We start from the raw sequence: 1,021,155 nt of genomic DNA, 5'->3' as shown, positions 1-1,021,155 counted from the left end.
AGGATACTAAGAAAAAATATACACGGAGACAATAGACATGTCTACGAAAAACAAAGACAACATACAGTGGGCACATTTGCAACTCTAGGGTCTGTTCACACATGTCGGATTTCACATACTGTAGATCTCGGTGCAGATCCTGCACAGAAATCCACATGAACTCTGGTAACAATTCGAATTCCATGCACGAGTATGGGGCTTCTGCAACCCTGTTCACATGCCACAGACAATTTTCCATACAGATTTTTGTCAGAACTGCATACGTTTAGGTTTGCAGATTGCACGGAAAAGCAAAGGATTAGCCCCAATGAATGACAAAAGGGTTAATCTTTCTGTGGCGCTGCTGCACACCCATGGCAGAAATCCAAGCATTAGCCTCAGATTTCAGTTGCAAAAATAAATGAGATTTGATAAGATTCAGATTTAATGCTCACGTGTGAACATCGCCTTACAGAGGTATTCCAAGTGTATAATATAGATTGTCTGTCTACAGTACAGGCCATCAATGTCTGATTGGCGGGGGTCCAACGCCCTTCACCCCCACTAAACCGCTGTTTTGCAGTAGCTCCAGAGCGAACTGCACAGCTCTGTCCACTGTGTAGAGAAGGGAACTAGTTACTGCAGTGCTTCACCCATTGAAGTGAATGGTGCCGAAGATACTGAAGACCACCTGATCCCCGAGGGTGTGCGGCACCAGATCAGTAGTAAAATTCTCAAATGCCCCTTGAATATGTTCCCATTACAGCTCTAGATACTACTGTGCACTAGTGGCACCAATGACGGCATACTATTGCTAAAACTTCCAAAAAGAAAATGCTATGACTAACGATATCTATATCTGAAATGCGTAAGCAGCTGATACCAACTAGGACAGTTTCTTAACCACAGTAAAAAAAAAAAAAAGGATTAGGGTACTTTCACACTAGCGTTAAAGTTTTCCGGTATTGAGTTCCGTCATAGGGGCTCAATGCCGGGAAAAAACTGATCAGTTTAATCCTAATGCATTCTGAATGGAGAGCAATCCGTTCAGTATGCATCAGGATGTCTTCAGTTCAGTCCTTTTACGGTATTTTAAGTAAGTCAGTTCTGAACAGTCAATCCTACTTTGAGCGCTGCAGGTTTCAGGCGTGGTGGGTTCTATTCACACCAAATTCCAATCTTCATAATACTAAAACTCAGACCACTTCAGCTTGTGTCGACATTAATCCATACGCCAATCACTGGTTCCTTGCTACACATCCATGCACCTGTCCTATAACAGCCGAGGCCAGATAGGGAAAGATAGTGAAGCACCGCAATGAGATTTAATCACACACCAGTTCTTATTATACACACAAACATGTGAGGAATATAGGCATATAAAACAATTCAGGCGGCTTCCCGTCTATTACCCGACCTGCATGCGCAGACATTTAAAAATGTGAAAAAAAGATAAATAACGGATCCGTTTTTCCAGATGACAACAGAGACGGATCCGGTATTGCAATGCATTTGTGAGACGGATCCGCATCCAGATCAGTATACAAATGCCATCTGTTTGCATACGGATTTACAGATCCGGCAGGCAGTTCTGGCGACGGAACTGCCTGCCGGAATCCAACAACGCAAGTGTGAAAGTACCCTAAGTTTTATCGAAGCCTCAAGAGGGATGAACCTATTTTCTTCTGGGTCAGGGCTCCAGATGGCGACCAAAATGGTCGCCAATGCGACTTAGAATTTACAAATGGCGACAAGACTTTTTAGTCTTGTCGCCATTTGCGACTAGACCCGCCGCCGCAGCTCTGCAGTTGAATACAGCGGCGGGGCACAGGAGATGATAGTTCTCTGCCCCGCCGCCGATGTTCTTCTCAGCAGCGCAGTGGAGAAGGAGTCTCTCCCTTCCCTCCTGTGCTGCCGCCGCCAATAAGAAGAGAGAGGGGAGGAGGAGGGGAGGGGCTGTGGCCACTGCGCCACCAATGAAGATAACTGACCTGTTAATACAAATACAGGAGGCGGGTGCCGGAATCAAATAGCCGGCACGCGACCTCTATGACAGGGATATGCGATCCACTGCAGTTAACCCCTCAGGTACCGCACCTGAGGGGTTAACTGCAGCGGATCGCAGCGCCCTGTCATAGATGTCGCGTGCCGGCTATTTGATTCCGGCACCCGCCTCCTGTATTTGTATTAACAGGTCAGTTATCTTCATTGGTGGCGCAGTGGCCACAGCCCCTCCCACCCCCCCCCCACCCCAGTATAATAAACATTGGTGGCGCAGTACCAATGAGGGTTAAAAAATAGATAAAAAATTTACTCACCTCCTCCAGAAGAGATGCCGGCTGTGCAATCAGGTGGATTAAGGGGAGTTAAAAAAATGAAATAAAAATTTAACCCCTCCAGCCCTATTTTACTTAGCATTCTGTTTTAAGAATGCTATTATTTTCCCTTATAACCATGCTATAAAAGGGAAAATAATTACATCTAAACAACCTTGAACCCAAACCTGAACTTCAGTGAAGAAGTTCGGGTCTGGGTACCACAGTCAGTTTTTTATCACGCGCGTGCAAAACACATTGCACCCGCGCGATAAAAACTGAACAACGGAACGCAATCGCAGTCAAAACTGACTGCAATTGCGTACCTACCCGCGCGGGTTTGCCGCAATGCACCCGGGACGCATTCGGAGCCAAAACGTGACGCCAGTCTGAAAGAGGCCTAAGGCTACTTTCACACTTGTGGCAGTGACTGAAAGCATTTGTGAGACGCATCCGGATGCGGATCCATCTCACAAATGCATTGCAAGAACGAATCCGTCTCTCCGCTTGTCATGCAGACAGACGGATCCGTCTTGTATCTTTTTACACATTTTTACCGGTCTGCGCATGCGCAGACTGGAAGGACGGCTCCAGCATTCCGGTATTTGGATGACGGATCCGGCACTAATACATTCCTATGGGGAAAAATGCCGGATCCGACATGTCTTCAGTTTTTTTTTGCCGGAGATAAAACCGTAGCATGCTGCGGTATTATCTCAGTCCTGAACAGTCAAGAAGACTGAACTGAAGACATCCTGATGCATCCTGAACGGATTACTCTCCATTCAGAATGCATGGGGATAAAACTGATCAGTTCTTTTCCGGTATAGAGCCCCTGTGACGGAACTCTATGCCGGAAATGAAAACCGCTAGTGTGAAAGTATCCTAAAATATTAAGTTTAAATCCCCCCCTTTCCCAATTTTACATATAAAATATATAAAACAATAAATAAACATATTACATAGCGCTGCGTCCGAAAAGTCCAAACTATAAAATTATTAAAATATATATCTCTTATGCGGTGAGCGCCATAACAGAAATAAATAAATAAATACCATGCGATTCGCCATTTTTTTAGTCACCTTGTCACCCCAAAAAATAGGATAGGACTGTTCTATTATGGGACGAACGTTTCATAAAATGCGAAATGCACGCGGCTTTTTTTTTGTGTATTTTTTTTTCCGCGTGGTATTGAATATCGCAATACTTTTTTATGGTAACGAAAGAGAATCAAAATTTTGGTATCAAAACAACCCTACGCCGATCTGATCGGCGTAGCGTTGTCACGATACCAAAATTTTAATTCGGTTTCGATTTGGCGACTAAAATTTTAATTTGGCTCCTAAATTTTTCAGTTCAGGAGCCAATGGCTACTAGGTATTTTTTTTAGTCTGGAGCACTGTGGGTGTACAGCCTTTGGCCGCCTGCACAGTCCGCAAAACAGGGATACCCGCCCTGTGCATCCCGCATTTTCACTTCCACAGGTCACATGCTATGTTAAAAATATCTATTTCTGTCCACAAGAATAGTTCTATTTATTTTGTGGGGCTGCGGAACCGAAATATTGATGTGGACAGCACATGGTGCGCTGTTCACATCTTTTCTGGTCCCATTAAAATGAATTGGTCCGTATCCAATTCGCAAAAAATCGGATGTGGAACAAAACTACTGAGGCCTTTCTCTGGATTTGTCCGTGCACCTATGGGACATCAGTTCAGCAAAATTAGCCAGTTTCTGTGTTAGGGATTGCTAAAAATTTGTGCCAGTGACAAAAATTTTATACAGTTAAGGGCTCAGTCACACTACCATATGGTCGCCGTGCCCGTGTTGCGAACCGCAAACAGCGGGTCTGCAAATACATGGGCACCGGCTGAGTGAACTCTGTGCTGCTGACTTGAATGGGTACGTGATCCGCAAGATTCAGCAAAAGATAGGACATGTCCTATCCTTTGCAGAGTGGAGGCACGGATCGGAAAGCCCACAGAAACACTCTGAAGCCCTTCCGTGGGCGTCTGTCCATGCCTCCATACCACAAAAGACAGGACATGTCTTATCTTTTGCTGTATCTTGTGGATCGCAACCCATTAAAGTCAATGGATCTGCACTGAGCATGGAGCTCAAACTATCTGCGGTCAGCAACAACGGGCACAGCGACCATAAAGTTGTGTGAATGAGCCCTAACACTAGACAGCAGTATATCACTTGGCTATATATTTTAATTTTCATCGTGGCTCAACCACTCCTGCCGTATTTCAAAGCAGCTCATAACCTACAAAAAGTTGGGGAGCTGTGCTTTAGTCTTTGATGAGCCAATCTGTCACTCACATGACCCAGTGACGTGCTGCTTGGGGGAACAGTTCCAGCAGATTTGCTGGGGTTTTAAAAACGGATATGAAACTGGACAACACCTTTATGCACACAACCGTATGTTATTTTGCAGTCCGCAAAACACGGATCCGCAAAAAATACGGATGATGTCCATTTGACATCCGTATTGCCTCAGTTTTTTTTTTTTGCTGATCCGTTCTAACAATACCCATCATTGTCCGCAAAACAGACAATAATAGGACATATGGAAACGGAATGCACATGGAGTAATTTCCATTTTTTTTTACGGCCCTATTGAAATGAATGGTTCTGCATACGGTCCGCCAAAAAAACGGAACGAACACGGACAAAAAATATGTTCGTGTGCATTACCCCGCAAGTGCATTTAGCCGTAATTAAACAGCGGATATTCCATTGCACATTTTTCACAGAATTTTTAACTATACATTGCAAACAGTGAAACCTGCTGTGGAAAATCTACGGTACAAACTGACAAGCTGCAGATTTAGCGTACCTATACACATTGCGTATTATACACGTTTTTTCCACACGGATTATCACGCAGAAAAACTCAGCTTTCTACAGTACTAGCAAAGTGAATGAGAAAAAACAAATCTCATGTACACTTTGCTTTTGTTCCCCCATTCAGAAATTGTCCTGCCATGCAGATCACAATACATTAGTAAGTGCCTTGATAAATGATAAATGCCATTTAGAGACAACCCCTTTAACATTCAAGCTCTTAAAGGGGTTATCCCATGGTTGATGAAAATTAAAATCAGAACTTGATATAGAACTTGACAATCTCTTTCTAAAAAAGCTAGAACCAGTCCTGTACCTCACAGGGATCCAGAGATTTCCCCATTCATTGCTCCAATTGCTTTGCTAGATTTATATCAAGCTGGCTGAAGTGGGGGTGTCCTTTATCAGGGGCGTGTCCATGCTCTCCCTATCACAGCGAAGGAGGGAGTTGAAGGATAAAACTGAGCATGTGCGGCCATCTCAGAGAGCAGGACAAAGAAATAAGGAAAAAGTATAAACAGCAGGTGGCGCTATACAGATGCATTTTATTGAATAACTCACTGGCTATACAAAATTTTTAATTACATGCAGTTACATAAGTATTCAGAACCAGGTGCTGGTTTGGAAACTGCAGGATATTATTCGTGGGACAACCCCTTTAACTCAAATTTCTTAACTCATCGTGATATCCTGTAACAAAAGCTATTGAAAAGCAATTGAAGGTGTTGGCTTAACACAACTAGTTTAGTTAGCGCAGCTAGTTAAGCATGTGTATAGACAATAAATAACTCACGCGTTTCAGCCTGCAACTTGGCCCTTATCTAATTATCTGCACAGGCCACAGTCTATAAATCAGGAGAAATAAAATGGTGACAGTGGCTCACTGATTTTGCATCGCCCTATAGTGCATAGTGTATAGTGTTCACACAATAAAAGCACATCCAGATCTAATCTTGGTGTACGCTTCTAGTTAACACTTTATCTTGTTGGCCGTGAGCATCGCCATATGCAGCCGCAATATGTCTTGGCTATTTTAAGCTTCATTGTTTCCTGAACAGAATGAGTATGGTACAATCTGCAAAAAAAAGTCTTTCCTGTCCACAAATCTCCTAAAATAAAAGCAACACAATGGCCTAAAATCACAGGGAAAAACGGAAATAATGCACTATTTACCACTGCGGCTTATTGTGTGCCAGGAGCTGGTGCCATATGACACGTCTTGTGTTCAACATATTTATGGAGCAAGTAAGCCAAAAGGAACGACCCACCACGCCACATTTCCCAGGAGAGCGTTGCTTAGCAGGAAAGAGGTGTGGCTTAAGACACAGACATCTGGTGCCAAAATTATGCCAAATTTTGGCAAAAATTCTGTTGCAAAGTAAGCCAACCAATAGGTGCCGAAAAGACAAAAGCGTCTGTCCATCATTCGGTGTGAGCCCCTAAGATAAGTTTTTAATAATTTGATTCAACATGCAATAACGATTCTGTTCTATTCCTCAGTTATAACCCCTAGCAGTTTATTAACCAATCTACAACTGTGTTTTACCAGTGTGCGGGGGAGGGGGGCTGCACAGTCTGACACTATCCAATAAGAGCAGCTAGTGGGAGACTGTAGGGTCACCACTCCCCCTCCCCCCCAAAACTGGTAATACCAAGTCATAGCTTCATCAATAAACTTCTTGTAGCAATAACTGAGGAACGGAATAACAAAGAGATGCTCCAGAATTCATATTGCATGGGTAGTGAAAGTAGTTCCTAAAATAAACATGTAAGGAGAGGAGAGATTGGTTGCTAAGGGCAACTAAGCCAGTTTTCCTTTACACCAGTTTTGATAACTCTTCCCCATAATATCTTCAACAGAATACAGCCTCATACGTTTTGGCTTCATTTGAGCTGGGTGCACAGCCAATAGAGCCATTGCATTTGCACGGGTAATTTATGCCTCTATTAAAATAATACATGTTATACTTTGTAGTAAGCAACCCAAAACGTGAACATGGTCTAATGTCGGACCAAGTCACAACTCCAAAATAAAGGGTGAACAAATGATTGGCGATTTGTTTTAAAGAGATATTCCAGTCAGGGTAATGGACGCATATTGATGGGATGTGACACAGCCTGCTGATAGGAGGGGTCTGACACCAACAATCCTCATGGGGGCCCCTTCAGAATTTTTTCTAGAATGTGATGCTCCTATCCAGAGGGTGTGAAGAAAACTGTATATTAGTCCCCTGCAAGCCAAAAGGCAGTACATGAACAGCACCTGGACTGCCATGGCACTGTGCAGGAAAAATGCAATCGGTAAGGGTCCCCACGGTCCAGGGGCAGACTGGCCATAGACCCTAAAAGGGAAACTTCCCGGTGGGCCGATGCCCAGGATGGGGCTGCCTGAGCCCTTCTCACGGCCACAAGCCAGGTAAGTAACGATCTAACTCTCTAACCTGAAAAGGTAATGAGTTGTCTCCGCACTCTGCTCCGCCTCTCTGCAGGGCTGGCTGTGATAGGGTGTATCAAAGTCGATGGGCTGGCCTCAGTGTTACCAATTTGCATAACAAGACTGCTGAGCTTGTGCACATCATCAGGAGGATTTATCAGGACTCAGGGAGAAAGAATGACTGCAAGATCACAGCGGAGGTTAGAAGATGTGCTTTAATCAAAATAATCACATCTTAAGAAACAGGGCCCTCCCAGCTATACAACAGTGGTATTAACTGGGAAAGTCAAAATGTGCTGACAGACCAGTATGGATATTTTATATTAAAGGAATTTGAAGGCAAATTGAAAAAAGACTTGCTAAAGCAATCCTTTTTTAGGGAAATTCCTGGCACTCAAGCACACAATACAATATTATCTTGTAAATAGAATGTATATAGTATACAGGCTTGTAAAATACAGTATATGTAGTATTCTTACAAGAAAATGTGTATAGACAGTTACTGCTCAGAAGACTCAGAAGCTGGGCCCACGCTCCTGCTTGCCACTGCCAGCTGGATTACACAGCCAGCACCCTGCTCTCACTGAGCTCACATAAGACATTGCTCTCCTAATTGTGCCTGTCCAAGTATGCCAGGCTTTAGCAGAGCTGGTACAGGCAGGGGATCCCATACTCCCATACAGAGCGTTGTATGGGAGTACAGATTCTAAAATACCTTCAGGTGTCTATTTCACATGGAAAAGTATTTGGGAGGGGTACTTATTTGCATAAATGGAAAAGTAAAAAGAAATAAAATGTATTACAAAAAAAAATATTTAGAACAGGATTTCATAAAGTTTAGGTACACTTTAAGGGATTAAAAAAAAAGTATTTAATGTTCATTCATATTAAAAAAATGTTCCAGTTTTCACATGGGACGCGAAGGCACGTCTGCAGTTTTCTGTAGCTTTGCTGAATACAGTGAGACAGAATGAGCAGAGCCACTCTCCCAGGCTCAGGTCTAGGTAAAGCAGGACAGTAACACTACACACACTCCCTGGTCTCTGGGTCCGGGAGAGGCGCTGAACTCCCATCACATCTTGGAGACTATAAGATGTATGCTCATCTCCATATGTGCATTTTTTTTATTTTATTTTTATTTTTTTATTTTTTTTGGGGGGGGGGAGGGGGGTTGCCATGTAACAGAGGCCTTTGGGTTGACAGCAATTTGACACACAGCACACGCATGTGGAAGAACCTAATGCTATCGTACAGCACACACATTGCTGTACGGTTTTCAAAAGCCAACACCTTCAGGAAAGTTTTACAAAATAAAAAAATAAAATATATACAAAAAAAATAAAAATCACTACACATTATTTCTCTTCTACAGACATCTAATTAATGAAACTGCCCATTTACCATATAAAGTGACCATTTATATCACATAATGGATAAAAGAGTTAGAAAGAAAAATAGAATAATAAGAAACCCTCTTGGCGTATCCGGCGAACATTCATCTTAACCGTATTTAATACAATTCAGTGCTTCACTATAAGAGCACCTAGTAAACTGAGGCCTTCATTCAGACCGTTAACAATGATCTTTTCAGAAGAACTGGTCTAGCCGGAAAATTAACCAAATACTTGCACAACATAGGAAATACAAGGGAAAAGACAATTCAAAGTAACATCAAATTTTGAAAAATAGGGATAAAATTAAAACAACACCCTAATGGGCCATTCTGATTGATAATGTGCTTTACTGATGTCGTTTAATGATATTCTTTGCTTTAGGCCTCATGCACATGGCCGAGAGCGGTCCGTGTTAACCCAGCCGGGATTCCTGCTGACAGCAGGAGCGCACGGCGTCATTGGTTGCTATGACGCCGTGCGCTTCATGCCGCCGCTGCACTACAGTAATACACTCGTAAAGATCATACGAGTGCATTACTGTAGTGCAGCGGCGGCATGAAGCGCACGGCGTCATAGCAACCAATGACGCCGTGCGCTCCTGCTCTCAGCAGGAATCGCGGCCGGGTTACCACGGACCGCTCTCGGCCGTGGAACATGGCCGTGTGCATGAGGCCTTACACTGGAAAAACTTTTAGGGTCCATTCCCACACTGGGTGTTACAGCAGAATTTTAGAACAGACAGCAGCACAGAAATTTCACCAAACCACCCACTTGAGGCTGCGTCCTTTCTGCCTCCATGTGGCACGGCGGCTTAAAGGGGTTGTGTCCTTCAGCAAGTGGCATTTATCATGTAGGGTAAGTTAATACAAGGCACTTACTAATGTATTGTTACTACCCATATTGCTTCCTTTGCTGGCTGGATTTCCATCACATTATACACTGCTCGTTTCCATGGTTATGACTAGGGCTGCAGCTATCAACTATTTTTGTAATCGAGTATTCTATTGATTAATCCAACGGTTAATAGAGTACTCTAATAACAGAAAACTAATTAAAAGAACGTTTTTTTTTTATAAAAACTCATCAGCCCCCCCATGCCATCAGCTGTCCCCCCAGTGCCACCAGCTTAGCCCCCAGCGCCAGTGAAATAAAATACTCCTGTAGGGGCGCCTCTCCACAGCTCGTCCATCTACTTCTCCGCGCGCTGCACTGTCGTCCTGATGTCAAATAGCGTCAGGTCATAGTGCACGCTTACGTGTACTAAGTCATGACAAGTGTCAGGAGGAAATCGCAGCGCGGTGCAGGGGTGACCACAGAGCGGTGAGTAATAACAAGCGCTTCACTCACGCTCCATGGTCACATCACACAAATGAATACTCGATGGAAAAAATTTGCATCGAGGATTTTTGTGTGTCGCATTACTCGATTCAATCGAGTAATCGTTTCAGCCCTAGTTACGACCACCCTGCGCTCAACACTAGTTGTCGGTGGTCACAGATTCAAGTGAATGGAGGAGGAAACTGTAATTACACTGCACCGCCACTAGAAGGGAGACAACATTCAGGTAAGCAATGCTGCAGCATTGAAACAGCTGAGCTGCGGGAGGTGCTGAGAGTCGAACCCCGCCAATATAATATTGAAGACCTATCCTGAGGATAGGTCATCAACATCTGCAGCCTGGACAACCCCATAAAAAACAATCATTCTACAGATACGAAATTTTCCACCGACGGTCTAAATCTCTAAAGGTCGGACAGGAACATATCCTGGAGAACTGGTAAATGGGATAGAAAGGAAATATCAGGTTACGTCTACAAAAGGTCCAATATAGTACTGGACTCTCCTTAGCAGTTGTATATTAGTTTACACTAGAAAGTCTTCAGGGTGACCTCGTTAAAACGGCCAGAAAAAGCACCGACGAGTACAGAGTGCCCTTTAATAGGAAGGCAGAGCCAACTGCAAGAATCATTCATGTAGTAACCAACACAATCTCTAACGGTGAGAAGTATGAAGCACCACACACATTGTGTATTAGGTCTATTAGTAATAGAAATAAAATGAGAGGCACTCTCAAAAGCAACATTCATGATCGTATTGCTCACCAGGACAAATGCAAAGTCTTAAGTGAGTAAGCCTCCTTTAGCCCCGGCTGTCCGAGCAGAATGCTTCCAATGAGAAGGCAGGGCCAGACCACCCTTGCATGTGACCTTCAATGTCAGTGATGTGGGAGTTGGCCTTCTCAGAGCGCCGCTCTGCTCATTGGGACTCCTTCCTCAGCGTTCTCCTGGCATCTATAAATAGAGGCTCCTTGTGTAAAGTGAGAGGGACAGAGCGGTGAACACAGCCAGCAGCCATGAAGGCCCATGTATCAGGCACACAAAGCTTCATGCAACACACTGTCATTATTATTAAATGGGCGTCAAGCGTAAGATCAAAGATAAATGCTGTGGACATCATGATGAGACAAGATGAGGTGCTTCATCATCTCAACGTCTGCAAGATATTTACAACTGGATTTTGTTGTCCAAGGAACGATTTTTGTGCTGCTTCAAGATGCTGCTGCTGCCTACCACCCGATCATTTTTTTTTTAAATAGTGGAACATCTCCATATATCTAGTAATCAAATTGTTACTTTATTAAAGGGCATCTGTCATCACTTACAGTAGGTGAAACGGTTGGCCGCTGTAGATCGGTGCTTGTTTGTAGAGGTTGATATCTGATATCTCTGATACCTCCATACGTGGCAGCAAGTAGAACAAAGGCTTTTTATAATATGCAAATTACCCCCTAGGTGCAGCAAGGGAGGTGCCATTGCACTCAGAGGCTCAGTTTTCTGCCTCCTATCTTAAAGGGGTTGTCTCAACATGGACAATGGGGGCATATCTCTAGGATATGCCCCCATTGTCTTATAGGTGCAGGTCCCACCGCTGGGACCTGCACCTATATCAAGAACGGAGCCCCGCAAGCGTTGGCACGGCTATTTCCATCGGCCGCATGGGAGCGGGGGCCGCGCATGCGCAGTACACTCCCATTCACTTCTATGGGGAGCTGGCTTGGTGGTGGCCGGACTGGAGTCCTCCAGCCACCACCTTGCAAGGCTCCATTCTCGATATAGGTGCGGGTCCCAGCGATGGGACCTGCACCTATAAGACAATGGGGGCATATCCTAGCGATATGCCCCATTGTCCATGATGAGACAACCCCTTTAAGTCTCATGAACAGTAAAAGCATAAACATCGCCCATCTGCCTGGGGGTCCCCATCACTTTACTGCACATGTGCCAAGGACGCTCCCACGAGACTTCAGAGCCAGGCGTGAATATATGTTTTCCCTGTCTGGTCTTTCTGTCACAGTGGTGGGGGAGAAGCATAGGAGTCAGAGAGCAGAGCCTCTGGGTGCAAGGGCATCACCCTTGTTGCACATAGAAGGTAATTTGCATATTGTAAAAAGCCTTTTTTTCAAGAGATTGTCGGCACACACAGATACACGAGAGATGTGGCCGACCGTTTCATCTACTGGTAAGTGATGACAGATGCCCTTTAAATTAACTTTAAAGGGCCTTTCACATAGGCAGATGAACAATCATATACACACTCATTTGTTCAACCAATCACTGGCTCACTTAGAAACCCCACCGATCACAAAAATGCTCGCTGGTCTCACAGTGTCAGAGGATGTGATGCAGAAATAATGTAAAGTGAATGGTGGAAGAATGATCCTAGTAATGATCATTCGTCCCTCATAAGTTTTTTAAATAAGTGTCAATTGGCTTTCTTTATCTTCCATCGGCCCTACACCTAAAAGGGCCCTCTGTCCATTTACTGCTGGAATCCTCTTTACAAGGCTGTTATGGTGAGAAATAAGTGTGGGGGGGGGCTACATCACGCACAATGTCTTGTAGGACTAGCTCAGCTGAATGTAATGTATTTATTTATTTTATGCATTTATATAGCGCTGCTATATACCGCAGCTCTTTACAGACATTAGCATCCAACTGTCCTTAATGGGGCTCACAATCTAAGTTACCTATCAGTATGTCTTTGGGGTGTAGGAGGAAACTGGAGGAAACCCACACAAGCACAGGGAGAACATACAAACTCCATGCAGATGTTGTTATTGGTCAGATTCGAACCTAGGACCCCAGCACTGCAAGGCACCAGTGCCAACCAGTGAGCCACCGTGCTGCCCTCAATGTAATGATACCTTTCACTTGACAATCTGATCTGTTGTTTCATTGAGAGAAAAAAGAAGTTTTAGTCAGTATGTAAATGAGCAGTGAAGTGCACCAAGGGCAGGACCAAGCCATGGTGTGCACCCCTGCACCTCCCGTTTCCTCTGTCCCCTTGTCTAACAGGGCCAGGTTATCACGTCTGGACCTGTCAATCAAGAGGGAGAGGGAGGGTCTGGCAAAGGAAGCAGAGGGACCAAGGGTGCACAGAGTGGCTTGGGCTCATCCTCAGTGCACTTATCTGCTAATTTGCATATGGATTAAAAGTACTTTTCTTCCAGAATGAAATAACGCATCACTAGGTGAAAAGTATCTTTTAGCTTCAGGCTGAAGTTCCTTGGGCCCAGCCTCTGTGTATACTGGACATATGTACATCCATTGCACAAGGACTTAATCAATTAGACGGAAAAGGATATTCTGCTTATTGGTTCTAAGCTCAGCTACACATTTTCTCTAGCTAAACCTCAAGGCCCTTTACACAGGTCTAAACAGCAGGCAATTATTGGGAATGATCTGTTTGTTCCCGATAATTGCCTGCTCGTTACAGGAAACTGCATTTACATGAAGCAATCATCTCCACTGCACAGGGTAAGAGATCACTACTGCAATGTCTTCTCCCCAGAGAGAATCATTGTTTCTCGACTGCAGCTATAGATCGCACAATCTGCTGCCCAAAAATAGCGATTTAGGTGACTGATCAGCAACGCATTTGCACGTACATTGGGAGACAGTCAGCACCCTTTACACCGGGAAATCATTGGGAACAATCGTTCCAAGGAATGCTCTTCCCAATAATTGCCGCAATCATTAGCCCGTGTAAAGGGGCCTTTAGGGACTCTGTCTTATTAGAGGTCCATTATTGTCTTGGGCTTACCAGAGGATTCTCTGGTACTCTGTTGGGCCAGGCCAACCCTGGTATCATTACAGGAGAATTAGGCTGGGTTCACATCACATTTTTGCCCTACATTTAATGTATACGTTAAGGGGGGGGGGAGAATACAAAAGTAGTACACCATGCTTTTCTGTCCTGCAGAGTCTGGTAAAATAATGTAAACATTAACGCAGGGATCAGCAACCTTCGGCACTCCAGCTGCTGTGAAACTACAACTCCCAGCATGCACACTTACTTGGCTGTTCTTGTAACCCCTGTAGAAGTGAAAGGAGGATTCTGGGAGCTGTAGTTTCAGCTGATTCAGATGATTTTTTTACAATGGCCCTCTATGGTGACAGATGCCACTGTATGGCATCTGTCTGAGGCATTCATTTGTGAACCCAGCCTTAGCCCTACAAGGTAGTGTGTCTGGTTTATTGTATTTTCTGGTGACAGATCCCATACAAAGCAGACTTCCATTACACCAAAAAAAAACTTTTCAAAATGTAAGGCTAAATTCACATCTGCATTCGCCTTTCCGTTCTTCTGCTCCGTTATAGGAGCAGAAGAACGGAAAGGATGGATTCGGCACATAACTGAGCCGAAAGGAGTCTACGGACCCCATAGACTATAATGGTATCTGTTCAGGGTATCGATTTTGTAGCGGAGACAAAAGTCCTGCATGCAAGTCCGGCTACGAGGTCAAAGCATTCTGATATGCTCTACAACACAAGTTTCCCGGGAAAGGGGGGACGGAGACAATTTTAAACTATATTTAAAGAGCTGTCAGTGCTATAAAAAGGTAGTAACTAATGAGTTAATAAAGGGGGCATACAGCAGATAAAAAGAGCAGTGTTATGAAAACCATTGATTTCAATGAAAATATGTAATGCTTCCTTTTACCTGGGGGGGTGCTGCAGGGGAATTCAATATTTGTTGCCAGGGTTCCACACGCTCTGATCAGTTTATGGTGTGGAATTTTTCTAACAAAAAGGGTTTATCTAAAGTATTCAACCCCTTTATGTATGTGGAAAAACAACAAAGTGTAGAAAATATCCTGTAAATTTCAAATACTTACAAGACAAGGCAGTATTCAGCTCTCCAGGACCTGATCTGGAGTCACCTGAAAAATTAAAAATGGATGCACATTAATGAATATCGAATTAATAGAATACTGATAGATACCGAAAATGAATACACAGATAAAATACAAAAAGTCACTAAAGCAAAATAGAGAAAAAAACATTAGTAATAAAAGATTATTACAAATTAACTGAAAATTCAGCACATTAGGGTCTGAGACTCCACAAAGATAACAATCCCAAGGCTTTCCAAAAGATGTAGCATCAACCAAACCAAATATAAATTTTCCTCCACAGGGCTGCACATTAATAAAATATTTTACTTGGCTGGTGTATGTGTCCTAGCATTATCGCGGCATACTTCCCATGCATCAGAGATTTTAGCAGAATGAAATGTAAAGGTCATGTATGCCCTTGGAGAGACTAAGCGTAGGATGGGATCAGATAATTAGACCTCTGCTACGTCTAACGGTGGTGACACCACAACACTCCATAATATTAAAAAAGACAACTATTAGGCTACATGCACACGACCGTATGTGTTTTGCGGTCAGCAAAAAAAACGGATGACGTTCCGTATGGCATCCGTTTTTTTTTTTTTTTGCGGATCCATTGTAATAATGCCTATCCTTGTCCGCAAACTAGAAAAAAATAGGACATGCACAATTTTTTTTTTGCGGGGCAGCGGAACGGACATACTGATGCACACATTGTGTGCTGTCCGCGTATTTTTGCGGACCCTTTGAAATGAATGGGTCCGCATCCTAGCCTCAAAAAAAAAAAAAAACGGAACGGACACGGAAACCAACAACTTTTGTGTGCATGTAGCCTTAAGAGAATGGAGGAGCGTAAAAAAAGGTTTTCAAAATGCATATTACTAATTATACACTGTATTAGTTTTAGGCCGGAAATTGCCCTTTGCTTACGCAAAGAACACGTGAATGTGCATCATGTACTTTGCCATGCAGCCAAATAACATAGCGGCCAGAGGCTGTCAGCACTTATCCACAGACGCAGTAATGAACAGGGACGGAGACTGACGAAGATCAAAAAGCTACAACAATAAAATTCAGTTACAGGTTCTCTTCAAACAGGGCATGATTTGTAATAAAATATATGATTCACTAAAGTTTGATAGGTTTGCTATTAGACTGGCCATAGTACTACAGAACTGTACAGTACAACACTACATACTTAGCACTAAACGTACAAATAGGGACATTTATAAAATAGATAAAGCCTCATATCAAGAGCAAAATACCACCCCTTCTGGCAGAGGTTCATGCCACCATGCCATCTAGGTAACAGCATGTTCACCCTGTCACCCACTCTTTAGGAAACCAGCCAAAAGGCCTAATTTCGTTCTCCCTTTCATTCCCTTGTCTGTTACTATGAAATGGTTGGTTCCATCAAGACCCATTAACACATTCTATGAAATTTTTAGTCCAGGATACAAAGAACAAAAAACAGTAATAAATAGGGCTAAAAGAGGTATAGTGACAACACTTCAAGGCAGGGGAACTGTATATTAAAGGGCATGTCAGCTGGCTACGCCACAAATGCCCGATACTGTAGGTGTGTGTCCCAGAGGTGAAAAACAGAAAGGACAATGCATGAAGATACGGTAGTCCTGTCCCACCAAAAAGGCTTCATTCTGATCCCTACAGTGTTGTGTGGTTGGTCCAATAGTCTGGATATTACATACAGAATACTTCTAGAATATGGACAGTTATTCACAGGTACAATAGGCCCTTCTGAATAAGGCCTGAAGTCAGAGGCACAAATGACTGAGCTTTCAAGACACACACAGCTAGGACATCTGGTCTTGTCTGGAAGTCTCACTTTGCTGGACAAGGCAATGTTGAAGGAAATCCCACGAGCAGTCCCCGGCCAAATGAGACTTCTGTTGAAAGGAGGTTTAAATTGTGGATGCCTTTTGACAGAGGTGACTACATCATTACTTAAAATTCAGGCTCATGGTCGTGATGACATCTTATGGTGATAAAGGAGCTCCGACCTTAAAGGGGATGTCCGTTTTCATGATATTTAGGATCTTTCCTCAGAATAGGTCATCAATAGCAGAGGGGATGCTCAGACTCCTCTCCCATTCTAGTGACTGGGACAAACAGCTGTAATTAGACATCACAGCTACTACAATGAAGACGGCGTGCAGGTAAACGCTGTGCTCCGCAATCCTTCACAGAGCTGACTACCAGGTTTGCCAGGAGTTACACCTCCGCCGATCTGATACTGATAGATCCTCAATATCATAAAAGCAGACAACCCCTCTAAAACAGGTAACCAATGTTTGACAGGTAGGGTTTGACCTCCAGGACCCTCACCATTCAGCAAAATGAAGGGTCCCCATCACGGATTACACAGGCATAGCGGCTCATTCACAGGAGATATGTCACATCTTGCAGCTCATTCCAGGCTGTCATATGGACAAACAGTGGCCCCCTTCATTGTGCTTGACTGGCGAAGGCCCAGAATTCATACATTAATGGCCCTAAGGATAGGCTAACATCATTGATGCCCCAGGTAACCCCTTTAAGATATACGTTTAAAACCATGGATATTCCTAAGGCTTAGGTTATATCTGCGGTATGTTTTCCAGTTTTCAGTACCAGTTTCAGAATAGCAAAATGAAAATAAAGGAAGCGCCTGATCTGTGCTATGACAGACTGTTGGAGGGGGTCCGTTGGGTTTCCATCACTGTCATTCATTCTGCTGGACAAAATAGCGCAGCATGCTGCAGTATTATGCCCTGCAATTCTGACCCAATCTGCAACCCCTAACCGAACCTCCACTGCAGATGCCAACCTAGCCTTAGTGTACTAAAATGTCTACAACAACAAATGTACAAGAAAAATCAGTATCAACTGTCACTTTAACGGCTGTCAGGAAGGCATAGTATTCGTTTGAACGATCCCAGGCACACTCTAAATGCATGCAAATATGAATGTGTATCACAAGAAGTTTCCTGCTTAATGGAAGAGAAGTGGTTGCAAAAAAAAGCAGATGAAATGGCAGCTGCTCATCTGTCGGCCCCCGATATAGAACATCAATTATTCAGCTCTGCCGAGGTCTCCAGTTCTAGAAGTGTATGTTCCTACGTCTCCACAAACATTTGCCTCCCTGTATTTGCCTTCTCAATGCTTTTGTGCTTGCACAAATATTTGCATTAAAAGTAAGTAGGTCCCCCGCTGCTACGCTGATGCCTCTGCCCCGTGCCAGTCACTGCACCGGTTGCCCACAAACTATGCAATACAATTTAAACGTATAAGTCTCACCTACAAAGCTCCCTATAATGCTGTGCTGCCCTATATCTCCTTGCTCATCCCCGTCTACCGAGCTACTTACCGATCATTATATTGGCACTATATGGGAAGATTATTTTTAACCCCTTCCTGGTACATGTAAGGCACTGCAGAAAGCGATTTCCTGACATGTACAGCACGCCGATCGGTAAGGCACAGGGGCTCAGACAGGGGGCCTGGCTGTCAGTTACCTAGAAGCCTTAAGAAAGGCCTCTGGGCCTGCTATAGACAGAAGCCTACGTGGCCCAGCACCAGGCGGGTCTCATAGCCAACTGTCAGTATGAAACTGTTTCAGAGCAGTACAATATAACAAAAAGGTAGCAGGATTTTATGCAAAAAAAAAACAAAGAAAAAAACACGAGCTAAAGCATGCAACAAATTCCTGCCACAAAACAGACATACTTCCAATGGCAAATGGCCCCGAGTACCTATGGTTCAGTAAGTCGCAACTTCACACACTCTTTGTGCCACCATACAGGAGCACTGCACATGACCATTCCTAAGGGCTCAGTCACACAGCAGTAGCCGTTTCTGGGGTCAGCAAATCGAGGATCCGCAAAACAGGGATACTGGCCGTGTGCCTTCTGCTTTATGCGGAATGGAACGTCTGGCCCATAATAGAAGTGTCCCATCAGTGTCCGTAATACAGACAAGATTAAGACATGTTCTATTTTTTGCGGGTGCCGTGGAACAGACATACGGATGCGGACAGCACCGGACACGGACAGAGATGATGTCTTGATATCTTGGTTGAGACTCAAACCCATTTTCTAATACTGTAAGGCCAGGAAAACACGTGAAGGAAAATTCTGCGGAAAAATTTGCTGCGTTTTTTGCTGCTGGTACTGTACAAAAACTTGCAACAGCAAATCCGCAGCTAATCCGTCACGTGACCCCGGCCTAAAGGAGCTGGAAAGAAATCCAGGTCTGCAGAACATTGCAGGTGATATAGGTTGTTGCACTATGTATATGTTACAGGAAATGTATATTGAATACAATGCAGACATTGTATAAAATTCGATAGAATGCCTAAAAGTATTTAGGCAAAGTATGAAATAACACAGACATTTCAGTCTTTTATATACTTTGCCTAGGCATTATATATAATGCCCAGACAATATATAAAAAAAAAAAAGAGCTCTTTAGGTAAAAGTATGAAATCTTATCAAGTTATTAAGAAGCCTTTATTGATGAACGTGAAAGAAATCGAAAATAAACTACAAATGTAATAATAATAAAATAGAAGAACACAATTTACTTACTGAAAAACGAGAGAAAGGGACTAGTATTGTCTTCACTTGTTGCAACAAGGAAGACTAGAACGGCATTTTGAGTTGCACTTAATTGTCTTTCTCACACAAGAGCACTTCATAGTTTGGCATTTGTTCTTGCACAGAAAAAATGCATACAGGGAGTGCAGAATTATTAGGCAAGTTGTATTTTTGAGGATTAATTTTATTATTGAACAACAACCATGTTCTCAATGAACCCAAAAAACTCATTAATATCAAAGCTGAATATTTTTGGAAGTAGTTTTTAGTTTGTTTTTAGTTTTAGCTATTTTAGGGGGATATCTGTGTGTGCAGGTGACTATTACTGTGCATAATTATTAGGCAACTTAACAAAAAACAAATATATACCCATTTCAATTATTTATTTTTACCAGTGAAACCAATATAACATCTCAACATTCACAAATATACATTTCTGACATTCAAAAACAAAACAAAAACAAATCAGTGACCAATATAGCCACCTTTCTTTGCAAGGACACTCAAAAGCCTGCCATCCATGGATTCTGTCAGTGTTTTGATCTGTTCACCATCAACATTGCGTGCAGCAGCAACCACAGCCTCCCAGACACTGTTCAGAGAGGTGTACTGTTTTCCCTCCTTGTAAATCTCACATTTGATGATGGACCACAGGTTCTCAATGGGGTTCAGATCAGGTGAACAAGGAGGCCATGTCATTAGATTTTCTTCTTTTATACCCTTTCTTGCCAGCCACGCTGTGGAGTACTTGGACGCGTGTGATGGAGCATTGTCCTGCATGAAAATCATGTTTTTCTTGAAGGATGTAGACTTCTTCCTGTACCACTGCTTGAAGAAGGTGTCTTCCAGAAACTGGCAGTAGGACTGGGAGTTGAGCTTGACTCCATCCTCAACCCGAAAAGGCCCCACAAGCTCATCTTTGATGATACCAGCCCAAACCAGTACTCCACCTCCACCTTGCTGGCGTCTAAGTCGGACTGGAGCTCTCTGCCCTTTACCAATCCAGCCACGGGCCCATCCATCTGGCCCATCAAGACTCACTCTCATTTCATCAGTCCATAAAACCTTAGAAAAATCAGTCTTGAGATATTTCTTGGCCCAGTCTTGACGTTTCAGCTTGTGTGTCTTGTTCAGTGGTGGTCGTCTTTCAGCCTTTCTTACCTTGGCTATGTCTCTGAGTATTGCACACCTTGTGCTTTTGGGCACTCCAGTGATGTTGCAGCTCTGAAATATGGCCAAACTGGTGGCAAGTGGCATCTTGGCAGCTGCACGCTTGACTTTTCTCAGTTTATGGGCAGTTATTTTGCGCCTTGGTTTTTCCACACGCTTCTTGCGACCCTGTTGACTATTTTGAATGAAATGCTTGATTGTTCGATGATCACGCTTCAGAAGCTTTGCAATTTTAAGAGTGCTGCATCCCTCTGCAAGATATCTCACTATTTTTGACTTTTCTGAGCCTGTCAAGTCCTTCTTTTGACCCATTTTGCCAAAGGAAAGGAAGTTGCCTAATAATTATGCACACCTAATATAGGGTGTTGATGTCATTAGACCACACCCCTTCTCATTACAGAGATGCACATCACCTAATATGCTTAATTGGTAGTAGGCTTTCGAGCCTATACAGCTTGGAGTAAGACAACATGCATAAAGAGGATGATGTGGTCAAAATACTCATTTGCCTAATAATTCTGCACGCAGTGTATGTCTGTCACGGACGTTCCTGTGACAGGTGCCAGGAGATCAGTGAGACTGGCAACACGTTGTTTGATTTGACAGGTTCCTTGTGGATCAATTCGTGTCTGTGTTGTTTCTGGTAATGGCCACACCCCTTGCCTCAGGTGTTGCTTATGTGGTCATTTATCCTTCCCTATTTATTGTGGCTTCTCCCACCATGCTGTGCGGTTTATAGCTTCAGTCTTGTTTTGCATTGCTGGTGTTTGGATCTCGGCGGAGTTCCTGTGCTTCCATAACCATTAGAAGTTTAGTGTCTTCTTTCCCTTTTGTTTTTTTGTTTGGGTTCTTGTGTTGCCCTTTTCCCTGTCATTTGTATTTAGGCCTGATGAATTCCTCAGGGATTCCTGTTCATCCTACCGTTTGGAGGAAGAGGTTGTCTCTTGTCCTGACATTAGTACAAGGGTCCTACAGAGTGAATTAGGACTTTAGGTTCCTGTGTATGAACTCACCAACCTCTGAGGTCAGTACATATTTGAAGTCAGTCAGACTTTGATTAGGGTTTCTCTAGGAGGTGACCAGCTCCTTTCGTAGTTTCTAGGCCTTTTCCCCTCACCCCTTTCTCTCCTACGTTCGGTGTGGATTTCCCTCCCACACCAAAACGTGACAATGTCCTCACTTGTTACAATGAATGACAGTTGAAATTGCAATAAAGGAAATACTGAATAACCTTAATGACGTCATGGGGGTAATTTTATGGCGCTGTTGCTGTGTGAAATATTAAGAGTTTCATACTTTGCCTGAATACATAAGGCATTCTGTAGAATGCCTGGGCATTTGATACAATGCCTTATTTCATACATTGCCTGTAACATATACATTTGAATTTTATAAAGTTTATTGTATAGCAAATTTAGGCCAAATAAAGAACTGTACAAACTGTTAGCAGTTTTTATGCTGTGCTACCTGAGGGCAGCACAGACCGGTGACAGAGACCATGATAAAATTGCTGGCACACTGACTCGTTTTGACACAGTTTCTAAAAATCCCTATTAGGCAATTTTTGCAGAAGCGAAGACCTGGAGTGCACACAATACACTGAACGAGCTCAGAGGTCCCAATACTCATGAGCCACCGGCTCTCCCTGTGCCGATTAATTTGACAGCTCTCCTCCTACAGGATGAAAACCTGCTTATCATCTGCTGGAGGGTGAGGGAAGCCGCAGTTCAGGAATATTGGTACTCCAACTCTTGGCTTGCTCATCAGGGACTTTAATAACACAACTGGATCAAAAATATTAAGCGGCCCAGCGTTTTAATCAGTGCCTCTGCCACCAATCTATGCTGCCCTCAGATGATGGAAACAGACTAAATGTGCCCTACTTTATTCTTCTTCAAACAAAAGAAGTCTTGTTCTGTGCTGACTTTGCAGCTTAACAGAAAGGTTAAATACCAAGAAAGAAACAAACAATAAGAAGATGCTGTGACATTAAGAAACACTAAGGGCCTCATGAATTATGGGCTGCTTGCTTATTTTTGCCCAAAAATATTGGATTACACTTACCGGTAATCGGTTTTCTTTGAGCCTATGACAGCACCCTTGGAAAGAACACCTCCACCTCCTCAGGACAGGAAACAGGAACCACAAACACATTTTAAAAGGAGGGATTATCCCCTCTACATCCAGTCCTTTTTTCAAGAACTAAGAAGCATAATATCTTAACAACCTAATCATTTTATGTGTATATATTATATATATATACACACACACACACACACAGTTGCAAGAAAAAGTATGTGAACCCTTTGGAATGATATGGATTTCTGCACAAATTGGTCATAAAATGTGATCTGATCTACATCTAAGTCACAAAAATAGACCATCACAGTCTGCTTAAACTAATAACACACAAAGAATTAAATGTTACCATGTTTTTATTGAACACACCATGGAAACATTCACAGTGCAGGTGGAAAAAGTATGTGAACCCCTAGACTAATGACATCTCCAAGAGCTAATTGGAGTGAGGTGTCAGCCAACTGGAGTCCAATCAATGAGATGAGATTGGAGGTGTTGGTTGCAGCTGCCCTGCCCTATAAAAAACACACACCAGTTCTGGGTTTGCTTTTCACAAGAATCATTGCCTGATTTGAATGATGCATCGAACAAAAGAGCTCTCAGAAGACCTACGATTAAGAATTGTTGACTTGCATAAAGCTGGAAAGGGTTATAAAAGTATCTCCAAAAGACTTGCTGTTCATCAGTCCACGGTAAGACAAATTGTATATAAATGGAGAAAGTTCAGCACTGCTGCTAGTCTCCCTAGGAGTGGCCGTCCTGTAAAGATGACTGCAAGAGCACAGCGCAGACTGCTCAATGAGGTGAAGAAGAATCCTAGAGTGTCAGCTAAAGACTTACAAAAGTCTGTGGCATATGCTAACATCCCTGTTAGCGAATCTACGATATGTAAAACACTAACCAAGAATGGATTTCATGGGAGGATACCACAGAGGAAGCCACAGTTTACACAATAGCACCTGGATGTTCCACAGCAGTACTGGCAAAATATTCTGTGGACAGATGAAACCAAAGTTGAGTTGTTTGGAAGAAACACACAATACTACGTGTGGAGAAAAAGAGGCACAGCACACCAACATCAAAACCTCATCCCAACTGTAAAGTATGGTGGTGGGGGCATCATGGTTTGGGGCTGCTTTGCTGCGTCAGGGCCTGGACAGATTGCTATCATCGAAGGAAAAATGAATTCCCAAGTTTATCAAGACATTTTGCAGGAGAACTTAAGGCCATCTGTCCACCAGCTGAAGCTCAACAGAAGATGGTGTTGCAACAGGACAACGACCCAAAACATAGAAGTAAATAAACAACAGAATGGCTTAAACAGAAGAAAATACGCCTTCTGGAGTGGCCCAGTCAGTCCTGACCTCAACCCGATTGAGATGCTGTGGCATGGCCTCAAGAAAGCGATTCACAGACATCCCAAGAATATTGCTGAACTGAAACAGTTCTGTAAAAAAGAATGGTCAAGAATTACTCCTGACCGTTGTGACCGTTGTGCACGTCTGATCTGCAACTACAGGAAACGTTTGGTTGAAGTTATTGCTGCCAAAGGAGGTTCAACCAGTTATTAAATCCAAAGATTCACTCACTTTTTCCACCTGCACTGTGAATGTTTACATGGTGTGTTCAATAAAAACATGGTAACATTTAATTCTTTGTGTGTTATTAGTTTAACCACTTAAGGACCACAGGTTTATACCCCCCTAAAGACCAGGCCCTTTTTTACAAATCGGCACTACACTACTTTCACCGTTTATTGCTCGGTCATGCAACTTACCACCCAAATGAATTTTACCTCCTTTTCTTCTCACTAATAGAGCTTTCATTTGGTGGTATTTCATTGCTGCTGACATTTTTACTTTTTTTGTTATTAATCGAAATTTAACGATTTTTTTGCAAAAAAATGACATTTTTCACTTTCAGTTGTAAAATTTTGCAAAAAAAACGAGATCCATATAGAAATTTTGCTCTAAATTTATAGTTCTACATGTCTTTGATAAAAAAAAAATGTTTGGGTAAAAAAAAAATGGTTTGGGTAAAAGTTATAGCGTTTACAAACTATGGTACAAAAATGTGAATTTCCGCTTTTTGAAGCAGCTCTGACTTTCTGAGCACCTGTCATGTTTCCTGAGGTTCTACAATGCCCTGACAGTACAAACACCCCACAAATGACCCCATTTCGGAAAGTACACACCCTAAGGTATTCGCTGATGGGCATAGTGAGTTCATAGAACTTTTTATTTTTTGTCACAAGTTAGCGGAAAATGATGATTTTTTTTTTTTCTTTTTTTTTCTTACAAAGTCTCATATTTCACTAACTTGTGACAAAAAATAAAAACTTCTATGAACTCACTATGCCCATCACGAAATACCTTGGGGTCTCTTCTTTCCAAAATGGGGTCACTTGTGGGGTAGTTATACTGCCCTGGCATTCTAGGGGCCCAAATGTGTGGTAAGGAGTTTGAAATCAAATTCTGTAAAAAATGACGAGTGAAATCCGAAAGGTGCTCTTTGGAATATGGGCCCCTTTGCCCACCTAGGCTGCAAAAAAGTGTCACACATCTGGTATCTCTGTATTCAGGAGAAGTTGAGGAATGTGTTTTGGGGTGTCTTTTTACATATACCCATGCTGGGTGAGATAAATATCTTGGTCAAATGCCAACTTTGTATAAAAAAATGGGAAAAGTTGTCTTTTGCCAAGATATTTCTCTCACCCAGCATGGGTATATGTAAAATGACACCCCAAAACACATTCCCCACCTTCTCCTGAGTACGGCAATACCAGATGTGTGACACTTTTTTGCAGCCTAGGTGGGCAAAGGGGCCCATATTCCAAAGAGCACCTTTCGGATTTCACAGGTCATTTTTTACAGAATTTGATTTCAAACTCCTTACCACACATTTGGGCCCCTAGAATGCCAGGGCAGTATAACTACCCCACAAGTGACCCCATTTTGGAAAGAAGAGACCCCAAGGTATTCGCTGATGGGCATAGTGAGTTCATGGAAGTTTTTATTTTTTGTCACAAGTTAGTGGAATATGAGACTTTGTATGAAAAAAAAAAAAAAAAAAAAAAAAAAATCATTTTCCACTAACTTGTGACAAAAAATAAAAAATTCTAGGAACTCGCCATGCCCCTCACGGAATACCTTGGGGTGTCTTCTTTCCAAAATGGGGTCACTTGTGGGGTAGTTATACTGCCCTGGCATTTTCCAGGGGCCCTAATGTGTGGTAAGTAGGTAAATGACCTGTGAAATCCTAAAGGTGCTCTTTGGAATATGGGCCCCTTTGCCCACCTAGGCTGCAAAAAAGTGTCACACATGTGGTATCGCCGTATTCAGGAGAAGTTGGGGAATGTGTTTTGGGGTGTCATTTTACATATACCCTTGCTGGGTGAGAGAAATATCTTGGCAAAAGACAACTTTTCCCATTTTTTTATACAAAGTTGGCATTTGACCAAGATATTTCTCTCACCCAGCATGGGTATATGTAAAATGACACCCCAAAACACATTCCCCAACTTCTCCTGAGTACGGCGATACCAGATGTGTGACACTTTTTTGCAGCCTAGATGCGCAAAGGTGCCCAAATTCCTTTTAGGAGGGCATTTTTAGACATTTGGATACCAGACTTCTTCTCACGCTTTGGGGCCCCTAGAATGCCAGGGCAGTATAAATACCCCACATGTGACCCCATTTTGGAAAGAAGACACCCCAAGGTATTCAATGAGGGGCATGGCGAGTTCATAGAAATTTTTTTTTTTTGGCACAAGTTAGCGGAAATTGATATTTTTAATTTTTTTCTCACAAAGTCTTCCGTTCCGCTAACTTGGGACAAAAATTTCAATCTTTTATGGACTCAATATGCCCCTCACGGAATACCTGGGGGTGTCTTCTTTCCGAAATGGGGTCACATGTGGGGTATTTATACTGCCCTGGCATTCTAGGGGCCCTAAAGCGTGAGAAGAAGTCTGGAATATAAATGTCTAAAAAATTTTACGCATTTGGTTTCCGTGAGGGGTATGGTGAGTTCATGTGAGATTTTATTTTTTGACACAAGTTAGTGGAATATGAGACTTTGTAAGAAAAAAAAAATAATAATTCCGCTAACTTGGGCCAAAAAAATGTCTGAATGGAGCCTTACAGAGGGGTGATCAATGACAGGGGGGTGATCAATGACAGGGGGGTGATCAATGACAGGGGGGTGATCAGGGAGTCTATATGGGGTGATAACCACAGTCATTGATCACGCCCGTGTAAGGCTTCATTCAGACGTCCGTATGCGTTTTGCGGATCCGATCCATCTATCAGTGCATCCGTAAAAATCATGCGGATGTCTGAATGGAGCTTTACAGGGGGGTAATCAATGACAGGGGGGTGATCAGGGAGTCTATATGGGGTGATCACCACAGTCATTGATCACGCCCGTGTAAGGCTTCATTCAGACGTCCGTATGCGTTTTGCGGATCCGATCCATTTATCAGTGCATCCGTAAAAATCATGCGGACATCTGAATGGAGCTTTACAGGGGGGTAATCAATGACAGGGGGGTGATCAGGGAGTCTATATGGGGTGATCACCACAGTCATTGATCATGCCCCTGTAAGGCTTCATTCAGACGTCCGGATGCGTTTTGCGGATCCGATCCATCTATCAGTGGATCCGTAAAAATCATGCGGACGTCTGAATGGAGCTTTACAGGGGGGTAATCAATGACAGGGGGGTGATCAGGGAGTCTATATGGGGTGATCACCACAGTCATTGATCACGCCCCTGTAAGGCTTCATTCAGACGTCCGGATGCGTTTTGCGGATCCGATCCATCTATCAGTGGATCCGTAAAAATCATGCGGACGTCTGAATGGAGCTTTACAGGGGGGTAATCAATGACAGGGGGGTAATCAATGACAGGGGGGTAATCAGGGAGTCTATATGGGGTGATCACCACAGTCATTGATCATGCCCCTGTAAGGCTTCATTCAGACGTCCGGATGCGTTTTGCGGATCCGATCCATCTATCAGTGCATCCGTAAAAATCATGCGGACATCTGAATGGAGCTTTACAGGGGGGTGATCAGGGAGTCTATATGGGGTGATAACCACAGTCATTGATCATGCCCCTGTAAGGCTTCATTCAGACGTCCGGATGCGTTTTGCGGATCCGATCCATCTATCAGTGCATCCGTAAAAATCATGCGGACATCTGAATGGAGCTTTACAGGGGGGTGATCAGGGAGTCTATATGGGGTGATCACCACAGTCATTGATCATGCCCCTGTAAGGCTTCATTCAGACGTCCGGATGCGTTTTGCGGATCCGATCCATCTATCAGTGCATCCGTAAAAATCATGCGGACATCTGAATGGAGCTTTACAGGGGGTTGATCAATGACAGGGGTGTAATCAATGACAGGGGGGTGATCAGGGAGTCTATATGGGGTGATAACCACAGTCATTGATCACGCCCCTGTAAGGCTTCATTCAGACGTCCGGATGCGTTTTGCGGATCCGATCCATCTATCAGTGGATCCGTAAAAATCATGCGGACGTCTGAATGGAGCTTTACAGGGGGGTAATCAATGACAGGGGGGTAATCAATGACAGGGGGGTGATCAGGGAGTCTAAATGGGGTGATCAGGGGCTACTAAGGGGTTAATAAGTGACGGGGGGGGGGGTGTAGTGTAGTGGTGCTTGGTGCTACTTTACTGAGCTACCTGTGTCCTCTGGTGGTCGATCCAAACAAAGGGGACCACCAGAGGACCAGGTAGCAGGTATATTAGACGCTGTTATCAAAACAGCGTCTAATATACCTGTTAGGGGTTAAAAAAAACACATCTCCAGCCTGCCAGCGAACGATCGCCGCTGGCAGGCTGGAGATCAACTCTCTTACCTTCCGTTCCGTTCCTGTGAGCGCGCGCGCCTGTGTGCGCGCGTTCACAGGAAATCTCGGCTCACGCGAGATGACGCCTATTGGCGTTAGCGTAGCCTGGGGGAGCCGCCGCGATGACGCCTTTCGGCGTTACAGTTGCGGCAAGTGGTTAAGCAGACTGTGATTGTCTATTGTTGTGACTTAGATGAAGATCAGATCACATTTTATGACCAATTTGTGCAGAAATACATATCATTCCAAAGGGTTCACATACTTTTTCTTGCTATATATATATATATATATATATATATATATATATATATATATATAATTTTTTTAATATAATTTATTTTCTGGGATGGGAATTAATCGTGTGCTGTCGTAGGCTCAAAGAAAACCGATTACCAGTAAGTGTAATCCAATATTTCTCTTCCGCCTATGACAGCACCCTTGGAGAATGTGCAAGAAAACCTATCTAGGGTGGGACCACAGCCTAAAGCACCTTAGAGCCAAAGGAAAGAACTTCATTAGAAGGTGTCTGAAGTCTGTAGTGCCTAAAAAAAAAGTTTGTGGAGAGCTCCAGGTAGCAGTCTTACAAATCTGCTCTATAGAAGCTGAAGCTCTATCTGGAGACTGATCTTGTAGAGTAAGCCCCAAACCCGGAGGGCGGAAGAACTCACTTAGAAGAGTAGGCTAAAGAAATCACTTGTCTAATCCACCTAGCAATAGTTTGAGAAGAAGCTCAAGATCCCTTCTTAGCTCCCTGAAATAAAAGCAGCAGACGTGAGGAGGACCTCCAAGGCTGAGTGACCTATACATATTGCAAAATACACCTTCTTACATCTAAACAATGGAATTCTGATTCCTTCTTATTTTTAGGGAAAGCACAGAAGGAAGGTAACACTATCTCCTCAGAATGGTGAAAAAGTGATGAAACTTTTGGTAAAAAAGAAGAAGGATCAGGAGAATCACCACCAGATCTTCCAAGATTACCAAGTAGGGAGGGTCAACCGAGAGAGCAGAAATCTCACTAACCCTTCTAGCCAAAGTAATGGCCAGAAGAAACGCAAGTTTAAAGAGTTTCTGTCACCTGAAAAATGGGTATTAAGCTGGCTGACATTAGCGATGTGCTAATGTCAGCTGAACATAACTATATTAGTGCCATCTCACTGCCTGCTGCCGTTGTGGAGAAAAACAATTATTTATAATATGCTAATTAGCCTCTAGGAGCAGAGGGGGCGTTGCACCTGCTCCTAGAAGCTCAGTTTGCCCACCTCTTTTCACGCCCTTCTCCTGATTGACAGGGCCAGGGCAGCGCTGCTCTCCTCCCGCCGGCCGTGTCTGCAATGTAAATCTCGCGCCGTTCAGTATTCGGTGCAGGCGCAGTGAGGAAGTCAGCAGCCGCCGAGCATCCTTCCCTCACTGCGCCTGCGCCGAATACTGAACGGCGCAAGATTTACACTAACATCCCACTTGTATTAGTGCAACGCCCCGCCCCCCCCCCCCTCCCTGCTCCTAGAGGCTAATTAGCATATTATAAAAGTTTGTTTCTCACAATAAAGGCTTCAGGCAGTGAGATGGCACTAATATACTGTATATTCCTGCGTATAAGACAACTTTTTAACACATGAAAATCTTCTCAAAAGTCGGGGGTCGTCTTATACGCCGGGTATGGCGGGCGCTGCAGTGCCGGGACGCCCGAATTATCAACAGAGAGAGCCCGGGCTATTGCCTTGTATCCCCAGCAGCTGAGAGCTGCGATGTAACCCACGGCATATGCCCCCCTTGCGCTGTACCTTGTATACCGCCCCCTGCTCTGTACCTTGTATGCTCCTTGTACCGCCATCCTCCCGGCCGCTCGAATCTCGCTCCTACGCATGTGTGAGATTTCATGCGGCGAGCGTGGATACACGGGATCCTCACGGCCGCTCGCATCTCGCTCCTGCGCATGTGTGAGATCTCCAAGTGCAGCGCAGATGTGCATATGTGAATGTGAATATGAAGAATAACATAACAAAAACATGTTCAGGGTATAGGTGGCACATGTTTAGGGTCTGGGAGGCAGGGAGGGAGGACAAGGAAGGTGGTGGGATGCAGGGATGGTGGTGATACCATGGGATGGCAGTGGTACCTAGGGATGGTGGTGGGATGCAGGGATGGCAGTGGTATCTAGGGATGGTGGTGGGATGCAGGGATGGCAGAGGTACCCAGGGATGGTGGTGGGATGCAGTAATGTACTGCTGTGTGTTGAAAAAGGGGTAGTCTTATACGGAGAGTATATCCCAAACTCTATATTTTCAGTGTAAAAGTTGGGGGTCGTCTTATACACCCAGTCGTCTTATACGCCGGCATATACGGTAGTTATGTTCAGCTGACATTAGCACATTGCAAATGTCAGCCAGCTTAATACCCATTTTTCAGGTGACAGAAACCCTTTAAGGGAGAGATCTTATCAATAGGGGTCTGAAGTGAGAGTAGAGAGAACCAAATTTAAATCCCAGGGAGGAACTATATTTTTACAGACCAGAGATAACTTGGACTCTGCTGTCACAAACCTCTTAACCCAAGGATGTCCCGCTCACTTAAACTCAAACATAGCGCTTAAAGCTGAAATTTGGACCTTCAAAGTGCTAGGCCTAAGTTTTTTCTACCATCCCTCTTGTAGGAAATCTAATACAAGTGGGATGTTAGGAATCTGAAAAAGGCCCTCCAAACTCTCAGATATCAGAAGTGACCTTCTTCCGAATGGCCAACAGAGTGTTAACTACATCCCCAGAGAGACCTCTTTTCTTTAAAATCTCCCTCTCAACAACCAGGAAGTCAGGTGCAGATTTTTCTCCTCTGGGTGAAAGATTTGACCCAAAGACAGAAGCTCCTGAGACCCATGGGGTCGCTATTGACATCTTGCGGAGCCAGGAAAACCACACCCGTCTCGGCCAAAAAGAAGCTATAACTATCAACATGGCTCCCTCCTCTCTGATTTTCCTGAGAACCCTTGGTAATAACTTTAGGGGGGGGGGGGGGGGGGGGGAGGCATAAAGAAGGCCCTGCTGCCATGATTGGGACCAATGCGTCCACTGCTTTCGGATGCTCCCCCGGAGATAGGGAAAAGAAGACCTACCTTTCTGTTTGACCTGGTGGAAAAGAGATCTATCTCCGGAATCCCCCACAACACTGCAAACTGATTGAATAGCCCCTGATCTAGGGACCACTCTCCCTGGTATAGATGATGACGACTGAGGAAGTCCGCTTTCACATTGTCTGAACCCCTTAGATGTACTGCAGAAAGATATAATAGAGAAGCTTCTGCTAGACTGAATATCTGATGAGCGAGTGTCATGAGGCCCTGAGCCATTGTTACCTCCCTGCCGATTGATATAGGCCACTGCTGTCGTGTTGTCCGAGTAGACTCTCACGTTTCTGCCGGGAGACTCTGTACTAAGGCTATCTTGATTGCATTCAATTCCCTGAAACTGTGAGACTGGGATAGAGAACTGTTGTCCCAGTTCCCCTGCAACAGCAGGGACCCCACATGGGCTCCCCAACCGGATGGGCTCGCATCCGTGGTCAAGGGGAGAACCGCCTCCCTGATTCAAGTAACCCTTTTTTTTTAATTTTGCAGATCCATCCACCACGCCAAGGAACTCAGAGTCTAGGGTGATAAAGAGATCTCTGCGTCCAGAGAGAGGAGACATCTGTCCCAATCCCACAGAATCTGAAGAAGCCTTGAATGATACTGGGCCCATTCTACTCTCGAAATGGCGGCTGTCATGAGACCCAAGCACTGACATGGCCTCTCTTAGGGTGACTGACAGATGCGAGTATAGAAGCTGAACCCTTGATCTGATAAGTAAAGCTTTTTGAAGGGTTAACAGGCACCTCTTGGAACTGGAGTCTAAAATCATTCCTAGGAAGCTGCATCTCTGGCTCGGGCATAAACTGGATTTTTATAGGTTTATCTCCCATCCCAGTTACTCTAGAACCTCCCTCAACCAGGCATTCTAATCTGTCCCTAAAGAATCTGACGACCACTAGAAGAAAATCGTCCAGGTATGGTATAATGACGATCTCCTTCTCCCTCACGTGGACCATCATCACTTTTAGGGACCTAGCAACAGACGTAGCGGCAATAGCATGTTTAAAATCCTTTGCAGAGGCTTCCCAGTTCTTTTTTAAATAAACCTCTGCTCTCTTGTCCATCGGGTCTTTAAGTGAACCCATATCTTCAAAGGGGAGTGCAGTTTTTCTGGACATTTTCGCCACTTTAGCATCAAGTTTTGGGGCCCTATCCCAAGGAGCGGAGATCTCTTCAAACAGATACTTCCGCTTCACAGAAGAAGGAACAAAAAACTTCCTATCAGGTGTTTTCCACTCTCTGGCAATCACCGCTTGAATGTTTTTATGCACGTAAAAACACCTTTCTTTTCTTGGGACCTAAACCTTCAAACAGAGTCCTGGACTGATTGCTGTGGCTTCTGATCATCTAACCCCATGGTAGCTCTAACCGCCTTGACTATGAAGTTAGTGTTCTCAACACGAAACAGTGGTTTCCTTGCGGCCTCGTTCCTCAGAAGACTCATCTGATGACACCAATTACCCTTTTTCTTCCAAACCAGAAAGTATATAAATGTCACTGGAGGGGGAATCCTTAGCTGCAGAAGTACTGGGGCGGTTTTTAATCAAACCACTAACCGACTCTCTGATCTCTTCACGGATCATCTGCTTAATGCTGCCCATTTAATACGGAGCTCCCTCCTCCATTAACTTGCTGATAAACACTTGACATAGGGGTTTTGCCCAGGCAGAATGTAGCTTCTTTTTACACACAGCATATCCCTTTTATTTTGCTCTGGAGGTCTTCCTGGAAGACTTCTTAGATACCTAAGCACAAAACATGACCCATGAGCACTATTATAAAAAAAACATGCTGGGGTATAACCCCTCTTACCCCACCCTGGTACTGATGTATCATTGGTGGTTCCATATCTCACAGCAAACCAAGCCAGAATGGAGGAAAAACTGCCAACCTACTCCACTCGGCATGGCAGTGAGCTAGCTGGGCTTTTCTCCTCAGCACATGCAAGCCGGCTCCCTCCCCTTTCGGTCCGCAGCTTCAGCTTCCTCCCACCGCCACAACCCGGAAGTAAGGGAATCCAGCACGATGGCCGGAGGCCGAACATGCGAACGGCCGCCGAAACCTCCCCTGGAGGGAAAAAGAACGAAAGGGGTAGGGAGAGAGAAGGGATCCCAGATATCTGCAGCGGCTCCTAAAGGAGTTTTATGCCGCACAGGGTAACCCTCCTCACACTATAACAATAGCCGGGGCCCCCGCAGCTCCATTTTAGTCTTATTCCAGCTAATCCGATTCCCTCCTGCCCCTTAGGGCAGGAAACAGGACTGGAGGTAGAGGGGATGATCCCTCTTTTAAAAGGCCTGTCCTGAGGAGGTGGAGGCGATCTCTCCAAGGGTGCTGTCATAGGCGAAAGAGAAAAAGTGGCACATAACTGAAAGCTAAGACTGGTGTACGAAATGCCAGAAGGGTCCATTCACACATCCGCAAAACGGGTCCGCATCCATTTTGCGGAACAGGTGCAGACCCATTCATTTTCAATGGGGCGGGAATGTGCTGTCCGCATCCGCATTTGCAGATCCGCACTTCCGCATTCGTGCTTCCGTTTCCGCCAAAAAATAGAACATGTACTATTCTTGTTCGCAATTGCGGACAAGATTAGGCATTTTCTATTATAGTGCTGGTGATGTGCGGGCCGCAAATTGCGGAATGCGCATGCCAGTGTCCGTGTTTTGCGGATCTGCTTTTTGCGGATGTGTGAATGGACCCTAAGGGTGCATTCACCCGACCGTATATTTGATCCGTATCCAATCCGCATTTTTTGTATAGGATGTGGACCCATTCATATCAATGAGTCTGCAAAAAATGCGTACAGCACATCTGTGCTGTCCCTTCCGTAGTCCCGCAAAAAGATATAACATCCTATGCTTGTCCGTTTTGAGGACAAGGATAGGCATTGTTACAATGGATCTGTAAAAAAAAATGGATGCAACACCAATGTCAAACGGACGTCATCCATATTTTTTGTAGACTGCAAAATACATACGTCGTGTGAATGCACCATAAATTAAGGCCTCATTTAACAGAGAACTTAGTCTTGTTGCTCATAGCAACCAATCATAGTGCAGCTTTTAACTGTGGAAAATGAAAACTGCACTGTGATTGGTTGCTGTGAGAAACCAGGCCTGTTGTTCTATTATACACTTTCAATAAATGGGGCCGAGTGTGTTCATTTAAAAGCAGCCATGGGGAGAAAAAAAAAACCTCTACGTGGCTTTACTACAAACAGTGGGAGTTTTAAATTAGATCGTTAAAGGGTTTCTGTCACCAGATTTAACCCTATTAAGCTAGCTGACATTAGCGATGTGCCAATGTCAGCTAAACCTAACTAGCCTATTACTACTTTTATCTATGTCCCCGTTACGCCAGAAATCTAACTTTTTAATATGCTAATTAGCCTCTAGGAGCAGGGGGGCGTTGTTCCTGCTCCTAGAGGCTCCGTTCTCCCACCTTTGTCGCCTTCCTCCAAGTCCTGATTGACAGGGCCAGGCAGCGTTCGCATCTGTCTGCCAGTCCTGTGCTCTGGTGAAATCTCTCGCCGTTCAGTATTCGGCACAGGCGCGGTGAGGAAGCTGCCAGCCTGTGAGCGTCTTTTCCTCACCGCGCCTGCCCGAATACTGAACGGCGCGAGATTTCACCAGAGCACAGGGCTGGCAGACAGATGCGAACGCTGCCTGGCCCTGTCAATCAGGACTTGGAGGGAGGCGACAAAGGTGGGAGAACGGAGCCTCTAGGAACAGGAACAACACCCCCCCCCCCCCCCCCCTAGAGACTAATTAGCATATGATAAAAGTTAGATTTCTGGTGTAAACGGGGGCATAGATGAAAGTAGGAAAATAGGCTAGTTAGATTTAGCGGACATTAGCACATCGTTAATGTCAGCTAGCTTAATAGGGTTAAATCTGGTGACAGAAACCCTTTAATGGCTGCACCACAAGCTGCCAGTAAACTATATGGTCGGACAGCAGGATCCACATGCGGATCACCACAAATTTCCGGGCCGCACCGGTATACAATATATGAAACAAATGGCATGTACAGGTGCAGACCAACAATTAACGGGTCTTGCTGCCGAGTTGCACGGTATACAGGCAGCCAAAAAGTGTCTAGCCTGTTAATGACCAAGCACTTGTACAAGCTCGGCCGCTTTCACACAGTCCTTCCATTATTCCTTATCTGTGTAGGCTCTTCTTCTGGTTATGGCTCACAATCACTGAGGATAAATACTGATCACACTGACTGTGTGAAAGCAGCTAAAGGGGCTGTTCACATGGTGTGTTTTACTGCAGAGTTTTGGCAAAGGACAGCCGTGCCGAAAACCCATCGGCTGCCCGGTCCTTTATACGTACCATTCATTTTAATGGGAAACTGAGGATTGCGTTGCAGTCGCGGTCAAGGGGCTTGTCTATTCTCGGCACATTCACAGCTTTAAAGAAGAACTCTCACAAACATTTTTATTCTCTGAAAGGTACATGATGTAATCTGTAGTGAAGGTAATCTTTTACCGGTGATTGTATTTGTGAGTTATCCCCTCCCTTCTGATCCTCAGCTGTTTCATGTGACCAGCACTCTGATCTCCAACTGACACAGGACAGGAAGTCAGTTATTTCTCTATTCTTTCCTATGAGACTGACATTGAGGCTCCCATAGGAATACATAGAGGAACTGACTTCCTGTCCACACATAAGATGCTGTGTTATTTGGAAAGTCAGAGTGCTGATCACATGACACAGCAGAGGATCAGAAGGGAGGGGATAATTCACAAATACAATACTTTGTTGCGTGAGACTTCGGTGAATTACCACTGTATTCATATCTACGTATAAAAAAAACAAAAACAAAATGGGAATCCAAAGTGGGCTTTGGTACTAGCTGGTACCTCGCTAACAAAGCCCACTTCGGATTCCTATTTTAAAATGTTTTTAAATACGATGATATGAATACAGTAGTAATTCACCTAAGTCTCACGTGACTTCAAATGAGACGAAGTTTGGCTCCATGGAGCCGATACATTGTAATGCTGTACGGAAACAGCATAAACATCAAAGTTTTCAAACAAATGAACTTCGGATCTATGATCCGAAGATCAATTAGCTCAAGCCTAGTTCCCAATATCAGTGTGTATAAAAAGAAGACTGTCAATCACTGTAAGTGGGCGGGGTAATCAGGACTCTCACAGTCTCTTCTAAGAGTCCTGTCAGGCTATACTCAGCTTCTTCTCACAAATTCTACTCCAAATCATATAAACCTTTAGATCACAGAGCTCAATTCTTAGATAGGGCAGGATAAATCCCTTGACAGGTTCACTTTAACCCTATCCCCACATTGGCCGTACATGTACAGCAGTCATTAGAGAGTTTAACCCGGAGCCCATTCTATACAGAGCTAACACACATCTGCAGCATTTGAGATAGCACATAACTTCAATCATGGTCATTTAACCCCTCAGATGCAGTTTTCTTATTGAGCAGTTACAGCAAGGTGGCTCCACCTGCACACAATCGCAATTGCCAGGTGTTGGGTGGTTGGCAACCTGGGGCTTAGGGAAGGACCTTAGGATTCCCAATGTAGTCTAGAGAAGACTTACAATCCAGCGTGTAAATAAAATCCAAAAATGTATTCATATAAATCCATAAAAAATAAAAAAAAGCACATCCCCCTCCTGTATATCACTGACATGTTTCGATCAACTACAGCGGTCTTAATCGCCGCAAGTGCTACAATTAAGACTGCTGTAGTCGGTTGAAACATGGCAGTGATGTACAGGAGGGGATTTGTTTTTAATAGATTTTATTTACTGTATTTTTCACCCTATTAGACGCACTTTCTACCCCCCAAAGTGGGGGTGGGAAATGTCAATGTGTCTTATAGGGGGAATACTAATGTGCGCTTCCATTATGGAGGACTGGGAAGCGGTAACTGCAGCACTCCCCAGGCTCTGTACTCTTCCTAGTCCCCAGCGGCTGGCTGTGCTGTGCCTGCACACATCGTGAGGACGTTGGCACTCTGTGACCTCACTCTGTGCGCGTCAGGTCACAGCATAGCCTGCGGCAGGCTGAACTAGAAGAGTGTGGATGTAAGTAGCAGCGGCAGAGTCCAGAGCAGGAGAGGTTAAGTTAATTGTTTTTTAATGTCTGCTCTGAGCCTGGAAGTCTGATCGGAGGACTACTTTGGGGGGGGGGGGGGGGGGGGTCATTCACATAGGGGGTCTGATCTGATGTCTGCTTAGGGGTCACTGACATTGGAGTTCTGAATGAGGGGTTCTTAATTATATTGGGGGTCTGAACTGAGGTCTGATTAACAATGGGGGTTTGAGTGTGGCTATGAGGTGAGGTCTGATTAACATTGGGGGTCTGATTGGGGTCTCAGTTGAGGTCTGATCAAAAATCTTCTTATTTTCCTCCTCTAAATCCGAGGTGTGTCTTGTGGACAGGTGCGTCTTATAGAGCGAAAAATACAGTACATGCTGGATCTTACTTCCTCTATTTCTGGATTACCTAGGCATGAGCACTCCATGGATGACTGCTGCGTTTTGGATCACTGACCCAAGTAAATGTGCTAGACTTTCATTTATTGAACTAATGCCAACTATAATTATACCCCTCCAATTATACCCTGACAGAAGTGAAAGCACAATATAATACAATATATAGGTTTTGCCATCTACTGCTTGCCATGCTATGCAACCTCTATAGTCAGGTATACTCATCTACAATCTAATGCATATGAAGGGCTCTTGACTGTCCCCAAGGACACGTCAGGAGGGTGGTGGTGGTGGGGTAATACAAACACTAATCACATCAATAAAAAATATAAAAAAATTTAAAAAAAACGCACATGGACCACATACATATTTTGCAGACCACAAAGTGCATACAATCGTGCATGAGGCCTAGTACTGATAACTAGCCACACAAAGTATCAGGAAATAAATTAGTGCCGCAAAGAGCACAGACCAGTGCAAGCAAGGTCACTGCTATTCAGAGAAGATGATCCACCATCTTCACTAGTAAGTCAGGAGCGGTGGTACTATCCTTAGTATTCGTGAATGCCAGCCATGTGCTGGAAATAACACAAGTTCATTTTTAGGTCACTGCCCTTAAAGAAATTTGCAATAGATGGCTAATGGCTGACGCTCGAAATACAAAATGTTCAATTAAAAATATTGCATGCATTAGGCACAATTTAGGCTCTTTAAGGACTGGCCCAGACTGCTCATTATTCCAGGCATATACCGGTACTTTCTGAAAAGTACACGGTAAAAGATGCCCCGTTTACATGGGATGCATGAAGAATGTTAGAGGATATTGGATTTGCTTCCGTGTTTTTCTCTCACTCCCATAAACTGAATAGGTGAGTCTGATCCACAAACATGGACTAGTATAGGACATACACTGAGCTTCTTGGTTCAGAAATCTGGATCCATGAATAAAGCATTGGCATTGACTCGTATTGGTCTGTGTGCTCTCCATATCTAAAACGGACAGCGCACGGAGGAGAACATTGATCGTGAGAAAAGGCATAAAACCAAAGTAATGACAGAAAACTCATGCAAACTTCAAAGAGATTTTAGTCTAGTTTGGCCTTAAGATCGAAGGCGCTAGCCATAAAAAAAAAAAAAATTATTGTGTCATTTTGCATGTTTATACCACTCATACCAGTTTTGAAAAGTCGGCCTGTCTAATTTAAAAAGAATTGTTTTTCTGCCTGTTAAAACCAGATAGTGACAAATATCCTTTTTCTCCTAATCGGTTATTTTTTTCTTAGAGCAGATTTTTTTTATTGTATTCTCTGAACATACCGTAATTATCTTGCCTGAGCTGTTGACAGCCTTTAGAGATATACTTTACAGCAGCCACCATGGTCCATAGACACAATGGACAGGAGGCGACCTCACTGACTTCTATGGGGGAGTTTTCTAGGCATGCTGTGATCTGTGCAGAGGTCAGGATGGAGTAGATAAACTTTGACAATCACCTATTTGGAAGAGTGGATCCTGTGCTGTAATGATAAGCAGATAACTGCAGTAAAGTCATCTGTACAAACCAAGATCTTTCTATTAGGTTTAGTGTTTTTTGTTGTTTTTTTTTTATATAGGTATTAACATGAAAAATTAAATAACAAAACCAAGAAAAATCTTAAAAAATATGTTTCACGTAAAAACATGATTAAAACATGATTTTAACACCTCAAGACAGAAGCTTAAAAGATAAAATTTATGAAACGCTGTGCAACTTTTGATAAATTTGGCACAAATTACAGCAACACAACAACTTTAAAAATTCCTCTCAAGATAATAAAAATGACCCAAATTTTAAAAAAATTCCCCCCCCACCCCCCAAAAAGATACATGTTCTCCAAAGTCCTTACAAAGCGCAATTAAAAGATATATACAAAAACTACTTGACATAAAAAAAAAATTTTTACTGGAGTACTGGCTGGATTATAAACAAATTCATATAATGTAAGGTAGTATTAAAGTTCTGGTCAAAATAAGCTCCCTGTATTGCCCACAGCGACTTCTTCTACTTTCAATATTGTCATTCGGGCACTGAAAAAGCCGTTTTTGCTCCAACACTTAAAGGTATAGTCCAGGATTCGAAGTACATAGCTGCTCTTTTACAAAAAACAGCACCACCCCTGTCCATAGGTTGTGTGTGGTATTGCAGCATGGCCTCATTGACTCCAATGGAGCCAAGCAACAATACCAGAGACAACCCATGGCCAGAGGTGGTGCTATTTTTAGAAGAAAAGAATCACGTTTTTCTAATCCTGGACAATGCCTTTAACTTCAAGATCAACTTCTTGTACAAGAAAACTATGCTGCCCCTGGCAATCTATGTCAGTGCTTGTTCAAGGTCAAATTTATAAAAGAGAAGTGAAAAAAGGTTAGCATTTACCAGCGCAACTGACCGCATCGGAGAACAGTGCCACTGACTAATTCAAGACAATCGGCGTCTTTGTCAAAAAGGTGACCTTGGATAGCCTTCCAAAATAATGACATAAGGCAACAGGATAAACATAGTATTGGAGCCAATTTAAAGGGAACACATTATTTATGTTTTTTCCTACTGAATCTGTCATGAAGATCAATATTATCAAAGCATGTACAATGTCAGGTAGAACAGCCCGAGCTGGAGAAACCAATACCTGCTTCACCTGATCCACTGCAATTCTGAGGTACAGACCTTTTTCATTATGTCAAGCATATGATAAATGTGACCGCTGTAGCCAATCACTGGCTTCAGCAGTCATGTGCAATACCTGCAAGCATCACTACTGAGGCCAGTAACTGGTTGCATTATTCACATAAATGACGTACGAGACATCATCGCTGCAGGACAGGTGTGGACCACCAGTGTCTGAATCGCAGTGGTGGAGAAGTGAATGGTTGAGTATCATTTAATTTTATTATTAAAAGGGTATTCCAGCTAGGGTTGTTTCGATACCAACATTTTTATTTGGTTTCGATACCATAAAAAAAGTATTGTGATACTCGATACCACGTGAAAAAAAATAAAAACCAAAAAAAGCTGCGTGCATTCCGCATTTTATGGAACGTCCGGCTCATAATCGAACAGTCCGATCCTATTTTTTTGGGGGAACAAGGTGACAAAAAATGGAGAATCGCGCAGTTTTGTTTTTTTTTCTGTTCTGGCATTCACCGCATAGGAGATTTTTTAAAATATTTTAATAGTTTTTGGACGTGGCAATATGTGATATGTTTATTTATTGTTTATATATAAGATTAGGAATGGGGGTGAATTATACTTAATATTTTGGTGTTTTTTTTTTTACCGTTTATTTAATAACTATTTCCCCCTTAGGGGCTAGAACCTGGGATCTTTTAGGCCCCTTTCACACGAGCGAGTATTCCGCGCGGATGCGATGCGGGAGTTGAACGCATTGCACCCGCACTGAATACTGACCCATTCATTTCTATGGGGCTGTGCACACGAGCGGTGATTTTCACGCATCACTTTTGCGTTGCGTGAAAATCGCAGCATGCTCCTCTTTGTGCGTTTTTCACGTAACGCAGGCCCCATAGAAATGAATGGGGTTGCGTGAAAATCGCAAGCATCCGCAAGCAAGTGCGGATGCGGTGCGATTTTCACGCACGGTTGCTAGGAGACGATCGGGATGGAGACCCGAACGTTATTATTTTCCCTTATAACATGGTTATAAGGGAAAATAATAGCATTCTGAATACAGAATGCTAAGTAAAACAGGGCTGGAGGGGTTGAAAAAAAATAAAAATCATTTAACTCACCTTAATCCACTTGCTCGCGATGCCCGGCATCTCCGTCTGACTCTTTTACTGTATAGGACCTGTGGAGAGCATTAACTATAGTTTAAGGACCTGGGATGACGTCACTCCGGTCATCACATGGTACGTCACATGATCTTTTACCATGGTGATTCACCATGGTAAAAGATCATGTGACGTACCATGTGATGACCGGAGTGACGTCATCGAAGGTCCTTTAGCCAGGTCCTAAAGAAAAGAATACAGAAGCAGATGCCGGCTGCGCTATCAAGTGGATTAAGGTGAGTTAAATTATTTTTTATTTTTTTTAACCCCTCCAGTGCTATTTTACTTTTCATTCTGTATTCAGAATGCAATTATTTTCCCTTATAACCATGTTATAAGGGAAAATAATACAATCCACAGATCACCGATCCCAAGCCCGAACTTCTGTGAAGAAGTTCGGGTTTGGGTACCAAACACGCACGATTTTTCTCACGCGAGTGCAAAACGCATTACAATGTATTGCACTCGCGCGGAAAAATCGCGGGTGTTCCCGCAACGCACCCGCGCATTTTTCAGCAACGCCCGTGTGAAAGAGGCCTTAATCCCTTGTCCTATTCACCCTGATAGATTCTATCAGGGGGAATAGGACTTCACACTCTCCCTGCTGCCCTGTGCACACAGCATCAGGGATGTTACCATGGCAGCCAGGGCTTCAGTAGCGTCCTGGCTGCCATGGTAACCGATTGGAACCCCAGGATTACACTGCTGGGGCTCCGATCAGAAGCTGCCACTGCCACCAATGAGGAGGAGGGGAGGGTACCCTGTGGCCACTGCCACCAATGTTTTTAATACTGGGGAGGGGGCGCACTGCGCGATCAATGTTTTTAATACTGAAGAGGACGGGGGGCGCACTGCGCCACCAATGATAGTTAACTTTAAATACAGGAGGCGGAGCCGGCAGAATCACATAGCCGGCACCCTGCCTCTGACATGGAGCTGCGATCAGCGGCAGTGCAGCACATGAAGGGTTAACTGTGCTGTTCGCAAAACACCCTGTCATAGAGGTTATGTGATTCTGCCGCCTCCTGTATTTGTATCAGGAGTTAACTTTCATTGGTGGCGCAGTGCGCCCACCCCTTTTCCCCTGTGCACCGACAGCAGCGCGCACCAAGTTCTGTGATACTAGACTGTGCAGCAGCCCAGTATCGAAAAAAATAGAAATCCCGGTATCGTATCGAAACCAGTACAAAAGTATCGATTGGGTATCGAAATTTCAATACCCGAAACAACCCTTAGGCCTCTTTCAGACGGGCGTTGAGGGAAAATGTGCGGGTGCGTTGAGGGAACACGCGCGATTTTTCCGCACGAGTGCAAAACATTGTAATACGTTTTGCACTCGCGTGAGAAAAATCGCGCATGTTTGGCACCCAAACTCGAACTTCTTCACAGAAGTTCGGGCTTGGGATCGGTGTTGTGTAGATTGTATTATTTTCCCTTATAACATGGTTATAAAGGGAAAATAATAGCATTCTGAATACAGAATGCATAGTAAAACATCGCTGGAGGGGTAAAAAAAAAAAATAAACAATAATTTAAATCACCTTAATCCACTTAATCGCGGAGCCGGCATCTCCTTCTGTCTTAGCTGTGTGGAGCAACAGGACCTGTGGTGACGTCACTCCAGTCATCACATGATCCATCACATGATCTTTTACCATGGTGATGGATCATGTGATGACCGGAGTGACGTCACCACAGGTCCTGTTCCTCCACACAGCTAAGACAGAAGGAGATGCCGGCTCCGCGATCAAGTGGATTAAGGTGAGTTAAATTATTGTTTAATTTTTTTTAACCCCTCCAGCGCTATTTTACTATGCATTCTGTATTCAGAATGCTATTATTTTCCCTTATAATCATGTTATAAGGGAAAATAATAATGATCGGGTCTCCATCCCGATCGTCTCCTAGCAACCGTGCGTGAAAATCGCACCGCATCCGCACTTGCTTGCGGATGCTTGCGATTTTCACGCAACCCCATTCACTTCTATGGGGCCTGCGTTGCGTGAAAAACGCAGAATATAGAGCATGCTGCGATTTTCACGCAGCGCACAAGTGATGCGTGAAAATCACCGCTCATGTGAACAGCCCCATAGAAATGAATGGGTCGGTATTCAGTGCGGGTGCAATGCGTTCAACTCACGCATCGCATCCGCGCAGAATACTCGCCCGTGTGAAAGGGGCCTTAGGCCCCTTTCACATGAGCGAGTTTTCCGCGCGGATGCAATGCGTGACGTGAACGCATAGCACCCGCACTGAATCCGGACCCTTTCATTTCAATGGGTCTGTGTACATGAGCGTTGTTTTTCACGCATCAGTTCTGCGTTGCGTGAAAATCACAGCATGTTCTATATTCTGCGTGCGGGTGCGATGCGCAAGTGCGGGTGCGATGCGTTTTTCACTGATGGTTGCTAAGAGATGTTGTTTGTAAACCTTCAGTTTTTTAGCACGCGCGTAAAAAACGCATCAAAACACATTGCACCCGCACGGAAAAAACTGAACAACTGAACGCAATCGCAGACAAAACTGACTGAACTTGCTTGCAAAATAGTGCGCGTTTCACTGAACGCATCCGGACCTAATCCGTCACGCTCGTGTGAAAGAGGACTAATTCTGGCAAAGTAACTTCAACCAGAACCCATACCTATACATATAACCAGAGCTTTAATTTACCTTGCAATCCATTTGTCTAGCTCCTGTGTGAGCCTGCAATATTTATGGTAACCGGAATACCCCTTTAACAGGAGAGGAACTAAGCAGATTGGCACCAAGTTTTAAGATTAAAGACTCAGTTTTAAATGAATAGATTACAATTAAAACTGAACTATATACCAATCTGCTCAGCTCCTCCTGTTCTCTAAGGGTGCATTCACACAACCGTAGTGTCTTGAGGTCTGCAAATTGTCAATCCGCAAAACACGGATACCGGCCCCTGTGTATTCCGCAATTTGCCGACGGCACATGGCCAACACTATGACAGAACATGTTCTATGCTTTTTGCTGGGCCGCGGAACGGAACAACGGATGCGGACAGCATATGATGGGCTTTCTGCATTTTTTGCGACCCCTTTGAAATTAATGGGTCTTTATCCGTTACGCAAAATTGTGGAACGGATGCGGACCCATTCATACGGTCGTGTGAATGAGCCCTAACATGCCGTCTGCAGCTCAGGCAGCATGTTCAATGTGACAGGCTCCCTTTAAACCCCAGTACAATATTTGCATCCAGTTTTCACATGGCGTTTTGATGTAAGGTTAATTGTAGCAGTTAATTACATTAGGAAATAAACAGCGATTATGAATATGCCATTGTAGGCAGCCAGGAAGACTTCATTGTGTATGGCGGTTTTCCAGCTGTGACCCAGGGTGAGACAGCAAGTGACACTGTATGAGCACCAGACAATGCTACGAAGACAACAAAGAAAAGCCTAAGGAGCAATTCCAGGAAGCTGCCTAACAGTCAGAGCGTTATCCCTATCCCTTGGGACATGCTCAGTCTGAAGCCACATCATTCTACCATAAATAGACCACCTATTCTAGATGATCACAACTTCTCATTGAAGAGAAAATTTTCCCTACTCCGCACTTTTCCCCAATCACGCCAGGTCTAAAAAAAGTGCGAGTTGAGTGAGCAGGGAAGGGGACGGGCCAGCAGGCTCGTCTGATTCATTATTTTTTACGCCTGTTTTAGGCATAGGAAATGGTCTAAATGTAAGACAGCAAGGAAGCTGTATTACATTTAGGAGCCTGGATGGCGCCCCTACATACCTTTGGCGGATCCACTGCCAGTGTAGGGCCTAAAACGCTGGTCTTAATAAGTGTGTCCTTAAATGTTGTAGGAACAGGTCCACAAAACCCAGAGAAATGGATAGAGAGCTTGTGGTGGGCTTTTAGATGGTTTGGTGATGTGCAAAATTCATCGATTAAACTGACTATTCCGAAGCGTATGACACATCCTTATCTGTGACAGTAATTTGAAAGCATGACGTTGGAATTGAGAGAAAAAGGCTGGGTCACTCCTCAAGTGTACCGATCTCTTATACAAATATAGTAAACTTGGCAATCAGATGCAGAAAACGCGTGCACAATCCACAGAAGTAGATACATGTGAATGTTTTCGGCACTAAACCGGGCCTTTTTTAGACACTGTAAAAACAGTCAATGTAGAAGTCAGGAGCAAGAAACACAATATAGGCGTACACCGTATGAACAACAGGCATAATACAAAATATATAACAAAACACTACATGGCAGCCGATTGGCAAATAGATCATTGATAGGTCCATATGAGATGTTTATACTCCAATGAGGTCCAAGGCCACACTTCTGAAAGGCAAGTATGAAATACATACAAAAGTCTATAAATATGTCCAAAGCTTTTAGGCAAGTGACCATATCTGTTTTATGCTCTCTAAATCGCTAATAGCACAAAGTACGAATGGAGTCCATGCGCATTCCACATTTTTTTGGGGTGGACACATTGACTTCAACGAAGCTGTGGTCCGCATCCATATATCCGTTCTGCAAAAAGTAAGAGCATGTCCTATACTTGGTCACAAATTGTGGACCACGGAACAAACAGATCTCCATAAAGTGTGTGTCTGTATTTTCCGGATCCGCAATAGACATACAGTCGTGTGCATGAGAACTAACTAACTTATTCAGTTGCAATCATGCACACACCACGCTAAGATGTTCAAACATGTAAAGAACACACTGACTCATGATTCATTTCCATAAGAATACTGGCAAAGTTACAGAAAACACGGAATTTCAGGGGAGAAGCTCTGCGCTAATTGTTGCCATATTCACATTATACTCACAATTTCCTAACATTTATAGTAGGATATGTTGACTACACAGACAACCTAGCCCAAAAGATTAATTCCATCACGCAAGTCCTGAGACAGGAAATGCAGCCAAGGGTTAATGCACATACTAGCTTACAGCTGGAGATCTCCGACTAATGATCTCACCACACAGACATGAGGCCATTTTTCCTTTCTTGCTGATGTCAGGACAGCAGTCGTTAGGAGTGGCTCCCACAGTCATTCAGAAAACTGATCCTAGACAAGAGTCAGTTGGCTACACAGTGCCAGCTGCTGGAACGGTTACTGGCGGCTGCCACCCCAGCTGACATATGCAATGACAAGCTGTAGCGTCTCAGACTTCAATAAAATGGCCGCTTAATGTAAAAGCAGATTGCGGAGGCAGCTGAAGGCCCGGACTGAACCACATGAGCATGAGACTGGCTCCATGTTCCAAGGAGTCAAGAAGGTGGCCATGTAATCTCTTTAGTCAAAAGAGTTGACTAATAAACACCACTCACTCTCTTGTAGTGTCCACATTGGGAGTCACATTGGAGAGTTCAGTCAGAAGAACAAAAAAAAAAAAGGATCATGTAAAAAAAAAAAAACGGATCCTGTTGCACATTTGGCATCCGTTTGAGCCATTTCCATCTGAGATCAGTACTTTTTTTTCTCTCTAAAAGAACTGCATGCAGAACTTTTTTCCCTTCTAAAAAAACGGATCTCAGACGGAAATAGCTCAAACGGATGCCAAATGTGCAACAGGTTCCGTTATTTTTTTAACAGGATCCTACGTTTTGGTTTCCATTCTCATTCTTCTGACGGATCAGAAGAACGGAAAATGAAACAGAGATGTGAATTCTCCCTTATTGAAAGTGGTCAGCAACCTTTTGGCCAGACTTCCAAAAGGAAAGCGCATATATCTGCTACCTGCCGCGGATTCCCAGCTCCTTCGCTTCCTGTCCTCAGATGCCTCGCTCAGGTCCCGCACTTTCAACATCCATTTGCTCCCCTTGCGTCACATGACCAATTGACCTGGCTGCAGTGGCGGTAATAAGGATGTAGATAAAGGGGGACCCGAGCAGGGCAGCTGAGAATTGGGAGCAAAGGAACAATGATCCACTATGCGTCCCTTTTGCAGGCTTTGCCAGGAGAGGAGGGGGTTGTTAAACATATGGCATAGCAGTGTGCACAGACCCTGTACATATTATGGACTTTCTCATTCTCCATGCACCTTTGTAGAGGGTCTCCATAAAGCATATTACTTTTACACGGCAAGGCTGAATATATTCATAATACCGCAAACGTTAGAAGTAGGCTTTAGGGCTGCAGCTATCGATTATTTTAGTAATCAAGTATTTTATAGATTATTTCGAAAATTAATTGAGTACTCCAATACAAAAAAACGAATTAAAAGAAAGTTTTCCTCTATAAAAACTCATCAGCCCCCCGTGCCATCATCAGACCCCCCTGCAATCAGCCCTCAGCACCATCAGCCCCCTCCATGCCATCAATCCCCCCCCCAGTGCCATGAGCTTCCCCCAGTGCCATCAGTCCTCTGTGCCATCAGTCTTCTGTGCCATCAGCTCCCCCTGTGCCAATCCTCTGTGCCATCACCCAAGACATCAGTACTCTGTGCCATCACCCCCATGCCAGTCCTCTGTGCCATCACCCCCCAAGCCATCAGTCCTCTGTGCCATCACCCCCCAAGCCATCAGTCCTCTGTGCCATCACCCCCCAAGCCATCAGTTCTCTGTGCCATCACCTCCATAGCCATCAGTTCTCTGTGCCATCACACCCCATCCCATCAGTTCTCTGTGTCATCACCCCCATGCCATCAGTACTGTGCCATCAGCCCCTTCATGCTATCATTCCTCTAGGCATCATCCCCCCCATGCCATCAGTTCTGTGCCTTCAGCCCTCTGTGCCATCAGTTCTCTGTGCTATCAACCCCCATGCCACTGAGGATTTTTTGTGTCGAGTTACTTGATTTAATTGAGTAATCGTTGCAGCCCCAGATGCCATATTGCAGACGAAAACAATAACGTGCATAATACCTAAGGGTTTGGTCACACGTTCAGTATTTGACATGGATTTTCGCACCATAATCCGTATAAAATACGATAACAATCGAGATGCAATGTATGTGAATGGGGTTTTTGTAGCCCTTATCACTTGCAAAGAAAATAAAAATCTGGGGAGATTCCAGTCCACGTTGTAGAAGGGTTCCACATGGAAATACTACATTGAATGAGGCTCATCCTAGATATGGAACACCAATTTTCAAAAACAGAGTCTCAATCTTGAATTTCTGCCGCAGATCCAGTAATAAATACAGGCTAAAAAGAAAGAAAGAGCAACATGTGTAAAGATACCCTAAAGATCCAAAAATGAGTTTCCTCTGGATAGATCATCAGCTTCTGATCGGCAGGGGTTCGACACCCGGGACCCCCGCCGATCAGCTTTTTGAGAAGGCAGCGGCACTCCAGCAGCGCCGCGGCCTTCTCACTGTTTACCGCTGGCCGAGTGACGTCACGACTAGTATCAACTGGCCTTGGGCGGGGCTAAGCTCCATTCAAGGGAACGGAGCTTAGCCGCGCCCAGGCCAGTTGATTTAAGTCGTGACGTCACTCGGCCAGCGGTAAACAGTGAGAAGGCCGCGGCGCTGCTGGAGTGCCGCTGCCTTCTCAAAAAGCTGATCGGCGGGGGTCCCGGGTGTCGGACCCCCGCCGATCAGATGCCGATGTTCTATCCAGAGGATAGATCATCAGCTTAAACAAAGTGCAGAACCCCTTTAAAACATCAAGAAATATGAAGTTTCTGCATAATATATACAATACATAAAAACAGACAAATAACACAGAAATGGCATAGCAGCAGATAATGCAGTCTACTTGGACTCCAAGGTAAAACCCCAAACTGTGCCAAACTCAGCACCTCTGCTTCAGTACCACATTGGCCCCAAAATGCTGCCTATAAGATTAAAAAGATAATAAAATAATAAAATAAGACAAAGTAGTGCAAGCAAAGTAACACACAAATCTTCTTTACAACCAGTAAGCCTCTTAATTAGAGTAGAATAAGCCTCTTGACTTCTTAATAAATCCCAGCTACAGAATCAAGCAGTGAATGACCACAGAATCCTGGAACCTTGTAACTACTATACGCGCTTCTTGGCAGCTGGACCTAAACTTCCAATAAAATGGGAAAAAAAAAAAAAGTCTAGACGCTGTGGCTGTACAAATTAAGAAATACAAATTAGAAAGTATATTAAGAGTCATCCGGCAAATTAAATAAAAATAAAAACTTAAATAAAAAGGCTCCGAACAATGTAAAATAATAAATCAAGTCATACTCACACAACCAATCCCTGCAGGCTTGTGCCTGGCTAAGCAGTCATTCCCTGTGTCTGGAGAGGAACGAGGAAGAACAGATCAGTGGAGGACCACAAAGCATCGGAACGAGACCAGTGGGGCATTGATAAAGTAAATATGAATTATTTTATATTGTTCTGAGGCTTTTTTATGTAATCAACCTGAAACCCCCTTTATACCTTGCCTTAAAGAAAATCTTTCATCTGTCCACCACTGGAAATCTTGCAGCACATTGCAGCTCTGTCTACACCTGCGCCCATCTGTGGGCAGTACTGTCAACAATTGAACCAAACATGTGGGAAGGATGCACAGTTCAGTAAACAGAAGGACCCAGATGGCACAGGCAGAGCCGAGATGTGTGCCTGTGCGAGATTTCATGTGGTGGCCTGATGATGTTGGGAGCAGAGGGGAATTAAAGACTCAGAGGGCTGGAGCAGGGCTCGATTCAAAAAGGTGCGGCAGAGCTCTGTTGTCCAATAGGCACATTTTGGGTGGAGAGGAGAGATGAACGACCCTTTTGAATATCTCCAAAAATGTTTTACATGGCTGACTTTCCAGATGATGGTGGAATGTTATTGATGGCTAAAATGCTCCTTTGCTGGTAAATTTTGCTGTCTACTCGTTGTGATTTATATTCTCCAATGTTATCAACTTTAGTCTAATGTGTACAGGCATCTTAAAAGGTAGACCTTAAGGCGGCCATACACATTCAATGATCGCTTCGGGCTGAACTAAGTCTCCCCACTTCCTCATACTTGTCCACGTTTGGTTCAGATGAACGTGTATGTGTATTCAATCAGGAGGGGGGGGGGAATAAAAAAATAAAAATAGACTGCCTGACACTTGTGGTGGCTTATCTCCCTGGAGAACAACTGGATTGGGTGAAAATATTCACTTTCGCCCTATCCTTTTCTCCCCAAACATCATCTGTTGGACATTAGTCAGGAGCTCCCCATACACATTAGACTGTTGGCCGAACCCACCCTCCTTGGTGAGTTCAGATGATAATACACTAATGTGTATTGGTCCTTTAGGAAATCCTGTCTTAAGTCCTCCGCCTCAGCAATCTACAGACACAAAACTCCTGGAACCCTATAACCCTATGTCTTATGACCAGATCCACTTAGTGCTACTATTCACCCCTCAATAACAATTTACTGGTAAATGTAAAGCCTGTATTAGACAAGTAGATCAGCAAGTAATTGTCTCTGCAATTGCTTGCTAGCTAGCAGAGGAGATCGCTGCTACTGTATGACTTGCAGCAATTTCCCCCGCAGCGTGGGGAGGAGTGATCCCTATTCCATCGCTTGTCCCCATACGGTCTAGTGGTTTGCCGTCAGCACATCGTGCCATCTCATAGAACAAGTGCTTGCTCGTTCATTGGGCAATTGGCGGCAGTATTTCACTGTAAAATTATCGCTAACAAGCGTTTATGCGAACACTCGTTAGCGATTATTGGCTAAGATATCGGTCAGTGTAATACAGCCCTAAGTCTTGCAGGTTTTATGTAACTAATAGGTAATCTTGTCTGGATGACATCCTAAAGGCCCCTTTACATGGCCTGATGGAGCAGACGACTGTCAAGAAGGAAGCGTTCCATCCTGACAATCTCCTGCTCATCTGTGGAAGTGACCATTATATTTACATGCAGCGATCTCCTCCACAGTATGGGGAGGAGTGATCGCTAATGCCATTGCTCGCCCCCATACAGAATCATTGTTTGCTGGCAGCAGAGAGCTGTTTAGACGGCACGATCGCCTGCCGACAAATGACAATTTAGTTGTCTGCATCAACAATCCTATTACCTGATGAACAAGTGTTTCGCCATTTCATTGGGTAATCGACAGCGCCTTTACACCGAACATCAGACAGTGTAAAGGGGCCTTAAAGGGAACTTGTCACCGGGATTTTGTGACTTATCTGAGGTTAATTTGCATATATATCAAATCGGGTTTTTTTTCCACAATAAGAGCACACAGAGCTATGGGGATTTATTAAGAGTGCAGCTTTGATAAATTGGTCAGATCTTCTACCAGCTAGTTTTTTGTTTGTATTTTACACTAAGAATGGCGTGCATTGAAGAACAGTGCTGGAGACACGGCAAAGTTTTAATGACCATGTCACTTTTTTGGTGTGTGCGTTTTCTTCACAGAGAATAAAACTTCAAACTTAAAAGGAGTTCTCAGGGAATTAAGAAAATGAAAATACTTACCGTAAATATTACTTGATTATAAATATATTCCCAAATACCTTTCATTAGTTATAATGGCTTGTTTTTTCTAGGGAGCAATCATCAGGGGAAATAAAATGAGTGCACACAAAACCTGTCCTAGTCACACATGAGGACAAGTTCCTTCAAACACTGACCTATAGTCCATCCTTTCTGTATTTCATGTCTCCTCAAACTCCATTCCTACAAAGATTCAGCTAACGTTCTTATCTGTATTCAGGATCATAATCCCTGACAAGTAGGAAAGAGCTATCCCAGCCTCCTCTATCTCAATGTTCTGAAGTAACTTGTCCTGCTGTGTGATTAGGACAGGTTTTGGTGTACTAATAGGACGGTGGCCATTTTGTTTCTGCTAATGATTGCTCCCTAAACAAAATGAGCCATTATAACTAATAAAAGGTATTTGGGAATATATTTATAATAAAGTAATATTTAAGTATTTTCATTTTCTAAATTCCCTGAGAACCCCTTTAAAGGGAACCTGCCACCATGAAATGCAGTGCAATTTGCAGGAGGACTGAGCAGATTGATGTATAGTTCTGAAGGAAGAGAATCAGGAAAACGTGTCATTTTTGCATTTAAACCTCTGCTCTTTTCATGCATCAGAGTCATGTGGGCGATCCTACTCTGTGATAACTCTGCATGACTAAGCATACAGGGAAAGCTGTCAATCACCGAGTAGGACCGCCCACATGACTCCTAGAGCTCAGCTCCTCCTGCTCGATTACATACTGCCTACAGATTGCATTGTATTTTCATGGTGACAATTTTGGATATATATAGATAGAGGAGGATACTTTAAAGCATGGGTCAGCACCCTCTGGCACTCCAGCTATTGTGAAACTACAAATCCCAGCATGCTTTATTCAATTCTATAGAGTTTTGAAGACAGATAAGCAAGTGTACATGCTGGGACTTGTAGTTTCACCACAACTGGAGTGCTGGAGGTTGCTGATCTCACGTGGGACCCAACGTGATCTGGCTGGTAATTACCGGTACTTCTTTCCTTTGCAGTGTAACAACAGCTTACAATGGGAAAGGTAGTCTAGCTTAAAAAAAAGGGGGTCTCAAGAATGGCAGTCGCTGCAATACCAAGCACAGTAGCTGAAAATAGTATAGCACTGTGCAGCATGGACCAATATAGATAATGAACAGGTGGCACTGTAGCCCCTTCAAACACTGATCGGTAATGTTCTCGTGTCAGACCCCTGGCAATTTAAGACAATAAATGTCACGTGAAGAGAACTTTTGTGCAGGTCTAATATAACACAAACGCCATTCAAGAAGTCTATATAACAATTGCTTATTAAAGGGGTTTTCCGGGACCCAGTGGGTGCTGCAAACCCACCTACATTACACGCCTGTAAGAGAAAACGTTTGTAATACACTTACCATTCTGTAGTGGGGTGGATGGGCCTCCCAGGAACCCAGTCATGTTACACTCCTCTTCTGAAAATCCTACTTCCACCTACATCACGCCCTTTACCAGGTTACTGGCCTGGGCTATGGACGTGGACGGCGCCAAACTATTCCTCTCCTTGGTGCATGAGCAGATAAGATGGATGCAGGAGTTTGAGCATGCTCTAGACAGAGGAACAGTTCTCGCCCTGTCCGCATCTGAAGTGACATCCGTCTGGAAACCTTCGAGTTACATTATCGGGTTCCTAGAAGGCCGATCCACGCAACCACAGAGCGGAAAGTATACTACAAATTTTCTCTTGCAGACATGTTATGTGTAATTAAGGTGCTGCTCGGGCCCTGGAAAATCCCTTCAAACTACGACTATACAGTATCTTATGCTACAATTTTATAACCGCTTATTAACAGATGGTTGTAGCGTACACATATCACATCAAATTTCAACGCATTTGAAAATACCATTTTTTTCCCAATCATTATCTGCCTGTAAACCTGGTTTGGTGTGTGACACATATACACTGCCGGTTAGGAAGGGACTCACACGGCTACGAACCACTCCTAGGAATTCTTTTTGAAAGAAATGAGTCATTAACGCTGTAGGGCAGATATTAGCCCAAACAGGAAGTCAGATTCTGGCCATATACCAGTATCTGCATACGCTGTATCATGGGGTTTATATAAGACAAAGGAAAGTCCTCACAGCGATAAAAAAAGCTTTAAGAAAATGCATCACATTGGCTAATGGTCAAGAAATGTAGAACAGTCACTGTTTCACTAATCTAGTTACTTATTACACATCGATTCTGCAATTATAGAAAGCGAAATCACTTGAGTGCAAAAAGTCCAGCGCCTACATTTACTGGTCTTCTTAAAGGGCATCTGTCAGCAGCTTTGTACTTGTGGAACTGGCTGACCTGTTACACCTGCATTGGTCCCATCTTCATATGGGCCTTCACTGCTGAGAAAAAGATTGTTTAAACATATGCAAATGAGCCTCTCGGAGCCACGGGGGCTGCCCTTACTCCTAAAGGCTCTGCTGTCTCTGCAACTGCCCCGTCCTCTGCCTTTTCATGGCCTGGTATGATTACATTTACACTGCCTGGCCCTATCAATCAAAGTGCAGGGGGCGAAGCAGTTGCAGAGAGAGCTGAGCCTCTAGGTGTAACGGCAACGCCCCCATTTCTCCTAGAGGTTCATTTGCATATATTAGAAAATCTTCTATAGGGAAAACCACTCTATATAAAAGGTGCGGAAAGGCACAACTGACAAGAAGTGGATTTTAAAATCCACAGGCAAGATCAATTTCTGCACGTAATATATGCACATGGGTGCGTGTCCACAAACTACCGGTAATTGTCCACACAGACTTTTGTGAAGATTGCTCTGCGTTTCTGCACCAAAATACTCATGTGTTACTTGCGGATTTTTATGTCAATCTGCAGCAATCTTACCTTTTGCATTGCAAAAGGGTGAAATCCGCACTAAAAATCCCCAGAAACAAATGTCATGCTGCGGATCTCAAAATCTGCGCGGCAGGTCAATGTCCGAACAGAAAATATACGCAAAAGGTGGAGATTTATCAAACTGGTGTAAAGTCGAACTGGCCTAGTTCCCCATAGCAACCAATCAGATTCCAACTTTCATTTTTCACAGCTCCTTTGGAGAATGAAAGGTGGAATCTGATTGGTTGCTATGGGCAACTAAGTCAGTTCTACTTTACACCAGTTTGATAAATCTCCCCCAACGTGTACAAGAGATCATTCATTTTGCTCACATGTATCACGCTGCAGTTTTCCGCATGAAAAGCCGCCCAGAAAAAATGTGCATAATCCATGCATGTACCCTAAGGCCTCATGCACACGGTCGTTGGGCGGCCGTGGACGTATTGCAGCCACCGGCCGTGTGCACCCCGCATCACGGATGCGGACCTATTCACTTGAATGGGTCCGCAATTCCAGAGATGCGGAACGGAACACCGGAAGCACTACGGAGCGCTTCCGTGGTGTTTCCTTCCATTGTTACGCACCGCAAATAAATATGACAGGTCATATTTTTTTGCAGTGCGGACAGACCACGGACCCATTCAAGTTGAATGGGTCCGGCTCGCTGCACGGATGTTGCCCGTGCATTGGAGACCGCACTTGCCGTGTGCATGCGGCCTGAAGGTGAAACTGCTTGTGCATGTGATAAATTGCTGTGGTGCCCTGGCCTAAAGACATTATTGGAAATCCCACTCCGTGAGAGAGAGGGATCCTGCGGACTTAGGAATCGAGCGGCACGATTGATAATGCTGTGTGTGCCTCTGCCTGACAGCACACAAGATCCCTCTCTCACACTGAGTAGAGGAGGTTACCAACCCTGACATCTGCAGTGTCTAGGTTGTCGGTCACTTTGTCTGTAATGCCTGCTATATGGAAGGGGAGCCTGTCAGCTGCAAAATGGCTTTCAAACTACCCACAGCCCTAGATAGGAATGCCTCCTCACATGACATACATATTTTTGCTGCAAAATCTGATAATGCAACCCGAGGAAATAAATTTTTTCATCCATATGCTAATTCGAATTTACACATACCAAGGGAGCACCGAAGTGGCTTGGTGAACCATAGCTCCTCTGCTTTCTCCTCCTAGAACCTCACACTCTTGCTTGATAGACAGTCAGGTACTCCCAGTGTCACCGCGCCTGGCCCTGAATTCCCACCCTGCGCCGTTATTTCAAGTCTCAGCGCATGCACAGTACTGTCCATTGAGACTGGGCTAGGACAGAGGGTTTAGTGCATGGGCCAATGTTAGAAGTGACTACACCGGTGGGGGGTTTCAGGGCCAGGTGTGATGAAGCTGGGGATTTCTGGCCCTATTAATCAAGCAAAAGTGGGAGGCATTGGGAGGAAAAAAAAAATGGAGGAGCTATGGGCACCAAGAAGCTTAGGCTGCCCTTGGTGCAATTAAATCAAAATTTGCATATGGATTAAAAGACGAAGAAGATCTGTGGACTGCAGTATTAGATTTGGCAGTAATATGGGGAGGTAGTCCTACCAGGCACTACGGTTACGGTTTGAACGTTTTTTGTACTGTAGCACATTATAAAGGGACCATTTTTCTACTGGCACACATTATAAGGATAGTTATTACTACTACTGGGGGACTATGGGGTACATGATTACTACAAAACGGATTCCCAAAAAGTTGGGACACTAAACAAATTGTGAATAAAAACTGAATGCAATGATGTGGAGATGGCAAATGTCAATATTTTATTTGTAATAGAACGTAGATGACAGATCAAACGTTTAATCCGAGTAAATGTATCATTTTAAAGGAAAAATATGTTGATTCCAATTTTCACGGTGTCAAAAATCCCAAAAAAGTTGGGACAAGTAGCAATAAGAGGCTGGAAAAAGTAAATTTGAGCATAACGAAGAGCTGGAAGACCAATTAACACTAATTAGGTCAATTGGCAACATGATTGGGTATAAAAAGAGCTTCTCAGAGTGGCAGTGTCTCTCAGAAGCCAAGATGGGTAGAGGATCACCAATTCCCACAATGTTGCGCAGAAAGATAGTGGAGCAATATCAGAAAGGTGTTACCCAGCGAAAAATTGCAAACTAGACTTTGCATCTATCATCATCAACTGTGCATAACATCATCCGAAGATTCAGAGAATCTGGAACAATCTCTGTGCGTAAGGGTCAAGGCCGTAAAACCATACTGGATGGCCGTGATCTCCGGGCCCTTAAACGACACTGCACCACAAACAGGAATGCTACTGTAAAGGAAATCACAGAATGGGCTCAGGAATACTTCCAGAAACCATTGTCAGTGAACACAATCCACCGTGCCATCCGCCGTTGCCAGCTGAAACTCTACAGTGCAAAGAAGAAGCCATTTCTAAGCAAGATCCACAAGCTCAGGCGTTTTCACTGGGCCAGGGATCATTTAAAATGGAGTGTGGCAAAATGGAAGACTGTTCTGTGATCAGATGAGTCACAATTCGAAGTTCTTTTTGGAAATCTGGGACGCCATGTCATCCGGACCAAAGAGGACAAGGACAACCCAAGTTGTTATCAACGCTCAGTTCAGAAGCCTGCATCTCTGATGGTATGGGGTTGCATGAGTGCGTGTGGCATGGGCAGCTTGCATGTCTGGAAAGGCATCATCAATGCAGAAAAATATATTCAGGTTCTAGAACAACATATGCTCCCATCCAGACGTCATCTCTTTCAGGGAAGACCCTGCATTTTTCAACAAGATAATGCCAGACCACATTCTGCATCAATCACAACATCATGGCTGCGTAGGAGAAGGATCCGGGTACTGAAATGGCCAGTCTGCAGTCCAGATCTTTCACCTATAGAGAACATTTGGCGCATCATAAAGAGGAAGGTGCAACAAAGAAGGGCCAAGACGATTGAACAGTTAGAGGCCTGTATTAGACAAGAATGGGAGAGCATTCCTATTTCTAAACTTGAGAAACTGGTCTCCTCGGTCCCCAGACGTCTGTTGAGTGTTGTAAGAAGGGGAGATGCCACACAGTGGTGAAAATGGCCTTGTCCCAACTTTTTGGGGATTTGTTGACACCATGAAATTCTGATTCAACATATTTTTCCCTTAAAATGGTACATTTTCTCAGTTTAAACTTTTGTTCCGTGATTTATGTTCTATTCTGAATAAAATATTAGAAGTTGGCACCTCCACATCATTGCATTCAGTTTTTATTCACGATTTGTATAGTGTCCCAACTTTTTTGGAATCCAGTTTGTAGTCTGGGCACTCTGGCAGATAATTATTTCTATTGGGGGGACTTTGGGGAGCACTGTTACTGTGGGGGCATCCTGGCACAGTATCAGCTTGGGAGGGGGGGGCGTTAGGTTTACACTATTAGTGTCAGGGACACTATCAGCTGGGCACAGTAGACAGAACATCTACATCAGAGGAGACCTCACTGGATGTAAGAGGTATGTGGCGCTGTAATAGGCCTTATGCACATGGACGGTTTTTTTTGCGGTCCGCAAAAAAGGATTCCGTTGTTCCATGATCCGTGTCTGTTTTTTCATCTGTGGGTCTTCCTTGATTTTTGGAGGATCCACGGACATGAAAAGTGAAAAAAAAAACTAAGTCAAGTTTGCATTGAAAATGATAGAAAAAACGGACACGGACGCGGATAACCATCATGTGTGCATCCGTGATTTTTCACGGACCCATTGACTTGAATGGGTCCGTGAACCGTTGTCAGTGAAAAAAATAGGACAGGTCATATTTTTTTCACGGACTGGAAAAACGGATCGCGGAAGCCAAACGGTGCATTTTCCGATTTTTCCACCGACCCAAGAACGGTCGTGTGCATGAGGCCTTACCTTGTATGTTTTGTAGTGCTGTATGTAATGTTTTCAAAGTATGTCTTTAACAATAGGGCTGGAAGAGGTTAGGTTGAAAATCTGGCATGGGGTAGGGGGGGTTGCCATTTCAATTTTTACTTCAGGCAGCAGAAGGGCTAGGTGCACCCCTGCCCCTTGCCACAAAGGACTGAGGGGAGGGGGCACAAGATGAACTCTTGCACTAGGGCCCATCTGCCTTTAGCTACACCCCTGACCATAGCATAACTTTCCTTCTTACTGAGAGTAAAGGAGGAGGATGCATAAGTTATGGTCTTTGCTAGGATATGCCATAATGTTAAGTTTAGTAATGTTAAGTTCATATTGGCGGCTCCGTCAAACATGTCATTAAAAAAAATGACAGATACCATGACGGAAACCCTATTGATCCCCACTGTAGTCTGTGGGGACCGCTTGGTGCTATTAGTGTCTGTCATAAAATGGGGAGAGAAAAAAATAAAATAAAATCTACAAATTTAATAATTAAACAACAATTTCACAACCCTCCCTGGAAACTGCACAGAAAAAAAGCTTGATAAGAAGAAATGTGATAAAATAAAACAATTATTCACCTGACAGCAGTTCTGACAGCACTAGGTAGGAGCCTGGGACAGGCATACCTTGTGTGGAGCCATTATTATCAGGAATAGTGCAAATATGAACTTTTATTCTGTCAGGTTTTGCTCCTGCAAGTGCTCAGGAGGTGAAGCGCACTATGCATTGAGCTGCTTCACAATCCCTCCACTCTGACCGACAGCATTCAACCAGGAGACTACTACAGCTGCCACTGAAGAGCAGAGGGGAGCGATTGTAACGCTTGCAGAAGCAGAACCTGGAAGAATAAAAGTTCATATTCATACTACTCCTCATAATAAAAGTTCTCCAAAATGCATATTTTTCTTGCTCTGCTCAGCCCCTACCTATTGCTGTCAGAATTTTAGCATGGTAAAAACTACAGACAGACCACAAGGATACTTTCACACTAGCGTAGTTTTATTCCGGCCGCCTCTCGGCATGTTTGCCGTGCTGCCGCCGGAACTCCGGCCTGCCCCCATTGTAGTCAATGGGGCCGGAGCGGTAGTCCAGGGGCACGCGTGCACTAGCGGCAGCACGGATCCGACAGGCTGTTTACCCCGCCGGAACAGCCTGCCGGAGTTCCTTGCCGCTAGTGTGAAACTAGCCTAAATGTCCTGCTGCTCTAGTGGTCCCCAACGATCTTTGCTTTACTGCATCAATGAAGTAATATAAGGTACATCCACGTAACCACTGGCATGATACGTGTAATGTATGTACAGAACAAGACTGCTGCAGCCAGTGATTGGCCTCCAAGGTTAAGTGGAGGTACAACACGTTAACGCTCCAGGAAAATCAGAGCGTCCAGGTAATATTGTGAAATCCTGCACAATGCCTTTAACCTCATTTATAGGATACCTTCCTCCTCAACCCAAGGCAAATGCCAATATAATGTAATAGCACTAAAGAGGAAACTAAAAAGAGGTCTTCAACGCATCAGCAAGTGAGACAAAACCTATCACTGACTTCTGTTTTCTAAAATGCCCTGGAAAATGGAAGTTGAAATCTTATTAGTTACATGACAACGGCCATAGTGCAAATGCTTGCTCCCTATCTTTAAAATTCAGCGTGAAAGGAATTTTAGTTATGCCATTGCACAAGAGTCTGAAACAGATTTCCCTATAAGTCTCTGCTGTTTAGAGTGAATTACTGCCATACTACCGAAGGGGAAGTAATAGCAGCGTCTGAGTAATGTGCATGGCAACGCTGCACTGTTATCATCAACTTCTACCGGACATAATAAGAATTTCCATTCCCTTCTCACATCTGCAGTAACTTTTCAACAAAACACTGAAAAATCTCAAAGAAAAAACTTTTTTTTGGGGGGGGGGCTATTTTTTATTTAAAGAAACAGTACTTAGGGTACTTTCACACTACCGTTTTTCAATTCCGGTATCGAGTTTCGTCCTAGGGGCTCAATACCGGAAAAGTTTTATCCTAATGCATTCTGAATGGAAAGCAATCCGTTCAGTATGCATCAGTTCAGTCCCGCTTAAGTTTTTTGGCCGGAGAAAATACTGCAGCATGCTGCAGTTTTCTCTCCGGCCAAAAATCCTGACCACTTGCTGGAGTGCCGGATCAGGCATTAATTTCCATTGAAATGTATTAAAATTGCCGCAGTGAGAGATCCATTCTTCCGGTCCGCGCATGCGCAGACCTTTAAATCTGTGAAATAAAATAAATACCGGATCCATTTTTCCAAATGACATCGGAGAGACGGATCCAGTATTTCAATGCATTTGTCAGACGGATCCGCATCCGGATCCGTCTGACAAATGCCATCCGTTTGCGTCCGGATTGCAGGAATCGTCTGCCGCAAGTGTGAAAGTACCCTTAGATGTGTGTGGCTTCCCCTTCAGGTTCTCTGATACTTTACTTGCTCACACTAAAGGTCCATTCACACGGCAGCAGTATTTTGCAGATCCGCAAAACATTGGGCCGGCACCCCAATAGAAATGCCGATTCTTGTCCGCAGCTGTGGACAAGAATAGGACATGTTCTATTTTTTTCCAGAGCGGAAATGCGGATGCAGACAGCACAAATTGAAAATGAATGGGTCCGGATCCGTTCCACAACGGATCCAGACCCATTCATGCGGACGTGTGAATGGACCCTAAACCATAGCAGGAAAAATAAAATAAATGCAACAATAGTTTCCTCTAAAGAGTTTATTAAATTTGGAAAAATTTGTTGAAGCTGGGAAACTGGGATAAAAATAATAAAAGGGTCAGTACTCATCTGATAAATTTTCCTGCCATTCAAGGGCTGTTGCTGCAGCAATGATGTCACATAGACAACACTTGACTGCTGTAGTCAATTGTTGACCTCAACGGTGTACGGCTGAGGATTCCTCATGCCAGTGATTGGCGGCAGTCACGTGTTGTTGTGATGACATCAACATGCAACAGAATAAGCAAAGCTATGGAGCTGCGGTGTCGGAACGGCAAAGGGATTTAACAGGCGAGTATGGTGTCTTTTCTTATTCCAGTCCGTCCACTCTTCCCCTTGGTCAAATTTTCTCCATCCTTGAAATGGGCATTACACTCACCGATAATCAGGTTTTCTGGAAATCTCTATGACAGCACAACTGAGATTGCCTTCCACTGATAGAACAGGAAAAATAATTTATAGAAAAATCTATTTTTGCGTTAGGAGGATATCAACCCTAGAGGTTCGAAGGGCGGACCTGATAAACTAGATATAAGCTAATTGAGGTTCCAAGGTAGCACCAAGTTTTTATCTTGGGCTTCAATATATCTGCAGCTCTAAGAAACCTAGCTTCAGAGAATTTGGCGTCAGAGAGGGCACTAAGAGCCGAAACCTGGACCCTAAGGGTACTAAGACCTAGGTCAATGTCAAGGCCTTCCTTAAGAAAATCCAGATCTGAGGAACTGAGGAATAGTTTTGGTTGGGGTTTAGAAGGACATTTTTCCTTTCCCCACCTTACAGTTTCTCATTTAGACTTTTTTTTATCCTACTGTTCATACCTTCTAGGGCTAGAAGGGAACACAGCTTGTTTTTTTTTTTTAGTTTTTTAAAACATCAAAATAACCCAACCATGCCCACACAACCCTTCTAGAGGTGTTGGACTGGACAGTCATACAGCCTGAATGCTTTACAGACTCTGCGTCTACCAGAAAGCCAGTAGCCATTTTGAGGAGAAGCAAAGAATATAGAATCTGTTTCCTAGGTGATCTATTTTGCAGATGTTTTTTCTAATTGGCCTAACCAAACATTAATTGTTCTAGCCACACAGGTCGCTTCTACCCCGGGTTTTAAACAGAGCTGAGGGAGCCTCCTACGTTTTCTTAAGTAGGGACTCTGCCTTCCAGTCCATGGGATTACTTAACTGTGCTGCATCCTCAAAAGGTAAAGAGGTACACTTGGAGACTTTATCAACTGGGGCATCTACTTTAGGGACCATGTCCCAGTCATTACAATCTGTTTTGTTAAAATCCTTGTCAGACATCTGGGAATAAAAAGAACTTCTGAATATTGTCAAGTACTGGAACACATTATCCCGCTGTCCACTTAGCCCTCCAAAAATTTCATCCTGAACATACCAAGGCTTTTTTGGAACCTCCATTTTAATAGTAGCTTTGATTAGCTTGAATAAACTCATCAGTATCTTCAGGATTAAACAGAAACTTTTTAGAGTTAAAAATCTCCCCTGAGGAAACGTCAATTACCCAATCTCCAATATATTTGGATCAAAATCGAGTCAGAGTAATAACTGGAGAAGAGTGCTTTTATGAGGATAGATCTACTAGAGAGGACTTGGAAGCCACAGCAGACTAAATTTCCTCCTTAATCAATAATTGATCTTCAATTAGTGTCAGGGTTTCCTGTGACACTACTTTAGAAGTACAGTCCTTGCACAGGGGTTTAGCACAAATTGAAGGCAAACAAAGCCCAAATCCCACATTTCTTGAATCTGGGTTTTGTAAAAGAGGATGACTCTGTCTCCCTGAACCACACAAGGAAGAGTGCTCCAGTCGAAAAAATAAATAAAAAGCCCATGAACGTAAACCTTCCATCAGGCTACTCACAGGATCTTGGAACGTGGAAGGATCAGCTGAATCAGAGCTTGGCTTAATTGGAGTAGACATTATATCAGCCTCCACCACACAAGAGATGAATATCTTCTGCAGTGAGGAGCTGTGATACACAGAACCTTTAGGGTATCTCCCCGCTTAAATGTTCCTAATGCGCCCACTGGAAGTGACATGTGGCTCTGCGTCTGATGTTCTACATGACCCGGACGTCCGACGTCATCACTTCAAAACTGAAAAGAGGGCGCAACCTTGCTCAGGATACAGTCATGGGGAACTCTACAGGGGAGACTGTAATGCAGTACCCGAGCTAAGGCCCTTTCAGGAATGGGACATTACTTTGCCACCGCAAACTCCAACTCGGCCTTCTGGTAAACCTACAGCAATCCCACCAGGAGCCCAAAAGATTCCCAGCGCCTCTGTGGTCTGCCTGCCATCTGACAAGACAGGAAAAACACTGGATGGTGGAGGAAAGGTTGGGAATTTAACCTGTGTTCTTCCTGTCCTATCAGAGGAAGGCAATCTTAGGTGTACAGTCATGGAGACGACTGGGGAAAACCCCTTTAATAACAACCATGCAGCAATAATAATACATAACAGACAAGCGGCAGCATAGAAAAGGGTAGTTAAAGTATCAATAAGAATAAAATATTGTTATGCAAGTGGGTGTGGACCCACTGCGCCACTGACTGGCTATACTCTGGAAGGACTTGACTAAGCAACTACCTGGTCTTCACTAGAGCCTCTGATGGTGAGGATAGGCTTGGGCCGTTAGGGTAGTTGCCAGGTGCCACTCTAGAGCAGTCCCCGAGTCAGTGGCAGGTGACCAGGGGGTCAGAGATATCGGTGCGAGGGGAAGTACGTGGTCAGGAAGTCCGGGGTCAGGGCAGGCAGCGATCAAGCAAGGTCTGTAAACGAAGTCCAAGGTCCGAGGCATACGGCAAACAAGCAAGGTCCGTGAACGAAGTCAGAGGCTGGCGGCAAACAGGCAAAATCCGATAAGCGGGATCCGGTACACAGCAAAGCAGAACTAGACAAGCTAGAGACCATGAATTGCTCAGGCATCTTCCTGTGGTAGGAAGCGCCTTTAAAAACTTCCTGCAATCCAGCCGTAGGCTGGGGAAATATAGGGGGCGTGTACGTGCTGCCTCACAAGGGAGGAGAGACACACCCATACAAGCCCTAACAAACAGTACAGGACTCAAGTAGGAAGGAAGCTCTGGCATGGAGCACAGATGCAACAGTTAAGCTACCTGCTGTCTGCGCTTGTCAGCATGGTGCATGGCAGCGGGAGGGAAATAGAGCCCGGCGGCCGTGCCCACGGGTAGGGGCAGCAGCGCCGTCACGGACCGCTGGGCTAACAAATATAATAAAGGAGATGTAGGTGAACCTGGATATTTTCCAGCAAGTAATAACGTAGGTCTGGAAACTTGCCAAATGATGTGGATAGAAGATCAATCAGTATCAAGATCTATGTGGACTCTTTAAGAAATTAAAGGGAGTCTGTCACCTACCTGACCGGTTTCAAACAGGTGACATTGTTCAGTGGGGCACAAAGACATGACACAGATGTTACTCGTGTTTAGTTCTTCTGATGCTTCAAATCGCCCAAAAAGTCGTTTTTATCATATGCTAATGAGCCGTCGCAAGTGCCCAGGGGCGGAGAGTTTGCTGAAAGTGCCCAAGTTCCTCCGTCTCACTCCGCCCCTCAGTAAGCTCAGGCCAGCCCTGTGGCTCTGTGAGATCATATTTCCCTATAGGCTGTTCGCGCATCACTGCCGGGCCCGGGCATGCGCAGTGTTCTGCCCACTGTGGGCAGAGGGACAGGGATATGGAGTGCGCATGCACCAATTACTGGCGTGAAATTGGCGCATGCGCACTGCATATCTCTGTCCCTCTGACCACAGAGGGCAGAACACTGCCCATGCCCGGGCCCGGCAGTGATGCGCGAACAGCCTATAGGGAAATATGATGTCACAGAGCCACAGGGCTGGCCTAAGCTTACTGAGGCGCGAGTGAGGCGGAGGGACTTGGGCACTTTCAGAAAACTCTCCGCCCCTGGGCACTTGCGACGGCTCATTAGCATATGTTAAAAACGACTTTTTGGGCGATTGGAAGCTTCAGAAGAACTAAACACGGGTAACATCTGTGTCATGTCTTTGTGCCCCACTGAAGAATGTCACCTGTTTGAAACCGGTCAGGTAGGTGACAGACTCCCTTTAAAATAATGATTTACACTCTAGAAGAGCACAACCCCAGCGATTACACATTTATCACCCATTCTGTGAATAGGAGGATTGTGTGGTTCAAGATGTGCTATTTTTCCTGGCCTGAAAGTGTACATACACCCGTCACAAATATTGCACCCTGCTGTCAGTAAAGGTACCACCTAAGATGTAGTACTCACCTAGCCTCCTGGTTGGTGAACCCCTGGACTCCATAGAAACACAGGGCTCTGGCTGGGACAATACATTTACAGAACTTCTCAGCATAGTTTAAGAAATTTTTTGAAGGGTAAAAGTTGAGCTCCACCAGTCAGATTTCAAGTCAACAACCTAGTCCGTTGCTATGGGCAACTCCTCCAATTTTTCTTTCCACTAAGGCCTCATACACATTACCACATGCATGAGGCCTTATTTTGATAAATCTTCTCACTAATTTGCACCAATTGCATGACTGAAGGACAGATACAGCTTCTCTTTTGGAATCGACTCCTAGTTTTGGTTTTAAAAAAAACTGCATAAAAAAAAAACTATACTTTTGCTCTTAGAATTCCAAAAGTTAGCAGCTGTGACCTACCTAAGACAGTGACTGGCCGAGCAGCCATTTTCTGTGTGTCAACCCAGGGCCAGGTGCAGAGAGCAGCATGGAGTGGAGCAATGATGTTCAGGCCCCCCAGAGCGTTTCGCTTGGGGGACACATGGGGGCAATGACACCATTAATATGTATATTTTGTATGGTTTTGCTCGTTTTTTCTCTTCCCCCCTCTTTTATTTCAGGTTTTATGAAAGGGTTTAAGTCCTGTCAGAATCAGCTGGTTTTAGCCAGTCTCACCTGAGCCTTGGATGACAAGCAGGGATCCTCTCTGATTGGTGCAGCTGGTTGCTGGGGGAGATTTCTGGACAGCTGATTGGTGTGGATGCCAGCGGTGGGGAAGTTTAGTCCTTAAAAAGAGGGTTTCGGCGGCGCTTCTGGGCCAGTTTTATCAAGACCGGATCGTTGCCCCCCGCCCTCCCTCCCTATTCTTATGCTTATGTCGCTTTGCTTTATTAGAGGGGCTGTATCACTCAGCAGGATTTCGGTAATTATTGGAATTTTTAATGGTTATTTATGAATTTGAAGTTTTAATTATTTATTAATTTATTTACCCTTAATAAAGCATTGCGGCCATTTTTATTCCAACACAAGGTGTCATGTCATTATTTAGTATTTATTAGGTTTAGTTATTAGCAGGGCTTTTTTTCTGGCGGAACGCACCGGAACGGCGTTTCGCCACCTTTTGACATCGCAGCCTGCCATGCTCCAGCATCGCAGGCTGCGATGCATCAGCGGGGAGGGACTGGGAGGAGGAGCTGGGGGCCGGTGCGTTCACTGTGCTCCGGCACCGCTGCTACAGTACAGTTATAAAATGTGTAATTCTATTAATAATGATTCATGCTGCCCCCTCTGTAGTATAACATTCAATATATCCTACTCACAGGGCTACTGATATATCGTAATGCAGGCCGGCCGGGCAGACGAGCGGCAGAGTGACTGACTGACGTCACGTGCCTGCCCGGCCTACTTTATGAATGAAGCAGGCGGCGCAGGCACGTGACGTCAGTCAGTCAGTCACTCTGCCGCTCGTCTGCCCGGCCGGCCTGCATTACGATATCAGTAGCCCTGTGAGTAGGATATATTGAATGTTATACTACAGAGGGGGCAGCATGAATCATTATTAATTGAATTACACATTTTATAACTGTACTGGAGCGGCAATGGGGCGTCTCTGGATGACACTGTTAAGGGGGGGTCTGTGGATGGCACTGTTAAGGGGTGGGGGGGTCTGTGGATGGCACTGCTATGGGGCAGGGGGGGGGGTCTGTGGATGGCACTGTTATGGGGTGGGGGGGGGGGGTCTGTGGATGGCACTGTTATGGGGTGGGGGGGTCTGTGGATGGCACTGTTATGGGGGTGGGGGGGTCTGTGGATGGCACTGTTATAGGTTGGGGGGATCTGTGGATGACATCCACAGATCCCCCCTAACAGTGCCATCCCCAGATCCCCCATTAACAGTACCATCCCCAGATCCCCCATTAACAGTGCCATCTGGGGGGTTTCTTTGCTGGGTTGGACTTTTATAGCCCCCCCAAATTTTACTTGCATCCCTGTTCTCTAAAGGGGCGGTCCTAGGGGTGGGTAGGGGTGTGGCCAGGGGAGGGGGGGTGAGTTCCACCACCTTTTCTCTGAGAAAAAAAGCCCTGGTTATTAGGTCTGAAATGGGTCATCTGCCTCCATGGAATAGTGTGGACTGAATCAGTGAGGAGAGTCATTTTATTTTTTATTTTTATCCCATTCTTTTTACAAAAATTGTGTTTCCCAGGACAACCTGTTTAAAGCTGGCTGAACTAATGTGTATGGGGTCTCCTGACTGTCTTCCGACAGCAGAATCGGGAGACAGATGGGTTGAGTCGTTGGATTACAACATATCACCTTTTGTCCTCAGGGAGTTGACGGAGTTGTTCGGAGTCACGAGGAAACCGGACAACCCTTGGGATTTGCCTGCAATAAAGAGATGGTAAGTACTTCCTTTATACATCCATCCCACGCTGTCATTTCTGTTTTCCTGGCCAGGGACCATTTACCCGGCTGCAGCAGTGAGGTCACGTTGAGAAAAAATGGCTGTGTAATGGCCGTTTTTTTAACAGCTGTCACACGGACGCTTTTAGAAACAATAGAAAAGTGAATAGCAGCCAAACAAAATGGGACATGTCCTATTTTTGGCAGTTTTCACGGCCCGAAAGACCCAACTGAAATCAATAGGCAGGAATCCACTGATCTGATGGCCGTTAAAACAGATACCCTTAGTCTTTTGGGGGTTAAATTAAGCGACAAGAAATAATCATATTCACCTAATCCACCTGCACACAAAGGGACACTCGCTCTTCACTGGATGCAGCAGGACCCGACAATCCCAGCGTGATGACGTTGCCGACGACGCTGGGACCACAGGTCCCTGCACAAGCAAGTGGATGAGGGGGTGGATAGGGGGCTTTCATAAGACTGAGGGGAACTCATGGGGTATTAATCATACTGGGGGCCTATGGGGGGGTTCTGTATACAGAACACAACCATATTGTGTCCCATCTGCATTTTCTAAGGATTGCACATAGACCCATTCATTTCTAGGAGCTCTCAAAAAACATTGGACAGCACACAGATTGCGCTCTCCGCATCCATGTGTCCATTCCGCAAATTATAGAACATGTCCTATTGTTCATTGTACATATTGTGGACACGAATCTTCATTTCTAGTAATGGGAGTGAGAAAAATGCGGATTGCACATGGAAAGTTGTCCATATTGTTAGGGGTCTGTGGTTTGCAGACAGCAATACGGACATTGCCGTGTGCATGAGGTCTTATTCAGCAATTTCCATTAGTGATGTTAAAGGGGTTAACCAAAGTCTAAAACATGAACCCCCCTCACCACCAATGCCCCGGCACCTCATATAAAATTAGAATAGTGTCACCCGCGATGCTAGGGAGGCTCCTCCCCCTCACGGGCTGCTATTGGCCTGTCGTCGTATCCCCCGCGTCGCCAGATGTTTTGATCCGCGTGATGGTAAGATGCAGCGGTGGTCATGCGGGGATCAGGAGCGACGGAGGTAAGGTAAGTAAGTATAATCTATATGAGTGGCCCGGGCACTAAGGGACATGTTTTAGACTTTGGATAACCCTTTTAAGCCAAAACCAGGTGCGGGTCAAAAACACAAAACAGGGGCAAATCCTTTCATTACAACTTATCTCTGTGCAGCCTCGACAAAATATTGTTGCTCAAGCTTTTAGGCTACTTTCACACTAACCTGCGGCTCTCCAGCTGTTGTAAAACTACAACTCCCACCATGCCCTGCTGTAGGCTGATACCTGTAGGCAGACTGGGCATGCTGGGAGTTGTAGTTTTGCAACAGCTGGAGAGCCGCAGGTTGGCCAGCCTTGTACTAGTGTTTTACTGGATCCGGCAGGGTTCAGCAAAAACGCTTCCGTTACAGATAATACAACCATCTGCATCCATTATTGGCGGATCCAGTTCTATTATCTTTAACATAGCCAAGACGGATCCGTTTTTAATTGTGTCAGAGTTAGGCCTCTTTCACACTTGCGCTGTCCGGATCCGTCGTGCACTCCATTTGCCGGAAGTGCCCGCCGGATCCGTAACACCGCAAGTGAACTGAAAGCATTTGAAGACGGATCCGTCTTCAAAATGCGTTTAGTGTTACTATGGCACCCAGGACGCTATTAAAGTCCTGGCTGCCATAGTAGTAGCGGGGAGCGGGGGAGCAGTATACTTACAGTCCGTGCGGCTCCCGGGGCACTCCAGAATGACGTCAGAGCGCCCCATGCGCATGGATGACGTGATCCATGTGACACGTCATCCATGAGCGTGGGGTGCCCTGACGTCACTCTGAAGTGCCCCGGGAGCCGCACGGACGGTAAGTATACTGCTCCCCCGCTCCCCACTACACTTTACCATGGCAAACAGGACTTTAGCGTCCTGGCAGCCATGGTAACCATTCAGAAAAAGCTGAACGTCGGATCCGGTAATGTGCCGAAACGACGTTTAGCTTAAGGCCGGATCCAGATTAATGCACCGAAGCAAAAAGCGCAGCATGCTGCAGTATTTTCTCCTGCCAAAAAAACGTTCCGTTCCGGAACTGAAGACATCCTGGTGCATCCTGAACGGATTTCTCTCCATTCAGGATGCATGGGGATACTCCTGATCAGGATTCTTCCGGCATAGAGCCCTGACGACGGAACTCTATGCCGGAACACAACAACGCAAGTGTGAAAGAGCCCTTAAACTGTCCTGGCACACTATCCATAACTCTGACACAATAGAAAACGGATCCGTCTTGCTCCGCATCCCATGACGGAAAGAAAACTGCAGCATGCAGGGAACGCAACCAAACGAAATGGAATGGAGCACTCCGTTCTGTTCAGTTACGTTTTGTCCCCATTGACAATGAATGTGGACAAAGCGGAAACGTTTTCTTCTGGTATTGCGCCCCTATGACGGATCTCAATACCGGAAAATATTAACGCTAGTGTGAAAGTAGCCTTACAAAGTCACAAAAAGGGGTCTTGCATTTTTTTTTTACACCAAAAACTAGAATAAAATGTTAGTAATTCACACGACCTTTGGGGGTCATTAAGATCAGTGGTGTCAGGAACAAGATACCTGGACTGCTACAGACTGGATCCGTATAGCCTTTAGCAACAAATCCAGGTTCTGCTTGGGATAGCACAGCGGTCAGGTTCAAGTATGGAGGCCTCATGGGGAGAGCTTCTATCCTGCCTTTACTGTGGAGCCACACACTGTACCAACTCCTGGTGTGATGATCTGGGGAGCCATCACATAGCACCGTCGGTCACCCCTAGTAGTGATACGAGGGACACTAGCAGCTCAGTGATATGTGCAGGAGAACCTGCAGCCACGTGTTGCCTCTCTACTAGCATTTGTCAGCAGGTTAATTCTCCCATACACACCAAAGGTTTCCTAGGAAGCTTGCTTGGCCTGCAGGTCACTAGATGTATCACCAATGGAGCAGTTATGGGACCAGCTAGGATCGGACGCCAGCTTCAGCAACCTACAGGCCTAGCTGCAACTTCTGTACTGTGACCAAAGGTGCCATAGGACCATACTAAACCTGTATGCCTCCATGTCCAAGCCCATCTCATCCTGTATCTAGACTAGAGGTGGCCCAAGAGGGTACTAGAGCCTCCCTTCACCGCATTTTCCCCAATAAACTTATCTTTTCTGTCCTGTATTTTAATCACTTACATATATCATCATTACATTCACACAATGTTTTTTGTCATTTAGTATATATATATATATATATATATATATATATATATATATATATATATATATATATATATATATGTAAGGGGCGGGGACTGTGGAGTTCACAGGTAAAGGGGTTGTCCGGGTTCAGAGCTGAACCCGGACATACCCTTATTTTCACCAAGGCAGCTGCCCTGATGTTGGCATAGGAGCATCTCATGCTCTGATGCGCTCCCTTGCCCTGTGCCGGATCGCGCAGGGTACGGGCTCTTGTTTACAATAACACACTGCCGGGCGTTAGCTTCCGCCCGGCAGTGTGTTCAGTGACGTCACCAGCTCTGATGGGCGTGCTTTAGCGCTGCACCAGCCGCTTTACTGGCTAGGGCAGCGCTAAAGCCCGCCCATCAACAATGCCAGTGATGTCACCGGGCTTCCTCGCAGCCCCATGGAAAGCCCGGTACCTCACCGGAACTCCTGAAAATGCCTTTGCCCTGCGCAATTTAGCACAGGGCAAAGGAGAGCATCGGAGCATGAACTGCTCCAATGCTCAAGTCAGGGGGGCTGCCTGGGTAAAAATGGGGGTATGTCTGGGTTCAGTTCTGAACTTCTGAACCTGGACAACCCCTTTAGGGGCAGGGTGCTGTAGAGGTAACTATTAGGCCTAGTTCACACGAACGTATGGCTTTTATAGTTTTTTGCTGTCCGTTTTTCACGGATCCGTTGTTCCGTTTTTGAGTTTTTTATACAGTAATTACATAGCAAAAATTGGGCTGGGCATAACATTTTCAATAGATGGTTCAGAAAAAACGGAACAGATACGGAAGACATATGGATGCATTTCCGTATGTGTTCCGTTTTTTTTGTGGACCCATTGACTTGAATGGAGCCACGGAACGTGATTTGCGGCCAAATATAGGACATGTTCTATCTTTCAACGGAACGGAAAAACGGAAATACGGAAACGGAATGCATACGAAACACATTACGTTTTTTTTTGTGGAACCATTGAAATGAATGGTTCCGTATACAGAACACAAAAAAACGGCCCGTACACCCGCAAAAAAAAACGTTCGTGTGAACTAGGCCTTATGGAGAATACTGTTGAAATCTTTTAACGACACGCAGAAGTATTAAATGAAATAGATTAAATATACCCTGGTCCTTCTGCTAAATATATATATATATATATATACACACACACACACACTTCTACATCCATAACCTTGATGAATGTCAGGAAAGAGAACAGACATGGCTCTCGCTATATACAAACAGTGCACACTCCATCCGTCTACAGTGTCTATGTAGTATCTACCTACCTGCTACCTACCTCTCCGCCTCACTCACACATACCTGGGATTATTATACATTCCTGGCATCATATTCCATCCACACATGTAAAGATCACATCGTGCAAGGCCTCAGGATGAGCTCAGTACTAATATGAAACAGCTGAATGATTGAGGGAGGACATCTGACCCTGCTGGCAGCACTGTGGTAGATGGAGGACATGTAATGCTCTATGGATGGATAGAGAGATGTGAGATATATATATATATCTCAGATGACATATGTGACCCTAGTATGGGATGTATATATATATAATCAGATGACACGTGACCTCAGTATGTGATGTATATATATAATAAGATGACACGTGACCTCAGTATGTGATGTATATATATATATATATATATAATCAGTTGACATATGTGACCTCAGTATGTGATGTATATATATATATAATCAGATGACATATGTGACCTCAGTATGTGATGTATATATATAATCAGATGACACGTGACCTCAGTATGTGATGTATATATATAATCAGATGACATATGTGACCCCAGTATGTGATGTATATATATAATCAGATAACATGTGTGACTTCAGTATGTGATGTATATATATAATCAGATGACACGTGACCTCAGTATGGGATGTGTATATATATAATCAGATGACATGTGTGACCCCAGTATGGGATCTATGGGGTCTAGGGCTGTGACTTTGCGCTGAGCCTGGCACATAAAGGAGGAGCCTCCTCCTTCAGCAGCTGAACGATCCTACAAGCCCCAGAGAAAGCCCCCGGCCAGCACAGCGACATCCGGGCCAGTCATGCACTCACCGGCTCAGCAGAGAAGGGTCCCCGGCTGCTCCTCACACAATGTCACATCTGGCAGGAAAAGGCGCACATGGAAGCTCTGCTAATAACAGTGTAGAGCGACTTGTCGCAGAAGATCCCCCAGATCGCACGCTCTTGCCGGCCGGCTATTTTCCTCTTTGGCTAGCAGCTCTCCCGCCCCTTGCTCAATCTTTTGGCAATTCCAGAGTCCGAAGAAAGGGGGCGTCTCGCCGGATACTGTGATCACACCCTGGGGCTTGCTGCGCGGGATGGAGGGGATGGGAGGGGGCAGAGGTTCCCCTCTGCATGAATCAAACACTAGGAGGACTCCCGTCCTATGTGAGAGCGCAGCTCGCTGTCTCCATGCCTCAGACCTGTGACGTCATCACACTGAACCGCGCTGTCAGTGGGGGAGATGGGTGGAGGAGAGGCTAGGCCACGCCCACTGGTATCCAGGCAACCTCCTCTAGTGTAGTGGCGCCGGGTTTAGATGCTGCATGTTACTAGCAGACGCCTAAAAGTTACACACACTCATCTCTGCTGAATACACACTGTCCTGCAGGAAAATGGGCCAGTAATCACTTCTGCCTGCTCACTGCATACACACAGCTCTGCTGCATGTACATTATACATCCACAGCTCTGCTGCCTGCACATTACACATCCACAGCTCTGCTGCCTGCACATTACACATCCACAGCTCTGCTGCCTGCACATTATACATCCACAGCTCTGCTGCCTGCACATTATACATCCACAGCTCTGCTGCCTGCACATTATACATCCACAGCTCTGCTGCGTGTACATTATACATCCACAGCTCTGCTGCCTGCACATTATACATCCACAGCTCTGCTGCATGCACATTATACATCCACAGCTCTGCTGCGTGTACATTATACATCCACAGCTCTGCTGCATGCACATTATACATCCACAGCTCTGCTGCCTGCACATTATACATCCACAGCTCTGCTGCCTGCACATTATACATCCACAGCTCTGCTGCATGCACATTATACATCCACAGCTCTGCTGCGTGTACATTATACATCCACAGCTCTGCTGCCTGTACATTATACATCCACAGCTCTGCTGCCTGCACATTATACATCCACAGCTCTGCTGCCTGCACATTATACATCCACAGCTCTGCTGCCTGCACATTATACATCCACAGCTCTGCTGCCTGCACATTATACATCCACAGCTCTGCTGCCTGCACATTATACATCCACAGCTATGCTGCCTGCACATTATACATCCACAGCTCTGCTGCCTGCACATTATACATCCACAGCTCTGCTGCATGTACATTATACATCCACACCTCTGCTGCATGCACATTATACATCCACCGCTCTGTTGCCTGCACATTATACATCCACAGCTATGCTGCACGCAGATAAGTTATAGGAGCAGGTTGGATGTCTATATATTCACATTAGCAGATACTTGTAGAGATAGGTGTCCACTGTAAGATTCAGGGTTGAGCTTGGTCTGGCTGAGTGGTGATTTAGGTGATGGATGTCTGAGCCGTAGTCCCTCACCTTGCAGCAGTATCTATGAAGCTGTATTTTGCTGATCACTCTGCTGTTTTACCTCTGATGATTTCTGGAAGCAGAATTTGCTGAACTCTCTAGAGCAGGGGGTGCACAACGTTTTCTGGTTGGGGGCCACATTAACAGACTGAACCATTGACGAGGGCCAAAATTTAAATAGGTATTAACAACTGAAATGCTGTACTTATGGCATATTGAACACACAGTGTATACCATTAATGTCTAGTTACAGAGTCAGGACTCCCATCTACTAGAAGAAATTCATAAAAAATACATGTGAACAGTCACAAGACATAGACATACATGTCTGTTACCAGATAGAGGGGCGCCACACAGAATGGTATCAAGGGCCGCAGGATGTGCACCCCTGGAGTGTTACAGGAGAAGAATATCGGGTTTCTAGGATTAGGAGCTCTGACATGTGCTTCCTCTCACCCTCTAGACTGGAACTCCTCCTTCTGGCAGGAAGTAGTACCAGCCCAATCCTACCAAAAGTGGAGGAACGATTACAGATATCCCCAGGTCTGGGGTTCTGCACACTCCCTTGATGAAGCTGTGCTTGTGGTCCTTCCTGGTAACTCGGGAATAGATACCCAAAAGGTGCAAGTCAGGCAAGATGGCAGCAATAACCTCAGAAAGGGTTAGGGAAGTGCGACACAGACAAAACAGGGGCCAGTCTCAATTGTCTCATAGCGCTCTTAGGGATAATCTGGCATATAAAAAGAATCTTTAGGCCAGGTCGTAACAAACGGCCGCAGGCTTGTTATACTTTGGATCCTTGAAGCTGGTTCCGCAAGCTGGGGTGTCCTGGACAACTGTACACCCAGCAGGAACTTCATAGATGGTCTTTTGGCGACTTCCTGTAGGGTTATCAGGAACCACAGGATAAACATCTTCTGTAAGGTCCTCTGTAGACCTTTATCGTTTTCTCATAGGTGACAGATTCACCAGACAGCAGAAGAAGATGGGTCCTAGGTTTCTCCTGGCAAGGAGCTCACCACTTGGTGGCTCTGGAGTGCATGGAGCAGTATTTGTTGATTCATCACTAGTAGATTGGCCACTTTGGCTACTTGGAAAGTCCGGTAGTTTCACATTGTTTTATTCAGCCGGCGGCAGTGAGGAGATCAGAGGTAAAATGCCACTGGATGTCACACTGGACTTGGGCAGACTCCTCTTGAGCTCTTGCCAGCTCGTCAGTTTCCCATAGTAGTAGGTTTCTTGTAGTGCAGAACATTTTGAGGTCAATACGACTCGGACTTAGTATGCGGGAAAGGTAGTCTAGTTGTGGTGCAGCAGGTTCAGCTTGCTCAGCTCTGTGTGCTCTCACTGGGCTGTCCTTCTTTGTCCTGTGCTTATAATTTCAGTGCCTTTTTTTATCGGGCTCCAGCTGTACTGTGCCAGTAGTAGGTCCTGGGGTTCTGTCCCAGGTTGAGTCATAATTAGGGATGAGCATCCAAAGTCAATTCACATAAAACTTTTTTTAATACTGTACGGAGCGGGCGCTCCGTACAGTATTAGAATGTATTTGCTCCGATGAGCTGAAGTTATTGCTTTGCAAGACTTGGTATCAAGGTGTTTTACAGTAGAAATTAATTTACGAAGTTATTGCCCGAAGTCTCGCAAGACTTCGCGAAGTAATAACTTTGCCTCATTGGAGCCAATACATTCTAATACTGTACGGATCTCCTGCTCCGTACAGTATTAAAATGAAGTTTTATGCAAATCGAATTCAGATGAAGCATCCGAAGTCGATTCGCTCATTCCTCATCATAATGATTCAAAGTAGTGAGGTTTAGTGAAGTTCTATGCAAGCATCTACAGCTTCTCCGCTTGGGTGACAGTCTCTTGATGGAAGTCTCCCTGCAGACATACACTCTCCAACCCCTCACGGTATCCACATGGATACACATCTTCATCAGCAGCCACATCAGGCTGTAAAAACAACACGCCACACAGTTTTCCAGTCATACTTTTCCAGGGGTACAATCCAGGATCAGATCAGTGGTGGCAAATTTGGGTTTTAGGTTGCCATGGGCAATGATAGCATAAGTAGTGCGGAGCCCCTTTAAGCGGTGTAACAGTGGCACAGCAAGTGCGGCTGACGGGCACCTAGATGACATTCAAGGTGGTGACAGCCTCCCTGTGGCAGTGTTGATCTCTCCGTCCATTCCCCTTCTATCTTGAGTGTCTTCGGGGTAGCAGACTTCTGTTGAGAGTTCTCAGTCTTCTGTCCCAGGTTCAGACGGTAGCCAACGGCCAAAGACGTTAGAATGGCGAGTGGTAGCACTTTGCGCCCAGACCAACTTCTCCTGCTCCCAGTCCCTAGGAATTGGGCTTCTGGTAACAGGGCGAGAAGCCCCTGCCCCAGGCTTTAATTTCTTGGTAAATTAATAAAATGGTGTCCAGCTAAAGAACGAGGAGCACCCACAGGCACATTTTGCCTGCTCCTCTGCTTGGTACTCTTTTTGATTTACCGCTATGTAGGGGAGGTTCTTCGGCACATGTAGAGTGGATCCAAGATGGCAAATTAACCCCTTCTGTGCTGGTGCGCGATGAATGGAGTTTTTCTGGGCCTTAATAGCCAGCAGTGGTGAATATGAAACACCCACACAGAGTTCTGTTAACACAAGGTGGCTGTAGCTTCTACTGAATTACAAGGTAATAAAGTCTCTTTTAGGGTCCACGGAGCAATTGGCCCAACGTTAGTAAGGCACAGAGGAATAATCCTGTTCATGATGCCAATTTCATGCAGAGAGCCCCTGAGGAGCCAGTGTAGAGGATAGGAGTGGTAGTTGCCCTGATGAGATACTGTGTCATGGTGTACTCCCTCAGGCCGTAGCTCCCAGGGGATCAGTGCAGTGGAAATGTAGTTTGAAGAATCAGGTCAGAAATAGACGTATTTTAAAATCTAAGTTGTGGCACATCCAGCGGCAGTAAGTACAAGGTGCAGTTTCGCTGCAGTGACCGTCCGGCTGCTTTGGAGCCCCTTACGCTGTAGGGTTCACTGAACTGTGGTTTTAGAAACATGTCTGTTTTTATGAGGAGCTGAGGAGAAGCTTGGACAGAGGGTCGACTTTGGATACAATGGAGGTGATTTACTGTGATCGGCTTTTTATGCTGTATTAGATTTCCCCCTGAACTGCCAAAAGATTGAGCTAGTTTATGACAAGGTGTGCGACTCATCATAAATTAGGCAAATCCAAGGCAGTCCGTGTGCCTGGAGAGGAAAACTCCCCGGCTGGAGTAGTTTGTTGCCAACATTTACACCAGGCGTAAATGTTAGTAAATTTTCTGGGGCCAGAGTACTGGCCACCGACATGCCTCCGTTCCGTCTCCATCCCACGAAACTGCCAAACAGTACATAAAACTGGCTGAGTGATTTAAATATTGCCGCACAGCTGGTAAAAGATTACGACTATTTTTATGACCAAAATAGTCGCAAGTTCCTTATCAATGACCCCTCAGAGTATTTGGGCATCAATTTGGCAAATGAGGTTCAATGTGGATAAATGTAAAGTTGTGCATCTGGGTAGTAATAATCTAGGTGCATCATATGTCCTAGGACAGTGATGGTGAACCTTTTAGAGGCCGAGTGTCCAAACTGCACCCAAAACCCACTTATTTACCGCAAAGTGCCAACGCAGTAATTTAACCTAAATACTACAGTCCATAGTATATCTCCCATGTACTTTATCATTTAGCTATAATAACCTGCCTACATACCAATGCGCTGCCTGTGCTGTTCATAGCGCACCCTGCGCTGATGAATGGCAGGAAAAGCCTAAGGCATATTGGTATACCATAGACTTTTTCCAGGGTGCGGGTGCCCACAGAGAGGGCTCTGAGTAACATAGTAACATACACTCACCTAAAGAATTATTAGGAGCACCATACTAATACGGTGTTGGACCCCCTTTTGCCTTCAGAACTGCCTTAATTCTACGTGGCATTGATTCAACAAGGTGCTGATAGCATTCTTTAGAAATGTTGGCCCATATTGATAGGATAGCATCTTGCAGTTGATGGAAATTTGAGGGATAGACATCCAGGGCACGAAGCTCCAGTTCCACCACATCCCAAAGATGCTCTATCGGGTTGAGAGCTGGTGACTGTGGGGGCCATTTTAGTACAGTGAACTCATTGTCATGTTCAAGAAACCAGTTTGAAATGATTCGAGCTTTGTGACATGGTGCATTATCCTGCTGGAAGTAGACATCAGAGGATGGATACATGTTCTCATTCTGTTTACGCCAAATTCGGACTCTACCATTTGAATGCCTCAACAGAAATCGAGACTCATCAGACCAGGCAACATTTTTCCAGTCTTCAACAGTCCAATTTTGGTGAGCTTGTGCAAATTGTAGCCTCTTTTTCCTATTTGTAGTGGAGATGAGTGGTACCCGGTGGGGTCTTTTGCTGTTGTAGCCCATCCGCCTCAAGGTTGTGCGTGTTGTGGCGTCAACGAGTGGTTATTTCAGTCAACGTTGCTCTTCTATTAGCTTGAATCAGTCGGCCCATTCTCCTCTGACCTCTAGCATCCACAAGGCATTTTTGCCCACAGGATTGCCGCATACTGAATGTTTTTCCCTTTTCACACCATTCTTTGTAAACCCTAGAAATGGTTGTGCGTGAAAATCCCAGTAACTGAGCAGATTGTGAAATACTCAGACCGGCCCGTCTGGCACCAACAACCATGCCACGCTCAAAATTGCTTAAATCACCTTTCTTTCCCATTCTGACATTCAGTTTGGAGTTCAGGAGATTGTCTTGACCAGGACTACACCCCTAAATGCATTGAAGCAACTGCCATGTGATTGGTTGACTAGATAATTGCATTAATGAGAAATAGAACAGGTGTTCCTAATAATTCTTTAGGTGAGTGTAGTACATAAGGCCGAAAACAGACATTTGTCCATCCAGTTCGGCCTGTCATCCTGCAAGTTGATCCAGAGGAAGGCAAAAAAATAAACTGTGAGGTAGAAGCCAATTTTCCCCACTTTAGGGGAATAAAAAATTCCTTCCCGACTCCAATCAGGCAATCAGAATAACTCCCTGGATCAACGACCCCTCTCTAGTAGCTATAGCCTGTAATATTATTACACTCCAGAAATACATCCAGGCCCCTCTTGAATTCCTTTATTGTACTCCCCACCACCACCTCCTCAGGCAGAGAGTTCCATAGTCTCACTGCTCTTACTGTAAAGAATCCTCTTCTATGTTTGTGTACAAACCTTCTTTCCTCCAGACGCAGAGGATGTCCCCTCGTCACAGTCCTGGGGATAAATAGATGATGGGATAGATCTCTGTACTGACCCCTGATATATTTATACATATTAATTAGATCTCCCCTCAGTCGTCTTTTTTCTAAAGTGAATAACCCTAATGTTAATAATCTTTCAGGGTACTGTAATTGCCCCATTCCAGTAATCACTTTAGTTGCCCTCCTCTGAACCCTCTCCAGTTCTGCTGTCTGCCTTGTTCACAGGAGCCCAGAACTTTACACAGTACTCCATGTGTGGTCTGACTAGCGATTTGTAAAGTGGTAGGACTATGTTCTTATCACAGGCATTTATGCCCCTTTTGATGCAACCCATTATCTTATTGGCCTTGGCAGCAGCTGCCTGACACTGTTTTTTGGAGCTTAGTTTGCTGTTTATTAAAATTCCTAGATCCTTTTCCATGTCAGTGTTACCGAGTGTTTTACCATTTAGTATGTACGGGTGACTTGCATTATTCCTTCCCATGTGCATAACTTTACATTTGTCAGTGTTAAACCTCATCTGCCACTTATCTGCCCAAGCCTCCAATCTTTTCAGATCCCTCTGTAGTAGTATACTGTCCTCTTCAGTGTTAATTACTTTACACAGTTTAGTGTCATCTGCGAAAATTTATACTTTACTATGCAAGCCTTCTACAAGATCATTAATAAATATATTGAAGAGAATAGGGCCCAATACTGACCCCTGAGGTACCCCACTAGTGACAGTGACCCAATCTGAGTGTGTACTGTTAATAACTACCCTCTGTTTTCTATCACTCAGCCAGTGTAACGGATTTCCTAGCACCCTGACCGGGTACCTCCGTTGATAGCTGCTCCTAGTGCTTCCAGAGGTCCCCAAGCACTACACTTGACACCGTAAGCGCTGCAGACCCCACGAACCGCCAAAGCTTGGTTGAGGTCTCACCGTCTCCTACCCACCCTGGACCTACGACAAAGCTCCAGGCTCCAGTGGGTGAACTTCTCCCAAATCCAGAGAGCAGGAACAGTTCTTACAAGAGCTAGTAGTTATGCCAGGGGAGTATAGCAAATCTTCAGCGTATAGCAATCCCCCAGTGTCGATCAGTTACCCAAACACCAGCCTCAACATGATGAAGGGTAAAACAGGAACTCTTTATTTGAACACACAAGCATTGATTTATACACATTTTCCAACAAGGTTACCACCCACAGGGTTTGGTAAAAACAGCCAATAACCACGTACAATACCCTTAGACACTCCCACACAAAATCCTCCCCTCTGCCCGCGATACAATTACCTCACTCTGGGTTGATGCAATCATCACAGGCAGGAGAATACACAATGTCCTCTGTCCTGGAGACAACCGAGACATAATTCAATTATCTCTCAGGACAAAGGGCATCGCCAATACACACAGAGAGACAATGGAACAGACCTCACTACTCAACGTATACAATGTCCCACCCTTTTCAATACACATAGTCATTTAACATCCCAAAATGGCACGAATTAGACCAGGGGTTCAAGTTAGTACAAGTCCTTTGTGAACAAAGGAAGCCTGGCTGATGAGAGGGCCCATAATCCTGGGGCAATAGGCTGGTAGCCAGGCCCCTCCAAAACCTAGTGGCGAGGTTGGTTTCGCCACACATCTCCCCCTCCCAGGGAAGACTAACCAGATACCTGACCTCACGCCGGTCGGTATCTGAGTTAGTCTGGCAGTCCACCTACAACCCAATACTGGACCTGTTGAATTTTGGGGCCTGGCTCTGTTCTGTATGTCCCCAGCTGTTGAGGGGGCATCTGCTACTCCTTACTTCCTTGTTGTTCTCTAGCTTGGAGCTGTAGGTACTTGGTGAGCAGAGGCCGACTGCGCTCTGCCCAGAAGCCAGCTCTTCCGCTGGGGTAGCCTGTGGGAAGTCAGCCTCTGGAGAAGAGGATAGGGGAGGGCAGAGGCCAACTGTGTTCTGCCCCGATGCCCGCTTTTCCGCTGGGGAAGCCTGTGTGGAGTCAGCCTCTGGAGAAGAGGATAGAGGAGGGCAGAGGCCAACTGTGTTCTGCCCAGAGGCCAGCTCTTCCACTGGGGAAGCCGGTGTGGAGTCAGCCTCTAGAGAAGAGGATAGAGGAGGGCAGAGGCCAACTGTGTTCTGCCTAGATGCCAGCTCTTCCGCTGGGGAAGCCAGTGTGGAGTCAGCCTCTGGAGAAGAGGATAGAGGAGGGCAGAGGCCAACTGCGCTCTGCCCAGATGCCAGCTCTTCCGCTGGGATGGGGTCAGGGAATCCTACCCCCAGGACCTTGTTGCGGATCAGCTGGGGAGAGGAGGGAATGCTTATACCTCCTCCTCCTGGCATTCCTGCGGGGTTGGTGGGGCCTCTGTACCGGCCGTCCAGCATCCCGGTAGGCCTGGTGCAGAGACTGCGGTCCCATCTGCATCATTGGAGCTAGGGGTGCTGTCCCCCTGTGGTTGGGGAGAGAGACCGGTTGTCTCCTTTCCCTTCAAAGTACACTGCCACTGGGGAGCAGGACCAACTGTCCCTACTCCCTGAAACTCCGGCTGCAGTTGGGGATCTGGGCCGACTGCCCAGCATCCCTGTAGGGCCGGTGGAGAGATCTCGGTCCCATCTCCACCTGCCATAAGGGTTTCCCCCCCAGGACCAGTCTATGAGGTCCCCTACCTCTGTAGCTGGTACTGAAGCAGGGGATACTTCAGTCGGGTCTTCCCAGCTGTAGGGTTGTAGGTCTGGGACTGCCACCCAGCTCTCTGGCAGTGTATATTGGGACCGAATTGAGCTCAAGAGGTATTGGTAATCCTGCTCCAGCTCCCACTCCTTTGACACTAGAGATGCCAGATCTTGTCTCACCTCTCTCGCTGTAGCCCAGTCATGCATAGCCTCCCTGTAGTGTAGTCATAGCTATCCCAGAACCGGGACTCTCCAGCATCTCCGAACTTCGGTTCTGCGAAGTCCTCAAAGAACAGGCCAGGGCCATCATAATCCCCACCCTCGGGTCTGTCGTGCTCAGCCATCCAGGAAGAGTGCCGAATCACATACCACCAGAGTGCCTGGTAGGCGTTGTCTAGCCAAAGCTCCTTCCATACCAGGCTCTCCAGTTCTGTCACCCACTCATCCAGGGGCTTCTCTCCCAGAAGGGGCATTCGCAGGGCCACTCGCATCCGCAACTGCTGCTCCTCACTGGGGAGACACTCGCCCCGCCGACGCTGTACATCTTCCAGGGCCTCGTGCCAGACGCCTTTCCGGACTGCATCCCTCCAGTCCGGGTCATCCTCCTCCTCGTAGTGGAACGCTGTTTGAAGACTAGCCGATTCCATCCTGCTGTAGCCAGGGGCGCTGTACGGATACTGACGTTGCCCTCAATTTTGTAAATCCACAAACGGTGTCTCCGAGCTGCTTCTCCTCTCACTAGGACGCCATCCCACTGCTTGCCACCAATGTAACGGATCTCCTAGCACCCCGACCGGGTACCTCCGTTGATAGGTGCTCCTAGTGCTTCCAGAGGTCCCCAAGCACTCCACTTGACACTGTAAGCGCTGCAGACCCCACGAACTGCCGAAGCTTGGTTGAGGTCTCACCGTCTCCTACCACCCTGGACCTACGACAAGGCTCCAGGCTCCAGTGGGTGAACCTTTCCCAAATCTCGAGAGCAGGAACAGCTCTTACAAGAGCTAGTAGTTATGCCAGGGGAGTATAGCAAATCTTCAGCGTATAGCAATCCCCCAGTGTCGATCAGTTACCCAAACACCAGCCTCAACATGATGAAGGGTAAAACAGGAACTCTTTATTTGAACACACAAGTATTGATTTATACACATTTTCCAACAAGGTTACCACCCACAGGGTTTTGTAAAAACAGCCAATAACCACGTACAATACCCTTAGACACTCCCACACAAAATCCTCCCCTCTGCCCGCGATACAATTACCTCACTCTGGGTTGATGCAATCATCACAGGCAGGAGAATACACAATGTCCTCTGTCCTGGAGACAACCGAGACGTAATTCAATTATCTCTCAGGACAAAGGGCATCGCCAATACACACAGAGAGACAATTGAACAGACCTCACTACTCAACGTATACAATGTCCCACCCTTTTCAATACACATAGTCATTTAACATCCCAAAATGGCACGAAATAGACCAGGGTTTCAAGTTAGTACAAGTCCTTTGTGAACAAAGGAAGCCTGGCTGATGAGATGGACCATAATCCTGGGGCAAGAGGCTGGTAGCCAGGCCCCTCCAAAACCCAGTGGCGAGGTTGGTTTCGCCACAGCCAGTTACTTACCCACATACAGACATTTTCTCCCAGTCCGAGCATTCTCATTTTATATACTAACCTTTTATGTGGTACAGTGTCAAATGCTTTGGAGAAGTCCAGATATACGACATCCATTGTTTTGCCGCTGTCAAGTCTAGAACTTACCTCCTCATAGAAACTGATTAAATTAGTTTGGCATGACCGATCCCTCATGAAGCCATGCTGATATGGTGTTATTTGCTTATTTCCGTTGAGATGCTCTAAGATAGCATCTCTTAGAAAATCTTCAAACTGTTTACACACAACAGATGTTAAATTTACCAGCCTATAGTTTCCAGGCTCTGTTTTTGGACCCTTTTTGAATATTGGCACCACATTTGCCATGTGCCAATCCTGTGGGACAATCCCTGTCAGTATAGAGTCTGCAAATATCAGAAATAAGGGTCTGGCTATGACATTACTTAATTCCCTTAATACGTGGGTGTATGTCATCCGGTCCTGGCGATTTGTCTATTTTAATCTTTTTAAGTCGCTGTTGTACTTCTTCCTGGGTCAGACAGGACACTTTTAATGGGGAATTTATTTTTACATTCAGCATTTCATCTGACAGTTTCTTTTCCTCAGTGAATACATTGGAGAAAAAAATATTTAACAGCTTTGCTTTCTCCTCGTCGCTCTCTGCGACTCCCCCCTCATTACTCTTTAAAGGGCCGACACCTTCAGATTTATACTTTTTAATATTTATATAATTGAAGAACATTTTATGGTTAGTTTTACTCTCTTTGGCAATTAATCTCTCGGTCTCTAGTTTGGCCGCTTTTATGTTTTTTATCATGTTCTATTTCTTTCCTTATAGTTATTCAGTGCTTCCGTGCTACCCTCCTGTTTTAGTGAATTATATGCTTTCTTTTTGTCATCTATTGCTTTCTTTACAGTTCTATTTATCCACATTGGTTTCTTTTTGTTCCTTAACCTTTTATACCTTTTAGGATGCTTTTAAAGATATCCCATTTTATGGCGGTATTTTTATTTTTGAGGACTTTGTCCCAGTTAGTTAGGCCTATGGCCTCTCTTAGTTGGCTAAATTTAGCTTTTTTGAAGTTTGGTATTTTTGTTTCTCCCTGTAGAAACGCTCTTTTGAATGATAATTAGAAAGTTATTACTTTATGGTCACTATTTCCCAGGTGTCCCCCAACCTGCACGTCTGGTTAATACGAAGTCCATTATGGCCGTCCCTCTAATCGGGTCCTGAACCAGTTGGGAGAGGTAATTGTCTTTGATTATTGCCAAGAACCTGTTTCCTTTATGAGATATACAAGTTTCAGTTTCCCAGTCTATATCTGGGTAGTTGAAGTCCCCCATTAATAACCACCTCATTATGATTTGCCGCCTTGTCTATCTCGTTTAGTAGTAGATTTTCTGTGGACTCTGGTATATTAGGTGGTTTATTGTAAACTCCTATTAGTAATTTATTATTGTTTTTAGCTCCATGTATCTCTACCCACACTCCGGGAATATATATGTGAGGGACATGAACATGTGGAGTCACCCACATGTTCATGTCCCTCACTTATATATTCCCGGAGTGTGGGCTTTAGACAGGACTTTACATAAAGGCATACCCCCCTCTCCGGTTTTGACGATCCTTTCTAAACAGACTGTAACCCTGTACATTAACTGCCCGGTCATAGCTATCATCCATCCATGTCTCAGTTATTCCCACTATGTCATAGTCCTCCTCACACATCACTAATTTCAGTTCCCCAGTTTTATTAGTCAGGCTTCTGGCATTAGTATACATACATTTGAGAGGTTTATGTATATTTTTTACCCTACACCTTTCCTTCTGAACTGTTCTAGTCCCTCCTTCCATTCCTCCCCCAGTCCCACTACCTTGCCCCCGGTCTCTATCTGCACTATCCTCCGATCCTATAAAGTAAATACCCTCCGCCCCAGTCCCTAGTTTAAACAGTCCTCCAACCTTCTAGCCATCTTTCTCCCCAACACAGCTGCCCCTTCCCCATTGAGGTGCAGCCCATCCCTACGATAGAGCCTGTAGCCGACAAAGAAGTCGCCCCAGTTCTCCAGGAACCCAAACCCCTCCTTCCTACACCAGTTCTTGAGCCACTTGTTAATCTCCCTAATCCCCCACTGCCTTTCTTGTGTGGCCCGTGGTACAGGTAGTATTTCGGAAAATACTACCTTTGAGGTCCTTGCCCTAAGCTTTTGACCTAAATCCCTGAAATCATTTTTAAGGACTCTCCACCTACCTCTAACTTTGTCATTGGTTCCGATATGGACCATGACCGCTGGATCTTCTCCAGCACCTCCCAGTAATCTGTCAACCCGATCCGCGATGTGTCGAACTCTAGTGCCAGGAAGACAGCACACTGTTCGGCGATCACGGTCTTTGTGACAGATTTCCCTATCTGTTCCCCTAATAATGGAGTCTCCCACTACCAGCACCTGTCTGGCCTGCCCTGCTCTCCTGGTTCCCTGCTTACTGGAGTGCCGCCATTATAGGTAAAAGAGCTGGGCTCTCTGGTGTTTTTTTAATATAGTGTGTAAGCACGACCACCGCTGCTGGATTGTAGGGTGGTCGTAACCATGGAAACATGCAGTGCATAATGCAATGGAAAAATTCATCCAACAACCAAAGGAAGCAATATGGATAATAACAATACATTAGTAAGTGCCTTGTATTAACTTCCTCTACATAATAAATGCTATTTGCTGAAGTTATACAACCCATTAAAGAGTAACTAAACTTTTAATTAAGTTATTTTTTTATGTCCCAAATACCCTAATAATACTTTTTCTAATGTACTTTATTTATGGATTTAGAATTTATGGATATCTCTGCTTGTGCCTGCTTTACTAAGCTAAGAGTCATTCATGTAAGCTTTTAGCTTAGCGAAGCAGGCACAAGCAGAAGCCTGCTCCTATCAGCTAATCCTGGCATAGCACATTGTTACAGGGTACTCATGTGCTTAAGCCAGCATTTAGTAAACCTCAGGGACCACCCTGTATGGTGTTACCACTCCTGCACCCTGCTACTGTCTTTATTGGGCTAACACCAATGCCATCTATGCATTTCTGTCCAGGTCCTAGACGCTGTGCATTACTAATCTTTTTGCAACTGTTATGTTCATGTAATATACCTGGTTCACCAGCAGGTGGCAGCAAATATGACAGACCTGTACTTAGAATAGAACTCCCCATTCCATTCAAACCCTCCTCTGGAGAGAAGAGGGCTAGTCCTATTTGCTGAAGGAAGGGTGAGGACCAGTTAGTTCTTAGTTTAGGTCTTCCCTAGACAGGGGAAGGGTTTGCAGGGGCACATCTCTGCTGGACGTGCCCACACCAGCCAGAGCACCCTAAGCTGTGCTGGCCATGGAGGCCAAAGCTTGAAGCCTTAGATGCCAGGAGGAAAGTTCCCTGGCATAACCTAGAGTCAGACCACAGAGAAGAAGTGCAGCATACAGAAAAAGCTGAGTTATACAGCCAGACTGTCAGTACAGCAGAGTCAGAGAGAAACAGAGACATAGCAGAGTTGAGTTTGCCTGCCAGTTTAATGCTAAAGCCTGCTGGAACCAAGACAAAGCCTGAAACAGTTTGCAGAAACGTTTATTCAAGTAAAGCTGCCATTGAACTTCATCTCAAGGTCTGGACTCAAGTTATTTCTTTAAGTCCCTAAATTATTTCCCCTATTTATTGCTTCGGAGCCAAAGCCTGGGGTCCAGCGGTATCCAGGTAGGAGCACCGTGGCACTCAATAAGAGACATTTAGGCCGCACTATACCACTCGGCATTCCTACACCTGGGACGCGATCAAGATATAGAGGGCCCTGGGGGGAGGCCGCCCGTTGCACATGCACATAACCGTATGTACTTTGCAGTCCGCAAAAAACAGAAAAATACGAATGACGTCCATGTGCATTCCGTATTTTGCGGAACGGAACAGCTGGCCCCTAATAGAACAGTCCTATCCTTGTCTGTAATGCGGACAATAATAGGATATGTTCTATTTTTTTGCTGAATGGAAATACTGACATACGGAAACGGAATGCACACGGAGTAACTTCCGTTTTTTTTGCGGACCCATTGATGGTTCCGCATAAGGTGCGCAAAAAAACGGAATGGACACGGAAAGAAAATACATTCATGTGCATGAGCCCTAATCCAGCAGCAGTGGCCTTGCTTGCACCCTATTGGAAAAAGCACCAGCCTATGAGCACTCCCGCAGTCTAGGCCACCAGAAAGGCTGGTGCTTTTTCCTGTAGCGTGCAAACACGGCCACCACTGATGGAATGCAGGGTGGTCGTAACCATGGAAACGAGCAATGTATAATGTGATATAAAAATAAATCCAGACAGTGAAGGAAGCAATATGGATAATAACAATACTTTAGTAAGTGCCTTGTATTAACTTTCTCTACATGATACATGCCACTTGCTGAAGTGAAACAAGACCTTTAAGGATGAGCGAACCTGTCAAGGTTCAGTTCAGGTTTGGCAAAAAAATAATTTTCAGGTCGGACCCAAATCGTTAATTTTTTATGAATTTTTGCTTTTTCACTCCTTAACTCCTTAGGGACCGGGCTCATTTTCACCTTAAGGACCAGGCCATTTTTTGCAAATCTGACCAGTGTTACTTTATGTGGTGATAACTCTAAAACGCTTTTACTTATCCAGGCCATTCTGAGATTGTTTTTTCGTCACATATTGTACTTCATGACACTGGTAAAATGAAGTAAAAAAAAAATCATTTTCCCACTGGTAAGGGCACGGGTCAAGTAGGCCTTAAATACCAGAATACCATAAGAATTTGCATACCTGCAATCTGCCAAGCGTCTGAACCCTAGGCAAGCCAGATGGTCACTGTTTTTTACCAGGTTCAATTTTGTGGTTACCTTTCGCCCAGGGGTCAAGAACGTCAAGGCAGATGCCTTGTCTCGCAGCTTTCCTGGGGGAGGTGATTCAGAGGATCCTGCGCCGATTTTAGCGGATGGGGTGGTGGTCTCCGCTCTATACCCTGAATTGGAGATGGAGGTGTTGGGAGCCCAGGAGGGGGCTCCTGGTTCTTGTCCCCCAGGGAGGTTGTGTCACGGATGGTGTACAGGAAACAAGACAATACAATATGAACAATGACTCACTGGATCCACAACTAAGGAACAAAAGGGAGACCCCTGCAAGAGACCTGCCGCTCTCCCTTATTGCTCAGCCTATGCGACCACCCCAAAGGTGGATGGGCGCATATCCACGTACCTCGACTATCTTACACCTGATGACCCTACAATAGTGAGGGGACACGACCACCGGCTCCCTACACAGACACGGAGGGAGTCAGGGTCACCTGGATCCAGAAAACAGAAAATCATAAATACATAAACAGAACTTATCTTGCAGACGACTGGGGACTGTGGACTGAGAACTAGGAACAGCATGCACACACACTCCAGGAAGTTGTATAAGCCGCACACTACTGCATTCTGGGGAGGAACTTAAAGGGCAGCAATCAGTCCAACTGCATGACAGCTGAGATAGACTAACGAGATGAGGAACTTAACCAAAACAAAGAAACTCAAGGAGGAGGATCTGGAAAGCTCCTGTCAGAGCTTCTCAACTGTCTGGTTGTGACAGTACCCCTCCCTCTACGAGTGGACTCCGGACACTCAGGGCCCACCTTCTCAGGATGGGACCTATGGAAATCCCTGATGAAACGAGTGGCCTTAATGTCCGTCACTGGGACCCACATCCTCTCCTCAGGACCATAACCCTCCCAATGAACGAGGTACTGGAGGGAACCGCGGACAAGACGAGAATCCACAATCCTAGAGACCTGAAATTCAAGATTTCCATCAACCATAATCGGAGGAGGAGGCAAAGGCGAGGGTACAATAGGTTGAACATAAGGTTTTAATAAGGACTTATGAAAAACATTATGGATCTTCCAAGTCTGAGGAAGATCAAGACGATAGGCAACAGGATTGATGACAGACAGGATCTTGTAAGGCCCAATAAACCTAGAACCCAACTTCCAGGAGGGAACCTTCAATTTGATATTCTTGGTAGACAACCACACCAGATCACCAACATTCAGGTCCGGACCAGGCACACGTCTCTTATCTGCCACACGCTTATATCTCTCACTCATGCTCTTTAGATTATCCTGAATCTTTTGCCAAATAGATGACAAAGACGAGGAGAATCTGTCCTCATCAGGTAAACCAGAAGACCCCTCTCCCGAGAAAGTCCCAAACTGCGGATGAAACCCATATGCACCAAAAAATGGTGACTTATGAGAGGACTCCTGACGACGGTTATTTAAAGCAAACTCAGCAAGGGACAAAAAAGAACACCAATCCTCCTGATTCTCCGCCACAAAACAGCGCAGATATGTCTCCAGATTCTGATTGACGCGCTCTGTCTGGCCATTCGACTGCGGGTGGAAAGCAGAAGAGAATGACAACCGAACCCCCAAGCGAGAACAGAAAGCCTTCCAGAATCTGGAAACAAACTGCGTGCCCCTATCAGAGACTATGTCTGATGGAATACCATGCAATTTGACAATGTGGTCAATAAATGCCTGCGCCAGCGTCTTAGCATTGGGCAAACCAGGAAAAGGGATGAAATGCACCATTTTGCTAAAACGGTCCACCACCACCAGAATCACAGTCTTCCCCGAGGAACGAGGCAAGTCCGTTATGAAGTCCATGGACAGATGTGTCCAAGGACGGGAAGGAATGGGTAAGGGAAGGAGAGGACCTGATGGCCGTGAATGAGGGACTTTGGCACGAGCGCAAGTCTCGCAAGCTGCCACAAAACCCTCAACCGACTTACGAAGCACAGGCCACCAGAATCTCCGAGCGATGAGATCCAGTGTGGCTCTTGCCCCCGGGTGCCCAGCAAGGACCGTATCGTGGTGTTCCTTAAAAATCTTGTGTCTCAAAGCGAGAGGCACAAACAACCTCCCAGGAGGACAAAGATCAGGAGCCTCTGACTGGGCTGCCTGCACCTCTGCCTCCAATTCAGGAAAAAGAGCAGAGACCACCACACCTTCAGCCAAAATGGGACCCGGGTCTTCAAAATTCCCACCTCCCGGAAAACAACGTGACAGGGCATCTGCCTTCACATTCTTAACCCCAGGGCGGAACGTGACAACAAAATTAAACCTTGAAAAGAACAAAGACCATCTGGCCTGTCTCGGGTTCAGACGCTTGGCTGACTCCAAGTAGGCCAGATTTTTATGGTCAGTAAACACAGTAATAGGGTGTCTGGCTCCCTCTAGCCAATGGCGCCATTCTTCAAAAGCCAACTTGATGGCCAACAATTCCCTATCTCCCACATCATAATTTCTCTCTGCGGAGGAGAGTTTCTTTGAGAAAAAGGCACACGGTTGCCATTTGGCAGGAGAGGAACCCTGAGACAAGACCGCACCCACCCCTACCTCAGAAGCATCAACCTCAACTATGAAGGGTAACGAAATATCAGGTTGTACCAGGATGGGGGCGGAAACAAAACTCTCCTTGATATTAGAAAAGGCCTTATGAGTCTTGAAATCAGGAGAAAAAATCAAAATGTCATCCAAATACACTAATACAAATTTTCCCATTAAATGATAAAAAATGCTGTTCACGAAATGCTGAAAAACGGCTGGGGCATTCATCAAACCAAAAGGCATAACCAAATTCTCAAAATGGCCCTCAGGGGTATTGAAAGCCGTCTTCCATTCGTCTCCTTCTCTGACCCTGACCAGGTTGTATGCCCCTCTTAGGTCTAATTTGGAAAAGACTTTAGCCCCAACAACCTGGTTAAACAGGTCCGGGATCAGAGGAAGCGGATAAGGGTCACGAATAGTGATACTGTTCAGCTCCCTGAAATCCAGACAAGGTCTTAAAGAACCATCTTTTTTCTTAACAAAGAAAAAACCAGCGGCAACAGGTGACTTCGAGGGTCGTATGTGTCCTTTTCTCAGACTCTCAGAGATATAAGCACGCATAGCGACCCTCTCAGGTTGGGAAAGATTGTATAAACGAGATTTAGGCAGCTTGGCGCCTGGGATGAGATTAATAGGGCAATCGTACTCCCTGTGCGGGGGCAAATCCTGAACTCCACTCTCAGAGAAGACATCCGAAAATTCAGAGAGGAAAGGTGGTACAGTCTTAGTAGAAACCTCAGAAACAGATGTCATGAGGCAATTCTCTCTGCAAAAGTCACTCCAACCATTTATTTGCCTCGCTTGCCAATCAATGGTGGGGTTATGTTTAGTGAGCCAGGGTAGCCCCAACACTAGAGGAGTAGGCAAACCGCTAAGGACGAAACATGACACATCCTCAACATGAGCATCACTCACAATTAAACGGATATTGTGAACTATGCCCTTTAATGATTTCTGAGAAAGTGGAGCGGAATCAATAGCAAAAACAGGAATATCCTTTCCCAAAGTGCATACCTGGAAACCATGAGTTATTGCAAATTGATTATCAATGAGATTGACAGCTGCTCCACTATCCACAAAAATCTCACAAAAAATGCTTTTGCTCTCTAGCGCCACCCTAGCAGGCAGGACAAAACGGGAACTACAAGCAAACGGAAAACCTTCAATTTCCGCCTCAACCCTGCCAATAGTAACAGACGGAACATTTTTAAAAGATTTTTTCCTTTTTGTTTCTTTATTACTCCCAGAAAACTGCCTGAATCTCTTAGAGGGACAAACATTTGCCAAATGATTTATACCTCCACAACAAAAACAAACCCTCCCATGCGGGCTGAATCTTCTATTGTCAGAGGCAATCAACCCCAGCTGCATGGGCTCCTGCTCAGAAGGGACTGACAGCGACAGAGACCCCTGCGCACAGAAAGAGACCGCTGCACTGTCCCGGGACTGAGTATGACAGGAAGGAGAGATCTCTCCTCTCTCTCTAAGACGCCTGTCAATACGAACGGCCTGAGACATAGCAGAATCCAAGGAGGTAGGTCTCTCATGAAAGGCAAATGCATCTTTCAATCTCTCTGAAAGACCATGGGAAAATTGACTTCGGAGTGCAGCATCATTCCAACCAGTATCAGCTGCCCATCTCCGAAATTCTGAGCAGTATATCTCTGCGGATTGTTTACCCTGGCATAACAGACGTAGTCTAGACTCAGCCAGAGCAATACGATCCGGATCATCATATATCTGACCCAGGGCTAAAAAGAATTCATCCACTGAACGGAGGGGCCGTGCCCCCTCTGGCAGCGAAAAGGCCCAGGATTGAGCGTTACCCCTGAGCAGCGATATAATGATCCCCACCCTCCGTTCTTCATCACCAGAGGAATGGGGAAGAAGGCGAAAATGGAGTTTGCAAGCCTCTCTAAAACGCACAAAATACTCACTACCCCCGGAGAACGTATCCGGGAGCGAGATCTTAGGCTCAGAACAAACTCCATGAACGCAAGCTGAACCGGTCACTTGAAACTGAGAAAAAGTCTTACGGAGATCAGCTACCTCCAATGAAAGACCCTGGAAGCGCTCAGCCAAAAGTGAAACCGGATCCATGCTTGAGACGGTTTTGGCGGCTTATAATGTCACGGATGGTGTACAGGAAACAAGACAATACAATATGAACAATGACTCACTGGATCCACAACTAAGGAACAAAAGGGAGACCCCTGCAAGAGACCTGCCGCTCTCCCTTATTGCTCAGCCTATGCGACCACCCCAAAGGTGGATGGGCGCATATCCACGTACCTCGACTATCTTACACCTGATGACCCTACAATAGTGAGGGGACACGACCACCGGCTCCCTACACAGACACGGAGGGAGTCAGGGTCACCTGGATCCAGAAAACAGAAAATCATAAATACATAAACAGAACTTATCTTGCAGACGACTGGGGACTGTGGACTGAGAACTAGGAACAGCATGCACACACACTCTAGGAAGTTGTATAAGCCGCACACTACTGCATTCTGGGGAGGAACTTAAAGGGCAGCAATCAGTCCAACTGCATGACAGCTGAGATAGACTAACGAGATGAGGAACTTAACCAAAACAAAGAAACTCAAGGAGGAGGATCTGGAAAGCTCCTGTCAGAGCTTCTCAACTGTCTGGTTGTGACAGGTTGTTTGTTCCTGAGGGCCTGCGATACAAGGTGTTCAAGGAACATCACAATACTGACCTTGCTGGACATCCTGGTGGTAAGTCCACCTGTGATCTGGTGTCCCGGAGGTTCTGGTGGCCAGGGTTACGTAAGAGCATTGAGAATTACGTGACAGCCTGTGAAACCTGCGCTCGGTCAAAGGTTGCTCATACTCGACCGGCTGGTTCACTTCTTCCATTGTCTATTCCGTCTCGTCCTTGGACGCATTTGTCTATGGATTTCATTACGGATCTGCCGAGTTCCTCCGGGAGAACAGTGATTTTGGTGGTGGTTGACCGTTTCTGATAGGGGCACGCAGTTTGTCTCCAGGTTTTGGAGGGCGTTCTGCTCTCGGCTTGGCATTCAACTTTCTTTCTCTTCGGCTTTTCATCCGCAGTCGAATGATCAGACGGAGCGTACTAATCAAAACCTGGAGACCTACTTGAGGAGTTTTGTGGCTGAGAATCAGGAGGACTGGTCCTCATTCTTGTCCTTAGCAGAATTTGCGTTGAATAACCGTAGACAGGAGTCCACGGGTAAGTCGCCATTTTTTGGCGCATACGGTTTCCATCCTCAGTTTGGTACCTTTTCTGGGACTGGTTCCTCTGGGATGCCAGAGGAGAGATTCTCTTCTGCCTTATCCTCCATCTGGCGGAGGATTCAAGGGAATTTGGAGAAGATGGGTGAGAGGTCACCCGTAGAAGGTGGGGTACTGTCATGCCCCGTCCTGACGGTGTGCGGAGGTCGGCCAGAATAGCAGCACGAGTTTAGTGTTTTGTTTTGGAGCTGTGCTGGATCTGCCTCCCATCAGGTGCACTGGGTGGGGTTATGAGTTTAAATAGCACTCCACCCCAGTGCTCTGAGCGGATTATATTAATCACTTTGGTTTTGGAAGCTAGAAAGGAAGGTTGTCTGTTCCAGTGCAGAGAGATAAGTGTGGTTTCTTTTGGGGAATTGAGTCAGCACAACCTGTATATAGGTTTCTTGTTTGATTGTTTGGTGTCATCTCTCCCATCCAGGTTCTGTGCGAGCAGGCTGCTCCTATTTCCCCTCTTCACCATCTCAGGGAATTTAGGGTGTTTTAGTCCAGGCACGAGGACACATCATACCTACCACAAAGGTCTGCATGTGGGCTGAGCAGTGCAGGGAGAGAGGTCAGGGATAAGTTAGGAGGTGACCCTTCCCCTGCCTCTCGCCTAGAGCCTGGTTGGTGGTTTAACTGTTAGTCTGAGTGCACGTCCGCCGTGACAGAAAGAGGCCTAAGAGCAGCAGTTGCAGAGAGACTGAGGCCAGCAGCAGCCATTTCAGTCAGATTAGAGCCAAAGCTGCAGAGTGGCTGTAATCTGACTAAAATGGCTGCTGCTGGCCTCAGTGAGTCTCTCTGCCACTGCAGAGAGACCTCATATCAGCCAACTCAGCCCCCATCAGACCTCAGATCAGCCCAAAGACCCCCATGAGACCCCCACTCAACCCCCGTCAGACCTCAGATCAGCCCAAAGACCCCCATCAGACCTCAGATCAGCCCAAAGACCCCCATCATCATCAGACCCCCACCAGACCTCAGATCAGCCCAAAGACCCCCACTCAGCCTCTATCAGACCTCAGATCAGCCCAAAGACCCCATCAGACCCCCACTAAGCCCCCATCAGACCTCAGATCAGCCCAAAGACCCCCAGTCAGCCCCATCAGACCTCAGATCAGTCCAAAGACCCCCCCATCAGACCACCACTCAGCCCCCATCAGACCTCAGATGAGCTCAAAGACCCCCATCACCATCAGACCCCCACTCAGCCCCCATCAGAACTCATATCAGCCCAAAGACCCCCACTCAGCCCTTATCAGACCTCAGATCAGCCCAAAGACCCCCATCAGACCCCCACTTAGCCCCCATCAGCTCAGATCAATCACCGGCGGCAGCCCAGAGTGATCCCCATTCCCCCAGGCCCCAATACTTACCTGTTCTGCACTGCGGGGCTACTCTTCCTCCTAGGGCCTCCGGCAGAAGTCATGCTCCGCTCCTCTCTCTGTCTTCCCAGCGTCCTGACTCTGTACTCGCTCAGGACAGTGAAGCGCCGGCCGGGGAGGGTAAGTATATGAAAGGGGCGGGCGGTGGGCCCGGGTACTACGGCGGGGCCAGGAGTCCACAGGCGGCCGGTCCCCCTGGAGTGCCGGGCCCGGTCGCAACTGCGACCCCTACATGTACGCCAGTGCTTCCCAGGAGTGGCGAGGCTATGAAAACGACTCCAAGAGCGCATTGACAACTCATCCAGGAGGTCAGAAAAGAATCCAGAACAACCTCCAAAGCACTGCGGGCCTCATTAAGGTCAGTGTTCATGTTAAGGTCAGTGTTCATGATTCAAGAATAAGAAAGAGACTGAGCAAAAATGGAATCAATGGGAGAGTTCCAAGGCGAAAACCATAGCTGACCAAAAAGAACACAAAGGCCCATCTCACAGTTGCCTAAAACATCTTAATAATTTCCAAGCCTTTTGGGAAAATATTCTGTGGACTGACGAGACAAAAGTGGAACTTTTTGGAAGGTGTGAGTCACGTTACATCTGGCGTAAAACTAGCACAGCATTTCAGCAAAAGAACATCATACCAACAGTCAAACATGGTGTTGGTAGTATGATGGTCTGGAGCTTCTTTGCTGCTTTAAGACCTGGATGACTTGCTGTAATTGAGGGAACCATGAATTCTGCTCTCTACCAGAAAATCCTGAAGGAGAATGTCCGCACATCAGTTTGTGAACGCTCAAGTGTACTTGAATTCTGCAGCAGGACAATGATCTAAAGCACACCAGCAAGTCCACCTCTGAATGACTGAAAAAACAAAATGAAGGTTTTGGAATGACCCAGTCAACATCCGGGGTTCTCCGGGAATAAAAAAAAATGAAAATACTTACATATTACTTTATTATAAATATACTGTCAAATACCATTCATTAGTTATAATGGCTTGTTTTGGCTAGGGAGCAATCATTAGGAGAAATTAAATGTCCGCCGTCCTATTATTACACACAAAACTTGTCCTAATCACATAGGAGGACAATTTGCTTCACAACACTGAGCTATAGAGCTGCCTCATCCTCCTCTCTGCTCTGCTTTCATTTGGAACCCTTCCATATTCCTGACATTTTTGGGACTACATTACACAGTCACACAAAGTATGGAACAGTTTGCAATTCTGTTTTCTGTAACTTAAAGACAGGGGGCCCAATAAAATGTCCTTCCCTTTCTACAAACATACTGAGGACAGTGCTAATCAAAAATTTACTTTGGAAATAATGGAGTATTGGCACTAATAACAGATTTGGGCCTAATGTCTTCTGTGCGTTCAACTATGCAGATAAAAAAAAAGCTTTAGTATAAAAAAAACTAAACCAACCTACTATGAGATAATTAACCACCCACCCCACCCCACCAACACTTGAACTGTTTGGAGATGCACCAACACAGATTTCGGCCTGGTATTTCACGTGTTCACGCCAAGATTTAAAGCCCTGACATGGATTTCGGACTAGTAGTTCATGTTTTTTTTTTTTCAAGGATATTTTATTTGATTTTATATGTTTAACAATCAAGAACAACATAGATGTTATAACAACGTAAACACATTAATACATTACCTTAATACATTTACCTTCTCAGTCTGTTGCAATAAAGTAAAGAATACAACGTATAGGCATACATTTTATTAATCATGGTAGTTTTCATTTTTGTCTGCTAACTAGGAGCTATCTTTCTTTAGTATCCCCAAAGTACCCTTAAGCTCTTCCAGCAGATACCATTGAGTGTATCTAAAGGGATTGACTAACTTCTGTCTCTCTTTGTCATCACAACATATAATAAAGGGAAAAAAACAAACAAAACATATAATAAAGGATTTCCATTTCTTAAAAAATCTTTTTGCCTGACTCTCTTTATCTTCGGTTGCTATTAACTGCTCTATCCACAGAATTTTTTTGTGGTAAAAATTACTTGACTAACAGTTGGGGTCTGTGGAAGTAACCAGTCTGCTAGGATGCATTTTTTTTGCCGCCATGATAATAGTGTGTGCCACAGGTGGTAGATGAGTGACACTGCCCCCTGTGGGGTGAGTTCCTCCACCACCTGAATGAAACAAGGCCATTTTACAATCCATGGGTATCGTGAGCTTACTTAACCTCTTGATTAGAGAATGGGTATCAACCCAAAACCTTTTCAGTTTCTGACAGCTCCATAACCCATGATATAGATCAGACGTTGGTTCACTACATTTAGGACACTTTGTTTGTCTGTCTGGCATGTATATTAAAGGCATGTATTGCCCTGTGCATAATTTTTTGTTGGGTTTCCCTCCAATTTTCCGATAGGATATGTTTTCTAAAATCTGTCCACCCACTAAGTATCTCTCTTCCCACCTCTTCTTCCCCCAATTGGTTTGCCCAGCCTTTATAGATTGAATACATGCTTCCTGGGAATAGCTTGACTCTAAGGAAGGAATATATATCTGAAATGGAGTGTCTGTTGTTGGGTGCAAGGAGGGTATCATAGGCATTTGAGGGGGCCTATCTGGAGATATCTGTCAGTTTTGTCTTACAATAAAGTACAGGCCGAACTCAGGGCTGCAAGCCTGGCGGTAGGCCTGGCATGACAGAGGCTTGGAGGGAGTGGTTTTTGGGACCTATGGGGTTAATTGGTGGGGCGGTGCCTTAGGGGAGGGGTATAAGGTTTATAAAGGGTGGCAAGGGCGGGAAAGGGGCCATCTTGTGGGGACAGCAGATTTGCAGCAGCCCCTGTCAGAGCTGCTGCGTACCTCTTGCGTGACTGTGTATGCACCAGGATGTCCTCTGTGGAAGTGCTGCTGGCATAGCTCCTGAGAGCAGGGGCCCAGAATGGCTCCAGGCGACTGTGCAGGGCTTGCTTCCGGGGTCGGGGGACTCGGCCTCCACGGCTTCCCCCCTTAGCTGGCAGCGGAGGACCAGGCCTCTGGCGTGCCTCAGTCCGGAGGAGACCCCGAGGGTCCGGCGCCGGGTGAGGAGCTGTCACACCTGTGACAGGTGTTAGAAGGTCTGAAAGACTGACTGCACATGAGTGATCTGACAGCCTCTTTTGGTTTTTACTTTGTCTATGTGTTGCTGGTATGTCCACACCTCCTGTTCAGGTGTGGATCATGTGACCTTTACTGCTCCCTATTTAGTATGACTTTACCCATCATTCCTTGCTCTGGATAGCTTCATTTGGTTTTGGAAAAGCTGGAGTGTTGTTCTTGTTGAAGTCCTGTTCATCCATCAGCCTCAGAAGTAAAGTGTTCCGCTTGTTGTGTTTTGTATTCCCCCCCCCCCCCCCCGGGTTGTTTACTAGGCCTCAGCGAGATGCTGGTTCCTTCACCAGGGAAGGAACGGGTTGTCTTTGCCCTGTCATTACCTTTAGGGCATCTGAGGGTTACCAGGGTTTTCCAGGTTCCTGTGTATGGGCATCTCTACCATCGAGAGGTGCCCATACAGATAGGAGTCAGGGCCAGGAGCAGGGTTTTATAGGTGGTGACCCTTTTCCTTTCCTAGCGGTGAGGCCTAGTGTCTTTCCTCTTCCTTCTTGTTGTATTTTGGTGTTCTCCCCTACTACATCCGTGACACGAGCCCCTCCAGGGACCCTCCGGCACGCGCTGCAGGTAGGTGTATTGGAGCCAGGCGGTCGCGTGTCGAGAGCAATCCTATCGCAAGGCGGGACCCTGGGCAGGGGAGACCGGACACCCCCGCCTCTGATTCAGCTGGTGGGGAAGCGGGACCAGGATTGGCAGGTGGGCTTACCTTGCCCGAAGCGGGAGTGGAGTCCAGGATCCTTCCTCAGAGCGGCAGGGTCAAGATGGCGGCCCTGTGCTGGGTTCACTGATCGGGCAGCACGAGGTTGACTCAGTGTTGGCTTCAGCTGGGGAAATGGTGGCCTCTAGTGGTCGAGCTGCTGAAATGCAGGCTCTGGCAGCACCAGCAGCAGGAAGGGGCACAGGAGGTGCTGAAGATGGAAGGACGACCAGAGGGCTGGAGGAGTTGTTATTTGGGTTGAGGGATTTAGTGAAAGGGTTGGTAAGTATGGGGTCAGGGACGGGGTCACCAGTGGCGGCCTGGGGTTTACAAGGGTCAGGGACGACGGGTAGTGGTGGGACAGTTGGGTCTGTTTGGGCGGAAGATCATGGGGCCGTAGGTGCGGGGACCAGCTGATTGTTGGGGACATCGCTGGAAGGTCTGGTGAACAGTGACGGGGGTAAAGAGAAGGAGGGGGTACGGGGAAAGATGGGGAGGAGCCGCGTTTGGATGACAGGGCAAGAGCGGAGGTATATGTTTGCTTTTAAGGGCCGCTGGGGGCCCACCTGCGGCCGGAGGTGAAGGAAAAAATTTGGAAAGGCGAGTACGTAGACATATTTTCATTACTCCCGCTGGAACGGTTCAATTTGGAGACAGGCGGTGCCATTTCATTCCGCTGACTTTTTCCATCTGGTTTCAGGCGTTCGTGATCCTGGCCAGTGTCAATGGGGAGAAGGTGCCAGAAAATTGTTCTGCGTTTTTCTGTTACCTGGATACGATAGGCGAGGCCTATCAGATATATGGGTGGCTGGGGTGGTTGCAGTATGACGAGCAATTTAGGCAATGGAAAGCGGCTCGGGCTAGCATTCGGTGGGATCATAAGCACATTGGCTTGTGGATGAGGGTGATGGCTCCGGTAAGTGCGGGGCAGTTCTTTTCCAGGGGGCGTCGGGGGGTTCTGGACAATCGGAGCACTCGGCGGCCTCGCAAAAGGGGTAATGCTTCCTGTTTAACGAGGGAGGATGCAAGTATGGGGACAAGTGCAAATTTAAGCACGAGTGTTCCTCATGTGGAGGAAGTCATGGAGCACAGCGGTGCTTCAAGGGTCGAAAAGGAAAGGGTTGGGGTGACTAATAAATTTCGCCTTATACATCATCTTTCATTTCCAAAAGGGGGTTCAGTTAATGACGGGATTGCGCCGGAGTTGTGTTTGTTGGGTTTGGCAGTATAGGCAGGGAGCTTTGCTGGCTAAAGTGGATATTGAGGCAGCGTTCCGTCTTCTGCCTGTGCACCCGGACTGTCAGCACTTGCTGGGTGTTTTTGGGACGTTTTTTTTTCATTGATTGGTGTTTGCCATGGGTTGTTCGGTTTCCTGTTCCTACTTTGAGACGTTTAGTACATTTTTGGAGTGGGTGGCAGGAGAAGTGGTTGGGATGGGGTTCTATTATCCATTATTTGGATGATTTTTTTGTTCATTGGGCCGCCGGGTTCGAAGGGATGCTCTGTGATGTTGCATTCTTTCGAAGTCATGTCACAACTTTTTGGGATGCCCTTGGCGTCAGAAAAAACGGAAGGCCCTACGACGGCGTTGAGTTTTATTGGGATAGTCATAGATACTGTGGCTATGGAGTGCAGGTTGCCCGAGGACAAAGTTGGTGTCGGCTGCCTCTGGGCGAAAAAAAATTGCAGGCTCCTCATCACTTTGTGCGGCTTACTCGGGAATTGCAGGATGATTTGAGGGTGTGGGCGTCCTTTTTGAAAAGGTATAACGGTCGGTCTTTATGGATGGTGAATGGGGTGTTGGCAGCGGATCTGGACTTGTTTACGGATGCGGCTGGGGGGGTAAGGTTTTGGGGCATACGTACAGGGTTGTTGGTGTGTAGGGGAGTGGCCAACGTGATGGCAGGAAGTAGGGTGGGTGAAGAATCTGGTGTTGCTGGAACTCTTTCCCATTGTTGTGGCAGTCTCCATTTAGGGGGAATTTTTTCAGAATAGGAAGGTGCGATTCCATTGTGACAATTTGGGGGTGGTGGAGACCATTAATCACGTTTTGGCTTCATCACCGCCGGTGGTGTGCTTGCTTCAGCATTTGGTTTTGAGTTGTTTATCGTTGAATGCTTGGATAGTTACGTCCAACGTGCAGGGGGTGAGTAACTCAATTGCGGATGCTTTGTCTCGTTTTCAGTGGGAGTGGTTTTGGGTGCTGGTACTGGAGGCGCACGAGCAGGGAGCGAGCTTTCCCCAGGAGCTGTGGAATCTGCCATTTGGTCGGTTGGAGAATTGGTGAGGGGATACTTGTCGGCAGGGAGTTGGGCGGCCTATGAGAAGATATGGGGTTTATGGGAAGAATGGAGGCGGCGTTTTCAGGGTTGCGGGTTAGAGGAAGGGGCTTTGATGTTGCTTTTTGTGGGGCACTGCAGAGAGGAGGGATGGTCGGTGTCCAGAATGAATACGTTCATGGCAGGGGTGGCTTTTGGGCTGCGTCGGATGTGACGAAATCATTCTAGGTATTGCAGGCATTAAAGGGTTGGAGGAGGCGGTCGCCAGGGGTGGATCAGCGAAGGCCTGTTTCCTTCGCATTGTTGGGGGATATGATGGAGCAGTTGGGGAAGGTTTTTGTGTCAGTTACTGAGGTTAGGCTGTTTAAGTTAGCATTTTATTTTGCTTTCTTTGGGGCGTTGCGCATTGGAGAATTGGTTAGTACGAGTAGGAGCAGAGCGGGTGGGCTTCAGAGAGAGGACGTGGATTTATGCATGACAGGGTGGATTTTTGTATTAGGAGGTCAAAAACGGATCAGTTGGGTCGGGGTTGTTGGGTGGTTTTATATCAGGTGGCGGGGTAGGCTGTGTGCCCAGTTCGGTGTCTTAGGGAGTTTTGGGGGCGAGAGGTTGGACCGTTGTTGGTACATGACGACAGGTCGTTTCTTTCTCGTTTCCAGTTTATCGCGTTATTCCGAGCTTGTTTAAAAGGGCTGGGTAGGGACGCCTTATTGTTTGGGGGGTCATTCTTTCCGGATCGGCGCGGCCACGGGAGAGGAGGTCATTCGTCGCATTGGTCGATGGGAGTTTATCCGGTTCCGGTCCTATGTTAGGCTGGCATTGTTATAAAATACACATTATACATCCATAGCTCTGCTGCATGCACATTATACATACACAGCTCTACTGCATGTACATTATATATCCACAGCTCTACTGCGTGTACATTATACATCCACAGCTATGCTGCATGCATATTATACATCCAGAGCTATACTGCATGAAGATCATACATCCATAGCTCTGCTGCATGAACATTATACATCTACAGCTCTACTGTGTGTACATTATACATCCACAGCTCTACTGCATGCACATTATACATCCAGAGCGCTACTGCGTGTACATTATACATCCAGAGCGCTACTGCTTGTACATTATACATTGTGGCAATGTGAACATTGAGGTGTTGTTTGCACCAGGAGCGTGTCACCAAGGGGCCCGGTCTTGGTGGAGTAAATGCCCTAGTCCAGGTGTCCACTAAAGTAGTTGGGGGACACCATATATAGATAGTGTAGCTGGTTCAGCTATTTCAGGTTGGGCTTTTACTGGGAACAGGCAATGTGTTGGGTGGGTGCCTGTTCCCCATGCTCCAGTCCGAGACTTAGGGCATGCTCACGTCCAGGGATTCCATTTAATCTGGTTTCTGGAAGTGGATGTGTCTCACTCTGGAGTGTTTTTGTGAAGCAGAGTCCTGGTGAGGCTCTGTGTGAGTGGTCTCAGCCGGATGGGCTGAGGGGCCACGAGGCTAGGCGATAGCCTGAACTTTGGGGGACGCGGTGACGCCTGTGAAACAAGGATCACGAGGCCAGAGTCGGGAGGACTACTGGGCCACAATCCCCCAAAAGGTATTGAAGTGTCACAGCCTGGAGGTTGCTGGACTGTATGGCTGAGGAAAGCCGCATTTGTGTTCCATGTGTGAACATGGCTCTCTAGGTGAGTCAGGGGTACGCTTATGTGTTTAGTTAGAGCCTAGCCGGGCAAGGGTTTGTTATTTTGTGTGGATGTCACACGTGATAAGTTGAAGCTGCGACTTCGTAATCTGTGCTTTGCTAAAGTGTCTGGAATAAAGCAAGAGTCTGGACATTATAACCGTGTCTGCGAAGATATCTGTGAGTGTGACCCCCTGAAAAGAGATGATCCCTTACAACATCCATAGTTCTGCTGCATGCATATTATACATCCACAGTTCTGCTGCATGCACATTATACATCCAGAGCTTTAGTGCATGTACATTATTATACATTGTGGGGTTTCGCTCTGGTAGACAGGATTAGCGGACGCAGTATAGAGGCAACAACAAGTTCTTTGGATCAAACAAAACAAGAAGTCATAATCAAACAAAAAGTCACCTTGCGGTGTTGGTGGTAATTAACACCATGCGCCAATTCTGCCTCAAAGGGTCCTTGACCATAGCAGCACCAACCTGTTTTCATGCCAAACAGGTAGCAAACCTTCATCCAGACACAAGGCTCCCAGATCCCAACACAGAGACCTGGCTTCTGAGCCCATCTGCCTATTTAAGGAGAGCCAGGTGCTGCACTTAAAATCCGGTCTGGTATTTGACCTCACCTGGCTGGAAATCAACCCAGCAGCACATGCTGTCAAAGACGTTTTTCTCTACCTCTTCTATGATGTTCTTTGTTTTGGTTTCACTTTCTCATCTCCTTTCCTTCTGCCAGGTGTCACTTATTTCGACTAATCGTCTTCCTTTATAATCCCTCCCATACTGCCTCACTTTGTGGTTTATACTACTTCCTGGATGAGGTGTTCACTGCTGGAGGCTGCTTCTGCTGTTTGTACAGATAAGTCTTTTACTTTATTGTGTTTCCTTGCTGGCTTGAATCAAGGTGACCCTGACTCCGTCCGTATTAAGTGCAGGGAGTCGGTGGTCGTGTCCCCTCACTATTATTATAGGGTTTTCAGGTGTCACACAGTATTAGGTACGCAGGCATGCAATCGTCTACCATACAGACCCTTGCATGTGCATAGCAGTCAGGGAGAGCACTTAGGGTTTTATAGGTCTCACCTATAAGCTCCTTAGTTTGGGATCAAGCCAGTCGCTCGTTTATTTATATGTTCCAGCTATCTGCTAACTTCATCCGTGACATTATAAACCGCCATAACCGTCTTAAGCATGGATCCGGTTTCAGCCTTGATTGACCGCATGCAAGGTCTTTTGCTGGAGGTAGCAGATCTCCGTAAAACTGTGTCTCAGTTTCAGGTTACCGGTTCTGCTGGCGTTCATGGAGTTTGTTCCGAGCCTAAGATCTCGCTCCCGGATACGTTCTCCGGGGGTAGTGAGAATTTTGTTCGCTTTAGAGAGGCTTGCAAACTCCATTTTTGCCTACTTCCCCATTCCTCTGGTGATGAGGAGCAGAGGGTGGGGATCATCATCTCGCTGCTCAGGGATAATGCTCAGTCTTGGGCCTTTTCGCTGCCGGTGGGGGCACGGCCCCTCCAATCGGTGGATGAATTTTTTGTAGCTCTGGGGCAGATATATGATGACCCGGATCGTATTGCTCTGGCTGAATCTAAACTGCGTCTTTTATGCCATGGTAAACAGTCCGCAGAGATATATTGTTCTGAATTTCGGAGATGGGCAGCTGATACTGGTTGGAATGATGCTGCACTCCGAAGTCAATTTTGCCATGGTCTTTCGGAAAGATTGAAAGATGCATTTGCTTTTCATGAGAGACCAGCATCGTTAGAGTCAGCCATGTCTCTAGCTGTTCGTATTGACAGGTGTCTTAGAGAGAGAGAGGAGACTACTCTTTCCTGTCATATTCAGCCCAAGGACAGTGGGGCTGTCTCATTCAGTGCGCAGGGGCCTCAGTCTGTCTCAATCCCCTCTGAGGAGGAGGCCATGCAGCTGGGTTTGCTTGCCTCTGATAGTAGAGGATTCAGCTCTCAGAGGAGGGTTTGTTTCTGTTGTGGGGGTATAAATCATTTGGCTAAGGTTTGCCCCTCTAGGAGATTCATGGCGTTTTCTGAGGGTAATAAAAACAAAACAAAAAAAACCCTCTAAAAACTTTCCATTTGCTACTATTGGCAAGGTTGATGCGGAAATTGAAGGTTTGCCGTTTGCTTGTAGTTCCCGTTTTCTCCTACCTGCCAGGGTGGCACTAGACAGCAAGAACATTGTTTGTTAGATTTTTGTAGATAGTGGAGCAGCTGTCAATCTAATTGATAATCAATTTGCAACAACGCATGGTTTCTAGGTATGCACTTTGGAAAAGGATATACCTGTTTTTGCTATCGATTCCGGTCCACTTTCTCAAAGATCGTTAAAGGCCATAGTTCACAATATCCGTTTGACTGTGACGGTGACGCTCATGTTGAGGATATGTCATGTTTTGTCTTAAGCGGATTACCTACTCCTCTAGTGTTGGGGCTACCCCGGCTCACTAAACATAACCCCACCATTGATTGGCAAGCAAGGCAAATAAATGGTTGGAGTGAGTTTTGCAGAGAGAATTGCCTCACAGCGTCTCTTTCAGAGGTTTCTACTAAGACTGTACTATCTTTTCTCTCAGAATTTTCGGATGTGTTTTCCGAGAGTGGTGTCCAGGAGTTGCCCCCTCACCGGGAGTACGACTGCCCTATTAATCTCATCCCAGGCGGCAAGCTGCCAAAATCACGACTATACAATCTCTCCCAACCTGAAAGAGTCGCTATGTGTACTTATATCTCTGAGAGCCTGAGAAAGGGACACATCCGACCCTTGAAGTCACCCGTTGCCGCTGTTTTTTTTTTGTTAAGAAAAAAGATGGTTCTTTAAGACCTTGTCTGGATTTCAGGTTGCTGAACCGTATCACGATTCGTGACCCATATCCGCTTCCTCTGATCCCGGACCTGTTTAACCAGATTGTCGGGGGTAAAGTTTTTTCTAAGTTGGATTTAAGAGGGGCATACAACCTAGTCAGGGTCAGGGAAGGGGACGAATGGAAGGCGGCATTCAATACCCCTGAGGGTTATTTCGAGAATTTGGTTATGCCCTTTGGTTTGATAAATGCTCCGGTCGTCTTCCAACATTTTGTGAACAGCATTTTTTATCATTCAATGGGGAAATTTGTACTGGTGTATCTAGATGACATTTAAATTTTTTCTCCTGATTTCAAGACTCATCGGGACCACCTATGTCAGGTCTTGATGATTCTGTGGGAGAATAAATTATACGCTAAACTGGAAAAATGTGTGTTTTTGCGGTTCCGGAGATTCAATTTCTTGGTTTTCTTCTGTCCGCTTCTGGTTTTTGGATGGACCCTGAGAAGGTCTGCGCTGTGCTTGATTGGGAGCTTCCTGAGAATCAGAAGGCGCTGATGCCGTTTTTGGGTTTTGCAAATTATTACAGAAAGTTCATTTTGAATTATTCCTCTGTTGTTAAGCCACTCACTGATATGACTAAAAAGGGGGTGGATTTTTCCTCGTGGTTGGTAGATGTGTAGCGGTCAGAGGCCGGAAAAGCTGAGTAACAATACAGTACCACCGCACCAGAGGCACAATGGGTCAAAGACAGGAATGGTATGAACAGGTGAACATAAAACAACAACAGAGGTAATGAGATTTTGCATAGACACAGAGTAAGCTAAACAGCAAACAGTCAGCTTGCAGGCTACTCTCAACACTTATTCCCTATCTAGCCCTGCTACCCAGGGGACGCTTCTACAGCGCACTGACTAAGTCCCTGACTCTATAACCTATCACAGGAAAGCACCGGTGCCACTCACAGTTCTGCAGATTCTCTTGGATCCAATAATATGCAGTCTGGATCCAGGTACGGTCGCTTGCTTGGCTGTCTTTCTCTCTCTGGTCACAACAGATGCAGCTCTCCCCCTCTGGCAGGAAGGATCCGGCGTGTCTCTACACGGTCCCACTTCTTCTGGAACACACAGTGAAGTCCTCTGTGTGCAGCTCCACAGCTGTCAGGAAAATCTCAGCTAATATAGCCTCCTGCTGCTACAGTCTTTTGCTGTTATCTCTCAGCAGTCCCTCTCTCTCTGTTATCTCAGCAACTTCTGGAACAGCCCGGGAAAAACTTTTTAACCCTTTCTTAGCCTCTGGCCAGCACAACTCAGGTTCCTGTTTAGTCACAGTGGCCTCTGGTGGCCGGAGGGAACATGACAGTCTGCATAGATATAAGTGCTGGAAATGCTGCTGTTTGATTCAGGGCTGCCTCTTACAGATGCGCTTAAAGCCTTTTCTGGTATTAAAGAGAGTTTTGCTTCCGCTCCCATTTCGGTACAACCTGATGTCTCTCTACCTTTTATTGTTGAGGTGGATGCTTCTGAGGTGGGTGTGGGTGCGGTCTTATCTCAGGGTCCCTCTCCACCCAATGGCGACCGTGTGCCTTTTTCTCAAGGAAACTATCCTCTGCAGAGAGAAATTACGATGTGGGAGATAGGGAGTTGTTGGCCATCAAATTAGCTTTTGAGGAATGGCACCATTGGTTACAGGGAGCCAGACACCCTATTACTGTGTTTACCGACCATAAGAATCTGGCCTACTTGGAATCGGCCAAGCGTCTGAACCCGAGACAGGCCAGATGGTCTTTGTTCTTTTCTAGGTTTAATTTTGTTGTTACGTTCCGCCCTGGGGTTAAAAATGTGAAGGCGGATGCCCTGTCACGTTGTTTTCCAGGAGGGGGAACTTTGAAGACCAGGGTCCCATTTTGGCTGAAGATGGTGGTCGTCTGTGCTCTTTATCCTGATTTGGAGGCAGAGGTTCAGGCACCCCAGGCAGAGGCTCCTGATCTTTGTCCTCCTGGGAGGTTGTTTGTGCCTCTCGCTTTACGACACAAGGTTTTTAAGGAGCACCACGATACTGTCCTTGCTGGGTACCCGGGGAGTAGAGCCACAGTAGATCTCATTGCTCTGAGATTCTGGTGGCCGGCTCTTCGTAAGACAGTTGAGGGTTTTGTGGCAGCCTGCGAGACCTGCGCTCGTGCCAAGGTCCCTCATTCACGGCCATCGGGTTCTCTCCTCCCGTTACCCATTCCTTCCCGTCCTTGGACGCATCTGTCCATGGACTTCATTACGGACCTGCCTCGTTCCTCGGGGAAGACTGTGATTCTGGTGGTAGTGGACCGTTTTAGCAAAATGGCCCATTTCATTCCCTTTCCTGGCTTACCCAATGCTAAGAGGCTGGCGCAAGCGTTTGTGGATCATATTGTTAAATTGCATGGCATTCCTTCAGATATCGTTTCTGATAGGGGCACGCAATTTGTTTCCAGATTCTGGAAGGCCTTCTGTTCTCGCTTGGGGGTTCGGTTGTCGTTCCCTTCTGCTTTTCACCCGCAGTCGAATGGCCAGACCGAACGCGTCAATCAGAATCTGGAGACATATCTGCGCTGTTTTGTGGCGGAGACCCAGGAGGATTGGTATTCTTTTTGTCCCTTGCTGAGTTTGCTTTAAATAACCGTCTCCAGGAGTCCTCTGATAAGTCACCATTTTTTGGTGCATATGGGTTTCATCCACAGTTTGGGACATTCTCTTGAGAGGGGTTTTCTGGTTTACCTGATGAGGAGAGATTTTCCTCGTCTTTGTCATTTATTTGGCAAAAGATTCAGGGTAATCTGAAGAGGATGAGTGAGAGATATAAGCGTGTGGCGGATAAGAGACGTGTGCCTGGTCCGGACCTGAATGTTGGTGATCTGGTGTGGTTGTCTACAAAGAATATCAAACTGAAGGTTCCCTCCTGGAAGTTGGGTCCTAAGTTTATTGGGCCTTACAAGATCTTGTCCCTCATCAATCCCGTTGCCTTCGGTCTTGATCTTCCTCAGACTTGGAAGATCCATAATGTTTTTCACAAGTCCCTATTAAAACTTTATGTCCAACCCACTGTACCCTCCTCTTGGCCACCTCCTCCGATTATTGTTGATGGTAATCTTGAATTTCAGGTCTCTAGGATTGTGGATTCTCGCATTATCCGCGGTTCTCTTTAGTACCTCGTTCATTGGGAGGGTTATGGTCCTGAGGAGAGGATATGGGTCCCAGTGGCAGATATTAAGGCGACTCGTCTCATCAGGACTTTCCATAGGTCTCATCCTGAGAAGGTGGGCTCTGAGTGTCCGGAGTCCACCCGTAGAGGGAGGGATACTATCACCGCCAGTTCTGTGAGAAGATCTGGCAGACGTTTTTCTCTACCTCTTGTATGATGTTCTTTGTTTTGGTTTCACTTTCTCATCTCCTTTCCTTCTGCCAGGTGTCACTTATTTAGACTAATCGTCTTCCTTTATAATCCCTCCCATACTGCCTCACTTTGAGGTTTATAATACTTCCTGGATGAGGTGTTCACTGCTGGAGGCTGCTTCTGCTGTTTGTACAGATAAGTCTTTTACTTTATTGTGTTTCCTTGCTGGCTTGAATCTAGGTGACCCTGACTCCATCCGTATTAACTGCAGGGAGCCGGTGGTCGTGTCCCCTCACTATTATAGGGTTTTCAGGTGTCACACAGTATTAGGTACGCGGGCATGCAATCGTCTACCATACAGACCCTTGCATGTGCATAGCAGTCAGGGAGAGCTCTTAGGGTTTTATAGGGCACACCTATAAGCTCCTTAGATTGGGATCAAGCCAGTCACTCGTTTATTTATATGTTCCAGCTATCTGCTAACTTCATCCGTGACACATGCTGGAAGGAAAATACCTGTTTTCCCAGACAAAACCTCTCACTTTGTCACATACACCCCCCCCCCCTTGTTCAACCCTGAGAGGGTGGACACATGCCAGACAGTGTACCCGGGACAGGGCATCCACGTTTCCCTGTAATCGGCCTGCCCTATATTCCACCGAAAACTTAAAGTTTTGTAGGGAGAGAAACCATCGGGTGACCCGGGCATTTTTGTCCTTGGCCTGGCTCATCCACTTGAGAGGGGAGTGGTCAGTCACCAGGCGGAATTTATTCCCCAATAAATAATAGTGGAGAGATTCTATTGCCCACTTGATAGCCGGGGACCCACACAGGGCCGACTTCAAAGCGGAGAAAGTCTCTTCCGCCCGATCATCCCAGCGAACCATCATTGACTTGTGTCCCTTTAAGAGTCCTGTCAAGGGCGTGGCAAGAGTAGCAAAGTGGGGAACAGCCTCATATAATAGCCCACCATTCCCAGGAATGACTTTATTTGCTTAGTGGTGACAGGTCGGGGGCCAATTCCATATCGCCTTTATTTTGTTCACTTGGGGTTTGATAACTCCGTGCCCAATGACATACCCCAGGTACTTAGTCTCTTCTAACCCTATCACACATTTTTTTGGGTTAGCGGTTAGGCCAGCTTTCTGAAGGGAGTTTTCTACAGCCTGCACTTTGGGTAGCTGACTTTCCCACTCGGTACTGTGGATGACAATATCGTCCAGGTAAGCCGAAGCGTACCGATGATGTGGACAAAGCACGATGTCCATTAGTCACTGAAACGTGGCGGGGCGCCATGCAGACCAAATGGTAAGACCTAAAATTGATACAGCCCCTCAGGCATGATGAAGGCAGTTTTCTCTTTGGCAGCCTCCGTTAAGGGCACCTGCCAGTACCCTTTTGTGAGGTCCAAAACAGAAAAATACCGGGCTTGTCCTAACCTCTCGATGAGCTCATCCACCCGGGGCATGGGATATGCATCGAATTTGGAAACCTCGTTAAGTTTTCTAAAGTCGTTACAAAACTGCAACGTCCCGTCCGGCTTGGGTATCAATACTATAGGACTGGCCCACTCACTTTTTGACTCCTCAATGACGTCTAGCTGCAACATTAGCTGCACCTCCTCCGATATAGCTTCTCCCCTAGCCTCGGGTACCTGGTATGGTTTTAATCGAACTTTTGCCTGAGGCTCAGTGACAATGTCATGCTGGATTATGGAAGTGCGTCCTGGAGGTCCGAGAACACATCCGTGTTCCGACTAACGAACTCTCTGGCCTCCTGAGTATGTTTAAAGGAGAGGCTGTCAGCAATTTTTATTGATAGGTTTTCCTATCTTTCCACGGTTTGAGTAAATTCACATGGTACACCTGCTCCGGCTTTCGCCGCCCTGGCTGGCGTACCTTGTAGTTTACATCTCCAATTTTCTCGAGTACCTCATAGGGCCCCTGCCACCTAGCCAGGAAACTTACTGTCCATGGTCGGCACTAGAACCAAAACCCGATCACCCGGGTTAAAAATCCGGAACCGAGCCTGCCGATTATACACCCGCCTCTGGGCTCTCTGAGCTGCCTCCATATGCTCCCTAACAAGAGGCAACACTGTCTCTATCCGATCTTGCATCTGGGTAACGTACTCAATGACACTTTTATGTTCCCACACCTCTTTGGCCACGTCCAAGAGACCGTGAGGGTGTCTGCCATATAGCAGTTCGAAGGGCGAGAATCCAGTAGAGGCCTGGGGTACCTCTTGCACTGCGAACATGAGATAGGGCAGAAGGAGGTCCCAGTCCTTCTCATCTTTAGCCACCACCCTTTTCAACATATTTTTTTATGTTTGGTTAAACCTTTCTACCAGACCGTCCGTTTGCGGATAGTAAACGGACGTCCGTAGTTGTTTTATGTGCAGCAACTTACAGAGCTCCATCATCACCTTGGACATAAAAGGGGTCCCGGACTTCCGGTTCCGGCGCGCACATGGGGGGACGTGAGTGAGAGGCTCTCCGTTCGACCGGCCCGAAATTCTAGAGAACCGCCGCATCCCGGGACCGAAAGGTACCCTCAGATCTCCCTGGTATTGTAGGGAGCACCTATGGAAAAGTTCGTTGTCAGAGGCGGCTCTCAGAAGGAACCGCGAACACCACTCCCGCCAGGTAACGACCTGAAAGCCAGGGGCAAAATGGCGCCGGCGGCTGAGAAGCGACACAGGTTTACCCGCTCATCCTCGCAGTCGACCCAGAAAAGTGCGGAGGCATCGGGTTCAGAGGAGGAAGAAGGAGAGTGTGGTCCAACCTCGGCTGATGAATTAACAGCTTCATGTAAATCTATGGCCATAGAAGTGGCTAAACTACTAGCACCGGACATTAAAGCCTCCCTAGAAGCCACGGTCTCGTCGGCCCTGCAACAACTACAATCCGATGTGGCGCAACATACCTCTCAGATTGCTGAGGTGGAGCAAAGAGTGGCATTAGTGGAGGAAGATCTGGAGAAGGCCCAGAATGGTGTCAGAGACCTCCTGCGAGATAACCAGTACCTGAAGGAGAAGTTAGACGACCTAGAGAACCGATCCAGGAGGAGTAATCTACGGATCATCGGCCTTCCAGAATCGATTCCTCCGAACCAGCTGGTAGATATCTGTGAGGTAGAAATCCCACAAGCACTGGGACTGCGTGGCACTTGTACAGTGGAGAGGGAGCACCGCTTGGGGCCGCCAATGACAGCAGGGGCGCGTTCCAATAATATGAGGCCTAGAGCTGCTATAGCCAAATACCTGAATTATGCCGCCAAAGAAGCGATATTAGCGAAGTTTCGACGCAATGTGAGGCCCTTAACGATTAGGGGCAACAAGATCCTCCTATTCAGTGATTACTCAGCTGAAGTGGCCAAGCGAAGGAGGGAATTTTCGCATGTATGCTCTGCTCTTGCTCGTAACAAGGTCAAGTTCGCCTTACTTTACCCTGCAACCCTGAGAATTTTTCGCCAAGATGGGACGGTTGACATGTTCCTTTCGCCTGGAGAAGCATTGGGGATGCTGGATTCGGATCCCTTATTTTCAGATTTTATGTATCCATCCTCCCAGCGATCAACTTCCTCGGCCAGAGGGAGAGGAGCCTCCCAGAAGTCGGGGAGACTGGGGCCCAGATCCACAGAGCCAGAACATCTGGAAGCGGATCCGAGTTGAATATGGACAGCACCTAGTATCGTTAAAGCATGATTAGGTCGTCCTTGAGAGTCACGTGAGATAACATTGGACTTTTGGTTCATTTTTGTTAATGTGTTAAAACTCATTGATTATGCCGAATAATATGGGCCGGGAAACGGTGTATACTAAGAGATAGTTAATGATGTTTGAAGTATGTAGTGACAACTGCTACACCGCTAGATGTGCGAAAAAAGTGAAGTCGTCAATTGCTTTATCTATGTTGTGGGGTTGGGTGGGGGGTTATGGGTGGAGGGGAGGGGTGGGGGTGAGCACTAATTTGGATGTGGTTAGGGTGCAGCTGCCTTGGTACCAATATGTGATATCCGGTTTTGACCTGTTCTTGGTGGCTTCTCCTGCAGAGAACGCTGGTATAGTGAAATTAATATGCGTGTAGTCACGTAGAATGTTAAGGGTCTACGATCCCCCACTAAACTTATGGCGGTATTGCGCCATCACAAAAAACTCAAGGTAGATGTGGCATTCCTGCAGGAAACCCATTTAGAAGAGGCTGATTTTTTTAGGATGCGCAGATTATGGGTGGGGCAGGTAGTAGGTTCACCCTCTGTGGGCAAAAAGGCAGGCACCATGGTCTTGTTTCACAAACGCTTGCAATACGAGATTCATTCCATGTCCACTGACAATCAGGGGAGATGGATGCGAATAAGCTTAGATTCTCCAGTAGGTCAGATAGTTCTACAAAATGTCTATGCCCCCAACACCTCTCAGACTGACTTTTACAAGTCGTTGGAGAAAGACATTTTGGGAGAAGACTCGCAGATGATACTGGTGGCGGGAGATTTTAATAGGGTGCATAACGAACAGGAAGATAGGAAACGAGGGGCTTTTGAAAATGTTACTCCGCAGAATCGGGCCCAGATGTTGCTCCCTCTGATACAAAATACAGGCCTTTGTGATACCTGGAGATACCATCATCCAGTAGATCGCGAGTACACTCATTTTTCCCATGCCCGGGGGTCATGGTCCCGGATTGACTATCTCCTGACATCTCAGAGGATGCTGTCTAAAGTCAAGCTAGTAGAAATTTCGGACTTGTTAATCTTGGACCATGCCCCAGTGGTTATGGAAATAATGGACACAGTACCCAGGGGACAAGATTTTACGTGGAAAATGCCGCAACACTTATCCAAGGATAGGGAATTCCTAGATAAGCTAAAAGGGTGGTGGTGGGAATACTCACAGGATAATGCGGAACAGGCGTCGAATCAGAATTTATTCTGGGACGCGGCCAAGGCAGTTCTTAGGGGCCGAATAATGTCTTATTTGATAGGAAAGAAGAGGGAAGCGAGAAAAAAGTTTGAGGAAGCTACCCAAAAGGTGCGGGAGACGTACACTCAATTTTTGCAAAACCCCTCAGCCCCCAATAAAGTTTTATGGGTCACGGCCAAGCATAATTTTGATTACTGTCAGGAAAGAAAGGAAAAGTGGTTTGGAGACTATCAAAAAGCTAAGTGTCACTACCAGAGCTTTGGGACGTTCTCACAGCTCTGTTTCTCCACCCCTGTGATGATGTCACTACTAGAGCTTGGAGGAGTTCTCTCTGCTCTGTTTCTCCGCCCTGTGATGTAGTCTTTACTTTCTGTTTCCTTCCTCCCAGCTGTTCCTCCTGCGTTTGATTTCCCTGCCTTTAAATCACCCCTCCTCCTATTGTAGGGCGTGGATTATATTTCTCATTTCAGTTGTAGCTCTTGCTTGAGTATCTTCACTTGTAGCTATCTGTTCACTGGACCTGTGTTCTGCTGCCGCAAGCACTCCGGATATTGCCAGCTGTCCTTGGATCCGTCTTCTCTGCGGCTGCAGCTCCTTCAGCTAAGTGTGCAGACATTGTTGTGTACCTGGTTATTTTCTGACTGGATCTGAGGTGGCCACGGTTCCCTCCATATACTGAGCAGGGCACCGGTGGCCGTGCCCTTCCACTATTTAAGGGGTTACAGTGGTCATCAGTCTTAGGTACGCGGGCATGCCTCGTTCCGCCATTTGGATCCGGGCATGTGCTTTAGCAGCATAGGGAGAGCTTTGAGGGTCTGACAGGGGTCACCCTTTATTCTCCCTAGTTTGGGTCCGGTCAGTAGCTCTTTTTACTGTGTATACTCTTGTTGCTCACATACAGCCGTGACATTATAACCCACCAAAACCGTCCTTTTTTGACATGGATCCGCTTTCTGGCCTGGTTGACCGCATGCAGGGTCTTTCTTTGGAAGTAGCAGATCTCCGTCAATCTATGACTTAGCTTCAAGCATTGGGCTCTGCCCCGGCTCATGGAGTCTGTTGCGAGCCAAAGGTCTCACTTCCGGAAACGTTCTCCGGGGGCAGTGAGAATTTTGTTCTCTTCAGAGAGGCATGCAAACTCCATTTTTGCTTGTGTCCCCACTCCTCTGGTAAGGAGGAGCAGAGGGTGAGGATTGTCATCTCCCTGCTCAGGGGTAATGCTCAGACTTGGGCTTTTTCGCTGCCATCAGGGGATCCCTCCCTTCGATCCGTGGAAAGATTTTTTGTGGCCCTGGGGCAGATATATGATGACCCGGATCGTGTTGCTCTGGCCGAATCTAACTTACCTGTTTTATGCCAGAACAAACTGTCTGCGGAGCTTTATTGTTCTGAATTTCGGAGATGGGCAGCTGATTCAGGTTGGAATGATGCTGCACTCCGGAGTCAGTTCTGTCATGGTCTCTCAGAGAGATTGAAAGATGCGTTTGCTTTCCATGAGAGACCAACGTCCTTAGAGTCTGCCATGTCATTGGCGGTACGCATTGACAGGCGTCTAAGAGAAAGAAACAAGACCTCTCTGTCCAGCCATTGTCAGTCTAGGGGCAGTGGTGCGGACTCATTCAGTGTGCAGGGGCCTCATCCTGTCTCGCTCCCCTCTGAGGAGGAGCCCATGCAGCTAGGTCGACTTGCCCCTGATAAAAGAGGATTTAGTCCTCAGAGTATGGTGTGTTTTTGTTGTGGGGGCATAGGTCATTTGGCAAATGTTTGTCCGTCTAGGAGATTCTTGAACTGTACTAAGAGCGATAATAAGAGAGTTTTGCGTCTGCTCCCGTCTTGGTGCATCCCGATGTTTCCTTACCTTTTATTGTTGAGGTGGATGCTTCCGAGGTGGGTGTGGGTGCAGTTTTGTCCCAGGGCCCTTCTCCTGCCAAATGGCGACCCTGTGCCTTTTTCTCTAAAAAACTCTCCCCGGCAGAGAGAAACTATGATGTGGGAGATAGGGAGTTGTTGGCCATCAAGTTGGCTTTCGAGGAATGGCGCCATTGGTTGGAAGGGGCCAGGCACCCTATCACTGTTTTTACCGACCATAAGAATCTGGCATACTTGGAGTCGGCCAGGCGTATGAATCCGAGACAGGCCAGATGGTCTCTGTTCTTCTCCAGATTCAATTTTATCGTTACATTCCGACTTGGGATCAAAAATGTGAAGGCTGATGCTCTCTCTCGCTGTTTTCCGGGAGGAGGAAACTCCGAGGACCCGGGTCCCATTTTGGCAGAGGGGGTAGTTGTTTCTGCTCTATATTCCGATTTGGAGGCCGAGGTCCAGGCTGCCCAGACTGAGGCACCTGCCCATTGTCCTTCTGGGAAGTTGTTCGTGCCTCCTGAGCTACGTCACAAACTCTTCAAGGAGCATCATGATACGGTTCTTGCTGGTCACCCCGGGAGTAGAGCCACGGTAGATCTCATTGCTCGGAGATTTTGGTGGCCGGCTCTTCGTAAGTCGGTGGAGGGTTTTGTGGCTGCTTGTGAGACGTGCGCTCGCGCAAAGGTCCCTCGTTCACGGCCTTCAGGTTCCCTTCTCCCGTTACCCATACCTTCCCGTCCTTGGACACACCTGTCCATGGACTTTATCACGGATCTTCCTCGTTCCTCGGGGAAGTCGGTGATCCTGGTGGTGGTGGACCGTTTTAGCAAGATGGCTCATTTCGTACCTTTCCCTGGTTTACCCAATGCTAAAACGTTGGCGCAAGCTTTTGTCGACCATATTGTTAAATTGCACGGCATTCCCTCTGATATTGTTTCCGATAGAGGCACGCAGTTTGTGTCCAGGTTCTGGAAGGCTTTCTGTTCTCGCCTGGGGGTTCGGCTGTCCTTCTCTTCTGCTTTTCACCCGCAGTCGAATGGTCAGACTGAGCGCCTCAATCAGAATCTGGAGACATATTTGCGCTGTTTTGTGGCAGAGAACCAGGAGGATTGGTGTTCATTTCTCCCTCTTGCTGAGTTTGCTCTGAACAACCGTCGTCAGGAATCTTCTGATAAGTCACCATTCTTTGGTGCATATGGGTTCCATCCGCAGTTTGGGACATTCTCGGGAGGGGCTCTTTCTGGTTTACCTGAGGAGGAGAGATTTTCCTCGTCTTTGTCTACCATTTGGCAAAAGATTCAACGTAATCTCAGAAAGATGAGTGAGAAGTATAAGCGTGTGGCTGATAAGAGACGTGTGCCTGGTCCGGACCTGAATGTGGGTGATCTGGTGTGGTTGTCTACAAGAAATATTAAACTGAAGGTTCCCTCCTGGAAATTGGGTCCCAAGTTTATTGGGCCTTATAAAATCTTGTCAGTCATCAATCCTGTTGCCTTCCGTCTTGATCTTCCACGGGTTTGGAAGATACATAATGTATTTCACAGATCTCTCTTAAAACCATATGTCCAGCCCACGGTACCCTCCTCTTTGCCTCCTCCTCCGATTTTGGTTGATGGCAATCTGGAGTTTGAGGTTTCCAGAATTGTGGACTCTCGCATTGTCCGCGGTTCTCTTCAGTACCTCGTTCATTGGAAGGGTTATGGTCCTGAGGAGAGGATGTGGGTTCCGGTGTCGGACATTAAAGCCACTCGCCTCATCAGGGCATTTCATAGGGCTCATCCTGAGAAGGTGGGTCCTGGGTGTCCGGAGTCCACCCGTAGAGGGGGGGGGGGGGGGGTACTGTCACTACCAGAGCTTTGGGACGTTCTCACAGCTCTGTTTCTCCACCCCTGTGATGATGTCACTACTAGAGCTTGGAGGAGTTCTCTCTGCTCTGTTTCTCCGCCCTGTGATGTAGTCTTTACTTTCTGTTTCCTTCCTCCCAGCTGTTCCTCCTGCGTTTGATTTCCCTGCCTTTAAATCACCCCTCCTCCTATTGTAGGGCGTGGATTATATTTCTCATTTCAGTTCTAGCTCTTGCTTGAGTATCTTCACTTGTAGCTATCTGTTCACTGGACCTGTGTTCTGCTTGCGCAAGCACTCCGGATATTGCCAGCTGTCCTTGGATCCGTCTTCTCTGCGGCTGCAGCTCCTTCAGCTAAGTGTGCAGACATTGTTGTGTACCTGGTTATTTTCTGACTGGATCTGAGGTGGCCACGGTTCCCTCCATATACTGAGCAGGGCACCGGTGGCCGTGCCCCTTCCACTATTGTAGGGGTTACAGTGGTCATCAGTCTTAGGTATGCGGGCTTGCCTCGTTCCGCCATTTGGATCCGGGCATGTGCTTTAGCAGCATAGGGAGAGCTTTGAGGGTCTGACAGGGGTCACCCTTTATCCTCCCTAGTTTGGGTCCGGTCAGTAGCTCTTTTTACTGTGTATACTCTTGTTGCTCACATACAGCCTTGACACTAAGTTTTTTCGTGTAGGCAATAAAGCGGGTCGGCTACTAGCTAATCTAACACGCCCATTTGTTAAACAAACGGCCTTGCATCCCCTAAAGGACAGTTCGGGAAAACTGTGCTCTCAACCGAAGGACATAGTGGAGATATTAGGAGAATACTTCCAAACATTATATTCAGGGGATCCTTCCCGCTCCCAGGAGGCATGGGATCTTTTAGATAGGGTTGATTTGCCACGTCTTTCTACTGAGGCGGTGGAAACGCTATGTCGAGACGTTAATGATGAAGAGTTGGGGATAACAATTAAATCGCTATCAAATTGTAAAGCCCCGGGACCTGATGGATTCCCGGCGGAATTTTACAAGGCCATGATCCCAGAACTTTCCCCGACGTTGACTAGACTGTTTAACAATATTATGGCCGGGGGTAATTTACCTGACTCGGGCAGAATGGCCTATATTAAAATTCTCCCGAAACCGGGCAGAGACTTGACTCAGCCCAGCGCATATAGACCAATCTCCCTGATCAATCAGGATATTAAAATCCTGGCAAAACTTTTGGCCAATAGGTTAGCCATTTGCATGCCGAATCTAATTGGTTCACATCAGGTAGGGTTCATGAAAGGTAGATCGGCAGTAACTAATGTACGTAAGGTCCTAACCGTTCTAAGCAGATATAGAGATCCCAAAACCGAGCCTTCTCCAGCGTTATTGGCAGCAGACGCCGAGAAGGCATTCGATAATGTAAACTGGCAATGGTTGGATATGGTACTGGACAGAGTTAACTTTACAGGACGCTTCCGGAATTTCTTGAAGGCGCTCTATAATAACCCCCAGGCACGAGTGAATGTACCGGGCTTTCTATCCAAACCAATTACGCTGGAGAAGGGAACGAGGCAGGGTTGTCCCTTGTCCCCGTTACTTTTCAATTTAGCAATGGAGCCCTTGGCGAGATGGCTGATTAAATCAGACACTTTTGAGGGCATTAAGATAGGGGTCAAGGTGCTGAAAGTTAGTTGCTTTGCAGACGACATCTTATTATATTTTGGTTCCCCGGAGCTCCATTTAGAGAGGACTCTAGAGGCGTTAAATCTCTATGGTAGGGCCACGGGATATAGGGTCAACGTGGAAAAAAGCCAGTTACTGTTCCTAGACCATCGGTCTCCTGCAGCCAAACATTTACAGAATAGAGTGGAGGTTAGGAAGGATTATCTGACTTATTTGGCCATTAAGATAGGTCGCACCCCTGCGTCAATATATACCCTGAATTATCCCCCTCTCTTCCTTAAAATAGAGAACGAATTAGAAAAATGGCAGGACCTCCCCTTGTCGGTGTGTGGGAGGGCTCACTTGATCAAAATGGTAAGCTTCCCAAAGCTTCTTTATCTGCTTCAGACTATACCATTGTTGTTAAAACACATAGATGTAACCAGGATGCAAAGAGCGTTCAATCGTTTCCTCTGGAAAACTAAGAGACCTCGCATTGCCTATGCTAAATTAACGATGCTGAAACATGAAGGGGGGTTACAATTGCCGAATATTCGTCACTATAACTTGGCGGCGCTTTTCAGACATGTGCGTGATTGGGTGTGGGGTACGGGCTATTATTCGGCGATTATATTTGAAAGGGAGTTAGCGGATGGAGAAAACCTGGAGGCCCTATTACATACTAGGTTAAAAGACATACCGGTGTCAATAAGACAGTGTATTCTATTGAGGGACACCATAATGGCGTGGAAGGCGATTAGGAAAATCTATGGTCTTCCTTACTACCTGTCCCCCAGATTACCATTATGGTCGCTGCCGGCGTTTCCCCAAGGTAAGGAGAATAGTATGTTCCAGACGTGTAGGGAAAAAAATATACTGAGACTCAAGGATCTACTACAAACCTCTGGTCTCCACTGGCTAGATTGGGATCAGGTCAAAACACAATTTGACTTTCAAGATGCTCACTATCTTCCCTATCAGCAAATTAAAATTTATTGCAATGCTCAGGCAAATTCCGTTGGTGACTCTGATAGGTTAGCATGGTTTGCGGCCTTGCTAGGCAAAGATGGTTCTCACATGCCCCTTTCTGAATTACAACGTAGACTCCATAGCATTCAGACAATAGGTTTGGTAAAAGGGGCCTATAAACCTTGGGAGAGTGAATTATCTGACCCGAATATATCAAAAAAGATGAGGGAAGGCATGGAATTGGTCAGACGGGCGACATATAATGAACAGTGGAGAGAGACACAATTAAGACTCATGCATAGAGCGACGTATGCCTTTAAATTATCCTATCATGATGCCCCTGCCCATTATCTGCGTGAATGTCCTAAGTGTAGCCTCCCGAAAGCAGGTTTATTACATGCCATATGGAAATGCCCGAAAGTGCAACCGTTATGGAAGCAGGCCATAGATTCTATTGATGACATTTGGGGAGACACGGTGGGTACCACACTACAGCAATGCATATTCCACTATATACCTAAAAACCAGGAGGAGGAAATAGGATCGTTGGTTGCTAAGTCATGTATACATCTCCTACTGATGTCGGTTAAGAAGTCTCTCCTACGACACTGGCTAGAAAAGGAAGTACCAGTGTGGGAGGAGGTCATAGGGTAATGTTCTTTACTTGGAAAGACTGGAGGTAGAACAGGATAAGGAACGCTTGGTTGAAAAGTTTATTAAAAAATGGAGGAGGTTCATAGAGAAACAACTTTCTGATATTGAAATCCAGGAACTCATAGCCCCATTCAAACTTACTGGGTGGTATTTAGAGGCTCAGCTTGCAGGTAGGTTAGGGAGACTGGCCTTTTAATTCAGCCCTTAGGTGAGCGAATCACTCAAGGTGGGGGGCGTGGCACTGTACCGAAGCCACTTCAAGTCCGAAAGTCTTAGGTTGGTGTTCAGGGGTGGGGGGTGAGGGAGGGGGAATAGGGTTATGGGTTGAGGGAGGGGAGGGGAGTTGGGGGATAAAATGGTAAAATGTGAATTGAGAAGTCTTATTTACAAAATTGCCTGCATAAATATGCTTTGATGCAATTTTTCTGTACTGTATTGTTTTGATAACCACTGCTGTACAAAGTGATTTTAATTCAATAAAGAGATTTAAAAAAAAAAAGGGGTCCCTTGATCGGTCAGAACCTCTTTAGGTAGTCCTACTCGGGAAAACATCTCCATTAATTCCTTAGTTTGGCCAAGGTATGTCGCAGTGGCACCGCCTCCGAGTACCAAGTGGTGTAGTCTAGAATGACTAAGATGTGTTGATGCCCTCTGGCGGACTTCGATACTGGGCCTATGAGGTCCATAGCTATTCGGTCAAATGGCACTTCGATAATCGGGAGAGGTACTAGGGGACTATGGAAATGTGGCTGAGGGCTAGTTATCTGGCAGGTCGGGCAAGACTTACAAAACTCTTCCACTTCTTTGAATATGCTGGGCCAGTAAAACCGCTGTAAAATACGATCCTGAGTTTTCTGCAGCCCCAGGTGACCCCCGAGAACATGTTGGTGGGCTAGATCTAACACAAGCTTGCGATAAGCCTTGAGGACCACCAACTGTTCAATAGGCTCACCCCGTAGTTGGTTTACCCGATACAACATATCCTGATGAACCACAAAACGGGGAAACACTGACTCTGCCCCAGGTTGTAGTGGTTCACCATCTACTATTAACACATTTTCCCAGGTGCGGGACAGGGTTGGGTCCCGACGTTGGGCAGTACCAAAATTATCCCCGGAGACATTGAGGTCTGCCAATTCAGGACCCGGTGGCGCAAGTCCTCCACGTCTCTTACCATCACACTTAGCGGGGTTGTCTCCGCCTCTTCCACCAAAGTGGCGGTCAACCCTACCGCTGGCCCTTCAGTCTCAGATTCCCAGGGTAATGGTGTCCCCCCTGAGCCGGGCCACTCTGCTAGGGTTACCCCTGTCTCATAGGCATCAGTCACTCTCATAGCAGTCCACAGTGCTGGGAAGCCTGGCAAGTCTCTCCCTATTATGAGTTCATAATGTAGATTTGTGGCCACAGCCACTCGGTACTGGTCCATCTACCGGCCACCATAGTTAGGGACACCAGCTCGGTGGGGTAGTCTTTTAAGTCTCTGTGGATGCACATCACCCTGACTTTCCGGCCAGTATACTCAGGGGACTTACTAGGGTCACCAGACTCCCTGAGTCCAGCAGAGGCTCCGCCGGAGTGTCTCCCACTACCACCTGGCACAAATGATCTAGAGACTCTGGGGTACCTGTTGCACACAGCCTCCTGGCATATAGCGACTGCAGGCTATTGGAGCCAGGTCTGCCTTGGGTACATTCCAGGTGGGTTTTATCGGCTCAAATCTCTGGGCCTGGGGTGGGGATTTCCGGGGTTTACCGACCCCCTCCCGACAGAACCCTCCTTTAGATTCCTGGTAGCTTCATAGCGTTCCACCAGGTCCACCATCTCAAGGGCACTGCCAGGAGACACCTGACCGATCCAGCGCTGAAAAGGGCAGCTCTGCTGCCTGCACAATATACATCCACAGCTCTGCTGCATGTACATTATACATCCACAGCTTTGCTGCGTGTACATTATACATCCACCGCTCTGCTACATGCACATTATACATCCACAGCTCTGCTGCGTGTACATTATACATCCACAGCTCTCCTGCCTGCACATTACACATCCACAGCTCTGCTGCATGCACATTATACATCCACTGCTCTGTTGCCTGCACATTATACATCCACAGCTCTGCTGCCTGCACATTATACATCCACAGCTCTGCTGCCTGCACATTATACATCCACAGCTCTGCTGCCTGCACATTATACATCCACAGCTCTGCTGCCTGCACATTATACATCCACAGCTCTGCTGCCTGCACATTATACATCCACAGCTCTGCTGCCTGCACATTATACATCCACAGCTCTACTGCGTGTACATTATACATCCACAGCTCTGCTGCATACACATTATACATCCACAGCTCTGCTGCCTGCACATTATATATACATCCACCACTCTGCTGCCTGCACATTATACATCCACAGCTCTGCTGCCTGCACCTGCACATTATACATCCACAGCTCTGCTGCCTGCACATTATACATCCACAGCTCTACTGCGTGTACATTATACATCCACAGCTCTGCTGCGTGTACATTATACATCCACAGCTCTGCTGCCTGCACATTATACATCCACAGCTCTGCTGCGTGTACATTATACATCCACCGCTCTGCTACATGCACATTATACATCCACAGCTCTGCTGCCTGCACATTATATATACATCCACCACTCTGCTGCCTGCACATTATACATCCACAGCTTTGCTGCGTGTACATTATACATCCACCGCTCTTCTACATGCACATTATACATCCACAGCTCTGCTGCATGCACATTATACATCCACAGCTCTGCTGCGTGTACATTATACATCCACAGCTCTCCTGCCTGCACATTACACATCCACAGCTCTGCTGCATGCACATTATACATCCACAGCTCTGCTGCCTGCACATTATACATCCACTGCTCTGTTGCCTGCACATTATACATCCACAGCTATGCTGCATGCACATTATACATCCACAGCTCTGCTGCCTGCACATTATACATCCACAGCTCTGCTGCATGCACATTATACATACACAGCTCTGCTGCATGCACATTATACATCCACAGCTCTGCTGCATGCACATTATACATCCACAGCTCTGCTGCATGCACATTATACATCCACAGCTCTGCTGCATGCACATTATACATCCACAGCTCTGCTGCGTGCACATTATACATCCACAGCTCTGCTGCGTGCACATTATACATCCACAGCTCTGCTACGTGCACATTATACATCCACAGCTCTGCTACATGCACATTATACATCCACAGCTCTGCTGCCTGAACATTATACATCCAGAGCACTGCTGCCTGCACATTATACATCCACAGCTCTGCTACATGCACATTATACATCCACAGCTCTGCTGCCTGCAGATTACACATCCACAGCTATGCTGCATGCACATTATACATCCACAGCTCTGCTGCCTGCACATTATACATCCACAGCTATGCTGCCTGCACATTATACATCCACAGCTCTGCTGCCTGCACATTATACATCCACAGCTCTGCTGCATGCACATTATACATACACAGCTCTGCTGCGTGCACATTATACATCCACAGCTCTGCTACATGCACATTATACATCCACAGCTCTGCTGCCTGCACATTATACATCCACAGCTCTGCTGCATGCACATTATACATCCACAGCTCTGCTGCCTGCACATTATACATCCACAGCTCTGCTACATGCACATTATACATCCACAGCTCTGCTACATGCACATTACACATCCACAGCTCTGCTGCCTGCACATCTGCTTGAGGCTTTACTGCACATCTAACTCCCAGTCTCCTCCTCTCCAGCCTGGGACTGATCACATGGCCCTGACGTCATGAAAGGTCCTTTGGCACACAAGAATGTTATCAGGCATCATGTTCTGTGCGTTCCGTTGTTAAGGTAACGGACTAATCCAATGCATACACAGGGGGTGAAATATATACTCTGTGTGTGTTCAGAGACACTTTCTAATATCTATTTTCACTATATATACTGGACAATGATATGTGCGTGAAAATAGCTTTTTGAAGGACTGATATTCTGCTCTCAGCATTACACCCCTCCCCGCGTGTAATAGTTCAGTCTGTGGACGGTTGGTCGGTGAGAAGCATGGACTAGGTGGGCGCTCTGGAGAAACAAGTGACGTCAGGAGGAAGACGGAGAGCTGTGGAGCCGTCCGTCCGTGCAGGTGACAGGTGTGCTATCCCCCCTTCTTTACAGCTCTGGCCTTCTGTTACTTTGTAGTAAATCCCATTGTAAATGTGTTACATGTACTTATAACTTCTAAAGGGGTCGGTGGTAAGTGTCTGAGCACTGGGGCACGTGGTGCCATGGCACTACTCCAACAGGACCAGTGGGATCCAACTGGTCGGACCCCCAGCGATCATATGTAAGTTGTTATGGTGGGAACACAGCCTTTACTGTGGTGGTCTGTCAATCAGATCCTGAATCCGGCAGCGCTGTCCTCCGAGTCCCCTCCTGCAGGATGATGTGGGGTCCACAGGGATGGCACTAGACAGCTGTGTGACAAATGTGTGACCAAAACAGTGAGTAAGTTCAGTAAGTGATGTGAAGCCTTATCTCTGATCTCCTGACCTCATAAACATTTATTGAAGCCATATTCTTCTCAGTTTGATAAGGGTTTAGCTATAAGGAGGTGCTAAGAATGAGTGGAGAGGTGGCGGCACATGTGCAGGGTTCTCTTCATTCACCTCCATCAGAGTTCTCAGCTTCATCAATGACTCCCATGAAAATGAATGAAGAAAGCTGTGCTCATCTTTAAAGGGGTTGTCCAGCTTCAGACCGAAACCCTGTCTTCCCTCTTTCAGCATGGAGCATGCTGCATAGCGCAGGACAAGGACTTTTTCTTTACCTCCAGTGACGTACGCGGATTTCATGGGTATGCTAGCTTCCGCCTAGCAGGGAGCGCGGTGACGTCACTGGCACCAATGGGCAGTCTTTAGAGCCGGTGATGTCACCAGGATCAGTGCTAGGCTGAAGCCTCCGCCTAGCAGTGTGAGAACGTAAACAAAACAGCCCTTGTCCTGCACCATGGAGGGCAAGGGGCAGCATCAGAGCAAGAAATGCTGAATGACTGAAGAAGGGGCTATGTCCTGGTTCAGCTCTGAACCCCGACAGCCCCTTTAAGGGGTTACTCCAGTTTGAACATGTTATCATGATACTAGTGTGCAAGGCTTGTTACTGGAGCTGGGCATGGGCAAACTGGGAACTGAAAGTGGCCCTGGAAAACAAACCTATGTTGTAGGCGGATCCAAACTGATAAGAGGCGGGGCAACACAAGTAGGCAGGGCCAGCAATACTGTAGTGCAGCACGAAATACCACAGTGGAGCACATTCTGCCTCAGCAGATACCCAAGTGCAGCACATAATACTGCCACCTTCACCACAGTGCAACTGTATCGCTGTCCTGAGTCCAAGAGGGCACCTGTGGCCGTTGGCCAGTACAGAAGTAGCTGATGCTCCTAGTATTAATTAATGCAGAAGGCATAAGATCGTTATGTACCAGGCCAGCAGCCATGAGGAGGGTTCGAGTGGCCCCTGGGCATTAGCCCACCAGGAAATCTCCCTGTAGTGTCTCTGGCCAGTCTGCCCCTAGGGCATCTGTGTGTCCAGCAAATGACCGGGACAGATTTTCTCCCTCTGAAAGTAAACAGTGAAGGTTGCTGTTTAGTTAAGACAAGCCCTGAGCTTCAACAAGCTGTGGGCTATATTAACAAATGGTGGTGCAAATGATCTTTATTTTTGTTTTTATTATAGTGAAAGGGGTAATTAGAATTTTCCTTATGTGTGTGTGTGTGTGTATGTGTGTATGTATGTATGTATGTATGTATATATATATATATATATATATATATATATTTATTTATTTATTTTAACTTTTTTTAAGCCCCCCTAAGGGAACCTAAAAGTGCAATCGTTACTACTGCTATTACTGAATACAGCATTGTATGGGAAATTCAGTATATTCCAATGCAGCACAGCCAGTGGTAGGCATACATTGGATGTGAGAACAACATCTTTATGGTGTTTGTATGCTCTCCCCATATTTGTGTGGGTTTTCTCCCACACTCCAAAAGACATACTGATGGGAAACGTATATTGGGAGCTTCATTGGAGACAGCAAGCAATGCCAATGTCTGTAAAGCTCTGCGGAATAGGTCATCGCTATATAATAAATAAAAATAGGCCTGGTAGCCTTGTACAGGCTCCAGCCTATGACCACCAATGAATGACTTCCCAGATCTCAGGTAAGGTGTTTTGGCCCTGGGACTGCAGTGCTGTAGGGGAAAGCCACCTCAGATGCCGTGGTTACAAAAGACCCTGGCATCTGAGGCGTAAAATGTTTACGATCGGCATTGCTGGTTGTGACAAGGAGCAACGGCACCGCCCTAGTTGCACCCAGGGGTTTAATTAGCCTAAAACAGCTGATTTCTATACAGTTGGGCCACATATTCAAACAGGATCAAGGCCATTACAAAGTACTGACGAGCGTGCATCTAGCGTGTAAGTTGGATTCCTAATGATGTATCTGAATGAACTACAAGTAATACTGAATAATTTCCCATACATTTGCCAATCTGCTCGGCTCCTCCTGCTCTGTAACCTGCTGCCCGCCATTCGATATGACAGGTTCCATTTATGGCGTTAAAGGGGTTGTCCGGGTTCAGAGCTGAACTCGGACATACCCTTATTTTCACCCAGGCAGCTGCCCTGAGGCTAGCATCAGAGTATCTCATGCTCCGATGCGCTCCCTTGCCCTGCCCTAAATAGCGCAGGGCACGGGCTCTTTTGTTTATCATAACACACTGCCGGGCGGAAACTTCCGCCCGGCAGTGTTTTCGGTGACGTCACCGGCTCTGATGGGCGGGCTTTAGCGCTGCCCTAGCCGTTTTACTGCCTAGGGCAGCTTTAAATCCCGCCCATCAGTGTCGGAAAGCCCGGTACGTCACCGGATCTCCAAAAAATGCCTTTGCCCTGCGAGTACCCGAAGAATAAGTCCAGGGCCTAGTTCACTGCTACAGGAAATGTTCTTGTCGTTAATATCTTTCAGATTCTGAGTCCAGTGTGGATCCCAGCGGAATGGAAAACTACATCCTTTATGAAGAAGTTGGGAAAGGGAGCAAGTCTGTCGTGTACAAAGGTAGAAGAAAGGGCACAATCAACTTTGTGGCAATTCTCTGCATCGACAAAAGTAAAAGGGCAGAGATTACAAACTGGGTAAGTATAGATGTATAGTGTTGGAGTTACTTATTTAAAGGGGTTCATCCATATGTGATCAGTGGGGGTTCCTTGCACTCCCGCTGATCAGCTGTTTAAAGAGGCCGCATCACTCCGCGATTGTGACTTCTTAGGAGGATGAACGTGACGTCGGTTGGCTAGTAAGAGGCCGGAGCACAGCAGGATCTCACAACAGCTGATCAGCGGGGGTGCAAGGAGTCGGGTATTGATGACCTATCCTGCAGAACAAGTCATCAGTATTATACTCCCGGAAAATCCCTTTAAGTTGAAGGGAACTGGAAATTGTGAGGGTTAAACCGAGTGTGACATAGACTGGTGCGCAAGGGAATGGGGTTGCAACGTAACTCACTATCAACCACAATTCCAGAATCGCCAAAAATTCAACACTGCTGCATTTTTTGTGACTCTGGGGTCGCGGTAATATGCGAGTCACGTTGTGACTCTATTCACTTCCTTCACGTTGTGAGGCAGCGCTGCTACACAACAGAGGATCGCTGTGTAGCACCAGTCTAATCCCTTAAAGGGAACCTGTCACCCGGATTTTGGGTATAGAGCTGAGGACATGGGTTGCTAGATGGCCACTAGCACATCCGCAATACCCAGTCCCCATAGCTCTGTGTGCTTTTATTGTGTAAAGAAAAACGATTTGATACATATGCAAATTAACATAAAAGAGTCATATCTTACTTGTGTGACCAGAGAAGAGTCATATTTTCTCAGGTTAATTTGCATATGTATAAAATCGGTTTTTATACACAATAAAAGCACACAGAGCTATGGGGCCTAGATATTGCGGATGCGCTAGTGGCCATCTAGCAACCCATGTCCTCAGCTCTATACCCAAAATCCCAGTGACAGGTTCCCTTTAAATCATGTTGCTCGTAAAATACCCAGAATAAGGTGACCATATACTTTAGATGAAAGTCGACCAAATGCTATCTCTCAAGACTCCTCCCAGATCAGCTAACAGTGCAAGTTCATTTGGGGGTTCTCCTGGGTGAAAGGAAGGAGGAGGGCCAAGAGCTGAACTAGTGAATGGCGCGGTCTGCCCTCGTGCTCACCAAAGCTCCATTCAAACAAATGACTCGGGCTCCCCGTTCTCAACAAGTCTATGATTCCACTGAAATTTCATTTAGTAAAACTTTCCAGTTTTTACTATTTAAAGGCTATGTACACCTTCACGGGCAATTTTTTTTTTTTTTTTATATTTGCATTTTACTCATTTGGGGCTGAAAATTATATTTTCAATCGGTCACAAAGGGTTAACTGTTTTTCTAGCTGTGTGCATCCTACTTTCACCTTCACTTTATGCAATCATCCAATAACCCTTATCTGTAAATTTCTAAAAGGTCATAAACACTTAATTAAGCCACATTCTTATCAGTAAGATAAGGATTAAGCTTTGAGTGTTTATAAGGTCAGAGAGCAGGGATAAGGAGCCCTCTGCCTCATGGAGCAGAGAGAATTCCAATCCCTCTATTAGAGCATCTCAGCCCTGTACAGAGAAAATGACTCCATATTTTTAATAAAGACGAATTGAAAAAATGATTTTTAGCTCAAAATGAGTACAATGCGGTATTACGGTTCTGTAACGCAGCTACAGTACATGCATAAAGTCTTGCCTTAGCAGCCTACAGGTGTCTCCATTTGTCCCCTTTGCTATATTATGTATATTGCTTTTAGTTTGAGGAATTGGTGAATATTGAATTACAGTTCATCAGTTTGTGTGTGTGTGTAAATATACAGTGTATGTGTATATACACTCACCTAAAGAATTATTAGGAACACCTGTTCTATTTCTTATTAATGCAATTATCTAGTCAACCAATCACATGGCAGTTGCTTCAATGCATTTAGGGGGGTGGTCCTGGTCAAGACAATCTCCTGAACTCCAAACTGAATGTCAGAATGGGAAAGAAAGGTGGTTTAAGCAATTTTGAGCGTGGCATGGTTGTTGGTGCCAGACGGGCCGGTCTGAGTATTTCACAATCTGCTCAGTTACTGGGATTTTCACGCACAACCATTTCTAGGGTTTACAAAGAATGGTGTGAAAAGGGAAAAACATCCAGTATGCGGCAGTCCTGTGGGCAAAAATGCCTTGTGGATGCTAGAGGTCAGAGGAGAATGGGCCGACTGATTCAAGCTGATAGAAGAGCAACGTTGACTGAAATAACCACTCGTTACAACCGAGGTATGAAGCAAAGCATTTGTGAAGCCACAACACGCACAACCTTGAGGCGGATGGGCTACAACAGCAGAAGACCCCACCGGGTACCACTCATCTCCACTACAAATAGGAAAAAGAGGCTACAATTTGCACGAGCTCACCAAAATTGGACTGTTGAAGACTGGAAAAATGTTGCCTGGTCTGATGAGTCTCGATTTCTTTTGAGACATTCAAATGGTAGAGTCCGAATTTGGCGTAAACAGAATGAGAACATGTATCCATCCTCTGATGGCTACTTCCAGCAGGATAATGCACCATGTCACAAAGCTCGAATCATTTCAAATTGGTTTCTTGAACATGACAATGAGTTCCCTGTACTAAAATGGCCCCCACAGTCACCAGATCTCAACCCAATAGAGCATCTTTGGGATGTGGTGGAACGGGAGCTTCGTGCCCTGGATGTCCATCCCTCAAATCTCCATCAACTGCAAGATGCTATCCTATCAATATGGGCCAACATTTCTAAAGAATGCTATCAGCACCTTGTTGAATCAATGCCACGTAGAATTAAGGCAGTTCTGAAGGCAAAAGGGGGTCCAACACCGTATTAGTATGGTGTTCCTAATAATTCTTTAGGTGTGTTTGTGTGTGTGTGTATGTATATGTGTGTGTGTGTGTATATATATATATATATATAAAAATAATAATCACAGGTCGGCACTGCTGTATATGGTCACGGTGCACGAGTTTATGGGATGGCGTCCCAATGTAGAATCAATGAAAAAGACCGGCACTCGCTGTTGATAATTCTTTCTTTGTATCTGTTCAGTCACATGTACAGGCAATAAGTGACGCGTGCGTTTCGGTGCTGCCGCACCTTCCTCAGACTTATCATCATACAAAGAACATTTCATGTTTAAATAGAGCGCCCAAACACAGAGAAATGACATCACACAGAAAACCACGCCCACCAATCAGTGTTAAAACGAAAACATATGAGTTCCTTTAAATTCACTTTAGTTTGTTCCTTACTTCTTTCTTCCTTCATTATGATCGCTGTAAATAATATATAGAAAAAAATCCATTTATTTTCTTACAAAGGATATTTTTGTCAAAAAATTATTATTTTCATTATTTTGTTTTTTATTTTTTATTTTAAAGTTTTTTATTTGTTTTTAATTGCACTATTGCAATACTCAAAAATATAACATTATAGAAAAATTATTATCCTGAGAAAAATATTATCATACCAAGGTGATCTATCAGAGGAAGCTTTGTATATTATACTCCCGGTTGAGTCCGTGGGGCTCAATCGTTCGTAATCGATGTATCCAATAAGCCTCCCTCTGCAGCAATAACTTGTTCCTATCTCCACCCCGACGTGGAAGGGGTACACTGTCTATAATCTGGTAACGCAACTGTGCCACTGTGTGTCTATGTGCATGGAAGTGGAATGGTACAGGAAATAATAAATTTTGCTTGCGGATGGTGGACTTGTGGTTACTAAGTCTGTCTTTCATCCTAGTGGAAGTCTCTCCCACGTACAATAGACCACAGGGGCACTTTAAAATATATATAACAAAACGACTGTCACAGGTGAAATTTTTTTTTATAGGTATGCGTTCGCCAGATTGTGGATGTGTAAAGTGTGTACCCTTAATCACACTAGAGCAGTGTACGCAATTTAAGCAGGGAAAAGTTCCCATTTTAGGAGTAGCCAGTACTCTCTGTATAGATGCAGTTTTACTACTTCCAATGTCAGCCCGTACTATCTTATCACGTATATTTGTGGCTCTTTTGAAGCACATCATAGGTGGTAGTTTAAACTCCACTACTTGTGGGTTTGACTTTGACACTACATTCCAATGTTTATTTATTATCCCTCTCAATCTCTGAGACCATGGATGATACTGAATTACAAGTGGAATCCGTGGTTCTTTTAGGGGCTTATCCTGTTGTTTTATCTCAACTCGGTTCCTTTGTTCTTTTAATAAGTGATCGGGATAACCTCTCTCCTTAAATTTCTGGCTCATTTCGTCTAATCTTTCCTTACATAATTCAGCTGTGCCCACTATGCGCTTAACCCTTTTCCCAATTTCAAAGGGTTAAGCGCATAGTGGGCACAGCTGAATTATGTAAGGAAAGATTAGACGAAATGAGCCAGAAATTTCAGGAGAGAGGTTCTCCCGATCACTTATTAAAAGAACAAAGGAACCGAGTTGAGATAAAACAACAGGATAAGCCCCTAAAAGAACCACGGATTCCACTTGTAATTCAGTATCATCCATGGTCTCAGAGATTGAGAGGGATAATAAATAAACATTGGAATGTAGTGTCAAAGTCAAACCCACAAGTAGTGGAGTTTAAACTACCACCTATGATGTGCTTCAAAAGAGCCACAAATATACGTGATAAGATAGTACGGGCTGACATTGGAAGTAGTAAAACTGCATCTATACAGAGAGTACTGGCTACTCCTAAAATGGGAACTTTTCCCTGCTTAAATTGCGTACACTGCTCTAGTGTGATTAAGGGTACACACTTTACACATCCACAATCTGGCGAACGCATACCTATAAAAAAAAAATTCACCTGTGACAGTCGTTTTGTTATATATATTTTAAAGTGCCCCTGTGGTCTATTGTACGTGGGAGAGACTTCCACTAGGATGAAAGACAGACTTAGTAACCACAAGTCCACCATCCGCAAGCAAAATTTATTATTTCCTGTACCATTCCACTTCCATGCACATAGACGCACAGTTGCGTTACCAGATTATAGACAGTGTACCCCTTCCACGTCGGGGTGGAGATAGGAACAAGTTATTGCTGCAGAGGGAGGCTTATTGGATACATCGATTACGAACGATTGAGCCCCACGGACTCAACCGGGAGTATAATGTACAAAGCTTCCTCTGATAGATCACCTTGGTATAATAATATTTTTCTCAGGATAATAATTTTTCTATAATGTTATATTTTTGAGTATTGCAATAGTGCAATTAAAAACAAATAAAAAACTTTAAAATAAAAAATAAAAAAACAAAATAATGAAAATAATTTTTTGACAAAAATATCCTTTGTAAGAAAATAAATGGATTTTTTTCTATATATTATTTACAGCGAACATAATGAAGGAAGAAAGAAGTAAGGAACAAACTAAAGTGAATTTAAAGGAACTCATATGTTTTCGTTTTAACACTGATTGGTGGGCGTGGTTTTCTGTGTGATGTCATTTCTCTGTGTTTGGGCGCTCTATTTAAACATGAAATGTTCTTTGTATGATGATAAGTCTGAGGAAGGTGCGGCAGCACCGAAACGCACGCGTCACTTATTGCCTGTACATGTGACTGAATAAATACAAAGAAAGAATTATCAACAGCGAGTGCCGGTCTTTTTCATTGATTATATATATATATATATATATATATATATATATATATATATATATATATATATATATATATATATATATATATATATATATATATATATATATATAATTAACATTATTTTTTTTATTTTATATTTTAGGTCCGCTTAACACACCACATTAAGCACAAAAATGTGGTTACGTTTTATGAGTGGTACGAGACCAGTAACCATCTGTGGCTTGTTGTAGAGCTTTGCACAGGTAAGGAAGTGTTGTCCTCTGATCCATTTACTGACCATCAACAAGATTGTTACAATCTCATTTTGTTCCACTTGATTTCTGGAGTAGTTATTGTCTGCACTGTTAATATTTCATTGCTTTTGGGATCTTCCTTTTGCCTCGTTTGCCCAGTATCAACTCATGTGAATGCAAAGGGAAGTAATGACATTAGATTTAAAGTACCTGGAGGGGCACAACTGCGGGTAAAGTTTCATTTTTTGATCAATTTCAGTTTAAGTATTTACTGTGAAGTGAAAGCAAAATCTTTTATTTTATTTTTTTAGTTAATGAAAGTTGTAGGTTGTCTATACATTTGTATAGACACCCTAGAACATAGTCATTTTCAGGAGAGAAGTCTAATTGCCAGAGCAAACAAACTTTTATTACATATGCAAATGAATCGGCAAGTGCCCAGTGGGCGGTCTGAAGCCTGGCGAGTGCTCCGACTTCCCTCAGTAAACCCTGCCATGTTCCTCGCCGATGGTCTCCTATTTCACTCTCTTCTGCACTGACCATGTGGAGCTGGCAGTCAAAACCACAGGGCAGGATTTATGGAAATGAGCCTGAACACTTCCATTCTTATTTGCATATGAATAGAAGTTCCCTTTTCATGGCCCTAAAGGTGTGTTTTCACACCTATTGAGAGTGCACTACTCTGTGCTGTAACTAGATCTTAGTGAGGACACCATAAAAGTGATGGCAGATTCCCTTTAAAGAGACACTAAACCATGAAAAATAACGCATAACCTGCTTAGGAAAGTTTGCCTATAGTCCTTTCTTCATGTACATCTGTAAACTGCTGCAGAAAGCAGTTAAACAGATATCCTGCAGTCAGTGCTGTGCCTCCTTTCTCCCTGCCTCTTCAGCTTCGGCTCACAGGCACACGGAGGTTCAGGAGGGCGGGGCTTAAAGGCTATGTGCACCTACGGAGCCAATTTTTGTTTATAATTGCATTTTACTCATTTTTGGCTAAATATCATGTTTTCAATAGGCCTTTATTAAAATTATTGAGCCGTTCTGTCACAAAGGGTTAACTGTTTTTCTAACTGTGTGACTGGTACTTTCACTTTGTGCCCTCATCTAAAAAAAAAATCTTATCTCTAAACTACTAAGAGGTCATAAACACTGATTTAAGCCACATTCTTATCCATAAGAGAATAACTGAGCTATAATGAGTGTTTATAATGTCAGAGAGCAGAGATAAGGAGCCCGTCAGCTCCCCAACTGATGGGAAAAGAAAGAAATCAAGAGGCTGCTACTAGAGCATTTAAGCTATTGTGGGGACTCGCTCTGGTAGACAGGAATAGCGGACGCAGTATAGAGGCAAAAACAAGTTCTTTGGATAAAACAGTTGAGTGTTTTATTCACACTTTAGTCAAGTGACAAAACAAACAGTCATATTCAAACAAAAAGTCACCTTGCGGTGTTGGTGGTAATTCACGCCATGCGGCAATTCTGCCTCAAAGAGTCCTTGCTGATAGCAGCACCAACCTGTTTTTACGCCAAACAGGTAGCAAGCCTTCATCCAGACACAAGGCTCCCAGATTTGAACACCGAGACCTGGCTTCTGAGCCCAGCTGCCTATTTAAGGACAGCCAGGTGCTGCCAAAACCCGGAGCGGCATTTAAAATTCGGTCCGGTATTTGACCTCACCTGGCTGTAAATCAGCAGGGAGGAAAATACCTGTTTTCCCAGACCAAACCTCACACTATGTACAGAAAAAAGGATTCCATATTTTTAATAAAGACCAATTGAAAAAAATATTTTTAGGTCAAAATGAGTACAATGCAATAATAAAAAATTGCCTCAAAAAGTGTACATATCCTTTAACTACATTCACTTTGGAAACTTGAGTTCGCTGTTACAGAGGTGGAAGCTGAAAAATGTTGCAGCTTTTTACGAAACCTCCCATGTTTGTGTGCAGGGATACTAGATAGTATCAGGGCACTATCACATTACAAAAAGTGCTACCCAGCTTCCCCAGGTGCCTGAATGCCAAGGTTTCCTATGTAGCAAGGAGGGATTTCTCACTGTGTAGGCAAATTTGACATTTATCAGTGTTTGAGACCTGGATTATTAATCTTGTGGAGCTGTACACACTGGCCATAAAATGTTATTTACATTGTACAAGTAATCCAGCTTTTCTACGACCCTGAAAGGCAAATCTGCCCAACTATAGCATTATTTAGGCGTGAGAAGGGAGATTTATATTTGTAGATTTAGTATTCTGCAGTCTATTACAGCTCCGCATTGCTGCAACCCAGCTATCCCAGGACCCTGAAAGATATAAATGCCTTGCTATGGCACTATTGAGGAGTGAGGATGGGGATTTATCTTGGTAGATTTAGCGCTTGTTCACACGACCGTGCCGTGTTTTGAAGTCCGCAAATTGCGGATGCCGCCCGTGTAGCTGCTGCAATTTGCGGAACGGATGGCCCTTTATAGAAATGCCTATTCTTGTCCGCAAAACTGACAAGAATAGGACATGACTTATAATTTTTGCGGAGCAACGGATGCGGACAGCACATGGAGTGCTATCTGCATCTTTTGCGGCCCCATTGAAGTCAATGGGTCTGTACTTGAGCCGCAAAAAATGTGTGAATGAGCCCTTACTGTACTGTAACTCAGCTATCCCAGACCCTGAAAGATATCTGCCTAGCTATGGTATTATTCGGGAGTAAAGAGAATTATTGATTTATTTAGGTACACTTATTATTCAGCAGTCCCTACTACAAGTCCATATCATTTATTTTACTCACTTATATAGCGCACACATATTCCACAGCGCTTTACAGGCATTATCATCATCATTCATTTATTACCCTGCTCTCACAGGAACCTGAATGAATCTGTCTAGCTATGCATATGCTATGTATGGAGAATTTGTCACTGGGATTCGTACTCAGATTTTCTAGAATCCTGGCTAGCAAATCCAGCTCGGTATTCTATAGTACTGGGGATCCTAAATAGGCTGATCTGGCTTTCTGCAGTCTGGGAAGGCTGTGCCATACACATCTAATAGCTTGTTTGGGTGACTGCTATCTGTCCCTACTTCCTCCTGACTTCAGTTTTTTTTTGAGTCTTCAAGCTCAAAGTAAAACAGAGAATAATGCGAACAATCATGAAAAAATGAACCTTAGTATTTTGAATAAAAGTTCAGAGAAGTATTAGGACACACATTCTGATATTACGACCATGTAAGAAACAGCAGCAATGTTTTGATGGTATCTGCCATGGGTAAAAAATAGGGGCAGCTGAGAAGCTTAGAAGACTTAAAAGAAATTAAGTATACAACCAACGGGGTAAGGGTACTTTCACACTAGCGTTTTTCTTTTCCGGTGTTGAGTTCTGTCCTAGGGGCTCAATACTGGGAAAAAAAAATGATCAGTTTTATGCTAATGCATTCTGAATGGAGAGAAATCCGTTCAGGATGCATCAGTTCAGTCCCTCTTACGTTTTTTGGACGGAGAAAATACTGCAGCATGCTGCAGTTTTTTCTCTCCGGCCAAAAATCCTGAACACTTGCCGGAATGCCGGATCCGGCATTAATTTCCATTAAAACGTATTAGTACCGGATCCGGCATTAAGTGTTCTTGCAAAACGGATCCGGTTTTCCGGTGCAGACCTTTTTAAAAATGCAAAAAAATAAATAAATACCGGATCCGTTTTCCCGGATGACATCTGAGAGACGTATCCGGTATTTCTATGCATTTGTCAAACGGATCCGGATCCATCTGACAAATGCCAATTGTTTGCGTCTGGATTGCCGGATCTGGCAGGCAGTTCCGGCGATGGAACTGCCTGCCGGAATCCTCTGCCCCAAGTGTGAACCTACCCTAAGAGGGGAATAGGGAAGGAAGGGAGGATAAAAGGGGGGGGGGGGGGGGGCATTAGTAAGTGCCTTATAATAACTTTGTCTACATGATAAATGCCATTTTCTGAGGTGAGACAACCCCTTTAATGGTTTTACCGTGACGGACATGCCATTTAGGCAACCAAGACAGTTGCTGAAAGTGAACCATGGCAGAACGTAACCTCCTACCCTATTGTTCTGAATACACACAGGGCTTCCCTTCCTCTGCCATGTTGCCAATGGTCCCTCCATGAGAGCGAAGGAGCACCGTTTCTGGATACAGCCATGTGAAGCTCTAAGGATAGACTGTGCCCCTTCATGTCTATGTTTTTCCATTTTTATCATGCTGCTTCTGAAGTACAAAATGCAAACGTGCCGTATTTCCCCTGCACATAAGTCATATTAAATACATTGCAGGAGGCTCTCTTGAATCGGTCATTGGTCAGGATGAGCACTTGCCTGAAGACACCATTCGAGAATTTGCGGTTGATATTATTTCCGGGCTCCGCTATATCCATGAACTTGGCCTACTTTTCTGTGATCTGACCCCTCGAAAGGTAAGACCAGTATTTTGTTAGTTTGCTCCTAAGTTCTGTTGTATGGATGCTGGATTCTACAGCTTGTACGAACCATGCGTCCTCCCATGTGGCTTCATTATCGGACAGAATCTAGCTCTTCATGCCATTTTATTGGGACACCAACATGTTAAGGTCAAACTATGTTGCATCAAAGCACGTACAGCCAGTTTTTTATTTTATTTAATATGACTAATTTAATCTGACTCTGTACAATACGTAATCTCTCTAAGGATAGGTCAATGGGTTCTGTGCAGATTTTTGCTGTATTTTTGTCTCCGATTTTACCCTATGCATTGCAAAGGATGAAACATGCAGTCCAAATAATGCAATCCACAACATAAGTTGACATGCTGTGGATATAAGTTCCGAACCGCTTGTTGATTTCTGTGTGGATGCCATATCGATTTTTTTTTTTTTTTTTTTGTTTTTTTGTTTTTTTGTAACTTGTGCATGAGATTTCATAAAACCCACCTTACTGCTATTTTAAGTGATGGGGATTTTCCCTATTGTTATGCGCACATGGGCTGGATGCACTGTGGATTTTTACCATAGTATAGCAGGTGAAAAATCCACTGCGTTTTCTGTAGCAGCAAAAATCTCATCCACACGCTGCATAAAAAATTCCATGCAGCAATTGACCTGCCTTTTGAATTTTCACTGCAAATTTCACCCTTTGCAATGCAGAAGTAAAATCTGCGTGTTTTAGGGCTCATGCACATGACCGTATGAATTTAGCGATCCGCAAAACACAGATTCGCAAAAAAATACGGATGCCGTCCGTGTGCATTCTTTATTTTGCAGAACGGAACAACTGGCCCCTAATAGAAAAGTCCTATCTTTGTCCGTTATGTGGACAATAATAGGACACGTTCTATTTTTTTTTGCACATACGAAAACGGAATGCACATGGAGTAACTTGCTTTTTTTTTTTACGGACCCATTGAAATGAATGGTTCCACATAAAGTCCGCAAAAAATCTGAACGGACACGGAAAGAAAATACGTTTGTGTGCATGAGCCCTTACAGTCAGATTTTGTTGCAGATTTCGACCCCTGAGTGAATCTACAGCAGATATTTTCTGTTACCATTTTTGCCCTATAAGACGCACCTGCCCATAAGACGCACCTAGGTTTTAGAGGAGAAAAATAAGAAAAAATATATATTTTTAATCAGACTTCAGCTCAGATCCCCCAATGTTAATCAGACCACAGCTCAGAGCCCCGAACAGACCTTCAATGTTACAGACCTCAAATCAGACCCCCTGTGTTAATTAGACCTCAGCTCAGACCCCCAATATTAATTATTAGACTTCAGCTCAGACCCCTTAATAGACCTAAGATCAGACGCTTAATGTTTATTAGATCCCAGCTTAGACCCCCAAATCGGACTTCAGATCAAACCAAAAAAATGAGAAAAATCTACTTGCTTCTCCTGCGCCGACGCTGTCCGTCCTGAGATCCATCGCTCTTCCTGCCGCTCTGTGCTGTGACCCGATGTCGCACAGTGTGAGGCCACAGAGCTCGCTGACATCCTCACGCTGTGCGCAGGTCACAGCACAGTGTGCGACGCTAGCAGACGAAGACCGCAGAGTGGTGCGTACAAAGCACTGTATTCACCGCTCCCTGGTCCTACTGTACTAATGAGCACTTCCATAATGGAAGCGCTCATTAGTATTCACTCTATAAGATGCACTGACATCTTATAGAAAGGGTGTGTCTTGTAGACTAAAAAATACAATACATCCCTTGTAGTCCTACCCTTGTACATGTTTTCTTTTGTCTGTATACATTGGCTGTATTCTGTCAGGACTGCAGTACTCTATTATGTCCCATGCACACCACCGTATCCATTTTGCAGTCTGCAATTGTTGCTGTAAACCTTAAATACCATTTAAATTGCTAGCACTGGACAACAGCTGGAATATATTTATCATACTGGCAGTGTGCTTGGGAGCGGACGTCCACACTGTCCCAAAGGGTCGTCTTTAGCACAACCTTTGTTTACAACTGCGTAAGGTCAATGACAAGGCCATGGACAAAATCTTCTTTAGCTTCTCTTTCTGAGACTAGGAAATGATTTAGGCTTTTGTCCTATTTGCTGGAAACATATTTCAGCATACATCTTTTTTTTTTTTTCCCAGGAAAAATGCTGGACACCATGACGAAACCCGACAGACCCTATGTTAAGTCAGTTGGCGTCAGCCATGTGACAGATGCATCATATCTTGAATTTCGTTTTTCTGCTTCCATAATTGAACAGAAAAACAAAATTCAAAATGCAGATGTGAACTCAGCCTTAAATGGAATTTGTCATCTGACAATTGTCTAGATCATGTTTTTATGTTACTAAACATACAGGGAGTGCAGAATTATTAGGCAAATGAGTATTTTGACCACATCATCCTCTTTATGCATGTTGTCTTACTCCAAGCTGTATAGGCTCGAAAGCCTACTACCAATTAAGCATATTAGGTGATGTGCATCTCTGTAATGAGAAGGGCTGTGGTCTAATGACATCAACACCCTATATTAGGTGTGCATAATTATTAGGCAACTTCCTTTCCTTTGGCAAAATGGGTCAAAAGAAGGACTTGACAGGCTCAGAAAAGTCAAAAATAGTGAGATATCTTGCAGAGGGATGCAGCACTCTTAAAATTGCAAAGCTTCTGAAGCGTGATCATCGAACAATCAAGCGTTTCATTCAAAATAGTCAACAGGGTCGCAAGAAGCGTGTGGAAAAACCAAGGCGCAAAATAACTGCCCATGAACTGAGAAAAGTCAAGCGTGCAGCTGCCAAGATGCCACTTGCCACCAGTTTGGCCATATTTCAGAGCTGCAACATCACTGGAGTGCCCAAAAGCACAAGGTGTGCAATACTCGGAGACATGGCCAAGGTAAGAAAGGCTGAAAGACTACCACCACTGAACAAGACACACAAGCTGAAACGTCAAGACTGGGCCAAGAAATATCTCAAGACTGATTTTTCTAAGGTTTTATGGACTGATGAAATGAGTGAGTCTTGATGGGCCAGATGGATGGGCCCGTGGCTGGATTGGTAAAGGGCAGAGAGCTCCAGTCCGACTCAGACGCCAGCAAGGTGGAGGTGGAGTACTGGTTTAGGCTGGTATCATCAAAGATGAGCTTGTGGGGCCTTTTCGGGTTGAGGATGGAGTCAAGCTCAACTCCCAGTCCTACTGCCAGTTTCTGGAAGACACCTTCTTCAAGCAGTGGTACAGGAAGAAGTCTACATCCTTCAAGAAAAACATGATTTTCATGCAGGACAATGCTCCATCACACGCATCCAAGTACTCCACAGCGTGGCTGGCAAGAAAGGGTATAAAAGAAGAAAATCTAATGACATGGCCTCCTTGTTCACCTGATCTGAACCCCATTGAGAACCTGTGGTCCATCAAATGTGAGATTTACAAGGAGGGAAAACAGTACACCTCTCTGAACAGTGTCTGGGAGGCTGTGGTTGCTGCTGCACGCAATGTTGATGGTGAACAGATCAAAACACTGACAGAATCCATGGATGGCAGGCTTTTGAGTGTCCTTGCAAAGAAAGGTGGCTATATTGGTCACTGATTTGTTTTTGTTTTGTTTTTGAATGTCAGAAATGTATATTTGTGAATGTTGAGATGTTATATTGGTTTCACTGGTAAAAATAAATAATTGAAATGGGTATATATTTGTTTTTTGTTAAGTTGCCTAATAATTATGCACAGTAGTAGTCACCTGCACACACAGATATCCCCCTAAAATAGCTAAAACTAAAAACAAACTAAAAACTACTTCCAAAAATATTCAGCTTTGATATTAATGAGTTTTTTGGGTTCATTGAGAACATGGTTGTTGTTCAATAATAAAATTAATCCTCAAAAATACAACTTGCCTAATAATTCTGCACTCCCTGTACAACTTAAATAACATATTTTTAAACAATTTTAGGTAGTTATTTTTTATATTTTTGTCAATATCTATATAAAAAACACTAAAATCATACAGTTTTCACACTGGCCACTAAGCCTAATAATAGGCGCCAGTTCTTGGCCTGTACAGATCACTTTACTGCAGTTATCTGCTTATCATTACAGGCAGGATTAAATGTCACCTATATAGATGGATAACATAGGAACTACCATTCACAATAGGCAATATCACTGCAGAGGTCATAGCATGTGTCTATGTGGCTGCTTTAACCACTTGCCGCCGCGCTAACGCGGAAAGGCGTCATTGCGGCGGCTCCCCCAGGCTACGCTAACGCCAATTGGCGTCATCTCGCGTGAGCCGAGATTTCCTGTGAATGCGCGCACACAGGCGCGCGCGTTCACAGGAACGGAAGGTAAGAGAGTTGATCTCCAGCCTGCCAGCGGCGATCGTTCGCTGGCAGGCTGGAGATGTGATTTTGTTTAACCCCTAACAGGTATATTAGACGCTGTTTTGATAACAGCGTCTAATATACCTGCTACCTGGTCCTCTGGTGGTCCCCTTTGTTTGGATCGACCACCAGAGGACACGGGTAGCTCAGTAAAGTAGCACCAAGCACCACTACACTACACTACACCCCCCCCCCCGTCATTTATTAACCCCTTATTAGCCCCTGATCACCCCATATAGACTCCCTGATCACCCCCCTGTCATTGATTACCCCCCTGTAAAGCTCCATTCAGACGTCCGCATGATTTTTACGGATCCACTGATAGATGGATCGGATCCGCAAAACACATACGGACATCTGAATGGAGCCTTATAGGGGGGTGATCAATGACAGGGGGGTGATCACCCCATATAGACTCCCTGATCACCCCCCTGTCATTGATCACCCCCCTGTCATTGATCACCCCCCTGTCATTGATCACCCCCCTGTCATTGATCACCCCCCCTGTCATTGATCACCCCCCCTGTCATTGATCACCCCCCCTGTCATTGATTACCCCCCCTGTCATTGATTACCCCCCCTGTCATTGATTACCCCCCCTGTCATTGATTACCCCCCCTGTCATTGATTACCCCCCTGTCATTGATCACACCCCTGTAAAGTTCCATTCAGACGTCCGCATGATTTTTACGGATCCACTGATAGATGGATCGGATCCGCAAAACGCATACGGACGTCTGAATGGAGCCTTACAGGGGCGTGATCAATGACTGTGGTGATCACCCCATATAGACTCCCTGATCACCCCCCTGTCATTGATTACCCCCCTGTCATTGATCACCTTCCCTGTCAGGCTGCATTCAGATGTCCGTATGATTTTTACGGATCCACGGATACATGGATCGGATCCGCAAAACACATACGGACATCTGAATGGAGCCTTATAGGGGGGTGATCAATGACAGGGGGGTGATCACCCCATATAGACTCCCTGATCACCCCCCCTGTCATTGATCACCCCCCCTGTCATTGATCACCCCCCCTGTCAGGCTCCATTCAGACATTTTTTTGGCCCAAGTTAGCGGAAATTTTTTTTTTTTTCTTACAAAGTCTCATATTCCACTAACTTGTGTCAAAAAATTAAATCTCACATGAACTCACCATACCCCTCACGGAATCCAAATGCGTAAAATTTTTTAGACATTTATATTCCAGACTTCTTCTCACGCTTTAGGGCCCCTAGAATGCCAGGGCAGTATAAATACCCCACATGTGACCCCATTTCGGAAAGAAGACGCCCCCAGGTATTCCGTGAGGGGCATATTGAGTCCATGAAAGATTGAAATTTTTGTCCCAAGTTAGTGGAAAGGGAGACTTTGTGAGAAAAAAATAAAAAATATCAATTTCCGCTAACTTGTGCCAAAAAAAAATAATTTCTATGAACTCGCCATGCCCCTCATTGAATACCTTGGGGTGTCTTCTTTCCAAAATGGGGTCACATGTGGGGTATTTATACTGCCCTGGCATTCTAGGGGCCCCAAAGCGTGAGAAGAAGTCTGGTATCCAAATGTCTAAAAATGCCCTCCTAAAAGGAATTTGGGCACCTTTGCGCATCTAGGCTGCAAAAAAAGTGTCACACATCTGGTATCGCCGTACTCAGGAGAAGTTGGGGAATGTGTTTTGGGGTGTCATTTTACATATACCCATGCTGGGTGAGAGAAATATCTTGGTCAAATGCCAACTTTGTATAAAAAAAATGGGAAAAGTTGTCTTTTGCCAAGATATTTCTCTCACCCAGCATGGGTATATGTAAAATGACACCCCAAAACACATTTCCCAACTTCTCCTGAATACGGCGATACCACATGTGTGACACTTTTTTGCAGCCTAGGTGGGCAAAGGTGCCCATATTCCAAAGAGCACCTTTAGGATTTCACAGGTCATTTACCTACTTACCACACATTAGGGCCCCTGGAAAATGCCAGGGCAGTATAACTACCCCACAAGTGACCCCATTTTGGAAAGAAGACACCCCAAGGTATTCCGTGAGGGGCATGGCGAGTTCCTAGAATTTTTTATTTTTTGTCACAAGTTAGTGGAAAATGATGATTTTTTTTTTTTTTCTTACAAAGTCTCATATTCCACTAACTTGTGACAAAAAATAAAAACTTCCACGAACTCACTATGCCCATCAGCGAATACCTTGGGGTGTCTTCTTTCCAAAATGGGGTCACTTGTGGGGTAGTTATACTGCCCTGGCATTCTAGGGGCCCAAATGTGTGGTAAGGAGTTTGAAATCAAATTCTGTAAAAAATGACCAGTGAAATCCGAAAGGTGCTCTTTGGAATATGGGCCCCTTTGCCCACCTAGGCTGCAAAAAAGTGTCACACATATGGTATCTCCGTATTCAGGAGAAGTTGGGGAATGTGTTTTGGGGTGTCATTTTACATATTCCCATGCTGGGTGAGAGAAATATCTTGGCAAAAGACAACTTTTACAATTTTTTTTATACAAAGTTGTCTTTTGCCAAGATATTTCTCTCACCCAGCATGGGTATATGTAAAATGACACCCCAAAACACATTCCCCAACTTCTCCTGAATACGGAGATACCACATGTGTGACACTTTTTTGCAGCCTAGGTGGGCAAAGGGGCCCACATTCCAAAGAGCACCTTTCGGATTTCACCAGCCATTTTTTACAGAATTTGATTTCAAACTCCTTACCACACATTTGGGCCCCTAGAATGCCAGGGCAGTATAACTACCCCACAAGTGACCCCATTTTGGAAAGAAGACATCCCAAGGTATTCGCTGATGGGCATAGTGAGTTCATGGAAGCTTTTATTTTTTGTCACAAGTTAGTGGAATATGAGACTTTGTAAGAAAAAAATAAATAAAAAATCATAATTTTCCGCTAACTTGTGACAAAAAATAAAAAGTTCTATGAACTCACTATGCCCATCAGCGAATACCTTAGGGTGTCTACTTTCCGAAATGGGGTCATTTGTGGGGTGTTTGTACTGTCTGGCCATTGTAGAACCTCAGGAAACATGACAGGTGCTCAGAAAGTCAGAGCTGCTTCAAAAAGCGGAAATTCACATTTTTGTACCATAGATTGTAAACGCTATAACTTTTACCCAAACCATTTTTTTTTTTTACCCAAACATTTTTTTTTTTATCAAAGACATGTAGAACAATAAATTTAGAGCAAAATTTATATATGGATCTCGTTTTTTTTGCAAAATTTTACAACTGAAAGTGCAAAATGTCATTTTTTTGCAAAAAAATCGTTAAATTTCGATTAATAACAAAAAATGTCAGCAGCAATGAAATACCACCAAATGAAAGCTCCATTAGTGAGAAGAAAAGGAGGTAAAATTCATTTGGGTGGTAAGTTGCATGACCGAGCAATAAACCGCTAAAGTTGTGGAGTGCCGATTTGTAAAAAAGGGCCTGGTCTTTAGTGGGGTATAAACCTGTGGTCCTTAAGTGGTTAAAGCCTATCTCTAAATATTGTTAAGAACAGCTCAGGCAAGATGGTGCCCCCCATAATCATGTTCAGGAACCCACAACCTGAAAACAGATTAGAAAAGGATATGTGTCCCTATCTGATTTTAAATGGGTTGTCCAGGCTTTTTAATATTGATGACCGATCCGCAGGATAGGCCATTAATATCAGATTGGCGGGGTCTGTCACCCGGCACCCCCGTCTCTCTTCCTGTCCGCTGCTGCTGTTCCATAGACCTACAGCAGCGAGCAGGAAGACAGAAGGGAGACGGCACATGTGCACTGCGTGCGCTGTCTCCCTGTGCAGCCAGGACCTCCGCCGATCTGACATTGAGGACCTATCCTCAGGGGAAAAAAATGGTGACATGTTTCCTTTTAAAGAAATATTCCACTATAACAAATGGTATGTTTTCTGTCAGTAGCAATGCAGTAAAGCTAGATAGTGGTCCATGATATAGTAGCATGCATGCCACAGTTGTTTTATATTTGAGGTTCACAGGGGCAGCATATTTAGGGCCCCTACAACCAGGGGCGTAACTGTAATTCATAGGGCCACATAGCAAAGTGAGATGAGCTTCTACAACTTGATGAAAGGAAACTGAAACGACAGCATGACTAGCAAAGGTTTAAGGTATAGGTAATAGTGGCATACAGTGGAGGAAATAATTATTTGACCCCTCACTGATTTTGTAAGTTTGTCCAATGACAAAGAAATGAAAAGTCTCAGAACAGTATCATTTCAATGGTAGGTTTATTGTAACAGTGGCAGATAGCACATCAAAAGGAAAATCGAAAAAATAACTTTAAATAAAAGATAGCAACTGATTTGCATTTCATTGAGTGTAATAAGTATTTGAACCCTCTAACAACAAAAGACTTAATACTTGGTGGAAAAACTCTTGTTTGCAAGCACAGAGGTCAAACGTTTCTTGTAATTGATGACCAAGTTTGCGCACATTTTAGGAGGAATGTTGGTCCACTCCTCTTTGCAGATCATCTCTAAATCCCTAAGGTTTCGAGGCTGTCTCTGTGCAACTCTGAGCTTGAGCTCCCTCCATAGGTTTTCGATTGGATTAAGGTCCGGAGACTGACTAGGCCACTCCATGACCTTAATGTGCTTCTTCTTGAGCCACTCCTTTGTTGCCTTTGCTGTATGTTTTGGGTCATTGTCGTGCTGGAACACCCATCCACGACCCATTTTCAGTTTCCTGGCAGAGGGAAGGAGGTTGTCGCTCAGGATTTCACGATACATGGCTCCGTCCATTTTCCCGTTAATGCGAATAAGTTGTCCTGTGCCCTTAGCAGAAAAACACCCCCAAAGCAAAATGTTTCCACCCCCATGCTTGACGGTGGGGACGGTGTTTTGGGGGTCATAGGCAGCATTTTTCTTCCTCCAAACACAGCGAGTTGAGTTAATGCCAAAGAGCTCTATTTTGGTCTCATCAGACCACAGCACCTTCTCCCAGTCACTCTCTGAATCATTCAGGTGTTCATTGGCAAACTTCAGACGGGCCTGCACATGTGCCTTCCTGAGCAGGGGGACCTTGCGAGCCATGCAGGATTTTAATCCATTGCGGTGTAATGTGTTTCCAATGGTTTTCTTGGTGACTGTGGTCCCTGCTAATTTGAGGTCATTAACTAACTCCTCCCGTGTAGTTCTAGGATGCTTTTTCACCTTTCTCAGAACCATTGACACCCCACGAGGTGAGATCTTGCGTGGAGCCCCAGAGCGAGGTCGATTGATGGTCATTTTGTGCTCCTTCCATTTTCGAACAATCGCACCAACAGTTGTCACCTTCTCTCCCAGCTTCTTGCTAATGGTTTTGTAGCCCATTCCAGCCTTGTGCAGGTCTACAATTTTGTCTCTGACATCCTTGGACAGCTCTTTGGTCTTTCCCATGTTGGAGAGTTTGGAGTCTGCTTGATTGATTGATTCTGTGGACAGGTGTCTTTTATACAGGTGACTAGTTAAGACAGGTGTCCTTAATGAGGGTGACTAATTGAGTAGAAGTGTCTAACCACTCTGTGGGAGCCAGAACTCTTAATGGTTGGTAGGGGTTCAAATACTTATTTCACTCAATGAAATGCAAATCAGTTGCTATCTTTTATTTAAAGTTATTTTTTCGATTTTCCTTTTGATGTGCTATCTGCCACTGTTACAATAAACCTACCATTGAAATGATACTGTTCTGAGACTTTTCATTTCTTTGTCATTGGACAAACTTACAAAATCAGTGAGGGGTCAAATAATTATTTCCTCCACTGTATATTAGAAGCCAACATACTGAAGGATTGTAATACTAGCATAATGCGTAATGGATTCTGGCTTATATTGTATTATTATAATATTTCATTTTTATTGATTTATTTTTATATATCTGTTGAAAGATACTTCTGGATGGACCTGGCACCTTGAAGCTAACAAATTTCAGCTTTTCTAAGGCTGACGGGGAAAACCTAGAAGAATTTTTTGCAATGGTCGGATCGGAGGAAAATTCAGGCGAAACCGGGGAATCTACACCACGACGAAGCCTGAGGAACCGTATTAAAGGTGAGTAAAAGAGTAATGTAATTTTTAGGTTAGGCTGGGTTCGCATCACCGTTTAGTTTTCCGTTCTTCTGATCCGTGAGAAGGATAGAAATATAAACAAGAAAGAAAAACGTATCCTGTAATTTAAGCATCCGTTGCTCAGTTATGCACATTTTGCATCCGTTTTAGCCATTTCCATCTGAGATCAATAATTTTAGATGGGAAAAAAAATAACGAATCTCAGACGCAAATGACTAAAACGGATGCAAAATGTGCATAACGGATGCATAAAATACAGGATCCATTTTTTTGTTTTGTTTTCTGTTCTTCTGACGGATCAGAAGAACAGGAAACTAAACGCTGATGTGAACCCAGCCTTATGGACAACTTTGGAGCCAATTTTTACTGATTTTTATATGTATTTTAGACTATAAAAGTTTTTGTAATGGGTTTTTAAAAATGTTGCTTTTTTTGGTTCTGAATTCTATGTATCACAGTATATAGCAAGCTGCATAATGCTGTTCAAAGTGAAATCCATCAGACAGCTAATCCAATGGCCCTCCTCCTGCAGCTAATCCTGCCCCTCTCGCTCTTCTTTTGAATGATCTTCTAAGCTGAATTATGACCAAGTCAAAGTTCATAAATTAGCTTAGAAGATTGCTCAGAGGTCAGAAGAAAGCTGGCTGATGAGCTTTTTGAGATTTATCACAGAACAGCTTTCTGCAGCTGCTGTGTACTGTAAATCTAGAAGATGCAGTGGCATGCTTACCATGTAGGCAGACCATGCAACTGCTTTGGGGCCTGGTGTGAATGGGCACTTGCCGCTGAATTCATACTTCCGTACATAAATTGGCAAAATATTCCTGCAGCCACCTCTAGAGGGAGCTCAGTTCAAAGAGATTATTTTTTTCATTTTCTTACATGTGCCATTGATTTCAGTGGTAACTGTATACATTGTATGCACTGAGCTCCCATAGTGATGACTACAGGCAGACAGTTTTGTCACGTACAGACAGGAAGCAGGCATTTACCTGAATGGCGGAGATTTATCAATGAATATGTACTTACAGATTTTCAGGCAGATTTGCCTTGGAATTGCTGTGGAAATGTGTAGCAAACCTGCAACTAGATTTTGCAGCACTCCTTTGTCTCTGGCATAAATTTATGCAGTACGTGAATCCACCCTTAGGCCTCTTTCGGCATCAGTATTTGTAAGCCAAAACCAGGAGTGGATCCAAAACACGGGAGAGGCACAAATATTTCTATGATAGCTTTTCTCTGTAGGTTCCACTTCTGGTTTTGGCTTACAAATACAGATGCAAAATACTGACCGTGAGAAACAGGCCTTAGGGTACGTTGACATGTTGGATATGCTGTGGATAATCCTTCGGGTGAAAAATCCACAGCAAAGAGATTTCAACAGATTTCATCATACACAACTTAAAAAAATAAAGTGCGTAAATCAACATGCGGTGTGGATTTTAATCCACAGCAGATGAATTCTTTATGCAGATTTTACGCCTTTGCAACGCATAGAGTGAAAACCACATCAAAATCCGTATGCAACACATGCAGACTGTGTGATGTACCCTAATAGAAAAATTGGCCTTGTTTAATTTTTCCATAGCCGTTTACATTGGTTGGTATGAGCAACAAGACAATTTTACTTTTTTTTTTTTTTTTTTGGTCACAACCTTGTTTATCAAAGCTGCCTATGCATGTAAACCGTACCAATAGTGTAGAATAGTAATAGTCAAAATTCTGGGTGAGGTCGAGATAATTTCAGGCTATTGAGGAACGGACACAATATTCCTTAGATAATAACGGATGTGAAACAGTTCTCTCAGCTTCTGCTGGAGTTTGCTGTTGTCACCACTCATTTCTGCAAATTCTTGCAACTCTGTTATAACTTTCAGGCTGATTCCGTTTTAGGGAAAGGAAGAGGAGAGTGGGGAGGAAAATGGGAAAGTGATTCAGGTCTTATTAAGGAAACGCAATGGAATGATTTATTGGAATTTATTATTTTCCTTAATCATAGACTGTCATCTTTATTTAGTACAACAAGTATATAGGACACCAGAGGTGCAGTCCAAAATTCGAGCACATGCATCACCTTTGTCTTTGATGTGAAACCAGTAGAGCAGAGCTTATGCATATGATGTGGCTTTGTCAGAAATTATTCCAATATTGATAGGAGGTTCTGGACCTTATTAATTCAGTTTATGGAGCTTCATTGTCTTTTAACCCATTAATGTGTGTCTTAGGTTACCTGTCTTCACTGGGTGACCTTGCTAAGTTGGTGGTGTGGAAATGTCATATATGGCTATAAAACTGGTGTCCAGCCATTGGTTAGATAACATCTGCAACTAGGACGGAATATATTCCATTGAGAATGTGCTGTGACTGTCATAAAGGGATATCTCCAGTTTTTTTAAGTAAGCATTAATGGCTCCTGTGGCCCCAGTTCAGTTGGTGTATGTCTACTACTGTCACAGGTTAAGGGGAAGGGAAAACACCAAATACACACCACAACGAATAGACAACAATCTAGGTCTCAAAAGCTAAGGAAGAGGGATGCTGACCTCCTAGTAATCCCTAGGCCTTTCCCTAACTCCTGCCAGTATGAGCAGATCCTGATGGTGGAAATACTCCTACATCGGATACCTAAAGCCCTGCTAAAACTGACGAGCCCTTGGATACGTAGCAGGGGATGAGACAGCTGGTTCCTTCCAGAATGAAGGAACCTGCGTCTCCCTGAGGCCTAGAAACAACACACACCAGATAATAAGAAACAGCGAAGGCAACAAGAACTTAGCTTAAAGATGTATGGAGAAGCAGAGATCCAAGACAAACCAGCACTAGCAACTCCAAGCAGAAACTATCAACTGCATGGTTAGAAGTGTGAGGCGGATCTAAATAGAGCCTCATCACTGATAACGAGCGGCACCTGAGGAGAGGTGAGATCCTGCCAAACAATAACATACAGAGAGACCTGTCAGATAGCCTCACTTGCAGCAAGTCTATCCGATCTTCTCACCCCTCTCATAGGAGGGACCGTGACAACTAGCTTCTAGATGTGGCTAGTATTTATCAGGTCTTAAAAAATGGAGCTAGCTGCTAATCATATGCTTCTGACCTTGGTGACATGCTTCTGTGATGGTTTGGTATGCCTTCACAAGGCAAGTATCATGGTATAGAAACATAGAAACATAGAATGTGTCGGCAGATAAGAACTCCAAGGTATGCCTGTTGTACTGTGGATAATAATAGTTAGACATCCACATTTCTTCCCCTATTTGAAGAAACACAATTGTAATGTTGTAATGCCCATTTAGAACATAGTGTTGACCTTAAAGGGGTTTTCTTGGCTCGCTCATCTGTATGCTGTACTGAAATTGTATGTGATATGTTATTCTAGGGTCTCCAGTTTATGCTGCGCCAGAAATAATCAAGGGAGCAGATTTCTCCATATCAAGCGATCTTTGGTCTTTAGGCTGTATCTTATATGAAATGTTCTCTGGTAAGTTGCCCCAAACAACTTTATGATCTACTATCTCTTTAACTTTTTCGCCCCTCTATAAAATGGACGTCTTAGCTGAACAGACATTTAATCAGTAGAAAAACTTGTTGCAGTTGATGCTAATGCTAGAAAGCTCGTTCATGCCAAGTTGTGCACTCCATTAGTAGAAGTCCAGCCCAGGTTACTTTATGATGGGTGGAAGCGATGTGCATCCATTTTGTTCCTTACCGCTTCCGGTGCTCTTGCTGTTTGGTTGCCTGGCTGCAGTACTGCCATCCTGTAAACTGCTGAGGCCAGTGATTGGCTGCACAGTGACCTGCGAGCACAGAACGTCACCACTGCAGCCAGGAAGATGATGTCCGGAGCCCGTGCTGGAAGTGGCAGAGGAGAAAGGGGTAAGTATGGCTTCCTTTACTTTTGTTATTTAAGAGCATTTGAACAGATGCTCGAGTTTTAATTTAACTCAGACAACTCCTTTATGTCTTAGCCAGTAATGCAAACCTGCATATCAAAGTTTTTACAATACATTACTGAAGTGTTTCTCATCTCATTCATCCTAACATTCTTATGTCCTTCATTCACCTTGCAGGGCGTCCTCCGTTTTTCTCTGAAAGCTTCTCCGAACTGGTAGAGAAAATTGTAAATGAGGATTTTAGTTCACCACGAGGTATATTATTTCAGCTAGATTTGTTGCACCCAAGCATGCTACTAGATATATCTTGCAGGCTGCTGAGATCTTTATCGATGTAGTTATTACTGACTGTAGTACGCTACTAGTAATGCTTTGTAACTTCTCAAAGACTTTGTGGAAATTTATGAACAGCGTTGCAAGTTTTTTGGCCATTTATTTATTTGCTATTTCTGCAAAAATTCACAAAAAATGCGCTAAAAACCCTCTTTGTTTACATGGTACTTGCCAAAGTTGAAAAAGTGGGCACCTTTTACTGAGGGGCATGGCCTTAAACTTTCACAAATTTGCTAGATACAGCACTATGACCAACTTACTAACTTACTGCTAGAAGTCAATCAGTGCTGAGATCCTCCTCCGCCAATTGATGGCGCCTTGATCCGTACAGCTCTCCAGTCTCTTTATGGCTGCTGTTGGCCAGGCACGTAACTAGACCTTTCCATCAGCGACCTCCATTGTGCATGGCATGGGAAACTAGCACATGTGCAGTACAGTGTTATTCAATGCGCATGGTCCTGTGAGCGGACTGAAATGTCCCATCATCATGAACTAATAAAACTCTTCTTTATTGGATCTGTCGAGGATGCTGCGATATCTTTGCTCGAAATATCTAATCTATCTCGCTTTCTAAATCTGTCCATCCAGTTTTATGTCAGAATTATTCTTCACCTGTTTCTTCATTTCTCTTCTAAATAATTCGGACCAGGACCATCATCTGCTAAGCCATCTCCAGAGTTCCAGTCATTACTTACTGGCCTGCTACAGAAGGACCCTCTAAAGCGGTAGGTATTGGTATTCTGATACTAGTATTCTTTGAACAACAAGGGTTAAAATAAAATAGTATTATTGCTGAGTTCAGATGTGGTGGATTTGTGATGCCAATTCTGCGCCACAAATCCGCAGTAATTTACAGTACAGTACATGTGGATGGGATTTTGCCGTGGAATCGGTGCAGATTTGCAGATCAAGCCTTGTAGGATTGACTTTGTTACTATTGAATTTGATGATAATACTGTATCTGATGAATAGGGAAGACCCCCCCCCCCCCCCCCCCTTGAAACGCGTTACCCTGTTCCCTTGTTTTATCTTTTTACCTAATAAATGATCTCTTCTTCAGTTTAGGGCTCAGTATCCCCCTCTTTTGTCTTTTTGTTTTTCCCCCACTATTTCCTTACTGTATTTCAAAGACAGCAAGAGGGGTCAAACTTACTTGTGTTGTTCTTAGAAAACAATATGGAAAGATGCTAGTTATTTTTCAGCTTCAGTAAAAAGTTGAGTAAATCCTGGCAGGACTCCTAAAAGAGATACTGAGAGTCCTGTTTACTCCTCCTAGATGCAGTGAGTTAAAGCCCTTACTGTATCAGTGTGTTTATAGAGAAGGCTGTCAGTCACTGTGTGTGGGCGGAGTATTTAGCAGTGGACTCCGTCTTTTCTAGGAGTCCTATGAGGTTTTACTCAGAAATCCAGCTCCATATCATATATACCTATATACCGCAGAGACCAGCTTCTCACCCTCTCAGATAAGGCAGCATACACAAAATCACTTCTCAGGTCACAGAAAATCACCTTTTCAGATCTCTGTCTCAGGTCATTTCTCAGGACACTGTCTTTTCTTGGAGTCCTGTGAGGTTTTACTCAGAAATCAAGCTCCATATCATATATACCTATATACCGCAGAGACCAGCTTCTCACCCTCTTAGATAAGGCAACATACACAAAATCACTTCTCAGGTCACACAAAATCACTTCTCAGATCTGTCTTAGGTCAGTTCTCAGGACTCTCTTTTCTAGGAGTCCTGTGAGGTTTTACTCTGCTTTTTACTCCGAAATCCAGCTCCATATTATATATACCTATATCCCGCAGAGACCAGCTTCTCACCCTCTTGGATAAGGCAGCATACACAAAATCACTTCTCGGGTTCAGTTTTAAAAATGTATCCATGAAAAAGTGCTTAATTCTTGTCCTTATCTAGTAATGCAGCTGTCTTCATGTCTTCTAGATGTACCTGGACTGAGTTATTGAGCCACTCTTTCTGGAAAGATGCATTTTCGGGTGGTGACTATGCCCCGGATATCAGCACCCTGAGGTAAGGAGCGATAGACTTTCTTTATAGCTATGTCTACGGAGATGTGTGAGGGCAAATTTTTTGCAGGACAATTACATTTTTTTGGGAAGTAAAGTGATGAAAAAACTGCAAATTGGGCATTTACATTTTTTTTTCCTGTTTCGCCATTCTTTGTATGGGATAATTTTTTTTTTTTATTATTATATTTTAATAGTACAGGCATTTTTGCATGTGGTGATGCCCATGATGTTCTTTTTTTAATTGTTTATTTTGATTTTGGGGAAAGGGAGGTGATTAGAATTTTTAATATTTTCTATTTTTCAAAACTTTTTTTTAAACTTTTTGTTAGGTCCTCAATTGGACCCCAACTTTCAATCATCAGATTGCAATTTGTATAGAATAATGGAATCTGCTCTTTTTATTCTATGCAAAAATTATGATGTCAAAGTTCAGTGTTGCCACCTGCTGGCCTGAACTGTAATATACAAGTAATGAGCCTGGCTCATTACTGTAAAAGGAATGGAAAACTAAATGGTGATGTTAACCCTGTCTTAATGGAATGTGAACATAGCCCTATTAGCCTTACTAGCTTACTTATGTACTGTACAAATGAGTTTCCAGTATCAGGATTTTAGGCTATAGGTGATACCCCTGGACAAGCTCTTTAAAGTCACTTATTCGTAACTGCTGGCTGAATGTTATATATAAGGGTATGTTCACACAGCGGATCACGCTGAAAGATGCCCGACCATTGGAAGCACTTCTCCCTCTTTAATCAGGGATGTGCTTCCGATGATCATAGCAGTGAATGGGAGAGGAACGACTACGGTAATAAGCCGATGCAGACGAGCTCCAGTCAGTGCTTGCCACGCCCGCAGAGTGAGCGGTATAATAGCGCCCAATGATTCAGCAGAGATATATCTTTTCCTCAAGCATGGCCTGTGTTGAGCTGACTGCAAACACATCGTCTACTGGCCGGGGGCCAGGATTCCAGGTTGGGATCAGTATAAGGGATTGTAGATGGAGCTAAGTTTCTTTTTGTAATTTTTTTTTTTTTTCCAAAACGGTGTCCTGAAACTGCCATAAACATCTTTAAAGTATTGCTATAAGAAAACTATTCACAGCATTCTAAGTACATGTTAACATTTCTACATGTTTGTTCCATGTTTCCTGGAATGTAGTCGAAGAACATTTTAACATTTAGTTTATTCTGCTCTGCTGAGCTCAGGAGACATTGTCCAGAGATTCCGAAAGAGTCAATTTACTGAACAAACTATTATTCTTAGTTCTGTCGCCATCTAGTGGACCTTTATGAAAAGTCCTGTGTGGCATTCCCTAGGTATTGTAAAGATGTACTTTATGCAGTGACCCTGCAGTCATTGTCAGAAGGTAACTTAAAGTGTTGTCCAGTTTCAGCCAAAAAAAAAAAAAAAAAAAAGGTAACTCTGTGGAATTGCTAACCTATTAGATCCAGCTCGGCCGCTCTGGTTCTCCCTGTTGGGCTTTGTGTAGAGGTCTGCAGTGATGGTGTCATGTCGACAACAAGTGACCATTGCAAGAGTTATCATCCTGGCAGTTGCAAGTAGGGGCCAGATATATAGCAAAGGTGGCACCTGCCACGTAAGGAGTGGGCTCAGCCCCTAAGCCCACTGCATGCTGTCTATGTGCTCCTGTGACGTACATGTTTGTCAGGGTGCGCTATGGGGTTAAACCCTCATCAACATTATGTTACATATGCCATATTGTAGTTTTCATTTTGTATATTAACCAACATACATGACCAATTACCTGGTGCGGTAATTCCCACTTATTTTATTTTTCCACTTTTTTTCTGAGACGAGTAAGCTTGATCAAGGATATTAGTGGCCAGGCAGTAATGTGCAAACCGTATTTAAGAGGAACAGGGGTAAAGCAGAGGATAACTCTTCACAAAAATAATCATGAGAAAAGGGAAGAAAGAGTTAAAAAAAAAAAAAAAAAAAAAAAAGGCAGGAGGAAAAAAAAAGCCCTCAGGGAACAAGGTAAAATAGGTCTGCTGGAGGTGCTAGATGGTAAAGCCAGCCATGGGGACCAGATTTGCCCAAATTTGTCTTGGGTATCAGATAAAATAGAAAATAATTTTTCCTCCATCATATACAGTGCGTTTGGAAAGTCTTCAGATCCGTTCACTTTTTTCAAATTTTGCTATGTTGCGGCCTTGTGCTAAAATTAAAAAAATTCCCTGATCAATCTGCACTCGGTAGCCCATAATGGGAAGACAGAATTTTAGAAATGTTTGCAAATTTATAAAAAAAACAAAACCAAAAACTAATATTCAGACACTTGAAATTTAGTTCTGGAGGCCTCCAATTTCTCTTGATCATGAGATGTTTCCACACCTTGATTGGAGTTCACCTGCGGTAAACTCACTTAATTGGACATGATTTGCAAAGACACACCTCTATCTATGTAAGGGTCACAGAAGACAATGCATATCAGAGCAAAACAAGCCATTAGGTGGAAAGAACTGCCTGTAGAGCTCGGAGACAGGATTGTGTGGAGGCACAGATCTGAAGAGGGTACAAATAATTCTGCTCCACTGAAATTTCCCAAGCGCAAAGTGGCCTCCATAATTATTATAAGGGTTTTCCAATTTTTTAACACTGATGACCTATCCTCTGAATAGGTTATATCAGTATCTGATCGGTGGGGGTCCCACACCTGGGACCCCCGCCAATCAGCTGTTTTGAGAAGTCACTGGCGCTCCTGTGAGCATCACTGCCTTCTCACAACTCGCCAAGCACAGTGCCGTACCTTGTATAGCGACTGTGCTGGGTATTGTAGCTCAGCCCCATTCCCTTCTATGGGGCTGAGCTGTGCCTAGGCCACGTGAGAGATTAACGTATCATCACTGGCCTAGGAAAAGCTCCGGTGCCTTCTCAAACAGCTGGTTGGTGGGGTTCCTGGATGTTGGACTCCCACCCATCATATTCTGGTGAACTATCTAGAGGATAGGTCATCAGTCTTAAAATGTCGGAAAACCCCTTTAAATGGAGATTTATGGAGATATGTCACAGCGGACGTGCACTCAGACTAACAGTTAAACCACCAACCAGGCTCTAGGCGAGAGGCAGGGGAAGGGTCACCTCCTAACTTATCCCTGACCTCTCTCCCTGCACTGCTCAGCCCACATGCAGACCTTTTGTGGTAGGTATGATGTGTCCTCGTGCCTGGACTGAAACACCCTAAATTCCCTGAGAATGTGAAGAGGGGAAATAGGAGCAGCCTGCTCGCACAGAACCTGGATGGGAGAGATGACACCAAACAATCAAACAAGAAACCACACTTATCTCTCTGCGCTGGAAAGACAACCTTCCTTTCTAGCTTCCAAGACCAAAGTGATTAATATAATCCGCTCAGAGCACTGGGGTGGAGTGCTATTTAAACTAATAAGCCCACCCAGTGCACCTCATGGGAGGCGGATCCAGCACGGCTCTAAAACAAAACACTAAACTCGTGCTGCTATTCTGGCCGACCTCCGCACACCATCAGGACGGGGCATGACAAGATAATTATTTGAAACACTGATTCATAGTTGAACTCTAGTGGCATTCACAGGGTGTATATAAAAGGTATGAGGGACAGAAAATTCTCAAAAAGCAGGTGGGAGGTCAGACAGGTACTATAGGCATTTTAAAAGGGTTATCCATATCTCACAGACATGATAAAAGTCTGATTCTGAGACCCCAGCTGATAACTAGAACGGGGGTCCTGAGTCCTGCGTTCCTTCATACTGCCTGACCTCATGAGTGGAGTGGCAGTCAAGCATGCGCAGTGCTACTCCATTCCAGGTCTATGGGACTAACTGATACAGCCCTCCTCGCTATGGTGGTGCAGTGATTAGGTACGTGGGACTTGAGACCCGTTCCTGTGCTCTTGGGGATCCCAGCTGTGGGGCCCCTAGTGATCAAAAATATTCTGCGGACATATCAAATCTAATGAGTCTAATTGTTGTTTGCTTCTCAGTCTTTTGTCTCGGTCCTTGTCTAGATTATTCAGCAAATCTGCCAATTTTTCGAGATTATAGGATGCTGAGTTATATTGCTTTAATTTCATTCTCTTATACTAAAATTCAGCACAATTAATATTTTAGTTTCTCTATAACAGGTGTTTCTTATTTTATCATGACAGGATAACTATGGAAGATGCTGAGAGTGACGCCACGAACAGACCTGACACTCCGGGAAATTTACTCAAGTCATTAAAGATTGGTCTGTATTGGCAACTCTGTAAATGTAGTTTGAGGACGTATGCGACCATGTACATTAGATTTTTGTTGGTCGATTCCACTGATTTTGATGGGATCGGCCAACAATGCAATGATGGTGCCTGCAGGCAAAGAGCTGCTGCCAGTAGAAACAAGGATTCAATAGGAGGGATTTTTTTCTATCTGATCTGTCTTTTTTGATTGCCCTGGATGTGACACCAGACGGGAAATGTGACAATTGTTGAACTGGAAGTTGCCATGTGTCATTTTGCCTTTTATTGCCAATTCTAGATTGTCATATTGACATACTTTTTTTTAGTATTGATTTAAGATTTTTAATAAAATTAGGTTTCATTTTGCTGTTTTTTTTCTTCTTTCCTATGTAGAAAATCCTGCACATTTAAGACCCAAAAGTGCTCTGGACGGAGAATCAAATGAGGCAATTTTCTCATTAAGGTAAATAATAATCCTGTAAAAAAATATACAAGTTACTTCTGGTCTTTTATAATAGTCATTTTACTGCTTATATTAAGAGAAAGAGCATAAAGCAGAAGCAAACTCTGCAGGATAGCTGTCCTTTCCTGGCAGACTGTTATGGCAGTGCCATACTTCCTATTTCCTTAAAGGCGTTGTACTGGATTAGAAATACATGGCTGCTTTACGTCAAAAACAGCACCACATCTGTCCATGAGTTATGTGTGTTATTGCAGCTCAATCCCATTCACTTTAGTGGAGCTGGCATGTAATGCTTGACACAACCCACCGAGTGTCAAGATTGCATAGCATGGGGACAGGTATATTCTCATATGAGCCCCAATGGCACATCAAACTATTGAACAAAATATGCAATGTTTGAGCTCCTCCCTGCACAAGACCTAGAAGGGTATAGTATGTGAGTGTATACAGGCATTAGCTGCAGTTATATGAACCTGCCTCACTTTGTCTGCCTATGTCATCTGTATGTGCTGACTCTCCAGTATAGTCCTATGAGATGTAGCTTCACACTGGTCTCCCTGCCTCCTGCATGTAATAGCTGACAGGGCAGACTGGCTGTAGCTATATCACAGGAAAACATGGAGACCTTGCAATGTGAGGGGACACCAACTGTGTGTCACTGGTCTGTCATGGCTGCCCTCTGAGTACAGTGCAGTGTGGTGAGACTCTGGCCCCTCTGTTTCTGCAAATCCAGAAATGATGGAAAATGTAGGAAGAAGAAATCAAGATAGCTGACAACCCACAAATTACACATCAAATAAAACATGTATACACAAAGCATACACAACAGACTCTGCTATTATTTAATAATGGCCCACGTACTATATAGGCAAAGAAAATAAATAAAATAAGTGTTTCTTTAATAGGTGCCTTTTGCATCACAATTCTGTCGCAAAGTAAGCTAAACTAGTTGGTGTAAAGTTAAGACCCTTGGGCCAATAATTGAATCTGAAAATTCACATGCCCCTGAGTCACTATACAGAGGAGATGATTGCAGCATGTAAATGCAGCTCTCACCTCTACTCGCGATCAGGCAATTATCTGGAACATTTGGTTCATTCCCGATAATTGCCTGTGAATGGAAATTCATAGACAGTCGAAAGGAGCACCAGATTTATCATCCAGCATCAGCACCTTGATTAATCTGGCGAACATTTAGACTGCCTGTTTACTCTGTCTATGTTTTAGACAGGATTAATAAGTCTGCCCCACTGTACCGGTCTCAGAAATGACAAATGTCCCCATACTTTGCTTCCCTTACATAGAGTAGCTTTGACAGCTGTATGCAATAATTTCAATAGAAAGCATTTGGCTATGATTTACTGGTTATGTAATGCACACCATTTATCAGGACACACAGGATGAGATTTTTAGATGTGCTAGATGATAATTTATGAACATTTTGCAGCTCTTATACCACTCCAAGGGCGAGCACTGCTGCAACCAAAGGCGTCAGAATACCCCAGCAAAAAGATGCAGCCCAGCAGTCTGTGCTAGCCACAACAGATGCTCCAAAGGTCATGGTATGGTTCCCATTTTTTTTGCTTAATATGTGATTTTATGATTTGTGCTTGCTTATGAGGTTCATTATTTTATGCTCTATGGCATATTTTACAATTCATGTACACAAAGTTAAAGAGAACTTGTCACTTGCAGTGTAATCTGCAGGCAGCATGTTGTAGAGCAGGAGGAGCCGAGCAGATTGAAATATAGGGAGTCATTTACTATTCTGAAATGCGCCCAAATTAGGGGCTGCTTCGCACCACTCACGCCAGGTCTAAAAATGTGGATGTGGATGGGGAAAGGGACGGGTCGGGAGGCCCGTCTCATTCACAATTTTTTACGCCTGTTTTAGACGTAGAAAATGGTCTAAATGTAAGACAGCTCTGAAGTTGTCTTGCATTTAAACTGGCGCTGGATGCCCCGAAAGTGATGGAGAGGCCGGCACCTCTTCATAACTTCGGCGTAACCACCGCCAGCTATGGGCCTTTATGAAGACCAGCGTCTAAAACGCCAGTCTTAATAAATGTGCCCCATAGTTTTTGTGGGAAAATATTCAGTAAAACGTGTCATTTAAGCCTCATGCAGACGTCCGTGGAACACTGTCTGTGAGATAGCGACCAGGCATTGCAGGAGCGCACGGCGTCATAGCAACCAATGATGCCGTGCGATCCTGCAATGCCAGTCCGGTATCTCACGGACCGTGTTCCACGGACGTCTGCATGAGGCTGTATGCATTTAAATCTCTGCTCTTACTGAGCTCAGTTGTACACTGAGAGCATTGCTGCAGCAATCAGACCTGGCAGCAGATCAAATAGGCAGGGACTCTTGATGAAAATCATAGTAAACCTCGGGAACGAAGTCGGGAATGAACACCCTGATTACATAAACAACCAAACACCCATCACAGGATGTAATTGCATAAACCATAAAACTAACACCCCACATCTAAGTGCATGAACAACATAATCCTTATTACATGCAAAAATATGAACAAGTCATGAAATTATTTGGAATGAACTAGAAGTTCACAATACTTTCCTGATTGTCAGCATAGATGAGGACGGCATATACTTGTAGAATGACCTTTGCTCTATAGGGACAGGCGGTCACTACAGCGATCACTTGTCCCCATAGGAAATCATTGTTTCTGGGCAGTAGATTGCTGTTTACACGGGGAGAAGTGCTGCACAGGAAATGGATTTGGTACTAGCTGAAAGACGCTATCACCCAATGAACAAGTGTTTCCTGGAGCGATCGCCTGAACCTTTTACACAGGCCAAGAATCGGGAAGGACGTTTATACAAACACTCATCCGTAATTATCGGTCCCTGTAAAAGGACCTTAAAAGGTCCTTAAATTATCTGCACACAGGAGCAAGTTGTAAAAAAATTACTCCAGTGGAAAAATTGTTCTGTTTTGCCTGATCTAACTGTAATTTAAAGAGGACCTGTCACCTCCAGATATGTCAGGTTTCGTAACTACTTGTATCCCCATGATAATTCTGGAGCATCTATTCTTATGGCTCTATGTTGTGTACAGATGGATGTTACTAGTCGGGGGTGTGTCCCTGCACAGTCTGACAAGAACAGCACTGATTGGACAGAGTTAGACACACCCACCACTGGTAACACTGGGGAATGTATGTAGCTATTACAACAGGCGTGTCAGGAGCGGGGAAATGTCCTCTTTAATTTATACTCAGTATATATTATAGGGGCAACACAGGGGGTTGTTCACCTTCCTACAAGTACCTTTACATCAACTACAATATCTATAACTATTGTTTTATTAATGTCAAGTTATTACCGGTCTTCTCTTATTCCAAGTGTGGTCACGTGACATGCGTCAACTCTTTTTTTCTAAGAACTCATGCATATGACTGTTGGCTGTTTTGTGGTCCGCAAAACACGGATAAAGGGTGTGTGTATTCTGCATTTTGTGGAACGGAACGTCCAACCCCTAATAGAATAGTCCTATCCTTATCCGTAATGCGGACAAGAATAGGACATGTTGCATAATTTTGCGGACGTCACGGAACGGACATGCAGATGCGAAGCGTACTCTCTCTGTGCTACCTCTCTTCGTCTGAACTGCCGGTATGCACCTGCACCGCTGCTATCTTAGTGGGCAAACGCTGCGCTTGCTCTGTCCATACATAAGTACTACTTGTGGTCAGTAAGTCAAGCAATCTCATCAGTTCTCATAACCGCAGTGCGCCTGCTTGTTCCTGACAGTCCAGCATCAGTTACTGTAGGTCCGCGGTATGTCTCCCCCACAAGGAGTATGAAAATGCACTATAGAGGCTGGGAAGTAAATCCACACTCTACGGAGCCACAAGCAGTGTGTTCACTGTCCTGTGACGAATGAGTTGTAAAAGAGGCCGAACAGCTAAGGCTGAGTTCACACTTCAGTTATTTCCATCAATGATCAGTTATTGTGAGCCAAAACCAGGTGCGGGTCAAAAACGCAGAACAGGAGGAAATCTTTCCATTATACCTGATCTCTGAGTAGGCTTCACTACTGGTTTTGGCTGACCATAACTGAAGTGTGAACTGGGCCTAAGCTTAAGAATTGTGTGGACGTGTTTCCAGATCTTGGACATGAGTAGGTGTAGGAGGTAACAGAAGCAGGGGGGTGTTCTTGGGGTTGGGGCTATGGTTTGGTAAAACAGCCAAGCTGTAAACAAGCAGGGGTGTAAGCAAAGTGGAGAGAGGTACAAGAACAATAAAACCTAGATAAAAGGGGAAACTGACACCAGAGAAGACTCAAACGGAGATTAATCATCATTACACAATAGAGAGGAAGAAAAAAAAAACCTCTTTAAATATACACTACTGGAAAATGGAAAAAGAAAACCTGAAAAACTTAAAGGCCATCTGTCAGCAGATTTGTATCTATGAAACTGAATGACCTGTTGCATGTGCGCTTGGCAGCTGAAGGCATCATCTGTGTTGGTCCCATGTTCATATTTGCCCACATTGCTGAGAAAAATGATGTTTTAATATATGCAAATGAGCCTCTAGGAGCAACGAGGGCGTTGCCTCTGCACTTTGATTACCAGGGCCAGGCAGTAGGGTTGCACCGGTATTGAACTTTCGATACCCAATCGATCCTTTTTCACCCACATCAATATGATGCCAGGATTTGCTTCCTCTCGATACTAGGCTGCGCTAATGCGCAGCTTAGTATCTTTTCTCATTAGGGAACATGGCGCTGAGCGCATGCCATGCTCTCACCGACAGCACAGTGAAGGAGTCCCTCCCTCCCCACTGTGACGCGTCCGCCAATTAGAACGTAAGGGTGCTCTAAAGCTGCCACTGCGCCACTAATTAAAATAATTAACCCCTAAATGCAAATGTATGGAGTGGGCTGCTGCTGTGAGCCCGCGCCATATGCGGCGGTTGCCTTCTGTATCATACAGCTGACATCCGGCCGCAATGACGGCGAACGGCGATCCCTGTCATTTAACCCCTCAGGTGCCACGATTATACATTTAGGGGTTAATTATTTTCATTGGCCAGCAGCTACAGCCCCCCTTCCCCTCGGTATTTTAAATGGCGTCCCTTTGAGTGCTGGGCAACTTCACCTTTTATTGGATGTTTACCTCAGAGAGTCAGCCCTGCTTTTGTGCACTAAGTGTTATTTCATCTCATTCAGGTGAGCTGATCTTAGGCTACTTCTCAAGGGCTAATCATTCCGTTATACCTTGTCTTTGAGTAGGATTGATTCTGATTTTTGCTTGCCAGTGTGAACTAGGCCTTAGGAGACATGGTTTTCCAACATGACAATGCCACACACTGCTCCTGCAGCACAATGTGCTCCTCAGGGTATCCAGCAGCTTTCCTGGCCAGCTTGATCGCCAGATCTCTCCCACAGCAAGAATATCTACAGTCAGGTCCATAAATATTGGGACATTGACACAATTCTAACATGTTTGGCTCTATATACCACCACAATGGATTTGAAATGAAACGAACAAGATGTACTTTAACTGCAAACTGTCAGCTTTAATTTGAGGGTATTTACATCCAAATCAGGTGAACGGTGTAGGAATTACAACAGTTTGCATATGTGTCTCCCACTTTATAAGGGACCAAAAGTAATGGGACAGAATAATAATCATAAATCAAACTTTCACTTTTTAATACTTGGTTGCAAATCCTTTGCAGTCAATTACAGCCTGAAGTCTGGAACACATAGACATCACCAGACGCTGGGTTTCATCCCTGGTGATGCTCTGCCAGGCCTCTACTGCAACTGTCTTCAGTTCCTGCTTGTTCTTGGGGCATTTTCCCTTCAGTTTTGTCTTCAGCAAGTGAAATGCATGCTCAATAGGATTCAGGTCAGGTGATTGACTTGGCCATTGCATAACATTCCACTTCTTTCCCTTAAAAAACTCTTTGGTTGCTTTTGCAGTATGCTTTGGGTCATTGTCCATCTGCACTGTGAAGCGCCGTCCAATGAGTTCTGAAGCATTTGGCTGAATATGAGCAGATATTATTGCCCGAAACACTTCAGAATTCATCCTGCTGCTTTTTTTCAGCAGTCACATCATCAATAAATACAAGAGAACCAGTTCCATTGGCAGCCATACATGCTCATGCCATGACACTACCACCACCATGCTTCACTGATGAGGTGGTATGCTTAGGATCATGAGCAGTTCCTTTCCTTCTCCATACTCTTCTCTTCCCATCACTCTGGTACAAGTTGATCTTGGTCTCATCTGTCCATAGGATGTTGTTCCAGAACTGTGAAGGCTTTTTTTAGATGCCGTTTGGCAAACTCTAATCTGGCCTTCCTGTTTTTGAGGCTCACCAATGGTTTACATCTTGTGGTGAACCCTCTTTATTCACTCTGGTGAAGTCTTCTCTTGATTGTTGACTTTGACACACATACACCTACCTCCTGGAGAGTGTTCTTGGTCTGGCAAACTGTTTTGAAGGGTGTTTTCTTCACCAGGGAAATAATTCTTCGGTCATCCACCACAGTTGTTTTCTGTGGTCTTTCAGGTCTTTTGGTGTTGCTGAGCTCACCGGTGCGTTCCTTCTTTTTAAGAATGTTTCAAACAGTTGTTTTGGCCACGCCTAATGTTTTTGCTATCTCTCTGATGGGTTTGTTGTGTTTTTTCAGCCTAATGATGGCTTGCTTCACTGATGGTGACAGCTCTTTGGATCTCATCTTGAGAGTTGACAGCAACAGATTCCAAATGCAAATAGCACACTTGAAATGAACTCTGGACCTTTTATCTGCTCATTGTAATTGGGATAATGAGGGAATAACACACACCTGGCCATGGAACAGCGGAGAAGCCAATTGTCCCATTACTTTTGGTCCCTTAACAAGTGGGAGGCACATATGCAAACTGTTGTAATTCCTACACCGTTCACCTGATTTGGATGTAAATACCCTCAAATTAAAGCTGACAGTCTGCAGTTAAAGCACATCTTGTTCGTTTCATTTCAAATCCATTGTGGTGGTGTATAGAGCCAAAAATGTTACAATTGTGTGGATGTCTCAATATTTATGGACCTGACTGTAGGACTGGATGGGGTAAGGGATCTCCCATGCACTGCAGCCAACAACCACCTTGGCTGAACTAGGGAAAAGAGCTTGGCATGACATACCACTGGAGATATCCAGCATCTGTATGACCATTACCGTATCAGAGGGGCAGCCTGTGTTGTAGCCACCCAGTATTAATGTGCCCCTGTCTCAACATGTACCCTGCTGCAGAACCCAAAATAAAGGGTGCTCCACATTGGCTGTGTGATCACTGACCAAGCACCACTAACTGCTTATACTTTTATCAGTCTCAGCCCAATTATGTTTTATAGGTGTTCTTTATTAAATTTCCGGTAGTGTATGTGCAATAAAATGTGTACCATGAATTAGGGAAATAACTATGCTTGTATCGGCTGTTCTTTCTTGAATTCCTAATGGAATTCCTCTCTTCTACATTTTAGAATATATACAGGAAGGAAAAATTAATTCTTTACATGCATTCATCTTTCTTATGTGAATCCATCTGTTGTGTCTTCATTTCTTGTGTCCTAGAGAATATAGGAAACCATAAATTGATATGGATATGTTTGGTGTAAGCTGTCTATACATTTTGCTGCTTGCTTTAGATTGAGAAATAAAACTGCTGGCCATCAGCTATATATATATATATATATATATATATATATATATATATATATATATATATATATATATATATATATATAATGTGTATATATGTGAATAATCTGATATTTCCGCATGTTTTCCCTGTGTTCTGTACTGTAGTTTTGGAGCGACCTTGTTGGAGTGTGAGGCAGTACCTTCATGCGTGCTGCAGGTGTCACTGTTGCACCTTTTACTAGTTGTAACGTATTATGCAGTGCTGAGTAGGGACATCATAAAAAAGTATTTTCTGCCAAAATGAATCATAAACCATAATTATATTTCATTTAGCTATTTTATATATGTATGTATTTAACATTGCTTCCAGACAAAATGATTTCCTCTTCTTTCCTCTTATCAGTGATTTACAGTTTTGTAACAAAATGGGAGTGATACTATTAATACTAATATGCAGGGAACATAAGACCATTAATTTCCCAAAAATAAACTGGTTAAAATGTTTTAAAAAATGACCCAAGTTGCAGAAAGTATATGCTATAATTTATAATGTATGACATAAGCTGCCATGCGTCTGGTCCCCTAATAGAGTATTTAGTGAGGTGAAGATCTTACAGAGAACTATCTGTTTTCTCCTATATAAAATGACAGTTCTAAAGTATATTAAGATTCACTTATAATAGTTTATCATTGTCCATGTTACATAATATATATATATTTTTTTTTTGTCAGCCAAAGCTCAATCCTCTTAAATCTGGTTAATCTGAAAATGTACTTTATGAAATCCTGTATCTCTATGTTGCTGATCTCTTTGCCAACATATGAACTTGGTCAAGAAAACCCTCCTGATCTTTCTCTCCGCTTCTGTTCTGTATGTAGTATGTACAGTCTGCGTTACAAGCGCTTGGCTCCTTGTCATCCTCACTAGTAGATAATTCGCCACTTATTGTTCCTGAGCCGGGAATGCAGCTTATGAGGTGGATGTAACGTAATTACTCTATTGCGGCAGTGATCAGACGTTTACATTGGATTCATCATGCAGACAATCATATGGTCCCAGGAGGCACTGGCAGAAAAACTTCCACCTAAATATGTAGGTGACCCCATAGTGAAGTCAGTCTGACAACTTGTCTTTGTCCCATTCCCTTTTATGGGTGAAAATCCCATTTGCCCTGTCTTCTGTGAATGAAGAGGAACCCCCTATATATGCAATGCTTTTCAGTCACAGTGTAGATTTATTCAGGTTCATAATAGTGACATAGTAAAAATGAAAAATGGCAGACGTTCATCTAGCTTAAAGGGATTGTCCGAGCGCAAAACAAAATAAATTAATATTCGCTTTACCAATCCAGCGCCGCTCCATTTCTTTCCCCCCCCCACTGGTTTCTGCTTCCTGTTTCCTCTCAACATGCGGGAAATGTCCACTCAGCCAATCACTGGCCAAGTCCGGTCACCAATCGATGACCAATCTCTGATAATCTAGTTAGTACATACAAATTCACACTTGTTCTCCTAATCCGCCTTTTTACATTACATGTACCCAAAATGGTGCATTAAAAACTGTAACTTGTCCTGCAAAAAATAAAACCTCATAAAGGTACATTGATGAAAAAACAAAAAGATATAGCACTTGGAATGCGATAAAAAATAATAATAATGTGCCTGGTCACTAAGGGGTTAAACATTTTACCTATTACTTACATATTCATGTAAAACAGCATAATAAACCCCAATCCACCCCCAGTAGATAGACAAGTAACGGTAAAGGTCGTCCTTTTACATGGACTGAGTTACCAGGCTATTATCAGGAACAAACAAAATGGTGCAATCATCTCTTCTGTATGGGGATGAGTGATCACTACAACGATCGCTTCTCCCCAAACGTTTCATTGTTTTTGGGCAGTGGATCCCTGTTTATACAGGCTGATCTGCTGCACACAAAACAATGGGGCACATTTATTAAGACTGGTGTTTTAGACGCCGGTCTTAAAGAAGAACTCCCGCCAAAAACGTTATTCTCTGACCTGCTAGAAAGGTACATGATGTAATCTGTGGTGAAGGTAATCTTCTTACCAGTGTCTGTATTGGTGAGCTATCTTACGCCAAAGTGCATTGTAAAAAAATAAATAAACCCTTCTATGAATGAAAAAAAAAAAGGAAATGGTGCTTCAGGCATTTGTAATAATAAAACTAGTAAAATATGACTTTGCACTTTTAAGCCTCATGCACACGTCCGTGGAACACTGACCGTGAGATACCGGCCTGAATTCCTGCTGAGTGCAGGAGTGCACGGCGTCATTGGTTGCTATGACGCCGTGCGCCCGCTGCTGTACAGTAATACACTCGTATAGATAATACAAGTGTATTATTGTACAGCAGCGGGCACTCTGCGTCATAGCAACCAATGATGCCGTGCGCTCCTGCACTCAGCAGGAATTCAGGCCGGTATCTCAGGCTTTAGGCCTCATGAACACCACTGTAAAAATACGGATGCTGTCCGTGTTGCATCTGCATTTTTTGGTGGATCCATTGACTAAGGGTACTTTCGCACTTGCGTCAAAGTTTCCTGGCATTGAGTTCCGTCCCGGGGGCTCAATACCGGAAAAAAAGCGCTTCAGTTTTATCCTAATGCATTCTGAATGGAGAGCAATCCGTTCAGGATGCATCAGGATGTCTTCAGTTCAGTCCTTTTACGGTATTTGGCCGGAGAAATTACCGCAGCTTGCTGCAGTATTTTCTCTGGCCGGAATGCCGGATCCGGCATTCAATTCTATTGAAATGTATGAGTGCCGCATTGACGGATCCGGTCTTCCGGCACGCGCAGACCTTTAAAAATGTGAAAATAATAAATACCGGATCAGATTTTCTGGATGACACCGGAGAGACGGATCCGGTATTTCAATGCATTTGTCAAATGGATCCGCATTTGTATTCCGGAAACCAATGTTTTCAGTTTGCAAACGTTTTTCCGGCAACTGAACTGCCTGCAGGATTCCTCAAACGCAAGTGTGAAAGTACCCTTAAATGGGTTCACATTTCGAGGGCAAGTAAAAAGAAAGAATATGCCCGCAAAATATGGACCCATTGAAAACAACGGGTCCGCAAATAAAATGTGTATGGACCGTGTCTGTATTTGGTGGATCCGCGATTTGTGGACCACAAAACGGATATGTTCACGTGCATGGGGCCTTACAACCACTTTAAAAGGAATGTGTCTTCAGAAAATTGCCTATTGATTAAATCACGTTTTATGTTAAGAACATAATTTTTTATTTTTGGTGATAATTTTAATTTTCCATGTCTCTGTCTATATTTAATAAAATACCTAAAATCATGCAGTTTTTGCATTGCTCACTAGGACTTAGAATATGTCAAGTCTTTCTGTTGTGTACAGGTAACTTTTCAGTAATCGTCCTTTTAACAGGCAGAATTACAATGACCGATATCACCTCTGTATAGATAACACAGAATCCATCCTTCACAATAGGTGATATCACAACTTATCTACTCCCTGCTGACCTCTGCACAGGTCACAGATCATGCCTAGAAGTCAATGAGGCAATCTTCTATCCATTATGTCTATGGCCCATGTGGTTGCTCTTGAAGAACAGGACGTCTTGACATATTTTAGAACTAGTGGACAGTGTGAAAATAGCAGGATTTTAGTTTAGTTTTGTTTTTTTGTTTTTTTACATAGGGACATAGGAGAAAAGTAAAATCACCAATAATAAAAACAAAATAAATCTTAAATAGAAAATTGATTTAAACAATAGGTCATTTTCTGATTGCACGTTCCCTTTAAAGGGCATCTGTCAGCAGATTTGTACCTATAAAACTGTGACCTGTTGTATGTGCGCTTGGCAGCTGAAGGCATCTGTGTTGGTCCCATGTTCATATGTCTGTATTGCTGAGAATAAAGAAGTTTTATTATATGCAAATTAGCCTCTAGGAGCAACAGGGGCGTTACCGTTACACATAAACCTGCTGCTCTCTCTGCAACTGCTGCGCTGTTTGACAGGACCAGGGGTGATCACATTTACACTGCCTGGTCCTGTCAATCAAAGTGCAGAGGGCACAGCAGTTACAGAGAGAGTAAAGCCTCTTGGTGTAACAGTAACACCCCCGTTGCTCCTAGAGGCTCATTTGCATATATTAAAACATCATTTTTCTCAGCAATGCAGACACATATGAACATGGAACCAACACAAGTGTCTTCAGCTGCCAAGTGCACATACAACAGGTCAGCCGGTTTCATAGGTACAGAACTGCTGACAGATGCCCTTTAAGATTTATTTTCTGCTAATTACTTGAGACTTTTTCTATTTGACACCTAGTTTTTCTGTACTGTGACATATATTTGTCTACTATTCTAGGTGGAGAGTATGTGCACAGATCGGGAGGATCTTGAAAAGAAGATAAAACGGCTTATATTGACAGACTCTGATCTCATTGTGTCGCCTATTCTAGATAACCCAAAGGTAATTTATTTCCATCCCTTCTCTTTGTAGATCATATACTGGTTACATATATGTGTCTTTCTTCATATGTTTGAGGAGTCTGTTCTATTAGGAAGGTATCTAAGAATCCAGCATGATTGCCATTGAATGTCTATGTATTGGGGCTAAAAGTTCAGATAATTAAAGAAGCACCCCGGAAATTTTTTTATTTCTCTTGATCCAACTTTAATGTACATCAGATAAATAGTGCCATTTTCTTACCAAGCACTGTGTAATGTATCATCTCCTTGTGCCAGTTTTCCGGAGGAAACAATGTTGCAAACCCTGTGTTAGGGCTTGTTCACACGTCCGTGCCGTTTTTTGCGGTCCGCAAATTGCGGATGCTGCCCATGTGCCTTCCGCAATTTGCGGAACGGAACAGGAGGCCCATTATAGAGATGCCTATTCTTGTCCGCAAGATGGACAAGAATAGGGCATGTCTCATAATTTTTGCGGGGTCACGGAACGGAGCAACGCATGCGGACAGCACATGGAGTTCTGTCCGCATCTTTTGTTGACCCATTGAAATGAATTCTGTATACGGAATGCAAAAACGGCCCGTATACGGAAGGCAAAAAACGTTAGTGTAAACGAGCCCTTAAACGGCACTTGTGATAAATTTTGTTACAAGAGGCATTTTTTCACCTCCCTTTCCCGAAAAGGGGGCATGGCGAAAGGAGAAGATAGGGCCAGCAGGCTAGATACATTTAGCTTCACTTTCAGCAGTTTGCTGGAGCAAATGAGGGCACATCGTGCACAGATTTAGAGAGGATACACCTAATTTAGGATAAGGCTTGCGCCTCATCATAAATTAGGCTCAGACTCCGGCAGTGTAAAATGACGGCCTATGATTCCTGATTTATCGGCCTCCATTCCCCCGTTGTACCATGTGACCTGCATTCTTGGAATGCACACTAGCTGTCTGTTGTAACCAATCAGATTCATCCTTTGATTTTCCAAAGGAGCTCTGAAAAATAAAAGGTAGGATATGATTGGTTGCTATGGACAACTAAGACAATTTTCCTAAGCACCAGGTTTGATAAATCTCCCCCGGGGTCGTTAATGTGGTCCGGAAGTCATTCTCTGTATGCATTCCTATAGAGGAACAGAGGCTGGTAAACCAGGAATAAAGCTCTTGGTAAGAAAATTTACAACACTACGCTTTACTTGATGTACATTACAAAAAGATCAAAACTCAAAAAAAAAAAATCTCGGAGTGCTTCTTTAATAATCCCATACAGTCTGTTCCTCTGATATTTTGATTTTCTGTTTTCAAGAGCAGGAAATATGATACTTGGAGTCCATTATCTCCACTGAAGCTCTGCCATCCAGTCTTAGGCTACATGCACACGACCGTTGTGTGTTTTGCGGTCCGTAAATTGCAGATCCGCAAAACACGGATGGCGTCCGTGTGCGTTCTGCAATTTGCAGAACGGCACGGACAACCATTAATATAACTGTCTATTCTTGTCCGCAAAACGGACAAGAATAGGACAGGTTATTTTTTGGGCGGACCACGGAACGGAGCAACGGATGCGGATAGCACACTGAGTGCTGTCCGCATCTTTTGCAGCCCCATTGAACTAAATGAGTCAACATCCGAGCCGCCAAAACTGCGGGTCGGATGTGGACCAAAACAGTCGTGTGCATGTAGCCTTCCATTAGGACGTGCACAGGCCAGGGGCGGGTTGGCCATAGACCTTACAGGAAAATTTCCTGGTGGGCCGATGCCCAGGGAGCCTCCTCTCGGCCGGCCAGTGGAAGCTTTTGGGGATGTATCTTGTGCTGCTGGCAGTATTTTGTGATGAACTGTGGTATTTGGCTCTGTTGGGGTGGTATAATGTGCTTCAATATGGTATTGCTGGCCCTGCCTTCCATCAATTTGGACCCGACTACAAAACGGGGCCACTTTTAGTATTTTTTCCAGGGCCACTTTAAGTTCCCAGTTTGCCCATGGCACAGGCGGTACAGTGCTGTGGGCTGTACAAGTGTCAAGGCAACTATATGACAACTGTTGAGAATCGTGCACAAAAATCCGGATCTTTTTATTTTTATTTTGTATTTTTTTAAATGCTTACCTATTCACTTTTATGGGACCCTTTTTTCCGTTCTACTTCTGCAAAACAAATAAAACTTGTCCTATACTTGTCAGTGAAAATCAGGACGTGGCCCCATTGACGTCAATGCAATCCGTTTTTTTGTGGACATTCTGAACTGACCGCAAAAAAATGGATCCGCATTTTTTGCAGACACCATACGGCCGTCTGAATGAGCCCTAATTCTAACTAACAGGACCTGCACATGACACACCATGGGCTTTGTATGGCCGTCTCTGCAATTATTCTGTATGACGTAAAGCAGTGTGTCTCCAAACCAAATGGCAGAACGGGTGAGAGACCGTCAGTGGAGGTACACTTCAATCAATGCGTTTGTAAAATTGCTAAAAGTTCAACTTTTTTCCCCTCTTCCTTCAAGATTATGAAGCCAACTCCGGTAAGATTTGATGGGAAAACATTGGGATTTCCAGCACATTCTGGTAAGAATTCTTACGTTTTATCATGCATTTTATTATTTTATGTATGTATTGTATTTATCATGTCTGTTTCTTATTGGTTGATATCCAACTGTAAAAATATGCTAAGATAGGACTGGACAATGCTTTGACTTATAACTATAACAAGGGGACATCCTTCACATTGAGAGGAAAGAAGGTTTGTAAATCAAGGTAGAACAGGATTCTTTACTGTAAGAGCAGTGAGACTACAGATCTTTCTGCCAGAGGAAGTTGTGATGTCTGCCTGGATCCATTTCTTGAGTAGAAGTACAAATTATATTTACTACTACTGGAGATGGGTTTTTGGGTGCACAGAGTTATGGCTCATCCGTTTGTTCATCCAGTTTAGGGTCCATTCAGATGTCCGTAGTGTATTGTGGATCCGCAATACACCCGGCCGGCACCCCCATAGAACTGCCTATTCTTGTCTGCTATTGCGGACAAGAATAGGACATGTTCTATTTTTTTCTGGAGCCGCGAACTGGAAGATCAGGGGCGCGCTACGGAAATGCGGATGCGGACAGCACACTGTGTGCTGTCCGCATCCATTCCGTCCCCATAGAGAATAAATGGGTCCGTACCCGTTCCGCACAATTGCGGACGTGTGAATGGAGCCTTATTTGTCAGACTCCTTGCATTCTCCAGCAGACATTTGACGTTACCAACAGTTCTGCATTTCTTGGGTGTACACCTATTCCTAGCCACCGCCATACTTTCCTAGCCAAGCCCTGCTGTCCCCTCCTGTATCCCACTCTCTTTCTACTCCCATACCCCCTTTTTATGGCCACCCTCCCTGCTTCCAGATCCTAGTTTAAAGGGTTTCTGTCACCCCACAAAACTCATTTTTTTTTTTTGGGATAGTTATATTCCTTATAGCGCGATATAGGAGAATATAATAGTCTTACTTACTTTCATGCGGCCGATTCTTTAGAAAACGAAGTTTTATAATATGTAAATCAGGGCTCTACCAGCAAGTAGGGCGTCTACTTGCTGGTAGCCGCAGCAGAAAACCGCCCCCTCGCCGTGTTGATTGACAGGGCCAGCCGTGATCTCCTCCTCCGGCCGGCCCTGTCAGTATTTCAAAAATCGCGCGCCTCTGGTCATTCGGCACAGGCGCTCTGAGATGAGGAGGCTCAGTGCGCCTGCGCCGATGACATCTTCTCTTTCCGTGATGTCATCGGCGCAGGCGCACTGAGGGAGTTCTGAGGAGACGAGCCTCCTCATCTCAGAGCGCCTGCGCCGAATGACCAGAGGCGCGCGATTTTTGAAGTGCCGACAGGGCCGCCCGGAGGAGGAGATCCCGGCTGGCCCTGTCAATCAACACGGCGAGGGGGCGGTTTTCTGCTGCGGCTACCAGAAAGTAGACGCCCTACTTGCTGGTAGAGCCCTGATTTACATATTATAAAACTTCGTTTTCTAAAGAATCGGCCGCATGAAAGTAAGTAAGACTATTATATTCTCCTATATCGCGCTATAAGGAATATAACTATCCAAAAAAAAAAAAATGAGTTTTGTGGGGTGACAGAAGCCCTTTAAAAGCTCATCCATCCATCACACCATTCTTCCCCCATTAAGGTGCAACCCGTCCCTACTGTAGAGCCTGTAGCCAACAGAGAAGTCATCCCAGTTCTCCATGACCCCCAACCCTTCCTTCCTGCACCATTTTCCAGACCACTTATTTAACTCCCTAAGCTCCCGCTGTCTTTCTAGTGACACTCGTGGCACTGGTAGTATTTCTGAAAACTGGTGCAAAAGAAAACTGGCTTAGTTGCCAATAGCATTTTGGCAACCTTTCATTTTCTTTGCTCCATGAAAGGTTCAATGTGATTGGTTGCCATGGGCAACGATGCCAGCTTTCCTTTATACCAATTTTGATAAATCTCCTCCTAAGCTCATAATATGGTGAAATGTCTATCGGTCCTTCTGAAATTGACTGACTTTGATCAAATGTATATGGCCATCTTAACTGTTTTGCTTGGTGGCTCAGTTCCAGAATGACCCAGTAACACTGAGCAGCAACCTACTCAATTTTTTATTAAAGGAATCGGCCGCTTTTTTCTATTGATAGGTCAGCAATATCAGATCGGCGAAGGGCCGACTCCCGAAATCCCCACTGATCAGCCATTTGAAGAGAAAGCATTGCTCGTATGAGCTCAGACTTCTCTTCTCGGTTTACCTGCTCGTCGCAACTGCAGCGTCGAGCAGTGTAATTACAACTATGACATCCTCATTCACTCCTATGGTTCGGCTCATGTCTGTTCAAGTGAATAGGATGCATCCATCCCATAGAAATTAATGGGGACGCCATAGTTGTAATTACACTGCTCGCCATTGCGGTTTGTAACAGCGAGCAGGTAAAAAATGAAGAGAAGGCAACGCTTATATGAGCACTGCTTTCTCTTCAAACAGCTGATTGGTGGGGGGGCCAGAAGTTGGCCCCCTGACAATCTAAAATTGATGACCTATCCTGAAGGGGTTTTGCAGGACTTGCGTAGACACATAGCTGTGGATCACCTGATTAAAAAGCTGTTTCTTTTGTTGATCTGAGGCTCCGTTCCCCAGTTATGATACTTTTTGTTAATATGCAAATTAGGCCATTGGTGCAATGAGGGCATCACCATTGCTTTTGTTGCACTCAAGCTCCACTCATTTCTGTGGCCAGTCCCTCCCTCACTGCTTTGCCACTGACTGGCCCTGTCAATCAAAGCAGCCAGTCAGACAGAATCCTGCTCCACACTGATGAGGGGCATCGTCCCGAAACAGCTGTCTGTGGATAGATAACTGGCTTAGGTGTTTTCCCTTGTCACATCCTTAAGGCTTCGATCTTGACATAGGGACCACTTAATATGGTGATCTCTAAAATGGGGACACCCCTTTGCTTGGTTTCCCTTCCCTGGAGGGAAATCTGGCTTTCACTGTGTTAAAGACCCATAACTGGGGCTCGGCTATTTTGCATATTGCTTTTGCAAAGCAGCCAGGTAGGGGCTGGCCACAGAAAGGAGCAGAGCTTGTGTGCCACAAGAGCAACAGTGATGCCTTCATTGCACCAAATACCTAAGTTCGATATTAAGCAAAAGTATCATAGTAGGGCTAAAATGATTACTCAAATTAATCGATTAACTCGACACAAAAAAAAAAATCCTCTAATCAATCGAATCGATGATTCGTTTGTGCCATGTGACCACAGAGTGCGAGTGAAGAGCTTGCTATTACTCACGCTCCGTGGTCACCCGCCTGCTCGTACAACACCGCTTTTGGATCCTGACGTACACACATCGTCAGGACATTTTAGTTCACTGGTGCTGCGGCTGGGCACTGATGGCTGGGAGGGGGAGTGGGAGAACTGATGGCAGTGAGGGGAGCTGGTGGCATTGGGGAAGGAGCTGATGGCAGTGGGAGGGGGAGCAACTGATGACATGGGGGAGCTGGTGGCATTGGAGGGAGTTGATGGCACTGGTGTGGGGAAGAGCTGAAGGCACTGGGGGAGTGGAGCTGATGGCACTGGTGTGAGAGAGCTGAAGGCACTGAGGGAGTGGAGCTGATGGCACTGGGGTGGGGGAGAGCTGAAGGCACTGGGGAAGTGGAGCTGAAGGCACTGGGGTGGGGGAGAGCTGAAGGCACTGGGGAAGTGGAGCTGAAGGCACTGGGGTGGGGGAGAGCTGAAGGCACTGGGGTGGGGGAGAGCTGAAGGCACTGGGGTGGGGGAGAGCTGAAGGCACTGGGGTGGGGGAGAGCTGAAGGCACTGGGGTGGGGGAGAGCTGAAGGCACTGGGGTGGGGGAGAGCTGAAGGCACTGGGGTGGGGTAGAGCTGATGGCACTGGGGTGGGGGAGAGCTGAAGGCACTGGGGAAGTGGAGCTGAAGGCACTGGGGGAGTGGAGCTGATGGCACTGGTGTGAGAGAGCTGAAGGCACTGAGGGAGTGGAGCTGATGGCACTGGGGTGGGGGAGAGCTGAAGGCACTGGGGAAGTGGAGCTGAAGGCACTGGGGAAGTGGAGCTGAAGGCACTGGGGTGGGGGAGAGCTGAAGGCACTGGGGTGGGGGATAGCTGATGGCACTGGGGTGGGGGAGAGCTGATGGCACTGGGGTGGGGGAGAGCTGAAGGCACTGGGGGAGTGGAGCTGAAGGCACTGGGGTGGGGGAGAGCTGAAGGCACTGGGGTGGGGGAGAGCTGAAGGCACTGGGGGAGTGGAGCTGATGGCACTGGGGTGGGGGAGAGCTGAAGGCACTGGGGGAGTGGAGCTGCTGGCACTGGGGTGGGGGAGAGCTGAAGGCACTGGGGGAGTGGAGCTGCTGGCACTGGGGTGGGGGAGAGCTGAAGGCACTGGTGTGGGGGAGAGCTGAAGGCACTGGGGTGGGGGAGAGCTGATGGCACTGGGGTGGGGGAGAGCTGATGGCACTGGGGTGGGGGAGAGCTGATGGCACTGGGGTGGGGGAGAGCTGATGGCACTGGGGGGGGGAAGAGCTGAAGGCACTGGGGTGGGGGAGAGCTGATGGTGCTGGGGGTAACTGATGCACTTGGGCTGATCGCACAGGGTGGAGCGAAGGGTGTTAGGGACTGATGGCAGTGGGTCTGATGAGTTTTTATAAAGGGAAAACAGTCTATTAATTCATTTTTTCTTATTAGAGTACTCGATTAATCGTAAAAATAATCTGTAGAATATTCGATTACTAAAATAATCGTTTACTGCAGCCCTATATCATAGCCTCAGATCAACAAAAAAACAAACAAACCGTGTTTTATTCAGTTGGACCACAGCTCTGTGTCTACGTAAGGAGGTCACCGGTGACAGATTCCCTTTTAAATATTTTTTACCTATTCTCAGGATACATTAGGACATGAATATCAGTCCTATTCTTGGCACCCCCACCAGTTAGCTGTTTTTGAAGGGGCTCAAGCGCTGTGACTTCTTTCTAGTATACTGAGCAGAGCTCTATACTTTTTATAATGGTTGATGGTTGTGTTTGGTACTGCCCAATTCACCTGAAAGTAGAATTGTAAAAAAACTGAAACAAAAAAAATAACTTTTCTAAACGTAGCTCGATCCCATTCACTTGAATGGGACTAAGGTGCACAACGGCCACGTGATAAATGTATCTCCATTCACTTCTGTGGGAGCCGAGTAAATGCCACCTCTTCTTCTTTTGCACCATCCATGACACAGGGCCACGTTTTCAAACTAGGTGTCGGTCCCACCCCGTGTATATGCCATAAATGTCCAGATGGGAATCTGCATCTTGTGAACAGATACGTACCATTCACTGATGTCAGGAATGCAGGTGCCCATAATAAGCATAAGGAGACATACCGTATGTATAAGGCAATGCGAAAAAATCCGGTATATACTGTATGTCTTTCAAGGCCATAAATGAAAGTAAAATCCCGTAACCACTGTCTTTATTTTAGTATAGAGAGTGCCGGGAGATGCCTGCCTCAGTCTAATATTCAAATATTGAACGAACAAAGAAATAACATAATGCGCCTGAAATGACGGCATAATGCATTGTACCGCACTAGGGGAACGTTTTTAATGCTGGGATGAAATCCTTTGCTTGTAGTAAAATGCACTTTAAGATGAGACCATTTTCTGCTCGCTATGTATCACACAGAATATTGTCTTTGATTACTGTCATTTTAGCATGGATTCTTTTTTTGTTTTTTTACAATTCTTACAGTATGAGCATATAATGGCTATGGCGTTATGTTTTTCATTCTCCCGTCTTCCACTTTTATCTTATCTATACATCCGCACAATTAGGTAATACACAACAGGGCAGATTTACTAGGGGACAGGGTAAATTTAGACCTGGCAGTCTAAAGATGCGCCACATTTCTTCCACTTTGTTAAATTGGGGGCACCTTGCTAGAAGTTGTACACTTTGGTCTAACCACCTATTGGACGGCTTACTTTGCGCCAATGTTTTGGCGCAGTTATGTCATATGTTGTCCCATTTTAAGCCCTCTCCCCTTATCTAAAAATAATAGATTTTTTTTTTTTACTTAAAGGGAACCTGTCACCTGGATTTTGGGTATAGAGCTGAGGACATGGGTTGCTAGATGGCCGCTAGCACATCCGCAATACCCAGTCCCCATAGCTCTGTGTGCTTTTATTGTGTAAAAAAAAAAACTATTTGATACATATGCAAATTAACCTGAGATGAGTCATGGACAGGACTCATCTCAGGTTAATTTGCATATGTATCAAATCGTATTTTTTTTACACAATAAAAGCACACAGAGCTATGGGGACTGGGTATTGCAGATGTGCTAGCGGCCATCTAGCAACCCATGTCCTCAGCTCTATACACAAAATCCCGGTGACAGGTTCCCTTTAAATATAACCATAATTCAGGCTCATTTAGCTTATTACATCTATCCCATTAGTTTTTTTTCTTGACATTAACGTGTAAGGGCGGTATTAGACCGGCACATAAGAGTTTTGATTGTTGGGAGGGAAGTGTTCCATCCTCGTCAGTGAAGGAGACCGCTGCTATTACATGCAGTGATCTCCTCCACAGTGGGGAGGAGCGATCACGAATGCCATTCATTATTTGCCGCCAAAAGATCGTGATTAGACGGAATGATCTGCTGCCGGAAAACAATGTGTTTTTTTTTGCCTGCGTAAAAGATGCAATTACCTAATGAATGAATCGGTAGCACGTTTACACAGGCAGATCATCACGAGCGTTCCTATGAATACACGTGTTAGTGAGGATCTGACTGACCCTCGGCCATTGTAGTACAGGGAACGCCATTATCAGCAAGTCCATACTCTATTTTGCTATTAGGGCAGCGCACCACTTAGGACTATTCCTGCTGACTTCATTCAAATGATACCTCTGACAGCCTCTTACTGATTTTCATATTTTTTTTTTAAGAGTCATTCCCTTAGGGACCGTTCATACAGCGCAATTTGGCAGCGAAATTTTGCCGCAGATACAGAGCCAAAATTGCGGCGTCTGCGTGGTGTCTCCCTCCGATTGTTTTCAATGAGAGGTAGCCATGCATTTTAAAGCCATGACCACGCCAAAAAGAGACATGTCCCCTCTTGGCATGGCGTCCGGGCAGATGCCACTTAAAAGCTGCATCATGTGTCCACTCATTGGCTAGCTCCCTTCAGTAGAGCGAAGCCATAAGCGGGTCCATGACATTCAGAGTGAACCACTGAAGCAGAAGCTGTGGTCGTGTCTACCACGCAGTACACGGCAGATTTTGGCGGTGTTAAAATCCGCCGTGTGAACATGCCCATAAAGAAGACCGTTCTTCTCTCCTGACATGTCTGTTTCCTATTTTAGTAAATAGTTGAGTTCTTCACAAACTATTAGTTCTAGATTATCTTTTCTTAGAACTGTGTTGTCGCTCCTCTTTGTCAGTGAGAGGATTAAAATGATTGCCATACTCTTTAGAAAGGTCCTTTGCCAATAAACTGATTACAAGGGGTCCTTCTGCTGGGAGGGACCCCCACCGATCATCTGTAATCTGTGAGGAAACCTGTTGGTAGATGTTTAGTTTTCTGCAGCGCCGCCACTGGGGAAATGAGGAATTACACAAAATAAGTTGTCTGAGTAAAGCAGGACAGGTCCTCCAGACCCAGAGATACTGTCTGTAGCCTCTCCTTCATCTGGCCAAGAGTTGAGGATCCTCACAAGAGAACCCCTCTGTTAACTCCGCATTCCCTAATAGAATATATGACTTTTTATTTAGCTGAACAACCCCTTTAAGCCCACAGCCAATGATAAGTCAGTGCACTATATGAGCCCTTACAGATAACATGGTAAGCTAATTGGTCATTCTGTTTGCTGCACTTTCACAGGAGAAAAACTGGCCTCTCTGAAAGAGCCCGAATGGACCAACCTTCTTACACAACTGTGCTTCTTGCTGGACTCTGCTGAGAAGGTGGCGCCACGAGCCAAGCTTAATTTACTCTGTTACTTGTGCACTGTGTCCGGACATAAAGACGCGGCCACCAGACTAATCCACTCCCAGATTGTGAGCGGCTATTCTCTCCTTCAGAAGTAGTTCTATTGTTGAGTATATATTACACAGAGCGCATTCCTGGATGCTAAGAAATCCCATATTCACATGCACAGTAATTCAAAAGTATGTTTATTAGACCTCATGCACACGACCGTGTCAATTTTGCAGTCCACAAACAGCGGGTCCTTAAAATAGGGTGTGCTGTCTGCAAGTTATTTTTTTATTTTTTTGCAGATCCATTGTCTTCAACGGGTCCGTGGTCTGTATTTTATTATTATTATTATTATTATTATTATTTGTTTGAAAGCGCTGTACATCTAAACGGGATTACACAAATCTAGAAATACAATAAAGTATTAACAGTATTTGACTGGTACAGAGGGGTAGAGGACCCTGCCCGCAAAAGCGTAAAATCTACAGATCTGCGGATATATTTGTTGAAAAACAAAAAACAAATACAGATGTGGAAAGCAGACCGATGATCTGTGTGCTTTCCGCATGTGTATGTCCGTTCCGCAGTGCCCCACACTTGGCCCCAAAATACGGACCCAATGAAGTCAGTGGGACTGCAAAAAATGTGGATACAACACGGACGGTACCCATATTTTGCAGAGCCGCAACCTAATATGGTCAGGTTCATGAGGCCTTAATAACGTACCATTTCTTGTGGCTTGCTTATTGTTAAGGGGGCTGTACCCTATCTACTGGATGAGAGATAACTAAACTTATTGCTGGGGGTCCGACCGCTGGAATCCTCACCGATCCCACGAGCAGGGCTTCTTGTTCACCCAATCTGATGGAGCAGCAGGTCGAGCATGCACCCAGCCACTCCATGCATTCTCTATGGGACTGCCGAAAATGGTTAAGCGCTGCACTCGTCTATATCCGGCAGTCTCGTAGAGAGTGCAGCAGCAGGGTGCATGCCCGACCTACCACTCCATCAGACTGCAGGAATGGGAACCCTGTTAACTTGCAAACTTGGCACAACCCCTTTTAGTATTGATCATTTCACTGGATATTATGACGTTTGGTTATATAATAGTTTTATGTTTTTCAGTAAATAAAACCCTTTCCTAATATTAATTCTTCTTGTGTCCTGTAAATTTCTTAAATTAAATTCTTTTTTAAGGTATCGTTTTGTGTCTTTTCTCCATTACAGTTTCCATCTCTGATACAGCAGTTGCGTGGAGCTCCAAATTGGGATATGTAAGTACAATTTTACATGATGTTTTTGCTTTTGTTCAATGTTGCTTATAGAAAACCTATCACTTTGGCTTTTAGAAGGTGTGCCAGGTTGTGGTCACACAGCCCTTATGTTTGGGGTCCCCACAGTCAGTCAGACCTTTATGGCATATACTATTAATATGCCTTACAGCTTTACAGTCAAGGGCTTGAATCTGATCCGTGGCAAAAAATTAATGAAGTTTGCGCCTTTTTACTTTTTTCTTGTGAGGGCTTTCGCACGGTAGTCTTAGGCTTCCGCCAGGTACATACCCTGTTTCATACTGAACAATATATATATATATATATATATATATATATATATATATATATATATATATAATCAATAAAATACTGATGTACTCCCTTAAAATCTAGTCGTTTCCAGAGGATATATTTCCTGATATGTCTGTTTCAGTGCTTGCGTTCCTCATGAAATGATAATTCTGGAGCATGCTTTTTCATACCTTTTTGTTACTCCTCATAAATGTTTATGAATAAATGGACAACTGGGTGTTAGCATTCCCCTGGTCAAAGGGGTGTTTCCCGAAAATTACAGAAATTATGTGTTGCTAAAATGGATGTGTCAGGAGAGCTGACAGGTCGGTCCTCTTTCATATTAGGCATTGGAAATTGGAAAATTGCTGTTAGACTACAAAAGTGTTATTACACATGACAACCAATAAGATTATAGCTGTCATTTTTTTTAAATCGCTGAGTTTTAAAAAAAATGATATATCATAGAGACATATCAAAAGTTTTGATCAGTGGGGTCTTTGTGCTGAGACCCCCTCAATGATCACTAGAGCAAGGATGTATGTATTGAATGTATTTGAATTAATAAAGGTGCCTGATCTCCTGCTGTCAGCCGTGGCTGTGACAGAGAAAGGGGCTGGTTTAGCTGTTGAAATGAGTCGGCCCTCATCATACCCGGACAGATCCCATGCCGACACATTGAACACCTCTTTGTGTCGAGCACAAGTCGGAAGTATGTAGATCTGCCAGGACAACGGCTGACATGTTTCTTTTTATGTGGTAATAACTCTGGAACGGTTTTACTTATATAAGCGATTCTGAGTTTTCTCGTGACACATTGTACTTCATGTTAGTGGTAAATTTGAGTCAATATGTTTCACCTTTATTTATAAAAAAAATAAAATAATGTACAGAAAATTTTGAAAAATGCAGTTTTTGAAATTTGAATGTCTCTGCTTTTAAAGCAGATTGTGGTACATCATAAAATAGTTGTTACTGTACATTTCCCAGAGGTCTACTTCATGTTGGCATCATTTTGAAAATGTCATTTTATTTTTCAGGAAGTTAGAATTAGAAGGCTTAGAATTTTAGAAGCAATTCTTAAAATTTTTAAGAATTTCCAAAACCCACTTTTAAGGACCAGTTCAGTTATAAACTCCCCATAAAAGACCCAATTTTAGAAACTACACGCTTCAAGTTATTTAAAACTGATTTTACAAACTGTGCAGGGGCTCTTTTTTTTTTGCAGGAAGAGCTGACATTTTTATTGGTACCATTTTTGGGTACATATGATTTTTGATCACTCAATATTACACTTTATGTGGCAAAGTGACCAAATGTAATTCACCTTAGGGGTTAGCTCATGTGATATTTTTATAGAGATGGTTGTTATGGATGTGGCAATACCTATTATATCTACTTTAAAAAAAATAATAATGCAGTTTTACATTATAAAAGCATTTTTGAAGAAAGAAAAATCATGTTTTAGTGTCTCCATTTTCTGAAAGCCATATTTTTTTTATTTTATCTTTTAGGCGATTGTCTTATGTAGGGGCTAATTTTTTGCAGGAAGAAATGACTGTTTAATTGGTACTATTTTGGGGTACATATGTATTTTTGATTGCTTGGAATTACGCTTTTTGTGATGTAAGGTGACAAAAAAATATAATTTTTTGCTCTTTTTTTTTTTTTTACGGCGTCCCCCTGATGTGGTAGATTATGTGACATTTTTATAGAGCACGTCGTTATGGACACTGCAATACCTAATATGTCTGTTTTTTTATTTACGCAATTTTATGCTGCGGGTGCTTTTTATTTTTTACTTGAATTTTTTTTATTATAAAATACTTTTTTTTTTTTTTTACATTTTATATTTGTCCCACTGTGAGTTTTCAGGGTTTGTTCTCTGTTTCAATTGAGTACAATACATTATGTATTGTACTGAATTGAACTGTCAGCGTCTTACACAGTAAGGCATCGGAGCTGCCATGGCAACCATTGGCCCCCTGTCACCACAGTGCGGGGGGGGGCGATGAAGTCAGAGGGAGCCCCCCTTCCTCTGGAAACTCTGCAAGTCCCGCGGTCAGCACTGACCGAGGCATGTGAAGGTTTAATTTGGCAGCATCGCAGCATACAGCAGTCCCGTGCTGTTGATCGGGCGGGTGCAGCTCCTGACCCGATCACATCGCATACATGCACGTGAGGATGCGGCAAGAAGCTTTATTGTTATCAATGGTGGCTGTGGAGGCACACAAAAACCTTATTGGCCAGCTGATCTGGTGGCCGGGTTTCACGGGAGCGAGTGCGCACATATTATTGTGCATGTGCAGTCGCGCCCGGCCACTGCGTTTGAGCTTTACCATAAACTCCTAGGATTTACAGGGTGCATGCACACACAAGCAAGGGGCATGGTAGCATCCTCCCTGCCCTGCTCACTGTTCCTTCAGCTCCTCCTCCAGCAAGCAGGGAACCAAGGCCCCCAAGAGCCGCGAGGGGCAACCCCTTTAACTTCTAATTTTAAACACATTGAAAGCTATTTTTTCCATCTGGAAAACCCGTTTAAGTCATCGGAATTACTTTATAATGAATATTTACAATGAGAAAATATTTTACTTGGCTTTCCTCTTTAATACATTTTTCACATAATGATGCTTCATCATTCTTTTGTTTCATGTAACGTAGCATCATGTTTAACCATGGTGTTAGGTGCACCATGTTATTCTATCACTGAGGAGACTTTTCTGACTGACCTTACTAATTGTTGTCATTAAGCTGGTTTGTCTTCATTCTTACAGACGTGCGAAGGTGGTGAGGGTTATTGGCTTATTGGCTGCACACACATCAGAGCTGAAAGAAAATGTTCCTGTCATAGAGGTAAATTTTATTTTCAAAGATTAATGTTCATTTAATTATGACCTTTTACAAAGAAAGTTCTGTCTTCCAAAAATAACCATTTCAAGACCAATTATAAGAATTTCAAGAACACATTCCAAAAAGGGAATACAATACATGCATTCTTATTTTCATTGTCTCATTGCTAGGGCCATAACTTTTTTTATTTTCCCATTGACAGAACTAAATGAGGGCTACATTTTTGCAGGACTTTGTTTTTGGTGTAGATACAACTTTTTGACTGCTTTTATTCAAAAACTGATAGGAAAGCTGTTAAGCCATTCTCTCCAATGGATAGTTTGAGTGGTACCGGGGAGGTGAACAAGAGCAGTGATGTCACCAATTAGTGCTGGCCTAAGTTAGCCGTTGTGCGGCCGTTCTGTGCATTGGGGACCACAATTTGCGGTCCCCAATGCACAGGCAACACCGTGCGCCGGCCAGGACGGATCCAGACCCATTCAACTTGAATGGGTCCGTGATTAGTCTGCACTGCAAAAAAATATTTAACATGTTCTATTTTTTTGCGGTGTGGAGCCACGGACAGAAACACCACGGAAGCACTCTGTGAATGGGTCCGCATCCGTGATGCGGGGAGCAGACGGCCGGTGCCCGCATATTGAGGACCCCGCAATACGTCCACGGCCGGGCAATGGACGTGTGCATGAGGCCTTCGAGACAGAGGGACACCTGTAGAAGCATTAGTTCTGTTGTAAAAAGACAAACTTGTATACTACAGATGCAGAGAGAGAAGCAGGCTGAGAAGCCTACCTCTGCATCTTGGTTATTTTACAGTTGTATTCAGACTAGAGTACATTCTGAAGATGGATTCCACCTAGGAACACTCAAGGGCTGTTCATACGGCAGACTTTACTGCTGAACTTTGGTCCAGACAGCTGCACCAACATCCAGCAGCGGACGTGTCTTTTACGCTCCAATTCATTCCAGTGAATGGCGGTGCTGAGGGTCGTGGAGCAGTGGCCAAAATTCCACAGTAAAACCTGCCATATGAACGGCCCCTTAGAGAGTTACTTAATATCAATGTCTCTACACATAAAAAAATATATATATATATATTACAGTATAATGGCAACTGTTCTCCTTTGACTAGCTCAGAGAATATTGACAATTAGAGATGTAGCCTGCCGAAAGAAAAACTGATGAAGCTGCACTTGGAGGCAGCAATATATGTAGGGATTAGAAAGATAACATTTTAGGTCTGATATACTTTTTCATGTTTCTCCATTTTTGTGTATATGTACAGTACAGACGAAAAGTTTGGACACACCTTCTCATTCAAAGAGTTTTCTTTATTTTCATGACTATGAAAATTGTAGATTCACACTGAAGGCATCAAAACTATGAATTAACACATGTGGCATTATATACATAACAAACAAGTGTGAAACAACTGAAAATATGTCATATTCTAGGTTCTTCAAAGTAGCCACCTTTTGCTTTGATTACTGCTTTGCACACTCTTGGCATTCCCTTGATGAGCTTCAAGAGGTAGTCCCCTGAAATGGTTTTCACTTCACAGGTGTGCCCTGTCAGGTTTAAAAAGTGGGATTTCTTGCCTTATAAATGGGGTTGGGACCATAAGTTGCGTTGAGGAGAAGTCAGGTGGATACACAGCTGATAGTCCTACTGAATAGACTATTAGAATTTGTATTATGGCAAGAAAAAAGCAGCTAAGTAAAGAAAAACGAGTGGCCATCATTACTTTAAGAAATGAAGGTCAGTCAGTCAGCCGAAAAATTGGGAAAACTTTGAAAGTAAGGGCTATTTGACCATGAAGGAGAGTGATGGGGTGCTGCGCCATATGACCTGGCCTCCACAGTCACCGGACCTGAACCCAATCGAGATGGTTTGGGGTGAGCTGGACCGCAGAGTGAAGGCAAAAGGGCCAACAAGTGCTAAGCATCTCTGGGAACTCCTTCAAGACTGTTGGAAGACCATTTCAGGGGACTACCTCTTGAAGCTCATCAAGAGAATGCCAAGAGTGTGCAAAGCAGTAATCAAAGCAAAAGGTGGCTACTTTAAAGAACCTAGAATATGACATATTTTCAGTTGTTTCACACTTGTTTGTTATGTATATAATTCCACATGTGTTAATTCATAGTTTTGATGCCTTCATAGTCATGAAAATAAAGAAAACTCTTTGAATGAGAAGGTGTGTCCAAACTTTTGGTCTGTACTGTATATATTTATATTTAGATATTTTTTTTTGCTAACATTGTCTTTTGTATTTACATTTCTTTGAATCTGCCTGATGAATTTCTACATTTCTCAATTCATATGACTGCCGTGTGCATGAGGCCTTATTCGTATTAGTTCCGATGGCAGGACCATTGTACAAAACAGGCACTTCTCCCCTTTGTGCCCCCCCTTACTTCCTCATAGTTTATATGTTCTTGCTCGCAGGGCCCTTGCTCCCCTCGTTTTAATAGTTTTTGTTCCTTGGTAATGTCTTATTTTGTTTACATTACTCTGATTGTAAAGTGCTGCGGAATAGGTTGGCGCCATATAAATGAAGGTTATTATTTATCGTTATTAATGGATTCCTCTGTTCTCTGATTTTAATAAATTTTAATCAGTAGCCAGTTTATACATAAAATAAAATTTTGATTAGTACTTTATTTTTGGGTGTGTTCTTTGTATTCTGCTTTGTTAGTGTTTGAAAGGGTTTTTTATAACTGATGGCCTATCCTCTGGATAGGCCATCAGTATCTGATCAGTGGTGGTCTGACATCCGGGACCCCCGCTGATCAGCTGTTCTGAGAAGGCAACGGGCTCCTGTGGTCTTCTCACAGCTCACATTGTCTTCTGTTCATTGTATAACGGCTGTGCTTGGTATCATGCTCAGCCCCATTCACTTGAAAGGGGCCTAAAACACATAATGTGGTGCAAAGCATATTCACCAGGACTTTTGGCACAAGTTAAAGAGGACCTTTCACTAGAAGAAAATATCTAAACTAACTATACAGACGTGTAGAGCGGCGCCCAGGGATCCCCCTGCACTTACTGTTATCCCCGGGCGCCGCTCCGTTCTCCGGTTATAGCCTCCGGTATGTTCGTAGTTAGGCTCCACCCAGGGGAACCTGCCGCGGTCTCCTTCTCCTATGCTGTAGCGCTGGCCAATCGCAGCACTCAGCTCATAGCCTGGCTATGAGCTGAGCGCTGTGATTGGCCAGCGCTACAGCATAGGAGAAAGAGACGCCGGCAGGTTCCCCTGGGTGGAGCCTAACTACGAACATACCGGAGGCTATAACCGGAGAACGGAGCGGCGCCCGGGGATAACAATAAGTGCAGGGGGATCCTTGGGCGCCACTCTCCAGGTCTGTATAGTTAGTTTAGATACTTTCTTCTGGTGAAAGGTCCTCTTTAAGACAGAATTCTGGTGCATTTAGCTTATTATAGTCAATGGGGCCTGGCCATGCTCTGGCCTACGCCGGCTTTGCCGGATATAATGTCTTCTCCACTGCCGTAACAGCCTACTGGAAGAATTTACTGCTAGTGTGAAACTAGCCTTAGTAAATCTCCCCCAGTATATCCTTTAGTTGACTGGTCTTACAGTTTGATAATTGATACTAGTTTACTGCTTTCTGAATGTGCTTCTTCGGTGAATAAATGGTGGTTTGAACCTTTTAGAGAGCAAAGTACTTATCCTGACTGTGTCCCCACAGATCCATTTTTAGAGGTGGGACTTTATCAGATAACATTAATCAGCTGCTGCTTTTGCTTTAGATGTCCCCCTTTTAAGGAAAGAAAATACAATGTGCTTTAGCACAAACATATAAAACCAGCTCTCATGTATGTACAATTGTGGGCACTCTGTGCATAGAATATGTTCATAGGACTGGGATCATGTCTGCTGCAAATATGTTGTTTATTTGCTCATTTAAAGGGCTTTTTGGGAGTTCAGTTTACATTGCCTGTCTTTAGCATAGCTAATCACTATCTGATCTGTGGGGGTCTGACATCGGCACCCCCACCTGTCAGCTATTTGTTGAGGCCGCGGCCCTCCAGTGAACATGGCTGCCTCCTCACAGCACACCAAGCACAGCGCCATACATTTCAAAGTGGCTGTGCTTGGTATTGCAGCCAAGGCCCATTCACTTGAATGTGACTGATCTGCTAATAGGCCATGTGTCCACTGAACTTGACACCACTGTTTTACAAAGAGGGCGCAGCTCTAATCGGAGAGCAGCGGCCCCTTTTAAGCAGCTGATCGGCATAGTTGAACTCCATTGATCAGTTATTGATGACCTATCCTGAGATGTTTCTGTAGATGTTGTTGCTGGTAATGCACACCAAGAAAATCACTCGGCATTGGATTCTTCGTCTGTAGCATCTACAGTATTAAAGTGGATTTGTCATTAGAATACTGTAATCATCCTTAATTATAGGCCTTGTGTCATAGTGACGGGTAAACCGGGTATTCTATAAAAATACAGCACCATTTAGTAAGTAACAACTGAGAAAGAACATAGCAGACTTGTAGTTATGAGTCCACTGTATTCATGAGACGTCATTCTCCATGCCTCCTCCCACCCCTCGCCAAAGATTGTCAGCTCCTGAGTTTCAGGCAGTCACACTGAGGCCATCAGTCACTGGTGAGGCTGTAGGATAGGCAGGGAAAGTGCTCTATGAATCCGCTTTATGCTTACTTAAAAGGGTTTTCTGAGATTTTAATGCTGATGACGACGTATCCTCAGGATAGGTCATTAGTATCTTAACGGTAAGGGTCTGACACCCGGGACCCTTGATGATCAGCTGTTTGAGAAGGCAATCATATATTGACTGATTGTCGGATGTGCATATATGGGGTGGTTCTTGCGACTCTCTCTTGGGTCAGGTGATATTGTTTCATGCTTTTTTCACCACCCTTTGCACTCCGCGTATTATTTGGTGTGCCCCCTGTTTTCTCAATCCGTTTGAGAAGGCACCGGCGCTCCTGTGAGCGCCGCTGCCTTCTTGCAGCTTACCAAGCACAGCGCCGTACATAGTATAGCGGCTGTGCTTGGTATCCCGATCAGCCCCATTCACTTCAATGGGGCTGAGCTGCACCTAGGCCATGTGACCGATGATTGTATCGTCACTTGGTCTAGGAAAAGCTGAGCGAAGGCCGTGGCGTTACTGTGAGCGCCGACGCCTTCTCAAACAGCTGATCTGTGGGGTTCTTTGGTGTCAGACCCTCACCGATCAGATTCTAAGGATAGGTCATAAGTATTCAAATCTTGGAAAACCCCTTTGAAGGAAATGTGTCACCAAAAATGTTTGATCTGTTAGTCAAAACCAAATAGCGGCACATATGCTATATATATGTTTTCATTTCCTGATTGCAGATTTTTTTATTCTCTTCCCTGAACATGATTATGGGGGCGGCCATCTTGCCTGAGCTGTTCTTAACATCCTATAGAAAGCATTAAGAAAATTGTTATACGGCAGCCCCGTAGTCCATAGAGACATTGGTCAGGAGCGGACCTCGTTGACTTCTATTGGAGCGTTTTCTAGGCATGCTCTGTGACCTGGTCATTGTCATTGCTTCCATGGCAATATTGGACTAAACACCAGCCCCAAGTGGCTGCCGAGCAGTGAATGGGAGCTATGTGAACAGCACAGGCTTTTGTGCCACTCTACTTGCATAGATTCCTTGCACTGCAGTGGGACCTACGGAAACAGAGGAGCCCCGGCCCACTCGGCAGTTTACTTAAGCCCCGCCACCTGAGGTTGGCTCTTAGTCCCATCTCTCCGTTTCTACCCCTTTAAGGATTTCATATGAATTATGGTACATTCTTATGACAGATGCACTTTAACTGGTATATTAGAATGAAGGCACCATCTGATGGAGAGCCTAGAAGCATAACATAGAGGGGTGAAGAAACGCAGCATTTGGGAGTGCACTCTGGATTAGTTTTTCCAGCAATTATTAGGAGTCCTGGGCGGCACCTGTATTTTCCATGTTCACATGAAGAATGCAGCGTGACTTGTTAGGCCACCTTTTACAAATCAATGTTAAAAAAAAATAATTATAAATTCTATACTGCATGTCATTGTTTGGAATAGCCCCGCAGACTGGTATATCAGCCCATCAAAGGCTAAAGGGACACTTTTTGGGGGCTCTGTCCGATAAATGGGGGCCTTTGGGTATGCTTGATGTACGCAGCAGGTACTTTCCTGGCACGTGCAGCAGGCAGACCTGATGAAGGGGTTAATACATTCTCAGAACGTCACGTTAATGCAGATTCCTTGCATAATCCTAGTTAAATGTAGCTTAGTTGTATTCTCAGGAGGCTTTTTATGAACTGGTTGCCCTAGAAGGAATATTTTTAAATCTTTATTGCTGGGGTTGTTGTAAATTAGCAGTGGACAGCCCTGGCAGAAAGTATCTGTTGCCATAGGAACTACGAGCCGGTTGCTTCTTCCTCTGGATCAGGAAATATTGTCATGACGAAGGTCAGGCTTCTCTGGAAAGGTCCACTTCTTTTCTCCTATAGCAACCTTCTTAAAAACCCTTTTTATTATAGATCCATAAAGGAATATTGCTTTCGAGTTTCCCTATCACTGTTTCTATATAATAGCAGTATTCTGCACCACTCACTGTTATAATGATCCCTAGCGCTCATAAACTGAAGGACTCCAAGATCCTGATGTTAACATATTCCTCTGTGTTATCTTCATGTATGAATTCTGCAATGTTTTATTAAAAAGGATTATATAGTGGTAATAAAAAGGGTAAATACGAAGAGTGCTTGATTGCAGTGGTTCTGTTCACATCAGAGTAGGACGGGGGTAAGTATATCACCGACTGAGGTTGTATGTTTTAGTTTTATCCTCCCTCCTAGGACTGGGATATACTTACCTGCGTTCCTGCTTTGGGTTGTACAGATCCACTGCAATCAAGCACTCTTTGCATCTACCAATATATCAGAACATACAGTGATCCCGAGGGATCTCCAGCTGCATACCACTATGTCTGTAGAAAGCATCTGGAGGTGTTGTGCTCCAACTCCCTAAGCTGAGTGCAATAACACTAAATATCTGTTGAACCTCATACTGTATAAACGGCATCATGCTAGGTAGTGCCATCTCTGCATCTTTTCTTTTACATGTTATAAAGGGATATTCCAGTAACGGCAAGTTATCCCTTTAACTGATAACTATTATGTTGTTCGGGGTCCAACCACTTGGACTTACACTGGTCACAATAGTGGGAGTCCCCACCGATCATGGGGATCATGAAAACAAGAATGGGGGTACCATGTAATGCTTCATTTCTACGCAAAAATGTCAGACTAGTGGTGTCCAAGGCTACAAGAGGCAGGATGTGGAGAAACCTCAATGTTGTATAAGGAGCAGAAGTGGATTTCCAAGAGGGCTTCTCTGTGAAGTTTGCAGGATATGGAGACCAGAACTGGGACACGTCATTTTATAGGGTAGTCCAGTTGTCAAAAGTTATCCCCTATTAGATTAATGGGGGTCCTACTGCTGGGTCCCCCACTGATCACGAGAACAGGTACCTCTTGGAACTTCCCAAAATGAACTGAGTGGCAGGTTGAGCATATGAACTGCCGTTCCACTCGTCTCTACGGGAGTTCCAGAGACAGCTGAGTACAGTGCTTGGCTATGAATGAAGCAACATTTCGTATGCCCGACCTGCTGCTTTGTTCATGCAAGCCATGCAGTTTGCCTTTACAAACATTTGTAAATAAATGGTTCATTCTAAAGAGCTCATTGAATTCAAACGTGGTACTGTAATAGGATGCCATTATTGCAACAAGTCGATTTTTGTGAAATTTCTTCCCTCCTAGATATTCCACAATCAATGGGGAGTGGTATTATTGCAAAGTGGAAGCCTTTAAGCAACACAGCATCTTGGCCATGAAGTGGCAGACTGCCTAATGTTACAGAGTTGAGTCACCAAGTCCTGAAGTTGCTTAGTCCATAAATTCACTCAATAACTGCAGATTTCCAAACCACATCTGATATTAACATCAGCACAAAAACTGTGCACCAGGAGCTTCATGGCATTGGTTTCCCTAGCTGGGCAGATGCATGCAAGCACAATGCCAGGCATTGAATAGAGTGGTGTAAAGTATACCACCACTGGACTCAGTGCAAACGTGTTCTGTGGAGTGACAAATTACACTTCTTTATCTGACAGTCTGATGGATGAGTCTTGATTTGGTGAATGCTAAGAGAAAATTACCTGCTTGACTGCATTGTACCAACTGTAAAATTTGGAAGGGGAGTAATAATGCTAGGAGTTGGTTTTTCAGGGTTTTTCCCAGGCTCCTTAGTTCCAGTGAATGGAATTCTTAATGCCTTGGCATACCCAGACATTTTGGACAATTTGTAAGCTTCCACCTTTGTGAGAACATTTTGGGGAAGGCCCTTTTTTGTTTCAGCATGACTGTACCCAGTGCATAAAGCAAGATGCATAAAGACAAGGTTGGGTGAATTTTTAGTGTGGAAGAACTTGCTGACCTCAACCCCATTGAACACTTTTGGAAAGACCTAGAAATTGAATGGAGATTGCCATCCAGACCCCCTCATCCAACATCACCATCTAACCTCACAAATGCTCTTCTGGATGAATGGGTAACAATTTCCTCAGACGCACTCCAGTGTCTTCTAGTGTCTGTCTAGAAGGGTGGAAGCTGTTTGAGCTTCAAATGGGGAGATCTGTATTAATTCCATATTAATGCCTATGAATTTAAAACAGATGCCATTATAGGTACTGTAGGTGTAATGTATAGGTGTTGTAATATTTTTGTCCATATAATGTGTGATAATACCAGTATTAAATCGTTGGAGTTGTGCAATAAACATAAATCTGGCTTTCCTAACTGCATTGCTTCTAAAAGTTCCGAGTTTTCTAGCCATGGCCTAAATGAGTCTGGTGTGAATAGGTTGAACCTGCATCCTCTTGTGTTGATCCCCTGTTTTCACACATTACAAAAATACTGGTTGAGATACCTATAATGAGGAGAATATGGCTATATATGTCAAAGCGGTGGTGTTCCAGCAGGAAGATATTCAGTATTACTTACCAAACTTTTTCAAAGAAAAAAGATGGCCTTCTTGCCCAAACAAGTCAAGGCTCAGCTTTTGTATTTCACCTTTTATCTATTTTCTTTTAAACTAGTGTCCAAGTGTATGATCAGAACTGGCAAAGTTCATCTTAATTTTGCCACATTTTTTTTTTTTTTTTTTTAATCCTGCTTTTATGTGACATTTGAGTATATTTGACCATTGCATCAGCAATAAATGAATTTGTCTTTATTTTTGTCCATCTGCTTTACTTCACTTTGGGCTACAAGGACCTACTGATGAACATAACTGATAGGAACCCTGCAACTTCAGACCAACATATTGGCTGGGGGCTACTGCATCTAATGATTATCGATAGTGATGTAGTGCAACATGTCGCGACTGTGATGTGACAGTCGCAGAAAATCCAACATTTGGATTTTGTTGGTAGAGTACAAGACTTTGCTACCATAGACAACAATGCAGGTTGCCTACGACAGTAAGTTGCACAAATTTATTTTTGTCACCCAACTTTTCCATGACTTGCACCATGTTGCCCCAGTCTTAAACTGAGCATCATAGCAACATGAAATTGATGTAGATCACTTAACCTTTCCAGCATGCTTAATGTTAAGAAATCCTTTAGGTTGTGCATCTCTCATACGTTATTCATGCCTCCTCTTGCAGAGCCTAACACCTGTTTATCTTTTATAATGAGATGTCTTCATGAGACTACAGATCATGCATGGCATAAAAAAAAACACGTCTGCAGCATACCTGACATGTCGTACCGCAACACATCTGTGGAGGGCACTCTGACATCTCTCAACATTGTAATTCTTGGCTTATATTTAATTTCAAGAAATCCTAATTATGGAACATGTCTTCAGCTGTCTCCATTTTGTGTTTTTCATGCATTTATGTACCTGCATTTTGGAGTAAGACTGGGGACGTTAATACGCTTGATATCTCTGAGAAAATCACAGCTGCGGTTAATTTGTTAGTTCTTACATTCCAGGCTGATTTAATTTACTGGAGGGACATTAAAATTAATTATTTAGCGGTGAGCACTAAATGGGAAAACTATGAACATATTAACAGCCTGAGATTGCTGTTTGCTTAAGCTGTGTGATAGGAAGGTCATTTGAAAAGCCCTTTTTTAATTAAAATAATGTTGGACCACTAGCCTAGGATTGCACCGTAATCTCCAGTCCCACCAAGAAAATGACATATGCATTTGTTATGAGTTGCTGGAAGGTGCGCTATTAGATGTAGGTATTATGCAGTATATCTGACTTGGCTTTAATACACATTTGTATTCTATTTTTCTATTTACCTGGATTACAAAACCCAATTTTATGCATTGTTATAAGGACGTTCGACCCGCTGCGAAAATGCCGGCTTTAGAGTGGATTGTATCATTGTATAAACTCTTGATCTTGACCGGGCATATCTGCAGTGCTGGCGAAAGCGTTTTTGTATGGCATTACCATCACTCAATTAGAGTGAAGTTTTAACAGCTATGCATTCTGTGCTAAGAAGAAGTCTCTAGCGGCTTTGAAGGTCATCTGTAAAACAGCTGCGACAAGATTTTCATTTTATCTCATAACTGGTATGACAAGACTTGTCAAGTGCTCTGTATAAAAATATCATAAAATTTCATAAGGAAAATGATTTAGAGAGTCAAGAGTACGAATAGGAAGACTGCCATGAACCTGTCCTTAATTTCTCTCTTATTTGCAATTTCACAATTTACTTCCGCTATTTTGTTAAGCGCAAGATGTGACTAACTTTTCTAAAGCTAAAATTCTGCATGTTTACATGTGATAAACCTCCGGTGTCTCTGCGTCCGCGTAGCAGGGATGCTTAAAGGGCGAATTAGTTTAGGTATATGATATATTGACTTGAGAGTATTCAGTTTATTATGTCTCTCTAAATGATGATCGCCATTTTTCAGGGACTTTTATGTAGGCGTGAATGAGTCTAAGGAATTGTCTAGCGCTGGATATATCTATAGGTCAACTTGTTGATTTAGGGCTTTACCAATTGCAATTATTCCTAAAGGTTAGGTTGCACATACTAGCCAGTTTCCTGTCACAGTGTAGAGAAAGCTCCTAAACTATGCACAAAGTTAAGCCACATACATACGATCATATCCGTTTTTTGGTCTGCAAATTGCAGATCCACAAAATACAGATGCGGTCTGTGTTGTATCCGCATTTTTTGCAGACCCAGTGACTTCAATGAGTCCGCGTTCCGCACTTTGCGGACAAGTATAGGAAATGTTCTGCACCCCTTCACAACTTCAGCCAGCTATGGGACTTTATTAAAAAACTAAACAAAAAAACACCGGTCTTAATAAATGTGCCCCTATGTCCGCAAAATGTGGGCCAATGGGTCCTCAAATACAATGTGAGCGGCACACAGTCCGCATCCGTATTTTGCAGATCTGGGATTTGGAGACCACAAAAGAGATAGTCATGTTCATGTGGCCTTAGACAGTGAATCCTTAATTTTATATGTAAAGCGCAGACAAAAAAAATAGGCAGCCTCCATTTGGACTGTGCACTTGCAGTGGACGGATTTGGGGTGGCCTTGCTGCTCTCCGGAAGGAGTGGTAAGTCGTGGTGCACCCCAATGGGAAATAAGTCCAGAGAGTCAGGGTCTGCAGTAAACCAGTGTGTTTTTTTTTATTTTACTGCAGAACACTAGAGGCTCTGACTGCTCTGCTTATATAGAGTTTCTGGCCAAACTAAAACCTTCTAGTGAGAGGAGTGTAGTGGAGAAAGTCAGCACAACCGGTTACAATGTTACAACTCCCATCTCTCATAGCCTTGCATTAGAGCTTCAATAATACTCAATGACACAGCAGTTTTCCCAGACAGAAACAGATTTTTAGATGTTTCAACATGGCTAAACCAGACATTCAAAAGGTCAGTCTGTCTGGTTTTGGTGGTATAAAGCTGAGTGTATGCATGTGTGTGTGTACGCGAAAGGGATCCGCACTGGCGCATTAACAATCACGAAATTTGACACAAGTGCATCAGGTGTCCGGGAAGGTTTTAGACCGGGTCTCAGCTCTCTAACACGCACCGTTCCTGAGATATTACTAAAAGATGCATTAGCCAATAGAAGCCTGGTCACATGACCCTTTATCAGCCAATAGAAGCTCACAGGCTCTTAGTCTCCACATACACAGTTTTACACCAGGTTTCCGTAACAACCCAGCCATTTTTCTTCACTGCTGTAGGTCAGATGTAAAGGGTCAGGGCATCGTGGATGACACTGTTAAGGGAGCAGAGTGCTTTGGAGGTCACAGTTAAAGGGGCAGGTAGGGTGACCATTCAGGCCACCATCAAAAGACAGACTTAAAAATCCCACCCCCAGGTCCCGCCAAGCCACGCCCCTCCCACTCCGCAGCCGAAAGGGATTGAAAAAATGAAGGTAAAAATCAACTTCTGTCAGCTGCAAGGGTGGGAAGGAGGGTGAATTTCTCCCTGTAGCTCACGTTTAGACAGCACAGTGCTGGGGTGGGATGCTGTGGAGGTCACTGTTAAAGGGGCGGACTCTGTGGAGGTCTCTGTTAAGGGGGCAGTGAAAGGTAGAGGTCACAGTTAAGGGGACGGTCTGCTACGAAGGTCAGTGTTAAGGGGCGGGGTGCTGTAGAGGTCACTGTTAACAGGGTGGGGCGTTGTGGTGGGTCACATTTTAAGGGAATGGAGCTCTGTGAAGGTCACTGTTAAGGGGGCGGGTTATTGTGGAAATCACTGTTAACGAGACTGGGTACTGTGAAGGTCACTAATAAAGGGGCGGCCTCTGTGGAAGTCACTGTTAAAGGGGCGGGGGACTGTAGATGTCACTGTTATAGTGGATACTGTCTATCTTTTAACGACACACACAAACAATAAACAAATTAGATGAAATATACCCGTGTGAAGCCGGGTCCTATTATTTTTATTTTTGTTAAGTTTTACACAGTAAATGCATTTTTGAACAGAATGAAATCTTGTTTTTGTGTTGCCATTTTCTGACTGCCCCATTGTTTTATTTTTTGGAAGATTGTCTTAGGTAGGATCTCATTTTTTGCGGAATGAGATGACGGTTTGATTGGTTCTATTTTGGGGTGCATACGCCTTTTTGATTGCTTGGTATTACACTTTTTGTGAGGGAAGATGACAAAAAAATGGCTGTTTTGGCAACTTTATTTTAACTTTTTTGTTTTACCTTTTTCCCCCACAAGTTTTGGGGGTCTGATCCCCTGTACAATGCATTACAATACACCTTTTGGGGGTCTGATCCCCTGTACAATGCATTACAATACATCTGTATTGTAATGCATTGGCTGTAAGTGTATTACTCACTGGAATACACTTACAGCCTTCCTGCCTGTGAGATCCAGGGGGGCTGGATCTCACAGGCTAACAGGGAAGGCAGCACGATGCCTAAGGAAGGCAACGGGCTGCTGTCCCAGCCATCGGGTCCCCATCACAGCAGTACAGGGACCCGATGGTGATGGGGAGGGAGCTCCCTCCCTCCACACACCCCGCACATGCCGTGGTCAGGGCTGACCACAGCATAGTGAGGGTTAATGCGCCGGCATCTGTGTTTTCACCGCTGCCGGCGCATACAGCAGGGGTCCGGCTAACGGGAACAGCCGGTCCCCTGCAGCTGATTGGGCGGGCGCAGCTCCTGCACCCGCCCAATCAGCGCGCCGTACTATTCACTTCCCACAGCGCCGTACTATTACGGTGCTGGTCGGGAAGGGGTTAAAGAACACAAAGAAAACATTTTGATTGCTCTGAAACCTGACTTTCTATTGATGTTCAAATCATTGTGTTATGCCCCTTATATTAAAGGAGTTCTCTGGGCTTTTAATATTGATGACCTATCCTCAGGATAGGTCATCAATAGGGATGAGCGAACTAGTGTTTTCAAGTTTGGCGTACAGGTTCAGGTTATCTAAGAATCCCGTTAGACTTCTATTATAACGGAATGTAATGCGGAATGCCTCTTATAGGGTTCTGTGGTGCATGCCATCATAGAATTCTGTTATGGTCCGTGGTAGCGGAATCCATAACTGGATTCTTAGATAACACTAAACTGTACGCCCAACTTGATAAACACAAGTTCGCTCATCCCTAGTCATCAATATCAGATCAATGGGGCCTGACTCCCAGCACCCCCGCCGATCAGCTATTTAAAGAGAATGCAGCGCATTTACTTAAATGGGGAAGAGCATTTGTAGTTTAATGTCCATCCCATTCAAGTTAAATGGACGTAGGAGCTGTAATTACGATACATTGTTAACCACTGTAATGTTGACGGCAAGCAGGTAAACGGAGAAGAGTATGGGTGCTGCATTCTCCTCAAACTGCTGATCGTTGAGGGTGATATTGATGAGCTATCCTGAGGATGACCTATCAGCTGTATGAAGGGAAGGTGCCGTCTCTCTTCCTGCTCACCATAGACATAGCAGCAGTGAGCAGGAGTAGAGAAGGGACACTGTTCCCCTTCCCATCATACAGCTGATCGGCGGGGGTGTCGTGTTGGACCCCCGCCGATCTGATATTGATGACCTATCCATCAGCTGTATGAAGGGAAGGCGCCTGCCGTTTCCCTTCTCTCTTCCTACTCGCCATAGACATAGGTGTCAGACCTCTGCTGATCTGATATTGATGACCTGTGATCGGATATTGATAATCCTGAGGATAGGTCATCAATATTCAAAGCCCAGAAAACCCATTTAAATCGATAGTGGAAAGTTGCTTTTGATCCTTGTGTTCTCTGTTACAGTATGATCTAAAAAGAGGTCTCTACATTGTGACATGTACCATATTTTCCTTTCCCTGCAATAACTGAGTGGGAATATACAGCAATGATAATGTTTGGGATAAAAAAAGTCCTCTTTAAAACTGTAAATTTACCTTCTCTCAGTTGGTTGCCAAATTGTTCTACTTTTAACCACTTTGATTTTATCTACATGTATGTCTGGGCCCAACTGCTATCTGACTGCTAAAACTTTTGGTCCCTTGTGGTCCTTGTATACCATGTGCATTCACTTAAACTTTTCCCTGCCAATCACATATGTCATACATCCTTGCAGAGAGGCAATTCAGTAGCCAAGGATGTACCTGGTACTGATGACTGTTCTTGTGCTGTATAACAGCTAGAGATTCAAGCCAGGTCTTGTTTTAAAGCTGGCTCTAGCCACGATATATTGTGAGATAGAAACCTTAGAAAGGTGTTTCTGTGAAAGCAACATATACTGTACCTGTGACTTTCATTTTTGACCCAGTCTCTATGTGCCCTAACTCCCAATTTATTGTGGATAAGTCCTTGATCTTGGTCTTGCTTTAAACCTGATATTGTCAATGATACACAGCCTGAGATATGCCAGCAGGAAGCTCTCGCCCTTCATCTGGCTGAGATGTCGGCCAGCGTGGAGGAGGGGGGCACGGCAGTGGGGGAGTGCTGACAGACTCCATAGAGAAGTGAGTGACAGAGCCTTCAACCTCCCTGTGTATTTATAAATGTCCCCAGGGGGAGGGTAACATGGACTTTTGTGCCTGTTATCAACAGCCTTCATCCATCAATCAGAGAGCATACTTGCCTATGGTTTTCACATATGCTTGATCTTTTTATTTTTTTTCATAAAAGGAATGCTTGCTAATCTAATCACCTCTCTGTGCTTAAAAGGGTTGTCCCATGACTAATCTAAAACATGAAAATCAGACATCATATAGTATATGACAATCTCTTTGTAAGAAAGCTAGAACCAGCTCTGTACCTTTACATGGATCCATTTATTGCTATGCTAGATTTATACCAAGTTGACTTCTGAAGGGGGAAGTCTTTTCTGCTGCAGCTCAGGGGGTGTGTCCTTTCTGCTGCAGCTCTCTCTCCCTCTCACAGCTCAGGAGGCAGGTGAAGGATAAAACAAAGCATGTGCGGCCATCCCAGTGACCGGACAAAGAAATAAGAAAAAACAAACAGCAGGTGGCACTATGCAGATAGATTTTATTGAATAACTCAGTGACTATACTAAATATTTAATTACATGCAATTACTAAAGTATTCAGATCCAGGTGCTGGTTTTAAAACTAGAATATTTTTCATTGGACAACTCCTTTATTTAGACTGTTTATTGACGCCATGGCCCAGATGTTTACTAGCATCCAGATCACAGCTCAAAAGAAGTTGCACCAAACACACCACAAACATCAATAAAGTTTATATAAACTTTATTGATGTTTGTGGTGTGTTTGGTGCAACTTCTTTTGAGCTCACTATCCTGTCCATACCTGGTCTATACAGTAAAATGACTGTTTCCCTAGCTATACATTAATAGTAATTATCACTAGAGGAGTAACCATTAGTACTAGAGCGGAATATTGAATATATTTCTCACAGATGGAAAACATCATCGGTCATTAAACACATTTTCGCTCACTGACTGTCTTAGTCCCGCAGTTCATCAGAACCAGAGGTGTTCATTTTCTGATGAACTATGGGAGGTCTAGGTGTGTCCATAATATTGGAGTAATAAAGCCTCAATATTATGCCTGTGTGAAAATAGCCTTACAGTTTCTTCCGGACTTTATTTTATTTGAATAAGGCAGGATTGCACAACCTTTTTTGGTCTGAGGGCCTCATTGTCACATCGCTCTATTTCAAGGGGCCGCAAAAAAATAAATAAAAAATAATAATAAAATGTTGATCGGCGCTCATTTGCATCGTCCTATTATACAGGCCAATGTAAAGTGACTGGGGAGGAAGGAATGATCGCTATCGCAGTCATTCTTCCTTCATTTAGTTATATTGATTATCAGTAGCACATCCCTGATTACACAGAGAGATGTGCAGCACGATTATACCGGCCAGTTATCATGAATGAGCGTTCCTATTAAGACTCGTTCCCAGTAATTGACCTTAAAAGGATTTCCTAGTAACAATGAATTTCTAACACGTTCCGGCAGCATGGCCCCTGAAACCAAACTATTAAATTTCCCCGCCGATTCGGTCCTTCACACTGCCCCTGCTGCCTCCATCTTCCAGTCCCCGGGCTGTTTTCACCTGGCAGTGCATGGCCATGGTTATATGCACCTCTCATGCCAATAACTGGCTTCAGCGGTAATGTGGCCACAAGCAGCATGTCACCGCTGAAGCCAGTCATTGACTGGAGCGGTGTATGTGACCATGGCCATTCACTGCAAGGTGTAAATAGCGCGGGAACCGGAAGATGGAGGCAGAGGGGGCAGCGCAAAGGACTAGGGCGGCATGGAGCAGGCAAGTATGAATCTTCTGATTCAGTGGCCATGCTGCAGGAACTTGTTAAAAAAAAAAATATTTACAGGAAAAACCTGGAAAAGTGGCGACATTTCATTCCATCCTGCCTCCTATTCATAAATGAGCGCTTACCTTCACTGCAGAGGATGGTGCTCATTGGTTTTTACCACCTCCTGCCCCCCAGTTACAGGTGCCATATAATAACCAGTAAGCACTAACTAGTGGGGAAAGCGCTTATTGGTTAGCACTTTAATAACCAGGCCTGAACAGACACTTTTTTTGTGATTTAGCGCACGTAGTGGTTCAAACGTTTGTGTTAGGACTACCAAAATAATTTTATGCAACAATTTGTTACTTGACACATAGAGCCTTTATAATTTATTTTTTCGTTTTATTTGGGGGGAAAACTGTACAAAACATTTTGAAAGTTTTTTTTTCCGTACGTCTCCCCAACGGCACTAAGCAGGAAGTTACCCCGCCTCCCAGGGAGAGCAACCAACGTGAAGAACAAAGATTTCAAAGCCTCCTCCCATTTACCTTCTCCAGTTTTTTTCCTGTCCCTCGGGATGAAGTTGAGAACTAGCAGGGGTTCCCTCCTGCTTAAACATATCGCTCAGCCTTGGGTAAGTTGTCCCTGGATATTCAGGAGGGCTGAAGCAGAACAGCACGAGATACCGCTCCCTCCACTAGCTTTGGCATCAGTCCTGCGCTGCTGGCAGCCCCGGGCAAATCAGCTCCCATTGGAGCAGAAGGGGAAGACATGCCGGCGACGCGATTCTCATTCAGGGCCGGAGTTCCGCGAGATCTGGTTACGTGGACATGGTTCCAAGAAGGTGTGGCCGCGTACCACGTGACTCGAAAGTCTTATACTGAAAATGCTGGCATGTGGATCTGGACAGCGTGCAGAGCCATTTGCATTCCGGATCAGGCAGGAAGCATGTCGCTCCCCGCAGAAAAATCTTCTGACACCCCTAAAGCCCTCAGCCCGGTAAGCCTCCTCTTGGGAGATATATTTTATAGATGTGTTGCCTTTCTCACTGGTGGAGGCTCCCCACTCTAATTTTACTCCTTAGTGAGGGGTTATTTTGTACAATTTCAGGGCAGAGATGCCAGGAAAAGTGGGTATCCTGCATTAAAGAAGAAGTGCGCTTTATGCAACAGACAGTTAGCGGGTCACAGTAAAAAAAAAACACTCTGTCAGAAGTGCACAGAAAAAATCATGTCAGAAGAGACCCCTTCCCTGGTGGATAGCCTGAAAACCCTTATTAAGGAGGAGGTCAGCTTGGCCATTGAAGCCAAAATGGCCGCTATCCCACAAAAAAGCATCTACATCTGTCACGGTGGGGAGTGGGGGAAACCCCCCACCGTGTGGTGTCAAGAGGTAAAAGGGGATCAGCCTGGCCAAAAGGAGTAATAAGGGAGCAGGTCACCTCCTACAGCGTCCCTAATCCTCTCCCTGACTCCTCACCGTATGAGCGGACCCCAATGGTAGGACGGCTCATACTCTGGATTCCTAGAGACCCTGAGTCGCCCTGGTAATCCCTCACCAAGGAGCCAGGAAGAGACGACCTGTTCATCCCAGTCATGGAGGAACAGGAGTCTCTATCTGAGGCCAGGCTGCAAGGAGAGGGGAACACATACAGTATATGGAGTTGGCAGGTAAGCGAAACCCATAACACACTTACCTGCCACAGACACACTGACTGGAACCCGTGCACAAGTGCTGCTGTCCACACCAACATTAAAGACACAGCACATACAACAACCACACAAGAACCCAGGACACCAATAGCTGCAATAAACGTAAGACAGGGGAATGTCTAGCAAGCATGCTGGACACGCAACATCACCAGCCATGTAACACAACACAAGACATACAACAACCTGAACATAACCCACGCAAACCAAACGATAAGAAGGGAAAGAGACACCATAATAAAATCAATGACCATGACCACAAGGGTGGTCCTCACTGGACAGATGGTAAAAGCGAGGAACAGTGAACCACCAGCATACACCAAGGCTGAAGGAACACCGAGCTTCAGGCATCCAGCAGAGGCTAAATACCCCAAGCAGCCACACCCCAACACACACACACACACAAACCCAGTGTTCACAAAACACTAGGAAGGCAGTTAACCCTTCCAACACCAGACAGAGGAAGGAAGCCACTTAAAGGGGAAGTGCACATACAAGCATACCAAACCACACTTTACCACCGGCAACAGCATGCGTGGCAACCATGTCACGGCAATCACCCAGAAGGCCGAGACACTGCCACGCATGCTCTCACAACAACACGTTGCCGTGGGCAACTGCAAGTGTGGCAACAGTGTTACAGCTTAAACCAAAGGCTGTGACAACATCCAGATCAAATCCAAAATCTCATATAGATTTGGATTTAGATTTTGATGAAGGCAATGATTCATCAGATTATGATTCCACCTCTTCAGAAGACGAAGCGGGTAGGCCCCTGTGTTCCACCGAGGAAGCAGAATTGCTTCTTAAAGCCATTAGGGCTGCCATGAACCTTGAAGTGTCAAAGGGGAAGCCCAAACAATTCAAGATCAAATGTTTAGGGGATAGGAAAAAAACAAGTATTCCCAGTCCATGATAACATCAAAAAACTCCTCTCCGAAGAATGGAAAGACCCAGAAAAGAGATCAGGAACTTCTAAAGCAGGGATCAGCAACCTCCGGCACTCCAGCTGTTCTGAAACTACAACTCCCAGAATCCTCCTTTCACTTCTGTGAGAGTTGCAAAAACAGCCGAGTATGTTTGCATGCTGGGAATTGTAGTTTCACAGCAGCTGGAGTGCGGAAGGTTGCTGATCCCTGTTCTAAAGTATTTAAAAGAAATTGTGCCTTTAATGAAGCCCACTGGGAAAAAACCCTGAGAGTAGATGCGCCTATAGCTAGGATATCCAAAAAGTAATCCTTGCCATTTGAAGATGTAGGATTATTAAGAGGTGCAATGGATAAAAAGTGTGAATCTGTCCTTAAGAGATCTTGGGAGACAAATACCTCTATGTTGAGACCTAGTATAGCTGCCACATACACAGCTAGAACCCTATCCTTATGGTTGTCCCAGTGTGAAGAACATTTGGTTTCAGGCACCCCAAGAGAAGATATTTTATCCTCCTTCCTGGTATTGAAACAAGCTTCTAAATTTTTAGCTGACGCTTCCGCTGACCTAGTAAAATTGTCCGCTAGATCTGCGGCTCTTTCCAATACCGCTAGAAGTTCTGTGCGGTTAAGATCCTGGTCGGGAGATACCACTTCCAAGAGCATTGTGGTATCCCTTGTGAAGGAGACAGACTCTTTGGTTCTGTGTTGGATAACATTTTGGAAAAAGCATCCGATAGGAAAAAGGGGTTCCCTTCTGAAACCAAGTTCTTTCAGCAGCAACGTTCCTTTCGGAATCAAAAAATGGGGAGGTCGGATCAGAAGAAAATAGATCGATAGTTTGGGCTCTTGGCAGCCCTCTAGAGGTAGAGGTAGGGGGTTCCTCTTTAACCAAGATAAATCCTCTAAGAAGTCCAATTTATGACGCCAGAGATCCAGGGGGGGGGGGGGGAGGAAGATTAAAAGGGTTCATCACAGCCTGGGAAAAGATCACAGATTCTTCTTGGATCATGAAAATAATTTGTCAAGGATACAGGAGAGAGTTCTCTTCCCCCCCAGAAATATTTCTAATAAACAATAAGCTAAAAAAGGAAGATCATCATCTGCTAGAAGCTCAGATTCTACTTTTGTTAGAGAAGAAAGCTGTTATCCAAGTGCCACAGGATCAGATGGGGAAAGGATTCTACTCCCCCGTATTCCTGGTGAAAAAAACAAACGGCTCCTTCCGTGCTATTATCAATCTAAAACATCTCAACAAATTCATCCAATATAAGAAGTTCAAGATGGAAACAGTAAAATCAACCATCAACTTGCTGACCCAGGATTGCTACACGATAATCCTCGATTTGGCAGATGCATACCATCATGTGCCCATTTACCCCAATCACCATAAGTATCTTTGGTTCACAATCTTTTTGAAAAACCAACTTGTCCATCTACAGTTCCAGGTCCTACCCTTCGGCCTCATCGGCCCCGAGGATTTTTACCAAGTTAGGCCTCCTGCCCGTGTGCCTTCCGCAATTTTCGGAACGGGCGGCCTATTGTAGAAATGCCTATTCTTGTACGCAAAACGGACAAGAATAGGACATGTTATATTTTTTTGCGGGACCACGGAACGGAGCAACAGATGCAGACAGCACACTCATAACTGTGGCTCGGATGCGGACCCGATCAACGGTCGTGTGCATGAGGCCTAATTGGCAGATTTTCTCATCTCCGCGTCATCAGAGATTCTACTACGAAGACACTTGCAGGTAGTACTGAGTACCCTCCAGTCGCTGGGCTGGAAGCTGAATCTGGACAAATCAGATCTGACTCCCAGCAGGAGAACATTTTTTCTGGGAATTCAGTTGGACTCCCGTCAGATGACGTCTTTTCTTCTGCAACAAAAAAAGAAGGATATTATAGCAAAAATCTCATCATTTCGTTTGTTCAAGAAGGTTACCTTTCAAAAAATCATGAAGGTTCTAGGGCTAATGACTTCGACTATACCCGCAGTCAAATGTGCTCATTTCCATGGAAGGATTCTTCAAAACTTCCTTCTCAAGTCCTGGAACCGGTGTGTTTTCACTAGACAGGACAGTGACTCTTCCCTCTTGAGTAATGAACTCTCTATGGTGGTAGTTAAACCCACAGAATCTGAACCAAGGGGTACCGTGGCGATCACCAAATCAGGTTGTCATCACACACAAGCGACGCAAGTGGTTCCGGTTGGGGAGCCCACTGCGAGAATCAACTGGTACAGGGAGTCTGGAATCCAGATCTCCTTTCTCAATCCTCAAATTCAAAAGAGTTGCTAGCAGTGTTTCTGGCACTGAAAGCTCTTTCCCCAACCATCCACTCACAAAATGGCAAAATTCTGTCAGACAACAGGTTCACTGTAGCATATCTAAACAAGCAGGGGGGCACAAAGAGCAAAAATCTCTGGCAGATTGTGTTCCAGATCTTCTCCTGGGCCAAGTTATACATGAGATCAATCTCCGCAGTCCATCTAAAAGGGGAAGAAAATAAAGCGGATTTTTTGAGCAAGAAAAAACTAAATCCAGGGGAGTGGAGTCTCAACAAGTTGATCTTTTCTAGAAATTTGCAGATGAGGCCCTTAAAGCCTAGATCTCTTTGTTTCTGTCACGGATGGTGTTGCAGAAAGCTGGAACTTGTAAATAAACATCCGACTGGCTTGATCCCAAACTAAGGAGCATATAAGTGAGCCCTATAAAACCCCTAGAGCTCTCCCTGACTGCTATGCCCATGCAAAGATCTTTATGGTAGACGATTGCATGCCCACGTACCTTATACTATGTGACACCTGAAAACCCTATAATAGTGAGGGGACACGACCACCGGCTCCCTGCACTTAATACGGACGGAGTCAGGGTCACCTAGAATCAAGCCAGCAAGGAAACACAAATAAAGGAAACAGACATATCTTGAGGAATCAGGAGCAGCAGCCTCCAGCAGTGAACACAATCCAGGAAGTAGTATAAACCGCAAAGTGAGGCAGTATGGGAGGGAATATAAAGGGAGGCAATTAGTGTAAATAGGTGACCGCTGGGAGAAGGAAAGGAGATGACAAAGTGAAACCAAAACAAAGAACATCATGCAAGAGGTACAGAAGAATGTCTGCCAGACCTTCTCAGAGAGCTGGCGGTGACCGTTTCCAAGAAGAACGAGCAGACAAATCAATTTTATTCCCTCTCGTTCAAAGACAATCCGACAAGAGTGGATGCATATTCGGGTCCCTGGCCTGCGGGGCTTCTATACGCTTTCCCTCCAATCCATCTGATCCCAAGGGTCATGATGAAGGTAGCGGAATAAGGCTCTCATGTGATTCTAATAGCCCCATATTGGCCAAGGAGATTGTGGTTTCCCCTGCTTCTAAGTCTCTCCAAAGGGGATTTCCGGGTCCTTCCTTAGATCCCGGACCTTCTTTTACAGGGTCCGGCCTGGCATCCAACGATCAACCATTTGAATATTACGGCCTGGAATTTGAACAGTCTATCCTGAAATCAAAAGGGTTATCTTATACGGTTATAAACACCCTTTTATCCAGCAGAAAACCAGTCACTTCTAAGATCTATCTTAGAACATGGAAGACGTTCCTCCAGTAAAAGGTCTTGATAAGGGGTTAAAAGTGAGTACCCTTAAAGTTCAGATAGCAGCGCTTAGTGCCTTCATGGAAGTCAGGTTAGCTGAGTTTGATTTAAATCAAAAGGTTTTTTAAAGGGGCTTGTAGATTGCATCCTACTATCAGGTCTACGTTCCCTCCTTGGGATCTCAACTTAGTCCTCTTAGCTCTTATGGATCCTCCCTTTGAACCACTTGATCTCTCAGGCTGTAATCCGTAAAAACTGCCATCACCTCGGCTAGAAGAATAGGAGAAATACAAGCATTGTCCTGTCCTTATCTTAATATTCTGCATGATAGAATAGTAATGAAACATGAGCCCTCTTTCTTACCAAAGGTATTCTCAAAATTTCACTGCCAGCAAGAAATATCATTGCCCACCTTTTGCCCTCAGGCTAAATCCGCTGCTGAGAAGAAGTTTCATCACTTGGATGTCCGAAGATGTTTCCTGGCTTATCTGGAGGCCACAAAAAATCTGAGGAACTCTGATCGTCTTCTAGTCCAATACGCAGGGCAGAATAAAGGTTAGGGGCCTCAAAATTACCATCTCTCGCCGGATAAAATTGACAATTTCTATGGTCTATAAAGGAAATGGACTCTCTTCACCTTTTAGTTTAAAAGCACATTCAACTAGAGCAATGTCAACTTCATGGGCAGAAAGTGCCTTAGCATCATTGTTCCAGGTCTGCCAGGCGGTAACCTGGTCCAGTCTATCAACTTTCTTTAATCATTATAGACTTGATGTTTTGCCTAACAGGGACTTGTCCTTCAGACGAAAAGTCTTGTCTTTAGCAGTCCCTCCCTAGTCTTGTTCCTTTGTTAATCCTTCTGCTTAGTGTCATTGGGGAGGCGTACGGAAAAGATGATAATTACTCTTACCAGTAATTGGCTTTTCCGTATAGCCTCCACAACGGCACTGGGATTTCCCACCCTAATTATCTTGCCTGTACCTTTTCTGATTTGAATTTCGTTCAAGTGTATTGTCTTCTCCCAAATTAAAATAATTTTCAGCGTCATCCAAAGTTCTTGGATATTTACTGGAGAAGGTAAAGGGGAGGAGGCTTTTAAATCTTTGTTCTCCACGTTGTTTCCTGTCCCTGGGAGGCGGGGTAACCTCCTGCTTAGTGCCGTTGTGGAGGCTATATGGAAAATCCAATTACCAGTAAGAGTAATTATCATCTTTTTCAAACTAAAGCTCCTTATTCTTTAAATATGCAAACTGACACCAAAATAAATAAATTATTATAATTAGTTCCATATTTTGTGTCAGTCGTTTTGTTATATAAGATGTATGGTTTCACGTGAATGGCGAGATAATGGTGACGGTTTTGGTTGGTGTGGGTGTTTTTTCTTTCATGTAGTTTTATTATTTTTTTTAATAATAAATATTAATTATTAATTTTTAATATATAATACTTAATTTTTAATATATTTCTGCTACAAAATATATCTCCTGAGAGGTAATAAAAAGACCTTTGGGGGACACTGACACTTTTTGTTCATTTTTCACTTTTTCTTTTTTACTTTTATTTGTATTTTATTAATATTTTATTCTATTATTTATTTATTTTTATAATTTTAGTTTATTACTTATTTTTTTTATATATTTTTCCATATAATATGTCCCCCAAGTGCTCATTAAAAGCCTGTTGTGGCACAATGGACACTATTATTTTGCAATTTTCTCTTTTTTTCTTTTATTTGTATTTTATTATTTAAAAAAAAAAGTAAATAATTTTCTATTTTTTTTTAAATACACTGCTCAAAAAAATAAAGGGAACACAAAAACAACACATCCTAGATCTGAGTTAATTAAATATTTTTCTAAAAATACTTTGTTCTTTACATAGTTGAATGTGCTGACAACAAAATCACACAAAAATTAAAATCAAAATTTTCAACCCATGGAGGTCTGGATTTGGAGTCACACTCAAAATTAAAGTGGAAAAACACACTACAGGCTGATCCAACTTTGATGTAATGTCCTTAAAACAAGTCAAAATGAGGCTCAGTAGTGTGTGTGGCCTCCACGTGCCTGTATGACCTCCCTACAACGCCTGTGCATGCTCCTGATGAGGTGGTGGACGGTCTCCTGAGGGATCTCCTCCCAGACCTGGACACTCTGTGGTGCAACGTGACGTTGGTGGATAGAGCGAGACATGATGTCCCAGATGTGCTCAATTGGATTCAGGTCTGGGGAACGGGCGGGCCAGTCCATAGCATCAATGCCTTTGTCTTGCAGATACTGCTGACACACTCCAGCCACATGAGGTCTAGCATTGTCTTGCATTAGGAGGAACCCAGGGCCAACCGCACCAGAATATGGTCTCACAAGGGGTCTGAGGATCTCATCTCGGTACCTAATGGCAGTCAGGCTACCTCTGGCGAGCACATGGAGGGCTGTGCGGCCCTCCAAAGAAATGCCACCCCACACCATTACTGACCCAATGCCAAACTGGTCATGCTGGAGGATGTTGCAGGCAGCAGAACATTCTCCACGGCATCTCCAGACTCTGTCACGTCTGTCACATGTGCTCAGTGTGAATCTGCTTTCATCTGTGAAGAGCACAGGGCGCCAGTGGCGAATTTGCCAATCTTGGTGTTCTCTGGCAAATGCCAAAAGTCCTGCACAGTGTTGGGCTGTAAGCACAACCCCCACCTGTGGACGTCGGGCCCTCATATCACCCTCATGGAGTCTGTTTCTGACCGTTTGAGCAGACACATGCACATTTGTGGCCTGCTGGAGGTCATTTTGCAGGGCTCTGACAGTGCTCCTCCTGTTCCCCCTTGCACAAAGGTGGAGGTAGCGGTCCTGCTGCTGGGTTGTTGCCCTCCTACGGCCTCCTCCACGTCTCCTGATGTACTGGCCTGTCTCCTGGTAGCGCCTCCATGCTCTGGACACTACGCTGACAGACACAGCAAACAACCTTGCCACAGCTCGCATTGATGTGCCATCCTGGATAAGCTACACTACCTGAGCCACTTGTGTGGGTTGTAGACTCCGTCTCATGCTACCACTAGAGTGAAAGCACCGCCAGCATTCAAAAGTGACCAAAACATCAGCCAGGAAGCATAGGAACTGAGAAGTGGTCTGTGGTCACCACCTGCAGAACCACTCCTTTATTGGGGGTGTCTTGCTAATTGCCTATAATTTCCACCTGTTGTCTGTCCCATTTGCAGAACAGCATGTGAAATTGATTGTCACTCAGTGTTGCTTTCTAAGTGGACAGTTTGATTTCACAGAAGTGTGATTGACTTGGAGTTACATTGTGTTGTTTAAAGGGACACTGACAGGCCAAAACAGCATATATAGTTAGATATATCACATTACAGGTCTTTTAAAAGCATATAAGTATCCCCCCTGTCCACCTTATAAAGAGCGAAATATAAAGTTTTATAACCTGCTTCTCCTGTCAGCAATCTGCCCAAGGGGCGGCGTTTCATGTGAAAATGCGCCCAGCCAGCCTTCCCAACTGCCATTTGAAGCCCCGCCCAGCTCATCAATATTCACTTCGCTGGGCGGCGGCTAGAACTCTCCCCAGTCCCGATCCTGCGCCTGCGCAATTTAATCCTCCGGGCTGCTCTGAACAGTGCATGGCTGAGGCTGCAGCTGCCTCGAAGACGCAGGCTGGTGTGTGTGTACGCAGGCGCGATCTAAGGGCACGGCGGGGCGCAGGCGCAGAAGATTTGGCATGAACGATGCCCGGAGGATTGAATTGCGCAGGCGCAGGATCGGGACTGGGGAGAGTTCTAGCCGCCGCCCAGCGAAGTGAATATTGATGAGCTGGGCGGGGCTTCAAACGGCAGTTGGGAAGGCTGGCTGGGCGCATTTTCACATGAAACGCCGCCCCTTGGGCAGATTGCTGACAGGAGAAGCAGGTTATAAAACTTTATATTTCGCTCTTTATAAGGTGGACAGGGGGGATACTTATATGCTTTTAAAAGACTGTATAAGACCTGTAATGTGATATATCTAACTATATATGCTGTTTTGGCCTGTCAGTGTCCCTTTAAGTGTTCCCTTTATTTTTTTGAGCAGTGTATATTTTTGCAACACAAAATGTCCCCCAAGGGGTCATAAAAAGCCTGTTGGGGGATAATTTTTTTAAAATAATTTTCTAATTTTTTTTGCCACATCATATTTCATTTCTTTTTTTCTTTCATTTGTGTTTTATTATATTGTTTTTATTTTATTTTTATAATTTTTTTTACTTATTTGTTTAATATATTTTTCCACATAATTTGTCCCCAAGAGGTCACTGAAAGACCTTTGGGAGACAATAGGAGATTTTTTGTACTATTTCAACTGTAACTGGGGCATCCAAAAGAGCCCCCGTTACTGTGGAATCCAGCCTGCTGTGGGGGCATTGTACAAGGCAGAGCTGAGCAGGGTCTTCTACCCTGCAGCTCTGCGCTCCTCTGCCCCCTAGCCAGGTTTACCCTGCACAGCGCGCCGATCACCTATCTGAGGAGAAGGCAGAAGCGCTGCTACCTGCTTCTGTCTTCTCCTCCGGTCGAGGGCCCGTCCTGCTCCTGCTACAGTGCGGGAGCAGGACCGCTAATGCTCTGTGGTGTGGTGCTGCGGGGAGAAACATAGCTGACAGGGGCCACAAACCTTGGCTCTGGGGGCCGCAGGTTGTGCATCCCTGGCATAAGGACTATGCTAGAGTACGCATTTTAGTTCCAAATTTGAATGTTGGTCCAATTTTTGCTAATTATAATTATTTGCTGCAAACTTGCATGAAGATGGTTGTGTATAGTAATTATTAGGGTATTTTTTTTATACACAGTATATGTGTGTTATACACAGTGCTGCTGTCTGAGAGTGAGCTGTTCAAAAGAACATCCCTGCGTGAGATATTCCCAAAAAATGCATTCGCCAATAGAAGCCTGGTCACATCACCCTTATTAGCCAATAGAAGATCGCAGGCCCTTAGTCTCCACGTACACACAGTTTTACACCAGGTGTCCATAACAACCAAGCTGTTTTTCTTCACTGCTGTAGGTGAGCTTTAAAGGGGCGGGGTACTGTAGAGTTCACTGTTATAGTGGTTACTGTCGATCTTTTAATGACATACACAAACATTAAATGAAATAGATGAAATACCCGTGCAAAGCCAGGTCCTTCTGCTAGTTTTTAATAAAGACTAATTTAAAAAAATATTTTTAGCTCAAAATGAGTACTATGCAATAATAAAAAAGAAATTGCCCCCATATGTGTGCATAGCCTTTAAAGGGTTTGTCCGATATTTTAATGATTGATTTGATGACCTATCCCAGTGATAGGAAAACTGCGGCTCTCCAGCTGTTGCAAAACTACAACTCCCACCATGCCCTGCTGTAGGCTGAAAGCTGTAGGCAGTCTTTGCATGCTGGGAGTTGTAGTTCTGCAACAGCTGAAGAGCCGCAGTTTGCCTATCACTGACCTATCCTCAGGACTCCGACACCCGGCACCCCTGCCGATCAGCTGTATGAAGGGAAGGTACGTGCCTTCTCCCTTCTCTCTTCCTGCTTGCTGCTGCTTTGCCATAGACCACAGCATCGAACAAGAAGAGAGACGGGAGACGGTATGTGCTCGCTGCGCATGCCATCTCCTCATACAGCTGATCGGCGGGGTGCCGGTTGTCGGACCCCCACCGATCTGACGTTGATGACCTATCCTGAGGATAGGTAATCAATATTAAAATTCCGGACAACCCTTTTAAGTTCTTTTGGTTGTGGCCTAAATAAGGCTTTCTTTCTACAGTGAATATAAAAAGTCTAAAAACCCCTGTTAAAATGTCAGGTTTCTGTGATGTAAAAAAATGAGACAAAGATAAATAATTTCAGAACTTTTTCCACCTTTAATGTGACCTATAAACTGTACAACTGAATTGAAAAACAAACTGAAATCTTTTAGGTGGAGGGAAGAAAACAAAAAAATAAAAATAATGTGGTTGCATAAATGTGCACACCCTATTATAACTGGGGATGTAGCTGTGTTCAGAATTAAGCAATCACATTCAAAATCATGTTAAATAGGAGTCAGCATACACCTGCCATCATTTAAAGTGCCTCTTATTAACCCCAAATAAAGTTCAGCTGCTCTAGTTGGTCTTTCCTGAAATTTTCTTAGTCACATCCCACAGCAAAAGCCATGGTCCACAGAGAGCTTCCAAAGCATCAGAGGGATCTCATTGTTAAAAGGTATCAGTCAGGAGAAGGGTACAAAAGAATTTCCAAGGCATTAGATATATCATGGAACACAGTGAAGACAGTCATCATCAAGTGGAGAAAATATGGCACAACAGTGACATTACCAAGAACTGGACGTCCCTCCAAAATTGATGAGAAGAAAACTGGTCTGGGAGGCTACCAAGAGGCCTACAGCAACATTAAAGGAGCTGCAGGAATATCTGGCAAGTACTGGCTGTGTGATACATGTGACAACCATCTCCCGTATTCATCATATGTCTGGGCTATGGGGTAGAGTGGCAAGACGAAAGCCTTTTCTTACGAAGAAAAACATCCAAGCCAGGCTACATTTTGCAAAAACACATCTGAAGTCTCCCAAAAGCATGTGGGAAAAGGTGTTATGGTCTGATGAAACCAAGGTTGAACTTTTTGGCCATAATTCCAAAAGATATGTTTGGTGCAAAAACAACACTGCACATCACCAAACGAACACCATACCCGCAGTGAAGCATGGTGGTGGCAGCATCATGCTTTGGGGCTGTTTTTCTTCAGCTGGAACTGGGGCCTTAGTTAAGTTAAAGGGAATTATGAACAGTTCCAAATACCAGTCAATATTGGCACAAAACCTTCAGGCTTCTGCTAGAAAGCTGAACATGAAGAGGAACTTCATCTTTCAGCATGACAACGATCCAAAGCATGCATCCAAATCAACAAAGGAATGGCTTCACCAGAAGAAGATAAAAGTTTTGGAATGGCCCAGCCAGAGCCTGAATCCGATTGAAAATCTGTGGGGTGATCTGAAGAGGGCTGTGCACAGGAGATGCCCTCGCAATCTGACAGATTTGGAGTGTTTTTGCAAAGAAGAGTGGGCAAATCTTGCCAAGTCAAAATGTGCCATGCTGATAGACTCATACCCAAAAAGTATTACTGAGTGCTGTAATAAAATCAAAAGGTGCTTCAACAAAGTATTAGTTTAAGGGTGTGCACAATTATGCAACTGTATTATTTTTTTTAATATATTTTTCTTCCCTCTACCTAAAAGATTTCAGTTTGTTTTTCAATTGAGTTGTACAGTTTATAGGTCACATTAAGGCCTCATGCACACGAACGTTTTTTTTCACGGTCCGCAAAAACAGGGTCCGTAGGTCCGTGATCCGTGACCGTTTTTTCGTCCGTGGGTCTTCCTTGATTTTTGGCGGATCCACGGTCATGAAAAAAAAGTCATTTTGGTGTCCGCCTGGCCGTGCGGAGCCAAACGGATCCGTCCTGAATTACAATGCAAGTCAATGGGGACGGATCCGTTTGACGTTGACACAATATGGTGCCATTTCAAACGGATCCGTCCCCATTGACTTTCAATGTAAAGTCCGGAGTCCCTTTTATACCATCAGATCGGAGTTTTCTCCAATCCGATGGTATATTTTAACTTGAAGCGTCCCCATCACCATGGGAACGCCTCTATGTTAGAATATACTGTCGGATATGAGTTAGATCGTGAAACCTCATTTCCGACAGTATATTCTAACACAGAGGCGTTCCCATGGTGATGGGGACGCTTCTAGTTAGAATATACTACAAACTGTGTACATGACTGCCCCCTGCTGCCTAGCAGCATCCGATCTCTTACAGGGGGCCGTGATCAGCACAATTAACCCCTCAGGTGCCGCACCTGAAGGGGTTAATTGTACTATCATATCCCCCTGTAAGAGATCAGGGCTGCCAGGCAGCAGGGGGCAGACCCCCCCCCCCCCCTCCCCAGTTTGAATATCATTGGTGGCCAGTGCGGCCCCCCCCCCCTTCCTCCATTGTAATAAATCGTTGGTGGCACAGTGTGCGCCCCCCCCCCTTCCTCCCTCTATTGTAATAATTCGTTGGTGGCACAGTGTGGCCCCCCCCCCCCCCCCCCCCCCCCCCCCCTTCCTCCCTCTATTGTAATAAATCGTTGGTGGCAATCATTGGCCCCCCTCCCTCTATAGCATTAACAACATTGGTGGCCAGTGTGCGGCCTCCCATCTTGCGCCCCCCCCCCCCCCCCCCGATCATTGGTGGCAGCGGGTTACTAGCAATAGTACAAGATTCATACTTACCTGGGAGCTGTGATGTTCGTGTCCGGCCGGGAGCTCCTCCTACTGGTAAGTGACGGTTCATTTAGCAATGCGCCGCACAGACCTGTCACTGTCACTTACCAGTAGGTGGAGCTCCCGGCCGGACACGAACATCGCAGCAGCAGGTAAGTATTAATCTTCTACTATTGTACTATTGCTAAGTAACCATGGCAACGAGGACTGTAGTAGCGTCCTGGTTGCCATGGTTACCGATCGGAGCCCCAGCGATTAAACTGGGACTCCGATCAGAACTCCGCTGCCACCAATGATGATGGGGGGGAGGGGGGGGGGAGATGGGAGGCTGCACACTGGCCACCAACGTTGTTAATGCTATAGAGGGGGGGGGGGGGGCAATGGGGGGCGCACACTGTGCCACCAACGATTTATTACAATAGAGGGAGGAAGGGGGGGGGGGGCGCACACTGTGCCACCAACGAATTATTACAATAGAGGGAGGGGGGGGGTGCCGCACTGGCCACCAATGATATTCAAACTGGGGAGGGGGGGGGGGTCTGCCCCCTGCTGCCTGGCAGCCCTGATCTCTTACAGGGGGATATGATAGTACAATTAACCCTTTCAGGTGCCGCACCTGAAGGGGTTAATTGTGCTGATCACGGCCCCCTGTAAGAGATCGGGTGCTGCCAGGCAGCAGGGGGCAGTCTTGTACACAGTTTGTAGTGTATTCTAACTAGAAGCGTCCCCATCACCATGGGAACGCTTCTGTGTTAGAATATACTGTCGGTTCTGAGTTTTCACGAAGTGAAAACTCAGCTTTGAAAAAGCTTTATGCAGACGGATCTTCGGATCCGTCTGTATAAAAACTAACCTACGGCCACGGATCACGGACACGGATGCCAATCTTGTGTGCATCCGTGTTCTTTCACGGACCCATTGACTTGAATGGGTCCGTGAACCGTTGGCCGTGAAAAAAATAGGACAGGTCATATTTTTTTCACGGCCAGGAAACACGGATCACGGATGCGGCTGCAAAACGGTGCATTTTCCGATTTTTCCACGGACCCATTGAAAGTCAATGGGTCCGCGAAAAAAAACGGAAAACGGCACAACGGCCACGGGTGCACACAACGGTCGTGTGCATGAGGCCTAAAGGTGGAAAAAGTTCTGAAATGATTTATCTTTGTCTCATGTTTTTACATCACAGAAACCTGACATTTTAACAGTAGTGTGTACACTTTTTATATCCACTGTATATGAAAAAAATATATATTTTTTTTATATATTCGAATTATGGCATCATATGACGTCTTGTGGTTCTTGACCTGTGTATATTTTAGAGCGAAGGAGGAACAACACCGTTTATATACAGTATGAAGAAGACTTGGCTGGAGAACAAGTGTAACATGCTGTTACTATTATGGGGGCTCTGAAGCAGCTAAAAAAAACCACATCATGTGCTTGTCCCAGTCAGATCCCTTAACGCATGCTTCAGAGACTTGAGGTTGCTTGCGCTTACCCCTGCATTAGCTTGTATGAATGTGACATTTTACGGTACATTTTTCAGTTTAGTAGCACTATTTTTCTTTTACAAAATATACTTTTGCTTGCACCAACTAATGTTTTCTCCATGGAAGGATGATGATGATGGTGGTAAAATAGAGCCGTACGCTTTTCAGACAGATTTATGATTTTATCCCATTCGTTTGCAATGTGGCAGTCAGCTCTAATCTAAATTTAGCCCTGCTTTCAACATAAAATGGCTTTTTTCGTAAAGTAAGAAATATCACCTTTAAATGTAGGACTCTTGGTTGTCCTCCTGAGTGAAGTCTTTTAATATTCTATTCAGACTTGCAGAGAAATGCAGTTTATAGCACTCAGGGAAAGGCTTTACCTGCTCTCAGTACTTAGAGGATTATGTTCCACCGTTGAGATTGCTACCATACAGAAAATTCTGTGATTATATGTTGCTTTGGCCATCCTGTTTGGAATTTTAGGATGCACACAAGTGGATACCTTGTTGGCAATGCTTTGCTTTTGCCGAGGTCTCTTCAGGTGCCTTTACACACTTAAGTAATTTGTACAATTTGACTAATTACTATTGTCTCAACTTGCAAATACTCTTACAAGACCACTGTAGATTCACTGCTGGGTCACATGCCACTAGGGGACACCACGTAGGCCAGTCACTAGCTGCAGTAGCTTACCTGACCCTGTTCAGAGGTTTACAAGCTACTGTAGGGACTGGATGGTTGTGGAAAGGAACAATGGGGAGCAGTTGAGTATGGTGAGCACTAGGTACAACACACTACTGGAGCTAGTTAAAACGGCCACAAGTCTAGACAGCTCCTTAAGGTAGCTATAAGGTACCTAAGAGCCCAAGATGCCATCCTATAGCAGATGTATGTTGATCTGCTTTGTTGGATTACTTCAGTCGTTGTGTGGTGCTGTAGTTAAAGACATTCATGATTAACAGATCTGCATCCCATAAATGAAAGCCCAGACTACACCATAGTTTGCAACAGAGAATGATTTGTCATTTCGTCTGAACTTTTAACTTCGAGGACCTGTCACCACTCCTGACATGTCTGTTTTAATAGTTTCATGCATGCTCCATGTAATAACAATTCTGGAGCATTTGTTCTTATGACTCTATGTTGTGCCATTCCTTTATTATTCCTACTAGAAGTTATGAATGAATTGCTATTGGCCTTCAGTAAGGGTACAGAGGGGAGGTAACCAGTTGTGGGTGGGTGTCCCTGCACAGTCTAAAAATGCCAGCACTGATTGGATAGAGTGAGTCTGTGCAGGTACACACCCCCAACAGGTAACCACCCCTCTGTACCCTGCTCAAAAATTTGCGACTTTTTCTGCCTCTGCGCTATGCTCGGCAGTTTTCTGAAAGTGGGCGTGTTTTCTTATGTAAATCAATCTCTAGACAGATTTTCTATTGCGACAATTTAAAAAAGTCGCAAAAAATTGCGCAATTTCACTCCAGTGAGGACCATGCTTATGTTGGGATTGCCATATATAAGTCCGGCGCTTATGACATTGGCATCAAACAGAAGACTCTTTTTACCTTTTTTTTTTTTATCTTTTAACCTTGAAAATGTTGAATTTTAAATGTAAAAATGTTCATCAAAATAAATTAATTTGTTTTCATTATTTTACTAGAATTAATAATATTTTAGTAATGTATATTTGGTTAAATATATTGTAAAGTATAACATGTATTTAATTTTTTTTTTTTTAAAAAGCCAGTTTTTTCAGTTTCATAAAATTAAAATATATTCAAATTTTTTTGGGGGGTTTTGCACTTAAAAAAAATAAAAAAAATAAATAAAAAATGTGGACAGTCGGATGGGTATCACAGACCACATTTAAAGTGAATGGGTCCTATATCTGCATGCAGCGGTCCCACAAACAGATGACACAATGGATGTTAAAAAGGGGGACACAAAAAAAAAAGACACTTCGCATTCAAATATTACACTATACACACTTATGCTGAGTTCACACTTCAGTTATGTGATCAGTTATTTCCATCCGTTATTGTGAGCCAAAACAAGGTGCGGGTCAAAAACACAGAACAGGTGCGAATCAAATAATTACACCTGATCTCTGTGGAGGCTTCACTACTGGTTTTGGCTCACAATAACTGATTGAAATAACTGACCAAATAACTGAACGCAGCCTTGTTACATTTTTTTAACTGATTCTTTTATTTTATTTTTTTACGCGACTATTTAAATAGAACATGCAACTTTTTCGTAAAGATGTGCGACTTTTGTAAAGCCGCTTACTGAAGGCTGAACTGCTACCGTCAAACTACATTTATCACAGTGTTAACCTCTTGGGGACACATGACATACCGGTACGTCATGATGCTCTGGTACTTAAGGATACATGATATACCGGTACGTCATGTGTGTTTCCGATCGCCGCGTGGCGGGCGGTGATCGGGACAGAGTGCCTGCTGAAATCATTCAGCAGGCACTCTGTAACAATGCCGAGGGGGGGTCCTGTCTGATCAGACGAAGTGTAAAGTGAAAATACAGTACACTATATAGTGTACTGTATTATACTATACAGACATCAGACTCACTGGATCTTCATTTATCATTGATTTTAAAAATTAAAAAAATAAAATGCACTACATATTTTTGATATCACCGCGTCCGTAATGACCTGTTCTATAAAACGGTCATGTTACTTTCCCCATTAAAACATGATTTTTTTTGTTTCTAAAATATTATTGTGTAAAAGTTAAATATAAAAAAATGTAGACATATTAGGTATCGCCGTGTCCGTAAGAACCTGCTCTATAAAAATATCACATGATCTAACCCCTCAGGTAAATACCGTAAAAAAAAAGTGTAAAAAAAGCAATTTTTTTGTCACCTTACATCACAAAAAGTGTAATAGCAAGTGATCAAAAAATCATACGCACCCCAAAATAGTGCCAATCAAACGGTCATTTCATCCCGAAAAAAATGAGCCCCTACAGAAGACAGTCGCCCAAAAAATAAATAAAACTATGGTTTTCAGAATGTGGAGACACTAAAGAATCTGCTTTGTTATGTAAAACTGAAATAAACAACCAAAAAATATTTGGTATTGTCGCGTCTGTGACAACCTGCTCTATAAAAATACCACATGATCTAACCTGTCAGATGAATGTTGTAAATAACAAAAAATAAAAACTGTGCCAAAACAGCTATTTCTTGTTACCTTGCCTCACAAAAAGTGTAATATAGAGCAACCAAAAATCATATGTACCCTAAAATAGTACCAACAAAACTGCCACCCTATCCCGTAGGTTTCCAAAATGGGGTCACTTTTTTGGAGTTTGTACTCTAGGGGTGCATCAGGGGGGCTTCAAATGGGACATGGTGTCAAAAAAACAGTCCAGCAAAATTTGCCTTCCAAAAACCATATGGAATTCCTTTCCTTCTGCGCCCTGCCGTGTGCCCATGCAGCAGTTTGTGACCATATATGGGGTGTTTCTGTAAACTACCGAATCAGGGCCATAAATATTGAGTTTTGTTTGGCTGTTAACCCTTGCTTTGTAACTGGAAAAAAAATATTAAAATGGAAAATCTGCCAACAAAGTTTGGAAAATCAGTTTTGAATACCTTGAGGGGTGTAGTTTCTAAAATGGGGTAATTTTTGGGTGGTTTCTATTATGTAAGCCTCACAAAGTAACTTCAGACCTGAACTGGTCCTGAAAAAGTGGGTTTTAGAAATTTTCGGAAACATTTCAAGATTTGCTTCTAAACTTCTAAGCCTTCTAACGTCCCCAAAAAATAAAATAGCATTCCCAAAATGATCCAAACATGAAGTAGACATATGGGGAATGTAAATTGCTAACTATTTTTGGAGGTATTACTATGTATTATAGAAGTAGAGAAATTGAAATTTGGAAATTAGCTATTTTTTCCAAATGTTTGGTAAATTTGGAATTTTTTTATAAATAATTTTGATTTTTTTTTTTACTCCATTTTACCAGTGTCATGAAGTACAATATGTGACGAAAAAACAATCTCAGAATGGCCTGGATAAGTAAAAGCGTTTTAAAGTTATTCACACATAAAGTAACACTGGTCAGATTTGCAAAAAATGGCCTGGTCCATATTTCACCTTAAAGGGAACCTGTCACCGGGATTTTGTGTATAGAGCTGAGGACATGAGTTGCTAGATGGCCGCTAGCACATCCGCAATACCCAGTCCCCATAGCTCTGTGTGCTTTTATTGTGTCAAAAAAAGATTTGATACATATGCAAATTAACCTGAGATGAGTCCTGTCCCTGACTCATCTCAGGGGCAGGACTCATCTCAGGTTAATTTGCTTTTCTATCAAATCGTTTTTGTGACACAATAAAAGCACACAGAGCTATGGGGACCGGGTATTGCGGATGTTCTAGCGGCCATTTAGCAACCTATGTCCTCAGCTCTATACAAAAAATCCCGGTGACAGGTTCCCTTTAAGGTGAAATATGGTCGTGTCCTTAAGGGATTAAAGGACCATTAATAAATCTGACTTAGGCCTCATGGACACGACAGTATTTTTTCACGGTCCGCAAAACGGGGTTCCGTTGGTCCGTGATCCGTGACCGTTTTTTCGTCCGTGGGTCTTCCTTGATTTTTGGAGGATCCACGGACAGGAAAAAAAAGTCGTTTTGGTGTCCGCCTGGCCGTGCGGAGCCAAACGGATCCGTCCTGACTTACAATGCAAGTCAATGGGGACGGATCCGTTTGACGTTGACACAATATGGTGCAATTGCAAACGGATCCGTCCCCCATTGACTTTCAATGTAAAGTCAGGAGTTAATATGCCATAGGATCAGAGTTTTCTCCAATCCGATGGTATATTTTAACTTGAAGCGTCCCCATCACCATGGGAACGCCTCTATGTTAGAATATACCATCGGATTTGAGTTAGATCGTGAAACTCATATCCGACAGTATATTCTAACACAGTTGCGTTCCCATGGTGATGGGGACGCTTCAAGTTAGAATATCCTACGAACTGTGTACATGACTGCCCCCTGCTGCCTGGCAGCACCTGATCTCTTACAGGGAGCTGTGATCAGCACAATTAACCTCTCAGGTGCCGCACCTGAAGGGGTTAATTGTGCTTATCATAGCCCCCTGTAAGAGATCAGGGGCTGCCAGGCAGCAGGGGGCAGACCCCCCTCCCTCCCCAGTTTGAATATCATTGGTGGCCAGTGTGCGGCCCCCCTCCCTCTATTGTATTATCATTGGTGGCCAGTGTGCGCCCCCTCCCTCCCTCTATTGTATTATCATTGGTGGCCAGTGTGCGGCCCCCCTCCCTCCCTCCCTATATTGTATTATCATTGGTGGCCAGTGTGTGCCCCCCCTCTATTGTTTTAATATCTTTGGTGGCCAGTGTCAGCCCCCCCCCCTGCCCCACCTCTATTGTTTTAATATCATTGGTGGCCAGTGTGTGGCCTCCCCCCCCCGATCATTGGTGGCAGCGGAGAGTTCCAATCGGAGTCCCAGTTTAATCGCTGGGGCTCCGATCGGTAACCATGGCAACCAGGACACTACTGTAGTCCTGGTTGCCATGGTTACTTGGCAATATTAGAAGCATCATACTTACCTGCTGCGCTGTCTGTGACCGGCCGGGAGCTCCTCCTACTGGTAAGTGACAGGTCTGTGCGGCGCATTGCTTAATGATCTGTCACTTACCACATTGACACCAATGATATTAAACAATAGAGGGGGGGCCGGGGGGGGGGCACACACTGGCCACCAATGATAATACAATAGAGGGAGGGAGGCGGGGCCGCACACTGGCCACCAATGATAATACAATAGAGGGAGGGAGGGGGGCCGCACACTGGCCACCAATGAAATTAGAACTGGGGAGGGAGGGGGGGGGTCTGCCCCCTCCTGCCTGGCAGCCCCTTATCTCTTATAGGGGGCTATGATATGCACAATTAACCCCTCAGGTGCAGCACCTGAGGGGTTAATTGTTCGGATCACAGCCCCCTGTAAGAGATCGGGTGCTGCCAGGCAGCAGGGGGCAGTCATGTACACAGTTCGTAGTATATTCTAACTAGAAGCGTCCCCATCACTATGGGAACGCCTCTGTGTTAGAATATACTGTCGGTTCTGAGTTTTCACGAAGTGAAAACTCAGCTCTGAAAAAGCTTTTATGCAGACGGATCTTCGGATCCGTCTGTATGAAAGTAACCTACGGCCACGGATCACGGACGCATCCGTGTGCATCCGTGTTCTTTCACAGACCCATTGACTTGAATGGGTCCGGAAACCGCTGTCCGTCCAAAAAATAGGACAGGTCATATTTTTTTGACGGACAGGAAACACGGATCATGGATGCGGTTGCAAAACGGTTCATTTTCCGATTTTTCCAGTCAATGGGTCCGCGAAAAAAAAAACGGAAAATGGCACAACGGCCACGGGTGCACACAACGGTCGTGTGCATGAGGCCTAAGTCAAAGGGGACTTTGGACATACAGGTATGTAAAAGTGGAGTAAGATGTAAGTGTAATGATAAATCTGGCCCCTAGTGCTTGAAAAGAGCTGACTGTGTGTGAGAGAAGAGGGGCCATGCGTGTGTGCTGTGTCTGTGAGACTGGGTGGTAGTTAGACTGTGACTGGATCATCCTCTATAGCAGTTAAAATCTGATCCTCTGAGCATTCCGCCATTCATTTCTATGGGGGATTTTTATTTTAAAATATAAATTTATTAATAATGACAAATCCAATCAACTCAAAAAATACATAAAGCACTTCTCAGCACCAAGAGCTTCAAAACGTATTTTGAACAGACTTCGGGCTGTAATAATCTCTGAATTCTGCCATTCATTTCTTTGTTGTTTTTTATTTTTAAATGTAAATTTATTAAAAATGAGAAATCCATTTGGCTCAAAAAAGAACAACAACTCATAGCATAACTCTCAGCACCAAGACCTTCAAAACGCAGTTTGAACAGATTCTGTACTTTAAAGAGGACCTTTCACTCGTGTACAAACTAAAAACTAACTATATCAGTGGGCAGAGCGGCGCCCAGGGGTCCCCCTGCACTTACTAGTATGTCTGGGCGCCGCTCTGTTCGCCCGGTATAGGCTCCGGTGTCTGCGCTCCCTCTTTTGTACTGGACTGATTTTTTGTATGAGGCGTGTCCCTTGCTGCAGCGCTGGCCAATCGCAGCGCACAGCTCATAGCCAGGCTATGAGCTGTGCGCTGCGATTGGCCAGCGCTGCAGCAAGGGATACGCCTCATACAAAAAATCAGTTAGAGTGAGCGCAGACACCGGAGCCTATACCGGGCGAACGGAGCGGCGCCCAGACATACTAGTAAGTGCATGGGGACCCCTGGGCGCCGCTCTGCCCACTGATATAGTTAGTTTTTAGTTTGTACACGAGTGAAAGGTCCTCTTTAAGTGGCTTGGGCTGTATTAATCGCAGAATTCTGCCATTTTTTCTATGGGAATTTTTTTTGTTTTTAAATGTAAATTTATTAAACTACAGATCCGGCCGACTCCAAAAATACATAGCACACCTCTCAGCAATGAGAGCTTCGAAACACAGTTTGAACAGAATCAGCACGTTAAGCGGTTTGGACTTTATTTATAGAAAACTGGAGAAAAATAAATATATAAGAATATGAGGAATAACAGTATAGTTCTTTTTTAAGCACTATAATAATAAATATATAAGAGTATAAGTTTGCCATACAACTGATCTGACGTGTTTCAAAGATCTCATCCAGTTCCCTTTTTAGCCTGTAAACAGCATCTTGGAGATATCTGAAAGACAAGAAGACCATCATGCTAGTGCAACCTATTGGAAGTGGCTTCCTATAATTTAGTGTTTGACTTTTCAACAAGACTTGGAACACAGCAAAGGAAAATAGCCAAGTCATGCATCTACCCACAGATAACAGTTTTGGTGTATTTTGCCCCTCATTGGTACGGAGTACTATGCTGAGTGAGGTGCCACGGGTGCAGTTTATGGGATGTTATGGCTTTTCTTAAAGGATGCTCATGTCCTCTTCGTTCACATCTACGGGAGTCCTGAAAATAGTTGAATGAGCTTTTGGACTTCCGGAAGCCAAGTCTGCATCCTGGTATTTTTGTAACTCCCATAGAAGTGAATAAAGGGTGGCCAAGCTTGCGTGGTGTGCCCTCCTTCACTATGTGGGACTGAGTCTACCTATCTGATATTGGTGGCATATCCTAGTGATATGCCACTAGTGTCTGAGATGGGAATACCCCTCTAAGAAGACCAGCTGTGTATGGAGACTTGGTGGCAATGCTGCACAGCAAAAATAAAATGCAAAGACTTCCAAGACTTGTTGAAAAGTCAAAATATAGACCAGTAGGTGTCACTGCTGAGATGGTTCTTTCTCTCAGAAATACCTCTTTGCATAGTATCCCTCTGCTCCCCCTAAGCTTTTACCAGACTCAAAGCGGTTGAGAAAGACAAAACATATAACAGCTATTAAAATCAGTTTGATTGGTTGGAATAGCTGTCAGGCAAATGCTCACTCGGATGACACCCATTCTAACCAAATCTAACCATGCATGTTTTTTTTTATTTATTTTTTACTGGGAGAGTTATATAAGTCCATGTCGGACAACTCTGGCAGCCTGTCATCTCCTGGGAGAACATAGGAACGGGAATGTTGAAATCCGACAAGCATGATAGCTGCTGTCACCGAAGAGTTGGTCCACCCGCATACACTTAACTAGTCGGCCATAGCTGCCGGATTCAGCAGGATCGTCTGACTTTCATCTTAGGTGTATGGGTAACTATAACCCAGCTTAATTATCTCTTGGTAGTGAAGGTGGGACACAAGATATACTGTGTGATGACACCACAGCTATGATAGCTAAATCTGCCTTGAGCATGGACATCTCGCTTCCCTCCTGCTTTTCTTGTAGTACTGATTTTCTTAATTAAAATTAATATGGTATAGTTTATGGTTAGTTCTTAGAAGTGATATTTGCATATGTAAATAGCTGCAATTTACTTCAAATTATGGCTATTTAGTTGCTAGGAAACTGGAATGTAAATTATATAAATAACGGTGTATTTTCTAAAGTACGGTATGTTTGTAATGCCGGTATCTTTAAACCGCTTAGTATTGAGTGTCCTAACAGTACTGCTTACACAAACTCCTGCGCTTGGGAAAAAAAGCTCATGTTCTTGTGCTTTTATTAAAAAATGTTTCACACTTCATTAAACACAGCAACCTTTGAAACTGGATACAAAATATGGATTGTAATAATCAAAGCTATGTGTGAGCATTAAGGTGATTTTCTACATCCAATTTAGCCAGTGCCTGGAATATTGAACTGCCTTTGTGACCATTTTGATTTCATATGAAAAGCACAATAAACTGTAACTGTACATAAATACCATGAACAGGAAAGGTTTACTTTGACGCAGTGCACCATTTCCTTCCCAACCCTTTCTTATGCACCATTTACCGTTTGGCTGAATCATCATATTTTATTTTGTGTACGTGTGCTATCCACATTTTCCACGGACAGCACACTTACCCATTGATTTTATATGGGTCAGTAGAAAAATCACAGGAAAATGCACTTCTTTGGTCGTTGAAGTCTATGGGTCCATGAAAAACCACTGACAACATGGGTGGTAGATGCTCTGGAAATATATTTTTAGCTGAGCAGCGCCTGTGGAATGCGGATGACACACAGAGGGCAAAAACCAGACACACGGGCCAAACACGGATTCCTCACGGATCAAACATAGACAGATTTTCAACGGACGGCAGACACGGAAATGTGAACAAGACCGAAGACCATTGTCTGTAAAGCAAGAAAATATATAAATTACTATAGGTGATTGGCCCAGTATCTTCATATGTAAAGATCTCCCAGGAAGACTTTAATTGATCTTTAAAGGGGTTGTCTGGGGGAACTGGTTAAAAATAAGCATTATTCACCTCGCCGATCCACCGCCATTCTGACGCCCTCTCCACTTTGGAGATAGGAGCAAGTCTCACCTCTGGGACCCGCTCCTATTTGACATTGATGGCATATCCTAGCAATATGCTATCAATGTCTGAGATTGGATACCCCTTTAACCCTTTCTACCCAGAGACAGTTTTCACCTTCCTGCCCAGGACATTTTTTGCAAATGTTACTTTATGTGGTAATAAATTTGGAACACTTTTATTTATCTAAGCCATTCTGAGACTGTTTTCTCGTGACACATTGTACTTCATGATAGTGATAAATTTGAGTCAATATATTTCACCTTTATTTATGGAAAAAATCCCAAATTTACCAAAAATTTAGAAAAATTCACTCTTTTCAAAATTTTAATTTCGCTGCTTTTAAAACAGAAAGTGATACCTCATAAAATATTTATCACTTAACATTCCCCATATGTCTACTTTATGTTGGCAGCATTTTGTAAATGTCATTTTATTTTTTTAGGACGTTAGAAGGCTTAGAATTTTAGAAGCAATTCTTAAATGTCCAAAACCCACTTTTTAAGGACCAGTTCAGTTCTGAAGTCACTTTGTGAGGCTTACATAGTGGAAACCCCCCATAAATGACACCATTGCAGAAACTACACCGCTCAAGTTGCTCAATACTGATTTTACTAACTTTGTTAACTCTCTAGGTGTTCCACAAGAATTAAAGGAAAATGGAGATGAAATTTAAAAATTTCACTTTTTTGGCAGATTTTCCATTTTAATCCATTTTTTTCTTTAACACACCGAGGGTTAACAGCCAAACAAAACTCAATATTTATTACCCTGATTCTGCGGTTTACGGAAACACCCCACATGTGGTCGTAAACTGATATAAGGGCACACTGCAGGGCGCAGAAGGAAAGGAACGCCATATGGTTTTTGGAAGGCAGATTTTGCTGGACTGGTTTTTAGATGTCATGTCTCATTTTGAGCCCCCCTGATGCAACCTTACAGTAGAAACTCCCAAAAAGTGACCACATTTTGGAAACTAGGGGATAAGGTGCCAGTTTTATTGTTACTATTTTGGGGTACATATGATTTTTAATTGCTCTATATTACGTTTTTTGTGAGGCAAGGTAACCCAAAAATGGCTGTTTTGGCAGCGTTTTTTTTTTTTTTTTTAAAACATTCATCTGACAGGGTAGATCATGTGCTACTTTTATAGAGCAGGTTGTTACGGACGCAATGATGTCAAATATGTCTAATTTCTTTGTTTCAGTTTTACATAATAAAGCATTTTTGAAAAAAGAATTGTTTTTGTCTTTCCATTTTCTGAACGCCTTTTTTTTAATTTTTCTGCCGATCGTCTTGTGCAGGGGCTTGTTTTTTGCAGGAAGAGTTGACGTTTTTATTGGTACCATTTTTAGATACATATAATTTTTTGCTCATTCATTATTACACTTTATGGGGCAAGGTGACCAAAAAATTAGTAATTTTGGCACAGTTTTTATTTATTTACTTTTCCAGCGTTCACCTGAGGGGTTAGGTCATGTGATATTTTTGTAGAGCACATCGTTACGGACGTGGCAATACCTAATATGTATACTTTTTCTTATTTTATTATTATTAAGTATTACACAATAATAGCATTTTTGAAAGCAAAATAATGATATTTTAGTGTCTCCATAGTCTGAGAACAATGGCTTTTTTATTTTTTGACCGATTGTCTTAGGTAGTATCTAATTTTTTACAGGATGAGGTGAACGTTTGATTGGTACTATTTTGGGGGGCATACGCCTTTTTCATCGCTTGGTGTTGCAATTTTTGTGATGTAAGGTGACAAAAATGGCTTTTTTTTATACTGTTTTAATTTTTTACGGTGTTCACCTGATGGGTTAGGTCATGTGATATTTTTATTGAGCTGGTTGTTACGGACGCGGCGATACCTAATATGTATACTTTTTAATTTATTTCACTTTAACACAATAATAGCATATTTGAAACAAAAAAAATGATGTTTTAGTGTCTCATGTTCTGAGAGCTATAGTTTTTTTTTTTTTTATGCGATTTTCTTATGTAGATGCTCATTTTTTGCGGGATGAGGTGGTATAATTTTGTGGGACGTACGCCTTTTTGATCGCTTTATTTTTTTTATGGTGTTCATAGGACGGGGTGGATCATGTGACCTATTTATAGACGCGGTTATTACGGACGCGGCGATAACTAATGTGTTTTTTTTTGTATTATAAAATCAGAGGAAAAGGGGCGTTTTTTCTTTTTTTACTTGAAACTTTATTTTTTTATTATAAACACTGTTTTTAACTTTTTTTTAACTTTATTTCTGACATTAACTTTTGGGGGTCTGATCCCCTCTGCAATGCATTACAATACATCTGTATTGTAATGCATTGCCTGTTAGTGTATTACTCTGTGTAATACACTAACAGGTTGCCTAGGAGACCCAGCCTGAGGCTGGATCTCCTGGGAATCCGTAGACGGCATGTCCCGATGCCGTGCAAGCTATTGGGCAGCCTCTGCATGGCATAGGGCTGCCTTCCCACCCATTGGATCCCCTCCACAGCAGCGCAGGGATCCGATGGGCTCCCTCACCCGCAGCAAACCCCTTCTATGTCGCGGTCAGCGCTGACCACGGCATAGAAGGGGTTAATGTGCCGGCATCTGTGTTTTCACTGATGCCGGCGCATACAGCAGGGGTCCGGCTAACGGGAACAGCCGATCCCCTGCAGCCGATCGGGCGGGCACAGCTCCTGCAACCGCCCGATCAGCGGGCCGTAATAGTACGGCTCAGTGAGATCAGCATAAAGTTGATGACAGGTTCTCTTTAATATCTCTACCCCAGTGTTTGTTAATGGCACATATTGTCCAATGTAATGGTCCATATCTGTTTAATGCGAACATAGATGTGCAAAGTGATTATTATTTTTTTAACCTTACCATGAGGATATTACATAGATATTTCATAGATCCACAGGCAGTATTTTCTTGAGAACAGGTTTCAGGTTGTTACATCAAGCACTGAAATTTGGCTCTGTTCACACTTGCATCATTTCTCCTGTTCATTATGGCAGTCATGCTGTGATGGATCTGTTTTCCAGTGGATCCAAACAGTCACTGACGGGACCCTAATTGTCTCTTGTAGTGTATTAGATAAGTGTTCCTCACCTCCAGTCCTCAGGGCCCACCTTCTGGTCGTGATTTGAGAATATCCCACAGAATGAATACCTGTAATAAGTCCTGATTCATTGACACTAATGATATCGCTTGGTCAATACTGAGGAAATCCTCAAAACATGATCAATAGGTGGGTCCTGAGGACTGGAGTTGAGGACCACTGTTTTAGATGATGCAAAAAAGCACAGCAGAGCTATGAAAACCTGGAGGCTTCTAACACTCACAGTCTAAGGCTACATGCACACTAACGTTGTTTGTTTCCGTTCCGTTTATTTTGCGGATATGATGCGGACCCATTCATTTCAATGGGTCCACAAAAAACGCAGACAGCACACTGTATGCTGTCCGCATCAGTATGTCCGTTCCGTTGCCCTGCAAAAAAAATAGTGCATGTCCTATTTTTTTCTAGTTTGCGGACAAGGATAGGCATTATTACAATGGATCCGCAAAAAAGACTGATGCCATACGGAATGTCATCCGTTTTTTTTTGCGGATCCGCAATTTGCAAACCGCAAAACTCATACGGTCGTGTGCATGTAGCCTAAGGCTACATGCACCCGACGTATGTGTTTTGCGGTCCACAAAAAAGAAACGGATGATGTCCATATGGCATCCGTTTTTTTTGCGGATCCATTGTAACAATGCCTCTTCTTGTCCGCAAAACGGAGAAGAATAGGACTTCTTTTTTTTTTTTTTTTTTAGCGGGGCTATGGAACGGACATACGGATGCGGACAGCTGTCCACATTTTTTGCGGACCCATTGAAATGAATGAGTCTGCATCCTATCCGCAAAAAAAACGGAACGGACACGATAACAAAATACGTTTCTGTGCCTGAGGCCTAAGGCTACATGCACACGAACCTGAATGGGTCTGCATCCTATCCGCAAAAAAAAACGGAACGGACACGGAAACAAAATACATTTGTGTGTATGAGGCCTAAGGCTACATGCACACAAATGTTGTTTGTTTCCGTGACCGTTCCGTTTGTTTTTTGCAAAAAGGATGCGTACCCATTTATTTCAATGGGTCCGCAAAAAATTGCGTATGCTGTCCGCATTAGTATGTCCGTTCCGTAGCCCCGCAAAAAAAATTAGAACATATCCTATTCTTGTCCGTTTCAGGCATTGTTACAATGGATCCGCAAAAAAATAAAAAAACGTATGGCATACGAATGTCATTGTTTTTTTCTTCTTTGCGGACCGCAAAACACATACGGTCGTGTGCATGTATCCTTAATTACCAGTTTTTGCTGTTTTTCATTTACAGTAAAGCAGCTTTTATATTTCTTCTGGTAGTTCTCATTGCAGTGTTAAATGGGCACATGCAGACAGACAACAGATTTGATGCAGTGTCTTGTCAGCCACATGGTGCCATGGGGCTCTGCCATGAAGGTGCTGCTGTGTCTTGAACCGTGGCAGGTAATCCATTTCACAGACCAGCTGGCACAGTCTTGCATGCAAAAATAGCAAACGGCGCTTAACTATTTCCGTATTCTCTGCAGATGATCATATGATTATATGTTTCAGAATGATGCAGTCATTTTGCAGTTGAACAGTTACCCATGCTCACTTCTGAGAGCCAGTGTTGCTTGCTGCCACGTACTATTTGCCTTATAGACAGCCTTGTGAAATATTTGATGTCTTAAAAAAAATCTATAATTTCTTTTCAGTTATCTTTTCCTACTTTTTCATAAGTGTTCCTCACCTCCAGTCCTCAGGGCCCACATTCTGGTCGTGATTTGAGAATCACGACCAACACATCTTTTCCCTATGCTTTTTTTGAATTTTTTTTGATTTTGTTCTACCATCTACATATTTCAGCAGTGTCTTTCACTGTAGTACTGTTTTTCCTTTCTTTGTACATGTCATAGAATTAGGGCTCATGCACACGGCCGTTGCTTGGGCATTCATGGGCATCATCTGTGTGGCTGCCGCAGATGGATTCAGACCCATTCAAGTGTCCATGATCCTAAAAAATAGAACGGGATCTATTTTTTTTGCGGTCCGGAGGCACGGACAGAAAACCACGGAAGCACTCCGTAGTGCTTCCGTGGGGTTCCGTGCCTCCATTCTGCACCGCTCTCTCCAGTTAGCGCAATACGGGCAATGGCCGTGTGCATGAGCCTAAATATGATAAATAGAGTGAAACCTTTTCATAAGGCACACCTCTTTGAGAAGACCACTACAGATTTTCAGTTCCACCATATATTTATACTACATCTTCTGCTTCTTTTCAAAGTAGATTTGGGTGGTAGATTCAAAGCTTTCACTGTACATTCTCCTCCATGTGACTATGGTATGTAAATTAAGGTCTTGAAGTCATGGGGGCAGCGGCTTTCGTGGTTAAAGTCGAGCTCGCTGCGCCCCCTTTACCGCCCCTAAGGCATCTTTCACACGGGCGAGTTTTCCGCACGGCTAGCAATGCGTGAGGTGAACGCATTGCACCCGCACTGAATCCGGACCCATTCATGTCTATGGGGCTGTGCACATGAGCGGTGATTTTCACGCATCATTTGTGCATTGCGTGAAAATCGCAGCATGCTCTATATTGTGCTTTTGTCACACAATGCAGGCTCCATAGAAGTGAATGGGGCTGCGTTAAAATCGCAAGCATACGCAAGCAAATGCGGTGCGATTTTCACGCATGGTTGCTAGGTGACGATCGGGATGAGGACGATCGTTATTATTTTCCTTTATAACATGGTTATAAGGAAAAATAATATCATTATTAATACAGAATGCTAAGTAAATGAGGGATGAAGGGGTTAAAATAAAGAATTAAAAATTTAACTCACCTCAGCCACTTGTTCGCGCTGCCCAGCTTCTCTTCTTTCTTCTTCTTTGATGACCTGGGAGGAAAAGGACCTTTGGTGACGTCACTGCGCTCATGTGATGGACCATGTGATGAACATAGTGACGTCACCAAAGGTCCTTTTCCTCCCAGGTCATCAAAAAAGAAGAAAGAAGAGAAGCAGGGCAGCGCGAACAAGTGGCTGAGGTGAGTTTAATTTATTTATTTTTGTAACCCCTCTATCCCTCATTTACTGTTATAAGGGAAAATAATACAATCTACAGAACACCTAACCCAAACCCATACTTCAGTGAAGAAGTTTGGGTCTGGGTACCACATGCCGATTTTTCTCATGCGCGTGCAAAACGCATTAAAACGCTTTGCACTCGCGGGGAAAAATCGCACATTTTCCCGCACCTCACCCGCAACACCCGTGTGAAAGTGGCCTTAGTGTTTGATTGATGGCCCTTGTTTTCTTATGTCGGATTCTAGCCTGAAATCTTGCTTGTGCGCCGTGTTCTCGTCATACCCATTAAAAGGTAATGCTGGCGGATTAATACGTGTTTTGTAGGTGGCAGGTTCCTTTTAACTTAAACTGGAGCTTCCCTTCATTTTATCCATGTATCCATATATACAAGATATCTTCTTGTCTTGAGGTGCCCCACCATTGTCCATCCCTCCTAGATTACAGGACCTAGCAGGTGATTGGTCAGTCTTGTAAGTTCACATATTCTGTTGTGTGATTAGTTAGAGGCCGCAATGTAGCTTTAGCCTTTAGATTAAAGGTTCTATTAGAAGGAGCCATTATTGCTTGAATTCTTGTACAATCGTTTGAATTTCAGAAATTATCGCCACCTGTAATAGCATGCAGCAGTCAAACATTGAGCAACACTGACTGAAAGATTTTGGTTACTTGCCACCATATCCCTTGTCTAATCAGAAATAGTTATCAGTGTAAATGCTCTGGGGGGCGAATGAGCAATGATCGCAGTAATGAGTAAACAGCAAACAATATTTAGCGATTATTGCAAAATTGTTGATCACTGATCATTAATTAGAAATATCTTCCTGTCTATTAGGACGCTAAGACAAAGGTTGGCTCTTTAGGCTAGGGTTACATGATAACTCCGGATGCGATACACATGGCACAGAGTGTAGAGTGCCTGCATCACAACTAATGAATGGGCTTATCTTGCAAAAAAATTTTTTTTTTTTAAAGGGATTCTGTCACCAGGTTTCACCCCTGTCAGCTAAACATATGCTGATGTTCAGGGCGTCTTCACGATTCCTAATGTGGGCTTATAAATGTGATCTGTAGCCTTATTTTGCTAAAAAACAGCTTTTACTAACCTGTCACTCAAAGAAATAAGGTGCCCAAGGGGATGTCAAGCGATGCAAGGTGCCCGCCGCACCCACTGCCGTTCGTGCCCAGCGCCGCCTTTCCAGACTTCTGCGCCGCCTCCTAATCCTCTGTGCCGCCTCTCACTCTCCCTCCCTCCTCCTCCTGCTGTAAGATCTCGCGCGTGTGCACAGGGCTCTGAGAGGCTGGCGCCAGAGTGCAGGTTATACAGGGGGTTGAGCGAAGTGCCGGCGCATGCGCACTTCGCTGTAAGAAGCCAAATGGAGAAGTCCGCACGGGCACATCAGGCAGAGCCCTGTGCGCACGCGTGAGATCTTACAGCAGGAGGAGGGGGAGGGAGAGCGAGAGGCGGCACAGAGGATTAGGAGGTGGCGCAGAAGTCTGGAAAGGCGGCGCTGGGCACGAACGGCGGTGGGTGCGGTGGGCACCTTGCATCGCTTGACATCCCCTTGGACACCTTATTTCTTTGAGTGACATGTTATTAAAAGCTGTTTTTTAGCAAAATAAGCCCACAGATGACATTTATAAGCCCACATTAGGAATCGTGAAGACGCCCTGAACATCAGCATATTTTTAGCTGACAGGGGTGAAACCTGGTGACAGAATCCCTTTAAGTTTAATATATAATTTTCATGAATATCTACAAGGAAATATGACATAATCTATTACTAATTTAAACTCAAAAATTGATGACAGAGATTTTCTCATTGACCCTCTCCCCGCTAATCTCTAACAATGACCTTTGAGTATTTTGTGATTGGCCATGTGTCCAGCTTTCTTTCATCAGATTTGTGGCTTGTCTTATGTGTTTTATATTGTTTTACACTTTTATCTAATGCAGCTTATATAAATCGAATCTACAATCTACATTTTCACTTTTAGCACACTGATCTATTCAGGGGCGGACTTGGAACTAAAAGTGACCCCATGTTGTAGGTGGATCCAACTTGATAGAAGCCGGGGCCATTACAAGTAGACAAGTTTATCAATACTATCTTGCAGCACAAAATACCACCCTAGAGGAGCCAAATACCACAGTGCAGCACAACATACTGCCCCAGCAGAACCAAATACCACAGTGCATCACAAAATAATGCCCCAGCAGCACAAAAAAACCTTTCACAGAAGCTGCCCTTCTATGGTAGCCAGTGCCAGCTGCTACATTCAGTCCTTCTACTCCAGTTGCCTCAGGATGGCAATACAGTTGAATTCAGGTGTCAGGAGGGCACCTGTGGTTGCCGACCAGGTAAATAAGTACTTGAACTAATTAACTCTGGGAGCGTCAGATCATTGCTTACCTGGCTTGCGTCTGTTACGAGGACTCAGATGGCCCCCTGGGCATCAGCCTACAGGAAATTCTCTGTAGGGTCTATGACCAGTCCACCCTTGAATATATTAACCTGATGGCACTATTATATTCTTAACCCATTCCTGACGCTTTGTACATGTACGGCAACGCAGGAAGAGAGTTCGCACATCGCTTCGTATATGTATTGCGCAATGTGTCCCCAACAGCCAGCCATCTTAAATAGGACCTTTCATCAGTTTGTACTTTCTAAAATCAATACCTCACATTGTAGGCCATGATTAGGAGATATTATTGCAGTTTTTTTTTTACTGATACGCTTTTCCGTTGCCCTGCTGTGCCCCATTCTGTTTTGGTGCCCTGTATGCTAATCAATAGCATCGGTACAGGGAAAGTTTCAGGCATCTCAAACTCGCGGCCCTCCAGCTGTTGCAAAACTACAACTCCCAGCATGCCCGGACAGCCTACAGGTATCAGCCTACAGCAGGGCATTGTGGGAGTTGTAGTTTTACAACAGCTGGAGGGCCGCGAGTTTGAGATGCCTGGTTTAGATGGTACAAACTGATGAAAGGTCCTCTTTAATTAAGAGCCCCGGGAAGTTGGATAAGCATTCCAAAGTTGTTACCACGTAAAGTGACCCCTCAGAATAATGGCATGCTTTTCTCCTTGCAGAATATATACCGTGAGTGGTATCTATTTTTCTGGTTACACTGGAAGTTAAAAAAGAAACATTGAAATATAAATTTGACATTCAGCATTATCACTAGTGTAACTTCTAATGAAGGCTCCTCACATAAGTGGGTTTACACACAGGCACGTATTACTATGGTATATTTCTATTATATATCTTTGGTCTATTATAGCTATGATGTCCCTAGTGCCCTTTTACAAAATTAAGTTATCAGACTTTAGGAATTGTATGCTGTTGAACAATATTGTCATGGTTCGGATGCATCTGATTTAATTGAATTTATTTCTTGATTCCTAAGGGCCCATTTACAAGGCTTGATATTTAGGGCAGTGATCAGGAACACATTTTTTATTCTTTGATTACTGCCAGCTCATTAAAACTGCATTTACATCCAGCAATCATCTCCTTTTATAAGGATGGGCGATCGTTACTGCGATCATTTGTCCTCAGATTCATTGTTTTTTGGCAGTACATTCATGTAAAGGATGATTTGAAGGAGCCGTATAAATGACGGATCACCTGAGTGTTTTGTTCATTTGTCGCGTGTTTGGTTGCACTTTTACACAGGGCATTTATCAGGAATAAACATTTGTTCCTGATAATTTACTCAATCCTTGCCCCATATGAAAGGACCTTTAAGTTTTACTGGTGCCCTGTTTGTTTTATTATTTTTCCTATTAAAGTCTATGTACACCTTTTGGGGGCAATTTTTTTCATTATTGCATGATACTTATTTTGAGCTAAAAATAATTTTTTAAAATCGTCTTTTTTTTAAATGTGGAATCCTTTTTTGTGTACAGAGCTGATATGCTGTAGTAGCTGCCTGTGGATTTTCTGTCTTTTCAGTCAGTTGGGGAGCTGACAGACTTATCGCTGCTCTCTGACATTATAAACACTCATTATAGCTCAGTTCTTATCTTACTGATAAGAATGTGGTTTAAATAAGTGTTTAGGGACCTCTTAGTAGTTTAGAGATCAGGGTTATTAGATGACAAAGTGAAAGTACCAGTCACACTGTTAGAAAAACAGTTAACCCTTTGTGACAGAATGGCTCAATATTTTTAATAAAGGCCAATTGAAAATATGATTTTTACCTACAAATGAGTAAATTACAATTATAAATAACCGAAGGCGTACATAGCCTTTAAGTTATATAGCACATGTACAGCACATTAAACATTTTTTAATCCAGTTATAAAAAATACCTCTTTAAATTTATTTTAGTAGCATTGTGTGTAACTGGTCCATGCTCATGCTACCACCAAAGTAACTTTGAGTGGAATTTTTTTTTTTCATATTTGAAGGAAGGTTCGCAACTCTGATATATCATGTTTAGTCAAAATATGTTACAATGCAACCCTAGACACAAGATGAAAATTTCTACTTTTGGCCATAATTTGTACTAGCCCTCACTTTTTCATTTTCTTGAGCTTTGCCATTCTGAAGACCCTCTTCAGTCCTCTACTAGGCCGCAGTTAAAGTCTGAGCTATCCATAACAATGGAGCAGCACTTTTAGGTGCCACCTGACACAATGACAGTATATTTGAGCAGTCATGTCACCCAATAATTTATATAGGAAATACTGTACACTGATTGACACTAATGGCAATGTAATCTGTATTAGAGAAATGGGGAAATTGACGTGCACAAAGGTCTGCTCCATATTTAACTTTGTTTTGCAGAACATTCAACAAATTAAAAAAACATTTCAGAAAACGGACATGTAAACTTGCAATGGTTTCTCCATATTTATTGTTGGCTGATAACAGACATTAGCTATTATAAGTGTGCTTGGTATGCTAAAATTCTTTCAAATATATATTCTGTAGTGTGCAATATTTTCAGGCAATTTATATTTTTTCTGTGTAAAGTGTCAGATTGGAGTACAGATTTAATGAAACTCTATTTGATCAAACTGGTGACGCAAACACAGAACATGCATCTGTTTCAGGAGTACACTCTAGTTTTAGTATTATAAATACCAGGTGAATGGCGAATACATGTTGAATACTCCTCTGTGTCTGCCTTTTACTTTAAAGGCTATGAACACCTTCCGGGCATTTTTTATGCTTGTGTTTTACTAATTTTGGGCTAAAAATCATGTTTTGAATGGGTCTTTATTAAAAACTTAATACAGTTTACGTCCTACAGAGTTAAGTTTTAGCCTATCTGCAGAGTATCCTACTTTCAGTTTTGCACTAAGCAGTTGGGTTGCTGCTCTGACAACTGGATGTATAGCCTTTATCTCTGACAGTTCAAAACAGCTCATAAATGCTATTTAAAGGGGTTTTCCGAGAGTCCTTTACCCATGACCTATGCTCTGGATAGGTCATTAGTATCTGATCGTGGGGATCCGACATCCGCCCCCCCCCCCCAATAAGCAGTTTGAGATGGCAGCAGTGCAGCAGTAGCACCACAACCTTCTCTTTGATCACCAAGCACAGCATAGTACATTGTATAGAAATTGTGCTTGGTATTGCAACTCAGCCCATTCACTTCAATCTGAGCAGCACCTGAGCAGCGCCTAGGCCATGTGACCAATGAACGTGACGCTGCATTCTCAAACAGCTGGTCGTCGGGGTCCCATGTGTCGGACCCCCACTCATCAGATACTGATGACCTACCCAGGGGATAGGTCATCAGTAAAAAAGAAAAAAAAACTCAAAGCCCCTTTGAGCCATATTCTTATCAGTTTGGTAAAAATGTAGCTAGGATGAGCTGTCAGGAGTTCAGAGATAATGGCTATACGTGCATCAAGCAGCAATCTGATGGCTTAGTGTAAAATGGAAAGTAAAAAAAAGAGGGTGAAAAAAAAAAGAAAAAAAACATCCTGCACAATATGATAACTAATATGCGGATGTACATGGCAACATTTATAAGGAAAAAATCCTGAAAAAATAATGCACTAACACAATAGATGCAAACATTATATATGGACTAAGCTAGGCCTGCAGTAAACGATTAGTTCAGTAATTGAGTATTCTATTGATTATTTTTTACAATTAATCGAGTATTCTAATAAGAAAAAATCAATTAATAGACTGTTTTCCTTTATAAAAACCCATCAGACCCCCTGCCATCAGTCCCCAACACCCTTCGTTCCCCCCTGTGTGATCAGCCAAAGTGCTTCAGTTCCCCCCAGTGCTATCAGCTCCGTTCCCCCAGTGCCTTCAGCTCTCCCCCACCCAAGTGCCATCGGCTCCACTCCCCTACCCCAGTGCCATCAGCTCTCCCCAACCCTGAGCCATCAGCTCTCCCCCACCCCTGAGCCATTAGCTCTCCCCCCTTGTGCCAGCAGCTTTCCCCCTGCTCCTCCTGACACCCGGAGTGCCAGTGCACAGCGTCATTGGTTGCTATGACGCTGTGCACTCCAGGCGCCTGGCCTTAGTCGCACCAACTTACCTTTCCAGCAGGGGGCGTCGCTGACACTCCATCGTTCCGCGTTGCTCTGCGTCTGACGTCACACAGTGCGTCAGGTTATGGCGTGCGTATGTCAGGAGGTCAGTGCAGCGCGGGACCATGGATGTGCTGTGGAGTGTCCGGAGGCCCCTTGATGGAAAGGTGAGTATTGCGGGAGACCACGAAGCAGGAGTAATAGCAAGTGCTTCACTCCCGCTCCATGGTCACAAGACACAAATAAATCTTCAATGCAAAAAATTTGCATCAATTATTTTTGTGTGTCGAATTACTAGATTCAATTGAGTAATCATTTCAGCCCTAGACTAAGCCCTCACTCTGGTATGATAAAATCAGACTCTCAGCCAATATATTTTGATCCAAACACATCTGTGCCCACCTACCCGTGCCAAGGTGGTCTCAGTCAGACACTGGCAAACTGCCTGACTCTCCTGGGCTAATTCAGTGTAGCTGACCTCCATTTTCTGTGTGACCCACATTTGTAGACTAGTTTGTTTTATAAAAATTTTATATGATGTACCTTTTATGTCGGATTTCTTGTGAGTATACAGATGTAGCAGGGGTAACACACACACTCGTAACTTAATTTTTTTAACTCATCGCGTTATCTTGAAACAAAAGCCATTGAAAAGCAATTGCTTAACGCGTTTAGTTGCATTTAGTTTAGATAACATGTCTCATAATGTGTGTTAACCCTGCTACATCCTTAAGTCTTTGTGCTTTTAGAAGCTGATGTGTTACCATGCTCCCCCATAGGATGACATTGTCCTATCTTTCTCTGCTATAAGGAGATTTAGTGATTGAGACAGCGTATTTGTGATGTTTTTTCTTTTATTGGAAGATTTATGGAAGCGCTGCCTGCTCGTTGAGTCACCTACAACAGTATCGGATTTGTGGTGTGACAGTCATAGCTGATCTTAAGTCTGTAAAACCCAGTGATTCTGACAACATTGGAAAATCAATAACCATGAAATGGATCACATGGGTTACTTGAATGTGTACAGAATACCGATATTGTTACTTACCCTCATCCTGTAATATTCTGCAACTGGTTATGTTCCCCCCAGGTAATGAAGTCAACTTGGTGCAGACATCAGACAACCGAGTTTTTTGCCTGATTTTTAACCTTATTTTTTCTTTCTTTTTAATGATCTGTGACATTTGCTCTGTTCCTTATCTTTGTATACAGCCATATTATGTTTTTGTGCAATAGCATTATATTAGGTATGCTGGTGGATGAGAACATCTTTTCCCAAAACTTTCTTTCTAATACTAAACCTCTCCATTATACGGCCATGTGCACATAGCTCCATAATAGTTCCCCCTCTGCCTCTGTCATCTGATTTTGGATTACTTCCTGTTCAAAACTCTTAATTTTAGATTCTTGGATTCATTTTAGTCTGTCCCACGACATCATTTCTTTTTATGGCTATTAAAAGAGTTGTGTAGTGGCTTAATATTGATCACCTAATCCCAGGATATGTCATCGACAGTCTGTGTGCCTGAATTGAAATTGGCTGGCATACTTTTCAGTGTTCTTATATGCCAGAAAACTGGCGTAGAAGATAAGTGTGGTGGGGCCTCTGGCTCTGCACCCTCCCCACCCTCGCCATGCTCCCTTTTTGGGAAAGTGGAGTGGCCGGCAGAGAAACAGCACTTGTGCTAAAATATTTGCACAAGAGCCCTTGAAAAATTTGCAAGCGCGCAGTTTGCGATTTCTTTTCACGCCACAAAAGTGGGGTATCAAATAATAAATGTGCCCACTTTTATGGTTCCAATCCCAATTTCCTGGTATATTTGCGGTACATTGCGTATTAAAATTATTTTGCTGCCCCACATGTGCATACTGAAACACCAATGGCCAATGGCCAATTTCGTCGCATATCATTTTTGAGCAATAAAGTGGATGAGTTTTTGTGATTCCATGCTTCTCTCGAGATTTTTAAAAAATGGTGACGTGCCATGGTTATATGGGTTAATAAAATGCTCACCAGTGTTTAAAAAAAAGGTTTAATCTTACCCCAGTGTTGGGGTAATATCTGTAGGCAAAAGTGTTATGTTTATAAATGCGCCAAATTTATCAAACAATGTGCGACATTTGATAAATTTGGTGCAAATTACAGCAACACAGACTCAATAAAACTTACTTCAAAACTTCCTCTCATGATAAAGTCCCTCTTAAGACTTGATGGTTTTGTGATTCAGCGCTGCGCTTTTAGAATGTAGCGCCCCAGCATCTTTCTTGCACATTATACATATCAAATTTATTTTCAAACACTGGCAAAGAAAAATGAACTGAGGGAGTGATAAAATCAACCAGTATTCGTTTAACTGACATAAGATGAATTGCGTAGGATACTAGCACTGTATTCTGTTCTGAAAAGAAGCTAGAAAAGCTACAGAATGTTCTTTATGAAGAATATTTGCATTGAGAAGTTTCTCTTCCTAGAATATGCAGAAAATAATTACAATGCATTGAATTTTAAACTGAAGTGTTTAAATATTTATATTTAATTTACGTTCACCCTCTTTTATTGAAAGTTTTATACAGAAAAACAAAAAAGACAAATAATGAGCAAGAATTTACTGTTGTATTCATCCCCACTCTCCACCCCCCCCCCCCACACACACGAAATGTCGAGCATGTCCACTTACCCGTCATGTAGAACAGATATTATCGGAAATTTGAATGAAAATGCATTACAATTTCACCCATAAACCAATGTAATATTTTTGTAAACCATTTATGTCAGACAGATATTGTCAATTGACATTTATCAGTTGTGGAGAATTGATACCAATAAAATAGAAATCATTTTCACGTGTCTTGGTCAAATGGGTGACACGGAAGCGAACATGAGTAAGGGCGCATTCAGGCGACCGTGCCGTGTTTTGCCCGTGTGCCTTCCGCAATTTACGGAACGGGCGGGCCATTATAGAAATGCATATTCTTGTCTGCTATTACAGACAAGAATAGGACATGCTCTATATTTTCGAAGTGAACAGATGCAGACCCATTCATATGGTCTCGTGAATGAGCCCTTGTGGTGAATTAACATTTGTGTAGCCTGCAAGATACCAGACTAATATTTAGCAGCATCCCAGGGTCAAATACCTCCAGGTTTGGTATTTGGACAACAGCTGTTTGGATTTCATTCATCTCAAACTGGATATATTTTTTTTTAAACTTTCCATTCTTTACCTCTCTAAAGCTCACACCACACAAGGGGTGTACATCTAGGAATAGAAATTTATAAAAAATGGTGCACTACAATGGTAAATGCAATTGACAATATATGGCTAAACCCTCACACTGATATTAAAATGAGACTTTCGCCAATATATTCTTATATCAAGAACATACCGGAGCCCGCGCAGCCCGTCAAGGTATCTGAAAGTGGCACAGGACCTAAGGCTAACCTACCTTTGCCGTATGGACAATTACAGGGGCATAAGGTCGGACACACAGCGAACAACTCCCAGTTACCTCCAGCGTGAAATCACACATATTATGGGAGGAGGCTGTGAGTCCCACCTATCACTGACTCATGTGACGCAGGCCGCACAGGTGCACCTGAATGTTACCCATAGATTGAAATCAAGGCACATTTAAACCTGGAGTTGCCACACCTCCAGGCTTGCATGTACAAACAGAATAACAGAATAAAGTGGTCTTAAAAAGCAGAAAATGCTCAAAACCCCATATGCTGTTGCACAATTCTAACTGGGGGAGCAAATCCTGCACATGTAGTCCGTTGCTAACAGCAATCCCCAGCAAAAATGCATACAATGGAGGATGCCCTGCAGTCTCATTTTAATATCAGTGTGAGAGTTTAACCATATATTGTCAATTGCATTTGCCATTGTAGTGCACCATTTTTTCTAAATTTCTGTTTTATATAGCCAATCACATCCACACATTTGCCTATCCTGTGTAGGATGCCTGTGGTACATGTGGTCCGCTGCGGGCATCCTCCATTGTATGCATTTTTGCTGGAGATTGCTGTCAGCAACGGACCACATGTGCAGGATTTGCTCCCCCGGTTAGAAATGTGCAACAGCATATGGAATTTTGAGCATTTTCTGCCTTTTAAGACCACTTTATTCTGTTGATCTGTTTGTACATCTAGGAATATCTCCAGACCTATACATATAACTTTCCAATAGACTTTTCAAACGTAATCCCTAAGGGCTGTTTCACACGAGCGTGTGCAGTCTGGAAATCACGCTCCGTGTGTGAGCCTCCGTTCTGGATGCTGCTCTTTTCTCTGAAGCAAACGGCATTATACCGACTTATAATGCTGTGTACCTCTGCCTGATCTTTTTGCTGCAGAATCATAGTGACGTCAAGCTGTGAGTATGATCAAGTAGTAAGTTATAAATTATAAATCAGTGTAATGACGTGCACTCCAGAGAAAAGAGCAGCGTCCAGAATGGAGGATCACACGCCGGGCATGATTTCCGGACTGCACACGCTCTTGTGAAACAGCCCTTAACTTAGTGTGCCGCTACTATTAGTCAGGTTGCATTTTATCTTCCAGTTTTTTTAGAACAAAAGTGTCTTCACTGTGTCTCCCCATTCTGCAATACAAGGGGTTGTTGCATCAGATATGTGGATGAGGGTCCTGTGTCCCCTGTTCTAATGGTGCAGCAGTCGGGCATTCTCTTGACATTGAGAACCATTTATCTGTCAGTGGACATCCCAAGGCAATCTGTTTTGCCTAACTAATGTTATTTTTTGTTTTTGCATCTTGTGCTGCCTGCCTTACATCTGCAGGAAACGATCGACCTTGAAAGAGTACATTCTAAGTAGGTACCTTCATAGGGAGTGCGGTGGTAATATTCATCACTGCTCTATTTCCTGCGCTGCTATGGATGTACCTTTACAGGACATCTCTGCTTATTTATTACAGACGTGCCATTGAAATCAGCAGTACTGAAGAACCGATTTATGTTCCGATGATGTCACTGGTTTCTAGTGAATTTATAATCTATATTCTTATGAATACTGATTTTGTTAAAATGTACTTTAACATCAAAAGGCATAAAAACAGCCCTAATGGAAATGGCTCAATTTTGGTTTATTGGCGTTCCTGGCTTCTTTCATTTAGCTTTGTTAATTGACAGTTTAATGTGTGTGAAACACATGGGTGTGTAAAATTATATTTTTTCTGGCCCATCCGTACTTTACATTTGTCTTTTTCCAAATGAAAATGTAATCTCCCTGATGTATTTAACTTGTTCTTTTATTGTATATGGAAATAACACATCTTACATCAAAGGCCACTTTAAAAGCATTCTATCTAATTGTCTGTAATGATAGGACTGCATTTGATGTCTAGAACAGCACCAGGCAGCACAATTTCACTGTATAGTTTTCTGTAATCACGAATCTTTTCTGATTGTAACTACCTCGTCCCTTTTGTCTTGACTGTGATTATTTATAGGACAGAAGGCAGAGGATTTATGTTTGCAAGCAAAAGTCATTTGTAGTCTTTATGAAATATGTAATGTAGTGGCTGTATTTGTTGGAAAATATTTGGCGATGTGCACGAACCATGAAATTAAATTCATGGATAGGGTGAAATATTCTGTCCACAGCTAATAAAGACTGCTTCATGGAAAATATGTATTATTTTAGATTGTCTTTACCTGCACTTTTGACATTTCAAGGGCTGTACTGTTTATATTGTGCTTACTAAATTATTCTTCATTGGCATAGTATATAAAACTGCTCCCAGAAATATTCAGGTTGAAAGGTCCTTAGGTCACTAGTCCTCAGCGTTTACTTACTTTTAATAATTAGTATGCACTCTTCAGTCCTTAGCACATAGGGTAACACGTAACACGCCTGTATTGCTCCTCAGACGTATGCTGAATGTATCTCTGAGTTCAAAATCACCCAATATATACCACAAGGGTGCCCTTTTGACATACCTTCAGGAAGTTGATATTAGAACCCCTTTTTTCTAGTTGTCTTTAAAAGCTTAGGCTTTTAATGGTAGTCTATAATCAATGTTTGCTGCATAGCATATGGTTGCATATGTTGAGTTTTAAGTTTGTCTGTAGATCTTCCTGATATGTGCACAGATTGTTAACCAAATCAAACAGGGGAACTTATCATTCCCCGTATGCCAGTTTTTTGGCGGTAAAAGGTCACAAACCCTGAATTTAATCTGAGCCATCTACAACTGCCGCACTTCTTCCTTTTTAATGGTCATTTCTCTACTACTTTACCAGTTGCTTGTGGTACCTGTAAAGGATGTTCATTTTTCTCCTCTCTCTTTAATGTAGTATTGGACCCCCTTCTCACAGCTCTCGAATCCCTTACTACATTTTGAGGTCTTAGGATAGGAAATACTTGGGTCAAAACTTTACCGTTTGCGGATGACCTTCTACTCTTTATGGATGACCCTCATGATGCTATTGTTTGCATTATGTTCCTGTATGATTTCAGGCTTTCAGAGGAATTTTTCCAAATTGAAGGGTCTTCCATTTTTCCCAACAGTATGCCATTTGTGGGGGATTATTTTTCCTTCACTTGGAAATCTGATTCTCTGAAGTACCTGTGTGTTAGTTTACCTGCCAATCCATACAGACAATACTCTTTCAATATTACCCCAGTGAATCAAAGTATCTTTTGAGATCATTTCCCTGAAAAAGACATCTTAGGCCTCTTGCACACGACCGTATGTATTTTGTGGTCCGCAAAAAACGGATCCACAAAAAATACGGATGACATCTGAGTGCATTCCGTATTTTTCGGAACGGAACAGCTGGCCCCTAATAGAACAGTACTATCCTTGTCTGTAATGCGGAGAGTAATAGGACATGTTCTATTTTTTTGCAGAATGGAAATACGGAAACGGAATGCACACAAAGTACTTTCCATTTTATTTGCGGACCCATTGAAATGAATAATTCCATATACGGTCCGCAAAAAACCCGGAACGGAAACGGAATGAAAATACGTTCGTGTGCAAGAGGCCTTAGGGTACTTTCACATTAGCAGCAGGGGAGTCCGGCAGGCTGTTCCGACGTGTGAACAGCCTGTCGGATTCGTCCTGCCGCTAGTTCACGTATGCCCCCGGATTGCCGCTCCGTCCCCATTGACTATAATTATAGTCAATGTGGACGGAGCTGCAGTCCCGGGGGCACATGTAAACTAGCGGCAGGACGGATCCGACAGGCTGTTCACCCGCCAGAACAGCCTGCCGGACTTCCCTGCCGATAGTGTGAAACTAGCCTTAGGCCTCTTGCACACAAACGTTTTTTTTTTTCGTTTTTTGCGCTCCGTATACGGAACCATACATTTCAATGGATCCGCAAAAAAAGTTAGGTACTTCGTATGCCTTCCGTTTCCGTTTTTCTGTTCCATTCAAAGATAGAACATGTCCTATTATTGCTTGGAGAAAATAAACAGATGGCTCACTATGAGTGATCACGCTAGGTGCTCTGGACAAAAAGAGCCACCCCTTGCTCTTGTTGAAATAAATTGGTGAGTGAAATTGGACCGGCACTCAAAACACCCAGAGAAATGTGGATCAAAACGTATTTATTTAAGTACAATAAAATAAATCGAGTGTGTGTATTGGCATCAAAAATACAATTTTATCGATTAGAATATCGATTATAAAAAATCGACTACAATGAATCGATCCAATAAAATCGAATAGGTTAAAATACATACATAAAAATACTGATAAAATGCAATATCCTTAATCGATAGATACTCGATTTTTCTGGAGACCTGAGTGTTTTTCTCAGTTAAAGTCCCAGTGCAATAAACCCATATATATGGGTGAGTCCCAGTGGAATTAATCAAAGCTGTGTCCCAGTGGAAGTAATCAAAGCTGTGTCCTCAGAACTTTATATAAGGAACATGATTTTGCCTTTTCAGGCCTGCATCATTAATAAATGATAATAAATGATAATAAATATATTTAGTTACTCACAACCTTTGGCGCTGATTGAGAGGTTCTTTAAATGGGAATTATTTCAGGTGGCGTCCCACCATTCACATCCCAGTCCAGCAGTGTTGGTTCCCCTCTGCAGCAGCTCTCAGGATCTCGTCACAGAATATAACAGGACTTGGTCCGTCTGTAGGTTTTCGTGAGTCAAACAGAAACTTTTCCTTGTGTAGTTGGTTTCAGTACATGGCCATGTAGAAATAGCAGTCGAGTTCACGCACAGGTACTCCGCTCAGACGCGTTTCGAGATAGCTTATCTCTTCCTTCACTGAAAAAGCCATACGGTTGTGTGCAAGAGGCCTTATTACGATGGTCCCTTATCCTCATTTTCTGCACTTTTTACCAACACTGACCATACTCCTATGAAAAATTTATGAAAAAGATATTAACAAAGATTTCCACACATATCTGGGGGTCTCATGCTCAGTTTCTGATAAGCCTCTTTAAGATAAAGCAAACCAAATTAGGCTTTCTGAATTTATGAAATTATAGTATTGCAGCAAATATTAGATATGCTCTTGACTGAAAAGTTCATAGATTTAAATTGAATAATTATACAGTAGATCTGGATTTTAATCTCCTATTCCTCCCAGTAGTGCTGCTACATCATATTCCTCCATCCGTAGGAAAAGAGGTTAAAGATAATTCACTGTTATGGACTACAATTCTGAGCTAGTATTTATTGAGGTAAACCACAGGTCCTTCTCTTCAACATTCTACACTGCTTCCTTTATTAGGTAATCTGTCCTTCCTTGAAGGAAGCCCCCCATGGACTTTATACAAGGCTGGCAATGCAATGAGGCACCTATATTGTTGATTTTCCCCCCTGACTGGTTCCATGATTACGTATGACGAAGCAGTAGTTAAATTCAAAATCTTGACGGGATGCGTTTTTTTTCTATCTGTAAATTCATATCTATATTAACCAAGTCCTACATATAATTTCTTCAAAGTCTAGAACTCTAGACTAAAAACTTGGAGTCTGAGCTAAATAACAATTTTCTATGAGTTGCATACACTGACAAACAATGTTTTGAACTTTTGACTTTCAGGCTCCATATCTCACTATCCACTACAGCTTTGAACGTGAGACTACCATCATTTTATAGACAAACATCTTGGCTATCTCATATATAAATTGGATTTACAACTATTTAGCATATGATTAGTTATGCAGATTATTGTCATGTAACTGCATTGTTACTGTTTTGCCCCTAAAATTCAAAATTTGAATTATTATTTTGTTAGTATTTTGTAAATCCACCTTTTGGCTTTCAACACTGCCTGATTCCTTCTGGGTATACTCTCGATCAGATTCGAGCATGTTTCGAACGAAATCTGTTCCCAGGTCTCTTCTACACATTCCCAATGTTGGTGCATACTGGTCAACTCACTCAGGTACAAATACAGCTTTTTCTTCAACTCTACTCACAAGTGTTCGATTGGGTTGAGGTCTGGGGAACTGGGGTTGAGGTCTGGGGAACTGTGGGGGCCAATCCAGCACCATTGTCATTGAACCATTTCTTTGCCAATCTCGACATATGCTTCTTGTCGTTGTTCTGCTGAAACACTGTGGGCCAGATTTATCATGTGAAAGCTCACTCCACTTTCACATATGGCTAAAGTCAGTTTTAGCCAAGTCAGATTTATGATCGGCCCTTTAAGACTGTAATAAATGTGGTTTGACGGTAGCAGATTATTCGTCAGTAAGCAGCTTTACAAAAGTCGCACGTTTTTACGAAAAAGTCGCACGTTTTTACGAAAAAGTCGCATGTTCTATTAAAAAGTCTCATAAGATAAGCATGGTCCTCAATGGAGTGAAATTGCGCATTTTTTTTGGGACTTTTAAATAGTCCCAATAGTAAATCTGTCTAGAGATTAATTTACATAAGAAAACACGCCCACTTTCTGAAAACTGGCCAGCATAGTGCAGAGCAGAAAAGTCGCAAATTTGTGCGCAGTTTTAGCGTTTGCGCATTTTTTTGAGACTTTTTCACTCCATTATTCTGACTTGAGCTAATGATAAATCTGGCCCTATGTCGTCATTTTCATACCCATAGTATTCAGGTGTATGAAGTAACTCGTCTTGTAGGATACTCACATATAATACTTACTATATCGCATTATCTCACTGCCATGCAGTTCTTCACGTGAGGCGGTGCCTCTCTTCTCTTTTCCCCAGCAAATGGAGTTGGGGATTTGGTCAGGATTAATGGTGCCCTGAATGCTGAGAAATACAGGAATATACTTATCCATCATGCAGTACCATCAGGGAGGTGTCTGATTGGCTCCAAATTTATTCTGTGTTTGGAACAACTTACCTGACGAGTTCCTTCAAAACCTAGAAGGACAGAGATTAGTGATTCATTTTTTTGTACCAATTTCACTTTCACTGCCTAGTGACCATGAATTCAGTTTATCAACTGTCTGCAAAAGTGGAAAGCATCCAGCACTCTGAAATATATTCCAATAACTTTTTTGGGGAAAAGAAGAACATTTTAAATCCAAGTTAACTGCATGTTTCCTATCATCAACTGTTGCAAAGTTGAAAGGTGGTCTTCTAAAACTGATCATGCTTTGATTTTATCTTCGTAGACCACAGAAGACACCTCAGAAGCCTGATTCTTTCCTCCCATACACAATTCTTCTATTTTTTCCTTTTCTTATCCATTGTTTAATCCCTCCTTTGATGTATGGTAAAAGGAAACCTTAAATGTGGTGTCACGTATGGGAACCGCCCTGTCATGTGACCTGTAGTGTTGATCACGAATATTCTAATCGCAAATTTTTATCGTAAATGTTGGCACTTCGAGAATGTCTGAATATCTAGATTATAGTGCTATATCTTCGTAATCGCGAATATTCTAGTTTTTGTTTTCATCAGTACCCTCACTGCTTCTTTCTTGTGGGCCAATGAGAAGGCTGCAATATCTTTGACTTTAGGAGTAGTGTTGATTGCAAATTTTCATATCGCAAATTTTTGTCGTCAATTTTCCGATTGCTGATTTTTGCAATCAAGAAAATAATGACTGGAGATCACAAATTCTCGAATTTGTGAATATATGCCGAATATTCTCCCAAATATTCGCAAAATATCGCAAATTTGAATATTGCCCCTGCCACTCATCACTGGTGACCTGGACTGACTGCCACTGAGTCTCTCACGCCCCTTCACACAGGCCTCAGATTGAACATAGATCACATCCCGACACAGCCTTTCATGCACCCAAACATGCTGCCACCATCTATGACCTTTAAATGAATATACCAGTAATTAGGGGCTCATAGAAAACCACCCAACGTTCCACTCGCAAGCAGGCTCACAGTAGAATCGGCAACACTGATAGCAAACCGCAGTCATACACTTTAAAATGGAGGTTACTGGGCTTGTTCAGGGCACAATGCAAAACCATTAAAGATGTGCTTTAATGTACTAAAAAGGTACAGTAAAAAAAAAAGAAAGAAAGAAATAAGAGACCTACATAAACGTGCACAAAACAGTTATAAAATAAAAAAGATAAAAACAGAAAAGTTCTTACTACTCAATGAATTGTGTGATCAGAGCCCGTTCTGGTTCCAGGGACAGGAGAACATGGAACAATTCAATGCTGATCGGATCCCCAAATTGTGTCAATGAAAGGTTCCAAATCCCTCATTTTTATCTCCATTTGGCAGAGGGTGAAGCTGAGAGGGGTCTCCCTCCCATTCTCATCCCAGCCTTCTGGGAAGGCTCCACCTCTCTTAGTCAGCTGGCAAATATGAAATATCAATAAAACATGTCCTCCTGTCCACACGGCCCAACATGTTTTAATAAAGCATATTTCATCATGCCGATTGTTCTAATACTAATTATGACCGGTGTAGGGGTCCCAGAAGGTGAGTTACTCTGTGGGAATGCTGGTGTTCAGGGGTTAGGACTCCCTGTGATGCCCACATTATACTGAAAGCAATTATCACAATGATTAGTAGGTGAGTTATAGCTTAGGATATATTTTCTTTATCTTCTGGTAGTCCATTTCAGAAGCTTCTGGACCCCTGCTGTGGGAGGTTGCCATGCTGACTGATTGTAGGCATTACCATGGGGCTCCAGGAAACCTCTTCATTACCACTTGCAAATGGCCAGGTTTTAACTCACTTCCAGGAAACCTGTCCAGACTGAATGGCATCATACAGTCAATATTTTAGAATGGTGAAATATAGTATACACAATCACGTAATATATTCAGAAACAGGCCTCTATTTATCACACATGGACATGTTTAAATGCAGTAAAATGTTCTGGAGGGATGGGTATAATTTAGGCGTGCAATGCTGTTCATTTGTGTTGGCAAAATATTTCTTTTGTTGAGCTGTTCCCTGCAATGTTTTCCCAAATATGGCGTAGCCGTTGTCTGCTGGAACACTGGCACTGTGACCAGGGCCGGCGTTAGGGGGAGGGGGGGGGGAGGGGGGCAATTGCTGCAATCTCTGCTGTTTGAAAGTTAAATGGGCCAATGGTGGGAGTCTTTTTTCCTCCACATGCTCCCTGTGACTGGCACTCTAACATGCTGCAGCACTCCCCTGCTGTCCACCCCGACCAGTCTCCCCGTCTCACCAGACCTCGGCCACTGCATAGCATTAAAATCCTGCTGCCACACACATCGGACGTTCTGTGTGGGCGGAGCTAACATAGCTCCGCCCCATCCATTGCCTGCACATGCTCCAGGCTGCAAGGCCCAAACATCTGACTGGGCCTTCTGCTGGCTCTGACCTCAGCTGCTGGACTACAGGAGATCCCAGGACCATGTCTTATGAAAGCACCTGGTAAGTCCATCCAAGCATGCAGCAGTGTCTGTGGAGGAGGGTACAGGGCTGCTGGTGGTCACTCTCATTGTAACAGCCCTGCACTGCCCTCAAGTATTGATGGTCACTGATCTGTGAGTTCCCTCTGTGAGCTCCCTGCGCCCCCTCTGTGAGCTCCCTGCGCCCCCTCTGTGAGCTCCCTGCGCCGCCTCTGTGAGCTCCCTGCGCCGCCTCTGTGAGCGCCCTGCGCCCCCTCTGTGAGCGCTCCCTGCATGTGCTTCCTGTGCTCCCTGTGTGTGCTCCGTCCCTCCTGTGTCACCCATGTGTGCTCCCTGTGTCCCCTCTGATCCCGATGCGTGCCCACTCTGTGAGCTGTGTGTGAGCTCCTTGAGTCCGGTGTGAGCTAGGTCTGCAGAACTTTTAGGACAGCACCAAACAGCGTGCTTGTGACGTGGGCGTTCTGTGTTTAATTACCACATGGCTGTCTGGGCCACAGAGGGCTCTAGTTAAACTATTAAAGACGGCATTGTTTAGGTGGTCTGCATTGTTAATTGGGGGGGGGGGGGGCAGGGGCATTGGAGTTTAGATCTGAGGTCCAAATTAGCAGTGTTCCCCCCCCCCCCCCCAGTAATTGGGAGGGGGGGGCAGACCAGGGCTGCTAATAAAGGAATCTGTAAAGCTATGTCACACATTATAACAGTGTCATCCACAGATCCCCAATAAGTGTCATCCATAGATCCCCCATAAGTGTGTCATCCACAGATCCCCATAACAGTGTGTCATCCACAGATCTTCCATAACAGTGTGTCACCCACAGATCCCCATAACAATGTATTATCCACAGATCCCCATAACAGTATCATCCAGAGATCCTCCATAATAGTGTCATCCACAGGTCCCCCATAACGGTGTGTCATTCACAGATCCCCCATAACGGTGTGTCATTCACAGATCCCCCATAACAGTGTGTCATCCACAGATCCCCCCATAACAGTGTGTCATCCACAGATCCCCCATAACAGTGTGTCATCCACAGATCCCCCATAACAGTGTGTCATCCACAGATCCCCCATAACAGTGTGTCATCCACAGATCCCCCATAACAGTGCACCATGAAAAAAATGTGCCCTTGCCATTCTTCATGTGGGTTCCATGTCCAGAATTCCCTTTGAAAATCAGCATTAATGAAAATCCACAGCAAAACTGCATCAAAAAGTGTGTTATAAAATGCATCAGAAAAAAAAAAACTGATGTGGATTCTGCATTAGGTTTTTTTAAGCACAGAAAATACTCTGTGTAAACATACCCAAAGAGGCTGCAGGATCAGCAGCCTACAGTGGAAAGGGTAAAGAGAAATAATGTGGCGTTCTACAATCAGCTGCTGTGGTTGCAACCGCTGTCCGTGCCTACAAAGTCCTGTCAGACTTCTGGTCCAATATTTCAGGATTTGGGGCCCCACTTTGTCTAAAACCGGCCCTGACTGTGAGATGGCAATAATGAATTTAGGTTTCCTCCAGGAGAACTGTATATTTTATATTAAATGAAAAAATGACTCAAAAAATATTTCAAATAATCAGAATACTATAAATTTGTTGTTTCAGAATGTTCTGAGAGAACATTTCATATACAGTAGATTTACTACATAGTGTTTATCTATTATATGCAGCTACTTGGAACATACACTTGTAGGAATATTTTCAATTAGAATATCTTTTAAGCGGAAGAATAGACTAGATATTGGGAGAGAATAAAAGTGTTTTATTTTTTTCAAACCAGAAAGCTAATCAGTAAGGTAGAAAAATGTCATCAAGTTATAAACTGTACTTTTTCATTGTGTCGTGTGTTATTTATGTACCCTCTTGAAATGATCTGCAGGATGTTTTTTTTTTTTTTTTTCCTGAACAAGATATTAGCAGGCTTTGCATAGGCCCCCCCTTCCCCCGGCACCTCCTGTAGAAATCACTTATTTTCTGACAATTGCCTGACAAAAGTCTGTCCTGAGAGATAAAAGTATTCACTGAAGGATCAGGGTTATATGCTAGTTAGAGAAAAATGCTTCTTTCTTCACTTGTCAGCTACTTTTTCTCCCCTGTTTCCCGTAGTAATCAATCATTCTGAATTCGCTGTCAATGGTCTGTACTGAGAGACAAAAATATTCACTGAAGGATCAGGTTATAAAAATTTATGGAGAGGGAAGGGGCAGAAAGAGCAGGAACCTGCTGCAGTGATAGTTAGTGAGACAGAGACAGTGCTGTTCCAGCAAGTGTTTTAGTGTCTCATGCCAGGGCTGGATTCACAGCTACACTGATCATTGCTTCTTTTTGACGTCATCTTTGCCACGACTGCTTCTGAATATGTTCTACAGATAGAGCCTGAAGAATTGGAAAGCTGATGAATGCTGTATACATGTCATGTTATGTCCACAAATAGTGCTACTCCTCGTATATTTACTCATTACTGCTTATTCTGAAAGTTACATGAAATGACCCATACTGTACACTTTAATCTCATCTAGTTATTATGATACTTCTATTTTTGGTTTTGCTGTCACATTATTTAACTTTTTTGAAAAATAACTGCAAGGTGCTTTAAAGGGAACCTGTCACCTCTACTATGCTACCCTCACTGAGCGTTTCTAAATGTTCATTGTGTTACCCTAAACATATAAATTACACTTTTAATTTCATTTGCAGACAAATTTAATAAGTATTATGCATTTTTGTACTTCCTGCCTTTTATGCAAATTAACATAAAAGAGTCATATCTTACTTGTGTGACCAGAGAAGAGTCATATTTTCAAGCTCTGATTTATCTCAGGTTAATTTGCATATGTATCAAATCGGTTTTTATACACAATAAAAGCACACAGAGCTATGGGGACTGGATATTGCGGACGTGCTAGCGGCCATCTAGGAACCCATGTCCTCAGCTCTATACACAAAATCCAGGTGACAGGTTCCCTTTAAGTATTTAAGGCTACTTTAACACTTATGTTTGGTGCGGATCCGTCATGGATCTGCACAAACGGATCCGTTCAGATAATACAAACGTCTGCATCCGTTCAGAACGTATCCATTTGTATTATCTTTAACATAGGCAAGACGGATTAGTCTTGAACACCATTGAAAGTCAATGGAGGACGGATCCGTTTTGTATTGTGTCATGGAAAACTGATCCATCCCCATTGACTTACATTGTGTGTCAGAATCGGATCGTTTGGCTCAGTTTCGTCAGGCGGACACCAAAATGCTGCAAGCAGCGTTTTGGTGTCCGCCTCCAAAGCGGAATGGAGACGGAACAGAGGCAAACTGATGCATTCTGAGCAAATCCTTTTCCATTCAGAATGCATTAGGGCAAAACTGATCCGTTTTGGACCGCTTGTGAGAGCCCTGAACGGATCTCACAAATGGAAAGCCAAAACGCCAGTGTGAAAGTAGCCTAAGTTTATTATGTATTACAATTTAACCGTATTACAGTATTGTTGCATGTCTTCCTTGTATTGTGTCTTAAAGTGAATCTGTCACTGGTTTTAGGCTTTCCTAACTCCTACAGCCAAGTTCACATCACCGTTAAGTTTTCCGTTCAGCTGATCCGTCAGAACATATGCAAACTGATGGCATTTGTCGGATCAGGATCCTGATCCGTCTGACAAATGTATTAAAATGCCGGATCGGTCTCTCCGGTAAACGGATCCGACATTTATTTTTTTCAAATTTTTTGCGGTCTGAGCATGCGCAGACCGCAAAAATGGATCAGTTTTGCCGGAACACTCGGGGCCGGATCCGGCATTAATGCATTTCAATGGTAAAAAAGGGCAGCAAGTGTTCCGGAATTTTGGACGGAGATTGAACCGCAGCATGCTGCGGTTTTATCTCCGTCCTGAAAAGGCAAAAAGACTGAACTGAAGACATCCTGATGCATCCTGAACGGATTGCTCTCCAGTCAGAATGCATTAGGATAAATCTGATCAGTTCTTTTCCGGTATTGAGCCCCTAGAACGGAACTCAATGCCGGAAAAGAATAACGCTAGTGTGAAAGTACCCTTACAGTAGTAACAACTCCCTGAGTAACAATTACAACTAGCTGAACAGCTCTGCATAACATATGTCCCTGAAACAAAGGTAGATCTCTAACCAGATATGATTTTTCAAGGATGGTGGAGTTTGAGAAGGAGATATGCAAAAGGACAGCTCTGCTGATGTGTCCTGGTGACTGGAGGGTTCTCTTTCCCGGGATGCTTTTCACTCTCACAATGCAGTGCACCACCCACAATGCAGTAGTCTTTGTAACAGGAAAAACAAAGTGTAATACAACTTAACACCATTAGATGGTGTTATAACCACATTAAACACTTCAGAATTACCAAGGCTTTGGCAGAATGAATTAGAATCATTTTCTAACCCTGCTGGGCAGAACACATCCTGTCTGGCGTCAACAGACGCCACTACTTAATCCTTCTTTCTTAGCAACCCATTTTGGTCAATGGTGGGATCAAGCTTTTTCAAAGCGCTATTCTTGGAGACTGTTTGACCTTTGCTGAGAGTTTATTTCCTTAGCATAACGCTCATGTTGTATTGTATGAATTATTATGTTCTTGGACCTTTCCAGTTTAGGAGCGGTAAAGGCGTGTTTGCAGTGATGCAGGGGTTCTGGCTCACAGGTAATGTCGACTTCTAAGACTGAGCTATATGAACTAGACAGGCTATAGCACATCGAGCGACATCCAGGTGGAGAACCTGTCGAAACAATGAGATTTGAGTTGGTGTTCCAAAGTCACAATACGTAGAAAAGATTCTCCAGGTCGGATTTCTTCATCGGCATGGCTTGGGGCGAAGGATCTAGTCATATGGTTCGCAGGATTATGCTGTGTAGGCATGTAGTGCCACTGTTTAGGACAAGTGGATTTCCTGATCCTTAGCACCCGATTGCAGACGTAAACGTAAAAGTGTCTGGTTTCATTGCAAATATATCCTAGGACTACCTTGCTGTCCGTGTAAAACTCGACTTCCTCGATTTACAGATTCATTCCTGTTGTTATAAGTTCAGCCAACTCCACTGCCAGCACAGCAGTGCAGAGTTCCAGTCTAGGAATCGTGTGTTTGCGGAGTGGCGCTAGTTTGGTCTGGCTCACGACAAACCCTATATGGCATTGTACTTTGACATCAATGGTCTTTAGGTATGCTACGGAAGCATTGCAGAAGATATATAGTCTTTGCATCTTGACTTAAGCATAAGGTCATGCCACATGAATGCTGGACAAAGCTTCTAGAGACTTCTTCCAACCTGTCCACAGGTCCTTTTTCTCAGTAGGAAACGGATCATCCCAATCAGACGTCTCTGTGGTGAAGTCTCTTAACATCATTTTACCTTGGATTGTAACAGGCGCTACGAATCCCATGAGATCATATAAGCTGTTTATGGTGGACAGGACTCCTCTGCGTGTGAAGGGCTTTTCTTCCTTGCTGATTTTGAAGGTGAATGTGTCTGCCTTTAAATCCCAGAGCAAACCAAGGCTCCGCTGCATGGGAAGGGAGTCGGTGCTAAGATCCAAGTCTTTTAGATCACTTGAATAGTCTTGGGGTGAGAAGGCCTCCATTAACTCACAGCTGTTGGAGGCAATTTTGTGCAGCCTCAAATTAGATAAAGCAGGCATCTCTTGATCCCTTTTGATTGCAGTCTCGTTCGTGGGTGTGGTTGTAGTCGTCTACGTAGAAATCTTTTTCCACAAGGAATATATGGGCCTGACCCATATTTTGCTTCACCTTCTCGGGGTGAATGTCTGAGACCATAGATAGCGACTGCAGGGGAAGGACTGTTTCCGAAGATGTGCACTCTCATTTGGTACTCTATAATGTCTTCATTGGGGTCGTTGTTGCAGTATCAGAAGAACCTCAAGAAGTATCTGTGTTCTTCCTTGACGAGGAAGCAGTGGAACATCTGTTGTATGTTGGCCATAAATGCTACGGAATCTCTGCAGAAGTGGAGAAGTACCTCTAGAAGTCTGTTGTTGAGGTCTTGACCAAGACAGTAAGACATCATTTAGTGAGACTCTTTCGCACCTGGTGCTTGAGTCGAATACTACTCGTATCTGCCCTGGTTTTTTAGGATGATACACGCCAAATATGGGCAAGTACCAACACTCATTGGAGTCTTGGAGCGTGGGTGCCATTTCTACATGGTTGTTCTGGAATATTCTTTCCATGAAGTTAAAGAAATGTTCTTTCGTCTCTGGTGTCCTCTGAAGTTTGCGCTTGAGGGAGATGAATTGACTGTAGACAAGTTATTTGTTGTTAGGTACAGTTGTGTTCAAAATAATAGCAGTGTGTTTAAAAAAGTGAATAAAGCTCAAAATCCTTCTAAGGGCACTTTCACACTAGTAGCAGGACGGATTCGACAGGGTGAACAGACTGTCGGATCCTTGCTGCCGCTAGTGTGAAAGTAGCCTAATAGCTTTCATTTCCATACACACAAATGCATTGGGAACACTACACATTCTATTCCAAATCAAAACATGAAGAAAAATATATCAAGTTTGTATTGTTCCTCTAAAAAAAATTGAAGAAAAGTGAATATTAGACTGTTCAAAATAAATAGCAGTGTTTGTATTCTTCTTTACAAACTCAAACATTCACTATATAAACTGAACATTTTTGAAGATTTTGCTTTCCTTTGAATCACTTAACTAATATTTAGTTGTATAACCACTGTTTATGAGAACTGCTGTACATCTGTGTTGCATGGAGTCAACCAATTTCTGGCACCTGTGAATAGGTATTCCAGCCCAGGATTATTGGACTACATTCCACAGTTCTTCTCTATTTCTTGGTTTTGCGTGAGAAACTGCATTTTTTATGTCACCCCACAAGTATTCTATTGGATTAAGATCCAGGGATTGGGTTGGCCACTCCATAACGTAAATCTTGTTGTCTGGAACCAAGATGTTCCACGTTTACTGGTGTGTTTGGGGTCGTAGTCTTGTTGGAACACCCATTTCAAGGGCATTTTCTCTTCAACATAAGGCAGCATGACCTCTTCAAGTATTCCGATGTATTCAAACTGATCCATGATCCCTGGTATGCGATAAATAGGCCCAACACCGTAGTATGAGAAACATCCCCATATCATGATGCTTGCGCCACCATGCTTCACTGTCTTCACAGTGTACTGTGGCTTGAATTCAGTGTTTGGGGGTCGTCTGACAAACTGTCTCCGGGCCTCTAGACCCAAAAAGAACAATCTTACTTTCATCAGTCCACAAAATGTTGCACCATTTCTCTTTAGGCCAGTCAATGTGCTCTTTGGCAAATTGTAACCTCTTCAGCACATGTCTTTTTTTCAACAGTGGGACTTTGCGGGGGCTTCTTGCAGATAGCGTGGCTTCACATAGGTGTCTTCTAATTGTAACATTACTCACAGGTAGCTTTGGACCTTCTTTGATCTTCCTGGAGCTGATTGTTGGCTGAGTCCTTGCCATTTTGGCTATTCTTTTATCCTTTCGAATGGTAGTTTTTCTCTTTCTTCAACGTCTTTCAGGTTTTGGTTGACATTTTAAAGCATTTGCGATCATTTTAGCTAAGCAGCTTATCATTTACTGCACTTCTTTATATGTTTTCCCCTCTCCAATCAACTTTTTAATCAAGGTACGCTGTTCTTCTGAACAATGTCTGGAACGACCCATTTTCCTCAGAATTTCAGAGAGAAATGCACTGTAACCAGCATGTACAACATTTGCTGCCTTCCTTCCTTAAATAAGGGCAATAATTGCCACCTGTTTTTCAAAGAATGAATGACCTCACTAATTGAACTCCACACTGCTATTATTTTGAACATGCCCCTTTCAATTAGTGATTCAATTACACAGAATCAGCAGCATGCATGTCATGACTGTTGGGTCTGTTGGATTTCTCTTACTCTACTACACCTGCTAGTAAGTGTTTTGCCATGTAGAAATATAATTTCTACCAAAAACAGTGATTGATCAGGTAAGTGATGTCTAACTGCTATTATTTAGAACACAACTGTAAGTGTTGTCTCTGGGGTTTAAACGGAAAAGGTGCGACCCAGCTTTTTGACTTGTCTTTTACTATTCCTTGATCCATGATATCCAAGAACATCCTGTGTTCTATGGACATTGCGACCCTGTTGTCTTCTTTTGTCCTGTGGAAAACTGTGCACCCTAAGTGATCTTGCTCACCATCTCAGGCGTGATCTTCACAGGAGGTATCTGTGAAAAGACAAGGCACAGGAGCGCTGTGTGGCAATTCTTTTATCAGGAAACTGCTGTAACATGGCTGGAATAGGGAAGGACGTCCATTTTCAAGTGAGTTGATGAGCATACTGTTGACTGAGGTCGGCTTGTGTGCTCATCCTAGACAGACGTCTCCTATGATGACCCATCCTAGGTCAAGTCTCTGTGCGTATGGAGCGTTTTGGGGACCGTTAATCTGTCCTCTAGCCTCATGAACTCGTAGTATGTCTCTTCCAAGGAGTAAGACTATTGCTGCTTCTGGGTCCAGTTCTGGTATCAGGTGAGCTATTCGCGTCAGGTGGGGTGGTATGCTGCTACCTCTGGTGTAGGTATCTCAGACCCGTTGTCAGGAATGTGATTGTACTCCAGTATTGTTGGCAGGGACAAGCAGATCTGACCATCCATAGACTCTACCTTGTACCTAGTTGCTTTCCTCCCCGCCGTCTCAATGGTGCCTGCACATGTCCTTAAGGAGTAGGAATAACCGGGCCCTACAATGTTGAAGGTGTCAAAGAAGGTGGATTTAGCTAAAGACCTGTTGTTTTGATCATCTAAGATTGCATATACCTTGATTGCTTTATCTCGGTGGCTGACTGGATAAACTCTGACAGGCAGATTTTTGAGAAGGACTTCCCTCCTGGAGTCCTTTACAGATCTCTGTACACTGAGAAGTGACTACTGGGTTGTCTGTCAGTGTCCATCTGCTTTCCCTCCTGCTCCTCTGCTTGGGATGATACTTGAGAGGGTGGTTCAGGGTGTAAAGTTGTGTTGTGTTCTGTGCTACCGCATTCTGTGCATGTCACACTGACCTTACAGTTCCTGGCGAAGTGCGATGTTGTAGCGCAGCACCTGAAGCAGATGTTTTCTTTGAGGAATTCTTTGCGGTCATCTAAAGACTTCTCCCTGAAAGCTCTGCATTTTAGTAGAGAATGTGGTTTCTTGTGCAGGGGGCATTGTTTGTTAAGATCTTTGGGTATGTTCTCTTCTTAAGAAGACTTAAATGGCCTGTAAGGAGAACCTGTTTTGTGGACTGCCACTGGTGTTTTATGAGGTTTGACACCAGAGGTAGAGGGACATGACAATGTAAAGTCAAAACTGGGATCATTTCTAATCCTCGCCTGTTGAGTAGCAAAGTCTACAAACACCACGAAGGGGGGGAAGTGGTACATTATGAACCTGTTTATAATGGAAGCCATGCGTGATCCACTACTCCTGTAGATTGTAAGGGAGTTTTTGGACAATCGGATTGACACCTCTGGCAGTGTCCAGAAAGGCTAGCGCCGGCAGATCTCCTTCTGCCTGAGCAACCTGTACTTCTATCAACAAGTCACTGAGTTCCCTGAGCTTCTGGTAACCCCTACCCACTATTCTGGGAAAATTATCAATTCTCTTATATAAAGCATTTTCTATAGCTTCTATTGACCCATAACACTCATCAAGTCTTTCCCACACCATCTTTATGACTTTACCCGGATAGTTTATGTTAAAGGGGTATTCTCATCTTAATGATCATACTTTATTTCATTAAGTATGTGCCAATGATCATTTTTGCCAATATAAACTATTATTACATTTCTACCTTTCTAGGTCAAATATTGTGGATCTCCTCTGGAGCGAGTCCCTTGGCCGCGCTTGTGCATAAGCTCTTCTTCTTGCCTGCCGCTCAGTCATCACATGAGCGCGCACTCCGATGCTCTGTTTGCAGCGGACGTAGAGGGAGAGAATGGTAGAGGCGGAGGGGAGCTGTCAGCCTTCAGCAGCGCAGCCCCGATCACTGAATGGTGAGGAGAACGGGGCTGCGCTGCTGTGTGTAACTGTGCCGACCCCCCCTCCTTTCAGGTGGTGGAGGAGGGGAGCTGTCAATGTTCAGCAGCGCAGCCAGGGTCAGTGAATGGTGAGAATGGGCTGCGCTGCTCTGTTACTGTGCCGACCCCTCCCCCCCTTCAGGAGGAGGGGAGGGGAGCTGTCAGCGTTCAGCAGAGCAGCCGGGATCAGTGAATGGTGAGGAGAGCTGCCATGCTGTGGATAACTGGCCCGACCCTTCCCCCCCCGCTGTGGATAACTGGCCCGACCCTCCCCCCCCGCTGTGGATAACTGGCCCGACCCCCCCCTGTGGATAACTGTCCCTACCCCCCCCTGTGGATAACTGTCCCTACCCCCCCTGTGGATAACTGTCCCTACCCCCCTGTGGATAACTGTCTCTACCCCCCCCTGCTGTGGATAACTGTCCCTACCCCCCCTGCTGTGGATAAGTGTCCCTACCCCCCCCCCCCCCGTGGATAACTGTCCCTCTGTCCCTACCCCCCCTGCTGTGGATAACTGTTCCGACCCCCCCCCCTGCTGTGGATAACTGTCCCAACCCCCCCCCCCCTGCTGTGGAGGATAACTGTCCCGACCCCCCCTTCCCTAAATAAAATCCTTTTTCTAAATCCTATAGGTTTTGAATAAAATTGAAAAATCATATAGCATTGTTTATAGTCGCTGCCCATGGATATGACCACCGCTCGCCAGCCGCATCCATGGGCCGCGCCTGCGCACATCATTCCCTGGTGATCTAGTGGCGGCAGCAATTCTTCTCGAGATCGCACATGTCTCCGGCCGGCCGCGCATGCGCAGATCTATTTTCCTTTGAGCTGCGTTGAAAATAGATCTGCGCATGCGCGGCCGGCCGATCAGTTCATGGAAGGAAGAGACGAGTGCGGACGGCGTGGGAGAGACAGCGGGGTGAGTATTTGTTATATATGCGATTGGGGGCAGATGGAGTCACTTTTGGGGCAGATGGAGGCATATGGGCGGCTATATGGGGGGCTTTGGGGGCAGATGGAGGCTATATGGGCGGCTATATGAGCGGCTTTGGGGGCAGTTGGGCGGCTATATGAGGCTAATGGGCGACTTTGGGGGCTGATGGGCGGCTATATGAGGCTAATGGGCGGCTATATGGGGCAGATGGAGGCACTTGGGGGCAGATGGAGGCACTTGGGGGCTGGTGAAAGAGAAACAGATGTAGCAGAGCTGAATATGCGGGTGTTCTGACACAGTGCTGGTTGAAGATAAAAACAGATGTAGCAGAGCTGCATATGTGCCAGGTCAGCATCAATGCTGGTGAAAGAGAAACAGATGTAGCAGAGCTGAATATGCGGGTGTTCTGACACAGTGCTTGTTGAAGATAAAAACAGATGTAGCAGAGCTGCATATGTGGAAGGTCAGCATCAATGCTGGTGAAAGAGAAACAGATGTAGCAGAGCTGAATATGCGGGTGTTCTGACAGTGCTGGTTGAAGATAAAAACAGATGTAGCAGAGCTGTATATGTGGCAGGTCAGCATCAATGCTGGTGAAAGATAAAAAGATGTAGCAGAGCTGAATATGCGGCTGTTCTGACACAGTGCTGGTTGAAGAGATAGACAGACAGATGTAGCAGAGCTGTATATGAAGCTTTTCAGACACAGTGCTAGCGGGGGAGTAGAATAAAGATGTAGCAGGGCTGTATAGGAAGCCATTCAGCCAAAGTGATGTTAGGGGACTGGAGAAGACATATGTAGCTGAGCTGTATATGCATCTATAAAGATACATAGTGTAAGGTTTATATACAACTGGAGTACAGCTGTAATGGAAACAAATCTGCATCAGTGCTGGGGGGTGGGGGTTGGTCAAGCTTTTGGGCTAATGTATAATATGGAATTATAGTTTTTGATGCACAGAATGGGTTTGTAAAAGATCATACAGATATTTTATGTGTAAAACTGCAGAACAGCCTCAGTTACTGTGCACTGAGCTCACTTCACATGGCTCTCTGATGATTCCCCAGCAGGGGGGAAGGGCCTCAGACACTGCAGGCTGCCAGACTGATGAGTCATACTCTTCACATGAACGAGCACGCAGGACTCAGCTCTCAGTGTGATGTCATAAGGAGGTGTGGCCGGCCTTCACTCTAGCTGCCTAAGCCCGCCCAGCCTTAGCTGCAGAAAAACCAGGAAGTGAACAGCTAGCTGGCAGCAATCGAGAATGAAGTAGCAAGATGGGAATACCCCTTTAATGTCTCTGATTCTTTGGCATGTTCAGCAGACTCGCTTCTGAGCCACTTTACCAAGAGATCTAACTCCTCACTGCAGAAAAGATCTATGTCCTTTATGGCGTTCTGGAAGAAGGCTCGCCATGCCCTGTAGTTCTCGGGGCGATCGGTGAACTTTATAAGTCCTTTGGTAACTCCCGTTTAACAAAGAACTTAGCGAAGTCCATGGCGGCCTGGCTAGCGCCAATACTACCCGGTGTGCTGTTATGCTGTGTGTGTGGTGTATCACCATACCTTTTAGGTGTTTCTGGCTTAGGAAAGTCTGTATAATACCGTTCTGACGCAAAGGTTGTCCCTTTAAGTCGAAGCGAAGGTTGTAGATTCTGTTCTGTAGGGTGGTAGTTGTGGTCAGCATAGCTTTGTTGCATACCGTCCTGCTCGAGGTACTGCAGTTCAAGGTAGGATCTTTGGTACTCTGTATAAGTTGTCTGATATTCTGGATCATAGTCATCTTCTGTCTAGGGATGCTGATGGACGTATTCTGAGACAGGCTGTGTTGGATCTTGTTCATCTAGGTCTAGCCCAAGTACTTGGCTGTGTTTCTCGGATTCGGCGAACTTCAAGGCTTCTAGGAACTCTGCCTTGGCTACTGCGGCTGCCGCTTCTTTCTCTGCGGCGAGTTTTTCCAGTGACGCCTGTAGGCATGCTGTCTTTTCTTCCAGTGACGCTCGCAGGCGTGCTCTTTCCTCTTCCAGTAACGCTCTCTCTTTTTCCTTTGACGCTTGCAGGCATGCTCTCTCTTTTTCTCTTAACGCTCTCTCTTTCTTTAGTTGCATCTCTTGTGCAGCAAAGCAAGACCTTACTTTTGCAGCCTCAGCTTCTGCAGAGGCGATAGCAGTAGGGTTGCCACCCGTCCGGGATTGACCCGGACAGTCCGGGTTTGTAATCCTGTGTCCGGGTACAAACCTTTCTCAGACCCGGACACAGGATTATTCATTCAAAGTAAACTGCAGTGTGTGTGGACGGACGTCCAACCGAGACTCCGTCGATCCGATCACATATTTAAGCTGTCACTCACTGCGGCCGGGTGATCAGCTGAGCGCAGCGCTCCCGAGCCTCCCTCCTCCCTCCTCTAGTCTACACACTACAGTGATGCCATGCAGCGCTGTGTTCACTCACTGTTCAGCAGCTTCAGTCTCCCTCGCTCCTCCTCTGCCTCCCAGTCCCTCCCTCCTTCTCTCTGATAAGGAAGTCAGGTCCACACAGGAAGTGACATCAGAGAGAGAGGCAGGGAGGGAGAATTGAAATCATTCTTCTTCAAGCTCCAGTCCAGCTCCAGTCCAGCTCCAGTCCAGCTCCAGTCCAGCTCCAGTCCAGCAGCCTGCCCAAGTAGTGCCCCTACCCACTGTGCCCTGCCTGCAGAGTGACCAAGACAGTCCTGACACCTGTCCTAGGCACTTCTAAAAAGGTAGATAAAACATTTGAAGTGTGTAAATGTAACAGTGTTTAAAGGGTTTCTACCACCAGAAATACTGTTATGTAGCTGACTGATATAGCGATGCGGTAATGTCAGCACTACATAACAGTATGTTTCTAACCTTAGTCCCTGCAGCTGTTTTTGCTAAAAAAGCACTTTTATTATATGCTAATGAGCCTCTAGGTGCTATGTGGGCGTAATATCAGCACCTAGAGGCTCCGCCACTCACCCATTATCCCGCCCAGGTCCCCTGTTCTGCCCGCCCTGCTCCTCTTGATTGATGCCACTGTTCGCAGCAGCGTTGACAAAATCCCGCGCCTGTGCCGTTCACTATGTCTTCGGCGCAGGCGCAGTGAGTGAAGGCCGCTCTCCTGGTGCCGACTTCCTCACTGTGACGTAGTCGGCGCAAGCGCAGTGAGGAATCCGGCACCAGGAACGCATTATTCACTCACTACGCCTGCGCCGAAGACAGAAGTGAACGGCGCAGGCGCGGGATTTCGCCATCGATGCAGGGAACAGTGGCATCAATCAAGAGGAGCGGGGCGGGCACAACACTGGGCCTGGGCGGGATAATGGGTGAGTGGACAGAGCCTCTAGGTGCTGATTTTACGCCCACATAGCACCTAGAGGCTCATTAGCATATAATAAAAGTGCTTTTTTAGCAAAAACGGCTGCAGGGACTAATGTTAGAAACATACTGTTATGTAGTGCTGACATTAGCGCATCGCCAATGTTAGTCAGCTACATAACGGTATTTCTGGTGGTAGAAACCATTTAAACAGGTTTCTGAATCTGTCAATCATCAGAAAAAATGTTATGTTATGTAGCTGACTGACATTAGCGATGGGCTGATGTCAGTCAGCTACATAATAGTGTGTTTTATAACTCGCTGCCGCCATTCTCTTAAAATAAAGACTTATAATATGCTAATGAGCCTCTTCAGGGGCGTAATGATCGCGGTGCGACAGCGACCAGGGGTGGAGGTGGAACATGGGCGTGGCTGGAGGTGGGACATGGGTGGGGCCTGGAAGGGGGCCCTCCCTCCCTTCTGTTCGGGTTTGGCTTGAAGAAAAGGTGGCAACCCTAGATAGCAGCCTTTTATTTTATTGAGGATTTTTGCTATAGCAGCTTGCTCATGACCTGGTCCTGTATGATGATGCCTGTGGACATTGTGTGCCTTTTTCTGGCTGCTTAATGTCTGTGTGCGGACTCAGTCTATGTAGAAACGGACTTCAGCATGATCTGGATCATGCTGCACTTGCTTGGGGCTTCACTCTCACTTCTTGTGACTGTATGGCAGCCGCTGCAATCTTGTAATGGCTGCCTATACATAAGATTACATGTCTAGCTAACAGTAGTAACAACTCCCTGAGTAACAATTACAACTAGCTGAACAGCTCTGCATAACATATGTCCCTGAAACAAAGGAAGATCTCTCACCAGATATACTGCGGCCAGTGTGCCCAGCCACCAGCCGCCCTGCTATTGACACCTGAGAAGGGCTCTGCCAAAGTTCCCCTTCCTTCTGGAGGCGGATGAAGAGCACCCCGGCCCTTAAGGGTGTTCAGAGTATAACGGCTTGCGCAAAGTGTGTCTGGTACACAGTCTTTGCTGGCCGTCAGTTTGGCTTTATCATTACATTAGCATTACAATGCCGATCTGATATTGATGACCTATCCTGAGGATAGGTCATCAATTGTAAATAGTGGACAACCCCTTTTAATTACAGCATTTGTATATAGTATGATAAAAAGGACAAAAATAAAGAAAATGTTTGCAAACATACAAGGGTTTTGCTATATCAATTTTTTCATTTATGTTTGTTTAGTCTCTAAAAGGATGATTCATAAATTCTTTTTAAGTGACTGACATACCGCTTCTGTTTTCCACGGAAAATATTCAAGCACAAAATGCAAATAAAGCATGAAATAGTCAAATAATTACTAACTATAGTTGTGTTTGGTAGAAATGCTGTTTATGGTTTTTTTATGCTTATAAACAGCTTGGTTTCTATTTTAGTTATTTTCAGCTTTCTAGCTTTCAAATGTTGGCCACACATATTTTGACATAGAATAACAAAATAAAGCACCCTAAGGCCCTCTTAACACGGGCGTCGCGGGTGAAGGCCGGATGTGTTCAGGGTGCATTGCGGGAAACCCGCGCGAGTAGGCACGCAATTGCAGTCAGTTTTGCCTGCGATTGCGTTCCGATGTTTGGTTTTTTTCACGCGAGTGCAATGCGTTTTGCATGCGCGTGAGAAAAAACTGAATGTGGTACCCAGACTCGAACCCGGACTTCTAAACTTAAGTTCGGGTTTTGGTTAAGTGTTCTGTAGATTTTATTATTTTCCATTATAACATGGTTATAATGGAAAATAATAGCATTCTTTAATACAGAATGCAAAGTGAAATGTCACTTGAGGGTTAAAATAATAAAAACATTACTTTGTTCTTCTTGAAGAACCTGCAAAAGGACCTTCGCTGACATCACAGGTCCTGCTGAATGAAGATAGAAGGACCTTCTATCTTCATTCAGAAGGACCTGCGCTGACGTCACCGCGCTCACCACATGGTGAGCGCGATGACGTCAGCAAAGGTCCTTTTGCAGGTCCTTCAAGAAGAACAAAGAAGTGGATCCAGGCTGCGCGATGAAGTGGATGAGGTGAGTACTGTAATATTTTTATTATTTTTTAACCCTCAAGTGACATTTCACTTTGCATTCTGTATTAAAGAATGCTATTATTTTCCATTATAACTATGTTATAATGGAATATAATAAAGTAAATGGGGACCCGGGTCGCTTATCCCTCGTCTACTTAGCAACTATGCGTGAAAATCGCATTGCATCCGCACTTGCTTGCGGATGCTATGCGATTTTCACGCAGCCCCATTCATTTCTTTGGGGCCTGCATTGCGTGAAAAACGCAGAATATAGAACATGCTGCGATTTTCACTAAACGCACAATCGGTGCGTGAAAAACATTGCTCATGTACACAGCCCCATTGAAATGAATGAGTCAGGATTCAGTGCGGGTGCAATGCGTTCACCTCACGCATTGCACCCATGCGGAAAACTCGCCCGTGTGAAAAGGGCCTAAGTGATCTAGTTCTAAGACAATGGAAATAACAGATTAAATTAGCTTTCTGTCTCTGAATTCAAGAGGTTTTTTGCCAGCATTAAAGGATTCAATGAACTCTAGTTAGAAGAAAAGGCTTTGCTTGAGCCACTCTTCTACCAAACATAGCCATTGGAGTGGTGCTTTATTTGGAGAAAAGTGGACTTTTTCCTTAAATCTCTTATAACCCCATCTGGATAACTCCCTCTCTAAATAAAGCCCCACCTCTGATCAGATGTCAGTACTAAGTAGGGGTGGATTAAGTGGCCTAAAGGCCCTGGGCTGTGCCTCAAGTTTGGTCACCACAAGTAAAAAAAAAAAAAAAGTATGTTGCACATTATACCCCCCAGCCCTAGTGCTAAAGAAACATTTACATTTCACACTATCACACATGCAGTAGAATACAGCACCACATACCTCTTACATCTAGTGACATGTCCTCTATTGTAACTATTCACTTTTCTCATATTCTTATTGTGTTTTTATTGCCCCAGTAGTGACCCTAGTAATTCTCCCAGTAGTTATTATTGCCCCAGTAGTGCCCGTAGTAATCCTTATTGAACCAGTAGTGCCCCCTGTAGTAGTAACAAAATGTAAAAAATGTAATAGAAATACATTATGATGTCTGTCATGCAGGCTACAGGCCTTTTTCAGCCAGCGCTCCCAGCGGGGCCAGTTACAATGACATCATTGCACTGCCTATGATCAGACAGTCGGGATGTTGTCACTGCATCGCAATCGTCTGGGCCGCTATACAGTCTCATAGGCTTCAGGTCTAATAACCTATCAGAGTGAATGGCAAAGAGGGCAGCCATTGGCTCCCGTACCCTGCTGCAGCCAGGTGCACTGGGCAAAACATCCAGGGACCAAGCCCTGGATGTTTGTCCAGGAGTATTCGGTCCCCAGACGGCCGTCCAAAATGCTCCTATTTGTTAGTGGTACTAAGGAAAGCTGTTGATGTCCACTGCAGGTGTAATACAGTGTTACAGTATATGGTGCCCAGTCCATTGGGAGCTAGGGAGTGAAGAAGGCGATAGTGAAAAGGGGAGAGAGTAAAACAGAAAGTTGGGAGAAAGGAAGCAAGTGGAACAGAAAAAGGTGGATGAGGCCAACCCAAAGGGGTGCCATAAAGGGTGAGGAAGGGGAAAGTTAAGAAGAGCTAGAAAAAGTTGTTTGTGGCGTGTGGGTGCCTGTCATAAGGTCCTTACTCATTTTCTGAAATGATGAATTATAGAATTCAGATTTATCAACATGGAGTAAAACAGCCTTACCAATATCCACTCTATTTACTGAAATGTGGGGTTGCCCAAGTGCCGACATCCTACACCTCCGACGATCAGCTGTTTCAAGAGACCACTGCGCTCTTTCTAGGCAAGTGACGTCACGTTCATCGGTCACATGGCCTAGGCACAGCTCAGTCCTATTCAAGTGAATAGGGTTGAGCTGCGATACCAAGCACAGCCACTATCCAATAGATGGCGCTGTGCTTGGTAAGCTGCAAGACAGCTGATCGCAGTGGGTGCCAGGTGTTGGACCCACCACCAGTCACATGCTGATGGCCTATCCTGAGGATAGGTCATCAGTAATAAACACTCGTACAATCCCTTTAAACCTGCAAGTACCACAGTATCTGTCCAAGCTGTGTGTTATTGTCCTCCTCCTACTTTACTGTAGCCCCAAATCACCTAATTTCCCAGCAACTCCCCTAACGACACATCCAGTCTGCTTTCCATGTGTTTGTTAATGCATGAGAGGCAGAAAGATGTGCTTAAGCTCTCAAGGGTATTAGTTCAACCCACAAGATATGGCTTTTTTTCTTTGGAAGCAGTCAACACGTGCCCTTTTATCCACTCTCTTGTAAATTGTGTACGCCATTAGAACAATAAGTAGCCGGACAGCGTTGCGCTGGCTGATGCTAGGCGGTATAGATTGTGTTACTTTCCCTGGATAATATGCGCGTTCTCCTGTCATTTTGATGTTGCCATCATATGTTTCCTTCCACGGAGATCATCTGTCTGACTAGAACTTTAGAAAGTATCATTTTTATTTCATTCCATCCATGTTGTTTTATTCCCAGCCGAATATACGAAGACCTTATGACACGGTATTAATATTTACGCTGAGATTCTCATCACCTGCCCTTTCCACTGGGAATAATCTACTTCTTGACTTAACGCTGAAAATGAACAGAAATTGGAAAATGAATTTGTAGCTCATTAGTTATACATTTTTTGTAATATATGCATCATTATTCGCTGTTAGCTGCAATAGTTCTTACTGTGACTGTGCTTTTGGATTTGACTTGTCAGACCCCTAGAAATAGCCTTTTCATTACAAGCTCAGAACATTATACAGCGGCTGCTAATAACTTGCTATTTAGATAGGGAAATGTACATATTCTGCCATCTAATGTACGTATATCTGTTATTCCTCTCGAGCAGGTAGACAGCTTGTAGGAGATGTCTAGTTATTATGTTAAATTTTAACTGCACCCACTAGACACCAGGGGACAATAAGCTGCGCTAATTACAGCGCTGGGAATAAGTGGGTTGGTAGGAGGTAGAAATGTTGGCATGACAGATGTTCTACTTCGACAGTCTGGTGATAATTAATATGAATGTCCTTTTTACTATGAACTTTTCTTTACCTTTTTGCTTCTGTCTACTTTGCTAGCCTGTGGCAGTTCTATACCCATGAGGGTAAATCCTCTCCGTTACGAAATGGTGCAGTATCTGAGCGGAATGAAGAGATGGAAAACAGTTTTTGCTTCAGCGAGTTTGAATCACGTATCCAAATAATATCATTTTCAGTCAGAGAGCTCTTGTTTTCAAGAGGTTTTCTGTCAGATCTGAGCTGAACTTGGCAAAAATCAATCGTCATGGTCCACCCTTCAAGAACTATAAATTATTGATACCACATTGGGAAAAGCAACCCCCCCCAGTGCAATATTTTAGTACGACTCAGCATAGTTTAGGTTATGCATTGCTGTAAGCCGTTTTCATGACCCCCACCCCTTTTATAGTTATTATTGTTCTCCGCATACATGTAAAGAATTTTTTAGTATTGCTGCAGCAGTTAAGCCAACCCATTAATCCATGACGTGAGTAATCCAATTATTTCACAAAGACAAAATTATAATATGGACACTAATATTCACCGTATCTCCTTGTACAACTCCTATTATGGAGTTTTTAACATACTCCCTTCCCCCACCCACTGCCCATCCTAGATTGGTGTCTATGTGAATGTGTTCGAAAGATTTTTCCTCTGGATGCTTTGGAGGAATTGGAGGAATTTCCCTGTAGCCCTAAAGACCCTCAGACGGGCATCGGGTCCTGGCAGACTATCGCTGCTGAATTATAAATCATTTTTTGACTATTTGGTCTGTCCCGTTCTTTACATTTTTAATTAGTCTCTTAAGGCCCATATTAAAGTCATCCTTAAAGGGAACCTGTCATGTGGATATTTGATTATAATCTAACTAATTATATACAATTATTAACTACTAAAAAGTGCCTTAGATGTATTCACTTACTGGTGTGACAGATGGTTACCTCATAATATACACACAAAGATGCCACATGCCGCATGCTAATGAGCTGATTTGAGTCCAGCGTGATGTCATTGAGTCCAGCGTATTTTTAATTCAGAGCTATAGCCACTCCCCTGCCCACCTGCTGCTGATTCATATGGAAAATAACTGTCAATCAGCAGCAGGTAGGCGGGGATTGTCAGGAGCTCATAAATATTCATGACTTATCATTATCAGCTGGAGCTTTTCAATACAAGATGTTGGCAGATTGACTGGGTCAATTAAAGAAAGTGACCCAGCATTTTGCTAAGAGAATCAGTCACTTATTTATGTTGCCCTTAGTTAGGACACCTTAAAACTGGTGACAGGTTCCCTTTAAAGAAGGGAAGGATGTCGTTGTAGTAATTGCTGCCTTTTTTTTTCACCTTTATTGTTAAAAGGGTATTTGGCTCCGCATGATGATGACCTGTCCTTAGGATAGACCATCAGGCTCTTCGAAACCGCATCCCAGCTGTTTGAAGTGCCTAAGTAGGCGTTGCAGCCTCTTCTAAGTTTACTTAATCTACCTGCATACTGTCTACTTAGTAGCAGTGATGCAGCATATTACAGTTTTGTTCCATTCACTTGAATTGGATGAAACTGCAATACCCTGCACTGCCAATGCTGGGTGTATAGTGTGTAGGCTGACGGGCTAAGGTAAACAAACAGGCCACAGTTAACGTAGAAGCACTCCGCTCCCTTTCTAACAAGTGATCAGCAGGAGTGCAGAGTCAGACCCTCACCAATCCAATATGATGGGCTATCCTGAGGACACCCCATCAATAGGCTTATCCCAAAAATAAAACTTTAAACTGTTCTCAAAGATACTGGTAATGCATTAGACTGTCTTCTTAAAGGGGTAATCCGGGCTTTCAATATTAATGACCTATCCTTAGGATAGGTAATTAATATCAGATCGGCAGGGGTCCGACACCCCTGCCATCTAGCTGTATGAAGGGAAGGCGCGCGCAGTGCACAGGTGCCGTCCCCTTTCTTTTTTCCTGCTCACTCCTGCTAGGTCTATGGCGAGCAGGAAGGAAGAAGGAACACGTGCGCCTTCCTTTCATACAGCTGATCAGTGCCGGGTGTCGGACCCTCGCCGATCTTATATTGATTACCTATCCTGAGGATAGGTCATCAATATTAAAAGCCCGGAGAACCCCTTTAAAACACCAAATGCATAGTGATTGTTATGCCCACCAGAGAGGTAGGGTGCTTAATAAATTATATTAACAGCTCTTCCACTCGTATATTCTTTTTGACTCCATGCTCTCTTATATCTGTCCACTTGCTCTATGCTTAGCTGGATTTCCTATCTTTGCTACTCCCTATCTTTAATAGTGGCCTTTCTCAACTTTACCTTTAAAATCTTCCCCTCTCCATGATACCATAAAAAAGATCATTTAACTGCCAAATGTATTTGGTCTCAAAAGCCAGCCTATATTTCTAGATCAATTCTCTCCCAAATAAAGCTAACAGATTAGGTCTACCGGGCAATACACCTAGTCTACATCATTGACTGCTGCTTACCATTTCCACTTTCTGTGGCCTTTTGGTTGTTAAATTGTTCCACACCTGAATTGCATTCTCATGCCACTATAAGGCCCACTCTATGTGTAGCATCTCTTCTTTTCCCACACTGCAGTATTTCTCCCTTTCCCTTCCTACCTTATAATGTCTTGGGAACCTATCCTTCCCCCTTGTTGAGGACACTTGTCTCTTCCAACACTGGCAACAAGCAACATTTTTACAGACTCTTCACATTCTAGTACATACTAGGAAAACAATAGTTAAAAATTTTTACTGTCACTAATTTCACATCGGCCTGTCCCTTCACTACCTTTGATGCAGTACTGTATGTTCCCCAAAACAGGATTTCTTCACCATACCCCTTCCTTCATCAATAACCTGCTTAACTCCCCATCTGAGGATTAGCACTCTTCTCCCTACCTGGCAAAGGGACGAGGGTTTGGAGGAGTTTTCCAGGAGTTAGGTCATTAATATCATATTGGTGGAAATCTTACCCCCAGCATCCTTGATGGTGAACTGTTGAAGAGGCTTCAGTGCTTGGAATGATCGCTGTGGCTTCTTCTTATTATACCAAGCACAGTGTTGTACATTGTACAGTGGCTATGATTGGTATTGCAGCTCAGTCCTATTCACTTGAATAGGACGGAGCTGCAGAAAGGCTGTGGCCAGTGGATGTGACATCATTGGCCAAGAGATAGCGATTGACCGAGCACTGCACCCCCTTCCAACAGTTGATCGATGCGGGTGAAGGGAGATAGACCCCCAGCTATCTGATATTGATGACCTGTCCTGAGAATAGTACATCAATATAAACCTCCCAGGGGGTTGTCTATGATTTGATATTGATGGCTTATCCTTAAGATAGGCCATCAATATCAGGTGTGTGAGGGCCCAACACCTCACCCCCTCACCCCCATCAGCTGTTGTGGCACCGGAAGTCCAGAACTACACAGATCTGTCTGTTTTCAAGTGGATTGAACTGGTAACTGTAACTTTGCTCATACCAGCGCAGTTCAGCACACAATGGGTGGAGCTGTGTGGATCCATCACTAATCAGCTGATGAGTGGTGGTGTTAGACCCTTGCGGATCTGATATTGATGGTCTATCATGAGGATAGGCTATCGATATTAAAATCTTTTTCTCATCAGTCCTTCCTCTTTCTGGGACACACATGGTACTGTCATACATATTTTCTAGGAATGCCCCATCCTGAATGCATTCTGGGATATTGGCAGTACATGCTTCCTAGGACATTGGATTTTACAGTCTCTCTGGGTGGTAGTTAAGACAAATTGACAGTTCCGATTCACAGTACTTAGTTGAACTTTGAGAACTCTTAAGAATATACAGCTTTATTGACCGGCAGCTTCTGCCTCATCTGGTGCATACTCTAGTTCTTGTAGTGATTCCACCCTTTCTTCCCCATTGTTTCTCTTCTCTTTCCTGTCTCCTCACTCTTCTCTTCTATGGCTTCACTCCCTTTGTCTGTTATTGTGTTATTTTGGGCTTTTTCTTAGGCTGAATTATGTTTGATCATAGGAGCCATTTTTATCCAATATGCATTTAACCCTTCTTCATCCTTCGCTCTTGTGTGGGCATTTTTTACACTATAATAATAATATCCTAATTTTTTGCTATGTATAGTGAATGCATTTAAAAAGATCAGTGCTGCAAAAAATGGTTTTAATTTGCCTTCACTTACTAGTATCTACCTATCTGCTGCCATCTCACTTTTTGAATTACACTGAATCTTGTGATTTCCCTCAGATAGTCAGCTGCTCTTTGTGCCTACCCGACTGCGTTCTGCTTCTTAATATGTATCAGTTACTCAATTTTCCGTTTTCTTTTGTCCAGACTTCTTGACCCATGACATTTATTCTTCAGTCTTTCCTCTTCACGTTATAACATACTTTTACCTGAATCAAATGTTTGGTACAGTTAATAGCTAAGTGAGTACTCAACTTTTATCTGCCGTTAAAGCCTGTGCTCCTTGGCAGAAAAAAAACAGTTTTCCCAGAAACAAATCTGCTCTAAATTATTTCAGTACCTCTTATGTGAAGTTTAAATTGTATCTGAAACGCGGAGTAAAGTCACACTCTGCTTAATTTAGTAATCAGACATGAGTTGGTCAATGATGGTCAAGGATGATAATGAGCACATCAGCAGTTTTGTATGCTACAGGCATAGGCAGATATCTCTGTCAGTGTTTATATGGTAGGTAGAACCTAAATGGTTCTCGATCCAGCCAGTTTTGTTGCATATTGCAATCCAGAATTTGTAAGGCTACTTTCACACTGGCGTTTTGGCTTTCCGTTTCTGAGATCCATCATGGGCTCTCACAAGCGGTCCAAAACGGATCAGTTTTTCCCTAATGCATTCTGAATTGAAAAGGATCCGCTCAGAATGCATCAATTTGCCTCCGTTGAGTCACCATCCCGCTCTTGAGGTGGACACCAAAACGCTGCCTGCAGCGTTTTGCTGACCGCCTGACGAAGCAGAGCCAAACGGATCCGTCCTGGCACACAATGTAAGTCAATGGGGACGGATCCGTTTTCACTGACACAATCTGGCACAATAGAAAACGGATCCGTCCCCCATCGACTTTCAATAGTGTTCAAGACTGATCTGTCATAGCTATAGAAGACATAATACAACCGGATACGTTCATGACGGATGCATGCGGCTGTATTATTGTAACGGAAGCATTTTTGCAGATCCATGACGGATCTGCAAAAAACGCTAATGTGAAAGTAGCCTTAATTATACTTTAAATATCCCAAATCCACTACATATTGTTAACAAATTAATGTGCCATCTAGTGGAAATAGAAAAATTTACTGTGGACTTTGGCAGCCAATAAGATTACTCCATGAGCCAGTATGATTTTTTTGTCGTTGCCATTCGGTAGAAAATCCCACAAAAAGCATCCAACTTATTGGCACTTTGGCAACCCAACTGTACAGGATTACCTAAAAAGTGTGGTCTTCTGCTATTTCCTATACAGAGGCATACAGTAAAAATACTTCAGTTATATATATATATATATATATATTTTTTTTTTAAACATTTGCATCATTTGCCTATCAAGTAGCCCACATGGCTGCCTTCCGTTGGATTTATACATCAGAAAATACTTGCAACCTGTATCTACAAAAGAAATGGTTCTATTTACCCAACAGACCCCAAAAAAGTTAGGTTTTAGCCTCTGTTGGGCCACAAAAATTAAGTTGCTGTGTACATTTTTTTTTTTTTTACAAACTTATGACGTTTTTCACTTAATGCCAATACAGTGGCATGTCTTGGAGCCTTTGTCTGAGGTATATTTCTAGAAAACTTCTTGATGTACAGTGTATACCATTGACAGAAATGCTCAGTCACCTAATGGTCGCCATACAATGGTAGCCATACAAATAAGAAAGTCGTCAAGTGTTTGCGATCGCCGATGGCAAACTCTTGTCTGCTGAAAATGCAATACACCGTGCTGGAAAACTTTGGCCATTCATCGGCCAAAACTGCATGTTGATGGCATTATCAGCTGAATTCAGCCGATTGCTTGCCATTGTGCTTAAGCACCAGGGAGTCTGTTTTTTATAAAAAACTGACTCCCTGCTCGGGCAGTTTAGTTGGTTAGATCGTTCGCACGAACGATCCCATGGACGACTGATTGGCTGCAATGTATCAAATGTATGTCCAGCTTAACTTGATTTAGGCATACATACAAGATATTTGTTGACAGACTTTGCCAATGTTGGGATCCATCAACAATTTACCCACTGCTCTCTAGAATATGGGTAAAACAAGGATCGCACATGGTTTATTTTGTATTTGAGTTGTCCGGCAGTTTTCCACCTTTCCATATCATAAGACATAATTTCTAAATTACAGGATTTCTTCTAGTTATCTGTACAGGCAGATAGACATTGTCGCTCTACTCAAAGACTACTACTTAAAGAGAGTGTTGGGAATGCACTTAACGAAACTGAATGGTAGAACTGGACTGTGGCCCTTCCTGTTATCCATTTCTCTCTGTGGGCCTCACATATGAAAGCTAATGTTGATGACACCTATAGGTGTTGCAGCCAATCAAAATCAAGCTTTATTTTTCGTTTGCACAGAAAAATAAAACCAGTAACAGGATTGGGTGCTGTGAGCAATACCTCCACTTCTTGTTTGCACTGATTTTTAGACTGGTTGTAGCGTATTATACTGAAATGTCTGTATGGTTAGACCCACAAAATGTATAACTGGCATGAGAATTCATCAGTACAAGAGCAATTCACATGGCCTTGTCAGTCCAAATAAATAGTGGCTCATTTGTCAGCAGATTTGTACCTATGAATTTTCGTCTCAAAGGACTCTGTAGACTGTTTTTAAACTAGTGTAGGCAGCTCTAGCGTGGAGTGCTCGTCTCCGCTACGGTCAAATGTTCACAATACCATGCGGTCACATGAGGAAGGTGTCGCCGAAACGCGCATCGGGGTGTGCAGTTCTCCTGAGGTGAGTTCCCCATTCTTATGGCTATGCTATACATGTTACTATCTGTATGAGGGGTGTTTTGCATCATTTGGCATGGACATTATGATATGCTCATGTCTATTTGGCACACTGTGACCACATGCAGACCTTTGGCAAGGGGATATTATTATTATTATTTTTTATGCACTAGCATCTTTTGTATTGTTATACATTGGCCCCAACTTTTTGTGACCATCGGTCTGTATCTGGTCAGGAGGTACGTAAGTTTCTTTATATATTGTATTGCATCAGCATTTATTAGATATACGTAACTGTTCACCAACCCCCTTATATGTTGTTTATATCCTTATCTAATCACCTCAGGTGTATACCGCACTTTATTCTTGATGTCTTTTTGTCTCTATTTTAATAATTTTTTGTATATGGTTTTGATTAAAATGTATTATACATTTGGAGCCATTTTAGACTCCGTTTTCCTTTCTTTTTGTGCTGGTTTATCATGCGGTCACATGGTATACCTGCACTGTTGCAACTGCATCTATACCATTTCACCGTATGGAACTGGGAACATGTGACCACAGCGGGGTCGAGCACTCCACACTAGAGCCACCCAATTCATTTGGCAACGGGCAGTGGATGACAAGTTTAGGGACTGTACCACATGATCTTTGTGCAGAATTTACGCAGGGAAAACAACTTAACCGGTGAATAAAGTATATTAGTAAGTTATAACTATGCACTAACACAGTCTATCTGAGTGGAAAAAAAAGTTTAGTTACTCTTTAAAGGGGTTTTCTGGGATTACTTTGTTTTTAACACATATGTTCATGTGGTTGCTTACCTCATGTACATCTTTCCCATATTTATTTTATTTTTATTTTTCATTTGGACTATCCTGGCCCCGTTTTCACAAAAATCTGGTTCTGTTAAGAAGTACTAGGGCCTCCATCCAGACCACAGCCAGTGAATCAGAAAATTGCTTCCAGCCTTCTAAAACCTCTTCAGGTAGTATAAAAATAAGGTTACCTCTAGGTGTTCCACACACTCCAAAAACAAGGCAATGGTCGACAGCACACAGAACACAAGGGCAAGCTCAACTGGGGGTGCTTAGCAGAGAAAAACAGACATGAGGAGCTTCCAAAATGAAAGAAGATATATTCCACGGCACCTAACCCCGGTCAGTAGAAAGTGCGCTTTATTGGATTACATGCACGATGCAGGGAAAACAGTATTTGACAGGTAGAGCTGGGATCATGAGTGATTAAGTCTTTTAACCCCTGGCTTCTAATATGTTGAGTTTAACTCTTTATACAAACAATGACATATAAGACATAAAAAATATCAAAAAATCACATCAATCATTATCAAAACATTCACATATAGGATATACCAGTCCGATCCATTAACAGGTGGAAAAATTCTTTGTAAACCAGCAAATTGTAAACAACGATCATCCCCGTTGTGTATGTCCCTTATATGGTTTATGAGACAGGTGCTACCCTTGCCTGTCTTCAATGAGCACAAATGTTCATAAATATGTTTGTGTAGTGGACGAATTGTTTTTCCTATGTAGTAGAATTCACATGTGCAGAAAATAACATATACTACAAAACCCATCCTACAAGTAATTAGGTCCCGGCAGGCCTAGAGAAGGCGTCAGGTGACGCGAAACGGCCACAGGCCGGCTCTACCTGTCGAGTACTGTTTTCCCTGCATTGGGCATGTAATCCGAAAAAGGGAACTTTCTACTGACCGGGGTGAGTGCCGTGGAGTATATTTTCTTTCATTTTGGAAGTACCTCTAGGTATTCACCAGAGCCCGCTGCAAGGTAGGATGAATTCGGCTGCTAGAAACCCAGGGTACGCCTGCGAAGCTGATAACAGAACACTGGTGTAGTTATACAAGTAGCAAACTTTCCAGAGTGACCAGGGAGGTACAAATAGAAGTAAAAAACACGAAAAGATATACATGACCAATGCAGTACATGAATGGTTAAGCCAGAGGAGACCCAAAGTCATTTACTAGGAGACTCAATATAAACAGAAATACCAGGCAAAACAGTAAATCTAAAAATAAGCCAAAAATCTGATCATTGGAAATGTCAGAATGAAGCCTAGAATATTTAATGCAGTCAAAGGCAATGTTGATAGGAATCAGCAGTCTTAAATCCTCTGCCTAGCCCTGGGATTGGAGACAGTCAGATACCTGAGTGGCTCGCTTTCCAGTAACTCTAACAAAGCCAGCAACCGGGGCTTGTCTTGTAGGCAAAGTAACCCTCCCAGTAAAGCAATGCATGTGATGCGACGTGAACTCCTGACTTTCTGTTTCTGTATCCAACCAAACCCATAATGCACTTCTCCTTTCTTTGTCTGATCTCCAGCACTGCTCCTTACAATGCCTAGCTGTTTTATATTTCCTTTCCACCCAGTTAGTTACATAGACAGTCCCCTATGATTGCCTCTGTTGTTGCTTTGACACGCCCATGGACATACTATCACAGGAAATAAGAATAAATTACAAAATTACACCTGCCTTTATACATGATTTTTCTACTCCCTAAAGTATTCATATACAACAAATCGAAATAAATTGCTCACCATAGGCAGACCAACATGTGTATGTATCATTCGAGGAAGTGCAAAAAGCAGTTTGCTGTCCCTAAAACCTCATGTTTAGACAGAGGGTAGGTGTGACGGTAACGTACACTACACACAGAGGGGAGGATAGTGACCACTGCGCTCCACCCTCACGCCTGGCCCTGCCTACTTGCCTCGCAAGTCCTAATGACAGGGGACAACTAGACGGCAGTCCCTAACTTAGGATACGTGCTGGGAAGACAGACAAGACAAATAACGGAACGTGAACGGACCGGATCAATACCTAGAGAGCTACGCAGTACTAAGGAATGAGCAGAGAATAGTCAGGAAAAGCCGAGGTCAAATACCAGGAGAGAAACGAAGTACAACAGGAGTCCGCAAAGAATCGTCAGGTGGAAGCCGGGGTCAGGATACCAGGAGAGATGCGCAGTACAGGAGGAGCAGGCAGAGAATCGTCAGGGAACACAGGATCAGGTAATTATGCAGGAACAAAACAATCACCAGATACCTAAAATTAACAGGCAACCTGTGGCCAGCAGGCTGCCTGTATTTATAGTGGGGAGTGAGGGTCATGTGACGTGGCCAGCATCACATGACCAACAGACCGACCAGTCGAGCACCGAGTGATCAGCTCAGCGCTCAAGGCAGACCTAGGAGCAGGGAGCCTCCCAGCTAGCAAAGCTGCCCTGGGAACAAGGTCAAACACAGATCCTCGCTCCCGAAGCTAAGCAGCATGTCTGCGGCTGATGGGAGACCAAGTGCGCCTTCGGCACCCCGTTACAGTAGGGATAAGTGCAGCCCTAAACTCCACCCCACCTCTGTCCCTGCCTACTTGCACGGCCCATCCTACAACTTGGCAGCAGTTCCTCGCTTAGACACGTGCAGGGGCCTAAGAAGTTAAAGAAGTACAGTAACAGAATCAGGAAAGCCAAGGTCAAGCCAGGAGGTCATGTAGGTACACAGGGAGCAATACAATAACGAGGTCAAAACACAATCCGGAGTCAGAAGCCAAGAGGTCACGTCAGTTCCAGGGAGGTCACAAGATCGAGGTCAAAAACAGAGCCGAGGTCCAAACACACACAATAAGGCGCAATACAAAATGCTGGTGAGGGTAGCAAGACCAATCACAGGCAACCTGTGGCCAGCAGGCTGCCTGTTTAAATAACCCCTACAGGTGAGTCACGTGACGTGGCCAGCTTCATGTGACTCTGATTTCTCATAACACAGCTGAGCGCCGATTCATTAACATCGGCGCTCAGATCTCCTGCTACTCGTTGTCTAGGGGACGGAGGACACCGGCCACGCTGAGTAGGCGTGCACGGCTGGGTCCTCCCCGCCCCCTGGTCCCCATGGAGACGAGGATGCCGAGCGTGTCCTCGCTCCGCTGTAAGCGCGGGATGCTGGTGGCACTGCGAATGAAGAGCGCGCCGCTGGCTCCCTGTGACACCTCAACTTTCCAGTACATATAAACGAAAGTCCAGAACCTATCTCTAAAAAAGTATTTTATTGCATTTGCTAAAAGTCTATTGAATATAACCATTACACATCTTGAGCTTTACAGCTCTTACTCATCTAAAACTAAGAGCGGTAATGCTCAAAATACATTGTATGCAATGAAATTTTAACTATTACAGCACTGGTGTCTTGTGTTCTCTGGTTTCCTTCCACACTCCAAAATCATCCAGAGGTTAATTCAGTTGAAAGGCCCACTCCTGACAGGAATTGATATAAATGATTATAATCTCGGCACAATGCTGTGGAATGTGCAGTATAAATGAATAATAATGCTAGTGGCAGGTGATTGGTCTGTCAGCTTTCAAAGAGGTTGTCTTCTGGTGGACCTTTAGGGCCTCTTATTGCTTCAGAGCCTCAGCCCACAGGATACTTGGTACTCTGGTGGGCCACTCAGACCCTGCATGGGTTATCTTTACTACTGGGTATGAGCAGATTGATTCGTACTAATCAATTCATCATCCATCAAGTTGAGTTCTTCAGCTGCAAGGGGCTGTCTTCCATTGCCAAGCTCTCCCCTGTAGCTTGATTGACATATCACCTGGCCCTGACAGTCTCCCTTTAGCACCACTGTTTCAAGTAGTGGCACACATGCTAAGGCTTTGCTTCCAATCCTGGAGCAGGACTTGTTTATGCACTGCTACTTGGAAGTGTAGCAGTGCATGCTTTGTTGATCCTCCAGTATCGGCAGCAGAGCGTCTCTGAGAACTACTCAGAGCAACAGTGCAGGCGGGGGATTGTCAGGGTCGGGTAAGATGTCCAGCTCTGTCAATCAGAATGGAACTTCTTTGGCAGCGAGGCCAGCCCTTTGCAGCTACACAATTCTGATGAACAAATCAATTCGCTCATCAATACTTGCTACCATCTTGGTTTTCTTTTTGGACTCTTATACATGTGAAATCTACCAACAAGATAGCAGAGTTGGTTTATGAAGTTCAGTTTATTTTAGTTATGGACTCTGGATTTGTGAAAGTAATCAATAAAACATTTTCTTATGCACGTTATATGTGAGTAATTTGGAATGTCAGTCTTGTGAAATGCAGTCCACTTAACCTACTGCCTGTGCATTGCTCAAGGACGGCTTAATTTTTGTTAGAAGTTGTGACCTTTCAGTAGATTATCTGCTCAATACATTGAAGGGGAGGGAAACATCGATTTCAGAAGGTCATGTTTTATAGACACAAATCCCGTGCATGGATTTGTTTCTGCACAGTGCTTAATAATGAGATGCTTGAGTAGAGTCAAGCTATACAAATACAATTCAGTGATGTGTTGCTGTAAGGTTTCTGTGTGCAGGATTAGGAGATCCTTCTGTATTTTAACTCTTTTACTTTATATCATTCACTAAACTTAAACCTGAATTAATTCATTTAATTCTCAGGGCAATGCCAAAAAGATAGTCAAAAGTAAAGAGTACAGTTATCTCTTGGAAGCAGTTTTGTACAGTTTTGTGGGGGGGAAATTAGATACAATTTCTAGATGTCCCTTATTTTATATCTCGCACATTGATTTCTGATGTTAAATGGATATTCCTTACACAAAACTTGACTCCTAACATAAAATCTTCAATATACAGTATAGTAATGGAAAGTAAAGATAGAAATCCAGTTTCCTTCATAATCACTCACCACTTACTGGGCCAATTTACTGGGTTACGACCTGTAGTTCGACTTCAGCCTGCTGGTCGAGCATGCTCAGTTCCAACATTAGAACTTATAGAAGGTTGAGCGTGCTAATTTCCAGCAGTGTAAGTTGTATGAAGCTGTGCATGCTCACTTCTAGCACTAGGCGTTATAGGAGCCTGTAACAGGGAACTAATGTCAGAGGCTTAGCAGTGAGGGGGCACAATATGTTCTAAACAAGAGGGTAGGGATCTGTCCTTCAGCAGCCAGGGGATCCAGAGGGAGGAGAACGGCCTGGAATGGATGTCAGCAATGCAAGATGGGAATCGTCTGCTGATGAGTTTTTCTTCTTTTTAATTGATACGTTTTGCCTTCAGTGTCATCAGCTGAATTTCTGGTTATAACTATGTCCTAGTATCCTGTCTTTCTCTTCTAAGATTATCTGTATTTTTCCAAGAAGCCTGTTGGTGGCTAGGATGTTTATGTCAACTCTGACAACTTTAAGGCCCCTTTACACTGCTCATCTCTTCCTGATAATCACCTGCTCGTCAGTGAAGGAGACCGCTGTATTTACATGCAGTGATCTCCTCCACATTACGTGGAGGAGTGATCCTTAATGCCATTGCTCGTCCCCATACAGAATCATTGTTTGCCAGCAGCAATGGTCTAGATCTGCTGCCAGCAAGCAATGGTTTAGATGTCCACACCAACATTCGTATTACCTGATGAACGAGCGTTTCACTCGTTCATCAGGTAACCAGTGACACCTTTTACACCAGCAGATTATTGCTAACTAGCGTTTGTCAAAATGCTCATTATTGCTAAACTGTACATTGGGCAGCCTAAAAGGGGGCTTTAGTCTCCTGGTATTCTTCTCAAATGATAAGCCTGCAAGAGTATATAAACATGTCCTTGGACTATCCTTCATTCTCCTCTCCTGTTCCTGCCTATCAGTGTAAAGCAGGCCATATACCTAAGATAACTGTCTGCTAAACAGCTATCTCTCCAGATCTTCCCACACATATGCACACCTGGCTTAGCCACGCATACATATGTAGTAACTGGGGAGAGGGAAAAAAACATCCCAGGTAGTGGTCTAGCTCCAATTGAAATCCAACATGCCTGATCTTTATCTCCCCAACATGAGTGGTAAGGGGAGAGTTGGAGGGCCCTATACATATAAGATAGTCAGTTGAACATGCCAGAATATGTAGGTTCAACCAATATAGATCTAATGTCTATGGTGAGCTTAAAGGGGTTGTCCATCTTTATCACACCTTTTATATTTGGCCAGTACTGCACTGTAACAAAATATAAAAATGCATTCACCTGCTCCCCACCACTTGTTTCCAGAAGTGGAAGCCTAACCTGTACCCCTTTTGGTCTCCAAATATAAATGTCCAATGGAGTCACTTGCGGTATGTTGCTACAGCCAGTCCCTGCCCTCAACAAGGACGTGCACCCAAGTGGCCCATGACACAGCATGGGAATGTCACTACATGGCTTCAGCAGTGCACGTGACCCTTTGGAAAGTTTCCAGGCTGGGGACCATAGGGAGCATGGATAGGGCTCTTGGCAGTGGAATAGAACGGAAGTACAAGTCTGTGTACTTTTTCATTTTGTTACAACATATTACTTGCAAAGTTTAAAAGGGGTTTTAAAGCTGGACAACCCCTTTAAGACACATCACTGTATGTATCACCTCTTTACATTTAAAGGGGTATTCCCATCTTGGACATTGGGGGCATATCACTAGGATATGCCCACAATGTCTGATAGGTCCCACCCCTCAGGACCCACACCTGTACTTAGAACGTAGCTCACAAAATGCAGACGGGCATACCGCACCTGTACGGCCGCCCTCCATTCATTCCTATGGGAGCGCTGAAAATAGGCATCTATTTCCGCCGTGCTTGTACTGTGCTCTTCCCATTCATTTCAATGAGACTTCTGAAAATAGCCGGGCGCGCCACTTGTCTATTTTCGGCTCGCCCATAGGAATGAATAGAGGGCGGCCGCGCTTGCGCTGTGCACCCTCAGGAACTTTACGGGCTCTGTTCTAAGTATAGGTGCAGGTACCAGAGGTAGAACCCGCACCTCCCAGACATTGTGGGCATAGCCTAGCGATATGAGCCCAATGTTCAAGATGGGACTACTCCTTTGACAAAGCCGTCTATCTTGTATTTTCTTCTGTTAATCAGGATTTGAAATTCTCTTTTATATTGGTAAAATGGATAGAATTTGCATCTGTCACAGGAGTTGGAGTCCTTAATGCTTCCTGTTAACCATCTGCCTTTTATTCCTCTTTAGTGCTGCTTGATGGCTATAGGATCTTTTTTCCTATAGTAAGCAATACATTATTTTTCTCAATTCTGGATCAGTTCATTAAATAGGCCTGTGCCTGCGTAAAATATTGGCAACCTTTGTAGAGTAACCTTTAAGGTACTATCTAATAACCTTTGAGGCAATATAGTCCTAGATCTGTATAAGGTACTTCTGTCACCTCTAACTGCCCTTATAGGTCTTTAGCATCTTTTTTGGGTAATCGCAAGCTATAAATCATCGTTTAGATTTTCATACCCACACCAAAACGAAAATAGGTCAGAATAGTTACACCTTGTCTGGAGGTATAAGCCTCCTGGAATCCAGCTTTTTAATTAATTAATAATTAATTAATTTATTTATTTATGTATTTATTTATTTGAGTAGAGATGAACGAATTGCTCAAAATTTGATTCAGGTTTGATTCATTCGACCGATTCAATTCTGGTCCAAATTGACTCCTTGTACTTGTGGGTCACCGGTTCCAGTTAGATATTTAAAATTTAGTAGAGATGAGTAGTAATTAGATAACTATACCGTATGTGTATAATGAATCTGTAGGGTCTAGTATGGGGAGAGAGATTTTCTTTTTTCTTTTAATAATTGAATATTGAATTTGTAGTAATGTAAGGCACAGTTTGTGGAGCATCTAGTGAGACAAACTGTACATCAATCCTTTAACAGACGGCAAGCGTTAAATATTTCTTCATGAAATGCTAGGACAAAATGAATGGAAGATGTGGTGCATATTCATTACATACAACTGTCCTTGCTACAGTGTTGTCTTCATACCTTTAGTCGTGTTCCAAATCAGTATGAATAAAGTATGCCACAGGCATTTTGGGATTCTCCCAAATCCTGCTGGACCCAAAGAGGTATGCAGTTTTGTGGATTCAATAAAATCCATAAAATCTACCTCAGCTGACTGAATATTTTACCAACGGTTCTGCAGCACATGGATACAATCTTATAAAACATTTCTCAGGAGGGTTTTTAAATATTTAGTGATATTTACTCAGATGCCAATGCTCTAAATATTGCATGAGTGTTTCTGCCTGCATGATCTTCCCACAATAAATATTCAGATGAATTTGTAAAAGCAATTATATATGTTTGTTTAAATACCTCCAGAACAGAACACCAGTCTATGCTGACCAAATAATGTAGAAGCACGTCATAAATTGACAGGTTTGCTTTTTCACTCAGCATTTGCATGTAGCGGACATTTAAAGTTTTTGTATGCTTTGCGATAGCACGATTTTTGTATGGTTCATTATAAGTTAAATAGATCACTGCAAATGGTGCAACTGACAATACAAGGCTAAACCCTCACACTGATGTTAAAAAATGAGATTTTAGCCATTATATTCCTGTCAGGAACATATTGGAGCCCGCGCACCTCGCCAAGGTATCTCAGTGTAGCATGGGACCTACCTCTAACCTACCTATAGTGTGTGAACACTGTCTGATAGGTGATATAATGGTTTTAAGGCTGCACAAGAGTGTTGGATCATGGAGGAGTGGTGCTCACAGCTAATACAGGCTCACCCACTACACTGGTTCAAAAATATATAGTAAAAATTGGTTGTGCACTCGCTGGTATTTGGAACCACACAGATTTATTGATAAAACATGCAAACAATGGCTAAAAAAAACATACAATCGATGACATATACTAAAATTGATAAAATGCAACAATGGCTAATACAGGATGCCATATAAACATACAATCAATGGCATAAACTAAAATCGATAACATATAAAATCGAAAACATGCGATATTTAAAAAAATTCTGATCCATGCAATTCTTTAAAGGTACCACACAATAATAAAAATTCCACGAGGAGTCATCCTTTAGTGAAACAATGTGCAATGAATAATCTCTTTTCTTGGCCGCTACACAGGCCTGAAAAGTGTGTTTGAAAGGAGGACCACAGCACTACTTTGCAAAGATAGGCCACAGCGATTCAGATGTATAGGAATAAGCCGTATAAAGCCGAAAAGTCTTGAGACACTGGTGTTGTAGGATAAAACAAATACACTTACGTGTCCACGATACTACCTTTCGATTAAGCCCTTCGGTTGTAGCTCTCTTGTTCACATCACATGCTGACCAGCAGGCATGTATCGATATCTGATTCACCTTCGGGCCGATGACGTCCTAACAGAGGAAGGCGGGTAGTTTTACTCCTCCACAGCTGACGGCTTGTAGTAATAATGGCTCTGTGTTGATCCATAAAATCGCGTGGCAAAGATAAAGTGCTTGCAGTGGTATATAATCCAAATTATAGATTCGAAAGAGGGCCTCTTTGTTCTTGACTTGGGGGGCAGTAGCACCAAACGCGTTTCGGGACTGTATTTCGTCCCTTCCTCAGTGGTTAATCATCCCCCATTTTTGCCCCAAATTTATATGGGTTTTGGTCATCTCCAAAATCTGGTTTCAGTTTCAAAACCTGCCATGGATTTGCCAATGATCATATAATAGATACTAGAAAATTTACATACAAGCAATCAAATAATTCAAAATAAAAACATACATCCCATTGCTCTATAGATGTGACATTAAAAAAACGCATCAGAGACCACATGCGGTTTCCATGCGTTTTCATTGCGATTGTGTTGCAATTTAAAATTACATTGGTTTTTCCTATGATGTTTCAATATATTGCGCCATCTTGTGTAATTAACATAAAAATATGGCAATACGATTTAAAAAAATCATAATAAAAACATAATAGTTATCCAAATATATGAAAAAAGGTTATACCGTATAATCTACCATCCTATAAATATAGTGTAAAAAAGAGAAAATGCGTCAAAGATCATGAAGCGGTTTCTATGCGTTTTTGTTGCGACTTCAAGTTAAAAGACATAAAACTAAATGGATACATCTGTATATATATGTATGTATATGTTCGATGCAGCCCACTAGAAGGCATTTGCATGAGATTTGGCTGTGACCCAGGTTTCCAGCTACAGCTTTTTCACTGACCTCATACCACTGCTTTCAAAGGCTATGGTGGTGCACAGCAAGAAGGCAATGTAAGCTGAAACTGAGGTCTATCCTCTTCAGCGATGAGTCCTGCTTTTGTCTCAGACACATTTAATAGCTGGCTAGTGGTCTGGAAATCATGTGGACAATGTCATGAAGAGGCCTTTACATTACACAGGGCCTACTGCCTGGATTATAGTGTGGGGTGGCATAATTTACAAAACCCTGACCCCTCTAGTTAACATTTCAGGTACACTAACAGCTTGGAGTTAGGATCCATTCAAAAATTGCGGAACGGAAGGGGACCCATTTTGCGAACGTGTGAATGGACCCTTATATTGATTTGGTCGTGGAACCAGTGGTATGGCCATTTGTCCTAAGTGTCCCAGGAACCATTTTTCAACAGGACAATGCCAGACCACATGTTGCTTATATGTGCTACCATAGCCTGCAGTGTCTCTGGACTTTCCCATCGAGCACATCTGGGACGTTATTGATCGGCAATTGCAAAGGGAGCTGCCATCAGTGAATCTTGATGATTTGCTTCCCAAGTGCATTCAGCGTGACAGAGCATTTCTTCTATTACTGCACATGCGTTCATACTCAATACTGAATAAATTGAGATGTTTTGAATATTTTGTTTCCATTTTTTATTATTTGCATCTTATCAACATGTCTATTGATCCTGTGATTTCCATAATCCCGTTAAAGGAACAATAAACCTTGAAGTAAATTATAAAAACAAACCGCAGACACTCCTACCACCACTATTTGTCAGTCTGCAGCAGTTTTTTTTCCATGTGCTGTTACTTTCATATTGAATTTCTGCACAGTATTATTTCTTTTTTTTGCCTATGTTGTTTAAATCTATTGTTCTCTGCTGCCATCTGCTGGCCGGAATTTGTGTGCTGCACGCCTCGTTCGTTGTCTATAAAGTTTTTTCTCTGGGCGTGGTTTTGCAGCCTTGGGCCTGGTCACTTCCTGTAGCCTTTTTCAGTGCTGCATTCTTTGTGACTGGAGACACACACCTTGGCTTGTGAAGGCATCAGTTTTTGACCAGCAGTAGCCTCAGCAGTTAGCCTCAGAAAAGACATCCACATGACAGCATCTACTGTATTCCATCACCATATGTCACTGCTCTGGATCAAATAAACCCACGTTTGATTGCATCCTCATGTCTACGTCTGGATCCATCTAACCTGAGCATCTGCCGGTCCGGTCTGCTCCACTGCTTGGATACGAAGGTAGGCCAGTCACAAAGTCATTATCAGTTACACCTTCATTCGCCTTCATGTGGGGACAGAACAGTCAAAAACTGCCTTAAAGCCTTATACCCCAGTCAATATCCGTCTGAATGTCCAATGCCCGGCTACAGGTTCCCTCAGAGCCCAGTGCCACACTCAGGAACCTCCCCTGCAACAGGCCCACTCGCAGCAAATCTGCCCGGCAACAGTGCACGTCCCACAAGCCCAAAGGGAAGCACTGCGTGTCCGCAGTAGATATACTCTCGCCTGGAAGTCCTCCACTACTCGCCAAGCCACTTTCTACATCCTATGTTAACCCTTGCTCGCATGATATAAGAACTTTTCCACTTCACCACCATGACGGCCCAGAGAGATTGACCCCTGACCTCTGTAGGGGCAGGAACAGAGATAGGTTTAAAAGGACCCCTCCCACCACCATTCACCAGTGTGTTCCTGCCCCTATAGCGGCCAGGACAGAGAAAAGTCCTCTCTGGCTTTCAGGGAGGTGAAGTGGACCTCGTTTTATTATTTTTAAGTACCTGGGTGACCGCATCGGTGGTGTTTCTTGCCTCCCTTGCGGGTCCTTTCACCCAGAGATGCGTCCCCTGCTCTCCGGCGGACTTTGTTCTTAAGCTGACAGGGAGACGCCAGGGTCACGCTCCCTGTTGTGGGAAGCCTGCCCTGAGCTGCCGCTGAGTCGCCTGCCTCCTGGGAGGTAGCCGACCGGAAAGACGCTCTGCGCTTTCGCGCGCGTCTGACGTCACTTCCGGGCCGCCGGACGGAACCCGGAAGTAGACGGAGCTCCTATAAAAAATGCTAACAAGCACCTTCCCGTTGCGCTCTCTGCAATCGTGCTCTGACCGGAACATGTCGGACCAGGAGAAGGAGCCACAGCAGCAGCAGGAGCAGACCGCTCCCGAGCGCCCCTGCGTGAGTAGCCCACCTGGGCAAATCGGCAGCTTCACAGGTGGCAGGGGGGGGGGATGTGTGCTTAGAGTTAACCGCTTTTCCCCTCCCCCTGGTGTGTCTGCTGGTATACTGCATCTAATTATGCTCCTATACTAGACTGACATAAATTTAATGGGCTGCCTCTCTCACTTTAGGCCAAACTTACTTTAAAAAAAGGAAAAAGGACCGCCAAATGCATCCAGTGCTCCGTCAGGCTTCCTGAGGACTATACTAAAAAGCTTTGCAAGCATTGCATTTCTAAAATAGTGAGAGACGAACAGCCCTCAATTATGCAGGAGTTTAGATCCATGATTCAGGAGGAGGTTAGGTCCTCACTGGCCTCCCTCCGTGAGGATACCAGGGGGATTCGCCCACCTAAAAGACCCAGGGGGGCGGACATTCCCTCTGACTCCGAGGATTTAGAAGACGATGCCTCATCCTCTAGAAAAGAGGACGACGACCCCCTATCTGAAGGCGAGATCGTAGAGGACTCTAGGAAATTTTTCTTCACTCCCAGTGAAATGAGTGACCTTTTAAAGGCTGTCAGGGATACCATGGGGGTGGAGGACATTCAGCAACCCCACACAGTTCAGGAAGAGATGTTTGGGGGATTGAGGGTCAAACGCTCCAGGGTATTCCCCATAAACGGAAACATTAAGGAGATGGTGATGGATGAATGGGCCCATCCTGAAAAGAAGCTAGGAATTTCCAAGGAATTCAGAAACCGCCTTGCATTTGACCCGTCAGACTCAAAAAATTTTGACGAGGTCCCTAGAATTGACGTCCAGGTGGCGAAAGTCAATAAGAAAACCTCACTTCCATTTGAAGACTCCTGTCAGTTAAGGGACACTATGGAAAGGAAGGCGGACAGCTTATTAAAAAGGTCCTGGGAGGCAGCTATGTTTAGTGTCAAGACAAACATAGCCGCTACTTCAGTCGCCAGGTCTATGTACCTGTGGCTGAATGAGTTAGAAGGTCATCTAAGCAGTAAAACTCCCAGGGAACAGATACTAGATTCTATTCCCTTGCTAAAATCTGCCACGGTTTTCTTAGCGGACGCCTCCGCAGAGACAATTAGATTTTCAGCCAAGGATGCAGCCTTGTCCAATGCGGCCCGGAGGGCACTTTGGATGAAATCTTGGTCGGGAGACATCTCTTCCAAGATGAAGTTGTGTTCTATAGCCTGCTCGGGCGAATACGTGTTTGGTCCCGTATTAGACACTATCCTCGAGAAGGCTACTGATAAAAAGAAGGGGTTCCCTGAGGATAGGACCCCTAAAAAGAAACCCTCCTTTCGTGGTCAATATACCCAGAATAGTGCCTTTCGTGGTAAAGGAAAAACCGGACGTTGGAGTTACCCAAAAGGGGGGAGAGGTAGAGGGTACCTCCTTAATCCCCAAAACAAGGGTGGCGAGAAACAGTGACGCCAGGATAGGGGGAAGACTATCCCAACATTTTGCTCAGTGGCAGCAGACTTCTCCGAGCCTCTGGGCGCAAGATCTTGTCAAGTCGGGATACAGGATAGAGTTATCTTCCCCCCCTCCAGATGTATTTCTGATTTCTCACCACCCTTCTCCTTTTCAGCACAGCCAGATCTGGAAGGAGGTCCAGAATCTCCTGGACCTGGGAGTAGTAATTCCGGTTCCCGTGCCACAACGGGGGCGGGGGTTCTACTCCAGCCTTTTCTTGGTAAAAAAAACCGGGGGGCTCCTTCCGCATGATCATAAACCTCAAGAGGCTAAACAAATTTGTGATTTACAAAAGGTTCAAGATGGAATCTTTAAATTCTACCATCCCCTTAATTCAAAGGGACGCGTCCCTCTGTACAATCGACCTGAAGGACGCATACTATCATGTTCCCATTCACTCCCAGTCTCAGAAGTTCCTGCGTTTTGCAGTAAGGGATCACAGAGGGTCTGTTCACCACTTCCAGTTCGTGGCTCTCCCCTTCGGGCTGGCCTCAGCCCCAAGGATTTTCACGAAGCTGGTGGTAGAGATGGTCGCCTCCCTGAGACCTCAGGGGGTGACGGTCGTCCCTTATCTAGACGACTTTCTACTAATTTCAAACACGGTGGATCAATCTATAGCAGATCGAGAAACCTTCTGTTCCCTTCTGACAGACCTGAGGAAGGTGGACAACTTACTAGTGCTCTTCTGTGGTAAAAATAAGGGGAAGGCAGCTTCCAGATCTACCATTGCCCGATGGGTAAAACAGACTATTACAGACTGTTACAAGATCGAGGGCATCAATTGTCCAGAAGTCATCCGGGCTCACTCCACAAGAGCTATATCTGCCTCTTTCGCTGAAAGGGCAGGCGCTTCCCTAGCTCAAATATGCCGGGCTGCAACTTGGTCTAATGTAAACACCTTCATTAAACATTATAGGCTTGACTTATCCAGGTCTTCCGACCTCGCATTTGGTCGCAAGGTCCTACAGGCCGTTGCCCCACCCTAAGACGTATATATAATCTGTTATGTCTCTCTGGGCCGTCATGGTGGTGAAGTGGAAAGCCGGAATTAGACTTACCGGTAATTCATTTTCCACGAATCCACCATGACGGCATGATATCCCGCCCTATATATATATATATCTAAAAAAAAAAAAAGGAAATTTTTTTTTTCCAATGACTTGGTATGAGTTAATACCAGGAAAAAAAAAAAAAAAAAAAAAAAAACCACTTGGAGTTGTTTCACTCGTAACCGGTGGTTGTAGCACTATAATCTGGAACTCACTGGTGAATGGTGGTGGGAGGGGTCCTTTTAAACCTATCTCTGTTCCTGCCCCTACAGAGGTCAGGGGTCAATCTCTCTGGGCCGTCATGGGGGATTCGTGGAAAATGAATTACCGGTAAGTCTAATTCCGGCTTTCACGCACGCGGGGCCTCCCTTAAACCAAAACCCCGCAATTCACTAAAAAGACTTTGGGAAACTCATCGGGGTGCCTCATCTGAGCCGCACTGCAATTTTCAGCCCCCAATTCAAAAGTTCGATTTCTTAAAGAGACAGCGCACCTTAAATCAAAATGGCCGAAAAGGACCTCGTACAGTTCCCCAGTGATGAAACAAAGCAAATGCAACCTGATACTGATCATTATGAAGAGCTGGAGGTAGAACCCCCACTTCCAGCAGACCAAGTCACGCGACCAAGGCGCTCTCTCAAACCAACTATAAAGATCACAGAAAATTATCACACCAGGAAAGATGAGCTATGTGGCAACCTGGAAGAGCTATGGGAACGAGTTTCCTCCCTCATATCAGGACTTAAGTCCTCCTCAGGCGATGCCACCAGTTTACAAGTTGCCGTCGGGCGGCTGGACGCAGCCCATGAAAGGTACAAGAAACTGTCCACAAGGTATATAACCTTTCTAAAAGACTCTAATATTGAAGAAGCCCCGTCAGAATTGTGCAAGGCAGAATCAATAGACAGACAAAGAGACGCCATGGTGCTGGACGCTAAAGATAAAGTGGAACTCCGCATCTCTCATTTGCAAGAAACTAGATCACACAGATCCCATTCATCCAAACATTCCTCGCGGTCCTACAGATCATCATGCTCTAGAAGCTCCGCCCTGAGCGACAGATTACTAGAGGCCCGCATAAATGCAGAGCAATCCAAAGTGAGGCGTTCCTTCACCGAAAAAGAAGTCCTTGCGAGGGCAGAAGCAGAAGCCAAGAGGGCAGAAGCGGAGGCAGAAGCCAAGAGGGCAGAAGCGGAGGCAGAAGCCAAGAGGGCAGAAGCAGAGGCTCGAATAAAGATCCTTGAATCAGAGAGGGAAGAGGAAATCGCATTAGCAAAAGTAAGACTACTTGAGCAAGCATTGAGCCAAGGCCTTGATTCAGTCTGCTTACCACCAGAGGAGATAGACGATCCAGCTGATCGCACCAGTGACTACGTACTGAAACCGTTATCTGCACCACCCCCAGTGTGCAGCACTGTCCAAGCCAACAACACTGAAACCTCCAAGTCAGCTCTACCTGCAGGGCCAGTGACACCCACAGCACCCGAGCAATCCAATAACAGTCGCCCAGACGCGCTCTCTCAAGGGCAGTTATTACAGCAAGATGGCTACCAGGTGTTTCCTGGCCTACCTCCACAGCTCAAGCAGCAGTCATCAGAATCTACAGAGGCTAGACCACAGCTCAACCCTGCAGCAACATCATTCTACCCGGAAGCATCTCACCCTTTCACGCCACGCAGCCTATATGCCCCAGGGGCATCACAAGTTGTCATGGCAACAAGCAGTGAGAAATCAGATATGTCTGAGTTTGCCAGGTTTATGGTGAGCAGAGAGCTAATTAACACCAGTCTCTCAAAATTTGATGACCGTGCGGAGAGCTACAGAGCCTGGAAGGCAACCTTCAAAGCCGCCATCGCCAACCTCAACCTAACCGCAGAGCAGGAGCTCGACCTCTTGATCAACTGGCTGGGCCCAGGCTCCACAAATCGCATCAAGAGCCTTAGAACTGTCTATGTGGGAGAAGCAGAAGCAGGTCTCGCTGCAGCCTGGCAGAGACTCGAACGCACCTTCGGCAGTGCAGAAGCAATAGAGAAGGCACTATTTAGGAGACTGCAGAACGTCCCCAAGATCAGTCTCAAAGATGTCCATAAGCTTCAGGATTTAAGTGATTTGCTCATGGAACTCGAGCTCGCCAAAAGAGACCCTCGTCTGTCCGGGCTGTGCTACCTGGATACAGCCCATGGGGTGAACCCAATTGTCGTGAAGCTACCATACAGCCTGCAAGAGAAGTGGGCGGCATCAGTCTCAAGGTACAAAAGAGTGCATGACGTCACTTTTCCCCCATTTATTCATTTCTGTAGATTCATCGATGAACAGTCCCAGATGAGGAATGACCCCAGCCTCGACTTCCTGGAGTTCAATACTACAGCCTCAGTGACACCATCATCAAGGTATGAAAGTATTGTACATAAACACAGAGACTTTAAGAGCAGCGTGAGTGTTGGAAAGACTAGCCTACCATCATCTGCAGTACCCACTGGTAGACAGTACACTACCTCATCAGGAGACAAGGCCTTCAATCGTGAATGTCCCATTCATAAAAAACCACACTCGCTGAACAAATGCAGAGGATTTAGATCCAAAACCATACAGGAGCGCAAGAAAGTCCTCACCGAGCTTGGGGTATGTTTCAGGTGCTGCGCTTCATTGGAGCACATGGCTAAGGACTGTAAATCCATTATCAAATGTGAGGAGTGTCATAGTGATAGACATGCCTCAGCTATGCACCCAACTCCACTCACGAGGGATTCACCTGCTGCTGTCACCACCAGTCCTGCTCAAAGTCATGGCGGGGAGCCCCAGAACCACGCTAACACAGCCACTGCCGTTTCCTGCTCATGCTCGGACGTATGTGGGGAGGGCCAGAGTGAGAAATGTTGTGCCCGCATATGCCTAATCAAGGTCTACCCGGAGGGGCTACCAGAAAAGGCAGTAAAAATGTATGCCATCATTGACGACCAAAGCAACCGCTCCCTAGCAGGACCTAAATTCTTTGAAGCCTTTGGAATAAAGGGACCGTCAGAACCCTACATCTTAAACACCTGCTCGGGTCGCATAGAGACTAGCGGCAGGAGGGCACAAGGATTCATTGCTTGTTCCGTCAGTGGAAATACGGAAATACCTCTACCGACGCTGATCGAATGCGATCAAATACCCAACCATAGGGATGAAATTCCTACCCCGGAAGCTGCATTTCACCATCCACACCTAAGGCACCTAGCCAACGTTATCCCACCTATGGACAACAACGCCGAGATTCTACTCCTGCTTGGCAGAGACAATCTAAGGGTACACAAGGTGCGTCAACAGTGTAATGGTCCCGACTATGTACCATACGCCCAGAGACTGGACTTGGGCTGGGTAGTCATAGGAAATGTATGCTTGGATCAACCAAGAATCCGCTCTTTCAAAACGTACGTGCGTGGAGATGGACGCACAACTTGCATTAAGCCTTGCCCTCATCACTATGAGGTGAAAGAGAAGCCTCCAGACCTCATACAACCACCTGACGACATTCCTCCCTACTTTGCTGACTACTTGGGAAGATTAGTCTTTCACACAAGCAAGGACGATGATAAAGTAGCTTTGTCAGTAGAGGACAGAGAATTTATCAAGATAATGGACAAAGAGTTCCTTAAAGACGAAACCAATCACTGGGTTTCTCCACTACCCTTCCGAGCTACCAGGGTGAGACTCCCGAACAATAGGGAACAAGCTCTGTCTAGATTTAACTCTCTTCAGCGTACCATGAACAGTAAGCCTGAGATGAGAGAACACATCGTTGCCTTTATCGACAAAATATTCCGCAACAACCATGCAGAACCAGCTCCATCCTTAGGGAAGAATGACGAGTGCTGGTACTTGCCTTCATTTGGAGTGTATCACCCACGGAAACCTAATCAAATTAGGGTTGTTTTCGACTCAAGTGCCAAACATCAAGGTGTATCGCTTAATGATGTCCTTCTCACAGGTCCTAATCTGACGAATAACCTAGTTGGAGTGCTGATGAGGTTCAGAAAAGAGCTTGTTGCCATCACCGCCGACATTGAACAGATGTTCCACTGTTTCGTAGTCAGAGAGGACCACCGGAATTTCCTCAGGTTTCTGTGGTACAAGAATAACGACACCAACGCAGAGATGGCAGAATATCGTATGAGGGTACACGTATTTGGAAACAGCCCTTCACCCGCCGTGGCAACTTACGGCCTTTGGCGAACTGCATTAGAGGGAGAATCCGAGTACGGTAAAGACGCCAGAGACTTTGTAGAAAAGGACTTCTACGTAGACGATGGACTCAAATCACTACCGACTGAAGAAGCGGCTATCGATCTGCTCAAAAGGACTCAAAGTATGTTGTACCAAGCTAAACTTAGACTACACAAAATTGCTTCAAACAGCCTGGCCGTTATGAGGGCCTTCGAATCAGGCGATCATGCACCAGGATTCAAGGACATTAACTTGGGACTGGACAGTCCACCTGTGCAGAGGAGCTTGGGCCTCAGATGGGATCTCTCGGCTGACTCCTTCGGTTTTCAGATAAGTTGTGCAGACAAGCCATTCACAAAACGAGGCGTCCTATCAGTGGTAAACAGCCTATTTGATCCGCTGGGATTTGTAGCGCCCATCACCATACAAGGTAAATCTCTACTGAGACAGTTTTCTGAAACAGTCAAGGATTGGGATACCCCACTTCCCTCCGAGAAAGAGCAAAAATGGGAAGCCTGGAAGCGATCCTTGTGTGCCTTGGATGAGATCCACATCCCGAGATGCTATATTAAAACTTCATTTTCCTCTAGCATAAAGAAAGAACTCCATGTGTTCTCGGACGCCTCCACGGAGGCCATCGCAGCGGTTGCCTATCTGAAGGTGACAGAACCCAACAACCAAAATCACGTTGGATTCGTCTTTGGTAAGGCTAAGTTAGCCCCCAAGCCCGACCATACTATTCCCAGACTGGAACTTTGTGGGACTGTGTTGGCAGTGGAGATTGCGGATTTCATACAACAAGAACTGGGTGTCGACATAGCTGAAGTCCAGTATTACACCGACAGTAAGGTCGTTTTAGGTTACATCCACAATCGGACCAAGCGATTTTATGTGTACGTTAGTAACCGCATAGAGAGAATCAGGAGGTCCTCCAAACCTGAACAATGGCACTACGTACCATCCGAACTTAATCCAGCAGATCACGCCACTAGGCCTATGTCTATAGGTTCCTTTACTAACTCTACTTGGCTTACAGGTCCAGAGTTTCTGCTTGGAGAGGCAGACGAACGTGTACAGGAAGTTTTCAGCATCCAGGATCCGGATAATGATCCAGAAATCCGCACTGAAGTTAGTGCATTAGTCACTGGAACAAAGCAAAACGCCAGCTTCGGTTGTCAGCGCTTTGAACGTTTCTCCAGTTGGATGAGACCCATCGAGAACGTCCCTGATGGGTGAACAGGACTGTATCAAGTTTCGCAGATCTTCTCCTTTCCAAGTTGGAAAACAGGACTAATCTATGTTTGCATTCTAACATGTTTTCTTTTACAGGTTGTTTATATTTTATGGACATTAGTCATAGTGAAATCCCCAAAGTGAATTTCAGACGGGGAGTGTGCTGTTCCTTTCATATTGAATTTCTGCACATTATTATTTCTTGTTTTACCTATGTTGTTTAAATCTATTGTTCTCTGCTGCCATCTGCTGGCCGGAATTTGTATGCTGCACGCCTCGTTCGTTGTCTATAAAGTTTTTTCTCTGGGCGTGGTTTTGCAGCCTTGGGCCTGGTCACTTCCTGTAGCCTTTTTCAGTGCTGCATTCTTTGTGACTGGAGACACACACCTTGGCTTGTGAAGGCATCAGTTTTTGACCAGCAGTAGCCTCAGCAGTTAGCCTCAGAAAAGACATCCACATGACAGCATCTACTGTATTCCATCACCATATGTCACTGCTCTGGATCAAATAAACCCACGTTTGATTGCATCCTCATGTCTACGTCTGGATCCATCTAACCTGAGCATCTGCCGGTCCGGTCTGCTCCACTGCTTGGATACGAAGGTAGGACAGTCACAAAGCCATTATCAGTTACACCTTCATTCGCCTTCATGTGGGGACAGAACATTCCATGATCTTGAAACAAAAGTCATTTAGAATTCTGCAATACATGGGTTAATCTCCTGATGATGGCTGGCTTGGGCTTAGCAAAGGAATGGAATTTAAAAAAGTTATGGCTCCAGGAAGACTGGAAAGAAAAATGAAAATGCAAAAACAAAAAATCTCTGGTATCCTAAGGGTTAAAACTGTTCTATCTTTACATCTTTTCAGTATAGCAACACAGATTCAAGATTTTATGAAAACTCTTATCTACTGTGAGCTGTGTACTAAGTGTATGTTTCATGTTCGCATGACTTTTTCTGGTCACTGAAGTAGTCTTAATCTTCTGTATGGAAGTCAACTTTATTTCTGCTAAATGGTCGCAAGGAGGCTTGTCCCACTGGATATAATGCCCATTGTCTATACCAGGCATGCTTAACCTGCGTCCCTTCAGCTGTTGCAAAACTAAAACTCCCAGCATGCCCGAACAGCCCACAGCTATCAGCTGGGAGTTGTAGTTTTACAACATCTGGAGGGCCCCACGTTAAGCATGCCTGGTCTATACTGTACTCCCCATACAGCAGCAGCCCACACATGATGGGTTTAACTGCTTAATGGAGTTAGACGCTTTCTGGCTACTGTTGAGCTATGTGTATATACACTACTCGCAAAAAGTAAGGGATATTTGGATTTCAGGTGAAATTTATGGAAAATTTAAAAAGTTCACGCTACACTGATATTATATCTTGAAAGTATAGCATTTAAGTAGAAGCATGCAATGGTGATTTACTCATCTCAAACAATTTGTTGAAACAAAAGCCAACAGTGGTGGGTATATCCCCACAAAAAATGACCATGTCTCAAATAACTTGTCATGTGGCCTTGATCATCAATTACAGCTTGACAACAATGTCTCATGCTGTTCACAAGTCAACTTATTTACTGCTGAGGCATGGTATCCCACTCTTCTTGAAGGACAGCCCTCAGGTCATTGATGTTATGGGGTACAGAGTTATGAACCTCTACATGGGGATTCATGTGATCTCATAGGTTTTCAATGGGATTCAGGTCTGGAGAAAGTGCAGGCCGTTCCATTTGAGGTACCCCAGTCTCCAGCAGCCGATCTCGATGAGTTGGCGCATTGTCATTCATGAAGATGAAATTAGCCCTTTGTTGTTCATGCAGAGGCACAATGACTGAATTAATGATGTTATTCAAGTAGTATGGGCTTGTCACTGTACCATTCACAAAGTGTAGGGCAGTTCTGTATTGACTAGACACACATGCCCACACTCATAACTCTTGTAGTGTAACTACAGACAGCAAAAAGAAAGCCTATATAAATCCATTGGGGTCATGAAGTCAAAAACAATCCTGATGCAGGATTAGCTGCTGCTTTTTCCATCTCAGGATTGTTATAACCTTGTGTTTTGACATTTGGATTTTAATTTCTTTCTTGGACAAATCTTGTACATCTTGGGAATATATTCAGTCATTGAACATTTTAATCCCATTGTCTAATGTGCAAGAATTTTGAGTAGTTTGAACTCTTTTTATTGAAAGCACTGCCCCATTCACTCTGTAAGAATCATATCAGATGAAGTGTTGTTTAATATAATGTTTTACAGTAATAATATTTTAACCTTATGGAGCAAGTTATGGATCATTGCTTAGGGATGGTCGTTGACAATTTTACAGTTCAACAAAATTTGGTTTAAATGTTAATATTTGTGGCATATTTGAGGAAGATACCGTATTTCAATCTTTTTCTTAAACTCTTATGTAAATTTGTATCATATCTCACATAATATTTTGCGCTCATATTTAGTCGAGCTTTTATCCCTTAGTTTGTTCATCCAAGAATGGAGCAATTTTCAAGTTTATGAAAATTATGCAGAACTGGACTGATGGGGACTGAAAATAAAATTAGGAAAAAAGTAAAAAAAAAAAATATTATAATTTTTTTTAAATCTAAAAAAAAAAAATATAATTATAAACTCAAATCACTCCATTCCCAATCACCCTAAAGTGCCCAAACTATCAAAACATAAAAGCATTGCAGAATTATTATAAAAGCAATATAGTAAACATTGTAACGGGGAAAAAAAAGAATAATTGTTTTTTTTTTGCTTGCTTTGCCTCCCAAAATAAAATTTAATAAAAAATGTTTAAAAAGTCTTACATACCCCAAAATTGTATCAATAAAAATTACAAATTGCCCTGCAAAAATAAAGCCCTCATGCAACTTTGTGGACAGAAATAAAAAAAAATATGAAAACATTCTGACACCCATAACTTTTTTTTAAGCATTCCTAACAAAAACTATAGAAATTTGGTATCGCTGTAATCTTACCGACCCATAATTTATCATTTTTACTACAGAGTTATTCGTAAATTAAAAACCCATAAAATAGTAGTGGAAATGCATTTTTTCCGACTTCCACCAAATTAATAATTTTATCAGCTCCCCAAAACATTGTATGGAATATTGAATGATGTCATTAGAAATTGCAATTTGCAGGGAGTTAAAAGAAGAACAAGTATATTGTGTAAAGCAGACAACCCTGTTCACCTTTAAAGTAAATTAGCGTTCATACCTACAATAAGTGAATGTCTACATGTTAAAGTGGTTCTCTTACTAAATTTATATTTAGGAAGTTGCCAGGTTGCTATACCTCTTTTCTGTGTCAGCAGAGTACATTTCAGGCTATAATATAGTAGTTTTATCAGGCAGCACGGTGGCTCAGTGGTTAGCACTGTTGCCTTGCAGTGCTGGGGTCCTAGGTTCAAATCCGACCAAGGGCAACATCTGCATGGAGTTTGTATGTTCTCCCCGTTTACGGGGTTCTCCGGTTTCCTCCCACACTCCAAAGACATACTTACAGCGCATCGAGGCCCGAAGGGTAAGACTGCGTGTACACATCATCATCATCATCAACTCTTCTAAATACAGAAATGCTGGTCTGACATGTAAAACCCCTAGCAATTATAATGTGGACATTATACCAGCGTTCTCCAGCCTGTGGCTCTCAGGCTGTTGCAAAACTATAGGTCCCATTATGCCTTGACTTCCACAGGGGAAGTTGTAGTTCTACAACAACCAGAGGGGAACACTAGCTTATGGGAAGAGGACAACCCATTTAAGTTATGTGATCCAGACTGGATGTTAACAGGGTTGGCCCAACAAACAACAGTTATAACCTATCCACAATGATCACTGGTGTCTGGCTGCTGGTTCCCACCACACTGCTCAGTGTGTTAACTGAGTTAGCTGTCTGTGTGTGATCTGCCTTATTAGCCAATTATGGAACTACTGAGTATCAGCTATCTCTATTAATCCCATAGAAGTGAATGGAACAATGGTCACATATGTGGTCAGATTCCCAGCAGTCACGCATTTATCTTCTATCCTGCGGATAGGATTTGAATGTTGTTTCTGGGCCAATCCCTTGTGCTCTTAAGGAACATTCTAAGCAACAAAAAAAATCATCCTCCAAACAGATGGACTGTGTGTCAGAAAATGCTGGTATACATACAGGCTCTACCATAGGTATATGGTATAAATATCTTTCTTAAATCCTTGCAGACTTGCAAGTGCTTAGTTTTTTGCAATTTCCCTAAGATTTGCATGATCTTGTCTTGGGTTTCATTTGCTGGGACGTCCACTCCTAGGAAGATTGTCAACTGTCTTGAATGTTTTCCCCTTGTGAATAATCTTTCTCACTGTAGAATGATGGACTTCAAATTGTTTGGAAATGGCTTTATAACCCTTCCCAGATTGATGGGCAGCAACAATTGTGTCTCTCAGATCATTGCTGATGTCTTACCTCCTTGGCTTTGTGTTAACACACTAAAGAATGCTCCAGACCAGCAAACTGTCAAAAACCTCCAGCATGCAGACCTTTGACTAATGCCTATGACTATCGTTGTAGAACTTTTGATGACAATTGTTTTATTTAATTTGTATACATTACAGTTATAAGTTTTATTTGTGACTTTATGAACACTGTAGTCTTTTAATGATGCTTTTTTTCTCTTACCTTATGCAAACTTTTAATATTTCTGCAGGCACTCACCTTGCTGACTGAGCTGATTAGAGACAATTTCAGAAACAGCAAGTTAAAACAATGCCTCTTACCGACTCTTGGAGAACTTATTTATACCATTGCTGTTCAAGTAAGTTCTATATATGCTAGAACCAATAATATTATATATTTACTATATGAAGTGTTTTATATCATATTTATGTCAAACATATGCACCCAGTTATAGATAAAAACATAAGAGATGCACATTGCAAAACATTCACACAAACCTTACTAAAATAGTGCTAGTATATGAATCATGATGCTCTGGGGACATCAAGACTAATTTTATTTGTTGGTCAACTTTTTACATTTGGCATGTGCAACAGGAAAGTATTATTGGACAAGACCAAGAATGGGCAACTTGTATCCATTCAAAATTAAAGTGTACCTGTGCTTTTAAAGTACTTTTTAAAGTATGTCATAGTGAAATTTCAAAATGTTTTGATTGTTTCCTACCTTTTTTCAAGTTGAAAAGGCTTAAGTCCTGTGCTGATTAATTTCTTAATGTATCTTTATATTGGATGAAGCGCTGTTTTTCTTACATAAAGTTCTAAATCTCCTAAAGTACATGGCTTTAAAAAAAAATAAACTGCCTGCCTGCAGCCACCTCTACAAGGTACATAGGATCGTTATACAAACTACTGTAGTGTTTCCAAACCATGGTTCCCAGAACTCTGGAGTTTCTAGTGTCCTGATCAGTGGATTCCAGAACACAGCAACCGCAAGACTCTTACAATAGGGAAGGTAAACTGATTTCAGCCTGCTCGAAGATGGTTTGGAAGGCAGAAAATGTATCTCTCTTAAAGCAGAAGTAAATATATACAATCATAAGAAAAACAAAGTACGCCCACTTGGAATACTATGGTTTTATGTCATATATTAGGACATAAAAACAAAACATCTTGTTCTTAGAAGGTCTTAAAAATGAGGTAAATATAACCTCACACAACATACAACAGATTCCACCGTGTCATTATTTATTCAACAAAATTGAAGCCAAATATGAAAAGCCATCTTTCCTCCCTGGTATTGTGTAACACGCACCGGAATGCTCTTGTCATGCCCCGCTCTGACGATGTGCGGAGGTCGGCCAGGATAGCAGCACGAGTTTAGTGTTTGTTTTGGAGCCGTGCTGGATCCGCCTCTCATCAGGTGCACTTGGGTGGGGTCATTAGTTTAAATAGCACACCATCCCAGTGCTCTGAGCGGATTATAGCAATCATTGTGGTCTTGGAAGCTAGGTAGGAAGGTTGTCTGTTCCAGCTCAGAAAGATAAGTGTGATTTCTAGTTTGGCTGTTTTGTGTCATCTCTCCCATCCAGGTTCTGTGCGAGCAGGCTGCTCCTATTTCCCCTCTTCACCATCTTAGGGAATTTAGGGTGTTTCAGCCCAGGCACGGGGACACATCATTCCTACCATAAAGGTCTGCATGTGGGCTGAGCAGTGCAGGGAAAGAGGTCAGGGATTAGCTAGGAGGTGACCCTTCCCCTGTCTCTCGCTCAGAGCCTGGTTGGTGGGTTATCTGTGAGTCTGAGTGCACGCCCGCCGTGACAGCTCTAAACCAGCAAACTGCCAAAGCATCTGCTTTTATAGAGGTGGTCACACTTTCTGATGATCAATTAATCAAGGACATTTGATTAGCAGCACCTGACTGCTATTTACCCTGTTAATTTCTTTGGAAACAGTCAGGTTGTACTTAGTTTTTCACACATGGGTTCTGCATTTTGGATTTATTTTTGTGGAATAAATAATGAAATGCCGATATCTGTTATGTGTCGTTGCACATCTGAGATTGTATTTTCTTAATTTGCAGAACTTCTGGGACCAGATTATTATTTTTTTATTATTATTATTATTAATATTATTATTATTATCGTGTCCTGGTATGTAAAGCTATAGAATTCAAAGAGGGTGCACTTTGTTTTTGTCATGACTAGGGATGAGCGAATCGACTTCGGATGAAACATCCGAAGTCGATTTGCATAGAACTTTGTTCTAATAACTTCATAACTTAATTTGTACTGTAAAAAAAACATTTCCCGAACTCAGGTTCGGTTACAAGATACCACTTGGAACCGAACCCGAGTTCAGGAAATGTTTTTTTACAGTAAAAATGTATTTATGAAGTTATTACGCGAAGTCTAGCAAAGCAATAACTCATCAGAGCCAATACATTCTAATACTGTATGGAGCTCCTGCTCCGTAAAGTACTAGAATGAAGTTTTATGCAAATCGACTTCGGATGTTTCATCCGAAGTCGATATGCTCATCCCTAGTCGTGACTATATCTATATCTATCTACACTGCTCTGAAAAAGTATTCATACCCCTTGAATATTACACCTACTAACTTAAATGTATTTTATTGAGATTTTATGTGATAGACCAACACAACATAACAAGTATGTATGAACTGAAAAGTGAAGAAATTATACATTGTTTTCAAAGTTTCTAATAAATAAAAATCTGAAAAGTGTGGCATGCATTTGTATTCAGCCCCCTGTACTCTGATACCCCTAAATAAAATCCAGTGTGACCAATTGCCCTCAGAAGTAAACCAATTAGTAAATAGAATTTGTCAGTATAACTACAGCTGTTCTGTGAAGGCCTCAAAGGTTTGTTAGAAAACATTACTGATCAAACAGCATCATGAAAACCAACAAATACACCAGACAGGTCAGGGATCAAATTGTGGAGAAGTGTTAAGCAGGGTTAGGTTATAAAAAAAATATCCCAAGCTCTGAACATCTCACAGAGCACTGTTTAATCCATCATCCAAATGGAAGGAGTTTGTCACAACTGGAAACCAAGACATGGCTATCTCCTTTAAATGACCGCCCATACAAGGAGAGCAGCAATAAGAGAAGCAGACAAAAAGCAAGCCCATGGTCACTCTGGAGCAGCTACACTGATCCCACAGCTCAGGAGGGAGAATCTCCTATGATGTGCTGCCCGGATACGGAATTGCGGACCCGCACTTCCGGGTCCGCAATATCGTTCCCCAAATATTTTTTTTTAACATGTCCTATTCTTGTCCGCAATTGCGGACAAGAATAGGCATATTCTATTAGTTCTGGCAATGTATGGAACGCACATTGTTGTGTCCGTGTTTTGCGGATCCACGGATCCGCAAAACACGTTACGGACATCTGAATGGAGCGTAAGTCATGTGCTCCACAAATCTGACCTTTATGGAAGAGTGCCAAGAAGAAAGCCATTTTTGAAAGCTAGCTATAAGAAGTCCCATTTGCAGTTTGCCCAAGCCATGTAGGGGACACAGCAAATATGTGGAAGAAGGTGCTTTGGTCAGAACAGACGAAGGTTTGACTTTTTGGCCTAAACGCTGTGTGGCGGAAAACTAACACTGCACATCACCCTGAACACACCATCCCCACGCATCATGCTGTTGGGATGATTTTCTTCAGCAGGGACAGGGAAGCTGGTCAGAGTTGATTGGAAGATGAATGGAGCTAAATACAGGGCAATCGTGGCTGAAAACCTGGTAGAGGCCGCAAAAGACTTGAGACTGGGGCAGAGGTTCACCTTCCAACAGGACATCGACTCTAAACATACAGTCAAAGCTACAATGGAATGGTTTGCATCAAAGCAAATTCATGTGTTAGAATAGCCCAGTCGAAGTCCAGACCTAAATCCCATTGAGAATCTGTGGCAAGACTTGAAAATCGCTGTTCACAGACGCTCTCCATCCAATATGATTGAGCTTGATATATTTTGCAAAGAAGAATTGGCAAAAATGTCAACATCTAGATGTGAAAAGCTGGTAGAGACATATCCCAAAAGACTTGCTGCTGTAATTGCAGTGAAAGGTGGTCCTACAAAGTATTGAATCCAAATACACACCACACTTTCCAGATTGTATTAAACATTTTTGAAACCATGTATAATTTTCTTTTCACTTCACACATACTTGCTACTTTGTGTTGGTCTATCACATAAAATCCCCCAAAATACATTAGTTTGTGGGTTTAATGTAAAAAAAATGTAGAAAAGTTCAAAGGGTATGAATACTTTTTCTATCTAATTTGCTTTATACATATCTGATCCAAATTATTGCAGTGGACAAGAACTACAGAATAATTTATCTCTCCTAAACTAAACTTCATTGAGGCAGAAATGGCATTGAATGCTCCTGATGCATTGATAAGATTGGGAATTTATACATTGAGTGCAGTAATAACACTGTATGCAGTGAGCTTTTAAACTCTCTTGAGTGGCTGCTGCGAGTAACCTGTATGTTATCTTTTAAACTCATGCCTATGCAGACAATTTATATCGAATAAAAAAGGCTATATCCACTACGTAAAATATATTAATCAACACAGAATTGTAGACCTAAAGCAGCATGATGTGAAAAGGTAGACATTCCTTTAAATGGGAATACAATATTATATCCTTAGGTGTAGGATGCTCTGTTAAAGTCTTACATTTTACTCAAGATCCGTAGGCAAGCTATTAAAATCTACAGCCCAGTGCTACAGTCAAAACCTGACTGAGCTGATGCATTTTTTGTGAAAAATACATCCATCCAGTTAAGCCTATTATCATGCAAAGTTGATCCAGAGAAAGGCAAACAACCCTTATGAGGCAGAAGCCAATTTTTCTAATTTTAAGGGAAATAATTATTTCCCAACTCCAATTGGGCAATCAGAATAACTCCCTGGATCAACAATCATAATTGTAGCAACTGTAACCTGTAATATTATTACACTCAATAAATACATCCAGGCTACTCTTGAACTCTTTTAGAGAGCTCCATAGTCTCACTGCTCTTACAGTAAAGAATCCCTTCCTTGTTCATGGAGAAATCTTCTTGCCGCTACACATACCAAATGTCCCCTTGCCACGTTCACAGTCCTGGCTCTAAATAGATCATAGGAGAGATCTCTGCATTGACCGCTGATCTATTTATACATAGTTATTAGATCCCCTTTTTTTTCCCCTTAAAAACTAATTTTAATAAACATTCTCTTTATTACGATAGTGTCACGGATGTAGTAGGGGAGAACACCAAAAGACAATCAAGAAGGAAGGGGAAGACACTAGGCCTCACCGCTAGGGAAGGAAAAGGGTCACCACCTATAAAACCCTGCTCCTGGCCCTAACTCCTATCCGTATGGGCACCTCTCGATGGTAGAGATACCCATACACGGGAACCTAGAAAACCCTGGTGACCCTCAGATGCACTAAAGATAATGACAGGGCAGAGACCACATGTTCCTTCCCTGGGGAAGGAACTAGCGTCTCACTGAGGCCTACTAAACAACCGGGGGGGGGGGAATACAAAACACGACAAACGGAACACTTAACTTCAGAGGATGAAGGATGAACAGGACTTCAACACGAACCACACTCCAGCTCTTCCAAGACCAAATGAAGCTATCCCAAGCAAGGAGTGATGGGAAAAGTCGGACTAAATAGGGTGTGGTAGAGGTCACATGATCCACACCTAAACAGGAGTTGTGGACATACCAGCAACACACAGACAAAGTGAAACCAAAAGAGGCTGTCAGATCGCTAATGCATAGATAGTCTTTCAGACCTTCTGGTACCCGTCACAGATGTGACAGATAGTTACCCATCTTTGAACCCATTCAATCTCTGCTATGTTTTTCTTGGGGCCAGGTGCCCAAAATTGTATACAGTACTCCGTGTTCAGTCCGACTAATGATTTGTAAAATGACAGAACTATGTTCTCGTCTCGTGCATCTATGCCCCTTTTGATGTACCACATGATTTTATTGACCTTGACAGCAGCTGCCTGACACTGGTTGCTACAATCACGTTTACTGTCAACTAAAATTTCAAAGTCCTTTTCCATTTCAATTGTACCAAGTGTTTGCCCATTTAGTGGGTTATGGTGACTTGTATTTTCACTTTCCATGTGCAAAACCTTACATATACCAGTGTTTAAATCTAATTTTCCACTTCTCTGCCCAAGTCTCCAATTTATCCAGATCCATCCATCCTCCACTTACCCTGCCACAGCTGTCAGTCTTGAAGTCTAGACCTGCTGTCCCTACTCTGCCCTCCTGTAGCGGGTGTGACCTCCAGAGTCCTCTGCACCTGTCCCTGTGCTGTCTATAGGACACGCATGCTTTCCAACGGCTCCTAAAGGGCCAGTGGACACCCTAATTCTCCCCCAGCCTGTGGATATTTAATCAAATGGTCCGACTTGCCGTACATTGAGCACATGATTCTAGCCTGATTAGAGCCCACAACGCATGCGTGAGAATGAATCTCTTGCTAGGCACCAGGCTTTAGTCAGGCCTCATTTAATGGGATGTTCTTTTGACACACTGCATTTCATCTGATATTTCATTTTCCTAAGTGAATACAGTGGAGAGAAAAAAATATTTAATAAATTTACCTTCTCCTCTTCACTCTACATTTCCTCCCTCACCACTCTTTAAGGGCCTACACTTTCAGGGCTAACCTTTTTACTACTTAAATAATTGAAGAACATTATACGGTTAGTTTTACTCTCTTTGGCAGTAAGCATTTCTGTCTCCAGCTTGGCTGCCTTTATCAGTTTTTTTACATATTCTATTTTATTCCTTATAGTTTTTTAGTGCTTTTTCACTAACTTTCCCTTTTAGTAATTTAAATGCTTTCTTTTTGTTATTTATTGCCCACTTTACATTTCTATTTATCCATCTTGTTTTTGCCTGTTCCTAACCCTTTTATGTTTTTTGGGCACCATCCTCATGAAGGACAAACCAAAACATTGCTGATAGCATTCATATCATTGACACTCTCAGGAGTACAGCTTATGGTTATTTGCTTACATTCAGTAAATCCTATAGATTTTCAAATATGCTGCTCCTTTCCATTTATCCTGTTCTTAAAATTAGATATATCAGGACATCTAGACCAACTTTTCACCCTCTCAAAACCTAGATCATGTTCTACTTTATGATGTAAACCAATGCTATTTGTTTGTCTCTGTGACATATCAAAAGTTTTACCAATGCTGAGTAACTCTTTAAGAGATCATGAATATACGGTGGTACCCATTTATCTTCAGTAGTCCCATAGAGATATAAGAAGTGACAGCGTGGATACGAAAACTTTGCACCATTCACTCTGGGGGCCCCTTGTCCCTTGTTCTCATGATTGTGGGGTTCCATCAGTTGGCCCCTTTAAATATATACTGCTTAGTAATAATTTACTATAAAATGACTTTCTTTAGTTGGATAGGGTTTAAGGGATATTGAGCTAAATTTTATGCTGCTTTGTACAGAGTTTGACTTTGGTTCGCATATTGGTAGCAGGATCGATTAAGCATTGAATAACACAGACTGCTGTTTCAGTGAAATATTTTACTCAATATAAGGTAACTCTAGACTGGCAACATACATTTTAAGGTTAACAGAAAAGCATTAACTTCTGTCAGTGTTTGGCAAGCATTTCTTAAAAAGATAATGATCCTGTCATTTGTATCTGTGAAGTCATTGGATGTCTTCTGGTGCTTTACAGCATGAGATATTTCTCAGTGTTTCGGCGATCACTTCTAACATCTTTTTAGATGCGTTCTCCCTTAGATTCTCATTGTCATTGCTTCTCAATATTTTGCACCATAAGACGTTCATTCATCAAAGTGACGAAGCATAGATTTAGAGATTGTCATAATTGTGTTCATAAGTCCCATTTTCTCTGACTGCACTGTTGGTGTGCATCCCCAGTAAGCTTCTCCAATAAAGTTGATTTAGTCAACAGAAAGGGGAATAGTAGCGTTTCCAAATTGAAATATAAAAATATACATGTAGTTTCCTGAAAATAGGACATTCGGGGCCCAGAGGCATAGCTCAAAGCTCTTGGGCCTAGATGCAAAATATGTACCAGAACACCTCTAGCCATCCTAGTACTACTGTCCCATTATGTGGCAGAGAGGCCTTTGGGCCCCCTCAGGCAGAGGGGCTTTGGTCCAACTGCAGCCACTACACCCGCTTTAGCTGTTCCTGTGTTCATCATTCTGTAGTTTTGCTGGTTAACAATTATTATTATGCACCACTAATTACATAGTACGAGAACTACTGGAAGAAATCACAGTTATCTTTCTTTGAGACACAAAGGTTCCTTTTCTTGCCTGTACTAACACTGTTTCTTAGTGTTCTTGCCCCTGCTGTAATTCAGTTAAAGAATCGACCCGCAAAACCGCTGACAGGACTACACTATATACAATAGGGGAGCTTCTTGCATGGTCAAGAAATCAAAGTTTTGATGCTTCAAGAGCCAGGATCACAGGTGCCCAGGAGACATTCTCTTCCAGTGCATTGCCCTCTGAGTGACTGCTCTGATGTGATCCTGATTGGATGAGAGAGCCATCACCCAAGTGCAGAGGGAAGGTGCTGGGGAGCGTTCAATAGAGAGAGCAGTGCAAGAGAAAACCTCCTGGGCACTTAAAATCATGGTGCCAGGAGCATTAAAACTTTTATTTGTTGGCCATGGGAAAAGCGGCCAACTGAATAACTTTAAATCTACCAGTGCTTTCCTAGTAGGTAGACCTCTCTCATCTAAGTTATATTTACACTGTTTGTCCTTATGCCATTTTGCACTTAAGTTTTTTGTCTTCTTACTTGATCTTAGCCATGTACACACAGATCCTCTCTTTAGTCTCTTTTGTGCACATACCCTGCATACTATACATGGATAGGCAATTTTACATGTCCTCAATATGCAGCGTCAAATAGAAGTGTCACTAACTTACCTGGCCGGGCTCCAGCAACGCACTCTGGGCCCGTGGCGTGGTCATGACGAGTCATATTGATGCGCCACCTAAGCCACGCCTCTGGTGACACTCTGCCTAAGCCACGCCCTCTGGTGACGCACGTGTGTCCATAGCAATGGACTGTACCTCCCCGCAGCACATGCTCTCTGGGGGAAATTAGTATCATCTGTGTATGTTTGTGCTTATCTCAGGACTACTTGTATTATGGTCCAATGGTACGCCGAATCCCTGGACTTTTCATGTTCTGATCCAGGGACTCTGCGCTCTGCTGGCAATACATCCTTGTCAGTTATAGGTTTCACTCCCTTGTTGTGCTTCCGGTTGTGTTTGTTGTGGACTTGCATTGTTTGTTATATTGACCTTGGCTTGCTTTGGACCTCTCTCCCTGTTTTGTGATTTGGTACTGTGATTCCCGTTTGGTTCTGACTTTGGCTTTGCTTTTTCGCCTACCCTCTGTCTCATGATTTTGTACTGTACTGTCCGCCCGGTTCCAACTCATTCCCGTACCACCAAGTTTTCTGTGTTGTTCGTCCCTGTGTCTGTCTGTCTTGCACCTAGCAGAGCAGGGTACATCACCGTGTTTCTACATGTTGACAAGAAGTCTCATCAGTTTATCGGTTCACAAAATGCAAAGTGAAAGAAAAGAAAGAAATCTAAATCATATCAATATTCAGTGTAGCCACACTTTGCCTTCAAAACAACGTTTTCTAGGCACAATTGCATAAAGCTTTTAAAGGAAATCAGCAGGGAGGTTGTTTCAGACATGGAGAATTAACTGCAGATATTCTGTTGATGTAGGCTTACTAAAATCCTTCTGTCTCTTCATGTAATCCTAGACAGACTTGATACTAGACAGACTCGATGATGTTGAAATCACTTTCAGGACTCTTTGTTCTTTTAACTGTATGTTTGGTGTCATTGTCCTGCTGCAGAATACATTTGGGGCCAATCGGATACTTCCCTGATGATATTACGTGCTTTAGAAGAATCTTTGAGAACACCATTTATTGGTATAAATTAACTATTAAAGGGGAAAGTTATTAATGGAAACAATAAAAATCAGACATCATATAGTAATAGAGAGTCTCTTTCTAACAAACAAGAACCAGCCCTTTATCTCACATGGATCCAGAGATCCCCAATTGATTGCTCCAATTGTTCTGCTAGATAAATTTTAGGCTGGCAGCCCAGGGGGGGGGGGGGTTCCTTTCTGCTGCAGCTCTCTCCCTTTACTTGTCACAGCTTCTAACAGTGGATATATGGCTGGTAGCGGTTAAGGGTTGGAAATGAGCGTGTGTGACCACCTCAGTGAGGTGGACAGAGAAATAAGGAAAATAGCAAATAGCAGGTGGTGCTATACAGATAGTGATTAACTCAGTGGCTATAGTAAAATATATAGTTTTGTAGGAAAAGATTAAGTATACATTATATTTCATTCCTTTAAAGACTCACTGTACTTTCACACAATTTAATTTAATAAAGAATGGTGCAATTAGCAAATTTCTAAAACACTTCATTTAAATAAATCTGCCTGCATCCATCTGAAAAAAGCTGAAGTCATGGCCACTCGGGGTCTCACATCCGCCTAACTTTAAGTCCACTGCATGTTATCAGGCAAGATCCGTCTTTAGTAACAGAGACTCAGAAGCAAACAGAGAGGAAGTTGGGGGGATGTCAGATGAGCTGAGCTATGATAAAAGAAAAGCTTTATACTGCTTCTGAAGAGCAGAAAAGCTCCTCTGTGTCTGTAAGTATGATCTCCCATCTCCTTATCAGCTTTCTGAGCTCCCTAGAATAAAACAAACATAGTGTGTAGTAAAGGAAGAAAGGTAACTGCATACAGTGCTGGTAGATTCCACAGATGGGAGACACTCCCTGCTTGTGAGAGAAATGCATCTAGCTGTGCAAGTGAAACAGGGAATAATATGGCGAAGGAAGACATTCGGGAAGCTCAAAAAAGACCTGCTCCTTCACAGTTATGATTCCACAATGAAGCACAGTGATTAAGTAAACTTTTTTTGAATACTCAAATTCCTGCTTTTTGGGGGATTTGAAGTCAAGGGGGTTGTCCGGTAAGTGACTGACGGCTATATCTGTATGCACAGTCATAGAGGGAAGGCTGTCAATAACCGGTAGGACCGCCTCCTTTACTTCAAGCCCGGAATGAGCACAGATATCTATGAATAAATTACAAGCTATATTGAATCTTTTCCCATAAATCATCTTATCAGTATGCTCTTGTCTTCCTGCTCTATAACATGGTGCCTTCAGCTCAGACACCATGTTCAACATGACAGATTTTCTTTAACTGATTAATTACCGTACATGAAGTATTCAGATCCATGCGCAGGTTTAAACAAAATAGAAAATAGACATATATACTGTACATATTTCTATTTACTTTTGTCATCAGACATTTTTCAGATGACCCATTAACTCCTTTTGATTTAAATGTGTTGGAGAGATACCATTGAACTTTATACTTTCTTACATGCAAAGAAAATCTATGGAAACTAATAAATATTCTTAATACCATTTTGTGGTAGACGTGTTTTTCAGATTTATTACCACTTCTGTTTTATTACAGGAGGAAAAAAGAGATCACCCCAGAGAGCTCTGGACCATTCCCCTGGCTGCATTCACTCTGCTAATGAGGTGCCTTCGGGAAGGGGTAAGGCTTTTTTATTGTCCTCTCTAGAAATCCTCCACTGTAATAACCCCTCAGGCATTATGTGAGAACTGTAGCCTGCAGCGGTGCAGTATCTTGTCAAGCAAGTATAGCTTCAGAATTTAAATAGCACTAACCCGGCAATGGACCGCTGCGCAGGAAAAAATAAGAAAGAAAAAAGATAAATTTACTTTTCCCTACAGCTTGAAATTAACACGTTGTTAATTAACGCCAAACCAAGACATAAGAACTAAATGTTCTTCTGAGACAGAATAATGCCGCTGATTATGATTGGAAGTGAACAAGCCACAACCATGAAGCTATCCATCGATTTCTAAAGTGAGAATATAAAATGACATGTTCTAGATGGCTGTGGTGTAACAAATAACTCCTGTGTGGCCTTCTAAAGTATAAAAGCACGAGTCCAGTGCCGCAGTCTCCATTTCTTTTAATGGCTCACGTGGCATTAGAAAAGGTTTGCTTATAAATGAATTTGCTTAAACATGAAACGCGCATCCCCTCGGCCCCTGCCTCAATTAGGGAGAATAACATATAATCACCATATAAATTGGTTGCTCTCGTAGTTTCTAAAAGCCCACTTGACATTGTTTCTGCTCTCGGCAAAGCCCAAGGCGAAAAACATTCCTCCTTTGGCTGGAAAAATCTTGATAAACATTGTTCTTTTTGACATGATTATAGCTTGCAGATCAGTAAATGGGAGAACATTGTTAAGGCTTAATACAAAATAAAATAAAAAACTTTTAAGACGTTGTGCATTCTCCTGGAAAACACTTTACAATTTTTGGACTCCTTCCAGGATACTGTAATGAACATGTAGCTTGCTGTCAGTGCATGACATGTAGGCTCATAGATGTCTGGAGTAAATTCTGCACTTACATTGTAACACATTTCTACCTCTTTCACAGTGGCATTGGTTACACTTTGTCGTTTAATAAAACATAGGCATGCCAGGGCTTAACGCTGATTATTGCCATCCCTATAGCATTTCCTTGGCTGTTCTAACATATAACTATTTGCGTCTAGTAGCTTCTCAAATGGACTGCTACTACCTACATCCTGATGAGTAATATTGCCATAATGGATGAAATATTAAGACCCTTTTCAGGTATTTGCAGTGTAAATAGATCAGATGTATCTTTATGATGCTGGAATACATCTTGTAAATGTTGGTTATGTTGGAGATGCTTCTAGTTCCCAATGTAATTGAAAGTGGAAAGTATTACAAAGTAACCAAGACTTTATCATGTAATTAAAAGAAATCTGTTAATTGAAACCGTGAGAAGCATTAAAGGGGGTGTTCAAAGAATAAAAAAAATAAAAAAAGGGCAGTATGGCCACAAGTGCCCTCTGGAATTCAATTACACTGATGAGCAAAAGGGTAACAATGTTTAGAACTTTTGGCTTTCAGGCTCCATATCTCACCATCCACTACAGCTTCGAACGTGAGTCTACCATCATTTTATAGACAAACATCTTTGCAGTTACATGACAAGAATCTGCATAACTAATCATATGCTTAATAGTTGCAAGTCCAATTTATATATGAGATAGCCAAGATGTTTGTCTATAAAATGATGGTAGTCTCGTGTTCTAAGCTGTAGTGGATGGTGAGATATGGAGCCTGAAAGTCAAAAGTTCAAAACATTGTTACCCTTTTGTTCGTCAGTGTATATTGCAGTCCTCAGGAACGCAGTTGATTGCTGCAGCGGGTCATGTGAGACAATGGCTCCTTTACAGCATGCGGCCACAGGTCCCTTTTAAGTTCCCAATCTGCCCCTGGACACCTCTATGACTACCTTATGCTTTGTTGGGGTACATGGTATTAGGTTGCTGAGAGTTTTCTTGATATCTATCCTGTATAAATGTGGAGTGTATTAGACAAAATACATAAAGTTAAAAACTAGAGGAAATAAAATGTACTTCTTTGTTGCATAGAATATATAACCACATAAAAGTAAAAAAAAAAAAACAACATCTTCGTTTTAAAGTGATAAATGTTAATGTCTTTTAAATCTAGATACAAGTAAGAAATCCTTTTTCAGACATAAGAGTACTTTCACACTAGCGGCAGGATGGATCCGACAGGCTGTTCACCCTGTCGGATCCGTCCTGCCGCTATTTTGCCGTGCCGCCGGACTGCCGCTCCGTACACATTGACTATAATGGGGACGGGGCGGAGCTCCGGCGCAGCACAGCATTGCGCGGTAAGAGGCCGCCGGACTAAAAAGTTGGACATGCAGTACTTTTAGTCCGGCGGCCTCTCACCTTGCATTGCCGTGCTGCGCTGGAGCTCCGTCCCCCCATCCCCATTATAGTCAATGAGGACGGAGCGGCAGTCCGGCGGCACGGCGAAATAGCGGCAGGATGGATCCGACAGGCTACTTTCACACTAGCGGCCGGACGGATCCGACAGGCAGTCGGATCCGTCCGGCCGCTAGTGTGAAAGTAGCCTAAGATTGTCTTCCTTTAAGTACATTATTCCAATCATGTTTGTATCTATGCAGATGTTATACCTGTCAATGTATATAAAGGTAAACGCAGATCATGAAGCAACATCTCCATTCTTTTATGGAATGATCCACTCTGAAAATCGACATTTTTTTTTCTTACTGAGAAATGTTTCCATGTTCCCTTCTGGAGGAGCTATATTACACTTACATGCTTCAAACCGTTTTATGTTGAAGTGGGAATGCATTTACATTTAACATCTCACATTTCATTAAATATCGAGATAGACATTGTGACTCTTGTTGTATAGAGAGATTTCATCAATTTAAATTAGATTATTGTCTTTTGAGCATGTACAGCCATGTGGTTCCTTTTAAGGCCTCCTGCACACGACAGTATTTTTTCACGGTCCGCAAAACGGGGTTCCGTTGGTCCGTGATCCGTGACCGTTTTTTTCGTCCGTGGGTCTTCCTTGATTTTTGGAGGATCCACGGACATGAAAAAAAAGTCGTTTTGGTGTCCGCCTGCCCGTGCGGAGCCAAACGGATCCGTCCTGAATTACAATGCAAGTCAATGGGGACGGATCCGTTTGACGTTGACACAATATGGTGCAAATTCAAACGGATCCGTCCCCCATTGACTTTCAATGTAAAGTCAGGAGTCCCTATTATACCATCGGATCAGAGTTTTCTCCAATCCGATGGTATATTTTAACTTGAAGCGTCCCCATCACCATGGGAATGCCTCTATGTTAGAATATACTGTCGGATATGAGTTAGATCGTGAAACTCATATCCGACAGTATATTCTAACACAGAGGCGTTCCCATAGTGATGGGGCCGCTTCTAGTTAGAATATACTACGAACTGTGTACATGACTGCCCCCTGCTGCCTGGCAGCACCCGATCTCTTACAGGGGGCTGTGATCCGCACAATTAACCGCTCAGGTGCTGCACCTGAGGGGTTAATTGTGCATATCATAGCCCCCTATAAGAGATCATGGGCTGCCAGGCAGCAGGGGGCAGACCCCCCTCCCTCCCCAGTTTTAATTTCATTGGTGGCCAGTGCGGCCCCCCCCCCCTCCCTCCCTTTATTGTATTATCATTGGTGGCCAGTGTGCGGCCCCCCCTCCCTCCCTCTATTGTATTATCATTGGTGGCCAGTGTGCGGCCCCCCCTCCCTCTATTGTAATATCATTGGTGGCCAGTGTGCGGCCTCCCCCGGTCCCCCCTCCCTCCCTTTATTGTATTATCATTGGTGGCCAGTGTGCGGCCCCCCCTCCCTCCCTCTATTGTATTATCATTGGTGGCCAGTGTGCGGCCCCCCCTCTATTGTATTAATATCATTGGTGGCCAGTGTGCGGCCTCCCCTCTCTCCCCCCCCCCCCCCCCCGATCATTGGTGGCAGCGGAGATTCCGATCGGAGTCCCAGTTTAATCGCTCTGGGGCTCCGATCGGTAACCATGGCAACCAGGACGCTACTGCAGGCCTGGTTGCCATGGTTACTTAGCAATATTACAATATTAGAAGCATCATACTTACCTGCTGCGCTGTCTGTGACCGGCCGGGAGCTCCTCCTACTGGTAAGTGACAGATCATTAAGCAATGCGCCGCACAGACCTGTCACTTACCAGTAGGAGGAGCTCCCGGCCGGTCACAGATAGAGCAGCAGGTAAGTATGATGCTTCTAATATTGTAATATTGCTAAGTAACCATGGCATTCAGGCCTGCAGTAGCGTCCTGGTTGCCATGGTTACCGATTGGAGCCCCAGCGATTAAATGATGGGGGGGGGGGGGCCGCACACTGGCCACCAATGATATTAATACAATAGAGAGGGGGCCGGGGGGGGGGCCGCACACTGGCCACCAATGATAATACAATAGAGGGAGGGAGGGGGGTTCGGGGGGGGCCGCACACTGGCCACCAATGATAATACAATAAAGGGAGGGAGGGGGGGCCGCACTGGCCACCAATGAAATTAAAACTGGGGAGGGAGGGGGGTCTGCCTTCTGCTGCCTGGCAGCCCCTGATCTCTTATAGGGGGCTATGATATGCACAATTAACCCCTCAGGTGCAGCACCTGAGGGGTTAATTGTGCGGATCACAGCCCCCTGTAAGAGATCGGGTGCTGCCAGGCAGCAGGGGGCAGTCATGTACACAGTTCGTAGTATATTCTAACTAGAAGCGTCCCCATCACTATGGGAACGCCTCTGTGTTAGAATATACTGTCGGATATGAGTTTTCACGAAGTGAAAACTCATCTCTGAAAAAGCTTTTATGCAGACGGATCTTAGGATCCGTCTGTATGAAAGTAACCTACGGCCACGGATCACGGACGCGGATGCCAATCTTGTGTGCATCCGTGTTCTTTCACGGACCCATTGACTTGAATGGGTCCGTGAACCGTTGTCCGTCAAAAAAATAGGACAGGTCATATTTTTTTGACGGACAGGAAACACGGATCACGGATGCGGCTGCAAAACGGTGCATTTTCCGATTTTTCCACGGACCCATTGAAAGTCAATGGGTCCACGAAAAAAAAAGGAAAACGGCACAACGGCCACGGGTGCACACACTGGTCGTGTGCAGGAGGCCTAAAGTGAAGAGAATCCTGCTGACATCATTCTTGAGTTACATGTTGATATTTGTACCTAAGCTTTCATTGTAAATCCGTGTCCAGGTCTGCCCTCTAGATGTCTTTGTCTTGACCACAAATCATGCCCTCTTCCTCTCCACAGGTGAAAATAATGGCTGATGCATAGTAACGTTTTTTTTTTATCAACCTCACAAGGAAGCTGTGGATACACCAAAGTTATGTAGAGGCGCCTCTAGATATCGTCGGCGATCCACCGCCGGTGGTTATTAAAACCAGCGTCTTAGTAAATTACTTTTTTCAGTTCTACTGTGCATCTGGAGATCCCTAAAAAAGATTTGCACCTAAAATGAAAAAAATTAACTAAATTAGCAGACCTATTCCTTACAGAAGGACTGCCATTTTCTGGAATTATTCTTTCTTTCTTGTGATGCTCCTAAGACCAGGAAGTGCGGCTGTATGTGTTGTCACTGAAATAGATGGTAAGCTATCGCACTAATGTATGGTGATTGTCCATATTGCTTCCTTTGCTGGCTTGATTCATTTTCCATCTCATTATACACTTCTAGTTTCCATGGTTCAGACCACCCTGCCATCCATCAGCGGTGGCTGTGCTTGCACACTATAGGAAAGAGTGACGACCTCTCTGGTGGCTGGGACAGCGGGAGTGTGCATAGACTGGCACTTTTTCCTATAGTGTGCAAGCACGGCAACCACTGCTAAATTGCAGGGTGGTCGTAACCATGGAAACGAGAAGTGTATAATGAGATGGAAAAATGAATCAAGCCAACAAAGAAGGCAATATGGACAATCAAAGTACATTAGAAAGTGCTTTGTATTAACTTTGTCGACATATTAAATGCCATTTGCTGAAGTGAGACAAAGCCTTTAATTTTTTTTTTGTACTAATGTATTGCCATTTAGAAATGGACCAGTAAGCGACTACATGCTGCAGTGCCTGCGCAACGACCGCAGAGTTGCCCACATTCTAACCAATGCTGATTACTGGGTGGCCACCCTGCTGGATCTCTGCGACAAGGATAACATGCCGTCCTTAATTCCGTCCCTGGAGCATGATCGGAAGATGCGCGAGTTCAAGCGCACGCTGGTAGATGCGCTGCTGATGGCATTCCCACCTGACAGCAGGGGGTCAGTGGAAGCACAAGGCGAATGCAGAGGAGGAGGAACAAGAAGTCACTAACACAGCTGGGGAACCACCAGCACCTGAGAAGGGAGGGTTAGCATGGCTGAAATGTGGAAAAGCTTTGTCAGCACGCCACAACAACCAGCACCACCAGCTGATACAGAACGTCTTTGCAGGAGGCAGCATTTCAGCAACATGATGGAACAGTATGTGTGCACACGCCTACACATACTGATTGATGGGTCTGCCCCATTCAACTTCTGGGTCTCCAAATTGGGCACATGGCCTGAGCTTGCCCTTTACGCCTTGGAGGTGCTGGCCTGCCCTGCGTCAAGTGTAATAATGGACGGACCATATGTGCCACCAGAGGTCCTGGCCTCGGTGGAGTAAGAACCGGATCATTGCGGTTACAGTGGCGAATGCTGCTGGCGCAGCGTGTCCGGGCCGGCTCTTACTAAGAACAGGTAAAGAGCAGGGTGGGTGCCTGTTCCCCACTGCCAGCCCAGGTTTTTGGTGGAGCTGGGCCTTTGAAGAACCCAGCCTGCTGAAGATGGGGGGGGTGGAGTGTGTCTTGCTGTGCTGGAGATTTTGACAGACCGAGTCAGTGCTGGTCAAGGAGAGACTGGGTCAGCACAAACTGAAGGATAGCCCTGGAACCTGTGGTGCTACTAGCGAAAGGGGCTCTGGCCTGAGGGAGACAAAGGCAGGTATCCTAGAAGCCTGCAGGACCGGTGTGGTCTGTCCAGAAACAAGGTGACTCAAACCTGCTGTTTATTTGCTATGCGAGGACTTTTGTTCTATGCAATATGTGGCTATGCACTTGTATGGTCTGCACATTGCCTGTTATGCCTTTGGTGTGTATAAAGTCACGGTGTATCACAAAGACTGTCTGTGATTGCCTCAATACTGCCGCCGCTACCGTAGCCTACCACGAGCACATCCCCACAGTGTGTTTAGCATGGCGGTGGGGTTGATCACAGACGCCTGTCTACAGCCAATGTGGACAAACTCACGTTCATTAAAACGAACCAGGCATGGATCCCAGAGGATTTGGGTGAATTGTAAGAGGATTTGGGGGTCATTCAATGTAAGGCAAATAATGGACAGGTGTATAGAGGTTTGTCAGGGATACTTTATCACATATATTCACTAAACATAATTAAAAATGATTAAAAACATAATTAATAGTAAAACCATGATCAATGGTAAAAGACATAGTCATATTAGACGTCTAGTAACATATGGTGAGAAACCGTGCAAATTGGCAAAATAGCAGTAAATTCAATTGATTGGTGAATTGGATAGTTGTTCACCACAGTCTTAATAGTCTCCTATCTGAGGAGTTGGATGCATACAATGTGTGTGTCACAATAGTATCCACACAATATGACCCAATTTTGGAATCTCTCTTAGGATTCTACCACATATGCTGGATGAGAAAAGGCCAATTGTCAGACAGTACTCTTATTGGTACGGTGCAGTACTTTACCGCTCTTGACGTCCGCTTTTGGCGTTCAACTTGTGCAGGGTGAAGTTAGTCTTCGCTGTAGTCTGCCAGGACCTATGTGATGTTGGTCTCCGCTGTGACCTGCAAGGACCTGTGTGGCGTACCACTTGGTTCTCGAGCAGGTCACGTGATCAAGAGTTCAGGCGGAGCTTTATTCTGTATTTGGATACAAAGATCTTTTTTTCAAATATTGTTAGATTTCCCGGGTATATGTTCATGCGAACCAGAGCGCTCTTTCTTGGTAGCTCTTCCTTGATATTCCCTCACTGTTATTTACCAAACGCGTTTTGGGGTAGAGAACCCCTTCCTCAGTGGATCCCAGAGGATTTGTCTGTACCTTATGCTGACTAGACAAGTTTACCGGCCTCATCCAGGCATTGTTATACTCCAGCGCACATTCTCTTTGCGTTCTCTTTTCCATTTCCCAATGTTTAGGAGCCTTCCCAAATCTATAAAAACAAAACAAAGCAAAACAAAAACAGTGTTGGCTACCTCCTCCTCCTCCTCCACCACCGCTTCCACCTACACCACCACGTCCACTGCTTCCTCAACCTCCTACTCCACTTTGACCTCCGCCTCCTAGTTCAAGATTATTAATATTTTTTTTTCCTATGTTATTTTAAGTCCTTTCCCTATCCACATTTGTTTTCAGGGCAATCGTAATGCTCTTACCCCCATTTTGCTTCCTTTTGCAGCCCTCTAGCCCTTACTACAACTATTTTACAGCCGTTTTAGTGCACCAAAGTTCGGGTCCCCATTGTCTTGAATGGCGTTCGGGTTCGAGTTCATGTCCTGAATCCGAACTTTGACCCGAAGTTCGGGCGAGCCTGAACATCCACGGTCCGCTCATCCCTACTCAACAGATCTCATTATCAGTTAGTTAAGTCTGTTGGGCTGTGTTTACACTTATATCAGAGACACCTCCATCAGAGATTCCATCGTTTTTGGTGGGATGAACAGTTCAGCATGCATCAATATTTTTCAATAAACATGGGGTCTGTTGGTGTCTGTCATCTAACAAACCTGGCACCCATTATTTTTTCAGTTTCATTGACAGAACAGGGAAACAAAAACGTTCAGAGGAGTGTGAACGGGCTCTGATAAGTAAAATGGCATGGCACATAATGTACTACAATCATGCAATTCATTGTAGGATGTAGGGCAGATGGAAAGAGGAAAGTACCTAGAATATGCAAGCTGTGTATTACATAGGGCATTTCTTGCTGCACAGCTCTCAGGGACCACTGGTTCTCCTTGCAGAGGTCCAGCTGGTGTTGGAGGTGCAATGCTCCTTGGGAAAAAGTATGCAAATTAGCTCTTCACCAGAAGGAAGAACTCTGTCTTTCAAAGCACCACCTTTAGGTAGCTTCCCTCTCCTTTTTTTTTTTTTTGCTAGCAATAGGAACTAAGTCGTATGTATTTGGCAGGACCTTGATCTACTGATTGGTAAATGTGCACTAGGCTATGCAAACTAATTCTATGTAGTTTTGCTAAAAAAGAATATTACAGTGCTCACTTAAAGAGGTTGTCCCATTAAAATGATGATCTGCTAGCCCCTCTGAGAACGAGGGGTCCCTGTGTCCCCTCTCTAAATGGAGCTGTAGAGCGCATTTCGATCCACTGAATCATTCACTTCTATGGGGCTGATGGAGCTCCACAGAAGTGAATGGAGCGGTGGACTGAAATGCACAATACTGCTTCATTCAGAGAGGGGACACAGGGACCCCTCTTTCGCAAGATCGTGTGGTCAGACCCCTTATGATCTGATAATTAATACTTATCCTGTTGATAGGTGATAAGTAAGTTTAGTGAGATGACCCCTTTAATGACCCACTGTGGTAGTTATTATTTATTTTCATTCACTGATTGACTGTATCAGATTTTTTTTTTAAAACATAAAAAAAAAAAAAAATTCACAACAGTTATTTGTGTCCCTTGACTATCATGAATACATATTTCAAGGGATGAACTACGTCACTCACATGAAAACTGAAATGTAAAGCATGCCCAAACATTGGTATCAGGCCAAACTTTTTCGACATTATTGAAAATAGATATGCATACTAGAAAAAATTACTTACAAAATCCCTGCTTCATACAGTATTACGAGATCGCTACCATTGCATTTCTTATAGTCCAGTACAAATTAGACCTAATTACCGTAGATTTTTCTGTATTCCTGAGGATCTGCATGCTTGCGGTGCTCTGTTCTGTATTTGACAACTGTAGGCAAGACTATTGCTAGTACAAGGGCTGTAAAATTCATAAAGATTGGAAACATCTAGAGATTTCAAATATGATCAGTAGGAAAGTGTTGCTTGTTTAGTTTCCTGAGCTATGCACGGACAGGAGAGAAAAATTATTTACCACTTATTTCCTCAGCTTTATTAGGTACTGTAAATTGCCATTGATTAGCAATAAGTGCACTCATAAATTAGAATTATTTTATACAGGGCACATGATGTGTTCTGGGAGATGCTAGCTGTGGAGGCCAGAGAGAACACATCAATAGTTCACTATATAAAGGTCCGCCAGGCACAGAAGAAATCCTCTTTTTTAAAATATGTTCTTTAAAAAATGTGCTTTTGTTATTTTGGTAGAAATTTAGAAATTAGGTCACATTGTTTAGCTACGTTAGCTACATTTTATACGATAATAAAAGTAAAGGCATTGTTAATGTATTTTATTACATACCATGAAAGTCTAGGTAGATTTTTCTATATTTTTCTGGGACAGCATCATGTAATACTGAATGTACATAGTTAGAAAACAAATGGTAAGCTGCGCAATAAGATGATATTTAAAGGGGTTGTCTGTTTTTTCTTATATTGATGACCTATCCTTAGAATAGGTCATCAATATCAGATCGTCGGGGAGTCAACTCCCGGCACCCCTACCGATCAGCTGTTTGAAGAGAACGCAGAGCTCATACGAGTGTTGCCTTCTCTTCACTGTTTATCTTATTTAGTTGTAATTACACCTGCTCGCCACTGCTATGTTGATGGTGAGCAGGTAACAGAGAAGAGAAAGCAGCTCTCGTATGAGCGCTGCATTCTTATCAAACAGTTGATTGGCAGTGGTGCTGGCATTCGGCCCCCCTGCTGATCTGATATTGATGACCTGTAGGTCATCTATATAAAAAAGCGGACAACCCCTTTAAAGGGGTTAGCCCATCTGGGACATTGAGGGCATATTGCTGGTGAGGAAGCAGACCTGTGAGAGCATGACTCCGCATGCCGAGGGGGGACGGAGCCAGGGTCTAGCTCTCGGATTCCTGGCAAGGTCCGGAGCGGCCGGAGCTTAGGAACACATGTGGGGACGACTCATTGCGCTTGGGATGCCGGCTGATGACGTCAGACGTCGCTCTATGTTAAAAAGAGCAGGCGATTCTAACAATGCTGTCTCCACTGACTCCAGCAGCATGTCAGCTCCAGAGGTTCCAGGGACCCGCGTGGACAGTGCAGACCCACCTTCGACCGCTCCTTCCGTGAGATCCCCAGTGGGGAATCTGCAAGTGTCTTCCTTTTTACTTTTATGGTACTTTTCTGATACCTGGTTGCTCTTCTCTTCCTAGGGAGTGAATGAAACTAAAATCTAATCTAAATATGTAAAATGTTCCAATTGTGCCAAGAAACTCCCAGAAAGTTCCAAAAAGAAACTATGCAAATCTCACATTAGTGATCTGTTAAAAGAGGAGCAACAATATATCCTAACGGAAGTAAAGTCCATGATTCAGGATGAAAATAAACCCTCCCTGGCCTCACTTATGTCGGTCCCTCCTATGCCTCCTTCCAAAAAACCAAAGTTATCAGCTCCATCCTCCTCTGACGCAGAGGACATGGACGAAGAGGCATCCACCTCTAGACATGGTATTGATGAAGATCAATTGTCAGAGGGTGAAATAGTTGAAGGCGATAAAAAATACTACTTTTCCTCAGAGTAAATGAATGAACTACTAAAGGCAGTAAGGGCAACCATGGGTATTGAAGACATCCAAAAACCACGATCGGTTCAGGATGAGATGTTTGGGGGATTACGTGCGAAAAAATCCATAGTATTTCCTATTAACGAAAATATTGAGGATATGATCCTCAAAGAGTTGATAGATCCAGAAAAGAGGTTATGGGTCTCTAAGGAATTTAAAAATAGACTACTCTTTGATCCGTCTGAAACTAAGATCTTCAATGAGACCCCAAAAATTTATATCTAGGGGGCAAAAGATGTAAAGAAAACTTCCCTGCCATTTGAAGATTCGGTGCTGTTACGCGACCCAATGGAACGAAAAGCAGATTTTTGAGAAAATGTTGGGAAGCTTCCATGTTTGGGGTAAAAGCAAATATTGCGGCAACTTCTGTGGCTAGAGTCATGTATTTCTGGCTTAATGAGTTAGAAAATCACGGTAAAAATAAAACCCCCAGGGAAGAAATTTTACACTCCATTTCCCTTCTTAGATCCGCCACCGCTTTTCTAGCAGACGCCTCTGTAAATCAGTTCGATTTGCGGCCAAGGATGCGGCCCTTTTAAATTCAGCTAGACGAGCGCTATGGATGAAGTCCTGGGGGGAACAACAGGACCTCCAAAACTAAGTTGTGCTCCGCTTCTTTCTCTGGCGAATATGTCTTCGGCCCCATACTAGATAAAATCTTAGAGGAAGCGGCCGATAAAAAGAAAGGTTTTCCAGAAGAGCAAGAGAGTAAAAGGAAAACTTTTCGAACATTCAATTCACAATCCAGATCCTATAGGGGATAATGAAAAACGGGGCGCTGGAGCTAACAGAAGGGAGGAAAAGGTAGGGGTTCCCCTTAATCCCCAAAATAAGCAGAGCGAAAAGCAATGACGCCAGTGAGTAGGAGAGAGGTTGAGGAAATTCCTGACCCAGTGGGAATCTGTAACATCAAATCCCTGGGCTTTAGACATCGTGAAAAACTGTTACAAAATAGAATTTTCCTCAATTCCCCCAAGAAGATTTCAGACCACTTCCCACAGTTCTATAAAAAAAAATCTGGCAGGGTGTTCTAGAGTAAAAAAAAAAAAAGCAGGCGTGGTAAAAAATTTACCTGAGTCAGAAAAGGGAAAAGGATTCTATTCAAGGCTATTTGTAGTCCAAAAACCAGATGGATCCTTCCGTACCATCATGAACTTAAACAAATCGATAATTTACAGAAAGTTCAAGATGGAATCAATTTTGTCCACCGTCCCCTTAATCAAAAAAGGAGCCTACATGACATCTATCGATCTGAAAGACGCCTACCATCATAATCACATCCATCTAAACTCACAAAAGTATCTGAGATTGGCACTAAGAGATCCCGAAGGCATATTGTATCATTTTCAATTCTCCGCTCTTCCATTTGGCATTTCCTCAGCGCCAAGAATTTTCACAAAATTGGAAAGACTATTATTCATTCCATACTTGAACAATTTCCTTATAGTGGGAAACTCAGGAATAGAAGCAGACAGACTATTTCTTGCATATGATATCTGACTTAGGTTGGTTAATAAACCTAAAAAGTCTCACTTAATCCAGTCATCCAACAGTAGGTTTCTTGGAGTCATGTTGAACTCGGTATCCCAAACGTCATTTCTCCCACAGGAAAAGATAGAAGCTATCATAGAAAAGATAGCAAAGTTCCAATCTCTAAGCTGGTGATCTACCACAATGGCTATGCGCATTCTATGTCTTACGACATCCTACATAACAGCTGTAGCTTGGTGTCAGGCTCACACCAGAACTATGCAGAGCTGGATCCTAGGGAGTTGGAACAAAAAACAGTCATCCTTAGACAGAAAGGTAGTCAAAGGTAGAAGACTGATGCAAGCGGTGTGGGTTGGGGAGCAAAAGTAGCAGGGAAGGGAAGGTGGTCAGAAAAAAAAACAGATCCTCGAATTATAGAGAATTGTGAGCGGTCTGGGAGACTCTAAAAGTGCTTCAAGGTCTTCTAGGAAAAAAACATCTAAAAATATTTTCAGCCAATACAACAGCGGTCGCCTATTTAAAACATCAGGGTGGTACAAGGTCCCCAAGTTTCAGAACTCTAGCGGAAAAAAATCCTATCTCAGAGGATCAGAAAATTTAGAGGCAGATTTCGTGAGCAGAAAAACCCTAGACCCAGGGGAATGGTTTCTAAATCCAAGAAACTTTCAAGAAATAGCCGCCAAATGGGGCTTACTGCAAATAGACCTGTTCGTCTCAAAAAGAAATGCAAAAGTCCAGTGGTTTTGCTCCTTAGATCTCAGAGAGAGAGACCATGAGCAGTAGACACATTTTCCATAAAATGGACATGGGATCTTGCATACGCATACATGTTTCCTTGAATCCACCATGACGGCCCATATATTCCCTTAAAGTACTTATACTGAGTATGAATTTAATACTCAAAAAAAAAAGTATATATACCGTATTTTTCGCCCTATAAGACGCACCGGCCCATAAGACGCACCTAGGTTTTTGGGGAGAAAAATAATAAAAAATATATTTTTAACCAAAAGGTGTGCTTTTGGTGGGTTTGGAACTAATGGTGGTCTGTGGATGGCACTATTACTGGGGATCTGTAGATGGCACTATTATGGGGGATCTGTGAAGGACACTGTTATGGGGAGATCTGGGGATGGCACTGTTATGGGGGATCTGTGGATGATGCACTGTTATGGGGGGATCTGTGGATGATGCACTGTTATGGGAGTATCTGTGGATGATGCACTGTTATGGGGGGATCTGTGGATGACGCACTGTTATGGGGGGATCTGTGGATGACGCACTGTTATGGGGGGATCTGTGGATGACGCACTGTTATGGGGGGATCTGTGGATGATGCACTGTTATGGGGGGATCTGTGGATGACGGACTTATGGGGGGATCTGTGGATGACGGACTGTTATGGGGGATCTGTGGATGACGGACTGTTATGGGGGGATCTGTGGATGATGCACTGTTATGGGGGGATCTGTGGATGATGCACTGTTATGGGGGGATCTGTGGATGATGCACTGTTATGTGGGATCTGTGGATGACGCACTGTTATGGGGGATCTGTGGATGACGCACTGTTACGGGGGATCTGTGGATGACGCACTGTTATGGGGGGATCTGTGACGGACACTGTTACAGGGGGGGATCTGTGACGGACACTGTTACAGGGGGGATCTGTGGCTGACACTGTTATGGGGGATCTGTGGGTGGCACTGTTATGGGGGATCTGTGGGTGGCACTGTTATGGGGGATCTGTGGGTGGCACTGTTATGGGGGATCTCTGGGTGGCACTGTTATTGGGGATTTGTGGGTGGCACTGTTATGGGGGATCTGTGGGTGGCACTGTTATCTTTATGCCATCCACAGACCCCCCAGCCCATAACTGTGCCATCCACAGACCCCCCCACCCCTTAACAGTGCCTTCCACATATGTTCCCCATAAAACTGTCATCCACAGATTCCCCCCCCCCACCACTCCAGTGCTGCAGTATACAAATATAAAATGTCTCATTCAATTAAAAGTGATTAAACATGTCCCCTCACTCCTAATATTACCGTACATCCTAACAGCTTCTGTACAACGCAGGCAGGCAGACCGGGCGGCCGGCGTGTCACTCACTGACGTCATGTGCCTGCACCGCCTGCTTCATTCATAAAGTAGGCGGTGCAGGCACGTGACATCAGGGAGTTACGCTGCCGCCCGGCCTGCCTGCCTGCATTCTACAGAAGCGGTTAGGGTGTATGATAATATTAAAAGTGGGGGGCATGTTTAATCACTTTTAATTGAATGAGACATTTTATATTTGTATAGTGCAGCACTGGAGCGGCGGGGCTGGAGTACAGTGACTGCACCGCCCCGCCGCAATTGCCAGCCCCCAGCTCCTCCTCCCAGTCCCTCCCCGCTCGCTCATACATTGCAGCCCGCGATGTAAAAATTTCAGCATTCGTCCCATAAGACACAGGGGCATTTTTTCCCCCATTTTGGGGGGGGGGGAGTGCGTCTTATGGGGCAAAAAATACAGTAAATGTTAATACTAGGTTACACTTAGGTAATTAGTAAACACTGAGGGGAGAGAGTGGGTGGGGCTTTTAAACTCTATCTCTGTGTATTCCTGCCCCTACAGAGGTCAAGGGTTCAATCTCATCTGTGGCAGTCATGGTGGATTCAAGGAAACAGAATTACCGGTAAGTCTAATTACATTTTTTTAAGAAAATAATTAAAGAAGAACTTTATTTTTGTAATGAAAAATAAATAAAACAATTTTTAAAAGTGTTCTATTTTGTAAAAGCTTTTAAAAACCCAGCACACATCTATAGTATCACACTGTGTTCATGACAACCTGTATAATAAAGGTGACATATTATTTACACCACCCTGTGAACAATGTAAAAATAAATGCAAAAGATAACATAATTATTCCTAAACCCCCCCCCCCCCCCCCCCCCCCCCCAATGGTACCAAAATGGTACCAATGGAACCACATCTCTATCCACAAGAATGAATCCTATATACGGCTACATGACTTTTGGCATGCAACAACATGAAAAAACGAATAAAACTATGCATATTTGATATACTGACCCATACAATAAAAGTAACATGCACGGTGAACGTCCTAAATTTAAAGTACAAAAGACAATAGCGGAATAGCTTTTTTCCATTACCACTGTCAAGGTCCCTCCAGTGACAGAGGTTAGAAGATCTGAAAGACTGACTGCACGTTAGGTCATCTGACAGCCTGTCTGTTTTCACTTGTTGCAGTGTTATTGTTGGTAATGATCACACCTCTTGTTTCAGGGGTAGCTTGTGGTCATTACTGCTCCTCTATTTAGTCTGGACTCGCACTTCATACCATGCGGTTGATATTCTCTACCTGGAGTTGGAAGAGCTGGTGTGTGGTCCTTATCGGAGTTCCTGCTCATCCATTTTCTATTTAAGTGTACTTCTCTTATAAATAGCAAGTTTCTCATATTTCTTCACTTTATCAACAAGTTGATGCCATACAGATGCAGCCAAAGGGTTATTTGAGCCCCAGTTCCTAGCAATTACTACCCTGGCCAACATCAGTGACTTTATCCAAAGCATATTTTCTCGTCCCTGCCCGTCAAATAAAGAGGCACCTAAGACAGCAGTGGTTATATCTACGTCATAATTAAATGAGGAGCATCTCCGAAGCTCAGAAAAAACGTTGGTCCAGAAGCCCTGAATCACAGGACATGACCAGATAAGATGTATAAAATCTGCTCGTTGAGCGTGACATCTACGACATCTATCTGAAACATTATAGAACCGAGAAAGAGAGAGGGGCGTGTAATATAAACGGTGTAAAATCCTAAACTGAATTAGCCTGTAATTCCCAGATATAGAGATTTTCCGAATATTTCTATAAATTACTTCCCATTTTAATGTTTTATTATTCCCTATATCTTGACCCCATTTCACTTCACTTCACTTCTAAATTTATTCATTTTACCCATTTCCACTCTCAATTTACTATAAATTAGTGAAATAGACATACTATTCTGATATGAATTAAAGCACCAATCCATAAAGTCATGTGATTTAATCATAAAACCTCTTTGTCTTTAGTGCACATAAAGGCACATAAAGGCGTGTTTAACCTGAAAATACTTATCTAATGTTTTAATATCTCTGTGCCCAAATATATCCACTAGTTTCCTGATGTCATAATTATGTATCATTTGCTCAACCCTAATTATTCCCTTCCTTTCCCAGAATTCAATATCATCAATCTTATTAAATTCACTAAAGTGCACATTATACCATAAAGGGGGTAAAATTAAATACATGCGTGATTCCCAAAATAACTTTAAGTGAGTTCCAGACAAGCTGCATAGAGTGTAATATGATACATTTTTTCCCCCCTTCTCCCATATAGCCAGTTTCTAGAATACTAAATATATCCCGCTGTGATCCTCTATAATTTCTGATGAGTTGGGAGTATATATTGAAAGGGGCAAAGAGGTACCATTGTATTTGAGAGGCCAGGTAATTGCCCCGCAAATAGGGGAGAGATAAACCCCGTTCTCCTCTGCTAGCCATAGATAATTCTGTTTAATACGTGCTCTTTTTCTGCCCCAAATTAGTTCATTAAGCAATCTCTCCAGAACTTTAAAATGTGCATCTTCAATCCATATCGGGCAGGGAGCCAGTTGGTATAACATCTGTGGGAGAAGCACCATTTTAATTAAGGCAATCCTGTCTGCCTGACCCCCCTATTTATAATAAGAGTCAGAAAATTAGATGGGATAGAACTTGGTCGACTTGGTCATAAGGTCCTGTTCGCCATGGATGTGCTCCAAGACAATGAGGGTGAGTGGTGGGATGGGGGAGTAGGATTAAATAGGTTTTTCTTTTGGATACTAATTTTGTATTCATTATGGATAAGTTGAGTAAATTTGTGGATATTTATTGTATTTGTGTAACATCATGTTATTTAAATTCTTATGTTTTCGATATAAAATAAAGATAATTCAATAAAAAAACAAAAACAAAGTGTACTTCTCTTGGTATTTAGTTGTTCCCATTTGCTCGTTGTGTACTAGGCCTCAGGGAGACGCTGGTTCGTTCATCTGGGAAGGAACCAGTAGTCTCAGACCCTGTCTCTAGTCCTAAGGGCTTTTCAGGGTTACTAGGGCCTAGGTTTCCAGTGTATGAATTTTCACACCTTTTGGGTCTATTCATACTGACAGGAGTCGGGACTAGGTTTAGGGTTTCCATAGGTGGTCACTATTTCCCTTTTCCCTAGCCTTGAAGCCTAGTTCCTGGTCATTTTCCTTCTGTTGTCATTTTGGTTCCCCCCCTAACCCCCTACACTCTGACAACCACATGCCAAAAAATTTTATAAAAACGAATTGAAAAGTTATATGTAGAACAGTTAGACAGAAAAAGAAAAATGATCACTGGGGAAAAAAAACAAAATAACAAAAAATTGCCCAGCCCTCGAGTCAGTCCAGCATCAGGAAACATGCGACTGCAGCCTTAGCCATAAAGTTGGAAATGAACAATAATATAAAATGTCTGTTGTATGCTGTAGCTTTAACATTACCTATAACTTGAAATAATAGGGCCTAGCCAAAACCCTGAAACGCCACCCCATACTATACCTCTCGCCCACCAAATTTTACAGTAGGCACTATACACTCTGGTATGCATTTCACATCATGCTACAAACCCAGATTCATCCTTCAGATTCCCAGATGCCAATGGGAATCTGCTCCAGAATCCAGCTGACCTATGCCATTGTGCCAAGTCACTGAAGTATTCAGTACAAGGCATACTACTACCTATATTAGTCTATGGCGGTTGCATGTCCGTGTGTTTGATTTTATATACTTCTTTTAATTGCTGTGGATGAAGCACCAGGAACATCCACATACTTTTGACCATTTTGTCACGGACGTTCCTGTGACAGGTGCCAGGAGATCAGTGAGACTGGCATCACATGATTTGATCTGACAGGTTCCATGTGGATCAATTCGTGTCTGTGTTGTTTCTGGTAATGGCCACACCCCTTGCCTCAGGTGTTGCTTATGTCTTCATTTAACCTTGCCTATTTATTGTGGCTTCTCCCACCATGCTGTGCGGTTAATAGCTTCAGTCTTGTTGTGGATTGCTGATGTTTGGATCTCGGCGGAGTTCCTGTGCTTCCATAGCCATTTGAAGTTATTTGTTTGGGTTTTCTTGTGTTGCTCTTTTCCCTATCATTTGTGTTTAGGCCTGAGGAAGACTCCTGTTCATCCTACCATTTGGAGGAACAGATTGTCTCTTGTCCTGACATTAGTACCAGGGTCCTACAGGGTGAGTTAGGACTTTAGGTTCCTGTGTATGAACTCACCTACCTCTGGGGTCAGTTCATACTTGTAGTCAGTCAGGACTTTGATTAGGGTTTCTCTAGGAGGTGACCTGCTCCTTTCCCTAGTTTCCAGGCCTTTTCCCCTCTCCTCTTTCCCTCCTATGTTTGGTGTGGTTTTCCCTCCCACACCAAAGCGTGACACATGTAGTGTAATAAAAGTACCCTTTTGCAATTTTCATCTACTAACTAATGACTTTTTATTTTCTTGTATTTTTTAGTACTTGTTAAGTTTCCTGACATATATTTACTGATGTTTTTCACAAGTACATTTTCTGGCCACTACAAAGTGTATGGAATTCTGCTAGTTTGGGTTCACAATGACTCCCTCTATGAACTAATTGGTCAGATTGCCGGGAGACGGACCCTCACCAATCTGATATTATTATCTTGTTCTAACGATGTCACCAATATTTAAAGGAGCTTTCCATGACATACTGTACTTATTGATGACGCTGATACAGACATTTAACCTGGTAGAAGCCGTGGTCAATTGTCTCCATGGAATTTGAAGTGTCTCCCTGGAAGTTTTGTGCTCCTATGGCCCAAATAACTACCCCTCACAGTGACTGGGGGAGCCATTTGTTCTTTGTGATAGCCTCAGTCCCTGTAAAAGATCCATGGCTATCAGAGGAGTAGTTCATATGTAGGTCTGGTAATTCATTGCAGTTTAATGGGTCAAACAGGTACATAACACATCTAACAATCGCTTATTAAAGCCCCCTTAGGGGACTTAAAATATATGTAATCACATCCCAAAATGCCCGTACTATTAAAATATAAATGTATTTATCCTGTATGGTGAACGCTGTAACATAATGAAAATGGCAGATTCGCCGCCTTTTCATTGATTCACCTCGGAAAATGAAAAAAAAAAATGTGATAAAAAAGTTGTACACACTGTAAAATTGTATCAATAAAAACTACGCATTAAGTTTTAAAACTCAAGAAAAACTGTATGACTGTGGGATCACTGTAATTGTACTGGACTATAGAATGAAGTTAACAGGTCAGTTTTACCACATAGGGAACTCCATAAAAAGCTTTAGCTTCCTACCACATCTTATGCAATATAATATGGTGCCAGTAGAAAGTACAACTTATCCTACAATCAACAAGCCCCCATGTGGCTATGTGAAAAAAAAATAATATATATATGGTTTTGTGAAGACAACTAATAAAAAATTAAAATGGAAAATTGCTGTCCTCAAGTGGTTAAAAAAGTTCTACCCGATACTTGAACTTTAAAGGAGTTTTCTTACCTAGCAGCTCCCTGTCTCCAGCTCTATTATGACATATTACGTTGATAGAAAGGGGTCACGAGAAAAATCCTTTTTAAACGATTGAAAGAGTGCCCTTAGCTACTCACCTTGTTTCAAGTTTTATTCATTAGTTTTTTTTATGTTCTGTGAAACAAAGAATGGTATTAGAAAATCCACTGAACCATAATGTTTATTAAAGTTGTAAGACGCATTTCAATAACAGGATTGCATAATTCCTCAGTATCTGACCTTCAGTTTATGTATTTTATATAATATCCCAAGATGCGGAAACTATTCTCAATATTTACATATAATGAGCCTTTAGGTGTGAGTTAGTAGGAGATATGAATACAATTTACAGTATGTGCCGTTTTATTATGAAGCTGGGGATTTGTGTTTCTTTCTTACTTTCTTTTCTATGTTTAATGCATTTAGTGATTGACTGGCTCAGCCTGCATTTGCACATTAGGCTTTCTAAACTCCATTCTTTATCCTGCAGCATATTGCATGCTTCTGTATTTTAATGCAACGCATGCCTCCAGTTTTTAGCATGTAATTAAACCGACAGGTGTTTGTCTAATGTCCTTTTCAGGTGGATGGCAGTCACTATTTGCATAATTATTTTCATGAACTTTGTGGTGTCTAGTATTCATTTATTACTTAAAAGACTAGTCCAGTACTATTCCTGTGCTGATGAAGTGGCAGGTCAAGCATGCTGTGACGAATACCACGCCTCGTGCCCGCTTGACGTCACCTACGTCGAGCTCACGAGACGCAGTATGGTCACTTGTTACCAAAGCGTGACGTTGCTCCCTCCAGAGGACCAGGTAAGGTCAGCTTGATACAGTTTACACCAACACCTCCTGTCCACGCGGGCACAGAGAAGCAACAAGCTGAGAGAGCCTTTTCACTGCCGCAGTGAAAACAGCACCTCCTCAGCTCGGGAAATCTGCTACCAGCTTCTCGTTTGATATAAGTTCGGTCCACTAACGGGATTATATAGGGTGAAAAACCAACCCACGGTAGCTTATAACTAGGCTGAAACACGGATGTGGGGATTGGTGATCGAGATGCAAGATAGCACAAGATTAAATTATATATTTAATCGCCTTAAGGGCACACTAGATATAACACAATATACACAGAGAATATATACAGTGGTCTGAGGTTACAGTTACAGGTGATATAGGTACAATAGGGTTAAGCAGAGCAAGAGTCAGTTACCGGGTAAAATGAAGGTTCCTTTGGGTTATAATGGTGTAATAGTCCTTGGCTGCAGTCACGTGGGGGCAGTGAGGTCAGCTGGTTCCCGGTCTCTCCAAACACATTGGCACGATGTGACCCCCTTCAGAAAAGACACACCCGCTTGATGGCACAAACCTTTTTACCTGTAACCGGTTCCTCCCCTCCCGGCCTTTGGGAGGGGTCCTCCCTCCTTTCTGCTGGGCTGGCAGCAACTGACCCACAAAACCCTTTAGGGTTCATAGCTCCAGGCCAGCAGGTCACAGGGAGATGGTTCTGGGAACAACGGATCCGCCTGCGTTCCGGCTACAAGTAGAGTCCAAACATGGTACCGTTATTTGGTTTCTGTGAGGAGATATGTATATCTCCCTTCCCTGGCATCCTAGCCTCAAGCCAGTACAACATGGATGCTTGGCTTTGCCCCAGGATCACAGAAAGATAACTGAATTATGCCTGGGATGGACAGACGATTCATAATTCCTTATGAAATGTAGGTGCCAACATGTCTGGGAGGTATCATTTATCCTGGGCAAGAGCTGAAACCTCCTGCTGGGGGTTTTCCTGCAGGATTAGCTTGCCTCCAACCTGGCTGGTTGAGGTGTGACTTTATCCACCTGTGGCCTTCTTGAAGCTTGGACCCCTGGGGCTTCCTCCATTGCTAGCTGACATCAGATGGCTGGGGGGTGAGAACCTATTTTGCATGTACACTGACTGTGTACATGTCAAAAGGTGAATCAAATGACAATCAGGGCTGCCAATAAATGATAATCCATATTCCTCACACATGCACCCTACTGGTCTATTTTTTCTCTATGGGACTGCTGGAGATAGGCAGTTGGACCCCATCCCCCCCAGCCTGATCAGTCCGGCAGTCCCATAGAGAATGAATGATGAATGGTGAGGTAGGTTACATGCTTGACTTGTTGCTCCATCAGAACAGGGGTATGAGACCCCATCCTTGGGATTGGTGAGGGTCCCAGTGGCAGACCCCCACAACTAACTTATACACTGCTCAAAAAAATAAAGGGAACACTTAAACAACACAATGTAACTCCAAGTCAATCACACTTCTGTGAAATCAAACTGTCCACTTAGGAAGCAACACTGAGTGACAATCAATTTCACATGCTGTTGTGAAAATGGGATAGACAACAGGTGGAAATTATAGGCAATTAGCAAGACACCCCCAATAAAGAAGTGGTTCTGCAGGTGGTGATCACAGACCACTTCTCAGTTCCTATGCTTCCTGGCTGATGTTTTGGTCACTTTTGAATGCTGGCGGTGCTTTCACTCTAGTGGTAGCATGAGACGGAGTCTACAACCCACACAAGTGGCTCAGGTAGTGCAGCTTATCCAGGATAGCACATCAATGCGAGCTGTGGCAAGAAGGTTTGCTGTGTCTGTCAGCGTAGTGTCCAGAGCATGACGGCGCTACCAGGAGACAGGCCAGTACATCAGAAGACGTGGAGGAGGCCGTAGGAGGGCAACAACCCAGCAGCAGGACCGCTACCTCCGCCTTTGTGCAAGGAGGAACAGGAGGAGCACTGCCAGAGCCCTGCAAAATGACCTCCAGCAGGCCACAAATGTGCATGTGTCTGCTCAAACGGTCAGAAACAGACTCCATGAGGGTGATATGAGGGCCCGACATCCACAGGTGGGGGTTGTGCTTACAGCAGGACGTTTGGCATTTGCCAGAGAACACCAAGATTGGCAAATTCGCTACTGGCGCCCTGTGCTCTTCACAGATGAAAGCAGGTTCACACTGAGCACATGTGACAGACGTGACAGAGTCTGGAGACGCCGTGGAGAACGTTCTGCTGCCTGCAACATCCTCCAGCATGACCGGTTTGGCATTGGGTCAGTAATGGTGTGGGGTGGCATTTCTTTGGAGGGCCGCACAGCCCTCCATGTGCTCGCCAGAGGTAGCCTGACTGCCATTAGGTACCGAGATGAGATCCTCAGACCCCTTGTGAGACCATATGCTGGTGCGGTTGGCCCTGGGTTCCTCCTAATGCAAGACAATGCTAGACCTCATGTGGCTGAAGTGTGTCAGCAGTTCCTGCAAGATGAAGGCATTGATGCTATGGACTGGCCCGCCCGTTCCCCAGACCTGAATCCAATTGAGCACATCTGGGACATCATGTCTCGCTCTATCCACCAACGTCACGTTGCACCACAGACTGTCCAGGAGTTGGCAGATGCTTTAGTCCAGGTCTGGGAGGAGATCCCTCAGGAGACCGTCTGCCACCTCATCAGGAGCATGCACAGGCGTTGTAGGGAGGTCAGACAGGCACGTGGAGGCCACACACACTACTGAGCCTCATTTTGACTTGTTTTAAGGACATTACATCAAAGTTGGATCCGCCTGTAGTGTGTTTTTCCACTTTAATTTTGAGTGTGACTCCAAATCCAGACCTCCATGGGTTGAAAATTTGATTTCCATTTTTAATTTTTGTGTGATTTTGTTGTCAGCACATTCAACTATGTAAAGAACAAAGTCTTTCAGAAGAATATTTAATTAATTCAGATCTAGGATGTGTTATTTTTGTGTTCCCTTTATTTTTTTGAGCAGTGTAGTAACCAGAATACCCCTTTACTATCACAGTATAAATGAGTTACCATAGTTATTCTCTTGGCCCATTCAGCATTGGGCACCCTTTACTCTGGGGGCCAGCAGTACAGATATGTGTAAATGACCTGACCCCCGTATTAAAATTCCTAGCCACCACATTCAGGGCAATCTACAAGTTTTAGTTTCCCATAGAGGGGAAAGAGATAACACAAATTTGAAAAGAAATTTATTTTTATAAACTAGTACATTAGTAGCCTAATATCAAGGCTCTTTTTTAAGTAAAGCAAAGCATCCTCTTTGTACTTCTTGTTAGATTTTATGTTTCAGTCGTGGTTATTCGAGTAGGATAATGCAAGCGTACAAGTAACAAGTATTGTTGCTGTAATAAAGAATTATTTATGTGCCATTTTAGAGCATACTGTACATATATTTTATACCTAAAAGCAAAATACAAACTGAAATCTGAACTTGAATGTACAGATCCATATTAACATACAATGTTTAAATATTTAGGTATATGTTAGTGACCAACTGAAATGTTTGGGGATCCATAAAAAATAAAGTCCGTCCTCTGTGGTCATGTACCATATGTTATAACTGTTTAAAGTTTCAGTCGCCAGCAACCTCCCTATCAAAACTGTCTTCATAGACACACATCTGTAGTTTACCTCATTAACACGCTGTTTTTCTCTTTTTTTTTTGATCCGAGGTGCATGATCAAGATCATACTGTTGTTATATAATAATATATATAAATAATATATAATAACGCATAATGACATAATATATACTATCAGCATTTGGATAATGTATATCCTTGCTTTCATATGACTTATATAACATAAGCTTGTCAATTAACGACAGGTTCAGCATGATGGTATGGCCCAAAGGGACATTAATTGTAGTAGTTCTGTGATCTGATGAGCTTATGTGGGTGTGCTTTGTCAGTGTGCTGAGAAGAAGATACTTTGAAGTGTTTCTGGTTATTTACTCACTGCTGGAAACGTGATGAGCTGGCAAAAAAAAGGCATTACAGATGTCTGCTTAAGTCTGATATACGAACCCTGCCGAAATACGCTTCAAATAGGCCCACATTATTCTAAGGCCTATAACCTAACATCATAATAAATCGATTTTAGTAATTTTTTTGCTTAAATTCTTTTAATTTTAAGTATTTTTGAAGCCTTGATTACATATGAAACTACAAATCGTTACTGAATTGTCAGGTTATATGCAAAGAAGTATCTCGTAAGAAAGAGACTGATCTCTTTAAGGCTACTTTCACATTTGTGTTGTTTTCCGGTATTGAGATCCGGCAGATATCCAGCTCAATACTGGAAAAAAACGTTTCTGTTTAGTCCTCATGCATTCTGAATGGAAAGAGGCCCGCTCAGGATGCATCAGCTGCGAGCTGTGGTTTTGTGTCCTGTCATAAAAACGGGAAAAAAATGGATCTGCCACTGAAAACAACGTAAGTCAATGGGTGATGCATGTTTTTTTTTAGGAGCGTAATAAAACTGATCCGTCACCTATTAACTTTCATTGTATTTAGTGACCAGTTTTTATCCATTTCACACAATCGCATCTTAACGGAACGGATGCATCCTGCTGTGCAAAACGGATCCGTTTAACAATGCAAGGGTGAAGTAGCCTACGGCGATTCAGCACCCTGCTTAAGCCCCCTCGAAGGCATCCCACTGAGCCAGCCAAAATCCCACTCTGTAATGATGAGGGACAAGCACCGCTAAACAGCTGTCTACGGATGGATTTCTGGCTTGGCTATTTTTCCTTGTCATACATTAGCGAGATAGTCTTCTTTTCTTGGGGGATACCTCATTTCATATTCGTTTCCCATGGAACATTGCCAATACGTCTCCATACTATGGAGTTCTTCCAGTAAGTCTCCATACAGGACTGGTCTCTTTAAGGAGATTCAGCACCCTGCTTAAGCCGAATCATCAGGTTGAAACAAATCCTAGACGCTTCGTCAAAAGATTCATGGATATTAGATTGTAAATGATAGTAACTTGCTTCAACTCCAAACAATTGACTTGTTTTTCTTTCTGATAAAATACAAAGTGCTTAGCCTACACATATATGGCACCACCTCACAATTTGCACCTGGACTTTGCCAAGAGGGTTTGGTATTGTGGAAAGGGGTGTGGCTTCACTGGAAGGGCGTGGCTTAATGTGCACTATTTTGAACCAACATTTTATCACAAACCTCTGTCTCAAAGTAAGACAACCAATAGGTGATATAAAGTTAGACCAGGGAATCTTTATATCTTCCTGATAAATCTGTCAGATCTTTTCGCTGCCTAAGTTTACATAGTTTATCTATTTAGATGGGATAAGTAAATCTGTCCCATCTTTCCAAAATGTTTCTTAAGATTTTACTAAAGCAACCAACCTTTTACATGGATGCACGACTGGCATAACCTCTAGGAAGACATGGCTTGAATGCTGTGGATCTTGTAGAGCCATGGGTCAAGACCCATCCTTGTTAGCTGAACCCGATAACAAATAAAAGTAGCAAATATGGATACATACAGTAAATATGGACGTTCTTACTCCTCAGCTTTCTATAGATTTTATTTTGGATCCGAATGTACAGTATAATAAATCATTTTTTGTGCCTTATTTATGTGGTATGGTTCCTCTGTGCAATAATTGGATATTAGCGGTCCTTTAAACTAATGCACATCCAATCTCTTGACTCTATCAGATTTAATTAAAAAAATGAACATTAATAATTTTGCCATCTCCATTGTTACAATAATTAGTTCCTATTCTGCTATTATCTCCAACTTCATAATGAACTACATATAATCATAATCTAAACGCTCCATTTTTCAGGTTTTAATTTGCTTTATATTAGTTTTGTGAAGTTTTTTTTCCCCCTTACTTTGACTTATGCTAATAGCCTTGTTGTACTAGTCTAATTAATCTGCAGAATGTTCTTCCTTTACAGTGTTTAGATTGACTCGACTGAATCATACAATTAAACTGTGCATTTCCACCATTTTATTTAATTGTAGTGCCAATTATGCCAACTAATCAATAGATGTATAAAAGGAAATAGCAGCAGATCCTCTTGTTCAGTTAACAGTTCGGCTGGATAAGTGGTTGTTTCTGCATCCACATAGTACATTTTATGTGGTAGTAATCCCGGGGAAAGGTAAAGGCTATTAAAAGCAAGGATAGCTGATGTAGGAGAGATTTAAACAAATGCATAGAATTACCTTGTGCTATTCTCACATTGTAAATGTATATTTATTTGGTTTTATAATGTCATTATGTTTTCATGAGATTGTGGATACATGTTTTATGTCAATATAGGAACTCCTAAGATTGGACATTTTGCTCTGAGCAAATTATATTCAAAATTGTATATGCGGTAAAGCCGGCATCTAATATACTTTTTACGTATTTATGTTTGTTGAGGTGGTAGAACAGAAATATGTGTGCCATGAGGATGTGAGTGTTTTCTAGCATAATGTACTGGACCCTTTTCCCTATCTTATGATTTTACAGATGATTACCAATTCCTAAGTAGAATCTAACATGCTGGAAAACTATAAGCTGCATCAGTTCTTATTATGTAACTTTTGCGCATAGACATATCATAATTACAAGCAGACGCTGTATTCAGACATGAAAATTATAAGAAATTGAAGAAAACAAAAAACTTTTTTTGTGTTAAAGTATGTTTTTAAGTATTTTTTTTCTGTCCATGAATATGTGTTATTCAGTGGGGGACAACATTGTTGTACTGGTCTGTCTATTTTAGTAAATACTTGTATTTCCCATGAAATAATTCTGGAGTATCCTTTTTTAGAACTTAGCATTGTGCAATTTCTCTCCTAGAAATGAATACATTGAGAACTGGGTGTTACCCAGTGTTTCCCTGTTTGACATGGGGAATGATAATGCCCAGTTGTAGTTTTAACTAAAATGGGTAGGTCCTCCTTAAACAGCTTTCTTTGTACAATGGCATTTTGGCTTCCTGAGAGAGTATATATTTTTTTTTAGCTGATAATCATCAGCTAAATCAAGAGAGGGGGTAGAAAGATGTTGTTCATCTTCCTGAGCCTTTTTAGACCCACCTCAGCATGGCTGGACCCACGATGGTCAGCATACTTACTGATCTGAACAGCTGGGTTCTGGCTCCATCATTTCTCTTGGAGAGCCCTAGGTTCCGGGTCTGCCCGCGTCAACTTCTTGTTTGATGTGGATCGTGTGACTGGCGAAGCAGTGGCGTGTCACCGATGTGTCAAGTGACCGCAGTAACATGACACATAATTGCGGCCAGTCATTGGCTATGGTGGTCACGTGACCTACGTCAAACAAAAAATTTACGTGTGTAGACCAGGACCTGCGTTGCTCAAAAGGGCGAGCAGTGGAACTGGAACCCAGCAACAGGGATCAGGTCATTGTGCTCACCACCGCAGGTCCGGCCATGCTGGGGGGGGGGGGGGACTGGAAAAAGCTCAGGAAGGTGAATAACCTCTTTTAAAATCTTGGGTTCTAGTTTCTTAAATTACAGAATGGATAGATCTAACGTTAAGCACAATTCTCTTTACGTTTGTTTTTGTAAACCTGCATGGGATTTCTACTTATACATGCACCACAATTTCAGTAGACATTGTTGGGGAACACTGTCCCATTGTTCACCTTGTCCTTCTAATCTACAAGGCACAGTAATGGATAGGTGGGGACTAGATCTCAACCCTGTCTGTACCAGTATTGTGGGTCCTTGACAGGGTGGTGTTGATATTCAGGACATATTTAGTTGAATATAGTCGATATTATTGAATTCAGTTGATATTCAGGAACATGAAGGTTTCATTCTATTATAAAAGAAGGATGTTTTAAGCAGAGTGATCGCCAGGAGCGAGGTTTAACAATATTTTTGTGCTACTGCAGACAGAACACAGCAGGGAGGCTCCTACTGCAACCACTTGTCTCTCTCCTCCTGTACCAGTTTGTAACTCGTCTTGTTCATGCTTATTGCAGTTGTCTGTATTATGTATGTATACTCCTTATCATATGTACAGCGCCAAGGAATGAATGGCGCTTTAATAAAAATAATAATAATAATAATGCTATTCGAAAAGATACAGTAGCATTTTTCAGTCCCTCAATGGAACCATTGTCAAGCATCTGAAATATTACTGGTACATTAGATAAATAAACATCACATTTACTTGGGTATTTTTGAGTGCTGCTTTTTTTTTGACTGCAGTGGTTTTAGAGTCTGGCCCTGTGAAGCTCTGTCCACATATCAAGGATCTCTTTTACTGTAATGCTTTATTGCTGACAGCTTGTACATTATTTTTATCGTTTGTATAAGTGTTTTACTCTAATTGCACATGTCATGAGTAAATGACAATATATAGTTGCTGGTATTTATAGTAACATATGAGTAACTGTAATAAAGTTTGCGGCTGGTAGGAATTTTTACCCTGCTCTTGAAAGGTATAGCATTTAATATAACACCTAGTTTAAGTAATTTTTTAAAAAAAAATTTTTTTTATAGGAAGAACCTATAATTCATCATATGACAGCAAAAATTATTGAAAATGTGAGCACAACAGTAACTTCACATGTCCAGGGGTTCATCAATGCAGAGATTGGACCTGCACTTTGGTACTTGTTTACACATTCAACTGTTGATTCTCTTAGGATAACGGCCATATCGGTATGTATATTAATGCTGTTGACATTATTTTAATCACTTCTTCTAATACAGTATTAGAATTTTCATCCAAATCTCATTCCTTCTGGAGGATAGCTCATTTGCATACCTTTTTGAAGTCTCATCCAGCCAATCAGTACCCTGCTCTATACTGACGAGGAGCAAGAAACCCAAAACACAGATCTTCAGCTGGTTTATCCCTTGGCATTAGACAGAATGGTTTCTTCTTTCATCCAGATCTCAATCTCACATTTAAGACCATTACATTTCTTACACCAATTTCAAATTTGTAGTAGTCTGGGTGGACCTTAATGCCCCTCTACATGGCTCGATGGGTCTAGACGATTGTCTGGAAGGAAGCATTCTTTCCTGATAGGAGAAGACTAATGGCATTGCTCGTCCCCATACAGAATCATTGTTTGCCGGCAGAAGAATGTTGTTTAGATGGCATGATCTGCTGCCGGCAAATGTTGATTTAGGTGACCATGCCAACGATCCTATTCCCCGATCCTATTTCGCTCGTTCATCAGGTAATTGGTGGTCCCTTTACACTAGCAGAACAGCGGGCAGTGTAAAGGAGCTTTGTGTTTAATTCAGAATTTGGTACAGGAAAAGTGCACTGGTAATATATGCAGTGAAATTTCCCTATAAAACACCAAGAACACTGATAAAAATTAAATCATCAATGCTTGAACCAGTGTTTCTATCTGAGACATAGTTCTTCTGCTTACTGATGACATTTTTAAATTGTTTTACATAGATTCAAGAAGCCTTGCATTACTTCTAATTGCGTCCTCATGTAGGAAAACGAAAATAGTAGTGTTGACCGAGCACCCGAGTTTAATGGAAGTCAATGGGAGAACCCGAGCTTTAAACCAGGTACCCCCTGCTCTGAAGAGGGGAGGGTACCTGGTTCATAGGAAAATGTCAGAAATTAATGGAAACACCACTAAAATGGTTCGGGAACAGCATGGGGAGGATGTCTGGATGCATCTTGGACTCCCAGCTTGCTGCTGGGAACGTTGTTGTCCGATTAGTAAGCCACTTTTACAGACTGACAATAATACACACAAAACCAAAGATGAAGGAAAAATTGATAGGAAACATTCTTTCCTGTATATTTACTTGTATATAAAGTGCAAGTTCAGCCAAAAATGTTGTTGATTTTCGGAACTCGGGCCATGATTAAGAGGGACCGCCGTTGGCATCCGTATTGCGCCGCTAGAGGTGAAATTCGTGGACCGGCACAAGACGAACCACAGTGAAAGCATTTGCCAAGAATGTTTTCATTAATCAACAACGAAAGTCGGAGGTTCGAAGACGATCCTACCGGCGATCCGGCGGCTTTATTCCCATGACCCGCCGAGCAGCTTCCGGGAAACCAACGTCTTTGGGTTCTGGGGGGAGTATGGTTGCATTTTTTTATTTTTTGAAGCGCACACGTTACACAGCAGATGTGGGCCTAGTCAGGTCATTGTCCGAAGCGGACACAGTCTAAGGAAAAAGTGCACTGGATGTCACTGATATTTTAGTTTAGTGCTCTCATTAAGAGAAACAAAATAAGAGTATTGCAGGTTTGATACCTTTTAATGGCTAACAAAAATAGAAGTAATGATGTTACATAGCGAGCTATCGAGACATCACCAGTCCCTTCATCAGGCGTACTAAAAGAATATATGAAGAAACAGCAATATATATACAATAAGAACAGAGACATGGGGGAATGAATGGACATTTGAAAAAAAACATAACAGCATATTAAAGATCTTGAGAATGAGTCCTTAATTATCTTACAGATAAGGAGTGTGAAAGTTTTATGGTCTCTAAATTGATGTTATCTCAGAGACCTGGTGCCCAGACTATGTCTATAGAAGACTCTTTAGATCTTGTAGTGTGTCATAAATCCCGGGGACAAATTCAGTCCAGTATTCAAAGTGTCAAGCAATGTTATAAATTTGTATTCCCAAATTTTATGTCACAGAAATTTTTTAGAAGCGTACACGTTACACAGCAGATGTGGGCCTGGATCAAGTTTAAGGCCATGTACCACAGAGAAAGGAACCCATCCCTGTAATATAAGAAGATGCAAAACCTGTTTCCATATAATGACAACAGATAAGATCCGGATCCCCGACACACAGCAGGACTATAAGATCCCTGGGACATTCACATGTTCTACATCTAACATTGTTTATCTGATTCTCTGCACTAAATGTCCTGTTGGAGGCCTCTACGTTGGAGAAACAGGACAGAGACTCAATGCAAGAATGAGGTCCCCACCGCCATACAATTAAAGAGAAGAAGCTACACTTTCCTGTGGCTAAGCATTTCTGTAGCCCAGGACACAATGAAGAACACATGAAAGTTATTATATTAAAAGGTAACTTCAAATCCCAAAGAGCTAGAAGAATTTGGGAATACAAATTTCTAACACTGCCTGACACTTTGAATACTGGACTGAATGTGTCCCCGGGATTTAGGACACACTACAAGATCTAAATAGTCTTCTATAGACATAGTCGGGGCACCAGGTCTCTGAGATAACATCAATTTAGAGACCTTAAAACTTTCACACCCCTTATCTGTAAGATAATTAAGAACTCATTCTCAAGATCTTTAATATGTTCTGTTTTTTTTTTTTCAAATGTCCATTCATTCCCCCATGTATCTGTTCTTATTGTATATATATATTGCTGTTTCTTCACATATTCTTGTAGTACGCCTGATGAAGGGACTGGTGATGTCTCAAAAGCTCACTATGTAACATCATTGCTTCTATTTTTGTTAGCCATCAAAAGTTGTCAAACCTGCAATACTCTTATTTTGTTTCTCTTAATGAGAGCACTAAACTAGTTTTCTATTGGCTAACACGGTACCAGACTTTTTCCTTTTTCTTTCAACTTATATTTTAGGGATGCGCACACTTTAAACAGGAGATGTGGCGCGGATAATTTAACTGTCCGCAGGGGACACCGTCTACAGAAGAAGTGCACTGGATGTCACTGATATTTTAGGGATGCACACATCTTAAACAGGAGATGTGGCGTGGAAAATTGAGCTGTCCGCAGCGGCCTATTACTTTGTATTTTGCTCAGGATGCACAAAAAATATATATTGCTGCTGTCACACACAATAGTCCTTACAAGGACTTTTGGGTCTATAAAACGTTTTTGTAGAAAAATTTAATTCAATTACACCCCCTACACTCTGTCCCTTCCTATGCTCAGCTCTACCTGACTTAGAATGAGCCGAACACGCGTCATCCGGTGCTATATAGCACCTGATGATGCATTCCGGCCAGCCAATCACTGTAATGCCAGTAGCCAACATAGCTACTGGCATTACAGTGAGGGCAGTACTTACCTGCACGTTTATTGGCTGCTTAGCAGCCGCGAAACGTGCGGGGTGGAGACTCGAGCACATGCGGTACTCGGCCGAGTACCGCCATGTGCCGAGCATAGCGATGCTCGAGCCAAGCTGGTATTTGGCTGAGCATGCTCGCTCAACACTAGAAAATAGTAGATATTATATAGACACATCAGTTATAACCATATTGTAACTAAATAAGACCATAAAAGTCAAGTCAATGTTTTAAAAGGAGCTACTTGATCATTGTAGCCATAAGAAATTGAAAGACTTTCTATGAATAGTTCTACTACAGATGTATGCACTGCACGAATAACATCATCCTGTGTTATATTCCTTTTGGAAAGAATCCTTAAGTGGTCCTTTCAAAAGGAGAGTGTCAGGAACTTCATGCTGCCTGAACCATAGGCTGCATTAAATACATAAAGGTTCCCTTTTTCCAAAAAAAACCCTCTACTTTTTCTTTGGAATACTTTATGGACTAGTGACCCAATAGTCACTTTATCATCAACTATAACTATATTAAAATTGTGGTTACATTTCACTTTGTATTTTTTACTTTCCAATGAAATTGGGACAACAAAATTTTATTGCTAACTACTTTTCCTGTTTTTAGTAAGTCATTGAATTATTCTTATATTTATTTTAAAATCTTAATTGCTCAGTTGAATTGAACTACATGAACATAACATGCATATACATATCAAGAGGGAAATTGGTGTCAAGGAAAGGATGAATTAGTTGGTGGAATCTGTCTTTCTTTGTCCCTTAGCAATACAGTACTAGTATGTGGCAAAATCCAGTTGTCAGATTTGTGATCCTATAAAAATTAATGATGTGCCATAAGTTTCTTTTGAAAATGTGCTGTACAAATTATAATTTTTTAAAGTTTTCTAGAACCAACAAATTTTATAGCTTTTATATATGTCTTCTGTTGGCAACATCTATTACTTGTCTACATTTATGCCTGGCTAGCAGTTGTTGTTGAAGCCATAAAATAGAAAACTTTTATAAATGGGCTTTAATCTATACTTCTGTCAAGTTGTATAGTCACCTGTTATAGCTCTATAATTCTGACTAGTGATATATTAAGACATTATATCATATTTTTTTCCTACCATAGTACAGTGCACAAATAAACTTGATTTAAGTATTTCTATTGATTTGTATCTGCAATGAAGGCACTGCTGGTATGGTCTTGTGTATAGAAGGCATTTAGCTTTTTAGAACAGTTTTGCTTGAATGAAGTTGAATTCCTTACCCCCTAGACAACGTTTTGGAGTATATATACGGTGCAGCGAACATAGTGTTCGCACAAAGAGCCGTATATGTATGTCACGGCCCCTCCCGTGACAGAGGTTAGAAGATCTGAGAGACTGGCTGCACGTTAGGTCATCTGACAGCCTATCTGTATTCACTTCTTGCAGTGTTGTTAGTAATGAAAACACCTCTTGTATCAGGTGTAGCTCGTGGTCATTACTGCTCCTTTATTTATTCTGGACTCACACTTCATACCATGCGGTTGATATTCTCTGCCTGAAATTGTAAGAACTGGTGTGTGGTCCTCATTTGAGTTCCTGTTCATCCATCTTCTACTGAAGATGAGTGTACTTCTCTTGGTATTTTGTTGCTCCCATTTGCTCGTTGTTTACTAGGCCTCAGGGAGACGCTGGTTCGTTCATCTGGGAATAAACCAGTAGTCTCAGACCCTGTCACTAATCCTAAGGGATTTTCAGGGTTACTAGGGCCTAGGTTTACGGTGTTTGAATATTCCCACCTTCAGGGTCTATTCATACTGACAGGAGTCAGGGCTAGGTTTAGGCTTTCCTTAGGTGGTCACCATTTCCCTTTCCCTAGCCTTGGGGCCTAGTTCCTGGTCATTTTCCTTCTGTTGTCATTCTGGTATTCCTTCCCTCCCCCTACACTGTGACAATGTACAGTGTTTAAATCAAGCAGGCACAGGATCTCTACCCACTGAATCAGTCCTGGCCCCCTGCTGTATCCGCCGGCATGTATTGTACTGCATTGAAACAGGGATTAGACCCACAAAAGTTGAAGTCTCATAGTGGGACCAAAATAAAATTAAAAATTAAAATTAAAAAAGTGTTTTATAAAAATCAAATCAAAACGTTTCAAGTGTAAAAAAAAAAGTGCCACTTCTCCCTAATCAATCCATTTACCATTGTAAAAAAAATATATTAAGTAATAATAAAATTATTACATGATCTACCCTGCCAAGTGAATGCCCTAAAAAATCCTTTAGACTTTTTTGTCACTTCGCAACCACCCCTCCAGAATTTATTATTTTGAGCAATCAAAAAGTCATATGTATCCTAAAATGGTAGCAATGAAAATTTAACTTTTTCCCACAAAAAACGAGCCTTCACACGAGACCACCGCCAGAAAAATCTCTCTGAGATGACGACATGGTGAGAAGATAACGAGTTGTATGAAACTGAAAAAAAAAGACATGTTTTGTATTACCTTGTCCGTAACAACCTGCTCTATAAAAATATCAGTTGATGTAGCTTGTTAGATGAATGCTGTAAAAATTTAATAAAACTGTTAGAACAGCCATTTTTTTGGTCACCACACCTTGCAAAAAACATATCAAGAGATTAAAAAATCTTATGTACTTCAAAATCATACCAATTAAAACATCAACTCACACCAGGCCATTGCAAAAAACTAAAACGGATATGGGGACACAAGAACATATATTTTTTTTAATGCTTTGTGTAAAAGTAGCAAATCTTAAAGTGTAAGGGCTGTTTCACACGACCGTATGCCGTGCATGTCATCCGCAGCGTGAAAGAGTGCCAAGCCCCGCTCTGGACAGCAGAGACACTGAGCATTAACATGATTGATAATGCTCTGTGCCTCTCTGTGATCTTTTTACTACAAAATCACAGTGAGATAAAGTTGTCACTGTGGTTTTGTAGTAAAATGATCACAGAGAGGCACGGAGCATTTTTTTTTATGTATAGGGACAATTATAATGACCATTTTTGTAATATACTTTAATTACTGAAATCATTTCTATTAGTAAAATGGCTCTAAAGTGGCCCATTATGAGCCTTAGCAACGCTCCTCTGTCTTCTGCTTACATAACTGTGGAGACTTGCTAACACTGACTGTGTTATGTAAACAGAAGACAGAGGAGCATTGCTAAGGCTCAAAATGGGCCACTTTAGAGCTATTTTTCTAATAGAAATGTACGATTTTAGCAATTAAAGTATATTACAAAAATGGAAGTATCACTGCCCCTATACATTACAAAAAAAAAAATAATTACACAAAAAAATATATATATATACAGTACATATATATATATATATATATAACACAAATATATATATAAAACTTGTATCTATATAATCACACTGACCATCAGAATAAAGTTATGTAATATTTCCCGCCGAGTGCTCGCCACAATAACAAAACCCCAAAAGCTATGACAGAATTGCTGTTTTTTTCTTTTTCCTGCTTTCCAAAAAGCAAAATAAAAAGTGATCAAAAAGTTGTATGTATCTAAAAATATTACCAATTTTAATGGCAACTTATCCCATAAAAAATAAACCCTCACACAGCTCCATCAAGTTTATGACCACATATGGGTGGTTTTTAGAAACTGCAGAATCAGGCAAATAAATATTGATGTTTGTTTTGCTGTTAACCCTTGCTGTTTTACATGAAAAAAGGATGAAAATGGAAAATCTGCTAAAGAAATTTAACCTAACGGGTCAGCACAGTTTCTAAAATAAGTTTTTTGATGGGTGTAGTTTCTAAAATGGGATCAGTTGTGGGTTGTTTCTATTATGTAAGCCTCACAAAGTGACTTCAGAACTGAAATGGTACTTAAAAAATTGGTTTTGAAAATTTTCTTGAAAATGTGAAAAGTGGCTTCTAAAATTCTAAGCCTTCTTATGTTCTAAAAAAAATAAAATTCTATTTTCAAAATGATGCCAACATAAAGTAGACATATGGTGAATTTTAATAACCATATTGTGAGGTATCACTTTCCTGAAAGGAAAGAAATAAACATTTTGAAAATTGTGAATTTTTAAACTTTTTCCATAAATTTATTTGTTTGTTTTTTATAAATAAAGGTAAAAGATATCAACCCAAATTTACCACTAACAGGAAGTACAATGTGTTATGAGGAAACAATAACAGAATATTTTGGATAAGTAAAAGCATTCCAAAGTTATTACCACATAAGGTGAAACTTGTAAGATTTGTAAAATTTGAAAATTTGGTTCAGTCCTTAGGCCCCTTTCAGAAGAGCTGGTGTCACGCTGCGGACTCTCAGCGCAGCACCCTTCCTGAACTTCCAGCACTGCCGGGGTCGCATAAAATTATACTGATTTATACTATGTAACCCTTACAGTTCTGGAATGTACTGAATAACACTGATGCAATCTCGGCAGTGCTGGAAGTTCAGGACGGGTGCTGCATTGAGAGTCCGCAGAGTGACACTTGATCTTCTGAAAGGGGCCTTAAGGTGAAAACACACAGCAGATGTTGAAAGTGAGACTTTTACTATTTCATGGCAAAAATTAACTCACTTAGAATTTGATGGCAGCAATGCGTCTTAAAAAAATAGTATTGGAGCAACAAAAGGCTGGAAAAATAAGTGACACTAATACAAAAAAACAGCTGGAGGAGTAATTTGCTACTAAGGTCACATGACTGGGTATAAAAAGAGCATGCTAGAGAGGTGAAGACTCACAGAAGCAAAGATAGGCAGAGGTTCATCAATCTGCAAAAAAAAAGAAAAGTTGTTGAACAATTTCAGAAAAATGTTCCTCAATGTAAAATTTGCAAAGTCTTTGAATATCCCACCATGTACTGTACACAAAATTATCAAAAGATTTGAAGAATGTAGAGAAATCCATATGTGCATTGGACATGGCCGTTGGTCAATATTGGATCTCAATATGCCTTCAGACGAAACTGTATTAAAAACAGACATCGATCCTGTACTGGAAATAACTGGATGGGCTCAGGAACACTTCCAGAAATCATTGTCTGTGAACATAGGTCATAATACAATCCACAAATGCAAGTTAAAGCTTTATGGTGCAGAGAAGAAGCCATATGCCAACGCAATCCAGAAATGCCGCTATCTTCTCTGGGCCAAAGCTGATTTCAAATGGACATAGGCAAAATGGAAAACTGTCCTGTGGTCAGATGAATCAAATAAATTAAATGAGATTCACTTTGGAAACTACGGATGCTGTGTTTTGCAGACAGCATTTAGCTTGTTATCAGTGTACAGTTCAAAAGCCTGCATCTCTGATGGTTTGGAGTTGTATTAGAAACTGTGGCATGGGCAGCTTACACATCTGGAAAGGGACTATCAATAATGAACAGTACATAGAGGTTTTAGACCAACATATGCTCTCATTCCAGCAGTGCCTATTTTAGGGAAGACCTTGCATATTTCGGCAAGACAATGCTAAACCACATACTGCATCCATCACAAGAGCATGGCTTTGGAGAAGAAGAGTCAGAGTGTTGAACTGGCCTGCAGTCCAGACCTTTCACCAATGGAAAACATTTGGATCATCATGAAATGAAAAATCCAGCAAAGAAGAATCAGGTCTGTTGAGCAGTTAGAATCCTATATCAATCAAGAATGGGACAACATTCCTCTCCCAAAACTCCAACTATTGGTCTTCTAACTTCCCAGAGATATATATATATAGTAGGAAGGCGCAAGGGTCCGTCATTGACGGAAGGCACGTGTTACCGAGGTTCTTGGCCTCGGTGAGATAGGAACTGGTAATTTTGTGTGTCAGCGGCAGCTAGTGCTCGCTGACACTGCTTTTACTTAGTGTGGCTGTAAAGCCGAACCGGGCCGGTTTTTATTGGGAGCATGCCAAAAGAGCAGGGTGGGTGGCTGTTTTCCACGTTCCAGGCCATGTGCTTTCTGCATTTTGTGGAAAGGAACATCCTGGCTTTTGTAGAACTGTCCTGTCCTTGTCCATAAAACGGACAAGAATAGGACATGTTCTGTTTTTTGCGGGGCCGCGGAAAGGACATACTTTTGCAGCCACATTTAAGTGAATAGGTCAGCATCTGACCCACAAAAAATGCTGATCGGGTGTATGAGCCCTAATGAAGCCATAGGCTTTAGGCCTAAAACATCAACTGTCATTTCTCCACATAGAAATATGATCTAAAAAAAAACTTTTAAATTGAATACCATTTTTTTATATATTTTTTTCAAGTTTTACCTATGAACATACATCTAGGTAGCAAAGTTACAAGGTTCTCATTTATCCAACATGGCACTGAACTTTTTAAGTTCACCTGCATTAGATAATGAAGACATCGCAGTGCAGGAAGCCTAACAGAAATTATTTAGTACTGATGTAATTAAATATAGGAACTATAAAGTGGCAGCTTCTCCTTTATGTTTCATAATGTATCAGAATTGTAGATAATGGTTTTATAATTTCCCTATTCATAGAAGACTTTTTACCCATGAAAATATTGAAAGACTCTGGAGGAAAACTCTTCATAAAAAGCTAATTACCTTTTTACAATAGCATTAGAAACAAGAACTTGTATAAAAAAAGTGTCATTTTTTGGGTCACTACATGGAAAATCTTTGAATTAGATAACTTCATATAATTAATATGGCTAAAAGGGTAAAATAGTTAAATAGACTCTGCCCTCCACCGCTGGCCGTCAGTTTTCTTCCTATACACAGTGTAGGAAGAGAAATGTTAATTAACGGCTATGAGGGTGGGGACCCTGGAGCCTATGAACATGAGGACTGTATTGAGTGGACTGCAGCACTGGTGATGGTCAGTACTGATTTTAAGAAGATAACTGGGTCAGTACAAGTAAGGGCTCATGGACACTTGTGCTTTTTGTGCAAATTGCAATCCCCAAAGCACGTGCACCGTCTGTGTGGCTGGTGCTCACGGATGCAGACCCATTCAACTTGAATGGTCCACTATCTGTCCGCACCATGAAAAAGTAGAGCATGCCTTCTGCTCCATGCCACTGCATCGTATCTTCCGGATTGTGGATTCATTCAAGTAAATACCATAGGTCCACATCTGTGAAACAGAAACAGATAGGACAACATAGAACTGGTCATATTGTTCCTTTAAAGGTGAAGCTTCAGTTTGAAATTACTTTAAATATTAAAGAGGACCTGTCACCACAATACATAATGCAATATGAAAGCATCATGTTATAAAGCAGGAGGAGTGGAGCTAATTGATATAAAGTTTTGTGAGAAAATATTCAGTAAAATTTGTAATTTATACATTTATATATTTGCCTTTTTGCAGCCCTGTGAATACCTATCGGCACAGGAGGGAGGTGTTATCAGTGACTGACAACTATCCCTGTATGATAACCCCTCCCTCTTGTACCGATGGTTCTTCACAGAACTGCGAAAAAAGGCATAGATATAATTGTTTTACAAGTCTTTATAAATTACAAGTTTTACTGAATCTTTTCCCACAACTCTATATATAAGTCTGTTCAGATTCTCCTGCTTTATAACATGGTGCTTTCAGATTTTACTACATTTTGTGGTGACAGGTCCTCTTTAAGGAACTGCATGATTACAGCAGCACTTGTAAAACTGAACCCCAGAATACATGCTGCCTCTGTATTCTGCACAGGGTGCCTATAGGGAAGCAACAGTAATTTGTAAAAGGAGCAATTCCAAAAATACCATTGTATTAGGAAATTGTCACAATGCAGTTCTGTAATCCTTACTCCTTAAAAAACTGTTTTTCTGTAACCTAATCTACATTAGGTATTTTGAAACACTTTCTTGCACATCTCTTAGTCTCTTGTCTGCATATCCTGGAAGTCCAGCTGTCAAAGGATACCAGGACTGGGAAAATAATGTGGCTCTGATAAAAAAAAAAAAAATGTAAACGTGATCCCATGTTGTAGGGGGGGTCCAAATTGACAGAAGGTGGGTCAACACAACTGGGCAGGGACAAAACAAGTAGGCAGGGCCAGCAATACTATAGTGCAGCACAAAATACCTCCTCAGACGAACCAAATACCACAATGCAGCACAAAATACTCCTGCATCCTCCACATTATTCAATTGTACCACTATCCTGCGGCTGCTGGACAGTTGCATATGTTTCTGAAGCCCCTAGCGTTCACTAATGCTGAGAGGATCATATGGTTATGTACCCATCTGACAGCCATAAGGCTAAGGCGGGTCTTTGGGCATAGGCCCACTGGGAAATTTCCCTGTAACGTTTATGGCCAGTCCACCCTTGATGGCTACCTGAGTTACCGCCAGTGACTTCAGAGTGGGAGTTTTACAAAGCAAAGTGTGGTAAACTGCTGGCTCAAAATGCACCAAAAAAGTGCCATACATGCCATGCACCAGATTTATTCAGATCCCTAGATAGTTTAAAAAAAGTATCTACAAAAAGATGCCTTAGATGCATCCTAGGGGGAATACTGGTTCTAATTGAATAGACCCATTCGGTGTATGAACACTTGTTAATGTAGCATGGGAAAAGTATGCAGATTAGCTCATGTCAGCCAAACCAAAGACACCTCCACTAGAATCGTAATAGTAAATATGCATATGTCAGCTACAGTCTTAATATGATGGCAATTAGGTAAATACGCTACTTTCACACTAGCGTTTTAGGTTTCCGGTATTGAGATCCGTTATAGGGGCTCAGTTCCGGAGAAAAAACACTTCAGTTTTGTCACCATTCATTGTCAACGGGGACAAAACTGAACTGAACAGAATTGAGTGCTCCAAAATGCATTCCATTCCGTTTAGTTGCATTCCCATAACGGAGAGAAAACCGCAACATGTTGTAGTTTGCTCTCCGTCCTGGGATGCGGACCAATGTAGGTCAATGGGGACGGATCAGTTTTCTCTGCCACAATCTGCCACAAAAGAAAACGGATCCGTCCTTCATTGACTTTTTTAAATGGAGTTCATGGCGGATCCGTCTTGGCAATGTTAAAGATAATACAACCGGATCTGTTCATAACGGATGCAGATGGTTGTATTATCAGTAACGGAAGCGTTTTTGCTGAACCCTGCCGGATCCAGTAAAAACGCTAGTGTGACAGTAGCCTTAAAGTAGCTGTATGTACAGCATCGGTTGCATAGTGGCAACTGTGAAATGCAGTGGTCCATCATATTAAAGAGGTTTTCCGGGAATTAAGAAAATGAAAATACTTAAATATTACTTTATAATAAATATATTCTTAAATACTTTTCATTATTTATAATGGTTAGTTTTGTCTGGGAAGCAATCATCAGGGAAAACAAAATGGCCGCCGTGCAATTAGTTCACACAAAACCTGTCCTAATCACATTAGGACAAGTTACTTCACAACACTGAGGTAAAGAGCTGCCTCGTCCTCCTCCTCCTCCTCTCTACTTATTAGGAATTATGATCCCGAATATAGATGATAAGAACTTTAGCTGAATCTCTGGGAAATTTAGTTCATGAGGAGAAATTAAAAACAAAGATGACGAACAGGACAGACTATGGTGATATGAAGCTCTGGTAATGGAGACTGCATTCAAGTGCTGCTGCTCATTAGCCACACCTCACCCTCCTCTCATGTCTCCATTAGCACAGAGATTCACCCGTGTTCAGGATCATAATCCCTGACAAGCAGAGAGGAGGATGAGGTCGCTCTTTGCTGTGAAGTAACTTGTCCTCCTGTGTGATTAGGACAGGTTTTGTGTGTACGAATAGGACTGCGGCCATTTTATTTCTCCTAATTATTACTCTCTAGAAAAAAAAGAGCCATTATAACTAATGAAAGGTATTTGTGAATATATTTATTATAAAATAATATTTAAGTATTTTCATTTTCTTTATTCCCAGAGAACCCCTTTAAGTTGTGTCTGAGTAGTGGCTACCGTTTATAATGGAAGTCACACCCTCTGGCGATTCTGTCAAATGAAGAGTGCTAGCAACATCTTGGTGGGACCCAGTGGATCCCATTATGTCAGTGAGATTCATCAGGGTCTGCCAAGATGGCTACCTGCGCATCTTGCAGAATACATGTGTTTTTTCCTTGAGGATTGTCATGCGGAGAAAATGCAGCGGAGTTCACTACCAGCAAAGTGTATGAGATTGCACAAATCTGCTGTACACTTTGTGTATTTTTCCATGCAGAAATTGACCTGCCGTGCGGATTTCCAAATCCGCAGCATGTCAATTATGTTTGCCATTTTTGCTGCTGATTTCACCCTTTTCCAATGAAGGGTGAGATCTGTAGCAATACCACATCTAATCCACATCAAAATCTGCAATTAGAAATCTTATGTGTGTTTACCTGCACTCGTGTGCAGGAGGCCTAATAGTGCAGCTTGTTACACTATTTTATTGTGTCTTATGTGTCACTAGGCAGGCTAAATTGCTGTGGGTTAGCCAGGTTCAAAAGCAGTACTATTCATGGCATTTGTCATATGACAATGTTTTACCATTAAGTGCAAGACTTCAGGTTTAGATACTCTTTAAAGTAGGGGTGTACAACCTGCGGCCCGCCGGCTGCATGTGGCCCCCAGAGCCATGGTTTGTGGCCCCCGTCCTGCTGGGCAGAAACACGTGTTTCTGCCCGGAGCCGCACAATTGCAGGGTTACAGCTCCTGCACTGTAGCAGGAGCAGGACTGCTCCCGACTGTCAGAGACCGCACGAGACCCGAGGAGAAGGCAGAAGCAGTGTAGAAAAGATGGATAGAGGGTGGATATCATTCTACATATACATCATATTCTAGAGGAGTGTCTATTTTAGGCCATGATAAAGTCAACTATGAATATGTGGCATGTAAGGCGGATGACTGCGGCAGGCATCTCTTCTTACAGTGCAATATAAATGATGTACAAATGGTTATAGCAAATGTTTATACAGTATTCCTCCTCCATATAAACCTGATGTGCTATATGACTTACAAAAGTATATGTTAGACATACAAGAATGTGTTTTGATAGCGGTAGGAGATTGTAATGCGGTATTGGATTCTACTAAGGATAGATTATCTAATAGTAAAACTGCATTTCATATTACGAACTTGGCTAATCTAATAGCTGAGTTTGATGGGGTGGATGTTTGGCGATTATTGAATCCGGAGCAAAGAACTTACTCCTGCTATTCAAAAATACATCAAACTTGGTCAAAGATTAATATGGTCATTAGAAATAAGAAATTGTTGGAAAAAAATATATCAAAAATAAAATATGGCCTTATCAGATAATTGTGCGCTTATAATGGAGGTTGAATCTTCCTTTTACGCAGGACCCTTTATTGTTTAAATTTAATTCCCATTGGTAACTTTGTTCAAAGACAAGGAAGATATTAACACCTTTAGGACACAGCCTTATTTCACCTTAAAGAGGACCTTTCACTAGAATAAAACATCTAAACTAACTATACAGACATGGAGAGCGGCGCCCAGGGATCCCCCTGCACTTACTATTATACCTGGGTGCCGCTCCATTTTCCCGTTATAGCCTCCGGTATCCTCATAGTTAGGCTCCACCCAGGGGAACCTGCCGGTGTCTCATTCTCCCATGCTGTAGCGCTGACCAATCGCAGCGCTCAGCTCATAGCCTGAGAGGCTTTTTTTTCTCTCAGGCTATGAGCTGAGCACTGCGATTGGCCAGCGCTACAGCATGGGAGAAAGAGACGCCGGCAAGTTCCCCTGGGTGGAGCCTAACTATGAAGATACTGGAGGCTATACCAGGAGAACGGAGCGGTGCCCAGGTATAATAGTAAGTGCAGGGGGATCCCTGGGCGCCGCTCTCCATGTCTGTATAGTTAGTTTAGATGTTTTATTCTAGTGAAAGGTCCTCTTTAAGGACCAGGCCATTTTTTGCAAATCTGACCAGTGTCACTTTTAGTGGTGATAACTTTAAAACGCTTTGACTTATCCAGGCCATTCTGAGATAGTTTTTTTGTCACATATTGTACTTCATGACACTGGTAAAATGAAGTCAAATTTTTTTATTTTTTTTATAAAAAAATACCAAATTTACCAAAATTTGGAAAAATTGCAAATTTCCAAGTTTCAATTTCTCTACTTCTATAATACATAGTAATACCTCCAAAAATAGTTATTACTTTACATTCCCCATATGTCTACTTCATGTTTGGATCATTTTGGTAATGATATTTTATTTTTTGGGGATGTTACAAGGCTTAAAAGTTTAGAAGCAAATCTTGAAATTTTTCAGAAATTTTTCAAAAACCCAATTTTTAGGGACCAGTTCAGGTCTGAAGTCACTTTGTGAGGCTTACCTAATAGAAACCACCCAAAAATGACCCCATTCTAGAAACTACACCCCTGAAGATATTCAAAACTGATTTTACAAACTTTGTTAACCCTTTAGATGTTCCACAAATATTAATGGAAATAGAGATACAATTTCAAAATTTAACTTTTTTGGCAGATTTTCCATTTTAATCCATTTTTTCCAGTAACAAAGCAAGGGTTAACAGCCAAACAAAACTCAATATTTATGGCCCTGATTCTGTAGTTTACAGAAACACCCCATATGTTGTCGTAAACTGCTGTACGGGCACACGGCAGGGCGCAGAAGGAAAGGAATGCCATACGGTTTTTGGAAGGCAGATTTTGCTGGACTTTTTTTTTGACACCATGTCCCTTTTGAAGCCTCCCCTGATGCACCCCTAGAGTAGAAACTCCCAAAAATTGACCCCATTTTAGAAACTACGGGATAGGGTGGAAGTTTTGTTGGTACTAGTTTAGGGTACATATGATTTTTGATTGCTCTATATTACACTTTTTGTGAGGCAAGGTAACAAGAAATAGCTGTTTTGGCACCGTTTTTATTTTTGTTATTTACAACATTCATCTGACAGGTTAGATCATGTGGTATTTTTATAGACCAGGTTGTCACGGACGCGGCGATACCTAATCTGTATACTTTTTTTATTTATGTAAGTTTTACACAATGATTTCTTTTTTGAAGTAAAAAAAATCATGTTTTAGTGTCTCCATAGTCTGAGAGCCATGATTTTTCAGTTTTTGGGCGATTACCTTGGGTAGGGTATGATTTTTGCGGGATGAGATGATGGTTTTATTGGCACTATTTTGGGGTGCGTGTGACTTTTTGAGCGCTTGCTATTACACTTTTTATGATGTAAGGTGACAAAAAATGGTGTCGGGATTCGAACCCGTGACCAGCCACATCCCAGGCGGTAGCCCTGCTTACTAGGCTACCGTCCTCTCTGGACATTCCTCCCTGAAACCTATTATGTAAACTCAGTCTTGCCAAGCCTTGCTCATCACCCTTGATTCCCCACACCTGGTACTTCCCTATATAAGTCCAGCCCCTTGCACTCCAGCTTGCTGATTATTGAGCTCCTGAGCCTTGATCAAGCTTCTCCTCATCTGCTGCTCTTGCTACTACTGGAAGTCCACTGCTGACCAGGAATTGCCTACCGACTACTCTTCTGCTTTGTCCCTACCTACTGAACTGCTACCACCGTTGCCATCCGGATTGTCTGACCACGCTTACTGCCGCCTGCCCTGACCCACCGCCTGCCTACCGACTACGCCTCTGCCAGACTTCCTGCACCTACTACCTGCCTGCGGTCCTTGCCACTGGGCTCCACTCCTACCTCCAGCCAGCGGTCCTCTGACTCAGGTGAGCCTGTAGGACTGTTACAGAATAATCAGCCACACTATGGAGTCCGCAATGGCCACTCTGCATAAGCAGGTCTCCGAACTTCAAGAATTTGGTACTACATATCAGGAGAAATTTGCCCAGCTCCAAGGCGTAGTCCAAAGCCAACAGAGGGAGATTATTGAACTACAGAGGCAACTCCTGGACATCCGCGGCGCACCCGCAGACACCCGCATGCCACTCCCATCAAGATTCAGCGGCGACAGACGCCAGTATCGGGCGTTTCTAAACCAATGCCGCATCTATTTTCAGATGTACCCGGCCCCCTTCACCACCGAGAAAAAGAAGGCGCTATTCTTGGTCAATCTCCTGACGGATGAAGCATTAGCATGGGCATCACCATACGTGGAGACTAACAGTCAGCTCCTGGACAACCTTAACAACTTCATCACCGCCATGAGCCAAGTCTTCGATGACCCCAACCGTTGTGTGACAGCCGAGGCGCAACTACATGGTCTGCGGCAAGGGAGACGCTCCGTCGCTGAATACACTGCCGAGTTTCGCCGTTGGGTCACAGACACCACCTGGAACCCAGCGCCACAGAGAAGCCAATTCCGGCGAGGCCTGTCCGAATTAATAAAGGACGAACTCGCCAGAGTTGAGGCCCCGGACGATCTGGATGACTTCATTCAGTTATGCATCCGGATAGATCAAAGTCTCTCCGAGAGGAAGAAAGAAAGACTCTGGTCCTCGGACCACAGACCCACTTAATCCTTCTCTTCCACTGCCCAGCGCGACCCCCAGTCAGTAACTGAATTTATGCAGGTCGACGCTCTACGTAGGTCTCTATCCACAGCTGAGAAGGAAAGAAGGCTGGCCGAAAACCTCTGCCTCTACTGTGGGAAGCCGGGTCATTTTGCCATCAAATGTCCTCATAAGATCCGAAAGACTATTGCCGTCACGGAGCTAAAGGAGCAACCACAGACTCCAACCCCGCCAGCAGCCCCTGAAAATAACAACACGGCGGCTCATGGATCCCACTTCATCGTCCCCATGCTCATCGACATTGAGGGGCGACAACTCCCCTGTTCAGCGATGTTAGACTCCGGGGCGGGAGGCAACTTCATGGACCTAACCTTCGCCCGCGAAAAGAACATTCCACTGACAATCAAGGCAGCCCCCGTTGACCTGGAAACCGTCAACGGATCCCCACTCTCCTCGGGGCCGGCCACTCACGAGACCACCGAACTACAACTCCTCCTAGAACCAGATCACCGTGAAAAGATCCACTTCTCGCTGATCGCCTCCCCGAAGTTTCCAGTGATCTTGGGCATCCCATGGTTGGCCACCCACAACCCCTCGGTGGACTGGGAAACCCGCTACATACGATTCCCGTCCGAGTTTTGCTTGCTAAATTGCTCCCACAAACCCGTCCTTCCACCCGAAGACACCACCATCTCAAAACTATCCGTCAAGGATCTGCTACCCCCTCAATACTGCTAGTTCCAGGATGTCTGCGACAAGAAAAACGCAGACAAGCTGCCACCACACCGACCCTACGACTGCCCTACAGAACTGTTGCACGGGGCCGAAATACCCTTTGGCAGTATCTACCCCCTCTCAGTGCCTGAAGAAAGGGATTCATCCGGCCCTCTACCTCCCCCGCGGGAGCCCCCTTTTTCTTCGTAGAGAAAAAAGACTCCTCCCTGCGTCCCTGCATAGACTACAGAAAGCTTAACGACATAACCGTAAAAAAACGGTACCCGCTCCCACTGATTTCAGAACTCTTTGAGAGACTCCGGGCAGCGAAGATCTTCACTAAACTCGACCTACAACCTTGTCCGAATCTGCCCTGGGGACGAATGGAAGACCGCCTTCCGGACACGTTATGGTCATTTCGAGTACCTGGTCATGCCTTTCAGACTCTGCAATGCTCCCGCCACCTTCCAGCACTTCATTAACGACGTCCTCAGGGACATGCTGGATCTGTTTGTAGTCGTTTACCTGGACGACATCTTGATCTCTGAAGACCTCGAGCAGCACCGCGAACACGTCCGCAGGGTACTGCAGAGACTCAGACAGAACTCTCTCTATATCAAGCTAGAGAAATGCGAGTTTGAGCGAACCACCACTCAGTTCCTCGGATACATCATCTCCCCAGAGGGCCTAAGAATGGCCCCGGGAAGGTCCAAGCTGTGATGAACTGGCCCGTTCCGAGAAACGAGAAGGAGATACAAAGAATCATTGGCTTCGCCAACTTCTATCGGAAGTTTATCCGGAACTTCTCCAAGGTCATAGCACCAATCACCCAACTCACCAAGTTGGCAGTCCCCTTCTCCTGGACACCCGAGGCCCAGGAGGCCTTCACCAAGTTGAAACTCCTCTTCACTTCTGCCCCAATCCCAATCCACCCGAACCCCGAGCTCCCATTTATAGTCGAAGTGGATGCATCAGACTCCGCGGTGGGGGCAGTTTTGCCACAACGGACAGGGGAGAGGATGCTATTACACCCGTGCGCATATTTCTCCCGCCAGATGTCCCCCTCCGAGAAGAACTATGACATCGGGAACAAAGAACTACTGGCGATCAAGGATGCCTTCTCCGAGTGGAGACACCTGCTGAAGGGAGCCACCAACCCCATAATCATACTAACTGACCACAAGAACCTCGAGTTCTTCCACAGCGCTAAGAGACTCTCAGCCAGACAGGCCAGATGGAGCCTATTCTTTTCCCGCTTCAACTTTCTCATCACCTATCGCCTCCAGACTGGTAAAAGAGTTCCACCAACGGCACCCCGGTAAGCCTGCCCCTGCGGTGCACGGAGGTCACCTTGGAAGGGGGGGGGGAGTACTGTCGGGATTCGAACCCGTGACCAGCCACATCCCAGGGGTTAGCCCTGCTTACTAGGCTACCGTCCTCTCTGGACATTCCTCCCTGAAACCTATTATGTAACCTCAGTCTTGCCAAGCCTTGCTCATCACCCTTGATTCCCCACACCTGGTACTTCCCTATATAAGTCCAGCCCCTTGCACTCCAGCTTGCTGATTATTGAGCTCCTGAGCCTTGATCAAGCTTCTCCTCATCTGCTGCTCTTGCTACTACTGGAAGTCCACTGCTGACCAGGAATTGCCTACCGACTACTCTTCTGCTTTGTCCCTACCTACTGAACTGCTACAACCGTTGCCATCCGGATTGTCTGACCACGCTTACTGCCGCCTGCCCTGACCCACCGCCTGCCTACCGACTACACCTCTGCCAGACTTCCTGCACCTACTACCTGCCTGTGGTCCTTGCCACTGGGCTCCACTCCTACCTCCAGCCAGCGGTCCTCTGACTCAGGTGAGGCTGTAGGACTGTTACAAATGGTTTATTTAGCACAGTTTTTATTTTAAATTTTTTACGGTGTTCATCTGAGGGGTTAGGTCATGTGATATTTTTATAGAGCCGGTCGATACGGACGCGGCGATACTTAATATGTATACTTTTTTATTTATTTATTTATGTACAGTACAGACCAAAAGTTTGGACACACCTTCTCATTCAAAGAGTTTTCTTTATTTTCATGACTATGAAAATTGTAGATTCACACTGAAGGCATCAAAACTATGAATTGACACATGTGGAATTATATACATAACAAACAAGTGTGAAACAACTGAAAATATGTCATATTCTAGATTCTTCAAAGTAGCCACCTTTTGCTTTAAATAACTGCTTTGCACATTCTTGGCATTCTCTTGATGAGCTTCAAGAGGTAGTCCCCTGAAATGGTTTTCACTTCACAGGTGTGCCCTGTCAGGTTTAATAAGTGGGATTTCTTGCCTTATAAATGGGATTGGGACCATCAGTTGCGTTGTGGAGAAGTCAGGTGGATACACAGCTGATAGTCCTACTGAATAGACTGTTAGAATTGGTATTATGGCAAGAAAAAAGCAGCTAAGTAAAGAAAAACGAGTGGCCATCATTACTTTAAGAAATGAAGGTCAGTCAGTCAGCCGAAAAATTGGGAAAACTTTGAAAGTAAGGGCTATTTGACCATGAAGGAGAGTGATGGGGTGCTGCGCCAGATGACCTGGCCTCCACAGTCACCGGACCTGAACCCAATCGAGATGGTTTGGGGTGAGCTGGACCGTAGAGTGAAGGCAAAAGGGCCAACAAGTGCTAAGCATCTCTGGGAACTCCTTCAAGACTGTTGGAAGACCATTTCAGGGGACTACCTCTTGAAGCTCATCAAGAGAATGCCAAGAGTGTGCAAAGCAGTAATCAAAGCAAAAGGTGGCTACTTTGAAGAACCTAGAATATGACATATTTTCAGTTGTTTCACACTTGTTTGTTATGTATATAATTCCACATGTCTTAATTCATAGTTTTGATGCCTTCATAGTCATGAAAATAAAGAAAACTCTTTGAATGAGAAGGTGTGTCCAAACTTTTGGTCTGTACTGTAAGTTTTACACAATAACAGCTTTTTTTAGTGTTTTCATAATCTGAGCCATAGTTTTTTTATTTTTTGGGCGATTGTCTCAGGTAGGGGCTCATTTTTTGCGAGATGAGGTGACTGTTAGATTGGTACTATTTTGGTGGGCAAACGCCTTTTTGATCGCTTGCTGTTGTACTTTTTGTGATGTAAGGTGACAAAAAAATGGTTTATTTAGCACAGTTTTTATTTTTTACGGTGTTCATCTGAGGGGTTATTTCATGTGATATGTTTATAGAGCCGGTCGATACGGACGCGGCAATACCTAAAATGTATACTTTTTTTCCCCCCCTATTTTTTACCAATTTTTTTAAACTTTATTTGGGGGAAATTACGTTTTTGTTTATTTTTACTTGAAACTTTAAATTTTTGGGGGGGAAAACTTTATTTTTTCAACTTTTTTTTTCACTTTATTTTTTGTCCCACTTTGGGACTTGAACTTTTGGAGGTCTAATCCCTTTTACAATGCATTCCAATACTTCTGTATTGCAATGCATTGGCTGTATGAGTAATACAGTGAGTATTACTCATATAGCTTCCGGCCTGTGAGATCCAGGGGGCTGGATCTCACCGGTTCGTCACCGGAAGGCAGCGCGATGCCTTCCTTAGGCATCGTGCTGCCTTCCATGCCATCGGGTCCCCCCTACAGCTGCATGGGGATCCGATGGCGCCGCCGAAAACCGCAGGTCTGAATTGACCTGCGGTTTGCGGCGATCGCGGACACGGGGGAGTCATGGGACCCCCCCCGCGCATTTAGCCAAGGTGCCTGCTCAATGATTTGAGCAGGCACCGGGTTCCAATCACCGCCCGCTGGGCGGCTGTGTTTGGAAATACACATGACGTACCGGTACGTCATGTGTCCTTAAGTACCAGGACAGCATGAAGTACCGGTACGTCATGTGTCCTGAAGAGGTTAAGGCAGAACTCAAGATCTTTTTTCAGTTAAATAAAAGTTCAACTAATAAGCAAGTAATCTTGGATGCTGCGAAAGCCTTTTTAAAAGGGATTTTGTTTAATAAGGTGAATTATTGGAAGAAAAAAGTGAAAGAAAAGAGGCATGAAGGAGATACATAGATCCCTCAAAAGATAGGTTGAATAAATGGGAGGAGGAACAAGAGAATGAACAACTCTGTTTTTTCAAGGAGTTAAGTTTCTTACAGAGGGTGAAAAAGTGGGTAAGACCATAGCTAATATAGTGAAAAATCAACCGAAAAAATCATGGATAGGGGTCGTAAGAAATGATAAGGGTCAGTTTGTAAAAGCTCCGGAACAGATAAGTGAGGTTTTTAGAACATACTATCAGGATTTATATAGATCAAAAACACTCTATAAAAAGGACACCTTATGTCAATATTTGAATTATGTTCCCTTTAAAAAGTTGAGATTGAATCAGAGAGATCAATTGGAGAGAGAGATACAATTGGAAGAATTAGAAAGGGCATTGAGATCTGTTAAGGATAGGAAAGCGCCAGGAGGAGATGGAATACCATTTGAAATCTATAAGGATTTCAGTCAAACACTTTTACCAGAATTAAAGGAAACTCTGTGTGAGGTTATGAGGACAGGAAAGTTGCCTGAATCAATGGAAGAAGCTATTATTGTTTTGATTCCCAAAGAGGGCAAGAACTTACTAATTCCAGAATGATAATAGACCTATATCTCTGTTGAATACTGATATAAAATTATTAGCAAAGGTTTTAGCGGATAGACTATAAAAAATTATAAAAACAATAATAAATGAAGATCAAACAGGCTTTATCCCTGGGAGATTGATCAATTCTAATATTAGGAGGGTGTTTTTTTAATATAGAGGCGAACAGACAAAAAGCTAGTAAGAGAGGTATACTGTCTTTGGACACGACTAAAGCGTTCGACTGTATAGAATGGGATTATTTATGGGAGGTTCTTAAATGGTTAGGTTTCGGAGTTCGTTTCATAAACTGGATTCAATTAATTTACTCCCATCCTAGAGCAAGAGTATTGGTTGATGGGGCTATTTCCCTGCCCTTTGCCCTTTTCGAGGGGTACTATGCAGGGATGTCCCCATTGCTAGCTATTATAGTTCGTGAGAATGATAAATTTAACCGCCTCCGGACCGCCGAACGCAGCGACGCGTCCTGGAGGCGGTCGATTCATTCCTCCTGGACGCATATACGCGTCCTCTCGCGAGACGCGAGATTTCCTGTGAACGCGCGCACACAGGCGCGCGCGTTCACAGGATCGGAAGGTAAGCGAGTAGATCTCCAGCCTGCCAGCGGCGATCGTTCGCTGGCAGGCTGGAGATGCGATTTTTTTTAACCCCTAACAGGCATATTAGACGCTGTTTTGATAACAGCGTCTAATATACCTGCTACCTGGTCCTCTGGTGGTCCCTTTTTGTTTGGATCGACCACCAGAGGACACAGGCAGCTCAGTAATATGTAGCACCAAACACCACTACACTACACCCCCCTCCCTGTCACTTATTAACCCCTTATTAACCCCTGATTACCCTATATAGACTCCCTGATCACCCCCCTGTCATTGATCACCCCCTTGTAAGGCTCCATTCAGACGTCCGTATGTTTTTTACGGATCCACTGATACATGGATCGGATCCGCAAAACACATACGGACGTCTGAATGGAGCCTTACAGGTGGGTGATCAATGACTGGGGTGATCACCCCATATAGACTCTCTGATCACCCCCCTGTCATTGATGTTTGTGTTTTGCGGATCCGATCCATGTATCCGTGGATCCATAAAAATCATACGGACGTCTTAATGGAGCCTTACAGGGGGGTGATCAATGACAGGGGGGTGATCAGGGAGTCTATATGGGGTGATTACCCCCCTGTCATTGATCACCCCCCTGTAAGGCTCCATTCAGATGTCCGTACGTGTTTTGCGGATCCGATCCATGTATCCGTGGATCCGTAAAAATCATAAGGACGTCTGAATGGAGCCTTACAGGGGGGTGATCAATGACAGGGGGGTGATCAATGACAGGGGGGTGATCAGGGAGTCTATATGGGGTGATCATCCCCTTGTCATTGATCACCCCCCTGTAAGGCTCCATTCAGATGTCTGTACGTGTTTTGCAGATCCGATCCATGTATCCGTGGATCCGTAAAAATCATACGGACGTCTGAATGGAGCCTTACAGGGGGGTGATCAATGACAGGGGGTGATCAGGGAGTCTATATGGGGTGATCACCCCCCTGTCATTGATCACCCCCCTGTAAGGCTCCATTCAGATGTCTGTACGTGTTTTGCGGATCCGATCCATGTATCCGTGGATCCGTAAAAATCATACGGACGTCTGAATGGAGCCTTACAGGGGGGTGATCACCCCATATAGACTCCCTGATCACCCCCCTGTGATTGATCACCCCCTGTAAGGCTCCATTCAGACATTTTTTTGGCCCAAGTTAGCGGAAATTTTTTATTTTTATTTTTTCTTACAAAGTCTCATATTCCACTAACTTGTGTCAAAAAATAAAATCTCACATGAACTCACCATACCCCTCACGGAATCCAAATGCGTAAATTTTTTTAGACATTTATATTCCAGACTTCTTCTCACGCTTTAGGGCCCTAAAATGCCAGGGCAGTATAAATACCCCACATGTGACCCCATTTCGGAAAGTAGACACCCCAAGGTATTCGCTGAGGGGCATATTGAGTCCATGAAAGATTGAAATTTTTGTCCCAAGTTAGCGGAAAGGGAGACTTTGTGAGAAAAAACTAAAAAAATCTATTTCCCCTAACTTGTGGCAAAAAAAAAAAATTATATGAACTCGCCATGCCCCTCATTGAATACCTTGGGGTGTCTTCTTTCCAAAATGGGGTCACATGTGGGGTATTTATACTGCCCTGGCATTTTAGGGGCCCTAAAGCATGAGAAGAAGTCTGGGATCCAAATGTCTAAAAATGCCCTCCTAAAAGGAATGTGGGCCCCTTTGCGCATCTAGGCTGCAAAAAAGTGTCACACATCTGGTATCGCCGTACTCAGGAGAAGTAGGGCAATGCGTTTTGGGGTGTTATTTTACATATACCCATGCTGGGTGAGAGAAATATCTCGGTCAAATGCCAACTTTGTATAAAAAAAATGGGAAAAGTTGTCTTTTGCCGAGATATTTATCTCACCCAGCATGGGTATATGTAAAATGACACCCCAAAACACATTGCCCAACTTCTCCTGAGTACGGCAATACCACATGTGTGACACTTTTTTGCAGCCTAGGTGGGCAAAGGGGCCCACATTCCAAAGAGCACCTTTAGGATTCCACAGGTCATTTTTTACACATTTTGATTTCAAACTACTTACCACACATTAGGGCCCCTAGAATGCCAGGGCAGTATAACTACCCCACAAGTGACCCCATTTTGGAAAGAAGACACCCCAAGGTATTTCGTGATAGGCATAGTGAGTTCATGGAAGTTTTTATTTTTTGTCACAAGTTAGTGGAATATGAGACTTTGTATGAAAAAAATAAAAATAAAAAATCATCAGTTTCCGCTAACTTGTGACAAAAAAAAAAAATTCTAGGAACTCACCATGCCCCTCACGGAATACCTTGGGGTGTCTTCTTTCCAAAATGGTATCACTTGTGGGGTAGTTATACTGCCCTGGCATTCTAGGGGCCCTAATGTGTGGTAAGTAGTTTGAAATCAAAATGTGTAAAAAATGACCTGTGAAATCCTAAAGGTGCTCTTTGGAATGTGGGCCCCTTTGCCCACCTAGGCTGCAAAAAAGTGTCACACATGTGGTATTGCCGTACTCAGGAGAAGTTGGGCAATGTGTTATAACTTTTACCCAAACCATTTTTTTTTTACCCAAACATTTTTTTTTTTAACAAAGACATGTAGAACAATAAATTTTGAGAAAAATTTATATATGGATGTCGTTTTTTTTTTGCAAAATTTTACAACTGAAAGTGAAAAATGTCAATTTTTTGGCAAAAAAATCGTTAAATTTCGATTAATAACAAAAAAAGTAAAAATGTCAGCATCAATGAAATACCACCAAATGAAAGCTCTATTAGTGAGAAGAAAAGGAGGTAAAATTCATTTGGGTGGTAAGTTGCATGACCGAGCAATAAACTGTGAAAGTAGTGTAGGTCAGAAGTGTAAAAAGTGGCCTGGTCATTAAGGGTGTTTAAGGTAGGGGAGCTGAGGTGGTTAAGGGCTTTCAATGTGGTAGTATTAATGAGAAAATAACATTGTATGCTGATGATATTTTGCTTTTTTTTGTAACATCGAGGTGGATTTAGGTAAAATAATTAGTATAATAGATAGGTTCAGATATTTTTCAGGTTTGAAGATAAATTGGGATAAATCACATTTGATGCTATACGGGGAGGGAGATCTGAGTAGGAAGTTAGATGTAAACATAATTGATAAAGGAGGTAGCTTTAAATATTTAGGGATAAATATCTCAAGAAATTTTAAGGACTATGTAGAATTAAATGTAGTTCCACTTTTAAAGGAAGTAAGAAAAAAATATCACATTTGGAGAAGATTATCACTATCAATGATGGGGCGAATGAACTTGATAAAGATGGTTTTCCTCCCCAAGATATTGTATGTATTGCAAAATGCCCCAATTTGGTTGCCAAATAATGTATTTAAGATAGTGGATAGGTTAATGGGGGACTTTATTTGGAAAGGAGGAACACCTAGGATAAAAAAAGAAATACTTCAGTTTCCTATTAAAGAGGTGGGGTTTTCTCTTCCAAATTGGTATCTATATTTTTTGGTGGCACAATTTGAACATATGAAGGTGAATGAAGAAAGCTCTTTGTCGAGATGATAGTTATTGAACAAGGGGGTTTAAGAGTAAGCAGTTTAGTTTTTTGGAAATTTTAGAATCAGACACTTTGGGGAATACAAGCACTGATAATCAAATATTTTATTTAATGGAGTACACTTGGAGAGAAATTATAAAAAAATAATGGGATATTTAATATGAACCCCAATATGGAATAATGTTAATTTATGTGAGATTCAGACAATTAAGCAGTATGTAAATTGGGAGACTAGAGGTGTGAGTTTGCTTTGTCACATTTTTGAGGGAAATAAATTGAAGGATTTTGAAAGTTTGATTACGGAATTTGGTATTTTTAAGAAAAGACTATTTTAAATACCTACTAATAAGGGATGCAATTAGCTCATCAGTAGATGTGGATAAATATAAAAGAGCCCCTTTGGAAAATGACAGCATTTCAAGGAGATATAGGATGTTAATGAAATTGATACAAACAGAGAGTAAAATTCCAGCTAAAGAAAAATGGAAAAAAGATATTGATGGTCTGACAGATGAGAAATGGGAAGATGTTCTGAGTAGTAGACCCTTGGGGTCATTAAGGGTCTCATACGGGGTTTCTCAGTTTTCCCTTATTCATAGGTTACCGTACATCGTACACCTCTAATCTTAAAAAAAAAAGGGTTTAAGAGTTACAGATGAATGTCCAAGACGTGGTGAAGAACAGGCAGGCCTTATACATTTAATCTGGAGGTGCCCCAAGTTATTTAGGTACTGGCCTGAAATAGAGCATATTATTGATAGTATTTTAGGAGTACAGATATATGATGATCCTGTAGCTTGTATTTTGGGGGGTACAATTCATTTGAAGCTTTGAAAGCCAGGAAAACAGGTTCTCTGTAAGTTGCTGTTTCAGGCAATATTGCTTATCCTGAAAAAATTGATTGAAAAAGATCAACCCTCTGTTTGTGAATGGAAAACATCTGTGAATAATATGACTAAAATGGAAATGATTATTTGTGATAACAGGGGGAGGAAGGATTGTCTTAAACAAACAAATATGGAATCAGTGGCTTAAAAATATATATCAGTGTTAAAATACAAAGGAATAAAAACCCTGTTTTATGTAATAAAAAGCTGCAAAAGTGTTTGAACCATGTGCGCTAAATCACAAAAAAAGTGACTGGTCATTAAGGTCTGGTCATTAAAGGGTTAACCAATAAATGCTTTCCGGGCTAGAAAGGCCTTATACACACGACCATGCCTTTTCTTTTGGTCCGCAGAAGACCAGCCATGTGTGTTCTGCATTTTGCAGAACGGAGTAACTGATGCGGACAGCACATGGAGTGCTGTCCGCATCTTTTGCGGCCCCGTGGAAGTGAATGGGTCCACATCCAAGCCACATAAAAAAATGCGGCTCAGATGTGGACTAAAACAATTGCCGTGTGCGTGAGCCTTCAGGGAAAATGCTTACTGGTTATTGCAGGTCACCTACAGTATATATGGGGGGGGAAAGGGGTGCAGAAGGTGGTAATAACCAATGAGCGCCGTCCTCTGCATTGAAGTAAAGTGCTCATTAGTGAATAGAAAGCAGCAAGGAAACTTCGCCACTTAAAGGAGTTTCCTAGTTAAAATGATTTTTAACAAGTTCCTGCAGCATAGTCCCTGAAATAGAAGATTCCTACTTTTCTGCTCCGTGCTGCTCTCGCTGTCTCCATCTTCTGGACCCGGAGCACCTCTCCAGCAAATGACTGACTTTAGCGGTCAAACGCTGCTTGTGGCCACATCACCACTGAAGCCAGTCATTGGCTGGAAAGGTACTATGCCCATATCCAACCGGATGTAAACAGTGACGGAACCAGAAGATGGAGACAGCCAGAGCGGCAGGGAGCAGGAAAGTATGAATCTTCTGTTTCAGGCCCACGCTGCAGGAACATCTGTAGAGCCCCTGTTACCAGGCAGAATATTCAGGACAATTACTGGGAACAAGTGTTCATTCCTGATATCTGGCAGTATAATCGTGCCGCTGATCAGCCGATAAACAAGGAATTACTCGTTTCTCGGCTGATTTTCATATTTTATCAGGATGAAAGATGTACAATTATCATCAGCGCATCTACCTGTGTAATCAGGAATGTGCTATAAGTGAATGAGGGAGGAATGACTGTGGTTGTGATCATTCCTCCCCAGGCACTTTTCATTAGCCTGTGTAATAGGCTGATGCAAACAAGCGCTGATTAACTTTTTTTTTTTTTTTGCGGCCCCTTGAAATAGTGCAATGTGACAATGCAGCCTCCAGACCAAAAAAGGTTGTGTACCCCTGATTTAGGAAGAGACTCTTAACTGCACTTCAAATGAACGTTGATAATATGATTTTATTAAATATATCAATAAGTACCCTGTTTCCCCGAAAATAAGAAAGTGTCTTATATTAATTTTTGCTCCAAAAGATGCGCTAGGTCTTATTTTCAGGGGATGTCTTATTTTTCCATGAAGAAAAATACGGTACACATTTATTGTTGAACAAAAAAAAAGGAAATCAGGGTTGGGAGGGGGATCACTTAAAATGGCACAGGGTGATCAGAGAAGGGAATCAAAATGACACAGGGGTATCAGGGTGGGGAGGGGGATCACTTAAAATGACACAGGGGGATCAGAAGGGGGAATCAAAATGGTACAGGAGAATCAGAGGGGTGGGATTACTATAGCATTTTAGTACCCCCTTCTGATCCTCCTGTGTCATTTTGATTCCCCCCTCTGATCCCCCTGTGTCATTTTAAATGATCCCTCTCCCCACCCTGATCACCCTGTGTCATTTTGATTCCCCCCTCTGATCACACTGTGTCATTTTAATTACCGTTTTTAGTCTACCCCCCCATCTTCACCAGACATCCCCCACCTTCCATCAGATATTCCCCCTCCCTACCTGTCACCCCGTCCCCTGTGTGTCCGTGCCAGCCAAGTTGTGAGTCTCCATCAGGGCAGAGCGAGCAGCGGGCGGAAGAAGGCGGCAGCTTGTCCTGGCGGCGGCTGCGGCCAATCAGTGAGCTCCTTACATTCCGGGGTGGCTTGCTTTATAATCGGGGAGGCATTATGTCCGGCCGATGCTTTATAATCGGGGAGGCATTACGGTATGTTCGGCGGATGCTTTATAATCGGGGAGGCATTACGGTATGTTCGGCCGATGCTTTATAATCGGGGAGGCCTTATTTTCGGGGGATGCTTTATTATCGGGGAGGCTTTATTTTCAGGGGGATGCCTTATATTACAGTGATGGTCAAAACTAGAGGTAGGTCTTATTTTTGGGGGATGTCTTATTTTCGGGGAAACACGGTATATAGATATAGAGATATGATGTCCTTCTTTTTGCAAGTTAAGTATATATGAAGACTAGAAAACTTACATTACCGATTGAGTTAACATCAGCTGACAGAGACATCAGCTAGGAAGTCCGTTTCAGGGAAAGCAGAGTCTCGATAAGGAAAAGCAAGCATCCTTCCATAGATGAACTTCAATTGCTAACTGAAAAATTCCAGCTTTTATAATGTTTAACCAAATAGCTTCACCGTCTAGTGGAATGTAGCTATCTTATGCGATCTATAAGGGTCACTGTGTATATCTTGTTTATCTGCTATTATTAAGGACCTTGGTGTGGCCAATTCCCAGATACACAATAAATCAGAATGCCAAGATAACCTTGATAGACAATAGTTAACTCTCTTGCCCCAACAAGTATGTTTGTTCATTTTCAGGTCATATGGATTCTATCAAATAAGTGGGGTAAATACTTTGTACACATATTTTAGACATATCTTCTTTGATCAGACCACATGGACTTCAGACAAGTTTCTTTGTTTATTCCATCACAAAAACATGTCAAACAAGTCTTCAATTTATTCATATGTCAATATAATTTTATCAGACCCAATGGAGTTCAAATGATCAGAGAATCCATCTTCACACTTTACAATCATATTAGTCTAATGGCTGGTAGTCTAATATGCTGCAAGCACTGTGGTTACATGCAAATTTGCTTTTGTAGCTCTGACTGTGAGAAATGTTGTATTAATATTATAATTCATAATTTTAATATCTTTAATATACTATTTAATATATAATCTAAAAAATAACTAATAGATGACAACCACTAATGTCAGCTACAGTGCTCATAGGGTAATCATCACAGGATGTTACAAAAATGTCCACATACTCTGAATGCCTGTGCATTTAGGTAGAGAGACATCCTCCCAGCCTCACTTTATTTTCCTTACTACCTGTGTCTCAATGGCTATGACTTGTATATAGTGTGAATTGTGTCATGAACCCCAATAAACAGTGCTATATTAGTGCATGTCGTTGTGAGAGGAGTCAGTGATCAGGGCTGCATCCCCGTCTTCAGTTTATGGGGCCTCCTGGAATACATTACCTCATATGGCCTCGGACTAAGTGTGACTGTAACAGACTTAGTACAGTACAGTATATGCTGAGTCTAATCATAAGGTAACTTTAGGGAAAGTATTCGCCACCGTATACCTAGATATATACCTCTATCATCATTTAGCATCTATTGAACTACATTGCATACATTAGATGGGTTTTGACCGTCACTTTAGTCATATTGGGATATTGCTTTTTAGTAGATAAAATAAAGTATATTGCATTTTAAGGGTTATATTTTTGTGCTGGAAATATACTAGTAACTGACTATAAACTGTATGTTTATGCAAATAAATTAATATTTTCAGTTTACCTTTTGCACAATTTTCCATGTTTAACAATAATTATTCTACTTAAACTTCATTATTAAGACAATTTTTTTAGGCATGATGGAGGTATATGCTGGAAGTATTGACCAATGTATACTCGGACATGTCAATAGGCCCCATCCACCCATCATATGCCAAAAGTACGGCTATTTGGATATGCTGGTCCACTATACATTGGCATACCGTTCTTTCACTGTATAGAAAATCATGGTCTACCACGCTGTTCTATGCAGAGGGACACAGTAATAAAGTATACTGCACGTTAAGTCTTTTCACAGTGGGAGTCAATGGCCAACTGTATGCTGCCTAGTGGCATATGCAGGAGACATACATTGGAGAATACCCACAGTGTTTACCTCTGATGTGCCTAAAACAAGAACTGTATGGAGCCTATTCTGCATACATTTGTTTTCTGAGGCATATAGTGTGAATTGAGCAAATATGTTGGATTTTTACACCTTTTTTCTTTTTTAACGAAATTTATGACAATTCATAAATGTACTTTTTGTGATTCTTTATCATAAAACAAAATTATAGCTAGTGGGAATGAGTAAAATACCCTTTAAAAAACCAAAAACTGCCTCTGCCAGACTTCGTTTTTTTTAATGAGAACATAAGAGAGTAGCCTTGAAGCATGACATATGTGATGGGAGTTTTAGAGAGCAGGATAACTGAGCACTTTCTGGTCTGTTTTAGGCTTTATGCAGGATCACTCATCATGCTCCCTCAGCCTTCCAGAGCGTCATTGAGAAAGCGGGACTTGTGTCGGTGATAAACACATTAGTGACAGGAATAGCCAAAGTGCAACAGTACATGCTGACCATGTTCGCTACAATGTTGTCAGCTGGAATTCATCTCCAAAGACTCACACAAGAAAAGGTAAGAAGCGCTTTACAATGTCCGCCGACAGTTTCTCCAGATTGAACTCGGCACAGGACATTGTGTGAATGTTAAACTAGATGCTGCCGCCATTAATATTGTTTCTCCTGTAGGGACACATAACCTGTGACATGCATTTTAAGACATTTTGTGAAGGGAAAATGAAACATGAGTTCAAATTTGCATTTACAGACATTAAAGGTCATCCTCCGCTATAATTCATAAAGTTTCAGCTTAAAAGAAGAACTGAGAGAATACCAGAAATTCATGGTGTAATGCAGCCAAAAAAGCAACAAAACTGTGATGCGTAATGAACTCAGACAACCCTGTTGCTGTAAAAGGACCTTTACAGGTCAAATGACCTTATGTGTGCAGGTCCTGAAGACGAGCTTCAAGGCTCCACGGAGGAGACAGCCAGCCCCTAGGGTCTGATCTAGGTCTAAATTAGTTTAGGGGATCTGATCTGGGCTCTATATCTAGTGTGTCTAGTCTACCATTAGTATTAGTTTAGGGGGTAAGGGTGTCTGGTCTTAGGTTTGAACATATGTAATGCCTGTATTTATTTAGGCGATTGACTTTGGGGGTCTGTATATTTTAAGGGTCTTATGTTGGATCCAATTTTATTTAGGGGTCTGTATTAATTTGGGCTGTAATATCTGAATGTAATTATTATTTATTCTAATGCTGGGATTTGTTCATTTCGGGGCATGAAAAAGGAGTAATTTGCACTACTTGTAGTGCACTAGGGTTGCAGTCAGACATGTATAGCACATAGATGGCTGCTGTGTTCATTACATTTTTTTCTCACTCCCACACTTGAATGAGTCTGATCCACAAAAATGGTTGTGTGAATAAGCCATAAAAGGTAGAATTTTGAATGAATTAATCAATTAGTATCGCAGGATGTAATGGTATTAAGTATTTCAGATAAATTTGATTTGTATAAAAAAACTAACACTAGTTTAGGTGTTGTAACTCACCGACTTCAAGGCAGGCAACAATAAAACGTTGGTAATTTATTTTGCAAAGCGTTTCGAGGTCGAAGGGCCCCCTTCTTCAGGCAGAGTATCAAATGTTTTGTTTTGTTATTGTGCCTGATGAAGAGGGCCCTTCACCCTCGAAACGTGTTGTAAAATAAAGTACAATATTTTATTTATACCTGCCTTTTTTATACAAACCAAGTTTATCTTGTATCCCGGCTCTTCCCTCCTGGCTAAGAACTGGCTTAGAACTGCAGTCCTGGACACCTGACCGCTGTGCGGTGAAAAAAACTGCAAGCCATTAAGTTTGTTGTGACTTTCATAACAGTTAAAGGTAAGCACGTTACCAAAAAATTTTTTATGTGTTTCTCTCCCTCTCATCGATAATACGTGAGGATCTGTCTCCATTTTTTTTTTTTGTGTTCTACATACCAGTATTTAGTATTTCAATCATATTGCCTTGTACCTTTGAAGCTTTTATGGTTCCCAAGATTAAGATGCTGTGCCTACTGATATGACAGGCCCTAGTGCAAATTCTGTAACGGGTTCCCCCAACTATCATATGTCATTTATGGTATTGGTCTCATATTGGACAGCGATGCTTTAGACACTGTATGTGGAGCCTTAAGCTACTTTCACATCTGTGTTTTTTGCTGGACCCAGAAGGGGATCAGCAAAAGCACTTCCATTATGATAATATAACCGGCTGCATCCATTCTGAACGGATCCGGTTGTATTATCTCTAAAATGAACAAGACTGATGCGGCACTAAAACCATTGTAAGTCGATGGGCGCTGGATCAGTTTCTTTTTCGTGGCCGAAAAAACTGATCTGACACCTAGCTGCATCTGTCTTGATCAATATCCCATGATGCACTCAAAAACGCTGCTTGCAGCGGTTTTGTGTCTGGCATGGGAACGCAACCAAAGGGAACGGAATGCATTCTGGTGCACTCCGTTCAGTTCAGTTTTGTCCCCATTGGCAAAACTGAAGCATTTTCCACCGGTTTTGAGAGCCTATGACAGATCTCAATACCGGAAAGGAAAACACAGATGTGAAAGTAGCCTTATAGTTGTGACCCTCATATAATGGTAAGGTATTTTTGTGCCACTGTTTTTCAATCAAATACCTCCCTGACTAAACCACCTACATACTCTGTTTACTGGCATGTCAGCCTGTTTCTCTGTGTCGGTGTATGGCTGCACCTAATTACATGACACATATTGTTACTATGACTTATGTAGTTCATACAGATTTAGGTGTCTCTGGAGATATGTGATAAAACCCTGATCATGGCGGGAGAAATTGATTCTGGTCTTTTAGCAATAATCCTGTTGAAGAAACCTACAGCCATCTTCTACGTAGGCTAAAATGACTGTTACAAACGCAAAATACAAATGTGATAGCACTCTGCAACCAGCATTTGGCTCCAGGAGAAGTATATGGTGGGCTCAGCATGCATGTTGGTACTTGCATCCCTGGATCCGATGAAAGCTGTAATGGCACCGGACGGGGTTAAAAGCAGAGTGTGCTTGGCGTGCATGCTGACCTGCATTCCCTGGACTTGGTGTGGCTGTCATGGCCCATAAACAGGTAGGAACTAGTGTTAGGGACCACTCATAGAGGCGACCTTGACGTGGTGAGTGGCTTATTACGCTTTGGCCAAAATATACACCAATGCCTCATCCAGCATAGAGGCAGGGCAGAATGCTGGTTGCAGAGTGCTATCACATTTGTATTTTGCGTTTGTATAGGTATTTCGCCATAGTGATGTGCACCTACATACAGGGTTGTGCTGACTCAATCACCCACATTTTAAAATGACTGTTAATAGGGATCCTTTAGAGGGGCTTAATGTTATCTGCCCATATCAATTGCTTTAGTATTGACACTAGAATTACTATTACAATTGTACCTGTAAATTTCTAAATTTACTTGCCACAACCACAAAAACAAAAATCCCATCTGATGTACATCATTTTACTGAATTGCGATGTATTCCCTTAACTTCACATACAGTAGTGTCACTTGGAGCAGACAGTGTAACATCAGTATATTTACCCATATGCCTTGCATATACAATTAATTGTTTTTGTCACTATACTTTATATGCAACATAAAATCTTTCATATAGGAGTCCTGCAAAAAAGCAGGGGCCACTGTGCATTTTAGTAAAATTCTTGTACTGTTTGTCTTCCTGGCCTCAGCTCGTCTTCATTCTTTTTCTGTTCGAGTCAGTGAATGTTTTTCATTATGGATGCAGCCAAGTATAGAAGATCCCCACTTTTTGACAGTATGAAGTTAATCCTAGGGTGTCTCTCAAAAATAAAGAAAATAGCCAATAGTTCTGAAATATGCGTACACTGAGCTCCTCTATGTATCATTGAAAGTGATTTGTTTTTCGAATTCCCGGTGTGGTATTATCGGATATTACTTCTCTTGTAAGTAAGGCAATAATCCTGATTAAACTGTTTGGTCACAGACCTGTCACTGCAGAGTGCACCTAAGCCGTAACTCTTCCACTCACACAGGCCATAATGCATTTTGCTATTAGATTGCTAAGGAAAAACTAATAGAAAAGAAGACCATAAATTGTTTTTGTATTGTTTCCAGAAAATGGATTAGAGTGGTTTTCTTGAACTTGCTGAAAATTGTACCTCTCGGTCATGCCAGACATCAAATATAATGCTTGGATATAAAGCAACGTTGGACATAATGGCTTACCCTTTAAAGCCTTTATGACACACTAGGCTGTTCCAATACATTTGTCAAAAGGGTCATTAGAATTTATAGTAAATATTCACAGTGGTTTGCGCTGTTTGAACATTTAGGATTTTTATAGAACATCTAAAAACTTCAGAGTGTAAATCTGTAAAAATGAGTACTGTGTGGAGTTTATTAGCTTTGCTTACTTGCACCATCTTTTCCTTTCAGTATGGTGCACTATGCAATATGGTGCTCTGTACTTCCTCCTTGAAAAAACAAGAGGATCTTCCTGTCCTGCCTTAGGCTCGCCCAGGGGTGGACTGGGAACTTAAAGTGGCCCTGGAAAAAATAAATAAAAGTGGCCCTATTTTGTAGTCGGGTCCAAATGGATGGAAGGCAGAGTCAACACAAATAGGCAGGTCTAACAATACCATATTGTGGCACAAAATACATCCACAAAAACATCCATTGGCTGGCCGTGAAGAGGGCTCAAGTGGCCCCATGGGCATGGGCCCACTGGGAAATTACCCTGTAAGGTCTATGGCCAATCTGCCCCTGGGCTGGCCGTACATATGAGATAGCAGTTGACCAAGCACTTTCAGTTTGGCTGACGGCTATTTTTTCTAATCCGTCCTCCCGTACAGATGCACATTCAGCTTGGTTGAGCATTCAAGTCTTCTAAATTGGAAGAGTTATCAGAGTGCTGCCAGGTACTTCTGAGAGCTAAATAATTGGGCATTTTAAAATCTGCCACCAGGAAACAGTTTGGAGGCTCCCATACACCAAAATCAGCAGGTGTGGCCAATATTCATCTCATTTTTACGGCCAGCTTTACGCAGACCAGCCATTTTTTAAATATACACGGTGTAATTCTTAAATTCCCCTGTGGTGGTGCTGCAGGGAAATTTGACACTTGCTGCTAGGTTTATCTATAGATTGTTGCCAACTACTGGGGGTCCCAGCAGAGGGAGGCTTTATGATCAATGCCAGGATTGTCCAAAGCAGCCTTCCCCTTTAATTGCCCTTTAATTTAAAATGTATTCAGGAAGGTAAATTTTGGTAGATCTAGGGCAGGAGAACACTATTGTTGTCACGGATGTTCCCGTGAGAGGTGGGAGGAGACCGGTGAGACTGGCAACACGTGGTTTGATCTGACATGTTTTCAGTTTGGATCAAATGACGTCTGTGTTGTTTCTGGTGCTTGCCACACCTTCTTTCCCCAGGTGTGGCTATTAGGTTATTTAACCTTCTATATTTATAGTTGCTTCTCCCATAATTCAATTTCTGTGCGGTTTATAGCTTCTGTTTGGACCTTTTGGATATATTGTGGTTGGATCTCGGCTGAGTTTCTGGTGCTTCCATTGCTCCTTTGAAGTTAAGTCTTTCCTTTCCCTTTTGTATTTTGTTTCGGTTCTGTGTGTTGCATTTTCCTATTGTTTGTTTTAGGCCTGAAGGAGACTCCTGTTCATCCTACCATTTGGAGGAACAGGTAGTCTAGACCCTGCCATTAGTACCAAGGTCCTATAGGGGTTGATAGGATTCTAGGTATTCCTGCATATGAACTCACCTACCTTTTGGGGTCTGTTCATACTGGTAGTCAGTCAGGATTTTGGTTAGGATTTTCACTAGGAGGTGTCCATTTTCCTTCCCTAGTTCTCAGGCCTGATTCCCTGTTCCCCCCCTTCCCTCCTATGCTCGGTGTGGTGTTTCCCTCCCACACCGAAGCGTGACAATTGTCCTCTTAGCTCACTTTCCTTACAAGTTAGTCAGTCTCCACGAATGGACTGTGGGGGAGATTTATGAAAACTGGTGCAAAGGAAAAGCGGGTTATTTGCCCATAGCAACCAATCAGATCAATCCGTTTTTTTCCAAAGGAGCTATGAAAAATGAAAGGTGGAATCTGATTGGTTCCTGTGGGCAACTAAACCAGTTTTTCTTTGCACCCCCAGATAAATCTTCCCCTGTAATTTTATTAATGACTAATACCAGAAAATCATGGTACATGAGTTCTCTCATTAGAATCATCTGAATCTATGAAGATCCGAGTAATTATAGGGTCCAGAATTCCTTTTGCTGCTAAAAGATTTTCTCTTTATCCTAAATTAGCACAGATCCAGTGGAATCTGAGAATCTTGTTGAACATAAGGGTTATCCAGACGTTTTAACTTGTTACTGTTTGTATCTTCATTTATGTATTGCAGTAGGCTTCTGTAGTTTTTAGGTTTGTTATTCTGGTAATTTTAGACACCCTTCACCTTCTCATACAGAATTTATTATATATATCTATATATATATAGTTTGATTTATGAAATAGTTTCATGGTAAATGTCATATTTGTGTAATAAATTGGCAAGATATTAGAGATGAGCGAATTTCATATTTTGACATTTGTTCACACTTCGTTTATTGGTAAAAGGTGAATTGCGTTATGGATTCCGTTACCACGGACCATAACCCAATTCTATGACGGAATGCATAACTAAATGCCTTTAGAGGCTCTCCCCTGCATAACGGGAACGGGAGTGATCCGTTTTGCAGCCCATAGACTTCTGTTATGACCGAATGAATAACGGAATGCCTCTAAAGGCATTCCCTTATGCATTCTGTCATAGAATTGGGTTATGGTCTGTGGTAACGGAATCCATAACGCAATTCACCTTTTACCACCAAACGAAGTGTGAACTAATTTCATAAGCGAAAAGTCGCTCATCTCTACAAGATATATTACACTTTGTTTTGTTTTTTATCATCTAGGGAATAAAAAGTACTCAACTGGCAATTTTACTGTTTCTCAACCCCCCCAGTAACTAATAAAATCTATATATCTAAAAAAAAAAAAAGTACTAACTTACAGAGCAGTCTAGAATTAAATCCTGTCTGCTATATTCCTCTCCGTTCTATATCTGTTGGCTAGATGAGCTAGTCTGGCTGATAGCTATTCCTTCTGACCTTATCTCACGTATATGGTTGTGTTAAAGGAAACCTGTCACCATGAAATTTCTGCCCAATACAGTTTATCATGTCATAGTGAAGGAGATGCTGAGCAGATTGATATATAGGTTTGTGGGGAAAGATTTAGTATAACTAAAGCCCAGCTCCTCCTGCTCTTTAACATTATACTGGCTGATCAGACTGCTTGTTCAACATGACAGGTTCCCTTTAAATGTTGGAGGTACTTATGAATATATGCTTCCAGCCCTTCATCTCACTGCAAATCCAGCATTGTGGCCCCACATCTGCTGCTACAAAGCAGTAGCCAAAAAAGGAAACATTTCTGTGTCCTTTCCTTCTTTTTAATGGAAGTGGTCTTCTACTATTTAACATAGTTAACAAAATTGATATTTGCGGTACTTTTTTTGAGTATTACCTGTGCTATAATCTTGTGGCTGGCATTATACATCTTTTACCTGTCAGTTTGTGATTTTACAGTATATATATATATATATATATTATTTTTTTTTGCTTCTTCTTAAGGACTTTGTTACAAAGATAGTTCGTCTTCTGGAAAGCCCTTCCACAGCAACAAGAGCCAAAGCTTTCCTGGTCATTGTGCAAGTTTTAATTAACAACAAAGAGATGTTGCTTCTCTGCTGCCAAAGCAGGTAAATCTAATTCGATTCAAACGTCAATTTTTGTTTTGTGCTTTACCAATGTTAAAGAGTAACTAAACTTTTGATTACATTTTTGTTAAAATATCCCTGATGCCATAATAACACTTTTTGTAATATAATTTATTAAAGCTTTTTGTATTTTTAATAGACTTTACCTCCCTTACAGTTTTTCAATGGGGCTTCAGTGCAGTGAGTACAGACAGCCGCGCACATTGCTGCTCCTGCCCATGCTCCCCAGAGGTTTACTACTCCTGGCATATCACATGGGTACCCTGTAACCATGTGCTTTGCTCAGATTAGCTGAGCGGAGCGGGCTCCTGCTTGTGCCTGCTTCGCTAAGCTAAGAGAACTGCATGTAAGCTTTTAGCTTAGCGGAGCAGGCACAAGCAGGAGCCCACTCCACTCAGCTAATCCTGGCACAGCACATGGTTACAGGGTACCCATGTATTATGCCTGCATTTAGTAAATCTCAGGGGGGGCACAGGCAGAAGCAGCAATGTGTACACCTGCCCGTATGCACTGCTGCTGCCGCCCGATTGATAAAGTGCCTACAGCCCGTACTCCGTACACCGCTGAGAATCAGCGGTGTATAAGAAAAGTAAATTTTAAGCACACAGGGAAAGGTGCACTTTAGGGAGGGAAAAGTGTATTAAAAAATACAAAAATCTTTAATAAAGTATATTACAAAAAGTATTATTATGACATTTTAACAATAATTTAATTAAAAGTTTAGTTACTCTTTAATGATAAAAATGTAAAATTATATATCTAGTGAAAATGACCAGTTTATTATACTAATATTCGAGTATTAGAAATTATATTATTTCTGTATTAATTAACAGCCATATGTGTCCTGAAAGAAGTACATGAAAAAATATTTAGCTAGCCCAAAAGAGTTAAAAATTTAGGGCCGCTAAGCCAACACATACTCTAAATCACATGAAATTGTCTGGTCATTAAAGGGGTTGCCCTGTCTGGATATTTATGGCATATCCCCCTCTGGGACCTGCTCTTCTCTCAAGAACAGAACCCCACCCGTGCATCCATGGCTCTCTCCATTCACTACTGTGGAACTGTGGTTCTTAAGATAGGAGCGGGTCCTAGTGGTGGGACCCTCACCGATCAGACATTTAGAGCATATCCTGTGGATACGGTATAAATGTCCATGTGTGAATACCCCTTCAAGGGGCTAAACCTTATTTTTTAAGTGACTGTGACTATTTTTGTCATCAAAAATACCAGAAAGGCCGTCAGAAACCCCGGTGGAATCTGTGAATGCAAATGTAAACTGAGCATTTCACAGGCAACAATAAATATTAGAGACGTGTACTATGGGAAGCATACCAATTAATGCAAAATGCACAAATACTGAAGTAAACAAAAATAATTTATAACTCATTTCCATGCATGAAAATCCCAAATGCTAATTCTGGTTATGTCAGTATTTAATTCATGTATGCCTAAAAAGCTCTGCTTCTATAGCAACATGAAAATGCAGTGGTAGAAAGATATTGCGAGTGACCACTGAAGAAGCAGTTATGTAGCTGTTTCACACGTGCACCCATATCTAGTTGGCTTTCTTTTGTAGCAAGGCTTGGCGATAAATGTATTGTTTCTGGAAACTGTCATCTACGCACTTGGTGTGAATGGATGTCACAGTCTCTGAGTCTTTCGCTCTTCAGATACTGCAGTCAGATCTTCAGTAGATTATTGTATTTTATGTTTTATGGTATAAATTGGCTGATTTACAGCTTTTCTTGAATATAGATAAAAGGGGTTTTTATTATGTGGCCACCACAGTGCCACGCAATTGAAAAAGGGAAGACTTCTCACTAAAGGTAGCCGTACACATTAGATTAAAGGGGTTGTCCTGCCATTTTTATTGATGACCTATCATCAGGATAGGTCATCACTATCTGATCAGCAGGGGTCCGACACCCGGTACCCCTGCCAATCCTCTGTCTGAAGCGGAGGCCAAGCTCCATGCAAGCGCTGCGGATAGGTGATAAATACTTTTACCACCTAACTGTTCTGCTGGGGCAGTAGGAAAAGTGCTTAACTGTTCTGCCCGAGTTCAGCTCGGAAGTGGAGGGGGAGGGCTGCTTTAGCTGTTGATATCTCCTGAATGGTAGCAGCTAGAAACCTGCAACTGGTCTCATTTGAAAGCTGGCATTCCAGGCTTTCATACAAGACCAAAATGACACCTAAAGTCACTGTTAGAAATCGAGTCGGGAATAATGGCAGGTGAAACCTGCTTTTACTTTCACTTTCAGCTGTATTCACAGCATCCCGATTTCTATCAGTGATATCTTCCCCTGTACTGAACACATTGCAGTCAATCTGGTATTGTCTGAAAACTTAGAATGCCAGAGATATGAGCAGTTAAAGCAGTCTCCCCTCCCCTTCAGTCTGGAGAAGAATGAAGGGAGAAGCTGCAGAGCTGACAGGCTGCAGGAAGAAAGGAAAATAGTAAAAATATATAGAAATGTGACATTATCATCATTGTAGTGACCCAGATAATAAAATTTTTATTTTTACTAAACAGTAAACGCCGTAAAAAAATAAATCCACAAAATAATGGAAAAATTGACGTTGTTTTTATCTTTCCCCCTAAAAATAAAATTAAAAAAGTTATTTAATACACAATATATACACCTAAATGGTTCCTAAAAAAAAACTACAACTAATCCTGCAAGATTTTTTTTTTAAATTTGAAGAAAAAATTAAAAAGTTATGACTCCTAGAACACAAAGGGGAGAACTATTATTGGTCCTTAAGGCTAAAATTAATGATGTCACTAAGGGGTTTAAATGCAATAGTGTCCCCTGAGTTGTGCACCAACAAGATTTGTTGCAAACACACATTACAAATTTTTGAGAGGGTTTTAACGCGACTGTTAAGAGGTTCAAGTAGTGGTCTTCAAACACTGTCTCTCCACTGGTTGTGGGACAGCTTCCAGCATGTCCTGAGCCACATGCAGACATCTTCCACACATAAACATTCTGATAACTTCAAGGGATGAATCTTTCTACAGATATGGCTTTTAATACAGTCACATTGGTGGTGTTACTATATGGCCACTGTATGGCGATATTATTTTTCAGGAACACTGCAGCTCAGTGGGGACGTGTGTGTGCATCTAAAATAAAATATTCAACCGCAGAATCCTGAATGTCAAAGTACTGTATAATTTTCACTATTGTGCTCCCTTCATGACATTTCATTGCCACTTTTTGAATTGTGGGCAGAAATATCTTGATTTAAACCACTTAGATTTTAACAAAAATGGGATTGTTCTGAATGAAGCATTTAATTAGCATGGCTTTAATGAAAATTCATTTTTCTTCCTGTTATAACTTTTGATTCGAAGGAAACAGAACGAAAACCTAAGTGCCTATCTTGTAGAAATATATCATGTTTAGCTAAAATTGCTTTGAAGTTAATGAGGGCTAGCAACATTTTTCGAGCACATTGCTCAACCAATATCTAATGGGGTTGTTTATCAAGCAAATGGGTTTAGACCTGAGAGATTTCATACGTCCTATAGCCGAGCCTTCTTTGTACTGTGATGCAGTGATAGCTATTTGATATAGCTATGTTTTAAATCATACGCCTAGTGATGGTAATGAATGTGTATGGTTAATAAACATGAAAGGATGTCATACTTAATTCCACACAATTTAGAGGACTGTGTTGTACTGCCGAACATTTAATGCAATGATAAATTATTCTGATCCTGCTCAATATGTCATTCCCCTTCAAGTTTCTTCAGCTTGACTTTGGCGACATTGGGAAAAATGATATGTTATTTTGTCGGAAGGGCTAATCTTGCATTGACTTGTTTGCAGACTTGTGATGTACATTGAAAGAGACAGCAGAAAAACCACACCAGGAAAAGAGCAGCAAAGCGTCAACGAGTACCTGTCAGTATGTCTGGACCTCCTAATCCATCACATAGTCCACGAGCTGCCAGGAATTCTGGGTAATTTGATTTGCTTGCGTTGTATTTCTTAGTCATTAAGTTAACTTAGTGCAATTTGATTTTATTACATTTGCTGTTTTGTTGTTTTGTGGGGTATGTCTTTTTTTTGTTGGAGAGGGTGGGTCGTTTCTAATGTCATGAATCCAAAGCGCCCAGTCGTCGATGCTATGTCAGATTATACTTAGACCGTTGTCAGTACACATGAAGCTCGTTCAATCCATCCTTCAACCAAGGAAAAGAAACAAAGAAAAGGCAGCAAATAATGTTAGCAGGTTGAAAACATAGCTATATAGATACAGTATATCCTCCTAAAATAAATGTGTTCTATTATTAAAGGGGTTGTCTCCCTTCAGCAAATGGCATTTATCATGTAGATAAAGTTAATACAAGGCACTTACTAATGTATTGTGATTGTCCATATTGCCTCCTCTGCTGGCTTCATTCATTTTTCTGTCACATTATACACTGCTTGTTTCCATGGTTATGACCACCCTGCTATTCATCAGTGGTGGTCGTGCTTGCACACTATAGGAAAAAGTGCCGGCCTCTCTGGTGACAGGGATCATCGGAGTGCTCACAGTACAGTGCCTTTTCCTATAACGTGCAAGCACTATGGAAACAAACAGTGTATAATGTGATGAAAAAATGAATGAAACCAATATGGACAATAACAATATATTAGAAAGTAATTAGTATTATCTTTGTCTACATGATAAATGCCAATTTCTGAAGGAAGACAACCCCTTTTAAATAAAATGAAGAAATTGTTTGGCGTGACTCGTATCTATCTCCTCCGATGTGCAGATTTCCAGGTCTGTTGAATACATTAGAATATTTAGTGCACCTCCAAAATTATTGCTAATAATAACCAATTTGTTAATCAGCAAAAAAAATTGGTAAATAATTTGGTAATATCTACTGTGATCAGTTGATGCCTACTGCCATACAGTATACTGCTTCAGATTTTTCTGCCATTTAGATGACCATAGACTTTTTTTTTTTTTTTTACATCAAGCCAATTTTATTAAGGTTTTTGAAAGGTATACAACACAATCAATCAAAACTCAAGTACAAACAGATCAGTACAACAGTACAGCCCTTAAAAACAAATACCCGTTCCCCTCCCCCGCTTCTTGCAGTTCCAGAAATGTAAAACATTCCTCCTTAGTAATCACTGTGCAATTCGCAACACATTATTTAGCATAGCGCGCCCCCCCCCACACACCTTTGTACACAGTTAACAGTTTTGGCTTGTTTATCATTTCTGGGCAACCCGTCTGCCTACAGTAGTTGGCCTGGCTCTAATTTGCAAGAGGGAAGGAGATGCCAATCCAGGACTAGCCAACCACAAATCTCACTGTGTCTCAAATTTTTTGACCTCTTTTCATATATCCTTCTCTTTTTATTAAAATCATTGAAATAGTCAGCTTGACTAGTTCACCTACAACTGGTGTAGTCAACTTGATTCACCAACTATCTATCCATTTACAGGTTAAAACACTTTAGCTATGTCCAGTTTTATCCAATCAGTTGTTAGTCAATCGGATACATAGCCTAATAACCCAACCAGTGTGGTTCTGGGAATCTATGACCATAGACTTTTACTGAATTATGGTGGCTATACACCAGGATGCACAACCTTTATTTGTCCTAGGGCCACATTATTAGGTTGTACATCTCAGAAGGGCCATAGCTGAGACATATTGACAATATATGCCACAAATGTCTGATAGGTGGGATTTCCCTCTTCTTGGACTTCAACTTATCGGGAGAATACGGGTGCCTTGTTCCTCTGTTTTGCAGACCAAAGAGGAAGAGTCTCTATAGTACTTTTACAGGAGTTGCAGAAAAGACAAGTGTTTCTCAGCTTCTGAAAACTACAATGGCTAAAGCCAAATCCATGCACAGCCAGCTTTCCACCTAATTTATTTTCTAAAGTGGTTAACTTGGAGGAGCCCCCAAATAATCCTAGGGCAGTACAGAATGGCAGTGTGAGCATTTGGCCCAGTTACAGATTGAACTAAATGGACCTGTGATTTTTATTTTCAACCTTATAGACCAGTGGTGCCCAACCATTTTTCGTCTGAGGGCCGCACTAGACTTGGTATAAATTTTGCGGGCTGGAACCAGGTAGCTTTGCCAGAAAGAAATGCAAACGCTGTGAGGGGCATGTGTGAGCATTACTACTGTGAAGAGGGCACATATCTGCCATAACTACTGTGAGGGGGCACTTATCAGGGTATAACTACTGTGAGGAGGGCACATATCAGGGCATAACTACTGTGAAGAGGGCACATATCAGGGCATAAGTACTGTGAGGGGGCACGTGTGAGCATTACTACTGTGAAGAGGGCACATATCTGGCATAACTACTGTGAGGGGGCACATATCTCGGCATAACTACTTTGAGGGGGCACATATCTGGGCATAACTACTGTGAGGGGGCACATATCTGGGCATAACTACTGTGAGGGTGCAGGTGTGAGCATTACGTCTGTGAAGAGGGCACATATCTTGGTATTATTACTGTGAGGGGGCACATATCTGGGCATAACTACTGTGAGGGGGCATGTGTGAACATTACTACTGTGAAGAGGGCACATATCTTAGCATTATTACTGTGAGGGGGCATGTGATGTATACATGTGTGTAATGTATGTAGTGCAGTATGTGATGATCACACACTACACTACATACATTACACACATGTATACATCACATAATGCGCTGTCACCTTCTTCTGAAGGTCTACCTTGATGTCTGGTCTTTAGGCTTCAGTCAGATCCTCCACCGCCATGCTTGCGCCGTGTGCCCGACACTACCAGGAGCTGGCCCCTCCTCTTTTCATCTCCCGCCAGCTTCTCCTACAGCAGGGCGCTCTATTGCTCCAGTGCCCTCCCAATCTTACCAATCAGGGGCGTAGCTAGAAATGACTGGGCCTCATAGCAAAAAAAATTATGGGCCCCCCCTCCTGGATCTCCCACCCCCACATACCTATCGGACCTCCCACCCCTTCCAGAGCTCCCACCCAAACACCCCTCAGGGACCTCCCACCCAAACATCCCCACACCCCTCCCTAGATCCCCCTAAGTGTCATCCACAGATCCCCCCGTAAGTGTCATCCACAGATCCCCCCCGTAAGTGTCATCCACAGATCCCCCCGTAAGTGTCATCCACAGATCCCCCCGTAAGTGTCATCCACAGATCCCCCCGTAAGTGTCATCCACAGATCCCCCCGTAAGTGTCATCCACAGATCCCCCCGTAAGTGTCATCCTCAGATCCCCCCGTAAGTGTCATCTACAGATCCCCCCGTAAGGGTCATCCACAGATCCCCCCCGTAAGGGTCATCCACAGATCCCCCCCGTAAGGGTCATCCACAGATCCCCCCCGTAAGGGTCATCCACAGATCCCCCCGTAAGGGTCATCCACAGATCCCCCCGTAAGGGTCATCCACAGATCCCCCCCGTAAGGGTCATCCACAGATCCCCCCCGTAAGGGTCATCCACAGATCCCCCCCGTAAGGGTCATCCACAGATCCCCCCCGTAAGGGTCATCCACAGATCCCCCCCGTAAGGGTCATCCACAGATCCCCCCCGTAAGGGTCATCCACAGATCCCCCCCGTAAGGGTCATCCACAGATCCCCCCCGTAAGGGTCATCCACAGATCCCCCCCGTAAGGGTCATCCACAGATCCCCCCCGTAAGGGTCATCCACAGATCCCCCCCGTAAGGGTCATCCACAGATCCCCCCCGTAAGGGTCATCCACAGATCCCCCCCGTAAGGGTCATCCACAGATCCCCCCCGTAAGGGTCATCCACAGATCCCCCCCGTAAGGGTCATCCACAGATCCCCCCCGTAAGGGTCATCCACAGATCCCCCCCGTAAGGGTCATCCACAGATCCCCCCCGTAAGGGTCATCCACAGATCCCCCCCGTAAGGGTCATCCACAGATCCCCCCCGTAAGGGTCATCCACAGATCCCCCCCGTAAGGGTCATCCACAGATCCCCCCGTAAGGGTCATCCACAGATCCCCCCCGTAAGGGTCATCCACAGATCCCCCCCGTAAGGGTCATCCACAGATCCCCCCCGTAAGGGTCATCCACAGATCCCCCCCGTAAGGGTCATCCACAGATCCCCCCCGTAAGGGTCATCCACAGATCCCCCCCGTAAGGGTCATCCACAGATCCCCCCCCGTAAGGGTCATCCACAGATCCCCCCCGTAAGGGTCATCCACAGATCCCCCCCGTAAGGGTCATCCACAGATAGCGCCCCCCCCTCAGTGTCATCCACAGATAGCGCCCCCCCTCAGTGTCATCCACAGATAGCCGCCCCCTCAGTGTCATCCACAGATAGCCGCCCCCTCAGTGTCATCCACAGATAGCCCCCCCCCTCAGTGTCATCCACAGATAGCCCCCCCCCTCAGTGTCATCCACAGATAGCCCCCCCTCAGTGTCATCCACAGATAGCCCCCCCTCAGTGTCATCCACAGATAGCCCCCCCCCTCAGTGTCATCCACAGATAGCCCCCCCCTCAGTGTCATCCACAGATAGCCCCCCCCCCCAGTGTCATCCACAGACAGCCCCCCCCTCAGTGTCATCCACAGATAGCCCCCCCCTCAGTGTCATCCACAGATAGCCCCCCCCTCAGTGTCATCCACAGATAGCCCCCCCCTCAGTGTCATCCACAGATAGCCCCCCCCCTCAGTGTCATCCACAGATAGCCCCCCCCTCAGTGTCATCCACAGATAGCCCCCCCCCTCAGTGTCATCCACAGATCTCCTCCCCACCCAGAGCCGCCTCCTAGCTAATTTATTCACTGCACTTGCCTCTGTATAATTGAAGAGAAGCGCCGTAATCTCGCACAGGCGCACTGGCAGAGGCCAGGAAGACGGTGCATGCGCACTTCGATGCCTCTGCCAGTGCGCCTGTGCGAGATTACGGCGCTTCTCTTCAATTTTTACAGAGGCAAGTGCAGTGAATAAATTAGCTAGGAGGCGGCGCTGGGCGGGGAGATTGCAGGCACAGGCAGCATCGCTTTGCTGCCTGTGACGTTCACAGTGCGCCCTGCGCTGATAAAGTCCTGTTACTGCGCGGGCCGCATGACACGGCTTCGTGGTCCGCATTTGGCCCGCAGGCCGTAGGTTGGGCATCACTGATTTATCAAACTGGTGTAAAGTAGAACTGGCTTAGTTGCCCATAGCAACAAATCAAATTCCACTTTCATTTTTGACAGCTCTTTTGGAAAATGAAAGGTGGAATCTGATTTTTTTTCTATAGGCAAATAAGTTGCCAGTTCTACTTTACACCAGTTTGATAAATTACCCCATATGTACTGTGACTTTATAAGGTTTGCACCCCTGCTTAGACTGATGCAGACAGCCTGAACCATCTGGGCATCCTTGGACCCTGACATTTTGGAGGTTTAGACAGTTTTGGTAAAGCTTCCCACCATTGTATTACCTAATCTTCACAATTTTTCTTGCAGGTGATATTCTCAATTCCTTGTCAAATGTGTCCGGACGCAAACATCCCTCAACGGTCCAGGCTAAACAGCTGAAAATGTGCCTTCCTAATATGGCGATAATACTTCATCTTGTAACGTCCCAGGTTCAGTATTATTTATTATACTTTTGAAGTCTCCATTACAGGGATGAGTAAAAGCACAAACTTGAAAGGTTTTGTTACATGTCAACCGAACTGTTTGGTTGTTGAAACCCCTACCCATCTCGGAAAAGGTCTGGTGTTAGGTACAGGTCATCAATGGAGCAAAGATCATGTGTTTGAAGCCACTCGCTACTGAAATGAATATGCATTTTAGAAACCACTGAATTAGAGCACTCCTATTGACATTTCATAAAACACTTGAAAACATGTGAAAATCAAAAGCTTCCAATACCCAGCCTGTCTATGAACACCTGTTTATTAAAAAAAAACATGGATAATAAGCGTGATTCAAGGAAATCCTGGAAATATTTAAAATAAAATGAATTTGGCTGTTATTTTTCACAAGACTTTTGGTACTGTAGAAACATTTGTCAATGCATGCCTACTAACTATAATATATACACAATAAAACCAAACAAAATGACATTGGGGGCATTTTTCAACGACTTGTGCCGCTGGAGGATGCTCTTAATTTTTGATAAGGTACAAGCCTATTCATAAATTATATAGAACTAAAAAGAATTTATGGATTTAATGTGTAGTAATTAACATGATCAAACACAATTCATGATTACTATATAGCATTTTATTAGTAATCAAAGTACAGACATGATTGACACAACACAATCTATTAAAAACACTTAAAATTCATATGGTACGGATGCCACGCTAGGTAATTAGCGGCACCCTTATTATTAGATTATTTTCAGGTATACGCAAGGTTTGCTATTGGTAGGTCTTGATGACAATCACGTATACGCCTGTGCTCCCTACATACTATTGGCCTATGGGTAGTCATGTGCTTGAGGTAGATTGAAAAATATTTCCCTGCTGGCCCTATATATATATATGCTTCCCATAGCCACACCTCCAGTCATTACCCCTTGAGGAAGCAGACCGTGAAACGTGCGTCAGAGTTTGGATCGGTGGTCTCTTGGTGAGGAGAGATCTGTTACTGGTCAGTATATTGCACCTTTTATACTGATAACTTGGTGTTTGCATTGTTTTGTAGTATATTGGTATATTTTTTCCTCTGCACTTGCTCTGATTTTTTATTAGTCTAAATATATTAGCAAGGTCACTAATTATATTAGATACAGTCAGGTCCATAAATATGGGGACATCGAAACAATTCTAACATTTTTGGCTCTATACACCACCACAATGGATTTGAAATGAAATGAACAAGATGTGCGTTAAAGCAGACTGTCAGCTTTAATGTGAGGCGGATTTACATCCAAATCAGGTGAACGGTGAAGGAATTACAACAGTTTGCATATGTGTCTCCCACTTGTTAAGGGACCAAAAGTAATGGGACAGAATAATAATCATAAATCAAACTTTAACTTTTTAATACTTAGTTGCAAATCCTTTGCAGTCAATTACAGCCTGAAGTCTGGAACGCATATACATCACCAGACGCTGGGTTTCATCCCTGGTGATGCTCTGCTAGGCCTCTACTGCAACTGTCTTCAGTTCCTGCTTGTTCTTGGGGCATTTTCCCTTCAGTTTTGTCTTCAGCAAGTGAAATGCATGCTCAATCGGATTCAGGTCAGGTGATTGACTTGGCCATTGCATAACATTCCACTTCTTTCCCTTAAAAAACTCTTTGGTTGCTTTTGCAGTATGCTTTGGGTCATTGTCCATCTGTACTGTGAAGCGCCGTCCAATGAGTTCTGAAGCATTTGGCTGAATATGAGCAGATAATATTGCCCGAAACACTTCAGGAGTCATCCTGCTGCTTTTGTCAGCAGTCACATCATCAATAAATACAAGAGAACCAGTTCCATTTGTAGCCATACATGACACTACCACCACCATGCTTCACTGATGAGGTGGTATACTTAGGATTATGAGCAGTTCATTTCCTTCTCCATACTTTTCTCTTCCCATCACTCTGGTACAAGTTGATCTTGGTCTCATCTGTCCATAGGATGTTGTTCCAGAACTATGAAGGCTTTTTTAGATGTCGTTTGGCAAACTCTAATCTGGCCTTCCTGTTTTTGAGGCTCACCAATGGTTTACATCTTGTGGTGAACCCTCTGTATTCACTCTGGGGAAGTCTTCTCTTGATTGTTGACTTTGACACACATACACCTACCTCCTGGAGAGTGTTCTCGATCTGGTCAACTGTTGTGAAGGGTGTTTTCTTCACCAGGGAAATAATTCTTCGGTCATCCACCACAGTTGTTTTCCGTGGTCTTCTGTTTTTTTTGGTGTTGCTGAGCTCACCGGTGCATTCCTTCTTTTTCAGAATGTTCCAAACAGTTGTTTTAGCCACGCCTAATGTTTGTGCTATCTCTGATGGGTTTGTTTCGTTTTTTTTCAGCCTAATAATGGCTTGCTTCACTGATAGTGACAGCTCTTTGGATCTCATCTTGAGAGTTGACAGCAACAGATTCCAAATGCAAATAGCACACTTGAAATGAACTCTGGACCTTTTATCTGTTCATTGTAATTGGGATAATGAGGGAATAAAACACACCTGGCCATGGAACAGCTGAGAAGCCAATTGTCCCATTACTTTTGGTCCCTTCACAAGTGGGAGGCACATATGCAAACTGTTGTTATTCCTACACCGTTCACCTGATTTGGATGTAAATACCCTCAAATTAAAGCTGACAGTCTGCAGTTAAAGCACATCTTGTTAGTTTCGTTTCAAATCCATTGTGGTGGTGTATAGAGCCAAAAATTTTAGAATTGTGTTGATGTCCCAATATTTATGGACCTGAATGTATACAATTTTTGCATGTACCATCATTGTACTTTTCCTGACCAGTTTATGCACTTGCACTTTATTGGACTCCCTTACCTCCGTACCACCATTACTATGAATTTTAAGTGTTTTTAATCCATTGTGTTGTGTCAATCATGTACTTTGATTGCTAATAAAATGTTATGTATTAATCATGAATTGTGTTTGAGCATGTTAATTACTACACAGTAAATCCATATATTCTGGTTGGTTCTATGTGTTGTCACGTATATGGTTTAAATATCATTATATGGGGAAGTATTTTTGGTGTTTCTCAACATAAATTAGGCACATCCTCTGCCAGTCTGTGCGCTTAGATCGAAATCTACACCAGCCAGGGTGAAATGATAGTGAATGCCTACCCCCTTCATATGCAACTGTCCTCGGTAAAAATGTCACGGATCCGCTGATCCGTGACATAACCACTCGGAATGCTGAACTGAAAATTTTGCCCAGCTGGACAACTCAGTTTTTAGTGGCCATCTCAAACAGGTTTCACTTTAGTTTTGTGTGTGTGGTTCTTCTACAACCATGGTGCTCATAAAAACGATTACCTACTTATTACATGTTCCAACAAACCCTTAACATTTTCAAAAATAATTTGTTCTTTTATTATCATTGGCTAACCATCGGCTTTGTTTTACCCATACACTTTATAGTAACATAGTATATAAGGCCAAAAAAATACATTTGTCCATCCAGTTCGGCCTGTTATCCTGCAAGTTGATCCAGACGAAGGCAAAAAAACAACAAAAAAACCTGTGAGGTAGAAGCCAAGTTTTCACACTTAAGGGGGAAAAAAGTCCTTCCCGACTCCAATCAGGCAATCAGAATAACTTCCTGGATCAACGACCGCTCTCTAGTAACTATAGCCTGTAATATTATTACACTCCAGAAATTCATCTAAGCCCCTCTTGAACTCTTTTAGTGAACTTACCATCACCACCTCCTCAGGCAGAGAGTTCCATAGTCTCACTGCTCTTACCGTAAAGAGTCCTCTTCTATGTTTGTGTACAAACCTTCTTTCCTTCAGAAGCAGAGGATGTCCCCTCGTCACATTCACAGTCCTGGGGATAATAGATGATGGGAGAGATCTCTGTACTGTCACCTGATATATTTATACATAGTAATTAGATCTCCCCTCAGTAGTATTTTTTCTAAAGTGAATAACCCTAATTTGGATCATCTTTCAGAGTACTGTAGTCCATCCATTCCAGTTATTACTTTAGTTGCTCTCCTCTGAACACTCTCCAGCTCTTCTATGTCTGCCTTGTTCACAGGAGCCCAGAACTGTACACAGTACTCCATGTGTGGTCTGACCAGTGATTTGTAAAGTGGTAGGACTATGTTCTCATCACGGGCATCTATGCCCCTTTTGATGCAACCCATTATCTTATTGGACTTGGCAGCAGCTGCCTGACACTAGTTTTTACAGCTTAGTTTGCTGTGCACTAAAATTCCTAGGTCCTTTTCCATGTCAGTGTTAACCAGTTTTTTACCATTTAGTATGTACGGTTGACTTGCATTATCCCTTCCCATGTGCATAACCTTACATTTGTCAGTGTTAAACCTCATCTTCCACTTTTTTGCCCAACCCTCTAATCTATCCAGATCCTTCTGTAGCAGTATACTTTCCTTTTCTGTGTTAATTACTTTACACAGCTTAGTGTCATCTGCAAAAATTGATATTTTACTGTGCAAGCCTTCTACAAGATCATTAATAAATATATCGAAGAGAATAGGGCCCAATACTGACCCCTGAGGTACCCCAATAGTGACAGTGACCCAATCTGAGTGTGTACCATTAATAACCACCCTCTGCTTTCTATCACTAAGCCAGTTACTTATCCACATACAGACATTTTCTTCCAGTCCAAGCATTCTCATTTTATATACTAACCTTTCATGCGGTACAGTGTCAAATGCTTTGGAGAAGTCCAGATATACGACATCCATTGATTCGCCGCTGTCAAATCTAGAACTTACCTCCTCATAGAAACTGATTAAATTAGTTTGACATGACCGATCCCTCATGAAGCCATGCTGATATGGCGTTATTTGCTTATTTTTATTGAGGTACTCCAAGATAGCATCTCTTAGAAAACCTTCATACAGTTTACCCACAACAGATGTTAAACTTAACGGCCTATAGTATCCGGGCTCTGTTTTTGGACCCTTTTTGAATATTGGCACCACATTTGCTATGCACCAATCCTGTGGAGCACTCCCTGTCAGTATAGAGTCCTTAAATATCAGAAATAAGGGTCTGGCTATGACATTAGTTAATTCTCTTTGGATACGGAGGTGTATGCCATCCAGTCCTGGCGATTTGTCTATTTTAATCTTTTTAAGACGCCACTGTACTTCTTCCTGGGTTAGACAAGGCACTTTTAATGGGGAATTAACTTTTACATTCTGCATTTCATCTGAAAGTTTATTTTCCTCAGTGAATACAGTGGAGAAAAAAAATATTTAATAGCTTTGCTTTCTCCTCATCGCTCTCTGCAACTCCCCCCTCATTATTCTGTAGAGGGCCGACACCTTCAGATTTATACTTTTTACCATTTATATAATTGAACATTTTAGGTTTTGTTTTGCTCTCTTTGGCAATTAATCTCTCAGTCTCTAGTTTGGCTGCTTTTATTTGTTTTTTACATATTCTATTTTTTTCCTTATAGTTTTTCAGTGCTTCCTCGCTACCCTCCTGTTTTAGTGATTTAAAGGGGACCTGTCATGTGGATATTTGATTATAATCTAACTAATTATATACAATCATTAACTACTAAAAAGTGCCTTAGATGTATTCACTTACTGGTGTGACAGATGGTTACCTCATAATATACACACAAAGATGCCGCATGCTAATAAGCTGATTTGAGTCCAGTGTGATGTCATTGAGTCCAGCGTATATTTAATTCAGAGCTATAGCCATTCCCCTGCCCACCTGCTGCTGATTCATATGGGGAAAAAAACTGTCATTCAGCAGCAGTTGGACGTTGAGAGTCAGGAGCTCATGAATATTCATGACTCATCATTATCAGCTGGAGCTTTTCAATACAAGATGTTGGCAGATTGACTGGGTCAATTAAAGAAAGTGACCCAGCATTTTGCTAAGCGAATCAGTCACTTATTTATGTTGCCCTTAGTTAGGACTAGAGTTGTTGCGATACCAATTTTTTTATTCGGTTTCGATACCATGAAAAAGTATTGCGATACTCGATAGCATTCGATACCACGTGAAAAAAAAAAAAGCCACATGCATTCTGCATTTTAAAAAATGGCGAATCGCGCAGTATTTTTTTATTTTTTCTGTTCTGGCGTTCACCGCATAGATTTTTTTTATATTTTAATAGTTTGGACTTTTCTGACGTGGCAATATGTAATATGTTTATTATTTATACATTTTATATGTGAAATTGGGAAAAGGGGGTGATTCATACTTCATATGTTGGTGGGGTATTTTTTTCCTTTTTTTTTTACACTTTTTATTTAATAACGATTCCCCCCCCTAGGGGCCAGAACCTGGGATCTTTTCATCCCTTGTCCTATTCACCCTGATAGAGCTCTATCAGGGTAATTAGGACTTCACACTGTCCCTGCTGCTCTGTGCTCTGTGCACACAGCATCACGGATGTTACCATGGCAGCCAGGGCTTCAGTAGCGTCCTGGCTGCCATGGCAACTGATCGGAGCCCCAGGCTTACACAGCTGGGGCTCCGATCAGAAGCTGCCACTGCACCACCAATGAGGGGGAGGGGAGAGGACCTTGTGGCCACTGCCACCAATGATTTTAATACTGGGGTGGTAGAGAGGGGCCGGCACCAATGATTTTAATGGGATGCGGGGTTGAGGGGGGGGGGGGGAGAAGGGGCACACTGCACCACCAATGATAATTACCCCTTAATACAGGAGGCGGGTGTCAGGGGCAGGATGCCGGCAATGCGATTCTGCTACCGGCACCCGCCTCCTGTATTATGGGTTAAAGTCTACTTTTCCTGGGTCCAGACTTTCAGTATTAGGCTACACAGAGCGGCGCCCAGCGATGTCCCAGCACTTACTATTATTCCTGGGCGCCGCTCCGTTCGCCCGCTGTGCCCCATTACTGTCTCCTCTCCTGCTCCACATGCTGATTACTATCGGAGGGATGGGGAGGAGACATCAGCTTCACTAGTGGGCGTTCCTTCTCCCTGGCTGTAGCGCTGTCCAATCGCAGCGCAGGAAGGAACGCCCACTAGAGAAGCTGATGTCTCCTCCCCATCCCTCCGATAGTAATCAGCATGTGGAGCAGGAGAGGAGACAGTAATGGGGCACAGCGGGCAAACGGAGCGGCGCCCAGGACTAATGGTGAGTGCTGGGACATCGCTGGGCGCGGCTCTGTGTAGGAAAAGTACTATCATTGATGGCGCAGTGCGCCCGCCCCTCCTCCACCCCTCTCTTCTCATTGGTGGCAGCGGCGGCAGCAGCACAGGGGGAGGGAGAGACTGCTTCCTTCTCCCCGTGCTGCTGAGAGAACATGAGCGCGCTGAGAGCAGCGCTCTCATGTTCAGAGATACTAGACTGCGCAGAAGCGCAGCCCAGTATCGAAAAAATGGAAATCCCGGTATCGTATCGATACCGGGACAGAAGTATCGATTGGGTATCGAAATTTCGATACCCGCAACAACCCTAGTTAGGACACCATAAAACTGGTGACAGGTTCCCTTTAAATGTTTTTTTTTGTTGTCATTTATTGCTTTCTTTACAGTTCTATTTATCCACATTGGTTTCTTCTTGTTCCTTAACCTTTTATTCCCATAAAGTATGTACCTCTCACAATTAGATTTTAGAATGCTTTTAAAAATATCCCATTTCGTGGCTGTATTTTTATTTTTGAGGACTTTGTCCCAGTTAGTTAGGCCTATGGCCTCTCTTAGTTGGCTAAATTTAGCTTTTTTGAAGTTTGCTCCGATGCGCTCCCTTGCCCTGCGCTAGATCGCGCGGGCACGAGTTCTTTTGTTTTAAATAACACACTGCTGGGCGGAAGCTTTCACCCGACAGTGTGTTCGATGACGCAGTTTTACTGGCTAGGGCAGCGCTAAAGCCCGCCCATCAGTGCCGGTGACACCGGGCTTCCTGGCAGCCCCATGGATAGCCCGGTTTGTCACCGGAACTCCTAAAATGCCTTTGCCTTGCGCGATTTAGCGCACGGCAAAGGAGAGCATCGGAGCATGAACTTCTCCGATGCTTAAGTCAAGGGGGCGGCCTGGGTGAAAATGGAGGTATGTCCGGGTTCAGCTCTGAACCTGGACAACTCCTTTAAGGAAGCTCCACCTGCCTCTAACTTTGTCATTGGTTCTGATATGGACCATGACCTCTGGATCTTTTACAGCCCCTCCCAATAATCTGTCAACCCGATCAGCAATGTGTCGAACTTGAGCGCCAGAAAGACAACACATGGTTCGACGATCCCGATCATTGTGACAGATTGCCCTATCTGTACCCCTAATAATTGAGTCTCCCAGTACCAGCACCTGTCTGGCCTGCCCTGCTCTCCTGGTCCCCTGCTTACTGGAGCTGACATTCTCCTGACTGGCAGAGGAAGTGTCAGGCTGCAACAGTGCTCTCCCTGAACCGACATCCCTCTCATCTGCCAACCATACAAACTTGTTGATGTGCCCTTTATTAATACCTATTTTTATTTTAACAGGTATTTCGTCCCCAGGTGATCACCAATGAATTTATCTACAACTATGGCTCTTTGCTAGTAAGTTAGATTGTTATTATGTGACTATATACAATTGTGGATACATTATATTCCCTTTGGGCAACTTAGTGAAAAAGCAAATGCAATTTCCATTTTTATACCTTATTCCAGACTTTTTTACATAACCCATGGGAGGCCAGCTTTTATCCACACACTGCTTTATTCCAGTATTTCAGTTTGGAATCTTCGCCTGTTTTAATTTGCTTTTTAGTATGCACTTGATATTTTATTATTAAAGGGGTTGTCTGAGTTAAAATGTTATTATACAAATCTGCAGTGAGACTGGTAAAATAATAAAATATCTTACCTCATCTTCACCCTCCGATCCTGCGCTGCTGCTCCTTCCTCTTCCTTGGGCTGCAGCCAATCACATATCACGTTGTGGTTGCTGCAGTGGCGTCTCATATACTGCTGCAGCCAGTCTCAGACCTCAGCAGTCTCTGGCCATACACCATCCTGAGGCCACTGACTCTGACACTTTGAAATTGTAGATGACATTACCACTGCAGCCGCCACAATAAATCACTGAGTGCAGACCAGGGAAGAGGAAGAAACAACAGCAATGGATTGGAGGGGCTAGTGAAGATAAGGTAAGTTATTAGTTTACTATAATTATACCGTTTTTTGTTTTTTTTACTGTATTTTATTAGTATAATCCAATTTTAACTCTGACTACCCCTTTAAAGCTACTGTTCCTGAAATTTAGCAGAAGCATGTCGGATCCTCAGCTGTCGGAGATGCATGGGGACCACAAGGAGAAGACAGAAGCAGTTTATTACCATTTCTGCCTTCTCTTATCCTCGGTGCATAGCACTCACTGAGCGCTATGCAGTGAATAGAGAAAGCGACAATGGTGTTCTTGGGTATAGCAGATACTATATCATTAGTTTTATACCATAATTTTAAACTACTGTATGTTCACACAGCTTTATAATTGTTTGGAAAAAGTCCAATGAGGAATCTGTGGCAGAAAATCTGAATCTGAATCCACAGATTTTTTTTCCACAGATTTGCTGCTCAAGGTCTATTCAGTGCGGATAATTCACTGCCGTTTCCGTTGTGGATTTAAAATCCACGGCCATATGAACGGTAGCTCAGATTCCCAAAAAGCGAAAACAATAGGACACAACAAATTACCACCTTGTGAACGTGTACCCTTAGTCTTGCTAGAGTGTCTGGCTTACTATCTATGCTGTCGAAGGAATTATACTCTTTAGCCTTTATTTGCAATCCCTATTTTAATTTTTTTACTGTACTTTAAATATACTTAGTCTATTAGAACTCTTTAATTGTGAAAATATAGCTTTTTGTTAATTGGTTATGCAGTATATGTGCTTATAGGTGCGGATCCGTCTGTGCAGATACCAGACGGATCCGCACCGAACGCAAGTGTGAAAGTAGCCTAAGAAATGGGAGCCAACGTATATAAGATAGGGGTTTCAATACATCATCACCCTCCTAATTCTCCCTTATTAAGGTATTGTCAGGAATTCACCTGTCCCCTGTAACATACTTACACATTCCCATGGGGCGGAATGGCCATATCATGTGACACTTGCATATACCGTAGGCAGGAAGAGTGAAGGTCATTTTGTATCTAACTTTTCCTTCCAGCTGATTTGGGAATTCCTGCCCATTGAAATGCATTGGCGATTTCTTGTTATAATTAATTGTGTATTTTTTAGCACCCTAAGGCCTCATGCACACGACCGTTGTGTGCACCCGTGGCCGTTGTTACGTTTTGCGTGATTTTCTGCGGACCCATTGACTTTCAATGGGTCCGTTAAAAAACTCGGAAAATGCACTGTTTTTCATCCGCCTCCATGATCCGTGTATCCTGTCCGTCCAAAAAATATGACCTGTCCTATTTTTTTGACGGACAACAGGTCAGTGAAAAAACACGGATGCACACAAGATTGGCATCCGTGTCCGTGATCCGTGTCCTTAGGCTACTTTCATACAGACGGATCCGAAGATCCATCTGCATAAAAGCTTTTTCAGAGCTGAGTTTTCACTTCGTGAAAACTCAAATCCGACAGTATATTCTAACACAGAGGTGTTCCCATAGTGATGGGGACGCTTCTAGTTAGAATATACTACGAACTGTGTACATGACTGCCCCCTGCTGCCTGGCAGCACCCGATCTCTTACAGGGGGCTGTGATCCGCACAATTAACCCCTCAGGTGCCACCCCTGAAGGGGTTAATTGTGCGTATCATAGCCCCCTGTAAGAGATCAGGGGCTGCCAGGCAGCAGGGGGCAGACCCCCCTCCCTCCCCAGTTTTAATTTCATTGGTGGTCAGTGCGGCCCCTTCCAGCCCCCCCCTCCCTCCCTTTATTGTATTATCATTGGTAGCCAGTGTGCGCCAGCCCCCCCTCCCTCCGTCTATTGTATTATCATTGGTGGCCAGTGTGCGGCCCCCCCTCCCTCCCTTTATTGTATTATCATTGGTAGCCAGTGTGCGGCCCCCCTCCCTCCCTCTATTGTTTTATCATTGGTGGCCAGTGTGCGCCCCCCCGGCCCCCCCTCCATTGTATTAATATCATTGGTGGCCAGTGTGTGGCCTCCCCCCCCCCCCCCCCGATCATTAGTGGCAGCGGAGAGTTCCGATCGGAGTCCCAGTTTAATCGCTGGGGCTCCGATCAGTAATCATGGCAACCAGGGCGCTACTGCAGTCCTGGTTGCCATGGTTACTTAGCAATATTAGAAGCATCATACTTACCTGCTGAGCTGTCTGTGACCGGCCGGGAGCTCCTCCTACTGGTAAGTGACAGATCATTAAGCAATGCGCCGCACAGACCTGTCACTTACCAGGAGGAGGAGCTCCCGGCCGGTCACAGACAGCGCAGCAGGTAAGTATGATGCTTCTAATATTGCTAAGTAACCATGGCAACCAGGACTGCAGTAGCGTCCTGGTTGCCATGGTTACCGATCGGAGCCCCAGCGATTAAACTGGGACTCCGATCGTAACTCTCCGCTGCCACCAATGATCGGGTGGGGGGGAGAGGGGAGGCCGCACACTGGCCACCAATGATATTAATACAATAGAGGGGGGGGGCGGGGGGGCGCACACTGGCCACCAATGATAATACAATAGAGGGAGGGAGGGGGGGCCGCACACTGGCCACCAATGATAATACAATAGAGGGAGGAGGGGGCGCACACTGGCCACCAATGATAATACAATAGAGGGGGGGCCGCACACTGGCCACCAATGATAATACAATAGAGGGAGGGAGGGGGGGCCGGGGGGGGCCGCACACTTGCCACCAATGATATTAATACAATAGAGGGGGGGCGCACACTCGCCACCAATGATAATACAATAGAGGGGGGGACGGGGGGGGGGCCGCACACTGGCCACCAATGATAATACAATAGAGGGGGGGGGCGCACACTGGCCACCAATGATAATACAATAGAGGGAGGGAGGGGGGGCCGCACTGGCCACCAATGATATTAATACAATAGAGGGGGGGCGGCACCTGAGGGGTCAATTGTGCTGATCACAGCCCCCTGTAAGAGATCGGGTGCTGCCAGGCAGCAGGGGGCAGTCATGTACACAGTTCATAGTATATTCTAACTTGAAGCGTCCCCATCACCATGGGAACGCCTCTGTGTTAGAATATACTGTCGGATATGAGTTTTCACGATGTAACTCAAATCCGATGGTATATTCTAACATAGAGGTGTTCCCATGGTGATGGGGACGCTTCAAGTTAAAATATACCAGCGGATTGGAGAAAACTCCGATCCTATGGTATATTAACTCCTGACTTTACATTGAAAGTCAATGGGGGACGGATCCGTTTGCAATTGCACCATATTGTGTCAACGTCAAACGGATCCGTCCCCATTGACTTGCTTTGTAAGTCAGAACGGATCCATTTGGGTCCGCACGGCCAGGCGGACACCAAAATGACTTTTTTTTTCATGTCCGTGGATCCTCCAAAAATCAAGGAAGACCCACGGACGAAAAAACGGTCACGGATCACGGACCTACGGACCCCGTTTTTGCGGACCTTAAAAAAAAACCGGTTGTGTGCATGAGGCCTAACCTGGATAGCACTGATTATTCTTGCCCATGTCTTTCATGAGCTTCATTAGTGATGATATTGCAATGCAGACTGTTACAGTTAAGGCTAAATTTTACTATCCCTTTTAATTCTCTATAAAAAATGTCAACATTGAAAACGCCAAGCCATTTTTATGGTTTCATTTAAACAAAACGTGTGTATGTACAGTAAAAAAAAAAATCTGTATAGGGGGAAAAACAGAAATATATGGTGTATGTTGATGACCGGTAAAGAATCAACATAAACCATATTATCATTAATGAATGATCCGGCTCCTTTAGTGCATTTAAGTATTCTAGTTATAATGTGTGGACTTTATTTGCAGCATTGATGTGTTTATCATGGTGTTTCATGTGTGATACTCTGTGTGTTACGACCACAATCAGCCTGGGGAACCGTGGTCCATGTGCAGGCCACATCTTCCAGGCCAACTGCACAGTAATATATGATACAGCCAGTCTCTTATCTGATCTGGGGGTATGTACACATGATGAGGTGAGTACACGAGCCCATGGTCAGATAAAGACTGGTTGTATCATACATTACTATTATACAGTCAGTGCCATCCACAGTACCCCTATGTGCCATTCATTGCCCCCAAGTGCCATCCAGTGATCCGAATGTGCCTGTGTGGCTGACTATGTTGTGTACACAACGCTTACATCATTCTGTGCATGAGTCAGTACACGCTTCACATAGAAGCCTGTACACTCAGAAGACGGCCGTTGGTCCCGGCGCATGCGCAGTAGCATGCAGCCGTCAGGAGGCAGTGACTTTAGAGGTGAGGTACCGTCTCCTGCTTTAGAGAGGAAGAGAAGAATACGGCGAGGGACCGGAAGAGATGAAAATGCTGCAGGAGTGGTCACGTGACCGTGAAGAGGATTGTGGGAACGCCTGTGCGGCGGAGGGTAAGTATTAGTATAATAACCTTCTCTCCACAGGTGATTTCCATGAAGAAATTTCAAGATAGAGCCAGAGAACCCTTTTAATAATTGATTTTTTTTTTTTTTTAGCATACCATCCTGTACCTATAAAAAAGCTGAAAATTAGCAAGTTATAGACAACAAACTTTATGTAATGATGAGGCACTAAGAATAACCAGTGTGTCATACTTAGCATCAGCTTCATGCTCAATGTGTTATTCTGTCACTTAGAGAAACTAGTTATTGCTTAGAAACAGAATGGTGTTGTGATCAGTTGACTCCTTTTCTCTGTAATATACAGATATTTTGTCAGTAATATACAGGGAATACAAAAAGGGAATATAAGAAGCATGGGATGAGGTTTACCTTTTTCCTTATTTCAGCGATTCAATGGTAGATTGTGTTGACTTGAGTAATTTTGTTGACTTGTCCGCTTGTAGATGAAAGGGGTTGTCCGGGCTTTTAATATTGATGACCTATCCTCAGTGCGCACGTGCCATCTCCTGTTTGTGTTCCTGCTCGCTGCTGCTTTGCCATAGACAGCAGCGGTTAGCAGGAAGAGAGAAGGCAGAGGGCGCGTGCACACTGCGCGCACTGTCTCCTCATACAGCTGATCGGACCCCCGCCAATCTGATATTGAAGACTTATCCTGAGGATAGGACCGACACTTACTGGATGCAATATCATTTCTTTTTTGGTCACATAAAGAACAGTTGTGACGCGTTTCGGCTCGTAAGATGAGCCTTTCTTAAACAGACATTACACAGTAAGACACAAAGATTTAAATAGTCCGCTAACTGCAGGATGTGACGTCAGGTTGCCTTGGAGATCGTATAAACAAAGCATCGGAAGCAGAAGCCCGCGATGAGCGTAGGTAAATCAATGGTACTAACATAAAATGTTATTCATAAATAAAATTAATAATAGAAAAGGAGAAAAAAGGAGAGAAAAAAACTATGTATACTCTCTGTAACCGCATGAACCGTCCATCACGTTTTCTATAAAAACAAAAGAAAAAAAAGGACCACAATTAATCACAAAAGATCAAATGTGTGTGCGAGGTGAACTTTACATCAAAGGAAGCTATTTAGATCATAGTCCCGATTTAACCCCTTTGGTTCCAGGGTCTGCGGTCTATGGATCCAAAAAGCTTCTCTTTTCTTGAGGGATTTAACCCTATCACCCCTCTCCGTGGACAAGGTATTTGTTCTATGATCTGAAAGCGCAGTTGCGAGATGTTATGCCGGCAGATTCTCTTTTCCTATGGTCGATTTGTGTTTACAAAATCGATCCTTGATCCTGGTAGAAGTCTCACCGACAAAGTCCTCACGGGCATTTCAAGATGTATATAACAAAATTACTGTTGCATGTGAAAAAACCATTAGTGCAAAATCTCTCCCCTGTGTGTGGGTGGGTAAAATACTCACCCCTAATCACACTCAAACAATGTATACATTGGAGACAAGGAAATGTGCCCTTTCTCGGTGTGGACAGTGTCATCTGCCTTGCCATCATTTTGTCACTACCTATGTCGGCTTTGACTAGCATGTTGCAAATATTTTTGGATTTCTTGTAGCAGATCATAGGTGGATGTTGAAACTCGTCAATGTCTGGATAAGCTTTGGTCATAATATTCCAGTGATAGTTTTACATTTGTTCATCCAAGGGTGATATTTAACTACAAATGGAATCTGTGATTTCTTTTGAGTGCGCATTGGTGTATCAGGGTTAATTTTATCCCTCTCTACATTTAACAAAGATCTGGGATTATCCTCGTCTCTCAAATTTATTCATCATTTCTCCCACACAGATCTCCCTAGTATTAGTATCAGAAACTATTCTGTGGACTCTCTGTAGTTGAGAATGGTGTAAGGATGTGTATGTCGGTGAGACTTCTACCAGAATGAAGGATCAATTTTGTAAACACAAATCGACCATAAGAAAAAAGAATCTGTTACTTCCCATACCTTATCATTTTTACAAATGCCGGCATAACATCTCGCAACTGTGCTTTCAGATCATAGAACAAATAACTTGTCCACGGAGAGGGGGTGATAGGGTGAAATCCCTCAAGAAAAGAGAAGCTTTTTGGATTCATAGACTGCAGACCCTGGAACCAGAGGGGCTAAATCGGGACTATGATCTAAATAGATTCCTTTGACGTATAGTTCACCTCGCACACACATTTGATCTTTTGTGATTAGTTGTGGTCCTTTTTTTTCTTTTGTTTTTATAGAAAACGTGATGGACGGTTCATGCGGTTACAGAGAGTATGCCAAGTTTTCTTCCTCCTTTTTTTTCATTCTAACCGTATATACGCTTCACCTGAAAGTTGGCTTCCTTTTCTATTATTCATTTTGTTTATAAATAACATTTTATGTTAGTACCATTCATTTACCTACGCTCATCGCGGGCTTCTGCTTCCGATGCTTTGTTTTTACGATCTCCAAGGCAACCTGACGTCACATTCTGCAGTTAGCGGGCTAATTGAATCTTTGTGTCTTACTGTGTATTGTCTTACGTGTATTGTCTTATGAGCCGAAATGTGTCACAACTGTTCTTAATGTGACCAATAAAGAAAAGATATTGCATCCAGTGAGTGCTGGTCTTATCTTGCATAAACGTACATGGGAGGCTGACACTCACGCCACCAAGAATACGGAGTGCCGACTGTACTTTATTTGGAAATATTATCCTGAGGATAGGTCATTAATATTAAAAGCCCAGTCAACCTCTTTAATATTTGGTTATACAATGGAGTAGTTTGGTAGAAATCATTTTATCATTTAACTGTGTCGCTGCCTTTTTCAAGTGAAGTCAGTGGGAAGTCTCTGGGTAGTAGGCCCCAGTTAAGCAGGATATGTTCATCTGCCCTAAAAAACTACATGTAGAAGCACACTACTCCATGTGCAAAGACACATGGAAGCACTGGGCACATGGATTATTGCTTTATTGCTATACTTACTACAATGGGGATTAGCTGCCTCAATTTGGACTGTGCGCTCCTGTCCATCTGTCCAAGGCTTTTAATTAGAGCATTATAGTTGGATTCCTCATTGCCCTTTATGTTGTAGGCCTTGGCCCGGGATAGACAAGTCTAATAGTGTAGGTTCCCATCTGTAGAAGCCACTTTCCCGTTGTTCAATGGGCCCGACACAATTTTATAAAAAATGTGCAAAAAGAGCTTCAGATTTTTACGTATAGTAAGTAGAGATGAGCGAAATCAAAGTTGACGAAGTGGAATTCAATCCGAATTTCAGGAAAAATTTGTTTGCACCGAATCCGAATTTCCTTACGCTTCGTGGTAATGAATCGGTAGGGACAGTGCTAGAAAAACTTAATTGTGCTAAAAAAAAAATGATTTACAAGTTAAGTGAAAGATTATTCAAGGTGTAGGGAGAGGATAGGGAGGAATCATTCCACAGTATATATGTAGAACAGTGTTCAGTAGGGGAGGTTACAGCCTGGGTAATAGGTACATTCCTATTAAACCTTGCTGCACTGACCGGGGATCCAAATTGCCATTATACAGCTCTGTCATTTCGGCAAACCGTTCTTGTTATTGGGGTGCAAGTGCAGTTTGATACAGGCATTAACAGGGTTTATTACAAGGAAATATTTCTACGTTTTATTTGCCCTAGTGCGGTGCAGTTATATGTTCTAAAGCATTTTTTGGCTTGTATTAGTGGGAAAAAGGGCTTGTGTGGTGAAGTGCGAAAATTACAGCCCTTTTTGTCATGTATTAGTGGCAAAAGGAAAATATATTTGCCATTCAGCGGTGCAGTTATATGTTCTAAAGCCCTTTTTGCCATGTATTAGTGGCAAATGTAAAATATATTTGGCATTCGGCGGTGCAGTTATATGTTCTAAAGCTCTTTTTGTTGTGTATTAGTGGCAAAAGAAAAATATATTTGCCGTTCAGCGATGCAGTTATATGTTCTAAAGCCCTTTTTGGCATGTATTAGTGGGGAATAAGAAAAAGGGCTTATTAGCCATTGTATTGAAGTGAGAAAATTACAGCCCTTTTTGGTGTGTATTAGTGGCAAAAGAAAAATATATTTGCCGTTCAGCGGTGCAGTTATATGTTCTAAAGCCCTTTTTGGCATGTATTAGTGGGGAATAAGAAAATGGGCTTATTAGCCATTGTGTTGAAGTGAGAAAATTACAGCCCTTTTTGGTGTGTATTAGTGGCAAAAAAAAATATTTGCCTTTCAGCTGTGAAGTTCCATAGTACTACAGCCATTTTCAGGGTGTATTAATAGGATAGATACATACATCCTATTAGTCGTGATTGTTATATTAAATTTTTTGGGGTGTATTAATAGAAAAAAGAATACGGTAAAATTGATGGGTGATTGGAGACTTTCTTCTGTATGAACCAAATTATGTTGATTAGCCATTCATTGGTGACATTTTCTTGTGAAACAGCCTTTGGCTCCATTCAGATGTCCGTAACGTGTTTTGCGGATCCGCGGATCCGCAAAACACGGACAGCGGCAATGTGCGTTCCGCATTTTGCGGACCGCACATCGCCAGCACTAATAGAATATGCCTATTCTTGTCCGCAATTGCGGACAAGAATAGGACATGTTCTATTTTTTTTTTTGGGAATGGAATTGCGGACCCGGAAGTGCGAGTCCACATTTCCGTATCATAGAAACGAATGGGTCCGCAATTCCGTTCCGCAAAATGTGGAACGAAATTGCGGACGTGTGAATGGACCCTTTATGGGGAAAATTGATGGGTGATTGTAGACCTTGTATATGAACTGAATTACGTCGATTAGCCATTCAGTGGTGAAATTTGTTTGTAATACAGCTTTTTATAGGAAGATTGGTCGGTAGCTGTAAGTATGGTCATATATGTCCTTTATGGTCCACTGGGTAAATGTGGTTCCTGCCCAGCCACACCAGCAACTTGGCCAGGTGATGCCGCGTCCGCCTCCACGTTCTCACTCCTTTGGTCCTGCAACAATGTCCACCTCTACCTCCTCATCCTTCACCGTGTCCTCAGCCTCCACTTCAGGGACATTTCAAAGTGCTCCTCCAGCATACCACATGTGCAGGGCACGGCGGTGTTACGCTGTTCTACACCTCGTTTGCCTGGAACAATGGAGTCACACAAGGGAGAAACAGCTCCGTGTTCTTCATCAAGAAATCGAATCCTGGCTTTCTCTGCGACAACTCAAAATTGGAACCATGGTGACCGACAACGGGAAGAACATTGTGTCGGCGCTGCGTCAAGGAGGGCTGATCCACACGCCCTGCATGACATACGTGTTCAATCTGGTTGTCAAGCGGTTCTTGAAGTCTTACACCCATCTGCAAGACATCCTGAATCTTTGCATGCACTTTAGCCACTTGTACACCGCAAAGCACACCCTCCTTAAGCTGCAGCGGCAGAACGGCATCCCCCAACATAGGCTGATATGCAACGTCTCCACACATTGGAATTCCCCCCTTCATATGTTGGACCGACTATACGAACAGAGAAAGGCCATACACGATTTCTTGATGGTCCAAGCTGACAGGAGTACTCCCCTATGTAACTTTGATGTCAGCCAGTGGCAGCTCAACGCGTGACACCTTCTGTTTGCTCAGGCCTTTTGCAGAGGCCACGTTATTTGTCAGTTGCCAGGACTACGGTATGAACAACGTCATTCCACTACTTTATGTCCTGGAACAGATGCTGGTAAATCTGGCTGATCAGGGGACTGGAGACATGGTGCCTAGAAAGATGGCGGCAGAGTTTGATACATTTGTCTGTCAAGATCTCTGTTTACAGTTAGGGAACGGGAACATCATTTATTGCAAGGATATGCAAAAACCCACCGATGGGGTGTTAACCTCCAGAAGTAGGTCATCGGCACGAAGGAGCAACCATTTTCACAGCTCGAGGTATCCTCCCATAATCTTGACCTCTGCACGACGGTCTGCATTGCGAAGCTTGTCTAAAAGAAAAATCCTGCAGTGCACCCCTATGGAGGAAAGTCTTGATCCGGCAGAGGCTGCTTTGCTCCTTCAAAAACAATGGACTCTGTACAGCGTGACACCGATGTATAATTTCTTATACACCAGACTGATAGAGTATTCCAAGCACCTGTCTTCCCACATAGCTGCCAAGAAGCAGAAGTGTCTTGATATTGAAGTGGGCTCAGAGCTGAACCTAAAAGCCAAATTTTCCTGTTTACTTCGACTTAAAGGAAAGGACAGGGATCCACTGGCTGTGCTCATACAGATTTCATACAAGCCTCCACTCACCAAGGCAAGCACAGAGGACCGGATTGTGTGGACAGGTTGGTTCTGCGGGAGCTACACAGAAGACGATCTATTGGAGGTGTTACCAGAGACATTTACTTGCCTCCCACTCTTTCTGTATAACGGCTCCGAGGCGCTCACGGCTATCGTAGAAACGTGGTTCCAAAGAAGCTTTGACTGTTTCGGTAAGCTGGTGATCAGTTCTCAGGACCTTACATATCTAGCATCGATGTGTACCGGGTATGACGTGTTTGGATGAGTGTCGGCCACAGAGCTTGTTTTCCCTGTGCCCTTCGAACCTGGCATGGGCATTTCTTATGCCATCCACGCAGAGGACTTCCAAGACTTTATGGAATGATATTCTTAAATCAAAGGATGAGGTCCTGAAGTTCCTCAGTAAGGACTACCTAATCCGAGTGCTGGGATTCATCACGAAGCTGGCCATTAATAACATCCAATATTGAATACATGGACGACTCTCATCTTGGACCTTGTCCACAATGTTCCGGACCCCCCGGACGTCTTACATGTCGTAGACATGATCCCTGCAGTGCTTACTACATGTTACACCGCTTCTTACCGTTCTGTTACAGCAGCTGTGAGACCTGCACATACTAATGCTTGTCTTTAAAATCTTGTGGTTTTGCCCCTTCTTTGTTGTATTTTATGTGTGTTAATGTTCTGTTTGTGAAAAACTTTTCTCCCCCGTTCCAAAAAAAAAAGAGAATTGGCTTGTGATTTGGTAGCCAAAAGCAGGAGTGGGTACAAAACATAGAAGACATGTCAATATTCCATTCACGTGTCATCTCTGTTTTTGATCCACTCCTGTTTTTTTTGGGCATTAGCAATACTGTTGGGTTACTGACCAAATGCTGACCGAGTGAAGGTGGATGCTCAACAGACAGGATCCTTTTTTTTAGGGGTAATTATTCTGACGGATCAGAGGAAGTGCAAAATAATGATTGACGTAAACACAAACTTACTGCTGACACCCTCCCCACTCTGTCGGGGGGCTCTACTTGTATAAGCGTTTAATAGTTTCTGTAGACATCTATGTGGAATCAGCCGACGACTGTGTAAAAGGAGTGCGCTTCTTCTTTGCACTAACATCTACTTGTAAGGCTGTGTTCATACTTGAGTTATTTGGTCAGTTTTGGCCCCGTGACTGCCCAAAGAAGTGAAGTGTGCAGTGATTCTAAGAGCGACACCTGTCATCTACATGTCATACGAACTCACAGTATTATTTCACTACCATAGCAGACCCCCTATGTATGTTACTGCAAGGCAATGTGTTCTATACCACTATAAAGGCTCTCTGCAGTCAGGAAATAGCCGTTTTTTAACGCAATTTGCAGCGAATAAATTCAGATCAAAGTGAATTTTTCAAAAAATTTGGCGAACCGGCCGAATCAAATTTTTAAAAACTTCACTCATCTCTAACAGTAAGTATAGCAGTTATGCAATGCAGATTAACCCACCTTTCCAACGTTTGCATGTGGAGCAGTGTGCTGCTGCATGTAGTGTTTGTTTGTGCATTGCAGCCGTGGTAGCCTGCACCTGTACTTTAGTTCATATTATCTGGAGGTGCTGGTCTAATTTTATTTTATTTTTTGCATATGCCCAATAAACTCTTCAGGAGAAAACCACTTTAAAGGAAATGTGTCACCAAAAATGTTATCTGCCAATTAAAACCAGAGAGCAGCACATATTCTTTATTTCTAATCTGATTTTATTTTTTATTTTTTTTCTCCTGAACATGATTATGGGGGTGGCCATCTTGGCTGAGATGTTCTTAAAGAGGACCTTTCACTAGATTAAAAAAATCTAAACTAAGTATACAGACATGGAGAGCGATGCCCAGGGATCCCCCTACACTTACTATTATCCGTGGGCGCCGCTCCGTTCGCCCGGTATAGCCTTCGGTATCTTCACATGTTAGGCTCCACCCAGTGGAACCTGCCGGCGTCTCTTTCTCCCATGCTGTAGCGCTGGCCAATCGCAGCGCTCAGCTCATAGCCTGAGAGAGAAAAAAACCTCTCAGGCTATGAGCTGAGCGCTGCGATTGGCCAGCGCTACAGCATGGGGGAAGGAGACCCCGGAAGGTTCCACTGGGTGGAGCCTAACATGTGAAGATACCGGAGGCTATACCGGGCGAACGGAGCTGCGCCCAGGGATAATAGTAAGTGCAGGGGGATCCCTGGGCACCGCTCTCCATGTCTGTATACTTAGTTTAGATTTTTAATCTAGTGAAAGGTCCTCTTTAACAGCATTTACAAAGCATTAAGAAAATTGCTTTACAGCAGCCACATGGGCCATAGACACAATGGTGAGGAGGGGACCTCAGTGACTTATATAGAAGAGTTTTCTAGGCATGCTCGAAGACCTGTGCAGCGGTCATTGTACAAGGAAAGAATAGATCAGATTTGACAAGCACGTATTGTGAATGGTGGATCCTAGCACTGGTGCCTTGCAGCGCTGGGGTCCTGGGTTCGAATCTGACCAAGGACAACATTTGCATGGAGTTTGTATGGTCTGCCCGTGTTTGCGTGGGTTTCCTCCGGGTACTCCACTTTCCTCCCACACTCCAAAGACATATATTATATTAATATATAGTAGTTATCTACATTAAAGTGATCTGTACAGACCAAGAAGTGGCGCCTATTATTAGGCTTAGTGGCCAGTGCGCAAACTGCATTTTCTTTAAATATAGATATTGATATTGATATTAAAATAAAAATAACATCATCAAAAATTCTTTAAAAATATATTAAACCTACAATCATGATTCAAACAGTAGGTCATTTTCAGATGCAACATCCCCTTTAAGGTACTGGAATGGCATTAACTGTCACAGGCATTAATGAAAATCTGAGAAAATAATAAAAACATATTTTGACCGCTTTTTTCCGGCGCTTGCTTTGATGTATTCAGACCAAAGTCATTAATAGGGTGAATAGGTGGCTTTATTTGCAGGATAGTCTACGCGTTTCGAGGATAGAATATCCCTCTTCATCAGGACAATCTGCTGTTACAGTACATCACAATACATGGTGAAAAACAGTTGTTTTGGCGCGCAGGCCAGAGAAGGAGGGGAGTGGGGGCGTGTTTGCTAAGAGTGGCATTGCTCAATAGGAGCTCTAGAGGCAGTTTCAGATGTATTGCGATTGCAGGTGTAGAAATAAGGCTGGGTTCAGACCTGAGCGTATTTGATATGCGCGTTTAACCCGCGTTTTTGTCGCGCGTTTTTATGCGCGTTTTTTTGCAATAGTAAACGCGCGTTTGACGCGCGTTTGTGTGATTGACTGCAGTGTCCTATGGCCACAAACGCGCGTCAAAACGCCCCAAAGAAGCTCAAGAACTTGTTTGAGCGTAGGGCGTTTTTCAGCGCGTTCAAACGCGCTGTAAAACGCTCAAGTGAGAACCAGGGCCATAGGGAAGCATTGGTTTTCATGTGTTGAGCGTTTTACAGCGCGTTTGAACGCGCTGTAAAACGCTCAAGTGTGAACCCAGCCTTATGGTGCCGATCTGTGTATATCTATATGCGCTGCCTTATTTTGTTACAACATGTTTAATCACAGTACGAGTGCATCTATTTTTGGATACATTCTGCAGTGTTGCGTATGAACTCTTATACGTATGCTGGTGGTGCCGATAAGCTGCTCATTTTATATTATCTGTTTAAAACTGTATTTCTTTTTCTTTGTGTTTTGTTTTTATTTGTTATTATTTATGTGTATATAAGGGCATGGTGGATCATGGTAAAGTATATCCCCCCATCAGAGCCCCAAGTTGCAATGCGTTGGGGGTTACATGTAGCGGAGGTTTCATCACCCCAGCGCATGGAAAAAATAGGACCGTTTGCTGTGGGCATAGGGGTGGACAGTTTGGGATGAGTATAGGTATAAAAGTGTAAATATATAATATATAGATTATACAGAGGTGGGCGCTAGATGGTGAGCGCGCTTTGAAACTGATGCAGGGCTATGAAATTAACCTAGGGACATCGTACAGGAGCGAGTGCTCAGTCCTGGACTTATTGGAGGTTATACATAGAGCATGGTGATGCAGTAGGGGGTGTTTTCAATATTGGGCACTTGAACCCCCAAATGTGTTGTTCTGATGGATGGTTGTTTTTTTATGCGTTATTTAGAACAGATAGCTAGGTCCATCATACAATTAGTTCTTGGATTTCATTTAAAACTTCTGGCATGTGTGTATTTAGTTGGTATATCCAGTAGATTTCACGTTTTTGGAGAAGGCTTAGCCTACTGTAGGGGTTGTATGGCATATGGTCTATCGGAGTTATTGTAATCGGATTATTTTTTTTTTATCTGGGGTGTTGGCACAATGTCTTGAGGCGCTGTGTTTAGAATAGAGTTTCTGGATAGTATGTCTATGTTGATTCAATCTGCAGTGTAATGGTTGGATGGTGCGGCCGATGTATTGTAGGCCACAAGTACAGTCAATGAGATAGATAACATATGATGACTGGCATGTGAGGTGATGTTTAATTTGGAAAGTGGTTTCATTGGTATTGGATGAAAATGTTTGTTTGTTGTGTGTTATGGTTTGGCAGCAAAGGCATCGGGTTGCTCTACATTTATAGCTGCCTGGTTTGTCATTTTGTGTCGTTATGGTCTGTGTTTTCTTTCCTTGTGGCTTTGGTCTACTAGGGGCTAGAAGGTATTTGATTGTTGGTGCCCACCTGTAGGTGATTTTTGGTTTCGTTGGGAGATGTTTTTCCAGATAGGGGTTTTGAAGCAGGATATGCCAGTGTTTTTGTAATATATTTAGAATTTCTTGGTTGGATGTACTGTATCGGGTGATTAGATTTGTATTGTTGTAATCTTGTGATTTATTTATTTTTGGCTTTTTTTTTCCAAACATTCTATCTGTATTATTATAAGGCTTTTTCTATATGCATTCTGGATGAGTTTTTTGGGGTATTTTTTTTTATCTGTGAATCTCCTTTTTAAGGTTTTTGCCTGTTCTTTGAACTTCTGAAGTATACTATATTGTTTTTGTATTGCGTGTGATTCCAGATGTGGATTTATTCAAACTCCCCCATGAATAGGTTTTCAAAGGACGGCACTACCTGTTTCCCCATTGCGGTCCCTTTGCACTGATGGCATGTTGTGTCATTGTATATGAAATAATTGTTTTTAAGTATGAAGTTGAGGCCCTCAATGAAGAGCTCGAGTTGTGCTGGTCGGCTAACTATAATTACCAGCAAGGCTTTCTACAGTGGTTGTGACTAGGGATGAGCGAACCCGAACTGTATGGGGTGTCCGTGACACGAACCCGAACATTTTCGTAAAAGTCCGGGTTCGGGTTCGGTGTTCGGCGCTTTCTTGGCGCTTTTTGAAAGGCTGCAAAGCAGCCAATCAACAAGCGTCATACTACTTGGCCCAAGAGGCCATCACAGCCATGCCTACTATTGGCATGGCTGTGATTGGCCAGTGCACCATGTGACCCAGCCTCTATTTAAGCTGGAGTCACGTAGCGCCGCACGTCACTCTGCTATGATCAGTATAGGGAGAGGTTGCAGCTGCGACGTTAGGGCGAGATTAGGCAGATTAACTCCTCCAAAAGACTTCATTCTGTGATCGATCTGCAGCTGTGGATCATTGAAGTGCTATTATTGACTTGCTCACTTTTTTGAGGCTGCCCAGAGCGTTTTTAGATCACTTTTTTTCTGGGGTGATCGGCGGCCATTTTGTGACTTGTGGTGCGCCAGCACGAGCTATCACCAAGTGTATTTAACCATCGATAGTGTGGTTATTTTGTGCTATATCCTACATCAGCTGCAGGCTGAGCCTGTGTCACCGAAGTGCATTTAACCATCAACAGTCTGGTTATTTTTTGGCCATATACTACATCAGCTGCAGGCTGAGCCTGTTTCACCCAAGTGCATTTAACCATCAACAGTCTGATTATTTTTTGGCCATATACTACATCAGCTGCAGGCTGAGCCTGTGTCACCCAAGTGCATTTAACCATCAACAGTGTGGTTATTTTTTGGCCATATATTACATCAGGGGCAAGTTGAGCCTGTCACCCAGCGCCTAAAAAATAGACCTGACATTTCTATTCAACCAAATCTGCACAGTTTTAGCTGGTCAAGTTATTTGTAGTGACCGTCAAAGCAGACTTTTTGTTCTGGGTTGAAAAAGCATTCCCAAATTTGCCATTCTGAAAATAACTAGTTTGTGGTATTTCAGGTCTACTTGAAATCTATCCCAAAAAGAAAATCTTACATTGAAGGTATTGATAGTGTGATTCAGAAAAACCTAAGACACACGCTAGCGTGCTGATAGAAGTGTCATTCTGTGATTAAACCTATAACTGTCACACATCGCAAAAAAAAAACAGGTCTTACATCTCTATTCAACCAAATCTGCACAGTTTTAGCTGGTCAAGTTATTTGTAGTGACCGTAAAAGCAGACTTTTTGTTCTGGGTTGAAAAAGCATTCCCAAATTTGCCATTCTCAAAATTGTTGTGAACGGGAACAATGAGGAAAACATCTAATAAGGGACGCGGACGTGGACATGGTCGTGGTGGTGTTAGTGTACCCTCTGGTGCTGGGAGAGGACGTGGCCGTTCTGCCACAGCCACACGTCCTAGTGAACCAACTACCTCAGGTCCCAGTAGCCAGCAGAATTTACAGCGATATTTGGTGGGGCCCAATGCCGTTCTAAGGATGGTAAGGCCTGAGCAGGTGCAGGCATTAGTCAATTGGGTGGCCGACAGTGGATCCAGCACGTTCACATTATCTCCCACCGAGTCTTCTGCAGAAAGCGCACAGATGGCGCATGAAAACCAAGCCCATCGGTCTGTCACATCACCCCCATGCATATCAGGGAAACTGTCTGAGCCTCAAGTTATGCAGCAGTCTCTTATGCTGTTTGAAGACTCTGCTGCCAGGGTTTCCCAAGGGCATCCACCTAGCCCTTCCCCAGGGGTGGAAGAGATAGAATGCACTAACGCACAACCACTTATTTTTCCTGATGATGAGGACATGGGAATACCACCTCAGCACGTCTCTGATGATGACGAAACACAGGTGCCAACTGCTGCGTCTTTCTGCAGTGTGCAGACTAAACAGGAGGTCAGGGGTCAAGACTGGGTGGAAGACGATGCAGGGGACGATGAGGTCCTAGACCCCACATGGAATGAAGGTCGTGCCACTGACTTTCACAGTTCGGAGGAAGAGGCAGTGGTGAGACCGAGCCAACAGCGTAGCAAAAGAGGGAGCAGTGGGCAAAATCAGAACACCCGCCGCCAAGAGACTTCGCCTGCTACTGACCGCCGCCATCTGGGACCGAGCACCCCAAAGGCAGCTTCAAGGAGTTCCCTGGCATGGCACTTCTTCAAACAATGTGCTGACGACAAGACCCGAGTGGTTTGCACGCTGTGCCATCAGAGCCTGAAGCGAGGCATTAACGTTCTGAACCTTAGCACAACCTGCATGACCAGGCACCTGCATGCAAAGCATGAACTGCAGTGGAGTAAACACCTTAAAAACAAGGAAGTCACTCAGGCTCCCCCTGCTGCCTCTTCTTCTGCTGCCGCCTCGGCCTCTTCTGCTGCTGCCTCGGCCTCTTCTGCTGCTGCTGCCGCCGCCGCCTCGGCCTCTTCCTCTGCCTCTGGAGGAACGTTGGCACCTGCCGCCCAGCAAACATGGGATGTACCACCAACACCACCACCTGCGTCACCAAGCATCTCAACCATGTCACACGGCAGCGTTCAGCTCTCCATCTCACAAACATTTGAGAGAAAGCGTAAATTCCCACCTAGCCACCCTCGATCCCTGGCCCTGAATGCCAACATTTCTAAACTACTGGCCTATGAAATGCTGTCATTTAGGCTGGTGGACACACACAGCTTCAAACAGCTCATGTCACTTGCTGTCCCACAGTATGTTGTTCCCAGCCGCCACTACTTCTCCAAGAGAGCCGTGCCTTCCCTGCACAACCAAGTGTCCGATAAAATCAAGTGTGCACTGCGCAACGCCATCTGTGGCAAGGTCCACCTAACCACAGATACGTGGACCAGTAAGCACGGCCAGGGACGCTATATCTCCCTAACTGCACACTGGGTAAATGTAGTGGCGGCTGGGCCCCAGGCGGAGAGCTGTTTGGCGCACGTCCTTCCGCCGCCAAGGATCGCAGGGCAACATTCTTTGCCTCCTGTCTCCTCCTCCTCCTACTCAGCTTCCTCCTCCTCTTCTTCCACCTGCTCATCCAGTCAGCCACACACCTTCACCACCAACTTCAGCACAGCCCGGGGTAAACGTCAGCAGGCCATTCTGAAACTCATATGTTTGGGGGACAGGCCCCACACCGCACAGGAGTTGTGGCGGGGTATAGAACAACAGACCGATGAGTGGTTGCTGCCGGTGAGCCTCAAGCCCGGCCTGGTGGTGTGCGATAATGGGCGAAATCTCGTTGCAGCTCTGGGACTAGCCGGTTTGACGCACATCCCTTGCCTGGCGCATGTGCTGAATTTGGTGGTGCAGAAGTTCATTCGCAACTACCCCGACATGTCAGAGCTGCTGCATAAAGTGCGGGCCGTCTGTTCGCGCTTCCGGCGTTCACACCCTGCCGCTGCTCGCCTGTCTGCGCTACAGCGTAACTTCGGCCTTCCCGCTCACCGCCTCATATGCGACGTACCCACCAGGTGGAACTCCACCTTGCATATGCTGGACAGACTGTGCGAGCAGCAGCAGGCCATAGTGGAGTTTCAGCTGCAGCACGCACGGGTCAGTCGCACTGCGGATCAGACACACTTCACCACCAATGACTGGGCCTCCATGCGAGACCTGTGTGCCCTGTTGCGCTGTTTCGAGTACTCCACCAACATGGCCAGTGGCGATGACGCCGTTATCAGCGTTACAATACCACTTCTATGTCTCCTTGAGAAAACACTTAGGGCGATGATGGAAGAGGAGGTGGCCCAGGAGGAAGAGGAGGAAGAGGGGTCATTTTTAGCACTTTCAGGCCAGTCTCTTCGAAGTGACTCAGAGGGAGGTTTTTTGCAACACCAGAGGCCAGGTACAAATGTGGCCAGACAGGGCCCACTACTGGAGGACGAGGAGGACGAGGATGAGGAGGAGGTGGAGGAGGATGAGGATGAAGCATGTTCACAGCGGGGTGGCACCCAAAGCAGCTCGGGCCCATCACTGGTGCGTGGCTGGGGGGAAACACAGGACGATGACGATACGCCTCCCACAGAGGACAGCTTGTCCTTACCTCTGGGCAGCCTGGCACACATGAGCGACTACATGCTGCAGTGCCTGCGCAATGATAGCAGAGTTGCCCACATTTTAACGTGTGCGGACTACTGGGTTGCCACCCTGCTGGATCCCCGGTACAAAGACAATGTGCCCACCTTACTTCCTGCACTGGAGCGTGATAGGAAGATGCGCGAGTACAAGCGCACGTTGGTAGACGCGCTACTGAGAGCATTCCCAAATGTCACAGGGGAACAAGTGGAAGCCCAAGGCGAAGGCAGAGGAGGAGCAAGAGGTCGCCAACGCAGCTGTGTCACGGCCAGCTCCTCTGAGGGCAGGGTTAGCATGGCAGAGATGTGGAAAAGTTTTGTCACCACGCCACAGCTAACTGCACCCCCACCTGATACGGAACGTGTTAGCAGGAGGCAACATTTCACTAACATGGTGGAACAGTACGTGTGCACACCCCTCCACGTACTGACTGATGGTTCGGCCCCATTCAACTTCTGGGTCTCCAAATTGTCCATGTGGCCAGAGCTAGCCTTTTATGCCTTGGAGGTGCTGGCCTGCCCGGCGGCCAGCGTTTTGTCTGAGCGTGTATTCAGCACGGCAGGGGGCGTCATTACAGACAAACGCAGCCGCCTGTCTACAGCCAATGTGGACAAGCTGACGTTCATAAAAATGAACCAGGCATGGATCCCACAGGACCTGTCCATCCCTTGTGCAGATTAGATATTAACTACCTCCCCTTAACAATATATTATTCTACTCCAGGGCACTTCCTCATTCAATACTATTTTTAATTTCATTTTACCATTATATTGCGGGGCAACCCAAAGTTGAATGAACCTCTCCTCTGCCTGGGTGCCGGGGCCTAAATGTGTGACAGTGGCCTGTTCCAGTGGTGGGTGACGTGAAGCCTGATTCTCTGCTATGACATGAAGACTTATTCTGTGCTGACATGAATCCAGATTCTCTGTTACGCGACCTCTCTCCTCTGCCTGGGTGCCTGGGCCTAAATATGTGACAGTGGCCTGTTCCAGTGGTGGGTGACGTGAAGCCTGATTCTCTGCTATGACATGAAGACAGATTCTGTGCTGACATCAAGCCAGATTCTCTGTTACGGGACCTCTCTCCTCTGACTGGGTGCCTGGGCCTAAATGTGTGACAGTGGCCTGTTCCAGTGGTGGGTGACGTGAAGCCTGATTCTCTGCTATGACATGAAGACAGAATCTGTGCTGACATCAGGCCAGATTCTCTGTTACGGGACCTCTCTCCTCTGCCTGGGTGCCTGGGCCTAAATGTGTGACAGTGGCCTGTTCCAGTGGTGGGTGACGTGAAGCCTGATTCTCTGCTATGACATGAATACAGATTCTGCGCTGACATAAGGCCAGATTCTCTGTTACGGGACCGCTCTCCTCTGTCTGGGTGCCGGGGCCTAAATGTGTGACAGTGGCCTGTTCCAGTGGTGGGTGACGTGAAGCCTGATTCTCTGCTATGACATGAAGACAGATTCTGTGCTGACATCAAGCCAGATTCTCTGTTACGGGACCTCTCTCCTCTGACTGGGTGCCTGGGCCTAAATGTGTGACAGTGGCCTGTTCCAGTGGTGGGTGACGTGAAGCCTGATTCTCTGCTATGACATGAATACAGATTCTGCGCTGACATAAGGCCAGATTCTCTGTTACGGGACCTCTCTCCTCTGCCTGGGTGCCTGGGCCTAAATATGTGACAGTGGCCTGTTCCAGTGGTGGGTGACTTGAAGCCTGATCCTCTGCTATGACATGAAGACTGATTCTGCGCTGACATAAGGCCAGATTCTCTGTTACGGGACCTCTCTCCTCTGCCTGGGTGCCTGGGCCTAAATGTGTGACAGTGGCCTGTTCCAGTGGTGGGTGACATGAAGCCTGATTCTCTGCTATGACATGAAGACAGATTCTGTGCTGACATCAAGCCAGATTCTCTGTTACGGGACCTCTCTCCTCTGACTGGGTGCCTGGGCCTAAATGTGTGACAGTGGCCTGTTCCAGTGGTGGGTGACGTGAAGCTTGATTCTCTGCTATGACATGAAGACAGATTCTGCGCTGACATAAGGCCAGATTCTCTGTTACGGGACCGCTCTCCTCTGTTTGGGTGCCGGGGCCTAAATGTGTGACAGTGGCCTGTTCCAGTGGTGGGTGACGTGAAGCCTGATTCTCTGCTATGACATGACGACAGATTCTGTGCTGACATGAAGCCAGATTCTCTGCTATGGCATGAATAGACTGATTCTGTGCTGACATGAAGCCAGATTCTTTGCTATGGCATGAAGAGACTGATTCTCTGCTGACGTGAAACCAGATTCTCTGCTATGGGACCTCTGTCCAATTGATATTGGTTCATTTTTATTTTTTTTATTTTAATTTTAATTCATTTCCCTATCCACATTTGTTTGCAGGGGATTTACCTACATGTTGCTGCCTTTTGCAGCCCTCTAGCTCTTTCCTGGGCTGTTTTACAGCCTTTTTAGTGCCGAAAAGTTCGGGTCCCCATTGACTTCAATGGGGTTCGGGTTCGGGACGAAGTTCGGATCGGGTTCGGATCCCGAACCCGAACATTTCCGGGAAGTTCGGCCGAACTTCTCGAACCCGAACATCCAGGTGTTCGCTCAACTCTAGTTGTGACTCCTCACAACCGCGGATGGTAAGCGTACTCTAACCTTCGCTATATTTCTCCATACAATCCGACACCGCACATGTGGCGCTGCCTCCTTTTCTATTTATCTTACATATCGTGACTGTGGGGGGCAATTATGCCGAGCTATCGGAGGACACAGTCCGCAATTTCACTAGGAGGATACTAGCAGCCTATGTCAAGTGTCCTTTAAGATCTGACTGAAACCTACCTAAAATACAGAAAACTTGGAGTACTTCGCAAGAAGACTACATCAAAGAGAGAGCATGGTAACTCAATATACAACAACACTTGAGGCCACTACCCCAGAGGAAGAGCCAAATGATGACTGTACCAAGAAATGTAACACTGACTATACCAAACAAATGCTTGACACATTCAAAAACTTTGAGAACAATTTGAAAAATGAACAGTTTCACCAACTAGATGTTCTGTTCCTAAAAATATACTTATGCGAAAACCTCGCCCTTCTGGGATTAAGGATCACTTTACCCCCCACTTTCCCCGAGGACCCCATTTTCAAATATGACTCTCTTGACCAATGCGCTGCTGGCATGATTAGTATAGTCATGAGTAAACGGGAATCCCTAACATAAATCACAACTTCACAAATAGAATCTACCAACTAGAAGCAGAAATCATCGCCAACAAATTCAAAAAATTAGAGATACAGGAGAGATAAGAACCAGGGCTCCTACCACACATGGAAAAAAACGTCTAATCCCCCCCATAGAGAGTTGCGCCCCAGGTGCAGTAAGTGAATCAGTCAATAACCCCACACACAACACCAACTACGGACACCGACAATATGAGAGAAACAGGGAACACAAACCAGAAGCTCACAAATCAATTCCATCATATCCATACTACCAAAAAGACAACCCACCCAAACAGAACTACCACCATTCCACCCAAGCGACAACTGAACACCATAAACATACTACCAATAATCCTCAGCAAAACACTCCATCTGTCATGCCTTGCCCTGTGAATGTGCGGAGATCTGTCAGACTGGCTGCACATGTCTGACTTATTGTTTTGTTTTTTTATTTGGATTTGAGCTGGATTTACCTTCCCTCAGGTGTACTGGGTTTCATCGTTAGTGAGGCTATTTATCCCTCCTTCCCCCAGTGGCCTGTGCGGGTTATAGTTCTTTTCCAGGATCTCTTGATTTGTGGTGGATCGTCTGCTCCAGCTCTTCTCAAGATAAATCCTCTCCTTCCTTTTCCTTTGTGTGTTATCTACAATAGGTCTCTAGGAAGACGCTTGCTTCTTCTTGGTTGGAAGAAGCAGGTTGCCTCTTCCCTTTTCCCTGCTGCTTAGGGTTTGCCCAGGGTGTTCAGATTTAGGCACGAGGGCATGTGCATATCCACCCTAAGGGAATGCACTTGGGCACAGCTCTCTAGGGAAAGCTTTTAGGGATCGCTAGGAGGTGACCCTTTTCTCCCTAGCTTTTGGGCCTAGTCATTTGATCTGTTGGTTTTTCCTGTGTTTGGTTGTTTCCCCGCTTACGCACCTGTTGTGACACCATCAATCTTAGATCGCTCCTCCAGCTACCTGGATACCACGGAAGTTATTCCAGCAGAACATCTTACTCTACATTTAACATCTCCACCAAATTCCCCTCCCTTGCGGCCCCGCATCCCTCCCTACATCAATGATCAATTAACATCGGACACCATTTCTACCTCATCACCTGCCTCAACATCTACCAGTGTTATTATAGACAACACAGGGTCTTCTAGCAGCACACTCATTCCTCTTTTATGTCAGACCGTGAAAAACAGGGATCTACACCCAAACCCATCACCAACAACCGTAAAATACAAACAAATGATGGAATTCTACAGACCCACACCAGCGAAAAGAAAACCAGAACAAGAGGTAAAAGAGGAGGGAAACTTACCAAAAAAGGGAACGCTTACCTAATGAAACCCCAACAAGAACACCCACCCACCCCACAGTCCACAGTAAAAAATTTCAATCTCTCACAATACAAACTTTTAGCCTATGAAACCAGTCTCTTACAGAAAGACCGGTCTTGGAGAACATTCACCAAAAAAAGACACTTTGAAATTGAAAACCTGAAACAACCAAACAAAGAAATTACAGAAACCATAATCCCCGACCCCAACTACTCACCCAACAAACACCTAGACATCAGACCAAAATCAAACTGCTTCTCCCTCTATAGCAAGGTCACATTCCAGGCACATTTTTTGATCTAGTACTGTCCGAAATGAAACAATTAGCCATTGACAACAACAAGCTCAATTTTAAAGGAAACCTCAACAAAAGGGAATGACTAGCCCTAAACAAACTTACAAACTTAAAAAAAAAATAGCCAGATCATGATAAGCCCCACCGATAAAGGTGGCGGTATAGTCATACAGAATAAACAAGATTATGAATCGGAAGCACTGCGTATTCTCAGTGACATAGTATAGTACGAAAAAATTGACATAAACCCATTCCCTGAGATAACAAAAAACCTCAACACACTACTCAAAAAGGTATTCGACCAGAAATATATAAATAAAAAAATAAAAAAACTTCCTCACGCCAAAAACTCCTTGCACACTATATTTCTACCACTTACCAAAAATACACAAAAATACTCAGAATCCCCCAGAACGACTGATCATCTCAAATACCAACTGTACAACCAGCAACCTATCACAATACCTAGATCTGTTTCTGCAGCCGTACGTAAAACAACTCCCAAGTTATGTCCACGACTCCAGTCAGCTCATCCACGAACTGGAAGATATTAACTGGCAACCTGAATAGGCCCTACTCACACTAGATGTCACAGCCCTTTATTCGAACATCAAACATGAATTAGGGACCCAATGCATGAAAAACACACTGCTCAAAAGATACAACACTAAGTACAGAAGAAATAGAGTTCATTATTGAGGGCCTTAACTTCATACTCAAAAACAATTATTTTATATACTATGACACAACATACCATCAGTGCAAAGGGAGCGCAATGGGGACACGGGTAGCGCCGTCCTTTGCAAACCTACTCATGGAGGAGTTTGAAGAAATCCAAATCTGGAATCACACGGAATACAAAAACAATATAGTATACTTCAGAAGATACATAGATGACATTCTCATCATTTGGAAGGGAGAAGAAAACACCGCCATAGACTTCTGCCAAACCCTCAATTCTACCAATTGGGGTATCACCTTCACTCCAAACGATAACAAGTCCACCATCGAATTCCTGGATATCGTAATTACCAGTACAAACGACAAACTAACCACTAAAACACATTTCAAAACAGTTGACACTAACAGCTACATACATTTCTCCAGCTTCCACCATAAAAAATGGTTAAAAAACATCCCATACAGCCAGTATAAAAGGATCCGTAGAAACTGCAGACTTTAAAGAACAGGCAAAAACCTTAGAAAGGAGATTCACAGAGAAAAAATACCCCCAAAAACTCATCCATAATGCGTATAGAAAAAGTCTTAAAATAACACAGATAGATTGTTTGGAAAATAAGCCAAAAAAATCACGAGATTACAACAATACAAATCTAATCACCCAATACAGTACATCCAACCAAGAAATTCTAAATATATTACAAAAACACTGGCAAATATGAAAAATCATCTCGCAATGAAACCAAAAATCACCTATAGGCGGGTACCAACAATCAAAAACCTTCTAGCCCCCAGTAGACCAAAACCACAAGGAAAGAAAACACAGACCATAACGACACAAAATGACAAACCAGGCAGCTATAAATGTACAGTCGTGGCCAAAAGTTTTGAGAATGACACAAATATTAGTTTTCACTAAGTTTGCTGCTAAACTGCTTTTAGATCTTTGTTTCAGTTGTTTCTGTGATGTAGTGAAATATAATTACACGCACTTCATACGTTTCAAAGGCTTTTATCGACAATTACATGACATTTAAGAGTCAGTATTTGCAATGTTGGCCCTTCTTTTTCAGGACCTCTGCAATTCGACTGGGCATGCTCTCAATCAACTTCTGGGCCAATTCCTGACTGATAGCAACCCATTCTTTCATAATCACTTCTTGGAGTTTGTCAGAATTAGTGGGTTTTTGTTTGTCCACCCGCCTCTTGAGGATTGACCACAAGTTCTCAATGGGATTAAGATCTGGGGAGTTTCCAGGCCATGGACCCAAAATGTCAACGTTTTGGTCCCCGAGCCACTTAGTTATCACTTTTGCCTTATGGCACGGTGCTCCATCGTGCTGGAAAATGCATTGTTCTTCACCAAACTGTTGTTGGATTGTTGGAAGAAGTTGCTGTTGGAGGGTTTTGGTACCATTCTTTATTCATGGCTGTGTTTTTGGGCAAAATTGTGAGTGAGCCCACTCCCTTGGATGAGAAGCAACCCCACACATGAATGGTCTAAGGATGCTTTACTGTTGGCATGACACAGGACTGATGGTAGCGCTCACCTTTTCTTCTCCGGACAAGCCTTTTTCCAGATGCCCCAAACAATCGGAAAGAGGCTTCATCGGAGAATATGACTTTGCCCCAGTCCTCAGCAGTCCATTCACCATACTTTCTGCAGAAGATCAATCTGTCCCTGATGTTTTTTTTGGAGAGAAGTGGCTTCTTTGCTGCCCTTCTTGACACCAGGCCATCTTCCAAATGTCTTTGCCTCACTGTGCGTGCAGATGCGCTCACACCTGCCTGCTGCCATTCCTGAGCAAGCTCTGCACTGGTGGCACTCCGATCCCGCAGCTGAATCCTCTTTAGGAGACGATCCTGGCGCTTGCTGGACTTTCTTGGACGCCCTGAAGCCTTCTTAACAAGAATTGAACCTCTTTCCTTGAAGTTCTTGATGATCCTATAAATTGTTGATTGAGGTGCAATCTTAGTAGCCACAATATCCTTGCCTGTGAAGCCATTTTTATGCAACGCAATGATGGCTGCACGCGTTTCTTTGCAGGTCACCATGGTTAACAATGGAAGAACAATGATTTCAAGCATCACCCTCCTTTTAACATGTCAAGTCTGCCATTTTAACCCAATCAGCCTGACATAATATTCTCCAGCCTTGTGCTCGTCAACATTCTCACCTGTGTTAACAAGACGATTACTGAAATGATCTCAGCAGGTCCTTTAATGACAGCAATGAACAGCAGTGGAAAGTTTTTTTTGGCATTAAGTTAATTTTCATGGCAAAGAAGGACTATGCAATTCATTTGATCACTCTTCATAACATTCTGGAGTATATGCAAATTGCTATTATAAAAACTTAAGCAGCAACTTTTCCAATTTCCAATATTTATGTAATTCTCAAAACTTTTGGCCACGACTGTAGATCAACCCGGTGCCTTTGCTGCCAAACCATTTTCATCCAATACCAATGAAACCACTTTCCAAATTAAACATCACCTCACATGCCAGTCATCATATGTCATCTATCTCATCGAATGTACTTGCGGCCTACAATACGTCGGCTGCACCATCCAACCATTACACTGCAGATTGAGTCAAAATAGACATAATATCCAGAAATTCTATTCTAAACACAGCGCCTCAAGACATTGCGCCAACACCCCAGATAAAGAAAAACATCCGATTACAATATCTCTGATAGACCTTATCCTATATAACCCCTACAGTAGGCTAAACCTTCTCCAAAAACGTGAAATCTACTGGATATACCAACTAAATACATCATGCCAGAAGTTTTAAATGAAATCCAATTTAAATAACGCATAAAAAACAACCATCCACCAGAGCAACACATTTGGGGGTTCAAGTGCCCAATATTGAAAACACCCCTACTGCATCACCATGCTCTATGTATAACCTTCAATAAGTCCAGGACTGTGCACTCGCTCCTGTACGATGTCCCTAGGTTAATTTCATAGCCCTACATCAGTTTCAAAGCGCGCTCAACATCTAGCGCCCACCTCTGTATAATCTATATATTATATATTTACACTCATCCCAAACTGTCCACCCCTATGCCCACAGCAAACTGTCCTATAAAACATATCCAAAATTGAGCCCCCACACCCACGGCAGAGAGCTCTCCTCAGTAAAGTGGAGAGCCTGCCCCGTCACATCCAGCAGAGCACATACCTTTGCAGTCACCTTCGTCCCGAACATGTGGGCGCCGCCCTCTCCCAGACCCGTGTGATCCTGGGCATACAGAGGGGGCGCTTCCCTGTAATCAGGGCACGCAGAGGGAACTCTCCCCTGCGATCGAGGCATACAGGGAGGGCGCTCCTCTGCCACCCAGGCATACAAGTAGAGCGCTCCCCTTGAGCTCACCCCTGCGTCGTGCCCACAAGGAGAGAATTGTTTCCATGCGCTGGGGTGATGAAACCTCCGCTACATGTAACCACCAACACATTGCAACTTGGGGCTCTGATGGGGGGGATATACTTTACCATGATCCACCATGCCCTTATATACACATAAATAATGACAAATAAAAACAAAACACAAAGAAAAAGAAATACAGCTCATAAGCCTAATCAGGCTTTTTAATATGAGCAGCTCATCGGCACCACCAGCATACGTATAAGAGTTCATACGCAACACTGTAGAATGTATCCAAAAATAGATGCACTCGTACTGTGAATAAGTATATAGATATACACAGATCGTCACTTTTATTCCTACACCTGCAATCCCAATACATCTGAAACTGCCTATAGAGCTCCTATTGAGCAATGCCACTCTTAGCAAACACGCCCCCACTCCCCTCCTCCTCTGACCTGCGCGCCAAAACAACTGTTTACTACCCTAAGTGTTGTCCTTTGTCTAGAAAATCGCTTTTATTAATATGGTAATTACCTGAGTAAGGAGCCTAAGGGGCTGTCCCTCCGTCCCTTGGTGCCCAGACGCGCCCCTTCTCCTGGAGCCCAGCACCGCCCCACTGCTAATTTATTCACTCATTGCCGGCTGGCGCATGTGCAGTGCGTCCTGTGAGGCCGATTCCAGGCGCTGACATGTGTATCCACGGAATGCGTTCGCTGAGCCATAAGCTCGCGCATGCGCTGTGGATACACATGTCAGCTCCTGGAATCGGCCTCACAGGACGCACTGCACATGCGCCAGCCGGCAATGAGTGAATAAATTAGCAGTGGGGCGGTGCTGGGCTCCAGGAGAAGGGGCGCGTCTGGGCACCAAGGGACGGAGGGACAGCCCCTTGGGCTCCTTACTCAGGTAATTACCATATTAATAAAAGAGATTTTCTAGACAAAGGACAACACTTAGGGTAGTAATACTAGAATATTTTAATACAAAACAAGTAGACTGATGTGATGATGTTAAAAGCTCTGTCACTAAAATCCAGGTGACAGAATCCCTTTAAACCATGTATTGTGATGTACTGTAACTGCAGATTGTCCTGATGAAGAGGGATATTCTACCCTCGAAACGCATAGATTATCCTGCAAATAAAACTACCTATTCACCCTATTGGTGACTTTTGTCTGAATCCATCCAAGCAAGCGCCAGAAAAAAGCGGTCAAAATTTGCTTTTATTATTTTCTCCGATACTTTCTCTGTGTACACCTCCACACCGAGGCACCACAGATCGACCGCGGCTGCAGCATGGAAGACGCCATTGTGCTGGTCGGCCAACTATAATTACCAGCAAGGCTTGCTACAGTGGTTGTGACTCCTCCCAACCGCGGATGGTAAGCGTACCCTAACCTTCGCTATATTTCTCCATACAAACCAATACCGCACATGTGGCGCTGCCTCCTTCTCTTTTTTTCTTCCATTAATGAAATCTGTAATTTAAAGAAATTTAAGGCCATGTTCATATCTGCTGAATCTGATGGATTCTATCGGATTTCTCTGGAAAAAAATTGTGCTGCATACAATGTTATTTTATTATTTTACTATGAAAATAACAGACATCTTGGGAGAAGCAGACCTATTCCATTATAAGTCAGTTGGGTTCCTTGGGCATTGCTGGTGTTGTGTAACAGATCCAGAAGAACATTGTGGCTTCCAGTCTAAACAGAAGCCACAATGTAGACTTGAGCAGAGCCTAAGTTTAACCCCTGAAAATGTTATATTTTTCACTCTGAAAAAAGAATGCTCAATTTGGCAAGGGGTGCCCAAACCTTTACATATGCATATCTGTATGTATACATACTGTATGTGGGCAAATGTGGTTGTGTGTTTTTTTTCTTTCTACTGTTACCAATCTCTACTACTCTTCATGTCTTATTATTTTGATAGTAATGTGGGAATATCAAAGAGATTACATTAGGGAATATTACTATGTACAGTATGCCTGGTGTTGATAATTAGAAGATGGAAATGGCTCAGTAGTGCCTGCTATATGCAGCGTACAAGAAAATAGAGTGACTCGCGTTGATTTAATTTCTATGTATGCACTTTCCACGGGGTATTGATTCCAAGAAAACTGATTAAATTCATTTACAATTTAGTAGCCTCAAGTGTAGAATTGGCAGCAAAAAATGTAAAAGTCTTGAATATTTGTTTCATAAAGCCTATAATGAGGTGGTAATAAAAAATGTAAAATCCTAAAATATCTTTATTTGATCTAATTAGAATGTTAATATATTATAAGGTGATAATGTGCTTGTCTCTGTTTTATAGCTTTAGGATTCATTGCACATGCTAGAAAAACAACATCCTATTGCGATATGAATTTCAAATCTTTTTCAGCAGAATTCCATATAGCTTCAGAGAATACATTACCAATTGGAAATATAATTTCTGCTATTTTCATTTATATTAGATGCTGAGCTTTTACGATTTTTATGAAGATTTTGGTTGAATGTATATTGTGCTTGCACTTTCCCCAAAAGTAGAGAGTTTCAAATTCTACTCCAGATTATCTATTAACAGGTTCTTTCACAGTACAGTATGTTCATAAAAGATACTAAAATGTTCTAACCCAGAAAAAAAGGAGGAAAAAGAAAATCTTTATTTTTGACAAAAAAAAAAGGTGAAGGCAGACAGAATTTACTTTACAAAGACAACAAGATGTGTCCTCTGTCAATATAATGTTAATGTGCAGATGCGGCAGAGATGAGTATATCAGAATAACGGCGAAGTGTGTAATTCTGTATAACTTAAGTCAAGTATGATCTTAAAGTCAGTCTGTTAGCAGCTTTGACCCTACAAAACTGCTGACCGGGCTAGGTAGGGGTTGGGGTGAGGCAAGAATCGTTTATTTATGGCAGCATTTTATTATCACCAAGAGTGAGAAAATGTTTTATTTCACTGAATTCCTCTCCCCCAAGTGTCCTGGAGGCGGCCTTCACTGTGAAGTGCTCTTTGCATTGAGCTGCTACCCATCCCCTACTGTTTGGACTATATGATAGCTGTAGCAGGCCGCTGCTTGGACACTACAGCAGTAACTCAGAGAAGGGTCTGCGATGCAGCTAAGGCTACTTTCACACTTGCGTTAGGAGCGGATCCGTCTGGTGTCTGTACAGACGGATCCGCTCCTATAATGCAAACGCTTGCATCCGTTCAGAACGGATCCGTTTGCATAACAGTTTTTTTCAGATCTGAAAACTCAGATCCGACAGTATATTCTAACACAGAGGCGTTCCCATGGTGATGGGGACGCTTCAAGTTAGAATATACTAAAAGAACTGTGTACATGACTGCCCCCTGCTGCCAGGCAGCAGGGGGCAGAAACCACCCCCCTGTTTTTAACTCATTGGTGGCCAGTGCGGCCGGCCCCCCCCTCCCCCCTATTTTTTACTCATTGGTGGTCAGTGCGGCCGGCCCCCCTCCCTCCCTCCCTCCCCTGTATTTAACTCATTGGTGGCCAGTGCGGCCGGCCCCCCTCCCTCCCCTATATTTAACTCAATAATGGCCAGTGCGGCCGCCCCCCCTCCCCCCTGTTTTTAACTCATTGGTGGCCAGTGCGCTACTGCAGTCCTGGTTGCCATGGTTACTTAGCACTTAGCAATTTTAGAAGCATTATACTTACCTGCGATGTGTGTGACTGGCCGGGGCGCTCCTCCTACTGGTAAGTGAAAGGTCTGTGCTATAAGCAATGCGCCGCACAGACCTTTCACTTACCAGTAGGAGGAGCGCTGGGCCGGTCACAGACATTGCAGGTAAGTATAATGCTTCTAAAATTGCTACGTAACCATGGCAGCCAGGAATGCAGTAGCGTCCTGGTTGCCATGGTTACCGATCGGGCCGGCTGCACTGGCCACCAATGAGTTAAATACAGGGGAGGGAGGGAGGGGGGGGCGGCCGCACTGGCCACCAATGAGTTAAAACAGGGGAGGGAGGGAGGGAGGGGGGGCCAGCCGCACTGGCCACCAATGAGTTAAAAACAGAAGGGGTGGGGGGGCCGGCCGCACTGGCCACCAATGAGTTAAAAACAGGGGGGGGGTCTGCCCCCTGCTGCCTGGCAGCACCTGCCAGGCAGCAGAGGGCAGTCATGTACACAGTTCTTTTAGTATATTCTAACTTGAAGCGTCCCCATCACCATGGGAACGCCTCTGTGTTAGAATATACTGTCGGATCTGAGTTTTACGATCTAACTCAAATCAGATGGTATATTCTAACATAGAGGCGTTCCCATGGTGATGGGGACGCTTCAAGTTAAAATATACCATCGGATTAGAGAAAACTCAGATCTGATGGTCTATTAATAGGGACTCCTGACTTTACATTGAAAGTCAATGGGGGACAGATCCGTTTGCAATTGCACCATATTGTGTCAACGTCAAACGGATCCGTCCCCATTGACTTGCATTGTAAGTCTGGACGGATCCGTTTGGCTCCGCGCGGCCAGGCGGACATGAAAACGCTGCAAGCTGCGTTCAGGTGTCCGCCTGCTGAGCGGAACGGAGACCAAACGGTGCCAAACTGATGCATTCTGAGCGGATCCGCATCCACTCAGAATGCATTGGGGCAGTACGGATCCGTTTGGGGCCGCTTGTGAGAGCCTTCAAACGGAACTCACAAGCGGAACCCCGAACGCAAGTGTGAAAGTAGCCTAACTAACTCCTTGGCGCTTGAGGGGGCTGGACCCAGCTAAATAAACCTTCATTTTCTCAGTTCTGATAATAAAAGCTGCCTTAAATGTATCATTACCCACCTTGCCGTGAAACCTAAACCTTTAAAAGGGTTATCCAATTTCAAGAAAATCCTCACATGTGCCGGGCCCCTCACCGGTAATATACTTACCCTGCTCCTGGTCCCCGTACCGCCGCCGCTGCTTCTCCCTGCACAAAGATGAAAACATCCGGTGTCAGGGGGGGGAGCAGCCAATGGCAGGTGGCGATGAGGACGAGCCTCCCTAGCATCGCGGGTGACGCCAGGGAGGCTTGTCCCTGTCCCCATCTGCCATAGGCTGCTCCCCCCGACACTGGATGTTTTCATCAGTGTACAGGGAGAAGCAGCAGCGGCAGTGCGGGGACCAGGAGCGGTTCCGAACGAGCGGGGTAAGTATATTATCGGTGTCAGGGGGGGAGCAGCCAATGGCAGGTGGCGATGAGGACGAGCCTCCCTAGCATCGGGGGTGACGCCAGGGAGACTTGTCCCTGTCCCCATCTGCCATAGGCTGCTCCCCCCCCGACACTGGATGTTTTCATCAGTGTACAGGGAGAAGCAGCAGCGGCAGTGCGGGGACCAGGAGCAGCTCCGGGAGCGGGGTAAGTATATTATCGGTGAAGGGCCCGGCACATGTGTGGGGATTTTCTTGAAATTGGATAACTCCTTTTACTGGCTAACTGCATTGTACATTGAAAGGGGTTTCCAAGAGTAAAATAAATAGCAGCAGCAATTGTTTTAATAAAAAAAAAAAATACAGACTCAGTACTCACCTTTTAAACCTCCAGCACTGATGCTCTGGTGGTCCGCCTTTACATCCCAGGAACAATGAGATGTCATACCATCAGAGCATCAGCACTGGTACATGGTGTGTTTTTTTTATTTATTTTACGTCATAGCATCTGTAAAAAAAATTGTTTTAGACAACCTCCAACTATATACTAAACAAAATGTGGGGGTGGAATATTTTTTTAAAATTAACCACACAGTACATTTTTATGTATAATACATATTCGGGATGATCACAACAAAGTTTTAAGCACCATTCTAACCCCATGCCTTGGTATCCTTGCTGGATGTCAAACAAATACAATACTAGACATTTACTGTTTCAATGTTTTTATGTTACTGTCCAGAATTGTTGCTGAAAGTTATACCGATGAATTGTCCCCACACCAATGCTGGCCATACAATTTAAACAACTATCCCTTCCAACAAGCCCTACCCCAAGCACATGTTTGTCTCCCCCAACATTTGCTGTCCAGGGAGATTTGGGAGGACCCCATGCAAATGATATGGTCGTTAGAATGGTGCTGGATTTGACTGGGGAGTTATGGTTGGTTTGTTATTTTATAACTCTTCCTGCAAGTACTTTCATTTATTATACTCTAATAAACTCCTTTAAAGACTATTATAGTGGTATTTTACAGTATTTTGTTATTTAAGAATGTAGCATAATAAGCTCATATTTCCCTGTCTTGCACCATCCCAAACATTCACATTTGTCCTTGTTTTTAAGCTAGAATTTGTAAGTAGCTGCAGACTGATCAAGGTAAGCTCTGTATCGAGCTGTGGAGGCTGAGGGATCCGCCGCTTCAAGCAATTTAATATTTGACAACACTTTCCCTGCCTCTATAAGAAAACCAGAATTTGCAGTCCTCAAGCTAGATAAATCTATTAGTCTCCGATCTGAAAGCACAGGCACCAGTAGTACTTTTCTCCCAGTTCCTGGTTGAATTATATAAATCATATCCTGTGGGTTATCTCAAACCAATCTCACAGGAGTCGAATGTTTCAAGTCAGAAGAACAATATGAACCATGGGACACCAAATATGTTTTAAATAGTAATTACTTGCCAGAGACCATTAACAGAATCCTTTTTAAGTGAAATATAGCTTGTCTGTGACTCCCAATGGGAAGTTATTAGAGATTGGAGTGGAAGATAATATAATCAGAATCCCTTTCTTAGCCCTACTCTAGGGAACTTCATTGGACACAGTTGTTCTGGTGAGATTGTTAAAACTTCTCCTTTTCTGTCTGCCTGATACAGTATACGGTATTTTCTATAGTCGGAGCCCTTGATTTGAAGGACAGCGTACCACCGTGTTCTACTTCGTCTGCTCTCTGTTAGTCTGTACCTTACGTTTATTCCATTCTAAAGGCAATTATAGGATGCACTTATCTGTACTGTCTAGAAATAACTAGCTTAAATTCAAGTGCTACAAACAAATGAATGCAATAGACTCTTAGGGATGAATATTGCGTCTCCCTCTGTTCTGGAGTCTCATGTCACAAATAACGGCTTTATTTGAAATCACAGAATTTCTGTTGTCAGGCTCCTGAATGTTCTGGAGAATGTTCATTAATTATAGAGAGACTACTGTAAATTAGAAGGAAAGATGACAGGTTTCATGAGTCCCTGTTGGTAAATCTGACAGATTTTCCTACTTCTAAAGATAACCAAGAGAGACATATCACAAAGAGGTAATTTGTTAAGAACACATTTTCTTTTTATTGGAAATAGCAAAAAGTGTAATCCTAAGGATATCTTTGGTTGTTGAAGACCTAGAAGATAAAACCTGTACTCTTCTATCCTGCTATTTTTGCTAGTTTGTAATTTGTTTTTCATTGTACGTATTTTCTAATTGTGCTGGGGTGGCACTAGTGAGCCTCTGAGGGCCCACTAACCACCACAGGTATGGTCTCAGACTTCCATGAGGACCACGGTGCTCATAATGTCCTGAGGCTAGCCTGCTTCTGTTCAGGGCTCCAAGCTAGTGCCACCTCTTCCCGTTCCTGAGCAGCTTCCTTGCCAGAAGAGGATGAAGTCACAGCAGCAGCTTGGTAAGAAGGAGGAGGCAGTACCAGCTTTGAGCCCCGCACATAGGACTGCAGGTACAATCTAGAAATAAGACTGCAGTAGAAAAGTAGCCCCTGATAGTTCACCTAAGACCCCTGAAAGACACAATATTAAGAACACCCATTACTGGACCAGCTGACTGCCAACACAGAAGACATGGACAAGAAAAGCGAAGGCAGCACACAAGGGGGATGCACACAAGGTAGTTATGCTGCAGACATATACACCCTACATGGGGGCTCAGTGATATGTGTTGCCATAAGGCTATGATCATTGGTGTATGTGATTGGCACTGGGGACATCACTTCGCATATACCAATCCTCAGCTCCACACAGAGAAGCAGCCACTCAATGTGGGTGAGGTCACTTCTGCGTGTAGGACTACTGTCCACTTATTAATGACGCTACAGATTCCAGGACTGGGAACTAGATCGGATGTCCTCTTCATGTGCCTTCAGAGCACAATGCTGCAGATAGACATCATGGAAGAGCACAGTACAATAGATTGGTTCAGGAGGAGGGGGCACAGCTACTACATTATCTGTACTCCCTGTTACCCCTGTGTTATCTGTGGTAGTACATAGGATTGCAGGTAATATCTACTACAGTATCTGTACTCAGAGACTTATCACTGTGTTATCTGTGTTATTGCATAGCACTGCAAGTAAGACTTTTGTGGCATATCCACAGGAGTCTCATAGGTGCAGGTCCCACCACGGGCCCCATTCTTCCAGAAAAGTAAATGGAGAGAGCCACACATGTGGAACCACCTCTCCAAACACTGCAGTAGGTAAATGAAGCTCTGTACTCGAGATAGGATTTTTATGGTATATACACATAAAAGTTAGAGCTTGGAATGCCCATTTAAATGATGGTCGCACGGTTGCATTGCTACATGGGAATCCACCCTTACTAACTGCAAAAGCTTAGAGCGAACATTGGGTGGAATACTTCCTCTAACTAGCCATAGCTCTTATTCAGTTACTGCCTGGCATTCTACAAATTTTTCCAAACCATTAGGCTTTTTGAATGATATAGTTATCGTCCAGACACCAGTTTCTAGATAACTTACAGGTGACTGCATGAGACGAGTCACAACAGCTCATGTCATTTCATTTTCTTTATGGTTGTCCTTGATATTACCCTCATTATTTATCTAATGACATTGTAGAGTATACAATAAAAGGAGAGTTTGATTTTGATCTTTTGGCATTTCCTGGATAGATTGCTGATGACCATAAAAAATCTTTTCACCTTCACTATATTTAAAGTAGAATACACCCATTGTCTCCTAATGCTATCAGCAGACCTGTTGTGAGGCATTTGATTATTTCTTCTGGAAAATGAATGGAATATTTTGTCCTGTGTTTGCTGTACCCAGTTTTTATTCTTCTAATGACCATTATTATTCTACAATTTGCATTTTGAGACTTCAGCTTTTCCATTTGTGATCGAAATGAATACATTAAAATGCAAATAGTACAATAAAGACCAATGAACCAAAATGAACCGTTTCATGAAACCTACAGAATGTTTGCTGCCAAATGTATGCTGTATATTTCATTACATTTGGAGAAACAGATCCCACTAAATTAAGAGAACATTAAATAGTCATTGGGGGAGATATATCAAGACTGGCTGATCCATCCGCCAGTCTTGATCCCCCTATCCTGGCGTTAGCCTCTTAAAGGGGTTATTCCAGGACTAATGTAAAAAATGAAAATCAGACATCATATAGCACATGACAATCTCTTTCTAACAAAGCTAGAAGCTAGCCCTGTACCTCACATGGATCTCGAGATTTCCCCATTCATTGCTCTGCCAGATTTATATCAAGCTGAGAGCTGAAGGGGAGTGTCTTTTCTGCTGTAGCTCAGGGGGCGTGTCCATGCTCTCCCTATCACAGCTTAGGGGGTGTGTCCATGCTCTCCCTATCACAGCTCAGGAAGCAGTTGAAGGATGAAACTGAGCATGTGCGGCCATCTCAGTGAGCAGGACAAAGATGTAAGAAAAAGAACAAACAACAGGTGGCGCTATACAGATATACTAAAAGAATACTTTTTGTAGGGCTAGAGTATATCGAATTATCGATACCCAATCGATACTTTTGAATGCGGATCGATACGATACCGGGAATTGCCATTTGCCGAGAAGCTCAAAAAGTCGGACATTATGGTGCACAGATGTGGCGTAAAGTGATTCATAAATGTCCATCATCCTGTTTTAATGATGTGTTTTAATGATTTACTAAGCATGTTGTACCAGAATTATGGTGTATTATGCACCAAAAAGAATGAAGTTTTTATTTGCGCCAAATAAATAAACTGTTTTCTCCAGAATTTACACCTTAAAGAATGCATCACTGCAGAGATTAGTTATAAATGTCAAAGTAGGCGGGGCTATCAAATTGGCGCATATTACGCCTCATTTATCATCCTCTTATCAGCAGAAATAGCTCAAATTGTTGTGGACAATTAAGCCAGCTTATGTGGTAGTGTTTTGTGTGAAAAGTCGCATTTATGGCAGAAAGATGCGACTTTTTGTCAAAAAGTCACATTTATGAAAAGAAAACCAACTAAGTTGTGTTAAAACAGGATGATATCAATGAGCTAAATGACAGGGTTTTGTCATTAAATTGACATAAAGCAAAAAAAGCAAAACAAAAATGTCTCAAGTCTGAGACAAAAGTCGCAATTTACCAGTATAAATGTCGCAAATATGCTTCAAAAGTCGGTAAGTTGTCCATAGCAACCAATCAGATTCCACATTTCATTAGCTAATTTGCAAAATGAAATGTGGAATCTGATGGGTTGCTATGGGCAACTAAGCCAGTTTTCCTTTACACCAGTCACCCCTCAAGGAGTTTTAAAAATGTCTGATTTTGGGAATAATCAAATGGACTCAGTTAACTACTCTGTGATAAGAGGCTGCAGGTGATAATTGTCGATTTAAACTGAAGTTGTCTCATGACAACTTCAGAGCTATATGTGGTTATCTGGGCTCCTGCAAATGGCAATAACTACCAGCAAAATCCAGACTTAGAAACCTGTTTCTGTCTTATGATTACAAACTAAACTGCATTTACACTGTATTACTGTCACTCAGGTTATCTGAGGTTGTCACTTTATGTGGTAATAACTTTGGAATGCTTTTACTTACCCAACCGATTCTGAGATTGTTTTCTCGTGACACATTGTACTTCATGTTACTGGTAAATTTAGGTTGATATGTTTCACCTTTATTTATAAATAAAAAATCCAACGTTTGTGGAAAAAATGTCTAAATTTGAATTTATCTGCATTTAAGACAGATGGTGATATCTCACAAAATAGGTATTAACATTTACCATATATTTTCCTTATATTGCCATCATTTGGCAAATATAACATTTTAGGATGCTATTAAAATGGTTTTCCTAGATATTTTAGCTGACCTTTCCTCTGTATCTAACATCAGTATCTGGTCAGTCGGGGTCCGATACTTGGGACCCTCACTGATCAGCTGTTTGAGAAGTCATAGGGCGCTTGCAGTAGCGCAGCGTTTTTTTCTCTGATCACCAAGCAAAATGCTGGACAATGGGTCTGAATTGTGCCTAGGCCATGTGACTGATGAACTTGGCGTCACTTGGCCTAGGCAAAGCTGCAAGAAGGCTATGGCGAGCACCAGTGCCTTCTCCAGCAGCTGATCTGTGGGGGTTAGAATTTTAGAAGCAATTTTTCAAATTTTCAAGAACATTTCGAAAACTGACCTTTTTAAAGGCCAATTTAGATTTGAAGTGATTTGGAGGGGTTGACATAATAGAAACCACCTATAAATGACCCTATTTTAGAAGCCACAACCCCCTCAAAGTTGATTTTAAAAACTTTGTTTTACTCTTTAGGTGTTCCACAGGAATTAAAGCAAAATGAAGATAAAATTTAAAGGCATTGTGCCATCAGAAAATGAACTATTGTTTAAATCCGTTTTTATGTTTGACATATTTTTAAAGAATATTTAGTGGTTACTTTTAATTTTGCTATATCTTTATTTAAACAAAAAAAAAAAATCATGCAGTTTTTGCACTGGCTACTAAGCCTAATAATAGGAACCACAATAGAAGGTCTGTACAGACCACTTTACTGCGGTTACCTGCTTATCTGTCATTCTAATCCTGCCTGTAATGATATCACCTCTGTGTGTAGATAAGACAGGATTCACCATTCAAAATAGGTGATTGTCAAAGCTTATCTATTCTTTCCTTGTACAATGACCTCTGCACATGTCACATAGCATGCTTAGAAAACTCTCCCATAGATGTCAATAGGGTCCCCTCCTGACCATTGTGTCTATGGCCCATGTGGCTGCCTTAAAGCAATTTTCTTAATGTTTTCTAAATTATGTTAAGAATAGCTCAGGCAAGATGGCAACCCCCATGATCATGTTCAGGAAATGGAATAAAATAATTTGCAATCAGGAAATAAAAACAGAATAGAAAAAAAGGAAATTGTTGGTGACATCCTTTAAATTGTAATTTTTTTTTGTGCAGATTTTTCATTTGAATCAATTTTTTCAGTAAAGGTTAACAGCAAAACAAGCCTTAATATTTATTAGCCTGACTCTGCAGTTTACAGAAACTCCCCACATGTGGTTGTAAAATACTGAATGGGCACACAGTAGGGTTCGGAAGGGAAGGAGCGCCATATAGTTTTTTGGGGGGTCACAATTTGCTGGAATGGTTTTCCGACGTCATGTTGCATTTGAAAAAACCCTGAGGTACCAGTATAGTAGAAACACCCCAAAAGTTACTTTATTTTGTAAACTACACCTCTTAATTATTTTTTTTGAGTGCTTTGACCCAGTAGGCATTTCATACAGGTTAGAGCAGGGGTGCACAACCTGTGGCCCAGGGGCCACACACGGTCCCCAACCTTTCTATGCAGCCCTCAACCATCTGGTGACAAACATGCATGTCTATGTCTTGTGGCTGCTCACATGTATCTTTCAGGCATTCTCCCAATAGATTGGAGTACTAGAAGTGTATCTAGACATTTATGATATATACTGTATGTTCAATTTGCCATAAATATAGTATTTCAGTTGGTAATACTCCGTTAAGTTTTATTCCCGGGCCTTGGAATTGGTTCAGGCTGACAATGTGGTCCACAACCAGAAAAGGTTGTGCACCCCTGATATAGAGACACTTGGCTGTAAAAATGAAAACTTTAACTTACTCCAATAAAATGTTGCTTTAGTACCATGGCAATATCCCGTAAGTGGCCGTAGACTTCTGTATGGGCACACAGCAGGGCTCAGAAGGGAAGGAGCGCCATTTGGCTTTTGGAAAGCAGATATTGCTAAAATGGTTTTCTGGCACCAGGGCTGTAGTAAGCACTTGACCCTCAGGCCCTTGACCCTCCACTTGACACTTGGCTGTGGAAATAAAAATTATGGGGGTCATTTCTTATTTTGAAATATGGCTATATTAGGCATATTTTAGGAGTAGATTACATCGCAATGGTTAGTTGCGCTGCAATCTACAAGTTTTCCCCGCTCATGCAGGTCCCAAAAAGTGGGCGGGGTAGGGAAAGGACCAACAGGCCTGTCTCATTCATCATTTTCTACGCCTGTTTTAGGCTTAGAAAATGGTCTAAATGTAATCCAGCAATGGAGCTGGCTTACATTTAAACTGGCGCTGGATGAGCCAAAGTTATGTAGAGGCTGGCACCGTCAGATATAGGGATTGTTAAGACCTGTGTCTAAAACGCCGGTCTTAATAAATGACTAGTGATGGACTTGCAGTTTGCCTGGCGGTTGGTTCGCGATGAACTTTGTGCGTTCGCGATCCGCCGAACATGCGGACATATGGTAATGTCTGTGCACTCCATATTCTTTTGCATTGCGCCGAACTTTGACCCATGACACATCCATCAGGTGGGACAGGACAGCCAATTGAGACGTTTCAGCACATGGACACACACCCAACCCTATAACAGAACCCGATCTGGCAGCCATTTTACATTGTGTTTTGCCAGTGTATGGAGAGGTTGCATTTTGGAGCAGGGACAGGCTGTTTGGAACTTAGGGACACCAAACCCTAGCTAATAGGGCCACAAAAGTCCTTTTAAGGACTGGTAACGTTCTACTATTGATAGGTGTGATACACAGAGGGGCATTTGTATGCCTCCAGAAAATACTGATTGAGGGCTGCGATCTATCAGATTCCACAAAATAGTGATTGAGGTGTTCCATACACCTGTGTCCACAAAATACAGATTGCGGGTTTTGATATACCAGCTTCAACTAACAACTGATTGAGGCCTGCCATATATCAGCTTCCACAAATACTGCTCTTATCTAGGGACTTTGGCACAGGCAGAGGAAGAGGCAGGCCGTTCCGTAGGGGTCGGGCAGGTGCACCAGGCCGGAGCTTAAGTGGGAAGTTGGAGAAGGTGCGTGCGATTATGTCAAAGGACGCACCAGAGTTGATTGAGTGGCTCACTCAGCCTTCCACTTCTGCACCCTCCTCATCCTCTGTATCTGCACACTCCTGCCATATGTCATCTTCCACAAAATAATGATAGAGGTTTTCCATATGCCTGCATCCACAAAATACAGATTGCGGGTTTTGATATACCTGCTTCAACTAACAACTGATTGAGGCCTGCCATATATCAGCTTCCACAAAATAGTGATAGAGGTTTTCCATATACCTGCATCCACAAAATTACTGCTTGAGGGTGATATACCTGCTTCAACTAATAACTGATTGAGACTGTAAAAGTGGATATTAATTATTGATATTTTGGCTATTCTCAATAATTAATATTCAGAAATAGGCGTGAGTCGTCTAGTGATGATTCCGCCTATTTATACACTAAATATAAAACACTCTCTGATTACCTTACTCTACACTGAACTAAATTACGTGCAACTTCCTTGAGCGCAGTGCCGCTGGGGTATTTAAACCCTGCGGCGCTTGCTTTGTTTTGCTGCGCTGCAGGCGTGCGCACGCACGCCTGCAGGCAAGGACACATGGGCTGGCGCGGCGATATGACATCACCGCACCAACCCGCGCGTCCCTGCACGCGCATCTAAGGACCACGCATACCTCTGGTGCTGTAATTACCGCACCGGAGTATGCCACAAAACAGAGGGAGGGGGACTTTTGTTCCCCTATCTCTGTTATGCTAAACATGTCCAGTTCTGCTGGAGATGTTTAACAAAAGACAGCGGATCTTATCGATCCCCTGTCTTTTGATGTTGCCGCACCTGGATATAATTGTACAGCCATGCAGGTGGCAGTTTCCTTCTGCAGGCACGTTGGAATGTGCCTGCAGGACGATTTGGCTGGGGAGGGGGCACCCATGATGGGGCATATTTCGGCCAGCATAATATAAGTATATATATATATATATATATATATATATATATATTATATATATATATGTATACATGAGATAAACCTGGGCCATAAATGGGCACAATATAAGCCCAGATATATACCCATATACTGGGCCCAAATACAGGGAATATATATATCCCTATTGGCCTTATAAAGGGCTAATATACAGATATACACATATAACAACTGATTGAGGCCTGCCATATATCAGCTTCCACAAATACTGCTCTTCTCTACGGACTTTGGTACAGGGTAATTTTGAAAATGACAGGCAGAGGAAGAGGTAGGCCTTTCTGCAGGGGTGGTAGGGGTCGGGCAGGTGCACCAGGCCGGAGCCTAAGTGTGAAGTTGGAGAAGGTGCGTGCGATTATGTCAAAGGATGCACCAGAGTTGGTTGATTGGCTCACTCAGCCTTCTGCTTCTGCACCCTCCTTATACTCTGTATCTGCACCCTCCTCACTATCTGTTGTGTGCACCCCTAAAGACACCACCACCACCAAATCCCCTCCACTTGAGTCAGAGGAATTATTTTCCCATCCATTCCCAGACCTTACCGATAAGCAGCTAGCAACGACCGCCACCCAGCGGTCTGACGACAGTACCCAGATCAGCCCAAGATGGGTGGTCCATGCTGTTGCTGCCATCTCCGAGATCTCTAATGTCAGTTGTGGTGAAGGTGTCGATGATGACGTGTCGATGGATGTCACGTGGGTGCCCACAAGAGAGGAAGAGGGGGGGAGTTCAGAGGGAGAGACGGAGCAGCAGGTAGGGAGGAGAAGCAGGCAACTCGCAGTGCACAGGAGGCAAAAAGCAGACTGCAAATGTATCTTGAGCGAGCCATCCACCATGCACAGTCACATCTTGCGATCCCAGGACACCGGCACATGGCTCTGCAGGTGAGTTTTTTTTCACGTGTCAGCTGCTGATAATAGTGTTGCCATCTGCAGCCTGTGCTGTCAATGCATAAGTCGCGGTAAGCCCAACACTCACCTAGGGACGACCGCCTTAAGAAGGCACCTAGCCTCCCATCACCGAGCCCAGTGCGAGCAACGCCGTCAGAACCCACAAAGCCACACAACCGGCGCTCCACGTCCTGCCTCTTCTCCTCTCTCCTCCCAATTGTCCCCCAATTGTCCCCCACTCCACCTTCCACCGTACCATCGTCGCGTTCATCTGGCACAAGGCAGGCTTCCGTGGCCCAAATGTTCGAGCGTAAAAAAATTATGACGCTGGATAATTCATTTGCCCAACGGCTGACCGCTGGCTTGTCGGAACTGCTAGCCCGCCAACTACTGCCATATAAATTGGTGGACTCGGAGGCCTTTAAAAAATTTGTGGCCATTGGCACACCGGAATGGAAGGTCCCCGGAAGGAAATATTTCTCCCAGAAGGGCATCCCTGAACTATATGTACCACGTTCAGCAGCAGGTTAATATATCTCTGGCACACAGTGTCGGTGCCAAGATACATCTGAACACAGACACGTGGTCTAGCAAACACAGGCAGGGAAGGTACATAACTTTTACTGCCTACTGGGTGAACCTTCTGGCATCCATCAAGCATGTAACCCGTGGCACCCGTGTGGATTTTATGTTACCGCCACGGATTGCATGCAGTCGGCCTCTTCTCTTCCTCCTACTCCTACTACATCTTTCTTCTCCTCCTTGGCTGACTCCTCCTTTTCCACTGCTACCGCCTCTTCCGCTGCACCCCCTAAGCTCCCCAGAACCTATTCAACATGCCAGGTGAGACGTAGCCATGCTGTACTGCGGCTGTTGTGCCTGGAAGCCAAGAGCCACACCGGTCCTGCACTGCTTTCAGCTCTGCGGTCACAGGCCGATCAGTGGCTAACCCTGCTCAATTTGACAGTTGAAAAGCGCGACAACGGCGCCAATCTGCTGAGCTCGCTGAAGCAGGACAAAATGACACATGTGCCGTGCATGGCACATGTCCTGAACTTAGTCGTGCAGCGATTCGTTGCCAAATACCCCTGGGTCCAGGATGTCTTGTGGCACGTCCAGGACGTTGTAGAAGATCTTACACGGCCATGGCTCGCCTTGCTGATGTTCAGCAGCGACACCACTTGCCCATCAGACGTCTGATTTGTGACTGCCCGACGTGCTGGAACTCCACCTTGTATTTGCTTAATAGGCTGCTCCAGCAGAAATGTGCAGTTAACGACTACCTGTACGAACTCTGCGGCAGGACAGGTTCTGGGGAGCTTGTTTTTTTTTCACTGTGCCAGTGGCCGCTCATGCGCGATGCATGCAGACTTCTGCGCCCATTTGATGAGATCACCAAACTGGTCAGTCGCAGCCAGGGCGCCATCAGTGACATCATACCTTACGCCTTCTTTCTGGAGCGTGCATTGCGTTGTGTCATTGATCAAGCCGTCGAAGAGCAGGAACAGGAAGATGAGGAAGTCGCAATGCTGAATGAATTCCCAGGGGGGCTACTCCATCTGAGAAAAGTCAGCAGGAGTCTGAAGAGGAGTCAGAGGAAGATGGTGGCTGGGGGGAGGAGGAGGAGCAAGAAGAACGGGATTTAAACTTTTCGGGAATCCCTGGTGTTGTCTGTGGCTGGGGTGAGGAGACCGAGGACCACATTCTCCTGGGCGATCAGCAGGAGCGAGGGCGCTCCTCTGCTTCCAATTTAGTGCAAATGGGGGCCTTCATGCTCCAGTGTTTGAAGAGGGGCCCCCGTATAAAAAGCATAAAGGTCAAGGACCTGTACTGGGTGGCAACGTACTTAGACCCCCGGTACAAACACAAAATGGCGGACATGTTACCAGCATCACAGAGGGCTGTCAGAATGTAGCATTTCCAGGCCTTGCTGCGAGAGATGCTGCATTCTGTTGTTGCAGGCACTGGCAGAGGAATTTCCACCCACAGCGAAACAGGTGCGTTTACCAATCCTACTGCAACTGGCAAAAGAGGGTGGTTGGAAGATGTGTTGGTCACTTCGGAAATGAGAGCATTCTATCAGCCAACCCATCGACAGCCGCCCTCCAGATCCAGCCTCAGGGAACTCCTGGACCAACAGGTGTCCGACTACATCGGGTTAATGGCTGATGTGGACGCTCTGAGAAGCGAGGAACCCCTTGACTACTGGGTGTGCAGGCTTGACCTGTGGCCAGAGCTGGCACAATTTGCCATGGATCTTTTGGCTTGCCCCTTGTCGAGTGTCCTGTCCGAAAGGACGTTCAGCGCAGCAGGGGGGATCGTGACCGATAAGCGCACCCGCCTAGCTCACGACATTTTTAAAAATGAATGAGGCATGTATCTCGGAGAAATTCAACACCTGTGACGACCACGTGTATTTGAATTTCCTCATGCCAGCCCACACATTTCTGCCACGACCCAGAACAAAGAATAGTCCTTGCCTTATGTATATACAGCGGCATAAAAGGCCTTTTATGTCAGGTGAATGCCTCATTTTTGGGGCCTGTACTGGCCGACAGTTACATATTCATACTGTGACCGCCTAATGTACCTCCAGCCACAGAATCCAAAGTTCTTTGCTGTCAGGTGAATGCCTATTGCTAATTTTTGGGGCCTGTACTGGCCGACAGTTACATATTCATACTGTGACCGCCTAATGTACCTCCAGCCACAGAATCCAAAGTTCTTTGCTGTCAGGTGAATGCCTATTGCTTAATTTTTGGGGCCAGTACTTGCCGACAATTACATATTTATCCTGTGATCGCCTAATGTACCTCCAGCCACGGAATCCAAAGTTCTTTGCTGTTAGGTGAATGCCTATTGGCTAATTTTTGAGGCCTATACTGGCCGTTACATTTTTTATCTAGCCACATAATCACACCACTGTCTGACTCCTCCTCCTCTCATTATGGTGGCGTATGAACCGCATTCACTATAAGGACCTTTTAATGTCACAGGGTCATGGTACTGTGCCCCCTTATACGCTGCATTGTGCCCTCTTACCACACCCTGTGCAGTTCCCCTGGTCATTCCCTGTACTGTTCCCTCTTATACCCTTTTATCCGGTCACGGTGTGGCGGTGTTATCCGTTCAATGTATGGCGGTGGTATCCAATAACTGGATGGCCATAACTGTATCCCTTTGCCTGCCCACGCCATCCTTTTTTAGACTGGTATCAGCGGGAAAAATATGCAGATTGCGATGCTTAGGACCTTTGTGCCACAAGTTGTGTCAGAAATACGCCTAATATAGACATATTTCTATATAATAAATGACCACCTAATTGTATTATTCGGGGGTAGGGCTAATATATTCATATTATATGGATTTTAGTGTATTATACTGTGCCCTGTATTTTCCAGTAGAAAATGATCCTTGGGACCAGGTAGCGCTCTGTCAGTACATGGCGGCCTCCCCTCTCTGCCACGCTGCTCTGCTGTGTACTGGTGCTTATTTTGACACTAGGGCTGGGTTCACATCCCATTTAGTGCATACCAAAAATGTATGCATTAACAGATGCCTCTGACTGATGCCGTACAGTGGCGTCCGTTCAGATTAACATTTGAATTTTTTTAATGCAGGATACAAAAACGTGGAGTGCTGCACATTTGTATACATCAAACCGATAGTAAATTAATAATTTCTAGACTCCAGCAGGGCACGTTTTTGAGAGTTTATATAAATGGCCCCTGAGTAATGGCCTCTGATTAAAATACATATTTTTTGTGGGAATTTTTGCCAATGATCCCCTTCTGGTATATCACTGTCCATGTTGTGGGACTATTTGTGTACTTCTAGTAAGTGTTTGCTGGCTGCAAATATGACCTGAAGGTTTTTCAGGTTCGCCTGCCATTAAAGAGAATGAGGCCCGGCCGATGTTCGTCCATCACCATAAATGACCCCCTACATTTTTTCCAATAAAATGTTGCACTTAGCCCCCCTTTTTTTATTTTCAAAAGGGAACAATTTGTTACAGCAACAGCCCATATGTGATTGTTAGCTGCTGTATGGGCACACCACAGGGCCCATAAGGGAAGGAACGCCATTCGGCTTTAGGAGGGTACAGTTCACTGGAGTGGTTCTCGGGTGGCATGTTACATTTGCAGAGCCCCTGAGATAACAGTACAGGGCAAAACCCCAAAAGCTACCCCATTTTGGAAACTAGACCCTTCAAAGTTGGGACGTTAAAAATTGCATACTATTTTAATTATTTGTAGTTTTAGCCTCAAGCGTTAAATTTTCACAAGTAGTAATAGGATAAAAAACACCACAAATTTTCTTAAAGAATTTTTCCCCAAGTACGACAATACCCCCTATGTTGTTGTTAACTGCTGTTTGGCGAAACTGCAGGGTTCAGAAGAGAAAGAGCACCATGTGCTTTTGAGGCCTAGTTTTTTGATTTATACAGCCCTGGCCAGCAACAGCTTAGTTTCTGAGCTGAAATACAGCAAAATCCCTAAAGCGGTATTGTGAGCATTTTGACCCCACTGGTGATTTGCAAAATTAATGCACAGCATATGGTCCAAAGAGAAAATTGCAATTTTTATACAATTATGCAGTTTCATTGCCCAATGGTGTACCCCAATGTGTGCCTGTGTGAAAAGTAAGCCCTCTTCATTTCATGGTGTGCCTCCTGGTTTTAAAACCACCCGATATGTGGCCCTATTCTTTTGTCTGAACTTAGAGACCTCAGGGCTATAAGAACCCCTCCTTCTGTAAACTCCTTAGGGATTAATCCACCAGCATTTTCAGCTATGCAGGTGGGTACAGCAGGAGCCTGGCTGTCAGTAGCAGCCAGGTCCCTGTACTGAGCGAGTGGTTACTCCAATGCCCGCTTTACCAGAGCTCCATATATGTACAGCGAATGCACAATTTTATTTATTTAAATTTAATTTGATTTTATTTGATTTTGATATCACGTTCAGTAAAAAAAATTCTGAAGAGAGAAGAGCACCATCAGACTGGCCCATAGGAGTATCCTCCGGTGGGCCCAGGCTCTTATACCTTAGAGGGCCCCTAAGGTCCAGAGAAAAGAAAAACATTTAGATCTACCTTTAACATGGCCATTAAAATGGCCGTTTCTATATGCTTCCCTTTATTTTTGCCACTATTTGTACGGCCATTTTACCTTCTCAGCAAGTCTTAGCACACCAAGGGATAGACAATATGGCTGGCTTGATTTAAAAAGCTTGGGTCAGGACAAAGGGGTGAAGTGGAACAGACAAGGACCCCCACATTACACTTTGAGAAACAATGGTCTAGTTGACAACTCTGCCAACCTTTTTGCATTAGGGAAAAGGAGCATAATAGTGGTGTATTTCAGGGGAGATTTTCTAGCTTCCTAAGGCTACCTTCACACTAGCGTTAATATTTTCCGGTATTGAGATCCGTCATAATGGTCTCAATACCAGAAAAAAAATCTCAGTTTTGTCCCCATTTATTGTCGATGGGGACAAAATGTAACTGAACAGAACGGAATGCTCCAAAATGCATTCTTTTCCGTTCTCATACCAGAGAGCAAACCGCAGCATAACACGTGGGAGGGTTATTTTGTAATGTTTATATTTGTTTTAGTTAGGAATAGTGATAAAGGCATACCAAAATCAACTTTCACAATAATGTGTGTGTTTTTTTTTCTTACAGAACCAAATTAAATCTGTAGACACTGGTGAAACTAATTTAGAAGGAGCAGTGGGTAAGTGCATCTCAGGGCAATACACAACATGAAAGAATTACTAGAACAAAGGTTAATTGATTCTCCAAGAGCCCAACAACACAACAATGGCATTTTTTTTTGTGACCAGGTCAGGCTGCATCAGATGAACTGATCAGGACAGCTCTATCAGCGTTTGAAGCTGTGACACAGCATCCCGTCTTGTTGACACTTCACCACTCCCCAGTAAGTCTTGGCAGAACTTGAAACAATATTTTCCTAGGAGTTGGAGCGATTCCCAATAGCCTTCCAAACAATCACTAGCTTCTAGGGTCATGCCTAAAACTATTTAGGCAGTGGAGCATTATACCAACTTCCAAATTTTATGTGTAATATTTTTATTGCTCTTTATTGCATTTTATATGATTTACAGATGATCCAGATACATGTTGGAAGTGAAATCCTTGTGCATGTCTTTTGGTAATGAATTACAAGTATAAAGTGAGAAAACAAAGTCTCATAAATAGATTATTGTTGAAGCAGATGTAATTTTCATCTTGGGCTTAAAATGTACAGTATGCATGCATTTAGGTCAGTACATTACAACTATATATATTTTTAAAGGGTAAATAAACCTTTGTTGAAAAAAATGAGTGAAATCAGTGAAGGGGATCAGGATCAAGCATACCTGTAATAACATCCATACTTCCATTCTAGATAGAAGGTCTGTGGTCGTGGATCTTATGTTTCTTGAGCTTCTCTCATTATTTTTCTCCATAGTTGTTAGTGTCTTCTTACTTTTCTATGAAGTGTTGGATACAGAGCATTTAGTGCACTCCTCAACATTGAAATTGCAACACCAAGAATGACAAGTCGTAAGGTTAGGCAAATCAAGGAAGTAGTAGGTGCCGCTAAGATCTGCAGATGATCAAATTTTCATGCAACTAGCTCCAATCTGTGGCATGGCATAAAAGGCAGATTGAAAGCAAAGTTTTTTATTCACATGAAACCTCAAAACTTGGATCAAGTCAATGTGGGATGATTGTGCAATGTCTCCTGTTCATGAACATGCCAGTTATCGTTGCTTGTCACAAACTGGGAGGGACAGAATCCTTGAACTGAGAGACCTTGGTTTATCACTCCAAAAAATCGCTACTCACCCAGGCCATTAAGTTAGCACTGTTCAACATTGTATGTCCCAAAGCTTGGGAGAACGATGACAACCTGGAATGGCAGCAAGAGGTGTACAGAGGCAAACCTATACAGGGATGAATTGTCTGATTAGAAGAAAGATGTATAGTGATAAGTTCTGTACTGCAAGTGAAATTGGATGTCACATCCCAAGCCTAGGATGGCAAACAGTGTCTACACAAGCCATTAAAAGGCATTTGCATGACAGCGGGCTAAGAGCCAAACATCCAGCTACAGGTGTCTTATTGACTTCATGCCACCATACCAAAGGCTATCATGGCACACAGCAAGGCGCAATGAACTCTGGAATGAAGGTCTATCCTCTTCAGACATAATAATAGCCAGATTTGTCTGGAGACCATGTGCACAGCGCCATAAAGAGGCCTCCACATGGTAACGTCACACAGGTCTTAGGCTGGTTTCACACGGGCGTCATGGATTTGGGCCGGATAAGATGCGGGTGCGTCACGGGAAAATGTGAACATTTTAATGTGTTTTGCACACGCGTGAGAAAAATCGACATGTTTGGTACTCAAACCCGAACTTCTTCACAGAAGTTCAGGTTTGGGTTAGGTGTTGTGTAGATTGTATTATTTACCCTTATAACATGGTTATAAGGGAAAATAATAGCATTCTTAATACAGAATGCTTAGTAAAATAGGGCTGGAGGGGTTAAAAATAAATAAATAATAATTTAACTCCCCTTAATTCACTTGTTTGCGCAGCCCGGCTTCTCTTCTTTCTTCAGGACCTGGGTAAAGGACCTTTGATGACATTACTGCGCTCATCACATGGTCCATCACATGATCCATCACCATGGTGATGGATCATGTGACGGACCATGTGATGAGCGCAGTGACGTCACCACAGGTCCTTTTCCTCCTGCACAGCAAAGAAGAAGAAAGAAGAGAAGCCGGGCTGCGCGAACAAGTGGATTAAGGTGAGTTCAATTATTTATTTATTTTCTTTAACCCCTCCAGCCCTATTTTACTAAGCATTCTGTATTAAGAGTTCTATCATTTTCGCTTATAATTATGTTATAAGGGAAAATAATAATGATCTGGTCCCCATCCCGATCATCTTCTAGCAACCATGCGTGAAAATCGCACCGCATCCGCACTTGCTTGCGGATGCTTGCAATTTTCACGCAGCCCCATTCACTTCTATAGGGCCTGCGTTGTGTGGAAAACGCACAAAATAGAGCATGCTGCGATTTTCTTGCAACGCACAAGTGATGCGTGAAAATCACTGCTCTATAGAAATTAATGGGTCCGGATTCAGTGCGGGAGCAATGCGTTCACCTCACGCATTGCACCCACGCGGAAATCTCGCCCGTGTGAAAGAGGCCTTACTCCCAGGATTATTGTGTGGGGTGGCATAATCTACGGGACCAGGACCCCTGTAGTCTTAATTTCAGGTAGACTAACATCTTGATTATTTTGTCATGAATCCAATGGTATGATCATTTCTTCGTAGTGTCCCAGGAGCCATTTTTCAACAGGACAATGCTAGGCCGCATGTTGCTTGTGCAACTGTGAGCAGCCTGCATGGCATAAAATGTGCTACCATGGCATGCAGCATATCTGAACTTGACTCCTATTGAGCACATATGGGATGTCAATGGTCAGCAATTGTGGGGGTAGCTGCCAGCAGCGGATCTTGATAATTTGCATGCCCAAGTGCATTCAGCCTGGCAGAACATTCCTTGGACAACCATTAATAACCTAATTGATAACATGAAAAGGTGTGTAAGTGCATGTTTTTGTATCTATGGTCATTAACATGTCTATCGATCCCGGTATTTCCATAATTCCATGACTTTTCCTTCTTGGTGTTGCAATTTTAGTATTGAGGAGTATACAGTATATTAACATCTTATTTTAATCCAGTGCCCATAGTACTCTACAGGTGCTGTATTAGCAATGATTTCACTAACAAGGAATAATTTGCCCTTGGTTTTGTCTCACATTCAACTATCCTATGTACAGATTGTCTGGGTATTTTCATTAATTTGTTCTAGGGGTTGATGGTGGTCACAGTGCATGGATTCCTCAATGATGAAGACATTATATTGTAATACAAGTAATTCTCACTTTCTGACAACAGAAAAGTTAAAATGGCAGCATCCATCCAATTTTTAGAAGGTCTTTCAATTCCTCTAATGTCTTTGACATGTCAAAAGTTTAGAAACTTTTACATTTTAACTAATATCTGCAATTATATTTAGTTGCTTGTTGGAAATATCCGAAGGGCCTTGAACAAACGGACAGGATGTGCATAAAAATCACAAGTTTCTTCTCGAGGGCAATTCGAGTCAATATGACAAGAGAAAATTTCATTTAACAGAATCTTGGAATTTTGTTTGGTGGTAGGGCAGGGCTATTAACCGTGTGTCTGGAGCATTAGAGACCCAGTCTTCTACATCTGTCCAATACAAAGAATTATATTAAATGTAGTCCGTTATTATACCAGAATCCTCACTGTGTGCACAACCGCCAACCCCAACGCATACCCCCAGAAAAGTGACAGGTACTCTTTAAGAATTTAGTTACCAGGACTACATTTAACTTTTCATTTTATAAAAAAAATGGTGCATTTATGAATAGAGATGACTTGTACAGAATATATAATAATGCCCAATGAGCAGGTTAGAAGGTAATTCTTAATGTGGCTGATCAATACTGATACTGAAATGTTAATAGGAAAGTTTAACTGGCCTAAAGCCCTAATTTGTGCCAGACACCAGAGGCCAGGATATATTGAGAGGTAAGCGATTATTAGTATTTCCTGTGAGAATCTGACATAGCTGCTTGCATTCTTATGAGAAATTAAAAGTCATATGGTTTTCCTTCTAGAATTTATAATACAAATTGATTTCTTAGACTAAAATGCTAGTACTCATAACCCTGAGACGTGTGCTGTCAGACACTATTTAACTCCTTCAGGACCCTGCCATTTTTCACCTTAAGGACCAGGCCTTTTTTAGCAAATCTGACATGTCACTTTATGTGGTAATAACTTTAAAACACTTTTACTTATCCAGGCCATTCTGAGATTGTTTTCGCGTCACATATTGTACTTCATGACAGTGGTAACTGTGAGTCTAAAAATTCCATTTTTATTTATACAAAAATACCAAATTTACCAAAAATTTTGAATAATTAGCAAATTTCAATTTCTCTACTTTTATAATAGATAGTAATAACTCCAAAAATAGTTATTACTTTACATTCCCCATATGTCTAATTCATGTTTGGATAATTTTGAAAATGACTTCTTTTTTTTTTAAGGATGTTAGAAGGCTTAGAAGTTTAGAAGCAAATCTTAAACTTTTTAAGAACATTTCCAAACCCCAATTTTTGGAGGGGCAGTTCAGTTATGAAGTCACTTTCTGGGGCTTACATATTAAAACCACCCATAAATCACCCCATTTTAGAAACCCCTCAAGGTATTCAAAACTGATTTTACAAACTCTGTTAACCCTTTAGGTGCCCCATGAAAGTTATATAAAAATGGGAATGAAGATTCAAAACTTCACTTTTTTTTTTTTAGCAGATTTTAAATTTTAATTAAAAAAAATCTGCAACACATCAAGGGTTAACAGCCAAACAAAACTCAAAATCTATTATTCTGAATCAGTTTACAGAAACACCCCTTGTGTGCTCAAAAACTGATATATGGGCGCTCAGCATGCTTCAGAGTGGAAGGAGCACCATATGGCTTTTGGAGAGCGGATTTAGCTGGAGTGGTAATTAGGAGCTATGTCGCATATGAAGACACCCTGAGGTGGCCCTACAGGGGAAACCCCCAAAAAGTGACCCCATTACAGAAAAATACACCCCTCAAGAAATATTTCAAAGTGTGTAGTGAGCACTTTGACCCATCAGCGTTTCACAGAATTGGGAAACGCTTGGCTGTGAAAATGAAAAATTACATTTTTTTTTCCAGAAAAAGTTGCTTTGCACCCGCATTTTTCACTTTCACAAGGGGTAACAGGATAGAATGCACCCCACATTTTGTTCCCCATCTCTCCCCCATATACGCCAACACCCAATATGTGCTAATAAAAATGATGTATGGGCGCATGGCAGGGCTCTAGAGTCAAACAGCTAAATATGGATTTTGCTGACCTGAATTGGCAGACATGTAATATAGGTGCCATGTCGCATTAAATAAATTCCTGAGGTCCCCAGAAATGAAAAACCCCAAGTGACCCCATTTCGGAAAGAGCACCCCAGTATGAACATTTTAAGTGGTAGAAAAGTTACTTTTTAGCAAACAGGTATCTCACAGAAGACAAAAATACTTGGAAAGCATTTCAAAGCACATATTTGTTTAAAAAAAAAAAAAAAAGATTCTAGCAGACCCCAATTTTTTTTTTCCACAAGGAGTTAAAGGAGAAAATGCACCCCAGGTTGTGTTCCCCATTTTCTCCCCATTCAGGAAACATCCCATATGTTCTTGTAGCCTGCTGTATGTGCGCACATCAGGCAAATGGTAAAATATGAATTTTGCTGACAGGTCTGAATTGGCAGACATGGATTTTAGGTGCCATGTCGCATTAAATACATTTCCTGAGGTCCCCAGAAAAGAAAAACCCCAAGAAGTGACCCTTATTTCAGAAAGAGCAGCCCCGTATGAACATTTTAAGTGGTGGAAAGGCTACTTTGCAGCAAACAGGTGTCTCGCAGAAGGCAGAAATACTAGAGAGAGGATTCCAAAGCACACATTTGTAAAAATGAAAAATTACTAACAGACCCCAATTTTTCACTTTTACAAGGGGTTAAAGGAGAAAATGCACCCCAAAATATGTTCCCAATTTTCTCCCTATTCAGGAAACACCGCATATGTGCTTGTAACCTGCTGTATGGGCGCACAGCAGGGCTCTAGAGGCAAACTCCAAAAATATGGATTTTGCAGGCCTGAATAAACAGACATGAATTTTAGGTGCCATGTCGCATTAAAAAAATTCCTGAGGTCCCCAGAAATAAAAAAAATCCCAAAAGTGACCCCATTTTGGAAAGTAGACCCCCGTACGAAAATTTTAAGGGGTGGAACGGGCACTGTAGACCTAACAGGTGTTTCACAGAAATGAATATGTAGTGATTGGTGAAAAGTCGATATGTAAGCTATGCAGACTAAATCAGAGGTATAAGGTTCTAAAATTACAGGGTACATCAAGGATGATATTAATACTCCATGGATGTGTGGTAGATTCTAAAACACTCCTCCATGCATAGGCCAGGTTTTTCGGGGCATGTTTCGCAGTGGTAAATGGTGTCTTTCCTTACCCCCCTTTTGGAACACACCCTGCATCTTTTTTGGGTCCTTCCCTTCCTTGCTGTCTGGGGACTTGATCTGGAAAATGTTGTCCTGGTACAACACGGGCACCATGACTCCCTGAAGTAATTGGACCCTCCCCGGCCTGACTTTTTAAAATGAGGGCCTTGATAACCACCTCTTGGAACTGGAGGAAAGTTCCTGTGTGGCCTGCAGATTGAAATAGCACGTACGCATTGTCCATTGCCACCTGTACAATGTGTACGGCCATCTTTTTGTACCACACTTTTGTTTTTTGTGTGGCACTGTAGGGGTTCAGAACTTGATCTGAAAGATCAACCCCTCCCATGTGCTTATTGTAGTCCAGGTTGCAAACTGGTTTGGGGACAGTGGTAGTGGTACCTCGCACATGAGCAGGGGAGCTGGTATTTGTGTGAACGGTGGTCAGTAAAAGGACATACCTCTTGTCCTTGTACTTAACCTCCAGCATGTTCTCATGGAGGAGAGCCCTGCTTTCACCCATTCTCAGTGGTTGCCCTACCAGGGATCTAGGAAGGCCTCTCTGATTTTTGCACACTGTGCCGCAAGACACAGTACTTCTGGCAGTTAGGGACCTGAATAGGGGTATGCTGGTATAATAGTTATCCACATAGAGGTGGTAACCCTTATCCAGCAGTCGATGCAGCAAGACCCACACAATCTTTCCACTAATTCCTAGGATGGGGGGCATTCTGAGGGTTCTATGCGGGAATCTTTCCCTTCATAAATGCTGAACTTGTGGGTGTACCCGGAGCTACTCTCACAAAGTTAGTAAATTCTTATGCCATACCTTGCCCGTTTGCTAGGCAAGTACTGGCAGAATCTAACCCTTCCTTTTGAAAAGTAACAGGGACTCATCTACACATACATTTTTATCAGGGGTGTACACCTCAGCAAACTTGGTGTTAAAGTGGTCAATGACAGGCCTAACCTTGAACAGATGGTCAAATGTCGGGTCATTTTGGGGTGGGCACTGTGTATTGTCATTGTAGTGTAGGAATTTCCGAATTGACTAAAAACGCTTCCGGGTCATCGTGTTACTGTAATTTAGAGTCTGGTAGAAAATGTCCGAACTCCAATATTGTCTGATGTTTGGCTTCTTTACTACGCCCATATGCAGCACAAGTCCCCAAAACTTCATCATCTCTGCTGCACTTACTGGGGTCCAACCCAAGGGTCTAGCATATGGCGAGGTAGGGTTCTGAGCTATAAATTGTTGGGCGTACAAATTGGTTTGGGCCACCATTAAATTTACAAAATCTTCAGAGAAGAAGATTTTGAAAAAATCTTGTTCTGTGAAGCCTGCACTGTCTATCTGTATTCCGGACCTGCCCTCCAAATCTGGAATTTGGGGCTGATAATCGTCAGGTGGTGGGGTCCATATGGGGCACTCTGGGGGGCTGCCTCCGCTGCTACCCTGGGGTTCCTTCTAGGTCCCTCATCAGCAGATGATGATGAGGAGGTAGAGGAGCCTCCCTGGCCGACTTATTATCAGAGGCAAGATACGCATATGCCCCTTCAGCTGATTAAACTCGTTGTGACAGACGGACCATTTTTATTTTATTGTGTGAAATGTGTAAAACTTTATTTAGTATGGGGTGTGTATGTAGTGTTTTCACACGTGAAGGGGCTTGTTATAAATTTGAAATATAGAGAAAAGAGTAGGAAATAAAAAATTTAATTGCTGGATGCACGCACAAACCTACACTATATAGATAAAACTAACTACAAAAAAAAAAGAAAAAAGGGCATAGTAAACTGAGCAGACCGGTCAGAAAAATGGATGTTTCTGATCAGCGTTCAGCAGGCGAAGGACACACGCACGCACATAGATATTATGTGCGTGCAAAAATCTACACTAACACTACCTAATTAAAGTTGATTTCTATATATATGTATATGGAGATTTATATATATATAACTACTAACTACTTGAAAAAAACAACTGCACAGTAAACTGAGCAGACCGATCAGAAAAATGGATGTTTCTGATTAGCGCTCAGCACGCACAGATATTATGTCCGTGCAAATATCTACACCAGGGGTCAGCAACCTTTTACACACCGAGTGCCATTTTTGAAACCATCAGACACCCGGTTGCCAGTGAACAACAGCGCTCCATAGTGTTAGTTAAATTTTTATTTTTATACTTTTTATACAGTACAAGTACATAGTTGTACTGCTAATAGTAAGTTAAACTCACTAATTAATTAAAGGTGTTTACCTTGCCACCCTAAGCTCAGTATAACGCGAGCTACAGCTATGTGCATGTGTTAGCTCACCTCCCGATCTACTGAGCCGACCTGTGACAGTCTCATTGTCACAGGTCGGCTAGAACTATGAGGTGAGTGAAAAGCACTCACCTCATAGTTCTCCTTTAAGGCAGTGAGAAATTCTATTCCACATTACAAAAAGACCTCAGATCAGCCCTAAACACTGCACCTTCATAAAACACAGGGTTTTTACTTACCTGATGGAGAGCTGAGACAAAAGACCGGAGGCGTGTGGCCTGTAGGCGTTCAAGCTGTAGACTTCTGACTGTAGGTTACTGGCAGGTATTTTCTTCTGGTAGACTGGAAGAAATACAAAATAATTATTACTTACAGAAAATAATTTCTAACAGGCCTACAGCATCACCAAAAGACCTCACGTCAGCCTCAAACCTTTTACCAGACCTCAGACCAGCAGCAATACACAGGAGACCTCAGAACACCACCAATGCACAGCAGACCTCAGATTAGCAGCAATGAGTGGCAGACCAACACCAATCCACATACTTCAGGCTGCAACAGCCCCAATTTTGAAATGAAAAAGAAAACAAGTATTGTAGCAGAAGTCTCCCCTGGCATGCAGACTCATACAAGTGTACAGCTGTATCAGCCACAAATAGCATTGATTTTATTCCTGTCCTATATATTAGGACAGGAATAAAATCAAAGCTATTTGTGGATCAAGATACTGCAGTGCATTTGTGGGGATCTGCGTGTGTGCAGGTTTGAGGACCAACATTGGCTGTATACAGAGAGCATGGGCCACATTAAGTAATCCTGAGCATACAGAAAGCATGGGGCACGTAAAAAGTAATCCAGAGCGGTATATGGAGAGCATGGGGCACATAAAGTAATCCTGAACTGTATACAGAGAGCATGGGCCACATACAGTATTCCTGAGCAGTATACGGAGAGCATGGGCCACATTAAGTAATCCTGAGCATACAGAAAGCATGGGGCACATTAGGTACTCCTGGGCAGCATACAGACAGCATGGGGCACATTGGGTACTCCTGGGCAGCATACACACAGCATGGGGCACATTGGCTAATCCTGGGCAGCATACACACAGCATGGGGCACATAAAGTAAAACTTGGCAACATACATACAGCATGGAACACATAAAGTAAAATTGGGCAGCATACAGACAGCAGGCAGAAAGTATGGGGCACATACCGTAAACCTGCAGGGTGATCCTTCAGCTCTCTCCACTGCGCTCTGGCTCCTGATGAAACTGGGCAGGGAACAATTTCTGCTGCTGTACGAGGGAACCGCCAGGCACTGCAGGCGGGAGATCGGGCAGACCGCTGAGAGCCTCCTCAGCGCGCCTTTGCAAGCCAATGAAATGCGGCAATGTCAGAGGTGGGTGGGCGAATCACGTACCGTATTTTTCGCCCCTATAAGACGCACCGGCCCATAAGACGCACCTAGGTTTTTGGGGAGGAAAATAAGAAAAAAAAATTTTTTAACCAAAAGGTGTGCTGTGTGTTTGGTGGGTTTGGAACTAATGGTGGTCTGTCGATGGCTGACACTGTTATGGGGGGATCTGTGGATGACGGACACTGTTATGGGGGGGGATCTGTGGATGACAGACACTGTTATGGGGGGGATCTGTGGATGACGGACACTGTTATGGGGGGATCTGTGGATGACGGTCACTGTTATGGGGAGGATCTGTGGATGACAGACACTGTTATGGGGGGGGATCTGTGGATGACGGACACTGTTATGGGGGGATCTGTGGATGACAGACACTGTTATGGGGGGATCTGTGGATGACGGACACTGTTATGGGGGGGATCTGTGGATGACGGACACTGTTATGGGGGGATCTGTGGATGACGGACACTGTTATGGGGGGGATCTGTGGATGACGGACACTCTTACAGGGGGGGGTCTCTGGCTGGCACTGTTACAGGGGGGGATCTGCGGATGGCACTGTTATGGGCTGGGGGGATCTGTGGGTGGCACTGTTATATATGTGCCATCCACAGACCCCCCAGCCCATAACAGTGCCATCCACAGACCCCCCCCAGCCCATAACAGTGCCATCCACAGACCCCCCCGGCCCATAACAGTGACATCCACAGACCCCCCCCCCAGCCCATAACAGTGACATCCACAGACCCCCCCCCAGCCCATAACTGTGCCATCCACAGATCGCCCCCGCCTCCCCCCCCCGCCGCCAGTATACAAATATAAGATGTTATATTCATTTATTGGTTATTAAACATGCCCCCTCAGTCCTATTACTACCTTACATCCTAATCGCTTCTGTAGAATTCAGGCAGCCCAAGCCGGGCGGGCGGCCGGCGCGTCTCTCACTGACGTCACTTGCCTGCGCCGCCTGCTTCATTCAGGCACGCTGCCGCCCGCCTGGCCTGCCTGAATTCTACAGATGCGATTAGGATGTAAGGTAGTAATAGGACTGAGGGGGCATGTTTAATAACCAATAAATGAATATGACATCTTATATTAGTATACCGGTGCAGCGGGGCTATACTACACTGACTGCACCGCCCCGCCGCTATTGCCAGCCCCCAGATCCTCCTCCCAGTCCCTCTCCGAGTCCCCGCTCGCTCACACGTGCCAGCAGAGACAGACTCGCGTGCCATGCCGATTTCTATCTAACACTAAAAGTACTTATTACACCAAAAAAAAAAACTGAGCACAAAAGCGACCAGTAAAAAAAAATTTGTACTCATTGGTGCTCAGGGCTGCAGAACCTACGCAAGCAGACGTTTGGTATGTTCATGCAGACACTGCAGTATAAAAATTTACTGCAGATACAAAAAAAAAGAACACTAGCTAATAATTAATATATATATATAGAGAAAAGTAAAATAATGGCGGCACCGGAAAAAACACAAAGAGGGTGCTAGGTCCAGGGATGTAGCAGCTTACCCCGTCAATAAGTAATGAAAAACGGACAGCACTCCAGGTAAAAGATAGTGGTGTTTATTCACCCATGTGGATGGCAACGTTTCAGCTCATACAAGAGCCTTTTTCAAAAAAAGTCTTGAAAAAGGCTCTTGTATGAGCTGAAACGTTGCCATCCACATGGGTGAATAAACACCACTATATTTTACCTGGAGTGCTGTCCGTTTTTCATTACTATATATATATATGATTCTAACTTTTACTTCTTAAAAAGAAAAAGAAAATAAAGGGACAGAGGAATAAAATATATATCTGCGCCCAAAAAAAGAGCCCAGGTACTGAGCAGTGAAATACGGACTAATCAGCACTTGGCGTTCACAGCTCGCACACAGAAAAAGTGGTGCAGACCAGGAAAGAAAAATCATAAAAGTGACAACAAAATTCTAAATTTCTTCGCCGCAGGCAAAATCGGATCGGAGAGGGGGAGGGGGGGGGGGGAGGAGGGTATAAAGACAGGGATTAGGGCTTGGGAAGGGGGGTGGATTAGGGATCTGGAACTTCTGCTGCAGAAAAAAAAAAAAGAAATCACTGCAGCAGATGTTCCAGATGTTCTTCTTCGTCTTCTTCTATACAGGAGCAGTAAAGGCAGTGAAAGCGGTGGTAGAACCACAAATCCCAGCAGATCGAGCACAGAGAAGCTCAGAACCTCTCAGCATGCAGTCACCAGCTAGAATGGCTGCATGCAGGGAGGTTCTGCCCTTTCCTGTGCAGCTATAACACTGCCATTGGCTGGAGCGTTGTTTCAGCCAATCGCAGCGCTGGCAGGGGACTCCAAACACTGGTGTCCCCTGCCTCACCTCAGAGGTGACCGGTGCTGACCAGCTCACCACCGGCTCCCTCTGCAGCTTACATGTGTTTCCGGCGCTGCGATGTGCCGGTCTTCACTGATCAACCAATCGCAGCGCATGGAGCTGCAGGGGGAGCCGAACTAGCCAATGCTGTCCTTACCCGCCATTGCTGCCTGTCGGTAAGAGCAGCCATCGCGCTCCGGTCCCCCCGCAATTTTCACCCAGAGCCCGGCGGACCTCTACGGATTAAAGAACTACAATAACACATAGAAATGTATGCAAGAGTCCTTGATTTATACTTTCCATAAAGTTGTTATAAAATTATATATAACCATTTCTTACTTATATCTCATTTGGGAAAGCTGGATGCAGGGTCATATTCAGAAATCATGGTGCTTCATAACTAAACTGCGCATGCTCCTCTTTCCTACAAATTACTTTTCCACGTGTATTGTGCCTTTAATAATGTCCACTAATTTGTTCTTAGGCTTTGAATTCTGTGCTGATTAGTTCCATACTGAGCAGCCACCACTAGGAGGAGCTAACATTGATATTGGATTTATACACTTATTATTATGAGCCAGGTAAATCTGGGTGCATTCAACTTTTCCTTATTGTGACTGCAGGTGACGATCGGTATGGTTTACGCTTTCATGAATGTGCTGGTCTGGCTCTTTTAGGGTGGGTTTACATGTTCAGGTTTTATGGTGGTGTTTTTTCAGCCAAAGCTAGGAGTGGATAAAAGAAAAAAAAAGAATAAGACTTAACCTCATCTTTATATGTTTCTTCAGTTTATGACCCATTCCTGGCTTTGGCCTAAAAAAAAAAATCATTATAATTCATCTAGTGATAAAACGCTTGTTCCTGTATCGCTGAATATTCAGAATTAGCATGACATCTAGTAGTGAGCAAAAAGTAATGGTATTTCAATCAAATTGTTTTAGAGGGCAGAAACAATCATAACATGTAACTTCTGATGAAAGCTTCTAGAAAGACATTATGACTGCACTGTTGGCCTGCAATACATATTGCAGGCCAGCCATAGGCTGGGAAAGATAAATGGCTCTTGCCCTATATACACTATAGAACTCTGAGCTGTGCCGCCAGGGGAAGCGCCAATACCATAGCTAAGATACCTGCTGTCTGCACCTGTCAGCACGGCACGCAGCAGTAGGAGGGATTGAGGGAGCCCAGCGCTCGTGCCTGCATGTGGGGACAGAAGCGCAGGAACAGAGCGCCAGGCTTACATACTGTGTTAATGAGGCATGGCATGGAGGCAATCAGCCTGTGGCACTGCTGTGGTGTTATGGAAGCCTCGGTTGCTTTGATACCAGCCTTCAGCTCATCTGCATTGTTAGGTCTGATGCCTATCATATTTCTCTTGACAATACCCCATGGATTCTCTATGGGCTTTAGGCCAGGCAATTTTGCTGGTCAATCGTGATACCTTAGTTATTGAACCATGTATTGGTACTTTTGGCAGTGTGGGCCGGTGCCAAGTTGTGCTGGAAAATGAAATCAGCATGTGCATGAAGCTTGTCAGTAGAGGAAAGCATGTAGTGCTCTGAAATTTTCTGGTAGACAGCTGTGCTGACTTTGGACTTGATATAACACAGTGGACCAACACCAGCAGATGACATGACTCTCCAAACCATCATTGACTGTAGAAACGTAACACTGGATCTCAAGGAACTTGGAATGTGTGCCTCTCTATGCTTTCTCCAGACTCTGGGATCTTGGTTTCCAAAATAAATGCTAAATTTACTTTCGTCTGAAAACAGAACTTTGGACCACTGAGCAGCAGTCCAGTCCTTTCTCTCCTTAGCACAGATACGAGTCTTCTGACGTTGTCTTTGGGTCAACAATGGCTTGACACAAGGAATGTGACAGTTGTAGCTCATGTCCTGATATGACTGTGTGTGGTAGCTCTTGAAGCACTGATTCCAGCTGCAGTCCACTCCTTGTGAATCTCCCCCAAATTCTTGAATAGCCTTTTCTTGATAATTCTTTCAAAGCTGTGGTTATCCCTGTTGCTTGTTCACCTTTTTTCTACCACGCCTTTTCCTTCCGGAAAGATAAGTGTTATTTCTTGTTTGGTTGTTTTGTGTCATCTATCCCATTCAGGTTCTGTGCAAGCAGGCTGCTGCTATTTCCCCACTTCACCATCTCAGGGAATTCAGGCTTTTGTCAGCCCAGGCACGGGGACACCTCATACCTACCTTTAAGGTCTGTAGGTGGGCTGAGCAGTGCAGGGAAAGAGGTCAGGGATTAGTCAGGAGGTGACCCTTCCCCTGTCTCTCGCCCAGAGCCTGGTTGGTGCGTTATCTGTTAGACTGAGTGCACGCCCGCCGTGACACACGAGCTAGAAGCTCCGTACCCCACGGCACAAAAACCTTCATATCCCCAGGCTAACGGACTGCAGCAACATCGACAAAGGTCCGGTACCATACCTATTTGAAGACTGCCCGGTCTATGGACCGATTCCTTGTGCAAATTGGGAAGAAGACGAAGGAAAGTCCGCTGAAAGCGGGAAAGGCGCCAGCGCTATGTAACATGGCGGACAGTCAAGAGCTGGAAGAAACAGCACAGGCAGCGCAGTTGGTGGAAGGTGCAGCTCGGAGTGAAAATGTGGAGGCTGGGAGGGTTGAAATTGATTATAAACATCTAGCTTTGGAAGTGGCATCCCGAATCCTCCCAGATCTTCAGGAAGCAATGTCTTCCACAATAATACAATCCTTCGCGAATCTGCAAGCCGAGGTGGCGCAGCATCGTACGCCCCTAGACGAACTCGAACAAAGGATCGCAGTGGTCGAAACCGATAATGATTCCATGCACTTGCGCCTTAAAGAAGCGCTGGAGGAAAACACCAGATTGTGGGGAAAAATTGACCACTTAGAAAACAGGTCACGCCGGAATAACCTACGTATAGTAGGCCTCCCAGAAAACATCTTACCTGGTGAGCTGTTATCCATCTGCGAGCAGGAGATACCAATGGCCCTCGGGCTAAACGCATGCTGCAAAGCAGAGAGAGCGCATAGAGTCGGCCCCCCACACGGTTCATACACCACTACGGGACGAGCAAGAGACTTTGATGCGCCAAACAGAAGCAACAGGCCGCAGCAAATTATAGTCAAATACCTCGACTACACTGATAAGGCGGCAATTCTGAGGGCCTACAAAAAAGGAGGATCTGCACTTAGACTGCAGGTTCATCAAGTTCTACTCTTCGGAGATTTTTCGGCTGAAGTGATGCGCAGACGACGGGCATTTGCGCCTATATGCTCCCAGCTCTTCAAACAACAAAGTTGCTTCACACTCCTTTATCCAGCTACTCTGAAGGTCTTCTACCCAAAGGGAAAATAAGCAACTTTTGTGGACCCAGAGGAGGCGACACGTCTACTATTTGATCCACCTAATCGACCCAGGAGTCTCCCTGCCCTCACCTACAACGAAGACCGGGGCACATCACAACGAGGCCAGAGAGGTATCAGCTCCCAGAGGTCGGCGCCAAGCCAAGGTCGGGACACGCCACCGTCAATTCCGCAGGATGCAGGATGAAGAAGGCACCTCTTCAAGCAAAAGGAGGTTAAGTACTCTAGTGTGTTTTGATTCCGTTTTTTTTTTCTCTCCACTGTTCCTTGTTACTTTAAGGACATGGGCTAAGAGTCATAATTGTGAGGACTGAAAGGGGTGGGAGGGAAGGGGTGCAAAGAATAATAAATAAAATAAAAAAATAAAAAATATATATATATATATATATATATATATATATATATATATATATATATATATAGAAAAGAAAAAAGGTATGGCAGCACCGTCCTTGATGAAAACAGATAAAGGGTGCACCAGCCCAATATGGATATAAGCCAATCCAGATACACAAAAAATGTAAAAACGGGCAGCACTCCAAAGGATAAAAATAGAAAAAATACTTTATTTACCCACAGGGAACATGCGACGTTTTGGCTCTATACAGGAGCCTTCCTCTATATATATAATAATTGTCAGAAAAGGATAATTGACAAAAAAAAAAAAAAGGGGGGGATATGATTGGGCATTATGCTCTGATATAGTACAATAATGGGGATATAGTTATCGGGGGTATGGATTAGCGCCTAAGTTTACATGTGTTTGGGGACTCGGGAAAGAGTGCCTAAGACGTCTCTTTCAGATGCGGCTTCCTAATTAATATTGATGTACAAGTGTGCTCTGGAGGAAAGGAAGTTAGTGTTTGACTGATATTGTTGATTTATGTGCTTCTTTCTGCTGGAAAAAAGTGAAGTTCAAAGTTTTATTCTATTGGGGTTCATTCCACTACTAGGAGTCGGGGGATGTAACAAACATCTCACTGACTCGCTTGAGTGGTTAGTTGGGGTTTTGGGGAGGGGTGTTTTGGGGGTTGGAATGGGTTCAGGTGCACTTTCAGTAATGTATGGGGTCCTAAACAATCCACAATAATTCTTCAACATGGATAGCTCCATAAAACTAATCTCTTGGAATGTAAAAGGTCTGCGGTCCCCTCACAAACGTAGAATGGTTCTCAGACACTTAAAACGGTTGAGGGCGGATATAGCTCTTCTGCAAGAGACCCATTTGCAACAAGCAGACTTCTTTAGGATGAAAAGGGACTGGGTGGGGGACCTATACGGTTCAGAGGCCATTGGCAGGAAAGCGGGTGTATTAACACTGCTTAGGCGGGGACTCCCTTATGAAGTCATTGAACACATTCATGACAACCAGGGTAGAATGTCACACGTGCGTCTTTCTTCAGCTGGAGGGGAAGTAAGTGTTTATAACATCTATGGCCCCAATGAAGCAAACAGGGAATTTTTTAAGAATTTAAATGGGAAAATCTCTAGTGACAATGCTGGGATTAAAGTCATTGCAGGGGACATGAATTTTGGTAATCAGCCAGTAGGAAGATAGGAGCAGAGGAGGCATAAAACAAGTTAAGACAATCCCACAAGACGCTCGATTCAAACAATTTGTAGGCGACTCTAACCTCATAGACACTTGGCGAGCCTTTAACCCGGAAGGTAGGGACTTCACTTTCTTTTCTCACTCCCATCAATCTTGGTCCCGTATAGATTATATTCTCACCAACAAGGAAGGATGGGGATGCCTTTCTGACCCTAGGATCGAAGATATGATCATCTCAGATCACTCACCGATCTCAATACACCTTAAAAACCATATTCCAAGAGGAGTAGACTTTATATGGAGATTCCCATCCACTCTCACTAACGATGAAGGTTTTAGGGATTTGCTATGGGGGTCGTGGTTGGAATACAAGCAGGACATAGAAGGAATTGGTGATCCCCAAATTTTTTGGGATGCGGGTAAGACAGTACTGCGAGGGAGAATAATGGCGTACATGTTTAGTAAAAAGAAATCCATTAAGCAGAAAATTGCGACCCTAAGCAAGGACTTGAGGACAGCCTATACAGCGTTTCAAAACAGTCCCAGCAGTTCAACACGTAGTTGTTGGCTACAGGCCAAACACGATTATGAAATGTGGGTACAAAAATGGGAAAGCCTGGCCCAATCAAAATGGGAATCTCATTTATATAAACACGGCAATAAAGCAGGGAAATTATTAGCCCGACTGGCCAAAGGCCGTAGACCGCTAACTAATATCCTGGCCCTAAAAAATGAATAGGGAGAAATGAAAACTCACCCGGGAGAAATAAACAACATCTTAAGGAGTTATTATTGCGACCTCTATCGTTCTAGTCTCTTGCCTAGTACAGAAAAGTTGGAATGGTTAAAGTCAGTCTCTTTACCATCATTAACGGAGGAGGAGAGAACTATATTAAACACTCCCATTACAGTAGGGGAAATCACAAATACCATCAAAGCCTTGATACTTGGCAAAGCCCCGGGTCCTGATGGGTTTAGTGGGGAATTTTATCGCATCCTAGTGACCGAAGTAGCGCCCTTATTATCTCAAATCTATTCAGGGTACTTGCAGGGATCTCAAATACTTCCCCTTACCAATACAGCATGCATCAAAGTCTTGTCTAAGCCTGGTAGAGACCCGACTAATGCAGCTTCCTACCGACCAATTTCACTGATTAATTTAGATCTTAAAATAGTGTCTAAAATACTTGCAGACAGATTGGCGCGCATATTGCTGCGGTTAATTACACCCAATCAAGTGGGATTTGTACAAGGGAGGGCAGCAGTCGCGAATATACGAAAAGTTCTAACGATACTTGACGAGGTGAAAATGAGACCTACTGCACATCCATCCCCAGCTATCATTACAATTGATGCCGAAAAGGCGTTTGATAACATTGACTGGGGATGAATGGGCAAGGTATTAGATACTATGGGTTTCACCGGCCCTTTTCGACAATACCTTACCACACTGTATTCAAACCCCCAAGCGAGGATCCACACCCCGGGTTTCCTCTCCTGACATATAAACTTAGAGAAAGGAACCAGGCAGGGATGTCCACTTTCTCCGCTCTAATTTAACCTTGCAATTGAACCGCTTTCTCGGAGGATAGAACGTAATAGCAATCTTGAGGGTATTAAAGTAGGCAACTTACGAGGTAAACATGTTCTCTTTGCCGATGACTTGTTGGTGTTCCATGAAAATCCTTCCACGGATGTGCCACGATTGTTCCAGTTACTGAACGATTTTTGCAAGGTATCGGGGTTTAAGGTGAACGCAAACAAGTCTGAAATATTATTTTTAGGACATAGATCCCAGAAATCCTCTAATCAGGCTCTTGGTTATCCCATCCAGATTGCAGCAAAGTCCATAAAATATTTGGGTATACATATTGGAAAAAATCCAGAATCCCTATATTTACTTAATTACCCTCCTCTGATAAAGAAGATTTTATCCGATATAGTGAGGTGGAAGGAAATCCCCCTTTCATTAGGAGGCAGAAGCCAACTACTGAAGATGATGAGTATATCTAAACTTCTTTACCCTATGCAGACTATACCTCTCCTTATTAAACATTCGGACATAAAATTATTAGAGACAGCCTTTAGATATTTTCTGTGGAAAGGTAGGAGACCTAGAATTTCGATGGCCAAGTTGCAGATTTCTAAGCATTTGGAGGCTTAAATTTTCCGGATATCCGCAGCTACAATTTAGCCAGTCTTATGAGGCATTGTACTGATTGGATATTTGGAACGACTTTCTATACTAACTATGCCTTGGAAACTCAACTTGTACACCCATGGAATTTATCCTCGTTACTGCATTCTAAACTTAGTGCAATCCCTCCCCCTGCTAAGCATAGTCTGATGATTAGAGATACAATCGCCTCTTGGAAGGCAACACGTAGACTTTTTGCGTTACCCTTCTTACTCTCCAAATACATGACCATATGGGGACATCCAGAATTTCCATCAGGTTTAGAGGCAAAACACTTTGGAGCTTGGAAACGTTCAAACATACTCAAGGTGAGGGATATGTGGAACACCAGGGAGGGAAAATATTACACCCTCACAGAGCTCACAGGAATATATCGTCTGGATGGCTCGAAGCAATCGCTGGCTTATCTGCAGGTTCAAGGATTCCTTAAAAATAGGGTGCTGGATCTTTCTAAAGAAATGTCTGGCAACGATTTTGATTCCTCATAGGTGTAGGAAATGGGAAAAAGTCGCTGTCAGAATTTTATCAGGGAATTAGAGACACAAAACTATCATCCACGGCAGAACGGATGTTCTCCCATTGGAAAAAGGAGTTCCCTTTAATGGACCACAGGGATATTATTGTAAAAGGCTGGAATACATAAACCATATACGGATTCCATTATACCTCACGTAACACTACACAAGATAGGTTAGACAGTTGTCCTAAATGCCTTTTGAAAAACTCGGATTTATTCCACTGCATGTGGTCCTGTCCAGAGACGGAGAAATATTGGAGGATGGTCAGACATAGGGATGAGCGAACCCGAACTGTATAGTTCGGGTTCGTACCGAATTTTGGGGTGTCCGTGACACGGACCCGAACCCGAACATTTTCGTAAAAGTTCGGGTTCGGTGTTCGGCGCTTTCTTGGCGCTTTTTGAAAGGCTGCAAAGGCTTGTGGTGCGCCAGCACGAGCTATCACCAAGTGTATTTAACCATCGATAGTGTGGTTATTTTGTGCTATATCCTACATCAGCTGCAGGCTGAGCCTGTGTCACCAAAGTGCATTTAACCATCAACAGTCTGGTTATTTTTTGGCCGTATACTACATCTGGTGCAGGCTGAGCCTGTGTCACCCAAGTGCATTTAACCATCAACAGTGTGGTTATTTTTTGGCCATATATTACATCAGGGGCAAGTTGAGCCTGTCACCCAGCGCCTAAAAAATAGACCTGACATTTCTATTCAACCAAATCTGCACAGTTTTAGCTGGTCAAGTTATTTGTAGTGACCGTAAAAGCAGACTTTTTGTTCTAGGTTGAAAAAGCATTCCCAAATTTGCCATTCTGAAAATAACTAGTTTGTGGTATTTGAGGCCTACTTGAAATCTATCCCAAAAAGAAAATCTTACATTGAAGGTATTGATAGTGTCATTCAGAAAAACCTAAGACACACGCTAGCGTGCTGATAGAAGTGTCATTCTGTGATTAAACCTATAACTGTCACACAGCGCAAAAAAAAAACAGGTCTCACATCTCTATTCAACCAAATCTGCACAGTTTTAGCTGGTCAAGTTATTTGTAGTGACCGTAAAAGCAGACTTTTTGTTCTGGGTTGAAAAAGCATTCCCAAATTTGCCATTCTGAAACTAACTAGTTTGTGGTATTTGAGGCCTACTTGAAATCTATCCCAAAAAGGATATCTTACATTGAAGGTACTGATAGTGTCATTCAGAAAAACCTAAGACACACGCTACCGTGCAGATAGAAGTCTGATTCTGTGATTAAACCTTAACCTGTCACACAGTGCAAAAAAAACCAGGTCTCCCATTTCTATTCAAGCAAATCTGTACTGTTTAATCTGGTCAAGTTATTTGTAGCGACCGTAAAAGCCCTATTTTTTTTCTGGGTTGAAAAACTATTCCCAAATTTGCCATTCTCAAAATAACTAGTTTGTGGTATTTGAGGCCTACTTGAAATCTATCCCAAAAAGGATATCTTACATTGAAGGTACTGATAGTGTCATTCAGAAAAACCTAAGACACACGCTACCGTGCAGATAGAAGTCTGATTCTGTGATTAAACCTTAACCTGTCACACAGTGCAAAAAAAAACCAGGTCTCACATTACTATTCAATAGTCTGCCGGGTGTTCACTCCAAGGTCATGGAAGTCACGCCTGCGGCCACCCCGTTCTCCGAGGGATATGTCCTGAAATCCAGCTGAAAGCTGCAGAACATCAGTCGGAGGTCTCTCCACTACTGGCGGGCCTCTCTGGCGCCCTCTTCCCACAAGCAAAGGCTCGGCTGGTGGCTGCTGGGGTCTTTCAATGCGTCTAGGTTCTTGAGCCTCTTGCTCCTGTCCAGGCTGTTCTTGGCTGGGCTGCCCCCTGGCACGTGCTCTTCCGCGGGCTCTGGCTCGTCCACTCATCTTCTATTCCTGAGAGGATATAAACCGCTAATAAGGTCAATCTGCCGCCTAGCAGCTCCGCCGTGGCACAATCACCTCAGAACTCGCACACTGGTGACTTTAGGTATCTTCACTGGTCACTTTGAGCAGAATGATGACATCCGAGTCACGGCACCAAATGTAACCCTCTTTTCCTTGCACCATCTGCGACACCTCCAGCTTTCACACTCACTCGGTCACCAGCTCCTCCAGGCATAAACTCTAAGTGGACTCTAAGGGACGACACTCAGGTCTTCTGTGGTTTAAAGCTTTATTGAGGTGTAGTGCACTTGGCTGGAGCCTGTAATACAACAGGGAAAAACTGCCACTATGTGGTATACAGCCAGGTCACCAGCCCACCTATATCATAACAGGCATTCATTATATTACATTCCCACATACATGTTACAGGATATAACAAAGCATACAGAAAAATGAACAAGAGAAAATCATTTACAAAGATATTGCAGCAGGGTGACCTGGAATACAGCATGTCTTGCAGCCATTTTAGGAAGAACACATGTCTCTTTAACTGTACATCATCTACTCAGCCTAGCATGTGCTGCAGGGTTTAAAGGCTGCTAAAAAACATACAGTCACCTCTTTACATTCTACAGAACTATTATGGGTATATATTATAACTTTTTACAATGGATAAATGAACTTTAGCTTTAGAGAACTTAGACAGAGATCCTACCTACTTCACAGTAAATGTCTGCACTGAGGAGACCAAACCAAGTAGCAGAATACACAGGGGGCTTTCTGGAAGAGTCCACTGTAAAGACTCTGTCTGTTAAAACTTTCCTCAGTTATCTAATAGCACATTTGAAGAGGTTTATTTAGCATGTCCTGACTCTCTGCTAACAGCTTATGAATATATGGAACTATATTTAACAAGTGATCATTGCTGCAGCTCCTGTATATTGGTATGACCCTATTGCAAACCTGCAGACTGGATATTTGGTGAAACTTCATGTGGTTCATATCGACTGTACTACACCACTGACTTGGTGCCTGGGCCTAAATATGTGACAGTGGCCTGTTCCAGTGGTGGATGACGTGATGCCTGATTCTCTGCTATGACATGAAGACTGATTCTGCGCTGACATAAGGCCAGATTCTCTGTTACGGGACCTCTCTCCTCTGCCTGGGTGCCTGGGCCTAAATGTGTGACAGTGGCCTGTTCCAGTGGTGGGTGACGTGAAGCCTGATTCTCTGCTATGACATGAATACAGATTCTGCGCTGACATAAGGCCAGATTCTCTGTTACGGGACCTCTCTCCTCTGCCTGGGTGCCTGGGCCTAAATGTGTGACAGTGGCCTGTTCCAGTGGTGGGTGATGTGAAGCCTGATTCTCTGCTATGACATGAAGACAGATTCTGCGCTGACATAAGGCCAGATTCTCTGTTACGGGACCTCTCTCCTCTGCCTGGGTGCCTGGGCCTAAATGTGTGACAGTGGCCTGTTCCAGTGGTGGGTGACGTGAAGCCTGATTCTCTGCTATGACATGAATACAGATTCTGCGCTGACATAAGGCCAGATTCTCTGTTACGGGACCTCTCTCCTCTGCCTGGGTGCCTGGGCCTAAATGTGTGACAGTGGCCTGTTCCAGTGGTGGGTGACGTAAAACCTGATTCTCTGCTATGACATGAAGACAGATTCTGCGCTGACATAAGGCCAGATTCTGTGTTACGGGACCTCTCTCCTCTGCCTGGGTGCCTGGGCCTAAATGTGTGACAGTGGCCTGTTCCAGTGGTGGGTGACGTGAAGCCTGATTCTCTGCTATGACATGAAGACAGATTCTGCGCTGACATAAGGCCAGATTCTCTGTTACGGGACCTCTCTCCTCTGCCTGGGTGCCTGGGCCTAAATGTGTGACAGTGGCCTGTTCCAGTGGTGGGTGACGTGAAGCCTGATTCTCTTCTATGACATGAAGACAGATTCTGCGCTGACATAAGGCCAGATTCTCTGTTACGGAACCGCTCTCCTCTGTCTGGGTGCCGGGGCCTAAATGTGTGACAGTGGCCTGTTCCAGTGGTGGGTGACGTGAAGCCTGATTCTCTGCTATGACATGAAGACAGATTCTGCGCTGACATAAGGCCAGATTCTCTGTTACGGGACCGCTCTCCTCTGCCTGGGTGCCTGGGCCTAAATGTGTGACAGTGGCCTGTTCCAGTGGTGGGTGACGTGAAGCCTGATTCTCTGCTATGACATGAAGACAGATTCTGCGCTGACATAAGGCCAGATTCTCTGTTACGGGACCTCTCTCCTCTGCCTGGGTGCCTGGGCCTAAATGTGTGACAGTGGCCTGTTCCAGTGGTGGGTGACGTGAAGCCTGATTCTCTGCTATGACATGAAGACAGATTCTGCGCTGACATAAGGCCAGATTCTCTGTTACGGGACCTGTCTCCTCTGCCTGGGTGCCTGGGCCTAAATGTGTGACAGTGGCCTGTTCCAGTGGTGGGTGACGTGAAGCCTGATTCTCTGCTATGACATGAAGACAGATTCTGCGCTGACATAAGGCCAGATTCTCTGTTACGGGACCTCTCTCCTCTGCCTGGGTGCCTGGGCCTAAATGTGTGACAGTGGCCTGTTCCAGTGGTGGGTGACGTGAAGCCTGATTCTCTGCTATGACATGAATACAGATTCTGCGCTGACATAAGGCCAGATTCTCTGTTACGGGACCTCTCTCCTCTGCCTGGGTGCCTGGGCCTAAATGTGTGACAGTGGCCTGTTCCAGTGGTGGGTGACGTGAAGCCTGATTCTCTGCTATGACATGAAGACAGATTCTGCGCTGACATAAGGCCAGATTCTCTGTTACGGGACCGCTCTCCTCTGTCTGGGTGCCGGGGCCTAAATGTGTGACAGTGGCCTGTTCCAGTGGTGGGTGACGTGAAGCCTGATTCTCTGCTATGACATGAAGACAGATTCTGCGCTGACATAAGGCCAGATTCTCTGTTACGGGACCTCTCTCCTCTGCCTGGGTGCCTGGGCCTAAATGTGTGACAGTGGCCTGTTCCAGTGGTGGGTGACGTGAAGCCTGATTCTCTTCTATGACATGAAGACAGATTCTGCGCTGACATAAGGCCAGATTCTCTGTTACGGAACCGCTCTCCTCTGTCTGGGTGCCGGGGCCTAAATGTGTGACAGTGGCCTGTTCCAGTGGTGGGTGACGTGAAGCCTGATTCTCTGCTATGACATGAAGACAGATTCTGCGCTGACATAAGGCCAGATTCTCTGTTACGGGACCTCTCTCCTCTGCCTGGGTGCCTGGGCCTAAATGTGTGACAGTGGCCTGTTCCAGTGGTGGGTGACGTGAAGCCTGATTCTCTGCTATGACATGAATACAGATTCTGCGCTGACATAAGGCCAGATTCTCTGTTACGGGACCTCTCTCCTCTGCCTGGGTGCCTGGGCCTAAATGTGTGACAGTGGCCTGTTCCAGTGGTGGGTGACGTGAAGCCTGATTCTCTGCTATGACATGAATACAGATTCTGCGCTGACATAAGGCCAGATTCTCTGTTACGGGACCTCTCTCCTCTGCCTGGGTGCCTGGGCCTAAATGTGTGACAGTGGCCTGTTCCAGTGGTGGGTGACGTGAAGCCTGATTCTCTGCTATGACATGAAGACAGATTCTGCGCTGACATAAGGCCAGATTCTCTGTTACGGGACCGCTCTCCTCTGTCTGGGTGCCGGGGCCTAAATGTGTGACAGTGGCCTGTTCCAGTGGTGGGTGACGTGAAGCCTGATTCTCTGCTATGACATGAAGACAGATTCTGCGCTGACATAAGGCCAGATTCTCTGTTACGGGACCGCTCTCCTCTGTCTGGGTGCCGGGGCCTAAATGTGTGACAGTGGCCTGTTCCAGTGGTGGGTGACGTGAAGCCTGATTCTCTGCTATGACATGAAGACAGATTCTGCGCTGACATAAGGCCAGATTCTCTGTTACGGGACCTCTCTCCTCTGCCTGGGTGCCTGGACCTAAATGTGTGACAGTGGCCTGTTCCAGTGGTGGGTGACGTGAAGCCTGATTCTCTTCTATGACATGAAGACAGATTCTGCGCTGACATAAGGCCAGATTCTCTGTTACGGGACCTCTCTCCTCTGCCTGGGTGCCTGGGCCTAAATGTGTGACAGTGGCCTGTTCCAGTGGTGGGTGACGTGAAGCCTGATTCTCTGCTATGACATGAAGACAGATTCTGCGCTGACATAAGGCCAGATTCTCTGTTACGGGACCTCTCTCCTCTGCCTGGGTGCCTGGGCCTAAATGTGTGACAGTGGCCTGTTCCAGTGGTGGGTGACGTGAAGCCTGATTCTCTGCTATGACATGAATACAGATTCTGCGCTGACATAAGGCCAGATTCTCTGTTACGGGACCTCTCTCCTCTGCCTGGGTGCCTGGGCCTAAATGTGTGACAGTGGCCTGTTCCAGTGGTGGGTGACGTGAAGCCTGATTCTCTGCTATGACATGAATACAGATTCTGCGCTGACATAAGGCCAGATTCTCTGTTACGGGACCTCTCTCCTCTGCCTGGGTGCCTGGGCCTAAATGTGTGACAGTGGCCTGTTCCAGTGGTGGGTGACGTGAAGCCTGATTCTCTGCTATGACATGAAGACAGATTCTGCGCTGACATAAGGCCAGATTCTCTGTTACGGGACCGCTCTCCTCTGTCTGGGTGCCGGGGCCTAAATGTGTGACAGTGGCCTGTTCCAGTGGTGGGTGACGTGAAGCCTGATTCTCTGCTATGACATGAAGACAGATTCTGCGCTGACATAAGGCCAGATTCTCTGTTACGGGACCTCTCTCCTCTGCCTGGGTGCCTGGGCCTAAATGTGTGACAGTGGCCTGTTCCAGTGGTGGGTGACGTGAAGCCTGATTCTCTGCTATGACATGAAGACACATTCTGCACTGACATAAGGCCAGATTCTCTGTTACGGGACCGCTCTCCTCTGCCTGGGTGCCGGGGCCTAAATGTGTGACAGTGGCCTGTTCCAGTGGTGGGTGACGTGAAGCCTGATTCTCTGCTATGACATGAAGACAGATTCTGCGCTGACATAAGGCCAGATTCTCTGTTACGGGACCTCTCTCCTCTGCCTGGGTGCCTGGGCCTAAATGTGTGACAGTGGCCTGTTCCAGTGGTGGGTGACGTGAAGCCTGATTCTCTTCTATGACATGAAGACAGATTCTGCGCTGACATAAGGCCAGATTCTCTGTTACGGGACCGCTCTCCTCTGTCTGGGTGCCGGGGCCTAAATGTGTGACAGTGGCCTGTTCCAGTGGTGGGTGACGTGAAGCCTGATTCTCTGCTATGACATGAAGACAGATTCTGCGCTGACATAAGGCCAGATTCTCTGTTACGGGACCTCTCTCCTCTGCCTGGGTGCCTGGGCCTAAATGTGTGACAGTGGCCTGTTCCAGTGGTGGGTGACGTGAAGCCTGATTCTCTGCTATGACATGAATACAGATTCTGCGCTGACATAAGGCCAGATTCTCTGTTACGGGACCGCTCTCCTCTGTCTGGGTGTCGGGGCCTAAATGTGTGACAGTGGCCTGTTCCAGTGGTGGGTGACGTGAAGCCTGATTCTCTGCTATGACATGAAGACAGATTCTGCGCTGACATAAGGCCAGATTCTCTGTTACGGGACCTCTCTCCTCTGCCTGGGTGCCTGGGCCTAAATGTGTGACAGTGGCCTGTTCCAGTGGTGGGTGACGTGAAGCCTGATTCTCTGCTATGACATGAAGACAGATTCTGCGCTGACATAAGGCCAGATTCTCTGTTACGGGACCGCTCTCCTCTGTCTGGGTGCCGGGGCCTAAATGTGTGACAGTGGCCTGTTCCAGTGGTGGGTGACGTGAAGCCTGATTCTCTGCTATGACATGAAGACAGATTCTGCGCTGACATAAGGCCAGATTCTCTGTTACGGGACCGCTCTCCTCTGTCTGGGTGCCGGGGCCTAAATGTGTGACAGTGGCCTGTTCCAGTGGTGGGTGACGTGAAGCCTGATTCTCTGCTATGACATGAAGACAGATTCTGCGCTGACAGAAGGCCAGATTCTCTGTTACGGGACCTCTCTCCTCTGCCTGGGTGCCTGGACCTAAATGTGTGACAGTGGCCTGTTCCAGTGGTGGGTGACGTGAAGCCTGATTCTCTTCTATGACATGAAGACAGATTCTGCGCTGACATAAGGCCAGATTCTCTGTTACGGGACCTCTCTCCTCTGCCTGGGTGCCTGGGCCTAAATGTGTGACAGTGGCCTGTTCCAGTGGTGGGTGACGTGAAGCCTGATTCTCTGCTATGACATGAAGACAGATTCTGCGCTGACATAAGGCCAGATTCTCTGTTACGGGACCTCTCTCCTCTGCCTGGGTGCCTGGGCCTAAATGTGTGACAGTGGCCTGTTCCAGTGGTGGGTGATGTGAAGCCTGATTCTCTGCTATGACATGAAGACAGATTCTGCGCTGACATAAGGCCAGATTCTCTGTTACGGGACCTCTCTCCTCTGCCTGGGTGCCTGGGCCTAAATGTGTGACAGTGGCCTGTTCCAGTGGTGGGTGACGTGAAGCCTGATTCTCTGCTATGACATGAAGACAGATTCTGCGCTGACATAAGGCCAGATTCTCTGTTACGGGACCTCTCTCCTCTGCCTGGGTGCCTGGGCCTAAATGTGTGACAGTGGCCTGTTCCAGTGGTGGGTGACGTGAAGCCTGATTCTCTGCTATGACATGAATACAGATTCTGCGCTGACATAAGGCCAGATTCTCTGTTACGGGACCGCTCTCCTCTGTCTGGGTGTCGGGGCCTAAATGTGTGACAGTGGCCTGTTCCAGTGGTGGGTGACGTGAAGCCTGATTCTCTGCTATGACATGAAGACAGATTCTGCGCTGACATAAGGCCAGATTCTCTGTTACGGGACCTCTCTCCTCTGCCTGGGTGCCTGGGCCTAAATGTGTGACAGTGGCCTGTTCCAGTGGTGGGTGACGTGAAGCCTGATTCTCTGCTATGACATGAAGACAGATTCTGCGCTGACATAAGGCCAGATTCTCTGTTACGGGACCGCTCTCCTCTGTCTGGGTGCCGGGGCCTAAATGTGTGACAGTGGCCTGTTCCAGTGGTGGGTGACGTGAAGCCTGATTCTCTGCTATGACATGAAGACAGATTCTGCGCTGACATAAGGCCAGATTCTCTGTTACGGGACCGCTCTCCTCTGTCTGGGTGCCGGGGCCTAAATGTGTGACAGTGGCCTGTTCCAGTGGTGGGTGACGTGAAGCCTGATTCTCTGCTATGACATGAAGACAGATTCTGCGCTGACATAAGGCCAGATTCTCTGTTACGGGACCTCTCTCCTCTGCCTGGGTGCCTGGACCTAAATGTGTGACAGTGGCCTGTTCCAGTGGTGGGTGACGTGAAGCCTGATTCTCTTCTATGACATGAAGACAGATTCTGCGCTGACATAAGGCCAGATTCTCTGTTACGGGACCTCTCTCCTCTGCCTGGGTGCCGGGGCCTAAATGTGTGACAGTGGCCTGTTCCAGTGGTGGGTGACGTGAAGCCTGATTCTCTGCTATGACATGAAGACAGATTCTGCGCTGACATAAGGCCAGATTCTCTGTTACGGGACCTCTCTCCTCTGCCTGGGTGCCTGGGCCTAAATGTGTGACAGTGGCCTGTTCCAGTGGTGGGTGACGTGAAGCCTGATTCTCTGCTATGACATGAATACAGATTCTGCGCTGACATAAGGCCAGATTCTCTGTTACGGGACCTCTCTCCTCTGCCTGGGTGCCTGGGCCTAAATGTGTGACAGTGGCCTGTTCCAGTGGTGGGTGACGTGAAGCCTGATTCTCTGCTATGACATGAATACAGATTCTGCGCTGACATAAGGCCAGATTCTCTGTTACGGGACCTCTCTCCTCTGCCTGGGTGCCTGGGCCTAAATGTGTGACAGTGGCCTGTTCCAGTGGTGGGTGACGTGAAGCCTGATTCTCTGCTATGACATGAAGACAGATTCTGCGCTGACATAAGGCCAGATTCTCTGTTACGGGACCGCTCTCCTCTGTCTGGGTGCCGGGGCCTAAATGTGTGACAGTGGCCTGTTCCAGTGGTGGGTGACGTGAAGCCTGATTCTCTGCTATGACATGAATACAGATTCTGCGCTGACATAAGGCCAGATTCTCTGTTACGGGACCTCTCTCCTCTGCCTGGGTGCCTGGGCCTAAATGTGTGACAGTGGCCTGTTCCAGTGGTGGGTGACGTGAAGCCTGATTCTCTGCTATGACATGAAGACAGATTCTGCACTGACATAAGGCCAGATTCTCTGTTACGGGACCGCTCTCCTCTGCCTGGGTGCCGGGGCCTAAATGTGTGACAGTGGCCTGTTCCAGTGGTGGGTGACGTGAAGCCTGATTCTCTGCTATGACATGAAGACAGATTCTGCGCTGACATAAGGCCAGATTCTCTGTTACGGGACCTCTCTCCTCTGCCTGGGTGCCGGGGCCTAAATGTGTGACAGTGGCCTGTTCCAGTGGTGGGTGACGTGAAGCCTGATTCTCTTCTATGACATGAAGACAGATTCTGCGCTGACATAAGGCCAGATTCTCTGTTACGGGACCGCTCTCCTCTGTCTGGGTGCCGGGGCCTAAATGTGTGACAGTGGCCTGTTCCAGTGGTGGGTGACGTGAAGCCTGATTCTCTGCTATGACATGAAGACAGATTCTGCGCTGACATAAGGCCAGATTCTCTGTTACGGGACCTCTCTCCTCTGCCTGGGTGCCTGGGCCTAAATGTGTGACAGTGGCCTGTTCCAGTGGTGGGTGACGTGAAGCCTGATTCTCTGCTATGACATGAAGACAGATTCTGCGCTGACATAAGGCCAGATTCTCTGTTACGGGACCGCTCTCCTCTGTCTGGGTGTCGGGGCCTAAATGTGTGACAGTGGCCTGTTCCAGTGGTGGGTGACGTGAAGCCTTATTCTCTGCTATGACATGAAGACAGATTCTGCGCTGACATAAGGCCAGATTCTCTGTTACGGGACCTCTCTCCTCTGCCTGGGTGCCTGGGCCTAAATGTGTGACAGTGGCCTGTTCCAGTGGTGGGTGACGTGAAGCCTGATTCTCTGCTATGACATGAAGACAGATTCTGCGCTGACATAAGGCCAGATTCTCTGTTACGGGACCGCTCTCCTCTGTCTGGGTGCCGGGGCCTAAATGTGTGACAGTGGCCTGTTCCAGTGGTGGGTGACGTGAAGCCTGATTCTCTGCTATGACATGAAGACAGATTCTGCGCTGACATAAGGCCAGATTCTCTGTTACGGGACCGCTCTCCTCTGTCTGGGTGCCGGGGCCTAAATGTGTGACAGTGGCCTGTTCCAGTGGTGGGTGACGTGAAGCCTGATTCTCTGCTATGACATGAAGACAGATTCTGCGCTGACAGAAGGCCAGATTCTCTGTTACGGGACCTCTCTCCTCTGCCTGGGTGCCTGGACCTAAATGTGTGACAGTGGCCTGTTCCAGTGGTGGGTGACGTGAAGCCTGATTCTCTTCTATGACATGAAGACAGATTCTGCGCTGACATAAGGCCAGATTCTCTGTTACGGGACCTCTCTCCTCTGCCTGGGTGCCTGGGCCTAAATGTGTGACAGTGGCCTGTTCCAGTGGTGGGTGACGTGAAGCCTGATTCTCTGCTATGACATGAAGACTGATTCTGCGCTGACATAAGGCCAGATTCTCTGTTACGGGACCTCTCTCCTCTGCCTGGGTGCCTGGGCCTAAATGTGTGACAGTGGCCTGTTCCAGTGGTGGGTGACGTGAAGCCTGATTCTCTGCTATGACATGAATACAGATTCTGCGCTGACATAAGGCCAGATTCTCTGTTACGGGACCTCTCTCCTCTGCCTGGGTGCCTGGGCCTAAATGTGTGACAGTGGCCTGTTCCAGTGGTGGGTGACGTGAAGCCTGATTCTCTGCTATGACATGAATACAGATTCTGCGCTGACATAAGGCCAGATTCTCTGTTACGGGACCTCTCTCCTCTGCCTGGGTGCCTGGGCCTAAATGTGTGACAGTGGCCTGTTCCAGTGGTGGGTGACGTGAAGCCTGATTCTCTGCTATGACATGAAGACAGATTCTGCGCTGACATAAGGCCAGATTCTCTGTTACGGGACCGCTCTCCTATGTCTGGGTGCCGGGGCCTAAATGTGTGACAGTGGCCTGTTCCAGTGGTGGGTGACGTGAAGCCTGATTCTCTGCTATGACATGAAGACAGATTCTGCACTGACATAAGGCCAGATTCTCTGTTACGGGACCTCTCTCCTCTGCCTGGGTGCCTGGGCCTAAATGTGTGACAGTGGCCTGTTCCAGTGGTGGGTGACGTGAAGCCTGATTCTCTGCTATGACATGAAGACAGATTCTGCGCTGACATAAGGCCAGATTCTCTGTTACGGGACCGCTCTCCTCTGTCTGGGTACCGGGGCCTAAATGTGTGACAGTGGCCTGTTCCAGTGGTGGGTGACGTGAAGCCTGATTCTCTGCTATGACATGAAGACTGATTCTGCGCTGACATGAAGCCAGATTCTCTGTTACGGGACCTCTCTCCTCTGCTGGGTGCTGGGCCTAAATGTGTGACAGTGGCCTGTTCCAGTGGTGGGTGACGTGAAGCCTGATTCTCTGCTATGACATGAAGACAGATTCTGCGCTGACATAAGGCCAGATTCTCTGTTACGGGACCTCTCTCCTCTGCCTGGGTGCCTGGGCCTAAATGTGTGACAGTGGCCTGTTCCAGTGGTGGGTGACGTGAAGCCTGATTCTCTGCTATGACATGAAGACAGATTCTGCGCTGACATAAGGCCAGATTCTCTGTTACGGGACCTCTCTCCTCTGCCTGGGTGCCTGGGCCTAAATGTGTGACAGTGGCCTGTTCCAGTGGTGGGTGACGTGAAGCCTGATTCTCTGCTATGACATGAAGACAGATTCTGCGCTGACATAAGGCCAGATTCTCTGTTACGGGACCGCTCTCCTCTGTCTGGGTGCCGGGGCCTAAATGTGTGACAGTGGCCTGTTCCAGTGGTGGGTGACGTGAAGCCTGATTCTCTGCTATGACATGAAGACAGATTCTGCGCTGACATAAGGCCAGATTCTCTGTTACGGGACCTCTCTCCTCTGCCTGGGTGCCTGGGCCTAAATGTGTGACAGTGGCCTGTTCCAGTGGTGGGTGACGTGAAGCCTGATTCTCTGCTATGACATGAAGACAGATTCTGCGCTGACATAAGGCCAGATTCTCTGTTACGGGACCTCTCTCCTCTGCCTGGGTGCCTGGGCCTAAATGTGTGACAGTGGCCTGTTCCAGTGGTGGGTGACGTGAAGCCTGATTCTCTGCTATGACATGAAGACAGATTCTGCGCTGACATAAGGCCAGATTCTCTGTTACGGGACCTCTCTCCTCTGCCTGGGTGCCTGGGCCTAAATGTGTGACAGTGGCCTGTTCCAGTGGTGGGTGACGTGAAGCCTGATTCTCTGCTATGACATGAATACAGATTCTGCGCTGACATAAGGCCAGATTCTCTGTTACGGGACCTCTCTCCTCTGCCTGGGTGCCTGGGCCTAAATGTGTGACAGTGGCCTGTTCCAGTGGTGGGTGACGTGAAGCCTGATTCTCTGCTATGACATGAATACAGATTCTGCGCTGACATAAGGCCAGATTCTCTGTTACGGGACCTCTCTCCTCTGCCTGGGTGCCTGGGCCTAAATGTGTGACAGTGGCCTGTTCCAGTGGTGGGTGACGTGAAGCCTGATTCTCTGCTATGACATGAAGACAGATTCTGCGCTGACATAAGGCCAGATTCTCTGTTACGGGACCTCTCTCCTCTGCCTGGGTGCTGGGCCTAAATGTGTGACAGTGGCCTGTTCCAGTGGTGGGTGACGTGAAGCCTGATTCTCTGCTATGACATGAAGACAGATTCTGCGCTGACATAAGGCCAGATTCTCTGTTACGGGACCGCTCTCCTCTGTCTGGGGTGCCGGGGCCTAAATGTGTGACAGTGGCCTGTTCCAGTGGTGGGTGACGTGAAGCCTGATTCTCTGCTATGACATGAAGACAGATTCTGTGCTGACATAAGGCCAGATTCTCTGTTACGGGACCTCTCTCCTCTGCCTGGGTGCCTGGCCTAAATGTGTGACAGTGGCCTGTTCCAGTGGTGGGTGACGTGAAGCCTGATTCTCTGCTATGACATGAAGACAGATTCTGCGCTGACATAAGGCCAGATTCTCTGTTACGGGACCTCTCTCCTCTGCCTGGGTGCCGGGGCCTAAATGTGTGACAGTGGCCTGTTCCAGTGGTGGGTGACGTGAAGCCTGATTCTCTGCTATGACATGAAGACAGATTCTGCGCTGACATAAGGCCAGATTCTCTGTTACGGGACCTCTCTCCTCTGCCTGGGTGCCTGGGCCTAAATGTGTGACAGTGGCCTGTTCCAGTGGTGGGTGACGTGAAGCCTGATTCTCTGCTATGACATGAAGACAGATTCTGCGCTGACATAAGGCCCAGATTCTCTGTTACGGGACCGCTCTCCTCTGTCCTGGGTGCCGGGGCCTAAATGTGTGACAGTGGCCTGTTCCAGTGGTGGGTGACGTGAAGCCTGATTCTCTGCTATGACATGAAGACAGATTCTGCGCTGACATAAGGCCAGATTCTCTGTTACGGGACCTCTCTCCTCTGCCTGGGTGCCTGGGGCCTAAATGTGTGACAGTGGCCTGTTCCAGTGGTGGGTGACGTGAAGCCTGATTCTCTGCTATGACATGAATACAGATTCTGCGCTGACATAAGGCCAGATTCTCTGTTACGGGACCGCTCTCCTCTGTCTGGGTGCCTCGGGCCTAAATGTGTGACAGTGGCCTGTTCCAGTGGTGGGTGACGTGAAGCCTGATTCTCTGCTATGACATGAAGACAGATTCTGCGCTGACATAAGGCCAGATTCTCTGTTACGGGGACCTCTCTCCTCTGCCTGGGTGCCTGGGCCTAAATGTGTGACAGTGGCCTGTTCCAGTGGTGGGTGACGTGAAGCCTGATTCTCTGCTATGACATGAAGACAGATTCTGCGCTGAATAAGGCCAGATTCTCTGTTACGGGACCGCTCTCTCCTCTGTCTGGGTGCCGGGGCCTAAATGTGTGACAGTGGCCTGTTCCAGTGGTGGGTGACGTGAAGCCTGATTCTCTGCTATGACATGAAGACAGATTCTGCGCTGACATAAGGCCAGATTCTCTGTTACGGGACCGCTCTCCTCTGTCTGGGTGCCGGGGCCTAAATGTGTGACAGTGGCCTGTTCCAGTGGTGGGTGACGTGAAGCCTGATTCTCTGCTATGACATGAAGACAGATTCTGCGCTGACATAAGGCCAGATTCTCTGTTACGGGACCTCTCTCCTCTGCCTGGGTGCCTGGGCCTAAATGTGTGACAGTGGCCTGTTCCAGTGGTGGGTGACGTGAAGCCTGATTCTCTTCTATGACATGAAGACAGATTCTGCGCTGACATAAGGCCAGATCTCTGTTACGGGACCTCTCTCCTCTGCCTGGGTGCCTGGGCCTAAATGTGTGACAGTGGCCTGTTCCAGTGGTGGGTTGCGTGAAGCCTGATTCTCTGCTATGACATGAATACAGATTCTGCGCTGACATAATGCCAGATTCTCTGTTACGGGACCTCTCTCCTCTGCCTGGGTGCCTGGGCCTAAATGTGTGACAGTGGCCTGTTCCAGTGGTGGGTGACGTGAAGCCTGATTCTCTGCTATGACATGAATACAGATTCTGCGCTGACATAAGGCCAGATTCTCTGTTACGGGACCTCTCTCCTCTGCCTGGGTGCCTGGGCCTAAATGTGTGACAGTGGCCTGTTCCAGTGGTGGGGTGACGTGAAGCCTGATTCTCTGCTATGACATGAAGACAGATTCTGCGCTGACATAAGGCCAGATTCTCTGTTACGGGACCGCTCTACTATGTCTGGGTGCCGGGGGCCTAAATGTGTGACAGTGGCCTGTTCCAGTGGTGGGTGACGTGAAGCCTGATTCTCTGCTATGACATGAAGACAGATTCTGCACTGACATAAGGCCAGATTCTCTGTTACGGGACCTCTCTCCTCTGCCTGGGTGCCTGGGCCTAAATGTGTGACAGTGGCCTGTTCCAGTGGTGGGTGACGTGAAGCCTGATTCTCTGCTATGACATGAAGACAGATTCTGCGCTGACATAAGGCCAGATTCTCTGTTACGGGGACCGCTCTCCTCTGTCTGGGTACCGGGGCCTAAATGTGTGACAGTGGCCTGTTCCAGTGGTGGGTGACGTGAAGCCTGATTCTCTGCTATGACATGAAGACTGATTCTGCGCTGACATGAAGCCAGATTCTCTGCTATGGCATGAAGAGACTGATTCTCTGCTGACATGAGCCAGATTCTTTGCTATGGCATGAAGAGACTGATTCTCTGCTGACGTGAAGCCAGATTCTCTGCTATGGGACCTCTGTCCAATTGATATTGGTTCATTTTTATTTTTTTATATTTTAATTTTAATTCATTTCCCTATCCACATTTGTTTGCAGGGGGTTTACCTACATGTTGCTGCCTTTTGCAGCCCTCTAGCTCTTTCCTGGGCTGTTTTACAGCCTTTTTAGTGCCCAAAAGTTCGGGTCCCCATTGACTTCAATGGGGTTCGGGTTCGGGACGAAGTTCGGTTCGGGTTCGGATCCCGAACCCGAACATTTACGGGAAGTTCGGCCGAACTTCTCGAACCCGAACATCCAGGTGTTCGCTCAACTCTAGTCAGACACCAAATCAGGCGACACCTTAAAGTGCAAATCCCATTAACACCCGAACTAATCTTATTCCATGTGCCTCCGGAAAGGCTGGCAATATCCCCGCTAATCCACACTCTGATTTTGGCAGCAAAGAGGTGTCTTCTCAAAGAATGGCTAAAACCGAGAGTGCCCTCTGCTGTCGAAATATTTAATCACACGAAGACATGTTTTGAGATGGAGAAAATACAGGCGGAGCAAATCAAAGGAAAACAAGTGTATTCATTCTTCCACAAATGGGAAACTTTTATTAGTACGGTTTTCACAGATGAGGAATGAAAGGTGTAATGACTCCCTTTATACATTCGGAGTGGTATCTTAAGAAAAAACATGCCAAGAGTCTAGGAAGACTTCAGATAGACTAAAGGAGTAATGTGGGGAGGGCATACAGGAAGTGCACCTGAGGGGGGGGGATAAAAGGTTGTTGTGGGGTTTACGGGATGTTCTCAATTGGGTTGTGTTATGACGTGTATGATTATAAATTGGAACTGTACATTCTGACTATTGCCACATCATATACAACTGATCATTTGGTGATTACTAATTTTCTTATGTTTGTAATTACTTGCATAAAACTCAATAAAAAGTATATTTAAAAAAATTATAATATATGCTTGAATACAGCATTCTGTGAAGAGCGAGCTTCTTTAACAATGACTGTCTTCTGGACACCTGTCAAGTCAGCAGTCTTCCCCATGATTGTTTAGCCTACTGAACCAGAATAAAGGACCATTTAAGGGTTTAGGAAACATTTGCATGTGTTTTATGTTGATTAACTGATTACAGTGTCTCACCATGAGTTTACAATATTGAACTTTTTCACAATATTCTAATTTTTTGGAGATAGTAACTTTTGGGTTTTCATTAGTTGTAAACTTGAAATACACGTAGATCATTCTGTGTGTAATGAATCCATATAATATGAGTTTTACTTTCTGACTTGTATAGCTTGGAGCTTTACTTTCTGACTTGTATAGCTTGGAAGAAAGAAGAGACAGAGGGGATATGATAGAAACTTTTAAATACATAAAGGGAATTAACTCGGTAAAGGAGGAGAGCATATTTAAAAGAAGAAAAACTACCACAAGAGGACACAGTTTTAAATTGGAGGGGCAAAGGTTTAAAAGTAATATAAGGAAGTATTACTTTACTGAGAGAGTAGTGGATGCATGGAATAGCCTTCCTGCAGAAGTGGTAGCTGCAAATACAGTGAAGGGGTTTAAGCATGCATGGGATAGGCATAAGGCCATCCTTCATATAAGATAGGGCCGGGGGCTATCCATAGTATTCAGTATATTGGGCAGACTAGATGGGCCAAATGGTTCTTATCTGCCGACACATTCTATGTTTCTATAAGACTTATCAATAAACTTGAATTTCTGAAAGAAATTAACTTTTCGATGGTATTCTAATTTATTGAGATGCACCTGTAGTTGCATTCTTCGTGAAATAACAATTATAGAGAGTCTATGTTCTTAGAACCCTGCATTGTTCCATTCCACTGTTTTTGCTCCTGGAAATTTTTGGATACAAAGTAAACCAGCAGACACAGGAGATCGGACTACACCAAAACAACTTTGCAGAGATGATCAAGCTAGGAAACTGCCTTATCACACCACACTCAGGGACAGCTGTTCATCAAAAAGTCATGCAGTTAATTATTTTCATCATTGCAGTAAATCTGACCAGTTCATGCTTACACCACCTAGGCATGATCACGTTCAGAAATGTTTATTCTTATCTACATCTAATGTAGAACATATATAAAAACATGTGGGACGGCGAAAGCACCTTAATTTTCGTCTCCTCCCATGCCATCAAACATTCTTGGAGTCTCTGCCCTCTTAGTCATGTGTATGGAAGAAGCATAAACAGGCTTAAATAGTATCATATCCTCCATACCTAAATATATACATTAATTACAGGGACAGCAGAGATTGACTGTGGACAGATTGAGCATCGTGCTAGCCTTTTTTTAAAAAAAGCTGCAGACTGTGTGTGCCCTATTAACAGTATGCAGAGGATGAAAAGGCTGGCAGAGGTTTATCAGGTAGAAGACTGAGCACTCCAGTGACCGTGCTTGCCAGTAGAAGAGAGAGGCTGGTGGGCATGGGCAGCTATCAGTTACTGGAGGGTTGAGTGTTATGGCAGCCATGCCTGCTGGGAGAGGAGAGGTGTCAGTGGGCATGGACCACCAGTATAACACTAACCCCCTTACACCTCCTCTTCTTAGGTCCAGGCTGTTGATGGAAACTATTGAGAATAGCTAGTGCATTGATGTTCTCAATAGGCTACCAAAATCTTTCTCCAGAATTAAATCTCTTCCAGATCTTCCTTCAGAATTAAATCCCCTCCAGTCTACAAGACTTCCTGACATCCTAGATGATCTTAACTTTAAATCCTCAGGACCAACTGAAGTAGGAGTGGAGACCTGGAGTAACAGTTAGTTGGAGTGCCAATGGTTTGTGATGTGAAACGTGGAAGGTATTTAAAATACATAGAGAAGGAAAAAGTGTAGAGAAATTAGGAGGTGTAATTTGTAACAGACCAGATCTGTTTCAGAGCCTCAAAAAGAATCATCAATCAAGGTATAGCAAGGTACCTAAAACCAGATGTTTCTGGAGGACAGCCAAACTTTGTCTCCAGGGGAGAGGCGCAGTAGTGACCTGTGTCTCCTGTCTGCAGATATTTTTATATAAGCAGTCGCCTTGACCAGGGAAGCTTTAGTCTCCTGCCAGATCTGGAGCTAACCCTTGAGGTTGGCATCAGCAGTAGATACTTCTGAGGAAACTGAAATTGAAAGTGGAATCCGCAGACGCTGTTTATGCACAATGTTAAATTAAGGCTTGTTGGTTGACTTACCTGGGTGGTTGCTACAGTATGTGAGAAGTAAATATACCCAATTGTCTTGGCTAGAATAAATTAAATGATGCAGGTAAGTTTCCAGAACCTGATTATTTGCTCAATGTTTGCATTGGACTGAGGATGATATGCAGAGCAGAAGTCCAACCTGATGGCCAGCAATCTACAGAGAGACCTCCAAACCTCAGATGTAAATTGCACTCCTCGATCAAAAATCATGTGATAAAACTTGATGGTAAGCAGTTTGCCGGCTTCAGTGAAATAATTAACCTTAACTGAGGTGAAGGACTTGAAAAAGAACCCACAGGTAACCATGAACCCCACTTCAGCAGCCGGAGAAGAGCCATCCATCTCCAGTAGTAGAATTGACTGTATGATGTAATATGCATGCTGAAGAGAAAGCCTGTTTAAGAGAATGGATTGAAGTTTTTACCACAGGCTTTTATACTTTGGTGTTCACCCCCCCTCCCCCCCTTTCCTGGTGAGAGCTGAGATAGGCGCAGTGAGCGTGGAAAAATGGGAACAATTGCCAATAATTATCAAAGCCCAATAACTGCTTTATGGCTTTTAGACCCTATGGGCAAGGCCAGTCAAGAACCACAGACAACTCCTCAAACTTGGCGTACAGCCTATTCTTTCGCAGACACTGTAGCAAAGCACATATATGCTTCCGATGAAACATCAAGTCAGGTAAGTAGATCAAGATATACAACCTCAGACATAGAGCAGATAACAGACAATATTGTTTGCCTTTAACAGCTGTCTTCCAGGAATTTGCAGTCTTTGAATCATCACCCTCATGAATGCTCCCTGAAATTTCAACTTAGTGAAGAGCTTATCAAAAAGTTCTGAAATCAAAGATAGAGGTATTTTTTATTTTACATTGATCTTGTTCAGAACCTGATACTCAGTGCAGGGCTAAAGAGAACCATCCTTCTTTTTGAAGGAAGCTGGCTTCAGCCGAGGAGGAAGACTTGTAGATGAATCTTCTCTCTAGGTTCTCCTTAAAGAAGTACGTTAGCAATTTTTTTCTTCTCTGGCCAATTGGACAAGTACATGATATAAATTGTAGGGAGGGTAATATTCTTACCGGTCACTGTATTTTTAGGTTAGCCACTTTCTTTTGGTCCTCAGCCGTGTCATGTGAACGACACTGTCCTGTGTGGACAGAAAGCCAGTTTCTCTATTCATGAGAATGACATTGAGGCTCCCACAGAAATTAATACAGTTACTGACTTCCTGTTCACACTTTAGATACTATTTCAGTTGGAGAGTCAGAGTGCTGATCACATGGCACAGCTGGGGACTTGTAGGGAGAGGACAACTTGCTACAGCTTGCAGTCACTAGTAAAAAGATTACCTTCACTACAATCTGAATCATGTACCTTTCTAACAGCCCAGTCCTGTGTAGAAGTAGAAGTCCTTTATGTAACATAGTAACATAGTATATAAGGCCAAAAAAAGACATTCGTCCATCCAGTTCGGCCTGTTATCCTGCAAGTTGATCCAGAGGAAGGCAAAAACAAACAAACTGTGAGGTAGAACCCAATTTTCCCCACTTAAAGGGAAACAAAAATTCCTTCCTGACTCCATTCAGGCAATCAGATAACTCCCCGGATCAAAGACCCCTCCCTACTAGCTATAGCCCGTAATATTATTACACTCCAGAAATACATCCAGACCCAGCTTGAACTCTTTTAATGAACTTACCATCACCACCTCCCTTCAGGCAAAGAGTTCCATAGTCTCACTGCTCTTACCGTAAATAATCCTCTTCTATGTTTGTGTACAAGCCTTCTTTCCTCGAGGCGCAGAGGATGTCCCCTTGTCACAGTCCTAGTCCTGGGGATACTGTAAATAGATTATGGGAGAGATCTCTGTACTGCCCCTTGATATATTTAGACATAGTAATTAAATCTCCCCTCAGTCGTCTTTTTTCTAAAGTGAATAACCCTAATTTTGAGGATCTTTCAGGGTACTGTAATTCCCTAATTCACGTAATTACTTTAGTTGCCCTCCTCTGAACCGTGGTCCAGCTCTGCTATGTCTGCTTGTTCAGAGATGCCCACAACTGTACAGAGTACTCCATGTGTGGGTCTGACCTGGGATTTGTAAAGTGGTAGGACTATGTTCTCATCACGGGCATCTATGCCCCTTCTGATGCAACCCATTATCTTATTGGCCTTGGCAGCAGCTGCCTGACACTGGTTTCTACAGCTTAGTTTTGCTGTTCACTAAAATTCCTAGGTCCTTTTCCATGTCAGTGTTACCCAGTGTTTTACCATTTAGTATGTATGGGTGACTTGCATTATTCCTACCCATGTGCATAACCTTACATTTGTCAGTGTTAAACCTCATCTCCCACTTTTTTGCCCAACCCTCTAATCTATCCAGATCCATTTGTAGCAGTATACTGTCCTCATGTTAATTACTTTACACAGTTTAGTGTAATCTGCAAAAATTATATTTTACTGTGCAAGCCTTCTACAGGTCATTAATAAATATATTGAAGATGACAGGGCCCAGTATTGACCCCTGAGGTACTCCACTAGTGACCAGTGACCCAATCTGAGTGTGTACCATTAATAACCACCCTCTGTCTTCTATTACTGAGCCTGTTACCCACATACAGACATTTTCTCACAGTCCGAGCATTCTCATTTTATATACTAAACCTTTTATGCGGTACAGTGTCAAATGCTTTGAAGAAGTCCAGATATCCGACATCCATTGATTTGCCGCTGTCAAGTCTAGAACTTACCTTCTCATAGAAACTGATTAAATTTGTTTGACATGACGATCCCTCATGAAGCCATGCTGATATGGCGTCATTTGCTTATTTTCATTGAGGTGTTCAAAGATAGCATCTCTTAGAAAACTTCAAACAACTTACCCACGGCAGATATTAACTTACTGGCCTATAGTTTCCGGGCTCTGTTTTTGGACCCTTTTTGAATATTGCCACCACATTTGCTATGCGCCAATCCTGTCGAGCACTCCCTGTCAGTATAGAGTCTTTAAATAAGGGTCTTGCTATGACATTACTTAATTCTCTTAGGATATGGGGGGGGGGGGGTGCCATCCGGTCCTGGCGATTTGTCTATTTTAATCTTTTTAAGACGCCTCTGTACTTCTTCCTGGTTCAGACAGGGCACTTTTACTGGGGAATTTACTTTTACATTTTGCATTTCATCTGACAGGTTTATCCTGGGGATGTCAACTTCACTAATGGGCGGTCTTTAGCAATGAAGGCTAGGGCAGCGCTAAAGACTGCCCATAGTGCCGGTGACGTCACGGGTTTACTGATAGGCAGAAGCGTTCACCTAACATAGCATGGTACGTCACCCGATCTTAAGAAAAAAAAATGAAATGCTCCAGTACTCAACTCAGATGGGCTGAATGGGTGAATAAGGGTTATGTCCAGATTCAGCTCTGAACCTGGACAACCGCTTTAAAATAAAATATGCTAGATTTGAAACTATGACTCCAAAAGTAACAGGAGCGCAATCTCCTGGCTTCATTGTACATAATAAAAGGTTATACTGGTGCATATCACGCCGATTTCTATATTCGCCATCTGGAGCAACGCTGATTGTGTTTAAAAAACAAGATGTGAATAGAGCCCCAGTAAAGCAGTCAGGAATTAAGTTGTGCTTGTGCATGAGATCTAGTGAAGGCAGCAACATCCTAGACACAGAGATCCAGCATGTACTACTAGGAGGGACACATCCAAATGAGAAAATCTGATACTAGATAATGGAGTCTGTAAATTAATAAATAAAAGAATTAATGAAGATTGCAGATTGAAACGTACATGAACTTGTTTTAACTGAACTTTCATTGTCCATAGCCTTTAAATATTATTTTTAAGCTTTTGACAGGACAGTACATCATTAATTGGGGAAGCTGGTTAGCTTTACTTCACTTTTAATTGTAACAGGTGTGTGGATGTAACAAGCTTACAGTGAATGTCATTGGTGGACAGATTTTACTTCTGTGTAATCAACATTACCATTATCTTATGCACTAGTCAGCAATGAAACACTGCAGTTGCTAGTATATTGCAGATGACTCATGAAGTCTGTTGCTGTAGGGAAAGTGGATGTTTCTATGTAAACCATAAACACTGCCAGGGTAATAATTACAAGGAAAGTAAAAGAAATCTTTTCAGGGAACACATTACCATTATTTTTATTATTATTTATCTTTTCCTTTATACGTTGAACTGTAGAAACTCCATTGATGGAAGGATATTATCCAGAGGACATTTTGCAAGTAAAAATTATGCTTTCAAGTATTAATATGAATATTTATATGCCTTAGTGAGTAATGCTTCTGCTATGTTATGGGCCATTATGATTTGAGAAAGCAGCGGGAAGGCTATGTGATCAGTTTTACTACTCACATTGTTTTAATACTCCAACGATTATTAACAATATATTCACATTGTTCAGCATGAGCTTCCTTTGTACAATCAGGTAACCCCTAATATAATTAGAACTACAAAATCTATTACCTTTTATCCCTTGTATATGGTTCTTCTCTGCTTCTTTACTGCCATTAACTAAACATTTTAAACTTTTAAGTGTCTTTTAAAACTCTGTTAAATGTAACATATCCAATGGTAGGTTAATTCAAGTCTACAGTATATAGACCAACAGGGTCTAACCTGGTCACTTGTGGCATGTAGCTTAGTTACTTTCAATGAGTTATGGCATTACTAACTGTAACTTGTTCTGCAAATGTTCTGGTTGTTTAAGTTCATAATTTGAAATCTTTAAAGGTGTTAACCCATTACAAATACTTATTCCCTATCCATTGGATAGGGGAAAAGTGTCTTATCAGTGGGCGTCCAGCCACTGGGGCCCCTGCTGATCAAAACAGGGGACCCTGAGTTGCCCATTTGAATGGAGCATTCAACTGTATATAAACTGCCAGATATAGACTACAGGCTCCTGGGGCCCCTGTTCTTGTGATCAGCACGGGACTCCAGGGGTCAGACCCCTTGCTGACTTGCTGATCTGACCACTATCTTGCATGAGCTAGTGCATTGAAAAGGGGGGTTTACTGTTGGAATGGTAGGGTAGTAGTAACACATGTAACCTTTTTAAATTGATGAGAAACCATATTATTTATGATCACACTCCGAAAAGGAGCCTGTGATTTCCATAACTCCTTACTGTAGCTAATATATGGGGGAACCCGAATAAAACATTTTGACAAGGATTGTCCAGTTGGAAAAACTTTTAATGATTTTAATAATAACAAAAGAATCAATACTCACCTTTATTCTCCACTACTTTTTCCATCACGGACCTCTGGTCCTCTTCGGTGCGTTTCATTACTAGCATAATGGTCACCACTGAGCCAATCAATGGCAGGTGATTGGCTGGCAGTGATGACCTGTGTGCACTGTGCTGTAGCCTGGAAGAGGATCTTAGCCAACCGGGAGGACCAGAGCTCAGAGCTGCAAGTGGTGGGACAAAAGGGTGAGTATTGATTCTATCATCATGTTACCCGCATTTAAGGGGCTGCCCAAATTTAACACGGACAAAATAATTCGAGTTTTTATTCATCAAGGCTAACTCGAAGAGGTTGAAAACTCAATTGCATTGTTCCTTACATTTTTTAATGGAAATAGTTGAAAAATTCTACACTAGTTTCTTAATATACCTAAAAAACAGATGTGGCTATATATATATATATATATATATATATATATATATAAAATATGTGTGTGTGTATATATTGTAGGAAGGCGCAAGGGTCCGTCGTTGACGGGAAGGTATGTGTCACCGAGGTTCCTGGCCTTGGTGAAGTAAGAGCCAGTATTTTAAGGTGTCAGCGGCAGCTAATGCTGATTGACACTTTGCTATTTTAGTATGGCTGTATAGCCGATCCGGGAAGGCTCTTACTGGGAGTAGCCAAAGTGATGGGTGCGTGACTACTCCCCACGTTCCAGGCGGCAAATGGACCCACGAGCCGGCTGTGAGAGTTGTTGATGCCCCTGAGTCAGAGGTAACTTCAGCACAGTGGCCTAGCTTGGGCAGGAGGCCAGAACCCTGGGAACCCGAGGCCGAAGGGCCAGTGGTAGGGGTGACCGCCACTTCGGTGGAAGAGGGGGAGACAGCCCCGCTGAGTGCGTTGGTAGGAGACGTTGAGGACTTGCCGCCGGGTCTTGAATTGACAGTTCTCAATGTCTCTGGTGAAAATTTCGGAACTGCACAACACCGGGACCCAACCTTATCCCAGGCCTGGGAGAATGTTGTAATAATTGATGGTGAACCACAAAAACCTGAGGCCAAGTCGATGTTTCCCCGCTTTGTCGTTCACCAGGAAATGCTATATCGGGTAAACCAATTATGGGGTGAGCATATTGAACAGTTGGTGGTGCCCAAAGCATATCGCAAGCTCGTATTGGAGCTTGCCCACCAACATGTTCTTGGGGGTCACTTGGGGTGGCAGAAAACGCAGGAACGGATACTACAGCGGTTTTACTAGCCCAGTGTGTTCAGAGAGGTAGAAGAGTTTTGTAAGTCTTACCCAACCTGCCAGATACATTTCCCCCAGCCACATTTCCAGAGCCCCCTGGTGCCTCTCCCGATTATTGAGGTCCCGGTCGAGCGAATTACTATGAATCTCATAGGTCCAGTGCCGAAGTCCGCTAGAGGGCACCAACACATCTTGGTCGTCCTCGACTACACCACTCGGTACCCGGAGGCAGTGCCACTGCGACATGCATCAGCCAAACTTATAGCTAAGGATTAATGGAGATGTTTTCCCGAGTGGGACTACCTAAAGAGGTTCTGACTGACCAAGGGACCCCTTTTATGTCCGCAAACGAATGTCATGGTAGAGAGATTTAATCAAACATTAAAAAACATGTTAAAAAGAGTGGTGTCTAAGGATAGGATCTCATGTTCGCAGTGCGAGAGGTGCCCCAGGCCTCTACTGGGTTCTCGCCCTTCGATCTGCTATATGCCAGACACCCTCGCGATCTGTTGGACATATCCAAAGAATCGTGGGAACAACAACCCACACCGCACAAAAGTGTTATTGACCCAGATGCAAGGACGGATGGAGACAGTGTTGCCTCTGGTCAGGGAGCATATAGAGGCAATGCAGCGAGCCCAGATTAGGGTCTATAATCGGCAGGCTCGGATCCGGAACTTTAACCCGGGTGATCGGGTTTTGGTTCTGGTACCAACCATAAGTAAGTTCCTAACTAGGTGGCAGGGGCCCTACGAGGTACTCGAGAAAGTGGGAGAGGTAAATTACAAGGTACACCAGCCGGGACGGTGAAAGCCGGAGCAGGTGTAACATTTGAATTTACTAAAACTATGGAAAGATTGGGAGTCCTCTACTAAAGACAGCCCGCAGTCAGGTTTTGTAGGAGAAAAGGTTCAGGCTGCTCGGTCTGATGCAAGAGAAGCAGTTGCCACAGTAAAAAATTGCTGACAGCCTCTCCTCTAAACAGGCTCAGGAAGCCAGGGAGTTTATTAGTCGGAACACGGATGTATTCTCTGACCTCCCTGGACGCACTTCCATAATCCGGCATGACATTGTCACTGAGCCTCAGACAAAAGTCCGGTTAAAACCATACCGGGTACCCGAGGTTCGGTGACGAGCCATCTCGGAGGAAGTGCAGCTAATGCTGCAACTAGACGTCATTGAGAAGGCCAAACATGAATGTGCCAGTCCGATAGTCTTAATACCCAAGCCCGACGGGACGTTACGGTTCTGTAACGATTTTCGCAAACTAAACGAAATCTCCATTTTCGATGCATATCCCATGCCCCGGGTAGATGACCTTATCGAGAGCTTAGGACAAGCCCGATATTTTTCTGTTTTGGACCTCATTAAGGGCTACTGGCAAGTGCCCTTAAGGCTACTTTCACACTAGCGTTCGGGTGTCCGCTCGTGCGCACCGTTTGAAGGGGCTCACGAGCGGCCCCGAACGCATCTGTCTGGCCCCAATGCATTCTCAGTGGAGGCGGATCCACTGAGAATGCATCCGCCTGCCAGCGTTCAGCCTCCGCTCCGCTCAGTGAGCGGACACCTGAACGCTGCTTGCAGCGTTCGGGTGTCCGCCTGGCCGTGCGGAGGCGAGCGGATCCGTCCAGACTTACAATGTAAGTCAATGGGGGCGGATCCGCTTGAAGATGACACCATATGGCTCAATCTTCAAGCGGATCCGTTCCCCATTGACTTACAATGTAAAGTCTGAACGGATCCGCTCAGACAACTTTCACACTTAGAAAATTTTCTAAGTTTTAATGCAGACGCATCCGTTCTGAACGGATGCGAACGTCTGCATTATCGGAGCGGATCCGTCTGATGAAACATCAGACGGATCCGCTCCGAACGCTAGTGTGAAAGTAGCCTAACGGAGGCTGCCAAAGAGAAAACTGCCTTTGTCACCCTTGAGGGGCTGTATCAGTATAAAGTGTTATCCTTTAGTCTGCATGGTGCCCCCGCAACGTTCCAATGACTCATGGACATTGCATTTCGTCCACATCGTCGGTACGCGTCAGCTTACCTGGAAGATATCGTCATCCGCAGTACCGACTGGGAAAGTCATCTACCCAAAGAGCAGGCTGTATTGGACTCCTTTAGAAAGGCTGGGTTAGAGGAGACTAAGTACCTGGAGTACGTCATTGAACGTGGAATTATCAAACCCCAAGTGAATAAAATAGAGGCCATTTGGAATTGGCCCCGTCCTGTCACCACTAGGCAAGTAAAGTCGTTCCTGAGGTTCGTTCCCAATTTTGCCACTTTAGCGGCTCAGTTGACAGGGCTCTTGAAGGGACGGAAGTCCGTGATGATCCGCTGGAATGACCAGACGGAAGAGGCTTTTTTCTGCTTTGAAGTCGGTCCTGTGTGGGTCATCGGTTTTGGTGACGGCCGACTTCAAGAGGGAGTTTGTGGTACAGTCCGATGCCTCTGAAGTAGGCCTCGGAGCTGTACTGTCATGGCCCATGGTGTACGCCGTGACACTGCTGGCCACGCATGCTGTTGTCTGCGGCAACCTGTTTCCTTTTGCTTGTGTGTGCAATTCCCTTTTAAGTAGTGTCGCCCTGCTGTGTGGTGTGTGTGGGGTTAATACACTGGCTGGAGCAAAGTGGTGAGTTGGCGATACCTATTATGTTGATTTTTTTTATTCTTTATGTATTTTATATGTAAAATTGGGAAAGGGGTGTGATTTAAACTTTTAATATTTTTATGGGTTTTTTTAGATTTTTTTTACCCTTTTTTTTTTTTTACTTTTTAAGAAATAACATTTAGCTCACTTAGGGGGCTAGAACCTGGCATCCTTTGATCCCCTGTCACAGAAATCAATTATGGTGAATGGGATTCTGCCACAGTACCTTCTAAGCTTTGCCTCATGCACAGTTCAGCAGGCAGATTACCATGACAGGCCTGGGAAGCTTCAGCAGGCCCCAGGCTGTCATAATAACCGATCGGAGCCCTGCAATTTCACTGCGATTGGAAGGCAGAGGGAGCCACATCCCTCTGCCTAACCTCACAGATATCGCAAATGCCATTGAACGCAGCATCTGACGGGTTAAATGACCCTTTTCGGCATCATTGTGGCCGGGTGTTTGCTGTATTATACAGCCAGCACCCTCTGCATATGGAACAGGCTCAGCGCAGCCACCTGCTCCATACATTCACTCAGCCACTGTGAAGAACAGATACATCACGGTGGATGAAGGGTTTAACCGCCTCCGGACCGCCTAACGCAAGGATTTTGTTCCGGAGGCGGTCGATTCATTCCTCCTTGACGCGCCGGCGCGTCATCTCGCGAGACGCGAGATTTCCTGTGAACGCTCGCACACAGGAGCGCGCGTTCACAGGATCGGAAGGTAAACGAGCTGATCTACAGCCTGCCAGCGGCGATCATTCGCTGGCAGGCTGTAGATGCAATTTTTTTAACCCCTGAAAGGTATATTAGACGCTGTTTTGTTAACAGCGTCTAATATACCTGCTACCTGGTCCTCTGGTCGTCCCTTTTGCTTGGATCGACCAAACACCACTACACTACACCCCCCCCTGTCACTTATTACCCCTTATTAACCCCTGATCACCCCATATTAGACTCCCTGATCACCCCCGTCATTGATCACCCCCCTGTAAGGCTCCATTCAGACGTCTGTATGTGTTTTGCGGCTCCGCAGATCCGCAAAACACATACAGACGTCTGAATGGAGCCTTACAGGGGGGTGATCACCCCATATAGACTCACTGATCACCCCCCTGTCATTGATCACCCCCCTGTAAGGCTCCATTCAGACGTCCGTATGTGTTTCGCGGATCCGCAAAACACGGACACCGCGGTTCCGCAAAACACGGACACCGGCAATGTGCTTTCCGCATTTTGCGGATCCGCACATTGACAGAACTATATAGAAAATGCCTTTTCTTGTCCGCAATTGCGGACAAGAATAGGACATGTTCTATAGGCTCTACAAAAAACGCAGTGTTCGCCCGATCAGGCCTGATCTTGTGCGCACACTTGCATTCAGTCCGCCCCACCGCAGTGACAGAAATGTTTTTTTTCTGATCATTGCAAAAACACCGTAAAATTGCTGCGGCGCTATAAAGATCACTTTTGAGGGGCATGGCGAGTTCATAGAAGATTTGAATTTTTTTGGCACAAGCTAGCGGAAATTGATTATTTTTATTTTTTTTCTTACAAAGTCTTATATTCCACTAACTTGTGACAAAAAATAAAATCTCACATGAAATCACCATACCCCTCACGGAATCCAAATGCGTAAATTTTTTTAGACATTTATATTCCAGACTTCTTCTCACGCTTTAGGGCCCCTAAAATGCCAGGGCAGTATAAATACCCCACATGTGACCCCATTTTGGAAAGAAGACACCCCAAGGTATTTCGTGAGGGGCATGGCGAGTTCATGTAAAATTTTATTTTTTGTCACAAGTTAGTGGAATATGAGACTTTGTAAGAGAAAAAAATATATATATTTTTAAAAAAATCATTTTCCGCTAACTTGTGCCAAAAAAAATAATTCTAGGAACTCGCCATGCCCCTCACGGAATACCTTGGGGTGTCTTCTTTCAAAAATGGGGTCACTTGTGGGGTATTTATACTGCCCTGGCATTTTAGGGGACCTAAAGCATGAGAAGTAGTTTGGAATACAAATGCGTAAAAAATGCCCTGTGAAATCGTAAAGATTCTCATTGGCATTTTTTACGCATTTGGATTCCAGACTTCTCACGCTTTAGGTCCCGTAAAATGCCAGGGCAGTATAAATACCCCACAAGTGACCCCATTTTGGAAAGAAGACACCCCAAGGTATTTCGTGATGGGCATAGTGAGTTCATGGAAGTTTTAATTTTTTGTCACAAGTTAGTGGAATATGAGACTTTGTAAGGAAAAAAGATATATTTTTAAAAATCATCATTTTCCGCTACCTTTGACAAAAAATAAAAACTTCTATGAACTCACTATGCCCATCAGCGAATACCTTAGGGTGTCTGCTTTCCGAAATGGGGTCATTTGTGGGGTGTTTCTACTGTCTGGGCATTGTAGAACCTCAGGAAACATGACAGGTGCTCAGAAAGTCAGAGCTGCTTCAAAATGCGGAAATTCACATTTTTGTACCATAGTTTGTAAACGCTATAACTTTTGCGCAAACCAATAAATATACACTTATTACTTTTTTTTTATCAAAGACATGTAGAACAATAAATTTAGAGAAAAATTTATATACAAATGTAGTTTTATTAGAAAAATTTTACAACTGAAAGTGAAAAATGTAATTTTTTTGCAAAAAATTCGGTCAATTTCAATTAATAAAAAAAAAGTTAAAATGTCAGCAGCAATGAAATACCACCAAATGAAAGCTCTATTAGTGAGAAGAAAAGGAGATAAAATTCATTTGGGTGGTAAGTTGTATGACCGCGCAATAAACCGTGAAAGTAGTGTAGTGCAGAATTGTAAAAAGTGGTCTGGTCATTAAGGGGGTTTAAGCTAGGGGAGCTGAGGTGGTTAAAGGAGTTATCTCTCAAATTAAAAGCAAAATATCTGGATTGATGCACACTATTATTTTAATCTTATTGGTTCAATAATTATATATTACATAATTTATTATATATAGTATAAAATTATATTTTATATAATTTAGTCACCCCTCTGCAGCTCTGATCTCTTACTTTCTGTGAGCGAGCAGCAGCTCATCCCATGTGGCAGTCAAGCACCTGCATCTCCCTGGAGTACATTGTAGTCAGCTTTTGTTATCCCTTCTCCTGTCTTCCTCCCCTGCATATAAAATATTCCCTGTAGCAATTTCACTAATAAACACAATGGTAAGTCATGCCCTCACCCCAATTTCCTCCTCCACATTCTAGAGAGATATAGAGAAATTGCGATATACTTCTTTGAATTTAGAAGTAAGGTCGAATGTTTGAAAAATTTCTGAGTCACTTTACCCGTGCAACTAGGAGATCATTACATCGGAACTGAGAGGAGGAAGATAGCAGGGAAGCTACTTAGTATGTTTGTCCACCACTGAATGCAGGTGAATGTGGAACAACATTTTGGCCACAGGAGAAACAGCAGGGGGCACTATCAGTGAGCAAAATGTAATGCACATGAAAAACGAATGACATTTTATGGCATGTATGTTGAAATAATATTTACCGTAATTTGAAGTGCTCTGTTTATTGCATATTAATAATTTTCATGGGATAACCTGGTTAATCTATTGCATCATAGTAGTATAGGTAAATACCCTCTATTGTGTACAGTGAATGTAAGGGTCCATTCACACGTCCGCAATTTCGGTCCGCATTTTGCGGAACGGAATTGCGGACCCATTCAATTCTATGGGGCAGCACGATGTGCTGCCTGGATCTGGAATTGCGGATCCGCACTTTTGGGTCCGTAATTCTGATCCCGAAAAAAATAGAACATGTCCTATTCTTGTCCGCATTTTCTATAAAGTGCTGCCGATGTCCGTGTTTTGCAGGTCCACGGTCCGTGGATCCGCAAAACACACATGGACGTGTGAATGGACCCTTAAGCTGTATTGTTGGAAACAGGTTTCAACTTGTTGGGGAAACAAAATAGTATTCGGCAGCTATTTTCAACAGGTTCCATTGAGATGAATGGAGCGGCAATGTGCATGCTCGACCTGCTGCTTTGTTCATTTCGGGGGACCGTGTGGTGTATAGGGCCACCATTTGTCCCAGTGGTAGAATCCCCACCAATCTACTAGTTATTCCCTATCCTATGGATAGGAGATAACTTCAAATTACCAAACACCGCTTTAAAGAAATTGTTTAAACAAATGCTTCCACATGGTAAACATATCCGTTTATATTCCATTATTTTTCATTGTATAGTAGTACAATAAAAGCCAATATGGCATGCACAGGTTCCTAAGAATGGCACTGTAAGGGCCCTTTTATATGGGTTGAGGATTGGGACATGGGGTAATTGCTTCATGTTAAAGGGCTTCTGTCAGCCCACTAAACCGTTTTTTGTTTTTTTTTGTTTATTAATAATCCCTACACTGCGAGCTCTGCATACATAAGTTAAATAATTATTTTTGTATAGTAGAATTTGATAAAAAGCGATTTTTAAAATATGCAAATTACCTTGCTACCAGCAAGTAGGGCGGCTACTTGCTGGTAGCAGCCGCATCCTCGGACCCTAATGACGCCCCCTCCGCATTGTGATTGACAGGGCCAGGGAACGGAATCGTTCTCTGCTGGCCCTGCCTGTTAGCATTCAAAATCTGGCGCCTGCGCTGCGGCCGTACGTATCTTAAATCTGCGCAGGCGCACTGAGAGGCGGCCGCTCTCTCCTCAATGCGCCTGCGCCGGGTGTAGATGTGACGTCATCGGCGCAGGCGCATTGAGGATGGAGCGGCCGAGCGAGTGGCCCTCTCTCAGTGCGCCTGCGCAGATTGAAGATAGGTACGGCCGCGGCGCAGGCGCCAGATTTTGAATGCTAACAGGCAGGGCCAGCAGAGAACGCGGAGGGGGCGTCATTAGGGTCGGAGGATGCGGCTGCTACCAGCAAGTAGCCGCCCTACTTGCTGGTAGCAAGGTAATTTGCATATTTTAAAAATCGCTTTTTATCAAATTCTACTGAACAAAAATGATTATTTAACTTATGTATGCATAAATCGCAGTGTAGGGATTATTAGTAAACAAAAAAAAATAAACGGTTAAGTGGGCTGACAGAAGCCCTTTAATGGAGCTCTAATGCAATTGAATAATTGGGCAATGATGGGGAACCAACAGTTTGTTCCCGATCTATGCCCCATGCTTCGAGCCATATAAATGGAACCTATTGACATGATGCAGGTGTATAAAGTCCATCATTGGCGTGTTGCTATAAAACCCTCATGTAGCAAAATACAATGGAAACTGTGCAAGTGACTGTACCCAAATAGCCCTGAAACATAGAAGGCCTATCAGAAGCAAAAACATGTCAGCTATGGGTTTGGTTTGTTGGGAACTGTTAGGATGAACTTTCCGATCACATAATTGTGTAAATTAGGTTATGTCATTTACAGCTGCTGTCTTTATTGCATTTGTATCATATTTGCTTTTTTCAGTACTTTTCACAATGCGACTTCTAGTTACAAAACAGTGGACTTGGAAACTGAGCTTATAGAAGGACTTCAGTCTCATACAGTAAATCACTGCATCACCACAATTCCAGATGAGCATTTTAATGACAGGCTTTGTCTGTGAAGCCCCTTAGTTTGTGGAGAAACTGATTTCTATTTTTACTGTGACAGTAATTCAGACCAGACGCTCTCTTTCTCTGTTTTAGGTTGTGGACACTATCCTCCCACCATTAGTCTCCCTAGTCTGCAGCCAGAATGGTAAGTTAGGCCACATCAAGTATGCCTCTGTGCAGATTTAACATTTTGTTTCAATTATTATGCTACATGGTAACATTCTTGGCACTTCATGTTTTCTAGTGGAGTGGAGGCTGTTCAGCTTGCGGCTGCTTGCAGAAACCACATCACTGCTTGTAAACCATGAAGCTGTGGCTGAAGGGAGGAATGCGGGCCTTCAGTCAAACACCACATTTCTGTCTTTGGTCCGAAAGTCATTACTCCCACAGTAAGTTCTCTAGATGGGCCAGTGGGCATGATTTAATTCTTTATCTGGCATATCATTTATGTTCCTCATGGCCTGTGTAAGTGTATGTTATTAGTATGCATTTCTATGTGGTTAGTGCAGCACGCCTACCTGACCCAACACAGTTGGGCACAAAAGAAATGATTGACATCTGTTATCCTGCCAAGCATAAGGATTGGGTTGGTTCTCTGCCCCAACTAGTCTAAGACTTGGTAGAGAAAATGTACTGCTTAGTAATAGCAGACTATGTCATTTTTGCTGAAAACATTATTTTCAATCCACTCACATTCATAAAAAAGAAACAATTCTACCACCCACAGATAATTCATAGCAATAAACTGGATTATAATAGCAGCCGCAGGACAGAATTATGTAGCAAGGTACTTGTGACCCCTCTTGACCCGTTTCCAAGAAACTGTGACACTAAGCAACAGAAGAGAACAAATGTGGACCAAGGTGATACTGGTGTGGGTAGCAGTGTATTGCAAGTTAAGAAAGTTGTGTTGATTGATAGATTGAGAATGTCCCGTCGTTGGAATTGGATGGAGATGGAGGAAATCATCGGAAATTGCCCCATTCACCCTTGTCCTGTAATCTGACCCTGCGTTTGTTAATCCTAAATGGATAATACCAAAAGTATGACAGATCTGTGATTCTGCATCTCTTCCTATGAACATTCATAAGTAATTGGAAACCGGTCTTCAAGGCAGGGCTCGCTGTCAGATTTGAGGATGATGCCACTTATAAATAGGGCTGCATACTGTATATCTGCCAGAATTTTCCACATGGGTTAAATCAACTGAAGGCCATCTTGTAGAGTGTAACCCCCTTCGTGGCCAAGGTCTTTGGTGGCTTAATGTCCACATCACATTCTCATATATTTAAACGAAATAGTTTTTTGGCATAGATTGTGCTTTCGTATGGTACCAAATTCTTTAGTTTTATATAGAAATAAATAGACAAAAAGAGTATATAATTTATTTTTTTGTCTTTTTGTAATTCACTGTTATGTTTGATAAAACAAATTCTTCTCTCCTTTATGTAACGATATCCAACATCTGTACCATGTTTAATCCAAATCATCGATGTTATACACAACGACAAAGGTTCTTTTTTCATTCTTGTGTGTCTCTTGCCTTTAGATAGTATTTGGGCTTGCTTTTACTGCTATGCTTTTCACTTTTTATAATAAAAAAACGATAATTATACCACCCTGGCACTTTAGTAGGATTGGACTGGCAAAGTAAGTACACAGCTGCATGGTACATAAGTATTTAGGACATATATACTGTGGGTATATATATATATATATATATATATATATATATACATACAGATGGTGAATTCAAAGTGCATTATGTCAAGCTTTGGCGTTAAAGTGTACGTCCTAGCTGCACGGTGCATCAATATATAGGACGTATATATACAGATGATGGAAGCAAAGGAGTGCATTTGTGAGACAGACGACTCTAAACAGAAGGAAGAATAATAACGCAATGCAGTCCCAGAATCGATTGTATCCTGTGATGACTTTGTATTATTTTTTTTAAGTATTTGTTAATGTTCAGTCATCTAAAAAATAGAAAAATCAATAACAACACTTAATTTTATATTCATCCCATCCCCACCAGACCCCACCATTAGTCACAGTGGAAAACAAAAATAACAATAATAATTAACATATTAAGAAGTATTTGACCCATATAACAGTTATTTTTTTAGCATTCCAGCACATACAGAAGAAAGTATACGGCCATCTTCTATAGTAAATATGTTTATATAATGTGTAGAGGTTTGTAGATGTGAGAGCTGCTTCAAGGCCTTGGTTTTTGACATTTATCAACTAAAATCAATGCAGTTTTGAAATGTCAGGGTGACGGTGAAAGTCTCTGAAGAGTAGCACTTGCTTGTCATGCAGTTATATTCTATGATAATCACATACTATGTATGGTATATACAGACTAATATTCTTATTCTAGATGACCTAGATCCAGGTTACTAGTATGTCACTGTAAAGTTGTTCACCCAAATAGTATGTGTATCTGAACTGTGGGTTAGACTGGTTAATTACCATGTATTAATAGTAGCTAGACTGTGTAGGAGCTCTGAAATATGAGTTCATTTCCAGTCTGCAGATGTTATTGACTTCTAATTATCTCATTTGAAAGTTACTGATGTGCTGCCTCCCAGTTTGGTGGATTATTAAGAATAACAATGCACATATTAATATATGCCTGCTGCACATTGCAGCTTCACATTAAATAGTAATTCATTCAGCTTGCCTGGGCAGGTACATCTCTTGACAGCTGTCACAACCTCTCCATGTGCTTACACCAATCATCTATAGCCTATGGTGACTTCACTTTCAGTGACCTGAATCACGTCTAGGAATCTGAAAGGGGAGCTAAATGATACTTTCTGTATCTCGTTAGACATTAGCTGAAAAATATGGTTAATTAGAAAGTGATATAATATTCTGGAGCTCCTTTGGCTTATCCGTTTACATTTCGGATTTTCCCAAATTTTTTGATTATCATTGCATTGTACTAAATTTGAGCAATTTTTTTTTTTTCTTTATTAAAAACATTTCAGCCCCTTTCTCTGTCCAGCTTTGAGATTCTCAATTAGGCTACATTCACACTACCGTATGTGTTTTTCGGTCCGCAAAACACGGGTACTGTCCGTGTGAATGTAGCCGGCCCTATGATAGAAATGCCTATTCTTGTCCGCGGACAAGAATAGGACATGATCTATCTTTTTTGCGGGGCCGCGGATTGGATCTACGGATGCGGACAGCACATTGTGTGCTGTCCGCATCTTTTGCGGCCCAATTGAAATAAATGCGTCCGCACCTGTTCCCCAAAATTGCAGAACGGATGCAGAGCTAAAAATATGGTCATGTGAATGCACCCTAAGCAGGCTCCATGTTTACACTGTGGCCCATTAGGGAATTCAGCCGACAGCACATGTGAAGCTTATCTCTGATCTCCTGACAACTCATAAACAACCATTATAGCTCAATTTGTATCTTACTGTTAAGAATATAAGCCTTAAATAAGTGTTTATGAGCTGTTAGTAGTTGAGAGATAAGGGCTATACATAGCCGTCAGATGATGATGGCTCATTGTATTTTACTCATTTTGGGCTAAAAATAATTTTTTCAATTGGTCTTTATTAAACATTTTCAGCAGTTTTAGCCTTAGCTGTGTGTATGTTACATACACACAGCTAAGGCTAAAACTGCTGAAAATGTTTAATAAAGACCAATTGAAAAATTTTTTTTAGCCCAAAATGAGTAGAATAGAATGATAAAAAATGGCCCCCAAAGGTGTTCATAGTCTTTAAAAAGTTTATATTATTACAAGAACTTGTATTTTAGGGCATCTGTTAGAAATGGTCTAGTAGAGAGAACTTAATGGGTGCATCTGTACCCACTAAATGATTCTCTGACCATCTAAATGGGGAAGGTAAAGGTAAATGTACTGTTTATTGCCACTGAACCTTCAGGCCTATCACAATGTTCATAGGTTATGCATGTCATGAAGGTATTTTTTTGTTAGTGATATGAAAGCTGTTTAAGAGAGTTAGAAATTTTGGAAGAACTGCATACACTGAAAATCTTAAAGGGGATGTCCAACATCATTGAAAATCTTGGACAAGCCCAACAATTGGTTAAGATAAAAAAAAAAATCTTGGTATAGTCGTTCCTTTCTCTACTGCTATTCTCTGTGGCACTGGTCTGGTCCTACTGCTTGTTTATGGGCAGCAGTGATGTAACCTCTGAAGCCAGTCACTGTCCTCAGCGGTCTACTTCTGAGGGCAGTGGTTGGCTGAAGTGGTGATGTGCCATATAGCAGCATGTCACTACTACTCCTTGCTAACAAACATCAGGACTGGACCAGCACTGCAGAAAACAGCACTGGAGAAAGGAATGAGTATAACAAGACTTTTAATTTCAAGCAATTGCTAGTGCTTGTCTGAGATTTTTGATTACCTCAGGCAACTCCTATAATGCAACTTCATCAGCATATAAGCACCATAATAATTTTGCTGGATACATTCATGCTTACTGGTACTGAAGGAGTAGAGCTTGATAGTATTTCTGCGGTTTTATTGAGTATGTTTAGCAATCAATCTTCTCTAATCAATGAAGAAATGATCAGCCGGCACTCTGATGAAATGGCGTGGTGCACGCGTCCGAGATAGCAATCTTACATGGATAATGAAGAAAGACCGGCACTCACTGTAGTCTTCAACACAAAAGATCATGTCTGTATTGGTCACATACAATACTCTGTGACGCGTTTCGGCTCACATCGGGAGCCTTTCTCAAACAATGGATATGGATATAGCATACAAACATAGTGAACACACGGAATTTAAATAGACCGCCAGGGCGGAAGTGACATCACGTAACCATGGTGATAAAATAAACAAAGACAGAAAAAATGGAAAATCAGAAAACAACTGAAGAAAAGATCCCAGCCGCAACAATCACCATAATGATAATGATGATAGTTAAATACCAAATATTTCTTTGTAACAATATAGCAGAACTAGAAGAAAATTCAAGATATAGTGGTGCTGCTGGGATTTCTTCATGTTTTCTGAAAATAAACAGAAAGAAAAAACTTATTATAAAATTTCAGCAAATGGTACATGGTATATATAAAGAAGCAATTATAACAAATTATATGTATACAATATGTATTAGAGGCTGGAGATTACAGGAAACTGTTAAGATCGTACTCCCGGTTCAAGCCCTTGGGCTCCAGTGTTTGTAGAATATGAATCCAATAGGATTCGCGCTTCTTTAACATCTTAACCCTGTCACCACCTCTGCGAGGTTGCGACACATGATTTGAACCCGGGACCTCTCACCTGGGATCTTTTCTTCAGTTTTCTGATTTTCCATTTTTTCTGTCTTTGTTTATTTTATCACCATGGTTACGTGATGTCACTTCCGCCCTGGCGGTCTATTTAAATTCTGTGTGTTCACTATGTTTGTATGCTATATCCATATCCATTGTTTGAGAAAGGCTCCCGATGTGAGCCGAAACGCGTCACAGAGTATTGTATGTGACCAATAAAGACATCATCTTTTGTGATGAAGACTACAGTGAGTGCCGGTCTTTCTTCATTATCTTCTCTAATCAAGGCATACCATAGAGACATTCAATGCAATTTCTTTAGGGAGCCTGGAGAAAGGGTACCCCTCGTAGGTAAACTCATCCACTTTTCTAACATAGGTTTCCTTCTACATGGTCTCAGCAAGATAGCTGGAAACTGGATAATGGAGTTGAGTGAGCAGATTTTAACTAGCTGCAATGCCTACTGTCCTAAGTGGAAAGGGATATGTTGAATGGAAGCATAAAATTTGGCTTACTCTTATTTTTTGCTATAGTGCCCCCTCTCTACTTTGAACTGTTATAGTATTATTGTTCCTATTAGGCGTGATCACTACATCTGTATGGCTTGCCATTTCCCCTCTGTCTTCCCATTTTGGTAATTTTTGGCTTCCAGTCTAAAAATTACTCATTGATTAAGATTTGAGAGCTAAGCTCTCCCTGGTGTAAAGGAGAATGCCCCCTTTTCTGTGATGTGGCATTATAGAAATAAGATAGTAGCCTATGAAAATAATAATAATAACTAACAGTTCTTGAAGATATGTTTCATCGTCGAGCTATCCACAGCTACGTCTAACATTTCTCTTTAAAAGTTATCATATAAAAAATAGTTCTTTGAGAGCCAAGAGCGTAGCCTTTTGTTCCTTTTTGTGCCTTATTTCAGAATCTTTAACTTCATGTATAATATTTACTAATCTCCATATTATGGGTGCACGGTTTTAATAAATTGTACTTTCTTCTGAAGGCTATAGAAATTGCTTTTGCTTTGAATTACTGTAACCCGCTGCTTGTTTACTCATGCATAACAGAACTCATATATTTGTTCTTTTCATAAATATCTGCAGTATGCACAGATCTTTGTGCTTAAGTACAATGGTTTATTTTTTATGTCAAAGCACCACATTTTTCAGTTCTCTGACCTTGTTGAAATTCCAACAAAATTACAATAAGATAATTAACAAAGGAGATGAGTAGCAATGGAAAATGCCTTGGCAGATCAGTTTGAAAATGAAAAATTGAATTATAACATTTTATATTGCTTTTAGTAGACTTTATTGTTCTCTTCCTGTATTAAAGTAAAAAACAGAGAGTCCTGCAGAAAGAGCTTTGTAAATGCCAGTGCTGGGGAGAAGTTCTCTATACACCATTATAATGAGTAGTCAGTCATGGATATTTAATCACATTATCATTTAATAATGAAGGCAAAAGTTCCTTTCTGGCTAAAATGTTACTGCCATTTGGAATACCTGTGCTGAACCTAGAACTTATAAACCCATCAACTTATAAAACTTACTTTTTCTTCAACCATCTCAAACATTGTTGGGTATGGGATCAAAATCAAGTGGCTCAATTGGTGGAAGTGTATAAATATTACTAGAAGTAATGCTACCCGATGTAGTATTAGTAGTGCTATTACTGCAATCATAGTTACTAATAAGTACAGTATTAATTCTTATTCACTATGATTACATGTACTCCCTGCTGCAATATGTGTTACACACAGCTCAAATATGTATTTTGCTTTTTGGAAGTCCCTTGAACCTATTACCCCTACATTTTAATTCCATTGACAAAAACCCCAAGTAAAATTGTTCATATTTGTGCTAAAAATATTAAACTCAGATTCGGATCTTTACTGTTCACTGCACTGACATCAAACAGGCAGACATTTTGAAAATGATAAAAGTAGACTAGAAATTGGCTCAACTTTTCACTATACAGTAATCAAGTTTCATGCACATGAACCAGAAAGCCTATTTAGGCGGTGTTCACACTGTCACCATGAGTGCATTGCTGTTTACCCTTTTAAAATGAAACCAAAGAAGCCAACGACCCCCACTGTAAGTCATTTTGCTGTACCGGATTGGGTATTGTGTTATAATTTTCTATAATAACAGAAATCACAATGCCTTAAATGTATAATAATTAGCTGGTGAAGATTTGAGCTTCTGATGCTCCTAATTTATTAAGACGCATTTGCCTCTTGATGAATTATATGCAGAGGAGATCAGTACTGGCTTAGGAACATCAGCCTTCATGAAATCTCCCTATATATGTCTGACAGCTGATTTCCTACAAGTCTATACTATACAGTATACTTACTATGCCTTTTTTGGTAGAGTTTATTTTTGCTTTCGTTTTGGCTTGAAAAAGGCCCGGCATGGCCAAAACATGATAGTTTTTTATTATTTTTTATTAATTAAATAAGCATCAACCTTTTATTAGAATGTCTGGTTCCTTGGACTTGTCTTTTTGGATTTCTATGCAGCTAACTGGAAAGCTACATCATTACCCATCGGGGTGGGCAATTGATGCATGCTATCACTGTAGTTGAACTGTCTTTTTAATAGAGTTATAGAAAATTTTTAAAACTGGCGTCACTAGTAACCACACTTTCTCCTCCTCAGCTCCTGTTTAAGTAAGTGGGACATGAACTGTAGTTGCTGGCATGGGCACTTCTCGGGGATCGGACCCTTCTGCTTCCAGGTCCATCTTCTGTTTCGTTTCTGGCACTGCCAGAACAGCTGATTTATGGGGATGCTGTGTGTTGGACCCCATTGATCTGACATTCATGACCTATCCAAAGGATAGGTCATCAATACTTCCAGGCTGGACTACCCATAACATTTATAACAGATGGAAGGAAGTATAGCTGCTATAGAAGACTTTACAGGGTTTGTCTGCAGCCTTAGAGACATATAGATCTGCATTGGATCTGTAGACAAAAAAATGCTATGATAGGCATTGTCAAGACATTTTCTTTATCTTCATGTGCATTGGAATAACACAAGTAGATAAACAGAAAGGCGGCACTCACCACAGTGGTAAAAAACTCCTTTTATTCTTCCAACCATATACAATAAAAATAGGGCTGGGGCGGATTCTTGCCTCTACACAGAGGGCGAAGTGGCGACGGCCGTTTCGCGCTTACGTGCCTCTTCGAGCCACTGACCTCATCGCGCAGACACTCGCACCTTTTAAGCGTCACTTCATACAGTTTCTACAGCAACCCCTAACGCTATTTTACTTATTAAAACAAAATAACTCAAAATGACACATACCGTTAGAGCTCATACATGTTGTCGACATTATATAAACACGCTCACATCGTTCCTTTCATTTAAACCTAAAGGGCCCGTAGCTGCAGTCCGGACTATCCATCTAGCCTCCTTTTGTAGGAGTAGGCGATGCTGGTCTCCTCTTTGTGGCATACTTCGAACTAATTCAATACCTGCAAAGCTCATGTGCAGCTTTATGTGCATTGGTTCAAAGAAGCAGTTGGTTGTAGTTGGAGGTGACATTCATTTTATTGGTTATGTATTGTTATCAAGTAATATTAAATGGAAAAGGCTGATTATTTCTGTCGTTGTAGGTATGACAGAATTATTCTGGAACCTGATCCTGTACCTGTGTATGGATTAAAGTTGTTGGTGGCTTTGACTGAGTACAGTCCAATTTTCATCAGGTAAGTATTCATTTACATAGACTAAGGGCATTTTTGCCATTATGGTATCTAACATTCACCGACAAGACCTGGTTCTTCCAAACTACTCTACAAATCACAGCAAATGGGAGCACCATTCAGTCCTATTGAAAGTGGTTCCTCACGTTTGGCCAATTCTTCCTATTATTCCAGAGGTTAAACCCCCACATATCAAAGTTTTATAAAAGTAAGTAAGGGGTTGCTACAGTAAAATGAGCCTACAAATCGTGGACCAGATGATTCACACTACAACCAGTCCTATACTCACTTTTCCAACATCCTGCACAGTCTTCCTCAGTAATGTCTCCCTGTTAGGATTTTCTTTAAAAACCTTTTCTGTAATGTAGCAGCCGTTCTTTCAGCCACATGCAGGTTCGTTAGGTTACTATGCTGCACCATGAAAAAAATCCATAATTAACTGTATAGAAAATTAAACTTCGCTTCTCCTGTAATGAAAACCCATTGACCTGCACAAGTCTTAGATGCAAAGTATAAATGTTCTTCCCTGTGATTAATTGTGTTAGTAGATCTTCCCTTATGGAGTGTGAATAGAAACTACTTGGCCTTACCTGAACTAAGAAACTGTGATTGTACTTAACTCAGTATAATGTAGTAATTTCCTGTTGTTCTTTCATTTCTGAAAGGGACATTGAAGAGAGCAACCTTGTTCCTGTACTTTTCCAAGTGATTCTGGTAAGAATAATTTTGACTTGGATTTAGTATAATGAAGGCATTATTCTAGTTGAGAGTGGCAGGAGGCCCTATTACATGTATTCTTGACCTCAGGAAGCTTCGATTGTGTGTAACTACAGTTTGGTTTCAGCCTTTTCCAAAATTTCCATATAGCTTTTTTAAGAAGCAATAACATGCAGGGGTGAGAAGAATATGGCGGCTTGGGACCTTTATATTAATGATAGTGGCCCCGAATCACCAGTGACCTCACTATTAGGGCTCATGCACATGATCATATGTATTTTGCGGTCTGCAAAACAACCGGAACATCTGGCCCCTAATAGAACAGTCCTATCCTTGTCTGTAATGCAGACAATAATAGGACATGTTCTATTTTTTTGCAGATCAGACATACGGAAATGGAATGCACACAGAATAACTGCGGACCCATTGAAATGAATGGTTCCGTATATGATCCGCCCCAAAAAAATGGAACAGACACAGAAAGAAAATACATTTCTGTGCATGAGCCCATAAACTGTTTGCGTAGACACATAGCTGTGGTTCACCTGATTAAAACTCTGTTTTTCTTTTGTTAATCTGAGGCTCTGTTCCTGAGATATGCAATATGCACATTAGACCTTTGGTGTAGGGAGGGTGTCACAATTGCTCTTGTTGCACTTAAGCTCCACTCCTTTGATTAATAGGGCCAAGCAGTGGTAAAACAGGGAGCGAGGCACTGGCCCCCGAAAATAGTGGTGCTTGGGCACAAAGAGCAATGGTGACAGCCTGATTGCACCAAAGGCCTGATTTACATATTAAGAAAGAGTATTATAAGTCGGGAATGGAGCCTCAGAAAAACAAAAGAAAAATAGTGTTTTAATCTGGTGAACCACATCTATGTGTCTATGCAAACAGTTCCATAGGGAGGTCGCTGGTGACAGATTCCCTTTAAGGATATATTTGGGAGCTGCAACCTCTAATACATAAATGCATTCTGGTTTTAGCGGGTACACTTATTTAGTGTATTACATAATTTATCTAATTGTCTGATATACTTTGTGTATCAATTTTTGGCAGTTTCTTTTTTTTGTAAATTCTTTAGATTTTCAATATCACAATATAGAAGACAAAAATGTCATGAATGGGCCTCAGCCCAACGACCATGTTAAGTATGTTTTACAGGTAAACATCTGAACCCAATAATCGGGCAAAAGGCACAGACAATCAGTGACAGTGTCTAATGTTCGAAATACAAAAAGACATTCTCAAACGAAAACATGGAGAGTAGGGGGGGCGGGGGAAATATGGAAGCTGAGGGGGGAGGAGGGGAAAGAGGGGGAAAAAAAGTAGGGGGAGTTGTTCCTATTTGCAATTCTGTACCGTTTATATTCCTAAGAGCTTTGAAACACGATCCAGTGTTGCCACATTTTATAGAATTTGGTATATGTACCTCTCATAGATGTTGTTAGGTCCTCCATTCTCATGACCTCCTGCATTTTGTTAATCCACCTTGCTATTGTGGGAGCAGATGTTTGTTTCCACATACAAGGGATACAAGCTCTTGCGGCGTTAACCATATGTCGCACCACCGTCTTTCTATACGTAGATAAGGGAATCTCGCTATGATGGAGCAGGAAGAATGCAGGTGTCTTAGGAAGAGCGTGAGAAGTAAATTGGACGTGATGCGCCATACCTCATGCCAAAAGCCGGCTAGCACGGGACACTCCCCAAAGACATGCAAAATCGATCCTCTAGTTTTCCCACAACACTAACAAAGCAGGGAGACTGCTGGTGGTTTCTAATATCTCTGCTTGGGAACTCTGAAAGGAAACCTTCATTGTTTAGTGTGAAAAGACAGCACACTTATGAGTGTTTTCTCTTGTAATGGGCTCTGAATCTGTGTGATTATCACATAATCAGCAATTGTTACAATATGGATTTACAGTGTTGCTTTGGTTTTCATTAAAATGTAAGCATCATTTGCATTTTGTGCCATAAATCAACAAGCAGAGATATGAAACTTTGTAATATATCTTATTATAGAAAATGCCTCTTTCTCCAAACATAATCCTGATCATTCACGCTCAGTTCATTGGTAAAATCTGTCTTCAGAGAGGCAGCTGTAAAGACTGACAGCTCTCTGAAGGATCAGATTACAGCTGTTGCCCATTAGAAGACTATGGAGAGGGGAGGGTGAGGAATAGGGAGCAGCATAAGTGAGAGAGAGGGGAACACAGACACACTTAAATGCAACTTCGTCTTATAGCAGTTGTTCTGATTTCTCACCCTAGTGCTGGATTCACAGCTGGCACCGTTTATTACTAATGTATAATTTCCTCCATGCTGCTGCTTCTGATGGTGCTACAGTTGCAAGAAAAAGTATGTGAACCCTTTGGAATGATATGGATTTCTGCACAAATTGGTCATAAAATGTCATTTGATCTTCATCTAAGTCACAACAATAGACAATCACAGTCTGTTTAAATTAATAACACACAAAGAATTAAATGTTACCATGTTTTTATTGAACACACCATGTAAACATATACAATGCAGGTGGAAAAAGTACATAAACCCTTGGATTTTATAACTTGTTGAACCTCCTTGGGCAGCAATAACTTCAACCAAATGTTTCCTGTAGTTGCAGATCAGACGTGCACAACGGTCAGGAGTAATTCTTGACCATTCCTCTTTACAGAACTGTTTCAGTTCAGCAATATTCTTGGGATGTCTGGTGTGAATCGCTTTCTTGAGGTCATGCCACAGCATCTCAATCGGGTTGAGGTCAGGACTCTGACTGGGCCACTCCAGAAGGCGTATTTTCTTCTGTTTAAGCCATTCTGTTGTTGATTTACTTTGGTTGTTGTCCTGTTGCAACACCCATCTTCTCTTGAGCTTCAGCTGGTAGACAGATGGCCTTAAGTTCTCCTGCAAAATGTCTTGATAAACTTAGGAATTAATTTTTCGTTCGATGATAGCAATCCGTCCAGGCCCTGACGCAGCAAAGCAGCCCCAAACCATGATGCCCCCACCACCATACTTCACAGTTGGGATGAGGTTTTGATGTTGGTGTGCTGTGCCTCTTTTTCTCCACACATAGTGTTGTGTGTTTCTTCCAAACAACTCAACTTTGGTTTCATCTGTCCACAAAATATTTTGCCAGTAGTGCTGTGGAACATCCAGGTGCTCTTGTGCAAACTGTAAAAGTGCAGCAATGTTTTTTTTGGACAGCAGTGGCTTCCTCTGTGGTATCCTCCCATGAAATCCATTCTTGTTTAGTGTTTTACGTATCGTAGATTCGCTAACATGGATGTTAGCATATGCCAGAGACTTTTGTAAGTCTTTAGCTGACACTCTAGGATTCTTCTTCACCTCACTGAGCAGTCTGCGCTGTGCTTTTGCAGTCATCTTTACAGGACGGCCACTCCTAGGGAGACTAGCAGCAGTGCTGAACTTTCTCCATTTATAGACCATTTGTCTTACCGTGGACTGATGAACAGCAAGGCTTTTGGAGATACTTTTATAACCCTTTCTAGCTTTATGCAAGTCAACAATTCTTAATCGTAGGTCTTCTGAGAGCTCTTTTGTGCTACACATCATTCACATCAGGCAATGCTTCTTGTGAAAAGCAAACCCAGAACTGGTGTGTGTTTTTTATAGGGCAGGGCAGCTGTAACACCTCCAATCTCATCTCATTGATTGTGCTCCAGCTGGCTGACACCTCACTCCAATTAGCTCTTGGAGATGTCATTAGTCTAGGGGTTCACATACTTTTTCCACCTGCACTGTGAATGTTTACATGGTGTGTTCAATAAAAACATGGTAACATTTAATTCTTTGTGTGTTATTAGTTTAAGCAGACTGTGATTGTCTATTGTTGTGACTTAGATGAAGATCAGATCACATTTTATGACCAATTTGTGCAGAAATCCATATCATTCCAAAGGGTTCACATACTTTTTCTTGCAACTGTATATAAAGACAGAAGAGCAGGATCTTTTCTTCTTTGTGTGTGCTGTGTATGGGAGGCATCATAGCAGCTATTCTCCACCTATTTTACAGCTGAGTTTAGGGAAAAGGTATAATTCAAGATGGAGCCTGTTAGGAGAAAACTGTTGATAAATGCTAGATACAAGTCATAGATATAGTATTATTTTTCATATACAGAAAACCGTTTATTCAGAAAAGTAATCTGAAACATCACTTACACTTTAAACAATGAATCATCTTTATGTGCTGAATTAGATGGCCTTTTATATGTAGGTTCATCAAAGGTAAACCTTTAATTTGTGATTTCTGAAACCCATAAGACTGTGTAAATGTATTAAGGATTAAAAACCCTCTACCATAAATATACTCCTGTGTTTTTTAGAAGTACTGATAAAATAAACTTTACCGGTCTTGTTACATAAAGCTCTAAATCATTGCACATCAAAGTAACTTTGCTGAGGAATTGAACAGTTCTCTGCCCTTGGGATGTGACACCAGAGATTCAGACCTAGTTTTAGGAAAGAGCTTTTTCGTAAACCAGGATTATACCTGTAGCAGCTTTAATACTGTAATTACTGTAGGTATTCATGCATAGCATGGAGATAATGCTGCCTACTCTAGTTGAATGTAAAATAACCTGAACAATAAAACACCTGTGTATTTGTACACTTATGGGCAAAGATGAATTACAGTTATGGTGACGACCTGTCCAGAGTAGGAGCAGAGATTCAGAAGTAAAAACTGGAAAAGTGACATTTGCTTTAGCTGTACATAAAATAAGAAAAGTTTGGAAATGGAGCATTGCTTTAGAATCCTCTAAAGACCAGATTTATATGGTAGGGCATGCATTCTCTTCATTTTAAGGAAGCTGTATTGCCCCAGAATTAATAGTGGCACTTTTTCAAAATAAATGCTTTAAACTGAAGCTGTAAAGAATAGTTAGCTAGAATGATGTCGCTTGTCTAAGACATTAAGGCTGTTAAGTCTTAAATTTCCACATAATGTGTGACTGGAAAACATGTAATTTTTTTTTCTGGGCTGTCATCTACTGTAATGTTTATTAATCATTTCACCTTCTCAGCCATGAAGAAAATCTCTGTTCTACTTGTCCTTTTATTGCTTTATTCCATCATATCTTGCCCTCGGTGGAGATGATGCAGGGGTGTGAAAAAGAACTTCCATCACACTGAGATTTGTATGCTTTATATTTTATACCCAAACACTGGTAGAATACTGTAGACCAGATGGACACAACCTGAAGTCCATGGGGCTGATGTGGTCCTTGAAGCATCTCTTTGTCATCCTAGACATTAGGGAAATTTTGCACAATGTGATATTTCTTGATCACTTATCTGTATAAAAGACCAAGTGATTTGTAGGTGACTTTCCTAGTGAATGTAACTGAGCTCCAGTATCAGATATAACAACAAGGGTGGAGGTAGCACTTCACCCCAGTGAAAGTGCCACAATGTGCCATCCAAAGCTATGACCCCTCCTTTCTGATGATCATGGTATTTTGGGAATAGTGTGGATACTTGTTGATAATATGACTTATCCCAAGCATACTGTTGGTATTTAATGTTATTTCCTTGATCACACATTTCCTTGCCAAAGATGTATGTAATACATTATGACTTTAAATGATATTCAGAGAGAAAATATAAGGGGCAAGAGGAGGGGGATGCAAATGATATCAGTACAAAAGTCACAGCCTGTTACTGTCCTCTCTCCACCTGTACAGCTTCCAGTGACCCTGAGGGAGGGGGAAACAAAAACTTTGTTTTCATGTTATCACCCCTTCTACCCATCAGGGAGGACATGTGCAATCTGATTATCACATTTAGAGGGGGTTCTTTTTTTTTTCTACTACGGGGTGAGAAGATGATCAGTTGTCATTTCTGTGACTCAAATGTTTACCAGCATCTGGATCTCAGTAGTTATTCGTCAATTTTGTTAAGCCATGAATATTTGAAGATCTCTCTTGTAGAAATATGCATAATGTCTGCATGTCCCGAACTTTCATTTTTAGGAGCTGTGGTGCTTCTCTGGCTCTATTTGGATCCGGTTTTTAGCCATAAGCATTAGTTATTATGCGTTTTTTACTAAATCTACACATTCATGCAAAATTGTATCAAGGTGTCCGTGATTGCAAAGTTCATGGTGACGCTTTTAAATTGTCTAGTATGATGTTTATATGTCTAGTAGTATTTTGTTTTATAATTTAGGTTTTATTTGTGTTTGCAGAAAGTATGAACATTGCCCAGTTTGCAGCATGTTCAATACTCAGTGAAAGACGCCAAATATTTCTGTATTTCACTTGCTTATACAGCACCAGCATATTCCACAGTGCTGTACAGACATTGTCTTAACTTGCTGTCCACATTGGAGCTCAATTCCCTATCAGTATGTCTTTGGAATGTGGAAGGAAAGCAGTGTAACTAGTAGAAACCCATGCAAACACAGAGAAAACATACAAACTCCTGTAAGGGATTGCGCTCTCTAGCACGGTGGCGGTGACAGATTCCTTTGCAGACAACAGGATTAAAGTCCAAATTGATGCTTTATTTTATGACACTCTGGCAATTTACAGGCAAACCCAGTTATAATTCACTAGGTATGGTGAAGGTCCAGCGCCTCAAAACATAAATCAAACAAAATAAACTCCTGCCAGTCTGGGCTCTAACTAATACAGATTAGTTTCTAGCTCGCCTATTGAGGCAGCCACCTTCCTAGACTTTTCCAGGCATAACTCTCTCTGACTGCCAGCCTGGGATGGGCTTTTATTTCCCCCTAACTATCCCAGCTGGCTACACCTGGGGATCCTCAGGCTGGGTGAAAACCTGCCCTGGAATGGGGGTGGACTGGGGAGGTCCTACTACCAAACCTAACTTCCCAGTCCAAATAAAAGCCAGACCTTGAACTTTTAACAAAACTGTCTCAGCAACCTACACCTTGCTGAAACCACTTTAGCTTTTCTGGGTTTTACTTGCCCCATCCAGTTTAGGAACCTAGTTGAGATATACACCCCCTTACAGGACTTTTCCATACACTTTACCACACTCCATTATGATGGGTTTGAACCTACAACACCAGCGCTGCAAGGCACCAGTGCTAACCATTAATATTTTGATGGTGATGCACCTACTGCAGCCCTGTTAGCGGCTTCTCTGCTGCATTATACAGTATATAGTGATCATGTGCTGTGCTGCTACAGCAGTATGACAGTCTGCTGACCTTATTGCAAGTATGTATGACTGCCAGAATGGCAAAGGGGTAAAGAAATGTTTCTTTAAATATTTAAAAATGATCCCATATTAGTAAATCCAAAGATAAAACCATATGTGCAATTTAGTAATTATACATCTTTTACCTAAAGGGATATTGTCACTTTTCAATTAAACTATGCAGTTATGAACCTGGGGGCAGATATGTCCTAGGGGGAGTAAAACTGGGAGAGTCACTTATTGAAAATGATCTGGGTGTATCAGTAGAACATAGACTTACATAACATAACCTTAATAACAACATGCAATGCCAGTCAGCTGCCTCTAAGGTCAACAGAATTTTGTCTTGTTTTAAAAGAGGTATGAACTTGCAGGACAGGGATGTAATATTGTGATTATACAAAGGGTTGGTGCGGCCTCTATTGGAATACACAGTTCAGTTCTGGGAACCAGTCCATAAAAAGGATACCCTGGAGTTAGAAAAAGTAAAGAGGAGAGCAACTAAACTCATAAAGGGCCTGGACGATCTTAGTTATGAGCAATGAACTTGTTTTTTAATTTGTTTATCCTTGAAAAAAGACATCTAAGGGGGGATATGATTAACCTATACAAATATATAAACAGACCATACAAAAAATATCAAGGGAAGCTATTCTGTGTTAAACCCCCTCAAAAAACAAGGGGCCACTCCCTACGCCTGGAGAAAAAAAGATTCAGTCAAAAGAAGTGACAAGCATTCTTTACAGTAAGCTCTGTGAATCTCTGGAATAGCCTGCCACAGGAGCTGGACACAACAAATACAGGAGATGGCTTCAAAAAATGTTTAGATTACTTTTTATTTCAAAATAACATTGAGGCTTATGACAATGTATAGAAATCTTGTTCTACACACCCTGTCCCTTTGGCACAACCCCTTTTTAAAAGGAAGATGGACATTGATCCAGGGCACAGGACAACGATAAAATAGGTTGGCAGAGATGCAAACCTATTTTATGATATGCTGGCAATTTTAATATGTTTGTGAGTATAATAAAACCTTGTTATTTAAATGCATCGGAGATATTACACTATTTTGTGATCCTAGATACCCTATAGTGAATCCTTTGCAGGTTCGTGGATCAAACAACGGGAGTATCGTTGTCCTGTGTCTTATTACTTGGTTGCTTGCACCAAAGAAAGAGGCCGGTTTAAAAGGAAAAGCAGCGCGGTTCCAACACAACTTTAATATAGCAGGATTAGGCTACTTTCACACTGGCGTTTTGGTTTCCGTTTGTGAGATCCTTTCAGGGATCTCACAAGCGGTCCAAAACGGATCAGTTTTGCCCTTAATGCATTCTGAATGGATAAGGATCCGCTCAGGATGCATCAGTTTGGCTCCGTTCCGCCTCCATTCCGCTTTAGAGGCTTGCAGCGTTTTGGTGTCCGTCTGACGAAACTGAGCCAAATGGATCCGTCCTGACACACAATGTAAGTCAATTGGGACAGATCCGTCTTCAGTGACACAATATGGCACAATAGAAAATGGATCCGTCCTCCATTGACTTTCAATGGTGTTCAAGACGGATCCGTTTTGGCTATGTTAAAGATAATACAAACGGATCCGTTCTGAACGGATGCAGACGGTTGTATTATCTGAACGGATGCGTTTGTACAGATCCATGATGGATCCGCACCAAACGCGAGTGTGAAAGTAGCCTTACAGGTTGGACTTGACGGACTTTTGTCTTTTTCCGACCTTAACAACTATGTAAAATATCAGAACTGTTCAATTCATTTATTTGTGTGCCAACTATGCACATTTTTGTGGCCACTTTTGATGTTTTTGTTTATATTTCAGTTGATTAATACAGGTACCTCTGTCTATGTGTGTATTTTTACCCCAAAAGTATCAAAAATGCAAATACATGTATGAATCTCTATGAAGACTGTCATTGCATTTTTGTACATTTGATGTCCATCAACAAAACATTTATAGGGTATGTAAGCTCCCTTTCCCATGTATACATTTCTCCTTTCAGACGAGCATGTGAGAGCATGAATTCCTTTAGAGAACTCTACTCCTTTGACTAGACCACATGGCATTCTAATGATTTATAATGCTGTGTATCTCTGTCCGATGTAAGCAGTAATGATTTGTACCAATGGCATTATGTCAATACAAATCTTTACAGTTGAGGTTGGGCTGAGACACACAGCCTTATAAATCATTAGAATACCATGCAGTCCGGTCAGGAGGAGCAGAGTTCACTACGGGAATTCGCTCTCCCACACGCTTGTCTAAAACTGGCCTTACCCTTCCTGAAGCAGCCACCCTATAGCCCTGGGTACAGTAAACTTTATCCATCTATCAAATATTTATAGGGTATGTAAGTAGGGTTGTTTCGATACCAAAATTTTGATTCGGTTTCGATACCATAAAAAAGTATTGCGATACTCGATACCATTCGATATCACGCAGAAAAAATAAAACACCAAAAAAAGCCGAGTGCATTACGCATTTTATGGAACGTCCGACCCATAATAGAACAGTTGGATCCTATTTTTTGGGGGGACAAGGTGACTAAAAAAAGGCGAATCGGCATTTTTTTTATTTTTTTCTTTACGGCGCTCACCGCATAGGACATTTTTAAAATATTTTAATAGTTTGGACTTTTCAGACGTGGCGATATGTAATATGTTTATTTATTTATTGTTTATATATTTTACATGTAAAATTGGGAAAGTGGGTGATTTATACTTAATATTTTGATGTTTTTAGTTTTTTTTTACTTTTTATTTAATAACTATTTTCCCCCTTAGGGGCCAGAACCTGGGATCTTTTAATCTTCCTATTCACCCTAAGAGCTCTATCAGGGTGAATAGGACTTCACACTCCCCTGCTGCCTGTGCATAGTACACACAGCAGCAGGGAGGTTACGGCAGCCATAGTACGTCCTGCTGCCATGGTAACCGATCGGAGCCCAGGATTACACGCTGGGGCTGATCGAACTGCCATTGCCACCAATGAGGAGGAGGGAGGGACCCTGTGGCCACTGCCACCAGTGATTTTAATACGGGGGGGGGGTTGGGGGCGCACTGCGCCACCAATGATTTTAATACGGGGGGTTGAGGGGAGGGGGCGCACTGCCCACCAATGATTTAATACTGGGGGGTTGAGGTGAGGGGGCGCACTGCGCCACCAATGATTTTAATATTGGGGGTTGAGGGGAGGGGCACACTACCACCAATGATTTTAATACTGGGGAGGAGGGCACTGCACCACCAATGATAATATAATTAACATTTAATACAGGAGGCGGGTGCGCACCTGAGGGTAACTGCCGCTATCGCAGCTCCCCGCCAGCACCCTCCTCCTGGATTTGTATAAACATTTACTTTCATTGGTGCGCAGTGCGCCCCCCGCTCTCCTCATTGGTGGCAGCGGCACAGGGGAGGGAGAGAGTGCTTCCTTCTCCCTGTGCTGCTGAGGAGAACACGGAGCGCGCTGAGAGCAGCGCGCTCCTTGTTCTTTGATACTAGACTGCGCAATAGCGAAGGCTAGTATAAAAAAAAAGGCAAATCCTGGTATCGAGGTCGATACCAGGCAAAAGTATCAATTGGGTATCCAAAATTCGATACCCGAAACAACCCTATATGTAATGCAATATGGTTCAAGAAAATCCAGCTCCACTTCGGTAAAGGAAAATTTATTTTGCTTGCGGTAAAATCACATCCAGACAGTTACAAAGTCGTTGTCAACGACTTTGTAACTGTCTGGATGTGATTTTACCGCAAGCAAAATAAATTTTCCTTTACCGAAGTGGAGCTGGATTTTCTTGAACCATATTGCAATACGTCACCCGGGCCAGACACGGGTCCTCTGTGCTCACAAGTGAAGGTGGGGCAGGTGAACTTTCTTTTCTTCTATTGAACCCTATATGTAAGTGCCCTTTCTTATGTATACATTTCTCCTTACCTTTGCTTAAGCAGGCCCTCTTTAGCACTGGGTGCACTTGACTTTACTGGTATTCTGCAGCACAAGACAGAAATGCAGCTCTAATGTGATATTCTTTTAGAATAATTTAAATCTGGAAAAGAGACAGGCACAAAAAATCCAATTTATGTATGCTGTAAAAGTTTTGTTTGTCAAAGAAAGCCCTTCAAGGTAGCTGAATCCAGGTTATTGCATATATAAAATGTCCTATAAAAGATGATAGATTTTACTACTAAAATCTGAAGTTAATGATTAGCATCTCTGAACCTTTCTGCTCTTTAAGGCATCATTTGTAAACTGTATTTCAATGCATATATAATATTGAATTTTGTGCTATTAGTTTTTAATGTATGTGTTTTCTAGAAAGGGACAATGATTTATTGTGTTTTTCTCCAAACTTTTATTGCACCTACTAGGCATTTTTTTCAAAGAGCAAAATCTTCAGCACCATCCATTTATTTTTAAGATTATTTTTATGTTAAAATGTGTGACTAGAGGAAGGAACTTCAGATTGTCCTCATTATAAAAGTACTTTTATGTATTCGTGGGTAATCTATGGAAGGTCAAGCGGTCATGCTGCTACGTTTGACGGAATTACATTTTTCGATATTAACATTAAATCAAGATGTATGTGCATATGTATTCTTCTATGTGTGTATCATTTGCAACCCCTGCATACTATTGACTGTAAATCAGTGCGTTATTATGTATGACTTTCTGTTCAAGAAACATTGAAGTGGTATGTGGATGGTTTGTGAATGATTATATCTCAAAGTACAGTTTACAAAGCTAGTCACAGTATGATATCATTTGCTTCATTTACAATATTAATACTTGTATGTCCACCATAGCACCTACATCCACAATGTAAGATGATGGAGTCTAACAAGGCCCTCCCCTCCAGTCTTCATCTTTGGACTTATCTGTCAGTAACCTGCAGGTCACTTCCCTCAGATCGCTGTATTTAGCTAATTGAATATGGACAGATGGTGGTATGGAGAGGCAGTGCCAAATCAAGATCTAAGAGAGAATTCAGAAGTAACTGAAGTTAGTCACAAGCTCAGATAACCAGTCATGGGCCTAGGTCACAGTGGTTTAGGCTAGGGACCTGAATAGACAGTCACAAGTACAACAACTAGAGTGCTGGAGTCAGGATGGGACCTAATACTTACAAACCTGTTGGGTGCTTGTAAAGAGGTTTTTATACGCAATTCAACTGAATGATGTGATGTCAGTAAGAGGTCCTGTAAATTTAAGGCAATATCATACACTGACCACTAGAGAGAGCTCTGGGGTGTAGTACAGTGGGGCGGCCACTAGAGAGAGCTTTGGTGTACAGTACTGCATTCCAACCACTTGACGCTCCAGCGCTAGATGAAAGATAATCCTGGGGAATACTGTTGGAATAGTCAAACACAGTAACTAGGTGCCTGGAGCTGCTTTGTTACAGGGTCTTAGCCAGTTGTGATTGTCCTCTATTTGTTAGGCTAGGTCTACACGACGACATTTGTTGCGCGACAATAAGTCGCGCGACAGATAGGGCGCAGCATTTGTCGCGCGACAATTTTTATAATGGAAGTCTATGGTGTCGCACAGCAACATGCGACATACTGCAACTGCGACGCGACAGTCGCTGAAAAATCCATCTCGAATGGATTTTCTGCGACTGTTGGGTCGCAGTCGCAGCATGTCGCATGTTGCAGTGCGACACCATAGACTTCCATTATAAAAATTGTTGCGCGACATTGGTGCAACAAAATGTCGCGCGACAAATGTCGTCGTGTAGACCTAGCCTTAAAAAGACTGTACTAATTGTCCACTTTGGACAGTACTTTGCCACAATATGTGAAAAGGTATAAAACGGGCAAAAATGAATCATTGCAAGATGAAAAATCATGTGAAAGTGTGTAACTTTATACATAAATAGGTATATAAGTTTATAACCTGTACTATTTTAATGTCCTACCCACTGCACTAATGAGTGGTACTGTGCTATCAAACTACTAGTTCAAACCTTATCTGTAGTAATTTATACTCTGAGGACTTATCAAACTTTTTCCACTGGGGTCTAACTAGTCAGACCATGTTAATGCTTGGACCTCGCCATTAGTAAAAATGTATGCCAAAATGTAAATTAATGTTAATTTTGCTTCTCCTCAGCCCAGTGTAACATTAATATGGACATACAATTAGTCAGTTGCTGAACCAGATATGAGTACAGTTAGAAAAAATACTGTTCTTCAGGAGCATTCTGCTCATGATCACTTTTGTCAAAGGTACCTCTCTAGCTGAGTCTTTCCAACAACTTGTGGACTTTTTACGGTGTCATCAGGGGGTCATTGCTGGGGTCGTCTTTCTAATGGCGAGTGCTCTGCTTTGCCAGTATTAGGGCAGTATCCAGTGTGAAGCACTTGTGCTGAGATTAGAGAACTTTTAGCCAACCCCAGCAAAAGTACCTACTATACCAAACCCATTTATATATATTTGTTTACTTTTTGGTTATTTATAGGAATAACAAATAAAGATTATGATTTACTATTCCTTCTGCACCTGCTGTAGAATGGTCCTCCACCAGTGACTATCATCTGAGTCTAGGGAGCAAATAAGTACATTTTGGGTGAAGCTGTTGATTGATTTGCCTTTCTATGTCTAGGCTTTTATTGTCTCTGAATTTAGTTTTCTAGATTCAGTACCTAGTTATTGTCTGTTGTCTAGGATCTGTCAATCCGTCACTATCATTATTCGGTTCCTGTCATCTTTTCGTGAGTTTGTTTCCATACATTGTTGTCTGGCAGTATTTCTCCCGACGTTCTGGTTGTACAGTTCAGCTCTACTATGTCCTGGGTTGTCTGAGAGACACTGGAGCACATTTATTAAGACCGGCTTTTTAGACACCGGTCTTAATAAGCCCCTGCGCTGGCGGTGAATCGAATGATGAATGAGAAGGGCCTCCCACCCCCATTCCCTGCCCATGCCACGCCCCATTTTTTAGACCTGGTATGAGCCAGGAAAAAGTAACAGATTCTGCCACAACTTGGCATGTGACCTACAAAAGTGGCTTATATCTGTTTGTATCTGTTATTACTTGGGAAAGGCAACTGCTTTAGGTGAAGTCCAGTTATTTGATCTTATGAACAACTGAAATCCAGTTGTGTGGTCTTATGAACAACTGACATTGTTACAGCAAGGTTGACAGACAAAATATTAGTTAAGCAATCGACAGAGAAGTGAATATGTACAATAGGGATGAGCGAACCCGAACTGTATAGTTCGGGTTCGTACCGAATTTTGGGGTGTCCGTGACACGGACCCGAACATTTTTGTAAAAGTCCGGGTTCGGGTTCGGTGTTCGGCGCTTTCTTGGCGCTTTTTGAAAGGCTGCAAAGCAGCCAATCAACAAGCGTCATACTACTTGCCCCAAGAGGCCATCACAGCCTTGCCTACTATTGGCATGGCTGTGATTGGCCAGTGCAGCATGTGACCCAGCCTCTATATAAGCTTGGGTCACGTAGCGCTGCACGTCACTCTGCTGATTCAAGCATAGGGAGAGGTTGCAGCTGCGACGTTAGGGCGAGATTAGGCAGATTAACTCCTCCAAAAGACTTCATTCTGTGATCGATCTGCAGCTGTGGATCATTGAAGTGCTATTATTGACTTGCTCACTTTTTTGAGGCTGCCCAGAGCGTTTTTAGATCAGCCAGCACGAGCTATCACCAAGTGTATTTAACTATCGATAGTGTGGTTATTTTGTGCTCTATCCTACATCAGCTGCAGGCTGAGCCTGTGTCACCGAAGTGCATTTAACCATCAACAGTCTGGTTATTTTTTTGGCCATATACTACATCAGCTGCAGGCTGAGCCTGTTTCACCCAAGTGCATTTAACCATCAACAGTCTGATTATTTTTTGGCCATATACTACATCAGCTGCAGGCTGAGCCTGTGTCACCCAAGTGCATTTAACCATCAACAGTGTGGTTATTTTTTGGCCATATATTACATCAGGGGCAAGTTGAGCCTGTCACCCAGCGCCTAAAAAATAGACCTGACATTTCTATTCAACCAAATCTGCACAGTTTTAGCTGGTCAAGTTATTTGTAGTGACCGTCAAAGCAGACTTTTTGTTCTGGGTTGAAAAAGCATTCCCAAATTTGCCATTCTGAAAATAACTAGTTTGTGGTATTTCAGGCCTACTTGAAATCTATCCCAAAAAGAAAATCTTACATTGAAGTTATTGATAGTGTCATTCAGAAAAACCTAAGACACACGCTAGCGTGCTGATAGAAGTGTCATTCTGTGATTAAACCTATAACTGTCACACAGCGCAAAAAAAAACAGGTCTCACATCTCTATTCAACCAAATCTGCACAGTTTTAGCTGGTCAAGTTATTTGTAGTGACCGTCAAAGCAGACTTTTTGTTCTGGGTTGAAAAAGCATTCCCAAATTTGCCATTCTCAAAATTGTGGTGAACGGGAACAATGAGGAAAACATCTAATAAGGGACGCGGACGTGGACATTGTCGTGGTGGTGTTAGTGGACCCTCTGGTGCTGGGAGAGGACGTGGCCGTTCTGCCACAGCCACACGTCCTAGTGTACCAACTACCTCAGGTCCCAGTAGCCGCCAGAATTTACAGGGATATTTGGTGGGGCCCAATGCCGTTCTAAGGATGGTAAGGCCTGAGCAGGTACAGTCATTAGTCAATTGGGTGGCCGACAGTGCATCCAGCACGTTCACATTATCTCCCACCCAGTCTTCTGCAGAAAGCGCACAGATGGCGCATGAAAACCAAGCCCATCAGTCTGTCACATCACCCCCATGCATATCAGGGAAACTGTCTGAGCCTCAAGTTATGCAGCAGTCTCTTATGCTGTTTGAAGACTCTGCTTCCAGGGTTTCCTAAGGGCATCCACCTAGCTCTTCACCAGGGGTGGAAGAGATAGAATGCACTAACGCACAACCACTTATGTTTCCTGATGATGAGGACATGGGAATACCACCTCAGCACGTCTCTGATGATGACGAAACACAGGTGCCAACTGCTGCGTCTTTCTGCAGTGTGCAGACTGAACAGGAGGTCAGGGATCAAGACTGGGTGGAAGACCATGCAGGGGACGATGAGGTCCTAGACCCCACATGGAATGAAGGTCGTGCCACTGACTTTCACAGTTTGGAGGAAGAGGCAGTGGTGAGACCGAGCCAACAGCGTAGCAAAAGAGGGAGCAGTGGGCAAAATCAGAACACCCGCCGCCAAGAGACTCCGCCTGCTACTGACCGCCGCCATCTGGGACCGAGCACCCCAAAGGCAGCTTCAAGGAGTTCCCTGGCATGGCACTTCTTCAAACAATGTGCTGACGACAAGACCCGAGTGGTTTGCACGCTGTGCCATCAGAGCCTGAAGCGAGGCATTAACGTTCTGAACCTTAGCACAACCTGCATGACCAGGCACCTGCATGCAAAGCATGAACTGCAGTGGAGTAAACACCTTAAAAACAAGGAAGTCACTCAGGCTCCCCCTGCTACCTCTTCTGCTGCTGCCGCCTCGGCCTCTTCTGCTGCTGCTGCCGCCGCCCCGGCCTCTTCCTCTGCCTCTGGAGGAACGTTGGCACCTGCCGCCCAGCAAACATGGGATGTACCACCAACACCACCACCTGCGTCACCAAGCATCTCAACCATGTCACACGGCAGCGTTCAGCTCTCCATCTCACAAACATTTGAGAGAAAGCGTAAATTCCCACCTAGCCACCCTCGATCCCTGGCCCTGAATGCCAGCATTTCTAAACTACTGGCCTATGAAATGCTGTCATTTAGGCTGGTGGACACACACAGCTTCAAACAGCTCATGTCACTTGCTGTCCCACAGTATGTTGTTCCCAGCCGCCACTACTTCTCCAAGAGAGCCGTGCCTTCCCTGCACAAACAAGTGTCCGATAAAATCAAGTGTGCACTGCGCAACGCCATCTGTGGCAAGGTCCACCTAACCACAGATACGTGGACCAGTAAGCACGGCCAGGGACGCTATATCTCCCTAACTGCACACTGGGTAAATGTAGTGGCGGCTGGGCCCCAGGCGGAGAGCTGTTTGGCGCACGTCCTTCCGCCGCCAAGGATCGCAGGGCAACATTCTTTGCCTCCTGTCTCCTCCTCCTCCTACTCAGCTTCCTCCTCCTCTTCTTCCACCTGCTCATCCAGTCAGCCACACACCTTCACCACCAACTTCAGCACAGCACGGGGTAAACGTCAGCAGGCCATTCTGAAACTCATATGTTTGGGGGACAGGCCCCACACCGCACAGGAGTTGTGGCGGGGTATAGAACAACAGACCGACGAGTGGTTGCTGCCGGTGAGCCTCAAGCCCGGCCTGGTGGTGGCGATAATGGGCGAAATCTCGTTGCAGCTCTGGAACTAGCCGATTTGACGCACATCCCTTGCCTGGCGCATGTGCTGAATTTGGTGGTGCAGAAGTTCATTCGCAACTACCCCGACATGTCAGAGCTGCTGCATAAAGTGCGGGCCGTCTGTTCGCGCTTCCGGCGTTCACACCCTGCCGCTGCTCGCCTGTCTGCGCTACAGCGTAACTTCGGCCTTCCGCCTCATATGCGACGTGCCCACCAGGTGGAACTCCACCTTGCATATGCTGGACAGACTGTGCGAGCAGCAGCAGGCCATAGTGGAGTTTCAGCTGCAGCACGCACGGGTCAGTCGCACTGCGGATCAGACACACTTCACCACCAATGACTGGGCCTCCATGCGAGACCTGTGTGCCCTGTTGCGCTGTTTCGAGTACTCCACCAACATGGCCAGTGGCGATGACGCCGTTATCAGCGTTACAATACCACTTCTATGTCTCCTTGAGAAAACACTTAGGGCGATGATGGAAGAGGAGGTGGCCCAGGAGGAAGAGGAGGAAGAGGGGTCATTTTTAGCACTTTCAGGCTAGTCTCTTCAAAGTGACTCAGAGGGAGGTTTTTTGCAACACCAGAGGCCAGGTACAAATGTGGCCAGACAGGGCCCACTAGAGGAGGACGAGGATGATGAGGAGGAGGTGGAGGAGGATGAGGATGAAGCATGTTCACAGCGGGGTGGCACCCAAAGCAGCTCGGGCCCATCACTGGTGCGTGGCTGGGGGGAAACACAGGACGATGACGATACGCCTCCCACAGAGGACAGCTTGTCCTTACCTCTGGGCAGCCTGGCACACATGAGCGACTACATGCTGCAGTGCCTGCGCAACGACAGCAGAGTTGCCCACATTTTAACGTGTGCGGAATACTGGGTTGCCACCCTGCTGGATCCCCGGTACAAAGACAATGTGCCCACCTTACTTCCTACACTGGAGCGTGATAGGAAGATGTGCGAGTACAAGCGCACGTTGGTAGACGCGCTACTGAGAGCATTCCCAAATGTCACAGGGGAACCAGTGGAAGCCCAAGGCGAAGGCAGAGGAGGAGCAGAGGTCGCCAACGCAGCTGTGTCACGGCCAGCTCCTCTGAGGGCAGGGTTAGCATGGCAGAGATGTGGAAAAGTTTTGTCACCACGCCACAGCTAACTGCACCACCACCTGATACGGAACGTGTTAGCAGGAGGCAACATTTCACTAACATGGTGGAACAGTACCTGTGCACACCCCTCCACGTACTGACTGATGGTTCGGCCCCATTCAACTTCTGGGTCTCCAAATTGTCCACGTGGCCAGAGCTAGCCTTTTATGCCTTGGAGGTGCTGGCCTGCCCGGCGGCCAGCGTTTTGTCTGAACGTGTATTCAGCACGGCAGGGGGCGTCATTACAGACAAACGCAGCCGCGCCTGTCTACAGCCAATGTGGACAAGCTGACGTTCATAAAAATGAACCAGGCATGGATCCCACAGGACCTGTCCATCCCTTGTGCAGATTAGATATTAACTACCTCCCCTTAACAATATATTATTCTACTCCAGGGCACTTCCTCATTCAATACTATTTTTAATTTCATTTTACCATTATATTGCGGGGCAACCCAAAGTTGAATGAACCTCTCCTCTGTCTGGGTGCCGGGGCCTAAATGTGTGACAGTGGCCTGTTCCAGTGGTGGGTGACGTGAAGCCTGATTCTCTGCTATGACATGAATACAGATTCTGCGCTGACATAAGGCCAGATTCTCTGTTACGGGACCTCTCTCCTCTGCCTGGGTGCCTGGGCCTAAATGTGTGACAGTGGCCTGTTCCAGTGGTGGGTGACGTGAAGCCTGATTCTCTGCTATGACATGAAGACAGATTCTGCGCTGACATAAGGCCAGATTCTCTGTTACGGGACCGCTCTCCTCTGTCTGGGTGCCTGGGCCTAAATGTGTGACAGTGGCCTGTTCCAGGGTGGGTGACGTGAAGCCTGATTCTCTGCTATGACATGAATACAGATTCTGCGCTGACATAAGGCCAGATTCTCTGTTACGGGACCTTCTCCTCTGCCTGGGTGCCTGGGCCTAAATGTGTGACAGTGGCCTGTTCCAGTGGTGGGTGACGTGAAGCCTGATTCTCTGCTATGACATGAAGACAGATTCTGCGCTGACATAAGGCCAGATTCTCTGTTACGGGACCTCTCTCTTCTGCCTGGGTGCCTGGGCCTAAATGTGTGACAGTGGCCTGTTCCAGTGGTGGGTGACGTGAAGCCTGATTCTCTGCTATGACATGAAGACAGATTCTGCGCTGACATAAGGCCAGATTCTCTGTTTCGGGACCGCTCTCCTCTGTCTGGGTGCCGGGGCCTAAATGTGTGACAGTGGCCTGTTCCAGTGGTGGGTGACGTGAAGCCTGATTCTCTGCTATGACATGAATACAGATTCTGCGCTGACATAAGGCCAGATTCTCTGTTACGGGACCTCTCTCCTCTGCCTGGGTGCCTGGGCCTAAATGTGTGACAGTGGCCTGTTCCAGTGGTGGGTGACGTGATGCCTGATTCTCTGCTATGACATGAAGACAGATTCTGCATTGACATAAGGCCAGATTCTCTGTTACAGAACCGCTCTCCTCTGTCTGGCTGCCTGGCCTAATGTGTGACAGTGGCCTGTTCCAGTGGTGGGTGAGTGAAGCCTGATTCTCTGCTATGACATGAAGACAGATTCTGCGCTGACATAAGGCCAGATTCTCTGTTACGGGACCGCTCTCCTCTGTCTGGGTGCCGGGGCCTAAATGTGTGACAGTGGCCTGTTCCAGTGGTGGGTGACGTGAAGCCTGATCTCTGCTATGACATGAATACTGATTCTGCGCTGACATGAAGCCAGATTCTCTGCTATGGCATGAAGAGACTGATTCTCTGCTGACATGAAGCCAGATTCTTTGCTATGGCATGAAGAGACTGATTCTCTGCTGACGTGAAGCCAGATTCTCTTCTATGGGACCTCTGTCCAATTGATATTGGTTCATTTTTATTTTTTTAATTTTAATTCATTTCCCTATCCACATTTGTTTGCAGGGGATTTACCTACATGTTGCTGCCTTTTGCAGCCCTCTAGCTCTTTCCTGGGCTGTTCTACAGCCTTTTAGTGCCCAAAAGTTCGGGTCCCCATTGACTTCAATGGGGATCGGGTTTGGGACGAAGTTCGGATCGGGTTCGGATCCCGAACCCGAACATTTCCGGGAAGTTCGGCCGAACTTCTCGAACCCGAACATCCAGGTGTTCCCTCAACTCTAATGTACATCTATCCACACATGACGGTTTGTTCAGTCAAGTACTAATTTTACCAGAGAAATATTACATTGTGCTCTTTAGCAGAATCTGCGACGGTTGTCCATTAAAGAGCCTTCAACACTGATGTGAAACTAGCATAAGACACAAGTTTCTTCCAGTATTTTGTACTAAGATTTCTTTACCCTAAGGTATGGAAGCATTATGAGACAAAAAGCAATGGTAGGTTATTGGACCCTAAAAACATTTCAGGTTGAGAATTGGGAATGTTTCCTGAGTTTCTTATGAGGGTTTTGCAAGGAGTTCAAAAAAAGCACACACAAAATTTTTCTCTTGCCTGTACTTTTTGTTCCTGGGTCGTATTTAATATTCTGTGAAGATTCAGTCTCAGGATAGGCATGTTAGCAATATTGTCCAACGCATCTTCACAGAGTATTGATTAACAGACAAGCTTTACCGCCTGTGTGAAGGTTCATCGTCTTGAGTGTATGGTGTATTGTAAACCAGCAAATATTTTTTTCATGTTGCTTGTACTTGTCTCAAAACTTTTATGATTTTTTTTAGTAATAGAATTCGCAGCATCTTGCCCATGTTTTTTTATTTGTATTGTACCCTGATATATGTTTTCTCTACTAATTCACTTCTTAGGAATGTGCTTCAACATGGCATTAAACAGATTTTCCCATGAAATACATTTATCCCTTATCCACAGGATAGATTGCTCACGGTCCCACATCTGGGATCACCATAGTCCCTTGAATAGTGATCCCAAGCTTCCACGTTCCTTTTCCCTTGCATGACTGCAACTAGAATATTTTTTGGGTTAACTGTTTGAAACCCAGTTAGACCACTTATCATTAAACTACTCTCCAGTTTCTGACTCTTCTAGCATCCATCAATTCACTCTGTACAAAGTAGTGTGCCTGCATTAAAAGAAAGTGATGCACTCAGTTTGTCTTCTTTAAGAAAATGTTGAGAAATTTCACCTCATTAGCTGCTAACTTATTACCAAAGACCTTTAAATCATTAACATTATTTTCGTTTTTTTAATTCAATTTATTTATTTTAAAAACCTAATTTCGACAGCCATGTTGGAGGCATGCTAATCCTCAATTCATTGTCTGTAGTTGTAGTCTGCATGTCAGTGCATCAGGGAATCCTGTAATGGATTAGACTAAGGTCCAGCAAGCAGACCAGAGAATAGTAGGAGAGATGCAAAGAGACAAAAGAAAAGTGAATGTTGTCCTGCGCAATGTATGAAAGTGATTTTGAGTTTTATACAAGATGTTTAAAATCCAAATGTACAGTAGATATCAGTTGCAAATAAAAATCACGACTTGTGTGTTTCTAACACAAGTTCTTTGTCTCGCTATGGGACAACATTGCAACTTTAAGCTTAACTCGACCAAAAATCTAAAAAAAAACAACTGCTATCTATATACATATTTCCACCTTTTCTAGTTCTTCATTCCATCCCTCCTTCAAGGATATGTTCTTCTGACTTACGGCAGGACTGAGTGTGGAGGAATAACTTGAAACCCTTAGGCCTCTTTCAGACGGGCGTTGCGGGAAAATGTGCGGGTGCGTTACAAGAACACCCGCGATTTTTCCGCACGAGTGCAAAACATTGTAATGCGTTTTGCACTCACGTGAGAAAAATTGCGCGTGTTCAGGCTTGGGATCGGTGTTCTGTAGATTGTATTATTTTCCCTTATAACATGGTTATAAGGGAAAATAATAGCATTCTGAATACAGAATGCATAGTAAAACATCGCTGGAGGGGTTAAAAAAATAATAATAATAATAATTTAACTCACCTTAGTCCACTTGATCGCGTAGCCCGGCATTTCCTTCTGTCTTCATCTGATCTCTGTGCAGCAACCGGACCTTTGGTGACGTCATTCTGGTCATCACATGATCCATCACCATGGTAAAAGATCATGTGATGGATCATGTGATGACCGGAGTGACGTCACCACAGGTCCTATTGCTGCACAGAGATCAGATGAAGACAGAAGGAGATGCCGGGCTACGCGATCAAGTGGACTAAGGTGAGTTCAAATTTTTTTTTAACCCCTCCAGCGATGTTTTACTATGCATTCTGTATTCAGAATGCTATTATTTTCCCTTATAACCATGTTATAAGGGAAAATAATAATGATCGGGTCTCCATCCCGATCGTCTCCTAGCAACCGTGCGTGAAAATCGCACCGCATCCGCACTTGCTTACGGATGCTTGCGATTTTCACGCAACCCCATTCATTTCTATGGGGCCTGCGTTACGTGAAAAACGCACAAAGAGGAGCATGCTGCGATTTTCGCGCAACGCACAAGTGATGCGTGAAAATCACCGCTCATGTGAACAGCCCCATAGAAATGAATGGGTCGGTATTCAGTGCGGGTGCAATGCGTTCACCTCCCGCATCGCATCCACGCGGAATACTCGCCCGTGTGAAAGGGGCCTTAACCAAAATGTGTAACAACTGTCCATCTTCATTTGTAGTACTGGTCTCTGCACATGGGACATTTGGGACCTTTAAGAGTCCAAGGCTTTGGTGTGGCTGAAATCTTCACCTCCATACAGCTTCATCTCTGGCTGGTTGTCATCTTCCAAAACTACTTCTAGACTGTAAAAATTACTTGCGACCGTACGGAGACTAAACAGGGACATATGCCACATGTTAGGTCACTGAAAGCAGCTTGTTTGCCAGTGTGAAAAATTAAAGCACTGTAAATAAAAATAACCTTTCTCATTCGAGTGAAGAGTTATCACCACTTTTACTGTCATCCTTGATTTGGGATTTGAGAAAAATGAAATTTTTATTTTTTATTTTGTAAAAGAGTCATTTAAAAACAAATGTATTCATAAAAATCACAAGGCATAGGCAAGTCCAGAGATATTTCCTCTATTGGTGACAATTTATTGATCTAATTTCCCCAGATGTTTCTGTTTGTTTCATTTAAAACACTTGTTTAAATATGAATGTACACATATTAAACTCTGACAGATAGTGTGTTTTCTGTTTAACACTTCTAAATTGCATTTATCATCAAGCATATTTGAAATCTGATACTTCAAAGCTCATACAATATCTACAATTTTGCTTTGATATCTAAGTCCTTTAAAGATATCTTTCAGAAATTATTTTATTCTTCCTTTTTGATCTTTCTAAAATACCTATCAGCTGTTTCAGATGTTTTTTTTTTGCTAAGATCTTGGATTTTTTATCAATATTCTTTCAGTTCCCATTTTATTTGGAAGCAGCACTCAAAGGATCATATGTAAACATATCGAATAAATGTAGCATTTTAAAGTAACTTGGAGCATATTTGAGACGGTTCAAAGTTTAATTTGTAGTTTAATAGATTAGATCTGTGATTTATTTGTAATTTCATTTGGTCTTCAGTCAAGCACTTCACAATGTCATTTTATTTACCTGGCTACAGTCACAGAGTGTTGATATCACTTTCACCATTGCTTGTTCTTTAACCCCTTCTACCCCTGGCCAGTTTTCACCTTCCTGCCCAGGCCACTTAAACTTTGGAACACTGTTACTTATCCAAGCCATTCTGAGATTGTTTTCTCGTGACACATTGTACTTCATGACAGTCATAAATTTGGATCAATATATTTCACCTTTATTTATGAAAAAATCCCAAATTTTCAATTTCAATTTCTCTGCTTTTAAAACAAAAAGTGATACCCCATAAAATATTTATTACTTAACATTCCTCATATGTCTACTTTGTTTGCATAATTTTGTAAAGGTCATTTTATATTTTGGGGACGTTAGAAGGCGTAGAATTTTAGAAGCAATAAAAAAAAAATGTACGAAAATTTCCCAAACCCACTTTTTAAGGACCAGTTCAGGTCTGAAGTCACTTTGTGGGGCTTACATAATAGAAACCTCCCATAAATGACCCCATTGTAGAAACTACACCCCTCAAGTTTCTCAAAACTGATTTTACAAACTTTGTTAACCCTTTAGGTGTTCCACAAGAATTAAAGGAAAATGGAGAGGAAATTTCAAAATTTCACTTTTTTGGCAGATTTTCCATTTTAATCCATTTTTTTCTTTAACACATGGAGGGTTAACAGCCAAACAAAACTCAACATTTATTACCCTGATTCTGAGGTTTACAGAAACACCCCACATGTGGTTGTAAACTGATGTAAGGGCGCAGAAGGAAAGGACTGCCGCATAGTTTTTGGAAGGCAGATTTTGCTGGACTGGTTTTTAGACACTATGTCCCATTTTAAGCCCCCCTGATGCACCCCTACAGTAGAAACTCCCAAAAGTGACCCCATTTTGGAAACTAGGGGACAAGGTGACAGTTTTATTGGTACTATTTTGGGGTACATATGATTTTTAATCGCTCTATATTACGTTTTTTGTGAGGCAAAGTAACCAAAAAATGGTTTGGCACTGTTTTTATTTTTTACAATGTTCAACTGACAGGTTAGATCATGCGCTATTTTTATAGAGCAGGTTGTTAATAACGCGATGATATCAAATATGTCTACTTTCTTTGTTTCAGTTTTACATAATAAAGCATTTTTGAAAACAATATGTTTTTGTGTCTCCATTTTCTGAACGCCATATTATTATTTTTTTCTGCCAATCGTCTTGTGCAGGGGCAAATTTTTGGCAGGAAGAGTTGACGTTTTTATTGGTACCATTTTTGAGTACATATGATTTTTTGATCATTCATTATTACACTTTATAAGGCAAAGTGACCAAAAAAATTGGTTGTTTTGGCACAGGTTTTATTTATTTATTTTTACAGTGTTCACTTGAGGGGTTAGGTCATGTGACATTTTTATAGAGCAGGTCGTTACGGACATGGCAATACCTAATATGTATACTTTTTCTTATTTATTTAAGTTTTACACAATAGCATTTTTTTAATAAAAAAAAATTGTTTTAGTGTCTCCATAGTCTGAGAGCCATAGTTTATTTTTAATTTTTTGACCGATTGTCTTAGGTATGGGTTCATTTTTTGCGGGATGAGATGACGGTTTGGTTCTATTTTGTGGGGCATAAGCCTTTTTAATCGCTTGATGTGGCACTTTAAATGATGTTCGGTGACAAATAAGGCTTTTTTGGCACTGTTTTTATTTTTATTTTTTACGGTGTTCACCTGAGGAGTTAGGTCATGTGATATTTTTATAGAGAAGGTTGTTACGGACACGGCAATATCGAACATATCTACTTATTCATTTCACTTTAACACAATAATAGCATTTTTGAAGCAAAAAAAATCATATCTTAGTGTCTCCATTGTCTGAGTCATAGTTTTATTTTATTTTTTTGGGGCGATTGTCTTATTTCGGGTCTCAAGTTTTGCGGGATGAGGTGACAGTTTGATTGGTACTTTTTTGGGGGGCATACGCCTTTTTGATCGCTTGGTGTAATTTTTGTGATGTAAGGTGACAATAATTGCTTTTTTGGCAATGTTTTTATTTTTATTTTTTACTGTGTTCACCTGAGGGGTTAAGTCATGTGATATTTTTATATAGCTGGTTGTTATGAACGCGGCGATACTTAATATGTATACTTTATTTTTATTTATTTCACTTTAACACAATAATTGCATTTTTGAAACCAAAAAATTGATGTTTTAGGGTCTCCATGTTCTGAGAGCTATAGTTTTTTTTTTGGGTGATTGTCTTATGTAGAGGCTTTTTTTTTGCGGGATGAGTTGACTGTTTTATTGGTATCATTTTGGGGGGCATACACCTTTTTGATCGCTTGGTGTTGCACTTTTTGTGATGTAAGGTGAAAATTTATTTTTTATTTTTTACGATATTTATCAGATGGGGTGGATCATATGATATGGTCGTTACGGACGCGGCGATACCTAATATGTGTGTGTTTTTTTGTTTGTTTTTTATATAAAATTGGGAATGGGGCATTTTATTTTCTTTTTTTTCACTTGAAACTTTTTTTTTTTTATTAAAAACTTTTTTTTGACTTTTTTTAAACTTTATTTCTGTCCCACTCTGGGACTTTACTTTTGGGGGTCTGACCACCTCTGCAATGCATTACAATAAATCTGTATTGTAATGCATATAGGCTCCCTCCCCCGCCGCAAATCCCTTCTATGTTGCGGTCAGCGCTGATCGCGGAATAGAAGGGGTTAATCCGCCGGCATCGGCTTGAACAGTGATGCCGGCCGATACAGCAGGGGCTTGGCTACCAGGGACTGCCGGGCCCCTGCAGTGATCGGGTGCGCACCGCTCCAGTGCCCGCCCGATCACCATGACGTAATAGTACGTCAAAATGTGGGAACGCACCTGCCGCCATATGTCGGGAAGGGGTTAATGGCTAAACATTTTGTAAAAGTTCAGAATCAGAATGGAAATTTCTTTTTATATCTTTTTGTGTTATTTTTAGAAAATTTGTGGTTTGCTAGTACATACAATGATTGCCAACCTGGGAGCTCCGGCTCCTATTCCTGCCTCAAAGAAGCTTTCATTTACACTGCAACGACTAGCAGTATCTCTTCCCAACAATTGCCTGCTCGTCAGTGGAGGTGAAGAGCTGCATCTACATGCAGTGATCACCTTCTCTGTGTGAGGATTAGCGATGTCTACTGTCATCGCTCGTCCTCAAAGTGGCTCATCGTTTCTGGGCAGTAGAGTGCTGTTTACACACCACTCTCTGCTGCCCATTACTGATGATTTCCGCACCAAAGATCATTTCACTCTATGAACGATGTTCATCAGGTGATCTGCGGTATCTTTACCCTGGCAGATTATCAGGAATTAGCGTTCATAGGAACGTTAATCTTTTAGACAATTGGGCAGTGTAAATGCACCTTAGTAGGTAAGACATTGAGTTGCCTTTTGTGTCCCTTTGCCACACATCTATCAGCAGAACTCAGTTTTCTGCCTGTACTATATGAATTACAACTCTCAGTGCTGTCTTATGTGGAAGCTCTTACTGGGTTCATATGAACAGAGTGTGGGAATCACTAATCCGTAACATGGAGCTTTTAGACTTTTTTTTTTTCCGTTGAAAACCTTGTAAAATTTGGCACCTATATACAGTCAGGTCCATAAATATTGGGACATTGACACAATTCTAACATTTTTGGCTCTATACACCACCACAATGGATTTGAAATGAAACTAACAAGACGTGCTTTAACTGCAGACTGTCAGCTTTAATTTGAGGGCATTTCCATCCAAATCAGGTGAACGGTGTAGGAATTACAACAGTTTGCATATCTGCCTCCCACTTGTTAAGGGACCAAAAGTAATGGGACAATTGGCTTCTCAGCTGTTCCATGGCCAGGTGTGTGTTATTCCCTCATTATCCCAATTACAATGAGCAGATAAAAGGTCCAGAGGTCATTTCCAGTGTGCTATTTGCATCCAAAGAGCTGTCACTATCAGTGAAGCAAGCCATCATTAGGCTGAAAAAACACAACAAACCTATCAGAGAGATCGCAAAAACATTAGGCGCGGCCAAAACAACTGTTTGGAACACTCTTAAAAAGAAGGAACGCACCGGTGAGCTCAGCAACACCAAAAGACCCGGAAGACCACGGAAAACAACTGTGGTGGATGATCGAAGAATTCTTTCCCTGGTGAAGAAACCCTTCACAACAGTTGGCCAGATCAAGAACACTCTCCAGGAGGTAGGTGTATGTGTGTCAAAGTCAACAATCAAGAGAAGACTTCACCAGAGTGAATACAGAGGGTTCACCACAAGATGTAAATCATTGGTGAGCCTCAAAAACAGGAAGGCCAGATTAGAGTTTGCCAAATGACATCTAAAAAAGCCTTCACAGTTCTGGAACAACATCCTATGGACAGATGAGACCAAGATCAACTAGTACCAGAGTGATGGGAAGAGAAGAGTATGGAGAAGAAAAGGAACTGCTCATGATCCTAAGCATACCACCTCATCAGTGAAGCATGGTGGTGGTGGTGTCATGGCGTAGGCATGTATGGCTGCCAATGGAACTGGTTCTCTTGTATTTATTGATGATGTGACTGCTGACAGAAGCAGCAGGATGAATTCTGAAGTGTTTCTGGCAATATTATCTGCTCATATTCAGCCAAATGCTTCAGAACTCATTGGACGGCGCTTCACAGTGCAGATGGACAATGACCCAAAGCATACTGCAAAAGCAACCAAAGAGTTTTTTAAGGGAAAGAAGTGGAATGTTCTGCAATGGCCAAGTCAATCACCTGAGCTGAATCCGATTGAGCATGCATTTCACTTGCTGAAGACAAAACTGAAGGGAAAATGCCCCAAGAACAAGCAGGAACTGAAGACAGTTGCAGTAGAGGCCTGGCAGAGCATCACCAGGGATGAAACCCAGCGTCTGGTGATGTCTATGCGTTCCAGACTTCAGGCTGTAATTGACTGCAAAGGATTTGCAACCAAGTATTAAAAAGTGAAAGTTTGATTTATGATTATTAATATTCTGTCCCATTACTTTTGGTCCCTTAACAAGTGGGAGGCACATATGCAAACTGTTGTAATTCCTACACCGTTCACCTGATTTGGATGTAAATACCCTCAAATAGAAGCCGACAGTCTTCAGTTAAAGCACATCTTGTTTGTTTCATTTCAAATCCATTGTGGTGGTGTATAGAGCCAAAAATGTTAGAATTGTGGCGATGTCCCAATATTTATGGACCTGATTGTATAAGGTCAACTTCCTGTTCCTAGCAAACATTTGATGTATGCCCAGCTAAACTAGTGAGTGCAATTCACTTTTTACATTGAATGTCACTTTTTTTTGCCTTTCTGAATTTTTTAGTCTGTGTGGGGTTTTGCTCTGGTAGACAAGATTAGCGGACGCAGTATAGAGGCAACAACAAGTTCTTTGGATCAAACAGTTCAGTGTTTTATTCACACTTTAGTCAAGTGACAAAACAAGCAGTCATAAACAAGCAAAAAGTCACCTTGCGGTGTTGGTGGTAATTCACACCATGCGTCAATTCTGCCTCAAATAGTGTTTGTTGATAGCAGCACCAACCTGTTTTCACGCCAAACAGGTAGCAAGCCTTCATCCAGACACAAGGCTCCCAGATCCCAACACAGAGACCTGGCTTCTGAGCCAAGCTGCCTATTTAAGGACAGCCAGGTGCTGCCAAAACCCAGACCTGTATTTGACCTCACCTGGCTGTAAATCAGCCCAGCAGCATATGCTGGGAGGAAAATACCTGTTTTCCCAGACCAAACCTCTCACTGTGTCACATCTGTTTTACTGTTATTTTGTTTTACTAATTTTTACAACACATGACCGGCATATGATTGATTCATGGTGATTGGCGTCATCTAGACTAGGGAACAGATTTAAAGAAGTTCTAAGGTACAGAGATCTCGACTTCGCTGCTGGAGATCCCAGGTTGCAACCTCAAAATAGTCACCAACTGAACCAACACCAGGCATTTATAATATATAAGGAATTAATGTCTGATATGGTAATATCTGGTTATTTTTGTTTTGGTACATATAACCTATGTGTTATTGTCCTAAAATGTCCTTTACGTAAGTGATTTTATTGATTTCCGACCTTTCGGAATGAAGGCAATTTTATATGAATTCTTGTATGCCGTGATGGAAGTAATTTCCAGCATGTCACTAGCTACAAAATATAATTTGCGTGGCTTATAAATGAATGTGAATTATTTATCACTTATAGCCAGCTCTTGTACAGTGAGTTTCAATAGCAGCAACGTTCATTTAGTCAAAGCTGTGTAATGTAGGCATGTAACATCTAAAATGTTCTCTGTATTCAGGACAGATATTGTCATTGTTTTAAGATAATTGTTAATGCCACGTTTTACTCATCCGTCTTTATATTCCAGTAACTAGGTTGAGAGTGTGTTCTTTCCAAATTGCAAAGAACTGCGTTGTAACTAAATTTCCTCTGAAAGGCGTTAATTAGTTTTCTCATACTGAATCATCAAAGATCCCCCCGAGCAGCAGTGAAAAACACATTTAGTTTCTGCGTTTGGTACCATTATATTTTGCATTGCAAGCGATGGGCAAATGGCTGCAATCTAGTTGTCTTCCTACAATTTAGTTTCAGTGCATTTTAAAAATATCTGTTCTGCTTTGATGTTTCGTTAGATTAAAATTCATGTTCCAGCTCTTCATTAAAAGTAGGTAATGCAAGATTATTATTCTATTGTTTTCATGTTGATAGGGTTTTTGTGTAGCATGGTAAAGAACAATTGCTGATTTAATCTCTCTTTCTCCATGGCAAGTTAATGGATTAGAATTAAAATTATGTTTCTCGAATCTCTGGCTCTTATCCTTCAGAGACATCTGACCAATGTTTTCTGAGCAATTGAACACAAAAAAACAAACTTCCCCTTCTGTAGTGGCACATTTAATTACAGGCCTTCTGGATTTAAATCAGTACAAACAATAAAAAAGAATTGAGACTGTTGGTGATCTTAAGCCTAGTAGCACACAAACAGGAAAACCGCTGCACATAATAAATTGGTGAAAAAGAAAACCAGTAAAGCTCACCAACTGAAGAGCCATCACTCAGTGTAGGCTTATCTTATCATTCCCATGTGGCTGCATTGACTGCTCCAAGGACTATGAGTTTGGGCACATCCAAGAAAAAGTGCGCAAGAATTCATGCACAGAACCTTTAAAAGCCAAAAATGAAGTTTTGCAGCATAAACATTTTGTGGGGAATTTATCCTGAGCTGCTGGAGGATGCGCCTAACCCATAAGCACTTAGACAGCAGTCCGAGCACTTAGACTTAAATCTAGGGCATCCTAGGCCTGTTTCACACCTGCGTTAAGCTGATCCGACAGGCTTTTCCGGCCAGGAGCATCCAGCCGAATCCGTCACTGCTGCTTCTCTGCATATTTGCCGTGTCGCGACCGAATCTCTGCCGATCCCTATTATGGTGAATGGGACTGGATGGAATTCTAGCAGCACATGGCAGTGATGGATCTGGCAGGCTGTTCCTGGCCAGAACAACCTGCCAGATCTGCTTAAACGCAGATGTGAAACAGGCCTTAGAGTTGCCGTAGATTTTAGTCTTCGTTTACGCCTGAAAACTGACGTCCAAGAAGATAAATTTACCAGTCCCACTGGCCCTGCTTTTGCCACACTACCTTTTTGAGAAATACCACTTGCAACTCGATTTAGCAATGGATGCGTTTAAAAAGTTCCAAACTTGAAAACTAGAGTGGGGGGAATGATACATTGCATCCATCCTTTGAATATAGGTACCCTTACTCATGGATGAATTGATAATATCTGATAAACACATGAAAACCATATGCCAACCAATCAAAACGTCCTCACAAATATCACATGGTATACACATCATAGCATGTCAATAATGATTAAGAAAGATATATGAGGAATTCCCATATCAACATCCTCAGAAAAGGTGCGTCAAAAATATGGCACTCATTCTGAACAGCAAATTTCTAAATATATTAACAGCAGACAACTGGCATAAATACAATGATAAATTCTCCAGCTTCATGTCATATATTACAAAGCTTTCTGCCTGCAGCTACCACTAGGGGGAGCTTAGTACATAAGAGTTTATACAGTGCAATGGAAGCTATAATGTTAATAAAGCCCTGAACCTGTGCTGACTACAAATAATATGTCACAATACAGGGAGTGCAGAATTATTAGGCAAGTTGTATTTTTGAGGATTAATTTTATTATTGAACAACAACCATGTTCTCAATGAACCCAAAAAACTCATTAATATCAAAGCTGAATATTTTTGGAAGTAGTTTTTAGTTTGTTTTTAGTTTTAGCTATTTTAGGGGGATATCTGTGTGTGCAGGTGACTATTACTGTGCATAATTATTAGGCAACTTAACAAAAAACAAATATATACCCATTTCAATTATTTATTTTTACCAGTGAAACCAATATAACATCTCAACATTCACAAATATACATTTCTGACATTCAAAAACAAAACAAAAACAAATCAGTGACCAATATAGCCACCTTTCTTTGCAAGGACACTCAAAAGCCTGCCATCCATGGATTCTGTCAGTGTTTTGATCTGTTCACCATCAACATTGCGTGCAGCAGCAACCACAGCCTCCCAGACACTGTTCAGAGAGGTGCACTGTTTTCCCTCCTTGTAAATCTCACTTTTGATGATGGACCACAGGTTCTCAATGGGGTTCAGATCAGGTGAACAAGGAGGCCATGTCATTAGATTTTCTTCTTTTATACCCTTTCTTCCCAGCCACGCTGTGGAGTACTTGGACGCGTGTGATGGAGCATTGTCCTGCATGAAAATCATGTTTTTCTTGAAGGATGCAGACTTCTTCCTGTACCACTGCTTGAAGAAGGTGTCTTCCAGAAACTGGCAGTAGGACTGGGAGTTGAGCTTGACTCCATCCTCAACCCGAAAAGGCCCCACAAGCTCATCTTTGATGATACCAGCCCAAACCAGTACTCCACCTCCACCTTGCTGGCGTCTGAGTCGGACTGGAGCTCTCTGCCCTTTACCAATCCAGCCACGGGCCCATCCATCTGGCCCATCAAGACTCACTCTCATTTCATCAGTCCATAAAACCTTAGAAAAATCAGTCTTGAGATATTTCTTGGCCCAGTCTTGACGTTTCAGCTTGTGTGTCTTGTTCAGTGGTGGTCGTCTTTCAGCCTTTCTTACCTGAGCCATGTCTCTGAGTATTGCACACCTTGTGCTTTTGGGCACTCCAGTGATGTTGCAGCTCTGAAATATGGCCAAACTGGTGGCAAGTGGCATCTTGGCAGCTGCACGCTTGACTTTTCTCAGTTCATGGGCAGTTATTTTGCTCCTTGGTTTTTCCACACGCTTCTTGCGACCCTGTTGACTATTTTGAATGAAACGCTTGATTGTTCGATGATCACGCTTCAGAAGCTTTGCAATTTTAAGAGTGCTGCATCCCTCTGCAAGATATCTCACTATTTTTGACTTTTCTGAGCCTGTCAAGTCCTTCTTTTGACCCATTTTGCCAAAGGAAAGGAAGTTGCCTAATAATTATGCACACCTGATATAGGGTGTTGATGTCATTAGACCACACCCCTTCTCATTACAGAGATGCACATCACCTAATATGCTTAATTGTTAGTAGGCTTTCGAGCCTATACAGCTTGGAGTAAGACAACATGCATAAAGAGGATGATGTGGTCAAAATACTCATTTGCCTAATAATTCTGCACACAGTGTATATCCGACACACTTCCACAATGTTGAGCTATTTCCTTGTGGGAGTATGTAAATGTAATACAAAAGCACAATAGGTACATTCCAAAAGGTGCTGTAAGGACAGGTAGATCCTGACCAGACTATCCTCACTACTCCGCTCTCCCAGTATGTACTTCCAGGCTATCGCGATGAGACACTCGCGATGTATCTTCAGGCTTCCTACTACTCACATGCGCGTGTGGGAGGAAGCCGCGTTGTTGAACCCCAAGGAGACGAATCTTCGGTGGGACGTCACACTCTGCAGGTTACGGATGCCTCCTAGGTCCACTCTTACTTCCGACGCGTTTCGAAATCTACGGATTTCTTCCTCAGGGATAAGTGTGGATCTCGCTGCCTCGGTTTTAATACCAGTTCGTCTCCATGGTGATGAGCCTGTTTGTACACAGGGTTAAATACTAATCCAGCGTTGATTACCCTATAGCAATGTATGTTTCTATGATTTGTATAATGTTTAGGGTAAAATTATGTAACATATCTTATTCTCTTTATGAGGATAACGTCCATTTCCTGATCCTTTTATATGTCTATATGTTTCAGCAGGTAATTACAGCAATCAAACCCCCCCCCCCCCCATTTCTTTATATATTCTCCTATTATAAAAAAGCTAATAATTAAATCTCCTGGTTTAATCTTAGGGGTGCCAGGCTATTTAGATTATAGATCCATTTGCTCTCATTTTTTGACATTAATTTAATGTAGTCATCCCCTCTTGGATCAGGTTTTATTTGTTCTATTCCCCGAAACATGGAGCCAGTACATTTTTCCCCTTTTGTATCTCTATAATGCGGTCATAGTGGGTGTCCCTCAAATTTTTTATTTATATTCCTTATATGTTCATTAATTCTGGTTTACAATGATCGTTTTGTTCTACCCACATACACTTTTTCACATGGGCATTTAATATAGTATATGACCCCTCTTGAATAACAGGTAAGGTAATTTCTTTATTTTATATGTTTTATCCCCACTCTTGAGTTTTTTTTATTGGATTTTTACATCTCAGTAATCGGCAGGCCTTACACATCTTACATGGAAAGAAACCTGTTTTGATGTTTTGACCATGATTTTTCTTTTTAGTTATATTTGTTTTAATTGAAGGGGCTATCAGGATCCCCAGATTATTCGCCTTACTGAAGATGAACCTGGGGTGCTGGGGTTATTTTTTTCCCATAATTTTCTCTTGTTTTAGAATATCCCAATGACGTCTTACGATTTTTTTAAAAAGGGATTCTTTTTCATTCTACTGGGTGATTATGGGGATATTGAAATTGCTTTCATCCTTGTTGTCACTTATGTTCTCTCTCACCTTCTTTTGTAAGAGGGCTTTTCTCTCTATTTCTCTTACTTCTTGCTTTATTTTTTTTCGAATTCATTTGTTTGATAGCCCCTTTCTTCAAATCTATTGTGTAAATTCACTGCTTCTTTGTCATATTGCTCCACCGTTGTGCAGTTCCTTCTTAGACTAATGTATTGGCCACGGGGGATGTTAGTGAGCCATGTTGGAAAGTGACAGCTATCTAATGGGATAAAACTATTGCTGTCAGTGTGTTTGGAATATGTTTTAGTAAATATTTGGTTATTGTCAATTGTTATAGTAAGATCCAAAAAGTGTATTTCTTTCTTACTAATATTTAGTGTGAATTGTAAATAATTATTTCTAATAAAAATTCCCGTAGCGAGTCTTCATCTCCTTTCCATATATAAACAATATCATCTATAAACCTACGCCACAGGACCAGACCCGCGCGGAGCACACCTCCAGGGTAGATGGTAGTCTCCTCCCACCTCCCCATATAGAGATTAGCGAAACGCTGTGCGAATCTGGTCCCCATAGCTGTACCCCATGTCTGTAAGTAAAAATTTTCTTACATTTAAAAAATAATAATTATGATTTAAAATAAACATAATGCATTCCCCAATGAATTTATTCTGTTCGGTAGTTAATTCCTTCTCTTTTTTCAGGAAGTACTTTTCTATCTTTATTATTTTCAATTACGGTATAGAGGGATGTAACATCTAGTGTACCTAGGATGTATTCGGGTTTCCACTGTATACTTTCCAATATTTGTAAAATATGTTGAGTATCCTTCAAGTAGGCGGGGAGTTTTTGGATGGATTTCTGTAGGATAACATCCACATATTTCGATAGGTTGGAAGTCAGGCTACCAATTCCCGACATTATTGGTCTCCCTGATGGTTGTGATTCGGACTTGTGTATTTTTGGCAAGTAATAGAAGGCTGATGTTCTGGGGTGTTAAATATGAATAAATTCTGCCTCTTCTTTTTTTTATAATACCCTTCCTTTTCCCTTTTATACCAGTCTGTCCAATCCCATCTTATATTATTGTATTGGGTTTGACTTAAATTTTTTTTATAGGTTTTTACATCACCCAACAGTCTCATAGATTCATTCTGGTACTGCACATAATCCAAAATCACAATACCCCCCCCCCCACCCCCCCCTTTGTTGGCCAGGCGGATAATTATATTGTTATTTTGTAGACGCCTTATGCTCAGCTGTTCTTCTTTGGTCAAATTCGGTCACGTGTGTTCCTTTTCGGATTTAACTTTCTTCTAGGGTGTCAAATGTTCTGAATGCTTCCGAATATTCATTTATCGGGTTAAAACACGATATAACCTTCAGATTAGTATGCATAAAAATATCATCATTATTCCCTTTGATGGTTACCTTTCTAGAAGCCTTTCTTGTGTCATTGGTTTCTCTTTTCTTTTTATAAAAGTATTTTTTAAGTTCCGTAAAAAAAAATTTAGGCCTATAAAGGCATCAAATGGGCGGAGTCGAGCAGAGGGGGCAAATCCTTTTTGTAGTAATTTTGGTTAATCTATATATACTTTAAAACAAAAAGGGAGGGGGGGAGGTCAGCACATTCCAATGCGTAGGTGCACGTCGCTATGGATGAAAATACATATAGAACAACACATAGTGCAACCGCACTCCACAAACCAAATAAAGTGCAAAGGTATATTATATTGCAAATGCTATGCTAATAAATTAGAGATGCTTTGTACAAAATCATTTGAGCCTGTCTGCCGCACGCCAAGGCAATCTCTATAAGACGGGTCCTAACACTAAACTCACCTGTTATGTGCCATGACAGCGACCATGAAATTCAGAAAGTGTAGGCCCCACATGCATGCTGGGCCCCTTTTGGTTTATATCTATGTGGTGCCAAAATGGCCACTATTGAATCCAGGGACTACAAATACCAGCATGCATGCTGAGCAAACTATGTACTCATGCTAATTAAAATCAGCCTGTGAGGCATAAGAGGGGCTACAGGAGTGCACGACCAGATAGGAGTTAGCCACAACTCCCATATAAACTACAAAACAAAAAGGGAGGGGGGGGGGGGGTCAGCACATCCCAATGCATAAGGATGAAAATACATATAGAACAACACATAGTGCAACAGCACTCTACAAACCAAATAAAGTACAAAGGTATATTGTATTGAAAATGCTATGCTAATAAATATAGAGATTTATTAATTAGAGATGCTTAGCAAATACATTTTGTACAAAATCATTTGAGCCCGTCTGACGCGCGCCAAGGCGATCTCTATTGCTGTTGCACTATGTGTTGTTCTATATGTATTTTCAGCCATAGCGACGTGCACCTACGCATTGGGATGTGCTGACCTCCCCCCCCCTCCCTTTTTGTTTTGTAGTTTATATGGGAGTTGTGGCTAACTCCTATCTGGTCGTGCACTCCTGTAGCCCCTCTTATGCCTCACAGGCTGATTTTAATTAGCATTAGTACATAGTTTGCTCAGCATGCATGCTGGTATTTGTAGTCCCTGGATTCAATGGAGGCCATTTTGACACCACATAGAAGAAACGTTTCTGGCACTGTAATACTTTTCAGTAGAAACTTCCTCTTTATTAATGTAACATAAATCCAACTCTTGTTACGACTAAGGCTACTTTCACACTACCGTTCAGAGCGGGTCCGTCTGATGTCTGCACAGACGGATCCGCTCATATAATGCAGACTTGGGATCCGTTCAGAACGGATCCGTCTGCATTATATTGTAGAAAAAATTCTAAGTGTGAAAGTAGCTTCAGACGGATCCGTCCAGACTTTACATTGAAAGTCAATGGGGGACGGATCCGTTTGAAAATTGAGCCATATAGTGTCAACTTCAAACGGATCCGTCCCCATTGACTTACATTGTATTCCGCTTGCTGAGCGGAGCGGAGGCTGAACGCTGCCAGACTGATGCATTCTGAGCGGATCCGCATCCACTCAGAATGCATTAGGGCAGTACGGATGCGTTCGGGGCTGCTTGTGAGCCCCTTCAAACGGAGCTCACAAGCGGAGCCCCGAACGCTAGTGTGAAAGTAGCCTAAGGACAATTGTCCGAAATGCGTCAACTACCACATGTTCTAAGGATTTGTCTGTACATGGATTTATGTTACATTAATAAAGAGGAAGTTTCTACTGAAAAGTATCACAGTACCGGAAACCTTTCTTCTCACATGCTATATGGACAACCTGTTTATTCTGTGCACTTGTGGCATTTGTAAAAAGGTGAGCTGGAAATGTAACGTTTTGGACATTTAATAATTTTTTTTACTTTGTTTTTATTTATGATATCTGATTCAGGTGTGTTCATGTTTCTTTTTTGCATTGGGGTATTATTCTTTATTTTTTTCTTTACTACCGCACTATAGCTCATATTTTTTCCACCCTCCATTTTAGAGTCAATCCTGGTTGGCCTGTTCATTCATAGATAGGTTCCCCAGTGGGCTAAATTTACTAGATATTACCAAGGGGCTATCTTCTTCTTTTTCTTTCTTATGATTCTTATTTATATGTACTATTGGTGTGAGGGGGATATTCTCTACTATATCCCTATGATTTTTTTGTATTATGATCATTATTGGAGAAGTCATTATTGGAAACTGGTGTGTCTCCACATGTGGTTTCATCTAAAGTATTAAATAGTGATCTCTCTTTTATCCCGCTGTACCACTCTCCTACAATGAGTTGTGGCACTGAGTCTCTTTCACATTTTTGTTTCTTTTTTATTATTATTTCATCATCTTTTATTTTGATCCTATTCTTGATGGATCTCTGCAATTGGATGATATCTGGATGGTCTGAAGGCTTCAAATAGTTCCACAATTTTTCTATTCTCAATAATCCATTTTTTCTTTTTTCAATAATAAACTCTATTGTCTATTCCATTCTTTTAAAGTGTATACACCCCCCTCATCAGTCGCCAAGGTTTTATAAACTTTCAAATCCTTGGGTACAATGTCCCACTCAAGGTATTTTTCTAGTGAAGCTACTTCACACAGGTCTCTCATCTCATTAATCCAATAATCTTTCCAATTTCTTCATTTTACTAATTGCTTCCTCACGCTTCTTACTAGCATAATCCACATTTTCCAATGATCCCTACTCTCTCAAATAAAAAAAAAGTCTGAACAAATTTAATGCAGTCTTTTCTGTCTGACCCTCATTTTCAAGGGTATTCCTCTATGTTGGATGAGGGCGGTATGCTGCTTGGTATTGACGGCAATATAAAAGTTAATGTAAAGGTTAATGAATTGAATGAATCAAAAGAAATACCCGCTACAAGAGGACATAACTGCTACAAGAGGACATAGTTTTAAATTAGAGGGGCAAAGGTTTAAAAGTAATATCAGGAAGTATTACTTTACTGAGAGAGTAGTGGATGCATGGAATAGCCTTCCTGCAGAAGTGGTAGCTGCAAATACAGTGAAGGAGTTTAAGCATGCATGGGATAGGCATAAGGCCATCCTTCATATAAGATAGGGCCAGGGGCTATCCATAGTATTCAGTATATTGGGCAGACTAGATGGGCCAAATGGTTCTTATCTGCCGACACATTCTATCCTGACCAGACTATCCTCACTACTCCACTCTCTCAGTATGTACTTCCAGGCTATTAATTCGGAAGCTATAATGTCTTCGCACTAAGCTCCTCCTAGGGTCAGCTGCATAAAAATACAGTCTTTTCACCTCGGAACGGATATCAGTTTCTGTGGGAATTCCTGTAGCAGCTGAGCAAGTGTGCATGATGGGAGTTGTAGTTTCACAACAGCAGACGGTCCAGAAAAGTTGACCTCTGCTCCACCTCCACATTTTGTACATTTTTATATAAGGGGTAAAAAACAACAAAAAAAAAACATTTACCACTTCACCATCCCCCACCGCTGCCTTTGTGATGCTTACAGGGTCACCACTGGTCTCCACTTTCTGGTTCCAGCTTGATGCACAGGCATCTCCTGCCATTTCCCTTGTTTCACACTGGGACCAGGAAGCAGAATCCAGCAGGGACTCGTTAAGCAGTGAAACGGCAGTGGGTGATCGTTGAGGTGAGTAATGCATCTTTTAACCTATTTTGCCGTTTAAACAAAAAAAAAATTATCCTGTTGGACAACTCCTTTGGATGTATTGACTTTTTCACTTATGAGCTGCTCATCTCCATCAAATTTTCAGTTCAAATATTGCTACACTTTGAATGTAGATGAGAAGTATCCATTTGGCACAGCACATAATCATGTTTTTGTCTGTTCCTGTATCGCTTATTCATTCTCAATATTTTTACCGCTTCTCTTGAAGTGCATGTAGCTACAAGGTCTCTGGAGCATTAAATGCATTTAAAATCAATGAGATATTTGAAAATAAATCCTTCCAATAAACTTAGAATGTCTACCTTTGTTTTATGCAAACACACTTTTCTGTTTGCTACAGTATTTCATTTCCTTTTGTTTAACCAGCTGTTTCTCAGTATTCAGACACTTTAGAGTAAATGTATGGTCTAAAGTGGTTGATCTTTATGCAGTCATTACAAAATTCCCCATGTAGAGCAGTGCCCGTCTCCATGTGCTGCAATTGGTCAATTTAATTTTTGCTTTAATTGCTTAACTGTAGTCTGTCACCAGCAACTTCCCTATCGAACTGTTTACACAGACCCATAGATGTGGTTTACCTGATTAAAACATTGTTTTTGTTGATCTGAGGCTCCGTTCCTGAGTTATGATGCTTTTTAAAAAAAAAGAAATTAGGCCTTTGGTGCAACAAGGGAGTCACCATTGCACTTGTTACACCAAGCTCCACTCCTTTCTGTGGCTAGCCCCTTCCTCGCTGCTTTGTTTGACAGGACCAGGCAATGGGAAGCAGTAAAGGAGGGTTTCTGGCCACAAAAAGGAGCGGAGCCTGGGTGCAGCAAGAGCAATGGTGATGCCCTCATTGCACCAAATGCCTAATTTACATAATTAGAAGAAGTATCATGACTTAGGAACAGAGCCTCAGATCACCAAAATAAAAACAGGATTTTAACCCCTTAATGCCCAGCGGTGTGCATGTACGGCGCAACCGGACATGACTTAACACCCAGAGCACGGCGTGCTGATCGGGCGGGTGAAGTCACTGATAGCCGGACCCCTGCTGTATGCGCCGGCATCAGTGAAATCACCAATGCTCGTGCATTAACCCCTGCACGGCTGCGGTCAGCGCTGACCGCGGCACGTGCGGACTTCAGACGTGTGCAGGGTGTCCATCGGCTCCCCGCGTTGCCTTCCGGGAGAGCCTGTGAGATCCAGACCCCTGGAGCTCACAGGCAGGGAGCTGTAAGTGTATTACAGTGTGTAATACACTTACAGCCAATGTATTACAATACAGAAGTATTGTAATGCATTGTAAAGGGGATCAGACCCCCAAAAGTTCCCAGAGTGGGACAAAAGATAAAGTTAAAAAATAAAAATACGTTTTTTAAAAATATGTAAAGTTTCAAGTAAAAAAAAAGTATCCTTTTCCCAAAATAAAGTAAAAAAAATTAAATAAAAAAAAATAGGGAAAAAAAGAGAAGTAGACATATCAGGTATTGCTGCGTCCGCATTGACTGGCAACCCCTCAGACCTAATGACCTAACCCCTCAGATGAACAACATCAAAAAAATTAAATAAAAACTGTACTAAAAAAAAAAGATTTTTGTCACCTTACATCACTAAAAGTGCAGCACCAAGTGATCAAAACGGCGTATGCCCCCCAAAATAGTACCAAACTAACTGTCACCTCATCCCGCAAAAAATGAGCCCCAAGCTAAGACAATCGCCCAAAAAATTAAAAAAAATATGGCTCTCAGACTATGGAGACACTAAAACATGATTTTTTTTTTGTTTTAAAAATACTTTTATTGTGTTAAATGTAAAAACAAAAAAGTAGACATATTAGGTATCGCCACGTAACAACCTGCTCTATAAACATACCACATAACCTAACCCCTCGGGTGAACACCGTAATAATAAAAAAAATAAAAACTGTCAAAAAAGCCTTTTCTTGTCACCTTACATCACAAAAAGTGTAATAGCAAGCTATCAAAAAGTCATATGCACACCAAAATAGTGCCAATCAAACCGTCATCTCATCCCACAAAAATTATACTATACTTAAAGGGATTCTGTCATGACCTTTTAGGCCTATAACGTAAACATATGGCCAGGTCCGTCCAAATAGCATGAATCTGAAACTGTACTTATTAAATGCGCCTGTGGCTCTATTAGCCCCTCTGCCAGATCCCGCGCATGCGCACTAGGCATAACCTGAGGGACCGGACGATTGCGGAGGCGGGGCTGAGGTGAGGAAGGCAGCGATTTCAACTGGGAAGGCGGCGCTGGGCACCAGACGGAGATGGCTGCAGCCAGGCACCCAGTATGAAGCGACATCCCCTTGGGCACCTTAGGTAGGTGAATGACAGGTTATAAAAACCTGTTTTATGTGCTAATAGAGCCACAGGCACATTTAATAAGTACAGTTTCGGATTCATGCTATTTGGACGGACCTGGCCATATGTTTAGGTTATAGGCCTAAAATGTCACGACAGAATCCCTTTAAGAAAATCGCCCAAAAACTGAAAAACTATGGCTCTCAGACTATATTGATACTAAAACATGATTTTTTTTTATTGTTTCAAAAATATCATTGTGTAAAACTTACATAAATAAAAAGTATACATATTAGGTATTGCCACGTCCGTAATGACCTGCTCTATATAAATATCACATGACCTAACCCCCCAGATGAACACCGAAAAAAATGAGCTCCTACATAAGTCCCAAAAATGTAAAAAAATATGGCTTTCAGAATATGCAGACACTAAAAATATATTTTTTTCAAAAATGCTTTATTATGTAAAACTGAAACAAACAACCAAAAAAGTAGTCATATTCTGTTTGGTCGCGTCCGTGACAACCTGCTCTATAAAAATACCACATGATCTAACCTGTCAGATGAACATTGTAAATAACAAAAAATAAAAACGGTTCCAAAACAGTTATTTTTTTGTTATCTTGCCTCACAAAAAGTGTAATATAGAGCAACCAAAAATCATATGTACCCTAAAATAGTACCAACAAAACTGCCACCTTATCCGGTAGTTTCCAAAATGGGGTCATTATTTTGGAGTTTCTACTCTAGGGGTGCATCAGGGGGTCTTCAAATGTGACATGGCAGCTTAAAATTATCCCAGTGAAATCTGCCTTCCAAAAACCATATGGCGTTCCTTTCCTTCTGCGCCCTGCCGTGTGCCCATACAGCAGTTTACGACTACATATGGGGTGTTTCTGTAAACTACAGAATCCGGGCAATAAATATTGAGTTTTGTTTGGCAGTTAACCCTTGCTTTGTAACTGGAAAAAAAATATTAATATGGAAAATCTGCCAAAAAAGTGAAATTTTATCTCTATTTTCCATTAATTCTTGTGGAACACCTAAAGGGTTAACAAAGTTTGTAAAATCAGTTTCGAATACCTTGAGAGGTGAAGTTTCTAAAATGGGGTAATTTTTGGTTGGTTTCTATTATGTAAGCCTCACAAAGTGACTTCAGACCTGAACTGGTCCTTAAAAAGTGGGTTTTGGAAATGTTCTGAAAAATTTCAAGATTTCCTTCTAAACTTCTAAGCCTTCTAACGTCCCCAAAAAATAAAATGGCATTCATAAAATTATCCAAACATGAAGTAGACATATGGGGAATGTAAAGTAGTAACTATTTTTTGAATTATCACTATCTATTTCTAAAAGTAGAAAAATTTTAATTTGCTAATTTGCAATTTTTAAAAATTTTTGGGTAAATTTGGTATTTTATATAAATAAAAATAAAAATCGTTGACTCAATTTTACCACTGTCATGAAGTACAATATGTGACGAGAAAACAGTCTCAGAATGGCCTGAATAACTAAAAGTGTTTTAAAGTTATTACCACATAAAATGACACATGTCTGATTTGCTAAAAATGGCCTGGGCAGAAAGGTGAAAATGGCTTGGTCCTGAAAGGGTTAATCAGGTGAACTTCGGTTATGTGTATTTGCAAGCAGTTGGATAGGGAGTGGCTGGTGACAGAATGTCTTTAATACACAGTTGAGTCGCATTGTTATGACCAACAGCTAAAATCCAGAGTAACCTCTGTGTGCAGAACGGACAGCATCTAGTTGGGCTCGGAATGAGTCATGTTGTCAGAGGTATCTGGAGCCATGCAGACTGCAGTGTATCCCACAGCTGCTGGAGGGTGCATGGGGAGAATCCAAAGAGCAAACACTACAATCAAAGTGTTTCCAGAGATGTTCAGCTGAGTTAAAGACTTGGGAATTAAGGGGCCAGGATAGTACTTGGAAGTCTTGGTCATGCTCTCAGAACTATTATAGAACATCTCTAGCTGTTGCATTTTCTTGCTGGAAGATCCCATCCACCCCAGGGAAGATAATCAGCATGTATGGGTGTACGTGATCTGTAAAGAAAAATTCATACCCATATTGGTGGAGAGTACTTTCCACTTGGATGAGTGGGCCCAGAGAGTGCCAGCAAAACATTACCAGATCACAATGCTGCCACTAATAACTTCTGTTCTTCAAGCAATGGTTGCAACATCTTTGTTCTCTGATGTTTTTCGACTGTCATACCAGTGCCTATCCGTTCAATAAACCAGAAAACATGACTCATCTGAGAAGGCAACCCTTTGCCAGTCAGTGGAGGTCCAGTTTCGATACTAACACGAAATTGAAGCCTTTTCTGCCTATGCAACTTCGTTAGTAGAGGTGCAGTCACCCTCCTTCTGCTTCAGAGCTAAATATGCAGTAGGGTTCACAGAACTGTTGTTTTAGACATACAGTGGATTTAAAAAGAATACACACCCCTGTTAAAATGTCAGGTTTCTGTGCTGTAACAAAATGAGACAAAGATAAATCATTTCATAACTTTTTCCTCCTTTAATGTGACCTATAAACTGTACAACTCAATTGAAAAACAAACTAAAATCTTTTAGGTGGAGGGAAGAAAACAAAAAAAAACTAAAATAATGTGGTGGCATAAGTGTGCACACCCTCACATAACTGGGGATGTAGCTGTGTTCAGAATTAGGCAATCACATTCACAATCATGTTAAATAGGAGTCAGCAAACACCTGTCATCATTTAAAGTGCCTTTGATTAACCCCAAATAAAGTTCAGCTGCTCTAATTGGTCTTTCCTGAAATTTTCTTAGTCACATCCCACAGAAAAAGCCATGGTCCACAGAGAGCTTCCAAAGCATCAGAGGGATCTCATTGTTAAAAGGTATCAGTCAGAAGAAGGGTACAATTTTTTTCCCAAGGCATTAGATATACCATAGAACACAGTCATCATCAAGTGGAGAAAATATGGCACAACAGTGACATTACCAAGAACTGGACATCCCTCCATAATTGATGAAAAGACGAGAAGAAAACTGGTCTGGGAGGCTATCATGAGGCCTACAGCAACATTAAAGGAACTGCAGGAATATCTGGCAAGTACTGGCTGTGTGGTACGTGTGACAACAATCTCACGTATTCTTTATATGTCTTGGCTATGGGGTAGAGTGGCAAGACGAAAGCCTTTTCTTACGAAGAAAAACATCTAAGCCAGGCTACATTTTGCAAAAACACATTTGAAGTCTCCCAAAAGCATGTGGGAAAAGGTGTTATGGTCTGATGAAACCAAGGTTGAACTTTTTGGCCATAATTCCAAAAGATATGTTTGGCCCAAAAACAACACTGCACATCACCAAAAGAACACCATACCCACAGTGAAGCATTGTGGTGGCAGCATCATGCTTTGGGGCTGTTTTTCTTCAGCTGGAACTGGGGCCTTAGTTAAGCGAGAGGGAATTATGAACAGTTCCAAATTCCAGTCAATATTGGCACAAAACCTTTAGACTTCTGCTAGAAAGCTGAACATGAAGAGGAACTTCATCTTTCAGCATGACAACGACCCAAAGCATACATCCAAATCAACAAAGGAATGGCTTCACCAGAAGAAGATTACAGTTTTGGAATGGCCCAGCCAGAGCCCAGACCTGAATCCGATTGAAAATCTGTGGGGTGATCTGAAGAGGGCTGTGCACAGGAGATGCCCTCGCAATCTGACAGATTTGGAGTGTTTTTGCAAAGAAGAGTGGGCAAATCTTGCCAAGTCAAAATGTGCCATGCTAATAGACTCATACCCAAAAAGACTGAGTGCTGTAATAAAATCAAAAGGTGCTTCAACAAAGTATTAGTTTTAGGGTGTGCAACAATATTATTTTATTTTTATATTTTTTCTTCCCTCTACCTAAAAGATTTCAGTTTGTTTTTCAATTGAGTTGTACAGTTTATAGGTCACATTAAAGGTGGAATAAGTTCTGAAATTATTTATCTTTGTTTCATTTTTTTACATCACAGAAGCCTGACATTTTAACAGGGGTGTGTAGACTTTTTATATCCACTGTACGTCTGGTAGCCCCCGGTTTCTTTTGGTGGTGAACTACTCAACTGTACCGTGTCGATCTGTCCACACTTTTGTAGCAGACATTTACTTGTCACATCAATGGCACGTGGTGGTCTGCAGTTCCCATATCGCTTATTCACAAAGGTTGCCATTTGTCCACACTTTGTCCAATAAAATTTTACCAAAACAGCACACGAACAGTTCACAAACTGCGCAGCTTCAGAAATACTGCCATTCTTGGCCCAAAAGCTAATAATAATCCCTTTTTGCAACTCTGATAAATCGTCTCTTTTACCCATAACAGCAACAAGGGATATGTGTGCAGACAGCCTATCACACACCTTATACCAGGGATGGCCAACCTGCGGCTCTCTAGCTGTTGCAAAACTACAACTCCCCCATGCCCAGTCTGCTGACAGCTATCAGCCTACAGCAGGGCATGGTGGGAGTTGTAGTTTTACTATATTGTTCCATTTTTTAAAGCCATTCAGATCTAAAAAGTGTTCTTATCAAACACATTATGCATTTTTATTCAAATCAGGTATACAGTTTTTAGTTTTTTATACATTTTTTATTAACTTTTTAAAATCAATTTAGCAATGTCTCAAATTTCCCACATTGGATAGAGCAAAAAAAAAAAGTACCTATTGTTATAATCTTATGACATTACAAACCAATTTATTTATTTATTTTATGCACTTATATAGCACTGACATGTTCCGCAGTACTTTACAGACATTAACATCAAGCTGTCCCCAATGGGGCTCACAATCTAAGATCCCTATCAGTATATCTTTGGAGTGTGGGAGGAAACTATGCAAACACAGGGAGAACATACAACGTCCAGCACAACAGTGCTGCCCAGTGCAAACTAGTGCAAATGTCCAATGCAAACTAATTATACCTGCAAGATGTAAATAGGTTTTTGTAAGATATTATCATTGTGCTGTAAATTTGTTGCAGATTTCAAGGTGCGATATACACAGCAAAAATCTGTGAAAAATTAGTCACATCTAGCCACATTAGCCAAGGTTTTGTTTTTTTTCTAGTGTAATGCTTTAGTTTAAATCTCAGTTCTTGTTCCTCTGTCCATGGCATCTAGGATTGCTCCAAACAACATTTCATTGTATTGTACATTGTATTACATTGTATTGTACAGTGACAATAAAGGCATCTTATCTTATCTTATCTGATCATACCCTAAAATTGCTTGTTCACCATTTAGGACCAATTGCTATAAAATATATAATACTCTAACGCCTCCTTAGTTCTCTTTTACTGCTGGTTGTTGTTTCTACTTGCTTACAGAATTATGTAGTTAACTAGTGGATGGTACAGAAAATACATAGATGATCTATGCTAATCATGTGGGAAAGTGATAAGGATGTCATCACGGCTCACAGTCTTAATGTTAACTACATAGATAATAACAGTGACCACTTAAACTTTGTCTCAGTCTGATACCTTTTTTTATTTCTTATTAAAGTGCCATTCATTCCATGGCACTGTACATATCATAATGGTTATACATACATAAATAAAAAAAAAGTTCAATAAGCATGAACCAAATTAATTGCAAACTGTTACAGAAGAAGAGGACCCTGCCCGCAAGGGCTTACAATCTACTAGGGAGAGGAGGAAGATACAGTCGGTGAGGATGTTTTGATATTTTCTTCAATGGGGATGCCATACAGTATGTGAAAGGGTCACTACTTGTCTCTACAGAAAACCAGTAGTTTGCTAAATGCTACGAGCTGCCACATACCTCGTAGCATAAAAAATTTACTGATAGAATAGTACATTATATCATGCCAGTCTTGCTCCACGATAGAGAGCTACACAAAAGAATGCAAGGTGATCAACAATAGCAATATACCTTAAACAGGGTTGAGATCAGAGCATCATATTATGGATAAAAGCAGTATAAAACATCCAAAACACGAAGTAAAATAGACTCTTTTTATGCGGTTATTTTCTCAACTAATTATTGTTGTCAGTATGATAAAATATAAAACAATTTCTTCTATTATTCTATCAGGATCTGTTATTGAACCAGATCCTGGGTGACTGGTGTAATTTTGTCACAGAAAGCCACTACACATAGACAAGACCAGGACTCTTTAACCCCTTCAGGACCCTGCCATTTTTCACCTTAAGGACCAGGCCATTTTTTTGCAGATCTGACATGTGCTAATTTATGTGGTGATAACTTTAAAACGCTTTACTTATCCAGGCCATTCTGAACTTGTTTTCTCGTCACATATTGTGCTTCATGACAGTGGTAAAATTAAGTCAAACATTTTAATTTTTATTTATAAAAAATGCCAAATTTACCAAAAATTTGTAAAAATTTGCAAATTTTAATTTCTCAACTTTTTTAATAGATAGTAATAACTCCAAAAATAGTTATTACTTTACATTCCCCATATGTCTACTTCATGTTTGTATCATTTTGTGAATGTCATTTAATTTTTTGGGGACGTTAGAAGGCTTAGAAGTTTAGAAGCAAATCTTGAAATTTTTCAGAACATTTCCAAAACCCACTTTTTAAGGACCAGTTCGGGTCTGAAGTCACTTTGTGAGGCTTACATAATAGAAACCACCCCAAAATGACCCCATTTTAGAAACTACACCCCTGAAGGTATTCAAAACTGATTTTACAAACTTTGTTAATCCTTTAGGTGTTCCACAAGAATTAACGGAAAATGGAGATGAAATTTCAGAATTTTACTTTTTTGGCAGATTTTCCATTTTAATAAATTTTCTTCCACTAATAAAGCAAGGATTAACAGCCAAACAAATCTCAATATTTATTGTCCTGATTCTGTAGTTTACAGAAACACCCCATATGTGGTGGAAAACCGCTGTATGGGCACACGGTATTGCGCAGAAGGAAAGGAACACCATATGGTTTTTGGAAAGCAGATTTCACTGGGATAATTTAAGCTGCCATGTCACATTTGAAGATCCCCCTGATGCACCCCTAGAAACTCCAAAAAAGTGACCCCATTTTAGAAACTACACCCCTCAAGGTATACAAAACTGTTTTTGACTTCCTGTTCCGGCGCCAGCATGGTGAGACGCGTCTAGTTTTAGCTCTGTGAGGTGAAGCTCCTTACACTCACTCCTGCAAACCGGACTAATCACTGGGAATACCATGACCTCTAAGTTAGCGGCCACCTATGGACCGATATCTTTCTACCATGGGGAGCAAAAACAAGCCTAAAGCGCAGAACAAACAGGCAAAGCCCACAGTGCAGGAAATTGACATGGCGGAGGAGGACTTATTACCTTCGACAGAGCTAATCTCAGATACTCAAGCAGAGATACCAGGCACAGAGGCAAACAAGTTAGGCGAAGACCCGCAAATAAACTACAAACAGCTGGCGATTGAAGCCGCAAACCGTATCCTACCTTATCTCCAGGATTCTCTGGCGACTACAGTAGGAGCATCACTACAATCCATCCAGGCCACAGTAGGAGAACATGGTGCAAGACTTGACAGAGCCGAACACAAAATCCAGGTACTGGAGGGCTCATGCCATAAGATTAAAGCACACCTAGAATAATTATTATGGGAAAATAAGCTATTAAAAGACAAGGTTGAAGATCTTGAAAATAGATTTTGTAGGAACAACCTGCGGATCATTGGCCTGCCGGAATCAATTGCTGCTCATGACTTATTGCGCATATGCGAAGGCGAGATAATAGCGGCCCTGGGACTTTCAAACCGGTCCAAAGTGGAGAGAGCCCACAGACTGGGACCAGATCTGAGGTCTAATAAAGAGCACAATCTTAAGACTCCAAATGTGCTGGCTAGACGCCCTAGACCAGTAATTGTAAAATATCTGGACTTTACTGATAAATCATGCTACGTGCTTTCAACCAGAATCGCTCAGCGCTCGAGATCAAAGGCCAGAGGATTCTGATCTTTGGAGACTACTCAGGAGATGTACAAAGGAGGAGAAGGGAATTCTCTATTTTAATGCCAGAACTATATGACAGACATATCAAGTTTGCAGGGACGATAACACCCCCATTTTGACCTCCCTGTACAATGACTTCATGTCTGGTCGCCAGATGTCATATTGGGCGCGCACTGCACATATAAAAGTATTACCCAAAGCAGAGAAATATACATTGTTGGCATCCTCCTATAGACCAATCTCTCTCATAAATATAGACACTAAGATAATGTCCAAAATTCTAGTGAATAGATTGGCTAGATTGATGCCTGATCTCCTTTTACCTGCGCAAGCGGGATTCACGCAAAATAGATCTGCAGTGACTAACATCAGAAAGGTTCTGGCGTTATAAAATGGCATCAAAAAGAGCCCTGCCTTTGGACAGTCCCCTGCCATCATTGCAATTGATGCAGAAAAAAGAGTTTGATAACGTGGCCTGTGACTGGCTAAACAGTGCACTGGACAAAGTGGGATTGGTGGGTCCATTTTGCCGATATTTGTCGGCCTTATATGAGTGCCCTAGTGCTCAGGTATATACACCAGGTTTTCTCATCCCCATGTTTCCACTTTACAAGGGAACGCGACATGGATGCCCTTTGTCCCCCTTGCTGTTCAACCTGGCAATCGAACCTCTATCTAGAGCTATAACTATGAATAAGGATATGAGGGGCATCGCAGTGGGTGATATAGAGGTCAAACATGCTTTATTTGCAGATGACTTGCTAGTGTTCCTTTCCCGCCCTCAGAGAGATCTATCAGTCCTGTTTGAACTGCTCAATCTGTTTGGCTCCTTCTCGGGCTTCAAGGTGAACGTTTCAAAGTGTGAAATGTTATGCCTATCAAAGTCGAGTGAGACCACAAGTTGGAAATCACTCCCGGTAAATATAGCTCGCCACTCTATTAAATATCTGGGAATTAATATAGGCAAGACTCCAGAGTCTATATACTAACTCAATTACCCTGATTTGATAAAACGTCTATTGTCAGATTTGGAGAGGTGGAAACAGCTTCCGCTATCCATGATGGGTAGATGTCATTTAATAAAAATGATATGTTTTCCACGCTTATTATACCAGATACAGACAATCCCATTGCTTCTAAAACACAAAGATGTAGACTTGCTCCAGTCAGCCTTTAGAAAATTTATATGGGCAAGAAAAAGATCCAGATTAGCACTAAAAACACAAATGTTAATAGGGGAGATGGGGGGGTTGGGTGTTCCTGACATCCGACACTATAATATAGCCAGCCTTTTGAGACATGGTGTGGCTTGAATTGAGGGGACATCACGTTTCTCTAACTTCATTTTGGAGACACAGCTATCTCGCCCATGGAGCTTAAATGCATTGTTACACACCAGTTATTCAGCAATCCCTACCCACTTAAAGAAGAGTGTATTACTTAGGCCTCTTTCACATTTGCGTTGTCCGGATCCGGCGTGTACTCCACTTGCCGGAATTACACTCCGGATCCGGAAAAACGCAAGTGTACTGAAAGCATTTGAAGACGGAACCGTCTTCCAAATGCTTTCAGTGTTACTATGGCACCCAGGACACTATTAAAGTCCTGGCTGCCATAGTAGTAGTGAGGAGCGGGGGAGCAGTATACTTACCGTCCGCGCGGCTCCCCGGGCGCTCCAGAATGACGTCAGGGCGCCCCATGCGCATGGATGACGTGATCCATGTGATCACGTGATCCATGCGCTTGGGGCGCCCTGACGTCACTCTGGAGCGCCCGGGGAGCCGCACGGACGGTAAGTATACTGCTCCCCCGCTCCCCACTGCACTTTACCATGGCTGCCAGGACTTTAGCGTCCCGGCAGCCATGGTAACCACTCTGAAAAAGCTAAATGTCGGATGCGGCAATGCGCCGAAACGTTTAGCTTAAGGCCGGATCCGGATCAATGCCTTTCAATGGGCATTAATTCCGGGTCCGGCCTTGCGGCAAGTGTTCCGGATTTTTGGCCGGAGCAAAAAGCGCAGCATGCTGCGGTATTTTCTCCGGCCAAAAAACGTTCCGTTCCGGAACTGAAGACATCCTGATGCATCCTGAACGGATTTCTCTCCATTCAGAATGCATTAGGATAATCCTGATCAGGATTCTTCCGGCATAGAGCCCCGACGACGAAACTCTATGCCGGAAGACAAGAACGCAAGTGTGAAAGAGCCCTTAAAGATACAGCTGCATCATGGAAAATTGCTAGAAAACTGTTCTGATTGCCTTTCCTGGTATCCAAACATCTCTCTCCTTGGAAACACCCTGAATTTACAGCAGGTCGCTCAAACAATTTCTAAAGGGGCAGACACAGGGCATAAACACAGTGAAGGAACTATGGGACCCTCAAAAGGCTCAGTTCCACTCATTCCCTGACTTATGTGTTAAATATAACCTAGACACTTCCCACTATTTATCATACAACCAAATACTAGGTTTTTTTGAAGTCCAAATTGAGAAACTTCACTCTGGAATTCTCGTCAACCAGCTTTGATGACATGATACTGCCCAAACACTCAAAGATATCCATAGCTTCTATACATGATAATATCAGGAAAGTTATTTCTCACCATTACAGTAACACCCTCTTTAAGGGATGGCATAAAAACATTAATGGGAATTTACACTCAGAAGACATCCTGAGAGGATGGCAAAGGGTTCAAAAAGTGGTATCAAATGAAATTTGGCGAGAGACGCATTTAAAATTTATTCACAAAGCTATATATGGATTTCCCATTAAATCCAGCAAGAATTTATCCATTGAGGAAAGACAAACGAAATGCCCTAAATGTATGCTCCAAAGTGAAGACCTCTTTCACTGTATTTGGAAATGTAACTGCCTTCTTTCAGTTCAGTTTCAGTTTTACATAATAAAGCATTTTTGAAAAAAAAATTATTTTTTTGTGTCTTCACATTCGGAAAGCCGTATTTTTTTTTATTTTTTTTTGGGTGACTGTCTTATGTAGGGGCTAATTTTTTTTCGGGATGAGATGAAGGTTTGATTGGCACTATTTTGGGTGTATATGACTTTTTGATCGCTTGCTATTACACTTTTTGTAATGTAAGGTGACAAAAAATGGCTTTTTTGACATTTTTTTTTTTACGGTGTTCACCTGAGGGGTTAGGTCATGTGATATTTTTATAGACCAGGTTCTTGCGGACGCAGAGATATCTAATATGTCTACTTTTTTTATTTATGTCAGTTTTACACAATAATATCATTTTTGAAATAAATAAAAAATCATGTTTTAGTGTCTCTATATTCTGAGAGACATATTTTTTTCAGTTTTTGGGCGATTGTCTTTGGTAGGGTATAATTTTTCCGGGATGAGAAGACCATTTGATTGGCACTATTTTGGGATGCATATGACTTTTTGATCACTTGCTATTGCACTTTTTGTGATGTAAGGTGAAAAAAATAGTTTTTTTTACACCGTTTTTATTTTTTAATGGTGTTCACCTGAAGGGTTAGGTCATGTGGTATTTTTATAGAGCCAGTCGATACGGACGCGGCGATACCTAATTTATCCACTTTTTTCCAATTTTTTTTTTTTTTACATTACTTTTTTTTGGGGAAAAGGACGCTTTTTTTTTTTTTACTTTAAACTTTAAATTTTTTTGTAAAACTTAATTTTTTTTTAACTTTACACTTTCTTTTTTGTCCCACTCTGGAATTTCAACTTTTGGGGGTGTGATCCCCTTTACAATGCATCACAGTACTTCTGTATTGTGATGCATTGACTGTAAGTGTGTTACAGACTGTAATACACTTACAGCCTGTTTATCTATGAGATCCAGGGGGCTGGATCTCACAGGCTCTCCCGGAAGCCAGCCATGATTCCTAATGAAGGCATGGGGCTGCCTTCGGGTCCCCGTCACAGCGGCACGGGGACCTGATGGAAGCTCCGATACCTGCAAGGACATTGCAGGTGCCGCTGTCAGCGCTGACCGCAGCACATCAAGGGTAAATACGCCGGCATCGGTAATTTAAACGTTGCCGGCGCATGCAGCAGGGGTCCAGCTATCAGTGACTGCCGGACCCCTGCCGTGGATCGGACGGGCGTATCTCCTGCACCCGCCCGATCACGGTCCTTTAGTGTTGGACATCTGCGCCATACATGTACAGCGCAGGTCCTCTACGGGTTAATGTCTGATTACATGGGTGTTACTTATTCTATGAAATCTCACATTAATAGCAATAGTAGATAGGTTTTGTATTACTTTTATCGTTCACAAGTTTATTAATTTTAAAGAATTTTTGAAAGCTATAGGGGTATCAAGGTTTAGGTTTAAGTTTGCTGCTGCAGTTAGCTGATGCTATAGGTGTAATGCAGACTCGGTCAGTATATGGATACTGTGCAGTCTGTTAAAGTAAAATATTTTTCCTATGCCATCCATGGTGACCAAAACATATGAAACTTTTATGACATGATGTACTTCTGGAATTATGTATTGGAGTCCAAATCAATCTATCCTTTTGAAGGTTCTTCCCCATAATTCTTGTTGTGTTATATATGCATATTTTTTGTAAATTTCGGCTTCTTAAAGGAGTTGGTGTATATGCATTTCAAAGGGGTTTTCCAAGACTTAGATAATGATGACCTGTCTTCAGGATAGGTCTTCAATACCAGATTAGTGTGGGTCCAACACCTGGCACCCCTACTGATCAGCTATATGAGAAGGCCTCTGCATTCTGGTGAGCTCCGCGGCCTCATTACACCTTACCAAGCACAGGCGCTGTACATTGTATAGTGGTTGTACTTGTTATTGCAGCTCAGCCCCATTCACTTGAATGGGATAGAGTTGCACATACGCCATGAATGAACATGATGGCCACTGATAAACATGAAGTCTTGCCTAGGAAGAGGCTGCAGCGATCATGGAGCGTCATGGCCTGTCCAACAGCTGATCGGCAAGTGTGCCTGAAGTAGGACCACTGCTGATCTAATATTGATGACCTATCCTGAGGACAGGTCATCAATACCTAATTCTCGGAAAACCCTTTAACTCATTATTGTAAGTGGTTATCTTTGATAAATCGTCCAACATATCTTGGGATGTTATGGGAATACTGCAGTCTAGTTTTGACACTGTGGCAAGAATTGCCTGTTAGTGTGAACATGCCAGTAGCTTACAAGCACTTTCATGTGAACAGTTTTCCAGAGCATTCATACCTAGTTGGAATTGGTACCTGAGGTATGCAGCAATTGATTGTTAGAGATACATATAGTGCACAGTTGGTATAAATAACAGCTTAAAATGTCTCTGCAGTTAATAGTCAGGTCCTTGAAGCTGGATGTCAGTATTGATTCTTAGCTGGAGCTGGAAACAGAAATGATAAAATATTATCCACAGCAAAAATTGAAAAAGAGCCCCTTGTAGGCATGCCGTCTTTTCAGGAGAAAAATGAGAACCTCACTGGTGCATCTATATAATTATCAGTGGCCAGAGGTTGTATATTCACCGTCCTTTGTGCTCATAACCCTTGGGCTCCAATTGTGGCGCCTATTATATGGAGCCTGTCACAATGTACATGGTGTCTGATCTGCAAGCAGCATATTTTAAAGCAGGAGTAGCTGAGCAGACTGATATATAGGAAAAGATTTAGGGGGTCATTTATTAAGACTGGCTTTTTAGACGTCGGTCTTAATAAGCCCCTGTGCTGGCGGTGGATCCGCCGAAGTTATGTAGAGGAGCCGGCCTCTACATAACTTCAGCGTTTCCAGCACCAGTTTAAATGTATGCCAGCTTCCTTGCTATCTTACCTGTACATTTAGACCACTTTCTACACCTAAAACAGGTGTAGAAAATGATGAATGAGATGGACCTGCCGGCCAGTCCCCTTCCCCGCCAACCCCACGGCCACTTTTATAGACCTGGTGTGTGCAGATTGCGGCGCAATAAACCTTACATATTTCTCATCATAAAGGACCTCCTTAGTATTATAGTCTATTCACATGTCCGCATTATGGGTCCGCATCGTTCCGCAATTTTGCGGAACGGGTGCGAACCCATCCATTTTCAATGGGGCTGCAAAAGATGCGGACAGCACACTTCTGTTCCGTGGCCCCGCAAAAAAATAGAACATGTCCTATTCTTGTCCGCAGCTACGGACTCGCATATGTCCGGTGTCCGTGTTTTGCGGATCCGCAATTTGCGGACCGCAAAACACTTGCGGACATCTGAATGGACCCTTATTCATTGAAATTCCTGCGCTTTCTTTGCTCAGCAGTCATGTGGGCTGACTTATTCAGTGATTGACAGCTGTCTCTGTTTGACTGAGGGCTTTCGATCCCTAATGGAGCTTGACACATCTACATGTCATAGGGACTAAGTCAGCTTTAGGGTTTTTGCATCTCGGACAGTGTATGGCCAATTTACATTTTGGAGTATGGGTTGAGATTGAACTGCATATTGTCTGGCATTATGCAGGTGGTGGATGACTGTCCATGATATTAAGCAAAGGTAAATTTATTGGGTTGCACTCATCCAATCTATGAGGTGCTTCAGTGAAGTGGATGTAATCCAGGTAAACCATAGTAAGAGAGATACCACCCCACACTCAGGGTTATCATGCAAATAAAATTATTTTAGTGTGACATATCCTCCGCTCATAAGTAATTGTGGAAGAATGCCAATTTTGAGACTCAGAGTCTTGACGTTTTGGTCACTTCGGACCTTGGTCACATAAGCCACAAGAGTAGGGTACAAGATTTCAGGAGGACCCCCGTGGTACAGCATGAACACGCTGCGTGGGGAGGCTGCGGGCCAGTGGCAGTGATATTAAGCAGACATAGGGATGGCAAACTGGTATAAACTTTCAGGAGCAAAGCTACGAATCAAGAATGAGAAGCAGGTCAGGTCTGGTACCAGAGGATAGAACTAGGATCAATGCTGGGAGATAAAGCCAGGTGTATTAGCCCCTTCCTGACCCACTGTTTTTTGCATTTTCATTTTACTCTCTGCCTTTCTGGAGCCATAAGATGAAGAAAAAAATCCCACGGCGCAACAGACCAGTCTTGATTACAAACGGGAACTCTATTAAAATAGCAGATGGTACAACGCGTTTCGGGGGACAGAGACCCCCTTCATCAGGTACAGACCGCTGATATATCAGCAGTCTCTACCTGATGAAGGGGGTCTATGTCCCCCGAAACGCGTTGTACCATCTGCTATTTTAATGAATAGAGTTCCCGTTTGTAATCAAGACTGATCTGGTGCGCCGTGGGATTTTTTTCTTCATCTTCTGGATTTATCTGCTTCCTTGGGGTCTCCAGGCATCCCCACGTGGAAGGACCTACATCCCTGGCTGCACGACCATCCGCTCCTGAGGTGTCAATACCTTTTACCAAGCCTAAATTAGTGTTGTGCCTAATATATGCACAACCACATAAGGTAAGCCTCCACTTGGAGTCATTTCTTTGACATTTGTATTGCGTTATTACCCTATGGTGCACCGATCTTGTTTTTCTTAGAAAAACATTGCCTGATTTCTGGAGCCATAGCTTTTTTTTTTTTTTTTTGCCAGACATTGTACTTTTTAATGGCATCATTTACTATAGTGGAAAGCTGGGCAAAAAATGGCAAAACTGATGTTGTACTTCATTCTCCAGGTCAGCATAATTAAGGTGATACAACACTTACATATATATATTTTTTCTTGTGTTTTAATAAAAACTTTGAAAAGAAAACAGTCACCATATTCATATCCATATCATTTTTTATGATTCCGTCTATGAAGCAGTGTGATGGCTGATTTATTTGTGGGTTGAGCTGTAGTTTTTGTTGATACTATATCCGAGTGTGTTTGACTTTTTGATCACTTTTCAATTTTTTGGGAGGTGCAATGACAAACAACTGGCAAATCAGATTTTTCCATAATGGCATTCACCATCCAGGTTAAAAAAAAAAATTATATTTTCATAGTATGAGCGTTTTGGCAGATGACAATGCCTATGATCTTTGTTTTTTATTGTTTCTTTTTATGGCAAAAGGAGCATGATTAGAATTTTTATATTATTAAAAAATAATTTAATATGTATTTTTAATTTATTTTTCACTTCTCTCAGATTCTGTGGTCACACCTGACCACGGTATCTGAGGGGCTAATTGTCTGCAATTGGCATTAAGGACATTAGCCCCGGGTGTGTGCTGTGTAAAACAGCAGAAAATCAGAGGCTATGGCATGTAAAAAATTGGTGGAAAAGTTGACTTCCAGACAGTATATCGTATACATTTTGGCGCATGCACTTAAAGAGAAAATGTCACCACAAAATACAGTGCAATCTTCAGGCATTATGTTATAGAGCAGGAGAAGCTGACCAGATTGATGTACATTTTTTGTGGAAAAAGATTCAGTAAAATGTGTAATTTCAAAATTTTTGGCTCTAACGCCTCCCCTCTGTACTGAGAGCTATTCATGGGGATGGCCTTAAAGGAGAGCAAATGCTAGAATCCAAACACACGAAAAGGAACAACCAACAATATATATATATATATATATATATATGTATATATGATATATAGTTTTGTGAGAAAAGATTTAGTAAAACTTGTATTTTTTACATTTAAATCTCTGCACTTTCTGAGTTCAGTTATACACGGGGTCCGTCTATAGTGATAGCATTCCCTTTGTAAGTCTGTATACAGAGATAGCTGTAGGTCACTAATAGTTGTACATGGAGTTTGGTCTTAACCACTTAAGGACCACAGGTTTATACCCCCCTAAAGACCAGGCCCTTTTTTACAAATCGGCACTACACTACTTTCACCGTTTATTGCTCGGTCATGCAACTTACCACCCAAATGAATTTTACCTCCTTTTCTTCTCACTAATAGAGCTTTCATTTGGTGGTATTTCATTGCTGCTGACATTTTTACTTTTTTTGTTATTAATCGAAATTTAACGATTTTTTTGCAAAAAAATGACATTTTTCACTTTCAGTTGTAAAATTTTGCAAAAAAAACGAGATCCATATAGAAATTTTGCTCTAAATTTATAGTTCTACATGTCTTTGATAAAAAAAAAATGTTTGGGTAAAAAAAAAATGGTTTGGGTAAAAGTTATAGCGTTTACAAACTATGGTACAAAAATGTGAATTTCCGCTTTTTGAAGCAGCTCTGACTTTCTGAGCACCTGTCATGTTTCCTGAGGTTCTACAATGGCCAGACAGTACAAACACCCCACAAATGACCCCATTTCGGAAAGTACACACCCTAAGGTATTCGCTGATGGGCATAGTGAGTTCATAGAACTTTTTATTTTTTGTCACAAGTTAGCGGAAAATGATGATTTTTTTTTTTTGATTTTTTTTTCTTACAAAGTCTCATATTCCACTAACTTGTGACAAAAAATAAAAACTTCTATGAACTCACTATGCCCATCACGAAATACCTTGGGGTCTCTTCTTTCCAAAATGGGGTCACTTGTGGGGTAGTTATACTGCCCTGGCATTCTAGGGGCCCAAATGTGTGGTAAGGAGTTTGAAATCAAATTCTGTAAAAAATGACCTGTGAAATCCGAAAGGTGCTCTTTGGAATATGGGCCCCTTTGCCCACCTAGGCTGCAAAAAAGTGTCACACATCTGGTATCTCTGTATTCAGGAGAAGTTGAGGAATGTGTTTTGGGGTGTCTTTTTACATATACCCATGCTGGGTGAGATAAATATCTTGGTCAAATGCCAACTTTGTATAAAAAAATGGGAAAAGTTGTCTTTTGCCAAGATATTTCTCTCACCCAGCATGGGTATATGTAAAATGACACCCCAAAACACATTCCCCACCTTCTCCTGAGTACGGCAATACCAGATGTGTGACACTTTTTTGCAGCCTAGGTGGGCAAAGGGGCCCATATTCCAAAGAGCACCTTTCGGATTTCACAGGTCATTTTTTACAGAATTTGATTTCAAACTCCTTACCACACATTCGGGCCCCTAGAATGCCAGGGCAGTATAACTACCCCACAAGTGACCCCATTTTGGAAAGAAGACACCCCAAGGTATTCCGTGAGGGGCATGGCAAGTTCCTAGAATTTTTTATTTTTTGTCACAAGTTAGTGGAAAATGATGATTTTTTATTTTTTTTTTTTTCATACAAAGTCTCATATTCCACTAACTTGTGACAAAAAATAAAAACTTCCATGAACTCACTATGCCCATCAGCGAATACCTTGGGGTCTCTTCTTTCCAAAATGGGGTCACTTGTGGGGTAGTTATACTGCCCTGGCATTCTAGGGGCCCGAATGTGTGGTAAGGAGTTTGAAATCAAATTCTGTAAAAAATGACCTGTGAAATCCGAAAGGTGCTCTTTGGAATATGGGCCCCTTTGCCCACCTAGGCTGCAAAAAAGTGTCACACATCTGGTATCTCTGTATTCAGGAGAAGTTGAGGAATGTGTTTTGGGGTGTCTTTTCACATATACCCATGCTGGGTGAGATAAATATCTTGGTCAAATGCCAACTTTGTATAAAAAAATGGGAAAAGTTGTCTTTTGCCAAGATATTTCTCTCACCCAGCAGGGGTATATGTAAAATGACACCCCAAAACACATTCCCCACCTTCTCCTGAGTACGGAGATACCAGATGTGTGACACTTTTTTGCAGCCTAGGTGGGCAAAGGGGCCCATATTCCAAAGAGCACCTTTCGGATTTCACAGGTCATTTTTTACAGAATTTGATTTCAAACTCCTTACCACACATTTGGGCCCCTAGAATGCCAGGGCAGTATAACTACCCCACAAGTGACCCCATTTTGGAAAGAAGAGACCCCAAGGTATTCGCTGATGGGCATAGTGAGTTCATGGAAGTTTTTATTTTTTGTCACAAGTTAGTGGAATATGAGACTTTGTATGAAAAAAAAAATAATAATAAATCAGCATTTTCCACTAACTTGTGACAAAAAATAAAAAATTCTAGGAACTCGCCATGCCCCTCACGGAATACCTTGGGGTGTCTTCTTTCCAAAATGGGGTCACTTGTGGGGTAGTTATACTGCCCTGGCATTTTCCAGGGGCCCTAATGTGTGGTAAGTAGGTAAATGACCTGTGAAATCCTAAAGGTGCTCTTTGGAATATGGGCCCCTTTGCCCACCTAGGCTGCAAAAGAGTGTCACACATGTGGTATCGCCGTATTCAGGAGAAGTTGGGGAATGTGTTTTGGGGTGTCATTTTACATATACCCTTGCTGGGTGAGAGAAATATCTTGGCAAAAGACAACTTTTCCCATTTTTTTATACAAAGTTGGCATTTGACCAAGATATTTCTCTCACCCAGCATGGGTATATGTAAAATGACACCCCAAAACACATTCCCCAACTTCTCCTGAGTACGGCGATACCAGATGTGTGACACTTTTTTGCAGCCTAGATGCGCAAAGGTGCCCAAATTCCTTTTAGGAGGGCATTTTTAGACATTTGGATACCAGACTTCTTCTCACGCTTTGGGGCCCCTAGAATGCCAGGGCAGTATAAATACCCCACATGTGACCCCATTTTGGAAAGAAGACACCCCAAGGTATTCAATGAGGGGCATGGCGAGTTCATAGAAATTTTTTTTTTTTGGCACAAGTTAGCGGAAATTGATATTTTTAATTTTTTTCTAACAAAGTCTCCCGTTCCGCTAACTTGGGACAAAAATTTCAATCTTTCATGGACTCAATATGCCCCTCACGGAATACCTGGGGGTGTCTTCTTTCCGAAATGGGGTCACATGTGGGGTATTTATACTGCCCTGGCATTCTAGGGGCCCTAAAGCGTGAGAAGAAGTCTGGAATATAAATGTCTAAAAAATTTTACGCATTTGGTTTCCGTGAGGGGTATGGTGAGTTCATGTGAGATTTTATTTTTTGACACAAGTTAGTGGAATATGAGACTTTGTAAGAAAAAAAAAAAAAATAATTCCGCTAACTTGGGCCAAAAAAATGTCTGAATGGAGCCTTACAGGGGGTTGATCAATGACAGGGGGGTGATCAATGACAGGGGGTTGATCAATGACAGGGGGGTGATCAGGGAGTCTATATGGGGTGATAACCACAGTCATTGATCACGCCCGTGTAAGGCTTCATTCAGACGTCCGTATGCGTTTTGCGGATCCGATCCATCTATCAGTGCATCCGTAAAAATCATGCGGACATCTGAATGGAGCTTTACAGGGGGGTAATCAATGACAGGGGGGTGATCAGGGAGTCTATATGGGGTGATCACCACAGTCATTGATCATGCCCCTGTAAGGCTTCATTCAGACGTCCGGATGCGTTTTGCGGATCCGATCCATCTATCAGTGGATCCGTAAAAATCATGCGGACGTCTGAATGGAGCTTTACAGGGGGGTAATCAATGACAGGGGGGTAATCAATGACAGGGGGTGATCAGGGAGTCTATATGGGGTGATCACCACAGTCATTGATCACGCCCCTGTAAGGCTTCATTCAGACGTCCGGATGCGTTTTGCGGATCCGATCCATCTATCAGTGGATCCGTAAAAATCATGCGGACGTCTGAATGGAGCTTTACAGGGGGGTAATCAATGACAGGGGGGTAATCAATGACAGGGGGGTGATCAGGGAGTCTATATGGGGTGATCACCACAGTCATTGATCACGCCCCTGTAAGGCTTCATTCAGACGTCCGGATGCGTTTTGCGGATCCGATCCATCTATCAGTGCATCCGTAAAAATCATGCGGACATCTGAATGGAGCTTTACAGGGGGGTAATCAATGACAGGGGGGTGATCACCACAGTCATTGATCATGCCCCTGTAACGCTTCATTCAGACGTCCGGATGCGTTTTGCGGATCCGATCCATCTATCAGTGCATCCGTAAAAATCATGCGGACATCTGAATGGAGCTTTACAGGGGGGTGATCAGGGAGTCTATATGGGGTGATCACCACAGTCATTGATCATGCCCCTGTAAGGCTTCATTCAGACGTCCGGATGCGTTTTGCGGATCCGATCCATCTATCAGTGCATCCGTAAAAATCATGCGGACATCTGAATGGAGCTTTACAGGGGGTTGATCAGGGAGTCTATATGGGGTGATCACCACAGTCATTGATCATGCCCCTGTAAGGCTCCATTCAGACGTCCGTATGCGTTTTGCGGATCCGATCCATCTATCAGTGGATCCGTAAAAATCATGCGGACGTCTGAATGGAGCTTTACAGGGGGGTAATCAATGACAGGGGGGTAATCAATGACAGGGGGGTGATCAGGGAGTCTATATGGGGTAATCACCACAGTCATTGATCATGCCCCTGTAAGGCTTCATTCAGACGTCCGGATGCGTTTTGCGGATCCGATCCATCTATCAGTGGATCCGTAAAAATCATGCGGACATCTGAATGGAGCTTTACAGGGGGGTAATCAATGACAGGGGGGTAATCAATGACAGGGGGGTGATCAGGGAGTCTATATGGGGTGATCAGGGGCTAATAAGGGGTTAATAAGTGACAGGGGGGGGTGTAGTGTAGTGTAGTGGTGCTTGGTGCTACTTTACTGAGCTACCTGTGTCCTCTGGTGGTCGATCCAAACAAAGGGGACCACCAGAGGACCAGGTAGCAGGTATATTAGACGCTGTTATCAAAACAGAGTCTAATATACCTGTTAGGGGTTAAAAAAAACACATCTCCAGCCTGCCAGCGAACGATCGCCGCTGGCAGGCTGGAGATCAACTCTCTTACCTTCCGTTCCTGTGAGCGCGCGCGCCTGTGTGCGCGCGTTCACAGGAAATCTCGGCTCACGCGAGATGACGCCTATTGGCGTTAGCGTAGCCTGGGGGAGCCGCCGCGATGACGCCTTTCGGCGTTAGCGTGGCGGCAAGCGGTTAAAGAGAATCTGTCACTAAATACCCCTCAATAAAACCAGCGGACATGGGAGAAGTGACCTGAATTTGAATGGTGTTGTCCCCATCTCACTCCGTGGCTATATTGCATTTTAATAATATGCAAATTAGTCACTGGGTGCAACAAGGGCATCACCATTGCACACTTGATGCTCTGCTCACTTTCCTACAGGCCACTTCCCCAGCTCTTTGACTGACAGGGCCAAGCAGTGAAGATTTGATCACACCTGGCCCGAAGTCTAGCGCTTGTCAATTCTCTTCAGTGTTTGGCACACGAGCAGTACAGTACAGAAGCACCCTGGCCGATGGATTCTGTATTACACCTGCGCCAAATATCTACTGTGTCACTCCTGTACTGTACAGCACCTGCGCCAAACATTGGCTGCACCTGATGTTTGGTGCAGGCACAGTAATTTAAATGTCTGCTCCATTTGGCAGCTTAATCCTTCTTCTCCAGAGTTTGCTTACCCCCTTGCCGCAATACTGTGCCTACAGATTTCCCTAAGTATGAGCCTGTTGTCTCCTCTGTTCACCCAAGTAAGGCTCCATTCACACGTCCGTGGTGTGTTGCGGACCCGCAAATTGCAAATCCGCAACACACCCGCCCAGCACCCCTATAGAAATGCCTATTCTTGTCCGCAAGCTGCGGACAAGAATAGGACATGTTCTATCTTTTGCGGAGCTGCGGACCCGAAGATCGGGGCCGCGCTTCGCAAATGCGGATGCGGACAGCACACTGTGTGCTGTCCGCATCCATTCCATCCCCATAGAAAAAGAATGGGTCCGCACCCGTTCCGCAAAATTGCGAAACGAATGCGGACGTGTGAATGGAGCCTAGGGGGGAAGTGACTTTGAGTGGCTTATCACATATCACTTCCATTTGACTGAGCGGTCTTTGTATATTTTCATTTTATCTCTGTCCCGAGGACACAGATACACTCTGGTGATCCCCAGCACCAGGAGACACCGGACACCAGGCATAAGAGCGAGCTAATGTGCATGTGCAGCTTGGTGTTAGCGACACCACTAGTATACCTAAAGTGGTATAATTTGGGAATAGCTGTTTGGCCTATATTTGGTTGTATTTGTTTACATAGTTTGCTGACTAACACTGGAGAGGAACTCTGAGTGTGGTCCTAAAGACTTACTGTTAACAAAAACAATGTTAAAGAGCAGCAAAATGTTGAAAGACCTATCCTCCAGCTTCCCTCTTCCGGCTAATTGCTAGACCTTCTCCTGAAACTGACAGATGGCAGTATGAAATATAAGTCCCAACGTGGCTGAAGATTAATAGGCAAGCTGTATTTGTGGTGATCTGTAACATCATGAGAAGTAGAAGAGGAGCAAAATGAGATATGTGCTGTAAATAAGAAAAGCTACACCTATGGATATATTTAGTGTACCACTTATAGACCAGTCCTTGTACATCTGCCATACACATATGTCGTTTACACATGTTACCACTCATACTTTTTCCTTCATCTAAGAGGTTTGCACTCTAAGATGAATTCTTCTTGTGTCAGATGCTGATCTCATGATGTATGTACATACCATATAAGACGGACTATAAGACGCACTGGACCATAAGACGCAACTAGGTTTTAGAGGAGGAAAATAAGATAATTTTTTTTAACCAAATAGTGTGCTAAAACATTTAATGAAATAACAGATGGTAAAGATCTGATGCTGACACACTGTTATGCTGGGATCTGCTTCTGATACATTGTTATCGAGGGGATCTGCTGTTAACTAACTGTTATGGGTGGATCTGCTGCTGATGCACTCTATTGGGGGACACATTTTTAGGGGACATTGTATTGAGCTTATAACAGTTATGGGGGACACTTTATTATGGGACAATTTACATTAAACTTTTACCTGAGCAGGCAGGCACAAGGGGAAGAACCTACAGGTGGAGCAGACACATTAAAAGATGAAAGCCTATACCATCCACTTCTTCCTCCAGCACCAGTGCACCGCCCACTGTCTCCGTCTAGCACCAGCCCCCACATTTTCCACCCAAGGAGGGACAGAAGAACTCTATTGGGGCAGCACAGGGGACAGCAAGTCAGTAAGCATACTCATGTGTACTTTGTGGCCCACTGTCCTTATGCCGCGCAGCGATACATAAGATTGCGACGTCTGCAATGTACATTGAAGTCCGTCATTCCCCCCACTTTTTATATTCTGAAAAATATGGTATATATCTGCATTTTAACCCTTCTTGCCAGGCCTGATTCGCAGAAATTTACATCTAAGTAGCAGGTAGACAGTGCTGTGTGTAGATTAGTCTGTACGTTGTGTCAATTTTTAATTGGAAAGGCGGTAAGTGTGGTATCCATGTATCTGTAACTAAAAAGGATGCAAATAGGAGTGCAATTCCTACACAGACATATTATTCACACACTTAACTGGTTCTGGAATGCTGGACCACTTTAAACATCTGTCAAGTCTGCATTTAACTCTGCAAGGACATTCACCATAGAGCAGGCAGAGGTGGTTTATTAGTGTCCCTGCCAACCCATCACCATATACACAATTTACACAGATTAGAAGGGGTAGTGATGCTTCCTCCTGCCATCCTAGTGATCACATGAATACAGGGTTACAGGTAACTGCATCAGCTACTGGTTCTTAGCAGACCAAGATCAGCACTACAGTGAGTGTTCACAGGCTGTAATCCCCTGTAAACGAGGCCCATGTGCATAGTGTCAGCCCCATTTAAGGGGTAAAGCAATAAAAAAAATGTTTATGTTAAATGGGCCTCAAAGGTCTTATACATGATCATAACGGAAATTATGGTATTTTTTTTTCTTTTTTATTATTATTATTATATATTTTTTCCATTTCCCGGGTATAAAAAATAAAGAAAACTATAAATACTAAAATAGAAATGACATACCATGTATCACTAGACAGAAAATTGATGCAAAATTATTTAATTAACTCTCGAAGCTGCAGTTACTAAGAGACAAATTGATTCATTCATTGCTAGTGTCTAGTCTTAAAGGTGGGAAATGACCCAGCCTTGAACTGGTTAACAATTAACAATTGGTAATTGGTTTTTCCATGCATATATTGTGTTTACGCCGTGGCTCTTTAAGACACTCGCTGCAGGAGGCACAGAATATTGGACCATGGAAGTCACTTGTGACAGTTCTTCACAGTTTCTTGTTCCTCTTTCCATTTATTATTATTTTTTCTCTAGCCTTTAAATTCAGTACACGCTGTCCTAGCTGCTCGCATCTGGATGGCATAGCAGCAGCATAATGCTAAAAGCAAGAAAAGCTTGCAGTTTTGATCGATAACAACAGAGCCTGGAAAAACACTGGAGGCTTGAATAAGATTCCTTTTCTTTCAACAGCACAAATAAAATGATGCACAAAATGGAAGCCTAATGCAGTCCATTTAATGCAAAGCTCTCTGGGGAATGGACTAGAGATTAGACCTGCTGCCCTTCTTATTAAGACCCCTAGTGCTTAGGATGCTTACTGGGTGAACAGCATCTCCATATCAGACACCTGGTTGGCAGTGAGTGAAATTCTAATTATGTCTTAAAGATCTTGGTGACAAGCTCAGAAGCTGGGTTTTCATCATTTTTAAATTATTACCTAGGTCACTGTGGGATTGGCCAGATAATAGTGACCTGTGACCACCCATTAATCTCACGGGACTTCATTGTGAAAAAATTAGACTTGTTTATCATTGCACGTAAAATAGCTTCGGTAGGTTGCTTCAATAGACAGAAGGCAAATTATAGGAAATAATGTAGTAAAAATGGAGCCAGAGTGTGCTTAATGGCACATGATTATATTTAATTTTCTGGCTATTTCAGTCATTATGGCTGCATTATCCTCACTGATACCTAATTTAAGCTAGCTGCCAATGAGTTTTGTTAGCTCACTTCCCTCGAAGATGCATTGAAGCATTAATCGTCTATCATTACAGTTCATGTTCAGTTGAAATTATACTAATGCTTAATAATTTTTGCCAACTTCTGTCTCCCATTTATTTGTTCTAAACTTTGCAGATCGAAATATTATATAATTGCTTTAGATCTCTATATTTATCCATAAGACTCCTACGAACACAAATTTAACTTTTTGTATACCCATGTCTACAGAAGTAAATTATGTAACAGACAAATAATAGGAAGTGCTGAAAATAAAGATATTATATCATATTGCTTCAATGTGCCTGCTAACTCTGTAAATAGGAAAAACTATTGTATACCCTTAGTTTATGTTTTAAAGACTTTAGCATCTCATTTTGTTAAGAATTTGTTGTTTTTCTTAAATTTGAAAATCTACGTGTTGCGAGACAGGAATGGATTTAGACACTCTGAGGAAGACCTTTTAGAAGACCCAGAAACTCAACTACACTAGAGAAACCCTTAGCCCTGGAATTTTGCCATCCCTGTTGCCACTTTGTAAAAGAAAATCTACGATCCTCTAGACTTGTATTTCTCAGTGTTCCTGAGTCAAGTACCCACTAAATTCACAGACTGGGTTAGTGCAAGGATCCCAAGAGACATAACATGTGCCTCCTGGGGTACATTTACCACAGGCTGAGAACCTAGGTTCTAAACCATTAACTTCAGCAACAGACATTCCATTAGCCATAGCAGGTATGCCGCTGCACAATTGTACTTTGCTGTTGAATCTGCAGCTGTAATGACCGGCGTCACGCAAAGGGAGGGAAATGGGAAGGCCCTGTCCAAGGGAGAGGGAAAGATGGTGACCCCTGACTCACCTTGCGGCTGGCAACTGACTGCCCTGATGTCCCTAGACGGGTTCCTCAGCCGTACGCCGATCACGTGCCTAAACCCTGGCTTTCCCTAAGATGAGCCCTATGTAGTGAACGGGGCGGTGGGATCACTAGTCCACACCACTGACACTAAGAGGAAAACACCAAGGAGAGGACAGACAATACAGACAAACATATAATCCCAGGTGGGCGACAACAGCAGACCACCAAGACCCAACAGGGATCCGGAGGGTAACGTTCTGGAACAACAACCAGGGAACACAGCTACACAGCTCCAGTGGGTCAGTATAGAAGTCCAGGCAGGAAGCTCTATATCTGGCAACCAGAGAAGTGAGAGATGGGAATATAAGGAGGTTGGGATTGCTGGACAAGAAACAGCTGAGGAGGAGAAGCTACGGATCCCTGAGTGAGCGAAAAAGGATTGCAAGGCAAACCCAGAAAGCTACCATTAATAAACAGCACTGTCTTTAGACATAGAGCGCGCAGCCAACCGCTGCGACTTCCTGACCCCGGGTATAACGGAGTCAGGCGTGGCTCTTGACACCCTCGTGACAGCAGCACTGCTAACAACTGGATTCTGCCCAGCACTAGTCCGGGTTTGCTCTAGGAAGCTGTATTTGGAGGGTCTTCTTTTCTGCCCTGGTCCTGGTCTGGGTTCATGCACTACAGAACATGCACACTCTAAATGCACAAAGGTGGTCACAGAATGGGAATGTTTACCACTGATTTCCAACTTAAAACCTGTTGAGTTCTCCTGTGCCAATATCACTGAAGACCGTGAACACTTCCATACTCACATGCCACAAAATAAGGTAAGAGGTAGATGAACTGCTAAGAACCAATAATTAACAAGTGCCCTACAAACAGCAATAAACATCATTCTAAATTCTGTCATCCCATGTATGGTGCTTTACCCTTGCTCCTTATCACTGCTTCTACTCTTTCTGGCCATTCCCCACCAATTCCTACTTTCCCAATCTTCTGATTCTGTCCTCTACACTTTCTAGTCTTGATAACCTACTTACCATTGCAGAGAGGCAAGCCTCCTATTCTGGGTGGGTCACTTGTATGAACTGGAAGTAATTAGTGCTGCTCATTTTATGTGCTTTCTAAAAGCAGCTCTTGCTCTAAAACCTTCTCAAACTCTTTCACTTAGCATCTCACCTGCTGACCCTTGGAACTTACCAGGAGTCATGGTGTCACTGTAAGTGGGTCTCTGCACATCCTTCTGCACAGAGATTAAATCTGCTTCGATGAGTTCGTAACCGACAGTAATGTTCATAGTCCAAACAAAATGGTGAAGTTTTGTAGCCAAAAGTAGATGTTAAGTTAAAACTGCAGTTTAGGTTTGTAAAAATGCCCATGTCAAAACTATGCGTTTCAGCATTGCGAAACGCATCTTTTGAAGTGGACCCAAACCTAATGACAGGTTCCCTTTAATGTACAGTAAGATTTTATGAAATTTTTTAAAAGTTCAGATTGAAAAAGCTATTTTAATTTTATTTATTTTTTTGTATGCAGGTGTGTAGTATGTAAGAAGAGGTTGCAGTTGTACCCAGGTCCTAGAGCTTGCAAGAGTCTATAAGGTCTCTCTTCCCCCTATAAAGAGACCAACCATACAAACAAAAGTGATAGTTGGAGATATCCTATTATAGATTTTGCACTGGATTCCAGGAGCCTCAAAACAAACATTTGTAATGCGCTTTTCTCATGGGGACTCAAAGCACAGGGATAGTTCTGCGGCTGCGACGACTCTGTGGGAGGTCGGTGGCTGCCATGTAGGCGCTCAACGCCAACACACACTAGGGCCAATTTCGTAGGAAGCCAGTTTGCCTTTTTGTATTTTTTGGGGAGTGTGGGAGGAAACCGGGGAGAACACAGGAAGAACAAACAAACTCCATGCAGATATGTCCTTGTTTTTGTAGTTGTAGTGTAGGTTTGGGCATTCCGTAATGAGAAATTTGACCAAATAATGTTCATGGTGTTCTCATATGTAGATGTATGAGTAAATTATGTGGATTATGCTTATCTTGATGATTGTATTGTTATATCTGTATTGCTCTCACACAGATGTAATGACTACTGCAACTGGAAAATGTTTGTTATCCTGTCAGTTAGCATTGTGAACTATATTATTGTGTCTATTGTTATGAGCAGGGACAGATTTTAATTGGACAAAAGAGTCACATGTCTAGGATGACTGCTGGGAATGGCACTTACTTAGACTCAGGAGTGTACAGTGATGGCCAAAAGTTTTGAGACTGACATAAATTTAGTTTTTTAAATTTTATTAATAAATACATCAAGTTTATGCAAAGAACTCAATATTTCCAATGTTCAACCTTCTTTTTCAAGATTTCTTCAATTTCACCCATACATGCTCGATATCAGCTTCTGGGACAAATCCTGACTAATGTTGTCCTATTCTTGCCTATTTAATACATAAAGTTTATCACAATTTCAGTTTTTGTGTGTCCACCTTCTTTTTGAGTATTGACCACAGGTTCCAAATTAGATTGAGATCTGAGTAGTTTCCTGGCCTGAATGTTTTGTTCACCGAGCCACTTAGTTATCACTTTTGCCTTGTGACACGTTGCTCCGTTATCACTGCCTGCCCTGTGATAGATCCAAGAGAAGATACAAGCGGCACTTCTGCTTTCAGCGGTGCGGTGCGCGCGTCCCGGGAGGAAGATCCACAGATAATGGTATAGTAAGGACCAGCACTCGCTTCAGTAATAATTTCAAATAGATTTCGGCTACATGTTTTGACAAAGGCTCACAGTAGCCGAAACGCACGCGTCACTTATCATTTGTATGTAACCATTAAATCTATTTGAAATTATTACTGAAGCGAGTGCTGGTCCTTACTATACCATTGCCTGCCCTGTGAGAGATCTGAAAAGATCGGATAGACTTGCAGCACATGAGTCTATCTGACAGGTCTTTCTGTGTTTCCTTTCTGTTTGTTGTTGTAGGCTGGATCCCACCTCTCCACAGGTTCTGCTTGTTAGCTGTGTAAGAGGCTCTATTTAAGTCCGCCTCTTACTGCTGACTTTGCGGTTGATATTTTCTTTCTAGAGTTCTATCCTGGTTTTTTGTGGATCCCCTACTTCCCGCTCATCTCAAGCTAAGTCCTCCTGTTGTCTCCTTTGTGTGTGTGTTGCTGCTAGGTCTCAGGGAAATACTGGTCCCTTCACTGTGGAAGGCACCGGCTGTCTCATTCCTCTCTCCCTAAGTTAGGGTTTGCTACAGTGTCAGCAGGGCTTAGGTTCCAGCGTATGAGTTTGTTCTGACGAATTGAAGACGGCCTTTAATACCCCTGAGGGCCACTTCGAGAACTTGGTCATGCCCTTTGGGTTGACTAATGCCCTGGCGGTCTTTCAGCACTTTATCAATGACAATTTTCATCATTTGGTGGGGAGGTTTGTTGTTATTTACCTTGATGACATACTAATTTTCTCGCCCGATATGGAAACTCATCAGGATCATTTAAGACCAGTATTACTGATCCTCCGGGAGAATAAGTTATATGCTAAGTTAGAAAAATGTGTGTTTGCTGTTCAGGAGCTGCAGTTCCTGGGTTACCAGCTTTCTTCCTCAGATTTTCGTATGGAACCCGAAAAGGGTCCGTGCAGTATTGGATTGAGATCGACCTGAGAATCAGAAAGCGCTGATGCGTTTTTGGGGGTTTACTAATTACTACAGAAAATGTATCCTGAATTATTCTACTGTTGTCAAGCCTTTGACCGATATGACCAAGAAAGGTGTGGATTTCTCAGTCTGGTCTGAAGAAACATTACATGCTTTTTCTGAAATGAAGAAGTGTTTCGCTTGTGCTCCCATTCTGGTGCAACCTGATGTGTCTCAGCCTTTGATTGTGGAGGTTTACGCGTCAGAAGTGGGAGACAGAGCAGTTTTGTCGCAGGGTCCTTGTGCTTTTAAAAAAAATAAAAAATCTTCTGCCGAAAGAAATTATGATGTTGGTAATAGAGAGTTGCTGGCCATTAAATTGGCCTTTGAAGAATGGTGTAATTGGTTAGGAGGAGCGATTCATCCCATTACAGTAATTACTGATCATAAGAATCTGGCTTACCTGCAATCAGCGAAGCGCCTAAACCCAAGGCAGGCCAGATGGTCATTGTTTTTTACCAGATTTAATTTTGTGGTCACTTATCGCCCTGGGTTCAAAAACGTCAAGGCGAATGCTTTGTCGCATAACTTTACTGGGGAGATTCGGAGGGGGAGATTCGGAGGATCCTGCTCCGATTTTGGCTGATTGTGTTGTGGTTTCCGGCCTTTATCCCGAACTTGAGGCGGAGGTGTTGGAAGCTCAAGGTGAGGCACCTGATTCTTGTCCTCTAGGGAGGTTGTTTGTTCCATCTGGGCTTCGGCACAAGGTGTTCAAGCAACATCACGATACTGTCTTTGCGAGACACCCTGGGAGCTGATCCACTGTGGATCTTATTTCCCAGAGATTCTGGTGGCCAGGTTTACATAAAGGTGTGGAAGGTTATGTGGCAGCCTGTGAGACCTGTGCATGTGCCAAGGTGACTCATACTCGGCCTTTGGGATCTCTTCTTCCTTTATCCATCCCGTCCCTGGACGCATTTGTCCATGGACTTCATCACTGATTTGCCTAGTTCGTCTGAGAATACGGTGATTTTGGTAGTGGTGGACCGCTTCAATAAGATGGCACACTTTATACCATTATCAGGTTTGCCCAGTGCCAAAACTCTCGCTCACGTGTTTATTGATAACATCGTGAAATTATGCGGCATTCCCTCTGATGTGGTGTCTGATAGGGGAACGCAATTTGTTTACAGGTTCTGGAGGGCATTCTGTACCCATCTGGGAGTTTAGTTGTCCTTCTCTTCGGCTTTCCACTCTCAGTCGAATGGACAAACTGAGCACACTAACCAGAATCTGAAAACTTATTTGAGGTGTTTTGTCTCTGAGAATCAGGAAGAGTGGTCCTTATTTTTGTGTTTGGCTGAGTTTGCCTTAAATAACCGTAGACAGGAGTCCACTGATAAGTCACCATTTTTTGGTGCATATGGGTTTCAACCTCAGTTTGGTACCTTTTCTGGGACTGAGTCCTCTTGTATACCTGAAGAGGAAAGATTCTCTTCCTCATTGTCATCTATCTGGTGGAAAATTCAAATCAATTTGAAAAAAATGGGAGAAAGATATAAACATATTGCTGACAAGAGACGTATAGCTGGTCCGGACCTGTGTGTGGGTGATTTGGTGTGGTTGTCCACTAAGAACATTAAGTTAAAGATACCCTCTTGGAAGTTGAGCCCAAGATTTATTGGTCCTTAGAAGATCTCTGCCATTATTAATCCGGTTGTGTTTTGTCTCGAACTTCCACAGGCTTGCAAGATCCATAATGTGTTTCACAGGTCTTTGTTGAAAAAATATTTGGAACCTGCTGAATCATCTCACTTGCCACCTCCTCCTGTCTTGGTAGATGGTAATCTGGAGTTTGAGATCTCCAGAATAATTAACTAGCGAATTCTTCGTGGTTCCCTTCAGTAACTCGTACATTGGAAGGGTTACGGGACATAAGAAAAAATGTGGGTTCCGGTGACTGATGTCAGTGCTAGTCGCCTTCTGAAGGCTTTTCGCAGGGCGCACCCGGATAAGGTCGGTCCTGGGTGCCTGGAGGTCACCCGTAGAAGAGGGGGTACTGTCACTGCCTGCCGTTTGTTGTTGTGGGCTGGATCCCACCTCTCACAGGTTCGGCTCGTTAACTGTTTAAGAGGCTCTATTTAAGTCCGCCTCTTACTGCTGACTTTGCAGTTGATATTTTCCTTCCTGAGTTCTATTCTGCTTGTTTGTGGATCCTCTACTTCCTGCTAGTCTCAAGCTAAGTCCGCCTGTTTTCTCCTTTGTGCGTGTGTTGCTGCTAGGTCTCAGGGAGACGCTAGTCCCTTCACAGTGGAAAGTACCGGCTGTCTCATTCCCCTCTCCCTAAGTTAGGGTTTGCTAGTGTCAGCAGGGCTTAGGTTCCAGGGGTGGGCGATATGGCCTAAAATCTATATTGCGATATAATTTTAAGCATGTGCGATATATATCGCGATATATTGTTTTCTATATTTGGGGGGGGGGGGTTTAAACTTTTTTTTTTTTACTTTTTATTTAATAACTATTAGCCTCCTTAAGGGCTAGAACCCTTGTCATATTCACCCTAATAGAGCTCTATTAGGGTGAATAGGACTTTACACTCTCCCTGCTGCCCTGTGCTTTGTGCACACAATAGCAGGGAGCTGACCATGGCAGCCAGACTCTCATGTGCCCCCCCAGCCTCTCATGTGCCCCCCAGCCTCTCATGTGCCCCCCGCAGCCTCTCATGTGCCCCCCCAGCCTCTCATGTGCCCCCCCAGCCTCTCATGTGCCCCCCAGCCTCTCATGTGGCCCCCCCAGCCTCTCATGTGGCCCCCCCAGCCTCTCATGTGGCCCCCCCAGCCTCTCATGTGGCCCCCCCAGCCTCTCATGTGGCCCCCCCATCCTCTCATGTGGCCCCCCCAGCCTCTCATGTGGCCCCCCCATCCTCTCATGTGCCCCCCCAGCCTCTGATCCGCCCCCCAGCCTCTCCCTCTTATCAGCCCCCTCTGGTAACTAAACCCACCCCCTCTCCCTCCCCAGTATTAATCATTGTTGGCAGTGGCCACAGGGTCCCCCTCCTCCCCCCCATCATTGGTGGCAGTGGGCAGTTCGGATCGGAGTCCCAGCAGTGTAATGCTGGGGCTCCGATCGGTTACCATGGCAGCCAAGACGCTACTGAAGTCCTGGCTGCCATGGTATGTTAGTGAGCAGCATTATACTCACGTGCGCCGTGGCCGCCGGTCGCTCCTTCTTCTCATAGGTCTGTGCGGCGCATTGCTAATGCTATAAACATTAGCAATTCACCGCACAGACAGAAGAAGGAGCGACCGGCGGCCACGGTGCACGTGAGTATAATGCTGCTTTCTAACATACCATGGCAGCCAAGATTTCAGTAGCGTCTTGGCTGCCATGGTAACCGATCGGAGCCCCAGCATTACACTGCTGGGACTCCGATCCGAACTGCCCACTGCCACCAATGATGGGGGGGGGACCCTGTGGGATATGGCCGGCACATTCATTGGTGGCGCGGTGGCCACAGTCCCTCCCCTCCTCCTCCTACTCTGTCCTCATTGGTGTTCAGCGGCAGCCGCGCACAGTGGGGAGGGAGGGACTCCTCCTCCACTGTGCCGGCTCAGGAGAAAATGTTGCGCGCAGAGAGCGCGATCATATCGTGGTCCGGCGATATGGCGAAAATCCATATCGTGGCCCAAATTTATATCGCATATCGCCTATATCGCCTATATCACCCACCCCTATTCCAGTGTATGAGTTCGTTCACCATCAGGACTTGGTCATACTGTCAGCAGTCAGGGAGAGGCTCAGGGATTGTTAGGAGGTTACCATTCCCTCCTCCCTAGCTTTGGGGCCTAGTCTGTTTACCTGTTGTTGTTTGTTTACTTGGTCTCCTATTATCCCCACTTGCCGTGACATCCGTCTGCTGGAAAAAGCATTGTTCATCACCTAATTGCTCCTGGATCGTTGCGAGAAGTTGCTCTTGGAGGATGTTTTGTTACCATTCTTTATTCATGGAAGTGTTCTTAGGCACAATTATGAGGGAGCCTACTTCCTTGGATGAGAAACAGACCCACACATGAATGGACTCAGGATGCTTTACTGTTTTGGCATGATACAAGACTCGCGGTAGTGCTCACCTTTTCTTCTCTGGACAATATTTTTTCCAGATGTCCCTAACAGTCGGAAGAGGGCTTCATCAGAGAAAATAACTTCACCTCAGTCCTCTGCATTCCAATCCCTGTACATACTACAGAATGTCAGTATGTCCTTGATTGTTTTTCTTGGAGAGAAATGGCTTTTTTGCTTCCCTTCTTGACACCAGTCTAGACTTTAACAACATATAGTTCAGAGTAAGTTTTAACCACACACATATAGTTGGTGAATCATTGTGTGCTGAGGGCAGCAGTATTTTGTGCTACACTGTGATATTTGGTTGCTGGGGTGGTAATTTGTACTACACTATAGTATTGCAGGTCTGCCTACTTCTGTTGTCCCTTCCTACTTGTGTTCCCTTGTCTTCTGTCAGTTTCTACATGCCTTTAACATGGGACCACTTTTAGGTTTTTTCCAGGGCTAGTCCGCTCTGATGGTTGTAAAACCATTTTTGAAGATAACTGCATATGCAAGATATAGCAACTTGGAAACCAGTGGCGTCTCTAGCTTTCAATTTTTTTTTTTGGGGGGGGGGGGGCCACACTGGGGGCCAGGACAAAAGTAGGGGGGGCAGCTATAACAATGATACATTTACACAAGTATGCTTAGAAATGCTGCAATACTTTACCCATTACCTAAAACCGCAATGGGGAAGAAAAACCCCAATCACTCAGATTTCAACATGTCCTAGCTGCCTGGGGACCTGTGGATGACACATACCGTTTATAACATCTTATGCTTTGTGTCATCCACAGATCCACCCCATATCAGTGTCATACCGGGTTCCCTCTCCCTATAAGGCCCCATTCACACATCCGAAATTTGCGTAACGGAATTGCTGACCCATTCATTTCTATAGGGCAGCACGTCGTGCTGCCGTATATGGAAATGCGGAACCGCACTTCCGGGTCCGCAATTCCGTTCTCGAAAAAAAATGTGGACCCGCACATTGCCGCTGTAACGGACGTCTGAATGGAGCCTAACAGTGTCATCCACAGAGTGGCACAGATACCCCCCCCCTCATAACCATGTCATCTACAGATCCCCCTCCCTATAACAGTGTCATCTACAGATTCCCCCCCCCCCCCCCCGTAACAGTGTCATGACATCCACAGACCCCCGATCCCCCTCCCTATAACACTATAAGAGTATCATCCACAGATCCCTCCCCCCTATAACAGTGTAATGACTCATGACATCCACAGACCACAGATCACCTTCCCCACCGCTCACATTTGAACATGATTTCTCTAAATGGTAAAGTAAACACTGTAATCATCCAGGCTGCACTGACATTAACTTTAAAGTGGTTCTGCACTTTCATTTAACTGATGATCTATCCTCTGGATAGATCATCAGCTTCTGATCGGCGGGGGTCAGACACCCGGTACCCCCGCTATCAGCTGTTTGAGAAGGCACCGGCGCTTGAGCAGCACTGTGGCCTTCTCACTGTTTACCGCCGGCCCACTGACTGACATCACGACTAGTATCAACTAGCCTGAGCACGGCTAAGCTCTGTTCACTTGAATGGAGCTTAGCCCCGCCCACGCTAGTTGATACTAGTCGTAACTCATGACATCACTGGGCCGGCGGTAAACAGTGAGAAGGCCGCGGCGCTATTGGAGCGCTGGTGCCTTCTCAAGCAGCTGATCGACGGGGGTCCCGGGTGTCTGACCCGGGACCCCCACCGATCAGAAGCTGATGATCTATCCAGAGTATAGATCATCAGTTAAATTAAAGTGCAGAACCCCTTTAACTTTTAAATCAGGAAGATTCAGGGGCAGCCACCAGCCAGCTCTCCTCTCAGACTCAGTCAGAGTCAGATCTAATCTCTCTAGTTAGAATAGAAAGAGACGTAGTCAGTCCACTCTGTCACTAGTCACTACTTGTAAGTTGTACCTTATTATTATTAAGTTAACCCTGATACACCGTCACCACTAGGTCAGGCTAAGTCAGTCTCAGTCCAGTCTGTTCGGTATCGGTAGGTTAGTGTAGGGTAGGGCCACGCCACACACTGTCTGTCTCACAGTCTCTAGTCTGGGCCTGGCTGGCTTAAAGGGCTTCTGTCACTCCACTAAAGTCATTTTTATTTTTTTGGCAACTTAAATTCCTTATAATGCGATAAATCAATATATAATGCTCTTACTCATTTTGGTTGGACAGTTTCTTCAAAAAACAGACTTTTATAATATGTAAATGAGCTCTCTACCAGCAAGGATGCCACTGTTGGAAACATATGCAGACTTAACCTGGGTTAAAATAACCCAGTCACATCCCCAAAAATACAGTATACTGAGCCTAGTGGAATAGTAATGCAAAACCTTATAGCGATATAGCCTAAAACCTATTGCCAGTACCTAACTAATTTAATTAAGTCCAATATGCCCCAGCAGCATCATATCTCTGGCACTTATATCAGTATTCTCTTATATGGTGCAAATATCTATCAGGAAATAAAAATAATCATCTGACAAACTTTCTCAGTAGGAAATACCCCATTCCATGCCCATTTAATACTGTGCTTGAGTTTAGCTTAGATAAGGCCAAATAAATCTTAGTGGTATATTCCTTGGAGTTAGACATTTTAATAATCTGGTCTAAAAAGGGACTAGACTGAATATACAACATCTGTTTGTGCTTAGTGTTTATAAAAAGATAATACAGTTGAATATAAAAAAAATCGATGTGCTTCCATTAAGGGCTCATGCACTCAAATGTATTTTTTCCTATGTGTCTGTTGCGGGTTTTTTTTCAGCCCACATGCGTAACCATTCACTTCAATGGGGCCGCAAATAAAAAAATATGGAAATGACTCCGTGTGCATTCTGTGTCTTTATGTCCACATTGCCATTGCACAAAAAAATAGAACATGTCCTATTATTGTCAGCATTAAGGACAAGGATAGAACTGTTCTATTAGGGGCTGGCCGTTCCTCTCCGCAAAAAGTGGAATGCACACAGCCAGTATTCATGCTTTGCAAATCCGCAATTTGCAAACCGCAAATGATCCAACAGTCCTAACCCAAATATAAAGTTTGTGTCATCAAAAGTAGCCTTCTTCATTAAACAATAGGATACTAATAATAAGTTCCTCTTCTTCCAAAATGCCCTTAAATCAGGATTGTAAATATGTTCTGGAAAAAGATTTTTCCAGAGTGGTGAAATACAGTAGACAGTGAACCAGAAAGACTTGCTTTCTTCCTCACAAGAGCCCTGTGTGCCATTCTGTGTATGCCCCCCTGTTTACCGGGCTGTTTATTGAGTTGGCCTGCTTCCAAACGTTGAAAAATGTGTATAAGAATCAAGCTCTTTATCCAAATGCCTTATAATCTTGTTGGCTGAAAAATCATTCCATAACTCGATACTTCATTTCGGGCGCTATAAAATATAGCCTAAAGTTAGGAACCCTGAAGCCGCCACACGATGTACTGTATGTAAGTCTCAGTCTAGCCAGTTTACCTTTTCAGATTAACAAACCCAGAACACTCCATCATTTATTTAAACAGGGGAGTTAGACAAAACATGTAAAAAAAACATGGCAGTAACACCATATTTATCAAGGCTACCCTATCTACCATAACCAAGGGCATCTTTATCCACATTTTAACTTCCTCATGGACTTCTGCAATAAGAGGTAACACATTTAAGGGGATATATTTGGCTACATTATTAGATATGAATTCCCAAAATATAAAAAAAAAAACCCTACCACAATAAACTGTCTAAAACTAGGCAGAACATTTCCTGAAGGCTTCGAAATGATTTTACTTCTATTTATTTTAAGCCCAGAAAACGAACCAAAGGTATCTAGTTTAGACAAAACATAGTCTAATGAATCAGAGGTATTTTTAAGAAATAATAAAACATTGTCCGCATGAAGGGAGATCTTATCTCCGAACTTACCAAAATCAAAACCCCTGATACATTGATCTTCACGCAAAGCTATAGCTAATGGTTCCATTATAACAACAACAAAAAAAAAACAAGATGTGGAGACAAGTGACAAGCTTGCCTAGTACTGCATTCTATCCTAAAAGGAGATGAATCAACATAGTTCGATTTAACTCTCGCCACAGGCTGAAAATATAATATCTTAATCCACTTTATCAAATCTGCAGGAAAGCCAAAATAATCCAGGAGTCTCCATAAAAAAGACCATTCCACGCTTTTAAACGGTTAGCCAAGACTTTAGCCCCCACTTGGCATCTGCTTTCATAAGGGAAATTGGTCTGTAAGATCCTGGATCGCTTTGGCATTTATCTGGTTTAGGGATAAGAGATATTAATAACTCACACCACGATAAAGGAGATTTATTATTATAAAATATTTCTTGAATAGTTTAAAAAAACTACATAAGACATCAAAAGAAATACTGTCTGTGCCATGTGACTTATTATTGGAAGAACTAGGAAGGGTTTCTTTAAGTTTCAATGAACTAATGGGAACCCCTAAATAAGAAGCATGATCTTAAAATAATCTCAAAAAATTAATACTATCCAAGTATGTATCCATCTCTGGCAGATTAGCTCTCAGGGTGGAGGCATAGCCGGCTGCATAAAATACTTAAATATATTATTACGGTAATAAGTGCTGAGTCATTTATTATTTTCCTGCCACAAATTTTCGAAATGGCAGTACGACTCCTTGCCTAAACCTACCTACCCCTTTGAAATATGCAAATTCCTGACATAGGGACCCCTCATAAGCTTCATTCTTAAGAAATTTATTATATTCCCATTGGGTCTCCTTAAAACACCTACCTCAATACCTCAGGACTTCTAGTAACAACATCATTCTCCTCAAGACCACAAATATGTACAAGGAAACCATGTCGTTTCTAGTTAACCATTTTTTTTAACAGTTTAATCTCTCTTAAATACTTATTTTATAGGCTTTAAGGGTTTGACCAATATCTCGTTACTGTTGACCAATGTGTTTTTAAGATGTGTATATGACACATACTAATATAGCCTTTTTTTATTTATTGTGTTTAATTTTCTATATTTAATAAGGTATTCCACTTTACCAAATCTTTTGTGCTGTCCACACAGAGCTCTTGTCTATAAAATGGCTGCTGATGGAGGGTCATGTGACAAATTACCTTCATGTGATGTCTCCTCCATAAATACAATGCACCTGTCATCGGCATTTGCAGTTTTGGGATTTTATTGAAGGTGCAGTGTGAATGGAGGAGACTGATGTGTCTGGTCACATGACCCTCATCAGCAGCCATCTTATGGACATGACCTCTATTCAGACAGCACAGAAGATTTGTCCAACAAGGGGGAATGGAAAAATATAGGAATCTGCACAGAATATCAAAATCATTCAGTGCCATATAGTCATCTTACATACACATTAATATCAAGTAGCCAGAAAGTGGATAACCCCAGTGCTCCTAAACAACATAAGGAGCTAAATTCATATTGCTATCACTAAAGGGAGCTATCCTGGATTTATCTTAAAAATATTTTACAATTTTTCCCATAAATAGTTGTGCTCAGGTGGATAGACAGGGGAGAGTAATCTGATATACCACACAACTCATACTTCACTCTTTCAATCACTGGTATCATGAAGTAATTGACTAATGCCAAATCAATCCTGGATAGAGTGTTATGTGAAACAAAAAAGCAGAAAAACACCTATTTTTGAGGATTTAATTTGCACCACACGTCTGCCCAGCCCATCTCCAACAATAATCGCCCAAACCCAGAGCTTGACTGACCTTCCCAGTCCTGTTTCCCTATCCAAATTATAATCAACAACATTGTTAATGTACTACAGCAATAAAACTGGGCCTGGCTGCAGACTCAGTAACAAGTTACTAACTTCTGTTAAAGCAGAGAAGGAGAATGGTGCTGGAATATATATTGCAACCGAAGTCAATATCACACTCTTGAAAATCATATGTAGCCCAACAAACCTCCCCTCAACCTTTTTGCTTGTATATCTACATTCACTGTCTTGTGTATAAGGATACTCGCCCCCGTAAAAACAGAGAAAATGTTGAATGATATAAATTCCAATACTAACTACCTGATGCCCTAAAAAGTTTGCTCTAGCCCCCACCATCTCCTGCCCTTCCCCTAAAAAACACCCAGGACTCATTTGAGTTTAACCAGTAATTAGCATCATGTGGATTAGTAAAAAAAAACTAAAAAAAACTCTGATTTCACATGATAGATTACTATAAATTACTATAGACTATAGATTACTATAGATACTATAGATTACTTTTAACTCCTAGAGTATTTTATCTCTGCAAAACACATATGCTTATTCACTTAATTAAATGGCATTCTCTCCATCTGAAGAATCAGGTAAAAGCATTACCTTAACAATTATCAAACCCTTATTGGGCCTTTACTCTTGCCATGCTGATGCAGTGTTGATCCATGGAGTCAAAGGTTTGCACAGAATCGGGCAAAGATTGGCTTCTAGAAACCAAGCTCCTAATGGTACTCTGTCTAACTTTTCGATAAAAAAAAATTGGAGAAAAAGTTCTGTCCAATATTCTCAATTGTCCACTTGAAAACAAACTGCACACAATCTGGGCCTTCTGCTCCTTCCGGAAAGCCAACCACTCAGTGCACCTACGAGACCTGTCTTCCATTTCTATCCCTTTAGCAATCAGATTTTTCAAAGAAGAGCCAATAGAATTAAAGGGATTCTGTCATCAGAAATGAGCCCTATAAGCTAAACATATGGCAATGTCCCTTGTAAAACACTGAATCCTAAAGTGAGTTTATCAAATGCCCCTGTGGCTCTATATTCATAAAAAAGCAGTTTATATCACCTGTCAATCACTTCAAAATGTGTCCAAGGGGACATCTCATGGTGAAAGGTGCCCGCCTGCAGCCATCTCGTTTAGGTGCCCAGCACCGCCTTCTGAGCTGAAATCGCCGTCCTCCCTTTCATTCGATCCGCCTACCTCAGGTGACTAACCTTCCTTGTGCCCAGCCACGCCCGCCTGTGAAGGAGCCCAGCACCGCCTATGTCTCCTCCTTTCATCAACGATAGATAGCCGTAATCTCGCGATGCGCGAGCTTGCGCATGCGAAGTGCCGGTATAGTGTTCCTTCCCTGTGCTGGCATCAGCCTCAGGGAAAGAACTGCGCATGCGCGAGCTCGCGCATCGCGAGATTACGGCTATCTATCGTTGATGAAAGGAGGAGACATAGGCGGTGCTGGGCTCCTTCACAGGCGGGCGTGGCTGGGCACAAGGAAGGTTAGTCACCTGAGGTAGGCGGATCGAATGAAAGGGAGGGCGGCGATTTTCGCTCAGAAGGCGGCGCTGGGCACCTAAACGAGATGGCTGCAGGCGGGCACCTTTCACCATGAGACGTCCCCTTGGACACATTTTGAAGTGATTGACAGGTGATATAAACCGCTTTTTTATGAATATAGAGCCACAGGGGCATTTGATAAACTCACTTTAGGATTCAGTGTTTTACAAGGGACATCGCCATATGTTTAGCTTATAGGGCTCATTTCTGATGACAGAATCCCTTTAACATCCCAAGATAGTAGAGTCAAAACATTCTCTGTATTAATGATTCTACTTTCTGCTACATCTCTGCAAGTCTCTACCTCTATTTATTCATGTCAGATCTCAGAAAGGACAGATCCACTTAAACGTCTGAGATTTTGGAAGATAATGTACCAAGTGCCAGATTTGATTTATTTATCACTGTTAAAATTTCCTTTAGAATGGAATTACCTGGTACTTGAGATTTCTTGATTTCGATGGGAGGGATTCACCCTCTTCAATTCCTCCCTCTTGGTAAGCTACAACAACTTCTTTTTCATGCATACTCTTGGCCTTCTTCCCCTCCCAGGTGAATTCCAATACTTACCAATCTTAGTGTTCATAAAAAGAGAATCCTACTTTACCAACATATTTACAGAGTTTTCCTTGGTAACATTTTTACGAGACATATTTTCCCAAGTATGTCTTTAAATACATAAAAAAATAGTAACAGGAACAGTCTCATTTGTCTAGCAGGTTTACTAGCAGGGTATGCAAAATATGTAGCAGTGTATCAGTAAAACTTTAGCTTGTAGCCTTTTTTAAATCATTTTTTCCTTTATTCTCCAAAGCTTTTCTAGCCACCAACTCCATCAATGTTCAAATACTGCAGCTCCAACTCGATTGACTATTTGTTATTTGTTTATTGACCATTTGATGCAATGCCTTCAAAAGCCACTGGCAGTGTACTGCCAAACAGAGGATGCCAGGCTTAGAGACTCTTATACCAACCTTTGGAGCCAGGAAACAGAGAGGCATGGAGGCCAAAACGGCACACCACGCTGAGTTGACCAGCGTAGGACTGCACAGGAGACATGTGAGAGAAACACCAAGCAGCCTAGGATTAACGATGGGTGGAAGGAGTAGAATCGGGGGGGTGATGGCTAACATTAGAAACCTGTATCCTGCGTCCTACGTCGATATGTCTACCGAAATTATTAACCCATCCACCAGAATTATTATGATGTGTTACATCAGTATACCATCTGTGACAAAAGAATCAAGGAACACTAAAGCATCAAACTTTGTAATAACTAAATTTTGTAAAAACTAAAATTTGTGTCGGTCTCAAAACTTATGGCCATGTCTGTACTATAGTAGATGTTGTAGGTCGGTCCAGTAGTCTCTTTTTGCAACCTATATAAACTTTGGTTTATTTTTCATGGGTTTTTTTGTTTGTTTTTTTGGAGGGGGGAGCCTAAAGTGCAAATGTGCATATTGTGCTTGCAGGCTCCAGAGATGTAATCCAATTATGATTTACATCCACATCCACATTCACTCAATCACTCACTCAGAGAAAGTGTCATTAGAAAATTGTTTATATAAAGTTTTTATATTAAAGGGCCTGTCCAAGTTATATAAAACTTGGGCACCCCCTGTAAGTGGCCTAAAATAACAAATTAATGAATACTCACACATTTTCTCTACTGCTCCTTCCTTGGTTGAGCTCTGGTCCTCACCACTGCTCTTTGTTTCTCTGGCTGCAGCAGTGACGTTCTGTGCACACAGGTCATCGCTGCAGCCGATCACTGGCCTCATCAGAGTTGTTCCATGTACTGCTGAGGGCAGTGATTGGCTGCAGCAGTGACTTGTGTGCAGGGAACATAACCACTGCAGTCAGGAAGATGACATCAGCTGTGTGAGAACCAGAGCTCAGCGCTCCAAGAAACATTGGCGTTTACGGGTGGGTATCCATTCATTTGTTATTTTAGGCCATTAACAGGGGGTTGCCAGTGTTTTATATAACAAGGACAATTCCTTTTACATATTTTGTGAGAAATTCTTTTTAGTTTTCCGTGTTACAATCTACAGTATATTGGCCACTAAGGGTACTTTCACTCTAGCATTTTTCTTTTCGGGCATACAGTCCTAGGGGCTCTATACCGGAAAAGAACTGATCAGTTTTATCCTAATGCATTCTGAATGGAGAGCAATCCGTTCAGGATGCATCAGGATGTCTTCAGTTCAGTCTTTTTGACTGTTCAGGACAGAGATAATACCGCAGCATGCTACGGTTTTATCTCCGACAAAAAATCCGGAACAGTCGCCGGAATGCCGGATCCGGCCTTTTTATTCTATAGGAATGTATTAGTGCCAGATCCGGCATTCAAAATACCGCAATGCCGGATCCGTCCTTCCAGTCTGCGCATGCGCAGACCTAAAAAAAATAGAAAAAAATAAATGCAGGATCTGTTTTTCCGGATGACACTAGAAAGACGGATCCGGCATTTCAATGCATTTGTAAGACTGATCAGGATCCTGATCAGTCTTACTAATGCCATCAGTTGGCATACGGTTTGACGGATCCGGCAGGCAGTTTTGGCGACGGAACTGCTTGCCGGATCACTCTGCCGCAAGTGTGAAAGTACCCTAAAAACTCTCCCACAAAAGTCAATGAGGTCCCCTTCTGTCCATTGTGTCTGTGGCCTATGATGGCTGCTGTAAATCGTATCTCTTTTAAGAACAGCTCAGGCAAGATGGCAGCCCTCATTATCTTGTTCAGGAAAAAGAATTTAAAAAAAATCTACAATCAAGAAATAAAAATAGATTAGAAAAAAAAACATATGTATTGCTATCTGGCTGTAACAGGCAGACAAATTATAGGTAACACATTTGCTTTAAAGTGTGCTTGCAAATATATATTTGGAAATGCCAAGTGTTTTATGATCTACCCCTGCAGTGGCATCACATTTACTCTGTACTCGCTTCTGGTGGTGTATCGTTTGCTTGCTATGACTTTGAGAAATTGTTTGCCTTAATCAGACTTGTCATTTTTGGGTTAGCAGTACAGATAAGAGCAGCGCTAAACAGATTGCTTGTCTTAGACTGTGGGCAAAAAAACACAAAAGACATGCCCTCTATCCCGCGGGACCTCTGTCCTTGCTGCACAATCCCTCTCCATTTCTGACGTGTGAGTGCTAGTAATGCACGGCTGGTTCTCTCACCACATTATCTGCCTGAAGGCATGGTGCTGTAACATCATCCATAAGAAATTGCCAGCCTCATGGGTACAGTTGATAAAGTGATAAACTAATTTAGGCCGTGGCTTTAAACATCACAGAGGTTTTAAAGTTGCCTTTAGCTGTAGCAGTGATATAACGGAGCCTGCACATTACAATAATGAAAGTAGAGTGGAATAACGACACATATTTCATATCCTCTATAAACATGTACTTTGACAAAGATCTGTGAACATTAAGAAGATGCAGTTTAACACATGGCCATACACACAAATTACATTTTGCCGATGGCTAATGTGCCGTTTGATAGAACAGTTTGCGTATAGCCAGTCCAGTAACGTTTGGATATATTTATTTTAAATGCAACTTTTTTGGGCGACTTTACACCGTTACAAATGTAGTAGAGTTGAATGGCACATTTATAAGACTATAAAACAAGTGTGAACAGATCCTGATTCACTGAGTTAAAGATGTTTTCCTAGGAAATAAATATCAGTTGATGTCCGTGAGTGATACAGAAAGCACAATCACTCTAAGGGTCCATTCACACGTCCGTTTTTTCTTTCCTGATCTGTTCCGTTTTTTCTGGAACAGATCTGGACCAGATCTGGACCCATTCATTTTCAATGGGTCCTGGAAAAAAACGGACAGCACAATGTGTGCTGTCCGTTTCCGTTGTTCCGTTCCGCATGTCCGTTTAAATATAAAACATGTCCTATTCTTTTCCTGAAAAATCGGATCCTGGTACAATACAAAGTCAATGGATCCGCAAAAAACGGATGACATACGGATGTCATTCCGTATGTCATCCGTTTTATACGGAATCCGTTCCTGGAAATTACATAAATTTTTTTTATTTTTTTTAAAGAAATCCAAACAACTTTATTTGCTTATTGAAATTTATACATGTTTCCGTTTTTTGCGGATCCGCAAAAAACGGATGACATACGGATGACATACGGAAACATTTTCAGGAACAACGGATCCGCAAAAAAACGGACAGAAAATCGGATTATAGAAAAATACTGACGTGTGAATGTAGCCTAAGGCCCCTTTCGGACAAGTTTTCTGCGTGGGTGCAAAGTGTGACGTGAACGCATAGCACCCGCACTGAATCCTGATCCATTCATTTCAATGGTTCTGTGTACTTCAGCATTTTTGTTCACACATCAGGTCTGCGTTGCGTGAAAAACGCAGCATGTTCTATATTCTGCGTTTTTCACGCAGCCCTGGCCCCATAGGAGTGAATGGGGCTTCAATGAAAAAACGCATTGCATCTGGAAGCAAGACCGGATGCAATGCGTTTTTCACTGATAGTTGCTAAGAGATGTTGTTTGTAAACCTTCAGCTTCGCAGTCTGAACTTGCTTGCAAAATGGTGCGAGTTTCACTGAACGCACCCTGAACGCATCCGGAGCCAATCCGTATTGTTCGTGTGAAATAGACCTAATAGACTTTAAAGGACTGTGCATAGGCCACAAAGCATTCCAATTTTGGGGGTTCCAGCAGTCAGACCCTCAACGATAATTGAGTGCTTTTCAGGGGCGGACTGGGAACTAAAAGTGGCCCTGGAAAAAAACTTAAAAGTGGCCCCATGTTGTAGTCGGGTCCAAATTGAAAGAAGACAACATAATTAGGCAGGGATAACAGAAGTAGGAGGGCCAACAATACCATAGGTCAGAGCAGTATATTTCCCCAGCTGAACCAAATACCACAGTGCAGCGCAAAATACTGTCACCTGTGCCACAGTATTCAACTCTATAGCTGTCCTGAGGACGTCAATACAGTTGAATTCAGGAGGGCTTCTGGCCAGGTGAGTAGAAGAGAATCAGATTATGTACCCAGTTTGCAACTGTGAAGAGGGCTGGGGTGGCCCTGCAGGGTCTATGGCCAATCTGCCCATGCTGCTTTTTGAGGATGTAATTTTTTTTATTGTTTCTAGGTTAGTACTCTACACGTATGGAGGGAGATTTATCAAGACTGGTGTTTCCTGTGCAGTGAGAGTATGATGTTCCTAATTTATTAAGAGGTATCTGCCTCTTAATAAATTAGGTACACCTCTGTACACCAGAATCTCAAATCAACTAAGTGTAAATGATAGTAAATCTAGTGGGTCATAAGAGGCTCAGCCTGCTCCCACTAAGCACCATCCCATTTCTGAACACTTTACAAAAGTGTTGAAAAGCTCAAAAAGTTGCAAATCATGCAGCAAATATGCCACTTTTGTGGCATAAAAAGGCTTCATAAATCTCATCCGTGGTTCCCACTTTTTGTATATAAAATGCTAGCTCCTGTGACATCATGACTCCCTGTGTACATTGTGTATTTGCTGTACTTACTAGGTATGCTGCTTTAACACATGATGAAAGAATGCTTTCACTGTGACATTTAGATTGCAAGCACTTAGAGACATTGAGGGGTATTTACTAATGTTTTTATGCCGCAATAGTTGTGTAAAAAACCACATATACGCAATTACTTGTGACTTTTGAAGCTTCTTGACACTTTTTTAAAATGTCAGGGAAAGGGGTGGGACTTAGTGCAACTCGTTGGATTTACTTCTTATGGCAGAAACTGAAGTAAATTCCTAGCCCCTGGCGGATGTAGACTTCAGTTTCTGGTGCACAGACTGCCAGATATGCGCTTAATTTATTAAGAGGCATCTGCCTGTTAATAAATGAGATGCATCTTACTCCAGCGCAGAGGGATCAAGACGTGATAGGAATGTGATAAATGTCCCTCAATATCTTATGCCCTTAGTGATTATTTTAATTAGTGATTTTTTTTCTTCTTTTAATTATTTCTAATTTTGTATGTCGCTTTCTGCCTCCTCAACTGTAGAGCAACTAAATTATGTTCCCAGTTATAATTTATTATGGTGGACCTTAAGGTTTATGGGCCACAATCATCTGTCACACAAAATCTTTTTTTAATATCTACCAAGATTTTGGACAGACTGACAGAGACATTTTTTATAGGTTACCACTCTTCCATGCATATATATTGTAAGGGATCGCCTCTTATTCGGGCGTCATTCTCACAATGATCTTCATCGACCACAGGGTTAGGGGCCAAACATTGCTTTTATTTGGCACCTCAGCAAAACCAAAACAAACAATACAAATAAAACACCTGCCCGGCTGGGCTCTAACTAAACATGGAAGCCCCGTTCACACACGGGAAGAACATACGGCTTTTCCCAGCCTAACAATCCAGCACTTCCAGGCTGTAACAAAGTCCAGTACCTTTTGGGGGATTGTGGCCCAGAAGTCCTCCTGACTCTGGCCTAGCGACCATCGATTCCAAGACCTCGCGGAGTCCCCCAAAGTTCAGGCTAACACCTAGCCCCGTGGCCCCTTAGCCAGCTCGGCTGAGCCCACTTGTACAGAGCCTTCCCAGGCCTCTGCTTCACAAGACACTCCAGAGTGAGACACACTCAAGATCCAGTAGCAGGATTAAATAGGATCCCTGGACATGAGCATGCCCTAAGTCCCGGACTGGAACCTGGGGAAACAACACCTCAATGTTCACATTGCCACAATATATATATGGATATACAACTAATCACCAACCATGCTACTAAGCCACCAAAGAGAAGAAGAACAACATCTATGCTTTGATAAAGTAGGAGTCTTTCAGATCCATTTGGTTTGGTTAATTTATACAGTTCTATAGCTAAAAAAAATGCACAATACCAACATTTGAGAAAAAAACATAACTGTGAATTTGGGTTACATGGACAGTATTGAGAATGTATTGAAAGATGATTGTGTATGGTGTACCTTGCCTGGAATGATTTTACTATAGAGAAGGATTCACAGCTCAATGATTTGAGAAGTTCCTTGAAAATTAATGGGACCTTCATTGATCTGTTCGTAAAATGATGGCCACGGCTTTGTTTTGGACATAAGAATACTTCAAAGCCTTTTGGTCACCTCTCTGTTAATGCATTCAAATCTTAATTTGTTTGAGCCCTATGTTCCTTGTCTTTTGAACTTAACATAACCATAGTTTCTCTTTTAGTGACATAAGCTTGTCGCGTTTTCTTCTCTTGCACATCACTTGGACAGTAACTAAGCTTGGCATTGTCAACTGCCTTTCTTCTTTTGATATGCCATTACAAAGCCTCCAGATAAATCAAACTTTAGATTAACCTCATTGCTTTGATATTAGTACCCGCTCATAAAGTCTACCATGTTACTACAGTTCTTTTTTATAGCAGACATATATGGGCCATGGCATTGAAGCTTTATTAATATTTATTATTTCATTTTCCACTTGGGATTTTTAAAACATAACCTATGAATAAGGTAATGTAATTTGTGAAAGAACATTGCAGTTTCTAAGGTGAACTACAAGTTCCCATCCTCTCTTTCTCATGCTGGAGACCATTGCTCTACACTATATGTATTTGGGTTCTTTATACACATTTCATTTTTCTCAAAGATGAACAAGAACTGTTATGTCATATTTGAGATAATTTCTCTTATACTCTGTTCACACGAGCATATTTACAGCTTTGAACAACTGTGCTTTAATTTTTTTCTAGATGGATCCATTATAGAAGCAATCAAATAAGACTGATTGGATTTCATATGTTATGATATTATAGTTTTCCCCAAAGATAAATGAGATCAGACATGTCTGGTGACCACTTATCCTCTCCATTGAAATAACTTGCACTAAGTCTGAGCCATGCAAGCATGTAATGAGGTTGAGGCTGATAGTTGGGCTGGGAGCTATACTGGCTATCATGTCAATATTTTTTTTATTTACAGGGATTTGTGCATTATATTTTATTATTACCTCTTCTTTCTTTGTCACTATCCCTAAGTCTGAGAAAAGGGAGGCGGAGAGCAAAGAGATTCAACACAGCTAGTAGAAGTGTGCAATGGTGGATTATAATAGGGGCGTTTTGGTTGGTAGCCCCGGGTCTGATGTTTATTTGGGGCACAACAGCATGCCAAACCCCCCCAAGATAAGGAAAGAGAGCTGTGATTCTCGTAGAAGAAAAGACCTGTGATGACATCACCATGTGACCAGTAACATTTTAATGTTACTGGCCACAGATAAGTTCACTGGCAGGCTTCCAGGCGGCCTGCATGCCTGTTTGCAGTCTTCAGTCCTCAGCACAGAGGACTCCACAACTTCACTGTCAGATGAAGGTTGATTCCCACCACCTAATAGTGCTGACTGCTTTATAAGCCTGCCAAGACCCGGCCTGGAACGTGGGGAGTAGCCACCCACCCAGCACTTTGGCTACTCCCAGTAAGAGCCGTCCCGGATCAGCTTTACAGCCATACTAAACAGCTGAAGTGTCAGACTGCAATCTGCAAAACTGACACTTCAGGGAAACAAAACGGCTTTTACCTCACAAAGGCCAGGAACCTCGGTGACACATACTGACCATCAATGACGACCCTTGCTCCTTCCTACATACCTCCCCTATTTGTTCAACCCTGAGGGGGTGGACACACATTAAACAGTGTATCCAGGACAGGGCATCCACATTTCCTAGTAACTGGCTTGCCCTGTGTTCCACCGAAAACTTGAAATTTTGTAATGACAGAAACCACTGGGTGACCCGGGCATTTCTGTCCTTGGCCTGGCTCATCCATTTGAGAGGGGAGTGGTTGGTCACCAGACTAAACTTTCTCCCCAACAAATAATAGCGGTGAGACTTGAGTTCCCACTTGATAGCAGGCACTCTCTCTCCACTATACTATACCTATTCTCGGCTGGGGTGAGTTTCCGGCTGAGGAAGACAACGGGATGCTCCTGAGACAGTACAGCACCGAGCCCTACTTCGAAGGCATTGGTCTGTACTACAAACTCAAGCGGAGAAAGCCTTTTCCGCCTGCTCATTCCAGTTGACCGTCACTTACTTGCGTCCCTTCAAAAGGCCTGTCAATGGTGGGGACACTGTAGCAAAGTGGGGGACAAACCTCATATAGCATCCCACCATTTCAAAGACTTTACTTGCCGACTAATAACAGGTCGGGGCCAATTCTGAATTGCCTCAATTTTGTTCACCTGAGGTTTGATAACGCTGTGCCCAATTACATACCCCAGCTACTTGGTCTCTTCTACCCCTATCGCGCACTTTTTTGGGTTAGCGGTTAAGCCAGCCTCCCTATGGGAGTCCACTACAGTCTGTTCTTTAAGTAGGTGACTTTTCCAGTCGGTACTGTGGATAATGATATCGTCCAGGTATGCCGAAGCGTACCGATGATGTGGACGGAGTACAATGTCCATTAGCCTTTGAAACGTGGCGGGAGTGCCATGTAGACCAATGGGTAATATCTTGTACTGATACAGCCCCTCTGGTGTGATAAAAGCCGTTTTCTCCTTGGCAGCCTCAGTCAAAGGTACCTGCCAGTACCCTTTGGTGAGGTCCAAAATGGAAAAATACCAGGCTTGGCCTAACTTCTCAATAAGCTCATCCACTCGGGGCATAGGATATGCGTCAAACTTGGAAACCTCATTAAGTTTGCGGAAGTCATTACAGAATCGTAATGTCCCGTCCGGTTTGGGTATTAAGACTATCGGACTGTCCCATTCACTTTTTGACTCCTCGATGACACCTAGCTGTAACATCAGCTGCACTTCTTCCAAGATGGCTTGTCGCTGCGACTCAGGTACCCGGTATGGTTTCATTTGGATTCTGGCCTGAGGCTCAGTGACAATGTCATGTCGGATGATAGAAGTGCATCCAGGGAGGTACGAAAACACATCCGTGTTTCTGCTGACGAACTCCTTGGCCTCCTGACTCTGTTTAGAGGAAATGTTTTCAGCAATCTTTACTGTGGCAACGGCTTCCCTTGTAACAGACCGTGCGACTGGAATCTCTACCCCCAAAAAACCTTTCCGGGGCTGTTGTGCCCGCTGGTCTCCATATCTTTCCATGGTTTCAGTAGGTTTACATGGTACACCTGCTCCAGCTTTCTCCGCCCGGGCTGGAGTAGCTTGTAGGTTACCTCCCCAACTTTTTCGAGCACTTCGTAGCCACCTAGCCATTAACTTACTGTCCACCGTCGGCACCAGAACCAAAACCCGATCTCCCGGGTTAAAATTCCGAACGCGAGTCTGGCGATTATAGACTCTACTCTGGGCTCGCTGGGCTGCCTCCATATGTTCCTTAACTAGCGGAAACACTGTCTCCATCCACTCTTGCATCCGAGTGACATACTCAATCACACTTTTATGCGGTGTGGGTTGTAGTTCCCACGCCTCTTTGGCTATGTCCAACAAACCACGCGGATGTCGGCCATACAGCAGTTTGAAGGGCGAGAACCCAGTAGAGGCTTGGGGCACCTCCCGCACTGCGAACATGAGATAGGGCAGTAGAAGATCCCAATCCCTCCCATCTTTAGACACCGCCCGCTTTAACATGTTTTTCAAGGTTTGATTAAACCTCTCTACCAGGCCGTCCGTTTGTGAGTGATAGACGTACACACCGAACTGTGTGATCTGTAGTAGTTTACTGAGTTCCCTCATGACCTTTGACATAAAAGGGGTCCCCTGGTCGGTCAGAATCCCTTTAGGTAGGCACATTCGGGAAAACATCTCCACTAACTCTTTGGCTATGAGTTTAGCGGAGGTATGTCGCAGCGGCACCACTTTAGGGTACCGAGTGGCATAGTCCTGGACTACCAAGATGTGTTGGTGCCCTCTAGCAGACTTCGGTACTGGGCCTATGAGGTCCATAGCAATCCACTCGAATGGAACCTCAATAATCGGGAGAGGGTCCAGGGGACTACGGAAATGTGGCTGGGGGCTGGTTATCTGGCAGGTTGGGCAAGACTTGCAATACTCTTCCACCTCTCTGGACACACTGGGCCAGTAAAACCGCTGTAGAATCTGGTCCTGCGTTTTCTGCTGGCCCAGGTGTCCTCCAAGAACATGTTGATGGGCTAACTCCAACACGAGCTTGTGAAACGCCTTGGGCACCACCAACTGTTCAGTATGCTCACCCCGTAGTTGATTTACCCGATACAGCATCTCCTGCTGAACCACAAAATGGGTGGAACATAGACTCTTCCCCCGGTTGTTGCAGCACACCCTCAACTACTTACTACCACATTTTCCCAGGCTCAAGATAGTCGGGTCCTGGTGCTGTGCTGTACCAAAATTGTCTCTGGAGACGTTGAGGTCTGCCAACTCTGGACCGGTGGCAAATCCTCCACGTCTCCCACCAGTACATTCAGTGGGGTTGGCTCCCCCCCTTCCACCACAGTGGCGGCCACCCCTACTGCTGGCCCTTCGGTCTCAGGTTCCCAGGGTTCCAGTTCCCTCCTGAGCAAGGCCATTCTATTGGGGTTACTCCTGCCCCATGGGTATCAGTGACTCTTGCCTCTGGCCACAGTGACGGGAAACCGGGAAGTCTCTTCCAATTCTTAGTTCATAATGTAACTTTGTGGCGACGGCCACCTCATGAGTCCACCTGCCGGCCACCATGGATAGAGACACCAGGGCGGTGGGATAGTCCTTTAAGTCTCCATGGATGCACATGACGCTGACTTTTCAGCCAGTATACTCGGCGGACTGCACCAGGGCAGCTCTTACCAGGGACACCAGGCTCCGCGAGTCCAGCAGCGCTACCGCCAGTGTATCTCCCACTTGCACCTGGCACAGGGGACTATTGTTTATTGTCTCGGGGGTACCAGTTGCACACAGCCTCCTGGCATACATTGTTGGGGCGGTAGCCATAGTTAGTGTCCATGGGTTCCCCCCGATGGGCACAGTGGTCCCTTATGTGACCAGGCTCTTGACACCGCCAACAGACCATCGAAACTGGGTCTGTAGGGAGTATATCCTGAGCGGGTTTTGCTGGCAACAGCCACCTGGTCGAGGGTGGAGATTTCCGGGTTTTAATTGGCCCCCTCCCAAAATAACCCCCCTGTAGATTTCTGGTGGCCTCATAGCGCTCCAACAGGTCGACCATCTCTAGGGCATTACCAGGAGACACCTGGCCGATCCAGTGCTGGAGAGGGTGCGGCAAAGCCCTCCAGAACACAATCAGCCAACAGACAGTCCAGCATAGCAGTGGAACTGAGTACGTCAGGCTGCAGCCATTTTTGCAACCGCTGTAGCAGATTCTAATACTGTGGTCTGGCTGTTTAGCCGGGTTAAATTCCCACTGGTGCACCCGTTGGGCCCAGACCAATACATTCCCAGAATCTCACCTTTTACGGTCGGGTAGTCGGCCGCTTGATCATCTGGCAAGTCGAAAAACACCTGCTGGGATCCAGACGCCAGGAACGAAGCGACGACCTCAGCCCATTGTTCTCGGGGTAACTTCTCCTTCACGGCCACCTTTTCAAATACGACCAGATAGGTCTCGACGTCGTCCGAGGGGGTCATCTTAGGGATAGCCGCACTGACAGCTTTCCGGGCATCGTGGACATTCTGGGACACTCCTGCCGCTTGTAATGGCATCACATGCTGTAATAGCAGCTGGTTGGTTTCCTGCTGCTTGCTTGCTAGCCTCCCACTGCTGCAAGTTAGCCTCCACGAGGGCTTTCACGACCGCCTCCATTTTGTCAGGGGACACAGGTCGTAACTTTGCCGGCTTGATATAGGACATACACCTGAGCCTGGAAAAAACTAAAACTTTTCGGCCTTCATGCCAGCCTCACTGCAGAATCGCCCGCATCCTCCACCAAATGTGGGGATTTGCTCTGGTAGACAGGTTAGCTGATGCAGTATAGAGGCAAGGAACCAGGTTGTAAAGCAAACTTTAGTGTTGTATTCACACTCAGAAAAACATAACAGTCTTGGTGCTTGTTCATACACAGCAAAACAAAAACAGTCTTGGTGCTTGTTCATACACGGCCAAACAAAAACAATGTTCACCTGGAATCCTAGGTGTCATTTCACACCTGTCTGAATGCTCAGCCACAGATAAGTTCACTGTCAAAGATAATGTCAAAGAGGAAGGGTCCAGGGCATGTCAGTACGCATGTCGGTAAACTTCCAATTCTGAATTGAGGCCTGATGGTGCCAAGGATTTGAGTTTGAAAATTTTTCTGTTTTGTGTCCAAAAATCTTTCTGTATTGTATCTTGGATATTCTGTCTGTATAAACTACAGGTGGGTGCAAACTACGGATAATAGGAACCAAACAAATGGCAAATGGGTGCTATACTACTATACTGAATATAAATTACCAAACACACAAAATGGTTAGCCAGGTAAAAGAGCATATAACTTCTTTCATGTTATTTGTTTTAGATAATTATTGCATTCTCATATCATGTATAAAAGGATCTGATTATTTTACAAACATACACCCCTGATGAAGCCAGGTTGCTGGCTATATGTGCAGGGTGTTTTCTCCTTCTCATAGATGTACACAATGGGGCATATTCTTTACCTCACAGGTTATTAGCATTTGTATATATTTTCTGCGCTTATTTTGAGTTCATTGACTAACCTTGCCCATTGTATGATTATGTGTTTACCTGTTTGTTTATATGCTCTGATCTTGGGGAACAGTGAGTGGGAGGTTGCATATTTCACAATCCCCAGATGTGTATGTTTTTCATTGTTAAGTGTTTTTTGCTAAATGTGGTATGGATTTTTGACATTCAAATACAGGTTATTTATTATTGCCATATATTTTTGGTGTGAACACGATTTTTTGCCTACCACCTATTCTTGTGTGTTCGGATACTCTGGCTGTAAAATCTCATCCCCTCCAATCTTTTCTCACTGACTGGAATTGCTGTAAACGTCAATCCTGCTGGATTACTACCATGGCACACTCTAAAGTGCTTTTAAAGGGTGTGATTCTCATACCTCTTCTTTATATTATATATATGTTCAGCAATTCTTACTTTTAATGCTTGACTTGTACGTCTAATGTATTGTTTGGAGCAGGGGCATTCAAATAGATGTTACTGCCTTACTATTGCAAGTTAGTGTTTCTTTAATCTCCCACTTTCTTTCCTAGAAAAATTTGGCAAACGACAATTTTGACAGGTTCCGCATCTGTAGAAACCTTTCAGAGACATCAAGGAGTTTATTATATACGTTGTTTTAGGGTTCCTAACTGTGGGTGCTATTTTTAGGCCTAAATTAGGTGCTTTCGTAGACTATTAGAATTAGCTTTGGAAGAATAGGACCTAAGTTTTGTCCTCTTGTAATAGATACCAGTGTTTTTGAATGATCCCTCAGACTTTTCTATACTGTGTATTGTATGGTAATACAACTTTTAAGGCATATTTTTTTCTTTAAATAAAGTATGTCTAACCATAGCTCTCACTTTATTGAGTGATTGTTCCAATATTTCACTTGGTTATTGTTTCTCCAAGAATTAGTCTGTTATTAATTGCGTTCTCTTTTAAACTGTTCTTGCTCTGTAATTTTTCTCTTCAAATGCCTAAATTGGCTTTTGCCTCTTTATTTTTATAATAGTTTTTTGATATAGAATGCTAGTACTGTAAGGTTGAATTTAAGAATACAAGGATTCACAATCTTCATAGGAATGCTAGGTGAAAGCCTTAGTAAACATATTGCACTGCAGTGTTGTCCAATCTGCACTTTGCCAACCAGGATGACCATCAGAACCAGGCATACCTAGGCAGATGTCAGTGTTTCCTGGGTTTGAGTGAGGGGCAGGATCAGCAATTTTCCAACAGACTTATTATTTTTAACCCCACAGAAAATGGTGTAGATTGTAGCACAAATCTGCACGTGCTCATTGCAGTCACAGATTTTCTGCCTTTAGGACAGCTCAAGATGTGGTTCATTTGACTCTGACTAACTTCACTTAAGATTGGCGTATGAGAAGCCAGTTGTTCTAAAACTCTCACTGTAAGGCCTCATGCACACGACAGTATTTTGCGTTCAGTATACTGGCCGTTTTTGTAGTTCAGTATGCGGAACATATACTGAACCATTCATTTCAATGGTTCAGCAAAAAATACTGAAGTGTCTCCGTGTGCATTCCGTTTCAGTATTTCAGTATTTCCGTACCGTGAAAAGATAGAACATGTCCTATTCTTGTCCGCAAATCACGGTGCTTGGCTCCATTCAAGTCAATGGGTCCGCAAAAAAAACGGAACACATACGGAAATGCATCCGTATTTCTTCCGTTTCCGTTCCGTTTTTTGCTGAACCATCTATTGAAAATGTTATGCCCAGCCCAATTTCATCTATGTAATTACTGTATACTGTATATGCCATACGGAAAAACGGAACGGAAAAACGGAACAAAAACGGAAACACAACGGAAACAAAAAACGGAACAACGGATCCGTGAAAAACGGACCGCAAAACACTGAAAAAGCCATACGGTCGTGTGCATGAGGCCTAAGTTTGGTCTTCTGAATGAACTATGGAGCTAGAAAGATCAGTTGATGTTATGCTACCAGTTCTCCTTATATCTCAGCTATATATCAAATGTGTATTATAAATGTATATGTTGAAGAAGGCAACTGTAACGATCAGTGGGTGTGGAATCACTATGTCAAGCAACCGGTTTGACTTTGAGCTAAACCTAAAGGCATTATCCTGCCAGTCTCCCGGTATTCACCTTTTAACCCCTATACAGGGATCTGGACTTTGTTGCAAAGGAGCCACAAAGCTGCTATCTCTTGGAGTAGTTCCGGTGTGGTTGACAGCTGACCCACGGGTGTCAGATACACTGGTGCAGAGCATTGACTGATCAGCTAAAACCATGGCCTGGATCAAGCCAAGGGCAGGTAAAGTTTGTGCGAATCTGTGAAACAAATCTGAGGTCAGGGTTGGCAGCAAATGCTCAATATGGTAATCAGGTCAGGCAGCAGAAAATCAGAGTCAGTAAGCAGGCAGATGTCGGTACACTGGCAGACAAACAGAACAACACACCTTTGCAGGGAACTAGCAGACTAGACAACCTATTGCTTAGTCACCTCTTCCCGGGGAAAGGTGCCTTAAGTTCACACAGGTGTCCAGCCATTGACTGGAGAAGTTTAGGATACGTGTGCTGGTCCTTTAAGAGCTGGAGTGTGCTCACACCCTACGGGAGAAGTGAGGAGACCAGTAGGACCAGTACAGGCTATGGCCTGAAACAGGGAACACTGAACTCCAGCGGGGCAGAAGTAGTAGTGGCAGGAGGTTGAGAGGGCTGGTTCAGGATGCTGGCAGCATGGGGCACATCCTGCCCCAGCCCAGAGTTTAAATCCACACACTTTCAATCCAATCTTTTCTACTTTGGCTTTAAATTGGGCCTTGTCAGTATCTTTCTGTGAACAGAGTTGATGGAATGATATACAAACAGTTGTATATTTTTAAGTATAATCAGATTTGCTACTTTCCTTGTATTTCTTTGTGGTGCCCTTGGTGTTTCATGGCTGTCCTTCTTAAACACAGAAGCAATTAGTTTTGAGAAGGCTGATTCTTCAGGGTCCAGTGCTTCCATGCCTTTCATTTGCAAAAGCTGCACATTTTAATGAAGTTGTTTCATCTGTGTTGCCAAACACTAGAATTTTGCTGCTTCAAGTCTAATTATCTCAGTTGGCGATTGCTGTGTTTTATTAATGCTGTCAAATGTACTGTTCATTAAATGCCCACATTCGCGGCCTCACTCCCACAAAAAACATCAACTTGTTCTGCTGATGGATTGAAGGAACATATTTCCTCCTTAATCTTGACAAATCGATTTTACCAGTCATAACACGTTCTTACACTGTTGGACCCCTTGTGGTGAGCATAGTGCATTTGTGTCAATCCAAAAAGGGCTTCTCCTAAGATTTACAAACGCATATGTTACAGCTTGAGGAACTGACGCAATTGAAGACCTAGACTGTAAGACCATCCAAGTAAAACATCCCAAAATTTGTCCCTTAAAAAAGTTTTGCCCTTTGCTGTTTTAGTTTAGTTGTGACTTTCTAACCAGCTTCTACTCACCCTCTCCAAAGCTAAAAACGGCTCCCAGCACCTTTATGCACATTAAGACTAGGGCTACAAGATAACTTGTGTTCATGCAACATAAGATTGTAATGTCATGCTACTACATTGCAACTAATGATGCAAGTGTGGTCATGTTGTGACACGCAGGTGCATGCAACAGAAGAGTAAGCAGGAATCCAAAACTGTTGGATTTATGCACAACCACATTGACTATCATTGGTTGTGATTACCAGAGCAACAGTTGCAATGTTACTGTCGCATTGTGTTATAAAATATACAGAGAAAAAAAACAACAGGTTGTATCTCTTACTGTGAGCGCTGATAGTCCTTCGTGAAGTGGGTTCAATTCACATTAGGCAAGTAAAACAAAGTTAAGAGAATGCGCTGCTCTCCTAGAATTCACATAGAGGATAAATTGGATGCCAGATCCTTCCTGCAATTCTTCTTCCTCATGCGGCCAAACAGTGCTACTATGTCCCATTTCGGTGCAGCTCCACAGTTTTTTCCATGTCCTATCGACCTGTAATATCAGGAATCAAGGAGCAAAATTGTGAAGCACTGCAAGCACTTTAGGCTAATAGATAAATTTATTCTACTCACAAGAGTCGATTAAAACAAGGCATATAAGATTTAAAATTCCGGTTTCCCAGAGTCCGCCTTAGGCGGACTGCAGTAGACGGGCTCAGTGGAAACTCTATGGGCCCATCTTGCTTCCGTCTTCTTCAGAGAGAAGAGAGAGCACAATATCCAAGTGCTTCTCTCCTCCTCGTTCTAGGGATCGGTAGGGGTTTAAACTCTTGGACCTCTACTGATCCGTAGAATGAGGAGGAGAGAAGCAAAACCTTTGATGTGTCTGTGACATGAAAAGTTTTCTAAAAACTCTGTGAGCGCCGTGGCCTCTTCACAGGCCAGTGACGTCACCATACATTGGTCCCATGGCCCGAATGCAGCTTAGCCCTATTCAAGTCTATGGGGCTGAGCTGCAACACCAAGCACAACCTCTATACGATGTACAGTGCTGTCCTTGTGAGCCGGCATCGCTGACCAGAGCTTTGGTTAGTGCAGCGGCTCCCTGAAACAGCTGATCGGAGGGGGTTCCAGGACTCGAACCCCCTCCGATGTGATAATGATGACCTATCCTGAAGATAGGTCATCATTATCTTTACCCAAATAAGAGTCTGGCTATACGGTGACACTGGTTGTCGCAGGAAAGATTGCAGAGTAGCTGTGATCCTATGGGATCGCCAGTCACAAGAAATCCAGCAGTGTTGGATTTCTTACGACTCGCACAGCAAACCCTTTCATTTCTATAGGATTACCGCTTCTCTGCAATCCTGGCCACGACTAGTGTCGCAGTGTTGCCGTACCCTAACCCCTTTAATACAAAGCACTTACTAATGTATTGTTATTATCCATATTGTCTCCTTTGCAGGCTTGATTCATCTTTCCATCGCATTATACACTGCTCGTTTTAAGGGGTTACTGCCACGGCTGCGCAGATATAAAGTGTCCAGTACAAGGTGTGCTGTGCATGCGTGCCTATTCGTGCTCCCATGGTCCCGGCCTCCAGGGAAGCCGATGCTTTTTTCTACAGTGTGCAAGCACAGCCACCGCTGCTGAACTACAGGATTGTCTTAACCCCATGAAAGCAGTGTATAATGTGATGGAAAAATGAATCCAGCCAGCAAAGGAGGCAATATGGATAATAAAAATACATTAGTAAGTGCCTTGTGTTAACTTTCGCTACATAATAAATGTCATTTACTGAAGTGAGACAACCCCTTTAATGAAGTCTGGTGTTAGATGGTTAGCTGGTGTTACGGTAGATGGCATCATAAAACTTTGCACTTTGATTGGGCATTAAAAACTTGGAATAGTCTGAAAACCTGGAACACCAACAGTCCAGAAAATTAACTGGGCTGAGGATATTATTTACTTGCAATACTGCAATTTGCAGTAAATTCTGTGTATAATGTTGAACATTTGTTTAAAAGTGCTGCAATTACGTGAATTCCCTGCATGCCTCCTAGCGGAATACAATTACACGTGAAGATGTATGTAGGTACCTTGGACAATGCATTTGTCTTGAGTGACAAATTAATGATGCTGTCTGAAGGCACTTTGCACACTTATTGCCATCTATCATTTATCAAGGCAAACGTGTGTCTTAATAGCTTTGTGTTTTTATGTAGACTGGCTTTAATACCTTTTTTAGTTCCATTTATTATGTGGTCTTCAGACACAAAGGCTTCTGTCAAGTTGGTGTTTGTATATAAATCTCTCTCCTTACATGCTTCAGAAATAATTAGACCCACTGGTGGAAGTCGGCAAAAGAATCATTTATCTTCTTCAAGTGTAGAACAGATCTGAAAAACTGTTCCTGTTTATTAAAAGACCGATTTACGATATATATGGCTGCTGGGATTAGACGCTGTACAGTCTGGTTACCATTGTATTATGCGCCGTATGGTAACCTCCTCCAGTATGTGGAAGAGAAGTAATGCAACTAGATAGACTTAGACAATGTGATATGCTTATTGTGTCTACTTTGTTTTTTGCAGACACATCAAGATAATGTGCTTGGAAATGTAATTCAGAATGTGATATCGTTATTATACAACTTGGTTTCTCAGAAAGATACAAACATGAAGATTCTCTATGAGCAGGGTAAGTAGGCTCTATCTAATGTATGTGTTACTGGGGAAAAAACATATGTTTTTGGTCAAAATTCTGAGCAAAAACATTTAATGACCTCTAATTTTTGAGTGGTTGTGCTGTTTGCTATATTTCATAAGCCATACCCCCTTGGGCATATCTTCTGTGCTGTCCCATAGAGGTCCTGTCCATAAGATGGCCACTGATGAAGGTTCATGTGACCAGACACATCACTCAGCCTTCTCTATAGTTGAAGGGAGTAGACATTACTTGTCTACTCCGTCAGCAGCCATTTTATGGACTGCACAAAAGACTTTGCAAACAAGAGGGCATACCTTATGAAATATAGAAAATGGTGCAGAATTTCAACAAAGGCTGCATTAGTAAGTGCCATATAGTCATCTTACAAACCCCTTAGTCAACAGAAACCAGAAAGTAGCCAACGGGTTTCCCACTAAACATTATTCTCAGATTATGCTAGCTATGCATTATAAATCTTAGATGGAATACGTTATACCATGTAAAATAAATTCGATATCTTTGGTATCTTCTGAATTCTTGTATTGCACCTCCAAGTTTAGTGTATTTTCGCTGCTATTGACCATCCAGAAGTCTCATACGCCTAGGTGGCCTCGCTGGAGCCATGTAGGACTACCTACCCCAGGTGTTTTAGATAGCTTAGGACTTGTGAATGGCAGTTCTGGTGCCTAAGCTAGCCACAGCACCTGGCAGGCTTTCCTTCCAACCATGAATAGATAGTGTGATAGTGATGTTTTTTGATCTTAAAGTTCCAACAATCTCACACAATATACTGAAGATGTGTCACTGTACATTCTCAGCCTCTTTGCAGGCAAAGCTGCTATAGATAATTCTGAGCATGATAGAAATAAGTACTTCCAATGCAAATGTCTCTGAAATTGTCTAGTGAATTGTGGTTGATCTGGACCTATTCTTCTAGTAGAGCATGACACAACAGGTGGCCATAACCATTGGCTACAGCAAACAAATGAGCTGTTGTAAATATAAGGTAGAGGTGGGTGTCACAATCAAACCTAGTTCTTGAAGAGGTGATAAAGAAATGTATTTAAATATGTAAGTCTGGAAGGATTCAGGGTCTCCAGTTAACTTGCAATCTTGCCAAAAGGGGCCACTCTACCAAATTTTTTACAATCACACCTTGAAAACTTAACCTGGAATTTATCAAAAAAATAGACAAATGTCTAAGGAATTGTAGGCCGTGTTCACATCAGGCAGGATTCAGACAGCTGACTACATTTTTTTTGACGCTGTGAGGTCCGTATGTCTGCAAGGGGACAGACCTGGTGACTGTCTAATAGTGGCTCCAGGTGCATATGTGTGAAAAAAGGAGGTGTGGATTGAACTATTGATTTCAATGGGTCTGTGTGCAGTCCATTGTGCAGACAGCGCACAGACAAACAATACGGCCATCTAAATCACGCTTAAAGGTCAGCTTTCATTATTCTACCACTGTAAAGAGACTAGGACAAATATTATCCTTGCAAGAGTTGGACGTCAAGGAAAGAGAGTTGGAAAATCATTGTTTAATAAGATGAACATAAAAGCTTTTGAGCAGTTGTAATTGAGCAGACTGAGCAGTTGTAATTACTCTGCACTGCCTCTCCAAAGGAGACCATGCATATTTTATTCTGAACTACTGCAGGGGTGTGGAATTCCTATCGCCCGACGCCCGGGACATGCAGTTCCGGGCGCCGGGCAAGTAGTTTGAACAGTTGTTTAGCCCTGTGCGGGCAAGTAGCAGGGACATGTCGGTTGGGCAGTAATAGGAGCGGTCATATGCTTGCCGCGAGCTGACCGCTCCTACATCTATGTCAGCCTGCCCCTGCATCGTCTGCTCAGTTCAGTCACACAGCACACAATAGCAGAGACGCTGGCAGCAGGGAGGGGAGGGACTCGGGAGGAGTGTAATCTGATCCTAGAGTGAAAGCTGCTTCTGCCAGCCCCTCCCCGCCCACCAACCAATCAGAGCTGAGGCAAGGCAAGCACTAGCAGCTCTGAGTCGTCTGAGTAGTACAGGGAGTCTAAGAATAGGAATGAATCGAATGAGTCTTAGGTTAAAAGAATCTAAAGATCTGATTAGTTAGAGACTAGGAATGAGCGAACCCGAACTGTATAGTTCGGGTTCGTACCGAATTTTGCGGTGTCCGTGACATGGACCCGAACATTTTCGTAAAAGTCCGTGTTCGGGTTCGGTGTTCGGCGCTTTCTTGGCGCTTTTTGAAAGGCTGCAAAGCAGCCAATCAACAAGCGTCATACTACTTGCCCCAAGAGGCCATCACAGCCTTGCCTACTATTGGCATGGCTGTGATTGGCCAGTGCAGCATGTGACCCAGCCTCTATATAAGCTTGGGTCATGTTGCGCTGCACGTCACTCTGCTGATTGAAGCATAGGGAGAGCTGCGACGTTAGGGCGAGATTAGGCAGTGATTAACTCCTCCAAAAGACTTCATTCTGTGATCGATCTGCAGCTGTGGATCATTGAAGTGCTAATATTGACTTGCTCACTTTTTTGAGGCTGCCCAGAGCGTTTTTAGATCACTTTTTTTCTGGGGTGATCGGCGGCCATTTTGTGACTTGTGGTGCGCCAGCACAAGCTATCACCAAGTGTATTTAACCATCAGTAGTGTGGTTATTTTGTGCTATATCCTACATCAGCTGCAGGCTGAGCCTGTGTCACCGAAGTGCATTTAACCATCAACAGTCTGGTTATTTTTTGGCCATATACTACATCAGCTGCAGGCTGAGCCTGTGTCACCCAAGTGCATTTAACCATCAACAGTCTGATTATTTTTTGGCCATATACTACATCTGGTGCAGGCTGAGCCTGTGTCACCCAAGTGCATTTAACCATCAACAGTGTGGTTATTTTTTGGCCATATACTACATCAGGGGCAAGTTGAGCCTGTCACCCAGCGCCTAAAAAATAGACCTGACATTTCTATTCAACCAAATCTGTACTGTTTTAGCTGGTCAAGTTATTTGTAGTGACCGTAAAAGCACACTTTTTGTTCTGGGTTGAAAAACTATTCCCAAATTTGCCATTCTCAAAATAACTAGTTTCTGGTATATGAGGCCTACTTGAAATCTATCCCAAAAAGGATATCTTACATTGAAGGTACTGATAGTGTCATTCAGAAAAACCTAAGACACACGCTACCGTGCAGATAGAAGTCTGATTCTGAGATTAAACCTTAACCTGTCACACAGTGCAAAAAAAAACAGGTCTCACATTTCTATTCAAGCAAATCTGTACTGTTTTAGCTGGTCAAGTTATTTGTAGCGACCGTAAAAGCACTTTTTTTTTTCTGGTTTGAAAAACTATTCCCAAATTTGCCATTCTCAAAATAACTAGTTTCTGGTATTTGAGGCCTACTTGAAATCTATTCCAAAAAGGATATCTTACATTGAAGCTACTGATAGTGTCATTCAGAAAAACCTAAGACACACGCTACCGTGCAGATAGAAGTCTGATTCTGAGATTAAACCTTAACCTGTCACACAGTGCAAAAAAAAAACAGGTCTCACATTTCTATTCAAGCAAATCTGTACTGTTTTAGCTGGTCAAGTTATTTGTAGCGACCGTAAAAGCCCTTTTTTTTTTTTTCTGGGTTGAAAAACTATTCCCAAATTTGCCATTCTCAAAATAACTAGTTTCTGGTATTTGAGGCCTACTTGAAATCTATTCCAAAAAGGATATCTTACATTGAAGCTACTGATAGTGTCATTCAGAAAAACCTAAGACACACGCTACCGTGCAGATAGAAGTCTGATTCTGAGATTAAACCTTAACCTGTCACACAGTGCAAAAAAAAACAGGTCTCACATTTCTATTCAAGCAAATCTGTACTGTTTTAGCTGGTCAAGTTATTTGTAGCGACCGTAAAAGCCCTTTTTTTTTTTTTCTGGGTTGAAAAACTATTCCCAAATTTGCCATTCTCAAAATTGTGGTGAACGGGAACAATGAGGAAAACATCTAATAAGGGACGCGGACGTGGACATTGTCGTGGTGGTGTTAGTGGACCCTCTGGTGCTGGGAGAGGACGTGGCCGTTCTGCCACAGCCACACGTCCTAGTGTACCAACTACCTCAGGTCCCAGTAGCCGCCAGAATTTACAGGGATATTTGGTGGGGCCCAATGCCGTTCTAAGGATGGTAAGGCCTGAGCAGGTACAGTCATTAGTCAATTGGGTGGCCGACAGTGCATCCAGCACGTTCACATTATCTCCCACCCAGTCTTCTGCAGAAAGCGCACAGATGGCGCATGAAAACCAAGCCCATCAGTCTGTCACATCACCCCCATGCATATCAGGGAAACTGTCTGAGCCTCAAGTTATGCAGCAGTCTCTTATGCTGTTTGAAGACTCTGCTGCCAGGGTTTCCTAAGGGCATCCACCTAGCTCTTCACCAGGGGTGGAAGAGATAGAATGCACTAACGCACAACCACTTATGTTTCCTGATGATGAGGACATGGGAATACCACCTCAGCACGTCTCTGATGATGACGAAACACAGGTGCCAACTGCTGCGTCTTTCTTCAGTGTGCAGACTGAACAGGAGGTCAGGGATCAAGACTGGGTGGAAGACCATGCAGGGGACGATGAGGTCCTAGACCCCACATGGAATGAAGGTCGTGCCACTGACTTTCACAGTTCGGAGGAAGAGGCAGTGGTGAGACCGAGCCAACAGCGTAGCAAAAGAGGGAGCAGTGGGCAAAATCAGAACACCCGCCGCCAAGAGACTCCGCCTGCTACTGACCGCCGCCATCTGGGACCGAGCACCCCAAAGGCAGCTTCAAGGAGTTCCCTGGCATGGCACTTCTTCAAACAATGTGCTGACGACAAGACCCGAGTGGTTTGCACGCTGTGCCATCAGAGCCTGAAGCGAGGCATTAACGTTCTGAACCTTAGCACAACCTGCATGCAAAGCATGAACTGCAGTGGAGTAAACACCTTAAAAACAAGGAAGTCACTCAGGCTCCCCCTGCTGCCTCTTCAGCTGCTGCCGCCGCCTCGGCCTCTTCTGCTGCTGCCGCCGCCTCGGCCTCTTCTGCTGCTGCTGCCGCCGCCTCGGCCTCTTCCTCTGCCTCTGGAGGAACGTTGGCACCTGCCGCCCAGCAAACATGGGATGTACCACCAACACCACCACCTGCGTCACCAAGCATCTCAACCATGTCACACGGCAGCGTTCAGCTCTCCATCTCACAAACATTTGAGAGAAAGCGTAAATTCCCACCTAGCCACCCTCGATCCCTGGCCCTGAATGCCAGCATTTCTAAACTACTGGCCTATGAAATGCTGTCATTTAGGCTGGTGGACACACACAGCTTCAAACAGCTCATGTCGCTTGCTGTCCCACAGTATGTTGTTCCCAGCCGCCACTACTTCTCCAAGAGAGCCGTGCCTTCCCTGCACAAGCAAGTGTCCGATAAAATCAAGTGTGCACTGCGCAACGCCATCTGTGGCAAGGTCCACCTAACCACAGATACGTGGACCAGTAAGCACGGCCAGGGACGCTATATCTCCCTAACTGCACACTGGGTAAATGTAGTGGCGGCTGGGCCCCAGGCGGAGAGCTGTTTGGCGCACGTCCTTCCGCCGCCAACGATCGCAGGGCAACATTCTTTGCCTCCTGTCTCCTCCTCCTCCTACTCAGCTTCCTCCTCCTCTTCTTCCACCTGCTCATCCAATCAGCCACACACCTTCACCACCAACTTCAGCACAGCCCGGGGTAAACGTCAGCAGGCCATTCTGAAACTCATATGTTTGGGGGACAGGCCCCACACCGCACAGGAGTTGTGGCGGGGTATAGAACAACAGACCGACGAGTGGTTGCTGCCGGTGAGCCTCAAGCCCGGCCTGGTGGTGTGCGATAATGGGCGAAATCTCGTTGCAGCTCTGGGACTAGCCGGTTTGATGCACATCCCTTGCCTGGCGCATGTGCTGAATTTGGTGGTGCAGAAGTTCATTCGCAACTACCCCGACATGTCAGAGCTGCTGCATAAAGTGCGGGCCGTCTGTTCGCGCCACCGGCGTTCACACCCTGCCGCTGCTCGCCTGTCTGCGCTACAGCGTAACTTCGGCCTTCCCGCTCACCGCCTCATATGCGACGTACCCACCAGGTGGAACCTCACCTTGCATATGCTGGACAGACTGTGCGAGCAGCAGCAGGCCATAGTGGAGTTTCAGCTGCAGCACGCACGTGTCAGTCGCACTGTGGATCAGACACACTTCACCACCAATGACTGGGCCTCCATGCGAGACATGTGTGCCCTGTTGCGCTGTTTCGAGTACTCCACCAACATGGCCAGTGGCGATGACGCCGTTATCAGCGTTACAATACCACTTCTATGTCTCCTTGAGAAAACACTTAGGGCGATGATGGAAGAGGAGGTGGCCCAGGAGGAAGAGGAGGAAGAGGGGTCATTTTTAGCACTTTCAGGCCAGTCTCTTCGAAGTGACTCAGAGGGAGGTTTTTTGCAACACCAGAGGCCAGGTACAAATGTGGCCAGACAGGGCCCACTACTGGAGGACGAGGAGGAGGAGGAGGTGGAGGAGGATGAGGATGAAGCATGTTCACAGCGGGGTGGCACCCAAAGCAGCTCGGGCCCATCACTGGTGCGTGGCTGGGGGGAAACACAGGACGATGACGATACGCCTCCCACAGAGGACAGCTTGTCCTTACCTCTGGGCAGCCTGGCACACATGAGCGAGTACATGCTGCAGTGCCTGCGCAACGACAGCAGAGTTGCCCACATTTTAACGTGTGCGGACTACTGGGTTGCCACCCTGCTGGATCCCCGGTACAAAGACAATGTGCCCACCTTACTTCCTACACTGGAGCGTGATAGGAAGATGCGCAAGTACAAGCGCACGTTGGTAGACGCGCTACTGAGAGCATTCCCAAATGTCACAGGGGAACCAGTGGAAGCCCAAGGCGAAGGCAGAGGAGGAGCAAGAGGTCGCCAACGCAGCTGTGTCACGGCCAGCTCCTCTGAGGGCAGGGTTAGCATGGCAGAGATGTGGAAAAGTTTTGTCACCACGCCACAGCTAACTGCACCACCACCTGATATGGAACGTGTTAGCAGGAGGCAACATTTCACTAACATGGTGGAACAGTACCTGTGCACACCCCTCCACGTACTGACTGATGGTTCGGCCCCATTCAACTTCTGGGTCTCCAAATTGTCCACGTGGCCAGAGCTAGCCTTTTATGCCTTGGAGGTGCTGGCCTGCCCGGCGGCCAGCGTTTTGTCTGAACGTGTATTCAGCACGGCAGGGGGCGTCATTACAGACAAACGCAGCCGCCTGTCTACAGCCAATGTGGACAAGCTGACGTTCATAAAAATGAACCAGGCATGGATCCCACAGGACCTGTCCATCCCTTGTGCAGATTAGATATTAACTACCTCCCCTTAACAATATATTATTCTACTCCAGGGCACTTCCTCATTCAATACTATTTTTAATTTCATTTTACCATTATATTGCGGGGCAACCCAAAGTTGAATGAACCTCTCCTCTGTCTGGGTGCTGGGGCCTAAATGTGTGACAGTGGCCTGTTCCAGTGGTGGGTGACGTGAAGCCTGATTCTCTGCTATGACATGAAGACTTATTCTGTGCTGATATGAAGCCAGATTCTCTGTTACGCGACCTCTCTCCTCTGCCTGGGTGCCTGGGCCTAAATATGTGACAGTGGCCTGTTCCAGTGGTGGGTGACGTGAAGCCTGATTCTCTGCTATGACATGAAGACAGATTCTGCGCTGACATAAGGCCAGATTCTCTGTTACGGGACCGCTCTCCTCTGTCTGGGTGCCGGGGCCTAAATGTGTGACAGTGGCCTGTTCCAGTGGTGGGTGACGTGAAGCCTGATTCTCTGCTATGACATGAAGACAGATTCTGTGCTGACATAAGGCCAGATTCTCTGTTACGCGACCTCTCTCCTCTGCCTGGGTGCCTGGGCCTAAATGTGTGACAGTGGCCTGTTCCAGTGGTGTTTGACGTGAAGCCTGATTCTCTGCTATGACATGAAGACAGATTCTGTGCTGACATAAGGCCAGATTCTCTGTTACGGGACCGCTCTCCTCTGTCTGGGTGCCGGGGCCTAAATGTGTGACAGTGGCCTGTTCCAGTGGTGGGTGACGTGAAGCCTGATTCTCTGCTATGACATGAAGACAGATTCTGCGCTGACATAAGGCCAGATTCTCTGTTACGGGACCGCTCTCCTCTGTCTGGGTGCCGGGGCCTAAATGTGTGACAGTGGCCTGTTCCAGTGTTGGGTGACGTGTAGCCTGATTCTCTGCTCTGACATGAAGACAGATTCTGTGCTGACATAAGGCCAGATTCTCTGTTACGGGACCGCTCTCCTCTGTCTGGGTGCCGGGGCCTAAATGTGTGACAGTGGCCTGTTCCAGTGGTGGGTGACGTGAAGCCTGATTCTCTGCTATGACATGAAGACTGATTCTGTGCTGACATGAAGCCAGATTCTCTGCTATGGCATGAAGAGACTGATTCTGTGCTGACATGAAGCCAGATTCTTTGCTAAGGCATGAAGAGACTGATTCTCTGCAGACGTGAAGCCAGATTCTCTGCTATGGGACCTCTGTCCAATTGATATTGGTTCATTTTTATTTTTTTTATTTTTATTTTAATTCATTTCCCTATCCACATTTGTTTGCAGGGGATTTACCTACATGTTGCTGCCTTTTGCAGCCCTCTAGCTCTTTTCTGGGCTGTTTTACAGCCTTTTTAGTGCCCAAAAGTTCGGGTCCCCATTGACTTCAATGGGGTTCGGGTTCGGGACGAAGTTCGGTTCGGGTTCGGATCCCGAACCCGAACATTTCCGGGAAGTTCGGCCGAACTTCTCGAACCCGAACATCCAGGTGTTCGCTCAACTCTATTAGAGACTCATTCGATTCTTTGAGTTAAAAGAGCAGACTCTAGAACAGGTTACACTGAGTAAGAGGCTAGAACAGGTTATTACACTGAGGCTGTCGGCTGATGCTTTTGTTGCAGCAGTGATAAGGTTAAGGGACAGGAGCAGAGAGATAAGAGAAGTGACAGATGACACACAGTTTAGATTACAGGGTAAATTAACCCTTTAGGATCAAATTGGCTTCTCAGGAGATATATATGTTATATGTTCTGGAATGTGTTGGATAACACTGACAGCATTATGTCAGTGTTATCCAATAGATTCCAGAACTGTAAGGGTTACATAGCATCATAAATCAGTATAATGCTATGTGACCCCAGTCAGCGCTTGCAGTTCAGGCCGGGAGCTGCGATGTGGACAGGCTCCGGGAGGAACGCTCATCTGCAGGGGTGTCAGAAATAAAGGTTGTGCTGTCTGTCTTCTGAGGCTCTGGCCCTGCCTGCAATCTGCACTGCACATGGCACTTGATAAACTATAATGTCTCCCTGTTGCCCCCATACAGTATAACGTCTCCCTCTTGCCCCCATACAGTATAACGTTAGTATAAGTTCAGGACAAGTAGATGGTCATGAGGGACAAGTAGATTGAGCCCCCACTTTAGTCCTTCGACAAGTAGTTTTTTTTTTAATTTCCACACCCCTGTACTGATCAGCGGGAATGCTGGGAGTCGAAACCCAGCCAATCTGCTATTGATGACCTGTCCTGAGGATAGGTCATCTATATTAACCCACAGGACAATCCCTTTTGAAAACTCTTAAAGGAATTTTCAGGATTACTATTGTTTTTAACAGATATGTTCACGTATTTGCTTGTGGATTTTCAACTTCTGAGTTCAGTGGAATAGTCAAAATCTTCAACAAACCCCAATTGTTGTGGATTTTACTGCAGATTATCTGTGGATCCACAGTGAAATCTCCCTATCCTGGCACTTCCCTAGCTCCCTTTACTGGTTACCTGCCAACCTCTATACATCAAGCATCAAGTAATGAAGTTGCAGCCAAACATAGTCTACAATGGTCATCATTAATGATTGATTAAAGCCAGCTGTTTAGCTAAAACCCCCTTTGTTTACATGATTAAAAAGGAGTATTAGTGGTCACTAAGGGGTTAATAAGGCTGTCTATTTAGGCTTTGCCTGTCTTGGTGAACCATGTCCATTGTTTAACTTTTTGCTTTGCATGCACCAAAAATTTAAAGTATTATTTTTGCAAATTGAGACTTTTGGGGGTTCAGATTATGCCAAAAATTGGCATAAACTGATTAAGAAATTTGGCCCATTATTTCTCCTAAGGTGAATCACATTTCTAGTAGGTTTGCAATATTTATTTTTTTCTGATGTGCAATGCCACCTTTTTTGGTAGTGTGCTGTAAAACATGGCGAATCTTCACTTTTCCTACGAATGAAGCATATAAAACTGTGCTCTGAAATATTTTACTGTGCCCTTATGTTTTACAGCTATCTGTTCTGCTTGCATTTGTTTCATACACTTTACACTGTTTGGTTTAAAGCATCGAATTATGTGCACATTCCAACTTGAAGTACTTTTTTTTTTTTTACTGTTAATGCAGTTTTTGTATCAAGTAATATCTCGGGAGTCAGGACACCACATCTATTTATTAATACTCAGACTTTAGGTAGGAAAAACTGTGTTCTCATAAATGTGAAATGACAGTTCTTATCATACGGTTTTTCCATGTCAGTAAGAATCCTAATGTCCCAGTGGACTTTGAAAATGATACACAATGATAAGGATGAATACTGAATTTTTAATACTTTTCAACTGTAACCATTTATAGTATGTTCATAAAGAAGAACATTTGCCACTATAAAATCACACTTTGGTTTGCATTGTGTGTGTGTATATATATATATATATATATATATATATATATATATATATATATAAAAGTTTGGGCATCCCTGTCAAAATTACTGTGTCTGTGAACAGTTAAGTAAGTTGAAGATGAAATGATATATTCCCTTTGTATTTTAAGCAAAAAAAATTTTTTCCCATCTTTTATAATTTCAAAATAAAAAGCAAAACTTTAGGCACCCTGCATAGTTAGTACACAGTAGCACCCCCTTTGGCAAGTATCACAAGTATCATAGCTTTTTGTAGCCAGCCAAAAGTCTTTCAATTCCTGTTTGAGGGATTTTCATCTTGCAAAAGTCTTACAGTTTTGTGAGATACCTGGGCCGTCTTGCATAAACTACTCTTTTGAGGTCTATCCACAGATTTTCATTGATGTTTAGGGGACTGTGACGGCAATGGTAAAACTTTCAGCTTGTGCCTTTTGAGGTAGTCTGTCGTGGATTTTGAGGTGTGTTTAGGATCATTATCCACTTGTTGAAACCATCCTCTTTTCAACTTCAGCTGTTTTACAGTTGGTGTTATGTTTACTTCAAGAATTTGCTGGAATTTCAATTGAATTTATTCTTCCCTCTACCCGTGAAATATTTACCGTCCCATTGGCTGCAACCCAACTCCAAAGCATGATTGATCCATCTCCATGCTTAATGGTTGGAGAGGTGTTCTTTTCATGAAATAGTGTACCCTTTTTTCTCCAAACATACCTTTGCTCATTGTGGCCAAAGAGTTCTATTTTAACCTCATTGGTCCAAAGGACTTGTTTCCAAAATGCATCAGGCTTGTTTAGATGTTATTTTGCAAACTTCTGATGCTGACTTTTGTGGTGAGAATGCAGGAGAGGTTTTCTTCTGATGACTTATCCATGAAAGTCATATTTGTGCAGGTGTTGCTGAACATTAGAACAATGAACCACAAATCCAGAGTCTGCTAAATCTTCCTGAAGGTCTTTTGCAGTCAAGTGGAGCTCTTATTTGCCATTCTAGCAGCTGTCTCAGAAAATTCTCTTGGTCTCTCAGACTTTTTCTTGACTTCCACTGTTCCTATTAACTACCATTTCTTAATTACATTTCAAACTAAGGAAATGGCAACCTGAAAACGGCTTGCTATCTTCTTATGGCCTTTTCCTGCTTTGGGGTCCTCAATCATTTTCATTTTCAGAGTGTTAGACAGCTGATTAGAAGAACCCATGGATGCTGTTTTTTGGGACAAGAGGAGTCTGAGTGTTCTACAGTCTTAACACAGCTGATTAGCGGGGGTCCCTGGTGTCGGACCCCCACTGACCAGATACTGATGACCTATCCTAAGGATAGGTCATCGGTAAAAAAAAAAAATCTCAGAAAACCCTTTTAAGGTCTGACACCTCAATCAAAGTTATTTGAGCATACTTCTGCCTGATGCTCCTTTACTTTTTTCACTCTGTTGTAGAAAAGTGTGTTTCATCTTCAACTTGCTTAAATGTTTACAGTAACAGTCATTTTGACTAGGGGTGCCCTAGCGGAGATCTCAACACTGTTAAACATTGTATGTCCCGGTAGCTGGGAGAACGACAACAAACTGGAATGACAGCAAGAGGTGCATATAGGCGACCTCAGCACAGATGATGATGTGATTAGAATGGTGAGTAGTGATCCATTTCGTACTACAAGTGAAATTGGACTTCATATCCAAGCCTAGAGCGGCAAACAGTGTCTACATAAACCATCAGAAGACATTTGCACAACATTGGGCTATGAACCAGATGTCCGGCTACAAGTGTTCCAATGACCTCACACCACCGCTTTCAAAGGCTATCATGGTGCACAGCAAGACAGCAATGGAAGCTGGAATGAAGGTCTGTCCTCTCCAGCGATGAGTCCTGCTTTTGTCTTTGACACAGTGACAGCTTGACATTACATTAATTTGGTCTTGGAACCAGTAGTACAGCCATTTGTAGATATATAGAATGCATTTGGAAAGTCTTCAGAACCTTTCACTTTTTTTTTTCACATTTTGTTATTTTGCGGCCTTGTGGTAAACATTTTTTTCCCTCTAATCTGCAGTCAATACCCCATAATAAGAATTGAAAACAAAATGTAATTTTTTTTGCAAATGTCTTAAAAAAGGGGAAAAAAAATGCATGGACATAAGTATTCAGACCCTTTGCTATGACACTTGAAATTTAGCCCTGGTGGCCTCCCATTTCTCTTTATCATGTTTGAGATGTTTCTACACCTTGACAGGAGTCCACTTGCGGTAAATTAAGTTGATTGGACATATAAGGTCTCGCAGCATGTTGCATGTAACAGTGTGACACCATAGACTATAATTATAAAAACTGGCGTGCAACATCAATGTCGCAGTGTAGTTGTGCCCTATGTGTTGTGCGACACATGTCGTTGTGTAGCCCTAGCCTTACTGCAGCATTCCACCAGTCAGGGCTTTATGGCAGATCACTAATAATGCCTCCTGATGTCTGCTTTTTAAAACAGCAAGCACCCAGCTGCTACGGTGCCCGCCCATAGTCTTTACATATTGGAAGTGGCTTTTAGGCTAGGGCAACTTGGAGACACTACAGTGGAGCAGCCAACCTTTACATTGACTTATCTTGTCTATGATATATTGAATCAATGTTGAATTTCATGCCTTTGTAGTCAGATAACTCAAAACTCAGTGATATAATGTGCACTTCCAAGAGCTCATCATCTTCATAATTAAGTAAAGTAATGCAAAGATGTTATACACTTAAGTAGATGTTAACTATGGATATATTGTCACAGTGAAGATGGTGCAGGAACATGGTAATGAGCTTTCTGTTAGACCATTAGACTGGAAACTCTACTTGGCTTGTATGCTAAATGGAGTTGGAGACGACACATCTTCACTGTTAGCCAGCTGGTAGCTCGTTCCATGACGCGAAAATTAATGAAAGGTGACTTGGTCATTTCACCTGCTTGTCTATTACATCACTATACTGGCACTGAAAGGAAGAAGGGAGCAGGGCAGCTACTGAGCATGCTAGTCCACCACTGAATGCAGGAAGAGGTGGGCCAGAAGGATAAACAGCAGGGGGCACTACTAAAGGGGAAAATGTAATATACACAAAAAATATACAATATTTTTATTGCATGTATATTGCAATAATACTTCATTTGACATGCCTTATTCATTACATAGCAATACATTTTGTGGGATATCCCCTTTAAGGGTGTTATCCTACAAGTAATGTAAAAAATGAACATCCAATACCCTATTGTACATAACAGTCTCTGTCTAACAGATTTAGAACCAGCCCTGTACCACACATGGATCCAGAGATCTCCCCATTTCCTGCTGCAATTGCTCCGCTAGATTTATTTCAAGCTGGCAGCTCAAGTGCCAACCTCTGTACAGAGAATTTAGAAAAAGGGCAAACAGCAGGTGGGGCTCTACAGATAGATTTCAGTGAACAACTGGTTAAATACTAAATTTTCAATTACAAAAGTATTTAGTCCCCGTCAGCTGATGGATCATGTGAAGCCTTGTCTTGAATTTCCTGACCTAATGAACACTCATTTAAGCCATATTCTTATCAGTTTGATGAGTTTAGCTGTATTGAGTGTATATGAAGTCAGGAGATCAGAGTTAAGGCTTCAAATGAGCAATCAGCTGATGGGACTGAGAAGTAATACAAACCGGATTCCAAAAAAGTTGGGACACTAAACAAATTGTGAATAAAAACTGAATGCAATGATGTGGAGATGGCAAATGTCAATATTTTATTTGTAATAGAACGTAGATGACAGATCAAACGTTTAATCCGAGTAAATGTATCATTTTAAAGGAAAAATACGTTGATTCCAATTTTCACGGTGTCAACAAATCCTAAAAAAGTTGGGACAAGTAGCAATAAGAGGCTGGAAAAAGTAAATTTGAGCATAACGAAGAGCTGGAAGACCAATTAACACTAATTAGGTCAATTGGCAACATGATTGGGTATAAAAAGAGCTTCTCAGAGTGGCAGTGTCTCTCAGAAGCCAAGATGGGTAGAGGATCACCAATTCCCAGAATGTTGCGCAGAAAGATAGTGGAGCAATATCAGAAAGGTGTTACCCAGCGAAAAATTGCAAAGACTTTGCATCTATCATCATCAACTGTGCATAACATCATCCGAAGATTCAGAGAATCTGGAACAATCTCTGTGCGTAAGGGTCAAGGCCGTAAAACCATACTGGATGCCCGTGATCTCTGGGCCCTTAAATGACACTGCACCACAAACAGGAATGCTACTGTAAAGGAAATCACAGAATGGGCTCAGGAATACTTCCAGAAACCATTGTCAGTGAACACAATCCACCGTGCCATCCACCGTTGCCAGCTGAAACTCTACAGTGCAAAGAAGAAGCCATTTCTAAGCAAGATCCACAAGCTCAGGCGTTTTCACTGGGCCAGGGATCATTTAAAATGGAGTGTGGCAAAATGGAAGACTGTTCTGTGGTCAGACGAGTCACGATTCGAAGTTCTTTTTGGAAATCTGGGACGCCATGTCATCCGGACCAAAGAGGACAAGGACAACCCAAGTTGTTATCAATGCTCAGTTCAGAAGCCTGCATCTCTGATGGTATGGGGTTGCATGAGTGCGTGTGGCATGGGCAGCTTGCATGTCTGGAAAGGCACCATCAATGCAGAAAAATATATTCAGGTTCTAGAACAACATATGCTCCCATCCAGACGTCATCTCTTTCAGGGAAGACCCTGCATTTTTCAACAAGATAATGCCAGACCACATTCTGCATCAATCACAACATCATGGCTGCGTAGGAGAAGGATCTGGGTACTGAAATGGCCAGTCTGCAGTCCAGATCTTTCACCTATAGAGAACATTTGGTGCATCATAAAGAGGAAGGTGCAACAAAGAAGGCCCAAGACGATTGAACAGTTAGAGGCCTGTATTAGACAAGAATGGGAGAGCATTCCTATTTCTAAACTTGAGAAACTGGTCTCCTCGGTCCCCAGACGTCTGTTGAGTGTTGTAAGAAGAAGGGGAGATGCCACACAGTGGTGAAAATGGCCTTGTCCCAACTTTTTGGGGATTTGTTGACACCATGAAATTCTGATTCAACATATTTTTCCCTTAAAATGGTACATTTTCTCAGTTTAAACTTTTGTTCCGTGATTTATGTTCTATTCTGAATAAAATATTAGAAGTTGGCACCTCCACATCATTTCATTCAGTTTTTATTCATGATTTGTATAGTGTCATAATTTTTTTGGAATCCGGTTTGTACTCTGTACATACTGATTTTTAACCCCTGTATCTCAAAAACAGCCGAAAATTTTAAAGACCAATTGAATTTTTTATTTTTTTACCCAAGATAATTAAAATGCGTTCATAAAAAAATGGTGTCCATAGTCTTTAAGCAAAAGATAGATGCAAGTTTACATAGCCAATTCTATCTCTCTTTGGATAGATGCCTGTATACTGCACAATCATCGTTCTCATGGGAAATCTTAAAGGGGTTATCCAAGGCTATTAACTGCCCCCCATATGCCGGGCCCCTCACATTGAATATACTTACCTGGATCCCCGCTCCCTGCACCACTACTGGTCCCCGCACCGCCGCTGCCGATTCTTCTCGTGTGCAGATGAAAACATCCGGTGTCGGGGGGAGCAGCCAATGGCAGGCGGGGATGGTGACAAGCCTCCCTAGCGTCACCCGAGATGCTAGGGAGGCTCGTCCCCGCCTGCCATATTCAATGTGAGGGGCCCGGCATATAGAGGGGCAGTTTATAGCCTTGGATAACCCCTTTAAGACAATAATACTCCTTGACATGAAGTACATAAAATAGCTAACCTTACCACAATGCCCTTTTTTATTTTTAAGAAATCTGAATGTGGATTTACATGGTGCCATAATTGAGCAGATTATTGAGAAGAAACATTCCTGCAAACGCTCGTTTCTGACAATCTGCCCATGTAATGTTGTAGCCGATCGCCCGATAAACGAGTGATCTGCTGATCAGAAACAATGCAGCTGTATGAGGACGAGAGATAGCGGCCGCTTATACTATGGTGGTGATCACTGCATGTAAATGCAACACTTCACCCCCATTGAATGAGCAGCCAACTGTCGAGAAGGAGCACTTCCTTTCCGACACGCTGCTGCTCCTCAGCAGGTGTAAGTGCACCTTTACTCTTAAAGGCCAATAATCTTTGTAATAGTCCTAATTTTAGTATAATGGATGTTTTGCACAGCATTGATATACACATGGTTAATTGACTTCTGAACAAATTAATTAACAGTACAGTCCATTGATTTTTTATGTGTCAGTAATTAAACGAACCACACCCACGCACCTCTGTTTGGCTGCAGAACAAAAGATTTGATGGGCATTAAAAGGTAAATAAGAAGATGAAAGTGCCTGCTTATAAAATACTCTGTGGATCAGGGTTGATGATACATTAGTTAATGCTTTTTATATTGTTTGTTTGAAGTGATAAACTGATTGTTAGATCTTTCTTTGTTTTATCTGGTATCGCTAATGTTATGAGTCACATACAGTGATGTATATGCATGTGTGTGGTCTGGTGCTGTCCAGGTGTACAATGGGATCGTTTTCTCTGAAAACATGCCAAGAAAAGTAATAAAGCCCTTTCTGTCTATCATGACTAATATATACTGCAAACAGAAAAAGTTGCTTTCTGACCGGCGACACAGCCGAGATCAATGATTGTGTACACTTTGGCATTACAGTTGCTGTTTTTTAAGTTCAGCATAGACATAGCCTGGGCTTTGAAAGATAATCATTTTATCCTTAACTGATTAGTAGATATACGCCATTGTGCCTCCGTAACTCACAAGACTTCATGCCATAGTCAAATACCAGTCAAGGCTTGCAAATTCCATATCATGTACAACTTACAGGGCATTAGCAAGCTGATATATGGGGAGTTGTTTGCAGGATCCAAACTGATAAGGTCGTAACAATGATTCCCAATGGAAAACAAAAAGTTCAAAGCAACCGTTGGACCGCTGCAAAAATCAACTTTTTTCCACAGGGAAAGAGCGCTCCCCTACCTGAAGTAGATTTTAATATCTTGTGCTTGCACAAGAGATGATGTGACACATTTATTATGAGTTACGCACCTCTTAATTAACTGGTTAGATCTTCCTCCAGCTGGATGTTTACTAGTGTTGAGCGCGAATATTCGAATAGCGAATATTGTTTGCAAATATCACCATTTCGAGAATTAACGAAAATTTAGAATATAGTGCTATATATTCGTTATATTGAATATTCAGATTTTTTTTTTCCATCCGAGCACATGATTCCTCTCTGCTTCTTGCTTGTGGGCCAATGAGAAGGAAGCAATGTCAAGTTCACAGCAATACTTAGTGAACCAATCAGTAATCTGTAGTCAGACCTGCTAAAATCGGAAGTTGCACGTAGTAGGTGAGTGTGAAGTTGGTCATGGCGGTATAGAGGCAGCAGGGTCACTGGTTGTAGGCTTGTCTGAAGAGGTGGGTTTTTAGGTTTCCTTTAAAGGACTCCACTGTAGGTGAGAGTCTGATATGTTGGGGTAGCGAGTTCCATAGTGTGGAGGATGCACGGGAGAAATCTTGGAGGCGATTGTGGAAAGAGGTGATAAGAGGAGAGGAGAGAAGAAGGTCTTGTGAGGATCGGAGATTGCGTGTGGGGATGTATCGGGAAAGTAGCTCAGAGATGTAGGGAGGGGACAGGTTGTGGACGGCCTTGTATGTATTTGTTAGTACTTTGAAGTGAATTCGCTGGGCAGTGAGGAGCCAGTGAAGGGATTGGCAGAGGGGAGAGGCAGAGGAGTAACAGGGTAAGAGGTGGATTAGTCGGGCAGCAGAGTTAAGGATAGATTGGAGGGGTGCGAGAGTGCTAGATAGAAGGCGACAGAGGAGAATGTTGCAGTATCCACTGTTATCCACTGGTCTCCATATAGTACCCACCCAGAGGTTCCCCCTAAGGCCTTGCAACTATGAAATGTTGTTCTCATCTGCTTTTCTCTGATTAAAGGCTTTTTTTCTGAAAGAACTAGTTGCCGATGTGAGGCTGGCTTAGCTATTTTTGTAGCTTTGTAACTAGAAATGTTGTTCTTATCTGATTAAGGGCTTCTGTTCTGAAAGAACTAGTTGCCGATGTGAGGCTGGCTTAGCTTTTTTTGTGGCTTTGCTACATAAGCCTGTTTAAAAGACATCTCTGCCAATCTGCTGTGTGAAAATAATGAAATTTACATTGCTGCTGTGTTCTCCTGTGCAGCAGCAAGTAATTATTATTATAGGTCCTGCTACAGTAGGTCACTTCAATGGGACAGCTCCTTCCTATTCACCATACTGAGGATACATAATCAGTGTAGCAAATACAGACAACACCTTCAGAAACTTTATTTCATTATTTTGGATCAACTTCAGACAAAGATGCTTTCAAAGTAACCTTCAACTGAAAGTAAGACAAGAGAATTACGACTTAGAAAGCTTACACCTCTCTCAATGAAACATGCAAGCCAGCTCTATTTCTAGTGTTGAATCTCTTTTTATTGTATAGAAAAACAAAGCAATTAAACAGAGCAGCAATGACAATTGTAGGCAGTAGATATCTCCAATTCCAGATCCACATAAAACTTAAAGTACAGTGCAAAGACGGACTTAGAGAACGACATATCTCCCTGGCCCACACACAATGCGGCCCTAAGAAATCAGTTACCACAAAATAAATACATATCAAGTGGTTCAGCAATGAGAGAAACAAAAAGTGTAACTCATAGAGCCATGACTGCTGAAAGAAGCCAGCTCTATTTCTAGAAGGACAAGAGAACCAAAATGCCTCAAGAGAAACTTGGTTGACTTGCCTTGTGGGGTACATTTTGGGTTGCTCTTTATCATTAGGGAGACGAAAAAATAAGCATGAGTATTCTATGCCAGGCAACACTACTCTTGGTTTCTTGGAAGAATATATGTTAGATTTATTTACGATTGAAAAAAGTCCATCAATTCGTGTCCGATTTTTTTAAAAAAAGAACTTCAAATGAAAGGAATCTTGCCTGGTTCACTCATCTCTAGTATGTACGTTTGTATACACACACAAAGTCTGCTATACTGTTGCTAAAACTAATAAATATAATTTTTTTTCCTTTTTGTTATGAACGAAAAATTGGGGAAAAATGTGTGTATGGGTGTGTACATGATCTGCTTTACTATATAGTATTATATACTATACTAGTAACTATATATATATATATATATATATATATAACTTATTTTCTTTATTTCTATTTTTTTTTATTAATTTAATTAATTTTTTACTTTTTATTTATTTTTTATGAAAAAAGTAAATTAACCTCTTCCTTCCATAGTCAGGGCAGGAAGGGTTTAATTCACAGACTGCAGGCTCACAGCGAATTTTATAGCCAGCAGGGGGCACTCTCACATCAAGAAAAGCGCTCCCTTGCTAGCTTTTACACTTTACACTGTGATGGATCGTTTTAGCACCTGCTACAACAATTCCACATAGACCACTTTGCCTCGTCTCAGGGATCCTTACTGTGTCCACAGCTGTCTAATGACAGCACAATCACAGTGATCCGCAGCTTCATGGGGTGCCAGCAGATCGCAATATAACCTGATGCTTTTATACATCTGGTTACAGTTAAGAGCTTCCCGCCTCAACGTATACAGTCGTGTGGCAGTAAGTAAAAGGTAAAGAACAGAACCTCCAAATCTCTTGCTGCAGTAGAGGGTGATGATCATATCCTGGAGTGCTCCTGTGCCAAGAGACAGCTCAGGTTCCTAGTGCGGGCTACTGCTTCACATCTGGGGTCGGAGGAAGGTTTGATATCGTTGGTTAGCCCTTTGATTGCTACAGACCATTACGGCGGAATTATCAAATAGGACTCCTAACTAAGATCGGGTCACCAGCTTTCCCAGTGATCCAATCAGAGTCTTGGGGAGTCATCTGCAGTCAGTTCTGAGGACCTACAAACAGGGGCAGACTGACTATAGGGAAATTTCCCGGTGTGCCAAGACCCAGAGGCCTGACTGAGCCCTCCTCATGTCTGCTGGCCTGGTACACAATGATCTAATGCTCTCAGCATTAATTAATATAGGAACATCAGGTACTTATGCACTTTACCAATGGCCACAGGTGCCCTTTTGAATTTAACTATATCACCATACTCAGGGCGATCATACATTTGAATACTGTGGCAAGGGGCGACAGTATTTTGTGCTGCACTGTGGTATTTTGGTTCTGTTGGGGCGTTATTTTGTGGTGCACTATGGTATTGCTGGCCCCACATACTTCTGTTGTCCCAGCCTACTAATGCTGGTCCTATCTACTTCTACTGCCCCACCTTCTGTCAGTGTGGATCCGCCTACAACATTGGGCCAAAATACCACAGTTGGGCCATTAGTTTTTTTTTTACAGGGCCACTTTAAGTTCTCAGGCGGTCTTCTCTACAAAGGATTCCAGGGCTGCCTGTTCATTAAGCCTGCTGTTAGCGCACACTAGTGTTGCCCTAAGTGCAGCTTTTGTCACAGTGACACAGAGCATAGTGTATTAGCATACAAGTCAGTGTAATGTGTTATGCTCTGATTGAGTCACTCATTCCCCTTTCCTCTCCGGCCACAGTGGATGATCTGACTGAGAAAGTCAAGCAAAGCGCTTTACCAAAGTAGGGAGTCAAATAGCCAGGACAGGAAGTAGAATAAATGGAGTGATTTAAAAAAATTATATCCACAAAACCATACATCTACTGTGTTTCTTGTAAAAAAATAAAAATAAAATAGAGAATATTCATATATAGGCTATACGTGATTATTATTTTTTTTATTGTAGTATCCCTTTATGTAAGTGTCCTAGAAAATACTATTTTATGTTGACATTTCCGTTTTGCCACTCACTTGGATAAACCTGGGGCTTCAAAAAGGTTAGGGGGAGATTTGTCAAGACTGGCGCTTTCTGCACTGGTCTCGGTATCCCCTGCACTGCCCAAAAATGCGCCTAATTTATGAAGAGGCATAGGCAGTCCCTGCACCTAAACTGAAATCTGCTGTAGGTTTCTCACTTTGTGCCAGGAAATTGGCATAAATGAATATAAATTTGTTGTGGCCCCCTTTTGAAAATGTGGCAAGGGTGGCGTAAACAATTCACTTGCGACTATTTTTAAAAAGCTGCAAACACTTTTAATCACCCCTTTCTGGCGCAAACTGAATGATAAATCTCCCATTTAGTCCTGATCTGAAATGTCGCCCTCATTATGCATTCCCCATGTAATAACATTTCTGGATCATCTATTCTTATGGCTCTATGTTATACCATTCCTTTATTAGTTTTACTAGAAGTTATGAATAAATTGCTAGCAGTCTGCAGTAAGGGTACAAAGGGGAGATAACAAGTTGGGGGTGTGTACCTGCACAGTCTGACTCTATCCAATCAGTGCTGCTATTTTCAGTCTGTGCAGGTACACCCCCCGACTGGTTACCATCCCTCTGTACCCTTACTGCAGACTGCTAGCAATTCATTCATAACTTCTAGTAAAAATAATAAAGGAATGGCACAACCTACAGACATAAGACTAGATGCTCCAGAACGGTTATTACATGGGGAATGCATGAAGCTATTAAAACTGGCATGTCAGGAGTGGTGAAAGGGCCTTTTTAAATATTTTTTTTCATCAAGTGAGTTAGCCTAGTTTTCACACTGGTGGTAAAATCTAGCGGCAGAAGAACAGCCTGCTGGAGTTCATTGTATCCGGCATATACGGGTACTACCTTTCCCTGCCAAAGCCTATTCATTACAATGGTAGTGCCGGGGTTTGGCCAGATAAAACCCGCTGCAAGGATTTTTGTTTTTGTACAGCCGAATCCTAGCACTAACGGCTGAAACAGGCCAGAACCCCTCCGGACCGATTTTAGTCAATGGGCTTGGTTGGGGAAATGTAGTATCCAGCGATGCCGGATACGGTGAACTTTAACAGGTTTTCCTGTGCCGAAACAGCCTGCCGGAAAATTTTAGCTCGAGTATGAAACTAGCCTTAAAAAAATATATTTTTTTTGCTGAGTTTCCACAATGGATAAGTAATCTTGTTTGTTGTCATCGTACAGAAGAAATGGGTTATTTAGAACTCTTTTAACTCAGCTTTTTAGAAAATTATTGTTATATAATATTATTCTGTTCCCTAAGGTGATAGTCACACAGCATCTGTTTTAGTGCTTACTAGCTGTTTTGCTGCTTTGTTTGCATACTTGTTTGTGACATCTCAGATCTACATTTATTTGCTGGTGTTAATCCTATATTAAGCTTTTCACCCTAGCAGTTATACATTATCTAGCTGAGGAACTACAGCTGAGGCACACCATGTTTCACACAAATTTGCACTTAAAGATTTGACATGTGAATTTTTTCTATCACCTCTGACTTCTCCCATTTGCTTATCAACTGCTATAAGACATTATATGTGTAGACAGTTTTCTATCCACTTACCACTAGCTGCATCTTAAAGGGAATGCATCATCAAAAATAAACAATTGTTTAAATCAAGTTTTTAGATTACACATATTTTTTTTAGAATTTTTGATGATTTTTTTTTACATTTTCCATTATCTATATATTTTTTGTTTTACAAAATCCTAAAATCATGCAGTTTTCACTCTGGCCACTAGGCCTAAAATGTGTTAAGACTTCCTGTGCTTTGAGAGCAGCTACATAGGCCATAGACATAATAGACTGGAGGGGATCCCCTTGTCTTCTATGGGAAAGTTTTCTAGGCATGCTCTGTGACCTCTGCAGAGGTCAGGAGGGAGTAGATAAGCTGTGACATCACCAATTGTGAATGGTGGATCCTACGTTATCTATACAGAGGCGTTACTTTATCATTGTAATTTTGCCTGTGATGATAATGAGATGGCTACTGAAGTTACCTGTACAGAAGTAGAAATCTCAGCATATTAGACCTAGTGGCAAGTGTGAAAATTGGACAATTTTCGATATTTTTTTAAATATACAAAGTGACATTGAAAATTTAAAAAAAATCTCCCCAAATTTAAAAAAAATAGGTTTGACCTAAAAGTGTGATTTAAACAATATGTCATTTTCTTATGATACATCCCTTTAAAGAGGACTTGTTACCTCTTCTGACATGTTTGTTTTAGTAATTAGTTGCACTCCTTATGCAGTAGCGATTCTGTAGCATCTTTTCCTATAACTTTGTGTTGTGCTATTCTTCTATTATTCCTACTGGAAGTTTCTGAATGAATTGCCGACTGGGAGTTACTATTGGGGAGTGTCCCTACACTGGTAGCACTGATTGGACAGTGTCAGACTGCACGGACACAACCTGTTAACAGCAAGTTGGCAATCAGTTCATAAAATTCCATTATAGAGGAATGGCATAAATTGAGTCATAAGACAAGATGCTCCAGAATCTAGGATTTTGGGTTAGTCAGCACATCCCAGTGCAAGTGCATGTCGCCATGGCTGGAAGCGCAAAAGCAAAAAACAAACAATGCAACAGCACTCTGCGAACACAAATAACAAAGTAAACACAATCGTGCCGTGCTCACTATAGAAAATGTACTGATGCTAATGCTAGATTACAAATGTGAGATTCTTGGCAAATAGATTTGGTACAAAATCATTTGTACCTGTCCTCCGACGTCAAGGCGATCTCTTTAGGACAGGAACCTACACTAATTACCACATTCACTGGTGCCATACTGGGAATGCAGATTCCACAAATAATTTTGTACAAAATGTATTTGCCAAGAATCTCACATTTATAACGTAGCATTAGCATTAGTACATTTTCTATAGTGAGTATGGCACTGTTGTATTTACTTTGTTATTTGTGTTTGCAGACTGCTGTTGTATTGTTTGTTTTTTGCTTATGCACCAGAATATTCATTTCATGTAACGTGCAATTATTTACTAAAACAGACATGTTAAGTGTTACAAGCTTGATTCAGCTCAGTTCTCAGTCAGACCATCAATCTGACCAGATTCACAATTTTTCTGTGCTATCCTTGTAGTGTGTTATCTGGGCTTCTCACATTACACATCAATGCACTGCTCCTCTGTGGACTTTGTTTCTTCCCCATTTTGTCCTCCCCCCCCCCCCCCCCTTTGCCTGTAAATATACAAAGGACAGTATGGAATGACTCAAACCATACTTAGAGAGTATTTAGATTTTGTATATAATGCTAAAAATTAGTGTATGTTGACACATCTGAATAAGGATATGTACTTGTTACCTTAAATGTGGAAGAAACATTCCAAGCGGAAGCACATGGCATTTCTGACTGCCTACAGACATGTCTTGGGTCAGTCTAGGTTTTTATACCTACTGATGCTATTCAAAATGCTTTGGGGATGCATTCATAACAGTTTTGGTATAGTATTATTTTTGTGGTTACTACAGTTTTTTTTGTCTTGGTTTGATGATTAGGGTCATTATAAACTGCTGACTTGGAAGTTCTATTCATTTTGTGATCCTTGTCTTTCTACTGCAGGTTTATCTAGGCCTATCAAGAGAACAGTGGAGACACTGGTTGCACTTACTGGATAATGTCAGATTAGACATTAAACAAGGATTTTTAACCCTGCTAAAAGATTCCAATTACCCAATGAACGAGTTTGCTCGTTCATATGGTAATTGGTGGCAGTATTACACTCCCAGATCAAAGCTACGGAGTGTTCATACGGACAAATGATCTGCACGATTATCTTCAGTTATAATAGGGCCTTTACCGACTGGTAACACTCAGTGCTTAAAGGAAATGTATCAACGGAAAATAATCTATTGTTTAAATCACTTTTTTATTTTTAACAGAATTTTGAAGAATTTTTGGTGGTTATTTTTAATTTTCCATGTCAATATCTATATTTAAACAAAAACTAAAATCCTGCAGTTTTTGCACAGGCCACTAAGCTTAAGAATAGGCGCCACTTTTTGGTCTGTACAGATCACTTAGTTACCTGCTTATCTGTACACAGAGGTGATATCATTACAGGCAGGATTAGAATGACCAAGACAGGATCCACCATTCACAATAAGGGATTGTGAAAGTTTATCTATTCTTCCCTTGTACAACGACCCCTGCACAGGTCACAAATCATTCCTAGAAAACTCTCCCATAGAAGTCGATGAGGTCCCCTCCAGTCCATTTTGTCTATGGTCCATGGGGCTGCCGTAAATTAAGACAGAAAATTATGGCCGCTCGAAGATGATTTGTTTGTGCCTCCGCAGTTGTAACCCAGCCTGGAAGAGCATTTCATTTTCTCTCTGTTCAACCGCTATATTGTTCAGCTGTTACTGCTGCTTAGCTGTATTATCGTACAGTCAATTTGAAAGCTGCACTGATCTGCAAACCTTTGTGGTTTTGGCCACATCGTGGTCGGATCTCAGCCATGGTACCTCTGCAGTGTGTAAACCCAACCTGAAAGAGCAGTTAAAGGGGTTATCCCATGAATAATGTAAAAAATTAAAATCATACACATTCTAGTACATAACAACCTCTTTCTAACAAAGCTAGAATAGAACCAGCCCTGTACCTCACATGGATTCTGGGATCTCCACATTCATTGCTCTAATTGTTCTGCTAGATTTATTTATGTAAGTCAATGGGGACAGATCAGTTTTCTCTGACACAATAAAAAACAGATCTGTCCCCCATAGACTTTCAATGGTGTTCATGACGGATCATGGCTATATAAGACCTAATACAACCAGATCCGTTTATGACGGATGCATGCGGTTGTATTATTGTAACGAAAGCGTTTTTGCAGATCCATGACGGATCCGCAAAAAACGCTAATGTGAAAGTAGCCTAAGTAAAGTCAAGTATTTACAGAGATGATAAACATTTTATAGAGAGTTTTCTCCTGAATATTATCAAAATAATTATAGAGACAAATAAATTACGGAAACAAAAATAAATAAATATATAGGGGGCAATTTATCATGAGGAGAATATTTAAAGTCAGTTTTGCTAGACTCTGTGTCAGAGTACTTTTTGCCTCATATACCAAATGTCACAGGCTGTTTGACTTGTCTTTAAAGGGAACCTGTCATGTGGATATTTGATTATAATCTAACTAATTATGTACAATCATTAACTACTAAAAAGTACCTTAGATGTATTCACTTACTGGTGTGACAGATGGTTACCTCATAATATACACACAAAGATGCCACATGCCGCATACTAATGAGCTGATTTGAGTCCAGCGTGATGTCATTGAGTCCAGCGTTTATTTAATTAACAGCTATAGCCACTCCCCTGCCCACCTGCTGCTGATTCATATGGAAAATAACTGTCAATCAGCAGCAGGTAGGCGGGGAGAGTCAGGAGCTCATGAATATTCAGGACTCATCATTATGAGCTGGAGCTTTTCAATACAAGATGTTGGCAGATTGACTGGGTCAATTAAAGATAGTGACCCAGCATTTTGCTAAGAAAATCAGTCACTTATTTATGTTGCCCTTAGTTAGGACACCATAAAACTGGTGACAGGTTTTCTTTAACAATATGCAGAGTTTTATTTACCAACTGTGTGATGTTTTGACTCCTGAGAGTCTTTCTCAAGCCTTGAGAAAGACTCTTAGGAATCAAAGTGTTGCATGGCTGGTGAATAAAACTCTGCATATTGTGAAGACATTGAGTTCCACGGTCTTCTCTCCATATTATAAGTGCAGTCAGACAGCCTTGGGTGCTGACTGCTGACCTTGTGTGATGATTGACACATTCATTCTGGGTTGGAGCCAAGCTAGGATGACTTGTACAATGTACGGGACATGATCCTGGAAGCTCCTGAAACATATCATTTGACCGTGGAGCGCAGCGCTGGCCCAGTAGGCAACTTTTAATAAGAATCTATGGAAAAGTTGTTATTCTCAACAAGGGAGGGAACATAATTTTTTTCTTTTTTAAACGCACCAGAGAGTAGGTAACTAAATAGAACTATGCCAGGATCTTCCTATCTTAACTGGACAGAAAATAAGTGCGGCTTACCCTTTGTATTTAATCCTTTATTTGAGATAGATTTCAAATGAATGTGGTGGAGGTGCAGAGAGTGTGGAAAGTGCACTTGTGCCTTAATAGGAAACAAACACCATTAGAATCGGGCTATTTTCAAAAAATGAGAACATAGCAGGACTGCAATTTCTTGTAACAATACGTTTGGAGGCCAGAGAATGAAAATCCAATCAGCAGAGAGATACAGAAGAGTAGTTCTGAAGAGGCAGCTAAGAGCGGGTGAGGTGAAATGACATTGAAAGTCATTACAGATGGAAAATGCAGCAGAGGTAACACCTGTCATAGAGCAATGAAAGGAGCGTGGTGCTAACATATTACAAGAGCAGACACACAGGCCTGGTACAGAATTAATATTCGATTTTCATTCACTTGATTCAATTAGAGCCTGTCTCCCATTATGCTTTACATTTTTTCATTGTGTTAAGCGCGCTCGCAGCAAAGACGTGCAGGAGTAGGGGAGTGTTGCTAATAGATAGAATGACGTCAATATATGTCCATGTCTGATGTGGAACTTTTTATGTTCTCCCAAACACATCATAGATGATCAATTTCTTACCTACTTTCATAGGTTGGGATCACATACTTCAGTTGTGTCCAGTCACTTGCTTTATGCTTGAGCTGGACATAACGTTTTTGCGTATTTTGCGCTCCTGTCCGGTTTTCGTAGCCAGAGATAGCCAGACAGATAAATGCTGCGTGCTGCAGTTTTCTGTCCGGTGCAAGGAGATAACTGAAATCTTAAGAGAAAGCAACACTGTCCAGCTCTCAGTTGGAGAGGTCAATTGACCAAATCAGCTGGGATCTGGGTGGTATTCACACCCTGCAGTAATTCCAGAAACATGTAGGATCCAGCGAATAAAATCTGAAAATTATTTATTTCTTCCATTAAAAGCATGTATAAAGATCTCTCCTGTACATAAGAGCTGACGCGTTTCGACCTGTACAGGTCTCAATCATAGATCAAGTAACATGAAATGAGAGCAAAGAATAAACAATGAAATAATAACAAAGAATAAATATTATTCTTTTTTTATTCGCTGGATCCTACGTCTGTTTCTGAGATAACTGGCATGCCTGAAACAATACCATGGAGAACCATGGAATCAGTTCTGACATCAGTTTCCCTGATTGGGAGAAAATATTGGATGGCTAGACATAAGCAAATCCAGTTTTTTGCTGTTCATGAGATCCACCATGCTTTTGCAGTTAGCATATAAGCCCTATTTACTAACACTGGTGCACCATGGAATGAATTTGTACCAGTATGTCATTTTAATGCAGTAACTTGTGTTTTATGGCAGAGCTCCTAAGCGATGACCGTTCTTTCCTGTCATAGGTCACTGTCTTTTTTTTGTACAAAGAAGTAGTATATTTATCTTGGTACATAATTTGCACAGCGTACAACTTGGAAGCCACACTCCCAGAATGGTGCAGGGCTTCATAAATAAGGAGAATCACCCTGAAGGCCATTCGTTTCAATGCAATAGCAGTAGAAAACAGACTGAACTTTGAAATCTTTAGTATCCACAAACACACAAATATTATACAGTGCCATCTAGTGGCCAAGCATGAAACCCCCTTTTTTTTTTTTTGCTATGCATCTTGGTCAGCCTCATTTGTGAATGTTTATTCAACTTTAAACTACAACTCTCGCTCCACACTGCAATACAATCTTTTTAATATTATACTAACATATTATACTGTATCCTGGCTTTTTATGCCATTAGTGATCATATACTAGAGAATTTTACAGCTCCGTATAACCTTTCAAGTCATACAGAGACAAAGTAAAATAAGTCTGTGGAGTCCTGCTGTACCTGCATATGTCTGTGTATGAGTTTGTCTCTTGCATGAGTCTGACAGAGCAAAAAATCTGCCATCAGATGTCTTAATGAGCGCCATATGGAGGCACCAAACAGTGTAGTACGGAGCCACAGGGACTACATGTACCCCTATACAGTCTCCATGCACACTAAGAATTACTGTGTTGCTTTTGAGGACTTGGCAGGCATATCCCTCTGGGTCTACATTCTTTTCTGTAACTCTAAAAAAAAAAAAAAAATTATTACAATCGCCAATAGTAGCACCAGGGTATATTTAGTGAGAAACTAAGTAATAAATGCTTTGCCCTAAAATGTGCTGTTTGATAATTACAGTTTTAGGCATTCCTAGCTCTTGATACATAATTTCTGTTTGACATAAGTCGTCTTGTATGAAAACACTGGGATAAACCAGTTTATACAAAGTACCCTTTGTTTCGGTCAATTATAATCAGCATGAGTAAAGTTGAAGCTTAGTAAAAGCCAAAATAATACATCTGGTAAAAAACACTTATTGTATTGTATAAAACAAATTAAGCAACACCTAATGACAGTTACATTTCTGTGCACAAAATGCAATTCTAATTACATATTATCGTGAAAAAGATTCAATTAGAAATTTTTTAATGCATATGCACATTGATATTTTCTTAACATAACAGAACTGATTTGCATGTAATTGGTGAGTACTGAGCACCGCAGAGAAAGAAGTTTATTGATGCTAAACTCCAGGAGAGGTCGACGCAAGGGCCCGTTTACACGGGCAGGTAATCTTGTTTTCTTCCATTTAAATGTAGCAGTAATTGCGAGTATACAGTTCACATTATTTTCAACTCCTCCTGTTCACATGAGTGGATTTGCTGCTGATATATGTGAAGTGGATTTGCTGTGGATCCATAAAAGATGGATCCGCAAGATCAGACAAGATTATCCATACGTCACTAACCATTTAAATATACTATTTTAAGGCTCTGGTTTTTTAAAGAAAGGTGCAGTACCATGTATTTCTAGTACTGCACCTTAGGCATTGCCATCAACCATCATTGAGGGATTGATTGTTGGGGTGAACAGACATCCAGCGAAATTCTTGAAATTCATTTTGGGTCTGATTCCCGATATCTTTAATATTGGCTTAGCTTTCCTTTCCTTTTGGAAGGAAAGCTTATTTGAATATCTTTCTCAGAAACCCAAAGATATGCAAATTAGCCAGGCTAATTCACTCTGTTCTGCTCTGATAAAGGACAGTTGCAGTGGCCGGGTTTGGGGTGCTCCCAACGCTGCACGGGATCCCCCGAACACCGTCGAGGTGTCACCACGTGTTGCTGCTCTCCGGAAGGGATGGTAAGACTTGGTGCACCCCAATGCGAAATAAGTCCAGAGAGTCAGGGTCTGCAGTAAACAGGGTGCATCTTTACTGGATGGATTTAGGTACAAAACAATACAGGCAAGGCATAGGGCTGGCTTTTCCAGTCTCCTCCCTGGCAGAAGACGGGTTTGATGCTGAGGAAAGGCCTGAGCTAGAGATCCCTCTCTCTCTTCAGAAGGCTGGTACCCTGGGTGAAGGCTGGTGATTCAGGGTCTGTGGCAGCTTATCCCCGTCTCATCATCTTCTTCTTGTCACTCAGTAGTCTGGCAGAGTCTGCTCTTCCAAGCACTGTTCCCTAACTTCAGCACACTAGTGGCTCTGACTGCTCTCCTTATATACATTTTTAGTTAGACTAGAATCTTCTAGTGGGAGGGGTGGAGTGGAGAAGCTTAGCACAAACAGATACATTGTGACACTTTCCGTCTCTCATAGACTTACATTACAGCTTCACTGATACTCAATGGCAATGACACAGCAGTTTTTCCAGACAAAAACAAGTTTACAGACATAACAACATAGCTAAAACAGGCATTCAAAAGGTCAGACTCTCTACTATTGGTGGTAAACAACGTCTGGCTTTTTCCCTCTAAAACATGATCTTGTTTAAACTCTATAGCAGCTGTGGAAAATTACCAGCTTCTCATTCAAAGTCCTAACAGTCTCTCAGTATTCATTAACCCTTTGCACAGAGCCTTGCAAATACAGTGATAATGAACAGGGTACATATCACAGCATACATATAAAATGCAGTAACACAGTAATAAACAGTATAAGTTAACCCTTTCAAGAGAAATAAAGTAATATGTTTTAACTTTGCATAGGGGAAATAGGCAAATGTCCAAACGTCAAAGTACCTCTGCTCCAGGGCACTACACAGTCAACTAGAAAGAGCCGTTTGCTGGTATGAGACACTCAGTTTTCTTTTCGTGTTGGAAGAAAGGCTGGTTTTCACTTCTCTTTTCCAGAGCCTTACATTTAGTTCCGCTTCCTTTTGGAAAAGAACTGATTTGCATGGTTCTTTTCTCTCTCTTTCGAATTGTCTGAAACAAATGTCTAGAAATTTGGGTTAGTTAGATTCCGAATTTGTTGAAAACATTTGGGATGAATTTCAAATGGATAGAATCGCTTTACTCACCTCTAACACCCACCAATCAGACATTGATGGTGTATAGTATACTATACTATATATAGTATACTATATACTACACATAAGAGAAGACAACATTGTGTACTCCTAGAAATGCCCTTTAAAGGGAATCTGTCACCTATTTTGACCATATAAAACCGTTAACATAGCAATGGGCTTCCTCCTCTCTTTACCTACGGCGCCGCCCCCTCCACTACGTCATTTAATTTATTCACTGCACCGTCCTTGCTTCCTCCTCTCTTGGCCTCCGAAATCCTGCGCAGGCGCAGTATCGTTGAGTGCCTGCGCCTGTACGATACTCCTGCTCCAGAGGGCAACAGCCTCAATAGTGTCACTGGGCATGCGCCGAGCCCAGTGACGTAATCAGAGCGCTGTTTCCCTCAGGAGCAGGAGTATCGTACAGGCGCACGCAAGAGAGGAGGAAGCAAGGACGGTGCAGTGAATAAATTAAAAGACGTAGTGGAGGGGGCAGCGCCGTTCGGCAAGTATGTGGGAGTACATTTATTTCTTAGGAGGCGTGCTGAGCTTGGAAGAAAGCCGGGCTGGGCACTGCAGGGGGGCGTTACTGGGCACTAGAGAAGAGTAATAACGCCCCTCTGGGCACCTTGAGACTTCATTTGCATATCAGAAAAATCGCTTTTTCATCTGAATGAAAAGTTGAATAAAAGAAAGAGGACACATGCTGGAATGAAGGTACTATATTGCACATTGCAATGTTAATGGTTTTATATGGTCAAAATAGGTGACAGATTCCCTTTAAGTAGATATTGAACACACCACACTGTCTTACTGGTTTGCTTTGCTGCTAGGCTGTTCAGTGGTTATTAGGTGAATAGTATACAGATGAAGGTAAAAATCTTTGTGGATCTTTATGATTTTATGGTATAATATATTATTGTGAACATCCAGCGCTGTATCATGGGTTACTAATATCCACTGTGGTATAGTTTTACTGCTGCTTCAAGATGGCTAAGGTAAAATATTCTACCCTATTAGTTATGCAAATCATTGTCCAAACAAAACAAATTATATATTTTTTTTTTATTCTTTATTTAAGAAAATTAGAAAAAGCAAATACAATAGACTGACCTCTCAATAAAGATAGTGGGTGATAGTGTTGAGCACGAATATTCGAAAAGCGATTTGTTATCGCCAATATCGGCACTTCGAGAATTTGCAAATATTTCGAATATAGTGCTATATATTCGTATTGGCGAATATTAGTATTATTTTTTTAACACAGTACACATCAGGTGATCATCCCTCCCTTTTTCTAGCTTGTTTGCCAATGAGAAGGCTTTGTCACAGCTTAGCAGCATCCCTAGCAACCAATAGAAAAGTTGCCTGCCCCTTACTATACAAGTTGCACGTATTCCGAAAAAATATGCGCATCATTAATTGCCAAAAATTCACATGAGCAAATATATTGGAGCACTCTATCTGCATATGAAGCTATTCTAATGTCTGCCATGTCAACCATTTTCTCCAGTCTCAGGTAACTTATACCAGCTTGAAAAATGTAGCATAAGTGACCCACGCCGCTATTTTGCGCGCATTACGCGAATAATACATAATACATACCAATTTTCGCAATCAAGAATATAATCTCAAAATCAATAAAAAACTCATGTTTCAAAAAAAATAAGAATATAATCTCGAATTTGCGAATATATGACGAATATTCTACAAAATATTCGTGAAATATCGCAAATTCGAATATTGCCCCTGCCGCTCATCACTAGTGGGTGACAAATATTAATGTTGAGAGACCACTTAAATAACATATACAGTAAGTTATATTTTGTTCAACCAGGCATGACCAGTCTACATATATCAGTATAAGTACAGTCCTGATCAAAAGTTTAAGACCACTTGAAAAATGGCAAAAAATCATATTTTACATTGTTGGATCTTAACAAGGTTCCAAGTAGAGCTTCAACATGCAACAAGAAATGAGAGCGAGACAAAACATTTTTGGAGCATTCAATTAATTGAAAATAACGATTAAACTGAAACAGGCTGTTTTTCAGCTGATCCAAATTTTAGGACCACATGCCTTTAAAAGGCCAAATCTGTGCAAAGATGTGGATTCATTGTCATTTTCTGTCAGGTAGTCACACGTTCGGATGGCATAGGCAAAAAAAGCTCTCCCTTTTTGAACGTGGTCGGGTTGTTGAACTGCATAAGCAGGGTCTCTCACAGCGCGAAATCGCTGCTGAGGTGGGACGCAGTAAGACATTCATTTGGAATTTCTTAAATGATCCTGAGGGTTATGGAACAAAAAAGTCAAGTGGAAGACCCAAAAAAATTTCATCAGCACTGAGCCGGAGGATCCAATTGGCTGTCCGTCAAGACACTGGACAATCCTCGACCCAAATTAAAGCCCTTACTGGTGCTGACTGCAGCCCCATAACCATCAGACGGCATCTGAGACTGAAGGGCTTCAAAATCAAAAAAACGTCTTCAAAGACCTCGTCTTCTTGAACCCCACAGAACTGCTCGTTTGGACTTTGCAAGAGAGCACCAAACATGGGACATTCACAGGTGGAAGAAAGTTTTATTCTCTGATGAGAAAAATTTTACCTTGATGGTCCTGATGGTTTCCAACATTACTGGCATGACGAGCAAATCCCACCTGAGATTTTTTCTACGTGCCACAGTGGAGGGGGCGCCATAATGGTCTGGGGTGCTTTTTCCTTCAGTGGAACAATGGAGCTTCAGGAAGTGCAGGGGCGTCAAACGGCCGCTGGCTATGTCCAGATGTTGCAGAGAGCATTCCTCATGACTGAGGGCCCTCGTCTGTGTGGTAACGACTGGGTTTTTCAACAGGACAACGCTACAGTACACAATGCCCGCAGGACAAGGGACTTCTTCCAGGAGAATAACATCACTCTTTTGGCCCACCCTGCGTGTTCCCCTGATCTAAATCCAATTGAGAACCTTTGGGGGTGGATGGCAAGGAAAGTTTACAAAAATGGACAACAGTTCCAGACAGTAGATGGCCTTCGTGCGGCCGTCTTCACCACTTGGAGAAATGTTCCCACTCACCTCATGGAAACGCTTGCATCAAGCATGCCGAAAACAAATTTTGGAAGTGATAAACAATAAAGGCGGAGCTACTCATTACTGAGTTCATGTTCGAAATTTCGATTTCTGTTTTGGGGGGGGTTATTTTTTTTTTGGAGGTGTGGTCCTAAACTTTTGATCGGCTGAAAAACAGCTTGTTTCAGTATATTCGTTGTTTTCATTAAATTGAACTTTTGACTGTATCAGATAAGAAATACCATCTTGTTTTCATTTGCCTATCTAACAGAGAATGAGAGATCTTCACATAACCACATACGTGGACACAAACTGGACACTGTGGGGGGGGGGCAGACTGGAACAGTAGGGAAGGTGGGGGAGACAGATGTAAAAAAATATATATATTTAATTGGTCGAAGAAAGGGAAAAAAATTCAAAGTCTTGGCTCCATTAGGCCAGTAAGTCCCGATATTCTGGGGTGTCCTGGAACACAAACCACGGGGTCCAAGAACAAAGAAAAACAAATTCTTCAGTGTCTTGGATCAAGAAAAAAAGTGGGCCAAGTGGAGGAAATTGCACAGAACAATAAAAGAATGATTAATTGTTAAATCCCCTGCCGCTCCAGCACCACTGCTACTGTGTCCCCCTCAGTCTTTATTTACTGTGCTGAAACCCATTTTTGACCCATTTTCTCTTAATCCTGGAAACCCCTTCAAAACCAGTTATAAAGACCTACATAATGTATCTGCCGCATGGACATCGCAGCACCCCAGCAAACTGTATGGTAGCGGACATTGCCATATGCCTCCACTCCCAATCTGGGAGAGCTATTTGTACAGGTCCCCCTATTCTCCCACATAATCTATTGATGGACCTGTAGGAGCATTAACAAACAAACCTATGCTCTCATTTACAAGTCTGGTACAACCTAACCATTTAAGAGCCAGACGCATTATTGCCACTTGTCCCCTGATGAATCTTGGGCATAAAACATTGGATGAAATGCGTTGGGACAATTTATTTTCCCTCCCTTGGGGTTTTATAGTATCTTCCCTAGGTAGGGACGTCTAGGGTCTTGTAAAAGGAAAAGGTTCCGGGCAGGGCCACCATTGTCAGGGCGATGACTCCGTATTAGGAGGTCATTAGGGCATAGCAGTACTGACAGGCATACTAGGGTTAGCATTTACCATTATGGCCTTTTACCACCCCTTCCAGTAGAAGTTTATTTGTTTTTTCTCCATACAGTTGGACTTCAAGCAACTTATACTTTCCAGTAAGAACTAACCTGTTTTACCAGTGGCTGATACTACGATACTCTGGGGCTATTTGGCATATGTAGATTTATTTGGTTATTGTTTGCCTTGTACGAGGTATGATTTTTTTGGGTGTGTACATCACCTATTTTTGTTTAACTATGACAGATTTTTTTCTTATATTGGATTAAAAGTTATGTAATATATTTGCTACTACCCCTAGATATACTTGGTTGAATTAAAGGGGTTATCCCATGACTAATGTAAAAAATGAAAATCAGACATAATCTAGTACATGACAATCTCTTTCTAGCAAAGCTAGAACCAGCCCTGTACTTCACATTGATTCAGAGATCTCCATATTCATTGCTCTGCTAGATTTATATCAATCTGACAGCTCAAGGGCAGTGTCTTTTCTGCTGCAGCTCAGGAGGCGTGTCTCAGCTCTCCCTATCACAGCTAAGGAGGCAGTTGAAGGTTGAAACTGAGCATGTGTGGCCTTCTCAGTGATCAGGTCAAAGAAATAAGAAAAAAACAGCAGGTGGCGCTATACAGATACATTTTATTGAATAACTCAGTGGCCATGCTAGATTTTTAGTTACATGCAATTTCAAAAGTATTCAGATCCAGGTGCTGGTTTAAAAACTGTAGAATATGTTTTATGGGACAACCCCTTTAATCGTGGTAGCTTCAGGTAAAGATTACCTTATTTTCCCTATTCTGGGCACATTTGTTATTTATCTGCCACATTAGTATTCATTTTTAGTTTGGATGATTACCAACTCTCTGAATGTAGGCAGGGCCATAATATATGATGCTTCCACCATCCACCCTCCCTGATGGCCTATCTGTGATTCTGTATAGTAAAAGTGGTGGAGATTGGGAACATATGCATGTGGCTCTCTATTTTGAAGTTTAAGGACCCTACTAGACTGCATGGTTTATGGGCTAGTTATCTCAAACAAGCGTTTACTGGACCGCTCATTCCTAATGATTGGCTTGTGTCATAGAGCAGCCGATTAGCCGATGAATGAGCAAACGCTTGTTTGTCGGCTGGTGAGCATCTTTCATCAGGATCTGGGATGTGCTGCGAATAATGAATAGAACAGAATGAGAGAGGAATGACTGTGGTAGCAAACATTCCAGATTTGCCAAAAGAAAAAGAGAAATAAAGATTGTGACACTCACCACTTAAAATGTATCTTTTTTATTCCAAAACTACAATAAATGCACCATAGTGGTACAGGACGCAGGGTATATGAGATGTGACAGCTATTTTTGGCTCTTGCACTTCCTCTTGGCCTTGCATGATGAGGAAGGCTACCGCCAGTGAATTATACTTCAGTGAGCCTACGTCATCCTAGTAACCATTTCATTACCATCACACTAAAATGACAATGCAATCCATATCCAAGACAATACATTCACCAAAATACAGACATGTCACTCTACTCATAAAGACCCAAAGGGCCAATTTTCATAGTCAAAATGGCTTCTCTTCTAAGTAATTCTTTATGCCGGTCACCCCCTGCACCCAGAGGTTGTACAATCTGCAAGCCTGCAAACCACAATATATGTAAAACCCCACTGTACATTTTTTTAAACATGCTCCTTGTCCTGTAGAGATGGCTCTAAGATGCAACCTGAATCGTTCATTTAATCTACGGATTGTCTTGCCAATATAGAAGGAATTACAATGACAGATTAAAGCATACACCAAATACTTTGTCCTGGAGTTTATAAAGTCATTAACTACCCAGTCAATACCTCCTATGTTTATATCTGTAAAGAATAAGTCAAGGCAACTGGACTTACTGTAGATTTCTTGAAAACGTTTCACTCGTTCTTCCAACGAGCTTTCTCAATTCTGAGTGACTGTACAAGAATTCTCTGGGAATAAATATGTAACTGAATCAACATCTGGTAATTATACTCCGCATGGGGTCAGAGGTCATTATACCCAGCATGGGGTCAAAGGTGTTGATTCGATTATCCTAATTGGAGTCAGTAGGTGATAATGACCTCCCAGAAAAAGGTGTCAAGACAGCATTGTATGTGGCAGACAATAGATGTCTAACCCCCCCCCCCCCCCCCCCCCCGCCTCTATTCAAGCTTGGCTTCTCCATTTTTACGTAGATGGCCTCCTTCACACCTCGTTTGTACCAATCGGCCTCCTTATCCAAAAGACGTACTTGACTGTCTTCAAAGGTGTGACCTGTTTCTTTTAGATGTAAGTACATGGCTGAATCTTGACCAGATGTTTTGGCTCTTCTATGCTGAGCCATACGCTGATGTAGTTGTTGTTTTGTTTCGCCGATATACAGTTCTAATCATTCCTCATTGCACTGGACTGCGTACACAATGTTGTCTATCTTGTGTTTAGGCGTTGGGTCTTTTGGGTGAACCAGTTGTTGCCTCAGTGTGTTGCTGGGTTTAAAGCAGACAGGGATGTGATGTTTATTAAAAATCCTTTTGAGTTTCTCAGACACCCCAGCTACATATGGGATAACCATATTCTTGCGTCTGTCATGCTTCTCGCCCTCACTGGTAGTCTTTTGGTGCTCTTTCTTCTCCTTCCTTCTGTTTTGACAAAGACCCAATCTGGATACCCACAAGTTTTAAGTGCTCCTCTGAGGTGTTTGAATTCCTTCGCCTTGGCCTCTGTGCTGGGGGGATTTTCTCTGCCCGGTGGTGTAGAGTCTGGATGACTCCCAGTTTGTGGTCTAGAGGATGGTGGGAATCAAATAGCAGGTACTGGTCTGTGTGTGTTGGTTTTCGATAGACCTCTATTCCTAGCTTCCTTCCCTCTTCCACTGTTATAAGACAGTCCAGAAACGCCAGTTTGTTGTTCTGCATATTTTCCCGCGTGAAATTGATGATATGATCCACTGAGTTGATGTGGTCGGTGAAAGCCTGTAACTCTTGTTTATGAATTTTAACCCAAGTGTCATCCACATATCTGAACCAATGACTCGGTTTAATTCCCTTGATAGTGGTCAGGGCTTTCCTTTCTACTTCCTCCATATACAGGTTCGCTACAATAGGTGAGACTGGCGATCCCATAGCACATGTTTATGTATCTTAAACCACAATTGAGGTGACAGTATGAACAATGTGCACATTTGAAGTTGCCTTTGGGGACCATCCTATCTAGCCAGGTAATGTGTGGTCTAGTGTATCTACTTCTGATCAATATATCCTGAATGGCTTTACTTTATCTAAATAAAATGATAGGTTGTTTTTTGACTAGGTTTCACAACACCTCATATCCTTCTAAAAGGTGCCAGTTTTTATGTGGCTGAACGTATCACTGATACCATTGGACTATGTTTGAAGGAGAACATTGCTCTCTTCTCTGAGGGATCTTTTAATGTATCATTCCTCTGGGTATGGAGGAATGTGCCCCATCATACCTGTGATGGGCGATTCAGTACTTTATCCTGCTTTTTAAAATTCTCCTCATTGCTGTTGATTCTTTTTTAAGTAAATAAATTGGCCGTAGGCAATTTTTTACGCTATATAAGTGGAAACTATCAAAATGTGACAAAGCATTAGTGGCAGTGGGTTTTCTGTATCCTTCCAAAATAATGGAAAAATGTAAAAGTACATGTGACGGGTGTACCCATCGCCGTGCCCACCTTTTGATGATACAACTTGTTGTCAAAGATAAATTAATTATTGGTCAATATAAAAGACAGTGCCACCCTAATGGAATCTATAAACTTCCCACTCTTCTCTGTAGAGTCCAATATCCTGCAAATAGATTGTACCCCCAGTTCTTGTGGGATTTGAGTATAAAGACTTTCTACATCTATTGTGGCTAGTTTATAGTCTTCATGTCACTCAAGCCCATCAAGTTGCTTTGAAAATTCATTAGTGTCCTTCAAGTATGAAGGTATATTTTTCAGAACCGGGTGTAAAATAAAGTCCACATACTTGGACAGGGGCTCCGTAAGATAGCCAATACCTGCCACAATTAGATGCCCCAGAGGGCGTTCCATGGACCTTCAATTAAAATACCAACTAGGTGTACGTAGATGAGATTCTCAGCCATTCTCCTAGAAAGGGTCCCCTTCTCCACGTGAACCTGCAACAGAGTCTGCAACTGTGATTGGTATTTAAAAGTAGGGTCATGGATAAGTGAAGAGTAAGTAGATGTCACGCTCGTGTGTGGGAGGAAAATACCCCACCGAGCATAGGAGAGAAAAGAGGATACCGGAATATGGCCTGGAAACTAGGGAAGGAAAATGTACACCTCCTAAAGAAAATCCTAAATCCAGTCCTGACAGACTACTAGTATGGACAGGCCCCAAAGTTAGGCAAGTTCATACACCGGATACCTAGAATCCTATCTCACCCTATAGGACCCTGGAACTAATTTTAGGGCAGAGTCTACCTGTTCCTCCAAAGGGAAAGACAAACAGGAGTCTCCCTCAGGCCTAATGACAAACAACAGGGGAAGGCAACATACACATATATATAAACAAAATACAAAAGGGAAAGGAAACACTTATCTTCAATGAAGCTTAGGTAGCACCAGGAACTCAGCCGGGAACCAAACACAAGCTAACCACAAGTCCAACAGAAGATATAAACCGCATAGCATAGTGGGAGAAACAACAATAAATAGCGAAGGTAAAATGACCACAATAGCCACACCTGGGGAAAGATGGTGTGGCAAGCACCAGAAACAACACAGACGTCATTTTATCCAAAAGGAAAACATGTCAGATCATACCATGTGTTGCCAGTCTCACAGATCTCCTGCCACCTGTCGCTGGAATGTCCGTATGTCTCGGTACATCCGTGACAGTAGAGCTGTCTAACAATTATCTATAAGCCACGCTCTCATAATATTCCCTGGTCATCAGAACCATGTTATCCCTCTTGTCAGCTGGCTTAACAACAATGTCCTTTTGGGAACTAAGCCAAGTTAAGGCACGCAATTCTCCAATAGTAAGGTTACCATGCATTTTGTTCAAAACTTGAGTATAAAAACTGTGCAAATTAGTGCCAGCCTGCAAGGGGGGATCAACAGTGGATCTTACGCCACCTGTAGTTTACCCAAATTTAGTTTACATTGGATTGTGTAATCAGGCCAATGCAAAGAAGTACCAGTGGATGTGTTATCATCCATTGATACTCGCAATACCCGAACATTGGGCAATGTAATAGGGCACTGGCTTGGTTACCATCATAACTCCCATAGACTTCTGAGAAGAGAACAATGTGCATGCGCCTACACCTCTCCTGTATATAGCTGTGATAGAAGACATGAATTGTTGTCCAAAGTGATGCTTGTTTTGGAAAAGTGTTTATGGGGAAGGTAACCCTTGTTTGTCCCGGCACATAAAAGAACATATATAAATCTGTTCTTGCTATATAAATATTTCATTCTGCAAAGTAAAATGTAATTTTTGCTTGAGAGCATTATATGAGATACCCATAATCATTCTATTCTATGTTCACCTCTAAAACATCTACTGCAACCAAGCCAGGTTTTATGTGAATGTCTGTGAATTATAGTTAATATATGCTGCCATTAATTATTAACAATCTGCCACTTATTATGCAGAGCATGAGCTAAGTAGATTTTAGCAGCTTACGATTTGTCATCCTTCCCTATCACTATTGTGCACCGTGTCCTCCCGTCAGGTTTTGATCATGGTTGCACTCAATGTATAGACAAGATTTTATCATGTTAGGAATTTCCCCTCTAGAAGTACTGAGCATGCAGTTACTGTTCAATTGCAGATGCATGGCATTTTTGCTGCCCTTGTTTGCCTTGTGAATTCATTTTTACATTATATGTGATAAATGAAGACATTTGTGATGTCTAGTGATTCTGAATTCTCCATAGTACCTGGAGTCCAGTGGTTTGGTTCCTTCTAGTTCCTGATACATTATGTGTGATAAATGAAGACCTTTGTGATGTCTAGTGATTCCGAATCCCCCATAGTACCTGGAATCCAGTGGTTTGGTTCCTTCCAGTTCCTGGTATTCCATGCTTTGTTGGCCCAGTCCCTGCTGTCCACTGTCCTGTTGACCTCTTCCCCGGTGTACTGTAGTGCTGAGGTCATTGGTGCTCCTGAGTCTAATACTACATATAGTAATTGTATTCTACAAGAGAAGACATAATGGAAAATAATATGAAGAAAACATGGAAAATAACACATGTAAATTGGATTTACAGGCCCCCGGTGAGTTAAGTATGATTTGCCAGGAAGATCCAAATTAATAAACAATAGATTATCTTATGTATGCTATAAAAGCGGCTTTTGGCTATTTAGCATTTCTTTTTACTTACTAAAGAAGATAAAAGCAATTTGATGATCATCAGGGAACTAGTATAAAATGTATTTTAAACAAATGACAATTTTGACTTTCCTAAAAACAATGTTACTTCTTTTCTGTGCATTAAGTAATTTATTTTATATGGCATGTGAGTGCCTCATTATGTGCAACACAGTTTATCTGTTGATGTTTCAGAAGGTACTAGGGATCTCATTGTAACAAATAAAAAAAAATACCTCTTCATTCCTTGACGTAGACGAGTATATTTTCCTTGTGATGCCACTTACTTATGGGAAATGATTCCGATTTAACACTTTGCAATGGTGTGTGTGTAGAAGGGAGGAGGCCCATTACTATAATTAAATTGGCCAACTCGAATGCATATGTGAACAGAACCTAATGAGGACTGATGAGACAAGAGGTGTGTTTCAGACCACCTCAGGCTCCAATGGAAGATGCTTCTAAGCTGAAGTCACTACCGTAAAAAAAAAAAAAAAAAAAGCAGGCGAGAATCATCCATAAAATAATGCCTTAAAAGAATCTCTGATTTTATGGAGTGGTTTTGCACAATTAATGACTTTGTGGCAGCCTGAGTGCGGCATTCCCAAGATTATACAGCGCATGCACTAGAAGTAGTCTGCTTTAGAAACAGCGCTCCACCATAGGAAGACGGGTACAGCCACAAGCACACTGTGCCTGAAAGGCCAGCACCGCCCTGCAGCTCTAAGAGCAACCACTCTGATATGCAGCGGGATGCAGCACCTGAAGACTAGCAAGGAGTAGTGACATTGTTTCATCATTTGAAAAATTTAAAAAATGACCTTAATCAATTGGATACAAATCATCACATACAGTACACTGATTAACTTGTCATTCATTTTACTGTGACTAAGGACATAATACTGCATTTATCTACAAAATGATGCACAGTTGGAGGATGGACATTATATTTTTAAAAATGTTTATAATTTTTATAATATTACAGAAACCATAACAGTGAGAATCCATATACAGTTATCTCTAGGGACCAGGACTGCATACATATATTTCCAATTATTTGTTTCATGTATTGTTTATGTATTTTTATTAGATATATGAGATCGCTGTTTATAATATAAAAAAATTTAATAAATAATATTGCCAGTACTCCATCCACTTTGAGGCAGTTTTTGGTGTCTGATAAAAAAAAAAATTTGACTTCAAATACTTTTTGTAAACCTCACTTGGTATTCCACTTTAAAGGCTATAATCACCTTTGGGTGCAGCATTTTTTTATTTTAGTTTTTGGGATAAAATATTTTTTTCACTTGGTCTTATTACATTTTCTGCAGTTATTGTTCTACAAAGTTCAGTCCATGGCTGTATGCAGAGTTCACATTGAACCCATCATGTTGCTGCTCTGACGGCCAAATGTATAACCCTTATATCTGAACTCCAGACAGCTCATGAACATTTTTTCAAGCCATATTGTTATCAGTTGCATGAGGATTTAGCTATAATAAGTGGTGTGATTTGGGCCATTGTGTTTGTATCTCTCCTCAGCTGCAGTATGGGTGAATCTGCTCTGTGTGTGTGCACCTGGTAGAATGATCAGACTGCTATATATTCTGTGTTCCTGTTCCAACCTCTTTGCCTGTGCAATTGAGATCTTGCTCTTCCTTTGAATAGGCAAATTGGCTTCCTACTAAATTGATCCTGGTGTGCATTATGTGGTGGATATGAGCACTTATATGGCAGCTACTGACTTTCCAGGGAGTCACTGCCACCACACAACTATCCATGTGCTTTGAGTCCCTGTGAGAAAAATACATTACAAATGCTTGTCATTGTCGATAATCTAAATGCTGTCTTCATAGAGCCTGCTGTGTCCTCTAGCTTGCTAGTGTCAGTAAAGAGCTTTAATTCATCTGTCTGTGTGTGCTGGCTTCTGTTCTGTTGTCCGGGTTCTGTTTTTCTATCTGTGCTGGCTTCTGTCCATATGCCTGGATTCCTGAAGCCTGTATGCCTGGGTTCCTGAGGTGTGTTCATCTGCCAGTGCTCCTAGTTCTCCTTCATGCCTTTATTCTTTCTTAGCTTAGGAATTGCATGTACTCCCCCTGTCTGACCTCTGCATTGTTCTTTTTTTGTGCACTGCCTTTTTCTCTGGTGTTTTGCACTGGTGTTTCTGACCTCCGTGGATTAGCTGCCAACTACACTGGGATTATTCCAGTAGATAGAGGCCTCATGGCTCCCATTTAGTGAAGACCAGATCCCTGTAAGGGTTAAAGGGTGAAAAGCATGGGATGGTCAGGAGAACACTTTTAGGACTAGCTGAACGTCAAACTGGAGTTTAGCATAATGGTTCCACAACCATTATCCGTAACAGTTTGCACGGATTCTGTCTTTAAAAGTTTGCACAATGAGCTACCAGGAGTTCACAGATAAGTAGATGTCAGAGCAACAGCCTGAGGATTAGGTGTGAAGCTAAATACAAGACACTCTGCATACAGACTGAAATGAAAGGGGTATTACGGTAGGTACAAGTTATTCCCTATCAGATTGGTGGGGGTCCCAGCTTTAGGAGAACAGGGGCCCGTACCCCCTGCAGGCCCCTTGCTGCTCCCCTAAAATGACCATATCATTGACCGCTCCATTCATTTCTATAGGAGTTACGGAGATAGGACCCTACCGATCTGATAGTTATCCCCTATACCCCTTTAACCCTGTAGAACAAAGACACCTGAAAATATTATTTTAGCCCAAAATGAGTAAAATGCAATAAGAAAGAAAGAAATGTGGCCCCAAAGGTGTTCATAGCCTTTAAATGTTTGTCCGGAATAGCCGTATGTGCTTAAGAATGTGAATGTTGAATTAACGTTGCTTTTTTATAACATTACTTTGCATATTCCCTTTTTGATCAACATGTTCAATTCTGTTTTATAAATGCAGGGTTGGTCCATCATGTTTCAAACTTAATTGTGGAAACAGCAGCTTTATATCTGGACAATGACAAAAGCCGGCTGAAAGCTGCCAATGCCCAGCTTCTTTCACTGCTTGATGTGCTGCATTGTATTCTGAAATATACATCTGGTGTAGTGCGAGTGGTCATTCAGGTATGGGGAAAAAGTTGTTTCTATGCATAAAGATGATGAATATACTATTCCATTAGTATTCCATTAAAATATTCTGTATACACAGTACACTTTACCAAACTGTGTGTAAATTCAGTGAGGCAGCGGAAAGGCGGAAAAAAGATGACAGATAACATTAGTTCTCCTTCAGCTTTCCACCGGCCCTTACATTGACTATTCTATATTTTATAGACAAAAGTGCTATGCCTGTAAAGGAATGTCAGTTCTATTAAGATCTCAAAAATGACAAACAATGTCATCCATAGTTACACATTTCCATATGATTTTTGGTCTCCGACATAATATGAAAATTGAGTAAAATGCTTGAGAGGTACAGAGAGAGCAGAGTTTCTTTTAGATGTTCCAGAGGACTTATCATAAGACAGTTTTCCTTAAAGGGAATGTGTCATGTCTTTAATGTTAGCTTCATTAAATAGAGTGCAGAATTTCGTGTGTGCTTTATAGCAGCTGAAATAAATGTTCAAATAGACTGCTGAAGTACAACCCTGACCCTCCAGAGATGATGGCATGGCAAGACAAGAGTCATATCTGAGGTTATACTGTATTGTTTTGCTCTCCTGCTTTATTTAGGCCTTGAGCAGTACAATGAAGCGGTCATGAGATCCCTCATCTGCTGCTTAGTCTATACCAGTCTACACAACAAAGCTGACAAACGTCACAAGGACAGTATCCATATTTTGCGGATTCATGTTTTGCGGACCACAAAATACATACAGTTGTATGAATGTACCCTTAGAGGGAGTCCTTTGTACATTTTTACAAAATTTTTGTGTGTGTGTTGTAGGAAGGAACAAGGGGTCGTCATTGATGGGCAGTATGTGTCACCGAGGTTCCTGGCCTCGGTGAGGTAAGAGCCGTTTTTTCCCCTGAAATGTCATAATTGCAGTCTGACACTTCAGCTGGTTAGTATGGCTGTAAAGCTGATCCGGGACGGCTCTTACTAGGAGTAGCCAAAGTGCTGGGTGGGTGGCTACTCCCCACATTCCAGGCTGGGTCTTGGGAGGCTTATAAAAAGCAGTCCGCACTGTCAGGTGGGGTGGATTATCCTCCATCTCACATGGAAGCTGTGGAGTCTCTGTGTTTTGGGATCTGAATATGTGTGCCGTGCTAAAGGGCTGAGAGCTGCATGCTGGAAAACAGGCCCCTAAAGCCTGCTGGGGACCACTGATGAAAAACTGCTAACAAGGTGAATGTTTTGTTCTGTTGACTTTCCATGGTGGGAACGAACACCAAGACTGCGAACTGTCATTTTGTTTTGCCTGTTTTGCCTGTTTTGTCTTGAACTGTTTAAGTTAAAGACTTTGTGGTTGCCTCTATACTGCGTCTGCTAACATGCCTACCAGAGCGAATCCCCACAATTGGTGTCAGATGTGGGCAAACGCAGTGAGGCTGGCCTGAAGGCCGAAAAGTTTTAGTTTTTTTCCGGTCACGGGTGTATGTCCTATATTAAGCCGGCAAGGTTACGACCCGTGTCCCCTGACAAAATGGAGGCCGTCGTAAAAGCCCTCATGAAGCTAACTTGCAGCAGCGGGAGGCTGACAAGCAGCAGCAGGAAACCAACTAGCTGCTATTACAGCATGGGATGGCGTTACAAGCGGCAGGAGCATCTCAGAATGTCCACAATGCCCGGAAAGCTGTCCGTGCAGCGATCCCCAAGATGACCCCTGCAGATGACGTCGAGACCTATCTGGCAGTGTTCAAAAAGGTGGACATATGGGAGAAGCTACCCCGAAACCAATGGGCTGAGATTGTCGCTCTGTTACTGGCATCCGGACCCCAGCAGGTTTTTTTGACTTACCAGATGTGCAAGGGGCTGACTACCTGACCGCAAAAGGTGAGATTCTGGCAAGACTGGGGGTGAATGTGTTGGTCCCGGTGCATCAGTGGGAATTTAACCTGACTGAACCCGCCAGACCGCAGTATTATGATCTGCTACATTGGTTGCAAAAATGGCTGCAGCCTGACGTACTGAGGCTTTGCCGTTCCCTCTCCAGCACTGGATCCACCAGGTGTCTCCTGGTAATGCCCTAGAGATGGTTGACCTGGTGGAATGCTATGAGGCCACCAGAAATCTACAGGGGGGTTCTTTTGGGAGGGGGCCAGTTAAACCCCAGGAAATCTCCACCCTCGACCAGGCAGCTAGTGCCAGCAAAACCCGCTCGGGATATACTCCCTACGAACCCAGCACCACTGGTCTGTTGGCGGTGTCAAGAGCGTGGTCACATAAGGGCCGACTGTCCTCATCGGGGGGAACCCATGGACACTAACTTTGGCTACCGCCCCTCAATGTATGCCAGGAGGCTGTGTGCCACCGGTACCCCCGAGACGATAGACAATAGTCACCTATGCCAGGTACAAGTGGGAGATACTTTGGCGGTGGCACTGCTTGACTCAGGGAGCCTGTGTCACGGTAGGTGAGGGAAAGGAAGCAAACCAAATACAACAAAAGCAACAAAACACCAGGATAGGCCCCAAAGCTAGGGAAAGGTCACCACCTGACAATCCCTGAGCCTTTCCCTGACTGCTGACAACATGAGCAAATCCTTAGGGTGGAAGTGCTCATGCGATGGAACCTAAGCCTAGCTGAAACTGAAGCAAACCCTCAGCTAGGGAGCTGGAGATAAGACAACCGGTTCCTAGCGCAAGGTGCAGGAACCAGCATCTTCCTGAGGCCTAGCCAGAACACACAACAAAAAGGAAGGAGTAGGACTTAGCTTAAGACGGACGGGGAGCTGGAGATCCCTCAATGTCTCCGAAGATCATTTTGGTACATGCACAGCACCAGGACCCGACTCTATCTCGAGCCTGGGAAAATGTGGTAGTAGTCGAGGGTGAGCCGCAACAACGGGGGCCGAGTCTATGTTCCACTGTTTTATGGTTCAACAGGAGATGCTGTATCGGGTAAATCAACTATGGGGTGAGCATATTGGACAGTTGGTGCCCAATTCGTATCGCAAGCTCGTGTTGGAGTTTGCCCACCAACATGTTCTTGGGGGACACCTGGGTCAGCAGAAAACATAGGACCAGATTCTACAGTGGTTATACTGGCCCAGTGTGTTCAGAGAGGTGGAATAGTATTGCAAGTATTGCCCAACCTGCCAGATAACCATCCCCCAACCATATTTCCGTAGTTCCCTGGTCCCTCTCCCAATTTTTGAGCTTCCATTCGAGCGGCTCGCTATGGATCTCATAGGCCCAGTACCGAAGTCCGCTAGAGGGCACCAACACATCTTGGTAGTCCTGGTAATACCCGGAGGCTGTGCCGCTGCGATATACCTCGGCCAAACTCATAGCCAAAGAGTTAGTGGAGATGTTTTCCCAGGTGGGCCTACCTAAAGAAATTCTGACCGACCAGGGGACCCCTTTTATGTCAAAAGTCATGCGGGAACTCCGTAAACTACTACAGATCAAACCGTTGCAGACGTCAGTCTATCACCCGCAAACAGACAGCCTGGTAGAAAGGTTTAATCAAACCTTGAAAAACATGTTAAAGCTGTGGTGTCTAAAGATGGAAGGGATTGGGATCTGCTACTGCCCTATTTCATGTTCGCAGTGCGAGAGGCGCCCTTTGAACTGCTGTATGGCCGATATCCGCGTGGGTTTTTGGACATAGTTAAAGAGGCGTGGGAACAACAACCCACACCGCATAAAAGTGTGATTGAGTATGTCACTTAAATGCAAGAGTGGATGGAGACAGTGTTGCCGCTGGTTAGGGAACATATGTAGGCAGCCCAGCGAGCCCTACAATCGCCAGGCTCGGGTTTGGAATTTTAACCCGGGAGATCGGGTTTTGGTTCTCATGCCGACGGTGGACAGTAAGTTCCTGGCTAGGTGGCAGGGGCCCAACGAAGTGCTCGAAGAAGTTGGAGAGGTAACCTACAAGGTACTCCAGCCCGGGCAGAGAAAGCGGGAGCAGGTGTACCATGTAAACTTGTTGAAACCGTGGAAAGATAGGGAGACCAGTACGGACAACAGCCCCCAGCCGGGTTTTCTGGGGGTAGAGTTTCCAGTCCCACGGTCTAATACGAGGGAAGCAGTTGCCACGGTAAAGATTGCTGACAACCTTTCCTCTAAACAGACTCAGGAGGCCAGGGAGTTCGTCAGCAGAAACACGGATGTGTTTTCGGACCTCCCTGGATTGCACTTCTATCTCCAACATGACATTGTCACTGAGCCTCAGGCAAGAATCCGGTTGAAACCATACCGGGTTCCTGAGTCGCGGCGACAAGCTATCTCGGAAGAAGTGCAGCTGATGTTACAGGTAGGTGTCATCGAGGAGTCAAAAAGTGAATGGGCCAGTCCGATAGTCTTAATACCCAAGCCGGATGGGACATTACGACTCTGTAGTGACTTCCGCAAACTTAATGAGGTTTCCAAGTTGGACTCGTATCCCATGCCCTGAGTGGATGGGCTTATTGAGAAGTTAGGCCAAGCTCGGTATTTTTCTGTGTTGGACCTCACCAAAGGGTACTGGCAGGTACCCTTGATGGAGGCTGCCAAGGAAAAAAACGGCTTTCATCACACCAAAGGGGCTGTATCAGTACAAGGTATTTCCCTTTGGTCTATATGGCGCTCCCGCCACTTTTCAAAGGCTAATGGACATTGTACTCCATCCACAACGTCGGTACGCTTCGGCATACCTGGACAATATCGTTATCCACAGCACCGACTGGGAAAGTCACCTACCTAAAGTACAGGCGGTAGTGAACTCCCTTAGAAAGGCTGGCTTAACCGCTAACCCAATTCACTGTGATAGCCATGGTAAAACCTTCAGCTTGCTCCTTTCCAGGCTTGTTTAGATGTTCTTTTGCAAACTTATAGGCTGAATTTTGTGGTCAAGAGTGGGTTCTGATTTGCCTTTCTAGCAATCCTACAAGCAGCTGTCACCAAAATTTCTCTTGGTCTTCCAGACCGTTTCTTAAACTCCAATGTTAACTGTAATTTCATAATTACATTTTGAACTGAAGAAATGGCAAACTAAAGGTTAGGGGAGTCTGGGTGTTTATAAAGCTTTGAAATTTGCATCACCTGGCCTTTCCTAACAATGACTGGGGTTAAAGGGGTTCTGCACTTTCATTTAACTGATCTATCCTCTGGATAGATCATCAGCTTCTGATCGGCGGGGGTCTGATGCCCGGGACCCCCGCCGATCAGCTGTTTGAGAAGGGAGCAGCGCTCACGCCTTCTCACTGTTTACCGCCGGCCCACTGACATTACGACTAGTATCAACTAGCGTGGGCGGGGCTAAGCTGTGTTCACAGAGGATAGATCATCAGTTAAATGAAAGTGCAGAACCCCTTTAACCGTAACAGACTATTTAAGGTCTTAGACTTCAGTCTAAGTTATCTGATCACTCAAATCTCCTTGTGTTCCCCTACTTTTGCAAAGTACTCCTTTCCCTTTTTCACTCTAAAATTGTACAAGACCAAATAATATGCAAAATAATACACTGATATTGAAATCAAATGTTCAAAAGTGAGTTTCATCTTTAACTGTTTGCCTTTTGGAGATCATTTTATCTTCAATTTGCTTAAAGGGGTTTTCCAAGTCTTTATAACTGATGACCTGTCCGGGACCGATACCGGGCATTTGCACGAGTACATGTACTCGTGCAAATGTCCCCGATACCACTGCCGATACCTGTGCGCCGCTTCTATGTGTCTGTGTCAGTCCGCAGCCTGCCCCTGCACCTCGCACAGCTAACAGCTTCAGAGGGCAGCAGCAGGCACTGTGTAATAGGAGCCGACAGTGGAAGCTAGCTCCGCCCCGCCCTCCAACCAATCAGAGACTCACAGCACAGGGAGCGTAGTGCAGGGACTCAGAGAATCGTCTGACAGTTTATTAGTTAAAAGAATCTAATGAGTCAGAGACTGTGTCACCGAGTCCCTGCCAGACTTCCTGCTCTCCGGCTCCCTGTAAGTCCGTCCGGGGGAGGGGGGGGCATTATTAGCATAGCATGTAGTGGAGCTGGGTGTGTACAGGGTGCATGTAGCAGAGCAGGAAGTCTGGCAGGGACTCGGTGACACAGTCTCTGACTCAATAGATTCTTTTAACTAATAAACTCTCAGACGATTCTCTGAGTCCCTGCAATAACTATACATTGTAATTACATCAGTCTGCCCACTGCATTCACTGCAGCAGAGCTGTGTTTGCCAGGAGCGAGTCCCTCCAAAGGTGATAGTGTCTGTCTTCTATGGCCCTGGTCCTTCCCTTCCTGCTTGCAAGCTGCACATTGATCTCTAAAAGCAGGCATTAGGGCAAGAAGAAATATACATTACTGTATGATGGCCACAAGACTATTATACTGAGGAGGGGGGCTTCAAAAATTGTTTTCCTGACTCCTTACAGTAGCGTCTCCTTGTGGCCGCCCCATACAGTGTAACGTCTCCTTGTGGCCGTCCCATACAGTATAACGTCTCCTTGTGGCCGCCCCATACAGTGTAACGTCTCCTTGTGGCCGTCCCATACAGTGTGACATCTGGCTGCCCCCATACAGTATAATGTCTCCTTGTGGCCGCCCCATACAGTGTAACGTCTCCTTGTGGCCGCCCCATGCAGTGTAACGTCTCCTTGTGGCTGCCCCCATACAGTGTAACGTCTCCTTGTGGCCGCCCCCATACAGTATAACCTCTCCTTGTGGCCGCCCCATACAGTATAACATCTCCTTGTGGCCGCCCCATGCAGTATAACGTCTACTTGTGGCCGCCCCCATACAGTGTAACGTCTCCTTGTGGCCGCCCCATACAGTGTAACGTCTCCTTGTGGCCGCCCCATACAGTGTAACGTCTCCTTGTGGCCGCCCCATGCAGTGTAACGTCTCCTTGTGGCCGCCCCCATACAGTTTAACGTCTCCTTGTGGCCGCCCCATACAGTGTAACGTCTCCTTGTGGCCCCCATACAGTATAATAGTGGCTGCTTCCATACAGTATAACGTCTCCTTGTGGCTGCCCCCATACAGTATAACGTCTCCTTGTGGCTGCCCCATACAGTATAACATCTCCTTGTGGCTGCCCCATACAGTATAACATCTCCTTGTGGCTGCCCCATACAGTATAACATCTCCTTGTGGCTGCCCCCATACAGTATAACGTCTCCTTGTGGCTGCCCCCATACAGTATAACATCTCCTTGTGGCTGCCCCCATACAGTTAGTAATCTCCTGGTGGCTGCCCATACAGTAACGTCTCCTTCTGGCTGCCCCATACAGTATAACGTCTCCTTGTGGCTGCCCCCCATACAGTGTAACGTCTCCTTGTGGCTGCCCCCCATACAGTGTAACGTCTCCTTGTGGCCGCCCCCATACAGTGTAACGTCTCCTTGTGGCCGCCCCCATACAGTATAGCGTCTCCTTGTGGCCGCCCCCATACAGTATAACGTCTCCTTGTGGCCGCCCCCATACAGTATAACGTCTTCTTGTGGCTGCCCCCATACAGTGTAACGTCTCCTTGTGGCTGCCCCCATACAGTATAACGTCTCCTTGTGGCTGCCCATACAGTATAACATCTCCTTGTGGCCCCCATACAGTGTAATGTCTCCTTGTGGTTGCCCCATAACAGTATAACGTCCCCTTGTGGCTGCCCATACAGTATAACGTCTCCTTGTGGCTGCCCCATACAGTATAACGTCTCCTTGTGGCTGCCCCCCATACAGTATAACGTCTCCTTGTGGCTGCCCCCCATACAGTATAACCTCTCCTTGTGGCTGCCCCCATACAGTATAACATCTCCTTGTGGCTGCCCCATACAGTATAACGTCTCTTTGTGGCTGCCCCCATACAGTATAACGTCTCCTTGTGGCTGCCCCCCATACAGTATAATGTCTCTTAGGAATGTTATAGTTCTGTTTTTGGGCCTTTTGGTTGGTCAGTGGTCAGAAAATACATGTGTGTGTATTTTATTGTTAAAATTAGTATCGGTAATTGGTATCGGTGAGTACTTAAATAAAAGTATCGGTACTCGTACTCAGTCTTAAAAAAATGGTATAGGGACATCCCTATACTCTATTATAACACAGAAATTATACAGATAATTGATTTGTATTACTTTAAACATATCCTTTACCTGTTTTTTATAATTAGATTTCAAACAGTGATGCACCTAATATACAGTCAGGTCCATAAATATTGGGATATCAACACAATTCTAGCATTTTTGGCTCTATACACCACCACAATGGATTTGAAATGAAACGAACAAGATGTGCTTTAACTGCAGACTGTCATCTTTAATTTGAGGGTATTTACATCCAAATCAGGTGAACGGTGTAGGAATTACAACAGTTTGCATATGTGCCTCCCACTTGTTAAGGGACCAAAAGTAATGGAACAATTGGCTTCTCAGCTGTTCCATGGCCAGGTGTGTGTTATTCCCTCATTATCCCTATTACAATGAGCAGATAAAAGGTCCAGAGTTCATCTCAAGTGCACTATTTGCATTTGGAATCTGTTGCTGTCAACTCTCAAGATGAGATCCAAAGAGCTGTCACTTTCAGTGAAGCAAGCCATCATTACGCTGAAAAAACAAAACAAACCCATCAGAGAGATAGCAAAAACATTAGGCGTGACCAAAACAACTGTTTGGAACATTCTTAAAAAGAAAGAACGCATCGGTGAGCTCAGCAACACCTAAAGACCCGGAAGACCATTGAAAACAACTGTGGTGGATGACCAAAGAATTCTTCCCTGGTGAAGAAAACACCCTTCACAACAGTTTACCAGATCAAGAATACAAAGGGTTCACCACAAGATGTAAACCATTGGTGAGCCTCAAAAACAGGAAGGCCAGATTAGAGTTTGCCAAATGACATCTAAAAAAGTCTTCACAGTTCTGGAACAACATCCTAAGGACAGATGAGACCAAGATCAACTTGTACCAGAGTGATGGGAAGGAAAGAGTATGGAAAAGGAAAGGAACTGCTCATAATCTTAGCATACCACCCTCATCAGTGAAGCATGGTGGTGGTAGTGTCATGGCGTGGGCATGTATGGCTGCCAATGGAACTGGTTCTCTTGTATTTATTGATGATGTGACTGCTGACAAAAGCAGCAGGATGAATTTTGAAGTGTTTCAGGCAATATTATCTGCTCATATTCAGCCAAATGCTTCAGAACTCATTGGACAGCGCTTCACAGTGCAGATGGACCCAAAGCATGCTGCAAAAGCAACCAAAGAGTTTTTTAAGGGAAAGAAGTGGAATGTTATGTAATGGCCAAGTCAATCACCTGACCTGAATCGGATTTTGCATGCATTTCACTTGCTGAAGACAAAACTGAAGGGAAAATGCCCCAAGAACAAGCAGGAACTGAAGACAGTTGCAGTAGAGGCCTGGCAGAGCATCACCAGGGATGAAACCCAGCGTCTGGTGATGTCTGTGTTCCAGACTTCAGGCTGTAATTGACTGCAAAGGATTTGCAACCAAGTATTAAAAAGTGAAAGTTGATTTATGATTATATTTATGCCCTATTACTTTTGGTTCCTTAACAAGTGGGAGACACATATGCAAACTGTTGTAATCCTACACCGTTCACCTGATTTGGATGAAAATACCCTCAAATTAAAGCTGACAGTCTGCAGTTAAAGCAGATCTTGTTTGTTTCATTTCAAATTCATTGAAGTGGTGTATAGAGCCAAAAATATTAGAATTGTGTCGATGTCCCAATATTTATGGACCTGACTGTATGTAGGGAGGTATGCTGTCTCCACCAGATTTTTTATCTGGATAAAAATAATCCTCACAGGTGGTGATGTATGCCTCCTCCTTAGGGAACACAGTGGGTGGGCATATACCATGTTAATATATACCTGTGGGGTTTATCCAATATATTAATGTTGGATAGGCAATAATCAATAAGGTGTATGTGAGGCTCTATTCAATTGGGAGTATGGCATTGTTATCTGCCAGTTAAGGTGCTGAGACACTCAAGCTATCCTATGTGCTTATTCTGTATAATTCCTCAGACCCCCTTCTTTGATCAATATTAATTCCAATCTGGCGCTCGTTTTGTCCCCTCTGTTAACACACAATGGTCCTCCCAGGCGATGTCTGCATATCCGCTTTTTGATCCCTATTGTTACCAACGTTCGTGTACAGTAGAATCGCCTCGGAGCTTTCCATCAGTCTCCGATCACATGACAATGGGTGGGCGAGGCCTTGTTGGCGTTGGGAGGGGTTATGCGAAAAGAAATGCGTCGAGCCATGCATAATGAATGATTAGCATAATTAGTAACCAACTGTAACGAGCATTTAGCGGCAAGGAGAGTCTGATTAACCCTTGGCTGATGTCCAGTGTGCTTTAGCTCGACTCAAGCTGTATTACCACACAGCAAGAGTGGAGTTTTTGCGGTGTAGATGTCACACTGCTGTTTGAAGATTACAAAGTCAGTCTATTTGGGTTACAATAGGCAAATGGGTGTGAATTAAACCCTAAAGTGTGCTACAATTTTATCAGTGTTTGCAATTGCGCACCTTGAAACTTGATGCTCTTTTGCTGTTTGGTGTCCTGCGGGCTTACCTTGCTTTGACACCCGAAGTTAGCATTACCACCACTGATGGTGATTGGTATTGTATGTTTAATCTCTCTCAAGTTTTTTACTTAGTAATTGCGAGTAAAGTTTTTTTGTTTTCAATGTGAGCGTCCCCCATATGACAGTGAATTGAATTTGTATTACTTTGTATTACTTTGCATGCTTTAAGGTTTCCTTTGTCCTATTTTTTATTATCTGTGCTATACAGGTGAAAATTAGTTATGACACATTCTGCCTTCCACATCAACGATCCTAAACATTCAGTGTGAATTTATCAAAACTTTGAAAATCTATTTGCATTTCTAGGCTCAGAAGACTGGACAAAGTGGAGACACGCACACAGCGGAGGAACTTCTGATTGTGAATAAACCTTTGACAGATTTAATCAGTTTGCTTGTTCAGTTGGTAAGTTGTTTTCATCTCATCATCTTTACATAAATCTATGGATGTTCCCCTACACGTTTTTTAGCATTAAAAGTATTTGTGTTAGGGTATTGTCACACTTTTTTACTGCAATATTTCTTAGCATATGAGCTTTAGGGGCTTAGGTGGAAGATTGAGGTTGGTGTCTGATATTTATTTACTAAAGCCAACGGTAAAATTAAAATAAGTTTTAGTATTGTTAAAAAGTGCCAACCTTGCTCCTATAGAAGAGCTCAATAGCCTAAATGGTGGCATGGAATAGGATCACAGATCCAGGGTCATACTTGGGATTTTGTCGAGCAGAGTAGGTCCATACGAACCCACATTCATTTTATGTGCACATTGTTTATGCTATGGTCAGATTTTCCATTGACAACCAGGGAGACAGTGTTTTGATTGGAGTTCATGTGGATGTCATTGTGGAATATGTACCAAACAGAGTCATCCACATGCTTTTAACAGGCTAGCCTAATGCCCACTTAGAAGTGCTGGACACATGCTGCTTGTCCAGAGTGGGTGATAGAAAATACATCATGATCGACCTCTGGTTATTGCGCTAATGTCTAATTTAAAGAGTTTTTCACAGATAGGGCTGCAATGCCAAGCAAAACCGCAATACAATGTATGGCACTGGCTGTGGTCAATGATCATATAAAGAGGCAAGCACCGTGCCCTTATCAAGCAGCTGTCGCAGGAGTGTCGGGAGTTAGACCCCCACCGATCTTAGTTTGATGACCCATCCCTTCAAATTTGTTACCTAATGAAGCCACTGACCCAAACTCAGCTGTTAGCTTTTAAAATAAAAAAAAATGAATGAAAAGTAAATCTAAACCCTTTATTATCATCTCATTTTAGGTCATGGATTCTGTGCTTATTAATTTCATAGTACATTTTTATTTAGTCTGAGTTTTGTTTTTCGGATACAGTTAATTGATAAAAGTCTATCTGCTGGAAGCCACCACTAGGGGGAGCCTACTGCTACTGTTTTATCATTATGTTTAATGTGCACATGGTATGCAGTAAACTCCTAAACTCCTACTAGTGGTGGCTGCAAGCATCCAGAATGTTACCATTGAACTCTATGTAAGACTACATTCACATGCCTAGAAAACTGTCCCATAGAAGTTAATGAGTCCCCTCCAGTATATTTTGTCTATGGCCCATGGTGGCGGCCGTAAAGCATATCTCCATATGCTGTTACAACAGCTCTGGCAATATGGCTGCCCCATAATCATGTTTAGGAAATATAATAAAACAATGTACAATCAGAAAATAAAAACAGCTTAGAAGTAAAGAATATATGTCACTATCTGGTTTGAACTGGCAGAAAAAAATTATAGGTGACACATTACCTTTAAATGGATGACTTTTTTATATTTTTGGTGAGCTTAGAATACTTAGTTTTGTTACTCTACTAGCGCCTGCTTTTATTCAAATTTGTTTTGCTTGTAGCTCATCCAAAGGTTTCCCAAAACAAAGTGATTATACAAAAATATCCTTTCTAAATTATGTGTATTACTCATTTTTCCCGCATGTCAAGTCACCTCTCATTAAAATATTCATTTTCTTGCTTTTAGTTAAATTTTTTTTTTTAAATGAATGGTTTAAATCTAGTGTAAGTGACCTTTTTAAAATGTCACTCTTAATCACATTCCTTTGTTGTGATTTTGGTGATTTAAAGAGGACCATTCACCACTCCTGACATGTCTGTTTTAATAGCATTCCCCATGTAATAACAGCTCTGGAGCATCTATTCTTATGGCTCTATGTTGTGCCATTCTTGTATTATTTCTACTAGAAGTTATAAATACATTACTATTAGCCTTCAGTAAGGGTACAGAATTTTTTCTTTGATATATTACAAACTTTCTTACATTCACCTGTACTATCAATTTACGGTATGCAAAGTTGTATTAAAGTACAGTGATTATTAAAATATTGATCTTATATAGTTCTAAAAAATTATCTAAGCCTTTTTTAAGCTGTCGACTGCTACTGCTGTGACCACCTCCTGGGGTAAACTATTCCACAGATTCATAGTTCTTTTAAATGATTCATTTTTTGTGTCATGTTAGTTAATGTTGATACGTTATCCATTTTTTGAGCTATGAGCTAAATTATTTGATTGTGCTACATGAAAGGGCCACAATAAAACTGTGACAGGGACACATTTTCTGATATGGTGTATATAATGCTCTAGTATTTCTCTACTACACATTATTTGTCACATGGTGCTGGGAAAGCCCTGGTGGTGACAGTTCCTTTGTGACTTTCTTTTAAAAGACTGTAACTTCTATGACCTGGATTTACTTCTTGTAGCCAGGATACAGAGGACAGGAAAACTTGACATATATATACAATTTATGGTCTGAAGTCAGCCAGTAGTCTTGTTTATCAGACAAATCATCACTTGGCACAGGACTAGTGCAGACAGTGCTATAACAAATAGATTAGAGCTCACAGGATTTGTTAGCCTTTAGCTCTTCCCATCACTGGTTTAAATTAATCAAAGGTCCAATGCAATGACAAATGAATTGGACATGGAGAAGATTTAAGGTGATATGTAGTGCCTCGCATTACAAAATACTAGCAAAGTGAAATTGAAGTCTTGCTTTAAAAGAAAATGTAACCCAAGCATCAGCCATAACTTTAAAACCATCTGCCTAATATTGTTTAGGTTCCCCTTGTTCTGCCCAAACAGATCTGACTCATTGTGGCATGATCTCCACAAGATCTGTGAGTTTTTGTGAGGTGAGATCTTCGTAGATTGGGCTTGTTTTTCCAGCACATCTCAAATATTTTATATTCAAATGGATTCAGGTCTGGAGAATTTGAAGGCCAAGCCAACACCTTGGACTCTTTGTCATGTTCCTCAAACCATTCCCAATTTTGGCAGTGTGGCTGGGTGAATTATCCAACAGGAGGAGGCCACTGCCATTAGGGAATACCATTGTCATGAAGAGGTATACTTGGCCTGCAACAATGTTTAGTAACGCCAGGACCCAGGGTTTCCCAGTAGAACATTGCCTAGAGCAGGGATGCTCAACCTGCGGCCCTTCAGGTGTTGTAAAACTGCAACTCCCATCATGCTCGGCTGTAGGCTGTTAGCTGTAGGCTTTCCGGGTGTAACGGTCACGTCCCTAACTTAGGATATGTGCAGGGAAGACAGACAAGACAAAATACGGAGCATGAACGGACCGGGTCAGAACCAAGAGAGCTACGCAGTACAACGGATTAAGCAAAGAATGGTCAGGAGAAGCCGGGGTCAAATACCAGGGGAGTAGCAAAGTACAAGAGGAGTCCTAAGAGAGTAGTCAGGTGGGAGCCGAGGTCACAAAACCAGGATGTATGCGCAGTACAGGAGGACAGGCAGAGATCGTCAGGGAACAGGATCAGGTAAATATTCAGTAGTCCAACAATTAGCAGGAACCTAGAAATTAACAGGCAACCTGTGGCCAGCAGGCTGCCTGTATTTATAGTGGGGAGTGAGGGTCATGTGACGTGGCCAGCGTCACATGACCGACAGACCAACCAGTCGAGCTCCGAGTGATCAGCTCGGCGCTCAAGGCAGACTAGGAGCAGGGGAGCACCCAGCTAGTAAAGCCGCCCTGGGAATGAGGTCAAACACAGAACCTCATCCAAAAGCTAAGCAAACAGTTCTGCGGGCAATGGGGACCGAGTGCACCTTCGGAACCCCGTGACAGTACCCCCCCTTTTCGAGGGGCCACCGGACCCAAGACTTCAGGCGATGGCTTTTCAGGGTGTTCTAAATGATATTTATGAACAAGTCTAGGAGCATGAACCTCCCTGGCAGGTACCTCAAGATCTCTCTTCAGGTCCATACCCCTTCCAGTGAATCAGGTACTGCAAGGAATTACGCACCTTCCTGACATCCACTATTTTAGACACCACATACTCGACAGCATCATTAACAAGAACCGGCGGAGGCGAGGCTTTCGATGGTACTACCGTTCAAGAAAATATTTTTTAAGTAGAGATTTATGAATGTGGAATGACTCGGGCAGCTCCAACTAAATGATACCGGGTTAATCACCTCCGTGATCTTATATGGACCATATAAACGAGGAGCAAATTTTCTAGAAGCTACCTTGAGAGATAGATTCTTGGAGGACAACCATACTTTATCCCCAACCTGAAAGTTCACCCCCCTTGAACGTCTCCTATCGGCCTTGAGTTTTGAGAACTTTGAGCCTTTTCTAGGTTCGATTTGAACCCGGGCCCAACTGTGCACAGTTTCGGAGGAGAGTTTATCAGCTTCAGGGTTAGAGGAGGAGACGGACGACCTAAAAGAAAAACGGGGATGAAAACCATGGTTACAAAAGAAAGGGGAGACCCCAGAAGAAGAATTGACACGGTTATTCAGAGCAAATTCAGCCAACGGAAGGAATTTGACCCATAATTGCTGGTCATCAGCAACATACAACCTCAGGAATTGTTCCACAGACTGATTAAGGCGTTCAGTCTGCCCATTACTCTCAGGATGGTAGGCGGAAGAAAAAGACAACAAAATTGTACATCTTTGACAGAAGGCCCTCCAGAATTTGGACACAAACTGCATACCCCTGTCCGAAACAATATTTTCCGAGATGCCATGGTAAACGACAATCTCTCTCACAAAAATAGATGCCAGGGTTTTAGCATTCGGAAGTTTAGACAGGGGAATGAAATGAACCATCTTGCTAAACCTATCGACCACTACCCAAACCACAGTCTTACCCTCCGCCAGCGGTAGGTCAGTTATAAAGTCCATCGAGATATGGGACCAGGGTCTACTGGGAATGGGTAGGGGTCGTAGGTTACCAGCAGGGCGAGTCCTAGGTGTCTTAGGACCTGGCACAAACCTCACAGGCTGACACGTAGGACTTGACATCCCTGGTCAGAGTGGGCCACCAATAAGATCTAGAAACCAGATCCTTAGTGCCCTCAATACCCGGATGTCCACAAAAGGCAGAATCGTGACACTCACCCAACAGCTGGGACGAAATTGTACGGGAACAAACAACTTATCTGTTGGGGTGGATACCGTGCCAGATGTTGTTCAGCCTTAATGCGAGCCGAGATATCCTTAGAGCCGCTAAGAAGATGTTTGCTGGTAGGATGGATTCAGGCGGCATCTCAGTGGTTGAAAAGCATGGAAGCTCCGAGATAATGCGTCTGCCTTCACAGTTTTTACTTCCCGGCCTGAACGTAAGTGGAGAAATCAAAACGGGTAAAAAACAGAGCCCATCGGGCTTGTCGGGGATTCAACCTCTTAGCGGACCTCGAGAAACATTAGGGTTTTTATGGTCAGTGACAACAGTTACTCGATGCCTGCCCCGCTCCAAAAAATGTCTCCACTCCTCAATATGCCCATTTAATGGCCAACAGCTCCCTATTCCCTATGTCGTAGGTTTCTCTCCGTGGGAGAGAATTTCCCTGGAGATGAAGGAACTACGGTCTCAGGTTAGTGAGGCTAGCAGGACCTTGTGAAAGGACTGCATCCTGCGCCGTCCTCGGACGCACTCCACCTCCACAATAAAGGGTCTCTCTCCTGATCAGGCTGGATCAGAATGGGAGCGCTACTAAATGCCTTTTTTAATGTTTCAAATGAAGAAATGGGCCTTGATAGACCAATTTCTCCAAATCCGCCCCTTTCTTAGTAAGATCGGTTCAATGGCTTAGGCAATTACAGAAAAATTCATGATAAATTTACGGTAGTAATTAGCGTAACCCAAAAACCGTTGTAAAGCCTTTAAGGATGAAGGCCCTTAACCCATTCCCTTAATTGCTAAAACCTTACCAGGATCCATCTTAAAGGCGTGAGGAATCAAAACATTGCCCTAGAAACAGTTCTCCTGTAACACCAAAGACACATTTCGCTTGCTTAGCGGATAGCTGGTTCTCCCTCAACACCTCTAATACTTGTTTGACATGGGACACATGAGATTCGAAATCAGAGAGAATATCAAAATGTCGTCAAGATAGACAATAATAAATTTACCCTAAGACTCCCTAAGAATATCGTTCATTAAGTTTTGGAACACAGCTGGGGCATTGCTGAGTCCAAAAGGCATCACCTGATATTCAAAGTGTCCTATCGGAGTATTGAACGCTGTCTTCCATTCGTCTCCCTCCTCGGATTAGATTGTATGCCCCTTTCAGGTCAATCTTGGAAAACCAGGTTGCCCCCAAAACCTGGTTAAATAAATCCGGAATCAATGGGAGAGAGTATCTATTTTGGACAGTGATTTTATTTAATCTCCGTAATCAATACAAGGCCTAAGACCACCATCCTTCTTTTAACAAAGAAAAACCCTGCTCCCATAGGAGAGACTGAAGGTCTAATATGCCCTTTAGCAAGGCTCTCCTTAATATAATCTTCCATAGCCTTGCGTTCGGGCCCTGAAAGATTATAAATTCGACATTTAGGAATTCGGCACCCTCAATTAGCTCTATGGCGCAATCATAAGGTCTATGGGGGGGTATGAACCTCTGGAGTAAGGGACGAGAACACATCAGAATATTCCTTAATAACAGAGGGTAATGTATTAGACCTTACTGAAACCCCAGCCTGGACCACGGACAAGCATGAGTCACACTTAGTCCCCATTTCACCAACTCTCCTTTGGACCAATCAATTGTGGGGTTATGTAAACGGAGCCAAGGCAAACCCTAGTACCACCTCAACCGTAGGTTCTCCAGGACTAGAAGAGAAACATCTCTCAGAGTGGCACACACCCACGACAGAGAAATTTCAGAGGTACATGACCTCACCGTACCACCAATCAGGGGAGTAGCATCAATAGCCATGACATGGATAGGTGTAGGTAAAGCAAACATTGAAATACCCAATTTACAAGCAAACTCAAAGTCAATAAAGCTGGCCGCTGAACCGGAGTCAATAAAGGCCTTACCCGCCACTTATTAACCCCCAGAGAAATTGTTATTGGTACCAAAAGCTTACCTTTAGAAAAATCAGGTGTACCTGGTCTTAGGTTGTCTTGCCTTAGAAGACTTGTCAGGAGAGGTTCCCTCTTAGGACACTTGTTGATCCAATGGCCAGATCTCCACAGTAGAAAGCATCTCTCCGCGTCTGCGACGAAGATTACCCCCGGGTCATGCCAACCTGCATGGGTTCCTCGGTGGAGACCTCAGTGTTGTCCCTGGAAAAGCCTCTGGCTGGACCACCATCTGAGAACAGAACTGTCGTTCTTGTCGTCTCTCTCTAACTCGTCTGTCCAAGTCGACAACTAGGGTCATCATCTCCTCTAAGGTCTCAGGAATTGGTAATTGACAATAGATCTTTAAATTATCAGATAGACCAGACCTAAACTGACTCTTCAGGCTGGTTCATTCCATCCTGTAGGGGGACACACCACCGTCTGAATGGGGTGCAATACTCCTCCGCAGGGAGTATGGGCCCTGAACCAGTGCCCTAAGACTTCTCGGCAACCAGGGCCCTGTCGGTTCGTCATAGAGGGTACCCAGGGCCTGAAATAAAACCCTCCACAGAAGTTAGACAACTGGCCCCAGGAGGTAACGAAAATGCCCAGTCCTGGGGATCACCTTGTAGTAGAGAAATTGATAATCCCCACGCGTTGGCTCTCGGGACCGAGGACACGGGGCGCAAACATAAGTAGAGTTTGCAATTCTCCTTAAAGGAGAGAAACCTCTTCCGGTCTCCAGAAAAGGGGTTCTGGGAGCTTGATCTGGGGTTCAAAATATGGACTGGAGACAGAGGAGTGGAAGAACCTTGCCCTAACTCACAAGAACGGAGTTTCTCTCCTAGCTCCTGCACCCTCTGTGTCAAGTTAGAGACATGGTCAGTCAGGGTAGTAAGAGGATTCATGATACAGTGGTTATTGGGCCTGTTAATCTGTAACGGTCACGTCCACACACACACGGGGGGAAGGGTAGTGACCACTGCGCTCCACCCCCTACCCCTGGCCCTGCCTACTTGCCTCACGAGTCCTGATGACAGGGGACAACTGGACGGCAGTCCCTAACTTAGGATATGTCAGGAAGACAGACAAGACAAAATACGGAACATGAACGACCGGGTCAGAACCAGAGAGCTACGCAGTACAACGGATTAAGCAAAGAATGGTCAGGAGAAGCCGGGGTCAAATACCAGGAGAGTAGCGAAGTACAAGAGGAGTCCTAAGAGAGTAGTCAGGTGGGAGCCGAGGTCACAAAACCAGGATGTATGCGCAGTACAGGAGGAGCAGGCAGAGGATCGTCAGGGAACAGGATCAGGTAAATATTCAGTAGTCCAACAAATAGCCAGAACCTAGAAATTAACAGGCAACCTGTGGCCAGCAGGCTGCCTGTATTTATAGTGGGGAGTGAGGGTCATGTGACGTGGCCAGCGTCACATGACCGACAGACCAACCAGTCGAGCACCGAGTGATCAGCTCGGCGCTCAAGGCAGACTAGGAGCAGGGAGCCACCCAGCTAGTAAAGCCGCCCTGGGAATGAGGTCAAACACAGAACCTCATTCCAAAAGCTAAGCAACAGTTCTGCGGGCAATGGGGGACCGAGTGCACCTTCGGAACCCCGTGACACCGGCATGCTGGGAGTTGTAGTTTTGCAACAGCTGGAGGCCGCAGGTTGGGCATCTCTGGGCCTAGAGCATTGCACTGCCTCTGACAGTTTGCCTTCTTCTCATATTGCATCCTGGTGCCATCTCTTCCCCAGATAAACGATGCACATGCACTTGACCATCCTCAAATAAAAAGATAGGAGTTTGACCTAGGCCTTTTGCATTGCTTCTCATGTAAGTTATTTATTAAGTGCACAAGGGTCATTATGGGACAGTCTAACCAGTCTGTGACTATTAGCCACTTACACAACAAGTGCAGTTGTGTATTTTTGACACCTTTGTATCGTAGACAGCATTGGGATCAGACCAGACAGGTTAACCTTCACTCCCCACTCACATCAGTGAGCCTGATGCCACTGAAATACTGGCAACTACAGGTGCGGCCCGTACTTGCCATTATTTTACTCTGCATGCAGTCCTGCAGCTGAGCTACGCTATGATGTATAGGTACAGGTGCAGCCTGGCAATTAGTGGTAATCCAGGCCTTTGAGGAGGACCAAAGACTATTCTAGCACATATCAAGTCACCAGGATTATAAATATGGCAGGTGGTAATTTTGTACTGAACCTAAGAAGCTTCAAGTTGTGCCTTTTAGAATCACACAAGGTTTGCAAGCTAATGCGGGGCAACATAAAAGAAAGTAGTTTTTTTGGAATACAGGGTGCTTTAGTCATACACAGTATGTACGGTTTTTGCTAAGGTTTATACTCTAAAGCAGAAAAAGATCAGTTAGTTTGCGAAAGATGCCCTTGAAAATATTGATAATTGAGGGGTTCTCAAAAGGCTGGCTTCACATATTAAGTTTTTAATGCTGTTTTTTGTTTCCTTTTTAAGACCGTTCCAGAAGTGGATACAAAAGTATGAAAAGTGATAAAAGAAAGACTTCTCTGCTCTTTTCTATCCACTCTGCTCTTTTGTATACATAAAGCCCCCCAAAAATGGCATGTGTGGATTCAGCCTACAGCCGGCTATATATTTGAGATATTTTTTGGCTGGAAAGCATGTGTGGCAAACAGACTGCATGCTCTGCTCTGCACTTTTACTTCGACATGCCATGCTTATTTCATGGAGATAGTTAACCCTTACAGGACACAGCAAATTTAACAGTGACTTTTAGGGGGGGGTTTCTTCCCACCTTCCAAGAGCCATAACTTTTTTATTCTTATGTTGACAGCTGTATCATTTTTATTTATTTTTTTAGAAATGAGTTGTATTTTTAATAGCACCATTCAAAGGGGTATTCAAGCTTTTTGATATTTGTGATCTGTCCTCCATCATCTATCAGATTGGTGAAGGTCCAACACCTGGCACCCCCAAAATCAGCTGTTTTCATCAGCCGCTAGTGCCAGAAACGAAACAGTGGACTGAGCCGGAAGCAGATGGCTCCTTACACTTAGTTGTGGCCATGTGAGCAATCTGTAGCTCAGCTCCAGGAGATGGTCATTGGGTGTGTGGGGTGACTGCCACCGATCTCATATTGATAACCTATCCGAAGAATAGGTCATCAATATCAAAAAGCTAGAATTGAGAAACTGGAAAAAAAAATTGTCAGATGGAATGGGAAAAAAAACATGCAATTTTGCCATTGTTTTTTGTTTTTCATTGTTATGGTCTTCATTATGTAGTAAAAGTGACATGATAATATATTCTGCGGGTCAGTATGATTATAGCTAGGCCAAATTTATAAAGTTTTTATAATATTTAAACATTTTTAAACTTAAACCTTTAAAAAAAAAGATCATATTTTGACACCTATAAGTTTTTTTTATTTTTTATTAATGAAGCTGTATAAGGCCTTGTTTTTTGTTGGACTTTATTGGTATTATTTTGCGGTACTTTTTTTTTAGAAGCGGATTGACCAAAAAATTGAAGTTTTGGCAGTGGGATTTTTAGTTTTTGTTTTTCGGAATTCACTGCGCGTGATAAATAACATGATATTTGGACATGTTTTGAAGCTACAAAAACAATTATGCTACTTTATATATATATTTTTTAACAGGAAAATTATGTTTTTTTACTTCTAATATTTTTTTAATATATATATATATATATATATATTAAACTTTTTTTTTGTCTGCCTTGAACCTGTATTAGCCTGTACTAGACTACCTCCAGAAGCACAGTGTAATAGGAGTCCTAACAAGCTGCCATGACAACCACTCAGAATTCCGCAATTGGTTAAGATGGCCATACACATTAGACGAACATCCGCCAAATATGCCCATTTCAGCGAGACCATCTAATATGTATGGGGATGTCCTTACTTTCTTTAGACGATGAACTTCAACATGCCTAATGTTTTGTTTTCAAAGGATAAGCCACCGCTAGAGGTATCTGACAGTGGCTTACTCCCCTCTCCCAGTTGATAACACATACCTGCTAATTCAAGCCTTTATAATCCAACGAAATGCCATCTCTTAGGCTAGAATGACAGTCGTAGAGTTGGTTTTCTTCAAATCCAAAACTGAAATCTTCTGAAAGGACCAGAAGTAGTTGGTGCACCCCACCTGGTAGTTATCCATTTGGTGATTGTTTCCCCCAAGCCATTTATCAATAATTAAAACAGCAGTGTATCTCCATGTACTTTGTTGAAGAAATGAAAGTTCCAACGTTGGCTTGAAGTGTCACTCATTAGACCATGAAACTTGACAGCTCTGAACTTTAGTGTTATTAGTTAATGAAAGCTATTACCACTGATCTCCTTTCATCTGACTTATATTATTAGCACAAAAGTCACATAAAATCTTTCCGTGTTGAAGCTTATATTTTCAGCTTAAAGTCTAGACAAAGTTTAATGACTATGGGGGGCTCTAACATTTAACTGGACAAGGCCTACTTTTCTATTCTTTTTGTTATAAGAAACACTTTGGTTTAATCATATTAGTATAGGGTTTTTGGTGCCTAATCAAAGTGATTTAATATTTCAGCACGCCTCATTTGTCTTTGAATTGATTTCTGGCGTAAAGACTGTGTGGTCATTAATTAGTTTATGGAAGCTCTCCCGGTGGCAGTTCTTTTCCGTACATCATGTACTTATACCTATGAGACAATGTTGTGTTGGCAACCACTGTATAAAACACACCAAATGTTTTGTACCTGTTCTTGAGGAAACCTTTTTTTTAATATATCTTTTTAAGGCATACTGATTCAACAGGGGGAGATACCCTTTTCTAGACATCCCTCTTTAGCTAGAACTGACATTTGTGGCAGCCATGGCTATCAGTTCTGGAGAAGCTTCAGAATTCGGTGAACAGCCATTGTACTAGTCAGTGCTATGTAATGCTTAAAGGGGTATTTTCATTCCACAACCCTATCCAGGGGCTGGCAGAAAGCAGAGGTGGCCGGGATTATGGAAACAGCCAAACTCTGTGCCATGATGTTTCGGTAACTCCCATGAAAAAAAAAAAGGGTTATGTAAACGGTGAAACACAGCGAGCTTAAACTGGACCTGTAAACTCTCCTGACAAATCTGTTTTAGTAACGACTTGCATTCGCCAGTCGTGAATGTATTTACTATTGTATGTATTTACTAAAGGCACAAAAAACTAGCATACATGCTTTGCACAACATTTATCAAGTGTAGTAGACACTTTTCTTACCTTTTTGTGCCTCAGTCCGGCAAGGCAGTGGTTTTTCTGAAAGGGGGCATGGCTTAAATCGGACACCATGCGTCAAAAAATGTGCCAAAATTTTGGCGTAAAACTAAGAGAACAAATAAGTGGTGTAAACTGAGACAGTCTAAAAATGCACCAGATTTATCAACCGGCATCAGCCACTGTGACCAATCTGGGGCAGTTTAACTTTTAGTTTTTTTACTTTTAGGCCTAATTCACACGACCATATTTTCAGTCCGCATCTGATCTGCATTTTTTGCGGATCGCACATAGACCCACTCATTTCTATGGTGGCTGTACTACGAATTCTAAAACGTCCAATTCTTGGCCATTTTGCGGACAAAAATAGGTATTTTGACAATGGGGCCCCTTTGAAAAGTGTGAGATGCACATGATCGGTATCCACATTTTGCGAATCTGCGGTTTGGGGACCACAAAACGTATATGATTGTGTGAATGTAGCCTTAGTGTAACGGGGTTCCGAAAGTGCACTCGGTCCCCCATTAGCCGCAGACCTGCTGCTTAGCTTCGGGAGCGAGGATCTGTGTTTGACCTCGTTCCCAGGGCGGCTTTACTAGCTGGGTGGCTCCCTGCTCCTAAGTCTGCCTTGAGCGCCGAGCTGATCACTCGGTGCTCGACTGGTCGGTCTGTCGGTCATGTGACGCTGGCCACGTCACATGACCCTCACTCCCCACTATAAATACAGGCAGCCTGCTGGCCACAGGTTGCCTGTTAATTTAGGTTCCACCTGTGGTTTTGTCTTTCCTGGCGTACTTACCTCCTGCTGAATTCCTGACGATCCTCTGCCTGCTCCTTGTGTACTTTGCTGCTCTCCTGGTATTCTGACCCCGGCCTCCTCCTGACGATCCTCTGCTGACTCCTTTGGTACTACACGACTCTCCTGGTATTTATGACCCCGGCTTCTCCTGACAATTCTCTGCCTGCTCCATTTGTACTTTGTAGCTTTCCTGGTATTGACTCGGTCCGTTCTCGTTCTGTTGTTTGTCTGTCTGTCATCCCTGCACTTAGTCCAAGCTAGGGATTGCCGTCCAGTTGTCCCCTGTCATTAGGACTCGCGAGGCAAGTAGGTAGGGCCAGGGGTAAGGGTGGAGCGCAGTGGTCACTTCCCTTCCCCCTGTGTGTGTGTGTGTACGCGACCATTACACTTAGGCTAAGATATTTGTAAATCTGCCCCATTGTGTCTAAGTCACTGAACTGACTGGAAGCTCAGTTTTTATTTTCAAGTCGATCGACTAGTCAGACATACAATATATTAAATAGCTGATGAATTGAAAGTATGTTATTAATTCATTGGTTAATAAGCAGAGGCCATTGCTGATACAGTAGATATAGGGTTGTGGGTTGCCTTGCACAAAATTCTTGTGATGTTTGTATGCTGTATATAGTATTATGATGAAGGCATAGGTTACTTAATACGATATATATATATATATATATATATATATATATATATCAGTGCCTGTTAAATCGAGTGACTTGTAGTACATTGAAAAGTGCAATACTTTGATCTACAAATTTCAGAGATCCTATTACATAGCTTTGAAATTGATATCTTATTGCATCTAGTGAGTGTTTATTACTGCTTTTCACACATAGTGCTGGGAAATGTCACCAAACAAAGGACATTCAAATGATGAAATGCGTGCATGAATGACAAGCCCAGCAGCATTTATTAGTGAGCAAAGGACCACTGGCAAATATCGATTATATTAAAAATCCGACAGGAGTCAACTCGTTTACTGGTGTATGTCCTTAAATCTATTATGTCCAGCCGAGTGCTGAGACAGACTTATTTGTGCCCGTTGTGCATGATTCTTCTTCCCTGGAGCTAAATACAGATTATTATGAGGTCCTTCCTTCTCCTCTTAGTTTTATATAAAAGGGGTTATGCCAACATAAATATTGTTTACATTTAAATCCAGTCGATAATTCGAAAACATTTTTGCATTACACTTTGTAGGGATCAGTACTCAGAGTAGGGTTGGCAATGACAGATTTTCATGGAGACAGCGGGTTTCAAGGCCCAAACTCTGCTTTATTTGCTCACTTCAGCATGACAGAGTAATATCCAAGTTATAGCGTCACTTGGTGAAGTTATAGCACCAGCATAACATAACATAAAACAAAAATAAATACCTGCCCGTCTGGACTCTACCTAATACACAGGTGATTCCTGTCTCACCTATAGAGTCCTGGTCACAGCAGGGGAGATCCGGCTTCACACAGCCATTCATCAGCCTTCTGGCTATGACCAACATGATACATTGGGGGGATCACGGTTCAACAGTCCTCCTGACTGTGACCACAAGATGCATCTCTCCAGGCTTTACTCCTCCTTTTGGTCTAACAGCCCTCTTGGCTGTGAACAAGCAGAGCTTCTCAGGCTTCCTACAGGCATCACCTGGGACCACCTCGGGCTAGGGGAAAATCTGTAATGGAGGGGTGTGGACTGGAAAAATCCCTCCACCAAATCTATCTCCCAGTCCAAAGAAATCCAGCCCATATAAACTTAAACAAAGAGCTCCAGCAGACTATGCATCTTTCTGGATTTCAGCTATCTCACCCAGCTGAGGAAACGGGTGAGATATTCACTCCCTCCAGCACTTTACCGTAAACATCACAACAACTTATTAAAACAATTCTCCTATCACAAGATATTACAGGAATAATGTTAGTATAGCGCCACATCCTGTTTCTATTAAACAGTTTTTCTGTGGCCACCTCAGTAAATCTGCTGAGGTGGGCAAACATGCTCAATCAGTCTTGCTTCTCTCTCCTTTCTCTTGGCTATGTGCAGTGTAGGAGAGTACCTGGGGTGGTGGTAAACGGGAGGTATGTGCCAGCGGGGGTCCTGGCCCCGCTGGAGTAAGAGCCGGAAAAGTGCATTTTGCAGCGGTTACGCTGTTAACAACGGATCCGGGCCGGCTCTTATTGGGAGCAGACAGATATGCGGGCGGGTGCCTGTCTCCCCACGGTCCAGGCCAGGTTTTGCAGGGAAGGGTTAAAACCTGACCAGCAACAAGGGTGTGGTGCACAGTGTGGAGCTTCTGTGTTCTCTGGCTGTGAGAGTGAGGAGTGGAGGTGAGCTGGGCTGCGTGCTGAGGCCTGTAAAGGAGTGTGCAGGGACCCGCAGCTGAATCCAGGAGGGATCCATGTCCTGTGGCTAGGAGCCGGACCCGTGGACTTACTTCACCAAGGAGAAAAGGTGACATTACTCCTGGCTTTAAATAGACTTTGCTTTATGTGACGGAAACAGGCCTCAAGTAGCCTGCAGCAGGGACTTGCTGTGTTTGAACTTTTATTTTGCTGTGTGTGACCACCCTCCCTATGAACTGCACCGTCTTTCACAAATATGCACCGTGTGAATAAACAAAGCATTGTGTTTTACACCAAGACCGGTCTGTGTTGCCTCTATACTGCACTCGCTACCACTGCCTACCAGAGCGGATCCCCACAACTGGTGGCTTCAGCGGGCAAACAGCAGTGAGGCCGAAAAATTGTGTTGTTTGGACTGTATGTCATATATTAAACCGGCAAGTTTTGTGGCTCCAGATAAGATGGAGGAAGCCATTAGACACTTGGTGCAAAGTAATGAGGAGGCTACTCGGAGACATGAGGAAGCCCTGAGAGACCAGCGGCAGTTGAATAGTCTACTGGCCCAGCAACTGGCGACTATGCAGGAGTCCATGCGTGTGTTACAACAACAAGCCGTCCCAGGGGGAACCGCAGTCCTACCTGCTGCCCGGGATAAGGTGTGCTCAGCGTTAAGAAAGATGGGCCCCGAGGATGATATCGAGGCGTTCCTGATGGTCTTCGAACGCACTGCGGAACAGGAAAGGTTACCTGCAGAACAGTGGGCCGAAGTAGTAGCACCATTTTTAGTGGGAGACGCACAAAAGGCCTACTTCGACCTCAGTCAGGAGGAAGCCAAGAGCTATAAGAGGCTGAAGGGGGAGGTGTTAGCTCATCTTGGGGTTAATACCTATGTGCGTGCACATCGAGTCTACCAGTGGGCCTTCTCTGAGTCCCGGCCTGCTCGGTCCCAGGCCTATGACCTGTTACACCTAGTAAAAAAATGGCTGCAGCCTGAGACATTGAGCCCCTCGCAGATGGTGGAACGGGTGGTGGTCGATCGTTTGGTGCGGACCTTGCCAAGGGCCATACAGCGCTGGGTTGGTCAGGGAGACCCCAGCAACCTGGATCAGTTAGTAAGCCTAGTCGAGAGGTATGTGGCGACCCAGGACTTGGTGCGGGACTCAGCGCAGGTACGGGAATCCCGTCAGGCTCCCTCTCAGGCTAGGGATCCGGAAAAAGGGACCCAACCACAAAGGGGGGGGAAGGCTAGTCCTACTCCAGGGAAGAGAGACCGGGGAGGGACCACGGGGATTCAATGTTGGCACTGCCACGGCCTGGGACATAGGGCAGCGAACTGTCCTCAAACACCTGAACCCATGGACTGCGGGTTCGCTCGCCGGTCCTCTTTCTTTGCCCGGCCTGTATGTACCGCAGATGCCTGGCCGGACGCCGATATGCCACCTCTGTGCCAAGTCTTGATCGATGGGCATCCGATTAATGCTTTGCTGGACTCTGGGAGCCTGGTAACCCTAGTGCATGAGTCCTTAGTGTCTGAGACACTCCCAGAGAAGCAAACCCTGTCCATTGTCTGTATCCATGGGGATCGCGGGGAGTACCCCACTGCCAGGGTTACCATGTCCGTGTTGGGCAAAAAGGTACAGCATGTCGTCGGAGTGGGACGCCAAATCCCTTATGCCGCCATACTGGGAAGGGATTTTCCTTTATTCTGGACTCTATGGAAGAGCGATATGCCTTCCCTTAGGGACAGACGACAATCTGGCCCAGTGCCCGAGGATCCCGATGCGGGGATACCAGCCGTAGGGGTCACCACATCACCTGTAGAGTGTCATCCCGATAGGTTTCCCCTAGAGGTGTTGGCAGGCGAATCCGTGGAAACCCCGTCCATCCCGGACCTGGAGGTATCCCGTGACACGTTCGGGACCGCCCAGCTCCAGGATCCGACATTATTGCGGGCGAGGGAAGGGGTGACAGTGGTAAATGGGGTGGCTCAGCACCCAGGGGCCGACTCGGTGTTTCCCCATTTGGCTTTTAACCAGGACCTGCTGTATAGGGTGGACAAAGTGCAGCACGAGGTAGTGGAGCAGCTGGTGGTACCCCAGCCATACCGCCGTGTGGTACTGGACTTGGCCCACTCCCAAGTGCTGGGAGGACATTTGGGCGTAAAAAAAACCCAAGAGCGGATTCTGCAAAGGTTCTATTGGCCCGGGGTTTATGAGGAGGTCAAAAGGTTTTGCCAATCCTGTCCAGTGTGTCAAATGACGAGCCCCCAACCCCACTATCGCAGTCCCCTAGTACCCATGCCCATCATTGAGGTCCCCTTCGAAAGAATAGGGATGGATCTGGTAGGCCCCATAAACAAGTCGGCCAGAGGGCACCAGCATATCTTGGTGGTCTTAGACTATGCCACCAGATATCCTGAAGCGATCCCACTACGTCATACTTCAGCTAAGCTCATAGCTAAAGAACTCATGGGCATGTTCGCAAGAGTGGGGATTCCAAAAGAGATCCTGACCGACCAGGGGACACCCTTCATGTCTAAGGTGACGAGGGAGCTCTGCAAGCTTTTAGGGGTTAAACGGTTACACACGTCCGTATACCATCCTCAAACCGACGGACTAGTGGAGCGCTTTAACAAAACCTTAAAAACTATGCTTAAAAGAACCGTAGCCAAAGACGGAAAGGATTGGGACTTGTTGCTGCCGTACGTATTGTTCGCAGTGCGAGAAGTGCCCCAGGCCTCTACGGGTTTCTCGCCCTTCGAGCTATTGTACGGTCGACGGCCAAGAGGGTTGCTGGACATCGCTAAAGAGGCGTGGGAGCAACAGCCCACCCCACACAAGAGTATTATAGAGCATATAGAAAAGATGCAGGACCGTATCGAGACAGTCCTACCAATCGTCCCGGAACACATGGAGGCCGCCCAACTGGCACAGAGCCGGGTATACAACCGGAGTGCCCAGGTCCGGACATTTAACCCAGGTGACCGGGTACTGGTGCTAGTCCCCACCATTGATAGTAAGTTTTTGGCACGGTGGCAAGGTCCCTACGAGGTGAAAGAGAAGGTAGGGCCAGTGAATTACAGGATATCCCAGCCAGGCCGGCGGAAGCCAGAACAGGTATATCATGTAAATTTACTGAAATCGTGGAGAGATAGGGAGTGTCTCATTGGGGACGGCCCAAGCACTGTCTTGTCTGCGGGGAAGATCCCAGCTCCACCCGAGGTCCCGGAGGGCACCTCCGCGGTAAAGATAGCGGGTGGTCTGTCGACCAAACAAGCTCAGGAAGCCAAAGAGTTGGTGAGTCGAATTAGGGACGTGTTCTCTGAGCTTCCTGGTCGAACTTCGGTAGTCCGACATGACATCGTCACCGAGCCCCACGTCAGGGTACGGTTAAAGCCTTATCGTGTACCGGAGGCCCGGCGACAGGCCATTTCAGAAGAAGTAAGGTCGATGTTGAGGTTAGGGGTGATTGAGGAGTCAAGGAGCGAGTGGGCCAGCCCCATAGTCCTCATCCCAAAACCTGACGGTACTCTGCGCTTCTGCAATGACTTTAGAAAGCTCAACGAAGTGTCGAAATTCGATGCCTACCCCATGCCCCGGGTAGACGAGCTCATAGAACGGCTAGGGAAAGCTCGCTATTTCTCGGTCCTCGACCTCACAAAAGGATATTGGCAGGTGCCTCTCACGGAGGCGGCAAAGGAGAAGACTGCCTTTGTCACCCCCGAGGGGTTATTTCAGTACCAAGTTTTGCCCTTTGGCCTACATGGCGCTCCAGCCACCTTCCAGCGATTGATGGACGTCATCCTACGGCCCCATCGTCCATATGCTTCGGCATATCTGGACGACATCATCGTGTTTAGCCAGGACTGGGAGAGTCACCTGCCCAAGGTACAGGCCGTAGTCGATTCACTTAGAAAAGCCGGACTGACGGCCAACCCAAAAAAATGTTCGATCGGGTTCGAGGAGGTCCGGTACCTGGGATACGTGATTGGGCGGGGAGTTGTCAAACCCCAGGTAGACAAGGTTGAGGCGATCAAGATCTGGCCCAGACCTCTTACCACCAAGCAAGTACGTTCGTTCCTAGGGATGATAGGATATTACAGGCGCTTTATCCCCAACTTTGCCACAGTGGCGGCCCCATTGACAAGACTTTTAAAGGGGAGGAAGACTGTGATGGTCTGCTGGGATGAGCAGGCGGAAGAGGCGTTCTCCCGTTTGAAGTCGGCTCTGTGTGGGTCCCCGGTTTTGGTGACACCAGACTTCACACGGGAATTTGTCGTTCAGACGGACGCCTCTGGAGATGGCCTAGGGGCAGTACTCTCTCAGGAAATCAGTGGGGAGGAACACCCTGTTGTCTTCCTGAGTCGCAAACTCACCCCAGCGGAAACCAGGTACAGCGTGGTAGAGAGAGAATGCCTGGCCATTAAGTGGGCCCTCGAGTCCCTTAGGTACTATCTGTTAGGGAGAAGGTTCCGTCTGGTGACCGACCATTCCCCTCTTCAGTGGATGAGCCGGGCCAAGGAGGGGAGTGCCCGGGTCACCAGATGGTTCTTATCCCTCCAGAATTTTAAGTTCAGTGTCGAACACAGGGCAGGCCGCTTACAGGGGAATGCCGATGCCCTGTCCCGGGTACACTGTTGTACGTGTGTCCAACCTCTCAGGATTGAACAGGGTGTGCAACCCTTCAGGATTGAACAAAGGGGGGGGATATGTAGGAGAGTACCTGGGGTGGTGGTAAACGGGAGGTACGTGCCAGCGGGGGTCCTGGCCCCGCTGGAGTAAGAGCCGGAAAAGTGCATTTTGCAGCGGTTACGCTGTTAACAACGGATCCGGGCCGGCTCTTATTGGGAGCAGGCAGATATGCGGGCGGGTGCCTGTCTCCCCACGGTCCAGGCCAGGTTTTGCAGGGAAGGGTTAAAACCTGACCAGCAACAAGGGTGTGGTGCACAGTGTGGAGCTTCTGTGTTCTCTGGCTGTGAGAGTGAGGAGTGGAGGTGAGCTGGGCTGCGTGCTGAGGCCTGTAAAGGAGTGTGCAGGGACCCGCAGCTGAATCCAGGAGGGATCCATGTCCTGTGGCTAGGAGCCGGACCCGTGGACTTACTTCACCAAGGAGAAAAGGTGACATTACTCCTGGCTTTAAATAGACTTTGCTTTATGTGACGGAAACAGGCCTCAAGTAGCCTGCAGCAGGGACTTGCTGTGTTTGAACTTTTATTTTGCTGTGTGTGACCACCCTCCCTATGAACTGCACCGTCTTTCACAAATATGCACCGTGTGAATAAACAAAGCATTGTGTTTTACACCAAGACCGGTCTGTGTTGCCTCTATACTGCACTCGCTACCACTGCCTACCAGAGCGGATCCCCACAGCAGGCATCACTGGTCTGGTCAGCTCACTCCTTGTGAAGCTGTAGCATCTTCTTTGCTTTTCAGAGGAGATGGTGAGCAAGTACAATTGCAGTAACACTGTCTCACTGTCTTGTCACTTACTAAGAAGCAGAGAAGACACTACTGCCTCAGAGGTAGCAGACTCACTACACAAGGAATCCCTCCACATACCCAAAGGAGCAGAGAGGAAGACAAGAATGAGCATATGTCCACCTCAACAGATTTACTAAGGTGGACACAGAAAAGCTATTTAGTAGAAACAGCAGGTGGTGCTATACTAACATTATCCCAGGAATATCTGAATATATGAGTATTATTTTAAAAAAGTATAAATGCAAAAAATGTTTAGAATTAGCGGCTGGATTTAACCATAGACAATATTTTTTACAGGACAACCATTTTACCTAGGAAAAAACTGGGAATATATAAGTGAAATTAAATACCATACATTTTTATTATACACTTTATTCAGTAAATTAAACAGGTACATTGATGAAAGAAATATTATGATGAAGGTCAGAGAAGCAAAATTAAGTCTCAATGCATAAAAGATCACTTATTGGAAATGTATCTCCTAGATTTCTTTTAGATATTAAAACTAAATTCTGAAATATATTGTCTTCTTCTAATCAGTTTTTATTTTCTGTTTGTTAATGTTTTTACTTTTCATGATTAATGGAGCTCTTGTCTTTACGGAGCTCCAGCTATGCTCTTTTAACAGCATACAGTGACCACATTGGTCCTATAAAACTGGTGTCTGGAAAGTGGTTTGCTGAAAAGTTATTGTGTCAAAGATGTGATGCTGTGTTATCTGATTTCCACCTTATAATAGAGGTGTTATTGTGATCCTATTTTAAATCTGTCACAACCAATAAACTTAAAAGGGTTGTGTATTGGGTAAATATTGATGACCTATCCTCAGGATAGGTCATCAATATCAGATTGATGAATATTATCTGTGCGTCGTCACACTTGTAGAGGCAGTAAACAAACAAACCCAGTTTTGGACTCAAAAACGGCAATTGTCTTACAACTGGCCAACTATTTAATTTCATGCAATTTTTTTTTTAATAGCGTTTATTTAACACTTTTCAAGTTAATACAACAATCCCAAAGGGAAAAAAACAATTCTGCATGACAGTCACACACGTAAGCAAGACCAGACAATTCCATCAATGTCATAATGTACGACAGTAAGAGACATAAATGTATTTAATTACAGAAACATCACTGTTGTCGCAAAAAAGGAAGGAAACAGAGGTCTGCACTCACTTACTCACATCCGCACACACAAACACACACTTGGGTGACGCAGTCCCAACCAGTAATGGGCCTCAAACCGTACCCTCCGCCTGCACCCATATACCCCAGATTTTGTCAAACCGATCAGGGATCCCTCTCGCTTCATAAGTCAATTTGTACATCTGAAGATCTTTGTTAATAAGTTGCACCCATTGGTTTACCGTGGGACACTTGGGAGTCTTCCAGTTCAAAAGTATGTTCTTCCTACCATAGAACATTAAAAGTCGTAGCAATATTCTACTATACTTGGATGGAGTCGCATCAGCAACTAGCCCCATAACACAAACTATAGGATCACAGATCCCTGGTAGACCCAGCTTAACATTAATGAAATTACACACCCCCTTCCAGTATATTTGTAAAGACGGACATAACCAAACCATGTGGAAAAAGGATCCGCTATCACCTCCACACCTGTCGCACCCAGGACTCGGTATCTGCCGCATCTGATATAGACGCACCGGGGTCAGATATACCCTATGCATCCATTTGACCTGAATGAGTTGATCTCGAGAGCTCACGACAGACCTCCTCCACCCCAGACGCCATTCCTCCAAATGAGAGTCCTCCAACTCTGGGATATCCGCCGACCATCTAACAAATGATCGCTGGATAGGAGACTCCTGCATCTTAATGATTTCACCATAAAAGGAAGAAATTGGTTTATATGATTGTTCCCTCCTAGCTACTGATTATAGAGGACCTCACTCCAAGCTCAGGGTCAAGGAGTGGAACTGTTTATCACAAGCGTGTCTCAGTTGGAGGAACCGGTAAAAACTCGTCCGAGGTAACAGGAAGTCCGACCGCAAACTCCCAAAGGAGCGAAAGACCCAATTTCATGCAATTTTAATAGAAAATATGTGATATATTTAATTGGTAAAGGTGGTATAACTTAATATGTTCAGTAATTCTCCAAACAGAGGTATAAGTACAGGGGGGGCTTACGTTGCAGTCACACCCTGGACCCTAGCCTCAATGTTTCCCCTGCCACAGAATAGAGCAGCAGCAGCGGTATAAATTACATGGTAGTTGGGGGAACTGTTATAGATTTTGTATTGAAGCCCAGTAACTTAAAGTTCCCACTTTTGAGTAAAGCTAGCGAGTACCATCTGATACAACAGGCACGCCTCTCTTAAAGGGGTTCTACAGTTTGTTTTAACTGATGATCTATCCTCTGGATAGATCATCAGCTTCTGATCGCCGTTCCTTTGAATGGAGCTTAGCCCCACCCAGGCCAGTTGATACTAGTCGTGACGTCACTTGCCCTGCAGTAAACAGTGAGAAGGCCGCGGTGCTGCTGGAGCTCCGCTGCCTTCTCAAACAGCTGATCACCGGGGGTCCCGGGTGTTGGACCCCTGCCGATCAGAAGCTGATGATCTATCCAGAGGATAGATCATCAGTTAAAACAAACTGTAGAACCCCTTTAAAGGCAATGTGTCATCAAAAAATTACTTATTTCTTAAATCGGGTTTTTATCCCAAACATTTTATTTTTGTTGATTAAAATCCTGCAGTTTTCATACTGGCCACTAGGCCTAATACACTGCGTGCAGAATTATTAGGCAAATGAGTATTTTGACCACATCATCCTCTTTATGCATGTTGTCTTACTCCAAGCTGTATAGGCTCGAAAGCCTACTACCAATTAAGCATATTAGGTGATGTGCATCTCTGTAATAAGAAGGGGTGTGGTCTAATGACATCAACACCCTATATTAGGTGTGCATAATTATTAGGCAACTTCCTTTCCTTTGGCAAAATGGGTCAAAAGAAGGACTTGACAGGCTCAGAAAAGTCAAAAATAGTGAGATATCTTGCAGAGGGATGCAGCACTCTTAAAATTGCAAAGCTTCTGAAGCGTGATCATCGAACAATCAAGCGTTTCATTCAAAATAGTCAACAGGGTCGCAAGAAGCGTGTGGAAAAACCAAGGCGCAAAATAACTGCCCATGAACTGAGAAAAGTCAAGCGTGCAGCTGCCAAGATGCCACTTGCCACCAGTTTGGCCATATTTCCGAGCTGCAACATCACTGGAGTGCCCAAAAGCACAAGGTGTGCAATACTCAGAGACATGGCCAAGGTAAGAAAGGCTGAAAGACGACCACCACTGAACAAGACACACAAGCTGAAACGTCAAGACTGGGCCAAGAAATATCTCAAGACTGATTTTTCTAAGGTTTTATGGACTGATGAAATGAGAGTGAGTCTTGATGGGCCAGATGGATGGGCCCGTGGCTGGATTGGTAAAGGGCAGAGAGCTCCAGTCCGACTCAGACGCCAGCAAGGTGGAGGTGGAGTACTGGTTTGGGCTGGTATCATCAAAGATGAGCTTGTGGGGCCTTTTCGGGTTGAGGATGGAGTCAAGCTCAACTCCCAGTCCTACTGCCAGTTTCTGGAAGACACCTTCTTCAAGCAGTGGTACAGGAAGAAGTCTGCATCCTTCAAGAAAAACATGATTTTCATGCAGGACAATGCTCCATCACACGTGTCCAAGTACTCCACAGCGTGGCTGGCAAGAAAGGGAAGAAAATCTAATGACATGGCCTCCTTGTTCACCTGATCTGAACCCCATTGAGAACCTGTGGTCCATCATCAAATGTGAGATTTACAAGGAGGGAAAACAGTACACCTCTCTGAACAGTGTCTGGGAGGCTGTGGTTGCTGCTGCACGCAATGTTGATGGTGAACAGATCAAAACACTGACAGAATCCATGGATGGCAGGCTTTTGAGTGTCCTTGCAAAGAAAGGTGGCTATATTGGTCACTGATTTGTTTTTGTTTTGTTTTTAAATGTCAGAAATGTATATTTGTGAATGTTGAGATGTTATATTGGTTTCACTGGTAAAAATAAATAATTGAAATGGGTATATATTTGTTTTTTGTTAAGTTGCCTAATAATTATGCACAGTAATAGTCACCTGCACACACAGATATCCCCCTAAAATAGCTAAAACTAAAAACAAACTAAAAACTACTTCCAAAAATATTCAGCTTTGATATTAATGAGTTTTTTGGGTTCATTGAGAACATGGTTGTTGTTCAATAATAAAATTAATCCTCAAAAATACAACTTGCCTAATAATTCTGCACTCCCTGTAGTATGCTAAGACTTCCTGTTCTGTATAGGTAAGTTCTTAGTAGCCATCTCGTTATCACAGGCAGAATTACGATGGCAGATTACACCTCTATATAGATAACACAAATCCACCATTCACAATAGATGTTATCAGAACTTATCTACTCCCTCCTGACCTCTGCAAAGGTCACAGGGCATGCCTAGAAAATATCCCAAAGACGTCAACAAGGTTCCCTCCAGTCTATGGCTACTTTCACATCTGCGTTTTTAATTCAGGTTTTGAGATCCGGCAGAGGAACTCAAACCCTAAATTAAAAGGATCTGTTGCATTTAATACGTCCTGATGGCTCAGTTTCACCCAGATCCGGTTGTAATAAATCAAAACTGAACAAACCTGATTAGGCATGAAAATCATTGTAAGGCTACTTTCACACTAGCGTTTTAGTTTTAGCCGCTATGACGGAACTCAATACCGGAAAAAAACTATTCAGTTTTGTCCCCATTCATTGTCAATGGGGACAAAACTGAAGAGAATGGAATGCACCAAAATGCATACTGTTCCGTTTAGTTGTGTTCCAATACCGGAGAGCAAACCGCAACATGTTGTAGTTTGCTTTCCATCCTGGAATGCGGAGCAAGACGGATCCGTCATGACCCACAATGCAAGTCAATGGGGACGGATCCATTTTCTCTGACAAAATCTGCCACAATAGAAAACTGATCTGTCCCCCATTGACTTTCAGTGCTGTTCATAACGGATGCAGATGGTTGTATTATCAGTAACTGAAGCGTTTTACTGAACCCTGCCAGATCCAGTAAAAACGCTAGTGTGAAAGTAGCCTAAGGGTACTTTCACAGTAGCATTAGAGGATTCCGGCAGTCAGTTCCGTCGCCGGAACTGCCTGCCTGATCCAGAAATCTGTGTGCAAACGGATAGCATTTGTTTTTACGGATCCGGATGCGGATCCGTCTGACAAATGCATTGAAATACCGGATCCGTCTCTCCGGTGTCATCTGTGAACACTTGGTACCGGATTCGGCATTAATACATTTCAATGGCAAGTGTTCCAGAATTTTGGCCGGAGAAAATACCGCAGCATGCTGCAGTATTTTCTCCGGCCAAATACCGTAAAAGTGGCTGAACTGAAGACATCCTGATGCATCCCGAACAGATTGCTCTCCATTCAGAATGCATTAGGATAAAACTGAAGCGTTTTTCCCCAGTATTGAGCCTCTAGGACGGAACTCAATACCGGAAAATTTTAACGCAAGTGTGAAAGTACCCTTAGTCAATGGGCGCCTGATCCATTTATTTCAAATTAAACGGATCAGGCACCATTGACTTACATTGATTTTCATGCCTAATCAGGTTTGTTCAGTTTTGCAAATCGGACACAAAAACGCTGCTTGCAGTGGTTTTGTGTCCGGCACCAAAACGCAACTGTTCTGAACTGATACATAACTGATGCATACTGATCAGTTTTGTCCCCATTGACAATGAATGGCGACAAAACTAATCAGTTTAGGCTACTTTCACACTAGTGTTAATATTTTCCGGTTTTGAGATCCATCATTGGGTCTCAATATCGGGGGAAAAAACGCTTCCGTTTTGTCCCCATTCATTGTCAATGGGGAAAAAACGGAACTGAACAGAACGGAATGCTCCAAAATGCATTCCATTCCGTTCTCATACCAGAGAGCAAACCGCAGCATGCTGCGGTTTCCTTTCCATCATGGAATGCGGAGCAAGACGGATCTGTCATGACGCACAATGCAAGTCAATGGGGACGGATAAGTTTTCTCTGACACAATAGAAAACAGATCCGTCCCCCATTGATTTTCATTAGAGTTCATGACGGATCTGTCTTGGCTATGTTAAAGATAATACAACCGAATCCCTTCATAACGGATGCAGTTGGTTGTATTATCAGTAACGGAAGCGTTTTTGATGAACTCCGCCGGATCCAGCAAAAACGCTAGTGTGAAAGTAGCCTAAATCAGGTTTTTGAGATTATCTGCCAGATCTCCAAACCTGAATTAAAAAAAGCAGATGTAAAAGTCATCTATGGTCCATGTGGCTGCTCTCAAAGAGCAGAACGTCTTGATATATTTCTGACCCAGTGGCCAGAGTGAAAACTGCTTTTTTTATATATATAAATAGGGACATTGAAATCTAATAAAAAAAACATAACCTAAAAAACTTGGGGGACATTTATTAAGACTGGCATTTTTGGACGCTGGTCTTAATAAAGGCCCATAGCTGGCGGAGGATCTGCCCAAGTTATGAAGAGGCGTATCCAGCGCCAGTTCTAAATGTAAGATAGCTTCCGAGCCGTCTTACATTTAGACCATTTCCTACGCCAAAAACAGGTGTAGAAAATGATAAATGAGAACGGCCTGACGACCTGTCCCCTAACCTTTGAGCCGCAATATTTTCTAATAATAACACATTCCCTTAAAGCATCATATCAATAGCCTTCATCTGGTTCATATGTTATCCATGTCCCCTACATAAAACAGGCGTACAAGCTGTAACATGGATGACATTTAGTGCCCTGAGTTACTTTTCAGGAAATTCTTCCTGTAATTGCGGCATTACTAGCAATCTGCCTTCTAGTAACCTTTTAGAGTATTCCCACAGTCTGGCTGTACATATGACATTTCCATCACTGCTTTCTATACCAAACACATAAATAATAATAAGTGTCTTTATCACAACTACAATGCTTTCAGATGATATTCTGTCCTATGGATGTTGCAGACCTCCCCAACATATATGTCATTTTCTATTAAATGTGGTTTCCTATAGCCTCATTAATGTGCTGAAGCATGTGTGCCCTGGGGATAATTTCAGACAGTTTCATTGTTGTACTAAAATTAGAATGCCCTAAATACTACAGCGGGATAAAAATGTCACTTCTGCTTCAAAGATCACATACAGCTCTTGCACTGGATTTTATTACATGAGCACTGAGTCAAAGGGGACTGTATTGTTCACCTAATCTCTGGGATATACTTCATGTCTTCTGGGTTTGATATGTTGCATGGAGCAGCCCTCTAAATAGAAACACCTGTTCAAATGGAATGTTATCTTTCTATTGTTTACTTCCTCTGTTTAGTTGTTTATGTGTAGCGTTTATTGCTACATTGTAACAGATCCTTGGGGTAAAGTCTTTCCTGCTTACAAATAAAAGATTGTAACCCATGATGTGCAATTCATGGGTTAAAATTACAACGCTCTGTCTTCAAATTGCTTTGTACAGCTAAATGGACCCTGTGTCAGAGTGGGTTCATAAGGCCTCTTTCACAGTCAGTGAATCATGGATGCAGCCATTGACTTTAAAGGGGTTGTCCGGGTTCAGAGCTGAACCCAGACATACCCAGAATTTCACCCAGGCAGCCCCCCTGACTTGAGCACCGGAGCAGTTCATGCTCTGATGCTCTCCCTTGCCCTGCGCAGGATCGCGCAGGGCAAGGGCTCTTTATTTACTGTAACACACTGCCCAGCAGTGTGTTCGGTGACGTCACCAGCTCTGATGGGCGGGCTTTAGCACTTTCCTAGCAGTTTTACAAGCTAGGGCAGCGCTAAAGCCCGCCCATCAGCGCCGGTGACATCACTGGGCTCACTGCTGGGCGGAAGACTCAGCCTGGCAGCCCAAAGGAGAGCCCGGTTCGTCACCGAAACTCCACAAAATGCCTTTGCCCTGTGCAATTCAGCGCAGGGCAAAGAAGAGCATCAGAGCATGAACTGCTCAGATGCTCTTGTCAAGGTGGCTGCCTGGGTGAAATTCTGGGTAACCCGGATAACCCCTGTGGCGAAACCAACCTCGCCACTGGGCTTTGGAGAGGCCTGTTTACTAGCCTCTTCCCCCAGGATTATGGGCCCTCTCATCAGTCAGGCCTCATTTGTTCACAAAGGACTTGGACTAACTTGAACCCTGGTCTAATTCGTGCCATTTTGGGATGTTAAATGTCTATGTGTATTGAGTAGGGAGGTCTGTTCCATTGTCTCTCTGTGTGTATTGGCGATGTCCTTTGTCCTGAGAGATAATTGAATTACTTCTTGGTTGTCTCCAGGACAGAGGATATTGTGTATTTCCTTGCCTGTGATGATGCATCAACCCAGTGTGAGGTAATTCTATCACGGACAGAGGGGAGGATTTTGTGTGGGAGTGTCTGAGTGTATTGTACGTGGTTATTGGCTGTTTTTACAAAACCCTGGGGTGGTAACTTTGTTGGAAGATGTGTATAAAATGCTTGTGTGTTAAAATAAAGAGAGTTCCTGTTTTCATACCTTCATGAAGTCTTGGCTCATGTTTGGCTCATGGGATAACTACACTCTTGGGGATTGCTATATCACAATACACAATACTATTGTAAGAGCTTGTTCCTGTCTCTGGATTTAGGAGAGGTTCACCCACTGGAGCCTGGAGCCTTGTCGTAGGTCCAGGGTGGGTAGGAGACGGCGAGACCTCCACCAAGCTTCGGCGGTTCGTGGGGTCTGCAGTGCTGACGGTGTCGAGTGGAGTGCTTGGAGTCCTCTGGAAGCACTAGGAGCATCTATCGACGGAGGTACCCGGTCGGGGTGCTAGGCGTTCCGTTACATTGGTAGCAAGCAGTGGGATGGCGTCCTAGTGTGAGGAGAAGCAGCTCGGAGACATCGTTCGTGGAGTATATTGAGGGCAACGCTAGTATCCGTACAGCGCCCCTGGCTACAGCAATATGGATGCTGTTGGTTCCTGCACAGCATTCCATGAGGAAGATCACCCGGATTACAGGGATGCCGAGCGGAAAGGCGTATGGCACCAGGCCCTGGAGGACGTGCAGCGTCGGAGGGGTGAGAGTCTTCCCAGTGAGGAGCAGAGATTGCGAATGCGATTGGCGCTGCGACTACCTCTACTGGGAGAGCAACCGTTGATGGAGTGGGTGTCAGAGCTTGAGACACTGGTATGGCAGGACACCTGGCTGGATGACGCTTACCAAGCACTATGGTGGGACACAGTACGACAGTCTCCATGGATGGAGGAGTACGCCAAGCCCGAAGGTGAGGAATATAATTGCCCTGGTTTATTGTGGGAGTCTTTTGAAGACATTGACTTTGGGAGCACAGAAGAGTCTAGATTTTGGGACATTACTGACTATAGGTGGGACTTACACAATTGGTCTACAACTAGTGAGGTGAGGGCAGATCTGACCTTTCTGGTCCAAAGGGAGTGGGAACTGGAGCAAGATTATCAACAGTTGTTTCGCTCCATTCAAGCCCAGCGCAAGATACAAGACAGTTGGATACCAGGCCCAGACCTGCAGCCCTACCCCTGGCAAGTCACAGCTGAGGTATCCCCTACTTCCTCACCAACTGTGGAGGTAGGGGACTTCATAGACTGGTACTGGGAGGAACCCCAGTCGGCAGGTGGAGATGGGACCGTAGTCACTCCACCGTCCCAACAGGGTGGCTGGGCAGGTGGCCCAGATCCCCAACTGCCACTGGGAGTAAAGGGAGAGGAGATTGTCGGTCCCTCATCTCTGCAACAACCAGAATCACTGGTAGTGGAGACAGCCGGTCTCACTACCCAGCGGCAGTATACTCTACAGGGAGAGGAGACAGTTGGTCTCTCTCCCCAGCGGCAGATGGGATATCCAGAGGAGGGGGTAAGTGATAGCCCCCCTCCACAGCTCTCTCCCAGCCCAATACTGAGGGTAGTGGGTAAGGCTTTAAACCCCACTGACCCCTCTCCAGCAGAAGAGCTGGCATCAGAGCAGAGCGCCGCTGGCCTCTGCCCTAACCATTCAGTTACTACCCAGCAGGAGTTGGCACCATGCACCCCAGCTGAAGAGCTGGCATCAGGGCAGAGCGCCGCTGGCCTCTGTCCTCCCCTATCCTCCTCTCCAGAGCCGGACTTCCCACAGGCTACCCCAGCGGAAGAGCTGGCATCTGGGCAGAGCGCAGTCGGCCTCTGCCCACCAAGTACCTACAGCTCCAAGCTAGAGAACCACAAGGAAGCAAGGAGTCGCGGATGCCCACTCAACAGCTGGGGACATACAAAACAGAGCCAGGCCCCAAAATTCAACAGGTCCAGTATTGGGTTGTGGGTGGACTGACAGACTAACTCAGGTACTGACCGTGAGGTCAGGTATCTGGTTAGTCTTCCCTGGGAGGGGGAGATGTGTGGCGAAACCAACCTCGCCACTGGGCTTTGGAGAGGCCTGTTTACTAGCCTCTTCCCCCAGGATTATGGGCCCTCTCATCAGCCAGGCCTCATTTGTTCACAAAGGACTTGGACTAACTTGAACCCTGGTCTAATTCGTGCCATTTTGGGATGTTAAATGTGTATTTGTATTGAAAAGGGTGGGACATTGTATACGTTGAGTAGTGAGGTCTGTTCCATTGTCTCTCTGTGTGTATTGGCGATGTCCTTTGTCCTGAGAGATAATTGAATTACTTCTTGGTTGTCTCCAGGACAGAGGATATTGTGTATTTGCTTGCCTGTGATGATGCATCAACACAGTTTGAGGTAATTCTATCACGGACAGAGGGGAGGATTTTCTGTTGGAGTGTCTGAGTGTATTGTACGTGGTTATTGGCTGTTTTTACAAAACCCTGGGGTGGTAACTTTGTTGGAAGATGTGTATAAAATGCTTGTGTGTTAAAATAAAGAGAGTTCCTGTTTTCATACCTTCATGAAGTCTTGGCTCATGTTTGGCTCATGGGATAACTACACTCTTGGGGATTGCTATATCACAATACTCCCCTGAGTATAAGCTCTTGTAAGAGCTTGTTCCTGGTTCCTGTCTCTAGATTTAGGAGAGGTTCACCCACTGGAGCCTGGAGCCTTGTCGTAGGTCCAGGGTGGGTAGGAGACGGCGAGACCTCCACCAAGATTTGGCGGTTCGTGGGGTCTACAGTGCTGACGGTGTCGAGTGGAGTGCTTGGAGTCCTCTGGAAGCACTAGGAGCATCTATCGACGGAGGTACCCGGTCGGGGTGCTAGGCGTTCCGTTACAACCCCTTTAATGTGTTTATTTACAGATCATTAGTTTTCCATTTATTATGGGTCAGTGAAAAAAAAACACGGAGACATGACCTACTTTGGTCCGTGATTTGGCCCAAATATGCCCTTTCCATGTGTCTATGGGTTTGTGAAAGCCACTGACACAACACGGATGTCATCTGTGTCTTATCAGTGATTTTCACAGCTCATTGGTAGGAGATTCTCTGGAAACTAATTTTCAGCCTAGTAGTGGATGTGGAATACCGATGACACACCGAGGGCAAAAACGGACAAACAGACCAAACATGGATCCTTCACAGACATCTTTACTTATAAACCACAGACAATCTTGTTATGGATGTCATCATGGACACAGACATGTGAAAGAGGTCTGTTGCTGTAGGTGATTGGGTATGACAGATATTTCCTATTTATACAGTACATTGATGAGGAAACTGCATATATTACATAGGAGAGTGAGCACTGGGCAGCAGTATATACAGTCGTGGCCAAAAGTTTTGAGAATTACATAAATATTGGAAATTGGAAAAGTTGCTGCTTAAGTTTTTATAATAGCAATTTGCATATACTCCAGAATGTTATGAAGAGTGATCAGATGAATTGCATAGTCCTTCTTTGCCATGAAAATTAACTTAATCCCAAAAAAAACTTTCCACTGCATTTCATTGCTGTCATTAAAGGACCTGCTGAGATCATTTCAGTAATCGTCTTGTTAACTCAGGTGAGAATGTTGACGAGCACAAGGCTGGAGATCATTATGTCAGGCTGATTGGGTTAAAATGGCAGACTTGACATGTTAAAAGGAGGGTGATGCTTGAAATCATTGTTCTTCCATTTTTAACCATGGTGACCTGAAAAGAAACACGTGCAGCCATCATTGCGTTGCATAAAAATGGCTTCACAGGCAAGGATATTGTGGCTACTAAGATTGCACCTCAATCAACAATTTATAGGATCATCAAAAACTTCAAGGAAAGAGGTTCAATTCTTGTTAAGAAGGCTTCAGGGCATCCAAGAAAGTCCAGCAAGCACCAGGATCGTCTCCTAAAGAGGATTCAGCTGCGGGATCGGAGTGCCACCAGTGCAGAGCTTGATCAGGAATGGCAGCAGGCAGGTGTGAGCGCATCTGCACGCACAGTGAGGCGAAGACTTTTGGAAGATGGCCTGGTGTCAAGAAGGGCAGCAAAGAAGCCACTTCTCTCCAAAAAAAACATCAGGGACAGATTGATCTTCTGCAGAAAGTATGGTGAATTGACTGCTGAGGACTGGGGCAAAGTCATATTCTCCAATGAAGCCTCTTTGCGATTGTTTGGGACATCTGGAAAAAGGCTTGTCCGGAGAAGAAAAGGTGAGCGCTACCATCAGTCCTGTGTCATGCCAACAGTAAAGCATCCTGAGACCATTCATGTGTGGGGTTGCTTCTCATCCAAGGGAGTGGGCTCACTCACAATTTTGCCCAAAAACACAGCCATGAATAAAGAATGGTACCAAAACACCCTCCAACAGCAACTTCTTCCAACAATCCAACAACAGTTTGGTGAAGAACAATGCATTTTCCAGCACGATGGAGCACCGTGCCATAAGGCAAAAGTGATAACTAAGTGGTTCGGGGACCAAAACGTTGACATTTTGGGTCCATGGCCTGGAAACTCCCCAAATCTTAATCCCATTGAAAACTTTGTGGTCAATCCTCAAGAGGCGGGTGGACAAACAAAATCCCACTAATTCTGACAAACTCCAAGAAGTGATTATGAAAGAATGGGTTGCTATCAGTCAGGAATTGGCTCAGAAGTTGATTGAGAGTATGCCCAGTCGAATTGCAGAGGTCCTGAAAAAGAAGGGCCAACACTGCAAATACTGACTTTTTGCATAAATGTCATGTAATTGTCGATAAAAGCCTTTGAAACATATGAAGTACGTGTAATTATATTTCACTACATCACAGAAACAACTGAAACAAAGATCTAAAAGCAGTTTAGCAGCAAACTTTGTGAAAACAATATTTGTGTCATTCTCAAAACTTTTGGCCACGACTGTATATACAGGGAGTGCAGAATTATTAGGCAAGTTGTATTTTTGAGGATTAATTTTATTATTGAACAACAACCATGTTCTCAATGAACCCAAAAAACTAATTAATATCAAAGCTGAATATTTTTGAAAGTAGTTTTTAGTTTGTTTTTAGTTTTAGCTATTTTAGGGGGATATCTGTGTGTGCAGGTGACTATTACTGTGCATAATTATTAGGCAACTTAACAAAAAACAAATATATACCCATTTCAATTATTTATTTTTACCAGTGAAACCAATATAACATCTCAACATTCACAAATATACATTTCTGACATACAAAAACAAATCAGTGACCAATATAGCCACCTTTCTTTGCAAGGACACTCAAAAGCCTGCCATCCATGGATTCTGTCAGTGTTTTGATCTGTTCACCATCAACATTGCGTGCAGCAGCAACCACAGCCTTCCAGACACTGTTCAGAGAGGTGTACTGTTTTCCCTCCTTGTAAATCTCACATTTGATGATGGACCACAGGTTCTCAATGGGGTTCAGATCAGGTGAACAAGGAGGCCATGTCATTAGATTTTCTTCTTTTATACCCTTTCTTGCCAGCCACGCTGTGGAGTACTTGGACTCGTGTGATGGAGCATTGTCCTGCATGAAAATCATGTTTTTCTTGAAGGATGCAGACTTCTTCCTGTACCACTGCTTGAAGAAGGTGTCTTCCAGAAACTGGCAGTAGGACTAGGAGTTGAGCTTGACTCCATCCTCAACCCGAAAAGGCCCCACAAGCTCATCTTTGATGATACCAGCCCAAACCAGTACTCCACCTCCACCTTGCTGGCGTCTGAGTCGGACTGGAGCTCTCTGCCCTTTACCAATCCAGCCACGGGCCCATCCATCTGGCCCATCAAGACTCACTCTCATTTCATCAGTCCATAAAACCTTAGAAAAATTAGTCTTGAGATATTTCTTGGCCCAGTCTTGACATTTCAACTTGTGTGTCTTGTTCAGTGGTGGTCGTCTTTCAGCCTTTCTTACCTTGGCCATGTCTCTGAGTATTGCACACCTTGTGCTTTTGGGCACTCCAGTGATGTTGCAGCTCTGAAATATGGCCAAACTGGTGGCAAGTGGCATCTTGGCAGCTGCACGCTTGACTTTTCTCAGTTCATGGGTAGTTATTTTGCGCCTTGGTTTTTCCACACGCTTCTTGCGACCCTGTTGACTATTTTGAATGAAACGCTTGATTGTTCGATGATCATGCTTCAGAAGCTTTGCAATTTTAAGAGTGCTGCATCCCTCTGCAAGATATCTCACTATTTTTGACTTTTCTGAGCCTGTCAAGTCCTTCTTTTGACCCATTTTGCCAAAGGAAAGGAAGTTGCCTAATAATTATGCACACCTAATATAGGGTGTTGATGTCATTAGACCACACCCCTTCTCATTACAGAGATACACATCACCTAATATGCTTAATTGGTAGTAGGCTTTCGAGCCTATACAGCTTGGAGTAAGACAACATGCATAAAGAGGATGATGTGGTCAAAATACTAATTTGCCTAATAATTCTGCACGCAGTGTATATACGTATATAAGAAAGGAGGGTGATGGTGACAGGGAGTATCTAGGGGATGGAAATAGGGAGTAACTATTATACATTCGAATGCTAGAAATTGGTGAGAAATGGGTACATACACTGGGACATTAAATTATTCTCCTGACAACTGTTTTCAAGTAGACCTTTTAGGGATCCTTGGTTGTGTAGCTTACCCCAAATATGAGAGTAATGTGCACGTAGGAAATGTTAATTGGAAGGCAAAACCCCTTCATTGGGATCAGTGCAGTTTTATCTTAACCGCTTCACGTCCGCCCATAGGATATAAACGTCCTATGGGTGGACGTCTATTTCTGAACGGACGTTCCAGAACGTCTTTTCAGAAAGTGCAGCTGCACGCTAATCGTGCAGCTGCTGATCGGGTTGCCCGCTGTCAGTGACAGCAGGGCAACCCTAAGACAAGGCAGGGACAGTGCCCAGGTGTCCCTGCCTTCTAGATCGCTGCAGACACAGCGCTCACCGAGCGCTGTGTCTGCAGAGAAGGAAGCGCTGTGCGCTTCCTGTTCCGGCCCGGCGGTCATGTGACTGCCGTGACCGGAGTGTGCAGGAGCTGTGTGAGGTCTCTCAGAGACCTCGATCAGCCCTGCTGTGAGGCTGTACAGCGCAGGATTGCTGCTGTACAGCCTCTATAGGGGTGCATTTGTCCTGTAACTGGGGCTACTATGTCAGCCCCAGTTACAGGAGAAATCAACTGTGAAAAAAAAAAAAAATGTCCCCCAGAGGTCTTGTATGACCTTATGGGGGACGAAAAGTGTAAAATAAAAAAAATAAAAATAAAAGGTTGAAAATAAAAAAATTAAAAAATAAAAAAAAAAGTCCCCAAGTAAGGAATGAAAAAAAAAAAATTAAAAATAGAAAAAATAAAAAAAAGTATACATATTAGGTATTGCCGCGTCCGTAAAAACCAGCTCTATAAAAATATCACATGACCTAACCCCTCAGATGAACACCGTAAAAAAAAAAAAAAAAAAACTGTGAAAACAAGCAATTTTTGTCACCTTGCATCACAAAAAGTGCAACACCAAGTGATCAAAAATGCATATGTCCCACAAAATAGTACCAATAAAACCGTCACCTCATCCCGCAAAAAATGAGCCCCTACATAAGAAAGTCTCTCAAAAAATAAAAAAAACTATAGCTCTTAGAACATGGAGACACTAAAACATCATTTTTTTTGTTTAAAAAATGCTATTATTGTGTTAAAGTGAAACAAATAAAAAAAAGTATACATATTAGGTATTGCCACGTCCGTAAAAACCAGCTCTATAAAAATATCACATGACCTAACCCCTCGGGTGAACACCGTAAAAAAAAAAAAAAAAAACTGTGTCAAAACAAGCAATTTTTGTCACCTTGCATCACAAAAGGTGCAACACCAAGTGATCAAAAACGCGTATGTCCCACAAAATGGTACCAATAAAACAGTCACCTCATCCTGCAAAAAATGAGCCCCTACATAAGAAAATCTCTCAAAAAATAAAAAAAACTATAGCTCTCTGAACATGGACACATTAAAACATAATTTTTTTGTTTCAAAAATGCTATTATTGTGTAAAACTTTAATAAATGAGAAAAAGTATACATATTAGGTATCGCCACGTCCGTAACGATCTGCTCTATAAAAATGTCACTTGACTGAACCCCTCAGGTGAACGCTGTAAAAATAAATAAATAGAAACTGTGCTAAAACAACCAATTTTTTGGTCACCTTGCCCCATAAAGTGTTATAATGAATGATCAAAAAATCATATGTACCCAAAAATAGTACTAATAAAACTGGCACCTTATCCCCTAGTTTCCAAAATGGGGTCACTTCTTGGGAGTTTCTACTGTAAGGGTGCATCAGGGGGCTTCAAATGGGACATGGCATCTAAAAACCATGTGGAGTTCCTTTTCTTCTGCGCCCTGCCGTGTGCCCATACAGCAGTTTATGACCACATGTGGGGTGTTTCTGTAAACCGCAGAATCTGGGTAATAAATATTGAGTTTTGTTTGGCTGTTAACCATCGATGTGTTAAAGAAAAAAATTTATTAAAATGGAAAATCTGCCAAAAAAGTGAAATTTAAAAATTTGATCTCCATTTTCCTTTAATTCTTGTGGAACGCCTAAAGGGTTAACAAAGTTTGTAAAATCGGTTTTGAATACCTTGAGGGGTGTAGTTTCTACAATGGGGTCATTTATGGGGGTATCCACTATGTAAGCCCCACAAAGTGACTTCAGACCTGAACTGGTCCTTATAAAGTGGGTTTTGGCAATTTTCTTATAAATTTGAAGAATTGCTTCTAAACTTTTAAGCCTTCTAACGTCCTAAAAAAATAAAATGACATTTCCAAAATGATGCCAACATAAAGTAGACATATGGGGAATGTTAAATAATAAATATTTTATGAGGTATCACTTTCTGTTTTAAAAGCAGAGAAATTGAAATTTAGAAAATTGCGAATTTTTCAAATTTTTGGGTAAATTTGGGATTTCTTCATAAATAAAGGTGAAATATTTTGACTCAAATTTATGATTATCATGAAGTACAATGTGTCACGAGAAAACAATCTCTGAATGACTTGGATAAATAAAGGCGTTCCAAAGTTATTACCACATAAAGTGAGATATGTCAGTTTTGCAAAATTTGGCCTGGTCAGGAAGGGGGCAAATGGCCCGGATGGGAAGTGGTTAAAGGGGTTGTCCTATGAAAAATATTCTACAGTTTTTAAACCAGCACCTGGATCTGAATACTTTTGTTATTGCATATAATTAAACCTTTTGAATATCCACGGAGTTACTAAAAAAAATGGATCTGTTGGTGCCACCTGCTCTTTGTTCTTTTTCTTATTTCTTTGTCCTGCTCACTGAGAAGGACGCACATGCTCAGTTTCATGCTTCAACTGCCTCCTGAGCTGTGATAGGGCGAGAGATCCAGCAGAATTCACACGCCTCCTTAGCTGCAGCAGAAAAGACACTCCCCTTGAGCTTCCAGCTTGATATAAATGTAGCAGAGCAATTAATGGGAAGATCTGTGGACCTATGTGCAGTAGATGGTTGGTTCTAGCTTTGTTAGAAAGAGATGTCTGATTTTCATATTTTACATTAATCATGGGCTAACCCCTTTAATAGAAGGGGAAGATTTTCTTAATCTTGTCATTGCATGTAATGCCCCAATAATTGCCATCTGCTTAAATGGCACTTGTTTCCTCAAGTAGACCCAGTGTTAGGTTTAAATACACATATACAATAAGGTGTTTGTAAAATGTATCACTAAAAGATATAGAGATGGACAAGTGATAAATAGTTTCCAACATTGACACATGTATGAAAACGTTTATAGAAACAGAGGCCTCATGGCAACCAGTCATATTTCATATTTTTATGTCCGTTTTAAAAATTGAAGCTGAATTCTTGTTGATTATGATTGGCCAACATGGCCAGTATTTCTGTAATATAGTCTTAAAGCAAGATGTCAATTTTATAATCATTTTAATTTGAAGGTGTTTTCCCACTAATAACACTGACTAGGGGTTGTGTCTTATCACTGGGGTCTGACTGCCGACTCATGGAGACTATACTTTGCATCCCATAGAAGTGAATAGAGCTATGGTCACATGTGTGCACCACTGTTGCATTCTGATAGGGGACTCTGGGAGCTCTTCTTTTGTCATCACAGTTTACTGCAATACAGAAGAATTACAATGTATTATACAAGCGACCAGGCTCTCACAGGTTCAAGTCCTCTAAGGGGACATACTGATAGTAAAAAAAAAAAGTTAATATTCCTAAAATATCAAGAAACACAACCTTTACAAATTTTTCTGATAAAATTCAAAGCTCTGAGAAATATTACAGAGCAAATCGTGCTGCGCCTGGTTAGTCAAGGAAGCTGATGACAGGAAGCTGATGAAAACAGAAAGGAAGCCCCATGTAAACATCCTGCTAGAATATAGCGATTGTGAGAACAGGGGAAGAAAAGTGCTGACTTGAAAAACTGGTATATGGGGCAAAAATATATAATAGCAAAGAAAAGCAGGCGACACCACCTTCTGGAATAAGCGTGGAAAAGTGGAAATACTCTTTGGATTATTTATTCAGAGATATCACACATATAAAAATGGCCAATATAATGATATAAAATACACTAAAACATATCAGTTACAATAATACACTGAATAAAAACAATTGAATCAATAAGGAAGTGGTCTCCTAAAATAATGTCACATGAGATGAATTGCGGCAGAGAGCTGTAAAAGTTTTTTGCCAAATAGGACTGTCTCTGTGAGACTCTTACCGCTCAATAGTCCCGATGTCTCAGGTAAACTTCCACAGAGCGGTGGAGAGGTGTAATCATCAGAACCCTGGACGCTGGATGTTGAACAGGCGTGCAGTAAGTAGTCACACGTCGGTGTAGGATACAGACACCGGAGCGCAGGACGCTGAGTGCTGAATATTCAACTTGGAGGGCGTGCTCTCAGTCAGGTGATCCTATGCAAATGGATCAGATGTTCTGATCAGCTGACAAGCATCGCCCAATCACGTACCGCTCAGGTCCTTGTACCAAAGGTCACTAGGCACAGCGTCAATCCAGGTCCTCAAATAGCAGTATTGGTGGATAATATTACGAGTGTAAATACTCTTTGTCCACGGGATCTTTCGTACTTTGGGTCCGGACCAGTACTGGATATGAAAGTTGCGTAGTCCGCTAGACGCGTTTCGAGGCCTCCTGCCTCTTCCTCCCAAAGTACGAAAGATCCCGTGGACAAAGAGTATTTACACTCGTAATATTATCCACCAATACTGCTATTTGAGGACCTGGATTGACGCTGTGCCTAGTGACCTTTGGTACAAGGACCTGAGCGGTACGTGATTGGGCGATGCTTGTCAGCTGATCAGAACATCTGATCCATTTGCATAGGATCACCTGACTGAGAGCACGCCCTCCAAGTTGAATATTCAGCACTCAGCGTCCTGCGCTCCGGTGTCTGTATCCTACACCGACGTGTGACTACTTACTGCACGCCTGTTCAACATCCAGCGTCCAGGGTTCTGATGATTACACCTCTCCACCGCTCTGTGGAAGTTTACCTGAGACATCGGGACTATTGAGCGGTAAGAGTCTCACAGAGACAGTCCTATTTGGCAAAAAACTTTTACAGCTCTCTGCCGCAAAAAACTTTTACAGCTCTCTGCCGCAATTCATCTCATGTGACATTATTTTAGGAGACCACTTCCTTATTGATTCAATTGTTTTTATTCAGTGTATTATTGTAACTGATATGTTTTAGTGTATTTTATATCATTATATTGGCCATTTTTATATGTGTGATACCTCTGAATAAATAATCCAAAGAGTATTTCCACTTTTCCACGCTTATTCCAGAAGGTGGTGTCGCCTGCTTTTCTTTGCTATATATTTCATTTTCTTAATTGGGTGAGTGACCCAATTAGCAGTGAACCCACCGTTATCCGTTCATTTCAAGTGTTGAGCCTCCCTACCTTGTCTTTTTCTGCCAAAAATATATAATGTTTGGGGTACTATGGGCAGAGAATTTTTTTTTTATGTTACTGGAGAACCCGTTAAAACATAACATGCTGACTTTCTAAAGCCACCACTAGAAGAAGCATGAGAGCTTACTGCATACTGTTATACATTGAACGTAGTAATAAAACACTATGGAGTAAGGTTCTAAGCTCCCTCTAGTGATGGACATCAGCATGGTATATTTTAAGTCTATATACAGATTTAGACAAAAACAGTGCTCCAAGTTAGTAACATAGTCACATAGTTTATAAGGCCTAAAAAAGACATTTGTCCATCCAGTTCGGCCTGTTATCCTGCAAGTTGATCCAGAGAAAGGCAAAAAAAAAAAAAAAAACTGTGAGGTAGAAGCCAATTTTCCCCACTTAAGGGGGAAAAAATTCCTTCCCGACTCCCATCGGGCAATCAGAATAACTCCCTGGATCAACGACCCCTCTCTAGTAGCTATAGCTGGTAATATTATTACACTCCAGAAATACATCCAGGCCCCTCTTGAATTCTTTTAGTGAACTCACCATCACCACCTCCTCAGGCAGAGAGTTCCATAGTCTCACTGCTCTTACCGTAAAGAATCCTCTTCTATGTTTGTGTACGAACCTTCTTTCCTCCAGATGCAGAGGATGTCCCCTCGTCACAGTTACAGTCCTGGGGATAAATATCTGATTATATGATGGGAGAGATCTCTGTACTGACCGCTGATATATTTATACATAGTTATTAGATCTCACCTCAGTCGTCTTTTTTCTAAAGTGAATAACCCTAATGTTGATAATCTTTCAGGGTACTGTAGTCCCCCACATTCCAGTTATTACTTTAGTTGCCCTTCTCTGAACCCTCTCCAGCTCTGCAATGTCTGCCTTGTTCACAGGAGCCCAGAACTGTACACAGTACGCCATGTGTGGTCCAATTAGTGATTTGTAAAGTGGTAGGACTATTTTCTCTTCACAGGCATCTATGCCCCTTTTGATGCAACCCATTATCTTATTGGCCTTGACAGCATCTGCCTGACACTGGTTTCTACAGCTTAGTTTGCTGTTCACTAAAATTCCTAGGTTCTTTTCCATGTCAGTGTTACCCAGTGTTTTACCATTTAGTATGTACGGGTGACTTGCATTATTCCTTCCCATGTGCATAACCTTACATTTGTCAGTGTTAAACCTCATCTGCCCAAGCCTCCAATCTATCCAGATACCTCTGTAGTAGTATACTGTCCTCTTCCAATTGTTAATTACTTTACACAGTTTAGTGTCAAATGCAAAAATTTATATTTGACTCTGCAAGCCTTCTACAAGATCATTAATAAATATATTGAAAAGAATAGGGCACAATACTGACCCCTGAGGTAACCCACTAGTGACAGTGACCCAATCTGAGTGTGTGCCATTAATAACCACCCTCTGTTTTCTATCACTGAGCCAGTTACTTACCCACATACAGACATTTTCTCCCAGTCCAAGCATTCTCATTTTATATACTAACCTTTCATGCGGTACAGTGTCAAATGCTTTGGAGAAGTCCAGATATACGACATCCATTGATTCGCCGCTGTCAAGTCTAGAACTTACATCCTCATAGAAACTGATTAAATTAGTTTGACATGACCGATCGCTCATGAAGCCATGCTGTTATGGCGTTATTTGCTTATTTTCATTGAGGTACTCCAAGATAGCATCTCTTAGAAAACCTTCAAACAGTTTACCCACGACAGATGTTAAACTTACTAGCCTATAGTTTCTGGGCTCTGTTTTTGGACCCTTTTTGAATATTGGCACCACATTTGCTATGCACCAATTCTGTGGAACACTCCCTGTCAGTATAGAGTCCTTAAATATCAGAAATAAGGGTCTGGCTATGACATTACTTAATTCTCTTAGGATACACTTCAAAGTACTAACAAATACATACAAGGCCATCCATAACCTGTCCCCTCCCTACATCTCTGAGCTACTTTAACAATACATTCCCACTTGCACTCTCCGATCCTCACAAGACCTCCTTCTCTCCTCTCCTCTTATCGCCTCTTCCCACAATAGACTCCAAGATTTCTCCCGTGCATCCCCCATACTCTGGAACTCGCTACCCCAACATATCAGACTCTCACCTACATTGGAATCCTTCAAAAGAAACCTGAAAACCCACCTCTTCAGACAAGCCTACAATCAGTGACCCTGCTGCCTCTATGCCACCATGACCAACTTCACCCGCACCTACTGTGTCTTTCTCCCATACCATGTAGATTGTAAGCCCTCACGGGCAGTGCCCTCTCTCCTTCTGTACCAGTTTGTAACTTGTCTTGTTTATGATTAGTGCAATTGTCTGTATTATGTACAGTCGTGGCCAAAAGTTTTGAGAATTACATAAATATTGGAAATTGAAAAAGTTGCTGCTTAAGTTTTTATAATAGCAATTTGCATATACTCCAGAATGTTATGAAGAGTGATCAGATGAATAGCATAGTCCTTCTTTGCCATGAAAATTAAATTAATCCGAAAAAAAACTTTTCACTGCATTTCATTGCTGTCATTAAAGGACCTGCTGAGATCATTTCAGTAATCGTCTTGTTAACTCAGGTGAGAATGTTGACGAGCACAAGGCTGGAGATCATTATGTCAGGCTGATTGGGTTAAAATGGCAGACTTGACATGTTAAAAGGAGGGTGATGCTTGAAATCATTGTTTTTCCATTGTTAACCATGGTGACCTGCAAAGAAACGCGTGCAGCCATCATTGCGTTGCATAAAAATGGCTTCACAGGCAAGGATATTGTGGCTACTAAGATTGCACCTCAATCAACAATTTATAGGCTCATCAAGAACTTCAAGGAAAGAGGTTCAATTCTTGTTAAGAAGGCTTCAGGGCATCCAAAGAAGTCCAGCAAGCGCCAGGATCGTCTCCTAAAGAGGATTCAGCTGCGGGATCGGAGTGCCACCAGTGCAGAGCTTGCTCAGGAATGGCAGCAGGCAGGTGTGAGCGCATCTGCACGCACAGTGAGGCGAAGACTTTTGGAAGATGGCCTGGTGTCAAGAAGGGCAGCAAAGAAGCCACTTCTCTCAAAAAAACACATCAGGGACAGATTGATCTTCTGCAGAAAGTATGGTGAATGGACTGCTGAGGACTGGGGCAAAGTCATATTCTCAGATGAAGCCTCTTTCCGATTGTTTGGGGCATCTGGAAAAAGGCTTGTCCGAGAAGAAAAGGTGAGCGCTACCATCAGTCCTGTGTCATGCCAACAGTAAAGCATCCTGAGACCATTCATGTGTGGGGTTGCTTCTCATCCAAGGGAGTAGGATTACTCACAATTTTGCCCAAAAACACAGCCATGAATAAAGAAAGGTACCAAAACACCCTCCAACAGCAACTTCTTCCAACAATCCAACAACAATTTGGTGAAGAACAATGCATTTTCCAGCACGATGGAGCACCGTGCCATAAGGCAAAAGTGATAACTAAGTGGCTCGGGGACCAAAATGTTGACATTTTTGGTCCATGGCCTGGAAACTCCCCAGATCTTAATCCCATTGAGAACTTGTGGTCAATCCTCAAGAGGCGGGTGGACAAACAAAAACCCACTAATTCTGCCAAACTCCAAGAAGTGATTATGAAAGAATGGGTTGCTATCAGTCAGGAATTGGCCCAGAAGTTGATTGAGAGCATGCCCAGTCGAATTGCAGAGGTCCTGAAAAAGAAGGGCCAACACTGCAAATACTGACTCTTTGCATAAATGTCATGTAATTGTCAATAAAAGCCTTTGAAACGTATGAAGTGCGTGTAATTATATTTCACTACATCACAGAAACAACTGAAACAAAGATCTAAAAGCAGTTTAGCAGCAAACTTTGTGAAAACTAATATTTGTGTCATTCTCAAAACTTTTGGCCACGACTGTATGTATACCTCTTCTCATATGTACAGCGCTTTCGAATGAATGGCGCTTTAATAATAAATAATAATAATACGGGGGTGTATGCCATCCCGTCCTGGCGATTTGTCTATTTTAATCTTTTTAAGACGCCACTGTACTTCTTCCTGGGTCAGACAGGGCACTTTTAATGGGGAATTTACTTTTACATTCTGCATTTCATCAGTTTATTTTCCTCAGTGAATACAGTGTAGAAAGAAAAATTTATTGGCTTTGCTTTCTCCTCATCGCTCTCTGCAACTTATACCATTTATATAATTGAGGAACATTTTAGGGTTAGTTTTGTTCTCTTTGTCAATCTCTCGGTCATGAGGTTGGCTGCTTTTATTAGTGTTTTACATATTTTATTTTTTTCCCTATAGTTTTCAGTGCTTACTTGCTACCCTCCTGTTTTAGTGATTTATTGCTTTCTGTACAGTTCTATTTATCCACATTGTTTTTTTTCTTGTTCCTTAACCTTTTTTTCCCATAAGGTATGTACCTCTCACAATTAGATATTAGGATGCCTTTAAAAATATCCCATTTTGTGGCTGTATTTTTATTTTTGAGGACTTTGTCCTAGTTAGTTAGGCCTATGGCCTCTCTTAGTTGGCTAAATTTAGCTTTTTTGAAGTTTGGTATTTTTGTTCCTCCCTGAAGAAACTCTCTTTTGAATGACAATTGGAATGTTATTACTTTATGGTCACTATTTCTTAGGTGTTCCCCAACCTGCACATCTGTTGTTCTGTCAGGTGTGTTGGTTAATACTAAGTCCAGTATGGCTGTCCCTCTAGTCGAGTCCTAAACCAGTTGGCAAAGGTAATTGTCTTTGGTTATTGCCAAGAACCTGTTTCCTTTATGAGATTATACAGGTTTCAGTTTCCCAGTCTATATCTGGGTAGTTGAAGTCCCCCATAATAACAACCTCATTATGATTTGCCACCTCGTCTATTTTGTTTAGTAGCAGATTGTCTGTGGACTCTAGTATATTAGGTGGTTTACATGTTTTTGCCTCCATGTTTTTCTACCCACGGTGACACTCCACATGTTCATGTCCCTCACTTATATCTTCTCGTACTGTGGGATTTAGACAGGACTTTACAAAAATAGGCAGACCCCTCCCCCTCTCCGGTTTTGGCGATCCTTTCTAAATAGACTGTAACCCTGTACATTAACTGCCCGGTCATAGCTATCATCCAGCCATGTCTCAGTTATTCCCACTATGTCATAGTCCTTTTCACACATCACTAATTCCAGTTCACCAGTTTTATTAGTCAGGCTTCTGGCATTAGTATACATACAAGTAAGAGGGGTATGTAGATTTTTTACCCTCCCCCAGTCCCATTACCTTGCCCCCGGTCTCTATCTGCACTATATTGCCATCCTATAACGTAATTACCCTACCCTCCAGTCCCTTGTTTAAGTACTCCTCCAAACTTCTAGCCACCTCCCTCCACAACACAGCTGCCCCTTCCCCATTGAGGTGCAGCCGATCCCTACGATAGAGCCTGTAGCCGACAAAGAAGTCGTCCCAGTTCTCCAGGAACCCAAACCCCTCCTCCCTACACCAGTTCTTGAGCCACTTGTTAACCTCCCTAATCTCCCGCTGTCTTTCTTGTGTGACTCGTGGTACAGATAGTATTTCGGAAAACACTACCTTTGAGGTCCTTGCCCTAAGGTTGTGACCTACATCCCTAAAATTATTTTTAAGGACGCTCCACCTACCTCTAACTTTGTCATTGGTTCCGATATTGACCATAACTGCTGGATCTTCTCTAGCCCCTCCCAGTAATCTGTCAACCCGATCCTCGATGTGTCGAACTCGAGCGCCAGGAAGACAGCACACCATTCGACGATCCCTGTCTTTGTGACAGATCGCTATATCTGCACCCCTAATAATTGAGTTTCCCACTACTAGCACCTGTCTAGCCTGTCCTGCTCTCCTGGTCCCCTGCTTACTGGAGCTGACATTCCCCTGACTGGCAGAGGAAGGGTCCGGCTGCAGCAGTGCTCTCCCTGAATTGACATCCCCCTCATCTGCCAACCTTGCAAACTTGTTGGGGTGTGTCAGATCAGGGCTAGCCTCCCTAGCACTCTTTTCTCTACCCCACTTTCTAACTGTTATCCAGCTTGCTACCTCACTTTCCTGAGCCTCTTCGCTACCACCCTCCCCCACATCTAGCCCATAGAGTACTTGCTCAGTGAGCAGCAAACTCTTTTTCAAATTGCCAATGCTTCTCTGTGTTGAAACTCGCACTACACAATGTGCGATTGCAAACGGGCAATTTGCTCAGATTTTGAACAAAGATATCCACCCTCAAACGGCTGTTTCAGAACTGCATACATTAGACAAGATGTGCACTGAACTGCGCTGTCAATAATGGAACACATACTAAATGGGGATTACGCGAGAAAAAAGAAACAATACAATATAGTGCAGTGATAATAATCTAACTTAGGCTACTTTCACACTAGCGTTCGGGGCTCCGCTTGTGAGCTCCGTTTGAAGGGGCTCACAAGCGGCCCCGAATGCATCCGTACTGCCCTAATGCATTCTGAGTGGATGCGGATCCGCTCAGAATGCATCAGTCTGGCAGCGTTCAGCCTCCGCTCCGCTCAGCAAGCGGACACCTGAACGCTGCTTGCAGCGTTCGGGTGTCCGCCTGGCCGTGTGGAGGCAAACGGATCCGTCCAGACTTACAACGGATCCGTTTGAATTTGACACTATATGGCTCAATTTTCAAACGGATCCATCCCCCATTGACTTTCAATGTAAAGTCTGGACGGATCCGTCTGAAGCTACTTTCACACTTAGAATTTGTTCTACAATATAATGCAGACGGATCCGTTCTGAACGGATCCAAAGTCTGCATTATATGAGCGGATCCGTCTGGGCAGACCCCAGACGGATCCGCTCTGAATGCTAGTGTGAAAGTAGCCTAACTGTAGTCCCCTCCAAAAGTGCCTGAATCTGAAGTCACGTAATCTAAAGTCACACACTTAATACAAACACACACCTGAACTAAAACACGCAAACGCTCACAAACTCGCGTTGTTTGTCTGCTTTTATAAGTGCAACTCTGAAACCAGCCTGCTTTTTTCCCCTCTGGATTCTATGGACTGACCTGCCCTCAAGACTGGCTATTTAACTTCTCCTAATTAGATAGCCACACCCTAATTACTCACCTGTGCAACACCCTGGAGAAGGAAGAGGAGAAAAAATAAAAAATTGTCACAGTACACTCTCAGCTGTTATGAAATAAACCTGGCAGAAAAAGCAAGTCACAGTGTATAAACTAGTTTATTTACAAATGCCTATACAGGCGTTGAACCTATCTTGCCCTAGGAGAAAATTAATGCTTCACTTTTATTGTTGCTAATTAAAATCTAAACTTGTGCTCAGTACCTTTTAATTGAACTTAAACTATTAGACCAAAAATAAAATAAGTTAATATCTGAATATCTGAAGTCAGTGGATCAAGAGGGAGATCAGTGCACTTTCTCTCACCCCCGTCACTTAAATGGCAAATTGCTGCCAGTAGTCAGCTTACAGTGCCACTAAACACCTAATCTAAGTTGTGGGAGCGCGGAGCCGTCAACCCACTGAGACCGCAGCACACTAAGTGTTGCATGTGCTGTCATGCCAATATATATATATCCTATTAACAGTGGCCAGTGCAAATGGACAAGGCGCATTGCTGCCCATTCCCCTGAAGAAGCCAGGTTTACTGGTGAAACATGTTGGGGGGGCAGACCCTGTTTTTAATCCAGTAAATCACTCCACTGTTAGACAGTTAGAAGTAGTCCAGCCGGCCTACTTATCAGTGCTAGCATGTGTTAGCAGTTAGACACGGCATCAAAGCTGAGCCTTGCCCGTTTGCAGTGGCCACTGTCAATAGGATATATATATTGGCATGACAGCACATGCAACACTTAGTGTGCTGCGGTCTCAGTGGTTTGACGGCTCCGCGCTCCCACAACTTAGATTAGGTGTTTAGTGGCACTGTAAGCTGACTACTGGCAGCAATTTGCCATTTAAGTGACGGGGGTGAGAGAAAGTGCACTGATCTCCCTCTTGATCCACTGACTTCAGATATTATTCAGATATCACAGTGGAGTGGTGACTGTATTTTTAACTTATTTGATTTTTGGTCTAATAGTTTAAGTTCAATTAAAGGTACTGAGCACAAGTTTAGATTTTAATCAGCAACAATAAAAGTGAAGTATTAATTTTCTCCTGGGGCAAGATAGGTTGAACGCCTGTATAGGCATTTGTAAATAAACCATTCAATAAACCTTACCCAGGTCATGTCCCGATTGTAAAAAGTGTATAAACTAGACTACACTGCTCTGACTTGGTATAGAGTACTATAAAGTCAGGCACAGCCACTCAGCAATGCACACAAATAATTTAGCTCTAACAGATGCTCCCTCACGTAATCTGAAGTCACACACTTAATACAAACACACACTTGAAATCAAACACGCAAACGCTCACAAACTTGCGATGTTTGTCTGCTTGTATAAGTGCAGTTCTCAAACCAGACTGCTTTTTTTACTCTGAATTCAATGTTAAGCCAATTCTATGTTAATCAACATAGAATTGGCTTGACAAAGCCTGGCATGATTATAAAATGTGGAGATTCGCTTAAAAATTTTCTTAAATAAATCAAATTGTTAGTTGTCACCAGCTGAATATTATTTAGCTTTCAGTAAAGAAACTGTTTATGTGAAATCAGATGTTCATGATGTACTTTCTATCACCTTTCGTGGACGTAGTTAGACAACAAAACCCAATGCTAAGGACCTCTTCCAAAATTTCTTTGCTTTCTATACATTGGCTCCTAGAACAAAATGTCTACATGTTGATCGAACACAGGACCATCTGTGTCCATTTCTAGCTATCACAACAGACAGGATTTGTTTTACTGCTCGAAAACAGCCTGCTTAGAATCTCTCATTAATAGTATCCATATCCGCTATAAGCATTGTCTATAACATCTCATCAAACAAAAAAACCAAGAGCAAATGCTAAGACCCTGGTTAATTTAAAATATCTGACACTGATCACAATGTATTATGCAATGAAGGCATTGTGGTAATTTCCTTTATTGCATTAACTCATGAAAAATGGTGGCCTTTATTGTATCTGCAGTTAGTATTAATGAAATGCAAATGAGCTCATTATATCCTAAAATATATTCATTTTCTATTCATTAATCTGTGGACATGTTAGCACTGAGCAAGAATGGAAAATGATGTAATACCTACACCTACTATTAACCTCAATCAATCCATCTTGATAGTAAGGAGACAGGAAAAATGGTCCTGAAACATGAAAGATGTGTTCACTAGTTCTTCACTAGTCTACTATTTGACAATTCTGAAGCTCCTGCATCTGGGTAGAAAACTTTCTATGGGAGCAATTATAAAAGCACATCCATTATGAATGTTCACATACTAAATTAACACTTCTCATTGGTTTTCCTCTAAATCTGGCGGTTTCATTTTTCACAAATCATATTGACTGCATTATTTCTAGTATGTATTTTTTAACGGTATTTATACTGATCCTTGTACTGCAGCCTGTAAGTTGGAAGTTTTAGAGCTTCTAGTTTAACTCTTTTTACAGAATTATGAGGCTTAAAAATTAATTATAAAGTAGGGTGCATGTAAAGAGCCAAATAAAGGAAATGAGAAAAGAAAAATTCAAAGAATAGCAAAATTCCTATATTGAGAAGAGGAGCATATGCAATCCTCTAGCATAGAATATTTGCAACTTTTATTGCAAGTTCCGTTTTATAACAAAATTTGCGACTTTTCTCCCTTTTCTGATACCTTCACCACAGAGATCACAGAGGAGGTGGTCCACAGAGGTCACAGCAGAGGATGCTGCTTAAAAACTTATTAAGCTGGGGTGCACTGTAAGCTGCCAAATACATCTGTTACAATGGTGGTTCATGGTTGCCGTTCTTCCTGTGTGTGAATTAGGGTTTGTATTCATTGTACCTCTGTTTTCAGCACTGCTAGGGTTAATATTTTCCTGCAACGTTAGTAGCAATTGGACACAGCCATGCAGCAGTCAGCTGCTCTTATACATACCGGGCTGTTTCCATCAGCCCTTACCATTGCACTTGGTCTCTACATACCAAGCTAGGTCTCTCTAGCTACCTAGAGCCTGTGTAAGAGCTATAATCTGTTTGTCTGTCTGATGCCTAGTTCTTGACCTGTGCCTGGTCACCATACTTGATCCTGTGCCACCTGCCCTGACCTTTAGATGATTTCACAGACTTGCATGAATTCTGCCAGCCCTGACTTCTGCCTGTTTCCTTACTATGTGTATTGCCTGTTCCCTCGGTGCCACTCACCAATGTGTCTGATCTGTGTGGATCAGCAGCCAAACACACGGGCTATTCCAAGAGGTAGAGGCCTGGTGACTCCCCTGCAGTGAAGTCCAGATCCCTGTATAGGGGTCAAAGGGACCACCAGGATAATGCTCTAAGGTCTAGCCTAAAGTAAAACTGGTTGTTTGACACAGTGGGCCCACATCCACTGTCCATAACAAAATCAAGGGAAATGCAGAAGAAAAAAACATAAAAGCAACAACAACAAAAAAATTCTATATTGAGAAAATGTGTTGGGAAAACACAAAGGGGAACTTATTAAACTTCTACTCCATTTTCTGGTGTAGAATAGTTGCCACTATTGCAAGTCCCATTTTACAACAAAATTTGCAACTTTTCTCCCTTTTCTGAGACCTTTGCCACAGAGCTTACATTTATAAATATATACTCCAGAAAACTGGCGCACATTACATAAATAATAATTTTAGCTCCTCATATACCAGTGTATTTCCTTTTAAAAATTGGCATAAGAAATGCCATCTTAAAGGGTATCTATCATATTTATTTTTTATTTGTTAGTTTATAAGAGCTAGGCATGTATACCTGATGATTGTCAAAAGAGCTGTAATTACCTTATAACAACCGCTTTCATTAATGTCCTCTATCCCTTTCCACTGCTCCCTTAACCGCCTCAGGACCGCCTAACGCAGGATCGCGTTCCGGAGGTGGCTGATTCATTCCTCCTTCACACGCCGATGCGTCATCTCGCGAGACGCGAGATTACGCTCACAGCCGGCCCGGGCATGCGCATCGCGGGCCGGCAAAAGTTAGAGGAGAAGTTCAGCCTGCCAGCCAAAGATCATCGCTGGCAGGCTGTTGATTTTCAAAAAAAAAAAATCACAAGCCAGTTAACACATTATATTTATAAATATAATGTGTTAAATGGCTTCTGTGCTCCTCTGCTGGTCCTTTTCGTCGGTTGGTCCCAGCAGAGGAGCACACATCACTGTAAGTACACACCAACAGTACACTTAGCCCCAGATCACCCCCCATCACCCCAATTAACCCCTTGATCGCCCCTGTCAATCACCTAGTGAAAGGGAAAAAAGTGATCAGTGTAAACTGTCACTTTTTTTTCCCACTAGTATTGACGGTTAGGTTTAGGATAGTTTAGGCCCCTTTGTTAGGCAGTTAGCGTCGGTTAGCGCCCAGCCCACCGCACCGCAGTCACTGATTCGCTGATTAGCGTATCGCTAATCAGCATTGGTACTTTTATAGTATCTGTAAGTGATCAGAACTGATCACAGTCAGATCTATAATAGTATTAGTGTCACCTTAGTTCGCCCTCCACCCAAAACGCAGTGTTTGCCCGATCAGGCCTGATCGGTCGCCCACACGTGCGTTCGCCCGCCCCGCCGCATTGACAAAAAAAAATTTTTTTTTTGATCACTGCACAATCACTTCACAAGCACTGCGGTGATAAAAAAAATCAGTTTTGAGATTTTTTATCAATCGCAGCGGCTTCCTGTACTTCGCTAGCCTCCCATTTGTAAGACAGGCTTGCTTTTTTTCTTGGGTAGTCTCAGGGAATGCCCCCTAAATTTAGTTGACCAAATGGCAAATAAGGGGTATTCTTCTGAAGAGGCCTACAGGATTCTGACCCAGTCGGATGAGGAATGGGAACATCCCGAATCCAGCGGGTCAGAATACGAACCTGTAGAAAGCAGTGGCAGTCTGACCCAAAGTTCGGACGAGGAGGTTGAGGTCCCTGATACCACCAGGCGTACCCGGCCCCGTGTTGTTAGACCACAGGTTGCGCAGGATCCACTTCAAGGGCAGCAGAGTGGGGCTGGCGCTGTCGGATTACGTGGTGAGGCATACACCAGCAGCGCAGCCCATCCTGGACCTAGTACCACCACTGCCGTACAACATGGTGAAGTGGCGAGCACCAGAAGGGCAGTTGAAGCTGGTACGGTGGCACGTGCATTAGTTCCCCCGTCGCAGCCACCGCACAGACAGGCCCGTAGAGCCCCTAGAGTCCCTGAGGTGCTGGCAAACCCTGATTGGCAGCCCCCAACTTCAGCCGCACCAATAGTTCCCCCTTTTACCGCCCAGTCTGGAGTTCGGGTTGAGACAGCTCAGATCGGTTCGGCACTGGGATTTTTTGAGCTGTTCTTGACTGCGGAGCTCTTGGACTTAGTCGTGGCAGAAACACATCGGTATGCCACTCAATTTATAGCCGCCAACCCGGGAAGCTTTTATGCCCAGTCTTTCCGGTGGAAACCCGTCCAAGTTTCCGAATGAAAAAATTTTTTGGGCCTGCTCCTCAACATGGGCCTAACAAAAAAGCATGAATTGCGGTCATATTGGTCCACGAACCCAATTCATCACATGGCCATGTTCTCTGCTGCCATGTCCAGGGCACGATTTGAGGCCATCCTGCGTTTCCTGCACTTTAGCGACAACAGCACCTCTCGTCCCAGAGGCCACCCAGCTTTTGACCGGCTCCACAAAATTCGGCCCCTCATAGATCACCTTAACACCAAATTTGCAGATTTGTATACCCCTGAGCAAAACATCTGCATAGACGAGTCCCTTATACATTTTACCGGGCGCCTTGGCTTCAAACAATACATCCCAAGCAAGCGCGCCCGGTATGGGGTCAAATTGTATAAGCTCTGTGAAAGGGCCACAGGCTATACGCACAAATTTCGTGTCTATGAGGGTAAAGATCAGACCCTGGAGCCGGTCGGTTGCCCTGACTACCTGGGGAGCAGTGGGAAGACAATCTGGGACTTGGTGTCACCCTTATTTGGCAAGGGGTACCATCTTTATGTGGACAATTTTTAGAGAAGTGTGCCCCTCTTCAGGCATTTGTTCCTAGAACAGATTGGCTGCTGTGGCACTGCGCAACCTAGTCGCCGGGGCTTCCCCCAATGGCTCGTTACCACCCGTTTTGCAAGGGGGGAGAGGGCTGCCTTGTGTAACGAAGAACTGCTCGCGGTGAAAAGGAGAGACAAGCGTGACGTTTACATGCTCTCCTCCATTCACGCAGACACGACAATACAAATAGAACGAGCAGCCAGTGTCATTGAAAAGCCCCTCTCGGTCCACGACTATAATTTGCTCATGGGAGGGGTGGACTTCAATGACCAGATGTTGGCTCCTTATTTAGTGTCCCGCCGCACCACGACGCTGGTATAAGGAGGTGTCTGTATATTTAATTCAATTGGCTGTATATAATAGTTTTGTTCTCTACAGTAAGGCTGGGAGAACAAGATCCTTCCTCAAATTTCAGGAAGAGATCATCGAGAACCTCCTGTATCCAGGAGGTTCCGTGGCCCCATCCACCAGTGTAGTGAGCCGTCTACACGAGCGACATTTCCCCAATGTCGTTGCTGGTACCTCAACCCAAGCGTCACCCCGAAAAAGATGTTGTGTCTGTAGCAGGAGTGGAATAAGGCGTGACACACGCTATTTCTGTCCTGACTGCCCTGACTACCCTGCCCTATGCTTAGGGGAGTATTTCCGGAAGTACCACACACAGGTACACTATTAGCATAGGGATTACGTTACACAGGACAGGCACACAGGGCTGTTAGGGCCCTTTCACTCACAGCTGCTGCAAACCTCTCCTTTCACCTGGGACAAAGTGCATAATGTACTTCGCCACATCACTGGGCGATTTGTCACTCATGTGGTATTTCCGTACTCAGGAGAAGTAGGGCAATGTGTTTTGGGGTGTCTTTTTACATATACCCATGCTGGGTGAGATAAATATCTCTGTCAAATGACAACTTTGTATAAAAAATTGGGAAAAGTTGTCTTTTAGAGAGATATTTCTCTCACCCAGCATGGGTATATGTAAAAAGACACCCCAAAACACATTGCCCTACTTCTCCTGAGTACGGCGATACCACATGTGTGACACTTTTTTGCAGCCTAGGTGGGCAAAGGGGCCCAAATTCTAAAGAGCACCTTTAGGATTTCACAGGGCATTTTTTACACATTTGGATTTCAAACTACTTCTCACGCATTAGGGCCCCTAAAATGCCAGGGCAGTATAACTACCCCAAAAGTGACCCCATTTTGGAAAGAAGACACCCCAAGGTATTTCGTGATGGGCATAGTGAGTTCATGGAAGTTTTTATTTTTTGTCACAAGTTAGTGGAATATGAAACTTTGTAAGAAAAAAAAATAAAAATAAAAATCATCATTTTCCGCTAACTTGTGACAAAAAATAAAAAGTTCTATGAACTCACTATGCGCATCAGCGAATACCTTAGGGTGTCTACTTTCCGAAATGGGGTAATTTGTCAGGTGTTTCTACTGTCTGGCCATTGTAGAACCTCAGGAAACATGACAGGTGCTCAGAAAGTCAGAGCTGCTTCAAAATGCGGAAATTCACATTTTTGTACCATCGTTTGTAACCGCTATAACTTTTGCGCAAACCAATAAATATACACTTATTGCATTTTTTTTATCAAAGACATGTAGAACAATAAATTTAGAGAAAAATTTATATATAAATGTAGTTTTATTTGAAAAATTTTACAAAGGAAAGTGAAAAATGTCTTTTTTTGCAAAAAAATCTGTAAATTTCGATTAATAACAAAAAAAGTTAAAATGTCAGCAGCAATGAAATACCACCAAATTAAAGCTCTATTAGTAAGAAGAAAAGGATGTAAAATTCATTTGGGTGGAAAGTTGTATGACCGAGCAATAAACGGTGAAAGTAGTGTAGTGCAGAATTGTAAAAAGTGGTCTGGTCATTAAGGGTGTTTAAGCTAGGGGAGCTAAGGTGGTTAAAAGACAGCTGCTATGGCTTGTCTGTCTTCCTTTTAGTATAAACAGAAGACAGAGGGGCGGTCTTCCACTCTGCATTCCTGCATTAGGCTTCAGAGGGAGGAGGTGTGTCTCTCAGTATTCCAATCTGATTGGCTGTCAGAGAGTTGCTGACTACAGCAAGTGTGTATGGAAAGTGAGGGAAAGCCATTTTGGCCTCAGAGAACTGGCAGAGGAGCCATCTTGAGAAGGTCCTCATATTGTAAATGTTTAAACAGCAGTAACTAAGGAAAAAACTCAAGGAACGGTGGTATGTGAAGAAACTAAAGATTGCTTTATACATAATGCTACTGCAGCAGTAACATATGCTAAAAAAAATTTTTTGATTAACACTTGACAGTTACCCTTTAATAAATTCCCCCTAAGGATATTTTCCTATGGTGTGTGTTGGAAGGAAAGGTCACCAAGGAGGTCACAAAGTAAGAGTTTATATTAGTCACAGTAAAAAGATATACATGTGGTGAAGTAATAATGGCTAATATAAAATATATTTTTGATGGCAAATACTGCATTGTCAAGGTCATTATATGGCAGTGGGGTATTTATGGTACTGCTGAATGTAGAAGAGAGCTCTGTTTTTATGTGCATCTTAAATCAACTGCACAAAGTGTTGTATTAGAGTCCATTTACTATAGAAAAACGTGGGAAACATTTTTTTTCCCCTTAAACTGGTTGTGCCAATTATTAAAGAGGAACTATATTTTTGTATAAATGTTTGTTAACGTGTCCCTAATAAAACTTTTTGTATTATAGTTTATTCATGTTTTTTGTATTTTTATTACACTTTTCCCTCCCTAAAGCGCACATTTCGCTGTGTGCTTAAAATCCACTTCTCTGTACACTGCTCAGCAGTTTACAGAGTTGACATTTTTATCAATGGGGCCACAGAGCAGGGAGTACGGGCAGGAGCGCATATTGCTGCTCCTGCCTGTGCCCCCTGGAGGTTTACTAAATGCTGGCATAGCACATGGGTACCCTGTAACCATGTGATTTGCCAGGATTAGCAGAACGGAGTGGACTCCTGCTTCTGACTGCTTTGCTAAGCTAAGAGTCCTGCATTTTAGCTCTTAGTTTAGCTTCCCTTCCTCTATAACATGGTGCTTTCAGATTACAATGAATTTTGTGGTGACAGATCCTCTTTAACACTACAGGGACTTCACTACTTTAAGGGGGTCAGCATTATGATAAGTAGGCACTAAGGGGGAAAAACTACTGTGTCGGGGCACAAAGGAGGCATGCTATTGTGTTTCGGTACTAAGAAGGCAGTCTACTGTGTGGGGGCACTAATAGGGCATGATTACTGTTAGGCGGCACAAAGTGGGCATATAACTCATTTGAAGGGGGCACTAAGGTGGAACGTCTATTGTGGGGGGCTCTAAGGGGGATTAACTACTGTGTGGGTGCCCAAAGGATTCATAACTACTGTGAAGGGAGCACTAAGAGGTCATTCTACTGTGAAGGGGGTACTAAGGAGGATTATCTATTTTGTGGGGCCACTAAAGGGGCATACTACCACCAATGGGGCATTACTACTTTGTGGGGGTACAGCTACTGTGAAGGGGGCACAAAGGGTGTATTCTTCTGTAGGGAGGCACTAAGTGGGAATAACCACTGTGTGAGACACTCAGGGGGCGTATAGGGCCTTCTCTAAAGTAAACTGTTGACTCCTCATGTCCAGCACTAGTAAGCATTTGATTTTTTACATGACTGAGTGGGTGGAGGGTTGTATGGTGAGCGTCTTGACTAGCCATGGGAGGGGAGGTTGCAGGGAAGTTGCCCCAGGAGGCCCATTCAAAAATTTGCCGTGGGGCCCAAACTTTTCTAGTTAAGCCCCTGATCATGACATAACCCCTTTTAATTGCGTCTAAGGCAAGTTATCAGTACTGAAATTACAGGCCTTAATAGTCTGGGGCAGCTGTAGTAATGATCTCATGAAAACACTAGTTTAGGGTACTTTCACACTAGCGTTTTTCTTTTCCGTCGCTGAGTTCCGTCCTAGGGGCTCAAATCCGGAAAAGAACTGATTAGTTTTATCCCCATGCATTCTGAATGGAGAGCAATCCGTTCAGGATGCATCCAGTTCAGTCTTTTTTTACTGATAAGGCTTTTCAGAAAACCGTAGCATGTATTTTTACCTCCAGTCAAAAATCCGGAACACTTTGACTGAACGCCGGATCCGACATTTTTCCCATTGACTTGCATTAATGCCGGATCCAGCGCCGTGTGTTCCGTCAAACCGTCTCCGGCTTTTGCATGTTAAACCAGAAAAATGTGCAAAAAAAGTTAAAGTCCATAAATGGCGGATCCGTTTTTTCCAATGCATTTTTTCAGGATTCAAATGTAATCCGTTTTCACACATTTTTCTGGATCCGGCAGGCAGTTCCGGCGACGGAATTGCCCGCCGGATTCAAACAATGCTAGTGTAAAAGTACCCTTAGATTTGTCACAGGGACATTTGGGGGAAATGTAACAAAACTAGTACAAAAGTGGAGGAATTGCCACCAACAACAAATTAGATTGCAGCTTTAATTTTCATTTTCAGAGACCTTTTATAAAATTGAAATGGAAATATAATGGTTGCTATATTTCCTTTGCATTACTTTTGATAAATATACCCCATTGTGTGGCAGATAGGTGAGCACAGGTGGACTTTGATCTGACTGGTGACTTGGATGTCACAGTATCCCTAGACATAGCCCAAAAGATTATTATTATTATTATTATTATTTTTTTTTTTTATCTAATAAATATTTATTGAATTTTTAAAAAAGTTTTTTTTTATAAACAACAAATAAAGATAAAAATGTGAAGTTCTAAGTCTTTGCCAATTGCATTTGCACAGAGTTGCCTTGCAGGACACCATATATACAAACTATCAGAACAAAGAAATACTTGTGATAGCACGATTGTCAGATCTGTACAGCAACTATTAAAAAGACAGGAAATGATCATAGGTAAAAATAGAGTTCAACGTTATAGAATCAAAATGGAGAAATGAGCATAAGAAATGTTGTATTGTTAAAGATATTCGATTCAAAGAATGAAATAAAATGCAATTGTATTGATGTTGGATTAGAATGTCCAGATAAAGGTAGAACGAGCGTGGATGAGGAGTGACTAGTGGGGGAAATGGGTTTGCTCTTATTTCTTATTGTGAGCAATTGAAGGACTACATGTTTTAGTTAAGGTCCCTTTACACAGGATGATTATCAGGACAATTATGGAGAACAAATATTTGTGTGAAGACTCAGTCACGATAATTTTCCCTTGTAAAGACCATGTGACTGCTATTGGGCCCAGGGCTAGAGGGGGCCCAGTCTTAGTTGGGATTATCTTCTCTTCTACTGGAGGTGAAAACTTGGTCAGGACTTTACCATCTAAAAGAACAATTTTAGCAAATTAAGTAGTGGAAAATGGCCCAAGGGTCATTGAAAAGGGTTTAGGCGGAAACCCTTGTTTCCTGTGTGGGGGGGCCAGGTTTGATCTTTGCTTACTTCTCTATGTATGCCTCTGGTTAGTTGGGTTAGTTCCCCATAATTCCCTGCTCAGTTGGCCCATTTAAATTGCCCTTTAGTTTCCCAACCTTTTATCTTCCTCAAATCTCAAAATCTGGTTCACCTTATCTCACCATTGTTCAACATTGGAGGATTCCTTATGTCTCCATTTGTAATTGGACCGTTTTTTGTTTACACCTCTTGGATGGGGAGGAAATGTCACAAAGAGGTTGTCAACCCACTGTGTCACTGAATGGATTTTACTTGTGTTTACTTCTAAGGGTGTTATCTAAGTAACCTCCTGGTGTTCAGCCTTTGGCCCCTGTACAGATATCTGGACACCGCTGCAAAAGAGCCACCAGGCCAATACCTCTTGAAGCAATCGCCAGCTGATGCAGGCATTTTAAGAGACAACAGTATGTGGCATCAAGGGGGGTAGGTTGAGGTGAGGATAGGCATATAGTTTGTTCAGTATGGTAAACAGGAAATAAGTCAGTGCAAGATGCTCAGGATGAATACAGGAGTCAAGCAGAGGTTAGGTCAAGCAGCAGAGTGTCAAATCAGGTAAACAGAAAGGTAGAGCATGGAAAATCAGAATGGAATGACATGATACTTTTTCAGCACTGGCAATATAAAGAACCTATTGCTCAGGTACCTTCCCACAGAGGAAGTTGTCTTAAGTACCCTGGCAAGGCTTACCATAGGCTGGGCCAGATTACGACACAGGTGCAGACCGTTTGAGAGCCAGATGGTATTCACTCTACAGGCAGAGAGGACTGCAGGTGACAGTGAGGCCGCAGCCCTAACATTGTGTGGACAGGCTGAAAACTACTCCACCAACCATGATTGCCGGGAAAGAGCAGAGGGACACTGGTGGGGAAAGAAAAATTGAAAAACTGAGCAGGAGGGCAGGCAAGTGATCGTGCAGCCATGCCCACTAGATGCTGGGGGATGCTGTCAGGTCCGGACTGCCAGTTTTACAGAAACAATATTTTAAAAGCATGTGTAACGGACCTTTTCAGCAGACAAGGGGTTAAAATCCGTTTAGGCGATATGCCCCTTTCTGAGAGACAGACATAGCTACTGCAGAACACCAAACTCCCGAACTGGATACAAAATAGCACTCCAAACTGGAACCTCACGAATAGCTGCTAGCAGACGAACAGGAATCAGCTTACACTCCTGGCAATCAGTCTCTAACAGCATACAGTGGATCCCCCCCAATAACGAGACAAGGCTCCGTGTTGAGGGTCAAGCAGTGGTCTGAGGTGCTGGCACACCCAGCCTGGTTTTTATTACAGTTGTTGCAAATACAGGTCCGCCCACAGGGAGATATGAAACAACCAAGCCCATCTGGTGTACACGCCCCTAGGGGACCAGAAGGAAGACTGGGACACAGGACAGATATGCAGCACTGCAGGATACACAGAGACAATACATCCCCACAATGCATCATGGTTTCCTCCTCTCTGCCCTGGAGACACCCGAGGAGTAATCCAATTATCTCTCAAGACAAAGAGAAATCACCAATACACATTTGGGGACAACAGAACAGAAATCACCATTTAAACATACAATGTCACAACCCTTTTCAATACACAGACATTTAACATCCCAAAATGGCACGAATTAGACCAGGAGTTCAAGTTAGTTCAAGTCCTTTGTGAACAAATGAGGCCTGGCTGATGAGAGGGCCCATAATCCTGGGGCAAGAGGCCAGCAGCCAGGCCCCTCCAAAACCCAGTGGCGAAGTTGGTTTTGCCACAGCATGCATCTTGCCTCCTATACATTCTGCAACTGTCCCAGTTGATTTTCCAAAGTCCTTTTTCAAGCAGGTGCATGGTGTATTCAGCACCTTTCTCTAGAGAGACATATGTCCTAGACATTGCTTTCTTGTTTTTAATTCAAATGAAAAAAAGGGATGCTATGCATTCACATTCACAGACTTATACACCGATTACACAGCAGACCACTTATCTGTCATGGACGTTCCTGTGACAGGTGCCAGGAGATCAGTGAGACTGGCAACACATGGTTTGATCTGACATGTTCTTGTGGATCAATTTGTGTCTGTGTTGTTTCTGGTAATGGCCACACCTTGCCTCAGATGTTGCTTATGTGGTCATTTAATCTTCCCTATTTATTGTGGCTTCTTCCACCATGTTGTGCGGTTTATAGCTTCAGTCTTGTTGTGGATTGCTGGTGCTTGGATCCTGGCGGAGTTCCTGTGCTTCCATAGCCATTTGAAGTTAAGCGTCTTCCCCTTTTGTTTATTGTTTGGGTTTTCTTGTGTTGCTCTTTCCCTGTCATTTGTGTTTAGGCCTGAGGGAGACTCCTGTTCATCTTACCGTTTGGAGGAACAGGTTGTCTCTTGTCCTGACTTTAGTACCAGGGTACTACAGGGTGAGTTAGGACTTTAGGTTCCTGTGTAGGAACTCACCTACCATTGGGGTCAGTTCATACTGGCAGTCAGTCAGGATTTTTATTAGGGTTTCTCTTGGAGGTGACCTGCTCCTTTCCCTAGTTTCCAGGCCTTTTCCCCTCACCCCTTTCCCTCTTATGTTCGGTGAAGCATGACATTATTTCAATGGATTGATCTTACCTCCAGCACTAAGCAGCCTATCCACACACAGTTATGAAAACACAATTTGTTGCCCTTCTTGTGGTTGCATGGTACTGCCTCTGTAAGATGTCAGATAATGAGTAGCATCACCTACATAGAGATGTTTTTCTCACAAAGTGCTTTTTATAGCATTTTGTTAGTATTTCCTTACATTTTACACATGATGGTTTCCATGTGAATTTTGTATTGTGGTTACTATCTTCAATTATTTTTCTGAACAACAGTTAACTCTGTCCTTTAATCCATAAAAATTAGTCTAATATAAAAGAAAGAGATTGTCACCACCTTAAATGCCTGAATTTGGGTGCACTTGTGCATGCAACCATTGGATTCGCACAAACATACATGCAAAAAGGTGCACAACCACTATCTATCAAAAATATGATCTACAATCATAGAACCTTTCCAATACCACATGGTACTGTCCTTGTCAGGGCTGCTATATATTAGGTACAAGACCAAAAACATCAAGAAAAATATATAGGCTCACACTATGAAGTGTCTACACAAGAAAATGACACTGTAGTATCAACTGGCAATGTGCACAATAAATAAGGTCAAAGAAATATTTCATAACATTTGCCCATGAGCTACAGTGCAGATCAACAGAAGAAAGGAAAAATGTAGTGATGTCCTCAATAAATAATAATGTGACTTTCAGGGGTGCAAAAAAAGGAAGAAATACGTGATGTAAAGCAAGATCAGACATTATGTAAGCTTTAGGCTGGGTTCACACCTGAGCGTTTTACAGCGCGTTCCTACACGATGTAAAACGCTCAACAGGCAAGAACCAATGTTTCCCTATGGGAATGGTTCTCACCTGAGCGTTTTACAGCGATGAAAGATCGCGCTGTAAAACGCCTGACGCCCCAAGAAGTACAGGAGCTTCTTTTGGGCGTCTTGTCGCACGTTCCCGTACATAGACTTCCGGGAACGCCCGACAATGGGCATTCGCTTGTTCCGGAGCCGCGTCTGTAAACGCGCATACAATCGCGCATACAGAGCGTACGCTCAGGTCTGAACGCAGAGTTAGTGGGAGCTTAAAGGGAACCTGTCATCAACTCTATATGCCTTCACTTAGAGCAGCATTAAAAAGGGACATAAATGCTGAGTTCTACAATGTGTTGGTCATGAGCTAAAAGTAAGTAGTTGCCGAGAATCGGCATCATAGTCATTGCAGCATGGGACTTAAAAAGAGTCAAATCTTCCTGTGAAGAGCTCCTGCTCTCCCCACCCATTTGCTGGTGATTGACAGTCTTCTCCTTACTTTTCTCCTTAGAAGAGAACTGCCAATCATCGGTAGATGGGCAGGGAGAGCAGCAGCTTATGAATAACTGACTCTTCTCAGGTAGATTTGACTCTTTTCAAGGCCTTTGTTGCAATGATTATGATGCTGGTTCTCTGCAACCACCGCTGAAATCATCACTACTCACCACGGTGAGTTCAGCATAAAATTGATGACAGGTTCCCTTTAAAACAAGATAATATGTGTGGTCTCAGCAAGAACCCATAGCCCCATGGATGCAGTTCCCACACATATTGCTTCCACACTAAACATGGGTTCATGCAAACTAGAATATTTGAGATCCATAATGTTCCTATACTGAATACACAGCCCCCAGAGGAAGGTTTCCACCGAAACGCGCGTTGGGGTGTGCGGTCTTCCTGTGGAGTTATCACTTTAAATTACGGTATGTGACCTCTCTTGTTTACTTTGTATATACCATTCCGGTTGAGCCTTTTGAATAAGCCTCCACCATGCTTTTTTGCCACTTGTTTGTGGCTTGCACATGCACTTTATCATGGTATCTTTTGCACCTTATCAAATAGATGTCTACTTAATTAATGATCTATGTACTCGCAGAGCTGCTATTTTTTACTGCTCATTTGCAGTTTGCATTTGCACTTTATAATAGATGGCACCTTCTGCTTTCATTGATTAAGACATCTATATGTACATACATATTTTATGCAGTAGAATCTTGTCTTTAGGCTCTATTGTTAGGTCACTTGTTCTATTAAACTCTTGTACTTTGTAAACTCTCCCAGGATTGTACCGCACTTTTGTCAATTATCGATTTGTCTGTCATCTCCCATTGTATGTTTTAATCATGTGTTTCAATAAATAATATTTTTATAGCTTATCAATTCTCAGTGTTCGCTTATAGGTTTTTCTAGTTATCTCTGAGTTAGCTCTTTTGCTGAGGGGCTTTTTTGCCACGTTGTTGCTTGACGCATCCCTTTATGTAACCTATTTCGTATCTGAATATACAGCCCATAGTGTCCTGTGGACCCATTGCCGAAGCTTTGTGTGATCCTATGGAGGCACACTGAGGTTATTTCTCATGGCGTCCAATGTTGTATCATATGCTAGCTTATAGACCACATTCTACTATAGAAAAATAGAAGCGCCACATGGACCACAATATGGTTTTTTTGTGGACCCAAATTATAGTAGATATGAAGAGGCCTTACATAGACTAACTGAATTAGATATGACCAATATTGGTAGCCTTACCTAGGATATTTTAAACACCATCGTTAACAACTTTTCCCCCTGGCCTTGATGCGTTTTAGAACTTCTTTCAGGCGTTTTTTGTTAGTTTTTTTGGCACTTTTTTTTACTTGAGTTTTGAGAAAACTGTTCAGTCACCTTGCGGGCAGTCTCCTGTATTCTGTAGATCTGTATGGCCTGAGTATCTTGTGCTGCAGAGCTCTATAATTTGTGTGTTACCCCTAAACACCTCATAAATCTGTTTTTTATTAGCATCTTCTGATTGGTATTTCAAGGTTGTTGCTACCTAAGTGAATACCTCGGAGAGAAAGGTTCCTTGTGGAGGAAGTAAATCAATGCAATTTACTTATGTGCTATGATTTGTGGGGTGAAAGCCTAGCTTTCACATCCACAGAAAAGAAAAGCTATTTCATGTTGCTTTGAGTGGCTGCTTGATGCAGTCATTCTGAAAATAGATTGTATTTTTCTATTTTTTTCTCTTGTTTCTTCAATGTGGAATTATAGCTTGCGAGAAATGACAAATTGACAGCTCTGGAAAGTGCAGCCATCAGTCATACACTAGTCTGTCGCTGCAGTATTACCGGCTTTACTCTCTTAGGTGCATGTAGTATGATCCTGCAGATATCATCCACTACAATATATTGCCTCGTTTTATGTATGCGGCCCCCATGTGTCACACAAAACCGTGCAACACTGCGCCATTCATGCATTTATTAATCATATCTTCTGTACTGGGTTGCAATGTAGGCAGACCTTTACATTTTCTACATTGATTTTAATCCAATTATATTATAGTTGAAACAAGAAATTAGAAGCCATTAATGGTTGCTGCTAGCTTTTTTCCAGACTCTTAAAGGGCATGTTCAGATGGCTGATGAAAAACCATGTGAGAAATCTGAGGTTCAGCCTTGGATACCTACCACTGATTTGTGCACTTCCGTAGATCCACACGCTTACTGGCAAATTCAGTGAGGCTAAACCGCATTTGGCTACCCATCATGGTTTCCAAGCATAAAGCACTTCAAAAATGTGCATGTCACTTTCAAATCCACAGCATATAAACTATGCCATAGATTCCCTCTGAAAAAAAATAGGGAGCGTAATACACCTGGTTTGACCACAAATTTTTACATTGAAGATCAGCTGTGTGAACATGTCCAATAACCGTCCTTTCAAGTACCCTGACGGCTGTTGTCCTCTGCAATCTAAGTCTACAATTGTCAAAAATAGTTCAGTGAGAAGACCCAAATCCCTAGCCAGGCCTTCAAGAGAATTTGACAGGCCAGGTTTTAAAAGACTGTTCCAAGTCTTAAATATGTTCCCTATCCACAGGATAGGCACATGCATCCATTCATGCAGGGGACCCCCTCGTATGTGTGATCATTGGTGTCCCAGAAATCAGACCCCATTCAGAAAATTATCCCTTAACCTGTGGTTATGGAAAAAGTTTACAATTTGACACTACCTGTTTAAAGGGATATTCTCTAAAACTCTGAAAGGTGGGGCTTAACTGCCTTAACCCTCATACTGTGCGTCAGAAGTATCGAGATAATTAGTCATTTTCCAGTTATCGGGAGATATGAAAAGCTTGGCAGTATGTCCTGGCCATGCATGCATGTCCACTTCTCTTCCAAGTATGATGACAATCCATCTTCTTAGTGGTTGCAGCATTTGAATCTCTAAGGATTAGACATATCCAATTGAAGTGCAATAAAAAATATGTGATGGGAAAAGCCCTCTAATCATAATCTCTTAAATCCTGTAAATGTCACCATTTAAAGGGTATGTATCATCAGAAAATTACACTGTTTGAATGTTATAAAGATATATTGGGGGAGATTTAACAAACTGGTGTTATAAACACCAATATACTGTATGTGGGGGAAAAACTCAATATCATCCGGATATTACCCCAATTACAAACACCAAAAACGGCCAGTCCGGATAGGACATAAATGTGCGCGAAACGCCCGTCGGGATGAGGGAGATACAGACTTCATCCACAGGTACATTTATGTCCTATGTAGAGACTCTGGAGGTTTGGAATACTATCCATCCGCAGTATAGCACTTGACACTTTATGTAATGATCTCATGATATCTTGTGCGGTGACCACATCTCTATTTATGTTTGTTTTATACTTACTGATATTGTTTGCTATCTCCTGTGTGGCAATTTATTTGCCCCATGTGTAGTCGCACCACCAACATAATTTTGTGTTTTATGTAATATGTATGAATAAAGATATTTATTATTTCCTATCCGGACTGGCAGTTTTTGGTGTTTGAAACTGGTGTAATGTAGAACTGGCTTAGTTGCCTATAGCAACCAATCAGATTCAACCTTTCATTTTCCAAAGGAGCTGTGAAACATTACAGGTGGAATCTGTTTGGTTGCTATGGGCAACTAAGCCAGTTCTACTTTACACTAGTTTGATAAATCTCCCCCATTGGGTCCATCAAAGTAAGTGTATGTTTTCAATATGGCCATCCCCAGGCAAGTTTGTAAAAATGGAAAAATATTTTCTTTTCTTTTTTTTTTATAATCACCTCTTAACTTTATACTCTTTTAATATATAAATAAATATATATCTATATCTATCTATCTATCTATATATATATATATATATATATATATATATATATATATATATACAGGGTGGGCCATTTATATGGATACACCTTAATAAAATGGGAATGGTTGGTGATATTAACTCCGTTTGTGGCACATTAGTATATGTGAGGGGGGAAACTTTTCAAGATGGGTGGTGACCATGGCAGCCATTTTGAAGTCGGCCATTTTGAATCCAACTTTTGTTTTTTCAATAGGAAGAGGGTCATGTGACACATCAAACTTATTGGGAATTTCAGACGAAAAACAATGGTGTGCTTGGTTTTAACGTAACTTTATTCTTTCATGAGTTATTTACAAGTTTCTCTTTGTTTACAGCCATTGACATGTCGCCGAGGTTAACACGTGAGGAGCGGATAGAAATTGTGTTGATGTCTGGTGAACGCAGTAACCGGGTCATTGCAGCAGATTTCAATGCAAGACACCCTACGAGACCACCCATCTCCCATGCTACAGTTAGCAAAATGCTTGCTAAGTTTCGTGAAACTGGTTCAGTGTTGGATTTGCCAAAATGTGGACGCATGAAATCTGTCTCTAATGAAGAAACATCAGTGGCTGGCCTAGCTTCATTTAGCAAGAGCCCACAGCGTAGCACTCGCCACATGTCACTGGAGAGTGGCATTAGTCGAACATCCCTTCGGCGGATATTAGCTACTCACAAATGGCACCCTTACAAACTCCAGCTACTGCAGTATCTCAACGAGGATAACCCAGATCGGCGCACTGAATTTGCAGAATGGGCAAAACAAAAATTGGAACAGGACCCTCAGTTTACGCAGAAGATTTTGTTCAGTGATGAGGCAAACTTTTATGTGAATGGTGAAGTTAACAAACAAAACCACCGCTATTGGTCTGACACTAACCCACATTGGATAGATCCCTCCAAGACTGTTGGAACAAAAAAATTGATGGTATGATGTGGTATATGGGGTACAAAGATAGTGGGGCCATTCTTCATCAATGGAAACCTCAAGGCCACTGGATATGCGAAATTGCTACATGATGATGTGTTTCCCTCTTTATGCACTGAAGCTGGCACGTTCCCTATGCACTGAAGCTGGCACGAGTTTTTCCAGCAAGATGGTGCACCACCACATTATGGGTGTCAGGTCCGAGCATTCCTAGATGAACAGTTTTCTGGAAAGTGGATTGGTCGTCGTGGGCAGTTGAATGGCCCCCAAGGTCTCCCGATCTGACCCCCTTAGACTTTTATCTGTGGGGTCATCTGAAGGCAATTGTCTATGCTGTGAAGATACGAGATGTGCAGCACCTGAAACTACGGATACTGGAAGCCTGTGCTAGCATTTCTCCTGCGGTGTTGCTATCAGTGTGTGAAGAGTGGGAGAAGAGGGTTGCATTGACAATCCAACACAATGGGCAGCATATTGAACACATTTTATAAGTTGTCAGAAACTTGTAAATAACTCATGAAAGAATAAAGTTAAGTTAAAACTAAGCACACTATTGTTTTTCGTGTGAAATTCCCAATAAGTTTGATGTGTCACATGACCCTCTTCCTATTGAAAAAACAAAAGTTGGATTCAAAATGGCCGACTTCAAAATGGCCGCCATGGTCACCACCCACCTTGAAAAGATTCTCCCCTCACATATACTAATGTGCCACAAACAGGAAGTTAATATCACCAACCATTCCCATTTTATTAAGGTGTATCCATATAAATGGCCCACCCTGTATATATATATATATATATATATATATATATATATATATATATACAGTGGATATAAAAAGTCTACACATCCCTGTTAAAATGTCAGGTTTCTGTGATGTAAAAAAATGAGACAAATATAAATCATTTCAGAAACCTGACATTTTAACAGGGTTGTGTTGACCTTTTATATCCACTGTATATATATAGTGACACAGTGAGAGGTTTTGTCTGGGAAAACAGGTATTTTCCTCCCAGCATGTGCTTCTGGGCTGATTTACAGCCAGGTGAGGTCAAACACCAGATCGGATTTTAAGTGCCGGTCCGGGTTTTGGCAGCACCTGGCTGTCCTTAAATTGGCAGCTGGGCTCAGAAGCCAGGTCTCTGTGTTGGGATCTGAGAGCCTTGTGTCTGGATGAAGACTTGCTACCTGTTTGGCGTGAAAACAGGTTGGTGCTGATATGGTCAAGGACTCTTTGAGGCAGAATTGCCGCATGGTGTGAATTACTACCAACACCTCAAGGAGACTTTTTGTTTGATTATGAGTGCTTGTTTTGTCACTTGCCTAAAGTGTGAAAAAAACACTAAACTGTTTGATCCAAAGAACTTGTTGTTGCCTCTATACTGAGTCCGCTAATCCTGTCTACCAGCGAAACCCCACAATTGGTGGATGATGCGTGCATGAGCAGTGAGGCTGGTGTGGACGCCGTTTTTTCAGGCACGGTTGTATGTTGTACATTAAACCAGCTGTATTACAACCAGTGCCCCATGACAAAATGGAGGCTGTTGTGAAGGCCCTCATGGAGACAAACCTGCAGCAACGCGAGGCTAATAATCAGCAGCAGGAGACTAACTAGTTTCTGCTACAACACGTGATGGCTTTGCAGACATCAGGAGCAACACCAAGCGTCCATGATGCCCGGAAAGCAGTCCGTGCCGCGATTCCTAAGATGACCCCCGCAGATGACATCAAAACCTACCTGGCCATGTACTAAAAAGTGGCCATCAGGGAAAAGCTACCCCGTGACCAGTGGGCTGAGGTCGTCGCTCCGTTCCTGGCATCCGAAACCCAGCGTGTGTATTTTGACTTGCCGGACGATCAAGCAGCCGACTACCAGAAAGTCAACAGTGAGTATCTGGCAAGACTGGGGGTGATTGTGTTGGTCTGGGCCCAGCGGGTGCATCAGTGGGGGTTCAACCCGGCTGAGCCTGCAAGACCCCAGTATTATAACTTACTTCACCTCTTGCAAAAATGGCTACAGCCTGACGTGCTGAATCATCTGTTAGCCGATATGTTCTGGAGGACTTTGCCACACCCTCTCCACCACTGTATCGGTCAGGTGTCTCCTGGCAATGCCCTTGAGATGGTGGACCTGGTGGAATGCTATGAAGCTACCAGGAATCTAAAGAAGGGTTCTGTCGGGAGGGGGGTCGGCAAACCCGGAAATCTCCAACCCAGGCCCGGAGATTTGAGCCGATAAAACACGCCCGGGATGTACCATGGCAGACCTGGCTCCAATAGTCTGCTGGTGGTGTCAGTAGCCTGGCCATGTAAGGGTTGACTGTCCCCATCGGGTTGAGCCCATGGACACTAACTATGGCTACCGTCAGTCGCTATATGCCTGGAGACTCTGTGCAACAGGTACTCCAGAGTCTCTAGATCATTTGTGCCAGGTGGAAGTGGGAGACACTGCGGCGGAGGCTCTGCTGGACTCAGGGAGTCTGGTGACCCTAGTAAGGACTACCCTGGTGCGGTCCCCTGAGTATACTGGTCGGAAAGTCGGGGTGATGTGCATCCACGGAGACTTAAAAGACTACCCCACCGTGCTGGTGTCCCTAACTATGGTGGCCGGTAGATGGACCCACGAGGTGACTGTCGCCACAAATCTACATTATGAACTCATAATAGGGAGAGACTTCCCGGGCTTCTCAGCACTGTGGCCTGCTATGAGAGTGACTGATACCCATGAGACAGGAGTAACCCTAGCAGAGTGGCCTGGCTCAGGGACGAGACCAAAACCCTGGGAACCTGAGACCGAAGGGCCAGCGGTAGGGATGACCGCCACTTCGGTTGAAGAGGGGGAGACAACCCGACTAAGTGTGATGGTGGGAGACGTGGAGGACTTGCCGCCCGATCATGAATTGGCAGACCTCAATATCTCCGGGGATAATTTTGGTACCGCCCATTGTCGGGACCCAACCCTATCCCGCGCCTGGGAAAATGTGTTAATAGTAGATTGTGAACATCAACAACCTGGAACAGAGTCAGTGTTTCCCCGTTTTGTGGTTCATTGGGATATGTTGTATCGGGTAAACCAACTACGGGGTGAGCCTATTGAACAGTTGGTGGTCCCCAAGGCTTATCGCAAGCTTGTGTTAGATGTAGCCCACCAACACGTTATCGGGGGTCACCTGGGGCTGCGGAAAACTCAGGATCGTATTTTACAGCGGTTTTACTGGCCCGGCATATTCAGAAAAGTTGAAGAGTTTTTTAAGTCTTGCCCGACCTGCCAGATAACCAGCCCCCAGCCACATTTCTGTAGTCCCCTAGTACCACCCCCGATTATCGAAGTACCGTTTGACCGAATAGCTATGGACCTCATAGGCCCATTACCGAAGTCGGCCAGAGGGTATCAACACATTTTAGTCATTCTAGACAACGCCACTCGGTACCCGGAGGCGGTGCCACTACGACATGCCTCAGTTAAACTCATAGCTAAGGAATTAATGGCGATGTTTTCCCGAGTAGGACTACCTAAAGAGGTTCTGACCGACCAAGGGACCCCTTTTATGTCCAATGTGATGAGGGAACTCTGTAAGTTGCTGCACATAAAACAGCTACGTACGTCCGTTTACCATCCGCAAACGGACGGTCTGGTAGAAAGATTTAACCAAAGATTAAAAAATATGTTGAAAAGGGTGGTGGCTAAAGATGGGAAGGACTGGGACCTCCTTCTGCCCTATCTCATGTTCGCAGTGCGAGAGGTACCCCAGGCCTCTACTGTCTTCTCGCCCTTTGAACTGCTATATGGCAGACACCCTCACGGTCTCTTGGAGGTGGCCAAAGAGGTGTGGGAACAACAACCTACTCCACATAAAAGTGTCATTGAGTACGTTACCCAGATGCAAGATCGGATAGAGACAGTGTTGCCTCTTGTTAGGGAGCATATGGAGGCAGCTCAGCGAGCCCAGAGTCGGGCATATAATCGGCAGACTCTGGACCGGATCTTTAACCCGAGTGATCGGGTTTTGTTTCTGGTGCCGACCATGGACAGTAAGTTCCTGGCTAGGTGGCAGAGGCCCTACGACGTACTCGAAAAAATTGGAGATGTAAACTAGAAGGTACACCAGCCAGGGCGGCTAAACCCAGCGCAGGTTTACCATGTGAATTTACTCAAACCATGGAAAGATAGGGAAACTGTACGGAAGATAGCCCGCAGCCAGGTTTTCTAGAAGGAGAGGTACCGGCCCCGCTGTCTGATGCAAGAGAGGCAGCTGCCACATTAAAAATTGCTGACAGCCTCTCCTCTAAACAGACTCAGGAGGCCAGGGTTTATTAGTCGGAACACTCATGTGTTCTCGGACCTCCCTGGACGCACTTCAATATGACATTCACTGAGCCTCAGGCAAAAGTCTGATTTGAAACCATACCGGGTACCCGAAGCTCGGCGACAAGCCATATAGGAGGAGGTGCAGCTAATGTTGCAGATAAACGTTATTGAGGAGTTAATAAGTGAGTGGGCCAGTCCTATAGTATTGATACCCAAGCTGGACGGGACGTTGCGGTTTTGTAATGACTTTCGAAAACTTAACGAGGTTTCCAATTCCGATGCGTATCCCATGCCCCGGGTGGATGAGCTCATCGAGAGGTTAGGAGAAGCCCGGTATTTTTCTGTTTTGAACCTCACGAAAGGGTACTGGCAGGTGCCCTTAATGATGGCTGCCAAAGAGAAAACTGCCTTCATCATGCCTGAGGTGCTGTACCAATATAAGGTCTTACCCTTTGGTCTGCATGGCACCCCCGCCACTTTTTAGCGTCTAATGGACATTGTGCTTTGTCCACATCGTTGGTACGCTTCGGCTTACCTGGACGATATTGTCATCCACAGTACCGACTGGGAAAGTCACCTACCCAAAGTGCAGGCTGTAGTGGACTCCTTTTGGAAAGGTGGCCTAACCGCTAACCCCCAAAATATGTTCGATAGGGTTAGAAGAAACTAAGTACCTGGGTTATGTCATTGGGCGCGGAGTCCTCAAACCCCAAGTGAACAAAATAGAGGTGATACGGATTTGGCCCCGACCTGTCACCACTAGGCAAATAGTCATTTCTGGGAATGGTAGGCTATTACATGAGGTTTGTTTACCACTTTGCTACTCTAGCCGCACCCTTGACAGGACACTTGAAGGGACACAAGTCAATGATGGTTCGCTGGGATAATCGGGCGGAAGAGGCTTTCTCCGCTTTGAAGTCGGCCATGTGCGGGTTCCCGGTTTTGGTGACGCCGGACTTCAAAAGGGAGTTTATAGTACAGACTAATGCCTCCAAAGTAGGCCTCGGTGCTGTACTATCTCAGGAAGTCAACTGGGAGGAGCATCCCGTTGTCTTCCTCAGCCGTAAGCTCACCCCAGCCAAGACCCGGTATAGTATAGTGCAGAGAGAGTGCCTGGCTATCAAGTGGGCACTAGAATCTCTCCTCTATTATTTATTGGGGAGCAAATTCCGCCTGGTGACCGACCACTCCCCTCTTAAGTGGATGAGCCAGGCCAAAGACAGAAATGCCCCGGTCACCCGATGGTTTTTCTCCTTACAAAACGTTTTCGGTGGAACACAGGGCAGGCCGGTTACAGGGAAACGCGGATGCCCTGTCCCGGGTACACTGTCTGGCGTGTGTTCACCTCCTCAGGGTTGAACAAAGAGGGGGGATATGTGACACAGTAAGAGGTTTTGTCTGTGAAAACAGGTATTTTCCTCCCAGCATGTGCTTCTGGGCTGATTTACAGCCAGGTGAGATCAAATACCTGACCGGATTTTAAGTGCCGGTACGGGTTTTGGCAGCACCTGGCTGTCCCTAAATTGACAGCTGGGCTCAGAAGCCAGGTCTCTGTGTTGGGATCTGGGAGCCTTGTGTCTGGATGAAGCCTTGCTACCTGTTTGGCATGAAAACAGGTTGGTGCTGTTATGGTGTCAATTACCACCTACACTGCAAGGTTACTTTTTGTTTGATTATGACTGTTTGTTTTGTCCCTTGCCTAAAGTGTGAATAAAACACTGAACTGTTTGATCCAAAAAACTTGTTTTTGCCTCTATACTGCGTCCGCTAATCCTGTCTACCAGAGCGAAACCCCAATATATAATTTTTCCCTACTTGTTAATTAACAGCAGAAAATCATATGTGAATTTTTTTGATAGATATGTAATAATATTCTCCTACATTAGTAGATTATTAAGAGAAAATAAAGAACTTGTTGAGGTTAATACTTGAGCTTTTTGTTTTAGCTGCCATCAGAAGATCCAGAAATCTATGAAAACTCCTCACAATGCCTGTCACTGATGGTCCAGCTTTATGGCGGAGACAACCAAGATAGTATGACCCCAGATAACATGGAAAGCTTTGCTCAAGTTCTGATGTCCAAGAGAGAACCCAAGCAGCAAAAACTACTGCTGAGAGTAATTAAGCGGCTGGTGAGTCTGTGAAAATTTACTTTGCTTACTCTTCATGTAAAATATTACCAACAGCATATAACACGTTCAGTTCTGCAGAAAGGACTCAATATTAGTATGCATAGTATGTCACGGATGCACCTGTGTTAGAATCACTTTCTGGGTGGTCTTCCTATAAATAGTTATAGTTTAACTGAAGCAGTTAAAATAAGACTCATTATTCTGCAATCAAAAGGTAAACAATTGGGAACTCTCTCAATCTATAGACAGAGTAATCATTATTTGGTAACCGTATACACTGATGTGTTTTCCTTCTTCTATACTAACCCCCAAGTATGTATCAAGAAGGTTGCAAGACAGGAAGGAGGTGGCTACCATGTATATCCAGTGGATATAAAAAGTCTACACACCCCTGTTAAAATGTCAGGTTTCTGTGCTGTAAAAAAATCAGACAAAGATAAATCATTTCAGAACCTTTAATGTGACCTATAAACTGTACCACTCAATTGAAAAACAAACTGAAATCTTTTAGGTAGAGGGAAGAAAACAAAAAAAAAACTAAAATAATGTGGTTGCATAAGTCTGCACACTTATAACTGGGGATGTAGCTGTGTTCAGAATTAAGCAATCACATTCAAAATCATGTTAAATAGGAGTCAGCATACACCTGCCATCATTTAAAGTGCCTCTGATTAACCCCAAATAAAGTTCAGCTGCTCTAGTTTGTCTTTCCTGAAACTTTCTTAGTCGCAAATGCCATGGTCCACAGAGAGCTTCCAAAGCATCAGAGGGATTTCATTGTTAAAAGGTATCATTCAGGAGAAGGGTACAAAGAATTTCCAAGGCATTAGATATACCATGGAACACAGTGAAGACAGTCATCATCAAGTGGAGAAAATATGGCACAACAGTGACATTACCAAGAACTGGATGTCCTTCCAAAATTGATGAAAAGACTAGAAGAAAACTGGTCTGGGAGGCTACCAAGAGGCCTACAGCAACGCTAAAGGAGCTTCAGGAATATCTGGCAAATACTGGCTGTGTGGTACATGTGACAACAATCTCCCATATTCTGCATATGTCTGGGCTATTGGGTAGAGTGGCAAGAGGAAAGCCTTTTCTTACGAAGAAAAACATCCAAGCCAGGCTACATTTTGCAAAAACACATCTGAAGTCTCCCAAAAGCATGTGGGAAAAGGTGTTATGGTCTGATGAAACCAAGGTTGAACTTTTTGGCCATAATTCCAAAAGATATGTTTGGCGCAAAAACAACACTGCACATCACCAAAAGAACACCATACCCACAGTGAAGCATGGTGGTGGCAGCATCATGCTTTGGGGCTGTTTTTCTTCAGCTGGAACTGGGGCCTTAGTTAAGCTAGAGGGAATTATGAACAGTTCCAAATACCAGTCAATATTGGCACAAAACCTTAAGACTTCTGCTAGAAAGCTGAACATGAAGAGGAACTTCATCTTTCAGCATGACAACGACCCAAAGCATGCATCCAAATCAACAAAGGAATGGCTTCACCAGAAGCAGATTAAAGTTTTGGAATGGCCTAGCCAGAGCCCAGACCTGAATCCGATTGAAAATCTATGGGGTGATCTGAAGAGGGCTGTGCAGAGGAGATGCCCTCGCAATCTGACAGATTTGGAGTGTTTTTGCAAACAAGAGTGGGCAAATCTTGCCAAGTCAAAATGTTCCAAGCTGATAGACTCATAGCCAAAAAGACTGAGTGCTGTAATAAAATCAAAAGGTGCTTCAACAAAGTATTAGTTTAAGGGTGTGCACACTTATGCAATCATATGATTTAAAAAAAATATTTTTTCTTCCCTCTACCTTAAAGGGTTTCTATCACTTCATATCACATATTTAGGTGTCAGACACTAGCGATCCGCTAGTGTCTGCTCTAACAAACCATCCTAATATGATAGGTTTTGGGGCAGCCGTTTTGCTAAAATAACGACTTATATCTATATGCTAATGAGCCTCTAGGTGCTATGGGGGCGTCATTAGCACCTAGAGGCTCCGTCTACCTTCCTAAACTGTCGCCGCCCAGCGCGTCCCTCCAGCCCGCCCATCTCCTGCTGAATGCGATCCTCTCCGTGCGCGTCTCTGTTCTGCGCATGCGCAGTGAATGTCTGACCGCTTCCCTGCTCAGACATCTCCACTGCGCCTGCGCCGATGACATCATAGTGCTCCGAGGAACAGGCGCAGTGGAGATGTCTGAGCAGGGAAGCGGTCAGACATTCACTGCGCATGCGCAGAACAGAGACGCGCACGGAGAGGATCGCATTCAGCAGGAGATGGGCGGGCTGGAGGGACGCGCTGGGCGGCGACAGTTTAGGAAGGTAGACGGAGCCTCTAGGTGCTAATGACGCCCCCATAGCACCTAGAGGCTCATTAGCATATAGATATAAGTTGTTATTTTAGCAAAACGGCTGCCCCAAAACCTATCATATTAGGATGGTTTGTTAGAGCAGACACTAGCGGATCGCTAGTGTCTGACATCTAAATATGTGATATGAAGTGATAGAAACCCTTTAAAGATTTCAGTTTGTTTTTCAATTGAAAAGTTCTGAAATGATTTATCTTTGTCTCATTTTTTTACATCACAGAAACCTGACATTTTAACAGGGGTGTGTAGACTTTTTATATCCACTGTATGTCTACTTCAGTTCATCAAGCCCTATAGATAGTAGTCATCTGTGGATGGTCAGAAAACCTTGGCATGTGGCACATATAGTAGACTTTTTTTTTCAATGTCCAGTGAAATCTGAAAAATGATGGTCTCCTTGGCTAGACTACTCTTCTGATGTACACGGTGATACAGTATACAAGCACAAGTACTTTTTTATTTAGTGAAGTGCCATTGCTCAGGAGTAGGGATGGGTCTAGACTAGGTGTGTGTGTGTTGTGCTGCATAATTACTGTTTATAGGGTACTTTGTCATTGTATTTCTTGTTCTCTTTATTTGACAATTTTTCTGCTCTTAACTTGCCTACATGTGGTTATTGTGATGAGAATTTTTTGTTTGTTGTGCTGTTGTTTGTTGATTAAACATTTAAAGGGGTTGTGAAAGACTGAAAAGGTTTTCGACAAACCCTTCCCAATTTGGCCAGACTTGTAAAGGAAAGATTACTTACCTGCTTACTTGCGCCGCCTCCCCGCCCCTTTTCCTCCAGGCCTTAGATGCTCCACTGGGCTTCCTCTATGTCAACATCTAGTTTGACATCACCGTACCCAATCACGGCAGTGACTGGCTCCCCTACGTCATGACATATGGTCACATGATTCAAAGGGATCTGGTCTCCTGGATGGTAACATTGAGGGAGCCAAGCAGAGCATCGCTGGCCTGGAGGAAAAAGAGTGGGTAGATGGTGCCAGGAAGCAGGCAAGTAATCTTTCCTTTACAGGTCCAGCTAAATGGTGAGGGGGATTTGTCAAACCCCCCCCCCCCCCCCATTCCTTTCACAACCCCTTTACAGTGACCCGCTAGATCTCCTTAAATACGTAACATAACATAGGGAAATGTTGAGCTAAAGTACTAGGTGAATTCCTCATCCTCTCTGCGTTCGTATACAATGACTGCTAACCTCTCAGACTATCCTACCGACACTGGTCTTATATAAAAGAGTCCAATTGCCCCCCGAAACAATGCCAGAACAGGTCAGAAGCACAGAGGTTAAGAAATGATAAGCTCAGAGTCCTGTCTACAAATGCTCGCAGTTTAGGTAAAAAAATCAATTAACTTGGGTCAATAATGGCATCTGAGAATGTAGACTTAGTGGCTGTTACGGAGACATGGTTTAATGAAAGAAATGACTGGGACATAACCATACCAGGGTACTCTTTATACAGAAGAGACAGAGAAGGCAAGAAAGGAGGAGGAGTGGCCCTGTATGTGAAAGATAGCATTAAATCTAACCTAATACAAGTTGGTGAGGCCAACATAGAGTCAGTTTGGGTTACGTTGCAGTTTGCTAACCATGCAGTAACTCGTGTAGGTGTGATATATAGACCACCTGGTCAAGTTAAAGAACTAGATGATCTACTAGCTAATAGCTAAAATCACAATGAAAGGAGAAGTTATCATTATGGGAGATTTCAATCTTCCAGATATAAACTGGAAAACCAAAATAGCAAGTTCTACCAGGAGTACAGATATTCTAAATTCCCTACTGGGGTTATCTCTACAACAAGTGGTTGAGGAGCCAACCAGGAGGGAGGCCATTTTGGATTTGGTATTTACAAATGGGGATTCGGTATATGATGTCATTGTAGGCGAAACCTTGGGATCTAGTGATCACCAGTCAGTGTGGTTTAATATAAGAACTGTGAAAGAGTCCCACCACACAAAAACAAAAGTTTTAGATTTTAGAAAAACAGACTTTTCAAAAATGAAATTAGTCATAAATGAGTCCTTATCAGACTGGAACGGATTACATGGAGTCCAGGAGAAATGGGACTACTTAAAAGGTGCATTATTGAAGGCAACAGAAAATTGCATTAGACTTGTCAGTAAAAGCAAAAAAAGGAGGAGACCACTGTGGTACTCAGCAGAAGTGGCCCAAATCATTAAAAATAAAAAGCTAGCATTTTGTAATTATAAAAAAAAACAGAGCAATGAAGATAAGGAAATCTACAAGATTAGGCAGAGAGAGGACAAGCAAGTTATAAGAACTTCTAAAGCGCAGGCAGAAGAAAAACTAGCTCAGTCTATGAAAAAAGGGGATAAGACATTCTTCAGATATATAAATGAAAAAAGGAAATTAAAACAAGGAATAACTAAATTAAAAACAAAGGACGGAAGGTATGTAGAAGAGAATAAAGGGCTAGCCGACTGCCTTAATGAATACTTCTGTTCAGTTTTTACAAAAGAAAAAGGAGAAGGACCTCCACTAGAAAGGGTGACTAATAAATCGTTTGATGCATGTATCTTTACAGAGGAAGATGTTCTAAGTTTGCTGTCTAAGGTGAAGACAAATAAGTCACAGGGGCCTGATGAGATACACCCAAAATTATTATAAGAGCTTAGTGGTGAGCTGGCAAAACCGTTAACAGATTTATTTAACCAATCATTAGTAACAGGAGTCGTCCCGGAAGATTGGAAATTGGCAAATGTCGTGCCCATTCACAAGAAAGGTAGTAGGGAGGAATCGAGCAACTATAGACCAGTGAGTCTGACATCAATAGTAGGCAAATTAATGGAAACCCTATTAAAGGATAGGATTGTGGAACATCTAAAATCCCATGGATTGCAAGATGAAAAACAACATGGGTTTACTTCAGGGAGATCATGTCAAACAAATCTTATAGATTTTTTTGACTGGGTGACTAAAATAATAGACGGTGGAGGTGCAGTAGACATCGCTTATCTAGATTTTAGTAAGGCTTTTGACACTGTCCCACATAGAAGACTTATCAATAAACTGCAGTCATTGAGCATGGACTCCCATATTGTTGAGTGGATTAGGCAGTGGCTGAGTGACAGACAACAGAGGGTTGTAGTCAATGGAGAACATTCAAAACAAGGTCATGTTACCAGTGGGGTTCCACAGAGATCTGTACTGGGACCAATTTTGTTTAATATCTTCATAAGTGATATTGCAAAAGGCCTCGATGGTAAGGTTTGTCTTTTTGCTGATGACACAAAGATATGTAACAGGGTTGATGTTCCTGGAGGGAAACGCCAAATGGAAAAGGATTTAGGAAAACTAGAAGAATGGTCAGAACTCTGGCAACTGAAATTTAATGTGGATAAGTGCAAGATAATGCACCTGGGGCGTAAAAACCCAAGGGCAGAATATAGAATATTTGACACAGTCCTGACAGTATCTGAGGAAAGGGATTTAGGAGTAATTATTTCAGAAGACTTAAAGGTGGGAAGACAATGTAATAGAGCAGCACGAAATGCCAGCAGAATGCTTGGATGTATAGGGAGAGGTATAAGCAGTAGAAAGAGTGAAGTGCTTATGCCGCTGTACAGAACACTGGTGAGACCTCACTTGGAGTATTGTGCGCAGTACTGGAGGCCATATCTCCAGAAGGATATAGATACTCTAGAGAGAGTTCAGAGAAGAGCTACTAAACTAGTACATGGATTGCAGGATAAAACTTACCAGGAAAGGTTAAAGGACCTTAATATGTATAGCTTGGAAGAAAGAAGAGACAGAGGGGATATGATAGAAACTTTTAAATACATAAAGGGAATCAACTCGGTAAAGGAGGAGAGCATATTTAAAAGAAGAAAAACTACCACAAGAGGACACAGTTTTAAATTAGAGGGGCAAAGGTTTAAAAGTAATATAAGGAAGTATTACTTTACTGAGAGAGTAGTGGATGCATGGAATAGCCTTCCTGCAGAAGTGGTAGCTGCAAATACAGTGAAGGGGTTTAAGCATGCATGGGATAGGCATAAGGCTATCCTTCATATAAGATAGGGCCAGGGACTATTCATAGGATTCAGATATATTGGGCAGACTAGATGGGCCAAATGGTTCTTATCTGCCGACACATTCTATGTTTCTATGTTTCTATGTAGTCTGAGACACTCCCTGAACTTCCGAGTAGAGTAATTGTGAATTTCTCTGCCTGATCATAGAGAGAAATGTGCAGGTGTACAGTTACAGCTGTTCTTTTCTCTCTCTGCATGTATCTCTATGATGGGGGCAGGAAGGAACCAGGAAAATGATCAAAAGTTTTTTCAGCCCCCCAAAGCCTGAAATCAATTCCATGTTCCTCTTGCTCACCTGGGGTGGTGTACGGTTTCTCCGCATCTGCAGCATGCTACGATTTTATCTCCGGCCAAATAAACTGAACACTTGCCGGAATGTATTAGTGCCGGATCCGTCATTTTTTTTCCATAGGAATGTATTAGTGCCGGCATACAAAATACTGGAATGTGAAAAAAAATCTAAACGGATCCGTTTGTCCATATGACAAACGGACAGACGGATCCATTCTTGCAATGCATTTTTTCTGACTGAACAGGCATTTTTCAGACTGATCAGGATCCTGATCAGTCTGAAAATTGCCTAATCAGTCAGAAAAATGCATTGCAACACCGGATCCGTTTTTCTGGTGCCGTCAGGCAAAATGGATCGCATGCACAGACCGGAATACCAGACCCGTCAATGCGGCAAATTGAATGCCGGACCCGGCACTAATACATTACTATGGAAAAAAATGCCAGATCCGGCATTCAGGCAAATGTTCAGTTTTTAGGGCCGGAGATAAAACCGCAGCGTGCTACGGTATTATCTCCGTCCTGAAACGTAAATAAGACTGAACTGAAGACATCATGATGCATCCTAAACAGATTGCTCTCCATTCAGAATGCATTAGGATAAAACTAATCAGTTCTTTTCCGGTATAGAGCCCCTAGGACGGAACTCTATGCCGGAAAAGAAAAACGCTAGTGTGAAAGTACCCTAACTTAGTTATTCCAGATACCTATAGCTTGCCCTTGTATCTACATACCTGCTGCTCTCCCATTTAATTCTGCCCCATAGTGTCTCTTCTGTTCACATTTGTTGCTTTATGTCAGTACACACATCCTTGTTTACCAATGAATAATTTTATAGACTTTTTTTTAGAAATGTCCTTGTGATAGGGGAGCGAGTGGAAGTAGGTATCTTAAAATGTTTTGTAAATAGGCATTATTGTGTACCGCATAGCTAGGTTAAATCTCGCAGCAGACAGGCAAATGTAATAAGAAAGATTTTAAGCCATCTTGGAGTTTGGGAAGAACAGAAACTCTGCTAGCAAGATGTCTGTATATTGCATTTTATAATGGTTTTAAAAGAAGCTATTACATTGTAATGTGTCCAGTAAACTACATCATAAGTTTATAACAAATGTAATCAGTGTGTTAATGTTCAGTTCTATAGCCCGTGGTTTGTGTTTTTATGTTAACATGGCAGATTCACGCAGATTCTCTCCCAGACACAAGTAGCATTATAAGTCTCTCTTCTCTTCGGGTTGCTCCTAGCAGATGACCCCCATCATTATCATTCATATTTTATGTTCCATATCCCATGCTTGGAAATTCAGTCCTCAGCAGTTTGAAAATGTATATCCGCTGAATATAAAGAAGAGCATTTTTCATTACTAGTCATAACTAATATTCAAGATGGGATCATATAGAGGAACATTACCCTATACAATCATGTCATCAAGCAGTTTAATTGCAAACTGATGATCACAGACGTGCAGTAACATATGGCTGGAGTATAGGGTGTTAATGTTCCACAAAGCAACCCCATAACAGCGTAAGCACTGTGTTCCTTCCAGAAGACAGAATGTGCATTTGCAAGACACAATTTCTTTTTATGAGGCACAGTGAGTAATTTATTTAAATCGGTTATACCATAGCAGATAAAGGCTATGTCCTGATTTTATTCTCCCAATTATCTATTTATTCTACTTCCCTAAGGTAATGTTTGCATAGATTCAGCTTGTGTGTACTACCAAATGACTAGGCTAGAATGAGTTTAACTTTAGAATATTAGTCCATACTACTTTTTTGGATTCAGATGTTTTGCATTTAAAATGTTTTTGTAGTACATTTTATTAGGGAAATATGTTAATTTCTATTGCTTATCACCACTGAGGCCCGTTATTTGCTGCAGCGACACACATGACCCCGGGCCAGCCACCGGAAGTTTGCAGGAAGAGTGGCACCAGGGAGCCAGAATGGAGCAGATGAATATGCTGGGGACAATTAAAAAAGGCCAAACAGCTGGACAACACCTTTAACTACTCATGCAACAACCATTTTATTTATCCAGTGTGCAATCAGTTTTTTCAGTGGCTAGCACACTAACCCATCCATTTCTATAAGAAAGAAAGAAAAAAACATGGCACACCATGGTGAAGTACGCATGCACTAGAGACCTAGAATGACAGGTACGTAATGAGGCTCACTGGATAGAGTTTTACAGATGCAGGCACAACACATGGACCCTCCAAAGTAAGGAATGAAGATAACCTCAGCACCGACCACTGGTAATCCAGAGGGATCCCCGAAGCTAGCAGAAACGTGTCTAAAAGAAGCAGGCTGAGGAGAGCAGGTCTATGGGACTGTGAAGTCAACAGAAAGCAAATGGAAGACATCTGTGCATAGTCGGTTTTTTGAGGATCTGTTGCCAGGCAATAGTGGTGATTCCCCAGCATCTTGATTCAGAGATCTACTCAGAGTGCAGAGAGAACCCAGGATGTTCATGCTGACCAGTGTGTTTTCACTGGATTCAGACATCATGCCACTCCATATTGATGCCAAAAGGCTTATCATCTTAGTGCAGGATCACCCAGAGATTTGAGACTTGTGGTTGGACTTCAAACGTGACCGTGTATGAAAGGATGCAGAGTGGGAGGAGATATCAAAGGAGCTGCTGCCACAGGAATGGAGATGTAGATCATATACAAAGAGAAACAAGATCGGTAATGTCATGACGACTTTACGTGCCCGCTGTCTTTTTGCCATCTGAGCAGACACGGGTGCCGCATCTGTGACTATGTTGTTGCCTTGAATCTGCCGGGATTGCGTGTCTGGTGTTGAGGGCCACAGTTTGACTGCCATGCCTCTTCCTCTTTCCCATAGGGCCTGTGCATGCTCTTCTCTTAAAGGGCCTTAAAGTGCACCTTAAAGAACACAATCTTCTTCAGCCATTGGCAAGGCACCTGTGGATATTTAACGCACCTTTCCCAAGGGAGATTTGCCTGAACAATAGGTATTCTAGCTTGATAGTCCTTGTGAAGATGTGCTTTTGAGTCTGTCAGCCTGTGTACTGAACTCTGTCTGTTTATCAACTCTGGCCCTGAATTCTGCCTGTTTACAGTATTGACCCTCAGCTCCTTGCCCTGACCTCAGACTTGTTTTATGGATTCGCACAAACTCTGCCTGCCCTGACCTTGAACTATTTCATGACTACCAGTATTGCCTGATCCCTAGGTGCTATGCCAGATGTCTCTGACCCCTGTGGGTCACCTGCCAAATACACCATGACTATTTCAAAAGGTAGCAGCCTGGTGGCTTTCCTGCAGTGAAGGCTCCCTGTACAGGGATTAAATGGTGAAAACCAGGAGACTGCTAGGATGTTGCCCTTAGGTCTATCCCAAAGCCAAACCGGTTACTTGGTACAGTGGTGCCACATCCACTGTCCGTTACAGGTAAGTGTACTCACAGGTATCCCTGCAAGTTCCTGCAGAAATAAATGCCCCCTACCCAGGCCTGCCATGTGACCCAGACAGTTTGAGCAACCATAACTGACCCTTCATTACCACCATGTGGCCCTGTGTCTGTTGGTCTTCCCCCTTTTTTTGACACTTAACTAATTATTACCATGTGACACATAGTTGGCACAACTGTAAAAAGCTCTTTTGTTACTGCCATGCAGGGGCGGATTGGCCATAGATACTACAGGGAAATATCCCAGTGGGCCCATACCCAAGCCCTGCTCACAGCCATAGGCTGAGTACAAAACTATCTGATGCTCTCAGGAGCCTCAGCTACTTACGCGCCTGTCCGGTTTTAACTGTAGACATCCTCAGGACAGTTATACAATTGAATACTGTGGCAGGGGTGGCAGTATTTTGTGCTGCATTGTGGTATTTGGTTCTGCTGGGGTGGTATTTTGTGCTGCACTACGGTATTGCTCACCCTGTCTACTTCTGTTGTCCCTGCTTACTTGTGTTGGCCCTGCCTACTTGTGTTGCCCCACCTTCTGTCAGTTTGTATTTGCCTTCAATATACGGTAGGAGCCACTTTTAGTTTCGTTTAGTTTAGGCTACTTTAAAGGGGTTTTCCGAGACTTTACTACTGATGACCTATACTCTGGATAGGTCATCAGTATCTGATCAGTTGGGCTCTGACACCCAGGACCAGTGATGGTCAGTTCGCAGTGTTTGCCAACGAACACATGCGGGCTGCCATCTTAACTCACCCGTCCGGCGATGCACAGGTAAGCCCCTACCTGTGCCTGTGCCAGGAGCCGGTCTGAAATCAAATGTGGTCACCGGGAGCAGGCCGATGAAGGCCTCCGGCGGCTGTTCTCGGAACTGCCTGCTCCCGGTGACCGCATTTGATTAAGCACTATGGAATTTCACCTTATCACTTTAAGAGAGTATTATAAAAAACAGAGAATACCAAGGGGTTTGAGGTCGCATTTGCGCCCTAATTTCTTCCCGAATAATGGGGACTTTTGTAAAGCCTTTGAGGCAGTGAACAATAAATACTCTTTTGAACTGATGTTGTTAAATATAGAATTCCTTCAGAAAGAGGTGGAAAACCTCAAGAAGGTGCTGTGTGATCTGGATGCCCAAATGCAAGGCCTGTTGAGTGTGGAGGATTATGCAGTATATAAAGATAAAATGTCCCAGCATGTGTCACGACATAGAGCGGAGGTTGAACGTGTGAAAAGGAACAAGTGGCATAGAGATCTGGATGATTATCAGTTCGGCAAAGTGTATAATTGGCAGTCTACTCAATCCCAGAGGAATAATCGACGAAGGAGAGGGAAACGCTTTGAACAAGGCAAATTTGGCTTTACCACAGAGGACTCTGACTCAACTGATGAGTCAGGTACATTTAATTTTTTAGGAATCAACAGAGGAGGAGGAGAGGTGGATATCGAAGGGGCGGTAGGAAACATCACTGACCCCATAAAAAATCTACCACCGATACAATCGGGTCCCCCGAAACATCAACAGGGCCGAGCCACGAGACGGGGTCGGAAACAGTAGACCTGGTTGTCAATATCTCCTCCATACAGTTAAGTGAAGCACAGATTCAAGTATTAAGCCGTGGACTGACTTTTTGCCCTACTATCCCTCGGGGCTGGTTTGAATTGGAATTGGAATTGGACCTTCAAAGGTTCTACAGACTTTTAAGGTTAAAAGCATTTTTTTCTGTTAAAGAAAATACCATTAACAATGGGATCTCTGGGGATTCTGGGACTGTACTATCATGTCATAAATTGGGGTTAAAGAATAAGAGTCAATTTGTTCCACCACAGAATAACCATGTTGTTGAGGCATACGTAGAGATAATAAAATAACGCATTGAGGAATTGAAAACTGAAGGAGTTAGAGCATCAAGGCACAATCTATCAAGGATTGAAAGGCAGGCTATACAGGAGTTAGAGAATAATAGGAAGTTGACTGTGAAACCGGCGGACAAGGGGGGAGCCGTGGTTGTGATGGACACGGATAAATATTTGAGTGAGATAGCCAGACAGTTGGATGACGGTGAAGTGTATGAGTTCCTCATGAAGGATCCCAAATGGGATATAGCAGGTATCTTGGGAGTGATGTTGGATAAGGCTTTAGAGGATGGTATCATTGATGATGATTTTAAGTAATTATTTACATGTTAGCCATCACATCACTCCCATGATATACAGTACAGACCAAAAGTTTGGACACACCTTCTCATTCAAAGAGTTTTCTTTATTTTCATGACTATGAAGGCATCAAAACTATGAATTCCACATGTGGAATTATATACATAACAAACAAGTGTGAAACAACTGAAAATATGTCATATTCTAGGTTCTTCAAAGTAGCCACCTTTTGCTTTGTTTACTGCTTTGCACACTCTTGGCATTCTCTTGATGTGCTCCAAGAGGTAGTCACCTGAAATGGTCTTCCAACAGTCTTGAAGGAGTTCCCAGAGATGCTTAGCACTTGTTGGCCCTTTTGCCTTCACTCTGCGGTCCAGCTCACCCCAAACCATCTCGATTGGGTTCAGGTCCGGTGACTGTGGAGGCCAGGTCATCTGGCGCAGCACCCCATCACTCTCCTTCATGGTCAAATAGCCCTTACTTTCAAAGTTTTCCCAATTTTTCGGCTGACTGACTGACCTTCATTTCTTAAAGTAATGATGGCCACTCGTTTTTCTTTACTTAGCTGCTTTTTTCTTGCCATAATACAAATTCTAACAGTCTATTCAGTAGGACTATCAGCTGTGTATCCACCTGACTTCTCCTCAACGCAACTGATGGTCCCAACCCCATTTATAAGGCAAGAAATCCCACTTATTAAACCTGACAGGGCACACCTGTGAAGTGAAAACCATTTCAGGGGACTACCTCTTGAAGCTCATCAAGAGAATGCCAAGAGTGTGCAAAGCAGTAATCAAAGCAAAAGGTGGCTTCTTTGAAGAAGCTAGAATATGACATATTTTCAGTTGTTTCACACTTGTTTGTTATGTATATAATTCCACATGTGTTAATTCATAGTTTTGATGCCTTCAGTGTGAATCTACAATTTTCATAGTCATGAAAATAAAGAAAACTCTTTGAATGAGAAGGTGTGTCCAAACTTTTGGTCTGTACTGTATGTGCTGCCAAAGATCCACAAAAGTTTGGTGGATCCCCCTGGCCGACCTATTGTGTCGGGCAGGGGTTCCATCTTTATCATTGTCTCCATCTTTCTGGATAAAATCTTACGTGCCCATGCGACCTCGGCCCCCTCCTACATTAGGGACACTTCCTGACAAAATTGAGGGAGATTACACTGCCCAATGAGTTTTTGTTAGTTAGCTTTGATGTTGTATCACTATATACATCCATTGACCATACATATGGGCTTAATGTCATCTATGTGACCCTGGCCAGCACGGGTCTCTCTCCTAGGGAATGCCGGCTGATCCTCAACCACCTGGAGGTGATCCTAAGGAGGAATTATTTCCTCTTTGGTGACACCTTCTACCAGCAGAAGTGTGGGGTGGCCATGGGGTCCAATGTGACCCCCACCTACGCTAACATCTTCATGGCGGAGGTTGAGGATCGGCTGGTATATCGTTCCAAATATTGTGAGAGAGTCCTGTGCTGGTGTCGCTACATCGATGATATTGTTATGATTTGGGAGGGCACCATGCTTGAATTAGAAGAGTTCCATCAACATTTGAACACGGGTGTCCGGGGATTTCAGTTCACTGTGACTGCATCTAACAGTGAGCTGCAGTTTTACGTTTTTGTGCAATAGATAGTGTAGGATATTTAAGAAGGGGGGGGGTGACAAAAATAAGATTCTGAGGAGAAAATAACTCAAATGGATACATACTTTGAAGTCACTTCGGCCTTATGGATTAAACATTGAGTTCAATGTCTCCACCATTGATTGAAATGTTGTTGTGCATGGTCTTTGTGGGTGTACAATTTTGGATATTGTTTTTACATACAGTGGCCTTTTTTTCCCCATTCATGATTGTCTGAGGGGGGGTGTATGGCAATTGTGTCTTGCTGGGACGGTGGAGCAGATGATTATGCTCGCACGTATTTTTGGCGGAACAGAATTATGACATGTGTTAGGTTATACACAAATGAATATATATAGTGTCTCCCGATTGGGGGTATTGTGACATAAATATAGCTTGATCTGATCGCACTTGCGGGTCTGACATTGCTGAATTATCCGGAATAATTATTTGGGTAGTTTGGCATCTATGTCCCTCATCTATATAATGCAGTGTGGATCGCTACAACATTGGGGTATATATATACAGGTGGCTGATTGGAGTTTATGTTATTGGGGCATCTGTGGACACCTGGATGCCTCTGGCGTTGTGGGTTGCCATGGTAACCTAGGGCCGCCCTCTGTGAGGTCAGATGGTTGCGCGTCGGCGTTGTGATGATGTAACCGGGTGCGCCTGTCGCAGCCCAATGACGTCAACGGTAGCAGAGGATGGAGCGAGATGACTCTAAAGAGGCGGACCCACAGGCGCATCAGAGCTAACATGGACCATGACGTAGATGATTGGACAGCTGTACGCACATGCGCACACAGTAGTGAGGAACACGGAATGGTCTAATTGATGCTATGATCTACACAATTGAATACATATATGCATATATTATTCAGCAGTGTCGGACGTCATGTGACGATCGGTTAGGCTAGCAGTGTGATTGGATGACATTCAGGTGAGACATGAAAGCATATTAGGCTAAAAAGGGTTTTGAAAAAGGTGTATATTCATTGGTCGGATCGTACCAGTACCTTGTAATTGGATCATCTGTATTGGGGTGGCGCACTTGTTTTTAACCACTTCAAATCTGGGCCATTTGCCCCCTTCCTGACCAGGCCTAATTTTGCAAATCTGACATATCTCACTTTATGTGGTAATAACTTTGGAACGCCTTTACTTATCCAAGTCATTCAGAGATTGTTTTCTCGTGAGACATTGTACTTCATGATAGTCATAAATTTGAGTCAATATATTTCACCTTTATTCATGAAAAAATCCCAAATTTACCACAAATTTTGAAAAATTTGCAATTTTCTAAATTTCAATTTCTCTGCTTTTAAAACAGAAAGTGATACCTCATAAAATATTTATTACTTAACATTCCCCAAATGTCTACTTTATGTTGGCATCATTTTGGAAATGTAATTTTATTTTTTTAGGACGTTAGAAGGCTTAGAAGTTTAGAAGCAATTCTTAAATTTTTTTAAGAAAATTGCCAAAACCCACTTTTTAAGGACCAGTTCAGGTCTGAAGTCACTTTGTGGGGCCTACATAGTGGATACCCCCATAAATGATCCCATTGTAGAAACTACACCCCTCAAGTTACTTAAAACCGATTTTAAGGTGTTCCGCAAGAATTAAAGGAAAATGGAGATCAAATTTTAAAATTTCACTCTTTTGGCAGATTTTCCATTTTAATCCAATTTTGTCTTTAACACATCGATGGTTAACAGCCAAACAAAACTCTATATTTATTACCCAGATTCTGCGGTTTACAGAAACACCCCACATGTGGTCATAAACTGCTGTATGGGCACACGGCAGGGCGCAGGAGAAAAGGAACTCCACATGGTTTTTAGATGCCATGTCCCATTTGAAGCCCCCCTGATGCACCCTTACAGTAGAAACTCCCAAGACGTGACCCCATTTTGCATACTAGGGAAAAAGATGCCAGTTTTATTGGTACTATTTTTGGGTACATATGATTTTTTGATCATTCATTATAACACTTTATGGGGCAAGGTAACCAAAAAATTGGTTGTTTTAGCACAGTTTTTATTTATTTATTTTTACAGCGTTCACCTGAGGGGTTCAGTCAAGTGACATTTTAATAGAGCAGATTGTTACGGACGTGGCGATACCTAATATGTATACTTTTTCTTATTTATTTAAGTTTTACACAATAATAGCATTTTTGAAACAGAAAAATTATGTTTTAATGTGTTCTGAGAGCTATATATTTTTTTTTTTTTAGAGATTTTCTTATGTAGGGGCTCATTTTTTGCGGGATGAGGTGACTGTTTTATTGGTACCATTTTGTGGGACATACGCCTTTTTGATCACTTGGTGTTGCACCTTTTGTGATGTAAGTTGACAAAAATGGCTTTTTTTGACAGTTATTGTTTATTAATTTTTTATGGTGTTTATCGGACTGGGTCGATAATATGATATATTTATAGAGCCGACCGTCACGGACGCGGCAATACCAAATATGTCTATTTTATTTTATTTTTTCTATTTTTAACATTTTTTATTTTATTCCTTGTGAAACCTTTTTTTTTTTAACACTTTATTATTATTTTTTTTTTTACACTTTTCGTCCCCCATACGGTCATACAAGACCTCTGGGGGACATTTTACTTCACTTTTTTTTTATTTTTTTTTATTATTATTATTATTTTTTTTTTTCACTGTTGATTTCTCCTGTAACTGGGGCTGACATAGTAGACCCAGTTACAGGAGAAATACACCCCCCCAGAGAGGCTGTACAGCGCAATACAGCGCTGTACAGTCTCAGTGCATGGCTGATCGAGGTCTCTGAAAGACCTCACAGCTCCTGCACTCTCCCGCCCTGGTGATCACATGACCGCCGGGCCGGAACAGGAAGCGCATGTGTATGCAGCGATCCAGAAGGCAGGGACTCATGGGCACTGTCCCTGCCTTCTCTCTGGGTTGCCCTGCTGTCACTGACAGCGGGTAACCCGATCAGCAGCTGCACGATTAGCGTGCAGCTGCAGTTTCTGAATGGACGTTCTGGAACATCCATTCAGAAATAGAGAACCACCTCCCGGACATTTATAGTCTATGGGCGGACGGGAGGTGGTTAACATAAATATGTGGATGTAATACAATGTGAACAGGCTTGACAAAGGCTGTTTATCAGCCGAAACGTTGCTGCTATGTGTATCATTGCTTTGAAGTCTCAATAAAGTCAATGATGTGAGATGCTGCTGATACCGCTTGTATTCATCTATATGTTCCGGCCGTTAGATCCAGGGCCATTGGTGAGGCTGTTGCATCTATAAGAATACATCAGAAAGGACCGTGTGGTGCTGCTTCTACATTTGCTTATTGCTGTCCAGAGGATAGGTCATCAGTAGAGATGAGCGAACTTCTGTTTTAAGTTCGGCGTCTAAAGTTCGGCTTCCAGTTAGCGGAGGATCCCGATATGGATTCCGAATTCTGTTGTGGTCCGTGGTAGCAGAATCAATAATGGCCATTATTGATTCCGCTACCACGGACCACAACGGAATTCGGAATCCATATCGGGATCCTCCGCTAACCGGAAGCCGAACTTTAGACGCCGAACTTAAAACAGAAGTTCGTTCATCTCTAGTCATCAGTAGTAAAGTCTCAGAAAACCCTCCCCAGTGGAACATCTGCCATGACCAATTCCATCGGGAACTGAATGAGAATAGCTGAAGCAGTTACACACCACCAGCAAAATGCCTACACTTGTACACTAGGCAGCTGTCCAGGGGCGTAGCTAAAGGCTCATGGGCCCTGGTCCAAGGGTTCAGCTTGGGCCCCCCCTTCCCTCAGTCTTTTGTGGCTAGGGAAACACATAGCCTTCATGCTGCCTGCGGCAAAAAACCCTCCCATTCCAAATTCTTGACCTAACCCCTTCCCTCCAGCCAGAGCTATAACTTGACCAGCATGCACTTTCTATAATACTGGTGTCTTTCTATAATATTGGTGTTTTCTTATGTGGCACAGGGGACTTTGGGCCCCCTCAGGCTCCTGGGCCCGGTAGCGGCTGCTACCTCTGCACCCCCTATAGCTACGCCCCTGCAGCTGGCGTTCCGATGTGATGGGCATTTTTTTTGTTTTTTTTCTTTCTCTACAATCTATTGTCATTTCGGCCCAAGTGGCAGCACAGACATATGGTAAGTACCATAGGTTTACCATAGTCCTTGTTTTCCATTCACTTTGGGGGGAAAAATGTGTTTTACTTAGCCCAAGTGGCGTCATGGATATATGGTAAACAATTTAGGATTAGGCCTCATGCACACGGTTGCCGTTGTTTGGTCTGTAAATTTTAGATCCACAAAATATGCATACCAGCCTCATTCTGTGTGATAGAACTGCCAATTCTTGTCGGCAAAATGGACAAGAATAGGACATGTTCTATAAGTTGTGGAACGGCCCGCACGGATGCAGACAGCACACGTATGATATCTATGTGCAGTCCACATTTTTTGCAGCCCTGAAGAAATTAATGGATCCCCGTGTGAGCCACAAAAAAGGAAAACTAATTGCACCCCTTGTTACTGTGTCTCAGTAAATGTGCTGTGTGTCCCTACATCCTGCATTTGCTGGGGAAGGGGGGCTTAAGTGCCATCTGAAAGCTTTTCCACAAAAAGAAAATGTTAGACCTCATTAAAAACCCAGCACTGTGTGCTTCTGCAGCTGATGATCCTGTACTTCATTGCAGAGACGTCTAGTATCAAAACAAGAGTGAGTGGTCATGCTCTGAATTTATTTTTGTACATGCAGTGCTCCTTTGTGTCTCTGAAAACAAAGTATGGATATGTTTTATTTTTATATCCCTGCACGGTCTACAGAAAAGAATATGTTTGGAGGGTTTGTCTGTCCCCAGCCTCTGCTGTTCTGCCTAAAGCCAGAAAAAGAGGCGCTTGTGCAGCAACCTCTTGAGGTCAAGTGTTCCGCAAGATAATAATGGTAACCTACAAGCCCTGCAGAGTTCTAGCTCACATAAATCCTTCATGAAATATCCAATTTCCTAGAGAGGATGGCATCTCTCTATCTTTCAGACAGCAAGGTGAAATTGATATCCTCATCAAAAGAATTATGTGACAAAATTGAAATGGAAGCCTGTACCTGTAGGACGAGGAGGAAAATGTGACATTAACTGAGCCTAAACACAAAAGCCAGGTGAGGAGCTTCAGCGTTGAAGTAGTTGTTATTTTGGAGATTACTGCATGCTGGCTTTGGTTTTCTATGGGTGGTGCCATGTCACTAAACAAAGGCATTTAGTCATCAGGGACAGAAAACATTTATAGATTATAGGATAGGCGCAGTGCATCAAAGCACAAAAGCAGGTTCCTTCTCAATAAATGTTTTATTGGTGTTGCCGCACATTCCCCATTAGGTAAGGAAAAGTAGCTGGTTCAGGATAGGTCATAAATATCTGATCGGCGGGGGTCTGACACACCCACCGATCATCTGTTTGAAGAAGAGGCGGCGCACGTGATTCAAGGGGGCAGGTCACCGTAATGGCCTGCTATTGACTGCACCCTATTTTCCAAATCCATCATATTGATGAAGATAAAGTATAATATACAAATTTGTTGCATAGTAATAGGCCTTCTTGGGGGCTTGTAGAATGTTTTCAAAGGTTGAATTTTAATCAGAAAAAGGATATTTAATTTACTATTAGTGATTATTTACTGCTAAAATCTTCTGCTTCAGTGTACAGAACAGAACTTACATAAGAAATAAACTTCCATAAGAACGCAAACCGGGCCTCAATGTATATCTACTCTAAACAAAATCCAAACTGTATGAAATGAAATACCGTACATGTGAAATAAAAGAAAAGTGACGGTTTGCTGTTGGCGGTGGCATCTAATTTCTTGCTTTGTTACAGTGCGCCCTGTACTTTGGTTTTTCGGGCATACAGGTAATTGGTTGGCACAGGGTCAGAGCATGGGGGTATTTTTGTACAGTCACACAGATGTAGGTCTCTCACATGAATGATTTTAATGTATTTCCATCACTTTATACTTAAAGTAATTACAGCCTTGTTAGTCGGAGCTTTCATGCACAATCTGTAAATTGCAATTTCAGGCTATGTTTCTGGATCAGAAGCCATAATTTGTGTGGTGCGATAATCCATGATACTTAGCAGGTCTTGGATGGTCTAGCCAGGTAAGATTTTGTAGTGATAGTTATAGCCGCATGAAGCTACAAATTTTCAAAAAAAGAAGCCACTAAACATATTTTATTAATTACTGCTCCTATATGATAAGGATGTAGGAATATATTGTCTAAGTCCAGTACATGTGGCCACTTTAAGGATCTGGGTCAAAAGGATCTCTAATACGACCTCATAGATATCTGTTGGCCCATATTATGCCCGGGTGCCTTCAGCTTTGCACTGAGGCGTTCTCTTAGGGATTATGTAAGATTGCAAGAGTTGTTGCATGCACTAACATACTAAAGATTATATGTTTTGTCCGAAACGTGTAAGCATCGTTTTGGATTTTTTGCACTGACTGTTCTTAAACTTAAAGGAATGAAATAAAAGATTGGATTTTAATGAGTGCCAGAAGACAACCTGTTTTTGCAGCATACTCTACCATATTACTGAGCACAATTCTTGAATGATTATCCTGTGGCTTAAAGGGGTTGTCCAGGATCAGAAAGATATGGCTGCTTTCTTAAAAAAAAAAAACAGCACCACACCTCTCCACAGAGTGTATGTGGTATTGCAGCACTTTAATGGAGTGGAGTTGTAAAAGCAGACAAAAAGAACTAAAACATTCACCCTATGGATACTGGAGGTTTTTTAGTTTTTGAGTTTTAATTCTTCTTCACTATATTCCGTGAGCCATAACTTTTTTATTTTTCCGGTCACATAGCTGTATGAGGGCTTATTTTTTGCGGGACAAGTTGTACTTTATAATTCCACCAATCACTATGGTATAAAATGTTGTGGGAAGCGGTAAAAAAATTCCAAATGGGGTGGAATTGAAAAAAAATAACGCAATCCCCCCACCGCTTTACGGGTTTTGTTCCCACGGCGTTTTGTTTACGGCAAAACTGACCCCATGCCTTTCATTCCCTGGGTCAGTACGATTACAACGATACCCCATATGTATAGGTTTTTTATGTCTAAATAGTGTAAAAATAAATTTAAACTTTGAGAAAAAAACTATTTTTTTATATCACCATATTCTGACCCCCATAACTTATTCATACTTATATCTACTGAGCTGTTTAGGGGCTCATTTTTTGTGAAACAATCTGTACTTTTAATTGATACCCTTTTGGAGTATGCGTGACTTTTTGATCATATTTTATTACATTTTTTTGGGTAAGAGAAGCAATGAAAAAATGGCAAATCGGCCATTTTGACCTTTTTTCCGTTACGCCATTCGCCGTATTGAAATATATATTTTTCTATTTTAATAGTATGGGCATTTTTGGTTGCGGTGATACCCATGATGTTGATAATTATTGTTATTTAGGTATTTATTTTTGATTATACGGAACAGGGAGTGATTTAAACTTTTATATATTTTTTTATATATTTTTTAACTTTTTTTTATTTTTTGTGATAATTATGTGCCTCATATATGAGCTTATTACATTTTTTTTAATTTCTAATTTTGGTTTATCAGGAATTTATTATTAGCTTATTTTGCTCACTTTTGCTCATTTCTTATCCTGGGCTGCCATCTGGTGGCCAAAATAAGAATTGCAGTTTGAATACTGTTAGCTTACTCAGTAAAGCTACCAGTATTCAGCGCAACTACCTATGCCCGGATTGGACACACGGGGCATAGGTAGGAAATCCGGAAGCGCGAGCTTCCGTGTTTTTGCGCATTTAGGTGTCGTGATCTCACTTGATCACTGCATCTAAAGCATTTAATTACTGCAATCAGCATTATTGCCAGTCACGGTAATTAGCCGCAGGTCTCTGCTGTATGAAACAGCAGAGATCTGCCGGCCATGACGCCCGCTGCAAGTGCGAACTGGTTTCGTGTTTACACATCGCAACAGCGCCGTACATGTACGACTCTCGTAGCCTAAGGGTTGAAAGCAGCCATCTTTTTCTAATCCAGGACAACCCCTTTACACTGCGGGCACTAATTCTAGATCTACAAAAAAAAATTTGTGGCTATAGGTTGAACATGAATCTGAATGGCGCTTAAGAACTTGATTACCACACAAGCATTATCTGTCGGTAAATTGATATTCTGACAAATTGGTTGGACATGCACTTTACACAATTTCATAGAAGTTAAAGCATACCTGTCTTCACAATATGTAAAGCAATCTGACAGCACCATGTTATAGAGCAGGAGAAGCTGAGCAGATTGATATATATTTTTGTGGGAAAAGATTTGGTAAAACCTATAATTTATACATTTATATCTTTGCTTTTTTAACTTCCTGTAAATACCTATAGGTACAGGAGGGAGGTGTTATCAGAGATTGATAGCATTTTGTGTATGTGTGCTTAGAGAGATAGCTGTAGGTCACTGATAACACCTCCGTCCTGTACCGATAGATATTCACAGGAAACTCACTGATAACACCTTCCTCCTGTACCGATGATATTCACAGGAAAGTCACTGATAACACCTCCCTCCTGTACCGTTATGTATCCACAGGAAAGTCACTGATAACACCTCCCTCCTGTACCGATAGATATTCACAGGAAAGTCACTAATAACACCCCCCTACTGTACCGATAGGTATTCACAGGAAAGTCACTGATAACACCCCCCTCCTGTACTGATAGGTATTCACAGGGAAGTCACTGATAACACTTCCGTCCTGTACCGATAGGTATTCACAGGAAAGTCACTGATAAAACTCCCCTCCTGTACCGATAGGTATTCAAAGGAAAGTCACTGATAACACCCCCCTCTTGTACCGATAGGTATTCACAGGAAAGTCACTGATAACACTCCCCTCCTGTACCGATAGGTATTCACAGGAATGTCACTGATAACACCTCCCTCCTGTACTGATAGGTATTCACAGGAAAGTCACTGATAACACTCCCCTCCTGTACCGATAGGTATTCACAGGAAAGTCATTGATAACACCTCCCTCCTGTACTGATAGGTATTCACAGGAAAGTCACTGATAACACCTCCCTCCTGTACCGATAGATATTCACAGAAAAGTCCCTGATAACACCTCCGTCCTGTACCGATAGATATTTACAGGAAAGTCACTGATAACACCTCCCTCCTGTACCGATAGGTATTCACAGGAAAGTCACTGATAACACCCCCCTTCCTGTACCGATAGGTATTTACAGGAAAGTCACTGATAACACCTCCCTCCTGTACCGATAGGTATTCACAGGAAAGTCACTGATAACACCCCCCTCCTGTACCGATAGGTATTCACAGGAAAGTCACTGATAACACCCCCCTCCTGTACCGATAGGTATTCACAGGAAAGTCACTGATAACACCCCCCTCCTGTACCGATAGGTATTCACAGGAAAGTCACTGATAACACCTCCCTCCTGTACCGATAGGTATTCACAGGAAAGTCACTGATAACACCTCTCTCCTGTACCGATAGATATTCACAGAAAAGTCACTGATAACATCTCCATCCTGTACAGGAAGTGAAAAAAGCAAAGATATAAATGTAAAAATGACAGGTTTTACTGAATCTTTTCCTCTTTACCTATAAATATATATATATCAAACGAATGATGAGGCAGCACTTCCAGTATAGGGTGAACGGGTGTGGACCCCAAACTTTATTCAAGCGACGTTTCGGCCTGCTCAATGAGGCCTTTCTCAAGCTAAATAACAGTGCATATGACAAGGTATATATACCCATCAATCAATACAGATCAATTACAATCAGTGATTGGGCGTGACTCCAGTCAAGTCACGTGATCATTAACCATATAAATACATAACATAAGTGTATAATGAACATTCTCATATTACAAGCATAAAAACATTTCATAAGTGATCATAATGATATCAAAACTAATATATAGAGATGAATCTCTGTGCTTCAATTATAAAATAGAATATGTATCCCTCTCTATTCAATACATAATTACCCACAGTGGACACTGTGCAGAAAGTGATAGGTGCATATGGGGTTAAAAACATCAATAGTTGGTACAGCTGTACCATATCATAAGTTAAAATCAACAGGACGGAGCTCACCACACTGAGACACTTGGAACCGGCCGGCATTGGCGTCCCCCCGCCGGCGATGCGCATGCGCCGAGCCAGACGTCATTGGCCACGCCCCCCAGCAAAGCCGCGCTCACTCGTGACTGCTCCATGGACCGCAGCGTCATCCTCTGGAGCGCACCGCAAGAGGTGCAGCTGTGAGGGGAGGGAGGCCAAGTCATGTGACTCAGCGTCAGACGCACAGCACACGGGGGCGTGTTTTAGTGACCATGGTGATGTAAACAACCGGGAGGAATGCGAGCGTATGTACTGTCACCAGGACACATATCAATGCACGCAATCTAAATAGCAATGCACATACAGGAGCATATAGCTGGCCCAACGGATAGGCCATCAGACTCTGTTATCTCACACAGAGTGACTGCCCACCCGACACTGGCCATCACTATTGCACCCCATTCATGTGTGGTTACAGTGGGACACACCTCCCATCTGCCCACATCTATAGCACTGATGTGTGTATAATACCACCAGCTCACAAATATGAGGCAAGTGAAATCGCACACATCATCAGTACAAGTAAAGTGACAATCAAATTTCAATAAGAATAGCGTGCACCATGGTGACAATCCAAGCCGTGAGTCGCAGTCCCGCTAGTCTCCACACAATGGTCACTATCACAATCTTGTATCCAAGGTCATTGGGCGGCTCCATCCAGTACAAAGACAAAGGCTCATCAAGTTCATCAAAAATCATCTGGAATAAATGAAAATACCATCAATATACATTGATAATCTAATCAGACATATTAGCACTGTTACATGTCTCCTACCACAGACAGAGCGGTCAAGGACCCCCACGTCGGCGAGCGCCGCACCTATCCATCACCCACATAATTCCCATCTACATTCAGCATTAAGGCCATCCGGCTTCAGTGTCCGTCGCCTATGTATCCACATGATCTCACGTTGCTTAAGTAATCTTTCCCTGTTGCCTCCCCGTTTAAGTGGGGGTATGTGATCTATCACCCTAAATTTGAGATCTTTCTCTCCGTGCCCTGCCTCAATAAAGTGCTTGGGCACAGGAAGATCTCTCCTTTTTTGCCGAATCGAGTACCTGTGATAGTTCATTCTAGTCTTGACCTCACAGATAGTCTCCCCTACATAGAAGAGATTGCAGGGGCAAGACAAGAGATAGATCACAAATGAACTATCACAGGTCAAGAAGTGCCGTATCTCAAATTGCTTCTTCAGTATCGGGTGTGTGAATTTTCGGGTGTTTCGGGTGAAAATTCACACACCCGATACTGAAGAAGCAATTTGAGATACGGCACTTCTTGACCTGTGATAGTTCATTCGTGACCATGGATGTATATGAAGGGGGGCTGGCTGACCGACTCATTTCAATAGCTAAACCTGCTTCCTTTTCTTGCACGACCAATACATAGATGGCTGGCTTAGCTTTTGAAATGAGCCAGTCAGCTAGTTCTCTTCATTCACAGCACAGGTCTTGTGCCGACAGATGGAAATTATGTCCCATGTCAAGCACAATCAGAAAGTGGAGGCTCCTGGTCCCAGGACCAGAGGGGTTGTCTGAAGATCAGGGTAACATGGATAATTGGAATATATTCATAAGTTCCATAACTAGTTTTTTTGGAGTATTTAAACAGACTCTTTAACTGGATGAGCCCCCGTGTAACTTTGCTTATATTATACTGATCCTAAATGTTTCGACATAGAGGAAGACTAGGAAAACTAAGATAGTGGGGTTCCTTGGAGTGCTTGTTGCATATAGGTGATTCCCAGGAGTAAAATTCCTCAGAATAGGTCATCAATCAGATTGATGAAGGTTCAACACCTAGCACTCTCACAAATCAACTTTTTGAAGAGTCTGAGGTGCTTTGTTGAGCACTGCGACCTCTTCCTAGCCCAGTGACGTCATGTTCATTGGTCACATGGCCTATTTGCAGCTCAGTCCCATTAAATGGGCCTGGACTGTAATAAAAAGCATAGCCACTATGCAATGTACGTTGCTGTGCTTGGTATGCTAAGAGCTCTGCGACCCTTTAAAAGAGTTGATCAGCGGGGGTGCCAGGAGTCGGACCCCCACTATTCTGATATTGTTGAATTGTTCTGCGGGTAGGTCATACAATATTGTACTCCCAGAAAGCCCCTTTAAGACCTCAGAGTGCACTTTCTCTACACCTCTCTATTATACATGTAATTAATGCTTGACTTCCTCCAAAGATTTAGGACCCCCCGACATTGCCTCTGCATACCACTGAATTGTGAAGCAGCTGGGGAGTGCAGAATACTGGTTGAATAGCTCCCGTGAAGCACTGTTTTGCCTTCTACCAAGTGCATACTCATAATGTACTCTATAGTAAAGCAAATAAATGTAGCCAGCCAGGCATCCGATGACATCTCCGCTATAAACAGAGGTGCGCAGGAATAAAAGCACACAATGCCGTAGCTGTAGGTTTTATTTTCCAGACTTCTCGCTTGTTTATTCTCCAGTTGCAGATAGCCTGTTATACTGCCCTACCAACAGAATACACTAATTTAATCTTCCCACTCTCTCCATAATGCACTTGAGGTTTTTAGTGTCACAGGAAAATGAAGATGCTTTCAGGAAAATGTGGAGTGAGGCCTATCATTTCCCAGTGTGGTGCCAGAGTGTGTCAGAACCTGTCATGATATGCAGCGAGACATAAAAGTATTTTTCAACAGCAGCTACATTTTCTATTATTTGCCTTTGTACAAATCATGGCCACATAGTTTGCAGAGCGGGAAGGTAAATAATGTGTAGAAAATGTTTGCATTTTATTCTTTCTGCTACATTTAATTTTCTGCCAAATTAGCGGAGAACATGCCAGGTTTTCTCCAGCCTTAGAATTTTATCTCCTGCCAGCATTGTTTTTCAACATTTAAACCATTCAAGAATCAGGTGGAGTAAAAATCTATAATATAAAATAATAGTAATCATATATGTATAAAATCAGTGATCACAATTAGTGCCACACTTGCTGTGATACTGGGACACTATTTTAGGATATTTAAATCTTCATATTTTGCATATGGTTAGATGGCTATGGATATACATAGTGGGTGCTTTAAGAGTATCACTTATATGTATTAATATATATATATATATACAGTCAGGACCATAAATATTGGGACATCGACACAATTTTAACATTTTTGGCTCTATACACCACCAGAATGGATTTAATATGAAACAAACAAGATGTGCTTTAACTGCAAACTGTCAGCTTTAATTTGAGGGTATTTACATCCAAATCAGGTGAACGGTGCAGGAATTACAACAGTTTGCATATGTTCCTCCCACTTGTTAAGGAACCAAAAGTAATGGGGCAGAATAATAATCATAAATCACTCTTTTACTTTTTGATACTTGGTTGCAAATCCTTTGCAGTCAATTACAGCCTGAAGTCTGGAACACATAGACATCACCAGACGCTGGGTTTCATCCCTGGTGATGCTCTGTCAGGCCTCTACTGCAACTGTCTTCAGTTCCTGCTTGTTCTTGGGGCATTTTCCCTTCAGTTTTGTCTTCAGCAAGTGAAATGCATGCTCAATCGGATTCAGGTCAGGTGATTGACTTGGACATTGCATAACATTCCACTTCTTTCCCTTAAAAAACTCTTTGGTTGCTTTTGCAGTATGCTTTGGGTCATTGTCGATCTGCACAGTGAAGCGCTGTCCAATGAGTTCTGAAGCATTTGGCTGAATATGAGCAGATAATATTGCCCAAAACACTTCAGAACTTTTCCTGCTGCTTTTGTCAGCAGTCACATCATCAATAAATACAAGAGAACCAGTTCCATTGGCAGCCATACATGCCCACGCCATGACACTGCCACCACTATGCTTCACTGATGAGGTGGTATGCTTAGGATCATGAGCAGTTCCTTTCCTTCTCCATACTCTTCTCTTCCCATCACTCTGGTACAAGTTGATCTTGGTCTCATCTGTCCATAGGATGTTGTTCCAGAACTGTGAAGACTTTTTAAGATGTCGTTTGGCAAACTCTAATCTGGCCTTCCTGTTTTTGAGGCTCACCAATGGTTTACATCTTGTGGTGAACCATCTGTATTCACTCTGGTGAAGTCTTCTCTTGATTGTTGACTTTGACACTCATACACCTACCTCCTGGAGAGTGTTCTTGATCTGGCCAACTGTTGTGAAGGGTGTTTTCTTCACCAGGGAAAGAATTCTTCGGTCATCCACCACAGTTGTTTTCCATGGTCTTCTGGGTCTTTTCGTGTTGCTGAGCTCACTGGTGCGTTCCTTCTTTTTAACAATGTTCCAAACAGTTATTTTGGCCACGCCTAATGTTTTTGCTATCTCTCTGATGGGTTTGTTTTGTTTTTTCAGCCTAATGATGGCTTGCTTCACTGATAGTGACAGCTCTTTGGATCTCATCTTGAGATTTGACAGCAACAGATTCCAAATGCAAATAGCACACTTGAAATGAACTCTGGACCTTTTATCTGTTAATTGTTATTGGGATAATGAGGGAATAACACACACCTGGCCATGGAACAGCTGAGAAGCCAATTGTCCCATTACTTTTGGTTCCTTAACAAGTGGGAGGCACATATGCAAACTGTTGTAATTCCTACAACGTTCACCTGATTTGGATATAAATACCCTCAAATTAAAGCTGATAGTCTGTAGTTAAAGCACATCTTGTTCATTTCATTTCAAATCCATTGTGGTGGTGTATAGAGCCAAAAATGTTAGAATTGTGTTGATGTCCCAATATTTATGGACCTGACTATATATATATATATATATATATATATATATATATGTGTGTGTGTGTGTGAAGCCTAACAAAAAAATTCTGAATGTGCTGTGGTGATCTTATGACATTTGCAGTCATTTTTATTTTTGTCAAGTTCAGCATATATAGATGGTTCTACACCGTGTGTGTGTATATATATATATATATATATATATATATACAGTGGGGGAAATAATTATTTGACCCCTCACTGATTTTGTAAGTTTGTCCAATGACAAAGAAATGAAAAGTCTCAGAACAGTATCATTTCAATGGTAGGTTTATTGTAACAGTGGCAGATAGCACATCAAAAGGAAAATCGAAAAAATAACTTTAAATAAAAGATAGCAACTGATTTGCATTTCATTGAGTGAAATAAGTATTTGAACCCTCTAACAAAAAAAGACTTAATACTTGGTGGAAAAACCCTTGTTTGCAAGCACAGAGGTCAAACGTTTCTTGTAATTGATGACCAAGTTTGCGCACATTTTAGGAGGAATGTTGGTCCACTCCTCTTTGCAGATCATCTCTAAATCCCTAAGGTTTAGAGGCTGTCTCTGTGCAACTCTGAGCTTGAGCTCCCTCCATAGGTTTTCGATTGGATTAAGGTCCGGAGACTGACTAGGCCACTCCATGACCTTAATGTGCTTCTTCTTGAGCCACTCCTTTGTTGCCTTTGCTGTATGTCATTGTCGTGCTGGAACACCCATCCACGACCCATTTTCAGTTTCCTGGCAGAGGGAAGGAGGTTGTCGCTCAGGATTTCACGATACATGGCTCCGTCCATTTTCCCGTTATAAGTTTTCCCGAATAAGTTGTCCTGTGCCCTTAGCAGAAAAACACCCCCAAAGCAAAATGTTTCCACCCCCATGCTTGACGGTGGGGACGGTGTTTTGGGGGTCATAGGCAGCATTTTTCTTCCTCCAAACACAGCGAGTTTAGTTAATGCCAAAGAGCTCTATTTTGGTCTCATCAGACCACAGCACCTTCTCCCAGTCACTCTCTGAATCATTCAGGTGTTCATTGGCAAACTTCAGACGGGCCTGCACATGTGCCTTCCTGAGCAGGGGGACCTTGCGAGCCCTGCAGGATTTTAATCCATTGCGGTGTAATGTGTTTTCAATGGTTTTCTTGGTGACTGTGGTCCCTGCTAATTTGAGGTCATTAACTAACTCCTCCCGTGTAGTTCTAGGATGCTTTTTCACCTTTCTCAGAACCATTGACACCCCACGAGGTGAGATCTTGCGTGGAGCCCCAGAGCGAGGTCGATTGATGGTCATTTTGTGCTCCTTCCATTTTCGAACAATCGCACCAACAGTTGTCACCTTCTCTCCCAGCTTCTTGCTAATGGTTTTGTAGCCCATTCCAGCCTTGTGCAGGTCTACAATTTTGTCTCTGACATCCTTGGACAGCTCTTTGGTCTTTCCCATGTTGGAGAGTTTGGAGTCTGCTTGATTGATTGATTCTGTGGACAGGTGTCTTTTATACAGGTGACTAGTTAAGACAGGTGTCCTTAATGAGGGTGACTAATTGAGTAGAAGTGTCTAACCACTCTGTGGGAGCCAGAACTCTTAATGGTTGGTAGGGGTTCAAATACTTATTTCACTCAATGAAATGCAAATCAGTTGCTATCTTTTATTTAAAGTTTTTTTTTCGATTTTCCTTTTGATGTGCTATCTGCCACTGTTACAATAAACCTACCATTGAAATGATACTGTTCTGAGACTTTTCATTTCTTTGTCATTGGACAAACTTACAAAATCAGTGAGGGGTCAAATAATTATTTCCCCCACTGTATATACAAATCCCCACCAATAGCACTAACCAATGAAGGCCAAACTCTGCATGACTTTGGCTTTGCTGTCTCTATGTCCATATCTCTAAGGTATATAGAGATCCACTCTATTGAAAATATTCGATTCTGGCAGTCAGTGGGGGGTCCTAGCTCAAGCATTGATTATTGATTCTATCTTTTGAAAATTCTCAATGACGTGAGATAGTTAAAAGTGCAGTATACATTGTAAAGAGGACATACATTGATACTGTGCTTTTTAATTTCAAATTAGTTGACTTCACTGTATTAGTCACATATGAATGTTCTATTGAATGTCTTTTAAGTGGTTTTTCTGCCATTGCTTATGATCTAGTTCCTCAGGAATGTCCCAGAAGTGTACACCTATTTAGAATACACCTAAACTTTCAGATTACCTTTCAGAATAAGCTGCCATGTGTGTATACATTAGTTATAGTACTATATCTGACCATTATATGACTTGTATCAGGCACACTGTCAGTGCCGAACACTGCAACCTGGCTCCTCTCCCTATCATCCCAGCATTAAGAGACACACTGAGCAGAGCTCCAACATTCTGCGTTGACAAAAAGTGTGCTGTTTTACTGTTCACTTACCATCAGCACTAAGCACTAGCAGTCCTGGTCCCTGCTTTCTTCCCTGTACTTACTAAGAGAGAAGTGTGGGGAAAATAGCTAAACTAATAGAGCTGCCAGTGGTTATTAATGGCAACAGGTCCATTAGGGACAGCAGAGACAGTAAGGGTACATACAGTTGAAACCAGAAGTTTACATACACTATGCCTTTCTCAATATCTGACATGAAATCAGAATAAACCTTTCCTGTTTTTGGTCAATTCGGATGACCATAATTATTATTATTTGCCAAATGCCATAATAATGAGAGAGAGAGAATGCTTTAATGCATTTTTATTACTTTCTGCAATGTCAAAAGTTTACATACACTAAGATTACTATGCCTTTAAACAATTTTGGACTGCCCATATGATGATGTCATGTGTTTGGAAGCTTCTGTTAGGTTTGTTGGCAAACATCTGAGTTAATTAGAGACACACCTGTGGATGTATTTAAATGCACACCTGAAACACACTGTTTCTTTGTGTAGCATCATGGGAAAGTCTAAAGAAATCAGCCAATATATCAGGAAGGGAATTGTGGACTTGCACAAGTCTGGCTCAACCTTGGGTGCAATTTTAAGATACCTGAAGGTGCCTCAGTCATCTGTACAAACCAATTATACGCAAGTACAAACAAAATGGGAATGTCCAGCCATCATACCGCTCAAGAAGGAGACTGGTTCTGTGTCCCAGAGATGAAGGTGGTTTGTTCCGACCTTTGCTTATAAATCCAAGAACAAAAGCAAAAGACCTTGTGAAGATGATGGCGGGAGCTGGTAAGATTGTGTCAATATCCACAGTGAAACGAGTACTGTATCACCATGGGTTGAAGGCCACTCTGCCAGGAAGAAGCCATTACTCCAAAAGAAACATTAAAAGGCCATATTAATGTTTGCAAATGCACACAGGAACAAAGACCTACATTTTTGAAGACATGTCCTGTGGTCTGACAAAACTAAAATTGAGCTTTTTGGCCATAATGACCATCGTTACATTTGGAGGGAAAAGGGAGGAGCTTGGAAGCCTAAGAGCACCATCCCAACTGTGAAACACGGGGGTGGTAGCATCATGTTGTGGGGTTGTTTTGCTGCAGGAGGGACTGGTGCTCTTCACAAAATAGATGGCATCATGAGGAAAGAAGATTATGTGGAAATGCTGAAGCAACATCTCAAGACATCAGCCAGGAAGTTAAAGCTTGGGCGGAAATGGGTCATTCAAATGGACAATGACCTGAAGCATACTGCGCTCCTGCTGCCGGCAGTAGGAGCACGTCCTTCACTCACTGCGCCTGCGGCGAATACTAAACTGGATGGCGCAGTAGCGAGATTTACGGGACACTGAGGAGAACTCAAAAGTCAATCAAATAGTCCTGGGCGTGCCAAAGGGTGCGTAGACCGAGCCTCTAGGTGCTGAAGCAACATCCTAATAGCACCTAGAGGCTTATTAGCATATTATAAAAGTCTTTATTTTAAGAGAACGCCGGCAGGCAGGGAGTTATAATGCATACTGTTATGTACTGCTGACATCAGCACATTGCTAATGTCCGCTACATAACGTTATTTCCCATGACAGAAACCCTTTAAATGACGATTACCCTTTAAATATTGTCAGGTTTCAAATGATTTCTCCTACTCCTGTTAAGATACTATTCTCTTTATTACAGCTTCTTACACTGTAATTGCATTTTGTCTTTTCCAACCATGGGAATTACAACAGATATAAATTTCTACCTTTACCCCTGAAATGTATCCCTTGAGGTATTTGAAATTCTACCTATTTAATGTTTAATGTCTAAATGTACAAAGCAAGATTCATAGTACCATTCAAGTACAGTTGCAAACAAGCATGGTGTAAGAGTACATATAAGAGCTCATGCACATGGCTGTTTTATGGTTCTGTTTGGAAGAAGGTGTAGTAGGGCTTCCATAAGGATATGTGGGACCTCTATCTTCCATCTGCCTTCAATTTCATATGTAGACATACTGAATTTATTTTTGAAGGATTTTTATGTAAAAATAATTGTGGCATGCTACATGGGCTCTGTATGTATGGAGGTATTTTCTTTTAGTGGCAAACTTGGAGTCCATCAGTGTAGGAAGGCTGTATGGAGGGATGTGAGCTATCAGTAGGTGGGTAATCTAAACAGTAGGCTGGGAATGTCTAAGCTTTATGTTAAAGAGGACCTTTCACTAGAATAAAAAATGTAAACTAAGCATACAGACATGAAGAGCGGCGCCCAGGGATCTCCCTGCACTTACTATTATCCCTGGGCGCCGCTCATATGTTCGGTTCAACTGGGTGGAGCCTGCCGGCGTCTCCTTCTCCCAGGCTGTAGCGCTGGCCAATTGCAGCGCTCAGCTCATAGCCTGAGAGAGAAAAAAACCTCTCAGGCTATGAGCTGAGCACTGCGATTGGCCAGCGCTACAGCCTGGGAGAAGGAGACGCCGGCAGGCTCCACCCAGTTGAACCGAACATATGAAGCTACCGGAGCCTATCCCGGGAGAACGGAGCGGCGCCCAGGGATAATAGTAAGTGCAGGGAGATCCCTGGGCGCCGCTCTCCATGTCTGTATGCTTAGTTTACATTTTTTATTCTAGTGAAAGGTCCTCTTTAAGTTGGAGACAGTATGCGCCATTTTTATGTTTCAGAAATGGGTAGTTCACCTTTTGGGTGAGGGAAAAAGGTGAACAACTCCTTCAAGTCTAAATTCCCACATCTCATTTCATACAAATTTTCACCTGTCGTGCACATGAATGGGTTTCCACAGCCCCATTCACATATCTTGGAAAATTGTGCATGGATTTTTGTTTATGCCACTATCTACAAAAATAATAATCATTGGAGATGAGCGAATTTCTAAAAAAATCGGTCGGTTCGCCGAATTTTCCGAAAAGATTCAATCCGAATTAATTTGTGGTGAATCATGTTAAAAAACAGCTATTTCCTGGCTGCCGAGAACCTTTATAGTGGTGTAGAACACTGTGCCTTGCAGCAACATGCATAGTGAGTCTGCTGTGGTAGTGAAACAATACTCTGAGTCAGTATGACACGCAGATGATAGGCGTCGCTCTTAGAATCACTCCACAATTTATTTATTTGGGCAGTTACGGGGCCAAAACTGACCAAATAACTCAAGTGTGAACTCAACCTTACAGGTCGATGTTAGTGTCAGGTATAAAGAACCATGCAGAGGTCCAAGATCCTACTATAGCGCGAAAGAGCGCATTTCTTTTACAATGTTGTCAGCTGATTTCACATAGATGTCTACAGAACCTGTTCTATTAAACGCTTATACAAGTAGAGCCCCCCTGACAGAGTGGAGAGGATGTCAGCAGTAAGTTTGTGTGGACGTCACATTTTGCCCTTCCTCTGTTCCGTCAGAACAATAACCCCCGAAAAACGGATCCTGTCTGTTGAGCAGCCGCCTTCACTCAGTCACCATTTGGTCAGTAATCCATCAGTATTGCTAATGCCAAAAGAAAACAGGAGTGGATCCAAAACAGAGATGACACGTGAATGGAATATTTGCATGTCTTCTGTGTTTTGTACCCACTTCTGCTTTTGGCTACCAAATCATAAGCCAATTTTGATTGGACCATACAGGCCTTACAGCTGCTACACAGACAGGATCCGTTGTGTGTCTCATTTTTCCTTCCTTCTTACAAATCAGTAGAAGGGTCAAATAAATGATGATGTCAACCAGTCCAAAAAGGCAAATAGTGGCCCAGTCATGAAGTGTGGAGGGTGGGAACAGCATGAGAAGTCCACAGAGTGGCCCAATAACATAGTGTGGAGGTGGCAGCAGCATCAGAAGGCCACAGAGTGGCAAGGTGACATAGTGTGGAGGTGGCAGCAGCATCAGGAGACCACAGAGTGGCAAGGTGACATAGTGTGGAGGTAGCACCAGCATCAGGAGACCACAGAGTGGCACAATGACAGAGTGTGGAGGTGGCAGCAGCAGCATGAGGAGGCCACAGAGTGGCAAGGTGACATAGTGTGGAGGTGGCATCAGGGGGCCACAGAGTGGCAAGGTGACATAGTGTGGAGGTGGCAGAAGCATCAGGGGACCGCAGAGTGGCAAGGTGACATAGTGTGGAGGTGGCAGCGGCATCAGGAGACCACAGAGTGGCAAAATGACATAGTGTGGAGGTGGCAGCAGCATCAGGATACCACAGAGTGGCAAGGTGACATAGTGTGGAGGTGGCATCAGCATCTGGAGACCACAGATTGACCCGGTAACAAGAGTGGGGAGATGGGTGGCACTTACAGTACCCGCTGACGATGGTGGGTGTAAGAAGGAGCACGTGGCATCAGATGTGTTGCATCAGGCGGGTGGCAGCATCAGAATAGTAGCTGAGGCAGGTAGCAAGAAGAAACTGGTCTCCTTTGTCAATGTTTAGGTGAGGCAGCATGGATGATCTAATCTGATGCATCAGGCATTGGTGGGTGGAAATCCTGGCTGATCCACGCCTGATTCATCTTGACAAAGGTCATTCTCTCCACATTTGGCCAACAATCCATCCATATTGCTAATGCCCCAAAAAAACTGGAGTGGATCCAAAACAGAGATGACACATGAATGGAATATTTGTTTGTCTTCTGTGTTTTGTACCCACTCCTGCTTTTGGCTACCAAATCATAAGCCAATTCTGATGGGACCATACAGGCCTTACAGCTACTACACAGACAGGATCCGTTGTGTCTCTCATTTTTCCTTCCTTCTGACAAATCAGAAGAAGGGTCAAATAAATGATGATGTCAGCCAGGCCACAAAGGCAAATAGTGGCCCATTCATGAAGTGTGGAGGGTGGGAACAGCATGAGAAGTCCACAGAGTGGCCCAATAACATAGTGTGGAGGTGGCAGCAGCATGAGGAGGCCACAGAGTAGCCAGGTGGCATAGTGTTGAGGTAGCAGCAGCAGTATGAGGAGGCCACAGAGTGGCAAGGTGACATAGTGTTGAGGTAGCAGCAGCATCAGGAGACCACAGAGTGGCACAATGACAGAGTGTGGAGGTGGCAGCAGCATGAAGAGGCCACAGAGTGGCAAGGTGACATAGTGTTGAGGTAGCAGCAGCATCAGGAGACCACAGAGTGGCAAGATGACATAGTATAGAGGTAGAAGCTGCATCAGGAGACCACAGAGTGGCACAATGACAGAGTGTGGAGGTCGCAGCAGCAACATGAGGAGGCCACAGAGTGGCAAGGTGGCATACTGCTGCAGTAGCAGCAGCATCAGAAGACCACAAAGTGGCAGGGTGACATAGTGTGGAGGTGTCAGCAGCATCAGGAGACCACAGAGTGGCAAGGTGACATAGTGTTGAGGTAGCAGCAGCATCAGGAGACCACAGAGTGGCAAAGTGACATAGTGTAGAGGTGGCATCAGGAGACCACAGAGTGGCAAGGTGACATAGTGTGGAGGTGGCAGCAGCATCATGGGACCGCAGAGTGGCAAGGTGACATAGTGTGGAGGTGGCAGCAGCATCAGGAGACCACAGAGTGACAAGGTGACATAGTGTGGAGGTGGCAGCAGCATCAGGAGACCACAGAGTGACCCGGGGACAAGAGTGAGGAGGTGGGTGTCACTAACAGTACCTGCTGACGGTGGGTGTAAGAAGGAGCACTTGGCATCAGATGTGTGGCATCAGGCGGGTGGCAGCATCAGAATAGTAGCTGAGGCAGGTAGCCAGAAGAAACTGGTCTCCTTTATCAAGGTTTGGGTGAGGCAGCATGGATGGTCTAATCTGATGTATCAGGCATTGGTGGGTGGAAATCCTGGCTGATCCACGCCTGATTCATCTTGACAAAGGTCAGTCTCTCCACATTTTGGGTGGACAGGCGAGTTCTCCTTGGGGTAACTATGGCCCCCACTGCATTAAACATGCTCTGATGCCACACTACTGGCCGGGCAGGACAGCTTTTCCAGGGCAAACTCGGCCAGTTGCGGCCACAAATCCAGTTTGGCTGCCCAGTAGTCCAGCGGATCTTCAATGACGGCTGGCAGGGTACACTCCAAGTATGCCGCCACCCGTTGGTTCAGGTTCTGCTCTATGTCTAGCTGCTGGTGAGTAGTTTTTTCACTATGCGGGTGAATAAAGCTGCTCATCAGCGACTCTATACTTAGGCTGCTGCTGATGGAGCTGGTACTGCTCCTGCCACCCCCCCCCCCCCCCCCAGCAGCCATGGCAGTGGAATGTGAGCGCAGAGGGCCCCCCCAGACAGACCTGCAAGAGGAAGGATGGACGATGGTGCAGATAGGCAGCCGCCAACTGACTACATAGGATGTCTCTATAGTAGCTCAGTTTGTCCTCCCTCTCAGCGGGTGTTAAAAAAAAAAAAAAAGGCCCCATTTTGGACCGATAGCGAGGGTCTAGCCTGGTGGAGAGCCAGTAGTCATCCTTCTGCCGAATGGTGACAATTTGGCTGTCACTACGCAAGCATGCATTGGGCCATTTGTGCAAGTGACTCGGAGGGACTTCCTGCCTCCATCTCCACTGCATACTGCCACGGTGTGTCTGGATCATCTGCCTCTTCTTCCTCATCTCTCTCTTGCTCCTCTGGCTGCTCCTGCTCCTCCTCTCCTGTCACCTGTGTAGAAAAAACACCAATTTCGCTACACATTGTTTGTGCTCCAATGTCCTCCTCCTCTTCCAGTTCAGCCCCCACAGGGCTCATGTGGCTGTGAGATGCAGGCGACACGTCTCCTGTCCCCGGACCAGCCAGATTTACCAGCATCTTTGCCAGGATGTGAATCAGTGGAATAACGTTATTCATCACGTAGTCCCGGCGACTGACAAAGTGGCCTCCTCAAAGGGCACGAGCAAATGGCAGGTGTCACGCATGAGCTGCCGCTGGCTAACATCAAAGTTACACAGGGGAGTACCTCTGTCAGCCTGTATCATCAAGAAATCGTTTATGGCCTTTCTCTGTTCATACAGTTGGTCCAACATATGGAGGGTGGAATTCCAATGGGTGGAAACGTCGCATATCAGCCTATGTTGGGGGACGCCATTCTGGCGCTGTAGCTCAAGGAGGGTGTGCTTGGTGGTGTATAAGTGGCTGAAGTGCATGCAAAGTTTCCTGGCCATTTTTAGGATGTCTTGCAGATGGGTGGAAGACTTCAGGAAACGCTTGACAGCCAGATTGAACACCTCCTTGACACAGCGCCCACACCATGTTTTTCCCGCTGTCGGTCACCATGGTTCCGATTTTGAGTTGTAGCGGAGAAAGCCAGGATTCGATTTCTTGATGAAGGACGCGGAGCAGTTCCTCCCTTGTGTGACTCTGTTTGTCCAGGCAAACTAGGTGCAGAACAGCGTGACACCGCCGTGCCCTGCACATGTGATATGCTGGTGGGGCACTGTGAATTGTCCCTGCAGTGGAGGCCGAGGACAACATGGAGGATGAGGAGGCGGACATTGTCGCAGGACCAACTGCGTGAGAACGTAGAGGCGGAAGCTGCGTCACCTGGCCAAGTTGCTAGTTTGGCTGGGCAGTGACTACATTTACCCAGTGGGCCGTAAAGGACATATATTGTCCTTGACCGTAGTTACAGCTCCACACGTTGGCGCTGCCATGCACTTTGGCAGACACTGACAGGCTCAAGGACTGGCCCACCTTCTGCTCTACATATGTGTTCAGGGTTGGTACTGCCTTTTGGCAAAGAAATGACGGCTTGGGACTCTCCACCTCAGCTTGGCACAAGCCATCAGTTCTCTGAAAGGTGCAGAGTCCACCACTTGGAAAGGGAGGGACTGTAGTACCAGCAACTTGGCCAGGAGCACGTTCAGCTTGTGCCCCGTTCAATGAGTGCACGCATACTGTTATCTCTTGGTAATCGTTTTAGTGATCGATTTCTGACGGAATGACTGACTAGGAGGAGGAGGAGCAGGAGCATCAGGTCCAGCAGATGATGGGAAGGACAGACAGCTTCCTTCGGCTGAGGTGGTGGAGCCTTGACTGCCTGAAATCGGGTATGTACCACTGGGTGCAGCAGCGGTTGCTGCAGCAGGCTGGACCACCACCTTGGAGCCACGGTTCTTTCAGGCCACTTTATGGTGACGCTGCATATGTTGACTCAGGGCCGTGGTGCCAACATTGGCACTCTGGCCATGCTTCACCTTCTGCCCACAGATTTGACAAATGGCCATGTTCACCTCCCCTTGCGGTTTAACAAAAAACTGCCACACCATCGAGTAGGTGATTTTACCACCAACACTCTGCACTGACTGACTGCTACTACCACTGCCCCCGTGAACCGATGCACCACCACTTTCCAGGCTGGTAGGCTCCTGCGAAGAGGGTGGTCTACCCCGAGCACGTTTGTCTCCCGACCTCCCACTGCTGCCACCCTGCTGACTCCCGGCCACACTACCGGCTTGCTGGCTCCACCGCTGCCTCACGCCGAAGCTGCAACCCTCTTCTCCCGATGATGATGAAGCCCCTTCCTCACCCGGCTCCCAATTGCGTTTGGCTACATCATCATCGAATACTGTCTGCACGTCACTGATGTCCTCCTCAATGGTCTCTGAGCCAGGAGCCTGACTACTCACAACACCAGCTCCCACACCACTCTCCTCATCACTACTTGCCCACCTACCGGAGGCAGCGGCGGATGTCTCCTCCGGATCTTGGCTGGACAGTAGCTGCTGGCTGTCCTCTAGTAGCTCGTCCTCACTGTATAGTGGAGCTGAGCCCACAGCATATAGTTTTTCTCTGACTGAGGGGACAGCAAAGGACAGAGGCAGGTTGAGGACAGGTGAGGGCACATGGCCTGCTCCTGGGCCATGCCATCTAAGGGTTGTGTCTGACAAACCCACCAACTCTTGACTGGGGGTATCTGATGTCATTTGCGACGAACTCGAAGATCGAGTCAACCATTCAAGAACCGCTGGGTAGCTGGTCAAGACATGACAGCTAGCTGACACTGGGAGCTCGGGCCTCTCGAAGCGACCCCTGCTGCCACTCCCCCTTACACTGCTGCGACCTGTGTCTGCGCCAGAAACATTTCGGCCTGTGCCCCTCCCCTGTGCAGGGCCTGTCACTTCTCTGTCTGACATACTGTTGGATAAAATAAGTAAATTAAAATTAAAACATGCCAAAAGGGCAGTAATTTTCTCACTTCACCGCACAATAGCTAATAAGCCCCTTATTTCCCCACTAATACACACCAAAAAAGGCTTTAGAACATATAACTGCGGCCTTGAATGGCAAATAAAGTTTTTTTTTTGCCACTAGTACATGCCAAAAAGGGCTTTAATTTTCTCACTTCACCACACAACAGGTTAATAAACCCCTTTTTCTTCCCACTTATGCATCCCAAAAAAGGCTTTAGAACATATAACTGTGGCCGTGAATGGCAAATAAAGATTTTTTTCCCCCACTAATACACACCAAAAAGGGCTGTAATTATCTCACTTAACCACACAATGGTTAATAAGCCCCTTTTTTTCACCCCACTAATACACGATAAAAAGGGCTTTAATTTTCTCACTTCACCAAACAACGGCTAATAAGCCCTTTTTCTTCCCCCCCCCGATACACAACAAAAAAAGACTTTAGAACATATAACTGCGTCCGTGAACTGCAAATAATATATTTTTTTTGCCACTAATACACGCCAAAAAGGGCTGTAATTTTCTTACTTCAACACACAATGGCTAATAATCCCCCCCCCCACTAATACGCAAGAAAAAAAAGGCCCCCACTAATACACGACAAAAAAAAGGCTTTAGAACATATATATATAACTGCACCGCACAAGGGCTAATAAGACCCCAATAATAAAAACGGTTTGCTGGCATTACAGAGGTATTGTAAACCTGAAATGAGCAGCAGTATAATGGCAATTTGGATCCACAGTCAGTGCAGCAAGTTGTAATAGGATTGTTCCTATTACCCAGGCTGTACACTCCCCTATTGAACCCTGTTCTGCCTCAGTACTGTGGAATAATTCCTCTCTATCCTTTACCTACACTTCTAATGCTTTTTCCCTGAACTTCTATTGAGGAAAATATATATATATAAGTTTTCACGTTTTTCCTTGCACTGTCCCTAGCGCCTGCTAACGTCTCTCCCTGCACTAAGTACACTGGAAAATGGTTGAATCCAAGATGGCTGAGGCTATTTATAGGCTGTGACATCACAGGGGATGGCTGGCTACTGATTGGCTGCATGCATGGCATTGTGGGTGATCCTTCGTTCCCAGAGTTCCTTGCTCCGTGTCCTAACACATACAGCAGCCATTTTAGGAAAAAATGTGATTCATCACCACGAAGCATAAGGAAATTCGGATTCGGTGCAAATTGAATAATTCTTCAAATTCGGATCGAATTCCACTTCATCAGCTTCGATTCGCCCATCTCTAATAATCATGTTCTGTATACTCATTATGAATATCTCACCAGAAAAGCCAGAGATTATTATGAATGACGAGGGGGACGTGGATTCTGCAATAAAATACACATGGATATGCCATAGGTAAATTCTGGATGTGTGACCTTAACCTAGCTTGGCCAGTAGGAGCATGTCAGGTGAATTGTGGTGAGATCTAGTGGATGAGGGAGGGATATTAGAAGTCTTGAGGGTGAGAAAATGAAGAGGTGATTTGTGTATAGGAGATTGCCATGTGCAGAAAAGTTGACTTTCTTGTGGTGGTTAGTGAAGAACTGTATGGAGGAGTCAGGATTTAGAAGAGTATCCACTCCTACTATCACACTCTATAGTGCTTTCCAGGAATGTAATTACTTTGACTCCTGTGTCCACTGTTAGCCCAGCGGTCCGTGACGGCGCTGCTGCCCCTATTTGGGGGCACGGGCGACTGACTCCCTCTTTCCCTCCCGCTGCCATGCACCATGCTGACAAGCGCGGACAGCAGGTAGCTTAACTGTTGTATCTGTGCTCCATGCCAGAGCTTCCTTCCTACGTGAGTCCTGTACTGTTTGTTAGGGCTTGTATGGGTGTGTCTCTCCTCCCTTGTGAGGCAGCACGTACACGCCCTCTATCTCCCCAGCCTATGGCTGAATTGCAGGAAGTATTTAAAGGTGCTTCCTGCCCCAGGAAGGCGCCTGAGCAAATCTTAGGCTCCTACTGTGTTTCTCTGAAAATAAGACAGGGTCTTATATAATTTTTTTGTCCGAAAAAAGGGTTAGGGCTTTTTATTGAGGTAGGGCTTATTTTGGCTCTATGAACATATTTTATATAGACACATGACAATTACAGAACAGTCCCTGGACAGTGTTTATATTAAATATGACTATATACATATACTGCAGTAAAGGGTGCATTTCTATGGATGAGGGGGGTTATAGTGCTGTCCTTACCCAAGGTACCTAGGCAGCAATCTACAGTACCAGGGAGTGCAGATACGAGACTGAAGAGATTTAGAGAGCTCCTCCAGGCAGCAGAGAGGAGAAGGAGATCCTCCTGCTGCCTCCTTCATGTAAGTAAGAACATGCGGGCTGGCGGCAGTACAAGGCATACAGAGAAGCCGCCCAACGTGAAAGTGAAGGGAAGCAGGTGCTGCTTAGTGCCGCGGGCTGGCGGCTTCACTGAAGGCTAATTCACTGAAGCCTGCGCTGCCCGCCCGCCCACAGTTTTATGGCAGCTCAGGAGCCATTAGTGAGCGCTCCTGAGCTGCTGCAGCCTACACATTTCCCCCACCTTCCCTTTATATAAAATAAAATACGTCTGTATCTAGGGCTTATTTTTGGAGTAGGGCTTATATTTTAAGCCTACTCCAAAATCCCTGCAAAATAGCGCTAGGGCTTATTTTAGGGGGAAACGCGGTAGCTTGTCTAGTTTACTGTTTGAGTGAAGGTGTTTTGTTGATTCTTGTCATTCTGTGTACTGGACTTTGGATTACGTTTTAAGGACTTCGCCTGATTTCCACCTGCCCTGACACTGATCTACGTTTACGGACTTTGCCTGACTGCCGCCTGCTCTGACTTCTGCCTTCATATCCTGACTACACTTCCGTCTGATCAGTCTCTGGCCTCCCAGCATCCACTGGGTGTATTGTGTCATCTGAAGGTTAATCCAGTGGGTTCACACTCTGGTCCAGATTCCCTAGTGTTCTAATTCCCCTCTTAGGCACGCCTGGTACTCCCCTTGGGAAAGTCTCTCCTCACCATCAGAGGTATCATGTGAAGAACGAGCAGGGCCGGCTCCAGGTTCATGTGGGCCTTTGGGCGATAAATCTCAGTGGGCCCCCTTGTAGCATTTGTCAAATGTCACCACGGCATCTGAGAGTGTTAAAAAACTGAAGCGCGGGCTTCCTGCTCAGACGTGCCTTCCCCCAGCGGAGATCAGGGAAAGCACCCTGTTCTAAAAATGAGCCGCAGCCTGTACTAGGCTTCCAGGCTCATTGTTAGTATATCCCAGTTCAGGCCACTAGGTGGCAGCACTAAACTGTGATATAGTGATTTCTATAGAGAATAATGGAGCAATTTCTATTATTCTGTATAAGTTGCAATCTGATGAAAAGTAATTTAAAAAAGTGAAGAAAAAAAAAGTTTTGAAAATATATTTTAAAAAAAATGTAAACGTAAAATCACCCCACTTTCCCCAAAAATGCAAAAACACCCATACTATTAAACTATAAAAAAAAAGTTAGCCCGGAAAAAGATAAAAAAGGCTTATTTCCTGTTTTTTCATCACTTTATCTCCCAAGAAAATTTAATAACAAGTGATCAAGTCATACACACCCCAAAATGGTATTGTAAAAAAAGACAGATTTCCCTCAAATGTGCCCCCACACATCTCTGTAGACATAACTATAAAAAAAAAGTTATGGTGGTCACCAGGGAGCAGGGGTTATGTTAGGGTTGCCACCTTTCCTAACAAAAAATAATAGTTACACAAATTAAAAAGGTTGGTGTGTCTATTTAAGTTTTTATTTAGCCCAGGGGTGGCCAACCCGCGGCTCGTGAGCCGCATGCGGCTCCTTGCACCTTCACCTGCGGCTCTCAGAGGAGCGCGCTCTCCTTTACATATGCGGCTTGCAGGGGAGTGGGCCAGGGATCTCGCAGGTATTGAAATATTAGCAGAACAGGGGTGAAGGAAGAAGAAAGCAGTCCGCCCTCCCCCCCTGTGCTGCTGCCACCAATGAGAATGCAGAGGGGAAGAGGAGGGGAGGGGCTGTGGCCACTGCCACCAATGAAGGTAACTCACTCATTTATTCAAATACAGGAGGCGGGTGCTGGCTGCAGAATAATATAGCCCTCACCCGACCTCTATGAGAGGTAGCTGAGATCCACGGCAGATAACCCCTTAACTGTCGGGGATCGCAGCGCCGTCATAGAGGCCAGGTGTCGGCTATGTGATTCTGCTGGCACCCGCCTCCTGTATCTGTATTAAAGGTTGTCATTGGTGGCGCAGTGCACCCCCCCTTAATACGTGGAGGCCCGCGCTCTGACCTGACGCTGTGCACGTCAGGTCACTGTGAAGGGCGCCACAGTCTTCAGAGCAGCGGCAGCAGAGGTAGGATAAGCCTCCTACACAGTTTTATTTTATTAAAGTAGTGATCTGGGGGTCTTATCTGACATGGGGGTAGTATGAGCTCAGATAAGACCCCCAAATCCTCATCAGACCCGCAAAATAAGCCTCACCGGTGCTCATATAAGACACCAAAAATCAGACACCCCATACTCACATCTCCCCTATGTCAAATCACCCCTGAGCGTCTGAGCATGGGGCGTCATCTGAGCATGGGGCGGTCATCTGATAATAAGGCGTTCATCTGAGCATGGGGTGTCATCTGATAATGGGGCGGTCATCTGAGCATGGGGCGGTCATCTGAGCATGGGGCGGTCATCTGAGCATGGGGCGGTCATCTGAGCATGGGGCGGTCATCTGAGCATGGGGCGGTCATCTGATAATAAGGCGGTCATCTGAGCATGGGGTGTCATCTGAGCATGGGGTGTCATCTGATAATAAGGCGGTCATCTGAGCATGGGGCGGTCATCTGAACATGGGGTGGTCATCTGAGCATAGGGCTGTCATCTGAGCATGGGCAGTCATCTGAGCATAAGAGTGTCATCTGAGAAATCTTGAAACACATTGTGAAAAACAAAGATTGCCAGAATTCTCACTAAAGCTGTCTACACTTTAGTGTAGGAAAGGTGGTTTAAATGCACTTTTAAATGTTTGATAACTCAATTGCAGTAATACGGTCGTGTGCACGCATATTTGTGTAAACGGATAGGTTGTGGCTCTTGGCAGTCATACGATTTTTTTTTCTGGCTCTTTGTGTCTATAAGGTTGGCCACCCCTGATTTAGCCTCTATTTTTGAAATGATTATGCTGGGATTCAAACTCACAGGCTTCTACATTAAAGTCAAGAACCTTAACTACTGGGCTATAGAGCTTCATGTTAACCTGCTGTACATATATTATGGCTAAAAACCTTAGTAGTATTTTCCCACATATTATGCATTTATATATATCAGTATATATATATATTTATATTTTAGTAATTACACATTTATTTGTGCCATAATTTTTTTTTACAATTACAAAAAAAAAATATAAAATTATACTTCTGCTGTATGGGCATACCTAATACATGAGAAACTACTATGAGCTTTTTCTTGCACAGTTTAGCATTGAGCTTCATAGCTCAGTGGTTAAGGTTCTTGCCTCTATTGTAGAAGGTTGTGAGTTCAAATCATGGCAGAAACATTTCAGAAATAGAGGCTAAATTAGACTTAAATACACTGGGTTCATAGCCCCTTCATGTTCATAGCACTCACTCAATATTATATGGACATAGCCATATATGGAATCAGAGCAGGGACTCCTAAGCCGGGAACTAGAGTCCTGACTGTTCAGTAACACTGGGGGATTCCCCGTACAGCGATCTTTAGCATAGACCTGAGTGGGCCCCTGGGTTTGCCGGGTGCTAACGCCGTCCCTGAGAATGAGGGGTCTGCTTAGACATTGCCCTCAGAGGGAGTTGGTCACGTGGGGCAGCGGGTTCTCACCCGCTGCACATAACATACGCTAGGGCTTGCAAACAAATTTTCCACTCTCACACACAGATACTAGGAAGAATATTTTATGTATGTTGTGTGGGAGAAAAGTTACGCCAACACATATATTAGAATTGCTTGCAATATCATAAAATAGTTCCTTGAGCCAGCAGACGGCTAGTTCCAATAATACATGCATGAGATGATAACTGAACCCCAGTTGCTGAGCTCTTGGACAACTTGTAGTTGTGAATTTTATGCAAATAAATTACAGTAGTATAAAAAGCAACATAAAATAAATATTAGCCAACATTTACCAATGCAAGTGCACTTAGAGTTAGTTTGTTGTAATTGTGCCAAAATGTGGTCCGGTTTGGCACAATTTGGCACATCTGGGTTGAGAGAAATTATCTCTGCTGAGCCCCCATATGGTACAGGAAAAAAGGCTTGTGGCTTGATGGGAAGGAGACCACATTTGCACCAAAACTTTGCCACAATCACGTCAAAACTAATCTATAAACTTAAATGGTATAAACTTAGACAAAAGTGTCTCCGACACTTATCACCCAGCGCCCTTGTGACATACTGTATCTCATGCAGGTCTAGACAGCCTTTTTAAGTTTACGCTATCTATAGGATTAGTAAATCTTCCTCATTGTTCACAAAATATTGTCAATTATGTAAATACAGTAGTATGTGAATAAAGTGAAATAAATAGTTATGTCAAATTATTACCATTGTGGGGTTTTCTTTGTGGTCGAGTTTTCTTTTTCTTTTACTGTCATTAGATTTGAATGTTATATCAAGATGTCGACTATTGTTGATTGTGTTACTTCTTTTGTGAGACTCTTAAAAGATGCCACTTAGCACTTAATTAACACTTGTGTCTTAAGAACTCCTTGGGGTATTGAAAGTCCATAAATATTCCATGTCCTCAGTTATTAAAGAACAGATGCTCTAAATAGACAATTTATTGTCTGCTATAGAAGTTAAGGTGGTATTATTTTAGCAGGATGACATCATATGCTAATTTATGTCCCACTGATTAATCACATTTCTGCCATCACATTCATTATCACTTGGAGAATGCAATTGACTTTTCTGATTAAAATTTAGACTTGTATTCTTGATGAGAAATCTAGATTAATGAATTATAAGCTTCGGCATCGTCCCCACACAGCTTTGAAAATATACTTGTTGCTTTCCATAGAGTGGTTTAGATAAATTTGTCCAGACATGAAATGAATAGACAGAGCTAATAGCATAGAGGTCTACTTTTAGTAAATATTTTCATGGTTAGACTTGAGGTGTCTCAACACGAGCCATAGAATTTTTTTTGTATGCAAACCACACCCATAACTACTGTCACAATGGTGGTCCGTGCCCGCCACAGTGTTGTTGTCCCTGGCAGGTGCGGACGTCTCTCTGCTCTCCCTGTGTGAATTGGGATTAGAGCTCTGTAAACTTTTCTTCAGCACTGAGAGAGTTAATGCTTTCCCCCTGCCCATGTCCATGTGCTGATTAAGTTGCTGATCAGTCTCCCTATTTAGCTGGGTTGTGGTTCCACCTCATCACCTGAGCTTTGAGGTTATTCTTGCTAGTAACCAGTGAAGGTGATCTCATCTGGATATCCGTGTACTAAACCTTGTTTGTCTTCCAATTTTGCTCCGTGCTGCCTTTCCCGACCTTGGAACTGTGACCTGGATTACGCGTGTACTCATCCTGCCCTAACCTCGGAATTGCTATTGGGAATACGCAAGTACTCAGCCTGCCCTGACTATTGGACTGTGTTCATTCTATGCTTTTGCCTGTGTTCTTGGTGCTTCGCACTGGTGTCTCTGACCCCCGTGGATCACCAGCCAGCTACACCAGGTCTACTCCAGGAGGTAGCGGCCTGGTTGGTTCCTTGCAGCGAAGTCCAGATCCCTGTACATCGGTTAAAGAGTGAATGCCATGGAGCTTTCTGGACAACGCCCTTAGGTTTAGTCCAAAGCCAAACTGGTTAATTGGCACAGTGGGCCCCAACCACTGTCTGTAACAACTACAGGCCATAAGCCATATAACAATATCCAAATTAACTCCACTTTAACAGTGACACCATTAACAGTGCCATTGCCCCCGAGTAACCAGTAGATGGTCCCATGTAATCTATGCCAAATAATTCCCCAATAGTTAATGCTAGAGCAGTGTCCGGCACAAAAACTGTGTCTGCAGAATGTCCCCAAAAAACAGTGCCAGCAGAGAGTACTTCATTTATACTGTATGGACAAAAGTATTGGGACACCTACGCATTACACCTACAGGAACTTTTACGAAATCCCTTTCTGAAACAGTTTCCAATCTTCTGGGAAGGACCTCTACAAGATTTTGGAGTATGTCTGTTGGCTCATTTCCCATTCATCGAGAAGAGCATTTGTGAGGTCAGACACAGGTTGGACTCACTATTGGATGAGAGGAGTTTGGCTCTGTGTCCATTCTGGTTCATCCCAAAGGTGTTTGTTGCGGTTGAATTTAGGGCTTTATGGAGACCCATCAAGTTTTTCCATACCAAACTTCCCTAACCATGCCTTTATGGACCTTGCTTTGTGCATGTCATGCTGGATCAGAAAAAGGCCTTCTCCAAACTGTTCCCACAAAGTTGGGTCCATACAGTTGTCCAAAATGTTTTACTATGTTGAAGTATTAGTATTTCCCCTCACTACAGCTAATGGGCTTAGGCCAATCCCTGAATAACAACACCATATCATTAACCCTTTTTCTTCAAACTTAACAGTTGGCACAAAGCAGTAAGGCAAGTTACATTGTCCTGACATCCTCCCAACCCAGACTCGTCCATCGGTCTGCCAGATAGAGAACCATTATTCATCACGTCAAAGAACACATTTCCACTGCTCCAGAGTCTGTTGGAAGTGTGCTTTACCGGTCCTTCTGACATTTGGCATTGTGTTGGATGATAAAAGGCTTGCATGTAGCTGCTCGACCATGAAAACCCATGCCATGAAGCTCCTGGTGCACAGTTTTTGTGCTGATGCTAATGCTGGAAGTGATTTTGCACTCTGCAGTTATTGAATTGACAAAGCAACCTTATTCTGTAACCTACTTCATGGTCGATTTGTTGTGGTTCCTAATCACTTCCTCTTTACAGCAATATCACTCTTAGTTGATTGTGGATCTAGGAGGGCAGAAATTTCATGAACTGACTTGTTGTAGTGGTGTGCCATCCTATTACAGTACCACACTGGTATACAGTTAGCTCTTTAGAGCAGGCCATTGCAAGCCAAATTTTTTATTGATACACCTGAATTCAGTGAATATGAGGTGTGTCCCAATATGTTTGTCCATAAAGTGTATGTTGTCAGCAGAGTAACAATGATGCTAGCAGGGTGCTCCCTCTCACACAGTGTCATCATAGTGTCCTGCATGTAGCCTCAGAATTTAATGAGAAAATTGTGGCTGCCTGCAGCCGTCACTAGGGGGGAACTCACTATATACATATTTATACAAAAGTGAATTGAAGCAGTATAAATACATATGCAGCTAGCTCCCCTTAGTTGCATCTTTCTCTGTATAGATGAAACACTGCCGGCTAATCTCCTGTTGACTGCTTCCTACAAATAAGGAACAGAGCTGAATTCTGTTATTATGTAGCCTGTAAGCAAAGTGAATGTGGTGTGTGTCTATCACAAATCTGGGTTATAACTGGAGGATTGCAATTATTGAAGGTTGTTACTTTTTATCGCGGACTGTCATTGACACTGGTTGTGGCTGATACCGTTAATTAGCGGTGCTGAATAGACAGGCTGTCTTCTGACTACACGTCAATGGCATGAATGCTAATTCTAAATGGCAGTGGACATAACCTGTGGCCCTCTCTCTAATGTGTTGATGTCTTCTATATGGGCAGCTGCGTTTCTCATATGCAAAGCTGCTAGTCCATAAGATGTGTAGCAGCTGTTAAAGGGTTAAACGTAACTCAAATGCTAGATTTCAGTCATTTTTGGGGTTTCTTATTCAAATAGTTGTTAATATCTATGTGGCTTTTGCAGATACACAGTAGTCATTTGAAAAGTGTCATTTCAAAAACAATCATTTCAAAAAATAGTGCTGAATTCTGGTATAACCACTTGTTGGCATAGTTCTCTCCCACATCCCGGCCACCTCTTAGCTGGACGGGAGCTGCTACATGTGTCTGCCACCGTATTACTTTAGAACACGGATCAGCAACCTTCAGCTGCTTTTAAACTACAACCCCCAACATGCACACTTAATTGGCTGTTCTTGTAACTCCCCTAGAAGAGAAAGGAGGATTCTGGGAGTTGTAGTTTCAGAACGGCTGGAGTTCCGGAGGTTGCTGATTCTTGTTTTAGAATCTGCCTCTAGGAATTACCAATTGCAGGCAACTGGGCAGAATATAGCTCTTCACTGAAAAGGAAGTGATATCTTGATGAAACACATCATGGAAACAATCACTTGATTTTAGAAAAGGTTAATTGTGATATTTATTGAAAAAGGAAGTGGTTTCTCAAGTTTGAGATCTGTGCCAATTCTAGGGAAAAAGTTATGTCAGGGTTACAAAGCCATGGACCATGACCTGATTAACATCTAAAGGAACATTGTTTCATGGCTTATAACTGTGTCAAGGTTCTTTGATCCAAAGACTGACCCAGGAAACTGCCTCTCTTCACCTCTACAATGTGAATATGGGAAAGTGTGTTTTAGCAGCGGAGCTTTGAAAACATAATGAGGGCCTTTCATGGGCAACTGGAACAATCCATCAAGATACTGTGTCTTGTCTCCTCACAGGAAACAGATCTGAAAAACCTTTCAACATGATACTTGCAGAGTGTTGTGCTCTCAGTCCAGAGAAGCTGGTGTTTTGAGTAGTGGTTTTACCACTAAAATACACCACAAAAACTGCAAAAACACCACAAAAACTGCAAATGGTTTTTTTGCATACCACATGCTTTTTTTAAGTGTTTTTTTTTTGTGCCTTTTATTATGTAGATAGTGTTTTTTTATGGTTTTTTTCCTACACAGGAGAAGGAAAAACTGGGAAAAAAAAGACATTGCACCAGACATGAAAAAAAACTATCAAATTGAAAATGTCTTGCCGCACCAAAAATTATATGTGCAAAAAAGCCACAAAAACGCAAAATAGTTTAAAGGAGTTTTCCTTGATCCTCAGGATAGGTCATCAATATCAAATATGCGGGGGTCCAACAACCGGCCCACCAGTGATCAGCTGTTTGAGGAGGCTGCTGTGCTCAAGTGAATACTGTGGCCTCGCAGCGTACCAAACACCACATCGTTCATTAGACAGTGGCTGTGCTTGGTATTGCAGCTCAGCTCCATTCGCTGGAATGAGACTGAGCTGTGTCTAGACCATGTGACTGATAAAAGTGACGTCACTGGCCTAGAAAGCACCTAAATGGAGCATCTGCACCTCTTGAAACGGCTGATCGGTGGAGGTCTGACTTCCGGCATCTGGCTGATTTAATTGACAAGGCCAGACAGTGACCAAGCAGTGAGAGAGGGGCTGGCTACAGAAAGGAGTGGCACTTGGGTGCAAAAACAGCAATGGAGATGCCCTCATTGCAACAATGGCCTAAATTGCATATTAAGAAAATTTATCATAACCCGAGAACAGAGCCTCAAATCAACAAAAGAAAAATAGCATTTTAATCAGGTAAACTACAGCTACGTGATTATGCAAACAGTTGGATAGGAAGGTCACTGGTGATAGATTCTCTTAAATCTATCCCCTCTGGCTTCAGATGTGCCAGAATTATTTACAAGAACACACCTCTTTCACCAATTTTCAGACCTCTTCAAGTGGCCAGACATAGCTAACCCGGGTGCTGGGTCCTGGCTCCTTTGCTTTTCGGCCTCTTCTACTTCCCTTATCTCCCTGGATATAAACTTCCTGTGTGACACCACTGCAGTCAATCGCTGGCCGCATCGGTGACCTACTTGTGACACAAGGAGAGCAGTTCACTTTTGCGGTCAGCAACTGGCTGTAGCAGTGTCATATAGGAAGTTTACATCCAGGGAGCTGAGAGAAGCAGAAGAGGTTGGGGAGCGAAGGAGCCCAGGACCCAGGTAAGTAAGGACCAGGTAAGTATGATCACCAACGTGGGTTCGGCCACTCTTAGACGTCTGACGCAGATGTGAACTTAGCTTAGCCATATTTATGAAATTCAGCTGTCAAATTGGTTAAAATATCACTTTTGATAAATGTGGGTTAAGGTCTTTTAAAAAGTTGGATAGCTTTTAGTTGATATAGAAATCAAGCACTGTTAGAAGGGTTTTCCGGGAGATTAATACTGATGACCTATACTCAGGATACGTCATCGATAGAGATGAGCGAATCTAAGCTGATAAAGTCGAATTCGTTCCGAATTTCAGGAAAAATTAGATTCTGAATGAATGCGAATTTCCTCGCGCTTCGTGGTAACGAATCGCAATTTTTCCTAACATGGCAGCTAGCCGGCTACAATGGCGGCTACACGTGTGAGGACATGAGGCAAGGAACTCTGGCTGCATGCATGGCATTATGGGTCATTTCGCCAGCCAACCCGGTGATGTCACAGCCCTATAAATACGGTGGCCATCTTAGAGTCTGCCATTCACTATCGTACTTTGTTCAGGGACAGACGTGTATGCAGGCGCTAGGGAGAGTGAAAGAAAAACTAATTGTTAAAAAAAAAAAAAAAAAAGGAAAGAAGCAATTTACTAGTGCAGGGAGAGGATAGTGAGAGGATTAATTTCACAGGCAGGGAGAGACGTGTGCAGATGCTAGGGAGAGTCATAGGAAAATCCTCATTGTGAAAAAAAAGCGATTTACAAGTGCAGAAAAATATTACTTGGGGATCCAGATAGTCTCATAACACAGCTCTGTCATTCCAGCAATTAGTTATTGGGGTGCAAGTGCTACGTTGAAAATCCTTTAGTGGCTTTTAACTGTGGAAAAAGATAAATATATACGCAGGTCACTTTTGCTGTTAACTGCGCTAATATCATTTAGTGGCCTATTTCTATACAATACGCAAAATATTTACGCAGGTCACTTTTGTTGTTATTTGCGCTAAAAGTGTTTATTGCCATATTTCTAGAGAAAACGAGAAAAATAGACTACGGTAAATTCATATTTGCTGCTATTTGTGCTAAAAGTGTTTCTTGTCATATTTCCCTACAATACAAGAAAAATAGACGCAGTTCACATTTGGTGTTATTTGCGCTAAAAGCGCTTCTTGTCGTATTTCACTACAATACGAGAAAAATAGACACAGTTCACATTTGGTGTTATTTGCGCTAAAAGCGTTTCTTGTTATATTTCACTACAATACGAGAAAAATAGACACAATTCACATTTGGTGTTATTTGCGCTGAAAGCATTTCTTGTCATATTTCACTACAATAAGAGAAAAATAGACGCAGTTCACATTTTATGTTATTTGCGCTAAAAGCGTTTATTGCCATATTTCTAGAGAAAAAGAGAAATATATTCGCAGTTCACTTTTTTTGTTGTTTACTTAGAAATCATTTAGTAGCCTATTTTACTCCAATATGAGAAATATATACGCAGTTCACTTTTGCTGTTATTTACGCTGAAATCATTTTGTTGCCAATTTCAAATCCTTTAGTTGCCTATCTCAGTAAAAAAAGAAATATATATTTGGGGCTTTTATGGGTGTTTTAATTTGCTTTTAATTTATTTAGTTCAGCTAAAAGTATGTCAGACAGAGAAGTGCCAGGCCCTGCACAGGGGAGTGTCAGAGGCGTAAATTATTCTGGTGCAGGCACAGGTAGCAGCAGAGTAAAGGGGACATGGCAGCCTGGGTTTCTTCCCGAGGCCTCAGGTCCACATGTCAGCTAGCGGTTGTGTCTTGACCAGCAACCAAGAGGTTCTTGATTGGTTGACTGGATCTTCAACCAGTGACAGCAGCACCAGCAGCCTGAGTCTAGAGTCGCTGATGAGCAGCGTTCTTCAACCGCATAGTGAAGAAACTACTCACCAGCAGCAGCAGGTAGACCTGGAGCAGGACATGAACCAGCAGGTGGTGGCCTACTTTGACAGCACCCTGCCAGCTGTCATAGAAGATCTGCTGGACTACTGGGCAGCCAAACTGGATTTGTGGCCGCAACTGGCCGAGTTTGCCCTGGAAAAGCTGTCCTGCCCGGCCAGTAGTGTGGCATCACAGCGGGTGTTTAGTGCGGCGGGGGCCATAGTTACCCCTAGAAGAACTCGCCTGTCCACGCAAAATGTGTAGAGACTTACTTTCATCAAGATGAATCAGGCGTGGATCAGCCAGAATTTCCACCCACCAATTCCTGATGCATCAGATTAGATCATCCATCTCCACACTATGTCACCGTGCTACTCTGTGGTATCATGCTGCTGCTGTTGCTGCCTTGTCCACACTGTCACCATGCCACTCTGTGGCCTCCTGATGCTGCCATCTCCACACTATGTCACCATGCCACTTTGTGGCCTCCTGATGCTGCCATGCCCACACTATGTCACCTTGCCACTCTGTGGCCTCCTGATGCAGCCATGTCCACACTATGTCACCATGCCACTCTGTGGTATCATGCTGCTGCTGTTGCTGCCATCTCCACACTGTGTCACCTTGCCACTCTGTGGTCTCCTGATGCTGCCATCTCCACACTATGTCACCATGCCACTCTGTGGCCTACTTATACTGCTGCTGCCATCTCCATACTTTGTCATTGTACCACTCTGTGGCCTCCTGATGTTGCCACTTCCTCCAGACCCTGTCATTGTTCCACTGTGTGGTCTCCTCATGCTGCTTCCACCTCACCACTATGTCATAGAGCCACTCTGTGGCCTTCTCATGCTGTTACCACCCTCCGCACTCTATGACGGGGTCGCTATTGTCCTTGTTTGGCCTTCTTGAAATCACCATTTATTTGACCTTTCTTCTGATCGGTCAGAAGGAAGGAAAAATGAGACGTACAACGGATCCTGTCTGTGTAGCAGCTGTAAGGCCTGTACGGTCGCATCAGAATTAGCTTATGATTTGGTAGCCAAAAGCAGGAGTGGGTACAAAACACAGAAGACATGCAAATATTCCATTCACGTGTCAACTCTGTTTTAGATCCACTACTGTTTTTTTGGGCATTACCAATACTCATGGATTACTGAGCAAATGCTGACCGAGTGAAGGCATATGCTCCACAGACAGGATCCATTTTTTGTGGGTTATTGTTCTGACGGATCACAGGAAGGGCAAATTAATCAGTGATGTCAACACAAACTTACTGCTGACACCCTCTCCACTCTGTCGGGGGGCTCTACTTGTATAAGTGTTTAATAGAACAGGTTCTGTAGACATCTATGTGGAATCAGCTGGCGACGGTGTAAAAGGAGTGCACTTCTTCTTGACACTAACATGGACCTGTAAGGCTGAGTTCATACTTGAGTTATTTGGTCAGTTTTCGCCCCATGACTGCCCAAATAAGTTAACTGTGCAGTGATTCTAATAGTGACGCCTGTCATCTGCATGTCATACTGACTGACAGTATTATTTCACTACCCCAGCACACTCCCTATGCGTGTTACTAGTGTTCTACACCCATATAAAGGCTCTCTGCAGTCAGGAAATAGACGTTTTTTATTGCAATTCGTCACGAATATATTCGGATCGAAGCTAATTTTTTCATAAAATTCGGCGAACCGGCCGAATCAAATTTTTGTCATCGATATCTGATAGTTGAAGGTCCAAATCCTGGCACCCCTGCCAATCAGCTGTTTGAAGAGGCTGTAGTGCTCTGTTGAGACTAATGACTTCCTAGACTAGTGATGTCTTTGGTCACATGGCCTATGTGCAGCTTAGTCCTATTGAATGGCCCTGGACTGTAATAGCTTACAGCTTACCGTACATTGTATAGCGGCTGTGTTTGGTATTTCAGCATAGGCACATTTATTTGAATGGGTCTGACCTGCGCCTAGGCCATGTGACTGATGAATGTGACGTCGCTGGCCTAGTAAGAGACTAGAGTGCAATAGCATCTTCAAACAGCTGATCAGTTGGGGCTGCCATGAGTTGGACCCTCACTATAGGATATTGATGATCTATCCTGAGGATAGGTCATTAAGGCTACTTTCACACTCACGTTATGTGCAGATCCGTCATGGACGGATCTGTTCAGATAATACAACCGTCTGCATCCGTTCAGAACAGATCCGTTTGTATTATATTATCTTTTACATAGCCAAGATGGATCCGTCTTGAACACCATTGAAATGGAGGACGGATCCGTTTTCTATTGTGCCAGATTGTGTCAGTGAAAACGGATCCGTCCCCATTGACTTACATTGTGTGCCAGGACGGAACCGTTTGTCTCAGTTTCAGCAGACTGACACCAAAACGCTGCAAGCAGCGTTTTGGAGTCTGTCTCCAAAGCGGAATGGAGACTGAACTGATGCAAACTGATGCATTCTGAGCGGATTCTTTTCCATTCAGAATGCATTAGGGCAAAAACTGATCCGTTTTGGACCGCTTGTGAGAGCCCTGAATGGATCTCACAAACGGAAAGCCAAAACGCGAGTGTGAAAGTAGCCTAATATAGAACTCTTGAAAAAAACGTTTAATCTAAAACCGACAATCCTCTTTAATTCCCTAATCTGGAATATTGGTGAACTGTCTTTAAGAGTATTTGTTCATATAGATTTAATGCGCACATTTTTGAGGTCAAAATCAAAATTATTCTAATGAAGGGGTCAGTCACAGAAATTGTGGCAACTAGTCTGCCGCATGTGAATATATCCATAGGCTAGGTCTACACGATGACATTTGTCATGCGACACATGTTGCAGTGTAGTTGTGCCCTATGTGTCGCGCAACTTATTGTCGTCGTGTAGACCTAGCCTTAATCTTATTTATTTCTCCTACAAGTATATTGAGAAGACGGTATGGAAGCAATAGAAGCTTTATCAGCCTATGTTTTCTTAAAAAATAGCAACTTTTCTTTATGGGTTCCTCATTTTAAATGTCATCAGAGTAATTTACAGAAAAAAAGAAAGAAAAGCAATAGGATTTGTGTGATTCTAAATATAAAGAAAAATAACCCCCTGCGCCGTTGATAGAGAAATATGAATCACTCCTACGCTGCTACAGATGAAAATATTCAGATTTGATGAGGTATGGCGCTTGTATTTCTCTTCAATTCCGTAAAGCCTATACCGTTCTAATGCTGTAATAAAATCAAATAGAATTCACTGTAGTAGATTTCTCCTAGATATACTGAAGTGAGATTGTAGGCCAGGTAATTGTGGGAAATCTTCTGTACCTTGGCCTGTTATCGCCAATATATTTTTATTTTAGATTCAATCTGCGTCTCAGCACTGAGTTTTGAGTCTACTGATATCAGTGGTCTGTATTTCACAGTACAATAATTCATGTTTATTAGCGGGATATAACAGGGGCAGACATACCATTGATGCAGCCTGTACACCTGCACAGGGGCCCTTTAGTCAAAATGTGCCCCTGATGGATTTTAATTCATCAAATGAAGGATTGACTAGACCAGGCATGCTCAACCCTTGGCCCTCCAGGCTGTTGCAAAACTACAACTCCCAGCATGCCCGAACAGCTTACAGCTATCAGCCTGCAACAGGGCATTGTGGGAGATGTCGTTTTGCAACAGCTGGAGGGCCGCAGGTTGAGCATGTGTGGACTAGACGGTCATAGCAAAGCGCAAACAGAATTATGGACCTACAGTTCCATATTTTGATCCTGTAGGCACTTAGTGTGGCAATGCCATGGGGCCTCCTTGAGGCATCATATTCTTTTCTAGAAGCAATCCCTCTAGGAGATAAGACCTCCATAATATGGCATGTCACTGTATCCGTATGAAACAAGCCTTTTCACAAAATTAGAGGTACAATATGGACCTACAGAATTTGGGTGGAATGCTATGGATCATTACAACACAAAGCCATAATCCTGCCATGTGCATGAAGCCTTATTCTGGTAGAATTAATTCAGGTTGTTGTATGTGGTTACTGGTTCCCAATAGCTCCACAAATTTAATAATCAACTGCATAGGTTGGCTTTATATATAGCTTATTTATGCTCCTTTTCTTACTTGTCTTCCTTTAATTCTGATGCTACTTATATTTCAGGATTTACTATATTCTCAAGAAAAACAGACATGTCCTTGTCAGCTTCCATCTTGTCAGCTTGTCATAATTTGTCTGAAGAGACATTAAAACCATGTACTGCAGAAACAGGCCATAGTATGGCCCATGATTTTCTGGGGGTAATTGTCATCCTATCCTTCAATATAAAAAGTGAAGATCTTTTTTCAGATTGAAGGAAGCTTTGGAGTCGAGAACAATGCTGTCAAAATGCTCTCTTTCCATGAAAAAGTTTCCCTGTAGAATTTATGTACTGAAATTTTGGATAGCACTTTGATCAACTAGGTTAATATTTGATATTAATAGGTGCATTGTAGACATATCACCCTAACAAGTTATGAAGCATGTACATGTGCTTTACACTAGATTTTTGTCTGATGTCTCTTCTAATGTTTGATGCCTGAGAAACTGCGAGAGGTGCCTAGCAGAAACTTCTACTTCTGCTGTTCCTAAATGATATGCATTTGACCATATATATATGTTACTATGTGAATAAGCTAATTTCTCTGAACCATTGTTTGGACATGCTGTGTTGGCCTCTGAGGACCACTGGATTCTTCAAGGGGTTGCATAAGAATAGAACAAGTAAGCTGCTTTCTTTCAGAAACAGTGCCGCAGGTGTCCATGGGTTGTGTTTGGTATTGCAGCTCAACTCTACTGAAGTGAATAGACTGGAGTTCCAATACCACACAGCATGTAGTCGGGTATGGCTCTGTTTTCATATCAACACTCTCCATTTTTCCTCTGTTCAATTTTCACAGTATTTTGATACCATTTATTTTCAATTTTTTTTTTTTTTTTTTTTTTTTACTCCCTTGCAAGATTGTGTACTGTGGTGAAATTCTGTTTAAAGTACAGGGCTGAAGAAAGTTTAGATGAGAACTAGAAGAAAACAAAGCAGGAGATCACATACAGAGTCTGGGAACATGCAAGACCAGATGTATCTATGTATTGGTAACTGTGGCTGAAAGTAGGCCAAATACAAAAGTCAATGGGGTCAATTATTAAGACCAGCGTTTTAGAAGCCGATCTTAATAAGGCTTCTTCAGACCGCTGAAGTTATGTAGAGACACCGGCCTCTACATAATTTTGGCAGATCCACTACCTCTTCTATATGTCACGGGTAGAGTCACAGGAATCAAGATAGAGCGGAGGTGTACCCCCCTGAGCTTCCACCCGGTCCCCTGTCCCTGCCTACTTGGCTCTAGGTGACGGAGCGCAACTGGGCGACAGTCCCTAACCTACTAAGTGCAAGCAGAGAGAAAGAGACAGCAGGGAAGAGGACAGCCACTGAGAAGTTACAATAAGCGGACAAGAGGTAGAACAAAACGGAAGGCGAGGCAGGTCAACTAGCCGAGGTCAGTCCAGGAGGTCACGTCAGAACAAGGGAAGAGGCAAAGACAAATCCGTAAACAAGCCGAGGTCAAAATCCGAGAGGTAGCGTCAAGGTACAGGGAGCAGGCAGAAGAGGTGTCAAGAGACAGATCGAGGTTCAATTCCAGAGGTAGCTTAATAACAATAAAGTACACAGCCTATAGGATGAAAATCACAGGCAACCTGTAGCCAGCAGGCCGCCTGTATTCATAGTGGGGAGTGAGGGTCATGTGACGTGGCTAGCATCACATGACCGACAGACAAACAAGTCGAGCACCGAGTGATCAGCTCGGCGCTCAAGGCAGACCTAGGAGCAGGGAGCCTCCCAGCTAGCAAGACCGCCATGGGAACGAGGCCAAACACAGATCCTCGCTCCCGATGGCTGATGGGAGACCGAGTGCGCCTTTAGCGCCCGGTTACACTATATCTACGCTATCTCCCTCGCTGGCGTAGACTTAGACCAGTTTCTACTCCATTAAACAGCCCTTTCCCCGCCCACTCCATGTCTAGACACATAATAGCAGAGCTGTGGAGTTGGTAAGCCAAACTTCTGACTCTGAATCCAAATTCTCGATTTTTCCATACTTCAATCATTCAAAACTTACTCCAACTCTATGGGGGAGAGTTATCATAACTTGTGTAAAGTAAAACTGGCTTAGTTGTCCATAGCAAAAAGATTCCACCTTTAATTTTCCAAAGGAGCTCTAAAAAAATTAATGTTATAACTCCAGTTACACAGTCCTGATATCAGCGAAACTGGCTAACTATGTTCATGGGGGTGTGCCAACTCTCCGCCAACATCATCTGTTCTCAATATGATTTTCTAAATACCCTATCCTTTGTTCTTATGTGAGATAGGTCACCACCATAAGTGCGTTTGCCATGTTGTGGATTGTTTTTAATTTAGCGTGAATTAAAGCATTGGATATTTTACTCACCAGTGAAGATGGACAATTTTCTAACCATGCATTCATGTGTATAGGGAAGTCAGAAGTATTTGATTTATGCCAGCATCAAACTGATTTCCCTTGGGCCCACCAAAGGAAATAATTCTGAGGGCCAACCCTTCGTGTATATGGGACCTAACGGGCCCTGTTTTATTAGGGGTCCATTATTGTCAGAACTTGGGCCCACCAGAGTATCCTCTGGTACTCTGTTGGGCCAGTCAGAACCTGCTGACAGCTATTGAGCACCTTTGGGCACCTCTGCAAACATTTTTTTCATTACCCAAGTAAATTTCCACATTTCCCAGTAATTGAGATATTTGTCGGCAATAGTGGTTGTGTAACATTTTCTATGAATATATATTTTTGAAGGTGCATGTACAGGTTTAGCAGAAGACAACACATTATATCATTTTCATTCAATTTCATTTTAAATTTTTATTTATTATTCCAGCATCTTTTACATTGCAGATAAAGATTGCTTGTCTGTTTGTACTTGTCAAATGTGTTCTAAATCTGATGTCCTCCAGTAGCCAAAGTCACCGGAGAGGACTGGCACACAATGAATAATTCATGCACAGAGTAAACGAACAGGGCAGAGTGACAATTACAATGTTCTTCTGGAAAGGAAGAGGAAAGGAGGATTTTAGCCTATTTCCTTCCATTCTGTTCAGATTCCAAAGCAAAATAAGGCTGTTTTATGATTAGAAAGAGAACAAGGCCCCTTATGGAATGGAATGTAGAAATGGAAATTCAATTATGCATCATCTCCATGTGGATAAAATATATGTCAAATGGATGGTGTGTTAATTCTTTGGTATTCTGATAGAATCAGATCTGAATAAGGTAATTTGTTGACTCCTGCACAAGTCATTGATATTCTTTGTGAAAGTGAATTGTGCTAATGAGAATTTAAATATAGAGTCTGCTTTCGCTTGTCACTGTACTGAGGAGCGCTAAGTGACTTAGTTGAACAATGTGCTTTAGACGGACATCTTGACCAGTGACTCGTGCACTTCTCTGAGGAATAATGTGTTTTAATTAATGGCAAGATCAACAAGCTCCTCAGTGGAGGTGATGGCTTTATGTGCTTTTGCAATGCTAATTAAAACTGTATGCATTTCACTGACTAGCAATGGTAGATGGAATTATACAGCACATGTTCATATTCTCACGTGAAACTTTAAATGCCACGTTGACATGGCAGTCTGATCCTTCTCTAACCACGTTAGCCGTTTGACACAATTAGCTTTGTGGAACTGTGGCCACAGTGGCAGCTGGTAAATGTTACTGTGGTATATGAGCCATGTGAAGCATGTGGCAGGGAAAACAGCATACAATTATTGTTTCCAATAGACTCCAACCAAACCCTACCGACCCAGTATAAGCCAATGGATTCCTGTCTTAGGCCTGGGCTACAATGGGACTTTGTAAAGCACAACTGATTGATTTTAACAATTGAATAACAGCTGCAGTCCACAGGCATTCAACTGAGTGCACATATTTAGACTACAGCTGTAGTTAAATACTTAAAATCAATTAGTCGCGCTACAAAAAGTCACAGTGTAGCCCAGGCCTTAAAGAGGACCTTTTACCACTCCTGACATGCCTGTTTTAATAGCTTCATGCATTCCCCATGTATTAACTATTTTGGAGTATTTATTCTTATGGCTCTATGTTGTACCATTCCTTTGGTTTTTCTACTAGAAATTATGAATGAATTGCTAGCAGTCTGCAGTAAGGGTACAGAGGGGTGGTAACCAGTCGCGGGGGTGTACCTGCACAGTCTGGAAATGGCAGCACTGATTGGTTAGAGTGAGTCTGTGCAGGTACACACCCCCAACTGGTTACCAAAGGAATGACACAACATAGAGCCATAAGAATAGATGCTCCAAAATTGTTATTACATGGGGAATGCATGAAGCTATTAACCCCTTTCTGACACATGACGTACTATTACGTCATGGAAGCCACTGCGTTCCCGCAATTTGATGGAATAGTACGTCATGGTGATCAGGCGGGCACTGGAGCGGTGCGCACCCAATCACTGCAGGGGTCCGGCAGTCCCTGGTAGCCGGGCCCCTGCTGTATCCGCCGGCATCGCTGTAAAAGCCGCAACATTACTCACCGTAGTACACAAACAGGCAATGCATTACAATACAGATGTATTGTAATGCATTGCAGAGGGGATCAGACCCCCAAAAGTGAACGTCAGAAATAAGGTAAAGAAAAAAAAGTTAAAAAAAAAAGTATTTTTAATAAAATTAATAAAGTTTTTAAGTAAAAAAAGAAAAAAAGCCCCTTTCCCCTTATTTTATAATTAAAAAAACAGAAAAAAAACACACATATTGGGTATCGCCGAATCCGCGTCATTATGACCGGCTCTATAAATATGATCCACCCTGTCTGATAAACACCATAAAAATAAATTAAAAAAACAGTGTTAAAAAAAGCAATTTTTGGCACCTTACATCACAAAAATTGCAACAGCAAGCGATCAAAAAGGCGTATGCCCCCCAAAATAGTACCAATCAAACCGTCACCTCATCCCGCAATAAATGATACCCTATCTAAGACAATCGGTCCAAAAATAAAAAAGCTTTCACTCTTTCAGACAATGGAGACTCAGAAATATGATTATTTTTTGCTTCAAAAAAATAAATTTAAAAAAGTATACATATTAGGTATCACCACGTTTGTAACGATCTGCTCTATAAAAAATCACATGACCTAATCCCTCAAGTAAACGCTATAAAAATAAATAAATAAAAACTGCGCCAACACAACAAATTTTTTGGTCACCTTGTCCCATAAAGTTTAATAATGAATGATCAAAAAATCATATGTACCCAAAAATGGTACCAATAAAAATGTCAACTCTTCCTGCAAAAAACGAGCCCCTGCACAAGCCGATCGGCAGAAAAATTTAAAAAAATAGGGCGTTCATAAAATGCGTTTATGAATGCATTTTCAAAAATGCTTTAGTATGTAAAACTGAAACAAACAAACATAAAAAGTAGACATATTTGATATCATTGCATCCGTAACAACCTGCTCTATAAAAATAGTGCATGATCTAACCCGTCAGATGAATGTTATTAAAAAAAAATTTAAACGGTGCCAAAACGTCAATTTTTGGGTTACCTTGCCTCACAAAAAATGGAATATAGAGCAATTAAAAATCATATGTACCCCAAAATTAGACCAATAAAACTGGCACCTTATCCCCTAGTTTACAAAATGTGGTCCTTTTTTGAGTTTCTACTGTAGGCGTGCATCAGGGGGCCTTCAAATGGGACATGGCATCTAAAAACCAGTTCAGCTAAATCTACCTTCCAAAAACCATATGGCGTTCCTTTCCTTCTGCGCCCTGCCGTGTGGCCATACAGCAGTTTACGACCACATGTGGGGTGTTTGTGTAAACCGCAGAATCAGGGTAATAAATATTGAGTTTTGTTTGGCTGTTAAAAAAATTAGTAAAATGTAAAATCTGCCCAAAAAGTGAAATTCTGAAATGTCATCTCCATTTTCCATTAATTCTTGTGGAACACCTAAAGGGTGAACAAAGTTTGTAAAATCAGCTTTAAATGCCTTGAGGGGTGTAGTATTTTAAAATGGTCATTTTTGGGTGGTTTCTATTATGTAAGCCCCACAAAGTGACTTGAGACCTGAACTGGTCCTTAAAAAGTGGGTTTTGGAAATTTTCTGAAAAATTTCAAGATTTGCTTCTAAACTTCTAAGCCTTCTAACATGCCCAAAAAATAAAATGTAAATTTCAAAATTATCCAAACATGAAGTAGACATATAGTAAATGTAAAGTAATAACTATTATATGAGGTGTCACTCACTATCTATTATAAAAGTAGAGAAATTGAAATTTGAAAATTTGGGAATTTTTCAAAATTTTTGGTAAATTTGGGATTTTTTTCACAAAAACCAATGAAGTACAATGTGTCACGAGAAAACAATCTCAAAATGGCTTGCATAAGTAAAAGTGTTCCAAAGCTATTACCACATAAAGTGACACATGTCAGATTTGCAAAAAATGGCCTGGGCAGAAGAGCAAAAACTGGCCCGGGGTAGAAGGGGATAAAACAGGCATGTCAGGAGCGGTGAAAGGTCTTCTTTAAAACAGATCATCCTTCAGTCCAGTTCATAACATGACATAACTACAGTTTCTTTATACTCTGAAGCACCACCTTTGTTTTGCTATCCACTTCCCTAACTATTAACCTTAGGAGCATAGTCCTTGAATACAGTATATAACCTTTCATCGCTAGCGTTGGAATCGTAACCATTATCTACTTGTCTAAATGAGCCTTAACTCTTGAAGTGAGACTGTTCTTACTCATTGGGGAGTCCCGGGAGAGGGACTGCAGTCTTTGACTTGCCCATACTCTAATTGGCAAGAGTTGTCTTCTTGAGGTAACCTCTTTAACCTTTGCCAAGCTGCTTCTCCCATTCCCCAATGTCAACTTAGTGAGATGAACACCAGAGTAATTTCTGATAGCCTGGTTGCTAAGAACTGACGGCTAATAACATACATAGAAACTAGCTTATTTCAGCTTTATCTGGCCTTCAGATCAAGGGCAGCAATGCCAAAAATTATTTGAGGGATTATATACCAAGCCTTTATCACTTATCCTTGGTTTCCCAACATGCTGTTAATCTTATGCAAGACATACCTACTATTTTCCTTTCTTTAGATTGTTATTCTAAGCAACCATGTTGAAGAGAACTGAAAACATTTTTACAGAAGTGATTGTGAAAAATAGAGTGAGAGATCATTCTGTAAATTGCCATTTTAGTCTGTGGCTAGAAAGAACATACACGGGAAGTCCATCTGGCATTTAATAAACATGAAAAAAGATAAGCACAATGCAGAATCTACGTCATAATGATACAATAGACCCTGCTGAAAGTCTTTTGCATTACTCAGTAGCCTTGGCTTCATTGAACCTGGTCTGTGGTTTGAGATGAATTCTTGCAATAAAAGCAGAATCGTAAAAATACAACAAATTATGCTAATGTCTACAAACATGCTTTTACTTCCCCATATAGACAGTGATTTTTTTCATACTAGTGCACTGTGGGGAGATTGTAGGTAAAAAACAGTGCCTAGCTGTTTTCTGCCACTTTTCCAAGTTGGAATGATTGGTTTGTTAATTGTTTAGATAAATTTTACAGTGGGTTCACATCACGTTTTATGCCACTGTTTTACGTATACCTTAGAAAAAAAAAAGGATGCGAAAACACAGCATCTGTCTGAGGCATCCGTTTAATATATAAGTTTTTTTTGTACACGTTAAACGAATGAGAAAAAACATGATATGAACCCAGCCTTACATTTTGTGCATTATGTATTTTATTCTGTTTTTTGAGGATTCCATATCTGTCATATTATTTAATTTATTCTACATATTAAAATATGGATATTTGCACTGATTATTTTATGCTGCTTCTGGTCTGTTGCTACTGTTCTTTATATGTATTTTCTAGTAGATATATGTACTATAATTAGTTAGTTTTATTATATTTGATTTACTTGTTGATTACACTTTGATGGTAGTCTAGTGTTAATCCCGTCCATATACAGAGGATTCTGCTGTGCTTTCTAACAAGCTCATTCTTTATGCTTATAGTCTGCTTTCTTATTACCATTTTATCATAATTGGATATTGTGGCTTCTTTCTGTGCTAGTTTTTTGCCTTTGTCCAAGGCTATCTGTGGCATTGTAATCCGACTGCCACTTCCAGCAGAGAAAGCAGGGTATCGTCCGGACACAAGCCAGACCGTGCAGTGGTTTCTGTCAAGTCCAATTCCTGGCATTTTTGCAGCCGGATCTCCGCTGGACCCCATTATAGTTAATGGGGCCAGCGGGCATTCTGGTTGCATCTGGCAGTGCCAGATCTGGAGAATTCTCTGCCAGAACAGCTGCCGCAGATGTGAGACTAGCCTTATCTTCTTCGCAGGTAGCTTCACTGAAAAGTATTATTATTCTACTGTCATGGGCAAAGTAGGACATAAATACACCCTGTATAAAGGACTGATTGGAGACTGGTTAATTGCGTCTCAGGGTCCATTCACACTGAATCCATTTGCTGTCTTTTATTGGACTTAATCAGTCTATCATGGGAGTCCATCTTGATATGAGTTGGTTGCTCTGTGGAAGTTCTGGCCTTATTTCTCACAGATAATTTACAGCTTTGATTGACAGCACTGTGTAGCATATTCCCTTTCCAATACATGGGCTGAAGATACTGTTTATTTCCAGAAAATGTGTGAAAAAGATGCAGAATCCCAACATAGAGTAGTTTTTTTTTCTACCCTACCCTAGGGCACAGATTCAGTTCACTTTCCTTCCTTGCCAAGGCAGAATGGCATCTTAGTGCTTCCATGTACCCAGCCCTCCCTTTGCTAGAGGCAATACATAGGTCAGGTAACTCCTGACATGTCACGTTTCTTTCAGCGAACTCATCAGGGGAGATGTACATATGTAATAACAAGCAATGGATGGGGGTTGCATTAAAAAAAAAAATTAGTGAGGGGGGGATTATAAATACAAGCTAATGGTTAAGGATATTCAAGAAAAACACACAGGGGGTTGGTCAGTCGAACTCAAACCACCTAGAATAACCAAATACCATATGTACATCTCCCCTGATGAGTTCGCTGAATGAAATGTGACACGTCGGGAGTTGCCTGAATAGGGTGTACTATGGATTCCGCCCCACATAGGGATAGGTATCCGGACGGGGATGCTCCTTGCGTGGCAAGTACCTCGTATAGACAGGTAGGGCACAATAGCCCCTGCCCCTCCAGTAGGGTTTTCTAGGGCCTGCTGCTCCCGATTCCTGTCTATGCTGTTGTGATTACGCTGACACTGATCCGGTATGGTGACACATCAATAATGTCTACCGTCTGACATCCGCAACACGAAAGAGATTCCACCATCCAGGTTTATTGCATAGATGGGTGAGAACGTTCTTGTTTTGCCATATCTCTCTTTTTTGTCACCATACTGCGTATATCTTGTTTAGGCCCTATTGGGCTGTCTTATGTTTGTTTGTTCTAGAGGCTCCTTCTATTAGCGCTCATCTATTTTAGAAATATTTATACTAAATGTTAAGTTTTACCCCTTGGTCCCCTAGGGGATCAGTACATTTGTAATTTAAAATGTAGTATAGCCACTAAGCAATTCAATAAAATGTATCTGTATAGCGCCGCCTGTTGTTTGTTCTTTTCCGTATTTCTTTTCCACCTCACTGGTTGCACATGTTCAGTTTAAACCTTCAGCTGCCACCAGCCATATTGTCTGTTGGAAGCTGTGTCACTTACAGAGAAAGAGCTACGGCAGAAAAGACACACCCTGAGCTGTCAGCCTTAAGGGAAAACAGCTGGAGCAATGAATGGGGAGATCCCTGGATCCCGGTGGGTCCAGATCCCAGGCTGGCTTTGTTAGAAAGAGATTGTCATGTACTATATGATGTCTGATTTTCATTTTTTCAATAAATCATGGCATAACCCCTTTAAATCAATTTGACAGAGTTTGGCAATTGCTTTTTTTTTTTTACTTACAGAGATATTGCCATTTTTCTGTTTTGTTGTTGTGGCCATTTTACAAAAGTGACATCAATTATTTTGGCAATATTGGTTTTAAATGATCTTGCTGAGAACTGATGTCAATACGTTATTGACTGAACATACCTTCAATATGACAGTTTGTCCTCAGTTTCTGAGATAATGCTGTCACTCCAATACATGTTTTACTGATATATGCCCATTATGTTTGTCTTAGGCTGCTTTCCCACTAGCGTTCGGGGCTCTGCTTGTGAGCTCCGTTTGAAGGGGCTCACAAGCGGCCCCGAATGCATCCGTACTGCCCCAATGCATTCTGAGTGGAGGCGGATCCGCTCAGAATGCATCAGTCTGGCAGCGTTCAGCCTCCGCTCCGCTCAGCAAGCGGACACCTGAACGCTGCTTGCAGCGTTCGGGTGTCCGCCTGGCCGTGCGGAGGCAAGCGGATCCGTCCAGACTTACAATGTAAGTCAATGGGGACGGATCCGTTTGAAGTTGACACAGTATGGCTCAATTTTTAAACGGATCCGTCCCCCATTGACTTTCAATGTAAAGTCTGGACGGATCCGTCTGAAGCTACTTTCAGACTTAGAATTTCACCATAGCGTCACATTTTCTCAAATCTTTATTTGCTGATGGTAGTTTATTAATTCTATTTCCTGAACATTATGGGGGCTCACGTCTAAGGCTACTTTCACACTAGCGTTCGGGGCTCTGCTTGTGAGTTCCGTTTGAAGGCTCTCACAAGCGGCCCCGAACGGATCCGTCCAGCCCTAATGCATTCTGAGTGGATGCGGATCCGCTCAGAATGCATCAGTCTGGCACCGTTTGTCCTCCGCTCCGCTCAGCAAGCAGACACCTGAACGCTGCTTGCAGCATTCGGGTGTCCGCCTGGCCGTGCGGAGGCAAGTGGATCCGTCCAGACTTACAATGTAAGTCAATGGGGACGGATCCGTTTGAAGTTGACACAGTATGGCTCAATTTTTAAACGGATCCGTCCCCCATTGACTTTCAATGTAAAGTCTGGACGGATCCGTCTGAAGCTACTTTCAGACTTAGAATTTTTTCTACAATATAATGCAGACGGATCCGTTCTGAATGGATCCCAAGTCTGCATTATATGAGCGGATCCGTCTGGGCAGACCCCAGACGGATCTGCTCTGAACGGTAGTGTGAAAGTAGCCTTAGATGGAAATCCAGTTAAGGCCTCTTTCACACTTGCGTTGTTGGGATCCGGCATGCACTTCCGTTGCCGGAGGTGCCTGCCGGATCCGGAAAAACGCAAGTGTACTGAAAGCATTTGAAGACGGAACCGTCTTCCAAATGCGTTCAGTGTTACTATGGCACCCAGGACGCTATTAAAGTCCTGGTTGCCATAGTAGGAGCGGGGAGCGGGGGAGCGGTATACTTACAGTCCGTGCGGCTCCCGGGGCGCTCCAGAATGACGTCAGAGCGCCCCATGCGCATGGATGACGTGATCACATGGATCACGTGATCCATGCGCTTGGGGCGCCCTGACGTCACTCTGGAGCGCCCGGGGAGCCGCACGGACGGTGAGTACACTGCTCCCCCGCTCCCCACTACACTTACCATGGCTGTCAGGACTTTAGCGTCCCGGCAGCCATGGTAACCACTCTGAAAAAGCTAAATGTCGGCTCCGGCAATGCGCCGAAACGACGTTTAGCTTAAGGCCGGATCCGGATCAATGCCTTCCAATTGGCATTAATTCCGGATCCGGCCTTGCGGCAAGTGTTCCGGATTTTTGGCCGGAGCAAAAAGCGCAGCATGCTGCGGTATTTTCTCCGGCCAACAAACGTTCCGTACCGGAACTGAAGACATCCTGATGCATCCTGAACGGATTACTCTCCATTCAGAATGCATTAGGATAATCCTGATCAGGATTCTTCCGGCATAGAGCCCCGACGACGGAACTCTATGCCGGAAGACAATAACGCAGGTGTGAAAGAGCCCTTACTGAAAGCATCTATTTCATAACCTAAAGGGTTTCTGTCATCAGAAAAATTGTTATGTAGCTGGCTGACATTAGCGATGTGCTAATGTCAGCAGAACATAACTGTATGACTTATATCTCCCTGCCTGCCGCCGTTCGCGATAAATAATGACTTTTATAATATGCAAATGAGCCTCTAGGTGCTAGTGGGGCGTTGCTGCAGCACCTAGAGGCTCCGTCCTCTTACCGTTTGGCAAGCCCTTGTAAAGGTGATTGACATCCTCGGTCTCCTCCGTGCCCCGCAAATCCTGCACCTGCACCGTCCATTTTAATATTTGGCGCAGTGAGTGAAGGACGGCAGCAGGCGAGCATCCTTCACTCACTGCGCCTGTGCCTAATACTAAACTGAACTGCGCAGGCGCGGGATTTGCGGGGCACGGAGGAGACCGAGGATGTCAATCACCTTTACAAGGGCTTGCCAAACGGTGAGAGGACGAAGCCTCTAGGTGCTGCAGCAACGCCCCACTAGCACCTAGAGGCTCATTTGCATATTATAAAAGTCATTATTGAGCACATTATTAGCACATCGCTAATGTCAGCCAGCTACATAACAAATTTTTCTGATGACAGAAACCCTTTAAATTGCAGTGAGGTGATTTTCACAGAAACGTCATCTCATGATTGAAAAATCCTCTTAATTACGAATACAGTAAAACTTCCTCAAACAAACATCTCTTTAAGAAGACCACCCCTTATCCAGACCAGATTTCTTGGGACAGGTTTTAGTTTCATCATATATTATGCATGCTGGCCATCTTCTTTGAGAAGACCACCTCTCAGAAGACTACTTTTCAATCTAGTTTTGGGTAGTCATCATAAAGAGGTTTCTCTCTAATATAAAACGTTAAAGTGTGTCTGTCATCACCTGTAACCCCATATCAGAGGTAATGCCATGTGACAGACACTGATTCTAAATATTTTCTACGAGCCACAGGAATCTCTTGCCTTTTTCTCACTAACTGTAACTGACTTGCACCAGAATCTGGTTCTGTTATCAACTTGTATAGTTGTGTGTTTGCTGTGATGGTTTTTCTTATGTTATGCCTTTAAAGGGGACCAAAACCTTTGGTGAAACTACAGTATGATCATTCAGTAGCGCTTCTCAGAGCACTCTGCACCGTCAGGTTTTATCTGCTCATGAGAAAGATCTCATATCAGTGGCGTTGCTAAGGCTGGTGTCACCCGGTGCGGTAGAAAATGGTGTCACCCCCCTGGGACGAGTCACGTAGGGGATGTCCTTCAAGCTCCACCCTGCCGCCGCGGCGCCGCTGACACCCGTTACGTCCTTCACTGAGCCTACCGACTGACCCAAGCTGTAATGCGGGGGGGAGGGTTTGGATAGTAAACAGACCGCTGACGTGGGGGGGGGCTAAGCAGACAGATTGCCAACAGGAAGGGGGGTTGGGGGTGCTAGCAGGCAGATCGACAACGGGGGGGGGGGGTCAGATTACATTTTTTGAGAACAGGTTCCCTACTCAACGGCTGGCGCGCGGCGTCAGGACACGTACACCATATACATGGTACACATACATAAATACACTATACTATACAGCAGCACATACCTCTCACATCCAGGGCCTCCCAGGTGACGTCTCCTCCGATGTAGATCTTCTCTGTCATGTTCTCTGTTTGGTCCAGACACTTCTTTCAGCGCGTCTCGTCTCTGCAGAGTGTGACACACGGACATCTTAGTGTCCTCACTTTTCTATCATCATCCCCCAACCTGGAGTCCCCACAGTGTTATCCTGCGGCTCGCTGTGCTCCCCAATACCCCCAAATACTATCCTGAAGAAATAATAGTGCCCCCATAGTAATAGTGCTCCTCATAGTCCCACCCATAGTAATTCCCTTCTAGAGTGCCATAATTAGTAATACTGCCCCACATTAAGTAATATGCCCCCCCACACTGCCCCACATTAAAGGGGTTCTGCACTTTGTTTTAACTGATGATCTATCCTCTGGATAGATCATGAGCATCTGATCAGCGAGGGTCCGACACCCGGGACCCCTGCCGTTCAGCTGTTTGAGAAGGCAGCGGCGCTATAGCAGCGCCGCGGCTTTCTCACTGTTTACCGCTGGTCCAGTGACGTCATGACTAGTATCACTGGCCTGGGCGGGGCTAAGCTCTGTTCACTTGAATAGAGCGTAGACGCACCCAGGCCAGTTGATACTAGTCGTGATGTCACCGGGCCAGCGGTAAACAGTGAGAAAGCCGCGGCGCTGCTATAGCACCGCTGCCTTCTCAAGCAGCTGATCGGCGGGGGTCCCGGGTGTCGGACCCCCACCGATCAGATGCTGATGATCTATCCAGAGGATAGATCATCAGTTAAAACAAAGTGCAGAACCCCTTTAAGTAATATGCCCCCCCACACTGCCCTCCATTATGTAGTTTGCTGCATTTCCAGGAAATGCACTTTAATGCTCCATGAGTCATGGAGCATTAAAGTGCATTTCCACCTTCTGTTCAAGCTTTAACCTGGCTGGACCTGGAGGCCCCAATCCCCCCCCCCCCCCTAAATATAATAAATACTATAATGGGGTATTAAATGAACTCATCTAAATATAAAGTCAATATGCGCTCTCTGCGTTACTTACCACACCTCCTCCTCCCTCAGGCGCGGCAGTGGCAGGTCTGGCTGGCTGTGTGAGTGAGTCACTGCTGTCACGTGACTCACCACCCAATCCATTAGCACCAGACTCGAGTCCTAGGCCTGCTGGCTGCTCCTGCAGTGCATCCGCCGCGGCGCCACTCACCAGGCAGTCACACCCCCTTCACCACATGACGGCCGGGCTGACGTGCTTGCGAGTAAGTAAGGAGAACTCCGGCAGCCCGGGGGACACCCCATCAGACTGGTGTCACCCAGTGCGGCCCGCACCCACCGCACCCCCTTCGCAACGCCACTGTCTTATATACTTTCCGCTCATCCATAGTCCACATGCTGAAAAAGCTGAGCAAAGCCAATAAACTCGAAGGTGTAGAAAGCTCTGAGAAACACTGTTGCATGATCTTGGTTTTATCAAAGGTTTAGGTGCTCTTTATATACCTTTAGGGGGTCATTTATTAAGATCAGCATTTTAGACACCAGTCTTAATAACCCCTATAGCAGGCAGTCTATCCGCTGAAGTTATGAGGAGACGGACCTGCCGGCCCGTCCCCTTCCCCACCCATGCCACGCCCATTATTTTAGACCTGGTTTGAGTGGGGAAAAGTCGCAGATTGCGGTGCAAATAACCTTTGCGCCACAATCTTTGCCAAAAATACACCTAATATAGCTGTGTTTCTGGATAGTAAATGACCCCCTTAGTTTCTGTGCCTCTTTGCCAGGTATAGCAGTAGTTCTGTATAGGTTTTCTAGTCCATTGACTTGTTTGAGTGCATCCTGGGATTTGAGGTTCCACTATCTTATTGTTCTCTGTATTGTATTTTTGTTTGTTGTAGTTCAGCTTTCTGTTGGGTTTTTCTACTGTGTTATTGGAGATAGCAGTTCAGGGTCAGTTTCTGCAAGGGTTTTATTCCTCTTGCTTACATTACTTGCTCTTCCCCTGTATGCCATTGCCATCTGCTTCATTGCCGGACTCCATCTCTTTTATTTGGTGTCATCCTAATCCAGTATTCTGTCTATCGGTAAGCTTATTATAATCTATTTGTTGACTGTCAGTGTGATACATGCTTTGTATATCTTTTCTAACCATTGTCTGGTTGCTACATAATTCTTCTCTACTTAAAGGGAACCTGTCACCTGGATTTTGGGTATAGAGCTGAGGACATGGGTTGCTAGATCACCGCTAGCACATCCACAATATCCATTCCCCATAGCCCTCTGTGCTTTTATTGTGTAAAAATATATGATTTTATATATATGTAAATGAGGCTACTAACGTTTCTGGAGCCCAGCCACGCCCACTGTGAAGGAGCTCAGCACCGCCCCGCATACTCCGAATCTCCTCCTTGCTCCCCGACGTCACAAAGCTAGAGCACCGTGATCTTGCGATGCGCGATCTAGCGCATGTGCAGTGTCGGCATAGTGTTCCTGTGCTGGCATCAGCCTCAGGGAACGAACTGCGCATGTGCTAGCTCGCGCATCGCGAGATTACAGCGTTCTAGCTTTGTGACGTTGGGGAGCAAGGAGGAGATTCGGAGGATGCGGGGCGGTGCTGGGCTCCTTCACCGTAGGCGTGGCTGGACTCATCTCTCAAGCACGGAGGAGACAGGACTCATCTAAGGTTAATTTACATATCTATAAAATCTTTTTTGACACAATAAAAGCACAGAGAGCTATGGGGACTGGGTATTGCAGATGTGCTAGCGGCGATCTAGCAACCCATGTCCTCAGCTCTATACTCAAAATCCACGTGATAGGTTCCCTTTAGGTTGTCGCGGTATGTGAGTAACAAGAGCTATAGTTAGGACTTGGGAAAGGTGACTACTATAGTCAAGGTGTGCAGGTTTCCAAACAACTGGCATTATTACAACATGTTCTCTTTAAAGGGGGTTTCAAGTACTTACTTATTGATGACCTATCCTCTTTTCACTAGCTGCGGCACCAGTGACAGGTTTCAGTGCCGCAGCTTTTGCACACAGCTTGGACATCCAGTGATCCGATATAGATGACCTATCTTAAGTGTAGGTCATCAATACGTAAGACCGAAAAACAAAAAAACTTTAAATGCTTATTGCAATTGTGCAAGAATTGCCGTAGTATAAAGTCTTATTCCTTTGACAGTTTTGCACTCTTTGTAATTGCAACAAAACTTAAACATAATTTCATAATTACGTTGAGATAAGACAAGTTTCCCTCATTCAGTGAATTTTATATTGACTAATGGCATTAATCCACAAGAAAGTAAGCCAATAACCCTGAAAGGCAGTTGAAGATTAATACTTACATTAATTAGATTAATTATATGAATTCCATGGATCAACCAACCTTATTGTATCTACTTATAATTATAGTTAAACACAAAATACCATTTCTTGCAAGAAAGTTATCAAATAAGTTTACAGATGTGAGTTATGAATATCTATTATATGCAGATGGTAGAATTAATTTGCAGATGTCCTCTATTAACCTGCATAGTCCTAGGTATGAAAAGCTCAGGAATATCTTTAAAGTGACTAACTATACTTCTATAGATAGATAACCCCTCTGGCTCTGTTTTTTTAAAGAAATCCTAAAACCAATATTTTGACTTCTTTTGTAAAAGGGCATCAGTAGAATTCTTAATTTTCTCATAATTCTGGTACAACATGTTGCCCAACAAAAGAAATCCTCTAGCTCTTGACTAAATTAATATATATTTTGCCCCAGCTGTTGGTTAACCCTTTCATTGACATAATTACAATGCTTCCTCTGCTACTGCCCTCACTTACAACTTTGTTTTACCCTTGCCAGGGGCGGACACAGACAGCAAAGGGCCCCTGTGCAAAGAATGTGCCTGGGCCCCTCCACTCCCCATGCCAAATTCTCAACCTAATCTATTCCCTCCTAACATTACATACAGCAATACAAAACATACAGGGTAAGGCCACTTTCATACCTGCAGCACTACGATCTGTCCGGACACAAACTACAGCATGCAGCAGTGTGTGTCCCGCTGATTCTCTGCATTTTTGCCAGATTGTGGCTGGATCTCTGCTGTACCCTATTAGGGTTAATGGGGCCGACGGCCATTCTGTCTGCATCCAACAGTGCCGGATCCAGTGAGTCCCGGCAGGTTGTTCTCTGCTGGAACAGCCTGCTGGAATCACTAACTGTGAAAGTAGACTAATACAGCGCCACATACGGTACCTTGTACATCCAGTGACGTCTCCTTAGATGTAGACCTTCTCTTTCCTCATCTTCTCCTTTCAGACCAGACCACCATGATGATTTCTTTCAGCCATCTATTCCCTCTACAGAGTTTGACAGACATCTTAGTTTCCTACTTTTCAAACATCTTTCAACCTTCTGAACATACCATCCTGCCACCTCTAATACTGTGCCCGCTATGCTCCCCAATACTATACTGCAGAAACAGATAAACCCCCTGAAAATACTAGTATCAGATAGTGCCCCTTCAATATTTATTGGCACACAGTGCCCTAAAAAATAACTGCACCCAGGAAACACTGTCCCTGAAACTAATAGTGTAAACATAATGTCCTTCAAAAATAATGATACAAGAAGATGCCCTGTTGTGTGACAGTAAAAAAAAAAAAAAACTCCTCTTAGTGCCCCCAGTAGAGCCAATGTCCCTATAGTGCCCTCATAATGTGTGCCAATTCCCCCTATTGTGTGCCCAAAAAAACCCTCTTAGTGACCCCAGTTGAGCTGAGTTTAGTGCCCCATAATTTGCACCGTATAAAATACTCCTATATAGTGCCCCCAGTAGATGCCCCCATAGTGCCTGACATAATGTGCCAGTATAAAATACCCGTATAGAGTGCCCCAAGTAGATGCCCCGATAATGCTCCTCTCCCCCTTTCCCATAGTGCCCCCATAATGTATGCCAGTATACAATGCCACTACAGTACTCATCCCCACCCCATATTGCACATATAGTTTGTGCGGGTATAAAATGCCCCTATATAATGCTCCCCAGCAGATGCCGTCATAGTGCTCCTCTCCCGCACTTCTCCATAATGCCCCCATGTGTGACAGTATATAATGCCAATATATAGGGCCTCCAGTAGATGCCCTCATGTGGCTCCTCTCCCCCATAGTGTCAGTATGATTCTAATATATAAGGCTCCCAGTTTGTGCCCCCATAGTGCTCATCTCCCCATGTGTGCCAGTAAATAATGCCCCCTAGTAGATGCCCCCATAGTGCTCCCCCCATTTGTGCCAGTAAATAATGCCCTCTAGTAGATGCCTCCATAGTGCTTCTCTCACCCCCATGTGTGCCAGTATATAATGCTCCCCAGCAGATGCCGTCATAGTGCTCCTCTCTCTCCATGTGTGCCAGTAAATAATACCCCTGTAGATGCCTCCATAGTGCTCCTCTCTCTCCATGTGTGCCAGTAAATAATGCCCCCAGTAGATGCCACCATAGTGCTCCCCAATCTGTGTCAGTAAATAATGCCCCCTAGTAGATGCCTCCATAGTGCTCCTGTCCCCCATGTGTGCCAGTATAATGCCCCCTAGAAGATGCACCATAGTGCTCCTCTCCCCCATGTGTGCCAGTATAATGCTTCCTAGTAGATGCCCCCATAGTGCTCCTCTTCCCCATGTGTGCCAGTATAATGCCCCCTAGTAGATGCCCCCATAGTGCTGCTCTCCCCCCATGTGTGCCAGTATAATGCCCTATAGTAGATGTCCCCATGCACATAACGTCATTGCGCCGCCTGCACCGGCCTCAGAGGAACAGGTAAGGGAAACGCCTCTCCCCTGCCCCGCCGCAGCATCCATCTGTATCGCTGTCCTGAGGACGGTTATACAGATGAAATATAGGGATGAGCTCTTCCACATAGGAAGCGCTCATCATCACTTCTGCTACCCTGCCGCCGGTCAGAAAGAGCCCCCCTCCCACACTTGGCCCCTGTACCAGACATAGATATAAAGGGGGTCATTTATTAATCTGGTGTAAAGTAGAACTGACTTAGTTGCCCACAGCAATGAGATTCCACCTTTCATTTTGGACAGCTCCTTTGGAAAATAAAAAGAGGGATCTGATTGGTTGCTATAAGCAACTAAGCCAGGTCTACTTAACACCAGTTTGATAAATGACCCCTAACGCTTTTGTTTTAAGGCCCCTATTAGACTGTTGCCAGCCTGTTTTGGCATGACTTGCCAACAATCTGAGGCTCGGTTCACATATGCTATATCACGAACTCCATTAGTCTGTTCCAGTAGAGGAACTACCAGAGTTCATCGTATCTGGCATAGCCAGATTCTGCCATTGACTATAATTGACTATATTCTGCCATTGACTATATAACAGCTTTCGGCCTGTCAGAAAATACTGCATGTAGTATTATTTGACCAACCGATAGCCAGCATTTTTGCCGGAAAGCGGCAGATCCCTGTTCGGATCTCATTACAGTCAATGGGATCCGGTAATGCATGGAAGTAACCAGATATGCTGGATAAGGTGAACTCCAGTACTCTGTTCCTCTACCAAAACATACTACTGGAGTTCACAGTGCATCTGTGAACCCAACCTAATATGTATGGCGAGTTACAGTTTCCCCCCAGGCAGATGTCGTCAGGGGCAGTGGCGGACTGGGAACCTAAAATGGGCCTGAAATTTTTTTTTAAGTGGCCCCATGTTGTAGGTGGCTCCAAATTGACAGAAGGTGGGGCAACAGATGGGTTCAGCAATACCATTGCACAAAATACTGTCCCTTCAGAACCATATACCACAGTGCTGCACGAAAAGCTGTCCTGTGGTGGCCATCAATAGATACCGTTTTCTGTCCAGCAGTTGAATTCAGGAGGGCATGTGCGGTCGCTGGTTGGGTACATAAGTACCTGATTCTCAAAGTTTTAATTACCCCTGAGAGCTCATTATGTACCTGGCCAGCGGCAGTGAGGAGGACTTGGGTGGCTGCATAGGCATCAGCCCACCGGGAAATTTCGCTGTAAAATCTATGGCCAATCCGCCCCTGGTCGGGGGAGAGAAACCTCAGGCAAATAAAAAAAAATTCACCAGATTCTTTAGTTCTCCTCGGAGCTAAGCTGCCACCTTAGGTGTCTGGCAGCAGCTTTCTTTTCTCTTCCCAATGAAAACACATACACGCCCAGCTAAATCAAGTGTCTATGTGTATGAGGAAGTCGGGAGAGATAGTTGTTGGCTGATCCAGTGTTTGGCCAACAGCACTTGAAGGTACATTGGCCTTTAGGCTATTTAGGTATATAGATGTTAATGAACTGTGTTCACATAAGTATTCATGTTCTTACGAGTGTGGCTGCTATGCCTAAGCATGGATGAACTGAGTGTTTGTGTGTTTATGTGCCTAGCAGCTAAGGATATCCATTGTTTATGACTTTGCTGGGGTTTTAATATGATTATGAGCTGGAATGAAGGTGTTGAGCTGCTGATGAATCAGTCAAGCCCACCGTCTATTCAGTATTGTGCACACAATCAATAGTAAGATTTATGAACAGCAGCTTGTTGATGATATCCTGGTTCCAACAGTAGCCAACTTTTTTTTTATAAAATCGAGGAAATGAGCTCCTATACCAGTAAACGGCTTTATGAAACGCTTCATATTGGTATCATTGGAATTGCATCCTATAAGGACTTGTCACAGCTGGTATACTGTGAATATTAGTTCTGTAAGAAACCCCATTTTTAGGTCAGCCTATGACTCATCTCTCCAACTGTCACTGTTTGCCACATGGAGGAAATGACAACTGACATTTGTAAAGGGAGAAATAATTAGCATACGGCTGACACAAAGCTGACCTGAAAAAACTTTCATGGACATAACAGCCACTTGATTCTACAGTGTATGAAAAATACAATTATTACAAATAATACCTTTATTATCTGAAGGTAAAGTATATATGTAGACCTTGGTAAAGACAGTTCACTGGAATGTTCCTTTAATAAACGTTTGCTCCGCATGTGTATATATTTAACTCCTTGACTGCCAGCGCTGTACATGCATGGTGGAAGTGGTCACTTTAAATATGGCACCCTATTGTGGGCACCATAGCCGCCGGATTTCTGCTGCTTCAAACAGCAGAGGCCCAGGGCTAACATTTAACCCCTGGTTAAATGTGACCATGGCATCCGAGGGGTGAAAATATAGATGAATTTACAGAATATACATTTGCTATGTCTATCTCATAGAAAGTATTCATTTGGTTTTCCTCTTGCACCAATGGGCTTCCTCCGCGATGGCTTGCACCAACTTCCTCCACGATGGCTTGTCGCCGAGCCTCGGGTACCCGGTGCGGTTTTAACCAGACTTTTGCCTGAGGCTCAGTGATAATGTCAAGCCGGATTATGGACGTGCGTCCAGGGAGGTCCGAGAACACATCCGTGTTCCTTATGGTAAGTTCACACCAAATACCTACCTTAATGGTATAAAATTGGTGGAGAACCTTAGGCTAAAAATGTGATAGAGGTAACCATGTGATATATGATTAAGATCGGCAGGTTGTTGATGTTCACAGAATCTAATGAAAATGTAACGGCTGAGATTGGGGAAGCTGTTACCTTGTAATGATAGGCCGGAGCCTCCTGGTGTGACGAGCTAAGATATTTGTACGTGACCCTTTATATTTCCTATATTTATGCTTAATGTTTCAAAGGGTTATTGGCTGAGATGTGGTTTATGACCTCACATTCTTTCTGAGACTGGGCAAGGCAGTGGAGGATTATGGGATAACTAGGCACCATATTGCCTTTGTTTGAATTGTGTAAAGATGAGCCTCAAACCCATTTAGCTCCAGCCACCCAATGGATTGGCTAAAGGGCAGGACACATCAACCATATGATTGGGCAAAGGAAACATAGGGTGTGTTTGCCTAGCCAAAGTCTTAAAAAACCTGCCTAGTCATGTGGACAGAGTCTGTGTGTGTGTGTGTGGGGAGGGGGGGAGTAATGAGATTACATCAGGATTCAGCTCCCTGGATAAAAGGACTATAAAAACATGCCAAACTTGACTGCCAAGAATTCATGAACCACATATTTAGGGACCTTGGAAGTGCACATAGGCTGGGCTTTTTCCTGTAGTGTGCACGCATGGCCACCGTCACAAGTGTCAATCAGCACTAGCTGCCGCTGACCCTTGAAATTACCGGCTCTTACCTCACCGAGGCTAGGAACCTCGGTGACATATACCTTCCGTCAATGACGGCCCCTTGCGCCTTCCTACATACCTCCCCCTTTGTTCAACCCTGAGTGGGTGAACTCCTGCCAGACAGTGTACCCGGGACAGGGCATCTGCGTTTCCCTGTAAGCTGCCTGCCCTATGTTCCACGGAAAATTTAAAGTTTTTTAAGGACAAGAATCACCTGGTGACCCGAGCATTCCTCTCTTTGGCCTGGATCATCCACTTGAGAGGGGAGTGGTCAGTCACCAGACAGAACTTTCTACCCAACAGATAATAGCGGAGAGACTCGAGTGCCTATTTGATGGCCAGACACTCTCTCTCCACTATACTGTACCGGGTCTCAGCTGGGGTGAGCTTATGGCTGAGGAAGACAACGGGATGCTCCTCCCCGTTGACTTCCTGAGACAGTACAGCACTGAGACCTACCTCGGAGGCATCGGTCTGCACTATAAACTCCCTTTTGAAGTCGGGCGTCACCAAAACCAGGGACCCACACAGGGCCGACTTCAAAGCGGAGAAAGTCTTTTCCGCCTGTTCATTCCAGTGGACCGTCACTGACTTGCGTCCCTTCAAAAGGCCTGTCATTGGTGCGGCGACTGTAGCAAAGTGGGGGACAAACCTCATATAGTATCCCACCATTCCCAGGAAGGACTTTACTTGCCAAGTAGTGACAGGTCACAGCCAATTCCGAATTGCCTCAATTTTGCTCAGCTGAGGTTTGATAATTCCGCACCCAATTACATACCCCAGGTACTTGGTCTCTTCTAACCCTATTGCGCACTTTTTGGGTTAGCGGTCAGTCCAGTCTTCTTAAGGGGGTCCAATACAGCCTGCACTTTTGGTATCTACTTTCCCAGTCGGTACTATGAATGACAATATCGTCCAGGTAAGACGAAGCGTACCGACGATGTGGACGAAGTACAACATCCATGAGCCTTTCGAAAAGTGGCAGGGGCGCCATGCAGACCAAAGGGTAACACCTTATATTGGTATAGCCCTTCTGGTGTAATGAAGGCAGTTTTCTCTTTGGCAAGAGGGTACCCTTTGGTGAGGTCCAAAACAGAAAAATACAGAGCTTGGCCTAACCTCTGAATAAGCTCATCCACCCGAGGCAGGGGATATGCATCAAACTTAGAGATTTCCTTTAGTTTGCGAAAATCGTTACAGAACCGTAAAGTCCCGTCCGACTTGGGTAGTAAGACTATCGGACCGGCCCATTCACTTTTGGACTCCTCAATAACGTCTAGCTGCAGCATTAGCTGCACTTCCTCCGCGATGGCTTGTCGCCGAGCCTCGGGTACCCGGTGCGGTTTTAACCAGACTTTTGCCTGAGGCTCAGTGATAATGTCAAGCCGGATTATGGACGTGCGTCCAGGGAGGTCCGAGAACACATCCGTGTTCCTACTAATGAACTCCTTGGCTTCCTGAGCCTGTTTAGAGGAGAGGCTGTCAGCAATTTTCACTGTAGAAGCCGCTTCCCTTGCTTCAGACAGAGGGGCCGAAACTGCTTCCCCTAGAAACCCTGGTCATGGGCTGTCTTCAGTACAGGTTTCCCTATCTTTCCAGGGTTTGAGCAGATTCACATGGTACACCTACTCCGGCTTTCGCCTCCCTGGCTGGTGTACCTTGTAATCTACCTCCAATTTTTTCAAGTACCTCGTAGGGCCCCTGCCACCTAGCTAGGAACTTATTGTCTACGGTTGGTACCAGAACCAGTATCCGATCACCCGGGTTAAAGTTCCCGACCCTGCGCCTGCCGATTATATACCCTAGTCTAGGCTCGTTGCACTGCCTCCATATGCTCCCTAACCAGAGGTAAAACTGTTTCTATCCGTCCTTGCATCTGGGTGATGTACTCAACCACACTTTTGTGCGGTGTGGGTTTTTTATTCCCACGCCTTTTTGGCCACGTCCAACAGACCGCGAGGGTGTCTGCCGTATAGCAGTTCGAAGAGCGAGAACCCAGTCAAGGCCTGGGGCACCTCTCGCACTGCGAACATGAGATAGGGCAAAAGAAGGTCTAAATCCCTACCAACCTTAGACACCACTCTATATTTTTTATTGTTTGATTAAACCTCTACCAGGCCATCCGTTTGCGGATGATACACGGACGTCCGTTGCTGTATTATGTGGAGCAAATTACAGAGTTCCCTCATGACCATGGACATAAACGGGGTCCCTTGGTCAGTCAGAACCTCCTTAGGCAGACCTACTTGAGAAAACCTCTCCATTAACTCCTTAGCTATGAGTTTGGCAGATGTATGACGCAGTAGCACCGCCTCCGGGTACCGAGTGGCGTAGTCGAGGACGACTAAGATGTTTTGGTGCCCTCTAGCGGACTTCGGTACCGGACCTACGAGATCCATAGCGATTCGCTAGAACGGGACCTCGATAATCGGGAGGGGTACCAAGGGACTACGGAAATGTGGCTGGGGGCTTGTTATCTGGCAGGTTGGGCAAGACTTACAATAGTCTTCTACCTCTCTGAACACACTTGGCCAGTAAAACCGTTGTAGTATCCGGTGCTGTGTTTTCTGCATTCCCAGATGACCCCCGAGAACATGCTGGTGGGCTAACTCTAACATGAGTTTGCAATAAGCCTGGGGCACCACCAACTGTTCAATGGATTTACCTCGCAGCTGGTTTACCCGATACAACTTATCTTGATGAACTGCAAAACGGGAAAACACTGACTCTGTCCCCGGTAGTTGTGATTCCCCATCTATTATTAATACATTTTCCGAGGCTCGGGATAAGGTGGGGTCCCGGTGTTGTGCAGTACCAAAATTTTCCCTGGAGACATTGAGGTCTGCCAGTTCAGGACCCGGCGGCAAGTCCTCCATGTCTCCCACCATCACACTTAGTGGGGTTGTCTCCCCCTCTTCCACCGATGTGGCGGTCACCCCTACCACTGGCCCTTCGGACTCAGGTTCCCGGGGTTCTGGTCTCACCCCTGAGACGGGCCACTCTGCTAGGGTTACATCTGTCTCACGGGTATCGGTAACTTTCGTATCCGGCCATAATGCCGGGAAGTCTCTCCCAATTATTAGTTCATACTGTAATTTTGTGGCGACGGCCACCTTATGAGCCCACCTGCCGGCCACCGTTGATAGAGAGACCAGGACGGTGGGATAGTCCTTTAAGTCTCCATGAATGCACGCAACACCGACCTTTCAGCCTGTATATTCGGCTGGCCGCACCAGGGCAGCTCTTATCAGGGACACCAGGCTCCCCCACTTCCACCTGGCATAGGTGGCTATTGTCTATAGTCTCGGAGGTTCCTGTGGCACATAGCTGGCATACGAGTGGCGGTAGCCATAGTTGGTATCCATGGGTTCACCCCTATGGGGACACTCGGCCCTTATGTGTCCAGGCTCGTGACACCACCAGCAGACCACCGGGGCTAGATCTTCAGGGGGTACGTCCCGGGCGGGTTTTGCTGTCACCAGCCGCCGGGTCTAGGGTGGAGATTTCCTGGGTTTGACTGGCCCCCTCCCAAAAGAATCTCCCTGCAGATTTCTGGTGGCCTCGTAGCACTCCACTAGGTCGACCATCTCTAAAGCATTACCAGGAGACACCTGGTCGATCCAGTGCTGGAGAGGGTACGGCAAAGCCCTCCAGAACACTTCCACCAACAGACGGTCCAGCAGTGGGACTCAGTATGTCAGGCTGCAGCCATTTTTGCAACCGGTGTAGCAGGTCATAATATTGTGGTCTGGCGGGTTCAGCCGGGTTAAATTACCACTGATGCACCCGCTGAGCCTGGACCAATACATTTACCCCCAGTCTCGCCAGGATCTCGCTTTTTACGGTCGGGTAGTCGGCCTCTTGATCATCGGGGACATCGAAAACACTTGCTGGGGTCCAGATGCCAGGAACGGAGCGACTACCTCAGCCTACTGGTCTCGGGGTAACTTCTCCCTCACGGCCACCTTTTCGAACACCGCCAGATAGGTCTCAACGTCATCCGAGGGGGTCATCTTAGGGATCGCTGCCCTGACAGCTTTCCGGGCATCGTGGACATTCTGGGATGCTCCTGCTGCTTGCAATGCCATCACTTGTTGTAATAGCAGCTGGTTGGTTTCCTGCTGCTGCTGGTTAGCCTCCCGCTGCTACAAGTTAGCCTCCACGAGGGCTTTCACGACCGCCTCCATTTTGTCAGGGGACACGGTTCGTAACCTTGCCGGCTTAATATAGGACATGCACTTGTGCCCGGGAAAACAAAAACTTTTCGGTCTTCAGGCCTACCTCACTGCGTTTGACGCATCTTCCACCAATTGTAGGGATTTGCTCTGGTAGACAGGCTAGCGGACGCAGTATAGATGCAACCACAAAGTCTTTAACTTAAACAGTTCAGTGTTTTATTCAAACATAAGGGAAAACAAAAAGTAACGGTTTGCAGTCTTGGTGTTTGTTTACACCATAAAAAGTCCACAGAACAAAAGCCTTCACCTGGTCAGCAGTTTTTCCACCCATAGTCCACAGCAGGCTTTAGGGCATGTTTCCCAGCAGGCGTCTCTCAGCCCTTTAGCACGGCACAAGTTCTCAGTTCCCAAACACACAGAGACTGACAGCGCTCCACTGTCAGAGAGGAGTAATCCACACCCAGCTGAGACAGCTGGCCGGGTTTGATATAGGCCAGTAAAGACCCGGCCTGGAATGTGGGGAGAAGCCACCCACCCAGCACTTTGGCTACTCCCAGTAAGAGCTGGCCTGGATGGACTTTACAGCCATACTAACAGCAAATAGTGTCAATCAGCACTAGCTGCCGCTGACCCTTGAAATTACTGTCTCTTACCTCACCGAGGCCAGGAACCTCGGTGACACATACCTTCCGTCAATGACAGCCCCTTGCACCTTCCTACTGACACAGCGGGCACCACCACAGTAAGGAACAATTTATAATTTTTGTTGTGCTGCTACATTTTTCTTCTTTCTTTTTTTGCGCCTTCCTACACAACCCACAGGGAAGCGAGCATATATACTTAGCCAAGGTATGAGTGGTGAAAATTGGTGTTTGGCATAGTGTGCCGTGACAACTGGTATATTCCATTAAAGGCCTGCAGGTGGCAGCACTGCATTGGAATATACTGAATTGTGTATTCTGTAATGGATTAATGAATCAAATTCCATTGCAGAATACTAATGGAAATCTAATGACTGCTTGCTATAGTCATCGAGGATGACTAAAAAAAAGTTGTTTTTTTTATATAAAAGCTCATTTCCCCGAAATTACAATAAAAATAAACAATTACAAAAACAGAGGCATTGCCGTGTCCAAAAATGCATATACTATTACAATATAAAAATATTTATCCCATACGGTAAACAGCGTAATGGAAAACAAATTCAAAATGGCCAATTCACCATTCTTTTATCACTTCACCAAGTAAATTGAATAAAAAGTGATCAAAAAGTCATATACACCCCAAAATCAATAAAATTAATAGATTGCCCTGCAAAAAATGAGCCCTCACACAGCTCCATAGACAAAAAATATCATAGTCAAAGTCATAGGGGTCAGAATATAGCAATAAAAAGTATTAAAACACAAGAAAAACTATCCTAATTATTATCATTGTAATCATACTGACCTGGAGAATGAAGGTAACAGGTCAGTTTTATCCCCTAGGCATTGCCGTAAAAACAAAACCCATAAAATTGAGGCAGGATTTTATTTATTTTTTTCCAATTCCACCCAATTTTTTTTTTTTTCCCAGCTCCCTACTACATTGTATGCATCAAAAAATGGAAAGTACAACTTATCACACAATAAATAAGCTCTCATACGGCTATGTGAACAGAAAAATAAAAACGTTATGGCTCTAGGAAGGCAGGGAGAAAAGGCTAAAACTAAAAATCGCCCGGTCTTCTAAGGGTTAAATTAACATCATATGTTTCCCTCCACTGTTAGCAGATTGTTGGCCCTGTGCATACACTTTCTATAGGACTTTAGAATGCCACCCTAGATATAAGTAATTTATTGGTACAGAACTACAGGACTTTTCATCTCAGTATCTACTTCTTACAGTTTCAGTTCACTGGCTGTCTCATTATTTCTGATGCAGTGGTTTTCTGGTGTGTGGAAGCTGACATTTGTAAAATGGAGGTCATTTTCTCACTTAAATCAGGCATGATTGCTCCATTTCCTCCAGAAGGGACAATAATATATTGATGTCCAATAAATACTTCTTCTTTTTTCTTCTATGTGCTCTGTTGCCTAATAATGTTAGTGAAAGTAATTTCTAATCCAGCACTGCTATAGCTCTTCTGAAAATCCAGAGTAATTAACATACACTCTTTGTATTTTAAAAGACCGTCAGATTTGCCATAAAATGTATCTTTGGGCTGATATAGAATATTGCTGAATTTACAGAATAGACATTTGCTATATGTATCTGTTGTATGCATACGCATAGACAGTATTCATAGGGTTTCCCTCTAACACCAAGGAGCTTATAGTAAATTCACACCAAATACCTATATGAATGGTGTAATGTTGGTGGAGGCCCTTAGGCAAAATTGTGTTAGGGGTAACCATGTGATGTATGCATAAGATCAGCAGGTTGGCGATGTTCACAGAATCTATTGAAAATGTAACATGTATTAAGGAAGCCTCATTGTCCACTACTGTTGGCTATTGGTGGAAACAAGATTTAACATTTTGGATTTTAATATACATTACCCTTTGTCCAACCTTTACCCTCACCTTGGGACAATAAATATACATAATTAACTACAGAATTTCTTCTTGATACCAGTCCATAGCAGTCCAGGATTCTCGTTCATGATACTACTGCAAATAAAGGCGATGTGGTAAGACACATAATGGGCACTGACACCAAATTTCCTTCTGCTAAGTGCCCGAAATGGTCCAGGTAGAGAGAGGAATGCTTAATGAAGATTCCACCCGTGTTTTGATGGTGGACAAGGAAACTGTGGGAGCTGCTTGTGCTTGTTGGCAGATCAAATGATTCTTATTACTGGTGGTCTGTCTGAGATGTCTGGACCATGTTTTCCATGCATGCATACCTTCATGTAACCACTGCTCCCAACACCTCCTAACTGCTAGGTCAGAACAGCCTAGATGGTAGGCAATTCGTAAAAACAACATCCTGCTTCTCTCAGTCCAATGGCATGCATTGTAGAGGTGTGTCTAGCAGTCAATGATCTCTCACCAAGAGGTACACCACCCAAAAGTAGTTTCTGAGAGCCTTTTTAATAGGGCAGTGGGGGAAGCTCTTACATTTATGCCCCATTCTGGCAAGAGCAAATGCCTAATCAGGCAACACTTCATTAAATAAGGGGATTCAAAGAAAATGTATAATTTTTTACCTTAACTGACTGAAAAGCACAGTTGTCTACACTTTTAGTACAAATTATGCACAAGGGATACTTTGAAATATGTACACTGAATGGCACTGTCCCCATGAGTGCAGTGTTCCAGTAAGTCACCTATTTGTGACATTGCACTCTCTGTCCTCTGCTGCATGATCGGGTGAATTGAAAGGGTTAACATGAAGAGGATTTATGACAAATACACAGCACAACATAATTGAAAATACTCTATATCCTACAAATACATAAGGCCCTGTAAAGCAATCACCAACAGAGTGCAGTGACTCACATTGGTGGATTGATTTAGTAAGAAGGGCTGTTGTCTTATATAACCTCTGTACAAAGTAACTTATGATTTTCAGTAAATTATAAAATGCTTTTAGTATTTAGGTCCGTTTTGGTGATAACATGATAGTCTGAGGGCTAGAGTTATGTGTGCTTTGAAATGTCATCCAGTTATGTTGTTGTAGAAACACATCATTTTGTTCAGGTACATTGTGTCTTGTACAGTGAAATATCTTTTTTGCTACATGCTTTATATATTTTTCTAAGCAACATTTTATGAGTTGTGTGTAACAACATTAGGAGTGTGATAATGGAAGGATAGATAGATACTCATTGGCAACAACAGCAAAAAACACGTTAACATAGACATTTTGGATTTCTGCAAAACTCTGTATGCAGTTATGATTAGACACAAGAGGGCATAAAATAGCTTTCCCTGCTGCCCTATAAAAAGCCTCTCAGAGGTGACTTTTGGGTAGTGTACCTCTTTGTGAAAGATTGTTGATTGCTAGACATACCTCTACGACACACTTGAAGACATTGTGCCCACTTGACAGACTGCCTCAACCTCTGGTGCTATGATCTGGGGAGCCATCGCATATGACAGTCAGTCACCTTTAGTAGTGATATGAGGGACACTAACAGCTCACTGATATGTGCAGAACATCCTCCGGCCATATATGTTGCCTCTCATGGCAGGGCTTCCAACTGACATTTTTCATCAGGATAAGGCTCCATTCAGACATCCGTATGAATGGTCCGGATCCGTTCCGCAATTATGCGGAACGGGTGCGGACCCATTCATTTCAATGGGGCCGGAAAAGATGCGGACAGCACACAGCTGTCAGCATCCGCTCTTCCATTCCACGGCCCCGAACTTCCGGTCCACAGCTCTGCAAAAAAATGTCCTATTCTTGTCCGCAATAGCATTTTCTATATATTTTCTTTTATGCGCACATGGTTGGTGTCAGTGTTTTGCGGATCCACAAAACACTTACAGATGTGTGAATGGACCCTTATGCTCACCAACACACAGCTAGAGTTTACCAGGAATGACTCAACCAGATTGCAATGCTTCCTTGGCCTGCCCGTCAACCATATTTATAGAAAATCGAGCATTTATGGGACCAACTGGGATGCCAGCTTCAGCACCCTATGAGAGATTGAGAAAGATATCAGAGTGTTAGGACAACATAATTTGAAAGGTGGAACCTTGCACTGCAATTGACTTGGTGATGCGTAAAGTAAGGTGTGAAGTCTAAGGGATCCTCCTGTTCTTCACCAGGAACCACCGCAAGGAGGTTTGAACTTTGATATAGATTCCCAGGTTGCAGCCCTTAGAATCAGTTGGTAGCGATACACCTCAGCAATTAAGGACAGAGAGATAATCAGGCAGTGGTAGATGTTCAGAACCTGGGTATGCAATGAAGGATGATAAATCCATGGGTGAGTCAGAGTCAGAAATCTTAACAAGCGGCAGAGTTGAGACAACGTTTACAGGTCAAACACATGCAGACTGAAGAATATAATTAAAGGCTAGAGGCAGTGTCCTAGGGTTGCAATTGATAACCTTGACCCTTGCCTGTTTAAATAAGCCACTAGAAATTGATTTGTTTTCTGTATGCAACATGACATACTCACCTTTGGGACACAGAGGAGCAGCACTGGAGTTGAGAGAGCTGCATAACAGAGAGATAGATGGGATATAGATAGAGATATCTATAGATGAGTTAGATTACCAGAAATCATATGGCATTTTCGGGTTGCAAGCATATAAATATAAAGCAGTAACCGGTATTATCCCAGTCATGCCCTTTAATTTGTTACAGGAGCACAAGGTCCAATCGAAATGATTGTGATAAGCTGACTCTTTTCACCTGTTACTGTTTACCATGCATTTTTTTAAATTTGCTCTTCAAGTTTCATATTGGTGAGGCTTCTCATCAACACACTGCCAAATATTAAGGTCATTTATATGGTAGCTGGTATATGAAAAGTATTATTCTTATCGTGGTGTAGATGTTCCCCATTAACCTATTACATCTTGAGGATAGGCCACCGACATCATGAGACCAGACAAGCCCTTTAAACCCTGTTTTTTGGGAAAAAAGTCAAACCCTTTAAAAAAAGATGTTATAGAGATATTAATACTACAAGAGCACAAAAGAGTCTAAAATTACCTTAAAAAGGAATACAAGGGAATAAATACCGGAGATGAAGCCTAAAATAAAAACCATAATGGGCCCCTTGACTGCTGCTCACACTGTTCCAGGACAGTAGGGTTCAAAGCTTGTTGCACCTTCATCTTCTGCCTTTCTCTTGAAGGAGAATAGAGTGGTTTGTATTTCTGGCTTCTTCCACCTCACTTGTTTGTGATTGTAGATAGGGAGAGCCCTGTGCATGTTTACACTCCCTATAGGAAAGGGATGTGAGGTAATTTTCAGCTTGTCTCCCTTCTCTCATGGACCTTTGGAGACGATGTATATTTTTTCAATAGGGACTTACATAAATTATAAGCCAAAGTCATCTGATAATAGTCCACATATGGTAACTGTTAGAGGTGAGCAAAATTTTTAAAAAAAATTGATTCGCTTGCTTTGCCGAATTTCTCCAAAAACAATACGAGTTTATTTGTCACGGTCTTTGCCGGCCTGCAGTTAAACTTAAGGGAGAGTATGTACGTCACTGTGCATTGCATCAATATGCATAGCTAGGCCTATCTGGTAGTTGAAAAAGTTACTGTGCGTCAGAATGACAGGCAGTGGGGAGGGTGTCCACATCACTGTTTATTTTTCCACTCTACTGATCAGTCAGAAGAACAGGCCAAAAAAGCGGATCCTGTATTTTGAACATCCGCCTTTAAACCGTCAGTATTTGGTCAGCATTTAAGTATTTGTAACGCAAAAACAGGAGTGGGTCCAAAACAGAGATAAAATGTGATGGAAATATTTGCATCTGTTCTGTGTTTTGGACCTACTCCTGCTTTTGGCTTCCAAATCATGATCAAATCCTGATGCAGAATACTGACCATGTGATAGAGGCTCAGTTTGCATGAGTTTTGGCCATTTGCATCTGATATTTTATTTTTATTTTTTTCAGATGGAAAAGAAGTCCTGCATGCAGGACTTTAATGGCCCCTATCACATGGTCAGTATTTGGTCGGTTCTTTTGCATCAGTATTTGATCAGTATTGGTAAGGCCAAAACAACAGTGGGTCCGAAACAGATAATATGTAATGGAAATATTTGCATGTCTTCTGTGTTTTGTACCCACTCCTGTGTTTGGCTTCCAAATCATAATCAAATCCTGATGCAAAATACTGATAGAGGCCTTATGGATGCTCAAACGACAGGACCCATTTATTTGTTATATTCTGTTCTTCTGATGGAACAGAAGAATGGAAAAATAAACATTGATGTCAACACGGTAAAACAGGGAGACTAGTGTCCCCGTAACAGACTGGTTAGGGTGGCTGCAGCATTAAGAGTCACAATAGTGGCCCATTAACAGTGGTAATGATCCCCGTAACAGACTGGTTAGGGTGGCAACAGCATAAAGAGTCACAATAGTGACTATAGTGACACAGTGGTGAGGGTGGAAACAGCATGAAGAGTCACAGTAGTGGCCCTGGAACAGAGTAGTGAGGGTGGCAACAGCATGAAGAGTCAGAATAGTGGCCCCAGCACCGAGTGGGAAGGGGTGGAGTAACAGCAGTGGCAGTAACAGCACAAGATGGTGGCAGATAGCAGTACGAGTAGAGGCAGCAGGGGGATGGCAGCAGCATGTGGGCAAAAGTAACAGGCCATTTGTCACAATGTTCAGGTGTGGCAGCACACTATAGTCAGATAATTACTGCCAGAATGATCTAGTCTGTTGCATCAGGCATCGGTTTCTGGAAATCCTGGTTGATCCACACCTGATCCATTCTTTATAAAGGTTAGTCTCTCAATATTTTGTGTTGAAAGGCGAGTTCTCTTTGGGGTAACTATGCCACCCCCTGCACTAAACACCTGCTTTTATGCCACACTACTGGCTGGGTAGGAAATCTTGCCCAGGGCAAACTCAGCCAGTTGCGGCCACAATTCAAGTTTGGCTGCCCAGTAGTCCAGGGGATTTTGGATCTGGGGTGACAAGGTGCAGTCCAAGTATGCCTCCACCTGCTGGTTGAGGTTCTGCTCCATGTCCTGCTGCTGCTGGCTGGTTTCTTCAGTAGGCGGTGTGGGGATTCGCTCTGGTAGACAGGGTGTGCGGACGCAGTTCTTAAATCAAACTTCTGTGTTTATTCACACATAAAGCAAAAACAAAACGTCACTTTGCAGTCTTGGTGTTAGTTCACACACAATTGAAAGTCCACATAGCAAAAATCACCTTGTTGGCAGTTCTGCCTCCAGCAGTCCATAGCAGACTTTTAGGGGGCCCGTTTCCCTTACAGACAGGTCTCAGCCCTCCAGCACAGCACAAGCCTCAGATCCAGGCACACACACCTCCTGAGCTCCACTGTCAGACTGAGGTAATCCTTTTCACTTGGCAGTGCTGGCTGGTTTTTAGGCCTGGCAAAACCCGGCCTGGAACATGGGGAGTAGTCACCCACCCAGCAAATTGACTACTCCCATTAAGAGCCGTCCCAGATCAGCTATACAGCCATACTAAGGGCTCTTTCACACTTGCGTTCTTGTCTTCCGGCATAGAGTTCCGTCGTCGGGGCTCTATGCCGGAAGAATCCTGATCAGGATTATCCTAATGCATTCTGAATGGAGAGAAATCCGTTCAGGATGCATCAGGATGTCTTCAGTTCCGGAACGGAACGTTTTTTGGCCGGAGAAAATACCGCAGCATGCTGCGCTTTTTGCTCCGGCCAAAAATCCTGAACACTTGCCGCAAGGCCGGATCCGGAATTAATGCCCATTGAAAGGCATTGATCCGGATCCGGCCTTAAGCTAAACGTCGTTTCGGCGCATTGCCGGAGCCGACATTTAGCTTTTTCAGAGTGGTTACCATGGCTGCCAAGACGCTAAAGTCCTGGCAGCCATGGTAAAGTGTAGCGGGGAGCGGGGGAGCAGTGTACTTACCTTCCGTGCGGCTCCCCGGGCGCTCCAGAGTGACGTCAGGGCGCCCCAAGCGCATGGATCATGTGATCACATGGATCAATTCATCCATGCGCATGGGGCGCTCTGACGTCACTCTGGAGCGCCCCGGGAGCCGCACGGACTGTAAGTATACCGCTCCCCCGCTCCCCGCTTCTACTATGGCAACCAGGACTTTAATAGCGTCCTGGGTGCCATAGTAACACTGAACGCATTTGGAAGACGGTTCCGTCTTCAAATGCTTTCAGTACACTTGCGTTTTTCCGGATCCGGCGTGTAATTCCGGCAAGTGGAGTACACGCCGGATCCGGACAACGCAAGTGTGAAAGAGGCCTTAGTATTAAGGTGTCAAACAGCAACTTCTGTTGACACATAAAAACCGTCTCTTACTCCACCGAGGCCAGGAACCTCAGTGACACGTACCTATCATCCATGATGATTCCTTGTACCTTCTTACATTCCTCTCCCCTTTGTTCAACCCTGAGGGGGTGGACACATGCCATACAGTATACTCGGGACAGGGCATCCGCGTTTCCCTGCAACAGGCCTGCCCTGTGTTCTACGGAGAACTTAAAGTTTTGTAAGGACAGGAACCACCTGGTGACTCAGGCATTATTCTCTTTGGCCTGGCTCATCCACTTGAGAGGGGAGTGGTCAGTCACCAGGCGGAATGTTCTCCACAACAAATAATAGCGGAGAGACTCGAGTGCCCAATAGATAGCCAGGCACTCTCTCTCCACTATACTGTACCTGATCTTGGCTGGGGTGAGCTTGCAGCTTAGAAAGACAATGGGATGCACCTCCCCGTTGACTTCCTGAGACAGTACAGCACCGAGGCCTACTTCGGAGGCGTCTGTCTGCATTATAAATTCCCGCTTGAAGTTGGGCATCACCAAAACCGGGGACCCACACAGGACCAACTTCAAAGTGAAGAAAGCCTCTTCCGCCCAGTCATTCCAGTGAACCATCACTGACTTGCGTCCCTTCAATAACCCTGTCAATGGCGCGGTTACAGTAGCAAAGTGGGGAATAAATCTCATGTAATAGCCTATCATACCTAGGAATGACTTTACTAGGAATGACTTTACTTGTTTAGTGGTGGTAGGTCGGGGCCAATTTCTTATTGCCTCTATTTTGTTTACTTGGGGTTTGATCACTCCGCGCCCATTGACATACCCCAGGTATTTAGTCTCCTCTAACCCTATTGCACATTTTTTGGGGTTAGCGGTTAGACCCGCCTTCCAAAGGGAGTCCACTACAGCCTGCACTTTGGGTATTTATTTATTTTATTTTATGCACTTATATACTATATTCCACAGCGCTTTACAGACATTAGCATCCAACTGTCCCCAATAGGGCTCACAATCTAAGGTCCCTATCAGTATGTCTTTGGAGTGTGGGAGGAAACCGGAGTACCCGGAGGAAACCCACGCAAACACGGGGAGAACATACAAACTCCATGCAGATGTTGTCCTTGGTCGGATTCTGTTAGGTGACTTTCCCAATCGGTACTGTGGTTGACAATATCGTCCAGGTAAGCCGAAGCGTACCGACGATGTGGACGCAGCACAATGTCCATAAGGCGTTGAAAAGTGGCGGAGGCACCATGCAGACCAAAAGGTAGCACCTTGTACTGATACAGCCCTTCAGGTGTGATGAAGGCAGTTTTCTCTTTGGCAGCCTCTGTTAAGGGCACCTGCCAGTACCCTTTCGTGAGGTCCAAAACAGAAAAATACTGGGCTTGTCCTAACCTCTCGATAAGCTCATCCACCTGTGGCATGGGATACGCATCGAATTTGGAAATCTTGTTCAGTTTATGAAAATCGTTACAGAACCGAAGTGTTCCGTCCGGGTTGGGTATTAGCACTATAGGACTAGCCCACTCACTTTTAGACTCCTCAATGACGTCTAGCCTCAGCATCATCTGCACTTCCTCTGAGATGGCTTGTCGCCGAGCCTCGGGTACCCGGTATGGTTTTAGCCGGACTTTCGCCTGAGGCTCAGTGACAATGTCATGCTGAATTGTGGAAGTGCATCCAGGGAGATCCGAAAACACATCCGTGTTCCGGCTAATAAACTTCCTGGCCTCCTGAGCCTGCTTAGAGGAGATGCTGTCAGCAATTCTTACTGTGGCAGCCGCTTCCCTTGCTTCAGGCAGAGGGGCCAAAACCGCTTCCCCTAGACCTAAAACCTGGCCGCGGGCTGTCTTAAGTACAAGTCCCTATCTTTCCACGGTTTGAGGAGATTAACATGGTAAACCTTCTCTGGCTTTTGCCTCCCTGGCTGGTGTACCTTGTAATTTACCTTATTGTCCACGGTCGGCACCAGAACCAAAACCCGATCACCCGGGTTAAAAATCCGGACCCAAGCCTACCGACTCTGGGCTCGCTGAGCGGCCTCCATATGCTCCCTCACAAGAGGCAAAACGGTCTTTATCCGCTGTTGCATCTTGTTAACATACTCAAGGACACTTCTATGCGGAGTGGGGTGCTGTTCCCACGCCTCTTTGGCTACGTCCAACAAACCATGAGGATGTCTTCCATATAGCAATTTGAAGGGCGAGAACCCAGTAGAGGCCTGGGGCACCTCTCGCACAGCAATCACGAGATAGGACAGAAGAAGGTCCCAATCCTTCCCATCTTTAGACACCACCCTTTTTAACATGGTTTTCAATGTTTTATTAAACCTTTCAACCAGACCGTCCGTTTGCGGATGGTAAACGGACATCTGTAACTGTTTGATATGCAGCAACTTAGAGAGCTCCCTCATGACCTTAGACATAAAAGGGGTCCCCTGGTCAGTCAGAACCTCTTTAGGTAGCCCCACTCGAGAGAACATTTCCATTAGCTCCTTAGCTATCAGTTTAGCCGATGTATGTCGCAGTGGCACCGCCTCCAGGTACCGAGTGGAGTAATCTAGGACGATCAGGATCTGTTGGTGTCCTCTAGCGGACTTCGGTACTGGGCCTACGAGGTCCATCGCGATTCGCCTAAACGGTACCTTGATGATCAGGAGAGGTACAAGGGACTGCTGAAAAGGTGCTGGGGGCTAGTTGCCTGGCAGGTCGGGCAAGATTTACAGAATTCGTCCACTTCTCTAAACACACTGGGCCAGTAAAACCGTTGTAGTATCCGGTCCTGTGTTTTCTGCATTCCCAGATGCCCCCTGAGAACATATTGGTGGGCTAACTCAAACACGAGTTTGCGATAAGCCTGGGGCACCACTAACTGTTCAATATGTTCACCTCGCAGTTGTTTTACCCGATTCAACATTTCCTGATGAACCACAAAACGGAGAAACACCGACTCTGCCCCTGTTTGTTGTGGTTCACCATCTACTATTAATACATTTCCCCAAGCTCGGGATAGGGTTGGGTCTCTGTGTTGTGCAGTACCAAAATTATCCCCAGAGACATTAAGGTCGGCCAGCTCAGGCCCCAACAGCAAGTCCTCTACATCTCCTACCATTACATTCAGTGGGGTTGTCCCCCCCTCTTCCACCGAAGTGGCAGTCACCCCTACCGCTGGCCCTTTGGCCTCAGGTTCCCAGGGTTCTGGACTCCCCCTGGAACCAGGCCACTCTGCTGGGGTTACCCATGTCTCATAGGTATCAGTCACTCTCGTAGCAGGGCAAAGTGCCAGGAAGTCTCTCCCTATTATAAGTTCATAGTGTAAATTTGGAGACACCTGGCCAATCCAGTGCTGGAGAGGGGGTGGCAGAGCCCTACAGAACATATCAGCCAATAGTCTATCCAGCATAGCCGTGGGACTCAACACATCAGGCTGTAGCCACTTTTGCAAGAGGTGGAATAAGTCATAATACGGCTTAAACCCCCACTGATGTACCCGCTGGGCCCGGTTGATCGGCCGCTTGATCGTCCGGCAAGTTGAAATACACTTGCTGGGAATCGTATGCCAGGAACGAAGCGACAACCTCAGCCCACTGGTCTCGGGGTAGCTTCTCCCTGATGGCCACTTTCTCGTACATCGCCAGGTAGGTTTCGATGTCGTCTGCGGGGGTCAACTTAGGAATCGCGGCACGGACTGCTTTCCGTGCATAGTGGACGTTTGGGGTTGCTCCTGCTGTCTGCAAACCCATTACATGTTGTAGCAGCAACTGGTTGGTCTCCTGCTGCTGCTTATTAGCCTCGCGTTGATGCAGGTTTGTCTCTCACTGCTGCATATTAGCCTCCATGAGGGCCTTCACAACAGCCTCCATTTTGTCGTGGGGCACTCCTTGTAATACAGCTAGTTAAATGTATGACATACAACCATGCCTGGAAAAATGCAGAACCCAAAAATATCGGCATTTACGCCAGCCTCACTGCTCTTGCCTGCATCCTCCACCAATTGTGGGGATTTGCTCTGGTAGACAGGGTTTAGACAGGGAGAGGATGGCACTATGATATTAGCACATGGGGGGGGGGGGGGCAAGAAATGGACATGAATCATAAGGGGCAGAAATGTGAAATGATGGGGGGGGGGCGCCAAAATGTAGATTCGCTTGTGTTGACAAATATCCTTGCATCGGCCCTGACTTCGGGCGCGCAATCCCGCGAGACCAGTGGGTCTCGCGGGATCACGCGCCGAAGACACATGATCTTGGCAAAAGCGAAGGCAATGTGGACCTGGAGCACAGTGAGGAGCACCCCTGGCAACCGCACTCTGACAACCTGCACTAGGGTGTCAGAGGCTGCAGAACAGGGACTGGCAGCAGGGTGGCACACACTTGTGTACAGGGGTCAGGGCACACCTGCTGCTTGACTAGGGGCCATAGATTCTGACTGGCACAGGGTGCCCAGCAGTGGCACATGGAGCCTAATAGGTGGCACAGACTGTCTAAAGGGCTATGAATGGTACAGGGTGCAGGACAGTGCCAGACTGGCAGAGGGCACAAGGCAGCATACTGTTTTATGTTGCCCTGGTGGCACAGGATTTCAGACAGTGGCTGAATGGCGCCTGGCAGTGAATAGGTGGCACTGCTTGTGTTTGGTGTGCCAACCTGCTGAAAAGCGCAGAGTGATTGGCATCACTGGGATGGTACTAGGTGGCAGACAATGGCTGGATATTATATATACATGACCATAGTCAGACTGGCACAGGGTACGCAACCATAGTCAGACTGGCACAGGGTACATGACCATAGACTGGCACAGGGTACACAACCATAGTTAAATGTTGCATGCAATAGGTGGCTGAAAAAGGGGCGGGTAAAAGGGTGTGGTCAATGGGCGGAGTCAAGGGGCGGCAAAATTAGCTTTTGCCTAGGGTGGCAAAAATCCTTGCACCAGCCCTGCACCCGCAGATGTATTGATATAGTACATGTGCAAGGTTGATCTTGGTCCATAAGCAGAGACTTCTTTACATGTGCTTCTGGTGGATCCCACACCAGAATTGTTGTTGTGTGGTCAGACTGAATGGCTCCATTGTGCACCAAACTATTATTGCCTGTGTATTTTCATCCTTCATAGGCGGTTCTTGCTGTCTTAAAAGGCATGTTCCATGAACACAGTGTATCTCTTATCCACAGGATGTATCTGATTGGCTGGGGTCCAACTGCTGGGGCCTATGCTGAGCAACAGAATCGGGGCTTATGCTCCCTGTTTAAATGGAGCGGCAGACACGGATGCATGTCCACTGCTCCATTCAGCTCTATGGGACTCCTGGATATAGCACTATTAGGGCATAGAGTAAGGGACTATGTCAGTACCAATACCCATATTATTATATTTTCAGCCCCTGTACTTCTGAGGTTCTAGCGCAGCACTCATTTGCTGTGCTCTATTATACTAATTAGTATTATGTACTCATTGTTGTCTTTTGAATCATATTTTTGTAGTTTTTGCTAAGTATTTATTAAAAGTTATGTTTTAATGTGGCTACAGTTCAGTAATCGTCTTGCAGAGCATAGGAGCACACAATATACTGCTCCCATCGGGGCAGATTGACATATTTGGCCTGGGGCAAGCAGAATTTTCTCTTCATAAAGTAATAGAAATGAATCCAGAGGAAGCTGGCTGTGAGAGTTCACCAGCTGCGTGCTCATGCAGGATAGTCAAGGTAATATTTATTTCTGGAGCTGAAGCCTTGTAATGAAATTTACAGTATGGCTATATATACAGCAGGGATGCAGGGGTAATCCTCTGACACCACTATAACGTGAATATGACCGACTTAACACTTTCAGCACTGAAGGCTTAGCCAGCAACTTGTAGCCGGTCAGGTCAGAACTGCTGGTCTAGTTGCCTTTATGCAGTTTTTATCCCATATTATGGATGTAGTGTTATATTTGTGCAAAATCTGGAACAGAACAGAGGTATAAGGGGAAAAAAGGCGAACAACCACTTGTGCACGAGTGCAGTCATACGTAGATTTCATGCATGTACATGTGCCATGCAGACTCTCAGCATTATATTTAAAGGTTGTGCAAAGAAGGGAAAGTGATGGGACATGCCCTTTATATGTGAGTACAAGCTTAGTTATAATTCTTTCTGTACATAAAGTCATGTTTAAAATTATTTCCTTCTTAAAAGGGATATCCTCCTATTCGCCTAGATCCGGCAAAGTATTACAATTTTCAAGTGGAATAAGTTAAGAAAAAAAGCTCTTGGGTGTGGGTACTGCTGTTACTTGTTATGGTGCCCCCTAGTGTTGTTTTTTATTTCCTCTCAGAATGCCCACCTCTCAGAAATGATTACAACTGAAAATGTGTTATTTTGTGCCTTATCTAATATAGAAAATTAATATTTAGTTGTAAGAGAACCCTTTAACCGCTTCAAAACCAAGACCATTTTCGTTTTTGCATTCTCGTATTTTCATCCCCACGTTCCAAGAGCCATAACTTTTAAAAAATTTCGTTCACATAGCCATATGAGGGCTTATTTTTTGTGGGACAAGTTTTTTTTTTAATTCCACCATTTAATTTATCAGGTCTTGCATTGGAAAACGGGAACAAAACTTTTTGTGGGGTGAAACTGAAAAAATAAAATAAAATTCTTACAAGGTTTTTAGGCATTATAGTGTTAACTGTGCACTAAAAATGACATAATGTTCTTATCCTGCAAGTCAATATGATTATGGAGATACCAGACTTGTATAGTTTACTACTTTACAAAAAAATATAAACTTTTTATAAATGTCTTTGCATCGCCTTTTTCTGACAGCCAGAAAATTCCATCTACAGAGCCATATGAAGGCTTGTTTTTTGTGGAACGAACTGTAGTTTTTATTGGTACCATTTATGTGGTACATATGACTTGATCACTGTTTGATCACTGATATTAATTTTCTGGGGAGGAAGACAAGGTGACAAAAAATGGCAAATCATGTGTTTTTCATATTTTTCGGTTACATCGTACACCGCACATGAAAATTATTTTTATATTTTAATAGGTTAACATTTTCGGATGCGGCAATACCTATGTTATGTTTGTTTTTATTTTATTTATATATATACACTCACCTAAAGAATTATTAGGAACACCATACTAATACGGTGTTGGACTTCCTTTTGCCTTCAGAACTGCCTTAATTCTACGTGGCATTGATTCAACAAGGTGCTGATAGCATTCGTTAGAATTGTTGGCCCATATTGATAGGATAGCATCTTGCAGTTGATGGAGATTTGAGGGATGCACATCCAGGGCACGAAGCTCCCGTTCCACCACATCCCAAAGATGCTCTATTGGGTTGAGATCTGGTGACTTTTTGGTGAGCTCGTGCAAATTGTAGCCTCTTTTTCCTATTTGTTGTGGAGATGAGTGGTACCCGGTGGGGTCTTCTGCTGTTGTAGCCCATCCGCCTCAAGGTTGTGCGTGTTGTGGCTTCACAAATGCTTTGCTGCATACCTCGGTTGTAACAAGTGGTTATTTCAGTCAACGTTGCTCTTCTATCAGCTTGAATCAGTCGGCCCATTCTCCTCTGACCTCTAGCATCCACAAGGCAGTTTTGCCCACAGGACTGCCGCATACTGGATGTTTTTCCCTTTTCACACCATTCTTTGTAAACCCTAGAAATGATTGTGCGTGAAAATCCCAGTAACTGAGCAGATTGTGAAATACTCAGACCGGCCCGTCTGGCACCAACAACCATGCCACGCTCAAAATTGCTTAAATCACCTTTCTTTCCCATTCTGACATTCAGTTTGGAGTTCAGGAGATTGTCTTGACCAGGACCACACCCCTAAATGCATTGAAGCAACTGCCATGTGATTGGTTGACTAGATAATTGCATTAATGAGAAATAGAACAGGTGTTCCTAATAATTCTTTAGGTGAGTGTGTATATATATATATATATTTATTATATATAACATAATTTATATATATAAATTATATTTATTGTTTATTATATATGTAAAATTCAAAAAAGGGGTATTTAAACGTAATATTTTGTTTTGTTTTAACTTTTTAATCTTTACATAAAAACATTTAACCCCATTAGGGGGCTAGAACCTGGGATCCCTTGTCCCATTCACTCTAGTGAGATCTATAAGTGTTAATAAGATTTTTACACACTTCCTGCGGAGCTGTGCCTCATGCACAGCTTAGCCAGGAGGTTGCTATGACAGCCCTGGGAAGTCTCAGCAGGCCCCAAGCTGTCATGGTAACCGATCTGAACCCTGCAATGGCTTTGATCGGAAGGCAAAGGGTGCAGCATCCCTCTGCCTTACCTCGCAGAGGCCGCGATTGCTTTTGAACCTGGCATTTGAGGGGTTAAATGGCGGGGTTTGGCGCGATCGCTGTTCCCCATCATTGCGGCCGGGTGCCGGCACCTGCCACGTATGTAGCAGGCTCACCGCAGCAGCCCGATCCATACATTCCCTCACACATTATCACATACATGTACATGATAATGCGTTAAGGGGTTAAGGACCAATAGGGATCAATTATAACACTTATCAGTATTGCAATCTGTCATAAAGGATAGCTTAAAAATTGAAACAGAATTAATTTGCTCATCCTGCAAGATAAAGTAACTACACAGGTGCACATGACCTTAATTAAAAAGGAAAAAAGAATATAGCATATAGCAGCACTCTATAAATGTAAAGAATATTATCTATCTATCTATCCATACCATATTTAATATACAAATAAAGATGAGGTGCTTAGCAAATATATTTAGTGCAAAAATATCTGTTACCATCCACCACGGTAAGGTGACCTCAGCCTGGAATGGAAACTACCATATATATATATATATATATATAAAAACGAAGAAAGGACAGCACTCCAAGTAAAAATATGATGGTCTTTAATCACCCATGTAGATGGCAACGTTTCAGCTCCAAACAAGAGCCTTTCTCAAGCTTGAGAAAGGCTCTTGTTTGGAGCTGAAACGTTGCCATCTACATGGGTGATTAAAGACCATCATATTTTTACTTGGAGTGCTGTCCTTTCTTCGTTTTTGTTCATCTGGGGTAAGCAGCAATATCCCTGGACATAGCACCCATTTTTGCTTGTTTCCAGTGCCGCCGCCTTCTTCCTTTTTTTTTATATATATATATATATATATAATGGAAAAAAGGCAGCACTGATAAAAAAGGTACTAACGGGTGCCAAGCCCAAGGGGAATAAGCAATTACCCAAAGTATAAATAGAAAAAAGGGCAGCATTCCAAAAATAAAATTGGAATAACTTTTATTCACCCATATGGTACAGCGACGTTTCAGCTCAACAATAGAGCCTTTCTCAAGCAAAATTCAAGGACAAAGTGCTCAGTTTATATATCATAGTCAATCACATACATGATTATTAATTAATAAAGCTAAAAAGATGGGCGAGCACACTTCATTTGGATCATAAAGTACATAAAATTTAATTAAATCACAATATAATTAGACACGTGTGAATGGGTAAAATTCAAGTCAGTTGATAAATAAAATACTATAAAACAATTACAATAAAACAATTAATGCACTTTAAATAGTCCTCAGATTTATAAAATTGTCAGGATGGTTTTGTCCAGTGTATTGCAGTCTGGTTAATAGTGTTTGTACCAGAGTGCTATAGGTCAATTGACGTCTTATAATACTAGGAATCCACTTGTAGAGTGAAATAAATAACTTAGGTCCTCCTTTACAGGAGACCTCTGGTTGCAGTTCTGTTTCACAGGTATTTCCGGAATATTATAAGCTGGTTTTATGACATCAATGTACACAGATGATTGAAATATTCTAATTCAGTCTCTGATCGACTGCATGCACTGGAATATTGGTATATAATTCCCAGACGTTTGGTGCCGGTCATATGCACCTACTTGCTAAATAGTGTTGTTCAGTCCCGTAATGACTGTAAGTTTTGAGCTTATATGTAAAGGCTTCTTACCTCCCTCGTTGTGGACGGTCTGTTTCGAGCGTGAGTCAGGCGGTGCGGGACACTGCCGGTGTCTCGCTCCGTTCAGCTGCAGCTGGCTTACCCGAAATCTCACAAGGTTTCAAAACGGGATTCTCGTCCGGCACAATGGAAAAGGACACCGTATATCTTCGGTATAGTCCGATTGTCCAATTTTACAGCATGGCCATGCTCATAGACGTGGAGGTGCTTTTGTTACAGGTGTGCGATCCAGCCCATACGCGTTTCGGGAACTCTCCTTCCCTTCATCAGTGGTGTCAGACCGTCCACAACGAGGGAGGTAAGAAGCCTTTACATATAAGCTCAAAACTTACAGTCATTACGGGACTGAACAACACTATTTAGCAAGTAGGTGCATATGACCAGCACCCAACGTCTGGGAATTATATACCAATATTCCAGTGCATGCAGTCGATCAGAGACTGAATTAGAATATTTCAATCATCTGTGTACATTGATGTCATAAAACCAGCTTATAATATTCCGGAAATACCTGTGAAACAGAACTGCAACCAGAGGTCTCCTGGAAAGGAGGACCTAAGTTATTTATTTCACTCTACAAGTGGATTCCTAGTATTATAAGACGTCAATTGACCAATAGCACTCTGGTACAAACACTATTAACCAGACTGCAATGCACTGGACAAAACCATCCTGACAATTTTATAAATCTGAGGACTATTTAAAGTGCATTAATTGTTTTATTGTAATTGTTTTATAGTATTTTATTTATCAACTAACTTGATTTTTACCCATTCACACGTGTCTAATTATATTGTGATTTAATTAAATTTTATGTACTTTATGATCCAAATGAAGTGTGCTCGCCCATCTTTTTAGCTTTACTATTTACCATATAGAGGGTGGGTGTCCCTCCAATCTGGGTTAGTAGCACCTGTTCCACAGTTTCGTCCAGAGTGAGCCACCACCCTATTGTTTGTATGATTATTAATTAATTGTTCAATAAATAAAAAGAAAATTCATACCCAGTGAAATAAAATGTATACAGTGAAATAAAAACAGTGGACATAATAGAAGCAAACGTGATTGCAGATCCTCATAAAAAAGTGAAATAGCCAGAATGCCAAATAGGATAAAAAAGCACAATATTTCATAGAATTGAAGATTAAAACCAATTCATAACATATGTGAAAATAAAGTGACTTATGCAATATTCATGATATGTTAAATTAAAGGGGTTGTCCAGGTTCAGAGCTGAACCCAAACATACCTCCATTTTCACCCAAACAGCCCCCCTGACTTGAGCATCGGAGCAGTTCATGCTCTGATGCTCTCCTTTGCCCTGCGCTAAATTGCGCAGGGCAAAGGCATTTTCAAGAGTTCTGGTGATGTACCAGGCTCTCCATGGGGCTGGCAGGAAGCCCGGTGACGGCACTGATGGGCGGGCTTTAGCACGCCCATGAGAGCCGGTGACGCCACCAAACACACTGCCGGGTGGAAGCCTCTGCCCGGCAGTGTATGATTGTAAACAAAAGAGCCCGTACCCTGCGCATGAGATGCTCCTATGCCAACATCAGGGGTGCTGCCTGGGTGAAAATAAGGGTATGTCCGGGTTTAGCTCTGAACCCGGACAACCCCTTTAAGGCAGAGGACTCAGTACACATACTGCGCCAAACTCGGCGTGTGGAGATCACCACTGCGCATACCCGGGTTCCAACCCATAGTTGCTGTGGCGCCGCTACATGATGCGGCTATCGAAGCATGCGCACAAGCGCTCCGAAGTTACGGGGGCCATATTGGAAGAGGCAAACAGCAAAAGTATACTGGCGCAAGCGCAATATGACTAACGGTAGCGCACTACGCCATTTTAATCGCTGGTTAAATAAACTAACACCTGTACAGATACATAGACTCATAGAGTCCAAATAAGGGTCTATGGCGAAAGGGATCCAAAGGGACACATACCATCTGGGACACACACCCCTCCCAAACTGAGGAACAGACCATACAGATGTTCCCACATTCATGGGGCAACTGCCATAGGTCCACCTCATGAATCTACCACGCCAAAAAATAGCCCATGAGGGGTCTCCTCTGTGTATTGTAAAGAAAATAGGTTATAAAAGAAATGTTATAACATATATTAATAGCACAACCCGGGAACTGCAGCAGATCATAAAGCAAATAGTTTGCACTGTAGTAGCAAAAACATCTGGCAAGAGTATTCATAATTCATATTCCTCCTTTTCTCATCAATCTTCAACATATCATCTATAAAAGAGAAAGAAAAAAAAGATAAGATCACCATGAATATTATAAATATTCGTCCTAACTAAACCACCCACTACACAGGAGTAGAGGTGAGGGTTCCAAAAGGGCAAACAAACCACTCACAATATATTCCCAATTTTATAGTCAACATTAAGACCAGAAGGTTTAAGTGTATTCAGCTTATAAATGCACAATAATTCTTTTTTCTTTAACATATTGACTCGATTACCACTTCTCCTGGGCATAGGAACATGATCAATAATGCAACATCTTAAGTCTCCTTCAGTGTGTTTAAAGTCACAAAAGTGTTTGGAAACTGGCAAATCAAGGCGTCTTTTGCGTATTGTATAACGATGATTGTTAAGACGTGTCTTCATATCAGTGGAAGTCTCACCTACATACATCAGTTTGCAGGGACATAAAAGTACGTAGGTAATGAAATTCGAGTCACCAGTATACTTTTGCTGTTTGCCTCTTCCAATATGGCCACTGTAACTTTGGAGCACTTGTGCGCATGCTCCATTGGCCGCATCACGTAGCGGCGCCACAGCAACTAAGGGCGGAACCCGGGCATGCGCGGTGGTGATCTCCATACGCCGAGTTTGGCGCTGTACATATGGTTGGTGTATCTCTGATTCTTCCCCGCCTTAATTTAATATATCATGATTATTGCACACGACACTTTATTTTCACATATAATTGAAGATTAAAACCAATTTCTAACATGTTATGTTATGAATTGGTTTTAGTCTTCAATTATATGAAATATTGCTCTTTTTTTATCCTATTTGGCATTCTGGCTATTTCACTTTTTATGAGGATCTGCAATCACGTTTGCTTCTATTATGTCCACTGTTTTTATTTCACTGTATAAATGTAATTTCACTGGGTATGAATTTTCTTTTTATTTATTGAACAATTAATTAATAATCATGTATGTGATTGACTGATATATAAACTGAGCACTTTGTCCTTGAATTTAGCTTGAGAAAGGCTGTATTGTTGAGCTGAAACGTCGCTGTACCATATGGGTGAATAAAAGTTATTCCATTATTATTTTTGGAGTGCTGCCCTTTATATATATATATATATATATATATATATATATATATATAGTAAAAAATCGGACTGCACTCCAAGCGTTTCACCCATATGGTGGCAAAAGCGACGTTTCGGCTCAAGCATGAGCCTTTTTCAAGCCATATATATACACTGCTCAAAAAAATAAAGGGAACACTTAAACAACACAATGTAACTCCAAGTCAATCACACTTCTGTGAAATCAAACTGTCCACTTAGGAAGCAACACTGAGTGACAATCAATTTCACATGCTGTTGTGCAAATGGGATAGACAACAGGTGGAAATTATAGGCAATTAGCAAGACACCCCCAATAAAGGAGTGGTTCTGCAGGTGGTGACCCCAGACCACTTCTCAGTTCCTATGCTTCCTGGCTGATGTTTTGGTCACTTTTGAATGCTGGCAGTGCTTTCACTCTAGTGGTAGCATGAGACGGAGTCTACAACCCACACAAGTGGCTCAGGTAGTGCAGCTTATCCAGGATGGCACATCAATGCGAGCTGTGGCAAGAAGGTTTGCTGTGTCTGTCAGCGTAGTGTCCAGAGCATGGAGGCGCTACCAGGAGACAGGCAAGTACATCAGGAGACGTGGAGGAGGCCGTAGGAGGGCAACAACCCAGCAGCAGGACCGCTACCTCCGCCTTTGTGCAAGGAGGAACAGGAGGAGCACTGCCAGAGCCCTGCCAAATGACCTCCAGCAGGTCACAAATGTGCATGTGTCTGTTCAAACGGTCAGAAACAGACTCCATGAGGGTGATATGAGGGCCCGACGTCCACAGGTGGGGGTTGTGCTTAGAGCCCAACACCGTGCAAGACGTTTGGCATTTGCCAGAGAACACCAAGATTGGCAAATTCGCCACTGGCGCCCTGTGCTCTTCACAGATGAAAGCAGGTTCACACTGAGCACATGTGACAGACGTGACCGGTTTGGCATTGGGTCAGTAATGGTGTGGGGTGGCATTTCTTTGGAGGGCCGCACATCCTGGGTTCCTCCTAATGCAAGACAATGCTAGACCTCATGTGGCTGGAGTGTGTCAGCAGTTCCTGCAAGACGAAGGCATTGATGCTATGGACTGGCCCGCCCGTTCCCCAGACCTGAATCCAATTGAGCACATCTGGGACATCATGTCTCGCTCTATCTACCACAGACTGTCCAGGAGTTGGCACATGCTTTAGTCCAGGTCTGGGAGGAGATCCCTCAGGAGACCGTCTGCCACCTCATCAGGAGCATGCACAGGCGTTGTAGGGAGGTCATACAGGCACGTGGAGGCCACACACACTACTGAGCCTCATTTTGACTTGTTTTAAGGACATTACATCAAAGTTGGATCAGCCTATAGTGTGTTTTTCCACTTTAATTTTGAGTGTGACTCCAAATCCAGACCTCCATGGGTTGAAAAATTTGATTTCCATTTTTAATTTTTGTGTGATTTTGTTGTCAGCACATTCAACTATGTAAAGAACAAAGTATTTCAGAAGAATATTTAATTAACTCAGATCTAGGATGTGTTATTTTTGTGTTCCCTTTATTTTTTTGAGCAGTGTATATATATACAGTTGCAAGAAAAAGTATGTGAACCCTTTGGAATGATATGGATTTCTGCACAAATTGGTCATAAAATGTGATCTGATCTTCATCTAAGTCACAACAATAGACAATCACAGTCTGCTTAAACTAATAACACACAAAGAATTAAATGTTACCATGTTTTTATTGAACACACCATGTAAACATTCACAGTGCAGGTGGAAAAAGTATGTGAAACCCTAGACTAATGACATCTCCAAGAGCTAATTGGAGTGAGGTGTCAGCCAACTGGAGTCCAATCAATGAGATGAGATTGGAGGTGTTGTTTACAGCTGCCCAGCCCTATAAAAAACACACACCAGTTCTGGGTTTGCTTTTCACAAGAAGCATTGCCTGATGTGAATGATACCTCGCACAAAATAGCTCTCAGAAGACCTACGATTAAGAATTGTTGACTTGCATAAAGCTGGAAAGGGTTATAAAAGTATCTCCGAAAGCCTTGCTGTTCATCAGTCCACGGTAAGACAAATTGTCTATAAATGTAGAAAGTTCAGCACTGCTGCTACTCTCCCTAGGAGTGGCCGTCCTGTAAAGATGACTGCAAGAGCACAGCGCAGACTGCTCAATGAGGTAAAGAAGAATTCTAGAGTGTCAGCTAAAGACTTACAAAAGTCTCTGGCATATGCTAACATCCCTGTTAGCGAATCTACGATACGTAAAACACTAAACAAGAATACATTTCATGGGAGGATACCACAGGGGAAGCCACTGCTGTCCAAAAAAAAACATTGCTGCACTTTTACAGTTTGCACACGAGCTCCTGGATTTTCCACAGCAGTACTGGCAAAATATTCTGTGAACAGATGAAATCAAAGTTGAGTTGTTTGGAGGAAACACACAACACTATGTGTGGAGAAAAAGAGGCACAGCACAACAACATCAAAATCTGATCCTAACTGTGAAGTATGGTGGTGGGGACATCATGGTTTGGGGCTGCTTTGCTGCGTCAGGGCCTGGACGGATAGCTATCATCAAAGGAAAAATGAATTCCCAAGTTTATCAAGACTTTTTGCAGGAGAACTTAAGGACATCTGTCCACCAGCTGAAGTTCAACAGAAGATGGGTGTTGCAACAGGACAACGACCCAAAGCATAGAAGTAAATCAACAACAGAATGGCTTAAACAGAAGAAAATACGCCTTCTGGAGTAGCCCCATCAGAATCCTGACCTTAACCCGATTGAGATGCTGTGGCATGACCTCAAGAAAGCGATTCACACCAGACATCCCAAGAATATTGCTGAACTGAAACAGTTCTGTAAAGAGAAATGGTCAAGAATTACTCCTGACCGTTGTGCACGCCTGATCTGCAACTACAGGAAACGTTTGGTTGAAGTTATTGCTGCCAACGGAGGTTCAACCAGTTATTAAATCCAAGGGTTCACATTCTTTTTCCACCTGCACTGTGAATGTTTACATGGTGTATTCAATAAAAACATGGTAACATTTAATTCTTTGTGTGTTATTAGTTTTAGCAGACTGTGATTGTCTATTGTTGTGACTTAGATGAAGATCAGATCACATTTTATGACCAATTTGTGCAGAAATCCATATCATTCCAAAGGGTTCACATACTTTTTCTTGCAACTATATATATATATATATATATATATATATATAAAAATATATATTAATATATAGTTAGGTCCATATTTAGTTTTTTTTAACTGTTTACTAAAACATATTCAAGTTATAGTTATATAATGGACATAAAGTCCAGACTTTTAGCTTTAATTCAGTGGGTTAAACAAAATGATTGCTTAAAAATGTGAGGAACTAAAGCATTTTTTAAACTCAATCCCTTCATTTCAGGGGCTCAAAAGTAATTGGACAAATTAAATAATTGTAAATAAAATGTTATTTCTAATACTTGGTTGAAAACCCTTTGTTGGCAATGACCGCCTGAAGTCCTGAACTCATGGACATCACCAGACGCTGTGTTTCCTCCTTTTTAATGCTCTGCCAGGCCTTTACTGCAGCGGTTTTCAGTTGCTGTTTGTTTGTGGGCCTTTCTGTCTGATGTTTAGTCTTTAACAAGTGAAATGCTCTATTGGGTTCAGATCCGGTGACTGACTTGGCCATTCAAGAACATTCCACTTCTTTAATAAACTCCTGGGTTGCTTTGGCTTAATGTTTCGGGCCATTGGCCATCTGTATTTTATGAAACGCCGACCAATCAGTTTGGCTGGATTTGAGCAGACAGTATGTCTCTGAAAACCCCAGAATTCATCCGGCTGCTTCTGTCCTGTGTCACATCATCAATAATCACTAGGAACCCAGTGCCACTGGCAGCCATGTATGCCCAAGCCATCACACTGCCTCCGCCGTCTTTTACAGATGATGTGGTATGCTTTGGATCATGAGCTGTACCATGCCGTCATCATACTTTTTTCTTTCCATCATTCTGGTAGAGGTTGATCTTGGTTTCATCTGTCCAAAGAATGTTCTTCCAGAAGTGTGCTGTTTTTTTTAAGATGTGTTTTTTTTTTTTTTTTTTTTTTGGCAAAGTCCATTCTAGCCTTCTTATTCTTGAGGCTTATGAGTGGCTTGCACCATGCACTGAACCCTCTGTATTTACTTTCATGCAGTCTCCTCTTTATGGTAGATTTGGTTATTGATACGTCTATGTCCTGGAGAGTGTTGTTCACTTGGTTGGCTGTTGTGTAGAGGTTTCTCTTCACTATGGTAATTATTCTGCGATCATCTACCACTGTTGTCTTCCATGGGCATCCATGTTGTATGTGTTGTGTTGTGTTGTACATTACCACAATGTTCAAAATCCATTGTGGTAATGTACAGAACAAAAATGTCTGTCCAAATTTATACGGACCTAACTTTATATATATATATATATATATATATATATACTGTGTCTGCTACAATTGTTACATGTCTATGTCAGCATGCTATGACGTGTTACCTTGCCCTATACCAGAAGACCTACACACCTGCGGATTTACCTTATCTTGCAGGATGTATTGATTAATTCTGTTTTTGTTTTTTGATTTTGCAGCATATATCTGCGGTTGTACTAACATGGAGGCAGCTATACATCCGGATGTATGCTGACCCATCCTCCCACGGGTTGTTTTTAATTAGTGTGATATATAGCTGATCCACTAACAGGGTCCGCCTTACCAGTGATGCAGTATCCACTAAGGGGAAAATAGGAATGCTGTTTTAAAAAATTTAACTTTATTCCTTTTTTTCTTGAAAAACTAATATTTCTCCTGGTTTTGAATCACAGTCACTGATCCAACATGTTGAAGTCCAACATGCCCAATCCTTGTTTCCCCAACATTTGCTGTTGGGGGAGAGTTGACCAGTCTCTGTAAATACAGTATTAGATAGCCATTGATGGCTTTCATCTAATGTGTATTAAAATATGTCTGATGACACTTTTGTTCCAGGATATAGGCTGTACAGTACGAAATAAGTGATAATGTATTAAAAACTTACTTTTCTTAGTACATTGATTCTATATGTAAATGGCTGTTATTTTCAAAGGTGAATGCACACTTCAGATTATCTTCACACTGTGCAGATTTGTATGCAGAAAATCCACATAAAAAAAAAATCATAAATCCGCTCTATTTAATGCATTTGTGGTGCAATTTTTATGTGGTTTTTGTTGTGGATTTTGGTGTGGATAACTACCCCATTGAAGTCTATGGGAAAAACGCTCTACAGAAGGTATGGAATCCCACAAACAATTGACATGCTGAGGATTTTAAAATACACATAAAAGATACACAAAGTGTATGAGATTTGGCAAATTTCATTCACTTTGCCGGCACTGTATTATCCTGTGGTATCTTCGCACAAAACTCTGCTCAGAAAAAATTCACGTAATGTGCATTGTGTGCATGCACTCTTTAATTCCAAGCCAGCATGTGGCGAGTGATTTAGTATATTGTGGTATAATAAAGCTGAGTGAGTGCTTCACTGCAAGCCAGTGTTCACTGTCTTTATTCAGGATTACCTTATCTAGGTAACCCCTTCCCCCCATGGCTCTTATGGAAATGATGTTTTAATATTCCCATAGCCGTGTACACTCATTAACCGCTTCCCGACCGCCTATCGCACGGATGTGTCCTGGCAGCGGTCGATTTATTCCTCCTGGACGCATCCGTGCGTCATCTCGCGAGCCGCGAGATTTCCTGTGAACGCGCGCACACAGGCACGCGCGTTCACAGGAACTGCAGGTAAGCGAGTGGATCTACAGCCTGCCAACGGCGATCGTTCGCTGGCAGGCTGTAGATGCGATTTTTTTAACCCCTAACAGGTATATTAGATGCTGTTTTGATAACAGCGTCCAATATACCTGCTACCTGGTCCTCTGGTGGTCCCTTTTGCTTGGATCGACCACCAGAGGACACAGGCAGCTCTGTAATAAGTAGCACCAAGCACCACACTACACTACACCCCCCCCTGTCACTTATTAACCCCTGATCACCCCATATAGACTCCCTGATCACCCCCCTGTCATTGATCACCCCCCCTGTAAGGCTCCATTCAGATGTCCGTATGTGTTTTACGGATCCATGGATCGGATCCGCAAAACACATACGGACATCTGAGTGGAGCCTTACAGGGGGGTGATCAATGACGGGGGGTGATCACCCCATATAGACTCCCTGATCACCCCCCTGTCATTGATCACCCCCCTGTAAGGCTCCAATCAGACGTCCGTATGTGTTTTACGGATCCACGGATCGGATCCGCAAAACACATACGGACGTCTGAATGGAGCCTTACAGGGGGGTGATCAATGACAGGGGGTGATCACCCCATATTGACTCCCTGATCACCCCCCCTGTCATTGATCACCCCCTGTCATTGATCACCCCCCTGTAAGTCTCCATTCAGACATCCGTATGTGTTTTACTGATCATCGGATCCGCAAAACACATACGGACGTCTGAATGGAGCCTTACAGGGGGGTGATCAATGACAGGGGGTGATCACCCCATATAGACTCCCTGATCACCCCCCTGTCATTGATCACCCCCCTGTAAGGCTGGCTCCATTCAGAGGTCCGTATGTGTTTTGCGGATCCACTGATCCATGGATCGGATCCGCAAAACACATACGGACGTCTGAATGGAGCCTTACAGGGGGGTGTTCAATGACAGGGGGGTGATCACCCCATATAATCTCCCTGATCACCCCCTGTAATTGATCACCCCCCTGTCATTGATCACTCCCCTGTAAGGCTCCATTCAGACATCCGTATGTGTTTTGCGGGGTGATCAATGACAGGGGGGTGATCAGGGAGTCTATATGGGGTGATCACCCCCCCATCATTGATCACCCCCCTGTAAGGCTCCATTCAGACGTCCGTATGTGTTTTGCGGATCCGATCCATGAGATATTTATCTCACCCAGCATGGGTATATGTAAAATGACACCCCAAAACACATTGCCCAACTTCTCCTGAGTACGGCGATACCACATGTGTGACACTTTTTTGCAGCCTAGGTGGGCAAAGGGGCCCACATTCCAAAGAGCACCTTTAGGATTTCACAGGGCATTTTTTACACATTTTGATTTCAAACTACTTCCCACACATTAGGGCCCCTAAAATGCCAGGGCAGTATAACTACCACACAAGTGACCCCATTTTGGAAAGAAGACACCCCAAGGTATTTCGTGATGGGCATAGTGAGTTCATGGAAGTTTTTATTTTTTGTCACAAGTTAGTGGAATATGAGACTTTGTAAGGAAAAAAATATATATATAAAAAATCATCATTTTCCGCTAACTTGTGACAAAAAATAAAAAGTTCTATGAACTCACTATGCCCATCAGCGAATACCTTAGGGTGTCTACTTTCCAAAATGGGGTTATTTGTGGGGTTTTTCTACTGTCTGGGCATTGTAGAACCTCAGGAAACATGACAGGTGCTCAGAAAGTCAGAGCTGCTTCAAAAAGCAGAAATTCACATTTTTGTACCATAGTTTGTAAACGCTATAACTTTTACCCAAACCATTTTTTTTTTACCCAAACCATTTTTTTTTATCAAAGACATGTTGAACAATAAATTTAGAGCAAAATTTATATATAGATGTCGTTTTTAAAAAAAAAAAAATTACAACTGAAAGTGAAAAATGTCATTTTTTTGCAAAAATTTCGTTAAATTTCGATTAGTAACAAAAAATGGCAGCAGCAATGAAATACCACCAAATGAAAGCTCTATTAGTGAGAAGAAAAGGAGGTAAAATTCATTTGGGTGGTAAGTTGCATGACCGAGCAATAAACGGTGAAAGTAGTGTAGTGCAGAAGTGTAAAAAGTGGTCTGGTCATTAAGGGTGTTTAAGCTAGGGGAGCTGAGGTGGTTAAAGGGGTTTTCCGAATTATTTTTTTATTCTTTCTATGTTTTTAACTAGGCAAATGTAACAGCTTTCCAATTAACTCCCTTTATCTCCAGTGGCTGGTTTCTCAGATTTCACTGAGGGTAACATGACCTATGATGCCAGCCTCTCTCCCTGCTCTGATATTGTTTGTGCACAAGCCTGAGAGATCTGTACAGGAGACGTCACTGTGCTGGCCACGCCCCCCTGCACTGCCGGCTGCTGCTTATTGCTCTCTCCCAAGATTCTTAACCCCTTCAGCTGCACAGACTCAGGGCTGAAGTGTTTACTGTGTAGCTGCAAGCAGTGAGGAGACAAATGCTGGGCACAGGAGCTGAAAGAGAAGTTCTGCAGAGCATTGCAGGTCGGGGGAAGATCCTGTGTGTATAAGCAGTGTCATTGTACAGCTTGGACTTGTAGTTCTACACATACAACATGTTGCTGAGTCTCCCAGCAGGCAGATATGTCACTCAGGGCAGCACTTGTATTCACTCCCTTAGCAGTATCATTATACAGCTGGGACTTGTAGTCCTACACATACAACATGCTGCAGAGTCTCCCAGCAGGCAGACATGTCACTCAGGGAAGCACTTGTATTCACTCCCTTAGCATTATCATTATACAGCTGGGACTTGTAGTCCTACACATACAACATGCTGCAGAGTCTCCCAGCAGGCAGACATGTCACTCAGGGCAGCACTTGTATTCACTCCCTTAGCAGAGCAGGGGGATGGGCAGGATTGTTTTTATTGCATGTAAACAAAGGGCCAGAAGAGAACCAGGGAAATTAGGAAATAGATATTTTTTTGAAGTTTTGACATGGTGCTGGTCTTCCTCTGTGGATGGATTGATAATGATAATAGCTACTGAAAACTTACCTGTATGGAACAGGAAATCATGACCTATCATTGGGCCTATCAAATCAAACAAACTTAGGCTCTCCTTCAGATTTATTTGAAGTATTGTGTTGATTTCTATTTGGTTTTCATATGCAAGGCAACTTTTTCGTGTACATGTGATGTATTTTGTCAATATATGACAAAATACAAGAATTCACGTAAGTATAAGAAGATTTCAAAATGAGAAAACAAGATTATACAACATCGGTCTATGATATTATAGATATGTATGAGATGGCCTAAAAGTAATCAAAGCCACACATAGACAAATACAAAAATAACATCTTTATTAATCAATACAACAATGAGTAATAAATGTGTTGAAAAGTGGAATAAACAGGCAAACCCCAAAACAGAGGTAATATGTGGTAATAAATATTTCATAGGTATATAACCATAACTTGAGACATATTATATCACCTGTTAATCCAGCACAGAAAGTACTGATCAATAAGATTAAAAAAAACAGTAGCAGTAGCGTGGGGATACCAGGTATTGATAGTGGGGTGACAATGAGCATAAATCATCTACCCCATAAATGGATCATCCCTTATCCCAGGAAGAATTTCCCTCTGCAACTCAATGTGAAGAGCAAAATTCACTGTGTGAAAATCTGGGTATAGCAGGGTATATGGGGTGGCATGGTCGATACCCAACACAGCCAACAACCAACCACACCCTGAGCATAAACACAAGAGGCAGAATACCTGCAATAATAAATACCAACCAGTTTAGAGAGAGCCGAAAGCATGTCCCCTATTAAAATATTTTTTCAATATCCGTTTCCGTGAAAACAATTCTAGATCTTTAATAACCTCAAATAAATCGAATCTACCTGTAGGATAAAATGACAGCCCTTTCTTGAGAACCTGTAATTGGGGAGTGGTTAATTTAATCTGTGATAAATTAATTACCTTTAGTTCTTGTCCTCTTCTCCCTGTCGTTCATACTCCTGTTCTTTCTTTTTTGAGCGGGAGTAGGGAGGTTGTATTTTTCTGTGTCTAAACCTGGTCCTCGTCCAGGTATTGGACGTCCACCTAAAAAAGGCACGTCACATTCTTCTTCTGATGTAAGGGATGTAATTGATTGAGAACGTGACCTTCTATTGTTTCTTTGCCACTTAAATATTTTGTGTTGTTGATAATCACTCAGATCTCTATGGAAATTTTTTGACTTGATTGCTTGTATTTCTTTTTCCCACTTAGTGAGATCTTCTTCCAACGTTCTATCAAAGATCTCAATTTCTTCCTTTGTCAACAATTGTTGGATCTTCTCTTTTAAATTATCTATCTCCTTCTCCACAGTCTCCAAGGCTTTACGATCTGCTCCGATTAACAGTTCAGTTAGAGTTTGTGAACACTTCGTAAGTGTCTCCTCTCACTTACTTACAAAGGAGGGATCATCCACTTCTAATGTGGGAACAGTCTAAATCCTCAGACCTCGTGGTACAATATTTTTTTGTAGATAGTTTTCCAATGCTGCTTTGTTCCACCACGATTTGGTCCATCTCCTAAGAGAATCCCGAATCTTTTGCTTCAAATCCTTAATATCACATTTCTCTGTATCAGGTGTCAATTTCTCTCCAAATACTGATCCCAATTGTGTTAACCAATTCTTATCTCGTCTCCTGAAATCCATATATGAGATATAATTAAAAGATATACAGACCATAAATAACCTACAAAAACCTCCTTATCATATTAAATGATATATAGCTAATAGCAATACCGGATCCCCCATCACCATTACCATCTCCTGATATCCTTTTTTTCTTAACTCATTTCTTTCAATAATTACCCACTATTTTTTGACTTTTTGTTTTTATGCCTTTTTTGCCTAGTTTTTTTCCTTTTGTCTCCTTTTCTTCCTTTCTTCCTCCCCTCCTCCCCTCCTCCCACACCACAAACCTCCCCCGTACACCATATTGTAATTCCATTTGTACCAAGTGTTCTATATGGAACGCACAACCATTACTCCCCTCTTAGTTCCGATGCGTTCCACTGTGGAACGCATCGGCTCTTACTTCCTTTTAGTACCGATGCGTTCCACTGTGGAACGCATCAGCGCTTTTCTCTTCTAGGCCAAGGATGCCTCTCGGCGGAGCGAACCGCCACTTTCACTGTACCACCATTACCTTCTCTCTCCCACCGTGTTTCATTTACGTCTGCCTCAATTATTCTATTTGAACAAGGAGGATAGTTTCCTCACTTGTTTTTAGCGATGCGTTCCAGCCTGGAACACATCGCCATCTTAGTTTCCATTAAATCTCTTCTATGGGCGTGCGTTCCACACTGGAATGCACCGCCATTTTTATACGTATCCCATCTACACATAGGGCCTCCCTAACTCGTTGAGAGACCTATTAATAATTATAAGAGATATATAATAATTTCCCTATTTTCCACCAGCATCTGGCTAATTTTTCACAATCCAGACCTACTTTCCCACCAGATATTGCACTCACTTCCTGTTAATGACAACACTGCCTGTCCACACAGAACACATACCTGGCTCATTATAAATTGACCTCAGGAGACCACATGGTGAGAATTCACCTTCCTCAAACCACTATCCTCTCTTTTCTTCTTCCCATGGCAACTAGGTCAGCTTTATCCTTCCTTTCTATCATCAAGGGGACCCGGCAGATTATAGTCTATCCAATAGGTCTCGATCTGTTATCTGGTATAAGCGAATGTATTTTACATTAAGTCACAATTGTGTCATCCTTAACTTCTATCTACAGTGATTCATTTAATGTCTGTTTTCACCGTGCTCTGACTAATACTCCATCATGTATTAGTATATTAGTATATCAGCCCATAACATGTGTCTGGGTTATACTTATATGTTCTGCTCTAGTTTATGTTTTTTACCTTCATTTTGCCAATTTTGTAGTTCTCTATTTTGTCTATTACTGTCCTTGCAAAATAAATTTCCCATGTATACCCATCTATTATATGAGACAATGCAACAGCCACGAGAATATTTCAACATCTACTCCTTATACTCTACCTAAGTAGTGCTCTCTTGTACTCAATATACTACTGAATACCATATGTTATGTATCTCTTCATTTGACCCTACTAGGCCATCTCATACATATCTATAATATCATAGACGGATGTTGTATAATCTTCTTTTCTCATTTTGTAATCTTCTTATACTTATAAGAATTCTTGTATTTTGTCATATAGTGTTTGAAAAAGGTCCTAATAGGACCGAAACGTCACATGTACATGAAAAAGTTGCCTTGCATATGAAAACCAAATAAAAATTAACACAATACTTCAAATAAATCTGAAGGAGTGCCTACGTTTATTTCATTTGATTGTCCTCTACGGGGTTGGGGCCCCACGACTAGAGCACCCGAGTAATAGGACACGAGTGCCACATTCTATCATTGGGCCTAGTGGCCAATGTGGAAATTGCAGGATGAGGCTACTTTCACACTAGCGTTCGGAGCGGATCCGTCTGATGTTTCATCAGACGGATCCGCTCCGATAATGCAGACGTTCGCATCCGTTCAGAACGGATGCGTCTGCATTAAAACTTAGAAAATTTTCTAAGTGTGAAAGTTGTCTGAGCGGATCCGTTCAGACTTTACATTGAATGTCAATGGGGAACGGATCCGCTTGAAGATTGAGCCATATTGTGTCATCTTCAAGCGGATCCGTCCCCATTGACTTACATTGTAAGTGTGGACGGATCCGCTCGCCTCCGCACGGCCAGGCGGACACCCGAACGCTGCAAGCAGCGTTCAGGTGTCCGCTCACTGAGCGGAGCGGAGGCTGAACGCTGGCAGGCGAATGCATTCTCAGTGGATCCGCCTCCACTGAGAATGCATTGGGGCCAGACGGATGCGTTCTGGGCCGCTCGTGAGCCCCTTCAAACGGTGCGCACGAGCGGACACCCGAACGCTAGTGTGAAAGTAGCCTGACTGAGATTTTTTTCAAATATTCATAATGATATGGAGAAAATCATCAAAAATTATAAATAAAAATGGTTAACACAAAAACATTATAACCTTTTTAAACAATAGGTCATTTTCTGATAACCCATTCATTACTGGAGTGTTGGAAAGGCATGGCTTGGTACATTAGCATAAGTCTATAGCTGAGCTCTGAGAAGATACTAATAGATATGCCAAGGGTACACAATGCCAATTCTGTTCTGACTTCAGTGTGACCCTAGTGGCATTTCCATAATGCAATTCCAAATCTATGATGTCATCTGTGCAAAGGTTGTAATTATATTGTGATCATCTACATCAACATTACGTGCTGGAAATGAGGGGATACAGTACAGGGCGCAAAGAGTATATGATTACTGGGCAATTAAAGGGCACCTGTCAGCAGGATCAATCCTATTAAACCAGACATACTACCTGGTAGATTTGATCCTGCTGATTAAAATGATGCCTGCCTTGTGAAAATCGGTTGTGGCGTTCCTAAACAAAAAAAACTATTTAAAAAAAAATTATTTATGCAAATGAAGGCTCAGACCATTTGGGGTGGGGCCAGCACTGACAAAAGAGCTGAAGTGCACCACGAGGCTAGGCCCTGCCCCTCAATGCACTGAGGCTCCATTTTTGCATGAATAATAAAAAAATATATATTTCAGTAATGCCACAATCGATTTTCACAAGACAGGTATCTATATAGAGGTATAGAGTATCTATATATCGGTATAGAGTTGATCCTGCTGATGGATGCTCTTTAAGCTTTTTGCAGTAGCCAAAATGTTAGGGCTCATTCACATGACCATATGGTCCCCGTTGTAGATTAGCGTATCGAAGCTGACGAAGTGGAATTTGATCAGAATTTCAGGAAAAATGTGATTCATACCGAAGCCGAATTTCCTCGCCCTACGTGGTAACAACTCTCATTTTTTCTTAAAATGGCTGCTGCACGTGTGAGGACATGGAGAAAGGAACTCTGGGAAGGCGGGATCACTCATAATGCCATGCATGCAGCCAATCAGCAGCCAGCCATCCATGTGATGTCACAGCCCTATAAATAGCATCAGCCATCTTAGATTCTGCTATTTACCAGTGTACTTAGTGCAGGGAGAGACATCAGCAGGCGCTAGGGACAGTGGTAGAAAAAACTTCATTGTGCTAAAAAAATTATTTACAAGTGCAGAGCAAGATTATTCAAGGTGTAGGGAATGGATAGGGAGGAATCAATCCACAGCATTTATTTATTGAACAGTGTTCAGTCAGGGAGGTGACAGCCTGGGTAATAGGAACAATCCTATTACACCTTGCTGCTCTGACTGGGGATCCAAATTGCCATTATACAGCTCTGTAATTCCAGCAAAGCGTTCCTATTAGGGTTCAAGTGCTGTTTGAAACAGGCATTAACAGGGTTTATTACAAGGAAATATTTCTATGTCTTATTTGCCCTTGTGCGGTGCAGTTATATGTTGTAAAGCATTTTTTGGCTTGTATTAGTGGGAAAAAAGGGCTTATTAGCCGTTATGTGGTGAAGTGCTAAAATTGCAGCCCTTTTTGTCGTGTATTAGTTGAAAAAGAAAAATATATTTGCCGGTCAGCGGTGCAGTTATCTGTTCTAAAGCCTTTTGTGGCGTGTATTAGTAGAGAAAGAAAAAATATATTTGCCCATCAGCGGTGCAGTTATCTGTTCTAAAGCCTTTTGTGGCGTGTATTAGTGGAAAAAGAAAAAATATATTTGCCGTTGAGCAGTGCAGTTATATGTTCTAAAGCCCTTTTTGCCCTGTATTAGTGGCAAAAGAAAAATATATTCACCGTTCAGCATTGCACTTATAGTTGAAAAGTCTTATGTAGTGTAAAAGTGGAAAAAAATTAGGGCCTAATTGCCATTAATCGGTGCAGTTATATATTCTAAAGCCCTGTCTGCCGTGTATTAGTGTCAAAAGAAAAATATATTCGCCGTTCAGCGTTGCACTTATATGTTGAAAAGCCTTGTGTAGTGTAAAAGTGGAAAAAAATTAGGGCCTAATTGCCGTTCAGCGGTGCAGTTATATATTCTAAAGCCCTGTCTGCCATGTATTAGTAGCAAAAGAAAAATATATTTGCCGTTCAGCATTGCTCTTATATGTTGAAAAGCCCTTTTTGCGGTATGGACCGAATTATGTAGTGGTGACATTTTTTTTATATGAAACAGGCTTTTTTTGGGAAAATTAATGGGTGATTGTACACCTCCTTTTGCTGTATGGACCGAATTACGTAGTGGTGACATTTTGTATGTGAAACAGGCTTTTTTTTTGTGGAAAATTGATGGGTGATTGTACACTTCCTTTTTCTGTATGGACCGATTTATGTAGTGCTAAAATTCTGTAATAAGAAATGGGCTTTTTTAGGGAAAATTGATGGGTGATTGTAGACTTTGTTCTGTTTGAACCGAATTCCATTATCCTTTCATTGTTGAATTTTTTTATTTCAAACATATTGGATCCACTCCTGTTTTTTTTTGGCATTAGCAATACTGATGGATTACTGACCAAATGCTGACCGAGTGAAGGCGGATGCTCCACAGACGGGATCCGTTTTTTGTGGGTTATTTTGTGACTGCCCAAATAAGTGAAGTGTGCAGTGATTCTAAGAGCGATGCCTGTCATCTGCATGTCATATGGACTCACAGTATTATTTCACTTCCACAGCAGACTCCCTATGCGTGTTACTGCAAGGCACAGTGTTCTACACCACTATAAAGGCTCTCTGCAGCCAGGAAATAGCAGTTTTTTAGCGAAATTTGCTGCGAATATATTCGGATTGAACCAAACTTTGTAAATAAAAAAAAATGGCAAATGGAATTTTTGAAAAATTCGCTCATCTCTAGTCGCTTTGCCCATGCGGCGATCCGCAAAATACGGCAAAAGATAGGACGTGTCCTGTCTTTTGCAGTGCAGAGGCATGAACCCAAAAGCGCATGGAAGGCTTCAACTTCGCAAAAGATAGGAGCTGTCCGCATTACGGGCACCACAACCATACGGTCCTGTGAATGAGCCCTTATTAATCGTAAAACATGTTAGAGTTGTTAAAGACTTGCAATATTTGTTGAAATTTTTTAAAAAATTGTGGGCTTTGTCAATAAAATAAATAGGATAAGATTTTTACTGTGTGAAAAGTGTCATTAATGTGTGTGATATCTGAAACCTATTCATTATTATAGCTGTCTCTAATACAAGTACAGGGCCAGGCATAAGCTCTACACTATGAAAAGCCACAACTCATGCCTTTTGAAAAGCAAAACTCAAAGGTATCTTATGCTGATGTGCCCTTTTTACCTTTCCTCTTGTCTTGAGATACCATATCCCGAGATGTTTGATGTGAGATAACCAGCTATGACATGTTTCACGATACTTGGTTGTGAGATGTATATGCTATATTTGTCTGTGTGGCCACCCAGTGGTTGTGATGTGGATTGCAGCCTGCTAAGGGTTTTGCCAGCCTGTTGCAATTTTGTATTGTGAGAAGTTAGAATTCTTTACAAAATGTGCAGAAATTAGGGTGGACAAATCTGTATTAGCATCTGTCATTAGCAGTCTCAAAAAGGTTTAATTTATTTGATAACTATGGAATATGCCACCTATAAGTCAGTTAACAAGAGAACCTTGTAAGTTACTTTATAGAAGTACAGAAACATTAAGTGAATAAGTAATGGAGATCAGCATACCATCCCTCCAGGTAAATAATGAGTATACAAACCTCCGACTAAAGGCAGCCATACACATTCAATAGCTGTCAGCCAACTGACAGCTATATCTCCCGACTCCCTCCCGGTTCCCACATACACATTTAACTCAGCTGAATGTGTATGTGTATTAGGCCTCATGCACACGACAGTATTTTTTCACGGTCCGCAAAACGGGGTTCCGTTGTTTCGTGATCCGTTTCCGTTTTTGTTTCCGTGTGTCTTCCTTGATTTTTGGAGGATCACCAGACATGAAGGAAAGTAAAAAAAAAAATCTAAATCAAGTTTGCCTTGCAAATGATAGGAAAAAAACGGAAGCGGATGACAATCTTGTGTGCCTCCGTGTTTTTTCACAGACCCATTGACTTGAATGGGTCCGCGAACCGTTGTCCGTGAAAAAAATAGGACAGGTCATATTTTTTTGACAGACTGGAAACACGGATCACGGACGCGGATGACAAACTGTGCATTATCCGAGTTTTCAATGGACCCATTGAAAGTCAATGGGTCCACAGAAAATCACGGAAAACGGAACAACCGACATGGAACACAACAACGGTCGTGTGCATAGGCCCTAAATGGGGTTAAGGGAGGAAGACACTGACAGACACCTTTGGCAGTGGTTTATTTCCCAGGAGAGCAAAAGGATTGGGGGAGAGTCGGGAGTTCCCCACACACTGGACTGTCAGCTGAAACTTCTGTTCTTGGCAGATTTGGACAAAAATACACTTAATGTGTATGGGGGGGCCTTAAAGGGGTTGTGCAGGCAATATATATTGATGACCTATCCTCAGAATAGTTCATCAAGATCTGATCACCCAGCACCCCTGCCAGTCAGCTGTTTGAAAAGGAGGTGGTGCTCCATGGGAGCGCTGCTTCCTCTTCATTACACTGCCTCTCGTCTCAGCAGTGCAGTATACTTACAAGTACTCTCCACATTTACTTGAATGCGGTGCTGCAAGGGAGACTATGGGCAGTGTAATGAAGAGGAAGCAGCGATCGCATGGAGTGCCACCTCCTCTTCAAACAGAGGATTGGCGGGGGTGCCGGGTATCGGACTTGCGCCGATCAGATATTCATGACCTAAGATAGGTCATCGATATATATAGCCTGCACAACCCTTTAAAGGGGTATTCCCATCTTAGAAAATGGGGGAATATCGCTAGGATATGCCCCCATTGTCTGATATATCAAGAACAGAGCGGGGAGCGCTGTGCCTGGAGGACCCCAGATTTCCGGGGGTCCGTCCACCAACAAGCGCTAATCCCCGCCTCCCCCATTGAAGTGAATTGGAGCGTGACGTGCATGCGCGGCCCATGCTCCCATTCATTTCTATAGGGCAGACGGCAATAGCCGAGCCAGCGCTCTGCTATTTTCGGCGCTCTCCTTCACTTTCAGGGCTCAGTTCTCGATATAGGTGCGGGTCCCATTGTCTGAGATGAGGCAACCCCTTTAAGACTCTGATGCCTTTTTCCAAACTCCGATGACCCAAAATTTCATGGCCCTGCCACTTATTAATGTTAGTAATAAATAAATAAATATTTTAGTAATAATAAATAATAAATTGGTAATAATAAATATCTTATACATATGGGATAGAACAAGGATATTGGTAAGGGTATGTTACTCTTATTGCATCTGGATGCCCTCAGTGTGATATATCCCTCCTTGTCTTTTTTTTTTTTTTCTTTCTTTCTTTTTGGTATGTGTGATTTTCTTTTTTAAGAGAGTGCCCAATGCCTTAATATTTGCACAGTACAATCTTCTGATCTTTTTTTTTGTTACAAGAGCTCAGTTTTCTTAGCTATACTATATCTATTGTTATGGTTACTACTTCACAAAAGCTTGAAGTAAAGCCCCCTTATGGGAGTCAACAATGCAGTAATGGACGGTGGTAACATAACATGAGAAACCATCTGATTGCAAACTTTGAAGTCCATTTGTTGCCATAGATATCTGCTTGTTCATACATGAGTTTATGAGATCTTAGCATCATAAAGCTTTTCTAATCCTTGATGATAAAGTCACTGTGCATAAGGAAATGTGCCAAGAAACACCTGGGACACAGACTATTGTGGCTTTGAGCTGGTTTTCACAGTCTGCTGGCTTTGTCTGGGCCTGTCACAGGAACCAGCTAAAGATTGTTTTTGTCCTATCGCACACACGCAATCCCCGAATTAGCTGATATATTTACTCAGCACCAACTGGGACCTAGTTTTCTGTATGTTTATAAAAAGCTCGTTATGACCGGGAAAACATAAATCACGTTATTAAAACTGTTGACTATTGACTCGATTCCTAATTATCTAAATAGTAAAGTACTGGTAATATCGATCCATTTCATTTCCATTGCATCTATCTCATGTACTGTATTTATTAAACATACATCAAATCTATCTACTCATTTATCAATTACATCTGTCTAATCTATTTATTTATTTATAATACATACAATATATGGACAAAAGTATTGAGACACCTACACATTACACCTACCGGACCTTTTATGACATCCCATTCTAAATCCATGCGTGTTAAAGGGGTTGTGTGGTTTCAGGAAGAAACTGAATAACACTTGGGGCATGCCTAAAATTAAAAATAGATCATTATGTACCTAGCAGATCCTGCATCGCCAATCCAGTTCTCTCGGCCAAGTGCTGTGTGTCGCGGTGATGTCACGTTGATAGTACACAACTGCTGTAGCCAAGCACTGGCCTCAGTGGTGCATGACATCACCACTGCATCCAGGTCAAGAGAACCTGGCTGGGAGAACCAGAGCGGCAGCGCAGGATCTGCTAGGTAAGTAATAGTCCATTTTTATTTATTTCAGGCACACCCCGTGTGTTGTCCAGTCTTTCCTGAAACTGGACAACCCCTTTAATATGAAGTTGTTCCCCACTTTGCACCTAAAACAGCTTCTAATCTTCTAGGTAGGCTTTCTACAAGATTTTGGAGTGTGTCTGTGGGAATTTTTGTCCATTCATCCAGCATTTGTGAGGACAGACTTTAATTTTGGAGGACATGGCATAGCTAATCATTTCCATTCAGATTCATCCCAAAAGGCGTTCAATGGGTTTGAGGTCAGGACTCTGTGCGGGCCAGTCCTTTGACACCAAAGTCACCCAACATTTTTCTGCTGATGTTAATGCCAGAGATGGTGTGGAATGCTGCACAATGCACCTCAGCATTCGGTGACCCTTCTCTGTCACTTTATGTGGCCTGTCTCTTCCCAGCTATGTTGTGTTTCCTAAATGCTTGCACTGTACAATAATGCCACTCACAGATTATCATGAACTATCTAGGGAGGGATGCAATTTCATGATCAGACTTGTTATAATGGTGGTATCCTATTACAGTAGCACACTGGAATTCAGTGAGCTCCTTAGAATGACCCATTCTTTCACAAATGTTAGTAAAGGCAGACTGAATGGCTTGGTACTGGATTTTATACACCTGTAGTAATGAGACTGAACAATACCCCTGAATTCATTGATTTCGGCTACTTTCACACCTGCGTTTAGGTGCGGAGCCGTCTGGTATCTGCACAGACGGATCCGCACCTATAATGCAAACGCTTGTATCCGTTCAGTACGGATCCGTCTGCATTACTATGAACAAAAAAAAAATATATATATATATATATATATATATATATATATTATTTTTTTCATGATAATGCAAACGGATCAGTTTTGACTTACATTGAAAGTCAATGGGAGGCGGATCCGTTTTCAATTGCACCATAGTGTTACAGTAAAAACGGATCCGTCCCCATTGACTTACATTGTAAGTCAGGACGGATCCGTTTGGCTCAGTTTCGTCAGACGGACAGAGCGGAATGGAGACTTAACGGAGCCAAACTGATGCATTCTGAACTGATCTTTATCCATTCAGAAATCATTGGGGCTAAACTGATCCGTTTTGGGCCGCTTGTGAGAGCCTTGAAACGGATCTCACAGGCGGACCCAGAAACGGCAGTGTGAAAGTAGCCTAAGAGGTGTCTCCAAATACTTTTGTCCATATAGTGTATATCACTTATCTATCTATATCTGTCTTGTCTGTCTAACTTTAGTTAACAACACACATTACTCACACCTCACCTGGCTCCTGTGACAAGTCCTGGAGAACCGCCATGACTCATGCCAACAGCATCTGGACACTAACATCTGCAATCCTGTCTTCAGCCACAGCCCTGCTAGATCCAGACACTGCTCTCCTCTTCATCATGTCCAACAGCTCTGGGCTGTCAGATCAACCTTCACCCACTGCTTATGTCAGGCCTGGAGGCTTATTTATAGGGAAATTGGCATGCCACGTTTTGCCTGAAAATTGAGAATCATACCCTTGCTTACCTCTCTTGGCTACTGTTCCTTCCTGATTGATCCTGACCTTGATACTTCTGCCTTGGCTCAGGGATTGTTGACCTGGTACCTATCAAACAAAGAATCACCTTTTAAATAATATGAGGTGACTAAACCTTTACACCAATGTGTATATTCCAACAATAATTAAAGGTGGGGTATGGCAAAATTAAACTGTAACTTTTAATAAGATTAGAATAAACGGTGCAACATACAGGCAGGATACTCAGCATAAATTGCTATAATAAATGCCAGCAGTGTAGAAGAGATCAAATTAATCTTACCAGTCCTACTGACATGTGGATACAGTCAACACTCAAAGTTCTGGGTCGAATGGTGATCAATTCCACAATATGGTCACGTAATGGGGGTGCATTGGCGAGTAGAGCTGCAAAGGTTGAAGGCAGGTGTAGACAATCTCCCTATTATATCCTAAATGGATGATGGGTGAAGGTTCTAGATACACCATGCCTAACAAAAACAGAGCATCTGCCTAGATAGGGGCGAACCCGTCTGGAACCTGACCCTAGAACGGCCAAGTCCCTTAATTGTCCCTAATAACACCAGTCCCAACACACAATGTTTCATCCCGTTGAATCATTGAAAATCATCAGGGGGAAAGAGGTGTCTAACCTACAACTACTCAATAAACAGGGACAGTGGAACTCTCGTTAAATATGCAGAGAGGCCACTGGAACCCTCCCTAAGAAATAGGGGGGGGGGGGGGGGGTTAATTAGCCTAAAGCCAGTGGGCAAGGCTGATCAGGAGATGAACAAGACTGCAGGGCATAATCCGCCTCTCACCTGAATGACCTATAGCTAGTGGGCAGGACTGGTGATGGGGCGAGATAATCCTGTTACCCTCTCACTGATGATGGTGATAATAGTGGTTGCAGAAAGCCCTGATGATTCTCAACTAATGGGATGAAATATTGTATGTTGGGAGTGGTGTTATTAGGGACAATTTAGGGATTTGTCCATTCTAGGGTCAGGTTCCAGATGGGGTCGCCCCCTATCAGGGCACGTGCTCTGTGTTTGTTAGGCAGGGTGTATCTAGACCCTTCACACATCAACCATTTAGGGTATAATAGGGAGATTGTCAACACCTGCCTTCAACCTCTGCAGCTCTATCCGCCAGTGCACCCCCATTACATGACCATATTGTGGAATTGATCACCATTCAACCCAGAACTTTGAGTGTTGACTGTATCCACATGTCAGTAGGACTGGTAAGATTAATTTTATCTCTTCTAAACTGCTGCCATTTATTATAGCAATTTAAGTTGAGTACCCTGCTTGTATGTTGCACCATTTATTCTGGCCTGGTACCTACCCTTAGCTCCATTGTGAACTGAGAATTTGAATGGGAAACTGCATACCTCCTTCAGGGATTAAGGGTGAAAAATGGGAAGATTCCTTAGACTCTGCACCGGTCTAGTGTGCCAAACTGATTGTGGCTTACAGAATCCACGTCTCTGGTGAGATACATAACACATATGCTTCATTTCTCATCCACTGCCCCTATCAAAATCTATGGGGCTGTCAAAGATAGCGGAGTACAGTGCATAGAGTTTGAATGGAGCAGCAGTGCACATTTACGACCATTTAAACAGGGACACAGAGCCACTATTCTTGAGATTGGCGGTGATCTGATTGCTGGGACTCCTAACAAACTATCCATTATCCCCTATTCAGACGACAGAGGATAACTAATTACTGGAATACCCCTTTAAACAATTGGGTCAAAAAACAAAACTGTGTTTTTCAGTATCCTTCTCTGAGAAGTCCAAGCTGCCAAGTTTTATTGGTAGATTCATAAAAAGAAGCGTTTAGTGTTCTCAAGTAGTTGGTGCACGATGTATGATTCATTAACAAAATGTACATTTTTTGATCTGACAATAATGAACTGTTTGTTGTATTTAATCACATCCTGTTATGTCCCCGCTCTCTATATGCAGCTTCTCACCTCTTTATATTTTATGCTTCCCCTTCTCTATTTAGCAGCCACTTCCATTCAGACAAGTTTAATTTCTCTCCTACACAATGAGGACATTTTACTGCATCTTTATTACCTGGGCAGATATTTTGTATTTTGGAAATTAACTGCATTTACATATCAATTATACTATTCTTTATGTCTCATCTTTTCTATTAGGACTGCATAAAAGGAGGATGCCTAGTTCTTTATTAGCTTCATAAAGACAAGTAATTCCTATTAAAATGAAACAAACTAGCAATTAGGCTGAGATATAATTGTATGTTTTAACAAAGGCAACCACTATATATTCCCTAAAACGCGTTAGTGGAGACTAGTAGCACATCTACTTAATTTTACAAGTTTTCTTTTCTCTTAAACAGATAACCTATACACATTTATTAAATCACCTGAAAGGGTAATTTAGTGTTGAACCAAGGCGAATGGGCTGATGGAACCACTAAGTTACATCTTTGTCGGCTCACAGAAAGTTCATACAGTTAGTTGTCGTTTTTTAAAATTTATTATGCATTCTATTTTCGTGGAAAGTTTTATAGCCGAATACGTGGCACTCATACAAGTTTTGCAACAGCTGTAGGGCCGCAGGTTGAGCATAGAGTATAGATATTTATACAGCTCCTTTTGAGTTCTATTGCAGCTGTATATATGCATATGTACTTGTGTAGGTGTAATGTGTAGGTGCCCCAATGCTTTTGTCTATACAGTATGTATCTAGTATCTATATAACACTTATTTTTGGTTTATATAATTTTGGGGGTTTTCCTAAATTTTTGTCTATAAATTCACGGTTGGTAATGTCCCTTCTATTTTAAAGATACTTTTTCCTCACGTTTATTAATTTTGTTCTCTTCACATTCTCTATATCTCGTCCGAACCCTTTGAAACTTGAGATCCCCCTACCATCTCTCCCTTTTTCTTGATTCTCTATTTGATAAGTGCTAGGAAATTGGTCTCTGGAATAAGTGCCTTATTCTCTAGGCCTTTGCGGCCCATGGCAAAGCTTCATGCCTTCTTCTTGAATCAACCAGCTAAGCGCATCGAGGCCCTAAGGGTAAGACCGCCGTGTGTTACACAAGACTATATACATCATCATCATCATATAGTGTACCTAGAAAAACTGATGCTGTTTTGAAGGCAAAGGGTGGTCACACCAGATGTAGATTGGATTTAGAATTCTCTTTTGTTCATTCACTTTGCATTTTGTCAATTGATAAAAATAAACTATTAACACTTCTATTTGTGAAAGCATTCCTCAGAATTTATTCCACACCTGCCTACATTTTTGCACAGTACAAATATATATATACACTGTATTAAATTCTTCTAGGATTGGTTATCATGGAAATCTGTGCAGTTTTGCTCAGTCGAGACTGTTATTAACGTGGGTTTCTTTGGCAACCAATGGTTCAGAATGAAAGGGCCGTGTAAGTGGTATGATTGAGATGCAATCTGTACTTCAACTTAGGATATGGGCTTTCTTCACAATTATTTTCTTGATTAGAGTAGTTGCAGTGATAACTCTGGGGACATTCAATTTGATGATAATGCCAATGCCACAATCATAATTACCCGTGTATACTGGAGTTTGGCTTTGTTGTGTATTGTTATTGTTACTGTGTACCAGGATGGAGAATTGTACCTGAAATGTATTACTTGTTGTTTTATTATTATTATTATTCATTGTACTGTGCTGTCTTACAAACCTAAAACCAAGTCCTAGCCTCAATGGTAGTCTGACAAAAGGTAAACACATTTTGCAAACATAATAGAGATTCTTTAAAGGGGCATTCCACTTGTATTTTTTAAAACCCACACTGTTGAGTTGCATTAGGTGTAAAAGTCAAAATCCACATGCTGGCACCATTCATCTTGTTCTGGGTACCTTTGTGATTCTGCTAATATGTGCACTACTTCTCTATTCAGAGAGGGGACACAGGGACTCCTTATTCTTGGGACCACTGGGGAACTAAGCATTCAGACCCCCTGCAATGCCATATTTATCACCTATGCTGTGGATAGGTGTAAAATATTTTTTGTGGGATAATCTGTTGAGTTTTTTTTTTTATATAATCTGCGGGGAGAAATGACTATATGAAGCTCATTTACAGAATCTCCTGGTATAAATGTTCCAAGCATCATCCCCAAACGCGCATAGCCTGAAGTGGTCAGTTTGAGTTCCTACATCCCCAGGGCTATGGTTCTGGATTGTAATGTGGAAAATCAGTCAGTGGTTGCCCTCAGCGTCCTAGTGTTGGTTTTAGTAGGAACTCAATAGTTCCAGTTGATGGGTTGAGATTGATACCAGAACAATGACAACATTTTTGTTAAGATGGATATAACCACTGCTTTCACCCTTCATGCACCCTCATTCCTTGTCTCTTTACATACAAGCTTGGAGACATCTAGCAAGCATATAAGCAGCTGTCGTTTTACTGAAATGACAGGGACATGGGGTCTACAAGGCAGCTGCCGTTTTTAAATTATTCAATCCATCCATAAAATACAGGAAATTGACAAGTGTCTGAAGAGGGCCTGGCCCACACACAGAGAAGCGTGTCATATTGTGGCTCATCCAACAATCATGAGAATGCAGCCTATTATGTCACAAGGAACTGATTCTTTTCAGCTTTCACCCATGAGGAAAACCTCAGTGGGGCTGATTACTATTTAATATCAAATGATAAACATCTTCTTGGTGTGGTCATTTATGAGGGACCTCAGGATTTAGCACTGTAAGGCCTCATGCACACGACCGTTTTTTTTTTTGCGGTCCGCAAAAACGGGTTCTGTAGTTCCGTGATCCGTGTCCGTTTTTTCTTCCGTGGGTCTTCCTTGATTTTTGGAGGATCCACGGACATGAAAAGTGAAAAAAAATTCTAAGTCAAGTTTCTAAGTCAAGCCTTTAAAATGATTGAAAAAAACGGACACGGATCACGGACGCGGATGACAATCTTGTGTGCATCCGTGGTTTTTCACGGACCCATTGACTTGAATAGGTCCGCAAACCGTTGTCCGTGAAAAAAATAGGACAGGTCATATTTTTTTCATGGACAGGAAACACGGATCACGGACGCGGATGAAAAACGGTGCATTTTCAGATTTTTCCACGGACCCATTGAAAGTCAATGGGTCCGCAGAAAAACATGGAAAACGGAACAACGGCCGCGGATGCACACAACGGTCGTGTGCATGAGGCCAAAGGCTCTCATTCTTCATGTTTCTTCATCTTCTGCTTGTAGGAGATCTCCCTGTTTTTCAAGTGGGTGAGAATGCGGTCTAGTTGATACAATGTTCTCCACAGCAGAATATGTGTACTCATCTGGGACATAACTATAGAGATTGCGGTCATACCCAGGCTCTACAGCCAGAGGAGACCCGAAAGGGCACTCTGTCCCGTATGAGGAGACCATTATTATAAATGCATGTGAAATGGAAGCATTGGAAAGAAGATGGAGAAGACCTACTACCTAACACATAATACAAGTCCTCATTGCAAAGGCAGTCCTGCATATATTTTGCTCAGGTGATTGGTACTCTGGGAATTGAGGGCTGTGTTCATAAATCTGATGTTTGAGAAACAGAGTCCTTTTACACAGGCAGATATTTTGCCCAGTAATGGATTAGCACTAGTTACTTGCACTTCCATGCAGAAATTGTTAATATGGAGAAGAATGATCAGCAATGCGGTTGTTCATTCCCCATACAATTTTTAGTCTTTGGCAGCACATTCCCTGTCATATGTGGTGGTGTGCTGCTGACAAACGAGCATTTTTTTTTAATGCTTCATAATAGATAGAATCATCCTATAAATGAGTGCATGTTTATATGGGTGGTGATTGAGTGAACAAATGTTCGTATGAACGTTCATTCCTGATCACCAGCCTGTGTAAAAGAGTCATAATGCTGGCCATATATTAGATATTTTGAATGACCATTTACTAGCAACTGTCATTGTATGTTCGAAATATGAACTAGTGTGGCAGATGCTGACTGAAGGCAGATATGTGTGGAAAAGTAGATCTGCTGTGTATTTTTTTTTCAGGTTCTGTAGCTCAAAAGTTGTTCATGTCAAACAACAGATCTGCATCTTATCAGTGGAAGCCCAGGCCACAGATCATGGCAGAGATCAAGCAGTCATATTGTCTGTATTGTTAGTTTATGGAATTGCCACCCAAGATGGCAACCTTCACAGTCCAACCACAAATGTAAAATTGTTCAGAAATCCTTAAAGGGAGTCTGTCACCAGGAAATTCACCAGGAATGCCTTGTAGAGCTAGCTCAGCTGAATATAATGATACTTTTCATTTAGAGATTTGTTGCTTCGTTCTTGAAAATAAGTACTTTTAATCCATATGGAAATGGGAAGTTAAGTGCACCAAGGGCAAGCCACTCTGTGCACCATTCCTCCTCCTGCTTCCTCTGCCACCTCCTCCCTCTCCTTGATTGACAAAGCCATATTCTTGCAAAGTCAAGAATGAGAGGTAGGAGCAGGCAGGAGAAGCAGTGGTGCCCAGAGTGCACTAATATTGATGACCTATCCTCTGGATAGGTCATCAATATCAGATCGGCAAGGGTCCGACTCCTGGGACCCCCACCAATCAGCTGTTAGAAGAGGCCGGGCACTCTAAGTGCTGCTGCCGCCTCTTCCTGGGCCATGTGACCAATGTACGGTGATGTCAAGTTCAAGTCAATGGGTCTGAACTGCAATACCAAGCACGGCCGCTATACCATGTACAGCGCTGTTCTTGGAAAGCTGCCAGGAGCCTGCAGTGCTCACCCGAGCTCCGGTGAGCGTAGCGGCCCGCTGAAACAGCTCTGAATAGGTCATCATTATCTTTACCCAGATAACCCCTTTAAGGCTATGTTCACATCTGCAGCAGAGGTCCCGGTAAGGCCTTTGTCGCAGATTCTGACCAAAAAAGGACATAATATTACTGCATGCAGCAGTACTTTGTTGGGCATGATGTGGGAATCTATAACCGAAACATAATGGACCCCATTATAATAAATAGGATCCGTCAGCCGCTGTTGGTGTCCAGCACATGCCATATCCGGCACTTCTGCTTTTCTGTTCCTATACTGGAACAAAAAAGCAAAATTTTGCAGATGAGGTGAACCTAGCCTTATATGATGAAAATGTAACCATCATTATGCAGCAGTTCTGATGCTTATCTTCTTTTCACTTTATACTAGGCGTCGGATACTGCTACTGTACATACTATATATCAGTTAAAGGGATTCTGTCACCAGGTTTCACCCCCTCCAGATAAAAATCTGGTTATGTTCAGGGAGCTTTCACGATTCCTAATGTGGTCTTATAAATGTAATCTGTAGGCTCATTTTGCTAAAAAAAACGCTATTACTAACCTGTCATTCAACAAAATAAGGTGCCCAAGGGGATGTAAATGGATCCAAGCTGCCGCCCGCACCCGCCGCCGTTCGTGCCCAGCTCTGCCTTTCCCGACCTCAGCGCCGCCTCATAATCCTGTGTGACGCCTCCGGCTCTCTCTCCCAGGGCTCTGCCTGATGCGCCCGTGCGGACTTCTCCGTTCGGCTTCATAGAGCGAAGTGCGCATGCGCCGGCACTTCGCTCAACCTCTCGATGATCTGCACACTGGCAGAGCCCTGTGCGCATGCGCAAGATGTTAGAGCAGAAGGAGGGGGGAGGGAGGGAGAGCCGGAGGCGTCACACAGGATTATGAGGCGGCGCTGAGGTCGGGAAAGGCGGAGCTGGGCACGAACGGCGGCGGGTGCGGGCGGCAGCTTGGATCCATTTACATCCCCTTGGGCACCTTATTTTGTTGAATGACAGGTTAGTAATAGCGTTTTTTTTTAGCAAAATGAGCCTACAGATTACATTTATAAGACCACATTAGGAATCGTGAAATCTCCCTGAACATAACCAGATTTTTATCTGGAGGGGGTGAAACCTGGTGACAGAATCCCTTTAAAATAAACGACAATATACAGCAAATGTGGAGTATACAATGATTATTGCGGGGAAAAAATCAATATTGTGAAATTGTCTACCCTTCCTGGAACCTGAAAAAAAGCATCTCCTATCTTTCGTTAAAGGTCGGGTGGCAGTAATAGACATTAAGGAAGATGAAATGTGCCATTTGGCATTTACCTCTGAATAAACCTGATGATTCAGTGTATTATCCTATATCAGACACAGCATTAATCAGCCATCAGTGCATCATTTCCATCCAAACAAAGGCCAGCAAGTCCCTCAGAGCAAAGAGAAACCACATTCCGTCAATGTTTCCCACACATCTCTCCTGTGCAACCTTTAGCTAGATGGCCCATGGATTTCCCATACCGCTGGAAGATATTGCCAAGATATTATGCGCACTGTGTGTGAAAAGTATTATCCTGGATTTATTATTGTATTGCTGAATGCCAGAATGGCTCACTTGACATTTTTACGGGGCTCTAGAGTAAATGGATGACTTGCTTCTTGTGAATTTGTTTATATTGTTTTGTTTGCGCTTTTCTTTGCAATTATCACCTACGTTGTGATTGATATACCATACTGATCCATGAAAGTCAATGGAGTAGAGGGGAGCTTATATTATCAGTGTTGTCCATTGGAACTGAGCACCTATAGCCCGACTTTACCCTACTTTCCATTATCACTGATTATATGGAACGTGTATACATTAAAGAGGTTGGCTCATCGTTAGGTTCTGCCTTCAATGTCAGATAGGTGTGGGTCTCATCTCTGGGACCCATTGCTATCTAGAGAAAGAGGCCCCTGAAGTGAAGAACACACAGTGCATGCGCAGCATGCTCTCCACTCATTGCTGTGTGACTTCTGAAAATAGCTGACCGATCACGCTTGCCATTTTTGGAAATCTCAGAGCATTGAATGGAGAGCGCACCATGCAGAGGCTCATGGGCCCTGGTGCAAGAGTTCAGGCTTAGGCCCCCCTTCCCTCAGTGCTTTGTGGCCAGGGGCAGGGGTGCACATAGCCTGAAGCAAAAATTTAAATGGAACCCCCCCCCCCCCCATGCCAAATTATTGACCTAACCCTTTCCTCCAGCCAGAGGTGTAACTTGATCAGCATACACTTTTTATAATACCAGTGTCTTCTTATGCGGCACAAGGGTCTTTGGGCCCCCTCAGGTTCCTGGGCCCGGTAGTGATTGCTACCTCTGCACCCCCTATAGCTACGCCCCTGGCACCATTCAAGCACAGCCACCTCTCTATTCACTACTACTGCTTAGCTATTTTCAGAAATCCCATAGCAGGGAAATGAGGGTGGCCATACATGCACAGCTGCTCTCTTTTCACTTCAGAGATATGCCATCAATGTCCCAAATGGGAATACCCTTTTAATCATACAGTAGTATAAATATGGCAATGGCATATGCCAAAAGCCGGGTATGTGCAAGCCAACAACCTATCCATGAGACAGATACAGTCAGCATACCTTACAATGGCAGCCTTGTGCACTATGAGACATACAAGACCAGCTCTCTATCCAAAAAGGAGAAAGCCAGCAAGCCTCAAAGTTGCTTGATTTGAGTTGGGTGGCTTGGGGGACCTGCGCCCCTAGATCATTATCATTAGGGTGACAAAAATAGTAAAAACATTTTTTGGATGCCAGTTAACACTTCTCTAACTGCTTAGGAGGGCTGCATAAAAAATTTCAGTTTTCTAATTGTCCTAACATTATATTCAATAACCTTTCTATACTGTTTTGTCATGTAAATTCAATTGCATAAACTTGGGCATATGGGAATTGATTCCATGGTAACAGACTACAAACCCCTGTGTGTAGTCAGATCATGCAGTCCCTCTGAACTCTCCCCTTGTTCACCTACAGATAGTAGGAGGGGGGAGTGGAGTCTATAATCATAGAGGCACATACAGTAAGTCTGTATAAGAGCTGCATTCACAGAACATTAAAATCTATTTAATAAAGTTTTTTTTTCGCAAAGCCATTTCATTTTTATAGTTTACATATTTTAGTGTGTCGGAGTACACATTTTCTTTAACATCGTGGTCCCACTAAGTTACCAGAAGCATTTCTGTGATAAGCGACACTATCTTTCTGCTGCAAAATTCTTGGTAAGACTAGGTGACAGTGACTTAAGATAACCGAGAAAATAGTTTCTATTGATAGCAGCTCACTAAGAAGCTTTTTTTCTTCACATTCCCAGAGGCAGAGGTCAGTTTGCTCCTCATAAACAACTGTGTAGTTCTAAGCTTAAGCAATTTGTCTGTCTGTAATCTTGTCCTATGCCTTACATATAGTACATTTTGTAACCAACAAACTCTAACAGGGTCATTCTTGCTGCCATAAAGGTGTTTGTCCTTATGTAAAAGAGTACAAAAAAGTACACGCAGAGTAAAAGTTGGGATTGTAAATATAAGAATAAAGACATTTTGAAAGAAAAATCTATGGTGAATTTAATTAATGTTAAATAGTCTAAGTTTCTCATAAAAATGCTTGGGAGATATGGAGTAGGCGCTCTTCACGTCTTTTGGTTTGGAATACCAGTTGAGTACTGAGTCTTTTATTATTTTATCTCACATCCCATCTCATCCCAGAAAACAGCTTTAAAGCTTCATTCATATGACAATATGGCCGTTATGGATTCCGCTACCACAGACCATAACTTATGGTTCGTGGTAGCGGACTCCATAATGGAATTCTTAGATAACCCGAACCTTGTACGCCGAACATGAAAACACAAGTTTGGTCATCCCTAGTCATTAACACTATTCACTATGAACTACTGAAGGCTGTTTTACGCAGCCCGGGAGGGAAGTGTTGCCAGCAGCAGATCTTTATTAGACACCATGATCTGCCGCCTGCAAATAATAATTTTTTAACCTGTCAAAAGATTTGGATTGCCCGTTCATCGGGCAATTGGCAGCAGTATTACACTGCAATATGATCACTAACGAGCATTCATGTGAATGCTTGTTAGCGATTTTCTGCCCAAAAATTGGGCAGTGTAATACAGGCTTAAAGAGGTATTCCCATCACAGACAATGAGAGCATGTCGCTAGGATATGCCCCCATTGTCTGATAGGTGCGAGTCCCTCCTCTGGGACCCACACCTACACCGAGAACGAAGCAGGGAAGGTAATGGAGGGCACACTGCGCAAGAGCAGCCACCCTCCATTAATTTCTATGGGGCCGTGCTCAGCTATCTCTGTCCGGCCCATAAAAAATGAATAGGAACGGTGGCCGCGCAAGCGCGTTATGATCCCATTCACTTGTATAGGGAGAGCGCCAGCCACCACTCTCCCCACTCCGTTCTCGGCGTAGGTCCCAGAGGTGGGACCCACACCTATCAGACAATGGGGGCATATCCTAGCAATATGCCCCCATTGTCTATGATCGGAATACTCCTTTAAGTCTAATGTATGGTTTATTGCTCTTATCAAATATCCATCCTATCCTTCACAGTCATGTCCTTGCTCATTAATAGTGCTTTCTTTCCATCCTAGATAACATCAAACGAGAAGCATTTACACAGTATGAAGAATGATGGGGATCTTCTTATCCACACTCTTGAGAGACTCACGCAGGATTCCAGGTGAGTTCCCTGAGGCAAACAGGAATTTCCACACCTTAGAGAAATCGCTCAGTGCTACACACCAAATAGGTTTAGAATGGGTTTCATTGTACCTGCAATAGACTTCACTGATAACATTTAGGAATTGTGTTTTGAAAATTAAAGTTTTTCATGTTTGACAGGACATTATCACTTTTCAGTCATGATTGACATCTAGGAGGGATTTGCTGGATAGCGCTGGAAGGCGACAAAAATAAATCAAAATATCACTGTAAATGCAAGTTCTTGAGCTGTCCTATTCTTCTCTCACTTTGAATTCTATTCAGACAATTCTAAAAAAAATAATTTTTATTTTTTTGGTGGAAACATAAAGGTTTTGAACATGGTTTGGATTGGAATCTTGTTTGAAAAACTAATTTTCTAGTGTCCTGTAACGGAATTTTGCCCTTATCTATTAGAGTGGCTTCAAAGGATGTCTTACTTTTGAGGACCCGGCAAGTTTGTAGATTGGACAAACAGCCCATATATATTTCCGTGAGAACTGTCTAATGCTTAAAGATGACCTGTCACCTATCTGACATGACTATGTTACACTACTAAATTATTTTATTCCCCATGCAATAACGATTCTGAAGCATCTTTTCATATAACTCCATGTTGTTCCGTTCCACAGTTATTGCTACTAGAATTTTATTAATGGATCTGCATCTGGGTATTAGTAGTTAAGGGTGTGATCCCTGCACAGTCTGACACTGTACAATCAGTGCAGCCAGTATCGGGCTGTGTAAGGACACCCCCCCCCCCCCCCCCAACTGGTAATAGTGCAGATTCATTTATAAACTTCTAGTTGCAGTAACAGAGGTACAGAGCAACATAGAGTTATATGAAAATAGGTTCCAGAATCATTATTGCATGGGGAATTCAAGTACTTACTAAAACAGACATGCCAGGGGTGGTCCTCTATCATTTTTCCTGTGATGGTGCTGCAGGAAAATGGAACATTTGCAGCCACATATTACAGCTGATTGCTCTGGCTCATATCTGTAGGATACCCCATGATCAGCTCATTGCTCGATCCTGAGGGCACACAATCATTTAGTTTCAAAACATATTTATTGGTTTGATGGCAAAGATGGAGAACATGTACATGGTATATAAGAGTACAGAATGGGTGATCATAGTTCTCTAGTAATATTGAATAATTATCAAACATAGTTTAAAGAAGTACGAAGTAATAAAACATAACATATGTAGTACAGTAGGAACCCTTCCAACGTCATGAGTTACATGAATAAAATAGTACAAAGTAAAAAGGGTTCAGCTCTCGCGACTTTTCCAGTCAGAAGAAATAGAAAGAATAAGGGTGATGGGGACAAGCAGGTATGTCTTCCAGGCACTAAAGCACCTATTTAGAGGGATAATAAATACTGGTACAGTTTAACCAGGGGTTCCATATTTGCGAGCAACGTTCCCTAGTTTAATTGAAAGTGGCATTTAATTTTTCGTATAAGGCAATTTAGTTGACTCTGAGGATCTCTGCTGATACTAAAAGAGAGGGAGACCGCCACCTGGACGCGACATGAATCCTTGCAGACATCAGAATGTATTGGAGAAGCTTATAAGCAGTGTTGTTGAATGTTGGCGGTTTAAGGCCTAGCAGATATACAGGTGCCGACAAGGGGAGGTCCTTGCCGAACATCTCAAATAGTCCTCTTTTGATGTTGGTCCAAAACCGTCTCACTATGGGACAAGTCCACCAAACATGAAGGGTGTTGCCGGTTTCTCGGCAACCTCTAAAGCATAAAGGAGAGACCATTGGATAAATGAGGTGCAATCTAGAGGGCACCATATAGACTATGAGGTATCTGTAAAGAAGTCTACACTAAGGTGACCTGCCAACTTCCCTTACTGATCGTCGTACAACACCCAAGCTCTATATTTGCAGAGCCTTTCAAACATTGTGAAGTCTATTGTGCTGTTTGTTGAGACCTGGGAAGATAGAAGATGGAAGACTTGAGTAACCCTAAAGAGTTCAGAAGTTGGGGGTAAGAAAGTAGAAAGGAAGTATGCTCTGGACACGAGTTTAGAGTTGAGTAAGAAGTCACCAATAGAACATAGCTTAGTATGTTTCCACCAAACAAATGCTGTTGGTGATAATCTACACACAATCATTTATTACCCTGTAGTACTACAATTCTGCACTTCATTTTACCTATTCAACTTCTCAAGTTATTTTTTTTCCATAGTAGAAAATCATTTTGACTTCTGTTGTATAGAAATAGAGGGATCAGTCAATCTTTTTTAGGGCTTATGCACACGACCGTTGGCTGTTTTGCGGTCTGCAAATTGCGGATCCACAAAACACAGATTCCGGACGTGAGCATTCCGATTTTTGCGGAACGGAATGGCCGGCCCCATAAAATGGACAAGAATAGAACATGTTCTATTGTTTTGCGTGGCCCCGAAATGGACATAGGGATGGAGACAGCCCATGAGTGTGCTGTCAGCATCTTTTGCAGCCCCATTGAAGGGAAGGGGTTCAAAAATATGTTCATATGCATGAGCTCTTAATCAAATATAATAAGTAGTTTAAATATAAGACCAACAATCTCCCCTCCCACCCCTCAGCACAGCCGGCCGGACAAAAAAAATATTCGTGGTAAGTAAGTTAAGATTTCATGGGCAGATTTTCATTTTCATAAATGTAACGCCATCATTCAGACATCTTGCAATCCACATTAAACCAATTAGCTTTCTCTCTGTCATGTCACATTTCAGGGACCTTCATTACAACCGTTATTTATTATTTTAAAGCAATGAAAATGAATACACATTATATATTCATTTAAATTACCATTGTGTGTCTACAGACCCATGTGTTCCCATGGTAACAGACTACAAACAGATCCTATGTAGTCTGATCCTACGGTTATACTATGTTCAATTTGTCCGTTACTTCTTGCTAATCTACCAAATGTACATTGGCAGTCATTGACATGATTCTGCATAGGAGCTGTAGGCTCAAAACAGTAGGATATTTTCCTACAGAAAGGTATATTTTTTAAACTCAATATTCATGGAAAGCACTCTTTTTTGTAAGAATTTTGGGCTTTTTTTTTATTTTGGCAGTACTATGCCATTGAAAATATTGTCTTCCTGAAGCAGTCAACACAAATGATATTGTAACACCTCCTATATAGAGAAGTAATTTGTTGTAATTTTACTGCTTCATTCAGGGGAAGATGTTACCCCAAGTTGATCCTCATTATAGTAGGTATAGAATTGGGATAAAAGTATGACAGATCTATTATTCTGTTGATAAACCTAGATAAAGATGTCCACAGAAGAGCATTGCATTAATTAGTGGAATGCGTGATGCTCTAAATGTGTCACACATCCCCATTCTGTCCTCTCTGGCTGCAGTGAAGTCCAAACAAAGAGGAAGTTAAAGGGCCAGGACAGAAAGAAGAATACATGGAGTGACTTCAAAAAAAAGTATTTCAAGAAAACCATTCACCCCCCCTCCCCCTTTTTATTTTTATAAAGCCATTTTTTTAATGGAAGTGTCCCTTTAAGAACATTTACAAAAAGTTGTGTTTGATTATTTTTTACACTATGGCTTTAATATATCAGCCAGGAGACCAAAGTGTACCTTTAAATACTCCTAATCTAGCCAACATTGCAACAATGGGAGAGAATCTCTAAGCAAAGTGCACCAGAATTTGGTTTAGACACTTTTTATACCAGTTCTGAAAAATGTCTAGAAATGCTATAGGATACAGTTGCGTATGTGTGTCTATACGTTTGTTGGGACTTTTACACATGTCACCAAACAGAATGATAAGGTGACCAGACTCTCCCCAGACAGCAATGTTGGGGGGCAAAAGCATCAGGAATCAACCAAACCTTTGATTCCACATGAGATGAACCTCTGTCAGAAAGGTCTGCCAGCAGCTTGGTGCCCTCTCTTTACTGAAATACATGCATGATCAACTGAGCCAAATGTGCATATTTATGGGGAAATTGGGAGCAGTAGCTTATAGGGGTTGTCCACAATTATATTTTTGATGACCTATCCTCAGGATAGGCCATCAATATCTGATCGGTGGGATCCGACACCCAGCACCCCCACTGATCAGTTGTATCAGAGTAGCTCTAGCACTGGAAATACACAGCTCCCATTCACTTCAATGGGCACAGTACTGCAGTAACCAGCTCCGTCCACTACACAATGGAAGGAGTGGCGATGCTACTGCTGAACAGCTGATTGGCAATCCTGAGCATAGGCCGTCAATAGTAAAATCCTGGACAACCTCTTTAAATGTATGGGACGAGAAGACTGTGGCAAGATCTGTCAGGTATGTTGACCTATAGCTAATGTGTATGAGCACCTTGATAGTGGTACGATTAAGGCTTCATTCACACGTCCGTGAAATGGGTCCGCATCCGTTCCGCAATATCGGGAACGGGTGCGGACCCATTCATTCTCTATGAGGCAGGAATGGATTCGGAGAGCACACAGTGTGCTCTCCGCATCCGCATTTCCGGAGCGCGGCCCCGATCTTCCGGTCCGCAGCTCCGGAAAAAAATAGAACATGTCTTATTCTTGTCCGCAATTGCGGACAAGAATAGGCAGTTCTATGGGGGTGCCGGCCGGGTGTATTGCGGATCCGCTATACACCACAGACGTGTGAATGGACCCTAAGGCCTCATGCACATGACCGTATCCGGTTTGTGGTCCGCAAATTGTGGATCTGCAAAACACAGATACTGGCCATGTACGTCCTGCATTTTCCGATTTTGCATGTCCCGTTAAAAATGCCTGTTCTTGTCTGCAAAATGGACAAGAATAGGAAATGTTCTATCCATTTTTTCAGGACGGTGGAACGAACATATAGATATGGGCAGCACCTGGTGTGCTGTCTGCATGTTTGACAGTCCCATTGAAATGAGTAGGTCCGCATTGTGCATGGGGGGCCAACACATAAAAAACCCCAAAAAAAAAACACTTTTTTGATGGTACAGGAAAAAGTAAATAATGAACTGGAATTTCTGACAATCCCATTCACATAACGGGATTGTCAGAGCTGCAAATACAGCAGCTGCAAAGCACAAGCACCCTGTTTGAGCCTGGCCTAAGTGTGCAGTGTGCAGAAATATGCAGTCCTATGGTCAGATCTCACAGCCATTACTGAATGTAATCCTGTCAGTGTGGTCTGTGCCAGACATATGGTATACCAGCCAGAAGTCCTCACAACTCTTATTACAACTTCAAATCATCTCTTTGTCTTCTGCCTTCTCCAATCCATACTACAAGCTTCTCATGTTGCCTCCCCTCCTCCCCTGTCCACCCTTTGCCTGTATGGCTCGGCTCCCCCCTCCCCCACCTTGCCGCTTTGCTTTGATCCTTACTGTGGTGTGGGTGGGTGCAGAATTACACAACCTACGGTATTTATTTTCTCTTCACTTTGACTCGCATAGTGGCCTTTTGTTCACTGCTAGCCCACAGATGTACGATTCTCTATAGAAAATAACGTATGATGAGAGTCAGATCATTTCCAATGCCAAAACCTCAGGTTTATTTCTAATTGTTACCAAGTTCAATGGAGTCATTACACAGATAACAAATGTGCTGTGCTAAGGACACGTGTGTGCTATGTTTAAAGAGACGCTGAGTTTTCTTAAAACTTTTCACATGTCATAGACATATCATGAGTTTTGATTGGTGGGGGTCTATATGGATTGTGGTGTGGGTGTATGAGAAATTAGTGTATATAGTGCTGCTTAGTCTACCCCCCTGGACAACATCCTAGTGTACCCCTATATTAACTCCTGGTCCCAGATGATCTATTCTGTCATATGTCCTACTGCTTCATGTAGACACAGAAGCTTCCATCGAAGTTAAAGGGGTTGTTCCATCACAAACACTTATTCACTGTCCACAGGATAGGGGAAGAGTGTCTGAATAGCAGGGGTCAAACTACTGGGACCCCCACCAATCAAGAGAACAGGGGCCTTGTGTTCCTTCGTTTGAGTGGAATGGCGGTCACACATATGCACCGATGCTTCATTCAACTCTATGGGACTGCTTGTTCTTGGGTATCTCTGGCAGTCCCATAGAGTAGAATGGAGTGATAGCGTGCATGGATGATTGTCATTCTGTTCAAACCAGGGGACACAGGATCCCAATTTTTGTGATCCTCAAGGAGCCCACTGGTTGGAACCCTAGCTATCGGACACTCATCTCCTGTCCTGTGAATATGGGATAAGTGTTTATAATGGGACATCTCCTTTAACCATTTATGAGTCTCCACCCATACCTCACCTCCAATCAGCTCTGTTTCACGCTCATCAGATGGCCTTCTGCAGCTGCTGCGTGTCCACTATTTGGAGCAGGTAGTTGATGTGAGGCTCAACGCCTCCTTCTGCACCCGGGAGCAGAAGGAGGCACTTTAAAGATTTGCCAGATATGGCAAGTATGACCTAGATTTGATGCTTCTCCTTAGCCTCCATGGCACTGCTCTGCTCTCATCTGTATACCGTGGTGTCTAGTGTACTCCCCATACAATAGCATATTGTGCCCCTGTATTACCTCCTGGTCCTACATGATATGTCATATCATACTGCTTTACATGGAAACAGAGTCATCCATCAAAGCTAACTTAAAAGGATTTTTCAAGACTTTTATATTGATGACCTATCCTCTAGATATGTCATCAGTATCTGATCAATGGGGGGGGGTCTGGCAATCACATGTTTGAGAAGGAACCTGTGCTCCTGTGACAGCTGCAGCCTTCTCCCTGCTTACCAAGCACAGCGCCGTACATTGTATAGCGGCTGTGCTTGGTATCTCGTTCAGCACCTTTTACTTGAATAGGCCTAAACTGAGCCTAGGCCATGTGACCCATGAACTTGTCATTACTAGCCTAGGAAAAGCAGTGAGAAGGCAGCGTTGCTACTGTAAGCACCGGTTCCTTTCCAAACAGCTGATCAGCGGAGGTCCGGGGTGTCGGACACACGCCGATCAGATACTGATGACCTATCCTGACCTATAGGTCATCATTAGGGATGAACGAATAGACTTCAGATGAAACATCCGAAGTCGATTCGCATAGAATTCGTTCTAATACTGTACGGAGCAGGAGTTCCTTACAGTATTAGAATTTATTGGCTCCGATGAACAGAAGTTATTGCTTCGCGAAATTTCACAAGACTTTGCGTAATAACATCATAAATTAATTTGTACTATAAAAAAAACATTTCCCGAACTCGGGTTCGGTTCCAAGTGGTACCTTGGAACCGAACCCCAGTTCGGGAAATGTTTTTTTTTACAGTACAAAATAATTTATGTGAAGTTATTGCTCAAAGTCTCGCGAGACTTCGCGAAGCAATAACTTTGGCTCATTGGAGCCAATACATTCTAATACTGTACGGAGGTCCTACTCCGTACAGTATTAGAACGAAGTTTTATGCGAATCGACTTCGGATGTTCCATTCGCTCATCCCTAGTCATCATTTTTAAAGTCTTGGAAAACCTCTTTGAGTTCTTGGACCTATCCTGCCTGTGTGAGCTTAAAGTCTCTGCCCACACCTCGCTTCTACAAGTTAGCTCTGTTTGTCATCTGTCAGGCGCCCTTCTGCAGCCGCTGCCTGTCTGCCAGTACTGGGACACACAGATACCCAGGAGCACCAGTCCAATCCACAACTTGCCATAACTAGTCCTTGCTGGTGATGCTCAACGTTACAGTTGGGGTTGAAAGATTGCGTCTCTTGAGATTATAGATATACATATATTTGACTTTAGGAGCAAGTGCATTAACTTTATTTTTTATTCATATTGCTTGAAACACCGGAGAACAGAGAACTGTGCCATATTAAGGTGAATAGAAGTGGAGACATGAATAGCCATTATGCAAACATGACTTTGCTCAAGCATAATGATTCCCCAAAGAGATAGTACGGAAGACCATAAAGGAAGGCTAGATGTGCACAGAGAATTTTCATCCAGTGGTTCAAAAAAGAATCAAATATTTGATCTAAAATTAGTAAATTTAGTCTTCTGACTCATACAAGTGGCAGAGAAAAGGAAAATCTCCACTTTACATAAATATACAGTCTAGAAATATAAAGCTGCCAATGCTCAGGGCAGTTATCGGGAAGAAGCGTTCCTAGGAATGCTCGTTCCCAGTACTTGCACTGTGTAATGCCTCCTGCACACGACCGTATCCGTTTTGCTGTCCACAAATCGCAGATCCGATGCAGTCTGTGTGCATCCTGCACTTTTGGCGGGCTCCATCTTAGAAATGCCTATTCTTGTCCACAAAATGGACAAGAATAGGACATGTTCTATAAATGTGCTGTCCACATTTGTTGCAGCCCGATAGAAATGAATAGGTCCGCATTCAATCTGCAAAAAATTTTGATCGGCTGCTGCCCGAAAATACAGTCACCCGTTGAACAAGCAAACTCTTGTTCATCAGGTGAAAGCATTGCTGATGTGGAAACCAAAATCATTGTTTCTGGGCAGCAGATCATCCTGTATAAACCATGATCTGTATGAGGATGAGTGATGACAGTAGTGATAATTGCCCGCTCCGTAGCCCCATGTAAAGGGGCTTTAAAGGAAACATCATTTCACCACTTTTTTTTTTCTGCTAGTTAAAACCAGATAGTGACATTTTATTTTTTTCTATTCTGTTTTTATTTTCTGATTGTAGATTTTTTTGTTCTGTTTCCTGAACATGATTATGTGGGCTGCCATCTTGCCTGAGCTGTTGTTAACAACATTTAGAAATATGCTTTACAGCAGCCATGGGCCATAGACACAATGGACAGGTGGGAGAGTTTTTGACCTGTGCAGAGGTCAGAAGGGAGTAGATAAGCTTTGAAAAACACCTATTGTGAATGGTGGATCCTGCGCTCTATATATAATATATATATATACATACACTGAGCAAAAATATAAATGCAACACTTTCAGTTTTGCTCCCATTTTGCATGAGCTGAACTCAAAGATCTGAAACATTTTCTACATACACAAAAGACCCATTACTCTCAAATATTGTTCACAAATCTCTCTAAATCTGTGTTAGTGAGCACTTCTCCTTTGCCGAGATAATCCATCCATCCCACCTCACAGGTGTGGCATATCAAGGAGCTGATTAGCCAGCATGATTATTGCACAGGTGTGCCTTAGACTGCCCACAATAAAGGGTCACTCTGAAATGTGCACAATGCCACAGATGTTACAACGTTTGAGGGAGTGTGCAATTGGCATGCTGACTGCAGGAATGTCTACCAGAGCTGTTGCCCGTGCAATGAATGTTCAATTCTCTACCATAAGCCGTCTCCAAAGTCGTTTCAGAGAATTTGGCAGTACATCCAACCGGCCTCACAACCGCAGACCACGTGTAACCACACAAGCCCAGGACCTCCACATCCAGCATGTTCACCTCCATGATCATCTGAGACCAGCCACCCGGACAGCTGCAGCAACAATCGGTTTCCATAACCAAAGAATTTCTGCACAAACTGTCAGAAACCGTTTCAGGGAAGCTCATCTGCATGCTCTTCGTCCTCATCGATGTCTGGACCTGACTGCAGTTCGTCATCGTAACCGACTTGAGTGGGCAAATGCTCACATTCGATGGGGTCTGGCACGTTGGAGAGGCGTTCTGTTCATGGATTAGTCCCGGTTTTCACTGTTCAGGGCAGATGGCAGACAGTGTGTGTGGCGTCGTGTGGGTGAGCGGTTTGTTGACATCAACGTTGTGGATCAAGTGGCCCATGGTGGCGGTAGGGTTATGGTATGGGCAGGCGTATGTTATGGACAACGAGCGCAGGTGCATTTTATTGATGGCATTTTGAATGCACAGAGATACCGTGATGAGATCCTGAGGCCCATTGTTGTGCCATTCATCCACGACTATCACCTCATGTTGCAGCATGATAATGTACGGCCTCATATTGCAAGGATCTGAACATGATTCCTAGAAGCTGAAAACATCCCAGTTCTTGCATGGCCAGCATACTCACCGGACATGTCACCCATTGAGCATGTTTGGGATGCTCTGAATTATCTCGGCAAAGGAGAAGTGCTCACTAACACAGATTTGTGAACAATATTTGAGCGTAATGGGTCATTTGTGTATGTAGAAAATGTTTCAGATCTTTGAGTTCAGCTCATGCAAAATGGGAGCAAAACCGAAAGTGTTGCGTTTATATTTTTGCTCAGCGTATATATATATATACACTGCGTGCAGAATTATTAGGCAAATGAGTATTTTGACCACATCATCCTCTTTATGCATGTTGTCTTACTCCAAGCTGTATAGGCTCGAAAGCCTACTACCAATTAAGCATATTAGGTGATGTGCATCTCTGTAATGAGAAGGGGTGTGGTCTAATGACATCAACACCCTATATCAGGTGTGCATAATTATTAGGCAACTTCCTTTCCTTTGGCAAAATGGGTCAAAAGAAGGACTTGACAGGCTCAGAAAAGTCAAAAATAGTGAGCTATCTTGCAGAGGGATGCAGCACTCTTAAAATTGCAAAGCTTCTGAAGCGTGATTATCGAACAATTAAGCGTTTCATTCAAAATAGTCAACAGGGTTGCAAGAAGCGTGTGGAAAAACCAAGGCGCAAAATAACTGCCCATGAACTGAGAAAAGTCAAGCGTGCAGCTGCCAAGATGCCACTTGCCACCAGTTTGGCCATATTTCAGAGCTGAAACATCACTGGAGTGCCCAAAAGCACAAGCTGTGCAATACTCAGAGACATGGCCAAGGTAAGAAAGGCTGAAAGACGACCACCACTGAACAAGACACACAAGCTGAAACGTCAAGACTGGGCCAAGAAATATCTCAAGACTTATTTTTCTAAGGTTTTATGGACTGATGAAATGAGAGTCTTGATGGGCCAGATGGATGGGCCCGTGGCTGGATTGGTAAAGGGCAGAGAGCTCCAGTCCGACTCAGACGCCAGCAAGGTGGAGGTGGAGTACTGGTTTGGGCTGGTATCATCAAAGATGAGCTTGTGGGGCCTTTTCGGCTTGAGGATGGAGTCAAGCTCAACTCCCAGTCCTACTGCCAGTTTCTGGAAGACACCTTCTTCAAGCAGTGGTACAGGAAGAAGTCTGCATCCTTCAAGAAAAACATGATTTTCATGCAGGACAATGCTCCATCACACGCGTCCAAGTACTCCACAGCGTGGCTGGCAAGAAAGGGTATAAAAGAAGAAAATCTAATGACATGGCCTCCTTGTTCACCTGATCTGAACCCCATTGAGAACCTGTGGTCCATCATCAAATGTGAGATTTACAAGGAGGGAAAACAGTACACCTCTTTGAACAGTGTCTGGGAGGCTGTGGTTGCTGCTGCACGCAATGTTGATGGTGAACAGATCAAAACACTGACAGAATCCATGGATGGCAGGCTTTTGAGTCTCCTTGCAAAGAAAGGTGGCTATATTGGTCACTGATTTGTTTTTGTTTTGTTTTTGAATGTCAGAAATGTATATTTGTGAATGTTGAGATGTTATATTGGTTTCACTGGTAAAAATAAATAATTGAAATGGGTATATATTTGTTTTTTGTTAAGTGGCCTAATAATTATGCACAGTAATAGTCACCTGCACACACAGATATCCCCCTAAAATAGCTAAAACTAAAAACAAACTAAAAACTCCTTCCAAAAATATTCAGCTTTGATATTAATGAGCTTTTTGGGTTCATTGAGAACATGGTTGTTGTTCAATAATAAAATTAATCCTCAAAAATACAACTTGCCTAATAATTCTGCACTCCCTGTATATATATATATATATATATATATATATATATATATATATATATATATATATATATATATATATATATATATATATATATATATATATATATATATATAAGTATTGGTCATATAAGTATTGGTCATTGTAATCTGCCTGTAATAAGCACATAACTGCAGTAATCTGTACAGACGAAGAAGTGGCACTAATTATTATGCTTAGTGGCCTGTAAGAAAAAATGCCGAATTTTTTTAAATATAGATATTGACATGGAAAATGTTAAAATATCCACCAGAAATTCAACAATAAGTTATTTTCTTATGACACATTCCCTCTAAGTGCTCGTTCAGACGACCGTATCCGTTTTTGCGGTCCACAAAACACAGGTATCAGCCGTGTTACGGATGCAGACAGCACACGGTGTGCTGTTAGCATCTTTAGCGGCCCCATTGAAATGAATGGGTCCGCATCCGTTCTGCAAAATTGTGGGACGGATGTGGGCACAAATATACGGTCGACTAAATGAGCCCTTAGACTCAAAATTGCCTTCCATTTGAGGTAGCGTTATGCAATTTCTTTTCAGTAGAACTCTCGGTGCAAAGTTACACATGACCTGACACAACCAATATTTGCCACGGCATGGTGCGCGACACTTAATCATGTGACTTGCATCTTATAGACGCCTTATCTTTAAATATTCGTACTAAAGGTACCTTTAGGCTTATTTCACACAGCGATATGGAATGAGTCAGGGTCCGTTCAGGGAAAAACTGATGGTTTTGCATGCAAGTTGAATCAATCTGCGATTATATTCAGTGTTTTAGTTTTTGTGGTTGGATGCAATCAGTTTTTGATGCGTTTATCTACCATCAGTGAAAAACGCATTGCATCCAGATGCCTTCGGTTTTTCACGGAAACTCCTTTCACTTTTATGGAGCCAGAAAGACAACGCAATCTGAGACAAAACTGATTAAAATTGCACGCAAAACCATCAGTTTTTCATTGAACACACTATGACTTACTGGGGGTCATTTACAAAGACCATGTTTTTAACGCCAGGCTCCGTTTCCCCCTTGCAATGCCAGAGGTTTTGCCCGATTTATGAGGAATGCACCCCATCATAAATTTGTCACACCTCTGGCAGTCTGTGTGCCTGGAATGAAAACTACAAACCGGATTCCAAAAAAGTTGGGACACTAAACAAATTGTGAATAAAAACTGAATGCAATGATGGGGAGATGGCAAATGTCAATATTTTATTTGTAATAGAACGTAGATGACAGATCAAACGTTTAATCCGAGTAAATGTATAATTTTAAAGGAAAAATACGTTGATTCCAATTTTCACGGTGTCAACAAATCCCAAAAAAGTTGGGACAAGTAGCAATAAGAGGCTGGAAAAAGTAAATTTGAGCATAACGAAGAGCTGGAAGACCAATTAACACTAATTAGGTCAATTGGCAACATGATTGGGTATAAAAAGAGCTTCTCAGAGTGGCAGTGTCTCTCAGAAGCCAAGATGAGTAGAGGATCACCAATTCCCACAATGTTGCGCAGAAAGATAGTGGAGCAATATCAGAAAGGTGTTACCCAGCGAAAAATTGCAAAGACTTTGCATCTATCATCATCAACTGTGCATAACATCATCCGAAGATTCAGAGAATCTGGAACAATCTCTGTGCGTAAGGGTCAAGGCCGTAAAACCATACTGGATGCCCGTGATCTCCGGGCCCTTAAACGACACTGCACCACAAACAGGAATGCTAGTGTAAAGGAAATCACAGAATGGGCTCAGGAATACTTCCAGAAACCATTGTCAGTGAACACAATCCACCGTGCCATCCGCCGTTGCCAGCTGAAACTCTACAGTGCAAAGAAGAAGCCATTTCTAAGCAAGATCCACAAGTTCAGGCGTTTTCACTGGGCCAGTGATCATATAAAATGGAGTGTGGCAAAATGGAAGACTGTTCTGTGGTCAGACGAGTCACGATTCGAAGTTCTTTATGGAAATCTGGGACGCCATGTCATCCGGACCAAAGAGGACAAGGACAACCCAAGTTGTTATCAACGCTCAGTTCAGAAGCCTGCATCTCTGATGGTATGGGGTTGCATGAGTGCGTGTGGCATGGGCAGCTTGCATGTCTGGAAAGGCACCATCAATGCAGAAAAATATATTCAGGTTCTAGAACAACATATGCTCCCATCCAGACATCATCTCTTTCAGGAAAGACCCTGCATTTTTCAACAAGATAATGCCAGACCACATTCTGCATCAATCACAACATCATGGCTGCGTAGGAGAAGGATCCAGGTACTGAAATGGCCAGTCTGCAGTCCAGATCTTTCACCTATAGAGAACATTTGGCGCATCATAAAGAGGAAGGTGCAACAAAGAAGGCCCAAGATGATTGAACAATTAGAGGCCTGTATTAGACAAGAATGGGAGAGCATTCCTATTTCTAAACTTGAGAAACTGGTCTCCTCGGTCCCCAGACGTCTGTTGAATGTTGTAAGAAGAAGGGGAGATGCCACACAGTGGTGAAAATGGCCTTGTCCCAACTTTTTGGGGATTTGTTGACACCATGAAATTCTAATTCAACATATTTTTCCCTTAAAATGGTACATTTTCTCAGTTTAAACTTTTGTTCTGTGATTTATGTTCTATTCTGAATAAAATATTAGAAGTTGGCACCTCCACATCATTGCATTCAGTTTTTATTCACAATTTGTATAGTGTCCCAACTTTTTTGAAATCCGGTTTGTACTTCAGCCCCTAACTCAACTAGTTTTTCCTCCCCTTTTACGTTTCCAGACATAAAAGATGATAAATTTGCCAAGGCCAAAGTCCCAGCCTAGCCGCTGATACTTCTAAGTGGTGAGCATGGCACAAAAACGCCCATGCAACAAAATATTGTCTCAAAAGCCTTTAAAAAGTAGCAAAACATGGAAAATGTTCTAGGGGATTTATTAATCAATATGAGGCCTCATGCACACGAACGTATTTTCATTTCCTGTCCGTTCCGTTTTTTTTGCGGACCATATACGGAACCATTCATTTCAATGGGTCAGCAAAAAAAACGGAAGGTACTCCATGTGTATTCCGTTTCTGTATGTCCGTATTTCCGTTCCGCAAAAAAATGGAACAAGTCCTATTATTGTCCGCATTACGGACAAGGATAGGACTGTTCTATTAGGGGCCAGCTGTTCCGTTCCGCAAAATACGGAATGCACGCGGATGTCATGCATATATTTTGCGGATCCGTTTTTTGCGGACCGAAAAATACATACGGTCATGTGCATGAGGCCTTAGAGATGAGCGAAAAGTTACATTTTGGTAAAATTTGATTCGGCTGCTTCTCCGAAGTTTACCAAAAAATCCACTTCATGACGAATTACTTCGTCACGAAGCTTATTTCTTTGAAAGCAGTGGGTGAAATTGCATGGAGCGGCGATTGCACTGCTCCCCGTCATTGTACCCCTCAAATGCTGTGTTCATACATGATCGCGGCATCTGATATACATAAAAGAGTGTAGAATTAAAACCCCAAAAAATACTCCTCTTGCTTGAAGGTCTTGCGTGTCATACGTCACCACGCACAGGATTTCGTCCGAGTTCTTCAAGCAAGATGGTGGCGGGCGGCCCGTCACGAGCAAATGGAGCAGGTATTATTATTATTTTAGTTTTTTTAAACTATTTCAGGTTAAATCAATTCGCTACCACGAAGCACGAGGAAATTCGGCTTCATGGCAAATCGAATTTATCCTGAAATTCGCTCATCCCTAATCAGTATGTTTTTTAGAATGTGTGTGGAAAACTGAGAACTTGTGGACATACCCAAGCACTGGGATTAACCACTTCAGCCCCCAGTGCTTAAACACCCTGAAAGACCAGGCCACTTTTTACACTTCTGACCTACACTACTTTCACCATTTATTGCTCGGTCATGCAACTTACCACCCAAATGAATTTTACCTCCTTTTCTTCTCACTAATAGAGCTTTCATTTGGTGGTATTTCTTTGCTGCTGACATTTTTACTTTTTTTTGTTATTAATCGAAATTTAACGATTTTTTTGCAAAAAAATGACATTTTTCACTTTCAGTTGTCAAATTTTGCAAAAAAAACTACATCCATATATAAATTTTGCTCTAAATTTATTGTTCTACATGTCTTTGATAAAAAAAAAATGTTTGGGTAAAAAAAAAATGGTTTGGGTAAAAGTTATAGCGTTTACAAACTATGGTACAAAAATATGAATTTCCGCTTTTTGAAGCAGCTCTGACTTTCTGAGCACCTGTCATGTTTCCTGAGGTTCTACAATGCCCAGACAGTACAAACACCCCACAAATGACCCCATTTCGGAAAGTACACACCCTAAGGTATTTGCTGATGGGCATAGTGAGTTCATAGAACTTTTTATTTTTTGTCACAAGTTAGCGGAAAATGATGATATTTTATTTTATTTTTTTCTTACAAAGTCTCATATTCCACTAACTTGTGACAAAAAATAAAAACTTCCATGAACTCACTATGCCCATCAGCGAATACCTTGGGGTCTCTTCTTTCCAAAATGGGGTCACTTGTGGGGTAGTTATACTGCCCTGGCATTCTAGGGGCCCAAATGTGTGGTAAAGAGTTTGAAATCAAATTCAGTAAAAAATGACCTGTGAAATCCGAAAGGTGCTCTTTGGAATGTGGGCCCCTTTGCCCACCTAGGCTGCAAAAAAGTGTCACACATCTGGTATCCCCGTACTCAGGAGAAGTTGAGGAATGTGTTTTGGGGTGTCTTTTTACATATACCCATGCTGGGTGAGAGAAATATCTTGGTCAAATGCCAACTTTGTATAAAAAAATGGGAAAAGTTGTCTTTTGCCAAGATATTTCTCTCACCCAGTATGGGTATATGTAAAATGACACCCCAAAACACATTCCCCACCTTCTCCTGAGTACGGAGATACCAGATGTGTGACACTTTTTTGCAGCCTAGGTGGGCAAAGGGGCCCATATTCCAAAGAGCACCTTTCGGATTTCACAGGTCATTTTTTACAGAATTTGATTTCAAACTCCTTACCACACATTTGGGCCCCTAGAATGCCAGGGCAGTATAACTACCCCACAAGTGACCCCATTTTGGAAAGAAGACACACCAAGGTATTCCGTGAGGGGCATGGCGAGTTCCTAGAATTTTTTATTTTTTGTCACAAGTTAGTGGAAAATAATGATTTTTTTTTTTTTTTTTTTTTCATACAAAGTCTCATCTTCCACTAACTTGTGACAAAAAATAAAAACTTCCATGAACTCACTATGCCCATCAGCGAATACCTTGGGGTCTCTTCTTTCCAAAATGGGGTCACTTGTGGGGTAGTTATACTGCCCTGGCATTCTAGGGGCCCAAATGTGTGGTAAGGAGTTTGAAATCAAATTCAGTAAAAAATGACCTGTGAAATCCGAAAGGTGCTCTTTGGAATGTGGGCCCCTTTGCCCACCTAGGCTGCAAAAAAGTGTCACACATCTGGTATCCCCGTACTCAGGAGAAGTTGAGGAATGTGTTTTGGGGTGTCTTTTTACATATACCCATGCTGGGTGAGAGAAATATCTTGGTCAAATGCCAACTTTGTATAAAAAAATGGGAAAAGTTGTCTTTTGCCAAGATATTTCTCTCACCCAGTATGGGTATATATAAAATGACACCCTAAAACACATTCCCCACCTTCTCCTGAGTACGGAGATACCAGATGTGTGACACTTTTTTGCAGCCTAGGTGGGCAAAGGGGCCCATATTCCAAAGAGCACCTTTCGGATTTCACAGGTCATTTTTTACAGAATTTGATTTCAAACTCCTTACCACACATTTGGGCCCCTAGAATGCCAGGGCAGTATAACTACCCCACAAGTGACCCCATTTTGGAAAGAAGAGACCCCAAGGTATTCGCTGATGGGCATAGTGAGTTCATGGAAATTTTTATTTTTTGTCACAAGTTAGTGGAATATGAGACTTTGTATGAAAAAAAAAAAAAAAAAAATCATCATTTTCCACTAACTTGTGACAAAAAATAAAAAATTCGAGGAACTCGCCATGCCCCTCACGGAATACCTTGGGGTGTCTTCTTTCCAAAATGGGGTCACTTGTGGGGTAGTTATACTGCCCTGGCATTTTCCAGGGGCCCTAATGTCTGGTAAGTAGGTAAATGACCTGTGAAATCCGAAAGGTGCTCTTTGGAATGTGGGCCCCTTTGCCCACCTAGGCTGCAAAAAAGTGTCACACATCTGGTATCTCCGTACTCAGGAGAAGGTGGGGAATGTGTTTTGGGGTGTCATTTTACATATACCCATGCTGGGTGAGAGAAATATCTTGGCAAAAGACAACTTTTTCCATTTTTTTTATACTAAGTTGGCATTTGACCAAGATATTTATCTCACCCAGCATGGGTATATGTAAAATGACACCCCAAAACATATTCCCCAACTTCTGCTGAATACGGAGATACCACATGTGTGACACTTTTTTGCAGCCTAGGTGGGCAAAGGTGCCCAAATTCCTTTTAGGAGGGCATTTTTAGACATTTGGATACCAGACTTCTTCTCACACTTTGGGGCCCTTAAAATGCCAGGGCAGTATAAATACCCCACATGTGACCCCATTTTGGAAAGAAGACACCCCAAGGTATTCAATGAGGGGCATGGCGAGTTCATTGAAAAAAAAAATTTTTGGCACAAGTTAGCGGAAATTGATTTTTTTGATTTTGTTCTCACAAAGTCTCCCTTTCCGCTAACTTGGGACAAAAATTTCAATCTTTCATGGACTCAATAAGCCCCTCAGCGAATACCTTGGGGTGTCTTCTTTCCAAAATGGTGTTATTTGTGGGGTGTTTGTACTGCCCTGGCATTTGAGGGTCTCCGCAATCATTACATGTATGCCCAGCATTAGGAGTTTCTGCTATTCTCCTTATATTGAGCATACGGGTAATGAGATTTTTTTTTTCCGTTCAGCCTCTGGGCTGAAAGAAAAAAATGAACGGCACAGATTTCTTCATTCGCATCGATCAATGTGGATGAAAAAATCTCTGCCAAAAAAAGAAAAAGGAGGGGAAAGGCGTCTGCCAGGACATAGGAGCTCCGCCCAACATCCATACCCACTTCAGCTCGTATGCCCTGGCAAACCAGATTTCTCCATTCACATCAATCGATGTGGATGAATAAATCATTGCCGGGATTTTTTTTTTTATATATACAAAGTGTTTGCCAAAGTATATGAACACCGCCACCTCCTCAGCTCATATGCCTCGGCAAACGTATCTTTTACTGCAGAGGAGAAATCTCGTCTTGCAGCGCCGCATACACCGACTTGCGTGTAATCTGACAGCAGCGCAATGCTTCTGTCCGAATGCACATCAGTGCTGCAGCTGGTCGATCGGTTGGTCCACCTGAAAGGTAAAAAAAACAAAACAAAAAAGAAAAAACCAGGCCGCAAAGCAATAACTTTATTAACTGTTGAACAGAACATAGAAACTTTTTTTAAACTTTTTTAACTGAACGTTTAACTTTTTTACTTACCGGTAATTTTTTTTTTGTTTAGTTTTTTTTACCTTTATAGAACAAACCTCTCCTTCCCCATGGGACAATGTGCAAAGCGCAAATCGCCCAAAGATGTGGCGAAGTACGTTATGCACTTTATCCCAGGTGAAAGGAGAGGTTTGCAGCAGCTGTGAGTGAATGGGCCCTAATAGCCCTGTGTGCCTGTCCTGGTGAGATGTGATCCCTATGCTAGGTGTACCTGTGTGTGGTACTTCCGGAAACACTCTCCATAGCATAGGGCAGGGTGGTCAGCACAGTCAGGACAGAAATAGCGGGTGTCACGCCTTATTCCACTCCTGCTACAGACACGACATCTTTTTCGGGGTGACGGTTGGGTTGAGGTACCAGGAACGACACTGGGGAAATGTCGCTCGTGTAGACGGCTAACTACACTGGTGGATGGGGCCACGGAACCTCCTGGGTAAAGGAGGTTCTCGATGATCTCTTCCTGGAATTTGAGGAAGGATCCTGTTCTCCCAGCCTTACTGTAGAGAACAAAACTATTGTAGAGCGCCAATTGAATTAAATATACAGACACCTTCTTATACCAGCGTCTGGTTCTGCGGGAAACTAAATACGGAGACAACATCTGGTCATTGAAGTCCACCCCTCCCATGAGCGCATTATAGTCGTGGACACAGAGGGGCTTTTCAATGACACGGGTTGCTCGCTCAATTTGGATTGTCGTGTCTGCGTGAATGGAGGAGAGCATGTAAACGTCACGCTTGTCTCTCCATTTCACCGTGAGCAGTTCTTCGTTACACAAGGCAGCCCTCTGCCCCCTTGCAAGACGGGTGGTTACAAGCCGTTGGGGGAAGCCCACGCGACTAGTTCGCGCGGTGCCACAGGCGCAAATCCGTTCTAGAAACAAATGCCTAAAGAGGGCCACACTTGTGTAGAAATTGTCCACATAAAGATGGTACCCCTTGCCGAATAAGGGTGACACCAAGTCCCAGACTGTCTTCCCACTGCTCCCCAGGTAGTCAGGGCAACCGACCGGCTCCAGGGTCTGATCTTTTCCCTCATAGATCCGAAATTTGTGGGTATAGCCTGTGGCCCTTTCACAGAGCTTATACAATTTGACCCCATACCGGGCACGCTTGCTTGGGATGTATTGTTTGAAGCCAAGGCGCCCGGTAAAATGTATTAGGGACTCGTCTACGCAGATGTTTTGCTCAGGGGTATACAAATCTGCAAATTTCAGGTTGAAATGGTCTATGAGGGGCCGAATTTTGTGGAGCCGGTCAAAAGCAGGGTGGCCTCTGGGACGGGAGGTGGTGTTGTCGCTAAAGTGCAGGAAACGCAGGATGGTCTCAAATCGTGTCCTGGACATAGCAGCAGAGAACATGGGCATGTGATGAATTGGGTGCGTTGACCAATATGACCGCAATTCATGCTTTTTTGTCAGGCCCATGTTGAGGAGAAGGCCCAAAAAAATTTTAAGTTCGGAAACTTGGACTGGTTTCCACCGGAAAGGCTGGGCATAATAGCTTCCCGGGTTAGCGGTTATAAATTGTGTGGCATACTGGTTGGTCTCTGCCACGACTAAGTCCAAGAGCTCCGCAGTCAAGAACAGCTCAAAAAATCCCAGGGCCGAACCGATTTGAGCCGTCTCAACCCGAACTCCAGACTGGGCGGTGAAAGTAGAGTTGTTGCGATACCAAATTTTTGATTCGGTTTCGATACCATGAAAAAGTATTGCGATACTCGATACCATTCGATACCACGCGAAAAAAATAAACAAAAAAAGCCACGTGCATTCCTCATTTTTAAAAATGGCGAATCGCGCAGTTTTTATTTTATTTTTTCTGTTCCGGCATTCACCACCTAGATTTTTTTTTTATATTTTAATAGTTTGGACTTTTCTGACGTGGCGATGTAATATGTTTATTTATATATTTTATATGTGAAATTGGGAAAAGGGGGGTGATTTATACTTCATATTTTAGTGTTTTTTTTTTTCACTTTTTATTTAATAACTATTTCCCCCCTTAGGGGCTAGAACCTGGGATCTTTCATCCCTTTTCCTATTCACCCTGATAGATCTCTATCAGGGTGAATAGGACTCCACACTGTCCCTGCTGCTCTGTGCACACAGCATCAGGGATGTTACCATGGCAACCAGGGCTTCTGTAGCGTCCTGGCTGCCATGGTAACCGATCGGAGCCCCAGGCTTACACAGCTGGGGCTCCGATCAGAAGCTGCCACTGCACCACCAATGAGGGGGAGTGGAGAGGTCCCTGTGGCCACTGCCACCAATGATTTTAATACTGGAGGGTTGAGAGGGGCCGGCGCACTGTGCCACCAATGATTTTAATGGGATGGGGGGATTGAGGGGGGGGGCACACTGCACCACCAATGATTTTACCCCTTTATACAGGAGGCGGGTACTAGCAGATCAGCGGCAGTTAACTGCCGCTGATCGCAGCTCCCTGTCAGGGGCAGGGTGCCGGCAATGCGATTCTGCTGCCGGCACCCGCCTCCTGTATGTGTTAAAGACTGACTACTGTATATGAGTCCAGACTTTCACTATTAGGCCACACAGAGCGGCGCCCAGCGATGTCTCAGCACTCACCATTTAGTCCTGGGCGCCGCTCCGTTCGCCCGCAGTGCCCCATTACTGTCTCCTCTCCTGCTCCACATGCTGCTGATTACTATCGGAGCGATGGGAGGAGACATCAGCTTCACTAGTGGGCGTTCCTTCTCCCTGGCTGTAGCGCTGTCCAATCGCAGCGCAGGGAAAAGGAACGCCCACTAGTGAAGCTGATGTCTCCTCCCATCGCTCCGATAGTAATCCTATCATTGGTGGCGCAGTGCGCCCGCCCCTCCTCCGCCCCTCTCTTCTCATTGCCGCCCCTCCTCCACCCCCTCTCTTCTCATTGCCGCCCCTCCTCCGCCCCTCTCTTCTCATTGCCGCCCCTCCTCCGCCCCTCTCTTCTCATTGCCGCCCCTCCTCCGCCCCTCTCTTCTCATTGGTGGCAGCGGCAGCAGCACAGGGGGAGGGAGGACAGCTTCCTTCTCCCCGTGCTGCTGAGAGAGAACATGAGCGCGCCGATAGCAGCGCGCTCATGTTCAGAGATACTAGACTGCGCAGAAGCGCAGCCCAGTATCGAAAAAACGGAAATCCCGGTATCGTATCGATACCGGGACAAAAGTATCGATTGGGTATCGAAATTTCGATACCCGCAACAACCCTAGGTGAAAGGGGGAACTACTGGTGCGGCTGAAGTTGGTGACTGCCAATCAGGATTTGCCAGCACCTCAGGGACTCTAGGGGCTCTACGGGCCTGTCTGTGCGGTGGCTGCGACGGGGTAACTATTGCACGTGCCACCGTACCAGCTTCAACTGCCCTTCTGGTGCTCGCTACTTCACCAGGTTGTACGGCAGTGCTGGTACTAGGTCCAGGAAGGGCTGCGCTGCTGGTGTATGCCTCACCACGTGATCCGGCAGCGACAGCCCCACTCTGCTGCTCTTGAAGCGGATCCTGCGTAACCTGTGGTCTAGCGACATGGGGCCGGGTACGCCTGGTGCTGCCAGGGACCTCCACCTCCTCGTCCGAACTTTGGGTCAGAGAGCCACTGCTTTCCACAGGTTCATATTCTGACCCGCTAGATTCGTCAGATGAGGGTTCCCACTCCTCATCCGACTGGGTCAGAATCCTGTAGGCCTCTTCAGAAGAATACCCCCTGTTTGACATTTTGGACTACTAAATTTAGGGGTATTCCCTGAGACTACCCAAGAAAAAAAGCAAACCTGTCTTACAAAGGGGAGGCTAGCGAAGTACCGGAGGCCGCTGCGGTTGATAAAAAATATCAAAACTGATTTTTTTATCGCCGCAGTGCGTGTAAAATGAATGTGCAGTGATCAAAAAATATATATTTTTTGTCACTGCGGTGGGGCGGGCGTGGGTGAACGCACGTGTGGGCGACCGATCAGGCCTGATCGGGCAAACACTGCGTTTTGGGTGGAGGGCGAACTAAAGTGACACTAATACTATTATAGATCTGACCGTGATCAGTTTTGATCACTTACAGATACTATAAAAGTACAAATGCTGATTAGCGATACGCTAAACAGCGAATAAAAGTGACTGCGGTGCGGTGGGGTGGGCGCTAACTGACGCTAACTACCTAACCAAGGGGCCTAAACTATCCCTAAAACCTAACAGCCAATACCAGTGAAAAAAAAAAAGTGACAGTTTACACTGATCACTTTTTTTCCTTTCACTAGTGATTGACAGGGGTGATCAAAGGGGTGATCAAAGGGTTAATTGGGGTGCAGGTGGGTGATCTGGGGCTAAGGTGTAGTGTTGGTGCTACTCACAGTTCAGTCTGCTCCTGTGCTGGATCCAACCGACGAAAAGGACCAGCACAGGAGCAGACAAGCCATATAACAGATCATATTTACTAATATGATCTGTTATATGACTTTGGATTGGATTTTTTGAAAATCGCCAGCCTGCCAGCCAATGATCGTTGCTGGCAGGCTGGTGACGAAATACTTCTTTTAATTTTGCCGGCCCGCGATGCGCATGCGCGGGCCGGCTTTGAGCGAAATCTCGCGTCTCGCGAGATGACGCGTATATGCGTGACTCTGCGCAGTGCTGCCACCTCCGGAACGCAATCCTGCGTTAGGCGGTCCGGAGGTGGTTAAAGGGAGTCTGTCACCTCCATATGGCCATATACAGTGCTTACATGGCTCTGTAGGACACCTATACAGGATTGTAACGGTACCTTTGTTCTTTTCTTTAGACTTGCACCAGCAGGAAAAACGAAGTTTACTTCATATGCAAATGAGCACTCGCAAGTGCCCAGGGGCCGCGTTCACTGTGTAGGTGCCCAGGCTGCTCTGCCTTCTTTTCACTTTACTCCTCCCCAGTCTCTGGCTTTGCCCGCCCTCCAAGTCTCTTGCCTCATCGATAGGTCAGGACTTGGAGGGCGGGCAAAGGCAGAGACTGGGGAGGAGTAAAGTGAAAAGAAGACAGAGCAGCCTGGGCACCTACACACTGAACGCCGCCCCTGGGCACTTGCGAGTGCTCATTTGCATATGGATTAAACGTTGTTTTTCCTGCTTGTGCAAGTCTAAAGAAAAGAACAAAGGTACCGTTACAATCCTGTATAGGTGTCCTACAGAGCCATGTAAGCACTGTGTATGGCCATATGGAGGTGACAGACTCCCTTTAAATAGACATATCTGCTTTCATCCAGGAACAGCGCCACACCTGTCATTGGTTGTGTTTGGCATTGCAGTCTGTTCCATTGAAGTGAATAAGGTCTAAAGTGCTGATACACCTTCAATAGCCGTCAACCAAAGAGCTACTGGAGGGAGAGGAGAAAGCTCCTGACGGATACCTCTGGTGGCAGATTATCTCCCGGGAGAACAAAAGGATCGGGTGTACCAATTCAGGATTCCCAATCCTTCTCTCCCCTGGGCATTATCAGTTAGGGGAGAGTCAGGAACTCCCCATACCCATTAGATTGTAAGACAGTCCTGACAAAAATGGCAGGTTTGGCTGACAACAGTCTAATGTGTATGGGGCTTTTCCAATAGTTACAATACCAGATGTGACTCGAGGACATGTTTTAGCAAAAAAAGTTACCATATTTTTCTAATCCTGTAAAACCCCTTTAAGATATAGTAATCACTTCGCCTTCACTTAGGCTGGGTACTCATCACATTTTTGTCATACGTTTAAGGCTTGGTTCACATAACGTTTTTCCCATCTGTTTAACGTATACAAAAAAACGTATTCGTTAAACGAATGCCTCAGACTGATGCCATACAGTAACATCCCTTAACCACAGTTCTGTTGTTTAAAAAAAAAAAAGTATACTTTTTTTTTTTACCATTGTAAAAAAACATACTTTTTTTTACCGGACTGTGCAGGATACAAGAACATGGTGTGCTGTGTTTTTTGTATCCTTTTTTTTTTTCTAATGTATACTTCATGTGATATGAGCCCATTCTAACGTACACAAAAAATGTCATGTACGTTAACGGAAGCCTCAGACAGATGCCATACTGTGGCATCTGCCACCATAGAGTTCCATTGTATAAAAAAGTTATATGTTAGCGTATATGTCTGTTTTCTTTTTTTTTTTTGCAGGAGTCACAGGAAGGAAAAGCATGGTGTACTACGGTTTTCCATCCTGCAAAGTCCAGCAAAGAAACCAGATACATTAACGTATAAAATTATTATTATTTTTTTTACAATGGAGCTCTATGGTGACGGATGCCACAGTATGGCATCTGTCTGAGGCTTCCGTTAACGTATACTTTTTTGTGTACATTAAAGTATGACAAAAATTAGATTTCTAGATCACAAAAATGACCTATAATGCTAAACTGTGAGTCGGACCCATTCCGGAGGGTTCGGAATGTAGCAGCCAGGACGCCGGTCATCCTACTTATTAACAGAGTGCTTTGTAGACTGTACTGGTGGCGTCTAATATGTCGGGTTCAATTTGAAACGGACTTTCTGCCCTTTACAGCACCGTGTAATCAATATCTCATCTACATGAGAGTGATTTTGTATCTTTTACCACCACTTAGTCCCTTTGATGCTGAATGAAATTTCACAAATTGAAAGTCCACTTAGAAACATCTGGGACTTGGTTTGTTAAATTGCTGTACCCTAAATCTGACATTTTCTATGGAAGGAGGGGCCCCTCTCTCAATCTGCTAAAAACGACTCCATTTACAAAGGAATTTGTCTATAATGTTTTCTTGCACCACATTTATCTGGATAAACGGCTAAACTCAGGCATGAAATTTCTAGTCCATAGAGGGCAATATCCTATTTAGGCCTCATGCACACGACCGTTGTTTTGGTCCACATCCAAGCCGCAGTTTTTGCGGCTTGGATGCGGACCCAATCACTTCAATGGGGCCGCAAAAGATGCGGACAGCACTCCGTGTGCTGTCCGCATCCGTTGCTTTGTTCCTTAGCCCCGCCAAAAAAAAAATAACATGTCCTATTCTTGTCCGTTTTACGGACAAGAATAGGCATTTCTACAATGGGCAGCTTCTGGGGTTTTTTTGTGGATCCGCGGTTTGCGGACCGCAAGAAATGGAACGGTCGTGTGCATGAGGCCTTAGTAGTAATGTAGCACATATATTTCACAACAGGTAAGGCTAGTTTCAGACTACCGTTAACATCTGGCAGAGAATAGCCTGCTGGAGCTCTCTGAATCTGGCATAGCTGGATGTTACCGCAGTTCCCGCCGACACCATTGACTATAACGGGTTCCAGCAGAGATCCAACCACAACCTGGCAAATATGCCGGGATTTGGCCGGACAAAAAATGTTGTGTGCTGGAGACATATTGCAGATGAGAAAGAAGCCTAAATGAGATTGAAAGTAACTTCTAAAGGGACACTACCATCAAAAATGTTTGATTACTTATTAACTGTCTATATGTGAAAATTGTATGTATTCTTTTTTTTTTTTTTTTTAAATAGGTGGATGTTTTTCTAGATATAATTTTTGAAGTCACTCCATATATTCTACTTCCAGTCCTTTGATTGGAGTTTTAGCGCAGCAAACAGCCTCTCCTCGCCTGACTTTTTTACTCAGACCATTGACTGTGGTCAGAGAGAGCTCCCTGTAGTAATTACACTGATAGATAAGTGGACATCTTTATCTAGGCCTATCAAGAGAACAATGGGGCTGTCACACTGTCATCCTAAATTCTACATCTACTATTATACTCTCACATAACATCTTTCCCTTGCACCAGACCTTTCTAAAGGCAGTATCCCTTCAAGAGCATGAATTATGCTCAGTGTTGACAGATCCCTTTTGAAAATCTTCATAGGGTAGGGGAAGAGATAATGCTTAGCATATGATTTCTTCTTAAAAAAGAATGCCCATATTTTAAATATCTTATGTCATGTATTGTTCAGTTCATGCCTGTCTTCATACCTGTTTGCACTGGCAAAGCCACATAATGCATAAGCTGTTCATGTCCAGTGGACTATGCATGGAGATCCAAAATGTGGCCTATCATCAAAAGTGCTTGCTATCGCATGAGAACATACAACAAACCCATGCTGCACTATTGGAGCCCCTGGAGAAAGGGAGCTTAGACCTGGTTGGTCCTATCCCAAGAAGCACCTATGCAGGACTACCCTTTCCATATTTTGAAGAGGTATTCCAGGAGTTCATTATTGATGGCCTATCCTCAGGATAGGTCATCCATATCTGATTCGTGAGGTCCTACTCCTAGCACCCCGCCAATCAGCTGTTTGAAGAGGCCTCAGCACTCCCGTGAGCACCATGGCCTTTTTCTAGGAAGGTGACGTTCACTGGTCACATGGCCTACTTGCATTGCAGTTCAATTTAAGTGAATGGGCCTGAGAGCACAGCCACTATACAATGTACGGCCAAGTGCTTGGTATGCTGTGAGGGAGCCACAGTTCTCACCCAAACCCCGCAGCCTCTTCAAATAGCTGATCGGTGGAGCTGTCTGGTGTCTAAACCATGCTGATCAGATATTGATGATAGGCCATCAACATTGAACTCCCAGAAAGCCCCTTCAAAGTGAATCTGTCACTAGTATTATGCTGTCCATTCTGAGGGCAGCATAAACTGGTGATAGAGACCCTGATTAAGATGTTGGGTCACTTAAAGGGGTTTTCCCATCTCAGACAATGGGGGCATATTGCTAGGATATGCCCCCATTGTCTAATAGGTGCGGGTCCCACCTCTGGGACCCACACCTATCTCTTAAACGCAGCTGGCAAAGTGAAAGAGGGCCTGGAAGTCCTCAGTTTCATGAGCTCCCATCTCAATACTAATTTCATTCAAGTAACTGATGCAGCATTTTTTAATCAGGGCCACAGACATGGCAGCATAAAACTGGCAACAGATTTCCTTTAAAGGGTCATGAAAAGATGGCGGAAGAGAGGAACAAACATCAAGCCCCTTTCTCCTGGATGACAACACCTGCTTCATAATAAGCACAGTTTGACCTGTTTTCTTCGTATGGCACTGCTATTGCCCCAGACAAGACTTCATTTCTTTCTGAATATTATGGTCCCTTTACACAGCCTGAGCATTGGGCTAATCATCACTGATAGGAAAAACACTTCTTAGTGATGATCTGCTGGTGTAAAAGTGCCGCTGATTACCCGATGAAATGCTCATTCATCAGGTAAGGCTACTTTCACACTAGTGTTTTTGCTGGATCCGGCAGGGTTTAGCAAAAACGCTTCCGTTACTGATAATACAACCATCTGCATCTGTTATAAATGGATCCGGCTGTATTATCTTTAACATTGCCAAGACGGATCCATTTTCTATTGTTTCAGATTTTGTCAGAGAAAACGGATCCGTCCCCATTGACTTGCATTGTGCGTCATGACGGATCCATCTTGCGCTGCATCCCAGGACGGAAAGCATGCTGCGGTTTGCTCTCCGGTATGAGAACGGAACAGAATGCATTTTGGAGCACTCCGTTCTGTTCAGTTACGTTTTGTCCCTATTGACAATGAATGAGGACAAAACGGAAGTGTTTTTTCCCAGTATTGAGACCCTATGATGGATCTCAATACCGGAAAATATTAACGCTAGTGTGAAAGTAGCCTAATAAGATAGTTTGTGCAGACACTTAAATCTTTGTTTGCCGGCAGCAGATAGTGTCATCTAAACAGCACTCTGCTGCCGGCAAACAATGATTCTGTATGGGGACAAGTGGTGGCATTAACGATTGCTCATCCGCATACTGTACTCAACAATCGTCTGCTCAATTGAGCAGTATAGAGGGGCCTTTAGATTTAGTCTTAGATTTCAGTTATGTATAATGAGTATAAGTGTGGTGCCTGGCTGGTTACGACATCTTTTTAAAGTTCTTGTCTTTACAGAGACATTTAGTTTAAACCTTGTTGATTTATCTTGCAGAAGTCTGCAGCAGATTACAGTAATTTGGATGGGCCTAAGGCTGCCGCCACATCTGACCTAATTATAATTTAGCAGGGCTCCCATCTGACCTGGTACTAGCTTCTAGTTATTTTTCACTCCAAGACAAAAGACCTCAGTGAAACTGTAGCAGGTTGTGTCTCCTTAGACAATTTATCATCCATAGAATGTGTAGCAGACTTCTACCCACTCATTTATCTCTGTAGTAATAGAATTCCTCAGGATGACTTTACATGAATTGTACTTTATCACCATAATAACTTTAACCAAAACTTTTAACTATAACTCATATACTATATATTGTAAATATAAGTACGTACATATTCTGTACATACAGAGAGAAAAGACAATTAGACATATTCTAAAATAATATAATACTGATACCATTTTGCCAATTTTTTTTAGGAGTTATAGATAATCCATGCACATAGACGTCAATGAGGTTAGATGTCCCACCTCATTGTTGAGACAACTGTCTTTAGATCCTCTGGTTCGAGAAAAGGAAAGAATCCATATACAGAGGGTGAGGATTTCCGGCATGTTGGAAAATGTAATTTGTGTGAAAATTGGATACAATTGGGCCTTGTATGGTTAGTTTCAACTTCCAAAAAGAGAAAAGGGTTGCAAGTAAAAGCCTTTTGGTCATACAACCAGATCAAATGCTCATTCATTTGGTAGGACTTTGGAGTGAGTGTGAGGAAGTGTACATGTTATACCAACATTAGATGAGAATTTGGATATTCCTTCCTCTTCCTTCGTAAACATGAAATACTTTGCAGGGCATATCTTTTCATGGCGTACACTGTTGCCATACAGCCAGGAACTGCTTATCTCCCAAGGGAACACTATACAAGGCATGTTTAACATCTGATCCTGGACAGCAGTAGATGGGGTGCCACTTATACTTATGAAAGAATTAACTAATGTGTCTGACCAGCTTTAAAGGGGTTTGCCCATCTCAGACATTGACGGCATATCACTAGGATATGCCATCAATGTCACATAGGTATAACCTGCTCCTATTTTCCAGAACAGGGCCCACAAAGTGAAGGAGAACACACCACTAGGGATGAGCGAACCCGAACTGTATAGTTTGGGTTCGTACCGAATTTTGGGGTGTCCGTGACACGGACCCGAACCCGAACATTTTCGTAAAAGTCCGGGTTCGGGTTCGGTGTTCGGCGCTTTCTTGGCGCTTTTTGAAAGGCTGCAAAGCAGCCAATCAACAAGCGTCATACTACTTGCCCCAAGAGGCCATCACAGCCTTGCCTACTATTGGCATGGCTGTGATTGGCCAGTGCAGCATGTGACCCAGCCTCTATATAAGCTTGGGTCACGTTGCGCTGCACGTCACTCTGCTGATTCAAGCATAGGGAGAGGTTGCAGCTGCGACGTTAGGGCGAGATTAGGCAGATTAACTCCTCCAAAAGACTTCATTCTGTGATTGATCTGCAGCTGTGGATCATTGAAGTGCTAATATTGACTTGCTCATTTTTTTGAGGCTGCCCAGAGCGTTTTTAGATCACTTTTTTTCTGGGGTGATCGGCGGCCATTTTGTGACTTGCCAGCACAAGCTATCACCAAGTGTATTTAACCATCAATAGTGTGGTTATTTTTTGGCCATATACTACATCAGCTGCAGGCTGAGCCTGTGTCTCCGAAGTGCATTTAACCATCAACAGTCTGGTTATTTTTTGGCCATATACTACATCTGGTGCAGGCTGAGCCTGTGTCACCCAAGTGCATTTAACCATCAACAGTGTGGTTATTTTTTGGCCATATACTACATCAGGGGCAGGTTGAGCCTGTCACCCAGCGCCTAAAAAATAGACCTGACATTTCTATTCAACCAAATCTGTACTGTTTTAGCTGGTCAAGTTATTTGTAGTGACCGTAAAAGCACATTTTTTGTTCTGGGTTGAAAAACTATTCCCAAATTTGCCATTCTCAAAATAACTAGTTTCTGGTATATGAGGCCTACTTGAAATCTATCCCAAAAAGGATATCTTACATTGAAGGTGCTGATAGTGTCCTTCAGAAAAACCTAAGACACACGCTACCGTGCAGATAGAAGTCTAATTCTGTGATTAAACCTATACCTGTCACCAGGGCCGGACTGGGACAAAAAATAGGCCCAGGCATTTTTGACTGAGCAGCCCAATCACATGACCCCCAACAGGCCCCACCCCCTTGCAGTCTAGGGGGCGGAGCCAAAACCGGAAGCACAATTGAGAGGCAGGGCCAGCCACCAGTAAGATAGGAAGGCTTCAGTCAACACACAAGCTTCTTTGGGGGTCCCCAGGTGACATTAGGGGTCTTAGTACGATCCGGCCACCTAATCCAGCAGAAAATGCAAGGAATTGACTGGACACAAAGCACAGCATGCAGCGGTTTATGTCCCGCTGATTCTCTGCATTTTTCCCAGATTGTGGCCGGATCTCTACCGTACCCCATTATAGTTAATGGTGCCGGCGGGCATTCTGTCTGCATCCAGCAGTGCCGGATCCAGTGAATTCTCAGCTGGAACAGCCGTCAGGATCACTAACGCAGATGTGAAGGTAGCCTAATACAGCGCCCCATACCTCTTCTATCCAGTGACGTCTCCTCTGATGTAGATGTTCTCTTTCTTCATCTTCTCCATTCAGACCAGACCACCGTGATAATTTCTTTCAGCCATCTCTCATCTCTGCAGAGTTTGACAGACATCTTAGTTTCCTACTTTTCCATCATCCTCCAATTAACATCCCATCATGCACCCCCAATACTGAGAAGCTGTGCTCCCCAAAACTATACTGCAAAAAGAACTGTGCTAAGCTGATGCTGTGCCAGGGTGCCCCCAAAGTAATGGTGCTCCCAAAGCCCCAACAATAGAAATTATTTCTTTGCCAGAGTGCATTTAGTAGTAATAGTGCTCCTACAGTAATTGTGTCCCACAAGTAATAATGCTCCCATAGTCCCCCAGTTGTAATAAAGCCCACCATAATGCCCCGATAGTAATAATTCTCTTTATAATGTGTGACAGTAGAACCCCCCCCCCTTATAATGTGCACCAGTACAAAAAATGCCCCGTTGTGTGGCAGTAAAAAAAAAAGAAATACCTCCTCTTAGTGCCCCCAGTAGAGCCAATGTCCCCAGAGTGCCCTCATGTGTTCCAATGACCCATACTGTGTGCCACTACAAAAAACACTTAGTGCCCCCAGTTGAGCTTAAGTGCCCATAGTGACCTTATAATTTGTGGCAGTATAAAATACTCCCATATAGTCCCCCCAGAAGATGCCCCCATAGTGCTCCTTCCCCGTCTCCATAGTGCCCTCCATAATGTGGCACTATAAAATGCCCCTATAGACTGCCCCACATAGATACCCCCATAATGCTCCTTTCCTCCCTTCCCCATAGTGGCATCAAAATGGGTGCCAGTATTAAATGCCCCTATATAATGCCCTCATAGTGCTCTTGTCCCCCACTTCTCCATAGTGCCCACCTATAATGCGTGCCAGTATACAGGGCCCCCAGTAGATGCCCCCATAGTGCAGTCATACACGCACTCTCCACATACATGGACGCAGTCATACACGCACTCTCCACATACATGGATGCAGTCATACACGCACTCTCCACAAAAATGGACGCAGTCATACACGCACTCTCCACATACATGGACACAGTCATACACGCACCCTCCAGATACATGGACGCAGTCATACACGCACTCTCCACAAAAATGGACACAGTCATACATGCACTCTCCACATACATGGACGCAGCCATACATGCACTCGCCACATACATGGATGTACTCTCCACATACATGGACGCAGTCATACACACACTCTCCACATACATGGACGCAGTCATACACACACTCTCCACATACATGGATGCACTCTCCACATACATGGACGCAGTCATACACACACTCTCCACATACATGGATGCACTCTCCACATACATGGACGCAGTCATACACGCACTCTCCACATACATGGATGCACTCTCCACATACATGGACGCAGCCATACATGCACTCGCCACATACATGGATGCACTCTCCACATACATGGATGCAGCCATACATGCACTCGCCACATACATGGATGCACTCTCCACATACATGGATGCAGTCATACACACACTCTCCACATACATGAACGCAGTCTCCACATACATGGACGCACTAATACATGCGCTCACCATATACATACACACACTCATACACACACTCTCCACATACATGGATGCATTCATGCACACAGACACCACATACATGGACGCACACATATACAATACACATATATAGACACCCAGCTTTCCTGCTGTGCCTCTCCCGCATACACTAATGCTTCTGCACTTGTGCCATGCAGGATAGCAGGGAAGCTGGATGACATTTTATGATTATAATTCACCCAGCTTTCCTACTGTACTGCATGTCACATGTGCACAGTCTGGGAAAGCTGAATATAACCCCAGTTCCCCTGCTACTCACATCACTAGTGCAGTTCAATCCAACTGATGTTCAGCATGGTGGGCAGGAAAGTTCAGGCTGCAGGAATCGCGGGCATAAAAGGGGGCGGGGCTATTATAGCTCCGCCCACATCGGACCGTCCTGATGCTGGTCACCACTGTCCATCATAAGAACTAAGGAGGGGAGAGGCGGAGCAATGTCACTGATGTCAGGAGGTCAGTGACAGAGTGCAAGTGGTTCAGGAGAAGTCAGCTGCTCTGACAGGGGCCGGGGTGACGAAGTACAGTGACTGCTCTCGGGCCCCGAAGCAGCTACTTCCCTGATAGTTACTGGGAAGCGCTCATCTCCACTCCTGCCCAGCTGATTGTGTTCGGCCCGGTCTGCCCTATGGCCAGTCCGGCCCTGCCTGTCACACAGCGCAAAAAAAAAACAGGCCTCACATTTCTATTCAACCAAATCTGTACTGTTTTAGCTGCTCAAGTTATTTGTAGTGACCGTAAAAGCAGACTTTTTGTTCTGGGTTGAAAAACTATTCCCAAATTTGCCATTCTCAAAATTGTGGTGAACAGGAACAATGAGGAAAACATCTAATAAGGGACGCGGACGTGGACATGGTCGTGGTGGTGTTAGTGGACCCTCTGGTGCTGGGAGAGGACGTGGCCGTTCTGCCACAGCCACACGTCCTAGTGTACCAACTACCTCAGGTCCCAGTAGCCGCCAGAATTTACAGCCATATTTGGTGGGGCCCAATGCCGTTCTAAGGATGGTAAGGCCTGAGCAGGTACAGGCATTAGTCAATTGGGTGGCCGACAGTGCATCCAGCACGTTCACATTATCTCCCACCCAGTCTTCTGCAGAAAGCGCACAGATGGCGCATGAAAACCAAGCCCATCAGTCTGTCACATCACCCCCATGCATATCAGCAGGGCTGGGACAAGGCCATTTGGTGCCCAGGGCGAAGATGGCAAACTGCGCCCCCCCCCCCCCCCCCCCCCCGTTTTTAAGAAAGAATCAATGTTGTTTCAAAACAAGAATATACTTAAAGCAATAGAACAAAGGACTGTGGGACTTTGAAAGTATTCATTTTAAAACACGTGTGTAAACACGAATATGAACTTTGCCCCACGATAGCTCTTTTGTAGAACCCCCATAAAAACTTACAGTTACTTGACTTGGCCCTTGGGGATCTCGGACGCCACTTCAACACTTGGCCGGGGGCTCGGCGGAGCTGATGTTGTGCTTTATCCTAATGAGAAAGATTTCATAATAAGGATTTGGAGAAGGGGCAGAGGAATAGCAGAGCAGGGAGAGGCTGGTGCTGCTACTAGGGGGTCATACCATGGGGGAGTAATAAAGCCCACCATAATGCCCCCCCCAGTAGTAATAATTCTCCTTATAATATGCAAAACATACCCCTTTGTAATGCCCCCAGTTGAGCTAATGTTCCCATAATGTGCCAACATAAAATACCCCTTCTCAGTGCCCCCGTAGATGACCCCCATAGTGCTCCCCCCTTCCCCATAGTACCCACCATAATGTGTCCCAGTATAAAATGCCCCTATACAGAGCCCCCCATATAAAATATCTTCTTTTTAGCCTCAGTAGATGCCCCTAAATAATCTGCAGTAAGATGTGCCCCCATAGATGCCCCCATATCATGTGCCAGTAGCCAGAGCCCCCCCCATATGTGCCAGTAGCCAGAGTGCCCCCATATCATGTGCCAGTAGCCAGAGTGCCCCCATATCATGTGCCAGTAGCCAGAGTGCCCCCATATCATGTGCCAGTAGCCAGAGTGCCCCCATATCATGTGCCAGTAGCCCCCCATATCATGTGCCAGTAGCCCCCCTTATTGCCAATAGCCCCCTTATGGGCCAGTAGCCCCCCTTATGTGCCAATAGCCCCCCTTATGTGCCAGTAGCCCCCTTATGGGCCAGTAGCCCCCCTTATCATGTGCCAGTAGCCCCCCTTATCATGTGCCAGTAGCCCCCCTTATCATGTGCCAGTAGCCCCCCTTATCATGTGCCAGTAGCCCCCCTTATCATGTGCCAGTAGCCCCCCTTATCATGTGCCAGTAGCCCCCCTTATCATGTGCCAGTAGCCCCCCTTATCATGTGCCAGCCCAGTAGTCCCCCCTTATCATGTGCCAGCCCAGTAGTCCCCCCTTATCATGTGCCAGCCCAGCCCAGTAGTCCCCCCTTATCATGTGCCAGCCCAGTAGCCCCCCTTATCATGTGCCAGCCCAGCCCAGTAGTCCCCCCTTATCATGTGCCAGCCCAGTAGTCCCCCCTTATGTGCCAGCCCAGCCCAGTATTGTACCTATATAAATAAAAAAAAAAATAAAAAAAACTTATACTTACCTCCAGCAATGTGATGCGATGCAGGCCGCCTCTTCCGTCTGTGTCCCTCGCTATACGGCAGTCAGGCGACGCGATGACGTCATCGCGCCGCCTGCACCGGCCTCTGATAGGCTGCCGGCCTAGTGCTGGCAGCCTATCAGAGGAACAGGAGGGGACACACCTCTCCCTCCTCTGCCGCAGCGCAGGCATCTGTATTGCCGTCCTGAGGACGGCAATACAGATGACTATGGAGATGAGCGCTTCCGCAATGGAAGCGCTCATCTCCTGCTCTGCCCTGCCGCCGGCCGCGGCCGCCCCCACTTGTCACCAGGGCCGCGGCCTTGCGGCACTCAGGCTTGCCGGCCCACCGGGAAATTTCCCGGTATCCCGGCAGGCCAGTCCGGCCCTGCTGCGCCCCCCTCCTTGTAGCGCCCAGGGCACCCGCTCCTTCGGCCCCTGCCTTGTACCGGCCCTGCATATCAGGGAAACTGTCTGAGCCTCAAGTTATGCAGCAGTCTCTTATGCTGTTTGAAGACTCTGCTGCCAGGGTTTCCCAAGGGCATCCACCTAGCTCTTCCCCAGGGGTGAAAGAGATAGAATGCACTAACGCACAACCACTTATGTTTCCTGATAATGAGGACATGGGAATACCACCTCAGCACGTCTCTGATGATGACGAAACACAGGTGCCAACTGCTGCGTCTTTCTGCAGTGTGCAGACTGAACAGGAGGTCAGGGATCAAGACTGGGTGGAAGACGATGCAGGGGACGATGAGGTCCTAGACCCCACATGGAATGAAGGTCGTGCCACTGACTTTCACAGTTCGGAGGAAGAGGCAGTGGTGAGACCGAGCCAACAGCGTAGCAAAAGACAAAGAGGGAGCAGTGGGCAAAATCAGAACACCCGCCGCCAAGAGACTCCGCCTGCTACTGACCGCCGCCATCTGGGACCGAGCACCCCAAAGGCAGCTTCAAGGAGTTCCCTGGCATGGCACTTCTTCAAACAATGTGCTGACGACAAGACCCGAGTGGTTTGCACGCTGTGCCATCAGAGCCTGAAGCGAGGCATTAACGTTCTGAACCTTAGCACAACCTGCATGACCAGGCACCTGCATGCAAAGCATGAACTGCAGTGGAGTAAACACCTTAAAAACAAGGAAGTCACTCAGGCTCCCCCTGCTACCTCTTCTGCTGCTGCCGCCGCCTCAGCCTCTTCTGCTGCTGCTGCCGCCGCCTCGGCCTCTTCCTCTGCCTCTGGAGGAACGTTGGCACCTGCCGCCCAGCAAACATGGGATGTACCACCAACACCACCACCTGCGTCACCAAGCATCTCAACCATGTCACACGGCAGCGTTCAGCTCTCCATCTCACAAACATTTGAGAGAAAGCGTAAATTCCCACCTAGCCACCCTCGATCCCTGGCCCTGAATGCCAGCATTTCTAAACTACTGGCCTATGAAATGCTGTCATTTAGGCTGGTGGACACACACAGCTTCAAACAGCTCATGTCACTTGCTGTCCCACAGTATGTTGTTCCCAGCCGCCACTACTTCTCCAAGAGAGCCGTGCCTTCCCTGCACAAACAAGTGTCCGATAAAATCAAGTGTGCACTGCGCAACGCCATCTGTGGCAAGGTCCACCTAACCACAGATACGTGGACCAGTAAGCACGGCCAGGGACGCTATATCTCCCTAACTGCACACTGGGTAAATGTAGTGGCGGCTGGGCCCCAGGCGGAGAGCTGTTTGGCGCACGTCCTTCCGCCGCCAAGGATCGCAGGGCAACATTCTTTGCCTCCTGTCTCCTCCTCCTCCTACTCAGCTTCCTCCTCCTCTTCTTCCACCTGCTCATCCAGTCAGCCACACACCTTCACCACCAACTTCAGCACAGCCCGGGGTAAACGTCAGCAGGCCATTCTCAAACTCATATGTTTGGGGGACAGGCCCCACACCGCACAGGAGTTGTGGCGGGGTATAGAACAACAGACCGACGAGTGGTTGCTGCCGGTGAGCCTCAAGCCCGGCCTGGTGGTGTGCGATAATGGGCGAAATCTCGTTGCAGCTCTGGGACTAGACGGTTTGACGCACATCCCTTGCCTGGCGCATGTGCTGAATTTGGTGGTGCAGAAGTTCATTCGCAACTACCCCGACATGTCAGAGCTGCTGCATAAAGTGCGGGCCGTCTGTTCGCGCTTCCGGCGTTCACACCCTGCCGCTGCTTGCCTGTCTGCGCTACAGCGTAACTTCGGCCTTCCCGCTCACCGCCTCATATGCGACGTACCCACCAGGTGGAACTCCACCTTGCATATGCTGGACAGACTTTGCGAGCAGCAGCAGGCCATAGTGGAGTTTCAGCTGCAGCACGCACGGGTCAGTCGCACTGCGGATCAGACACACTTCACCACCAATGACTGGGCCTCCATGCGAGACCTGTGTGCCCTGTTGCGTTGTTTCGAGTACTCCACCAACATGGCCAGTGGCGATGACGCCGTTATCAGCGTTACAATACCACTTCTATGTCTCCTTGAGAAAACACTTAGGGCGATGATGGAAGAGGAGGTGGCCCAGGAGGAAGAGGAGGAAGAGGGGTCATTTTTAGCACTTTCAGGCCAGTCTCTTCGAAGTGACTCAGAGGGAGGTTTTTTGCAACACCAGAGGCCAGGTACAAATGTGGCCAGACAGGGCCCACTACTGGAGGACGAGGAGGACGAGGATGAGGAGGAGGTGGATGAGGATGAAGCATGTTCACAGCGGGGTGGCACCCAAAGCAGCTCGGGCCCATCACTGGTGCGTGGCTGGGGGGAAACACAGGACGATGACGATACGCCTCCCACAGAGGACAGCTTGTCCTTACCTCTGGGCAGCCTGGCACACATGAGCGACTACATTCTGCAGTGCCTGCGCAACGACAGCAGAGTTGCCCACATTTTAACGTGTGAGGACTACTGGGTTGCCACCCTGCTGGATCCCCGGTACAAAGACAATGTGCCCACCTTACTTCCTACACTGGAGCGTGATAGAAAGATGCGCGAGTACAAGCGCACGTTGGTAGACGCGCTACTGAGAGCATTCCCAAATGTCACAGGGGAACCAGTGGAAGCCCAAGGCGAAGGCAGAGGGGGAGCAAGAGGTCGCCAACGCAGCTGTGTCACGGCCAGCTACTCTGAGGGCAGGGTTAGCATGGCAGAGATGTGGAAAAGTTTTGTCACCACGCCACAGCTAACTGCACCACCACCTGATACGGAACGTGTTAGCAGGAGGCAACATTTCACTAACATGGTGGAACAGTAGCTGTGCACACCCCTCCACGTACTGACTGATGGTTCGGCCCCATTCAACTTCTGGGTCTCCAAATTGTCCACGTGGCCAGAGCTAGCCTTTTATGCCTTGGAGGTGCTGGCCTGCCTGGCGGCCAGCGTTTTGTCTGAACGTGTATTCAGCATGGCAGGGGGCGTCATTACAGACAAACGCAGCCGCCTGTCTACAGCCAATGTGGACAAGCTGACGTTCATAAAAATGAACCAGGCATGGATCCCACAGGACCTGTCCATCCCTTGTGCAGATTAGATATTAACTACCTCCCCTTAACAATATATTATTCTACTCCAGGGCACTTCCTCATTCAATACTATTTTTAATTTCATTTTACCATTATATTGCGGGGCAACCCAAAGTTGAATGAACCTCTCCTCTGTCTGGGTGCCGGGGCCTAAATGTGTGACAGTGGCCTGTTCCAGTGGTGGGTGACGTGAAGCCTGATTCTCTGCTATGACATGAAGACAGATTCTGTGCTGACATAAGGCCAGATTCTCTGTTACGGGACCTCTCTCCTCTGCCTGGGCCTAAATGTGTGACAGTGGCCTGTTCAAGTGGTGGGTGACATGAAGACAGATTCTGCGCTGACATAAGGCCAGATTCTCTGTTACGGGACCTCTCTCCTCTGCCTGGGTGCCTGGGCCTAAATGTGTGACAGTGGCCTGTTCCAGTGGTGGGTGACGTGAAGCCTGATTCTCTGCTATGACATGAAGACAGATTCTGTGCTGACATAAGGCCAGATTCTCTGTTACGGGACCTCTCTCCTCTGCCTGGGTGCCTGGGCCTAAATGTGTGACAGTGGCCTGTTCCGGTGGTGGGTGACGTGAAGCCTGATTCTCTGCTATGACATGAAGACAGATTCTGCGCTGACATAAGGCCAGATTCTCTGTTACGGGACCTCTCTCCTCTGCCTGGGTGCCTGGGCCTAAATGTGTGACAGTGGCCTCTTCCAGTGGTGGGTGACAAAGCCGGATTCTCTGCTATGGCATGAAGAGACTGATTCTCTGCTGACATGAAGCCAGATTCTTTGCTATGGCATGAAGAGACTGATTCTCTGCTATGGGACCTCTGTCCAATTGATATTGGGTCATTTTTATTTTTTTAATTTTTATTTTAATTCATTTCCCTATCCACATTTGTTTGCAGGGGATTTACCTACATGTTGCTGCCTTTTGCAGCCCTCTAGCTCTTTCCTGGGCTGTTTTACAGCCTTTTTAGTGCCCAAAAGTTCGGGTCCCCATTGACTTCAATGGGGTTCGGGTTCGGGACGAAGTTCGGTTCGGGTTCGGATCCCGAACCCGAACATTTCCGGGAAGTTCAGCCGAACTTCTTGAACCCGAACATCCAGGTGTTCGCTCAACTCTACACACCACGCATGCGCAGTGTGCTCTCCATTCACCGTTATGGGAATGCTCTGTTATTTTCAGAAGCCCCATAGCGGTGAATGGAAAGCGCACTGCACATGCTTGGCCACTTTGCTAATCACCATTATGGAACTGCTGGAAAAAGCCAAGCCAGGGCTCAGCTATTTTTGGAACTCCCATTCTGTTGCACGGAGAGTGGCCGTGCCATCTCCTTCACTTCGGGGGACCTGCACCTATCTGACATTGAGGCACTGATCAGACATCTTTTTATTTCCACTATTCTGACCTAACTTAAAAAAAATAAAAAAAATCCCACTGGACAATACCTTTAAAGGGGTTTTCTTATCTGAGACAATGGGGGCTTATCGCTAGGATATGCCCCCATTGTCTGATTGGTGTGAGTCCCACTGCTGGGACCCGCACCTATCTCCTAAATGGAGCCCTGAAATTGGTGGAGGGTGCACTGTGCATGCACAGCTGCCCTCCATTCATTTCTATAGGGCAGCCTAAAATAGCCAGGCGCTGGATCGGCTATTTCTTTCGGGCCCATAGAAGTGAATAGTAGTGGTCAGGTCATGCGCTGTACGCTCCCATTCACTTCTATGGGGAGAGTGCTTGGTGGTGGCCGGACCAGAGTCCTCCAGCCACCACTTTGGCCTCGATATAGGTGTGGGTCCCAGCGACTATCAGACAATGGGGGCATATCAAGGCGATATGCCTCCATTGTCTCAGATGAGACAACCCCTTTAATATTAATGTACACTTATTATCAGTGCTAACTCTCCTATACATGTACACTCATAGTACATACAAGTTTAGATATATGTAGAGAAGGAGCTCTAGCTATCTATTTTTAGAGATACTTTTTCAATTAAAATTGTGGCTTGTATCTTAAAGCTATAGAGGTCAAGAGGCCTTAGAATATTTTACATCTCCCACTAGAATTCTAAAATATACATTGTTCATTATGTATTAGGATATGGACATCCAGTTTCCAGACATAGGTTGGCAAGACACGTGGCTCTAAGCAGCCCTCCAGCAGTGGCAGGGTTAATCACCAAGTTCTGCTGAGCATTGTCAGAAAATAATAAGTTTTTGTAGAACAAGATGCCTCCCTAAATCTCATTATGAGTTCAGTCCAGTTACATTTGCTATTCTTTTCTCAAGGTTTTTTTTTTTTTCATTTCCTTGACTTAGTTATAATTGCTTTTCCATGTCTTAAGTAGCCTGTGCATTTAATGAGAAAAGGGCCGATATTACACTGAATTATTCTATCAAGAGTTATTTGCATTTTTAAATTAAGTTATAGAGTATAAGCTAGGCTCTGTAATCAAATCATATTCACAATATGAAACATGTACTGCCATACATTTCTTTACCCTCTCGCCACTTGCCTTCACCTTGTCTATATGAAAATCTCAGGAAGCAAAAATGGCAGTATGTCACGTTAATCCACTTGCTGTTCACCGACCAAACTGGATTTTGCGTAAGAGGAACTGACCAAGGTGCCAAAATTCAACCTGACACCATCTCTCAGCCAATTACTGAACCTACTGTACTTGTCAAGGAGATACGTGCACTGAGATGTATTGTACAAGAACCTGGGTATATTTAACCCACTGCAAGCTTAATTAGAGATGACTAATGATAGATTGAACATTTTTAAAGAACTATCTGAAATACAAGAGTGACTACAGTTACGTCAATACCCTGACATTATAGTTACAGGTGTCCCTAAACTGATGTGGTTGGTTGGATTCTTTGGGCAGTAGGCTCGCCATGGAGAGCTGTTGGTTACACGTGATTTTATTTCTGTGACTAATAAAATAGTGGCATGTGGACTCGAGGGGGTAACGGACAGTTTTTCTGTATCAGACATGCTTAAGGGGGTCACTGAGACTTCAAAAACTTTGAAAGCTAGTTTCACACTAGCGGTAAATTCTTGCAGCATAGCCGGAAAAGGCCGGAACACTGCCAGGCCTTATTGACTATAATGGGACTCGGTGGGGATCCGTCCTGTTTCCAGCATTAGTGCCAGGGTTCGGCTGGACAAATACCGCTGCGGCTTTTGTCCAGCTGAATCCTGGAACTAATGCCGGAAACAGGCCGGATCCCCGCCAAGTCCCATTATAGTCAATGGGCTTCCATGGGGTCAGGTAGTACAGTATCTGGCTATTCTGGATGCAATGTCTTCTGGCAGGCTGTTTATCTGCCAGAACAGCCTTCTGGAAGAATTTACTGCTAGTGTGAAACTAGCCTATGTCATAGAGATTTATCAATAGTTTGGGGAGCACTTAGACCCCCACCGATCGTCTAGAACAGGGGTGGGGAACCTTTTTGCTGCCATTAGGATATTTGTAACATCGTTCGTGGGCTATACAAAATTCTCAACTTAAAAATGTGACTGCTATATTTGGTCAAACATATAACTGACTTGGGGGTAAGTTACAGAAATTGCGCTTCAACTAAAAAAATGCAGAGCGCAGTATTTTTACAGCACAAAATGGAGCCTGCACTATATATTACAAATAGTACAGGCACTATTTTGACCACATATAACAGTCAAATTTTTAAGTTGAGAATGTTATATATGGTATTTAGTTCTTTATTTGGCATGGCAGCCAAGCTCATCCCAGGAGGGTCCAGAGAGGGGTTCACCCAGCTTTCACTCTCCCTGCCACTGTCCCTGTCTTTCTTCGCAACTGTCACTGCCTCTGTCCCTTTCTCAGCCTCAGATCTGCCCCCACCTCCATCAGCCTCAAATCAGCCTCCTATCAGCCTCCTATCAGACCCCCCAGCCTACGTCAGCCTCGGACCAGACCCTCCCAGCCTTTAGATCAGACCCCCCAGCCTCAGATGAGCCCCATTAGACCCCCCCCCCCCAGCCTCAGATCAGACCCTCCCCATCCTCCATTAGCCTCAGATCAGCCGAAAAGAATGAGGGTGGTCCCTGGAGAGAGAAGGTGCGAAGACACCTCTCTCAGGTGTACTGCTCTGTGAAGCAAGAATGTGAGAAAAAGGGGCAGTAACAAATTAAAATCTATATTTTATTATGACGATTAAGAAATATGATGGAGAGCCCCTACTAGACAAACCACATAAACAATGACGAACAATAGTAAGATCACTTTAGGTCAGGTTCATTTAGGTCCATGAAAAGGACCCAAAGTGGAAGTGACCAAGATACATATACATTTAGAGGCCCTGGGTGGTGTACCCAAGGTCTACTGGTATGCCAATAGGCAGAACAAACAGGGTGGGTCTTACCGGTAAGGATGCCCGGGTCATGTGCTCCACTGTTCAAAACAGGTGTCTTTGAACCTGGTTGCGACCGTCAGTCGGTTAGGTCTTGATGGCTGAGGGCAACAGGGAAAAAGCTAACCCTGTTATTGCCCTACTTGGCCTATTGAACCCTAACCACCTAACACGAGGTCCTGGCCCCGCAAGGGGTGGCCCCGTCCGGAACCTGACCCTGAAACATGCACCCTAGATGGCCCTGTGAAAATGGGGAAAAAGGCCAAAGAGGGGCTATGATTATCAGGATGGTACGGTGTGTAAAGGGAAAAAGAGTCCTTAGGACTAATATGAGGATGTATTCATAGTCCCAAGGGCATATATGGGGATATATTCATGGTCCCATATTCATGGTCCCTACGCGTTTCATTAATGAATATATGACAACCTATGATAGATACAATTCATCTGCTTCTACACGACCCCCTAATTCATCAGGGGACAGGGGTCATGGAGAGAGGAAAAGTACCCCACTCCTGTGTCGGCTGTATGACATTAGCGGACAGAGGGGAGGGGAAGGGAACAGAGATAATACCAGCTTGAGTGGACGTGTGTAGTCCAAGACAGCTACGCGTTTCATTAATGAATATATGACAACCTATGATAGATACAATTCATCTGCTTCTACACGACCCCCTAATTCATCAGGGGACAGGGGTCATGGAGAGAGGAAAAGTACCCCACTCCTGTGTCGGCTGTATGACATTAGCGGACAGAGGGGAGGGGAAGGGAACAGAGATAATACCAGCTTGAGTGGACGTGTGTAGTCCAAGACAGCACGAGTACTGTGTCTCACATGGAACGCGTATGGCCTATACCATGGAAAATTGCAGGGCAGCTAGATATGCTGCCTGTCTGCCGGCGTCTGTTTAAATAAATAAACTTACCTCTCCAGGTCCGGACAGCGCAGATTCATTTACCCTCCCTGGTCTTCTTCCCGCCGCCCTGTACTGTGACCTGACAGCGCACAGCGTAAGGTCATAGTGCGCGTCTACGTGCACTACATCTTGGCTCTGAACGTGTCAGGACACACCGCGGGGCCTGAAGAAGACCAGGAGAGGTGAGGACAGCCAGTGCAGCGCTTTTCTCATCTTCCTGTGGCTCCCACATGCTAATGACCGCTTCCATAATGGAAGCAGTAGCATTTTCACAATATGTTCTGTCCAGGGGCCACATGAAATGATCCCGCGGTCTAGAACAAGGGAAGAGCTCATATATTGTGTTCTCTCTCCTCTGTGCAGGAGATGTGCTCAATAGAAAGTCTATGGGCCCATCTCAATTCCATCCTCTGCAGTGAGGAGAGAGCGCAAATGCTTCTCTTTCCTTGTTCTAGTGATCAGTAGGGGTCTCAGCACTCAGAAACCCACCGATCAAAACTTTTATGACATATCAAAATTGACCCCATGGCAAGCAGCACACAACAAGTACCTTTTTCCCCACTTTGCTTCATTTTATGCTTGTGGAATATTATAATGCAAAGATGTGAATGGGTTGAAGAGTGAAGTGGGACCTGTGAGACCACTTTTGAGAGAGAAATCCTGAGGGAAAAAAGGAAGCTTCCTCGACGAGAGGAAACAGGCAAGGCAGGTACTTGATGAATAGGAAATATATAGGTTGCAACAAAAATAAACCACAGGAAGTACAGGAATTTGGGGCAGTATACTGGTAAAAATAGAACAAGCTAAAATTGGAGAGCAGAGGGAGAGGCGCAGGTAAAAATAGGATGAGAATAGCATGTTTCCAGTTTGCTAAAATCAGCATGTTCCAATTATGTTTAGAGAAAACTGAAGACGTGCTAATTGTTCCCACTGTTAGGAAAAGTGCAAGCTTTCACATTTCTGATTCATGCAGGTTTTTCTTTTTTCTTGAGAAAGAAATCCATTGCGGTTTGCACCACATATGCTTTGATATGGACCACACTCCAAAATAATGTTTTGGTTTATTCACTACCTATAGATCCCTTTACATAGGCTGACACAGCAGGCAACTATCGGGAATGATCTGTTCATTCCCAAAAACTGCTTAGGGTACTTTCACACTTGCGTTAAAGTTTTCCGGTATTGAGTTCCGTCCTTGGCGCTCTATACCGGAAAAAAACAGATCAGTTTTATCCTAATGCATTCTGAATGGAGAGCAATCCGTTCAGGATGCATCAGTTCAGTCCCTCTTACGTTTTTTGGACGGAAAAAATACAGCATTTTTCTCTACGGCCAAAAATACTGATCATTTGCTGGAATGCCGGATCCGCCATTAATTTACAGTCAAGTGTATTAGTGCCGGATCCGGCATTAAGTGTTCCGGCAAAACGGATCCGCAGACCTTGAAAAGTGCAAAAAAAAAATTATACCGGATCCGTTTTTATGGATGACACCGGAGAGACGGAGACGATATTGCAATGCATTTGTGAGACAGATCCGCATCCGGATCCGTCTCACAAATGCATCCGTTTGCGTCCGGCGACGGAACTGCCTGCCAGAATCCTCTGCTGCAAGTGTGAAAGTACCCTTACTCGTCAGAGGTGGTAAGAGCGCATTAACATTTAGCAGTAACCTTCACGGTATGGGGACAAGGGATCGCTACTGAAGTGCTTTGACCTGATGATCGGCAGCACCTTTACACAGGGCAATTATTGGGAACAAGCGTTCCTAGGTGGCTCCTACACAGGCAGTTCATGCTCAGAAACCGTCCAATGTAGCTGAACTAAGACAATTCTGACAGAAGAGCGGGCCAGAATTCCTCCACTGCGATGTAAAAGACTCATCACAAAATATTGTAAATGTTTGATTGCATTTGTTACAAGGGTGGCACAACCAGTTTTTAGGTTTAGGGGGCATTTTAGTTTTTCACACAGATGATATAGATTTTGATTAAATATTTATCTTCAGTAAATGGAAATATCATTAAAGACTTGCATTATGTGTTCATGTTATCTTTTTCGTATATATTAAAGTTATCCAAGATAGAAGTCGGGTGAAGGGCAAATACTTTTTCGGGGTGCAGTATGTAATGAAGCCTCCCACAGCATAATACAGTATCCGAAAAATTTATGAGATTTGTCAAATCTCGTGCATACTTTGCTTATTTTTTCCAAAATTGCATCAAAATCCACAAGTGACAAATGAGGATATAGTGTGGAAACGCAGAGAAATCGACATGAAAATCCATAAGGAAATTCTGTTTCAAAATACGCACCCCTGTCCAGGTAACATACAAGATTTTAGCTCAGAATCCAGCATAAGGTTACATCTACAAGTAATGTACTTGCTGTTACAAATCTGCAAAAAGGTGCAGGGAATTTACCAAACTGCATCCGCATGCTGTAGAAATAAAATAGGGAACTTGACCTTCGGTGCTATTTATGCTGTGAATTTCCACTATGAATTTCCTCCTTGGATTTCACCTTTCAGTAATGCATAGGGTGCTGCTTAGGTAGGGTACTGGCTGTCATTCAAATGACCAACCCTGTATGGAGACTTATTGGCAATGCTTCGTAGGAAAACAATATGCAAAGAGGTAGCTCCCGAGGAAAGAGAACCATCTCGCTAGGGCCACCTTGTTCGAATGGATCCCTATGATTCAAAATCTGAATTGTTAAAAAGCCTTTGGATACGACAAAGGAAAACAGCCTAGCCAAATATCCATCCATAGACAGCTGTTTTGGGGTGCTTGCCCTTCATGAGTACAGAATTGGATTCTGGCTGGCTGAGTGCGATGCTTTGGATGCAGATTAGTTAGTTAAAGAGACCAGCCCTGTGTGGAGACTTACTGGAAGTGATCCATGGTATGGAGACTTATTGGCAACGCTTCATGGGAAAACAATATGCAAAGAGGTATCTCCCAAGGAAAGAGAACCATCTCGCTAGTGCCACCTTGGGAAAGTGGCTCTCAAGGCTTTGATATGGAGTCAGATTTTGGCACGGTTCTCTTTCCTTGAGAGATACACCTTTGCACATTGTTTTCCCATGAAGCATTGCCAGTAACTCTCTATACCAGGGATCAGCAACGTTCAGCTGTGGTGAAACTACGACTCCAAGCATGCACACTTGCTTAGTTGTTTTCAGAACTCCCATGTAAGTGAATGGAGCATGCTGGAAGTTGTAGTTTCATCGCATCTGAGTGCCAAAGGTTCCTGACCATTGCTGTATACCAGGGATGGCCAACCTGCGGCTCTCCAGCTGTTGTAAAACTACGATTCCCACCATGCCCTGTTGTAGGCTGATAGCTGTAGGCAGTCTAGGCATGCTGCGAGTTGTAGTTTTGCAGCAAATGGAGAGCTGATGGATATTTGACTTAGCTATTTTCCCTTGTCATATCTTAAAGCTTGTTAAAAAGTCTGATTTTGACTTGTAGGGAGTCACTTCCACAAGGTGTTGGCAGTGAGATGGTTCTCTTTCCTTGGGAGATACCTGTTTGCACAATGCATAGGGTAAAATATGGAGTGAATCTGCAGCATGAGAAACAAGGCCAGCAACTCCTGTAGCTTTTTTCAGTCACTGAAATAAAAATGTATTCTATATATCTTGTAAAAAGGTGAACTTGCCCTTTTAATGAGGTAACAAGTACTAGATACTTCACCTTGTCCTATAATTCTGGGGAGCACTATATATAAAGCACATACAGATTGAGAGGACATTTACATAATGGAAGCATCAGCAGCAAATGGCAAGAAAGGTGTACAGAGCACCAAGCTTCAATTTCTTTGGCTTGTGCAGCATTATTGATTTGTGAAGACTTGTGAGCATGGGGAATCAGTAAATATTTCAAATACCAGTTAAAAAAAAAAAAAAAAAAAAAAAAACTTACCTCTTCGTATTACGGAAACCATGTGGTCAGCAGAAATCTAGGCTGCAATGCTGAGAATATGAAACCAATAAATAAATGATTGCTATTACACTGGGTTTAGGCTCTGGACATTTTTTGAAAATAAGCAAAGTATATTAAAAACATATATTATGTGATCTCCACTCGCCATAGACTGGATTTATTATTTATGACATTCATAGTCTATGCATAAAATCTTTTTCACTTTGGAGAACATTAGCAGGCTTGCTGCAGGGTGTGACCACTACATTGGCAGGAAGCTTCAGAATGCCAGCACACATCCTGACCCTCTCTGCACACAGGAATTTAACATTCTGTCCGGCTTCAAACTTTTTTTTAAATGAACGCTGTACCAACATAATGCTGATGAGCAAATCCAAACATCCCTACCCTTCATCATCCTTTCTGTAAAAGGATCACGCAAAGTGTGCAAACGTCAGAAAATACAAGACCAGTAACCCCTGCACCAGTGCACTAGTTCTCACGTGTATCACCAGACCAAAAGTGTGCAGCAGAAAAGAAAAACGGATGCGACCAGACTGAGGGACCAGTCACTCTTATGTATCTGAACAGCCCACAGCCAGTTAGATGGTCATATGAGCACAGCCCGATTGCGGAATCAGTGGCGCAATGGAATGGTAGCTTAGTTGTGAAATGATCTTCTGTCCACTGATTGTATGAAAGCTAGAAAGCCTCCTTTAAATGACTAGAAAAACCCCTGATTGAGCCAGCATGAATGCTGGGAGATTTCAGGTACAATAAAGGACTTCCATATTCAATAATTAAGATGAGCTGATGTGCCCCTGCAAACTGCTGGAGTGTGCTCACTTTTTCTGAGTCACACCGACCTTCCCCACTTTAGATGTCGAAGTGTCTTGGGGGTTTGTTTAATGGGAATTGGAACCTGGGGTCAGTGAAGGAACGTATTCACTCTGGATTTATGCACCTTAGGGCTCATGTACACAAATGTGTGCCAGCCGGGCCCACAAAACAGCGGGTCTGGGCATCGACCGTTTGTGCACCACATCAATGATGTGGACCCATTCACGTGAATGTGTCCGCAATCTGGAAGGTGCAGTACAGAACCCCACTGAAGCACTATGGAGCGATTCTGTGGGTCTTCTGTCCGTGCCTCTGCACCACAAAAGAAACAGTACTTGTTGAATGGGTCTGCATCTGTCTGCGCCAGCCACACAGACAGTGCCCGTGCACTGGGGACCGCAATTCAATGCACGGAATGGGCAGCACAGGTTCGTGTGCATGAGTCCTTAGACGCGTTCACACAGTCTGTGTTTGATCAGTGATTTTCATCAGTGATTGTGAGACAACACCAGGAGTGAAGCCTACAGAAAGATAAGGTATAATGGAAAGATCTGCAACTGTTCTGTGTTTTTGAACCGTAACTAGTTTTGGCTCACATCCCTGATGGAAATCACTGACCAAACACTGATGTGTGAAAGTGGCCTTAGGGTTTATGCACGCACATATATTACAGTTCCATTCAACCTCCAAGTATGGAGCCATTTTGATAGATTCACTGTTAATATGTTGGCACTGTTGGCAATTTAGCCTGCCGCAGAGTAAAGTTCATGTAGACTGTGATGTGTAAATCTTTCACTGCTGGAGAAAATTGTCACGGTCCCTCAGGTGACGTCAGAAAATCAAGGAGACTGGCTGAGCGTAGAGGAATCTAACAGCCTCCCGGATTTCTCTTGATTCAGCGTTGATAGGGTTAATGACCACTTCCCTTTTCTCAGCTGTTGCTCAGTGGTCAGACTCATCACTTCTACCCTTTAAAGTCTGATCCCACCCTTCTGACTATGCGGTAGATAGCTTCATTTGGGTTTGGCTGAGCTGATGTGAGTTCGTCTCTGGTGTTCCTGCTCATCCGTCTCTACAGAAGTTTGTGTTCGGTGTAGAGTTTTCCCCCCACACTGAATGTGTCATTATCTACCGCCATTTCGTCCAGGTCAGTGCAGCTATGGATCCTATGTCTGCACTGGTCGAACAGCTGCAGCGATGTCATTGGAGGTAGCTGACCTCCGCACGACAGTATTACGGATTCAGAGACCACAGACGGCTGGTTCCGATGGTGGGTACCAGGCCTGCCCTGAACCTAAGGTTGCCCTCCAGGACAGATTTTCTGGGTGTAGTGACCGTTTCATACGGTTCAGGGAATCGTGTAAGTTGTACTTTAGGCTGTATCCATACTTTTCTGGGGATGAGTGTCAATGTGTGGGTATTATCATTTCTTTGCTTAAGGGATCATGCACACGACCGTATGCCCTCTGAGACATACGGTCCATATGTCCCGGAGCGGCATACATCGTGGGCACGGGAGCGCACAGCATCACAGGTTTGAAGGTTTTCGGAGAGATGCTATGTTAGAGCATCTCAACAGAAATAAGCAAATAACGCCATATCAGCATGGCTTCATGAGGGATTGGTCATGCCAAACTAATTTAATCAGTTTCTATGAGGAGGTAAGTTCTAGACTTGACAGCGGCGAATCAATGGATGTCGTATATATCTGGAATTCTCCAAAGCATTTGACACTGTACCGCATGAAAGGTTAGTATATAAAATGAGAATGCTCGGACTGGGAGAAAACGTCTGTATGTGGGTAAGTATCTTGTTATTTTACACAACATGTTGTGAGTAACCTAATAAATAATATTCCTGAATATTGTCCTTTGCCTGCCTATATTTGTGCCAGATATTGAGTGACGCCAAACCCTTGTTCTCCAAATTGTACTCTCAAACAGCAAAAGGGAGTGCTGTGTGGCAGTGCACCCATTCCATTGTACATCAGTGAGTGAGCCACCTAACCTTGAATCTGGGTAAGTAACTGGCTCAATTATAGAAAACAGAGGGTGGTTATTAACGGTACACACTCAGATTGGGTCACTGTCACTAGTGGAGTAACTCAGGGGTCAGTATTGGGCCCTATTCTCTTCAATATATTTATTAATGATCTTGTAGAAGGCTTGCATAGTAAAATATCAATTTTTGCAGATGACACTGAACTGTGTAAAGTAATTAACACTGAAGAGGACAGTATACTACTACAGAGCGATCTGGATAGACTGGAGGCTTGGGCAGATAAGTGGCAGATGAGGTTTAACACTGACAAATGTAAAGTTATGCACATGGGAAGGAATAATGCAAGTCACCCGTACATACTAAATGGTAAAACACTCGGTAACACTGACATGGAAAAGGATTTAGGAATTTTAATAAACAGCAAACTAAGCTGCAAAAACCAGTGTCAGGCAGCTGCTGCCAAGGCCAATAAGATAATGGGTTGCACCAAAAGGGGCATAGATGCCCGTGATGAGAACATAGTCCTACTGTCACGGCGGACATGCACAGTTAAACAGATAACACACCAACCAGGCTCTGGACGAGAGACGGGGGAAGGGTCACCTCCTAATTTTTCCCTGACCTCTTTCCCTACAATGCTCAGCCCACAGACCAAATCTTGATGGTAGATTTGCTGTGTCCACCAGCCTATGCTAACAGAACCCTGAACTCCCTGAGATGGTGAAGTGGGGAGAAAGGAGCTGCCAGCTCGCACAGAACCTGGATGGGATAGATGACATAAACAACCAAACAAGAAAATACACTTATCTGCTGAGAGCAGGAACAAACAGCCAACCTTCCTTCCAAGACCACAATGAAGAGTATAATCCGCTCAGAGCACCTTAGCTGGAGACTATTTAAACTAATGACTCCACCCAGTGCACCTGATGCGAGGCGGATCCAGCACAGCATCAAAACAAATACTAGACTCGTGCTGCAATCCTGGCTGAAATCCGCACATCGTCAGAGTGGGGCATGACAGTACCCCCCCCCCCCTCTACGGGTGACCTCCGGACACCCTAGACCAACCTTATCCGGATGGGACCTATGAAAGGCCCTCACCAGACGGCTGGCGTTGACATCTGACGCCGGAACCCACATCCTCTCCTCAGGACCGTATCCCCTCCAGTGAACCAGGTACTGGAGGGAACCCCGCAGAACTCTTGAGTCGAGAATCCTGGAGATCTCAAACTCCAAGTTTCCCTCGACCAGAACAGGAGGAGGAGGCAATGGCGATGGTACCACCAGTTTAACATATTTTTTTAGTAAAGACTTGTGGAAGACATCGTGGATCATCCAAGTCTGCGGCAGATCAAGTCGAAATGCCACAGGATTGATCACAGCAGAAATCTTATATGGACCAACAAATCTTGGACCCAGTTTCCAAGATGGCATTCTCAACTTGATATTCCTAGTGGACAACCACACCAAATCACCCACACACAGGTCCGGACCAGTCACACGTCTCCTGTCAGCCATTCGTTTATACCTCTCACCCATCCTCTCCAAATTCCCTTGAATCCCCCGCCAGATAGAGGATAAGGCAGAAGAGAATCTCTCCTCCTCTGGCATCCCGGAGGAACCAGACCCAGAAAAGGTACCAAACTGAGGATGGAAACCGTATGCGCCAAAAAAATGGCGACTTACCTGTGGACTCCTGCCTACGGTTATTCAATGCAAATTCTGCTAAGGGCAAGAATGAGGACCAGTCCTCCTGATTCTCAGCCACAAAGCACCTCAAGTAGGTCTCCAGGTTTTGATTAGTACGCTCCGTCTGACCATTCGACTGTGGATGAAAAGCCGACGAGAAAGAAAGTTGAATGCCAAGTCGAGAGCAGAACGCCCTCCAAAACCTGGAGACAAACTGCGTGCCCCTATCAGAGACAATACCTGAAGGAATACCGTGCAATTTAACAATATTATCCACAAAAATCTGCGCAAGAGTCTTAGCGTTAGGCAGACTTGTTAGTGGTATAAAGTGAGCCATTTTACTGAAACGATCGACTACCACCAAGATCACTGTTCTCCCGGAGGAACTCGGTAGGTCCGTAATAAAGTCCATGGACAAATGTGTCCAAGGACGAGATGGAATAGACAATGGAAGAAGTGAACCAGGCGGTCGAGTATGAGCAACCTTAGACCGAGCGCAGGTTTCACAAGCTGCCACGTAATTCTCAATACTCTTACGCAAACCTGGCCACCAGAACCTCCGGGACACCAGATCACAGGTGGACTTACCACCAGGATGTCCAGCGAGAACAGTATCGTGATGTTCCTTGAACACCTTGTATCGTAGGCCCTCAGGAACAAACAACCTCCCTGGGGGACACGAACCAGGAGCCCCCTCCTGAGCTCCCAACACCTCCATCTCCAATTCAGGGTACAGAGCGGAGACCACCACTCCATCCGCCAAAATCGGCGCTGGATCTTCTGAATCACCTCCCCCAGGGAAGCTGCGAGACAAGGCATCTGCCTTGACGTTCTTGACCCCTGGGCGAAAGGTAACCACGAAATTTAACCTGGTAAAAAACAATGACCATCTGGCCTGTCTAGGGTTCAGACGCTTGGCAGATTGCAGGTAAGCCAAATTCTTATGGTCTGTATACACAGTAACGGGGTGAGAAGCCCCCTCTAACCAGTGACGCCATTCTTCAAAGGCCAACTTGATCGCCAACAACTCCCTATCTCCAACATCATAATTCCTCTCAGCGACCGAGAGCTTCCTGGAGAAGAAGGCACACGGGACCGACTTACCAGGAGAAGGACCCTGCGAAAGCACCGCCCCAACCCCCACCTCTGATGCATCAACCTCGACCACGAATGGCTGAGATACATCCGGCTGCACCAGAATGGGAGCAGACGCAAAACGCTCCTTAATAGCCGAAAAGGCCTGCAATGCCTCATCCGACCAGACAGAGACATCAGAGCCCTTCTTGGTCATATCAGTAAGAGGTTTGACTAGCGTGGAATAATTCAAAATAAATTTTCTATAATAATTCGTAAACCCCAAAAATCGCATCAAAGCTTTCTGATTCTCCGGTCGGTCCCACTCCAGAACCGCCCGGACCTTTTCGGGGTCCATACGAAAACCAGAATCAGAAAGCATGTATCCCAAAAATGGAAGCTCTTGCACCGCAATCAAATATTTCTCCAATTTGGCGTATAACTTATTCTCCCGCAGGATCGTCAAAACCTGTCTCACATGATCCCGATGGGTCTTCAGATCAGGAGAATAAATTAAAATGTCATCAAGGTAGACTACTACGAACCTCCCCACCAAATGATGAAAAATATCATTGACGAATCGCTGAAATACCGCTGGCGCATTCGGCAACCCAAAAGGCATTACCAGCTTCTCAAAATGACCCTCGTGCGTATTGAAGGCCGTTTTCCACTCATCCCCCTCCTTGATCCTGATCAGATTGTATGCTCCTCTCAAATCCAACTTGGAGAACACCTTGGCTCCAACAATCTGATCAAAAAGATCAGAGATCAAAGGCAGGGGATATGGATCCCGGACTGTAATACGATTCAGCTCCCGGAAATCCAAACACGGTCTCAGTGATCCATCTTTCTTCTTCACGAAGAACAAACCTACAGCCACTGGAGACTTAGATGGTCTAATATGACCCTTTGCCAAACCCTCGGCGACATACTTTCGCATGACCTCTCTCTCGGGTTGAGAGAGGTTGTAGAGCCGAGACTTAGGCAACTTAGCCCCCGGAATGAGATTCACAGGACAATCATAGTCACGATGAGGGGGCAATTCCTGAGCCCCACCCTCCGCAAACACGTCCGAAAAATCTGAGAGATACTGAGGCAAGGCCGTAACGGACACTTCAGAAATAGATGTGACAAGACAATTATCCGAACAAAACTTGCTCCAACCAATGATTTGTCTCGCCTGCCAGTCTATAGTTGGGTTATGTTTAGACAACCATGGCAACCCCAAAACTATTGGAGCTGGCAAATCCTTCATGACGAAACAGGAAATAATCTCAGTATGTGAATCACCCACCCTTAAATGAATATCATGAACAACGTGAGTAAAGCTCCCTTGAGAAAGAGGGGAAGAATCAATGACAAAAACACGAATCTCGTTCTCTAACGTGCAAATACTTAGTCCCAAACCCTGAAGAAACAGAAAGTCAATTAAATTTACCCCAGCACCACAATCAAGAAAAACATCAACAAACACATTTCGAGACTCTAGCGCCACCATAGCTGAAAGGAGAAAACGGGAACTGCATACCACCAGTCTGCTCCACCACACCATTCATACCACCAAGTGTGAGGGAGGTTTTTTTTTCTTTTTCTTTTTTCTTTATCACTCTCCCCTGTGGTTCAACATACGGACAAGAAAAAACAAAATGACCCCTCTTTCCACAAAAGAAACATAAATTGTGCGCTTTACAAAAGTCTCTACTATCCGAATGGAAAGATATCTGACCTAACTGCATGGGTTCCTCTCCTAGGCCAGAATAACAAGCAATATCTCCCTGGGCAGCTGGTGGAACAAAACTACACGCGGGAGGAATCCCCTGCACAGAGGGACCCTTACCCCTCTCTCTGATACGTCTATCCAAACGTATCGCCAAAGACATTGCATTTTCCAAAGTATCAGGGTATTCATGAAAAGCCAGAGCATCCTTCAACCTTTCAGATAACCCCTGACAAAACTGGCTACGTAACGCAGGGTCGTTCCACCCCGACTCAGTAGCCCACCTCCTAAACTCTGTGCAGTAAATCTCAGAAGTATGTTTACCCTGTAGTAAGTTACGTAATTTTGATTCTGCCATTGAAACTCGATCTGGGTCATCGTAAATCAATCCCAGGGCATTAAAAAATTCCTCCACCGACCGGAGAGCCAGAGAATCGGGCGGCAGGGAAAAAGCCCAGGATTGCGCGTCCCCTTTCAGCAAAGACATGACGATACCCACCCTCTGATCCTCATTACCTGATGAAAATGGGCACAAACGAAAGTACAACCTACATGATTCCTTGAAACGGAAAAAATCATCAGTACCCCCTGCAAATTTCTCCGGAAGAGCGACTTTAGGCTCCCCAACAATTTGACCTGTACCTGAAGCCAACACCCTCTGACACTGTGTGACCGTACTACGTATATCCGCAACCTCCAGGGACAAACCCTGCATGCGGTCAACCAGTGCTTCAATTGACGCCATCCCATAAACACTGAGAAATGGCAGTCACAGTATGGCGGATTATAATGTCACGGCGGACGTGCACAGTTAAACAGATAACACACCAACCAGGCTCTGGACGAGAGACGGGGGAAGGGTCACCTCCTAATTTATCCCTCTTTCCCTACAATGCTCAGCCCACAGACCAAATCTTGATGGTAGATTTGCTGTGTCCACCAGCCTATGCTAACAGAACCCTGAACTCCCTGAGATGGTGAAGTGGGGAGAAAGGAGCTGCCAGCTCGCACAGAACCTGGATGGGATAGATGACATAAACAACCAAACAAGAAAATACACTTATCTGCTGAGAGCAGGAACAAACAGCCAACCTTCCTTCCAAGACCACAATGAAGAGTATAATCCGCTCAGAGCACCTTAGCTGGAGACTATTTAAACTAATGACTCCACCCAGTGCACCTGATGCGAGGCGGATCCAGCACAGCATCAAAACAAATACTAGACTCGTGCTGCAATCCTGGCTGACCTCCGCACATCGTCAGAGTGGGCCATGACACCTACCACTTTACAAATCATTAGTCAGACCAAACATGGAGTACTGTGTACAGTTCTGGGCTCCTGTAAACAAGGCAGACATAGCAGAGCTGGAGAGGGTCCAGAGGAGGGCAACTAAAGTAATAACTGGAATGGGGCAACTACAGTACCCTGAAAGATTATCAAAATTAGGGTTATTCACTTTAGAAAAAAGACGACTGAGGGGAGATCTAATTACTATGTATAAATATATCAGGGGTCAGTACAGAGATCTATCCCATCATCTATTTATCCCCAGGACTGTAACTGTGACGAGGGGACATCCTCTGCGTCTGGAGGAAAGAAGGTTTGTACACAAACATAGAAAAGGATTCTTTACGGTAAGAGCAGTGAGACTATGGTACTCTCTGCCTGAGGAGGTGGTGATGGTGAGTACAATAAAGGAATTCAAGAGGGGCCTGGATGTATTTCTGGAGTGTAATAATATTACAGGCTATAGCTACTAGAGAGGGGTCGTTGATCCAGGGAGTTATTCTGATTGCCTGATTGGAGTCGGGAAAGAATTTTTTATTCCCCTAAAGTGGGGAAAATTGGCTTCTACCTCACAGTTTTTTTTTTGCCTTCCTCTGGATCAACTTGCAGGATGACAGGCCGAACTGGATGGACAAATGTCTTTTTTTGGCCTTATGTACTATGTTACTATGTTACAGGTTACTATGATGCTGTGTGCATCAGGCCGCCAGCGGGGCTATTGTTCCGCACTCATAATATCATATAAGTGCGGGACAATTGCCCTGCAGGCAGCCCGATGTGCACAGCATCATAGTAACCTATGATGCTGTGCGCTCCCGGCCGCACGATGTATGCTGCTCCGGGACATATGGCCTGCTCACGGACCGTATGTCTCGGAAGGGATACGGTCGTGTGCATGAGCCCTAAGGATGATGCACAGTCTTGGGCTTTTTCTCTGCCGACTGGATCACCGTCCCTCCAGTCGGTAGATGAATTTTTTAGAGCCTTGGGTCTTATTTATGATGACCCGGATCGGATCTCTCAGGCTGATACCAATTTACGTGGTGTACGGCAGGGAGAATGCTCTGCGGAAATCTATTGCTCTGAATATAGGATATGGGCTACGGATACGGAGTGGAATGATCCAGCCCTCCGTAGTCAGTTCTGTCAGGGTCTACCTGAGAGGCTGCAGGACGCGTTGGCTTTTCATGAAAAACCTGAGTCATTGGAAGCAGCTATGTCCCTTGCTGTACATCTGGATAGACACCTGAGGGGGAGATCTAAGGGTCCTCACCCTCAGGACGTACTGTCAAATAAGGTGGCGGCTTCCTTTTACACTTATTGTAAAGAGACACCTGTGGTTACGCCTTGTGAGGAGCCTATGCAGTTGGGGGGAGCTACTCCTAGGACTGCTGGTAAGAGCTCTGGTCATATAAAGGGAGTCTGTTTTTGTTATAGAAAAAAGCGACATTTCGTGAATATTTGTCCGTACATTCAGCGTCAAGGTGTGAACAAAAAAAAAAACGCTTAATCCCCAAATAACTATTGGTGGTGTGGGTGGGGAGCAAGAAAATTTACTTTTATCTTTTAATGGTAGTACCCTGTCTGCTGAGGTGGCGCTAGAGTCCAAAACTGTAAAAATCGAGGTATTTATCGACAGTGGGGCTGGGGTTAACCTGATTGATGGATAGTTTGTTCATATTCATGGATTGACTACTAGTGCACTAGAGAAAATCATTTCTGTCTTTGCAATTGATTCTGCACCCCTTACCCAAAAATACCTGTCGCAGGTGGTAAATGACATCCATTTAAGAGTGGGTGATTTCCATCAGGAATCTGTCTCGTGTTATGTGTTGGAGGGGTCTGCCTGCTCCTATGTTTTTGGGCTTACCATGGTTAAGCAAACATAACCCTACCATCGACTGGCAAGCGAGACAGATTCTCGATTGGAGTGATTTTTGCATGGACAACTGTCTTAATGCGTCTTTCTCTGTGGTCACCACTAAAACTGTACCCTCGTTAGTTTCTGAATTTTCTGATGTGTTTTCTGAGAGTGGTCCCCAGGAGTTACCCCTGCATCGAGAGTATGATTGTCCCGTCAATCTTATTCCTGGAGCTAAACTGCTCAAATCTCGGTTGTATAATCTTTCGGAGCCCCAAAGAAAGGCTATGCGAGAGTATATCACCGAGAGCTTGGCGAAGGGTCATATCAGACCATCCAAATCCCCAGTGGCTGCTGGGTTCTTCTTTGTAAAAAAAAAAGATGGTACCCTTAGACCATGTCTGGACTTCCGTGAGCTCAACCGTGTTTCCGTCCGTGATCCTTACCCCCTTCCTTTGATTCTGGATTTGTTTAATCAAATTGTCGGTGCCAAGATGTTCTCTAAATTGGATCTGAGGGGGGCATATAATTTGGTAAGGATAAAAGAGGGGGACAAATGGAAGATGGCCTTTAATACCTGGTCATGCCTTTTGGGTTAACCAATGCTCCAGCGGTTTTTCAACACTTTATCAATGACCTCTTTCATCATCTGGTGGGGAGATTTGTTGTTGTATATCTGGATGACATACTTATTTATTCTCCAGAAATGGAGACTCATCAGGATCATGTGAGACAGGTGTTACAGATCCTAAGAGAGAATAAATTGAATGCGAAGTTGGAAAAATGTATTTTTGCTGTTCAGGAAGTGCAATTCCTGGGTTACCTGCTCTCATCCTCAGGTTTTCGTATGGATCCCGAGAAAGTCCGTCTGGTGTTGGACTGGGATCGACCCGAAAATCTGAAAGAGCTTATGCGGTTTTTGGGATTCACCAACTACTACCATAAATTCATCTTGAACTATTCAACTGTGGTTAAACCTTTAACAGACATGACTAGGAAGGGGGTCGATTTCTCTGTTTGGTCTGAGGCGGCTTTACAAGCCTTTTCTGCTGTGAAGGAATGTTTTGCTTCAGCCCCTATTCTGGTGCAACCGGACGTGTCTCAGCCATTCATTGTAGAGGTTGACGCATCCAAGGTAGGGGTGGGACCAGTTTTGTCGCAAGGTTTTTCACCTAGTAAATGGCGCCCATGTGCTTTTTTCTCTAAAAAACTCCAGACTGACGTGGGTAATGGGGAATTGCTGGCCATTAAGTTGGCTTTCGAAGAATAGCGCCATTGGTTGGAAGAAGAATTTCATCCTATTATGGTAATTACTGATCCCAAAAATCTGGCTTACCTTGAGTCGGCTAAACAACTGAATCCAAGGCAGGCCAGATGGTTGCTGTTTTTCACCAGATTTAACTTCATTGTCGCCTACCGCCCTGGTGTTAAGAACGTCAAGGCGGATGCTTTCTCGCGCAGCTTTCCTGGGGGGGGGGGGGGGGGGGGTGATTCTAAAGATCCAAGTCCTATTTTGTCTGAAGGGGTAGTCATATCTGCCCTATATCCTGGTGTTGGAGGCCCAAGAGGATGCACCGGACTCTTGTCCTCCAGGGAAATTGTTTGTTCCTTCAGACTTACGTCATAAGGTATTTGAGGAACATCACTGTACTGTCTTGGCTGGACACCCTGGCAGTAGATCCACTGTCGATCTCATCTCGCGCAGATTTTGGTGCCGGGGCTGCGTAAGTGTGTTTAAGGACTATGTGTCAGCCTGTTGTACCTGTGCTCGTTCTAAGGTGACACATACTCTGCCTTCTGGATCTCTTCTTCAGTTACCCATCCTGTCCAGACCTTGTACGCATTTGTCCATAGACTTTATCATGGATTTACCGAATTCTTTGGAAAAAAAACGTGATCCTGGTGGTAGTTGATCGGTTTAGCAAAATGGCGCATTTTATAGCATTGTCTGCTCTACCTAATGCCAAAACTCTTGCACAGGTGTTTGTCGATAACATCGTGAAACTACATAGCATTCCCTCTGATGTGGTGTCCGATTGGGGGACTCAGTTTGTTTCCAGATTCCGAAAAGCGTTCTCTACTCGACTGGGGCTAAAATTGTCCTTTTTCTTCGGTTTTTCATCCTCAGTCGAACGGACAGACGGAGCACACCAATCATAATCTGGAGACTTACTTGAGATATTTTGTTTCGAAGAACCAGGAGGAGTGGTCTTCATTCTTGTCGTTAGCTGAGTTTGCCATTAATAACCGTAGACAGGAGTCAACTGATAAGTCGCCGTTTTTTGGGGCATATGGATTCCATCCGCAGTTTGGCACATTTTCTGGTTCTCAAACTTCTGGTATTCCTGAGGAGGAACGATTTTCCTCTTCTTTGTCTTCGATTTGGCGGAAAATTCTAAATAACCTGAAAAAGATGGGCAACAGGTACGTTTAAGCATGTGGCTGACAGGAGACGTATAAATGGTCCAGACCTGAGAGTGGGTGATTCTGTGTGGCTGTCCACAAGAAACATTAAGTTTAAGGTACCTTCTTGGAAGTTGGGCCCAAGATTTATTGGTCCATATAAGATAACTGCCATTGTTAACCCTGTAGCCTTCCGTCTTGAACTTCCTCAGGCTTTGAAAATTCATAACATATTTCATAAGTCATTGTTGAAGAAATGTGTCGAACCTGTTGAGCCGTCCTCCTTGCCTCCCGCTCCTGTCATGGTGAACGGTAATTTAGAATTTCAAATCAGCAGGATTGTGGACTCCCGAGTTCTCCGTAGATCCCTCCAGTATCTCGTCCACTGGAAGGGTTACGGACCAGAGGAGAGGATGTGGGTTCCAGCGGCCGATGTTAATGCGAATCGTCTGGTGAAGGCCTTTCACAGAGCCCATCCTGATAAGGTCGGTCCTGGGTGCCCGGAGGTCACCTGTAGAAGGGTGGTACTGTCACAGTCCCTCAGGTGACTGATGTCAGGAAATCAAGGAGACTGGCTGAGCGGGGAGGAATCAAACAGCCTCCTGGATTTCTCTTGATTCAGCGTTGATAGGGTTAATGACCACTTCCCTTTTCTCAGCTGTTGCTCAGTGGTCATCACTTCTACCCTTTATAGTCTGACCCCACCCTTTTGTCTATGCGGTAGATAGCTTTGGGTTTGGCTGAGCTGGTGTGAGTCCGTCTCTGGTTTTCCTGTTTGTCCGCCTCTACAGAAGTTAAATGTCGCGTTTGTTTGTGTTTGTTATATTCCCTGTTGTTTGTATCTGGACCTGAGACAGAGACTTCCATTCGTCCATCTGGGGAGGAATGGGTTGTCTTTGGTCCTAACCTTTTTCAAGGACCTTATAGGGAAATAAGGGCCTAGGTATCCTGCATATGAATATTCCTACCTTCAGGGTCTATTCATATTGATAGGTAGTTAAGGGCCCGGATTAGGGTTGGTAAGGAGGTGACCTGTTTCTTCCCTAGTTTTCAGGCCCAGTTACTGTTACCCTTCCCTCCGGTGTTCAGTGTGGAGTTTTTCCCCCACACTGAACGTGACAGAAATGCTTTCATGTGTCAGGAATATTTTCTGTTACTAGTGTGATTCACATCTAAAATACTGTGATTTTTATTTCAGCTTGAATAAAGATATTGCGGTTACTTCTCTGGCATCAGAGATCCTCAGCACAGTAGGACGTCGATAGACTCCAGGAGAATGTTATCGTTACATGCTCACAAGGACTGGAAAAGGAAACTTCATATTGTACAAAAATTCATCCACATTCTTAAAGGTGCAAATTGTTATTTTCTTATTAGAAAACCGTTGCCTTAATGTTACTGTATTGTTGAATGTAAATGTATATCTTTTGTATGTACATGTATTAGGGTCTGTGGTCTTCTGACCAACAGAATAGTTATGCTAATTGGCTTGAAAACACACAGGTGCCTGGAACAATTGTTGTCTATTTTCTTATGAAATGCAGTTTTTCTTGTTTTATATACCTTTCAATAAACAGAATGTGATTTATAAGGGCTTTTGTTTAATGGCATTTTTTCACATAATGCTTTTTCAAATTTTATGTAGTGATGACTTGAAGGTTTTTCTTAATGTACATCTGTCAGATCTATGAAACTGGCTGACCTGTTACATGTGCGCTTGGCAGCTGACGGCATCTGTGTTGATGCCATGTACATATGTGCCCGCATTGCTGAGAAAAATGAAGTTTTAATATATGCAAATGAAACTCTAGGAGCAATGGGGGCATTGCGGTTACACCTAGAAGCTCCGCTTTCTCTGCAACTACCGCATCCTCTGCACTTTCTCTGCAACTACCGCATCCTCTGCACTGACAGGGCAGGTGTGATAAGGTTTTCACTGCCTGGCCCTGACAATCAAAATGCACAGGGTGCAGCAGCTGCAGAGAGCTGAGCCTCCAGGAGTAACAGCAATGCACCAATTGCTTCTAGAGGCTCATTTACATATATTAAAACATATTTTTTCTCAGCAATGCAGACACATATGAACATAGGACCAACACAGTTGCCTTCATCTGCCAAGTGCACATGCAACAGGTCATTCAGTTTCATAGGTAGGACGTAGTGCATGCACTGTGACTTGATGCTGTGCAGTGTCAGGCCACAGTGCAGCAATGGGCCGGGAGAAGAACAGGGAGCTGTGAGTGCTGAAAGAGTGGCTGGAGTAGAGTGGCGGCACCGTCTGGAGCAGGGCTGGCCAACCTGCGGCTCTCCAGCTGTTGTAAAACTACAATTCCCACCATGCCATGCTGTAGACTGATAGCTGTAGGCTGTCTGGGCATGCTGGGAGTTGTAGTTTTGCAACAGCTGGAGAGCCTCAGGTTGGCCAGCCCTGGTCTGGAGCATTAGAGGTAAGTTTATTTAGTTATTTGATCTGAGGTCTGATATGGGGGTCTGATCTGAGGTCTGATATGGGGGTCTGATGAAAAAAAATGTTTTCTCCTAGGTGCATCTTATAATCTGGTATGTCTTATAAACTGAAAAATACGGTAAATAATACACTTCAACATTGAAATTGCAGCACCAAGAATTAAAAGATGTGGAATTATCACAGGATCGATAAGACATGTTAATGATATGCAAATGATAACAAAATGGAAACAAAATAAAAATTCAGTATCAAGTATGAGCTCAAACCACAGAAATACACACACTTGCATGCCTTGGCATGCTGTCAATGAGGTTATTAATGGTTGTGTGAGGAATTTTCTGCCACCATGAATGCACTTCGACATGCAAACCATCAAAATTCGCTACTGGCAGCTCCCTTTGCAGTTGCAAACAAATGAAGTCCCAGATGTTCTCAATAGGACAAAAGTCCAGAGACGCTGCAGGCCATGGTAGCATGTTTAGGCTAATGGCTGTACCACTGGTTCCACAAGCAAAACAATATAACACTGAGCTGTACCTGAAATGAAAACTAGAGGGGTCCGGCTATCGTACATTATGCCACGCCACAATGTCGGGAGTAGGATCGGTGTGATGTTTGTTTGCAAAGGCCTCTTCATGGCGCTGCCCATGTCATCTCCATACCAATCTTCGGCTATCATTTTGTAAAAGGCAAAAGTGGGACTAATTTCTGAAGAGGAGAAACCTTCTTTCCAGCCGCCATTGCCTACTTGCTGTGCGCCATGGTAACCTTTGAGAGTGGCGGCATAAGGTCAATGGAACATCTGTAGATGGACTCCTGGCTCGTAGTCAATACAAACGCCTTCTGATGGTTTTTGTAGACATTGTTTGCTGCCCTAGGCTTGGGGTGTGCAATTTTACTTGCACTACAGAAAGGATGATTATGCACCATTCTTCTAATCAGACAGTCTGTCTGTGCAGAGGTTTGCCTCTGTGTGTTTCTTGCTGTTGTTCCAGCATATCGTTGTTCTCCCACTGGAGACGCATCAGAGACACAAAGTTGAACAGGATTTACATCTCAACCTCTGCCGGAGTGATAAACCAAGGGCTCTCAGTGCAAGGATTCTGTCCTTCTCAGTTTGTGACAAGTGGTGGTAACTGGCACGTTGCCGAACAGGAGGCTTCACACGATCAACCAACACAATTTGATCCATTTTTTGAGGTTTCATTCAGCTAAAAAACTTTGCTTTCAACCTGGGTTTTATGCCCCTCCTACATGCCACAGATTGGAGCGAGGTGCTTGAAAATGTGATAATTTGCAGATCTTAGTGACACTTGTCACTAAGATCTGGGCTCTTGTGACACCTGTTCCAAGGCGTGTATATTGTCTTGTGGGAAGTGGACATGAGATATGGCCCAAAGTATTATATCTATGATGAAGATTTGGACAATTTGGGGTGAGGAAAGTTGTGACTCCCTTACTTCAAGATTATCTCTCCCCTCTGCAGACAAATTTAGGGTTAAATGAGTGTTTATGATGAAACCAGGTGTTTCAGCTCTTGAGTTGGGACTAGCTATGACTTCTTATAATTGATCAGGGAGCCATTATCTTGTAACAGCTGCACGCTTGCGTGTAGATCCATCAGAAGCTGTTGGTTGAAGGCAGACTTTACCTGCCAATTGATAAGAGATGGGATGTCAGTCGCACCTTGCATCCGTAGGGACCCTGTTAGACTCACTATGATCTTGGCCAAACACAGGCAAGTGAATTGTAGATGAAGAATGTCTGAGTTTGTGTGTACTATGACCATGGAAAACTTCCTCTTGCTGGGAATGTGCAAGTTGACATTTGTGAAGTCTATTGCGGTCAGAAACCGTTTTCCTCCAAAGCACCATGGCTGATCGAAAAATGTTCATTTAGAATTTTCCATTTACAAGGGATATTTCCTTTTAATACCGCCTTTTAGAGATGAGCGAATTTCATATTTTGAAACGCTTCATTTGGTGGTAAAAGCAGAATTAGTAACATAGTACATAAGGCTGAAAAAAAGACATTTGTCCATCCAGTTCGGCCTGTTATCCTGCAAGTTGATCCAGAGGAAGGCAAAAAAAAAAAACCTGTGAGGTAGAAGCCAATTTTTCCCACTTTAGGGGAATAAAAAATTCCTTCCCGACTCCAATCAGGCAATCAGAATAACTCCCTGGATCAACGACCCCTCTCTAGTAGCTATAGCCTGTAATATTATTACACTCCAGAAATACATCCAGGCCCCTCTTGAATTCCTTTATTGTACTCACCATCACCACCTCCTCAGGCAGAGAGTTCCACAGTCTCACTGCTCTTACTGTAAAGAATCCTCTTCTATGTTTGTGTACAAACCTTCTTTCCTCCAGACGCAGAGGATGTCCCCTCGTCACAGTTCTAGGGATAAATAGATGATGGGATTGATCTCTGTACTGACCCCTGATATATTTATACATATTAATTAGATCTCCCCTCAGTCGTCTTTTTTCTAAAGTACTGTAGTTGCACCATTCCAGTTATTACTTTAGTTGCCCTCCTCTGGACCCTCTCCAGCTCTGCTATGTCTGCCTTGTTTACAATTGTGTTATGGATTCCGTGACCACGGACCATAACGCAATTCTATGACGGAATGCATAATGAAATGCCTTTAGAGGCATTCCGTTATTTATTCCGTCATAATAGAATTTTATGGGCTGTAAAACGGATCCGTCCCGTTTCCGTTATGCAGGGGAGTCCTGTGGTCTGTGGTAACGGAATCCATAACACAATTCTGCTTTTACCACCAAATGAAGCGTGAATGAATTTCAAAATTCGCTCATCTCTACCGCCTTTTCCAAAAAAACCTGGAGATGAACTGGATACATTTGTGTTTGGGGGGGGGGGGGGGGGAGGCGGCATCTGGAAGGAATTCTCTGAAACCAGATGTTCAGACTTCTGTTATTGATGAGGAGATCCAAGAGTCCTGGATCAAGCTGTGAAAATCAAGCGATGAACAGCACTCCTTGGAACATATATGTGGTGGGTGCTCATCTCCGGGGGGTGGTAAAAAATTCCCCCTTGCAAATGTATAAAACAATGAAAAAGCAGTCAGCACGTCCAAATTTGTGGAGTTTAATCCAGAGTCCTGGATCATACAGAAGATAAACTTTTGTGCCTGACCCTTATGTGCACACCTATATGCCTTGTGTCCAAAACTGAAGAGTTCTGGTTAGGCCTGAAGTTTGAAGAGCTTCTTTTTGCCCCGGCAAAGATTTAATAGGGCATTCTTTTTTAGTGTCTGTGAATTTGACTACTTTGCCATTGTCCAGAGACTCTGAAATTTTCTCTACTTGGGGTCCAAACAATACACCTGGGTGAAACAACAGGTTACAGATATGGTTCTTGGGTGGTACTGTAAATGAGCAGACCACTGTTTGACCCCCAATAGCTCTTCTGCCAAGAATGCAAAGGATTTTATTTTCATAGGGAATCACATTGGACTCTGATGCAGACTTCAATACGGTCTGTAGGATCTCTCGCTTGTCATTCACCCAGTACTGAATGACCAGGAAACACTCTCTCCTTGGGTTTGTCAGTTTCTACAGTATCTTTAACTGACTAATAAATTATGCAGATTGTCTTTTCACCCGATATCCTATTAGAACTATTGGGGTGCCTGTACACGGTGCAGATTACACCATTTTTCTGTCCGGATTTTGTGCAGAAAAACAGCAGCATAGATACAGTAGCAACAACATGATTGGACAAATCTCATGTACACTTTGCTATATATACAGTACAGACCAAAAGTTTGGACACACCTTCTCATTCAAAGAGTTTTCTTTATTTTCATGACTATGAAAATTGTAGATTCACACTGAAGGCATCAAAACTATGAATTAACACATGTGGAATTATATACATAAGAAACAAGTGTGAAACAACTGAAAATATGTCATATTCTAGGTTCTTCAAAGTAGCCACCTTTTGCTTTGATTACTGCTTTGCACACTCTTGGCATTCTCTTGATGAGCTTCAAGAGGTAGTCCCCTGAAATGGTTTTCACTTCACAGGTGTGCCCTGTCAGGTTTAATAAGTGGGATTAATAAGTGGGATTTCTTGCCTTATAAATGGGGTTGGGACCATCAGTTGCGTTGAGGAGAAGTCAGGTGGATACACAGCTGATAGTCCTACTGAATAGACTGTTATTGTATTATGGCAAGAAAAAAGCAGCTAAGTAAAGAAAAACGAGTGGCCATCATTACTTTAAGAAATGAAGGTCAGTCAGTCAGCCGAAAAATTGGGAAAACTTTGAAAGTAAGGGCTATTTGACCATGAAGGAGAGTGATGGGGTGCTGCGCCAGATGACCTGGCCTCCACAGTCACCGAACCTGAACCCAATCAAGATGGTTTGGGGTGAGCTGGACCGCAGAGTGAAGGCAAAAGGGCCAACAAGTGCTAAGCATCTCTGGGAACTCCTTCAATACTGTTGGAAGACCATTTCAGGGGACTACCTCTTGAAGCTCATCAAGAGAATGCCAAGAGTGTGCAAAGCAGTAATCAAAGCTAAAGGTGGCTACTTTGAAGAACCTAGAATATGACATATTTTCAGTTGTTTCACACTTGTTTGTTATGTATATAATTCCACATGTGTTAATTCATAGTTTTGATGCCTTCATAGTCATGAAAATAAAGAAAACTCTTTGAATGAGAAGGTGTGTCCAAACTTTTGGTCTGTACTGTGTATATGTATATATATATATATATATATATATATTATTTTTTTCCTTAGGTGCAGAAATTGACCTGCAGTATTTGTTGCGTTTTTCTTGCACTGATTTCACCCTTTCAATGAAAGGTGACATCTGCAGGAAATCCACAATAAACTCAGCAGATTTTCTGCACATACATCTGCAGCAGGTACCCTAGGACAATTTTACTTTATTAAGGACTGCACATGCTGAATGGAAGCGTGGGTCTCCCATCCAGACCAGACCCCACCTCATGCAGCGCTGGACCTGTCCAGGACTGGGAGGCTGCAGGCACAGAGGGAAAAACTCTTAAAACCAAGTCAAAGCATTCCCTGGTTTCATTTTGCAGAGAATAAGGTCTATGTAACAAACAGGTAGGGCCATGATCAGCAGCTACCTCTTCTGGTAAATGCTGCTAGCATTCCCTGGTGTCTGGATTTCCTCAACTTCTTCCTGGAGTCTCCATGATAGACCAGGCATCTAATAAGAAAACATGTAGTATGACCACTCCGGAGGTGACCACTAGCGCTGAGCGAATCGACTTTGGATGAAACATCTGAATTCGATTTGCATAAAACTTTGTTCCAATACTGTACAGTATTAGAATGTATTGGCTTTGATAAGCCGAAGTTATTGCTTTGCAAAGTCTCGCGAGACTTCGGGTAATAACGTCATAAATTAATTTCTACTGTAAAGAAAACATTTTCCAAACTCAGGTTCGGGAAATGGTTTTTTACAGTACAAATTAATTTATGACGTTATTACCCGAAGTCTCGTGAGACTTCGCAAAGCAATAACTTTGGATGTTTCATCCGAAGTCTATTCGCTCATCCCTAGTGACCACAACATAGACCACAGATAGCAGAGTAAACACAACTGTGGTAAGTGCACTGACAATATCTGTCTTACTTAGGTAAGTAGAGGACCCAATTTGTTGGGTGTATGCATCATCATAGTGAACTGGAAGCCATGTCACAAACACAAGGTAGCATACAGCTGTGATAAATGCACCGTTATGGTCTGTCATAATCACCTCTAGAAGCGGAGGGCACCATTGGTTCATAAAGAACCAGATGTTGGACATAATTACATTTCGGTAACACCGTGCATGCACTGTATCATCGGCTCCCCTCTACCTAATGACACATGCTCAGGAAAACCATATAGACCAGCCAAACACTGCACCTAAGTCAAAGAGAAAGGCAGTATACAGACAGGGAGCCCCGAGAAGCTTTGAGAAAGGTGTCTGTAAATGGGGTGGATAATGGGCTGCAACAAGCATGATGTATTAAACCTCAAGGGTAGTGCCCCCTGCTGCAAACTCAAACTGAGGGAGAAGACAGTTTGGTAAACTGGCAGTAACCCATTTGTGACTGTGCTGCCATAGGACATCCAGAAAATTAGACATTTTGTCCTACACCTCATCTAAACATGTCACGTGGGCTACTTTCATGCACTAATCCGCTTTAGATATTGCCATGGATCCACAGCAAACGCTGCATGAGTTGCTTCTGGATTTCACCCTCTGGAAAAAAAAATTATCCACAGTATAAAATGACAAGGTGTGGATTTCAAATTCACACCGCAGGTTATGTGAGGATTTTTTGGGGGGCTAATTTCCATTGTCATGTAATTCCACAATGGGAAATACACAGTATGTAAACCACATGTGGTCGTACCCTTACAGTTGCCAGAGCATTAAAAAGGCAGTGGTAGCATACTAAGCCATGGCAGAACCATATTGCTCCAAGTGGACGATACATTTATTATATGACTTATATGTTACATGCTGCTGTTTACAGACCACCCAACATCCAAGAGACCTCTGAAAGATCCTGCCATTCAGCTACCCCCCATGAAAAGTCCAATAATGATAAGAGGGGGTGGTTATTTGGACCATTTCTACGTAACATTTCCACACAGATAATCAAGTAAGGAAGATAATACTTTCCTTACACAAGAGGATGCATACTAACTAACGGCTTGTGAGCCAACAGATCGATGAATCTGCCATAACAAAACGATTTACTAACCTGTCAGAAGTGTAAAAAGGCCTTTCCAAACCTATATCTCGAAGCATAAAGGCAATGTGCCATCAGAATATAGGCCCTGCACACAATCTAGATACCTACCGTGTGTACGCCACACTATAGTAAAAACGCCTACTGTCCGCAATACAGCCAGGAATAGGACCAGCTTTAGCTTTTTGCACACCATGTGCTATGTGCATTTTGCAGCTCCATTGGGTCCCCATCTGATCCGGAAAAACCATGGACCAAAAATATGGTCTTGTGCATGAGGCCTAATGTTTAAATCACATTTTTAAAGTTTGGCCATTTTTATTTTCACATTGTCCACTAAGCCGAATATGAGTCAGCAGTAATCATCACAGGCTGGATTACAATGACAGATATCACCTCTGTATATTAAACACAGGATCCTCCATTAACAATAGGCAATATCACAGCTTTTCTACTCCTTTATTAACTCTGCACAGGTCAGAGCATGTACAGAAATCTCCTCCGTAGACGTCAATGACGGCCCCTGTAGCTGCTGTAAGGCACATCTGAGGCTACATTCACACTCGTGTTATGTGCCGATCCGTCATGTATCTGCAGACAGATCCGTTCAGATAATACAACAGTCTGCATCAATTCAGAACGGATCAGTTTGTATTATCTTTAACATAAGCAAACGCCCATTTGAGAACACATTCAAAATATCAAATTGTATTATATCCCATGATTACACTAGACAATAAAACCCATACGGGACAGATTATGCAGGAGAGAATATGGAAACAATGTGTGTCCCCCGATTACACTGAACTGGTAAGGACACAAAGGCAATAACAAATTATAACCATCACGGTTAAGTAACAAACGCTGCCCAAGTCCTACACCCACCCAGCATCCATCACTGACACCATCTCAGAGGGCACAATGCCTAACTGTGAAATAGAGACAAGTGCCTGCACCCCCGACCAGGAGTGCTAACAAGTCCCCAACACAATATTACTCTTGAGCAGCCTAACATACACATGAATGGCCACAACTGTGGGGATAGCAGCCAGCGATCAGGAGACACCACCCCAACGTACGTTTCACCGTCACTTCCTCTTGTGCCCTCCGAGATGGAGCGTCAGTGATGGTTGGGTGTAGGATTCGGGCAGCGTTTGTTACTTAACCATAATGGTTATAATTTGATGTTATTGCCTTTGTGTCCTTACCAGTTCTGTGTAATCGGGGGACACACATTGTTTCCATATTCTCTCCTTTACAGGTTTTATTGTGTCTATAATGTAATCATGGGATATAATAAAGTAGATATTTTGAATATGTGTGCTCTTGAATTGGTGTTTGTTGTTGCATTATCACACATTAGTGGCTGCGATTTGTTTAATTTTGGAGTTATCTTTAACATAGCCAAGACAGATCCGTCTTGAACACCATTGAAAGTCAATGGCGAACGGATCAGTTTTCTATTGTGCCATAGAAACCAGACCCGTCCCCATTGACATACATCGGTTTAGCTCAGTTTCATCAGACGGACACCAAAACGCTGCAGGCAGTGTTAGTGTCCACCTCCAAAGTGGAATGGAGACTGAACTGATTGCATTCTGAATGGAAAAGGATCTGCTCAGAATGCAAACTGATCTGTTTTGGACTGCTTGCGAGAGCCCTGAACGGTCTCAGAAACGGAAAGCCAAAACGCTAGTGTGAAAGTAGAGTAAGGCTATATTCACACAACAGTGAAAACTGGCGTGTAAAGGATGTCACATGATTAAGAACAATGGTAGTCTATAGGGTTAGGGTACTTGCAGCAGGACGGATCCGACAGGCTGTTCACCATGTCGGATCAGTCCTGCGGCTATTTCGCTGTGCTGCCGGACCATCCCCATTGACTATAATGGGGACGGGGGAGGAGCTCCTGCGCAGCACAGCAAAAGCCGCCGGACTAAAAACTTGACATGCAGTAATTTTAGTCTGGCGGCCTTTCGGCGATCAACGCCGTGCTGCGCCGGAGCTCCACCCCAGTCCCCATTATAGTCAATGGGGACAGAGCAGCGGCACGGCGAAATAGCCACAGGACGGATCCGACACGGTTAACAGCCTGTCGGATCAGTCCTGCCGCAAGTGTGAAAGTAGCCTTAGTCACATGGCCCTTTTTGACAATTTATATACAGCGTTTACCGTATTTTTCATCCCATAAGATGCACTTTTCCCCCCAAAAGAGAGTGAGTGTGTGGGGGGGGGGGGGGGAGTGCCCCTGTTTCTTATGGGGCGAATGCTGGCAATTTACATCGCAGTTTGCGATGCTGCAGCATCGCAAACTGCGATGTATTAGTGAGGAGGGATGAGGGTCTGTAGTAGGCGGGGAGAGCGGCGGGGCAGTGCAGGCACTATACTCTGGCCCGCTGCTCAGTATGTACTGTATTATAATTAGTGTTAAATCATATCTAAACTGCGCTCCCATCTGTACCGTACTTACCAGTACATGTCACACTCGTCTCCTGTAGTAAGCGCTAGCGGGCAGGCTGGGCTACAGGTGGCTGTAACTCACTGAGGTCACGTGCCTGCTTCATTCATAAAGTAGGCAGCGCAGGCACGTGACCTCAGTGAGTTACGGCCACTAGCGATTACTACCGGTAAGTACGGTACAGATGGGGAGCGCAGTTTAGATATGATTTAACACTAGGTATAATACAGTACATACTGAGCAGCAGGCCAGAGTATAGTGCCTGCACTACCCTGCCTACTACAGCCCCTCCTTAGGGATCTATGGATGGGATAATGATTTTTGGAGGGGGGGGGGGTCTGTGGATGGCATTCACAGATTCCCCCCACCATCATGCCATTCACAAATCCCTCACCCCATAACAGTGCATCATCCACAGATCCCCATAATAGTGTCATGCACAGACCGCCATTAGTTCAAGCCCACCAAAAGCACACCTTTTGGTTAAAATTATTTTTTTCTTATTTTCCTTCTCAAAAACCTAGGTGCGTCTTATAGGGCAAAAAAATACGGTATATTTGAAGGGCTCTTCCTATTCTGTGCCCACCATCCAAATGACCAGTGCTATAGGCCCACTAGTTAACAACCCTTTAAGTTTCCTATATAGAAGATCTATCCTCAGAATAGATCAATAGGGATGAGCAAATAGACTGGATGTTTCATCCAAAGTCAATTCGCATAAAACTTTGTTTCCATACTGTACGGAGCAAGCGCTTCATACAGTATTAGAATGTATTGGCTCTGATGAGCTGAAGTTATTACTTCAGTCTCATGAGACTCCGCATTATAACTTCAGAAATTGACAATTTCTGGAACTGTGGTTCAGTTCCAAGAGGTACCTTGGAACCGAACCAGAGTTCAGGAAATGGTTTACAGTATAAATTTCTGAAAATATGCAAAGTCTCAAGACTTCGTGAAGTAACTTCGGCTCATCGTTGCCAATGCATTCTAATACTGTATTGGAGTGCTCTCTCCGTACAGCATTGAAACAGTTTTATGCGAATCAACTTTGGAGGTTTCATCCGCAGTAGATTCGCTCATCACTTTGCGCCAATGGTAAAGAGAAGGCATTACAGTTCCTTCATCCCATTCACTTGAAAGATGGAGGTTAGGTTTGCATAAAAGCTAGAGAAGAATGTCTTACCTCCATCCCATTCAAGTGAATGGGATGAAGGAACTGTAATGCCTTCTCTTTACCGTTGGCGCAAAGTGATGAGCGAATCTACTGCAGATGAAACCTCCAAAGTTGATTCGCATAAAACTGTTTCAATGCTGTACGGAGAGAGCACTCCAATACAGTATTAGAATGCATTGGCAACGATGAGCCGAAGTTACTTCACGAAGTCTTGAGACTTTGCATAGTTTCAGAAATTTATACTGTAAACCATTTCCTGAACTCTGGTTCGGTTCCAAGGTACCCCTTGGAACCGAACCAGTTACGGAAATTGTTTGTCAATTTCTGAAGTTATAATGCGAAGTCTGAGACTTTGAAGTAATAACTTCAGCTCATCAGAGCCAATACATTCTAATACTGTATTTGAGTGCTCGCTCCGTACAGCATTGAAACAGTTTTATGCGAATCAACTTCAGATGTTTCATCCGCAGTAGATTCGCTCATCACTACTTATCAGTATCAGTTCAGCCGTTTGACAATGCAGCACAAAGTAAGAGTTGCCTTCTCTTTACTGTTGGCGCAGCAGTGTCACAGTTCCTTCATCCCATTCACTTGAATGGGATGGAGGTAAGACATCCTTCTATAGCTTTTATGCAAACCTAAAGTAGGAGGATCAGGCATGCTGAATCTGAACACAATCCTTTTGTTGCAAGGAGAACCCACCTACTGGGTGGCAGTAGATTACTCAGTCCTTCCCACTGACAACACATTCACGATTTGTAAGAGTATGCATGTGTACACACACAAGGAATAACTAACGGCAGAGCACTTTATCAACAGCTATTGAGGGTCTCTAGGCACCATTTGTCTGCATGTTTTAAACCATCCCAAGACAACCAAAATCCTTCAGAAATCATAGCATTTTGAAGAAATCCATGCATAGTTAGACCTGTAAATATCTGCTTGATCTTCATTCACCTGCTCTCCACCACTGTAGTAGCTCCCTGGCCCTCTTCCAAAATGGTCACATGTGCCACTCCCAACCACTGACTGGCCTAAGCAGCACATGTAATCCCATCTGTGCAGAAGCTGACAAATGGCAACTTGAAGTCCACCGATAGCTGGAATGGTAGGGAGCAGGAGTATAGATTTCTCCACTAACCTGCTGACTAGGACAAAAAATGAAAACCCCCTTTAAAAGTCAGACAGCCTATAGATTGCCGATTTAGCACCAATGGAGATGTGCTGCTGCCAGGTGTCTGGCGAAAGCTTTTAGCACATCTGTGATGAAAGCAAAGTGCATGTTAAAATACAATACTGTATACCCAACACATCTCTCCCTTATCCAAATTTGTCACCCAGGCATCCCAGCGAAGAGTTTGGCTGGCATGTATCTAGTGTGTGTACAGGCACATTTAGAACGTTGCTGCCTTTACATTCACACATGTGCCACAACCCCAGACCATCTAGCAGAAGACACGAGTGCAATGAACGCTCCAGAGAAAAGATACTTCTGTCCAGACTAGACACATCTGAATTTAAAAATAACTTTACTTTGTTCATTCCATTTACAAACATATAGGTTCGTTCCTTAAGACCACAGAAACCCATTCCACATGGACTTGCTTAAAATAACTTGACACAGCAGAATGCATTAAAAGTCCACTTTAATTCTTCTGAGCCATTTCATGATCTGCATTCATTAAGCATCTGTGGCCTCAGATTACATAACTTTGGGATAAAAGGCAACTGGTAAATTGTCCATTACAGGTTCCAAATAAGTTCTTACTGGCCCCTACCCAGACATATCCCAGATAAAAGCTTTGATCAAAAATCGATCCACCTGCTTGTTTTAAGCATATTAAAAGTAAACTATTTGGACCATCTCTATTTGTCTATGTTTTATACAAAAAAAGGCTACACAATGTTCCACTTTATTCAGGATACAATTAGAGTGATTATGAATTAGTGTTCTACACTTACTTGATCCTTAAAAATTAGAAACCGCTTTAGCAATATGCACTAACTGAACACTACAGAGACTTAAAATGTTACCGCAGAAAGGAAAAGAAGTCTAAATACTAAGAAAAGCAAGCTAGGTCAGTACCATTACAGAGATAAAAAAAATAAAAATAAAAAAGTTATTTAAACAAGCAAGGCTAGTGTTTGAGAAGTTCCAGCTTGCGAACAATTCTTGTGCATTCTTGATGTACGAGTCACTTCCAAAATCCATTGGTATTGTTCCTCCGACCAAAAAAGGACCAGAACATAAAGTTAGCTTCCATTGTTCCCATAGGAAACTCAGCTTGGTTAGTGTGTCAGGCACTTTCTGAGATAACCAGTCCACCCCTCGAGCCCTCTCAGCAACTCTACAGGCCAATCACAATGCAAATTCATTCTGACAATAACTGTAGGGAGAGGGGAAAAAAGGGGATTAATAGTAACCCAACACTTGATCAAACTCCTAATTTTTAACCGAGGCCTTTTCTGAAAGGATTTGTGGTTTACTTACCGAATATAGATATATTTACAGGTCAGTGTCGAACCAGGCCAACTGATTGCTGTCGCCTGGAGGCAGGCCGTCCATAAGATCCTGAGCATGGCCTAAGTCTGGCAAGCCATCAACTGGATATTCTGCACCAGGATGATGTCCTCCCATATCATGGTCCATCATTGGGTCCATTCCCATTGCATCTTGCCCATATCCACCAGCATGGAAAGATCGGTAGCTGGGATCTGAAAACAAAAAAATATATATATATTATATATTTATGCTAAGTGTTAGTGGCAAACAATCCAGTCGAAACAGAGCCTTGCTTTTTAGGGTGCTTTCACATGAAGTCATGAATTTGTAACGGGAATTTTTTTATTTTTTTTTAACTACAAAAAAAAAATAAAAAATCCTGTCAGAATACGCTCACAGCTGTAGGCCTACAGTTAAGGAGCTGGCATTATTTCCACACAACATACTAGAAGTTTAGAGAAACTGTACCGATTGTTTATCTACCGCACTGGGTGCCATAGCACTTGGGCAGGCAATGCACTAAACCATGTACACCACATCGTACACCTGCAGGCCAAACATTTAGTAGCGGCTTCACAGGTTTGGTTACATTCAAGTTACTAGAACACTACAATACCCAGAACAGCTTCAGCGGAGAGAAAGTGTCGGATAAGAATTCAAACTCACCGTCCTGTCTGTATGCAAGTGGTTCTCCTGGGGCACAGATGTCAACACCCAAGTCACCAGCCTGAGGGGAATATAACATTGTCAGATCAGCATTACATTCTCTAATCATGGCACAATTAAAAGCTTCATTTACACCGATTTACCAGACAATTGGAAGTGTTCCCTCCTAACAATCGTCTGCTTGTCAGTGATAAAATCACTGCACTTACATGCAGCGCTCCACAGTATGAGGAGCGATCGCCAATTCAATTGCTCGTCCCCATACAGAATCATTGCTTGCCGGCAGCAGTGTTAAGACTGCATGTCTGCTACCAGCAAATAAGGATTTTGGTAACCGCATAAACTGTGAGTTCCTCATTCATTGGGTAACCAGCAGCATTTACACCTGCAGATAATGCCTAACGAGCGTTCGTACAAGCGCTTTTTAGCGATCTGGCCAATGGCTGTCTAGTGTAAGTGGGCGTTAGGGCATTTCATAAAGCTGTAAACAAATCACAAATGGGCAGGGCAGTTTAGGTCACCTGCCATTTTTGCTTCATTTAGCTACGAGGAAAACAGGTCAACTCCTTTACAAACTACAACTTCCTTTGGTGCTTGGCTGTTTTTGCACCAGAATAACAGCTTATTAGATGAAAACTACAGGACGGGTGGGGTGGAAAAAGGTGCTGCAAAACCAGTTCCATCTTGTTCTTGGCACTGGACAGGAGCTCCAAGAACATCATGCTTCCTGTTAACTAAGGGAAGTGTAAGCTTTGCCAAGTTTACCTCATTCCAAGGCATTGGCTCAGTCCTGAACAGAGAGCTTGTGAGTTCAACTGATAGACGCTTCTTATAGTCCTGAGGCTTGTCTTCAGACATACGGAATAGTACAGCTGCTGCGTATGTTGCTGGGGAGGAAGTGAAAAATAAAATATTAACACCAACTTAGTGCAGGAGAAAAAAAATAATAATTCACAGCTTGATGAATGCTAATGGAGTTTTAGCTGAGCCATAAATCGGAAGCAAGTTCTGTTTTCTATTCTGAAGTAACATTCCTTCAATATACTCACCGACTCCTTCATTCCTTGAGTGAAGCAGTTCTGTCAGTGGAGCAGTAGCGCCTTCAGCCTCAATGGCTTCAGCGGCTTCCTTGTCTTGAGCCAGTTCGCACAGCACACCAGCTGCTACCCTTTGGATGTTTTCAATGGGAGAGTATAACAGCTACAAAGAAAGGGGAGAAGTTAGATTTCCAGACACTCAGTCACACAATTCTGATGTTTTCTGCCATAATTAAATCAATCTTGCTTTAGCACTGGCAAGTACATTTCTTGTTCAATCTTTGCTGGAAGCTGCAGTAATAAAAAAAAAATAGATATATATTAAATATATATCTCTACACAGTGTGATCCCTCAGGATACAATATTTTCAGCATACAATGGTCTTTTCTGACCAATCGCAAGTTGAAACCAGACTCCACATACAATGTCTCAGATCCAATGAAGCAAGGCCACTTCTCTGGTAAATAGCTGGATTAGGCTACTTTCACACCTGCGTTAGGTGCGGATCTGTCTAGTATCTGCACAGACTGATCCGCACCTATAATGCAAACGATTGTATCCGTTCATGATAATGCAAATGGATCCGTTTTGACCTACATTGAAAGTCAATGGGAGGCGGATCCGTTTTCAATTGCACCATATTGTGTCAGTGAAAACAGATCCGTCCCCATTGACTTACATTGTAAGTTAGGACGGATCCGTTTGGCTCCGCATCAGGTGGACATCAAAATGCTGCAAGCAGCGTTTTGGTGTCCGCCTCCAGAGCGGAATGGAGGCCTTCAGAATGCATTGGGGCTAAACTGATGCGTTTTTGGGCCACTTGTGAGAGCCCTGAAACAGATCTCACAAGTGGACCCAGAAACGCCAGTGTGAAAGTAGCCTTAGTTACTACTTAGCAGCTATTCCTGACTGTTATATGGAAGGACTTGTTTTATCTGTATTAGTTATCTGCTTATTTTTCTTAAATCATCTTTTTCTCATCTTGAATGACATTTTGGGGCTTTGGAACCGATTACCCAACTTAATGGTTTCAACATACAATGGTCATCGTGGAACTAATATTTTAACTTGAGGGACCACTACTAAAATATATATTACACACATACACAAAAAACACTTACCTGTACAAAAAGTGGAATGGTATTGAGCCCCCTGATAACAATTCTGTTGTGTACATCACGAGCAAGAATATGAAGGGCCCCTGTGCATCCTTCAACAATTTCTTCCATACGTACACCTTCCTAGAAAAATAAAAAAAATAAGACTTAAACAACCTACCTATGATGGTAGCATGCAAAGTGGATGAGTTTCTCCCCACCACACACATTTGAGGATATTCCATGTTACAAGTTAGCAAGTGCTAGCTTTAGCAATTGTCTTCCTACCAGTTGTAAGTCCACTGATAAAATGCTTATTGCATGTTTTATGACCCAATACAGTAAAAAGGTGAAAAAAAAAGTAACCCATGGCCAGTAGACCTGGAATGGTTACCAAAATGTCCATTAAGTTTGAATTAAGACATTTGCTTTAGGTTTAGACTGCTGAACATTTAGGTCCATGAACACCTTCAATAAATATAAAAAGGTGTGAATCACACATTAGTAATGCGTCTAACATACCACAAACTGCTGCTGTGTCCCCCCCATGGATGTGCGACGTTGGGTGTCCTGGTGGGCACGGACCAGAAGCTGAACCAGCCTTGGAATAGCACCTTGTTCACGCAATGGTGCATGGTTAGCTGGACACAACGCAAGGTTACGAATCAAGCCAACAGTTGCCTAAAAAGAAGCCAGAAATTAGTAACCTATGGTGAATTGATTTAACAACAGACACCCTAGTGAATGGAAAACAAATATCTACCTACCCATGCTATTCCTCCTACAACTGCCTCTTATCACATAATCACTGCCCTGTGTCTGGTTTAAGTGTAGAGCAAGATGTGATGGCCAGTCATGGCACTGCAATTACAAGCGGCAGTGGTTTTCTAACAGGATTATTGTTTATGGTGAACCAGCGTTTCCCCAATTTCACTAGTAAATATTCAGTCAAATTCTATTCATTAATTTTGTTAGAACACTGCAACAACTTTCATGTTTTCAGCTGTGCCTGAAATACTGCAGGACACTGCTTGAGATCCTTCCCCTAAGGTCTACTGGCTGAGGTAGGACCCTCCTCTGCCCTATGTTTAGAGTAAGATCAACCACTTCACAACCAACAAGTGAACAGGAGACTAAGGGCCCGATCAGGACAGTAACTGAGGAACATACGTTAGTACTCGCACTCTAGTACTGAGCTAAGGTGGATCCCATCAGCTGCCAAAAGGAGAAAACGCTTGTTTGTCATGCGTTTGCATTGTTCACATTAAACAGTTTGTAGGCAGAACATTGCTCTACGTCAGGGATCAGCAACCTTCGGCACTCCAGATGTTCTGAAACGACAACTCCTAGAATCCTCCATTCGCTTCTGTGGGAGTTGAGAACAGCCGAGCACGTTTGCATGCTGGGAGTTGTAGTTTCACAGCAGCTGAAGTGCCAAGGGTTGCTGATCCCTGCTCTACGTAAAAAGGATGTGCTGCCAACAATACTCAATCCAGTTTGTCCACCATTCATTCAGCATCAGTCTGTGTGAAAGGCCCTTTAACTGAGCAGCATTCAACTTGTAAATTACTGAACACTGCTGATTGACTTGTGTAAAGTGACCCTAATTGTGGCGTTAATGGACCAACTACTGTCCCCCTTTTAAGATATCGTTTATTTATAGGTTAGGTTTATGACGAACCTTAATTAGGGGCCAGTGAGAAGGTGGGTGCAACAATTTCACCACCACTGGAAGTCCATAGTGGAGTCGCACTGCATTTTGAGCCATCTCTGCTTCCTGGTGTCTGCTGGTAAGGTGACGAAGTGCACATATAGCTGGTTCTGTGATGTCTTCTCTGTCACCAGCACGGAGGACAGTGCGCACAAGTGCCTCAATACCTCCAACTTGACAGACCATCATCTTATTCTTGTAGTTGTTGCACGTAAGATTGGACAGGATACCAGCCGCACAAGTTACAACATTGATATCATCTGAACCAAGCAGCTGAACAAGGGTTCCTAGAAGACCTTCCATTCCCTCCTGTAAAAAAAAAACAGCAAGTACAGTCAAAGAGGCGGAAGGAGAAGGCACAGAAGCAAAAAAGCCAAGATACAGACAATATGTAACAAAAGGATTACCTGTTTTGTTGCTGCGTCTGAGAGATTTCTTAAAGTCCAGAGACAATTCTGTACCAGACGCTGGCTTGGGTCAGTGAGATGCAACCCTAGAGCTTGCATGCCACCTGGAGGACAACAGGACATTGTAAGCATTTCACATTAGGCCTATTGGTCTAACTAGGGCACAACTTCAATTTTAAACAAAAGGATGCCAAGATACATTCACCACAAAGAACAAGACTATCTCCTCTGAACTTACCAGCTTCAACAATAGCAGGCTTATTACTGGAGCAAACTGATAAAACCTTCAGCACACGACTTGTGGTCCAAAGAAGCTTCTCATAACTGTAAGTCCTCATTATTGTCACCAGAGCCTGAGGGCCCCCACTGGCAAGAATTATTAACTAGATGGGACAAAAACAAAATTTACCAAAAGTTAGACCTACCAGCTCACTGCTTTTTTTGCTCAGGTTGTAAAAACATTGAGGGCTACTTAAAGCCCACAGCTGGACACTGCTACACATGCAGCTCAATAATCCAGTACTCTATTACATGCCCTGAACCTCGGCATGCCCACAAGACACCTGGCACAGCCAGGCTATCAGCTTGACATACCTTGCTCTCTTGGTTCCCATAGGCTAATATTTGGAGACAATCTGTCGTGATGGCCAAAAACTTGACATTTGTTTTGTTCAGCAAAGCAACCATTTTCTGCAACCCGCCAGCTAAACGAACAGCCATTTTGGCGCCTTCTTGATGCAAGAGGAGATTGTGCAGTGTTGTGATTGCGTAGAAGAGCACAGAGTCCACAGGAGAGCTAAGGAAAAATTACAAGAATGTGGTGAGTGCCAAAAAGTTGATAAATTGACAAACGTAATCTTAGGCTATTACACCATCTGAATTAGCGCAGAGTGTAACTGAGAGACACTGCTAGTCATATCAAAGCAGCCACCACCATTCAGGTTCATCACAATAAGACACATACCCTAGCATTTTGACTAAAGCAGGAATGCCTCCAGATTTGAAGATAGCCAGCAAGCCTTCACGATGGTGAGAAAGGTTGTGGAGAGTACCAGCAGTACACCGGGCTGTTTCAACATCATTTGTGTTCTGCATGGTACGAACAATCGCAGATACCATCTGTGGAGAACGCATAATAGCATGGCGGGAAGCTTCCTTCTTTGACAACTGATGAACCATAACCGCAGCTTTGTTAACCACAACCTGGATAAAAGTTAAAAAAATATTATATATATTATAATAGCATATAATTTTTAAATGACACTTATTCAGATCAATTTTACATTGCAGGACATAGATTGTTAATTATTCCCAAGCCAAGAAGGCTCCAGAGGATGAGCTTACCTGGTCCTCATCATTAAGCAGTTTCGTTAGCTCAGGAATAGCCCGAGTAGCCAGTTCAGCATCATCTTGGTAGTTTATCAAGTTGACCACAGCATGTTTCAGCATCTGTGAAGGTTCGGCCAAGCGTTGCACATTTGTAGGATGAGCAGAGTCAAACTGTGTGGAGGGAATTTGCATGCCTTCGTCAAGTGTTTCAGGAAACATGGCGGCTCGCACCCTCTGGGCTCTGGTCATTGCAAACTGCCCATCAATATCTTCAAAAGTAAAAAAAAATATTTAGAATATGGAAATCTCAAAACAGGAAAGTGCTAGAAATCATTCTTCTTACCTGCCACTTGATCTTGAGTGAAAGGCTGAGAGAAGCCCTGTTCCCATTCATACAGCACTTGGGATGGATCCACATCATCTTCATCTGGATTTCCCTTCCCACTAAGAGATGGAGCAGTTGTAGTAGCTCCAGAATGAATTCCAGAATCCAGATAAGACTGCTGCTGCCAGTGACTGACAGCCGCTTTCCGATCCGGCTCCATTGCCATGTCAAGCTCCATTAGGTCAGCTGAAAAGGTAGACAATACATACCCCAAAATGAAAACTGCTGGCAAAAGACCTTAAAGGAAATGTCACCATAGCGTCACATTTTCTCAAATCTTTATTTGCTGATGGTAGTTTATTAATTCTATTTCCTGAACATTATGGGGGCTCACGTCTAACCCGAGCTGTTCTTAACAGCTTTAAGAATATGGCTTTACAGCAGCCCCATGGGCCATAGACACAACGGACAGGAGGTGACCTCACTGACTTCTATGGGAGTTTTCTAGGCGTGCTGTGACCTGTGCAGAGGTCAGGAGGGAGTAGATAAGCTATGATATCACCTATTGTGGATGGTGGATCCAGTCTTATCCATCATTCTAATCCTGCCTGTAATTATATCACCTCTGCGTACAGATAAGCAGGTAACTGCAGTAAAGTGATCTGTACAGACTGAGAAGTGGTGCCTATTCTTAGTGGCCAGTGTGAAAACTGCAGGATTTTAGGTTTTTGTTTAACTAGATATTGACATGGGAAAAAAAAAAATATTAAAAAATGTGAAACAAACTTCATTTAAACTAGGCCATTTTCTGACGACATTTCCTTTAAGTCAGTTTCATTACAGCAAACTAGGACTGAGATCGCTGTGATACTAGAATACATTCACATACACCACATAGAGTCACCTTGAGTCGCCATGTTTCAGTCCGAGAAGAAGACTGCTGTGCTGTAGAAGCCTAAAAATAAAGAACATACAGCTTACTACGGAGAAAACCCTTCCACTTACAGCACAAGGGCTCATGCACACCATTGTAGAAATGCCTATTCTTGTCTACAATATGGACAATAGGACATACAGATGCAGACAGCGCACTATTGGCCACATCTGCTGCTGCCCCATTGAAATAAATGGGTTTGCATCTGATCCACAAAAACTGTGTGCATGTGGCCTAAACCTCAATATTACTACAGAAAACCGGCCAGCAGGAATTTATACACAGTTACATTTCTAGGAAATACAGCAAGACTTCAGACTACCAGCCAAAATGAAAGACAAGTTTTCAGGGCAAAGCTGGCCAATATTCCTGGTGGGGCCGAGAAGCAGTCCTAGACAAGGACTCCATCTTCCAGGTGGTACTGCCGATAGTCCGTGTCACAGGTAATGGCACACACTTCAGTTTACATGAGGGAATAAAGATCAGCACAAGAAGTTGGTCATACGGCTGCACAGTCTAGAAGATGCCAAGTGTCAATCTAAACTTTACTGCAACTGGACACTTAGTGTTACGGTAAAGATTGTGCAAGTAATGGCAGTTTTCTGCTCCATGGCTGACCAGATAACAGACTATCTGCGTCTATTGCACAGGGAAGGTGACATGAGCTCAGGGCTGAAGACAATACAAGTAGCTGGGTCAGCTAAGCCGGATCCAATGGACCCATCAAGTGTAGTACTAACATTCTGGCAGTTTTACTACAGACTTTATGGCAAACCACAAAGACGGGCAGTGACATTTCATCTGCTGCTGTTCAGGTGTGTCAAACAATCCATAACCAGTGTTCATCTGTACAATAAAGTGCAGCGGGTATCTTGTACAGTGGAGGGCAGTCACTAGTGCAGGGATGCCCAACCTTTGGCCCTCTAGCTGTTGCAAAACTACAACTCCCAGCATGCCTGGACAGACTACAGATATTAAGGCATGCTGGGAGTTGTAGTTTTGCAACAGCTAGAGGGCCAAAGGTTGGGCATCCCTGCACTAGAGAATATACCCCAACATCCACGGCCGACCCCATGACCTCCACCTAGTTTCTTACAGGTCACTACAGCGATTCAATGATGAGCCAAGAACTCCAAGGAAGGAAAAGGAACCACAGGTAAAAGCGAGGAGCTGAAGAAACCAAGTGAGCACGTTCTCCACAGGCATTCTGAACCATGGAGACTGAGGATGGAACAAGGTCCGCCGATCAGAACTGGGGCAGAGGGACAGCAGCGAGAGATCCATGAGCAAGTAGTCCCCAACATAAAACTGGTCTGAAAGGCTGGGCAGGTCAGTGGATGCACATACACATGAAAGGCAGAGGATTCTCATCTCCCTTAGGGTACTTTCACACTTGTGTTTTTCTATTCCGGCACCGAGTTCAGTCCTAGGGGCTCAATACCGTAAAAGAACTGATCAGTTTTATCCTAATGCGTTCTGAATGGAGAGTAATCCGTTCAGGATGCATCAGTTCAGTCTTTTTGACTGTTCAGGACAGAGATAATACCGCAGCATGCTGCGGTTTTGTCTCCGGCCAAAAAAACTGAACACTTGCCTGAATGCCGGACCCGTCCTTCCAGTCTGCGCATGCGCAAACAGAAAATAAAATAAGGATCCTGATCATTCTTAAAATGCAATCAGTTGACATGTTTTGCCGGATTCCTCTGCTGCAAGTGTGAAAGTACCCTCAGGCCTCATGCACACGAACATATTTTCTTTGTGTCAATTCAGTTTTTTTTTTGCAGACTATACAGAACCGTTCATTTCAAATGGGTCAAAAATAAAAAACACAAACATGTCCCATTCTTGTCCACATTACAGACAAGGATAGGACTGTGCTATTAGGGGCTTTGCCATTCTGCAAAATATGTAATGCAGACGTCATCCATATTTTTTGTGGACTGGCCTCATCTGTAGGATTCAAAAGGCTGGACTTACTGAACCAGTATATGGCTGAATACATCTCATTTGAACGGCACGGTTCAGTCTTCGGTACCAAAATAAAATAAAAAATTATATATTTTATAAATACACTTTTTTTTCCCCAAAAACTTGGCGACACTTGCTGAATATACAAATCCACAATTTAGGGCATTGTCTAACTGACAGCGACCACTGAGGCTACAACAGGAGTAATATTTACTGCACAGAAGTTTCCAGAGAACCCAGGAACAATCCTTAAACTGCCCCCCCCCCCCTTACAGGTAGTAGTCTAATGTAATGCCGCACATACAGAGCACAGGAAGAAACATGCAGTATTAGACCCGTGGCGGTACAGTATGCGCCACAAGGCAGACGACGCCGTCTAAGCCCAACTACTCCCACTGCCGCGCTCTGGTAACCAGCTGACGGGTGGAAGATAGGTCATCCACATACATGCAGAGAAGGAAACGCACGTCGTTCTTCACATATCACCTACAGCGTGACAATGGCTGCCTTCACTAGACCGGTGGTCGGTAACCACTTCTCTAGTCACACTGCCCCCACATTTAATCCATATCTGGCAATAAAAAGAAAAACCTGCAATGAAGCGACCACGTCTTAGTAAGCTTATGCCACATGAAGCGCCAATGGAGCATCTTTCCTTATTACCATGTTGAGTGATTTCTCTGTTACTCCTGCTAGAAGTTTATGAATAAAGGTACACCTGGGTGTGGGCCTGTCCCTCCCCCACCTGGTAACATTCAGTAGAATAGAACAGTAATATGAAGAGATCTTCAGAGTTACTACATGGGGAATAGAAGTCCTCAGACCTGTCTGGAGGGGAGAGCTCCTCTAAGTTGTCCAGCCTCCATATGTCAGAGCTGCACTTCAGGCCATGTCTCCAGATGACCGGCATAAAGAAGTCCCCGACAGACCTCCCGGCATATCCTTGGCAACACATGTGCCAGTTACTTACATTTGGGTCTTGTGCCTACTGTCCCTTACCAGCACTACATACTGACTAATTACTAAGCAACTGCCATCCTCGTCATCCAGAGCATGGTGTACCCACATGTCTACCAAGCCTGGCACTCCAACTTCCAGCAGAAAAGACCAGTCTCCCAAAACATGCAAAAAATGTCCATTTAGAAAACCCCAGGAAAGAGGAACGTCCACGGCCACTAAATCCAAGGGAAAACCCATTACAAAGGCTCCTCACCGCCAGCTGCCCAGAGATCGGGTACAGGCAAACAAGCAGGCACAGATTATGTCTTCTGCTGCACTTTCCAACAGCTCTAAAACATTTATGTTTCTTATATGGCACCAATTTGCCAAGGCTGTAGGAAGTGCCAGTCCTCAGCACCTATGGGCTCAAGTGTTCCTCAGGGATCTGTAGTTTCATCTTGTGGATGGAAACTGGAGAAAATACAGCAGAACCCAGGGAGGACATACTGACTCCAATGGTGGGATTACAGCCTCGCTCCCCAATTCTGCCACAAAACCCTGTGAAGAACTGATCACCCATGTTACTGTCCTAGCGAGCAGCCACAACACTGCCCATGTAACCACCTGAACACAAGAAACCCAAGTACTAGTGCTCAAAAAGGACAATGCACCAGCCATGGGGCGCAAAAGCTTAGATGGCAATACCAACGCCTGACTGGACGCCTACTTACCCCAGCATGACCGTGAGGAGCAGTGAGCTACTGGGACAACAGTTCTTCACAGCATATTCTCCCTGCCGGGAAAGTCAGATTCCAGACTGCAGAGGCCGACACGGTGCCTCACTGCACCGATACTGGCCACGAAGACCGTGATCCCTATCCTACAGCTATAAACAGAGCACCACGGCATACAGGGAGATCCGGGCATCACTGCTGCCCCTCACCACGGCATACAGGGAGATCCGGGCATCACTGCTGCCCCTCACCACGGCATACAGGGAGATCCGGGCATCACTGCTGCCCCTCACCACGGCATACAGGGAGATCCGGGCATCACTGCTGCCCCTCACCACGGCATACAGGGAGATCCGGGCATCACTGCTGCCCCTCACCACGGCATACAGGGAGATCCGGGCATCACTGCTGCCCGTCACCACGGCATACAGGGAGATCCGGGCATCACTGCTGCCCGTCACCACGGCATACAGGGAGATCCGGGCATCACTGCTGCCCGTCACCACGGCATACAGGGAGATCCGGGCATCACTGCTGCCCCTCACCACGGCATACAGGGAGATCCGGGCATCACTGCTGCCCCTCACCACGGCATACAGGGAGATCCGGGCATCACTGCTGCCCCTCACCACGGCATACAGGGAGATCCGGGCATCACTGCTGCCCCTCACCACGGCATACAGGGAGATCCGGGCATCACTGCTGCCCCTCACCACGGCATACAGGGAGATCCGGGCATCACTGCTGCCCCTCACCACGGCATACAGGGAGATCCGGGCATCACTGCTGCCCCTCACCACGGCATACAGGGAGATCCGGGCATCACTGCTGCCCCTCACCACGGCATACAGGGAGATCCGGGCATCACTGCTGCCCCTCACCACGGCATACAGGGAGATCCGGGCATCACTGCTGCCCCTCACCACGGCATACAGGGAGATCCGGGCATCACTGCTGCCCCTCACCACGGCATACAGGGAGATCCGGGCATCACTGCTGCCCCTCACCACGGCATACAGGGAGATCCGGGCATCACTGCTGCCCCTCACCACGGCATACAGGGAGATCCGGGCATCACTGCTGCCCCTCACCACGGCATACAGGGAGATCCGGGCATCACTGCTGCCCCTCACCACGGCATACAGGGAGATCCGGGCATCACTGCTGCCCCTCACCACGGCATACAGGGAGATCCGGGCATCACTGCTGCCCCTCACCACGGCATACAGGGAGATCCGGGCATCACTGCTGCCCCTCACCACGGCATACAGGGAGATCCGGGCATCACTGCTGCCCCTCACCACAGCATACAGGGAGATCCGGGCATCACTGCTGCCCCTCACCATGGCACAGATCCAGGCCATCACTGCTGCCCATCACAGCACACAGGGATATCCGGGCATCACTGCTGCTGACCATTATCACGGCACACAGGGATATCCGGGCATCATTCTGCTGCCCATTATCACGGCACACATCACTGCTGCCCATTACCATGGCACACAAAGAAAGCCCAGCATCACTGCTGCCCATTACCGGGCATCATTTTACTGTTTGTTATCATGGCACACAGATATCCAGGCATCATTTGGTCAGTTAAGCCACTGGGCTCCTATATGCCTGACGCTGATCATGTAGAAGTGGTAAAGATTGGGCAGTGCCAGCACCCACTGCTCACATGAGCGGAGTGCAAAGGACACGACTTCTGCTACCACTCCATCTTCTCCAAACACTGGGAGATGAGTCCAGCCAGCAGGACCACCCTCAAGAACCTGTGGTGTTACTGGATCCTGTAAGCCACAAGATCCAATAACAGCACAGGTTCGAGTTGTGAAGCTTAAGTAGCCACAAATCCAGCCACCAAAAACTCCACAAGATCAGGAGGCCATAGAAGAAAGGGGTCAGGCACGTAATGACCTAGTCCAGCTCATTCATCATTAGGAAAGGGATGATTCCCACTAAAAAGCAGGGAGCTGCAGACATCAGCAAGCAGGAACTCTGTATAAGGGAAGGGGAGGGAGGCAGGGACTGCACCTCCGCCCTACACAAAAGCCATTTTCAAAGAAAACTCCAGTCACAGAGAGATCTCAGGTTTCAGCTGAAGCCCAGACTAAAGTAAACAATCGCAGAGACAAAGAGTAGTTAGCACAGAATAGTCTATGGCCCTGCACCAAGGATCCCCCACCTCACAGTCTACGGGGGCTGCAGGGATCAGCACTGTGCACTGCCAGATAACCAAGGTGCTTCACTTACGGCCCTCACTTCACGCCAGCCCAGGCCTTAGTGAGGAGACCGTCCTGGAGCAGTCACACAGGGTGGCTGCCATCACAACAAGGCGCTCCACACCCTACATAGCGAGGCACGTCCGAGGTCACCCCCCGCCACACGCTCTGTACCTACCGCTCAGTCCTTGGCTCCAGGTTCCGGCAGCTCTAACAATGTCGCCCGGTATCGGCCGCCTCCTCCTCCTCCAGCAGCCCCCCTTCTCCTTTTTCCACGTCCCACTTCAGGAGTAACGTCACATACGGTTCGGTACCAGGCAGGTACTTAAGTCACACGGTAATAGTTATGCGAATTCCCGTTCTATTAAATTTCCCCCTTGCCTTCCAGGTCAGTTTTGTACCTCTCCGACCCCTCTCTCCTCACAACGCGACACAGAGGCTTAAAATGGCGCCGCACAGTCTACTTTTATACCAGGGCACTTCGCCGGCTGTGAAGGTATCCTTCCGCCTGCTCGGCACGCAGCGGGAGGGAGCGAGGGAAGGGAGGGGCCGAGCGATACGAAAAATAGTCCCGCCTACTCTCGGGTTCTGCCAGGGCTGGTAGGTTTATCACGAGACCACAGACGGTGCCACGTTTATTGTTGTCCTAGTCACACGCCGCCCCCCAGGGATTCGTGCTGAATCGGTTACAGTTACTACACACGATTATAAAACCAGAGCAGAACATTTTTCTATTTTCACGAGGAAAATGAATATCTTATTAGTGAGGTGAAGCCACAAAATCGTGTTCCGTACCAGCAGACTGCAATGCCATTGACACACGGCACAGCTAGAGCTGCTTTATTTCGGGGACACCTCCAGCAGGAGCCAAGTTCCCAGGTGGAGGGAGGGGGAGGCTTTTTCCGCTGCTGCTCATTGTGTGGATTGGAGAAGCTGGCTGGCGGAGTGATCCTAGACTGGTGATAGGGCCCACGCACCTTTTCCCCCGGGTTGGAATGTGAAGCTGGAGGAAGGCAGAGCCAGAAACAAAGGGGGAGGGGAGTGTTAACCATTCCCTCGTCAGGACTAACTTTTCTCAGTGACTTACAGTAAAGTTATCTTTACTGCAGGACCCTTTATAATGCAAATGTGAGACACAATTGGCAGCTATGTGCATTTCTATAGCTTTCAGTTCACCTATAGAGGCCACACTTAAAGGAGTTGTCTCACTTCAGCGTTTGGCGTTTATCATGTAGAGAAAGTTAATACAAGGCACTTACTAATGTATTGTTAATATCCATATTGCTTCCTGTGCTGTCTAGATTCATTTTTCCATCACATTATACACTGCTCGTATCGAGGAGTTACGACCACCATGCAACCCAGTAGTGGTGGTCGTGCTTGCCTGGTATAGGAAAAAGCTCAGGCTTCTGTGGTGGCTCCTGTCCCGACCGCCTGTCCTGCAGTGGTGGCCATAACCCCTAGACACGAGCAGTGTTTAATGAATCAATACATTAGTAAGTGGCTTGTATTAACTGTCTGTCCACGGTAAATGCCATTTCCTGAGGTGATAACAAAGCTGAAATGAAGTGACCTTACCGTGCACGTATGCAATACGCCTCCTAGACTTTTCCCACAAGGACCCTCAGGACATGCACTACTTTGGTCTGTGTTCCACTCACGGAGACAGTTGTCTCCCTGTCCGTATCCTACACAGGCGTATAAGCCGCGCTATATACTGATAATCGTACGTGTGCTGTGGCCACTACATGGAAGATATTGAATACAGCTGTCTGAGGTTTCTTTCACATGTCTGCGGCAAGATAGCGCTTCATCCACGAAGATGTCTGTGAAGGATCAGCGTGTCCGTTTTTGCCCTCCAAGAGATTTCTAGAGCATCTCCTATCAATGGTCAGCCAACACCACTGCCATCCGTGTCGGTGGTTTTCATGGACCCATAGACTTCAGTGGGTGTTTGGTCCACATCACGGATGAAGGTCGTGCATGTCTGCTGACCCACAGTCAATGGAAAACTACAGACGAGTGAATAAACGCATTAAAGCAATGGATCCGTGTGCTTTCTGCGGAGAATACGGACAGCGCGCGTCTGACGTGTGGTACCTGCACAGACATAATTGTATGCAGAAAATCTGCGTGAAATCCACACATAACAGCATAAACAGCACATATAAGGCCTCCTGCATATGACGGTATCCATATTGTGGTCCGCAATTCATGGATCCAAAATACGGATGCGATACGTATGCATCCTGCAATTTTCATGGGACCCACTGTAAAAAAAAAAAAAAGCCTATTATCCGCAAAATGGACAAGAAAGGAGAGGTTCTATAATGGATGCGGATGGTACACGGATGACATCTGTATGCTATCTGGGTTTTTTGGGGGGACCCATAGAAATGAATGAGCCAGTGTGCAATCCGCAAAAAATGCAGATCGGACAAAAACACTGCCCTTAATCTGTACTATTTATTACATGCTGGCTTTCAGACGTACAAAAGAATGCTACAAGCAACATTTTTTGTCTGGCTGAAAGTTGGCATATATGATGGAGAGCTGCCGGATCACTGCTGGATCCCATTAGAGTGAATCGGGAACAAGCAATGCGAGGTGGGATCCGGTGACACAGACTGCTGGAGTCCACAGTGCATACCGCCACTCAATCCGCATTGTGTGCAGATGCCCTCGGGGTACCATAATTACCATATTCATGACCTCACAGCATTGTCCGCCTACAGCTAGGTCATCAGATTGTTGTACCTCCTGTGGAATTAACGGGGCACTACTGGGCATGAGTCATCAAGTCCGGACGAAGCGCTGCCAACATCGCATGGTGCTAACCCTAGTGATCACAGGGTCCCAGCTCACTATGTCTCTGAAATGTCAGCCATAGAGCGGTATAATACAGTGCAGCGCGGTGGTGTCCACTTGTGCAGGCGCTCACATTGTGGTTTACAGTTTCACAATCTGTGTTTTTCCGCTCCGCACATTTGTCAGACCAAAATGCCATAAATAGACGTCCAGCAGTAACATTCCAGGCTGGCAGCACGGTGCCACACACTGCCAGTGACTCGTGGGTATGCACTCAGCACGCTGGTTATCCGTGCCAGAGGTGTGGATTACATGTCCATCTAGATCATGTCTACCACCACCTCATCTCCGCTTATCTTAGGGGAAAGAATACCACGGGACAGGCTGACATTTTACCTGCCCAATCTCTGTACTCCCAGTGGGGGCTCCTGTGTACTAAGTGTGAACACGTACTGGCATGTTTCTAGACACAGGAGGAGGTCTAAACTTTGCAAAGTCCTTAGGATAAGGCATTAATATTAGATTGGGGGGAGGGGTCACTCTGGCACCCCCCACTGATCAATTGTTTAAAGGGGTTGTCTCATCATGGACAATGGGGGCATATCGCTAGGATATGCCCCCATTGTCCTATAGATGCGAGTCCCAACGCTCGGGCCCTCACCTATATAGAGAACGGAGTACCACATACAGCTACTTGCGCCGTGCCTGGTAATAAGGAGGCGGTATCACTCACCCAAGCGCCTTGGCCCCTACAAACACCTGATCGATGGGGGTGCTGGAAGTCATATTGAGGGCCGATCCTAACAACAGGTCGTCATTATTAAAATCCTGGAAAACCCCTTTAGGAAGCATTCACACGACCGTAATTCCGGGTCCACATCCGTTCCGCAATTCACTGCGTGCTGTCCGCATCCATAGTTACGTTCCGCAGCCCCGCAAAAATATAGAGCGTGTCCTATTCTTGTCCGCAATCGCAGAAAATAGGCATTTTCTATATAGCGCTGCCCATGTGCGGTCCGCAAAATGCGGTGTGAATGTAGCCTTAACCAGAGACTGACTGTGTTCCTCATTTAGGTGAATTTTATGTGGGGAAAAAGGAATTTGAGATGTGTTTCAGTTCCTCCCCATTTTCACGGTCTGCATGCTGTAGGGCAGGCATGCTCAACCCTCCAGCTGTTGCAAAACTACAACTCCCAGCATTCCCGGACAGCCTACAGCAGGGCATGGTGGGAGTTGTAGTTTTACAACAGCTGGAGGGCCACAGCTTGAGCATCCCTGCTGTAAGGGAATGAAAGTCTTCCAGTTTGTATCCAGATAAGGGCTCATGCACACAAACGTATTTCCTTTCCGCCTCCGTTCCGTTTTTTTTGCGGACCGTATGCAGATCCATTCACTTCAATGGGGCTGTAGAAAATACAGAAGTTACTCCGTGTGCATTCCGTTTCCATTTGTCCGCATGGCCGTTCCGCAAAAAAGTAGTGCATGTCCTATTATTGGCCGCAAATCACAGTCTGAGGCCCCATTCAAGTCAATGGGTCCGCCAAAAATACGGAACGCACATGAAACACATTCACGGATCCATACTGTAGAAATGCTATGCCGAGCCCATATTGCTCATGTGTTTGGTGATTAATAAGTTACTGTTTCTGTATATGATCCGCAAAAAAACGGATCAAATACAGAAACAATACGGATATATTTTGTGCAATAACGGAACGGAAGAGGACTTAAATCAGAGAAAAAAGATTCTCATATACGGAACAACGGATCAGTGAAAAACGGACCGCAAAACAGCAACGGTCGTGTGCATGAGCCCTAAGGCTGAGTGTTTGCTACAATGTATCAGGTGTAGGCAACTCTCTTTTAGCAACTGAACAAAACTGCAGCACAAAAACTATTTTGGTGTAGATGGTTTGTTACAGTGTATCAGTGGAACCCAGACTGTTTAACTCACAGAGGATCGTCTAGACTGAATTCATTGAAGCAAACCCTCAGCTGTGTGGTAAGCACAGTTTTTCCGTCTCTGAATGTTTCCCTTCACTCTCAGTAAGCAGAGATTTTGCAAATGAAATTGAAAAAAAAGGCGGAGATTTAATGAGGCCAAGTTCACACCTCCGTTAAGGAGATCCGGCGCAAACGCTGGTTGTCAGACACTTTTTGTGCCTCACCAGACAGTGGGGGGGATTTTATTATGTAGGTGTATTTAAAGTCAGTTGCTATGCAAATTTATCAACGTATAGTTTTTTATAAATTCTGCCCAAGTGTAATTTTGTCGCGCCTATTTCAGAGAAATTACGCCTGGGGGTCGCCTGCCGCAGATTTGCTGCTGGCTGCAGCTTTTTTTGTGACATTTTAAAAAGTTGCACGGCATAAATGTGAATCTAAGGGCTCATGCACACAAACTTATTTTCTTTCCGTGTCTGTTCCGGGTTTTTTTGCGGAACGTTTACAGAACCATTCATTTCAATGGGTCTGCAAAAAAAACAGAAGTTATTCCGTGTGCATTCCATTTCCGTACGTCCATTCCGCCAAAAAATAGAACGTGTCCTATTATTGTCCGTATTACGGACAAGGATAGTACTGTTCTATTAGGGGCCAGCTGTTCCGTTCCGCAAAATACGGAATGTACATGGACGTCATCCGTATTTTTTGCAGATCCGTTTTTTACGGACCACAAAATACATACGGTCGTGTACATGATCTACTGGCAAAACCTGACCAACTACTCACTCCACTTCTGAAAGTGGCGTGGGAAGGGGCAGCTCACAAAAAGTCACAAAATTTGTAACTTTTGCCGCAAATTGTCACGTGACATCACTCTGTGACATGTTTACTCTACAAAACTGGTGTAGCAGATTTGATAAATGTCCCCCAGTGTATAGAAAAGGAGACCTGGCTAAGGCTACATGCACATAACCGTTTGCCCCCCGTGGCCGTATTGTGGCCCGCAAACAGTGGGTCCGCAATACACGGGCACCGGCCGTGTGCATTCCGCATCAGGGATCGCGGACCCATTAACTTGAATGGGTCCGCAATCACGGAGATGCAGAACTGTGGCACGGATCGGAACCCCACGGAAGCACTACAGAGTGCTTCCGTGGTGTTTCTGGCCGTGCCTCCGCACCGCAAAAAAGTAGCGCATGCACTACTTTTTTGCAGTGCGGATCGCGTACCCCATTCAAGTGAATGGGTCCGTGATCCGCATGCGGCTGCCCCACGGTCTGTGCCCGTGCATTGCGGACCGCAGCACGGGCACGGAGCCCTAACGTTCGTGTGCATGTAGTCTAAGAGGAGTTTTAAAATGTGCCAGACTTATTCATGGCTAAAAACACATACACATTAGGCCTCTTTACAACAAGTTCATTTTCTGTCCGGATGTGATGCGTGTAGTAAACGCACAGCATCCGGACTGTATCTTGACCCCTTCAAGTTCAGTCAGTTTTATCTGCGATGGTGTTCAGTGTTTCCGGGGGTTTTTCCACGCAGGACGGGTGCAATCAGTTTTTGATGCGTTTTTCATGTGCGTGAAAAAAACCTGAAGAACAACAATCTACATTTCCTAGCAACCATCAGTGAAAAACGCATCGCATCCAGATGCCTTCCGTTTTTCATTGAAGCCCCATTCACTTCCATAGACCCAGAGCTGCGTGGAACATGCTGCGATTTTTCCTGAACACAGAAATGATGTGTGTGCACAGACCCATTGAAATGAATGGGGTCAGGATTCAGCCCGGATGCTGTTCATTCACTACACCCATAGCAACCTGACGGAAAGCTTGCTGGTGTGAAAGAGGCCTTAATGTAGTGTCGCCTGAACTGGCCAAATCAGTGATGTATGTGCGGAGCTGCTCCGACTGTATCCCACCAGATAATGTCAGGGGAAAGGAGGATCAGGCAAATGTCATTATTCCAGTTATTCTCCCAGGAGATAAGCCACCACCAAAGGTGTCTGGCAGAGACTTTCTCCTCTCCCCCCATTGGTAACACATACACGCTTGGCCAAGCTGAGCATATACTGTATGTGTATGGAGGAGTCAGGAGAGAGAGCCATCAGCCAAATGATTGTTTGGCCAACAGCTATTGAAGGTGTATAGCTACCTTAAAGTAGGTTCTTCAGTTATGATTTAAAATGGCTGCTAGCAACCTGTACTAGCATGTGGGGGGCATGGCCTCACTACACTGTTCTACAATAGATGGTAATGATGCGATCCTGCCTATGATATGCCATCATGGGCGAACAGCCTGACAGGAACACTCACCAATATGTAGTATCGGTACCCATTAGCCCCTCAGGCAGCTCTGCAAGTGGAGGCAACCACTCCTGCCCATATTCTAGTTCAGGTTGTTGGCGGCCATTTTAAATCATCCCTGGAGAACCACTTTAAGGCTGGCCATACACATATTGCATGGTTGTTTGCTATACTGTGGTAGCCAACCTTTGGCACTCCAGCTGGTGTGAAACTACAACTCCCAGCACCAGTGGCGTACATAGAAAAGTAAGGGCCCCATAGCAAGGATAAAACCAGCCCCCCCACACAGGACCAAAAGGGTTTCCGCTTAAACCCCTTAAAATGACCCTTGGGCCATTTTTTCCACTGCCTCGTTGTTTATTTAGAGCAGGCATCCTCAAACTGCGGCCCTCCAGCTGTTGTAAAACTACAACTCCCAAAATGCCCTGCTGTAGGCTGATACCTGTACGCTGTTCAGGCATGCTGGGAGTTGTAGTTTTGCAACAGCTGGAGGGCCGCAGTTTGAGGATGCCTGATTTAGAGGGTAGAGATCTGACCAAGTTTTCACCCGTAGTAGAAGAGGAGATGATCCCAACTGGGCCCCCTCTTGCCCTGGGCCCCATAGCAGTCTGCCTCTATGGTAGTTACGCCCCTGCCCAGCACGCACACTGGCCCTGCTCTTCTCGGAACTCCCACAGAAGTGAATGAAGAATGCTGGGAATTGTAGTTCCACAAGAGCTGGCGTTCCAAAGGTTGCTGACCCCTGCTCTAACAGATGAAGGTCTCACTCACCCGTCAGTTTTAGTAGTAAAGGACCATATTGTATAACAGTCATTCAGGTTTGGATGAAAGGACAGAAATGATTTTTGAGGACAGCGTTGAGCTGGTCCATATGTTCTCAACATGCCAGAGGTCTTTCTTCTCGTATGCACGCAGGACATCTGGCTGCAGTCACTTCCTGCTATATTACTGTACACAGGAAGAAGAGACCTGTTTCGCTCTCTGTTCCACATATTAATGGCACACAGGGCAGTGATCCTCGCCAGAACTGCCGGCTTCTTTCTCTACAGTAGCTGATTCTAGGATTAGTTTAAAGAAACACATCTAGATGTGCAAATCCAATCCAGGATCCAGGCAACTGTGTTCAGTTATGGAGGCTGCAGAAAGAAACCTCTGCTGCGTCTGACTGTACAATCACTGACATGGGGGGGGGGGGCTAGTATCTGGCCATCATCTCACCACTACAGAAGTAGTAAAAGCCTCTCCTACGGTATGTAAAACACCGTGAGACAACCCCCACGAGCAAGAAATGCCCGTTCAGCTGACTTAGGGTGGTTACACACACTGGTGTTGCTCAATCAGATTCCACCATTCATTCCTCATAAAATGTAAGGTGGGATCCGATTGCTATGGGCAACTAAGCCAGTTTTCCTTTACACCAGTTTGATAAATGTAGCCCCCCACCCACATTTTTGTTTTGTGAGGCTAGATGTATTTATTAAAGGGTCAGTAATGTTTCAGAAAGCTTCTTTTCTTTTTGCATTTTTTACTTCTCACCTAGGCCAGTTATGTCCCATTCATCCATCACATGGCCTAGGTGCAGCTCCGTCCCATTTAACCACTATACAATGTACGGCTTGATAAGCTGTGAGGAGGCTGCTGTGCTCTCAGGAGCGCCAATGCCTTCTTGAAAATATATTAATTTATTTATAGGGAGAGAAAAAAAAAGATTTCACAATGTTACCGTCTGTCAAAGACAAAAAAATAAAATAAAAACCCCCTTTTCTTCCTCAGTACATCCGCAAGCCCAAGCAGCTCCGCTTAGTGACCCTCTCAGCTGATGGTCTAGAATGGCGGGGTTGGGAGGGCCATTTCTCAGTCCTGACCATTTGGCTAGGCCATGTCAGGTCAAAGTAATGGTTATCGATCACCAATGCCTTCTTGAACAGCTCATTGGCGGGAGTCCTGGGTGTTGGAAACCCCTTTAACATAGCTAGTTTTGATATGGCAAGTATAGACACATATTATAAAAGACGATCCCGATACTTATGGTCCATACTATTTAGATAGTCGGATAACTGACTGACAGATATGCCTCCAGACCTTCCCTGTACACACTTGGCAGAATTCACGTGTTTTCCTAAGAGAACCTGTCACCACAAAAAGCAGTGCAGTCTACAGGTTATAGAGCAGGAGGAGCTGAGCAGATTGAAGTGGGGCAGTACGGTGGCTCACTGGTTGGCACTGGTGCCTTGCAGCGCTGGGGTCCTAGGTTTGAATCTAATCAAGGACAACATCTGCATGGAGTTTGTATGTTCTCCCCGTATTTGCGTGGGTTTCCTCCGGGTGCTCCGGTTTCCTCCCACACTCCAAAGACATATTGATAGGGACCTTAGATTGTGAGCCCCATTAAAGCGAACCTGTCACCATGATTTTGCGCATAGAGCTGGGCTCCTTGACGCTTGACTCATCTCCAGCTACAGGACTCATATCAGGTAATTTGCATATCACTCAAAACGGTTTTTTAACACAATAAAAGCGCAGAGAGCGGTGGGGACTGGGTACTGCAGATGTGCTAGTGGCCATCTAGCAGCCCATGTCCCCAGCTCTATGCGCAAAATCATGGTGACAGGTTCGCTTTAAGGACAGTTGGATGCTAATGTCTGTAAAGCGCTGCGGTATATAGCAGCTCTATATAAATGCAAAACATAAATAAAAATAAATCTCTGCTATTTCTGATTTCAGTTGTTCAGGGGGATGTGTTATCAGTGATTGGTAGCATTGTGTGTATACAGTCACTGATAGCTGTTCTGGGGGGGGGGGAGCAGAGGTATAAATTACTAAATAATTTCCCATAAACTAGATCAATCTGCTCAGCTCCTCCTGCTCTATAACCTTCAGACTGCACTGCATTTTGTGGCGCAGGTCCTCCTTATTGTAATACGTATGGCTAGTTATCTCCAATAAGATGTACATTTTGCCTAGCTGAACATGTCTGGTATTTCAATGGAGGGCAGATGAGAAGCTGCCAGACATGTCTGGTACATTTATCTTCTGGGAAAGCAATGGTTTGGAAAGGAAAAATCTTTAAATTCGCTAATGGCAACTCCCAATGGTAATTCTGCCAGACCATACATCTCACATACTTCTGAGAAGTCCCCAAAGTGATTTCTACGGTTTTCTAAGCTTGGTGTTCCAGATCTCCACATAGGTGACTGCCATATAGGCAGAAGACTGTGACAGCTGGTCATCGGAGATCACCTACCGTCAGCATAGCTCATGTTATTGTGGCATTTGCTGATCTACAACAGTGGTCTTGCCATAGGCTCGCTGTGACGGAGAGTCAGTGCTTGTAACTGACTCTTGTGCCATCCACATTTCTCAGCTGGCAGCTTAGCGGCACATTAAATGTCACCAGGTGGCAAATTCTCTAATTTATCTCATTTTATGTGAATTATTTTCTTATGAAAACACAGAGGCTTAGAAAGAAAAAAGAGAGGGAAGAAATGTTTAATACATAAACACATGCCCTACTTGAAAAAAAGTCTGATGGCAAATGCTCTTCAAAGCTACGGACAAAGGGCGAGATTTATTAAGATAGGCGCTTCATATACCAGACCTTAAACTGAAATGTTTTAGAGTAAAATATGGCACATTTATGAAATGTATATTATTTATTATGCATTTATTTGTTAAATAAATAATACATTTGAGGCATCTTGAGCTGTTCCAATGGCAGAAATTTAAAGGGGTTTTCCGGGTCTATCCTTAAGATAGGTCATCAATATCAGATCGGTGGGGGACAGCCACCGACACCTGAAACTGTACACTGGACGGAGCCAGAAGTAGTGGCCATAGCGCGGTACTGCAGCTCAGCTCTCATTCAAGTGAACACAGAAACCTACACAATGTATGCAGCCTTTTGCCTCTGGCTCCGTCCATTGTATAGAGGGAGTGCCGTGTGTTGGGTTCCCACTGATCTGATATAGATGGCCTACCCTGAGGACAGTTACACTGTGAGACCTCTACTAGCTCTGTACATACAGACTGTTTCACTGTGAGACCTCTACTAGCACTGTACATGCAGACTGTTACACTGTGAGACCTCTACTAGCACTGTACATACAGACTGTTACACTGTGAGACCTCTACTTGCACTGTACATACAGTCGTGGCCAAAAGTTTTGAGAACGACACAAATATTAGTTTTCACAAAGTTTGCTGCTAAACTGCTTTTAGATCTTTGTTTCAGTTGTTTCTGTGATGTAGTGAAATATAATTACATGCACTTCATACATTTCAAAGGCTTTTATCGACAATTACATGACATTTATGCAAAGAGTCAGTATTTGCAGTGTTGGCCATTCTTTTTCAGGACCTCTGCAATTCGACTGGGCATGCTCTCAATCAACTTCTGGGCCAATTCCTGACTGATAGCAACCCATTCTTTCATAATCACTTCTTGGAGTTTGTCAGAATTAGTGGGTTTTTGTTTGTCCACCCGCCTCTTGAGGATTAAAGTTCTCAATGGGATTAAGATCTGGGGAGTTTCCAGGCCATGGACCCAAAATGTCAACGTTTTGGTCCCGAGCCACTTAGTTATCACTTTTGCATTATGGCACGGTGCTCCATCGTGCTGGAAAATGCATTGTTCTTCACCAAACTGTTGTTGGATTGTTGGAAGAAGTTGCTGTTGAAGGGTGTTTTGGTACCATTCTTTATTCATGGCTGTGTTTTTGGGCAAAATTATGAGTGAGCCCAGTCCCTTGGATGAGAAGCAACCCCACATATGAATGGTCTCAGGATGCTTTACTGTTGGCATGACACAGGACTGATGGTAGCGCTCACCTTTTCTTCTCCGGACAAGCCTTTTTCCAGATGCCCCAAACAATCGGAAAGAGGCTTCATCGGAGAATATGACTTTGCCCCAGTCCTCAGCAGTCCATTCACCATACTTTCTGCAGAAGATCAATCTGTCCCTGATATTTTTTTTGGAGAGAAGCGGCTTCTTTGCTGCCCTTCTTGACACCAGGCAATCTTCCAAAAGTCTTTACCTTACTGTGCGTGCAGATGCGCTCACACCTGCCTGCTGCCATTCCTGAGCAAGCTCTGCACTGGTGGCACTCCGATCCCGCAGCTGAATCCTCTTTAGGAGACGATCCTGGCGCTTGCTGGACTTTCTTGGACGCCCTGAAGCCTTCTTAACAAGAATTGAACCTCTTTCCTTGAAGTTCTTGATGATCCTATAAATTGTTGATTGAGGTGCAATCTTAGTACCCACAATATCCTTGCCTGTGCAGCCATTTTTATGCAACGCAATGATGGCTGCACGCGTTTCTTTGCAGGTCACCATGGTTAACAATGGAAGAACAATGATTTCAAGCATCACCCTCCTTTTAACATGTCAAGTCTGCCATTTTAACCCAATCAGCCTGACATAATGATCTCCAGCATTGTGCTCGTCAACATTCTCAACTGAGTTAACAAGACGATTACTGAAATGATCTCAGCAGGTCCTTTAATGACAGCAATGAAATGCAGTGGAAAGTTTTTTTTGGGATTAAGTTAATTTTCATGGCAAAGAAGGACTATGCAATTCATCTGATCACTCTTCATAACATTCTGGAGTATATGCAAATTGCTATTATAAAAACTTAAGCAGCAACTTTTCTAATTTCCAATATTTATGTAATTCTCAAAACTTTTGGCCACGACTGTACAGACTGTTTCACTGTGACACCTCTACTAGCACTGTACATGCAGACCGTTTCACTGTGACACCTCTACTAGTACTGTACATGCAGACCGTTTTGACTGTGACACCTCTACTAGCACTGTACATACAGACTGTTTCACTGTGACACCTCTACTAGCTCTGTACATACAGACCGTTTCACTGTGACACCTCTACTAGCACTGTACATACAGACTGTTTCACTGTGACACCTCTACTAGCTCTGTACATACAGACCGTTTCACTGTGACACCTCTACTAGCACTGTACATACAGACCGTTTCACTGTGACACCTCTACTAGCACTGTACATACAGACCGTTTCACTGTGAGACCTCTACTAGCACTGTACATACAGACTGTTTCACTGTGACACCTCTACTAGCTCTGTACATGCAGACTGTTTCACTGTGACACTTCTACTAGCTCTGTACATGCAGACTGTTTCACTGTGACACCTCTACTAGCACTGTACAGTCGTGGCCAAAAGTTTTGAGAATTACATAAATATTGGAAATTGGAAAAGTTGCTGCTTAAGTTTTTATAATAGCAATTTGCATATACTCCAGAATGTTATGAAGAGTGATCAGATGAATTGCATAGTCCTTCTTTGCCATGAAAATTAACTTGATCCCAAAAAAAACTTTCCATTGCATTTCATTGCTGTCATTAAAGGACCTGCTGAGATCATTTCAGTAATCGTCTTGTTAACTCAGGTGAGAATGTTGACGAGCACAAGGCTGGAGATCATTATGTCAGGCTGATTGGGTTAAAATGGCAGACTTGACATGCTAAAAGGAGGGTGATGCTTGAAATCATTGTTCTTCCATTGTTAACCATGGTGACCTGCAAAGAAACGCGTGCAGCCATCATTGCGTTGCATAAAAATGGCTTCACAGGCAAGGATATTGTGGCTACTAAGATTGCACCTCAATCAACAATTTATAGGATCATCAAGAACTTCAAGGAAAGAGGTTTAATTCTTGATAAGAAGTCTTCATGGCGTCCAAGAAAGTCCAGCAAGCGCCAGGATCGTCTCCTAAAGAGGATACAGCTGCGGGATCGGATTTCCACCAGTGCAGAGCTTGCTCAGGAATGGCAGCAGGCAGGTGTGAGCGCATCTGCACGCACAGTGAGGCAAAGACTTTTGGAAGATGGCCTGGTGTCAAGAAGGGCAGCAAAGAAGCCACTTCTCTCCAAAAAAAACATCAGGGACAGATTGATCTTCTGCAGAAAGTATGGTGAATGGACTTCTGAGGACTGGGGCAAAGTCATATTCTCCGATGAAGCCTCTTTCCGATTGTTTGGGGCATCTGGAAAAAGGCTTGTCCGGAGAAGAAAAGGTGAGCGCTACCATCAGTCCTGTGTCATGCCAACAGTAAAGCATCCTCAGACCATTCATGTGTGGGGTTGCTTCTCATCCAAGGGACTGGGCTCACTCACATTTTTGCTCAAAAACACAGCCATGAATAAAGAATGGCACCAAAACACCATCCAACAGCAACTTCTTCCAACAATCCAACAACAGTTTGGTGAAGAACAATGCATTTTCCAGCACGATGGAGCACCGTGCCATAAGGCAAAAGTGATAACTAAGTGGCTCGGGGACCAAAACGTTGACATTTTGGGTCCATGGCCTGGAAACTCCCCAGATCTTAATCCCATTGAGAACTTGTGGTCAATCCTCAAGAGGCGGGTGGACAAACAAAAACCCACTAATTCTGACAAACTCCAAGAAGTGATTATGAAAGAATGGGTTGCTATCAGTCAGGTATTGGCCCAGAGGTTGATTGAGAGCATGCCCAGTCGAATTGCAGAGGTCCTGAAAAAGAAGGGCCAACACTGCAAATACTGACTCTTTGCATAAATGTCATGTAGTTGTCGATATAAGCCTTTGAAACGTATGAAGTGCGTGTAATTATATTTCACTACATCACAGAAACAACTGAAACAAAGATCTAAAAGCAGTTTAGCAGCAAACTTTGTGAAAACTAATATTTGTGTCATTCTCAAAACCTTTGGCCATGACTGTACATGCAGACCGTTTCACTGTGAGACCTCTACTAGCACTGTACATGCAGACTCTTTCACTGTGACACCTCTACTAGCACTGTACATGCAGACCGTTTCACTGTGAGACCTCTACTAGCACTGTACATGCAGACTGTTTCACTGTGAGACCTCTACTAGCTCTGTACATGCAGACTGTTTCACTGTGAGACCTCTACTAGCTCTGTACATGCAGACCGTTTCACTGTGAGACCTCTACTAGCACTGTACATGCAGACTGTTTCACTGTGACACCTCTACTAGAGCTGTACATGCAGACCGTTTCACTGTGACATCTCTACTTGCACTGTACATGCAGACCGTTTCACTGTGACACCTCTACTAGAGCTGTACATGCAGACTGTTTCACTGTGAGACCTCTGCTAGCTCTGTACATGCAGACTGTTTCACTGTGACACCTCTACTTGCACTGTACATACAGACTATTTCACTGTGAGACCTCTACTAGCTCTGTACATGCAGACCGTTTCACTGTGACACCTCTACTAGCACTGTACATGCAGACTGTTTCACTGTGAGACCTCTGCTAGCTCTGTACATGCAGACTGTTTCACTGTGACACCTCTACTTGCACTGTACATACAGACTATTTCACTGTGAGACCTCAACTAGCACTGTACAGTCGTGGCCAAAAGTTTTGAGAATGACACAAATATTAGTTTTCACAAAGTTTGCTGCTAAACTGCTTTTAGATCTTTGTTTCAGTTGTTTCTGTGATGTAGTGAAATATAATTACACGCAGTTCATAGTTTCAAAGGCTTTTATCGACAATTACATGACATTTATGCAAAGAGTCAGTATTTGCAGTGTTGGCCCTTCTTTTTCAGGACCTCTGCAATTCGACTTGGCATGCTCTCAATCAACTTCTGGGCCAATTCCTGACTGATAGCAACCCAATCTTTCATAATCGCTTCTTGGAGTTTGTCAGAATTAGTGGGTTTTTGTTTGTCCACCCGCCTCTTGAGGATTGACCACAAGTTCTCAATGGGATTAAGATCTGGGGAGTTTCCAGGCCATGGACCCAAAATGTCAACGTTTTGGTCCCCGAGCCACTTAGTTATCACTTTTGCCTTATGGCATGGTGCTCCATCATGCTGGAAAATGCATTGTTCTTCACTAAACTGTTGTTGGATTGTTGGAAGAAGTTGCTGTTGGAGGGTGTTTTGGTACTATTCTTTATTCATGGCTGTGTTTTTGGGCAAAATTATGAGTGAGCCCACTCCCTTGGATGAGAAGCAACCCCACACATGAATGGTCTAAGGATGCTTTACTGTTGGCATGACACAGGACTGATGGTAGCGCTCACCTTTTCTTCTCCGGACAAGCCTTTTTCCAGATGCCCCAAACAATCGGAAAGAGGCTTCATCGGAGAATATGACTTTGCCCCAGTCCTCAGCAGTCCATTCACCATACTTTCTGCAGAAGATCAATCTGTCCCTGATGTTTTTTTTGAGAGAAGTGGCTTCTTTGCTGGACTTCTTGACACCAGGCCGTCTTCCAAAAGTCTTCGCCTCACTGTGCGTGCAGATGGGCTCACACCTGCCTGCTGCCATTCCTGAGCAAGCTCTGCACTGGTGGCACTCCGATCCCGTAGCTGAATCCTCTTTAGGAGACGATCCTGGTGCTTGCTGGACTTTCTTGGACACCCTGAAGCCTTCTTAACAAGAATTGAACCTCTTTCCTTGAAGTTCTTGATGATCCTATAAATTGTTGATTGAGGTGCAATCTCAGTAGCCACAATATCCTTGACTGTGAAGCCATTTTTATGCAACGCAATGATGGCTGCACGCTTTTTTTGCAGGTCACCATGGTTAACAATGGAAGAACAATGATTTCAAGCATCACCCTCCTTTTAACATGTCAAGTCTGCCATTTTAACCCAATCAGCCTGACATAATGATCTCCAGCCTTGTGCTCGTCAACATTCTCACCTGAGTTAACAAGACGATTACTGAAATGATCTCAGCAGGTCCTTTAATGACAGCAATGAAATGCAGTGGAAAGTTTTTTTTGGGATTAAGTTAATTTTCATGGCAAAGAAGGACTATGCAATTCATCTGATCACTCTTCATAACATTCTGGAGTATATGCAAATTGCTATTATAAAAACTTAAGCAGCAACTTTTCCAATTTCCAATATTTATCTAATTCTCAAAACTTTTGGCCACGACTGTACATACAGACTGTTTCACTGTGAGAGCTCTACTAGCACTGTACATACAGACTGTTTCACTGTGAGACCTCTACTAGCACAGTACATACAGACTGTTTCACTGTGACCCCTCTACTAGCTCTGTACATACAGACCGTTTCACTGTGAGACCTCTACTAGCACAGTACATACAGACTGTTTCACTGTGACACCTCTACTAGCTCTGTACATGGAGACCGTTTCACTGTGACACCTCTACTAGCACTGTACATACAGACTATTTCACTGTGAGACCTCAACTAGCACTGTACATACAGACTGTTTCACTGTGACACCTCTACTAGCTCTGTACATGCAGACCGTTTCACTGTGAGACCTCTACTAGAGCTGTACATGCAGACCGTTTCACTGTGACACCTCTACTAGCACTGTACATGCATACTATTTCACTGTGAGACCTCTACTAGCTCTCTACATGCAGACCGTTTCACTGTGACACCTCTACTAGCACTGTACATGCAGACTGTTTCACTGTGACACCTCTACTAGAGCTGTACATGCAGACCGTTTCACTGTGACATTTCTACTTGCACTGTACATGCAGACCGTTTCACTGTGACACCTCTACTAGAGCTGTACATGCAGACTGTTTCACTGTGAGACCTCTGCTAGCTCTGTACATACAGACTGTTTCACTGTGACACCTCTACTAGCTCTGTACATACAGACCGTTTCACTGTGAGACCTCTACTAGCACAGTACATACAGACTGTTTCACTGTGACACCTCTACTAGCTCTGTACATGCAGACCGTTTCACTGTGACACCTCTACTAGCACTGTACATACAGACTATTTCACTGTGAGACCTCAACTAGCACTGTACATACAGACTGTTTCACTGTGACACCTCTACTAGCTCTGTACATGCAGACCGTTTCACTGTGAGACCTCTACTAGAGCTGTACATGCAGACCGTTTCACTGTGACACCTCTACTAGCACTGTACATGCATACTATTTCACTGTGAGACCTCTACTAGCTCTGTACATGCAGACCGTTTCACTGTGACACCTCTACTAGCACTGTACATACAGACCGTTTCACTGGGAGACCTCTACTAGAGCTGTACATGCAGACCGTTTCACTGTGACACCTCTACTTGCACTGTACATACAGACTATTTCACTGTGAGACCTCAACTAGCACTGTACATACAGACTATTTCACTGTGAGACCTCTACTAGCTCTGTACATGCAGACCGTTTCACTGTGAGACCTCTACTAGAGCTGTACATGCAGACCGTTTCACTGTGACACCTCTACTAGCACTGTACATGCATACTATTTCACTGTGAGACCTCTACTAGCTCTGTACATGCAGACCGTTTCACTGTGACACCTCTACTAGCACTGTACATACAGACCGTTTCACTGGGAGACCTCTACTAGAGCTGTACATGCAGACCGTTTCACTGTGACACCTCTACTTGCACTGTACATGCAGACTGTTTCACTGTGACACTTGTTCTATTTTTTTGCGGGGTCTTGATCCGTCCTGGCCGCCGCACGGACGTTGCCCGTGCATTGGGGGCTGCAAGTTGCGGTCCCCAATGCATGGAAAGGATGCACAACATTCGTGTGCAAGAGGCCTAATACTCATTTTCATACCCTTTATCTAGTCCTTGCTTACCTCCATATAATCCGGTTGTTTACCCCATTTCCTTTATTCATGTCTCTCACTATGATTATGTGCAATAGCCAGTCATAGATATTATCAGGCATGTGTATTTAATGTATATATTCACTATCATGTTGTTATAGACACGATTTTTCATATTCCAGCTGTTGTGTATTGATTCGAACAAATCATAACCAAACGCTGTCTGTTTATAACCTCCAATTCACAATCACGCTGTAACTGTTCATAATATCATGCTTTTAAGATTATGTACTGTATGAAAAAAAAAAGGGCCGGATCACGTCATGGCCCGAAACGTTGCCGCTGTAATACACAATGTTTGGCTGGAGTAATAAATGATTAATTGCAACTGGAGTGCTGTCTGAAGTCATTTCTCTATCCTGAGGACAGGTCATCAATATCCAAGTCCTGCAAAACCCCTTTAACCCTTTCAGGGCCAAGCCATTTTTTCACCTTTCTGCCCAGGCCATTTTTAGCAAATCTGGCATGTGTCACTTTATGTGGTAATAACTTTAAAACGCTTTTACTTATTCAGGCCATTCTGAGACTGTTTTCTCGTCACATATTGTACTTCATGACAGTGGTAAAATGGATTCAAAATATTTCATTTTTATTTATAAAAAAAAAATACCAAATGTACCAAAATTCAATATCTCTACTTTTATAATAGATAGTAACAACTTCAAAAATAGTTATTACTTTACATTTCCCATATGACTACTTTATGTTTGGATCATTTTGTGAATGCCATTTTATTTTTTGGGGCCGTTAGAAATTTGTCAGAAGATTTCCAAAACCCACTTTTTAAGGACCAGTTCAGGTCTGAAGTCACTTTGTGAGGCTTACATAATAGAAACCACCCAAAAATGACCCCATTTTAGAAACAACACCCCTCAAGTTATTCAAAACTGATTTTACAAACTTTGTTTACCCTTTAGATGTTCCACAAGAATTAAAGGGAAATTTAGATCAAAATTTCAGAATTTCACTTTTTTGGCAGATTTTCCATTTTAATCCATTTTTTCCAGTAACAAAGCAAGGTTTAACAGGCAAACAAAACTCAATATTTATTGCCCTGATTCTGTAGTTTACAGAAACACACAATATGTGGTCGTAAACTGCTGTACGGGCACACGGCATTGCGCAGAACGAAAGGAATGCTATATGGTTTTTGGAAGGGAGATTTCACTGGGATAATTTTAAGCTGCCATGTCACATTTGAAGACCAGTGGGTCTTCAAATGTGACATGGCAGCTTAAAATTATCCCAGTGAAATCTGCTTTCCAAAAACCATATGGCGTTCCTTTCCTTCTGCACAATGCCGTGTGCCCGTACAGCATTTTGGGAACTATGGGATAAGGTGGCAGTTTTGTTGGTACTATTTTAGGGTAGATATAATTTTTGGTTGCTCTATATTACACTTTTTGTGAGGCAAGGTAACCAAAACAATAGCTGTTTTGGCACAGTTTTATTTTTTGTTATTTACAATGTTCATCTGACAGGTTAGATCATGTGGTATTTTTATAGAGCAGGTTGTTACGGATGCGACAAGACCAAATATGTTTGTTTCAGTTTTACATAATAAAGCATTTTTGAAAACAATTCTTTTTTAGTGTCTTACTATTCTGAAAGCCATAGTTTTTTTTATTTTGTGGGCGAATGTCTTATGTAGGGGCTCTTTTTTTCTGTATGAGATGACGGTTTGATTGGTAATATTTTAGGGTGCGTATGACTTTTTGATCGCTTGCTATTACACTTTTTGTGATGTAAGGTGACAAAAAAATTGCTTTTTTGGCACTTTTTTTTTTTTACGGTGTTCATCTGAGGGATTAGTTCATGTGATATTTTTATACAGCAGGTTCTTACGGATGCGGCGATACCTAATATGTACACTTTTTAATTTATGTTTTACACAATAACAGCATTTTTGAATAAAAATAAATAAATCATGTTTTAGTGTCTCCATATTCTGAGAGCCATTTTTTTTTTTATTTTGTGTCTTAGGTAGGGGCTAATTTTTTGCAGGATGAGATGACGGTTTGATTGATACTACTTTAGGGTGCGTAGGAATTTTTGATCGCTTGCTATTACACTTTTTGTGATGTAAGGTGACAAAAAAAATGGCTTTTTTGACACCGATTTTATTTTATCTTTTTTACGGTGTTCATCTGAGGGGTTAGGTCAAGTGGTATTTTTTTAGATTAGGCTGTCACGAACGCGGTGATAAGTGAAAATTTACCCACCTGAAATTTTTGTTTCCTGTAGTCCTTAGGCAGCACAAATACATATTTTTTTTCCCTAGGTACAACCAGGAGAGACAGGTTAACAAGCTTAATTAAAAACTAAATTAATCAACCAATCACACGCCAGGTCCACCCATAAAACCCTGACACCAGAGAAGCCTCCTTGTACTATAAACAAGCAAAAAATGTACATTTATTAAGGGAGTGAAAGTTGTGCTGCCTAAGGACTACAGGAAACGAAAATTTCAGGTGGGTAAATTTTCACTTTTCCAGGACGTCCTACGGCAGCACAAATACATATGGGATTTGAAAAGCAAAAATTAATGGGGGAGGGGGTGTAGAATATGCTAACTTCAATACTATTTTGCCAAAATTAGAGCCCTCTGCCTGCATACGCTCAAGTTGATAATGTTTCATGAAGGTGGAATTCGAGGACCAGGTTGCTGCCGAGCAGATGTGGTGAAGGGACACCTGAGCTAGCTCAGTTCATAAAAATCCCGTTGATCTGGTTAAGTGCGCCTTGACATTAAGGCGATACTGAACTTCCTTCCGAGAATGGCATCTTTTTATTGTACTGTGTATCCATCTGGCAAAAGTGGCCTTGCTCGCCCTGTTACCCTTATTTGGACCATGATGCTGTATGAACAGATTCTCCGCTGATCTAAACTTTTTTGACTTCTCTAGATAACACAAGATAGCTCTTCTTATATCTAACAGATGAAGTGATGCCTGTTCTTCTCCAACAGGATCTGGACATAGCACAGGTAAGGCGATTTATGGATTTATAATATTATTGCTGGAAGCCACCTTTGGAAGGGATCCAGGCATTGCTTGAAGAACCAGACAGTGACCCAGGCCTCTGACATATGGGTCCCGGATAGACAGAGCTTGGAGCTTACTTATTCTTCTGGCTGTTATTGCCATAAGAAAGAATGTCTTTAAGATCATCAAGTGCAGAGATGCTTGCTGTAAAGGCTCAAATGGTGAGTTGAAGAGCAGCAACAAAACAAGAGAAAGGTTCTAGGAAGGAAGCAGAGGATGAACCGCTGGATTAGCGATCTTTAGGGCTCTGAAGAACGACTTTACCAGGCAGTTATCGGAGAATAATCCCTGAAGCTGAGTGTTTATGGCTGTAAACTGTAATTTCAGAGTGTTGAGTTTAAGATCTTTACTGACACCCTCTTGCAAGAACTGAAGAATGCTGGTTATAGCTTTAGGAACCCAAGATTGCCAGGTACACCATGACTTGAAGATCTTCAAGACTCTATTGTAGGTTTTAAGTGGTGATAACTTTAAAACGCTTTTACTTATCCAGGCCATTCTGAGATAGTTTTTTCGTCACATATTGTACTTCATGACACTGGTAAAATGAAGTCAAAAAAATAATTTTTTTTGCATAAAAAAAATACAAAATTTTCAAAAAATTTGGAAAAATTTTAAAATTTCAAAGTTTCAGTTTCTCTACTTCTGTAATACATAGTAATACCCCCAAAAATGTTGATGACTTTACATGCCCCATATGTCTACTTCATGTTTGAATTATTTTGGGAATGATTACTTTATTTTTTGGGGATGTTACAAGGCTTAGAAGTTTAGAAGCAAATCTTGAAATTTTTCATAAAATTTACAAAAACCCAATTTTTAGGGACCACTACAGATCTGAAGTCACTTTGTGAGGCTTACATAATACAAACCGCCCAAAAATGACCCCATTCTATAAACTACACCCCTCAAGGTATTCAAAACTGATTTTACAAACTTCGTTAACCCTTTAGGTGTTGCACAAGAGTTATTGGCAAATGGGGATGAAATTTGAGAATTTAATTTTTTTGCCCAATTTTCCATTTTAACCTATTTTTTCCACTAAAACAGCCAACAGGGTTAACAGCCAAACAAGACTGTATCTTTATTGCCCTGACTCTGCCGTTTACAGAAACACCACATATGTGGCCGTAAACTACTGTACGGGCACACAGTAGTGCGTAGAGGGAAAGGTGCGCCGTATGGTTTTTGGAAGCCAGATTTTGCTGGACTGTTTTTTTGACACCATGTCCCATTTGAAGCCCCACTGATGCACCCCTAGAGTAGAAACTCCAAAAAAGTGACCCCATTTTAGAAACTACCGGATAGGGTGGCAGTTTTGTTGGTACTAGTTTAGGGTACATATGATTTTTGGTTGCTCTATATTACACTTTTTGTGCGGCAAGGTAACAAGAAATAGCTGTTTTGGCACAGTTTTTTTTTTTTGTTATTTACAACATTCATCTGACTGGTTAGATCATGTGGTAATTTTTTAGAGCAGGTTGTCACGGACGCGGCGATACCTAATATGTATACAATTTTTTTTATTTATGTAAGTTTTACACAATGATTTCATTTTTAAAACAAAAAAAATGTTTTAGTGTCTCCATAGTCTAAGAGCCATAGTTTTTTCAATTTTTGGGCGATTATCTTAGGTAGGGTCTCATTTTTTGCGGGATGAGATGACGGTTTGATTGGCAATATTTTGGGGTGCATATGACTTTTTGATCGCTTGCTATTACACTTTGTCACGTAAGATAACAAAAAATGGCTTTTTTTACACCGTTTTTATTTTTATTGTTTTACGGTGGTCACCTGAGGGGTTAGGTCATATGATATTTTTATAGAGCCGGTTGATACGGACGCGGCGATACCTAATATGTATACTTTTTTTATGTATTTAAGTTTTACACAATGATTTCATTTTTGAAACAAAAAAAAATTATGTTTTAGTGTTTCCATAGTCTAAGAGCCATAGTTTTTTCAGTTTTTTGGCGATTATCTTGGGTAGGGTATGATTTTTGCGGGATGAAATGACGGTTTGATTGGCACTATTTTGGCGTACATGCGACTTTTTTGATCACTTTTATTACCTTTTTTGGGAAGGTGGGCAAAATTTCAATTTCATCATAGTTTTTTTATTTTTTATTTTTATGGCGTTCACCGTTCGGGTAAAGTAACATGACCGTTTTATAGATCAGGTTGCTACGGACGCAGCGATACCAAACATGTGTAGGAAATTTTATTTTTTTCATTTTTAATCAGTGATAAATGTGTTTTTTGATTTTTACTTTTTTTTGACCCAGACCTACTTGGTTCTTGAAGATCCAGTGGGTCTGATGTATGTATAATACAGTACAGTACACTATATAGTGTTTTGTACTGTATTTTACTTACACTTTGTCTGAACAGATCTATGCCTTTAGCACAGATCTGTTCAGCACCATGGACAGCAGGATGCCTGAGAAGGCGTACTGTTGCCATGGGAACCTTCCCCGTCTGCACAGCAGCCCCCCGATGGGAGAGGGAGCTCCCGACTGTTAACCTCTGCTCTTCCATACAGCGGTCCGTACGGACCGCGGTATGGAAAGGGTTAAACGGCTGACATTGCATCACAGATGTCAGCCGTTTATACCAGGGTGTCAGCAATGTGATGACACCCTGGTATACCCACTGGACACCAACGATTATTCAAGGGGTGCCGCACCGCCCGCCTCCCGCACCGCCCACAACCCCCCCACCTCCCGCCGCCATCAAATCATTCAGGGGTGCAGGGGGGGTGAAACATATATAGTTTAGGCATACTAAAGTTTCTGATCCCCGCGGGATCAGAAACTGCAGAAAGCGCAGCAAACCGCAGGTCTGAATTGACCTGCGGTTTGTTGCAATCGCTGACATGGGGGGGTCACGGGACCCCCCCGTGCATTTAGCCGAGGTGCTTGCTTAATGATTTGAGCAGCCACCTTGTTCCGATCACTGCTGGCTGGGCGGCAGTGATCGGAACAACACATGACGTACCGGTACGTCATGTGTCCTTAAGGACTCGGGAAACATGCCGTACCGATACGTCATGTGTCCTTAAGGGGTTAATAGTAGCAGTTCTTCTGGAGGCTAGAATTCTGCCGACAACCTCAGAGGAGAGGCATAACTCTAATAAGGTTTGCCGCTGAGCCTCCAGGCAGTTAGGTGGAGCATCTTCAGATTGGGATGAAGGATTGCTCTCTGGGATAGAATATTGGGCCGCAGTGGAAGCTTCCAGAAGATCCCTCTCGACATCATCAATGTTAGACAAAACCACGCTCTGCATTGCTATTGCTTTTGTCTTTTCTTCCAATATTTTCCTCAGGACCTTGGGTATTAGAGGAAACTGAGGGAATACATATATCAGTTTTCCCATCCAAGTAATAGATAGACCATCTGCAGTCAAAGCTTGCTTCTCCTGATAGACAGGTGAAAGATAAAAGATAAAGGTTGGGACGTGAACTGTAACGGTCGCGTACACACACACACACACACACAGGGGGGAGGGAAGTGACCACTGCGCTCCACCCTTACCCCTGGCCCTGCCTACTTGCCTCGCGAGTCCTAATGACAGGGGACAACTGGACGGCAATCCCTAACTTGGAATAAGTGCAGGGATGACAGGCAGACAAACAACAGGACGTGAACGGACCGAGTCAATACCAGGAAAGCTGCAAAGTACAAATGGAGCAAGCAGAGAATTGTCAGGAGAAGCCGGGGTCATAAATACCAGGAGAGCAGAGAAGTACAAGAGGAGTCCTAAGAGAGTAGTCAGGTGGGAGCCGAGGTCACAATACCAGGACGGATGCACAGTACAGGAGGAGCAGGCAAAAGGATGGTCAGGGAACAGGATCAGGTAAGTATTCAGCAGTCCAACAAATAGCCAGGAACCTAGAAATTAACAGGCAACCTGTAGCCAGCAGGCTGCCTGTATTTATAGTGGGGAGTGAGGGTCATGTGACGTGGCCAGCGTCACATGACCGACAGACCAACCAGTCGAGCACCGAGTGATCAGCTCGGCGCTCAAGGCAGACTAGGAGCAGAGAGCCACCCAGCTAGTAAAGCCGCCCTGGGAATGAGGTCAAACACAGAACCTCATTCCAAAAGCTAAGCAACAGGTCTGCGGGCAATGGGGGACCGAGTGCACCTTCGGAACCCCGTGACATGAACGCCTGAAACGTCAAGGAGGACGTCTCAAGACGGCCCTGCCATCATCTAAAAACAAACAAATAATAGCACCACTCTCAGCAAAAAATTGGTAATATTAGTGGCCCATGAACGAGCCTCAGGGTGAATAATTAACACCCAAGTGAATACCAATAAAACTAGCCTACTATTTGTGCTATGTATTATCAGTATTTTAAGAGAAGAGATAGCATAAGAAAGTCAAATATACACTGAATAACGTGTTGAATTAAAATATACACTGAATACGTGTTAAATTAAAATCAAGGCAGGGAGACACCCTGATGCACTCACTTCACAGGGGGTGTGCCACCAGGATAAAGCTCAAGACACCTGGAGCACAACCCCCCAGCCAGGATCGCCTGTAGTATGTAGAAGATATGACATCAGCGCTCCGGTCGTACCAAGAAGGAAATACACGGCACGTGGGACAGCGACTCTTCATCAATCTTTTTTATTCAATATAAAATGGCTCAACGCGTTTCGGGGAGAGCAAATAGTCCCCTTTATCAGGAGCAAAGTAAATACCTCCTGATGGAGAGAGCAGAACTATCCTAGCTTTGCATACTCCTTTGATGCCATGGCATCCAAGTCTGGCATTTCCATCTTCTGGACAAATAGAGGTATCCTTGGTGAGGAGAATCCAAGTCCGAGGAAACAGACAAGGACCTCTCTAGAGATGAGACAGAATCAGCCACCACAGAAAGTCTTAACAGATCGAGAGATGAATGGACACTATCTTGTCCAGGTCTTTGTAAGCACCATTCCACGATGCCAAGATGTTGCTCAGGTGAGCCTTATCTTTTGCATATAAATCTTCTTTGTCTGTCGGAAAATCTAAAAATCATTTTAAATCTGGAAATTTTGTTCCTTTCTTCTCATTCAGGGCTTCCAATATTTTGTCCAACTGTGGACTGAACATGTGCCCTGGTTGAAAGGGCAGGTTACAGAAATGAATAAATTTTTTTCTTAATAAATTATCCCCAGGCCATTGTTTGATCCATAAAGAACATCTGACAGAGTTCGACAAGTCCACAGCCCTGGAGGAGAACTTTTACATTCTAAAAGGGGCATCATAGAAGAATCCCGAAGCTACCTTGAGTAGGGGCAAGGTCATCATCATGTGACGGACCATGTGATGAGTGTAGTGACATCATCAAAGGTCCTATTCCTCAAAGAAGAAGACAGAAGAGATGCCGGCTGCACGAACAAGTGGATTAAGGTGAGTTAAATTTTTTTTTTTTTTTTTAACCCCTCCAGCCCTATTGTACTATGCATGAATAAGCATGCGGTCTACTCTGTCGAACAAAAATCACTGAAAGTGGTGAAGACATAACAAAGAGACTGCTTACTTTTCTCCATATGTTTATTAATTTGCTAACAAATAAAGCATAAGTGGTTTTATATGCCAACACTGGGAACATTACTTGGAAGATCTCTCGAAAGTCATCTAGAGCTTCTGTTTTTCGCTCCTTCTCCAGTATCTCTTGTGGCTTTTTTCTCAGTCGATGCTTGTGAGATCGATTCTTTTGAATACTTCAACTGACTATTTCACCATCAGTCCTAAGAGTCGATTATAACATTGATTTATATCAGAGTTGACTATAACATCGATTTACAATCGAAAATTAATCGAATATTGTCCTTATGTTTTAAATGTTATTTTAAATGTTATGATGGTATGTTTATATAAACTTTTCCAATGCAACACCCTATGACTTGAGTGCCCCTTTAATACATATAAGGATACGACATCTGTCTCTTCTGAACCTAAGGCCTCATGCACACAACCGTTGTTGTGTTCCGTTCCACAAAATAGGGTTCCGTTGTTCCGTGATCCGTTTTTGTTTACGTGTGTCTTCCTTTATTTTTGGAGGATCACCAGACATGAAGGAAAGTAAAAAAAAGTCTAAGTCAAGTTTGCCATGCAAATGATAGGAAAAAAACGGACGCCGACAATCTTGTGTGCCTCCGCGTTTTTTCACGGTCCCATTGACTTTAATGGGTCCGCAAACCGTTTTCCGTGAACAAAATAGGACAGGTTATATTTTTTTGATGGACTGGAACCACGGATCACGGACGCGGATGACAAACGGTGCATTAGCCGAGTTTTCAACGTCAATGGGTCCGCAGAAAATCACGAAAAACAGAACAACGGACACGGAATAAAACAACGGTCGTGTGCATGAGGCCTAAGAGAAAGAAAAAATACAAGGAGACTTCACTGGTGTCAAGGTTTTAGGGGTAGACCTGGCGTGTGATTGGTTGATTAATTTAGTTTTTTAATTAAGCTGGTTAACCTGTCTCTCCTGGTTGTACCTAGGGGAATAAAACCCATATGTATTTGTGCTGCTGTAGGACGTCCAGGAAACCTAATACGGTATGTCTATGTTTTTTACATTTAACACAATAATATCATTTTTATTTCAAAATTTATGTTTTAGTGTCTCCATAGTCTGAGAGCCATATTCTTTTTATTTTTTGGGCGATTGTTTTAGGTAGGGGCTCATTTTTGGTGAGATGAGGTGACGGTTAGATTGGTACATGCCTAAGTAAGGCATCGGGCTGCCTTCCGTGCCGTCGGGTCGCCGTCACAGCAGCGCGGGGACCCGATGGCTGCTCCCTTCCTGCACAGACATCGCGATGCCGGCGCATACAGCAGGGGTCCGGCTATCAGTGAGTGCCAGACCCCAGCCGCTGATTGGGCGGGCGCAGCTCCTGCGCGCTGGCCGTAAGTCACGTCTGGTTGCGCCGTACATGTACGGCGCTGGGCGTGAAGGGGTTAAGGGCTCATGGACACGATCGTATTTTTGGTCTGCATTTGATCCGCAGTTTTTGTGGGTCAGATGCTGACCCATTCGCTTCGATGGGGCTGGAAAAGATGCGGACAACATAACGCGTGCTCTCCGCATCCATATGTCCGTTCCGCGTCACTGCAAAAAAATAGAACATGTCCTATTTTTGTCTGTTTAATGGACAAGGGAATAGGACAGTTCTATAGCTGGCAAGACAGTCCGTTCCGCAAAATGCGGAACACACACGGCCAGGATCCGCAATTTGTGGACCGCAAAAAAGGCAACGGACATGGGCTTCAGCCGTTAGCTATAGTAAATTGGTTGTAAAAATGTCAACCATGCCCTCTCTGTGAAAATTTCTTA

At 43.6% G+C, this 1,021,155-nt stretch overlaps 2 protein-coding genes and 1 pseudogene across 6 annotated transcripts; 2 read left to right on the top strand and 1 right to left on the bottom strand.

Moving 5' to 3' along the window:
• The first annotated feature begins 127,186 nt into the window (after positions 1–127,186).
• Positions 127,187–964,896, top strand: ULK4 (unc-51 like kinase 4). Of its 4 annotated transcripts, none has more exons than XM_040432903.1 (37): positions 127,187–127,249; positions 130,422–130,588; positions 136,310–136,409; positions 140,698–140,837; positions 151,132–151,294; positions 154,692–154,793; positions 155,383–155,460; positions 156,188–156,263; positions 157,482–157,568; positions 161,718–161,797; positions 162,180–162,249; positions 163,697–163,811; positions 174,291–174,395; positions 176,889–176,949; positions 184,781–184,956; positions 186,104–186,150; positions 189,216–189,294; positions 310,400–310,507; positions 321,754–321,837; positions 352,005–352,166; positions 384,847–385,029; positions 392,190–392,317; positions 396,175–396,308; positions 401,794–401,915; positions 410,413–410,469; positions 461,488–461,539; positions 461,649–461,743; positions 516,059–516,110; positions 516,210–516,354; positions 524,872–524,964; positions 525,627–525,675; positions 629,786–629,891; positions 675,568–675,731; positions 686,599–686,697; positions 761,492–761,677; positions 901,529–901,617; positions 964,526–964,896. In XM_040432903.1, exons 2-37 carry the CDS (start codon positions 130,451–130,453, stop codon positions 964,590–964,592), a joined length of 3,792 nt encoding a protein of 1,263 aa, XP_040288837.1. In that variant the 5' UTR covers positions 127,187–127,249; positions 130,422–130,450; the 3' UTR covers positions 964,593–964,896. The 4 variants fall into 4 exon arrangements, with proteins under 4 accessions (XP_040288837.1, XP_040288838.1, XP_040288835.1 ...); XM_040432904.1 differs by lacking the exon at positions 127,187–127,249 and adding an exon at positions 127,258–127,545 and having other exon boundaries at positions 163,697–163,805; XM_040432901.1 differs by lacking the exon at positions 127,187–127,249 and adding an exon at positions 127,258–127,545.
• On the top strand, positions 421,287–422,190 carry LOC121001719 (annotated as a pseudogene).
• Positions 964,897–977,809: 12,913 nt separating the features above from the next.
• Positions 977,810–999,905, bottom strand: CTNNB1 (catenin beta 1). Of its 2 annotated transcripts, none has more exons than XM_040433819.1 (16): positions 999,883–999,905; positions 986,161–986,211; positions 985,275–985,502; positions 984,947–985,200; positions 984,567–984,805; positions 984,197–984,398; positions 983,841–983,985; positions 983,603–983,706; positions 983,166–983,504; positions 982,007–982,165; positions 981,509–981,628; positions 980,399–980,549; positions 980,115–980,236; positions 979,350–979,410; positions 978,672–978,895; positions 977,810–978,567 (listed from the first exon to the last, which is right to left on the bottom strand). In XM_040433819.1, the coding sequence occupies exons 2-15, from the start codon at positions 986,171–986,173 to the stop codon at positions 978,687–978,689; spliced, it is 2,346 nt and encodes a 781-aa protein (XP_040289753.1). In that variant the 5' UTR covers positions 986,174–986,211; positions 999,883–999,905; the 3' UTR covers positions 977,810–978,567; positions 978,672–978,686. The 2 variants fall into 2 exon arrangements, with proteins under 2 accessions (XP_040289753.1, XP_040289752.1); XM_040433818.1 differs by lacking the exon at positions 999,883–999,905 and adding an exon at positions 992,232–992,509.
• Between the last annotated feature and the right edge of the window lie 21,250 nt (positions 999,906–1,021,155).

This window comes from Bufo bufo, chromosome 5 (genome assembly GCF_905171765.1).
Source record: "Bufo bufo chromosome 5, aBufBuf1.1, whole genome shotgun sequence".
In the NCBI taxonomy this organism is placed as follows: Eukaryota; Metazoa; Chordata; class Amphibia; order Anura; family Bufonidae; genus Bufo; species Bufo bufo.
This window is presented reverse-complemented; position numbering and strand designations above follow the sequence as displayed.

What these genes read in the sequence shown, in the direction of transcription:
- ULK4 (XM_040432903.1), top strand. Translation starts at nt 130,451, where the DNA reads ATGGAAAACTACATCCTTTATGAAGAAGTTGGGAAAGGGAGCAAGTCT. An exon ending in CTTATATGAAATGTTCTCTG is followed by an intron (nt 154,794 to 155,382) that starts GTAAGTTGCCCC and finishes TTCACCTTGCAG; the next exon opens with GGCGTCCTCCGTTTTTCTCT. An exon ending in TACTTTTCCAAGTGATTCTG is followed by an intron (nt 525,676 to 629,785) that starts GTAAGAATAATT and finishes TGTTTTTTGCAG; the next exon opens with ACACATCAAGATAATGTGCT.
- CTNNB1 (XM_040433819.1), bottom strand. An exon ending in TGCTTAATGATGAGGACCAG is followed by an intron (nt 984,806 to 984,946) that starts GTAAGCTCATCC and finishes ACTTTTATCCAG; the next exon opens with GTTGTGGTTAACAAAGCTGC. An exon ending in GCCTGCTATTGTTGAAGCTG is followed by an intron (nt 983,707 to 983,840) that starts GTAAGTTCAGAG and finishes GTTGTCCTCCAG; the next exon opens with GTGGCATGCAAGCTCTAGGG.